This window comes from Halichoerus grypus, chromosome 5 (genome assembly GCF_964656455.1).
Source record: "Halichoerus grypus chromosome 5, mHalGry1.hap1.1, whole genome shotgun sequence".
NCBI classification, from domain to species: Eukaryota; Metazoa; Chordata; class Mammalia; order Carnivora; family Phocidae; genus Halichoerus; species Halichoerus grypus.
The window spans coordinates 48,754,086-49,907,518 of NC_135716.1; the positions used below are offsets into that span (position 1 = coordinate 48,754,086).

The following is a 1,153,433-nucleotide window of genomic DNA, read 5'->3' on the forward strand; positions in this document are numbered from 1 at the left end:
TCCTGGAGTTTAGGGTTTTGTCCTCATCAGCAGTCACTCCCAACGCCTTAACTTTGTAGGTAGAGAAACTGAAGTGTAGTGGGAGAGGTTGCGAATTGCTGGACTCACGGCTAGACCCCAGATCTCCTGCATTTAGAGGTGTTCTTAATGCCTTATTGAAATCAGATTATACTGTATTATTTAGAATATTAGGCAGTCATAGGTTTTTGTGCTTCAGTGATAACCCAAGCCATTTTTGATAAATGAGATGGCACACAGATCTGAGTAAAAAAAAAAAAAGTCTTTTGTCTCGATCACAAATTTCTGAGAATCAGGTCTAAATTTTATTTATTTTTATTTTTTTAAAGATTTTATTTATTTATTTGACAGGTAGAGACTCAGAGAGAGAGGGAACACAAGCAGGGGGAGTTGGAGAGGGAGAAGCAGGCTTCCCCGAGCAGGGAGCCTGGTGTGGGGCTCCATCCCAGGACCCTGGGATCATGACCTGAGCCGAAGGCAGACGCCTGTCAGCCTATCGACTGAGCCACCCAGGCGCCCCCAGGTCTAAATTTTAAATGAGTTGTTTTCACAACACTTGGAATATAGTAGATGCTCAATAAATATTAGGTGAATAGAAATTTCATATGACAAAATTAAGAAAGCTTCATGCAACATTTTACTTAAAGTAACAAGCTAACAAAATGGGTGACTAAAGTGAAATGTTCAGACAGCAGCATTCACAAGTAAAACTAGATAAACCATTTATAATAAATTTGTTTCCTATTCATAGGCAAAGAACTTTCCTAATAACCAGTCTTTATTTTATTTTATTTTATTTTATTTTATTTTATTTTATTTTATTTTATTTTATTTTAAGATTTTGTTTATTTATTTGACAGAGAGAGACACAGTGAGAGAGGGAACACAAGCAGGGGGAGTGGGAGAGGGAGAAGCAGGCGTCCCACTGAGCAGGTAGCCCGACAAGGGGCTCGATCCCAGGACCCTGGGATCATGACCAGAGCCGAAGGCAGACGCTCAATGACTGAGTCACCCAGGTGCCCCAACCAGTCTTCATTTTAATTCAAGAACTCTATAAGCAAAACTTGAAATTAAAAATCTGAAGTAAAACATGAAAAATTCAGCTAAAAAATGCCAAATAATTTAAGCTATCTGAAAATGGTTTTTCCTGTGTGATTTGTCATTAGCAAAATCAGTGACAAGTTTTGCAAATTAATTTCATTGACTAATAAAATTTTATTGATTAATAAAATTAATAAACAATAGTGTTTATTAAGGAGGTTTTAGTTAGTTTTAATTTGAAGAGGAAACATTCTGCTATACATGCCGGGACAGGAATTGATAAAATTATAATTATTTTTTTTTAAAGATTTTATTTATTTGACAGAGAGACACAGTGAGAGAGGGAACACAAGCAGGGGGAGAGAGAGAGGGAGAAGCAGGCTTGCCACGGAGCAGGGAGCCGGATGCCGGGCTCAATCCCAGGACCCTGGGATCATGACCTGAGCCAAAGGCAGACACTTAACGACTGAGCCACCCAGGCGCCCCAAATTATAATTATTTTTTAAACACTTACATTTATGTTGTGCCTTAGTCAGCTAAGGAGGTCATAACAAAAATACCATAGTCTTTCTCATGGTTCAAGAGATCTGGAAGTCCAAGCTCAGGGTGCCAGCATGGTCAGGTTCTAGTGAGAGCTCCCTTCCTGGCTTACAGATTTTCTCTTCGTGTCCTCACAAGGCAGAGACAGAAAGAGTAAATTCCCCAGTGTCTCTTACAAGGACACTAATCCTATCATGAGGGCCCTACTCTTCTGACTTCATCTAAACCTAATACCTTCCAAAGGCTCCCTCCTCAAATACCATCACACTGGGGATTAGGGCTTTAACATATGAATTTGGGGGGAGAGACAATTCATTCCATACCATGTAGTATTACTTTATAAAATCTATTTTGGTAATTTTGAAAATAGTTTTTTTTTTAATTTCAGTTTTTAAAGGTTTTCTTAAAAGCAATTATTATACTGTTAATGATGCTAATAGGTCACTTGAAATTTATTTTGCAGAGTTTTTGTATTTTTCACAATAGATTTTTCATTTGTTTAAACTAGCTGGGGTTCAACTAGAAAATATTCACAAATTAGCCATCATTTCAATTAGTCTTCAAAATCTTATGTCTGTTGGAGAAGCTAAAAATCACTTACACCGCTGGTCCCAAACTTTACTGAGAAAAATCATCTATGGTATTTGTTAAAAATGCAGATTCTTGGATCCAAACCTCAGAGATGAAATCAGCATTTGATATGAGAATTTGACTTGGAGATCTGCAGTTTTCAGTTTCAGGTAATTCTCATGCCTATGGTCATTCTTTGAGAAACACTGAATAATAACATGAAAATAATGAAATTATCTTTTTCCCTAAAAACAGCTAAAGATCAGGAGCTGATAACACAAAAGTCTTCTTAATATTGTTGAATCTTGGGGCGCCTGGGTGGCTCAGTCAATTAAGCCTTCGGCCCAGGTCATGATCTCAGGGTCCTGGGATGAGCCCCACATCTGGCTCCCTGCTCAGCAGGGAGCCGGCTTCTCCCTCTCCCTCTGCAGCTCCCCCTGCTTGTGCTCTTTCTCTCTTTGCCAAATAAATAAAATCTTTAAACATTGTTGAATCTTTTTGGAAATTTCTGCTAATGAAATTGTTTAAGAAACATGAGATTAAAAAATCAAAATACAAATAATCATTACGAGAGGTGCCTGACTGGCTCAGTAGGTAGAGCATACAACTCTTGATCTTGGGTTGTGAGTTCAAGCCCCACACTGGGTGTAGAGATTATTTAAAAATAAAAAAACGTTTTTTTAAAAGATTTTATTTATTTGACAGAGAGAGAGAGATCACAAGTAGGCAGGCAGGCAGAGAGAGAGGGGGAAGCATGCTCCCTGCTGAGCATGGAGCCAGTCGCTGGGCTCCATCCCAGGACGCTGGGATCATGACCTGAGCCAAAGGCAGACGCTTAACTGACTGAGCCACCCAGGTGCCTCTAAAAATAAAAAATCTTAAAAAGAAATTAAAAAACTTTGGTTGGATTTTCTTAAATATTTAACTACCATGTTATGACACAACTGTACATTTTTTTAAGTTTTTTTGTTTTTTTTTTTTTAAGATTTTATTTTTAAGTAATCTCTACCCCCAATGTGGGGCTCGAACTTACAACCCCCAGATCAAGAGTCACATGCTCTACCAACCAAGCCAGCCAGGCACCCCAACCATATTTTATTTTGGTCACTGATGATGGCATACTGATTTTTAAATGCATGAACCTATTTAGTGGTCATGATTGGTTGGAACTTCCAACTTTCAGGTCTCCTTTAAGCTAACAAACTTCCGTCAAAAGGCTACCTCCATTAGCTTTATTACTCTCTTGCATAATCTGTTCTAAGTTAGTAAGAAAACAATTTGGCTTTTTGTTTTTCCTTTCCAAACCTTGCAACACACATCTGTCTTCCGCACTTCTAGGTAAAATAAACAAGCAAAACAATACTACCAAAAAACAACAAACTTAGTTAAGAAATATGTTTCAAGGATTATTAATCCTCTCATTATGATAAACAACATTACTCTTTGCCCACCAAAAACCTGCATGGTTTAATATAATAAAGAGGCTGTTTTCACAAGTCTGTGCCTTATAAGTAGAAACAGGATATGCAAATTACACTTAAACATATATAGAAATATAATTCACATACATTAGAATTTAAATTTTATATGGTGACTTGTATTCTACTGTATTGCACTGTCAAGGCAGTTTAGAGAAAGAGCACATATATTAAAAATATGGGATGACATTAAAAGAAGCAGAGAAATAGTTGCCTCTTCCTTGAAGAGTGGTATTAAGAATTCTAATGCTTGGGGCGCCTGGGTGGCTCAGTCAGTTGAGCATCTGACTCTTGGTTTCAGCTCAGGTTGTGATCTCAGGGTCATGAGATCGGGCCCCACGTTGGGCTCCTTGCAGAGTCTGGAGTCTGCTTGGGATTCTCTCTCTCTCTGCCCCTCTACCACCAACCACCCCCCCCCCCCCGCTCTCTCTCAAATAAATAAATAAATCTGAAAAAAAAGACCACCTCTAATTCTTATGGTCATTAAGTTGATGCTTATGATCTGATATGTGGGGTCTGAATTTCAACCATACATATTCAAATATAAGAACAAGAGATCCAAATTTGTTATAGCAAAATATAATTCAACTAGTATACACTACAATCTTCTATTTCCTTATGCATGAATAGTCCTCTGACTGCTCTTACAGATAAAAAAGGGAAGGCGAATAGGATCAAACATTTACTGAAACTGGATGTCATTTAGACCTTCCTGAAAAATCAAGTTGCTTAGCAACTCTCTTCATTGGAAACATGATTGATAATACATTTCTTTGAAATTTTAGTAAGATAAAAATGCTCGTCACTAAACTACCAAAGCTTAAGATGACAGCTTGTCTAAATAATGAGTCATCACATAAAGGGTTCTTGTTCATAATACATTGCCCCAATTAAGACGCAAACTTGTACCCTCCGATACAAACCCTTTGGCAACAAAAACCCTATGTCAAATGAGTGTTGAAAATTTTTGGATTTATCACCAAGAGGGAATGATTCCAAGTCAAAAGTGTTGTCAAAAGATAATTTTTCACCACTAATGATCCTCACATCATTCAATTCCTTGTGCAGTACCAGGAAACCTATTCCCTAAATGAAAAATAAAGCACTCTAAGTAAACAAATAAGTAAATCCTTCAAGATAATGACAAGAGGTATCCAAGAATTATCTAACCTTAAAATATGTACTGTAATATCTTGTTCCACTGTAATTAAACTGTTTTATTTATAAAACACATATTTATATAATTATATGTATGCTATTATAAAAAATACTTTATTCAGCAAAAATTAAATGCAGACTCATCAGTGGATATTTTCCAACTAAGTCATCTTAGCCATAAACATTACCAAATCAAATAATATGTGCTGTTAGAATCTCTGAGAAGAAAAAATGCTTTGTAAAATGGAAAAAAATGGAAAAGCCAAAATATTACTTTTGGGAACTGTCATCAGTCAGTAACCCATCCAACAATTCGTCTGTCTTTTCTAATGTGTGGCGCATACACTACTGGTATCACACAGAATGATTTTAGCTGATTACATGGTGAAGCACTTTTTAATTGTAATACTTGCATGACTAATTTAATGTGAATTGAGAAAATTTTAAAACAAACATAACCAGAACATCAAACTAGTGATTTAACTTACATTATTTAAATTGTGGCTAAAAGAGGTATTTAATTTTTAAAAGTAAGTCAGTTTTAGGAAAACTAATAAGAAACTAACAATTTGGGTAGTGTGAACATATGACAGAAATCATGAAGATGAAATTCATGATGTTATACCAGTTTTTAAGTGTATCAATTTATTTAGTGATCATAACCAGTTGAAGTTTAGTAAACACTTCTTTATCTTTTAGCTGACAGGAAGAAAAACATTTTACTCTTCTAGTCTTTCTTTTTGACAGGAAGTAGGATTTACTGATGGGAATGAATAAGGAGGGGGCAGTGCCCAGGTTCTCATGACTGCAGAACCCCCCATTCGTTCAAGTGGCCGTGATTAGGGATGTATTTGACTCCACAGCCATCTGGGATGAGCTGCTTTTTCTTTAGCCACCATATCTTCAATCCATCCACATTAAACTTAGTCAAGCCTCACTTCTTAGAAACGTGAATCTTCTGGCAGCCAGGGAGCTTGAACTTGGTCCTGTGTAGGGCCTCGATTACATGCTCCTTGTTCTGCAGCTTGGTACAGATGGACTTGATGACTTGGCCAACATGGACCCTGGCCACTGTGCTTTCCAAAGCACCCCTCATACCTGCCTGCAGCCTAGACTGGAGATAGCATGAGGTCAGACATCAATGCCCACTGGAAAGGGCTAGCTCCAAAGTCCCCTAGGGGAACCCATACAATCAGCAGGCTACATACACTACCAAGGAGCCATTGCATACTGGGTACTCTTCTAGTCTTTAGCCAGTTATGCATTATAAAGAATTTGCTCTCAAAGTTCAGAATCTTTATGTGGGTTATATCAGTAAAGAGAGCAAGTACACAGATTTCATAAGTTCAACAGTGTTTACAAAATAGTAGGCGATGTATGCCAGCATCGTAAACACTGAGAGCAGAAAGGGTATTCCGGGCTTGTAAAAGTGCAAACCAATGTTGTTTTCACTACTGTTCAGAAGAAAATATCTGCCAATCAGGAAGCCCCTCCATCTCAAAGGTTTAAAAATAATGAAAATAAGTGGCATAGACAGATCCTCAGTCTCCCACCATGAGCCATATACTAAGAAAAACAGAATCTAAAAGCAAAACAGTTACTGGGGTGCCTGGGTGGCTCAGTCGGTTAGGTGTCTCTTTTTATTTGTTTGTTTGTTTGTTTGTTTTGGAAGATTTTATTTATTTATTTGTCAGAGAGAGTACAAGCAGAGGAAGCAGCAGACAGAGGGAGAAGCAGGCTCCCCGCTGAGCAAGGAGCCCAATGCAGGACTTGATCCCAGGACTCCGGGATCACAACTTAAGCCAAAGGCAGACACTTAACCACTTAGCCACACAGGCATCCCTTTTTTTTTTTTTTTTAAAGATGTTATTTATTTACTTGAAAGAGAGCATGAGCTGGGGAGAGGGGCAAAGGGAGAGGGAGAAGCAGGCTCCTCACTGAGCAGGGAGCTCGACTCAGGGCTTGATCCCAGGATCCTGGGACTATGACCTGAGCTGAAGGCAGATGCTTAAGCCACTGAGCCACCCAGCCACCCCTGGTGTCTGACTCTTGATCTCAGCTTGGGTCTTGATCTCAGGGTGGTGAGATTGAGTCCCACTGGGCATGGAGCCTACTTAAAAAAATAAAAAATGACATAAATCAAAGCAAGACAGTTACATTACCAACAAATACAGCAGTATGGAGATAAAAATGAAAAAATGGCTAAAAAAGATAATCCATTCAAAGCTGTGGCAACTACAAGGGCAGCCTATGGCAAGGTGGGACTGGGGAAGAGGAGGGTTCATACACCCATGAAATGTCAAATAGTTATCTACTATAGCCTGACACTAACCAAAATCCTGGAAAGATTTCAAAGATTCTTATGGTATTTAGGCCCTAAATTCTCAAGGTTGTAAAAGCCATCATCTCTTTGGGTTTAAATAAAAGGATATTCCAAAAGTTTGATAGAATAAAAAAAAAAATCCAACTTCATTTATAAAGCACTGCTTAATTAGATCTATCTGTGTGGGAGAAGACTACAATTCATACACTTCTTGAAGAAAGAAAAGGCAAAATTCAGTCTAATTACAGGTGTTGTAACTAACAACTAACCTGACAGATGTAACTATTAAATATAAGCCTTTCCAAAGCCTGGTAGGAGTCACGCTGGAAAACTGCACAGCAGCCTCTTGGAAAAGAACGTTCAGAAAAGAACATTTTGATTTGATGAGTCTCATAGAAGACCCCATGGATTGATCCTCCCTAAAATTCACTTCCAGTAAAACCAAAGAAAGCATACCCACTATAAATAGGAGATAGATATATATATATATATATATATATATATATATATATATATATATATATATATATATGATTCTTACCATTTCCTGAAAGCCTGAGCCTTTCTTTCTTTCCTTCTTTTTTTTAAGATTTTATTTATTTGTCAGACAGAGAGTGAGAACACACAAGCAGGAGGAACAGCAGGAAGAGGGAGAAGAAGGCTCTTTGCCGAGCAAGGAGCCCAATGCGGGACTTGATCCCAGGACTCCGGGAACATGACTTGAGCCAAAGGCAGATGCCTAAACGACTGAGCCACCCAGGGGTCCCTGAGACTATCTTTCTTCAAGACCCCGAGGTAAGGATAAGGATCAGGGAAATTTGTTTCTGCTCTAGGTTTTGTTTCCTAAGTTCTAGTAAATAGGTGTTTGTTTTGCTTTGTAGGTGGCTGTGTGCCTGATTCAACACATCTTAGGGGGTTCTAGGCAGGATAAGGCATGAGCTATCTGATGGGAAGCAATTAGGTCAGACTGTGGCTTATATCCCAGGAAGTGGCAATAAATGTTGGAAACACCAGCATGACAGAGCCATAATGAAAGAATAGTCAGACTCCAGGCACTCCGAAATAACTAAGCTATGTATTCTAGAGCAGGCACTTAGACAAAAACGGTGGTTACATCCACTTAATGTATAAATGAGTCAATTATACCAGTATGTTCAGCTGCTTGTGTCTCCCTTGGTCATTGTGATTTAAGCCATAAATTAGTCATGAGCAGCAGTCTCATATTGCCAAAGGAAGTAAAGAAATAGAGATAATTGGGGCCCACCACTAGTGGTGGTATCCTAGCCCGTAAATCACAAATCAGATGGGATATCAAGACTTCTTGATGAAAATCTTCCAAATGAATTAAATAGTCACAACTTTGGCAGGGTTACTCTCCTACTCCATAAAATACAGACTCATCTATTAATTGTTGCAGATTCATTTACTGGAACTTGCAATGATATCAACCTAAGGACATTACTACTTCGTCCACTGCATTGATGATATTTAAATATTAGTAGGGTTTAATGAAGAAGGGTAGCAGCTGCTGTTTATTTTCTAATAACTGAACAGAAGAGAGGATAAACTATTCCCCCAAACACTCAGCGTTTGGCCATGTGAGTGAACATTTTGGGATTTCGGTGGTTGAGAGCAGGTAGAATATCTTTTCCAATTATCCCCCAGAAAACTAAACTGGAACTTCTTTACCTAACATCCCAACCTTGCAGGAACTCAGTATTAAAGACAGCATACCTTGGCTTTAGGAATTTGGTGGCTGGTATGTACTAACAGAAACTAGAAGACTAGTGAGTTTAAGTCTAGGTACTTATAAATCAAGATTCTGGATCCAGGAGTGGGGGGAATTGAATGAAGGTGGTCAAAAGGTATAAACTTACAGTTATATAAGATATTTAAGTTCTGGGGATGTAGTACACATGATGACTATAGTTAACAGTTGTGTATTGTATATTTGAAAGTTGCTCAGAGTAGATACTAGAAGTTCTCATCAGAAGAAAAAAAATGTACTGTGTAGTGATGGATATTATTAAACTTATTGTAATCATTTCACAATATATACATACATCATTATGCTGTATACATTAAACTTATACAATGTTACATATCAATTATATCTCGATACAACTGGGGAAAAAAAGATTTTTGGATCCAGATATAGGTTACAGTGTAGGCAGCCTTTCTTGGGCCCCACAACTCAGAAAGCCAAATGATTTTTTAAACCTCTGGAGTCTTTGAATCCTATCTGTGCAACGTCCCTTCCCCTAGACACAGCATGGGTCAATACAGAGCCCATTCCTCTATCACATCTTTTCTCTGTCATTTCTTGACTCATAGGTTATTTAGAAGTTGCAGTTTAATTTGCAAATATTTGGGGACTTCTCACATTTCTTTCAATTTCAGTATTTTTTACCATGTGGGTGTGGCTATGAATTTTTCCTACTTGAAGTAGCTTCTTAGGAATGTAAATTCATGATTTTCACCAAATTTGGCAAGCTTAGAGCCACTATTTCTTCTAATAAATAGGTTATATATTTTATATATACTTTATTTAGAATTCATATACATCACTCTTTTCTCTCTCCTTTTGTACTTCACTGTATGTTGGTGCAGTTAATGCGATCCACATTTCTGAGGTTCTGTTAATTTTTCAATATTTTCTCTGTCTTCTTCAAATTGCATAATCTCCAAGTTCAGATTCTTCTGCTGGCTCAAATACACTGTAGAGCCCCCAAAGTAAAATTTCATTAAAAAAATATTTCTCTTTATTCTCTATTTGGTGAGCTCTATTAACATAGCTTCCTTTACTTTTTTTTTTTTTTTTTAAAGATTTTATTTATTTATTTGACAGAGAGAGACCAGCGAGAGAGGGAACACAAGCAGGGGGAGGGGGGGAGGGAGAAGCAGGCTTCTCGCGGAGCAGGGAGCCCGACGCGGGGCTCGATCCCAGGACACTGGGATCATGACCTGAGCCGAAAGCAGACGCTTAACGACTGAGCCACCCAGGCGCCCCCATAGCTTCCTTTACTTTTAAAGCATGCTTTCCTTCAGTCTTTTGAACATACAGTGGTTTTGAAGTCTTCTTTTATCTAATATCTGGGCCCTCTTACAAGTATTTTTCCTTGCCTTTTTTACCCTCTGTATGGGTCCCCCTTTTCTTTTTCTTTGCATGTCTCCTACTTTTTTAGGTGAAAACTGGGCATTTTAAGGAATCTATTGAAGGCTTTTGCTCTTCTTACAGAGACTTAATAAATTTTCTTGAAGAAATGCTTTTTCATTTGCTGTATGCTCTTAGGACAATTTTCAGACTTTAAATGGGTGTTTTAAAATAATTTTTACAGGGCGCCTAGGTGGCTGCAAAGTTGGTGTCTGCCTTCGGCTCAGATCATGATCCTGAGGTCTTGGGACAGAGCTCCATGTTGGGCTCCCCCCCTCAGCAAGGAGTCTGTTTCTCCCTCTGCCCCTCCCCTTGCTCTCTCAAATAAATAAAATCTTGATAAATAAAAAACTTTTTACCAGTTGTGGTTGTTTTGCTAGAAAACACACCCACAGAATTCCTTGCGCTGCCATTCTACAAGTGGGGAACTCTTGTTGATTTTTCAAATGTAATTGGGTTATTTTCTTAGTGGCTGTTGTAGGAATTACAATATGCATTTTATCAGTCATCTTTAGATTAGTATTAATCTAGCAAAATATATTTTGTTCCAACTTTATGCTGTTTTTGTCACACAAAGCCCCCCTACACATGCTGTGAATTCAATATAGTGTTACAATTATTGCTGTATATAATGTCTTCTAGTTAACAGAAGAAAAATGTATTTATACAGTCTTCGGAGAACTTACCTACATGTTTACTATTCCCAATATTCTTCATTTCTTCCAGTGGATTTGAGTTACTGTCTGGAATCATTTTCTTTCAGCCTTTAGGACTTCAGTATTTCTTTTAAGGTAGGTTGGCTAGCGATAAATTTTGTCAATTGGCTGGGCATGCCATTATTTTGCATTTATCTTGACAGTTTTGCTGGATGTAGAATTCTTGGTTGATAGTTCATTTCTCCCCCATACCTCAAGTATGTTACTCACTGCCTTCTGGCCTCTACTGTTTTTTTTTTTTATTTAAATGTTCTATTTATTTATTCATGAGAGTCAGAGAGAGAGAGAGAGGCAGAGGGAGAAGCAGGCTCCCCGCCTAGCAGGGAGCCCGATGCGGGACTCGATCCCAGGACCCTAGGATCATGACCTGAGCCGAAGGCAGACGCTTAACCATCTGAGCCACCCAGGCGCCCCTCTACTGTTTTTTTTTGGCCTTTACTGTTTCTGATGAGAAGTCAACAGTTAATTACATTGTTCCTTTACATGAATCATATTTTCTTGCTGCTTTCAAGAATTTCCTGCAAGTTTGACTTTAAAGTATCTAGGTGTGGCTCTCTTTGTGTTTATCCTGGGTTTTACTGAAGTTCTTGGAATTGTGGGTTAATCTTTTCATCACATTTAGGGAATTTTCAGCTATTATTTTTCCAATTATTTCTTATGCCCTGCTCTCCCACCTCCACTGTGCATGTTGGTATGCTTGATGCCGTCCCACAGAGTTCAGGAAGAAGCTTGCCTCTCACGAAATGGAGCCCTCTCTTTTAGAAACATTTACTCTTCTGATTGCATTTAATTTTTAAAACTTAGTTCAGGGGTGTCTGGGTGGTTCAGTTGGTTAAGTGTCCAACTCTTGATCTCAGCTCAGGTCTTGATCTCAGGGTCGTGAGTTCAAACCCCATGATAAAAAAACAAAGAAAACCCCAAACAACTTAGTTCAGTGGCTATTAGTTAAAAATGTGATATTATATTCTTTCTTTTAGAAATAGTGATAGTACCTAGGTTTTTGTTCTGCATATATAGCAACCTAAGAGATGACAAAAATAAGAATTCTTTCAAATACAGTGATTAGAAGGGAAAACGAAGGTGGAACAGCAGTGTTCCTCTTGAGGAACAGATGATGTTTATGAAACCTTATATGTAATCTTTAATGAAGAAGTCATATACATTATAAAAAAGGGGTCTTTAGGGACGCCTGGGTGGCTCAGTTGGTTAAGCGTCTGCCTTCGGCTCAGGTCATGATCCCAGAGTCCTGGGATCGAGTCCCACATCAGGCTCTTGCTCAGCAGGGAACCTGCTTCTCCCTCTCTCTCCTTCTGCTTGTGCTCTCTCTGTCAAATAAATAAAACCTTAAAAAAAAAAAAGGGTCTTTATGAGTGATGTGGAGATGGCTACATATGCTTTGTAAAGAATGCCGTATCTTTTAACATACAGACTTCAAATACTTTTCAGCTACACTTATGAGCATTTAAAAAAAAATGGAGCTACGTCAACTAAAGGATGACCAATAAATATAATTAGTTCTTCATCAACACAATAAGGTAACAACAATGATGAAAATACTTTACCTCATATAGTCCAAATACTAATGTTAATTTCCATTTACATATTTGAAGACAAATGTGTAATTACCAAACAATGTATAGCACAGAAACAAGAAAGTGTTGTAACTCTAGTTATTTTGATAGGTTTTTCTAGTACACATAATTATCAACAATTTATTATAAAAACCTACATATACAATTAAAAAATACTTGATCAAAAGTCTTTTAAAATATAATTAGAATGAAATGTGTAGAAAGAGACATTTCAAAGTCATAGCAGTTACTACTATTACAATATTTAATCATTTTTACAATAGGTCTGCTGTTCCATTTCAATTAAATTCATTCTCAGAACCATCACATTTCTTGCTGAATTTCAGTTAGAGCAAAAGCAAGTTGCCTAATTTTTTCTTCCATTGCTTTTTTGTTCTTGCATGTTTCCTGAAGAAGTTCACGCATTTCTTCTTCAACTCGATGAACCTAAATCAACATGTAAATTTTGCATTTAAATTTTTTAAAGAAAATATATTTTAAAAATGCATTCTGAAAGAAAAAGTCAAACTTCACTCTTAGAATTTTGTAACTTGTGGTATTCATTTAAAGCAAAGAAGTATGTATAATGTAACTTGTTCAAATACTAATACTGTACACAAAGTACTTACATTTATATTGTCTAGATCTCACAGATTCTTATGATGAGCACATGGTAATTTATCTTAACTGTATTTTAGAGCTTAGAAAATTTGTTCAAGGTTGTGCAGTTTCTCAGTAGCAGATATGAACAGAAACTCAGTCTTCTGACTTAATCTTTCCACTGTGCTGTGCTATGTATGAATGAGGAGTCATGAGTTCAACTAAAACATCAGTTCCTTATAGACTTTTAAAACTGAGATAACCTCCCTTCTCAAAGAAACGCTTTAATCTGGTCTACTGCATTTCTAAAATTCCTGTTGGTTATAAATTACCATCTTTTTGAGAGAGAATTTTATCATTCCTTCCGAACCTATATTCTCCTAGGATTCTCTGTATTGTATACTATTAATTTTTGCTTGAAACTCTCTCTCCTATGACACAACATTCCTAATAATGCTATCAATATGACCATTCCTTTCTGTTTACTTCCCTCTTCTGAATCTCTAATACAGACTTCCTAGTCTTTTTCCCTAGAAAACTATATTTCTCCTAATTTAAATTATCATCTTTATGTAATAATTTGTAATTTTTTTTCACGATTATCACACTTAAGCCCTGGTGCCATTTCTGTAACTCTCTAACATCCATCCCTTTGCTATTACACCATATTGGCACCAGAGGTCCAAAATTAAACTCAATATTTTCCTTTCAGCTAAGGACCTAATCTTATGCTTTATTTGGTATTACCTGATGCACCCTTGTTAACACTTGGTAGATTATAAAGAAAACTTCTGAAACATCTGTTGACCTGAAATAAAATAAAGAACTACATTTTGAACAAGTTATACTTCCTTATTTGTCATTATTTCCAAAGACCTTGTTGCTTCTTTTTTTTTTCACACAGACTCCTGAGGGTTATGTCAACTAATCACACAACTGTCATTATATGGAGTTACTCTTTCTGTTTATGAACTCTTTCCCAGTTAGCAGATTTTCAATCTCTGTCTCACAGATATCTCAGTTTCTTACTGCTGCTTCAGAATCAAGGGAAAATGGAAATTTCCAACTGTCCACTCACCTAGTGGATCTCAATAGACGGGTCTTATCAAATCAAACAGGGGTTACCTGTTGTGTTTTAAAAACACCTAGGTCTAACCAGAGACTTAGGAAATGAAAGTCTCTGAGGGGGAAGCTCATGCATGTGTATTATTAAAAAGCTCTATAGGTGATTCTGATGTCTACCTCTGATTTAACATCACCCTAAGTTCCTCTGTCAATGATATTAAATGATATCATTCAAAACCATCAGTGATAGTCTAAAACCCTAATTAATAAAATACTCTTTGGAAACTTTTTCCAAAATAATGATGGATTGCACTTTTTATTTATAGTACCTTTAAATTTGCAGAATCAATGTATTTCTGCTTTTCACTTGCCAGTTGTATTATTTCAGCGTGATGAGCTTCAACAATTGCATCAACTTGTTTTTTAAAGGCATCATCCATACTATGAAGCTTTTCCACCGCATCCCTTAAAAATAAAACAAAAACTATGTATCTTTGTGCATAAAAATTAGGATTTTTTTTCTTCTTAGATGGCAACTCTTATATTCATATTTTAATGGAAGTATAACTCCATTAAGTGGCAAAGGGCTATCTTGGTTTCATCATCCAGTGGAATCTGTTAGTAACACAACAAGGTAGGGTAAAATCAATGAAAATTTGTTACACTTTCACCCTCTAAAAGTTAGAGTACTTGGGTTCTCATTTATTTTGAGTCTAATGATTTATAAGCACATTCACAGATGACTATTATCAATCTTTTTTTCCCCATGGGTTTGCAGTAAGCTAATTTGAGAGGTATACACTACAGGAAGGTTTAAGTTTATGAATATGTATTGTATGTCTGACTTCTCTATGTTAATGCTTAACCGATAATACTCTATGTTAATAAAGACATTAAATAGTATTCACAAAATTTATTGCTAAAAGTTTCTTAGAGGCACAGAACCAGTTCCTTTATATTAAATGTGAATAATTTTATTAAAAAAGTTAAGTCCATAATGAACACATTTTCTGCTTTTAGTATAGCCCATAGTAATAATGGACTGAACATTAGGGTCCATGAATCAAGTCTTTTTTATTCCCAGTTGCAACACTTAGTAGCCATATGACTTAAGGGCAAGTCACAAACTCTGCATTTAAGTTTTTCAACTAACTATAAAACAGGATAATCCTACCTGCTCTGCCAACCTCACAGAACTACTGCTGGGTTCAAATTAAGATATAAGAAAAAAAATCAATTTATATATCATAAAAGGCTATATAAATAAATGTTTTTATTAAAATTCTATTAAGTCAAAAATCATACATACTAATCTTAGTCATAAAAGCATTAATGTGTAAAATAAAAAAAAAATCAGGTCTTTACTGTTTTGTGATTAACACAACAATAAACAATGTAATATAAGAGATTCTGAAAACTATCAGGCTTTATGATTTATATTAAAGTTTAGGAACTGCTATTTATCAGAAATGATTATTTCTGGGCACCTGGGTGGCTCAGTTGGTTAAGCGACTGCCTTCGGCTCAGGTCATGATCCTGGAGTCCCGGGATCTAGTCCCCCATCGGGCTCCCTGCTCAGCAGGGGGTCTGCTTCTCCCTCTGACCCTCCTCCCTCTCATGCTCTCTGTCTCTCATTCTCTCTCTCTCTCAAATAAATAAATAAAATCTTAAAAAAAAAAAAAGAAATGATTATTTCTTTTTGGATATAAAAGACTCCAAATTATGACAGGCAGGAGAGAAAATTACAACAGGTTCCAAGCCAAAGTCCCTATATTATTGCTGGTTGACAGCAAAGTGGAACAGGGTCTGTTAGCAGACAAACAAGTAACTGTATTATCAATTAAAACTTTCTATAGAGTATAATTAGTATTTTTCCACAGCAATTATTATGTGTCAGGCACTAAGTAACTCATACAAGCCACATATATACATGAATATATATACACACAAAATATAAACCTCACATCAGACATTGGAGGTAGGAACTATTATCTATATTTTATAGATAGAATGGAAGTAAATTACTTTGCAAATAACTAAGTCCAACATGTGTTTAGTCCTTTTCTCTGTCCTTCTTTTTACATTACCTCACCCATCCCAATTCAGTGTTTATGTTTAAAGATCTCCCACATACTTTGGGACTTAGTGCTTACTTTTGTAGTTCAATACTTTTGTCTCTTTCTGCTTTAAGTTTCCTTTCCTTGTTTTCAAATTTTTCTTTCACTTCTTTTACTTGCATTTCAAGATGACTTAGAAGCTCTCCTTTATCATGCCATTTCTGATTAAGTGTACTAATATGAAAAAAAAAAAAATTTAAAAAATAAAACTGGTTATATGAAATTATTTAGCCACATTTTATTTCTCAACAGGAAATACTATATACCTGTAAGCTTTTCTAATTTCTTCAAGTTCTAACTCCTTTACTTTCAACTGTTGTTTTAGTTTTTCTTTTCTTTCATTGTGTCTTTCCAGTTTTTCAATTATGTCATCTAGTTGTGAAGATTTTTCATCAAGTTGTTCTTGAGTACATTTTTGTATTTCAGTGATCTTTTCTTGTAATATTTTGATTTGTTCTTCTCTTTCTTGTACACACTTCAAGAAAAAAAATCAGCACTTTACTTTTATTAACCCTAAACGTCTCATTTCCTAAATTAGATATGGTTTAAAATTATTCTAAAAACTACAAATTAAAAAAATAAATTGAGGGGCACCTGGGTGGCTCAATTGGTTAAGCATCTGCTTTCAGCTCAGGTCATGATCTCGGGTCCTGGCATCCTGGGATCAAGCCCTGTGTCGGGCTCCCTGCTCAGTGGGGAGCCTGCTTCTCCCTCTTCCTCTGCCCCTCCCCCCTGCTTGTGCTCTTTCTCTCTAATAAGTAAATAAAATCTTAAAAAATAAATAAATAAATTGAATATTTATTGAGTGTTTTCAAAGAGATTTCCAGGACATACCCTTAAGGCAGACACTTAACCTACTGAGCCACCCAGGTGCCCCTACAGGACATTTTTAAATCACAATCAATAAGAAACATCACTACTACTTTAAGTGCTGTTAACAAAAATAAGATTTTTATTCCCTTCACATTTTTTATGTCAGTAAGTTAGGCAATTATCAATCATAGAGGGAGAGAGAAGGAAAAGAAAGCAGCACAATAAAATTTTCAATTATTGCAATTTTGCATTTGAAAAGATGATTTCATAACAGAAACAAAACTCTGAGTGGATGACTGATACAGCAAAGACTGATATTCACAGTGTATGTCATGGCACAAATTAAACTGCTATTTCTACTGTGCTAAACATAAGTGCTTTCTGCATCAGGATGAGCAAATACTTTACTTCAAAATAAAGTATGATTTTATCACTATTAAAATGTCACATAAAAACAGGTTTTATATTTCCCCAAAACATTTTTTATTCTATCTTCTGTACCATGAGCCAGACTTCATCCTGTATTTACATACTATAAAGCAGGGGATAATGAAAGATCAAAACTACCATAGGCACTGTTAAAAGTTTGCAGGTACTAGGCCTCATATAGGTTATTTATTCCAGTGAACATTTGTTTGCTTTATGTGGGCATGCCTGGATGTCTGCAATAGACCTGCTATCTACTACCTACTGATAGCAGTCTCTGCAAGTAAGAAAAAGATGATATTGGTAGTTCTGATTTTTACCCTGTTTCCTCTGCCCCACCCTGCCCTTTTTCCTACTTCTGGGAAGAAGATGGAGGTAAACAAATAAATACTGGAAAAGGCTAACTTTTAAGTATGTATTCATAAGTATTATAAAGAGGTGGTTCAATTCCTCAGTGTGTTACATATCTAAAAATTCTAAGCGAAGATGTCAGGTAGTCTTGTAGTTTTGACCAACATCTGCATAAAAGTCATGAATTGTTTATTTTCTCCCCATGACTCTCTGAAGCACTTAAGAGTAAGCAGTCTTGCCACATATTATGGGAGTCCACAAAAGCTATAAAAGAGTCTTATGAAATAATCCTATTAATAAAAAATAACAAACACTGCATCATCAGAGAGTATGTGAGCCATATATACTGAAAAGTACCAAAAAATTATAGGGGGAGGAAACAGAATTTAAAAAAATTTCTGCTTCTGATTTCCATAGTCAGAAGCTAACTATAGAATCTATTTAATTGAAATTATCAAACTCCAAACTGAAAACATCAAACTTCATTATCATGTTCATTTGCCTTTTGCAGACTTGTTCTTTTTACATAAACTTTCATTCCGAACCCCTAGTTTCCCATGATTTGGGGATAGAGACAAGCCTGAGAAACAACATTATCAATAACAAACTTCAAAAGACCCGGAGGATTTCTATTTTATGAACATCTAATTTAACAATAAATAAGGGTCATTATCCGTTTTAGGTATTAGTGATGATGAATTTGCTGCTGAAAGAAATTATGCCAAACTATCTCTCTATGCTGTATGATTAGTGGGAAAGCACCCCTAATACTCATATCTTTGAGGCTGATGCAATGTTCTTTAGAATAAATGTAGTAAATTGTGGGGGAAAAAAATGATGGGCTGAACATTTAAAAAAAAACCCCAAAAACCTAAAACTAAAACTCTTCTGTGTTTCAGATCAACTATTATCATTCATTACTAGTCATTTCCTTTCTGCTCAGAGATTGACAAGAAGGCAGCAGTCTTGGGGTGCCTGGGTGGCTCAGTTGTTAAGCGTCTGCCTTCGGCTCAGGTCATGGTCCCAGGGTCCTGGGATGAGCCCCACATCGGGCTCCCTGCTCTGTGGGAAGCCTGCTTCTCCCTCTCCCACTCCCCCTGCTTGTGTTCCCTCTCTCGCTGTGTCTTTCCCTGTCAGATAAATAAAATCTTAAAAAAAAAAAAAAAAGCAGCAGTCTTCCGTGGAAGTAGCTTTGTCAAAAACAATGTATTATACCCAGAGTATCATCTGCTTTGCCCTGTGAAACTTACAAGCAAATCACAAGTCTTTGTGTTTCATATTTAGCTTAACTCAAAGGAAAATATGCTTGGCTAGATTTTTAAAATAAGAAAAAAGGCTTACTGCTAAAAAAATTTCAATAATTTTCCCTGCTGCTTGGCATGTATGACATATATATTTGAATTTTTGGATATACTGAAACCAAATTTCAATTGAGGAGTACCGATATAATTGTTTAGGGTGGTAGAGTTCAGGCATTCATAGCCTAAATCTAGCTATGGATATAGCAACATTGTGATAAATGATGATTTTCTGTACTTGATAAAGTTCTCAAGGAATTTTTTAAAAAGTGACTAAGAAAAAGAAAAATAAATCTTAGGCCATTATGGCTACTCTGAAGAATGAGTTAATGGGTGGTAATCTCATTTAGCAGTTTCTTAACTCTTTTCTCCATTTTTATATTTTAAGAGATAATCTCTCGGAGAAAAATTTGGAGATCAAATTTGATTCAGTGCTCAAGATAACTAAAAAAATTCCTCTGGAAATTTTTCATGTAACATACTTTGAAGCAAGCAATCCTGTTAGTATCTCTCTTAAGATAGGCCATATTGGGGGATGCCAGGGTGTCTCAGTCGGTTAGGCGTCTGCCCCCGGCTTGGGTCGTGGTCCCGGGGTCCTGGGATCGAGTCCCGCATCGGGCTCCTTGCTCAGTGGGGAGCCTGCTTCTCCCTCTGCCTGCTGCTCCCCCTGCTTGTGTTCCCTTCTCGCGTGTGCACGCTCTGACAAATAAGTAAAATCTTAAAAAAAAAAAAAAAAAAGGCTATATTGGGGCACCTGGGTGGTTCAGTCGTTAGATGTCTGCCTTCAGCTCAGGTCATGATCTCAGGGTCCTGGGATCAAGCCCCACATCGGGCTCCCTGCTCGGCGGGAAGCCTGCTTCTCCCTCTCCCACTCCCCCGCTTGTGTTCCTGCTCTGGTTATCTCTCTCTCTGTGTCAAATAAATAAAATCTTTAAAAAAAAAAAAAAAAGATAGGCCATATTGAAGAAGAGGGTAAAAAAATGGTTTCCCCTGGGAAATTTATTTTTAAATACAGAATAGCTGGTTTTGTCATAATTTTGAGATGTGATTTAGCAATACTGGAACACCCTAAACAATGCTCTAAAAGGATATTTTAAACATATAAAACAGGAATTTTCTTAAGATTCCTAACCCTTTATTGACACTATTTTCAGTTATTTCACAGGCCATAATAACATCATCCCATAAAAGTTTGAGGTAAAAGTAATTTAAAATTAATAAATAAAAGCCATACAGTCCTTTTAAAAGGGAAAGGGCATATTTCATACAAGGAAACACATGACAATCTGTCCCAAATTCCACAACAGCTTGGATTCATTGAGATAGATATTTATTTGATAATTTGATCCACTGGTTTACAAATCTGCCACATGCTCTTTTCCCAAAATAAAGTAACAAACTTACAGTTTTTAATTTTCCAATGGTTTCAGTTTGGTCTTCTATGATTTTGCACTTAATTCTTAATGCATCATTATCACATTCATTTGCCTTTCTCAGAGACTCATTCTCTCTATATAAACTTTCAATTTGTGCCTCTAATTTCCCACGATCTAAGGCTAGAGATGATCCTGAGAAATAAACATCAGCAGTAACAAACTTTAAAAGACCTTGGAAGATTTGTATTTTATGAACATCTAATTTAACAATGTGTAATACAGTAACCAAAAAGAAAAACTGAATAAAAAAACAATATAAAGCGTAATAGAAAGGAAAAGGGGAAGAGAACTAAAAGGTCTTTTAAACACCCATGGTTATTTGGAAAACCTAAAATTACAAATCAAGAACAAGTAACTCAGACATGTAGTATTTAATTGGTCAAGTTATGGCATTCAAACAAAAAAATCATATTCAAGATTCTTATATGTAATGGACAAATAAGCAATTCTCCATTAAAACCAACATCTAGCTATTCATAATTTGTAAAGTATCTACAAATGCCAGAAAACTGTGTCTATCTCTTGCTTCATAGTGACGGGAAAAGAAAGGAGACTAAGAGTAAATTAACCTAAACCTAAAGTGGTTTTCATTCTTACACTATCTCACATTTCTCCATGCATAACAAGATAAGTGTTAACCAACATTTTTAGAAAAAACTGAGTACTGTGTACTATACAAATAATTTAAAAGCACTGTATAAGAAAGAATTATTTCAATGACTTAGTTGTAGCACTGTAAAGGTAGACCTGTTCAGAAAAGTAGCCAAATCATATTGGGAAGAAAACCAACAACAACAAAAAAATCAGAGCTGTAACTTCCTAACTCGTGTAATAAATTCACATCTTAGGAGGCATTTCATTTGGCTGTACCTACTTATCCTTCCATATAAAGTATCACTTTCTTTTTTGGTGTGTGTTAGGCAGAGTTAATAAGCCCCTCCTTTTCTCAATACCCAGATCTGTTGATTTAGAAGAATGGGCTATTTTCGCTTTGAAAATTTGAAAATTTTACCCTGTTGTGCCAGCTCATGCCCCCATACTTTTCTTTCTGTCCTCAAACCATAAATTAGTGATTCCTTGGCGGCTAGCTCAGAAATAAGCTGGACTTTTTCATGCTTGAGAAGTTCTATTTGAATACTCTTCTGCTTGTCATCTTCAATCAAGATTTCAAGGGTGTTGATTTGATTCTGTACATCCCCAGAAACATTGGGGGGGGGGGAAAGCAAAGTAATTATTACATTTAAGTGCTTATTTTTTACTTTTTGCATTTTACGAGAAAAAATGTTTAAGCAAATAAATGCATAGTAAATGCTCCTAAATTTTACATCAGAAAAAGTTTTAATTTTATTAGAGACCAATATAGGTCGTAAAATAAAAAGTCAAAATTTAAGAGACTATCCCTTTAAAAACTCTGAATTTTATTCTAGTAACAGTATCTTAAAAGAGTAACTACACATGGAATACTCAAAATTTCTCATCAAGCATTTATATCAATAATCTAAAGGACACTTTCAGGAATTAAGTTCCTTTGGGCAAAATACCACTAATGCTTGAAATTGAGACAAAAGCACTAAAAAATTTAAAAATTATTACAGCTAGGTATATCTAAAATAACCATGACCACCACAAAATTATCAGCAATTCGTGTGGTGTTTCCCAAACTCAGGTTACCATCTCAGTATCACTATCACAATTTTTGCTGTATCACTGTACAACTGGCACCTATTTCCTTAGTACACTTCTTAAATTCACTTATTTTACTTAAATACTATTTTAGTGTAAGCAATACAATCTGTGAAATCATGGTTTAATCCCCTAGTTATATTACTTTTCTCATACACCTCAGATATATAATTAGCATTATTAGAAGTTTGTAATTGTGTTACTTCCTAAAATTGTCAGGATATACTTGAGACTATGACATAAAAAATTAAAAAGAAAATATGTTACAATGTTTTACCTGTAAATTTGCTGCTGTTTCCTGTTTCAATTTCGAAACTTCTGCAAGTTTTATTTTTTGCTCCTTCACCATACAGGTCAGATCTTTAATTAAAGAGGAAGATTCATTTTCTTTTCGTTGAGCCCAAACAAGAGCATGCTTGCTCTTTGCTAACTCAGTTGCAACATTTTCAAAACCATCTTTAACCTATATTTCAAAATTGCATTATAAATAGCAGTTCTCCAAATATTTAGAAACTCTTTGTTTCTGTAGCTGTTCTAATAAAACTTTATTTAAAAAATAGGCCCAGGGGCTTTAGTTTGCCAATCCCTGCTCTATAGTAATAGAAGAATTCAGGCTGCCCAATTCCTATTCTAGTGCTTTTACTTGACCATTTATAATCTTAGTTTTTGCAACAGCACTGAAGAGTAGCTATTATTTATGTGAAGAAACTAAGGTGCTAAGAATTTAAGTAATTTGCTTAAAATCATATAGCCAATGTGTAAATAGAGCTAGAATTCTAAAATACAGTCCTCTCATCCAAACATATCTTGCTGATGTTGTTTTCAATAAAAAGCTAGATGCCAATTCTTACATCTTTAAATCTTCTGGCTTCAACAGTCAGAGCAATACGGAATTCATTTTCTAAATCCATATACTGTTGGTTTAATGTATCAATTTTTTCTTGGTATTCTTTTATATCTTGCTCATGCTTTCTTTCTTCTTTAGCTACTTCTTTAGCTAAGGCTTCCTGGAACTCAGCATCACTGAGAAACTCCCTTGTTTCAAGTTCTTTCCTGGAATGCAAAAACAAATAAAAATCACAGGATGCTATTTCACCTGGAAAGAAAAACTTTCAAGGTCTTTAAATAGTTGTTAAAATAGCGTATATTCTCTATTTGTAATTTAAAATCAGCTCCTAACTTTGGAGCAAAGAAACTGGCACAGGATGGTAGAGGAAGAATATGAGTTTCATTTGATTGTATATTCAGTGGTGATGGGGATAAAAGGAGTATGCCGTATTTAAACTGAGATAGTCCAGAGTCATTGTATGGCTTCTAAAATTCTTTAGGTGCATTTGTAGAAGTCAAATTCTACTTCACTATATCCTCTACTTTGGCTGAATCTTTGATATACAACTAATACAGTCTGACCGTTACTGGTGGTTGGTTAATAGAAAAAAAATCAGTTAAAGTGTGAAATTATTCACCAATCTTTTGATATACAGGGCAAGTTTATTTTTATTTAAATGTGAGTTCATTCTTTAGAGTTCTCCACTATTTTTCCTGAGTAAGTCAAACCCATACTACAAAATCCATTATTTCTAGTTTTGGTTTCTTTAAACTAGAACAAGAAGTTAAAATATATTTGTAAAGGAAACTCAGTGCAAAATTTTAATTTTTACAATTATCTCCCCCAATCTTTATTACAGTCATTCTGCCCCTGTATATGATGACAATCTTCCCCAGAACATCAAAATTTAATTTATAATTAAAAAACTCATTTATGTAAGGGTAAAAACTAAACAGGTTTTTGGAACAAACACAATTAACCCATGGCAAATACACAATTCAACTGGTAGGGCAGTAAGTAGATAACTAGCTGCAAGTGTTCAAATTATTGTGGATTCCACAGAACAGGTCTGGCACACTACAACTGATAGGCCAAATCTGGCCTGAGACTCTTTTTGGGAAATAAACTTTTATTGGAACACAGCCATGCCCATTTGTTTACATATTTCCTATGGCTACTTTTTTTACTACAAAAGTATAGTTTGGTATGGCCTGAAAAGCCTGAAATATTTTCTATCTGGCCCTTCATAAAAAAAGTTTGTTGACTCCTGCACCTCAGAGAATAAAGACTATTGATTAATAGGTGGTTACTAGGAGGTCAATTAAAACAGTTTTCTCTGTATTACAATGACCAATTTTTGGTTGTGTTTGGAAAAATACAAAATAAGCTTCATTGTTATAAGCTCTTACCTCAATAAAGCCACCTATTTGTTTTTAAGCTACTAGTTCTTAATGTAAGACTGATTTTAATGCATACATAAACATGTTATTTTTCACAAACTAATTGTTAGATTTCATCACTGATCAATCAGTCTAGTTTTACGTAAAGGAGTAGGGTAGGGAGAAGAAACTTTTCTTTTTCTATTTTTAAATGTCATTATTTGGGGCGCCTGGATGGCTCAGTCAGTTAAGTATCTGCCTTCGGTTCAAGTCATGATCCCAGGGTCCTGGGACTGAGCCCCGCGACCGGCTCCCTGCTTAGCGGGGAGTCTGCTTCTCCCTCTGCCCCTCCTCCTACTTGTGTGCATGTGCATGTGCACACACGAGCGTGCTCTCAAATAAAAATAAATCTTAAAAAAAAAAAAGTCATTATTTTCCTGATGTATCTTTCATTTACCTGTGTTCTTGTTCTTTCAATGCAAGAAGTTCATGAAGTTGCTGTACTTGTTCCTTTTCTTGATGAAGAGAAGTTCTAAGTAAGTTTATTTCTGTATCAGCAGCGGCAGCTTTGAGCTCCACCTCTTGGATAAGTCGCATCTGAGTAAATATACACAATTACAGTATTTAGATAATACTCTCCCTGCTTCTATTTTAATGCCAGTTCTCCAAAGAAAAGTGCCTTCTCAATAGGAACTGGTGACTAAGTTGATTTTCAAAATTTATTAAATTAATGATGCTACAGTCCCATAAAATATAGCCTTAGAAGCATCAAACACACTAGCATTATCTATAGCTTAATTACATCATAGATCTCAATAATTTCCACTCAGAAAGTATGAAAATGAAATCTTCAGGCTCCCTAAAGACTTTTAAAACCTGGCTCTCAGAATACAACCCTAATCACCTACAATATTTCCACCAACTGTTCTTATAACTGCTTTGTGAGGGCTAGTCAGGAATAATTCCACAGTGAGGTGGGGGCAGATGGGGGGGGGGCGCAGTGTGGTGTGTGTGTCCGTCCGTCCTGGCTTGCTCAGTTGGTAGAGCATGCGACTCTTGATCCTGGGGTTATAAGTTCGAGTCCCATGTTGGCTGTAGAGACTATTTAAAAATAAAATCTTCAAAAAGAAAAGAAAGAATTCCATAGGAATTGTTACATTTAAATTAATTTTTGCATATACCCTAATATCTTTTAAGTTTACTCTGTAACAATATAATTTGTTTCAAGATAAAACTATGAATTTGTGTTAATTCATATGACGGATAGATTAAAAGAGAGAAGTACCTGTGCTGCTTGCTGTTGCCCTTTTTGCCTCTCCATTTTTTCTAATGCTTTTTCCAGGGTTCTTAAGTGTCTAATGTGATCCTCTTGTTGATCTCTTGCTTTAATTAATTCAATAGTTAGTTTTTTAATTTCATTTTGAAGTTTGTGAACCATAACTTCGAGTTGTACTTTGGAATTTCTCTCTTTAAAAATAATTTCCCTTAGCCTAAAGCAGAAATCAAATGTGGCTTTAAGTATATATTATGCATACAAAAGGATAAAAATTGTAGTTAACATTAAAGGTTACAATAAAGAGGAAGATTTGAAGTATGTTTCAAACACTCATTAGGTAAAAATGGCTGAAAAACAGTGTAACATGCTTCTCTCCCATCCCTGAAACTAACACTCTGCCCAAAGGGAAAACATTCTATATAAATTAATGGAACTTTATCTTATATGAACTTTACTATTCAACAGCAAAACTTTACTGAACACCTAATTTGTTTCAGACACTGTGCTAGGTATGGGCTTAAAAGCAAACAAGATGGATTAAGATAAAGCCTGTGCCTTCAAGGAGTTCAACATCTAGGAGAGGGAACAGACATGGATATAGTTATAAAGCTATAAAAGAGAAATGATATATAAATAGATGACTGGAAGTCAACTTAGACTTCCTTGTATCTTCCCCAGACACAAAATACTGATCCTAGCTTTCTATCAGTTAAACCCTTTGATTACAATCAAAAACTCTTAACTACCTAAATTAAAAGGGAGAATTTATTGACCTACATAACCAATTCAGAGGATGGGGTGCACTATTCTGAGGGACCACTGAAACCATGAAGACCATAAGGGTTCTCTACTTGTGATTCTTTACAGGCTGGTTTCCATTTCTCCTACTGTAGGGTTCCTTGTAAAGTATGATGGAGAGAAGGAAAAAGCTACAAACATTCCTGGGCTCACATTCTAACAGCTCTGAGGACCAAACAGAAAAGATTATCTTCCTCTAGTTCAATTTAGAAGAGTTCTAGGAAAGGCTCTGATTAGTCCAATTTGGTTCATATGTCCACTGTATGCACCAATCACTGTGGCCATGGACTAAGGCATTATGTTTACCCAACTTGGGTCTCTAAAAACAAGAGAAAACATGTCAAAGTCTGGGAGAAATTTCAATTATAAGGCAAACAAAACTAAATTAAAAGAAAAACAACTCCTAGAACACTCAGGCTTAGCCTCATAAAACCACATCTTTCTGGGAGGAAGAAAAGGAAGATGCATTCTCTCTCTTGCATGATTCAGGGTCACAGGGGCTCTATACATCTACTATCGCACTCTATTAGCTACTTAGGTACCTAATGAGGTAGTCAGAGATTGTTAATTTACCCATCTTGTTTCTTTACCCCGGTCTAGCATCTTCTTTTATCAAAGATAGCAATTCCCAAAACAAATAAGGCAGGAAGTTGGTGGGTGGTGGTAGAAGGACCAGTAATAGTATAATGACGCATCATAGCTTACATAACTGAGAGGGTCTCATAGAATGATGGGTATTATAATTTTCCTTATAATCCGTAGGTACAAAGTATGAGAAAAACAGGTAGTGGGGGATAGAAAATACATGAGTACCACAAAATTTTACTAGTTAAATGCCTAAAAGAACCTGAGAATTGGCTTGGGAGCTGTGTATATCAACTTACTAATCTATTAAGATTGGGAATTTATCCACTGTATAAACAGACAGGAAATGGAACTGAGAGCAACTTCCCAAACCTTATTTGTTGGCAAATACTAAATCTAGAAACACAGTGCTCATTCAAGAATAAGAGATAAAAATGAACAAGAACTCTATGGAAAGGTCTTGTAACCCTTTGAGGAAAAATATAACTTTTTTTTTAAAATTTTATTTATTTATTTGAGAGAGAGAGACACAGTGAGAAAGGGAACATAAGCAGGGGGAGTGGGAGAGGGAGAAGCAGGCTTCCTGCTGAGCAGGGAGCCCGACGTGGGGCTTGATCCCAGGACCCTGTGACCACAACCCTAGCCGAAGGCAGATGCCTAATGACTGAGTCACCCAGGCACCCCGAGGAAAAATATAACTTTAGAAATAATTACCTACAAGAAACAGAAGATAAAGGTTACTGTAATTTCAGAAAACTGTTATTCTCACAGAATGGAGTAAGACAAAAATGTATTAGAGAATACATACAGAAAAAAACAGATAAAATAGGCAATGGAACGGATAAGATGGAAAAGCAGAAATACCAGAATTAAGAAACTTGGGTTATCTGGTACCAAAACCCACTGTAGAAAACAATATGCAACAGAGACCAAATATGACTCACAAAGCTGAAAGTTTGCCAATCCCTATTCTTCATAGAAACCAACACTTTACCAAAAAAAAAAAAAAAAGCCAATTCCTGTTCTAGTCTTTTGCTCTTCTTCACTTATTATACTTATTTATTGATCTAACACTTCTCAGCTTGAAGGCACAAGTAAGTGTACCTGAATCCTTCATTTACATAACAAATTTATAAAGCATTAAATCTTTAAATAAAATTAGTTCAAAACAAACTAAAACCACATACATTGTTTTTGATCTTATTACACCTAGTGTAAACTAAGGTATTCCAGATCCAAGTTTAGTATTCTTTGCACTAGGAGAGATCTTTCGGTTTACAGACTTTTCCCTTACCTATCTGTGGTGAGTAGAGCCAGGCTATGAATATCTTTTTTTTCATTTGCATGTTTGTGTAGTTCAGCAATATAATCCATAAGTTTCTTTTCAGCTTGTTCAGCTTTCCATCTCTTCTCTCTCTCTTGGTCTAGTTGTTCAACAAGTGTCTGGAAGAAAACAATAGTGTTATATGAACCTGCAAAAGTTACTGAACCTCTCATTGCCTCAATTTTCTCATTTATAATATAGGAATAATAGTTATCTAATTCAAAGGGCTGTGGTAAGAATTAAACAAATTAATCAAAGTAAAGTATATAAAACAGTGCATGGTACATAATAGCCACTCAATAAATGTTAGCTGCTATTATTACTGTCCTAATGATAATTATTATTTTTCAAACATTAAAGCCACTATACTTGAGAACAGGGAGAGGAAACCAATGGCATGAAAGGTTTGAAACTGTTAAAAAAAACCATTATACTACTGGAAGAACAGTGCACATTACAATTGAAAGTGTAACTAGCACTTCATAAGTAAAACAAGGGCAAGTTAATATTAGAAAAATATAAATCAACGTGTACTAAAAATTCTTAACAACATGAGAATTATTAAGGCAAATACTGAAGAATATTTAAATTCCTGAAGGCCTTTTTTTTTTTTGGTTTTGTTTTTTTAAAGTAAGCTCTCTGCCAAACATGGGGCTTGAGCTCATGACCCGAGATCAAGAGTCTCATGCTCTACCGACTGAGCCAGCCAGGTGCCTTTCTTAAAGGCCTCTTAATCCGGGATCCATGCATCCAAAACTGGGTTTCAGAAGTCTTGATATTAAACACATTTTTTGAGTCTATATAAAAGTTCCTCTGAGAAGACCCATAAATTTCCTTAGCTATAGATCTGAGGGTCTGAGACCCAAAAGTCTGAAACCACTGCTTTAAGAAATAAGAACTTGAGGGGCGCCTGGGTGGCTCAGTTGTTAAGCATCTGCCTTTGGCTCAGGTCATGATCCTGGGGTCCTAGGATCGAGCCCCACATCGGGCTCCCTGCTCAGTGGGAGGCCTGCTTCTCCCTCTCCCACTGCTTGTGTTCCTTCTCTCGCTGTGTCTCTCTCTGTCAAATAAATAAAATCTTAAAAAAAAAACAAAAAAAACCAAACAAGAACTTGAAAATTTTGATCTGTTTTTTTTCCTCCACAAACATGTAACAAATGATTTCACTAAAATGTGACCTTAGATAAATGTGTAATTTCCATTCCTTTACAATTTACAAAAATATACAAAATCTGGAAGTCAGGAAGAGGAAAATAACCCAATCTATCACCCTAGTAAAATTATATTCAATATTTTTTGCTCATAAAAACATGCATTATTTTACTGAGACTAATTTCGTATTTAAAACTAAGATTATTCACATTCATTTTTTTTCTTAATCTTTCTCCCTCTTTTTTTTTTTTTTTTTTTAAAGATTTTATTTATTTGACAGAGAGAGACACAGCGAGAGAGGGAACACAAGCAGGGGGAGTGGGAGAGGGAGAAGCAGGCCTCCCGCAGAGCAGGGAGCCCGATGCGGGGCTCGATCCCAGGACCCTGAGATCATGACCTGAGCCGAAGGCAGACGCTTAACGACTGAGCCACCCAGGCGCCCCTCTCCCTCTTTTTTTAAGTAGGCTCCACTCCCAGTGTGGAGCCCAATGTGGGGCTTGAACTCACCACCCTGAAATCAAGACCCGAGCTGAGATCAAGAGTCAGACACTTAACCGACTGAGCCACCCAGATGCCCCCTTAATCTCTCATATCATACCCGATAAGTGGTGTCTTCTGAGCTACTGTTGTCTACTTTAATGATTTCAGTCTTCTGTTCTTCTGATTCTTCTAACATATTACAGTTTGCTAAAGATGATCTTACATATAAATCTTTAAAGAAAGGTGGTTTCATTTTACGATTACAGCTGCAAAGAGTAAAACATAGGTAATAACCCAAAGAAACGTACAGTATTCATACTAGTTTTCACAACTGAGGTAACGACAGTCTATCAGTGAAAGGGATCCTTTTGAATAAATTTATATAAATATACTGAACAAATTTGAGTCAACAAGGCTGAAAAGTCAAATCTCTGACATTAGAAAAGAAATACCACTCTAAGAAAGCTTAAAGGAACAAGCCAACAGTATTAACTTCTGTGTGCCTTATTTGAATTTCTAAAACTAAAACAATTACCTCATAAAAGGGTTGTTTTTATTGTGGTGCTTAATAGTCTGAATAGTTTTGGAATAATATGGGATTTTTGATCTTCGAGGAATTCTTCTATTACATTCTTTTCTGTTGCCATAGTCACTTTCAGAAGTCATATCTGTATCTCTTTTTGGTCTGAGATCTTTCTCAGGAACATTATCTAATAAAGAATCAGAAGTCTAGAATAAAAAAACCAACAAAGCTTGTTAAAAGTTCAGTTCAGTATAAAAGATTTAAATGTCAAATTTCCTAAAACATTATGACTTTTTATAAGATTAAAGGTTCATAAACTAGGTATGTTCAGAATTAAAGACAGGAATTTAGCTTCTGGTATGGACAAGTAAGTTCCTATGAGGTTGATTCTCAAGATAGCAATGATAAAGTCTAGGAAAAATATAAACAAACAACTATGAACAAAAACTATTTGGAGGCCCTGGACAGTGAACAAAAGCAGGCTTATTCTAGAGAGGAGCTGACACATGGAAAAAATGACCAGAACAGGGTGTTTCTGTTTTTATGGTTTTTCCTCAAGAGCTTACCACAATCAGCAGTACATATTTTATTTATTTATTTGACAGAGAGAGACACAGTGAGAGAGGGAACACAAGCAGGGAGAGTGGGAGAGGGAGAAGCAGGCTTCCCGCTGAGCAGGGAGCCCGATGCAGGGCTCAATCCCAGGACCCTGGGATCACGACCCAAGCCAAAGGCAGATGCCTAACGACTGAGCCACCCAGGCGCCCCAGTACATAGGGAGTCTTAAAACTGAGGTAGAAAAACCGCAGACTTTTGGGCCTGAAGAATCATTGGACAGTATAGACTGTAGGAAGCCCAGTTACAGGATTAAAAAAATGAACTGCTGCCTAAGAGACAAATTTATAGTTTAAGTGAAAGCAAGTCAAACATTTGCTATGACAAAAGTATCAACATTCTTTGGAGGGCTATAATAGCATCTAAAGTCTCCACAACATAACATTCACAACGTCCAGGATAAATTCCGTAACTACTCAATATAGGAAGAACCAACAAAATATGACCTATTCTCAAGGGAAAACACAATCAATGGAGACCTAACCTGAGAGGATCCAAATGTTCAAATAAGCAGAAAAGAACAACGGTATATTACTCAGCTATAAAAAAGAATTATATTGCCATCTGTGACAACATGGATGGACCTTGGGTATTCTCCTAAGTGAAATAAGGCAGAAAAAGACAAACACCATATGATTTCATATATAAGTGCAATCTAAAAAACAAATGAACAAACATACAAAAACCATAAACAGACCCATAAACACAGAGAACAAACTGGTGGTTGCCAGAGTGGAGGGGATGAAGGGGTGGGCGAAATGAGTGAAAGAGATTGGAAGGTAGAGGTTTCCAGTTATGGAATGAATAAGTGAGAATAGGGAATATAGTCAATGGTATTGTAATAGCATTGTATGGTGGCAGATGGTAGCTACAATTGTGGTGAGCATAATATAGAGAGTTGTCAAATCACTATGTCGTACACCTGAAACTATGTAACTATGAAACTATAAACTATTGTTTATCAATTATACTTCAATAAAAAAGGTAAGAACTTTAAAATAGTGATTATAACCATATTCAATGATATAAAATATGCTTGTCTTGAATGAAAAGAAAAATTCAGCAGAGAAAAAGAAATTATAAAAAATGGAAATTTTACAACTGCAAAATACAACACCTGAAGTAAAAATTGGCTGGTCGTAAGAAGAGAATGAGGTGATGAAAGAATAAGTGTACCTGAAGATCAGTTTATCAAAATTATTTATTAAACTAATTATAAAATTATTTAAAATGAATACAGAGGAAAAAAAAAGTTGATAAGATATAGAGAATCTCAGGGAACCGTGGAAGAGTATCAAAAGATCTAAGCGGAATCTGAGAAAAAGGAATATGGGACAGAAAAATATTTGAAATGATGTCAAAATTTTCCTAAATTGGGTAAAGACCAATTTACAGATTTAAAACACTCAGAGAAACCTTAAGTAGGACAAATATGAAGAAAAGTATCCTTAAGCACAACGTTGCCAAACTGCTGAAAACCAAAAGTAAAGGTAAATTCTTGAAAGCAGCCAAAGAAAAATGACACATTATATTCAGGAAATCAAGGATTCTAAAATGCTGACTTGCATTTAAAACTATGGAGGCCAGGAGACAGTACTAAAAGAAAAAAAAAAGCTGTCAATATAGAATTCTATATTCAGCAAAAAATGTCCTTCAAAAGCCATCTGTTCTCAGATGTCCACTACAAGATTTGCTACAGGAAGTTCAGGCTAAAAGTCCTGACTGAAGGAAAATACTACTACAAGGAAATTAAATCTTCAGAGAGTGTCATATATGATTTATTTTTATTTTTTAAAAAGATTTTACTTATTTATTAGAGAGAGAGAGAGCACAAGCAGGGGGAGTGGCAGGCAGAGGGAGAGGGAGAAGCAGGCTCCCTACTCTGTAGGGAGCCCGATGCGGGGCTCAATCCTAGAACCCCGGGATTATGACCTGAGCGGAAGGCAGGTGCTTAACTGACCGAGCCACCCAGGTGCCCCTCATATATGATTTATATACAGGTAAATACAAATAATTTTTAAATATTTTTTACTTTTAATTCCTTTAAAGCAAAAATTAAAACATTGTCTCTGGAGTTTATAATGCATCCAATGAAATACATATGGCAACTATAACAAAGTGTAATAGAAGGAAGAATTCTACATTTTATATGAATATAGTATTGAAAAGTCTATTTTTAGAGTTATCACACACAGAAATAAAAAGTATGACTAAAGAACGAAATACAAATTAAGATTGGATTATAAAAAATACACAATAGAAGATAGAAAAAGTAGAAAAATGAATAAAAAAGTGAAAAAGCAAACAATGAAATGGTATACCTAAATCCAACTTCATCAATGATTACAGTAAATTTCAATGGAGTATGGACTCTTCAAAAGGAGTGATGGCCATGTCGGGGCGCCTGGGTGGCTTGGTTGGTTGGGCGGCTGCCTTCGGTTCAGGTCACGATCCCAGGGTCCTGGGATCGAGCCCCGCATCAGGCTCCTTGCTCAGCGGAGAGCCTGCTCCTCCCTCTCCCTGCCGCTCCCCCTGTTTGGGCTCTTTCTCTCACTATCTCTCTCTCTGTGTCAAATAAATTAAATAAAATCTTTAAAAAAAAAAAAAAAGGAGTGATGGCCAGGATGAATTAAAAAACAAGACCCACCTATATATAAGACTTACTTCAATATAAAGATATAGCAAGTTGACAGTGAATGGATGGCACAATGAGCTACCACTTCATACCCAGTAGGATGGCTATAATCAAAACCACAGATAATAACAAGTTGGTGAGGATGTGGAGAAACTGGAACCCTCATATAATGATGGTAGGAATGTAAAATGGTGCAGTTGCTTTGGAAATAGTCTGGTCATTCCTCAAAAGGTTAAACACACAGTTACTATTTGACCTAGCAATTCCACTACTAGATATATAGCAAAGAGAAATGAAAACCTATGTTCACACAAAAGCATATACATGAATGTTCACAGCAGTGTTACTCATAATAGTCAAAAAGTGGAAATTACCCAAATTAACCAACCAAATGAAGAATGAATAAAATGTGGTATATCCATACAATAGATTATCTTATATTAAAAAAAAATGAAGTACTGATACATGCTACAAAATGGGTAAAACCTGAAAACATCATGCTAAATGAAAGAATATAATCACAAAGGGCTACATATTGATGATTCCATTTACATGAAATTTCCAGAATAGGCAAATCCATATAAAAATAAAATCCACTAGTGGCTGCCTAGGGCTGGAGGAAAATGGTAGTGACTGCTAATGGGTACAAACCATTGAATTGTACGGTAAGTGAATTATAGCTCAATAAAGCTGTTTTTTAAAAAAAAAAACCCTGATTGATGGAAAAAGATTTATATATAAATTGTAAGCATAAGAAGGCTGAAATGGTTCTATTAATATCAGATAAAACAGGTTTCAAGACAAAGAACACTCCCAAAGACAAAGAGGAACACTTCATTAGGAAGACAGAACAGCTGTAAACATGTATGTGCTTAATAACAGAGCTTCAAAATATAATAAGCAAATGTTAAGAGAATTAAAGGGAGAAACAGACCAATCCACACTTAGATGGAGATTTTAACATTTTTGTGATAGAATCAGACAAGTAAATTTTTAAAAAATCAGTATCAGCAGCAACTGATAGAACTAGATAAAAAAATCAGTAATGACATGAGTCATCTGAAAATACTATCAGCCATCCTGACTTAACAAGTATGCAATAAACATTCTGTCCAAGGGCACAAAGAACATTCACCAAGATAGACCACATGCTGGGCTATAAAGTAAGTTCCAGTAAATTTAAAAAGACTAAAATTATCTAGAATGTTCTCTGACAAAATGAAAGTAAATTAGAAGTTACTAACAGAACATATCTAGAAACCAAAACACTTGAAAATTAAACGAGACAGTTCTAAATAACCCTTGGATGAAGGAAGAAATCACAAGAGAAATTAGAAAATATTTCTAGGTAAATAATGATGAAAACAAACGTATAAAAATTTGTGAACTGTAGCTAAGGCAGTGCTTAAAAATATTTACTGCTTTAGATGGTTAATTTAAATTAGAAGACAGGTCTAAAATCAATAATCTAAGCACTTACATTAAGAAGCTAAAAAATGAAGGGTAAATTCAAAGTAAGTAGAAGAAATAATAAAATGTAGAAATCAGTAATACAGAAAACAGAAAGCAGATAAAATTAACAAAATTCATCTTTGTAAACAGAAACAAACCACTTGACTAAATTTTTTTTTTTTTTTTTGACAGAGAGAGAGAGACAGCGAGAACAGGAACATAAGCAGGGGGAGTGGGAGAGGGAGAAGCAGGCTTCCCGTCGAGCAGGGAGCCCTATGCGGGGCTTGATCCCAGGACCCTGGGATCATGACCTGAGCTGAAGGCAGACACTTAACCACTGAGCCACCCAGGCGCCCCTTGACTAATTTTTTAAAAAAGATTTTATTTATTTGAGAGAGAGAGCACGAGAGAGAGAGAGAGCAAGCAAGGACAAGCAGGAAGGGGGAAGGGCAGAGGGAGATCTCAGGACCCTGGGATCATGACCTGAAGCCAAAGGTAGACGCTTAACCAACTGAGCCACCCAGGTACCCCACCCTTGGCCAAATTGACCAAGACAAAAGAATATATATATATATATATATATATATATATATATATATATATATATATATATATAAAACAGAGAGAGAGGGGACACAAATCATCATTATCAGTAATAAAGGAAAGGCTATCATTACAGATCCTACAGATGTTAAAAAGACAGTAAGAGAATATTAGTTAACAATTTTATGTTGACAAATTAGGTGAAATAGACAAATTATAAAACACAACTTATATAAAGCAACACACAATGAGATAGAAAATGAGTTGCCTTATAATTATTAAAGAGAGTGAATTCATTATCACAAACCTTCCAGGGCCAGATAATTTTACTGGTCAACTTTATCAAACATTTAAGAAAGAGTAATTCCAATCTTACAAAAATTTTTTAGGAAAATAGAGGAGGGGGCAGTTTTCAACTCATTTAGGTAGGCAACATTAACCTAATATCAAAACCAAAGATGCTACTATAAAAGTAAAAACAAATATCCCTCATGAGCAAATTGTAAAAACTCTTATAAAATACTAGCAAACTAAATCCAAGAATGTATGATAATTTATCATGATTAAATGAGGTTTACTCCCAATATGCAATATTTGTTTAACATCTGGAAACTAATCAATGTAATTCATACTATTATGTGAGTAAAAAATAAAAAAAACATATGATCATCTCAATAGATGCAGAAAAAGCATTTAACAAAAAAAATTCAACATCAGAAAACTCAGCCAATTGGGAATAGAAGTAAACTCCTTAACTTGATGAAGGACATCTATGAAAAACGTAAGACTCACATCTAACTTAATTGTGAAATACAGAAGGCTCTCCAAGGATCAGGAATAAGACAAAAGTGCCCACTCTCACCATTTATCTTCAGTACTGCACTGCAAATTCTAGCTATTGCAACAAAGCAAAAAGGACCAGCATAAAGGTCAGAGAAGAAGGAAAACTGTCTCCATATAACTGTTTATGTAGAAAATTACCAGGAAAATACAAAACAAGTACTAGAACTATTAAGTAAATTTAGCAAAGTCATAGGATCCAAGCTATATACATATAAAAATAAAAGGTATTTCACAAACAAGCAGCAATCATGGAACATGAAGCCACAAAAACTCTTCAATTTACAGTGTTATAAAACAAAATACTTAGGAATAAATTTAATAAAAAATATGCAAAACTTGTATACTAAAACTACCGCTGAGAATGATGAAAAAGATCTAAAGAATAGATATAAAACATGGAATGATTTCAAAGTTATACTCAGTGAAAGAGGACTTACACAAAAGAGTATATTTGTACGACTGCAATATTATATTATATTATATTAGGTTCTGGAAGAAGCATTCAATAATCTATAGTGAAAAAGGGAGGAAAGTGATTGCCTTAGGGGAGAAGACTGACGGGGAAGAGGTAATGTTGATGATGGTTATGTTTATCTTCGTAAAAGTTGGGTAACAGGTATATGTATTGTCAATTCAGGGAAAACACGTATCTGTATTTTACATCAAAAGAGATGGCTAAAAAAATACTGAACTCTATAGTTAATGATATACATGCGTAAGTATTTTGAAGGAAATATACCAATGCATGTAATCTACTTTGAAATGTGTCATAAGATAGTCTGATAAATGTAATCTACTTTGAAATGTGTCATAAGATAGTCTGATAAATGAATAAATGGATAGATACACGATGAAATAAGCAAAGTAAAATGTTGACAGTGGAATCTAGTTGGTGGGTATACTGGTATTCACTAAGAAATTCTTTCAAATTTGCTCTAAGTTTGAAAATTTCATAATAAAATGGTAGGGAAAAACTAAAAGACAAAAGTCTTCACAGAGAACTCTCAAGATCAGTGAAATAATAATAAGTCCCATAGTTAAGAAAAATATCATTGTAGTATAGCACATTTTCAGTAATTTTATGACCTCACTTATAAATTACTACTTTTGAAATAACATTGAGTATATACATCAACTGAAATTAAAACTGCATGTTTACCCTTCACACAAGTTAGCATCCACCTAATTTTTTTATTATGCAGAGAAATGAATCATGTTTTTTCCCCCAGACAGCTAGACTCCTATTTTTGGTTACAAAGTAGGAAGAATTATCATCATAACTGAGTAAGAAGCATGCTGGTGGAAAGAATACCAGACTGGATATCAGAGATTTGGGTGTGAAGCTCAACTCTTACTATTAAAGAACGCTTAGATAAACTCCTGAGTTTCTTTTCTATAAAATAAGAACGATATATTGATCCCTAGCTACTTGACTGGGGTGTTGTGAGAATGAAATGAGGATGGCATAGAAGAAGCCATAAAAGTTCACTTCAAATTCAGGTTACTAAAATTAAACCTAAGTTCTGATATTGGCAGAAGAATCAGCTTTTAGAAAAGACGAATGATGAAATCTGAGGAAACGGAGAAGTTGGAGAGCTCAGTGACATGTTATCAATGATGTTAAAGAATGTACAGGCCAGCATTCTTATCCCAGTTCTATTCCTACCCACCTCTGTGGCCCAAGTGAAGTGTCTAGGGTTTTCTGGCACACAAAATCCTTACAGCCTTATTCATTTACTGCCCTAAGGTAAACTTTTTGTTTATCTAGCATTGTTATGTTAGTGTTGTAACTATGATAATAGTTCAGAATTATTAAAAACCCTCTGAACCATAATTCCACAATTAGCATTTTCTACTCTACACCACCTCATTTGGAGAAAAAAATTTTGAATATTAAAATTTAATTATAAATATCTAGGTCAAACTGACATTTGACTAATAGCTTCTTTGGCCTGTACCACAGTATCTCTACCCTATATCCAGGTAGGGGCTAAATAATAATCCACTGCATTCTCAGAAGTGTGGTGCTTAAGAAAACAACTGTTATTGTAGATCACAGTCAAGAATGCTACAGCAAAGTTTGGAGACCCAAATAGCAATAAAATCTAGGCATTGTAGTCCATCCACATAATTCAAAGATTCTAAAAGCCAGTGTACCAGTAGCAGGGGTAAAAAAGAGTATCTCAGGAAAGTAGAGATTAATCTGGTGAGGGTCTGCTGTAAACAGAAATTAAAGCAGGAACTATGTAAGTTAACCTGCCATGCAGCTATAAGTTCTAGAAGTGGTTTTGATCATTAAACAACTGAAGATAGAGGCCCAAAGTAACTCATATATCCTCTATATTTATAAACATTGAGTCAGAAGAGTTCTGAATTTACTCAAAGCCAAAAGGTGGGTGGGTGGAAATAATGTGACGTACAGCAAAATAAAGGAATTATATAATAAACATTTGAAGGACAGTAAGGAAAATGAGTGAAAAAAGTATGTTATCTTTTTTTACTACTACTATTATAAAACAGAATCCTATTTCTGTAAAGGAAAAAAATATACATACACAACAGAATGTTAACTATAAATTGTTTCGGGTTGGTTAGCTTATACGCTATTTTTATTTTACATTTTCTCAACTATTTTTTTTTTTCAACAAACATTGCTTAGAAATATAGGAAAAATAGTTACTTCAGTGAGAAGCTGTAAAATTTGATCATCTAATTTCTGAAGTTTCATGTCGTTATGAAAATTGTTTTCATGATTAACTTTCTCCGGCTCAGAAGATGGACATATAGATATAAGTGATGTCAAACCAGTATCTGTTGGTGATGCAAACTGATCCAAGGGAGCTATCTCATCGATGGGTGGTGTTACCACTGGCATACTATCAATTATCTATGATACAGAGAAACAAACCAAGATCTTTTAAGTTTACATTAATTAAAATTTGAAGGTATCTTTTATATTAGAAAAAAACAATACCATACCTCATCTTCACTTATATTTAGGGGAGAATCAGAAGAAACTAAGTTATCCAAAAGACCTTCTAAGCACTGTAGGCGTGATGAATTTATTTCTGACAAATTTACTGGCTCACCAAATATGTTCTTGCAGTCTAGGATTCTAAGCTGTGGCAATGTCTGGAGCATAATTGCTCTGTACCCTTGGAAACAAATCATTCAAAATAAAAAGTCAGGCATTAAAAAGTTAATTATTTCTCAAATACACTAAATTTATCACCTACCAGATATATCACCTGAATGATAAAATTAGTCCTGGAATGCAACTAATAAACTTGTAATAAAAGCTACTTAGTCCTTCTCTAGTATGTAATCGTTAAGTATAAAACAAACAAAACACTCCCCACCACCCCTCCCCCATAGTCCTCCTGGTGAAGATCAGAAAGTTAAAAATCATTATTGCTGGATTTAGCTTTTGTAAAATTGCTTTAAAGTTATAAATGCATGATACCAGTAAGCTTATTCTGAACAGAAAGCCAAACATGTCTTTTATTTGTAATATAATTAGTATAAATATAAATCAGGATAATGTGGGTAACCACCAGAAATTCAGAATTTTGCTAATGAGGCCTTAAGTATTAGTAAATTAAACTTCCCCATCTTTCTCCCTTAAATTAGATATAACTAAGATTAAGATAGGCAATCTATCAACTATTCAAGAATATGTTTATTTTCCTTAAGTACAATTAAATATGAGAAATCTGACAAGTTAACATTAATTTGGTGTCTAGGCTAAAAGAAACAGTTTAACTTTGCTTAACTATAATGTTAAGACCAAGTATTTCTAACAAAGGCCAGTGAAGTGGTTGGAAGAACTCCAAAAGAAAGAAAGAATCTGGCAAATCAATTTAAGAAATTTTGAGAGGAGAAAGGTTATTTTAGTAATAAGTATCCCTTCAATTCTAGGGGGAGGGCAACCGTGTTGAAATACCTAATCAAAGTGAAAAACAAAGGTTCAAATTGTAGGAACCAGAGATTCTTAAGGCAAATTATCAGGGAAAAAATCCAACTTGGGTGAGTAAGGAAAAGAAGAAAAAAGTTGTTTTAGAAATAAGGCTTTTTTTCCCCCAAAACAGGGTTTCCCCAGAAAACTGAAGTCTCTCCTGATTCTTAGGTAGACTCTATATTATATGGCCTTAGGAAAATAGTTCATCTCACATCTATTATTTTCTTCTGTGAAATAAAATTATCACAACAGGTTTCCATTCTGGGAAAAGCCTTCATACAGTTGCATATTAATGACAGAATGGAGCCAACTCTGTAGCCACCTTCTACCCAAGCTGATCTTTGGAATATATATTCATATTTTACATTTGTATCTTATTGCTTGGTTAAGCCATTTGAAATAAGTGATAATAATAAGAAATAGTAGTCTGGTCTGCTTTGTATTTACCAACTTCAGTGATTCTGAATTAGATCAAATGGCATTTCAGCAGCATCTTCAATATATCGTATTAAGTTTTCTTCCTTACAAAAATCATTTATTTATTAAACACATTCACAAACAAAATTAAAAAGGTATACAGGAAAAGATTTTCCTAATATTTCCTGATTCCCAGCTACCTTTTCCACCCTTTCTGCCATTTCCCGATCCCTACCTACTTAATACTGGAGTTAGCCATTGTTATCAGTTTTTGGTATAGCCTTCTGGATATTTTATATATATAATCAGCAAATACACACACATATTTTACCCTTTGCACACAAATGGTAACCTATTATATGCAATGTTTTCAAACTTGCTTGCTTTTTTTCTATTAACAGTGTATCTTGGAGATAATTACGTATCAGTAGCTAAAGATTCTATATTCTTTTTTTATGGCTGCATACTATTATACTGTTTAAGAATAGATTATAACATAATTTAATTTTGAGGCATTTACTTATCAAATATAAAACTGTCTAAATAGAATTATTTATCTGTGTTCTCTTAACCGCAATTTGTCTTAATACAATTATTTATTTGCAATTATGTTTTTTTCAAATATATAATAAAAAGTTGCAAAGCTTAAGACAAATAAAAGGGTCATAAACACCAGTCACAGAAAACAAAGGAGCTCTGAATATTAACTGTTACAAAAAGCATTAATTGCTCATACCTGGAACATGACAGACAGGGTTATCTTCTCCATTTTTTTCCAAAATAAGATTAGTCAAGAAGTTCAATCCTACCACACACTGAAGTAAGTGATGAATACTATCTATACAATTACTATGTAGGTCAATATATCTAAGTTTATATTTAATTCCATGAAGGGGAATCAAACCTGCAATAAGGAAAAAAAACTCTTGATGCCACTGAAGTCATTTTTCCAACAGCTAATTAAAGTTAATTTTTATATAGATTAGATTTTGAGGCAAAGAAGCAGCATTAATAAGAAGTCTCTGCAAACAGCTACATCTAATAAACAGAGTATGAGTAAAGACATTTGTTGTTTTGAAGAAACACAGGGTTAGCATCCTTTTTGAGGCCCTAGCCCAGAGGTTCCTGGTCTTTGGTTCTCTTCAAACAGAACATATGGACCTCTCCAGGTCAATGCATGTACTTCTAGGAGAAGCATAAAGCAATGGCTTCAGGCTCTCAATCAACACATTATTTTTGATTAGCAGATATAAGCAAACCCTGCAGTACTCTTCAATTTTATTGGTTTGAGCATAAAATACAAATAGCACCCATTTGATTTAGTTCCCTGGTAATAATTCTTACACGAGTTTATCTAGAGCATGGTAATGTTAACAACTAGATTTGCAGCAGAGGTTACTGGTGCCTGGTACCACGTCTCCTTGACCAGCCTCTGACTTCAGCTGCAGCTGTGGTGGATGGGGCCATGCATGCTGACAGTTTACCCCACTGGAGCACTTCATGTTTCTCTTTTCTTCCCTCAGAACTCGCTTTAAAATGGAGCTTCTGAGCAAAGGTACAGCCTGGAAATGGCCTTTGATGTGCCAAATCTACAATTCCAACCATGAAACCCACCCCCGAACTGAGACTTACACATATACATACACACATGTCTAACAGGGTTCTCAAATTTAAGATAGAATCCTTACTTCTCATCCCCTCATCTCTAAACCTGTTTCTCCCTGTCTTTCCCACATCAGGAACCAGTCCCATCATCCACCTGTCGCTACAGAAAAAACTCAGTTAACTTATCTTTGATTCCTTTTTTCTTCATTTCCTTATCTCAATCCATCAGCACGTCCTATGAACTCTACCTGCAAAATATATTCATTTGCTCCTCTACACTATTTCCACCCTAGTCCAAGTCTCCATCATCTCTCACCTAGACCACTGAAATAGCTTCCTAACTGGTCACCTGACTTCCACTCCTATCCTCCTAAAATTCACTCTTCACTCATTCAGCAACCAAAGTGATCCTTTAAAAACACATATGTCACTTGTTTAAAGCCCTCCTATGGCTTCGTATTGCACCTAGAATAATATGCAAACTTTTTTTACCCTGAGTATGAAGCTGTGATCTGGCCTTTGCCTACCTTCTCATCTCTTTTCTTAGCACACTAACCCCTCATTTGCTATGCTCTAGCCATATTACCCTTCTTTCTGTTCCTTTATCATAAGGTTGAAGGTGCCTTAGTGTCTGTGCATGCACTTATCATATATACTGCCTTTATTTATTGAACTCATAATGATCTATTAAAACTTACAGGGTTGCCTATTTTCTTCATATTTATTATAATGTGATATGAAGTCACTAAAACGCACCCTTTTAGGTGTATAGCTCAACATACGTAAACAAGCATATACAGTTGTGTAACCACTACTATAACTGCGATACAGAACATTCTATCACTCCGATCAATGTGTCCCATCTTCAACCCTTGGCAACTAATGATCTAATTTCTGCCACTATAACTTGCCTTGGTCAGAATGTCATATAAATGGAATCATATAGTGCATCTTTCTGTGTCTCACTCCCTGCACTTAGCCTAATTCTTTTTAGAGTTGTCCATGTTGCTGCATATATCAATTGTTCATTCCTTTTTATTGCCAAGCAATATTCCATCATGTGGATGAATCACAATTTATTTGTTTACTAGGTGATAGACATATGGATGGCTTCCAGTTTTGGAAGATTATAAAGAATCATATAAACATGATTATATAAAAAGCTATATAATCATATAAACTTTCATGTACAGGTTTTTGAACAGACATGTTTTCATTTCTCTTAGGTAAATACCTAGGAGAGGGACTGCATGATTATATGGTAAGTGTATGTTTAACATTATAAGAAACCTTCAAACTGTTTTCCAAAGTAGTTGTTCCATTTTCAATTCTCCTCACAATGTGTACAAGTTCTAGCTGCTCTATAATCTCACCAGTATTTTGTATTGTAAGTTTTAAAACTATCTACTCTAGTAGGTATGAAGTAGATCTCATTACAGTTTTAGTTTGTATTTCCTTAACCACTAAAGATGCTAAACATTTTTTTTTTTCATGTACTAATCTGCCACTTAGATTTCCTCCTGGGAAAGGCTCTGCTCAAATCTTTTGCTTATTTTTGAGGGGTTGACATGATCTTATTTTTTGCTTTTCTTCCCCACTACAATGTAAACCCTATGACAAGAACCTTATCTATTTGTTGTTTTTTTAATTACTACAGAACAGTATTTGATACAGTGATCTTCAATAAATATTTGTTGAGTAAATGAATGAGCAATCTTACCCAAGATTCACATTTTTCAGATAAGGCAACTGCATCTAAACAGTAATATTCTTTGCTCAACATCACATAGCAGTGACAGAGCTAGGGTTAATACTCAATTCCAATACTTTCACAACTTTGGGGGAGAAAGTTTTAAAAAATTAAAATATTCTTGGTATTCCAGCTTAACAGTAGGGAGTAGATTCCTTTAATTTTTTGTATATTAAATACCTGGTATAGGCTAGTATTTTTCTAGTATGGGAGAAAAATAAACACATGAATAAGATTTTCAAAAATTGACAGGATTATGATGATAATTAGAAGAATTCTGCCAGTTCTAACAGATAATTCTAAGAATTATCATGAAACTTTGTTCAGTTTATCAGTGTATCACTTTAATCAATTAAAAAATAGGTGAAAATGTTTAACCTTCTTAGACCTGCTAAAAGTCAAAAAGAAAAGAAAATTATTTGATCGTCAATTTACAATATAGCCTTTGGAATGCAGTATGGTCCAATATGCTATATGATCCAATATGGTAGCACTAGTCACCTGTGGCTTTGTAAATTTCAACTAAAATTAAATAACAAATTCAGCTCCTCACTGCACAAGCCACATTTCAAGTGCTCAAAAGACACATCTGGCTATTCGCTGCCATGTCAGACAGCATAGATATTTAATATTTTCATCACTGTAAAAAGTTCTATTGGAACTATTCTTTATATAATAGCATATCGATCAATTATTTAAGATTAAAACACTATTCTCCTGAAGTCCCTTCTATCCAAGTTTTTTCAGTTACTGATCACCTAGTTTGTATTCCTATTTTTTATTCAGCCATAGCTTTGGCACCAACAAAAAAAGAATTATGTCTGAAGCAGACTCTCTAGATGGTATTTTTGGTCAAAAACAGGATTATTCAGTTTTCAGCATGCTGAGCTTAGCCTAACTCATCACATGTGGCAAACATTCAGCATTATAGAAAACATAAGATTATCTACTTACCACTAAGATCATTTATGTGGTTATAAGATAAATTCAGTCTAGTCAGATTAGTTAGTGCTTCAAGTCCTAAAATAAAATAAGATAAAATAAAGCTATATAGTATTACAATACTATTTCAGACAGTTTTGAAGCAAATCTATAGTCCAATAACAGTGAAATCAATTTTATTGGTATTTTGCAAAATACTTAAAAAATTAACTTTTCTAGAAGAAAACTTTTATGTAGTAAATTTTAAGGTCAGTTTTCAAAAGTTTATGATAATATTTATTCCATTCTTTTGGGAAGAAGAAAAGTGGACTTAAATAATCTTCCTTATGCAAAGTATCACATGAAAATCACTTACAAACCTTCTATTCTTGTGATCAAATTGCAGGACAAATTTAAAGTACATAGTTTTGTCAGTGTGTTTAGCCCTTCAATTCGATTTATTTGATTAGATGACAGATCTAAGTGTTGTAAATTCCAAACATGATCAATGGCTTCGATTTTTGAGATGTTATTGCAATGAAGATTGATGGCATGAAGGGATGAATCTAAAGATAACTCTGATATGCTACAAGAGAAAATATATATTATCAAAAGCAAGTAAGAAACGGATTTAAAAATTATGACCAAATATAATTAAAATCAACCAAACAGCATGTAGATGGTAAGCATGTGCTCTACTCATTCTATAACGAAATCCTTCCTACTTGTGGTAGTCTTTAAACATCTCATAAGGGACAGTGCTTCTTACCACTAATTGGTATTTTGGACCATACAGATAAACAAGAAACCCACTCAAGAAAGGGAAGTGACCCTGGGCATTTCTACCTTCTATAAGCAACCAAGTCATCAGCATATAATGAAAGGTGTAATTGTAAAGGCCCTGGAATCATAATACCCCAGTTCAAATCTGCATTCTAGTATTTTTTTTTTTTTTTTGCTAAATTACTTGAATAAATGAGCTAACCTCTCTAAGCCTCTATTTCTCATTTCATTTATCTCACAACAATTCTAAGCAATAGGTATAAGGATACTGAAGTTTGCAGAAATTAAATAACTTGTCCAAGTTCTTGTAGTTATTACCTGAGGCAGTATAAATCCAGATCTGGCACTGTAGCTTGTAATCTTTCTTTACTGTCTGCAACAGCTATTTAACCCAGAATGTAGTTGATTTCAAAAGAAACAACCAGTTATTACTATTTCTAGTGAAAAAATCCATCCTCCCTTCTATACATTTGGAATGCACCTCCCCTAAATAGAACTCATCTCCTCATTCTCTCAGGTACTGCCATTTATAACCAGAACCTCTCCTAAAGATGGTAGTTCCAGGAATAAAAACTACAGTGCACAAAGTTCAGAGGTGCTGGAAGGAGGGACAGTCGGGAATAGGGACACACAATGTCATGGGCATCTGTTCAATGTTCTGTAGCAGCTACCGCAGAGGAAACTTAACTCTGGCAGTAGAGAAGTGAGAAGTTTAGTAGTCAAGGAGTAAAAAGAAAATAAGGAATTCTGGTGTGCTTTCAAATTAGCATCAAGAATCTCAAATTCAAAATTAAAAATCAAAAACACTTTAAATATGCCATAAAGTCATTCAGCTCCTCCCTTAGATTTTCAGAATGAAGCACATAACAACATGTGGAAGATAAAGCATTTGTAAATTTGAAACTACCAATCTGTAAATGTGACTGTTGAAATGTTTTGCAGTTACCTTGCTACTGTCATTTACTGAGCTATCCTTGTGCTATTAACACATGCTCTTAATGACAGTCATTTATTTTCTGACACATTTCAGTTTCTGGAAATTAGTACTGTGCAGATAATGTGGTACAGCAGAAAAAGCAGAAAGTGAAATTAGACAGAAATAGGTTTGAATTTGAACTTAACTGCTCACCAGCTGGAAGAATTTGGGAACACTATTTAGATCCTCTGAGTCTCAGATTTGTCACTTGTAAAATTACTACCTTGCAGAATTATTGTGAGGATAGTGATAACATATATAATATTTACACATAGATGGCATTCAGTAAATGGCATCTATTATTAAATATAAATGTAAATATTCCTTTAAAAACCATCTCCCTGGGGTCTTTGGACAAAGATCATGAGATCATGATCCAGAACAAGATGGTTTAATTATCAGCAGCAAGGTTCCGCATAGAGCAGGGCATGCCACAAAGGAACATAGAGAAGCCCACTATGGAACTGCCTGTATGTAGGTCAGTATGACTAATCACAGAGGGTAAATGGAGAAATGTTAAGAGGTTAATTCCGAAAAGGTAGGCAGGGACCAGCCGGTAAAGCGGAATGAAGAACCTAGTACGTCATGCATACATTTGGGCTGCATGAAAGAGGGAAATGGTTAGCTAAATATGATGCTTAGTAGTCTCAAGAAGTTTATGGATAAATGTATCATTGTGCTCTGCAAAGGAGAAATTAGAAGGGAGGCAAAGAGAATTGAGGAAAACCTAATGAAGAGCAGTAAACCTTCGCTCCACGGTTGCCGGACATACCACAGCGCCACTTTTTGTCAAGGTAAGAGAAAGAGCAGAAGAGACAAGATAGAACCCGAGAACACCAACAATTACAGAGCAAGCAAAGGAAGAATAATCAGTAAGAAAGGAGAACCAGTAGAGACGGAGGATGGCAAAAGATTGGTAGAGAATGAGATCGTAGGGCAGTTTCCAGGCCACTCAAAAGGCCAAGGAGGAAAGGAATGAGGACTCGCTGGACCCGGCACTTCAGCAGAGCAGTTCTGGCGCAGTAAGGCGGGGGGAAGCCAGACAGCGTTTGTGTGCGGTCTGGGTAAGGCTGTGCCGCCTCCGCTCCGGGGCAGTTTGTTATTCACGGCTCCCGCCAGGGGGATGCGCGGGCCGCTCCTGGCTGCGGAGCACCCTTTACCTCCGCAGGCCTTTGTCCATGAAGCACAAATCCCCGCAGATGCTGTCGCCGTCTTCATTTTCGACTTCCGCCTCCACCGGCGCCTCCATAGTACCGGCAACGGGGACCGTGGTCTTAACCGGCGCCCAGAGCGGGGTGGGAGAGCCCGGAACACGCCTTCTGGGTGAGCGGAAGTCCAGTCCGAGGGGGCGGGGGCGAAGGCCCCCCGCCCCCCTCCAACCGACAGCCGGGCACTTTTCGCGCCTTGACAAGTGCCGTAAAGCGGGAAGCCTGATTTTCTTCCCCAAGGGCTTCCCTCCCTTTTACGGTATCCACGGCGCGATTCTTGGGCCTTGCCGTAAAGAGAAACATCATCCCGTGTATGTGGTTGGTGGGTAAAGAATGGGTCTTTCCTGTGACGCTCTCCTGTATGATTTTTGCGTTGTAGGCCACTGACTTCTGAAGGCGATTTAACAGCAGTTTGTCTTTACAAAACTATAGTCATACATACCTATAAGTTATTCCCCCACCGGCCATTGCACCTACTGTTGATTTAGTAAACATTTATGGGATGCTTTACATATGTCAAGCACTTCCCTGTGACATGAGGAATAAATTGAAGCCAATTCTCGTTCTCTGGAAGCATTCACAGTTCAGTGGAGGAAACAAAGAATTGCCGTGCAACAGGGTGAGTGCTAGAAATAGCACAGGAGCATTTAAGCCAACTGTATAGTGATGTGGGTAGTGGGAAAGTTTTCTAAAAGGTTATTGGTGACTGAGCAGAGCCTTGCTAGGTCAAGGGGAATTCTGGAAGTGAATGGCATTCCAGGTAGGAAAACAATACCGGCAGAAGGTGGAAGAAACCTGGTTAGATTGCTCTCTAACTCATGGGAATATTTAGGGGCACCTGACTGGCTCAATGGGTAGAGCATCTGACCCTTGATCTTAGGGTTGTGAGTTCAAGCCCCACCTTGGGCATGGAGCCTACTTTAAAAAAAATTAAAAATGGAAAAAAAGGTATGTCAACTTTGAACCTGTCACTATCTTGAGCTCAAATCTTTGGTGGTCCCTGTTAGCATTCAAATAAAGGCCTAACTTTTTGCTCTAATATTGAAGATATTTCCAGACTTTAAATGTCATTAGTCTCCTATTGTTTAGCTATACCTTTCACATTCTAAAATTTGTAGCCACAATTCACTGTTTTCTGTAACCATGTGCTTTGCCGTATGTCTGCAGCTCCTTCCAATAAGAAGTGGAGGTAGAATCTCCTCAGTGGCTTCTTGATTCTGGGCTTGCTTGTGACTTTTTTTTTTTTTTTTTTGGCCAATAGAATTCATTTAATTCTAGTGCTGGGCCTCAAGACACCTTGCATGCTTCTGCTCCCTCTCTTGGAAAACTGGCTGACCTGCCATTTGAACAAGGCCAGGCTAGCCAACTGGAGGAGGAGCTACTACATGGAGCAAAAACAAATCACTCTAGCAAAGGAAGCACAGATACATACATGAGCCCAGAAGTGCTTAGCTGAACCCACCCCAAATTGCAAAAATAACAGAAATGTGAGCTAAATAAAGTGTTTTGTGTTAAGCCAGTAAATTCTGGAGAAAATGTGTTACATAGGATGAGATGATTGATAATAGTCACTGATCTGTGACTGAATATCCATTAAAATAGAGATTTTCAATGGGAATAAGGTATTATAATCTTACCTAAAACAAATAACTGATATAAGAAACAAATTATGTTGTAATGTTATTAAATGCATTGGATCTTTCCTCCAAAGTCATGGGCGTTATAATTAATTAATTAATTAATTAATTAAAATACTGATTATTGTTAGTGGAGTTCAAAAATTGTAGATTGTATCTGAACTGCCTTAGCACTTAAGAATTGACTTTTTGTTTATTTTTAAAGATTTTATTTATTTGTTTGAGAGAGAGAGAGAGTGAGCATAAGCAGGGGGAGTGGGAGAGGGAGAAGCAGACTCCCCGCTGAGCAGGGAGCCCAATGTGGGGCTTGATCCCAGGACCCTGGGATCATGACCTGAGCCGAAGGCAGATGTTTAACCTACTGAGCCACCCAGGCACCCCAAGAATTGACTTTTAAAATGATAGTTGGATAAACTAATATTACTATTGTTTGCCTGTTTTTTTTTAACACAAATGCTTAGAAACTGCGGTTTTGCTTCAAAATTCTTTATTTGCAAAACAAAATTTGTTAAATAAGTTTCTATAGGAGACTTTAGTTCTCAAATTCAAAGAGCCTATCATTAATATTCTAAATAATATGTAAACAACACTTTTCAATTACTATACTCTGTAGTTTTATATTTTTAAACGGGACTTCAATTTGTCTTGGACTTGCTTTTCATGCTATCTATAAAGTATTTGTGGGGTGCCAAATGGGTAATATATTTGAAATCAGCCTTACTAGTGTGAGGTCAGGGATGAGATAGGCAGTCAGAAGGGGCAGCAAGGTAGCATTGTGGGGGAGGCAGAGAGAATAATATCTATTCTGGAAATGATAAGTTGCTTAGATAGACTGATGTGTGGTGAGGGTGTGTGTGCACATGAGAAAGCAAGAGGTAAGGCTAGAAAGTTAGGCTTGATTCAGATCTTGGAGAACCTGCAATGGCCAGTTTAGAAGTTGGTATTTGTTGGGGCGCCTGGGTGGCTCAGTCAGTTAAGTGTCTGCCTTCAGCTCAGGTCATGATCCTGGGACCCTGGGGTCGAGCCCAGCATCAGGCTCCCTGCTGGGTGGGGAGCCTGCTTCTCCCTCTCCCTCTGCCTGCCACTCCCCCTGCTTATTCTCTCTCTCTCTCTCTCTCTGTCAAATAAATAAATAAAATTAAAAAAAATAGAAGTATTTGTTGAAGGAGGGTTGTGATGGGGTGACAGTGTGGTGGTTGCAAACAGTTGTGAGTAAGGTTGGGAGGGGATGCAAGAACACAAGACAGAGTAGTTAAACAGGGAAGTGACAGGATTAGATTTGTGTTTTGTGACATTATCTCTAGAGACTGAGTGGAGGCTGGATTGGAGGGAGATTAGAGGTGACTGTATAAATTAAGGAGGTTGTTGCATTAAACCACGTGAGGAAAATGGAGGACCGGACAAAGTCCCTAGGGGTCTGAATGATGAGAGGAGAATACCTGAGGAGAAGTTAATAAGTTAGATTTTATGAGCTTTGTTTGCTGATTTGGATGTACGTAGGGTATAAGGTAACCACAGTTGTTTCTCCTTCCTTTTCTTCATCTTGATAGTTTTTGAATATCCTTTAGTGTTTTACTGCATTCCTGTAGGATCAAAATGTAATGGTGGTATTACATGCCGTAATTCTTTTTTTAAAGACTTATTTTATTTACTTATTTTAGAGAGAGAGAGAGAGCAAGAGAGCAGGTGGGAGGGGCAGAGGAAGAGGGAGAGAGAATCCTAAGTGACTCTGCACTCAGCCCCACGTGGGGCTCTGTCTCATGACCCCAAGATCACAACCTGAGCGGAAACCGAGAGTTGGACGCTTAACTGACTGCACCATCCAGGTGCCCCTACATTCTGTAATTTGTATCTGTTTTTTTCTATTAGAATCTACATAGCACTTTTTTTTTTTTTAGCACTTTTATGCTAATTTCTCAGACAAGATACACAAAGCTATCATTTGGCTTTTGAATCATCTAAAATATATATAAGCTTTAAAAAAAAATAAAACCCAAAGCTTTTAAAATTTTACAGTGACTTTATACATACAGATCTCAGTGCAGAACATCAGATCAGTAGTGTGGGCCCATAAAATCAATACCATTAGTGACCTCTGGCCTTGAAAAAATTGCATTACTCATGAATTCCAGTCACTTAGTTGTATATACCACCCCTCCAAACACATGCTGTGCTTGTACATCTCTCTATGCCAACCATTATATACAATATTTTTGTAATTTGTGTTTTGTTGGTATATTACTTTATTCAAAATATTTAGAGAGTTAGTTTTTCTCAAAAAATTGAACTTTTTGGATATCTGGACTTCTTTCAGATGGAACTAGTCCTTAAAATTTTAAATTTGGTGGAATATTTTCTAATATATTCCTTACGCTATCCTGCATTCTTAAATTATATCAAGTATAATTTAAAATATTCTTAAAATCTTATTGTGATAAAAATTTACTGTATTATATAAAAACATAATTTTGGGTATTAGAAAAATATTTTTCTTATGAAAATAATATTTGCTAACTATAGAAAATGTTGAAAAGTATAAAAAATAAATAAAAATCACTTGTTATCTTAGAGAAAGACACTACTATTAATCTTTTGTTGTATCTCTATTTAGTCATGTCTATGCATGTACATATATGTGAACATGAATAGTAATAAAATTCATTGTAGTAAAATTAAACATTCACTGGATTACAAAGAAATTGCAACATATTTCTAAAATGTATGGGACCAAAGGGGTTTAGAGGAAGTCTCTCCAAAATGTGCCACTTTGGCATGCAGACTATTTTGAGCTGAAGGCATTCAATACCCTATGGGCTCAAGATAACATTTTGCCCCCCCTTAACTACCTAGAAGAATCTAAATTGGAGGAGTCTTTCCCTGAATAAGAGTTGAACAGAGAGAGATTTTATCTGAATGACCCACCTGTATGGCAGGGCAAACATCTAATTCCTGTCAACTGCTTTTCTTATTGCCCTGTGCATTAACTACCTCCACCCCTTTTCCATTCCTTAGTTCAGGATGGCATATATGCCTCTTTTTTTTTTTTTTTTATTCATCTGAAAGAGAGACAGAGAGAGCACAAGCAGGGGTAGAGGCGGAGAGAGAGGGAGAAGCAGCTCCCCGCTGAGCTGGAAGCCCGACATGGGGCTCCATCCCAGGACCCGGAGACCATGACCTGAGCCGAAGGCAGATGCTTAACCATCTGAGCCACCCAGACACCCCATATATGCTTCATTTTACCTTTCTGTCTTTCAACCTGTCATGTTTGTGTGATTCCCATATGTACAAAATTAAATTTGATTTTCTTCTGTTAATCTGTCTCATGTCAATTTAATTCTTAGACCGGCTGGAAAAACCTTTGAAGGATAGAGGAAAATTTTTCTTCACCAGCACTTTGGTGAGCTAGCGAGACCTCACTGGCTGGGCACTGCTCATTCTGAAGCTGTTGCAGTAGAAAGATCCTGGGACTTCTGATAGAATTGCAAAAGGTAAGAATTCTTACCACATCAGACTCCTGGATCTCTACCTGCAGAGTCCAGTGGAAGCAGAGTGGTGAGAGTCCTTTTTTTCCTTTTCTAAATGTACATTAGCAGGAGAAAATATATGTGGAGCTAGCCCTTTGGTTTCAATGATTGGTTATTTGATATGAATACTTTTGGTCTTTATTAATCCTTTTCCTCCCAGAGATGGTCTGTCTGCTGTGTCATTCTATATCCTGAGAGCTTGGCTTTTTGACCAGTGAGAATACTCTCTTTGGTCTCTGGCAATGTAAGAATGGCAAATTCTAGACCAAAAGGATGCATGTATTGCTGTGCATCTGGTGGCCAGCCCTATAGGCTATGGATCCAGTAGTCTTCGTCCAACTATGTCAGCTCTCAGGGGAATCTGTCATAAGAGACCCTAGTTCACAGGGGCTTTTGTCATCTCAACCTTTGTTACTGTGTTAGTGCTGGAAAAATCCCATTCCAGTAGTGCCTGCCCAGTGTCACAGATTAGCGAGTCTGTGACTGGAGGTATCTCATGCTTCCTCGGGAGACTAAAGACACCTTACCACCTGCAGTGAAGGCCTTTGCTGTCTTAGACTAATTTTGAGAATGAACTTTTTGAATCATAGGGGCTACACCATCTATACCTACTCCAGGAATGTCTCTTGAGTCTGTGGTAAAAATTTATTCTAAGCCTGGAAAGCTACCTCCAGGTCTTTTCATGAAAAGGCTTATTGGTTTAAGTCACTATTGAGAATTCCTCCTCTTCAACGGCCAGATGATGGATCCTTTGATTTGGCCGTATTTGAAAGAAAAAGATTTTTAGGGAGCTGTCATCCTAAACAATCGATTCATTGGCATGTGGGCAAATTAAAAGGGGGACACAAAGAAATGCAATGACTACCCTTAGGGACTCCCCGTGAGATGTAAGAACAGAAATTAGACTCAGAATAAAAATTAAATCAAATGTAAATTCTCCTTCTTAAAACCTGGCCCCATCTTCCTGTTTTAGCTTTCTTTTTTTGCTACAAGATTTACAGAGAGCACTCTAGCCCAATCTCTTGGCTTAGAGTATATGGATTACTCATGCAAATGCTGAAAGTCAGGAAGTGAATTTAGCAGAAGCACCTGGGACAGACAGTAGGACTCACTGTGCTGTACTCTGTAATCAGGCTTTGCCAGCTTCTGGCCTTCCTGTGTAATGTCCTTTGTGAATAAATCCTAGACCCCCACCAAAAGAATTCATGTCCCCTGGACAGCAGCAGATCTTTTCAGAAGATTCTACTAAATTTAGAGGAGAATTAGAAAGATCATTGGTCATTCTTTCTCATAGAGGAAAGAGATGACCAGAATTTCTCATAGGCTCTCCTACAAATGATGAGCTGTAGACTGATTTTCAGGGGCTGATAGAAGAGGAAAATAAAATTTGACAGTGCTCCTTCCTTTCCAAATCCAAACCCATTGGCTATTGATCCTTTCTCTCCCAGGGATAACTATTACTTTTCTGCTTGTCTCCTTTTGTCTACCCACCTGGGGCATGCAGGTTGTTGATTCTTTTGGTTATTTTTGGGAGTGACTAGATCTTGGGAAGGTAGTATCCTTTGCATCCTCTTTAGGGACTCCTCTTAAACCCAAGGAGGGATTATTCAGTGCTGCCAGAAAAATTTGCTATTTGTCCTGGCTGAAAACTGACAAGATATTTAAAAGAATTTTTAAAAATAGCTCTGTAGTCAAAAGTTGGCCAGATTAGAAGCTGATATTCAGAGCTGATAGGAATTTTTTTAGGCTTTTTTCCCTAAGCTAAAAGAAAACTATGTACCCAGAAGGAAAGAAGCAATTGAGGATAATAAAGTTGGATAGATATATCAATTTATGATTTAAGTTACAACCCAATATTTTGAGGAATTGAGAGCAACTGTCCTTATCTTACAAATCTTTGCAAAACTAGAAATAAGGACCCAGAAAGAATTCAAGGTCAATATTTCTTTCTTTCTTTCTTTTTTTAACCAATCCCAAGATGGATGAATGTATAAAGATGTGGTGTACACACACACACACACACACACACACACACAGGAATATTACTCAGCCATCAGAAAGAATGAAATCTTGCCATTTGCACCGACATGGATGGAACTAGGGTGTATAATGCTAATAGAAATAAGTCAGTTAGAGAAAGACATACCATATGATTTCACTCATGTGGAATTTAAGAAACAAAACTGATGAACATAGGGGAAGGGAAGGAAAAATAAAATAGGATAAAAACAGAGGAGATAAACCCTAAGAGATTCTTTGCTATAGAGAACAAACTGAAGGTTGCTGGAGGAGAGTTGGGTAGGGGGATAGGATAACTGGGTGATGGGCATGAAGGAGGGCACTTGATGTAACGAGCACTGGGTGTTATATGCAACTGATGAATCACTAAATTTTACCCCGAAATTAATAATACATCATATGTTAACTAACTTGAATTTAAATTAAAAAAAAAGAGGGGCGCCTGGGCGGCTCAGTCGGTTAAGCATCTGCCTTTGGCTCAGGTATTGATCCCGGGGTCCTGGGATTGAGCCAGCATCAGGCTTCCTGCTTGGCAGGAAGCCTGCTTCTCCCTCTCTCTCTGTCTGCCGCTCCCCCTGCTTGTGCTCTCTCGCTGTCTGTCAAATAAATAAAATCTGAAAAAAAAAAAAAAAAAAAAAGGAAGCCAAAGTTCTTCCAAAGTAACCAAAGAAACTTGGGTACTTTCTCTGTGCCTTTGTGATGTAGATTTTCTTTTCATATCTCAACCTAAGAGCAATTCTTTGAAATGCAAACTTTAGGGAGAGGTTTCTTAACTGAAGGAAAAGAAAAAGAGAAGTTTTGGAGGAAAGAGGAAGTATTTGGAAATTGGACAAATGAAAAATCTTCTCTATAAATATTAGGTCTCTATAAATATTACAGGTCTCTGCATCTGTTCATATATGTATAACTCAGAGAAAGTTACATATATATATATATAAGTCAGTTAAAGCTCATATATAAATAAGTCAGTTAAAGAAAGACAAATACTATATGATTTCACTCAAGTGGAATTTAAGAAACAAAAGTGATGAACATAAGGGAAAGTTCATATATATATAAATAAATGTTCTTATATATATATAAAAGTTCCTATAGAACTATATATAAGAAAGTTCTTATATACATATATATACTTAAATATGTATATATATTTATATATATATTTGTATATATATGTTGTATGTTGTAGATGTGTGGTATTTTTCTACAGACGGTATGTTGCCAGAATTTTTTAGAAGAGCTCTATATAGTTGGTTTGAAGGCAAGCACTTGTAAGGATTGGCTACTCTAAAACCCTCAGAAATATAAAAACTAACCCAAATGCTTTTTAGTTCACATTCTCTAGGATCAATCTTTAATGAATAAAAGCTAAATGAAGTGTGTTGGTTTAATTAAAATAGACACGCCTTTAGAGTTATCAATATTAAATATAATACTTTTATTGTACCTGGGTATACTAACCAAATAAGGTTATATTATAACTGTTAAAAAATTTTAAACAGCAACAACAACAACAACAAAACCAGTTTGGGAGAATGGCTGGCTTTGTCTGATGTCTCATGTGAGTAATCTGAACCTAATTGTTAAGAGCAACTAAATTGAATAGATGCAAATAAGATAAAAGTTTTTAAGTCAGATCTCAGATCTGTACCTCTGAAACAAATAATGCAATATATGTTAAGAAAGAAAAAAAAAAAAGAAGAAGAATGTAGCAGGAGGGGAAGAATTAAGGGGGGGAAATCGGAGGGGGAGACAAACCATGAGAGACTATGGACTCTGAAAAACAAACTGAGGGTTCTAGAGGGGAGGGGGGTGGGAGGGTGGGTTAGCCTGGTGATGGGTATTGAGGAGGGCACGTTCTGCATGGAGCACTGGGTGTTATGCACAAACAATGAATCATGGAACACTATATCTAAAACTAATGATGTAATGTATGGGCATTAACATAACAATAAGAAAATTTTAAAAAAAAGTTTTTAAGTCAACTTTTAAAATAGTTTTACCAAACCTTTTTGGTAACTTAAAACTTTAAAATTGCTAAGTTAAGTGATGAGTTAAGTTAAATTCATTGAATATCTGGATCATTTCCAAATAAGATGAAATAGTGAAACCTTATTTACTGAATATAGGTTTATTTGGTTTTGAATTCCTTATTACAGAGAAACTAAGGATAAATTTGGGTCTGTTGGTAAACATGTTTTGTGCTTTATTGAAAGATTGTACTATGGAGAAGCACATGGTTCTAGAAATTATAAAAAGTATTCAAAAATTTGCCAATTTAAAGAAAGCTGGTATGGGCGCCTGGGTGGCTCAGTTGGTTAAGCGACTGCCTTCGGCTCAGGTCATGATCCTGGAGTCCCGGGATCGAGTCCCACATCGGGCTCCCTGCTCGGCAGGGAGTCTGCTTCTCCCTCTGACCCTCTCATGCTCTCTCTATCTCATTCTGTCTCTCAAATAAATAAATAATAAAATCTTAAAAAAAAAAAAAAAATCATAAAGAAAGCTGGTATAACAGTTCACAGCTTACTTCTTAGTTTTCATTAGAAATTAAGAAGTCTAAGAATTAAGGATTCTAATAAATGTAATTAAGACTACTAGAAATAATAAGGGAAGCATCTCTGTATGCGAAGAGAATAAGATGTGTGTTTTTGGTAAGAAGAGGCATAAAGAATAGAAATGCTTTTTTTTGGGGGGGGTAAAGAAAAAATAATCCTAAAGTGTCCTAAAGTGAGGTTGACTATTTAAAAAGGGAAAGTATAGGACAAAATCTGAATGTAAAAAAGAAAGTTGTAGAAGGTTTCTGGAAAAGGGATTTTGGAAAGGAATTTTATGCATGGTCAGTGATGTGGGAAACAAAGGCAGAAGAATAATTATTAAATTTCCTTACAATCTACAGCCTATTGACAAGTCCTTGAAGCAGGCAGAGTGACCTTCCTCTAGGAACTCAGCTGCCTGGATGTTAACACTTTGCTAAGGCAAAAGACAATCTTAGCCTGACCCCCAGGATCCTGTAAGTCTACTTTAACATATAAAAATTCCTTTGGAAACTTCCTTTATCTCTACCCCCTAAGATACATGTTGACAGTCATCCTCCAAGCATATGACCCACCAATATACATCTGAAGGGTCTCATGACTCAGGTTTTTTTAGACTGTAATAAATGATCTTTTCCCTACAATAGCTAGCCCCCTCAAGGTCCTGGAAACCTTGCTTCCAAAATTCCTTAGAGATTTACGCTATCCCTAACCCCCTCCCAACTTGAAAGTATATAATGGGCCATTTTTCATGACCCTGGTGCAGCTCTTTCTGCCCATGGGTCCTGTCACCGTGATTTAATAAAACCACCTTTTTGTACCAAAGACGTCTCAAGGATTCTTTCTTGCCGTCGGCTCTGGACCTTACCTACATTCAAAACTACATCAGTCAGGACTGGCTAAGATACAAAAGAATTTAATTAAGTAAATGAGCTTTAATATCAAAAGTACACTGCTGCAAGTTTAGGATTTGGTTTTTCTCTCCGTTAAAATGACAAAGTTTTCTCAGATTATTGGTCTACTCCTAATAAGAAATTGTAAACAAAGGTTTTTCTTTATTGTAATCTGCCTCAAAAAAAACAAAGAGTCTATGTTTTGTCTTTATCAAGTCTTTGGTTACCTAGGAAAGCCGAATCTTCTCATATTAAAAGAACTAAGTTTTGCTAACAATGTAACCTTCTGTATTTGCCTTTAAAATCTTTTATTGCCACTTTCGTTAAATAGATAATTAAGTATTAAGTTTTGTAATGATCTCTGATCTTATTTAGGCAAGAACTTTAAAACCTTTTTTTAAAAAAATATTTTTGACAAACCTCCAAAAATCAAGTTCTAACTAAAGTCTTTTTCACTTAGAACTGTTTTTTTTAATGTTATTTCAGCTTTTTATTTTTTAAAAAAATTTTATTTATTTATTTGACAGAGACACAGTGAGAGAGGGAACACAAGCTAGGGGGAGTGGCAGAGGGAGAAGCAGGCTTCCCGCGGAGTGGGGAGCCCGATGTGGGGCTCGATCCCAGGAGCCTGGGATCATGACCTGAGCCGAAGGCAGACGCTTAACGACTGAGCCACCCAGGCACCCCTGGAACTAACTATTGAGATATGAGATAGTCAAGAGGGTCCCTGAAACATCTCAAAAGATTTGTTCTCTCGCCTTATAAAGAGAGGTTTTAAACTAGCTAAACTTACTTGGTATGTTAAATTACATGGGAAGCATTGTCAAATAAATTACAATAAACTCTCATAGGTTATATTATGTGGGTGAATACTACTACTATAACCATTCTAGAATATATATGAAATTCTTAAAATTTTGATATGTCCTGGTATAATGAATGTTATCACTTGTACTTCTAATTATTGAAGTGTTGTGTGTCACAGAAATAACCACATTTCCTTGTCATGTCCATTATAATGAACTCATCAGTTCTCTAATGATGAACATTTTTAAAAAAGTCCTTAATCATTTACAGACAGTTATTGTTTTATTCTAATACTTTTACAAAAGATTCCTTGCAAAAGTGCTTCATCCTCAAGGAGATTCATGGAAAGGACTTTTGACAAATACAGGTTTCTGTTAAATCTAAGGTCATATAACTGAACTGGGTAAGAATTTCCAGAACTTGTGGGAAAACTTGATTCAAACAGAACAAGAATTAAATAAACGGGACTGAATGAACTGAAGAAGAGGATTATAATTTTTATAACTTCTTATTTGCAACATTGCTGGTTCTTTAATGTTTGCTTTTTCAGATTTTTCTCTTAACCTATCAATGACTTAGAGCAATTTGGTAAAATATACCTTTGTAAACAAATAAGGAACATTTATCTTTTTCTCCCTTCCTGATCCCTCCAGAATTTGGACACTCTCAGTGAATTTTCTTATTTTCATGGCAATATACTTATTTGTATAAGTTCAATAAGAATGTGTTCTTTTTGTAATAGGATATAATTGGAAACGTTGGTTATATTGCCAAGACTTGCCTAGATTGTCATTTTTTTTTTAAGATTTTATTTATTTATTTGACAGAGGGAGAGAGAGCAAGAGCACACAAGCAGGGGGAGCAAAAGAGGGAGAGGGAGAAGTAGGCTCTCCACTGAGCAGGAAGCCCTATGTGGGGCTTGATCCCAGGACCCTGGGATCATGACCTGAGCTGAAAGCAGACACTTAACTGACTGAGCCACCCAGGTTCCCCTACATTGTCATTTTTGACAGAGATACATAGACTCAAATATGACCAGACAGCTTTAAGGAACTAAAGTTGACTTTACAGAGTCAATGAAGCCCCTTGGAAAAATCAGCCTGGTACCTTGCTTCTTGGGTTCCCAGCAGCCTCACCAGGTGAGAAAAGAAGGTCTCCTCCTGGCAGGCCCAGGAACCTCAGGATATTTTGGGGACCTAGAGATGAAGAAATTTACCCAAATATATAGATATTGTTGGCAAGTCTGATGGCAAGTATTTGGCTTGACTTCTTAGCCTTAGAGGGTGTTAAAAGTTCAATCTGACGATTCCTTATAAAAAGTTCTAGTAAAGTATATTTAAAAAGAGCCTATATGGTCACTCACTCTTATTGCTGCACTTATGTAAATAATCACGCCAAGTTTTTTTGAAACCAGACTTATTTTGCCAACAAATTAGTCTTAACTTGGCTATCTTTGGTGGAAAGGAGGGTGATTTTAGAGAGAAAAATTACGTTTCAGTAACACACCTTTGTGGATATTAGAGTCAAGTTCTGTCGTCTTTGAGGGTTTGTGTTTGCCTATAAACTGGATTGGATCCTGAATTCTGGTTTCTGCAAATACCTGGCTAAGACCCTCCAAACTAAAATTTGCAATTTTCTCCCTTCCTTTTGACTTGGAATCATTGAGAACTAAAGCTGCCCTTTTTCCTGAAATCCTGCAAACTGAAGCTAGAGGACATGATATTAATGTCAGAGAAATCATCCCAATAGCCCGGGTTTAGACAATTTTTGTGCCTGTTGCTGTATGGGCCACTCAGAAACATCACCAGAGACGTTCAAACTTCAAGCCAGGAGACTCTTTCAGATTGCCACCGTCTGCCATTACTCTGTCTGAAGATGCTTCAAGCCTGACATCTAGAAATCTCACTGGCAACACTCAGGACTCAGACGCTGGGTTCATAATTTGCTCCAGCCGTTAACCTTTGTTTTTCTTTTGTTTCTGTAGCAGTGCCTCTTATTAATTACCTGATTGCTTGCCCAATATAGGCCTAACTTTGGGAGCCCACTTGCAAGACTGCCTCCTGAAATGAGATATAACTGTTTAACTCAACTGATCTACTGTCAAGACTGAGGCTGGTTCATTGAGATATGGACTAACCTATCAGTTAACTTCTGTATTGTGAAATTTCTTTAAAGTTTCAAAGGTGGGACTGAAGGGATTTAGAACAAGTCTCCCCAAAATGCACCACTTTGGCATGTGTAGTGTTTTGAGCTGAAGGCAGTGGAGAGACCCTGCAGGCTCCAGAGAAACTGTTGCCCCTTCCATAACTACCTAGAAGCCACGCAGCTCAACACCAAAAGAGATTACCTTGGCCTCTTTCAGAGGAAAGAGTAGAGCATGCCACAAAGGTCTTGGCTTATCTGGGAGCTGTCGGAGGGGCTGGTTCCTGTCTCACCTCACATGGAGCACCAGTGTAACTGCCATAGTTCATGAGAGCAGCTAAGAACAAAGGAAATGGGAAGAATGGCTAGCTGCATGCCCAGCACAGCTCTGCTAAATAGGGAGAAGTTGCAGAACTTGAGGCTTCTTCACAGGAAGAACAATGGAGCATCCTTCCACTGCCTGACCCCTAGTAAGGCAGCCAGACACCAGAGGGAGCAAGAGAGTATGGGCTCCTGAAGAAAAAGGCATAAAGACTAGAAAAGCAATAGGACAAAAAAAAAAAAAAAAAAAAGAAAGAAACAATGACTCATGGATCATTACATCAAAAACTAATGATGTATAGTGACTAACATAACATAATAAAATAAAATTTAAAAAAGAAATAAACAAAAAGAAAAAAATGAACAACAAAACAAAGAGTTGGTTTTTTGAAAAGATAAACAAAATTGATTAACTGTTGTATAGATTAACAGAAAAAAAGAGAAAATTCGTTAAGCTAGAAAAAGATCAAAACATACCCTAAATTCGTTGATTAAAGAAGAAATTATAATTATCGTAAAAGAAGCAAAAAGTAGGTTCAGTATTCTGTCATAATTAAAATCTTAGCAAGTTGAGAATAGATGATGATGCTTTAAATAAAGGGCATTTTCCAACCACCTACAACAAACATCATCCTTAATATAAAACATCAAAAGTATTCTCATTAGAGTCATGAGCAAGATGCAGATTCCTGCTCTTTTAAATTGAACTTGAACCAAAGCTGTAAGAAAGAAGAATAATTTTTCTTTAATTTTAAGAATTTAAAAAGAAGAAATAAACTGCCTTTATTTGCAGGTGATATGATTTTCTTCCTATGTTCTCTTGGATTTTCTAAACTGACATAGCAACAAAAATTATAAATGATTATGGAGTAAATGTAACAGGAAATGTGCAGAATTTTATGGAGAAAACTAAAGTTTATAGAAGGATCCCTTTCCCCCAAAAAAGTTTAATCTAGAGGAAGCTATAATCATTATTCTAAAGATGTCACTTCTCCCCAAATAGACTTTGAAATAAAATTCCATCACAATAAGAATCCCAACTTAATCTTTTATGGAACTTAACAAAATTATTCTAAAATGTATATGATTTTAAAAATTAATTTTGAAGGTGAAAAGAGATTTTATATTTGAAATAACAATGCATTTTAATTTAATGATTTTAATGCTGATGTCTTCAAGTTCTTGATGGTTACCGTCAATGAGAAACTTGACTTACGCAAGTAAACAATAAATTTACAGAATTATTTTTTTTCACAGTCCTCCATTGTGTACCTCTACCAACTAATATTCTAACCTCTCTACTGCCCCAGCTGTGCTCCACGGACATGTAGAACCTTGCATAGAAAAAGCTATGATACACACATACAGCCAGATAGTAATAAAGTTTGAGCCGCCATTCTTAAAGGATAAACAAAAAGTTTGATCCAAAGACTGAGGAAAGAAACAGAGTATCCAAGAGATCTTTTGAAAACATAATTTGGTGCTCTGCTTTTAGGGAAGGTTGTTCCCAGCCCTGCGTGTCTAAGAATGGCAATGATCATCGGTATGGCACAAACAGTCCAAATACTCAGGGAGACAGCTAAGTTCAGTGAAGTATATTTTAACATCCCTGATAAGAGACACAAAGATTTCTGTCCCTAATGTGGCACTAAATATTAAAATATTTCCATGGAGGAGTTCTATTGCTCTTGGGAGTTGCATGTTTTTGCCTTTTTCCATTTTCTAATTATGAAAAGTAATTTTGAAATTTAACATGGATTGCCATTATTTTTTACATTTTCCTTCCATTTTTCTGGAAGCTCTTCAAACATTGATGTTTCCTTAATTTATCCATCTCATCCTTCCACAAGCATTTTATTATTGAATCTAATTTGGTTCTGTAAATGATTAACTTGTGAATTGTTCTATGATTTTGTGCCTTCTTTTAAGGACAGAGTTAAAGTGTTTCTCATGTTATTTTTAAAAAAAATCACATATGCCAGTGAACAAGTTAGTCACAACTAATTAAGAAAGGAAGATTTTAAAAGTTCTGGGAAGAGAAATCTCCTCTGAGGGTGTAACACTGATATTATTTAACTCTGAAAGAATACTTTGTAGATGAGTACCAAGAGAAGAAACTGTAGTTTAACAGAAAAAATGTAAACTTTGCATTCAAGTGAGCAATGGTTTGAATCCCACTCTGTCACTTATTGGTGGCATGGTTTTTAGCAAGTTGTGTTATTTTTTTGGAATCCACATTTCTTCATTTATAAAATGAGGATAATAATTTCATATTGTAGGATCAGCAACACGTACTGAATGAGATCATGTATGTGAAACATCTATTGGATTACCTCACATACTAGGATTAATTTATATATCTATACTGGCCATGGGGGTATATAAAAACCCATCTAGTATTAAATGTATGCAGGCTACTACTCTTCCCCTAATTTATCTTAATCTACAGGTATTAGTCTACTGAATATGTATTCATTAATTCAAACATTTATTCATTCACTAATTTTGTAGCAGAATCAGCTATGGAGAAATTAACTTGTGTTTTGTTTATTTGTTTTGATGTTTTGTTCATTTTGTGCATAATGTAATGAACCAAAGATGTATATTGGACCCTAGGTTGAACCCTAGGTTGTTTACTTCTTCACAGCAGACTGAGACCCATTAGCTCCAACTTTTACACATCCAACTGTTTTAAATATAGTCCAAATAAACATTTTTTTAGCCATTTAGAGCTTGCTTGCTTTGCATACCCCACAAAACTGTACTTAACATGTAAACTTTGCTTAACAGGTAAGGTAAGCCCAGGGCAATAAAGATCCCAAGGCACTGCTGCCCTTGGGGGCTCTCTGACCCAGAGTCTGCCTACTTGCTGCTGAGTGATATCACCTAGATATGCAAACTCCCCATGTGGAGTCTCCTTTTCCCCAGGAATTCCCTTGTTGCCCTCCTCTTTTGGATGGTGGCTTGCCATGGCCTCTGGGAAGTCTCATACTGTGAGTGATTTCCTCCACATGCAAACCAGCTAAAGTGTTGCCCAAATGAAGCTTGTGTCTGCTACTGCATCTCCTGCTACCACATCTCCTGATCTTATCTTTTCCTTGATCAACCTCAAAATCTCTGGAACCCCCTAAAATGCAACAAATATTTATCTAACACCTACTATATGAAGGATCAACAAACAGACAAAGACCTTTTGTATTCTAGCCAGGACACAGTATTTTGTATCTTAGAGGAGAGATAAGTAAACAAATAAATACACAGATAATATGTCAGGTGGTGATGAATGATGGATATATACATGTAAAATAATGAAATTGGACCCTTGTCTCATATCATATACAAAAATCAATTCAAAGTAGATTAAAGACTTATACATAAGACCTGTAAGTATAAAATTCCTAGAAAAAAACATAGGGGAAAATCTTCATGACATTGGTTTTGGCAACGATTTCATGAATGTGAACCAAAAGCACAAATAGGTGGGCCTACATCAAACTAAAAGTTTCTGCACAGCAAAGGAAGTAAAAAAAAATGGTGAAAAGGCAACCTATGGTATAGGGGGAAATATTTGCAAACCATCTATCTGATAAGAGATTAATATCTAAACTATATTAAGGAAATCATATAACTCACTAGTAAAATAACAACCCAATAAAAAATAGGCAAAGGACCTAAAGGGACATTTTTTCAAAGAGGACATGCAAGTGGCAAATAGGTATATGAAAAGATGCTCAATGTCACTGATTGTCCGTGAGATGCATATCAAAACCACAATGAGAGATCATATCATACCTATTATGATAGCTATTTTATAAAAAATGAACAGACAACTAATGTTGTCGAAGATGTGGAGAGATTGGAACCATTATGTCCTGTTGGTGGGAATATAAAATGGTGCAGGACTTCCCTCTTTTTTTAAGATTGAATAATATTTCATTCTCTGCACATATCACTTTTTTTTATCCATTCATATATCAATGGGCATTTAGGTTGTTTCCACATTTTCTACAATGAACATAAGAATGCTAATATCTCTTCCTGACCCTGATTTTGATTCTTTCCGATAAATGCTCAGAAGTGGGATTGCTAGGTCATATGGCAGTTCTATTTTTAATTTTTGAAGGTCATGATTTAGCCTATTACACTTTACAGAGGTGAACACCAGGATTTGGAAGTAAAACATATTCTTTTAATTGATATCACTGTGAAGAGTTTAGACCAGTGAGTAGGAAGCAATATGTAGTTTTATTAATATAAATTTCAGACTTAGACTATTGCCTTTTTTTTTTTGTGGGTGCTTCTTAATATCTGCTAGGCACTGTTTACCCATGAACTTGTCTTCCTGACAGTGACTCTGATTTTGTTTGTTTGGTTGTTTATTTATTTATTTGAGATATAATTGACACATAACATTATATTAGTTTCAGGTAACACATAACATTATATTAATTTCAGGTGTATATTAATTTCTTTCTACACACAGAAGTAGGTGTATTATACCCTTTAATCTGTTGTGTGTATGTGTATGTTTTCGTTTAAAATTTTTGACCTGAAGGAAAGTGGTGAAAAACATGTTGTGTACTAGGAACTTGGGCTTCAATTACAAGCAAAAGAATTTGAATTGTCAAGAATTTGAATACGTAGCTGGGGGGGGGGGTGGATTCGATATATGTAGTTGGGGATTGGGCAGGCGGAGGGAGGGTTTGTGTGTATGAGTGTATACACTTTAAAGCAAAGATTATCTTTAAAAATGTACTCATTCATTAACCATTTAGGGTTTCTTATTTAAAAAAGATTTCTTCAAGATGTTTTTCTCCTGTTGAAATACCATCATCCTGGTCTTCAGGTGGTGAAACATTAAATAGTAATTGTAAATAACAGATGATTTTGTCAAAACAAACAATGTTGATTAAGGTTAACATGAAGCCAGTAACACAGAAGTCCACTAAAAATAAAGATAAACCCATAGATATACTCTACTGTAGGAGACTGAATCACTGGTGTCAAAATTAGAAACAAAGATACAGCTGTGGATCCCAATACAAATGGCAAACACACCTGAAAGTTAAAAAAAAAAAAAAGATTAAGATTAGTGATGACTTTTTCCTCAAAAGTTTCTATAAACAATGTAAGAACATTCCCTTTCTATTTGGAACAAATATTTCCAAACATTAGGGACAAAATTGCAAATATATTTTCACGTCTATTTAAAGAGACAGTCTCAGTATTATATTATGGAAAGTAAATCAGTGGCAGACTAAGTGACTGTAAAAAGGTGGAACTGTATTTATTTATTTATATTTATTCCATATGCTCTATTGATCAGGTATTGTCAATTATTTACTAAAATCAGTACTTTATTTTCTGGCATAGGAAAAAACATACATTATAAGAAATCTTTGTCAAAAATAAAAAATTAAGTATGTCATACTAGTATTAGTCATTGAAGCTTGCTTAGTTTTGGGAATTTGGAAACTAGCCATGCATGGCATAACTGTAATATTTGTTTATAATGCTTCTTTTTTTTTTTTAAAGATTTTATTTATTTATTTGACAGAGAGGGAACACAAACAGGGGGAGTGGGAAAGGGAGAAGCAGGCCTCCTGCCAAGCAGAGAGCCCGATGCGGGGCTCGATCCCAGGACCCTGGGACCATGACCCAAGCCGAAGGCAGACACCTAACGACTGAGCCACCCAGGCACCCCTGGTTATAATGCTTCTTTAATGGGGCATGTGCCAGTTTTTCCTGGAGTAGCACTATTAACTAATACAAACAACAGAAACATTGGAATCAGAAAAGTCTGGTTGGAATTGCAAGCTTTGCTATCTTTTTAAAAAATATGTTATTTATTTGAGAAAGAGAGAGAGAGAGAGAGCACGAGTCAGGGGAGGGTCAGAAGGAGGAGAGGGAGAAGCAGACTCCCCGCTGAGAGCGGAGCCTGATCCCAGGACCCCGAGATCATGACCTGAGCTGAAAAGTCAGATGCTTAACCAACTGAGCCACCCAGGTGCCCCCGAGCTCTGCTATCTTAATTGTTCATTCCTTCAAGAAATATTCAGTGAATTCCTATGTGCCATTTCCATACCAGGGATACAGAAGTATTTAGGACAAATAAAGAAGGTTCCTCTCCAGGGAGCTTAGTGCTACTGTCCAGTTGTATAACTTTGAGCTATTTAATTAATCTGGTCCTCAGAACCATTTCCAGAAAGGAGCCAGAAGGAGGCCCTGAACTGCCAGTCCTGTGGGGCTTTCACCCCCAGCTCCCACGGTTGCTGTCACTGCACGGTGAGACCCTTGTAGCCCTGCACCCTGTCTCAACTGAAGGAAGCTACATGGTGGGCTGGTGGGTGCTACAAGATAAATGTGTTCAGAGGTTTTTAATAAAATATTTATGATATACCTGTGTTGTTACCATTTAACTATTAAATCTGGATGTTGGGGGAAAAATTGGGTCCTCTCAGACCCATTTGCAAAATGAGGTTTTATCTAATGCTGATCTTTTGAGGTCTTCTTGAGAATTGCATAAAAGGTACTTTAGTAGAATGTGCTCAACAAAATGGCATTTCTTAATTAACTTTGTAACAGTGATTTGTACACATTTCTTATACTTCTTGATTGAAAAATTCATTTTTATTTCTCTGAACTGCATGGTAGAGTACCTGAAACACAGCAGATAGTTACCTCATATTTGTTGAGTAAATGGATGACTCAAATCCAAGATATTATCATTCACTTTTTTCAACAGGAGGCATGGCCAAAGAAGGAGCCATTTTGAGAAGAATGTCAGGATTATCTAGACTAGTGTTTCTTAAATATGGTCAGTGGACCTCTCTGCATAAGAACCGCCAAGATAATCGATAAACATATGGATTCCTAGGACCCAACTGACACCTACTGAATTAGAATCCCCAAGGGTGAGTCTGGGAATTCAGATTTCAAAAAGCACACTCAAGTGGTTATTATGGTCACTGGAATGAAATATGGGACTCTCGTTTTACTTTCTGCACAATCCCCACAGCTAGAAAGTATCTTAAATGGGCTATTTTGATTATATTTATGATATGATTAAAGAATAAAGCAGACTATTTGAAACCTCTTAGGATTTACATCATAGCAAGGTATGGCTTACATTATACCAAGACAAAATAAATGAAAGTAAGAAAGAGAAATAGGGAAATAAACATAGATAAAGAATGAATTTTGTTCACAAAATGCATGCCACAAAGCCTCATATAGATTCTGAGAGCAGGTCATCATAAAGTATAAGCAAAATCTGTTATTTAGGAGAGGCCCAAATATTCTTGATGCTAAGATCAGAAAAAATTTCTTAGTAGGTCCTTACAGAATAAAATATTCACCAGTCTTCTTTTAGTAAATATAACAGAAATATGGGCTCTGGAATCAGAATGCGTGGTTTAAATTCCAGCCCTGCTCCTTTTAGCTAGGATAATTATTTAATCTCTGAGTTTTGGAATTCTCTTGAGTTAAATAGGGTGACTAAGTGAACCTCTGCAGGCTCTTTGGCCTGACTGTACTTATGCCTCCTTCTAATTCACTCTCTACACTATTGTCAGACTGGTCTTTTCAAATGAGTCTGATTTTATTTCTAATACATATGATTGCTTAGGTAGTCATTACATACACAAGTGCTCCCATGTGAGGGGGCAGAAGGGGGTTGATATCTAGCTTGTGCTCTCCTCACTAGGCTCTGTGCTGGGCATGGAGCTATGGTCCGCTTAGAGGAGGGGGTGCTTTTTTTATATTTTGCACAAAGATACTCTAGGAGCCTACAGTGGCCCTACTGACATTACCTAGAAGATAGTGATTTTATCTTAAGTTCAGATTCACAATTTTATAATCACCCAAACTGAAGCTTAGATTAACATCTTATAGAAAATGAGGACTCTATCAAGGACACAATCAAGAACAGAATGCCACATCACCTATGTTGGGTTGTGCACTGAAGGGATGATTTTGAGATGGGCTAATATTACCCCCCTCTCAAAAGCATTATTATCTAGTTCCTGGAAGATAACAAAAATGATAACATCAATCTTCCTTGTAGAGAATTAATTTTGACCTTTTACTCCTTAAAAATCAAGCCAAAAGTAGATCATACAGCCAATTATACATCAGTAAACTGGGACATGCAGGTCCAGATCAGATGTTTCATAAATTCGACTCATAATTGATTAGAAGCATCCTCTATAGATTAAAAAAAAATTATATTCCTAGAAAGAGAGTAGAGATTTAATATTAACATGTTTATCTTGATTTACCTTATAAGGTCTAGGTAGATTGGGGTCCTGGTACCTTAGTTTAAGTAAACCTATCATATATAGCCTTCTTAAAACCCAGGTTGCTAATCCTGAATATTTTATTAAATTGATTAAATCTGAGGATATAATAAGAAAAGAAGCTAAAATGATTTTCTGGGTGATAGCAACAGTTGGACTGAAGTAGTTATTAAGCATAGAGAAGATCAAAGACAGTTGTCCTTCTTGTCTTGCTGTGTAGAACAGTCTTGAGGCTGAAAGTATTGTACAACACATGTTGCTAACTATTGAAGTTGAAATCCCAAGAGAAATAACCCATTGCATGGAAGGGATTACTTTGTCCATCCAGGTGACAGCAACAGCATCTAAAAAAGTTTTTCAAAAAAGTCACTTTTGCTTGATTGCAAATATGGCAAATAATTCTTTACTTCTTGCATCTGTTCTCTTTGTGATATGACTTTGTCCCTCCTTTGGAGAGGGAGAGTTTCTTTATCATTTCTTGAATATGGTCTGGCCTCGTGGTCTATTTTGGCCAGTAGAATGCATTGGGAGTAGTGGTTTGCAAGCTCTGAGCCTGTACCTTGAGAGGTATCACAGACTTCTGCTTGCTCTCTTGGGACACTGCTTAGTTACCATATGAACAAACTCAATGTAATCTGTCAGAGACAAGCCATAGTGACTCTGGAGCCATGAAAATGCACCTTACAGACTTCCAAATACAGGGAGCATAATTGATCTAGGGCCCCAGCTACTGCACAATGAAATCTATCGTGGCATTTCTACCAAAGCCATGCTCTTACAAGTTGTTCCCAGCTAATGACTGTGAGGTAGAGATACTAAGAAGTACTCATGTATCTGATGGCCAGCTTTGGCTAAAGGGCTCCCCAGCAGATGTGCCAAACCTTCCCTTTACTATATATCAGTCTATGGTGTTTTTACCTATCCTTCCCTGTTTTTCTCCTTCACTTGGATTAAACTTGCATTGTGGTCCCATGGCTCTCCTCGCCTTACCTGGCTTCCTTCTTGGTTTCTCTAATGCAAGCATTTCTCTAAATAAAATCTTTGCACATTTAATTATTTCTTGACATTTGCTTCTCTCCCTCTAACGTTTTTGACCTTTCTTTCTTAAGATTTTATTTATTTATTTGTGTGTGAGAGAGAGAGAGCACGCATGAGCAGGGGGAAGGGCAGAGGGAGAAGGAGAAGCAGACTCCCCCGGAGAGCAGAGCCTGATCCCAGGACCCCAGGATCATGACCTGAGCTGAAGGCAGACACTTAACCAACTGAGCCACCCAGGTGCTCCTTTTAAAATTTTATTTTTTTAAAATTTATTTATTTAAAAAATTTTTTCTTTTATTTATTTGAGAGAGAGAGTGAGCAAGAGAGAGAATTACAGGGCAGAGGGAGAAAGAGAGGGAGAAGCAGGTTCCCCACTGAGTAGGGAGCCTGATGCAGGGCTCGATCCCAGGACCCTGGGATCATGACCTGAGCAGAAGGCAGATGCTTAACCGACTGAGCCACCGAGGCGCCCCTAAGATTTTATTTTTAAGTAATCTCTACACCTAGTGTGGGGCTTGAACTCACAAGCCCAATATCAAGAGTTGCATGCTGCACTGACTGAGCCAGCCAGGTGCCCCTGGCATTTGCTTCTCAAATGACTCAAACTGTCCTACCAACAGAGGCCCCAAAGAAACAGGAAAGCATGGCCAACCTCAACACAGCTGTTTACTTAAACTGCAGGGGACAGCAGACACATGTATGACTCCAGCAGACAACCAGAACTGCCTCGCTGAACCCAGCATAAGTTGCCAACTTGCAGAATTGTGAACCAAATAAGTGGTGGATGTGAGCTGGTACATTTTGGGCAGGCTTGTTTTTCAATAATAGATAAATGATACAGTCATAAATACTATAATTAAAAATAAAAAAGGAAAAGATTTTCAATGGGGGTAAATATTATATGCTTAATTAAGACAAATAACTGATACTAGAAACAAAAAAAATTATGTTATAAGGGTATCAAATGTGCTGCAAAATTTCTCCAAAATTATTGACTTTGGATTATACTTAAAGTGGAGTTCAAAATTGTATGATATGATTGCATTATCTTACTACCTATGATGTGCTGGTCTTTTTCAGTGATAATTTGATGAATTAATAGTTCAGTTCTTTTCCTTCTTTTTTCATTCACAAGTGCTTACACATCTACAGTTTTGCCTCTGTTTATTTGCAAAATTAGAAGTATTAAGCTTTGCTCCTATAGATAATTTCTGTTTTAAAATTTAGAGAACTTGTTATTAATAATGTTAACAATCCTAAAATTTGCGGAGAGATGATTGCAATTGTATTCTAAATTTATTCACTATACTCCGTGATTTTAAACTGCATTTCAAACCTTCTAAGACTAGCTTTTGCATGGGATTTAGGAGGCACTTGTCAGGGTTCAAAGGATATTGAACTCATGTTTGAAGATCAGGTCTTGCAACTTGCTGTCCACATTTACAACCCATTACCTTCAGTAACCTGGACAAGATGCAATCTCTTATCATGAGAAGTACATGATGGAGATCCAGTTTTGAATCTTAACTCTGTCCAGGAGATCCAGTTTTGAATCTTAACTCTGTCCATTACTTAACTTCCCTGAGCTGCAGTTTCCCTATCTACAAAATGAAGAATTAACTGCCTATTCCAAACAGTTATTTTGAGGATAGGTATTGGGGTGTACCCTAAGGGTGGAAATTCTTCTAACAAAGTATCTCTGCTTTCTTGCTGAGCTTGTTCTCCTCATCTCTTTCCCCTTTCTCTTCCATGGTCCTCTCCTCCTCTTCTTTCTCTTTCTAATTCTTGCTGTTTCACATTTTACTATCCTTAGACCTTAGTCCTTAGCATGTGCCTCTTCTTTATAGATTGTTTAGATGATTATTTTTTCCTCTCCTTATAAAAACCAAAGCATGAACACATCATGTTTATATTCTTATAGGTGTATCAAACATACACAGTACACAGGAGTCCATGTTTATTGAGGGTAGGTAGTAGTAGTGACTAGTTCCTCTTTGTCTAGACACATTCATACCTGTAGAGATGATTTCCTGAGGGGTCAAAACTGCCAGGTAGGATATATTCACCAATACGTAAATCACAGCCATCACTGGAAGAACAGTAGTTAGAGATTTGGGAATATTCTCACCAGGATTCTTATCTCTCCTGAAAAACACAAACTCATCAGAAAAGGAAATACTGTGGGACTTTTGAAGAGTTCTTTGTAATGAAAAGGAGGAGAAAGTATTATTCATGTATCTGTTGCTTCCTCATCTGCTTGGTCTGATTCTGCATTGGTTCCACACAGATTTTGCCTGAAAGCTTAGATTCTTACTATTTTGCACCATTTTGTTAAAAATTATGATTCTGAAGTTATACTATAAGTAAAATCTCTCTATGTATGTGTGTGTGTATATATATATATATATATAATATCTGTGATAGTTTTATTTTTAAAAATAGATTATATTAATATATTTCTTACATAATTGATACTTAAAATGTTTTGGAAAAAATACTAGAATAAAATACAGTAAAGTCTGAGTCTGATCTTAATTTTCTTTTGAAAACTTTATAAAATTCCCAAGTTTTGAATAAGGGACATGACCTGAAGAATACTAGATTCCACATATCCTATGTAAATGATTATACACTGAGCCTTAATGATGACTAAACTGTGATACATCCTACTAGTGTAAGGAAGATTAAATTTGACTCCAAAAAACAAATGAATCAGCTAGATCTTTCTCTACAGAGTTGTAGACAAAACTTTATGCCTGCTACAAAAGTATTTCAGAGATGAATTTACCTGCTATGTTGATCAGAATTGATGTACCAGAATATGTAAACAATCCTTGAAGTAAGGCTTCTGCAATCTGTGAGGCACCAGGAAGTTCAGCATCGAAAGCATTCTCAAACCTGGCCATATTCTCCTTTTTCCCAATCCCTAACAGCACAATCCCAGTAAGGGAAATGAAGCAGAGGACAGCCATTTTCACCAAAATACTGATAGTTTGAAACCAAGCCACTGTTAGCACCCCTTTAGTATTAAGAAGTCCCAATGACCACAAAATAGCCGAAGCTAGACATTTCTTAAGTAGCTCTGGGGCTGGGCACCTGGTATAGAAAGGCTGAATTAGATAGGTAGTTATTATCAAGCTTTGAGTAGCTATTCCTAAGGGCTAAATAAAAAGTTTGGTCTAAAAACTGAGGAAAGCAACAGAGGATCCAAGAGATCTTTTGAGGAAATAGTAAGGTGCTCCACTTCTAGGGAAGGTTGTCCCCAACTCTGCAAGACTGAGAGCAGTGAACATAGGCTGAACAGCACAAGCAACCCAAATACTCAGGGAGACAGCTATGTTCAGTGAGGAATATTTTAATATCCCTTTGGGAGACACAAAGATTCCTGCACCTGTTGTGACACAAAACAATAAAATATTTCCATGGAAAAATCCTATTGCCCTCAGGAGTTGCGTGCTTTTTTCCTTTTTTTTTTTTTTAATCCTGAAAAATAATCTAAAAATTTCATGTGGATTGCTTACTTTTATACATTTCCCCCATGATTCTTCTGCAGCATGCTTTGTTGATTTAGCCATCATCCTTACATAAGCATTTTATTGCACTTAACTCTGTTTTAGAAATGATTAACTTGTTCTAAGATTTTGTGAACTCTTTGAGATAGTTCCAGAGTTAAAATATTTCATATGTTAATTATTTAAAATTTCAAAGATGCCTGGTGATGGTTGCACAACATTGTAAATATAATTAGTGCCATTGAATTGTACACTTAAAAATGGTCAAAATGGCAAATTTTATGTTATATATATTTTATCACAAGTTAAAAAAGTTATTAATGTAATATAACAAAAAACTCCATCCAAGTGTACAATTTAAAGGGATGAATTGTTTGGTACATGAATTATATCTCAATAAATCTGTCTTAAAAAATCATATATGCCACTAAACAACTTAGTCACAGCTAATTAAGAAAGAAATATTTAAGTTTTGGGCAGAGATTTTTTCCTTTGCAGGTATAACATTGATATTATATAACTCTGGGCTAATACTTTTGAAGGTATATTCCAAAGAGAGGAACTGTAGTTTAATGTAAAAAATGTAAACTTTAAGTAGGCCAAGTTTTGAATCCCACATCTGATACTTAGTAGCTGCATGATTTTTAGTAAGTTGTTTTATTTCTTTGAATCCATATTTCCTCATGTGTAAAATTAGGGTAATAATTTCATTTTATCATAGAGTCATTTCCATGGAACCTATGTGAAACATCCGTTGGAGTATTGACCTGTCATGGCTTAATAATTGCACTTGTGTGTACTGCTGCCTAACACATTGCCCCAAAAGTTAGTGCCCTGAAAAACATTCTCTCAGTTTCTGTGGGTCAGAAACTTGGATGCTGGTAGCTGGGACCTTTGGCTTTAAGTCTCTCATGAGGCTTCTGCTGGCTAGAACTGCAGTCATCTCAAGGCTCCTCTGGGGAAGGATCCACTTCCAAGTTCACTCATAGGGTTGTGATTCAGTTTATTGCAGGCTTTTGGACCAAGGGCCTCCATCTCTCTTAAGCTATTGCCTGGAGGCCTTCCTTCATTCTTCCTATGTGGGACTCCTCATAGGGCAAATCATAGTGTGGCATCTTGCTTGTTCCGTCAGAGAAGAGAGTGATAAGAAGACAGAAGTCTTGGAAGTGACATCCCTTCACTTTTGCTGTATTCTATGCATTGGAAATAAGAATTCACAAGTCCTGCCCACACTTAAGGGGAGGGGATTACTTTAGGGCATTCATACCAGGAGGCAGAGGTCATTTCGGCCATCTTAGCAGTATAGAATAGGTTGTATATAATGAAATTATTTTGTGGAAGCACTCATTCTTTTACTATAATTAGATACCGATATTGTCCCTGTAGATATAAACCAGTCTATTAATAAAAATATTTAGGAGCTTCCAGGTCCAGGGTAAGATCTCAAATTTAATAATATAATATCCAAAATGTCTGGGATATGATAGAAAATCATTCATTATACCAAGAACCTGGAAAATTTCAACTTGAATGAGGAAAGACAACAGACACCAATATTGAGATGACACAGATTCTGGAATTATCTGGCAAGGATTTTAAAGTAGCCATCATAAAAATTCTTCAATAAGCTTGTGCAAACATGCTTGAAAGAAATGAAAAAATAGAAAGATCCAGGAAAGAAATAGAATATATAAAGAGAAAACAAATGGAAATTTTAGAACTGAAAAATATAATAAATTAAAAACTCAATGGATGGGTTCAACAGCAGAATGGAAAACACAAGGAAAGAATCAGTGAACTTGAAAATAGAATAGTAGAAATACTCACTTTGACAATAGAAAGAAAATGAACTTAAAAAAAATAGTATCAGTGGTTTTTGTGGGAATATAACACAAGATCTAACACTTGTGTCATTGGAGTTCCAGAAAAGAGGAGAAAGAGGGTAGGCCTGAAAACTATTCAAAGAAATAACAGCTGAAAATTTCCCAACTTTGTCAAAAGATATAAAGCTGCATATATAAGACACTGAATGAGTCCTAAACATGATAAATCCAAAGAAATCCATCCCAAAAAAATCATAAACTTCTGAACACCAAAGATAAAGAAAAAAATTGAAAGCTACAAGACAAATGACTTCTCACTTTTAAGGGAAATACAATTTTAATAAATGTATTTATTTAGGCCATTACAGTCTCTAAATCACGTGTGTAGCTTGTGTCACTATGTAAGTGTTAATACATCCAATATTTTTTAATACATCCAATTTTTTTATTAACTCATACATTCATTCACCCATTATTTGTAGCAGGATAAAGCACAGAAAAATTAATTTGTGATTTGTTTTTGTTTTGGTCTATTGTTTATTTCATTCAACAAAAATTTATTGAGCACTTAATTATGTGCAAAGCTCATAGCAGGCAAAGACTTTTTTGTATTCTAGTCAGGACAGACAGAAATACTTTTGTATCTTAGTCAGGGGAAAGAGAAGTAAACACATGAACACATATGTATAATATGTCAGATGGTGATGACTGATGAGTGATGATAGTGGTGGTGGTAATGGTGGTGTTTGTATGGAATGAAAAGGTTAACAGTTAATAGATAATATTTTCCTAAGCACAGGGAGACTTGAGAAAAGTTTTACCCTTAATTAAACTTACTGCAATTGGAGATAAATGAGTATCTTGCTGATGTTTCTATTTACTAATTCCTGATGGAAGGATGTTCTTAAGCATGCTGTAGCTGGCTGTCTGGATATTTCTTGTATAGCTTATGATTTTTTGAATTAGAGCTTCACTCATGAAAGAGAGCCGGACATGGGCCAGTCCAAGTATATAGGATTAGCAAGTATTTAAGCTTAGGGGCAAGAATATTGGCATTGGAGGTTTGCAGTGATTGAATATTCATATATTTTGAAAGTAGACACCACACAACTGCTGCTGGATTGGATGTGGGGTTGTGAGAGGTGGACAGGAATAAGACTGGCCAAGGTGTGTGGGCCTGGCACTGGAAGATTGGAGTTGCCTTTACAGTTTTCTATTGCACAAATATATACATTTGGCTTTTGGAGAGCATTTGTTCACTGTTAAATTCAATGCAGCAGTGAATATCCTTTACAATTTATTCTTAGATACATGTTTGAGTTTCTCTAGGAAATTCATAAGGAGTGGAATTGCTGGGTGACACGGTACTGCTGTTTTATTAGATGGCTTCAAATTTCACTTCTTTGCCAACACAGTATGGTCAGACTTAAAGTTTTTGCTGATCTGATGGATGTGAAATTATATTTCAAAAGTATAGTAGTCTTTGCACATATCATACATGTTTATTCTATTTTCTGTATTTTCCATATTTTATTTCTCTTTCCATGTTTCTGTCTAGGTATTTTATTTTGATGTACTTCTAGTTCACCAGTTACATGTTGTCAAATGCTTCTAGGGGAAAGGTGATGCTAAATGTCAGGTTCACCTCGCTAGATTTCCTTTTTCTCTAGGACTCTGACTCCTTAAGCCCCTGCTGCTTTGATTTATTTCTAGTTCTTTCAAATAGACATTTTTATATTGAGTACAGCTTTTTATTGCTTTTCGTTGGAGGATTGTTTTGATACAAGTTGGAAGTGTAAGTCTCTTCATCTCAAGCCTCAGTAAATTTCATTCTCATGCCCAATTGAATAAACTGTCCAAATATCTTTGATACTTGCCTTTACTCTCTACATCCAATCCCTCACCAAGTCTTCTTGATTCTATTTCCAAGTCGTATCTATTTCTGATCATATGCCTGATTCTACTACAAGTATCTTGGTGTGAGCCACTATCATTTTTCTTTTAGGTAATGGCAAAAAACTCTTACCTTCCTGCTTTAAGCCCGTTTTTTCCTGATCCCTTCTCCAGGAAAAGATGGAATATTCTAAGAGTAAATCTTTTAATGTCTTTTTGTTAAATTTAGGCTTAAGTACATCATGTTTATTTTTGCTTTTAAATTCTAAACCTTTATTTGCAAATTCTAAAAATTCACTTGTAAAGTTAAGCATTTTCTTACCATTTTATGTTGGTGTATAATTAATAAGTAATCTTAAACTCAACTTTACTGCTTAATAATTATTTGCTTAATGATACTAAAATATTGATAATGATTTAGTTTATAGATAATGACAGCTTTGGTGTCTTTTTTCCCCCCTTTCTATTGTTTTTAAATCCTTTTATATCTAGGACCTACCTGATAGAGATTGGTGTAAAAGAATGGTTATAGCAGTGTTGTTTGTCACTGTAAAAATTTTAAAGCCATGTAAATGTCCATCAATAAGAGAATGAAAATATAAATTTTGCTACATTTACATGATGCAGTATATCCAAGTGTTCAATATGAATGAACTTGAGATTAGTGTTAACATGTGTATATTTAAAAAACATAAAATTTAACAAAAAGGCAACTTGCACAATATATAATATGTAACATATAACTATATAATGTTAAAATATTAAAAACGAATGTCATGTATTATGTATAAATATGTACATATGTAATAAAAATATAATGATATTCAACATAAGGTTTACCTCTGGGGGTTCATGGGGAAATGAGAAGGGAGAGATGCATAGGGTTCTTCAACAATATTTGTAGTGTTTAATTTCATAAGTTGAGTGTTTATGATACTTATTATATTATTCTTTATATTTTAAAAATGTTCAACTATTACTATAATCATAAGTTATATCCCCTGCTTTCAACTCTCCAGTGGTTTCCTATTGCCCTTAGAATAGTGTCAACACAACATGGTCTATGAGTATTTACAAGATCAGTTTCCTGTTTCTCCAGTTTCCTCTCATTCCTCTCTTCTCTTGTTCAGACACTTCAGTTACTTTATTTCTCACATCCTCCACCAGTTCCTAGCTTTCTTGCCTTAAGCAGGTTACTTCTTTATGTCTGTTTGTTCATTTGTAAAATGTGGATAATAAAAGTACCTATCTCATTGGGTTGTTGTGAGGATTAAATGTATTAGAATATAAAAAGTTCTTGGAGCAGTACCTGGCATATAGGATATACTTAGTAAATATTAACAGTTAACATTGTTGTTATAAACATCACTGGTGACATAATTTGATCATGAAGGACCTTTCAGAGGAAGTGATATTTAAACTGAGAATTTAAGTGGCAGAGATTGAGAGGGAGGAGAATTCTAGGTAGAAGGAAGAGCAAATGCAAACCCCCTTAGATGAAAAACAACTTGGTATACTCATGTACTGAAAGATAGGTGTTGTGGCTGGACTGCAGTGAGTGAAGTGGCGAGTGACAGAGGAATGATCAAGTAGGGTCTTTTAGTTTATAGCTTACAAAATTGTATAATAATGGGTGTTGTATTTGTACTATAAGCTCAGGTAGGTCCTGATTGGAGTATCCAACCTCAGAAGTGGTCCATAATGATCCTTGCCTCCTGATATTCAGTACTTTTGTATAGTTTCCTTTCATATTGTGCTAATACTTGTGTTGTTCTGTGTGATGAAAGAATACATAAAAAGAGATGGTATGTCAATTACAAGATTATGTTATAAAAGGCAGTGAAACTTCTGTTCACCCTCCCTTCCTGTCCCTTCCTCTCCCCTTCTTTCTCTCTTTTTCCCTTTCTTTGTTGGGGGGGGCATTGGCCATGTCATGAGGACATTTTATGGGGAGACCCACCTGGTGAGGAACTGAAGCCTCTTGTCAGAAGCATGTGAGTGAGCCATCTTGGAAGAGGATCTTCTGGCTTCAGTCAAGCCTTCAGATGGTTGTAGTCCTGGCCCACATGATTGAAATCTTGGTATGCTCTGATTCAGACCCACCCAGCTAATGCTCTCTCAAATTCCTGACAGAAAATATGAGGTAATAAATATTTGTTGTTTCAAATCACTAAGTTTTGAGGGTGGTTTGTTATGCAATAAATAAATAATATACCCAACATTGCTACAATAGGAACCTCAATAAAGCCATTGCAGAGGGGATGGGATCTGGTGAGTGTGATGTAGTAGTGGGGATTGGAAGGCATAAATTAGAGGTACCTTATGAGGTACCCAGGAAGTATCTCTACACTCAGTTAACAGCAGGATTTATTTTAGATCTTCTTAGCTTGTGAATTGAAGATTGTGAATACATTCCTATTCTTGTTTCTACTGCTTTAGAAACTGGGCAGGCCAGAATACTGTTATTCTCAGTAGTTACTGACTCCTTGTCAAGCTTCTTCCCACTTAAGATGACTAAGCTTGGAACATGCCCAGGGGAGTGATTGGCCATGCTCAGGTGAATTAGTTTCATCAAGCTCTGGTATTTATGTCCACTTGAGGTTATGGAATCAATATAGTATTAATCTCCAGAAGTCAAATGTTTGCATTCCTTCTTATTTTGTGGACTCTCCAAAAGACCTAAAGGCATATATTGATATTTCACACCTGTCTACGCTAAGAGTTTCTAGGAATTATTTATTTAACCTTTACTCCAACAGACCTTGTTATTATTCTTAATTTAGAGATAGTAAATAGGCTCGGAGAACTTCTGTAATTTGTCAGATATCCACATACCATGTCAAAGCCAAGATTTAAACCTAGGTCTTTTGATTCTAAATTTCATACCCTAAGCCATTGCTCTATACTCCATCCCTAGAGTGGTCAAAACCCTTTCCCAGTAAGTGGCAAGATGGAAAGTTAATCTATATCATTTGACTGCTTTTCTTTCAGACTTTAAAATTATTTGTCTACATATGAGCTTTTGCAAAATGATTTCCATTCTGTTCAAAACATTAGACCAGTTTCTTTTCTCCCTATGTGTTAGAAATATGGGTCAAATTATCATAGAGACTTCAGCTGAAGCCAGATGAATAATTTTTTAGTGATCTCTTCTGTATAGAGAAAAATTATTCCCTTGGCCTTTATTCAGTACCTCAGAACAATTAACCTGCTAACTGTTCATGTTAATAATGCTTCTACTAAGTTTTCTATAGATTTTTTAGATGCCTGGTTTCTTGATAGTCTCTGGTCTACAGCATATATATAGCATAATAATTACACAACATAATTTTAGGTTATTGAATGCTAAAAGCAGCAGTAGTACCTATTCTTTTTGTTCAGTTGTGCCTTGATTGTTGGTTGGTGGTAGAGATAAAGGGACTGAGTTTAAATTTCTGCTGAACAAATTTTATATTTGCTTCAATGAGGATGAATTTAAAGGGAATACTAGGATCCTCATTACCAAACTCAGAGGCTTTGGACTTGTTTAGACAGTATCTGTTCCCAATTTTGCCTCTATAAATAAATCTTCAGAATACTGGGGCCTTCTTTCCTGGAGTAGAACCTTTGTACCATCCAGGCTTAAGTACATCTATTCATAGAATGTCAGGAGTCTGGGGAGCCTCATGTACCCCATAACACTGTATCTAAAAGCTTCTTTGACCCTGCATTGTATCTGTATCTTGTGTTATTATTGGCTTTGACCTGTGAATGTTGAAGTGTATAAATATGGGTCCATTTTCCTGGTGAAGTGGTCTTTTGGAAGCAGCACCATGGTCAGCTGAGATATCCAGGGTTTGGGGAACATTCCCTGTAGAGGCAGGGGCAGGGCACTTGACCAAATAAGGTTGGCCAGTGACATGGTGTTTTAGAATTAATGTCTGTGGATCACTGAAGCTCTGGAGCAGTGAAATCTGGAGTCTTCCATGCAAGGGAAACCTGGGAATTATGAGGCTGCTTATAGTATGTGGTGTATCCAGAGCAGTCCTATTGCTGCTAGGTACCTGCACTAGAAAATGGTTTGCTTTCTAAGCCTGTATATATTCTAGTCCAAGGGTGGAGGAAAAAAAAGGACTCAAAAAGGTTCAGGTCTACACCGGAGGTGGAAATAAAAAGGTGGGGTACAAAGAAGAGGGATGGCCAGTGTGCCTGGGTGGTACAGTCCGTTGAGTGTCTGACTCTTGGTTTCGGCTCAGGTCATGATCTCAGGTAGTGAGATTAAGCCCCGTGTCGGACTCCACGCTTAGTGCAGTCTGCTTGAGATTCTCTCTCCCTCTTGCTCTGCCCCTCCTGCTTGTGTTCTCTCTCTCTCTCAAATAAATAAATAATAATCTTTTTTTTAAAAAAGGAAGAGGATGGCCAGATGACTGGATTCCCCAATGATGCTCCTTCATACAAAACAATTTGACTCTGGCTCTTTGAAAATGGGACCCAAGAAAGTTGCAAGGAAAGGAGTGACCAATGAAAGCAGATCATACCAAAGGCATCTGCTAGCTAGGGTAATAATTTGGAGAAAGAGGACAAATGGAAGACTGGGACTAGGCAATCAGAGAAAGACAATTATCATATGATCTCACTGATATATGGAATTTGAGAAACAAGGCAAAAGATCATAGGGAAAGGGAGGGAAAAATGAAACAAGATGAAACCAGAGAGGTAGACAAACCATAAGAGACTCCTAATCTCAGGAAACAAACTGAGGGTTGCTGGAGTGGAGGGGGGTGGGAGGGATGGGGTGGCTGGGTGATGGGCACTGGGGAGGGTACGTGCTATGGTGAGCCCTGTGAATTGTGTAAGACTGATGAATCACAGACCTGTACCCCTGAAACAAATAATACATTGTATGTTAATTAAAAAAAAAAGAACAATAAATATAGGGGCATCTGGGTGGTTTAGTCAGTTAAGCAGCTGACTCCTGATTTTGGCTCAGGTCATGATCTCAGGGTCATGAGATCGAGTCCCATGTCAGGCTCCACGCTCAGCATTGTTTTGATGCCCGTTCTTTGGTTGGGGGCTTTTACTTGCTCTGACTGAGGATGACTGTATAAATATTACTCCATGGAAAAGATGCTCTGGCTCCTTGTGGGTGGGATGATAGACTTCGACTGAGGAAGGAAATATCACAAACTTGGAAAGTGCCTCTTTAAGGGTACTTTAAGGTGAAAAGGGTAAATGCCTCTTTTGAACTTTTTATTCCATATTAGCTCTAAAAATCTCCTTTTCTTTTTAGTAAGCTATGAGATCTGGGGCCAAGGGTAAACCATGGAGCAGTAAACTAGTTTGTATTTGCTCATGCCTGCTGGCTTAACACTTTAACTGCCAAGTTCAGAATCTTTCTAGATAGTTGGGTAAGTCCCACCCCCTCCCAACCTCTCTATAAAAAATGTGAAGTGGCAAGCCATCAGTCCCTCTCCTAGAGTGGCACCCTTAGTGCATCCAGCCCCATCTGCCCCATGCACAGCCAAACATACCTTCCTGGGCCATACAGAATCTATAAAATTACCTGTAATCTGCCAGTTTTGTACCTATAAGTTAGTTTGAGTCTGCCACAAGTGTCAGATTTGGTGTTTTCTTTTGACCTGTGTTTTACAAACCAGACTTCTTACTTACCACTATAAACATCAAAATTTTAACTCAAAGGCTTGGATTCTAGAGCATTTGAATCAACTTTCAAGCAGAATGTATGCTACCTGCCCTTTGGATACCTGCTATTTATGAGTTTCTTTGTCAGACACATTTTGCCAAAAACTCATTGAGACAACCTTTGAAAGGAAGATACAGGCTCTGATTTGTTACTTATTTACCAGGTAATCACAAGACTCTCCATGTATTATTCCCATAGTAAGCCAGCTCCAGTGTGTATGCTATGCGATAAGCTAAGGTAGTATCATTAAGAGAGCACTCGAATAATCAGTGGTCCTGAACATTTGGTCAATCTATTCCACTGAGATCTAGTACAAACAGTATACACTCCACATATGGTCTTTTTTGACTCGAATTTCTCTGGTTGTATTTGTCATAATATAAAAAGATCCTAAGGATCCCTAGCCTTTTCTAACAAGAACCAGTCTTATACTTTCTCTCCTGAGATTTCACATTGAAAACAGTCTAAGAAACTTACAGAGCAATAAATAGAAAATCTATACTCCTTTTTTTTTTTTAAGAGTTTATTTATTTATTTGACAGAGAGATAGCAAGAGCAGGAACAGGAGCAGGGGAGTGGGAGAGGGAGAAGCAGGCTCCGCGCTGAGCAGGGAGCCTGATGCTGGGCTCGATCCCAGGACCCTGGGATCATGACCTGAGCCGAAGGCAGACGCTTAATGACTGAGCCACCCAGGTGCCCCAGAAAATCCGTACTCTTTTTTTTTTTTTAAAGCTTTATTTATTTATTTATTTGACAGAGAGAGAGACAACAAGAGAGGGAACACAAGCAGGGGGAGAGGGAGAGGGAGAAGCAGGCTTCCTGCAGAGCAGGGAGCCTGATGTGAGGTTCTATCCCAGGACCCTGGGATCATGACCTGAGCCGAGGGCAGACGCCCAACCAACTGAGCCACCCAGGCACCCCGAAAATCCATACTCTTGATTAAATATTCTTAAAATGATCTCACAGGACTAGAAAGATTTTTACATATAGATATGAGAAAAAAAAAGTGCTAAAGTAGAAAATGCCCTTTACAAAGATAAAGGAGATATTTTCTTTTGGGGGTTTAATTTACCTTATGAGGTCTGGATAAGATGGGCTTCTGGAATCTTAGTGTAAGTAAACCTATCATCATTAGCCCAAGTTGAATCCAGTTTATTAATCCCACATAGTTTATTAAAAGGATTAAGTCTGAGGGAATGATTATAATTCAGGCAAAGATGAGTATCTGAATCACAGCTACAACGGGACAGGAGTGGATATTGAGAGTTGAGAAGATCAAAGGTGACTGACCCTCCTGACTTGCAACATACAATAAATATACTACAATTAAGGGAGCTAAATATTGAGGAAGAAACACTAATTGAAATGGCCCATTGCATGGAAGGGATTACTCTATCCATCCAGATGACAGCAACAGCATCTGTAAAAAAAATAGAGAAGCCACTAATTACATAAGTTATGTGAAGTACAGAATTTTTAATTAATTTAATAAATTTAAAGTATAGTTGTAGCAAAGACAAGAGCTGATATTGATAGGTTGTAGCTGTCCTTCATTAAAATAAGGAAGCTCCCTCGTATGCCTGTATTTTTTTGGAAAGTTTTTAAAAAATAATGCATGGGTGTTGGATTTTGTCAAATGCTTTTTATGAATCTCTTAACATTATGATGTTATTTTTGTGCTTTAGTATGTCAATATAGTAAAACCTTAGTTGATTTTTGGATGATAAACCAACCTGGATGATAAACCTCACTTGGTCATTGTGTATCATTTTTTAAATATATTGCTGGATTCAATTTACTAATGTTTTAAAGAATTGTTTCATTGTAGTTCATATGACAACATGTTATATGTAATATTCGTATGTAATTTTCTTTCGTTGTGAAAAGAATTATTCTGATTTTGGTATCAGAGTAATACTGATTCCATAAGATAAGTTGATAAGCATTCCCTCCTCTTCTATTTTCTGAAATAGTTTGTGTAGGAATGGTATCATTTCTTTCTTAAATGCTTGATATAATTCATCAGTGAAGCCACTGGGTCCTGGGATTTAATTTATGGGAAGATTTTAAATTACTAATTTAATTTGTTTCCCTACTATGGATATATTTAGATATTCTATGTCTTTTGGAGGCAGGTTTGTTAAATTGAGGTTTAAAAAAATGTATCTTACTTAATGGCACAAAGCCATTCTTTCTTGCTCCATGGCCTTTCTCTCCCTTTTCCTCAACTGCAGGTATCATGAGGAGAAAGACAATTAGGGATGGAGGCTTTTAGACACAGGTTCCCAAGTCATCAACAAACTCAGTCCTATAGGCTACAAGCAGCTAAGGCAATTTGGGTAGAATTCAGTGTGGAAGGGAAGCCCTCTATCCACAGAAGTTCCTTTGTCGATAAAGCTCTTTGGTCAGTTCAATGTACTATATTTTTGTTACTTCCTCTGTTGAATGTATTATTGGTATTGATATTTTACATGCTTGTAATATGAATGATCAAAAAGTCCAGAGGTGATTCTCCTGTTCACGTAGAGATGCGCATAGAGAGTACTAGGGGGACATATAAGTTCCTCCCAAATCCACCTCCTTCTCCTCATTGTGTGGTTCAATTAGCCCAAAACAATATAGAATCTCAGTAGAAGAAATATCACAGACTTGACTGAGGACTTAAAGGCAGCAGGAGTAATAAAAAATGCGCATCTCAATACAACTGTTACTCTATGGCCAGTGACAAAAGCTAGTGGGAGCTGCAGATTTATAGTAGACGTATTATCAACTGCATTCGGTTGTTCCTATAGCCCTGGTTGTTCCAGACCTGGAGACTGTAATGGAAACCATTGTATAGGTTGATGCTAGTTGGTATACTATCTTGGACATTGCCAGCACTTCTTTTCTATCCCACTAGCACCTGAAGACCAAGACTAATTCACAATCATGTGGCAAGGCCTTCAACATACTTTCATAGTATTCCCCTAGAGATTCCTAAACGCTCCTGCTATTTGCCACCATTTGGTGGTCAGGATTTTGCATGAGTGCCTCTGCCCTCTGATACCCGAAATTCATGCATAGTTCATGTCCTGTTGGTTGGTAAATCAGAAGTCTCTGTCTCAACAGATCAGAGGTGGTGTTATTATACCTCCATCAAAGGGCTGATGAACCCCAACAAAATTCAGAGTACTGCTTACCAAGTGAAGTTTCCTGGGAATATGTAGGCAGATTCATAACACTCAACCCCTCTCATAGTTAAGAAAAAAAAAGTGTCTTTACACTACAGATAAAGGGCTGGTATCCAAGATCTATAAAGAACTTCTCAAACTCAACACCCAAAAAACAAATGATCAAGTCAAAAAGTGGGCAGAAGATATGAAAAGACACTTCTCTGAAGAAGACATACAAATGGCTAACAGACACATGAAAAAATGTTCATCATCATTAGCCATCAGGGAAATCCAAATCAAAACTACATTGAGATACCACCTACACCAGTTAGAATGGCCAAAATGGACAGAGAAAGAAACAACAAATGTTGGAGAGGTTGTGGAGAAAGGGGAACCCTCTTACACTGTTGGTGGGAATGCAAGTTGGTACAGCCACTTTGGAAAACAGTGTGGAGGTTCCTCAAAAATTTAAAAATAGAGCTACCCTATGACCCAGCAATTGCACTCCTGGGTATTTACCCCAAAGACACAGATGTAGTGAAAAGAAGGGCCATATGCACCCCAACGTTCATAGCAGCAATGTCCGCAATAGCCAAACTGTGGAAAGAGCCGAGATGCCCTTCAACAGATGAATGGATAAAGAAGATGTGGTCCATATATACAATGGAATATTACTCAGCCATCAGAAAGGATGAATACCCAACTTTTCCATCAACATGGATGGGACTAGAGGAGATTATGCTAAGTGAAATAAGTCAAGCAGAGAAAGTCAATTATCATATGGTTTCACTTATTTGTGGAACATAAGGAATAGCATGGAGGATATTAGGAGAAGGAAGGGAAAAATGGGGGGGGGGATTGGAGGGAGAGATGAACCATGAGAGACTATGGACTCTGAGAAACAAACAGGGTTTTAGAGGGGAGGGGGGATGGGGGGATTGGTTAGCCCGGTGATGGGTATTAAGGAGGGCACGTACTGCATGGAGCACTGTGTGTTATACGAAAACAATGGATTGTGGATCACCACATCAAAAACTAATGATGTATTGTATGGTGACTAACATAACATAATAAAATTAAAAAAAAAAGTGTCTCTAATCCCCTACTAGTATATGTCTCACTTGGGTACTCTACTTGGTCTTCTGTATCAGCTAACTCACAGATCAGTATTATTTGAGTGGGGAACAAAGATCAACAGGCTGTATTGGAAGCTGTCCAGCAAGCCGTGGCATACTCTTTACCTTTGGGAATCCACAATCATAAATACTCCTCTGACCTAGAAGTCACCGTGATTGATGATTTTTTTTCTATTGCATCCATCCTCTGGCAAAGAGAGGCAGCTTATAGCTGGAGGTGGCCCTTGAGGTTCTGACTTGTTTCCTCTCTAATGCAACTACCATGTATACCCCTTTTGAAAAACAATTATTAGCTTGCTACTAGGATGCTGTCAAACTGAACAACTGACCCATGGAGGCCTTGTGACTTTCCAGCCTGATATTCTCATTTTGGGGTGAATCAGCTCAGACTCAACTATTAAGAAGGTGTGAAGAGCTCAACAAGTCTCTCTTATCAAATAGAAATGGCATATTCAAGAATGTAACTAACCTGGCCCAGTGGCATTTTGGCTTTGCATGAAAAAGTATCAGCTACACCCTTATTTGCTGACTGAAGCAGAGCTGCTAGTTCAATGGGGCTCTCTGTTTACAAGGGTTCCCATAAGTGTCTGGGCATGGTCCATTGATGGTTTGGCTAAGCTGAAACCCTCCATTAGGCTGCTACAGCTGTTTAACCTCAGCACCAGCTATAGAACTGAAAACTCAGTGGACATGAGTAAGCAGTCAGCAGATGGTTCAGTCAGCAGCCATGATTTGTTTCCATACTTTATAGTCCCTAAAATGGGTATCTTTACCCACCAGTCTGTAGTTTTCTAAGTGACAGACCAAACATACAGGATATTTGCAATAGCCTCAGTCATTAGAAATATAGCAAGGGAGCGGTGATGTCACCAAGATGGCAACCTAGGTTGTTTCTGGCTTGGCTTCCCCTCATAATAACAGCTAGCATCTATTTGAAAACAGGACACCACTGGGAAAATCCTAGAACATAGGGGTAAGGCCGAAGCATCCTCCTCCACCATGGAGATGAAGACAGACTGCATTAGAAGGATAAGAGATGTGGCTACATGTTGACTGCATTGCCCCTCCCCTAGGCCAGTGCATCACCATGAAGAGAGGTCTCCCCTGAACCTCTAGTTCCTCTAGTGGAAAAAGAGAGCCCAGGGGGGCAATCAGGAACCCTCCAGTATTGTGGGAGCTTTTACTCTGATGTTGCACCACAAAGATTTCAGGGGAATCTGTGGGGTTCAACCATTGGCAGTCTGACTGTGATGAAGAAGTGGAGGAGGGGCTTGCAACATCCAGCACATGGATTTTGGCAGACTGAGTTCATAACTGCAGTGCCCAAGTAGTAGTCCCAACTAGTGGTTTTGCTCATCTGCAGAACCAAGTCTGTAGCATGTTCTCATCAGGGAGCTCTTTGGGGTGCAGACCTGCCTGATCAGATCCTCAAATGAGGAGTTTTGCCAGCCCTGGATCCTGGTTTGCCCATGCCAAGACAAGGTGTGAGTCACAGCCCCACCTGCTGTGGAGAGTGCCTTCCAGCACCAACTGACCAGATAGGCTGGTGACCCGTGGTGCTCAAGCTAAGAGGTAGGTGGGCAGAGCTGATCACCCCAAGAAAAAGGCTGGTACTGGGCATGGAGGCTTCGCATGCCAAACACAGACAGGGGAATTAATTCATAGCCCAGGCTGCGGGTGGAGAGATCCTGTTTGGGAAATGTAGAGTAGCCTGGAATGTCCCCTTTTTTTCCCACCCAAACAAGGGGCTGAGACATAGGCCCACCCACTATGGAGTGTTCCTTCTAGCTTCATCTAACTAGAAGGGCAAACAACAACTCCTGGAAGCTGTGCAGCCCAGGAGTACTTGAGCTAAGATGAAGGTGGATCTGATAGTTTGCAGAGCAAAGCCAGTGGCCCTATTTGGCCAGGAACTTTGAGGTGTGGGTCAGCTTAAGACAACAAAAGCTTTATCAGCTTTAGAGTTACTTCTTTTTTTAAATTAAAAATTTTGACTTAAAGATTTTACCTATTTGAGAGAGAGAAAAAGAGTGTATACAAGCAGGGTGGGGGAAGGGGCAGAGGGAGAGGGAGAAGCAGACTTCCCGACAAGCAGAGAGCCCGATGTGGAGCTCCATCTCAGGACCCTGAGATCATGACCTGAGCCAAAGGCAAACGTTTAACCAACTGAACCACCCAGGAACTCCTAGAATCACTCCTAGAAGCCTGGCCAAGGAATCTAATTTGTAGCCCTGCTCATTGCTTTATATAGCCATTAGCCTATCTGACCAGGAAAGCTAACCAGAATGCATGGGCAGCTGCATAGCCCATTCAACAGCCCTATGTACAGTAGCTCTCGAACAGTGAGCACAGCCTGTGGCTTCCCTTATCTGCAAGCAAAATCAGTTGTCCCACCTGACCAGGGAATTCGTTGCACACAACTGATTCAGACCCCTAAACAATGAGTTGTATAGGTCCCATCCTGCTGCCCTACCAGGGCAGGGAAGCTAATTCATAGTCCCATCTATTACTGAATATAGTTGGGACCCAGTCCTGACCATCTAGTAAGCCTGAGCAGAGAATCCAGGCACCACAGAGCCCATTCTTCAGCCTCAGTTGGGTAGGGAACCAAGAAAGCAGTTCTATCCAACTGTTCTCAGTCAGAGGCACAACCCCTATCCCTGTCTTCGGAGCCCGAACAGTTGGCTCACCCCAAAATTGAGCTTAATAGCAGGCCCCACCTCCCCTGCAGACACACCCAGACACACCCAAACTGAGCTGACTGGTGAAAAACTGTCTCTGTCTAAATAAACCTGTAAGTCTGGAAGAGGAGCCTGCTTACTCAAATGTGCAGATACCAACATGAGGAATCACAGATCACAAAAAAGTCAGGTAAATATGATACCACCCAAGGGGCTGACCCTAAATAAATAGAGATCTATGAACTGACAAGAGTTCAGAATAATCCTCTTAAGGAAGTTTAGTGAACTATAAGAAAACGTAGACAAGTAAGCAAAATAAGGAAAACAATGCATGAACAAAAAGAATTTGACAAGGAAATAGAAATGATAAAACAAAACAGAAATCCTAGTTGAGAAATAAAATAACTGAACTGTGGAATTCAATAGAGAGTTTCAAAAGTAGACTTGATCACGCAGAAGAATCAGCAACCTGGACTATAGGACTTTGGAAACTACCCCATGGGAAGATGAAAGAGAAAAAAGAATGAAAAAGAGTGAAGAAAACCTATGGGAATTATAGGGCACAGAAAAAAAAAACCCAACAATATTCACAATATGGGAATCTAGAAGGAGACAACAAAGAGACAGAAAGTATATTTAAAACAATAATAGCTAAAAATTTCCTGACCTGAGGAGAGAAATGGACATCCAGGCCATGAGGCCCAAAGGATCCCAAATAGGTTGAACCTGAATAGGGGTACAACAAGACAAATTATAATTAAATTGTCTAAAGTCAAAGACAAAGAATTTTAAGAGTGATAAAAGAAAAGAGAAATGGACATTCAGGCCATGAGGCCCAAAGGATCCCAAATAGGTTGAAGCTGAATAGGGATACAGCAAGACAAATTATAATTAAATTGTCTAAAGTCAAAGACAGAATTTTAAGAGCAATGAAAGAAAAGAGAAATGTTATATATAAGGGAACCCTCATAAGACTGTCAGCAGTTTCTCAACAGAAAAGTTTAATGTTTGGATGGCATTTTCAAAAATCAACGCAAAAATATTTCTGATTTTACCTCCCAAACATTTTACCTCCCACATTCTTCTGGTCCACATGCCTTAGTCAGGTAGTTTAGACACTGAATATAACTATTGTTAGAAAGTGATAAACCATTCTTGGCTGCTTCCTGGGTAATAATCAGAAAGAATGGGATAGGGAGTTATATAGACCTATTTTGTAAATTCGGGAGGCTTTTCTGATCATTGCTGGTTATTATGCTTCTTCCTTTCCTTACACAGCAACCTCAAGCTCACCTGATTGGTATAACCTCTGAGTAGCAGCCTGGCCAAAAGAAAGCCTAGGGAATTCAAAATTAATTCTGGTTCATTTACCTGGATTCTCTTGTTGGATTGACATGGTACTAGATTATAAAGATAATGACCACTTGGTTGAGTACACTGTTTGCTGAGTCTTCTTATAGTGGCCACTGTAGGTTTCTAGGATAGAATATTTTAGATTCTGGAAAATAAGGATGGATGGACAATAATGACCTTTTGTCTTTCAGAGCCATTCCTGGGACCTTCCTTTGAAGGAAAATAACCTGGTGCTTCTCTTTGAAACTGTTCCAAGCCAAATGGCTGACTATGATTTGATTGCTATGTCCCTTAACATTACCAAGAAGTCTATCTGAAACAGGGGTGATGGCCTCAATTTCAGCACCTCCTATACAAAACAACTTCAATATCTCCAAATATCTTCTCTACCTCCATTTCTATAACAGTTACTCAGCAATTCTGTTGGGATTTTTTCATATGGTTAGGTTCAGGACCCTGTGGGGGGAGGGGGAGCAAGGTTGAGGTCAATACTACCTCATCTTGTTGTTTGGGATCTTGTAGATAGCAGCCTTAATTAAATGCTCTCTGAGACAAATTGAATGTATTTGGTCCCAGCCCCTGTTAGATTTATCAGAATAGTTGATGGATTGGTATGCTCATGGGACAGTTCACTACAAGCCAAATGTAGGAATGAAGGGCGGGTATTATTGAGAGGCAATTGTCCATGTGTTTCTTGCATTTGTGTACATCTAGTGGGGAGAGACAATGACTGCCTTTGTCCTCGATTATTTTTTCAAGGATGTTTGTGTAGTGAACTGCAATGGACATAGAGATAGTATTTATATCTAGAAGAAAAGGCAGGTTTATTTACTATATAATACAGACAGTGACTTACTTTAGGGTAAAGGTAAAGGAGACTTATTACCCATTATGAAATATTTGGATTCCCTAAGCTTGGGGTTCCTCTGCTGTCATGTGCAAGTATTACCTGGCCTTCTTTACTTTGTCTTGTGGAAATTGAGTTTTGGGGAACCAGCATAAAAATAGTATTTTTGCTATTGCTATTGCTATTGCTATGAATAATAAATTGTTTTTGTCTCCAGTGCTGGCATTCATGAAACTGTACTAGGCTAACGTGTGACCTTGCAATTAGGGTTAAACTGCAGACTCGTCACAGTTCTTGAGAGTCTTGTGATTTCTTCTTTGACCCATGAATTATTTAGAAGTGAGTTGTTTAATTTCTTTGTTTTTTGTTTTTTTGGTTTTTTTTAAGAGGGGAGAGGGAGAAGGAGAGAGAGAATCTCAAGCAGACTCCCTGCTGAGCATGGAGCCCTGCTCAGGGCTTGATCCCACAACCCTGAGATCACTACCTGAGCTGAAACCAGGAGTTGGGCGCTCAACCAATGGAGCCACCCAGGTGCCCCAGAGAGAGAATCTTAAGCAGGCTCTGTGCCCAGCAGAGAGCTGGATATGGGGCTCAATTTTACAACCCTGAAATCATAACCTGAGCTGAAATCAAAAGTTGTTCACTCAACCAACTGAGTCACCCAGGCACCCCTAGTTGTTTAATTTCTAATATGTGGGATTTCCCAAATTACATTGTTTGTTGATTTCTATTTTGATTCCATCATGGCTGAAGAAAATATTTTGTATGATATAAATCTTTTCAAAAAATTTTTAAAGATTTTATTTATTTGAGAGAGAGAGAGTGAGTGAGAGAGAGCAGGAGTGAGGGAGGGGAGGGGCAGAGGGAAAGGGAGAAGCACACTACATGCTGAGCAGGGAGCCTGACTGGGGACTCGATCCCAGGACCCTGGGATCATGGCCTGAGCCGAAGGCAGACGCTTAACCGACTGAGCCACCGAGGTGTCCCTCATTCCAAAATTTAAATGAGGAATTTATATAGAACTTTAGGAGAGCCTATGTTTTGAGTCCCTTATGCTTAGTCTGATCTGCTGTTCTATGGTCCTTTCTACAGCACGGTTGGTAAAAATAGGACAAATTTTAGAGTTACACAGAACTTGCCCCTCTACTTTCTCTAAATGATCTTGTTTTGACAATAAAAGTTGCATGTGGAAGCACCTATGGCTGGAGACGAGAGTGCAGGAAGAATGGTGGTTCCCTTTTAAATTTCCTCTGTCTTGCTGATACCAAGGCCAGATATGGTGATGAGAAAAACAGGGAGTAGAGGAGTCAGGACAGGGGTATGTGTAGGGTTGGAAGGAGAACCAGGAAAGGTAATATCTAGTTTACTTGGATCCATGTGGTATATGTTCTGGTCTCAGGGATTGGAAACTTTTGGGGAGAAGTGGAAGCAGTGAGCTTGGGCTGAAGGTTCCTGTGTGCCTTCATCCTGTCGGGGACTAGACCTGTACAGAAAATCTATGTAAAATAGCATTGCTAGCAGGAGGGAGAGGAAGGATGATCTTTGAGTCACTTTAACAGCTCAATGGAACAGAAAGGGACTATGGATTATAAATTAATACCCAGACCAAGGAACTTAGGAAGGTAATTAAAATACTGCACTAAGACTTCTGCTTTCTGTTGTGGCATATGAAGAGCTTAGAAGTCTCGCTTTGTCCTAACAGCAGCTTTTACAGCTGAACAAACTTAAAAATCAACAACTGTTCTTAGCTCTGTCAGAGAACTGAGATCATAGGAAAAACTATTGCCCCCAAAATAGAAGAGGCATATGGGCAGATACAGAGAATCCCAACTTATCTAAATGGAAATTCATGAGGAGCACCTTATCTAGGTATGTTTATTTCAGTTACTCTGTTTCCTTAACTTGCTCAGCTTATATATATATATATATATCTCAAATATCATCCCTTGACACATTATATATTTACTTATTTGTTTTCTGTCTCTTTCTACGATTCTGTTTATAAGCTCTTCTGAAGGCAGGGTCATTTCTGATTGTTTGCTAATATATCTCCAACTTCTAGAAGAGGCATGTAGAAGGCATTTAAAATACATTTTTGAGCAATTGAAGGAACAAAGAAAGGAAACTAAATTTCAGGGACATCTGTTTCCATGTTGTATGAATCTGGACTTCCAGCTGTGCATATTCAAGGAATTCTTGGCCAAAGGCTTCCACACTCTTAGAGGCATCAGAAAAGCCCGTCACAGAAAACATTCACAAAACTGCTCCAAACCCCTTTCTTCTTCTTCCTGTAACTGAGCACAATTCCAGTTAAGAAAATAGAGCGGCTGACATCTATCTCCGTACAGATTGAAACTGTGTCTTGAAGTCTCAGTCAAAATCCCTGAAGAATGCAAAATCACCTCACAAAATCCTATCTTAGAAGGTTTACTTTAGAATACTAGGAATGGAAATGCTGGGTAATAAACTCACCTGACAACAAAGTTCTTTAGGCACCACATGCTGAGAAGACAGTACTGTGGAATCAAAAGATAGAGAACCTTGGGATTTACTGGTAATGAGGTACTGTGCTCTGCTGCTAGGGAAGCTGTCCTCCGTGTGACTAAGGACAGATGGCCTGGATGCCGCTAAGCACCCAGCCCTAACTGTCGGGGTGATTTTCTTACTGACTGAGGAGTAGCTCAGTACCTCTTTGGGAAACAAAAAGATCCTAGCATCTAATATGTTACTGAATAAAAGCCCTCTTCTTGGAAAAAATCCTATTGCTTTTGGGAGCTTAGTGCTCTGCGTTTTGTAACTTAAAAATTTTTTTAAAAATGTCATTCGTTATATTTTTTTCTTATTTAGCTCTGAAAAGACCTCACACTAACTATCTGGAGAGAAATATGGAAGCTTGTTTTATAACTATTTTGTGTTAGGAAGTTTTATTTTTGTTAATTAACATGCCTTATAAATAATTAAGCATGTAGAAGATAGGGGATCTTTACTCTTGGCCTGTATTGTTACTAATTATTGATGGGATCTTGGGTGATTACCTTGTCCATTTGAAAACTTTGTTTCCTTTTTTTTTTAAAGACTTTATTTATTTATTTGACAGAGAGAGAGAGAGAGAGAGAGCACAGGCAGGTAGAGCGGCAGGCACAGGGAGAAGCAGACTCCCCGCTGAGCAGAGAGCCCGACATGGGGCTTAATCCCAGGACCCTGGGATTGTGACCTGAGCCAAAGGTAGACACTTAGCTGACTGAGCCACCCAGGTACCCCAAAAGCTTTTTTTCTTAATCTGTAAAATGTGGGAATTAGGTAGCTCTAAGCCCCTCTGATAATTTCTCATTTTATGAAACATATAATTTTACTCAGTTTTTTTTGGTTTTTCAGAAATACTGTGGTTAATATATATTTAAAAAGCAAGTCACGTTAAATGGTGAACACAAGAAATACAACTAAGTTAAAAAGGGACAGTGCTGGCATTTAATATTTAACATTAAGTAAATATTGGATTTATACATTACTAATATTATGCTTGGTGGACTTCACCTTTATCACGGAAGAACTTTTTTTTTAAAGATTTTATTTATTAACTTGAGAGAGAGAGAGCATGAGCTGGGGAGAGGGGCAGAGGGAGAGGGAGAAGCAGACTCCCCACTGAGCAGAGAACCCGATGCGGGGCTTAATCCCAGGACCTTGGGATCATGACCTGAGCCGAAGGCAGACGCTTAACCGACTGAGCCACCCAGGCATCCCTAGGAAGAACTTTTAAAATATTTAAAAGAAAATACTATAAAATCAGATTTAAACCCAAGTCGTGGTAAATTTCTTTGTTTTATTTCACATTTCAGGGAGAGATTAATTACAAGGACCTTGGCCTACACCAGAGATTTAAAAATTCTATACAATAAAATGCCAATCAATAAAATAAAAAGAAATAATGAAATTAAAAAAAATCATTTTGCCACCATATGGTAATTGATTCAGACAAGAATGATCAATGGCTGCTAAAATTTGGGTGAAAGTTTTATAACAGTATTTAAACAGTTCCAAAATTTCTCCCTAGAATTTATTTACTAATTTCAAAGGAAAAATAGTGACCATATTGGAGAAGGATCCCATTTTAGCCAGTTTTCAAAGCTAACCTGACTAGTACTGAAACTGATAGCTATTGGTTATTCTTGCCAAAAAGGCATGACCTGAATCTAATGACAAAGCTTCTAAAAAACCCAAATTAAGGGACATTCTATAATAGTGACCATCCTTATCAAAAATGTCAATGTCATTGAAAAATCACCTGTTTATAGAATGTCCTTTTTCTTTGGAATTGTATTTAAAGACGTTAGAGGTAAAGAGACAAGTTATCTATGGTAAACTCTTAAATGATTATATATTTGAGGGGAATGGTGAAACAAAGGTGATACAATGTTAACAATTGGTGAATCTGGTTGAAGGCTATATGGGAATTATGTTTTACTATGCTTGCAACTTTTTTGGAAGTGTGAACTTCTTAAAAATAAAAATAGCACCTACACCCACACCTTCCAAATAGATATGTTATTCACTTGTTTATTAAAGATATTTATTCTACCTTTAATATCTACATTTACATTGTAGGGCTTGATATTTAGTTAATCATCAAGTGATACTGGTCCAAATATCCAATTTTATCTAAACTCTATTTAATTGAAATTTTACAATGGACACAATCTAAAATCTCTATCTTTTGATAAATATTGGAAGAGATTAATTTAGTAACTTGTTTTGGAAAGATTAGAGAGAAAATATTTAGATCAATTGTCACATTAAAAAGGATAAATATATGTAATAATTTTTTGTTTGAAATGAAACTTACCTTTATTTATGCATTGTCTCAGTGAATTCTGTATGAAAAACAATGATCAAAGGTTGAAAACGCCACATTCTTTCTCATCTATTTTTTTTCTTATTTCCACAAGTTTACTGACTACATTTGATGAACTGAAAACTTATGTATTTAACAATTTGCTATTAATATCAAGATATCTTTCTAAATTGATATAGGAGTTTGATATGAGAATAATAGGAAATTTGTTTCAAAATTAACTTATAAACAATATCTCTTCTCTGCATATCTTCCTTAAAATACATGTAAAGCCAGAAAAGCAAAAATATTCAAGAGAGAGGAAAATGCAAAAACTGTAAGATATTATCCTTGGTGACATGTTATGCACCTATTTGTTATTTCACCATTTACTGACTTGCAGGAGATGACAAAATATGTGTCTCGTGTGGGTTCCTGAGCCTTACCTGGCATTTCATATAGCATTGGAAGTTTGTGATGGAACTGCCCAGTCTGGCCCAATTTTATGTGAGCAGATATGTATATTTGGTCTATACAAAAAGGACTCTTTTTCCTAATCAATGATGTATTTAAGAAAGATTCAAATATATGGCCAGAGGATTTTTCCCCAGGGTATGTTTTTTAAAAAGAGAGAGCGAGAGACTAGCATCAGAAATTGGCAAATTAGAGATCTTCAAAGCATAACACTTTTTTTTCTGTGTACTTGATATATAAAAAATGAAGTGAAATTCTATCTTGTTGCAATAAATTGTAATAAATTAACTTTGCTTGATTAAGCTTTGGTGATATTTTTAGGAACTCAATGATGTGGAATTTCTACCAAGGTTCATGTCAGAAGCCCTCATTGCCATAGCCCAAGACTCTTCAACTCCAAAACAGTATGTTCCATGGAGCTTCTGAATATTTTGCTTGTGGGTATCTCTGATCATAGTAGTGGGATGAGGTTCACCTTGGGTCTGACCTGTGATTTGCTCTTTGTTGTGCTCCCAAATGCTAAATTAATTTTGTCTCCTAGGAAATTAGATCTCTTTCAAGGATCATGTGATTATGTGACCAGATGTGAAATATGAGATCTGTTCTTCAAGTCAGTCCTAGGGACCTGGGGAATTCAGGTTTCTCCTTAGAATGGCATCCTTTGGATGCATTTTGTCTTTGTCACTTATCAAAAACCTGATGAAAACTGTTCCTATGCTTGTCTTATTTTGTCCATGAGAGTCTAGTTCTAGACCAGACTAGACTAGACCAAACATGTCATCTGCTGGGAAATGCATATTTCTCATGTTGTAATGGTAAGCAGCCCAACATTTCGGTTGAGGAGACACAAGGTATGAGATGTGCAAGCAATATGTTCAACTGTTTTTTGCCTAGAATATGACCTCTTTTCAGAGGTAAAATCAGCCCTGACAGCAGAACTTAATCACACTCACCAAAGCTTGACAGTCACCAAGTGATAATCATAGTTAATATATACACTGATACGCAGTATGCCTTTGGCGCAGTCCATAGTTTGGGAATGCTGTAAAAATGAGAGACTTTCCTCTGTAGAAATCTCAATTTAAAATGATCAACCCATTTAACTTTTAAGCGTTTTAATGCTTTCTACAAAAGTGACAATAAATGTGGATCCATACAAAAAGGCAGAACATTGAGGCTAAAAGAAATGCCCTACCTGATGACTAATTATATTTGACAAGCAGCCCTCAGTAAAGTAGTGGTCCATTTAGAACCCCAAGAAGCTGATTATTTAGACAGATTCAAAGAGGCCACTATAAAATGCCGGCAATTGGCTCCCAATTTTAGGGCGTTATTCAGAAAAAATCTGGTAGGAAATTGCACAAGGATGATGTGTAACTCTGTACGTCTTTCAGAACAAGTGCTCTGTGATGCCAGACATCACAAAAATATTCCCACAGAGAGAACACAGTGGCCGGTATACTCAAGCAACCATTGATGGGAAACAATTATAGAAGTGGTGAGGGGTCTTTTGTGCATGTCTTAAAATATTAAGTGTTCTTGTTGTCAATATTTCTCAAATATTGACAATTTTGTTGTCAAAATTACAATATCGTGTAATCAGAGTTCCAGATGAAACCAAATGAGGCTATCAACACTGGTACATTTTAGATAGAACTTGAAGATGTATTGTCTCATACAGCTCAGTGTGGGAATGCACAATGGGAAAAAGAAAAGAAAGAAAAATATATAAAATGTATATTTTTATTAAACTAATTAAAATTTTATATGTATACACTCATAATTTAAAAGTTAAGACATAATTAAAAAAAAATCTGTCCTCAGTCACACTCCCATATGCTCCTGATTCCTTCTCCCAGAGGAAATGACATTCTGTTCTTTTCAGACTTTGTCTCCATATTTTAAATGATAAAATTTTATTGTTCTTTTAAAATATTTTTAGTTTAAATATCAAAATATTTAGCTAAAGTAATTAACTCTTTTATATGCACCCATTCCCCCCCCCCTGCCGTTTTTCTCTCTTCCCATCTTCTGAGTGTAGTTCTGTCACAGTTGATTAAATCAGTATTTAGTTTCTACATTATTACTATCTTTTAAATATGATTCTTGGCTGGGCAATTTATTGTGCTCATATTTTTTCTTGTCTTTTTAAAATTTTTCTAAATTCTTCGTGTACCTATGACATTCATTCCCAAATATTCGGGCAGTGCTTCAATATCCTTTCCCTATATTTAAACAGCATTTTTTTGGTTTCTTTGTTTCTTTTTCTTTTTCTTTTTTTCCTTTTTGATACTTCTTAGAGACCCCCATCCTTCTGCTCCAATTTATACTGGTTGCTTTCTATCCTACTTCACAACTGGAGTCCTGAGGTTTCCCTTCTTAACCATCCTGGGAATCCCCTTTACATTTTTCCTTTGTTGGATGTTCTGTGTCCTGGATATGTTTTTATTTTATTTTTTTCTTGGTTTATCCTCTGCTGGAGCATATATCTTACAGGAGCTTCTTCCTCTTCTTCTTTTTTTTTTTTTAAAGATTTTATTTATTTATTTGACAGAGAGAGACACAGCAGGAGAGAGAACACAAGCAGGGGGAGTGGGAGAGGGAGAAGCAGGCTTCCCGCTGAGCAGGGAGCCCGATGCGGGGCTCGATGCAGGGCTCAATGCGGGGCTCCATCCCAGGACCCTGGGATCATGACCTGAGCCGAAGGCAGACACTTAATGAGTGAGCCACCCAGGCGCCCCTTACAGGAGCTTCTTGAGAAGGGTTGTAACTTTACTAGTGCCATCAATTTTTGAGATGTTCTGATGTTCATCTTCTTACTGGTTCCCCTTCCTTAACTTTTAGTTTTCTCTAATGACGATGTCAGTTACTATCCACCCTTCTCCTTTTTAACTTCCAAAATTTTGTTACATCTCTTATCTGCTGAGGTTTCCTATCCTATTTTATTTATCCTTCTATGTCTATGCATATTTTATTCTTCTCCTGTCATTTTAGTGGGGTTTTAGGAGGGAGTAGGTAGCAGCATATTTGTTCAATATACTACATCAAACAGAGATCTCTCATCAAAGTTTTAGTTACCAAAAATTCTAGAATGACTAATACAATGTCTATGAGGTGAAGGGCAGAGGAAGCTCAAGAGAAAAAAGTTATTCAAGTGGCCAGTTGATGCATTAAATTGCTACTGCCAGGTGGAGATTATGCATTTCTCACTGTTAAGTATATTATGGGCTTTTTTTTTTTTTTTTTTTTTGGCCTTATTTCATTTTAAGCTTCACTAAACAATATGGACACTAGATGGCTCTATAAAAGCATATATATTCAGAATATTCCATTTGGCTCAAGAATTTGAAGGCATCATAAAATCTTTGATAACAAATGAAAATTATTATTATTTTTAGTTATAAGAAAATGAGTTTAAAACCACCACTAGCTATTAAAGAGTGAATTCAGAAATTTGTAAATTTTCTAAGTGCCATTTGTTATCAATAAATATTTGTCAAATATCTGCCAAATGCCAGGTACTATGAGAAGTAATGGGGCTCTAGGGATACGTAAGATAGACATGGCCTTGTCCATAAGGAATTTACTGGCAACAAAAATTCAGAAATGAAATAAATAATTACAAATGATAAATTAAACAATTTCAAATATGCAAAATTTTGTGAAAAAGTATGACGCTATTTGGAATATATATCAGTTTACCTAACTTAGACTGGGTCAAGGAAGGCTTTGCTGAGAAGGTGAGGCTCAAGCTGAAGTCTGAAGGATGAATAGACTGTTAAGCAGTTGGCTGAAAGATGTGTTTTCTAGGCAGAGGAATGGCATAATTAAGGCCCCAACGACAGGGGAGAGAACACAGAATGTGGCCAAGTTGCCACTTCAGGAGCAGAAGTGGGCAGGGGGAGAGTGGGACAAGATGAAGCTGGGGAGATCCACAGAGGAAAATTATGTAAGGTCCTGGATTTCATACTGAGTCTAGGAGAGGCGAGAAGCCATGAAGTGTTCTAAGCACACTAATCATATGACTGAATTTACATTTTTAACAGATAACTCTTGTTACCCTGTGCAACATAATATGGATTCAATTTTGTAAAGTTTCCAACTTTTCTCAAGTTGTTCAAATCACTGGATTGATAATGGTCACCAAGAATAACTGAAATCAGTGTATAGGAGCAGTGGCTTTGAGGATCTAACCTAAAGGACAGAAGTTCCCAAAATGAAACAATCAAAGGAAACTTTAGAAGAGAAATATGTATGAATGTATGAATATATAATGTATGTATATATATATATATATATGTATATATATATAGAGAGAGAACCTCAGATAAATGGTCACAGTCAATATGACCTATATTATAATGATTTTATTTTTTCTGCTATTACTTTATCTTCCATTGATACTTGGTTTGGATTATATCATGAAGTGTGAAGGGACAGATATTGAGTTACATAGACATAACTTTGCCTACTTTTGGTCATTTCTTTTATATTATGAGTGACCTAATATTGTCCTCTGCTGTGTGTTTGTACTAGTTTAGCTTTTATCCTTTGAGCCTTCATGTGGTCTAATTGAACAGCCCAAGCATTAAGAACACATTATAGAATTTTCATAGAATTTTTAGAGTTGGAAACGATATTAGTGATCATATTTTTGTGTATTTCACACTGTTTTGTGGAATCTTAAGTAGTTCCTTTAGGGTGTCTCAGGATTTCCTGGGAAGTAGATGAAGGTTCAAGCTGGCAATGCTCTGCCCATCCTTCCCCTTTAACTGGAGAAGCCCTGCTTATCTGTTGAACTTTTGTGCAGTATTTTCTTTGAAGAGAGCTTTGTGCCATTGCAAAGTTGGGAAAGCTCTGATCTTGTCCAAATACTCATTTTCATGGGTGGACACTGAGGACAAGTGTTGTAAACAGATTTTTCCAGGTCCTAATGAAAGAAATAAGATGTGGCCTTAGACATCTAGTGCAAGAAAATCACTAATTTTATTCCCCACACGAATATGCTGGTGTGTAAATTAATTTATGTGGGTTGTTTTAAAGAGAAAGCCCAGCTATTTTAAAAATAGAGTTCCCAGAGAAGACTGGAATTAAGAGTTATACAGTGGGCTCATGAAAGAAAAAAAAAAAAACATTGTACCAGTGTGTGCTAAAGTAGTTTTCTTTTTTAAATTGTACTGCTTTGTTTAGGTCTATGATTAGGTATAATAGCATTTACCATAGTCCCTTACAGGTAAATGGATGTCCAATAATTTTTTTTTTCTGGTTCTTTTTAGAAGTATTTAGAAGGAAGATGCACAGGAATTAGTAGAGAAGAAGTAGCAAAATATTTCTCAGTTAAGAATTGGCAAAAGAGGGGCGCCTGGGTGGCTCAGTCGTTAAGCGTCTGCCTTCGGCTCAGGTCATGATCCCAGGATCCTGGGATCGAGCCCCGCATCGGGCTCCCTGCTCGGCAGGAAGCCTGCTTCTCCCTCTCCCACTCCCCCTGCTTGTGTTCCTGCTCTCACTAACTCTCTCTCTGTCAAATAAATAAATAAAATCTTAAAAAAAAAAAAAGAATTGGCAAAAGAATTAAGTGTAGCGCCCAGTTAGTGCACTGTATCATTTTAAAGTCACAATGTGAATATAAGGACATCGCTGCCATTTTCAGATCAGTAAGACCTAAAGATTCAAATGCTGGAATAACAGGACAAATACTCATTTTTTTTTTTCTAGGAGAAAATGGATTTCTTTTTGGTAGTTTTAAGAGTCTGGTTAAGAGCACCATGAAATTATCAGTGAAGATATCCTGTGCGTAGGAGTGATAATCACAGTATTTAACCATGATGGGATGTGGACTTAAAACAATCAGAAAGGTTGCTGACAATTGGGCTTCATTTAATATTTATATGAGCAAGGTTTGGGGGATCCCCTGCCATGTCAGATATTATCCTTCAGTAATAGGTAGGATTGGCTAGGAGGAATGGATGAGGAACTTAGGGTAGTAACCATTTACTAGTAGAATAAAAATATTTCAATGTACTGGTGTGTTCTGGCTGAGATTTAGCCCTTGTTATGGGAATAGTTTCTTTGCAAAATGCTGTGCTGGAAATTTATCTGGATCTACCACATTTGTTTCTTAAATGTCTCCCCTTGACCATTTGTGAATTCATGGATTTGCTCTTCAGATTCAGATGTCACTCTGACTCATGATCTTATCTTTGCCCCTCCCCACATCTACTGATATTTTAGGATTTGGTGGATCAACTGTTTCTGCTATTCCTGGTGACTAACCTCAGTTTATTGATTGTTGATTATTTTGCTATAATTTTGGCAGTTCAAAGTATGCTATTACATTATTCAATGTAAGATGAGGAAAATATAGAGCTAGCATAGGGATCTTTGAAAGTTAAAAGATGCAATTCATGCAATTAAGTCAGATGCAATTAATATTTATGCTTTGGTAAAATACTTAAGTGATTTGGGAGACAGTAAGTGGTCATAAATTTAGACATTTCTAAAAAAAAAGATTTGATAAACCTCTTGAGTTAAATAAAACTTTAATTAATGATTGTTTAATTAATCTAAGGGTACTCAAAACTATATTTAGTTACGGGATTATTTTCAGCCTTGCTTTAATGAAACACTTCCCAACTTACCTGATCATAAAAATCGTGTGTGGTGCTTATTAAAAAATACTTATTTCCAGGTCCCTTTCCATACCTACTGAATGAGATTTTCCAGGGGAGAACCTGGAAATGTGAATTTAAAAAGTACCCCCAATTAAATCTTATGAATAAGTAATTTGGGAGACACCATTCTACTTTGTAGATCATATCGTTTTAAGTCAATGTTGAAGAGCGATCAGAATATTTAGTAGGATAAGCAGAAAAAATACTAGTCGCTAAACTCAGAGAAGTAATATTTTTATAGAAAATGAATTAGTGCTATATCAGTACATTATAATGGTATAGGAAAAAATTGCAAAAGACTTAGAAATGGACAAAAAGATTATTGGATGTCTTCAATGGAAAATTAGCATTGTCTAACACACACTTCCAGGTTATATATTGTAGATCAAAAGCTATTTTACAACTCTGTAAGTAGTAGAATATTGCTAATGATTAAATGATTCTTTTCTGTAGAAAGACAAATTGTGTCCCATGCAGATGTAGTTAGTTATTGTCCTATTGGTACTGGCCAATTTTTTGTGTTTTAAGCAGATCTATTATTTCAACATTTCTGGTTCCTATCTATCTATCTATCTATCTATCTATCTATCTATCTATCTATCATCTATGTATCTACCATTTCCTCTCCCTGCTCTTGGGAATATACTTCAAAAAGTTTGTAACATCATACTGTTTTTCTCAAGAATTAATGAGTCTAATATCTTTGAGACATCTTTATTTAATATTTATATGACATTCATAATTATACTCTAAAAATTTTCAGTGGACAGTATGCTATCCACATCTTATTTATCCCCCCTGAAAAGGACAAGAACCAAGCCATTAGTTTCTCTAATATTGCTTTTCCACAGGTATCATGTATTCAAAGAGTGTGCATAGTACCTGGTTGAAATTAATCAACCACCCTAGAGCTTGCTTTTTAAAAAGCACATCTAGCGACAGATGAATGGATAAAGATGTGGTATATATATACAATGGAATATTACTCAGCCATCAAAAGGATGAAATCTTACCATTTACATCGACATGGATGGAACTGGAGGGTATTATGCTGAGCAAAATAAGTCAATTGAGAAAGACAATTATCATATGGTTTCACTCATATGTGGAATATAAGTAACAGCGCAGAAGATCATAGGGGAAGGGAGGGAAAACTGGGAAGAAATCAGAGAGGGAGACAAACCATGAGAGACTCTTAATTATAGGAAACAAACTGAGGGTTGCTGGAGGGGAGGTGGGTGGGGGGATGGGGTAACTGGGTGATAGGCATTAAGGATGGCACGTGATGTGCTGAGTACTGGGTTTTATATGCAACCAATGAATAAGAGAACCCTGGATCTGCAACTAATGATGTACTATATGTTGGCTAATTGAATTTAAATTAAAAAAGAAGAAAAAAAGCACATCTAGTGTTAAGAGTTTTAAGGAAAAAACGGTTTCTAGGGGCACGTCTAGTCTAGTGATTTTCTCCAATATATCAGACAACATGACACGTGGCAGTTTTCAGAGCAGGAGGATCACCATTAGGGTACTGCATGGAAATCTAAACTGGGTTTCCTAACATTTGTCTCTGTTTCCTGACCTGGAAGAGAAAAGCTCTAACATGTGCCCTGATCTGGGTTGTCCAAGAATAGCTGATGCAACCCTGATTCCAGGTAGTGTAGTCTCTCCCATAGGATATTTTGCTCATTCTTTATGAGTTCAGTTCTTCAGCTTGCTTATGAGGGAGAAATAGGACATTTTTCCTGGGTTTCAGTGACTCAGAGTAGAGGCAGACACATAAACTTATTATGATATTAATAACAGAGGAGGGTACAGCTACACAGTTACCATAGAAATGCCATTACATGGGCAAGGGGAGTTAGGAAAAAATAACAGAAAAGGTAACATTTAAATATGGTCATACATTTTTCTCTGAAGTAGAATATTATTTAGTTTTTTAATTACAAAAATAGTACATGAATACATTCTAAATTTTAAAAGGCCAAACATTGAAGCAAGGTCTTTAAGGATGAATTAGGGAGGTAGATGAATCCATGAGTAGGAGGCGAGTTTGGAGGGAGCAGGACACACCAGGGAGTAGAAATGTGCAAACAACGTGGAGATGTAGGAGACTGGTATATTTGGGAAATATAAGTAAGTAGTTCAAGTCAGTGGGACATAAAATATTGTGGAGAGTGACTGGATATGAGATTACAAGGAAGGTTGAGTCAAGGTTGTAAAGAATTTTGTATATTATATTTAGATGTTTAGTTTTTCCCCTTTTAGTCAGAGGAATAACTTGATTGATCTGTATTAGGAAATCACTTTGGGAATGGACTGAAGTAGGGAGGGTCTGAAGGCAAGGAGTCTCAAGGAGTTTTATATGCATAGTCTATTTTAAATCTCATGAAAATGCAGATATTGTAATTTCCATTAAATGAATGAAGAAATTGAGATATAAAGGAATCAGGTCATTTTCTCCTCAAGTTTATGAGCAAGTAAGTGGTAGAACAGGGATTTGGCCTCATGTCTCTTAGCCTAGCTGCTTTGGTCTTGTCTTTGCTGCCATTCCACTGGAGAAGTTACTAGTCCTTAGGTAAGAAATGTGGATGGAAGGCATTGAAGGCAGGACAATGAGATAAAACAACCATGGCTCAGTTAAGTACAACAGTGTGTGTTACTGACTAGTTGTGGGATAGTGTTCAGAGAGTTTTGGGCCTGGATATGAGAAGATCTACATTCTTATTCTATCTGTGATCTTAACTAGGTGGTGATTGTGGGAAGTTAGTGAAGCATTTTGGGATTCTAATTCTCTCTCTCTAGAGTGAGGAGGTTGGTCAAGCTAATTTCTAGGGTCTCTTCCAACCTTAAAAGTCTATGTTTCTTCATAAATATCACTGTGGGCTGGTATGTTTGGAGAGAGTGTCACAGAGGATGTGAGGTTATTAACTGTCATTTCAATTTCAATTAAAGATGTGATGAATGTCTTTTCTGTCTGTTTCTTTGGCATTATATACATGCTTTTAATATAGGACATACCACATTACATTGTAATTGCTTACAGGGGTGCTATTAAAAATATTTAATGGCCACTTTGGCATAGATACTTATATAATAGGAGGAACCCAGTTATAGACAGATGGAAGGGTCATTTGGTGCACACTAGCCAAGTATCAGTTCCAATTACTTGCATGTCTTACTGTCCTCTGGACTATGAGTGAGTCAGTGGCAGGAACTGTGTCTTTCTAATTTTGGAGCCAACATCCTAAGGCAGTGCTTGCCTCATAGTAGATGCCTAATCAATATTTGTTAGATGAAAAGACAAATAATTTCCAGTGTCTCCTCGGTGTTTGACAGGCTCATGTGCTGAATGCGTGTAGCTGTGTTGCATGAGCTTGTAATGAGAGGAAAAGGACGCTTGAACAGCTTTGCTTTTAGAAGAAAGCTGACAACCCTGAGGGCAAGCAGTTACAGAAGTACCTAAGATACTGGACACTCATTAATTTCCAATGATCTTTTAATCCTTCTTTCTAGAGTCAATTATATCATAAAACTGGAACTACTTTAATTTTATTTTTTTCATCAAAAAAGTATTTTTTAAATTTTTTATTGTTATGTTAATCACCATACATTACATCATTAGTTTTTGATGTAGTGTTCCATGATTCATTGTTTGTGCATAACACCCAGTGCTCCATGCAGAACGTGCCCTCTTTAATACCCATCACCAGGCTAACCCATCCTCCCAACCCCTCCCCTCTAGAGCCCTCAGTTTGTTCAAAAAAAGTATTTCAAGGGCAAAAACCTCATTACTTCTTCACACTCACTTTAAAAGCTATGGCATTTTCTAGTTACAGTAAAAAAAAATTAGTCAATGTAAGTTTAAGTCTTATCAGCATCTCAGGGCTCTTCTTTCTTAATCTCTTCCTGACAGAAAGAGATTTCTGTCCTTTCCCTTATTATCTAATCATGTTATACTTTGATTGTGAGTCTTCCACAAGCCCAGGATGGCTGACTCATCATTTTGAATTTATCTTGGAAGCAGCTGTAAGAATTAAGTGTGCACGCACACACACACACACACACACAACAACAACAACCTTGGTCAAGACATGTTGGTTAAAACTCCTGTTATTTGTATCATGAATTGTACAATCTCCAGTTCTCTTTATCGCTAGAATATCCTAACTATAGCATCGGTGCCTGAATCAGACTGGTAAAATAGCCATATTGTAGACATGGAGCTTCAAATAATGTTTAGAAAATGTGTGATTTCTTTCTTCTTGTTTTTAATTCTGTGGAATGAGGTTACTTTGTCCATTTCTCTTCTGTATTACAATATTTAGATTTCCTCTAATGTAAACACTGGTTAATATTTAATAGGATTTGAATATCCTCCAGTTGTACATTTTAGTATCTCTCATAGATTTTTTCTCCAAGTAGATTTGGTTCTTTCATGTTTTGAATTAATGCCATGTTTATGAGCTGAAACACGATGATGAATGTGGGACAAATGAGACAGAAGAATATAGGGACATAATTAAGACTATGGGCTCTGGAATCCTCAGCCTGAATTTAAATACTTGTTTTGCCCTAACCCTCTCCTCCAAATGATTGTACATCCTTGAGCAAATTACTTTATCTGAGACTTGGTGTTCTGATATTTAAAGTGACGTGGTAATGATACCTAAGGTATGGAGTTCTTATAAAACACTTAGGATTTGGAACACAGTAAGCTAAAAATAAGTGTTAGCTTGAAAAGCAAAAACATAATGGAACTCCAAAGCTCCTATGTATAAGTGTAATATATAAATAGTACTACCCAGCGAGAAATCATGGTTAGCTATTTCAAAAGTCATTTCTTAAATGAATTTCATTCTTTGACATTGATTGATTGGTTCATTCCCATAATTTATTATTATGCATAGCATACTGTGAATACTTGAATACAAATGTAACTCCAGTGGTTACATTTGATTATTGCCTGCCTCTATCTAGTGCAGTGTTGGAGTTACTCTTCTTTTACTATTTAAATAGTAATGTTTTGGGGCACCTGGATCGCTCAGTTGGTTGTGTCTGCCTTCAGCTGGGGTAGTGATCCGGGGTCCTGGGATTGAACTCCGTGTCACCCTGTCAGGTTCCCTGCTTACCAGGGAGTCTGCTTCTTCCTCTCCCTCTGTACCCCACCCCTGCTCGTGCTCTCTCTCTCAAATAAATAAATAAAATCTTAAAAAAAAATAGTAATGTCTTGAATCCTTCCAACCGTGATGAGATACCCAAAATCTTTCCCATGAAAATTTCTCTATGGTTCTCTCTTGCTTCTACTTCTATTTCTTGAGTTGTTGGCTCTCATATCTTATCCTCTTCCTGATCTTTTCTCTTAACTCAAGTCAACCCCAAAGGGCTACCATCCTTTTCCTTCTTTTCCTCAAAACACTACTTACAGAGGTATTTGTATGTGTTAGACCTTTTGTTTTCTGAAGGATTTCTATATCTTGGAATAGTGTGTTGGATGATCCAAAACTGAATATTTCATATTTTTCTTCCCCCACTCCAGGAAACTGACTTTGTTCCTGAATCTCCCATCCTTTTGCCTTGGGCTACTCCAAGCTCTCCAGAAGGTTCACTATCCATTAAACTCCTTCTCACACAGATCCCAGAGCTCAGTGTTTCTCCAACTCTATTATGCAGGACAATTCAGTTCTATGTCTGTCTTAGTTCATTTTGGCCATTATCCTGAGGGCTTTATTTTTCTAAACAAACCTTTTCTCCTTAAGAGGAAGTCTGGTGCCAGCTTTAAAATAATATTCACTCAACACCCTTAACTCAAAGATAAACAAGCTACAATTTTTGCTAATTCTCCACAGTTTATTCTCAACAGAATGAAACTTTAAAATTGTGAGTCAGTTCACTTCAGCCCTCTGGGGAAAATTCTGCCTGGCTTCCAAACTCACTCAGAGTAAGTCAGGGTCTTTGCATTGTTACCAGCCTGCAAGACCTGCCTGGTCATCTCTCTGGCTTCACATTGTTTTACTGTACTCCTCTCTCATTCTTCTCCAACCGTATTGGTTTCTTAGCTGTTCCTTGACCCCAAAATCTACCAGACACAATTCATCAAACATATTTCTACCTCAGGGCCTTTGTACTTGCTATTCCTTCCATCTGGAAAGCTGTGTAGTGGAAAACTCTCCAGAGAGAGAGACAACAATATGTATAAAGACAGAATGGCTAAAATTAACAAGACAGGTAAGAACAAATGTTGGAAAGGATGTGGAGAAAGGGGAACCCTTTTACACTGTTGGTGGGAATGCAAGCTGGTGCAGCCACTCAGGAAAACAGTATGGAGGTTCCTCAAGAAGTTAAAAATAGAGCTACCCTATGACCCAGCAATTGCACTACTAGGTATTTACCCCAAAGATACAAATGTAATGATCTAAAGAGGCACCTGCACCCCAATGTTCATAGCAGCAGTGTCCACAATAGCCAAACTGTGGAAAGAGCCGATTTGTCCATTGACAGATGAATGGATAGAAAAGATGTGGTATATATATATACAATGGAATATTATTCAGCCATCAGAAAGGATGAAATCTTACCATTTACATGGATGTGGATGGAACTGGAGGGCATTATGCTGAGCAAAATAAGTCAATCAGAGAAAGACAATTATCATATGGTTTCATTCATATGCAGAATATAAGACACAGGGCAGAGGACTGTAGGGGAACGGAGGGAAAACAGAAGGGGAAGTCGTCAGAGAGGGAGAGAAACCATGAAAGACTCTTAACTATGGGAAACAAACTGAGGGTTGCTGGAGGGCAGATGGGTGAGGAGATGGGGTAATTGGGTGATGGGCATTAAGGAGGGCACATGATGTGATGAGCACTGAGTGTTACACGAAACTGATAAATTATTGAACACTACATCTGAAACTAATGGTGTACTATAAGTTGGCTAATTGAATTTAAATAAAAACAAACAAACAAAAAAAGGAACCATAAGACTTTTAATATGGTCAGACTTTAAGTTCTGTATTTGTATGCAGGGCAGCATTGCTCCAAGTATTAGCTACAAACCTGGTGTATTGGTGCAGATTTTTGGATAAGCTAATGAAGTTTCAGCATCCCTTAGTTGTATGAATTCCTACTGAGGACCTGGAGGAGGCCTTATTAATGTATTTAGAAGGTTATATGGTTTTGTAAAATTTGTAAAGGTAAGGTATTTGAACCGCAGTTGGTTAGAACAGTCGTTTCTTTTCATTCTGACTCACCTTTATCACACTTCTCATATTGAGTGGTGTGGGAATGGTTGCAGGCAATTTTGGGATCAGGTATCAGGGAAGATGAACTGGAGATTCTTTTATTTGACTTTAGTAATATTATGTGATTCACAGTCACTTTTCTGTATAGTTAAGTTTTTGCTAGCTATTTCTGAATGACATTCAGGAATGCTACAATCCATTGCACAAACTCACTGAGCATTAAGACATGAAGATTTAGGGCTAGGAGGTCATACTGTGATGTGAATGTGTCCTTTGGTACCCGACACCCGCAGGAAGGTAGTAAAGAGGATCACATGAGAAATTATCAGAGCCAGAAATTAATCTTCCGGCTTATATACAAAAGAAACTGTCATTTTCCCAAATTTGAAAACAATCTTACCAATCTACATGCATTTCCTACCAGCTGAAACAAACTCCCTAAACTGCATTTTCCTTTTTTGGCTTTCTCAATTCATGGTTCTGTGCTGCTGATGCTGGCAGGCCGGGTCCCAGGACCCAGAGTGGGTTCCTCAGGACCAGCCAACAGGGTCCTGGCTGCATGCAGGATAGAAATCAAACACAAGGCAGCGAAAGGTGAAAGCAGAGTTTATTGAAGGTATGCAGAGAGTTCAGGTCCAAACAGGGTATTTGGGAGATTCAGGAAGGAAAGGAGGGAGTCTTGTCTTTGTTCACGGTCTGGGGGGTTTTTACTGAGGATTGTGGTCTGGTGTATGTGTACTCTTAGGCATCCAGGAACCTATTAGAACAAAAACGAGGGCCCAGGTGTTATTCCTTGGAGCCAGGAGGTCTGGGCATAGAGATGTCTAGCTCCAGTGGTCTGGAATATGATGAATATGATCCAGTCATTCACACCTGATCCTTACTTAGATGTTATCTATTTTAAAGAAATCACTAACTCCTTGTCCCTTACAAGGAGGAATACACTATTTGCATTTTGAGGCATGTGTAAAACGGGGGTGCAGGTTCTAGCAAGAATAGAAGCAGGAAAAGCAACAAAAAGCAGGTTTTATGGAATCCTTCAGTTTCCCCCATCTCACTGCTGAGCATGAGTCTGTGTAGATGACACGTACTGAGTGACATTACAAATTCCTGCCATCTAATAAGATATAAAATAGCCCATCACTCTTACTCAGCTGTCTATTCATCCATCTTTGATGAACTATCAAGTTTCCTCATAAAATTATTCTGAAATTTCTTCCTTAATCTCATTGAGATATTAACCCATACCCACATGAAATCAGCAATTGATCCATGATTATGGTTACCAACCATTCATTCCTGTTTGCCCTGATTTCCTGAGAAATGGGAAATTTAGGGCTAAAATGGGGAAAGCCCTGGCTAAACTGAGATGAGGTGGTTGCCTATGTATTCCTGCGTTATTTATCAAGAATAACAACCCAATGACAGCTTATGGGACTTTATCTTCTCTCTGCCATAAAATTATTTTCTGTTTTTCCCATCTGCTGATAATTTATTCCCACATGAGGAAAAATTATTTTTCCTTCTTTACAAATATGTTTCCTACAGATGTGTCCTGATTTATTGGCCTTTGTCTTTGGAATCTTGCCTTTTTCAATTGATATCTCCTTTTTGTCATTTTAAATGTTTCCCTTTCACCAAGTTTCTGCCCTCCATCTATAATGACTTCCTTTGGTCTTTTTCTTCTTAAGCTATCATTCTATCTCTCTCCTTCCTTCTTACAACAGATTTCTTGAGAATAGGCTAGGATCTCTGTCAGAATTCCTTCATTACTTCTTCTCTTGCTTTTGTCCTCAGCATTTTATGAAACAATTCTTTTAAGATTCTCTTAACAATCCTCTTAACAACTGCCAAGTGGTTCAACAAAGAGTCTTTGTGATTTTTTTTATCTTTTCACTCCGTTGGATTCTCTGAGGCATTTTCCCTTGTTGATTTCCTTGAAATGCTTTTCTGTCTTGGCTTCTTTACACTGCCCCACCCTAAAACTCCCTTTAGCTCTGATTCTTTCCTTTTGTTGCCTCTACTGATTCTTTTTTTCTGTCCATCCCCTAAAAGTTGGTGTTCATCAGTATGTTGTGTTTAATCTTCTCTGTACATATTCTACTCATTGGCATTTTACCTATTTTCATACGTTTAATGATTATTTTGAAGATGGTTCCAAACCCTGCATCTTTATGTCCAGACCCTCCCTTGAGACTGAAATGTTTATTCCTAGCTCTACCTTGCGTATCTTTTACCAGAAATCCTTCTGAGCTCTAACCATAGCATGTCTGAATAGAAGATTAGGATTTTTTTTTTCTCCACACAAAAAAGCTCTTCTTCCTAAGTCCTTTGTTTCTTTTAATAATACATCTGGTTTTTTGTTTTTTTGTTTGCTTTTTATTTTTGTTTTTTGTTTTTTTTGTTTTTTTTTAAAGATTTTATTTATTTATTTGAGAGAGAGAGCACATGAGAGGGGGGAGGGTCAGAGGGAGAAGCAGACTCCCTGCTGAGCAGGGAGCCCGATGCGGGACTCGATCCTGGGACTCCAGGATCATGACCTGAGCCGAAGGCAGTCGCTTAACCAACTGAGCCACCCAGGCGCCCTATTTTTGTTTTTAAGAGAGGGATGAGGGGAGGGTCAGAGGGAGAGAGAATCTTAAGGAGGTTTTACCCCTAGCGGGGAGCCCGATGCAGGGCTCCATCTTACAACCCTGAGATCATGACCTGAGCTGAAATCAAGAGCCAGATGCTTAACCTATTGAGCCACCAAGGCACCCCAATATGTCTGTTTTTATAGTCATTTGTGCTCAAAAACTTGAGATTACATTTCTCCATCCTAAAGAGTTCCTTTCTCCTAGTACAAATTTAATCAATTGTCAAACCATGTGGAGTCTGACTCAGAAATGGCTCTTGCATTTTTTTTTTTTTAAATCCAGTCCTCCTACCACTATCACCCTAGGTTAGGTCCTCATGACATCATATTTATCTCATCCCCTTGCCTGTATTCCCATTTCTCATGTTTCACCCCCAATTCATTCTGCACTCTGCTTCCTTAGACTGACATTCAGGCTTCTCTAAAATATGACCTACAACTACTTTTTTAAACCCTTACTCCTAGTCATCCCCTGAAAACATCTGTGCTCCTTTCTAAGTAGTCTTCTAGTTATTACTTAAATATCTTCTATGATAAATCACTGTTTTGCCTTGTGCCCTTGCTTCTTTCTATCTATATAGTGGCACTACCCATTATAGGCTTTTAAAATTCATGTTTAAAAATCATGATTAAAATTCATGATGCTTCCTCTAATATCTTCCGAATCCTTCATAATTTTTGGTCGTTTGATCATTTACCTCTATTACTTTCTTTTGTTATCTTCTTTTGGTATGAACCATATATGATGTCCTCATGAAATTAAAATTCTGAGATGGCAGAGGTTCTGTCAGACATTTTCATATGCTCTTTAGTGACTGTGCCCAGTTGTTGCTTAATCAATGTTGCTTGAAATGTAATGACTTATTTTAACTTTATATGTTTCAGACCTAAAACATTATTTCAGAAGATCATGAAATTGCACTTGTTTCTACTTGTTGATTAGAAAGGCGAAAGCACAGATGAAGCAAATAGTCACCAGGTGGCAGTACTACAGAGCTGTTCCCAACCTGCTGCCTTCTCTGATGTAATCTGGATAGAGATAATATACTAGGACATTTTCTGCCCCAATCTACACAAAATCACAGAATCATTGCTATTAGCTTTGGAAGGGTCATGAAGACACTTCTGTCCTACATTCTAGTTGTAAAGATGAGGAAACTAAGGTGCAGATATATGTATATGTGTGTGGATAGATAGATAGATAGATAGATAGATAGATAGATAGATAGATAGATAGATATAGATATATATTTAGAGCTAGAAAGGATTTTCAAGGTTATTTAGTTTTTTTACAGATTAGGAAAATGAAGTCATGACCAAAAAGATGTATTAGTTGGAACACTTCTGATTGTGTCATAAATTCAACAGAAATTGGTTTTTAAAATTAAAAAGAAAGGAAGGTGGTTTTTTAGCTCAAGTATCCGAAGAGTCCAGGGATAATCCTAGCTTCAGGCAACGCTGGATCCAGGGTTACATTCTCTAGCTTTTTATTTTGCTTTCTGCTGTGGCGGCTTTATTTCAGGTTTTGCATTTCCCAGCCACTCTTGTCTTATGCTATTTATTGGTAGGTGTATCTGCAAAGAACATAATTTCCTTTTTTAACAGTTTCAGTAAGAACCCTGGAATTGAATCTCATTAGGCAGACCTGGGTCATGTTCCAGCTGGAGCAAAGGGAGGAGTTGGCCTCATTCATCTCTCTGAGAAATAAGGTTGGTTTGGGGCAAGGTCAACATGTATAGTTTTTCACGAATAATTTTTCATTTCAAGATGGTGTCCAGCTGAGGCAGTGACTAGGGACTGAAATCTACCTTCGGCTCCACTTGCCAAGGCATGATACACTGGGGCTGCATCTGCTTAGATGGGACACTTTTTCTAATTTGCCTCAGAACACTGTGTTCAGAAGAATGAATGAAAGCTGAGTAGACCTAAACAAAAACATACACTTCTGGTGGTAATTTAAGAAAATTTATGGGTGTGTTTGGGTGGCTTAGTCGGTTGAATGTCCAACTCTTGATTTCAGCTCAGGTTGTGTCTCGTGGTCATGGGATCGAGACCTGTGTTGAGCTCTGCGCTCAGTGCAGAGGCTGCTTCAGATTCTGTCTCCCTGTCCCTCCAGCTTACACACACTCTCTCTCAAGTAAATAAATAAAACCTTTTAAAAAATTAGGGTTTCTCAGAGTCCATAGTCTCTCATGGTTCGTCTCCCCGTCCGATTTCCCCCCCCCTTCATTTTTCCCTTCCTGCTATCTTCTTTTTTTTTTTTTTTTTTAAACATATAATGTATTATTTGTTTCAGAGGTACAGGTCTGTGATTCAACAGTCTTACACAATTCACAGCGCTCACCATAGCACATACCCTCCCCAATGTCTATCACCCAGCCACCCCATCCCTCCCACACCCTGCCACTCCAGCAACCCTCAGTTTGTTTCCTGAGATTAAGAATTCCTCATATCAGTGAGGTCATATGATACATGTCTTTCTCTGCTTGACTTATTTTGCTCAGCATAATACCCTCTAGTTCCATCCACGTCGTTGCAAATGGCAAGATTTCATTCCTTTTGATGGCTGCATAATATTCCATTGTGTGTGTGTGTGTGTGTGTGTGTGTGTGTGTGTATGTGCGTGTGTATGTGTGTGTGTATATATACCACATCTTCTTTATCCATTCATCTGTTGATGGACATCTTGGCTCTTTGCATAGTTTGGCTATTGTGGACATTGCTGCTATAAACATCGGGGTGCACATACCCCTTCAGATCCCTACATTTGTACCTTTGGGGTAAATACCCAGTACTGCAATTGCTGGGTCATATGGTGGCTCTATTTTCAACTTTTTGAGGAACCTCCATACTGTTTTCCAGAGTGGCTGCACCAGCTTGCATTCCCACCAACAGTGTAGGAGGGTTCCCCTTTCTCTGCATCCCCAAAAACATCTGTTGTTTCCTGACTTGTTAATTTTAGTCATTCTGACTGGTGTGAGGTGGTGTCTCATTGAGGTTTTGATTTGGATTTCCCTGATACCGAGCGATGTTGAGCACTTTTTCATGTGTCTGTTGGCCATTTGGACGTCTTCTTTGGAAGAATGTCTGTTCATGTCTTCTGCCCATTTCTTGATTGGATCATTTGTTCTTGGGCTGTTGAGTCTGATAAGTTCTTTATAGATTTGGGATACTAGCCCTTTATCTGATATGACATTTGCAAATATCTTCTCCCATTCTGTCGGTTGTCTTTTGGTTTTGTTGACTGTTTCTTTTGCTGTGCAAAGGCTTTTTATCTTGATGAAATCCCAATAGTTCATTTTTGCCCTTGCTTCCCTTGCATTTGGCGATGTTTCTAGGAAGAAGTTGCTGCAGCTGAGGTCAAAGAGGTTGCTGCCTGTGTTCTCCTTTAGGATTTTGATGGGCTCCTGTCTCACATTTAGGTCTTTCAACCATTTGGAGTCTATTTTTGTGTGTGGTGTAAGGAAATGGTCCAGTTTCATTCTTCTGCATGTGGCTGTCCAATTTTCCCAACACCATTTGTTGAAGAGACTTTTTTTCCATTGGACGTTCTTTCCTGCTCTGTTGAAGATTAGTTGACCATAGAGTTGAGGGTCCATTTCTGGGCTCTCTATTCTGTTCCATTGATCTATGTGTCTGTTTTTGTGCCAGTACCATACTGTCTTGATGATGACAGCTTTGTAATAGAGCTGGAAGTCCAGAATTATGATGCCACCAGCTTTGCTTTTCTTTTTCAACATTCCTCTGGCTATTCGGGGTCTTTTCTGGTTCCATACAAATTTTAGGATTATTTGTTCCATTTCTTTGAAAAAAGTGGATGGTATTTTGATGGGGATTGCATTGAAAGTGTACATTGCTCTAGGTAGCATTGGCATCTTCACAATATTTGTTCTTCCAATCCATGAGCATGGAACATTTTTCCATTTCTTTGTGTCTTCCTCAATTTCTTTCATGAGTATTTTATAGTTTTCTGAGTATAGATTCTTTGCCTCTTTGGTTAGATTTATTCCTAGGTATCTTATGGTTTTGGTGTAACTGTGAATGGGATCAACTCCTTAATTTCTCTTTCTTCTGTCTTGTTGGTGGTGTATAGGAATGCCACTGATTTCTGTGCATTGATTTTATATCCTGCCACTTTACTAAATTCCTGTATGAGTTCTAGCAGTTTTGGGGTGTAGTCTTTTGGGTTTTCCACATAAAGTATCATATCATCTGCAAAGAGTGAGAGTTTGACTTCTTTGCCGATTTGTATGCCTTTTATTTCTTTTTGTTGTCTGATTGCTGTGGCTAGGACTTCTAGTGCTCTCTTGAATAGCAGTGGTGATAGTGGACATCCCTGCCATGTTCCTGACCTTAGGGGAAAGCTCTCAGTTTTTCCCCATTGAGAATGATATTCACTGTGGGTTTTTTGTAGATGGCTTTTATGATATTGAGGTATGTACCCTCTATCCCTATACTCTGGAGTTTTGATCAAGAAAGGATGCTGTACTTTGTCAAATGCTTTTTCTGCATCTATTAAGAGGATCATATGGTTCTTGTTGTTTCTTTTATTAATGTATTGTGTCACATTGGTTTGTGGATGTTGAACCAACCTTGCAGCCCAGGGATAAATCCCACTTGGTCGTGGTGAATAATCCTTTCAATGTACTGTTGGATCCTATTGGCTAGTATTTTGGTGAGAATTTTTGCATCCATGTTCATCAAGGATATTGGTCTGTAATTCTCTTTTTCGATGGGGTCTTTGTCTGGTTTTGGGATCAAGGTAATGGTGGCCTCAAACAGACTGAGGGTTCTAGAGGGGAGGGGGGTCGGGGTGTGGGTTAGCCTGGTGATGGGTATTAAAGAGGGAACGTACTGAATGGAGCACTGGATGTTATATGCAAACAATGGATCATGGAACACTACATCAGAAACTAATGATGTAATGTATGGTGATTAATATAACATACTAAAATTTAAAAAATTAGGGTTAAATTTGATTTTCTTTTTCTTTACTTCTGTTTCTTTCTTTTTTTTTTTTTAAGATTTATTTACTTATTTGAGAGGGAAAGAGCACGGAGGTTAGGGGCAGAAGGAGATGGAGAGAAAGAATCCCAAGCACACTCCCCGCCGAGCACAGAGCCTGACACAAGTCCTGACCCCACGACCCAGAGACCCCGGGAGACCACAACCTGAGCTGAAACCAAGAGTCAGATGCTCAACCAACAGAGCCACCCAGGCACCCTACTTCTCTATATTTCTAAATGGGAGGCAATATTGTATTATACAAAATGTGTGGTGATTTAGAGTCAGAATGCCAAGTTGGAATCTTGGCTCTGCTACATGTTAGCTGCGTGAATTTGGGAAGAGTTTTAATATTTCTCAGCTTCAGTTTACTTACATATATAATAACCATATTTCAGGAAGGTTGGAGGATTAAGTGAAGCATAAAAGCCCATCATAGAGCCTGGGACATAGTAGCAGCTCGAGTAATATTAATTATGGCAGTTTTTAAACATGAGCCCCAAATTCTTTGAACTCTTCTCAGAGAGGGATGGGGTCTATGTCCCCTTCTCTTGAGTTGGAGAATTCTTGTGACTGCATCAACTAGTAGAATATGGAAAAGCGATACCATGTGACCTCTGAGCCCTGGTCGTAAAATGTCACATAGCTTCCTTCTGGAATGCAGCTTGAAATGCTTCTCGGAAGTTTCCTCTTTAGATACTCCCTCTGAATGAAGCCATCATGTTGTGAGAATCTCAAGCCACACAGAGAGACAGATTTCCCTGCAACCTTTCAGTGGGAGGAATGCCAAAGAATTCTAAAATGCCATATGTTGTGGTAAGTATTGTGATGAGTGTGATTTTCCTACAAATACTTATTTCCTTGATTATTATAAGGATGTCTGTAACTGTAATTATTATAAGGATGTCTGATTATTATAAGGATGTGTCAGTTTGGCTAGGCTGTGGTGCCCAGTTGTTTAGTTAAACACCAGTCTAGATGTTGCTGTGAAAGTAGTTTTCAGAAAGATCAAAGATTGAGGGGACTCCTGAGCTGAATTTGAACTCAGGATAATATCAGCTCTTATCTGAATTTCCTGCTGGTCTGGTTTATGGATTTCAGGCTTGCTAGCCCCCATAAATACATGATCCAATTCCTTAAAATAAATCTCTCTTCCCCACCCTCCCCATATATATAATCTATCATTCTTTTTTTTCTGGAGAACCTTGACTAATATAATAACTAAATATAGGAATGACAAGACACAGACATCTTTTTAACACAGAATAATTTCATTTCCATCATTAGATGGTTTAGGTACTGGATACCTGAACTCACATTTTAGAATTTAGAGAGTACTTATGCAGTTCTTAAATTATGCCATATATGTTAAACTTTGCAGTCCTAATAAAAATTTTGGCCTCATGTCTCATAATACTAATCTTATATCTCCTATAATTCCCATTGTATAGAGCTCAGCTCAGTGAACCTCTGGGGATTATTCTTTAGCAGTGTGTGAACAAGTTTGTCATGAGGAGAGTAAAACTATCATTTTGAGGACTGTGTGCCTCCTTAAGCACATTCTTTTTTTTTTTTTAAGATTTTATTTATTTATTTGACAGAGAGAGACAGCGAGAGAGGCAACACAAGCAGGGGGAGTGGGAGAAGGGGAAGCAGGCTTCCCGCTGAGTAGGGAGCCCGATGCGGGGCTCGATCCCAGGACTCTGGGATCATGACCTGAGCCGAAAGCAGATGCTTAACGACTGAGCCACACAGGCGCCCCCCTTAAGCACATTATTAACTGACATTTTTGTTTATTTGTTTGTTTCAGTGTCTCATTGACTCATTATGTAAATGTCATTATTGGGCAATTAGTATTTGCAGGTAGGTGTGGGATAATAGTTTCTCTTATTGACAGAGATTTGTGATCTGATGATTGGAGATGTTAGGTGACTCACAAGTGTTCTCTTGGGGGGAGTATATTAAAGATTCAGCTTCATGATTTAATGAATTGACTCAAATTATCCATCCTTTCCCCACCTCTTACCGACCTTTATGAATCTGTGTCTAGCTGTCTCTATTTCTCTCATCTGAGCCTTGCTGATGGAATCAACGTAATCTTTTTCCAAATTTCTATGTAATCCTATTAAACATTTCTTCATTTTGTTAAATTATACTGAACTTTTAAGAGGAGAAGCATGTGGTGTAATGCAAAAATTAACCAAGAATGAAAAGACTTAAATTCTGGTGCCAGGTGTTGGCTCTTTAAATTGAGAGGAGTCCCTAGACACACATCCTCACAGCCTCAGTTTTTATCCAAAATGACAAGCTTGAAGATTTGGATTCTATTACTTGGTAACTACTAAATTTTTACTTGGAACTGTTTCTGAAGAAATCTTTTGCCAAGATCCTACAGAGAGCCATTGCTAAGATGTTGCTGAAGTGAAACAGCTGAGATGTGTCTAATTTATAATTTATTAATTATAACCAGCTGCAGGGAAAGGAAAGCAGCTATTAGTGGGGTGGGATGAAAGAATGAATCTTTAGACAGTAAAAGATGATAATATATATCCTCTCGATTGAGGGGTAACTGAGCAGTTGATCCTGAGGTAGGAGAGAGAATAATAAAAGCATAAGCTGTTATTAACAAAGAAGATGAAAGATCTCTGTTAGGACTTTTAGGCAACTAAACAATCAGTAGGAGCCTCAGTAATACTGCAAGAAATTCTCCCATCTGATGAAAAAGTCTAAAAGATTTGGTGGCATTAAGCTTATCAACTAAGGGAAGGCAGTTCTAGATACAGTGCGGATCTAGGTAAATCTGCCTAGGGTTTTTAGAATGAAGGGTTTTAGGACTGCGTCAGATAAAGATGGAACAACTTCTCTTCCTCCTCTCTCCCTTATGATGAGCCCTTGCCAATTTTTTTTCTAGGGTCATTTCCGAACCAGTGGACCTGAGCCCTTTCTAAGTATCTGGTCCATTGCCTGCTCAAGCCTTACCTTTTGGTTTCAGCTCTCATGGGCAGTACTGCCCGCCCAGTGGGCATTTGCAGGATTCTAACTGATCTGGAGTCCTGCATGGGCAGTCTAGTTTCCTGATAGGAACAGTCCATGCTAGTAAAAATTCAGTTATGTCTAGTTCTATCTGTTGGAAGCAGAAAATTCCCTTAGCCTGGTAACTGGGAATACACATGTAGCAATCCACAATAAAAAATTCCAAAGCTTGCTCTAAGCAGCAAATTATCATTGAGCATATGAGATTTCTTTGCAGATGTCATGATGAATAGAGCCTATGAAGTGCCGGGCTCTTATTATGTATTGGTGTATTCGTAGAGCAACTTCGCAAGTATTTATTGCTATACCCAGTTGACAAAAAGAAACTAAAGTTCAGAGAGCTTAGGATGTCACAGTTACAGATAATGAAAGGAGTCAGTATTCAAACCTAGCACGGCTATCTCTTTCCCCTTCTTTGCTAATCCTATATGGCTCTGAATATGCCGCTTAGTTTTCTGTGTCATTTTACAATAACTAAATTAAAAATTGTACTACTTGGTCTCCAAGGTTGTCATTTCTTTACTGAAATGTATTTACTATGGGCTAGAAGTTATAAGTCTAAAGATTTTATAGAATAAAAAAGGTAGAACTAAAAGATCAAGTACTTGGCCAAAAGAATGACTTTTTAATAAAAATCACTTCATGCCTCTGAGACATTTATTTATAAGATATTTTGCAAAGTTTTTAAGTTTCAATGTGTTTAATGAACAAACTGCACCTCTCTTCCCCCGTTCCACATCCTCAGCTGTGAAGGGAGCTCATTTATTTTATTCTCTAGTTTTCTGAAGAATCACTTAATTTCTGATTCTGACAAACAGCATGAAACTCTTCAAATAACTGTCTCTAAAATGATAATTTTTATATTCATGGTACCTTTTGAGTATTACTGACATATTCTCATGTGACGACTTGGATTGACAACACGGAAAAAACTATTTTCCCTCCTGATTTGCTCTTTGTGGTAGACTAGGTTCCAAATGGATATGTTTACTTGAGTGTTGAAAGGTACTATTGAAATGATGTGAGAAAAATCCCATTTTAAGAAGTATGTTACCAGATTACTTTAAATTTCTCCCAATGTGTTAATAAAATGCAGAGCTGGAACTAGGCATTTTTGTGCTAGAGGCAATTTTTCTCTAGCGGTTTCTTTTCCCTCTGCTTTGCTTTATGGACTGTCAGATCATGGAGTCTTCCTTGGAATCCTCAGTAAAGCTCTTTTGAAATAGGAGTTGTTTCTTGCTTATCCTTGAATAAGCCAGTAAAGTGGCCATCTATCTTGCCTTAATTTTGATAATCTTGTTAGCTAATAATTGCCATGGGCAGGTATTTTGCTAAGCATTTACCATTCGTTATCACAGTCCTATCAGGCAGGTGTGATTGTTATCCTCATTTTTTTTTTTTATCTTCATTTTATAGAAAAGGAATCTAAGAATCAGAGATGTTGAGGACTTGCCCGATTTCATGCAGCCTGGAGAATGGTGGAGCTGGAATTTGACCCAGGCCTTTCAATGTCCAAGATCCAGGCTCTTAACTTCTGTGCTGTCGCCTATGGCCGTGGAATCCCCTGTATTTCTTCACAGATCTATTGAACTGTCTTCCTGAGACTTGCAAGGATAATTTTTAATGTTTTAAATACTTCCTACATTTTTACTTGAAAGTAATGATGCTATTTTCTTAGTTTCTTTATTTCTCTCTTTGGACACACTGAAAGACTTTTTAGTACTCAGAACTGATTTTAGGGTTTTACAAATGTTTTGCCTGTTTTTACACACTGTGTTTTTGGCCTGACTACTTTGTCTTCCATGAATATTTCTTATATGTTGGTCCATGACTCAGTGAACAGGAAAATACAGTTACTGAATTGAAAAATAATACTAACAGCATAAAACTTAATGAGTCAGTTTAGGTCTTTTTTTTTTTTTTTTTGGTTCCAATCAAAAGCTTACAAAATTTTAGCTATTTTTGTAAAAATATTCATATTACAAGGAGAGTGAAGGAGCTATTAAATAAAATATGATGTCAGAAGTCATTAGCGTTGGATTATCATCTAAATTTTCCTTTTGATTTATTATGTGTGATAGAATAATATTTCTTCTGCCCCTTTTACTCCTAATTCTCCTCTTCTTCCTCTTACTCCTTCTAGTTATTATTTCAATGTCTGAAAATTAGCCTTACATATTTTTCCAGTTTTATTGAGATATAAATGACATATAACATTGTATTAGTTAAAACTGTACGACATAGCGATTTGATATATGTATATATTGCAAAATGATTACCATAATATATTTAGTTAAAATTTATCCCCTCACATACTTACAATTTTTTTGTGTGTGATGAGAACTTGTAAGATATATTCTCTTAGTATAACCTAACCAAATGAGAGTTTGTCCACCCGATGGACAGTAAGCCAATAAAAACTGACACCGAGCTTTTACAGTGAAGAGAGATAGGCTATTTGTTGGTGTGGCACCACCCAGGAGAATGGGGAGCTAATGCTCTAAAGTCCTGAACTCCCCAGTGGTTTGCAAGTGAGGGTTTTAAAGGGCAAAAATTTAGGGCAGTGGTCTCCTGAGAGGGTGGACGCCATTGATTGGAGGCCCATAATTCATGCTAGCAGGTGCTCTGATGCCACTCTGGTTCCCCAGAGGTCTTTTCCATCTCAAGAAACTTGGAATTTGAAAAATATAGTTATTCTTTGTGTTAAAGATTTCTTTAGGTACCTCTGGTGATAATATCTTTAAGGTAGTGCTGATTACTGGTAAGCCAGTAGGGTTGCATTCCTACAGATTCCTTGGCTGGTCCAGCCATACTTGGGGGCAATATGACCTTTAATGTTCATTATTTCATCTAAACTGACATGATAGATGCCAGCTTCATTAGCAACTTGCAAATATACTATACAGTAGTATTAACTATAGTTATATCCCCAGGACTTATTTATCTTATAACTATAAGTTTATACCTTTTGACAACCTTCACCCATTTGTCCCCTGCCCCTGTCCCCTTGGACAACCACCAATCTGTTCTGTTTCCATGAGTTGGGTCTTTTTTTTTAGAGTCTATCTATAAATGAGATGATACAGTATTTGTCTTTCTCTGACTTATTTCATGTAGCATAATGCTCTCAGGGTCCATCCATGTTGCTGTAAATGGCAGAATTTTCTTGACAGCAGAAGCAATAACAGCAGCTAATATTTGTTGAAGGATCAGTATATGGCACATACTATGATAGATACATTGTATGTATTATTTAATTTACAATAATAATACAAGATAGGCAGTGATGGTATCTATATTCACAGATGAAGAAACAGATACTCAGGCTGGAAGGTTGATTGGCAGAAGTTTGCATAGCTAGGTCACTGGGACAGGGTCCTGTCACTGGGTCCTGAACAAGGACCCAGATCTGTTCAGTGCTAAAGATGGTGTTCTTAACCATCGTGCTCTTCATTAAAGCTGTAATAGTAGCCTAAAAGAACACTGGCACATCCTAAAATTAACTATTTTCCTTCCTTGGAATTAAATATGCAATTGGTAGTTCACTTCTATGAAATATGTTATGACTATATACCAGAGGATGGAAATGTTTTAGTATGTTAGAAATATATTTTATTGAAGAGCTCATTAATATGGGAAAATAAGCATTCAACTACTTTGAGTTAAAAAAAAAAGTTTTTTTTGAGATCTTAACAAAGAAAAACAAGTAAAACCTACATTTAGGGAGTTATAGCAACATTTTAAATGTTTGGAAAACATTAAGGTATGGAGGGACTGACGTTTCTTCACTGCTGTTGTAAAAGAAGCCCATGGCCAGTCCTGTTTGCAATAGAGAGTTCTGTTTACTAATTTCAGAATGGATGAAAAACTCAGAGACTTTTACAAGTAGAAGAGACTTTAGAAGTCATTCAGACAAATAGCTTGAAGTTTTCCAGACAGATGCTTATCTCATTTTTTCTTAAACACCTGCAGTGATGGAATACGCTCTGCCTCCTGGGGCATCACATTTTATTTTAACAGCTCTTGTTACTTCTTTCTTTCAATTGAGTCCAAATCTATATCTGTAATTTCCACCTCATTGCTCCCTTTTCTATCCTTTTCTAAATTACAGCTCAAATCTTCTCATTTTCTGGTCCCTATCCCCCCTCCCCTCTTTTTTTTTTTTTTCTTTCTAGTTGCTACTTATGTAACATGATTCTGGGTCCTTTTGTCATTATAATGGATTTTCACAGTATATCCTTCATGTTAAAAAAAATGTTCATTTTTAAATGTGTGCTCCAAACCAAAGACAATGCTCAAAGAACTGTTAGCAAACTGCAGAATGAAACAGTGCTGTCATCTTCCTTGATCCATATACCATGTTTTGTGTGAATAATACATACAAAGACTGAATGGGATAATTTCATACAAACATTAAAAACTCTGGGCATTAAAAATATATATAAGGGATTTGGGACTGGAAAAAGAGAAAATTAGTGGAATCAAGAAGTAAATTGTTGAGAAGTTTGAGAAGGAGGCTGCTGAGTTGGAAAAGGTTTCCCTCATATACCTACCTGAGTCTTGGGAAAATGTCTGTGAATGTGATATCACTATTAACATCTCCCAGTGGAAAACTGAAGACATACAAACACTATGTGAGTCACACTGATACCTTGGGACATAGAGAATTAATATTAATAAATCTGATTTTAGATGCCTCGTTTTTGTTGCATTTATAGCTGGGACTTCAAGGAATATTGTTCTAATTTACATGCTTTTTACAACAGTGATTGTTGGTGTTGGCAAATATATTCCACCAAGCCATTCTAGAGCCTGACAAGATATGAGGAAATTGTTAAGAGAATCAACAATTGCGGGGCGCCTGGGTGGCTCAGTCGTTAAGCGTCTGCCTTCGGCTCAGGTCATGATCCCAGGATCCTGGGATCAAGCCCGGGATGGAGCCCTGCATCGAGCCCCACATCGGGCTCCCTGCTCAGTGGGAAGCCTGCTTCTCCCTCTCGCACTCCCCCTGATCATGTTCTCTCTCTCGCTATGTCTCTCTCTTTCAAATAAATAAATAAATAAAAATCTTCAAAAAAAAAAAAAAGAATCAACAATTGCTTTCCGAAAGCTGACTAAAATGTTTTATGCCAATTTTCTTTTCAAATTGTGACAAAATTCTGGAGTCAAGTTCTGATATTTTTTCACTCATGGGATAAATTTTTGATTACATCATGTCACCAACTTAGCTAACTTACAAAGTCTAGTATCCATTCTTCCAGTATATCTTTAAATTTGGAATAAGCTATTGCCATTGGCTTCATGGAGACTAATGTTCTAGGATCAAGCAAAGTGCTACCTCTGGTCCACTCAAATGGTCAACTAAAGTGAAGTCTGCTAAATAACACCATAACAGCTTAAGCATAGTTAGTTCACCAGGAGACAATATGGGCTTCACCATTGAGGCTTTGTCTACAAAGTGGCTAGTGGCAGCAAGAATGCCCACCAGAGTGGCAATGACTTGCTTCACTGCATAAGTTATCATCCTGAACCATCTAGGTCAAAGCAGAGCTGGCTCTGTGTTTGAGTTTAGTTTTATTTTTCTCATGTTGCTTACAGGTTTATTTGGCTTAAGGGGAAGATGCGCATCTTGGTAAATAGCTGAAAGAGGACTCAAATTCTTGAAAGCAGAGAATGGCTCTGATATTGAGACATTTTCATGTAAATTCATCTGTGTGTTGTTGTATGTATCTTCAAGGCATTGTCAGGAAGGCTGCAGGAGATGGTAAGAGACAATCTTGCAGATCTCCAGCCAGTAAGCTAAATCAGAAGAGTGGCCTCAGAAATGTGTATCTCGGGGCACCTGAGTGGCTCAGAAGGCTCAGGTCATGATCCTGGCCAGGGTCCTGGGATCGAGCCCTGCTTCTCCCTTTCCCTCTGCCTGCCGCTCCCCCTGCTTGTACTCTCTCTCTGTCTAATAAAAAAATATTAAAAAATCTTAAGAAAAAAAAAAGAAATGTGTATCTCAAATGACCATTCAAGTTTAATAGTATAAAACAGATGAATGATGACAATATATTGTAAAAATTGGAAGGAAAAATGTTTGTGGATCATTTGTTTTGTGGTTATTGTTAGGTTTTGAAATCTGTATTTTTAAGTGGAAATGAGTTAATGAAAAAAATCTTTACCAGATTTAAAAAAATTATTTTGAAGATTTTCAAAGACACAAAAGCTGAATCACATAATAAACTCCCATATACTCATCCCTCAGCTTAATAACAATATTTTGCCATTCTGTTTCATTTATTCATATCCTTCTCTTTCATTTTCCAAAATATTTTAAACATATACATCATATGCACCTCTAATTGAGAGCTAATTTATCAAAAATTTCAGAACATTGAAACAAAGTTAAGTGCAAAGAAAAAAGAAATAGGTAACTATTGCTAAATATTTGCATGCACCATTTCATTTGAAAAAAAATCAGGTGTTCATTTTTTTTATGATCTAAAGTATCTAATAGCAGAAAACAAATATTTTACTTTTTGAAAAAAAAAAAAGAGATCACCACCATGCTCCTATGATGCATTCAGTTTAGAATTACAGATGGATTTTAAATCATATCATAAATTATCCCAAACATAAAAATAATTCTATATATCTGTAAGAGATAATTGTATGCTGAAGAATTAAAAAAAAATTCTATCATTGAGTTCAGCAAAGTCGCAGGATATAAAATCAACATGCAGAAATCTGTTGCATGTCTATACACCAATAATGCAGCAGCAGAAAGAGAAATCAAGGAATCAATCCCATTTGCAATTGCACCAAAACCCATAAGATAACTAGGAATAAACCTAACCAAAGAGGTAAAAGATCTGTACTCTGAAAACTATAGAACATGTACGAAAGGAATAGAAGAGGACACAAAGAAATGGAAAAACATTCCATGCTCATGGATTGGAAGAACAAATATTGTAAAAATGTCTTTACTACCTAAAGCAATCTACACATTCAGTGCAATCCCTATCAAAATACCACTAACACTTGTCATAGAGCTAGAACAAACAATCCTAAAATTTTATGGAACCACAAAAGACCCCAAATAGCCAAAGTGATGTTGGAAAATAAAAGCAAAGCCAGAGGCATCACAATTCTAGACTTCAAGCTATATTACAAAGCTGTAATCATCGAGACAGTATGGTACTGGCACAAAAACAGACACATAGATCAATGGAACAGATTAGAGAACCCAGAAATGGACCCACAACTATATGGTCAACTAATTTTCAACAAAGCAGGAAAGAATATCCAATGGAAAAAAGAATCTCTTCCACAAATGGTGTTGGGAAAACTGGACAGCAACGTGCAAAAGAATGAAGTTGGAACACTTTCTCACACCATACACAAAAATAAATTCAAAATGGATGAAAGACCTAAATGTGAGACAGGAAACCATTAAAATGCCAGAGGAGAACACAGGCAGCAACATCTTTGACTTCGGATGTAGCAACTTCTTATTAGACACGTCTCCTGAGGCAAGGGAAACAAAAGCAAAAATGGACTATTGGGACTTGATCAAGATAAAAAACTTCTGCACAGTGAAGGAAACAATCAACAAAACTAAAAGGCAACCTTCAGAATGGGAGAAGATATTTGCACATGACATATCTGATAAATGGTTAGTATCCAAAATCTATAAAGAACTTATCAAACTCAACATCCAAAAAAACAAATAATCCAGTTAAGAAATTGGCAGAAGACATGAATAGACATTTTTCCAAAGAAGACATTCACATGGCTAAGAGACAGATGGAAAAAATGCGGAACATCACTCATCATAAGGGAGATACAAATCAAAACCACAATGAGACACCTCCTCACATTTGTCAGAATGGCTAAAATTAACAACTCAGGAAATAATAGATGTTGATGAGGATGCAGAGAAAGGGGAAACCACTTGCACTGTTGGTAGGAATGCAAACTGATGCGGCCACTCTGGAAAACAGTATGGAGCTTCCTCAAAAAACTAAAAATAGAACTACCCTATAACCCCACAATTGTACTACTAGGTATTTAGCCAAAGGACACAAAAATACAGATTTGAAGGGGCACATGCACCCCAATGTTTATAGCAGCATTATCAACAATAGCCAAATATGGAAAGAGCCCAAATGTCCATTGCCTGATGAATGGATAAAGAAGAGGGGATATCTATCTATCTATGTATATGATAGATAGATAGATAGATATACACACACACACACACACACAATGGAATCTTACTTAACCATCGGAAAGAATGAAATCTTGCCATTTGCAGTGACATGGATGGAACTAGAGTTTATTATACTAAGTGAAATAAGTCAGTCAAAGACAAGTGCCATATATTTCATTCATACGTGGAATTTAAGAAACAAAACAGATGAACATAGGGGAAGGGAAGGAAAAATAAAATAAGATAAAAACAGAGAGGGGCCAAATCATAAGAGACTTAACTTCAGAGAACAAACTGATGGTTACCAGAGGGGAGGGGTTGGGGGGATGGACTGAATGGGTGATGGACATTAAGGAGGGCACTCGTGATGAGCACTGGGTGCTACATGTAAGTGATGAATTACTAAATTCTATTCCTGAAACTAATACTACACTATATGTTAAATAACTTGAATTTAAATAAAATCTGGGGAGGAAAAAAAACTCTATTAGTCTTTTTCTTTGACTGTTGCTTTGTGTTGGGAAAATTGGTATGCCCAAATATAAGTTCTTCATCTTATCTCAAAAAGTTATCCAAGGAGAAACAATTTGTAGATTTAATAAGTCCACGTTCTATTTTAGGAATAATAAAAGTAACTATATGTATAAATATATGTATTTATATATACACATGCACACAGTTATGTATGTGTATGTATCTATATATCTCAAGATACACATATTTATACTGTTATATATTAAGAAGACACACAGAGACACAGATACACACACACACACAGTGTCTTCTTGAATGTAGCACTTTTGCTTTGCTCTTGTTGATATGTTGTATGGTTAACATATCTAACAAGTTAAGGAATTGGGGAAATCCCAGCTCGGATTTCACCCTAGCATTCTTTTCCACTGTGCTACCTTGGCTATCCTTGCCATGGCACTTGTGCCTTCACCTGCAGGCATTCTGTCTGGGGACATAACTAGTCCTTCTAGTGTATGCACTACCTGGAGTCCCACTGACTGGTCCCTTGTCTAAGGATCATATGTAGAGCTTGGAGAGAATCAAACATTGGCTTAGAGATGGAGGGAAACAATGAGAATTCAGAACAAAGAGAAGCAGGTTTTTAATTATTTGCTGTGTGTTTGTAAGGTTTGCTGAATGAAACTCTGATTTAAGTTGTATATAAAAGGAAATCCATAAAACATAGCCCCTTTAATTCTGAAATTCAATTAATCAATGACAATGAAGTTTCCAAAGCTTTCAAAGAAATTTTTGAAATTAAGGCACATGTAAAAGGGCCTTTTGTTTAAAATATTGTGATTTTACACTTAGTCTGAAATTCCCTGTAGCTTCTTGTGATACAGGAATTAATCTATAGCACCTTTTCTTGTTCTGCTCCTATGCTTCTTTTCCTGTGATTAAATGCTTTACAGGGGGAAAATCTGTCTCATTTAAAATTACTTTCTGTAAATGGTAAAAAATATTAAATTTTGTTTTGCAAATCATTCTGTTCCCACTCATCTCTATTTTTGCAAAATTATTTACTGAGCTCAAAAATTCCCTAAAACGTTGAGTTAAAAAATTATAGCTTACTTAAAGATTATATGTGTAGTTTCATAAAGAATCCAGAAATGACAAGAACATTTAACATTTTTCCCTTGTTTCTTCTAAAAAACCAATACAACTTTTGAATTTTATTCATAAAGCTCCAAAATTATCTAATTAAAAAAAAGAAATGGAGACTTCAGTGTAAGACATAGTAACCACAAAACACATAACAGGAATAATCAGCATGCTCTTTACTAAGTCTATGTGTAACATAAAAGTCAGTTAATAATTCAGCGATACAATTGCTCTTCCCTACCAGTGCAGTTTAAAAGCCAAATTTTTGACTAATTATAGATTAGTTATAACTATAGATTAGGGATAATGCTTAATCATAAAAAATCAATGTTTTTAAGCTGTATCTGCATACAGAAAACTTTGATGTTTTTCCATCATGATTTGTGACCCAGATTCCTCTCCTCTCACCAGTGTTTATTTAATGATTACCCATTATATTCATCGCACTTTCCCTGTCTGCTAGGAATCCTTTCATAATATTTCAGCTTTGAATGGTCTTCCTTCTTCTTGAATTCTTGTTGAAAGTTAAAATTTCTGTCAAAAACAGCAGTTAACACCTACCACTTAAAATTATTAATTAATTGCTTTATGTCTATTTTGTATACCATTTATTCACAACCTCAATATTGCCATTTGTGAAAAAAACATTCATTATAAGAGAAATGTAAAATTCAACATAATACTGCTCTGTAGTTTTACAATGCAATCTATCATTTAATATTCCCAATTTGGATTAATTTTTAACACTTGAACAATGCAGCTTTAATCTCATAACCCAATTTTAAGCACAATGAGTGAATAATTCTTAATATTACAAATTCAGTAATTGTTGAATGTTATAGAGTAACGAGTTAAATGCAATCAATTAGAACCATTTAGCAATTCTTCCAACAAATGAGTATAATCAAGGCCCACAAGAATTTTTCTTTTGAGTTGTAAATTAATTAAAAGGCAGACTGTGATCCCTTCATTGTTTTCAACAAATATGTTTATTCAATTCCTGCCAGTAAAAATTATTCTGTCTCAATTATTCTAATTAAAATTCTATTTAAGTACTTAATCCCTTTAACCTATAAACAATATACTTCCTTAATGTGTATTTGTCTATTCAAATTATTATTCAGTGTGGTATCTCCCAGTGTAAACTGAAGTTTGCTTGGAAATAGTATATTGTTTTGTCTATGGCAAGATTTCACATGAGCATAGGGCCTGTAGCCCAGTTAATCTGAGTTAATCTGGTGGAATGTTGATCTTAAGTATCTCTGTTTTGTCTGTTTGTTTGCTTATTTATTTATTTATTTATTTGGGCAGGGGAAGGGCAGAGGGAGAGAGAGAATCTTAAGCAGGCTCCATGACTAGCTTGGAGCCCAATGTGGGGCTCAATCTCACAACCCTGAGATCCTGACCTGAGCTGAAATCAAGGATTGGTCACTTAACTTGCTGAGCCACCTAGGCACCCCTTGAGTATCTCTGTTTTATTCATTCTTACATACTGCACTTTTGTCTTTGTCTGACAGATTATCTTTCTTATGAAAAATGTTGGTTGTTTGATAAATATCATTTAACCATTCTGTACCTCAATTTCTTTATCTATAAAATGAGAGTAACAGTGGTTTCCTCTTCATAGGGTGTTGTGTATATAATATGGGTTTATACTTATAGAACACTCTGAATGGAGTCTGGCACATGGTGAAGAAATGTGGTTATTATTACTGTTGTGGTGGCTGGTGAAAGTGCTATCACAAAACAACACTAGTTGAAATAATGTTAGATAATCAATATGTCTGATTTTTTCCTCTGCACAGTCTATAGTAATGAGTGGTCATTTTGCTGACATAGAATAATAACAATTTGGTGATTGGTTTTCCTCTCTCTGTTCCATGAGGACCTTTGAGCGAACTAAAAATTCAACCTCATATCCAAAGGTATTTGAATTAAAGCACTATCAGGCAGCAAAGTCTCAGCAGGTGGAAGTATATTTGAAGCAGAGAAGTTATATTAAATCTTGTTTTTTCATATATTTACATTTATTTTTATTATTTGTCATTAAAATTTTTATTTTTCTCAAATTTGTGGAATTATATCTCAAATCATTCAACATCCTGGTCCATTGATTGATGCTACTGAATGAAAAGAACATTTTCTAGAGCTGTTATACTATGAGCCAATCAGAGAGAGGCCCAGCAGTTAAGGCAATAATTTATTTTTAAAGGAATGAAGATTCTTCACATGAGCAAAGAATCTTATGTTGGGTCCCAGAAATATTCCATATAGAATGAAAAGCCAAGATAATACCACTATTTTTTAGAAAAAAAGGAAAGGTCTATATTCATTAGGCTGTTTCACATGGACAGCTTCTGTACAGTATAATACAGCTATTACTAATTGTAATGAATGAGTGATTTAATCGCAAATGAAACAAATTGTAAACAAAGATGCCATGTTTTTCTCTACGTAGGTTATCCCATTCTTGAAATAAATCATAAACAAAGATGCCATGTTTTTCTCTACATAGGTTATCCCATTCTTCACAATTACCTTAAGATATTACAGGTCCTGTCTTAAGGGTAAATTTACCCAAAAATTGTGGTATTGTTTCAGCTGTATGCATTTAGAAAAAAGTTAATTGAGAAACTCCTTGAGTGGTTTCAGAAAATCCATTTGGTACCTCTCTTTCAGAGTTATTACTGTGAATGGGAATGATATTTACACTTTAACCTATAATCCTGACATTAGAAATCAAGATATAAAGTGTCTCTATATTTGAATAACTTTTGCTCTTTCTTTTTTCTTTTTTTTTAATTTTTATTCAAATTCTAATTAATGAACATACAGGGCAATATTGGTTTTAGGAGTAGAATTCAGTGATTCATCACTTATATACAACACCTACTACTCATCACAAAAAGTGCCCTCCTTAAGACCCATCACCCATCTAGCCCATTCCCCACCTGCCTCCCTCCATCAACACTGAGTTTGTTCTCTATCTTTAAGAGCCTCCTATTGTTTATTTTGCTCTCTCTCTTTTTTCCCCCTTCCCATATGCTCATCTGGTTTGTTTCTTAAATTCCCCATATGAGTGAAATCATATGGTGGTATTCTTTTTTCTCTAACTTTTCTCACTTAGCATAATACCTTCTAGCTCCATCCACATCATTGCAAATGGCAAGATTTCATTCTTTTTGATGGCTGAGTAATATTCTTTTGTGAATATTACATATATACAATATATATATATGTATATATACAACAAAATATTACTATATATAGTATATACATACTATGTATGTATATATATGTATATATATAGTATATACATACTATGTATGTATATATATGTATATATACCACCTTTTCTTTTTTAAAATTTTTTATTGTTATGTTAATCACCATACATTATATCATTAGTTTCTGATGTAGTGTTCCATGATTCATTGTGCATAACACCCAGTGCTCCATGCAGAACGTGCCCTCTTTAATACCCATCACTAGGCTAACCCATCCTCCCACCCCCCTCCCCTCTAGAACCCTCAGTTTGTTTTTCAGAGTCCATCATCTCTCATGGTTCGTCTTCCCCTCCGATTTCCCCCCCTTCATTCTTCCCCTCCTGCTATCTTCTTCTTCTTCTTTTTTTTTTTTTTTTTTACCACCTCTTCTTTATCCATTCATCAGTCGATGGACATTTGGGCTCTCTCCATTGTTTGGCTATTGTTGATAATGCTGCTATAAACATCAGGGTGCATGTACCCTTTGAATCTGTATTTCTGTATCCTTTGGGTAAGTACCTAGTAGTGCAATTGCTGGGATGAAGGGTAGTTCTATTTTTAACATTTTCAGAAAGTTCCATACTGTTTTCCAGAGTGGCTGCACCAGTTTGCATTCCCACCAACAGTGCAAGAGGGTTCCCCTTTCTCTGCATCCTCACCAATGTCTATTATTTCCAAGTTGTTAATTTTAGCCATTCTGACAAATGTGAGGAGGTGTCTCATTGTGGTTTTGATTTGTATCTCCCTGATGATGAGTGATGTTGAGCATTTTTTCATGTGTCTTAGCCATCCAGATGTCTTCTCTGGAAAAATGTCTATTCATGTCTTCTGCCAATTTCTTAATTGGATTATTTGTTTTTTGGATGTTGAGTTTGATAAGTTCTTTATAGATTTTGGATACTAACCCTTATCAGATATGTCATGTACAAATATCTTCTCTCATTCTGAAGGTTGCCTTTTAGTTTTGTTGATTGTTTCCTTCACTGTGCAGAAACTTTTTAATCTTGATAAAGTCCCAATAGTCCATTTTTGCTTTTGTTTCCCTTGCCTCAAGAGACATGTCTAGTAAGAAGTAGCTACAGCCGAGGTCAAAGATGTTGCTGCCTGTGTTCTCTTCCAGCATTTTGATGGTTTCCTGTTTCACATTTAGGCCTTTCATTCGTTTTGAATTTATTTTTGTGTATGGTGTGAGAAAGTGTTCCAATTTCATTCTTTTGCATGTTGCTGTCCAGTTTTCCCAACACCATTTGTGGAAGAGACTCTTTTTTCCATTGGATATTCTTTCCTGCTTTGTTGAAAATTAGTTGACCATTTAGTTGTGGGTCCATTTCTGGGTTCTCTCTTCTGTTCCGTAATCTATGTGTCTGTTTTTATGCCAGTACCATACTGTCTTGATGGTTACAGCTTCGTAATATACCTTGAAATCTGGAATCGTGTTGCCTCCAGTTTTGTTTTTCTTTTTCAAAATTGCTTTTGCTATTTGGGGTCTTTTGTGGTTCCATAAAATTTTAGGATTGTTTGTTCTAGCTCTGTAAAAATGCTGGTGGTATTTTGATAGGGATTGCACTGAATGTGTAGATTGCTTTGGGGAATATAGACATTTTAACAGTTATTTGTTCTTCCAGTCCATGAGCATGGAATGTTTTTCCATTTCTTTGTGTCATCTTCAATTTCTTTCATAAGTATTCTATAATTTTCAGAGTACAGATCTCTTACCTCTTTGGTTAGGTTTATTCCTGGGTATCTTATTGTTTTTGGTGCAATTGCAAATGGGATCAATTCCTTGATTTCTCTTTCTGCTGTTTCAGTATATTGTATAGAAATGCAACAGATTTCTGCACATTGATTTTATAACCTGCAACTTTGCTGAATTCGTGTATTAGTTCTAGCAATTTCTTGGTGGAGTCTTTCAGGTTTTCTACATGGAGTATCATGTCATCTGCAAATAATGGAAGTTTGGCTTCCCCTTACTAATTTGGATGCTTTTATGTCTTTTTGTTGTGGGATTGCTGATGCTAAAACTTCCAGTTCTATGTTTAATAGTAATGGTGAGGGTAGACATCCTTGTCTTATTCCTAACTCTAGGGGGAAGGCTCTCAGTTTTTCACCATTGAGGATGATATTAGCTGTGAGTCTTTTGTCTATGGCCTTTATGATGTTGAGGTCTGTTCCATCAATTCCTACTTTGTGGAGGTTTTTATCAAAATGGATGCTGTATTTTGTCAGATGCTTTTTTTGCATCTATTGAGAGGATCATACATTTCTTATCCTTTCTTTTATTAATATGGTGTATCACATTGATTAATTTGCGAATATTGAACCACCCCTACAGCCCAGGAATAAATCCCACTTGATCGTGGTGAATAATTCTTTAATGCACTGTTGAATTTGATTTGCCAGTATTTTATTGAGAATTTTTGCATCCATGTTCATCAGGGATATTGGCCTGTAATTCTCCTTTTTAGTGGAGTATTTGGTTTTGGAATCAAAGTAATCCTGGATCATAGAATGAGTTTGGAAGTTTTCCTTCCATTTGTATTTTTTGGAACAATTTGAGAATAGGTATTAACTCTTCTTTAAATGTTTGGTAGAATTCCCCTGGGAAGCCAGCCAGCCCAGGGCTTTTGTTTGTTGGGAGAATTTTGATTATTGATTCAATTTTTTTGCTGGTTATGGGTCTAATTTTCTATTTTCCTGTTTCAGTTTTGGTTGTTTGTAAGTTTCTAGGACTTTTTCCATTTCTTCCAGATTGCCCAATTTGTTGGCATATAATTTATCATAATATTTTCTTATAATTATTTGTATTTCTGTGGTGTTGGTTGTGGTCTCTCCCCTTTCATTCATTTTTTTTTATTTATTTGGGTCCTTTCTCTTTTCTTTTTTGTACGTCTGGCTAGAGGTTTACCAATTTTATTAATTCTTTTAAAGAAACAGCTCTTAGTTTTGTTTATCTGTTCTACTGTTTTTGTTTGTTTCTATGTGTTTATTTCTGCTCTAATCTTTATTATTTCCCTTCTGCCCACTTTAGGTTTTATTTGCTCTTCCTTTTCTAGCTCCTTTAGATGTACAGTTAGGTTGTGTATTTAAGGCTTTTCTTGCTTTTTTGAGATAGGCCTGTATTGCTGTATTCTTCCCTCTTATGACCACTTTTGTTGCATCCCAAAGGTTTTGGACTGATGTGTTTTTGTTTTTATTTGTTTCCATGTATTTTTAAATTTCTTCTTTAATTTCCTGGTTAACCCCTTCATTCTTTAGTAGTATCTTCTTTAGCCTCCATGTATTTGTGTTCTTTCCTATTTTTTCTTGTGGTTGACTTCAGGTTTCATAGTGTTGTGGCTGAAAATATGCGTGGTATGATCTTGATCTTTTTGTACTTGTTGAGGGCTGATTTGTGATGCAGTAAGTGATCTATTCTGGAGAATGTCCCCTGTGCACTCGAAAAGAATGTGTATTCTGCTGCTTTAGCATAGAATGTTCTGAGTACATCTGTTAAGTCCATCTGGTCCAATGTGTCATTCAAAGCCATATTTCCTTGTTGATTTTCTGCTTAGATGATCTGTCCATTGATATAGGTGTGGTGTTAAAGTCACCTACTATTATTGTATTGTTATCCATGAGTTTCTTTATATTTGTTATTAATTGATTTGTATATTTGGGTGCTCCCAAGTTGGGGACATAAATATTTACAATTGTTAGATATTCTTGATGGATAGACCCCTTAATGATGATATAACACCCATGTTCATTTCTTGTTACAGTGTTTGTTTTAATACCTAGTTTGTCTGGGGAGCCTGGGTGGCTCAGTTTGTTTAACTTCTGACTCTTCGTTTCTGCTCAAGTCGTGATCTCAGAGTTGTGAGATCAAGCCCCACATCAGGATCCATGCTCAGCACAGTGTCTGCTACAGATTCTCTTTCTCCCTCTCCCTCTACTCCTCCCCCTGCTCTCTCTCTCTCTAAAATAAATAACCAGTCTTTAAAAAAATAAATAAAATCTAGGTTGTCTGATATAAGTATGGCTACTTCAGCTTTCTTTTGACATCCATTAACATGATAGATGGTTCTCCATCCCCTCACTTTCCATCTGCAGGTGTCTTAGGTCTAAAAGGAGTCTCTTGTAGGCAGAATATAGATGGATCTTGTTTTTTTTATCCATTCTGATACCCTGTGTCTTTTGATTGGAGCATTTAGTCCGTTTACATTCAGTGTGTTTATTAAAAGATATGATTTTAGTGCCATTGTGTTACCTGTAAAATTGATGTTTCTGGTGATGTTCTCTCTTCCTTTCTAGTCTTTGCTGCTTTTGGTCTTTTTTCCCCCCACTCAAAGTGTCCCCCTTAAAATTTCTTGTAGGGCTCGTTTAGTGGTCATGAACTCCTTTAGTTTTTGTTTGTCTGGGAAACTCTATTTCTCCTTCTATTCTGAATAACAGCCTTGCTGGATAAAAGTATGTTTGGCTGCATGTTTTTCCCATTCAACACATTGAATATACCCTGCCACTGTCTTCTGGCCTGTCATGTTTCTATGGACAGATCTGCTGTGAACCTGATCTGTCTTCCCTTGTAGGTTAAGGACTTTTTTCCCCCTTGCTGCTTAGAGATTCTTTTCTTGTCCATGTATTTTGTGAATTTGACTATGATATGCCTTGGTGAGGACAAGTTTTTGTTGAATTTAATGGGAATTTTCTATGCTTCTTGGAATTTGATATCTGTGTTCTTCCCCAGATTAAGGATGTTTTCAGTTATAAGATAGATAGAAGACCACGGAAAGAATGTACTGCTAACATGCCCATTCCTTCACATTGCACCACCCTCAGCCCACCAAAAAAACACCTTCCCCCCCAAAATCAAACCCCATATCTGTCAAGTCTAGACTGGCATTCTGTTTAAGGCTTACAGTTTTTTTTCAACTCTCAAGGTAAGATTTCTTTGATTGTGAGGATTAGACTTTTAAATATAATTCCAGAGACTCCCAATGTTTACTAGGCTTGGAAATAAATTACTTTTTTTATTGTTCCAAAAATAAGAGACTGCCAAAAAATGAGCACTTGCCATCATTACATTCATTTAAAAGAATATGTCACAGACTTTGAAAGTAATTCTAGAAAGTGAATAGAAACAGCTTGAACAAAAGAAGTGTTATAAGATTGTGTAGGGTGAGCTGACAACATCATTCACCTTTCATTTGTACATTTATATTTTACCTTATTTCCAAATGGTTTGAGAAAGGCTAACACTTATTTGGAAATACAAGTTCTAATATTTTAAAAAAGAGTCACACAACCTTATTACAATATTATCACACCTACACTAGAAGAATTTTTACCAGTGTACATTAAAAAGATAAGTAGAACAAGTTCTTTCAATATATTATTCTTTCCACTTTTGTATATGGATTTATGGAAGCAGTATTTTTTGGTAATTTAAATGATGGTATTTTAAATTCTTTTGTGGGAGAGAATTAGATGAAGTGATTCATCTTTTTATCTGCTTGCTTTCATCTAAGCCAAAATGGTATATTCATAGAAACATTACCTGTGAAAATCATTGTACAATCTCCTTGTTAAAATATTGTTTACCATAGTTTACTAATAAAATTATTTAAAATAAAAGTATTGGAAAGAATCATACTTTGTCATGACTCAGAGATGTTCTTTCAGGAAATTCAAGGATTATGTGTTGCTGTAAAAGAATTTCCATAATACTATTTTAGCAGTAGTGAACTGAGTTTCTTGTTTTTCTGTAATCAGTAAGAGGAAAGCCATGATTAATGAACTTCTCAGCCTGCTCTTTGTCTCCCCTGTGACACTGAAATAGTGCATTTGCAAAGCGTAAATTATTATTTCTCCAAGCTCAATTATTAACAGATTAAATTTCTGTGAATGCTTCAAAGCAATTGAGATAGATAAAGGTCATAATTCTCTGCCAGTTTTCAAATAATAAATGTATATTCATTGACTAGCATTAATAAGATACTATTCTCTACTTACAAACTCCTCAAAATTTTAAGGAATTTATCAAAGCTTGGGTGTATAGTCAGAAATGCTTTTTTAAGATAAAATAAAAAATAATTATCTATGCCACCAAAAAAATTTATCTCTTTAGAAATGGATGTTTCTACATGATTAGTAGGGCAAATCACATTGTTAAAAGGTCAACTAGTCATTGAATGAGTCCAAGGAGAACTGCATCACTGTAGGCTTACTGGGCTGGAAGCATCTTGTGGAAGGCAAGACCCTGCACCTAGTGGGCTGGACCACTGAAAGCTTAAGTGAATGCCTGATTCTTCATTAATGTGATAATTTGATTAATATCTGTAGGCATCATGAGAAAAGGGCTATGTCTTTTTCACTCAACATTGCATTCCAATACTCTAGTACAGTGTCTGACACATAATTAATATGTAACAAATATTGTTACATGAATGCAATTGAGAGATGAGACAGGAGCCAGATCATACCAGTGATACTAGATACTAGATCCTAGTATCAAAAAGACAAAAAATAGAAGGGGAGAGCTAAGATGGTGGCATAGTAGGAGGACCCTTAGGCTTGCCTTGTCCCTCGAACACAGCTAGATAACTATCAAATCATTCTGAATATCCAAGAAATTGACCTGAGTACTGACAGAATAAACTGCAACTAGAGGGAAAGAAGAGGACACATCAAGAAAGGTAGGAAGAGAAGGAGATGTGGTTTGGGGAAGAAATGGATTGTGGGCTGTGGAGGGGAGGGAGCCTTGGTCTCAGAGAAAGGTGAGAGAGAGTGGAGTACAGGGATATGCACAATGAGAACACTTCCAAAGCCATTGGCTGGGAAAATGAGAGGAGCTCATTTTTGCAACCTGTGGGGTCCAAAGTCTGGAGTTTCAGAGGTCCCTTGGCTTGGGTGGGATAGAGACCTGAGGATGCTGCCCTACTCCTGGAAAGCAGGCACACAAGCAAACCAGGGGCAGATGATGTGATCTGAGGATCACCTAAGGTACACGGGGACAGACTATTCCTACTTTCTGGAACTCATCTCTGAGAGTGGCATTGCCTCTCTAGGGACAGAAGAGCCAGTTCCCTCCCCTGCTCCTTAGCACAGGTGCAGAAGCACCTGCTGAGGGTGGCTAACCCAGACACTGGTTGTTTAGCCTGCTTTGCTCCAAATCCCGTGCCCCTGTGCTCTGGCATGACTACCATTCTGGGCCAAACCTTCATCAGTCCCAGTGCAGTGGGACCCTTTCCCAGAGGACTAGACCAGGTCCCCACCACACCAGGTCCCTGAAGTTTGGAATTTTAAAAGTCAGAGGCCTGGATGGGGTAGAACCCAAGGTGTGCTGTGCTGCTCCAGCAGGCAAGTGACCCAGAGACAGAGAGTGTGAAGTCAGCAATCTGAAAAATGCCTGTGATGCTTGAGGAGAAATTCTTTGCCCTTCTGATAGGGCTTCTGAAAGTGCTTCCCTGAGACCCTGAGAGCAGCAAGCATGGACTCCTATCTCCAGGGACAAAAGAGCAGTCTGGTGTCATTCTTGCACCCACCCCCCAGCCCCCCCTCCCCCTCCCCAGCATAAACCGAATTTGGTAAACAGCATAACACCAACACTGGCTGCCTAACCTGCTTACACCAAGTCCTGCCCCCCTGAGCTCTACTGGTACTGCTTTTTCTCAGGCAAATGTGCCTAAGGACCAGAGTAGCGGGCCCCTCCCTGAGAAGACCCTGCACGCACCACATCTACTGACCATATATGGAGTTCTGCAAAGCTTCAGCACTAGTGGAATTACCATCAGGTCTCTTTTAACAAGCAGACCAGAGCACATCTAGTTAAAACTTGCCACACTCTGGCTAAGATCCAAATGCTCCCCACTGAAGGAAAGAAGAAACTCTGCAGAGGACTGACCTGAGGGATAGAGCAGCTAAAACACAGCATCAGAGTCCATGCAACATACACCAGAGACACTTCCTGAAGCACCAGGCTCTGGTCATTATATGACTTCTTGTTCATAAAGCCATTACTCTCAGGAGCAGGAAATATAGCAGGCTTTTCTAACACAGAGAAGACAGAGACCTAGGTAAAACGCCAAGATGGAGGAATTCATTCCTAAAGAAAGAAAAAGAAAAGGTCACAGCCAGGATCTAATCCAAATAGATATAAGTAATATGTGGATCCAAAATTTAAAGCAACAATCATAAGGATACTAGCTGGTCATGAGAAAAGCATGGAAGACATCAAGAAGATCCTACTACAGAGATAAAGAGCTAAAAAACAATCAGGCCAAAATGAAAAATGCAATAACCAAGATTTGAAACCAACTAGATATAATGACTATAAGGATGGAAGAAGCAGAGCAATGAATAAGTGATATAGAAGATAGAATTATGGAAAATAAGGAAGTTGAACAAAAGAGAGAGAGAAAATTTTTAAATCATGAAAGTAGAGTTAGGAACTCAGTAACTCCATCAAACATAAAAACATTTATGTCATAGGAGTCCTGGAAGAAGAAGAGATTTATTTGAGGAAATTATAGTTGAAAACTTCCCTAATGTGGGTAAGAAAACAGACATCCAAATCCAGAAGGCACAAGGGACTCCCATTAAAATCAGTAAAAGCAGGCCAACACCAAGACATATTGTAGCTATATTTGCAAATTATAATGATAAAGAAAAATCCTAAAAGCAACAAGACAGAGGGGGGAAAGATGGCAGAGGAGTAGGGAACCCTATTTCAACTGGTCCCTGGAATTGAGCTGGATATCTATCAGACCACTCTGAGCACCCACGAAACCAGCCTGAGATGTAAGAAGATCTGGATCTCTACAAACAGAATATTGCAGGCAGTTGGTTTTGAGGTACAAAGTGGGGAGCCGTGATTCCGCGGGCAGATATCGGAGGATAAATGGCAGTGGGAGGGTGCCTGGCCGTGGGGATCCTACACCACCGGTGAGTGACAGCCTCGCACGCTGGGTACCGGGCACAGACTCACAGACCGGTAGTGGTGGGGAAAGGACTTTCGGGCAGCCCCCGCGGTGGAAACGCGGAGCGGTGGGGTCACGCGCGTGCGAACTGGGAGTGGCTGGCGGTTTTAGAAGCACAAAGGGCAGAGACGTGCCCCGACCTGGAGGCAGGACTGGGAGCGCTGTGGAGGGGCGCACAACACAGGACGCTGCAGTTTATAGCAGCACGGACAGAAACGGAGACGGTGTGGCCTGGAGAGCTCACTGAAGAACAGACTGCGATCTCTCTGCTCTGAGGCAAAGGGTTGGAAACGGTCTCTTCTGTTCTGACTCACGGAAGAGACGTGGAAAGCGCCAGGGAAAGCCGCCAGAGAACAAAAGTCCCAAAAACTGATTCCCGCTGAGCCCATCCCCCGCCACAGGGGGGCAGGGCAACTCCACCCAAACAGGGTTGCCTGAGTCACAGCGCAGCAGGCCCCTCCCGCAGAAGACAGGCTGGGAAAACAAGAGGCCAGCAACCCTAAGGTCCCAAGAAAACAGGTGCATCTTGCTTGGGTTCTGGTCAATAATTTGGACTCTATACATTCCCTCAAACACCCATCAACAGAATGACTAGGAGGAGGAGCCCCCAAACAGAAAAGACTCAGAGATTACGACTTATCCTGAAGATTTACAAATGGATGCAGATATAACCAAGATGTCGGAGATGGAATTCAGGCTAGCAATTGTGAAGACAATGGCTAGAATGGAGAAATCAATTAATGGCAACATAGAGTCTCGAAGGGCAGAAATGAAAGTGAATTGGCAGAACTTAAAAATGTTATCAATGAGATCTGATCCAATCTAGATAATCTAACAGCTAGGGTAACTGAGGCAGAAGATCGAATAAGCGACCTGGAAGACAATATAATAGATAAAAAGGGAAAAGAGGAGGCCAGGAAAAACAACTCAGAATCCATGAAGATAGAATCAGAGAAATAAGTGACACCATTAAGCGTTCCAATGTCAGAATAATTGGAATCCCGGAGGGAGTGGAGAGAGAGAGAGGACTAGAAGATGTATTTGAGCAAATCGTAGCTGAGAACTTCCCTAATCTGGGGAATGAAACAAACATTCGCATCCTAGAGGCAGAGAGGACGCCTCCCAAGATCAAGGAAAACAGGCCAACACCCTGGCATGTAATAGTAAAACTTGCAAATCTTAGAACCAAGGAAACCATCTTAAGGGCAGTTGGGGGAAGAGATTCCTTACCTACAGAGGGAGGAACATCAGAATAACGTCAGACCTATCCACAGAGACCTGGCAAGCCAGAAAGGCCTGGCAAGACATATTCAGGGTCCTAAATGAGAAGAACATGCAGCCAAGAATACTTTATCTGGCAAGGCTTTCATTTAGAATGGATGGAGAGATGCAGAGCTTCCACGACCGGCAGAAACTGAAAGAATATGTGACCACTAAGCCGGCCCTGCAAGAAATATTAAGGGGGGTTCTATAAAAGGAGAAAGACCCCAAGAGTGATCTACAACAGAAATTTACAGGGACAATCTATAAAAACAACATCTTCCCAGGCAACATGATGACAATTAATTCATATCTTTCAATAATCACTCTCAACGTGAATGGCCTAAATGCTCCCATAAAACGGCACAGGGTTGCAGATTGGATAAAAAGACAGGACTCATCCATATGCTGCCTACAAGAGACTCATTTTGAACCTAATGATACATCCAGACTGAAAGTGAAGGGATGGAGATCCATCTTCCATGCCAGCGGACCTCAAAAGAAAGCTGGGGTAGCAATTCTTATATCAGACAAATTAGATTTTAAACTAAAGTCTGTAATTAGAGACACAGAAGGACACTATATCATTCTTAAAGGGTCTATCCAACAAGAAGATCTAACAATTGTAAATATCTATGCCCCCAACATGGGAGCAGCCATATACATAAGCCAACTGTTAACCAAAATAAAGAGTCATATTGATAACAATACGTTAATTGTAGGAGACCTCAATACTCCACTCTCAGCAATGGACAGATCATCTAAGCAGAAAATCAACAAGGAAACAAGAGCTTTGAATGATACATTGGACCAGATGGACCTCATAGATATTTACAGAACATTCCACCCTAAAACAACAGAATACTCATTCTTCTCGAGCGCACATGGAACTTTCTCCAGAATAGACCATATACTGGGTCACAAATCAGGTCTCAACCGATACCAAAAGATTAAGATTATTCCCTGCATATTCACAGACCACAATGCTTTAAAACTGGAACTCAGTCGCAAGAAAAAATTTGGCAGAAATTCAAACACTTGGAAGCTAAAGACCACTCTGCTCAAGAATGTTTGGGTCAACCAGGAAATCAAAGACGAACTTAAACAATTCATGGAAATCAATGAGAATGAAAACACATCGGTCCCAAACCTGTGGGATCTGCAAAGGCGGTCCTAAGGGGGAAATACATAGCCATTCAAGCCTCACTCAAAAAAATAGAAAAATTCCGAATTCACCAAATAACTCTACACCTTAAAGAACTAGAGAAAAAGCAACAAATGACGCCTAAGCCACACATTAGAAGAGAAATAATTAAAATTAGAGCAGAAATCAATGAATTAAAAACCAGAAACACAGTAGATCAGATCAACGAAACTAGAAGTTGGTTCTTTGAAAGAATTAATAAGATCGATAAACCACTGGCCAGACTTATCCAAAAGAAGAGAGAAAGGACCCAAATTAATAAAATTATGAATGAAAGGGGGGAGATCACGACTAACACCAAGGAAATAGAAACAATTATTAGAAATTATTATCAACAACTATATGCCAATAAACTGAGCAATCTGGATGAAATGGAGGCCTTCCTGGAAACCTATAAGCTGCCAAGACTGAAACAGGAAGAAATTGACAACCTGAAAAGGCCAATAACCAGTAACGAGATTGCAGCGGTGATCAAAAACCTCCCAAAAAACAAGAGTCCAGGGCCTGATGGATTCCCTGGGGAATTCTACCAAACATTCAAAGAAGAAATAATACCTATTCTACTGAAGCTGTTTCAAAAAATAGAAACAGAAGGAAAACTTCCAAACTCATTCTATGAGGCCAGCATTACCTTAATCCCCAAACCAGGCAAAGACCCCATCAAAAAGGAGAATTTCAGACCGATATCCCTGATGAATATGGATTCCAAAATCCTCAACAAAATCCTAGCTAATAGGATCCAACAATACATTAAAAGGATCATCCACCACAACCAAGTGGGATTTATCCCCGGGATGCAAAGTTGGTTCAACATTCACAAATCAATCACTGTGATAGAACACATTAATAAGAGGAGGGAGAAGAACCATATGGTCCTCTCAATTGATGCAGAAAAAGCATTTGACAAAATACAGCATCCTTTCCTGATTAAAACTTTGCAGAGTATAGGGATAGAGGGAACATTCCTCAAGCTCATAAAATCCATCTATGAAAAACCCACAGTGAATATCATCCTCAATGGGGAAAAGCTGAGAACCTTTCCCTTAAGATCAGGAACACGTCAAGGGTGCCCACTCTCACCACTGTTGTTCAACATAGTACTAGAAGTCCTAGCAACAGCAATCAGACAACAAAAAGAAATAAAAGGTATTGAAATTGGCAAAGAAGAAGTCAAGCTCTCTCTTTTCGCAGACGACATGATACTTTATGTGGAAAACCCAAAAGACTCCACCCCCAAATTACTAGAACTCATCCAGCAATTCAGTAATGTGGCAGGATACAAAATCAATGCACAGAAATCAGTTGCTTTCTTATACACTAACAACGCAACTGTAGAAAGAGAAATTAGAGAAACGATTCCATTTACAATAGCACCAAAAACCATAAAATACCTCGGAATAAACCTAACCAAAGAGGTAAAGGATCTATAGGAACTACAAAACACTCATGAAAGAAATTGAAGAAGACACAAAAAGATGGAAAAATATTCCATGCTCATGGATCGGAAGAAGAAACATTGTTAAAATGTCTACGCTACCCAGAGCAGTCTATACCTTCAATGCCATCCCGATCAAAATTCCAATGACGTTTTTCAAAGTGCTGGAACAAACAATCCTAAAATTTGTATGGAATCAGAAAAGACCCCGAATCGCCAAGGAGATGTTGAAAAAGAAAAACAAAGCTGGAGGCATCACGTTGCCCGATTTCAAGCTATATTACAAATCAGTGATCACCAAGACAGCATGGTACTGGCACAAAAACAGACATACAGACCAATGGAACAGAAGAGAGAACCCAGATATGGACCCTCAACTCTATGGTCAAATAATCTTTGACAAAGCAGGAAAAAACATGCAATGGAAAAAAAGACAGTCTCTTCAATAAATGGTGCTGGGAAAATTGGACAGCCACATGCAGAAGAATGAAACTCGACCATTCTCTAACACCATTCACAAAGATAAACTCAAAGTGGATGAAAGACCTCAATGTGAGACAGGAATCCATCAAAATCCTAGAGGAGAACATAGGCAGTAACCTCTTTGACATCGGCCACAGCAACTTCTTTCAAGATACATCTCCAAAAGCTAGTGAAACAAAAGCAAAAATGAACTTTTGGGACTTCATCAAGATAAAAAGCTTCTGCACAGCAAAGGAAACAGTCAACAAAACAAAGAGGTAACCCACAGAATGGGAGAAGATATTTGCAAATGACACTACAGATAAAGGGCTGGTATCCAAGATCTATAAAGAACTTCTCAAACTCAACACCCAAAAAACAAATAATCAAGTCAAAAAGTGGGCAGAAGATATGAAAAGACACTTCTCTGAAGAAGACATACAAATGGCTAAGAGACACATGAAGAAATGTTCATCATCATTAGCCATCAGGGAAATCCAAATCAAAACCACACTGAGATACCATCTTACACCAGTTAGAATGGCAAAAATGGACAGGGAAAGAAACAACAAATGTTGGAGAGGTTGTGGAGAAAGGGGAACCCTCTTACACTGTTGGTGGGAATGCAAGTTGGTACAGCCACTTTGGAAAACAGTGTGGAGGTTCCTCAAAAATTTAAAAATAGAGCTACCTTATAACCCAGCAATTGCACTCCTGGGTATTTACCCCAAAGACACAGATGTAGTGAAAAAAAGGCCATATGCACCCCAACGTTCATAGCAGCAATGTCCGCAATAGCCAAACTGTGGAAAGAGCCGAGATGCCCTTCAACAGATGAATGGATAAAGAAGATGTGGTCCATATATACAATGGAGTATTACTCAGCCATCAGGAAGGATGAATACCCAACTTTTCCATCAACATGGATGGGACTGGAGGAGATTATGCTAAGTGAAATAAGTCAAGCAGAGAAAGTCGATTATCATATGGTTTCACTTATTTGTGGAATATAAGGAATAGCATGGAGGACATTCGGAGAAGGAAGGGAAAAATGGGGGGGGATATTGGAGGGAGAGATGAACCATGAGAGACTATGGACTCTGAGAAACAAACAGGGTTTTAGAGGGGAGGGAGGAGGGGGGATTGGTTAGCCTGGTGATGGGTATTAAGGAAGGCACGTACTGCATGGAGCACTGTGTGTTATACGAAAACAATGGATTGTGGATCACCACATCAAAAACCAATGATGTATTGTATGGTGACTCTCCCTCCTCTAATGCGTGGCTTAGGCGTCGTTTGTTGCTTTTTCTCTAGTTCTTTAAGGTGTAGAGTTATTTGGTGAATTCGGAATTTTTCTATTTTTTTGAGTGAGGCTTGAATGGCTATGTATTTCCCCCTTAGGACCGCCTTTGCAGATCCCACAGGTTTGGGACCGATGTGTTTTCATTCTCATTGATTTCCATGAATTGTTTAAGTTCGTCTTTGATTTCCTGGTTGACCCAAACATTCTTGAGCAGAGTGGTCTTTAGCTTCCAAGTGTTTGAATTTCTGCCAAATTTTTTCTTGCGACTGAGTTCCAGTTTTAAAGCATTGTGGTCTGTGAATATGCAGGGAATAATCTTAATCTTTTGGTATCGGTTGAGACCTGATTTGTGACCCAGTATATGGTCTATTCTGGAGAAAGTTCCATGTGCGCTCGAGAAGAATGAGTATTCTGTTGTTTTAGGGTGGAATGTTCTGTAAATATCTATGAGGTCCATCTGGTCCAATGTATCATTCAAAGCTCTTGTTTCCTTGTTGATTTTCTGCTTAGATGATCTGTCCATTGCTGAGAGTGGAGTATTGAGGTCTCCTACAATTAACGTATTGTTATCAATATGACTCTTTATTTTGGTTAACAGTTGGCTTATGTATATGGCTGCTCCCATGTTGGGGGCATAGATATTTACAATTGTTAGATCTTCTTGTTGGATAGACCCTTTAAGAATGATATAGTGTCCTTCTGTGTCTCTAATTACAGACTTTAGTTTAAAATCTAATTTGTCTGATATAAGAATTGCTACCCCAGCTTTCTTTTGAGGTCCGCTGGCATGGAAGATGGATCTCCATCCCTTCACTTTCAGTCTGGATGTATCATTAGGTTCAAAATGAGTCTCTTGTAGGCAGCATATGGATGAGTCCTGTCTTTTTATCCAATCTGCAACCCTGTGCCGTTTTATGGGAGCATTTAGGCCATTCACGTTGAGAGTGATTATTGAAAGATATGAATTAATTGTCATCATGTTGCCTGGGAAGATGTTGTTTTTATAGATTGTCCCTGTAAATTTCTGTTGTAGATCACTCTTGGGGTCTTTCTCCTTTTATAGAACCCCCCTTAATATTTCTTGCAGGGCCGGCTTAGTGGTCACATATTCTTTCAGTTTCTGCCGGTCGTGGAAGCTCTGCATCTCTCCATCCATTCTAAATGAAAGCCTTGCCAGATAAAGTATTCTTGGCTGCATGTTCTTCTCATTTAGGACCCTGAATATGTCTTGCCAGGCCTTTCTGGCTTGCCAGGTCTCTGTGGATAGGTCTGACGTTATTCTGATGTTCCTCCCTCTGTAGGTAAGGAATCTCTTCCCCCTAACTGCCCTTAAGATGGTTTCCTTGGTTCTAAGATTTGCAAGTTTTACTATTACATGCCGGGGTGTTGGCCTGTTTTCCTTGATCTTGGGAGGCGTCCTCTCTGCCTCTAGGATGCGAATGTTTGTTTCATTCCCCAGATTAGGGAAGTTCTCAGCTATGATTTGCTCAAATACATCTTCTAGTCCTCTCTCTCCACTCCCTCCGGGATTCCATTTATTCTGACATTGGAACGCCTCATGGTGTCACTTATTTCTCTGATTCTATTTTCATGGATTCTGAGTTGTTCTTCCCTGGCCTCCTCTTTTCCCTTTTTATCTATTATATTGTCTTCCAGATCGCTTATTCGCTCTTCTGTCTCAGTTACCCTAGCTGTTAGATTATCTAGATTGGATCGGATTTCATTGATAGCATTTTTAAGTTCTGCCAATTCACCTTTTATTTCTGCCCTTAGAGACTCCATGTTGCCATTAATTGATTTCTCCATTCTAGCCATTGTCTTCACAATTGCTAGCCTGAATTCCATCTCCGACATCTTGGTTATATCTGCATCCATTTGTAAATCTGCAGGATAAGTCATAATCTCTGAGTCTTTTCTGCTTTGGGGGCTCCTCCTCCTAGTCATTCTGTTGATGGGTGTTTGAGGGAATGTATAGAGTCCAAATTATTGACCAGAACCCAAGCAAGATGCACCTATTTTCTTGGGACCTTAGGGTTGCTGGCCTCTTGTTTTCCCAGCCTGTCTTCTGCGGGAGGGGCCTGCTGTGCTGTGACTCAGGCAACCCTGTTTGGGTGGAGTTGCCCTGCCCCCCTGTGGCGGGGGATGGGCTCAGTGGGAATCAGTCTTTGGGGCTTTTGTTCTCTGGCATCTTTCCCTGGCAGCTTTCCACGTCTCTTCCGCGAGTCAGAGCAGAAGAGACCATTTCCAACCATCTGCCTCAGAGCAGAGAGACCTCACTCTGTTCTTCAGTGAGCTCTCTAGGCCACACTGTCTCCGTTTCTGTCCGTGCTGCTATAAACTGCAGCGTCCTGTGTTGTGCGCCCCTCCGCAGTGCTCCCAGTCCTGCCTCCAGGTCGGGGCACATCTCTGCCCTTTGTGCTTCTAAAACCGCCAGCCGCTCCCAGTTCACGCGCGCGACTCCGCCTCTTGGGGTCCTGTCCCGGGGACTGCAGTTCACGTGCGCGCGACTCCGCCGCTTGGGGTTTCCACCCCGGGGGTTGCAGTTCACTGGCAGGACCCCGGCGCACCGGGTTTCCGTCTCGGAGGCTGCAGTTCGTGTGCGTGCGACCGCCACTCCGGTTTCTGTTAGGTGGCTGCGGTTCGCGTGCGCGCGACCCCGCTGGTCTGGTTTTCCGCCCCGGGGGCTGCCCTAAAGTCCTTTCCCGACGCTACCGGTCTGCGAGTCTGCCCCATCCGCAGCGCGCGAGGCTGTCACTCACCGGCGGTGTAGGATCCCCACGGCCAGGCACCCTCCCGCTGCCGTTTATCCTCCAATATCTGCCCGCAGAATCACGGCTCTCCACTTTGTACCTCAAAACCAACCGCCTGTGATATTCTGTTTGTAGAGATCCAGATCTTCTTACATCTCAGGCTGGTTTCGTGGGTGCTCAGAGTGGTCTGGTAGATATCCAGCTCAATTCTGGGGACCAGTTGAAATAGGGTCCCCTACTCCTCCGCCATCTTTCCCCCCTCCCAAGTGTTTAAATTTCTGCCAAATATTTTCTTGTGATTGAGGTCCAGTTTTAGAGCATTGTGGTCTGAGAATATGCAGAGAATAATCTCAATCTTTTGGTATCGGTTGAGACCTGATTTGTGACCCAGTATATGGTCTATTCTGGAGAAAGTTCCATGTGCGCTCGAGAAGAATGAGTATTCTGTTGTTTTAGGGTGGAATGTTCTGTAAATATCTATGAGTGGACCAGACAGTCTTAACAGATATATTCAGAACATTCTATCCTAAAACAGCAGAATACACATTCACTTTGAGTGCACATGGGACATTCTCCAGAACAGATCACATACTGTGTCACAATTCAACCCTCAACAAGTGCAAAAAGATTGAGATCATACCATGTGTATTTTCCGACCACAACACTATGAAACTTGAAGTCAGCCACAAGAAAAAAATTAAGAAAGACCCCAAATACATGGAGGCTAAAGAACATCCCGCACCCAAAGGATGAATGAGTCAACCAGGAAATTAAAGACGAAATAAAAAAAAAAAAAATACAGGGAAACAAATGAAAATGAAAACACGTCAGTCCAAAACCTTTGGGATGCAACAAAAGTGGTCATAAGAGGGAAGGATATAGCCATACAGGCCTACCTCAAGAAGCAAGAAAGATCTCAAATAAACAAGCTAACCTTACACCTAAGGGAGCTAGAAAAAGAATAACAAAAAAAGCCTAAAGCCAGCAGGAGAAGGAAAATAATAAAAATTAGGGTGGAAATAAATGATATAGAAACAAACAAACAAAAACAGTAGAAGAGATCAATGAAACCATGAGCTTGTTTTGAAAAAATTAATAAAATTTATAAACCTCTAGCCAGACTTATCAAAAAGAAAAGAGAAAGGACCCAAATAAATAAAACCATGAATGAGAGAGGTGAAATAACACCACAGAAATAGAATTTTAAGAGAGTATTATGAAAAATTATATGCCAACAGATCAGGCAATGTGGAAGAAACAGATAAATTCCTAGAAACATATAAACTACCAAAACTGAAACAGGAAGAAATAGAAAACTTGAACAGACTGAAAACCAGCAAAGCAATTGAATCAGTAATCAAAAATCTCCCAACAAACAAAAGTTCAGGTCCAGATGGCTTCCCAGGGGAATTTTACCAGACATTTAAAGAAGAGTTAATACCTATTCTTATCAAACTGTTCCAAAAAAATACAAATGGAAGGAAAATTTCCAAACTCATTCTATGTGGCCAGCATTACCCTGATTCCAAAAGCAGATGAAGACTCCACTAAAAAAGAAAACAACAAGCCAGTATCCCTGATGAACATGGATGCAAAAATTCTCAACAAAATACTAGCAAATCAAATTCAACAGTACATTAAAAGAATCATCCACCATGGTCAAGTGGGATTTATTCCTGGGTTGCTGGGGTGGTTCAATATTTGCAAATCAATCAATGTGATACATCACATTAATAAAAGAAAGGATAAGAACTATATGATACTCTCAATAGATGTAGAAAAAGCATTTGACAAAGTACAATATTACTTCATAATAAAAAACCCTCAAGAAAGGGATATAGGGAATATACCTCAATATCATAAAGGCCATGTACAAAAAACCCACACCGAATATCATCCTCAATGGGGAAAAACTGAGAGCTTTCCCGCTATGGTCATGAACAAGACAGGGATGTCCAATCTCATTACTTTATTTAACATAGTACTGGAAGCCTAGCCTCTGGAATCAGACAACAAAAAGAAATAAAAGGCATCCAAATCAGAAGGAAGAAGCCAAACTTTCACTATTTGCAGATGACATGATACTCTATGTAGAAAACCCAAAAGACTCCACCAAAAATTGCCAAAACTGATACACAAATTCAGTAAGGTCACGGGGTACTAAATCAATATACAGAAATCTGTTGCATTTCTATACATCAATAATGAAGCAGCAAAAAGAGAAATCAAGGAATCGATCCAATTTACAATTGTGCCCCAAGCCATAAGATACCTAGGAATAAACCTAACCAAAGAGGTAAAAGATTTGTACTCTGAAAATTATAGAACACTAGGGGCACCTGGGTGGCTCAGTCATTAAACGTCTGCCTTAGGCTCAGGTCATGATCCCAGGGTCCTGGGATCGAGCCCCGCATCAGGCTCCCTGCTCAGTGGGGAGCCTGCTTCTCCCTCTCCCACTCCTCCTGTTTGTGTTCCCTCTCTCACTGTCTCTCTCTGTCAAATAAATAAATAAAATCTTAAAAAAAAACTTCTAAAAAAATTGTAGAAACTGAAGATGATACAAAGAAATGGAATAACATTTCATGCTCATGGATTGGAAGAACAAATATTGTAAAAATGTCTATACTACCTAAAGCAATCTACACATTCAGTGCAATCCCTATCAAAATACCACCAGCATTTTTCACAGAGCTAGAACAAACAATCCTAAAATTTGTATAGAACCACAAAAGACCCCAAATAGCCAAAGTACTGTTGAAATATAGAAGCAAAGCCGGAGGCATCACAATTCTGAACTTCAAGGTATTTTACAAAGCTGTAATCATCGAGACAGTATGGTACTGGCATAAAAACAGACACATAGATCAATGGAACAGAATAGAGAACCCAGAAATGGACCCACAACTATATGGTCAACTAATTTTCAACAAAGCAGGAAAGAATATCCAATGGAAAAAGAGTCTCTTCTACAAATGGTGTTGGGAAAACTGGACAGCAACATGCAAAAGAATGAAATTGGAACACTTTCTCACACCATACACAAAAATAAATTCAAAACGAATGAAAGACTTAAATGTGAGACAGGAAACCATCAAAATGCTAGAGGAGAACACAGGCAGCAACATCTTTGACTTCAGCTGTAGCAACTTCTTACTAGACACATCTCCATAAGTAAGGGAAACAAAAGCAAAAAAGAAAGAATTATTGGGACTTTATCAAGATTAAAAAGTTTCTGCACGGGGAAGGAAACAACAAAACTAAAAGGCAACCTTCAGAATGGGAGAAGATATTTGCACATGACATATCTAATAAAATGTTAGTATCCAAAATCTATAAAGAACTTATCAAACTCAACATCCAAAAAACAAATAATCCAATTAAGAAATGGGCAGAAGACATGAATAGACATTTTTCCAAAGAAGACATCCAGATAGAATGCAAGCTGGTGCAGCCACTCTGGAAAACAGTATGGAGGTTCCTCAAAAAGTTGAAAATAGAGCTACCATATGATCCAGCAATTGCACTACTGGGTATTTACCCCAAAGATACAAAAGTAGGGACCCGAAAGGGTACGTGCACCCCAATGTTTATAGCAGCAATGTCCACAATAGCCAAACTGTGGAAAGAGCCAAGATGTCCATCGACAGATGAATGGATAAAGAAGATGTGGTATATATATACAATGGAATATTATGCAGCCATCAAAAGGAATGAGATCTTGCCATTTGCAACGATGTGGTTGGAACTGGAGGGTATTATGCTGAGCGAAATAAGTCAAACAGAGAAAGACATATATCATATGACCTCACTGATATGAGGAATTCTTAATCTCAGGAAACAAACTGAGGGTTGCTGGAGTGGGGGGTGGGGTGGGAGGGATGGGGTGACTGGGTGATGGACACTGGGGAGGGTATGTGCTCTGGTAAGCGCTGTGAATTGTGCCAGACTGTTGAATCTCAGATCTGTACCTCTGAAACAAATAATGCAATATATGTTAAGAAAGAAAAAAAAGAAGAAGAAGAATGTAGCAGGAGGGGAAGAATGAAGGGGGGGAAATTGGAGGGGGAGAAGAACCATGAGAGACGATGGACTCTGAAAAACAAACTGAGGGTTCTAGAGGGGAGGGGGTTGGGAGGATGGGTTAGCCTGGTGATGGGTATTGAGGAGGGCACGTTCTGCATGGAGCACTGGGTGTTATGCACAAACAATGAATCATGGAACACTATATCTAAAACTAATGATGTAATGTATGGGGATTAACATAACAATAAAAAATTAAAAAAAAAAAAAAGAAGACATCCAGATAGCTAACAGACACAAGAAAAAATGCTCAACATCATTCATCATCAGGGAAGTACAAATCAAAACTATAATGAGATACCACCTCACACCTATCAGAATGGCTAAAATTAACAACTCAGAAAACAATAGATGTTGATGAGGATGAAGAGAAAGGGGAACCCTCTTGCACTGTTGGTGGGAACGCAAACTGGTGCAGCCACTCTGGAAAACAGTATGGAACTTTCTGAAAATGTTAAAAATAGAACTACCCTTCATCCCAGCAATTGCACTACTAGGTATTTACCCAAAGGATACAAAAATACAGATTTGAAGGGATACATGCACCCTAATGTTTATAAGAACATTATCGACTATAGCCAAATTATGGAAAGAGCCCAAATGTCCATCGACTGATGAAGGGATAAAGAAGAGGTGGTATTTATACACAATGAAATATTACTCAGCCATCAAAAAATGAAATCTTACCATTTGCCACGATGTGGATGAAGCTAGAGAGTATTATGCCAAGCGAAGTCAGTCAGTCAGGGTAAGACAAATACCATATGATATCACTCATATGTGGAATTTAAGAAACAAAACAGAGGAACATGAGGCGTGGGGTGGGGGGGGAAGAGGTAAACCAGAAAGCAGACTCTTAACTATAGAGAACAAACTGAGGGTTACTAAAGGGAAGGTGGGATGGGGGCTGGGTTAAATGGGTGATGGGTATTAAGAGAGCACTTGTAATGAGCACTGGGAGTTGTGTAAGTGATGAATCACTAAATTCTACACCTGAAACTAATATAACCATGTATATTAGCTAATTGGAATTTAAATAAAAACTTGGAAAAAAAAGAAAAAGGAAAAAGAAAAACAAGTGTCAAGAGGATGTGGAGAAAAGGGAGCCCTTGTGCACTGCTGGTGGGAATGTAAATTGAAGTAGCCACTGTGGAAAACAGTATGGAGGTTCCTCAAAGAATTAAAAATAGAACTACTATAAAACCCAGCAATTTCACTTCTTGGTATCTACCCAAAGTAAACAAAAACACTGAATCTAAAAGATATATACATCCCTATGTTTATTTAAACATTATTTACAATGGCCAAAATGGGGAAGCATCCTAAGTATCTATTGGCAGATGAATGGATATGGAATATGTGGTATATATACACAATGGAATATTACTCAAGCATAAAATGAATGAAACGGTGTCATTTGTAACATGGTTGAACTTAGAGGGTATTGTGCTAAGTGAAATAAATCACAGAAAAAGACAAATGATTTCACTTATATGTGGAATCTAAAAAACAACAACAACAACAAAAAACCCCAGACTTACAAATACAGAAAACAAACTGATAGTTGCCAGATGGGAGGAGTGTAGGGGAATGGGCAGAAATTCATTTTTCAGTTCCTATTTTGTTTCCTGCTTACCTTTGTGACTTTGAAGGATGTTTCTCAAAGTCTTTTGTGGTATCTCAGTTCCATTATTTCTTTTTCAGGTTTATTGTTTTAAAAATGGAAATGATAATAATGGCAATAACCTTAGAGGCAGTTGAGCTCAGGATCATAAAAATGCTGTGTGACTATAAGGTACACTGAGTTGTTATTCACATTACTATGAACTGAATAAAGCAACTCAGTTTATTGCTATCTTTATCGTGGTGTCAACAATAGAAAGAAAGGGAGTTCCAAGTTGTCCACTCTGTTATTCTGCTTTGTCTAAGGCTATTTTTAAAAAACATTTGGTGAATGCACACCATATTTACCTTACATACTGTAGGGAACATAAAGGTGTATAGAATATGAGAGGCAGCGTGGTGTAATGAAAAGAACTGAGACTTTGAATCCTGGCTCTTCCATTTACTTGCACTGTGACCTTAGAAAAGTTGCTTATCTGATCTGAGCTTCTGTTTTCTTATCTGCAAGTGGGATTAATAAATACTCATGTTACATGATTAATGTGAGGGTTAAAAGCTGTGAATTGAGTCAAATGTCTGGCACATTGCACATACTCATCAAAAACTAATAGCTATCAATTAGCTATTTCTATTCCTTTTCCTTTCCTTTACCCTGAATTCTAGTCCCAAACTATGTGATCAAGCATATGTCACTTGTACCATTTATAAAATGAGGGTTTTGAGTAAGTGACTGCTAAGGTCCTTTGCATTCTTATATCTGGTGATTTCAGAAATGAGCAGTATTTGCTTCAGCAAGACTTCCCCCAGATCTGTCCTTGAGATACTGGTGATGATTTAGTCTTCTGTGGATGAACAGATGCAATTGTAATGGGAGCCCCAGTAATCTGAGAGCCAACAATGAAAGAAGCCACAGGGTAATGATAAAGGGAAGCACAAAGCATTAGAGGCACATTTCTTTAATTTACAAAGAGATTTGGTGCCACTTCTATGCAGAACACCCACAATTCATGGACATGACAACCATGATGCAGTCGTCTAAATCAGGGAAATCCTGTGAAATTCCCTTTCTCTTCTGCCTACAGTGAGAGGGGTCAGAGTTTAACATGCCCGGTTTATCTCAGGCTTTCCTACATAGGTTATTTTCTTTCCAACTTTGAAACTTGTTATCTAGCACCACTGTTCAGATCAACAAATGCTCATTCCTTTGAATTAGTCTGGATGCCTAGTGCTGAGTACTCATTAGGAACCAACAAGAATGGTTACCTTCTCCAATATACAGATGCATCCAAAGTAAAGCAGATTTGAACAAGCATAGTGCATGCTTCTGAACAGGCATGCAGACGTGGAGGGTAGCTTCATGGTGTTCAAAGTCCCAAGTTCTTCTGTGACAAATTACATCATTAGAAAATGGTGGTTTCTGTGCCTCATTAAATGGATATTGTCAAAGATTTCCTATCTTTTTCTCTGCATTCAATATTCCTGACCTTTTAAATTCAAATTTCCTTGCCTTAGACTCTCCCATTGGCCACTTAATTGGTAGGTAGAATATACAATGGCATAAAAAGGACCCATAAAATGTGTAAGGATATTACTCATGTAATTTTTGCTCTGGAAAATCAGTAAACGATATGAATTTATGATATCATCCTTACACACAAACAAGAGGGCCCTTGCTCTGCTCTGATTTTCCACTGGCTGTGATATTCTTAATGGGTCAAAGAGTCTATGGGGCTAGTGGGACATACCTTTGCAACTATTGCATCATCTCCCCATCTAGACCCATTTTCTGAGTATCTGGGAGCCCAGAATTCCATTCCCAATGTTGAACTTACTTGTAGAGTTTACATGAATCTTTTCCTTTAAATTTGGCCTGTGGAAAGATTAATGAGACTCTGGTCTAAAGGGGATACAACATCGATGGTGAGTATATCCCTTTGGTCCAAGGGGTGCCTAAGGAGTGGTTAGTTGCTGAATGAGGGATATAGATAGAGCTTGGATGTGTAAGTTGGGATAGAAATAGCTGTGGTATGAGAATCCTTATGGTGAGGGACAAAGCCAAGTGCAAGGAAGTAGGGTGAGGAGTGCCAGGAACAGGAGCTTAGGTGGGTGTTGATGTGGGGCTGGCTTTCTCTACACTGTCACATTCCTGGGTGGCATTTTGAGAAGTCCAAGAACTGTAAATATAGGAGGATATAAAATATTTATTTAAAAATTTGCTGGCTTAAATTATAACTTTAAAAATTTATATGTGTGCCATGCGAGTCTACATTGCTACTGCCTCAAGCTTCCCAAATATTGGGAGGTCAGTTGGTCTATTTAGAAATTCATCCTTAATATGCAAATAGAGATATGATTCTTCAGCTTTTTTGGCCTTCTCATACACTACTCCTGTACCTTATTTGAAAAAAAATATGGAAGCTCAAAGTTGGTTTCACAAGTTTTAATTTACCATCTGCCAAGATTGTTGCCCTTGACTCAAAAGGGTTTCTCTTGTGACCCTAGAAAGCAAATGTGTAATGACACAGTTTATCTATTGACCTAGTCATAGGAATTGCAATATTGATTATTCTCAATTCCTAGCCTTTGGGAAATATTGACAGGATGTCCCACACTCAACTTTAATATTCATACCTGAATACTGGTCAAACTGGCTGGGGCTTAGGTCTATGGACCTGAATCAGAGAAATTTAAACATTTAAGTTTCAACATGATGGTTTTTCTCATACTGAGCCCCTGAAGAAAGGAGAGAATAAGAAAAACTGGTTAAAGCACAAACAAGGGTTACTGGCTAACTTCAGAAAGATGCTAGAAAGAATGATCAATTTTTATAAAACATATTTGAAAAATCTGCAAGTTAATAATAGCATTGCTATCCAGAGTGGGAACATCTCTTTCAAAAACTCATTATCTTGGAGTCTTGCACATCAACGCTCATGATTTCCTAAGTACAGTAATAGCAACACCTATTTATATACCACTTGTCATTTGAGGCTCTCAAAATGGTAAATAGCTGCTATTTGGAATCTGCCTGTAGTTTGAACATCAAAATGACAGCATAGTTCAGAACTTCATGGTTCACCTAAAGAATTTGTCTTGTTTACTATTTAAATGTTCTAAGCTTCATTTTTGTGATAATGGCAATTAAAAGGAGAGCTATGCTCTTCACCAGTGGAGTTGCATTCACATCTGAATCCTTTTATAAAGAAAATCTAGAAATGACAAGGATTAGGGTTGCTTTCCTTTTCTGGGAGTTATTTAGTTTTAACAACTATAGAGAAGCTATGACTATTATGAATCTGTATCTTTTCTTTTTTCTTACTTTCCCTAGCATTGCTTATTTTTATTATTTGTTGGTCTCTGAATTCAGGAAAAGGGAAACTATCTTAATATTTCCCCCTCAGAAACAATAATAACTAGTAGATATCTCAATAACTTGTCCAGTTTTTCAAGATGAAAGTGATACACTGGTAGAATGATTATACTACCATCTTCAGGGTAAGGGAGAAGGGAATTCTCCACCAAAAAATAGAAATGGGAGGTGAGTGTGAGTAGAGGACTGCCAGCAACTCCAAAATAAGCCAGCAAGAACCTTTCATAAAGGATTACAAAAAAATCCTGCTTCATTGAATTTGCCTATGTTCACCTAGTATTATCTAGTTGTTCATTTTGTGTGTGTGTGCACCCGTATTTTTTTCTTTCTATAAACTTCATTAAATGAGTGATTTTTTTAAAAGTACAGTTTAAAGAGTAATGTATAAGAAGAAATAAATTCAACTGACTATTATACTCTATTATTCCAAAGAGTTTTTATCTATCAAGATAGTTTACCAACTCAATTTTTAAAATAGTGAAAAAAAAGAAGGAGGTGAATGTTACTTAATGGCATAAACAATAGGAAAAATTAAGCAAAGACATTAATAATTATTATAAATTCTTCACTGCAAAATAGGAATAAGGAATGACTCCTGCTATCTATTTTTTCTAAAACAAAATGTGGAATAAAATAGAGTAAGAAAGTTGACAGTAAGCTACACAGAGAATGATCATATTCCTTTAAATGTAACAGATCAAATATTTGATATATGAGTTATCCATGTTTTGCCAATTTACAGAATTAGAATAATGTGGAAGGAAAATGAAAACTCCTTCAGAGAAAGTAATTTCATGTGCTAATTCCACATGGAAGCTAATTTCTGTATTCCTGAGACTCTGGTTCCCCTACAACATAGCCTCAAAGGTACTTTCTTAGATGGGCAGAATTGAATTGACAGTTTGTTCTAGAAAGGCATCCGAGATGTGGATCATGTTGCTCCTTCTACCGTGTGGCCTTCTATAAGCACCTAGGGTGGGTGCATTTGCAAGGTAAATATGGGAGGTGATGGTTTTGTTAGGTAACCCAATGAGGGAATCATTTCACAATGTACACACAAACCAAATCATTTTGTTGTACACTTTAAATACCTCACAACTTGGGGCACCTGGATGGCTCAGTTGTTAGGCGTCTGCCTTTGGCTTGGGTCATGATCCCAGGGTCCTGGGATTGAGCCCCACATCGGGCTCCCTGCTCGGCAGGAAGCCTGCTTCTCCCTCTCCCTCTGCTGCTCCCCCTGCTTGTGCTCTCTCTCTCTGTCAAATAAATAAATAAAAAATCTTTAAAAAAAATAAAAAATAAATAAATACCTCACAACTTTTTTTCTTGTCAATTGTACCTCAGTAAAGCTGGAAAAATTTATTTATTTATTTAAATTCAATTAGCCAACATATAGTACATCATTAGTTTTTGATATAATGTTCAATGATCCATGAGTTGCATATAACACCCATTGCTCTTCCCATCACGTGCCCTCCTTAATGCCCATCACCCAGTTACCCCATCCCACCACCCTCCTCCCTATCTGCAACGCTCAGTTTGTTTCCCAGAGTCCAGAGTCTCTCCTGGTTTGTCTCCTTCTCTGATTTCTTCCTATTCAGTTTTCCCTCCCTTCCCCTATTGTCCTCTGCGCTATTCTTATGTTCCACATATGAGTGAAACTATATGATAATTGTCTTTCTCTGATTGACTTATTTCACTTAGCACAATTCCTTCCAGGTCCATCCATGTTGATGTAAATGGTGGGTATTCATCCTTTCTGATGGTTGAATAATATTCCGTTGTATATATGAACCACATCTTTATCCATTCACCTGCTGAAGGACAGCTCAGCTCCTGCCACAGTTTGGCTATTGCGGACATTGCTGCTATGAACATTGGGGTGCATGTGCTCCTTCTTTTCACTACATCTGTATCTTTGGGGTAAATACCTAGTAGTGCAGTTGCTGGGTTGTAGGGTAGCTCTATTTTTAACTTCTTGAGAAAGCTGGAAAATTTAAAAAGAAATAGCAAAATAGCAAGAACCTCTGTTCCTCTAATACAAGAGAATAAAACATCTTTCAAATATTGAAAGGAGAGAAAAAGAAAAAGAATGAGAGAAGGGAGAAAAAGGAGCACAGAACACAGATGGAAATACAAGATGGGCCAAGGAAGGGGGAAATTGAAGAGGGGACAAGAGGGGAAAGAGGGGACTCTGTGTCCTTGGCATTTGGAAGGGTTGCACCTTCTAAGCTTTTGTGTAGTGGTGGCAGGAGGGTGATGTGAAATTAAATGGAACATTGTTTACATTGAACATCAGATGTGTCTTGGTGTCCTTGTGAGATGTGTGTTCTGGTGTTTTATGTATTCCTACACAGCTCTCTTCAGCTATGTGCAGTTTTCTGCAATCATCTAGTGGTTATTGTTGGAATAAATTCAGATTTTAAAACAAGCATTAAAATAGAACTGGTTATATTTGTATAGCTTTTTCACATTATTGTGGATTTTTTTGATATTACACCAAAATTCAACAAGTGGTGGGTTCTTAAAGGTTACCTGCAATGTAGAATCTAAACTGTATTAATGAGTTTTCATCCTCTTTCCTTAAAATCCATGGCCTATGTTGTATTTTGAATGATATTTTTACCCATGGGTAATTTTGTTACATTATGTGTTGACTATTTGGAAAATAATGGTTCACTGAATTATGCCAATATCCCAAATTGTGACACATTTCATCATACAACATTTTTTTTAAAGATTTTATTTATCTATTTGAGAGAGAGGGAGAGAGAAAGCACGAGTGGGGGAAGGGACAGGGCAGAGGGAGAAGAAGACTCCCCACTGAGCAGGGAGCCAGATGCAGAGCTCAATCCCGGGGCGCCAGGATCATGACCAGAGCTGAAGGCAGACACTTAACCAATTGAGTCACCCAAGCACCCTGTCATACAACATTTAAAAATCACATTTGTTAATATCTCCACTAAGCTCACAGAAAAGACATTATTGGAGAGCCATACAGTAATAGATCAAGTTTCCCCAAATTCTCAGTATTTAATGAAACTATTTTACCGTATCATCAAAGATATTCTGAAGTGAAACTGGAATTTCTTTTTTTAAGGTGAGGGTGTGTATTGGTGAAGAAAACAAGGTCTATTTTTTTTTTTTTAAGATTTTATTTATTTTTTGACAGAGAGAGACAGTTAGAGAGGGAACACAAGCAGGGGGAGTGGGAAACGGAGAAGCAGGCTCCCCGCGGAGCAAGGAGCCTGATGTGGGGCTCGATCCCTGGGAACATGACCCGAGCCGAAGGCAGAGGCTCAAAGACTGAGCCACCCAGGCGCCCCAGAAAACAAGGACTATTGGTGTAGCTTAGTGCCACTGCCTTAATTCAGACTAAGGTCCCAGCATTTTCATCCACCATTTCTTTTTGCACCATCAAAGTGCAAATATCAATACAGTGAAACATCAATAATGTTTTAGTAGTTTTATGAAAATGTTTTTGGCCTTACAGATACCCTGAAAGTGTCTCAGAGTTTGCAGATCATAATTTGAACTGAGCTCCTGTTGTGTACCAAAGGCTCTACTAACCCATATTTTACATTTCATCGTATAGACAATTGGAAGAAGCTCTGAAATTACGGCATTTCTTAAATAGCCTTAAATATCTACAGGAAATTCTTAGGGTGGGTTCTAGGTCAGCTCTTTCCAATAAATTATTTTGGAAAGTGGAAAGGAGGATAACAGAATATTTTCTTCTTTCAAATAAAAAAAATTGTTTCAGGATTTTAAAAAAGTTATGTAGGAAAAATGTTACATGTGCATATTTTTTATTTGGTCTGAACATTGAATTTTAATGGCCTATAGAAAATATTTCATTACACTGGTGACTTATTTAAAGTTGATGTTTCAGAATGTCAACTGTCTTATGGTCTTAGAAAGAGGGTCCTGAATGGTGTTTTGAAATACCACTTCCCCCTCCCCTACCATTGGTTATAATGACAGTGGACTTTCTAGGAAGTAGGGGATTGAAGCTGGACAAAATAGGAGAAAGTGGCCCAGGAATTTTTACACTTAGAAAGAAAGGCATACAAGAAAGAAAACTTTTCAGTAGCTCTCACTCTCTGTTAAGTGATACGTAATTAAAAGTTAGGTGATCTGGTAACATCAACCTGAATAATCTTAGCCCATGTCTATTACCAGGAAAGCATGATTGTCTCACTTTCCATACTTTGTCACATAGATTTGTATGGGTGTTTGTTAAGAAGCTAGAACCTGAAAAAAAAAAAAACATGCCTTATGTTTATCACAATGGAATACATGTATTTGCCCCATATACACATGATCCTTGTTTAGTGAAATTTTTTGTAGAACCTCAATTCACTGATTAATTCCTGACTCTTCTTTACACTGGCCACTGGAGAATTGGGAAAGAGACACGAGGAGTACGGATTTGAAGCATATAATGTTACCTAATACCACATGGAACTGCTGGTATAATATTAGCAAGAGAAATTTCCAGTTAGAAATTAGAAAATTGGTATAGATGATTAGGTTTAGCTGCAACTGCAAGAGGAAAAAAAGTCCCATAAATAATAGTGGCTTAAATAAGATAGAAGTTTATTTCGTTCTCTCATAAAACAAGCGTGGAATTTGGCAATTCAGGACTACAGAGTGTCTACTATATCATCAGGCATCCTGGTTTTAGTATTTCTGTTTCACACTTCAGTATGTGGTTTTTATCTTGGAGTCCACATCACATTTGGTGGCAAGGAGCAGAATAAATGAAAGATTATATTCTCCCTTTAGGGACACCCACATGACATTTTTGGTAACATCTCATTAGCCCAAATTTAGTCATATGTTTTAATTATGTAGCTGTAAGGGAAGATAGAAAATTTTTTAGCTGAACATACGGATATAAATTAATGTTGAATAAAATTAAAGTGACTTTTTTTTTTGTCACAGAAGTAGTCTCAGCTTTTGTAAACAACCTAGTCATTTTCATCCCAAATATTTAAGTTGGTCATATTTTAAGTGTCAGGACAAAATATCTTAACATTGCTATTTAAAAGCATAACTCTAAACCCCAGAATTTGAATTTAGAACTGAATAATTCAACAGTTTTAAAATCGGAGAGCCACATACTAGTAAACAGTTGAGTTTTAATCTTTGGGACAAATATATATGTACTATCCTTTTCTTTAGCCATGCAAGTCAAAAAATATCTGTGGCCTTATGATGGTAGATTGTATTTAAAATTCTATTAAGTACTCCTTGAATATGAAAGAGAAAATCTGAGAGAAGCACTAAGTGTTGATAAAGCAATGTATTATCCCCATGAATGTAGACCATTCCTGGAAAATGAAGGAACCAAAGTTGTTTTTCATCTGTAGTAATATTTCTTTTCTTGTTTTGGTTATGCAGTCTTAGTACTAGAGAATAGATTTTTGGAAATGGTAATAAATATTATTGATCAGACAAAAGATATGAGATTGATTCTTTCCTTCCATTTGAAAAGTCTAACATTGAGATAAATACTAACCCTACCTGCAAATGTAAATTACATAGGGAGCTTTAAATAATGAATATTTTTACCAGAGTAGACTCAATTAACCTTTCTGGGTAATCTTTTAGGACAACAGGGTGACATCTACAAAGTCAAATTTATTTAAAAGTTTGAAGTAAAAAGAAGAGCAATTATTGAAAACCCAGAGACAGGTGATGACCATTTTCTAGTAGGGGCCATAGTCTGAAATTTTGTTTTGGTGTCAGTAGAAATGCTGAGAACAATAACATGAGCATAATAAAAAAATAGGACTTTATTAGCTGCAATCTACTTCTTTAGAAATAATTTATTATTTATTTATTTATTTATATTTAAATTTTAGTTAACATACAGTGCAATATTGGTTTCACGAGTAGAATTAAGTGATTCATCACTTACATATAACACCCAGTGCTCATCACAAGTGCCCTCCTTAATACCCATCACCCATTTAACCTATCTTCCCCCCACCTCCTTCCATCAATCCTCAGTTTGTTATCATTAAGAGTCCTTATCATTTGTTTCCCTCTCTCCTATTTTCCCCCTTCCCATATGTTCATCTGTTTTGTTTCTTAAATTCCACATATAAGTCAAATCATGTGGTATTTCTCTTTCTTTGATTGACTTATTTCGCTTAGCGTAATATATTCTAGCTCCATCCACGTCATTGCAAATGGCAAGATTTCATTCTTTTTGATGACTGAGTAATACTCTCTCTCTCTCTACACACACACACACACCACCTATACATACCACCTTTTCTTTAACTATTCATCAGTCGATGGACATTTGGGCTCTCTCCATTGTTTGTGATTGTTAATGCTGCTGTAAACATTGGGGTGCATGTACCCCTTCGAATCTGTATTTTTGTATCCTTTGGGTAAATACCTAGTAGTGCAATTGCTGGGATGAAGGGTAGTTCTATTTTTAACATTTTCAGAAAGTTCCATACTGTTTTCCAGAGTGGCTGCACCAGTTTGCATTCCCACCAACAGTGCAAGAGGGTTCCCCTTTCTCTGCATCCTCACCAACATCTATTGTTTTCTGAGTTGTTAATTTTAGCCATTCTGATAGGTGTGAGGTGGTATCTCATTACAGTTTTGATTTGTACTTCCCTGATGATGAATGATGTTGAGCATTTTTTCATGTGTCTGTTAGCTATCTGGATGTCTTCTTTGGAAAAATGTCTATTTATGTCTTTTGCCCATTTCTTAATTGGATTATTTGTTTTTTGGATGTTGAGTTTGACAAGTTCTTTATAGATTTTGGATACTAACCTTTTATTAGATATATCATGTGCAAATATCTTCTCCCATTCTGAAGGTTGCCTTTTAGTTTTGTTGATTGTTTCCTTCACTGTGCAGAAACTTTTTAATCTTGATAAAGTCCCAATAGTCCATTTTTGCTTTTGTTTCCTTACTCCTGGAGATGTGTCTAGTAAGAAGTTGCTACAGCGGAGGTCAAAGATGTTGTTGCCTGTGTTCTCCTCTAGCATTTTGATGGTTTCCTGTCTCACATTTAAGTCTTTCATCCATTTTGAATTTATTTTTGTGTATGGTGTGAGAAAGTGTTCCAGTTTCATTCTTTTGCATGTTGCTGTCCAGTTTTCCCAACACCATTTGTGGAAGAGATTCTTTTTTCCATTGGATATTCTTTCCTGCTTTGTTGAAAATTAGTTGACCATTTAGTTGTGGGTCCATTTCTGGGTTCTCTATTCTGTTCCGTAATCTATGTGTCTGTTTTTATGCCAGTACCATACTGTCTCGATGGTTACAGCTTCGTAATATACCTTGAAATCTGGAATCATGATGCCTCCAGTTTTGTTTTTCTTTTTCAAAATTGCTTTTGCTATTTAGGGTCTTTTGTGGTTCAATCAAATTTTAGGATTGTTTGTTCTAGCTCTGTGAAAAATGCTGGTGGTATTTTGATAGGGATTGCACTGAATCTGTAGATTGCTTTGGGAATATAGACATTTTAACAGTATTTGTTCTTGAAGTCCATGAGCATGGAATGTTTTTCCATTTCTTTGTGTTATCTTCAATTTCCTTCATAAGTATTCTATAATTTTCAGAGTACAGATCTCTTACCTCTTTGGTTAGTTTATTCCTGGGTATCTTCAATTGCAAATGGGATTGATTCCTTGATTTCTCTTTCTGCTGTTTCAGTATATTGTATAGAAATGCAACAGATTTCTGCACATTGATTTTATAACCTACAACTTTGCTGAATTCGTGTATTAGTTCTAGCAATTTCTTGGTGGAGTCTTTCAGGTTTTCTACACAGAGTATCATGTCATCTGCAAATAATGAAAGTTTGGCTTCACCTTACTAATTTGGATGCCTTTTATATCTTTTTGTTGTGGGATTGCTGATGCTAAAACTTCCAGTTCTATGTTAAATAGTAATGGTGAGGGTAGACATCCTTGTCTTATTTCTGACTGTAGGGGGAAGGCTCTCAGTTTTTCCCCATTGAGGATGATATTAGCTGTGGGGGCTGTGGGTCTTTCATCTATGGCCTTTATGATATTGAGATCTGTTCCATCAATTCCTACTTTGTGGAGGGTTTTTATCAAGAATGGATGCTGTATTTTGTCAAATGCTTTTCTGCATCTATTGAAAGGATCATACATTTCTTATCCTTTCTTTTATTAATGTGGTGTATCCCGCTGATTGATTTGTAAATATTTAACCACCCCTGCAGCCCAGGAACAAATCCCACTTGATCATGACGAATAATTCTTTTAATGTACTATTGAATTTGATTTGCTAGAATTTGTTGAGAATTTTTGCATCCATGTTTATCAGGGATATTGGCTTGTAATTCTCCTTTTTAGTGGAGTGTTTGCCTGGTTTTGGAATCAAGGATATGTTGGCTTCATAGAATGACGTTGGAAGTTTTCCTTCCATTTGTATTTTTTTGGAATAATTTGAGAATAGGTATTAACTCTTCTTTAAATACTTCTTAGAACTCCCCTGGGAAGTCATCTGGCCCTGGACTTTTTGTTTGTTGGGAGAATTTTGATTACTGATTCAATTTCTTTGCTGGTTATGGGTCAAATTTTCTATTTCTTCCTGTTTCAGTTTTGGTTGTTTGTAAGTTTCTAGGACTTTTTTCATTTCTTCCAGATTGCCCAATTTGTTGGCATATAATTTTTCATAATATTTTCTTATAAGTGTTTGTATTTCTTTGGTGTTGGTTGTGATCTCTCCCCTTTCATTCGTGTTTTTATTTATTCTTCTCTTTTTTTCTTTTTCTTTTTTCTTTTTTTGTTAAGTCTGGCTAGAGGTTTACCAATCTTATTAGTTCTTTCAAAGAACCAGCTCTTAGTTTCATTGGTCTGTTCTACTGGGTTTTGTTTGTTTGTTTCTATATGTTTATTTCTGCCCTAACCTTTATTATTTCCCTTCTTCTGCTGGCTTTATGCTTTATTTCCTGTTCCTTTTCAAGCTCCTTAAGGTGTAAGGTTAGGTTGTGTATTTGAGAATTTTCTTGCTTCTTGCAGTAGGCCTGTATTGCTATATACTTCCCTCTTAGGACAGCTTTTGCTGCATCCCAAAGGTTTTGGACTGATGTGTTTTTATTTTCTTTTGTTTCCATGTATTATTAAATTTCTTCTTTAATTTCCTGGTTAACCTGTTCATTATTTAGTAGGATGTTCTTTAACCTCCATGTATTTGAAGTTTTTCCAAATTTTTGTTGTGGTTGACTTCAAGTTTCATAGTGTTGTGGTCTGAAAATATGCATGGTATAATCTTGCTCTTTTGTACTTGTTGAGGGCTGATATGACTCAGTATGTGATCTATTCTGGAGAATGTCCCATGTGCACTTGAAAGGAATGTGTATTCTGCTGCTTTAGGATAAAATGTTCTGAATATATCTGTTAAGTCCGTCTGGTTCAGTGTGTCATTCAAAGCCACTGTTTCCTTGTTGATTTTCTGCTTTGATGATATTTCCATTGTTGTAAGTGGGGTGTTAAAGTCCCCTACTAGTATTGTATTATTATCATTGAGTTTCTTTATGTTTGTTATTAATTGATTTACATATTTGGGTGCTCTCTAGTTGGGGGCATAAATATTTACAATTGTCAGATTTTCTTTTTTTTTTTTTTTTTAAAGATTTTATTTATTTGACAGAGAGAGAGAGACAGAGAGTGAGGGAACACAAGCAAGGGAGTGGAGGAGGGAGAAGCAGGGTACCTGTGGAGCAGGGAGCCGGATGTGGGGCTTAATCCCAGGACCCTGGGATCATGACCTGAGCTGAGACACTTAATGACTGAGCCATGCAGGCACCCCTACAACTGTCAGAACTTCTTGATGGATAGACAGCTTAATGATGATATATTGCCCTTCTTCATCTCTTGTTACAGTTTTTATTTTAAAATCCAGTTTGTCTGATATAAGTATGGCTACCCCAGCTTTTTTTGATGTCCTTTAGCATAATAGATGGTTCTCCATCCCCTCACTTTCCATCTGCAGGTGTCTTAGGTCTAAAAGGAGTCTCTTGTAGGCAGCATATAGATGGATCTTGTTTTTTTTTTTTTAATCCATTCTGATACCATATGTCCTTTGATTGGAACACTTAGTCCATTTACATTCAGAGCGTTTATTAAAAGATATGAATTTAATGCCTGTAGAGTTAGTGTTTCTGGCGGTGTTCTCTTTTCCTTTCTAGTCTTTGTTGCTTTTGGTCTTTTTTTCTCCTCTCAAAGAGTCCCCCTTAAAATTTCTTGCAGGGCTGGTTTAGTGGTCTTGAACTCCTTTAGCTTTTGTTTGTTTGGGAAAGTATCTCTCCTTCCATTCTGAATGACAGCCTTGCTGGATAAAAGTATGTTTGGCTGCATGTTTTTCCCATTCAACACATTGAATATATCCTGCCACTGTCTTCTAGCCTGCCGTGTTTCTGTGGAGAGATCTGCTGTGAACCTGATCTCTCTTCCCTTGAAGGTTAAGGACTTTTTTCTCTCTGCTTTCAGGATTCTTTGCTTGTCTGTGTATTTTGTTACATTGACTATGATATGCCTTGGTGGTGGTCGGCTTTTGTTGAACTTGATTGAAGGGCTCTGTGCTTCCTGGATTTTGATGTCTGTGTCCCTGGATTAGGGAATTTTTTAGCTCTAATTTGCTCAAATAAACCTTCTGTCCCTTTTTCACTCTCTTCATCTTCTGGACTCCTATGATATGAATGTTACTCCATTTTAATAAATGCTGAGTTCCCTAAGTCTGCATTCGTGATCCATTATCTTTCTTTCCCTCTTCTTTTTAGCTTCATTATCTTCCATAATATATCTTCTATATCACTGCTTCATTCCTCTGCTTTGTCCATCCTTGTTTTTATAGTATCGATTTGGGTTTGCATCTTGGTTATAGCATTTTTAATTTTAGCCTAACTAGATTTTAGTTCTTTTATCTCTGCAGTAAGGGGTTCTCTAGTGTCTTCTATGATTTTTTCCAAGCCCAGCTAGTATCCTTATGGTCATTGTTTTAAATCCTATTTCAGACATCTTACTTACATCTGTATTGCTTAAATCCTTGGCCATGCGTTCTACTTTTTGTTCTTTCTTTGGGGTGAATTTTTCCATCTCATCATTTTGTCCAGAAAAGAAAAGAAGAAATAAAAATCAAAACAAACAAAAACAAAAACACAAAGAAACTAGATCCTGGGTGTGTTTTGGTCTGCTTGTTAAAAGAATCTAGATCCAAAAATTTTAAAAAGTAACAAAATAAAATGAAATAAACAAAAAATTGAAAATATATAAATATATGTGCACATATATATGTAAAAATAAAAAATAAAGAAATAATAATAAAAAAACAAAAAGGAATTGAAAACAAGAAAATAAATGAAAAAAAATTAAAAATAAAAAGGAAGCTAGATCCTATTTCCCCTAGAGCGGAAGGTTTGCAGCACTCTATGATCAGGAGACTTGGTGCTAGGGAATTGTTTGTGCTGGTCTTCTGGGGCAGGAGCCTGTTGCACTGATTCTCAGGTGGACTTGCCCTAGGGGAAGTGCACATTTAGGGCTCAGGGAGGAGGAGCTTGATGTAAGCAGCTTTGGCCTCCACTATATGGCGCTGTTTTGCTCCCTGAAGGCTTTTAGTACTGATGGACAGGTCGAATATGGTGGTACCCTGCTCTCTATCCCCGGAACCGAAAGTTCGCTCCCCCCACTCTTCAGGGAGCCATCAGAAAAGAACAGTCAATCACCCTTCTTGTGTCCCTAGTTTCTGGCAGATCCCTGCGTTCACACTGCCTGTGTGCAACCTTTTTGTGCGTGACTGAGTTTCAAAACTTCAAATTTAAGAACTCCTGTGGTGCAGACCCATGCTGATCCTCTGGAGGAGGGTCTCACCACACTTTTGCAGGCCAGTACCAGGAAAGCGGTCTAACAACTGTGCAAGGGTTCAGAGTTTATGGCAAGACAGAGCAGAAAGCTGGCACCTAGACTCGCTGCTCTCAGCTGACAGCCCCGCTCCTATGACTGTGAACAGTGCAGCATGTTGGCACCACCTCTTGTTCTTGTGACCCAGGGGATTCTCAGACCATGCTGTCACTCCTGGGACTCTGCCTTGCTTTGCCACCTGAGCACCTTTAAGCCAGTCACCTCCCCTAAGGTAGTCGACTTCTAAAAGTTTTGCATTCTGCTGCTTGTAATACTTATAATACTTTGCAGTAGTCTCTGTAAGCAGAGCTCCCTCCTCACTGTAGTATCCAGAGTTATATCTCCCCCAATCAACTCTCTACACCTCCTATCTCCCAAAAGGTGGTCGCTTTTCTAATTTGCAGCTTTTGTTTTCTCAGACCTCCGATTAATTTTCTTGGATGTTCAGAATGATTTGATAACTATCTAACTGTGTTTGAGGGATGAGATAAGCTTAGGATCCCCCTACACTCCTCTGTCATCCTAACCTAGAAAGTATTTATTAATGATATTAATAAGTATACAAAAAAATAGCAGAATTTCATGTATGACCTCATTACAAGTACTTAAACATTGCATATAGGGTTCAATTCTGTCTCTCTCTCTGTCTTTGTGTGGGCTTCATTTTCATAAAGACTCTGTGAGTTTGGAAAATGGCCGGTAGAGGCTTTGGCCTCACAAGACCCTCAAAGCTTCAGATCCTGGAGAAAGTAAATATTTTCCCTAAGCCTTCGGGGAAATACCAGGGAGAACTCTTATTAGACCTATCTGATGTAAGTCAACCCCATCTCAACAAATTACGTGAATGAGAGGTATTTTCTCAAAGGAAGAGATGTTGTATGTCTCTCTCTTTCTGTCTCTCTCTCTCTCATGTGTGTGTGCACACATGCACACACATATAGTGCACGAGGTCTACTATATTTTATTTTAGTTTGTGAGACAATAATATGAAGCCAATTTTGGAATTACTATATAGCCATCAAGACAGAGTGGAGTATCATTAATCTTATCTTTTGAATATTCCAGTAACTGTCTATACTCAGAAATGAATTGAGAATTAAGATAATAGTATTTCAATTTATTTGAGAAAATGACTCACTTTTAGGTCATTTTCTTTCATCTACCTTGTAATAAAAGCTTTACTTCAAGCCTTCAGAAGTGCTGGATGAAGGTAAAATTTACTTTGAGTACTTCTGAAACTATAAAAATACTGCCTTTGAGTGTTCTCTATTGATTATATATGTAGATTACCTTTTTAAACTGCCTTTCTTATGAGGTATTAATTTGTGCTTGGAATATTTTATGTCCTTGGTAATGATTGATTTTGAGGAAAGTGAGTAAAACATAGATTCCTTACTTAAGTAAAATTCAATAGAAAGGCTTTCACCCAACATCAGTCAGATTTTATTCAGGGTTTAATGTAATTGTCTTTGATATAACATTTCATTTCATTAATAATGGAAATAGGAGTATATGCCAGATCTTGAAATAAATTATAATCAGAGGTATGGATATGATTCCAGACCACATTTGAGTATAAATTTACTTCAGTTTCAACTAACTTGATAAATAATCATGCCTTAGATGTTCACAATTCCATATCCATTACCTAACAACCTCAAGAAGTAGGTAAAATTATATTAGCATAAAACTTGACATGAAAAAGTTATCCGCAGTGGTATGGAGCAATTGGAAGGGGCCAGGACCTTCATGGTGGAGTGGGATATGAACAGTAGGGGAGTAGGGGTTGTAGGGTTTAGGTGCATGGAAAGGTAGTGCTAGAAGCACAGAACACAGTTTCAGACTCCAGAAAGAAATGATCAGATGTATGGATTACGTATGAAAGTGTATGGCTATTGATGATTGTCCAATATATTCAGTTCCCAAGTGTGGGAAGGAAGTTCACTTGGCAGGAGTATGAGCTGTAGCACCTGTACTACAGAAGAATACAAGGGCAGAAAGGACTAGACTAGGGTGTCCACAAAAAGGAGTATGGGCTTATAATTACCGGGAGTACACTTTCAGAGCTAGATAAACATACAATGTATTGTGTAAGTCTGGCATAGGGTTCCAGCACATTTGTTTCAAAAGCCACAGAAATGATACACCTGGTCCATAGTGAAAATACCAAGTAAGTCAAAGTTTGGTCTAAGATAGCAGCATTTATGATGTATTTGGGAGCTAGCGTTAGACTTTGAAAGTCAAGGCAGCGATGTAAAGTCCAGAAGATGCAGGAGGACTTAAATTTTAAAAAAGAAAATAATAATGAATCCCTTGTTTTTTGGGGGGGTTGCTGGCCATATATCACAACTGTGACTTTACCAGTCTGTAGGCATAAGGTTGTTTGAGGCACGAGAACACAGTTGATATAAGGGAGATGAAATATCAGTCTGAGAGTTTTGCAGAAATGCAGTGGTCAAGAATGGGCTCAAAAATTCAGACAAGCAGTTAGCTTGCCTCAAAAACTCAGATAAACAGTTTTAGGAATGTCTATCATGAGTAATAGGACCTCAACCACTCAAAGGATTCAGAGTCAAATACTGCATTTTTTTGACAGGGAGAAATGGGAAGATAATGAGATTTTATATATATAATACATATGTCTAATATGTATATATACATAAATACACAATAATATCTAATATCAAAAAGGGGAAGGGATATGAACAGATTATTCATAGAAAAAACACTAATGAAAAAAACATAAGAAAAGCTGACCAACCTTTCTGATATAGCAAAAAAAAAAAGGAAAGAAAGAAAGAAAGAAAATAAGCAGATAATTTTTTGAACCATCAAATTGGCAAAAATTAGAAAATGATAGGATCTATATTAGTTTCCCATGGCTGCTATAACAAATTACCACCAACTGCATGGCTTAAAACAACATAAATTTATTCTACAATTCTGGAGGCCAGAAGTCTGCAGTTTCATTGGACTAAAGTCAAGGCATTAGCGGGGCTGGTTCTTTCTAGAGGACCTAGAGGAGAATTCATCTCTAGTGTCTGGAGGCCACCTATATTCCTTCCTCACATCAGTCTAATGTCTTGCTTTCATCATCACATCTACTTCTACATCAAATCTCTCTTCTAAAGACATTTGTGATTATATTTGGGCTGTGATTGTATTGGGGGCACATCCAGATAATTTAGAAAAATTTCCTCAAGATCCTTAATTTAATCACATCTGCAAAATCCATTTTCCGTTTAAGGTAATATTCAATAGGTTCCAAGAATTAAGACTTTGTTCTTTGGAGGCCGTTTTTCAGATCACAGCATCTAATGTTTGCAAGAATGTGTGGAAATGTTTTTATAGAACAATATGGCAGTACCTAGCAGGTGTCAAATATTTCGACTTTTGACCTAGTAATTTAGCTTCTAAGAATTTATTTCACAACGAAGGGTGCAGTTATACATGTAGAAGGATGGTTACACTTATGAGTGAAAAAAAATGGAAAGTAGTATAAATGTCCTTTATGATATTGCTTAAATTAATTATAACATTTTCATGTAATGGATGAACATTTGGAAGCACACGTTCATTGTAGAAAATTTGGAGAGTCAGAAAATGTGAAAACAGAAATAAAAAACGACTTTGTTAACAGCTTAGAGAAAACCCTTCCAGTGTTTCAAATGTATATATGAACATAAAATTGTGACTTAAGACTGGGAACCTATTATACACTTGGCATTGTAACTTGCATTTAAAAATATTTTTACCGTGAAATACATACCAAATGGTATGGAAAATAAAATGTACAGCCAAACATTATATATCAAAGCAAGCACCTGTGTAATCACTGCAAGGGTCATATGAAATCCAACATCATCAGCTTTGGCAGTTCAGAAACCCTCTGAAGCTTTCCTCCCAGTCCCAATCCTTCCCACCTAAAGGTAGCCACTATTCTAAATTGTATGGTGATGAGTTCTTTGATTTTCTTTGTAGTTTTATTGACTAAGTATAATCACTAACACCAAAATTTAATTTTGTCTGGTTTTGTATTTTATACATATAGAATGATTAGATATATGTTTTTTTGTCTGGTTTCTAACTCTGAAACATGATTTTTTTGAGGTTTAGTCACAGGCTATAGTTAACTTACTTTCATTGTTGTGTAGTGTTAAATTGTATGAATATATCATAATTTAATCTATTTTACTGTTGTGCAAATGTGGATTGCTTTCATTTTTTGACTATTTAAAAAATAATTCTGCTACACTTCTCTTCTAATGTTAATTGGTATTTTTGTCCTCTCAATCAAGAAATTTAGCACACCTTAACACCATATATCCCTCTCCTGTCTTCTGTCCTATTCTTGCCTTCTTATTTTAATTCTCTTATATTTTAAACCTCTCAAGACATTTAAAAAATTTTATACAGTCATTATTCATTTGGATATACCCACATATTATTTTTATTTCATTTATTCCTTCTTGTATCTCTCTTTTTTTTTTAAGACGAAACAATACCCTTTTTATTTTTAAAACTTTGGTGAAAATAGGTTTCCATACAACATCCCATTTTTTTTTTTTTAAAAATTAATGTATATATCACATCTTCTTTATCCATTCATCTGTCGATGGACATTATGCAGCCATCAAAAGGAATGAAATCTTGCCATTTGTAATGACGTGGATGGAACTGGAGGGTATTATGCTGAGCGAAATAAGTCAATCAGAGAAAGACATGTATCATATGACCTCACTGATATGAGGAATTCTTAATCTCAGGAAACAAACTGAGGGTTGCTGGAGTGGTGGGTGGTGGGAGGGATGGGGTGGCTGGGTGATAGACATTGGGGAGGGTATGTGCTCTGGTGAGCATTGTGAATTGTGTAAGACTGTTGAATCACAGACCTGTACCTCTGAAACAATACATTATATGTTAAAAAAAAAAAAGAAGAAGAAGATAGCAAGGGGGGAAGAATGAAGGGGAGGAAATTGGAGGGGGAGATGAACCATGAGAGACTATGGACTCTGAAAAACAAACTGAGGGTTCTAGAGGGGAGGGGGTTGGGAGGATGGGTTAGCCTGGTGATGGGTATTAAATAGGGCATGTTCTGCATGGAGCACTGGGTGTTATATGCAAACAATGAAGCATGGAACACTACATCAAAAACTAATGATGTAATGTATGGTGATTAACATTACATAATAATAAAAAAATTAATTAAGGCAACCTGCCTGTGGGTTAGTCATACTATAGACTTTATCGTAGCGTGTACAGATGCCTACAGTATTTACAAATGTTATCTGTTAGGTAGTTAAGTTTTGTTGCAATTTTTCCAGCACATATTCTACAGTAAAATAAAGAGGGGATACTGGTGTTCTTGTATAAAAATTCTTAACAGATGGATAAAGGCAATTTTCCTGAGAGAAGATTTGTTCTTGAAATATTTTTCTTTCACAATTGGAAATATAGAAATGGGATGCGGTTGTAAAAGAAGTATAAGAATGTCTAAGTTAACATTTTTTTCTTTTAAATTATTTAAGTACCATTAAGTTAAAATATTTACATTCATTATAAAAAATGTTAAATCTTATGCAAATGATTTAACACTGATTGCTGCAACGCAAATTGCACTTTTTTAAAAAAATTATTGTTTACATGGAAGAAAAACATCTTGTTTGTTACCCTGTTTACAAATCCCAACTGACTTCAGATCAGTCACACAATATGCACTTTGAGAAACATCAGTCACAGTGTACGTTACAGTTGTAATGCAGTCTTGCAAACTGAGTCGGCCCTTTCCAGCCAGCCAACCTGCCTCTGGGCCTGCCAGGGGATCTGATGTCCGCCATGCCACTTCCAGAAAGCGGGACTAGGACCGGGGCCTTGCCTGCTAAGGAATGTTGAGAGAGAGTTTTTTTCTTGTATCTCTTTCTTGCTTAGATGTTATTATTATTATTTTTTTTGCCTAAAGAATACCTTTTAGTATTTTATTTAGTGTGGCTCTGCTAATGGTAAATCATTTTAGTTTTATTTATCTGAAAATGTCATTTCATCCTAATTCTTAAAAATGAAATAAATTCTTTATTATAGATTTCTAGGTTAGTAGAAATCTTTCAGCACATTAAAAATTTCATTCTGTTTTTTATTGACTTTCACTAAATCTGTTGAGAAATTAGAAGTCAGTTTTATTTTTGTTCCTTTGAAGGTAGTCTTTCTTTTCTTACTCTTGACATTTTCTCCTTTTTTTTTTTTCAACAATTTTACTATATTGGACTAGATGAATATGTAGACATTAAATGGTGTCTAGTCCATTTGGGCTGCTATAACAAAAATATTGTAGACTGGGTGGTTTAAAGAACAAATATTTATTTCTCAATGTTCTGGAGGCTGGGAAGTCCAAGATCAAGGAGCCAGCAGATTTGGTGTCTGGTGATTTTTCCTGTTTGTAGACTGCTTCTCACTTGTCCTCACATAGTAGAAGGTGTGAGGGGGCTCTCTGGGGTCTCTTTTATAAGGGCGCTAATCCTATTTGAGGATTCTGCCCTCACAATTTAGTCATCTCCCAAATGCCCCATTTCTTAATAGCATCACATTGGAGGTTGGAATTTCAACATATGAATTTGGGGGGGTGATATTCAGTCCATAGCAAACCCATTCACTGAGTTCTTAATTTTGCATATTTTATTTTTTCATTTTAGATTTTCCAATGGTAGTTTTTCAAATATGCCATGCCAATTGTATATATTTCTTAGTTATTTGCTATATTTATAATCTTTTAAAAATCTCTGTGAATGTAGAATTTTGTCTCCTCAAGCAAAAGCATAATTACAAGTCTGTGTTTAATAATTCCAATATCAGAAGCCCTTTTCCATTATCTATTTTTTTCTGTGCAACAATTTTCCTTTGTTTCTATCTAGCATGCAAGGCACACAGTAAAGTTGATTCTCATTATTCACTGTAGTTATATTCCATAAAGCCACTGTGAACAAATATGGAACCATTGTTCCTAGGAGAAATACAGAAATAAGTTCCTGTGAGCCTCTGGTCACAACCTTATCATCAACTCATCACTATGTAACCTTATTTTATGTATATTTTTGTTTAAAGACACCTTAATTTTTAAAAAGGATTTATTTATTTATTCTAGAGAGAGAGCGTGTGAGTGGGAGAAGGCAGAGAGAGAGGCAGAGAGAGAATCCTCATGCAGACTCTGTGCTGAGTGCAGAGCCCAATGCAGGGCTTGATCCCACAGCCCTGAGATCATGACCTGAACCAAAGTGAAGAGTCGGGGGCCTAACCAACTGAGCTACCCAGGTGCCCCATAAAGACACCTTAATTTTTACACACACACACACACACACTCTCTCTCTCTCTCTCTCACATATTTCTTACAAAGAATTAGTTACATGGTATTTGAATGATTTAAAGCCAGAGGCTTTGGTGGCTATTTGTATTACATAGGTTCATTTGCCAATATGTTTGTAAAACAAGCCAGTCTCATCAGCATTGAAAAACAGCTCTTCCACAGAACCCTTTTCCTGTAACACTTAGCAGATATTAAATAAATTCTCCTGTAGTTTCCTGATCTGCAGAACCTGCCTTGCTTATAATTTTAACATTTTTTACCTATATCAACTTTTGAAATGCAGAAGCCAGCAGAACTAGGCAAGAAGGGTTTAAAAATTTCCTGATCCTGGTTAACATGACTATAAATTTCTGACTTTTAGTCTCCTGCCTATGCTGGTCATTCTACTTTCCTTATTTGTTGTCATCTCACAAATCCACAAATGTCGCCACTTCTCCATGGCTTCATCATACACTATAGATGTTATTTTAGCACCTTCCTCAGTGGCCTTATTTACAGATTGATAAATTTCCTCTTTCTTTTTCTGAACATATTGTATTGGTGATTCATTAACATTGAACTCACAGACAATAATCCTAGAACTCATGCCTGAATGAAGCTTATCTAGCACAGACATTTTCTACCTAAGACAGCCTTCTCATGCTTAGGAACACTAGACAATACTTAAGCACTCCACTTAGAGCCATTTTAAGCAACAAAATCACCACCACAAAGCACAAAATAGGAAGAACTAAATAGACTGCAAATAGCATACTTAAAATATGAGAGCTGACATAGGAAGGCAGAACATCACCTTGTTTGACCTCAACTGGAAATATGTATGTTGAGTGACTCAAATGTTTTGCCGCTCTGTGCACGTCCTCAAATGACCATGAAAATGCCACGAGTATTGATTTGGAGGTTACCAATAAATTTTAGTGAATAGATGAATAATCAGCATTGACTTTATCTGGCATTTCTTGAAACCAGTTTCAGGAATTGAGATTTTTGTGTCACCCACATGGCTTGAAGCTAGGATGCAGTCTTTGTGAGGGCAGTTACTTCCAGTGGACCCTTATTCCATCAGTGTGGCCTTTTGGAGTCCCAACTGAAAATATGGAGTGCCTCACAATCCAGCTTTTTTCCTGCCTAGCCCTGAAGCTGTCAAGTACGTTGCTCAGTCACTCAGTTACTTTTTCTAGAATTGGTCACCAGCCTAAGGGTAAAATATTCCAGGCTTTCTTCTCTGAATTTCTGTCCTGTCCTGGACCTTGTCTCAGTGATTCTTCACTAATAACATGCTTTTAAATTTTATCATATCCTGGTCATTTTTACATCATCATCATCAGATGACAATCTGTGAGATTGGACTCCAAGATCTTTTTGACCTAAGACTTTGAAAAATGTACTATTACATTTTTATGAATTTGTTTTTGTTAGGGCACAGGGATAGATCACACACTTGGGGCTGGTGGGAATGTAGTTTCTTTTAAAGAGTATAGACATTTCAATTTTCAGTTATTCTGGCAAGAGGTCAAGATAAGGTTCAACAGATGAATTTTATAGAAATGAAGTGAGGGGTCATTTTGCTCTGAGAAATGAAGTGTTTCTGGTGATGTTGTTAGAGAAACCAGTAAGCTATTATTAGTCATGAGCAGCAGATCAAGATATTCCCTGGTAAGGAATCTAGGTTAAGTCTGGGCCTTGACAGAGTTGTAAGTTATTCCTTATATTGACTTGCCTTTTATTATATCTTTAGCAACATATCATTAAATGCAATAACCTAGAATCAGTTGTCCCATGCGGAATTATGGATGCATTCATTCAATTCCTGGTAGAAAGAAAGAGAGTTCTCTTCCTCTGACATCAGAGTGTAGAATGCACTGGTAATAGACAGCTATGCCCAACTTGGCAGTGACCTCACAATAGCCATCTCCATTGGAGGTAGCATAATGAGTATATTAGTTTCCTGGGACTGCCATAACAAAGAACCAAAAACTGCGTAGCTTAAAACAACAGAAATATATTGTTTCCTAGTTCTGGAGGTTAGAAGTCCTAAATCCAAGTGTCAACAGGGCCTTTCTTCCCTGACAGCTCTAGGGGAGAATCCTTCCTTGCCCTTTCAGCTCCTGGTGTTTTCTAGCAATCCTTGGCATTCTTTGACTTGCAAATGCATTACTCACATCACATGGCTTTCTTCTCCCTGTGTGCCTTCACATCATCTTTCCAGTGCGTATGTCCAAATTTCCCCTTTTTATGACCTCATCACATTTAGAGGTACAGGGGTTCGGACTTCAACATATCTTTGTTTGAGGGAGCCCAATTCAGTCTATAACAATGAAGAATCCAAGAAAGAAAAATTTTAGGGATCTGATCCTGAACACAAGTGAAGCAGTGTACTAGGAAACTCTCATATTCATGATCGAGGCATCATTTTTGTGGGTTTATGCTATATTATAAAATATAACACAGGCAGTGTGGGGTGTTTCTCAGTTAAGGTTCAGTCAGGGGAGCAGAGTCACTGTGGGTTTTGGAATTGGAATTTATTATGGGTTTTGTATCTACACAAGTGTAGGATCGGGGAAAGAAAGGTCCAGAAGGGGAGTTGGAAGTTCAGGAAAGGAGTCATTCACATGTCCATCTGAGAAACCAACCACATCTAGTCACCAAAGTGAAACTGAAAGGGAGAAGCTCATGGGGAAATGCATGAGAAGCTGTTGCTTCTATTTGGCTCCCCTCATGTGTGTCGATAGACAAGCAGTTGTTTTGGGTCTAGAATCACTGTCAGTCAGGAAGATGAACAATTAGGACTGGATATGGAATGAAGGATAAAGTGGGACCTGCTGGGCCTACCTGAAACTGTGTGTCATCATGTCTGACGATGAAAACTTTCACTCCAACATTCCAAAATTTGCCTGAGCACTCTTTTGACCAATTCAAACCTTGAAATATATGGGAGAGGGGAATCCAAGAAATATAATTTTCATCTTTAACTGCATGCCACAAGAGAAGGGCAGAGTTCTTCAGGGATTCACAAATTGAACATGAAACAGAAATAAAAATTTATTACAACATTAATGGAATTATAAGAAGGAGATCTAGGGAAGTTGCACTAAAGGGATTAGATTGTTTTATTTCACAGACAAGAAAAGTTAATAAAGTGATCTATATTCACATAAGGCTTATGAGAAAGAAAGTAAGGACTGCCTGTGACCTGGGTATAAAGACTAACTTTCCCTTTTTGAAATTGAATGTAAAACTTAGGAGAACCAAATTATGGCTTTCATGTATTGAGCCACTGACTAGTTCAGTATAGTTCAACATATATTTGTGTACAGATTTTTTGTTTGAGTAAAGATGTTTAACCAGGTCTTCCTTTCTTCATTTCCCTACGTTCTTCCCCCAAAAGACCAGGTCATTTGTATTAGCATTTTCCAAAGAAACAGAATCAATAGGATATATACATACATATTTGTTTGTGTTGTGTATATATAAAAACCAATAGAGGGGCGCCTGGGTGGCTCAGTCGTTAAGCGTCTGCCTTCGGCTCAGGTCATGATTCCAGGTCCTGGGATCGAGCCCCGCATCGGGCTCCCTGCTCCGCGGGAAGCCTGCTTCTCCCTCTCCCACTCCCCCTGCTTGTGTTCCCTCTCTCGCTGTGTCTCTCTCTCTGTCAAATAAATAAATAAAATCTTTAAAACAAACAAACAAACAAAAAAACAAAACCAATAAAATATATATAAATAGATCATAAACTATAAATAATAAATACAATAATACAAATATAAATATAAATAAATAATATATATTATATTTATTATAAGGAATTGGCTCATGCTATTGTGGAGACTGACAAATTCTAAGATCTGTAGGGTGAATCAGCAAGCTGGAGACCCAGGAGAACCAGTGGTGTGGTCCCAGTTTGAATCTGAAAATCTGAGAACTAGAAGAAGCAATGGTATAGCTTTAGTTCAAAGGCCATCAGGATTGAGACTCAGGAAGAACAGATGTTTTGGTTATGTCAGAAGGTAGAAAAAAGCCAATCTCCCAACTTGAAGACAGCAGTCAGGTAGAAACAATTCCCTTGCTTGGGAGAAGGGTCAACCATTTTGGTCTATTCAGACCTTCAACTGATTGGATGAGGCTCACCCACTTTAGGGAAGGCAATCTACTTTGCTCAGTCTACCAATTCAAATGTTAATCTCATCTAGAAACAGCCTCACAGACACAGAATAATGTTTAACCAAATATCTGAGCACCCTGTGACTCAGTCAAGTTGATACATAAAATTAACTATCACATCACTAGTCTCAAAAACTTTATAGACTAGAACTTAATCATGCCCTGGAAAGAGCCTCTGAGTACTTTTATTATTATCTCAAGTTAAGGGTATTTAATTGTTTTTTTGTTTGTTTTGTTTTATCTGTTTGTTTCTATTTGAGTATGTAGCCTTATTTCTCCTGCATCTCCATTACAAATGCTAAAGAAAAAAAAAAAAAACCCGCATTAATCCAGGGGTCCTCAAGGGGATGGGCTGTTTTTATCCCAAAGGCATTTTGACAATGTTTGGAGATATTCCTGGGTATCACAAAGCTGAGAGTATGAGGGTATTGCCCTTGGTATCTAGTGGGTAGAGGCCAAAGATTCTATTAAATATCCTATATGCACAGGGCAGCCTCATACAACAAAGAATGATCTGGTCCAAAATATCAACGTTACCACTGTTGAGAAACCTTAAACTATAATCCAAGAAAGATTTGAATATCAGTTTCAGTTTTGGACTACTTAAAGAGTTCTCTCTGTTCATTGAATAAGCCCAAAAGCTGAGAGAATAAATGATTTCAGTAGTAAAATTAAAAAAAAAATTAGACTGAGCAGGGCATTTCCAGCAAGGAAGGAAAAAGATAACCAGAGGCAAAAAGTGTTAAAGATTATTTTTCCTCCAATGCTTGGCTGACTTCTTTTCCAAGCTGGTTTACCAGGTCATCATTCATTTGCTCAATGTGAAGGTTGAGAGATTATATCAGCCTTGAATAGGAGACGCTTTTCTCCTAAGCCAGTGCTTTAGAGGAAACAGATCCATTCGTATTGTTTGGAAGGTAGCTGGAGCACATATGTATAACTTTTTGGCAGTGATTATCATCATTTTTCAAGTGATACTTAAATATCAAGCATGTTCTAATGAATGAATTACATGATGAATTATGTACTACTTCTGTTTTGTATTCTCCAAATGATTTTGGGGGTGAGGTACTAGAACAATGGTCACTTCAGAGGACTGAATGCTGTTTCTGGTGGTGTTTCTCATAGCAAGTATTAGAAGAGGGTGTTCTGTGGGGATGTCACATTCATCTACACTCTGTTTTTCCAGCCCCTATACCAACACACACATACCTACACACTGAGAGTAGTGCTTACGTTGTGAATATTTTAGTAACAAAAATGGAAAGTAAGAACATTACTTTGTATAGGAAAAAGTTATTCTTTTTAGAATAATAAGATTTTTCAAACCTTTATATTTTGGGAATGTAAATCAGCTACTCTTTCCTTCTAATGCAAGAAACTAGCTCGTTAGAAGAATGGGCCAATTTACTTAGTATGGTATAGGCATACTTTTTTTTCTTGTCAGCTTGGAAGTTCTAATGACCTAATTTGATAAATTGGAGTGATATCAAGGTTTCCATCTAAGTATTTTATTTATGCTAATAAAGATTTCTATTTTACATTTCATCTAAAATTTAAAGGTTTTGTACTTGTGTTTTGATAGAACAGTGTCATTTATTTCAGACTTCTTATTTATGGAAATGGCTGTATTGTAGATTTCTATTCTTGGAACTGGAAATACAGATAGGCAAGTCATAAAAATAACAAAACATTTATTTCAGAAAATACCCTGAATACAGTAATTGGTCACTAAAAAGATAAGGTTGTAATTATGGCTTTTCCTAGAAATGAGAACCTGAAGATTTTATAATGAGATCATTTCTAGTATCTGGCAGGCTTCATGTTCACAAATTATATTTTAATATACATATATGGGTTATTTCATTCTAAGTTATTTTATTTCTACTATCTAGGGGACTATAGCCTTTCTTTCATCTATGGAAGTGAATGTATAATATCCTGATAAATTTAGTATACTCTTTATATTATAGTGTTAGTCATGCAGAAAAGCACATAAATAATTGAAATATCTTTTCTCTAAAAGGAGACATTGTATTATAATTAGATAATTAACTGTAGTGAATTGGTTATATTTACAGGAGTTAAAAATAGTCTGTATTTTCTTGATCATGAACCCCTAGATTATATCGAGACAAAAGAAATGAGACTTCATAAAATTTTCTGGCCATTTTGGTGAGAAATTTGGTTTTTCTCTGTTTTCTTGTATTCCTATTTAGTTCCTATTAATAAATATATTTTTAAAGATTTTTATTTATTTGAGAGTGGGGTAGGGGCACAAGGAGAGGGAGAGACAGTCTTAAGCAGACTCCCCACTGAGCAAGGAGCTGGACCCCGAGATCACAACCTGAGCCCAAACCAAGAGTCAGATGCTCAACTGACTGCACCACCCAGGCACCCCTCCAATGAATAAATATTAATAGTTGTCTGTAGGTCATCTTTATGTGAGGCCATGCACTTTATGATGTATTTTCCCCCATGAATTACTTTACCTTTTAGGGTTGAGGTGATGTGGAAGTCATTCATGTAACATTTTTTCCCCTTAACACTATTTTCTTGTTCTATTGGTATAGTATTTTAATTTGAAGCAAAACATCATTTCCTGGATCCTTAAACAATTTACAACACTTCTAAACAGGTTCAGCTCCTTTGGAACCCTCTGCTCTTTGTATATCCATACTATTATGGTTGTTAGAAGTCAGAACATCCTTGGTACTTTTTTTCCGAGATGCCATTATTTTTTTAAGTGAGGGAAAGCCTACTTTAAATGCCTTGGCTTGACTGTCAACAGACTATCCATTTGGCAGATGATCCATTATATGATTTTGATTTACACGCTAATAAGAAATTGACTTGTCAATTGGTTCCTGTTTCAAAGTAATGCATGGAAACATTCATTTACAGAAAAACTTTTCAAACATTTAAAAGTTAAGCTTTACCCAGTGCCTGGGTGGCTCAGTTGGTTAAGTGTCTGCCTTTAGCTCAGGTCATGATCCCAGGGTCCTTGGATCAAGTCCCAAATGGGGTTCCCTGCTCAGCGGGGGGTCTGCTTCTCCCTCTGCCTCTGCCCCCCCAACTCATGCGCTCTCTCTCAAATAAATAAAATCTTTAAAAACTAAAAAAATAAGAAAAAAATGAAAGTTAAGTGTTACCTTTAAGATGTCTCCTAAGGATTGTATGTGTGATATCAGTTAACTTTTACTATTGAAATAATAGAGGGCCCCGTTGGCACTCTGAACTGTGATATTTGAAGGTTTGCTAACAGTATTCAATGTGAGTAGCCAGAATCACTGGGTTATAATGTATGCAGATCTGAAATTTTCCTAGATATTAATAATTGTTTCTCACAAATGTTTGCTAATTTACACATCAACTGCAAGTGTTCACTCACAACATCAAGAGAACTTGGTGCTGTCAAACTTAAAATACTCCTTTTCCCCCCTTACTATGATTTGTAAGAAGTGGCAATTCCTTATTGTTTAATGTGTATTTCCTAATTTTTATTTTTTTTAAAGATTTTATTTATTTGAGAGAGAGAGAGAGAGCATGAGCAGGGAGGAGGGGCAAAGGGAGAGGGAGAAGAAGAAGTAGACCCCTCACTGAGCCGGGAGCCCCATGTGGGGTTCAATCCCAGGACCCTGAGATCATGACCTGAGCCGAAGGCAGACACTTAACCTACTGAGCCACCCAGGCATCCCTAATGTGTATTTCCTAATTTTTAAAATATATTTATTGACTATTCTGTATTTTTGTTGTTCCATGAATGGCATATTCTTATGTTTTATCCTTTCTTATATGAATTGTTGACCTTTCAGTTTTGTTTAGTAGAGTTTTTTTTCCCCAATTATATGGATTAAAAACTTCTAAACTCATATACTATGACTTGTCTTTTAAGTTATCAGTGATTTCCATTTTTTTTTAAGTAGAATCCATGGTCAGCATGGAGCCCAATGTGAGGCTTGAACCCAGGACTGTGAGATAAAAACCTGAGTGAGATCGAGAGTCCAATGCTTAACTGACTGAGTCACTCAGGTGTCCCAGTGATTTTTATTATTTTACCTTGTTTATTGCATTTGCGAGAATTACACATTGCCCGTGTAGAGGTTAGAACTTAGGTATAATACTGACTGTAAGTGAGGACAGACACTTGTACATTTTTGGTAGATATTCTTTGTCAAATTAAGATTCACTTTGATTCCAAGTTTGACAAGAGTTTTTACTGTGAATAAATACATTTTCTCAAATTTTTTTCTCTATAAAATGAGATGTTCATAGAATTTTTCTGCTTTAATATCTTTTTAAAGATTTTATTTATTTGAGAGAGAGAGAATGAGAGATAGAGATAGAGAGAGAGCATGAGAGGGTAGGAGGGTCAGAGGGAGAAGCAGACTCCCTGCTGTGCAGGGAGCCTGATGCAGGACTCGATCCCGGGACTCCAGGATCATGACCTCAGCCAAAGGCAGTCGCTTAACAACTGAGCCACCCAGGCACCCTCTGCTTTAATATATTTTTTTAAGATTTTATTTATTTATTTGACAGAGAGAGAGCAGGACAGCACAGGCAGGGGAAGCGGCAGAGTGAGAGAGAGAAGCAGCCTCTCTGCTGAGCAGAGAGCCCCATGTGGGACTTGATCCCAGGACCCTGCGATCATGACCTGAGCTGAAGGCAGTCGCTTAACCAACTGAGCCACCCACGTGCCCCTGCTTTAATATTTTTGAATGCTGAATTTTATTTTCTATTTTAAATATTTCTTGCAATATTGAGAAATAACCTACATGGTCATGATACATTTTGTGTGATTTCATGTTTTAAAAATGTCATTATGTCCTCCTTCATTCCTGTTCCAGAGATGGCTAACTTTCCACTAAAATTTGTCCTTTTTTTTTCCCCCCATAGTGAGGAATTTTCATGGGAAGAGATCTTTCTTATCTCCCCATGTATCTAACTAGGGTCCTGGGACTAGTTCTTGTTAGTGGAATTTGAACAAAAATGGTATAAATTGCTTATGAATCAAGCTGGTTAAAAGGATCTAGTTTCATTCACTTTCTTTTTTCTTTTCTTTCATGTAGATCAGAAGTAGGCAAAGTGTGACCTCTGGGCCAAATCTGGTCTTTGGCCTGTTTTCATAGTTTGTGAGTTAAGAATTTTTGAAATATTTTCCAGACTTACTTTATAAAAAAAGGAATATGCAGCAGACACCATACATAGGCTGCAAAGCCTGAAATATTTACAATTTGACCCTTCACAAAAAACTTTTAGTCTAGATGAAGAAAACTCAAGCCCTAGAGGATGTGAGAGCTCTGAGATAGAGTAAGCCTGGTTCTCTAAATCAATGAATGAAGGAAAACCTTCTGCTTACCAGAATGTCTACACTTAACTGTTAGATGAATGAGAAAAAAAACAAACAAACTTTCATTTTGTTTAGTCACTGACAGTTTGAAGTTATTAGCAGTTAGCATTACCTAAGTAATAAACTTATCATTGTTAATATGGCTAATTTATCTATTCTTTTTTTTTTGTATTGATCAACTATGACAGAGATTTGTCTGTTTTATTAACATTTTAAAGAAACATCTGTGTTTGATTGCTACACACTATCATTTCTTTATTTTCTATTTTATTACTTCATACTGCCTTCAATATTTCTTTCCTTCTATTTAGTCTTTTGTTCTTTTTCTAAGTTCTTAAATCACTTATGTAAATCATAATTCTTATTATTTGTTATATTTCAATATATACATTCAGCCCTATAAATCATCTTCTAAGTATTAATTTAGCTGGATTTTACAAGTAGTTCTAATTATTTAACAATACTCATTATACTTTTAAAAAATTATTTATTTATTTATTTGAGAGAGAGAGAGCACAAGCAGGGGGAGTGGCAGGCAGAGGGAGAAGCAGGCTCCCCGCTGAGCAGGGAGCCTGATGCAGGGCTCCATCCCAGGACTCTGGGATCATGACCTGAGCTGAAGGTAGACACTTAACCGACTGAGTCATCCAGGGGCCCCTCATTATACTTTTTTAACCTATGAATTATTCACATGTATTTTATTATTTTTCTGATGTATGAGCTTTGGGGGCCCACTTTTGACATTACTTTCTAGTTGTACTATATATTGTGTTATAAGAAAGTAGTTTTTTAGTATTTTTGGTTGAGATTTGTTTTGTGACCTAAGCCCTGGTCAGCTTTTTAAATGTTTCATGACTGCTTTCCAAGCATGCATGTATCCTGATTTTTTGGTGTAGACTTATATATATATTTCTTAAGTCAGCCTTCTAAATTATATTATTAATATTTATTAATTTTCTATCTGATCTATCAATTACTTGTTTGTAGTGTAGGTTTATTTAAATCTCTTATTTTTATTGTAGATTGTCTAAATTCTCCTTTTAATTCTGTCACTTAGAAATATTTTGAGTTTATGTTAGGTTATTCTGAATTATTATATTTTTTGGTGCATTGCTTATTTCACCATATGTAATGATGTTATTTATCTCTAATTTTTTTTGCCTTGAAAACAATTTTTCATGATATTAATATAACTAGGTTTACTACGCTTAATACTTCTTTTACATATTTTTGTCATCTCATTATCAATAATAATTTCTATGTAATTATGTTTTACTACTGTTTTCTGTAAAAAGAATTTAGCTGAAAATTTTTCCTCTTCAGTTCTTTGGTTGTTTTTCTTTTTAATGTATGCCACTAAGAACATACAGTTCTGGATTATAAAGTCGCCTGAAATGATTCTGCCAAATGGATGTTAATGTTATTGATTTAATATGCAGTTAGGTTTATTTTGTTTTAATTGTTTTAGTTTTCTTCTTCAGGAAAAAAATATGCACATATTATATATATTACATATATATAATTGTTATGAGTTGAATTGTGTCCTTCCCTCCTCCCCAAAAAAGATATGTTGAAGTCCTAACCCCCAAAACCTTAAATATGATCCTATGTAGAAATAGGGTCAGGGCATATATAATTATTTAAGTTAAGTGTCTTGCTAGAGTAGGTTGTGTCCCTAATCCAATACGACTGGTGTTCCTTATAAGAAGATGGTCGTGTGAAGATGGAGATAGAAAGCCATGTGGCAATGAAGATAGAGATTGGAGGTATGTAGCTACAAGCTAAGGAACACCAAAGATTGCATGCCAACCCCCAGAAGCTAGGAAAAGGCAAGGAAAGACTCCTCTAAAGGTTTTAGGGGAAGCGCAGCCTGCTGACACTTTGGTTTTGGACTTCTAGCTTCCAGACAATACATTTCTGTGGCTTTAAGCCACTCAGTTTGTAGACTTTGGTACAGTCACCCTAATAAACTAATATAGCAATCTAATTTGCCTGACTTTCATTTGTATCATGTTGTCTCTGATTCTATTTATTATTTCTGTTTCAATTTTTTTTCCTCAAGGATTCTCTCTGTTGTTATGTGAAGAGCAGTTTCTTTAATATATGATGCATTTTTGTGTTCAGGCTCTCCCTGATTTTTTAGAATCCATCTTGTTTCAGCAGGACCATACTGTTATCTGCTTCCTTCCTTCCCTTTCATTTACAAGCAGGTGCTACCTCTAAACACACTGCCTCTGCCTTCCAAAGTGTGTCCCTCTCTCTCCCCCAGATGCACTTTCTGGAACCCTTCATTATCATTCCTCTTTGCCAGTGTTTGACCCACCAGGCATCAGACCTGCTTTCAGAAGTTTCTTTTCAGTGTAGAGCTCTTTTCTTTGGGAGATTTATCCTGACTGGTCCTGCATTCCAACTCTGCCAAGACTCTCCTCACAATTTTGTGCATTTCCTTCTAAACTCCCCAAACTGCTCTGGTCTGGTGTCTGGATATTGTCCCCTTTTTACATATAAATTGGAGTTTTGTGGGACTTTTAGTAACAGTGTGAGTAGTGGTTATAAATGCTTTTAATTAGAAGTCTATTTATATGGAAAGCTGTAATTTGGCATCTATATTATGTAGAAAACTGAAGTGAAGCTAAAACAGTAGGTGTCCTAACTTAAAGGATCTGTATTCTCATTTGTTTGGAGTATACACAATGACTGTCTTGGTTTCTTGAAAATAGGGATCATTGATGCTATGACAGTTCTTTAATGTTATGAAGTCAATATAATCTCCACTTCTCTTCTATTAATTCACAGGTTTTGAAAGTCATAGTGGAATTTATATAACCTGCACAAGATGCAGGTAGGTATGGGTCAAAATAAGGGCTCATATTTGACACAGAGGCCAAGATCCTCAACTTCTCCAAGTCCCGTTTCCCTTACTTATAAAATGGTTTTAATATTAGCTATTTTGCATTATAGCAGTTAGTTCTATATTTGATCATTTAAGTGAGCATAATATTTTTAGCATGGAGCCTTGTATGTTAAAGGTATTCAAAAATTGATAGAAGTTGTTATTCAAAATAACATTAATATTATAGTCAGTGAACCAATTATATGTAGGCTAGTTTGGTTTATTAGCTATTTTAGCATTATGAAATTGATTTAAACCACAAAACCCTTTTGAAGTCTTGGAATATATCCACCTGTCAAAGGAAACTGAGACTGCGACTAAAAAGCATTGGTTAGAAAAGGATACTTGCAAATTCATTTTCTCACTTAGCTTAGAATGGCACATGCTGATACATTTTGTTTTGGCAGTCTTGATTTTTATAAAGCTTTGGACTAAAATGAAAACAATTGAATTGGAAACTTTGTATCACCCACTTCAGGGAATATTACAACAGCTTCTGCTATGGACTCAAGTGTGTTTAAAGGGAATATGTTCCCAGGTACATTGTTTATATTCTACTCAAAAAATAATATTATTTCCCCCACATCCAGTCTGAGGACCTCATTTAATTCTTTTATAGGAATTCAAAGCTCATAAAGAGAACTGATGGAGTAGAAGACTGAATATTTTTATTCTGTGGTAAACAGAGACAAGTCAGGTTGCTCCCCAGTTTTCATGTGAATATTCTGGTGTTATCATATTTGTTTCAACCATAATTTAGGGCAGTGATTCCCAAACCTGGCTGGCCATTAGAACTACCTAAAGAACTGTTCAAGCAAACATATCCCTTAGTATTTCCCATACCTAGTGAAACATCATCTATCTCTTACAAATCTCTTCAGGTGATTGGTGAAATCGTAATTTGAGATGTTTCAGATTAGTCTATATTTCCTTGGATTTGAATTAAAATGCCAAAAAGTAGGTTGTATTGTTCGGGGTGTTAGAAGAACAACATAGACCACTCTTTTCCAAGTGTAGCATCAGCCTCACCCAAGAGCTTGTTAGAAATGCGGAATTTATGCCTTTCCTCAGATATGGTGTATAAAACATGCATTTTTAACAGAATCCCTAAGTGGTTTGTATGCACATCAAAGTTCTAAAAACACTGACAAGAACTTTTATAGAATAAGTTTTGACCTTTTCATCCAAAAACTGAACATAAAAATTTCATGTACCAACCGGAGTGAAGATGCAAAATCAAAAGGCAAAATATTGTTGGTTGTTCTATATACAACATAAAGTTTTTATTGTAATTGCAATTGTAAAAAACTAGTTCATTGTTTAGTCTGAAGCTAGAATTGAGTTCACTCACTACCACTCATTATTTCTATGTTGTTTATAAAGATTTGTGGTTAGGAAGCTTGGGGTCTTAGTTTGAATTGTACTTTATTCTTATCTTACTGGCATGTGAAATTTGTAATAGAGGCAGCATCAATTGCAGCAAAGTAAAAACTAAAAGCAAAACATTTATCCTACCCTTTCTGAGAAAAAAACATTTTGCAATGTGATACACTGTATTTGGTAAACAATTTAATTTACTAGTTTCTGCTAGGCTTTCCCAGTTAGCTCCGCTGATCATCCTTGCCACATTGGCTCTTAAATTTCTTGTCACAACTGTGTTTTAGAATGACTTACATTTTTTTCATTCTTCAAATTGCAATTCCTTGAGGGCAACTTGTATTTCCTACTCTTTGTAGCTCCCAGTGTCCTCATCTGCCCCATCCCCCATTCCTAACATAGTTCTTAATAGGGTGATGAGTAATTAGGGTGATCGCATATCCTGATTTAACTGGTGCAATTCTAGAATAAATCTGCTGTCCCACAATAATTATATATAGCAGGCACTTTCACTTTCAAAAATGTCCTGGTCAGAACTATACATTATATGGTCTCCTCTCAGTAATGAAGATGAAACTGAACTGTGGTTAATTTTGTAAGGAGACCCTTTCCTTTAGAGGAACCTCAACAGCTGTTGCTAGGTGAGACTGCTACTTGCCCAGCATCCCTAAAGGTTACCTTACCCCCATTCCTTCCTCCTTTCTATGCTGTAGCTGTCTTTGATCAGTGTGAAATAGCTAATATTCAAAGGATCAGGAATGACTTGCCAAACTTCTTCGGCAATACAGTATACTAGAAATAACTCACTGTCTATTGTAGCCATTTAATTTTATTTGAATTTCTTATTATGGTTTAATATTTTTAAAGTTGATTGTATTATACACACTATGGGGTTATTTCAGCTTTATTGAGGCATAATTGAAAAATAAGATTGACAGGTATTTAAAGTATACAATGTGATGATTTGATATACATATACAGTGTGAAATGATCCCCTCCAGTGACTTAATTAACACATGCATCACCTCACATATTTAATTTTTGTTGTTTTTGAGAACATTTAAGTTCTACTCTCTTAGCAAATTTCAATTATGCAATACAGTGTTACCAATTATAGTCACTATGTTATACATTACATCCTCAGACCTTATTCATTTTTTAAGAGGTGGGGGAGGGGCAGAGGAAGAGGGAGAGAGAGAATCTTAAACAGGCTCCATGCCCAGCATGGAGCCCCATGCAGGGCTCAATATCACAACCCTGAGATCATGACCTGAGCCAAAATCAAGAGTCAGATGCTTAACTGACTGAGCCACCCAGGTGCCCCCGACCTCATTCATCTTATAGCTAAAAGTTTGTATTCTTTTACCAGCCTATCCTTATTTTCCCCACTCCGCAATCCCTAGCAACCACTTTTTTACTCCCTGTTTCTATGGGTTTGACTTATTATCTTTTAGATTCCACATATAAGCAATACCATTCAGTCTTTGTCTTTGTCTAGCTTATTTCACTTAGCATAATGCCCTCAAGGTTCTTCCATGTTGTCACCAAATGACATTATTTTTAAAAGCTGAATAATATTCCATTTTATATTTATACCACAATCTTTACCCATTCACCATTGATGGACATGTAGGTTGTTTCCATTGTGAAAAATGCAGCAATGAAGGTGGGAGTACAGATAAATTTTCAGGAAATTGATTTTGTTTACTTTGAGTAAATACCCAGAAGTGGAATTGCTGGCTCACATGGTAGCTCTATTGTTCATTTCTTGAGGAACCTTCATCCTTTTTTCCATTGTGGCTGTACCAGTTTACATTCCCACTAACAGTAGATGAGAGTTTCCTTTTCTCCACATCCTTACCAGTATTTGTTTTTTTCTTGTCTTTTGGATAATAGCCATCCTAACAAATATGAAGTGATATCTCATTTGTGGTTTTGATTTGCATTTCCCTGATGATTAGTGATGTTGACCACCTTTTTATATACCTCTTGCCCATTTGTATCTCTTCTTTGGAAAAATGTCTATTTGGATCCTTTGTCCATTTTTTAATTGGGTTACTTGTTTTTCACTATTAAGTTGTATGAGTTCCTTGGTATTTTGGGGGGTATTAACCCATATCGGATATGTGGTTTGCAAATATTTTCTTCCTCTCCGTAAATTGCCCTTTCATTTTGTTGATGGTTTCTTTTGCTGAGTAGAAGCTTTTTAATTTGATGTAGTCCCGTTTGTTTTAGTTTTTGTTGCTTGTGCTTTTTGGAGTCTTACCCAAGAAATCATTGCCAAGACCAATGTCAAGGGTATTTTCCTCTATGTTTTCTGTTAAGAGTTTTATGGTTTCAGGTCTTATGTAGTCCTATGTTCAAGTCTTTAATCCATTTTGAGTTGATTTTTGTGTATGGTGTAAGATAGGGGTCCAGTTCCATTCTTTTACATGTGGCTGTCCAGTTTTTCCAGCACTATTTGTTGAAGAGACTATCTTTTCCTCAGTGTATATTCTTAGCTCTTTTGTTGAAAATTACTTCATGAATGGGTTTATTTCTAGGCTCTCTTTTCTATTCCATTAATCTATATTTCTATTTTCATGCTGATACCAAAGAGTTTTGGTTACTATAGCATTGTGACATTTGTGCTATTTGTTTTTTAGGGAAATACTTTTCTCCATGCTTTTTGGTGGTTCCTCCTCATCCATTTCTTCATGCCTCCTCCATCCATAATCCATTGCCTTCAAAGTAACTGATGTTAATAACATAGCAGGTATGCTTCTCTATTTTCCTTCATGATCATAAAACAAATATATATATATATATATATATATATACACACACATATAACATATCTTGGATATTTTTTTGTCATTACTTTTTCCTCTCACCAAAACCTTGTAGAAATCCATTTCAGTAATTATTTCAATAGTTGCCTTTCCAGGATGTAGATGTATTATAATTTGCTTAGCTATTCCTCTGAGATTATAATTAAGTTGTTTCCAGTTTTTCTTATTATTATTTGCCAATACATACAGTACTATAGTAAATGTTCTTTGACATATTCCCTTATATACTGATGGCTTTATTTTTATGTGGAGTAAGATTGATGGGTCAAAGTTGTATGTGTGTTTTTAATTTTAATGGATTTTGCCACATTACTTTCCAAAATAATTGTAACAGTTCCTTGTGTTGTTGCCCTTAACTCATTTGGTGTCCTCTGATTCTAAGACCAAAGTTGGGCCCTGGATGCTAGAAAGGCCCTAAGAGACCAGGCTGCTACATTCTACTACAATCTTTTAGTATAAATAAAAAGCCTTTTAAATATTGAAGAGAGAGTGCTGCAATTTGAGTTTTACATTAAATTAGTTGCTTTTATGAAAGGAACAGAATTACTTGAAATTTGGACTACCACAGCAAAGCTGGGACATATGATTGCTGTATAATTTTGACACATAAATTATGAAAGCTGCACATTGTGAACTGTGTACTAAACAAGTATAGGATTAAGAAGTTAGAATTATGGTGAGAATACTCACTGATATTTATAATTTATATTTACTTGTTTGTTCAGGATCAAATAAAGATAAGTTCTAAGGATAGTGTGTGCAACTGAAGTACAATTTAAATGATTTGGCAACTTTTTCCTAAAGGGAAATTTTACTTCTGATTTCATCCTCAAACTCACATTGCCATGGTGACATCAACATAGGCTCTGCCTGGACCCAATAGCATGGATTTCCATTTACAAAGGCTGATCTAGGAATTACTGCCTTTAAATGTCTAACCTGTCAGAAACAGAACAAACCAGAGCCTTCCCCCTCCCATGAAATGCACTATTTTTCAAGGACAGCAAGCAGTTGCTTGGTGGCAAGTTGAGTACATTGGGTCCTTCTATCTAATTTAGAGTGTGATTTGCCTTTCCTGTCTGCTGAGCCTCTGCCAGCACCACTATCTGGGGCTTATGGAATGCTTGGTCCACAGACATGGAATCTCACATATCATGATATCTGACCAGGGTACCCAATTCACAGTGAAGAAGGCAAGTGAGCAGGCCAGGACTATGGGATCCTTTGGTTGTATTAAGGCTATTATTCAGAAGCAGCTGGCCTCATAGAATGCTGGTATGGCCTTCAAAGGCAGAGCTGAAGTCTCAGCTCAGAAGACACACTCTGAAAGGATGGAATTCCATCCTTCAGGTTGTATATACACAGAATATACATAAAATCAGACCTTTATGTGGTGCTCTGTCCCCAGTAGGAAAGATGCATGGGTCCAAGAGACAAGAGGTGGAAGCAGGAGTAAGCCATGTACAGTCATTCCCAATTATAACTGGGGAATTTATGCTTCCTATCCCCATTAGTCTTCACTCTACAGGATTTGGGGTCCTGTTTCCTTAGGGAGCACACTATTGCCAGGGAACACAGCAAAGGCTTTAATGAACATTAAGCTATGGCTGCTGACATGGCACTTTAGACTTCTGTTGCCCAGTGACCAGAGGAAGAGAAGAGGAAACATCATTCTGGAAGGAGTGATTGAACCTGATCAGTAGGATGAGGTAGGCTGCTTTTACATAACGAAGAATACACGTGGAATCCAGGTGATTCACATGGATTTCTCCTGGTACTCTTTTGTCCCATCATAACTGAACAAACACATGCAGCAATCCTAGACTGAAAGGGTAGGATTCTATTCAGACCCCTCAGGGATATAGGTTTGGGTCATACCGTCAGGAAAGCCACCGAGACCTGCCAATGTAACAACTGTGGGTGAGGGGAATTTGGAATGAATGGTGGAAGAGAGAGGAGAAAGTACCAGTTGTGGCTCTGAGATCAGCCAATGGTGGCTGTCATTTATCCCACTAAATTTCCTTTCAAAATTTTCCTCTCAGGAAGAGAGATCATGGGGATCATGGAAGAGCTATGCAGAGCAGGGTAGACTGGTATTTGTGAAAATGTACCACTCAAATTGCCTATGACTCCACCACTACTTTTGCATGAGGCCATACTTCTCAGAAACTACTGTCCCCCAACAACTAAACTGGCAGGGTTACTAAGGCAGGTCCTTCCTGTGGGACTCCTCTCTTGGCTCAAGGACCCTTCACTGGCTTGGCCAAAACTTTCTTAGATCTGGGTCTGAGGCTCTTCATACTGATCTCTCCTTCCCCTTCTTTCCATCACAGGTGTCAGATTTGCATCTCAGTCCCATGGCTCTGCCCTCCTCCTCTGGTTCCCCACTTATTCCTCTTTTCCCTCACAGGTATTTTCTCTTGATGCATCTCTTGCATGTCTAACCCTGGTTTGGTGTCTGCTTCTCCAAGAAACCTAATTAATCTGAATATTTATTAAATATATTATGTTGAGATTATTTGAACCCATGGAGGAAAACATTTATTTGGAAATAGATGCAGGAAAAGTTTTTTCTTTGGAACTTTGTTATAGCAGAAAATGAAATCTCCATTACACAATTAGGAAGCATATGCTCTAGAGTAACATTTCTGAAACTCTCTACTATAGACATCTACATGCTGTAAGGGAAATTAAGAATAAAGAATTCCTGAGATTAAATATACTTGGAAAATACTAACTATTCCATTTTTTGTTACTCTAGATATTTATGATGCACATTAGTATGTCAACATCTCTGTGACATTCTTTAGTAAAGAAACTTTATTTTACCTAGCAGTTCCTCAAACCATTTGGCAATAAGCCCTTTCCCCCTTTTTAGTTAGGCATCTCTAATCCACTTTGAAAAAACACAATTTGGATCCATGGCCAGTATCATTGCTCTCTATTGAAATAGTGGCAATAATTTAATTGTACTGAATAACATGTTTGTATTATTCATGTGCTTTGCTAACTTGCTTCATATACATTGTCTCCTATAATCAGCCCAACAGCCTTTTGATACCCACACTACTTTACAGATGAGTGTATTAGGGTTCTCCAGAGAAGCCGAACTGATGGGATACATCCCCATCTATGTCTGTGTCTAGAATCATCTTTCTATTTATTTTTTATAAGGAGTTTTTATGATCACAGAGGCTGGGAAGTCCCACACTTTGCCACCTGCAAGTTGGAGACCCAGGAAAGCCAGTGGTGTAATTACTGTGAGTGCAAAAAGCCTGAGAACTAGGACTGCTGATGGCCATGGATCTGGGGGCATGAGAGGTGATAAGGGATTGCAGAGGTGGCATCTATTTGTCTTTCTTGATTTAATTTGGCAAAAATATATTTTGATCACTGAAAATTCTCCACTTTACGATTCAGAATTAGATCCATATTAATTCTGAGTGTCAAAAATCAAATTGTTGAAAATAGCAGACGATGTGCTATGCTGTCTTCCTTTATTGCATGTGTTGTATTGAACATGCAACACTGATAAACATCTTTTCATAGAAAAAAAAGAAAAAACAAAATTTGGAATTTAGAGGTCTGATGACATCCACTAAATCTAGAATCAAAATGAGGTAGATTCAAAGCGAAAGATTGACCTTATATCCTAAACTTCAATTCATCCCATTTCTTTAATGACCTGGCTTCCTTAATGATCTTTATTCTCCTATTCTATCTTCTCCCTTTGTATTGGTTCTTTCTCATCAACATGATTAAGTCCCTTTAATTTTGGGAAAAAAGTCCCTTATCCCTAGGATCCTCTTTCACTAACACCCATAAGTCAATTCTTTTGAAGATAAAGTCAATGTTCACTACAGTTACTTTCTCATTTCCATAGTTCTGGTCACTCCACTGAGTATACTCTATCACATGCGATGTCTATCTTCCTCTCTTGTTATGATGCTCTTGGCAGCATTTATGAGTTCTGGGAATAGATGGACCTCAGTCCAAATACTGATTCCACAACTTGTTACCTGTTGACCTTGGTCAAATTGGCCTACTTTATCTACTTATAACATGGGAAATACTTGCTTTAAAGGTATGTTTTGAGAATTAAAATGACAAAGAAGAAAGCACATAACACATTGCTTAGTACTTTTTACTACTTCTTATTGTTTCCTTTTTTTTTTTTTTTTTTTTTTGAGCCTTTATCCCTTGGCTTTTAAGACACAATACCTAGCAAAATCTCCTCCTACCCACTGGCTGCTTACTCCTGTGTCTGCTTTGCAATACTATCCTTCTCTTCAAATCTTTTCTTGATTCTCTTTTCTTCTTATTTTAAATTATTTCTGGGTGAATTCATCTGTTTCATGGTTTCCTTTACCACATATATCCTCATTACTCATAGATTCTTATCACTAAGCTAGATCAGTCTCTTTAATCAGACTCAAATAGAAAATTCGACAGATATGTAGAGCTCAACATCTTCAAATATGAATACTCTTTCCCCACATTTGACCCATTTTTATATTTCTTTATCTAGCTACTAGTACCACTATCCACCCAGTCACACAAGCCAGAAACCTGAGAATCATCCTACACTTTATCTTCATTGGAATTTTTGTGTAGCATGTTACTAACTCATCAGTTCTACCTTTTAAATAATTCTCAAATCAATCCTTACTCTGTATTAATTTAGCTCTCACTGTCTCTTAACTGATCTTTCCTCCAGCCCCATGCCTTTGTAATCAGTCTTCCATATTATGATCAGAATATTGTTTTAAAATACAAATCCCGGGGCATCTGGGTGGCTCAGTTGGTTAAGCGTCTGCCTTCAGCTCAGGTCATGATCCCGGGGTCCTGGGATGGAGCCTTGAGTTAGGTTCCCTCCCTGCTCAGCAGGGAGCCCGCTTCTCCCTCTCCCCCGCCCCTTCCCCTCTCATGTGCATGCTCTCTCACTCTCTCAAATAAATAAATAAAATCTTAAAAATAAAATAGAGTTAATTTCAAACTTCTTTGCATGGTATACAAGGCCTTCATTGACCTTGCCTTTTCTTACTTCTTGAGCAAAGCTTTCCACTCCTATCTCACACAATCATGCCAAACAACTGGTAATTATAGATACCCAATCTTTCTTTTCTCTGTAAGTTTTTTGGTATGTGCCACGCATGTACATGAGAAAGCATCTACTTATCCTTTAAGATCATGCATAAATCCTAACCTTCTCTGAAGCCCTTATAAAAAACCCAGATAAAATTGATCACTGCTTCCCTTTGCTGTCACCCTAACATAAATTTATCTCTATTACTGCCATAATAAATATTTGGAGGAATAGCAACATTCTTGTAATAAATTAAAAATGTCTCAAGATGACTATTTTGAGTGGTGACACACATTTGGATGCACACATTCTGATATGCTTGTTAAAAAATCTATTTCATTACTTTATATTCACAGTGTAAACACAACAAGTCTATTATGGGACCTGAATTTGGAAAATTAACTGTTGCTGCTTAGAGATTAATGATTTTTGTGGGAATATATTTTCTGTCATTAAATCAAGGAACTGAACTCTGCAGTGTCTCTGTGTTTAGACTGTATATTTAATAATGTAATGGGTGGTTGCTCATTCTCAAAAATAGCATTCTCAGAAGAATATCATAACATCCTGCTAATTCCAGTTTATGACTTCTTATAATAATGCTATTTGGTAAAATGATTATAGGATGATTAATGATTTGTTAAATATTTTCTACAATTGCCTAGTCAAAAGACTTGGGTGCTTTAAGTTTTAAAAGTCTGTGTCTTAAATTATTTGCTAGTTTTCAGTGAAGCAAATAAAGAAAAGAAAAAGGCAACATGTATTTTACCTGTCAGAAATGTAAATCTCATCAGCTCAGCTGGAACAATAAAATGCATTTTATCCTTCTCAGGCAGAAATACACATAAGAAAATGACTTGAAATACTGAAAAATAATGGGCACTTGGTTTTTAATCTGGAAATCTTTGATGCTTAATAACATCTAGTAAATATAACCAAATGAATGAATGAATGAATGGATAAGAAGCCATATAATGGTGCATATTTTCTATGTGTTTAAATCAGATTTATTATTGAACATTATATTATTTTTAATAAAGTATTGAAATGCCATGGCACTTTGGCACACACTCTTTTTTCTTTTTTGGTCAATTAACTTTTTTTTTTTAATGTGCCCATACTAAGCTGGATGCTGAGGATACATAAAAGAATGAGCAAAACAAGTTCCCTATTATCCAGAAGTTCACAATCTAGTATGGGCAACAGAAGTATATATAAATAATTAAAAGATGTTGTGACAAGAGCTCTGAAAGAAATATGTAGAAAGAATGGTAAGAACTCAGTAGGCTAATGTTCAGTGCCAGGCAAGTGGGTAAAGGGGATGGAGTGTTAAGGAAGATTGCTTGGATGACCACCCAAAACGTTCATTGTATTCAAAACAAGATAATGTGTATGCTTGGACACATATGAAGTTAATTCTCAAATTTACTTCTTAATTATATATATATATATATATAACCCTAAAAATATGCATGAGGAGCACAGGGTGATATATGGAGTGGTTGAATTACTATATTGTACACCGGAAACTTTTATAACACTGTATGTTATCTAGCTGGAATTAATATTTAAACTTAAAAACAAGACCCAAAAATATAAATTGGAGTCTAGCCACTTGTTGCCTTGAAAAAATTTACCAATATAAAGCAATCTACTAGAAAACTGACAAAAAAGAAACAGAGTTTTAAAACATGTTGTCGGAGCCCTGATCTCTACTTACAGTCTATTTCTCTTTTTAAAGCATTTTATTTTATTTTTTAAAAGATTTTATTTATTTGTTTGAGAGAGAGTGAGAGACAGAGAGAGCATGAACTGAGGGAGAGGCAGAAGCAGACTCCCAACTGAGCAGGGAGCGCAGGGAGCACAGGGCTCGATCCCAAGTCTTGGGATCATGACCTGAGCAGAAGGCAGAAGCTTTTAGTGACTGAGCCACCCAGGTGCTCTTATAGTCTATTTCTTCTCAGAAATACTATTTGCAGATTCTGTTCCTGTTTGAGGTCCTGCTTTTTGTTTTAATTAGATAAATCATAAGACTACATGTTCAAGAGCTCTGTGATTTATACAAAATAATAAATTAATGATAGCAGTGTTGAGAGATGACCATTTGGCAACTGGGAGCTCAAGGAAGGCTGGAGTGATTTCTGAGTCCAAGGTGTTTGGGATGATGTGGCATTAATTAGTTGTCCAGATTTAGGGAAGTCATATAAAGATCTATGGATAGGGGTACCTGGGTGCCTCTGTTGGTTAAACATCTGACTTCGGCTGAGGTCATGATCTCAGGGTCCTGGAATCGAGCCCCGCATTGGGCTCCCCACTCAGCAGGTGCTCTGCTTGTCTCTCTCCCTCTGCATCTTCCCCACTCGTGCTCTCTCTTGCTCTCTCTCTCTCTCAAATAAATAAAATCTTAAAAAAAAGACGTATGGATAATACACTAATAAAGTTGCTGCAGAAAACCATGAATACCAGACTAATTGACTCTAAAGTCAATGAAGGTTTTTGCACAGAGTAGAAAATATACAGGGTATAAATGATATTTTGAGATAAGGGAAATCTCAAAGAAGAAGCTAAACTATATTGATACAAGAGTTATGAGCAGTGAAGATACATTACTGAAATACATGGCCCAAAGAGGCCATGCAATGACCATATTCCTCCCTGGGATAAATGCAGTGACATCTGTAGTATAGAGAATATGCACCAAGTACGCATCAGTGTTTGAAAGAGGGTTTATCCAGGTCAGCAAAAGAGGAAAAATAATGGGAAGTGTGCAACTGTCCCTGAATGGTGACCATGACTTGCCCAGTCTTCCTACTATCTAACCTCATCATGATCTTCCAAACAGCCACTGTAAAAGACTGTAGAAATCATGTAGGATATGACAGTCCACCAGGGAAGAAGGCATGTTAGAGCTAACAATGTTATTTCCTTTCAAGTTTGTGAAGCTTTCCAGCCACAACCAAGGGAAAGGGAAGTTATGCCTGAGGTATTGACTTCAAGGGGACACTCAGCTATGTCCCCTTCAGATACAAAGGGATAGGTCTGTACCTATTGGAAAATCATGATTTATATGAGGAGGTTGCCAGGGGCGGGTTAAAATGGGTTACAGGCAATCTTGGGGGATGACAGAAGTGCCTGTATTGATGACAAAGGACGAAAAAATCTATTAGTGCATCTCAGCAGAGACTCAGAACTGTGGCTAGCGTGCATTGGGATCGCAGCTAAGAGTGGTCCTAGAGAGTATTTGGTGCTTTCAGAGACTTTTGGAAAATACATTGCATTTGGAAGGGCTCAGGGCCAGCTGAGTCATGCTGGGGGATTTGCCACATGGAGAGCTCACTAGTTTTCCTCCAGCATGTACCACGAGGCTAATTTTTTCAGAAAGATCTTAGATATTAGCACCTCTATAGTCACAGTTAAGGTTGCATTTTTATATTTGGTTCTATGATCTGTTTTAACTAGATATTTTTTTCTTTTTTTTTTTTTTTTTTTTTTTTTTTAAGATTTTATTTATTTATTTGAGAGAGAGAGAATGAGAGAGAGAGCACATGAGAGGGGGGAGGGTCAGAGGGAGGAGCAGACTCCCTGCAGAGCAGGGAGCCCGATGCGGGACTCGATCCCGGGACTCCAGGATCATGACCTGAGCCGAAGGCAGTCGCCTAACCAACTGAGCCACCCAGGCGCCCTAGATATTTTTTTCAAATGCATGTTCAATTGTTCCAGCATAATTAGTTGAAGATTACCCTTGCTCCATTGAATTACCTTTGTGCCTTTGCCTAGATCACTTGACTATGTGATTTTATTTCTGAGATTTCCATTTTGTTACATTTATCTATTACTGCGTGTGCTCTCTTCTAGAATTTTTATGGTTTCAGATCTTACATTTAGGTCTTTAATCAATTTTGAGTTTATTTTTGTGTATGGTGTGAGGAAGTCATCCAGTTTTATTCTTTTGCATGCAGCTATCCAGTTTTCCCAACACCATTTGTCGAAGAGACTGTCTTTTCCCCATTGCATATTCATGTATGTTTCTTTTTGTTGAAGATTAACTGATTAATTAATCATGGGTTTATTTTTGGGCTCTGTATTCTGTTCCATTGATTTATGTGTCTATTTTTGTGCCAGGACCATACTGTTTTGACTACTACAACTGTGTAATATATCTTGAAATCTGGGATTGTAATACATCAGTTTTGTTCTTTTTGAAGATTGTTTTGGCTATTCAGGGTCTTTTGTGGTTCCATACAAATTTTAGGGTTCTTCATTCTAGTTCTGTGAAAAATGCTATTGGTATTTTGATAAGGATTGTATTAAATCTGTGGATTGCTTTGGGTAGTATGGACATCTGAACAATATTTGAGCATGGAGTGTCTTTCCATTTGTGTTACCGTCAATTTCTTTCATCAATGTTTTATAGTTTTCAGAGTACAGGTCTATCACTTTCTCAGTTAAGTTTATTCCTAGGTATTTCATTATTTTGGTGAAGTTATAAATGGGATTGTTTTCTTTCTGCTATCTCATTATTAGTGTATAGAAATGCAACAGATTTCTGTATATTGATTTTGAATCCTGTGACCTTACTGAATTCATTTATCAGTTCTAATAGTATTTTTAGTGGAGTCTTCAGGGCTTTTTATATATTGTATCATGCCTTCATGCATATATATGCACATGTGGAAGTTTTACTTCTTCCTTACCAATTTGGATGCCTTTTATTCATTTTTCTGGGATTATTGTGGCTAGGACTATGTTGAAAAGAAGTGGTGAGAGTGGACTTATCTTGTTCCTTACCTTGGAGGAAAAGCTCTCAGTTTTTCATCATTGAGTATGATATTAGTTGTGGGTTTTTCATATATGACCTTTATTATATTGAGGTATGTTACCTCTAAACCTACTTTGTTGAGGGTTTTTATCATGAACGGATGTTGTACTTTATCAAATGTTCTTTCTGCATCTATTATTTTTTTTAAGATTTCATTTATTTATTTAAGAGAGAGAGAGAGTGAGAGAGAGAACGAAAGGGGAGAGGGTCAGAGGGAGAAGCAGACTCCCGGCTGAGTAGGGAGCATGACGTGGGACTCGAACCCGGGACTCCGGGATCATGACCTGAGCTGAAGGCAGTCGCTTAACCAACTGAGCCACCCAGGCGCCCTATCTTTCTCCATCTATTGAGAAGATAATATGGTTCTTATCCTTTCTGTTGTTGATGTAATGTATCATGTTGATTGATTTGCAAATATTGAACCACTCTTGTGTCCCAGAAATAAGTCCCACTTGATCATGGTGAATGATGTTTTTAATGTATTGTTTGATTTTGTTTGCTAATATTTTGTTGAGGATTTTTGTATCCATGTTCATCAGAGATATTGGCCTGTAGTTTTTTTTTTGTGGTGTCTTTATCTGGTTTGGTATCAGGGTAATGCTTGCTTCATAGAATGAATTTGGAAGCTTTTCTTCTTGTATTTTTTGAAGTAGTTTTAGAAAAATAGGTATTAAGTCTTCTTTAAATGTTTTGTAGAATTCACCCGTGAAGCCATCTGGTCTTGGTCTTTTGTTTGTTGGGAGTTTTTTGATCACTGTTTCAATTTCATTGCTGGCAATCAGTCTGTCTAGTCCAAGAACCAGCTCCTGGTTTCATTGATCTGTTTTATTGTTTTTTTTTTTTTTATTTCTATATAATATATTTCTGCCCTCGTTTTTATTATTTCCTTCTTTCTACTGGTTTTGGGTTTTGTTTGTTCTTTTTCTAGCTCCTTTAGTTGTAAGGTTAGGTTGTGTATTTGAGATTTTTCTTGCTTCTTGAGGTAGGCCTGTATTGCTATAAACTTCATTGCAGCTTTTACTGCACCCCAAAGATTTGGGACCATTGCATTTTCATTTTCATTTGTTTCCATGTATTTTTAAATTTCCTCTTTGATTTCTTGGTTAACCCACTCATTGTTTATTAGCATGTTATTTAACCTACACGTATCTACATTCTTTCCAGATTTTTTCTTGAGGTTGGTTTCTAGTTTCATGGCGTTGTGGTCAGAAAAGATGCATGGCATGACTTCAGTCTTTTTGAATTTATTGAGACTTGTTTTGTGGACTAAGGTGTGATCTGTTCTGGTGGATGTTCCATGTGCACTTGAAAAGAATGTGCATTCTGCCATTTCAGGATGGAATATTCTGAATATATCTGTTAGATCATTCTAATCCAATGTGTCATTCAAAACCACTATTTCCTTGTTGATTTTCCATTTGGATGATCTATCCCGTAATGTGAGGTGGTAAAATCCCCTACTATCATTGCATTACTACTGATTACTTCCTTTATGTTTGTTACTAGCTGCTTTGTGTATTTGAGTGCTCCCATGTTGTGTGTATAAATATTTACAATTGTTTTATCTTCTTTTTGGATTGTTCCTTTTATGATTATATAGTGTCCTTCTTTGTCTCTTCTTATAATCTTTGTTTTAAAGTCTATTTTGTCTGTTATAAGCATTGCTATCCCAGCTTTCTTTTCACTTTCATTTGTATGATAAATGCTTTTCCATCCTTTCATTTTCAATCTGCATATGTCTTTAGGTCTGAAATGTGTGTCTTGTAGGCAGCATATAGATGGGTCTTGCTTTTTTATCCATTCTGTCACTCTATATCTTTTGATTGGAGCATTTAATCTGTTTACATTCAAAGTAATTATTGATAGGTATGTACTTATTGCCATTCTATTACTTGTTTTATGGTTGTTTTTGTAGTTCTTCTCTGTTCTTTTCATCTCTTTGCTCTTTCCTGTCATAGTTTGCTAACTTTCTTAAGTGATATTCTTGGATCCTTTCTCTTTATTTGTGGCATATCTATTACTGGCTTTTGGCTTGTGGTTACCACTAGGTTTATGTATAAAATCTTATGCATATAGCAGTCTATATTAAGTTGATGGCCACTTAAGTTTGAACATTCTTTACTCCTTTCCCTGCCATGTTTTAGGTATATTGTGTCATACTTTATATCCTTTTATTTTGTGAGTGCCTTTACTGATTTTTATAGATATACTTAATTTTACTGCTTTTGTGCTTCTTTTCTTACTCCTGCTTATGGCCTTTCCTTTCCACTCAAAAAGTTCCTTTAACGTTTCTTGCAGGACTGGTTTAGTGGTTATGAATTCCTTTAACTTTTGTTTGCCTTAGAAACTCTTTATCTCCCCTTCTATTCTGAATGATAACCTTACTGGATAAAATATTCTTGGTTGCAGATTTTTTTCTTTCAACACTTTGAATATATCATGACACTCCCTTCTAACTTGCAAAGCTTCTATGGAAAAATCAGCTGATAGCCTTGTGGTGTTTCCTTGTATATAACTATTTTCTTTTCTCTTAATGTTCTAAAAATTCTTTTTTTATTACCACTTTTTGCCATTTTAATTACTATGTATCTTGGTGTGGACCTACTTGGGTTGATTTTGTTGTGGATTCTCTGTACCTCCTGGATCTGGCTTTCTGTTTCCTTCCCAGATTTGAGAAGTTTTCAGCTATTATTTCTTCAAATAAATTTTATGCCCCCTTTTCTCTCTCTTCTCTTTCAGGGATCCTCATAATGTGAATGTTATTATGCTTGATGGTGTCACTGAGTCCCCTAAGTCTGTTTTCATTTTGTATTATTTTTTTTCTCTCACCTGTTTAGCTTGATTGCTTTCCATTACTCTGTCCTCCAGGTCATGGATGCATTCCTCTGCTTCCTCTACTGTACTATTTATTCTAACTAGTGTATTTTTAACTTCAGTTATTGAGTTCTTCATTTATGATTCGTTCCTTTTTACATTTTCTATTTCTTTGTTATGGGTCTCACTGAGGGTTTCCACTCTTTTCTCAAGTCCAGTGAGTATCTTTATGACAATTACTTTAAATTTTCTGTCAGGTATATTACTTATGTCTGTTTCATCCAGCTTTCTTACTATGATTTTGCCCTGGTCTTTCATATGCGACATATTCCTTTGTCTTCTCATTTTGTCTGTCTCTGTCTGTTTCTCTGTGTTAGGAAAGTCAGCTATGTCTCTTGCTCTTGAAAGTATCTCCTATGTGTATTGTGTGTGCCTTACTGTTGTGGTTGAGCCACTTTTTTCCTTCAGTCCAGTTGTCTGCAATGGCAATCTTTGCCTGTTGTGGACAGTATTTGGTCCCTGTGTTGTTAATGGGCGAGTCTAGGGGTGCCTTGGGCTTGAGTTTAGTCAGACCAGGCATTTTCCAGGGATATGGTAGCACCAAACTGCAAGGCACTTTCCCTTTGTTGTCCCCTGAGAAGCTTTAGTTGTTGGGCAGGGCCTGCAGTTAGACCAGATATCTGTTCCCAGCCCACTGCTGGGCTGCAGTCAGACTGGTGTGTGTGGTTATCTCCCCCTCTCCCTGGGATAAGGGTCACTTTGTAGTGGTACTAGCCCCTGTTGGGACTGCTTGCACATTTCCAGGTTTGTGGTACCACTTTGGATGGGCTCTGGCCAAGGGCACATTGGAGGGGGTGGATCTGCAGGATAACACATTGGCAGGACATGTGGTATTAGCAAGGTTTGGGAGGGTGTACTAGGAGAGGAGACCTAGAGCTAAGGCCCGGCTGGAGGGGGTGTCTGGAGGAGAACGTGGGAGCAGGGTGGCTGTTAGCAAGTTTGGTGAAGAGTGTTGGTACTATGCTGGTTCTAGCAGCTGTCTGTGTGTCTAGGATGGGTAGCAGGGAGGGAAATTGTGCCTGCCAGCTTTGTTGTTCCCGGAGAAGTTTCCTAAAGATCCCTGACCCTCTAGCACACTCTCTGAGACTAGTAAATAAATCTCCTTCTTGAATACCCCAGGGATTTTTCAAACTCCTGCCTCTATGTTGTATCTCCTTGGGGCTTTTTGTTGTGCTGTCTACTTAAGGATAGGACTCAGTTTCCTATCACCCTCCAGCTCTCCCAGAACCACGCTGCTGATTTTTAAAGTTCCAGGTGTTAGCCTTACTGATTGTAAGAACTAGTGAAATTAGGCCCCTCTGGTTTTCAAAGCCAAATGTTATGGGGATTCATCTTCCCAATATGGGTCCCCTGTACCTGTGGTAGCAGGTATGGGGGTCCGGTCCTCTCTCCTGTCCACACACACACACACACACACACAGCATCCCTCTCTCCTGTAGAAAGTCCAGCAGGTCAATTTGGCTCCTGACTGTATCTTCACCTTTCCTACCCTCTTTGATGTGTCCTCTTCTCTATATTTATCTGTGGAGAGTCTGTTCTGCCAGACTTTGGGTCATTTTCTGGGTTATTTACACTGATGTGGGTATTATTTAGTTGTATCCATGGGACTAGGTGAGGTCAGCATCTTTCTACTCTGCCATCTTCCCTGGAAATACCTAAGAATTCCTTCTTAAATAGAGTCTGTCTTGCAGCTCTTTCAGTTGTAATCCTCTGTTATTATACTGAAGGTTTGCTGATGTGGTGATAAGATATGTGGGAGGAGAAATAGTCTCTTATGATTAATTCTCAGTCTTTTGGTGAGATGAGTCTTTGGATTCACCTCAGCCATCTTTCTTAGCCACTTTCCCTCCTTTTGAGTGTGACAGAAAGTCTAGAGGAAGCTGAATTGCATAATTGCTCTTTTATATAGATAACGCTCTGGTAGTCATTTTCTTTGGGGAACAGGTCTTTGTTATGGAGATTGCTTTGGGCATATTTCAAAATGGTTAATTTCCTGTCTCTCTGCCCAAAACACAAGGGGAGTTATCTCAGATCTTCACCTTGAAAACCTAGTGGGTTTCCTGGAGATAGAAGTCATGAAAGAATGAAGACTGCTAAAACTGGGCCCTCAAGAGTTTCTCACAGTCATGCTACTTTACAGTCAGCTCCCAGCAATTAGTCAAAGTTACCAAGGCTCTTTCTAGAGGGTTCTGTTCCAGGTAAGCTGATCTTGGCTACGATCCTCAGTATCTGCTTCTCTCCAAATTTTGGGGTGGTGGTTTGCCTCATGACCTGAATTCTCTGATAAGCCTAAGAAAAGTTGATTTACAGTAGCTGTTTTTCTATTGTAAAGATCAGAGTCATCACTCTGATCTCTTACATGTTAGAACTATCATCAGAAATTCTCTAATCTCCTTTCTAAGGCCTTATCTAAACCAAAATAAATTGATCTGTGTGGAATTGGTTGAACTATTAGACTGTCCTTTCTGAGTTTGAGTTATAATCTCTCTTTCTGTGACTGTCATCAAATCATGTAAACAGTACAGCGTGTGTTTTTGTGTGTATGCATATGCACAATTTAATATTAGCTCTCAACATGTGAAATGTGCATGTCCCTTGACTCAGTAGTTTTACAGCTAGGAATCTTCCCTACAGAAAGATGACCACAAATGTCTAAAATAAAACTGTATGAAGATGTTTTTTAGAGATTCGTAATAGTGCTCTCTCTGGCATTGAAACTGTTTAAGCAAGATCAAATGACCATCTGAAAGTATTGTAGAGGAGATTTTTGTGTTAAGTAGATTGCACTTGATGGCCTCAAGGGTTCATCTCCTTTATGCTGTGGAGTAACATGTCCAAAGTGCCTCCTGATTTTTCTCTGTTCAGAGAATATCCAGTGATTCAAAGTCAAGCACACTCTTCTGCAGAAGGGGGGAGCTTTCATCATCATAGAAGGAATGAAAGTCACCAGCACATGGGGCACATCATATGATTCACTGCATTTTACTTACATCTCTTGTTTCTTGTCCTTTAAAATGTCGGCTCCATGAAGCAGTTCACTGTTGTGTTTCCAGCACCAGAACAGAGCCTGACATCACAATGGATTTTTAATTGTTACCTTATTTATCATCTTGGAGTTCCATTAAGGCTGGTAATTTGTCAGTCACTTTGCTCAGTTGCTATTTCTTCAGTTGTTGTCATGTGGCTTCCATTAACTTGGCTACCATCTCCTCAGTGCCACCTGCAGTCTCTGCCTATCAGCCCTTCCATGGATGTCACCATTATCTTCTTGGCTTTTACCACCTTTTGCCACTGCCCTAACCAAAACTGCAGATATGGAAGATTGAAGCACCCAGAGCTTTGACTGTATGTCTGTCAGTGAATGGCCAGTTGCAGCTGAAGAACTAACCCTATGTGGCACATGGAGGCAGAGAAGAGAGGACATGATGGTGACAAAAGAGAGTGAAGGGTCAGTTCTCCCTCTTTCCCACTTGGAATTTATGTTACCTTATTTGAGATCCAACCAATATATTTAATTAATTGGCAAAAAGGAAAGATAGACAATTAGGAAGATATTAAAATACCCTAAAAGACTGTTGGGAGAAAATTTTTCATGGGTCTCTTTCATTTATGGATGCCTTGCAAGTAGAGGCACTGATAGCCTGTGTTCTGGACTACCTTTCTAGGGATGTTTTTTATAAGTGAATGGCCTTGGAAGATAGAGTGCCTCAAATTTCCAGAGCAGAGAGTGGACTTTCTTTCTTTCCAGTATAAAAGATGGCTCTCTTAAGGGCAAAGGGCAGGTTTTCTTGCAACCCCTACAAAAGATTTGGGTTCTGCAAGCTTATAGTTCCTCAGCTGTGACACAAGGGACTATGCGCAGTTCGAACTGCAAAGGGAACTGACAAACATAAACATAAACCTCACAGCGCTTGTTCTGCCATAAGTAAAAAGTCCATTGTCCTTGACTCAGGAGTCTTCTGTCTACTGTCAGTAACAATAAAATAGTAACAAGCTAACTTATCAAAATAAAACTTGAGACCTTTCACAGTTCTTGACCCAGGTGACTCATTCTGTCATTCCCTTCAAGTAAGCTCCCTAGTAAATTATGTTTTTATTAACTATAATTAGCATTTTTCACCTTCAAAATGTGTTTTGAAGGCAGATTACTTTACAATTCAAAGTCTATTGACCTCCTTACAGTTGAAATTAAGAAATAGTATCAAATTTACTGTGAGTTTATTAACAGCTTGATGTACATAGATAAGCACTTGAGCTAGTGAAGCAGGTAACAATGACCTATTAATATTCAAAAACTCTGGGCTAATATAGTGATATAAATTATACTGTCTCTTTTCTTTCCTTCTGCAGTCATCTAAGATATAGTTGATGATTCTAAGTCTATTTAGTGATTTAAAAGGGAGATTTATTTCATCCTTTTAGGGCATTGTTCTCCCCAGTGAATTGTTCAATTTTTTCCTTATTCATTCCAGAATATCTCCTATAACTCTATTCTAAATACATTTGCTTTTATATTATTTAAGATAAAAATAAGTATTTAATTTATTAAAGCATATATCAATTCTATGTAGGCTTGTCAACAAAAATTGCTTTTTAAAAATTTATTTTTATCGGTGAGAAAATAACTGTATGAGAGTCAAGGATTTGGAGATAAAAGATACTTTATTCACTATGACATACAATATTTCTTGCTATCGTTTTCTTGTTTTGTTTTTTGGTTTTTGGAATAAATATCTAATCTAAATCTTAAGGATAATATGAACTAGTAAAATTAATAAAATAGGGATATTTTTCAGACCTCCAAGAGCCTATGGGTAGAAATAAAATCAAATTAATAACACACATTCATACAGTGTTTACTATTTGCCATATTTGCCAGATACTGATAAGGAAATTAAGGTATAGGAAGGTCAAGTAACTTGCTCAATGTCATACAGCTTGGAAACAGACAGAGGAGTTCTGATGCTAAGGTCCATGTTCTTATCTACCTCACTGTGTTGTCTCTCTTAAATTTCATTCTGTTTCCACACAGAATCCAGAAACACGGAAATCCAACCTGTTTCTATCTTTTCTTCACCCCACCTTAAATCATCATCATATTATTAACCATAATCTACTTCTCCTTCCTCAAAAAACTGTGTATTTTCCTTAAGTTGCACAGTGTCATATAACTGAACACAAAGCTACAGAGGATATATTCACACAAGACTCAAATAAAGATAAAGGATATGTCATAAGAGGAGAAAGATAACACAAATAAATATCAGAGAGGTGTGAAACTTGTAGGTACAGTTCACAGGGCTCTTTCTTTGCACAAGATGTTCTTCATCTCCAGATCGTGAGCCACCAAGGAAGCACAAGACATCTTGATTTCAGGGAAACCAAGGGACAAGTTTACTGTGGGGTCTTTTACAAGCCAATGGTCATGTAGTTAAAGCCACTGGTATTGTAGCTAAAACCAACCTGCATAACTGCTTACACCAGGTGCGAACTATTAATATATCTTTTTTAAATAATATATGAAAGTGTTGTATAGTTTCCATTGATATGTATTCAAATTCACTGATCTTTTCTCTGTCCTGTCTCATCATTTGTTAATCCTATTCAGTATATTTTTCATCTCGCACATTGTATGTTTTCATTTATAGAAGTTTGACTTGGGTATTTAAAAATATTTCCCATGCTTCTAGTTGGCACATTCAAATTTCTTCTAGTTTCTTGAACTTAAGGAATATAATATAATAACTTACGATGTCCTGTCTACAAATTTTATTACCTGTATCATTTTTGGTTCAGTTTCGTTTGATTTATTTTTCTCCTCATTATGGATCATGTCTTCTATATTTTGTAGGTCTGATGATTGTTTCAATGCCAAAAAATAGTTTGGTCTTTTGGGTTTTGTTGTTGTTGCGTTTTTTTTTGTTTTGTTTTGTTTTTTGTTTTGGTCTTTTGGGTCTTGTTTTAAATTTTTTAGGTGGCACCAAAGCAGCATTTAGTCTAAGCCTAATTCTTCCTCACTATTGAGCAAGATCCTTTTTAATACTGTAACCAACATCAAGTGAATTATGAAGTTTTCCACTGTGACTGTTAGGTATTGGTACTAAACCTGGCCCTATGAGATTTCCAGGCACTGTTCCCTTTGTGGGTCATCATTCTTCAAACTCAGGTAGTTCCCTCATATGTAAGTGCTGATCAGCACTCAACTCAGTGCTCAAGGAAGAACACTGATGATCTCTGGAGTTCTTTCTCTGTGCAGCTCTTCCTTGTTCTGTACACTGCTCTGTAAACAATGGCCATCTTGGCTTTCCTGAACTTCTAGCTCTATGTCTTCAATTCAAGTAGGCTAACTCAGGGGTTTGCCTGGGTTCCACCCAACTGCCACCACCTAGAAACTATCTCTAGACAGTAAGCTGAGACAATTGTAGGACTCACCTCATTTGTTTTCTGTATCTTCGGGAATACTGTCCTTCATTTAGCCGTGTCCAATGGCTTGAAAGCTGTTGTTTCATATATTTTGTCAGATTTTTAGTTCCAATCCCTGTTAACTCAGTCTTGGCTAGAAGCAGAAGTCTATTCATTTCCTTTTTTAAGATTTTATTTATTTATTTGAGAGAGAGATTGAGTATGAGCAGGGGGAGAAGCAGAGGGAGGGGGAGAAGCAGAGGGAGAGGGAGAAGCAGACTCCCCACTGAGTGGGGAGCCCAACATGGGGCTCCTTTCCAGGACACTTAGATCATGACCTGAGCCAAAGTCAGACGCTAATCGACTGAGCCACCCAGGCACCCCAGAAATCTATTTGTTTTCAACAAACAATGTGGACAAGCTAAGACAGATTGCCTCAAGGACTTTCAAATTTTAGACAGCATATTTTAATCACCAGCTGGTACAATTTATTCCTTTCTTGACCAAAGGTCATTACCATGGCTCCAGGCTTCCCTTTCCTGCCTGGCTAGTCTTCTCTAACTGTCCCAAGCCAAACTGAGCTTGTACTATCTATGCCTCAATCACTATTGAATCATTACATTACTACATATGTGTGTGCATATCTATCTCCTTATCAGACTATAGGATCCTTGCAGGCAAAGACACTCTATAGCATCAGTGCCTGGTATGTGCTTCATGATAACACATTGAATGAAATAATGGATAGGATGAAGTACTTTTTGAATACAAATTATTTTAACAAATAATTTAGCATAGAAATATTTGGAAACTAATATTAGAACAGTTACATAGTATTTTTAAGTTGTTACATACAATCATGTTGAAATACTTGCATTGTTTGGAAGGGTAATTTTTATTTCATTTAATTTTTTTACTTTCTTACCAAATCATTTGATAGTTTCAAGAAATCTGGCCTAAAATAACCCTTACAAGTACTTTCTATATCAGAGACTAGACTGGTTGAATCTTCTCTGATGATTACTTCATTTAAGATTCTTGTATACAAAGTGGACAAATTGGATTTTACTATCACAGTGTTTGTGGTTTTGACAGACTATACATCTCAGAGGTGAAAAGTACGATTTTATTTTATAACTGAACATATTTTTTGTTGTCCTTGAGTCCATATTTCTTCTTAGCAGCCAAAAACTAATTTTCAATTCTCAGATACTCAGCCCAGTCCAAAGGTTTTTCTGCCATATTTAAATATTATTTAACTCAGCTGGTCTCACAAATGTCTCACAAATGAGATTTCTTTCCCATTCTCTTCCTTGGAGTAGTATACAAGTCAGGCAGAACATGTGTAGATCAAGGACGCTTGGGTGGCTCAGTTGGTTAAGCATTTTTCTTCAGCACAGGTCATGATGCCAGGGTCCTGGGATCGAGTCCCGAGTCAGGCTCCTTGCTCTGCGGGGAGCGGGCTTCTCCTTCTGCCTGCTGCTCCCCCTGCTTGTGCTCTCTCTCTCTGTCAAATAAATAAATAAAATCTTAAAAAAAAAAAAAAGAACATGTGTAGATCAGCCTTAGATAAGTTCAGGTGAGACAAGGAGCGGGGAGTAGAAGAGGCATGCTCATGCCCTCGGGCTTACTTGTTGCTGTCTCCATGTGGCTTCAAATGTCCATACAATCTGTACTCTTGGCATGGGTAATATGTGATGCAGCTATGTTTGTGGCTTCTGAATGACCTAATGCAGCTTTCTAACATGGAAGATTCTATGAAGCTTCAAATACAAAAGGAGCCCTTCCCTTTGCTCACTGAGTTTGTCTTTGGCTATAATTTGACTCATGTCCCCCGCTAACATTTACAGCTTTCTCTGAATAAGAAGAATGCTATGCTGACATCAGTCTCATTAGGAAGATGTTTCAAAAAGTGTAAAGAATGGAATAACTTTCTCCTGATCACAGATACTTCTGAACTTTTAAGAAGAGCTCCCTGGGGACTGTCCCAGGGAAAGGTGAGATTTGGGTGGAAGAGGGAAAAGAAGAGTCTGCTTTGTTCTCTCATTTTTTCAGAATTCCTACTGTTGAATTTGCCTTCCTCTCCTGACTTCATGTATTAGTACAGGTTCTATGAAAATATGTGGCTTTTCAGATCTTTCAGTTTTACATTCTCACACATATATTGGTATATGTGGACCAGAGAAGGTGCTTCTTTGAACAAATAACCAAAAGAAAGAGCCCAGTCACTGCTCCCCAGGTATATGCCGGTTGAAGGTTTATAGCTTGTACTGAGGCAGTTGCAAAGAAGGAAAACAGAACATTTTGTGCAATGATTCCTGTTATTAATCCACTAAAAATAAACACTTCACATATCATTCTGCTTCACAGGTAAACCCTCTCCTGAACCAGGGCCTCGTAGACTACTGTATTTGAATTACTTGCCTCACTGTGGAATCTTCCAAGGAGTTACAAGACATTTCACTTCATTGTTCCCTAACACTGGCTAAAACTCTCATTCAGGAATCCTGGGAGGTAACCAAAATGAGTTGAACATTATTTAACTGAGCTATCCTGAGGCCTTCCCAGTTGTGAGATCTTCTGTAATAAATTTGGGTTTTTCAGGAGTGAGGATTCAGACTGGTTCATCTCCTTTATGGCTACTCTTTTGATTCAAGGTTGCAGCTGGAATTCTTTCCTGACAGATTTATTTCAGGTTATCAAACATTTATATCCTTAGCTCTTCTGCTTCTTAGGCATAGAAGGGAAGTCTTTTTTCCAGAAACCAAATTGGAGAAAGTCCTTCTTATTTTATTTTTGCTTGAGGCTATAGCTTGAATTCTGCTTTAAATAGCCTTTTAGTATTCTTCCATTAGGTAGGGATCTACATACAACAGGTGTTCAATAAATGCTCACTGAAAAAAAAAACCTCATTGCTCAATTTAAATTACATATAAAACCTAAAAACGACAATTCTATGGGCATATAAGAAAGAGGAATATTTATATTAATATTTCATAGCTATCCAAATTTTTATAAGGAGTCAACTTTTGTTGATCGTGTAGTGAAATGAATGTCTAATCTAGTTCATTGTATATGATGAATGAGCTTTACTAATGACATTGATAAGATAATAAATATCGAATTTGACACAATTTCTTGTCAGAAACATTTTTCACAACTCTAACATTGAGATTATTGATAGATTCTTGATAAGCCATATTTTATTCATTGGGTCTGCATTTCTTTTTTTTTTTTTCTTTTTTTGGGTCTGCATTTCTATGAGTGGTTGGAATCAAGCGTGAAGGGCAGCCTTCATCAACACCTCAAGTGGAGTCACATATACAGTTTGTGTTTAAACAAGATATAAAGAAAGAGAATGAGAATGAGAGTAAGAGAGTTGAAACAGCATCCCTGGACCTGTTACAAATCCATAAGTACACACCACACAAACCCTACCAGGATATGGCTGCTGACCCTGGGGAGCCAAGCTGTGTGCCATTTTCTGTCTTGGTGATTCATGCCTGGTTTGCATGGGTTCCTCATTCCTTAGGGTGCAGGAGTGTTCTGCCAGTGCAACCAGAGGAGTAAGCGTGTCACCAGGGATTTTACTCAATTAGTTTATGTTTCTGTCAACCTCCTTAGATTGTAAATTCTCAAAAACAGAGATTTTTGTCTTAACTAACCTTTGTGTCTGCAGGATGCACTCAGGAAATGTGTATTGAATGAATGAGTGAACAAATAAACAATTATAAACAGTGCTCACCTTAAATCCTAATGAAATGGAGTGTATAGAAATGCATATGTAACAGACATAGTTTTATTAAATATAAGTGTGGGGGGGTGTCTAAGCATTGGCAGCTCTCAGAGCAGAGAGAGGTTTTCTAACCAGAATAGTAGGCAAGTCATAATAGATATTACATAAATAAATATTTGTTCAATTCTACTGTGCAAAAGAGAGAATAAAGTGCGTTTGTTTTTGCTATCAACATTTTGCCTTCATGGAAGGAAATAGGAAAAGCGAAATTGGATGTGTATGTTGATTTCAGATTACTTTGGACTGTAAATGCTGGATTGAGTATTTAGGTAATGGCAAGCCATCCAGGTTTTAAAATGTAATGTTTATTTTTTAAGCAGGGAAAGTGATGCGACCATATCTGTGCATCAGAGAGCTTTAGATGGCAAGAATCTGTATTCTATTTAATGGAGAAGGTTGCAGATTAATAAATTGAAAATGTACTGAAATGATAAAAGACCCTTTTTTAATGCCAGACTGAGTAACTTGCACTATATTACCAGTTAGTAGAGCAAAGTAAAAGAGAAAGTAATAAAGGTCAGTAAAAATGCATTTGGTTTCTGGGAGTTTCTGATAATAGTTTTGACACTTTTTAAAAGATAAAGCTTTTTGTATTAACCACAATGAGCTAATCTCATTTGAATTGCTTTGAATCCTACAGTTGTCAAGAAGGAATTTAATGCATTAGTAAAAATATAATTCAGGAGAGCTAAAAAGAAAGCCAATCTTCTACATAGACTTAGGATAAATTGTAAGACAGTGACAATGCTACATATTTTTTACTATTTGTCTGTAAAGAATAGATGCTTTCAGCTTTAGAGCCTAACAAACAAAAATCATTAAAAAGTTAATACTACTTTCTCCCAAATGTAAGGCTAAAACTAGAATTTTTAAGATTTCTAAAAATAACATAAACAGAACACAATGTATAAAGAGAAATTATGACTCCAGAGAGGTTTTTACTTCAAAGTTTCTTTCACTAGAACAGAAAATTGACAGCAAAGCTAATCTTAGAGAGCTGTTCTTTTTGTTTGTTTGTTTGGAGGCGATCAGAGAAAAGTAAAGTTGAAAGGGATGAGTGGCTTTAAATGGGACTTCTTTCTAAACTTTTAAAATTAGCCTGGCTCAAATAGTAGTTATACTATATGGCAAGGGATCAGAAAATTGTGAAATCCACAGAGAGCTTTCTTCCAAAGGCTTTCAGCCTCAACCTGAAAAGGAGCTATGTATTGGATTACTGGGGCATGGGAAAGACTCGTAGGCAGGATCATATTTAGAAGGCATATTGTGGGCAGATTTCAGGTTATTTGGCATTTTATTTGTGACCAAAATAGTCAGGGCAAGTGTATCTTTCACAGGACTAGTCTTACCTTTAGACTGTCTAGGAGGTATATAACTTGGTTATATACCTGGGACAAGCTAATAATTTTGGACATTTTCTAGCAGGTGATCATTACAGGTTTCTTTGACACAAATGTGTTCGTGTGTGTGTATGTGTGTTGATGTGAAGTTGAATGAAAGAAGTATGGATAAGGATATCTGGAGGTTTGAACCCTCTTTTAAATATTGCTTGCACAAAACAAAAGCTCTGTATTTGTAGAATTCCCCCTCTCCTTTGTTACTGGTATTACTTGAGCCAAGAGGCAGATCATAGTAATCCTTCTAACTGCCTGCAGTTCTCTTTCCAAGAGAAGTCATGGTAAATAAAATTTTTGTCCTTCCATTTTCAATAAATCAATTTAGCACATTTTATGGATTTTTCCCTTATTGTCTTGACCTTATCTTCCACCCCTTAATTCAGCCCTGATCACCAATGAATAAGATCTTTTTCTACTCAAGATTTGCTCTGAGTGTTAAATGGTTTCCAAGGGGAAATTAGGAAGTAGGAATTGAGGACTGAGATTTGAATAAAAAATGCATTTTCCAAGAAAAAATGTGAACTGATGGGTAAATGGTACTTTGCTATCTATACTAATTGGGCAACATTGTTTGCTATGTCCCTAATCCCTAGGAGGGCTTTATTTCAAAAGCTTAGGAATACTTGTAACAATTTACAACAAGGTGTTAAAGTCTGCTGGTTGTTATTTCTGATAGGTCCCTTACCCCAACTGCACTGATGTAATAAAATGACCATCTGTGGGTTTAATGTAAAGGCTTTTGGTTCAGTGAAACCAACACGTACTATTAATACATGCAGTAGGGATACACAGGCACAACTTTCTCTTTTGATCACCCAATTTCTCTGCCTTCTCCATTTCTGCCAGTAACATTTCAAGAGACTAACCCCTTCACCCTCTTTGTTCCCAAATCATTGAAGGTTTGTTCATTCCTTCAATTTTCCATGATGTCTCTGTAGATGACTTTCAAAACAACACCTTCAGTCCTGGTCACTTCATTGATATTTAAACCACATGCTAGGAAGTTTCACACCGGATGTGTTGATACTCTCTAAAACCTAGCATGTCTAAAATAAAAAACATTATCTATCTCCTAATCTCTTCTTGATTCATCCATTTTTGTAAAAAATAATACCATCTTCCAGTTACCAAGCCTTGAATGATATATTCAAAGTGCAGAAAAGTGTAAAGATGGAAGAAAAATCATATATAATGCCACATTTTTTTCTCAATGCATTTTTGTTTTTCATAAAGGTGAGGTAACCCTGTGTATATAATTTTCATCCTTTTTGATTCTAAATTTCCTATGCTATCATTAGAAATTCTACATAATTATAATTTTAATGATTATATAATTTGTGAATGCTTTTGAGACATACTTAGATATATTGTCGAATTAATTTCCCAAACACTTGCCATTTAGCACTCCCACTAGAATTCAGTGGGAGTGCTTAAATATAAGAATTTAAGAGTTTAACCCCCACTGCCTCCTAACCCCTTTGAATATTATTATGTTTTAATATTTGCTATTTTTGTCATTGTTAAACAGAATCTCAATGTTACTTTAACTTGCAATCTTATGTTTATTAGCTAGTCATTGGAGTATTACAGTTGTATTATGGATTAGTGAGAAGAGATGACATAAACACATTGTTATAAAGTCCCAGTCTGGCCAAGGATGCAGAATTTATCAGAAAAGAGATGGCTACACAGAGCAGAAGCAGATGCGATGTATCTCCATTCAAATTTCCCATTAATCCTCATCCCCTATGTGGCTGATGATTGTAAGGTTTTTCCAAAGGTGAGAAAGAATCAGAATTATCATTTCATCAATTTCTGTTACACCCAGGATTATATCATCACTGCTAAAGAATCATACTAACAACTTTCCTGTAAGGTTATCTTGACAAATATCAAACTCTCCTGGTTCCTGAGCCAAACACATCATTAGCAAGGCCATAGCCTCTTCCAGAAAGAGTCAGTGCTTAGGTGAACCAAAACAAGGTCCCTGTCTCTAGCTAGCTGACATTCAAGACAAGACTGATTGTCAGGTTTGTGAATTGTCTGTTTATGCCATTTGCCCAGATATCTATTGATGTGCTTAAAGTTTCTTATCATTTTGATCTTTTTCTAAATTAAGAATATCAATTTTAGTCTTCAAAACTTCTTATAGTTTGTTAGATGTTATTAACTTATAGATGTTCAATATTTTTTTGTAATAAAATTGTTTCCCATGTGAGTTCTTTCTGCTTTTATGCATAGAAAGTTCTTTTCCATCCAGAGAAGGGATAGTGTTAATGAAGATCTTAAACAGAGTTTCAAAAATCTGATTAAAAATATTGACTCTTAAAGTAAATCTTTAATTTATTGTGATGAGTAATGTAAGGAGTGGTGTTAAATTACATATATGTATGTATATACACATATATTTATTCTTTCTTTCTTTCTTTCTTTCTTTCTTTCTTTCTTTCTTTCTTTCTTTCTTTCTTTCTTTCTTTCTTTCTTTCAGTAGTCTCCACAACCAGTGTGAAGCCCAGTGCAGGGCTTGAACTCACAACCTTGAGATCAAGACCTGAGCTAAAATCAAGAGTTGGATACTTAACCAACTGAGCCACCCAGGCACCCCAAATTTTATGTATTTTTTAAAGTTCCTGAAAAATTGCCCCAGATACATTTATAAATATTGTACCATTTTCATCGATATAATAAACATTTGTGTTAAATATTAAGTTCTTATATGTAAGCAGGGTGATCTATTCAAAAACTTATCTGCCATTTTTTCTTTCTTCTCTTGTTCTTTGATTTCTTAACACTCTGGTTTAATCATTATGCAATGGCAAGTTCTCCTTCCTTCAATGCTTTCCTTCAAAATTCTTTTATTCATTATTAACTGTATTTGTTTTTTATTTTATTTGTTATTGGTCCAGGTGGAATTTAGAATAAACAAGAGTTCCATTAGAATACAAGTTCCATGATATTATCATCGATTTCCTCCTATGTGCAAGGTATGAGCTGGACTAACAAGCCACTCTTCTCAAGACCTGTCATTTAGTCTGGAAGACCGGCAGTACCACAATAAACAGGTACACAGAATTACAAATCAGGAAGTTCAATGAAACATACAACCAAGGTGTTTTGATAAAGAATAATGGGGTCAGGGCAAAGGATGGGGAGACGGGCCTCAGAATGGCATTTACCCTTAAGCTGGAAACTGGTGAGTGAGTGCATGCTGCCCTTACAAGGATATGGAGAGAGAGCATTCTAGACATAGGATTAGCAAAGGCTAAGCCCTAGGGCGGCTAGGTGGCTCAGTTGGTTAAGCTACTCACTTTGGCTCAGGTCATGATCCTGAACTCCCAGGATGGGGTCCTGTATCGGGCTCCCTGCTCAGCGGGGAGTCTGCTTCTCCCTCTGACCCTCCCCCTTCTCATGCTCTCTCTCTAATAAATAAATAAAATCTTAAAAAAAAAAAAAAAAAGGCAAAGCCCTAAAGTACAAAAGAGCTCAGTGAATTGAAGAAACAGATAGAAGAGGTAGGAGAGGTCAGCAGAACTAGACATCAGAGCCTCATCAGCAATGACAAGGGCTTTGGATTTACTCTAATGGCATTGAGATGGTATTAAGTTTTTAAACAAAGGTGTAACAATTTCCATTGACATTTTTAAAAGACGACATTTAGATTGTAGCTGCAGGTAGAATAGAAGCAAGGAGATAAATTAAGAGATGATTTCTGGAATATTGGAGATGGACTTGAGAAAAGTAGAGGGATTCAGGGTATATTTGGAGGTAGAAACACAAAATGCAACAAAATGTGTAGACAGCAATGGGAGGTGAGCGAGAAGAAGTCTAAGATGACTCCTCAGTTTCTTGGTTACATAAATGAGCAGACAGACATGCCACTTACAGAGATGATACTCTAGAAGTAGGATCCATTTTAGGTGGAAAAACAAGAGTTAAGTTTTGATTCATGAGACATCCAAGTGAAAATGTCCGATGAGAAGTTGGCTGTACAAAAAGAGAGGTCAGGACTCTAAGTATACTCTTGGGACTCATTAGCATATAAAATGGCCTTAAAAGCCAAAGAAGCAGATGAGATCTTTGAGGCTTAGGGAAAAATGTATATTGAATTAATGTATAATGAATTGGTTTATTTATAACTTCAAACTTACCATCTAGGAACATCTTATATCTATTCATATATTCATACCTTTTATTCTGTGAATAAAATTTTGTGGTGTGTGCTATGTAGCTTTGTACATTTCTTATCAATTTTATTCCCAAGTATTTTAACATTATGAAATGGAAGTTTTCATTGTATTTCCACAGTTATTATTTGTGAATTACAAAGCTATGTAAGATTTTACTTTTGTTGGATATTTAAATTTTTTTAAAACTCATAATTAAGCCTGGTGGAGTTTCTTCCTACTTTCTTGGGCCATGAAGGTTGATAATCACATTCTATCCAAACAAAAAAATGTTCTCATCCTTTCTAACGGTCACACTATTCATTACTGTTTCTTCTTTATTGTCCTAGCTCTCTCTTACAGAATGAATTAGAAATATTAATTTAAATAGTATTCTTATTTTCAATGCAAGTTCAATTGTAATATATTTTCAGTATGAAGTAGAATGTTGTTTTAAGATGCATATTTATATGTGTGTACTTGCATGTGTGTACATGCACAAGTGTGTACGTGTGTGTATGTAAATTTTTGTCATAAAGCCCTACTTGGTCATGGGGGATATTTTATATTTTGTTGAAATTTTTAGCTAGTATTTTTATTTATTTCAGATTTTTACATCTATATTAATGAGTTATCTGTATTTAGCTTTTGGGTGTTATTTTTTTGGTCAAGTTTTTATATGAGAGTCATAGTAGTTTCATAAAATGTAAGGAAAAGGACTTAGGCAGGGGGTGTTCTTTTTAATTTGCAGTATCTTTTTAAACTATTTTATTCTTACCATCTTTATTCAACTATTTCCTAACATTGTTTAGTAGACTAAGGGCCTTGAGAAAAGAAAATGTGTCTATGTTCACTACTGCATGCCCATTGCCAAATACACATGTGGAATATGGTAAGGGCTCAACAAATATTTGATGAGTGAATGAGCAGTTTTCTCTCAGTCTAGTCTCAGACCAAACTCACATAGTTGTTTCTCAACCTAGAATGCAGGGATTTTTGGATTCTCTTCTTTATAGTCTATTCAGGACTTAACAGCCCAAATGATTCTTTTAATCTTTGTTAGATCCTATCATTCCTGTGCTCACAATCTTCTGATGTTTTCCCATCTAACACAGCGTAAAACCAGTGAACTCTGAATCACCTCTAAGGCTCTGTGATCTGAAATCTTGGCTTTTCTGTGCCCTCATTTATTTTTCTTTTCCTAATTTATTCCAATCCAGCTACACTGCCCTCCTTGTTGTTCCTGAACACACCAAGTACATTCCCACCTCAGGGGATTTACTTCTGTCCCCCCTGCTCAGGACACATAAATGGCCATAAAATTTCCCATAAATGGCCACATGGCTCACCCCCTTACCTACTCCACTTCTTTGCCTGAATGCCATATTACCAAGGAGTCTTCCCTGATCAGCCCATTTAAAATACCCATGTAAAACCTCACCTCCCTCTTTGCTTCCCTGCTTTGCCTTTTCCTCTGTGTTCATCATCATTATCTTCTGCAATACTTTACATTTGCTTGTTAATAGTCTTATTTTGTGTCATCTGCTAGAAGAGTATTAGCTTTTCTTTTTTTTTTAAAGATTTTATTTATTTATTCATAAGAGACAGAGAGAGAGAGAGAGAGAGGCAGAGAGAGAAGCAGGCTCCCTGCTGAGCAGGGAGCCCAATGTGGGACTCGATCCCAGGACCCTGGGATCATGACTTGAGCTGAAGGCAGACGCTTAACCATCTGAGCCACCCAGGTGTCCGAGTATTAGCTTTTCAAGGACAGGAATTTTAGTCTTTATTATTTATAGCTGGACCCCATATTGCCAGTAACAATGCTTGGCACGGAGTTGGTACTTAATAAAAAATGGTTGAATGAATAAATGATCTGCTCTCTTTACTTGGAAACTGGAGCTAACAATACCTATCCTGCAGTTTTCCTGTGTGCATCATGATAATGCATAGAAAGCTGTTAGCTCGGCACATAGTAGTTGCTTAGCAAATTATAGCTTTGAAACTTTTTATAATAAGGTTAAAAACCTAGAACACACCCTGTTTCTTTTAATTCTCCAAACATTTATGGAGAAATAACCTGTTATGTACAAGGTAACATAGATGCAGGATATAAAAATAGAGAAGGTATAGTCTTTATTCTTACAGAAGCAACCAGATAAACATAGGGACTATTTGGCATGCTCAGGTACCCCAAATTCTTGCATGAATCATAATTAGATTCCTAGAGTGACTCTAAATATCTCAAGGGCTGATAGGAAGCCTTTTCAATAACAAATAGGAAATTCACTTATAAATTCCTCCTCTGCAAATTTTAGAAGGCTCCAAACACAACATAGAAAAAATATAATGAGCACCAGTGTAACTTAGAACTGACTTTTATCAAACCTTAACATTTGATATGTTTGATTCCAAATATTTGATTCAAATAGATTTCCTAATAGATCTAATATTACATGTTATTCAATACTTCCATTCTATTCTCCCTTCTTTTTCTCACCATAGGTAATCCTGAATTTGTTGTTTTTCATTATTGCGAGTTTATTTTTTTTAACTTTTACAACTACTAAATCCTGGATATAAATCACAGATATGGTTTCCTTCACTTTCAGATTCATATTAAAATAAAACAAAACAAAAATAGAATTAAAATTCTATTTAAAATTCTATTTCATTTAAAATTCTTGATGTCTACCTTCTCTTGAAAAATCAGGACACCTGGCCAATCTTTTGGATAGGCCACATTTCTGGATCAGGCAGCCAGTTGGAACTGGGAGGGGGCCCATCCTCATCGGCATAGTTGTATTTAAAGTCTACTAAGCGGCTTCATGACTATTTCTTTCATTTATATTTATCAGGCCTCTATAGGTATTTGCATTTGTAATTTCTGTTCTCTGCATTTTAACCCATTTAAAATAGTTTCCTTCTTATTTATCTCCTGCTTCATTTCTATGTCAATTTATTTTGTCATGTGTTTCTGCTTTGAATTTTTGTTTAAAAGATGGAAGCAAAATATGTACTTTCCCTTCCACATTGTCACCAGTGACTAGTTGACCTAACTTACAGGCAGTGGGCCTCTTTTCCCACATTTTTATTGAGTTGAATTCAGTGAGTAATAACTCTTTTCTTTCCCTTGGCATTTCTTTTTTAATGGAACTGATGTTATTTGGAGTTAGAAGTCTACACTACCTTCGTCATCTCTTAAAAGTTCCCTTTTAAATTATTACACTAAATCCACAGGGATTATAATCCCATATAATTTATAGTTTGCTGATCTGGTATATATTTTACTCCATCTTTGTCATTAAAATAAAATCTGAAGCCAGGATTGGGTAATGAATTAAGGGAAAGATGCATGATTTCATACTGCCAGGCCTGTGTGGAGAAAATTAAGTCCAATAACAAAGAATTATACATTTTAATTATTCATTTTACTTTGAGAATAGTTAATGAACATCTGGGAAAGTATGATACTCTTAATTTATGATAATGTCTGCTATAAATTCTACACTGTTTATTGAATATTAAGGACAGATAAATGGAAGGTTGGGAAAAATATCCACATGTGCATTTTCCTAATACACTGTACCTGTAACATTTTCTTTCTGGGGCATCAGACAATCCTAGGGAAATGTATTTATTTGGCAGCAAACCAAGAAATCACTCTGCTGATTTTATTCCCTTGTAGAACCGTATACAGCTTCTTTTCAGCTTCACAATTCAATCACAGCAATTGCAAATTCTCCAATACTCATCATGGCCATGAAAAATAGTATACCACATTGTGATTTTCACATTTCCTCAAAAGGCAAGTACATTCCTGATCCAGCCCCTAGGTCCTAGTGTGCAAATTTTTAATTTTTGCTTTCACAATTTTAGTTTTAGGTAACCTTTGCTGGATGCAATTGTATAATTTTTCATGAGCTTTTATTTTTTTTATTTTCTTTTTTTAAAAGATTTTATTTATTTATTTGACAGAGACAGAGACAGCGAGAGCGGGAACACAAGCAGGGGGAGTGGGAGAGGGAGAAGCAGGCTTTCCGCTGAGCAGGGAGCCCGATGTGGGGCTCGATCCCAGGACTCTGGGATCATGACCTGAGCTGAAGGCAGCCACTTAACGACTGAGCCACCCAGGCGCCCATGAGCTTTTATTTGATACACATAAAGAAAGAGGATGAACTGCCATAAAGAAATTAAAACAGAAAAATAAGAAAACATACCAAGGTGATTTTAGATTCTCTTTAGTTTCTTTGAAAAAAGGAGGCCTTAATTCCACTAAGTGTTCTTGATGACATTACATGTGTCTCTCTGCTCTTAATGAGGGGCTTGTAGCCATTAGCAGCAGACTTGTCTGACAGAGCAAAAATGCCTCTGTCAAGGTAGTTCTGCTTTCTGTCCTGAAATATTTCCTTAAAATTCTACATTTGAATGAAAAAATACGCCTTTTAGAAGTGTATACCAGAATGTGACTTCTGTCAAGAATTGAGGGCCATCTTGCTTTGTGTTACATAGCAAATTAATGTGTTCCAGAATACATGAAAAGTGTGGGCATATAAAACATATACATTTTAGTAAAGTTATGCTACTTTCATTATCACACTAATTTTGTGGCATTACAAGGACATAAAGAGTCAAACTGAATATTAAAACTAAGTGCACCCTCAAAGGAAAGATACACGCCAACTTTGTTTTAAAAGAAACAGTATTTATTAAGAAATTATATGCTGAGTTCTCCTACAGTCTGTGGAAGATGGTTTCTTCCATTTCCACAGCACAAGACAACAGCAAAGAGCATCTGGAAAACACTTGCAATGCTTGGGAATGGAGTGTTCCTAGTAATAGGAGATGAAATGAAGTGATATACACACTATTTAAACTTTTGGAACCAAAGACAAGACAATCTTTTCCTTGCCAGTATAGTTTTCACCTGTATTGACACTAAAACCTGTCCATGGGATCTCCTACCCAGACTGAAGTATTGGGTAATAATTGGATTGTTTCAGTTGAGTAGAGAATGCTCAATTTAATTACAGGTCAAAGCAACAGAGTCCTTTAGCTATGGAATCACATCTGAAATATTTGCATTCTTTTAATAAAAATGGTGCTTATGGAGGGCAGAAATATAACATTTTCAAGTATTTTATCATTATGATCTGAAGTACTTTAAACTATAAATTAAAAATAAATTATAAAAACTAGCTTACGATGTATCTTTTCTTACATGACATTGTTGGAAATAAGCTTTAAACATAGAATTGCAATATCACCTGACTTTATATATGATCAACAGTAAAACATGCTAATCATAAAAATAGCTTTTACAAATATACATTTGTATACAGTGTCTCCCTTACCGTTCATAAATGTCCTTCACATTTTAAGACTTTTAAGACTTAAAAAAACACAACATAATTAGCAAAGGGGAAAACACATTTACAATCTAAACCATAAAAACCTGACAATTATATAGCTTAGAACATAGAAGAAATGGAATTTCTAAAATTGAACAATACTGTCCATTTTATTTATTTGGGTATTTTTTTTTAATAAATTGAACCAAAGATGCTGCTATCCAGTAAGAAACCTCCTTTCACATTTCTGGGTGTTGTCACAGTTTCTCTTTTCTGCTTTTGTGGCATCATTCATTACTTCAGATCACTTTATCTGTAGAAACTGAGAAAAGAAAAAAAATTTTTAAATATTGAGATTTAGGTTTCATTGTTGATAGCATGCATATATGTAAGTTGGATTTAAGTTAGATTTTCAGGCTGAATCAGGAGATGATTAAAGAACTAGATCTTTAGGAAAAATAGTTTTGAGAACTTTAGGTTCTTAGATCCTTTGTTGTTGACAATGCTAAAATTATTTACACTTACAGTATGCTATAATTTTTAAAAATCTAGTCCACTTCTTGCCTGAGATCAGCAATTATCTTTCAACCAGAGCTCTTGACCAAGTCAGAAGGGAAACAATTGAAGTTCTAGGCTAGGGAAAGAGATTTGGGTTGCTTTTGAATTTTTGTGGCTCCTCAGAAGAGTGACATGGGATACTTTTCCCCTGTAAGAGGCTTTGGAGCACTGTGTGTTATACGCAAACAATGAATCATGGAACACTACATCAAAAACTAATGATGTAATGTATGGTGATTAACAAAACAATAAAAAAAAAGAGGCTTTGAACAGTGCAGTCCTAAGCCTTATTTCCCTGGGATAGGAGAAAAAGCAATACAGATCTCTGGTCTGAGTTACATAACCTTGGTTGTAAAAGAAGAAAGCTAGATGTGGGGCACCTGGGTGGCTCAGTTGGGTAAGCAGCTGTTTTTGACTCAGGTCATGATCTCAGGGTCCTGGGATTGAGCCCCATGTTGGGCTCCCCGCTTCGGGGAGGAGTCTGCTCCCTCTGTCCCCCTCCCCTTTCTGCGTGCATGCATGTGCTCTCTCTTTCTAAAATAAATAATTAAAATCTTAAAAAAAAAAAAAAAAAGCTAGATGCAAGAACGGCAGTGAAAGACTCATGGTGTGACCACAAGCCAGAAACACCATACAAGAGCCAAAATTCAATTGGTAGAAGCATTGAATTAAGAAATTGAATATGAGGGGCCCCTGGGTGGCTCAGTCATTAAGCGTCCGCCTTCCGCTCGGGTCATGATCCTGGAGTCCTGGGATCGAGCCCCGCGTCGGGCTCCCTGCTCCGCGGGAAGCCTGCTTCTCCCTCTCCTACTCCCCCTGTTTGTGTTCCCTCTCTCGCTCTCTCTCTCTCTGTCAAAATAAATAAATAAAATCTTAAAAAAAAAACAAAGAAATTGAATATGAATATGAGGATAAAATAACACAAGATTTCAGTAGTGGGAAAAAGCATGTATTTATCTTAGGATCCTATCAAGCACAAGGTTTATATTTAGATAGAAAATATAATTACACCTATTATCTCATCAACTTCAAAGTTTTTTCAGTTAGATGGAAAATCTGTGTATATGTTTTAAGAATCAAAGACAGGCAAATCGAGGTATCCATTTGGATGAGAACTGCTGTTGAGAAAAACATCTTGCATCAGTTATCAGTCCCGGGGGGAGCAAATACCATCTACCACTGGTTATCAATCCCAGGGAAGGTCTCCAAATGTTTTTGTCCATTGTATTTTGGTATTAGAGGTGTCAAGGAAAACAAAGCACAGTCAGCATTGGATGAAAACAGCGCTTTACAGCTCCAGTCGTGTGCCTTGGTCCCTTATGGCTAGTGAGTCCCTGAGGCAGCAGATGCAGGGCAATTGGCCTATGTATAACCCTCTCTTGCGGCAGTAGTAGGACCCTGAACTCTGCCCCATGGAGGCTGAAATACTGAAAGGAGTGTCTGACAGTCATTAACATACACATTTAAGCGGAACAAGGAGACACTCCTCTAGTCTGAACCCGGAAAGGTATTTTCCATATAGGTGATGAAACTGACAGGCTTTGTGGGCTCTTTGTTTCTTGGTAAGGAAGTATTGCAGGCCCAAGGCCTGTTCTTAAGTGACTAAGTGGGTGTTGAAAGACTGCATGGATGCACAGGCTGCTTTTCTCAACAGTTGCTGACTCCTGTGAATAGCCGGATGATTATGTAACATGACCATTTATTAGAGTTTTGAAGCCCATGAAATAGAGATTATGAAAAAGACCGAGTATGGCAGTTGGGGTGGTGAGAATCACTCTGGATGTCTGTAGCTCCCGATGTCACCTGGCCAAGATCCCTGGTTGAAAGGTATCAGTGATCTAGGATGGTACTTTTTCTTCCTTCATGGATATGCATTTGTCACACTCAAAAACATATACATCTGAGTAATTTCAGTTAACTGGGATGTCTTCTTCCTTAGTGAGTACATATCTTAATTCTAGGAAGATACAGAATTAAATGTAAAGTATTTGCAGGACTAGAAATCATACTACTAATATTTTTGTGTTAAGAAAAAGTATTTGAACATTTGTTATTGTAAATATCTGTGTTACATGAGAGAGTTTAGCCTATTAGTCTGACAGTCCTGTGACATCAGTTTAGAAAATGCCATTAAAAAGTAGACTGAGACACAGGATTTCAGTTTTATGATTTGAAATCTTATGACCAAATCTTATGTTTGTGCACAATATTGGAAAGTCTAAGAAAACCTTAGGCCATGTTGATACATTGAATTCATTAGATTTTAAGAATTATTTCATTCTCAGAAAGATTTTGTTGGACTAGACAAATGAATTACTTAAAAACACAATATAAAATATATTAAATTCACAAATGCCATTTACAATGTTTGAATGCTATTTAATTAAGCGATCTGGGACAACCATTTTTCAGAGGATTCAGTACTTTGTAAGCTCATATATTTAATCTTAATAATAAATGCCTAATAATTTTGATTTTGAAACTTTCACCAATCAAACAACTAAAAATAAACAAAATATATACCCTAAGTAGTCCATTTTTCAGTCAAAAGCATTTAAAACTTATATCCTTAGGAAAAAAACTTTAAGGCCTAAGTACATTTTGATACTGTGATATTCTCTCTCTCTCTTTCTCTCTCTCTCACTTTTCCTTCTCTCCCCCACTCCCTATTTCCTTTCCTCCTCCCCCTCTTCCTCACCCAGTCTGTACCATATGCTTACTCGGTCACACATACATGTATTTCTAAAAATGAAAATGTTATTCAAGTGTGTTCTTCATGCAAGAAGTGTTCATGTACAATTAGTCTTTAAAGCACAAAGTTTTGAACTCATGGTTCAAAGCAGGCCTGCCCTGTGTTGTGTGGTATAAAGGAAGTTTTATACATTCCCTGTATGCAGGTACCAAAAAGGATCCATTACCAATGTGAAAATGAAAACCTTAATAAATACAATTAAATTTAACCTGTAGAATGATCGTGACATGTGAACATAAGGCATAGTAGGTTTGGGTTTGGATTGATAACACTTGTGTGCAGGGAGGAACTAAAGCTCTCTATATGATTGCAGTCGCCCTCTTTTCTGCAAGGCCTTCATCAATCGCTCTTATCACAGATGGAACATGCTTAAACTGCTGCAGCAGCTGTGTATGTAAAGTTTACTAATTATTGTGTTTCTTCAGGTTAAGTCATGGCAGATGACATTAATTTAGTATATTCTTACACCATCCTGCTTGCCCTAAAAGAGGTAATGAATGGTTGTTTAGCAAGTATTCTTTTTAAGAAGAGAAAAACAGCCTGCAGATTTTTCGTGCATATTCCATTACCCCGGTATGATTTCTCTTTACCCCTTCCTTTGCTCCTTGATTGTAAATGATTACATAAAAATAATTATCCTGGGAAGAAGAAAAGGTTTGAAAATAATTTATTGAAGTCTACTTCCTTGCCATAAGGCTTCAAAGCATTTGCCTGTCCCTAGTACAAAACAAAAGCTTCATTAACTTTGCATTGTGAAGTTGGTGTTATTAACCATATGGATACAAGTAATGAATATAATTCTCCTTATCTAAAAGCAATGGCAAAATATATTCACTATGCTTTCCACAGATCTTCCAGTCTGAGAAAAGTATTGCTTTTGCTTCTAAAGGCATGGGAGAAAGGGGACAACTATGACATTCTTGTTGCCTTTTTCTCAAGAATGACAGCCATTTAAGGAGCTGATTGGTTTACTATAATGTGAAACTAATTGTGCTTTCCTTCTCTTGAATAGTGGGTAATTTATCTAGTGGCTATATGGAAGCCTGGATGCTTTTAAAACAAATTATCCTGATGATGAATGCTTTTCCAATTCTCAATCTCTCCCATTTCTGAAAAACAACAAAAAGCCACTCAGATGGGCCTGGATTGTACTGAACCAAGCAATTTACTTCTACTTGACAAAGAAAAAAAGGATAGTATTAATCTAAGAGAAAGCACACTTAATTTTAAACCTTATGAATTAATATATATATTTACTGATGTAAGATTGGTGTATAATATTATATTAATTTCAGGTGTACAACATAATAGTTCAGTCTTTGTATATACTACAAGGTGATCACCACAATTAATCTAGTTACCATCTGTCGCCATGCAATTGACCCCCTTCAGCCCTTTTGCCCCCAGGCCCTCTTCCCCCCTCTATAAGCACCAATCTATTCTCTGTATCTATGAGTTTTGTTTTGTTTCTTTTTTGTTTTTTAGATTCCAAATATAAGTGAGATCCCATGCATGGCATTTGTGTTTCTCTGTCTTATTTCACTTAGCATAATACCTTCAAGGTCCACTCATGTTGTTGCACATGGCAAGATTTCCTTCGTTTTTACGGCTGAATAGTATTTAACTTCTTTATCCATTCATCCATCCATGGACACTTAGGTTGTTTCCATTCTCAGCTATTGTAAATAATGCTGCAATGAATATAGGGGTGCCTATATCTTTTTGAATTAGTGTTTTCATTTTCTTCAGATAAGTACCTAGAAGTGGCATAGCTGGATCACATGGTAATTCTACTTTATAGGAACCTCCATGTTGTTTTCCACACGGCTGCACCAATTTATGTTCCTACCAACAGTGCACGAAGGTTCCCTTTCTCCACATCCTCTCCAGCACTTGTTCTTTTTTTGATAATAGCTATTCTAACAGGTGTGAGGTGATATCTCAATGTGGTTCTTACTTGCATTTCCCTGATAATTAGTGATGTTGAACATGTTTTTATAGGTACAGCAATAGGTGGAATAAATATACTTTATTAACAGCTCTACAAAAAAATCATATTTTTAAAGAAGTTTTTGACCTTTTTTTAAAGATTTTATGTATTTGAGAGAGAGAGTGAACGAGCAAGAGAGAGCGAGCATGAGCGGGGGAGGAGCTGAGGGAGAGGGAGAAGCAGACTCCCTGCTGAGCAGGGAGCCCGATGCAGGGCTCCATCTCGGGACTCCGGGATCATGACCGGAGCCTAAGGCAGATGCTTAACCAACTGAGCCACCCAGGTGCCCCGATCTTCTGACTTTTTAATATCAGAAATGCTTCTGTTATTTTTTTTCTAATTGAGATTTATAACTAATAAGTAATTAGAGAAATATAGATAACCCACATTTTTAGATAATATCTATAAAAGCAAAAAAAGGTGAAAGAAAATATGTGGAAAATATAGGCTGTATAACATTTTACAGAAAAGTGGAGTCTTACAAAGCAGGAATTATCTATATTTGTTGCCACCACTGATTATGTTTATAACATTACCGTTATTGAGTAACGGTTTGCTTTTATAGACATTGTAAGCCATTTGCTTTTTATAGACAACGTGAATACATTTGGCTTTTACAAATCCTTTATTACAAATGAGACACAATTCAATTCAAATTTCTAAATAACACAGATTCCTGGCTACTACTCTTCCTTATAAGTTAAACTTGCTTTCTATTAATAAGCTCTTCGGACCAAAATTGCATTATACTTTTAGGCTAAAAGAATCATATCACAAAAACCATAAAGGGCATGAAAACAGAGATGGCTACTAACTCGCTGAGATGGCTACAAGTGGAGGCAACTGCTCCATTATGTAGTTTTTAGGGGCTTAATAGTCTCCGTTCCTCAGTTGATGGCCATTTTGGATGTAGGGTCTGGGGGGTTACAAGAAACACAGGCAAAGATAAATGTGTAGTAACCCATCAGAAACTTGGAAGTAAGACAATCAGGCTGCCTTCTGAGATTTTAACTCTAAAATCAAGACTTAAATGATCAGGGTAGAGAATAATCAGTGTTACTTAAGAAATGCAGAAAGTTTCTAGTCTTTGAGTCTTGACTAGAATGTAACTGAAACTTATTAAATCTGCCAAAGAGAAGTGTTGATCCCAAAGAGACTTGTTTGGCACTGTAAGCACAGAAAAATAGGAGAGTCTTGGGGGTCATGATTTCGGGGATTGTGGGATCGAGCCCTATGTAGGGCTCTGTGCTCAGCGTGGAGTCTGCTTGTCCCTCTCCCTCCCCCTTTGTCCCTTCCCTCTCTCTCTCAAAATGAATAAATAAAATCTTTAAGAAAAAATGTAGGAGAATCTTGGAGGGTAACTCAGTTGTGCCCCTTCAGGAGAAGGTATTCTCCACAGGAGAAGGCATCCAAGTCCTGGAAGTGAACCCAGCCTGTGATGACAGATGTGGACACATCAGGCAATCTCAGAACATTCAATCAACTCTCCACAGGCAAAACTTCTGATTATAATTCTTACAGTTTGTCTTTTGGAAGAGAATGCTCAGGCCAGAGGGGACAAGACTGGACTTCCTTTCAGGGACAGGTGCCACTATAAATTCATAAACAGATCTTCTGATATACCAGATATTACTTCGCATTTGTCTGAGGTCCTGTTCTACTCCTAGCATGCTGACAAGTAAGTTCTGTGAGCCTATGAGGCTATGAATCCTTGGGGATCTGCCTTGCTCGCTGTCTCTCATGGCTTCCCAGTACTTGCCATGTACATTTCAATGTCTTTAATAAGGGCAATATTTATAAAGCTACATGTCAAGAAATATAGAACTTCATTGAATTTGAGCAATATGCAATCAGAAATTATCTAACCCTCTCCTGTTATAATAGGTGAAGATACTAAGGCCCGGACAATTTGAAAGACATGCCCAGGTAGTTGGTGGAAGCCCTAACTAGACCCAGAATCTTGACTGTGATCAAGAATTCTTTCCATTATATGTTTGGTTCTCAAACTTTAATAAGCCTCAGAATTACTGAGTGGGCATAGTAAATCAGATTACAAAATTTCTGATTCACTAATGCTATGGTCTGAATGTTTGTGTCTCCTCAAAGTTCGTATGTTGAAATCTTAACCCCCAGTGTGATAGTATTAGGAGGTAAGGGTTTTTGGAAGGTGATTAGGTCATGAGGCCAGAGCCCTCATAAATGGGATTAGTGTCTTTATAGAAGGGGTCCCAGAGAGCTCCCTCGCTTCTTCCACCATATGAGAACACAGCAAAAGACTGTTATCTATAAACTAGGAAATGGGCTCTCAGAAGACACCTGATGCTGCCATGATTTTGGACTTCCCAGCTGCCAGAACTCTGAGAAATAAATGTTTCTTGTTTATAAGTCGTCCAGCCTGTAGTATTTTGTTATAGCCGTCCAAATGCACTAAGACAACTAGGTCTGGAATGAGGCCCAGGAAGCTGCATTTCTGATAAGTTTCTGAGTGATGCTGATCTGGGCATCACACTTGGAGAACTACTTCACTTCCCTGTCGAGCAGCAGTCTTCTGTGAGTGGGCCGCCTGCACTCCTACCTGTCTCACTGTGTGTGCTAACATCACAAAACTCTGTTTCTTCCCCAAGGCCACTTCTTAGAATTATTTATTTGGCTGGCAATCCTGAGAAGTAAGGTAACTCATCTCTGGAATGCACCACATAGTTCTGCAATAAATCTTGTCTGGACAAAAACAGGCTTGCTTACTGCTTGCTAGAAAGCTGGATTCTCTATACTCAAGATCTCTCTCTGCACTGCACTGCATGTGGGCTTCATCTGGCCTTCTCTCTTGGACTTGGGTCTTGAGTTTGGGGAACCAGGACAACTATCCAGATACTCTTACGTCTTTTGTCTCAGGAGTCTCCTGTCTTCTATCAGCATCCATGGAACTATGGATGTTTAACTTATTAGCTTGAGTAGTTATTCTGGTAGGTGTTCTCCTGCTTCAGTTCTCCTACGTATGATCAAACTTATTTACGTTGGGTCAATTCTTGATTAACTATAGGGACAGTTGGCAAGTCATGACTCCACTGGCAAGCTGTCTTTGGGACATCCTCACTTCTTTTCTTGTTTTTTTTTTTTTCTTCTAATTCCTAACAGTTGTTTTATAATCCACACCCATTATTCTGCCCAATTATTACCATGTTTTTTTATCCTGTTCTCCATCTGTCTCTCAATGTTCAAGAAATAAGTATGACTAAAAGACAAAATTGGTCTTATTATACTATAGTGGATCACAAATATTCAAATCAGTGGGCTTTGTTATTCCATAACCAAATGGAAAGATGAAAAGACTGGAAAAATCAGTCATTTGTTACAATACAACAGACTTAAGTTAATGCATGAGTAATGTTAAGATGTTTTATTTCCTCTCCTAAAACTGAAGGAAAACATAATACAATATTATAAAACCAGCATAAAAGTAAAAGGAAAAATTTAATGTTAAAATAATTTAACTCTACCAAGTCCAAATACACTGAGTTCCTGCAAATATTCTGAAATGACTTCCAAGCTTGTGAGTTATTCCTATTTTAGATTAGTTTATGAGATTTACTTATAGACATGAGTTTTGATATTGAAGTGAAAATAGTATAGTAACTAATATAAAAGTACAATTAGAAACACCATGGATGTTTGGTTTGGTACATGACTTACCATATGTGATTTAAAAAAAACCCACTCTTTTCAGAGTTAGTAACATCATTTCCTATAATTAATTATAGCTCTCTCTCTAACAAGGACATTAGTGCAGTAACAATTTTTAACATCTACACACAAAGAACATTTGTGTTTCTGGAGTACATTTCATTTAACTAAAATCACACAAAAAATGCAAGTAAGGCAAATAGTATGTTGTTTTTGGATTCATTATAGGAATAATTTGTTCAGTGTAGTAGGACACAATGATGTCAGGCACTGTATATTGTCTTCTCCGTTCTTACTCTGAAGCATCAGAGAACCAGAGTAGCAGAGTGGTTAATTAAGCAGGTGACCTAGGATTGTAGAGGGATCGTGTCCAACTTCCCAACCACAGCAGCAGTGCCTTCCATGGTAATCATGACTGACAGGTATGTAAGCTTTGGGTTGATTATGTTTAAGGGATACAGAACTGTTTACCTCATAAAGCATCTTGCTCCATTTGTAGAAAAATCATAGAAAAGAATTTGCTGCCGTGAATCTAAATCTGCTAAATGACTGGATTATATATTGAGTCAAAACCTAGAGAGTGCGGTGACAAGCCAGGAAGGTAGGCAGAATTTGAGTGTTATAGAAGTACTAGGAAGGCCCCATCTATGGGGTATGGATTCAGGTCAGATATCCTAAGATGGCAGGAGAGAGGAAGGCAGAGTGCTACTACAGGGAGAAGTGGATTGGTATTACAACTTTAAAGCAGGCATCTGAAAAATAGAATTTTCTGGTTTTGATTTATTTATTCATTTAATTTTGGGGACCCTGTTTATTCCCAGGAGTAAAGGAGTATCCAGTTATTAGAAAAAGCCTAGAACAACTGTAATAAGCTTACAGCAAGAGAAACAGCAAGACTGTCTTAGAGTCTGAGGCATTTGAATTACTTAGCTGAGGCTTCCTCAATTCATTCCACGTGGAGACTGGGTTTGGGTTATTCTTAGAATCTGGGACTGGGCTAAATCTGTGGGCATGGACCACAAATCATCATAATAACTCTTATTTGTATAGTGTTTAGAAGCTTATGAAACACTTTATATGTATAGTCTCATTTGATTTTCTTTATAAACCAGAAAGGTAGGTTGTTAGGCAAGAATCATCCTTGTATTATCCATTAATCCTTGGATCAGGGTGTGAGTGTCTTCTCTAAATCAAACCTAGGCTGGTTTTTTGTTGTTGTTGTTTGTTTGTTTGTTTGTTTGTTTGTTTTTTAAGGCCAGTGCTTTCCTTAATATTCTATTCTGTCCAGTTGTGGGAAGGAAGACAATAGGGAAGCAGGCTGGGTACATCATCAGTTTTAGTACTGGTGATCTCAACTGAGATAGGAAAATACACTGGTGCCCTGATGATGAGAGGGAGAAAAGAGACAGAATTATTGGGAATGTACCAGGATTTGCACATAACTTACTACCTGCCTTTCCTTGGTTTGTAGCAGATTTGCCTGGATTTTTCATTTTTTGAAGTTCTATCTTGAACTAATTTAAAAACCATTTTAATTAAAAATTTACTTTAGTCATTTGTCTAAAGGAGAATTTTGTGTTATAAAAATACATTTGATTAAGAAAAAAGAACATTTAACTTTACAGTAAAATTTTTATGTGGGTTACATAATTTTATTTAAAACATCTGTGTAAAAATTTAGTTAATACTGAAAAAAAGTTAATCACATTGCTAAATTATATGATTTACCAGAACTTGGATGCTCTGTTACACATACATCAACACATTAACATTTTTCTCATTTTTTCCCCAATTGATCCCTGATACTTTCTGAAAATAATTATGATTGTGTTTTGAGTGTTCTGGCGTCACTGACAATCACATTTGATTAGTTGAATTGATAAATTATAGCAATTTTATTTGGCACATAACTTGGGTTTGATGATGCATCGATTTCTGACTTCTCATGCTAATTATATAGCATCTAACAACCGTCGGTGGCTCCCGATGCTGGAAATGATAAAGACAATTTCAGGATAATACAACAAATTGTGTAAGTTAATTCCAGTGCTAGAAGCCAAATGCTGATTAATGCTGAGATTATTATGAACTTTGAAATTTCATACATTTTACTGTTTTCTGTAGTTCCTTTAGTAATTAGTTTTGGTACCACAAGAAGAGATATTTAGAAATCATTTCATGTCTCACAGAAAAATGTGATTTAAAATTGATTGATTTAGAGGTATAATTTAAAAAGTCCTTGGAAATTGTACAGTTAATTCATGATCCTTCAGAATAGCTGAAACAAAGGCTGTCATGGTTATTTAACAATTCTCATTTAATTAAATTTACCGTATACACCAAAGTATTAGAATATAAAAAATAGCTTCAACTTTAAAACTGAGCAAAGTTAATCTGAGAGATCAAGTGATATAGTAAAGTGATGGCATACTTATACTATTATTCTATTAATAAACTCTTGTTTTTTTATCAACATATTTGGGAAATATAATTAATTTCAAAAAAGAAATCTTAAGGCTTAAAACTTTGGAATAGTTCCTAGTAATAGTATTATCAAAATACTCTTAGCACTCAAATTAAGCTGGATATAATAGAATCCTGGGTGATTCAGAAGAGATTTCAGAGTTTTGTAGTGCCTAGGACTATCATGATTATGAAAAATCCCAGAATTGTAACATAGACAGAAAGAATTAGAAATTGTACTTTATCCATTTTATGTGTGACTGATTATGTCATATCCTCTGTAGGTTACTTTTTTGAAATAGGTTTTGGATATCAGCTCACTTATCTGTTTTTTCCTTTGTTTTATTATAAGAGAATATAGATTGAGGAACAGTGTCAGTTATATGATTCTGTATGGATCAAGATAAATAAGAGCTGGGAGCATTTAATTCAATAAATTGATGAAGTAATTCAATGTAAGCAGATCTCTCTCCTAGATTTCTACGAGCAAATCTTCCCTAAATCAAACTTTTTATTTGAAGAGGTTTTTCCTTTATAATTAAATTTCTCTAGTAAGTCACACTTTATGGACCTGAACAGAATGCTACAACATTATCTGTTCATCAGATCTGTGATAATGCCCGGAAGACTCATGATCACTACACTCTGTTGTGTGCTAAAGAGGAAGGGCCCTGTGTCTGCCCGGTTTTCTGTTCTTTTACCTACACCTGGCGTTTTTTGCTGAGGAAACACAGTGTGGTATTACTTGGCACATAAATATATCTTACATCTGCACTGTACATCTGAAGCTATAAATTATTTCTGTAGTGCTTTACAAACAGTCATCTTAACGAAGAGAAGTCTGAGGCACAAGGAAAGAAAGTCACTTGCCCAGGGTCTTAATGGCATGGTAAAATAAATCCAGCCCAGAATCACGTTATTCTGTTCTTACTTGAGGGTCACATTAAATAGATACTTGATTTGAAATAAACATCACAGAATGGATGCCTCATGTCTGAAGGTAGGCAACAACATGCCCTCCCAACAAACCTGCCTCTAAACACTTGGGTTGTTGGTGAGATGTACTGGGGAAATAATTGTTCAACGGAAGTTTTTTAGGCAGAATGTTCCCACTGACTGTCCGTTTCTTTGTTTGGGTCACAGGAACTGCATTTTGACTAATGGGGTTTTGGTAGATGAGTGCTGGGAAGCCAATAGGGCAGGTACCTATGACGCTATTCTAGAAATCTCTATTTTGAGACAAATATGGGTAAGTGAAAGAGCACAGAGAATTCATTTCTGGGTCAGAAAGAATTGCTTTACTTGTATTTACTTGTATATGTGCACATACCTATAATAAATTTTAAATAAACTTTATTAATTTTTAAGGGGACGATGGACAATGATATTTTGTAAATAGAGTTCTATATCTTTTTCTTTTCTCATTGACTGAACCCATTTCAGATATGAAAAGAAATAACCAATTTTATCACTTTATATGCCATAAGAAAATACCATACCTCATATAGAAAAAAAAATCAATTAAATGGCTGAACTTTTCCAACCTAATTTACTTCCAGATATAGTTACTCAATTTATGTTTACAGAGATGGTTTCAATAAAAATGTCCTTGCTTACCATTAGTACATATGGAGATCAAATGTGGTCACAAATATCAGAAAACAAAATGTATTTTGAATTTTGAAACCACTTAAAATTCTGGGTAAAAGTTAAAAATAATTGGCCCTGGTTTCACAGTTATTACTTTTCATGTGAATATTATGAGATTTCAAGCTACTTAAATTCCTATTAATATTTTTTTTCTTAGTGTAAAGGTTAAGGACAATTTTTAAAAACAGATGACATTAAATATTTCTTTTTTTTTTTAAAGATTTTATTTATTTATTTGACAGAGAGAGACACAGCGAGAGAGGGGACACAAGCAGGGGGAGTGGGAGAGGGAGAAGCAGGCTTCCCGCAGAGCAGGGAGCCCAATGCGGGGCTCGATCCCAGGACCCTGAGATCATGACCTGGGCCAAAGGCAGACGCTTAACGACTGAGCCACCCAGGCGTCCCTCTCAACATCACTTTTATAGAATAGTTATACTGTTGTATTTTAGCAGCTAATGCTCAACTACTTTTGTGCTATACACAGAATGTTTATGCAAAATTAATCTTATATATTTCAGTATTTCTGGGTAATTTTTTCCCATTCCCTTTGGATGTAGTCTATGGTATCAGCTAAGAACATTGAACGCTTACCTTACATCTGCCAAAAATAACAGTAACAATAACAGGCCTCTAAAGAAGATATTTATCGAACTAACCTAGGAGCATTTGGGCAAGAGGCTGGCAGCTTCTTTGTGGACAATTAACCTATTCTACAAAAACAAATGTGTATAAAATATGTATGTCGGTGTCCTTTTCGTTATACCATAAACTTTCCTTATGAAAAATGAGATGGTCTGAGAAGGCAATGTCTGATTTTAACGGACATCATTTGGCGTTTTTAAAAGCATATGGCAGACGGCAGCAAGGTGAGGGCTTCCCAGTTGCCACCAGTGGGTAGGAACCCAGAGGGCCACCTTCCTCCCGAGAGTCTCAGGGCTGTGGGGATACACCACATGAAAACGTTTTCATTTTGATCAATTCTGAGGCATCTAATTCTGTAAAATTCAGAGTACTTTTCCAATGTAATCTCACAAGTCAATTTGCATGCAGAGTTTCTGCCAACTTCAGGTAAAAATTGTGCAAGGCACAGGACTGCGGGAGGGTGACAGCCAATCAGGATGTCATCAGAGTTATCATTTCATCAAGTGTGAGGCGCAGGTCAGCACGATTGAGCTCTGTGTTCCCAGAGAGGTGCACAAAACTGCTAACGGCACCCAAGTACTGTTAGGTGGGAAGACACGTTAAAAACATTGACTCACAGAGTGAGAAAATTACCCTTCTCAGTGTTCTTCCAGTTTTCTGACTGCATTAAAGAGAAAGTTTCTGCTGGTGCTAGTTCTGACATTTCTCTAGTACTGTCTTTTTTTGAACAAGAGAGAGATAGAGATAGAGATAGAGGTACAGAGACAGAGAGAGATTGTGAGAAGCAGGAACAGTTTTTTGTCATATGAAAGTACTGAACTGAATTTAAAAGGAAATGTTTTGTCCTTTCATGCTATTTATCTTAAATATACCTCCTACTTATGAAAAGGGATACCTGGTTTTTCATTTTTTGGAATGAACTAAAGTTTAGTTTTAAAGATACATTTATTTTAAGTAAAAAAAAAGTCAACTTAACCTTTAAAATTAAATTAAAAATACTACTAGTGGTGTATAGATACAGCAAAAATCATAAGGGTACAACACAAATTAAAATTAATGAAATTTGTAAGCACTAATATGTGAAAATATCTAAGGGCACTGGAATCTTATAGACCCTGGTTGAATCTTGATTCTGCCTTTTTTTTTTTTTTTTAAGATTTTATTTATCTGAGAAAGAGAGAGTACAAGCAGGGAGAGCAGCAGAGGGAGAGGGAGAAGCAGGATCCCTGCTAAGCAGGGAGCCCAGTGCGGGGCTCAATCTCAGGACCCTGGGATCATGACCTGAGCGGAAGGCAGACACTCAACTGACTGAGCCACCTAGGCGCCCCGATTCTGCCTTTTATTATCAGTATGACCTTGGGGAAGTTACTTAGCCTTTCTAAAATCAGTTATTTCTAAAATATCTATCCTTTAAGTTATTTTAGGCAATAAAGGAAATTATGTATACAAAAAACTCAGCGTTGTTCCTGCAAGGTAGTGAAAATGAAAAAAAAAAAAGTATTGTTTCCCCCCCTTTTATTTTTGTGACTTGGAAATAAATAAAAATCTTCTCTGTCTCTACTTCTGTGTGCGTATGTGTATGTGTGTACACATTATATCCTACTTTCTCAGCTTTTCTGCTTTTTAAAAATAAGCTATTTTTCCACATTTTTGAGACAACTTAGGCCGAGTGATTTCACAACTTGTTTCATTCACATAGCTTTAAATGGCAGGGCTAGATGTTACTTCCAGTAGACCAGTAGACCACAGGCTGGCAAAGTTTGCTTTTAGAAGCTGTTACTGAATGTTATTAAAATGTATTCCTAAAAATGTGGCAAGATAGGAAATATTAAATATGCATAAAGTATCCAGAATACTTATCAGGTTCCAGCTGATAAGCATTCTTATCAGGTTTCCAAAGGGCTGTACTTGCATTTCATCTCGGGCTACCCCAGAGCTTGTGATTTTCCATGTTCAGAACCATTCTAAAGACAGTGAAGGTTTACAAGGGAAGAGCCTGCAGTAGAGTATGGCTGATGGTGTGGCCTGGTTTGCACTGTGAGAATTTTCATGTGTGGGGAAACAGTCAGACAGAATCCCTGACTGCTTAGGTGATAAAGGTGCACAGTGCAGTTGGGTGAACTAGAAGTTGCCCCTTTGCAACTCGAATACTGCCTGGCTTAAAACTTCCATGCATTGCATGAAATGCATTATTTAGGCAATTAACTTCTAGAATATGGGGTAGAAATTGTAAAAGGTCAGCACCGTTTAAACGATTAATCTCTTTTCCGCTGTGATCCTGTCTGTTGAACTATGCATAAAATTGAAAAAAAAGTGCCACTTTTTCCTTTCTTTCAATTTCTGATTTAATAAAGTGCTTTCATACCTTTTCCCATTTCTTTTCTCACAGATTATTAGATTCAGTGTAGCTTGAGTAGGTATAACATTGGTTCCATCAGAAATACTGCTGTTAATGACTTTCTTAGCTTGCTCAAGTACAAGTTTCTTGCACTGGTATTTATCAAATGAAGGTAGTCTTTGATCTATTCATTTATTTTTATTCTGAAGAGTTTTTAAAGTTCATTATACTAATAACTTTAAAACTAGCTAGGGAAAAAAAATCAGTAAAGTCCTATGCATAGAACACACTTGGTAATGGATCAACTGTATTTGGAGCATTAAAAAAACCTGAAACTTGAAAAAAATATTGCTAGTCATTTGGCAGATAAAATGCTCAGGTCACTAAGTTCAACAACCTCTGGAAAAGGCAATGGGAGGTGAGTGTCTATAACTAACTAACCCTTCCCCTAAAAGTCTATTAATCTATCCAGTAAATATAATGTTGGAAAATCAACTCCTGTAATTTGAATATACTTTAAGACTTTAGATGAATGAATTGACTGATATATCTAAGAAATAGCTTCTGATATTTTCATATAGAATATTACTTGTGCTTAGCATTTTAGATTTAGAATAAAGAAAAATATAGCAAAGGGTTCCAATGTGTTTATAGATTCAATATCACAGAAAATAGGAAGTATTACTAACATGCAGATCTGGGAAGAAGAAAATGCTGAAACTTCTTAAAAATTTAGTATTCATATAATGTTAGTGCCAGAAAATCAAGGAATATATCACTATTGTGTCAGGAATTCAACATTCATTATTTAATAGGATGAATGGGATTACTTTTATGTGCATTCTTTGAATATAAAGAGAGTTAGGTAAGGGCGCCTGGGTGGCTCAGTCGTTAAGCGTCTGCCTTCAGCTCAGGTCATGATCCCAGGGTCCTGGGATCGAGCCCCACATCGGCTCCCTGCTTGGCGGGAAGCCTGCTTCTCCCTCTCCCTCTGCCCCTGATTGTATTCCCTCTCCCGCTGTGTCTCTCTCTGTCAAATAAATAAAATCTTAAAAAAAAAAAAAAAAGATAGTTAGGCAAGGTTGAAGACACTAATTTTCACCCGGTTAAACAAATGTGGTGAACACTCACCTGAAGTGTTTGTGCTTCAGTGTCTGGTGTCTTCACTGACACACAGTTGTCCGTAAAACAGGGAAGAGTGACAAGGCACCAGAGAATTGAACAGAACGTGCCTCTAATATGCCATGGTGCACACAGGCAGCATTAGAAACCAGGCAGGGAATATAGACAAAGTGTGGTTTAAATTTTATGACTCTAAATGATATTACCATGGTTACAGTGCCATTTTTTTTATAATGCCCTTTTAACCAGTGCAATTTGTAGAATCTTTATGTGTCCCCCTAAACGGGAGGTAATTCTAGTTAAAGTATTCTTTAAAAGTCAAATGAAGCAAATCTACACCTACTAGGCAATCAGTGAATTATTTCTTTCTCATGAGTGGCTTAGAGAAAAATGGAAAACATTTTCAAACATCAGTAATAAGCTTTGCTAAGCATATTCATAAGAAAAGTGTTCACATATTATGGAATTATTTTCTTATAGAAAGAAAATTCTTTTGTTCTCTTATGCTTTCTCATTTCTTAAAAATACTGTGCAAATATTAGCATTTCAAAATTTCACATATTGTTTTAATACTTTAATACATATTGTTTCTTTTAAAGCTAGAAATTTAGAAAGCACTGGTCAACTAGTGGTGGTTAACAAAATTTACCTTGTACTTATATTCCTATTTACCCTTAATAGGCCCTGTATTTAAAAAATCTATCATATCTATTTTCGTCAGTGAATTCCAAAGAGACCTTTTAATTGGCAAGTTCAACTTTAAGTAACAATGAAGGGGTGCTTAACAGCCAACAACTGTGTAACAGTGAATTAATACTCTAGTCATTGTATTAGTTTTATAGAATATGTGCAGATTGAAGAATATGTTTTAGGATATAAATCTTTAACTAGAATGTAAGTTTCATCTGTGAATGAGGCACCCTCCACCCCCAAAAGAGGCATTTTCTCTCTTTCTTTCTCTCTCTCTTTCTTTCTTTCTTTCAAGCAAAGGAAGGGGGAGGGGCAGAGGGAGAGGGAGAGAGAGAATCCCAAGTAGGCTCCATGCCCAGTGCAGATCCCAACAGGGGCTCAATCTCACAACCTCAAGATCATGACCTGAGCTGAAATCCAGAGACAGGCACTTAACAGACTGAGCCACCCAGGCACCCCTAAAAGAGGCATTTTCTTTCTTATTTACTGACCTTTACTAGTGCTTAGAATGGTGCCTGAACATAATAATCACTTATAATAATCATAATAATCATTAATAAGTATTTGCTGGTTGCTTGAATAAAAATGGCATGAATGGAAAAACATGTATCTAGTTAAACTGTTTCTGTTGCATAAAACTCTTAACATCACTAGGACTCTCTTCCCAATCGTGTATACCCTTTGGAATTCTGGAATAATTTATAGGAAGAGAAATATTTGTTTGCCTCTCAGAATCTTAGAACAGTTTATTGATTTAATGTTTGTGGCTAGACAACATCAGAACTATGGTGTGGGGTTTTATCATCTGGCACAAAAATAGGCTTTCTGAGCAAACCACATACATACATGGGTTATTTTAAGAACCTTATGTTACTGGGGCACCTGGGTGGCTCAGTCGGTTAAGCGGCTGCCTTTGGCTCAGGTCATGATCCCAGAGTCTTGGGATCGAGTCCCGCATTGGGCTCCCTGCTCAGCGGAGAGCCTGCTTCTCCCTCTCTTTCTGCCTGCCTCTGCCTACTTGTTCTCTCTATCTCTGTCAAATAAATAAATAAAATCTTAAAAAAAAAAAAAGAACCCTATGTTACTGATATCAGTATGTAGCATCTTACTCATCCTTAATGGAAAAATGGGAGTTACCTCTTAGGCAGCCAGAATATGACACATCTACTCCATAGAACTCCTTATGTGTGTGTATGTGTGTTTGATCACTTGGATGGGAATCCCTGCCCATAGATTATCTAGTCTTTGTGTGCGGCAGATCAATGTGAGGAGACCAAGATTCCATTGGTGAGGGTTAAGAGATGGGGATTGAGTGAGATCTAAAGATTAAAACACAAAAATCTAGAATTTGTCAAGTGTGATTATGTATGGTTAAGTAAATGATAGACAAATTCTCCTTCCTAAATGAGATCATTATGTACCCTCTTTTATTTCTTGACTAGTTCCTTTCTTCTTAGTATCCCCATAGAAATGAAAATAATTTTTCCAAATTTGAAATCACTGTAACTTCTCTCAGATTTCAAATGGTTCTGTTAGCCTACAAATTCCTATACCTCAGTTCCACAGAGATGATCTCAAAAGAGTATCTTGATGTACACTAATAAAATGTGCTGGAATTTTAAGACAACAAAAGTTGAAAGGGACATGTATAAACACTATAATGAAATCATTTAAATGTTTTCCTTTCAGAGTTATTAAAATTTCCTACAACTGGCACTTCCCTTAAATTTTGTTACTTGAGGGAAGAGATTAAGTTTGCCATACACATATACTTATAGCAGTGATTTTTATAAACATGATCTTATTTAATCCTTTCAATAACCTGCAAAAACTTCCTTTAACAGATGTGGAAGTAAGCCTCAGAGAGTCAGTGATTTGCCTAAGGTCCTGTAGTTATTAAAAAGCATGCCATTCTGAATCTAAAACCCAAATAACCCTTCTGAATTGCTAAACTTACATCTGGCACTTTGTAAGGAAAACACTTTTTTCCATTTAAAAAAAGGCAAAGAGCAATTTCCCCTTGCCTTTTTTCCTAGAGTGTCTCTTTGGAGGTCTAGTGAATCTGGGTCTTTCCTTTAACCTTTGACATAAAGATAAATCCCATTAAGGGTAAATCCCATTCTCCAACGTTTACAGTGTAGCATAGCTCCAAGATTATCAGCCAGATAACCTCTAGACATATGATAATGTTGAATTTTACCAGAGCCCTGTGATCCTGAAAAACAGTGAAGGTTAAGGACAACCCTCTTCCCTGTCCCCCCCATTCTACCCTTTGTGTTTTGGAAAATGGCTTACCACAAAGAACCATCCTTCCCCATTTGACTTAGATAAGACTTAGTGATGCCTGCTTGTTTACCTATGACACAGTTAGACACAGACCCTCCAAATTCCCATTCTTAGTCTCATAAATGATTAGCTGAACTGTTCCATCCGTGATGATCAATGAGAATAACATGCCTGTTAACTAAATTTTGGTTAAGTTCCTCTTCTTCTTCTAGGACTCTAAACTTAGGTCCACTATCAGCCTGAGCCAATATACAACTACTCTGGAAGGGCCCCTCTGGGAAAATAGGCTGGACCCAGGGTAAAACATTACCTGATCTATTATTCAGTTTGCCACCCTTTCACCCATTTCCCCACATTCAGTTAGCTCCAGCTTTGTTTACTCCTCTCCATAAAAGGAAAACGCTTTTAGCTTAACTCTTGAGATGCTTGCAGAGCTTATGGTCATGGCTCTCTATTGCAACAACCTCATCCTCCCTTGCAATAATCCTTCCAAATAAAGCATCTGCTTACCAAATTTGTATTTGTTTTTAATTTGACATATGTAATAGGAGAGCTCTGGATTTGGCTCTGAGAACTCTTCGGAGCTGTACAGGAGATTGTCACAAGGTTCAGCTTTTTGTCTCTTGAGGAGATAAATGTTCTGCCTTGCTGCATAAAATGTGTGAGATTTTGTCCTAATAGCCAAGATGGCCTTAACTTTCTCCCTAGCTTGACTAAACTTTAGGCGGGTTTCTTCCTGTCTGGAGGACCCTGACCTCCATTTTCTTAGAGCATTTACTTTAGAGAACTTGTATTTGCAAATTCTCTCTGCCCCTTTGAGATGTAAATCTTCTCCCAGCTTCTTGTCTGTTTCACAATTTAGTTCCTTCTTTCTCAAGGATCTGCACGCCTTCCTTTGAAATGTACTCATCAAGGAAGATAGCGCCCCCTACTCCCAGTCTCTGGGAGGGCAGGAGCCTAATTAGGTAAGTGACAATTAGCTGACATAGATGGCCTAATCACCTTGATCAACCTTTCTGCTAATGTCTCTTAGTACTTTTCCACCAGCTCACCCCAGGCTTAAAAACTCTGCTGCCTTTCCTTTGAACAAAGTTGAATTCAGTCTTTCTCTTCCATTGTCATAGATAGTCTTGAATACAGTCTTCCTTACCTGTTGAATTCTAGACAGTGCAATTTTTCTTTGGCACTAACATTGTGGTCACTTTGGTGCTAGCTTACATGCAAGTAAATCTGTGAATATTTACTCAAAAATTACATTTTCTGTTCTATACTGGGAGGGAAGGGTCTTTCTGTTGCCTGGATGGTTTTATTTCTCCAACAACTTTCATCACTCACCTTCAATACTTCAGATTGCTCTATCTTCCTCTAGAACATTATAACGTTTCTAGAAAAGCAGTTCTTTTTTTTTGTTTTTGTAAATTTAAGGCTTGTTTTTGGACTGCCTCTCATTTCTAAGACTTCAGAACCTTTCTAGTCTCTTCCTCTTTTGTTTTCCTCTGTCTAGATACTCTGGGATGGTGAAAATATTTTATTTTGTTTGGATCTATACTCTAGATTTATTACTTTGCCTTTTAACATCATTACAGGCAGTTTGGAAATTACATGTCTACCACAATACTTCTCACATCTCAGAAGCCCTTAGCTCTAAAGCCCATTTGCTAATGACCCCGTTGCTGTCCTAGCTGCAGTTGGAACCAAAGCATCTACATACTTACGTGGCATACTTCAGTTTTGAATTCTCTGAAGTTTATTATCTTACGAACTTGTGACTTTCAGCTTTTTGTGGGCTTAGAAATTGCAGATTGGGAGTGAGAGAGAGGCTTATTTCTTGGTTTGTTTTATAACTTGGTGTCCTAGCTTTACTAACTAAATTCAGGTTACTTCAAATTTGCATTTTTGTCACTCATGGGAGGTAATAATACAGAACCACTGAAAACCAACACAACAGAGTCAACACTGCTGTGTTGACTTTGATGTGTTGGTTTTAAGCCTCCTTCTGTTGTTCCTCTTCAGTGCCTTTAAGATGCACAGAATGCTGCCTGAATGACCTAGTGACTAAGTTATAATGAAAACTGTTTGCTTCTCTGCTTTGTATAATAACCCTCTAAATCACAGAGGGCATGCATACAAAAGTAATAGTTAGAACACAATCTGATTAGAATACACAATAAAATGTGCTTAAAGATAGGAGGGGGCTCATAGTTTGAGGGAATCTGAGGACATTTTCCTCTCTTTCTTTATTAAATATTCATTAACATTAACATGTGCTAAAGCACTATACTAAGGAAAACTACAAAATAAAATAAGCCCTGAGAAATTCACAATCAATAAGCCAGAAAGAAGGGAAATCACTAATTACAATATAGCAAATTAAGTATGATGAGATATGTATAGAATGTGGTCTAAAGAACAAAGCAAACCCAAATGTATCCAGGATAGGTTGGAGGCTTTGTCCAGGGATGGACTCATGACATGTGACAAGGCTCCTGAAGACACAGGATGTGTTGATCAACCAGACAAAATAAAGAAGGGGAAGTGTATTCAAGTTAGAAGGAACAGCATATCCATATAGCATGACATAGCGTGTCAAGGACCATCAAGTAATCCAGCATCCCTCTATCTATCCACCTCATCCACCTCCCCCCCGCCCCCCATTCCCTACCATATGCTGGAAACTATGCTATGCGTGAGGGATCCAAAACCAAAAGACATCATCCAGCCTGCAAAGAGCTTTTAGTCCAGTTGGAGAAAGAGACATTTTTAAAAAAGTAAGAGCAACAATGAAGTGAGTGTTCTAATAGAAGTCTGTGTGAGCTATGGAGGACGCACTTAACTCTACCTGGGATTATCAGGAAGGTTTCTAGAGGGTGTCATATTAGAGCTGAGTAATGAAATAAAAGTGGATGTTCACCAGTATGAGGAACAGAATGACATTCCAGGAAAGTTAATCCCTTTCCTCACCCTGCAGGCAACCTCTGTTCATTTAAATGCAATTATGAAGTACTGTACTCTTTTGTACAAAGCATTTTTCACTTAGCATAATTTTTTTAAAAGATTTTTCTGCATTGTTGCATGTATCAGTAGCTTGTTCCCTTTTGTTGCTGAATAGTCTTCAATGCATGTATCCATTTTCTGACTGATGGATTGTTTCTAGTTTTTGGATATTCTGGGTAAAGCTGCTAAAACATTCTTACACAGGTACTATCTAGGCATATATTTTCATTTCTCTTGAATGCTTAGGAGTTGAATTGCTAGCTCATTATGTCTAGTTTTATAAGAAATTGCCAGATGTTTCTAAATGATTATTATATTGTATCTTCCTACCAACCATGTTGGAGAGTTTGAGTGGTCCACATCTTTGCCAACATTTCACTCCATCAGTCCATTTGGCTATTTTGGGGCCTGTGCAGGGTTACTTTTTTGTAGTTTTAATTTGTATTTTCCTGAAGACTGATGATTTTGAGCGAGTTTTCATGTGCTTACTTCTTCTTTGGTGAAGAATCTATTTGTCCTTCCTTCTTCAAGTACCATGTGCTCTATCTCAAGGCTTCTCAACCCTGGCTACACGTTAAAACATCTTTGGACTTTTGCTTTGTCTCCACCCCAACTCTGATTTAATTGTTACAGGTTGAGGCCCCTGTCATTGGTATTTATAAAAAAGCACTCTTGGTGATTCTATGGGTGCCCAAGTTTGAAAACCTTACTGCTGTGGTCCAGTGGTTCTCAATTTCCTTAGGTATCAGAATAACCTGGAGGGTTTGTTAAAAAACACAGATTGCTGAGATCCACCTCCAGAGTTTCTGATTCTCTGAGTCTGGGTTAGAGCCTGAGAATTTGCTTTTCTAACAAGTTTCCACATGATGTGATGCTGCTGGTCCTGGGACCACCATCTGAGAATCACTGCTTTAGCCAAACGAACCAACCAACTTCTCAATAGACACCAAATTCTGTCAAGCCATTCTGGGTGTATTCTGTTCTCTCTGTTGAGATCCCATCTAACTCTTTCTCTTCTTGCACATGCTTTTTCATTCTCTAGGAACCAACATGAGTGTCACAACCTTCATGAAGTCTGCTCAGATTCATTTCCTCTCTCATTTCTCTGCCACACTCTATTGCCATGATTCCTGTGGTAATTGTACTTATCACACTGTTTGGTTAATATCTGTTTATTTGTTCTGGCTGCAGCATTTCCCTCTTCCACACAGTGTGAGTGCTATAAAATCAGAAATCACTATGCCTTGTCCTTTGAATCTTTAGCAACTAACAATATCTGGCACATTACTGAGTTTCCACTATTTTATTTAAAAATTCTTTTGATTGTTGTTTTAATGAATGAGTGGCTGGATGACTAAGAGAAAATGTAATATATAAGGCTTCTCACATACTCAGATTCTTTAAAACTACAATTGACCACCTGTTATTAAATTGGCGGCCAGATCATAGGAGCCAGAGAGCAAATCTACAGCAACAACTAAAAATAAAAGCCACATATCATCCCAGGCTACAGTGAGCATTATCTTTTTTTTTTTTTTTTAAAGAAAAAGCATAAAAAAGGGGACTTGAAAGGAATTCTTTTGAATTGAATAAGCCAGCAAATATAAAATCAAAGAAAACTTTAAAAAGATGAAAGCAAAGTATGATTTTTCTTGGAGTATTACATTTGTTTCCCGAAGACTTTCTTATCAAATAAGAAGTGCTTTATAAAAAATCAAATCTCCAGAGATTTTTAAAAAACAAAGTTCCATTTGAAGACTGTTGCTAGAAATGTTGTAAGGTTTTATTGAAATATTCCCTTGCAAACTGAGATAGTAATGGATAACAATTTCCTTGCTCACATTGTGCTGGAGACTAAGTGCTGTTCATGAGGTATCTCATTTAATCCTTACAAGAGCCCTAGAAAGTGGGTATGATTATTCCAATTTCACTGATGACAAAACAGAGGCTGAAGGAAATTAAATAATTTGTTCAAGGCCAGTGTTCAAACCCATTTTTATGGAGGGTTGCCAGATGAATTACGGGATGCCAGGTGAATTTGAATTTCAGACAGATAACAGAAGGCTTTTGCATTGTTTCGTTTTGTTACAAGTATGTCTCATGTAGTATTTGGGACATGATTATATTAGAAAATTATGCATTGTTTATTTGAAATTCAAATTTAAGTGGGTGTCCTGTATTTTTATTTGCTAAATCTGAAAACCCTACTTTTATCTCACTCCAGAAAAACTGGCCTCAGACCACGAGGTTGCATTGTGTCCTAATTCTCTCTTATATAAAGGCAATCCCCAACTTACTGACATGAAATTTATGGGCCGAACTTCAAACAGTAAGCACGGCATCGAGGCCCTTTAGGATCTGGACTCCACCTTCCCGTTCTCCCATGCAGGGGCCTCACAAGCGCCAAGGCTCTGAGGCGGGAGCTGAATGACGTGGGCCTGGAGGCCAGCGTGGCTGCTGTGGAGCGAGTGGGCGAGAAGTCGGAGCCGGGTCAGAGGCTCCACGATGCAGGGGTTTGGCGACCCCCGTGAGGGCACGTGTTTCTACTCTGAGTGAGGCGGGCAGCTCCTGGGGAGTTTCAAACAGAATGACATGCCCTGGCTGGCGTTTTAACCGGAGCAAACTGGCCGCTGTTTGGAAAACCATGGGCAGAAACAGGGATGTAGTGCAAATATTCAGGCGGCAACTCAAGTGGCTGCTTTCCTTGATGGCGGACTCCTCGTTGGTGGGTTCAGGCTGCCAGTGGTGTTATGCTGGGCTCTGGGTGTCAGCTTCCAACTTGGAGCCGACGAGAGGGGCGTCGTGGTCCCAGCTTTAAGGTGGAACCTGGTGTTGTTTCATACGGAGACCTGAAGGGGGGGGTAGCAAAGTCTGTGGCTAGACTGCACCCTCAAGGGGAGAGCGGGTGGTGGACAGGCGGCAGGGGCACGTGACCGGTCATGTTCCCGAGCCTAAACGAGACTCTTCCTGGGATCCCCAGAACCAAGTGGGAGAGACTTGGGGGTGGGGCTGGCAAGGTACTGCAACTGTGCAGGGGTCCAAATGAGGCTGGAAGACGTTTGTGATTGGTCTGTGACCTAACTTATAACATACCTGGATAGGCCTGGAAACATGAGGGTTAGCAAAATTAAATAAAAGAAGTTAAAAGGGACAGGAAGACACAAAAGGAGATATGAAAGGATACAGTGCCATACAAAAAACCAATAAACACTTGGCAAATTTTTAACTAAATGTCTCCTTTGTGCCAGGCATGCGCTTTTCAGACATTACCTCATTCATTGTTCACAACAATGCTGGGGCAGGCATATATTATTACCAAACCCCTTTTATAGATGAAAAAAGTTGAGGCCAGCGAGGACACAGGTAAACAGCTTATACAAACTCATGGAGATGTGAACTATTGCTGTCAAACTGTAGGCAGAGTTCATTTTTTTTTTTTTTTTTTTTTAAGTAATCTCTATGCTTAACGTGAGGCTCCCACTCTCGACCCTCGGGAGTCAGGAGTCAGCTGTTGTTGTTTAAAAACAACTAAGCCATCAAGCCTCCACCGCAGCGGCGGGGTGTGTGTGTGTGTAATCCTAATGAGCTAGGCATAGTTCTGTAGCTAAAATAAAAATGACAGAAATCAAGAGAGATGCCAAGAAGAGCAAGTCTGAAAATCACAACGAGGAACACTTACTACAGAGAGACCAGAGCTCCTGAAGAGGCAGGATTCCAGTGTGGAGAGCCCGAGAAGACGTGTCCACCTGTCACACCCTTTGCCTCCCATCAAGTGCTTAGCCGTCTCCCATTTCTGTTGAGAAGAGCTGGCCAATTAGCTGCAGAGACCCTGGCCATTCATACCTCAGCAGCAGCCCACCCAGGCCAGGTCCCTTGCAGCACACAGGTGCCATGATTGCTCATCGTATCCCTAACTCTGTCCAAATTACAGATTCAAGATGAAGTCAAGATGAAGGTCTCTGAATGCTGCATGGAAATACAGGCCCAAATCAAACAGGTTAAGTAACCACTTTCTTGCTTCCTTGTGATACATACCTCTAACTAATTTAGATGACACTACCTTTGGGAGTGTGTCTTCCAAGTTCTTGGTTCTCCAGCTAGCATTCAGCCCAAATGATGAAAATGAAGAGACGGATGCATGGTTGATAAAGGGGAGCATCAAGGTAAAGGATTTCATAAGGAAAAAAACAAAAAGTTTCGAAAAGAAGGTGACATTTTCAGTCTGGTTCATAAAGACCCAAAAGAGCAATCAGAATACTTTATGCGTTTCAGATCTTCAGTGGCGTATCAGAGTGCTTGCTTAGAGGTCTTTCCAAATATGGGGTTCAGTTTGTGGTCCAGATCTTTCCCAATGTGCACAGAAATTCAAAACTTTATAAGCCCAGGTGACTTGCTTAGTTGAATGTTTTGTTAAATGCTGAAAAATGTATTACAACATAGTACTGAGCTTGCATGCCTAAGTATTACACAATCTAGCTAGGTAATTCTACTGTGGATGCTTACTAGATTTACTTGATCTGATTGTATGTAGTCAGCAAAAGCAAAAGCAATTACAAGTAGAATTCGAAAGAGCTCAAATTCTTTATAATCCATTTAAATGTTTGGTTTGTCTATAGTTTCCTTTGTGAATTGATGGTTTAGCTCTGCAGTTTCAAACCTCGGCCTGATAAAAGTACAGATTTCTGGGCTCTTACCCAGATAATCTATATCAGCATTTTCAGCAGCACCTTAGGTATTTGGATGTAAGTCAACCAAGAACTTTGCTTTGGAAAACAATGAATAGCCTCTCTAAGGGCCTTTAACATATCTGACAGCTTTGTAATGTCCTAGAGTGTATACAGAAGCCTTTTCTCATACACCTGGTAGAGTTCATTTGCCCTTTTGAATTAGCAGGGTACTAAGCACTTACTTTTCTATAATATTTCCCATTATGGCATAGACTACTTTTATTTTGGATCATGCTATTTTATATAAAAGGCGGTAACAACTTTGGTGGATATGAAAAAAAAATATAAGAGCCTGAAAGGTATAAATGTCTTATTTGTGAAGTTTTAGTCATTTTATAAAGAAAGTCTATCATCTATCTATCTATCTATCTATCTATCTATCTATCTATCCATCCATTTGTCCACCCACCCACCTACCTACCTATCATACGAAGTATCTAATGTATTTTGGATATTTAATATATTTTTTATAAAATGGTCTGGGAACAATGAAAGTTGATTTGAATATTCTTTTCTCAAGCTTAGCACATACTGTTACTTTAATTTGGCATCCTTTGAGATAAAGTTCCAATCTTACTTCTGCCAGGAGCCTTTCTGGACCATCCTATCTATGTGTGATTCGCCATTTGTAAACTGTATCTTCATATGGTTCTTAACATACTGCTTTTTTTTTTTTTTTTACCTGTAGCTTTTATCCTCAGTTGGTTTATATCCTTCTTGAGGGAAAACATAGGATTTTCCTTCTTTATTTCCATAGCAAAAACCTCAGTGCCATTCATTAGTGTTCAATCAATAAATATTTGCTAATGGATTTATTCAGAAATAGGAGTAGGGTAGTGGTGTGCTAGTGTATGTATAGTTCATTAATACAGAGTTCAATTTTAAATAAATTCAAGTCTTAATTCCTATGCATTAATGAAATATGTAGGCATAGAAAATTGTAGAATTACAGGTTTTTAGCTTCGGCTGGCTGCTTATGAATTACCAAGTGCATGTCTATTATTTTTTACATGAGGAAATCAGTGTTCTTTAGGGCACTAAGCTACCTGAAAAAAGGAATCATTTACTTAAACATTTCATTTCATACATAAAACAATAGTTTTAGTTATCTTTGCATTTTTTTGGTAGCACCTGGTAGCACCACAGAATAGGCACCCAAATGTCAGCTGAATGGATTGCTTCACGGAAATCAGTTTCACTAACTGGATATTTAGAACGAGACAATGAATGGACAGCTTGTGCCTTCAGCTTCTCACATGCTCCACAAGGGGTACCACCAACTACAGCTGTCCCATTAGCTCATTTTGCTGGATCTCTCTTGCTCCAGATACAATTCTTGTTTCCTGTTCATTCCAGATTTTCTTTGAGCACCTGCCTGAGCATGTGGATTCTAGCTCTTCTTTCTGACTCCTACTGCATGTGTTAAAAACCTAATTATATTGTATCCTTCCTGAATCTGTAATCATATCTGCCTTTCTAAAAGAGAAGATTTATGCTTTTACTTTTCTTTTCAGGAACCACGGATGATCTGGTTCATGTGGTCTGGAAAGGAGAAAACAGTGGGCACCAGATAGAGGAATTTTCTCTTGGCCGGTCACTAGGAGGTACTCCTCAGTCTCCGTTTAGATTGCTCAACCTCATTCATTGTTTTCCAAGTCTTAGAAACAAAGTGAGATATTAGATATAGGGTTTAATTCTTCAGTACCCTAAGCCCCCAGTTATAACACAAGGGTAGAGGGAGAAAACCCAAGCATCTCTAGCAACAGTAATGCTGATCAGTTACTGCTGATCGGTGTGTTTAGAGTGTAAACCAAGCACCATGGTTTGGATTTATTCCCTTGGCTGCATGACCAATCCTTTCTCCTTCAGATGTAGTGCTCCTGGAACAGACTCACTCGGAGTAAAGATCAAACAGAATGTATTTTAGAAATTTCTGATCTAACCTTACTATTTTTCAGATAAGGAAGCTGAGACTCAGAGAAGTTATTTGTTTTAAGGTGATTCAATTGGATTGGATAATGACAGATCTGGGACTAACACTGGCCATGCGGTCTCTTTCATGGCAGCTGACTTTTGGTAACTGTCTTATTCTTTTACTTCTTTTACTTTCTCTTTTACTTTTATCTGATATTTGGAGTGATTTCATGCCCATGTAGATGACCAGTCTTGCAGCTGAGCCTCGAAGTTCCTTGAATTCTTCATATGCAGTGACTTTTGCTCTGATCCCACTTCCATCACTGCCTCCTATGGATCTTCTTATCACTTAACTGTCACATGTCTGAAATATCTCAATCTCTAAGTACAGCCTTCACTTTTCTCATATGCATTTCATTTTCCCTCCCTTTAAATGCATAGGACTTTCCCTTTCTGCCTCCATTTTCTCCTTGTCAGCCCCCTCCTATGTTCCCCTCTTCCCTGCTCAGGTTCAACTGCATGATTCATCTAGTTAGCCAGTCTTTACTAATGTCCTCAATGCTCTTTATTTGTTGTTTTTCTTTGCGCTTATCTGACAAAAATCCAACTGAACGTGTTGGCTTTCTCCATGCTTCTACCAGGGCTGACACAAGCCAGTGGAGAACACCCCACAGCTGGGCTGATTGATGCCTCTACAACAGTGGTTCTCAAGGTGTGGTCCCCAGACAGGCAGTCCCAGACTCACTCAGCATACTGAATCAGAAACTCTTGGAATGAAATACAACAATCTGTATTTTAACAAGTTCTCCAGGTAATCCTGATAGACTCTAAAGTTCGAAAAATACTACTTATTAAATCTTTGTCTTTAACCTCAATTGGCTATTAACACTAGCTGTCAATCTTTATATGTTTTCTAAATTAGTGATCCTCTATATTTTACATACTAGCTTCTTTAAATCTCCATTCTCCTCCAATCTGTGGTCCTGCCTGTCTCTTCTCACTCTCCAGAGATGATCACCCTCTGACTTATACAGTTTGTGCTTGAACTCCCTTAAGCACCTGCCACCAAATCCTCAGACTTATCGCAGTTAGTTGCAGTGGTAGTGTTCCTCTTCATGTTGAGGGCCAGCCCCACACACCTGCTCTAGATTCCTTTCCCTTCAGCATTGGGAACTTTCTCCCTTTCTCTTTATCAAGTTCTCTCTCTCCACTGACATCTTCTACCCGACCTCATCACAATTTACATCCATACATTTGGGGATTTTGATTTTAAGTGTCATAAAAAGCACTCTAGGATTTTAAGCAAGGGAGTAACATTACCTGATGTACATAGTTTATGAAGATTTTTATCTTTCTTGTGTGGAGAATGGATTGCATGAGCTGAGCCAAGAAAATCAGTCTGGCTGTAGTGGAGATGTAACTAGCTTCGGGTTATGATTTTGAAGTAGAATTAATAGAGGAGGGTGGAGAGAATCAAAGGTAATCCTAGTCTTCTTGGTTTTAACAACTGTGTGGATAATGAAGTTGTTTATCAGAATGAGAAAGACTGGGAAGGGATAAGATGACTGGAAAAAAACCAATAATGTTTTGGTCATGTTGAGTTTCAATTGTTTATTGGAGGAGATCTATGAAGAGACAGGCATCTAAATACATGAGTCTAGAATTCCAGGGAGAGATCAGGAATACAAATTTAGATTTAGGAATTTTTTGGCCCATAGGTGACATTTAAAGCTCTGTTATTGATTGAAGTCATCCTGGAAAAGTGTGTAGAAAGAGAAGGTAGCCTACAACAAAGCCCTGGGCTACTCTAATATTTAAAATGCGAGTATGGAGTCAAAGTTTCTAACACAGGAAAATGGGAATGAGCAATTGGTATGTTAGGAGAATTTCTCAGAATTCTCCTAATCAATTCTCAGCCAAATTCTTCAGAGAAGTAAATGAAAATAAGAACAGAGAGGTAACCATTGGAAATGGTAACACAGGGGGCTCCAGAGACCTTGGCAAAAGCACTCACGATAGAATGGTAAAAACAGAAGTCTGATTGGAATGGGCTGAGGAAATTAAGTTATTGAATTGGTCTGGCCTGAGGAAAAGCTGAAAGATCTGTTAGTCCTTCATTCTAGTCCCTGCTTAATAGATTCCTGAAATCAAAAACCATCCTAAAAAGTGACTTAAGTCCTTCAAGCTGATGCCGACTTTTGGAGAAATAAGGGTGGTTATTAAAGACTCTAAAGACTCTCTGAAAAGTTTAAATGAAGGTCCCATACAATTTAAACAGAACTAGAATGTTAAAAATCAATATAGAGCTTCCTAAATGAAACGATTGATAGGGTAGTTACCATACCAAAACAACAACCACCATGACAAAATTAGTTAAGTAACAATAGGTATTATAACAAATTGGAATCTGATATTACCTGGGATAAGTCAAGTTTCATATGATCAGTCCATAGATATTTGAGAGTTGGCAATGTGCACACACACACACACACACACACACACTCACACTTGCCACCCTCTCATCATTTTTATTAGTCAATCCCTTTAAGATAGTATGTTTAATTTCATGGATGATAAAATATGAGAAATCGCATCCTCATCAGCATATATTTATGAAGTCCCTGGTGTACACATATAGGAAAGGACATTAGATATAAGCACTATGATTATAACAAAATTGGGGAAATAAAACATACAAGGAATCAAGTTTTGGCTAAATCCCCAACTCATAAAAACTATCAAGCAGCACATGTTCTAAAGATGGTGAACTGGCCATATATCAAGGGTCATCTTAGTCTGCAGACTATGGAAATAACTGTTGGCCATACAACTAGTAAAGATAATTATCATCAGTGAATGACACTATTTAATAAGAGAGGGAGCCATGTATTTTCCATTAGATGGTCGTTTGTTGCAAGAATATTATATCAACGTACAGTTCACATATAATTGCTCAAATGCAAGATTCCTTTTGCGATGGAGCATTTGGGAAAGAGAATCTTTCATTTCACTTTAACTATAACTAATCTCATAGATAATATTTCAATTGTCCGTTCATTTACTCTGTCATATTTTAAGTTAACATGAATGTATTGAGCACTTATTATGTGCAAAGCACTGTACTGATGTTGCCTTAAATATATGCATTTAAGAATGAAATAAGCCCCAAATATTAAATCTTTATTTTAGAATGAATGAGTTGCTGACATGCTGGTGCTATTGCCAAGGGGTGTGAACACCAAATGTTTAGTTCCTACCAGCTCATGACCCCCATCTTCATCGAAGTCCTCCTCTATCCCATCAGTCATCTCTTCTCCATCCGCATCTGGCCCTCCTTCAGCAGGCTCCTCTGTAGAGTGATCTGCATTCTCTGACACACATTCATCTTGGATCAGCTCTATACTCTCTTCCAATTGCTTCTTCTGAGCTTCTGGGGGGGGAGAAAGCAAATGACTACTACCTTGGGTTGCTCACGAGCCATTTGGATAAACCATGAAAAACAGTCTATGAAAGGGTAAACTCTGTGTGAGGAAGATAAGGTAATATTATGTTCCAGTTGAATTTATTCAGTCATGTAAATTATGTACTTATACCTATGTGTATTTTCATTTCAGTATACTTATTTTTAAATGGAATTATCAAAAATTAGGAAGTCCAGATGGTACTCGTATATAAAGAAATAAAGATTTACATAAAGAGATGGATCTTCCTGGCTATATATATTCTTTTCTAATAAGGATATTCTCTCTGAGGAAAAAATACAGCAAAAACAAAGGGAAAAAATCAAATAAAACATAGAACTTGTTCACTCAAGGAGGGAAGATAAAGAAATTTCACTGACAAGTTCAAATCTAAGTGAAAAAGACAAAAATTCACTGAGGAAAAAAAGTACAAAAGTACATGCGTTGTCTTTCAGACAACTTGTTTGTGTGAACAATACTCTGACATTTTAGAGTCTAAATTCCGTTGGCAGATGTGGTTAACTGCAATGGTTAAGAATAAAATTCTGGTGTTAGATTTACTAGCTTTGTGGTGCAAAGCCAAAATGGTTAACCCTCCTTGTGCCTCAGTTTTCTCATCCGTACAATTAAGATTACTACTTCTTAATTTCCAGAGTGTGAAATAGTAAATCAATGAGTTTAGTAGAGTTATTTGCAAATAATAAGTGCTCAACAAATGAACCTACATTCTACATTAATAGAATACCCTCTAATTACCAGGGTTTGCGCGTTCCATTTACAGAAATTCACCCAGATGGGATTTATGCTGACAACATAATAATTATTTCCCCTAGCGGTTGGTTTTCATTTCCTGTGAAAATATCAAGAAGCATTGGGTACTGAATAAACAAGATCATTTAATGTACCTCCTTCTCTAACTTATTCCTATGTATACATGGTTATCTCAAAAGCCTTGTGGTTTTCACTCATTTTGATTATGGTTATTTTACCAGACAATTACCCCATTATTTGATTTGAGTTTTAAGAGATGCTACATCTTAAGCTTATTTATTTATATTTTATGGCAATAAAGATTGTTTATAGAGCCAAATAAATTGAGGCATATTCATTCCTAGTCTTCTTCATAATGTGAGTTAAAAAGAAAGTAAGCATTGGTATACATATATTTTGACTCGGCACAAATCTTTTCAGACACAACTAACTTGTAAATCAATAAACTGATAAAAAAGATGTATAAATAAGCAGGTATCCTCTTCTATAAGTTGTTTAAAATTTTAATAACAATTACTCATATTAATACATGTGTTCTTGTATTTTAATTCTCCAAGTACTAAAGTTTATGTATTGAGAATCAGGCAGAGGGTAGGGTTGTGCCTTGGCCCTGCTGTCAGAGGACAGGATTCTAGGTCAGCTTAGCTACTTACCAGTGGGCTTGAGTCTGTTTTGGCCACTTGGTCAGGTCATTGGAACATAGTAGGTCAACCTTCCCTCATCTACATAAAAGCTTTCATAAAAATACCTACCTCTGGGGTTGCTGTGAGGATTAACAGAGCTTATATTTGGGAAATGTTTTGCACACTATGAAGGGGGACTACATAAATGTGTAACTCTTACATACAAAAAAGGAGACCACATGGTCCTCATTGCCAATATGTCAAGAGAACAATACCAGTAAGCATGGAATGAGAGGCCTGGGCAGATCAGGGAGTAACAGTGAAAAACTTGTGGGGCTGAGGCTCCATTCCAGAGGAGGAGAAGAGCTGGTGTGGGTCCAAAAAGGCCAAAAGTAATTACCACAGGTGTCTTAAAATGACAAAACCTGGGCTCTTTTTCTTCACATTTACTTCCTACATGTAGACACAGACTATACGTTCTGTGATGCTTTTCTATCAACTTGTTAGTTTCCCTTTTCTCCATAGAACAACATAACTAATGTAGTGATGATGTAAATTTTGCTTTTAAAGCTACACTCTTTATCTTCATATATGTGAGTGTTCCGATGAAAACAAGTAGCATAAATTCCCTTTTCTCTGATGTCTACATTGCTTTTAGCTTAGAAATTCCTATGAAGATTCTAAAGTGATTATTGTCAAACTTAACCAAAAAGATTTAATCTGGGGAAGATGACCCAAGTATCTGGATTAAAAGGAAGGCAAATCAGAAAAAAATAAAATAAAAAATAAATAAAATTAAAAGGAAGGCAAATCAGGCAAACGATACAGACGAAACACATGCTGAACTTAACTGCTACTGAAAATTGCTAGGTTTTATTCATCTCGCCTTCCTTCCACAGATGGTTGTCCTCTACAGTTCTTGACCTTTAAGCTACCTACACACCTCTGGCCAGCAGCACCAACTGAGGGAAAGCTGTGATGGGCAGATGCGTTTGAGCACTGAAGTTTTGAATCTTCTGATGTTAATCACATCCCACGTTCTACCCTACAGTCTTTACTACCGCTGACGCCGTGGGCAGCACAATGTATCCGGCAAGGCAACTCTGGTTTCAACCCTTCCATCTTTGTCCTAAGAGTGACTTTTGTATTTATCACCTGGTCCCTCCCATTTTGCCACTCTATGTCACCGTGCTACTTGTTAGAAATACCATTGCTTGGGATGCCTGGGTAGCTCAGTTGGTTAAAGCGTCTGCCTTCAGGTCAGGACATGATCCCAGGGTCCTGGGATTGAGCCCCGAGTAGGGCTCCCTGCTCAGTGGGGAGCCTGCTTCTCCCTCTCCCCCTGCCTGCCCCTCCGCCTGCTTGTGCTCTCTCTCTCTCAAATAAACAAATAAAATCTTATAAAAAATACCATTGTTCTCGCCACCTGGTTCTGGTATTTCAAGAATGAGAAAGGAATGGACATTTGGGATTGAACAGTTATTATCCTATACAGCGAAAAATGTCTTCAATCTTACAACTTTTCCTAAAGCCAGACTTTCTCAATTTTAGGTCATTATATTTATTTTTTCGTTATAATACATAACTGTACTTTTGCTTAAGATTAATATTATTTTGGAAATTTATTTGGTCTGACATATACATTTCTTCTCTAATGACTTCAGAAATATTTGTTCTCTGGGAACCCTTACTTTTCGATGTTGAAACTAATATTCTGTGTTTTTTTTTTTTCTCCTCTGGAAAATCTTTGACCAAAGAAGCATGGAAGATTTTCAGAGAACCCATGTAGGATCAGAACTTAAAGATGAGTAGCCCTCATTTGACTTTGTGTATCAATTTGTTGCAATTATGCTTGAAATCCAAGCTGACTCTCCTGATCCTCCTACCTGGATGGGATCCCTTCTCTCCTGATCAACCAAAGCCCAGATCAAATGCTGTCTTATTGTTAGTCTACTGTTATCCTTTTCTCTGGTGTTTACGTTTCCTTAATATTTGAGCTATTGTCTCAAAAGGTCACTGTCACAAAGGGGATAATATAGATGTTAATATTTTGTAAAGTGGAAAGTGCAATACAAGTCAGTTATCAAGAAATTGTTTGATTTGTTCTGTACCCCTTACCGAGTGCTTATACATAGAAGAGATAATATAAGCTATTAGAAAGGATACAGGATTTGAGATCCATAATTCTGTTTATTACTACTCCTATTAGCTATGGCTTTCTTCTCTAAAAGATGAGCATGAAAATAACATCCTTCAGAGAGTTGCTGTGAACTTGAATGAGGAAAAAAAGGTGAATGTGTTTCCTAAAGTGTAAAGGCCACACAGACATGTTATCATAATGGGCTCAAAAATAGTTGTTGAGTTGAATCTATATTGATTATTTGATTGCCAGACAGTGTATGTCAAAATCATTCATCACTACTGACCATTAAGAGTCATACATTACAAAGACAATTTTGGCTTCATTTCTGTTTAGATAGGCATAGTGTTTTAATTTATTCTCTGCTCTTGTGTGTGTGTTATATAACATACGTGGAACTCCTCTGACAGCCTATTTCAAAGGCAAGAGTGTATTAGAGTTCAATGCAAAAAAACCTAGGACTTATCCTCATTCATCCATTCATTAACTTGAAAGCTAAATGTATGGAAGACATTATCTGGTCTGAGAAAAAAAAAAACTTTAATTACAACGGTAATCAATTCATAGCAGTTTAAGAGAAATACAATCAACCTGTGCTTCGGTAATATGTAGTCATCATAGATTTTTGTCATTACCTCAGTGAGAAATGTTATAATCACTAAACAATAATAGGTTCCAGGAATAAAATCACACATGAAAGCACATTTTGTTTATTAAACTGTTGGTTCCCAGTTTAACAAGCAGTTTTGATCCAGTAATTATTTTGTTGAAACAGAAACAAAGCAACTTGTTCTATTTTTTTATGAATAATTAACTAATTTTACTTCTACTAGAAGTGAGTAATATGTTTTAGTTTACTCCTAACTTTATAACATTCTCTTTATCTGCATAATTCTTTTTCTACTTGCAGCTTTTCCTTTTTATTTTGAGCGTGGAGTGTATATGTGGTCTGTATGTGTGTGCATACATATTTATGTCTCTACTATTAATGTTCTTTGTGGCAGGAACATTTTTATTCATCTTTGTAGCCCTGATGGCTAACTCAGAGCCTTATACACAAGTGAAATATTTGCTGAATATATTCATGAATTGTTGTGGAACTAAAAAACAGACATAAATGTCTGGGTGTCAAATTCTTTTCAGAGAGTCAAAGTGATTGTTGAATTTGGCATCATGGTAGCAAAAATATGAAGTCACAGAGGTTAAAAGAAACATCCTTGCCACATTTTCCATGAGAGCCCCATACCACCAAGTCAAAGTAAAATGTGGGGTCTGAGAGTTTCTTAGAATATTGTTTGTTTTCAAATGGATAAGCCTTTAGGAGAAAAATAAAGCGTGAAGTCTGCAAGGGCTTCCAGGTGGAGGGCTGTTTTTGAACACTGGCATCTTTTGGAGTCTCTGTTGTCTTCTTTAAGTCAGAGTGACGGGTGACCACAGCATTTCTTTTGTGGGCGAAGTGAGTTTTAGATTTTTTTTTTAAAAGAATGGATTAAGAACCAAAAAGCTAGCAGCTTATGCCTAAAAGATATCTCTAATATTACATAAATTATGGATTTCAACAGAAAAAAAAAAGTTAGTGAGTGCTTACAAAGTGCTGACCATGCAACATTCATTACCTATAGGCCTTGAAACATCCTGCAGGGGAGGCTTCTTTATCATTTTACAGATGGAGAAATAGGTGCTCATGGTCACACAACCAGTAAGTGCAAGAATCAGAATTCCTGCTTAAGGTTTTCTGACTCCATAGCCTGGGCTGTTTCCTAATATTTCTCTAGAAGAAAGGCCTAATTTGATAGAGCTTTGACTCTCTTCAGTAACCAGACAATTTTAAATTAAAGAGTGAAGAAGTCTGTTTAGTTAGGGGCACAGGTTCCAACTAAATAATGGTTGTCAAAGGGAAAGAAGTGCAAGTGTTAGGTAGGTGCTTCTGTTTATGGGAAAATGCCTCAGGCTTTAGAAAGCCACGAAAGAAAATAATTTGATATTAAATTTCAACCCTCCTATTCAAAAGTTTTTTTTGCATATCACATTTCTATTTCAAAAGCTATATATGATTGAGAAAACAAGTTAGAATTATTGGGATTTATGCTCAAAGCATTTTTATTAAATTCAGTTTGCTGCATAGCTATTATCATTAATATAACTTTGAAAATTGGTTGAGTTGGCAATTAAGTTTTTTGACAGGCCGGCTTAATTGCTAGCTAATTGCTAACTAAATTGTACTTAGCAGATGGTTGGAAAGAATGTTGATACAAAGCAGTCACATTATTCATTAGAGCCAAGCAAGTACCCTGGAACTATTGTTTTTGCATACTAGTATAAGCTGTATTTTTAAAAAAATTCTACATTACAACACCTGTATATAATATGAATTTAACTCAATGATTCCAATAAATGCTATTTAAAGAGATGCAACTTATTATGGATGGTAATACTAATAATGTCATAAATGAGCATCAGGAAAGCTACATAGGAAGATTGCTTTCCGGTTAAAATGTCAGTTACATAAGTATATTCCTGGAGTTGTTCTCATGGAGTACCCTGGATTGTTGAGATCACCACAAATTCAATATAAATGATTTTAAAATTACAGAGATACTGTGTTTATTTAAACCTCACAATAATTTTAAGGGATAGATATTAATCCGCCCCCCCCAATTTTATAGATTTCATAAGGACCTTTCCAAATATCATACAACTAGTAAGTTTTGGGACTAGATCTCTAATAGGATTGAACCTAGTTTTGTTTGATTCTTGAGCCTTAGATGTTTTGCTAGTGTAGATCTATTTGCCACAGGGAAGATGAATTAGGGAGGAAGCAAACTAGAAGTGGGGAGACCAACTACCAGGTGAGGATTTGGAGGATGAAAATGTTCTAACTGATTTGTGGTGATGGTTGCACTGCTCGGTAAAATTACTAAGAAGTCATTGAATTGCACTCTTGGGATGGGTAAGTTTCATGCTGTGTAAAATATACCTCAATAAAGTTGTTAAAAATAAGATGAGTGCATCAGAGCAAGTGAGAGATGATGAGGGTTTGGGTACAGGCAATAGTATCGGGAAAATAGAAGGGATGGAGTAAAAAGACACTGAGGTAAGGTTTTGCAACACTGGCTGTAGAAGGAATAGAAGATGTTCAGTTTGGCAATTTGATTGACAGGATTTATGTAGTTGTGATGTAAACAGAGACAGGCACAGGGAGTAGAGTATATGAGATAAGAAAGTGAGGAGAAAGATTTCAATTTTGAAAGATGGTGATTGAGTTATTACCAAGGACCTTAATGTACCTCTCAGCTTGACCAAATTTTGACAGGCTTCTTCCTAAATAAAGAAGCTCCTGACCTCTTTTTTCTTAGAGCCTTAACTTTAGAAAACTTGTGATTGTAAATTCTTTCTATGCTCCTTTGAGATGTAAATCTTTTACAACCTGTCTTTCTTAAGACCTAGAAGCCATCCCTTTGAAATGTAATCATCAAGAAAGATAGTCTCTGTGGGAGAGTAGAAGCTTATCTTCCATAACAGTCAATTAGCAAACACAGATGGCCCAATCATACCAACCAGCCTCTGTACTAATGTCCTCTAATACTTTTCCATTAGCTTAGCATTTAAAAATGATCCTGCCTTTTGTTTTAGTAGAGTTCAATTTCCATCCCATATTGTACTAGTCTTGACCCCTATTGCAGTAGTCTAGAATAAAGTCTTCCTTGCCATTTTTAGTAATTGTCCAGTGCAATTTTTCTTTTACAATTATCCTAGGGATAACCGTAAGAAGTTCTCCATCCATTAAGCAGAAGGAAAAGCTTCGATCCAGTTGCTAAACACAACTCACTCTCTTTTCATCCCTTTAAATTTAGCTTCTTTAAGACATTTAATTTTTGTAGTCAAATATTTTCACAAGACTTGTTATGAAAAATAGCAGTCTTCCATTCCTACCTGCTCACCATTTTCAGTTCCTTAAAGGCTTTCCACTCAGCTCTCTCTTTTAAATATGTGCCCTCATATTTCTAAATAACATGTTTATATTGCTATTTCTTAATCAATTTCATGCTCTGTCTGTTGATATCATACTTAGAAAGCTGAGGATTGAGTTCTCTGTCACACAGTCCCCACTTACCCCATCACTCTAGGGAGTTACATTGTAAATTAGATTAGATCAATTTTCTGTTTTTAAATAATTTTAAGTATGTAAATGCTTTGTGTAGCTAAGCTATTAGTATATAATAAATAATTTTTCTTTCCTGAACAATGCTATTTTCTTTGATGTTAAAAACTGCCTTAGGTTTTTTTTGTTTTTGTTTTTTTTTAAATTTACTTCCCTATGTACTTCTATGTACTTGAGCAAACTTTAACTAGACGTGTAAATCTCATTTCGACTAATTCACTTCCCCACCCTTTAGCCATTTGATCAATTTCATCTTGAAAAAGTCTCTTCCAGAGCTTTTGAGTAGTTCTGATTCGGATTTATTTCTTTCTGGGCCCCTCGCACAGCTCATGCCAGAATCCCCTTTACCACCATCCTGAGGATTCCCCTTGCTCTTGCCTTTGGGTTTCCCTGCTTTGTGAGAGCCATGTTTCCCCTTTCTTGGTTTACCTCCTTGTTTTGGTGAAGTACCTGCTTCAGTACTTTTCAGAGAAAGAATGAATTGAAGGTATACTTCTTGATATTTATATATCTGAAAATGTCCTTAATCTACCCTCACATTTAAGAGTTTGGGTATGAGGTACAGAATTGTAGCTTGTAAATGATCTTCCCTCAGAATTTTTAGGGCATGTTTTCATTGCCTTCTACATTTCACTGTGGCTGCTGAGAAGCCCATTGGTATTCTGATTCCTGGTCTTTACATGAAAACTGTTTTTTCTCTTTTCCTGTCTCTCTGAAGTTGGTAGGACCAACCTTCTTTTTGCCCTCATGTTCTGAAATATCACAATGAGATGCTTCGATGTGCATCTATTTTCATGTGTTGTTTCAGGCACTCAGTGGATTCTTTCAATCTGATTAACTATGCCCTTCAGTTTTTTTTTTTCTAAAAAATGTTTTTGATGATCTATCCTCTTTCTCTCTGAAACCCTGTTAATCAGATATTCATCCAGTGATTTTCATATCCATATCCTCTTATTTCCCTATCTATTTTCTTCTATATTTTCTGGGAGAGTTTAATTTTGTCTTCCAGTCCTGTATTGAGTTATTTATTTGTGCTATCATATGTTAATTTCTAAAATCTCTTTTCTCTGTCTTCTGAATATTCAAATTTTAGTTTCATGTTCTTATTTCATGAATGCAATATCTTCTTTCTTTCTGAGTGTATTAATCGGTGTTTTTTTTTCCTTTTTAAAATTTTATTCTTCTGCACAATCTGTTTCCTCCAAACTCTTTTTCTTTTTCTTTCCTTTTCTGATATCTCCTTTTTATGTTAAGTGTTTTCTATTACTGAGTGATGCTTGTCCATTCATATTACCAGTGGGGTATTAAAATATCAATGGGCAGCTTTGTAAGCACAAGGATATTGTTTTTGCAGGATGACCTGATTGACCATTTCCTTGGGTGGCACCTATGCCAGCATCTTAAATCTTTCCTTTCATATTCCCAATGAAAACTTCTAGTGTCTTGCCAGTTGTCTGGCAGCTGAGGGGGAGGAGAATGCTTGAAATTTCTACAGTAATTGTATAAACTTTCACTTCTCTCCTTAATGTTTAATGCACTTAAATTTGTTTTTTACCAGCTCTGGGATCTGCTGTTGTAGCTTTTCTGTAGGAAACTTCATCAGCTTTCTAGTGGGTCAGGGATAGTTAGGAATGGTGATGTAGAAATTCGACTCAACAGACTTGCAACCGTTTATAACTCTTTTTCCAGAAGAATATGTCTTTAATTTTGAACCTTTTGGGATTTCTGCATTTAAAATTGGACCCAGGTTTCTAGGATATGTTAAGTCAGGTGCATTTCTCCATCTGCTGTCTAGCTTCTAAAATTCTGTTCCCATTCTCTTTATGCCTAGAGGTTTTCATTTTTTAAATCCTATCATTCTAATGCAGTTTCAGGAGACAGCAGAGCTCAATTCATGTATTTAATCCAATATCTGTAACCAGAAACATCACCAACTTAATCCAGAGTGCAAATGCTAGCAGTAAGGTATTCAGAACAGAAATAGTCACGTTACAGGTGGCAGAAATAGTTATGTTATAGGGAACGCATTATAGATATGAACTCGAGCAATGTTTTCCATTCTGAGTACCTCAATATATGGTTGACAAACTACAGAATGATCAGAGAAAAGAGATGACAATGGTTCAAGATGCAAAACCAAATTACATGAGAAGCAGCTGAAAAAATTACTGATATTTATTTAGAGAAAAGACAGCTTCAAAGATGCTGTGACAAAAATCTGAATGCCGCTAAGTTGAACATCTATGGGCCAATTATGTTGACTCTCTGTTCAAAGGTTGGGAGTGAAATATTATAGCTCCTTTTAAATATTTAATTGGCTGTTACATTCACAATGGATGAGACATTAGTTTGGTTTCAGGGGACATAAAATGGATGACCAAACCAAGTGAAAACAAAAGACCTTTTGGTTTGGTGACTTATAAGGAGAACCTATCATAGGCATCTGAGACACAAACGTAAACAGAGACCAACCAAGTAAATAACATTCATGTGTGAACTGGCTAAATAAAAATATTAGCAAACTGAAAAAAGTATGCCATGCATAAAGTGATAGCAATACTGAAAGATTCCAACTTTTCAAAAGAGTTATGTATTTTGATATTTATTTGTAATATTACAATTCTTGGGCATTATCTTTTAAAATTCTGTATCTTTTACCAAACATATTGGGGGGGATGAATTCATCTTATGGGATCTGGTTTGTGACCTCTCCAATGCTTAGGTCAAACTTTGGCTATTATCATTGGAATTGTCCAAGCAGGACTGGATGGCCATGTATCAGGCACACCACTGAAAATAAAATTGAATGAAATAATGTCTACTTGCCTTTTCACATCAGAGACTTTATGCCTGAAGTTTGATTTTTTAAAAAATGTAGTTGCCTGTATTAATTGTGCCCATTGTATGATCCCAGTTTTTAGTTTTCCTTCTTGCCTCTTTTACCCTTTTTGGTCATTTAACATCGCTGTGTAAACCACATGTAAACTCTGCCATTCCTATGTGGCCATTTATATGGGCTCTTTTAAAAGAATCATCCAGGAATGAGGCACAACTGTAGACTACATTGATATAAGTGTTACTTGTTGTTTTCAGTAATCTACATACACTATATCCCAAAGTTGTGTTTATTGAATTATTCAAGAAAAAAATAATATATGCATTGTGGATTTATGCTACCTGTAATTTAAAAGTCGGGATAGTATGTTTGAGGTCATAATCCATTCCTCTAGTTTACATTTGAGGGGTTGAGACCTAGAGAAGTTAAATGAGTTGCCAGGTTGTGCCTGGTACATAGTACTTGGTGTTGGGGAGTTAGAGAAGGAAGAGAAGACATGATCTTATGCTCAGGAAGTTTACAATCTCAAAGAAAGAGACAAGACACCATACAAGTATCTATTAGAAGCAATTGAAGGTATAGAGAATCCCAAATCAAGTAGTTATACTTCATTGCAATTATTCCTCATAGCTTTGAAATTCACTACAAACAAAAAAGAAAAAAATGATAGTATGAAACTTGAATACTGGACAATCTCCATGTTGTGTAGTTTCCCCATCTTTGGTTTGTGATCTTCCATCTCCTTCCTGCCAGTACTTTATGTTGGAAACTTTCATTATCAAATAACTAAGACTGGGAATGAGAGATGTATAGTAGAGTAATAATGAAGAATAAATGTTAGTTAACTATGAAATAATTAGCTTAGCAACCAAATAAACATTAAAATGAGTGCTCCCTTAAATTTAGTAAGGAAATATTGAGTATTTTTAAAGAATTTTATTATATTTCTCTCCACTTTCTATAATCCAGTCTTGACTCCTTCCTTACAACCCTGATTTCTTTTCATAAAGAAAATCTAGAAAGTAATCATTTTATCTCCATAAATACGAATGCTGTTCAGGAGACAATTACTAAGTGAATGAAATTACGAATTAAATAATTCCATTTTCTTCTTAACGTGTTAAAGTAAGAAAGACATAAATATCAAAAGATTAAGCCTATCATTTTAAAAATAACTCTCTCATGACTGGGAAAGTTTAAACACGTACAAAAATAAGGTGACAGCCTTTCATGAAAAGAAAATGCAAGCTTTGAATTTTGGCATTACATTTATAGATGATCTTCCAAGAAGATATGTGAAAGGTATTATTCATTGAAGGAAACTGGAAGGTATAATATGATAGAATAAGGATCACATTTTTCTCTTTGAGGTGATTTATATTTAAATGAGTTCTCCATAATCCTTTAAACTGAAGTGCAAATTGGTTATCAAAGTCCTTTGCTGTAAGGGTTGTTTTACATAATAACGAATTTCACAGAAGTTCCTCAAAGGGAAATATTGATTTAGGCGACATCACAGAATATTTCAGTTACAGCCACATTTTAGATTAGTGCCATAGACAGCATATAAAAAACTTTCTAAAATCTAAATTTCTCTATTAAGAAGTGTAGGCAGTGTTTTTGTTGTCTTCAAATAAATAAATACCCAGTTATGTGATTTTTGGATCATATGGTAGTTCTATTTTTAATCTTTTGAGGACCCTCCATCTGTTTTCCATAGTGGAAAGTTACAATCCCACCAACAGTGCACCAAGGTTCCCTTTTTTCCATATCCACACCAGCACTTGTTGTTTCTTGTCTTTTTGATACTAGCCATTCTGACAAGTGTGAGGTGATATTTTACCTGGTGGTTTTGATTTGCATTCCCCTGGCGATTAGTGATGGCTGAGCCCCTTTTCATGTCCCTGATGGCCATCTCTGTATGTCTTCTTTAGAAAAATGTCTACTCCGATCCTTTGCCCATATCTTTTCTCAGTAGAAAATATGTTGATAATAGAAATTTCTAATACAATGATTGTTTTATCTACTCTTTCTCATCCACATTAGTGAGAATCTGCCATTCCAAGTGCTAGGTACATAGCTCATGTTTTTAAAAAAAATGGGTTGTGTGAAAATAGTAGGAAATGTTCATTTGCCTATATATGCTTGTGTTACTACCAATGCCAAACAGCTCCAATTATTGAGCCTTTACTCTGTGCTAATTACTGTGCTATATAAGTTACATATGATACTTTGTCTCTCACAATGTGAGGTAGGGATTACTATCTTTATTTTATAAATGAGAAACAGGAGGCTAAGTCAGTGGTGCGTGAGAATCTGAACCAGAGTTTATTTCTCTCATTCACTATGCTATACCACCAACTCACATCTGCCTTCTTTTCATCTTTGAGTCCTAGCTCATTACCAGGAGGTAAAACCTCTAGTCCTCACCCAGTGATACAGTGAACACATAGGCAGGTTCCTCTTTGCTGTGTAGCTCACGGGCCCCAGGATCCCAACCAGTTCTCATCAGTTAGGAGTAACCCAGGGGGCCTCAGTCAGTGAAATCCTGGGACCAGGTCCTGGGTGGAACCTGAGATTGAAACCATAAATGGGAAGGGCACTGGATTCTCTCACAAGACTGTGGTTTAAGACCCAGGTCTATCACTCACTAGTCAAGTGACTATGGAAAAATCAATCTACCTCCTTGAACCTTTGTGTTTTCATCTGTGCAATGAGGAGGGTGGATTTGATCAATGGCTTTCAAAACTGTATTTTTTAAGAAGTGAAGTTCTTTTTTTTCCCCCCGAGATCAAGAGTTGGACGCTTAACCGACTGAGCCACCCAGGTGCCCCTGAAAAGTGAAGTTCTTTTAGCAAATGGAGTCGTATGTTGAAACCCAGTAATAAAATAGATACAGAGGTAGAGCAAGGGCAGGATCTGGAGGAGGCATGAGTTCATCTATCTCCTGGGCCTCCTTCTAACCCTCATCCTATCTCCAGGGAGCCTCTGAGGCATGTGAGGCCTTGCAGAACATGATTTTCAAACTGTGTACTCGCTCAGCTCTAACTTTATCCCAGTTCTCATATTCTATGATTTAAAAAAAATCTGTAGCCACTTGACGAGGGCATTAGAATTGTATTAGAAGAGAAATAAGGTCAAGGATGATAGTTCAAAGGAGAAGGGGCATTAAGTTGTAAAAGATATAATCAAATGACTTGCCGGGATGGCCAGGGGCATGCTCTTGATGCGGGACCCTGAAACTGGGTACTGCTTCGACAGGCCTGGAGCAATGCAGGGGCTGGGCGTTATAACCCTCGTTTCCGAAATCGGTTGTATTTCTGCAGTTAGTTTATTTAAATATATATTAGTTTAGTCTGACAGTGATATTCCAGTAGTTGATTTTATTTTCTTAAAGGATTCTTGATACTGAGCTATTAACTTTTAATTATGATACAACTATGATTATTACCATCAAAATACTTTTCCTTGTTTAAAAATATGAAGTTTAGACAAATTGGTTCATGTTCTCTAATGAGTCAAAGCTCAGATTGTATTGTTGGCAACTCTTGGCGTAAAGACATTCTTCATGTGTCTGTATTAACCTGTTAAGCTTGGCCAGCGTCCCCCGCGCCCTGCGCTGTCCCTGTGACTGACACCGTTTCACCGGTTTAACCGTGACGTCTGTGGCCACAGATCTTTTTCACTTACCTGCCTCCGCCTTCTGCTGCTTCTCAATTTTCTCCAGGCGCCCTAGCAAGGAGTCAATTTTCGTTTTGATCTGGGTTAATTCTTTCTTGATTGTCTGTAACTCATCTGATTTCACTGGAAAGGGGAAAAGGGAAAGAAAGCAACAGAATGTCAAATGTACCATTACTCAGGTAGAACACAACTCACAGACACCGCGTGTTTTCTCAAGATGGTGTCAAATTACATAGGACACGGGCACCTGGGTGGCTCAGTCGTTAAGCGTCTGCCTTTGGCTCAGGTCATGATCCTGGGGTCCCGGGATCGAGTCCCACATCGGGCTCCCTGCTTGGCAGGAAGCCTGCTTCTCCCTCTCCCACTCCCCCTTTTCATTGTGTTCCTGCTCTCGCTATCTCTCTCTGTCAAATAAATAAAATCTTTAAAAAAAAAAAAAACACAAATTACATAGGACACTTTTCAATCTTATCAGCTTCTCGTTACTTCCACTGATCCTAGAATACCGGAAAACATTGGCAATTACAGTGATTTTCAGTGACGTGAGCATTTGATACTAAATCTTTTCACTGAAAGTTACACAAAGGGATGGAGTAATCTGGAAACATCTTATCAAATAACTAAATGATACGAAACTCAGTTTTGGCAAGTAGTAGAGTTAATCTGCACTGTAAAATGGATTCAGACTGAGGAATGATAAAATCATGACAGATATGTTAGTACTACTTTGAGGTCGATGTTGTAATACATATTTCAGGAGTCAATGGTATTTGTAATCTAGTCCCCTGGTGTTTTATTGAAACCAGGATATAACGTTTATCCTCTGAAGAAATGTCTTAGATGCTAGAGAACTCTAACAGAACTCTTGCTACTTCACCTACTCTTTAAAAAAAAAATGAGGCAATGGGTTGTACGTGTCCCTAAAGGCCGTGGCGCTGGAGGGAAGAAAATTCACTGAAGTTCCCACTGGTATTTTCTACAGTAGTGGTTCTCATTCCAGGTTTTTGATATTTAGCATGGTTTCAAAGAAAAGCAAGTGGGGACGAACACAAGACTGGCAACTTTTCATTTTGCCAAGTAAGGATGTTAAAAACAACAACAAACATCCTACTATCAACAATAATAATTATTTTATAAAGAAGAGGCTTAAGAAAAGGACAATCTCCTATTTAAAGGGCAGTCCGTTAAATGAAATATATTTATGTTTATGAAAAATTCACTGCACTGTTGCTATTTTTTGAGAACTATTGGGAAATTTGCCATGAACCCACAATAACGAAAGATCGAAGATTTCAAAGCTATCATTACAGAAAATCTGCATCTGCCTAGGAGTTTTCAGTAGGTGGGGTTTCGGGTGTCCATGCCTCAGCAGAGACGCTTCAAGATCGGGGGGCACAGAGCTTGATGTCAGCCTATTAATCCTCTGTTACTTTTCCTTCAAGTTTGTGATGATCTCAGCTTGGTTATTCCCCAGAAATTTTGGAAGAAATGAGCATTTAGTTTGGTTCTTTAGTCTTCAGGAAATTTTTTTTATAAATAATAAAAACTAAATGCAATCTTTGTTTGCTTGGAATAGAGCTATATTTCAGCTAAGATATGTGATATAATATAGATGATAACGTATGCATCAATATACATTAATTGCTGAAAGGAAGCACATATTTTTTTTCAGTATAAAAATGAGAAAACATTTTTTATTATAAAATCAGAAATTTCTTTTACAAAAAGCAGATTTTTATTTATGATGCAAAGTCGCTTGCAAAATAAAAACTGCAAGAATCCAGGACCCTGTGGTGTGTTCCTATTATGAAGAACCAAACTGAAAGTAGAACACAGTTTAAAATAGAGAATTTCTTCTAATGTCAATTATTTCAGGGACATCAAAGTGCCATTGTGGAACTGCAGCGAAATTTGAAAAACATCATCTGTCACAATTGCAAATCGATTCCACTTTGAAGAATGATTTTCATTTCCTTTGATGGAAGCATGTCATGTAGTTTTACTTAAACCTATCAAATTTAATAGAAAATATTTTATCTTAGAACATTAGATTTCAATGCATGAGAAATGGGACTGTGGCTGGAAACTACATGTATTAGTAAGTAGAGCCACTCCTCAGCCCAGGAATGCAGTTGACTAATTTTAATGTCTTTATCTCCTTAAAAAAAAGAAACAAAACCGCACCAATCCCCCATTTTATAGAAACTACGTTACAAACCACTAGAAATCTGGGCTCACCACATAGGAACTTAACATGTATCCAGGACGTCAAGGTTGGCTTTAAGTCTAGACTCATGTCTAGCACTGTAGGAACACTTCTACGATCTGAGTCAGACTATTATAAAGTTTGGGTTTAATTAGTTGGTGGTATTTAAGCTTAGAGACAACAAGGATCTGATCTGCCCAAGTTCTGTCTGCTCTTTCCTGCCTCTACCAGGAAATTCTGAATCTGTCTCCAGCCCTATGCAAGTTGCCCAGCTTCAGTCTTGGAATGGCTAGCAGCAAAGGCTCATCAAGGTCCTGCAAAGCACAGGTTAAAAATAGTTTTGGCTGCTTTTTGAGCAATTGTGAAAGCTGTCTTCTTACTGCACTTCAGTGCTGTCCTTGGGAGAGGGCATGCCACTTACCTGGCCTAGTTGGCTGGAGTCCTGTTTTTACCTTTCTTCAGTTGGATTAACTACCTATAGATTTGGGTATGGGTCTGTGCTATTGTGTCTGGTTTCCAGATGGAATTCCTGGGATGAGCCACCTCTATACCTGATGTGCTTCCCTCTAGAGCTCTTCTCTGCTTTTTTTTTTTTTTTTTTTTTGGCTCCTGTTAACAATTTCTCTACTGCACTGTGGATTGCATTAATCCGCTACTCCATCAAAATAGACGTGAATTTTACTAGCTTAGATTTCTAAACTTAGAATTTAAAAAATTTTTGCAACTTGCGGGCACCTGGGTGGCTCAGTTGGTTAAGTGACTGCCTTCGGCTCAGGTCATGATCCTGGAGTCCCTGGATCGAGTCCCACATTGGGCTCCCTGCTCGGCAGGGAGTCTGCTTCTCCCTCTGACCCTCCCCCCTCTCATGTGCTTGCTCTCTCTCATTCTCTCTCTCTCAAATAAATAAATAAAATCTTTAAAAAAAAATTTTTGCAACTTTCATTTCTGACATTTTTCCAAAAAATAAAAGTGAGTTCATAATTAAGGAGAGCCTTAGATCCAAAGCTTCCCAGTTCATTTTTCTTCCTTTTTACATTTTCTTTCCCCCGTCCATTCTCTGCCCACTCTTACCTGGGCTTCCGCCTTTAATTTGCCCAGCCTATAGCATAGTGCCTTCAAAGTAATAAGTCATAAACCTTTTCTATTGAACACTACCAGAATGTCCCCATTTCTACAGGGAAAAGGCCAGAAACCCACAAACATGTGCACAAACCAAACTCTTTAAACTGGTATTCAGGGTCTGCTCCAAACTATATTTCCAGCTGTATATTCCATTTCCTCTCAAAGCATACTCTTCACTTGAACAGAAAAGCTTAGCGCTTAATCATATAATGCATGGAACCAGGTAGACTCTAGTGCACATCAATGTCCCTTTGGGGAGTCACTTGTAATCACTAATATTCAAGTTCCACATCTGTAATTTCCAACCTCTACCTTAGAGGCTTGTTATAAAAATTTAATGAGGTAATTCACATAAAGACTTAGGACCACACCCAGAACATCATCATACCCAATAAATGATAGTAGCAGAAGACATTATTTCTATTACTACTATTATTATTATTATTGCTATTATTTTTATTGATATGCTTATCCCAGCAAAGACTCTCTCTCTCTCTCCCCCAAATATGTCTATCAAAATCCTATATGCCTTTTAGGGCTTCATTTAAAGTCTTGCCTCCCCTATGGATTCTTCTTTGACTAATCCTCTGGAGGGTGCATCTCTCACCTGTAATTTATTTAATGGCATCTCATATTTGCCGCTAGACACATACTGCCTATTGAATTTTTTTAAAGATTTTATTTATTTATTTGACAGAGAGAGACACAGCAAGAGAGGGAACACAAACAGGGGGAGTGGGAGAGGGAGAAGCACGTTTTCCGCGGAGCAGGGAGCCCGATGCGGGGCTCGATCCCAGGGTCCTGGGATCATGACCTGAGCCAAAGGCAGACGCTTAATGACTGAGCCACCCAGGCACCGCTCTCTGTTGATTTTTACTTAGTATGTCCTCTTTTCATACTAAATTGTGAGCTTCTTGAGAGTGAAGACCTGATTAGATATTGGAGAATTTCAAGAGTCATGCTTTTGAATATTTTCTGTGTTTTAATAAGCTCCTTCTTCTATTACTGATTGATGAGACTCCTGATGCTTACCATGAGGTTTTGGGCTTTGAAGTCTGTCCTCCTTAATTAGAAAATTATATTAACAGTTTTAAGAAAAGATCCTAAATTAGATTAGTAAATAGTGAAAATTTTCTATCTTTTCATCATAAAACAGATCCATAAAAATTATTCAGATTCCAGATTAATAAATTATTCTGATCTCTGACAATACAACATTTCAAAAAGAAGGGATTTTGGACAGTTGTTTGAAGCAAGACATATTAATAAATTTACCCCCTCACAGGCTCTCAACAACCGAACTCTCTCAAATGGAGAGAAGGCATCCAATTCCTTCTTTTTCTTCCTTCCTTCCTTCATTCCTGCCTGCCTGCATTCCTTCTCTCCTTTCCCTTCCTTTCTTCATTCCTTCCTTGTTTCCTTCCTTCCCTCCCTCTTTCTTTCTCTTTCTCTATCTCTTTTTTTTCTTTCCTCTTTCTTTCTCTCATTCTTTTCCTCCTTGCATGTTTAACGGAATTTATAGCTCTGTGTTTTAAACACAGCAAGAAATTAGCAAATTTCAGAAGATCTTTAGGTATATGTATAAGTAGGTAGGTCACTGGATGCAATTTCAACCCAACCAACAAATCTTTTTTAAAGCTTTGTGCATGTACCAGACACTAAATTGGAATTGGCTGTCTAATGGAGAGATAGATAAGCAAACAAGAAGTGCAAGAAGAAAATTAGCATGGAAATATACCTTTTCTTAATCAGAAGCACTCTGAGAAGGACATATACCTTTGGCAGCCACACTTTTGTATTTTTCCCTAATTCCACCTCAGTTCTTCAAAATCTAATATCTTTATCTTCAAAGATACATTGCATAGAATATAGTGCCTTTATTTTTATATAGAGAATTAGATCATGAGAGTCAGGAGTATTTTTTACTAAGAATAATATGGAATGATTTCAATCAACTTGCTGTTACATAATTGTTATGTAAAAGTAACCTAATGTAGACAAGCTAGGGGCTTGGGATGGAGAAAATTGCTTTACTTCCCAGTCAGCTCCAAATTACCTTCCCTTGACTCATCTGCTTGCCTTTCTAATTATCTTAGGCTTTAGTCACAACTGTTCCTTGTTCCTTTAATGTGTCTTGTGTTTTCAGACATCTATACCTGTGTTTCTGTTGTCTGCCCTACACTCTCATCTCCTCCACCTGGTAAATGTCATTTGATTTTTAAATAGTCAGCTCAAATGTTGCCTACAGAATAAAGTCATCCTCAACCCTTGAGCCTCTTCTTTAAAAAGCTCATCCTCTTTGTACTCATACTTCTTTCAAATGATACTTTAAATGATCTTTTCTTTAAATGTCTCTCTCCCTGACAAGAGCAGGAACTGCTCTCATTTTTGACTCAAGTGTCTAACATATTTATTCAACAATATTCATGAAGATCTGTTATTGCTGGGCTCCTTCCCAAGAGCTGGGGACATATTCATAAACAAGAGAGACAAAAGTCCCTGAAGTGATGGCACACCCATCTAGCAGTGGAAGAAGACAACAAACAAATATCTTTTATTTGTTTATAAATATAAATATAAAATGCATACAAGAGGTTAGGGAAGACCTAGCTAGGGAGTAAGATTTGTCAATACATATATACAGTGGTAAGGGAAAGTTTCACTGATAAGGTGACATCTGAGCAAAAGTCTCAATAAGGGGAGGCAGCAAGTCATGGGAATATCAAGGATAGTGGGATGGAAGACTATATGAGGCTGAGGAATGGTAAATGCACGGGCCTGACGCAGAAGTATATTTGATGTGTTTTAGGGACAGACAAGAGGACAATGTGGCTAGAGCGGAATGAGCAAGTGCAAGAAGAATACAAGAAGTCAAGAGGTAAGGTGAAGAGTGGAGAAGAGTGAAAAGGTATATGGAGAAGATTGTATAGAGTCTTGTTGGCCAAAGTTAAATACTATGGGTTTTATTCTGAGTAATATAGGGGCTAATTGTTACATTTAAAATTTTTTTATTTTTTTTAATTCACACATAAGTAACAAACAGTGTTATATTAGTTTCGGGTGTGCAATATAATGATTCAAGAATTTTATACAGTACTAAGTGCTCATCACGACAAGTGTACTCTTAGTCCTTTTTATCTATTCCACCCATCCCCCACCAACCTCCCCTCTGGTAACCAGCAGTTTGTTCTCTGTATTTAAGAGTCTGGATAGCAATAAGCAAAAGAATGAAACTGGACCGCTTTCTTACACCAGATACCATACACAAAAATAAATTCGGAATGAATGAAAGACCTAAATGTGAGACAGAAAACCACCCAAATCCTAGAGGAGAACATAGGCAGCAACCTCTGTGACCTCGGCCGTAGCAACTTCTTACTAGCAAGGGAAATAAAAGCAAAAATGAACTATTAGGACTTCATAAGATAAAAAGTTTCTGCACAGTGAAGGAAACAATCAACAAAATTAAAAGGTAACCGATGGAATGGGAGAAGATATTTGCAAGTGACATATCTGATAAAGGGCTGGTATCTAAAATCTATAAAGAACTTATAAAATTCAGCACCCCAAAAACAAATAATCTAGTTAAAAATGTGCAAAAGACATGAACAGACATTTTCCAAAGAAGACATAAAGATGGCTAACAGTTACATGGAAAGATACTCAACATCAAATTATGGAAAGAGCCCAAATGTCCATCAACTGATGAATGGATAAAGTAGAGATGACACACACACACACACTGAAATATTACTTAGCCATCAAAAAGAATGAAATCTTGCCATTTTACAGTGATGTGGATGGAGGTAGTGAGTATTAGGCTAAGCAAAATAAGTCAGAGAAAGACAAATACCATATGATCTCACTCATTGGTGGAATTTAAGAAACAAAACAGATAAATGTAGGCGGAAGAAAAAACAGGCAAACTAGAAAACAGACTTAACTGTAGAGAACAAACAGGGTCGCTGGAGGGGAAGTGGGCAGGGGAATAGTCTAAATGGGTGATGGGCATTAAGGAGGGCACTTGTGATGAGCATTGAGTGTTGTATGCAGAGTGATGAATCACTAAATTCTACTCCTGAAACTAATATTACACTGTATGTAAACTAACTAGAATTTAAATAAAAACTTGAGACAAAAATAATACTATCTTCAAAGGAAAAACGTCTTCCTCTTTTCTTTTAGATAAATTTTACAACAAAAACTGCAAAAGAAAACTACAGACAAAAGAAAACATACTGTCATAATAAAAAATATTTGGCTTCCAGCTGATGATACTTTATTTTTCTATGGTGATTATAGGGCTTGAATTTAGAATTTTTCTTCAAGATCATCTAAATGATAAATGAATAAAAATAAAGTTCCTAGAATATATTACTCTAGCCTGCTTTTAGGCAAGCAGGATACTACAGAAACTAGGAGTCAGTTTACATCATACAGATAATCTCAAATATTTTTCCTAAACCATCGCTGTAGTTAGTATTCTACTCAGGAAAAAAAGAAAAAAGAAGCCACATTAAATCATTTCAGACTTGCTCTCTCTAAAGAGTTCATTGATTTGCTGATAAATGTTATTACATTCTGATACAGTCAACAAGATAATGTTTGTGCTTTTTCCAGCGAGATGAGATATAATCCAAAAAGGAAATTAGGCTTATGAGATGATACTATCTGTTTATATCAAAAAATGTGTGCATCTCTGATTTATGTGGTGAAAAATATTTCAATTTATTTTAGTCACCTGTGGGGTCAAGTCTATTCAGGGACAAATAAAGAAGCTTCAGCTAACTGTCTAGATCAGTGGTTCTTAACAGAGGGTAATGCCCTACATGGGATATTTGCAATGTCTGGAGATATTTTTGATTGTCACAACTCAGAGAGGGTGGTGTTACTGGCATTTGGTGGGCAGCCAGTTGGCTAAACGTCATAAAACATACAGGGTAGCCCCCCACCCAACACCACACCAAAGAATTATCTGATTAAAAATGTCAATAGCGTCAAGCCTTAGAAACCCTGGTCTAAATAATTATATACCCTCCTTCACCAACACCATGCTTTTAGGAACTATTTGGAAAATTTAAAACTGTTTGTGAACATGTGGACTTCAACAATTATTCACATTACTTTGTTTCTCTTTTTATTTATTTCCCCCAGCCTTTGATAAATTATTTAAATATAAAACAGTAAAGGAATAAAAATAATTTGCACAGAACTTAATTTATTAGTCACTTTTACATTTACTACTTCATCAGTAAAGGAACTTGAGAATCTGACAATTTACATGACATTCTCAAAGTCATATAATGGCTGTGTGTAATGTAATAATCTGAACAGGTAAAGTTCAGGCTCAAACCCAGGTCTTTTGACTATGAATTCTACACACTTTATTGTGCCATACAGCTTCATTTGATGTGAAAAATACGATCGTCAGTTCTAGCTCTTTCCTTCATGATGCATTAAGGAACCATATTATTTTTAATTGAGTAACATCCAGAAAAAATGAAGACCACTGATTTCCATAAAATAGATTTTAAGAAATCTTTATCATTATCACTTCAATTTGTCTACTTCAGCTTCTTTTGGTCCTTTTCCTCTTATTCATATATTTTAAGCTAGTTTAATATGCAGAAGCTAATTTGCCAACTTTGTAAATAGTTTTCAAAAGTCAGACTTTAAAAAATTTTGCTATAACAAATTGAAGCAATTTGTGTAATTCTCCATTTATATATGTAAATATGGTTTGGCAATTACCACATTCATGGATGGAATTTCCTAGAAAAACAAATTACATATATGTGCATATGTGTGCATTTATAATACCCATGCCTGCTTACATCTACACTAATTCTTTCTATATATTTTTAGAAAGAGAAAATGAAATGAAAAATGAGTGCATTATTTTATTCAATAACTATTACTCAAATACCTGCTGTATGCATCCATGCATCTAGCCTACCATTACCAGCTGCACATATACCATCTTAATTAATCTTTATGATAAATACACAAAATATGTATTATTAAAATTGTTTTATAGATTAGAACAGTGAATGTTAGAGAAGTTAAATAATGTGTTTAAGACTGCCTAGCAATATGTCTAACCCTTAAACACTTACCCTAACACTAACCCTAAACCTAACACTCTGGAGGGGTCTCTGAACTACAGGATCCCAGGCACATACCTTCCCTCTGGCCCTAAACCTAACCCTCACCCTGGCCCTAAACCTATCCCTAATACTGGCCCTAACCTGAACCCTAACCCTAGATCTGATTAAAAAAAAAAGGAAGATGTGGTGTGTGTGTGTGTGTATATATATATATATATATATAAAATGGCATATTACTCAGACATAAAAAAGTACGAAATCTTGCCATTTGCAATGACATAGGTGGGCTAAAGACTATGTTAAGTGAAATAAGTCAGAGAAAGATGAATACCATATGATTTCACTCATATATCAAAATTAACAAACAAAACAAAAGAAATGAACAAAGGGACAAAAAAGAGAAAAGGGCAAACCATGAACCAGACTCTTAACTATAGAGAACAAACTGATGGTTCCCAGAGGGGAGGTGGGTGGGGGGATGGGTGAAATAGGTGATGGGGATTAAGGAGGGCACTTGTGATGAGCACAGGTTTTGTATGGAAGTGCTGAATCACAATATTGGACGCTTAAAACTAATATTACACTGTATATTAACTGGAATTTAAATAAAAAATAAAAAAAATCTATTTGCACATTTCTAAAAAAAAAAAAAAAAGGACTGCCTAATAAAAAGGCAACAAAATCAAGTTTAGAGTAGGCTGCCTGATTCCAAAGCTATGCTTCATTTTTGTTTGTTTGATTCTTCCCCTGCCTCTCCAAGCCATGAGCTTCTCATTATGATGAACTGCCTCCTTAACCTCATGCAGTTTATAATTAGTGGAGGAAGTAAATGTGTAAGCAACTTCTTATAATACATATGAACATGAAATTTATAAAATAATGGAGGAGTAAGTGAAATGTACCTACCGCATGATATGGAAGTTATCTCCTACCTTTTGGTTTTCCCCACCAGATTTTAAGAACCCGAAACCATGTCTGTTTCATTTACAGAATATTGGTTTGGCAGTTATGTAGTCACGTAATAGGTGCTGATGAATTGAACTTATGTCAACGACGTGGGGAAAGACAAGTAAAATTCATTTTCATGGGGCCAGAAGGCTGTGAAAATATTCATGAAGGAATGGGTCCTTGAACTGTGACTGGAAGGATGATTTGAATTTCAGCAAGTGAAAGAGATCTTCTTTTTTTTTTTTTTTTAAAGATTTTATTTATTTATTTGAGAGAGAGAGACTGAGAGAGAGAGCACATGAGAGGGGGGAGGGTCGGGACGGTCAGAGGGAGAAGCAGACTCCCTGCCGAGCAGGGAGCCCGATGCGGGACTCGATCCAGGGACTCCAGGATCATGACCCGAGCCGAAGGCAGTCGCTTAACCAACTGAGCCACCCAGGCGCCCGTGAAAGAGATCTTCTAAGTAAAGGAAGTAGCAAATCTTAAATTACAGAGCTTGAAAATGAGCATCAACAGCCTGGCTTCTTTCAGACCCAGGAATGTAGGCCAGAATTTGTCCCCTTGTTTTACTAACTCAACATTCCAGAACTAATTTTCCCTGAGTTGTAGCATTTTTAAAGATGTAGTTCATAGTCAACTATGAAATACGTGAAAAACAAGAAGTAAAATGTGGAAGGCAAAAATAATAGTGGTGACAAATATTCCACAAATATTTTAAGAGTATACGCTGTGCAGTGCAAAAGTATCTTGAAGAATGAATCTGTAATCTAAAGTGGAGAGAACAGATGTGCATACAAATGACCGTAACATGAATCCAAGGGCTTAAGTCTTGTAATAGGAAGATGAACAACAGGTTTGGTTTTATGATGATGCCCTTGTAGCACAGAGGGGTCCAAACTTGTTTCATGTGAGTGGTATTGCCTGAACTGGACCTTGAGAACCAGGTAAAATTATTAATAATGTTTATGTATAAGATAGATAACACAGTTGATAACACATTTCTTGAGATAAAGGAAAGGGCTTTCAGGTGGAGGTGTATGAACATGAGTTTAAAAGCATTTAAATAAGAGTACAATTAAGCTAGGGGAAGGGTGGTGGGAAACTGGAAGTACGGGATCAGATATATCTTGAAAAGTCACTGAAAAAGAGTTTCGACTCTTATTAGGTAAATGGTAGCAATTTTGAGTTTTGAGTGAGGAATTGACAGAAGTAATTTGTTTTGAATAATCCTGCAGTTGGGCATGCAACTAATGGGATTAGGGGAGCGCATAGAGCCCAGAAAAGTAGTCAAGAGACCAGGAGAGTAGTCAAGGCTCTGCTTGTCAGCACATGATCTGGGAAAAAGCAGCAGAAGCAGCAGCAGAGATAAAAAATGTTATTAAGATCCTTTGATAGGATTTAATGCTCACAAACTTTTATAATCCCACAGTGGAAAGATTAGATCCTTTCTGGAACTTTTAGTGGAGCACAAAGAAAATCATAACTTGTATAGAGGAACTGAGAAAACATCTCAAATGCTCACAAGCTATACTGGTATTAGGAATTTATCAAATATTTTGCTATTTGCCTCTTTTTCTGGTTATATTAATGAGCCACATTAAAACTTAGTGAAAAAAAGCCAAGAAGAGATGCTCACAAATTTATTTATTTATTTATGGTAAATACGTTATAATTATTTTGGTTGTGCTACTTTGTATCTAAATACTAGGTTGTGATGTTAGCAAGGATTTATTACTCTGTTTATACTAAGTGCTTGTCAGTGTTCAGACTGTAAAGCCATGTGCATCTGAGAAATTCAGTTGTGTTTACCAAGATGAGCTAAATGGGCCTGAATCTCATTCTCCTAAATTAATTACTGAACTAAATACTATCCAAGAATTTGGCTCTTAAAATAAGAAAGCATTGCAGGGTATGCCAAGATCTCCATACTTTTAGGTTTAGGTTTTGGGTTTTTTTTTAAGATTTTATTTATTTATTTGACACAGAGAGAAAGAGAGCACGAGCAGGGGGAGAGGCAGGCAGAGGGAGAGGGAGAAGCGAGCTCCCCACTGAGCAGGGAGCCTGATGCAGGGCTCGATCCCAGGACCCTGGGATCATGACCTGAGCTGAAGGCAGACGCTTAACCGACTGAGCCACCCAGGTGCCCCTTTTGTTTAGGTTTTATATGCATATTACATCCATGTTATGGGTTGAATTATGTCCCCTGCAAAATTTATATGTTCAAGTCCTAGCCCCCGATACCTCAGAATGAGATTGTATTTATGAATGGGGCCTTTGAAGAGGTAATCAAGTTAAAACAAGGTCACTCGATCCAATATTTCCTACTCCACTATGACTAGTGTACTTATAAGAAGGAAATTTGGGCACACACACACAGAAGGAAGATGATGTGAAGACACAGGGAAGAGACAGCCATCTACAAACCAAGGAGAGAGGGGTGATGCAGCACCTTCCCTTATAGCCCCTGAACAAACACACACAACACCATGATCTCCAACTTCCAGACCCCAGAACTGTGAGAAAATAGATTTCTGCTCTTTAAGCCACCCAGACTATGGTATTTTATTGTGGCAGCGCTAGCAAACAAATATAGCCATCATATAAATTTCTTAAACTATTATTTTTGATCAGATACCACTTTGCCGAGAATCTTTTCCCTCAGCCCGGGATGAAATTCAAACCCTTCAATATTCTCCACAGTTTGCTGTTGTCCAGTTACTCAACTTTATCTTTTGCTCTGCTTAATTATAATACCCGCAGTTTCTTAACTGACATATCTAGCACTAAATTTTTGCTTAGATAATAATAGTAATTAATAATAATAATAACCATTATTATTGCTATTATAGCTTATTATTAAGACTTTTAGAATATGAGACACTGTTCTGAGAGCTTTATGTGTGTTGGCTCATTTAATCCTCACAAAAACTTATGGAGAGGGCAGATTATTTTTATTTCCCAAACCAAGGTACAGCAAACAAAGTTGCCCCAAAACACACAATTCGTAAATGGCGGAGCCACTGTTGGATTCCAGTTAAAGCAATTTCATATCTAATACCCTTGACTACTATACTCTGTTGTAACAACAACAACAACAACAATAAAACCCCTCCCTGAACATTAACTATGTGACAAGACTTGCCTAAGAACTTTATAAGCATAAGTAATTTAATTCCCACAACCATAGTATTGTTATTTCCATTTTCCAGATAGAAAATGGAGGAATACAGGGATTAAAGGATTTCCCCAAGGCCAAAAGTGAGTATGTTGTCTAATACGGATTCCATCCCAAGGCAATTTTACAGCAAAGCCTCTGCTCTTCTCCGCCTAGGTACTGTGTCTTGGAAAGCAGGAGTCTCTCTGATTCTATTTTTTCAAATCCACTTATCCTTCTAAACTTAACTCAAAATCTTCTATTAAGCTTTCTTTAAACCCTATGGCCAACAGCAATTTCTTTCCTTAAAACCTAAAAGCAGAATATATATTTTGGCCAAGATAATAGATGGATGGGGATGTTTAATGATATTTTGCTGGATATTATCATTGTATCTCTGGTTGATGCTTTGCCTCCATATTTAAATAACATGCTTTCGAGGGAAAAAAAAAAAAAACAACACAACAATTCCTTAGTTCTCAACAACTATTTATTAAATTTAATTGAACTATCTTTAATTTCCCATTAGGTGCTTGAGGGCTTTTGTGTTAGTCTATGACCTATTCTGTCATCAAAAGTACATTGACAGGACCCCAAAGACATCAAAACTTACAATGATTTTTCTTGTTAGTAAAAAAAATAAATAAAAATTTTAAAAAATGGGGCGCCTGGGTGACGCAGTTGGTTAAGCGGCTAACTCTTGATTTTGGCTCAGGTCATGATCTCAGGGTTATGAGATCGAGCCCCACGTTGGGCTCCATGCTGGGTGTGGAGTCTGCTTAAGATCCTCTCTTGCTCCCTCTCCCTCTGCCCCTTCCCCCTTGCTTGCAGGTGCTCTTTTTCTTTAAAAAAAATAAATAAAATATTTTAAAAAATGATTTTTCTTGTTAAACATTAGAATTTAAGTTAATTATTTTAAAATTGATTTAATGTTTTTTTTCAGAGGGCACTCATTTTTCCACTAAGAAACTACAGCTAAAGTTCATAAGTATTCATGTCTTCTCTTTTGCAAAATGCTTGAATACAACATCACATCTTTTTATCTTATGATTCCATGGGACAGCACAAATTGATTACAATAGTTGGGGGATACATTCCAAGACCCCCAGTGGATACTTGAAACAGCAGATAGTACTGAACCCTATTATACCATGTTTTTTCCTATACATACATACATACCTTTGATAAAGCTTAATTTGTAAATTAGGCACAGAAAGAAATAGAACAATTATAACAATATTCTTTAATAAAATTATGTGAATGTGGTCTTTCTCTTTCAAAATATTTTATTATACTGCGCTCATCCTTCTTGTGATGATGTGAGGTGACAAAATGCCCTGTGAGAGATGAAATGAGAAGAATGACATGGGTGTCATGATGTAACATTAGACTACCATTGACCTTCTGATGATATGCAGAAGGAGGAGCATCTGCTTCTGCACCCTGGTTGCCCATGGGTAACAAATTCTGGAAAGCGAAACCATAGATGAGTGGGGGGTAACTGCATAGTTTTAGTTCAAGTTGATTTGCAAAGGGACAAATACTTAGCGGTAGTTTTTTTTTTTTTTTTTTGGTAATTTAATTTTTTAAAAGAGCAATCCATTTTCAACACTTATTAGTATTCAACCTTGGCAAATTATAGTGTTAATATATTTTTTCTTTGTATTTTTTTTCCACAGCAGAATTCAGTCATATTAAAATTCTGAAATAAGAAATGATAGATTGTCTAAGCTATAACATTAATTTCCTCTTCTGTACTTGCCAAGTCATTAAATACTAGGAAACAACTATTAATAAAAGAGCAAGAGGTACCTCAGTAAATATTCATTCACTTAAGCCAATATTAACATAGTATATTTTACATTTCAGTAGAATTTTTCATTTGTGATTTAAATTTGAAAATTATTGTTATTCCCAGGTACCAGGCTAATTATAAAAGTACTTTTAAATAATGAATACACACATACACACACACGTGTGTGTGTGTATATAATATAATCTGCCTATATGATTTTAGAAAGAATGTGTAATTGTGATTCTCGTTTTGCTTGCTAGTGAATTACATATAAATATTGTTTAGATTTATATTTCATTAAAATAACACTAACTACAGTTAATTGAATGAAGAAAGAAAGAAAGAAAGGAAGGAAGGAAGGAAGGAAGGAAGGAAGGAAGGAAGGAAGGAAGGAAGTGACCATGCTATGGGTTGGAATATGTTCCCCCAAAAGATTTGTTGAAGTACCTGTGAATGTGACCTTATTTGGAAACAGATCTCTGCTGATGTATTCCACACGAAGTCATTTAGGGTAAGCCCTAATCCAGTATGACTGGTGTCCTCTTAAGAAGAGAAGAGACAGACACAAGGACTCAGAGACTTGGCGGGGGGGCAGGGGGGGGGGCGGTCACCATAGGACAGTGGAGAAAGAGACTGAAGTGGAACGTCTATAAACCAAGGAATGCCACGGATTGCCAGCACACTAAGAAAAAGGAATGGAACAGATCTGTCCTCTAGAACTTCCAGAAAGAGAGCACAACTCAGTCAACACTCTGGGTTTCAGACTTCTAGCCTCCAAATACCTGTTGTTTTAAACCATTCAGTTTATGATAATTTATTACAGCTGCCCTAGGAAACGAATACACATAAAAAGACGAAAAAATAAATGGATGTATGAGGGAAATGTGGACCAAAAGAGAACTTTATCAGTAAAGGATCAAAGTATCAGACAAAGCAGAATTCAAAGCTAAAAATAGTAAATGGAATACTATATAAATGTAAAAGTTACAATTCTCCAAGAGGTTACAGAGAGTCAGTATTGAAAAGGCCACAGACTGAAGAGACTACATTCTGGAACCAGATGCTCTAGAACCTGGCTATAGCAACTGGCTCTGTTATTGAATGGCTCTGTGACTTTAGAGGTATCACTCAACTTTTCTATGCCTCATTTTCCATATCTATAAAATGAGAATAATAATAATACTCCATTTATATGGCAGTTATAGGGAATAAATGAATTTATATATGTAAAATTAATATTGTAAAATGAATTAATATATGTAAATGCATATATGTATTAATGCATAGTTGAAACAACAGCTGTCATAAACACCAAAAAAGTGTTAGCTATTATTCTTTCTCTTATTATTAATATAAAACACTATTTAAAAACCATCTAAGCAACATGGGACATAAAACCAAACCTCAAGAAAAGAAAAATTTTATAAAGTCACTATCATTGTAGAAGATTTTAAGTAATCACTTTCATAATTTGACATAATTTTCCACAAAAGAGCAAGTCGAGAGAGGACTGTATAATACAATCAACAGGGTAAAACACACATTCTGTTCTATGTGAAAAGCAGAAAATATATTCTATTTTCCATTTAGAAAATCTGATTATTATGGAACCCAAAGGAACTCTTAATATCCTCAAAAAAGATTTTTATAATCCTTATTCTCTCTCCATGATCTAAGAAAACTAGAAATCAAAAAATAAAAAGGCCAAAAACAATGTAACCATCTAAATATTAAGATATTTACTTTCAGGGCGCCTGGGTGGCTCAGTTGGTTAAGCGACTGCCTTCGGCTCAGGTCATGATCCTGGAGTCCCGGGATCGAGTCCCGCATCGGGCTCCCTGCTCGGCAGGGAGTCTGCTTCTCCCTCTGACCCTCCCCCTCTCATGCTCTCTCTCTATCTCATTCTCTCTCAAATGAATAAATAAAATCTTTAAAAAAAAAAAAGATATTTACTTTCAAATAACTTCTGGAAACTACTACTCTTCTCTGCAACAGTGGGGTATATGACAGTCAAGTGGCTGGATCCTACTCGGTTGCACTTACCCAAGAATGGCCACCACTCAGTGGTTCTAAACTAGGGGGGTATTATCTCCTTAGGGAAGATTTAGAAATGTCTAACAGTAGATACAGCTGTTACAAAGACTGAGGAATGCTACTGGCATTTAGGGTTTGGGCGTCAAGAATGCTAAAGTTCTACAAAGCCCAGAATACTCTTACACAATGTAGAACTTACATGCTCAAAGAGCCAATAAAGCTCCCATTGATAAACATTGTTTTAATAGTGACCACAGGACAAAGACTCCACAGATGCTTAAGATATTTCTAGTTGAAATGAAGTTAGTATTACCATGGTAAAAAAGTCTTCTATAAAACTAGCAGGCAATTCAATGTTCATTTTTTCACAGCAAGAACCGAATTCAAGAGATTTCTTTGCTTTTGATGATAATCTGAGAGCATACACGACTCTGTTTAGAGATTGCTGCAGAAACTAATTTCCTTTTATTACTAAAACTCAAAAGGGGAATTCATATTTATCCACAGAATAGATAGATAAATGGATAAATAAGTACACAGCGAACTCTAAATCAATTTGTTATTTAGCTTTTATTAGCTAAGTCAAAGTCCAAGCAAACCAAACTTGAGTCATTTACCAGGAGCATCAGTGCTTCTGGTAACTATGTTTTTGCACATTCTCAGGTAAAAACAAAGTATTTCAACAGTGTCCTTTCTTGATATTTCTGATGGTACTAAGGTTAAAGGCAATGTCCTATAGTAGACAGCATGTAGACACGAGTTCTAGTCTTGGCTATGTGACCTTCTCTGTGTTTACTCATCAATTTAAAATTGGGATAATAGGGGTGCCTGGGTGGCTCAGTCGGTTAAGCTTCTTCCTTTGGCTCAGGGTCAGGCTTCCTGCATCAGGCTTCCTGCTCAGCAGGTAGTCTGCTTCTCTACCCCCATCCCCCGCCCATCCCCAAGGCTTGTTCTCTCTCTCTCTAAAATAAATAAATAAAATCTTTAAAAAAAATAAAATTGAGATAATAGTATTTGCCTTACTTGTCTTAAAAGGTTGGGAGGCAGAGTAACTACAAAGTCTCTACAATGGCCTGCCAATCTATTCTGGAACTTGACCTTTCTCTACCTCTCTCACATTATTTCCAGCTACGTTTTCCCTCCCTTACTCTGCTGCAGCCACACTGGTTTCCCTGCTGTTCCCTGACTATTAACCTAAGGTCTCAGCACTGACCATTCTCCTGCCAGAACGCTTTGTCCCCGAGAGCTTCAGGCTCACTCTCTCACTTCCTTGCTTCCATCAAGTCTCCGTTCTAATGCCATTTTCATCAGAGAGAGGTAGCCATATACCATCCTATGAAACTTTCTCTTTCCCTTTATTTATTCTTTGACATAGCAATGATCTACAGTATAACATCTCATATTCTAATTTGTTTGCTTATTGTCTGTGTCTTCTCTGCTACAAAATAATCTCAAGGAATGCAAGAAGATTTTCTATCTTTTCCTTATGAATACTATTCTAATAGCAAATTAGTTTTTCTGAATCCGTCTGTATAAAAATTTAGCAGTGTGTTTTGTCAGAAAGTTTGTATCTTTACTTTTCACTAATTAACGTGAAATTATGTTAATATTATTTTATTTTTATGACATAAAATATACTTTCAGACACATAACCATAATGATTTAGCATAGTACGGGAAGTTACATTTTTAACATCTCTATTATGTCATTTGCCTATCTTAATTGTCCCAGTGCTCAAATATTCAAAGCATGCACTAATTTGGAATACTATTTCCCTGAAAAGATACTATATGCACACTCTTTCGAAGTGAATTTTTTTTTCTTCCCTAAAAGCAACATGTTATATTTCACAACTGTAATATGTTACAAACCAGGTGGGCCTAAAACATGTCCTTGCTCTGATAAAAGTTTTCAAACTGGTCCTGGGTTTTTGTTAGTCACGCTTGTGTTTGTCTCCCTACTGCAATGTAGTATGATGCAAAGCTGAGTCCCTTTCTTAGCCATTTTATATTTCTCTCATACTATGTACCGAACAGACACTCCATAATTATTAATTTATTGAATATAGGCATTAGTGCAATGATAAGTAGTCCCTCTCTTCTTCTTTTTTTTTTTTTTTTTTAAGATTTATTTATTTATTTATCTGACAGAGACACAGCGAGAGAGGGAACACAAGCAGGGGGAGTGGGAGAGGGAGAAGCAGACTCCCTGCTGGGCAAGGAGCCCGATGCGGGGCTCGATCCCAGGACCCTGGGATCATGACCTAAGCAGAAGGCAGACGCTCAATGACTGAGCCACCCAGGCGCCCCTAGCTCCTCCCTTAAGCAGAAATAAAATAAGGAAGATTACTTACATTTAGAGCCTGATGAAGATGACCCACTGCCGGTAGATCTCGATCCCCCTTTCATGGAAAAGACTCCTTTTCCCCTGCGCGTCGTAGTGACGGCCACTCGGGGACGCTTCAGCGGAATCACCGTGCGGGGCGGTGGAGGCACACGCCCGTGGTAGTCGAATAACCTTCAAAAACACAAGCGTGGCTGAGATTGGTTTATGCCTCCGTGTTCTGTCAAATGTGTGAAATGATTAAGAAAACGGCCTTGTAAAAGATGTCGATAAATGTTTTTGTTCTTGTTCTCACACAGATGTTTATCAGAAACAGGATTCTAATACGGACTATGCGTTCTGGACATTAGAATCTAACTCTCCAATATGAACTCGTCTTTAAGGTATGAAAGTACAGGGAACTCTGCGCCCAGGCTACACTGCCATTTGTTGAAGTCAGGCTGAGCTTTTTTCCCAAGTATATTTCTCTGCTCAGTCTCACAGATTTGTCCTTCTTAGGATAGAAATCTTCCTCTTATACATCAACACTTATTAGCGCGCTAGTTTGAAAAGAGGAAAAGATCATGCAGAATCAGGAGCAAGGCAAAGCAAATTATTGTTCCATCATGAAAAAGCTCATAAGGAAAATCATCTTGAAGTAAGTCTAGATTAAAGAGAACAGCTGTGAGAGACAAATCCACATGGTGCCGTACCTGTCTCTAGGGACTTTTTAAGTAACAAGACTCCTCTGACTGTAGAAAAAGGGAGACTGGGTTTGAGTAAAATGGCATCAGCAAGAGGATAAAATTTTGTTGACTAGAGTACCAGTGGAAATACGTATCACGATGTCTTTTTACTATTCTGACCATTTGCTAGACATGTAAATTGAGACTAGTAATATTTATATAGTAAGCTATTGAAAATTTCTCTAACCAAAAAAAGTACCAATAAAAATTCTAGAAGCTTTTACTAAAAAGTGAAAAATGATAATCCCCACAATCAATGCATTCCCCCTAAACAGTGAAAGGAATAAAAGTATGAGAATATTTACTCATTTATATAAATATGTAAGTCATAGATTCAGAAGCTTCATATTGTTCATACTGCATATTCATAAACAACACATTTTTGCAGACTTAGCACATTTGAGAAGCATGAAAAGTCAGAGAAAAAATTTGAGGACATATTTACTCACTTACTTTTTTTTTAAAAACTATTTACCAGTGAACCAGATGTGTTATTATGTTACCCACTATAAAGAGAATAGTGTTATTGACTTAGAATGATCATTGATACTACTTTATTGTGACATCATTATATGGATTACATTCTCATAATTGTTTTAAAACAGTCAATAAGAATAATCTAATATGAAAGTCAGAAGTGAATTTCTATAATAGGAAAAAAACAGTTTCTAAAATAGGTCATTTTATAAAATTACATCAAATTATTTACACATACAGATGAATCCCCTTTTAGAAAACAATATATGAAATATAATAAAGGCAGGTTTCCACATATTCATTCAGAAACATTCAAAACTATGATACTATGGGGGTAAAAAAGTAGCATATAAACCACGCTTAAAGCAGAACTTAGTACTGGGGCTGTCTCCCACATTAGAGAGCTAAAGTGTTCAAAAACTATTTGGAAACATGCTGGGGAGAAACTAAGAGATGTTTGGAAAGGAAAAGAAATGAAATGAGACAGAGTTCAAGAGAGGTGCCATCCTCTGTGAATAAGCAAAGTCCATTAGAGCTGAAGAACTGCTGGCAAAGAACAGGGCATGGATGTCAACACATTATAGTTTACTTCAAAGAGTATAGACAGGATGAAGCTGAAAAGGGTTATGAATATCATCCATACCACTAGGGGCTGGAAACTCAAAAGGGTCAACTAAACCTGCCCCTCATTTCAATCACAAAATAAGGACTCCTTTACTTATTTATAAGTTGAATTCACACAGCACCTTAAGCTAGTGAACCAAAATACGAAGGCACTTTTTATGAGCTCTAACACCCAAAGCTATCGAGGGGAAAAAAAATATGGCAACTGACTCATCTCTTCCAGGGTAGATGCTGCCACTTCAGATGAAAGGCAAGTTCTTTTGGAGGGACCATTGAAAGTGCAATCTATCTGGTTCATTAATTAAGCTAATCTATAAGTTGGGTTGAGAACATTTCTAAAGCACAACTAAAATATACAGCGATAGAGGAATGCTATAATGAAAATGCAGGCCAAGTAAAGCCACCATACTCACTGCGACTTCAGTGACAATGTAGTTCAAGAATATTTTACAGGAAAGTGAAATATTTCTCACTATTTCTTATTGCTTCCCCCAGCCAATGATTACAAAGCCTCCAGTGTCCGGCAGGCCTCAGCTTATGTTGAGAAAACAGAGCTGGATTTGCTCATTGTATTTGTGACATGCTTTTGATACGCGACATACATTTTAGTCACGTACTCAGTATGTGTCGTGCGTGTCCTTTGCTGTCAATTCCTATAGAGCGTAGCCCTTGTTCTCTGAATATTTTGGTGAGTTGCTTCAAAGGGCAATGACTTCTTTCTCATCAAGGAATCAGGTAAGGTTTTACCAATTCTTTCTGCCACTCTGATGGGAAGATGTGCAATATCAGAACTTATATTTTAAAAAGGGATATGTCATTTATATATAAAAAAAACAAAACTAAAGAAGGGTATGGATACTTCACACGACAGCATAATTTTGAATTTTACAAAATTTAATGCAGTTGAGGAGTTTCTTAATTTTCATTGGCTACACTTGAGTTTACCAGAAATTAAAGGAAGGAAGACTGGGTATTGTCCTAATGCACAAAAACATAACAAGGTAAGAATGGGAAGTGGGGCAGATTTTCTGGGATTCAAGATAGGATGTAGGTTCTTCTAAATACAGAGGGAAGTAGGTGAGAGGTAACCCATGAAGGGAGACACAACCATTGGCTTTCTCATCAGAATTCTGTTTATAGAAAATCTAAGAAATTTTACCTTTATAAGGTATTAGATCGGCAAATTTGTTGGGACAAAGGAAATCGTCCATTTAGGGTTATAGACTGACAACAAAGATTGCAATACAATAGGATTAAATGGAATACAGATCTCAAAGGTCAGTTAAAAGCTTAAAATTTCTTCCTTCTCATTTTTTTTGGTTCCTTCCACTCTTAGAATTATATTCCCTCTCCTTTTTCTTTAGTGGTTCTTCAATTTCCCTAATATGTGTAGAATATTGTTTTCCCTCTAATATTTATTGGTCAAATACATAATGATTTATAATGAAGCCAAACACACAATTTTTCCTTCCTCAATGTCTATTTTAAAATAAGAACCCTAAAAGGCCTACTCTCAAGCAAGAAATAAAATAAATGTAACCAAATTTTACTAAAAACAACCCAATAAAGAAATCTGAGGATTTAGTTTGCTTTATTTAATAAACATTTCTACTTTTCAAGTGCTCATTTCTTGTTTGGAATTCTGTTTGCTTTAATAATAGCTGAGCTATGTAATTTTATTACCTAGCAAAAGGCAAAATCTGGTAAAAAATATTTATATACCTGATAAAAATAAACATAGCTTGTCTCTAAGAAGAATATGGATATTGGCTATTAAAAATTAGCTGTGTTTTGGACAAAGGCAATTTGGTGGCATATTGACATATAAAGTGAATATAATTTTGAGTGCTTGTTTTTATTAAAATCTTGTTAGCTTTAAGCTTAATAATAATAAGGCAACATTTTTGAAAAAATACATGAAAAAACATAACTCCCAATCTCATACTCTAAAACAACTACTATATGGGGTACATGGGTGGCTCAATCAGTTAAGCGTCCCTGACTCTTGATTTTGGCTCAGTGTTGTGAGATCGAGCCCTGTGTCAAGCTCCACATTGGGTGTGGAGCCTGCCTAAGATTCCTTCTCTCCCTCCCCCTCTCAATAAGTAAATAAATAAAATAAAAATAAAAAACTACTATCATTTTCTAATCTTTTTTCCACAAGTATCCATATCTTCCACATAGTTAAGAACATAATATATGCACAGTCATGTATTCTCTCTAATTCTCCTTGGTTTATATTAAAAACATTTCTCAAGCCTGCTAAATGGTCTTCCTAATATTTATTTTGATTGCTGTGGTGCATTTTCTCAAGCAGATATACCATATTCTAATAATCATTACCTGATTGACTTTGGCTTAATGCCTATTGTTCACTGTCAACTTATGTGATTATAAAATTAAAAAAAATTTTAATGTATTATTTGAATAATATTCTGTTATCAAACACTGAATTTTAATTTTAGATAAATTATTTAGATAGATTTCAAGAATTGGTAATTACCTGTTTGGTTTTTTTTCTAAATTTCCCTCATGAAAAAGAGTTCTTCATTTTCCTTGCTTATGAATCAAAGGTTATAGTCACCATGTGCTTAATGTTAACAAAAACATGTGGTCTGGGCCAGGGGCTAAACAACTAGGCTGCCTACAGCCAACCTTGAGAACAAGTTCAGAGCCATGTCCTCACTGGCACTTTGTAGCATATGTGAAGATCAGTAACCAGAAGATCAGAGATCTTCCTCTGTGTCTTGATTCAAACTTGAACCCTTATCTTCAGCATGCTTAACTTCTGACAGATATATAGTTTATAAAATCAAATTAAGGTGCCTATTCATTTTTTTTTTAATTTTTTTTTAATTGTTAGGTTAATCCCCATACATTACATCATTAGTTTTAGATATAGTGTTCCATGATTCATTGTTTGTGCATAACACCCAGTGCTCCATGCAGAACGTGCCCTCCTCAATACCCATCACCAGGCTAACCCATCCTCCCACCCCCCTCCCCTCTAGAACCCTCAGTTTGTTTTTCAGAGTCCATCGTCTCTCATGGTTCTTCTCCCCCTCCGATTTCCCCCCCTTCATCCTAAAGGTGCCTATTCATTTTTAAGAAGGGATGTATTTAAAATCCACATCAATGATTCTTTTAATATATTTTTTAAAGATTTTATTTATTTATTTAACAGAGAGAGAGACAGTGAGAGAGGGAACACAAGCAGGGGGGAGTGGGAGAGGGAGAAGCAGGCTTCCCGCTGAGCAGGAGTCTGATGTGGGGCTCGATCCCAGGACCCTGGGATCATGACCTAAGCCAAAGGCAGACGCTTAATGACTGAACCATCCAGGAGCCCCCACAGGAATGATTCTTATAGCCTATTCATTATATCTGTTTTCTATACTGCTTGAATTACTCAAAATTCATAAAATCTGTCTGTTATTTCCACCCTGACTTCAAGTAAGCTTTTGGTTTCAACTGAATTAGAAAATTTCAAAGCCACACTTAACTGGAGACCAGTAAATGAATAATTTCTATTGTTTTTTGTTATTAAAATTTTCTAAGATTTTCAGTGAAGTTGTCTTCTTGGATCTTGTGCAGATATTTCTTGAACATGCTTTTAAAGGCAAGCTGATCGAAATCTTGAATGATCTTTTCTGCAATTTTTTGACCTTAATGTCGTTTTTACCTTTTGCACAACTTTGCTGTCTGCTGTATTTTGTATACAGCTTTGGGTAATGAAAAAGTTCATACATTCAAATAGCTGTTTTGAGGTTATAAATCAGTAAAATGATTCTCTTATTTATTAATGCTTATAATTCTGTAATGTGGGTATTGTTAGGTCATTTTGCCCATGAAGAAAAAAAAAAGGATGAAGTGACTTTCCCAAGTCACTTAACCAGTCAGCACATGCACAGCTAGGCCTGAAATTCATGTCTTCTGCCTCTAAATCTATACCCTTTGTCAAGTGTACCATACTGTTATTTCCAAATGTTTTAAGTGGAATACTATTCTATTAGATGGTAATTTAAACCTGCATAACGAAACATACATTGCCTCTTGCTAATATGTTTTTCCAGGATTCATGAATAAATGCTGTACTCTGTAATCAATGAGGTAACTGCAGCTTGATGTGGAGATTTTTTCATTAACTACAACTCTAGTAGTTTCTCTTCTGTTAAGTTACACAAGGTCAAAATTGTGCCAGAGTTGAACAATGCCCATTTTGCATCATTTAATATGCATATGTGTTTTCTATATGGTAAAGCACTTCTGGCATTTCTTTTTCTCTATTAACACAAGTTTACTTATCCTGGGGGTTATCATCTGCTCAGTGTTATTCCTGATACTGTTGAAAAAAGATTGGATTAACACTGCCAATATCTCAGAAATTGAAAACATTCCCTGGGGGGATTCAATATAATTTTAGGTATATATCTCCTTTTACTTTACTTGGAAGAATATAAATATTTATGTTTAATTTTAATAACATGTAATGTCCTTCATTTAGAGTCAGACTTGACCTTTTAGAAGAAAATGCCATTTAATGCTGTAAATTACTGAGCAGTGCTTTGTGTAATATGAAAAAAAAAAAAAGCTTAGAATAACCATTCAAGTCTATTATTTAGTGATACTCTTCATGATCCCTGAAACCATGAACAGACACTAACTTAGTCTTTAGGAAATTTACTGCTGGACCAGCATATCAAAACAATGACAATATGATGGCACTTTGTGTAAAGCGGTTTTCTAAGCTGAAACTATCTACGGGTTGAAATCCCCAATAACATTAGAATTCTTAAACCAGGCAGAAATCAGATAGCCATAGCGTATGGATATATGGCAGTCTCTAAGCTATTATGCTCTGGGAGCAGAAGGGAAAACGATAAAAATAGAATAATCAAGAGGCATCACAATGGACTATTTTGGAACAACTGACCAACCAGTTGATTTCTCAGTCATAGGGACAATGCTACATGAATATCAGCATAAGAATTGCATTCACCATCATTGTTAATGGTTACTGTTAGCTGTTATTAGTAGCAAACATTGGTTATGCAGTAAAAATATACCAGGATATACCAGGCACAATGCTGATCATTATTCATATGTTACTTCATTTAATCCTTAGAACAATCTTATGAGGCAGGAATTAATTTCTTGCTCACTTCATGGAGGAGACAACATGTTTTGTGGTATTAAATAACTTGCCCAAGTTTGCACCACTAGTAAAAAGAGAAAAAAAATTAACCACAATTTCAAGCAGAGTGTTAGCACTTTGTAAGCTCTTTATATCGTCCAGCCTGTCCATTCTGTTTTCCTTTCATGACAATCTATTTTCATAGGGAACTCCGGACTCTATCCACTAGTGGCGGATGCTTACATCTTTCTTAGCCAAGTGCAAAAAAAATGGAAAATAAACTAATAAGAGCACAGATTCTTCAGACAGCCTGTTAGCAACACAACCATACTGATCTTTTGCACCCTTATAAGCCAAACAGATTTTATATAAGATAAATGATTTGCGGAATTGTTCAGTTAGCTTTTTTGTGTAGTGAAGAATCATCTGAAAACTTCAAGCTCTATAACTCTTTGGCTGATTAAGGCTCTTAATCTTTGGTAGGTAGGACAGATTTATCTATCATCTATCTATCTATCTATCTATCTATCTATCTATCTATCTATCTATCTATCTATCATCTATCTACCTAATGATTTTATTGGGCTATAATTTATATAGAAACTCCATTTTAGGGAGAAATTCTTTAAATGTAGAAGGAAATCACAAGATAGAAAACACTTAAGAGACTACAATGCCAAAAACAGTTTCATATTGACAGACTAAACGTATGCTAAGTGAAAACTTTATTCATAGCAATTAGGACAGGGTCTGCATCCTGAAAAAAAAATGTCTTTAGGCTGCACCTGGGTGGCTCAGTTGGTTAAGCATCTGCCTTTGGCTCAGGTCACGATCCCACGGTCCTGGGATCGAGCTGCATTGGGCTCCTACTCAGCAGGGAGTCTGCTTCTCCCTCTGTCCTTCACCCCACTCATGCTCTCCCTCTCTCAAAGAAATGAATAAATAAAATCTTTAAAAAAAGTCTTTAGAATTGTCTAAAACTAAAATTTTCAAATAGTATGCAGACTATTTAAATGGTGTCTTTTCTTAATAGTAAATGGGATTGTTTTATGCTGCCAGATCTTCAGATCATTTTTAGGATAAGTTATTACAAACTATTTAATATTTACAACAAAATACTGTATCTTGTATAAATTATTAAAATGATTTGAGAAAATTATCTTTTAAAATTCATATTTGATCATAAAGGTGTACCTAGTGGAATAACTTGCTTAACTGAGTAGTTGAGCATAGTGGTGATGAAGGTATGGTTGTGGTCTGATTTCCCTTTAGGTAAGGCTGTCTCCTTTGATTTAACTCCATAGACTAATATTGCTCCCCTCCCATTTTGCACATTTACACAGTTGGCTTTTGAATCTAAATAAATAGTTTATATTTGTAGTTTGGTCATGAATTTACTGTATGACCTTGGGGAAACCAATGTCTCTCTAAATCCAAGAAGATGAATTAAGAACACGAATTGAGTATCCACTATATTTGAGACTTAATGATATTGCCTGAAGACACAATAATACTCAAACCTGAGCATCTTTCCTGCCTTCATGGAGGACGAGAAGCAGACATGAATCAAATACTGTCATCACAAAGAAAGACAGCAGTAAAAAGCAGAAGTGCTGTGAAGGATAATGCTGGGTGCTGAGAGAGGGGAACAGAGGAACCTAATTTAGTCTGAGAGTGGTGTTCATGCTGAGGGCTGAGGGATGAAGGCAAGTTAACTAGATGGCAGAGGGAGGAATGACGAGAAGGAGCAGCATGGAAGAAGGTGCTGAGGGAGGAGGGTACATGGTGTTCTTGTGGAGCTGAGAAAGGAGCTGTGTGGCTGGTGCAAACGGAACCAGGACCTTCCAAGGGATCATGAAGTTTCTTCCCTATTAAAAATGTCCATTACGAACTAGTTTTCCAAGTTTGCATTTTTTATACCTTGGGATTTTGTTGTTGTTGTTGTTTGACTAGAACTTACAATTAGAAAGCTTAAAAGATATTTATCTCATTTTTATGTGTGTGGTCTAATGATCTATGTACAGTTGGCCCTTGATTTGCATATCTCAGAATTTCAACCCATGTTTAGTTAAATAACACATCTTCCCAAGGCACAAATCAAATTTCAGTTGCCACATAGTAACTGTGAGTAATTTCACAAAGTCCAAACTTGGCTGCTAGTTTTTCAGTCCACAAAGCACTGTGCAAGTAACAGAGGCACATCATGATCAGTGCTCGGTCACGTCACTTCGTTCAAAGTGTCTCTGGTTGCCATGCATCTGGGGGGTACCGGACGGTAACTCTGTAGTTGTATTGTCTCCTTGTTGCCCGTGATAAACCCACGTGGCCCTTGACAAAAGTGGGTAATCAAAAGAGGAAACTGGTCAACAAAGATGAAAGTGCAGCAAAGAAGAGAAGAGGGATAACACTGGAAGGGAAAAAAATTAAATGGGATGGAACTGTGGGAGAAATAGCTGACCGGGGACTATTGACACTCTTCTGCTGGAGAGACTCTAGATGCCGAACCAGAGGAACTTAGGAAAAGCAACAGATTGACATAAATGAGGAAAACAGTTGTGAAGGGATAAAAAGGGATAACGATGCCCCAGAAGAAGTGACCCTGGCAAAAGAACCACACTTGAAGAACTCTCAGAGATAGTTCACAATGCTGATAAACTGTTGAAGCTGGTCCAGCTTTCAAAAGGAGTAGGACACCTCACTGAGGCCCAAGAAGGATGCTAGCTCCGTAGAGTAAGTTGTACAAGAAGGCAAGACCTGCTTGAACTACTTTTGGACAAGTCTTTTTACAAAGAACTCAAACACATGAATTCTCAATATTTTTACTGTCTTAAATTATAGTGTACTTAAAACGATTTTACTGTATTTCTCTATTATTTATAACCAACAGCAAGAGAATTTTTAATGTGTTTACGAGCATTTTTAGAGGGGACAGAAGATTGTTTTTTTCCACTGATTATTAGAATCACTTTGTATGGTTTCCTTTATGATCCAACACTACTATGCAAAGTAAGAACTGTCTGTAATTTTTACTGAATCTAACCAATCTAACCAACTAACATTGCAATGTATCATATTGAAAACAGATATATTTTAGAAGGTTGGAGTCATTTTCCGAGTTTACAAAACTTTCAGTCTTGAAGAATCTTAAGTCATCAACAGACCTGGAAAACAATATTGGTTCATTAAATTTTGGGGATGTTATTCAAATATTCCATAACCGAACTTTTGGCTTAAGAACCTCTGAAGTCCTAAAAGTCCAAGATGTACTATGCTTCAGTAAGCACAATGAAAATAAGAAAATCTGCCTACATTATACTTTTGGGGAGTTAGTAAAGAATTTTCTTTATTTTAAACATCAATCGAGAATACCTAGGAATGAAATATACAAAGCAGTTAAAAGAATTTAAATCAAAGGAAAACAAGAATGAAAAATTTACATACCGATTGTAGAAATCTTCTCTGTAGTAATCATAGTCAAAGACATAACCACTAAGGAGGGAAACAAAAAATTAGTTGACATTTGTTAAACCACACTAATTTTGGTATTAAGTTATGAGGTTAAAACAAGTAACTTATGTTACTTTTTAGATTTTTTTTCAATGTAATTATGTATCCAAAGAGTTTTACAAAGTAATGTCAATTGGATATAGTGCCACGTCAAACTATCATATGTCTGACAATGGGAAGACTAATAATGGTTTGTATGGTTTGGAATGGAAGATGAGAGGAGGTAACAAAATAAAAATTTTTAATACTTGTAATTACATATGAATGAAAGCCATTTTTTTCCAGACAGGGTATAATATAGTTATCCTTTCTTCCTAAGGTATGTACAGTGAGACTACACAATGAACAAAAGGTATGGAAAAGAAAGGTTTAATGACCCATTCGCTATTAAGAATGCTAAAGAGAAATGTGGTTTCTTTAGAAATTCAGCATTCTTTTTCATTTTAAAAACTTATAATTTAATACACAGAGAAAAAAAAATCCACCTTGGCTGAATCTTAGCAACAATAATTTAATATTTTAGGGTACTTAAATAGCAATTAATAAGCACATTTCAGTGAAAAGATTAAGCTTCTTAAAGGTATATATAATAAAACTGCTCCCATCTACTTATATAATTGTTGGAATTTACAAAGCCCTTTATATGCATTATTTCCTTTAATTTTAGTATGCAAAGCAACTCTGTTGGATACTGCAACTAGAAGAAACTAAGGTGCAAAGGACCTAAGTGACTTGCTCAAATTTTTATTACTAGTAAGTGACAGAGCTGAAACTGGAGAAAAAAAATCTTCTGAATCCATGTCTGGGGCATTTTTCCATGGTACTGTGCAACCCTCGCCAGCCAGCAAGAAATTTACTCATGATGAATGATGTATCTACACTACAGGGGAATAATTATTTTTAATGTCTATTCACTAATTTTTTATCAGTATGAAACATACATAACAAAATTTACCATTCTAACCATTTTAAGTATACAACTCAGTGGCATTAAGTACATTCACAATGTTGTTTAAAGATTGCCAATATCCATTTCCAGCATTTTTCATTATCGCACACAGAAGTTCCATACCTATTAAACAATAACTCCCCATTCCCCGCTGCCCCCAGCCCTTGGTACTCTCCATCCTACCTCCTGAATTTGCCTCTTCTAGATACCTCATATAACAGGAATCATATAATATTTGTCCTTCTTAGCCTGGCTTATTTCAGTTAGCATAACATTTTCAAGGTTTATCCATACTGTACCACACATGAGAATTTCATTCCTTTTTATGACTGAAAAATATAATGCTGTATATATGTACATATCGCTTTTTATTTATTCCTCTATTGATATACATTTGAGTTGTTTGCACCTCTTAGCCTCTGTGAACAGTGGTAGTCCGAACATCGGTGTGCAAGTATTTGTTAGAGTCCCTGCTTTCATCTCTTTGGGGTATCTACCTAGAAGTGGAATTGCTGGATCATAAAGTACTTTTACGTTTAACTTTTTGAGGAACCACCATATGACAGGCAAGTAATTTTATATTCCCCAATTGATCAATTTAACAGGCCTTTAGTTTGTAACTATTCTTATGTCAGGAGAATTGAAAGAACATATTATTTAATCTTAACAACAACCCATAAGACGTAGAGTATTGTTCCAATTTTATAGGACGCTGAGGCCTAGAGATATTAAATATCCTACACAACACAGGTTAAGTACAGTGTAGTCATTCATGTGCTCATTTATCAGAATTTTTTTTTTTTTAAAGATTTTATTTATTTATTTGACAGAGAGAGACAGCAAGAGAGGGAACACAAGCAGGGGGAGTGGGAGAGGGAGAAGCAGACCTCCCGCTGAGCAGGGAGCCCGATGCGGGGCTCCATCCCAAGACCCTGGGATCATGACCTGAGCTGAAGGCAGACGCTTAACGACTGAGCCACCCAGGTGCCCCCAGAATTTGATTAAGGACATGTGTGTCAGGAACTGTATTTGCCACTTAGGTTTAGAAGCAGAATAGATATCTCACTTTGATTAAGCGCCAATTAGCAAACACAGATGACCTAATCAAATTGATCCATTTCCCTGCTATTGCCACTAGCTCACCCCACATATTACAAACTCCCCAGCATTTTGTTTCAGTAGAGTTGAGTTCAACCTCTGTCCTCTATTTAGATAGTCTTGAATACGGTCTTTTCCTTACCTATTTAATCTGTATGTTGCATTTTTTTTCTTTGACAGTGGTGGAGACAGATAAAAAACTAATAAGAAAAACATTTTAAACAGGAAATACTTAGAAGTAAATGAATGGGACAGAGAGACCAAAGGGAAGAACTATTAAAAGAGATTAATCAAAGCTGACCTCTCTGAGGAGGTAACATACAACTGGAGGCTTGAAGGATGAGAAAGGTCCTATCAAGAGCCTGGGAGAAAAGGACCTGAGGCAACAGAAAGCACAAAGGCACAAGTCAGGAAAAATCCTGATGGATTCAGTGAAGCAGGAAGGTTGGTCCAGGGCTACTGCGTCCTAGGCAACAGCATCGTAGGCAACATTCCAGAAAAGATGGAGAGGGTTAGACAGGTTCAGGACACGTTTTGGAGGCAGACTCAACTGAATTTATCACCGAGTCAGTTGAAGAAACTGGGCAGACTGTGTTATCCTTTCTCAACCGGGGGAAGATTGGGAGGAAGAGGTTCTAGAGGACAATGTTGAGTTCAGTTTTGGATAAGATAGCATTTGGATGCTTGTGAGGCAATCAAGAAACACTTTCACAGGTGACCGAATGCTGCCTTACTGAGGGCAGCCCCAAAGAGAGGGCTTGCTGGGGAAGTAAGTCCGGGAGTTGTGAGCATGCTGATGGCAATAAAGCCATTAAAAAGGTGAGCTCTTTCTCAGAAGTGAGTGTAGAGAGAGGGAGTAGGCTAGTCCTAGGAATTCTAGAATTGTAGAGGTCAAGGGAAGAGGAGAAGATAACAAAATAGGTCAGATGTGGGTAGGAGACAGAGCTCTGAGTCTGGACCCTGGTTTGCCACTTGGTATGGTATTTGTATTAGTTTGCTAGAGCTGCCATAATAGAATACCACACACTAGGAAGCTTAAAGAACAAAAATTTATTTTCTCACAATTTTGGAGGCTAGGAGTTCAAGGTCAAGGTGTCAACAGGTCTGGTTTCTTCTGAGGTCACTTTCTTTACTCTTGCTGTCTCCTCACATGGTTGTCCCTCTGTCTGTGATGTCTGAGTCCCAATCTCCTCTTCTGATAAGAACACTTGTCATATTGGATTAGAGCCCACTCATATGGCCTCATTTTAACTTTATCTCCTCTTTAAAGACTCTCTCTCCCAATATAGTCACATTCTGAGGAACTGGGATTAGGGCTTCAACAGGTGAATTTTGGAGGAACACAGTTAGCTTATAACAACAGTGAACAATCTATTTAATCTTTGCAAAATGCATCTGCAATATGGAATAGCATAGTTTCTAGCACACTGTAATAAGTCAGTGAATTTTTAAATCATTTTTCATAGAGCTGATATTTAAACACAGGTTTATCTAAATCGAAAGTTGGTGATTTTTCTGATTGTGTCATGTTTCATCAGACATTTGTTAATTTAAATAAGTTTAATAATCTTAATGCTTTAGCACATATAACTTTATTTTTCCTCAGATGTTTAAGAGAGCATTTCAAAGGTTTATGAACATGATGATGAGAATATCTAATTAAAGATGCATAAATTCATCTTGATTTTATATATGTCCTCTCGCTCTTTTTAAACTCCCCGAGTGCCAAATGTGACACATGAACCAATTAATAAATATGTTACTAATGTGGCTGACACTGATGATTCCATGTATTTCACACCTTTAGGAAATACTTCAATAATTTAATAGCCTTCTGGAAATTTAAAAATGCATGAGAAAAGAGAAATCATTTTTGTTTTTCTTAGTAGCTGCTTAAATTATCTTGTCCAATCTGCTTATTTTTGGTTCAATCCTGACTGCTACAACATATTTGCAAGAACAAGTTGTAGCTGAGCCTCCTGAACTACGTGATCTCCAAGTCCCACTGTCTGCCATCAGGAACTCAATTTTACCTGTCACAGTTCAAAATGAAATGAAATGCACAAACAAGCCTGTCTCGGTGATCATGACAAGCCTGTTTTTGTCTTAATGGTTTGGGCTTTTAGCAGAAATGCCATGGCCGTAGTTGGCTCAGGTCATAAGCTGTAAAATCACCCTGGATTTCCAAGGAAGAAAAAGAGATTCAAAGAAATGAAAAGAGATAACCACAGGGCAAGTACGATTTGTGACAAGTATGCTTTCCCAGTGTTCCTGCCGCCAGCTTTCTTTCTTTTTTCCCCTTCCCCAGATTTTGTCTCTCTTAAAAATCCCTTCTTTCTCTTTCTGTGTGAGACTCTGAAATTACCTGTCAAAAAATGGCATTTCCAGAAACCATATTCAGGTTTTTAAGGCGTTTTATGTATTCTAGGATTTTATTGGGAGAGTTTCAAGTTAAAAACAAAATAACCTTTCCTTTCCTCATAAACTGTTCTGTTCATGGGTTAATTTACTTTTTCTTTTTTTTGAGGGGGGGCTTTTAAGGGAGGAACCTTTGCAACTTTCATTGTAGCAGCTTTGTATGACAGTCTGGTTCTTAGGCTACTGAAACAAAATGGTCATAAGTCAGATGTTTTAGGCATTTTCCAAGAAGAAACTAAGTCTAGGAACTGTCAAGGCTTCTGTTGTTTGGAGGCATGCTCCGTGGCAAGGGGCAGATACTCAACTTTTTAGAAAAGTGAAAAAACAGTTTTAAATATTTCACACAAATAGTTTATATATTTTTTTAAAATCTGGTATACTTTCATTCTACTTTTTTTTAAAAAAGATTTTATTTATTTATTTGACAGAGACACAGCGAGAGAGGGAACACAAGCAGGGGGAGTGGGAGAGGGAGACGCAGACTCCCCACAGAGCAGGGAGCCCAATGCGGGGCTCGATCTCAGGACCCTGGGATGATGACCTGAGCCGAAGGCAGACGCTTAACGACTGAGCCACCCAGGTGCCCCTCATTCTACTTTTCAATGTACCTTTATTCTAACTGCTCAGGTTCCCTCAAAATTTAATGGGAAATGGGAATTAATAAAGTAATTGTTTAGAGTTGCACACTCATAGTCTTTATTTTATTACTGAAGATTAAATGACACCAAGTAACTTCCCTGGAATTTAATTTAAGCTTTTTCATTTACAGAAGGAGAAATCACAACTCATTAGGTTTTGCAATATGTGAGATCAAATTTATCTAATCCCTTTGAATTCATAAAACCAGCTTCATATGAATAGACTAATACACACAAGTATTTCTTTTTATTTTCAATCGCAGAATTTCATTAAAATATAATCTGAAGAAAATGAATAAACTTCCCAGCGCAAGGAGGGAGCATTTTAATGGTTTCATTACAGACATCCTGCCAATAGTAACTCCTACTGAAGCCTTCTCAGTGACTATATCTGGCTTCCCAAATTAAACTTGATAATCAATTACTGAGTATTTTAAGTCTGGCACAATACTGGGAGTTGTGGATAATAATATCAGCAGAACATGGCTTCTAACCTCAAGGAATGTCAATCTAAGTGTAAGGGATTAGATAAATATACATATGACTATAATTTAAGCAGAATTTGACAAATGCCAAAACAGATATAAAAACTGCTACGAGAGCTTATAGGCAGAAGAATTAGGATGTGGTTGGCGGGACAAAGTCTCAAACGAGGGTTTGTGAAAAAGATGGCATTTGAATCGGTCTTTGTAAAGGTTAGGAATTTGACAAGTGAATGTTCAAAAGGAGGCCCTTCCAGAAGACCAAGATTTGGTGGTAGAAAAATGTGGAGGGCGCCTGGGTGGCTCAGTTGGTTAAGCGACTGCCTTCGGCTCAGGTCATGATCCTGGAGTCCCTGGATCGAGTCCCGCATCAGGCTCCCTGCTCGGCAGGGAGTCTGCTTTGCCCTCTGGCCTTATCCCCTCTCATGTGTTCTCTCTCATTCTCTCTCTCTCAAATAAATAAATAAAATCTTTAAAAAAAAAAAAAAAAGAAAAATGTGGAATAAATTTGTAGAACAGTTTTTTATGAAGATTAGTCTCTGTCAATAGCATAACTTTTCTTCAGAGTACCTGTGGAAGTCATGATTGCAGAAGTCATAAGGTAGGCTAGCGGAATGAACTTCTAGAGCATACTTCTCCAAGGCTATTAGTAGAAGTATCCTCAGAAGTACCTATAGGATCCTATTTCTAACTTGTCATAAAATCTGGTGTAGGTTTCCAAATGTCAGAGTATATATAGTTGAACAGATTTATAAACTTTGTCAAGATAATGTGTGGACAAAAATCTATTTTCTTTTAGGGAATACATATAAAACTTTAATTTTACCTTGGAGTGTGTGTGTGTGTATGTTTGTATAGTGGATAGACATACACACATACATTAGAAATTCAAAAAGAGTGAAAAAAGCTACTTAGTCTAAGTTGCATTGACAAAATGGTTTACTACCAAGGACTTCAGAATTGAAGGAGGAGGTGGGTGGGAACCTAAAGAATTATGAAACATTTGTAGAGTTCCTGGTTAATTGTGGATCAGGACCTGGGAGCTCAGGAAGGGGCAGTGACTAAGACATTCAAAAGGGTAAAATGATCCACCCAGCTCAGTTACTAGTTCTGGTCTCTTACCTACTGTGAATCAAGCTTACTGTTTCACACACTTAAAGGATGATTACTTTAATTAAGGTAGGTGTAGATAGTGAATTCTGGGAACAAGAGAGAAAAAGGAGGGGGAAAATTATTTTCCTGTCTTCTGGCTGAGTTAACACAGGGATTGTGACTTTGGAAGTATCTTCCTGAATGGGGTATGCTTGTTACTCTTCTCTATGCTGTGTTCTGTTAAGAAAGATGTTTAAACATGGGATTCCACAATTGTGTTTAGTTTTCACTTCTGTCTTTTGCTCTGGAATAAATGAAAAAAATGATTCTCTTCAATTCATGATTACTTGATAAAGCTACAATGAAAATGGAAATTTATTTTTTGCAAACCACATGATCTATCTGGTAAGAGAACTATAAATGTGAAAGCAGGAGAACCAAGAATCTAGCTATTTTGAAGATCTGGCCTACACATAAAGAGTCTTGTCTGGACCAGTGAAAGGGACTCCAAACTGGTATTCCTGGTCCCAAGTATATCCACATCTCTTATCCATGATACATGCTGCTAGTGACTTGAAAGCATTCTTTTTACAAAAGACAACGTCAAACTCTTCAGTTACTCCCCATGGCCTACAAGGTGATGTTCAGACTCTTCAACTTTCAGTGCTCTCTGAAATGGGGCTCCTTCTTCAAATATTCTTTAATAATTCATTCAACTACTCTCTCATCCATTCAGCATTTCCTTGCACCCTACTCTGGCAGAGAAACTCTCCTTGCTGTCACAGGGAGACTTTCTTGGATCTCTACACAGTCTTCTCTATTAGCCCAAATGGTTGCTCAACAGTTTCCCATTATAGGGTTTTGCTCAAGCCCTCCATCTATCAACATGTTGTATCTTCTTTCAGTTGAATATTATCCATTCTTAAAGACTAACTCAAGCCCCACATCTTCCCCAATTATAAAGCCTGTGGGGTTAGACTAAATTCCATGTATTCTGTTATTCTTTTTGCATTTACATTTAATTCTTGCTTGTCAGGTTTCTGCTTTTCCTGTCACTTAGCTAATCTATATAGATTTATTTCTGTTAACCTTTCCCTTCACAAACCAATCTCTCTATTCCATTCATCATTCTTATCTTCCTTCTTTGAACTTAATTTGTCTTAATTTCTTGACACTGGAATTTCCAGAATAAAATATTCCAGGAGGACTCATGTCAAAATCCTGTAGAGTATTATCTGTCTCTTTGTTTTAAGTGAATTCAGCCAGAAATGTGCAGATTTCATTCTTACACCTTCTTATGCATACTTCTATTTGAACATATTATATAACAATTGACCATCCAGGAGTCTATTTCACTAAATTGTGAGTTTTGAAAAGGCAGAGTGTTTATAGTCACCCATTTGAAATTTTTTTTTTAAGATTTTATTTATTTATTCGACAGAGAGAGTGAGAGAGTACAAGCAGGGGGAGCAGTATAGGGAGAGGAAGAAGCAGGCTTCCGCGGAGCAGGGAGCCCAACGCGGGGTTCGATCCCAGGACCCTGAGATCATGACCTGAGCCGAAGGCAGACGCTTAACCATCTGAGCCACCCAGGCGCCTCCATCTGAAATTTTTTGAATTGAATGCTACACGTCTGTGGCAATTTCTGCAATAATATTTATTGTTACTACTTTTTGTAGGAAAACAAATATCTGTATCAGAGTTTTCAAATGCCTGAATATTAATATTAGAATGTTTAGACCATTATGGGGGTGTCTGGGTGGCACAGTCCAGTTAAGCATCTGACTTCTGGTTTTGGCTCAGGTCGTGATCTCAGGATGATGAGTTCGAGCCCCACTTTGGGCTCTGCGCTCAGTGTGGAGTCTGCTTAAGTCTCTCTCCCTCTGCCCCTCCCCCTGCGTGCTCTCTCTCTCTCAAATAAATAAATAAACCTTTTTAAAAAAAGAATGTTTAGACCATTATGATTGCTATGTTGGGTTAGCCCTTTCTGCCAATAAATTGATATTTATTGCCTCTCAGTCCTAAATCCATTTCCCCACCCCCCCATCCCCCTACCCTACTGGAGGAAAACCACAAGGCAAAGAAGAGGAAGCAGCTTCTTTTTCCAGGTTCTCATATACATTTCTTCTTGCTCATCTGGCACTGCTATCAGCAGGATATGGGAGAGCCAGTGATGCTCACTGGTACCCCAGCAGGATGGTGCCTACCCGTTATCCGTAGTCCACCAACACCCCAACAAACTCCTCTGCCATCCAGTAGGCTGCAGTCACACCCTCTCCTACGGGAGTATGAATCTCAGCCTCAGAGAGAGAGGCTCTTCATTTATTCCTTCCTTGGATACTGTCCCTCAGCCACAGAGATAGTAGTTGTTCTCTACATTTTCTATTCTGATATTCTTTTGTAGTTTTTTTTTTACCCTTTTGAGGTAGTTAACCATGTATTTTACTAGTTAATAACTCCTCATATTAAATTTTCTCTGTTAAAATGACTGGTGTGGTTTCCATCTTCTGTCTCCTGATTAGGCCTTGCCTGAGACAATCCTGTTTAGGCATTCTTTGACCAAATGTGACATACAGTCAAAGGGTGCAGGTTGTCCTTTTATAGATAAACCCTTTTCTTAGTTTGTATAGTTGATAGTTTTATTATTATAATTTTTATCTTATTGGATTACAATAATTTTTCTAAAGTTTTCCTTCAAGACTAAATATATCAACTGCACATATTCTTCATGGTCGAGTCTAGCTTTAAAAAAATGTTTGAGAGTGATGTCGAAAGGGATAATAACAATAGTAACAACAACAATGTTAATAATTCTAATAATTAATATTTATTGAATGGTTAGCATTTATCACTGTTCTAACTGCTTTGCATCTGTCAGATCATTTAATTGTCTTAAAAGTCCTATGAGTTAGTGTTAATATTATCCCGATTGTATAAGTGAGAGAACCAAAGCAATGATATGATTACTTAGAGTCCAGAGTATAAATCGCATTGTCTATGGCTTACCAGATATTGGTTAAGAAATATTAGGTATTTTGCCAATTACTACCACTATCAGAAGTAGAAGCCAGGAATGTACTACCACTACCATAAGGCTAGTGAAATCTTAGTGGGCATTAACTAAAGTGAAGGGTTTTTAAAAAGAAGATAATAATTCCACTGGACTCTCACTTTTGAGACATCCCTGGAAACAGTTTAGTGTATTTCAGTAAAGTTTCACAAGGATATTAACCAACTGGAATGCATACAAATGAAAGAAATTAGGATGGCAAGAAATCTCAAAAATGACTGTATGAAAAAGTTTGAATTAAATAAGGTTGTTTGGTCTAGAGAAGAAAGCCTTTGGGAAAGGAGGCAAGTAACTGTTTAAATATTTGAAAGGTTGTCTAGTGGAAGAGGCATTGAATTTATTCACTGTGGTTCCAGAAGGCAAAACAAGTCTTAAAGAGTAGTAATTACAAGGAAAAATGTTACTGCTAAATATAACAAAGAAATAGAATAACGAGTTCCAAATATCTTGAGTGTCTGGTAGTTTTGGAAAGAAAATAGAATCATAAAAAGAAAAATACCGTGACAAAACACTGTTATGATCTAGTATAACACAGTGTAACAGATACATGTGCTTCAAGAAGAGCCTGAAAATCATTTGTTAGGGATTTTGTAGAGAAGAGAATTGATGCATTACATAGTTCTGGGATATCTTCCAAGTTGAAATTTCATGATTTTATTAAATCAAATTACTTCATTAAAATGTAACATTTAATTCTTCGCCTACAGGTTTTGGGAACATGGTGACCTGAATCTGGCTCCTTTTCTGTTGAGCACCAGTTCTGGTCTCTTTGACTCTCCTCAATCAAATTGATGCAGAATTAAAGAAGAAATCAAAATTAGACTTTCATATTATCTAGAAAGAAATAAAAAGAATGCTTCTTCCAAAACCTATGGGACATAGTAGGAACTTAACTCAGAAAAAGGTATGGCTTAAATGTGTTCATTGTTGAAGACTAAAGATGAAAAAAGAAAGGAATTCAGTCTTAATCTTACTAGAAAAAGAGCAACATAATAGGCCAAAATAGACTAGGGAGAGGAAACTAATGTCAGGTTCAAGTCTGAAAAATCTATCAGTATACTCTGGCACAAAAACAAATGAAAGGAGAAAAACTATGATTGTCATCAGTAGACGCTAAAGAGGTATTTGATAAAATTAAGAGGCAATCCTTATAATATATTCTAAATAAATACTTAAATAGATAAGTGCCAAGACCAAGAAGGAATATTGAATGATTCTTCCACTCCTTATTGACTTAGTTTGCACTCTGTCAATTACTACCTTCATGTATAAACATGGCTAATTGTTGTAGCCTGTATTTTATTCTCACTGAATTGCCAATTCTTATCCCCAAGTGACACATTTGTAGAAGAGATTGTCTCCTTCAAAATTTTGTTTATAATATTCTCACCTCTAGATAAACTCTAGAAATATTGTGAAATTTTCCCCACCAGTACCATTTTTCCCATAGTCTTTTTCAACAAATCATTTTGTCCCCTTCAAGAACTTTTCAGTTAAGGAACATGACTAAATAGTTGTTAAACATATTTTTATAAATTAAGTTGATCTTTATGATGCTGGAGTCCAGAATCGAAACAAGGTTAGTAGCTATATTTATAAAATTCTGTCTGGGTTTGGTACGTGGTAAAACATATTTTCTCTTGATGTCTTTCTGTTACTTTCACAAATGAAAGATGATGTAGCTGAACACAGGATTCTTGCTACGATCTTTTCCCTCAAAAATATCTGTTATTGTCTTCCCAGTGGTACATATCAGAGAGAAAACTGAGTCCAACTTTAGTTTTTCTCTTAAAGTTAGCTTTTCTTTTCTTTTTGGCATGGATACCAATAGCTTTCTTTACATTTCAAATTGTAAAAATCTCATTTAAAGAAATCAATGAATTATATTTTATCTTTCATTGTTGACTCTCCCAGGTTCTGTAAAATTGTTCTCTGTGGCAATACCTATTATTTACAGATTAAACTCTATGAACTTTCATCCATTTCTTTTTCCTTGTTTTTATTTTGCCACTTTCCTCTATTTTACTCAGGGGATGTTTATCAAGTTTTTTCCTAAAATCACTTACTGGGTTTTTTCCCCCAGTATGGTATCAAATGTGCCATTTACTTCTTCATTTGAGGCATTATATTTAATCTGGGGTTTAGTTAAAGAATCAACTGCTATTTTCTGGATTAGTCTCTTCTTATTACAACCTATATATGTTTCTTAGAGGCACTTTCCTTCTGAACATTATTGAACTAAGTTAACAGACATTTTCTTTAATATTCTTCAGTTTCTAGAATTAAATCTTTTGTTGTTGTTTTTAAATTGAGATAAAATTGGCATATAACATTGTATCAGTTTTAGGCATACAGAACAATGATTTGATATTTTGTGAAATGACTACCAAAATAAGTTTAGTTAACATCTATCATCACACATAATTACAAAATTGTTTTTCTTTGTGATGAGAACTTTTAAAATCTACTCTCTTAGCAACTTTCAAATATACAATACAGTATGATTAACTATAATCACTATGCTGTACATTACATTCCTGGGATTTACTTATCTTATACCTGGAAGTGTGTGCCTTTCAACCACGGATTCATTTTGAACAGAATTAAATCTTACAGAGAAATGAGTTCTCTGTGAGCCCTCACAATATTGCTGGGCTTACTTGTAATGAAGAATTTTTCACAAGCTTCCATGCTTTTTTTCTCATTAGTTCTTTTCTGTTTTAAGTCAATATTCAGTGTTTAGGTTATTATGACTACGTAAACTTTACTTACAGTTGAGCAATATACTATGATTACATTTCCTTCTTGTACAAATTTACTTGGCTTTTATAATGGCTTCATTTTTTCATTCTTAATGGAGATCTCCAATGTCCTGCTATAACCCAGATGGGTCCTCTCTGGGTCTGCTACAAAGTGACCATTCTGGTACTTCTCTTCACCAGTGACTTGGGGACCTTTTTTTCCTTGTGTTAGACCCTTTTATTATTTATTTATTTATTTATTTACTCAATGATTTTGGTGAAACAAGCATCAGTAGATTTCTTAGAAAGGATTTGTTAAGCCTTAGATTTCTGAAAATACAGTTGATTCTTATTATTTGCGGATTCTGTATTTATGAATTTGCTAAGATTACCTGTAACTCCCAAATCAATACTTGCAGTGCTTTCATGGTCACTCACAGACATGCACAGAGTGGCAAAAAATTTGAGTTGCTGAGGCAGCACATTCCCAACTGAGACTGAGGTGACTTTGTTCAGATCTGACACTGCAAATAAGTATACTTTTCATGGTCTACTTAGTGCTGCATTTTTTTTTTTTTTTGCATTCTTGTGCTTTTCATTGGTGATTTTTCTGTTTGCAATGGCCCCTAAACAGAGTGCTGAGGTCCAGCTCAGTGTTCCCAAGCACAAAAGGCTGTGATGTGCCTTAGGGAGAAAATACATGTGTTACATGAGCTTCCTTCAGGCAAGCATTATAGTGCTGTTGGTCATGAATTCAATGTTCATGCATCAACAATATATATGAAATAAACTATCTTTACACAGAAACACACACTAAGCAGGGTTATGTATTAGTTGGTTAACAAAAATATTGTGACCAGATGCTTACGGGAACCTAATCCTATATTTCCCCTAGGACCAGTGGTTCAGTATTTGCTAATGCAGTGGCTGCAGTGACTTGATAGAGTAGAACTACCCCAAAAATACAAGAATGGAGTGGATCTTTTCCTGTCTTCATGCTTGACTGATAATGTGTTTGGTAGGACTGACAGTCTGGTTGGATATCACTTTCTCTCAGAATTTGGAGGGCATTATTGCATTGTCTGCAAGTTCCTAATGTTGAGAAATGTGATGTCATTCTGATTCTGAGTCTTTGTATGTGGCTTTTATTCCTCTACTCGAAGGCTGAAGTTCTTCTTTTTTTAAAGATTTTATTTATTTATTTGAGAGAGAGAGAGCGCGAGCGCATGAGCAGGGGGAGGGGCAGAGAGAGAGGGAGAAGCAGGTTTCCCACTGAGCAGGAAGCTCAATACAGGGCTCGATCCCAGGACCCCAGGATCATGACCTGAACCAAAGGCAGATGCTTAACTGACTGAGCCACCCAGGTACCCGGTTTCAGGTCTTGTTATCTGTAGTAATTAATCTGCCTAAGTGTGGATCATCTTTCATTCACTGTGCTGAGAATCCTCCTATGGCAAACTTATATGTTTCAGTTTTAGGACACTTTCTTTCATTACTTATTTGATAATGTCCTTGGTTTTCTGTCTGTGAAACAATTATTACTAGATATTGATCTCTGGGAGTAAGCCTCAAATTATTTTAAATCCTTTCTTTACTATTTTCCATCTCTGTCTTTGTGATCTTTTAAGTTTGAATTCTTTTTTTTTTTTAAACCAATATATTTTTTTTTTTTTAAAGATTTTATTTATTTATTTGAGAGAGAGAGAATGAGAGACAGAGAGCATGAGAGGGAGGAGGGTCAGAGGGAGAAGCAGACTCCCCGCCGAGCAGGGAGCCCGATGCGGGACTCGATCCCGGGACTCCAGGATCATGACCTGAGCCGAAGGCAGTCGCTTAACCAACTGAGCCACCCAGGCGCCCCTTTTAAGTTTGAATTCTAAACTTTCATTGAGTTTTTCATTTCTGTTTTGCTTTTAATTTCTAAGAATTTTTTTCTTTTCCATATGTTCCCTTTTAATAATACACTTTTTATATAGATATATTTTCCTATCTTTAGGGATATTAATTATAGGTTTTTAAGAGGGTTTTTAGGGTTTTTTGCTTGCTTGTTTAGATTAGTTTTATACTCCTTATATTTCCTTGACTGTGGAGTTCTGGTTTTCTCTGGTTTTTTTCTTTCATGTTAGAGTATTTTCTCAAATATCTGGTGATCCTTTGCTGGTAGGTCATAATTCAGAGCACGGCACTAAAAACCTGACTGGAAGTAGTGTGTGTGTGTTGCGTGCACACATTTGCAGGGCTTGTTGACCAGAGGGTCTCACTGGGGTGTGATGGGGCAGGGTCTTAAGGGTTTACTGGGACTGTAAAATGTCAGTATCTCCAGATCTTCTGGGATGGTCAGTTTTCTGAGATGATAAACTGCTAAGTCTTCGTTGAAGAGAAATCTCATTCTGGTCTAATGTTGAAAAATAATGGCATTGTAGGGTTGCCCTAATTTTTCCATAGGCCATTAAGATAGTGGCAGGATTTTTTTTTCCCCAACTGTGAAGAGTTGGGTTGGAGTGTTAGGAATTAATGTGATTTTTCGCACTCAGCAAACATTTCACATATACTAACTTTCCTCCTCATGGTGGAATCTCTTGCAAAGCAAAGGGAGTAGCTGAAGACCAGACACGAGGACATAAGCTCCTTCTTGAAGGCATGCCTTTTTTTTTTTTATGAAGAAACAAGAAGAGAAACAGAAAAAGGAGGAGAAGGGGGGAGGCAGAAATGGGGGGGAAGTAAGAGAAGTAGGAGATTGGGAGGAGGGAGAGGAGGAGAGAGGAGAAAGCAAAGGAAGGGGGAGAGGGAGAGGAGAGAAAAGAGGAGGCAGGAGAGGGGAGAAGGGTGAGGGGAGCTGAAGAAACCTTGAACACGAGGTTTTTCAGTCTCCTGTGATGCGGTTACTGGTTAATTTGCCAGTTATGTCATTCAGTGTCACTTCTAAGATATCTTTGGTGCAGCCAAATGGTACTGCTAGTTATCTCCACAATAGAAACTAAACCTGCCCGACTGTGTCCCACCATGACTTTTCATTTATAACCCGTCTTTCAAGAATTATCAAATAATGCCTCATATCACAAATATCTGTTTATTTTTATTTTATCTTCTTTAGCAGATTAGAGTTGCCAAGCCATGTCTTGTACTAGACACCAGCTTCTTTGTTTTTATCCTCTTCATGAGATGATAAGGTCCTTAAAGGCAAAGACTTAGTCTTGTCCACAACTTCTCAATTACTGTAGTGAAGGACCAGCTTTTTATTTGAAAAATTTCTCATTCATCACAGACTGATAATTTCATAAAATACCAAATCGTACACTTAGATGTCAAAGTGGCATAAAAATGCAATCAAGGTTTCTAAATGCTTTTACTTCCTTTTTGTATTTCAGTAGTCACCCTGGTAAAAAACAGTTCACGGACTGGCACTGTTTTAGTGAATCCACTATGAGAAACACTGCTCTCATCTACCTTTGCACCCTCCTTTGTGCCTAGCAATATGATTCGAGAAGAGTTTTTACTGAGTATATTAATTCTCATCCAAATATAATTAAATTGATATTCAGAAATAAAGATAAAGATCCTGGATCTTGATTAGAATGAAATGGCATCATAATATACGCTTCTTGTTTTTAACACTTGGTTTGTACTTTGAAGGTTTAAATGTTAAGCAAGTAGCAATGTCCTCAAAAATAATGTGAATTGCAGAATTTTTTTCAATATATTCAACATTTAAGTCTAAATAATTTGGTGCCAGCCTTCATCTGCCATTGTCAAAAGTAAAGTTTTACTTTACTAAGTTCTCCAACAATGATAATTTGGTGTTGTGATCTTTGTAATATGGAAGGAAAGCTCAATATTCAATCACAGTAAGAGCAAACTATTCCTGTCTAGTAGGCTGGTTTTCAAACAGCAGCGACATTGTTATCATATGATATTTTGCACACACACTTAGAGTGCCCTTCAAATAATGAATTGATGCACTTAATGAAATTAGACAGCTGTTCATTGTACAAAGGGCAGTGATGCTATCAGATTTTTTCTCATGAGCTTCAAGCTAAAAACTGGTAACTGAAGAAAATTAGGAATGAATGCTCTGATTTATTGGGAAGCCTCCTAATCTTTGACTTGGTGGTCTGACGTGGGAATCTGGAGGAGTCAGCATGCCATGGGCCTACTGAAATTAATGTTGATAATCAAAGGCCCATGATTAAGGAACACATTTTAAAAATAACTTCTTTAGAGAGCCTCACTTTTTAAAAGGCTTTCAAGATTTTTAGTATCCAATTGGGCTATAACATACCCTTCATTGAAATACCACTTGCATGATATGATAATTTAACAAGATCTGGGAGAAATGTCTCATCAAGTGTTTCATCTTTTTTATGCTTTTCATTGAAGCTAAGAGGAAGTTATAGTCAAGGGCTGTCTACTATTGGGTTAAACCAGGGGCACCGTTATGTTATTTTGAAGTTTAACGTGGCCTGCAGGTTCTAATGGTAAATTTTGAATGTGATCTAATTAAAATTTCACCAAAGAAATAATGTTTCTAAAAACACGAAACATTTGAGGGTTGGTTTTTCATTTTAATATCTACTTTAGTTGGCGTGCCAAAATATAGCTCCTCAATGCATTTTTTCCCCCGATAAGCTCCTAAAGTGTAAGCGATGCCTGGCTTTTGCTAATATTTGGTAGTTATCAATTATACTGTGAAAACTGATTTGTTCTGCAGGGTTAAGTAGGGAATCTTTTGAATCAAAAGTATTCTGTACTTTGAAAAATGTTATTAAAAGTGTTGAAAAGGTCACATTTTGAGATTGATGAAAAAAAGATCAGTCATTCTTGGCTGGATGAACAGAATTTAATTGGGACATGAGGCTTTAAAACTTTTGCCAGCACTTTCATAATGCAAATCTGGGATTCACACTACCTCTGGAAGCAATAAATAACTTTTTATGTACATGATTATTTTTCCTGAATAATTCAAGTTAGTATGTGGATGTTCATTATGATTCAGATGAATATGAAACTCAGAAGACAGAATGAAGTATCAGTGTGAATGAAACTGACAGCTCTTTAAGCAAAAGCCAGAGGCTGGACTCCATTTCCAAATGACTGCCAATATGCTGTGTGTCTTTATGGAGCTTACCTCACATCTCTGTGTCTTAGTTTTCCAGTATTAAAATAATTATAAGAACATCTATTTTCTATATATGAGAACCAGTATAGATTCATTGAACAATAGAAAATAAAGGCTAATCAAAACTTTGAATCCTTTAAGAAGGGCTAATACTGCCAAGAAATTATTTAGGTAAGCAACTATAATTCCATTGGAAAGCCCATTTTAGGGATATTTAAAAATAGAAAAAAGAAGTTTTTTTTTTTTAAAGATTTATTTATTTATTTGAGAGAGAGAAAGAGAGCAAAGGCAGGAGGCATAGTGGGAGAGGAGAGAGAGTCTCAAGCATACTCCATGCTGAGTGCGGAGCCCTACACAGGGCCTGATCTCACGACCCTGAGATCATGACCTGAGCTGAAACCAAGAGTCCGATGCTTAACTGACTAAGCCACCCAGGCACCCTGGAAAAAGAGTTTATTATCTTCAAGTAAAGTTAATTAGTTTTCTTTCCTTGGAGATGGGTTGATTTTAACTGAGAGAAAATCAAGCACTTTCTTTATTCTGAACATTTATTTCTAGTGAGTGTTGTCAGAACAGATTTTAAAAGTATATGAAACTGAGATCTTGTTTCCAACTCAATCAACACTCTTCATGTAGTAGTTCTACATATGATATCTAAATAATCTGAGCCACCACTTCTATTTTATTCATATACACATCCAATACACATATCTTTTATTGGTCAGACTATATGCTCATCCTTTCCAATGTAGCTTGACACTTTAAAAACTCACATTCCTCAAAAACAGTGCTGGTATTAAGGAAACAGTGGTACTTGTGTAAGTTAATATACCTTTCAGAGCTTTGTTTTAAATTTGATTCCATAACATCATATAAGATTAGTTCTTCTCATGAGTGAGATTTTATGTATGACGAGTTTAGTTATTGATTTTCTTATGTATGGGTATTTGATGTCTGCAAATTAGTTTGGCTAATTTAAAATTGTATAATATGAAGTGATCATAAATCCTTTGTAGATTTTAAAGGACTTCTCATTAGACTTGCCTTTTTAGAATAATTAAGTGGTGAGGATTGCTATGACTAAGAGTTTAGAGGATATGGTAAGATTATTTAGCCAATATTATTTAAGTCACAATTTTAACAGCATTTTTATCTTAAATACACATATAATCTGTATGACATCAGGTTTATTATTGGGTTGAATGGATTTAATGGTTGAATCTCTCTCTCTTATATATATATATATATATATATATATCTCAAATGATAGATTGACTTTTAAATACCTTAATTTATTATGATCAAAGATCTCATCCAAATTTTTTTGGGGGGGAGGTTGCCTAGGATATATAATAATACCAATTCTCAAAGTAAAACTGATATGAACTGTGACATTTGGCTTAATGTGACACTTTATTATATGAATGAATTAGACTGTAGTGAAAGTGCTGATAACACTCTTTTGAAATATCATCAGCTACAAAGTCCTGCACCACTGCTTTCTTTATAAGCAGAACTTAAATAAATCTATTTAATGGTCCTATGTATTTTCTTCCCTCTAAGTAACACTATACTCCTGCCTGCTATAATCTGCAATTACTTTCTTTTCCCTGAGGAGAACATTTCACTGAAGAAATAAAAGTCGTTTTAGTCCCCATGAGTCTCTCTGCTTCCTAAGACATTTTCAAATGGTAAGGACTGAGGAAGACTGTTTTTGATGACTCTATTCTATTTTATTATTGGAGAGTAATGAATTCTTGCTCCTTAAAAATGCGTTCTGGTTGGGGCGCCTGGGTGGCTCAGTTGGTTAAGCGACTGCCTTCGGCTCAGGTCATGATCCTGGAGTCCCGGGATCGAGTCCCGCATCAGGCTCCCTGCTCAGCAGGGAGTCTGCTTCTCCCTCTGATCCTCCCCCATCTCATGCTCTCTCTCTCTGTCTCATTCTCTCTCTCAAATAAATAAATAAAATCTTTAAAAAAAAAAAAAAATGCGTTCTGGAACCTATGCATTCAAGACACCACTGTCAATATATATATAGTACAGAAGAGTGGCATTGACAGGTGCAGAAATAAATAATGGGTTTAAGCTTCCAAATGTTTTTACAACATTTCCCTGAGTGGCAGGTTGATAAATTAAAATTACAGTTGTAGCATCAGGCCTGAGAGCACAACTGCTTTAGATTACAAAAATAGCGCCGTGGAAACTTTGTGTACTCTCCAGAGAAGCAGCCTGGAGGGCCTTGGGAAAAAATGAAACAAGTGCAGTTGCTAAAGGAATCGTTAATTTTGTGGTAGCACTGTCTCAGTCTAAACAAATAAAAAGAATAGATTTTTAGAAGAGGAAAATTGGCTTTACCCCCTTAGCCCCTTTTCCCTGGAGACTCACAGAAAATTGAAGCCACACCATCAAGAGATAGGCATTGCGTTGGCCATGAGTGGCTTCCGGATGTCAGACGGGCGTATTTAAGAGCTCAGGGACAGTTTCCTGTTAACCTTCCCTTAGTTTTGATGCTACACCTGGATTTTAGCTTGTCATCCTCTCACCATGATCCCACAAAGTTCAGCTGAGCAACCCCTAAGAAGACATCACTCCATCACTCACTGATTCTAATATTCTCAAAAAAATGTTATTTTCATCAGGCATTTCCTTCCCATTGTTTTTTTCTTTACAGATCTTAGTAAATTAAAATTGTATATATTTAAGGTGCACAACACGACTTTTTGATATACATACACACTGTGAAATGATTGCCTTAATGAAAGCTAATTAACATATCTGTCCCCTCACATAGTTACCTTTTTCTTAATGAGAACACTTAAGATCTCCTTTTTAAAACAAATTTTAAGTATACATTATAGTATTATTAACTATAGTCATCATGTTCTGATTCCCAGAACTTACTCATTCTGCATAACCGAAACGTTGCCTCCCTAATTCGCCCACTCCCTGGCAACAACCATTCTATGCCCTGTTTCTGAGTTCGGCTAGTTTAGCTTCCACCCATAAGTAAGATCAGGCAGTATTTGTCTTTCTATGTCTGGCTTCTGACTTATTTCACTTAGCATAATGTCCTCCAGGTTCATCCATGCTGTTACAAATGGCAGGATTTCCTTCTTTTTTAAGACTGGACAAAATTCTATTATAAAGCACTAAATAATATTTCATATATATAACATTTTCTCTATCCATTCCTCTGTTAATGGACATTTAGGTTGTCTTGGTTATGGTAAATAATGAGACTATGAACATGGGGACACAGGTATCTTTTCCAGTTAGTGTTTCATTTCCTCTGGATAAATACTCAGAAGTGGAATTGCTGAATTATATGGTAGTTCTATTTTTATTTTTTGAAGGAACCACCACACTGTTTTCTATAGTAGCTGCACCAATTTACATTCTCCCCAACAGTGCACAAGGGTCCCCTTTTCTCCACATCCTCACCAGCATTTATTAGCTTTGATCTTTTTGATAATAGTCGTTGTAACAGGTGTGAGGTGATTTCATTCTGCTAAAGTCAGGAGTCTTTTCAAGTCCTGCCTGAACTATTGCAGCAGCTTTCTAAATGGCTGTACTATGACCTCACTTTGGATAACATCACTCTTCAGTTAAAAACAAAATAGACAAGCAAACATACAACATTCAGTGACTCCACTGTATCCACAGAATGAAAAGGAAGCTCATCTTCTTCCCTCTCTCAATCTTGTATTGAATTCTTAACCTCACCTTGAGGATTAACTCAGGTCCTACCTTTTGTCTAGAAAAATTTCCTGACAATCGGGCCATTTTCTTCAACTTCTCAGTTCTTAAATTAAGCTAAACTCTTAATTCCTAAATGATTTTCAGCAGTCCTATAATTCTGTTTTATGTTTTGATGCTCGACTGAAACCATCCCTAAATTGGTATTGCTTTCCCTTTTTCATGCTCCTGTTATTAAAGTTTTTAATATTGTGTGTGATATTTCTATAAATCTAAGTACCTTCTGGAATTGCCTTCCTGTCTTAATGCTATTTTACTTTTTCTTGTCTATCTTCCTCAAAGATCTCCCGAGTAAGGCAAGCCTTCATTCCTGTGCTGATTTCACTCTCTTTTGAACTCCATTCCCAGAATTCAACTGCATTACCAGGAATTGGGTATTAAGATATTTGGGATTCAATTAGTCGACATTTTTGTCATTTGGTGGAACTTACTCCTTTAGGAAAAAACTATTAATATAACTTAATTGTTGCATAGGATATTGATAGTAATTGGTATTTATTTCCTGTTTATTAGGTGTCGGACACTGTTCTAAGAACCTTGCAATATTAGCTCATTCAAAACAGCCCTAAGAATAAGTTATTACCTCAGGTGAGGAGATGAGGCTCAGAAGAGTTAAACAAATTGCCCAAGGCACCTAGCTAGGAAGTAACAGAATGAAATTCAAACCAAAGAGATCGAATTACAGAATTTAAGCTCTTAGGAGCTCCTGGGTGGCTGAGTTGGTTAAGTGTCTGACTTCAGCTCAGGTCATGATCCCAGGGTCCTGGGATCGAGCCCCGCATCGGGCTCCCTGCTCAGCTGGGAGCCTACTTCTCCCTCTGCCCCTCTCCCTCCCCCTGCTTGTGCTGTCTCTTTCTCTCTCTCAAATAAATAAATAAAATCTTAAAAAAAAGAACTTAAGCTCTCCAATAGGTAGTTAAGAGTATAACAATGTGGGGCGCCTGGGTGGCTCTGTTGGTTAAGCGACTGCCTTCGGCTCAGGTCATGATCCTGGAGTCCTGGGATCGAGTCCCGCATCGGGCTCCCTGCTCGGCAGGGAGTCTGCTTCTCCCTCTGACCCTCCCCACTCTCATGTGCTCTCTCTCATTCTCTCTCTCTCAAATAAATAAATAAAATCTTTAAAAAAAAAAAGAGTATAACAATGTATAGCATCTACTGGTAAATATAAGGACTCATACAAAACCTGGACGAAAGTAAAATAGTGTAAATATTGGACCTAATAAGAGTGTCAAGATTTAATAATGTCTTCATAATAGCAGCAGAAGTATATTGAAGATCCAAATTCAGTTCCAAGACTGGAAATAAAAGGGGAAAATATCCCCCAAGCAAAATTATTTTAAAAAATATAGCTACTAGCAATTATGTGAGGATCAATTTTAGATGTAAGGCGAGCTTTGTTGTCCTGGCAGTTTTCATTCACTCCCTCTTGTTTGGACTTAGTAGAATAGGTCCACTACATCTCAGAGGATCCAGGAGATGCGGGAGATGCATAGGCCCCTTGATTGGGCCATGATTAGCTTACTCACTGAGCCTCGATAGAGATAAATATAGTAATTTTGCTATTTCTATCTTTGATGTGTTTTGAATCTCTCAGACAAGCTTAGGAAATAATAATTCTGAGCTTTATCAATATCATTTTAAAATTATTCTGAGTTATTTATTTATTTATTTATAAAGATTTATTTATTTTAGAGAGAGAGAGCAGGGGGAGGGGCAGAGGGTGAAGGAGAGAGAGAATCTCAAGCAGACTCCCTGCTGAGCGTGTAGCCCAGCTCAGGGTTCCATCCCCCCCGACCGACCCTGAAATCATGATCTGAGCTGAAATCGAGGGAGTCAGATGCTTAATCAGCTAAGCTACCCAGGCACCCCTGAGTTATTTAAATTATCCTAATGCAGTGAAAACAGTCTGAACATTTTTTTTACCCGTGCAATAAATAGTCCTCATAATAAAGCTACTCATGCAAAAATTCATCAGCTGAAATATTGGTATGAACCAAAATTTCAATTCCAAAATACAACTAATTCATATTAAAAGTCTTCTTTTAAAAGGTCAACTTCATGCTGAAGAGGTAAGAAGAAATAATTCACATGGAAAATTTCGTTTAGTGCCTTGAGTATATTTTTAAAGTGGCTCAGTGTCTGCAAAGTGTCAACAGTCACTTGTACTTGAAGAGAACTCATGTATTGTCTTGACATGCCCCTTTACAATGTGAATCTTAAATGTCAATGAACAGGAGCTTCCTTTTCCCTCATCTGTATTTTTCATTAAAAAGCTGTAAAAGCTTTTTCAAGGCAAGACTGGTTTTAAACTAAGATTTAGATCTTAGAATCTTAGTTGAGATGATCACTTGGTTCTTGTTCACTTTCCTTTTTTTTTAAAGATTTTATTTATTTGACAGAAAGAGACACAGAGAGAGAGGGAACACAAGCAGGAGGAGTGGGAGAGGGAGAAGCAGGCTTCCCACGGAGCAGGGAGCCCGATGTGGGGCTCGATCCCAGGACTCCGGGATCATGACCTGAGCCGAAGGCAGACGCCCAACGACTGAGCCACCCAGGTGCCCCTCTTGTTCACTTTCCTAAATGCAAACTCGATACCTGTTTTCTCCCAGCTTATTTCCAAAATCGGAACCTGTCTGATGCCACATAAAAGCAAACATTTGTCAGAAGAGTTTTCTTAATTGCTCTAAAATGGAACATTTGGAGGGTGAGTAGAATATCACAGGCTTAGTATTCTTGTAACACTCAAGTCTAAGCTCCACACTAAAAAACACGTTTGCTTAACTGATTTGTTTTACTGTTGGGTGAGCGAGATGGGAAAGAATTTTAATTTTTAAATCTATTATTTAAATTTATTTTATGTATAATACAAATATTTTTGTATCATATATTTATAATAAATGTAAAATATGTAATGCATATACTGTATACACATAATATTTATAATATAAAATATTTTAATCAACATTTAATAAAAATTATTTATTAAATATTTAAATTATATTATTTAATCATTTAAAATTTAATAAATTTCCAGTCTTAGGTCTGGGACAACATCAGAATGAGTTTTGATGCACCAGAGCATAGATAATCTGCTCCTTGTGCACCGCAGAAACTTCCATGGCATACTATCTGGTCTCTTTACATGATATCCTGGTCTCTGATGGGTGAATTCCAAGACAGTTCTAGATCAATGTGTCCACCTCCACCGTATGTATCCCAAACAGGGAAAGACTGTGGGAAGCTATATTTCAAAGGTTTTCTGAAAAAATTCCAGAGACTGTAGATGTCTGTAAGAACAATCCGTGTATGTTTGCAGGAGAAGGAGCTGGGAGAATGCAACCATGATAGTGGTTTCCAGGCTTGGCTCCACAGCCTTGGAAAACACTGCATTTATTGGCCTACCCTGGGTAAAGAGAATCAGACTGTGGGATAAGCCTTCTTGCCTCACTCTAGGTTATTTTTTTTTTTTTCCTAATGACATTATTTTATTAATCATTTACTGGTGCATGTGAAAGAAAGCTCCTCTCATATCAATCTTTAGTTGAAGGTCTGAGATCTGAGATTTCACTTAACTTCCTTTCATAATTCCCTTATCTTTTTCCATAAGCAAATATTTCCTGTCTTACAACTTTCTTTGACACAGTTTTCCATTGGTATATTCAGACTGAATTTATGTTGTGACATTTAAAAATTTTTTTTCGTAATTAATTACTACAGCACATTTATGAAAGGAAGAATTTTGCTCCCTAATTTATATTAAGAAGAGATACACATTTTAAATGTATCAATATTTCTTTCCATTTAAAAAATTTAAATGACAGGGGCGCCTGGGTGGCTCAGTTGTTAAGCGTCTGCCTTCGGCTCGGGTCGTGATCCCGGGGTCCTGGGATCGAGCCCCGCGTCAGGCTCCCTGCTCGGCAGGAAGCCTGCTTCTCCCTCTCCCACTCCCCCTGCTTGTGTTGCCTCTCTATGTCTCTCGCTGTCAAATAAAATCTTAAAAAAAAAAAAAAAAGAAAATTTAAATGACAATTACTGGTTTTCATCATAAAAATTCAAAACAATTACCTGTACTCATCTTGTTTGATATCTTATTCCATTCATAATTTTTGTTTTTTTTCCTCTCCATTATAAAAACATCTTTTGGTTTCCACATGTAACTCAAAGAATGCCCTGTTAAAGTGGAGTTTTATTCTCTGAACTACAACAGAGCTCTCAGATTGACTCTTTGGAGCATTGTAAATGAGTATACCTTCCACATCTGTAATAAAAGCTAACGTTTATGAACAATTATGTACCGAAAACAGTGCTAAGTACTTGATCTAAATTATCTTATTTAATCTCCATATCACAAATAAGAACCCAAAGCCTGGGGGTTCAAGTAATCGCCTAAACCAATACACATAGCTTATAAGTGTCAGACCCTGCAAAGGGAAGAGCAACTTCTAGAAGTACATATTAACAAGTGCTTTAAGACACTGGCAGGCAATGGACTGAAGTATGCAATATTTAGCACTGATCTATTCATTCATATGCTTTTTATTGCACATAGAATTAAAATTAATGTGAGGTGTGCAGGGTCCTAGAAAAACTCAATGTTATGGACTTACAGGTCAACTCATACCAAAGAGCATACACCATGCATTAATTCCTTTTGATAAGTGACAGAACTGAGAGTCACAAATTTGAATAATGGTTCTCTATTAGAGTACCTTGCCTGGCCGTCTCATATGGGTCCACTATGTTCACAATCATCCTATCCTCTTAACTAAGAGAGACTCATCCAAACTTTAGGCAATTTTATTTAAAACAATTTTCTTGGGAGAAAAGGGAGAAGTTCAGCTATATATTAAAGTATCCAGTCCACAGACCATTTGGGTTGCATGTTTCACCCTTTACTTTTAAGACCCATCTAAGGAATAGCAGTTATCTTCCTACTGCCATGCCAGTTTTCCCATTTCGGGTATTTGCTGAGTTAGATTTCATTCTTTTTTGGAAACTTTTTTTCATGGCTCTAATTCGAAGTTTTAAACTCCTGATACATTTAAAACAAAGATTACTTAGAGTCTGCCCTTGTAAAATAGAGGTATGAAGTAAAAAATGAATTCCATCTCAAAGAAGTTGGGAGAACAGGAAATGCTGCCGAGAAACTGCATTAAGTGAGGCATGAAGAGAAGCTATTTCAGCCCTCTTGACTTGAGGGCAGGACACATATGCATTCATAATAAAAGATTTCTTCAGGCTTAAAGATTTTTAACAATAGGAGCTGATGATCAATGAAGGAAAGAAGCATGCTCTAACGATTTTTTTGGACCAGATCAACTTGACCTTTCATTTTTTCAAAAAATCCTCCAATAAATGCATCTACTCCATTTTTTTTCTCCCAGCATCACTAACAATTATTTTCATTCTCATGATTCAACTGGCTTTCTCAAATGCTTTTGTGAGGAGTGGAAAGGGGAAAGGGAACCATGTTGCTCAAGGAGTGACAGAAATATTCAAGGACTGTGAAGTAATAAAAGAAAACTAATGCGATCCTTTAAAAATCTACCCCATCCCATGTTTCTGGTCATTAAGCATGAGTATAATGGCTGCTTGTACATGATTTTTTCCCCATCAATTATGACATGATTGCCTTTAAGCTATCATATCTTCCGGCACTTTTTGATACTTTACAACATCAACCATAATGCTGAGCATGCAAAAGTCCCCTAATGAGACATTTTAATATGTTAGTCAAAGGATTATTTGGTAGATCAAATAACAACTTTGCTGATTCTTAATTAGCAAAATGCCTGAAAATAGCACATGTGTATTCTTGTCAACAATATATTATTATTAGAACATGTACTGTGACTCGGAATACTACCAGAGGAGGCAAGTGTTGGTTTTACTTAATCTGTTTCATGGTTCCTCAACTTTGCGTTCTTAGATGGAAGAAAAGGAGAAAAGATAGATACAGATCTTGAAGGCAGATTTAGGAAAAAAGGGAGAAGAAACATTAGGGTAGATTAAGAGGAACGAGTAGACTAGATATTGTGAAGCTGCGGTTCAGAGGAATTTGTAAGACCAATCTGAGCGTTATCTTTACACGACGAGAATATAGAAAATTACTGTATACCTTGTTTGATTTTTTTAGAGGATACAGGCTTTTATATGCATTCATTTGCTGAATTTCCAAGGTCATGAAATAGCTTTGTGAACATTCTGGCTAAGCCTTTATAAAACATAGATAGCAATGTTGCTGAGGATATGATGCATCCAATGATATGGGATGACTTTGAATATGGAATTATATGACTGATAATACCATCCCAGAAGACCTTGTTAAAAATCGATGAAAGAGGGGCGCCTGGGTGGCTCAGATGGTTAAGCGTCTGCCTTTGGCTCGGGTCATGATCCCAGGGTCCTGGGATCAAGCCCCACATCAGGCTCCTGGCTCAGCAGGGAGCCTGCTTCTCACTCTCCCTCTCCCTCTGCCTCTCTCCCTGTTCATGCTCTCTCTCTCTATCTCTGTGTCTCAAATGAATAAATAAAAAATCTTTAAAAAAAATGAATGAAAGAACTGAGATTTAAAATATTTAGACATATACTCACCCAACAGACAGGAAAGGCTCCTTTGACTCAAGTCTATGAAAAAAATACGAAAAATTAATTTTAATATAACAATTTGCTATACACTTAAAAATTGCTTTTATAGGAATCTGACAAAATTATTATACTTGTTTGGGTGAAAATGTATACGTTAGCACTAATAAAAAGCTATAAATAATATATGAAGATCTAATCTGGACTAATTCAAATTCTGGCTGGCTTAATGCAGAAGCTAATGAGAGGGACTTGGAATGGGAATGTACCATTTAAATGAGACATTAAGATAATAATACTGTTAGTCTAATTCTGATTTGCATTCCCTATATCCTCTTTTCTTTTTTTACAGTAATTTGTAGAAGTGTGGATATATCTATTTGTAATTGTTGTAGTGGTAAAGAAATTTATTATGTATTTAGTTACATATTGGCTGAGTAATTGATTTCCGGTAAATATTCGGCAACAAAGAGAGAAACAGCATGACATTCATTGTCATTTACCAACAGTAGCACATTGGGGAGTGGGGGGGCGAGAGTTAGGTCATAGATTAGGATCTTAATGCCTCCTCTTAATGTCTCCTAAGAACCACGTATTTTTTTTATACCTCCTGAGGAATTCTAATTCTGAAACCTCTGATTAGTTGCGGCATCTTGAGCTAAGCAACTTAAAAGACTTTCTGGGAATTACTTTTCTCATTGTAAAACAGGCTAAGAATGCTTCCAGTTAATTTTCTTATTTCATAAATTAATTTCTTTGCAAAAAGCAAATCAATCAGGAAACTTTCCACTTCTAAATATTCCTTAATTAATAATTAAGGGGATCAATTGGTAGGTGTATATTGGTCACTTCATTTTTATATGTTTCTTGACATATGATTATGGGTTAAACATAAACAAATATTAAAGACATTTTTATCTGAATCCTGGTGTTTAAGATGATGTAATGAGCACTGGGTGTTCTATGCAACTGACGAATCACTAAATTCTACCTCTGAAACTAATTAAAAAAAAAAAAGCTCAGAGTTTGGGGATGTACATTTATACAATCTTTTCCTTTTCTGAATTCTGATTTTATTTGCACCTCCCTGTAAATTCTTTGTCATACTGTGTGTTTGTTGTGCCCATATATTTATGATATGAATAAGCAAACAGAGCTAAGGGAAAAAAGTTGAAGATAAATAATGAAATATATTTGGATATGTTTGTTTTATAAGACATGACCAGTGCTAAGGGATCAAAAGAAGTTACCTTGAAGAAATGAGGGGGATTCTATATAATGTGATGCAGGCGACCGTTGACTTATTTGGATCAACATCACGACACTATCACTTCTCCCTTACTTTCTACTCAGCAACACTTAATAAACGGTTTCCTGCTGTCTACAGTGTCCTCCTAGGTTCTCATTGCTGCCTGTTTCTTCGTGGCATCGACTAATCCAGTAGAAGAAAACTGCATATCTTGACTCCTCTCTCTTTTTCATCTTCCACATCGCAATTAGCAATGTCCTGTCAATTTCTCCTTTATGTGACTTTCACATCTCCCTCTTCACTCAATTCCCAGGCGAATTCTCATCACTTACCCCAGCCTAGCTGGTCTCTCCAAATGTAAATTCTTTGTTCACAGTTGCTCCAACTTCACCCGGTTTCACACTATAGCTTCCTTACTGCAATGCCCCTGCTCATATCATTTGTTTAAGGACTACATGCTGTTGCTTTCATTCAAGGTATCATAAACAACATGAATAAAAGAAAACCCCACCATCTTGCCTTTCCTTGTGCAATTACTAAAACATAGAATGTATTTGGAATAGTATTTACTTACTGAGTTTCCTTTTTTTTTTTTTCCCCTGAAGGCTTCAGACAAGCCGTTGTCGGACTGGAGCATGGAGGGACATATGTTGCCCTTCTGACACCCGTGGTTAAGATGGTTAGTCCCACTAACTAGTTAATTGCCTCCTTCTGCTTCTACCACTTCACTCCCTTCAACTATTTCCTCCCAAATGTTCAATAGAAGAATTCAGGGGAAAATTCAAAATTTTCAAAATGATACTGGATTGAGATTCTGATTGATGTTCTATAAACCAGGGGTTGGCAAACCCTGGTCTATAGGACAATTCTTGCTCACCACCTGATTCTGTATGACCCACAAACTAAGAATGGCTTTTACATTTTGTCTTTTATTTGAATATTGTTGACACATAATGTTACACATTAGTTTCAGGTGTACAGCATAGTGATTGATTTCAACATCTCTATGCTCACAAGTGGACATTTTTAAATGGTTGAAAAATATCAAAAAAGAATAATATTTCGTGACATGTGAGAATTATGTGAAATTCCAATTTCAGAGCCCATAAATGAAGTTTATTGGGACACAGTCATGTTTATTCATTTACATATTGTTTCAGGCTGCTTTTGTGCTACAGCTGCAAGATGATTAGTTGTAACAGGGACTGCATGTCCACAATTTGAAAATATTTACTATATGGCCTTTACAGAAAAACTATGCCAGTGCATGACTTATGATTATCTTGTTGGAAACAACCTTTCAAAATAGGCACTCTTTATTTTAATATGTATCAAGATATTGTTTCACAATTAGAAGCTCAGAATAATTTGAATTCCCGCTCTACATCACCAATTCTCTGCACCTACAACGGACAGATCAACTCCCCTACAATGCTATTTTCATGTCACCATCTTTCTTGACTATTTTAATAATCACAAGATGATGCCCCAACTTTTAGTGTGTCACTTGAAAGCTTGTCACAAACATGACTCATGCTAACTTTCCACGTTGCTCTTTCTCACTTCTCTTACCAACCACTTTATTCCAGGAAATTTGTCTGTTTATTACCTAAACATATCTCCTTTGCTTTGGTTTCTTGAAGCATTCTATTTCTATACCAGAATACTATTTTTTTCTTTCTTTCCCTATGCATGATCTATTTATCTTATTTAAGATCTTATGATCTTATCTATTTATCTTAGTTTATCTAACTCCTTTATAATGCTAATCCTGACACTTCATCTTACAGGGACAGTCCTGTCACTAAGCTTCCATGACTTATTATCTCCATTACGATGACATATTCTCAGGACAAGAGTCTTGGGTTAAATGGCTAGCTTCAAGTCTTAAGACTGGTAAGAATGTTAACCTTGCAAGTCTACTTAGACAAGAAGCTCCTGAAAGTTCTGTGTTAAATCTTCTAATGGTCCAGGGGAGGAGCTGGCTGATGCTCTATGAGCTGAACAGAAAAGAAAGATCATTATCCGTTAGTCAGCCTAAGCTACTGAAGATAAGCCCTAGCTACCTGGACCACCCCCCCCCCACCCCGCCAAATATTTTCAGTGGTGACACAGAGCAGGAAATCTGTGAGGAGCCACCATTAGGCAATCCTGTCTCATGTCTCACCTTCAAAACGATGACACATAGTAGAGGGAAGTGATAACTGGCCCACATTGAACGATGCTCTGTTTTATAACCAACTGCCCAGTCATGGTTTCATTACACAGGCTTAACTTCCCTAGCCTTGAGTCGATTCAGAGATTTGTACATCTTTTCTCATTAATAATAGAGCCAATATCATTGCCAACTCAAGAGGCTGTTGTGAAGAATAGAAGATTATGTACTTAGAGCAACTAACACAGTTCCTGGTACAGAGTAGACTGTGATGGTCAAGACTATGCCAAAGATAAGTTTTTAGTTCTAAGAGCTGCAACTGCCTGAATACATGAAAAGCTCACTTTTGCAATTTTAGTCCTCAAAAGTGAAAAAGCATAAAAGAAGAAAATTACCAGGAGAAACATCCCTTTGGAGAATATTGTTTATCAATGTAATCCTTAGAAACAGATGACTACATTGCGATATGCCCAGAAAGAACTTTTTCTGAGTTTTTCTTTTTCTAACAAGGTAATTGTTTTGTGAAAAAAAGGATTGATTTTTATCATTCCTAAGATTTACTTTTAACATGAATTGGGTAATGAATTTAATAATACTTCATTCAGGATCTGCTAGAATGAGGAGTAGAATAAGATAAACAAACCATAGCCTTCAGAAAAATAGGCACAGTAAAGAGATAAAGTAAAATGCAAAATGAAGATTAATATTTGGAGCTAACAAATTTATAACTTTTTGTATTTAACAACAAAAAATCTAAGCTGTATTTACTAAAGACCAGGCATTATTAAAAATGCTTTATAAACACTGATTTATTTAAGCATCATGATATCCTCTGAGATAGATTTCATTTTACAGATGAGGAAACTGATACTCAAAAATGCCAGGTGTCTTGCCCAAGGTCACAGAGCTATAAAGTGGCTGAGCTAGGATGTGAATTTAGGCATGCTGGCTCTAAAGTCCACCTGCTCATGTCTTGCCTCGTGTATTGCCTTCCATCAGTTTATTTTGCTTGTTTTATTTTGTTTCTACATGCCTTATGGCACTGTCACATTTCCTTTTGTTATAATTTCTATACTGAGAAATCTAATCTGGTTTCACATGTTGTCCACATGCTGGATATTTCCAAACTTTTGTCTCTCGTGTCACTCTGTATATGATGTGTGGCTGTATCTGCCCAATCATACATCTCCAGTTTTAGGTGCCTTCAACTTCGCATGTCCCTGACTAAATATTGCCTGCCTCCCTCATTCTGTTCTTCTTTATCCCTAACTCAATGGCCTAATCAGCCACTCAGGTGACCAAACTAGAAAGATCATAATCTTTCTCTTCGACTTCTTTCCAATGACACTCACTTTCAGTAGATCCTCCTAGTTCTGCTGTTTTCTATTGCCAAAAGTCCTCTTAGTTCTTTACTTACCTCTCAATTCTTATTATTACAGTTCAAGTGATCATCAACCTTTAGGTGGGCTATTAGAATAATCTCCTTAATGACCTTCCTTCCTCAGTATTTCTTTGGAATAGCCATGTCTACTAGCAGAATCATCTTTCTAAAATAGCTATTGTACAAATATGATCCTGTAATTCCCCTCATTACACATCTCTGAGTGCTTCTAGGAAGTATTTTTTCATAAGGCACCATAAGTTGGTTAGGAGAGCTTCATAACACTTCATCATATTGTATGAAACATTCTCAGTGTATTTCCAAGTTCCCTCTAAAGACACTATACTCCTTGAAGTTTGGAACTCACTTTATTTCAAGTACCTAGAATCATGCCTACTTCTTTAGGAGGCTCTTAGTAATGATTCTTTCAAATGACCTTCCCCTGCGCCTTACTCCCCTACACCTACTTCCATCATTTACCTGCAGAGTAAAGACCAAACCCTTTAATATGACTAAAGTTCATTCACAATCTTCTTCTAGTACCTTCCCAGCCCTTGTCTTCTACCACTTCAGCCTGCAAATTCTATGCTCCAGCCAAGCTGAGCCAACTGCTCACCGTCAGGGTGGCATCCTACTTTCTCACTCTCTGTGCTTGGGCATATACTGTGTTTTTGCAGAAATGACTTCAACTACCTTGTTTTTGTAAAACTAGTGGGTTTTTTATGACTCCAAAGTGACTTTTAAGTATGTTCCCCTACGATATTTATATGGTTTTGCAGTAAAAATTACAGCAACACCATTTACTACCCTTGAATCTATTCTCTTTAGCAATGGCAACCTAAGCCTGACCTACGTTTAAGATGGAAGCTCCAAAGGGCTTAAGGATACAGTTTTTAGTATCAGACAGCCTGATTCTAGTTCTGACTGATAATCTTCTGGCTGTGTGGTGTTGAAAACGTAAGGCATTTTTCTTTGTACCTCAATTATCTCATCTGCAAAATGGGGTAATAATAGACCTAACTCTTAGGGCTGTTGTGAGAATTGGATAAGTAAATAAATAGATAACAAAATTAAATAAATAAATAAATAGATAAATACTTGATAAACTTCTGCCATCATTGTTATTATTATTTTTTATCCATGAGTGCTCTGATTGTTCCTACATTCATGGCCAGTTAACAGTTCTAGGGAGTTCAGATTAGGGAACAGGTTGGTGTAGCTGTTATATAACAGTGAACCATGTGGGGCTCTTGGTGAAGGTATGCAACAGATGGAAATGTATGCCTGGAACTTAGACAAGATATTGGGTCTGCAAATACAGATTTAAGAGTCATGTCATCAAAGCAGAATTAGTATATGACATCAAAGGAGAGAATGGGGGCCCCAGAGAGAATGTGTAGAATAGGAAGAAAAGGATCGAGGAGAGATATCTAGGCTCACTAGCAGGCCTTTAGGTGTAGATGCAAAGTTCAGAAAGGGACACGATGGTGGTCCATGTCATTGTGAGTTAACGCTTAGCTAACCAATTGTGTATTATTTATGGAATAATGTGACATGCTATTTTACAAAGAGCTTAATAGCTTTTTTTTGAATTACAGGAATCGTATTTTGATATTTAAAATTTAGTCTACATTTCATCATTAATCGTTTGTAATCTAAACACATCCACATGACATTTTCATCGTTCCAAGGCCTTCTGATTTAAACAGGCTTTTTTTCAAGGTAAATGATTAAATGTGAGCAAAAGATGATGATTTTGATCAGAGCCAAGCACTTGTAAAGCAATTCATAGACATCTTCTTTTCCTGACCATTTTGCATACTAAAATATGATTCTATCAGTATTCTTAAAAATTCATTTATTGCCAGAAAATTAAAAAGCAAATAGAAGTCTTCCTTATGTAGTAGGGGCAGGCTATTCATCGGTAATTGCAGGTGTATTCTCTGACATTCAGTAAAAACCAGAATCTGTCTGTAGTACTTACCTTGGCTATTCTCCTCTCCTCACTTTGAGAGAAAATACGGAAGCAAAAGCAGCCCAGGTTTCTGTGCTGGCCCCCCATGGCCTAGATGCCTAGAAGCTCTTGCCTGGAAAGCAGGAGGCTTGTTAGGAAAAACACACTATGTTGGTGCATGCCACGGGAGAAAGCACTGGCCTGCACAGGCACCAACCTCCTCACCTCCATCTGCCCGAGGAACTTCTGAGTATGACTCATCAGTTAGTGTCTCTGGTTGAACAAGAGCTCAAGATATTTTTGGCACTCACAGTGCATCGACCATAGCCCTTTCCCAGGTGTGGCTCCTACAAGGGTATAGTGTTATTACAGATGCACAAAGATTATCCCAAGTATAACCTTTTATGGTTTCCTGTCAACCACATTGAGAACTTTGTGGCAAAGCAGGGCTCTGGGTGGTGGGATGTGATGGGATGGTCTGAGATGGCTAAGAGTGGGAGCAATCATTTCCTTAAAAGCTTGTACACTCTAAAGCTGAGAGGTCAAATAGGTCTTCATTTTTGTGTCAATTCTGACTAACTGATGGTGGCTGCTGGGAAGAAAGTGTTGATAAGAATTCCATAAACCTATTCAGGCCTCAGGGTGTAAGATGGTTGTAATTAACCTATGTGTGCCACAGAAATATAAAAGGAAAGGAGAAGAATGTTGTGCAAATACGTATTTACCAACTCTGTGCTAGTAGAAGGTACAGAAATTTCTTCAAACTTATGAAAGGAATAAAGAAGTACAGAGTCTGCAGCAGAACCCAGATTTCCAGACATATTGCCCATATGCCAACATGTGCAAATAATCACATGTACTTAATGCCTCATATATGATAATAGCCAGTACTTTTAATTTTTTTCATGCTATTTAAGCATTTTAACACATTTAATCTTCATAACTTCCCTGTGAAGTTGGTACAATTATCTTCTCTATTTTATACATAGGAAATTGAGGCAGAGAGGGATTGAGTAACTTTCCCAAAATTTTAAAAAGCTAAAAAACTCATACAACAGGATGATAATTCAGGCAGTCTGATGAAGACCGTATAGTATATTTGTCTCACTTTCCAGTATATCATTCACTGGCCATTAGAGGAGTGTCAAATTCACCTCAGCACTGAAGAAAGCCAGGCTCCTTCACTCCTATTGTGAGATCTGTCTACAGTGGATTCCATTTCTCTGGACTAAAAAGCAGCTTTCCCCTCAATTTCCTGTGATACCTTTTTGCAAGGGCTTTCATGCTCGATGGAAATTTCTGCTTAAAGCTATCATCAGACCTCTTGGTAAGTTCCATTTGCAGTTACCACCATCTGTGCTAACTCCAGGGACAGCTTAATGGACGGCTGTGGGATCAACCAAGAATCTCAGTGGCAGTTTGGGCACTCACAATCATGACTTTTGCCACATTGGAAATTGAGGCTGCAGGGCTCATCTCCCTCGCACAGGCTGTAATGTATCTTCACAACTCTGTCAGGAGGATCAAGCTGCCGTGGGAGGAAGGGACATGAAGTATAAAGAAGAAACTCACGGCCAGAAAGATGATCAACCATTGGCAGATTCTCCTGGGAAACTTGCAACGCTTACTCCAATTGCCCCGGGGGTAAGGCTAGGGGTAGGAGTAGTAGATATCTGGCCAAGGCAGAGTATAGAGTCCCACCCTCACTCCACTCTGACTCCAGAATTAACCTCCCCACACCTCACATGGGAAGGGAGTGCACACAACCGTGTGGATCTTTCCATTCAAATAAGAAAAATGATTTTCTGAAAAGAGATACTTTCAAACTCCATTATTTTCATGTTGGAAGATTTGCTCATCTCCGTTCCAAACCTGTGTAGTGAAAGGAAGGAGATTTCAGAAAAAAATAGCAAGGGGCTACTCATCTGTCTCTTTCAATTGTTTTATTTAGTTACTTGCTAATAACTGTTAAATCCTACAGAGAAACGGTGCGTCTGCGAAGCGCACAGACTGGGAAAGCAGGTAATCAGTCACAGAGTTATCCAGTTTCAAATCTCTATCCTCTGTCCTGCTCTTTGCAGCATTATGATGTCATTTATCTTTTTCCTCCATTTGAAATGAAGAGATCGGACGCAATACAACGTCTTTCGATTGCTGGTCATAATAAGTTCTACAGAGTGTGCATGGCGCTAAAAGACATAAAGCAGGTATTCACAGGCCAGCCCCCGTAGGCTGAGAGGAACAGTGGGCTTTTGTCCTCACGTGCCTCCCGCCATCCCTCCCTCCCGTCCACACGCTGCATCCAGGCCCCACACTCTCAGACCCACTCAGTTCCCAGGGGCAGCCTCATCCCCTCCTCTGCCTTCTCTTAGTAAAATGCCAGAAACTCATTCAACCCAAGCAGTAGCTGAAGTCGGATATGGGCTGGGAAAACAACAGTCCATCTGTGCATGTTTTGCTTAACTGCCTTGCTGCCCTCTTCCGCGGGACATACTTGTCTGGCAGATTCACCTCCCGACTCGGTAACCTCAACCTCTCTCAGACCCAGAGTCCCCCCCGCCCCCAGGTCTTTGAAAACATTAAATCCTGGCACCAAATGTCAGAATTTATTTTTATTTTTTTATTTATTATTATGTTATGTTAACCACCACACATTATATCATTAGTTTTTGATGTAGTGTTCCATGATTCATTGTTTACATATAACACCCAGTGCTCCATGCAGAACGTGCCTTCTTTAATACCCATCACCAGGCTAACCCATCCCCCCACCCCCCTCCCCTCTAGAACCCTCAGTTTGTTTCTCAGAGTCCATCGTCTCTCATGGTTCGTCTCCCCCTCCGATTTGCCCCCTTCATTCTTCCCCTCCTGCTATCTTCTTTTTTTTTTTTAACATATAATGTGTTATTTGTTTCAGAGGTACAGATCTGTGATTCAACAGTCTTACACAATTCACAGCCCTCACCATGGCACATACCCTCCCCAATATCTATCACCCAGCCACCCCATCCCTCCCTCCCCCCACCACTCCAGCAACCCTCAGTTTATTTCCTGAGATTAAGAATTCCTCATATCAGTGAGGTCATATGATACATGTCTTTCTCTGATTGACTTATTTCGCTCAGCATAACACCCTCCAGTTCTATCCACATCATTGCAAATGGCAAGATTTCCAAATGTCAGAATTTAATGACCTCAACTGCCACATGCCGACAAAATTGTGTGATGCCCGTCACCTGCCTGGAGTCCTCGATATGACCTCTTCCAGGATTGTGCTGAAAGCTCCACCTGACTGGCGGGACTGCATCTTGGCTTCATGGTAGCATCTCCCTCTAACACTGCAGTGAGAGCTATTTTACCAGAGCTTGGGTTTATAATTCCAGGTCCCATCCATTTCTGGGCCGCTCCCTGTGTTAACTATGCAGGATTGAGCCAGGACCCCAAGCCTGGTGGATGTAGTCTTGTTGAAGTCTCCAGCAGTCTCCACAGTGCTGAGACCAGTGGTAAATCATTAGTTACCAGAACTTTGAAGAACAATTCACCCAACGGATCACTTCTTCCCGAAAACATTTTTATTACTGAGTTTCATACCACTTAGTCTACCTCATTAGTTGTTTCTTTTGAGTCCCCTTTGCTAGATCCTGACTTCAAATATTGGTGTGTTCTTGAGCTCAGTCCTTGGAATTCTTCTCTTTTTTATCTTTAATTACCCCTTTGGTGTTTGTTCTCATCCAGGCTCACAGTTTTGAATACCATCTACACAATGATGACTCACAAATGTGCCCATCCAGTTCAGACCTCTCCCTGAACTCCAGATTATGTATCTGACTGTCCACTTGATACTTTGACTTAGATATCTCCACTTTAACAAAAACCAAACTCCTTATCTCTACTACCCGTCTTGGCCTACTCCAATCTCTGCCATGAGTATTGCTCATCTCACTTAACTGCAACTTCATATGTTCAGATGCTCAGTCCAGAAATCATGGAGATGTCTATGGGAGATAGTCTGCTCATTATCAATTCCTTCCTCCCACCCATTAAAATCTGGAGTCTCTGTCCCTCATCTTGTATATGAACTGGCCTTATACCTTGCTTTCGTAAGTATAATGTGGCAGATATGACACTGCAGAATTTTCAACCTAGTCTTTAAGAGGACAGGCAGTTTCTTCCTCCTTCTTGAACTCGGTCAATGTAAAACTGATTAGTCTGAGACCACAGTGAAGTCTAAGCTAACCACATGGAGAGACCATGTGGAGAAAGATGCTCAGTCATGACGGCTGTTCTAGCCAGCCCCAGCTGAAGTGCCAGATATGTAAGCACAGAAGCCATTTGGACACCACAAAGAGCAGACCACCTCAACCAAACCAACCCAGATTGCTGAATACGACAAATAATAACATTTTTTAAGCCAGTACATGTTATCTAGCAGTAGATAATAATATCCTTGACTTTGTTCCTTCTCTAATGGTCCACATCCAATTTGTAGTTTTGTTGTCTCTATTTTCAAAATATATCCATGACATAACAACTCTTTTCATCTCAGCTGTTACCACTGTGTTTGGGTCATAATCTTTTGCGTGTTTTCCCATGTTCCTCCCTTGCTCTTTCATAACCTATTCTCAATATAAAGCTAAAGTGACTATTCAAAATTTAAGTGTTGTCATGGTACTCCTTCATCTAAAATCTTCCAAAGGCTCTTGGTTTCACTCCAAGTAAAAGCCAAAGTACTTCAATGGTCTGCAAGGCTTTACACGATTTGGCACCCCCATTGTATCTCTGCCTTAGCCTCTCACCTCCTCCCAGCCCTCAGCTTTGCTTGATTCTACTCCAGAAACATCGGCCTTCTTCCTTTTTATTAACACTTGGGTGTGCTTCTGCTTTAAGGACTTTGTGCTGCACATCCCTCTGCCCAGAATGCTTTTCCCCAGGTGAAACATTACTTGTTCATCACCTTCTCCAAGTCTTTGCTCAAATATCACCTTCTCAGCTAGGTCCTCACTCACCACCTACTCAAAGTTGCACCACTTCTCACCTTCCCACTCCCTATCCCTCTTGCCTTGCTTTACTTTTTCTGTAACACCTCCTGCTTTCTAATGTATGCTTAATTTAATTATTTATTTTTGTTTATTATCATTTACTTCACACTTGAAGGCAAGGTCAAGGATTTTTGTCCATTTTGTTAACTAATGCATCCTCAGTGCCCAGAACAATGTCCAGTAGGTGCTTAATAATTGATAAACAACTGAATTAGTGATTCTGTGTTTCCTTCTCCTCTACTAGATCCACTGAGAATCTCTAATATAGGCTGAATTTGGTAAATCCGTGAGCCAGGTCTGTTAATAGAGGCTTAGAGATAAGTTATTCTTCTGGGCTTGAGATGGTGCGGTTGACTCAAAATTGGTGAGATCAGAAATTCTTCTCCAAGTCTCTAGCATTCATCAGAAGACTCTCAGGGTTGACCCCATGTGAAGTCCTTCATTTCTCTTTACCAATTCATATTGTCTCTAAACGTTGTCTAATAACTGCTTGCCCACATTATGCTTCACCTACACATAAAGCTGTTCTTTCTTGCTTTTTGTTTCTTCAGCATTACATTTTTTAAAAATAATATATTTGATTTTTCAGTTAAAATGGATGCCTAATATTACTTATTTCTTTCATAATATCTTTATGGTATTCTTTCATGCCAAGTGTTTCAACTTTTTTTATACTCAATTTAGTCCATATTTTCAAATGCTGATTATATAATTTTTCTTCCTAAACACTCTAAACATTAGATTTACTATCTTGAGTGCCGGTAATAAAGAGTAAAAAAAAAAAAAATGAGAAAAAGACCGTCTTCAGCAAATCAAGAAATTAGAAGTTACAATTTGACTTCAATTCTTCCAGAATTCTCACAATATCACAATTATGTCTACACCCTGATGTTGTGGATAGTTTCAATAAGAGTTGCTAAGCAGTCCAACTCCAAATGCTATTTCGCACGTGATTATCTGTGATTTGTGGGTCATGCTCTATTTCTTTTCCCTTTCTTCATAAATACATTCTGATATGTTTACTGTACTCAGACTCATTACCATTGGTTCTCCTATATTGATTGATTCTCTCTGTTAAGAGTTTGGAACATAGAACCTATCCCCTCTTTCTCTGCCATGTCCCATTCTCTGTATCCTAAGGACTTAACTCTGGGCTTTATTCCAAACTATTCTGTTACTCTTTGTAGCTCACGTACTCTATGCCCTTTTAAAGCATCAACAGCAGCAAAGCAACTGGATTACAGCTTTAAATACAAAGAGGGATAGCTATTGTCAGGCAAGCGCCATTGTCTTACTACTGGTTCACTAATCTGTAGTCAGAACTGCCATCACTACACATTGCTGATTACTTATTTTATTGCATCACTGAAGGGCTCATAAATTTTGACTTTTCATTTTTGAAGATTAGATGACTTCAGCTGCTCTCCCCTGCACGCTGCTTCTCACTCTCCCCTCTGCACACTGAGCTCCTAATCCCATAGTGGCATTGACTGACTGACAGGCCACTTCCGACAGTTAGCCTGGGCAGTTAACTGCTTCACCACACAAGACTGTTGGCCTGCCCTGAATGTTAATGGAGTTGCCCCGTTTAGAACACTAACTTTTCGAATAACAGCGGTAACCAAAGAAGTGTAGTTCCAAACATGAAGGGCTATATCTTTTGAATTGACCTTGCACAACACTAAGCACAAAAAATCCTCATTGTTGCCTGTTGTGAGTGCTTTTGTGTGATGTTTATTAGCTACCACTGGAAAATATCTGGCTTGTAAATCTCTCTCTCTTTTCCTTTGGTTATAAAATTCTCATTAAAGAAAATTTGCGTTAAGTATTTAAGTTACAAGAAAAATATCACCCGTATCCTCACTGTCCAAAGAATCACAGCGACTATTTTGATTTCTATTTTTTTCTCTGCATATATTTATTTTATTTGTTAAATAGTTTTGGTTGTGTGTTTATATAATACATGATGTTTATATAATTATATATTGTTATATATACTGTTTATATAATTTTGCTTCTTTGTCTACTCAAACCTTAAAGTTTTTCCATGTCATTATGAACACTTTCGTGAACATTCCATCTAATGAATGTGCCCATACCCATTATTGCATAATATCTTGGCTGGATCAGATTGTTCAGTGTTTTGAAATAAAACTCAAAGAACACCTTAAGAACAATTTCATATATTTTTACATTGTTTAAATATTTAGAATTATTTTCTTAGATATGTTTTTGGAAATTGCTTAGTCAAAAGATATGAATATTTTATTTAAGATACTGGATCGAGTTTGAAAGAAAAATAAGAATAAACTTGATAATAAAGGACCTTTGCTTTTCTTTTGTTTTTGGATTAGAAAATAAACAGCAGAATACCAGAGTGTTAGAAATGGGAATCAAGTAAGAAATGGTTTAACTCCATTCCTTCATGTTCTAAGAAAGGTGAACTTAAAAGAGGTTGTACTGCTTATAATCGCCTGGCTGACACAGGCAAGTAGTGGCAGATACATGATGTGGTTGTAGGTTTCATGATGTGGTTGTAGGTTTCATGATGTGGTTGTAGGTTTCCTAAATTCCAGTCCAGTGTTCCTTCTAATGACCACAGACAGCTTTTCAGAACTGAGTGATTCTGACACATAAGCAGACATTTTGCCAGAGAGAAGATATTTCAAATAAATATTAAAGGATAAACTATATAACATCTCAATTTCATTTGCAACGTAATATGCTTAACTCAAAACAAGCCCCTTGTCCTTTTATTCCACCATCCAGTAAACATAAATGAAATACACGTCACTGCTTGGGTTTGGAAGAAGATTCACTAGTACTCTGAGTATTCTGCTATTTAACAATACCGGTAAGGTTGAATTATCAATCATGCTATCATTCCACTAGAAAGACATTTTGAAAGTTTAATAGAGTTAATTAATTTCCAAAAGAACAAATTTTTGTGAGAAACATTCATCATACATGGCTGACTAATAATCTAGTGAAACTATGCTGTCTTTCTTGCCCTCATCTTTCTAGACATCAAAAAAAAAGGGGCAGCATTTCAAGCTTCATTTTAGCATTTATAACTCAATTGGAAGAATTATTCTTGCATTTAGTTTATATAATTTTTATAAGAAAATTTGTGGACCGTTTTCTAGTTAATATATTTAAAGCCAATCAAAGCTAACAAACTTCACTTTTTTACTGTGCAAAACTTGCTCATGATTAAAATCTCAAAAAACTTTCTTTTTTTTTTAAAGATTTATTTATTTGACAGAGAGAGACACAGCAAGAGAGGGAACACAAGCAGGGGGAGTGGGAGAGGGAGAAGCAGGCTTCCCGCGGAGCAGGGAGCCCGATGCGGGGCTCAATCTCAGGACCCTGGGATCATGACCTGAGCCGAAGGCAGATGCTTAACAACTGAGCCACCCAGTCGCCCCTCAAAAAAAACCTTTCTATAACTCAAACTTTTCTATTAGTTTATAATTTGTGGTAAGTTCTTTTCAAACTTTAATTGACCAGGAGAAAATACATTTTTTTTTCTCTTAAATTTTATTTATTTGAGAGAGAGAATGAGATAGAGAGAGCATGAGAGGGGGGAGGGTCAGAGGGAGAAGCAGACTCCCTGCTGAGCAGGGAGCTCGATGCGGGACTCGATCCCGGGACTCCAGGATCATGACCTGAGCTGAAGGCAGTCGCCCAACCAACTGAGCCACCCAGGCGCCCCAGGAGAAAATACATTTTTATAAAGATAACAAAATTAGGTACTTTTTTTTTGAAATTAGGTACTTTTATAAAATACTTATATGTGATATAAAAATCATTCACATTGTAAAAGTGAGAAAAGATGACAGAAGAAAAAAAGCTGTTTGGCTTCTCATTAATCCAATTATGTCCATCTAGATTGTGAATATTCATTTCATCTTTTCTCCTCTCCCCATTTTCTTGTACTCAGACATTCCTCTACTTCGTGACACTTCTCTTACTACTGTTTTTTTTTTTTTTTTTTTTAGAACATAAGCAGTCAGTATGGTCACAAAGCATCCTTGTATGTATGCTGGGAATGTTATAGTAAAAGCCCTGGGAATTCTGAGGAGCAATCAGTGAGGGAGTACAAAGCATTAACTGCTCAGGAAGGGGCATGATACAAGGAACTTCCCATCAGTCTTACACAAGCAAGTCTGTAAATTATCATTCTCAATTGCACTTTAAGAAAAATGGGACAATACCCTAGAAATTTAAAACTCCCTCTTGAAAATTAGGAAAACTATTTTCCCTCCCTCCTTTTTCCTTGATCATTTACACTAGGGAATTTGTCATTGTAAAGACTTTCTTCCCACTTTGAAATGTATAAATCTCTTTAAAAACTAGGTAGGACTGGGGCACCTGGGTGGCTCAGTGGTTGGGCGTCTGCCTTCTGCTCAGGTCATGATCCCAGAGTCCTGGAATCGAGCCCCACATCGGGCTCCCTGCTCAGCGGAAAGCCTGCTTCTCCCTCTCCCACTCTCCCTGCTTGTGTTCCCTCTCTCGCTGTGTCTCTGTCAAATAAAGTCTTTAAAAAAAAAAAACTAAGTAGGACTTTATGACCTAGGTGTGTCTTTTTTTGAGGATGTGAGAGCCATATTTTGAGATGTTTTGAGGACATCTCTTTGAAATGTAAGCATCAAAGAAGATAGCATCCCTATCTCCCAGGTTCTGTGGGAGGGTAGGAGTCTAACTTAGGTGTTCCAGGTTGCAAAACTATTCATCATAAAGACAGGAGAAGTTTAATTTTCGTCTGGATAAAGTCAACTGACACAGATGGTCACCCCAGTTACCAGATGAATTTACAATGAACTATGCATGACAAGTGGTGCTTTCAAGTCCTCTTACTTGAGGATTAGTTATTGTTTATCTTGAGAACATGTACAGAATGGGTTATATCTGCTCTGCTATATTAAAAAGGGTGTGAGATTCCTTTCTGTCTTTGTGAACTTTTAGCAGGTTACCTATGATGTGCATCACATTCTGGGTGCTTATTCAATAAGAAGGGTGTTTTCCTTCTTTACTACCTTTGTGGAAAGCATTTCCGGGTTGGGAAAAGATCTTGGTTTTCATTTTATTATTAACAGTGTAAAGAGAGGGTACCACTCCCACACTAAGGATTTTTTAGTCTTTAATTTTATTTGTTTAAAAATAGGACTTTAGACACATTTCAGTTTCTTTCATGATCCATGTAGTCTTGTTGAAAAGGAAACATATCCTGGAATTTTGAACTTAATGTGTAGATTGAGAAGACAGACGAGATATGAGCCCTTGGTGGACAAAGAAGGAATGAAATAACTCTTTGAAATGAAAAACAACCAACTTAAATTAGCTTAGGTTGGAAGTTCAGGGCCCAAAGTTCTCTACCAAGAGCTATTCTACAAAACAGGTCACTAGATCTAAAGATAATGACCAAATAAATAAAATGATGAAAATAAATGAAATCAGCACTGACAGTGGAGACACTCCATCTTTTGGAAATTGTCTTTTGGAAGATAAAAAAATCCAGAAATCACCTTAATCCCAGGCAGGGAGCACTTACATATTGACCCAGCAATATGATATGACTATCATCCTCCTACGCTTCGTGGGGACTAGTGGTGTTTCTGTTGGTGCTCTAACCTTAATACCCCATCATGCAAAGCAAGAAGAACAAAAACATAGTGAGACACAAAGAACATATAGCATAAAAGGCCATAACACTTGAGTCCTGCTGACAAGGAAGCTTTGGTTCAACAGAAAACCCTGTTCCCACAAATGAAAGAAAGCAACTATTTCAGGACAGCCTGCAGCTTCTAAAGTAGTGTTGCCAGCTGGAAGAAAAGAGTTGCATGTCTGCATCTGCCCCTGCTGACTGTGAGGAAGAGGAGAAATTTCAGCCCCTTCTATCCGATGCTAGGTTTACTGTTCCTTTTCCATTTCTCCCCATCCTAGAGGAGGATTAAGTAACAGGTCAAGAGGCCCCTGTGTAAAAGGTCATAAACTACCAAGCATGGTCCTTTTCTTCCAGTCCTTGGGGCTGGGTGGATAGGCCAACCGAGGGGTCAGCCCACTCTTGCTTTCTCTCTCCTCCTCGTATGTAGCTAATATAGGTAATTTGAATCTGGGCTGCTCTGGAGATCTAGCTATCCTGGAATGTCACTCTTTTTTAGTTTTATGCAATTGGTTACAAGATGGTAAACAGTCTTGGGAGAAGCAGAAAAAAATCTGTGTGGCTCGCTCTTGGTTTTTATTGAAAGTTCCATTAGTTTAAAAATATTTTGTGTGCATGAGTGTGTGTGTGTTTATTGTATAACTAGTACTGAAGGTACTAGCTACCATGCTGTTTAGATACTTTTACATGTGGTAAGTTTCTCTGAGAAGAGAGAGTTAGGGAAAAATAGTTTCTTTTTTTTAAGATTTTATTTATTTATTTGAGAGAGAGAAGAGAGAGCATGAGCAAGGGGGAGGGTCTGAGGGAGAAGGAGAAGCAGACTCCCTGCTGAGCAGGGAGCCCAAAGCAGGGCTTGATCCCAGGACCCTGACATCATGACCTGAGCCAAAGGCAGATGCTTAACCGACAGCCACCAAGGTGCCCCAGGGAAAAATAGTTTCTTATCACAAATTGGAGTAGTTGCTTTTATTTTTATTTTATTATTTTTTAAAGATTTTATTTATTTATTTGACAGAGAGAAACGTAGCGAGAGAGGGAACAAAACAGGGGGAGTGGGAGAGGGAGAAGCAGGCTCTCCGCAGAGCAGGGAGCCCCATGCGGGGCTCGATCCCAGGACCCTGGGATCATGACCTGAGCCGAAGGCAGACGCTCAACAACTGAGCCACCCAGGTGCCCCGGAGTAGTTGCTTTTAATAGATGGTTACATACATTACCATGCATCCCCTTTTTGCCTTGACTGTTGGGAATCTCGTAGCTAAGTTTGATGCTCACTTCCTATTATTGCCTAAGTTTTCTAAGTATAATTTGCTTGATCCTATCTGCCACACCCCACCCCTAACTCCCACTTAATTCTTGATTCTTACCGTCTGACACTCTTTCCACCAAACATCCTCACATGAAACATTTGCACAACTTTAAACCATCCTCAAAGTGCATGCTTGGGACCTTTTTCTGGTTCAACAGCATTTCATGTTCACTTGAGAAGTGAATTAAAGAGAAGTCACCCTCAATTACCCAGATGTATGGATATTCAGCTTGGAATTTTAGAAGTGGAGGGTTTTTTGTTTGTTTGTTTGCTTGTTTTTGTATTTTCTCTCGTGGATATTGGCGACCACATTTTTCCATGCCGGTAATTTGACTGCCCAAGACTGAATCAAGAGCTAGAAGAGACTGTGATTGCTACAGACACCCAGCAGCAACTTGCTTTCAAACTGAACCCTGTGGACGTGTTAGTGCTGGGGCCTGTGCCCATTCCAGAAGGACAGGGTGCATTGGCCCAGGGGGTGGAAATAACAGTTTCCTGTCCTCCTCACATTCCACTTAAAAACCACAGAGTCCATTCCCAGATGGCTTTCTGAGTGGGCCCACTTGACTAGGTAAGTGAAATGGAAGCCTTTACCAGGGTAAAGGGAGCACTGACAATGGATGTACTAAGCTTCTGAAAATGAAAATGTATGTGTATTATCCTTGACATTATAAAAGGAGACAGAAAATACATAAAATAATCAATAGCTAATTGGTAAACATTCCTCAGCAAACAGAGCAAGTCAATGAAGCAGAGATGTCCAGGATGCTTTTCCTCCATATTGATTTTTGCTATTTAGCATTAGCTGAAATTAGCCTCTATTGCTTTCATTTCAATTGTCAAGATCCTAGGGAACATTTTGGGTCACTTGAGGGTCCCCTGATGTGCCGAGTCACCATGAAGGATGATAACAGAGCTCACGTAGGTCAAGTGGTAAACAAATCACCAGAGATATTTTTCTGCAGAGTCATCTTACTTGGTCCAGCCTCTGAAAGTGTTCTGGTCATTGAAGTTCCTATAATACAACCTGCCTTCATGGTTATCACCATTAACTGTGATGATCTTAAAATAGTGATACCATAGGTCATCCTGTGACAATCCTAAGGAGCCTTAAAGTTACTTGCAGTGACAATCTTGATATCCACGGTCATCTCTGTGAGGTGGGAAGGTTGCCATCAAAGGCATTTGTATAACCATATTTGGCATAAAACCATATTTGGGAATGATACCTAGCAATATCCATGCAATGAGTGGGATGAAACTTCGTTTCCTGTGTCTTACTGGGTTGTGCTCCCTGTGACTGGGAGGGCCGCCTCTAGGTGAGTGAAAACCTGTACTTGGTCAGCTCTGATAAATAGTATCTTTGTTCTCTGGTTGTCAGCTTTACTCACTTCAGAGAGGAAAGGTCTGTCTCCTTTACAAGCAGAAACAAAACCATCATACAATTATTCTCATTTAGCTATTATTTAGCATTAATTGGAGCTTGGCATGCAGGGAAACTCACTTCCTGGGGAGAATTTTATTTTAGACCTTCATAGACACTGTGTAATGTACACAGCACATTTGAAGCAGCAATTTATTAAAAGTTACAATATTTTCCCTAGAGAATAGATTTGCTATTCACCATTAGGACTAGGTCCAATATTTATGGAATGTTCACAAATGATTAATTATGTTTCATTTACAAATAGCCCCTAATGGGAGACATTTTTATTACAAGCGCTATTCTAATGAATTGTCTGTCTTTATGAATTCATGTCTAAGACTGAAATAATTTCTTTTGCTTCCTTTCCCCAACTCTATACTTGAGCCTGCTGTTGCTTGTCATGTCTTTCCTCTTTCTTCTAACAGACTCATATGATCATCCCCTCAGTGGCATAAGCTGGAAACCTTGGACATACCTGTGACTCTCACTCATCCTTCCATTCCATTTCCAACTGCTCACAATATTCAAATGGCTCCTTGTTGACTGTAGCATAAAAGCCAAATCTCCTTAATCTGATAAGCACGCATATTAAAATCCTGATAGCCTGAGCCACCATAGCATTCCAGGTATCTGCTCTTCATCAAGTGAACTATACTAGTTCTCACCATGAGATGATTTTCTTTATTTCTGTGCCTATCACCCTGTTCACGTTTTCTTTGCCCAGCATGCCCTTCTTTTTCTTTGTCTACTGAGTGAATGCTTGCCTGTGCAGAAGCCGGCTCAAGTGTCACCCAGACCTTTCACTCTCTTCCCCCTTGGCAGGATCAGTAACTCTCTCATTTCTTACAAAACTGAATGTATACTTTATTTATGTTCCTTATTTATATGTACATCTCACTCATATTTAACAGTAAATATTTTAAAGCTTCGGTATGTTTTTAAAATTTTTTGTGTCTTTCAAGTATACCATGTTAATTTAGCACATGATAAATGCTTGGTGAAGGTTTCTTGGCTGAACTGAAAATCCTGTTACAAGAAGTAACAGAGCAAAGTAATGCCTCAGTGAGTATTCCATGTAAATACTACTTTGTAGTTGATGATGGAGATGAAATGGTTACAGATGAAGGAGAAAGTCTGATAGTACATCATACACATCCCCAACAGAGTAAATAGACACAGAGACATAGCAGTTTAGAGCACAATGGTGTATTGGAGGTTACTAATAACCAGAAAAATAATTTATTTTATTTCATTTGCTCTCTCCTTGCCCTGTAGACTTGGCATTTTCCATGTCATTTGCCTTGAAAAGCAGCTACCACAGTGCCTAAACCATAGTAGACACACAATAAACATGTCTTGTATGAATGAATGAATGAATGAATGGAGAAATGAAATTATTTCAGCTCTTTCATCTCACAGATAAGGAAAAGAGACTCAAGATACAAAGAATAGGAAAGCAGAAACAACCTCTTTTCAAGCTGCTACCGTATGCCCTACACTAAGCCAGGTGCTTTTGCCTCAATTATTTAATTTTATCCTATGAAGAAAATTGTACAACCATTATGTGAGATAAAGAACTTGAAGCTCACAACCTGTGCCCTATGATCACAGAAATTGGTTGTAACTCTTGTTCTTACGCTGTCTAGTGTAGAATCTTTCCTTTGCCACCTGCTGGCATGATATTCATGGACAGAAATATAACTGATTATTGGTTTTGGTGGGCAGGAATCTCTGATTTTTATAATCTGTATTGTTTAGATAGTAGCAGGTGAGTAAATATGGGGAGCTGGGATCTAGTGGCAAGATCACTAGAATTGAAAGCTGAAAACCAGAGTTCAGTTCTTATCTTGTTACCTTAGTTGGGGCGAGTCCTTTATTGTCTTGGAAACATAGTTTTCTCATTTATAATGCAAGGCACATAATACCAACCTTGTGGAGTTCTGTGGTGAACAGATGAATACTGACTAGGAAAACACAGTTTGCCCGCATAAAAAGAAGGTATTACTATTATGAAGCTTATGTCAGAATGAGAAAGTGTGTATAAAAAGGCTCTCTCAGCTGCACATTCCCTCTCTTTTGTTCCCTTTGTTACCGCTTTGTAATTTCATGACATCCTAGCCTTCATTTGTGTAAACAGATGAGAACAGGATAAATAAGCATTTCTCCACTAATGTGATTTGTATACAATATATCAGATTAAATGAGCTTCTGCTTCTGATTTGTTTGAATTCACAATTCAACATAATTTAGTAATAGAGAAATAATAGTTAAAAAGACATCTGTTTCTTGTCATAAGCTTCTATTTTCATAGGAAAATCAAAACAGTCCAAGAACAGGGAAAATATGAAAACTAACATTATTGCACCGTGGTAACTCTCTGATGAGGAAAAAAAGCCACTGACAGTTTGTTTTGTTAATCATTGAAAATTCGACTTTTCAAATGTTCTGCATTAACGGCTGTTCTACACATACATTTAAAAATGAATCTGATCAAAAAAGATGTTACATTTTTCAGTTTTATTAGTATTATCCTTTACCTCAAACAAGGTACAGAAAGGATCACTTGCCTTTGGTTGGTGACTTCATTTCTGACCTTTAACATCAATACTGCCTTATGATCATTTAACAAATTGTTAAGACCTGCACTTTTCCATTTTTATATAAATTTTTAAGTTAAAATTAAATAAATCCACACAGTCAAAATAATAAGAGCAATTAAGACATATTTTCAATATATCCTTAAGGTCTCTGATGGTCACACATTAGAGAGCACTGGGGTGTTAAGAATGAATAGGACCTGAAACTCATCGAATTCTGACCCTTTTCTTTCATAGTTTGGGAAATGAGGCTGTGAGTGGCTGAAAAAAGGAGATAATGCTGGTTCTTGAGAACAAAGACAAAAAAACAGCTCCAAGCTATCTTTTGAATACTGTTCTTACTGTACTAGATCAGAATATAATCAATTTTTATAAGTATAACTCAGTTCTCCTTTATCCAAATAATATCAGGGAAAAGGGGGGGCCTTGCTCAATACTTACATTAGCTCTTTGGATGTGGACACTGATGGAATGAAGATAAGTATCTGGGAGAAGACTAAATAAATTGGATAATAGGAAACCTCAATAGCTTGGAATAATTGGCTAAGTCCAACAAAAGGGAATTTAACAGAGAAAGAAATACAAAATCTGCACTTAACAATACAAAAACCTATGGCAAAAGTTCATCAAGTGGGACATATGGCTTAGCAGCAGAACATTTTTTTTTTCTCCAAAAGTGGCTGTTTTTATGAATCGTGGAACACTACATCAAAAACTAATGATGTAATGTATGGTGATTAACATAACATAATAAAATTTAAAAAATGCAAAAAAAAAGTGGCTGTTTTTAAAGAACTAAAAGTTCTATGAGTTTACTCTTGTCTTCTTCCCAAAAGGAACTGAATTTTACTTAAAGTGATAGAAGTTTACACAGAACAATAAAGACCCTCAATACCGTCTACTTATCCACCTACAATTGAAATTATGGGTGTGGACATTGATAAACTGGGGCATGTAGAGGGGAAAGACCAGAATGTTAAGTTGACTCAGACCTAAGTATATTAGGAAAAGTTAAAGGTAGTTAGGAATGTCTCTCTGGAGAAGGGATAGACTGCATTTGCTGTTTTAGAGAAGTAGGGGGGGAATTAACATGTAGTTTGTGAAGAAAGAGGCTGAATGATTGGGTGGAAAGAATTCAAGATATAGTATCAGAAAGCATGAGTCTGAATTTGTGTGCCATCATTTACAAATGGTGTGAGCTAGGGAAAATCTCTAAGAAAATGCATATCAGGTTCTTGATCTGTAAGGTGAGAGTAGCAGTTTCTACAATGCAGGTTGGTTATGAAAGTTAAGGTAAACAACACAGGAAAAATACCTACAGTACACTGCATACACTACTTAAAAGATGCTGACCTTTCCACCACTTTGTCAGCAGAGTCACGAGAGATTTTTATTAGATTTTTATTAGAGGATTATTTTGTATAAGGGTTAAGTGGAGATAGGAAGGTTAGGTGTACAAGATCCCTACCAATGCTGTGTGATATATTTATATGCTGATCACCAGCATTTTGTTGTACTTTATGCCAGGAAAGATTGTTCTTTAAAACATTCCTTATAGGTTATATTGCCTTCTAAAGTCGTAACAAGTTTCCATTACTGTATCTTGCAAAATTGCTTACTTACCTATAAAGTGCAGAAAGGGGCCTCTTATTTCCAGGTTTTGGTCTATACGGTTTGGGTTCTCCTGCCATATTGATATCTAAAAGCAAAAAATAATATAGCACTGATTAGGAAAAATGAATCCATATGAGAAAAATAAATCATGAGATTTTCTTTTTCCTTTTGCCATTTACCTCTACAAATGTTATATGCCATTTATTTATTAGACGGTTATATTTATTCAACCTACTCTAGCCCAGGCACTGTTTGAGCTGTGTCATGTACCAAACAGGTTAGCTCCATGCCCTCATAAAACTTACTTTCTACTGGGGGAGAAATAGACAGTAAACAACAAACAAAATAAATAAGAAAAATACATAACATATTAGAAAGTGATAAGAACTATGAAAAAAGACAGTGTTGAATGAGGAAAGGAAATGAGGAATGTTTAGTAAAAATGAGAGAGAGAGGGGCGCCTGGGTGGCTCAGTCGTTAAGCATCTGCCTTTGGCTCAGGTCATGATCCCAGGGTCCTAGGATCGAGCCCCGCATTGGGCTCTCTGCTCGGCGGGAAGCCTGCTTCTCCCTCTCCCACTCCCCCTGCTTGTGTTCCCTCTCTTGCTGTGTCTCTCTCTGTCAAATAAATAAATAAAATCTTAAAAAAAAATGAGAGAGAGAGAGAATGAGATATCCTTCTAAATTGGATTTTTGCCAGGAATGTCTCAGTTTGCATAGACATCTGCATGGAATAGAGCTTTGGTCATAAGAGGAATTATTAATTTCCCATGACAATATGTTTCCATCTATGTAGAAAAGGAATGTAGAAGGGTGGAATTGTAGAGCATACCAAGTTTACTGAGGGAATAGCACAATGCACTCAGCAACTAGAATGTGTAGTTATAGTTCTGGGGTGGTCAGAAGAAGAGAGCACATCCTTGGCCTTTGTGAACTAAAACCATGATAAAGTGTCTAAGATAAGACAATAAGATACTTAAGTACATGACAAAAGAGTATTTACATACAGCTGACCAACTTCTGTCTTAAAGAAATGTGTAAAACTGTTAAGGGGTTAGAAAGTTGGGTGACAAAGGTTTGGAAAATTACATAAAAAACAAGATTTAATAAAGTTAAAATTTCTAAAACATGATAAAAAGGAAAATCTAAAAAAAAAAAAGGCAAACTTCAAGAAAAGCTTTGAAAGAATTGAGGGGCGTTATTTTGACAGAAAAGAAAGGGAATACTTCTCTTTCTTACAGTGGGCTAAATACCCTGGATTAGGGATGGATGAGCCACCCACCAATGAAAACAACCAAAATTTCTACATAAAATTCAGCTGACCCTTGAACACTGGTGTGAACTGCACTGTCCATTTATATGCAGATTTTTTTCAATAAATACAGTATGGTGCTGTAAATGTGTTTTATGATTTTCTTAACATTTTCTTTTCTCTAGCCTACTTCTACTGTAAGAATACAGTATATAATACAGGTAACATACAAAATATGTTTACTGTTTCTTTTATTGGTATGGTTTTCAGTCAACAGTAGGCTATTAATAGCTGAGTTTTGGGGGAGTCAAACATTATATGTGAATTTTTTAAAAAGATTTATTTATTTATTTATTTGAGAGAAAGAGAGAGAGAGAGAAAGAGCTGGGGAGGGGCAGAGGGAGAGGGAGAGAGAATCCCAAGCAGACTCCCTGCTGAGCGCAGAGCTCTACACAGGAGCTGGATCTCATGACCCTGAGATCTTGACCTGAGCCAAATCAAGAGTTAGCAGCTTAACCGACTTAGCCACCCAGGCACCCCCTATATGTGAATTTTTGACTGCACAAGGGGTCAGTAACTCCCATGTTGCTCAAGGGTCAACTGTAGAATGTATCTCTTTTTAAAAAATACAACATTGAGCTAGTAGGAAAGTAAGGCGTTCATAGAAAACTACACCTGAGTGAAAGCAGGAACTCAGATGGAAGTGGAAGACTGACTCTACCTTGTTCCTTGAAGACATTTGTTGAAACCAGAACTTGAGCTTTAGCTTTCATGCCCTTGTGAACTAGAGGGGGCAGGAGACAGTGCCCACATTAAAGAATATGAACCATATAATCACTAAATTCAACATCCATGTGTGTTAAAATCCTTAATTAGGAAGAAATGGAGACTTCCTCCTTCTACCTCATAAAGGATAGCTACAAAAAAAGAATCTCTAGAAAATGTCATACTTAATAGTGAAACCCTGGCCACAGTTTCTTTAGTATCAAGGAATTTATTTTATTTTATTTATTTTAAAGTTTATTTATTTATTTTTAAGTAATCTCTACACCCAATAGGGGCTCGAACTCATGACCCCGAGATCAAGAGTTGCATGCTCTTCCGACTGAGCCAGCCCCTGGTATCAAGGAATTTAAAAGGGGATTCTCTATTACTAATTCTGTATAATGCTGTACTGGATTTCATAGTCAGTGAAGGAAGACAGGGAAATAGTATCAGAAATGGGAAGGAAGAAATGAAACTGTCATAATTGCTGATAATAAGTGGATCCACATAAACACTCCAAAGCATCCACAAATTATTATAATCAATAAAAGTTTAATAAATTTGTTGGGTTCAAAGCCAATATACAAAATTCAACTCCTATCTCTACACAGCAAGACACGTTTTTAAAATATAATTCTAAAAGATGTAATTTATATAGTATAAAAGTAAAGTACCTAGGGATAAATACATCATAACATTTTAAAAATGTTTATAAGGAAAATTATAAAACTGTATTAGAAGATTTTACAGTTAACTTACATGAATAGAGAAATTGGAAACCTTGATATAACAAACATTTTAATTCTTCCAAAGTTGATTTATTGATTCCATATAATTTCAATAAAATCACCAAACATTCTTTTTATGTCTCTGTGGAGTTGGATAAATTGATTCTGAAATTTATATGATAGAGCAAGAGGTCAGAATAACCCTTGGAAAAAAACCTAAAGAGGACCTCCAAACTGACACACACAGATGTGGATGTCTGAATTAGGAAAGAGGTGGCATAGCTGATCAGTGAGTAAGGATAGGCTTCTGAAGCTGTAATAATTGGTTGCCAGTTAGTGCAAGGACAAATATGAAATTGGACCTCTACCTTACACTATACAGAAAAATTAGTTACTATTGGATTAAGAACCTAAATGTGAGAGGCAAAAATATATAACTTTTAGGAGGAATGTAGTAGAATATCTTTATGAGATCAGAGTATGGAAGGATAGTCTGAAGCCAGACCTAAAAAGCACTAGCCTTAAAATGTAGGATTGATAAATTCTACTACATTGCAATAAAATAAAAAGAATTTCTGCTCATCAAAAGTCACATAAAGACAATGAAAAGAAGGGCCACAAACTAGATGAAGAAATCCTTGAGAAAGGATTTCTTTCTGGAATATATAAAAAACTGATTTACATAATAGGAAAAAGAGACAAACCACCAAATAGAAAATTGGGCAAAAAACACAGGAGAGGCACTTTACAGAAAGATGAATGCTGAATAAACACATGAAAAGACTCTCAGCCTCACTAGTAATGGAGAATTCAATTTTAGTATATGTGCTGCCGAAGCGAGCACAGTAATGGAGAATTCAAATTAAAACACTATGGGATACAATTGATACCCACTGAATTTACAACAATTTACGAAGTCTAACAATATCAAGAGTTGGTGAGGTTTGAGAGCAATTGGAATATGTGTACATTGCAGGTATAAACATAAATTGGTACAATTATTTCAGAAGATAATTTAGCAGTTTATAGTGAACTTAAAATGCCCAAGGCCTATGACCCAGGAGGTATGTATGTACCTGAAGAAACTCTTCCATATGTGCACCATATGATATATACAAGAATGTTCATTGCAGTACAGCAAGATAGAAAAAATTCCTAGGAAAACACAAATATCCTTTGATAGATAACTGGATAAACGAATGGTGATATATTTACAAAATGAAACACTATACAACAGGGGGGAAAGAGAGGGAGACAGAGACAGGGAGAGAGACAGAGACAGAGACTTAGAGACACAGGCAAAAACACTGAATCTCAGGAACATAACACTGACCAAAAAATGATGTCATGGAAAGACATTGACAGAATGAATCCTTTTATGTTAATAAAAATACAAATTTAAACAAATGTTGCATAGGAATCAAATACATGTAATAAAATAAAAGAAGAGCAAGCAGAGATAAACAATAAATTTGGGATGAAGGTTACCTTTAAAGGGCAGAAAAGAATGTAGAACTTGGGCAGGACAACTAGGAGACTTGAAAATTAATTATAATGTGCTATTAAGGGTGCATGTGTAGTGGGAACATGAGTGTTTAATATAGCATCATTCTTTATAACTCTAATATAGTATAAATTTTATTTTGTATATATTTAATAACTAATAAAAGATTAAAGAAAATGGGAACAAAGATGGTAAGTTGTGAATTGATAAATATTCAGGTCAGGGGTAGTGAGTTTTGGTGCACAGGTGGTTTCAGCAAAGATTGTGAATGAGGAAATATCAGGAAAGAAGAGCAGTTGGGTGGGTGGGGGGATTATTGGATATGAGTAGATTAGTAGAGACCCCAATTAAAACTTTACATCTAATTTGACTGGGATATAATTTTGGGTTCCGAGTAGAGGACACTTGTGAGAATGAATCATGAAGACTGGGACTCTTGTATGATTTGGGATAAGGCCCAGCCAACGATCAAGGCTGCCTGAATCTCTCAGATGTGACAGAGTTGGAACAAAAAAGTGAGTGAAACAAAAGCAGATTTCTATTATTTTTATAAGGTTTGTAATGATGGTAGAGGACACATGTCCATGAAATATAGTAAGACACAACGTGTGTATCTCTAGCTCAGACTCCATGATCTCCACTATGAATTGAAAATGTAAAACTATTCTCATAAATAAATAAAAAGCTTGAGACTTAAGTCTGTCAACACAAATATTGTAACACCTTTTTGTTTTGTTTTGTTTCGTTTTAAATTTTATTATGTTATGTTAGTCACCATACAATACATTTTTTTAAAAAATAATATGGTCCTAGTGGTTCTGAAGATAAACTTAGGAGTCTGACAGCATACACATACAACGGAAAGCCTTTCATGAAAGGCTGTTAAACTCAGTATTTCCAGACATGGGCCTCTCTTCAAAAGTTTTAAAAAATGGAGAAAAAAATCTTTTGTTTCTTATAGACATAAAATAGTGCTCAAATGCATAATTTTCCTTTGAATTTATTACAGGAAATACTTATATTTTATATATTTCATATTGCTATAGTGGAGATCATCCATAACTTGGTGTTAATGGACAGGGATGAGGGTGAAAGGGGTTGGATGTGGTCCAGGGAGGAGGAACGGAGATCAGTGAGCTCAACTAGTCAGTGAACATGAAGTCTTGCCAAGCTCTGTATGAACGAGCATTTCCATTGTACTGAACTTTATAAATATAAAATTTAATTGTGTCTTTAGAACAACATGGTTTATTTGGAAGCCAAGGCTCAGGTTTTCATGTCTCAAGAGCTATTGGCCTTAAAAGGGACCATGCAAACAGGGCAAATCACATCTGACCAGTAAACTCTGTGGTCAGTGCTGGAGAGACGTCCTGAGGTTTCCTTCCCTGATTGTCGGGCACTGTGTAAGTTTCCCATAGGTAGGGCAAGAGAACAATGACCAAGGTTTACTTTTTGGCTCCTCTTATAAGATAGGGGCTTTGGAGTAAAACATTGAGATACAGAAAATAAAGTGTTATTTCTTAAATTCCCAAATTTGGAAACAGAATCATACCAAATACTAATATTTAGAAATCGTGTACTGTCCTCAAGAAAGGCTGTACGTTTAATCATTCTCAGCAAGTTTTTTTGAGATCATCCAAAAAATCCTAGTTAAATTCCTATTTGTTTTGCGTAAGTACCTATAAATGTACCTATATATCAAGAAGGTGGACTCTATTATCTGAGTATTAGAATTATATTTTTGTAGAGAGAGTCAGTAAAGTTAGGTAAGTACCATTAAAAAGAAGTCTCTTAAAGTGTTTCTGTTTGGGTACACTATACATCATACCTGTGTGGAAGAACTCCCCCAACCCCTTTTTGGTCTTAGGGACAAAGCAGAAGGGAGCTAAACTTTTACCCATGGATAGGAGATGACTGGAGACAGCAGACTTCCACAAGGAGGGAGGAGGGGCATCTGCATTTTGTCCTATGACATTGTGAGCCTCAGTAAGGACCAACTAAGAGACTCATAGAACAGACCCCCTATCTGTTTTGAAGTTTTGATATTTCAAGTTAGCATGAAAAAAATAGGTTGAAAAAAATAAAAGTTTACTCCAAAATTATTCTTCTAATATTAAACCTCAAAATCAAACAACTGAAAAATATCCTGTTGGGCTACTAACCATATCGTTTCACAGTAAACTACTTAAAAAATTTATTTCATGTTCTAAAAAATCTAATCAGTTTTCCTTTCTTCTTTATATCTAAGTTAAATAAGCGATGCCAACACACCATGACAGGAATAACTATAAAGCTAGAGAGCTGGAAAAAGTCAGTGAGCTGAACCTATTCTGGTTTGAGGTAAATGAGATGAGGCAGACAGAGACAGGTACGGCTCCAAAGTGTCTTTCTCAGAAATGATATCCAACACATGTTAATGTATTTATTTGACCGATTCTCGTTAATGTGTGACTAAGACAATGGTAACAGCATTCTATGAGTTCATGCTTTATGACTCTTGGGAGGATACCTCCAATTTGACACCCAAACACTGTGACTCCCTGTTGGCACCCCCATTTTATGTTATGACATTGCTCCAATGGCACAGACTACTGAGTATTTGCCTTTGATTTTGGACTTTTGTTCTGCACAGTGTTATTTATCCCATAGGGGTTCAGTGAGTCTATTGTTTGACTAAATTCATACAGAGCAGAAGGCACATCCTTGCACAGGTTGTAGTGCGTCCAGCCAAACACACTTTGTTCAGCACTTTTCCTAAAGTGGTATTTATTTGAACTGTTTTGGAAGATGTTAATAGGTATGTTGCCAAACAAATAAATCATGGTAAAATAAGTTTGGTAAAAATGCTATAATATATCTCATTCTTGGATATTTATAATGCATTTTAAAGGATAAGATTCTGGAAAAAAAGAAACATTCAGTTGCATTTAACTCATATGTTTATCTATACATCTATATATCTATATATATGAACACAGAGTATGTTTTGGATGGCACCCTTGTGAACATCCAACAAAATAGTGTGCTCTCAGAACAGTGGTTTATGAGATACCCTGAAATATTTAGAAAAGTATTTTACATTTATTTCTTTGCCATGTTTCAATTTGGAATATCCTCATGCAAAAAGATAATTCAATCTCTTCAATTATATATTATTTACACTACAACAATGAATGGACACTTGCTACTTACCTCTACCACTAGTGATCCCTGCTGGTATCTGTTATTTCTACAGGAATTTCACCTTGATATCAAAGTGATGTCTAACTTATAGTATAATAAGGTATCCACATTATCAATATCATTTTTTAGATGGAGAAAAAAACTAAAAGAAATATTTTTCGAAAAGAATTAGTTCAAAGTATTATCTTGATTCTTGAGATTTGTTTGTTTTGTTTCCTTCCCCAGGTTTAAATAAAAGTTTAAATAATTCAACCATGGCATAGAGACTGCCAGGAAAAGTCATTCGGAGCCTTTTATTGTTCACATTTAAAAGATTTAGGGATTCATTACTATTCCATTGAATAAAAATTCAGGAGATAAAGAAAATAGTTCGTTATGTTTGACAAGGGAATGCATGAACCCTACATTTCCCTAGTATAGTACCCTCCATTAAAGGGTGTTTGTGCATTTATTAGTTTAGACCCTCAAAACAATCCTGTGAACTAAGCAGAGCAGGAATCATTATTCCCACGTCATGTACATAGATGTTTGAGGAACTGAGAAACTGAAGGGCATTCATAATAATATCATTAGCTCAGTTCACTACAACTGCCTCTATTATTGAGCATGGCCCCTGTGCCGGGCACTGACTGATACCTGCCCCTGTCCTGAGAGAGAGGACTGAGAGTCAGCAACAGCCTCAAACTAGAGCTGCAAGACTCACGGTCTAGAACTTTGCCTACTCTCTCATTGCTCTTACCCAGATTTTGGATGTCACATTTGCTATGCCACTCAATCCTGGTCCGGCTGTGGAAAGTAGCATGTAAAGTAATATACTCTGAGTCCCCGGGAGTCTTGGCATCATGGGGGGAGGATGTATGATTAAAAGAATGCTGTAAGGAGATCTGTCTGGCGGCAGTGGGGGAAATACATTGGACCCAGTTGATTGCTTGAGACGTCTTGGCCAGGTAGGTTCACAACACGGTGGTTTGATGGAGCTGCCCGGAAGTGCTTTCACTCTAAGGAAAAAAAACGCACCAGACTTGCAAATGCAAGTGTAGTCTACCGTGTGCTCTAAAATATGGACATTTGAAGTATTTTAAGCCTAAAGCTGAAAGTGGAGCTAATTTGGTACAAAAGTAAATGGCTTTCTAATCTTGTTGTTTTTCCCTTCATGGAATCAAAGCTAGTTTTAACACTTGAAATATGTCCTTAATAGTATGTTAAAATATTCACTGTTATGGGAATGAAACTGTAGTCTAATTTTACTGGGCAGTCACTGAATTGTGACCATTTTAATGAGCCTTTGGACCTGGTTTCATAAATTAGTTCTGACACAGCACTATGGCACGTTGGCCTCTGGTTATTAGAATGCTAATGCAAAGATCACTGGTTGGCCAGATTCCCATTTGTTACCAGAAAATGCTCTATGCTCCCGGGCTCTGGCTGCAAGGGCAAACAAAAGTGGAAGCTTGAACTTATTACGAATTACTTGGTAAGCCGCATCATGTGACTTATTTAGATTCAAATTGGTTTTTCCCCAATAGAAACTGAAGTGAAAAAAGTGGGCATGTATAGTTGATGCTCTTTTTTTATTTACTGTCTACTGCTTTCAATGGTTATATTAAGAAGAAAATAAAAATGCCACAAATCATTCATTTTCAATGATCAAATAATTACTGAACCTACGGAATGTGCCAGGTACCATACTAAGTACTGGGTAAATGTATATGAACATGGTGTTCTCTGGGATGTCACAGAGAGAGATGAACCTGCAGCTGACCACAGCTAATCTGATAAACATCACAATCAAGATGACTAGTTCGTGCTTTGGGAACGTGGTGGCCTACCCTCTATGGCTGAGGATGCTCTCAAGAGTCCATTCTTGGTACCTGATGTGGTTTCCTCCCAAGAGGGAGGAAAACCCTCTTATAACGTTAGCAGTCTCACAGAGTTACATCTATCAGCAAACTCTGCAAAAGCCGCCGCTCTATCCATTAAGCGGTAGAGACCTGTTTCTGTCCTTTTGTTTATTTTGCTTTTCTCATCAAAACTCCCATTAGCTAATTGTTAAAATACTTTTGATTTTCCTGAAGCCTAAGTGGCCATGAAACTTGAGGAAACTTTACGGCACTGGTGCATATTTACTCAATGTCTAGTTTAAAGTTATTTAACAGCGAATACAAGCACGTTATCACACAGGTACAGAGCAATTTTTTAAATCAAATTTGAATTTCTTTAATTCCTCAAACTTTCAACTTGCACCATTTTTTTCTCTATCACTTTATCTCTTATATTACCTTGGGTATATTTTTTGAAGAATGCTTTTCTATATTCTATGAACACCTCTAAGAATCTCTACAAAGGTAAAAATGAAGGATTATATGTTTTATTAAGAGATAAAGGCTCTAGAAACCAAATGAATCAAATCTAAAATTTGGATAAATGTTCACCAGCAGCACCTTGAATTTGTTCAGGACTTTGCTTAACAAATTTACAAATATACTTAAGGACCTACTGCCATTAAGAGTAGAGACAATTGTTGTGGTAATTAAGACCAAAAATACCTGGTAGAAAAATAATCTTAGCCAAATATTCATTATCAGTGCATGGACTTAACAGTATTAGTTTCTTTGCATCCCAAGAGTTTATTTAGTTTCATACTTGAGGACAAAATATTCCTTAAAGAAAGTAAAATTCAAACACAGAATCTGGATTAAAAGTTTCCTCTTGGGAACTCTCAGATTTCCATCAGTGAAGTAAAGTAGATCCCAAGCTTTGGGTATTGTTTCCCTGTGTTCTCTTCCTTCTCTACTCTCTCTCTCTTTTCATATATGTATAGATAAATTTATTTTCTCAGGTGCTTTCTTTGATGACTTTGCATTCAGTATTTAAAACACCAAAGCTACTGTATTTAGAGTATTTTATAATTCATAAATATAATGAAACACCAAAGCTAACGTTAGGTAGCTTAACACATTTTATATTGAGATTAGCATACAACTCTGATCCTCAAAGTTCGGTTGGCAAACAGACAGCATCTGTATCCTGTTAGAGTTGCAGAATCCAGGTGCGATCTCAGAACTAATGAATCAGACTACATTTTAACAAGACACCCAGGTAACTGCTATGCACATTCAAGTTTGAGAAGCAATGGAATCTAACATATTTAGCTTAAATCACTTCCTTTAATTATTGTTTAAGGATTTTACTTTTTTTTAAACTGCTTTGAAAAGGAAGTATTAAGAATTCTGAGCAGACGACATCACTCACGATCAGAGAAATGCAAATCAAAACCACCATGAGGTATCACCTCACCCCCTTCAGAATAGCTAAAATCAATAACACAAGAAACAAGTGTTGGTGAGGATGTGGGAGAAAAGGGACCCCTGTGCACTGTGGGTGGGAACGCAAACTGGTGCAGCCACTGTGGAAGACAGTATGGAGGTTCCTCAAAAAATTAAAAATAAAACTACCCTAAGATCTAGTAATCACACTACTGGATATTTACCCAAAGAATACAAAAACACTAGTTTGAAAGGATATATGCACCCCTATGTTTACTGCAGCATTATTTACAATAAGTAAAATATGGAAGTAGCCCAACTGCCCATCGATAAGATGAATGGATAAAGAGGTGGTACACACACACACACACAAACACACACACACACACACACATACGCACGCACAATGGAATATTACTTAGCCATAAAGAAGAATGAGATCTTATCATTTGCAACAACATGGATGGAACTAGAGAGTATAATGCTAAGTGAAATAAGCCAGTCAGAGAGACACAAATACCATATGATTTCATTCATAATGGAATTTAAGAAACAAAACAAATGAACAAATAAAAAAAAAAAAAGGAAACAAACCAAAAAACAGACTCTTAACTATAGAGAACAATTTGATGGTTACCAGAGGGGAGGTGGGTGGGGGGATGGGTGAAATAGGTGAAGGGGATTAAGAGTACACTTCATCCTGATGAGCACCGAGCAATACATGGAATTGTTGATTCACTATATTGTACACCAGAAATTAACATAACACTGTATGATAACTACACTGGAGTTAAAAATTCTGAGCAGAAAAATAAAGCATTTAGGGAACAAACTTGAAAAATGCCTTTTTAAAGGCTTAGAATGGCCTAATGGTATCTTAATGTCATCTTTGATGATAATTATAGTTGCTAGTATTTGCACATCATTTAACATTTGATCACATTTTCACACGTCTTAAAAATTTTTCACAATAATCTTGTGATATGGGTCTTACCGCAGATTCCCATTTATACAAATTGAAGTTGAGAAAGTATAAATTATTTGCACAAGATATATAGCTAATAAGTAGGGGTGTGAAGACTCGAGTTCAGCAGTTCTCACTCTAAATCAACATCATGTTTTATAGATGAAGTTTGACTTTTCAATTAAAAAATAGATGTATCACTTGTGGCAAGGCTTATAAAATTTATTGGCAAATTACTCAAATATTTCATAATTTAAAAGATAAATTTTTCACAAAGTCTTCATGAACATATATAATGTAGAAAACCATTAAATTCAATCTTATTGTTAAAATTCCCTGAGATAGCAAAACTTCAAAGAGCTCTGTGACCGAAAATGTAAGCCTAGGAGAGCCAGAAATCAAGGAAATGCAAAGGATCTAACCTTCACCAAAAGCAGGAAAGAAATAGATTACCTGATATTTAAGAACAAAGCCAAGCTATGATAAAAACAAGAATAGACAAGATTTAATCACATAAAAATTTTTTGAGATATCGCCATGCAACAATATGTAGAGGACTTCTACATAAATGACCCCACCTGTATCATATCCTCTCTCTAGCCAGCCACATCCCACACCTCATGCCCTACTCCACTCCCCCGCTTTTCCCCCTCCAGGTATATGGGTCTCCTGTTTCTCACGCAGTCCAGGTGTGTCCGTCTGCCTTTGGCATTAGCCACTTCCTCTCTCCCAGCCTCCTCTCCCCCTACATAATTCCACAGCTAATTCCCCCAATCCCTTCAAATCTTTGCTCAAGTGTCACCTTCTCGCCTATTTAATGTGAGGCATTTCATTTCACTACACTTCTCACACTCACAATCCCCGTTACTCTGCTTGAATTTTTGTTTTCCAAAGGATTTATCACTTCCTCATTCGTGATACAATTTATTTATTCATTATGCCTATTGTTTATCTGTAGGTGATGCCCTACTCCCCATGCTAAAATGTTGGCTCCGTGAAGCCAGGGATTTTTGTTTTGTTCACAAATATATTCAAAGCACCTAGAATACTTGGCGAATAGATGGAGTTAGTAAGTGTTTGCTGAATACATGAATGACTTAATCAATGAATTAGTGACTGTTTTACCTGAACTTCAGGGGCTCAATATGGCTGTCAAAGGTAGAAAGTAGAGTCAAGAACAAGGTTATAGTTACAGTGACCATAAAGTTTAGTATCTACATGAGTCACTTTTGGGTGTGAATAGGGCATTAAAGATATTAAAATTATATAATTTTGAAAATTTATTTAATTGATCAACAAACTGGTTTATTACATCACTGGTTCTATAAAGAGAAGTAATCAAAAAGATTTTTAAAAATTCTTAACTGTTTAAAATGAAGAAAAATTAAAACAAATTTCGGTTGATTATCTGAATATGAAATATAACATAAACTGACTAATTTTTCCGTGGTGCTTTGATCAGTTTACACAGTGTCACTTACATTTTTCTATAAAATTTGTTTTCAGTTATCTTATTTTAAATTTTTCATAAAATTTCACAAGTCTTCCTCAAAGTTGCACTTTGCCATTAATGGTTTTGACATTATTGACACTTTCAAATTATTCCACTCTGTAAATATAATATTTTTAATTGAGAAAATACTTCTACAGGTGCTGAGGAAGATCAGCTCAGAACTATTATAAGTGGAAAATATTCTTAATTCTATATTTATGTCGATATGTGTAACTGTATTAGACCAAATATTTTCATAGTATTATCTTTTTACTTCCATTCACAGAGTACATTTCTTGACATTTTTATAAGATAAAAATTGTCAAAAATGTCTTAATATTCTTTTGAATGTCTTAGGAAAGGTAGATGCCATACAACCATTGGCATTCTCAATTTCTTTTTTTTTCTCTTTAAATTCAACTAGCCAATGTATAGTACATCATTAGCTTTTGATATAATGTACAATGATTCATTAGTTGCATATAACACTCAGTGCTCATCAGATCATGTGCCCTCCTTAAGGCCCATCACCCAGTTAGCCCATCCCCCCCACCTTCTGCAACCCTCAATTTGTTTCCCGGAGTCCAGACTCTCTCATGGTTTATCTCCCTCTCTGATTTCTTCCCATTCAGTTTTTCCTCCCTTCCCCTATGATCCTCTGCACTATTCCTTATGTTCCACATATGAGTGAAACCATATGATAACTGTTTTTCTCTGATTGACTTAGTTCACTTAACATAATCCCCTCCAGTTCCATCCTTGTCAATGCAAATGGTAGGTATTCATCCTTTCTAATGGCTGAGTAATATTCCATTGTATATATGGACCACATCTTCTTTATTCATTCTGTTGAAGGGCATCTCAGTTCCTTCCACAGTTTGGCTATTGTAGACATTGCTGCTATGAACATTGGGGTTCATGTGCCCCTTCTTTTCACTACATTTGTATATTTGGGGTGAATACCTAGTAGTGAAATTGCTGGGTAGTAGGGTAGCTCTATTTTCAACTTTTTGAGGAACCTCCATTCTGTTTTCCAGAGTGGCTGCACCAGCTTGCATCCCCACCAACAGTGTAGGAGGGTTCCCCTTTCTCCGCATCCTCGCCAACATCTGTTGTTTCCTATCTTATTAATTTTAGCCATTATACTGGTGTAAGGTGGTATCACATTGTGGTTTTGATTTGTACTTCCCTGATGGCAAGTTTCAATTTCATTTCATTTTGGTACAAAATAAAACTCCCTAATTATAAATAGGACTTTATAAAAAGTCAAAAGACTTTTCCCTCAAGTTGAGACATTTCAAAGCACTATAATAGAAAAAGGAAAATTAAATCTTGTATATCTTTAGAGCTGTCACTGTGTAATTTATTTACTCCATTCATTGCTTTTGTAAGAATTGTCTTCTCACTTAAGAGATTTGCTTTTAATAATCAAAATTCTTTACAAACTTCCAAATTTGAATCTTGCTGAATATGTTTTTTTAAAGATTTTATTTATTTATTTATTTTTTAAGATTTAAAAAAAAAATTATTTATTTGACAGAGAGGGAGAGAGGGAACACAAGCAGGGGGAGTGGGAGAGGGAGGAGCAGGCTCCCCACTGAGCAGGGAGCCCGATGCAGGGCTCGATTCCAGGACCCTGAGATCATGACCTGAGCCGAAGGCAGATGCTTAACCAACTAGCCACCGAGGGGCCCCTTGCTGAACATTTTAATTAGAGATTTCCAACTAAATTTGAAGAATATGTAACCAAAATTTAGAGTATTCACAAAGTAGTTCTTTAAGAGCTCAAACATCTGAAATTCAATTGATGATAGATAGCAGAGAGAGATTTTGTAATGATATGTTGATGTTTTTTAGTTCACAATCAGATTCATCACCAAAATTTCTGTTCTGTTTCCTGACTCTATAAACATAAAAATATATATAAAATGTGATACTTACAGGTCAGTTTGTATAAACTAGTAGAATATCATAGCTTGTTTGATGCAATTATGAATTATTTATATGCCATAACAGTTCAAAGTACATTTCTGCTCCACAGCTTTCATTTTTTGCTAAGAATGTTATTTTTTTACCATGCTGTATTCTACTCAAAGTTGTATTCATGTTATCACTGTAAAAATCATATAATTTTATTTTCAATGTTGAATTTTTAAACTAAATTTGCAATACCATTCACAAATAATGTCACCAATTTCATAGTTTTCATTTAATAGTAAAAAACAGGGTTTTAATCTTAAAATAAACATTTAAAGACACAAATAAGTTAGCCTAGGGCCCATTAAAAATTTATGAACAAAATAATTAATCATTGTTATTAAAAGGCTTTCAGAATAATTATTATGGAGAAATTGCCCATAAGGTGGGAAGCCAGGCAATGTGATTTTCAAAAAGAATTGTTTCTAGCGCTGTGAATTGTGCAAGACTGTTGAATCTCAGATCTGTACCTCTGAAACAAATAATGCAATATATGTTAAGAAAGAAAAAAAGAAGAAGAAGAATGTAGCAGGAGGGGAAGAATGAAGGGGGGGAAATCGGAGGGGGAGAAGAACCATGAGAGACAATGGACTCTGAAAAACAAACTGAGGGTTCTAGAGGGGAGGGGGTTGGGAGGATGGGTTAGCCTGGTGATGGGTATTGAGGAGGGCACGTTCTGCATGGAGCACTGGGTGTTATGCACAAACAATGAATCATGGAACACTATATCTAAAACTAATGATGTAATGTATGGGGATTAACATAACAATAAAAAAATTAAAAAAAAAAAGAATTGTTTCTTTCTGAAATTTTTTTTATTTTTATTGAGATGTAATTGATGTATAGAATTATAACGATTTAGCATATGCGTATATATGAAATAATCATCACAATAAGTCTAGTTAACATTCATCCCATCACCACACAGTTACAAATTTTTTTTTCTTGTGATGAGAACTTTTAAGATTTACTCTCTTAACAATGTTTAAATACACAATACAGTACTATTATCTCTAATTGTCATGCTGTACATTACATGCCCATGACTTATTTTTTTATAATTAGAAGTTTGTACCTTTGACTACCTTCACCCATCTCACCTGCCCTCCACCCTATCCTGCCTCTGGCAACCACCAATCTGTTTTCTTTATCTATGAGCTCGGTTGTTGATTTTTTTTTCTTAGATACCACATATAAGTGATATCATACAGTATTTGTCTTTCTCTGTCTGACTTATTTCACTAAATATAATGCCCTCAAGTTCCATCCATGTTATTAACAAATAACAGGATTTCCTTCCTTTTTTATGGGTAAATAATATTCATGTATATACACATATACAATGGTATACATACATATATCTAAATCTATATCTATTTCTCTATCTATCCCACATTTTCTTTATCTATTCATCCACTGATGGACACTTTTGGCTACTATAAAAAAAATGCTATGGAGATGCAGATATGTTTTCGAGTTAGTGTTTTTGTTTCCTTTGGATAAATACCCAGAAGTGGATTTCCTGAATTATATTTTCAATTTTTCCCTCAAAAGGAATTCTTGATGTCTAGGTTAGATACCTGGCTCATGGGAGGGCCTAAAATATGACTTTAATTAGTGATTTATAGGCATTAAAAGAAAACGTTAATATCACAGATACATAGTGGGGTTAATGGTAGCCATTTTATAAAAATATACTAGACTTTTTTCTGAACTATACATTTCTGAACTATAAACTAATCTGCACAATATCTATGCAATATCAATACTGCTTTCCCCATTTATAGAGAGCAAAACTTTAGGCAAGAGAGATGAGTAAGTTGCATAAGGTCATGCACCTAGTATTCTGGCAGAACCCATGTTCAAACTAGATTCTTTGTGACTCCAGAGGTTTCCTCAAACTACCCAATTACCTGCTCCTGCTTTACGGGTAGAAATTCTATCTTACTGCTTTTGGCAACCACAAATGCCTGAGCAAAAGAAAGATAGGGATGTTTATCTCCATTGGATATTGAATGACTACTGCAGGCAGTTTGCTACTTGGGTTAGTGCTTATTAGCTTTTGATGAATATTCTGAAGAGACAGGATCTTCAATGTGTTGTATTTGGGAAAAAGGCAGATCCTAGGAGCATTATTTAATAGTCACTGATTACTAAGGTAGTTTAGAAAATATGTCCACAAATTCTTTCATACATGTAATAGGCAGAAATATAGTCCCCCCGAAGACATGCAGAGCCTAATTCCCAGAACCTGTGAATATGTTACATTATATGACAAAGATGAAATAAGCTAATTTTAAAATAGGAAGACTATCCAAGGTTATCCAGGTGGGCCCAGTGTAATCACAATGGTCCTTAAATTTGGAAGAGGTAGGAAGGAGAGAAGGTCAGAGTGTTGTAATGTGAAAAGGACTCAGATCACCAGTGTTGGCTTTAGAGATGGAAGAAGGTAGCCATGAGCAAAGGAATGTGGGAAGCCTTTAAAAGCTAAGAAAGGCAAAGAAACAAATTATCCCTCAGAGTCTACAGAAAGTAACACTGCCCAGCTGACCCCTGTAATTTTACCCAGTGAGACCTATGCTGGACTTCTGACCTACAGAACTCTAAGATACTAAATTTGTATTATTTTAATCCACTAAATTTATGGTAATTTGTTACAGCAGCGATAGAAAACTAATACAATACCTTTTCCTTCAAGAAGTAGAATATAATTCACCTCTGCCTGGGTGTGGGCTGGACTTGCTTCTAATCAATAGAATGTGTGACTCACTTCTGATGAATAGAATGTGGTGGTAAATGGTGTATCACTTCCTATATTAGGTTATAAAAAGACTGTGTCTTCTACTTTGGGTACACTCTCTCTTTCTCTGGGATTTCTTCCTCATTCTGAGGGAGTGGATTCCCTGTCATCAGGCACGCTGTGGAGAGGCCACGTGGTGAAGAGCCAAACCCTGCCAGCCACTACATGGGTGAAATTGGAAGAATATCCTTACCTAGTCAAATCTTTAGATGGTTGTAGCTCTAACTAAAACTCTGATGGCAGTCTTGTGAGAGACTCTAAACTAGAACCACACAGGTAAGCTATGCTAAGATTTCCTGACCCACAGAAAGGGTAAAATAATAAATGTTTATTATTTTAGGCTATGAGACTTTGGGATAACTTGTTAGGTAGTGATAGATAACTAATATCATTACTCTAAAGTTTGTATTTACCTATCAAAAGAGAAGAAATAAACAGAAAAGGGAAAAAATACTAATTAGGTGAATATGGCTCCATTTCTCCAAATAAACTCTAATATGAATGTGTATATTTCATCGGAAAGTTGTGAGAAAGTCAATATTTTTAGTGTGACAATGTACACATACAAAACTGGCATTTTTATGAATATAATTTAGTCAACTTTCATTCAGATTATAAATGAAATTAAAACCTCAATGTTGAGAATAAAATTTCTCAAAACACACAATTTTACTAAGAATACATTCATCCATTTTTACACATATTTTAGCGGATTAGAGCTGTCATAACTACTGAGATCAACTAAGGCAATTAACCTCTAATTTTTTCCCCTGTTCTTCTATTTTGCTTTTCCCTTGTAGTCTAAACTTGATGGAACAAAGCATGCCATAAACAGGTTAATTAATGGGTTTTCTTACGTTGCTATATAGAAATATTCTCTAGACTGCAATTTACAAAGTTTAATAACCTCCATCCAAATATGTGTACATATATCCATTAAACAAAAAATAACCATTTACTTCATGATACTTTTATGTTTAATTTCAAATTGAATATGATTATTGAAATAGAACATCATTTTTTTCCCCTCTATGAGTGTAATTTGTCTTGGCTAACCAAATACATATACTAGCCATGCTAAGCTTACTACATGACAACTGGCCAAGTTCTCTCTCCATCCTCTTTTTTAATTTTGCTAACATTCAGATAACAAATTTGGTACTCAAAGCTTCTTTTAAAAGGAAGTGTTAGTTAATCAAATCCATTGCTCCTGCATTGCTAAAATACAATTCCCCAAATCCAGCTTAAATGTTGACTAGTATATAAATAATCTGTACGTATAAATATAAAAGAGATATACAAATTGCACCCTGGGGATTTTTTTTTCATGAGGCTGAATGAATTTCCTTATTTAAATGTTACAGTAGGGAAAATAGTATTTTTAAATAAATCAGTGTCCATTATTTTCTCTGTGAAATCTGAACTAGTTTTACCTTTTGAAACTAATTCCTAAGGAAATTTCTAGTGGATAGAGATTATGTACTTTTATTTTGTAATGGCCTCTACTGCTACAGTAATATTTGATACCGCATCTGATCTGAATTTAATTACCAGTGTATCATCTAATAATCATGCTATTAAAAATATTCCTAAATTTTACTCAGATTCATCAATAACAAATTGGGGTCTATATTTCTACGTAGAGGCTATAGAAGCCCTTTCTTCCTTGATTTAAGTTCTCCTTGTTAGTGTATCAATACATATATTTCATTGCTTAATTAAGAGGGGACAAGATATAGCACCACAGGAAATTTCAAATAAGAATGGTTGAATTCAAAACAAATGAACAAAGGAAAAAAAAAAAAAGAGAGAGAGGGAAGCAAACCCAAAACAGGCTCTTAACTAATAGAGAGGAGAGGTGGTGGTGGAATAGCGGATGGGGATTAAGGAGGGCACTTGTGATGAGCACAGGTGTTGTACGGAAGTACTGAATCACTATATTGTACACTTGAAACTAATATTATACTGTATGTCACCTAACTGGGGTTTAAATAAAAACTTTAAAAAAAAAGAATAGTTGAGTTCACATTCATTGTCCTTAAATCAAGGAAGAAACTGTTAAAGAAGAAAAGTAATTTCTGTACATCTTAAAAAGAGAACAATAATTGTGATTTTATTCACAGAGTAATCAAAATATGCTTCATTATGTAAAGGAAAATGTGCTTGTCTACAAATCAATTAGTTCTGCTAATGAAAAAACACAACAGCCTTTTAAAATGTATCTTTTCTAATGTCTTTGCCTCACATATGAAGCTTAGATAAGAAATCACAAGAAAGCATCATCAGCAATATGAATATTAAAATGTGAATATAACTAATTATGCACAACTACTTCTCTCCTCAGGCTGGGGCTCGAGGATCAGCAGGTGACACTGTAGAAATTATTATGTTAAAAATCCAGTTGTTAGGAAGATAGACATATGTTACTAGCAAATTCCTAAGATATACACGTAAATAAAATGGTAGTCAGCCATCAGTATTTATTCTTGGGGGAGTGTGGTTTCTGACTAGGATTTCACTCTCATTAGAATGTTTTCACATGTTTTAGCTTCTATGGGAAAGGGTAGGGCACTGCCACTGAGGGGCTGTTACGTGCCCTATAGGATTTTACTGAAGTTTTCTCTGTAATTTTGTGTGCTGATCTCGTAATCTTTTTCTTTCATTTTGAGGGCTGCCTATCAATAAACCTCCTTACCTCAAACCTCTCTTATTTGCTTTACTGTTTTTTTCTTCTTAGAAAAGAAGAGGCACTTAAAAACATTTATCACTTCATATTTCAAAATTTCCTATTGTTTTTTTGGGTGGATTGTGGATGCCATAGGGATAATAAAACCCATGGTATATTGGTCCAGATAATGTATTCTCTTACACTTTATGAGTATTATTACTAATCTCAAAAATTCAGAAAAATATAGGTTGCCTCTATTTGTTTATGGCAATAAATTATAACAAATTTTCTGTAAACCTTTTAGGAAAAACCCAGCTTAACAACAGCTCACATGATTTAAAACTCTGTCTTCAATACTTTCAGCTTAATGGCATTGTCAAATGTCAAGAACACTCAGTAAGAGGCTTTTTTTTTTTTACAGTATGCTATATTTTACCTTTTTAATAATAGCTGTCAAGTCATAAAACATTTGCTGTGAAGAATGATTAAACTAAGTGGATTACAAATTTAGTCACAATATTGTAGAACTAGAATCTTCTTGGATTTCTACTGTGGCCACATAGTTCTATTATTACCTTTGTATTAATATTTACAACACTTATGGTTCAATATTATAAAACAAAAGATTGACAGATTACTTTTCATATCTTACAGAGGCAATTTTTTATAGACACAATTCTCATACACATACTCTAATTCAATCACACTGCAAAATCTACTAATTCAGTAAACACAATGGTTTGCCAATTCTATCAAGAAAATATTTAAACATTTTAGTTTGACCTCACAAGAGTGAATTAAAGTCCAGTTTATTTATGGTTATTAGCATTTGTTAGACATGTGTGCACAAAGATACTATAAATATAAAGGAGGGACAACTGAGATTTAAAGTCCTTGCTATACATCAGTGTCTTTGATGCCTTGAGAATGTGCTTCTGTTGACAGCATGTTATTCATGTGTATAGTTGTGACAGAAAAGACTGACATGTGGTCAACAATGATTTTCACAGTAGGTCTACACAAAAAAACTGCTACTTGCTTTGAGAGACACAGCATTGGTTCATAGCAGATATGATTGCTTCTTTATCTGATGGGCCATACCAGCATTTTATTCCGAATCATCCCTTCACTGGTAGCCTTATAGCATACTTATATAGTTCTGCCATGTTCCAATAGCTCCTTCAAACTGCACATGTGCCCTCTCCCTATGTCATCTTGACAACTAAACCTCAACGTCCCATGGTGCCTAACCATCGACATATTCATAGCTGGTCTTAGCACCAGGCTCAGGAGCTAGACACCTGCGATCTAATTCTAACTCCAATGCTCACTAGACTGGAAACTTGGACAAATTAGCTAACCTCACCCATCAAAAAATTGTACTACCTCATAGTGCTTTGGGGAGTAATTAAATGAATTAGTATGTACAAAACATTTGGAGAGAGCTTGGCATGTAATGTAATCACTGGTTAGCTGTTGTTGTGGGTATTATTATTTTAAATCTTTCTCCTTCTTCTTCTTCTTCTTCTTCTTCTTCTTCTTCTTCTTCTTCTTCTTCTTCTTCTTTCTTCTTCTTTCTTCTTCTTCTTTTCTCCTCCTCCTCCTCCTCCTTCTCCTCCTCCTCTTTATTCTTATAATAATTATTGTCATCTACCTCTCCATGGCTCCTGGGTGGTGCCACTTACCACTCCTCTTTACTGCTCATCTCTCGGTCCCTCATTTAATAAAAAGGAGGTGTTGGGATGGGAAGCGTTGCCTTTTGGGAGTGTGTAATTCTTGTGAACTATGTACACTCACCTTTCCTTTCACTGAAAAGGGGGACAGATATACCTAATTGGAGTATATCTCTGAAGCCAAAGGCAGGGCATCCTCAGAAAATCACTGATAAAGTGTGAGAATTTTGACGTGAAAGGAAGAATTATATTCAACTTTGCCACTGGATGTCTACATAATCACTAAGCTTGTTTGATTTTCCTGGGGCTACCTGCAGAGGAGAAATGGAACTGGGAAGAAGATAAGGTGGGACAGTCAAATATAGAGAGGGGCAGAAGTGCCTCTTCAAGTTCACAGTTCAAATCCAGATTCTGCTTGGGCCCGCCAACACGTATGAATTATCCATCATGAGTAGTTGGGGTTTGTAGCCATAGGCTTGACTATAACTGCCTCAACATGGGGTCAAAAAGATGCATATATCAGAGCATTATGTAGTGATTCTACTGACTGGGTATTAGACCAAAGAATGGTCTCATTAGAGACCAAACTCTTTGTCAAGAGGGCCTGTTTAGGCCATTACTATACTATATTATGATAAATAATCACATGAAATAAGCTAAAAAGAAGAATGATATGGCCACAAAAGGACTAACACTTTTCCAAGGTCAGATGTAAGAAGACAAGGTCTAGAATCCCTTTGTCTTCTCCCCATACAAGCAAAGTAAGTGCAGGAAAGAAAGACGGGATGTAAAAGCAGGTGAACCACAGCCCCTCCCCCGCCGCTGGAATGGCTGGTTGACCATTTTCAACCATGAGCAGAAGGGTAATGTTCTAGGGGTAACGTCACAGTAAAACAGAAAGTGCCCTTGTCCCCACACAAGCCACCACATCAGTCCCAGATAGACGTGTTCAATTTTAACGTGTGAAAGTAATTTCTACCTTGTTAAAATCACTGCATTTTGTTATAGTTGCCTAATCTCTATCCAACTAATATAGTATTGATACATTCTTTTAAAAAGGATTCTTCTCTTTCACCATTTAACCAACAGCTCATCTTAATCGTGTTGAATAAAGAGACATTTACTCTGTTGTAGGTGCCATGTGATTGCCCCCAAATGCGTCGTCCTTTCTCTTAATTTATGTCTTATGAATTTTTGCCTGACTAGGTCAAAACTCAATTTAGCCATCATTTCTTGTGGACAATTTTTCCTGACTTCTTGGTAAAGATTCTTTGTCTATGCTGTTCAGATTTACCTCTTTCATAGTGTATAAAACATGATACTTACTGGTGAGTTATCCTAAGAGATAATGCCTAAGGTTTCTCAGCACATTGTAGGTGCTCAAAAATGGTTTGTGAAATAAATGAACACATGATTCAGAAGAAGGATAACAAATTCAGAGCTGCATTTAAGGCAATGAGATATGGCTACAAATCTACATTTGTTATAAGCAAATACATCAGATGGCAGGACCAATTAGGACACTCTTAAAATAATATGGATGCAAAGTAAAAAGCCTATAAACAATGGTAATATCTGGGGTAGGAAACACTGCATAAGGTAATAATACTTATTTTCCTACAACTCCCAGTATCAGTTACTGAAGAATTCTTTTGTCTAGATTTCAATCTCCATTTCTTTGAACATTTGGCATATAATTTTTTTTTTAACTTCACTGCCTCCCTTAACTAGTTATTAGACAATGGGGAGGTTAACTTATTGTGCAGTTCAATCCTCAGAGCAATGCTGCTGCCATTACAGAGAATTCTCTTTTCAGAAAGTAGCAAAACCAAAAATGATCTAGAAGTTAATTGCAGAGAAGCAGATGTTAGGGCAACTGAGGATTGCCAAGGAAAGTAGAAAGGAAATGAAGGACGTAAAGGACAGAAGAGAAAACTGGGGAAAATGCCTGCTTACTTATGTTTTGCATTGGATCAAAACCCACATCAAAATACGACCAATAGGATAAACACTGATGTCTTGTATTAATAACAATGTTTAGGGATTTTTGAATATTGTTACATACTTCCATATTATTAATCAACTATTAATTAAACATTTGCATTCAAGCAGAAGCAGATTTCAGATTCTGATCAAAGGATTAAATATTAGCGTAGTTTGAAGTCAAGATGCAAAGACAATGTATTTGAAGTGATGTATTCATGTAGAATGCTAACCTAAGAAAGAGACGTTTTACTGTAAGCTACATTTTTTTATGCTATAGTAGCTACTGGCTTTAAAAACTTTTGAGACAATATATTGCTCCCTTTGTTTTTTAAGGAACTCAAAGAATTTCAGAGGTAGGAACACGGGGAAGGATTATAATAGATCATCTTGACTCTAGAGATTTTCCAAAGATTAAATATAAGAGTCAGGCTAGAACTAGATCTTCTCACTTTTCATCTGAGCTGCTCTTCTCCTATCTTACTCATCTTACATCCATATTGCCCAAATATTATTCAAGCTCTACTATCATGACTGAAAGTCTCACATTGTATTTGACAATTAGGTAAGCTGCGCTTAACATCCCACACCAGACCTACTGTTTCTACCTGCAAATAAATGCTCGTGTTACTAAACTCTGTTGAATCATGGCCAAGAGTTAGAAAAAAATATATATATGAAAAGAATGAAGAATTCTTCCAGACAGTAAGAAGATCAGATGAATTCATTGAAGTGGTCCTAGAATTTACCTGCAACCTAAGTGGAGTAACAGAATTATACCTTCCTACCCAATCAGCTGAAGAGTTTAAAGGGAATAAGATAAAATGAGACAGGAAGAACTAGTGATTCACTAAGTTGCAAAACCAATTCTCACCTGAAATATGTGGCCTTGGCTTTTATTTTTTATTTTATTTTTTAAAGATTTTATTTATTTATTTGACACAGAGAGAGACAGCGAGAGAGGGAACACAAGCAGGGGGAGTGGGAGAGGGAGAAGCAAGCTTCCCGCAGAGCAGGGAGCCAGATGCGGGGGCTCGATCCCAGGACCCCGGGATCATGACCTGAGCCAAAGGCAGATGCTTAACGAATGAGCCACTCAGGTGCCACTTGGCTTTTATTTTTGACCAAGCATATAGAATTAAACTCTAAGAAACATTTCAAGGTATTTACCTGTAACTTGGTTGGAACCTGAAAGAATGTAGGGGCCAAGGTTTCTCTTTGGCCTCAAATATGTGATAAAGAGATAAATATTTATATCATGATCTTAAATTGTGTCTAACTACAGTGTTAATTGTTCTCCTTACCTAAGTATTTTTAAAACCCTGAAAAGAGGAAAAAAATAAGTAGAAAAATTACAAATCCAATCAAATCATTATTTGAAGTTTTTAAATATTTAGTCCAATCTGTTTAATTTTGTTAGTTAAGATATTTGAAATAATAACTTAATAATATTTACAAGATCTACTTAGAAAAAAATTTGTAAGCTAGATTTATAAGTCTTCCTTTTCAGGAATTTAAAATATTGAGGGAGCCAGATATACTAAAATCATATATTTAATGTTATAAATGTTTAATACAATATAATTACCTGTTTACAAATGGGATTAAGTTTATAGGGAAATTCAGTCTATTAAAAGAATTAATTTGGACATTAATCAAAGAACAAGTACTTATTATTTTAATACAATTACCAAATGTATAAATTAAATTTAAAAAGTATGTAAGATGATTTAACCTAAATCTTAACAAAATTAAGACTTGAACGTGTAACTTTAATAGATTGAAAGTTAACTTAAATAAAAAATAACTTATTTAATTATCTACATACAAAACTCATGGTAGAAATGAAGTATCTTAAATGGTAGCCTACGATTTGGTTATTAAGTAAATTTTGCTAATTACTTGAAATGACTCTACTGTTGAGTGTATGAGATTCAGGTATATTCTGACAGATTTCTCTATATTCCTTCAACTTTATGCATGAAGCTGGTTTCTTGTTGAGCTATCTTGAGGGAACACTAGACCATTTTTATGCAATTTCCTATCAGGGAATAAATAAAATTTATTTTTCCACCTACAAACTATAAGAAAGAATGCCTTTCAAGAGTTGTATTTGGTGGTATAGTCCAATAAAATAAAAAGGCCACAAAATTCCTCTTTATGGACCATGACTGTTCCCCTTATTTTCTTTTCACAAAATACCATGCTTGGGTTATAATATGATGAAGAAACTGCTATGCCCTTTCTGAAGTGAAAAATTAGTCTTTGCAAAATTGTCTGATTTGAATCTGAGACTGAGAAAGGTAAGATTTTTCTCAATATGCTCAAAGCTTCATGAAAATTTCAGTTCTCTATATTTTTTAATATTCATATTTTTTCTCCCTGACATAAAATCCTGTACCTATGCCAACTCAAATAAGTCATATACTTTTGATAGAACTAACATTTGTTGAAAAAAAAAAAACTGTATTAGTATTATTGTTGTTGTTATTTCAGTGACTTCCCCCATCCTGTGAGAGGTGTCTATATTGCCTTTGGAGAGGATTCAAGTTGTTTTTGCAGGAATGCAAGGAGAAAAAGAGTAAACTTTTAAATTTTGATATATAGAGTAGGATTTTTGAGACTGCAGCTAGAAAATAATCTTGAAAGCCAGGCTTCATTGAGAGAGAAAAGAATTTTCTCTATGCCTTTACTCTTTTTTAGTAAATATTGAGAGGCACCTTGCAGGCTCAATCCTAGGTTCTCCCATAGCCTCCAGTGGCTACTGCTTTCGCTAATCTGCTGAACTATGAGGCTACTTGCTCCTGGAAGAGGAATAACATGTATAAGAAGTCCAAACCAAAAAATACAGACATGGAAATCATATGCTTTTAGCCCCATGGAGTATGGGAAGAAGACAGGGATAGAAGTAGGAGGTAGGCAGTGAGATATGTACATCAGAAGTCCAATAACTGGGTCGAAGGAGAAGACAAAATAACAGCATTTTTGCCTCCTTTCTGCTTGGGATTCTGGAAAGAGAGGTCCCAGAAAGGTATTATTTGCATAAATAAGAGATGTCTCATGAGAATAAAATCCTATGTGCCACCTAGCAAGTAGGATCCTCATGAAGAAAATTGGCTAGTTGCAGAAAAATAAAGAAGCTCCATTTTCTTTGCATTACTTAGGAGCAGACAGTGAATCCTGAGACTGACTTACATAATAACTTATATAATGCAATCACTTCTCTTGTAACATACGTATGTTCTTAGAAACCACTGTACTGTGCCACAAAACACAATAAAAACTCCAGGGTTTCTGGGAAAATTCAGGTTGTTGCACAGCATTCCAAAACTTCATCAGTGATACATTAAAGAAAAAAGGGTCCTAATAAATATGATAGCACAGTGTTGCATATGCTGAACCATTAAGAAATCCATAAGCATTACAATAAACATGGCACTTTATTTTGAAAAAAGACCTGACATTTGCTTGTGGAAGTGGTCCTTGGAAAAGCTGCAGCTTGCGAGTTAGTGTGAAGTGGTGGGAGGAGTAGGATCTGAAGTCATAGGGAAGGTTGTACATCAGATATGGAGGGACTAAGGTGACTGATGAACTGAGGTGGTTGGTAGATGTTTGACGGGTGCATGTGTTTGGCGTGTGTGTGCATGCTCCTACTTGGCTAGCTTCAGTTGGGTGCTTTCTACACTTACCTATTTTTCCGAGATGAACTTACATATAGACAAACAGAAAATTTGCACGATGCTTAAATTATTCCTTAGTATATCCATTACTTTGGAACAGATTCACAGTTGAAAACAAACCGCATAGCAGATCTGACTGTACCTTAAGATTTTAATATCGTCATCTATCATTCATCATCTCTCAGATTTTGAAAAGATCTAAATCAGGAGTGCCATCCTGATACCAATCCTAGATCTCTGCTTCTCCAAATGAAATGATTCACTGCAACCAGTATCGCAAAATAAAAAGCAATTGTAAACCAGAGTTATTGACCCTCCTTTAAAAAACCCTGAATAACCTTGATCTTTTTGTGAATAGTGTAGATTGGCGATTTTCAAAGTGTGGGTCACAAATAATACTTGGCTGATATACACGCTGAGCTGTGTTTTTAATGAGACGGTTGTACAGTTAAATGGAATCTAGTTTCTTCCCCCACAAAGATCAGGCAGTGGGTGCCTTGGGTATACTAGGATAAGTTCAAATTTGTCTCTTTAAAGTATGGCTTCGTGGGGCGCCTGACTGGCTCAGTCATTAAGCGTCTGCCTTCGGCTCAGGTCATGATCTCAGGGTCCTGGGATCGAGCCCTGCATCGTGCTCCCTGCTCAGCGGGAAGCCTGCTTCTCCCTCTCCCACTCCCCCTGCTTGTGTTCCCTCTCTCGCTGTCTTTCTCTCTGTCAGATAAATAAATAAATAAATAAAATCTTTAAAAACATAAAAAAAATAAAGTATGGCTTCCTGCTTTGCTTGAATGGGACCTAAAGAGAGAGAAGCAATGGCAGGAAATGTCTGGCTCAATCCAGCAGCATTTTTAGGCAAAACAAGGAACACTTGGTTTGTATCTGGGAATCCATCACACAGTGGGATTCAGACTACCTCCATGGCCAGAATGGAGGCCAGAATCTTTGAGGTCAGAGGAGTTTTCAGGAGCTTTGAGCTAAGAATTATGGATATTGGTATTAAGTACATTCACACTGATGTACAATAATCACCACCATCCATTTCCAAAACTTCTTCATCTTTCCAAACTGAAACTCCATATCCATTACAAGGTAACTCCCCATTCGCCCTTGGACCGTCCTCTGACATGAGGTACCTGGTATGGTAGAAACAAAAGTAGGATGGTGGTTGTCAGAGGACCATCCTACTTTTGTTTCTACCATACCAGGTACCTCATAATACAATAATAATTGTATAGTAGAATAATTGTGGAATAATACAGTATTTATCCATTTGTGACTAGCTTATTTTACTTAGCTTATGTCTTTAAGGCTCATCCATCTAATAGCATGTGTCAGAATTTCTTTCCTTTTTTAGGACTGAATAGTACTCTTCTCTTTAATTTCCTTTGATGTTGACTAAACAAGTACATATTTATTTCTAGACATTCTACGTCTTGGTCTTTTTCATTGCAGCACTTAGGATAAGTGTGACCAGATGTTCTTGGTTGTCTTAATAAGCTTTAAGCTATTCAGTCACCCCTCAGGCTCTTTGTTTGTTTGTTTGGATGAAGTAGTTCCAGCTTCTCTAGCACTTAGTTCTATTTAGTAACTCTCCAGCTCTGAATAAAGTTGGTGACTAAGATGTCTGAACCCTTTTCGTAGACCAATATATCCTCAAATATTGAGCATAAATTGATAGCATTTGCTCTAGAAGCACTTGAGTAGCTTGACAGGGGAAGACAATCAGCAAGAATGCTACGGTGGCATTTTCTTTGATAGTATCTTTTATATTCCGATACTCATTGTGGTCAAATTCTGTTTGAAATGGAGGAAAACTCAAATGCAAAGTGACCTTGGAAGCAGAAGAAAGAATACAGAGTAAAAATCTTCCCCATTTAGCTTCATCCTTTGTCAAGGAATCACTATCCTATTTTAGAATGCTGTCATTTTAAAGCTTTGAAATACTTTCTATAGAAATGATTACATTAATCCTGCAGTCAATTTGTCTGAAGTTAGCAAGTGTTACAGCTATCAAAGTGCTACAAAAATAATTGAATGCAGTTTTAAAACTAGTAGATATTGTGACTGTAATTTATTTTCTTAGGATTGCCGGGAAATAGCAGAAAAGAAAGAACTCCATCAGGCACCAAAAAAGGGATGGATAAATTGAATAATGCCAAGCTTAATGTTATTCAATGATCTCACTTGGTCAATAAGTAGCATCAACTTCTGCTTTCAATTATTTTTCCCCTTAGGAGCACAGAGAATTTAGGACAACTATCTGTTCTTTCCTGATTTAAACTATATGTGCACAAGTCAGCCTGATGGATAACTTAATCGACTGCTGAAGGACAGACTGATTCTCTGTAACACTTCTCCAGGACCAATGTGTAATGGATTATCCTAGGAAAGATATTATTTTCCCTTGGGGGATGTTCCATTATACCTGCATTTCCTTGCTTTTAATGCTTGGTGCACATCAAAATCATTGACCTGTAGGAATTGGTGTCTACCTCTCTCAATTTTCTCTAGATCTTTCTCACTCCCTGGAGCCACAGTTATGACACAAGTGACTGAAGGCAGAAGGCTGAAAGAACCTAAAAAAGGGGGTAATCAATTACATGGATGCATTGCTCTTCCTTCTTTTATGCATATAGTTAACTTCTTACGATTAACCTTTAAAAAAAAACAACAAATATTTTTGTTTCAATTAACTAACTGGACTATACTATGACATTAGCAATTTTTTCATTTATTGATCATGTACCTCTTGTGTGTAAGTTACACCGTATGCTAAGGACATTTCTCCAGAAAAAATACAATTTAATGATAGTTTGAAATGTCTCAAAATTTTTTTAAAGTACTGTGTTATTTGAACACTGACTCCTTTTGTTAGCAGAAGCTTTTGCTATTATATATAAAAATGCTAACCAATTGTCTATGAGGGTATTTGATGTTGTACTGGATATTTATCCATGAAATTCATAAGGCTGTAGACTACCACCTGTTCAGAGCCTTGTCAGTATTTCTCTATCTAAATGTGTAATGGTCAAGGTTATCGAGCACGTTTGAGCTCTTTAAAAAAGTAATCCTTACATGACCATTAAATTCTAGTTTGCATCTTTTCACCTCTTCTTTATCTTACTTCATCTTTGGCCCCTCCCCCATTCCGTTCTCCATCCACCTTCAGGCTCAAGGGAAAAAGAACCAAAAAAAAAAAAAAATATATATATATATATATATATTATATATATATATATATGAAATAATAGGCCAGTCTAATTTCCAAACCTTGGATAATATTGGCTCACATTTTTAGTCTGCTAGCAACTAAAAGAATACGCAGTGTGGAAGACTGTAAAAATTAAACCTTGTTACACTAAACATTTTCTTCTGATAATGCAGGGCTATGGGAGGGGCTGTATGCTGTATGGCGCAAATTCTCTTTCTTTTCAAAGTGACATTTTCTTTTGTTGTTACAGAGACATTCGGGGCAACGACCCCTGGAGGAGGCTCCAACGAGCGGTGCCCCAGAGGGGCTAACAGTGCTGTCACCAACGACCTTTTCACCCACCACACAGGACATGATGTCCTTTCTTTCCTAGGTCTTTTCTGAGTCTCCTCCAGGGGATGGTACTAGAGCAGTTCATGACAGGGGAGTCAGATCCCTTTAAAAATAGCCATTCCCCCAAGTCCATTTTGGGGACTATGACTTGATAAACCATAACTCCTTTTCTGATGGCCCCCTAATGAAAAGAAAAAAAAAAACCCACCCTCCCTCCTTTCTTTTTTCTCTCCCTTCTTCCTTCCTTTATTTTTCTTGTGAGACTCTTCAGGCCTCAGAAGACATACTATATTAGTGTATAATTATAATAGTAGCCCAAATAGGTGTCATCTGGCACTTCAGTTACATTAGGAACATAATCCTTTCATTACCTATGCATTTCCAGGTACTTGTCATCACTGAACCACCTAGGTAAGACTAGGATAGCTTTCAATTACTGAAAGCTTGTGCCAGAATAACACAGAAACTTCTCAGCCACGTGTGCAGAGCCGTCAACCTTACACACTATACAATTCAATTTTTGTGATTCATTTTTTTAACCTCTGGAGTTATAATGCAAGTTCATAAATGTATTGATGTGTTTTGGGGATATAAATGAAACCTGAAAACATACGCTTTAAATTACAGACTTTCTTTTTAGAATAAATTATACTCTTGCTTTTGTTGTGCAACCAGTGAGAGAGAACTCTGCTCCTCCTTTCTTCTCCTGACCTTTAACAATAACCCTCAATATTTAGTCTTTTGTCCAGAGAGTAAGTGACTCTACAAGTTTCAAAACTAACTTCCCATGGATGAATATAGATATTTCAAAATCTTTCACTTAGCTTTTGAGGGCTTCTATTTCCAGAGGGACATTATGCATACCTAAAATATAATACAGAAAACTAAGCTAGGCATCTTCCTTCACTAGACACCTTTTCTAACTCTTCTTTTATAAGCACTATGACACTCAGTACAATCATCGTTATACTTACCTGAATATTTTATTTGGCTGCAAGTTCATCAAGAGAAGGAATCGTATCTAATTTGACCACGTATCAACACCCAGCACAATGTCTGACATAGAGTAAGCAATCAATATGTTTTTAATGAAAATATATCATTGATTTGTATAAAGTAGATCTGAAAATTAGTCTAATTATCTTAGAATCATACACACACATTTCATATGGACATGTTCTTTACTTGATATGTGCGCCTTCCAGTGGCATGAGTCTATGTATATTTTATGTAAAAGTTTGAAATAACCTATAATTCTATAGGGAAATCTGCTAGATGTACATTATTCGGGTTAAAGGGAAAAAAGGTCATAAAATATTTCCCTTAAAAGTTTGATTATTAATGGTATATGGGCTAATATTGAGCAATGTTCATAAAGCTCAATATAATGTCAATAACTATTTAGATTTGTTAACATACCTTATGAGTTAAGATGAAATTAAACATTTATTTACCTTTAAGTTTACTGCAACAAAAAGTTAAGTGTAACTGCTAGTAATAACAATAATAGTTTTTCAGTGATTCTAAATTTTAAAAAAAAGTTCAAAGACAATTAGAAATGGTCATATATTTTCTTTGAGGATATATAATTCAGAACCCACAACTGAATTCAATTGTGAATTACCTGAGGATAGACCTCTAAGCATGCTGCTTGGAGGAATTATAGTTCAATGGAAATGGAAATGTTTACCTAATAACAGTCATATATGGTAGACAATATGAAACACGATGAGACACTTCACAGATCTGATGTTTCAGGTGCCTAAGCCATTCTTACATACTTTTCATGTCTATAGATATACATATAATATATGTGATATAGATACATAATATTTGTATATCATATTGTCTTGTAGGTCATAATTTACAACGGCATTTTTATATTAGTCTTCTCCAAACCCATGTGTTTAATTTGAAATTAATTAATTTATTTTTAGTTCTTTCCATTTTTCTTCCTAGATACCTTGGTATAACTTACCGTAATTACTTTACTGTAATACTTCCCACAGTAACCATGTTTTCACATTTATCTACCATCAGCATTCACATAATGAATTCTTCATGCATCATTTTTCCCTATTTCACGGGTAGTGTTATTTTCAGTTAGAACAGCCAAGATACAGGGACTTAGAAGAGACAATTCTTATAAGAATAATCAACATGTCTTCAGTGACTGACAGGAATAAAATAACAAAACAATAGAATGTGTTTTGGCATTCTAGGACGAAATATATTGTTTCTAAAATTCTATTTATACATACATATTGAATGACATAAACCTTTTTGCTCTTGCAGCTGGATATTTCTATCCATAATGCCCAAAATATAACTCTGTTTTCCTATGCAATTTTAACAATAAAGAAATAGTAAATGACAAATTTTTATAAGGCTATACTTTAAAAATGAAAAACAAATTCATCTGTGGCATAAATATTCTTTTAAGGTAAAACTAATAAATACAGAAACTATAACCAAATTCATTGTTTTAGCCAATTTTAATATTTTAAAAGATGAATAAAGATTTCTATTTTTTTACTCTAAAACCTATTCCATTTAGTAAATTAGTTTGTCAGAGATTAAAATTAAGTGGTGATATGCACAATAGGAATAGAAAATGGAATTAACAATGAAAGCTATTCAAGGATAAGCAGAGATAAATCTGTCTGCCCACTTGCTGATTCATATAGACTATGCAGAATTTGTATGTTACAATCTGTGTGCATAAATCATGCAGTTCGTAAACAAACAGTAAGATTTATTTGTAACAATATCTCCAAATAAAATGATTGTGTATATTTCCCAACAACAAAAAAGTACTTTGTATGTAGGTCAAAACTCACATTTATTTTACATTAATAGCAAGTACTCATTCTGCCTTTTAAATATTTTTGTTAGTCTCCTTTGAACATTTAATCCAGAGGTGGGTGACGCCTTCTGCACAGGCAAATCATTCACATCTCTGGACTTGGCTGATTGTGATGGGTCAGTGGTTTCAATGCTGACTACCATTCTATCAAGTGCTCACTGGGGCCCGTGCACAGGGCTAAGTAAAGATTTTACAGGTATTATCCCATTTAACAAAATAACCATATAATGTAAATCCTGCTATGATTTCTAATACATAGAAGAGCAAACAGGCTTGTGGGGACAGGGACGGATTCTAACTTTGGCCCACTTGATTCCAAGACCAGCACTTTGAAGCTCAGACTAAAATTTAGCTCTTTTTAAAATAAATAACACAGGGCGCCTGGGTGGCTCAGTTGGTTAAGCGACTGCCATCGGCTCAGGTCATGATCCTGGAGTCCCAGGATCGAGTCCCGCATCGGGCTCCCTGCTCGGCGGGGAGTCTGCTTCTCCCTCTGACCTTCCCCCCTCTCATGTGCTCTCTCTCTCTCACTCTCTCAAATAAATGAATAAATAAAATCTTTAAAAAAAAATAAAAAATAAAATGAAATAAAATAAAATAAAGAACACAGTATTATTTTCTCACTTTCTCCATCTTTAGGATTAACTTCATCTGTTTCCAGTACTAACACTAATATTGTGTACTTTTTATTATATGTCCTCATATAAAGTACTATGCCGATAAACTCTACTTGATGAGGTAGATAGATCAGGGATAAAACCACGGAGTGTTGGAATGGAAAAGGAATCCTATAGTTTTAGGCTAATTTAATTTCTTTTTTTTCTTTTTCAAGGTTTTACTTAAATTCCAGTTAGTTAACATACAGCATAATATTAGTTTCAGGTGTAGAATTTAGTGATGCAACACTAAGTACTCATCACAACTGCTCTCCTTAATGCCTATCACCATTGAGCCCATCCCCCACACCCACTTCCCCTCCAGCAACTCTCTTTGTTCTCTATAGTTAAGAGTCTGTTAACTATGTTTGCCTCTTTTTTTTTTCCTTTCCCCTACATTCATCTGTTTTGTTTCTTAAATTCCACATATGAGTGAAATCATATATTTGTCTTTGTCTGACTGACTTATTTCTCTTAGCATAATACTCACTAGCTCCACCCACATCATTGCAAATGGCAAGATTTCATTCTTTTTGATGGCTGAGTAGCATCCCATTGTATATATATACCACATTTTTATCCATTTATCAGTCAGTGGACATTTGGGCTCTTTCCATAGTTTGGCCATCGTGGACATTGCTGCTATAAACATTGGGGTACATAGGTCCCTTCAAATCAGTATTTTTGTATCCTTTGGGTAAATACCTAGTAGTGCAATTGCTGGATCATAGGGTAGTTCTATTTTTAACTTTTTGAGGAAGCTCCATACTGTTTTCCAGAGTGGCTGCACCAGTTTGCATTCCACCAACAGTTTAAGAGACAACAGGTGTTAGTGAGGATGTGGAGAAAGGGGAACCCTCTTATACTGTTAGTTTAATTTCTTAATTTGGTAACATTAAGAAATGTTTGTGTTGTATAGATGAATGAGAAAATATATGCTAGGGATCTGAAACAAATAGATGACAGATGATGGGGCACCTGGCTGGCTCAGCCAGTAGAGCACGTGACTCTTGACCTTGGGGTTGTAATTTTGAGCCCCACACTGGGTATAGAGATTACTAAAAAAAAGAAATTCTTTAAAAAATAAAGTTTAGATAACAGATGACAGGATGAAACCTGAGTATGACACTAGGTTTGTTGCCCTATCTTTGCTTCCTGAGCCATAAGCTAGTGATTCATTTGAATGTTCATCATTCCCTTTTGCCTGATAGCAGGAAGCATCAGCATACCAAAAAGATAACTTAATACTGTGGTGGGTCACTGTTTCCATTTTTACTGGTTTTTCTGACTTTCCTCAAAGCTAATATCTGATTCTGGGCCCCAAAAGGACTAGGACAAAAAGCAAATCAATTTTTCAAAATAAGCATTTAAAAATCAGGATTATAAAATTAGTCTTGTCAAGTAAATTATACATGTCACATCACTTTTAGGCATTACTGAAACATTAAAATGTATTTTATTTTAATTTATTTATACTAAAAGACATTTTCCCCCTCAGCAAATGTTTGTTTTGTTCTTTGGGATCTCTGATGTTTTTGTACTATAATGGTTGTTGTTGTTGTGTGTGTGTGTGTGTGTGTGTGTGTGTGTGTGTGTGTGTACTTTCTATAAGTTAAGGGCTTTACATGAATAATTTCACTCATTAGATTATAACTATCCTTTATTTTCTCTGATGGGGAAAGAAAAGCTTGTGTAGTTTAAGAAAGTTACCCATTTAGTAAATGGAAAGGCTAGTATTTAAATACAGACAGGGTTATTAATCATTCATGGTTCATTCAGCAAATATTTACTGGACACCTACTTCATCTTGGGTGCAGGCTTTAGGGATGAAACAGTGAACAAAACATGTGATTCCATTCTCATGGCACTTCTAGACAAACAGGAGGGACAGATACTCAACAAAAACACACTTGTGAATACACATTTACCAACAGAGGTGAAGGTTACATAAGAAAAGCAGAGGGATCTATGAAAGCCTATACAAGGGAAGTCTTCTCTATTCTGAGCATCAAGGACAACTCCTGAGGAAGTTATATTTGACCTGAGGTCTGAAGGATAAGAAATATGTGTTAAACAAGGAAAGGATGGCCTGGGTGGTTGAGAATTTAAGAGCATTCTGTGAAAGGGAGCAAGGTGAATGAAGTCCCAGTTTACTGAAGGATGGGAGGAAATGGCATCATTGTGTCTGGGGTACAAGAGCTACATGGAAAATAGGCTGATGGTCAGAGGTGGGCATGCTTGCCTATAAAATACCTTCTAGGTCATTGAAGGACTTTGCTCTTTTTCTAAGGGCAACAGAAAGCCATTGAAAGTGTTTTATATTACTATTTTATTACTTTTTTGGTAGTTGAATGTGAGGACTAGATTTACATTTTACAAATACCACCCTGGCTAGAATATTAAAAAGCAAACTGTATCCTGGAAAGAACGAATGTGGGAGGCACTTTTTGGACGGCTATTTCAGTAGCCCAGATATGAGATATTTAATGCTTGCAGTAGGTAGGTCGCTGTGAAGGTGGACAGAAGTGGATGGGTTATAGAACAATTTAAGAGATAAAATCAATGAGGTCTGGTGGTAGATTAAACGTGGTGGATAAAGGAGAAAGAGGTTTCAGGAGGATTACCGCATATACCGTTTGCATAATCAGTATGTATGCTGCTTCCCCGTACTCCAAAATAAAGATTTTTAAAGCAGAAGACCTTACTCTTTGCTCGCAGGTAAAATATTTGTCAGAGCCTTATCTTTAAAAGAGGATTAATGATCCAACTCTGCTCACCACAGTTACTGGGAAGGCCAAGTGGGCATGAGCTTTGCCATCCACCTCTGTGGGTGCAGGTCTCAACTTCATATCCTACAGGCTCTGTGGCCACAGGCAAGCCACGCTTTCCAAGCCTTCCTTTCCCCCCTACAAATTAGAGATGACAATAATATCTAACACATAGCGTTGTCATAAAAAGTAAATCAAATATTCCACATGGCTTACTTGCTTACTTTTTGCCAAATGGGATTTTTCTACCAATAAATGCTCTTGCTCCTTCTTCTGCCCCTGTTTCTTCTGCACCTGCTCCTCCTATACCATCTCTATTTTCTCATCTTCTTCCTCCACCCACCCACCCACCATCATTAGCACCCTTCTCCTCCTTCTCCTCCCTCTTCTTCTTATTCATTAATACCCTCATTCATTCATCTCAATATGAGTTTTTCATTCCCTCCTTTATATTAACCCTTTCATTTCCCTTCTCATTACAACCAACCACTCTTGGCCTTTATTATTTTATTCCTCTATCAACATGAACTGTGTCATTGCTTCTAGTCTTGCCATCTCCAAATCATGTGACACATCCCTGTCAGATGAATGTTCCTTAACTGCTATTGTTCATAATGTCCCATGGCCCTGCTCAGAACCTCTCACAGCTCCTCACTGATGGTGTGGGGAATGGAAAGATGGTGGAGTTAGGCCATTGGAGTCAGAAAGAGTTGTGTTTTGTTTATTTATTTATTCATTTTGGTTCAGGCACTCACCAATTTGAAGGGAACTTCTTGCATGTCTCTAAGGCTTGATGTCTTCTTCTATAAGATGGAGATACTAAGTCTCTACAGGCTTGTTGTGAAGATCAGCTAAGATAATGCTTTCAAACGCTTAGAATTGTGCCTCATTCATCGTAGGACATACTCAATAGTTGGTATCGTTACCATCATAGAATGGAATGTCACACTTCGAAGCATACAATTGAAAATCTTCCCATCTGACATCCGTTTATATTTACATCTTATGACCTTCTTCCCAGCAGAGCCATTCAAGAGGAATTCTAACTTGGGAAATAAATGTAACCCCTCTTCATTCTCAAAACACTTGTACTATCTTTCATGTCTCCTTCTCTGTTTCATTCTCTACCTTCCTCCCTATTTTGAATTACCCACAGTCTTTCTGTCTTTCAAGGTTTAAATACCAATGCAGAAATCATCTTACTTTAAGGAGATTTTGCTCACTACTCTGTGTTGTGTTTGTGTAAACTTCCTGAGAATAAAGACCACCTCATGTATACTTACAACCCCTACAAGGCCTAACAGAGTACACTTCTCACTGAGTAAACGTTTGCTAAGTATATGAATGAATCCAATGCTTATCACTTAAAAGATGAGAGTAACTTGGGCAGGATCCATGAAAAAGACTTGATAAATCTGAGAAGAACATGAAAAATTGAGCAAATTCTTAGAAATTGGCTCTCTTATACCACAGGCAAGAAAACAGATTCTTTCTGCATCATATGTATGTATTTTGGATATTTTATATGGTATTGCATATTTTGTTTTCAAATGTGGATTGAAGCCAATTTTTGTTTTATAAACATTGCTGTTAGAAATAGCAGAGTGCTGTTTTATTTCTCTCTTTTGAAAGTCTAGAGTTTAAATCATATTAGGTTAGTGATTATCCTTTTAGTCATATAGTCCACAAAAAATCATACACTGTTAAGTAGTAATGAAAACATCTGTTTTAGACTTTGCCTTACCTTTCAACCATTAACTATAAGAAAGACATTACATAGGACAACTCTTCCAAAAAGAAAAGTTATATAAGCGGAATCTGGATCAATTATGGTATCAGTGAGCAAGTTTATCTAAGTATGCAGTTATTCAAAATAATGGTTATTTAAGGATTTCTTGATTTTATATATTCAAGTTTTAATACTATTTTATGTATCTGGATTTACTCTTACAATAAAAATTACTTTAGTTGTGGGGCGCCTGGGTGGCTCAGTTGGTTAAGCGACTGCCTTCGGCTCAGGTCATGATCCTGGAGTCCCAGGATCGAGTCCCGCATCGGGCTCCCTGCTCGGCAGGGAGTCTGCTTCTCCCTCTGACCCTCCCCACTCTCATGTGCTCTCTCTCATTCTCTCTCTCTCAAATAAATAAATAAAATCTTTAAAAAAAAAAATTACTTTAGTTGTGTTCAAATTTTGTAAAGAGATAGTATTTTATTGTCTTATATCCAATGAAAATATAAGCCTACTTGTTGTAAAGCATAATTATTTTCACAATCCTCATTTTAAATTGAAAGGAAACTGATGATTTCAAACTAAGATTGCTCAATATTATTAACTGTGTTTGCTACTTCTATATGCATCCAGGAGAAAAACCATAAAATATATTTATGCAGGTTGTTTACAACTAGATTAAGCTTTTCATCATTTCTAATGTTTATGAGCAGAATATATAGGAATCTGTATCATTCATTACGAGCTTCACGTATCTGGGTTTTGGCAGTTTTATTATCTCTCATAGTAACTCATATTTCTAAATTGAAAGACTCATAGACATATACTACATAATGTTCACACTCAACTAGAACATGGTGAATGTAAAAATTACTCTTATTAAAAGAACTGGAAATTAAGTTTTTTAAAGAAACTTCATTCTTTTATGTGTGAACAGATGTATTCTCCACTAAAGGACATGACAACACTGCTTTGATTAAAGCATGCATCGAACTAATTAATCTATTTTAGAGTCCATTCCAATCTTATCAGAGTTCTTGTTTAATACTATCTTTTCTTCTTGGTAAACTGACTAGATTGATTGGATTCATTGTCCAAACTAATTAACTACCATTATCGCAAATCAAATTTCTACTGTAATGGGAAAAGAAACAAGTGTGGCCTATATTCATTCTTGGTTGGTCTTTTGTCATGACAATGTATCTTCCTATATTATTTAATGACTTTTGCAATTATATTATAGCTAGAAAGAAAAAAAAAAAACTGTGCTTAAGCAACTTCCCAAAAGATGAAAATGACATTTTTGACAGAACACACTTGATAACATTGGTACTCAGATGATTAACAAATAGTACTGGTTTAGGCAGTGGGAAACTTATAGAATACTCATTAAATAGATACAATTAAAGTATATATAAACCACCTTATCGGCCATGAAATTCAGACCATGATAAAGAGCAGGTTGATTGCATATGAAGGAAAAAAATAATGAATAAAGCTATGCTTCATAATTAATAGGTGATTGCAAAATGAAATATTCTTAGAGCTCATAATACTATTCCCATTATGAAAATAGCATTAAAGTGTTCCATTGGGGAAGATTAATTAAGCATTGTAAAATATACAGAGTACTTCTACTCTGCATTTAATTCTGGACTATTGATTTGATAGTTATTTGGTGAAGTTCCAAGGACAAATTCCAGTGAAATGAGAACTTGCCTATAAAATCTTAAACAACATAATGTGCATAGTATGGGGGGAAATGATGAAATAAGGTCCAAAGGAATGACTGAGAATTTTGGTTATTACATTGATAAAATATGGAGGAGGATTCCCCCCCACCCTCCTTTGGTTCAGTTTTAGAATGATTTGTCAAGTAACAGAGGAGAGGCCAAGATAAGTTGCTTTGGAAGTCCTCAATCAAAGCCTGTGGCTTTGGACCAAAAGAGATCGAGGAGATGAATTCTAAATGAATGCTAAAGATGGAACTTTTTAAGTTTGCCAAAAATTGGAGTAGTAGGTCAAGGGCCTTGGACATTTTTCCTCTAACACAGATAAATAGATGGCTAACTGAAATCTTTAACAAATGTGCTTAACATTCTTAGGGGTGAATAAATGATGATGAATTATTTTTAATTCAAACACAAAGCCTAACTTTTATATTGTTATTGAGTGATAGACAATGTAAAATTTTTAAATTATGAATTTGGAATAGTCATTAGGTTACCAACCATAAAGAGGAGCTCAGGTTTAAACCTTTGTAGCCATGGACATTTTTAGAAACTGCCAAGAATATTATGACTCCATCAGGTGCAATTTTATTAGAAAGGTAAATATATGTTTTAATTTATCTATGTTACTAAATGTAAATTTAAAGATATAATAAAAATATAAGATAAAAAACTAAAACCAAAGACTGAAAAATATTAATGAATTCATTCATTAAATGCTCACTGAGATCCTACCAGGAATTGGATACAGAGCTAGGTAAAGTGATAGGAAGATTAAAAAAAAAATCTAGTTTTAGTTATCACAGTTTACTGGAAAAAGCTATGCAAAGAATATAATTTATAGTATGGGAATTACTTTTTTTTTTTTAAATATTTTATTTATTTATCTGACAGAGAGAGACACAGCAAGAGAGGGAACACAAGCAGGGGGAGTGGGAGAGGGAGAAGCAGGGTTCCTGCCGAGCAGGGAGCCTGATGCGGGGCTCGATCCCAGGACCCTGGGACCATGACCTGAGCTGAAGGCAGCCGCTTAACTGACTGAGCCAAGTATGGGAATTACTTTAATAGAGAAAATAAAGGGTGATGCAAAAGCATATAGGAAAAGTTATGAGAATGGTGAGTACAGAAAAAGTGGCCATAAATAGGAAGAGGGATTGTTGTAATAATAAAAAGAACTACTTGAAAGTTTATGTTAATTATTTAAATACAAGAGAAGAATATTAAGTGTATTTCTATTAAACCTTAACTTTTCAGTAACGACTGTTATTTTTTTTAATGAGTTAACTACTGCTGAATCAACCCTTTCACCGCCAAAGAAGGAAGATGGGCAGGCACATTTATTGGTCACCATTTCTAATGGGCAATAAAACAAAACCTTTCCTCCTCTACCAAAATGAGAAAGTTAGCCTAGGTAACTCTGCAGTCTTTTTGCTTGATTCTATGTAATTGTTAGGTTACATTTATAAAAAGATGGAGCATAAAATTAAATGAAAGTCCTGATAATTCCATCCTACCAGATCCAAGTCTATGAAACACTGTGATTGTGATGAACATGACAACTTTAGTTTCAAACTGGAAGTAAATGAGTAGTTTGTGGTCTGCTCTGTTCGTGGAGGTATAAGATATATGCTTGTTTAAAAAAAGATGCCATTGTGTACTGTCATCATAACTAGATAAAACTGGAAATTTTCCTACCACTTCTACTCATAGCAGTGCCTGAACCAATCTGAAGTCTTCCTCAATTAAACAAACCTTAGACTCTTAGAGTCTTTCATGGTAAGCAAAGTTTTTTAGAGAAATTTAGTCATACTCATCCTGATGCCTTGAGAGAGAAGACAACAGCATACTTTGTTAGTTCAATGTCCTTTTTGATGCAGGGCTGGATCCCAAGACCCGGAGATTATGACCTGAGCCAAAGACAGGCGCTAAATGGACTGAGCCACCCAAGCGCCTCTCAATGTCTTTTAAATTATCTAAAATTTAACATGCCTGATGAAATGAAAAGGCTATAATAAAAAATATTAATTGAGACTAACTTCATATCCCTCTGTGAAGCAAGTCTTTTTTGAAATTGTAGATATTTTGTATTGTGTGAAATTCCAAGTGTGCAAACTTGACACTTAAAAAAAAAAAGCTGGAGTGGTGGGGGGTGGGAGGGATGGGGTGGCTGGGTGATAGACACTGGGCAGGGTATGTGCTATGGTGAGCGCTGTGAATTGTGTAAGACTGTTGAATCACAGATCTGTACCTCTGAAACAAATAATACAGTATATGTTAAAAAAAAAAAAAGAAGATAGTAGGAAGGGAAAAATGAAGGGGGGAGATCAGAGGGGGAGATGAACCATGAGAGACGATGGACTCTGAGAAACAAACTGAGGGTTCTAGAGGGGAGGGGGTGGGGAGATGGGTTAGCCTGGTAATGGGTATTAAAGAGGGCACGTTCTGCATGGAGCACTGGGTGTTATACACAAACAATGAATCATGGAACACTATATCAAAAACTAATGATGTAATGTATAGTGATTAACATAACATAATAAAATTTTTTTAAAAAGCTGATTTAATTTTACTGCCTTCATAAATTAAAATGAAAGCATTTTAATTTTAATATTTATTTATATTTAATATTAATAAATATTCAAACATAGATGTGCACTCCTATATATGGAGGTATCACAAGCAATATGATATAAATTATAATATACATAACACATACATATATAGATAAAACTAGCAGTATATCCCTTTTGAGACATTGTAGTTCTGATGGCTGTATGATGGCCCTAGTCTGATCTGTCTTCCCTCCTTCATTCAGTGTTATCTAGGAACCAGGTCCTTCTTTGAAGGATGGCTGGGCAGGGTGACAACAGTGGTCTGCGATCCAGAGAGAGAGTAAACCATCCACACCACAGAAAGCTCAAATCTATTACCTTGGACTCATTAGCCTGGTGTTCTAAACAACTCAGGTAAGAAGGCTGTAATAAATTTATCAAGCACATAATATTTTGCTTTCAATTCTTTACCGAATTCCTTATTGCTCCCCCAACAATTTTATCCTTTTTTCAATTACCAAGTCCAGAAAATAAAATGACTCTTCAGTAAAAATTCTTGGAAATCTCAATTATACTCAGAAAAAAAGAAAAACCCACATTGCATGGAGATCCTTTCAGAGTCCCTGTATTATTCTAATAGCTTCTCTTCAAATGTCCCATTCTAAGCTTTCATGGCAGAAATTTGCCAACGCTGAGAAAAAAGTTTGTGTTGTAACTATTCAGGTCAATTTAATGTGCAATATTCATTATTGACACAGCTTGTACATCCACATTTGAAGCACTGAAAGCCCTTGAGAGAGCTTTCACCTGCAATAACTTTAAATGCTTTGGAAATGAGGTCACTTTTAGTTACAATTCAAGAATTTCCAGTTCATACAACTCCTGAGTAGCAAGAGTTATGGAAAGGACAACGAAAGAAGGGAATTTAAAAGTAGGCAGTGAAATGACTTCATACGACCATTCTAATTATATTCCAAAATTTAAAAATGGCATAACAACTTAGAGACAGATTTATTATATATGACGTGGAGTCTTAACTTTCATATTTTCAGCCAATATATCCCGGATTTGGCTCAAGTTATTCCTTAAAGTCTATGTCTTTGTGATGTTGGGGGTTTGAAAAAAGTCAATCGCTGAGTTACTGCTGAGATTAATAGCTACAAATATGAGGAGAAACAAACAAATTGTTCTTCTAACTGATGCAAAATTGATCTAAGAAATAATGAAACCTAGCAGCAGAGCCAAACCTGGCTAGATGAAAAAATGAGAATGTAAAGAAGCAAGTTTTAATTCTGAATTTGTTATTAGCCATAAGACTTCAGTTCTTATAATGATACAAAAAATCTGGAAGTTTTAAATTAACTAAGAACTAGCATAGTTGCAACAGAAATCCTTGGTATTTCATGCCATTTCTAAATGTGCCTTAAATTTTGGGGAAACATTGTTAAATTACCCAAGACATAAAGTGTTTTTAGATTCCTTTTAATACTCCTTAAGAAAGTAAGAATAGAGTGGTTAAGAGACAAAATTACTCTAAAACCTGACACCAAAAAGGCCTTAGCACATGAACACCATCCATGGACATTTGTGAATATGAAAAGGCAGGAGATATTTCCTCAATCGACAATATCATAGTGATTTATTTGGGGCAAATGACTGCAATTTCTACTTGCTGAAACAGGTACATAAGTAAGGCATTGACTGAAGGCTTTCTAGTGCCAGACCATGCTGGGGCTACAACAATGAACAAAGGGGCTGGTTTCTGGCTTCAAGGGTTATAGCCAAATGACTGGATACATGACCATTTATACACAGGGCATATAAAGGAATACATTAAAAGGTCAATTCTAGTAGCCTCTACCAGCCTCCACTCCTACACAAGGATTAGAAAAATGAATCAGTAGCAGGTGATCGTCTAAGCTGGCACCTGAAAGATGAGTAATAGTTAACTAAGAAAGGAGGAGAGAGGGGCATCTGCATGGCTCAGTCAGGTGGGCACCTGCCTTCGGCTCAGGTCATGATCCCAGAGTCCTGGGAGCCAGCCCCACATCGGGCTCCCTGCTCTGCGTGAAGCCTGCTTCTCCCTCTCCCTCCCCCTGCCGCTCCCCCTGCCACTCCCCCTGCTCTTTCTCTTTCAAATAAATAAATAAAATCTTTAGGGAAAAAAAAAAAGAAAGGAGGGGAGAGTGTTCTAAATAGAAGAAGCAACATAAGGAGCTACTGATGGAAAGAACTCCTCAGAGAACAGAAAGAAATTTCAGTATCATGCACTAAGTTGGAATATGCAAAGTGGGGTGACAAGAAATGAATCTGCAAAGTAAGATAATACCTGATCAAGAAATGCCTTGTAAGTCTTTTTAAAGTAAAAAAATTAAACAATGCTTTCTTAACATATGTTTTTATGCAATGTTAGAAAAATCTGTTCCCAACCACAACTATGTGATAAAGTTTAGATGGAAAAATAATATTAAGGCTTTCAGTTAATACTCATGTAAAAACTGACCCAGAATAACTGAAAGGAGCAACCAATAAAACTTTTAGTTGATAATACAAAGTGATGATACTTAGTTGTCAACTGAAGTTACCTCTAAACTTACTTGGTTTTTCAGGAAATTTGGCAGTTAAAGTTTATTAAAATTAGAACAGACCATGGAGATATATACAATATATACAACAAAATCTTAACAACTACATAATAACCTGCTTGGAGATCTCTATTATTTTACTTTTCTAGAAGGAAGACAATAAAATATCCCAGACATAACAACCAACAGAATTCTATAAATGTTAATCATGACAAATAAGCATAGGGGAGAAGTTTATAATTTCTCTTAAGTCATACCATTTTATAGTAGTCATAAAAAACTCAATAATGACTGAAAGCTATAAATGACTTCATAAAGAGTAACTGAAACTAACTTTATGGCCACATAAATATAGCAATGGTATTTGTTACAAAGCTACACTGTTATTAAGTACATGAAAAGCTACAGCAAGGTATAAAATGTCCACTAGAAAATCACCAAGGACAAAAAATTGTTCGACAGTCATATTTTTTTTTTTTTAAAGATTTTATTTATTTATTTGACAGAGAGAGACACAGCGAGAGAGGGAATACAAGCAGGAGGAGTGGGAGAGGGAGAAGCAGGCTTCCCGCGGAGCAGGGAGCCCGATGCGGGGCTCAATCCCAGGACCCTGGGATCATGACCTGAGCCGAAGGCAGACGCTTAACGACTGAGCCACCCAGGCGCCCCTCGACAGTCATATTTTAAGTATTGTTCTATAGCAATGATTGGAATGCTAGCTCCAAAAATTAGTGGGATACAATCATTGCAGCATACGTTACATTTTTCCAGATTTAATGATCGGTCCCAAAATGGAGTTATATTATCATAACTGATGTGGTTATACTGAATTACAATATTTAGAACATTTTTTTTTGAAAAAGAGTATTATAGCACAGATTTTTTAGATACAAATTATCAAACTCTTACTCTGTGCTGGAAAGGCAGACTTGAACCCCATTTTGCCGTCCAGGTGCTCTTGGTGAAGCTGTCAGTGGTAACAGAAGAAGGAAGGGCAAGTTTGTTTTCTTCCCGTGGAGCCAGAGGGAAACAGTGTTCCAGTCTCAGGCTGCCTGCCTTAGTAGAATTTAATTTTGTCTTTCTTCCCTTGGAAAGCCCTCAAAGAGCATCCCCACTATCCATGTGGGGTGGATGTAGGATCCCGAGGGCACCAAATGGCACTGGGTTAATCAGATTCTTTCCAGAGCGTTTGGAAGTTTTACACAAAACCCGTCAGTCAGAAAACGTTGGCAATTGGAGTTACAAGGTCGCATTCCTTGACTAAGACAGGCAAAGAAGTGCAATTCTGGGTCTGACTGATGAGAATGCTTCCTTTCCCTTTTTTCCCTGTCACTCTGGAAACCACTGAGACAGCGGAGAGCACCCCAAACTGTCCCTTCTGAGCAGGAAGCAACACTTCTCCCTAGAGCATCCCAGTCAGAACTTTTTCCTGGAAAAGGATCCATGCCTTACCCCCGGCAGGGGTGAATTACAGCCAAGAGAAGAGCTAACCCCGGGACTGCCTTACTTTCCATAAAGCCTTACCTCAGAGGTCAAAGCCCCGGACGGCTGGTAAAACGCTTAGCTCTGTCCAAAGAAGCAAGGGAAGGAGGCACAGAAGAGTTGTAGTCTAATCTACACTTGAACTGGGAAGACAGAGCAGCCCTTCATGCCCAGAACTGTCATGCCCAGAACTGTCTCTCTGGGAACAGGGGAAGGAGGGTCTTGCAGCTGGAACTGAAGGCAACACTCACAGCCAGGCTCTGGTCCAGAAGTCAGAATCCTGCACCCTGGGCGTGGTGTGCATCGCCATTAGCTGCGTGACCCTCAGTGGACCCCTAGCAGCTCCGGGCTTCAGATTTCTCTCTCACCTACAGAACATGTCCTACTCCTCACTGATAGGGCAAGGTTTTGGGTGTGTTCCACTCTGGACCTGGGTATGGCATTCTAGCGGAATCTCTGATGATAGGGAAGAAATCTAATTTTTCTTATATTAGGGAGGAATTATCTGGCTGTGTGTAAAAGAGATCCCAAATAACAGTGGCTTAAAGAGGATCAAAGTTTCTTTCCCTCCAATGTAAAAGTCTGGATGAAAGCACTTAAGGGCAGTAGAAGGGCTCTTTGCTCATTCCCAAACCAGACTCTCCATGCCACCTGCTCAGCCATTCTGAGGGCTTGGTATTGGACCTCACAGTCCAAGGTGAGCTGTGACTATCACATCATTGCCCCCAGAGCAGGACTGAGGACATGGTGAGGAAAGATATGACCCCTTCCTTTTAGAAATACTGTCCTAGATGTTGCACACACCCATTTTCCACACCGCACTGGTCAACAGTCACCTGGCCACTGGAAGGCAGAGCTAATTATGGAGGAACCTATTATCATGCAAGAAACACTGAATGATTATTAAGGGGACAGCAGTCAGTCCCTGCCACTTTTTTTTTTTTTCATTAACTTTCTACTATATTGATTTTTTTTTTCTAGGTTAGGGAATAGGTATGTACTTATTGCCATTTTGTTAATTGTTTTCTGGCTGATTTTGTAGTTCCTCTCTTCTCTTTCTCTCTTGCCTTTGGTTTCATGACTTTCTTTGGTGTTACGTTTAGATTCCTTTCTCATTTTCTTTTGTGTATTTAAGTTTTTGCTTTGTGGTTACTGTGAGGTTCGCATATATCATCCTATGTATACAACAATCTATGTTAAATTGATTGCAACTTAAATTTGAACATATTCCAAACTGTATTTTCATCCCCCTCCCCGTTTTAGATTTTTGATGTCACATTTTTCCATTTTTTATTTTATGTATCCCTTAACTAATTATTATAGTTACAGTGAACCATAACTTTCATCTTTCGACCTTCTCAGTAGCTTTATGAGTGATTAATCAACCATCTTTACTATATATTTGCCTTTCCAGTGAGACTTTTCCTTTCATATTTTTTTTGTTGTTATTTACTGCTATTTCTTTTCAGCTTAAAGAAGTCTCTCAATATTTTTCATAAGGCTGGTTTAACAGTGACAAATCCTTCTAGCTTGTACTTATTTGAAAAACTCTTAACTGTCCTTCAATTCTGAATGATTACCTTGCTGGGTAGCATATTTCTCAGCACTTTCAGTGTGTCATGCTCCTCTCTTCTGGCTTGCAAAATTTCTGCTGAGAAATCTGCTGGGAGCCTTATGGGATTTCCCTTGTACTTAACACTTTGTTTTTCTCTTGCTGCTTTTAAGATTCCCTTTTTACTTTTTTGACATTTTAATTATAATGTGTCTTGGTGTGGCTCTCTTTGGGTTCATTTTATTCAGAACTCTCTGTGCTTCCTGAACCTGCACATCTGTTTCCTTCCCTAGGTTATGAAAGTTTTCAGCCATTATTTGTTCAAAATAAGTTTTCTGCCCCCGCTTCCCTTTCTTCTCCTTCTGGGGCCCTTGTAATGAGAATGTTATTTCCCTTGAAGTTGTTTGAGTTATCTTCATTAAATAAAGTTCTTTTTTCTTCTTGCTGCTGTGTCTGGGTGAGTTCCATTGCTTTATCTTCCAGCTCACTGATCCATACTTCTGCTTCATGTAGTCTGCCACAGAACCCCTCCAGGGCATTTTTTGGTTCAGTTATTGTATTCTTCAATTCTCTCACTTCTGTATGGTACTTTGTTACGTTTTCTATGTCTCGTTGATGTCGTCACTATGCTCATCTATTCTTCTGTTGAGTTTGGTGAGCACCTTTATGAATAATACTTTTAATTCTTTTCTATATAGATTACTTATCACTATATCGTTTGGATCTTTTTTTCTGAGGATTTCTTCTTTTGTTTGGAACATACTTCTCTGTTTCCTCATTTTGCTTGGCTCTCTGTGTTTGTTTCCATGTATTAGATGAAACAGCTACCTCTCTCAGTATCAGAGGCATGGCCTTGTGTAGGTGATGATCCTTCTCATTCAACCTTGCCCTAGCTCGTGGGAACCTTTGTGATTGTCTAAACTGCCTGATTTATTCTTGATATGCCCCCATTGTTGAGGGCATGCCAAGACTTGTCAGTGATTCAAGGGGAGGAATCTCATTTTGTACCTAGTTTCAGGCTGATTAGAAGCCAGGTCCTCATGCAGCAGTTTTTAAAGTATGAAAACATTTATAGTCTTGTGGATCTGCAATTGTAATACCTGTTGGCCTCCAGACCAGGAGATCTGGAAGTGTCTCCTGGCTGACAGTTGCCAAAATCAGGGCTCCAGGTGAGCATGTAAGCTCCTTTCTGGGAAGTCTCATTGGGTCGTAGCAAGGCCAAAAGTATGTGCAAGGATGGTTTTTACCTGCTTATCTTCCCTGGGAGTGCCCCCTTAGCCTCTAGATGTGTGGAAAACCTGAAGCTTGTCCCTCATGCTGAAGCTCCACGCTAAGTGAATATGCTGCTTTCAGAGGGAGCCTGAGGTTGTCTCAGTCTGTGTGTGTGCAATGCCTTGGAGTTAGTGGCCTGCCGAGAGCTATCTTTCAGATTGTTATAGTCCCATAAGGCTCTAGAACACCAGCCCTCTTTGCCACCAGGGTCAAGTGATCCAGAGGTATCCCCTATGTGGACTGCACATGCTGTTGGCTTTAGTGAGGCAGCTGGAAAGTGCAGTGGGCAAGGCACATTCCTAAAGCCTTCCTAAAGTCAGTGGGAAAATGTCTGCCTGTGCTTGCAGACTTCAGCGATAGAGCAAGAAAGAGCCTTGTCTGTGTGTGTATGCTGGCTTTAGGCTGGGAATGGAAGGAAAATCTGACTGCTTGCCCCTCCTGTCTCAGCAAAGTGGTGGGGATTTGTGCTCTCCACGCTCTCAGCAAATGCCATGACCACTCAGCCCACCTGCTCCAGCAAGGTGATTGGAGGGCTCCATGTCCATGCTTGCCTACTTATGCTAATAGGCTATGTGGGGAGTGCCGCATGACATCCACCAGTACCTCCATTTCTGGGGAGCATCTCAGCTGTCTCCCACCCTTCCAGCTGATGCCTCCAGATCAACAAATGAATCTCCCTCACATATAATTGTTTTTCTTTCCTTTTCTTTCTTTTTTTTTTTTAAATTTAGGTGTTTTTCAAACTGCTGTTTTTTGCTGGGTCTCAGGTCAACCAAGAAGACATGCAAACCCTCCAAGAGGAATCTCAGTTTCTTATAGCACTTTGGGATGCCCAGACATTAGTCCCATTGGTTATCCAAACCAGATGTTCTGGAGCTCATCTTTCTGGTATAGATCCCAGGGCTCATCTTTCTGGCATAGATGCCAATGTGGGGCACCAAAACCTTGCTCCTCTGGGAGAAGTGCTTGTCTAGTGAGATCTTCCCTACTGTGTGTTGCTATGCTAGAGGTGAGTTTTTTGCAAGACCATGTCTCTGCTTCTGCTACCAGTTTCGATGTTGTCCTTTTATTCTTCGTTGTGGAGAGCAACTGATCTAGTTTTCAAATCTTTTTCAGAGGGAAATGATCCATATGTAGCTGTGGATGTGGGTGTGTCTGTGACAGAAGATCAGGATATTTCTATGCCACCATCTTGGATGCCCCTCCCAACATACTTATCATACTCTACAACTTAAGTCAACACTGGTAAAAATTAATAATGCAGGCAACTTCCTGAGAATTCTGGGTCCCAAGCCACTTTATCCCTTAATAGCCAGATAAACATGGCAAGATTTACTTAATTGGGCCTGAAGTATATGGCAAATTACTACAACTGTTGATTTAATTACTGTCAGTAGTAATCTAGGAGAAATAGTGTTACTAATGATTCATAGCTTCCCCAAACAACTAAAGATGTTAGATGGCTGTTTCCATAGGACAAAAACAACTCCTACTGTCTTTAACCTGATGGACGATTGTTTTCAGTATAAGAGAACTGGTTAAATTAGCATGGTTCCAATTTCCAGAGAACCATTTCCATAAACCTAAATGAAAATCTCAGCAACAAAAATATCTATGATCTTCTTAACATTATGTCTTGATATCTTGTTCCTGTGCTTGCTTACTAACTTCTTTCTTAAATATTCAAGTAACAAAGAATATTTTTAAATTATAACTTAAATGATTTGTTTTTCTTTCAATTTCAAATAAATTGTCCCGTCCATTCAAGTCAAATCTTCTCTCAAAATCTAGCTTGGTTTGGAAAACTGGCCTGATAATCTGAAAAATATTTCTGTCTAAACAGTGCATAAACAAACTCTAGAAATCTTCATGGAGTTTCATCGCTAAAGTGTCTTTGGGAGATTCCGTACCCATTAATCAAATTTGAGTGTATCATCTATGTTAGAAATGATCATTAGAAAAAGGCTAGTCTTATAAAAATAGTTCTGGGAGGACAAATTCAGTGCTGAGAAAAATTTTACGACCACTTTTAAAATTCTAGTGACCATTTTTCCCTTGGTACCTTAGCAAAGCCAGAAGTGAAAAAGCAAATGAATTTTTCCTTGCATTCCAATTAAAAATAAATTATTTCTGATTTTACGTGAGTGCATTTTTATTTAGTTGTGAACCAGCTTCTCATTAATAACTGACACTATAAATTAGATAGAATTAAATGTTCCAGGTAGTCTGTAATGCATTTACAGGTGTTGTATATTTTTGGCATTTTATTTTATATTACATTTAATTATCATATAAAATAAAATGCCAAAAGTATTATATACGCAGAGTACAGGTAAAAGATAAGTTAGGGCTACATGCTGTACATTTAAAGACAAACAAGTTGAAAGATAGATACAGTTCAAGTATGAGAGGGAAAAAGGTATGAAATAGTCAGACATCTACATGAACCCAACGGAGGTGACTTCAAAGTCAAGATTCCCATTGCCTGTGGAGCCTATTAAGAAGACAGATACTAGCAATTTGAAGAACAATGTGTGTTTATTTAAGGAAATATATCCAGCTGTTCCTCTAAGGCAGTTTCAAGTTCACTAGGGGTCAAAAGAATCATATAATATAAAATATAACACTTCCCAATGATAAGCAGCCTAAGGCATGAAACATTACAAAAATACATGCCACACTCTCTCTAAGGCATTTCACAAAATAGATGTGGACCTTCTCTTTATTTTAAATACAAATGAAATTCTAGAGATAATATAAAGTCAATGATAAAAGGCCATTAAGACTTTGAGTCAATATTAACACATATATAATGTAACCCTATATAACTAAAGGTGTCAGGAAGTCCATAGTCAGAATGGGAGCACAATTCAGTAAATAATGCCAAGAAAATCAATAACTACAAAGAGGAAAATGAATCAAAAGGTTATGCCAAACAATTTAGCTGTTCTGGACCAAAAAGAGTATAACTACTCACAATGAATTACTAAATCACTGCAGAGCACTTCGATTTTCTAAGTTCTGGAAACCTTTTATTCTTTTGCAGAAAAGATGGCACACCAGGCAAATGCATTCATATGTGAATATTCATTTGCATATATATGTAAAACTTTTCCTTGGGATATTTTTTTCTGTTTTTCTATGATTCAAAAAATAGGAATATTGGCCAAACAATGTACTTTGCCCTATGAAGTTAATTTCTTCGTTTCCCCAAGGGGCATATAAGCTTACTCTTTCACCCTGGTCAAGATAAATATTTTAATTTAACTTCAGGTTTTCAATTTCCTAGAGATTAATATCAAAATTATAAATAACATTTTAAAATTGGGATGGAAATTAAAAGTGCCATAGATTACTAGATTATTGCTTTTACATGTTCAGTTATATCTCTATTAGATAAATTACATTAATCGTATATAACAAAATGCTTAAAACAGTACCTGGCATAGAGTAGTAATTCAATAGATGTCAAATACTATTCTTATCATTTTTGGTATTATTATTAATTCATTTCAGCTGTCCCATTTTCCATTTGTATAAAAGCAAAATTCTAATCTTAAAATCATGTAAAGGCAGAATTCACATTTTTATAATAAACATTTTAAGGTTGGTGGGAGGTAGGCAATTTCTAAAATTTTGATGATCTTCAAAGCCTAGCTAGATGCATCACTTGCAAAACAATGTCATCTATGTTGATAAGTATGAATGCGCTTTTTATTTTTTTGTGTGAAAGGTTTAACCTTACATATCCTAAAGAAAAACAATGAATACATTCCCCTAATTATATTCTTTTAGTACATCAAGTGCTCATCCTCAGCTTAACTATAATGCCTTTTACTTTTAATGCCACTGTGTTGCTATGACTTATTGACCTGTCCCTTCTTTTTTTTGCCACCTTCTGTGATAGCTGGTGTTTATATTTAACAATATGAAACTGCCATATTTGACTTACAAAAATGACAATTTAATGTGATTCAACCAAACAGACGGTCCAAAAAGTATAATTATAGCAGATTATGGTTTTAAGAAAGCTGTTTTCTAAGCTTCCAAAGGTAAGACATATTAGACTACATAAAGACTGTATTATCCCACTTTCCATCAATGCTTTTGAATAGTCATCTTTCTTATAATCATGTAAAAATCCCTACATTCATGACAGTATTTTAAAAAGATATATTAATATCTACTGTAACACCAATCTTATTTTGCTGAGAGCCTAGTTTCTTCACATGCATCATTTGCTCTCAATAAATACAAATCCACATTATTTTTAACTGTAACATTCTTTGAGAGATAAATGTCATTCAGTAGAGAACATTTACATGAACAACTGGGGATAGAGTCAATGTTGTGCCTTTTATGTAGGTCTAGATATAAATGCAGCACAGATTCTCAGAAGATAGACACTAAAAGAGCAGGTGATGTAGGATAGGCAAGTTGTTTTCTGAAAGTAGAGAAGTTAAAAGAAAATGTACAAACGCTCACCCTCTATAAAAGTGACTTCTGACTTTGTGGAGCATTGCAAAATAGAAAATACGTGGAATAGAACGAAAGAGAGAGAGAGAGAGAGAGAGGAAGGGAGGGAGGGAGAAAGGAAGGGAGAGGGAGAAGGGGGGCAGAGAATATGAATAAGTATTCCTCCAGGTAGAACCAGTCACAGGCTAGAGTGTATAAAAGCAAAGCAAATGATTAAGGACGTGAGGCAGACCAATATGTATTTCTACATAAAGTCAATCTGTATCAGGGGTGTTATTAGTCAGCTTTTGTACCTCTCTGCTCTCAAACTGGTTAACTATGGTCCCATTGGGCATGCACAATCAGAGAATCCTGATTCTATCCATGCAGACATGATTCCATGGAAGAATGTATACAGTTACAAGTTCTCAATCCATATCAGTTATAGAATTCATATTAGGAACTTGAGAGAAAAAAGACTGGAGAAATTTCAGATGTCAGACCAGAATTCCCAACAAGCATCAATAATAGAGAAATCAATGACTGAATGTAATAGTGTCCTCCAGAAAGCCTTACTTAACAAGCTCAAGTCATTTTTTTTTTTTTTAGTGTAAGCTTAAAATATTTTTTTAAACCGAGATCATATGAATCTTCAAATGGTTCTGTAATAAATAAGGCCAACATTTGAGATATAAAATAATTTGTGAATTAAGAGTCATAATTAATTTTATCTTCACAATTATATGCAGTATCAATTTAAGTATATGTTTTAAATAAGAATCCATTTTTATCTTTGATATCCAACTTGTAATAAAGAATTTCAAAAAATATTTAAAATGAAGATTTGTATAAGATAGAATGTAGTAATAAGGATGTATGTGACAGCTAAGACAACTCATGTTCCAATAATCATAGAACATTAAACTTGCTATTCATCTTGACCACTAAGACACCAATTCTACATCAATTAAGACTGGCAGCAGTCTTATTTCTTCCTGCAAAAGCTTTAAGAAGCCTTACAATTCTAGGGGCACCTGCCTGGGTCATTCTGCAGAGCATGGAATTCTTGATCTCCGGGTTGTGAGTTTGAGCCCCATGTTGGGTGTAGAGATTACTTAAAAAAATAAAATCTTTTTTTTTTTTAAAAAGAAGCCTTACAATTCAATTAAACTATAAATTTATTTTTTTTCTCACAGCATGACCTTTAAAGATAGAATTAATGTATCAAAAATACAGGGATATTTACAAGAAGATAAATCAGAAAATATTCTTGTTCAAATAATGTTTCTGACATCCAGATGACCACAATTTGATTGTCTTTCAATTAATGACTGGATGCCTCACCTAATATGAAGTGTTAATGCTTTTTAAAATCATTTTTATAATTTTCATTTTAATAAAAATAATACAAGAGTCACTTAGTATGGGGTGCCTGGGTGGTGTCTGACGCTTGATTTCGGCTCAGGTTATGATCTCAGGGTTGTGAGATTGAGCCCTGCGTTGGGTTCCATGCTCAGCGGGGCATCTGCTTGAGATTCTGTTCCTATCCCTTTCCCTCTGCCCCTACCCCCCCTACTCCTGATTACATGCGCACTCTCTCTCAAATAAATAAATAAATCTTAAAATAAAAAAAATCACTTTAAGTATGGATAGTGTTTCTGAAAAGTTAATATATATCTTCATTCAGTTACAAATAAAATATATTGTTTAATTTAAATCTATGTCTTACTCCACCCATCCAATGCCTCAGTGCTTTTTTGATCTCATATCTTTTCATTAACTCTCTATTGCCACCTTTGTGGTCCTCCAGTATCCCTCCTATCCCAGAGACTTTGCACATGCTGTTTTTGTCTTGAACTATCCAATAAGAAGCAGTTTGCTTTCTCTGTTTCCTTCAGGTGTTTGAGTAAATGTTACCTTAATCATAGTGGCTTTTCCTGACGACCATATAGAAAACAGCAAATTCCCCATCCTACCTTCCAAAACTCCCTTTCTCTCTTGCTTGCATTATTTTTCTCCATAATACTTAGCATCACATGGCATATTATGTATCTATTTGTGTGTCATCTTTGTTTAGAACTTTGTTTCATTCCTTGCTAAAGCCATAGCACTAGAGCAGTGTCTAGAAAGTGATATAATAGGTGATCAATAAATATTTCTTTAAATGAATAAATTTCACTAGATAGTTATGGATCGTTATGGTCAAAGCCTTGAATTATACTCTGAGAATGCTTCAAATAAGAATTAAAGGTACCTCACCTGATGAAACCTTAGACAGAACATAGGAAGTATAAATGAAATTATAAAATAGCATCTGAAAAACGAGAAGAAAATGATAAATTTGATGTGGAAATTGGAGAGACCTTTATGAAAGATGTGACATTTGAATGAAACCTTGACCAGGGATGATTTATACACATGAAGATGCGGATGAGGACCATCCATCAACAGGAAGATGTATGGGCAAAGGCACAGAGACAAGAGAGTTTATAATGAATTTTGCGAATGAGCCAATAGTCTGATAAAGGCTAGAACAAGGTGGTATCAGGAAAGAAGTATGCAGTGAGTGACAATAATGTAAATATGTGTTTATAAGGTCATGTTTGTATTTCATTTTCCAGTTCAGTGATTCCCAAAATTTGGGAATATGAGAGCACTTTTTTTTAAAACATTGAAACATAAAATCCCTATGTGATATAATTGGCTTAAAAACCATATAAAATACATGGTATTTTTTTTTTTTTTATTTTTAAAGATTTTATTTATTTATTTGACAGAGAGAGAGGTAGCGAGAGCAGGAACACAAGCAGGGGGAGTGGGAGAGGGAGAAGCAGGCCTCCCGCCGAGCAGGGAGCCCGATGTGGGACTCGATCCCAGGACCCTGGGATCATGACCTGAGCCGAAGGCAGACGCTTAACGACTGAGCCACCCAGGCGCCCATATAAAATACATGGTATTAAAAGCTATTACAAATTTAGTACCATCTTTTATTAAGCCTATCATTTTAGAACCAAAAAATAATATAGGGGTATATATGTATGTATGCATACATGGGTGATACACACATGGGTGTATATTCATATATACTTCTTTTCACCATTTTACAGGCAATGATTAATATTCATGTGAATTGTAGGGTCTCTTGCAGTAAATCCATGGTCCCATGGATCTGAGCACATGAGCCCGGAGCTACAGTCTAGGCAACGAGAACCCATAAAATTTCTTTGAGTAGAAGAATTACATGATGAAGCCTATGTTGTGGGAACCCTGGGGGTTAGAGATTGAAGACACCTTAGAAAACATCTCTGCACAGTCTGCTAAAGTTATAGAAAAAGAAATTGCAACCCACAGAGATAATAGACATTGGCCAAGATTACACGTAGAGGACTATGGCTAGTGTTCAGGTTCCTGAAGTGATCTCATCAAGCCCTTCCATAATGGGATAGATAAGACAGATAAGCACCCAAACATATCACTGATAATCAAAAATGAACATCAGTTCTTATCTGGTAAAATAAGATGGAATGTTACACACCTGAAGTTAGATGTACACTGTTCTCTTTGCTGTGGTATGGGGATTGCGGTATTTTCAAAATTCTGTATCCAATAGCATGTGGATCGTACTCTAGTTTTTCTCTAAGTCTGTATTTCAGAAACATATTCATCCTTAAGAATGTATCTCTATGCTTCTTTTAAAAACCACAACAACAAAAAAATGTTTGCTCAAGGTCATCTGGAATTTCGGCAAGGGAGTTTACAGGTATACATGGTTTTATACATAACATTTTGAAAATTTAAACATAAACTATACACTTTAATCAATAGAATGATATAGTATATATGAAAAATTCAACATTTAAACACTAAAGAACAAAGTTATTTATGCTAATGATGATTCCTGCCTCCACCTAATTTGTAAAAACAGGTTTACATATATTTGAGTTCCTCTTGAAGTACCTGTTTGGCTCTGGCAAAATCAATGTCCGACATAGGCAAACATTTTTTAATACCACTCAACAAATTCTGTATCTAATTGAAAGTCATTATGCAGTTGTGCACAGGTGAGATCTGCTATCTGAACAAACGCTGAAGCTGTTTCATTTTCCACAGCTAGTGCTCCACCAAAAGCAAGGAAAAGGGTACTCTTCCCTCCCATTCCTCTGTAGGGAATTATAAATAACCAATCTGGACATGAGTGAGGAATGGATTTCAAAGTCCCACATGAATTTTCAAAGGCTTAGTGTAATTTATACTTTAAAATGTCTTTGACAAGTAGTCCGGCTCTCCCACCCCTCTCTTCGATCCCCTAGCATAGCCACACACACCTTCCCTGGTCTTCTCACCAGGTCCTCTAAAAGAAAGTTGCATTATTTTTACTAAAGGATATTATGGTAAGTCTCTAGGGAATGAGGAAATTAGAAAGTTTATTTATGTACTTTTTCAATTTTAAAGAAAACCATAAAAACACTTTCCTTCTTTCTCACATTGAGGTTTTGTTAAGTGTGCAATTATTGCCTTAATTGGATTACAATTGCCTCTAGGCTAGTTTATGCCTTTTACATGATCAAAAACACACACATAAACGATATGATTGAAAATGGAAATGCACTGGTTTTTGGTGATGGGATAATTCAGATATTTTTATATACCCATTGGTAGCAAACAATTGCATTACCTTCCACTTTTGCAAATATTATTAGTGTAAGATAGAAATTCATTTAAGGATTCTATTTGCTCTTATTGCTAACCTTTCTGTATACTTTAATTTTATTATATTTTGCTCTCCAATATTTTACATGATTAGAATATAGAAACAGTTAATGCAATATAATGTAGCTGATACAATTAAACAGAAGTAACACATTAGATTTTTTTTAACTAAACCACTTAGTACACCCTACTGTGTTCATCCTGTATAATTATACATCTTCTGACTTGTCTCATGTAATTCACAATTTCTTCCTGCTGCTTAATCGCAGACTTCAGCAAACACATTTTAGGGGAGAGACTCAGTACAATTTTTCTATAATCTTTTATTTGCCATGTGCATTGAGGTGATGATTACCTACATGGAAAAAAATGAGGGGGTGTCCAAAAGATACAGGAGTAAAGGTACAAGATGGTTTTCAAGTACATGCATAATTTAGATCCATTCTTGTGGGAGGAAATCACAAGGAAATTAATCAGCAATATATTTGTAGACTTTGTACCAATCATTTTTATAAGACACAAGCAGCATTTATCATATGTTGTTTCTCAGTCACAAGAAAGAGAGGCGTCAAAAGGCAATCAGGCATATAAAATCAAACTGGCAGTCCTGGCCCTCAGAGCTTTCTGTGGTGCATAAAACTTCTTTGAACAAGAGAAATGTTAGTGTTCACGTCTCAGGTGGAAATTGGCCAAAAATATTATCATACTCAAAAAAAATTTCATTTCTATCATATTTTGGCCTTTGATAGAGTAATTGTTTCCGATTGTCTAAAATATTTAGTAATGCCTAAAGACATCCTAGGAATAATGAAAAAGTACAGACTTCGACTATAAAACAAGCTGTAGTTCCCTGTCTAAGATGGTAAACAGAGTCAGTGATAGGATGCACTGGGTGCAATAAGGTAATATTTACTTTGCTTTAGACAATAGGGAAGATAAAGTGATAACGACTTGGGCTTACTAGAAAGAGAAGTGATTGGAAAGCTTTTCATGGCAGGCATATTGCATTACCATAAAACACATTATAAGACTTTGATTTTTAGCTAAACCTAATGGCTTTCAGTTCCATAATCATCTTTGTTCTGGACTTTAGGCCAGGGTAACTGTGCTGTTCCTTTTCAGTCGGAATCAATTCCTTTAGGGTAGATTACAAATGACTCCTTTTAACCCTTTAAAATGGTGTCTGTAATGAATTATGTTACAAATATGCTCCGGACCAAGAAGTTTGGCTATGAATATCCTGTTACATATTCAGCTTGTCATTCACAATTAACTCTCTCTCCCCTCTATTCTGAACTGTTTTATTTCTCCTGAGAGTTATCATTGATATCGGATAAATAAATGGAAGTTTTAGGCTAGCTTCCCAAACCCTTCAATAGACTTTCAGGAAAGAAAATCTATCACTTCTGGAAAGGAAAAGAAAAGAAAAGGGGAGAAAACAAAAGAAAAGAAAGGAAAACAAAAGAAAAGAAAAGAAGAGAGGGGGGAGAGAGAGAGAGAGAACTACCCAGTGATCATGCCTGAATGAAGGCTCCTGAGCTAGACTGAAATTGCATTTGATCTGTTTCTCTGTTGATTTTGTAAACCTTTCCAAAGGTTTCCATAGTAACAAGTGAATTATCCCCTCTCCCCCCAACATTTTCCAAGCATGTAAGAGGGATACAGATAAAGGTTAGTCAGAAAAAAAGCTACAATATTTTTTTCTACTACCAGGATAGATCTGAAGAAGTCATGATTAGTCTTTTAAGGAATCAAGTATGTTTCTCCCACCACAGTCATAAGGAAAAGTTGGGTCAGAATTTACTTACATCTCTGATGTCTGCGTTTGCTCCTGTACATGGTCATTCTGAAAAAATCCGACTTTCTAAGAAGTAATTGCTTTGACTACGGAGACAAAGAGCCGGGTTGTGCTCCTGCTTTGCAGTAAGACTGTTGCTCACTGACAGAAGGTAACCAGCAATCACACAGTGAAAGCCAGGGTAATACCATTCTCATAAAATTACAGGGGCGATGCTACAGCCTGTAACCACTCTGTCTGATGCAAATCTTCTAGAGAAAATTGTATTCCCTTCACCTTCCCCCAACCGCTGTTAAGTTCTCTAATAAAATCTGCACTATGAAAGTGCTGTGCTTGAAGCAATGTTGAATTAAGAACAGATTCATGTATTTAGCAAGAGCAGTAAAACCGAAAATACAAATATGAAATATAAAAACCCTTGTTTGAGATTTATAGAAATTAAAAACTATCCTTTGGGTTCACATGTCTTTTAGCCACCTTAGAATGCTTAGATTTGTATTTTATTTTTGAAATTCTACTCAATTCTTTCTGTCTTTGAGCTCTCAATGCACTTTGTATGCTCAATTATTAAAGCAATTGCCACTTTTAGTTTTGTCTATTTCTCCAAACAGACTGCTTCTCAGGCAATGCAGGAATTGCAGTATTTTCACATTATCTCCCCAGGCCTAGAAGAGAAGGGGCACGCGTTAGGGTCTCAGAGTCGGTGAGTGCCTACTGTGTGCTGGGCACTCTGTCCGCTCCCGAAGGAAGCCTTTCAGGAGTCTTTTGCCTGCCCTCCCCCCTGCTGCCTCATTTTTGTCCTCAGACCTCTCTTTTCACAGGATTGTGGACATATTCTTATCTGAACACATTTCACACTGTCAACTGGACAGCACGGAAGCTTTGTCTTCATATGCCTTGGACTCTCTCCGCTCTGAGAGCAACGCCCGCCTGGCACCCCGCAGAAGCTCAGGAGCACTACCTCTCCCAGACACTCCAAAATTGTGTATGATTTCCAATCTCCTTCCTGTGCTAATGAGGGTGTCTGAAATGCAGTTTTATTTAAAATACCAAAGGATTTATACACCAGTGAATAACTTCTATGTAATAAGACTTCCTGATTATACATTAAGCTTCCATCTTCCAGCTAAAAGCAGAAGACATTTTCAATTGCCAGAATTCCTTTTTAGTGTTAACAAACTCAGTCTACTTACTGATAGCAGGAGACATCCTTCTTAATAAAAGGATTATTTCAGTGTCAAGAATATTTTCATATTTGGGGCCCCTGGGTGGCTCAGTCGTTAAACGTCTGCCTTCGGCTCAGGTCATGATCCCAGGGTCCTGGGATCGAGCCCCACATCGGGCTCCCTGCTTCGTGGGAAGCCTGCTTCTCCCTCTACCCCTCCCCCTGCTTGTGTTCTCTCTCTCGCTGTCTCTCTCTCTCTAATAAAAAAATAAAATCTTTTTTTTTTAAAAAAGAATATTTTCATATTTAAGTAATTACTACATTTCATAATCATAGATTTCAAGAAGAGCATGTTGGCAGGTTTTTAGCAGCATTCCTGTCCACTTTCTTTGACTTTTGACTAACAAACTGCAGTGTTTAGTGAGGTTTTTTTGTCAAAGACCACTATGGTTATATCTTACTCTAAGACATAGTCAATTATGAAACACTAGAAGGATTTTCCTTGTGTTTTCTCTAATAGTGAGACTAAAATATTTCAATAAATAAAATAAGTAGGCTTTTTCTTAATGACATATAATACACCTTATATCCCACAAACTTTTACCTGCTTAATTTTTCTCCATAGCACTTATGTATTCGTTTTTTGTCTCTGCCTACTAGAACATTAGCTTTCAGAGGACAGGCTTTCTTTTTTCAGAGTTATATATCCAGAGGACATATCAGTGCCTGGTATAAAGTGGGCTCTTGGTAAATATTTGCTGAATAAAGGAGTTTTTATGAACTAATTTAAGTTATAAAGACAATACAACTATAATTTATTTTTCAATAAATCTGGACAATAGTCAAACTCATGTATATTGACTGAAGTTACTTTCTTACTTGATGCAAGCACTTGTCATTTCATGTCTATCTTTTGGCCCCAAAGTTAATTTGGACGAGTTCACTGTTTTGGATGGAATTGTATATACTCACAGATGTGAAGATCAATTTTAAATTTACTGAAGCAAAGTCACAACCACTAAGCAAGTTCTCCTTTATAAAAGTTACTCATGCCAGAAGATGAACAAACATAAAATTTATTACAACTAAACAAAGTTAAAACCGTCTGTCCAACATATATGGTATGAATAAACATGTCATTGGTGATGATAAGGCAGAAATAGCTTAATGATACAATGACATAAACGGTATTAATTTTTACATTATTATATGGTTCCATCACATGTGTAGTTTTTCTCTTTTCACATTGTTAGTGCTGTAATATCTGTGATTAACATCGATCTGAACAATTTTTGCAAAGGTTATGTAACAATTTAAATTTGTTCACATATACCACAACCCATCAGCCAGCCTCATTCATTATCACACAGACACGCATGAAAACAAGTATCCTGACTTGTACTCCTCAATGTTTGGTACACTGTTGTGCTCCCAATCTTGTACCAGGGTTGACTTTCATAGTTTCCACATAGGGATTTTCATGTTATCAACTCTTTCCTACATTACTCTTCTCACCTCAGGGAATACAGAGCAATCCACTCTTGGACCTCATATCTGTGCTTAGTGCTTTAAACCATCACAATTTGGGACCTCAACTCCACCTAATGGATTAAGACCAACTTCATGAGTACCATGTTGCAGTACAGGTAGGAAGATGAAAGGAAGGTAGAGGAAGTAGCTGAGGCAGAGGAGGAGGTCTTGGCTGGGAAATTTTCAGCCACAAGAATAAGGAGGAAGAATGCAGACATACAGGACAGAAAAAATAGCTGAAGAGAGAAGACAGGTCCAGGCATCTCATTCTTTTTTTCCTTACCCTCTTCAAGAATCCAGACTGAGTACTGTTGTTTTATGTTCAAAATCAGCTTTATGCCTATAATGTCAGAGGTCAAAAAAAGCATTACTTGCTTTTTAAAATATCTATCTACTCCCTGAAACATGATTTCTTTTAATGGACTCAATCTTTTTTTTTTTTTAAGATTTTACTTATTTATATTAGAGAGAGAGAGAGAGAGCACATGAGCTGGGGGGAGGGGCAGAGGGTGAGGGAGGGAGGTGAGCAGGAACGCAATGGTCACGGGGCTTGATCCCAGGATCCTGGGAACATGACCTGAGCCAAAGGCAGACACTTAACCAACTGAGCCACCCAGGTGCCCCTAATGGATTCAATCTTTATATTCCATACTTGAAATACAAATTCAATGAGTGTTGACAAATTGGGAAGGATGACTTACCATATAAAATCAAATGATTATGTCAATATCTTTCCCTTTTTCATGGAAGGAACCATTTAAAAAATAAAAGTACCTGGCAAAGTAAGAGAAGATGACTTTTAACATAAAAGAACAACAAATAAGAAGGAAGGAAAGAAGGAAGGAAGGAAGGAAGAAAGAAGGAAGGAAGGGTGTGTACTGTGTGTGTGTGTGTGTGTGTGTACAATGAGAGATAAAGGAAGTACTCTGTGCTGCTGTGTGTCAAGCACTGTGCTAAGTACACATCATGTCACATAATCTTTGCAAGTCTGTTACTTAGCTATCCCTACCTTCCTTTTAGAAATGAGCAAACTTTCCCCAAAGGAGGGCAGGTGCAGGTAATATTCAGGGACACTGCATGACTTAGGTAGTTGTGTTGAGATTATTTTGTTAGAAAATAGACCAATATGATTTTAGGACTGAATTAAGGGACGATGCACTGGGTAGCTGCTGGAGAAGACTTATGTAAAAGTGTCATTATAGTGTCACTAATAAAGCACTGAAGTCAAGAAAATGATGTTTGCTGGAACTCGTCACAGGGAATGAACACCATGGTTTAATGAGAGCTAACACTCATTTAGGGAGTGCATGTTAGGTGTTAGGCATTAGGCTGTCTTCTAAGAGTTTTACGGGATTACTCACTGAATACTAAAAACAATCTTATGATGGATTCATCCACCACCTCCTCCTATCATTATTATTATTTTTATTATTTTGTTTTTGCCCCTTTTAATGTTTCAGTAAGATAAGGCTGAGAGATTAAGTGTTCTGACTGAAACCTCACAGAGAACAAGAGATAATGCCTGGTTTTGAACCGGCTGATCTTTCTCTAGAGCTAATGCAATACTGTAACATGCCATGTAAGGTTGAAGGGATACTTTCGGTAGCTGTTTAGGCCACAGGGGATGAAGACCCACAGAGACATATTTCCATAACAACTAGTAGTGCTCAACTCACTCCTAAGAGGGATGAATGCAATTAACTGCAGGGTTTAGGCTGCTAGCTGCTGGTAGGGACATTCAAGTTCAGAAGCACCATGGACTGCTTGGGACAGCAGAGGTCTGCTCATGTCTGCAGCAGTGTTGACTTCCCTTTCTCATACATGTCACCTCACCCACCTCTCCTGATGCCCCAACCCTCAACCTTTCTTCCAAATAAAACACTAAGAGAACATTTAAAGAATACCAAGAGTATCAAATGATTAGCCCATCCAGAGTTCTGACATTCTTACCTGGTTTAAAAATTACAATATGTATGTAAGTGATGAATCACTAAATCCTACACCTGAAACTAATATTACACTGTATGTTAATTAAGTGGAATTTAAATAAGAACTTAGAAGAAAAAAAATAAAAATTATAATATGTATTAATTTTGATAGAACTTCTAAGAATTTTATCAAGACACAGTATATGGATGGTGTAGAAATATTTTTTTAAAGATTTTATTTATTTATTTGACAGAGAGAGAGAGAGAGAGCAAGAGAGCACAAGCAGGGAGAGCAACAGAGGAAGAGGGAGAAGCAGGCTCCCCGCTGAGCAGGGAGCCCGATGTGGGGCTCAATCCCAGGACCCTGGGATCGTGACCTGAGCTGAAGGCAGATGCTTAACCGACTGAGCCACCCAGGTGCCCCTCGATGGTGTGGAAATATTTAACTCGAACTGCATAATACTTATATTATTATTATTATTAATTACTAAAACAATAAAATGGTAAAATTGAAAATGTGTTAAGAAGTGAATTTGCCAAAATTCCTCATTTACAGATGTCTGGTCTACCATAGAGAGCTCTTACAAGTTAGCTGGACAGAAAACTGAAGGGAATGGAGGGGCAGGACCTCAGGCTACTCAAACCAGGTACTCACAGCAGGAGCCTCAATCCAGAACACCCCAGAGTTAGCCTAGAGCCTCTGAGCACCCTAGCCTGAAATTATTTCTTAATTGATCAGTGATATCTCAACTTCCCTTTGGTCAGTTTTTCTCAGGTTTGCACAGAAAGTTACCCACAGTTAACCTTTTTCTTATGTCATTCTTATCACCCTACAGAGCAACGCACAGATGTGGACCTTCTCTACCTTTCCCTCACCAGAATGTCAGCTGTCCCTGGGGGAACTCTGCCTTTTCTCCGCTCAGAGATGAGTTCTGCCTTCTTTATTAAAACATCTCCTTGCTAGTGTAGCCCCTATAAATTCTTTACAAAAGTCCTTTGCTTGGGTACTTTCAGGGATAACATCCAAATATTTTCAACCTCAGCACAATCACTGGTCCATCTTTTCGACAATTTAAGGAAAAATATCTGCATTTTCTGTGTATGTTTATATTAAATTTGCTGTCTTGCTTAATGTTCTGGAACTGGATCCATATCTGTTTGCCCCAGAGTCAAGTGCTCTCCTGTTAGCAGATAATCTAAAAATAGTTATTAATTAAAGTATTGAGTGGCTATCATATTAAAAAATCTTCTTGTCATTTTACCTAGTACCTCATTTGACTGATAGATTTATCATTGTTCTTTTTTAAATCAGAGAAAACATAAAACTTCCTAATGTTCGGCTCAAGTTTTCATTTGTAATACTGGTTCAAATGAGTGAGAAAATTTCCAGAATGATGCTTCTTTATACTTGACTGTTTGTACTTGACAAACAAGTCAACTGTATATTCCCTCCATTTGATTCATTAAATGTTTTTATGTATTTGGAAAAAAATTTTCTAAGATTTTTTGTAAACTATAATTGGATTTTATTATGAAGTCTTTATTCATTTCTTTGGACTTTCTCCAGTTTCTTATGCTCTAATATCAAACAAGTCTTTGAAATCACTGAATTTTAAAAAATATTTAATACTTAAATGTATTCAACACAGTTAAATGTTTCTCCTTTATAACTCACATTGCAATCGGCTTTATTTTCATTGAATCTCCTTGGTAATTGTTTTTGAGCATTCTCACGTTTGTTCATTTCCCTTTCTTTGTGTGGTTCCCATTCTACCTTCTCTTAGTTTCATCGTTCTTTTAGCCTAAATTTGATTTTTCAGACTTAGTTTTATCTTCTTAGTGGTCTTACTTTCCCATTCATATTTGGATAAATTTATTTTCATTGTCTCAAGGATAATGGCATTCTATCTTTTTAATCCCATCCTTTGGGTGGGCCCAAATATTTAATGGCCCCTAAAAGATTTTTTTTTTTTTAAAAGAAGACTAAAACATATACGATTAAATTAACCTTGAATTTTCTACAGATTATAACTAGAAATATGAAGGAAGGTATTTATGCCTGTGTAAATAATTTATCTTACTTCAAAGTATTTTAACAAGTGTTGACTGTTACACAGTAAAAATGTAGCAAACCTAGACCTAAAAAGTACAAAGCCTCTTCGGGGTGATAGCCACATAAAGGGTACTATATTCATAACAAATTATCTGACAGACATATGAACACGATAATAGAGTTTATTGGATGTGGGCATGGTGTGGGGGAATTGCTGTACCACGTTCCCTGGAGGTGTTTTAGTTATGAGAAACACTTCCTCAGTACCTTACCACTCTGTCTCAGACATAGCATCTTCACGGTGTCCTGGGATGGAGGGATACTACTGAGTTTACATGGAATAATGGTGAGACATTAAAACATCCTTAAAATCACAATAGTTTCCATGATCATGAAAATTATGTGTAGAATTTCACTATAACAGAATTTACAAAATAAGAAATATATACTCTATTATATCTATCTATCTATGTATCTATCATCTATCTAGCTATGTATCTATGTATCTATCATCTATCTATCTATCTATCATCTATCTAGCTATGTATCTATCATCTATCTATCTATCATCTATCTAGCTATGTATCTATCTATCATCTATCTATCTATCATCTATCTAGCTATGTATCTATCATCTACCTATCTATCATCTATCTAGCTATGTCTCTATCTATGTATCTATCATCTATCTATCAATTTATCTATCTATCTATCATCTACTTATCATCACCTATTTACTCATCTACCTACCTATCTTAAAAACCAGAGATGTGAGTTGAAGAGCTACCAAGCAAGACAGTGTCCAGGGTGTTTGGAAGATGAACGATACTTCAGTGGCCAGACTCTGGTTGGGGAAGATCCTTAAAGAAGTAGAGAAGATGAAGGGTAATTGCGGTTACCAGCAAGTGGCACCTGAGGCAGATGAAGGCAAAATGTAGCAAATGTCCATGGAGAAATAAATGCTCAAAGTCCTCTTGCACAAATTGCTGATTGCCCAGCGCATTGCCTTTCTCTTTTTTCTGGCTGATTCTTATCTCAGTCGACCTCTTCCATCAAACTTGCCCTCTTTTCTTTCTTGCCTCTGAACTAGAGCATCTGGTCTTATCTTTCTTTTCTACTTTTTCTTCTGCTGTCTTTTATCTATACAGAATTATAATTTATAGGATATATGTGGTAGTGGAGTATAAGTAGGGGGTAGGTCACCTCAAATTCTTATTGGTACAAGGCAGAGAATAAGTACATTATGCTAAAAAAGGCTGACTCACAGGATTTAGCACTTTATTGTATGATGCCTTGCATTCTCTGCTTCAAAGAGGATAGACCACATTGTGGTTAATACCACACATCTTAATTTCACATCATCACCCCTACAGTCAACCACCATTAGTTTCATAATGCAAGCAATGTAAATACATATGAGATTTTTAAAATGAAAATAGTTCATTGATTTATTACAGAGTTTGAATGAAATCTTATAAACAATAATTAAGTGCTTATTTAGCGCCAAGGATTTTACTTATGTGATTTTATTTAATCTTGAAACACCTATGTGAGAAAGGAATTGTCATCTTATTCTGCAGATAGGAAAACTGAGGTTCAAGTGAGGTTCAGTTCACAAAACTAGTAGGAAGTAGAGCTGGAATCTGCATCCAAGTTTGTAAATTGCAAAAGCCATGCCCAATCCATGATACCACTAACTTATATATTAAGTGAATAAATGTCAGACAATGAAATCAAATTCAGAAAAAGTAGAGAACAGTGAACATTATCTAGAATTTTACTTCAGTTTGAATTGCTGGAGTTACTGCTATTCTTTTGGAAGATATACCTGCTTTTAATGTGTGAATCAATGGGAGAACAAATTTGATTCATAGGATTTCAATATGGAATTGATTCTGATACCCATCCCAGGACTCTAAATAAAGGATTCTAGAGATGCATGTACAGGGATCCTAAGATATGTATGTAAATGCAGCACCGGACCCTAATCAATGCATTTGATATATTTACATAAACCTAAGATCCAGTATGGATTTGGAAAATGTTCAAGGAGAAGAATCAAGTGGGTGAGAATGACCCGGAGAAATTTTCCAATTAAAAATAGATAAAATTAGGGGCACCTGGATGGCTCAGTCGGTAAGCATCTGCCTCCACCTCAGGTCATGATCTCAGGGTCTTGAGATCGCGGCGGGCTCCCTGCTCATCAGGGAGTCTGCTGCTCCCTCTACCTCTGCCCCTTCTCCCTCCTTGCCTCTCCTCCCCACTCCACCCCTGCTAGTGCTCTCTCTCTTTCAAATAAATAAATAAAATAAAATAAATAAAAATAGATAAAATTAAGTGATAAATTTAAGTGTACACACCACACACATAAACACACAATCTTGAAAATCCTGGGCTAGACATTATGATGGTTTGTGATTTAAAAATATAATATTTAACATGGACAAAGAGCAATAATAAGATGTGTGATTGTTTATGGACTTTTAAGACCTGCTGGCTAAATATGAATTTCTATTTATGGATCACATTCAGCATATATTGGTTTTTAATGATAACATCAAAATTGTTACTTCAAAATTTCTAATCATTTCCAATGTAAAATGTGCATAAAATATCTTAAGTATATATTAATAGAATTCATTTCAGCCTGTCTACAAAATTGGTATACACAGCAGTCCTGTTCTTCTAATTTCTTTCCTGTTCATATTTAGTTATAATTATCACATTGATGAGCGACTTCAGCCTGCTGAGTTGAATAGACTGAATTTTCAGGTATAATTTAGCATTACATAGCCCAAGGGTATTTCAGGAATCCAGCTCCAGTCCTCATTTTGTGTGTCTTTGTGTCTGCTAAGGGGCTGAGAACCACCTGGATAGTCTTTGACCTCACATGTGTGTTCAAAGACAACTATTTGAATAAACTCTGCCTTTGCCATCACCAGCACAGCAGTATGTGAACAGTAAATATGTAAATGAAATTCATGATTTTCTTACTGTTATAAAAACCGTTTTTAGATGTTTACTTAAACGGCCTTAGATACAGAAACAGGACTGTAAGTGGAAAAAAGAGTCTCAAATTTTATTTTCCAAACTGTCTCCTTTAGTTTGATGAACACTAAATCTCAAGCTATCTTTAAATCATGTCTTGGAACGCTTTAGAAAACCCACCTGGACTGTGCAGTAAATATGTAAATGCGTCATTAGGGGGCTCACAAAATAGGAATACAAATACAGCATGTGAAAAGGTGATTATTCAATTTCAAAAACCTTTGGTTCCCAACTTCTAAGCCTACTTAAAGAAATCTTTGTAAGAAAGTAGCATAGCAGAGAAGGAACTGGCCTTGTGACCACCTGATCTTGATTCAGTGAGAAAAAAAAAAAAAAGGTGTTTTATATTTTGGGGGGGAGTTTATGGTATGTGTTTCCAGTAGCATGAATATCTATATGTTCCCACCGGATTAATCAGATTAATCTGATGTTTTTATTAGAAAATTTAGGATTCTATGTATGATCCCTCACTAAAATGAAATTAATTTAACTTTAATATTTTTTCATATATCCAATACAGATAGTGTATGCACTCAAATTGCGCCGTGTGGATAATGTGATGGTGAGCAAAGATAGACACAATTGTTTGGATAGTTTTTATTTTAGTGGGGGGTACAGACATTAATTGATAACATAAAAATATATTCTGTAAGTTCAAAAATAGGTGCTCTGAAAGTAGATGTGTGGTCCTATGACAGCGTATGAAAAAACAGCCCTTGACAGTAAGTTGGTTCATTCTTCTCTGAAGCTCTGTGGGTGAGAGCTGTGGAAAGAGTGCTGAAAGAGTTGAGTCACAGGCGACCACGAGGTATTAGTGAGACGTAGACCAAGATGGGTGGAAAGCTTACAGGAAGATGTGGATGTATAAAGTGGATGATGGTACGTAATTGGTATTCAACAAATAATGATGATAGAAGTTATTCTTATGTTAACTTTGTTACCAATTTGTAACAATACTCCAAACAATTGTTCATTACTCAAATTAAGACAATAATAGTTAATAGAATTCTATGCCTCATTACTCCAGTCCACAGATACTTATGAAGCATATACTTGCACTAACTAGAAGGGGGCACAAGAAGATAAAATAACCATGGTCTTAATCTTGATATTTTATTTACTAATAGATATTATGTGAATCCAAAGTTTTTTAAAAAGAATGTTTAATGAAAATACCAGTTAAAATTATCTGTCCATATCAGACAGAATAAATGTATACAGTACTCTGACATTCTAAATGCTGGTTTGAGTTTTGCAGAAGTGGCAGTGAAGGGTGACAGAAAGTCGTGTAGTATGTCAATAAATATCTGACAAGGGCTAATTTCACGCAGATCACTGGACAAAACATCTTGAGCAATTTCAGTGGAAGCAAAGCAAAGCGTATCTATGCTAGTGAACATCATAGGAATGAAGCCAAGATGTACGTATGTGAGTTGGTGCCATTGGCCTCAATGGGTTAGTGACAACTGCCCAACTATACTCAAGCAGCTGAAACTAATAAAATGCTGAGTGCAAAGGCCTGACACATTCAGAGAAATAATGGTTAATAAATGACTTCAGAAAATGGTAACAGGAAAACTTTTATAACGAGGTCACCAAATCAAGGCATTTTTGGTTAATAGTCATTCCACTTGACATTAATCAACATCTGACAATGTCAATTATTATCTTTTTCTCGAAAACTCTATTCTTTGGCTTCTACGCCATTGTTGTTTCTTATTTTCCTTACAAGTATCAAATTTATATTTACAGATCAATCTATGCAAAATGACAGATTCACAATCATATTCAACTAGAGTTGCTAAAAGTGTTTTAAAGCTCAAGATCTGGAGCCAGACTGGCTTATTTATTTGGATACCAGCTCTGCCACCCAGCTGCATGAACTTGGGCAAGTTGCTTTATATATCCATACACAGTTTCTTCATCTATAGAAGTTTCCTCATCTATAACACCCTGCCAGGATTATTATAAGAATTAAATGAGTTAATATATAAACTGTGCTTAGAACAGTGACCAGCATAAGCATTAGCTGTTATTATGAAATATATCTATATAGATGTCCAAAACTCATATATAGCAAATCTAGCATGTGCAACAAAACAAAACAAAACAAAACAAAACATGCTTTTCTTGCATTGTTTCTGGCCAGATTTCAGCATGTAAAACTATAATCCACTATATCTACTTCATTTGTTACTGTATTCCTAGCAGCCAGCTCAGTGTCTGAAATATACTAGCTATTCTACAAATATTTATAAATGAATGAATGTATTAGTTTTCTGTTTTTGCTGTAACAAATTACCACAAACTTAGTGGTTTAAAATAGCACAAATTTATTTTCATAATTCAGGAAGTCAGAAGTTTAAAATCAGGCATTGTTCAGACAACATTCTTTCTGAAGAATTCAGAGGAGAATCTGTTTGTCTTTTCAACTTCCAGAGGTTGCTCATCTTCCTTGGTTTCATGGCACTGTCCACCTTAAAAAATACGTCACTCCAACCACTGGTTCCATTGACATATCTCCTTTTTCTTCCTTTCACTTGCCTGCATCTCTTATAAGGATACTTTTTTTATCATTGGCCCATTCAGAAAATCTAAGATAATACAAGCATTTTAAGATCCTTAATTTAATCATATCTGCAAAATCCCTTCTGCCATATAAAGTAACATATACATACAAGTTCTGGGGATTAAGATGTGGATATTTTAGGAAAGTCATTATTCTCTCCATCATAGTCTGCACGCTAACTCCCAAAGAGTCATGTCTATCCCACATACAAAGGTCTCAATCCATTTTAATAAAAACTCAAAGTTCAGAATCTTATCTCATCACCTCATCAGTCCACAATTCAACTGGAAAAACTGCATTATGTTTCAAAGACTGGGAATAATCCCCTGTGGCTCTTGGTTTCCCCCTCCAGGACTATAACCCTGCCCTCAGGGCCCATGGTTTCATCCTCTGGGATGGTTCTGCCCTCAGAGTCATCCACATTTTTTTCTAGAGAACAGTACATTTGTAGTAGAGGAGTTTTGTCATACTATTTCCTGTCTGCAGAATTTTGTTGAGTCCAGCAGTCTCTGTTTATTTTGTCCTTTCTCTGTCCCTTTCACTTCAAGATGGCAGTATTTCTGCTTGTATAACATCTTCAAGAACCCTGTGGTTCATTCATTAGACAAGCAGATCCTCCATAATTCTTTTGGGGAGTTCTCTATTTCTGGCTTCTGCTAAGATGGCTGAGAGGGTTCATAAGACACATGCTTATCTCTTCAAAGAAACTCTGTGTGACTGAACACACTGACCTTCTTATCCTTTCAAAGCATTAACAATAGGTTGGCCAGCCGCACTCTTCGTAACATCTCTGGAGCTTGCTTTCCTGACAGTGAATGTCCTTATTTTGGCATTTTTTGCAGTCTGGATAGACTGAGAATTCTTCACATTATCAAATCCTGGTTCCTTTTTGGTTAACAGTTATTTCCTGAATTTATCTCTTTCATCTTACATTTTACTATAATCAGCAAGGAGAAATCAGGTCATACCTTCAATGTATTGCTTGTAAATTTCCTCAGCTAAATATCCTAATTTCCTCAGCTAAATATCCACATAACTGCATTACAGTTACCACATAACAGTTCAACTGCTTTCCACAAAACTGTAGGACACAATTTAGCAAGCTTTTTACTCTTATATAACAAAGAACCCCTTTGTTCTCACCACTATCCCTCAACTTAACATTTTATTTCCCCCTTTCTACCAACAGTCTGCTTATTATGAGTTAAGTATTCTCTAAGGCAATGTAGATTTTTTCTATCATGTTCCTCACTTTCTTCTGTGTCCTTAAACATTCATTTTCTACTCAAAGTCTGTTAAAAAGCAATCTAGGTTTTTTGGGTCATATTCAGAATTCCTCCAGCCTCTAGCCATTACCCAATTCCAAAACTAGTTCCTGATTTTTAGATATCAGTTACAGCTATACTCTACTGTTAGGTACAAAAATCTTCATTAGTTACATATTACTGCTATAACATATTATCATGGTAATAGTGACTTAAAACAATGCAAATTTACACTAAGACACATTATAATTAAAATGTCAAAAGTTAAAGAAAGAATCTTGAACAGCAAGAAAAAAACAACTTGTTATGTACCAGGCAGGGACTATCAGTTGATTTCTCAGCAGAAACTGCAGGCCAGAAGGGAGTGGTATGATAAATTTAAGTACCGAAAGCAAAAAACTTACAACTAAGAATTCCCTACCTGGCACAGTTATCATGTAGAATTGAAGAAGAGATAAAAGGTTTTACAGACAAGCAAAAGCTATAAAAGAGTTCATCACTATATGAAACTGGCCTTAAAAGAAATGTTAAAGGGACTTTTTTAAGCTTTAAAGAAGGGTCACTAATTAGTAATAAGAAAACATATGAAAGTAAAAATCTCACTGGAATAATCTAGCTTTCTAATATGAAGATTAAAACACAAAAAGAGTAAAAATAACTATAAGTTAAAGGATACATAAAATAAAAAAGATGTAAACTCTGACAACAAAAACATAAAATCTCCCAACAAACAAAAGTCCAGAACTAGATAGCTTAACTGGTGAATTCTACCAAACATTCAAAAAATATTTAATACCTATCCTTCTCAAACCCCTCCAAAAATTGAGGAGAAGGCCATGCTTCTAACTTATTTTACAAGGCTAGTGTTACCCTAATACTAAAACCAGGCAAAGACAACACGCGCGCGCGCACACACACACACACACACACACACACACACACACAATTACAGGGCAATAGATGCAAAAATCCTCAGCATAATATCAGCAAACCAAATTCAATAATAATACATTAAGAGGATCAAGCACAATGATCAAGTAGGAATTATTCCAGGGATGCAAGGATGGTTGAACATCTGCAAATTAATCATCTTGAATCATCACATTAACAAAATGAAGGATAAAAACCCTATGATCATCTCAATAGATACAGAAAAAGCATTTGACAAGATTTGACATCCATTCATGATAAAAAGTCTCAGGAAAGTGCATATAGATGGAAAGTACCACAAATAATAGAGGCCATATACGACAAGCCCATAGTTAACATCATACTCAATGGTGACAAGGTGAAAGCTTTTCCTTTAAGATCAGGAACAAGACAAAGACGTCTACTCTCACCACTTTTATTAAATACAGTATTGGAAGTCCTATCCCGAGCAATTAAACAGGAAAAAGAAATAAGAAGCATCCGTATTGGAGAGAAAGAAGTAAAACCATCACTATTTCTGAATGACATGATTTTATATATATAAAACCTCAAATGCTCCACCAAAAAACCTTTAGAACTAATAAACAAAATCATAAAGTCACAAGATATAAAATCAATATGCAAAAATCTGTTGTGGTTTTATATACTAATAATGAACTATCAGAAACAAATTTTAAGCCCATTTACAATCGCATCAGAAAGAATAAAATACCTAGGAATACATTTAAACAAGGAGGTGAAAGAACTTAATGCTAAAAACTATAAGACATTGATGAAAGATATTGAAGAAGACACAAATAAGTGGAAAGATATTCTGTGTTCATGGCTTGGAAGAATTAATACTGTAAAAATGTAAAAAATTGTAAAAAATGTCCATATTGTTCAATGCAGTCCTTATCAAAATTCCAATGGCATTTTTCACAAAAACAGAACAAATGATCCTAAAATTTGTATGGAACCACGAAAGATCCCAAATAGTCAAAGTAATCTTGAGAAAGAACAAAGCTGAAAGCATCATGCTTCCTAATTTCAAACTATATTACTAAGCTATACTAATCAAAACAATATACTATTGGTATAAAACCAGACACACAGATCAGTAGAACAAGATAAAGAGCTGAGAAATAAACCCATGAATACATGGTCAATTAATTTACAACGAAGGAGGCAAGAATTTACAATGGGCAAAGGACAGTCTCTTTAATAAACGGTATTGGGATAATGGATAGCCACATGTAAAAGAATGAACGTATACTACTATATTATATCACACACAATAATTAACTCAAAATGGGTTAAATACTTGAATGTAAACCTGAAACCATAAAACTACTAGAAGAAAACAGGCAATAAGCTCCTTGACATTGACCTTAGCAATGGTTTCTTTTGGATCTGACTCCAAATGCAAGAGCAACAAAAGCAAAAATGAACAAATGAGCAATCCAAAGAAAAAAGCTTCTATATAGCAAAAGAAACCAGCAACAAAATGAAAATACTACCTATTGAATGGTAGAAGATATTTGCATACCATTTATCTGGTAAGAGATTAATATTCAAAAAATATAAAGCTCTCCTATGACTCAATAACAAAAACCCAAACAATCCAATTAAAAAAAGGACATTGGTTCTGAACAGACATTTTTCTAAAGAAGACATAGATGGCCAACGGGTAGATGACAAGGTGCTCAACATCACGAATCATCAGGGAAATATAAACCAAAACCACAATAAAATATCACCTCACACTTGTCAGAATGGCTATTACCAAAAAGACAAGAAACATCAAGTGTTAGTGAGGATGTGGAGAAAAGGGAGTCCTGGTGCACTACTGGTGGGAATGTAAATTGTTGTAGCCACTGTGGAAAACAGTATGGAGGGTCCTCAAAAAATTAAAAATAGAACTACCATAAGATCCAGCAGTTCTACTCCTGGGTATTTATCCAAAGAAAATGAAAACATTACTTTGAAAACATGTATGTACCCCTATGTTTATTGCACCATTATTTACAATAGCCAAGATATGAAAACAAGCTAAAAATGTTCACTGATGGATGAATGGGTAAAGAAAATGTGGTATACATATACAATAGAATACTCCTCAGCCATATAAAATAATGAAATCTGGCCATTTTTGACAACACAGATGAACCTTAATGAACAAACAAACAAAAAAAACAAAATCCAGAGATACAGAGAACAGACTGAGGCTTGCCAGCAGAGAGAGCTGTAGGGAAGTGGACAAAATGGGTAAAAGGGCTTAAGAGGTACAAACTTACAGTTATAAAATAAATAAATCCTGGGGGTGTAATGTACAGCACGAAGACTGTAGTCAATAATATTGTATTCTATATTTGAAAGTTGGTAAGACAGTAGATCTTGAAAGTTATCATCTTAAGAAAAAAAAGTGCAATTCTATGTGATGATGGATGGTAGATCACTAGACTTACAGTGACTTATACTTTTGCAATGTATGCAAATACCAAATCATGTTGTACACCTGAGACTAATATGTCAATTGTACTTTAACTTAAAAAATCCCTTGGGGCTCCTGGGTGGCTCAGTTGTTAAGCGTCGGCCTTCGGCTCAGGTCATGATCCCAGGGTCCTGGGATCGAGTCCCACATCAGGCTCCCTGCTCAGCAGGAAGCCTGTTTCTCCTTCTCCCACTCCCCCTGCTTGTATTCCCTCTCTCGCTGTCTCTCTCTCTCTGTCAAATAAATAAATAAAATCTTAAAAAAAATAACATACATTTATTCCCTCAGAATTGCCTAGCTTGGGGCACCTGGGTGGCTCAGTCGTTAAGCGTCTGCCTTCGGCTCAGGTCATGATCCCAGGAACGAGCCCCGCATCGGGCTCCCTGCTCAGCAGGAAGCCTGCTTCTCCCTCTCCCACTCCCCCTGCTTGTGTCTCCTCTCTTGCTGTCTCTCTCTCTCTCTGTCAAATAAACAAACAAAAATCTTTAAAAAAAATAAAAAATAAAAAATCCCTGAATAGTGGACATACAAAGATTCATTATAATAATTAACTGTAATATGTACATTTGAAATTTTTCATAATAGAAATTAGAAAAAACCCTATAAATTTATTCTCTTAATTTCTGTGAATCAAAAATCTAAAATTAAATTGTAGGCCATTTTGCATTCCATCCTGTTGCTTCAGAGTGGAATTCCATTTTCTTGGTCCTCCCAGCTTCTAGAGGATGCTGGCATTTCTTGACTTAGGGCCTCTTCCTCCATCTTCAAAGCACATTACTTCAACAGCTGGTTCCCTTGTCATAGCTCCTTTTCCTCACTTAGACCCTGTTGTAATTACTTGTAATTACATGGACCCATCCAGATAATCCAGGATAACCTCTCCCTATCTCAAGATCTTTAATTTAACTACATTTGCAGAGTCTCTTTTGCTGTAGAAGTTAATGTATTCACCGGTTCTGGGGATCAGGACATGGACATCTTAAGGAGGAAATTATTCTGTTTATCACTTTAAGTGAGTGATACCCCATACTCAGGTTTCTTTGGTCATATTCTAGGGGTCCTTCTCTTATAACTATTCCTGTTACTACTTATTTACCAATGCATCCCTCTTAGGTAGGTTGCTCCTCCCCACTCCTATTATCACCACATTTTACCATTCAAACCTCTCCACTAGTTATGCAGAGGTCTCTCAACTCCGATCTTTCCATTGGTCAATTCAATTTTCACATTGCCATCAGAATGCCCTAATGCCCTCACATTTTGGTTCCTTGCTAAGTGGCTTCCAAATGACTATGGAATAACATCTAAAATTCTTAGCATGACATTTATGATCTTCCAAACTCTGGCCTCAATTTTTCTTCTTTTATAGTCTTAGTTTCCACCACCCTCCATAATATGGACAAGGCATATAGATCTAGGTTGTTCTATAAACTTACCTGAACATTAATAGCATTTGTTTATGATGTTTATTTTTGAAAGGTCCTCCCTTCTATCTTATTTAATTCAAACAAAATATCTGTCCTGAAGCTTTCTCTAGTATTTTCATTTTGGAATTTGTTTCTCCTTCCTTTATACTCACATTATTTATAATATTAACCACAATCTACTATAACAAACTATAGTGTGATTTGTTTTAGGATTGAAATTACATATTTCTGTCTGCCTCTCCCATAAGATCAATTATGAGGATAGAGTCAGTTTCATAGGTAGCTTTATATCTCCCATAGTCCCCAACATGCTGTACTTAGTGGATGCTCAATAAAATGTTACATGAATTATGAATTATGATTTAAGAAACAATTCATCAAGAGACAAGCATGTACAAAGTTGCTTAATAGCCATTATGTTGCACAAAATAGTGCTTAATGTGGCTTAATGCCATGAAGGAAAACTAAATAAATCACCAATACCTCTTCTGTGATTCTTAGGAAAACAATTTTCTACTCCTTTTGCTAAAGAAATGGCCATATATGTAACACTTCATGTCTTGTATAGACCAGATTCTCTCCCCCACGTGTGTGTGTGTGTGTGTGTGTGTGTGTGTGTGTGTGTGCGCGCGCGCATGCGCGCCATTATAACTTTTATATTTCTCTTTTATTTTTGCATGGGAGTAAATCAACTCTTAACGAAATCTAGTGAGATAGAAGAGCCTTGCACCTATTGATCCACTAATATGGGGCAAATACAACCACATGGCATAATGAGCAAATGGGAAAAGGTAAATTACAACTGCGAAGATTCACTACAATGACATTTGATGGGTGCTTTTCTCATGCAGAAAGTATGATGATACTTATAATTACATGGAAGATCTTAACTGGACTTAAAAGTAGATCTTGTTATTTGAAAGTTTTCAAGAGTGGTGATGGAATTGAAATGACAAAATTTATTTTCAGTTAATATTCGATGTGATCATAGATAAGAGGGCCAAGATTAAACTCTAATTATAGAAGAGGATAAAAGTTGTTCATCCATTTAGCGTGAGCTTTTTTTTCCTGGTAGAGAATGCTGACTGTGTTCTTTTGTTACCAATTAGGAACCAGTTGCAGAAAACAGATTCACCTCTAGGTGCTTTACTACAGAAAGGAATTTACTACAAGGCATTAAACAGCTTACAAGAACATTGGGAAGGATGAAGAAATAGACTTTAAATTGAGCTTTCATCAAAGCTCACTCAAATCTACACTGCAGAACTGAGCACCCAGATGCACTGCTGCCGTTTCTATGCTCAGGAAGTCACTTCACGACTACAGAACCGGCTCTACAGCTGCCTGATTTAGAATCATGTCACCGCTGCCATTGCTATAAGTAATACGCCTCGAGGATCAGGGAACAATTGCTCGCTCCTAAACCACACTGTACCTGTTACAATCCAAATCAGAAAAATAAATGACTCATGCTTTGCATTTTTAGTTTCCCAGTTCCTGAGGCAGAGCAAGTAATACCAGAAAGAGGTTGGAATAGAAGTTATATCCATGTCCATCGTATTCATCATATATGGTGAGTTGGAATATAGGAAATGCTATAATACGTCCACTTAATGTCTTACTTTGCCTTGAATTGCATAAACTAGACAAAATATGAAACGTCTCTGAATAACAATAACATTTTAAAAACAAAAATGCTGTTATGTTTCTCTGTGTGTAAAATGTCTAAGAGCTTCCATTAAATTAATAAATCCAAGGGAATGGTACCAATGGATTGCACACAAGGAGCAAGTAAGTCTCTGCTCATAAAAAATTTTACAGCTACAGCTGGGAAGACAATGACTGGAAACATGACAACCAAAGCCCAGACTAATATTTCTATATGTAATACTCATAGGAGTAGAATTTATATCAAAAAATAACACACACAAATAAGTGTACAGAGGATAAATGTGGAGCTTGGTACGTTTTACAAAGTGTAATCAGCACCAAGATCCAGAAATTGCCCCCCTCTTTTCTCTTCCCAGTCACCTCTTTTTCAAGTTAACTACCATACCAACTAATAACATCATAAATTAGTTGCCTTTGAACTTTATATAAATAGAATCATGCCCTGTGTACTCTTGTATTTGGCTTCTTGTGCTCAAAATTGTTTGTGATATTTAAGCGTGTTGGTGGGGACCAGAATATTCTATTCACTTTAATTACTGAAGAGCATTTGATTGTATCAATACACTACAGTTTTTCTTGTCTATTCTAATGTTGATGGACTTTAGGGTGGTTTCTAGTTTGGAGCTACTAGAAATAACACTATGAATATATTTGTATAACTCTTTTGGTAAACATATATACTTGTTTTTAGGGGGTATTATTTATATCTAGGGATAGGAATATATCTAGGAATTCATAAGGTAATGTATCAGTTTTAATAGACTTGACCAAGACTTTCTTTTAATTATTGTAGCTATATAATATTTTCCAAAATGCTTATATCAATTTACACTCCCACCAGCAATGCATGGGAGTTCTTGATGTTCCACATCCTTGCCAGTGTTTGCCAGAACATTTATTTTAATCATTTTGGTGGGTGTGTACTGGGATATCACTATAGTTTTAATTTGCATTTCCCTAGTGATTAATGAGGTTGTTAACCATTGTGTTTTTGTTCATTTGTATATCCTCTCTTCTAAAGTGCTATTTGAAGTTTTCTTCCATTTCTCTGTTGAGTTTTCAGTGTTGTTGTTTTTTTTCCTTTAATTTGATTTGTAGGAATTCTTTACAAATTCTGGATAGGAATCCTTTGTCAGATATATACATATGGAGATAGAGATAGATAAATCAAATATCCTCTTCCATACTGTGGCTTGCTTTTCACTCCCTAAACGACATATTTGATGAACATAAGTTCTTATTTTTAATTAGGTCCAATTTTTCTATTTTTTCTTGTTGTGGTTATTAATTTCTGTTACCTTTATGAGAACTTTGTGTTCACCAAGATAATGAAAATATGCTCCTATGATTACTTCTTGAAGTTTCATTATTTTCACAAATTGATCTCCAGTTTAATTGAAATTAATTTTTGGTATGGTGTGTGGGGGGTGTCAAGATTCACATTTTTAAATGTTACACCAGACCTGCATTTCTAGAATAAAACCAATGTGATCGTTACACATTATCCTTTCTATAGATCGCTGCATTCAATTTGCTAATATTTTGCTCTTGTTTAGATTTTTGGATTTATGCACATGAAAAAACTTGGACTATATTTTCCCACTCCACTGATTTTAGCATTGCTTCTTTTGCATGTGTTTTTTTTTTTTTTTTTTCCTGTATGGAATCTACCCTCCCTGATCTTCCTCCAAGAGACATAGAGCCACTCTCTTGTGGTTTTCATAGCACCTGGAGCATCCCTCTGTTAAAGACCTCATCATTTGCACATTAGACTATAAGGGGAAAAAGAATGCCAGTATTTGTAGTTTAGGAGGTGCACTATGAATCTTTCTTAAATTAAATGGGGCTGTGCTTAATTCCTTAGGGGTATAATCAGATAATTTGGAGGTCTTACTTTTCATTTTTGAATCTTATTGTGCCCCTTCTTAATTTACCCTCCCTTCAACTACTTAATGGTGAAAATAAACTGTTCTTATTAAAATGCACAATTTAATTTTCCTCCAGCAAAAAGATTTAGAAAGCCAAAACATGATCTATAGTTTCACCTAACCAGAGATGGCTAGAATGTCCCAGATTTGATCTCAAGAGAGACGTGTAGAAAAAGATAACCCTCCCTGTAATCCAGAAAGCCATACTTCATGTATGACAGAAACCAAAGTCCCTTTGGCTCTCTTTCTGTAGCAGTTCATCACAAGCGCATTTATCATTCTAAATCTCTTATAAAGTTATCCTGACAAACAATACAAAATGTTTGCATTGCAATAAAACTGAAGAAAGTAATTTTAACTTTTAGGTTTAATAAATACCAGCAATGTGGAAATTCTCCAAACAGTGCTTTAACCTGCCTGTAAAAATGTTATAACTGTAAAATGCTTACAGATGCTAGATACTGTTTTCCTTTTAACCTCAAAAATCACTTTTATAAGGATAAGGATTTTGGTTATCACACCATTCAAAAGCAGTTATGTCATTTTTTCCCCCTGTGGATTCCCACATTTCTCTGACTTAGCTTCATGATAAATTTATAAGAAATACATGAAATAATGGATGCTATCTCCAAAAACTGGGTTTTCATAATCCAGCTCTTTGGATTTCACCATCTACTTTCTTTCTCTTCGTTTTTCTAGATTTGTTTTAATTATTTAATATTTAGCTGTAGAACTTAGACTGATTCCATCTTCCCTATTATTTAAATGTGATAATGACAGATAATATTTTTAAAATACAATTGTTCTTTTACATTAGCAATTTATAAATTACTTTATTTGCATCTTATCATTGGACATATATTTGGCTTTCTTTGTACCTTGTTAGTTTGTCCCCTAACCTTCTTATTAAGATAACAGGATTCCAAGGTTTCTTCCAAATAAAAAATTCTACATTGATGAACATGATATATTATTTATTTAGGAAGTTTTATCTAGAATTGTTTTACATTACAAATGTTCTTTTTTAAAGTTTGAAAAAAAGATAAAAACTATGAAGACTAGAGAAGTAGCTCACTTAAAATCGATGGCACTTGGAAGGAAGAGCTGAATAAATGAAAGAGAGGTCTTATTTATCCATTTTAATATTTTTCTTTGATTTATCCCAATAAAGAGTAGTAGAATTAACTTATATGGACTTATGATCTTTCTCATATTGTTCCCATCATAAAGTATCAAAATGTGCAAAGTGAGTAAAGTGAATTGAGCAAAAGGATGGTGGGAGAATGGAAACAGAAAATAAGAATCAAAAGACCTACATAACGGTTCTTCGAGAATAAGAGTCGCTACAACTATCTTAGATTTTTCAGTGAAATAAGTGCCCTCAAGATGTCGTGGGAGAGCTAATAAATACCCAGACACTACAATGTTACAGCATTTTTGTAGAGGATAAAAGAAATATTTAGAAGACGTCAGTAGAACATTTTATAGAACCCTGAAGGAGACAATGTACTACACATCCTTTGAATAGGTTCAATAATTTTGTTGACTAAGCAACATATATTTCATTATTACAATACTCTATCTCAAGTGACTGCTCCACCTAATAAAGATACTTACCAATATAAAACAGAAAGTTATGGAAAAACTTAGATTGCAGTGTCCTCAAAGGATTAGACTCTAGAATAAATTTGATCATCCATGTGGAAAAACAAGGCCTGTGTCTATCGGGAGATCAATTAACACAATCATTTGAGTGAATTAAATAATACTGTTGTTTTTCATTGAAGTATTTTTTTTTTCCCATTTAGCGTGCTTCCATCAGGAGTATTCTCAGTACATATTCACAATATTCAGTACAGGAGGGAGCACTGGAAATTATAAGATATGAATTGAAATGAAATAGAATCATAGACCCAAAGATTGTATTATGCATATGGTAGGTATAAAGTGATTTTAATTGATCTAATGGATCTATGTAATATAAGAACACATATTTTATTAACTTGTAATTAACTAAGTTAAATTAAACCCCTAGAAGCTATTTCTTTGGCTGAATTAAAAATTCTAACTAACATTAATTTTAGCCTTTAAGTTTGTAATATTCAGAATATATAGAAAATCAAGACATGATTATATCTGCAGAATTCATACAGTTACCATTTTAGTCATTTCAAGCATGTGAATGATGCTTGCTTATTTTTGGACCTGGAAGGACTATTCCTATATTCAGTTGTTAGGAAGGGAGGCATGAAATGTGTACAATGTTGTCATGTTTCCTGGTGAGTTACACAAAAATAAAAGCACGTGTACAATGTAGATTTTAGATATCAAATGAAGGCAAGTCATTTTTCTTTTCCCAAAATTTTATGAAATAAACAATCAAGTGCTAGAGAAGGGGATCCAGTTAGGTCAATTACTATGAGGAAAATAATATTTTTTTAAAAACCCACTAGAACAAATTAATATAGGAAAATCACACACTGGGCAGTTTGTGAAACATGACATTCTCTTTCACACCTAGTCTGCTCTATGTATGCTGTTCTTTTTGTCTAGTTCCCTTCCCTCTTTCCTGCTAGCACACACTTTTTTATGTCTCAAGACTCAGGTCACATGGCACCACCTCGGTGATGCTTTTCCCCACTGTTGTAGGCACAATTATATTCAGTTCTGCTGTAATGACTATTTTGAAAATGTAAATACCAAAACAGTTGATATGAAGGAACAATTTGAGATTGCTTATGTGCAATTTCCCCCATGAGAAACATGAGGTGAATGCAAAAGACAGTGCCAGCTAAACCTGAACTGAGTAGGAATACATGAAATGCACCCATATGCACACCTCAAACATGCTACCTCAGTTCACCGGGTCAGGAGCCACATCCATCTGCATCTGCTACAACCTGCCCTCGGATTTCAGCTCACTGTCCTTCCTTTACCCCCAGTAACACAACTACAACTCTTCCAATGTCAAAGCAAACTTCAAATTTTAAGGTAAAAATACCCTATGTATTCTGTTACTTATGTATTTCTTAACTATTAGTATATTTTAAAAAATGCTACCATTTTTATTAGGTTCTTAGCATTTCAAAAAATATGTCACTATTGAAATTTTTGAGTGCTGCACTCCAAACCTTGATTTTCTCACTGGCTCAGTAGTTTTCTATTGCACAGTTTTCCACAGTGCGTTGATTTTTGGAAAAGGAAACGTGTCATAGCAGACGCTTCCTCTTCTGTGATTCAGTGGTACTCAGTGTATTAGGTTGCATTTATTTGTATACTTCCTTATTTTCTCCCCTGTAATATGTAAATGTGCTGAAGTGGGAAGGAATCAGGTACTTGAAAGAAGCTGTTGAATATCATTATGGCTGGAAAGTTCTGAGTAGGGCAACTCAGTGAGGGTGAGGGGCAGCAGTGTAGAACAGGTAGGAGTTGGGTAAGTGCAGGGCAGAGACTGGGCAGTAGCCTCACCTGGTGGTCTGGAGTTGATGGATGATAATGGAGATGGGAAAAAAATGGATTGCTCTTTCTCCTTCAGCTCCAGTTAATCACCAAAATCCATCTGATTTCACTCCATAACTGCTCTTGTATTCCTTTTGTCCATGTATCTTATCAGTTCTAGCTCAAAGCCTCATTATCCCACCTCTTGATTACTGTAACAGCTTTTTTCTCTTCTGCTATGGACTGAATGTTTGTGTTCCCCCCCATCAAATTCATATGTTGAAGCCTTAACTCCCAATGTGATGTTATTTGGAGATGGGGTCTTTGGGATGTAATTGAGGTTAGATGAGGTCATGAGGGTGGGGGCTTCATAATGGGAATGGTGCCCTATAAGAAAAGACACCAGAGAGCTTGCTCTCTCTCTGCTCAAGCACAAAGAAGAGGTCGTGCAAGCATACAGTGATATGGTGGCCATCCAAAAGCCAAGGAGAGAGACCTCAGAATGACATCTACCTTACCATCACCTTGAGCTTGGACTTCTAGCCTCCAGACATGTGCAAAAATAAATTTCTGCTATTTACGCCACCCAGTCTATGGTAATTTGTTTTGGCAGCCTTAGCTAATACGATCTCATAAATACAAACTCTACCCTGACATGTATATAAGATATGTACATAAGCAATGCAGAACTTTTGAAACTCTTGACTGGCTTCCCAAACCTCTGGGATAAAATTTAAATATCTTAACATGTCATACCAGTTCTGTCATGATTTTAACTCTACATACCTCCCAGCCTTAACTCTTGCCAGGACCAACCTCCCCGTTGCCAAATTATCTGTAGTTCCTTACACACATATCATATACTGTTTTGCCATCAATACTCTGTTCACACAACTTCTCTGTTTACAGTGCCACTTCTCTTCATCTGTACATGTGAATCCTCTAGTTATCCTTTAACAGGAGCTCAATCCTCAACTTCTCCAGAAAGCTTTGCCTCAAGCGAGTCTATGTTTCCATAATTCTCGCTGCATAGCCTCATCATTGCCTTGGATATATCTTTTTAAATATTTGATTATAAGTTCCTTGAGGGCCGTGATCGATCACTTTCCTTTTCCTAATTCCTTCTATACTACCAGATACATAGTGGGTACTCAATAAATATTTATTGAATAAATGCAAATGTTCCCAGCATAGTGACTCTGCCCAAGTTTCATATCTTCAATAAATGACAGTTGTTGCCATTATTTCTGGACGCACGAATGGCTAGTTTAGCATTCCTCAGGAAATGTGAAAATAACAAAAGAGACTCAAGAAAGAGCTCCATGTTGAAAGAGATTCAAGTACTTTTTCTCACCTTTTGTAACCTCCTTTTGAATTCTTTATCACACACCTGCTATTGGTTGTATTAAAAAATGCTACACATTGTGTAGGACAGAGAAGGTCTTGTGTATAGAAGGAAATCCATAAAGCTGACAATAAGCCATAAGAATCAGAAAGTGCCCATTCTCATAGAGAAAACATTAAAAAAAGTGAGAAAAGCAAGGTGGTCTTGTATAGCTTACAATATAGGTGGAATTTGAAATTTGGAAATAATGATTTTGTTTTTTCAGTTGGCTGAAAATTTGAGAGAAAAGTGATATCAGTTGACTTCACTCTGAAGAACACATTCTGAAAAATCTATAGTTCTAGCAACCCAAAGAAGTTCAACCTCCCATAAATGGAGAACTGGAAAGTGTTTTTATCTTCCACTTGTGCTGTACGTGTTTATTTCTTGAAAAATGCTATCTGAAGTGTGTAAAAGGAAAGTGGTTCAGGCTAATAATGTAGACTAGAAGTACATGCATTGAAGGTACATTCAAAATGTCATAAAAAAGGCATCTCATGTGGGGGCCACTGCTCTAAGTTTCCCTTAAAACTCTTTTAACTGAGAAAGTAGATGAAGTAATTGCATTTTGTATTTTATTTCATTGCATAAAATATCAATAAATGCTGCTGGTTTTAAGCATTTTCCATTCAGAAGCAATCTTGATTAATAATATAATTAGATCTTTTGTTGTGATCATTAAGAAACCGGCAATTTATTTACTCTTGATACTACAAGATAATACTTCTTAGTAAGTAATCTCTCCTTATTTTCACATACCATACTTTCTTTTACTTCAAGGAGTACCTTGACCAGGTTTAACTTTTTCTATCATCTCCAATCTACATTAGTACTGTCTGAAAAGAACTGAACCATGCTATTCATAATGCATTTTACTAATGTCACAATTTTAACTCTTTATTAGCCTATTTGATAAGGCTAACCAAGAACAAATTTTATCCAGGACACTGACAGGTGGAGAAAAACAAATTCTGCCTTTATGGCTGAACTCAAATGTTTCCTCCTTGATGAAATCTTTCTGCTTCTTCATTTCCTTAATTCCACATTTCTTCCTCCAAAATGCAAAAGTGCATGACACTTATCCATGTATATGTAATCAAGCCTAAGCACCTGACAACATTTTGAAAGAATTACAACTTCTGCATTCATTTTGTGTTCCCCCATAACTCCAAGCACAGAAGTTCCTTAATAATCATTTGATTGAGGCTTAACTATGGCATAACTAGCTATTATTTAGCTTAGAAGAATCTATAACACTGTTTTAGGATCTGGTGGGGACCTTAAATTGTCATCTGCTATTAAGCATAACACATCGAGACCATGGAGACAGATTCAGATATCTCATGGAGTCAGTCTGCTCACGTGACTAAATGTTATTTGGGACATGGGATTTGGGATATGGTTTTGACTGCAACATGTTCATAAAAAAACCCATAGGCAAAAAAGCATTGTGCCTACAATCAGGCTTTGCACATTTCCTGTAATCCACAGACTAAGACTTATTTCTGCCACGTGGACATCTATAAAAATCTCACAAGCAATTTGGAGGAAGGAATGAACTACACTCTAATATCACAGTATAAGCAACCCCACATTCAATATCCATATTTCTAGATCAGTGATTCATCGACTTTGGCATTTCTGGTTCAGAAAAACTTCAAAAGGGAAAATACTCTTAAGTAAGGACATTAAAATATAATATCTCCTATCACCATTGTTTCATAAAGAAAAAACTATCCAATGTCTATGAACTATAATGAAAATGCATGGGTAGCATAACATCTGTGGAAAGTGGTAAGCTAGAAAAGACAGACTTTTCCTAAGTGTCCATAACCATGAAATATTAAGGGATTTAACAGTGAAGACAAAGTTAGCCTTTCAAAGGAAAAGAAATGTTTGAATCTGGTATTCTTTGTATTTGAGGTATGAATATCATCAAATATTTGTTCCCTAAGTCAAATATCAACTTCCAGAATTTCTTTATTTATGAGTACCCAGTATATGCTAAAAAGAAAGAAAAAGGTTAGGATAAAAGACGAATTGTCCTGTCCACCAGGATTATTCAGTCTCAATGAGACAATGATAATAAAAACGACCTTTTTAGTACTTATAAAATCCTGTGTAATCATCCCAACTGTGCAATTTGGCCTGTGGAAGAAGTACAAAGGGCCCAGAGAGAAATACAAGAGAAGGGAACATTTAGACTGACGTTGAAGAATATAGTAAGAATAGAGATAGCGGTGGGCAGGGAACAGGAAATTCAGGTCTAAATCTAGTCTTCTACTGAAACCTGTGTAATCCAGTAGTGCCCACCTTTCTGTGGACCTCAGTGTAATCACCTCCAAATGAGAAACCTGATTTGTCAAACCTTAGTCTAAATCCTCTCCCAAATCTATAAATTCTTTGTTTGTTTGTTTGTTTCTTTGGGAGAGAGAGACAGAGATGGCAAGAGAGAGAACAAGCAGGGAGGAGAGGAAGGAGCAGGCTCCTGCTGAGCAGGGTGCCCCACATGGGGCTCGATCCCAGGACCCCAGGATCATGACCTGAGCCAAAGGCAGACACTTAACCGACTAAGCCACCCAGAGAGCCCCCCGCAATTCTATATATTTTGTAACTCTTTTTTGATACCATAGTCAATTTTGTATAAAGGAAGGTCTTGGCAACTTTCTCCAACAGATATAGATAAATGCATTTCTAGAAACCAGAACTTCTTGGTGAGATTACATTATTAAAATTATCACTTTTTTTGGAGTCGTCTCTTTAAAAAAGATAAGAACCCTGATGTTTCCTTCCTGAAGCTTCTTCTAAAGGGAGAGTCCAATCAGAATTGTTAACTGCTTTACAAGCATTGTGTACAAAATGAGTTGAATGCCAGGCAGAAAGAGTTATGAATAATTTCTTAAATGGGGAAAGCATAAGAACCACACAAAAGATCTTTGAAGTCCTTTAAGTGTCTTTTCAGGGGAGAGAAGATAGAACTGATCTTGAGCACAGTATCCATAACCAGGATCCCAACAGCAGTGGGAAATCAATGCAAAAGTTGGAAGAAGATGGGTCTTTCCTTTTTTCGGTAGGAAATAGTTAAAGAACATGCTTAAAGGGAGAAAATTAAACCCTGCTGTGGAGGAACAGGCTCTCAAGAATTTTGATATCAAATAAGCAAGAGTCAGCACCAACCGCCTAGGGGTGTTTTGAGACTAAATTAAGGAAGATGAATATAAAAAGAATGAAAGGACGAAGAATCAGTTTAAATGCACACTTTTAGTTTGCCAACTGCTCTATTTACAGAGATGCATAAAGAACTAAAATATTTAAAGTTAGTGTTTGATGGAAAATAAATGAAGTTATGCTTATTTAATAATTACATAATCTTAAAAAGAATTTGTCATTTACTAGTCTGTGGTATGTAGACAGGGCAAAAATTAGACACACCTACTCTAGTAGTGATGGAAGCATGCCATTTACTTGAGGCCTGGACTGCAAAAGGTAAACTGTCTTCTTATATTGAAAGGTAATTATAAATCCTTAACATTTACTTTAGACAGAGTTGATCATAAACGTGGTCAGAAGCATATGAGTGTTCCAAAATGGTAATGCCCAAATGGCCCTGCCCAAGCAGAGACTAATTATGACCCAATGTAATGTCAGCACTTAACCAAAGGGGGCAAATACTATGTTACCTTCGGTTTAAAATACAGAGTCCAAGAGTGAGGAATAGACCCTGTGAGATGGGACAGAGCAGGGATGGTGTGACAAAACCAACACTAGACTGGAGTTCTGGCTTCTATTCCCAGCTTTCTATCACCTGCTAGCTGCGATTTACCATCATATTGTAACAGCTCCAAGGGCAGGACCAAGTTTTATATTTCTTGCATGTAGCATAGTACCATTAACATTACAGTGATCTTAGAGTCGAAAGAGTAATTGATGTGTGTGCTTGCACTATAAAGTGCCTGGTGGAAGTTTGAATATTATGCTGAGAAGACTGATCCTGGGCAGAAAGAATATGAATGAATGAATGTGATGATTCATTTTTATAAATGAATAAATGAGATGTTGAACAAATCACTTAACCTCAATCAGTCCTCCTTCAAAATAACTCATTTATTAGTGAATCTCTCTGATTCTCGATCGTTTACTTCTTGACTTCTTTATGGTGTTTGATTTTGTAAGTTCTTTAATATCATTCTCTGTCTTACTGGGTCCTTCCTGAGCCCTAACCCTGGTTTTGTCTCACTCCATTATAAACCAAGTTGTAATATCAATCATCATAAGTAAAATTACTTTGTCATCTTTAAACCCTCCCTCACATTCATCTACCATGATGACTGCTTTATCTAAACAGTGTCTCAGCAATCTGCTTCTCAACTTCCCACTGTAATTACCCAAGTTTAGAGAATAACTTTGAAGGTGGCCTCAGTGCCTTAACAATCTGACCCAAAGGGTCTTTTCAGCTTAGTATTTGAACTTCTGCCCTGTATAAACTTGGCACTTTGTACTGCCGCCACACGGATCAAATACCCTTTCAACTTTGAAATCACTGGGTCTTTATCCTGCCGCTCTGTTTTAAATGATAGCCTACGTCCCCTTCTCCAATACCTTCCCCCTATGCGCACCCCAGGGTTTTATTCCTTTCAAGACCTTTACTCAAAAACTTCTTACTCCATGAACACGTCTTTCTTTCAGGCAGAATTTATTAGTTTTTCCTCTGGGCTTCCACAGTAGCGTCTGGCACTACTGAAATGACCTGAAGAGACAATGTGAAATAAAGTCTTAATCATGTTTGAGTCCTCTGTACCTAACGCACTGACTACTCAATAAACATTTTCTGATCATCATATACCTTGACAGACACAGACTTCCATGGTAAGCAGTGGTAGTAATTTATAAAACAATTGTCTGCTAGTAACATGCCTTTTCTTCATCCAAGGAGGTAAGCCATGGGAGAAATGTGACACAGAGCCTACAAATATTTGCCTAAAAGTTAAAAACAGTAATGGGAAAGCTTAGGAAAGAATTTATGTCTCAAGGGCACTATTTCCTCACGGAGCACCACACACTCCACAGCCTCTGTGGAAATACCCACTGTTCCCAATTCATTCTCAAAAAATACCACCGTCTCCTATGGTGTATATGAATATAGGTGCAGGGCTTCAGAAGGCATCCCTATGCACCACTGACCACTAAGGCACTTGGAAGGACCAGCTGATTTGGGGTGGGATCAGCAAAGGTACAAGATAGGCCAGTTACATTCTATCATACCAGAAACAAAGAAGCCATCAGAGATGACTTAAGTCATCTAAAGCTGGAGACAATCTGAAGTGGTTCTCACTGATTAAAGTTGGAATGGTTTGAGGAAAAAAAAAAAAAGAATAGCTGTAATAGATTAAAAACATTAAATATTTAAAAACATGAGTTCATAATGATAGTAGGAAAAATACTTCATCAGTCACCTTTAAATGATATTAAAGAACCAGCTCATTATTCTGAAAACTTATCAGTAATCAAGCATTCATCTTGGTTTTCCTATACTGCACTGCAGCATAACTAGAGTTGATCAGAGGAAGTTTCTTTTCACAGAAATATTATAGTAAATAAATTAAGAAGGAATAACAGAAAATCAACATTTTGGAGTCCTTTTTTATTTATTTATTTATTTATTTATTTATTTATTTATTTATTTGACAGAGAGAGACATAGCGAGAGAGGGAACACAAGCAGGGGGAGTGGGAGAGGGAGAAGCAGGCTTCCCGCGGAGCAGAGAGCCCGATGCGGGGCTCGATCCCAGGACCCTGGGATCATGACCCGAGCCGAAGGCAGTCGCTTAACCAACTGAGCCACCCAGGTGCCCCAACCAACTGAGCCACCCAGGCGCCCCAACATTTTGGAGTCCTTGATGAAATACTAGATTCAGGCAATGATCATAAATGGTCATAAAATCCAAAAAGAGGGATAAATAGCTTTAGTGTCTTGATGGACGTATTCCAATACTATAAAGTATTCCTGTCAAAACTTGAACCTCAAACTGATCAAGTCTCTAGATTTAATTAGCAGTTTATAGGAAATACAAAGGCAGTGGAAAAATTATTTTTTAAAATTAGAAGATTAAAAAGTTCCCTAAGTCATTCACTCATTTTTCTTCCACAAATGAATTAAATTAAAAAAAGAAGAGAGGGAGACATTATCTCTCTGTTTGAATAAACCTACTCCACTTCCTCCCTTTACCTAACTTAAACTTATCTTCACAACTCAGAACTTCACAACTCAGCCCTTAGTATTAGGGTTTATAATCAGATTATTTACCTGTCTCTCCCAATAGATAGAGCAGAGACAGTGACTTGTTAATTTTGTATTATTAGCAACTACCAGAATGTCCAGTACATGGCACATAATAGATGCTCAGTAAATGTCTGTAGAATAAATAAATGAATGAAATCCAAGCACCATTGACTTGCCATTTCTCTCAGCTTTATAACTCCTTTTTTCATCTTACCTGATCTAGGAGTAGGGTGCTAGAGGTAGCAATGGAAGGCAAGATGGGAAAGAAGTTTTTCATCTGATCTCAGATAAAGGTTTGCAAAGTTAACCTTTTATCAATATTTTCAATACTCGCTACACATTAGTATGGTGGGGGGGAAATTTAAAAATACAGTCGATCACATCTTCAGAGATTCTGATTCATTTGATTTTGGATGGGACTCAGGTATAAGATTTTTTTTTTTAAGCTCTTGAGGAGATACAAGTGTGGAACCAGCAAGAAGAACTGCTTTGTATCTATTTTTCATGCCTTTCCATCCCACCCTGTCTCTCAAACTCTAACCTCTCTTTGAGTAGAGAGTTCACTGCTATAGCCTCAGATACTAGTCCAGAGCTTAACTATATCTCTGTGTGCATGTGTGTGTGTGTGTCTGTGACCACATGCATACTCATTTCATATATATGTTTTGTTCATGTGAATTAATATGAAAGCCCTTTTTCAAGAGAGCATCTTCACTCTGGTGCTTCTCAGATGTAAGTAATACAGGCCATGAGGCCAACAGAGAGAAAAATGGGTATTTCACAGCAGTGCAAAATGTGTTATGGTATGCTAAAGCTAATTCCTAATGTAAGAATAGAATCCCCCAGGGTTAGCAGAATCAAAGTTCTGTTATCTTTGCTTTACCAAGAAAACACATGCAGTTCCAAAGTCTGTCAATGCATGTGTCATTAAGGTGGTTGCTGGTTCTCAGTGTGCTAAGCCCAAACACATCTACATTCCAAAAAATACTCGATTAAGCAAAAACTGGTCCAGTACTGCTTTCCATTTCTTGTTACCAGATGGTTCTTTTCAGCATGATCTCTCATTTGATGATATAAGAGAGCTGAAAAATAGCTTAAATGAGATGGCTTAATCAAGACCTGAGCTCTTCTTTATTTTTTACTATGGAAAGTTTCAAAAAAATGCAGAAGTCAAGAGATTAGTGTAATGAATAGCACACACGCATCATCCAGCTTAAATAATTATCAGCTCAAAACAACTTTGTTTTTTATCTACTGTCCCACCCCAGATTATTTTGAACCAAATCCAGATGTTACATTATGTTTCCCATAAGTACTTCAGCATGCATAGCTAAAGAATAAGATTTTTTTCTTTAAACAAAACCACAATACTATCAGAACATCTACAAATAGTGGCAATAATTTCTTAATGCCATCAAAATCCAGTTAGTAGTCAATATTTCTTTGTCTCGCAAATATTTTTCTTTATACACTGTTCAAATACAGATCTAAATAAGATCCATAAACTAATCACAGAGTTAAATGTGTATTAATGTGATTGTAGCATAGAGTGCAAGCAGTTTCCAGAAGCAAGGTCAGAAATGAAAGCACATTCCTATTATGAAAGGCATGATAAACCAAGTGAAGGAGTTTGCACTTTATCCTGAGAGCAATGAGAAACCACTAACATATTTTAAGAATTGAGAGACATGAGTATATTTAAAAGGAGAAGTAACTGAGTGAAGTTAAGGGGGCTAGAAAAGAGGTCACATATTGAATCATGGTTTTCATAGCTCACACATTTCTGGATGGACTCTTGTGGGAACTGAAATTGGAGGTCTTGTAAGATCTTGAGGAAACCAACTTTTAAATTTGGATAACTGTAACTAGTGTGGGTCCGCAAGAAGAGAATAAAATAAAAACCTGAACATGACTAAATAGAGCTACTCCAAGTCAAAAAAAAGAGAAAAAAAAAAAAAAAAGTTTTGCAGAATTCTTTCTATGCTGGCCAGACCAGCTTATCGGGGAACAAAAGGAGCAAAATCAAGAAATATATGAGCATACAATTAGGTGAAGTTCTCAGTTGTTTCTCAAAAAAATGTGTGTAATGAAAGAAAAATATATATAAAAAAACACTCTATTGCTATAAATGAAATCCATGCCTACAACAAGAAAGCTCAGAAAGTCTAGAAATTAATCCTGGACACATTCAAACAAAAAAATGGAAAAATTGTTACAAAACTAAAAATCATGTTTGATTTGAAGACCAAATCATTAAACCAGACAGGACTACATATACTGTATAATTCACAATATTACCATCCAAAATTTGCACAGCAAAAATGGAACAGAAACACTGGCAGAATGAAATAGATTTATCCAAAAGTGGGGGACTTTAATTCATATTTCTTGACCTATGGCTCATCAAGCAGACCAAAAATGGTAGGAATTTATATGCTATATATATAAAATAAAATTCATACAGTAAGGCATTTTAGGTGCATATGAATATATTAATCACTACACTTTGAACATAAAATATGCACTTTCTGGGGAACCTGGGTGGTTCAGTTGGTTAAGTGTCTGCCTTCGGCTCAGGTCCTGGGATCCAGCCCCTGTTAGGCTCTCTGCTCAGCGGGAGGTCTGCTTCTCCCTCTGCCCCTCCCCTCCTCATCCCCTTGCTCCTGCTCTCTCCCCCCGCCTCTTGCTCACTCTCTCTCTCAAACAAATAAATAAATAAAATCTTAAAAAAAATATGCACCTTCTTTCCAAATTTTCTGGGACATATATTCAAAATCTGTTCTATAGTAAGCTTCAACTATAACTTCAGTGAATTCCATAATTTATAAATAATATATACCTGGTTCTCTGATGACAATATCAAATAAAAAATGAAAAACTAAAATCCCCTTCAAAAAATATCTTCAAATAAAAACCTGGAATCTAAGGAAAAGAAAAAAACAAAATTATAGAATTTCTAAAATAGAATGAGTAAAAAACACTAAAAAGCAGAATCTATAATATAGGTCAAAGTTGTCACTACAAGAAAATTCATAGTTTTAAATACTACACATCTAAATAAGAAAATATAAATTAAATGAGTTAATTAGTAAACTAAAAGACACTAAAACTAAAATCAAATGAGTCTAATGAAACAGATAAGAAAAACTAATGAAGGTAGAAATTAATGTCATTTAGAAGGTATGAATACTGTAAAACTAATACATAAATCCAGCATGTGGTTCTTTGAAAGAAATTATAAACAGATAAGCTACTTTAATAAACTAATTATGAAACAAAAGGAGAAATCACAGTTAGAAATATCAATGGAAAAAATAATCAAAGAGAGAATTAAAATAATTCATCATGTTCTACTCTATGTACATAAATTTGAAAATTTAGAACAGGTATCTTTTCCTCAGAAGGAACATTTAGGGGTGCCTGGGTGGCTCAGTCGGTTAAGTGTCTGACTTTGGCTCACATCATGATCCTGGGATGGAGCCCAAGTTGGGCTCCCCACTCAGCAGGGATCTGCTTGTCCCTCTCCCTCTGCCCCTCCCCCCCACTCTCTCTCTCTCTCCCCCTCTGTGTCTCTCTCAAATAAATAAATAAAATCTTTAAAAAAATGAATACTTAAAAAAAAAAAAGGAACATTTAACCCAGAAAGGCCAATTGTAGTAAGGGAATTGAGAAAGTTATAAAATGACAGGCTTATATGATTTCAAATGTACAACCAACCAGATTTCCATGGAACAGATTTTCTACTATTATTTAAACAGATCCAGAGCTTATGGAGATTAGAGAAAACTTTAAAACTCCAAACCTCATTGAAACTAACACCCGATAAAGATAAAAGAAAAACCCAAATAAAAATTATGGGCCAATCACATTTATGATGATTGATGCAAAAATTCCATACTAAACCCCGAAATGAGTATTTGACTAAATTGCCCCATTTTATTTATTCTTGGATAGACAAAGTTAATTATTGAATTCTTGGATAAACAAACTCCACGTTGTAAAGATACTGATTCTCCTTTATAAATCTAACATAATACTGCATTTATAAATCTGACATAATACTCCCTCCCTCCCACCCAAAAGCAAGCAAACAAACAATAAAACTCTAAATATGACTTTGGGAGACTTCAGAGGTGATTCACAGATCAAGAGGAAAGATAAACTTGTAAGAACAGATATGATTTTGGGTGAGTGGGCAAAGGGGGCAGAAATAAAAGGAATATTGAATGGGAAAAGTCCTATCAGATGTGAAAACATATAAACACATTATAAAGCTATGATATATAAACTAGTTGGTATGAGTGTTTATAAGGATATGTGTAAGTGAAAAGCTAGATATACTTCAGAAATTACTTCAATATAATCCAACTAGTATTGTGAAAGTAACATTTTGTATCCGTTAGAAAGAGATGTTTTATTGAAATAAATCATGTTGGGACAACTAAATTGACAGGAAAAAAAAAAACCTTATTTCTAACTCTAAAATGGCTTCAAGTGGGTCACAGTTTTAATGATAAAAATATAAATATAATCACAATTGTTATAGAAGGAACATATTCTATTTTCTTTACAATCTTAGATTAAGAAAGGGAGTCCCAACAAGACACAGAGAGACAAAAAAACTGAAAGACTGATTAGTTTGATTGCATATTTTTTTTTTTTTTAAAGATTTTATTTATTTATTTGAGAGAGAGAGAATGAGAGAGAGCGAGTACATGAGAAGGGGGAGGGTCAGAGGGAGAAGCAGACTCCCTGCCGAGCAGGGAGCCCGATGCGGGACTCGATCCAGGGACTCCAGGATCATGACCTGAGCCGAAGGCAGTCGCTTAACCAACTGAGCCACCCAGGCGCCCAGTTTGATTGCATATTAATACTACGTAGACTACACAGTTTTTTTCTACATGACTTTTAAAGTTATAAATAAAAATGGTCACAATGCAAATAAAAAGTTAAAAACTATGATATTGTGGTAACTTCTTTTAGCAAAAGAGATTTGACAGATAAATAAGAAAATAGCTAATAACTCAAGTACATATCAAAGAATATGAATATGCACATTATAGGAAAAACTTATGAATATATGAAAATGAGCTGATTTCATTCAAATTAAAGAAATACACATAAATCAATAAGAATATATATATATTTTTTACCAATCCCATTGATAAAAGTAAAAAGTTCTATAATACATATTTTTAACAAAGGATAGAAGATGAAACAGGCATTCTTACACACCGTTTCTGGGAATGGATATGGATTCAACATTTTTGGAAAACCCATAATGTGCCTACATGTCCCCTGTTAAGTACTAAATGCATTATGGAATATTTATTCAATAGGATATTGTGGGATAACAAATAAGCTAATAAAGAAAAAAAATTTCGTAACATAATGAGATGCAGAACAACAAGAATGATTGTATATATCTTAAAAGTGTACCTTATGTGCATAGATGATTTCTAGAAACAGACACCAGAAATTTTTAAAATTTAAAAATATTTTGCATATATGAAATTCAGGAATTTAAATAGTATGAAAGGCTTATAAATAAAGTAATCATTTTCTGCCTCACTCCTCTCTACTTTTGGTATTGATCCTTAGTGACAACTACTTTTTAACAGCTTTAAAAATTTTTGACATTTGCGACAACCTGGATGGACCTAGAGGGTATTATGCTAAGTGAAATAAGTCAGACATAGACAAATATCATATGATGATACTCATATGTGGAATCTAAAAAGCAAAACAAATGAATAAACAAACAAAAAGCAGAATCAGGCAGATGGAGAACAAAATGGTGGTTGCCAGAGGGAAGGGGGTGGGTAGATGGGCCAAATGGGTGAAGGGGAGTGGGAGACATAGGCTTCCAGTTATGGGATGCATAAGTCACGGGAATCAAAGGCACAGCATAGGGAATATAGTCAGTGATGTTGTAATAATGTATGGCGACAGTTGGTAGTTACACTTGTGGTGAGCATCCAATCATGTACGTTGTACACCTGAAACTAATGTAACATTGTGTATCAACTATACTCAAAAGAAGAAAAAAGTCCTCGAGGAAGTTCCTTGTATTTCTTTAAATGAGGTGATTTTATGGCTTCTCCGGATTGATCTACTTTCCATTACAGCTTTTGATTTCATTCTCTCATATTACAATACAGGCCATTTATACCATCACTGCCTCTCCTTGTCCTTTCTTTCAATATAGTTATGTCATTATTTTTATTTTTCTACTGTAACCATGTAAATGTGAATAATTTATTTCTCCTTTTCTTGTCCCATTAATATCAATGGTATTTACGTTCCCACTTTACCTTGTAACCTGGCCCTGTCACTCCTCTCCACCTTCCATTCCCAAACATATCTATAATTTTAAGTTTTGACAAAAACTAATGATGTACTGTATGGTGACTAACATAACATAATAAAAAAATGAAAATAAAATAAAGTAAAATTATGTATATAAGCATTAGAGAAAAAAAGGAAAGCAAATGTATTTGATCTTATAACCATCCATCTTCTGAATTTCAACATGTTCAATGTAAAAGGCAAAAGCAATAAATAATGTTTATGTTATTGTGTCTATGTAAAGCCCAATGGTTGTTATTATATTTCCTTCCTGACAGAGTCTGCTTTGATCATCCACATCCTCCTAGGCCATTCACAGATTTTATAGCTCTTTTTTCTAGTTCTGGGATTTGCTGCCTGTCAGTGTCAAGTTCTGATGTCTCAAGCATAGTATGACACCGCTTAGATCCCCTTGAAGGAAGAACTTGCCTCAGCAGCTGGAAATGCTGCCAGCCAGCCGCCTCTCCTCAGCGGACAGCACTGTCACACTGTCTCATGTGCAGAGAACTGCGTAACCAAGGGCACAGTATGCGGGGCTGGCGCTCCTCACATGACTGATCCAGGCAGCAGAATAAAAGCCTTCCCTTTTTTTGGCCCAAGGGAGACTAGTTAGGACAGACAGTACCACCTCAGAGCTTCCCCAAGGGTCACTGAGGTTGTTTCTGATTCTGCATCAGAGCTCCCCTTCTCCCTTTACCCAGTCCTACTTCCTCCAACCCTTGTTAAAGGTGTCGATCCCAAGGGCAGTCTCTAATAAACATCCCTCACGCTAACTCCCCTCTCAGAGTCTGCTCCCCACAGAACTCAACCTGCTGTTTTCGCCTGCTGGCACCTTGCCCAGGAATCTGGAGATCATGCCAATAAACAGGATGCCGGTACAACCTAAAACCACTCGCTCTAAAAAGGAGCTCCCCAGGAGCTGCTTCTCAGTCATCCCTCTTGTAGAAAACTGTCTTCTTAGAAACAAGTCCGAGTCTCACTCCCTTCACTCATTTTCTACTGGACAGCCCTCATCTCTTTTTTTAAAAAAGATTTATTTATTTAACTGAAAGAGAAAGAGAGCGAGTGTGCGCATGTGCACGAGTTGGGGGAGGGGCAGAGGGAAGAGAGAGAGAGAATCTCAAGCCGACTCCGCACTGTGCATGAGCCTGACATGGGCTTGATCCTACGACCCTGAGATCATGACCTGGGCTGACACCAAGAGTCCGTCGCTTAACCGACTATGCCACCCAGGAACCCCAGCCCTTATCTCTTGAGGGAGCCTACATCTAGCTGCGATCTGAAACACAAAGTCAAAAAGAATCTGGTTCATACACAACTGAGACACTGTTGCATTTTTTGTCCTGCCCCAACTCCTCTCCCAATGCCCCCCCTCTCCCCGTTCACTACTTGTCTGAAGAACCCTAGATACAGGATGTCCATCAATTTCAGTTTTCTATTTGTCTTAGTTGGTTTAGACCGCTATAATGAAATACCATAGACCAAGTAAACAACAGAGATCTATTTCTCACATTCTGGAAACTCAAAGTCTGAGATCAGGGTGCCAGGATAGTTGGCTCTAATGAGATCCCTCTTGTGGGTTGCAGATTGCTGACTTTTTCTTGAATCCTCATAAAAACGGTGAAAGAGCTCTCTGTGGTCCCTTTTATATAGACCTAATCCCATTCATGAGGATGGAGCCCTCATGACCTAATTCTACCCCTAATACTATCACATTGGGCATGTGAATTTTGAGGGGACATAAACGTTCAGTTCGTAACACTATTTACTTCACTTTTCCTTAGTTGTACCTTTTTATAATTTTTAGGGTCACATAAAGAGGCTCCTTCTCCCATCTCTTCATCAGCCCTGGGTCAGTTCTCCTGGTGATCATTCAATCCATCCCCTTATAGCAAATGCTAGCCTTGCTCTATGGCCACTGGGACTGGCCACTTTCTAACTCTGTTGCACAGTCTCATCTGGAATTGAATTCATAATTCCTGGATCTTCTCTTTTCTTTCTTGGTCGATTCCCCCATTTTTAGGAAAGACATTCTCAAATGATTCCTTGCCCATCCAGTATAGTGTGTTTTGCTTGCTTGTTTGTTTGCTTTGTTCTGTTTTCTCAGAATGGGATTTTGCTCTGGTTCCTCACCTAACTCCCACCCAAATATGTCTCCTTGAAATTTGTTACAGACATTAATCTTCAGATGGACACCCTTCCATTCTTTTAAAATTTGCTTGTGCATACTCTTTTAAACCCTCTTACTAATGTATTATGAGGGAAAAGGTGTCCACTCAAATGCTTCCTGCTAGGAGACTTTGATCACTTTCAAAAGAGGGACACTTCCTTTTAATTGCAATTCTTTTGAGTTGTTTGAAATATTTACTGTGAGAGTACAGTCTTATTTTTCAATAAAAGAAAAGTAATTTGACAAATGGTAACACATTTAATAAGCTACTACTACTACTACGTACCAGGCACTGTTCTAGACAGTTTTTGAGGTTACAATTAAAAAAACAAACTTGCCATCAAAACAGCACAGCAATTTCTGGGTTTGTCACACTATGTTAGATGTCTGTGGAAGCCTATAGATTTTTAGTATGCTTTAAAAGTACAGTGAAAACAATCTTTAGTTTCAGCAGCTGAAATTTCTTACACTCTCATAATGTGGTCTCTGAAAAAAATTTTAACATTATGTAAAATCTGAATCAGCAGCTTAAATGGAGCTCATTTTTGCCATGTAAAACATTTTTCCATTGTCCTATGTGTTTTAGAATAAGTTCATCTATAAAATTATAATCAGAGTCAAGCAAAATAGATGAGAAAACCTTCCAGGCTACTTTAGATATTAAATGAGAAAACAGTCAATTGATTTATCTCATATGGTTCCTTAAACCCAATGCATGTTAAGACAGAATGAGTTTTTACCCATTTTATATGCATTTAAGGCATATTTTAAAATACGTAGAGAATGCTTTCTTTAATTTTCACAATTTCCCTAATTTACAGGAAATCCACTCTCAATTTTAGATAAGTTTATATGTTTACATTCATTTTTCAAGTATAATAATAGAATGTCGGGGTAGCAGAGGAAATAAAGGCACTGAACTTTTTGAATGCTTTCTAGTTACCAAGCACTGTGAAGCTATTTTCTAGACTGCTGGTTCTCTAGTTATGAAATCAGAATACGAATATCTCATCTCTCAGGGTTCAAATGAGGACCGAGGATGTCTAACACACAGTCAGCATTCAGTCAGTCATGTTACTTCCCTTCACATTCCCATCTTCGTGGATTAATTGACATGAGATTGGTCATATTCCTATGAATGGAAACAGCTATTTCTCTGTGACAAAGAGGCCAATTATTTAACTTCATACCCAGTCTGTAGCGTCATGTGAGATTTTGTAACTTGGATGCACATAAAGTGTTAACCCGTGCTGGTTCTCAGTGATGGCTAATGTAAGAATAACCAAAATGGGATGCTGTTATCATACTGAAACATACTTCCAACACAAGTCAAAGCATCACCTCTAAGCTGAAATTCAGCACATTCATAATCTATTTCTTCATTCTCTTGGTCAACAAATATTTACTGAGGACCTACAATATGCCAGACACTGTATTACACACTGCACTAATATTGGTGAAAAAAAGGGGCGCCTGGGTGGCTCAGTCGTTAAGCGTCTGCCTTCAGCTCAGGTCATGATCCCAGGGTCCTGGGATCAAGCCCCACATCGGGCTCCATGCTCCGCAGGAAGCCTGCTTCTCCCTCTCTCACTCCCACTGCTTGTGTTCCCTCTCTCACTGTGTCTGTCTCTGTCAAATAAATAAATAAAATCTTTAAAAAAAAAAATTGGTGAAAAAAAAATAGCCTCCCAAAACCTCCCCCCAAAACAAAACAAAATAAAAACCTACTCTCAAAGGGCTTATCTTTTAGAGGGTAAAGATAATAAGTATAATAAATAAGTACATGATACAGTATGAAGATTAAAGTGGCAGGAGCATAAAAAGTAGGTGGGAAATGGGGGAGTTGCTATTTTAATTTGATCAAAGAGGTCTCCACTAGGAGATGGCATTTGAGCAAAGACCTGAAGTAGAAGATGAAGCAAACCATGAGGATTTCAGAAGGAAAAGCATTCCAAGTATAGGGAATAGCAATTGCAAAGGCTATATGGGAAAAGGGAGCTTCCAGGAGAGCAAGAAAGCTAGGGTGGCTGGAGCAGAATGAGCAAGAGGGCAGAAGGAAATGAAGTCTGGGATGGGTGTGTGTGTGTGTGTGTGTGTGTGTGTGTGTGTGTGTGTGTGTGTGTCTCTACAGGACATTTAAGGACTTCGGTCTCATCCTCAGTTTGCTTATATTTATGTATAATTATTTTTATGGCAATATTTATAAAGCTCTGTTGGCTAAAAAAAATAAACTTTTGTTCTGCACCATTTAAAAATAGTGGCAGGGAATTAAAAGCACTTGAAAAAGAATATCCTTTATTAATAAATTTTACCCAGGGACAAATTTTTTTCTAAAGAAAGCTTGTTTTTAGCACACAAAAACTTCTAATATTAACCTCTGGTACCCACCCACAAGTTTCATATCCCACTTGTTTTTAGCATTGGACTAATTGGTGTACACAGTGATATTTATGCAAATGTGTTGTAGACACTAAGTTGAACAGATGTTCAGATTTTCTTTTTTAAGGCACTGAAAGTAGGAACCACATTTCTTGCTTTTCATTGAATCGATGCAATGTCTGAATTCTGATTAAATAATACTGGTTTCCTAATGTGATCTAGAGTGACCATGTAATTTATCTCCCAAAGTAGGACACTTTGGCAGAGGGCAAATCCTAAATAAGAAGGGCATAAATCCGGATTGTCCCAAACAACCAGAATACATGGGCCCCAGAGATAGATCGAACAACAGTTTTGTAGTTAAGAAGATCTAGAATTGAATCACTCCCTTTATAGATCGAAATACACCACATAGGCTGTTTCAGACCCAAGATGCGGAGTTATAAATCCTGGCACACTGTTGCTTGGGAGGATTTACTTAGATGAAAACACATGCAGGTCCAGTACAGAGCCATTATAGGGATGGTATCTAACAAACATGGGAGGTAGGAAGAATTATGTTCAATTATAAAAGAAGTCATTGAAAGGGGATTATTATAAAACTTTCCTGGGCTAAGATACCCTAATGCCATAGCAGTACAGAACTATAGTTAACTCAGCGAATATCAAAGTAACCAGCAGTGATTCTGAGCATACTCTGGCAACATAATAGTACCGTCCTTATTTCTTTAACTAAAATCATAATAATTGAAATGATGGAATCATGACACATAGTATCCATAGTCTTACCACTATGAAGAATGAACCTCATAACAGAGAAAATCATTTTTAAGTTTTTAGGTAGCAGATTGATTTAAAATGGTAAGTTTTGATAATAAAAGTTTCTTTGGTAAAAATTTTAAAATTTCCCTTTCTCTTAAAATTATAACACAATGCCGTATCTACTTGTAGAAACACATTTGACACTAAATTGTCTTATACTTCAGATTCCTATGGGTAATCACAGGAGACTGGAATCTTTATGGGACACTCTAGGCTCTTGAAATTTAATAACATGTTCAATTTTCATATGAAATACAAATTTGAGGGTACCAGCAAAAGATTCTAAGATGCTTTCTACACAAAGACATTGAAATGGTCTAATTTTCTGAAATTTAAGATATTCAGACCCTTTCTCTACTCTTAAATTACTTTAATCCAACCTACTTGCTTTTATTTCCCAAGCTTTATCCACAGAATTTGACATTATGCTCCATCTCATTTACAATTAGCTCAATCCATTACCTACTTTGCTCCCCAAATTCACTTCAATGATTGCCTTTACTTCATCTTATTACTAAAATGTCTATTTCTGTTTTTGACTATTTCACACACAAGTACACACATATATATTCATAATTCAATTAAATATATTAGACATATATTCAAATAATGTATGTAATATTTTTACTTTATGAAAGATGTTTATCTTGTGATTATAAAACATTGGGATTATTTTTTTTCCCTTCTGACTTATTTGAAATTTATACATTTAAACACTTTTTGAAGAGATTTGTAAATATCCATTTCCAGTATGGTAATGTGACTCTAATACAAAGTTTTAGATTCTTCTCATGCTAATAATCCAAGTATGAGAAATGTGTAATACGGTCAGAAAAAAAGAAGAATCCTCACACAAGATTTTATCTTCAACAAACTCATTTCAGCTTTGCAGTGGGAACCTGCCCTCTGGCACCATCTATTGACTACATTGCTTTACTTTCTAATCAAACCACACGCAAATTGGTAGTGAATGAATAAAACATAAACTTTTCTTCCTCATTTTTCATTAATGATGAGTAGCCTGAGCCATTGACCCTGACAGTAGTTGGTGCATTCAGCTATGTCAGTCAATTTCATGGGCACCCTTGGAATCCGCTGGTGCCTTCTTATCACTCATGAGAACTTATTTTAACATGTCTGCAGGAGTCCACTTCCACAGGTACCCAACCCCACAGGTGATGCTCATGCTGAAATGTCTAATCAGAGGCCAAAATAATATTCTCCAGGATTAAATAGCTCTGTCAAATGTCTTTCTCTTTAAAAAAAAAAAAAAAAGCACTTAAACTCGGCTGGAGAACCACAGACACAATCATCTGTGGTGCTGACTTTGAACCTGGGCATTAAAAAGACAACTGTGTGACAAGCACCAGTTGGGTGCTATTATTTAGCTACATATTTTGACATGGACCATTCAATTTAATACCATAAATGATATCCCTTCCCAAATTACAGATGAGGAAACTAAGTGCAAAAAGATGAAACGTCTTGCATGATGAAGCCCTCAACATTTTTCAGGTTTTTAACTCAAATTCAAAAAACTACAAGACACTTTTTCCATCTTTCCCTAGCTTTCTTGCCTAAAATGTTTAACACCACCCACCCCCAACACTTCTTATCCTCTTTTACTGTTAAGTAATTATCACTATAATATATTTTGTTTACATTTCTTGTTTATCGTCTATCTCTCTCCCCAGGATATTGGCTGTATGATATCAGAAATTTTAGCTGTTTTGTTCATGACTATCATCCTAGCACTAGAACTGTGCCTGGCACAGAGTAGACGCTTAATAAACATTCCTTAGGGAAGGGAGGAGTAAATGAATGAATATCTAGTCAGTGGTGGAACTGGGATTTGAATCCAAGACTCTTTAAGTGCTCTTCCTATTGACACAAGTTATGACACTTTAATCCTGTGCAAAACAAAAATATCTCCAATATCTCATATTAACTTAAACCATACAAGGAACAAAGTTGTCTTTTCTTTCAACTCTTTCTGAATTAACTAGAACAAGGAAACATTTAAAATGTTTCTCTGTGATCACTCATTTCTCCAATCTTCAATACATTTCTGCTAAGTGGTTTCCATGTACTAAGCACATGTTAGGAAAAGCTCCCTCTCTTTTCTGCCTTCAGTATATATGTGTATGTGTCCCTATATAAAATATCTGAAGCTTTGGCAGGTCTCTATACTGCCTTCTTACAGGATGCAAAGAAGGAGATCCATAGACTAATGGAGAGGACTTAATGGAGTATAGTTATAAAAAAGGTTCCTTCACTCATCTTTTTTTTCAGATGCTCCCAGGTGCTCATGATGAGAGTTCATGTACCTAATAAACTACGAGACAAAACGAGAGAGATAAATGTTTTCTATCTTTTTCAATGAATGTAGTAACTAATTAGAAGCAAAGATATAAGAAAAAAATTTGAAAACACAAGAAGACAAATTTTAGTCTCTGCTAGGTTACTTTAAAAAAACCCACAAACTTACCCAGTTTATTTCCAGTAAGAATGCTGCAGAATTTATTTCTTTGTGGATAGAAGGGAAGAATGTATCTCTTTGCTAAGCAGATGGTGTCATATGAGAAAGAAGATTCTATCCTAGTGTCAGTTATCAGGGAACGAAGACCAGAAGCAAATACCCGGATAGAAAAAAGACAGCTAGAAGAAAGGACTTAACCTCCTTCTAAGGGTCCAATAGATTTTGTAGAGATAGTATATCTACACTTCACTTGGATGTTGGTCTGGATTTAGGAAGAGGGGTACCCAGGACAGGAAATCTTTATTCTCTAAATCAGATCATCTACATGCCTGGCCAGCCTTGGGGAATATGCTTAACTGTACCTCAATATCTTTATCTTTAAAGTAGGATTAATGACAGCACATCTAGTTCTTAGGGTTACTAAGGAATTAATGGTTTAATATATGTAAAGCACTTACAACAGTTTCAGCATATACTGCACTATGTAATGTCACTATTACGGTTTTTAATAGTATTTATTTCGTTGTTTCCTCTTTGCTTGAAACAAATCTTGGTTTATTGTCCCAGTCGTTGTATTTACTGTATTTTTAAAAGGCATAAAAGGTATAAGATAAAGGATTGTCTAGTTTTTTGAATTCCATATTAAAAGTGTTCCGTACTTCCCTAGAAGTGTGTACGGGATAACAGTGGAAATGCATGACAGGTTAAAGGGAAAGGTGATTATGAGATAAGTTGCATCCACCAAATCCTATCCTGCTTCCATACGAGATTATTTTACCAATACAAAATTGGAGATTCTGGCTTGTTTTTTTATGCATGAACATCATAAAACTCTTTATGAGTACCAGCATTATATTATGCGAAGAACGCAAGGTATGGAGACAGATTTAGATTTGAATACCCGCCCCGCAATCCTTACGCAAGATAATTCAGTCCTTTCAAATACACTCACCCCTTATCACTCTGACCCTTTATCCTACTCTTTTCCCCCATATCCATATCCATGGTCCACTCTAGCCCCCCTCATTTCTATTCTTTAAACATGTCAGACATGCTCACACAACCGACATGCTGTTTCCTCTGCCTGAAATATTTCTGTCCTCAAATCCCCATGAATAACTTCCTAATCTCCTTCAAGTTTTTGTTTAATATAACTTTCTCTTTAAAATCTCCTATGTTGACCCTATTTCAGATCTTGAAGATCTGTGGGTTTGGAAGACAATGATGGCTGCTCGAGTTTAAATCTCCCTACTTACCTTCCCCTCAAAACCTATAAAACCAACAAGGAAAGCAAACAAAACCACAGACAATCCACACTTTCAGCAGCAGTAAGAACTAGAAAATGCAATAACCTTTACATTGTCAGTAGAAGAAAAAACATTCCAATAGCATTTCCACTGCCTTCCCTGCAAGCACATGGATGCAGAGATGAAGACAGAGAACTTTAACAGACTCCATTAAAAAGAGTAGAGGAGTGAAGATGTCTGAGATAAAACACAAATGAAACCATCAGTGAAGTTCAATACCGAATGCCAAAATACTGAACACAGGTCAGGCCTTGGAAGCTCCTAGCACTGAGCTAAGGGAAAGTAAGTAGCACTGGAAGTGGCAGCTGCAAGGGGAATTGCTTCTGGGGAGAAAGGAGGAGATGAATTAAGATGAGGAAGCATAACTTGTATATATGGACGTGCAGGATAAGAAGGAACCAAGAGGGGAAAGTTAAAGAAACAAAAGAAAAATACCCACCAATCTCTCCATCCTCACATGGCCATCAAAAACACAATTCATAAAAGAAGTTGCACAGATTAGGGCAGAATTAGAACAACTGGGCACTCTTATAGATGAGGGATACAGGTATAGAAAAGAGCAGACTATATCCATACAAAAATATTATGAAAAATCAGTAAAAGTGAATCAAAGCATTTCAGCTGATGAAAATTCTCCCCACAAAACCGAAAAAACTGAAGAGAATTGTAACACAAGACACCAAACTGAATTAAATATCCTCAAACGCCACTTTGGAAATGCTTTTAAGATGATTTGAATTAGAATTATAAAAATTGGGAGCATAAATGGATAAAAAGATGAAGAAATAAAATGAGAATTTACTGAACCCAGAAAAGAAATAGAAGAGACATTAAAGACCACAAAGCAAGCCTAAATCACATGATATCCAAGAGAGAATGGATTCTAATGAAAATTTATCAAGGGCCTTGATGAAAGAGATAATCAACAAAAGAGAATGAAAATGATATAAAAAAGGAAAATGCAAAGGGTCAGAAAATCAAACAGAAGAGGAGCAAAAGATGTCCAACATTTGTACATCTGGTGTCCTTGGCTATGAAAATCGAAACCAAGGAACAGAACTCATATCTAAAACCATAATCCAAGAAAACTTGCAAGAAAATAAAGTAAGACCTGGATCTGCATATTGAAAGGACCAAATAAGTATCCAGAAAAACTGAACTAGAACACGCAGTTCCTAGATATATCTTGGTAAAACTATTAGACTTTAAAGAAAAATACAACCTCCTCAGTACTGCCAGGCAAAGAGATGACAGAGTACAAATGCAGGAGAAGTAGACAGGCAATCAGACTTCTCAGAAATGAAATATAAAGCAAGGCAATATGAAGTGGCATTTTCAAGAAACAAAGAAATCCTGACAACAGCTAAGTTCTTCAAGTGTCAAAGCAATAGAAAAACAATTCTGAATGTTCAAAAACTCAGAGAATACATATGTTCTTCTGAAGGAATCTACTAGAGGATGAATTTCATCCAATCAAGTATTGACTAGAGAAACCCTTATAAAAGGATTGATGATATTTCACATTTTTAATTATAGGACTAAGACAAGACTGAGTTCTTTAGACTTATAAAACTTAGGGTTTCTTTTTAAGATTTTATTTATTTATTTCAGAGAGAGAGAGAGAGCAGGGGGGAGGAGAAGCAGACTAGAAGCTGACTAGACTCCCTGCTGAGCAAGAAGCCCAATGCGGGCCTCAATCCCAGGACCCTGAGACAAAGGCAGACACTTATCTGACTGAGCCACCCAGGCACCTCTAGAACTTAGTTCTTAAACTCAAAGTCTTCTTCATCATAGGTAGAATAATAATATGTAAACATGATATTTTCTGATGAATAGAAGAAAGAAACAGAAAACAGAAGAGAGAGGAAAGTAGGATCAGTTCATTGACTGTATTGCACCTGTATTAGGTAGATAAAAAAAGATTAAAAAACTGACAGAAGAGACACTAAATGTTTTTATTTACTTATTTATTTTTTAAAGATTTTATTTATTTATTTGAGAGCGAGAGAGAGCACAAGCAGGGGGGTTAGGAAGGAGCAGAGGGAGAGGGAGAAGCAGACTCCTCGCTGAGCAGGGAACCCAACACAAGGCTCAATCCCAGGACTTTGAGATCATGACCTGAGCCAAAGGCAGGCACTTAACTGACTGAGCCACCCAGGTGGCCCCGAGATTCTAAAGGCTTAAAAAAAGAATAATAAAAAAAGAATTAAGATCACTCTGTAAGTATTAAGACAAAGGTAACCACCAGTACAAAAATAGAAATCTTTATCAACTACAAAATATAGTATAAGAAAATTAAAGAAACAAACAACATCAAATAGAAAGGACTCACAAAACGGAAAAACACAGTAAACATAAGATAACATAATATACATAGTAACTAGAACAAAAGATAACTATGACAGAATTGAGACCCATCATATCATCATGTCAATAAATCTGATTAAGGCATACTCATTAATTTCAAAAACTGAGTTTTCAAATTGGCTGATAAGCAAAACCAAACTCTATGCTATCTAGAAGAGATATACCTGAAATCCGGTGATTCAAAGGCTAAAAACCAAAGGAATTTACAAGACAGGATGAAGCCAAAGAATGCATATATTAAAACCCTGATACCAGATAAAGTTCAATTCAAGCCAAAAACATTAAATGAGGAAAGAATAAACTTTATAGTGCTGAAATTTCCCTGCTATCACTCCAGCAATACAGATCTTCTTTACACTGATCTTTTTCCTTTTTCCGAAGAATGTATGAACTTCTAATATGTAATTTACTCAATTAATATGTCTAATAATAAGTGAGTAAATTTATGACTAAGATGTCAGCCCATGAGGACAAGAATTTTAGCTGTCTTTTTAATTGGTATATGCCAAATTTTTAGAATAAAGCCTAACACATAGTAAATCCTCAATAAATATTTGTTAAATGAATGAATAAATTCAATCAGTTTTTCTTACCTGTGAAATGGGAATAATAATGTCCTTGCAGGTTAGGTGTGAGAACAGGAGGAAATGCCTATCTTCCAGCAAAGAGTCATCTGACCCTTGCATACATTTAATAATAGCAAGAGTAATAATAATAATAATGATAATAATAACAATAATGATGATGATAGTTTCAAATCTAACTCCTGATATCCTTAAATACTTGGGAATATTGGCTTGAAAAGAGCAAAACTTTTCCAGAGAAAATAAAAACTGAATTCATAGAGTCTTATCTGATTGCAGTTGTTTAGATGAAATGTCTGCAATTTGGTGCTCCAGGTTTCTCTACGATATCCAGTCCTCATTGTTAGAAACACTGTTATATTGAGTAGTAGTAAAATTTAAGAAAGGCATAATACATCTTTGCTCAATAGAGTTTTAGTTACCATGGTACACATCACACTTCTATTCCTGCCTTTCATTTACCAACTCATCATAAATTAAAATAATGAATTAATACAAGAAAACACATGTGGTAAGGAACCATAAAATATACTGGTGACCAGTATTGAGCCATACAGTTCTCCTTTAGCCTCAACCATTTCCCCATTTTCATTGTATGTAAGTCTGTGGAAGAATAAGTTGTATACAACATTTCAGCATGTTTAGGCATCAGTACATTTAGGACCCCCTGTAATGTGAATTAGTGATAACTAAAGTAACAACACGTGAAACAATACTTTGTCTCTCTCACATGGGGAGAATCATAGACTCACAGAATTCTGGAAATTGAAGTATAGAAACCATTAATATTATAATTAAATTTTACCAAACATATCCATAGCTCTAGGTATACAGAGTAGTTTGATTCTAAAGTAGTAAAGTAGTTTGATTGTAGTTTGATTGTATTTCTGTTTTAATTTCCAGATATGACACTAAACTCAAGCTTCACGTGGACGGAGACAAGCAATAGCAGAATCGTTAGAAAGTCAGGATATACAGTCATTCCCTCTGGGTGAAAAGGTGAGAAATAAGCTGTGAGGATGTTTTTCTGCAAGGAACATAGATATTATCTTATCCCTAAATAGATTTGAAGATGCACTTTAATACTGCTATATATTTTTTCTGCTCCACCATTCTAAAAAATACATGTCCCTCCGGGTGAAGGATTTTCTTTGTGCAAAAGAAACCAATCTAAAAAGTAAGTGTGGAATAACCCTGTTTGTCAATAAGATAAATACTTGCAAGAGATCCAAGATTCAGTGGGTGGAAGAAGGAGAGGAACATTTCAGTGACCATGAAAGGAGGAAGTGAGGTGCTATTCTTGTGGGAGTGTTTTACATACGGGCTGGTCAGCTGGACGAACACATGGTGATGCGGTGCGACCACAGAGCACCCAACTAACAGAAGCAAGATGGCACAAGGGGAGAAATCTGTTAGGGTTTATTCTGGATACCTTGACTTACAAATGAGATGTGTGTATTTTCTTCTGTGGTACTAAAGCAACTTGCTTGTACTTAACTAACTACAGGGGAAACTTATGTTTCCAATTTGAATCTATAGGATCTTGAAAGGAATCACTGGTAAGGGTCATAATTCCAAATTTTAGGAGAGTAACTTGTAGAAATTCCAGAGCAAATATCAGAATAAATCACTTTAGACATACTGTTAAAAAGGAAGGTGTTTCTTTGTGGATGTGTGCAAAATTAAATTTTGGTAATACATATCAGATAATCCTAGTCAGTAAGAAAGAAGCAGAGGTTCTTAAGAAGGTGTGTCATACTACAGGGCTCTCAAATGGACTCCCGTTGGAAAAGTACACTCTACGTTATAAAAGAGGTCAAATAAACTGGGAGAAGTGGGATGGGGTGAAAGAACAGGGGAAAAAAAAAATGGTATCTGAGAGTCTCAAGTCAGGAACAAGCAGAGGTTCATAAAGCCAAACTGGTTTTAATTATGCTCAGAGTGAGAAAACCAAAGATACAATAAATCCACAGATCGGGTCATAAGGCATTAAGTTAACTGTTGAGAGTGAGAAAGTTTTATTATCCAGGTTCTTTATCTCTAGAACAGAAAACCAATAGTAATATGAGCGAAAATTAAGGAATACATATATTTCAGGTATCCTGCTAAGAGCCTTAGGTTGAATAAGGTCCCTCCTATATTTCTAGTGCCATTTTGTTCTATCTCCTAGATCTAAAAAAAAAGAAAAAAACCCAATTACCACCAAATTATTCATATCCAAGGACAAGGTGACATAATTTAACTTTATATGAAAAGATCTACAGGTTTTTATGACCTTTATTTAAATCTCTCAACAGCATACGTAACTGCTACAAAGCTGAATTTAATGTCAGTAGAACTCTGCAATAAGGGAGGTGATTATCCTATCGCACTTGAAAGACTATACCCAGAAATGCTTAAAAAGAGATCGCTGTGCACATATAGCATATCCTGATAAAATTATCTAGGAAAACAAAAGGCCTGAAAACTTTGTCATGAAAAGGAAAGCTCTTCTGTAAAAGTAGTATTTAGAGGGCATGACAGCCACTATAAAAAATTGGAAAGGATGTAAAGCATAAGATAATTGGATTTATTTTATCTTCTCCCAGCATAGCATATCAATTAAATACTCTTTCGGGTTTTAGTTTGTTTTCAGTAAATATGGATAATAATATAACATACTTCTTCAGAATTGTTGTGAGAATTAAATGAGAAAACATATATAAAGCACTTAGCGTATTACTTAACTCATTATAAATGTTCAACAAACACCACTCCCAGCAAATAGGATGTATACTTCAAAATGGCAGAAATCAGGAATCATGGTTATTTCACATACCCTTATACACATCATTATCTGGCAAACAGCAAGTTCTCCCTAACTACATGATTAATGTAGAGATCTAGACTTTCAAGAGTCAAAAATAAAATTGTAAATATAATTTATAGGGTTAAAAGCTTCAACTCAGTAAGTGTGGTGGAACTAAACTAGAGGAACATAGTGGTACACCATTTCCCCACCATCTGGTTATCAGAACAAATTCAAGAAAACTGGAGTGGTTATCAAATTTAATATGTTGACCTCCCCCAAATTCTTGGAGTTCTCTTCTCAATCTGTAACATGCTGCCCTATGGTTTCCCTCTTACCTCTCTGACCTTTCCTTCCAAATTTTTTATTGAATTGTTCACATTGTTTACACTTTATTCCTAGGAGATTCCCTGTCTTCATGTTCTACTTACTCTATCTGGTGATGTCTGTATCTAATTCTATGGTTTCCGGGGCGCCTGGGTGGCTCAGTCGTTAAGTGTCTGCCTTCGGCTCAGGTCATGATCCCAGGGTCCTGGGATCAAGCCCCGCATCAGGCTCCCTGCTCGGCCGGAAGCCTGCTTCTCCCTCTCCCACTCCCTCTGCTTGTGTTCCCTCTCTCGCTGTGTCTCTCTCTGTCAAATAAATAAATAAAATCTTTAATTCTATGGTTTCCACCATAATTTACATGCTAATGACTCTAAAAACTTTATCTCAAGTTGACTCCTAGTTGGTGAACTCAATGTCTAATCAACTATCTACTAAATATGTAGTAGATAATATGTAGTATGTGCTAGAATATTAGTTTGACCATTATCAATCTAAAACAAATATCTTCTAGGTACTGCTAAGCACTTCCAGGAACCAGGCATATGGCAATCCTCTTCTCATTTTATGCCATAATCCCAATTCCAGGCTCAACAAAAAATACAATCTCAAATTAGAAGGCATTTTGGAATTATTCCTGAGTATTGCTATTCCCACTGTTCTTCTTGTTGAATGCACAACTGAATTCTATGATGTTTCCACCAGCCTGGGTCTTGATGGCTGAATTTTCACAACATACAGAATATGTCTTTTAATTATCTATAAAACCATATTCAGTGAAGTTTTATCTACCTATTAAAAATCCTTTCTAAGTAGTTAAAATTCTTATTTTGGTAAAGAGAGCTTACAAACATATTTGAGACCGTTCTCAACTCAGAAACATGGTGAAGATCCTCAGTTCCTGTGTAAACCCTGTGGTTCATTGTCATTGTCTGTGGTCCTTTCTTGTTTCTATAGCTGTTTGTCATGATAACTGCATTCATCTTAGCTGATGCTGAATAATTTTATAGCTACAAAGGACTGTTTATTCAAGGCATGCTCATCCTTGGTGATGTTTATTTCTATTCAACATGAACCCTTTGGAGTCTATTGACATGGGAGGAGTTAGTTGCTCTCCCACTGAAAGGCCCAGCTTGCCACTCTTACTGCTATTTATTCTCTATCATCCCTAACTACTGACATTTTATAAGCTGTCACTGAGTCTGCTCCAAGTGGTTCCCATTCACTTCTGAGTATAATTTGTGGTCCCTGGACCTAGAAAGAACTGATGGTTGCCAGTGAAAACATGATGACTAATTTATTAATCCTTTAATTTAATTTTACATTTTTACTAAGTAAGTCAGTACACTCTGACCTGAATGCTAAGCTTCTTACAGAATAAGTCATGGTCTTTATGAGAATTGTTTTCATTAATATTTAGGGATGTTCCCCTTTTTTTCAGGTTCACAACCATGTTCTTCACGGCAAAGGCTGCTGAAAATGCGACAACTAGAAAAGTAAAATCCTTAGTGCAAACATTTACTTGTTATTATTACCTAGTATAATGGATGTTTTGTTTATTGTATCCTCAGTGTCTTGCACATGGAAAGTGCTAGAAAATGTTGTGGTGAATGAATAAATGTACTGAGTACACGGGCTGTGTTACGAGCCATAGAGAATATAAAATTGAGTACATGTTGTATTTTGGCTCCAGCAGCTCACGGTGTAATGGGGCAGACAAATATTTCATAAATAGCTATAAATATTTAAGAAATGACAAATACTGGGGCATGACAGAGAGGGACAGATTTATTTAAATTGTGATACATGAAAAGGCTTCATGGAAGATATAGTGGTTCAGCTGGATTTCCACTAATGCATTAAGGCCTTTGAAAAGCAGATATGAAGACGGGGGAGATACGGTTGCAGACAGAAGGTGTTGGGCAGAAGCATGGAGAGAGAAGGGTAAATGAAGAGGATATGTTTAGGGGCAGCACATAAAATCTGTGTGATTACAGCATGTTATATTATTTATATATGTACTCTCATTTTAGTTTGGAAATCATGCACAAAAAAGATCTAAAAATAAAATTCCAACCTAATCTAATCTAGTTTATTATTTAATTTAATTTATTTATTTGAGAGAGAGAGAGCACACGCACACACACACAAGTGGGGGAGAGGGGCAAAAGGAGAGGGAGAAGCAGACTTCCTGCTGAGCGGGGAGCTGGACACATCCTGAGCAGAAGGCAGACACTTAAATGACTGAGTCACCCAAGCACCCCTAATCTAATCTAGTTAAATATTAAAAGTTGACACCTAGGTTGGATCTTTGTCTCATCTGCAACCTTTACAACTACAATTATGGTGATGACTACTAATTAATGAAGTATTTTGTTTGGTAGGAACTGTGCTAAGTTATTTATATTCATTATATCATTTGATCATTAGTCAACCCTCCTTAGAATTCTATTTTGAAGACAAGGCTTAAAATAGTTAAGTAACTTGCCCTAAATCCAAAAAATTGTAAATGGGGGCAAGATCCAAATCTAGGTTTGACTGATTGCAGTCTTTGATTGCTCTTTTTATAATGCCATGATGCCTCTATATTAATAGTAAAAACAGCTGAGATGCACACATACTCACCTGCCCTAATTTGGAATAATATGACAAGTAAAGTTAGCATTTATGCAAAAATAAGCTGTTTGGTCTTCATTTCCCAAACATCACTTGAAATTTAATCTTTAGTTTGTATTGACTCATTGCCTGTTTTTAAGTTCTTTGTCATCGTTGTTGTTGGTATTATCTTGCTTTAAATTTCCATGATGTGTTACTATCCTCTCTTATCTTAAAAAAACATATTCTTACCAAAAAACATTTATCTGTGAAATTAACCAAGGCCTTGTTTTGTAAAGTTATTGTATTTCAATCAAATATCAAGTATATATCAAAATGTGATTTTTATTGCTATCTTTTGTATTTCAAATTGTGCAGCTATAAATAAAGAGCAAGGAAAAAGAAAAAGGAAAGAAAGAAAGATGCAGTTTCTACTTTATTTACCTGATGTGGTAAGTAGTGATCCCCTAACATCCAAACTCTAGGGGTCATCAGCTTGTGATATATCTAGCTATGAACTTTACTTCTCAAACAGGAGATTTTGAAGTAATACAAATATAGTTTACAGCATTTATCTAGAAAAGTGCATTAAATGGAGATTCACTCAACACCGAGCCTCTAGAATTCTAACAACCACAATTAATATTCAGAAAAAAAAAAAAAAAATTCTATCAGTTGTAGTGAAGAAATTAATTTATGCTATCTAAATCTATGGTTAAACTCTCCACAATTTTATGGCCAGAAGAAGTGCATCCAATTGCAGTTACTATCATAAACATTTGTGAGATAGATACTTAAATTGAAATCTATTCCATTTTGAATGGAAATGCAATATATATGCCATGAAGACATTAGAGAGTTGTGCTCTGAAAATAGAATCATACTGAGTCAGTTACTTATTCAAGGCCACAGGAGTATGTGTAGTGGGAATTCAGTGTCATTGAAACGAAAACACTGTACATTCCTCTGGGAAAAGCTTTCCTTCATTCCTATTCAAAATAATGCTTGTTTGGAGATATTCATAAGGCTTTGCACAAAACTATCTTCTAAATAGTCTGTGTGCAGTACTTTACAAAATAATAGCATTTAACATTGCTTTCAGCTAGAATAAGTCAAGGTCACTACTATATTGGAATATACTAAATGTAAAGTTCAGACAGAAAGATAAAAGAGTAGATTGTGTGTTTATATATTATTATATATATGTATTATGTTATAGATGTATATAAATATGGATCCTACTGGATTTTCAGTAGTCAAAAAAGAAAATCAGTTGGATTTTGCTGAAATGCAGAGATGTTATAAAGGCATTTATCGAATTTATCAACTTAGTGACACTATCAAGAAAGGAAATGGGGTGTGGGGCTTATGATTTCATGCTCTCCTCTCATGATCACTTTTCTTCTAGAATGTTCTAAAACCTTTTTTGTCTTCTAGAATTTTACTTGGGATTAGCGTCAAGTTCATCAGTCTGTTGTTTATACCATAATTTTTTTATTATAGTAAGAACATATAACATGAGATCTAGCCTCAACAAATTTTTAAGTGTACAATAAAGTGTGGTTAACTATAAGCATAGCACAGAACAGCAGATCTCTAGAGCTTAATCATCTCTATAACTGAAACTTTATCCCATTGAATAGAAAATCCCATTTTCCCCTTCCCCCAGCCCCTGGCAACAGCCATTCTGCTCTCTATTCTTCAATGTGTTTGATTATTTTAATTATTTAATTAATTATTTTAAATTCTTCATCTAAGTAGAATTTTTCATTCTTTGACCTTCTGTGACTTATTTCACTTAGCATAATATCCTCCAGGTTCATCCATGTTCTCATATATGGCAGAATGTCCTTTTTTTATAGGCTGAATAATAGTCCATTGCATGTGTATGCCAAATTTTCTTTATTGATTCATCCATCAGTGGATATTTAAGTTGTTGCCACATCTTGACTAATATGAATAGTGCTGCAATCAACATGGGAATTCAAATATCTCTTTGAGATCTAGATTTAACTTATTTTGGATAAATACCCAGGAGTGGGATTACTGGATCAGATGGTAGTTCTATTTTTAATTCTCTAAGGAACCTCCATATGTTTTCCATAGTGGTTGCACCATTTTACATTCCCACCAATGATGTATAAGGGTTCCAATTTCTTCACATTTTCACCTACACTTGTTACCTTTTGTTTGTTTGATAACACCCATTCTAACAGATGTAAGGTGATATTTCACTGTGGCTTTAGTTTGCCATTTTCCTGATCAGTGATATTGAGTACCTTTTTTTTTTAAAGATTTATGTATTTATTTGAGAGAGAGAGAGCGAGGAGGAGTGGGAGGGGAAGAGGGAGAGAGAGTCTCAAGCAGACCATGCTGAGCCCAGAGCTGGAGGCAGGGCTTGATCTCACAACCCTGAGATCATGACCTGAGCTGAAACCATGAATTGGAGCTCAACTGACTGTGTCACCCAAACATGTCCCTTTTCATATACCTGTTGGCCATTTGTATGTCTTCTAGGGAGAACTGCTTATTAAGTCCTTTGCCCATTTTTGATCAGGTTTTCTGTTCTTTTGTTGTTGTTGTTATTGATTTGAAGGAATTCCTTACATATTCTCCATATTAACCCTTATCAGGTATGTGATTTGCAATCTTTAGATTGTCTTTTTATTCTGTTGGTTATTCCCTTTGCTATACAGAAGCCTTAAAATTTAATGTAGTTCCACTTGTTTATTTTTGCTATTCTTTCCTGTGTTATTGGTGTCACAGCCAAGAAATCATTACCCAGGCCAATGTCATGAAGGTCCTTATATTTTCCTCTAAGGGCTTTACAGTTCCAGGTCTTATGTTTAAGTCTTTGATCCATTTTGAATTCCATTTTGTGTATGGTGTGATAAGGATAAGGATCCAAAGTCATTCTTTTACATATGGATATCTAGTTGTCCCAACACTATTTGTTGAAGAGACTGACTATTTTTTCCAACTGTGTGTTCTTGGAATCCTTGTTAAAGATAAATTGACCTTATATGTGTGGGTTTATGTCTAGATTATCTGTTCTGTCCCATTGGTCTATATGTCTGTCTTCTTGCCAGTTGCATTTCTATACCTAACAAGAAATTATCTAAAAAAGAAATTAAGAAAGCGATCCCATTTATAAAGTGTCAAAAAGAATAAAATACATAGGAATAAGTTTGTGAAATAAAGACTTATACCCTGAAACCTACAAAACATTGATAAAAGAAATTAAAGAAGACACAAATAAATGAAAAGACATCCCATGTTCGTGGATTGGAAGAGTTAATATTGTCAAAATGTTCATACTGCCCAAAGCAATTTACAAATGCAATGCAATCCCTATTAAAATCCCAATGCCATTTTTTACACAAATAGAAAAATTCTAAAATTCATTTAGAACCACAGAGGATCCCAAATAGCCAAAACAGTCTTGAGAAAGAAAAACTGAGCTCCTCATTTCAAAATATATTATAAAACTACAGCAACTAAAACAATATGCAATCAAATGTCATTTGAGCTATCGATAATATATTTATTCAATAAACCTTCTGCCCTTTTCTCTCTCTCTTCATCTTCTGGAACTCCTGTGTACAAATGTTATTACGTTTTACCAAGTCACTGAGTTCTCTAAGTCTACCTTTGTGGTCCATTACTTTTCTTTCCCTCTTCTTTTCAGCTTCATTATTTTCCATAATTTTATCTTCTATATCATTGATTCACTCCTCTGCTTCAACCATCCTCGTTTTTTTTTAAAGATTTTATTTTATTTTATTTCATTTTTTTTTAAAGATTTTATTTTTTTATTTGACAGAGAGAGTGAGAGAATGAGAGAGCACAAGCAGGGGGAGTGGAAGAGGGAGAAGGAGAAGCAGGCTCCCTGCTGAACAGGAATCCCAATGCGGGGCTTGATTCCAGGACCCTGGGGGCAAATCTGCTACCAGACTCATCCAGATTATTACCAGAATCCTGCTGCTTGTAGTTTTAGGGCTGAGTTCCCATTCCTTGGGAATTGTTGTTAGCTGGGAGCCTCTCTGAGCTGCTTAAAACCGCCTGCATTCCTCATTTGCATTCTTTGTATTCAAACCAGCAATAGTGCCTGGAGTCCTTCTCCCACTTCAGGTGTCTCTGATCTTCCCTTCTGTCGTATCTGTGCTACCTCCATCCACAGAGTTCTCTACTTTTTTTTAGTATATGTGCTGCCGAAGCGAGCACTAGAGTTCTCTACTTTTAACAGCTCATGTAATTAGAGGGCACTCACGAGGATATGCCAGGGTAATCTCCCTATTTTAGGTCTCTAACTTAAATTACATCGACAACCCTTTGTCATGATTCACAGTAACTGATTCACCGGTTCTGGAAACTAGGATGTAGACATCTTATGGAATCACTTTCCCTATCACACCATCTATGAAAGGTATTTTGTAAACCCGAAAATGTTCATTGTTCCCCTTTAGCAGTCCCTTGACTTGGCATGGAATAAATTTTAACTCAGTAACTAAAAATGAAAAATCTGAAGTATTCAAAAAACAAAGCATGGGAACATTTTTATGAATGGCTAATACTCAGATGTTAAAGGTCCAAGCAAGTCGGTGACTACAAACCCTTCAAACAGCAATGGTATATTGTATATCAGTTCTTAGGTCACATTTATGATGATGGACAAAGTTAACAAAATAGAATTTAATGAAACTTGTAAATTAAATACTATTAAATACCAAGGAGAACATACTATTTTAGGTGAATTCTTTCATTAAAGAGATTTTTCTTTTTTTTTTTTTTTTAAAGATTTTATTTATTTATTTATTTATTTGAGAGAGAGAGAGAGCAGGAGCAGAGGGAGAGAGAGAAGCAGGCTTGCCGCGGAGCAGAGAGCCTGATGCGGGACTCGATCCCAGGACCCTGAGATCATGACCTGAGCCGAAGGCAGACGCTTAACCATCTGAGCCACCCAGGCGCCCCTAAAGAGATTTTTCTTAAGTTAGAAAAAAAGAACTCTATTAATTGAGGATTGATAGGTCTCATTTTTTATATCATAAAAATGTTGCAATGAACTTCCTTGTATGCTTGCTTATTTTCCCAGGATGGATGCCCAGAAATAGTTTCTCAGCCCAAGTATATGCACATTTTTGAAGCATTTTTCCCCCACTCTCATAATTATTTTCTCTTTAATATTTTCCAATATGTAGGTAAAATACTGTAGTTCATTTTTATTTCTATCCACTCAACAAACATTTATTGAGAATCTACTGTCTAACAGGGGTGAACAAAATAGATGGAAATCCCTGCCTTCTGAGAGCATACACATTACAGCAATGACAGACAATAATAGTAAAATAAATGTTACATAGTATTAGAAGGTGATATGTGCTACAGAGAAAAACCGGGGAAGGGATTAAGAGGATTTGATTTTAATAACAGTCTAGATTTTCTCTGTGGTCGCCTCCAATATATTATAATTCTGAGCCGAAGTCCTAGGCATAACCAAATGTTCTTCTTTTCTCAGACTCAATCAGGAATTGGGGTAATTGAGATGTTTATAATTGCAATTATATCATATATATATATATATATATATATATATATATATATATATATATATATATATGCCAGTTATAGGATCTCAGAAAATTATCTTCCATGTTTCTCTTACTGGCCACTCCACTGAAATGGGATCTTTCACCATTAATATTTTTGTTTTTCTTTCTACTTTTGCCAAATTTCCTTCATCTATCTTTCAATCTGAGATTGTGTATTCTCAGACAAAATGCTGTGTCTTTTCCATTAGTCTTCTCTCTCTCCTCTTCTTCTCACTTGGGGTTTTCTTTGGCAACACCCTAGCTAAATGAACCTCCCCATCTGCAGCTGTCTATGTCAACACATTTGTCAATAAAATTTCATAACCTTGCTTGTCACTTTCCACGGTGATTTCTTCAGAATTTAACTGCCATGTGGGCTGATAAATAAAAAAAAGGACACCTACTCACTTTTTTAGTGAATATTAATAATTACCTACTATGTAGGATTTAAATGTTTTACTGAGCAAAAGCCATTAGTCTACCTTCAAAGGCATTTATATTATAACTAGGAATGAAGACAAACAAATGCCAACAAATCAGGAAGTACTATAAAGAAAATAAACAATTCTGTCTGGGGGAGATCACAGTGGATACTCAGGAAGGCTGTTCTAAGGAGGTATTACTTAATTTGAAACTTGAAAGAGGAGAAAGAGCCATGGGAACTGCATCCTAGTACACCCTGTGCTGGAAGGAAATACTCGTGAGCTGAGAAGACACATAAAGGCTGGTGACTATGAAATGAGAAGAGGGGACAGTGACTTGAGATAAAGGAGGAGAGGGAAGTACCAATTAGACCATACGGATAGGTTAGTAGTTAAAATTTTATTCTGTATCCAACAGTCATTATAGGGTTTTACATTGAAGGACATCATGTTTATTTATATTTTTGTAGGATTACTTTGAGGTTCTAGGGAACAGATTAAAAGATGGGGAAGAAAGAAAGACACGACACCAATTAGAAGGCTAATCGCACAGTCTGAACTGGGAAATGACAGAGTGGATCAGCTGTTGGCAATGGAGACAGAAGACAGTGATTGAGTGGTTGTCTCATTTGAAACAGGATTGACAAGGTATGTTAATGGATTGGAGAGGATGTGGGTTTTCAAGAGAAAGGGGAGTCAGGTTTCTGACTTGAACAAATGAGAGGATGGATGACTGTGCCATGATTCAATTCTAGCTGTAATATTTGAGCTTAGAGAAGAGGTCTGAACTAGAGAAATAAAACTGGTACTTAATTGGAATATGAAGTCAGAAGTGAAGGAGACATGGAAAAAGAACTGAGAAAGAGGGAAAGTGTAGCAAGAAACCTAGGAGAACACAGTATTTCAGGAAGAAAGAAATGTTATGTGTATCAATGAAAGACTCTGTGAGGAACAATAAAAAACTGTCCATTAAGTTGTCAATCTGGCCAGTCGGTGAATTCAACAAGGCTTTTTTTTTTTTTTTTCCTTGTTGGGGGGAAGGACCTTAGGTGACAGGTTAAGAATGAATGCATGACCACTGAGGAGGCTTCCTGGAATCAATGCCTTAGCACAAAGAGATCACTTATGAGAGGAATATCAGCGATCCGAATTCTGAACAGAGAACTGGAAAAGTATCACAGTCTAGGAGAGGGATTATTCCAAAAGAATTGTACCACCTAATGAGAAAAAAAAAAAAAACGGGATCTTCGAACTGAAGAGAGGAATGCAAAATTTTAAGATTTCAGAGCCCTTTTTACATCATGCAACCCAGTCTGGAAGTGACAGGAATCATCCTTCTATTGCTGCAATAATTTAAAAGCATTGTAACATACTTAGGATATCAAATTGAAGATGCATTGTTAAAGAACAAGGGTATACCACGGGTAGTATAAATACATAAGGTGAAAAGAGGTAATGGTGCCAATTTCTACTTTGTCCAGAATCTGTCAGGTGTTTAAATTTTCCCTGGAATAGGGATTTGAATGGTCCTTCAGCATCGCATAAAATAAAGCCTGTGAAACCATAGAAAACTGTAAGGTGTTCACCAATACTAGCAACTATAATATGATTTTATTCTAAAACATCACTGATCTAAGATCAAAGGCTGATAATCTCTGGTCCTATATATTAAAACTTGGCAGAAACATACATATAATAACTTGGTAATATGTTTGTGTACAATCATTCTACTATTTTAAATACATTCAAAACTTGATTCAGTCTTTCAAAGTTTGTATTAAATCAGTCATTATTAAACAGTATTATGTTCCCAGGAAGTTACATATTTATGCCTTTTCAGGGTCTTTTTAAGGAATTATTAAAATCATTATTCCTGAATTAATATTTTTCAATAATCTCAAATTTCATCTGAAATAATTTGTGGCTGGTTATGAATGCTCACTGAATTTCATTTTCCTTATCAAATGGAACCTAAATTTTTCAGAGGAATATTCTAGTAGTTTAAATGTTTTTAATACATCTAATACTTACTTGGATGAATTTTCTTGAAACATCAGAATGAGGAAAAGTGAAGAAAGGACTCCATCGTGTGGCCAAAACTAATACTACAACTACAAGTATTAGTTTTTGCTCGACAGCAGTCGAGAACGGGAGTTAATTCTCTGTGCTCCTCAAATGTTCTGAATTGTACTGACTAATCATTCAGAGGGTAAAACAAGGCAGAATTAGCACAATGTAGGCACATGGACGCAGCTGCCAGGTGGCACATCCTGGAATTCCCGCATGCAGCTCTCCGTCGGTATGTTCAACATTAACTAATTTTCTGCCCTCACGTGTTCTCTAAGTGAATGACAAAAATCCTTCAAAGAGCTGTTTGTAATCTTTTGATTCCATGTTCTCACCTCACACTCTCTCCGTAATGCACTCAAACTGAGGATTCTCTCCCTATACTTGCCTAAAAGAACTATCAAATTCAGTAATGATCTCGATATTAAAAGAGTATAATAGAATTCTGCTTACTGTTGGTGACTTACCACTGGGCGACAGGGAGACCTAAGAGGTGAAATCTTTTTCAAAATACTAATTTAGGATATCAAGAACTGCAAGGGATGAGAATGCTTGAAGTGTGAGGACCTGGTCCACAGACTCAAATAATGTGTAGTAACAATTTACATAGTTTATTAAATTCTCCACCAAGATAAAAAATAATACTAATTTAGGAATTTATTAATTTCACAAAAACACCTATCCTCACCACCAAACTTCCCATACACAGCAAGGAATGCCTTTTAAAACTGAATATAGGTAGTAATTACTATTTCAGGTGAACTAGCTCAAAATAATGTTTCATGCTTTTAGAATAATATTATAATCTGGCGCGTTAATCCTTTACCTAATGAACAACCTGTTACCATTGAGGGTTTAACCGGTAAATAAAAGAACAAATCTAACATCATGTCATAGTTGAGGAATGGATCTGAACTAATATTTGTTGACAGAATAAAATGAAGAGCAAGTTCTTTCTTCAAAGCCACACTTACATTTCTGTTAGAGCTATCACCATTATCATTTGTTTGTGAAAACTGTGCATACTGAAATTGACTTTTAGTTAGCCATAAGTATCTTGAATTTTTAAGCGTATGTGATGTGTACTATACCTTAAAAGGAGATATCCACTTCAAATTATACATGGCTATGTCAGAAAGCTGAAAAGAAGTGTCTAACTAATTTTTATTTTTCGTTAAGACTTCAGATCTTACACTAATTTACTGAGAGTTTTTTCCACACAGGTAACATCTTGGGATATATACCTCAAATCTTATGACTTGAAACATGGACGTCTACTTTTTAAAAAAATGACTTATTTCTTTATTTTAGAGAGAGAGAGCATGAGTGAGGGGAGGGGCAGAGGGAGAGGATCTTCAAGCAGACGCTCCGCTGAGGGCAGAGCCCAAGACAAGGCTTGATTCTCATGACCCATGAGATCATGGCCTGAGCCAAAACCAAGAGTTAGAGACTCAACCGACTGAGCCACCCAGGCACCCCATGGATGTCTACTTTTCAAACTAAAAAGTGTTTTTGCTTCCTTTTTCCCCCATTATTTTGTACATGGACTTTCCATGACCTACAGGACTTTATGTTGGGAGAGTCTATATACCACATTGGTGTTTTGATCTTTCCCACAGGACAGTAAGGAAATTAGACAGGGATTTATTTTACGGCCTTTAAAAGGGATTTCTCTAGAAAAATTATACTAATGTACATGAGACTCTGTTGAGCATATGACCCGACCCCTGGACACATCAACTCTAAGGACACTCTTCTTCTCCCCACATTTGTTGCTGCTAATTTTTCTAGGAAACGATGACACACTCTGTAAAAACCAACTCAGCTAATTGGCTCCGATTAGGTTTTAAAATTTTCAAAGCCTGGAACATAGCCTGGCCCAATAAATAATGAATGTTCATGTCTGAGACTAAATTCTGGGCTCAAGGAAAGTCATTCTTGGGATTTATTTGACATTACCAATAAAGCAAACATTTCTCTATTCCTCCTGGAATAAATTTTGAACAAGCCCTTCATGCTGAAATATAACTTGAAATAAGCTTTCCCTTGCTTCTCTCTAGGTGATTATCACCCATTGTTCTCTCTGCTTTGTGGCATCAAACACATCCTTCCTCTCATTCTGATAGCAGGAAAGCTCCAATTTTCACGCACTACTACCCTTACCATGAATTGTTCTCTCCAAATTCTATTATTGATGCAATAATATTAACTCACTGTGGCTTCTCCTGATTAATTCTATGCACGTAAGGTTTAAACTCAAACATTTAAATTAAAGTGTTGATGTTATTAACAATAATTATGCAGATATAACTTTAGGAAAGCAAGTGCTATGGCTAGAGAAGCTTTGCCAAGGGACCGATGATAATTAATTTCATAGAAAAGAAACTTGAAAATAATGGCTATAATTAGCACTCGGGGGTTTAGGAACCTATACATTACACGTATCTATGATGGTCATGCCTTGGAGGGGGGGTTGGAATTTAGAACCCACCCTTTCCAGTGTACTCTCTCTTTGCATCCTTGGGGTTACTGCCAGCTATGGTCTAAATGAGTACAGCAAACGTTGAAGTAATTTAAAAACCTTCTGTTTTAGCAGTGACATTGGTTTTATAAGGTTCATGTACTTTTTGAAAGTTCTACAATCAGGTTCTTGTAGAACCTATTGACTTAGAGTTGTAGTAGATTAAGCTGAGTACGAAAACTTAATTTAACTCTACAAAACTTTTCTCGAGAGTTTAAGCAGTTATTATTCTTTTCTGGAAGAAGGTAGTATATAAATTCACACTGACATTGACTGCCTATTTGTACAAAAGCCCATACTAACCACTAAACACTATCTGGTTTTCCTTTTTCTCTTTTTATTTTTCTTAAAAATTTTTTTTAATATGATAGCAGGGAAAGGGGTGTTGAAAGCTGATGCAGTTGGGAAATACGAGCTAAGAGGTGAGAAAGAATCCGTAACCTTTCTCCGAGACTAGTTAAATTATGTAAAGTAAACTCAGTTTAATAAAAGAGTATAGGAAAAGAATAATAATCCATCTTAGAAAAATTTCCTCAAAATATTACAAAGTATCTTACAGTGGAACTGTATAAGATGATTCTACTTTAAAAGGAAATGTGCTTATATATATTTAATATTTCTGAGTGGTTTCAGCTGCTTCTGCCTGGGCTGATCTTACCAGGAATATATGCTGTCATTCTTCAAGGACAGGGATCAGGGAGCTGTGGTTTTACTCAGGTCAGGAAATGCCATGTGCATCACACGCCCAGCCTCCTCTTTACCATCTAAAATATGTAAATGTGTTCAGAAAAAGAAAATGGAAAAAAGGGAAGAAAAATCTGACTGTGTCCTCCCTCTTTTACTAAAGCTAGCTCACTCTGATTTTATAGCTGTCTGTAGAATTAAATGGCATCTGAAGTACCTTCCAGATTTAAGCATCTAAGAACCTCCAGACAATTCTACAAATAAGCGAAGCACCCTATTCCCGAGGAAGATCGAAGAGGTAGCACCCAAGTCTACCTGGAAAGATGGGGGCAATGTCAAGAATAGGGCCCATTCCTCATGCACCAGAGTCCATCTCTGTGTGTCTTCCAGATTCTGCAAAGCAACCTCAAGCCATGGAAGACCCATGTTGCCTGGTGGCCTTTGTGATTTTATTGGTTTTAGCACAAAATTTGAGAATTAGAAAGATGAACTTTTTCTCTGTTCTTATAAGATTAATTCTGATACCCACATTAACACTTACACTGACAGTAAAGCTAGTACTCTTAATAACAACAGCAACAACTAAAGACTGAGCCTTTACTGTGAGAATTGTATGTGCCAAACACAGTAGGTGCACGGACTTGAGAAAATCTCATGTGAGAGATAAGCATGGAAATCATGTATTTATAATGTATAGCTAAAATTAAAACAAAATTCATACATAAAAAATATTTATTGATCTCCCACTACTGCCAAGCATTTACGAAGAGTGCTAGCTAGATCCGTGAACAAGACAGACGTCCATGTCGCAGTGATTTCCCCAGTGCTGCTCCCAGCGTGGAGGCCAGCTCCATGGGTCTATCACCTGCACAGTGGCACAGGGCCTGTGCTCAGAAGAACCTGTACTTGATTTAATGCTCTGCAGTTCAGAAATTATTAACCAGGGGTCCCACGCTTTCATTTTGCGCTGGACCCAGCAAATTCTGTAGCTGGCTTTGACTAGAACACCCAACAGGTTTGTAGAAATGCAGATGCTCAGGCTCTACCCAGCCCTCCTGAATCAGAATCTGCAAAGTCACAAGGTCCCCACGTGACTGGTGTGCACACTCAGTTTTGCCAAGCCCTGATTCAGACCAGAAGCTCCCAGGCAGACTGCAGCTGGGTCTGCATCTTCCCTTTGCCTATTACTTTGTGAGTTTGGGCATATCACATAACTTCTCTAGGTCTCAGAATCTTCCCTTGCAAGATAGAGAAAATAGTATTTGCTAAATTAAATCATACAGAAAAATACTTAGCACAGTGACAGGTACGTGGAAAGTTATGGTAAACTTTAGCTTAGTAGGAATATTATTATTACACTACGGTCTCACCACTTCTACTTTGCTGCTTCCGTAATTGTTGGCAAAGATATTCAGGGCTTTAAAATCTTGCCTAACTTGTTCTCAAATGTATTAGCACTTTAAGGAAGATTGTTTTGTCGAATGCTAGTAAATGAGCTTCTTCTCGCCTTTTTTAGTAAGGGAGATCGCTTTTTCACTTTGAGAGAGATCCTAAGCAATCTCCCTGTGTTTCTCAACAAGGCAACTGTTCTCTCTCCCAGCAGAGGCCTGGGAACAAAACCTGCCCCATCTAGCCTGCAACAAATCCACCTGAGGGTGCAGGTAATTATGCCCATCGAGGCCAACTCACTCAGAATCTCTAACGGTGCAACCTTGGAAACCTGTTACCAATATTGTTGTTATTAATTTTGATTATGATGCCTTTTTTTTTTTTTTTTTTTTTGCCTTTTTGCCTTTTTGCTTATAGCCTGGGTTGGGTCAGGCAAAGTATGAGAAGCATGGTTAGTGCTTTGCCAAAGGGTAAAGCAGAGCCATAAATGGGAACAACTGGACCCTGAGCTCAGAGACAGAAACGATATACAACCTGTCAGGAAGGAGAGTCCAGTGTAGGTCTGGAAAGTAGTTCAGAAGGGAGTGATGAATGGTGTGAGGGCCTGGCAGCTCTGAGTGCCTGATGTGTCCTGCTCAGTGCAGGATGACCTGGGTGGATCTCACTTTACATCTCAGGCATGTTTCTCACTTTTTTTCTTTTCTCTCTCCTTTCTCTCCTTCTTTCCTTCCTTCCTTCCTTTTTGTGGGGAGAGGGGAGAGAGGAATCTAATTTGCAAGGCAGATGATCTAAGTTTGGACCTAGGTCCATTTACCAATGAGCTCTCTGTGGCTGTGAGCAAAGGATTTCTCTTCTTTTGTAGTCAGTTCCTGATCTGGAAAATGAGGAATGGGCTCAAAATGTTGCCTACATTTTCTTCCAGGGTCAACTTTCCATAATTTACAGACCTGGCAGTTCTCTCTTTTCATTAATTCTGCATAACTCAAGGGTCTTTCTGAGGTATCCTATGAGAAACCTAATTTTTGATAGTATTTTCACCCATAATTCTTTTACATACCACAGTTAAGGAGTTATTGTTCTAGAGGGTGTCTCTAGTCATTAAAATGCAGTTTCAATGGTTAAAAAAAATAACAATTTAGAACTTTTTTGCATCACACTAGTCAGTGACTCAGTTACACATCTTTTTTATTCATTTCCTAGACTTCTACAGTTGTGTTTACTGGGACCAGTTACCAAAGATCTACTTTGAACTGCTATCTACTCCAGTTACTGTACGACTTCCCGTAACTTACTTAACCTCTCCATGTCTCATCTTCCTCATCTAAAATAGGGAGAATAGTAGCAGCTCATTCATGAGACTTTATGGGGCTTTAGTTGGTTACTACATGCAAGATACCGAAGAGTCAGTGTCTTGCAAATGATGCGTACTCAACAGATTCTGTTGTTATCATGATTAATATCATTAAAAGTCAAGAAAATATCACATGAGCTTTCTGCCAAAATTTTGGGATAACATTTAGGATCAATTACTTCATTTGAACACGACATCAAAAACTAATGACGTACTATATGGTGGCTAACTGAACATAATAAAAAAATAAAAATAAAAACTAAAACAACATTATTAAAGACATATATATAATATAAAAAATAAATAAAATAAAATACCGTATTCTAAAAAAAGAAGTTTAGGGGTATATATTTTTAAAGAAGTATATATTTTATGTTTCTGCTCTGTTTCCAATTAAGTTCACTGTGATAAAATTGATATTTTTAAAAGATTCATTTTCAGTTCTTACAAAAATAGAGACTTTAGCGTTTCTGATCATAATTCTGTAAGACAAGCATAACTCCTCCTATTTAAAATCTTTTATGCTGAAATTATGTGTTTACTTAGATATTTTATATTTTCCAGGGTTTGATTAACTTCTTTACCTAAAGCAATTCATAAGCCCCTAACCTTTTCAAGAGCTTCCACACTCCATGAACTTGGATCACAAGTAAACATACTTTGCAGCCACCTTCAAAGGAAAGAGTGAACAGAATCCATTCTGCACAGTGTATTTTACTACCATCACCAAATTATATTTACTGGAAAATACAAGCAATTTACATGCAGTGACAATTTTTTTTTCTTTGTACAATGTCACTGTGGATTCATAAGCATGCATTTTAAAATGACATTAGCAATGCTGTTCCAAGCATATTGAATAAAAGTTGTCTTACTCTTTTTATCCCTTTTTTATTCAGAGGACATTTAAATGATTTTTGTAATTCTCCCCTTTTCACCAAACCCTACAAAGCAGTACTCCCAAGTAGCACAGAGTTGTACATTTTCTGAAAGTTTTTGTATTGTTGTAATAGAAAGAAAATGAGATACCTCAAATAAAAGAATCATATTTACTCAAAAAGAAATATTGAAGCCTATAGTTTTTTAGAGTTTGTTTCCTTCTGAAATACAGTAATAGGTTGGATCTATTTTTTTCTTGTAGTTACTTCCCCAAGCAGGTAACGGCTGTTTACTGGCTTTATAAAATGCATTAGTGGTCTTGTTCTGGCTCATAGACAAGCACTGTGTAGACTATTAATAAACCGTACAAATGGGGGACTTTGAAACAGGGACTATGTTTTTTGCTGTGATTTTGTGACATTTGCCATTCCAGTAACGGGAGATGGCCAGATATTCATGGCTTGGGTACTACACAGATAACCACATGGTTCGTTTTGGGTGCTGTTTTTTGTAACAACAATGACAACAACAAAACATCTTTTTAAGTCTCACAAATTACACCACTGCCAGAAACAATAAATAAGTCATAAATCTATTTGATGACTAGAAACAAACAAAAATTCCTCAAATAAAAATCTTGTATATGGCAAACAAGACAAACCATGATCTGAGAGAAAAAAAATTCAGTGTCTGTTAGAAGACAGGCTAATAGTATTATTAGGAAAAGAGTTCTTATAAGTAAGACACATGTACAAACACAAATTTTTTTTTTTTAATGGGAATGGTAGAGCATGTGACTCTTGATCTTGCGGTTGTGAGTTTGAGCCTCACATTGGGTATAGAAATTACTTAAAAATAAATAAACTTAAAAATGGGGATAGCAAATTTATTAAAAAACAAAGAGCGACACATAATCAAAAACTTAGGAAAAACCATTCAAGCTTATAAATACAAATCTCGTATTTTGTCTATCAGGGTGGGATAGTACTTTGTATTACTGGGAGTGTGAACCCACCACAGATCTGGCTGCAACTGTAATGTTTCTAAACTATCCTCAACATTATAATATACTTACAGTCTAGAGAAAATATGGGTATACTGAACTACTAGGATAAAGAAAGTGTACAGATATTACCAAAAACAGAAATATAATATGGAAATACTTAACAGAATGTTTGACCATATAATTATCACATTAATCAAACATGAGATGGATTCATTAAGTAATATAATCAATCACTCATTTAATTTGCAAATATTTACTGAGTGCACACTGTGAGGCATGCCTTATACATAGGTACTGTGGCGAAAATGTTCAGACATATTCCCAAATTTCATGCAGTGTGTGTGTGTATTTGAGTATCTGTACACACGTACAAATACACATACTTATGTATTTCTACCCAAGTCTCTCTATGCCTACTGCCTAATTATAATTGTTATAAGTGCTATGTGTAGGGCGCCCCCCTCATCAGGGCTTTCTCAGGACTTTTTTGGTTTTAAAACACAAAGACCTGCATTCTGGAAACTACCTCAATCCCAGAAAAGTAAGATGTGATCACCCTAGGAAGAAAAAGTGTTGGCAAAGTGGAAAAAATGTGTATATTAGCATTTATTACCTATAAAAATAATCACTTTACCTCTTTGATATACATAGTAACTCTTAGGAAGTAAATGACATTTTCTACACATCAAGCCACAAGATACTTACCTTCTAGTAACCCTATGTGAATAAAATATTTCCAAAAAGCACTCAGTGGTATTTTCTTAAAATATCATTTTCCATATTCTGCAAGGTAGGATAACCTGTGATAAAATAACACCATTGGGCATTAAAATCCAAATGCCTAAAAGAAATGGCACTCTGGCACACCTGGTAACAAAACACCCAATACCCAGATCTTAGTTTCCACTGCCATTCTCCACTAAAAAGAACAGCCCCTTGTAGAAATGGCTGATTCTAGGATTGGGGCAGGTAATAGACAATATGAGCCTGAAGCATCTTGTAGTGTCAGGGAGTCAGGAGGTGTTAAAGCAAACAAACAAACACAACACACACACACACACACACACACACACACACACACACACACTGATGGGGATATGTCACCGAGTAGAGGAACCAAATCAAAAAGTTCCCAATAGGCAAAGCTGGAACAATCTGAGTAACAAAACAAAGTAGTGTTGGATTATAACCCCCAAACAAAATAACTATCTATGACTCAATACAAATATAAATAAATAGTTGAATAAATGTATAAATGCATTAGAGTATCTACAAATAAATTATGCAGCTACTCCACACTAAAGAGGGAGAGCCTAACTCCCCACTGTTTAAGGGTGCGCTTTGCATAATGATTTTCTTCCAAAGAATAGAGTACAGGGAGGGCAATGAGGGAGAGTAACTTTCCTGAGGAGAAACCTGACAAACTACTTCAGCCCGGTGATCTTTGATCAGCATCAACAGTTCTAAATATGTTGACAGAATGTACCTTTGTATGATGTGATGAGAATGTCACTTTACCTCTGTGGTCTTCCTTTCAAAAACCTATAACTCCAGTCTAATCTTGGTAAAAACAGCAGACAAAATCCAGTAAGAAAGGCATCTTACAACATATGTGGCCAGTACTCCTCAACACTATCAAGGTCATCAAAAACAAGCAAAGTCAAAGAAAATGTCACAGCTGAAAGGATACTAAGGAGACAAAACAATAAAATGTAATGTGGTTTCCTGGATGACATCCTGGAAGAAAAAAGGGATATATGGTAAAAACTAAGGAAATCCGAATGAACTATGGACTTTGCTTAATAATAATAATGATAAATATGTGTTCATTAACTAGAGCAAATGTATCAGATATCAATAAGAGGAGAAACCATGCATGAGGGGCTGGTATTATACAGGTACTCTGAAGTATCTGCTCATTTTTTTTCCTACAAATTTAAAACTATTCCTGCAAAAATAGTCTATTGTTAAAAAAAAAAAAAATCCAGTATTGAACCAGGCACGAGTTACAGTGATTTCGCACCCCCTAGCTGATACTCTTAACATATGCATTCACACTTACTGGGCTCAAGGGTTTGGATTTCAAGAAATGGATGAGAAAGAGAAAGGAATTTTCATTTATCAAGTTCCTAATATAACACAGCGTCAGCGATAGGAATTTTGACATTTATCTTTATCTTTAATTCTTTAATACTATGAAGTAGACATGATTCCCAATTTACAGATAAGGAAACGGAGGTTGAGAGGTTAAGTTGATTAAGGAGAAACTAAATTAAGATGCTGTTTAAACCTGAGGGGTGTGATATCCAGCCCCTGACTCCTTCCATCACTCCATGCCTCCAACAAATTGGAAGGGTTATAGGAGACTTAGTAGAACCTCCTAATTATATAGATCTGTTGAACGCATACAGTATGCAGCTAAGACGGACATGATTGAGACTTTTGGCTAGCTTGAGGAAGAATGACAATAGGAAAGGTCCCTGGACTCTGAGCCAAGGTCCTGGTTTGAGGCTTCTCCTTTCACACACTAACTGTGGAATTTGGGGTAACTTGCCTCAACTATCTGGATTTCAGGTTCCACATCCGTTTTAAAAAGGCCAATTAGATTGCACACTCCTTGAGTGGACGGGCTTGGTCTTAGGCAGCATTATACTCCCAGCGCCCAATGAAATGCCTGCCCCCTTGCAGGTATGTCTCTGCTGAATTCAGCTGAACTGAGGAATCATGGCAGACCCGGGTCCATGGTCAGAGCCTTCCAGAGACCTTTCAGAGGCAGCTTGGCAAAGAGGTGTTGAAACAGGCAGAATTCGGAAAATCTGTGTCATTCCTACAAAAATCTTGGGAACTTATGAATTTAGGATATGCACACTTTACTTCCCTTTAAGAACCTCCTTATAGTTTAACCGGATCATGCTCAACTAGAAAGAAACAGAAATAACCCTGGATAGAAAGAGGAAACAACTGCATAGAGAATGAAAGCCCTGGGGAAACAACAGGAGAAGCCGAGAGAACTATAGGATTGGTCCAGCAGTTCCGGGGAGACTGGACTTAAGAGACAGCAGGGCTGGCCGGCAGCTGAGGCACAGATCACTGACAAGACCGCAACGCTAACTCAGCCTGACTCTAACTTTTGCAGGGGAGGGGCGAGAGGGTACAAGGAGGAACTGCTGGGGGCCTGGGCCCCTCTCTTCTCATCCTAGACACAGTCCCGCATGAGGGGCTCATGTCTTCCTGGGAGGACACCTGGGCCCACATGCCACATGTGTTCCAGCCACAACCCCACAACCTCCACCAACAGCTATCCCCAGACTAAGGTTCATCATGACCCTTGGGAGAATGAATCTGAAGGAGGGGCTGTTGGAGCCAGTTTGGGTAGGGAGGCCTCTGGATAGGGAATTTTGGAGTCTCGAGTATGACATTGTGGTTTATAATGGTGCTACTCAGTGTGTCCGTGGGTAGCTGCCGTCTGCAAACTTTTACTAGAACTCAAGGACAGAGCTACAAACATTGAGAGTAAAAGCTTAGGAACTTTACAGCAATGTGACAGTAATTTTAGGTCTGTTGAAGCTAAGAATAAAAAACCTGCGAGCTTGTAATTTATACATCTTTTAAAATAAATTTTATATCTGTAGGAATTTATTTTTATCGTATGTTATCAAATGATTCAACAGAGTGGGGGACAAAAGTGAGCCCTTTCCCTCTTCAGCACTTGAGAAACACCTGCTGAGAAGAAGGATACAGGTTCTGAGTGGGCTCACACTTTGGACCTACATACTCCTCACCAGGTGAGGAGGCCAGAGTGGGTCCCTCTCGAGCTCAGGGCCCAGGGCAGCTGAAGCAGTGGCCCCCGTTGACTGAATGGCCCTGCTTGCCACAGTTTCGGAGCGGAGGACAGCGGAGATTGCACAGTGAATGTCTGGCTGGCTAAGGGCTCCGGACAAGCAGAAACACATTTGAGAAAACTGTTGGATATCTGACCCGATTTCAAATTTTAAATGAATGTATGCTGCTGAAATATCCTTTGTAAATCAGAAAATTTCTTTGGAGAAAGAAGGAATATTATTGGTCAAGTGTGTGTGTATGAATTGGCTTCATCCAGAACCATACTAAAGAAAAAGGTTTCAAACTATAGGTCTTAATATCGATAACCCCAAACACTAGTTCTGGATCTAGTAAGTGTCCCAGAATTACACAGCACACATACAATGTTGGGTCACTTAGAGAGATCTCTAGACCACTTCAGAACAATTCGGATAATTTGTTTGGCTATTGACTGGTGGCTCGCAAATCTTCAACTGTCTGCAGATTTGACATGATTCAACTTTGATTTAGAAATTATATTAAAGATACATATTTTCACCATTTGTATTTTTTTTAAAAGATTTTATTTATTTATTTGACAGAGAGAGAGAGAGCACAAGCACGGGGAGGGGCCGAGGCAGAGGGAGAAGCAGGCTCCCCGCTGAGCAGGGAGCCTGATGCAGGGCTCCATCCCAGGACTCTGAAATCATGACCTGAGCTGAAGGCAGACACTTAACCAACTGAGTCACCCAAGTGCCCCATTTGTATGCGTTTTATGTTATGTGTATAGATATATATAAAACTGTATTTCCTTAAAATTGGTCTGTCACCAATGTTTCAGTCTTCCAGCATAAATTACTTTCATGCTTTTTACAAGGTGATTATCAGTCAAATACTCATTAACTAGGTGTATATTTAAATTAAATAGGAATTAAATGGCCTTAGGAAGCTTGTTTCTTTTAAATACAAAATAAGTTTTGTTAAAAAAAAACCCAAAACAGACATATTTTCATAGTCTCTGGTAAATGACATTTTAAGAGCAGGGACTATTGAAGCCACGGATAAATTTTTTTTTGTGGTAATAAAAAAGCATTACAGGAAAGTCTCAAAGGTATATGTGTTAGGGAAAAAGGAAAGAAAATTGTTAGTTTCTCTTAATATATTGAGAAAAAATCTTAAATTGCACCCTTCTCAACACTTTCATAAATCATTATATGGCTAGAGCACTTCATAGTTTCTAAAAACTGTTCAGATGCACAAGATCTGTCTCCTTTTATTCCCATAAGAACTGCATCCGATCGAGCAAAAAGATATCCAGTTTTATGTGTTCCAAAACAGGAGAAAAATGGTCAGCCAGCGACCTGCCCAGAACCACACCCAGGCCTGCTGACCTGGCCAGTGACCTTTTCATTACTCAAAGGCTCCTACTTCCTGAACTGTCATTTTGCTAAATCAATACATTGTCAAGTTGTCTTTAACCTGGAACATAAGAGATGTATTTCTGCAATTTAAAAATCAGTTTGAGGGTCTGAATTAATATTTAATTACTCTCCTTCCAAAGTGGCCATTATAAACGTTCCCAAATTTAGTACTGAATTACTACAGTTGATATCTGTACTCTGGCCAGAGAGGGTCAAAGAAAATTAAGCAGCTGGTCTATAAAAGTGCAATGCATATTGCTTCTTCTTCATATTTACTGCTTTTTTTTCTGCCCTTAGGAAGGAAGAAAAGAACAGAAGAGAAGAGGGAAAATTAGGAAAGACACAAGAAGGAGCAAAAAAGAGAAATGCTGTTTTAGTTTTATTAAACTGAGTTTAAAACTTTAAAAATCCATTATAAAATAACTAAAATGTAGCAGTCATGTGCATGACACTTTAGATTTATCTTCACACACACACACACATACAGACACACACACACACCACTTCCAGAAACAGACAATTATATTTTCAATTTACGTAAAAAGTTTTTACTGAAATAAAATGCTGATAAGTCATTAATACAATTGGGGGCAGAATTAGAACCCAATTCTGTGACTCCAAATCTTTCCACTATACCACACTGAGTTTTTTCCCCTATATATAATATAGACTCCAAACGTGTATATATATATATATATATATATATATATATATATATATATATAACACACACATATATATACACACACACACACACATATATATATATGGTGTATTGCTCTTTAATGGCTAGACTTTATACTCTTTTTGCAAAAAAATATGCATGATCACAAGACAACGTCTATTAACTGTACAAAAGCACAAGGCCATGTATAAGAATCCTTGGGCATGCAAAGTCAAGATGGATAAACATTTAGAAGCATATACCAGGCATGTTGGAATTATGTGCATGCAATGGAAAGACTCTTTACTTCTGTACAGAAAAACTTAAAATCTATTGGTACCTTCAAGGGAGAATTAAAATAGTATCAAATTAAATTATTCAGTACTTCATATTAAGTTATTTTCTGTACACACAGAATGATACTAGGCTCCGAAGTTATGCTCTTGTGTTTTTTAATTAAAATAACATTAAAGAAACATCTTCAGTCTTTCTCAATTCCAAGATTTTAGACGCATAGGCAACTCAACACTACATTTAGGGGCTATTCTCAAGAGCAAGGTCACCAGTGCTTATGGCATCTTCCTGCTCAAATAATTGAAGGACTTTTGCTGGCAATGATATACTCTATTTCTTGTGACTGAAGCTTGTAAATTCTCCACCTCGGGTTAATTTGCAGAGAAAGCTTTGTGAAAGATAGAAAATACCAGCAGTGTTTTAAAGAAAGGGGAAATATCTAACACGTGTATGAGGGTGGAGGAATATCATAGGAATAGTGTAGCACCCAAAACAAGTGGGGGTGTTAAGCAACAGAAAGCAATGGAGAAGACATAGGTCAATTTGTGTACAAAACCTACTGAGCTCCTAATAACATAGTATGTGCTGAGGAGGAGTTAGGAGGGGTTCAGGAGCTAGCAGAATGGACATAAGTGTGAGGCTGGCTTGCACAGGGCGTACCCACAGACTAACTCCACAATGAGCTCCAGCTATCTGAGCTTGGCTCTGGTAGACTTAACCTGGGAGTGGGGGCATTTCAAGAGAAAGGTGGAAGGACGTCAACTGGCTACCGGCATCATAGTTGAGTGCTTTAGAGCAGGTCAGAAACCAAGGTAGTGTTCTTCCCCTACTAGAGATGTGGTGTGCTAGGTTACTGAGGCAGGACTTCATATGGTTGGGCCAACAGCACAGTGAACAAGAATAAGACCACTGGTTGACCTGAGCATTTACAGGGCTCGTCACTAGCACAGTAGAATCTAGGTTGGAGCCAAAGGACTAGTGATGGATCCAATGGACTGAATGATACTGTGGCTACTGACATGAACCCACCTATCCTGGTTGGGATCACCTAAACAACTGAACAGGGCTGAGCCTGTAGAAGGAGAACATTAGTTGTGAAAGACTGCAGAAGTCAGAGGCTGATAGGATTGGGCAGCAGGTCAGCCATGGCAAGGTACAGTGAAGGGGGCGGTCTACAGAAGACGGAGTAGAGCACAGGGGTAAAGTGGAGTCTGAGGATGACGATGGTGCTGGTTGTTGTGACAGTATCTAGCACAAAGAGTTGCCAAGAGGACTGACTGCTAGTTTTTATGGATTGCTTAGAATGGTGCCTAGTTCCTAGTAAGCCATATTAATGTTTGTAACTAAAAACAGAGTCAGAGACAAGATGGTCTTTTATTAGAACGCAGAGATACACATGCCTGAAGTTGTGTACTAAGATGGAAGCCTAAGTAAGAGGTATTGATTTAGTTCAAAGATAATGTTCTTTTATTGGAAATAATTAAATGAAGCTTGTAAGGTAGGACTTTCTCCCTCTTTAACATTCAAAGGGAAAAGAGAGAGAGAGAAAGAGAAAGAGAGAGCGTGCAAGCACTTCGGCTGAAAAGTAAAATGTTCTCCAAATCAATTTCCGAGACTTCCCTTGATTTACTTTATAATAAAAATTCACCTTTTCAAGGATAATGGGAGAGCTAGATCTTAGAAAGGTAATGGAACAAAAATTGTGTATGCAGGTAGAATGTTTGAAGAATCCAATGTCCCAAGATATTTTTGGAAATACCATATCTTTACCACATGGTGGCACCAAAGTGCTTTTGAAAGATTTACCTCCCTGCCTTTATACATTTGTTGCATTTGCTGTTTTCCTTCATCTATCACATATAATAAGTAAAAGCAACACAGCATCCTTTATTCTCTAAAAGGGAACAGGAAGCCTGACAGTTAAGTTTCTCTTGGAAACAAATCCCGACTGTGACACATCGATGGATTTCAAATTGATGTGAGGTTAAGGTAGGGAATAAGAATAGATGGAAAACAACCTTATTAAAATGTGCTGCAATTTCAGAGACAATAACCTCTTAAAGAGTGTATGGTAAGTCTCCCTGTATTTGCAATACATATGTAGAAATACCTTAAGTGCTTTGCAGACATTCAAATTAGAAGTACGTAGGAATTCTTGCAAGGAAATAATACAGTACGCCCTGCTGGCAGATGCAGTAAAAGGGAATTATATTTTTGTCACTAGGGGTACAGACAGCCTCAGTGTATTTCGCGTCAACCTCACATTTGCACGTAAGACACTCGGATCTACCTTATTGTGTGCGTTAACGCGTGTCCTTTATGTAGGTAGCAAAGATTTAAGATAAAAGTGGTTGACAAAACAAAAAGGCAGCCAAAATGGAGATCCTGTATTGACAGACAATAAGCCTCATGTTACTTAGTCTATTTTCCCAACTTTCACAGCTTACAAGCAACCCAAAATAAAACATTTGCACAAGTAGGACATGGAAACTCATTATTCATCGTTAGAGTTTCGAATAGATTAGTCTAAAGCCCTGCCATTAGAAGATTGGCATTCTATTTTATAAGAGGAAGAAAATATCCGTCTTATTTCTAATTGGTCAGAGAAAATTTTGTGGAAGAAGAAGGAGCTATGTATTAGCTTTCTCATTCAAATCACTGGCTCCTTAAAGGCATTGATCTCCACATTCTGTTCTGCTGTTAGTAAGAGTAGAATAGTAAAATGCCAGGTTTTCCTTAATGTGAGCTCAGGGCAAGAAGCGTTTCTCACAGAGTGACATTTTAGCAGAGACCTGAATGAGGTGACAATGAGCCACACAGATACTGGATTTAATCAAATCATAACAACAAGAATATATCTGTAGCCTGTAAGTGCGAATATCCAAATATGTCAGAGAAGTGTTACTTATTATTTAAGTCTAATTTTCAAAATAGGACCCTCATTTGCTTTGCAGGGAGCCAGGCTCAGGGTCACATCCCAGCTCCATGATTTCATCCGGTGCCAAAACGTGGGGGTTACTTGACCATTCTCACCTGTGTTCCCTCTGCCTCAGAGCAGAAAGAACGACAGCCCATGCCTCACAGCATGATTGTGAAGCAGGTGAAATATCACACCAACAACCCAGTCTTTTCTTCTCTCCCATTTTCTTCCTCATTCTTATATTTTCTCAATCATCATGCAGAAGTAGTAGTATAATGTTCTATTCTTCATTCATTTGTCCATTTGTTCAACAAGCATTTATTAGATACTAATGAAATGCTAGGATCCCTGCTAGACACTGTTGTTTTAAAGATGAATAAGTCCCAGTGTAAGCCTTTTAGTCTGATGGGGGAAACAAACAAGTAGTTACAGTAGAATGGGATAATTACTATTGAAGTCATTCACTGTGTCAGATGAGAAGATAGAGAAGGAGTACTTAATCCCTCCTTCCCAAAAGAATTTGAAAGAAGATTAGAATTTAACCTGACAAAGATAAAAGAAGGAAGCTTTTTAGGTAACCATCACCACCACCATCATCATCACCGTCATCATCACATATAAAGATGTGTACTTTTGGGGGGAAATTATACAATAGTTTCTTTTAACACACTTTCTCTTCCCTCATTGGCTTTCTGGCAATTTCTAAAACCTGCTAGACTCCATCTGAATGAGGCATTTATAATTTCTATTCTTTATGCCTGGATATCCTTACCCGCAACACTTCATGTGGCTGAGTCTTTCTCTTCCTTTAAATCCCAACTTAAATATTATTATTTCGGTGAGACCTTCTCAGACCATACAGTACAAACTGCTCTCCCCCATCATTGTTCTCAGTGACAGAAATCTGATTCTTTTAATTTACTGATCGCAAACTGATCTCATTTTGTTGACTTTTTAAAATTATCTGTCTCCCCTACTCAACTGTACATGGTATGAGGGTCAGGAAAATTCTGTCATCCCAGCAGTTACTGGTTCTCACACATATCATGTATTTTGTAACCATTTCTTTAGTAGATATATAGAAATGAGTGCAAGAATCAGAACAACAAAAGAATAGATTAAATAAGCAGAGGTGAGGAAATGCCATGTCAAAATTTTGCACTATATCTTAAAAGCTCTGCAAAGTCCTTGAAGGATCTCAGTAGACAAATGGCACCAGTGCATTTTTATTACATAAAATTGCTCTGCTGAGAGTGTATGGGAATTGATAGGAATGAGTGAAGACTAGAGTCAGGGAGATCCACTAAGGACCTGCTGCAGTAATTCAGGTAAGAGATGTTGCAAAAGCTTAGGCTCGGTTAGTGGTTATAAGGATGGAATAAATAGATTCAAAGGTTATTGCAAATGGACAGAATTTGGTGTGAAACTGATATAAAGGGATAACGTAGAAAAAGTCTAGAAGGACTTCAGATTTCTGACTTGGGTGACTGAGTACATAAGAAAATAAGATTTGTATGGAAAGATGAGAAGTAGGCATTGACTATTTTGAACTTGAATATATTTCAGTCCAGAGCTCTGAGGAAAGGTCTGGGATATAGACTGGGAGTCAAACACATGTGTGGCATTAGGACATGTTTATGGCAACAATACATGGCTATTAGACAACAAGGGGTGGATGAGCTCACTTAGAGAAAGAGTATGCAATGAGAAAATTAGAAGAAAAGAATAGAACCCTGGGCGTAACATCAGCTTCATGGCTGAAGAAAACATCTCTTGTTTTTGTCTCCCCTCAACAACAGTTCAGCATCCATCCATGGACAAAAGTGTCTGTGGGAGCTGTGGGATAGAGCACATCTGCCAAGAGAGAGACTCAGAAGGAGGCCCATCCACCTGTGCATCTGATAACAGGCATAGAGACCACAGTCCCAGTGTGGACTCTTCCAGTGGCCTATGAACTGGTTCTAGCCCCTCTTAGTCATGGTCTGGGATCCCCTGGAAAATATTGTCTTAGATAATCACCCATGGATGAGAGAGTCTTTGTGGAAGTCCTAGTTTCCAGAGAAGTTCCAGCATACCATTAGACCAAAAAATATGATTTTGGAAGCATTGGAGAGAGTAATAACTTGACCTACATCTCCCACCCCCACCTTCCTTCCTGACTCAAGGTGGCATGACTCAGGACCAAGAGAGGTATTCTCAGCTCGTGATTTCCCTTACAGGGGGAAGTGAGAGCATGTGAATGAGCCCCCAGCTTCCCCAGGTGTGTGGGATGTTGCCAAAGAAGCTCATTTTTCTCTTGTCTCATCCAGAGTCATGAACTGCATGACTGGGGCAGGAAGAGGCTGGGAGAGTGGAACATAGGACTCTCAGAGGGCATTAAAACAAAGTGGATCCGACTAGCTGCATCATGGACTCCATCATGAAGCTCAGTCAAAAGCCACTGGGAACACCTCACATGCAACACCCATCCCCACCTGGCCCACGGGCACCCCCAGCCCTCTATGTACCTCACCCACACAATCCCCAAACTCTGCAGCCAGCTCCCTGTGCATACTTCTGACGGCGGCAGCGGTAGAGTGAGCTCTCACAGATGGCTAGTGAGCACACACACAAAACAGAGCCTGAATCTGTGGAGCCAGAGAAATACCACAAACTTGAGTTTTAGTGTCACCTTTCAAAGAACCAAAGGGGGGTTATCAGCACCCAGCTTGGGCATTCATTGCAAGATCAAGAAAAGGCATACAAGCTTAAGAATTCTGCCACAAGAGGGAGTAAGAAGTGTGGAGAAGGTGTATCCACAGAAGGTCAGAGAAAGCCTCAGAAGCCCCAGACCCAGGGCTGATGGAAGGCATTTCTGTCCCACAGGCAGTTACTAAAGACTGGAAGAGGTGTCTGCTACATCATATGCAAAGACAACAATGCAAAACTTCGAGGAACATGAAACGTCAAGGAAAGATGACACCACCAAAAAATCACAATGATCTTCCAGTAAGTGATCCCCAAAACATGGAGATCTATAATATGCCTGATAAAGAATTCAAAATAGCTGTTTTAAGGAAACCTAATAAACACTCAGAAAGCCCAGAAGGACAATTCAATGAAATCAGAAAAACAATACATGAACAGAATGAGATGTTTAACAAAGAGATAGAAATCATAAAAAAAAAAAAAATCAAACAGAAACTTGGGAGCTGAAGAATGCAATGAATGAAAAAAAACATGCAAGAGAGAACACCGATAGAAGAACAGATGAAGCAGAGAATGAATTTGTGAAACAAAAGATAAGACCTTTGAAATTATCCAGTCAGAGGAGAACAAAGATGGAAGAAGAGTAGAGAAAGCCTATATGATCCATAAAATACCTTCAGAAGAACTCATGTATAAGTTATTGGAGTTCCAGAGGAGAAGAGAGAAGGAAAGGGGCAGAAAGCTGATTTAAAGAAATAATGACTGAGAACTTCCAAAATCTGGGGAGAAATTTCAAAGTCTTTCAAAAAACGGTACAGGGAGAACTGGATAATCACATGCAGAAGAATGAAATCAGACCCTTTTCTTAAACCACTCCCCAAAATTAACTTTCAATGTATTAGAGACTTAAACATTAGACCCCAAACCATAAAACTCCTAGAAGAAAACATAGGGGAAAAAGCTCCTTGACATCGGTCTCGGGAATAATTTTTTGGACGTGATACCGAAGCACAAGCAATAAAAGCAACAAAAGCAAAATTTAGTAAGTGGGACTACATCAAACCAAAAGGCTTCTTTCTACACAGCAAAATAAACAAAATGAAAAGGCGACCTACAGAATGGGAGAAAATGTTTGCAAATCATAGATCTGATGAGCGGTTAATATCCAAAATACATAAAGAATTCATGCAATTCAGTAGCAAAAGCACAAACAATTCAACAAAAGAACCGGGAGAGGAACGAAATAGACATTTACCCAAAAAAGACATACACATGGCCAACAAGTACATGAAAAGATGTTTATCACCATTAGGAAAATGCAAATGAAAACCACTGTGAGCTATTACCTCACACCTGTCAGAATGGCTATCATCAAAAAGACAAAGATAACTAGTGCTAGTGAGGATGTGACAAAAGAACTCTCGTGCGCTATCAATGGGAATGTACATTGGTACAGCCACCATGGAAAATGGTATGGAGGTTCCTCAAAAAATTAGGAATGGAAGTACCATATGATTCAGAAATCTCACTGCTGGGTATATATCAAAAGGCAATGAAATCACTATCTTGAAGGGATATCTGCACCCCCATGCTTACTGCAGCATTAGTCAAGATACGGAAGCAACTTAAGTGTCCATCAGTGCATAAATGGCTAAAGAAATGGAATATTGCATACTATATATAAAATATATACAATGGCGTATTATTCAGCCATGAGGAAGAAGAAATCCTGCCATTTCTAACAACATGAATGGACCCTGAAGACATTATGCTACATGAAATCAGTCATTTATATGAGGAATCTACAAAAGCCATGCTTATAGAAACAAGAGAGTAGAATGGTGGTTGCCAAGTTGCTTAAACCAACAGGGCATTATCTTTCTTACTTAACAATAAATGCGGAGCAGGACAGCTCCTAGTGATGGTCATCAACTTGTGAGCTGAAGTCTATGGAATTCTCTTGTTTTTTTGTTTGTTTTTTCTCATGTTGCAAGGTGGCAGCAGCAGCTTTGCTCTCTGCATCTGTGTTAAAGGCAGGGACAGAGCACAGTCAGCCTCATCTGACTCAAAAGCCTATTGGTAAAGATACAAATGTAGGGACCTGAAGGGGTACGTGCACCCCGATGTTTATAGCAGCAATGTTCACAATAGCCAAACTGTGAAAAGAGCCAAGATGTCCATCGACAGATGAATGGATAAAGAAGATGTGGTATATATATACAATGGAATATTATGCAGCCATCAAAAGGAATGAAATCTTGCCATTTGCAACAACGTGGATGGAACTGGAGGGTATTATGCTGAGCAAAATAAGTCAATCAGAGAAAGACATGTATCATATGACCTCACTGATATGAAGAATTCTTAATCTCAGGAAACAAACTGAGGGTTGCTGGAGTGGTGGGGGGTGGGAGGGATGGGGTGGCTGGGTGATAGACACTGGGGAGGGTATGTGCTATGGTGAGCGCTGTGAATTGTGTAAGACTGTTGAATCACAGACCTGTACCTCTGAAACAAATAATATATGTTAAAAAAAAAAAAAGACAGTAGGAAGGGAAAAATGAAGGGGGGGAAATCGGAGCGGGAGACGAACCATGAGAGACTATGGACTCTGAGAAACAAACTGAGGGTTCTAGAGGGAAGGGGGTGGGGGGATGGGTTAGCCTGGTGATGGGTATTAAAGAGGGCACGTACTGAATGGAGCACTGGGTGTTATATGCAAACAATGAATCATGGAACACTATATCAAAAACTAATGATGTAGGGCGCCTGGGTGGCTCAGTTGGTTAAGCGACTGCCTTCGGCTCAGGTCATGATCCTGGAGTCCCTGGATCGAGTCCCGCATCGGGCTCCCTGCTCGGCAGGGAGTCCGCTTCTCCCTCTGACCCTCCCCCCTCTCATGTGCTTGCTCTCTCTCATTCTCTCTCTCTCTCAAATAAATAAATAAAAAATCTTTAAAAAAAAAAATTAAAAAAAAACTAATGATGTAATGTATGGTGATTAACATAACATAATAAAATTTAAAAAAAAGAAGTAAATGAGATTTAAAAAAAAGCCTATTGGTAGACTAGCTGCTGTGCAGAAACTGTCTGAAAATCACGGTTTCAGGAAGGCTGAGAAAGTGGGTGTTTAGCTTTTACATCATCTCTAATGGAAGTATTCATCTGCCACAGCATCAAACACATTTTTGGTTTTCCTCTTCTCGGTCTTTCCTTTCTCTATGCAATATAGTTTATCTGTAAATATCATAAGTATGGGAATAAGATAGACAGGCCCCACTCCTAACTACCTATCAGACCATCTATGCATCTCCAATTTCCTTCCCTGTAAAAAGGGGATATAACTTGTTATAAGGTTAAACTTAGAAAATATATAATGTACTTCAGTGAAGTAATATTAGTACAAGATGTAAGTGGTATCAATATTAAAAGTATCAAATATATGAAATGCATTTATCTTATTCTCCGAATATATCTTAGCTCTGCCATGCTTAGTACGGAAACTTCTCGAGGGAAGGAACCACATCACAGTCATCTTTGCATATTTAAGATTTTCTATAACCTTGCTGTATACATTATCAGACCTCACTAAATGTTTCCTGAACCTGTTGCTGAGTTTAAGTCCTTGACCATAACCAAGAACACCAGGATGCAAACTGTTGAACAGAAACATACAACGTTAAATATAACACCTTTCCCAATATAAATGGCCATTTCACTAAGCTCTGCTTGATGTTTATTTCTAATATCAAGTTGTCAGTTTGTTCAGGATGGCAGAATCATGTCCATTCCAACAATGAGGTTTTGCACTAGAAAAACAGATTATGAGAGTAATTTTTTTCAAATGCCCCCTTCATTCCTCTCAGACATATCCAAATCGACTTGGCATAGGTCTGCTCCAACAGATGGGCTGTGCATGGGGCCCCAAAGGCCTGCAAATTCAGACTGTGAGATTGGAAAGGAAAGCAAATGTCAGCGATGAGGATCCTCCTAGGAAAACATTTTGCCTCAAATACCAACCTCCCTTTACCTATTAACTTCTTAAAGAGCAGACCTTTCTATACAGTGTGTAAAAGCAGGAGTGTGTGCTCAGCAGGCAAATAACAGAAAGTGGATGGTTATAAGATAAACTAAGTAAGTCAAGCCAAGAGAAAAAGTCTAGCAGAAACCAAAAATGTGCAAATATAGCTCACAATCAGTCTATGATTTGTTTCTATAAAAAAAGTACCAAATGCCTCAGCTCAGTCCCTGGAGAGGTAACTGTTTCACATGGATTAAAAAAAAAGTATTACATTTGATGAATTAAGGATGAGCCCTACTTAATGGACAGAGTGTAATTAAAGATTGCACTAGCTGTTTTGTTTTTAGAGAAAAAAAGCAAAATGATAAAACCAATATTAAAGCAAACAAGTAACAGCAAGTTTTAAAATTAGAAGTTTCAGGAATAAATAAATCAAATAGTGATAGAAAACTCTGTGAAAACCCACAAGGATATGTGCTTAGGATATTGCCCATCAATTTGGCAAAGATTGACAACATAAAAATTAGATTCAAACCTGAAAGTGACCCCATCATCAAATTAAATCAGGCCAAGAGAATTAATGGGGTGGTCTGGGTGTGACAGAAGCAATAATACATGTGTGTCCTGCTACACCCTAACCCAATTTCTCACATTACTCTGCAATAATGAAAGCAGAGTGTTCTTGGAATGATTAGTTTGAAAATAGAGCATTTTTAAAATATATCTGAAGCAAAGCTATTTTTAAGAGATGCATACACATATATTTACATGTAATTGAATCAGTCCAAATGCTTATTTGAGGGGAGGGAGGCAGATAAAAGGAATGAATGATAAAATATTAAAAACATTAGATTTTTTTCTAGTTAGAGATGTCAAAGGAAGTAATTATTTTTTGTATTTCAATAATTAAGAGATAATTTTAATCACAGTATTAGGTTCAATATACATATATCAGCTTAGATTTTTTAAAATAACATTTCACCAATATTTAAATAGTGATATATTTACTATTGCTAACTTCCATGGGAGGGAAGCAGCTTATTTTGCAATATAGTTTCTTGACTTACAAAATAAATACAAAGTATCCTCTAGAAATTTAATGCCATCATACTAAATCTTTTCTTCTAGCTAAGATTATGCATATAAAATATTTCAGCTACATGAGGTTTTAATATTCTCTATTTATAATCATAGTGCATTTATGAAATTTTTAATGGTCAGTGATATATGATAATAAGGGATAATGGCAAGCTGGGTTGTTTAAATATTTATTAAATGTGTTATCCGGCCCTGTGATAGAAATTTATTTTTGCATATAAAGAAATTAGCTTAAGTTTATATTTTTCTTGCTGCAATACTCCCAAAACAAAAATTAGATATTTTTGTCATAAATCAAAGTTAAATGTTCTAAAATAATTTTAATGCTACATTTTGTTACAGAATGATATTTTTTATAATTACATATAAAGTCTTCTGTTAAACCTAACAATTGTTAATTATATGTCAGGTATTTTAATTCATTCGACAAACACTGATTGAGTCAATATTAAGTGTGACATATATTCATGGGGGACAGAAAAATAAACAAGACCCTTTTCCAGCCAATGGTCTTGTAATCCAGAGCTTGCTATTTATTTATTTTTATTTTTTAAAAATATATATTTATTTATTTTAGGGAGAGAGAGAGAGAGCATGCACGAGAGGGAAGGGCAGAGGGAGAGGGAGAATCTCAAGCCGACTCCGCACTGAGCACAGAGCCCCACGTGGGGCTTGATCTCACAACCCTGAGATCACAACCCTGAGATCTTGACCTGAGCTGAAACCAATGTTTCATGGAATGATGTTTAATCGATTGCACCACCTAGGTGCCCCCAGAGCCTGCTATTTAGGCACACGCAGAAATCAGTATTCATAAAATAATTTGGTACTTAGAACAGAAGTCAGGGAGGACACATCATTCCAGGGGGGAGTCTAGGGAGACTCCCTGGAGGAGATGACCTCAGCATTCTTTCTAGAAGGATGAGAAACATTTAACTCAACAAAATGAAAAAGTATGGCATTCCAGGGAGACAAGCACAGGAACCTAGGCAGGGCATTACCATATAGCAGCAGGTAACGCTACGAAGGAGGCTGAGGCTGGAGAGACATAAGGCGCAGGTAACAGAGGTCTATATGTCACATTCAGGAGCCTGGTCTTATCTTGCAGGTAATGGAGTATCACTAAAAGATTTTGAGCAGAGGAATGATGGGGTCCTCTTTTTGCTTTAGAGCATGGGTAGGCAACCTTTTTCTGCAAAGCACCTGACAGCAAATATTTTAGACTTCGTGGACCCTCTGGTCCCCATTACAAATACTCAACTCTGCTGTTAAAGCACAAAAACATCCACAGACAGTAAGGAAACAAAGAAGTGTGGATGTGGGCCAATAATTTATTTATGGACATTGAACCTCATATAATTTTCATGTGTCACAAAATAGTATTCTCCTTTGATTTTTCAAAAAAAATTTAAAAATGTAAAAACCATTTTTGTTTGTGGGTCATACACAAGTAGACAGCAGGTCAGACTTGGCTCACAAGCTGTCGTTTGCTCACCTTTGCTTTTACATCTATCACTCCGGCCAGATCTATGGAGCATGGATTTCAATGAGACGAGGCTGGAGTCACAGAGACCCAGGAAGAGCCTATTTCAAGTCACTCAGTACAAGAAATAGGCGAGTCTGAAAAAAGATACTGGTAGTAGAGATTGAAAAGAAAGGGGAAAATCAAGAATATTTGGGCACTGAATCAGCAGAATTTGGTAACTTAGAGATGAGCATAAGGGAAGTATCACAAAAAAATATCCAGGTTTCTGAAATGAATGACCGGGTAGATGGACTATTACCAAATGAATTAGGGGAAGAGGGTACAGTTTAGTGCACGCAATGATAGATCCAGCGAAGTCTGAGAAGCTTAAGAGCCGTGGACATCTGGCCTCATGCCACTGGATTACCTAACGCCATGTTCCATTCCTTTGCAAACCTTGGCCTGTTCTCCGGTTTTATACTTATGAATATACTTCATCGTCCTGGGCAACTTGCATTCTTTCAAATTTTCTTATTTCAGAGAAGCTAGTCTTTCCAGTGATTCATTTTCCTACTGAAGTTTATACTGAGTTTATTAAATCTGTAGCCTCTTGTTTTCTATCCTACGGTCATTTATATTACCTTCAGTCTCATTCTGCTTCTTTAAGTAACTCTACCAATCTCTTCCATTCCACTCCATTGATACCAGTAAGTTCCTCTAGTTGCTATATACAAATCAAGTCCCAGGGGAGAAGCTAGGGCAAGAGCAAACCAAAGAAAAATCAATGAAATAAAAAATGTTTGTAAACTCGGGGATTCCTTCCCTCTCTATTTCCCCAACTGGGTGATTCAGAAGTATCTGGGGGAGTTGGGACTAGTAAAAATGTGTCCGTCGGTTTCAAAGAACAGGCTGGAGAGAAACTAGAGATATTGGGGAAAATAACCCACTTCTGCTTCTTTAATGTGGGTTAGGTTGGCTTCACCGTAACCCTTGATCCCACCAGACTATCTGGTCACAGGGGCATCAGAAACAATAAAGCAATTAAGGCTAATGAATTTAGGGTTACTTAAATTGGCAAGAGGCATGAATTAACAAAAATGTAAGTGGGAAGAAGGTGTTTTTTTGCTGTGCAAGATTGTTTCTCCTAATGCTGGAAAACTAATGGCCCCGGCCCACACTCTCCTGAGAATTTAGAATGAGGTGTCAGAGAGGCACATATAATGAGACTTTGCCAGAGAAGAGGCACACGATTTTCAAATAATAGTGTCTCTGAGAATAACAACACAATTGAAAAAGCAAAAATATGGATCAATTGAAAAATAGTAAGTGATGTGAATACAAAGAACACAAAACTGCCAACGGCAATAATGAGGACAAATGGACAATGAAACACAATAGTAATTGCATAGACCTGTTTGAAAGTGTCGGTATATTTGAGCTGCACCAAAATACCCAGAGTTTTCCTCAGTTTTTGCACGGAGCCCAAGCAGATAGAATTGAGACTTAGGTGTCACAATTTGCATAGCTGATTTTTTTTTTTTTGTCCATTTGATAGTAAATTAAGAGGATGTCTAAGAAATTCTTAGCTGAGCAACTTCTCATGTCATGTGTAAGAAACACGTGTACCATTTGAACTTTGGTGACCAGAAGGAAAGAATGGGTGGTTTGAGAAGAAGTTTGTCTGAGTTTCTCCAACCCCGTAGGGTGACCCTGAAGATTCCATCTGCTTAGTTTACATGAAAATTTTTCTATTTTGAAGATGGCTGCCTTAAACATTAGGCTTATACTACACATCTCTCTTGCTCTGATTTCTTGGACAAAAACCAAAAAGCCCCCCCAAAACCCCAAACCTTCTGATTTAAATTTCATTCCCTGTGATTTTCTAGTGGGGAGGGGGGAATACTGTTGCTAGAAGATGGGATTTTTGATGGCATACTAGCTGCAGTTATGTTTCCTATTTTATTGTCACCATTTACACAGTGGTTCCTTTTTTTTTTTTTTTAAAGATTTTATTTATTTATTTGAGGTAGCGAGAGAGAGCACAAGCTCGGGGGACAGGGAGAAGCAGGCTCCCCGCTGAGCAAGGAGCCCCATGCAGGGCTCGATCCCAGGACCCTGGGATCATGACCTGAGCCAAAGGCAGACGCGTAACTGACTGAGCCACCCAGGCGCCCCACGGTGGCTCCTTTTTAGAGAGCACAGTTACAAACATTGTGTCTCACATTCATATCCATGAAAGCACGTGTTATCCACATTTTAAAGGACTAATGGAGGTTAGGAAACTTACCCAAAGACTCATACCTTTAAACGCTGCTGCCAGGATTCAAACCCCCTACTGAGCTCCAAAGCTGCATTCTAATTACTCCACCATGTAGCCCCACTATGAATCAGTCACTTAGCTTTCTGGTAGGTACTTCAGTCCTTTGTGAGCTGCTCAGATTAATGTAGTTATCCTGTGTCCAGTTAATTCTGAGCACCAAACTCTGTAAATCAAATCCCAATAATGCCCTTCTTTTAATGAGTCAAGAGGCAAGACATATAACTGCTTGCTCAAGGACCTTTTCAACTCTTCATAAACATGGTTCCGTAATTTATTAACTTGGAGATACAAAATTTGGTGAATAAAAGTAATCACTGGGGAATGGCCATTTTTGTTGGAGTGTTTTTATTAGAGTTGCCAGTATGCACTGGGTCCCAGCACCCATTCAGTAGTGCTTACTTTTACTCATTGCTCTCCTTGTTATCTAGCTTGCATATTTAAATACGCACATTGTTCGTTTTGATGGTGTGTGGAAAGGTTATGTATCACAGAGTTAGTTAGCTCTAATGTCCATACTCTAACTTGTCAATGCTATAAAATGTTACTGGAGATAATTTCTCTTTCTCTCTCTCTCTGTAAAAGCAACCATGCTCTAAAAATTCAAGGTTAATAAAAGTGTGACTGGAAGATCAATTCTCTAAAAGGAGGTGGTTCATTCAGGCTGAGACCCCAAGTTGATAGACTTCTCTAGTTTAAATATTCCATTAAAGAAATAAATCAGTTTTATTTGAAGATTTCAATCTAGGATCAATAATTGGAATCATTTAGGTTAAAAAAAATCTCACAACCGTTAACATGAAAACGTCTCCTTTTTTTGTTAGTCAAAAGCACTCTTGGTTTTACCTGAAGTAATGATTATGGCAGACAGAAGGAATGATGATTTGTGCTATTATAATAAAGTTTACTCTAAGTTTTCAGGTTGATTGTTGTCAGTCTGGAGACAAAAAAATAAATAAAATCTATGAAATTATAAATGGTCTGTGTATAGATGTTACATTGGATAGATAAAAACCACAAATGGTTGACCTAGCTACTGTTTACCTTCTAACAGGTCCATGATTTTTGCTCTGTGAGAAGGCGCATGGCTACACAGTACTTAATATATTAAGTGTCCGTATTCTGTTTCATCTGATCCCCGATTGGAGGGTAAATGCAAAAAGTGTGTGCTTTTACTGAAGAAAAGCCAACTGATAATCTACCACAGATCTTTCCAAAAGCTCTGCCCAAATAGAGAGCATGGTGTTTAGTGGCAGCCACATTTTCTTTTGCAGGACTCTGATTTGGAGATTGGAGATGTGTGGTGAAAGCTTATCGGTTGATAGACCAGAAGTCAAGGTCTTTAAGACAGAACACATATAATATTAAACAGCTGAAAGCTTGTGTTGCGGAAGCTATTATCAATCAGAAGTTATGAAGGAGCTGAATTCGTGGGGTAGAGAAGATTAGATATACAGGTGAGAGTCTGAATTAAGTTGTTGATAAAGTAAGACTTATAGAAGCAGAAAGAATGAATCTGGACCCCTGCCTCATACCATATACAAAAATTAACTCAAAATGGAGCAGAGACCTAAACGTAAGAGCGAAAAATTTAAAACTCTTAGAAGAAAACACAGATGTAAATCTTCATGATACTGGATTAGACAGTTTTCTTAGATATGACACCTAAAGTACAAGCAACCCCCCAAAGTAGATAAACTGGAGTTCATCAAAATTTAAAAATTTTGTGCTTTGAAGGACATCAACAAGAAGATGAAAAGCCAACCCACAGAACAGGGAAAATCTTTATAAATCACATATCTGATTAAAGTAGGCATTTCTCCAAAGAAGATATGCAAAGAGTCAACAAGTGCATTAAAAATTGCTCAATATCATCAGCTAGACTTCAGAGAAATGCAAATTGAAATAATAATGAGACAGTGTTTCACATCTACTAGGTTGGCTACAGTCACAGGCAGATAATAATAAGTGTTGACAAGGATGTGAAGAAATTGGAACACTTATACATTGCTGGTGAAAATGTAAAATGGTGGTACTTTGGAAAACAGTCTTGTCATTCTTCCAAAAGTTAAACATAAAGTTACCATATGATTCAGCAATTCCATTTCTAAGTGTATGCCCAAGAGAAATGAAAACCAATGTGCACACAAAAACTTGTACATAAGTGTTCATAGCAACATTATTCATAATAGCCAAATAGTAGAAAAACCAAAACATACACCAGTTGTTGAATGGATAAATAAAATATTGTATATCTACATGCTATATCTTGTATGAAACTAAAATATTGTGCTAAGGGAAAGAAGCCCGTCACAAAAGACCACATGTTGTATGATTTCATTTATATGGAATGTCCACAATGGACAAATATATGCAGACAGAAAGTAGATTAGCTATTGCGTAGGACAGGAGATGGAGGGCAGTCACTGCTAAAGGGTATGGGGTCTCTTTATTTGGGTGATGAAAATATTTTAAAATTGACAATGGTGATAGTTTCACAACTCTGTCAATATTCAAAAAATCATTGAACTGTAGACTTTAAATAGATGAACAGTTTGGTACGTGAATTATATCTCAAAAAGCTATTACAAAAAAAAAAAAAAAGCTGGATCCCATCAGTTTCTTAATGACATTTTAGTTTCCATAAATTACATCAGTGTCTTTTCCTGTTCCCTTGAATTCTGGCTGTGTAACACAGATACCTATCTCCCTCATTTCCACATTCTCCATTTCAAGAAATCATCCTTGTTACCATATAACATGTTTGCCTCTATTATATGATTCCATAACATATTAATAGAAGGTCTTACATGAAGATGCCTGCAATTTCACAGTCTACATTGCCTCAGTGTGTGTTATGAAACTATGCCATCATACAGAAAAATCTTCATAAAAATTAAAGGGAAGATCCTGAAGTCAAAGGAGCAGAAACCATTCCTGTCTTGGGTGTAATTAGCAGTGGATGTTTAGCAAAAAACTCCTGTAAGCTTATCTGGGGGACAACTTGGTTCAAGTGAAGATTTTCATATTTTTACATAATTTACAAATTTTACTTCAAAAAGAATCAATGTGTTCAACATATACTACAGGCATCTTCTTGCCCTTATTTTTTAACAAATTAAATTTTGAAAATCTATAAAAAGAAGGGTTAAGAGACTAGTCTAGGTTTCAATATTCATGCTGTCAATGGCATCTTCTACTGTAAAATCAAATGTCTAGACTACAAGCTTAATGATCTTTCTATAAAACCTGTTAACTCATCTAAAACAGTTTTTGTGTGATTCTGATGTGTGCCATGCCCAATTGTTCTTCTAATATAAAACTGATATACCAATGCACATAGACAAAAGACCTTGAAACACCCAGCAGTGCTTGTTAGTACAGTTAAAGCTATGAATTTCAAACACCGTCTGTCTTTTTTTTTTTTTCTGGTCCTGGAATTACAAACCCTGACTCAACCTTCAAATGGTGCCTGTTAAGGGTGGAACTGTCTGCTGAACACATATGTTCTGAACACACTGCGTTTGATATGAATAAATTAGTTCAAGTCCTGATCCCTAGGATTGAATGTATGTGCCTATATTTGGAAACTCTATCTTTACTGTAATCAGGTTAAAATAAAATCATTAGGGTGAGCCCTAATCCAACATCACTGGTTACCTTAAAAGAAGAGACACAGGGGCGCCTGGGTGGCTCAGATGGTTAAGCGTCTGCCTTCGGCTCAGGTCATGATCCCAGGGTCCTGGGATCGAGTCCCACATCGGGCTCCCTGCTTGGCCGGGAACCTGCTTCTCCCTCTCCCTCTACTGTTCCCCCTGCTTGTGCTCTCTCACTCTATCAAATAAATAAATAAAATCTTTAAAAAAAAAAAAAGAAGAGACACAGATGCACAGGAAAAATGCCATGTGACAACAAGGCTGAGGTTGTGGTGATTCAGCTACAAGCCAAGGGACACCAAAGATTGCTGGCTGTCACCAGAGGCTCAGAAGGAACCAATACTGCTGACACCTTCATCTCAGACTGTTAACTGTTTCTATTGTTTTAGCCACGCAGTTTGTGGTACTTCGTTACAGCAGCCCTGGGACACTAATACAGTGTCCAAAGGTGACACATCTTACATATAAAATACATCTACTGTGGCCTCTACTTTCTTTTAAGGGAATCAATTTCACCTTGGGAACCCTAAGGTTTACAGAAACACAATTTTTAAAAGTATGGTATTAAAGATATCACAGGAAAAGGCTTTTTATTGTATAATTGTAAATTAATGTGAACATTTGAAAGTAACAAAATTATAACATTTGTTCAGTGTATGGTCTCTCTATCCTCAGCATACAGATCACTTAAGATGCAGAGACAAATTTTTATTTATGTGGTATGGTAAAGAAATAAGTATTTTTAGAAGCAGATATATTCTACAACCTTGTTTTGGTAACAATCAGCCAATTCTGAGAAGAGCAAAAATATTTCTTTCCTTTGGGAATAATATAGGGTAGTGTTAACACAGGAGCTGGCTCTTTGGAAATAATATTTTGTAGGTCAGAATTTTTAAAGTACGCCATACTGTTCATTATCATATGGGCTGGGTGCAAGTGAGCATGAGAGAGCTTGTGGTTTGTTCGTCCCTTCTACTCCAAGTAATCTGCTCAATGTGCAGGACTCAAAGAGGTGTGTGACATTACCAAGAGATGTTGGCTGTTGGTTGAATGAGGTAATCCACAGTTTAAACAAAGGAGACAAAGATAACAGGCTATAACACAAATTGAGGACTACCATAGCAAAAGTGTTTACAAAATGCTGTTAGCTGAGATGACATTTAAACCAGTTGTGTTGGGGATTTCAAGAAAGCCTGATAGAGAAAGGGACATTTTATAAGGTTCTATAAGGAAGAAGAAAGGTGCATTTCCCATGTCATGGAATGAGAGAGGCAGACCAACTTACTTTTCATATAACACTGAGCTGCTGAGATAGAAGATGCACAGAGTATTTTCATTGAAACCAAGGAAAAAACCCCAGTGCTATTCAAATGAACCCCATAGGTCCCAATTTAGGAAACCACTAAAGATCTTTCAGAGAAAGAACCAGTTTTTTTTTTTTTTTTATGAATGAAAGTATAATGAAATTTACAGAAATATTTCAAGACACTAAAGTATTCATTTAAGAGATATGAATATGACGCTTGAGATTTTTAGATAATAGAGAAAATCAAGTGACCAACTTCATCTTCTTTCAGCGCATATATCACTCAGTGGCACAGATAATGGGGTTTTATGTGTTCCAGTGTTATATCCAAGACTAAGATATAGTCCTCTAGCTACTTATAATCTAGGGAAACAAGTGGGATATATCAGACATATCAACAATCACCTAATACGAGTCCCACATTTGTAACTACATTGGCATGACAGAGAAGAAGCCATCTGAGCTTCCGCACAGCACATTGCCATGAGGTCATTAGTTATCTATATGTATGTGTATTATTCTTCCCACCTAAAATTAAAACCTCTACAGTTACGACCTCAAAAGATGGATATACTTTTTATTAAAATAGGTAATTATTGAATAATATGCCTCCCATATAAATCCTAAATTACCTCTCTGGTAATTTTCTGATTAAAGATATTAGAGACACCACTTATTGCTAACGTTCATGCTGAAAAAGAGTTCCTAACCTACTTTCGCTGTCTAACATAGTATCAGATATGTCTAGACTTTAGGAGGACAATTGAGTTTACTGCCTAATAACGTTTGGTCAATTGGCCTTTACAAATGTGAGGCTCATTTCTGCATGTCAAGAGCTGTTCTCAGTGAAAGCAGAATCTGCATCCCAGAACTCTAATTCCATTAGATGCCTATAGTATCAGTCATACCCTATCTCTGTTCTTCACAATGATAATGTCAGAGTATCTGGGCTGCAGAATCCTTGACATGTTCAATCCCAACCACCCCCCCCCCGCACCCTCCCCCCGCCACCTTCGCCACCTCTCTCTTTCTCTATCTCTCTCTCCTTCTGGTCCTCATCAGTGATTTAGTTATCAAAGGTGAATTAGAGTCAGGCAAGCGGCCAGATTATGCATGAAAAATGCTGACATGCCATGTCTGAATATTAGACATCTGTCATGATAGTATAGAATACATTTATAATCATATATTTATGTTCTAGTCCCTAGATCCTACATAGTCAAAGGATTAAAAAACTGCATTAGAAAGAAGTTAGAAAGATAGCAAAACTGAGCAGAACCACAGGCAATAGCAAATGAGGAACCCCAAGTAAAAATACAAGAGGATGCACAATTTGCCTATGAAGTTAGAGCTAGAAAATCCTTAGATATCATATAGTCCAATCCTATTTTTAGAGTTGAGGAAATTGAGACCCAGAAAAGCTGAAATCATGTGGTTTAATATGTGCCAGAAGCTGCACTGTCCTTTGTATATATTGTATCATTTGATGTGCATGACCCTAATCTGGTAGGCTTTGTCCCCATTAAAGAGGAGGAAACTGAGGACCAAATTGGTACAATTAAGTAACCTCCTGTAATCAGCACAAAGCGTTAGGGGTAGACTCAGAATTCCACTCACTTCTCTTTTCACCAATGCCTGTGCTCAGAACCACTTCATTACACTGAAGGAACAAGGGCCAGTCTGTAGGTTTCTGGAACCTCAGTCTAATCTTTAAATATACCCTTTTTTCCCCCTGAAATGAACGAAATAGTCATTTCATTATTCTTATTTGAAAGTGAAAGGATAAGATCCAAGCAAATATATTTAAAAATGTATCATAAGTAGATGAAGTGTAAAAATAGTCACCTATGATAACGTAATGTGGAGTCCAATGTTGGTGCTCTTAATGCAGTTTTAGAGATCAGCAATGCAGTGCATTCACCCAAGAAGCATGTCTCAGTGATTCTCAATCAGGTTATGGGGCTAAAAATGTGTATATTACATGAAGCAATGCTTATCTATTAGGGGACAGTATCTTTATTCTTCTGTGTAAATCGGAAGGTGATAAAGGCAGAAATAAATTTAATAACAAAAATAAGATATTTCATTGTTTTTACGATTACTGGAACACTTTATGAAAGTTGTAATTTTAATTCTTTGTCCTCATAAACACAGTGAGCTTAGTTCAACCAAAGTTACTGGCTCTTTCCTCTGTTCCAGGTGCTATTGTGGCATAATATATCCCATTATAATCATATACTTGATTTGGGGATCATTAATTATCTTTGTTCAATTGTATTCAAAGGCCCATATTCAATTGAGCATTTCATAAGTAGTGCTTGATGTTAATGATGACAACAGATTCAGTGAGATTAAAATTAGTGATTACTTATAGCAAAAACTTCAACAGAGTTTAAAGAAATTTAAACCATGCATTTTGGATATCCTAAACAGTCAGATCTGTATCAACTTACAAACTGTGTCTGTCTATAGAGAAAAAAAAGGAGAATGAAAGCCTTGGTTATTTCTGAGTAGAATGAACACTGCTATTTTTAAAAAGAAACTTATCTCTAAAACTTTTAAAGTAAAGAAGAGTTCTGTCCCTGTGTATTTTTATGATAATCTTCCTATGGCTTTTAAATAGAATTGCTGGTCTGAGCTATGGAAATCAGGCAAATTACAGGAATGTTTATAGAGGACCTGAGTTTTCGGAAATTGTACTTTATAGATTGTGGGTTGTTGCTTTGTTTTTTCTTTTTTTTTAAGACTTCCATCCTGATTAGGATCACGAGCCCTCCCTCGCCTACAAATGCTCTGGTTAGCTGCTCACCTATGTGGCCAGTAAAATAAAAGCTATAGCACAGATGAATAAAGGTACAAAAGTAGCAACTGAACAACGAAAGAGAAAGAAGGTAGACTCAGAGGTGTCCTAACAATAAATAAAAGCCACAAATATCACGAGATTCAATAGACAGTCACGGCAGATACTAAGTTCGAATTATTTATCTAATGATAATTCATAGTCATGAAGTCACTTCTGACACAATGGTTATGTAAATTTCATTTTCCATGAATTTTTCCATGTTCTTTCCTTTTCCCCATCATTATCACACAGTGCTACACCAAAGTCTGGCTCAAAAAGTGCCACTTTTAGTTCACAATGTAGAAGGATTTTATGAATAATATTGTTGCTCCCAGTTCTCCATGGGTCTCTTGTGCTTCTGTGTGTCGTATGAGAGGTACTAACTAAACTTTCTTTGACCTATCTTTCAAAGACCTTTGTATAGCAAACAGCCTAGGAAGATAGGATCCTATTTTTTTCCCTCTGGAACAGAAGAGAACCAGTTACTACCCATTATAAAAGATTTGGGGTTTCCTAAGCAAGCTCAGGTTTCTGTCCTGTAATACCACCGCTCGGGCATGCATGCACCATCTTGGCTCATCTGTGTCACTCCTCTGTGCTATGATAGCTTGAGGAACTGACTGACGTATGCTGATTCTCATGCTTTTTGTTGTATTGTGAGTCATCAAATCCTCTGTCTCTAATCTAGGAGTCTCGGGTCTTCTGTTAACATTCATGAAATTGTGGTATCCTCTGACCCAAGAATCTTGGGTGTTCAGACAACATCCATAAAACTGAGATAGGCTAACGTGTTGGCATGCAAGTTGGATAAAACCTCAGACTCTGCATAGTTCTTGAAATGTATCTCTCATGAAAATATCATTTTAATAATGTGGTAAATATTATATGTTGTTCAAGAAAGTGCTATTATTATACACAAATTTCATAACATACCCAAAGTTTTTGGTGTGCTTTTAGTTCAAGGCTTCTAGACCTCCTACAGGAGACAAGGATGTAAGTAAAATGCGGTACTAATCTTTTGGAATTTACTGCATAGGAAAATAAATCTAGAAATGAACTAGACATCTACATAAATACCTATACTTAGTAAGACAGAATCTAAATGCCAATAAGAATGTCAGTGGGTCACATAAGTGAGAAAAAAATACAATGCAGGATTCTTAATTATTTCTTCCGGATTTGATTGCAGAAATGCCTTTTATATAATCAGCTTTCATGACATATACAGTCATTGCTTGGAAGTATCCAAGGACACCACAGAGAAGGCACTCACCACCTTGCAAAACACTCATTTCTGTATTTGATAGCTGTGGTTGTTAACATATTATTTCTTGAATTAAAAACTGCCTAAAGAGAAATTCTATAGTCTCACCTGCTTGCAGCTCTAATCCTCCTTCTGCAGAAGCATCCTTCAAATGTTGTGTAATCTCACTCTCAACTGGGCTCTTATTCAGCCATTCATTTCTCAGCATACATCTCCCTATGCGACATTTGCACAAATGATCATTTAAGCCCAAATACGCAAGTTTTCGTTTCCCCTGTTAAATTTCATCTTACTGATTTCGACCTTGAATTCCAGCATGTTGAAATAATTTTGAATCTTGATTCTGTTTTATGGCTATAGCAAGGTTACAGCATAATTTTATGATCACAGGACATGCTACAAAAATTACTGAATGAGCTTTGCAATTATATATCGAACCAATGAGTATGCATAAGCTTAATGTTATTTACCTGTGGAAGTTTAGCAAGAACTGAAAAAAAAAATTGAAGTACAAAACCTCTGAATACCATTGCATGGATTTCATGTGATATTTCCACTTGTTATTTTTAGGAAGATGATAAATTAATTATCTGACCTCTCTCTAAAGAAATGAATTAGGAAGACTGTGTGTTCCAAAATGTTCAGAGCAGAGGAATTAAACCACATAGTGTTCAGGGTTATTAATGATAATGTACGGCTATTGGAGCTAAAGAGCTTTCATATGTTCTCTTCATTTCTCTAAGTAATTAGATCCTTTCATTAGAACACAATCAATTTTTCATGTTCAATGTACAGATAACATGATGATCGATGTCTTTGCCACCAGCTACATGATATAGAAATATTATATATGAATTTTTAATAATTTTCAAAACAGAATGTCTGAATTTATTTTATATGCATATGTTTCTTTTTCCCTTTTGGCATTTTTATTGTTCTTCTCCTAAAATTTGATACAGATAGTTAATTTAAGTAGCCATTACCAGATATTATCAGCTGAATGTGATTAATAGTTGGGTTCTTAGCTATGAATTAAAATAATAAAATACATATTAGCTGTTTAAAAGTATTTTCCTGATGCATAATCTGATGCTCTAAAATATATATTTTCACAATGAATTATGTTCATTAATATTTCATAAGATATTTTATATTTTAATATGCACTTGTATATATACACTATATGCTACTTCTAGGTTCTTTGTAGAATCAATCTCATCTGAAGTTAGTAAATTTGTATTATTTTAGCTAAATAATATAATAACTTGATAATTTAACATAAAATTAATGACATGGAAATTAAACGTAATGTCTATAACTGGCATATTAGACAGTTTGAATCTAATAAGATACAATTAGAGAAAAAGCTTTATTTTCCTCAAATCCATATGTTCAATATGCTTTTGGGGAATCCCTTTCAGGTCCCTGTAATACATCTCCATGAGATCTTACAGCATTAGAGTCATTGTCAGTGATTAGAATAAGTCCTATATTGGGGGTGGGGGAAAGAACAAGAACAACTCATTTATTAATAACTCTGGTCCTAAATAAATCTAAACTTCACATTTACATCCAGTTAGCTGCACTTTTCCCCCTTTATTTTGGGCTTGAACTTTGGGTCCGGAACACCCAGTGGGGAAGGGGGTAAGGCTTAGTCTTTAGCTCTCCTAAAGGGTCAGTGCAAGGAAGGGGATTTCGGGCAGATGTGCAGAAGTCTTTTTGTACTAGTTTCTCTGTAGTTCTCAGTTGGCTAATGCCTGCTGATCATCATGCCATGCCCCTCCACTGTGGCACATCTATGAACACTGGCCTTTCTGTGGGGCACATTTGTGACTTCTTCAGATACACTGCTCTATAACACACTCCCTTTGTATAGGACTGCACAATTCCCTCAAATGGGTTAGGTGTGCTCTAACACCCCACCCACCCCAGCAACTGTTCCCGGTGGCACATTTTATACTTCTTTCTGCCTTATCTGGTAGCTCTCACGTGCAAGCCATCTTGATCACTTGAACCACTTCATCCACTGCAAACTTGCACATTGTACATATTCTGCAAATGCAGTAATATAGACCTTTTCCCTTATACTGCCTCCCCCACTTTTTTTTTTTTTTTACCATAACTGCCCAAAGCTTGGAAAAAAACAAGGCATGAGAATCAGGTAATAGTCACTATGTTCATATACATTCCTTTATGTAATGAACTGGGCCAAGCTCTCTCAAGAATTATCTTACTGAGTGTTCCTCAAATGCAATGTTAGTCCAACACATTTCTATAGCTGAGCACTTCATCAACTGAGAAGAATAATGCTACCCTGGACCTTCCGGGTTTTAAAACCCCGAAGTTTTAAAAGTGGTTCCCTTGGCTTAGAGAAGAAAGCCCCATTCTCCTCCTGTGTGTGTCCATATATGTGTGTTGGGGGGGGGCATCAGTAGAAAATAGAGGAGGGCATATGAAATCACACAATATTCTCCATGAAGCTGACAACTCTACTTCTGTGGCTTTCTGCCACCATTCTGTTGGATTTCTGAACCTCTCTTATACGGGTTGATGGAGAGTTAAAACTATCGAGCACATCTGTTGTCAGTTATGTGTTTAGACATTCTTAGCAGATTGTGGACTATTTATTATCTGTTGTTCTCAATTTTGGAGTTTCAGCAATAATCTGAATCATCTAGAGAGTCCCATTCAATTGGTCCTTATGTTTTATATACATATAAGTACTTAATTTAAAATTTCAGTTAACTTCAGCATGTTACAGTGTTTTGCTTGGAAAAAATCCTTCATTTTGGTTTTGAATCATAAAAGTTCTCCTACTGAAATCAGTTTGTAAATACTGCATACTATAACTCTTCCCTGGGAGATGAAAAATTCTGAAAAGTATTACAGAAAAAAATACTATTTAATTTTGTTTGCACAACACAACACTTTTTAAATATAAACTACTTATTTTTATTTATTCTATCTGATAGAACAAGTACGGCTAGAACAAAATTTGGGGAACAAATATTTAAAAATAACATTTAAAAAGTAACATAATGCTTCTGAAATTGAAGGTGATCACTCTGAAGACGAAATGAATTGCAGGTTAAAGTCAATTATCAATGTCTTAAAAGTGAGTGATTCTCTAGGACTTACTACTCTCTTTTTATTCAATCTCAAAGAAGCTTGTGACTTTAAGTAAACCTAGAAATTAACAGAAAATCTAATCTGATACTCTCACATTTAGCTGAAATTGTATTTCAGTTTTGCCATCAGAATGATGGCAAAACTGAGTGAAGAAAAGGTCCACTTACAATGTATTTTTATTCTGTAACCCTACGTTCTATGAACAGATAAAAGGCAACATCAAGTCAAAATAAATTTGCATTTAACTGTGCTATATCTCTGCTTTTTTCTCCTCAAGCGCAAGTATTGCTACTTGGAGCCTGTGCTGAAGTTACTGAATGTTGTGCTTAATGATACGTTTAGTAGCAATCCATTTTTCAGGCTTGGACAGCTGAGACACCAGTGTTGCTCCTTAATCCAGACAAAGTGAACCAAAATGAGTCATATAATTTTCTTACAGTGATGCAGGGATCACAAAAATATATTATGTCGTACTCTAATAATACTGGGTCAAACATATGAAAGAACATGCCTCTCTGATAAGTCCAGAAAACTACCAGGCCATGAGATACATTTATAAAAATAAGAATATGGGGTAAACCTTAGCCCCAGGACCAACAGAAACCTGCAATGGACAGTTTTTTAAAGAAAAGAAAACATTACTCAGTATGATTTTCCAGCTCAACTTTACCATATTAGCTTAGGACTGAGCATTTAAAGAGTTGCTAATCTTATATGGACAATAACTATCAATAGTTCAAATTATAGGTTCATTATACATTTATTAAAACATCAAAAGAGAAAGCTTCTTAATTTTCTAACTGATTGGATCTTAAGGCTTCTATATTTAGGGAGTTATTAAGGATTCAGAGTTTAGGCCTCGAGTATGGCAAAACTGGATTCAAACGTCTGCTCTGTAATCTTGGATGTTCATCATAAATTCTCCCGAGTTGGTTTTCTCATGTGAAAATGGAAATCAAATACCTCTTAAGTTTCTTTTGGAGCTTAAATTTGGCTAGTACATGGTAGTGCTCAACAAGGCAGGTCCCCTACTGGAATCAGGAAAGTATTCTAAAAAAAGCAAATTTCCTAAGGGATTCCACACCTTTCCTTTTTCCACACCTGACGCCATGTCTCAGCATTCAGCAACCTGGAGTGCAGGTGCCTACTTACCTGTGTGCCCCTTGCACGATGGGCACGTTGAAGACAGGGGCCGTTTCTTGTTTCTCCTTTGTTTCCAATACGCAGCGGGTGACTAGGTGCATTTGGCATATGTTAATATAGATATAATAAGCATTTGTAAAATTAACTAAAGTGACAATGGAAAAAACAACATTTAGATGTATTTTGGCTTATTTTCATGATTATTAAAGTGTATTTAACTGAAGCATAAAATGTTCATCTAAAAACATTTTCTATTACAGTGTGGACATGAAAAACAACAGCTGCTGAATATCTATACACATATATGTATATGTAACATGTGTATGTGTGTGTGTTTACACATAATGTATACGCACACACATTGACTGTATTTCCCTCGTTAAGAAAACTTAGGTCTAGTACCTCCATCCAATAATAATAATGCATCTTATTATCACTACTATGAATCAATAATATCCACTAATAATGTTGACAACTATATTCATTAATAAACATTTACTGAGCTCATGCAATGACTTTAAAATGTACATAGCACCAAATTAGACTTTTTCCAGAGGGCTTTTATTCCAAATTAGACAGACAAACCAGACATAAACACGGAGAATGAAGGTTAATGCATTCAGGGAAAGAATGAGTGACATCATGGCATATACATCAATACCTAATATTGAAAAGGAAAGTGAGAGATTCTAAATTGCTTAATGCAATTTTATCACCATTATCAAAAAATACCCATAACAGCCATAAGAACTCAAGCACACATTCTGAAAGAAGGTTGACGCAAATGTCTCAAGTCAAGAAGGACCCCAAATACATTAATCACTGAACAACTAGTAAGGCAGAAACAAGGGTTGCATTACCCTAGATTCTGAGTAACATGACATAGAACAGAGTTGCTCTAGGGAAAACTGTTCATAAAAAGCTTTTAATGGAAGTGAAAAATCACCTTTCTAGCAGTTTCTTTACGATCCTAAGAACAGATGAAGAGATGAAAAGAGGTATGTTTTAGTGGACCTATTATCGCTATCTGATCATTCTTTCTTTTTTTTTGACTCATGAATTTTTAACACAAGCTTTAGTCATGTTTCTTTTGCTTCTGCATATTACAAGTGATTACAAAATGGTATTATTTCATGAAAAAAGAAACTTGAAAGAAAACACACTTAAATATTAGTAACTTTTTAAAAGAATAATAATATATAACGACTAAATCCCCATTAAATGGAATATATCCCTAAATATATTTATTAAATATTAAATATCTAAAGATATTTAAGAAAGGTAAAAATTTTTGTGACTGTGGTACATTTGTTTCTACAAATTCCTCTGTATGTGTTCTGCCAAACAATCTGTTCTGATATCATCCAGATTTTTTTCTAATTAAAAATATATCCACTATCATTAAATATGTGAGTAAGCTAAACTTTGCAATCATGTGTTATATTCAAGCTCTGAACCTTTCCAACTGAATAACTTCAGCTAGTAAGTTCAACATTTCTAAGCCTCTGCTTTCTTGACTCTTCGGTGATAACTTACATCACAAGTTATTGCAAGGATTTAGTTATACAAGATATTTTAGTCTCCAATAAATGCCTGGCACCTAAGCAATACTATTTCATCAAAAATGTTAGGGTTTTTTTTTTTTTTAGTAAGTTTTATAATTATGCAGGGATGTTTCCTTCACTCTATCAGAAATATAAAACTATGATGATGATGATGATGATGATGATATTAGGGAGAGGGAGGAGGGGCGGGGCAGAGGGAGAGGGAGAGAGAAAATCTTAAGCAGACTCCATGTCCAGTGCAGAGCCCAATGTGGGGCTCCATCTCACAACCCTGAAATCATGACCTGAGCCGGAAATCAAGAGTCAGATGCTTAACTGACTGAGCCATCCAGGGGCCCCAGAAATATAAAACAATTTAAAGATCATTATAAGATCTGAAAGTAAATAGGAAGAAAGTTACTACATACAGATATAGCTTTCATCAACTGATTTTATTACTCATACTCAGGAAATCAACAATTAAATCAAAAACCTTCCAACTCAACAGTCTGGAAGCATTCTTACCCTAGCCAGCCACGATTCTGATTTCAGTAAGTTCACATGTGAACTGAAGAGTAAGAAGTCTATAAAGTTATTTTTTTTTTCATGAAAAAAGCATTGCTATTTGTCAGAAGATCAAGAAAATGTTGGATCAGTTTTAGCAGAAAAATAGAACACAGGGACAAGGAAATCAAAGACCAAATCACTACCATTGATGTCTGTTACTAAGGCAGCTCAATGTCTTAGTGTGCAGATGGATGGAGTTCAGGAAATAAGTCAAGAATGTCATCGATTATTTAGGAGTAAAGGAAATTTAAATTAGTGTCTCATAGCATTCCAAGCTACAAGTAGCTTTTAGTATATTGTGTATTTAATATTGGTAATTACAATGAGACACAAATCTATAGCATATTTTATGAAATTATTTGTAGGTAATTGTCCTTATAGGTTCTAGACCACAGTAACCATTATGCAGGGTTTGGGGACGAGTTCAAAGTCCATGATTTTGTTAGCAGCTGAGAGAAGACAAGAACACAACTCTCTCTCACTGATGTTTTCACTGAATACCATCTAGATTTTTAAATAGCTTTCTTACCATCATCTGTGGAATATAAATGGGAGGATAATAGCAATGTTCCAGAAAATATTCAATATTTGTAGCAATACAAATCAAATGGGTCAAGTGAAGAACTGACAGCCCAGAGATCCTTTAACAAGTAAATGCACTTTGTTTTAGTTACATTGTAGGATGTGGAAAGAGCTGAGGATAACACGCCAGCCTGATAAACCATTTCCAGGGTAGTATGATTCTTCGTGGATTTATGCCTTTGCACTCTTCAGAAAATAAAAGTATAACTTGAAGGAAAGTCCAAGTTACATTTGCTGTAACAGTAGTTATCGTTACAATTCAAGGATTTCTTTGATATTTATTGGTCAAAATTAACCAGTTTTAAGCTGGGATAGTCATTGTTGGAGTATGAAGTTATAGTTATACACATATGAACAGCAAAACCACCAGCAATTTCTTAGCCATTTAGGAAGGACTCAGATACACTGAAATTTATAGATAGGGAAATCACAATGAAGGTTTTTGTGGAAGTATTTTCTTAACGTTTTATACTAAGATAAGAATCAGTCATGTAGGGCGCCTGGGTGGCTCAGTCGTTAAGCGTCTGCCTTCGGCTCAGGTCATGATCCCAGAGTCCTGGGATCGAGTCCCACATCGGGTTCCCTGCTCGGCAAGGAGCCTGCTTCTCCCTCTCCCATTCCCCCTGCTTGTGTTCCTGCTCTCGCTATCTCTCTCTCTGTCAAATAAATAAATAAAATCTTTTAAAAAAAAAAAACCTTATAAAAAAAAAGAATCAGTCATGTAAAAAGACACTTAATTACCCTAATTTTATATGAATGTTTTCAATAGATGCCCAGTGATTGTTAATACCAATATGGAAATTTACTTGATTTGATTAATCTTAGACTATTTCAAGAACACAAGTGATTTTATGTAATAAAATATATCATAATTAAACTGCCCCAGAATCTCTCTCTATTGATTGGAATAGATAACTACTCCATTATTGATTAAAAATCTTTTCTCTGTGGAATTATCTATTGAGAAATTTGTCATATTTAAAAATTCTGGACAAATTTTCATAAAATACATTGCTTACTGTGTACCAGACACTATAATAAGCATTTTATGTGGATTATTCCATTTAATAATATTAATATCCTATAAAATGGGCTATTATTACCTTCAGTAACAAAAGAGAAATAGAGGCTTAGAGCATTTCAGTAATTTAATTAAAGCAAAACTTGTTGCAAGCGGTAGAGCTGGAACTTAAACAAAGATTCATGGTTATATTAATAGCTCTCTAAGACACTTAAACCTAACAGTTATTGGGCACGTACAGTGTGCCAATCCTCTGCAGAATACTTACTACGTTATCAGTTAATGCAGTCCTCACAATTCTATAAATTATGTGCGCAACAGGATGGCATTATGCCAAACTCTGGGCATAGAGAAAATGAAACTCTGGTGAATCTCTGTGTATAGTGAGTGAACATCTGGAGTTACAATAGATAAAAACTGAGCAGATTTCATACATCACACCTAACTATGGATACGGGAAAGCAAAGTTTCAGAAAGCAAAATTATGTGGTGGTTTTTAAACATGGTCTCATGTTTTTTTGACACTCAAATGGAGAGGTGAGGCCTATGTCAATGTCCTTTGAATTTGGCTCATCTGGAACCAATGGAAAGGAGAGGAAATGACACTGTGGTACTCCTGAGGCTAAGCCCTATGAGGCAATGCCACTTGGGTCTTATTTGCAGGAACACCTGCCCTTGGAGCCCTGGGTCTGCATGTGAAAAGCCTAACCACGGAGTCGCCATGCTGTGAGAAGGCCAGGCCACACTGAGAGGCCAAGAGTAGGTGCTATGGTGGCACTTCTTATCTTTGCATTATCCCAGATTAGACACCAGATACCCGAGTGAACAGAGTCCAGATGACTCCAGTTCCCAGACACTGAGCCATACTACGGCCTTCTAGTCTCACATTCAAAGCTCCAGAATGTGTGTATCAGGCACACATCATTCCTGCTCTGCCTTTTTAAATACTGACCACAGAATCTGTGAGCATAATAAAATGGTTGTCTTATCCTGATAAAATCTGGGGTGATCTGTTATGCAACAATAGCAACCGGAACAATGTTTTTAACAATTTTAAAACAATAATCATAATGCTAAGATACACCTCTAACAGCTGACATCCTTTAGCTGAAATAGACCATTACCAAAGAGAACTTGAAAATATAGTTTAGTGTGTAATATAGACCATAAAATACATTTACAATTAATTAATATTTCACTTATGGATTTCAAGAACATAATGAGTGAAAGAATGGAATGAAGGTAAAATGATCTCAATCTGTGCTGTTGATTATGGTTGCTAGTCACTGGCCAGTGTGGCTATTGACTATATTGAGAGGTGCCTAAGTGTGAAATACACACCAGAGTTTGAAACTTAGTATGAAAAGAGATGTAAAAAAACCTCATTCATAATTTACATTGACTCACCACCAAAATAATATTTTGGACATAGTCTCAATAGTTTTTATATTGATTACACATTGAAATGAATAATATTTTGGACAGTGGGTTACATACAATATACTAATTTTCACCCATGTCCTTTTACTTATTATCGTTATTTTGACTCCTGAAGATTTAAAATTTAACTGTGCTTCAACTGATGTATCTATTGGACAGAACCATTATTCTTTCCTGAAAAACCTAGACACTTAGTAAATAAACAGAGTAGAATCTAATTAATAATCCTCATCTTGCCACAATTTTTGGCAATTATGAAAAGGAAGACGATGAATTTTAGTTTATCTAATGACTTCTATAACCCAAGTCACTAATAGGTGAATTTTAATTGCTATCACTCTAAAATAAGGAGAAAAAAAGACTTTGTTTTAGAAACACACACAGGAAAGCTAACACTGTCACATTAGATGGTGAATTTTATTAAAGCAAAGATGCTTTATTTACTGTTTTGTTGTAACTATTTAAAATTCTCATTATTTTAAATTCTTTATTTTTACACTAAAATAGCTTGAATCAAAACTTTTTGCATATTTTCTCGTTAACTTTAAATTTTTTTTCTTGCCCCTCTGACCTCTTATCAATGTAGCTGATTTATATTTTCCTAGATTTTCACACCTTTTAAAGCAGAGACCAGAGTGATAAAAAGGTAGTAAATAAGATGATCTTTAAACAGAATCTCAATATCTTAGGAACTGTTAAAAAAAAAAAGAAAAAGAACACATTGACATTTCAAAAGTAAGAAGATTTCAAAATGTATTACAGTTCAAAAGTGGAAGTTTCTCTTCGAATGTTAAAATAACTGGGCACACGTAAATCAGTATACGGGTTAGCCTTTCCACCCCTCATCAAAACCCACGCACACTCTAACCACAGCCTGACTTCTTTTCTTCCAGTGAACACAGGCTTCTCTTTACCACTCACCATTCGTTCCTCTGTCACTCTTAATTCCAGACTTCACTCTATCTGCCAGGCTGCTTGAGAGCTGCCACCGGTTTCATCTTAAAAGCCTGACATTTAGCCTTTTCTTCTCAGCTTCAGTCAATCAACTATTTGAACTTTGTGAATGTACCTTGCAAAATAGGTGGATAGTGTCAACCTGACTAAAAACTGTGAGATTGACTGTTTCCTTCCCTCGAGAAGTGTGTAATTATGCCAAATGCAACTGTTGGCTTGCTTGTCTGATGGCCTTTCCATCATGCGCTCTCCTCAGAAAGACCTGAACACTGTCAGATAACAGCTGTGTGAAGCAGTTGGTGTCACCTCTGGGAAAACACCTGTCAGCCTCCATGTACAGTCAAAAGTTCAGTGAACAGGAAGACAGTCAAGATGGTGCAATTACAAGAAGAGACGGAGATGCCTCTAGAACAGAAAGCAGATTGGCCAGGAGTTCTGCCAATAACCACCCGTCATTGTGTTCTGGAACAGTGTAAAAGTCTGACTAAGGTTTAGAGCTTCTGTTGCAAGTTCAAATGTCTTCAGGAGCCAGGCAGGGGAAATACATTTCTATTATTATTGCTACTAGTACTATTAAAATTGTTGCTGACTTACATGACATGCCGTGTATTGTTTTAGGCGATATACAATATATTCATTTAACCCTTGCGCAAAGGCTAGAAGGTAGATACTATGATGCCCTACATTTTACAGATAAATAAATTAAGGCTCTGAGTAATGTGCCCTAGGTCACACATTAAGCGAATGCGGGATTCAATTTCAAGCAGTCCGCTACCAGAGACTGGCCTTAACGTCCAGCCATACTGCTCCTGGGAGTGGTGACACCCATGTCAACCTAAAGAGCAAATGTATTGCCTAAAGACATTCAATTCTGATCACAAGAAGTCCAAATGCATATGCCATCCAGTTTAGCTACTGATTTGTCTACAGTCCAGGGCAAAATAAAAGTTGGCACGATTTTTCTAAACTCCAGCCATGTGTTCTCATGTAATTTGAAATAAACCTAAACTTCTCACCGGGAAACTAAGTTTTATTTATAGTATCAAAATACATGCTTTAAAAAGTCTTTTCTAAGATTTCTTTACAGTATTTTTACAGTATTCCTTAATCCTTAAGTTCACTGCTTGTTTTATTTATAGTTCTAAGGTAAAGAAGAAACAAAATTTTACAGTATGCATAAATAAAAGTTGTTCACTTCTTCAGTCTAAAATGGAAGTTTTAATGAGTCTTTTTTTTCCCAAACCAACAAGTAAATGATTGAAGAAAAAAATACACTGATTGTTGCTTATCGTACATAATATTATGATTAAATCTATGACTATAACACTTTACTTTTTAAATATTAACTAGTGGGGAAACTATTATAAAATATTGCTCTTTTTTATAATTAATGAAGGATGTGATAGAATAGTCACTTGTTTTACATCCAGTATTTTGATTTCTAAAAACTCTAGTAATCAAAGCTGGAGCTGCCTTCAATCACTTGCTGTCTCAGAAGCTAGGTTGCTGACAAACACTTCTCTTAATTTTCTTTCTTTTTTTTCCACTTCTTTTAATTTTCTAATACAGAGTCTTGGATATGCAAGAGAGAATTCTCTTCCATCATCTTGACCTGATTAATAAGTAAAGAAGGGAATGTCCAAGTCTGAATCCATTACAGCACAAAGGTACTTGCTGTTGTACCTGTGCATTAAGAGCAAGCTTCTGCTGCATCAGCAAGACAAACCTCCAAAGAATGATCCTTTATTGACTGAACTGTCCTCCTCCATCTTGTAAGGAAGAATACTTTCTGTTCTGCACTGGACAATTATTGACCAGTGCTAATGCCTAAAAATGTAAAGTAAACTGTCTCATGGAAAAATGTATTCTCAAACCAAACTCAAGAAAAACAATTGTACTCGTTCTGAGATTCTATGGAAAGAAGCCAACCTTTCAAACTATCTTTAGTTACATTTGGAGGATTTTCAAAATGAACTTTCACTATTTCATATAAAGGCATATATTTCAAGTACAGTATTTTCTATTTATATTTGATTATAAACAAACAATAGACACACATACTTAGTTTTGACTTATAATAAGCAACAGACATACATAAGATTTTAATGGGAGATTCAGTAGCAAAATAAATAGAAATATATTAAATAAATAGAAAAGACTTTTATTTTCAACTGTAAAATAAAAATATAATGTTACTATTATAAACCACAGTCAATATTTTTTTTTCTTTTTACTTCCCAAATCTGAGGATAAAGACCTCTGTATTATCAAGGGAATGAAATGAAAGCAAAATGTTATTGTGATTATTGTGATACTGGGTGAAAATAGAATTTTCTGCATTCCAGGAACTTTTCTATGTCACATAACCAATGGTTCAATTATGAACACAGGAAATAAGAATATGATGAAAATACTTAATCAAGTTTAGTCTGATGACAAAAAATGGAAACATACCCAAATATTTAGTTTTGTTGATGGTTTAAAAATGCAAAATAAAGTATTATTTATTCCCCTTTTCAGCCACGATGGAGTTGCTACAATCACCTTGCCCTACTGCCATAAACAATGAAAAACCTGAACAATATATATGAAACAAAGGTGTTCAGACATTGAACAGCAGACAACACAGGACTGAGAACACCAAGAAATAGGAAATGTGAAGTCGATCTTATAATAACCACCTCAGCTTTCTGCCAGGAGGCACTTGCTAGATCATTGCATAGGAAAGGCAGGCAAGAGATGCAGCTGAGCGGACACAGTAAGCTTTCTGAGTTGAGAAGGCAGTTGGGATATCTAGAGCAAAGGGCTGGAGAAAATGGAGCTCTGCGGAGAAAGAGATCCAGAAGTCTGCAAAGGGGTCTTCTCCTTGAAGTTGTTGGCTATCCTAATAGGTGTGTAACAGTATCTCACTGTTGTTTTAATTTGCGTTTCTCTGATGATGACATATGACTTAGGTGAAGTGTTTGTTACGGTCTTTGGCCATTTTTAAATCAGGTTGTTTGTTTTCAGCCTGGATCAAAAGAGACACTACAAGCAAGCTCAAGATTTAAAGGAAAATATGAATATAATGAAGAGGCAATGAAAGGCATATAAAAAAGGCCAAATTGAACTTCTTTGGATTAAAAACACAATATCAGAAGTGAAGGACTTAATAGATGGGATGAATAGCTAATTGGACACTATCCCCAAGTGATCAGTGAAGACACAGCAGTATCAAATATCCAAATTGATTCACAGAGAAAAATAAGTGGAAAAAAATGACAAGTACTTCAGAAACCTTCTAAAAAAATCAAGATGTTTAAAATGCATAAGTTGGAGTTCAAGAAGAAGGGGAAAGCAGAAATTATATTTGAAAAATATTCTAAATTTAATGAAGCCAATAAACCTGTCAAAACCCTAAGCTAGATAAACTAAAAGACAGCCATATCAAAGTGTATCCTTATCAAACTGCTGAAAACCAATGAAAAACAGAAAATCTTAAAAGCAACCTGATGAAAGAAGACTTTTTTTAATACATAGGAGCAAAAATTATTATATCCTTCTCATCAGAAATTATGTGAGTCAGAAATCAACAGAATGACATTTTGAAAGAGCAGATAAAAAACCTGTCAAGCTAAAATTCTATATCCAGCAAAACTGTCCTTCAAGAATTCAGACAAAGTATTCAGACAATCAGAAGCTAAGAGATTTATTGCCAGCAGGTCTGCATGATGTTTTTCAGATGGAGGGAAAAGGTCACCAGAAGGGAATCTGGGTCTACATAAAGAAATAAAGAACACTGGAAATGGTAAATATGTGGATCAATACAAAATACTTTCCAATTCTTAAGTTTCTTAATTGTGTAAAGCAAAAAGTTTAAAACAAAGATAATAACAATATATTAGGTGTTAATAATATATGTAAAGTGTAATGTGAAAAAATAGCTGAAAAAGGCAATAGAAGGTAATGGAAGTATACTGTTGTAGAGTTTTTATTTTATGTATGAAGTGATATAACAGGATATGAAGGCAGATTTTTAGTGGTCCTACAAAAAAGATTATGTGTTGAATATTGGTCCTGGTTTGCCCCAGAAGTCCTGCTTTATGCCTTTCATACGGACATAATTATTAAAGAGAACCCTCTTTCACTCTCAAATGAGCCCTAGTTCAGAGAATATATTATATGATCACTCTAATCAAGTAGGAAGATGTGCCAATATTTAGGCCATAAATACTGGTTTGTAGCAATAGGTAAATGTGATGCATCAAAATCTAGTAGGGAGCCTGTTGAAAATAAAGCTGTCTCCCATCCTTGCAACACTCTCCCCATCCAAGTAAATCTGGGGCAGGAAATGGGTCTTTAAAGATCTAACATATTATTTGATACAACTCAAATTTTGGGACTGCTCATCTCTATATTGCAAAAAACTTTCAATTATTATACCAATAGCAAACACCAATGTAAACATTTTGTGCAAACTACTACTACTACAAGGCTTTCAAGGGGTCCTAGTGGTCTAAGTGTTTTTTTTTCAAATACACTGTGTAGCCCAGAAAGACCTCGGAAGGCCTTTCAAACTAAACCATTAGTGGGCCTCTCAGTTCTATGGAAATCATGAGGAAAAAGTGAGAACAAGTAATGATGTAGTTCAATTCTTAGGCTGATAATTTGAATTACTCTAAGATGTGATTAGGTCCATATACAAGGAAAATGAAGTTGATCTAGGAGATGGGAGAAGTTTAAAAAGGAACTGTAAGTAAGACAATCATATTCAGATAAACACAGTCACCTTGAAAAACCTAATATAATCACAGACTCAAGAGTATATTGGTTGTAGAAAATAGCATTAACTCTCTTATTTTAAAGAGTTGGGGAAACTGAGGTCCAGTGAGTTTCAATAATTTAAATTACTTATCCAAAAATAATTCTTGGTTTTAGAAAAAACTATATTTTGTTGGCTGGCTCTTATTTCAGTTTTTTTTTTTTTTTTAAATCTCATATTACCCAGTAAATTTTGGGTTATTTACTCTCAAGACTGGCTGTCTGAGTCTGTCCCTTCATTAACTTGCATAATTGAACCATATAAGTCTGCAACGATCTGAAAAAAGTCATGGGTATGAAATCTCATTTAGTTACATTATTTCTGAATAGACATCCAGAGAGTCAAAATATGCTTTTTTAAGTAAATGAATAAAATGTCTAAGGAAAGCAAAAGTGCCTACACTTATAAGTATAATGTATATCAAACAGAAAATTAAGTGGCTCTAACATATGTAAAGAAATAAAAAAAATCTTTGTTTTGCCAAGGTTTCTAGAATCTTTAGCCATTCAATATTTAAATTCAGTTTCTAATTCAGGAACATAAATCACTGTTTTGATTGTTTTTTCATAGTCCATACCCTGTCTCATCACTTTTTCACAGTGTGATTTATTTGGATGTTAGTTATTGTTCCAATATAGCAAAATATCATCAGGATATAGTTTAAAAATTCTCCTGTTGCAGGAGTACCTTCTCTTAAAAAGGCAGAGTAAAGAGTATAGCATGAGAAAGCATGAAATGTTCTGTGCAATTCAAGATCATCATTCTTTCTTCTAAAGACATCCAAATGGCCTACAGTTTAATGGCCTATATGATAAAATACACACCATCATACTTCCATTATGGATGGGTACTAATAGCCAAATGACTGAACTTTTGCCTGACCTAATTCAAATGAATTGGTTTTGTGTTCAATGTATTAAGGCACAAGGCAATTAATCCTTTTCTTCTTAAGTTACTGGAGGAGGGATGGGATAAAGAAAAGAAGGAAACTAACAATTTTGTGATGTTATATTTACTTTATACAAATCATTTAATCTTAATAATCCTTTGAGGTAGGTGGTACTACCCACATTTTACAGATGAGGAAATTGAGGCAGCTCAGAATGGTTATGTGATCAAGATTCACAGTGTAAATAAATAGCAGAGTTAAACTTTGAATCCAAATTAATGTGACTCTTAATCACCTCCCTGCACCAGTGTGGAAATAAGGCCTACTCAACAGCAGCTTCAGGAAAATTCAGTAGTTAATTTGTCCTTAGGAATAGCTGTGCTTCAGATATTTTTTAAAAAGACCTAGTTATGAACACTATATATTTCATGTCAAAGGAGCCCCAAATACCTGTTCTTGCAAATCACTTCACCTTCCAGAACTTCCTGAATCTGCCCACACTTGATCTCTTTTATACTATATGCATTTCCTGACAGATTACTGTTGCCCATGCCCAACCTTCTGGCTAAGTGAGTCAGACAACGGCCATTTCATGTTGGGCAGCTTAGGCTGCATGAACACTTGATATTCCATGGTTAGTCCCTGGTTTCTAGCAAGGCCCCATAGCAAACTAGAGCTATTTCTCAAAAGGAGGGTAATTATTTGCAGAAGATGGCACACACATATATATATAGGCCAAAAGCTAGAGGTCTGCTTGCTAGAGGTTCCATACAGTAATCCTCTTTGCAAGTATCATTATTGGACGTGCTATATAATGAGGCCTTTTTGGTAGGGAAGCTTTAACTGCAGCCTGAACCTGCTGCAGAGACTTCTCTTTTTCTGGGCCTCATTCAACACTCGCAGCCTGTCACTCTGTAAATGGGTCAAAATTACACATGTATGTAAATGGCCCACATCTTTTTGGAGAAGGATTAGAGGGAGATTTCTGATGGGTACTTTCACCGGTGGTGCAAGGTACTTCCTCAAGGGGATGTGACCTCTTCTTAGATCAAGGAATTCTGGATCTATGTCTATGAATTGACATAGGTCTGGAAAGGGAGTGAGAAGCCATGGTTCACCATTGTGGATACTTGAGTCAGGTTTATGGCTACCAGACCTAGAGCTTTTTCAGTTACACAGATCAAGTAATAATCTAGTGGTCTGCCCATTTATTTTGCTTGGGACACCATGATCAATTACTACCTCCAAAGATCTCCAGGAGCCAAGGTATTCTGATGATCTGTATGTCCTTGCTGCCCTTTAAAGTAGATGTTTCCACCTGTCTTTGTCATGGGCTTCTGCTGCTCTGAGATTCTATAATTCCCATTAATATCAGGGAACCCATTTTAATAGTAGTATGCTAGGCTGCATAATGTCCTCCCTCCCTCCCAGCAAAGATGTCCATATCCTAATATCAGATATCTGTGAATATGTTACATTACATAGTAAAACAGACTTTGTAGATATAGTTAAGTTAAGGATCTTGACATGGAAAGATTATTCTGGATTATCTAGGTAGATCCAATATGATCATATCCTTTTAAGAGAGAGACAGGAGGTCAGAGGGAAGAGATGCTACACTGTGCTTTGAATATGAAGAAAGGGACCATGAGCTGTCTCTAGAACCTGAAAAAGACCAAAAAACAGATTTTCCGCTGCAGTTTCAACAAGGAAGTAGCCTTGGTGTGAGCCCTTGTAAGACTTATTTCAGACTTCTGACTTCCAGAAATATAGTAGAATAACTTTATGTTGTTTTAAACTACTAAATCTCTCATAATCTGTTGTGGAAAAATAGGAAACTAATACAGATGTCACCCTGTAGAATAGTGGTTCTCAACCAGGATGAACTTTATTCCCTCTAGGGCTCAACTGACACTATCTGGAGGCATTTTTGATTGCTATGATTCAGAGGAGGGTAATTCTGGCATCCAGAGGGTAGAGACCAGTTTATCCTGCATTGCACAGAACAGGCCCTCAAAACAAAGAATTATCCTGTCCAAAATGTCAATAGTACTAGATTAAAAAATCCTGTCCTGCATTCATGCCTGGCCATGAAAGGAGAGGAACCACAGAGGATCACAAATGCAGGTATTCCCTCACTAATGTATTTTTCAATGCCTCACTGAGGGCAATGTCTTCTGGACCTTCTCATGGAGCATACTCGCACCTGATAAATCCAGTCCAGCATTTCTAAATCTCTTAAATCTTTGGGTGCCTTCCTCCACATCATGCTAGAGTAGCTATGGCATGTCAGCCTCATTAATTGTAGGCTACTGTCATGGAGTCCAATGAACTACATAATCTTTCAGAACCATCTCTTGCTGCATAAGCATTAAAAAACAGAATTTCCTTAGTTACTTCCATGACAAGAAAGAAATGGTATTATGTGAAGTAATAAAGGTGTTAGCTAACACAATGTAGTTATCATATTGCAATGTATGTTTCAAGTCAATGTTTTTCCCCTTAGAAACTTACACAATGCTAAATGTCAATTATATTTCAATTTAAAAAAGAAATTAAAAGAAAAATTAAAGGGGCACCTGGGTGGCTCAGTAGTTTGAGTGTCTGCCTTCAGCTCAGGTCATGATCTCAGGGTCCTGGGATCGAGCCCATACTGGGCTCCCTGCTCATCTCCCTCTGCCCTTCCCCTCTGCTTATGCACTCTCTCTCTCAAATAAATAAATAAAATCTTTAAAAAAATTAAATTACCTCCCCAACCCTAAATTACCCGCAAGTATACCCTTATCAATGAATTCAGAGTTGGCTTTTTATTTCGTTCTCCTCTAACATCCTTAGAATCCATTCCCATTCATTCCTTAGGTTTCTGTTGAAATATGTGCAAAGATTTTCAATTCTTTTGATGTGTAAGCTATTTCCTCTTGGGTAATATTATGTACCTGTCTCTCTTGGGACATGCTGAGATTTGAACCTAGTTATAGGTCTAGGAGCAATAGGATGTATTGGCATCCTCTTTCAACATATTCACCAAAGAGAAGGTTATCATAGGATTTTCAAGCAGAAGGCAAGTCTCAGATACTGGAGGGAAAGCTAATTTTAATGGGATGGGAGTCTTCTCATCTGTGTCCGACAACAGATGTACCCATTCCAAGATTCAGAGTCCCATTCTTTATCAATCAATGCCCTAAATTTCACATGAGAAATTTGCTGAGACTGTGAATTCAACTAGCACTGTAATACAGCAACTAACACAGTTACATTTTGTTTGATTTTCAGCAATATCAACCCTGCAACTACCAGAAATAAGAGCTTAGTTTAGGGCTTTATGGAATCTCTCTGATTCTCAGATAGTGATTTAAGTTTAGAGTTAACAGGCCTGAGCTTGTCATTTTCTCTTTGTTATCCCTCAAGTGCACTCAAAAGAATCCACCCCACACCATAGTCATATTGGCCACATGCAGTTCCACATGGGCTCCCAAGGCACGAGCTTCAGTTGGTAACTCAACACAATCAACCACAGGCATTCATTCATGCATTAATTCCATAAATATTTATTGAGATTCATTATTTACTAGTTCTTGTTAAAGATTCTAACAACTTCTCATCAGAATGTTTAATGTTGCTCTCAAGAAAAATTTTAGAACAGATTATTTTAAACAGCTCTTTTTTCAACCCTTAATAATCTCTTATAATGCATTTGTATTTGTAAAATTTCTAAAACTTTTTAATTTTTTTATTTAATTAATTTATTTTTTAAAAGATTTTATTTATTTATTTATTTGAGAGAGAGAGAGTGCACAAGCAGGGGGGAGGGCAGAGGGAGAAGGAGAAGCAGACACCCTGCTGAGTGGCAACATGGGGGCTGGATCTCAGGATGCTGGGATCGAGATCCAAGGACCTGAGCCGAAGGCATATGCTTAACTGACTGAGCCACCCAGGAGCCCCTAAAACTTTTTTATATACAGCATAATCTTATTTAATCATAGGAATCCTCTTTAGAAACTAGCATGAGTTTAGTCAGACTAAATGATACTAAAATAAATATTTCCTGTTTTGATACCAGACATAGTACATAAGTTAAATGATACTGAACTTAAAAATCTTGATTTTGGCAAAGTATTTCATAAATTTTCCTAGGCCAGCCAAATAGACAACATTACAGAAATTTGGCTATATAAACTTATAGTTGGTAGATTTACAAGTCTTCGAAATTCTGCACTCAAACTGTAATAATTAACTTATTTTATCATCATCTATGTATAGAATTTATATAGTCCTGGAGAGAGATCTTCTAGGATATAATTTACCACTATCTTATTCATTAGTCACCAAAAGGTAGGTTGCTTGAGTCTGGGTTGCTGATATATCAGAAAATAGAATAAAAATTTTAAAAGAATTTTTTAAAGGGAAATTATAAAACAAAATTAACAAAATGAATGTCAGCAGTGAAAAATATAAAGCCTTGATTTTACATTCAGATAAATAAATCACATGAACACAGCATGAAAGTTCACTTGCCTAAATTGTACTTTATATGAACAAGATTTTAATATTTTTTTGATTGAAAACTCTTTACAATGTAAAATAAAAGCAGTGCTAAGTAAGACATCCATTAAACTTGGGTCGCATTAATATAAACATGATAAGGTATAAATTGAGAGATTCAGGCCTTAGGAAAGCCTTCCTTTCTAGAGTTCAGACAATAATTGACAAAGTCTAGATATCTAAAGTCCCCACTGTTTATAAAAGTTACCAAAAATTTGGGGAGAAACCAGGCAAGGACAGCAGGGAAATAATAAAAGGTTTAGAAACAATTCATGGGAAGGATATTGAAGGGATTGGGATTGTTAGCAGAGAAAAGACAAGACTAGAACAATGATGGCAGTCTTCATAGATCTGAATGGATATTAACTGGATAAAGTGTTAGGCTTCTCTAAAGATGCAGATGGTGAGCTTGGGACAATGGTAAACATTACAAAAATACAGAATTAAGTTTAGTCCAAGGATATATTCCACAATAATAGCACTTGTTCTTGAAAGTGTTCAAAAGAAGCCAAATTACTATTTGTAACATATTATAGAGAGGCATTTCTACAGAATCTGAGAATGGGCTGAGGATATCTAATGTCCTCTTGCTTTCTAAGATTCATTATTCTGAGTTCACAGAGCACCTACTAAAAAGAGATTTATTGCAAGAGATGATAGAGAATGGCAGAACTATTTAACTTTTATTTTTGGACCAATTTTTTTTCATCAATTATATTGATCTTAAGGCTGGAATTGATAGAACCAACATGGTTAGAAAATTTAAATCTGAAAGAAGTACGACAACTGTAAAATAATACCCAGTCACTTGAAATTAGTTTATGTGAAGACTTTTTTTTTGTATTATATAGATATGGCTTCAACTTTTCCAAGAAAATTTTCAAATACACTTTCACATAAATGGAAAAATCTAGGAACTTCTGAGTACATACTGAAATCTTTTCATATTGTTAAACTTATGGCCCTCCAATGTAAAAATAAAAAAAAGCAATTAAACATAACATTTGGCAAAATCTATAATAAAATATATATCCCAAATACAAACAGAATCATGTTATTAAAATAAGCAACAGATTTATAACATTATAAGCCTTAAAACTGAAAGAACAGAGAAGTCTTCCTTTAAAATATTATCTTTAACCACCATTTAAGGAAAAGAAGGTTTATTTCTAGCAAAGCAATTTCCTGCACATAAAAACAACAAAGAAAAGATCTAAGTTCACCACAACATATTGACCGCTGGGAATTAGGGGGAAAAAAAGTTACCCAGTTTAATCACTCAGGTTTTGCTTACACTAAACACTTTAAATCTGTCCCAAACTACTGGTGTTTCTAAGATAAAGCACAGAGTTTTCCCTTAGGTTCCTCTGCACAAAATTGTTCCAAGAGAGTCAGATTAAATGCAGAAAGACTATACTCATCCATGTGCTTAACTATTTAAAAGGCATCAAATTAAGGAACATAATTATATTAATCATATGTAATTATTTTTCATTTCTAATATCAGTTTCTATGAGATTATACGTGTATTTTATATTTTAGGTGACTTGAGTTTATTAACAATTATGTGGGGTTGCTAGATGAAATTGCTGTGATAGTTATGGTAACTATGGAGTAAGGAAAATATTTCTGGTTTTTATCAACCATGTCCCATCCTTATCCCCAAACCCTTCCATGTGGTTAGGTGATTTGTGGCAAATTTGTGGATAAATGGATACGTTCATCATTCTTAGGTTTTCTCCATTAAGACATCTCTTCTTGTTCCTTTTTTGAGGCAGCCATGTCCTGGAGTGGACTAGTGCCAAGACCTGACGTGACCTGACACAGATCTACTCAAGGAATTTCCTATCCTCCCGGCCACTGTCGCCTTCGAGGAACTGACTGAGCATCTGGAAGCAGCAGAAACTCAAATGTGAGAATGCAGACGGACTCAGATTGTTCATAGTTAAACCACTATTCCCATTTTAGAGCTGAGGACACTGAGGCATAGATGAAGAAATTGTGATCATGTACATTTACGTCACGTTGGCATGCATACTCTTTATTTCCTGACAACCTTTTCTATGAGTTAAATATAGTCTCTTCTCTAGCCAAGTAAACTTTAAAAGACTTGCATCTACAGGATTAACAAGCACATAGAATAACAAGCTACCATTTTTTTTTTTTTTGTCTTAAGATTTTATTTTTAAGTAATCTCTACACCCAACGTGGGGCTTGAATTTACAAACGATCTGAGATCAAGAGTTGCATGCTCTACCAATTGATCCAGCCAGGTGCCCCACAGGTTACCATTTGAAAACAAAATTTGAACATGTCCATGAAAAGTTTAGAATCATTTCAGATGTGCTAAAAGTGAACTTTCCAATGGTATTCAAAGATTCCAACTGTAAATATGAGAAATTATCTTTTGCAGACAAGTCATCTGGTAAGTTTCACTTCTAAAAATGGGAATTTTTAATTTTCTTTTTCATATTAATGATGACTGATGAAAATATTTGCTCCTATTCCAGAATCCAAACAGTAAGAAACTCAAATTACCAGACATGCTGGAAAAATATAATAAAAACAGTGTTCACATGAGTTTTTTTTAATTCTAAAGATGTGATTATTAGATTATTAACTATTAAGTGGCAGATAGTAACATGGATGCTAAACATTTGCCTCCACTGCCAACTTAGAAAAATTTAAGTAATTCTATAACACAACCTTCTTGACATTAAATCTTCTTAATCTTAAATTAGTCCTACTCAGGATAACTGTATTTTTACTTGGTGGCTGTATCAGAGGCACCAGTCTGATGACTGATAACTACCTTGTACCCAATTGCCTTTTCCATTCCATGAGATGTGTGCTCCCCACTTCCACAATCATTATCAGACACGTTTGTGATTTATGAAAGTAAAATATAAGCTATATCTGTTTCCCCCCACCTACTGAATACTTCTACCCTCCCCCATTCTCCTCCCCTCTTCTAAGTCAATGAGCTTTAAAATGTTTTCCCTGCATTTCTTCCTTTTCCTGCTTTCCTTCCCCCAGTGGAATGCTTTTATTCTACTGACGCTGTCCTCCCAACACAACTTGGCTCTACTGAGATTGTTTAAACCTCTTAATTCTAAACATTATTAAGTTTTTCTTTAAGTCTATTTCCTCTATTACAAAAATTTTATTTAGCAATTTTATTTCAAATTACCAGTCATTCTAATATTATCCATTTAGATTCACACACACACACACACACACACACACACACACACACATGCACACACAAATGAACTTTGCAACTATTCATTGCTTACTACTATTTCCTTATCACATCACCTTTTCCTTTCTTAAGGTCTCTGCTCTGATTTATTAAGAGTATTTTTTATAAGATTTTATTTATTTATTTGACAGAGAGAGAGAGAAAACATGAGCAGGGGGGAGGGGCAGAGGGAGAGGGAGAAGCAGGCTCCCTGCTGAGCGGGGAGCCCACTGCGGGGCTTGACCCCAGGACCCTGGGATCATGACCTGAGTCAAAGACAGAAGCTCAACTGACTAAGCCACCAAGGCACACCCTCCCATTAAGAGTACTTTTAACAAAGTAACTTTAAGACTATTTTTAACAAATAGTAGGCATGATGGATATAGTTTTTAATCCTTGTTTTCTTGCAAGTTTTTGTTTGGTTGATTTTGTTTTTTTCCTGACAGATAAATGACATTTTTGCTGGGCCTATACTTCTGCAGTAACTTTTTTTCTTCAGTATTAAGTCTATAGAAGTTACTTTGTTGGCTTCTAGCTTTCAGTGTTGCAAGTGAGAAGTCTGATGCCAGACTATTTTTTTTTTTTCTAAGTTAGTTTTAATTTTGAATGGAAGTTTGCAACTTCTATTTTTAGGTATGTATTTTGAGAATTTTAGCTTGATATGTCCAAGTCATTTTGTTTGTATTCAAGCTTTCTGGGAACCCTTTCAATATGAAGACTCAGGGAAATTTTCTCTATTATGTCTTTCCTTATTGATTTTCCTCCATCTCTAACTTTTCCTTTGTATAAAGTGTTTCCTTGAAATGCTTTTTCTCTTACCTTTTCCCTCATGGCTTCTATCTCTTTGTAATTTTGCTCTGTGTTTTGAAATATTTCTTATTCTAAATTCTTATTCTAAACAGATTCTCAGCAATATTCATTTCTTTCTTTAATTAACTCACTGAATTTTTAAATCAAAATATTTTTCCAGTGTTACTTTTGATGTAGATTCTCTTAGTTGTTTTTGATATTATTTATTTGTTTAAATAAGAAGTCTTATAAAACTAAATAACCAGCTGATATCCAATGCTAATTATCCTCTAAATACTGCTGTGTACCAAAGCCTAAAGACATCTGTGCATTCTAGAACAAACAGTTGCCTGATTTCTCTCATCAACAAATATAGACTGGAAATATATTATGTGCCATGCACTCTGCAAGATGATTGTGATTTAACAGTGAGCAGGACAGGCATTGCTAGCAACCCTTAATAGTCAATATTGATTAGAGAGATTCAGAAATGTATTTTACCAGATAAGGGAATCTATTCGATTATATAATATGCATATAAATAGAATTTGGTTAAAGAGTGTGTAAAGAAATCTCATAATTCTTTCCTTTGGAATGATTTGTAGATTATATTAATATAAGTGTATTAGTAAAAATTTAAAGTGGTGAATTTGGAGTTTATGTGGTCAGAATGTGGATGAGATAAATTTTGCTTCTGTTTTTGATACCATTAAAAATGGAGCGCATCAACGTCAGTGCTGAAGGGCTGGCCAGCTCCTGATGGTCAGCTCAAGTTCACTCTCCTTATGCAAGTGACACTGCAATGAATAACACCACAGGCAAATAAAATAAATTTCAATCCGGGATAGGGTTACATGACGGGTGGCAAACTTTCCTCTGGTGGAAGAAAATGGGCAAATTTGGGGGATCTGAAAAGGGGCCTTAGGAGAAAGCACAGAGGGTTATTACAAGGTGCTACAGAGGACTTGGGAGCTGCAGAGCATCTTGAACACCATACCTGGTACATATCCTATACGTGAAGTTGTGAAGACACAAACCAAGTATGTCAGAATGGCCTTCCTTGTTCTGCCTTTCTGCACTGCTGTATTACTGAACCCTGCTACTGAGAGATGGCACAGCTTATTCCCTTAGTGGCTTTTCTGGGTTGGTGTGGGGGAGAAGCAGACTCCCCACTGAGCAGGGAGCCTGACACGGGGCTTGATCCCAGGATCCCGGGATCATGACCTGAGCCAAAGGCAGACGCTTAACCAACTGAGCCATCCAGGCACCCCAGGAGTAGCATTTTATTGCTCTCCTTACCTTTACCTTTGAGGGTCCAGCCCATCTGGGGTAGGGCCATAATAGGTAAGTTAGAGAATAACTGGTTTATGACATTGTGAAGCTTACAGTCTAAAAGTTATACATTGTCTTTAGACATCTATATTGTAAATACTTCAGTTATTCCTAGGTCTAAGGCTATCAAAATTACATCTATACCTGCACTCAAAAGTACATATGCAATATGTAAAGCCAACATACTTCAGGAGATTTATGGAATGATGCTGTTCTTCTCTACTGCACGATTTGATTCCTAATAATCAAACAATAGGAGACAACAACAAAAAATTGCACTAGTAGGTCAAAATGTAAACAGAACTAAGGAAATGGCTATGACCAATCTTCTACAGGGCTCTTACTGAACATTAAATAATAAAGTTATATCAGTTTTCTATAATTGTCGAATTTATCCAAACCAAAACAAGGGTCACTCAAATGGAACTCTTCTAGAACGACTGTGTAAGAAGAGAAGCCTGTTGAACTGAACAATGATGTAGGAACAGCTAATACCTTTCCAATGCTCAGTATGCACCAGTACCCAGCTAGACGTTTTACATGCGTGGGACAGGTACTTTCTAGATTCACCATTTTGCTAGTTATAAGGAAGCAGACTCAGAGGCATACGGTTCACGAAGTTACCCAACTAGTAAATGTGTGGTCAGGATTTGAATCCAAGAGAGTCTGGCTATTGAGTTTACAGTTAATCACTAGTGTAAGCAGAGTAGATGAGCAAATAGTTGGAAGTTATATTGGGTTATAGCTTCTGAAGCTTGGCATAACTGTGGGTCTCTGTGTATGTCAGTAGACAAAACCATCTCACATAATGAAATCAGAGAATCCTTGTTGGGGGAAAATCTGAAAGGCCTAGCTGAAAACAGTTCAGAGATACAGGCTTCAGTTATATTTCAAAGTACTTGGATGATTTTCTAATGACCTTAACAACATAGTTCCTTTAGCCATTAAGTTTGCAAAGAGAAACACAGAATGAAACACAATTTATGTTTGTTATTTTTTTTTTTCTTTCTTTACTGGAGCCATTACCTAGACATTATTCTTTACATATTCTTCAAGTATTCATATATACCTAGCTCTAATTTAAAAATTAGATTAGCTGACACTCATTAACTTTGGTATTTTCAGTGAGAGGTTTTCATGGTCTTTTTCACTGCACTGCCATTTACTGAGGAAAAAACACAATAGCACATGCAATCTTAAATCTTACTATGGTCGGGTCCCTGGTTTAAGAAGGATTAGATTTCCAGAGATTGGCATTAATTAACACAAGTCTTGATTCACTCCCTGATCTAGGTATTTAATAACAACTGATTAAAAAAAGAAAGGCAGAATCTTCTGAAAAACACCAAAAAACTTCTAAGATTTGAGTGCTACTGCACTCAACCCAAGAGATGATACCTTTGCTTCATAGGCACAAAATCTAGTAGAAAGAATTTAGTGATGGATCCAGAAAGTGAGAGTGGCTAACTGATCAAACCAACAGTCCTGAATCTAAAAGTTCTCAGACTGAGTTGAAGTCCTCTCTTAGAATATCTTTCCCCAATTAGAGAAGCAGGGTGCTGGACTGCTTCTTTGGACAGTCCCTCTGGGCATCTGTGCCTATGATCTCCTCTCTTCTTGACTTTGAAATCTGTCCTCATTTGCCACGGATACAAGATTTACCCTAATCTGTATTACACCGAACCAAATTTTTTTTTTTTTTTTTTTTTTGAATGCAGAGTAAGCAGTAAGTCTCTCAGGAGAAGATAACTCTCTGGCAAAGAAACACATTAGGTGTTAGGAGAAGAAAAGCTTTGCTACAGATACTAATCACAATTAAGAAACTGAAATAGCAATGAATAAATGAATGGTCATGGTGGATTTCTTAATAAAAATATCATTATACCCCATGCTATGGTGCTTCTGTTATTGTATTGTTCCTTCAGAAGTTGTTACATATCTATACATTTATCCATGGCACTAAATAGTTTGTACCTTTTGTTGCTATTTTCATTGTTATTATTTGTTGCTGTTGTTGCTTGTTGTTATTCAGCATTCACTTCACTTTTTTTTTTTTTTTTTTGGTTTTGGTAATTTCTTCTTTTGGTAAATAGCTTCTTTTCCTATTGTTTATAGCCCCGTGGGAACTTTATTCAAAGTATGTTGCCCTTCTCCATGCAGAGGTAGATGGGTAACGCAAGCCTCACCTTTGGACACTCTATAATCTGAACTGAGCATTAAGAATGAAAACTGACAGACACCTGGGTGCACAGTCAATTGAGCCTCTGACTCTTGGTTTTGGCTCAGGTCATGATCTCAGGGTCGTGAGATCCAGCCCCACATTGGGCTCCACGCTCAGCACAGAGTTGGCTTCAGATTCGCTTTCTCTCCTTCTCCCTCTGCCCCTCCCCCTGCTCTCTCTCTCTAAAATAAATAAATAAAATCTTTAAAAAAAAGAAGGAAAACTGAAAATGTGCCCCCATGAGTCTAGAAAGTAGTCATACTTTTAATACTTTGGAGTTGCTTTAGATTTATCATTTTCCATGCCTGGTTCTCTAATCTTCTCACGGTTGCAGTAAGCGCTCACATAGCTGTTCAATAAATTCTGTTTTTGCTCAGGTTAGCCACAGTTGTATCTGTTCCTGGCAACTTATAAAACCCCAATAAATTGTTTACATGTGACTGGAGGTCAGTGCTCCCTCTCTTGATGCCTCTACAGCTCCCTTGGAACTTATCACCCACCACTCCTTGTCTATGAGTGGTCTCCTTTCCCCCACCTCTTGCCCCTTCATAGCTGACCTGTGTTAGCTCCCTGCTCTGACCTGATTTTATCTATTTTAAATACTTGACCTTAGTGTGGTCACATTCTGAGATATCTAACTTTTCCCTACCTGCATCCCCTATATTCTGAAATAAGATATCATTGTTGTTGACAGTATTTTTATTTTTATCAGCCAGATCTTTGCCTTATTACTCTACTCAGTAATTATATACTAAGATATCCCATTCTATTATACCACTTTTAATGCTCCCATTATTAACCAACAGTCTAATCTAATAAGCTAAAGTCAAAGTGATTTACATGAAAAGTGCATCAGCATGAACTGCAAATAATTCCGTCAGAAATAAGTATTTTCCAAACTGCTGATGGGTTATAGCAAAGGCTAGGTGAATGGCTTCAAATTTTTAAAAATAAAGGACAAAAAGGGTCTCATTTCTGCCTTTTAAGATTATCCTTAGATATATTTTGTGGTTGTATAGGAGGTTAAACGTAATTCCTATTTGCTTCTAGGAAAACTCCACTTCCATAAGTACAATTATTTCTATATGTCTTTATACTGTTTCAAAATAATTCTTACATTAAATACTTATAAACTTGCTACAGAAACCCTTCATGCAAATTACTAATATGAAAATAAAAATACTGTTATATCATCTTTTTCCCAAATGAATAAAAATACGGCTCAGTAATTCCAACAAAAATGTTAGATGAAGAACTATATGAATGAATGGAAAGTGCTATTTTGCACCTCTGTTAATGAACATCCTATTAGTTTTCAGGAAAAAAAGATGATAATTACATGAAAATGTGATTAGTGTTTAATGTGATTTTATTATTTTATTTGGGCCTAAAGTTATTGTTGACTGCTATTGTGTTCCTTCACAGTGGAAGTACAGTACAGAAGGTAAAGGCTAGTGACCTTCACAAGGAAGAGAATGATGTGTTTCACGTGCTTCTGAGCTCAAAGCACGGTACCAAGGGCAAAAATCAGAAAGTGCTAGAAGTAATTATAGAGGACAATCCTCACTGAAACTTACAGCACAGGTTGAAAAACTACACCATACTACCTAATTATCTCTGTAGGAGAACTTTCATCTCCAGTGACCAGAAATTTTAAATTCAAATTTTAGTATATATAGGTCAACATAAACCCAGGGAAAAAAAACACCCTGATAATTTTAAAACTAGGAAATAAATTAAATCCACAGAAGTGATGTCAGCCAAGAGAAATAGTACAGAAGTCAGTTAGGCTAACAGAAATAGTGACTATCATTCCAAAACAAATTTTTAAAAACTATTCTTAAATGTAATACAAGAAATGCACTAATCTACAACTGAAAGAAAGCTTATGAATGAAACAACTAGGCCAGTTCACAGTTAGTGACTTCTCACCTTTTAAATGTCAGTTTTGCACAGTCCATATCTCTTCACCAGGAAACAACAGCCTCAAATGAATCATAAAGGTCAGTTGAAAGAAGAGAAAAAGGGTTTGATTCATTTTTTCAATGGAGACAGGTTTGGGTCACTGGTTATCAAGGGGAATTTGGCCAGGAATGCAGGTGCATTGGCTGGATTAATTTCAAGAAAGAGATTTCTGTGCGTGAAATTTCTGGATCTAGTATCATTTTCAAAAACAGTTTAAAATGAGCACACCAGGAGTCTGGGCTACTTTATTCCCCAAAATACTTAGCTATACCAATGAACAACCCATACTATTCCAGGGAGAAGGAGGTTGCAAGGGAGTCTCACTCACTGAGCTTTTCGTTGGGGTTGGGTTGCAGTCCAAGAGCACCACAGGGTACCTAACGGGTCCCCAACTGTGTAGGAGAACATCTGAAAAAGCCAGCCTGGTTGATTGGTGCCACAGCTATGTGCATAACAAACCAAGGAAGTCAGCAGCTAAGGATGGACTGAACTTAGGACAGGTAATTCTTTCTTCAGCATGACAGCGTGAACACCTTGAGTGCATGTCAATATTCTCAGCATTTGGCATAAAGATGTCAGTGTCTGGGATCAAAGCCTTTGCTGCTATTGTTGCGCTGAACTGAATAATTGCCTTTAGAAGATTCCGAATTTTATTAGAGATTTCTGGATTTTGAACAAAAAAATTCTCTCATATATCATTAATTTAGCTGCTATGATTAGAGATCAGAATTCCCATAAAATTAAAACAGGGCTTTGTCAACAGTCAGCTGTGTCACAACCACTTCACAAGCATATATGTACTTTGACAATCGTATTACTTCTAATGAGCAGAACTCTAGAAAAGAAAAGCAAATTTTTGCCAACCGCAATGTTGAGTTGGGTTAGATTATATTTATTATACTCCTTAAAAATACGAATATGAAACTAGGTATAAACTCTTTAGGCTTAAGACTTACTCATATAAAATAAAACTCACTCAGCTGTATTATGCAGGTTTTTTAGACTTCTGCACTGTCTTATACCCCAGAGCTATCCGCCTAATGTCTACGTTATATGGCTTTTCTTGTTAAACTATTGCAAAGTCTTCCTTTGGCCAGTGTGACTTGAAGTCTTATAACTTTTAATTTCACTCAAATGTATCAGTGGCCTAATTCAGCACTGGCTGTTTTCTCATTAGTCCGGGAAATTACAGCTGTGATACTTGGTGCCGAATCTATGTAGATACAAAGTTTGCAAATTCTAGGACTGAAATCGTTTAATGTATACAATTAAAGGGTGGTCAATTATATGATCTAGAGTATGCATGTATCATTCTTATTCAAATATCATAATAAATATATTAAAATGCTCACAGAGCATGCATAAGCTCTAAGAATATATTTGCTAATTATAGATTGTGATATAAAATGATCACAATAATACAAATTAAGTCACAATTGTTCTTTTATTCCTCAGCCTTTGCCACTTTTTCCCCTCTGTTTTCAGACTCCTATCTTTTCCTTCTATCCAGTAAGTACTGATTGCTCTGGGTCCACCCCAGCCTTGTCCAATCATGGAGAAATTTACTTTGATAAACACATGCATAGTAAAGCTTTGCTCACATAAGGAGTAACCACTCCCAGTAATATTTATAAAACATGCCTATACAGAGAAAGCGATGTTTAAACAAAATGAATGAATTTCTATCACCTGATGCCATAGTGAGGATATATACTTTCATAGAAGCCCTTTTCTGGCATCAGGACAACCAACTATGCTGAAAAACAGTATTCTATGTAGGATGGAAAAATATTTTTAGAATAACCTTCTGCTTTCCGTACACATTAAAAAAGAACTATGACAAGTTAGTTTTTTTTTTAATTGTAAAAATGCTACCAATTATCCATTTAGGTCAGACTATTTCCTAGATGCTTGGTAAATGCATTAGTCTGCCTTCTCTAAATTATGCTGTGTATCAACTAACACCCAAACATCAGTAGCTTTGATATTTATTTCCCAACAGATCCCACGCCAGTGGTGGGGGTTCTGCTACTGAGCTTGTTTCAGGCTTCGAGTGGTGGTGGGGGCTCTGCACTCATGCCTTCTCAGAGACTCCGGCTGAACCAACGGCTGGACCCAAGACATGCTGCTGTCTTAACAAAGTGCAGGAATGAAAGCAGCAAAATCAAACCATGTGAGTGCATTTACGCTTTCTCCTTGGAAGTACCACGTCCACTTATATTCTAAGTAGTCAAAACAAGGTTTTTTAACAACCCTGACAAAGGGTGTAGAAGTACTCTGCCTACAGGGACTGCATAATAAGGGCCTGGAAGGAGTAGAAAATTGAGATCAATGTTACAAAAATTCCAACTGTAAATAATGTGTTAGGAATGTGATTAAACAATCAAGATATTTCCTTGTCTTTTACAAGTCCCTCGTGGTGGCCAGAAGCTCAGTCTTCTAGTCAAGCAGCCTTGATAAGACTCCAGATCTGAGACTCATAAGTTGTGGTCTTGAGCAAACCCTCTCAGATTCAGTTTTCTCATCTGAAAAATTAATTAATATTATCTGTCTCATAGATTGATTCTAGGTGTTTAATGAGGTAATGTAAAAAATCTTGAATATCCTTTTAAAAGTTTTAAGCTCCTTCATATGCTTTCCATCTCTCCCTCATCCATCATCTCTACACATCATAGCACTTTGTTTTAATTCTGAAAAGTACAGGCAATGTACAATTTAAATAGTCATTTTTAATACTATTTTGCATAAATCACTCTTGTCCTTAATCAAATAAAATGACCTTATTTTGTTTTTATCATTTTTCACATTGTCCCTGCAAATATATAAGATCTGAAAGCAATTAATCTGGGAAGGGAGTGAAAAAATTCCATAAAAAAACATGCTATAGAGGCAAGTCTAAGTGAACAGGTCATTTTAAGTTCCGTTTATCCAAAACAGTGAAGGTTAGAAGTGCTATCCTTGACCTGTTCCTTTTAGTGCAAGTCTCTACATGCCATTATATTTATTTCACTCTAAACTGTTAGCCAGTAGCTTGAGTGTTATGGATATACTGTTGGGATATCTAAAGGAAGAAAATGTTGTATAGGTTACAATGATCCTCATATACTTACTGGAGGATCTACGTGTTTAGTCTGGGACTGTTTCCAGAAGATAAGAGGCCACATTTTAGAAGTCGAATCTCTTTCCAAAAACTAAAAGAAACCTTAGAACATATCACTAAATGAAAATTTCTAACCAAAATTACTTTTATTCATTCATTTGTTCACTGATTAGGAAAATAGTTCTAACCATTACCACTTAGTGAAAGAGGAGGGAGTTATCTCTCCTCCAATCAATCTGTGGCAGAGAACAGCCTAATGAGGTTCCAGAGAACCCATCACAAGTCCAACAAATGACATATATGCACAATGGGTTATTTGTCAGCCAACAGCAATGCACTGGTATATTAAACAGACATTGGAAGTGATAAATAATTACAGGAGAGTAAATATATTATACAAAGGATCTAGAGATGGCACAGAAAGGCAAAAACGGTACAGACTCAAAATCACCCTTGAAAATTTCCTTAAATAAACCAAAAATATGGGACTCACATTATGAAGGTTAATACATTACCATACTTCTATTTTTTGGAAGAAACAATTTTTTTTTTAATTTTTATTTATTTATTTGACGGAGAGAGACACAGCGAAAGAGGGAACACAAGCAGGGGAGAGGGAGAGGGAGAAGCAGACTCCCTGCTGAGCAGGGAGCCCGATGCGGGGCTCGATCCCAGGACCCTGGGATCATGACCTGAGCCGAAGGCAGACGCTTAACGACTGAGCCACCCAGGCGCCCCGGAAGAAACAATTTATCAAAAGTTCTATAATGGGCTTGAAGAACACTGACATTTACTTTTTATTTACTTGGATTTATCTAGGATTATTTATCCTAAGGAAACAAGGTACTGTTGTATAGGAAGACCTGTTGCAAAGGAGTTAATAAAATGGGGGTGAAGATGACTGGGGTTTGTCACAAGGATATGGAATATGTTGTGGGTAAGAGGGTTCTTCTGAGGCAAGAGAGCAAGACTCCCCAAAATTACCAGGTGCTGGAGAAAATGATAGGTCCGAGGGCTTATAAACTATATTTGGAACTATGTGTCTAGAATCTCTTTGACATTTGTTGATTGACACCAATAGTAATCAGAATATAATTTGGAATGTTTTGTATTTTTGATTCTTTTGACTGTGCTCACTTGAAAATGTTCCTTGCATTGACAAAGACACCTGGTATCTGGATTTGTTATATATTTACTTGTAATAGAAACACTGGACAATAATTAATGCAGTCACTTTGATATTACTTGCTTTTCAAAAGATGTACATTCACATTTGAGTGAACACATTCTGGCTGAAAAGCAAAACACAATGAATTGCCAGAAATTGCAATAAATTGTTACACTTCCAGTTTCGTAAATGTGTTATAGTCTAATTAAAGTGAAAAACACTAAGATGATTTCAGCTAATGATAAAACATTGTTGCCTACAAACATGAACAAATGTATTTCAGCCATGATTACTTAATTTTGCAACGAATTTTGTTATTATAAAACTACTATTGCATCATGATAATCAAGTTTCTAAAAGAAACCTATTAAGTTTCAATTCAGTAAGAGAATTAAAGGAATATGAGAAAATAAAACTCTATTAAGAATGTGATTATGTCACATTAATTCTTTGTTTTAAAGACTTTTTTTAAGAGTTTAATTCAGTATTCTAAAGTATTTTAAAATAGTTTGTATATGGAGATGATTCTCACGGCAAATGTTTCCACCAGTTATTTTTCCCACTTTTGCCAGTTCATATCACTAGGCTAGTAGTATATAAATATCTACTAACATAGATACATGTATAGAAAAAGGAAATAAGCAGCAAGGCCAAGAACATTAATTTTCTTAAAGGTCCACTGTCACCTATAGCTTGATTTTACTTAGGTTTATGACCTGATTTTCATTAAATTCTCATTCATTTTTTTTTTTTTCAAGGTACAAGGGCCAGGAAACTACTAATTTTCATGGTGTTCTGACTACCTTAAAAAGGTTACTCTAGTTCCTTTTAGAGATTACTAAATAATTTATTTTATACCCTTTCAGGAAAACTTCTAATGTTCAGTTGTGCTATTTCTACCTTGCAAGAATATGAAGTACATCGCTGAGTACCGAGAACATGCCTCACTTGAGAAGTGGTGTGAGGCTCTTGGGGGAGATCTTCAAGAAACAATTTTCTTAGCGCCAGTACACGCTACTGGTCTTTCCTCCACACCTGGCAACAAGGAGAGGTGTCTGTACCTCAGCAAGTTATTTAAAATTTGAATGCTTTTCCCGAAATTGTTTAGAATTTGTATATTTTCACGTTTAAGTTTTTTTTAAAGCACTAGCATAAGATTTCTTTTTTCCTCATACAGTTCATTTATGTATGTGTGTGTGTGTGTGTCTCTGTGTGTGTGTGTGTCTGTGTATGTTTGTCTGTGTATGTTTATGGGTGTGGACTGTTTTCCTTTGACTCCCCACCCTACCCCATAATCTTTAACCCCTTTATTCGCTAGCCACTTCTCTGTTATCACTCCATCTTATGTTGAAGACTCTAAGTATAATAACTTGCTTATTTCAAAAGCTACTTCTTCTATATAATGATTTGATGGAAGTATTTTAAACATGAAGCTGGTGAACTGAATTGAATCAACATGAACACTCCAAAGTGTTCATGATGAAGCTGCATTGAGATGTCAACAGTTGGAATATGGAGAATAAAGTAGGTCTAATTTGGAAGCCGAAGTTAAACAAAGATCCAAAATCAGAGTAGCAGGTTAGAAGAAGAGCCAGGATTTTAAGACCAAGTAGTGTTAAGAAAAGAACCACAGACATCAGAACAGGATTGTTTGCTTTCGCTTATAAATGATGCTATTCTCATCTGTAAAATTGGGCTGGTTTACTTTATCTTATAAGGACAGGATGTGTATATGGGTAAGGCCATATTGGGAGACAGATGCACTAGTTAATCTCCAACAATGACCCCATTTTGACATAGCTACCACTGCTGCATCCCCATTCCTTAACCAAATACACATCACACTGTAGTTTACATAGCAAATACAGTCAAATGAAATTCTAAATTTAATTGTAAGTGTAACCATTTTATTTCTATTTCCCAGAACTTTGCTGAAACCACATTGTTCCCAGTTCTGTGCAACTTTGGAGTGATTTTCAAACTCACTTTCTCTCAGTTTTTTTTTTTTTTTTCATTTTCTGTATCTAATAACCAAGTCATAAAACTTCCTAAAAGTTTCTGACAGAGTTACTCCTACTTTATTCAATATTCTACTTTTGAACTTATCAAAATGCCCTCAAATTATATATATTTCTGTCACTCTGTAGCCTCCAGAAAAATGTGAAGATCTGTAGAACCAGGGCAATGTTTTATTCCCTTTATGGCAGGCATTGAAAGCAGAGTTGAGGATAAATGAATGATTAAATGATTCCTTTTCATTTGCCCAGTTACTATTTTGGTCCAACCATGGAAGGAATGACATGAATTTATTTCAACAAATATTTATGCAGGACTGTGCACTAGCCTAGGACATGGGGATACAACCCTGAACAGCCTAGATGTGGTCCTCTGTCCCCAACATGTCTCCACTATCTTTCTATAATTACCTTTCCTTGCTCTTCAAGGTACTCACTGCCATTAAGTACCTCTACGTATTATCCACTTCTGAATTTTTCTTTACAGCTCTTTCTTGCTCGGGCTATTCCTCTTAACTAGAACGTTCTTATGTACAACTCTACCAAGTCACTAATTACTTAACATTTTACCTCAAAAGTCCTGTTTTAGAGAGGGAAAGTCTTAATTAACCCCACCTCAATTTCTTCTCTTATTTATACCATGTTCATCCGACATGTGTATACAAAATAATCTTATTCATCCCATGACTACAGCTAGATCTGGAGTTAAATGATTCTGAGGTAGAAATTATGTCTTATATTATTCCTATTGTCAAGCCAGCAACAACTATGCTAATCATGTTATAAAAAAAGCTTAATAACAAAAAATATAGTTATTTTGTCAAATAGTTTTATTGTCAAAAAAAAGCTTGATGTTTTTGTTATACTTATTTCAAAAAGGCTGATTTTACGTTCCATTTGTATTCTCCACTAGGCTTTATCTAGTATCAGTCTATATTCCAATAAGAAGACAAATAAGAGAGGAAACTACAATAAATATAATAAATCAAATTTTAATAAAACTTCCATTTTAATGAAAAAGTCAAGTGATTTGGTGGGAAAATTAGGTAAAATTGCCATTATTCTCTTGCTAGTCTCTCCTTGGTTTGTGCCTAAATGTCAGGAGCTTCGAAAATTCTCATCTGTGTTTCACTTTCTTTGTTTTCCTGTTAGATATTAGGTTATACTTATACCATGAGTGATAGTTATGGAACTAGAGATTCCATTGTAGTGGTATAATTATTTTCTTACCTTAAAAAATTTGTTTCTGTATTTTATAATTTTAATAATAATGTTTTAATTTTAATAATATTTTATATCTATTAAACAAAAAAGGTTAAAGTTCACTAAGAAATTTGGAAAGCCTTTAATTTTTATAGTAAACTTTATTTTCAATATTGGTGAAAACTTTCAGAATAGCAGTATTATTAGAAACTCTGTTTATAATTTCTATACTCTGAAAATAATGACTACTTTATGAGTTTCTAAAGAACTATATTACTATTACAATATAAACCCACTTTTCTTTTGCAAAATAAGGTAAAAAAATATAATAAATGAAGTATATAATTTTTTTAGAAAAGAATAAACATTATTTTAACTAAGTCTACATAAGCAAGTTTTTAAGTTCACTTTTAATGATTAAGAGGTTCAACAAGAAATGATATAATACTATCTGAAGTCTACCTATAAATTTTTTCAATATCATAAAAGCAAATAATTTTGTTCACATATCTTTTTATTTGGCTTCTTTTTAAAAAAAAATTTTTATTGTTATGTTAATCACCATATATTACATCATTAGTTTTTGATGTAGTGTTCCATGATTTATTGTTTGTGCATAACACCCAGTGCTCCACGCAGAACGTGCCCTCTTTAATACCCATCACCAGGCTAACCCATCCTCCCACCCCCCTCCCCTCTAGAACCCTCAGTTTGTTTCTCAGAGTCCACAGTCTCTCATGGTTCATCTCCCCCTCTGATTTCCCCCGGTTCATTCTTCCCCACCTACTATCTTCTTTTTTTTTTTTTCTTAACATATATTACATTATTTGTTTCAGAGGTACAGATCTGTGATTCCACAGTCTTGCACAATTTACAGCACTCACCATAGCACATACACTCCCCAGTGTCTATACCCAGCCACCCCATCCCTCCCACCCCACCCCCCACTCCAGCAACCCTCAGTTTGTTTCCTGAGATTAAGAATTCCTCATATCAATGAGGTCATATGATACATGTCTTTCTCTGATTGACTTATTTCGCTCAGCATAACACCCTCCAGTTATGCAGCCATCAAAAGGAATGAGATCTTGCCATTTGTTCACATATCTTGATTAATTTTTTTTTTTTAAAGATTTTATTTATTTATTTGACAGAGAGAGACACAGCGAGAGAGGAAACACAAGCAGGGGGAGTGAGAGAGGGAGAAGCAGGCTCCCCGCGGAGCAGGGAGCCTGATGTGGGGCTCGATCCCAGGACCCTGGGATCATGACCTGAGCCGAAGGCAGTCGCTTAACCGACTGAGCCAGCCAGGTGCCCCAATCTTGATTAATTTTTAATTGTTATGTTACCGAGACTGTTCAATTTTTAGAAAATATTTTTATTATTTCCTGTAATGCTTCTCTGGCATCTTTCAAGTGCTGAAAGAAACTAACCACCCATCTAATTTTTATAACTTGTGAAAATAATCTTCAAAAGTGAAGCAGAAGAAAAAAAGGTCAGGGAGGAGAAATTGCCAGATAAACAAAAATGGAGATAAATTTTTACTATCAGATCAATATTAACAAAATCTTAAGGGAACTCTTCAGAGAGAAACATGGAAAAGAAGGAAGGAATGAGGAGTAATAGGAAGGGTAAATATTCAGGTAAATATTAATGGTTATTGGCTGCAGAAAACAATAAAAATTAATCTAATGTTTCTTAAAATACATATAGAAAATATATACTGGGTAGATGGTGGTGGCATCATGGCTTTTTGCTCTCCAGAAATACTTCCATAAAACACACAGAGCAACCAGATGAAAGCACAAATCCAAATACAACATATAACAAATTATCGGTAACGGCATTATATGTATATACCACATTTTCCTTATCCATTCATCTATTGATGGGTATTGGGTTGTTTCTATATCTTGGCTACTGTAAATAATGCTGCCATAAACACAGGAGTGCAAATACCTCTTTGAGATGCTGACTTAAATTCTTTCAGATAAATACTCAGGGGTGGGATTGCTAGATTGTATGGTAATTCTGTTTGAGGGACCTCCACATGTTCTCTATAGTGACACCATTTTACATTCCCACCAATGGTATATGATGGTTCCAATTCCACATCTTTGCCAACATCTGTTATTTTTTGTTTGTTTGACTTTTTTTTTTTTATAATAACCATCTTAACAAGTGTGAAGTGACACCCCATTGTGGCTTTTACCCGCATTTCCCTGATGATTAGTGATGCTGAGCACTTTTTCATATATCTGGTGGCTATATGTATAATTTTCTTGAAGAAATGTCTATTCTGATCCTCTGTCCATTATTTGTTTTTTTGCTGACTAATTATTGGAGATTCTTACATGTTTTGGATGTTAACCCCTTATCAGATAGATGGTTCACAGTATTTCCTCCAATTCCATAGACTGCCTTTTCACCTCTTTTGATTGTTTCTTTTGTTGTGTGGAAGCTTTTTAGTTTGATGTAGATGAACCTTGAAGACATTATGGTAAGTGAAATAAGCCAGGCACAGAAGTACAAATACTGTATGCTTCCACTTATATGAAAGATCTGAAACAGACCCAGAGAAGTGAAGAGTGGAATGGTGGTTGCCAAGTTCTGGGGTATGGTGAGATGGGGAATTGTTGTTCAGTGTTGTAAAGTATAAAAAAAAAAAATCAGTTCTAGAGATCTGCAGTGCAACATAGTTCCAATAATTAGCAGTACAGTATTGTGCACTTTAAAATCTGTTAAGAGGATAGACCTCATCTTAAGTGTTCTTACAAGAAAAGAAAAGAAAGAAAAGAAAAGAGAAAAGAAAAACCTATCTCACAAAACGTAAGTGTTCTTACAAGAAAAGAAAAGAAAGAAAAGAAAAGAGAAAAGAAAAACTTATCTCACAAAACGTAATTGTTCTTACAAGAAAAGAAAAGAAAGAAAAGAAAAGAGAAAAGAAAAACCTATCTCACAAAACATATAAGGAAATTTGTGGAGGTGATGGATATTTAGCATCTTGATTGTGGTGATGATATCATAGGTATATGCATATGTCCAAACTCAACAAGATGTATACATTAAATATGGGCAATATTTTCTATAACAATCATACCTCAATAAAGCTAAGACCAAAAAGAAAAGTAATCCCTAATAATCAAACATTGTAATTGTGTATCTACTTGGTGACATAGCCTCACAGAGAAAGACTCCAAGTGACTTTAAAGTTTTTTGCTTGTATACGCAAACAATGAATCATGGAACACTACATCAAAAAAAAAAGTTTTTTCTTGTTACCTAGTAGAATATTCTTTATAGAAAAAAAAACATTAAAAATAAGAAAATATTAAACCATTTTTGGAAATCATAATAATGTTGGTGCTAATGGTACTGATGGTGTGAGACTCTTTTATGTATGTTTTAAGATAACCAGGTGAGTTATTACACAGTGTGGTTAAGAAATGAGATTTCTGGCAATGCTGAAAGAAGATGGAGATGTAACACCGATGAAGTTAGCTAAAATTTCTGGAGTCCTCATTTTAAACAGGAAAGATAAATATAGATGCAAAATGATTTTTTCTTTAATGTCTGTGTTTGTGTGTTTGTGGGTGTGTGTGGGGGGGAATGTCTATGCACTTCCTAGCTCTAGTTTTTGAAACAACTGAGAAACAATAACAATTCAGTAGCAACAAGCCTCCTTAGCACCCAGAATGTTGGATTTAAATAACTTTTCCCATGGTACCAAAGCTCTTTGGAAAACTGGCTGATTCCCAGTTTGGGGTAAGGAATTATGATCCTGGAACATTTTATCGTTTCAGAATAAAGGAAACTATCAAAGACTACTACTATCAAAATGACCCAGGAAACAATGTGACTACATTGGTGCCACAAAGGCAGTCAGGATAATTTGATCATTAATGGAGATAACAACTGAAAGGGACTGACACATTATCAACTATGCTTAATTCTTGAGCTCATCAAATTAAAGATTTTTAGGGGCATCTGGCTGGCTCAGTCGGTAGAGCATGTGACTTTTGATCTCGGGGTCGTGAGTTCAAGTCTGATGTTAGGTGTAATGCTTACTAAAAAAAAAATTAAAAACCCATTTTAATCTTTAGAGAATGCTAAGGAATCACTTTACTCTTCTGAATAATGGTATAAAGGAAAAGAATCGAGGAATTACCCTTTTCTTTTTTTTTTTTTTGCATTTTATTTTATTTTATTTTAATTTTTTTATTGTTATGTTAATCCCCATACATTACATCATTAGTTTTAGATATAGTGTTCCATGATTCATTGTTTGTGCATAACACCCAGTGCTCCATGCAGAACGTGCCCTCCTCAATACCCATCACCAGGCTAACCCATCCTCCCAACCCCCTCCCCTCTAGAACCCTCAGTTTGTTTTTCAGAGTCCATTGTCTCTCATGGTTCTTCTCCCCCTCCGATTTCCCCCCCTTCATTCTTCCCCTCCTGCTACATTCTTCTTCTTCTTTTTTTCTTTCTTAACATATATTGCATTATTTGTTTCAGAGGTACAGATCTGAGATTCAACAGTCTTGCACAATTCACAGTGCTTACCAGAACACATACCCTCCCCAGGGTTGCTGGAGTGGGGGGTGGGGTGGGAGGGATGGGGTGACTGGGTGATACCCTTTTCTTTCTATACAATAGTAACTCACGGTAACCAAATACATAATGAAAGAAATTTCTCTTTTAGAATATTCTAGTTTATAAGCAAAGAAAATAAATGATAGAAATAGATTACTATGTTACTATATATGTATATGTAGTAATGAATATAGGAATGAATATATATATATATATTCAGTAGCAGTTATGTATTCAGTAGCTGTTAGCATCACAAAAGGGAAGAAAACAACATAGTACTTTTTAATAGACATGTACAGAGTCACCCATGAAGAAATCTTTAAACATTTTCACCTGAATTTGACCAAGCCTCTAGATATAATTTAAAATTTTCAGGAAATACAAGGAACAGAGAAGCATGTTAAATGATATTGCAGGGTGCAATCACCAAATTGCAGAACTTGTGAAACTTTATAGGACAAATGATCCAATTCTTTCAACAGATAAAATGCAAATGGAGATGGGGAATATATTAGGAGACCTAGGGATATAAATTAAGAGACCTAGGGATATATCAGCGAATCCCAATCTTTGTCTCTCATTTGGATTCCAATTCAAATAAATTAATAAAAAGAACTATAAGAGGGCAAATTCTGAAAACAGGAAATCATTACTAGATTGGTGTTAAGGAATTATAAGAATTGCATTTGGTGAGATCATGATATTGTGGCTATGTTTTCTTGAAAAAAATCATATATATATACATATATATATATATGGAAATATTTGCAGATTATATATGTCTGGGATTGGCTTTAAAGCAATCCAAGGAGTAGGAAGGAAATGGTTGAGATATAGAAAAAATAATATGGTTGTGCATTGTTAATTGTTAAGATGGGATCATGTGTATATCTAGGTCATTAGACTATTCTCTTCACTTTTATATATAGTTGAAAATCTCCAAACAAAAATGTACGAAATCAAGCAAAATATGTGCAAAATGAAGATTCATGACAATTATAACACAAAAAATGAGGGGTCAATGAACAAAGTATTGTATGAACTCAGGATTATTTGGAAAGTAGTGTGAAGGATAATTTATTATTATTAAATTAATACATCAAAGATATCTGTTGCAATCTCTAGAGTAAGGCTATAAGAACATTAAAAGTATATATAACAGACAAGCTAATAGAATGGAAAATACAACATAATAACAGATTAACCTAAAAAAGTCAAGAAAGAAAAATGAACATGCAACACATGGAACAAATAGAAAAAAATAGCAAATTTATGGACATAAATTCAAATACATAAGTAATTAAATATGAATAGATTATTATAAGTAAAAGGCTATCAAGATGTATTTTTTAAAAAGATTATATTTTGCTTATAAGCATGCTATATTCAGACACAAAATCACAAAAATTAGAATGGGTGAAAAATGATATACTATGCAAACATTAATCAAAAGGAAGTAAGTTAATTTATATTAAGATTAGACAATGTTTTTCTGTAAGACAGAAATAATTATAGGGATAGAGATATATCATACTAATACAAGAATTAATCCATTAGAAAGATACAACAATTTCAAGTTTGCATTTACCAAATATTATTGCTTCAAATATGTAAGGCAAAAATTAAAAGAACTAAAAAGATGAAGACACGAATCTATAATCATAATCCACCTACCTAAATAATTGCAGGAAAAGAAGACAAAAGTCAATAATGATAAAACAAATCAGAAATTCAATTAGTGATTTTTGCCTGTTTGACACAGAGAAGGCTACATAGAACAACAGCAGAATATATATATATATGCTGTTTGTCAACTGCACAGGGAACAGTTAAGAAAACTGACCATATACAGAAAAAAACTGACCTCACTGAATTTTAATTAGTTTATTCTCTAGTTACAGTGAAATTAAGCTAAAGTCAATTATAAAAATTATAAATTCAATAACACAGTTTCTAAATAACCAATAGGTCAAATAGAAATATCAATGTTAATTAGCAAATACTTATAAACTAATTGATTTGAAAGTATGATGTGTTAGATCTCGTAGGATCTACAAGCTAAAGCTGTGCTCAGAGGGAATTGTAGAATTCAATGCATTTTTAGAAAAATGAAATGCTGAAAATCAGTTACCTAAGTTTTCATTCATGAAGTTATAGAAAGAGTAGCAAACTAAGCCAAAATAAGTAGAAGAAAAGAAATAATAAAGATAAGATTACAGAGTAATGAAACAAAAATAAATGTGCAACAAAGAAAATACACAAAGCCATAATTTGGTTATTTGAATAGATGAATAGCCTAAGAAAGTTAAGGCAAAAATTACTAAGATTAGAAAATAAAAAGAATCACTTAAAGATCCTAATGACAATAAATATGAGAATACCAGAAATAGCTTTATGCCAATACCTTTGAAAATGAATATCAAATTAGCAAATCCTTTGGAAAACTTATCTCTCCAAAACTGGCACAAGTATAATTTAAAAATCTGAATAGTTCTTTGTCTATTAAAGCAATTGAATCTGTGTTAAAGATCTGTCCATAAAATACTCCCAACCCAAACGGCATTATTGGTGAATTCTTCAAATGTTTATAAAGAAATAACACGATCATGTGCAAACTCATCCAGAGAACATTAAAAGAAGGAACATTTCCCAATTCATTTTATGAAGCCAACATCTCCTCAATAGCAAAATCGGAAAGAACATAACAGGAAATAAAATTGCAGGCCAATCTCTAAAATCTCTAAATCTCTATCATAAACACAGAGGTGAAAATGAAAAGAAAAAAAGAAGAAAAAGAAAAAGAAAATATATTGCATTGATTTCAGGAATGTGAAGCTGATTTAACATTAAAAGATCACTTGCAGTTCTTCACATTAATAGAATAAAGGAAAAAATCATATATTCATTCCCATATAAACAGAAAATATACTGGGTGTAATTCAATAAAAATTAAGAGCAAACTCTAAGAACTTCCTTAATTTAATAGGGAGTTTCCACAAAAATAAAATCCTATGGTAAATGATAATAGCAAAATATTAACAGCTTTCTCATGTAATAAGAAAAACATCTGCTACTATGACTACTCTTCAATATTATTCTGAAGGTACTAGCCAATGTAGTAAGGCAAGGAAAGAAATGCATACATATTGGAAGACAAGAAATAAAACTCATGATTTGCAAGAGACATGGTTATACACATAGAATAACTCCCCAAAAATAAACTGTTAGAGTTAATAAATGAATTTAGAAGATGTGTGAGTATATAAATAACATGCCTGTAATGAACAATTAGGAAATAAAATGTCTAAAACGGTACCATTTATAGTTGTATTATCAGTACTATTTACAGAATATCAATAGCATATATATAATGTTATACATAAATCGATATTAAATAAGATTCTACATATAACAACATATAAAATGTATTCTAAATTATATATAATTATATATTGCATATATAATTTATATATGCCATTTATTCTGTCCAAACTGACATTTCATGACAGTGAGGAAAGAACAGTTTCTTTTTTTTTTAAAGATTTTATTTATTTATTTGCCAGAGAGAGCACATGAGAGAGAGAACACAAGCAGGGGAGCTGCAGGCAGAGGGAGAAAGCAGGCTCCCCGCCAAGCAAGGAGCCCGATGCAGAACTCAATCCCAGGACCCCGGGTTCATGACCTGAGCCGAAGGCAGACGCTTAATTGACTGAGCCATCCAGGTGTCCAGAAAGAACAGTTTCTTCAAAAAAATGCAGTTAATTGGATATTCATGTGAAAATGATTGAATCTGTTCACTAATACGCAGCACACAAAAAATTCAATTCCAGAAGTATTAAGATCTAAATGTAAATAGTAAAATAAACAAACAAAAAGCCCCTTAGAAGGAAATATGAGAATATGTCTTCATGACCACGGATGAAGTAGGCAAACATTTCTTCAGCAGGACAGAAGGAGCACAAACCATAATGGATAAGGATGAAGACTTTTTGGGGACTTAGAGCCTATGCTCTCCTCACACATGAGGAAATCAGAGAGCAGAAAAGATAAATGCTTGTTTAGGCTCAACACCTCCAAGAAGCTGAAAATCTAGTTCAGCTGGGACTCCAGTTTTCTGAATTCATTTTTAGAAGGTTCTGAGAACCATTAAACAATAGGACTTAATAGGATGCTTTCTTTCCTCTGGTTTTTATGACACTTTCTATGTCCCGGGCAATGTTCTAAGCATTTTACATATGCTGATGCATTTCATCTTCATAACAACTCAATGAAATGGGTCCTTTTATGATTATGTCTATTTTACAGACAAGGGAATAGCACTGAGACCTTAGGAACTTGCCCCAAATCACATGGCCAGTAAGCGGAAAGCTGGGATTCTAACAAAGGAAACCAGAGTCCAGAATCTTCACACTTGATCATCATCTTTCATAAGCACTGGAAGCTACAATTTCAATTTCTTTGTTTTTCGTTTCAATTCAAATAAATGAGAAACTGCAGTTTCTAAAATGTTCTTGAGGTTTAATATCCTAATTTTTTGCCACCTATTTCAGATGGTTTCCAAACTCTTTAAATTCAAATCTAAATTTCCCCAAAGCCCTTCTGCATCCCTTTTAAAAATTCCTGTAGCACTTGATGTTGTGCATTACAATATGCTTTATCTTATATTTTCCACCTAACTGTATGTTATTTCACATGTACATATTTTATTCCATAACTGAAGTGATTAACTTCTAATACTTTATCCTTTTATAGTACTTGGTCTGCATGATATTATGCTTTATATTATATTTGCTATCTTCATTTGCATGTTATTTTATGTGTACATATTTTACATCACAATTAGAATATTTTCCAAGGGCAGTCATCTCTTGTATTGCATTGTATTATTTTACTTTATATTTTACTTTACTTTTATTTTTATTTTGTTTTGATGTGGCATTGTGTTTCCATGCCCCTTTAGAGCTTAATATGTATTGGCAAACATCTAACACAATTCCACACAACAGTTGGAAGCATAAATGGTCATATTACATACAGTATTCTGAAATCAATTCACAAATGACTTTCAGATATTTTATTAACAAGTTTGAAGGATAATTTGATGTATTGTATTTTATCTATCATTATGTAAGCTCAGCTTTGCTCTAGGGAATAAGTTAGAACTAACAAGATCCAAGTGTCACTCAGGAGTTTTCTTAGTGAAGAAATTGATCATGAACCATATTTACCACTGCTTTCACTAATTTAGGTTTAGTGATTGAGTCAAATAAATAATTTTAGAGACATAAAGAAAATCCCTCAGGCTTTCTGTCATGTGTGGGGCCATGTATTTCCCTGGCCAACAGACCATTGGTTCTATAATTTACTTTATTGTGGAAGTTTGCTAATTAGCATTTGTTTATAGCTATTAAGTAGCTCTGTTTAATTACTGAAAACCTGATATGTGTATTGTGCTTTGCAGTCCTCAGAGTGTTGTTTTCAATATTTATTATGTGAAAACAGTGGAGGATGGGGATGAAGATGGAAAGTAGAAGAGGAGGAAGACTTCCCAAACAATTAGCAGACATTATATGTATACTCTGGATAGTAGAATTAAGGATAACTTTACAGTAATTTTGAAAAATGTTAGGATGTTTCAAGACTTTTGTCTTCAGGAAAACATGCTCTCTTTAACAGCCAATATAGTATAAGATTTCCTTATATGTAAAACAGGATTAATTAAATGAATTATCTAGCATCCATGAAGGATGTTGGAAAGAAATTTTTAAATAATCTCTTTGAAAATTTGAGTGAAAATTACATATACATAAAAATATTATTACTAAAATCTAATGGTTTAGAATGGCAATATATTGCTGTCAACCACAGAAAAGGGTAAATAAAAGTGAAATTACTGAATATTATCTCATAAGTAATTCTTCACGCCTCCACTCATGTATACCGTTCAAGACCCTTCACAGCCTTGTGAATAGATTTTTAAAAACAAATATAATGGTCACCTAAATATAATATTGAGCACTTGATAATCACTTTGAATACCTGGATGATATAAAATTTGTTGGGAAATTGGTTGGTTATTTAAAATACAGGGATGTGCTGGACATTTCTTTAGTGGAAAAAGAGAGCTGGAATGGCAAATAGTTTCCAAGGAAGAAAAATTCAAAGATTTACTAATTTAAATTTCTGCTAATTTGAAGGGTTAACTTATGATTTATACCTTTGGAAGTGAAAGCTTTGTCAAACCATCAAGCTGACCCCATTGATGACCCCATTCTCTTTGGACATTGAGACCAACACTAAAATTTTTTCCTTATTTTTTTTTTTATCAGAACAAATGGTAATACGTTTATATAATGGTGCCTTGCTAAAAGTGTCCTTTATTACTGGCAGCGTTCTTTGGATGTTTTCAACAAGATTTAGAAAGCCCCACAAGGTCTGTGCACTTCTCAAAGGACTTTGCAAGAGACTACATTGTCCAAAATGATTATCTGTACTCATCATTTCAGCCAGGCTGTCAGTCTGTTCTTACTAGATGTTCAGGCATTGCATCTCATTTGTACCTAAAATTATCTGCAGGAGAATATACTTTCCAACATGAAGTAGAACGGATATAGTGTTAGGATTAATGTATCTGTTAGAGAAACATCAACTAGGAACGCGGCAATTCTTACCTTCTTTGTTTTAACAAGTTTTTAGTGGTATTGTTAAATAATAAATATTTGAAGCATCTGAATAGTCTCAGAACTCAATATTTTTCACTTAATCCTTTTACAAGGCTTTCTTTCTCTTCATAATTTCTAGTGGTGATCTTAAATGTTTGAATGGAAGGATTTAATGGAAAAAAATCACATCTCTAAAAGGCATTATATTTAAGATGTGAAGAGAAAGGACTTTTAGAAAAACAGTCTTTTTTTGTTTGTTTGAAATCAGTAAACACATAACATGTTAACTATGCAGACAGATCGATTTGTTTCTGGTGTTTGTGTTTTTAAGTATTAAAACAAACTGGTGATGTAAATGGTAAGCTACAGTCATAAACACGTTATTATAATTGCTACAAAAGGTACATATTGAGTTTTGTTTTCTGGACAACTGGAAAAGATCTATTCTTTTATAAATTATGAGTTATTTTCAAAATAATTCAAACCATTGTTTTCATATGGTGTACTTTGGTTAAAACTATTACAATATAACATTTCTGCATCAATGGAGTTTATTTTGCTGTAATTGCTCTAAAGTAGTGATTCTTAACCAGTAGTAATTTTGGCCCTCAGAGGACATTTGATAGTATCTGGACACATTTTTGGTTGTCAGTACTAGAAGGGGGGCTACTGGTATCTGGTAGGTAGAAAGAAGTCAGGGATGCTGCTAAATCTCCTACAATGCAAAGAACTGGCTCCCAAAACAAAGGCCCAAAGTTTCAATACTGCCAAGTTTTGGAAACAGTGTCCTAAAGACATACACTGTTCTAAAGACATACACTGCTATATATATATAGGCACCATGTTACTTAATGACAGATAATTATATTACAACAATAAAAAGTAAGTGTAAAATATTCAACAAATAGCCTTTAACAATTGCACCAACTCTGAGTATAATTTTTATTCCCAGAAGACCTCACCCAATGCAATATCCTGGCTAGAATAGAAGATTAATAATTGACAAATAAGGGAAGAAGTGAATGAATATCTCAACAGTGAGAGGAAATTAATGTGCATGTTAAATAGCACGTTGCATAATTAAAATGTAAGATCAGCAAGGGATGCCTGGGTGGCTTAGTCGGTTGCGCATCCAACTCTTGATTTTGGCTCAGGTCATGATTTCAGGGCTGTGAGATCAAGCCCCGAGGCGGGCTCCATACTGGGCATGGAGTCTGCTTAAATTTCTCTCTCTCTCCCTCTCCGTGTGCCCCTCCCCCCTTCTAAGAATAAATAAATAAAGTGCAACTGCAAGTCAAATCATAGTTAACAAATAAAAGATATCCTTTTGAAGCCAATCTTCATTACATTGAACACAGTATCGTAAGTTTTTCTACACACTTGCGTTCATCAGTATGACATTCAAGACCCTTCACAGCCTGACAGCAATCTTATCTCTCACTACTCTTCTTCATGAGCCCACTTCTTCATCCACAGAGTAGATCATTCACTTCTGCCCAAATTAGGACTCCAGATACAGTGTTCCATCCACCTGGAATTGTTTTTCTTTACCTGTCCATCCTTTAAACACTGATTTTAAGTTTCTCCTAACACTGATTTTAAATTTCTCCTTTCTTAGAGTCATCTCTCGTCACACCTATAATCACTTTAACTAATCTCTTCTTCTCAGCAATTATAGACTCTACCCTTATGGCCTGCCTGCACCACCTATTCAAAACTTGTTCAGAATCTTACAGCCAGAAGAAGAAGAGGATTTCTCCTAGCACCACAGGTTGCCAGCTCTATGTACAAATTTTTACCACAAAGTATACACAGATTTTCCTTAGCAGGCCAGGTTTCCAGCACTTTACAAACACAGGAGTTCTGCATTACAGTCTGAACTATGCACTACTCTTTCTATTTTACAGAAATGGATTCTTAGTGATTAACTTCTTCAAGTTACTCAACTACATGTGGCAAAGATGCTAACTGCTCACTAAAGATGACAACCTGCTTACACGGTTGCTGGTGGGAATAGGTGCCCCGCTTCACCTGCATCTGGCTGTGGCATCCAAGCAGATCGAAGGGGCACCGTTTCCAGGCTTGAGCTACAAAACTGCCAGAGTCTCATCGTCCCTCTCTTTTCACCTGTCTGCCGAGTGGACCTCTTTCCAGGTCTATGGTAGCTACTCATGAAAAGATGTCAGAACTTCCCACTGCCTGGTCCCTGGATGAAAGAGAACAGAGCCTCCCCCCGACCCAGCCCATCTCTTCTCTAGAGTGTATTTTATGACTGTGTTTTATGTGAGGAAGAAATAAATTTCTACTATATTAACTATTCAAATGTCAGGGTTTATCTGATACTGAGGCTGGCATTCTTTAACTAATATACTATGCAATATCTGACCTATAAGAAAGATCAAGTTGACAAGTCTACTTTAAGGACAAATGTATAGATAATAAGGACTGTACATTCAAGTTTGCCCTGGATCATCCTGGTTTACACCGGATTTGACAGCATAATCATTAATAGCACCTCTTCTCACTCTCAGAAGTATCTTGGTTTAGATGGTAAAATGCACAGTCACTCTACTGATACATTGATATGAAAGGAATTGCTGGCAAGAATAAATAGTGAAAATAATTAGGGTCAGAATATGTTGAGCTTCATATACGACACCACCATTTGTGTGATTTAACGTAAGTTAATTTCTTCGAGCCTCAGTTCCTACCCAGCAGAATAGGCATAAATACTCATATTACTTACCTCGCAGTGCTGTTCTGAGAATGAAAGAAGAGAATCTGTGCTTGAAAGAGCTTTGAGAAAGATGAGGTACTAGGCAAATATTTAACTATCAATAAGACAAAACTATGAAAGCATGCCATTTTAAGGACTGTAGTTTTCCACAAATAAAATCCCTTTTTTAAAACCAATATATCATTTACTATAACCTTTGAATAAAATATATATGTGTTAATATTTTGTTTATTAAAGACTAGATTATATTTAGAAAAAAATTAAACCCAGTCTATTGAATAACTACCTCTGGGATGTCTGACTTTAGAGAGAATGAATACCTCGTTGCTTTACAAAAAGACTACAGTGCTTTCTCTTCGGAGAAACCCCAAACTGTAACTACTGGCTTTTCAGGAAACTTGTAACTATACCTTCTCCTTCTTCATCCTCCTCCTCCCCTTCCACTTCCTTCTTCTCCTTCTTCCTGTCTGTCTCCATTTCCTTGTATTGCTCTTTCAATAGGAGGGAAAAGCCCTCAATGAAACCCAGCTGTTCCTCCAACCATCCAACCACTCATCCAGCCTATGTGCCATTTGCCATGGAAGAATCGATACTCTGCTAGGTGCTAAGAAGATTAATATAAACATATACAGTCAATGCTATCAAGGAACTTAGCCTAGAGGAAGAAGAAATGGATACCAGTTACAGAAGAGTAAATATAAAAACAAAATTGAAAAGCAGAAAGGGAAGTAAAACATTCCAACTATATTTGAGGGATCAAAGTAGGTTTCCTTAAAGTAATGATATTTGATCTGAGATCTGAAGGATGAATAGTCAAGTGAAGGGAGTGGAGAAGTGGGGAAGTAAGGTAAGGTGGTGGGGAGCTTAGTAGGGAAGAACATTCTACACAAACAGCAAGTGCAAAGGTCCAGGGGAAGGAAAGATGATTTGCTCAAAGAATTGAGGGAAGTCAGTTCAGATGGAGCATGGAGTAAGGCTGAGAAGGTAGTGATATAAGTCTGCCAAAGAGTCAGAAACAAATCACATAGAAACTTGTAGACGACAGCAAGGGTCTATCTTTTTTTTTCTGAAAACAATGAGAAATCACTGAAAGTTTTTATCAGAGGGTGACATCATTAGATTTGTATTTTGAAAAGATCGCTCTGGGTGCAAAATCGTAGCTGAGGATAAAAACACATTTGAAATCCATTACTCCTAAGGCATGCTTCATAGATTGTTACAAGCATTTGTCTGTTTTTCTTCTTTCCTCTTACTCAGGATGGCTCTCCAGGATCTTCCTTTCTACCACTGCATTTCCATTACTTCCTTCATGATCAGGATTAAGAATACCTACCAGATTTATTTTATTTTATTATTTTTTTAAGATTTTATTTATTTATTTGACAGAGAGAGAGACAGCGAGAGTGGGAACACAAGCAGGGGGAGTAGGAGAGGGAGAAGCAGGCCCCTGCAGAGCAGGGAGCCCGATGTGGGGCTCGATCCCAGGACCCTGGGATCATGACCCTAGCCGAAGGCAGACGCTTAATGACTGAGCCACCCAGGCGCCCCTCCACAAGATTTATTTTAAAATTAACAATCTATTCATCATGTTCCTTTTTTGAATTCCTTCAGCATTTGCAAGACATTTATAATGTAAGGAAATTAATTTAATTCTCTATTTTACATATTCTTTTTCTAAGCTAGACTCTGTTCCTCAACAACAGGGACTTGTATTCAGATTTCAGAGCAAGAATGATTTCTATAGATAGATTATGTTTTTGTTTTGGGTTCCTCTTACTATTAATAACTGACTTCTTAAGTTCCTATATTATTGTGTCTTTTGCAAGCATCATAGGAGTGAAATAATCTAAAAATAAAAAACACATCACAAATGTTTATTTATAGCATGCGTGTAATCAGCCAATGTAATCAGTAGGAATTTGCATTGATCTAGACTTAGTCTCCAACCTCTGCATGATATTTTAGTACAAAAGGACACTTTATGCACGACCTCTCATATAAAAAATTGTCAATATTAAGCATTTAAAAAGTTTGTTTCACCTTTCACATAATGTGTTTGAGGAAAAAAGTTCCAATGACTAAATTTAGATTAAAATATGTAACAAATATTTCCAATATTAACAACTTAAAATCCAAATTCAATGAAGAGGATACATAAGTATTTTTCCTTTTAAAATTTCCATTTTATTGACTAACCAAACTGAGATACGTTTTTATAAGGAGATTTACCTTATAGAAATTGTGTTTTTTACAAAAATTATTCAGAATAATTTCACAGTTGGATTCTGATTTTTTAAGAATCCCAACTAATGTGAGCCAAAATGGAATCAATTGTTTTTTGCCACAGAAGGCTTAGAAATCCTCCATTACGTATCAAAGGCATGAAGCCAGGGATTAAAAAAGGGATATCCTTTTTATAATGTGGTGCAAAAGATGTGTGGAAAAACTGAACACATATAAAAGCAACTAAGTTAAATCATGGCCAAGTTTCCTTTTCTGTACAACACCCACAGGGTATGCTGTGATTAGTTTTCTGGAAGGCAGCAATACCAACAATCCATCTCTCCACCCAGTTCATTTATTTGAAATCCTTTAATGTGTTCAATTATCATAGCTCCAAACGTATGATTAAGGGTATTTATCAGCTAAAATCCTCAGAAAGCCAACTGTGACCTGGGAATGAAGAGACATCAGTGAGGAAAAGAAGAGAGGGCTATTTTGAAACATGTGTCACAGTCTGGGGACACAACCTGGCATAGGGTCACATAGCACCAAAGTCTGAGCGAGTCAACTTATTCAGAAATGGGAGGAATTTGAGAGGAAGGAAATGGGAGAGAAAGGAAACATGTTGACCTCACAATTAGGTCTGTGACATACCTCGATCATAGAGGAGAAGAAGAAAGAAGAAAGAAGAAAGAAGAAAGAAGAAAGAAGAAGAAGAAGAAGAAGAAGAAGAAGAAGAAGGGAAAGGCGAAGAAGTAGTAGTAGTAGTAGTAGTAATAGTACTGGAGACATTTTTTGCAGTTTGAGGAAATAAATATATTTGTTTGTTTTTGTTCAATTGCTCTGGAGTAGTAAGTATATAGAAGTCTTTAGACTTTCAAGGAAAAAATACCATCTTAGTTATTTGTTTATGTGCTAAAAGGGAAATAACCTCAGGAAATAAACTTTGCATTCAATAAAATATATGTTGGTTTCATGAATACGTTGATAAAATGGATGGACCACTGAACTAATTCAAGGCACCTTTTCCCTTGTTATGGTATGGAATTTAGGGATCTCTGCCAACAAAGTAAGAATAAAAAATTCAAGAGAGGGAGGTTAATCAAGACTTTAGACTGTGACCTACTTTCAAAATTCAGATTAGAGTTCCAGTATTTTTAGCTCTAACTTCTGAACTCCCCTAGTTACTCTATGCACTGTAACTTTTAGGTAGGATTCAGCAACTTTTAAAATAATTTCTCATTTTATATAAATTTGAAAAGAATATAAAATATATACTATTTAAAATTTCAATTCAGAATTTGATGGCAATTTCATGGTAAAAGATGTTTTCTCCAAAAGACACAGAATGTTTTATAATACAGATATATGGAATTATTGGTCTTAAGTTTCAGGTGTACTAACATAGTTAAGTGAGTAAAATCATCCTGCCTGGATCTACAATGGTTGACTTGCATTTGGTCTGAGGAACATTTCTATTTTTTGCCAATGGTTTTATTAAAGACATACAATGAAACCTGGCAAGGTAGATAAAGTTTTCTCTGCTACTGAGCTAGGCAGATGGCCTTGGGTATAGAAGACATTAATATGGTAAGAAACTTAAGCATTAAAGATAAGGTGCTTAAACTCTCATAAATGAGAGTTTTAAATATTAGAATCAATAAGAATATTTGCATATATGGCCTTGGAAGTTTGGAAATCAGTAGCAGTTTAAGAGAACTGACTTGAGAACTGCAGCTAAGAAAGTAGTCATCCAATACAGGAAGTTTAGGAAGGTCATGGTCAACTACTGTGTAGACCTGGGGAATGAAGTAGCTTTGTAGAATATACTTTGGACTTAGATTTTCAGAGGGCTTATCAGAAAGGTTCTTCTTTTTACTGACCCAAAGTTTTCTCCATAGATCCATTTTCAGCCAATAGTCTTCTGACTTTATATGTTCTCCTTGGGTCAGCTTATCCATTTCTATAGCTTCAACAACATCTATGCTAATGACACACAAATCTCTACTCGGTCCAAATCTTTCTTCTTAGTTTGGACCTGTGTTTCCAAGATCCTACTAGATATTTACACCTCCATATTCTCAAGCATGCTCATCAACCTTAACACATCTATTCAGTCCTGCACTCAGTGTCTTACACAAAAACGTTTTCCCTTAGGAAATCATTCTCTATTCTCAACCCAGAACATGGGAATCATTCTTGATTCTTCTATCTCTCTCCATCTCTGTCTCACCCATTGTGCCAACTAGTTATTCAATCTTAGTGATCCTACCTACTTTTCCTCATTTTCCCCTCTTCATTTCCATAATTTCTATTCTTCTTTTGATAGTTTCCCATCACATGTCCCATTTCTAGTTTTATTTCACAGAAATCCATCCATCAAACTGCTGATGGATTATTTTTTCAGTAAAAGACAATTCAACAGACTGCTTCCCAAGTTTAAAACTTTCAGTGTCAAAACAGCTACTCATATTTCCGTTTATTAAATGCTGGGTTTCATCATATTCATAGCCTATTCTCAGTTCAAGGATATATTTATAGCCTCCATAGAACTATAAGAACTCACCTATTCTATAGAATGTTTAATTTTTTTCTGGTACTACTGATACTTAATCTCTAAATTGTACATAAAGAGTTTTAAACACACAGTGATATGAAAAGATTGTTTCTGTTTAGAAGAAGATATTTAACTATGCTTTGAGATCAAATAAGATAATACAGGTAAAGTACTGGCCCAGGGCAAGACTTCATCACTATTAATTTTCTTCTCACTCTAAGAGAAAGAAGAATGCTCTACACAAGTTATGGTGCCTGAAGCTAATACCAATTCCATATAATGGTGGTCTATTATTTGATCCACCATCAATTCACTTCAATTTAAGGGCTTGTAGGGCTTGGTGGGGCCTGTAAATCATAAAGGGTTTATTTCAGAGTCAAAAAATTGGAAAGCAAAGTGATTTACTTAAGTTTTGCCTTGTCACCAAAAATAAAGGTACAATATTTAAAGTCAGAAATGGATAGACCTCCTGGAAAACTGAATCTTCTTCAGGACCTGACTGGGAAATCTACTCACTATAAGGGACAACTGGAAGACTAGCCTGAATTTCTAGCAATATGGTTTTAGAAAAGGTGGGTGCATTCAGACACTTGACCTGAAAAGCAAACTTATTAACCATTATAAAGCACTTGCTTTGTATGAAAAGACATTCAGCTTAGATACAAGTAGTGTGAAAGACTAGATTTCAACTGAAAAAGTAAAGTCTTTAACTTGGATTCAGGCAGAAAGGGTTATTATGGCTGATCAAGATATATGCTCCAGAGATTAACCTGAGGACACAACAAAGAGAGGATTTGAGACAAATGACTAAAAATGAGAAATGGTATCTTATTAGAAGCACAATTTAATTCTGTGCCTCTCAAAGCATAGTGATTAGGTGTCACCATTTTTTTCCCTTGGGTTTTTCTAAGTTAGCCACAAAATTTTTAGTATCGATGTTCTCCTTAACTATTGCTTTCTTCTCAAAAGGAGAGTAATCAACTGAGCAGTGGAAAGAAATGGGATTCTGGAAAATTAGCTATAGTTCATTAGTAAGTGAAGAGTGTGCAACTATTGATCTCAGGGTAGTGAGTTGGAGTCCTATGTTTGGTGTAGAGATTACTCACAAAAATAAAGTTCATTAGTAAATGAATTGGACTTTTAATTGACCTTATATTGATAATTAATTTTTATAAAATAATAATTAAAACATTTCTACAAGTATGTGCTAGTTTCATAACAGTCAGGATACAAGCAATAAATGGGTATTTCTCTGACACTGGCTCGAATGTGGTCTTGAAATAAGAATTTCAACTTAGAAAGAAAAAAATTGTCAGAAAATTTCCATTTCAAGGTAGATATGCAGAACAGAGACATTAAGGTAAATAAAGAAAAACAAATAAAAAACTTCACAATGTCTTTTGGAAAATTTTACCTTTCTTTAAAATATAAAAAAAATGAATTAGAGAAAGGTAACTAAAAACTATATTCTTATATGTAAGTGATCATTTGTGGGGCTGTAGCAAGCGCTTATGTAAAAATCTTTTTTCCCCCCCCTGAAGACTATCACCTCAGACTTCGCTCTCATTTTATTGAATTCTATGCCTTCCCAAACATTTTTCATAACTATGTTATGTGGCTTAATAATAAAATGTTCTAACACTCTTCTAACTTGATTTGTCTATGCTTTTAGCTTGTTTCTTTGTATGTTCCTTCATCTTTTTGTCTGTGGACATGATAGAGGTACATGATAAATTATGTAAACCCAGATACTGATGAGGGCTATGAAAAAAATATATATAAAGTACAGTAATGGAATAGACAGTGTACACAAGAGGGCAGAAGACTATTCTATTTTAGATAACTTGGTCAGGAAAAGTTTCTCCAGGGAAGGAAAATTTGAGTACAGCACACAATCAAGCAGGGAGCAATAAATTAGCAAAGACCTGTCTTAGCAGAAGGAAGAGCAAGTCCAAAGCCTCTGAGGTAGGAACAATTTTGGAACATTTGAGGCATATCAAGATGGCCAGCATTACTGACACGGTAGACAAAGGCAGAGAGAAGGAGATGAAGTTGAAGATGTGAGGTATTGGAGGTACAGTGTAGAATATAAACCTTGCCCTGGGTAAGATGGAAGAGCATTAGAGTTTCAAGAGCACATTAATGGCATCATCACATTTATGTTTTTAGAGGGACACTGGCAAGAGTGGAAAGAGGCAGACCAGTTTGGTGGTTATTTCAGCAGTTGATAGAGCTGAGATATAATGGTGGCCTGGATAAGATGGCTATTGATATGTATCTAAAAGGTGATTGGGTTTGGGATATATCGAAGACTAGAAACATGATGAGAGATTATATTTGGGGTCTGGGGAGAACAGAAGAATCATAGTTGACACCTCAGTTTTTGTTTGAAAAATTGGATTAAGTAAGGGTTCCAGTTACTGTGATGGAGAAGCCTGGGAATGAAGGAAGTTGAGGGTGTGAAAAATCAAGGGTTTTGTTCTGGGCATGTAACACTGAGAGAAGATATTGTATAATCAATTTAAAATATGAATCTGGACAGGATAAGAGATGTACATTAAGGAATCACTGATGTCTTTTTTTAAGATTTTATTTATTTATTTGACAGAAAGACACAGCGAGAGAGAGAACACAATAGACATAAGCTATTATCTAATTTGCTATTGTCAAATAAGACATTATATGTTAATAAAAAATTTTTTAAAAAAAGAGTGGCTTATATTCCTTTTCCAGTTCTCAATTAACTTCTTTTTGCTATTTTCTATCCCTTCTCTTCAAACAATAAAAACAGGAAGCTAGGAAAATATATTAGCCCTCAGAGCAAATGCTGGGAGAGGGAGAAACAGGCTTCCCACGGAGCAGGGACCCCCATGCAGCACTTGATCCCAGGACCCTGGGATCATGACCTGAGCCAAAGGCAGATGCTTAACGACTGAGCCACCCTGGTGCCCCAGAATCACTGATGTCTTAATTATGCTTTTTTCTTGTGTAGAAAAACAGGCTGCCTAATTTTTATTTTTCACTCTACATATTTACTACAAAGTATTTTCTCCTAAGTATTTACATTTTACCTCAGACTATTCTTTTTTCTTCTTTGAAGAAAAACCTATATATTCCTTGAACATTAGACAAAAATTTGATCATCGCACATGACTGAACAGGCATGATGTACAAGATTCCAGACTAGATAAGGAACAGTGGGTTAACAATGTTTATAGCAGCAATGTCCACAATAGACAAACTATGGAAAAAGCCTAGATGTCCATCAACAGATGAATGGATAAAGAAGATATGATATTATATATATACACACACATTATGTATATCATTTATAGACACACATACAATGGAATATTATGCAGCCATCAAAAAAAACCAAAATCTTGCCATTTGCAACGATGTGGATGGAACTAGAGGGTATTATGGTAAGCGAAGTAAGTCAATCAGAGAAAGACAATTATCATATGATCTCACTGATATGAGGAATTTGAGAAACAAGACAGAGGATCATAGGGGAAGGGAGGGAAAAATGAAACAAGATGAAACCAGAGAGGGAGACAAACCATAGAGACTCTTAATCTCAGGAAACAAACTTGAGGGTTGCTGCAGGGGAAGGGTTGGGAGGGACAGGGTGGCTGGGTGATGGGCACCGGGGAGGGTATGTGCTATGGTGAGCACTGTGAATTGTGTAAGACTGTTGAATCACAGACCTGTACCCCTGAAACAAATAAGACATTATATGTTAATAAAAAAATTAAAAAAAAAAGAGTGGTTTATATTCCTTTTCCAGTTCTCGATTAACTTCTTTTTGCTATTTTCTATCCCTTCTCTTCAAACAATAAAAACAGGAAGTTAGGAAAATATATTAACCCTCAGAGCAAATGCTGTAAGTATAAAAGGCCAAGTTAGCTTTTTCCTTTGCATAGTGTTTCCTGGAAGATAGATACCATTTCAAGTCAAATAAAGTTAAATATGATGCATATTTTTTATTTGCCCGGCCTTGTTAGGCTTGGTGGAGGTAACAAGTCCTACAAAGCGGACTTGATCTCAAGTCTCTAAATTGGTAGAGAAAATAAGAAACATGTAAAACAATATGAAAACATGAAAATAATATAAATTACAAATATGCAAACACTATAACTGGTTAAATAAGAGACAGCTATTATGGTAGTGTTGGCTTTGTAACAGTAAAACCATATGCAGATATGTGCAAAGACTAGAACACTAATGTGAAAGCCATACGTGAGCATGACTTACCAAGTGGTTGGCCGGCTATGATCCTGGCATTTTCTCCAGCCACTGCAGCTCTTGCATGTCGCTCACTCATGTACTGTACAAATGCATAACCTTTGTGAACTGAGCATCCGACTATTTTTCCATACTTTGAGAAAATGGCTTCAATGTCAACTTTCTTGACAATGGCTGTATTTAGATTGCCGATGAAAACACGGGAGTTGATGGACTTGGGGTCATTCTTATTGGTGACATTGCTGGTCTGTGTTTTGCCAGTCATGGTTGGCTCACCTTGTTTTAATCCTTAAACAAACAAACAAAAATAGTCAAAAGGAAAATAATTAGGTTGGATGGATACTACCGGTTTTTAACATTTTTCAACAGTGTACCAGGTAACCTCAAATCCCTAATTACTACTGATTTTCTTGAGAATTTAGGAATATAAAAGGTGAACACTGCATTACAAAATGCAGTAAGAAAACACTTATAAACACTTAGCATATAGCTATAAATGAATTCCTGATTTATTTATCCAAAATTCAGCCTCACATAATGATTAACCTTTTGTAGTTGCTTTTATTTTTAAGTCTATCAATTTTTCAGAAACAAGTTTGAGGAATAAGCCACCTTATATTGTTGAGCACATGCATTTTTAGCCCTATATTTTCTGTGAAAGGTACATATATTGGATATTTCATTATCAGAAACTTTCTATCAGAAACTAACAATTCTTTCCACTAAATGCTGTAGAAGAGAAAAAAGGTTTAAAAATTAATTTCAAAATTAAACATAAGAAAAACATAATTGTGTAAGTAACGGATTTAATCAGAGTTAATTCTGTACATTCTCTTAAACGGAACCAATAACATATATTGGTTTAAAAAAAGCAGCATGTGTAGCTAGTTTTCATCAATGATCAACAAATTAGTAGACTGGGCATCTGTGTTGAAATTTCTATTCTCAAACTCATTTTTAATTCATTTAACTAACAGCTCCTATGTTGCCTAAGGACTGCCAGTATTTCTAAAAACTGTTTTCTGAGCTTGCCAGAGTATTTAATTGTGCTTAATTAAACTCAATGAAACTTTTATTTGTAAGTACTCCAGCACTTACAGATTTATTTTTGTAAGGTTTTAAAAATTCATTCATTCATTCGTTTATTCAACAATATTTATTAAGCACTTCTTTTTCTTTTTCCTTCTTTCTTTCTTTCTTTCTTTCTTTCTTTCTTTCTTTCTTTCTTTCTTTCTTTCTTTCTTTCTTTCTTTCTTTCTTTCTTTCCTCTTTCCTTCCTTCCTCCCTTCTTCCCTTCCTCCCTTTCTCCCTTTCTTCCGTCCTTCTTTCTTTCTTTCTTTTAGTTTTTGGCCAGATATTTTCTTCTAAAGTGACTACCACTTTTAAAAACCAATATGGTGAAACTAAAATTTCAACAAGGATAAAATCTCTGACATGGATGATCACTGTTAAACATTAGCTAATTAATACTTTTTATCAGTGATATATATATATGCATATCTATATACATATATATACTTTCATATGAACAATCTCTTTTAAAACCTTATAGCTACAAAACAATTAATAAATATGTCTTTTTAAAAAATAATTTTAAATGATATTTCTAAGTTGAGCATTAAAGTGATAGAAATCTTAAAGGCATGTAATTGAATATGTTTGAAAATTTACTCACTAAACCAGCTACTTCTGAAATCAAGAGCAACCAAATAACATAAAAATGTTTCAAATTAGGTTGTTAATGATTACATCTTGGATTATTAAAATTTTACTAAATATTGGACAGTCAACATTATACATAACTCTTTATAATGAAGGTTGAGTTCATAAACAGATATTCCATAAAAAGTAATAGTATGGCATCATTAAGAACAAGGCTTATGTTGCTGCCTTGTTTTGTTTCAGTTTAGCTAGACTTAAGTGGCTGCTTTATGAATTATTCAAGGTTAGGGTTAAAAGAAAGGAAAGCTGACATTTTTTTTTTATTTTGCAATTTGAGCTATTGCATACCTCAAGACAAATGCTCTGAGAATCAACTGAAAAAAGAAAAATCAAAGTATACATATGTATTTTAAACAAATGATTAACTTCCTCATATAATTTAGTGTGTTTTAATCACACTAAAGATCCATTTTGGGGGCTCTAGAATCAATTGTTATCTTCCCACTTCAGGCCAACATTATTAATGCAATCCATCGAAATACTATTATTTTCTTTTTGCTGTTATGTGATCAATATTTTTAGAAATATGAGAGTTACTTTCAATAATAAACAAATGACTATGGTTGATGTTTTATTTCCTAAAGAGGGATAACTGGTTAAAATGCAAACTCAAGAACCATTAGATTAGGTCAGACCCATGGCTGACAGAGCCCAGGGGTCTGTCTTTGATAATGAGCCCGAGTCAAATATAAGGTGAAAGTGCAGCTATCCTAGAATTTTCACTGTAAATATCAACATGTTCTCTCCGACTCCATCCTTTTACTCTATATAAATGGTTCTCAAAGCTGTAACTCCAAGTTGTAACTCCAAACTGCCAATTGTGTAATTCTATTTATTGACTCTTAATCACCTTAAAGTCTGTATGTGTCTACTCTCTCACACAAGATTACTTGCCAGTTTCTATCAGCATTTATAATGATAGAGTTTTGTCATAGTGTTGTACATTAACATTTCAACATCCTCTGCAAAACTGTCTTAATTCATAGTGTAGTATTTAGCTTGTACTTCTCAATTACACGAATCTTCAATCCGTCAAAGGACTTCACTTTCAGACATGATAGAATAACAGGGGTTTTAACCTCCCTGACTCCAAAAACTAGAAAACCAGGCTAACATAGATGAAACAACTATTTTCAGACATCAAACCACAGGCATGGCAGAGTCATGACATCTCATCGAAAAGAAACATATTTCAGGTCATAGAGCTGAGATACGTGTGTATGTGTGTGTGTATGCATATGTGTGTAACTGAAAGCAGAGACAGCTACTTTACTGGGTTGAGGCAATAGAAATCAGAGTTCGGGGAGTCTGAAGAGGCAGGAATTTGTGAGGCAGATTTCTAGAAAGAAGAGAGCTATACAGACAACTCCAGTTGTCTTAGGGATCTTTTGAGTCTCTGTTGGTTCCTAGAATATGCATGAAAAGGTGAGCTTCCATGAGGTTGGTTAAAAAGTTATTGGAAAGCTGTCTGTTTCCAGACCCATAAAAGTCTGAGACTCCTTCCAGTTCCTACCAGCAACAGTGGAGTGTCCAAACTGGCCCTCTGGAGCATTACGTTCAGATGTCAGAAGGGTCAGGCCTTAGTAATGGGGATATGTGTAGTCTTTTTTTTTTTTTTTTTACATTTTAAAAATTTTATTATGTTATGTTAATCCCCATACATTACATCATTAGTTTTTGATGTAGTGTTCCATGATTCATTGTTTGCGTATAACACCCAGTGCTCCATTCAGTACATGCCCATCACCAAGACTATACTTTCAGGGATCATTTCTATAGTTTGTTACTAGTAATGGGGATAAATGACCCCTACAGTAAAAGGTACTCTGGGACGACCCTAACAAAACTTAAAAACAAGTCTCAAGATGATCAAACTAAACCAAAAACAATTCAAAGGTCTACCAGAGCAAAGCACAATACTTCTTCAAAAAAATAAAACTCAGACACTCAACAACACAAAATACAAAATCTTTAGCATCCAATAAAAAATTCCTAGAGATACTATGAATCAGAAAATATGACCCATAACCAGGAGAAAAATTAATGATATAAAAAAAGAATCAAAGGGAACGTCTACAGATGAAAACTAGATCTAAAATAAAAAAATATACTTAATGGATATTACAGGTATAAATCTGCAGAAAAACAGATTTGTGAATTTAAAGTTGTAGAAATAGTGAATATCCAAAATGTATTATAGAGATGAAACACTAAGAAAAAAAACTGAGCAGAGCCTCAGTAAGTTATATGATAGTACTGAGCTGTTTAATATACACATGCCTGGAGTCCCACAGGGGTAAAAATATTCAAAAGAACAACAGCCAAATATCTCCCAAATTTGATGAAAATTATATCATTCCACAGATCCAAGTATCTCACTGAATACTAATCAGAATAAACAAAAAGACACCCAGACACATCATAATCAAATTGCTGAAAACCACTGATAAAAAGAAAAATCAAGGAGCTCTGAGGCATTGGAAAAATGTTTACATTGTAAGAACAGTGAAGGAGATGTTATAGCTACAAAGCAAATGAAAAGAGAAAAATGAATATTTTGGTGAAAATGCAACTAATCCTAGAACTTGTCTCTTTGTTTTTAAGCTAGAAGTTTGAATGGGGCTAGTGTTAAGTGTTTATGAAGGCTGCTGTATAATAAAGATAAACTATAAACTACAGCTGCCCCACAGAACTTTCTATAAAGATGGAAACATTCCTTACCTGCACTATCTAAAATTGTAGTCAATAACCCCATGTGACTTTTGAGTACTTAAATGTTGCCAGTATGAGTGAGGTACTGAATTTTTAATTTTATTTAGTTAAAATTAAAGCAATATTTTAATGAGTTTCTATACCCAAAAAGGCTAACAGGACTCTGGTATTTTAAAAATATAGAGATTTACTCTATGAATCAGAAGCAATTATGTATTTATGTATTATGTATTATGGAGTATGCTTTTGGTCCCAGAAACTTACAAAAGATATGATGGTATTAGCTATATTTCAGAAAAGAACAAGTAAAAATTTAAACAGTTGCCATATGAAGACTAACTTAAGAGCAGAGTTTTCATTCTGAAAATATCACCCTGAGATGGTGAATACTCTATAAAATCATAAAGAATGTGTTTAGAATAGCTAAAGATCTGTCTACGAAGGAGATTTCTAGCCTTGAATCTGAGGGATACATTAATTTTTAATTAAAGACAACATTAAAATTTACTATAGAGAAAACATTTTTGGAGTAGACGAGATTAACACGGCTGTAAATTCGACTCTTCTCTTGATTTCATGGTCCTGAATTTCCAACCTTAGATTTATTCAGACACTCATACTGAACAAAGAATGAATAACAACAACAACAAATAACAATAACAACAAGAAATACCCAAGTATTCAAGAAAGTCAGCCAAAATTACTAGTTCATGCTATATTCAAAAGCCTGAGAAAAGATGAAAAAGATACAAAAATGAAAAAGAAAAGAATATCATGCCCTAAACATTATAATCTGTTAAAGTCTAGAGCTAGTACTCAAAGAAGTCCTAGAATACACGCTAAAACCTTGCAAATGTTGTAATTTCTGAAAAGAAAGAGATCATATCCAGTTGAAAAGACCAGAGAAAACTTCTTGAATCAGAAGATATCTGAATTCATCATTAAAGAGTATTACAAAAATTCAATGAGCATATAGTTAATTTCTTAGCATGCACAAGAGGACAGTCGTTTTCCAAATACTTTTAACTCATCTAAATGTACTTGAATACTTTTTTACATTTAAACAGTTGGTATAAAACTGCTTAGATTTATAATTATAAAAAGGGAAAAATTGAACTGAAATAAACAAATGTATTTAAGCATCTTCCCTTGGACGAAATAAACCAAAAGAATGTCCCCCCAAAAGTCTGAATTTATTCTTCAGAAAACCATCCACAATTTAGGAAGACATAACATATCTACCAGGGCAGTGACGGACAATTCTTCAGTAGAATTCATAATACTTCATAAAGACTATTTTGTGAAAAACCTTCAGATGTCCATTTGCCATGGGAGAATCAAGTATATGTGGTGATATCTCTATCACTCATAAAGATAAACATCATAATTATAATGAATATTCAATTCTTAAATCGCAAACTACTTCCTACAATAAGCCAAAGGTAGCTTTTTAAAAGTAAATATTTTAAAGAATATGTACACACAAAGGGAAATAGACACATATGAAGGGAAAAAAAGTAATTCTAACCTGAAGATATTTACTGTTTAAATTTTGGTGTATTTTCTTTGTCATTGCTTTCCAGTACTTAGAAGAAAAAGAGTTATAAATTAGGAAAAAAGCATCATAATCTATATGCCAAGTGCCATTGTTTATTATTTCAATACTTATTTTATTATGCTGTTAAATCACCTTTTGGATGTAACTTACACAGTCACATACTAATAAGCTATACCATCATTTTCTTCATTCTCTTGAGGAGCATTTAGGTTGTTTCCAATTTTTCAGATCACCAAAGTATCTCAGATGAACAATGACAAATTTAGTGAGGATAAATTCCAAATACGAAAATTCCTTGGTCAAATAGGAAAGAAAAAAAAAAAAAAAACCCTCTAATTTAGTTATCAGTCCTCAGCTAGAAAGTTTAAACACCTTTCCACTACCACCTGTATTGGCTGTTTTAATACACTCCAAGTAATTTTGATGCCTTCCAGCTCTTCCCTAAGTACTACGTTCAAAATATTTTCGGATTCACTAGGTTGAATAGGAAGAATAGGCAAAGAGACCATAAACTAAGTAAGAGAGGGATATTCTGATCTCTGAAATGAAGTAAATGAAGTTTATGAGCTTAGCTAGACAGGCACTAATATCGGAAACATCATAATTCTGTTGTGCTTAGAAAAAAATGAATTAGTGTTTGGAGCTTCCCAGGCATATCACCAAAGTCATTATTATTTAAAAATATCATAAAAATTATTCTGATTTCCTTTGTTAAATGCACACTTTATTAGGTCTACATATTATATTTTATATATTAATGTTACATAGTATGTGTTCTATGTTTATTAAAAATTAACTGTTGATTATAAAGAAATTAAAAACACTATTAAAATATTTGACCTTTCAGCAGTCCTTCTATCTCAACATTGCAATTCAGTTACTACAATAAAGAACATTCAGAGCAAAAGTAAAATTTCCTACTCATTAAATTTTGCAAACATATTAATTATAGTCACATCAACGTATTCTTTATAAAACTTTTTTTTTTTTTACTATGTACCTCAGACACTGACTGTAATATCGTGGCAATAGCACACTATAAGAACCAAGGAACCCAGTTTCCATTTTCCTTTTTAACTACAGTTTGTGTGTAAAGAGATTTAAAGATATAAAATGCTTTTAATAAGGACTCACTGGTAATAAAGGTGATATGATAAACTTCATAGAAAATTAATATGAGATATTTAGGAAGAAAAATGGCTTAGAATGCCACTTAATGGAATATAGAAAGGTTTTAAAAATTAGGCAAATGATGTTATTTCATTCCACAGTTCAAGGCAAAACATAAAAATTTAATGAAATTATTGTAAGCCATAGAAAAATAAAATTACTATAAAATAGGAATGGAATTAATTTTGTAAAGGAAACAATGTTAGCTAAAATATCTTAATAGCAGTGATTATGTTTGAGTAGAACCATTAACTACTAAGAAATAAGTATTTTTAATCTGACGATTAAGATTAAGTAATCGACAGGAGAGCAAAAACAAATAGATACATATAGGTATAAATAATGTAACAACTGTAGTTACAAAAAGGTAATCACTTTGCATTGGTTATTCTAACCATAAATTGGAAATCAATAGATATTAGTGAGTCAACATTTCAGAATTTGAAATATTAATCAACTTCTCTGTTACACTGAATTAAAATGATTTTGGAAAATATAAATTAGTAAATGATTCAAATTTTATAAACAAGGAGTAATGATTAAGTGTTAAGCCATCCCTTGTGAAGTATTTAACAAGGTGTGGCAGATCCAACCATTATTTGGGAGAGGGTTATGGTCTAAAGAGACCATCACCTTGGTTCATGAGAGGTCAGACACGTCCATGTGTAAATCACGACCAATCTGAAAGAACACTGGTTAGACCAGGTTGAATGTCAAGAATAAAGTAGGGAACAGATAGATAATCAGTACAATTCCTTTCTTTCCTCACGCATTAGTCAACTCAGGCTGCTATAACAAAATACCATAGCCTGGATAGTTTAAACAGCAGACATTTATTTTTCACACTTCTAAAGGCTAAAAGTCCAAAATCAAAGTGCCAACTGATTCAGTTTCTGGTAAGAGCTTTCCTCCTGGCTTGGAGAAGGCCACCTTCTCACTATGTCTTCACATGGTAGAGAGAGAAGCTCTGACCTCTCTTCCTCTTCTTATAAGGATACTGACCCCATCATGGGAGCCGTACCTTCATGACCCCACCTAAACCTAATTACTCCCCCAAAGCTCCATCTTCAAAAAACATCACATTATGGGTTAGGGCTTCACCATATGAATTCTGAGGGGACATAATTTAGTCCATAAAAGTTCACATCACCCAAGGATAAAAACCTACTTGTGTTTGGAGTTTTCAGGAAATGAAACAAACTTTCTTTGAGCCATTAGAGAGATTGTGACTGGTGTTATATCTATTATATCAGGGATCATGTAAGCATTGTCTATTTGATCACTAAATTCAAGGTATAAGAGTCCAATGTGATTTTTACAAATAAGGAAAATTATCAACTTTAAATTAAAAAACAAAAGGATTCAAAAAGATAAAACCATATGGTGATATAACTCAAAAGTATTCATTTCATGGAGTTATCCTGAAGTATACTCATATTCTCTAGAATATGAACAAATTGGTATAAATCTCAGAAATTTGTTGCATGTGATGTTCTTAAAATCTTTCTCCTCTGCAAAACAGATCCTTCGGTCACACAAGTTGTCTAAGATGTCGATTGTAATTACACTTCCAAGATAACTCCACTGGTCAACGTGACCTAGGCAGAAGACTGTTTTGAGTTAGGCAGAGAAGCCGAATCAACAATGATTAGGCTCTTTCTACTTGACAAGGGAAAAGAAGTCAGTCAGGGATAGTATGTTTTGTGATATAAGGGATATATAGCACTGACTGCTATTTGAACCATTATTTGGTAGAGGGCTGTGGACCATGAGGTACCATTACCTTGGTTTCTGACTGGTCAACCACATCCGTGTAGAAACCAAGACCAGTTTGAAAAGATAGCTGGGACCATGCAGTCAGAATAAAGTATGGGAGAAGTAATCAGTGTCACTTCATTCTTTGTCACATAACCTTTCTTTTTTAATGCCTTTTGTAAACATTGCTAAAAAGGGTTCTATTTAAGAGATTTTGAATTTTCAAAGATGATCTATAAATCATTAAGACTATTTCAGAAGTAGTTATGCAAAACTTACTTTATATTTAACAAGCACATAGCACTTATATACCTGCCATTCGTTTAAGAGCTTATTAAATACTCACTCAGAGTAGTTAGGAGAGGGTTCTACCTTTTTCCTTCATTTCCTCTGGGATCTGGAGTATTTCCAGAAAAGTGTTTCAACTTACATGAGGAAGACACCAATTTGGGTTCTATATTGAGAGGCCTCATCACCACTGTAACTATTCACGTTATACAGAAAGGAAGAGCCACAAACTGCTAAGACTTAGTCTGTGATTTGTATTAAGAATGCTAGGGAACACAGTATCTTAAGAATGCCCAGAGATGATTCTGGTAAATTTTTCCTCAGAATTTGTCAGATCCACCAATTTACTGACTCCAACTAGAGTTGCCCTGAAATAATATAAAATAGACTAGAATACATACAACTTTGTAGTCACCTTCTTCTGCAAGTCACATGATAATAAATGGTATGATATAGTTCAGATTAATACAATTTAATAATGTAAATATGGACATTCAAAGCAAAAGCATCATAATATTCACTTCTAATTGATGTATCATATGAGGCCGGCAATGGAGAAATAGAAAGAGGATTGTTCTTGGGTATTCACTGGGATAAAACTGTGCTCTGTTCCCCATATTCCTCCACTGAATCAAACATCTTTCTCTACTTTTAAACTCTCAGGTTGGGCACCTGGGTGGCTCAGTTGGTTAAGCGACTGCCTTTGGCTCAGGTCATGATCCTGGAGTCCCTGGATCGAGTCCCGCATCAGGCTCCCTGCTCGGCAGGGAGTCGGCTTCTCCCTCTGACCCTCCCCCCTTTCATGTGCTCTCTCTCTCTCATTCTCTCTCTCTCAAATAAATAAATGAAATCTTCAAAAAAAAAAAAAAAACCTCTCAGGTCACTTAAAGCTAAATTGCAGGAGATAAACACTGTCATGCCCACAGGAGAAATTCACTCACTCCTAGTTAACAGGTCCTTTCCACTCTTGTCCTCTTTGTTCAAACTGTCAATCATGACAGTTCCCTCAGGAGTTAAATTCGGACCACTAAGTGATTTCATGTAGGCTACTAAACTGCCCGCAGAGATGAACAACTTACAATCATTATTGATGTGGCTTTGGAAGACTGGCCCTAGAGTAAAAGGTTTTAAATCCCACAACCAACCCCTGACATTTCTGTGCTCTCCTGAAATATAGATAAATGCCCTATAGTAGGTGCAATGGTGAATTGTCCTCCACAAAACTGAATATTTAGGGTTGTATTAAGTAGCAATAAAAATGATATAGTGAAAATGCCTGCTGTATGTCTGGATCAGATAAAGTTCCTGTTTACAAATTCCCTAAACTCAGCTGCTCTGAATGCAGAGGCAGCTTTATAAATGAGAGCACCAAGCAATCTAGGTATTGCCAATAACCGATTCAGAGCATGATTTCTCTTTGGAGGAATAAATGCAGTCCCCATTGCTGCAATAGTCTATGACAATACACACAAACGTTCCAATTCTTCCCTACCCTTAGCTACATAAGGCAGAATCTCCACAAAACATTAAAAAATCCCAGGAAATGTAGAAATTAAAAGTTATGGATGCCCTTTTCTGCAGAGAAGCTAAGGGTTATTATTATCACCTATTTGTAAGCTTAGTAAAAGTTAAGATTTGTTAAGACCTTATGCCACAAATAATAGTAAGAAGAGAGTAACTGTAGGTATGAGATAACTGTGCCACTTAAGTGTCTTAATTCACTAGACATTTGTAGTCTCCACATAGACTTTATACTAGTTTTTTTTTTAACTAAGTATTAATATTAGCATAACTAGTATAAATTATCAGATTTGGGGAGGGAAAACTACCTTCATTTTTAAGAATGCTGTTGTTGGATTTATACATACAAATATCATTAACATTTATCAAATTAGTACTGTAGTGTATTGTACGAATTATCTACAATATTCTTTAAAGCTGATTAAGAGTACATTTTTCATGATGAACACTGAATAATGGATAGAATTGTTGAATCAATATAATGTACACCCAAAACTATTATAACACTATGTTAACTACACTGAAGTTAAAAAAAAAAAAAAAAGGAATTTTTCAACGTTTACCTTGTGATTGGGTTTCTTCCCATGAAAAGTATAACCAGCTCTGCCTCTTTCTAGATGAGTAATTAAGCAGATATGTAACCTCTGGGATGCTTAGTTTTCTATCTGATAACTTCTCTGGAGCTTGATTTGGACTCTGATTTCTAGTGCTTTCCACCAGGTCTTTCCCAAATTGATTCTGCAGGGACCTCTGGAGATATAACACAGCTTCTAATAATATCGTATCTGAGATCACTGTAATTTTGAAGTTAGCACGTTTTCTCAAAAGAGGTTCTTGTGAATCAACATACTGAAGAGGTTTTAATTAACAAGTGACACATCACAGCCTTGGTTGATATTTATCTTATACTCATGGAGCAATTGAGATTCTACAGGTATCTTGCTTTTGGTATTATGATCTAGTCCTTGAGTATAATGGCATATACATAATAAGGACCTGATATCAGAAGTTCTGGCATCTTGGTCTATACATGGACTTTCGGAAATGACTTGCATGTTTCATCCATCTTCTCTGAGTCCTTGATTTTGCAAGCGAAACTCACAATAGCTTGCAGAGGAGCCAGGATGATTATGTGGATCTAAACTTCATCTGGGGTGTACATTTCATGTACTCAGATAACAACATTCAGTGTTGGAAAGGCTCTTTTTCAACACTTGTCAGAAATTTTTGAGATACTGCTACAATAATTTTTATAATTTCTGCTATAAGTAATGAGATCGTCTGTGGGGGTAATATTCTGGGAAGGTCAGACTCCAGGAATTGGCCAATTCTACACAGACTGCTGCATTTATGCAGAAATATGATATACTGGGCTCTTATTAGCTTTCAAGCTGATGAGACAGAGAAATTAATATTCATATGGTAAATTGCACACACACACTGATAGCAATGGTTTATAATTTACAAATGTCTATACTAAACCAACATGAAGGGATGTAGCCAGAACAGCTCTATGTCTCTCAGAACAATATGAAAATTGGATCTGCAACTGGAGAGAACCCCACCCTGGATAAGGAGATGATCTACAGTCAGATATCCTCCTGGGGACTCACCCAGGGAAGCTTATACCTGAAAAGGAGAGAATGGTGTTGGGTTTCCTCTTTACACAGTCTTTGTCTTGCAGTTAATCCTTTCTTCACATTAAAGAGACCCTTAACCTTGGCTTCACATGAATTTTTGTTCAATAGAATGGTCATTGAAGGGTTTCAAAACAAATTTCACATATAAATTTTTCTCAGAATGTATTATTATTTAAAATATTTCTAACTATACTGCTAAGAGATCATGTAGGTCCAAAATATAAGCAACAAAATAGCTTCTTTGGGCTGTTTCATTTAAGATATTTAAATCTCTGGTCAATGAGTTATACAAAACTTTGCAAGGGGGGATAAACTCATTCGTTTGATTTTATAGATAATTTTAGTGAGAAATATGTAGAAACAAAGTGAACTACATATGTCCTGTATCTATCCTTTCATGCAGCTCTTATTTTCTTACTAAGTTAAATGCAGAGATGATGTATATTACACATTACATGTATATGTATGTGTGTGTATATATATATATAATATACATTTTAACACTTTTATATCATTTAGCTCAGGGTGCTGAACACATCAGGTGCTTAACTCTTGTTCAGTTCACTTTTAAATTTGTAAATGAAAATTAAAAATGAATGAATGGGTGGATAAATGTCTACTATTCTTTTTGCTTCTTATTGAAATTATTAGTTTGCTTTAAATATATATACATCTACATCAACACTACTACTCCAACTTCCCAACCAGGCAAATAACAACTTGATTTTTTTTTTTATAATTTTGAGATAATTTTATAAGACAGTATTAATTGGTAAATCCATTGCTTTCAATGATTGCATGATGACTTTTATTCAGAGTCAAAATTCCTGAGAGAAGTAACCAGAGATTCTGTTGGAGGAGAAAATCTGATAGGTTAACATCTATAAAAGGCTCTGTCATATCTCATGGGCAAGAAATGTGTTTTTTCCCTCTTGTGTCAACTAAAAATTTATTCCATCCTGGTACATATATATTCTATCTCTATACATATATAGTGTACAATCACAACCTTTGCATGTATAGGATAAATATATGTATTTGCAAATATATATTCATAAACTTTCTGGCATGACCCACCATCTAAATCAAATAGAAGAGCCTATGAACATCAAATATATATGTAAACCAAATAGGCTGAAATACACACTGGAAGGGATTATCATATTTCTGGAAAGAAGAAGTACAATTTTGAGAATCAAAGTTATGTAAGGAATATTTTTGACCGCTATTGTTAATGGTATGTATTGTTAAGCATCCTCACAATTTTTGTGAAGTTTTAAAAGGAATATATGCTCACTACTGAATTAAGGGACATGCAATTCCATATTTGGAATGGATCTCATTATTTTAAAATGGTGTATAAAGACATTCCTCTCTACAAAAATATTTTAGCATCCATGAAACATGACAGATTCAAACAGGAAAGAAGAGCTATTTAAAAAATTGGATGGGAAGTGGTTGTCTCCATTGTATAAAGAAAAAGCTTGTATTTTACTGAAGTATAGTTAGAAATAATAGCTATCACTATGTAGCTATTGTTTGGCTGATAGCTGTGTAGTTTATTCAGTAAAATAAAACTGAATATCGCTTAGGGTCATAAAAAAAAAACAGTAATGACCTCGGCTTTGCAAAGATTTATACAGAAAAACATAGGTATTATAACTACATAAGTAGGTTTTACAGGCTTGAGAGTCCAGAAGCCAAAATGATTTTTAAAAGAGTGTTGATATTTTCTTACCTACTGCATATTCAACAGGCATTATTTGTAGTGTTACCTGATTGTCTCTAAGTTCCCATAAAACACTTTACATATAACAGCCATTTTTAGAGGACCATCTGCTAGAACTCTAAGGGCTCTCCAGTGTAATTCCTCATTTATAATGAAACTAGCAACTGCAAAACCCTGGTTCTTTCTGGGGTGACCCACGGCTGTAGGCCACGATCCACACATCAAACAAAGTCTGCTAAGAATTTGGGCTGAGGACACATAATGCCAATCCTTGAGATAAAGCAGATGTACACTCTTAAATTTTAAAAACACTGGAGATCCAACAAAATGTAACATTCAAAAGACCTTAACTTATTAATAGTTCTTATGACTCTTCAGTGATAGCAAGTTCCTAAGTATGCTATTATTTTTAGAAGTATTGTATTTCCTTATTAAAAGAAAAAAAAAGAAAAGAAAAGAAAAGACAATCCAGGCAAGTGTCACACACTGGTGTTTCTTATCTTCAAAGAAGGAGTTTACATTAGATAACTTTTTATGAATATTAAGTTTCTTCCATATTTTATATTTTATGAGAGAAAAGAGTTTATATTACAGTGATTATCAACAAGAAAGTTATAGAATATATGCATAATTTAAAAAAATAAAGCATCGAAACCTGATTTAAATGTAACAAGATATTACATTTCCTGATAATCTCAAAGATGTTCAGGAAATGTCCCAAGGTCATGAGTTTGTGCACTGTAGAGTATAATCCTCCGGGACAATAGCAGCCACATCTCCCCCAGACACCCCCCATTTGTTAAATAGTGTCTTCTGGCTGGTAAGTTACTTCACTAAAAGACAATGGAAAACTAATCCTTATTACCTTTAGTCATTATGCGCATTTTAAACACTTAAAATAGCGATATTTCAACAATGTCAGAGCTTACTTATGTTTTGCTTTGCACATGTAGACAGTGTGCTAAGATAGGGAAGAAGCATAATCTAAGTTGGGTGAATCAGTCAGAAGTTACAACCTCTAAGCAGAGAACTGACAGAGAAATGAAACAACCAGAAGTGTGAAAACCTCTTAGATGCCCGAAAATTAAGAGGGGAAAAGAAAGAACAGCCCAGTAAAAAAACAAAACATAACAAACAAACAAGAGACCTCTTAAGATTTTAGGTAGACTAGGTCCTGCCAGTTATCTACTGGGTTATTTACAGCTGCCCCCTGGTGGGTTCCAACATTTGTCAGATGCTTTCCTAGATAGTTCATAAGTTACCACTGAATTAAAAAAATACAGCAAACAAGGTAGTATTATCCACATTCTACAGCCTGACAAAATTATACACGCAGAAGCCAACTTCTCCAAGGGGACGCAACTATGAAATAGTGGAATCTGCTTTCAGACCAATGTCTGCCTCGTTCCATTCCATCATGCTATTATTTCTTATACCATTCACAACACATTTCAAAATTTCAATACTGGAGGATTAGACAAAGAATCAGAGCAACTCAAATCTAAGGTTCTCCCTTCTCATTCTGAGAAGACCCTCTCCTTTGAAGCATCACACTGAAGCAGTAACATAACCCCAGTGATCCATACATCCATAAATCGAAAGATGTGTCCATGAAGGCAGATAACCCCATACCTCTTTAAACTGTAGCATACAATGCATTGTATTGTTTTTTAAAATTTTGTCTTTCTCCAACCAAACACCTTTTTATGATATGGTATACATGTAATCAACAAGGTATGTATGTTTTTCCACCAAGTAAGGCAAACAAATGTATAAGTAGAAAAATATTTCTGTAATCCCAAATTTAGTTATTTAAGAAATATAATTGTTATCATGTTCATTTACATGTTCATGGATATTTATCCTACTTAAAAAATCTGGTTATAAGTAATCCTTAAATTCCATAAAATATATCTACCTAAGTTGAAAAGATTTGCCTGAACCCCTTTATTTACTTTTTTTAAAAAAATAGTTTATTTATTTATTTGACAGAAAGAGAGAGCGAGCACAAGCAGGGGGAGCAGCAGAGGGAGAAGGAGAAGCGGGCTTTCCACTAAGCAGGGAGCCCGATAATGCGCTCCATCCCAGGGTCCTGGGATCATGACCTGAGCTGAAGGCAGGCGCTTAACCGACTGAGCCACCCAGGTGCCCCTGAACCCCTTTATTATTATGATTTTTGTAATGCATCATCAGCCTGTTATAATAGGAGTAGCAATAGTCTAAGAGTCCTGACCTAAGGCAAAATGCTTAATTTTTTTTGATTCTTGATTTCTTACTAGTAGAGTAGAATGGGTTATGCTTTTTATGAGATAAAATCCAATTTCAAGGCAAACTTTGAAAAATTCAGCTTTAAAAAATATAGATTATTTGTACAGTACTTAGCATATAGTACTAGTTTAATAAATGTTGATGATTAGCCTGTCACACTACAGTTCCTTTCAAGATTTTGTTAAATTATGTTTTGTATTTATATAGCAATTCTAAGCTCACAAAAATGCTTAACTATTATTATCTTGTTGATCCTTACAACACTGTGACACAGATGGGACGTGTGCTATTGGTGCCCTTCACAAGGAAAGCAGCTGGGGCTAAAATGTCAGTGATAATGATCATACAGCTAAAGGGTTGAGTCTCAGGCCAGCTAACACCTACTTCAGCTCTTATATTCTACAACATTCCTTCTCTTTGTGATGCATATTAGCACAAACCACTGGATTAACTCAATTGTTATTTTAGTGAGGGTCTCAAGCACATGGAAAAATGTTTAACCTGGCTCATGAATCAGAGGATTTTATTTTCTTCTCAAGGTGTGTGAACTTGGTATTAAAATTCTATTCTGAAGGATAAAAATCTTAAAAAATAGTGTTTCTGAAGTACCATAAGACCTTTTCATGTGTCTAACATGCCTTCCCTTAATTTTTTTTTTCTGAATCATTTCCCTTTACAATGATAGCGACAAGAGCACATTGACTCTAATGCATCAAGTTTTAACAAGTGTTTATTTAAATTCTTTGACACACAGTCTTAGGAATGCCAGTCATTAATCTACTGCCAGGTATCAACTGGTGAAATATGTCCTTAATTTTCCTTCAGAGAGGATTAGCATTGTACACAAGGCCTACCAGAGCAAAAACCTAAAATTCTTTTCCAGCTAAATGCAAAATATACTGTCATCAAGACCTAATAAGTACTGTGTGAAATCGACATTCAAACAAACTGCTTTTTTTTTTTTTTTTAAATTTATTTATCTGACAGACAGCGAGAGAGGGAACACAAGCAGGAGGAGTGGGAGAGGGAGAAGCAGGCTTCCCGCTGAGCAGGGAGCCCGATGCGGGGCTCGATCCCATGACCCTGGGATCATGACCCTGGGATCATGACCTGAGCCGAAGGCAGACGCTTAACGACTGAGCCACCCAGGTGCCCCTAAACAAACTTCTTTTAACTGCCTCAATAGTCTCTAAGTCATTGGCTAGAGCTCACCTCTACGAATCCAGGGTAAGACCTTCTTCGTGCCAAACACATGCTGTGCCCTGCCATTGGAGGGTAAAATAAACGTCCGGTAGCTCTTAAGTCACTCAAACTTATTTCCCCTGTCACAGAGCAACAAAAGCGGCAAACAAAAACCCCATGTTCTAAATGAGCCTGGACAGCCCATCCTTGATGGCAAACTAATATACTTTGTACTTAGATAGATCTTTTTATTTCCTTCTAATTGCAAGATACTAACCGGACGCCACAACCTGAATTTCAGACTGGAAGCCTATTAGTTGATCCCACCCAACAACAATTTCTGCATATTGGTTTACTATAGAACTGCGTACGTGAAGAATCCATAACTGGATCCGGGTATCTGATAATTAAATAATTACTTTTAGAATAAAATAGGTCATGAATGGACCAACGATGCCTGTGGTCTCACGAACTGAGAATTATTAATTCAGTTCTGTGCACATGTAGAAAATAAGAATAAATCAGAACGGAATTTTACTTGCACTCAATTCTATTTCTAGATCTAATGGATAAATAGGCTTTGGGGATAGTATCCTAGTGATTCTAGACTGCCTCTGTTTAAGTAAAGGACATAAGGCAGGAAAAATGCAGAGTAGAAGCAGTGGAGGACAATACAAACTCCACCATCATTAATTTGCCCACACAATGAAAAACAAAACCAAAAACACTCTAGTTCTATAGTATGTTTTAGACACATTTTTCAAAGTACAGTGATTTCCAAGTAAGTATCAGCTAGATGACAGCTCTTCTCTGATTACATAAGTATATAGAGTTTTTTGTTAACTTGAGCTCTGCCTTGTGACAGGTTTCAGATGTAGAAACTTATATTACCTTTGTTACCTTCAAAAGAGAGCAAAATATCTGATAACATAAAAATTTAAAGAACAGATTGATTTAGGCTGAAAGGATTCAATCTAAAAATGATATTTCAACCAGGTAAAATTTTACCTGTATTCTAGCTCAACTAATATATTTAAAGGCCACACACAGTATAGGGTATCTTATAAATGTAGATTTTTTTGTTGACTAATTTAAATCATATTTTTGGATAAAATACAAAGAAACTGGAAATTAGTCTACCGTGACCTAATACATTATTTTACTTAAATTTCAAAATCATTTTTAATTCTGAGATTTAGAAAAATGAAATACTTTCTTTTCCTAAGAATAATCATTGTTTCATTTAGCTAACTAAATATATTTTCAAACCTGAGAAAATCTAATAATCTAACACTTCACAAAATATTTTGATTATTAGTGTTTTAGAAAACAACAATTTGAACTACAAACTTTGTAATAATTAAGAGAAAAATAAAACTTGGAAAAATCCAATTTTCTATGAATTAAATTATAGATATGAAGCAATAAGAGAATGCTAAACGCATAGAATCTGAAATCAGGAGGCCTTTGTTCAAGTGGCAGCACCATTTTCTAACAGCTGTATGTCCTTGAGAAAGTTATTTAACTTCCTTCACCTTCATTAACCCTATCTATAAAATTGGGGTAATGATATCACTTTTCTCATAAAATTGGAATGGAGATGAAGGTAATTATTATTATACTTGGGTACATAGTAAGTAGACGCTTAAAATATTAGTGACAGCATGGTGATCTAGTTGGAACAGAGATGGTCATTAAGGAAGAGTAATAATGATGCATAGAAATAAACCAGAAGTTCCAGAGAATGGTATCATTCTAATGTCATGGTTAATTTGTTCAGTATTGACTTTGTCATTTCTACCATTATATAGTGATTATGGAGTTCTGTGTTACAATATGCTAATAAATATAAGGAAGATACAAAAAAATACAAAAACAAACACATAAAAAACCCTATAGTTACACTTGAGTAAAGATGACAATGAAAATTAAAATAGCCACCATGAGAGACTATGGACTCTGAGAAACAAACTGAGGGTTCTGGAGGGGAGGGGGGTGGGAGGATGGGTTAGCCTGGTGATGGGTATTAAAGAGGGCACGTTCTGCATGGAGCACTGGGTGTTATATGCAAACAATGAGTCATGGAATACTACATCAAAAACTAATGATGTAATGTATGGTGATTAACATAACATAATAAAAAAAATACCAAAAAAAAAAAAATTAAAATAGCCACCATATATTGAATGTCCCCATGCACAAGGTACTATTGTCAACATGTTTATGAACCTTATCTCTTTAACCCGACTGCCTAATAACAATTGTTAAAATTTTAATGTATTTCCCTTTATAGCTTTGTATTTATTCTTTTTTAAGGTTACCATTTTAAAAATATTTCTGGGGTGCCTGGGTGGCTCAGTTGGTTAAGTGTCCGACTCCGGCTATCAGCTCAGGTCATGATCTCACGGTCATGATCTCAGGGTCGTGAGACTGAGCCCCATGTCTGGCTACATGCTGAGTGTGGAGCCTGCTTAAGATTCTCCTTCTCCCTCTGCTCCACCCCACACTTGCTCCCTCTCCCTCCTGCTCTTGCTTTCTCTCTCTGAATAAAAAAAGGAAGATAAAGATATTTCCAATCACATTTAATTTTAGATTTTTTTACTTAATATTAAATCATCTAAAAATTTGCATATTATTCTATGTTCCTTTTTATTTTAGTTATTTCCTTTCCTGAAAAGATTTTTAACTGATAAAAAGAATACAATTTATTGTTAGTATATAACAAAGTAAAACAACACCGATAGGTAAAATGGGTAGCCTATTGTTATTTCCCTTTACATTTCTCCATTAATGATTTTTAACACCATTTCATGTATTTATCACCCATTTGCTTTCCCTCCTTTTTGAATTGCTTGTTGGTATCATTTGTCCATTTTTTAAAAACTGGGTTAATTGTATTTTTCTTATCAATTTTTAGGTGTTCTTTGCATAGTAAACGTTGTAATTCTTTATTTTACTTAAGTATTTCCAAAATTATTTTTATTTTGATTTTATGGGTGCTTTCATTAGCAAATAATTTTTATTCTTTTTTTTAATAAAGATTTATTTATTTACATGAGAGAGAGAGTGCAGGGGGAGGGACAGAGGGAGCAGGAGAGAGAATCTTCAAGCAGATTCCCCGCTGAGCGTGGAGGCTGATGTGGGAATGTGGGGCTGCATCCCAGGAGCCTGAGATCATGACCTGAGCCGAAATCAAGAGCTGGTTGCTTAACGGAGGTGCCACCCAGGTGCCCCAAGGAATTTTTATTCTTATGAAGTTAGATATACTGATCTTCTCCATTAAATTATTTAGGTTTCATGTCTTGATTAGTATATATTCCTATATTTTTCTAAGACTCCATTACTTAATCTTTACTTCTGAATTTTTATAATCTTCTGGATATTTTTGGTTTGTATTCATTATTTTCATAGGGTTAGAGGTGTTATTGATTTCTTACAGATGGACGTCCCAATATGTCAATGTTATGTATTAACTATGCTATTATTTCTTCCACTGAAAACAAATGGGGTCTCTTAACATATTAAATTCTCATGTATAATTTGATATTTCTCTAGTATTTTTTATTCTAGTCGACAGTATTTTCTCTAAGGCTGTGGCAACATTTGTCATTATTCTAATGTTAAAATAAATGGGTGAAAAGATTCCTTAGTATTCTTCCTTCTCAAATTCATTCTTCAAAATATACTCTAAATTACTTTGGCAGTTACTTTAAGGAGTGGGTCTTTTATACACAGGTATCCAATCATCACACTTTACTGCTGAAACTTACATGATTTTATATGTCAGTTATATCTCAATAAATCTGGAAAAAAATGAACACTAGACATCACTTTTAGAGAGGGGCATTTGAAGCTCTTCCCTTTATGACTAGGAAAGATCCAAGTATGTTCTTTATGACCACTCCTATTCAGCATGTCACTGGAGGTGCCAACCAATTACATAAAACAAAACAGGGCGCCTGGGTGGCTCAGTCATTAAGCGTCTGCCTTCGGCTCTGGTCATGATCCCGGGGTCCTGGAATCGAGCCCCACATTGGGCTCCTTGCTCAGCGAGAAGCCTGCTTCTCCCTCTCCCACTCCCCCTGCTTGCGTTCCCTCTCTCGCTGTGTCTCTCTCTGTCAAATAAATAAATAAAATCTTAAAAAAAACCCCAAAAAACAAAGTGATAATTTCACACACAAACACACACATGAAGAGGGGGTCTTTGACGGGAGTTGAATTAAATCTATAGTCTAAAAAAAAGACCATTTTAATATTGTCTTCCCAAACAGCAAAATTTTCAAAGCCATTTTTTAGGTAATTTTATGATATTCAGTGTAGTTTAAAGTTTTTGTAAATAACTTAACTCCCATAAATAGTATTCAAAATAATTTGTTTTTGTTTTTTTACTCATGATGAATTCATGTTTGTTTAAAAACATGCAAAAAAATGAGAAAATTAAAACATACAGAAGTAAAAATAACCTCGAAAATATAATTAATTCTGTCATATTTCCTTCTGATTTATTTTTAATCAATTTTTTGCAAATAAAATTTTAGTATTTATTTTTTCTTTTTTATTTTTTTATTATGTTATGTTAATCACCATACATTACATCATTAGTTTTTGATGTAGTGCTCCATGATTTATTGCTTGCGTATAACACCCAGTGAGTGCTCCATGCAGAACGTGCCCTCTTTAATACCCATCACCAGGCTAACCCACCCCCCCACCTCCTTCCCCTCTAGAACCCTCAGTTTGTTTTTTTATTTTTGAAACGCATTTATATTCTATCGTAAGACTTTACTTAATATTGGTCTTTAGGTGTTGCTTATTTTTTCCCTTTTACAACCATTAAGTCTATATCTTTGTGTATTTTAATTTTTATCTTTATGATGTGTTCCTAGAATAAAAATGACTTGGCCATGGGATGTATGGGATTTATAAATTTTAATCATGTTGAGTGTAACCACATCTGACTTTTTCCCCCTAAGAATAGCCAATTATTCCAACACCATTTACCGAACAATCATTTGTTTAGCTAATGGTCTGTAATACATCCTGTAGGATATGATGTATTCTTATATACATCAGAATTATGTTAATTATTGTATGTATTAATCTATAAGTATGAGAACATCTAATGGTGCTGCTCTTCTACCGGCATTTCTTTTCAAACAGTATATGTAAATGTAACCACCTACTCATACGTACGAACTTTAGAATTATTTGTCATGTGCTAAATTATTTCAAAATATTTATCGGGGCTCCTGGGTGGCTCAGTTGTTTAAGCGTCTGCCTTCGGCTCTGGTCATGATCCCAGGATCCTAGGATCGAGCCCCAAGTCAAGCTCCCTGTTCTGCGGGGAGCCTGCTTCTCCCTCTCCCTTTGCCTGCCATTCCCCCTGCTTGTTCTCTCAAATAAATAAAATCCTTAAAAAATATTTTTCAATAATTTGGCAAATGACAAGTAATGTAAATAAAAAATGGGCAGAGGACCTGAATAGACATTTTTTCAAAGAAAACATAGGGATGGCCAAAAGACACATTAAAATATGCTCATCACTAATCACCACGGGAATGTAAATCAAACCCACAATGAGCTATCTCCTCATACCAGCATCAAAAAAGCAAGAAATAACAAATATTGGTGAGGATATGGACAAAAGGATATGGACAAAAGGAAACCCTCGTGAACTTCTGGTGGGAATGTAATTTGGGCAACCACTGTGGAACACAGTAGAGTTTCCTAAAAAAATTAAAAATAGAAATACCATACAATTCAATAATTCCACTGCTGGTTATTTATTCAGAGAAAACGAAAACACTAATTCCAAAGGATACATGCACCCCTTTGTTTATTGCAGCATTAGTTACAGTAGTCAAGGTACTGAAGCAATCTAAGTGTCCATTGATAGATGAATGGATAAAGATGTGGTGTATACCATATATATACAATGGAATATTTCTCAGCCATAAAAAAGAATGAGATCTTGCCATTTGTGACAACATAGATGGACCTGGAGTGTATTATGCTAAGTGAAACAAGTCAGACTGAGAAAGTCAAATACCAAATGATTTTACTTATATGTGAAATACAAAACAAAATGAAACAAAAGCAAACAACCAAAAACCAGATACAGACTCCTAAATACAGAGAACGAACTGGTGGGGGGATGGGTGGAAAAAGTGAAGGGGATCAAGTTGTATAAACTCCCAGTTATAAAATAAATAAGTCATGGGGATGAGAAGTGTAGCATAGGAAATACTGCCTATAATATTGTAATAATTTTGTATGGTGACAGGTGGTAACTAAACTTATTGTAGTGAGCACTGTATATTGTATAGAATTGTCAAATCACTATGTTTTACACCTGAAACTAATGTAACATTGTATGTCAACTGTATTTCAAAAATATTTTTAAAATTGTATTTGGATTGGAATGCTATACAAACTACAAATTAATATGGAAAAAAACTCCACACCTTTATAATTGCCAATCTAGCCTTTAGAAACATGGCTGATATATTTTCATTTGCTTAAGACTTTAAAATTTTTTTCGAGTAAAATTCTAATATTTTTTTAATACATATCAATCCTGGCTATACAAAAGAACCACCTAAGGAGTTTTTTTTTAGAAAATGTCACCTGGAAGCCATTCCCAGAGATATTTATTTTATGAGAGAGAGACAGAGACAGAGACAGAGAAACACAGAAAAAGAGATGTGGATTTAAAAATTGACATAGATCTTCTGCACAGAGAAGGAAACAACCAAAAAAAAGAAAAAAAGAAAAAACCTAAAAGGCAACCTTTGGAATAGGAGAAGATATTTGCAAATGACATATCTGATAAAGGATTAATATACAAAATATAAAAAGAACTTATAAAACTCAACACCCAAAAACCAAATAATCCAGTTAAAAAATGGGCAGAAGACATGAATAGACATTTTTCTGAAGAAGACATCCAGATGGCTAACAGACACATGAAAAGATGCTCAACATTACTCATCATCAGGGAAACTACAATGAGATATCACCTCACACCTGTCAGAATGGCTAAAAAAGTGATGTAAGAAACAATAAATATGGTGAGGATGCAGAGAAAGGGGAACCCTCTTACATTGTGGATGGGAATGCAAACCGTGTGCAACCACTCTGGGAAACAGTATGGAGAGTCTTCAAAAAGTTAAAAATAGAACTATGCTATGATTCAGCAATTGCACTACTAGTATTTACCCAAAGGATACAAAAAACTGATTCAAAGGGTTACGTGCATCCCAATGTTTATAGCAGCATTGTCAACAATAGCCGAATTATGGAAAGAGCACAAATGACCAATGACTGACAAATGGATAAAGAGGGCACACACACACACACACACACACACACACACACACACACACACACACAATGAAATACTCAGCCATAAAAAATGAAACCTTGACCATTTGCAAAGATGTAGATGGAGCTAGAGAGTATTAGGCTAAGCTAAATAACTCAGTCACACAAAAACAGATACCATATGATTTCACTCATTTGTGGAATTTAAGAAACAAAATAGATGAACATGGAGGGGGGGCGGAAGAGAGGCAAACCGGAAAACAGATTCTTAACTATAAAGAACAAACTGAGGATTGATGGAGGGAGGTGGGTGGGGGATGGGTTAAATAGGTGATGGGTATTAAGGAGAGCACTTGTGATGAGCAACGGGTGTTGTATGTAAGTGATGAGTCACTAAATTTTACAACCGAAACTAATTTACACTCATGTTAACTAACTGGAATTTAAATAAAATCTTGAAGAAAAAATAGAAAATAAAAATTAACATAGATCAAGAGATCAATATAGTTGAACATTCTTGTACACTCATATTTATTGTAGTGGTTTTTCAGTTTCTATGTACTGGTTTTCATGTAGTCTGCAGGAAATGATCATTCTGAAATATATTATGTTTATGATTATTTTCTTGACCATGGACTTACAAAATAATGTTAAATAGGAAGTATTTTGATGACTTAAATTAGAATATCAACAAAGTTTCACAGTTTTATATAAAATTATAGTAGCTAATACATAAATTGTGTTCATTTGTGAGTACATATTGACATGACTCATTATTTCTAGTGTTCTAAATCATCTAAGGAGAAAGTTAAATTGGATGTGAAATGACATTTGAAGGGTAAGAAGTATGTATTTTTAAAATGTTATCTAACTTTGGAAAGCAAAAGCACAACAATTTACATAACTGTACCGTTTTAAATAGCTTTAGAAAATAGTATATTTAAAAAAAGAAAATAATATATTAAAATCTGAATACAGGCTTAAAAGTTACCTCTTGGCAAACTGCATGTTTTGTAAAAACCTTTCCTTACACACAAACACAAAGCAGATTCAGTGACTACAATAAATATTCCATATATAAATGGCATTATAGAGAATGAGTTATGTGTTCCATTCAAGGTTATGAACATGAACCTCAGAAGTACTAAAAGAAATGATGTGATCAAGTTTGACACCCAGAATTGAAGATTATTGTTTGATACCGTCTTGTCGTTCCAAATAATTATAATATATGTGAGGGAGGTTGTATATTCTCAACTTAGTCTTGTCAACAAAATTAATTATTTGACAGAACTAATTATTTTGAGAATCAAAATCTGCTCAGGGGATAGAAATTGCACTTTTACATGCAAACCTGTTTCCCAGGCCACACTGCCAGAACACCCAGGATCACATTTAATTTCCATTAGTGAGGCCAGTCATTGTTTTAATATGATTACACAATGTTGTAAAATGTCCTTTTTTTATGAAAAGCAATTAATTTTCATTTAGTAACATTTTGGATGCCAACTATTTAGAAGTGACTCCTCAGAATGCAGATTTTTCTACAAATATCCATAGTAACCCCCTAATCAATATCAGATTCAAGGAAAGGACAAACAATACAACATAAAGACCTGGATTTAATTGCCATCATTAATACCACATTAATTTTGAATATTCCCATTCATGCCAGGACACCAACACCCAAAAGAACTTTTCTAGTTCCAGAACTACAAGATAAGATGTTAAATAGCAGGACTTTCAAACAGTTCATTTCAAAAATTTATCTATCTATCTATATATATATATAGGAATTAAATAAACATGTGTAAATGTTTTTTTCATCAGATTTGATTACATACTGATTGTAGATGTTATAGTTATTCAGCCTTGATTATCAGTAAAGTTTACCAGATGTCGTGAAGTAAAGGGCCAGAAAAAAAGGTTGCAAAGTAAATACTGCAGCTCTAAAAGACTGAAAAGCAGCCATTTGCAACATTCTGAAAATCGGGTTTTTTAAATCCTCGTATTTCAGTTTTCTTGAGAGTTGTTTTAAGTAAAACATACATGGTGATAAATTTTTACTGTTTCAGATCAGCTTGGATGTAGAAGAAAAGAAATTATTTGAAAATCATCTTATTTATAAACTCTCAAATCAAGAGGATATGCTGTTTCTCAAGAAATGCCAATAGGTTTTAATGATCTGTCAATTAAGTCCAAGGTTAGGCCTTTTCCTTGAAAATGCAAAGAATCACCACAAGTCCTTCTTGATTGGCTCTGCCTTGCCGGAGAGCTTCCTAAATCACATTACAGGAATATAATGCACAAGTCTCTATTACCTGTATTCAATGCTTTAAATAGGCAACTGCTTAACTGATTAAAAGGTAGTAACGTGTGTAAATAAAATTTACATAAAAAATAATTCTCAGATCTTATTCATGATTTTCAGTGGGTCCCATTTTATTTTGTCAGCTTTACTGAGTTATAATTGACAAATAAAAATTGCATATATTTAAGGTGTACAACTTGATATTTTGATATATGTAAACATTGTGAAATGATCTCACTTATATTTGGAATCTTAAGTAGTCAAACTCCTAGAAGTAGAGAGTAGGATGGCGGTTTTTCAGAGGCTGGATGGAGGGGGAAATGGGGAGTGCTGGTCAAAAGGTACAAAGTTTCAGCTGTGCAAGATGAATAAATTCTGGGGATCTGAAGAACAGCATGGTGCTATATTAACAATACTGTGTTATATACTTGAAATTTGCTAAGAGGGTAGATAAACTTTGTGACGGGGGAGGGGAGGTTGGAATAGGGAGTAATGTTTATGTGAGGTGATGGATATATTAGTTAGTCTGATTGTGGTGATCATTTTGTTTCTTTAAGATTTGCTAATAAACCTTACAATTCACTAATTTAATTTTTGCTCCTATTTTCTTAAAACCAGTATTTTATTGATAACAGCAAAGAACACCTAGTTTGAAGAAGAGATTAAAAAAATTCATTATAAGCCCCTCCACCACAATGTAAGATCCGCTTAAGAAAGCTGATCTCAACGACGGTTATTGGAGTCTTTTCTACCACAGGCAATATGAAACTAACGAAGATTAGTAATGGTGTTACTGAAAACCTTGCTAAAGTTTGTAGCAATGGGAAGCACCAAGCAAGAAACAAGTCTTTACATTTTTTCCCACATATTCTGTACAATGTGAAAAGGCAAGTTGAAAATTTCCTTTCAGTCTTGGTTTCCTAGAAAAGATACTGTATTCTATCATCAAGCAAGTACATATTGATCACCTACTGTGTGCCAAGATGTTAGTTGTCCTTTATGGAGAGCCATTTATATGTCAGGGATCACATAATGCTCTTAACATCTTTAAATAATTATCTCAGTCAATCCTGATAACAATGTATAAGGTTGGAATTAATACACCTTTTTTAAATTCATCAGGAAACTGAGACTCAGAGATAAAGTGACCTACTTAAGATAGATCTAGGTAGCTTTTGGTAGAAATAAGTTTCAAATCTAGGTCTGCACCATTCTGGAGGCTGCACACAATACTGACACTCCATTGGCTTTGAAAGTCTTTACTCTTTTTCAGCTGATTTAATTAAATTCCATAAAGAAAAAAAGAGAGAGTTGCTTGCATATTCTCCATATTGCATTTCTAGCTTTTATTCACAAGATTGTTCCCAGAATAAATATGGAATAAAGTTTTGCCTAATGAAGCATGCATAGATAAAGTAGCATAAGAAGAAGAAAATATCAGCAAAAAATCTTTTCTCCCCTGAAAAAGTAGGAGTTCACTAATCATAGCTAAGGAAAAGAAAAAAAAAAAAAAAGCTGTGAATATAATTATCATGATGGATATTTTTGGAAGTTTTTCTTTTGGGATTATATAAAGTTTGTCTTACCCCCTCAGGAAATACAATATTTCAGCTTTCTGAGTATTGTGGCCATGGTTTACTTTCATATCTTTCATAATATGTTTTAACAGTCTGTTGAGAAGTATGTCATCATTACCCTATTCCTTTTAAAAGAATATACTGAAAAAAAGGCAGTTCCATTTGGATATGAATAAGAACAAAATTTATGGAGCTCTATGAAGTTTTGATGATTAAACATAAATGTATATCAATTCCAGCATCTCCTACTTTCCCCACCAGAGGTTAAAAGTATTATTAATGGGCATATTCAATACTAGGAAGGTTAGATGTGCATCTTGAGTGCTTCATTTGAGGTGCCATGTTAACAAGCCCTGAAAGGAGATCCATTAGCAGCTGCAATGAGGCTTTTTTAGTCAAAGTAGGTAATTAATGGAATTATGAATAATGGTTATTATTCAATTCAATCCCAGAAAATTACATTGAATATGAAAAGAAGGACTTGATATTGCTCAATAAAGTAGTTAGAATTTTGAAGAGCTAACCATATAATGGAAATAATATCCCAGGGTGGTGATACTCAGTCTACAACACACAGACTCAGGACAGCTTATTCATTTGGAGCATGAGACTCTTTTATAAATTTCTAATTTATAAATCTGGGCATTATACTAGCTTCTAGAGGTGACATGAAAATCACGTGGCTCTTGGTGCCTGATAATTACACCTGAGTTATGTTGACTCCTAACAAATAGGAAAGATGATTCTTTACTAGTCAAAAATATAAGCAAACTTAAAAATCATTCATTCCCTCTTTTAAAATAGTGTGTATGAAAGAGAAGAAAGAAAACACTGATGATCTATACAATGTTATCCCCACTTAAATAATCTTAAGACTTTGGAACATTTGGGAAGGGTAGAAAGTTAACTTCCTTACCCAAACCCCACTCTTTCCATTCTACACATATGTACAAATCAGGAAAGTGTAGGTAAATCGGTGAATCGATTTAGAGTCATCTAATAAACCACAGTTATTAGTAGGTGTAGTCACCATGTTGCAAAATGTATAAACCCATACTTAGCTCCTTCTTTTATGGACCCGAGTGAGTAAGTTGGTTCAGGACTTACAATGGGCCTTGTAGATTCCCTCTCTCTTGTTCTACCTCTACATGCAAGGTTGAGAGTGGTTATCATAGAGATAGTTTCTATACCATGCTGCAGTACTTATTAGTTCTCTACCTACTACCAGAAAGTAGTAGGATCTCAAGATGTGAATGTAAGTTTTAATGGATGGTAAGAGGCTTCATCTCAGATCATGAGCTTAAGTGGTAAACATGGTCTAGTTTTGTCAGAGTTTGAATTAGAATATTGAGCACTCAAGCTGCTATTATGATGGCATACTTGCATTCTTACATTTATCTTTCATGTGTTAGGCTTCTTTGGGAATTCCAATGGAAACAAGAAGACGATTTCTGTTTTTGTGGATTTAGGGGCCATAACACCATGAAAAAACATATTGAAACTATCCTAACACTACACTGATTATTTATAATAAATGCCAAAAAACAGGAGAAAGTTGAAGATAAAACTGTAATCATATTACCTTGGATTCAATTGAATGAGATTTGAAATGTTCTTGGAAAATCTAAGTCAGGGATATATATATATATATATATTTTAGATGTATACTCATAGATATTTATATATAAGAATATAACATTTTTTATAGATACAGATAATCTAATGTTGCTTCACTAAGAGGTTCATTCTGAGAATTCTATTATTTTTTGAAATGATTTAAGTATATGCTTAGTAGCTTCATTTGCTTGGTTAGAGAAATGTGCCAATAAAGCCGTGGTTATGAGTTGATTACTACAGAAGCATCTAAACAAAACCGAAAGGGACAAGATCCTGTCCATCCTGTCAAACTTCCTTTTGAGGGAATCTACAGCATTCCAAATGTAGTCATCCAAACCAAAACTGAACACCTGGTGATAGGACTAACTGGCTTGCAATCGTTGGACCATGACTATATTTGACATTCCATATATAACCAGTCCTTCCATACCTTGCTTGTTTGCACGGAAAAGAGACTGGAGTCTGAATAGCCCAAGAGAAACGAATACCACGGCTAAACCTAAAATAACAAAATGAAAAGAATAATGAATTCAGTATAGCTTTTGTTTGGTGATTAATAGTCACGCTAACTGAAATCCTTTGCTTTACCACAAAGAGCAACTTTTCTAGTAGAAAAGGCAGATAATAGTCCATCAGTATTTACCTACATGTGTCAGACGTAGTGCTTTCACTGTGTATCTTTAAGTATCTTAAATCTCACTAAACCATATAAAATATTTTACTAGTAAACAGATGAAGACTCAGAGAAGTCCCTGACTTTTTAAAAAGCACATTAGAGGCTCACACTGAATAGTTAAACGTGAGATGACAAGTCGAGACTTGTTTTAAAATCTGGACATTGGGAGAAAAATTGGAAGATGTACATAACACAAGAATGAAAAACTATTGCTGGTGATGTTGGGTGAATGATACATGGGGGCTTATTCTATTATGTATTATATTCATTCTCTCTACTTTTATGTATGTTTGTAACCTCTATAAAATTAAAAAATAAGGTGGGCAAATTAAGAAAATATTTAAAAAAAGCATATAGTCAGTGAGCAGTGCAGTAGTCTATCTTCAAAGTCTATTATCTTTCTTTTTTTTAAATTTTACTATGTTATGTTAATCACCATGCATTACATCATTAGTTTTTGATGTAGCGTTCCATGATTCATTGTTTGTGCATAACACCCAGTGCTCCATTCAGTACATGCCCTCTTTAATACCCAACACCAGGCCAACCCATCCCCCTACCCCCCTCCCCTCTAGAACCCTCTATTATCTTTCAACACAAAATACCAAATACTAACTAGTAACTGGTAACTCAGAGTTTCCCCATCCTCCCTGCTTCTTCTGAAGGGATGCCTTACGCATTTGCTTCTACTCATATTAGTGAAAAAGAGACAAAGCTTAGAAGAGAAAAATACAAAACTCTGCTTAATTTTAGGACTGTAAAAAGTTAGACAAAAAAGATAATTACCTAAAGTTTTCAGAGTGACGGTAGGTGAAAATGAAAGGTCAGTGAGAGAGTTAAAACAATTTCCAAATACCATATGCCTTACATGAATAAATTAGCTACCTGTTCCTAAAAACTTCCATATGCCAGACAAATACAGAAAATTATGAAATTGCCTATTTTTATTTCAAGGTATGTTTCTTTAAAATGTCATCTTTTGATGAATATTTTTTTTTTTAAAGATTTTATTTATTTGACAGAGAGACAACGAGAGAGGGAATACAAGCAGGGGGAGTGGGAGAGGGAGAAGCAGGCTTTCCGCGGAGTAGGGAGCCCAATGCAGGGCTCGATCCCAGGACCCCGGGATCACGATCTGAGCCGAAGGCAGATGCTAACGACTGAGCCACCCAGGCACCCCTTTTGATGAATATTTAAAAAAAAAATAAATTGAGAAATAGTGAGTACTAAAAACAGATTTTTAAAAATCAATAGTTTTTAATAAACCATCACAAAATCAAAATGACCCTTTTCAAATTGATGTCTCACAATATTTTGTATCTCTCCGAACTGTTCTAGTCATCCCAGAAAGAGGCAGAATCTGTGTACCACTTTAGAAGCTCCTAACAAAGGCATATAAAGCAGGCACTGTTTGCTCATTTGCTGGTCAGTTTTTTTGGGGAAATTTGCTCCCCAAGGAAGAGTTGAAGTGAAAATTTTAGTCTTTATTGTGTATGTCAAATATAAATGTATGTTGTGTTTACTCTAAGTAAGTGTTGAAATTATATAATAACGGGACCCTTTTGAGGGTTTTTACCTCTGAAAGTTTATAACCTATTAAAGGGTAAATATAACCATAAATATAAAGATAACACAAGAAACTATTATATGTAATGCCTTGTTAAAGATGTATTCATTCATTTATATAATATACACTCATTTGTATTATAAGTATTCATAAAAGGGGAAAACACAATCTCCTTATGGTATCCAGTATACTTCATGGAGCTTAAGGCATTTGAAAGCTGAGTTAAAGAGAAGGGATTTCAACAGATTAAAAAAACATGAATAGCTTCATAGAATATTCAGTTTGATGCTTACAATACATCCATTTAAAGTACTTTGGAGATATGCTGAAAAGATAAATTAAGGTCAGATGGTGGAGATTTTAAATGCTAAGCAAAAAGAGTCTGAATGTAATTCAGAGAGCAAGGAGGATTTATTGAGGTTTTTGTTTGTTTGCTTTTGGAGCATGGATGTAATACAGTATATAAATATTTGCAAAAATATTTTGTAATCAAATCTCTTAAAAGCTCTGCTTTAGTATACAATTGAATTATATGGTAAGTTTCTTAAGAGAGGTTGCTTCTAAGGGCAGGGATTATTGTTCTGGGTTTATAATGAAATACATTTCATTATATATCATTTATTTTTACTTTTTTTGAACCATGAATCTGTGTTCGCTACAATTTAAAAAGGTAGAAGAGAAAAAAGCCTCACTACAATATACTTGAATCTTGCTTTCTCTTAAATTAATACTTTTTTTCTAGTAGCAATGTTAGAGTTCTAAAACAAGTTGGTTTTATAGTTCTAAGTTAAATACTGATTCTATAATAAAATTGTGTGACTTCTAAAAAAATGCCTTATTTGTATGAAAATTTTTGCCTGTAAAAATAAGATTATTTGGGGGCACCTGGGTGGCTCAGGCAGTTAAGCATCTGCCTTCAGCTCAGGTCATTGATCTCAGGGTCCTGGGATCAAGCCCCATGTCAGGCTCCCTGCTCAGTGGGGAGTCTGCTTTTCCCTCTCCCTCTGCCCCTACCCCCGCTGCTCATGCTCTCTCTCTCTCATATAAATACAGTCTTTTTTAAAAAGTAAGATTATTTTTCATAATTTTACAAAAAGCAATAAAATGAAGAGAATCTAGGAAGTAAAAATAAAGGATCGAATCTAGTGCTCAAATAGAGACATAGAATTGGAAAGTGCTATAATGTTTTTGGACTACTTGCTTCTTAACTGAGGAGCTGATTCTATGGCATCCATGAGAGATCATCATCAAAAATCTAAGACTACACACCAATCAGAATGGCCAAAATCCAGAACACTAACACCATCAAATGCTGGTGAGGGTATGGAGCAACACGTCTCATTCATTGCTAGTGAGAATGCGAAATGGTACAGCCACTGTGGAACACTGGTCATTTCTCATGAAACTCAACATACTCTTATCATACCATCTAGTTATCATGTTCCTTGGTACTTACTCAAAGGAGCTGAAATTTGATGTCCACACAAAAATCTGCACATAGTTCCTTAGTATTTACTCAAAGGAGTTGAAATTTGACGTCCACACAAAAATATTACAGCAGTTTTATTCATTCTTACAAACTTGGAAACAACCAAGGTGTCTTTTAGTAGGCAAGTGGATCATAAACTGTGGTACATCCAGATAACGGAATATTATTCAACACTAAAAGAACTCAACTATCAAGTTATGAAAAGACATGGAGAAAACTTAAATGGATATTACTAAGTGAGAGAAGCCCTCTGAAAAGATCACATATTGTATGATTCCCACCATATGACATTCCGAAGATGGAAAATTCTAGAGACAATAAAAAGTTCAGTGGTTTCGAGGGGTTGAGAGGGTAGTGAATAGGTGGAGCACAGAGAATTTTTAGGGCAGTGAAAATACTCTGTATGATACTATAACAATGGATGTCATTACATATTTGTCCAAATCCAAAGAACGTACAACATGAGGAGTGAACCATAATGCAAACTATGGACCTGGATAACTATCAATGCATCAGTGTAGGCCATTAATAGTAACGAATGTATCACACTGGTAGAAGATGTTGATAATAGGGAAGATTATGTATGTTTGCGGGCCGAGGGGGTAGGAAAAATGTGAACTATGTACCTTCCTCTCAATTCCACTGTGAAGCTAAAACCACTCTAAAAAAATCATCTTTTAAAAAAAATTATAGACTGGGATGCCTGGGTGGCTCAGTCAGTTAAGCGCCTGCCTTCAGCTCAGGTCATGATCCTGCATGATCAAACCTGGCCACCCTCTCCTTGAAAGGAGCACCTGCTACATCTCCTCGGCTTGGTAAGAGCTGCTCTGAAAGCTGCTCAAATAGGTTGAGTTCTGTCCTATCCCTGAGCATGAAAGTGGTCTAAGCCCCGAGACCAAAAAGCCCTGAAAGCTTACAGGCTGCTCAATCAGGGACAAAGAGCCTATGAGCTGGCACGTTACCAGGCAGCAGAAGACAGTGCTGATCCACCTTCTGTGTTGGTTTGTTTCCTCTTGAGACTTTTCACTACCTCAACCTGCTGCAAGCTTCATCAAAGACCTGAGTAGGCACACTTTAGAGCTTGGGAAAGGGGGAAATAGTACTAGAGTAAGTGGCTCATAGTAAAGCAACACTGGCAAAGAAGGGTAACAGCTTCCTCAAACAGGGGAAAAAACAAAGGAAGGAAAGTTGGAAGGGAGGGAGAAAGGGAGAAAAAGAGGAAGTGAGGGAGGAAGGGAAAAAACAACAACAAACTACCCCTACAGTTTTGCCTTTTCCAGAATGTCAAATGGTTGGAATCAGACAGTATGTAGCCTCAGAGTGGCTTCTTTCACCTAATTATATGCACTTAAGTTTCCTCCATGTCTTTTGGTGCATGGATGGAAAGAAGGAAAGAGAGAAGGAACCCCCCCCAAATAAAAAATCCAGCATAAAGACTTAAGAACTCCAGGAACTAGAAGACAAAATGTTGTTCACTCCTGAGAAGAAAGGTATATCTCAAAACACAGTAAACATGTAAAAAGATGAAAATAACTAGGGGAAATAGAAAAATGAGAAGGTTATGAAAAATCCAGGAGACAGAAAATGCAAATACAAGACATACAAGAGGGAAACACATTAACTCATAAAGAAGAGACAGAAATCCAAAAGATAATAATAAAAAAAAACTCCTAAAGAAAGATTTAATTTTTCATCACAAAAAGGCTAGTTCCAGGCAAGACTTTCCCCCCCCCCAAAAGCACACATAGGCATATCCTAGTAAAGTTCCAGAGAAAATTTTGTGACATTCAGGCAAAAATAAACAAAGTAACTTACAAGGAAATAATGGTATAGTGTAAGATTTCCTCAATTATATCCCAGGAAAGTAGAATATGGCAGTGATACTACTAAAATGATTCTAAGTTTCAGACAGACATATGATATTAATAGTGGTTATCTGGGTTGGGGACAGGTAAGGTTACAAAGTGCAAGGAAATGAGGAAAAGAAACGTGAGCCACATTTTTAAGGCTATTTTTAAAATTATGCTGATGAAAATACCATGTATGATATGATGTCATTTACCTCCCCTGTATGTATGGGGATATATATAGAGAAAGCAGTACGGAAAGTTAGCAACAAAGACTTTTTATATTGGGACTTCAAAGTTTTAAAATTTTCCTATCCATACTTTCCTTCATGTGTTAAAGTTATTATCATGCATTACTTATATAATATCAGGGGAAATAACAAAAACTATTCTTATTTTGGGGGGAAAAAAGTTCTCCCAAGTTTTGATTCCTCATAACTCCTCCCAGGGGTCTTCAGTTCTATTTACAAAACACCATGAAATAAATTAAATCCTTCCGCTACATGAAGATCTATAAAAATATGAGTGAACATTAGAAATGTATTTGAATGTAAATTTAAGTCATTTTGAATGATCCTTCCAGGATTCTTCTACCTATGCTCCAGAAATCCTAGCTCCCTTCACAAAAATTGTCCACCATCTGTTACCATTCTTAAACTTAAAAGTTTCCCTCTCTAATTTATCCTCATCTTAAATTAAGCTCATATTTTTCTTCCTAAAAAAATATTTTTAAAAACATCCATTTCCTTCACATAATAAATAAATAAATGTGCATTCTCATTCCAAATCCTCTTGTAGCCCCTGACTTCCTTTCCCCCTTCTTCCTACAGTCAAATGCCTTAACTGATTTGTCTATTCTCATTGACTGCAGGTTCTTATTAGACAGTTCCAGCCTTCAGTGTCTAGAAAAGCCTTACAACACCAACTAAAAGCTGCTTGGTCCAGAAATTTTTCCAGGTTAATACCTGTGAGGTAGATGTTAAATATTATTTTAGAAACAAGAAGCTGTAGCCCACTTATTGCCAAGGTGGGCACAGGATGACCTTGGAAATGATTTTCTTTCTAGGAGTCAACTAAGTGACCCTCTCAGTCATGTAAATGTATGGCAAGTAATCATCCTTCTGAGACTAGGGAGCAGTCAGCCTTCCACAATCTGACTGAAGCTGCCCCAACCAATTGTCCTTTGGTAATGATAAATGAATCTCATGGAACAAATAACCTCAACTTAAAGAATCCAAGAAGCCTCCTGGGAAGAAAGAAGGCAAGACTCAGAGGCTCATCCAGGGCCCAGAGGAGACTGAAGCTTTATATTCAGGGACAAGGGCAACAATAGGAACCAGGGGCATTTGAAAATGGGCACCTCTGGGGTACTGAGTTCCCAGCTATCCATCTATATGTTCTTGACACTAAGAAAGCCTCCAAACCCATAGCAATTCTGGATGTTGAGGAAACCTCAAAACGTTGGTATTAAGCTTTTTGCTCAAGTGTACAGGTGATAACTCATGCAATTAATTGGACAAGTACAATATTCAACCATATTTGTAGCACTGAACTTGTGAAGCAGGTCATACAACTTATGCTGAAGGAAAAAAAAAATCACATTTGTTACAATCATTTCCAGATATGAAGTATTTGTACCATGAAAATAACTGTCTCTGTAAAGTGAAGTTATAAATCATCTCATGATAAATTATTTCCTGTTACTCTACCTTGCACGGATGCTAACACTTCAATCATTCCTTCTCTATAAATGCTGTTTTGTTTCCAATATTAATGCAAACGCAGAGTTAATGTTTCATAATCTCACTCCATGGATATAAACATCTTTTCTCTGCTGACTTCACAATCCTGTTAAAAAACACTGTTGCCTCAATCACACTTTTCTCTGATAGTAAATCGCTTGCTGCATACATCTTAGCCAAACTAGATCAATTTTATTTGCTTTTGTTGTTCATTAACACAGTTCAATAAATAAATTCATTATAAAGTTTAACACCCAATTCTTGTACACAAATGTAATAGAGAAGATGTTTGCAAACTTCCTCTGTAGAGAGACAGATAGTAAAAATTTCAGGCTTTGCAGCCAATTTGATATTTGTTTCAACTACTCGATTCTGCCACCGAAGCTTAAAAGTAGCCATAGATAATAGGCAAATGAATCAGCATGGCTGTGTTCCAATAAAACTTTATTTACAAAAACTAGTGGCAAGCCAGATTTGACCTGTGAGCCATAGTTTGTTGACCCCTGCCCTATATAAAAGGCTGGGAAATATTTTCACACTTTAAAGGTTTTCTTGTATTAACCAACCACCAGTTACAGAGTGTATTTATTGTATATCAAAGATTCAGCCAAAGTAGAAGTGCAGCGAAGCAGAACTTGACTTCTGTAAATGTATCCAAAGAATTCTACTAAAGTACATTAATCTCAGTTTTCTTATTATTATCCCATAATCCAGGAGCCTAGCAAGGCTAGAGCATGGGAAAAATACACTAGGGTGCAGGTCATTCTGACTAGTGTCAGTGAAAAATACCTTCCCTGAAAAAATTCTTGGTCTGTCTAAGTTCTAAACAACTGCTTTGGTTATTTTTGAATTTTAATGTTTTATTATTGCAAATGGTCATGTTTTAGAATTTGTCTTTAAAAAGAAAAAAAATTGTATTCTACATTAATTTACATAATTTTATTATACTGTCAGTCTCGGAGCCATCCATAAGTATTCCTTTCAAGAGAGTTCATTTCCATCTGTGAAGTTTTAGATCATGTGAACCCACTTTAGGCACAGTTCATATCTCCAACCCCTGTGGTATTACGTATCTCTGCACTCAAACAGTAGATTAGATATAAACATGAATGATATGGGTATAAATAAACCACATTTGATTTACTTCCCCTCTGCCATTCAATGAACTACTTGTTGTTTTTATGCATTTGTAAATTTTCTGGAAATTATTGTGAAATGGAATTTTTGTTCTTTCAGATTTAGTCTCATGTTAAGAATTTCTCCTGTTTTTGTGTATATCTTTTGTTTTATGTGAAAATTTTTGAAATTAAAACTAATAAAAGTGTTCTTTCACCAAATATGAGCACAGATAGACCAACAAATACATTTATATTGTCTCCTGAGCATGAATATACAAAGAAAATTAGTTTGGACTGTCATTGCAAATTTGTAGAAGTTAAAACTAGAAAACAAAATGTTATTACTTATTGTTGTAACTAAAATGTTGGTATATTTCTTTTTTATTTTCAAAAAATGTATTAATACAATTTAGAAGTAATGCTTTTTTGTACTGAACACTTGTTTTATTTTTTCAATTCTTTATATATACTGGCATGATATATATATATATATGTATATACTTGTATAGATACATGTATTACACACACAAGAAGTTCAGTAATAGAAACATTTCACTGTTTTGGTTTCTTTTTTGGCCTTTAAGATTACTCATTTCATTTCACGATTGTTACTGAGCATGCTCTGTTGAATAGAGGAGGCAAGTCTTAATACTCCACTCTGTGTGTCAAATATCCTAGGCACAGTACTAGCATACACGGTAACATGAAGAACTAGGGGGCAGATCATGTGGGGCTTCATAAGCCATTGTCAGAATTTTGACTCTTACTCAGAAAAAAAAGAAAGCCTTTCTTTTTTTAATTAGAGGAGTGGCATGATAACTCACATAATAAAATAAACACGCTGGCAGCTTTCTTGAGAATACATTGTGATGGCTTACAGGAAAGTAAGCACAGAAGAATGAAGACTGAACAGGAGGCTATTGCAAAAATACAGACAAGGCATCATGGTGGCTTGGCAAGAGTAATAACATCTGAAAGCTGTGAGAGCAGGCTTCATTCTGGATACCTTTTTTTAAAGATTTGTGTATTTATTTGTGGGGGGACAGGGGCATAGGGAGAGGGAGCAGACTCCCCACTGAGCACAGAGGCAGCCGTGGGGCCCGATCCCAGCACGCTGAGATCATGACTTGAGCCGAAATCGAGAGTTGGCCGCTTAACCGACTGAGCCACTCCGGCGCCCCATTCTGGATACATTTTGAAGCTAACCCCATTTAATCTCCTAGAAGGTTTTGGATCTGAGATGAGAAAAAAAAAATAAGAAAACTCCAAGGTTTTTGTCCTGAATAATTTGTAAGAATGGAATTATCATTAACTGAGATGATAAAGAATATAAAAGGAACAACACTGGGGAGAAGATCAGAAATTCAGATTTGGAGGTGTGGAGTATGAGATGTCTACTCACCACCCAAGTGGTGATGTCAAGTAGGTAGTTTAGTATATGAGTTTGGAGTATGGGAGACAAGACTGGATTGGATATAAAAATATAATGGTTCCCAGAATATAAAGAAAAATGAAATGCATCAGACTAAATGAGATTACCAAAGGATAGAGTATACAGAACCAAGGATGGAACCCCAACATTTGGAAGTTAGGACAAGAGGATAAATCAGCAAAGATGTCTGAGGGGGGCAACCAGAGAGCAAGAGGCCATCCATACAATGTATGTGAAGCTACGTAAAAGAGTTTTGGAGAGTAAGACACTGCTGGAAAAAAAGTTGATGTAGAGTGTGTGTGTGTGTGTATTCAAAATGTGCACTCAAAAACACTAGACATTGTTAGTCATAATTGTAACAATGTCATATTTTAAGATATACTTAGATTGATTGCCCTATCCAATTCACAGATCATTGATTAAACTAGTTAAAAAACTAGTTCATTGCTTCGTTGTTGCTCACCATGCTCCGAGATAACACTCACATATCATTTTAAATTAATGTTAATAATTAGGTTTTAATTGGTTTCATAATTTTGTTCCCAATGAATAAACACGTTTGGGAATTTTATTGCTGTAGAATAAAAGAAATAGCATGTATATAAAAATATAAAAATAATTTGAGTCAATACTACAGATTTGCAAGATATTTCTTTCCTTTTTAAGTGCTCTGTTCATTATTCATGTTTAAGAGAAATAGTTCTAGTAGACTACTCATCATTCCCTGTACACACCGTGACATTTCACACCTCCCTGCCTTGGCATATGTTCTTTCCCTTGCCTGGTATCCTTCCACTTGATGAGTTCTTTCTCCTCTGAATAGCGCATCCAGAATTATTAACTTCCTCTTCAGTTATCCTATAGCATGTTAAATATATCTGCATTATGCTGCAGTAGTAATTTACTAGATTGTATTTTATTTAATTGTTTATATATATACATATAATTTACTTTACCTTCAAGAACTCTAACAAGATTGAAACCTTCTCTGTCCTTGTTACAGCTTTCTTAGCATCTAGCCTTATTCCTGGCAGAGCGGGCGCTTGATAAATATTTGTTTTTTTTTTTTTAAGTTTTTTTTTTTTAAGATTTTATTTATTTATTTGAGAGAGAGAGAATGAGAGACAGAGAGCACGAGAGGGAAGAGGGTCAGAGGGAGAAGCAGACCCCCCGCTGAGCAGGGAGCCCGACGTGGGACTCGATCCCAGGACTCCAGGATCATGACCTGAGCCGAAGGCAGTTGCTTAACCAACTGAGCCACCCAGGCGCCCTGATAAATATTTGTTAAATGAATGAGCTTATTGGATGACCCTTTCTTCTTGATTTCTAAGGTGCTATTTCAAGAAAACCTGTCAACTCAATGAAAGTTTTTCTGGAAAGAGAAGCTGCATTAAATAGATGCCAATTTAAAAAGATCTTAATTTAAGAAATATTAAAAATGGAAAAATTATTTTATTTATGTCTCTGAATTGATGTAATTAAGTAATGTCTATTCAAAAGGCAACCTATACATTAAGACAGAAACCGAAAATACATGAAGTGAATGAATAAAAGAATGTATGAAATACTCCACAGTAAAACTATATATTCTATCTTGGAAAATGACACTGCATATAAAAATGACAGGCTCTTGTTCAGAAATGGCTTTCTATTCCAATCCCGTCTGTTTTGCCTCTTAACAATTTTGAAAAATATAATAGCTTCTATCTCTCTGTTCTTCCTTGGTGATAACTGCCCTCCCAATTAATCATCTCATCTTTTTTCATCAATTATTACATTTCCCACCCTCGAGTTGATGATGTCCTTGCATGGTTACATAAGACAGAATTAAGCTTAAGGACAAAGGAACATTATTTAAGTGATTTGCATTATTTAGTGTTATTATTAAATAGACAGCAGAGGACTATTAAGGCGACGTTAAAATTTTCAGAGTTTTAGCATCTTAAGAAAGTCATCAATCAGTCACAGCATCATGGCCTGATTGACCACAAGCACTCAGAGGTCTAGTGACTTCATAGGGTCTACAATGCAGCAGCAACTAATACTCTACCTCCCAAAAATAAGATGAAAGGAAAAAGTGATATATCAACGCCAGTGTTTGAAAATCTGATCTCTAGTCTCCAGAGCAAAAATTTTAAGTTCTACCTTTTTAGAGTATTAACAAAGCATCATACCATGTTATGGAGGGATGTAAAGGAAAATAAAATCACATTTAGAGGTAACACTGAAATCTGCAATTAGAAATTGGAACAAATAGTTTTATCTTTATTTTAAAAGCTAAATTTCTATGAATACTAAATTTCATGTTGATTTTATTTTAATTCTCTGGTTTATGTTTTCTCAAGATCTTTTAAAAGTATACTGTACAGTGAAAAATCACAAAATTATTATAATTTACATTAAGGAGGTTAATTTCTTTTTTTTTTTTTCCCATTCTCCACTATTTTTTTTTATTTTTTTTATTGTTATGTTAATCCCCATACATTACATCATTAGTTTTTGATATAGTGTTCCATGATTCATTGTTTGTGCATAACACCCAGTGCTCCATGCAGAACGTGCCCTCCTCAATACCCATCACCAGGCTAACCCATCCTCCCACCCCCCTCCCCTCTAGAACCCTCAGTTTGTTTTTCAGAGTCCATCGTCTCTCATGGTTCTTCTCCCCCTCCGATTTCCCCCCCCTTCATTCTTCCCCTCCTGCTACATTCCTCTTCTTCTTTTTTTCTTTCTTAACATGTATTGCATTATTTGTTTCAGAGGTACAGATCTGAGATTCAACAGTCTTGCACAATTCACAGCACTTACCAGAACACATACCCTCCCCAGTGTCCATCACCCAGTCACCCCATCCCTCCCACCCCACCCCCCACTCCAGCAACCCTCAGTTTGTTTCCTGAGATTAAGAATTCCAAGGAGGTTAATTTCAACACAATGCAGAAAAATAAGGTATTAAATATCTTACCAATCTAAGCATAAAATCCAAAGGCCTATGTTCACTGGAAAAATCTGCTTAGGACTTTTATTTCTAAATAGTGAATCAGTGACTTACAAGGGTGTCATTATTTCTGATAAAAGTGCAAATGCTATTAAACTTATTTCATGGCACACCAAATTATTTAGTTATAATGCAATTCTTCTAATCATGAGTGCTTTAGTGGAGATCATTTTATATCTACAAAAATGAAGATGAAACAGACACATGGTTCTCTACAGCAATTTTAAACATAAAAGCAAACGCCGTGAAACACTATTGAAAAACATATTTCTTGACATGCACAGCTCTTTGCTGTACAACGCCTATGTTCCATTGGTCTCTTTTCATGAGTTATTCAGCTCCTTGAGTGTAGCAATTACGGACTGATGGAGATTTTTAAGGTTGCTAAAACTTGAATGGAACTTAAGAGTGCCTACTTGGTGCTGAAGAGTACAGATAAAAAGTTCATTTACTAGTAAAAAACAAATCTATTCTTTGAGCATAAATGAGCACAAAACAGTCACAGAGTAATACTGGTTGTGTTAAATAGTCAACCACACCAGCAAAGCACTTTCACTACAAGCCATAGGACTGAAGATGGAAATAACTTTGTTACACAGTGTATTTTTGTTCAAAAATGCTATCTAATATGGGATACTATATTAACCTCATTTGGAAAATTTAAAAAAGGAAAAAAAAAGATGTTATTCCTTTATTCTCAGTAATGTGATTCAATCGATTTATTGTTTTTTAACTGTGGTTTTGTTAATTTCAGTGCTTAAGTACTAAAGTAAAGCGTAAGCATATATTAACTAAAGAAAATCCACTAATGAGTAAGTTTACCAAGTTTTGGATATAAGGTTCTAGAAGAATATTAGAACATAGTTCCTTTTTTAAAAGTTCATGTTTTTTTCCCTTTAAATTAGGTATTATTAACATACGTTAAAAATTAGCACTTAAATATTCAATATTATGAGGGTTGACAATTGTATACGATTACACAACACTGCTCAAGTAAGATACAGGGCATTTCTAACACCCTACTATGTTCTTTTATCTTTTAAAAATGGAAATCTCCAAGGGACTAGATTGTGATCAATATCTAGATTCTCAATGGGAAAGTATGAGATTCTTCCATGAAGTATATCCTAAAAAAACAAAGAAGACTAGATTCTGGTCCTTCCTATCTTTGTTAAGTCTATACTTTAGCCAACATTAAATGTTTGTTTACTCCGTATAGGGAATAACAAAGCAGTTGTTGAATAGAACACTGCCTCTTTAAATCAAAGGAACCGTTTTATTTAATGGACTTGTTTTGTTGATAATATATTTAGGCAAAGATTTTAAGTCCTAGAGTTACCATTTTGGTTAATGCTCAGGTATTTACTATGCTTTTTTTTTTTAAAGTAAACTAGAAATTATCTAAGGATATCTAATTGTATCTGGATTAGTTTCAAATCCAAGTGTTAGTACGTTGAACTAATAACACAGTGCCAAATTCAGGTTCTTAAAAATTTGTCTTTAAATAGTTAAGCATATTTTTAATTAGAACCTGAAAATTTACAAATATATTAATAACTTGAATATCACTGGAAATTTGGATTAATCAAGTTATGTGCAGGTATGTATGTATGTATTTATTTATTTTGGAGGTCACTGTCTTTTTTTATTTAGTTTATTTAAACAAAAACAAAAACAAAAAACCCAGTTCATTTATTCCTTTCTTGTAAATTCCCAAATTCCACTAGCTAACATTTTTTTTTTTGGTCTATAATTTTTTTTTTAAAGTTGAGTATATGTTGACACACAATGTTACATTAGTTTCAGGTGTATAACACTGTGATTCAACTTCTCTGTGTTATGCTATGCTCATCAGAATTGTAACTACCATGCATACTGTCACCATACCATACTTCTATAGTATCATTTATTATATTTCCTCTGTTGTGCCTTTTATTCCCACTTATCGATTTCATAATTGAAAGCCTGTATCTTCTATTCTCCTTCATCAGTTTTGCCCATTTTCCAATCCCCCTTCCCTCTGGCAGTTATCATTTTGTTCTATGCATTTATAGGTCTGATTCTGCTTTTTGTTTATTCATTTGTTCTGTTTTAGATTCCACAGATAAGTGAAATCATATGATATGTCTTTCTTTGACTTCTTTTTTTTTCAAATCTTTTTTTTAAATATTTTATTTATTCTTTGACAGAGAGAGAGAGACAGCGAGAGAGGGAACACAAGCAGGGGGAGTGAGAGAGGGAGAAGCAGGCTTCCCATCAAGCAGGGAGCCCGATGTGGGGCTCGATGCGGGGCTCGATCCCAGGACCCTGGGATCACGACCTGAGCCAAAGTCAGATGCTTAACGACTGAGCCACCCAGGTGCCCCTCTGACTTATTTCACTTAGCATAATACCCTCTAGGTGAATTCATGTTGCTGCAAATGGCAAGATCTCATCTTTTTAATAACTGTGTAATATTTCCGTGTGTGTGTGTTTGTGCATGCACGTGTATCACATCTTTTTTATCTATTCATCAGTGGCTGGATATTTAGGTTGCTTTCATATCTTGGTTGTTGTAAATAATTGCACAATAAACATAAGAGTGCATATCTTTTCAAACTAGTGTTTTTGTTTCCTTTAAGTAAAGAGCCAATAGAGGTATTATTGGATCATATAGCATTTATATGATTTATATTTTGAAGAGTTTCCATGTTCTCCACAGTGGCTATACCAATTTGCATTCCCATCAACAGTGTAGAGAGTTCTTCTTTCTCCACATCCTCGCCAACATTTGTTATTTCTTCAGACAATCTTTTTAACTTCTAATTCAATAAATTATTTCTAGGTCATCATACCAATAGAATGTAATATGAACTCTTTTCTGTCTAGCTTCTTATGCTTTGCATAATGTCTGTAGGATGTATCCATGATGGTATAAGTATCAGTATTTCCTTCCTTTTTTTTTTTTTTTTTTTTTTTTAAGAGAGAGAGAGAGCACACAAGCTATGGGGAGAGGGGCAGAAGGAGAGGAAGAGAATCTTAAGCAGGCTCTACGCCCAGCATGGACCCTAACATCCTGAGATCTCAGACCTGAGATCATAACCTCAAACAAAATCAAGAGGCAGACATTTAACTGACTGAGCCAGCCAGGTGCCCCTCCTTTCTTTTTTATTGTTGAGTATTTTGTTGTATGAATATATCATTATTTTTATCCATTCACTTTCCACTCATTCTCTTGTAGATACATATTTGGATTGTTTCCAGGTTTTGCTTATTATAAATAGGACTTCTATGAGCATTGATGAAAATATCTTTATGATAAAATTAAAAGTGGGAATAGGAGGGAACATCCTCAATCTATTAAAGGGCACCTAAGAAAAACCTACAGTTTATATCATACATAGTTGTGAAATATTAATCCTCATTCCCCTGAGAAGAAGCCCCCCAAAAAATAAGTCTTATATTATCACTTCTATTTCAACACTAGAATTTCTAGCCTTTGCAATACTCTAAGAAAAAAAAATAAGAGGCATAAAGATTGGAAAGCAAGAAGTAAAATGGTCATTAATCACAGACAACATCATTTTTATGGAAAATATCCTTATGTCACAAAAAATCTCGAAAACTAATATTTCAATTTTGTAGCATTATAGGATGCAGGGTCAACATACAAAAAGCAATTATACTTCTATATAATCTAATGAACAGCTGAAAAATGTGATTTAGAAAAATACAATTTACAACAGCCATATCTCTCTCTTTCTTAAAATCACTTTATTGAGGTATAATTGACACAAAAATCTGTACATATTCATGTACATAATGAGTTTAGACATAAATGTAATGAGTAGGGAGGGTAGGAAGAAACTTTTAGAGGTGCTGGAATGTTTATGGCACAAATAATCTCTTAAAAATGGTTTGTTCTCAGATTCTAATTGTCCTTGCTCTGGCCAAGACTTCTATAGCTCCTTCTGCTGGTACACTGAACTCCATGTCTGCTCTTCATAATAGTTGGCATATATTCTGTAGCAAATATGTTAGGAGATCTGTAAACTTAGATGACATTAAACATCATACTAATATAGGGGTGCTTGCATGGCTCAGTCAGTTAAGTGCCCAGCTCTTGATTTTGGCTCAGGTTATGATCTCAGGGTCCTGAGATCGAGCCCCTGGCCAGGCTCTGTGCTGGGTGTGGAGCCTGCTTGAGATTCTCTCTCTCGCTCTCCCTCTGCCCCCCCCAACCCACCCTACTCACTCTCTCTAAAAACAAAAACATTATACTAATGTAAGAAACTTTAAAGGAATATGGAAATATTCAACTTACTTTAAACCTTTTTCCCTGAACATTTTTATTTTACTAGCTCCTCACTTTACAAGGCCATCCATCAGTTGCAGAGGAAACTAATTACAACCAAGATTATTAAATCTACCTTGGGCACACTTTCATGGTTGTGCTTTATTGCTGAGAATCAGCAATCTGTAGGGATATAAAAGTCATTTCTGCTATTACTGGTCCTTCTACCTTCTCGTAGGATCTCCAGAAAATGGCTTCTGTTTTAAGACCAGTAAGAACTCCAACACTCTCCTACGTTGAACCTCTAGCGTATCACTACTTTTCTTGACTTTCTTTTCCCCATCTCCTCTTGACTTATTTGCCTACATCCTCCAAAATTCCCTGTATATTTTTCTACAGAGTAATTTCTCCTACCAAGCTTTTAAGTTGTTTTTCTTCCTCTATCCAATTTAGGATGTGAACACAAGTCCTTAATTACAAAGCCAAAGGCAATCATTAAGGTGCATTCCTAAACAAAGACAGTTGTCTTCCTAAGGGAATCCTGCAGACAGATCTTAAAGTAAGCAATTTTCCCTCACTGAGACAAGATCATTATAAGCACAAATGTACAGTCAAACTCAAGATCATTAACCCATTTTAGTTTCCTTTTGATAATAATGATGAGTCACAGCCATGAGTTACATACAATTAAAGTGTACCTTTTTCTTTTATCTTTTTCAGATTTTCATAATATTCCAAATTTTATATATATGGGTATCTCTTGAACAGTTCAGAATAATGTTATTGTTTATTATAATTAATAATCAAAGCCTATTTAACAACAGTAAAAGCAAGGGGTCAAGAGTTAGGCACCACTGGTCGACTAGTTCTTATGTGTTAGACAATTAAATTAGAAATCATTGTTATTATTGCAAGCAGGGCGTATCCTATGTGCTCAAGACAGATCTGTGAATTAATTGCTATCAATTCCTTTGTAAACAAAAATAGTTCCCAGTTTGTGCACTCTCTTGTACTCATCCTGTCTTTCTCTCTCTTTTCAGAAAGGTTAGTTCATAATGCTATTATGCATCAGTATACATTTTTTTCAAATCAGCTTTGAATTCCACATCTCAGGATGCAAGTTCTAACTTCAGTTAAATTTAGTCTATAACAACCGCTGGACATTAAATGATGTCCTGATGATCTGAAGTGGTTAATGTTTGCAAACCCTCGGCAGATTCAGTAATCTACTCTGAAAAGACCAGCTCACATAAAAAAAGCTGGACTGTTATTAAGAGAATACTTGAGGATTATGATAACGTTGTTTTTAATGTCTAGAAGTCAGACTTGGGAGGCAGGGCAACAGTACAAGCAGTAGCCAAGTAATCTAAAAAGAGTAAGTGCACTTCCTGCCGCACTACACTTCTTCTCTCATATAGGGATAATCACTAATTATACCAACAATATACTAGTTTCCAGAACACAGACACCAAAAACTGTCAACTGATTGACCATCTTAAAGATATGAAATAAAATGATTTGAAAATAACTTACACTCATTACATCCAAAAAAAAAAGAAAAAGAAAAAAAAATAACTATACACTCATTATTTCTCAAAGTGAAACTAATCCTTAGTCACTATTTAAATCCTAAACACAGCTTCCAGTTATTCTGGGAAAAGAAAATTGTACCTGTATTGTGGTTAATGAAATTCTTGGCCCATACTTTGCTTTTGATATATAAATGTTTATGCTATGTTGTCCGTCTTTGATTACAATATCTATGGGAGGAAGCATGAGAGGTTGATTTCTGCATTCAAAACAGGAACCTCATTTTAAGCATCCAATCATCATGTAACATTGGTATATAATGATAATGGACAGTCAAGATCTTTGGGAAAAGGATGGTACACATAATTGGGCGTAATTTAGGAGAGTTTAATAAGGAATTATTTGCAAAGGTGTATGAGATTAAGGGGAATCTACAAGACACGTACAGAGCCCTCTGTGTAGTGTGTGAAGGGACATGGGGAGGCCGTGGTAACAGAGCCTGCAGAGAGTACCTGAAGGAGAGAGCCTCAGGGCAGAAAATGTGCCAGAGAGAGAGGGTATGTGAGTGTGCCAAGACTGTCCTGTGCAAACAGGTGCATGGTCATTTTAATTAGAGAACTCATTAAAGTACTATCTAGAGCTTTTTAAAAATTACAGAGGAACAGTTTTTATCCCCAAGAATTCTGATTTGCCTTATTAAGGGTAGGGACAAGCATTTGTAAAATTTAAAGCAAAAATAGATGATTCTGACATATAGACACTATTGATAGACTGCTTAGCATTTTTGCTTGTGCAGAAAGTGATTATCATAGAAAAGTGGATATTACATTTATTTTCCATTTAGACATTTAATTAGATTTCCTTTTCTGTTCTCCTATGTCATTCAGTTGCTTCTCTCTGTCAGAACACATGTTATACTGCTTTGTATTTTTAATTTATTCATCATTGTCCACCTCCATTTGGCAATAAATTTCCACCATTGGGTACAGTCTTTTTACCACTTTAATCAGGATGCATTTACGGTCTTAATCAGTATATTCTGAGTGGACACAGAGGTAGGTTTTGTTAAGGAAAATAAGTGACACACATATCAACATATATAAAACACTTGGTTTTCTTTTAAAGTTTTTTTAAAGATTTTTTTAAATTTATTTGACACAGAGAGAGAGAGCGCACGCACAAGCAGGGCGGAGGGGCAGAGGGAGAAGCAGACTCCCTGTGGAGCAGGGAGCCCAGTGCGGGGCTTGATCCCAGGACCCTGAGATCATGACCTGAGCCAAAGGCAGAGACTTAACCGACTGAACCACACAGGTACCCCAAAAGTCTTTGGTTTTTAAATCAAATTTGTGATCGAAACATTAATACATTTTCTGTATGGCAAAGGCTTTAACTGATAATTGTTCACCAAGACTTCATGCTTGAAAGAAATGAGAAAGGGAGTCTTAAAAAAGGGAAAGAGTGAAATGTTTTATCTGTGAAATTTTTTAAAAGTTCAACAAACATTTTAGTTGGAAACTATAAAAAATTAGAATTATTCCTCATCTGTGAAAAAAAGGGAGTTTCAATTCTGATATTCTTATACTTTTTGGTCAAATGCAATGATTGTTTAAGTCTATTTGACAGGTGTCATATCTTCCTCTGGATTCTGAATAGAGTTAAAAATATCGCTGATAGTCATTTTATAAGAAATAATGCAAGAAATATTGTCTTTGCTCTGAGAATCAAGATGAAATGCTAAAAATCACTTTCTGTGAAGCTGTAATCCAATTCTTTCACTGAAATTCAACTTTCAAAAACTGCTTAGAATTTTTGTCATTGCATAAAGTGATTATACCAGGGAACTGGAGGTCCCCATTATTAAATTTAGACAGAGTGTTTATGGTAAGAAAGACACAGGGCTAGAAACTAAAGGAGATGCATTGTCTCCCAACACTTACAATGTGGCTAAAAAAAAAAAAAAAAAAAAAGGACGTGGATATATGAACAATGTAAAGAAACAGAAGGCTATGTGTGGGGTTAAAATGACAAATCCAGCCATCATGTAGACAACAAGAAGAGTTGAGACTTCCTCCAGAAAATAAAATATGAGTACAATTTATACCTTACAAAGGGATACGTGGATCCGACAGAAGCAAAGAAAATGGCATAGTAAGACCCTAAACTTTTATCACGTTTTACCCTGTGTAAGGAACATGAAGGCCTTCCCTGTGTTCCTTTTATTCTGTATTATCTCCCCGAATCACCTCACCTTCCAAAACATGCCTTAATTACCACATAAAAATCGAATGCTGCAGAATTGGTTTTGTTACAGATGCATTTACACCTGAAGTCCAGGTGTAGTTATGGCAGTTACCTACCGGATCTTTTCAAACAGAAAATGTTTGAAACTGAACTAAAACTTCTTTCTAAAGGCGTACTCCTTTCTGCAGTTGCTACATCATTGCATAGCTCCAAAATTTTCCTCAAATCAGTAACACAGCAGAAGCCGGGAGAGCACAACCAATGTGTTTGCTCTGGTTCCATGGATATCTTTATAACTAGAGTGAATGTATGCGGCAATGATGGAAGAAAGATACTGTTATTGATAGATATGGGCTGGAAAAGATAGTAAATGTGAGACAAGAACCTTCAGGTATAAGGAGAAATAAGACATGGGCTCAAAATCTTTAGAAATGATTATCAAGTAAACCTCTCTGTTAACCTCAAGGGAAGAATGATAAAAAAAAGCTGAAGGAATAGAAATTTGATGAGATTTTCGAAAAGCTGAGGAATAAAATACTTCAACTTTCTTGATTTCGATCTTTTTGGAAAACAAGACAAGATTTTCCACAAAAGAGTTAAGGCATTGTGCATAGAAGTGGAAACTTGAAAAGTGTTTTGACTATTTAGTAGGTTGATAAAAGTATTACCTAGAAATGATTCAATGCTAATTTCCCCTTGATATACATAATCAATTGGACATATGAAATAGAATGACATTCATCTCACATTTTAATCAGCATGCCTCTGACCACTCCATTCAGGTCAGAAACCTCTACTACAGGCTCCTTTACTATGTACCTCTCCTTATTCGCAACTTTCCGTATGGACTGTTTCATAAGCTTATATGTCTCTCCTACCACTACTGATCTCAGACTGTAAGATGCAAGAAGTCAGAGACTGTGTCCATTTTTATCCACCATTTCACCCCTGACACATAGCAACAATAACTCAAATATTTGTTGAATGAATGTCTATTATTAGTATAATCCTTCTGACCTCTCAAACTGATTTATATTTCACCTTGTATCATTTAGTAACCTTTGTGCCAAATTGAAAATCCTCTGTATTGTAATTCCTTTGACTAAATAGTTAGTACTTTTATAGATTGTGCATTCAACCTAGAATATGCCAACCTGATATGCTTTCTTGAAAGTGTTTATTCAGGGGCGCCTGAGTGGCTCAGTCGGTTAAGCGGCTGCCTTCGGCTCAGGTCATGATCCCAGGGTCCTGGGATCGAGCCCCGCATCGGGCTCCCTGCTCAGCGGGAAGCCTGCTTCTCCCTCTCCCACTCCCCCTGCTTGTGTTCCCTCTCTCTCTCTGTCAAATAAATAAATAAAATCTTTTAAAAAAAGAAAGTGTTTATTCGTTAATGCAACTGACTCAATCCACTCCAAAGTAATGAGACAACAGCAACTGCAGTAAGCTTAAAAAAAAAAAAAATCCTAGAGACCGTACCTCCAGTAATTTCTTTAGCCACAAGGTACAAAAAACATGTTCTTTACCAGAAATTTTTTTTCATGCTAATTGTCTAATTTACCAGCTAACAATTTATCACAATTCACAATCCTCATAAAAGAAAATAAACAATCATAAATCATAATCCTCATAAAAGAAAAGAAATTGATAGTTTCTTTTGCATATGTCTAAACACATTTTTCTATCTTTCTAGCCTTTCATTAAGCTAGAGCCATTTGTCCTCAGAAATTTTATATTAGACACTTTTCTAATCGGTCTAAACTTGTTTTATACATTTTTAAATGTTTTTAAAAAGCAGTTACCTTTACATCAGTGGTTTTTCTATTTACTTACTTCAAGGAAAGATAGCTGAGTACAGTATCTATTACATTCACCACACAAAACTTAGTTTAAATAAATAAAGATATTTCTAAAAACTGAAGTTTCTTCAGAAAACACTCTTGCAGAAAGTACATTTTTGGAGATTTTTTTTTTTTTTAAGATTTTGTTTATTTATTTGACAGAGAGAGAGACACAGCGCGAGAGAGAACACAAGCAGGGGGAGTGGGAGAGGGAGAAGTAGGCTTCCCGCCGAGCAGGGAGCCCGATGTGGGGCTTGATCCCATGACCCTGGGACCATGACCTGAGCCAAAGGCAGACACTTAACGACTGAGCCACCCAGGCGCCACCTGGAGATTTTTTTTTTAAGAATTATTTATTTATTTGAGAGAGAGAGAGAGAGAAACTGCACACACGTGTGCAGGGCTCAAATCTCAGGACACTGAGATCATGACCTGAGCAGAATCAAGAGTCGGATGCTCAACTGACTGAGCCACCCAAGCACCCAGCAGAGATATTTCTTTATAATGTCATGAGACTGGACTTGTCACCTTCAAAAATCAAGAAATCAAGATAAACAAAAATTGAAATAAACCTGAGAGATTATTACATGCTATAATTGCAAAGATGTTTCATAGGTAGTAACCTATGGAATTTGAAATTCCACTGGAGGAACTTATTCCACATATACAATGATTTAAAGAGTTAGAAAATGTACTAAGCACCATTCAGTTTGCTCATACATATGCACTCATCCAATTTCCTGGTTATAACAACAGATTATAACTAATTAATACACATTCTTAGTGGGGAAAATAATTAGAAATTTATTTTTCCTAAAAGATTCTTACTACTTTTATTAAAAAGATTTTTTTTTACTCAAACAATTCCAAGGATTTCCAAATTTTGGGCAAATAAAATAAAGACCTTTTATGGGCACAAGCATGAAACTACTGAAGTGGAAAGTATTATCTGTTAAAATTTTGTTCTGAGGTGATTTAACCTTTCTACATTGAAATAATCTTTAGTCAATAGTTGAGTTTACTACTAACCGTCCATTTCTTTCTTATTTTAAACTTTGTAGTGAATAGTGCCTGTGGTAGTGAAACTGGTAAACACCTGATACTAGCGCAATATTGTGTGTCGACTATACAATAAATCAATTACTAAAACAGACAACCAAACCATCTTTTATTTCATCCCATACCTCATAATAAAAAGATTCTTAATGCCTTCAGAAACAATAACTCCCTGAATTAGAAGTCACTTTAAAAGGAACAGGAATTTCATATTAATAAACCAAATTCCGGGGCACCTGGGTGGCTCAGTCAGTAAAGCGTCTGCCTTTGGCTCATGTCATGATCCCAGGATCCTGGGGTCGGGCTCCCTGCTCAGCAGGGAGTCTGCTTCTCCCTCTCCCTCTGCCCCTCTTCCCTGTTTGTGCTCTCTCTGTCTCTCTCTCTCTGGTGGATAAGTAAAATCTTAAAAAAAATAAACCAAATTACATTTCATTCTTTTAAGCAGAGATTTTTAAAAAATTAATCTTATTATAATAGCTTAAGAGTGATGATATTTATAATAATATTAACACCAACAATCTCAACAGTTCATATAAAAGGAACTTATTTGCATAACATGCAGATTTCATATGCTAGGTCAACATAATACATGTAAGATAAATAATAACGGTTTAGAGACTATAAATACATAAAAATTTCATTTCTTGAAATGACACTTCATCTAATAGGGTGAAATGTTAAAATTTTCTCAATTTAAAATGATTTCTAGTAGTTAATGAAAACTCAAAGGACACTATTAAAAGAAATGTGCACAAAATGAACACACGCACAAAAATTAAATAAGTAGGATACTGGATATTATATTTAAAATACTTTACCATATAAAGATTATTCTTCTAAAAAAAGCAAAATAAATAAAGTAGAATATTTCATTCGATAAAACACCCAAAAATTAAAAAACAGTTTAAAGATCTATTAGTAAAAGTAATAAATAAATATAATTTACATTGGAGTATTTTGTACTACATATTGTTAATTGCATATATTTACTTTTAAATTTTCACTTAACTCTTTATAGAAGTATTTTAAAGATTATCAAATGCTATTATTATTATTATTATTATTAGCTTTTAGGATCTAAGGTATCCCTTCTAACAGATTAGAATATATTCTAACATTATTGACCTAACTGATTTGCTACTAAATGCAAAACTTTTTCTTTGATATCCTTTTATTTTTAGGTATAGAATTTAGAGTCTTCTCATGATGAGCACTGAGTAATGTATAGAAGTGCTGAATCACTATATTGTATATCTAAACTAATATAACACTGTATGTTAACTATACTGGAATTAAAATACAAAACTTAAAAAAATAGGTAAATCAGAGTTCTTAAGACTTTGTAGCACAATGAGGCGCCTGGGTGGCTCAGTGGGCTGAGCATCCAACTCTTGGTTTCAGCTTAGGTTGTGATCTTATGGGTCATGAGACCCAGTCCCAGGCTCCCTGCTAAGCAGGGAATCTGCTTGAGAGTCTCTCCCTCTCTCTGCCCCTCCCCCCACTCTAACTTTCTCTCTCAAATAAATAAATCTTTAAAAAAATATTTTGTAGCACAAATATTACATTACATATTGAGAGTTTAATTCTTTTTTTTTTTTTTAAATTGAACTCAATGTCCAATGTGGGGCTTGAACTCACCACCCTGAGACCAAGAGTCAGTCCCATGCTCTACCGACGAAGCCACCCTGGGGCCCTGAGAGTTTAATTCTTCAAAAAATCTGAATAAGGCAGTTTCAAAAGGCAGAAGCGGGGCAAAAATAAATCAAACTATTAATATATGGATTATTCTAGAGGAACCTAAACACTCCTCTCCTCCCACCCCTCCATCCCCATAGATATGCACAAGAATATAAGGAACTATAAGAAATTAATTTAAAGCTTCCTAATTTTTCCTCATTTTTGGCTGAAAGAGTACCACAGCTGTGACTCACCAAGGTCAAGGATTTTGGTATGGTACGAGAAGAATTTGCAGCATCGTTTCAAAGACAATACCATTAAAATAAATCCTTGTAAGTGAGCAAACTAGTAGGTAATCCACATAAAACAGTTCCCTGAATAAAATAATGTTTTTGGAGCTGTCAGAATAAAAGAGAGATTTGAGGAAAGAATGAATAAATCAAAATCTTTTTTTCTTTCTCATCCAAGCTCTAAATAGTGGCCAGATTGATTCCACTAAATGATCTGAACTCACTGACTTTTTTTTTTTTTTTTCAGATTTGACCCCACATTCCAGGAAGCCTCCTCACTGCCCACTGAATAAAGCAGTAAGTCTTCACTTTTATTCAAATCTTTCAATGATTTGCTCTAACTCCTTCCAGCCTCATTTCCCCCAGCTGGTTTATATATTTTATGTATCCCAGTCAAATGGAGTAGATCCCAAAACACTAAATACTTTTCTTGACCTCTTAGTTTCCATAGTTTTCTTTGCCTGGAATTCTCTCTCTATGTCCCAAACCTACCCCTTCCTTTAGCTCAATTTAAGGCCTTCCTCAAACTCTCAGAATAGTTTCACTTTTCTGAACTCCCTTGGGACTTTATCTTCAACTTTTTTCTGCCATCACTTGTCCTCTTGTTTTATAAATATTCATATATTTATCTCCCTTAAAAGAGAAAATGAGAGGCAGCAAACTTTACACATACAGATATGTTATTGCCAAAGACATAAGAGGTTCTGATTAACTGACTAAATAGTGAACGATTTGAATGATCAAATGAAGGAGGGAATTAGAAAAAGCTATTTTTCCAAGTCCATATGTACATGACTGCTAGTGGACAAGAAATTAGCCAATCCAGAGTAAACTATTAGAATATTTTGTAGAAAAGGACAAAGATTAAAGTACAGATCATGAATAAAGCCATAAAAATATTTCCACTGAGAAATTTGCAATTCCACATAACAGACACACTCATTTCTATGTATAAGCCATTGCCCCAAGTATTATAATTCGATATACCCCCAGAACTACCAGATTTCTTTTATGTAACTAACACTCCATGGTGTTCTTTTTAAAAACAGCCAAGTAAATGTCCCAAGAACTTTACCAATATAATTCATTTTATCCTCATAATATCCCTTGAGAAAGGCTAGTATCCCCATTTTATAGACGTAGAACTGATGCTAAAAAATGTTAGGAAATTGTCCAAAGTCACAGTTAGGATATATAAAGCCTATGTCGCATCTTCCAAATAAGGTTTGTTCTACAAAATGCCTGTTTACTTATTTTTGTAGAATGTGGGCTCTATTATAATTCTATACATCCAAATTTATGGTAATGTGACATTTGGGAAACTGAGAAACTTCTAATCCTTGCTGTTATTTTCTGTTTTACCCTAAAAAGCTTCAAATAAAAAACTGTTCCATATTCTGTTTATATCAATTACTTTTCAATATACGAATTCAATACACTTTTCACCGACTGTAGTGTAATTTGATTTTCTATATATAAAAAAAAAACTAGAAAATCAACATAACTTTTAGGAGAAAATCTACTTCTGATACCATGCACATGTATTTATCCCAGTTTCACAAAAGCATCTCAAGGTCAAGAGGCGATGCCCAATGTTATGGAAAAGTGACAACGATGAACACATGACACCAAAACGTTCTTTCTGATGCATCAACAGGGTTTGATTTGAGGAACTCTTAACATGACATCTGCATTTCAGGGAGGGTGAGCTCCTGCTTCCATGATCGTGATCAACAACCAAAGCTTTCTATGCTAACAAGCCAAGTTTGATTGTAATTGGTTGGTGTGTAATCATCCCTCTAACGTATAATTATACACAATGACTAGTGAATTAGGAACAAACAACAACAACAAAAAAGGACATGGAATAACTTTCAGATTTAAAGAGGCAGGCTCTGGGACACAAGCTTGCATTCTGCTGGTGCACTGCTGGTCTAACATAAGCGCTACTCCATAGGATCACTCAGAGAATCATTGGAAAAATAAGCAGCATTCACATCTGATGTATCTCACAACAGGCCGGCAGACCACAATGTCAGTAGAACATCAAATTGCCAGCAAGATTTCATGTTGCTACTAAAATTTGAAGTGCGCAATTACTTTAATTTTATACCTTTCTTGTTCAGCTCAAAAAAGGCTTTTTTTGGCAACGGGAAAAAAAATTCCTCACAATCAGTCACACCTTGGCCTTTCAATCCCACATGTTTCAAGAAAACCACCTCCTGTTTTTAACTTCATCTCAAACTATATGACTACAAATATTACAAAGTTACATTTTTTTGAAAACTATGCCCTTGGGAATTCAGTTTTCATCTGAAAGCAAGAGATAAATGTTTCCAAATTCATGGTGCAGGGCTTAAGAGAACTATTAAAATGCTACTGTCTATATTCTATGCTAAGAGATGTCTATCTTTATTCAATCAAATAATTTAATAATAACCTATTTTGTAAAAGAAATTATTTTCATTTTTTCTTAAAATAGGTTAATTGGATTTCAATACAATTAAAAACATCTTTTTTTCATACATCAATAAAAAGGAAGAAACTGCTGATAAATACGACAGCATAGATGAGTCTCAAATAATATTATGAAAGTGAAGGAAGCCACATCGGCGTGATTCCCTTTATATAACATTCTGGAAAAGGCAAAACTACAGGGACACAAAGTAAGTCAGTGGTTGTGAGGGGCAGGCTACAAAGAAGCCAGTGGGAATATGTGAGGTGAAAGAACTGTTGTATACCATGATTGTGGTGGTGTGTACATAACTGCATGACCTGTCAAAACCAATGGAACTGTGCACTCAACAGGGTGATTTTTATTGTATGTAAATTATTCCTCAGTGAACCTAACTTAAAGATTATTTTCACATATTTCCACATTAATTTCTCAAAACTCACTAGAAAAGTGAGTCCCCCGCTCCTCAAGACATCTCATATTCAAATTTTCCATACTTACAAAGCAATATTGAATATGACCACCAGGCAAATTTTAATTTCATAATGAATTTAATATAATGTGCATCATGCCATTTTGGCAGGGAAAATACCAGTGATTTAAGGCTGAATTAATAGGGGATGTTGTCCAGGTCACAGAAAGTAAATAGACCATTGGGCATTATATCAGATGGATGACTTCTAGAGAAATATGTTTCTCTCTCATTAAATAAAATTTTGAGAGTAGCACAAAAATTGAAACTACACCCTGCTAAAGATATATCAATGTTGTAGTAAGGATGTTTGAAGGAACAGTACAGGGTTAAACTGAGAGAAGGAATGAGAGGCACTTTAACATCAAAATCAAAGATACAGAAAAGGAAATGGATGTTTGTATGTTGCTCAAGAGCATGGAGCCAAGATCTTATAATTTTAGGCTAAATAAAATACAACTTCTTGAATAAATATTTGACAATATTGAGTATGCAATATATGTTGAGTGAATGAACGAATTATAACGTGAGTTATTCAACACAAGGATGGCTTGCTTTATGAAGCTGTCACCTACCACTTAATGAGGATCTGATGAGCTGCAGGGATGCTATGGAATTAGGTGGTTAGAAAAACTTGAAAGCTTTTTTGTAACTCCAGTATGGTGGGGGAAAAATGGAGTAGAGAGTAGAGATGAGCTTGAACCCATGCAATCTGTGAGTGGGACTAGAAAGTTAGAAAACAGAAAAAACTATTTTTTAATTGAAACCTTTTTCAACAAATGATGCTGGAACAACTGAATCCACATGCAAAAAAAACTAATCTAAACACAAATCTTACATCTTTTAAAAATTAACTCGGATCATAGACCTAAAGGTAAAATGCAAAACTATAACATTCCTAGACAATAACATAGTTGAAAATCTAGTTGACTTTCTAGATACAAAACCTAAATGTAAAATGCAAGACTATAAGACTCCTAGGAGATAAAATGGTTTGAAAATCTAGGTTTGGTGGTGACTTTCTAGATACAAAACTAATAGCATAGTCCATGAAAGAAAAAAAAAATAGGTTGGATTTCATTAAAATTAAAACTTCTGCTCTGGGAAAGGCTCTCTTCAGAGAATAGAATGAGTCACAGCATGGAAGAAAATATTTGCAAAATAGATATCCGAGAGAGGATTGGTATCCAAAATATATAAAAAAACTCTTATAATTCAACTATAAGAAAACAATCCAATTTAAAAAATGGGAAATATATCTCAATAGTCACTCACACCAAAACAGATATACAAATGACCAAAAAGAATATGAAAAGATGCTCAGGGCGCCTGGGTGGCTCAGATGGTTAAGCGTCTGCCTTCGGCTCAGGTCATGATCCCAGGGTCCTGGGATCGAGCCCCACATTGGGCTCCTGGCTCAGCGAGGAGCCTGCTTCTCCCTCTCCCTCTGCCTCTCTCCCTGCTCATGCTTTCTCTCTCTCTCTCTGTATCTCTGTGTCTCAAATGAATAAATAAAAAAAATCTTTAAAAAAAAAAAGAAAGAAAAGATGCTCAACATCATATGTCAACAGGGGAATGCAAATTAAAACAACAGTGAGATACCATTACACAGCTATTACAATGGCTAATATCCAAAACACAGCACTGAATGCTAGCAAGGAAGTAGAGCTACAGGAACTTTCTTTCATTGCTGACAGGAACAGAAAATGATGTTGTGATTTGGGCAAATGTATTACTAGGGCAGTGAAAATATTCTATATGATCCTGTAATGGCAGATACCTGTCATTATACATTTGTCAAAACTCATAGAATATACAACATAATGAGTGAACGCTAATATAAACTATGGCATTTAGTTAATATCAATATCAATATTGATACATCAAGCTAACAAATGTACCACCCTCAAGCAAGATGCTAGTAACTGAGGAGACGAGGGGGTGGGGAATGAAAGCTTATATAATCTTAGTACTTAGGAGTTAACAAAAGTTTCTAAAAACATTAAATTGAACGATATTTCAAAGAACCTAATCCAAGTTATAACAGATGCATTAAATATAAACTTAAAAAATAATTATTTTTTGCCACAGACAACCTCCCTTTCTGATTTCTTTCATGATTATACATTTAATAGACTTGTGAACAGCAGGTGAAAAAAATACAATGTTATTTCAAATTTTATTTTACAATTTTCTAAAGTTCCTAGCTTCTTCCTGAAACCAAGATTTTGCAGACACTGCACTTACAGGATATGCTCATTTATCTAAATGTTTAACGTAAGTTATTTCTTTATTGTCAATTATGCTGAAGATGTAAAACACAATGGCCATTCATTTTAGTTGTGAATTATGTGGGCCTGCTAACAATGTATATTATTCTTCATTAGATTTCTCATGGAAGACTCATTCTTGCAATATTCTCTTAATTTGTATCAGTGAATATATTTTATTTATGATAACAGATAAAAGTTCTTAGGTACATCTGTCAAGACTGGTCTTCTAGTCAAATGAAAGATGTTAAAGAAGATCCCACATTTATATTTATTAAATTTTATTGCAAACTATCTAAAACATGGTTTGAATGTTTGAAAGAATGGAGTTTTAGGGATTATCTAAAAGTGTTTTAAAATATACTTTCCCCTTTAGTAGTGAAATTCATGGTACATTGGTCCATTTCACACCTATGTAAATAATGCACATGCACTGAGATATATTCAAAATGCACTTTAACAAAAAGAAGAGAATAAAAATTGCTTGCAATCCAATCCTACCACCTGTTATATCCACTATTGATATTTTGGAGTGTACTTTCTTTTCATTTTACTATGCCTGCATTATGTAGTTATGTATATAATATTTATATATATGTATACCCTTTAAAAAATTTATATATATATATATATTTATTATATATATATATACCCTTTTATAATTTTCTTTCCCCTGGCCCCAAGCTCATTATTTTGAACATACTTCCAAGTCAGTAAAAACATTTACTTTTATACTTAGATTTGTTACAATAGTTTGATTTTTAAAATTTCCTAATGGTAGTACATTTTTTTTTCTTTTTAATTTTTTGAGTATAGTTGACACACAATGTTACATTAGTGTCAGATGTACAACATAATGATTCAACTTCTCTGTACTTTATACTATGCTCACCACAAGTGTAGCTCCCATCTGTCACCACATAACTCTGTTACAATCTCATTGACTATATTCCCTATGCTGTGCCTTTTATTCCCATGACTTACTGATTTCATAATTGAAAGCTTGTATCTTCCACTCTCCTTCATCCATTTTGCCCATCTCCCAACCGCCTTCCCTCTGGCAACCATCAGTTTGTTCTCTGTGTTTATAGATCTTCTGCTTTTTATTTATTTCGTTTGTTTTGCTTTTTAGATTCCACGTATGAGTAAAATCATATGGTATTTCATCCTCATGATTCGAAATTCATAAAGAATTAAAAGATATATGATAAAATGCTATGAAATTCTGTTCATTGCTGTCTCCCTCACCACCCAAATTCTCTTCACACCAGCAACTAATGCTATTATTTTCTTGTAAATTTATCTGAAAAATAACTTACATATATATGTGTAAATACATGTATGGGTTTTCTCATTTTTTATATAGATGGCATTATACCACACACTCTGTTCAGAATTTTGTTTTCTTTTTAAATTAACAATGTATCATGGAGGATGGTTCACATCAATAGAGTTTTCCCATTAGTTTTTATAGTTTCATAATATTCCATTAAATGGATGTACACCATAATGTGCCCAGGCAGTTCCTTACTGATTGGCATTTTATCTTACAAACAATGCAGCAACAAAGTATCTCGTGCATTCTTGATTTTGCATATGTAAAATATATCTACAGGGTGCATTTTTAGAAGTGGAATTCCTGATCAAATGGTATTTGCATTTAAAACTGATGGACAAGACCAAATCTTCCCATAAAGGTTCTACCAATTTATGCTTCCACAAATATTTTGATTTATCATACTTTATTTAAGTCCTCCTCGGCTATTGTACTTCTAAGCTGTTTGCAATCATTTGCTATTATTTTCAAGGCTCTAATGAACATCTTAGGTTGTTAATAATATTTGTGCCTCCTAAAAAATTAAAGAAAAAAATATTTGTGCCTCCTAAATTATTTCCTGGTGAATAAATCCTAAAAGTAAAAACGATGGGATTCTTTAAGACTATCGATTGTTTAAATTAATTTTCACTATGCTCTCTCACAAAATTATATCATTGTTTCTAATAGTTTTTCAGGTGACTCTCTTGAACTTTTCCACAATTCTTCTACCCTTGGAGTGTTAAGCTCCAATACTCAATACTTTTGAAATACCCTTCTATCCTTTCAAGATTCTCATACCCTTGCTCCTTCTACACATGTTTAGACTACCCAGCTTTAAATATCTATCTGTCTGCCTCATCTTATCTACCCAGTCAAGATCCCCTAGTTCATGGGCGCCTGGGTGGCTCAGTCATTAAGCGTCTGCCTTCGGCTCAGGTCATGATCCCAGGGTCCTGGGATCGAGTCCCACATCGGGCTCCCTGTTTGGCGGGAAGCCTGCTTCTCCCTCTCCCACTCCCCCTGCTTGTGTTCCTGCTCTCGCTATCTCTCTCTCTGTCAAATAAATAAATAAAATCTTTAAAAAAAAAAAAAAAAAGATCCCCTAGTTCATTATCTTGGATGCTCTCCAACATCCTTAACCCTTGTTCCTATTTCCTATATCTGGTAAAACCTAATTTCAGATCAACATAAGACCGAGATTTCTATGCTTTAGGGACTTAGCTGGCACTGTTTTCTGGCCTTTCCTACAGACTTCCAAGCAAGAAGAAAAAGTATGTGAGCCAGTGCCAAGACAAACCAAAGTGGTAGTTTTACATTGTGCAACATTCACTTCTTATAGCTTCCCTGGTTTGTTCTCTGTCCCATTTCCCCAGAGATGGTATTTGAAGTCTTCACCTCATTCCATAAACACACTGCTCCACTCTCTTCTTCCTCACTCACAAGAGATGATTTCAGGATTTTATAGAGAAAATAGAAGACATTAAAGGGGGAAGTGTCTCCCTTCTCTCCAGGCTCTCCCCTCCCCTTAGTTGCAAACATACCTGTATCCATTCCTCTAGTGAAAAGGATGTGAGGCTGACATTGGCACTTCTGCTTAACCTCTTTGAATGACTCCCCTGCTGTTTTAGGATGTACTCCTTAAAGTGACCTACAGTGCTCTTGATGATTTGAGCCTTTGTTGCCTCATTTTAAAGTCTCTTGACTTCCATTTACAGTTTATATTCCAATGCAATTCCCTGATTGGCCACATTTGCCCTAATCTCTTAATCATCTCTTGAAAATGCATTTATTTCCCTTCTCTTCCTGGTCACCAGTACAGCTCCTATATTTTTAAGACTCAGCTCAGATCTAATATTTTCTAGGAAATTTTCCTAGACCCCTCAGTCTTGGTTAGATATCCCTTCTAGATTATTTTATGGACCCTTTTGTTAGACTTTAATCATAGCATTTATCACACCATATACAATCACCTGTTTCATAGACATCTATTCCATTAATTAAAATAATGAATGAATAAACGGACTTGTAGTTGTTGTTTGGCTCATTAACTTTTTATTTTTTTACATCTTACTCTCACCATGTTTCAGAGTTTCTAATACCAAATGCTTTGATTTGAAAATATAATCAAATTAACTGATCACAATGATTTTTTTCCCTCAAGGAATTCTTTATTCTCATGCTTTCTTACTTCACGTTAAGAAAAACATATATCCTGCATTTGGGATGGGTAATCTGCTAAAATTCATCTGTTTATGATGTAAGATAGCTTCATAAATAACTATTTATCAACACTGTTTTCTGATGTTTTATTTTAATGCCTAATAAATAAAATAAAATCCTATTTTTATGTTTTCAAGTTAACTAAAATATTCTCTATGTGATACATCATTCCTCCTATCAGTCGTAAACTTAAGGTAGCATTACAAAGACTAGTAGGTTACAACTTTGACCTACCTTTTCTTTTTACATGATTGCAAAATATATTTTATATGTGAAATGTTTTTTCCCTCAAGACAAATGCTTCAATGCATTTTTTTCTTTAAGAAGAAAGAAAGGATAATGGAGCAGCTCTATAGACTAGAAGAAAGCATATAACACTGTCATGTGAAGCCAAATTTGGAAAGATAAATAAATATCTGTTCCAAGATTCAAGACTTGATATAATCAACAATAAACATAAGAACAATTTTAGATTTGGAATAAAACCTTAACAGTGTCCTCTAGAATAAGCTGTAAAAAGATTCAATTTTATGTCATGGTTGGAAATAGAGAATTATACTTTTATGACCTCATGGCTTAACCAGTATGGACATTTCTACAACTATCTACTCTGGACTGGGATATGAAGATGCAGGACTACAAGTTACCGTCTTTGACATCTGTAATACCACTTAAATAGAAAAAAAAAAGTCAACTGTCAAATGCAAGTAACTATTAAAATACAGTTGAAGTTGACTATCTCAAGCAATTCAAATGTTATTTCCTGACAAATTAAAGAATTAAGTTGAGGTTAACAGGATGTTAACTTGGCTATAAAAGTAAAGCAGAAGCCTAAGGTTTTTTCATACGATTAACAATTCAACAGTTTAAAAAATACTTATGAAGAATCTATATATGGCAGACACTGCTTGGCCCTGGGCCAAAAGCATAAGTGAGACAGAGTTTGGTATCTCGTGGATGTCATTGTGGAATTCGGAAAGCAGTTACCTAAACAAGTTCAATATAATGTGGTTAAGTGGTAATAACACAAAAGAACAAAAAGAGTTATAGAAACATGAAGGAAAAAAAGTATAACATTGTCTGAACTAAAATTCAGTTTAAGGGGTGAGTAATTCAAGTTCGTTAGTTCAAGATGAACAGAAAGGGAAAGGGCATGCACAAATAATGAGACAGGCTTAAGACAGTACAAATTTAGGTATCCATGCCAAATATAAGTATCCGTAAGGATTGTAATTCAACCATAATCCATGACATATGTATTTAAAAAGGACAAATTAAACTAGAATTACTTTTAGTTGTTCTTTATTGTTTCCTAAGTACCAGGCACTATGATGCATACCTTATCCCTAACTTATTATATTATTCATTCTGGAAGGTGAGATAGATAGCTACATATCTCAGAAGTTCAAAGGAGTTAATTTTGGAGTGAGAGCACAAATACACTCATCAATCACATTTTCCACACTAAAAATTTGAAAAAGCATTACATCTCACCTCTTGCTTTGCTAGTTACCACCCATCATCTCAAAATACAACCATGTGGTCATCATTAATCAGTGTTTTGATGATTTAAAACAGCACGCTGCAGTCAAGGCTCTTAGAGGATTTACTTTAAAAATATTTTTTTCTTAAAAGACTGCATAATTGGTAAATTATGAAAAAATTACACTTGCACTCTGGCATAAAACTGTGTTTGTTATCAATAAGAAATGAAAGAGTGGGATTAATGTTGAGATAAAAGGACGTAAGGAACAAGCAATAGCTGAGTGATGCCCATAACTGGGGTAATGACATAAGACAAGGCATAAGGTACGAGAGAACGCATACAACACACACAAGCCACAAAGCTTTATAAATCTACAGTGATGTCACACTACAGCGGAATTATACAGTGATTCTGTTCTTGTAGAGAAATGTTTCTAAACGTTAATATGTCCTCTTTCTGGAATACTGCACAACAGCATGTCATATGTAGTTAGAACTCCTCAGGACATTTGGTAGATAGCAAAATGGCTAAGTAGATTACAGTTAATTCAAGAAAGGAAAATGCTATCCATAAAAACAAAAATGAAAACCACTCCTGTCATCAAGGAGCATTTAAAAATTTAAAAGTGTACTCCAATGTTTATATTATCCATAGCAGGGTTTAGAAAAATGCTGTGAAAATCACACCTTGTAATATTCCCTTATTTGCTCTATGAGTCATTGCTACATAATTTAGGGATGGGAGAAAACAGCTTTTATTGCTTTTATTAACACAGAGCAAATACAACTTCCATACCCTGTATTACATTTATTCTTCTATGACAATTGGAAAGGAAACAAAGATTCTATAAGTGTTAAAGTTGTGCTTGGCTATGAAAAGGGAATAAAATAAGATTTTTTGAGATAAGCATTTGCATTGTCGGTACAAAAATAAAATAAGGATTCTGAATTTCAGATTAGTCCTTATATTTTCTGATAGTTTTATAAACTCTGTGTATTACAGAGAAATGCATGGATGCTCAAAGCAACTCCTAAAATCGAGCATCTACAGAGGGCAATTAGGATAATTCACTATGAAATGTACTTTAATATCTTTGTCAGAGTCAAATGCCTAAATGATAGGGAATGAAATTGTTAAGAATTTTCTGACTAATGCAACTGCACTTAACGCTAAGATGAAATAACATAGACCAAAAGTTCCTATGATGCAATGTTAACAAAAGATTGTTTGCCCTTATGAATCTCAGTCACCTGCAAGTCAGTGTATCTCTTGTTCATTTGTATATTCCTGGTTCATAATAGGGATCCAATAAATATTGAATTAATTACTAGAAAGAGATTAATAAATACTTAGAGCATGCATGATATGCAATAAATCAGTCATCATTCTCTTCAGAACAAGGTCAACAATCCTGCACTTTCAAAGATACAATCAAGTCAGGGAATGGAGCCTAACAGGGAAAAGTATGTGCATTGCAGCCAGATGCCTAGAATCAGCATTGTGATTGTGCCACTTCCTAGATGTCTGACCTCAGGCAAGGAGTTAACCTCTCTAAACCTCAGTATCCTCTGGCTTCCTCTTTGGTATAACAGCGATACCAAGTTCAGAAGGATGTTGCGTTAAATGAGTAAATAAATGTAAAGTGCTTAGAACAGCGTAAGACTAGAGCTTGAAAGGTCATCCATTAATCTACTGAAAAGCATTTGAGAACCTACAATGGCCCATCATCTGTGCTAAGCACGCTGGGGTAGCTCCTCACACAGTCTCTGTTTTGAGGAGCCAAGATGGGCCAGAGAGGCAATTGCATTTTACGGTTGTGTGCATTTTGCTCAAGAACAGAGAGGAGAGATATCTAAAATAGGCTGAAAGAGGAGAGAAGGTAAACTTGAGCTGAGTTCTGAAGGATGAGTAGGGGGTACATGGTTATCAGATAAAATGAGGTTGGGGTTAGGGTTCCAAGCAGAAGAAACAGCATGGATGTAGACAAGTTGGAGCTGAGATGCCACTAGAAAGTTTTTAGGTAGTCAGACTAGAAGAACTGATCAGGTTAAACTCTTATGTAAGTTTTGGAGGGGTGACAAATAAATTTCTAAGATTGCAATCACGGTGACAAGACAGATGTGGAAATTTATATGGAAATTGACTTAAAGATGATTTCAGTCCAGTTAACTCAGAGCTCCTAAAAGCAAGAAATTGAATAATTAAATTAATTGATTAATGTTTAAGAAAATAAGTAAATATAAGGAAGGTTTTGATATTTCTCATTAGGGTTTCTGATTGATTTTGTGTGCTATCAGATTTAAGTTAAATCTATTTTTTGATATTTAAGTCCTCTATGACATGATTCTTCAATATGAAGAAAGTGGTCCAGAATCCCATAAAATACTATCTTTTTCTCTCCAAATACCAAAATCTGAGCAATGTGGGATACTTATTTGAGCAGAAATCAGTTCTTTTGGGAGACGACTAAATTGCAGAATTATTCTATTTGAATTTGTTTTCCCTTGCTCTGATTAAAGGTTTCTTCTTATCTCATAATGTACTCTTTTTTCCTGTTGGAAAAAAATAATCCCACTTTTCTGGTTTTGTATTCCACAGTAAATGCCTTATCTTCTAGACCAGACTCCAGGTATGCCTTTTCCAGTCCTAAAACCCTGAACAATTTCAAAAGAAAAAAAGGGTTAACATGAAGGAAGAGCAGTCCGTTTTGAAATGACATTAGCTGAACAATCAGGGGACTCCAATTAACTCAGAGATTTTACTCCCATAATAGGCCTCTACTTCAGAATTGTTCCCTGATCAATGTTCCCAAATTCGTTTGATGCTTGGCTCAGTTTTGTTCCCCTTTGCTTGGCAGTGTGTTTTATGTTACACTAGGTATAGCTTTCCCAGTTGAGTCCATATAAAATAGCTTGTTTCAGATAATATGAATCTTTTATGCATTAATTTAGTCTTTCTGAAGCTGTGTATCCTAGTTTCTAGCAGAGAAAAACCTGCTGTAACATTTTTTGGCTTTTATTCATTCATAAAATAAAGATTTCCTGAGTCCCTCCCACATACCTGGCACTGTGCTGGGAACAGGGACTCAGAAATGAATGAAACATAACCTGGTCCCCGAAAAAGCTGTAACTCTATTATTAGAGAGAATTAGGGGATAATCATGGTACCAAAGAGTTAGGGAAGAGCTTCCTGATGGATGAGATGTATGAATCAGTTCTTAAACTACATGAGAAAGAATATGCCAAGTGAGGGAGGACACAAAACAGGTGTCATCAAAGATTCGGCCAGTACATGTGACCGGTCAGTTGAATGATCACCAGTCCCAGGCCTCTGGCTCCCACTTTCAACTGCAGTTTCCATCTGGGACAAGGACATCGCCTTGAACGCCAGTCAGGCTGATTTGAAATGTGAGAGGGTCTTTATCAACTGTAGGAAAACACCCTCTTTTCATTATCCCTGCCTCCACTTGAACCATTGGTCCTTAACCTGGCAAAGGTTTCAGGTAGTCTGTGAAGCCCATGAAGTTATATATAGCAGTCTCGTATGTATGTGCAGTTTCTGGGGAGAGTTTGAAAGCTCACATCAAATTTTCAAACAGGTTTGGCCCACCTCCCTGAAAAAGCAGAGAACTTCTAGATCTCTAATTGTGTGTCTACCTGACGCTGACTGTCACCACCACAACCTTACATCTGTAGAATATGACTCTGGTCTGGATAAGCATTCTGTCCATACTGTCTTCCCTACCTGGAAGAAGTTCTAGATCTCTCTTGCTGGTACCCGCCTGGCAGGACCCTCATATCACAGTATATTTATTTTGTTCCTGGTAGAAGCATTCGGGCTGCCCTGACCAGAGTTATGCTACTTCTGACATTGGAATTTTGGAAGTATGTGAAATTCATTTATTATATCTAATCCTAAGCATGATTTTATACCTGAATCGTAATTTCTGCCAGTCTTATGTTTATGACTGAATTAGTCTACACCTGTGTTTGGCAAAAACAAGGAAACAAATAAATAAAATGGGTACAAGATTTTGCAAAGAGAAAGGCAAAGTTTCATTTCCACTTAAGGCTCTAAAACGTTCTCTTTGTCTGCTTATACCTACATGCTCCCAATGTACACAAGATTTTTTTAAACCAGTGAAATTCATTTGAGATGATATTAATAATGAAACTAGCAGCCTTATTTAATTCGTTTCTGAATGAGAGATGTTCATGTCATTGACACTGTGCCCCTGAATAAGGACAATATCACCATCAGTCTGAGACAATCATTCAAGACTATATTAATTGTCCTTTCCTTTCTCTGGGCTGCCTTAGCACTTTAAGTACATTTCTCTGATTGCAGTCTCTTGTTTTGACTGTTTGTAGATTACATGTGTGCATTTATCTCTCTTGTTAGCTTTTAAACCCTTCATGGGTATGGACACTGGCTTGCTCTTGTTTATATTCCTTACCCCTGAAGTGCTTTCTTGGTATGCAGCTCAACAAACTTAACAGGATAAATAAACTATATGATAAAATGTTGCTTCCTTACCAGTCACCATAACCATATTCACTGCTCTCTCACTGCATTACGTTCATAGATATCATGTCTGAAATGGCTTATACTGAAGAGTCTCTAGTTCAGGAAACTGTTAAGCACCTCTGGATGTTGTAAACAGTCAAGAACTCTAATTGTATAAATATGTGTACACACACCCTCACACACACACCTCTGCATATGGAAAAATATCACTTATTCATATAAAGTAATGTAATATAATATCACATATCAAAGAATTAAAAATAGAATTCTTAGCACTCAGAAGTATCACATTCTATGACAGTCTAATTATTTAAAAGCTCTGATAAGACAGTATGAAATACTGCGCTGCACCTATTTTAAGCAGTATTATCTCAAATCAGATAAAGGCGGTCCCTTTAAATCACATTTATAAGATCAGGAAATTGATTAACTTTTCCTTGGAGGAAAAATATCCAAAAATATCTTAATTACAAGTATATACACATATAGAAATGAATGCAAAGAAGAAAATTTTCCCTTCCTTTTCGATACTTGTATCTAATGATCTATTACATTTATATTGAGAAAAATAAAGGTCAAGAAAGAAGGTAGAAAAATACATGAAAAGTTCAACAGCAAATACAATAACATTCTGTGAACAACACAATTCTGAGAGCCACGGCAAAATTTCTTTAACTCTTGAAAAAATTTTCAGCTGCTGAGATTCATAATGTAAATACAAGATTATAATATCTTCCTTCCAAAGAGTTCTATCAACAACTAATTTTTTCAACATACCATATCTATATTAAAAACCAATGTTTCCTTTTTTTCTTACCAGTGAGAGGAGAACCAAAATAAATTCATCATATGAACAAAAAGATCATAATATACTGAGCGTCATCATATTGACAACAATCTAACCACAGTAAATCCTGCCTCTTATTACTGATACATTTACATACTTTTTAACAGCTGCATCTTATTTTAGAATATAAACAATTAGTATTGAGATAAGTAAAGCAGAATATCACTAATCTGAAGACAGTGGAGGGGCCTAGTTTCTGGCAGCACAAAACTCTGTTTGAGCTCTAGTTAGCAACTTAGGAAAAAAAGAAGTGTCAACAACCAGCCAACTGTCACCCTGAACAAAGTTGGAAAGGTCAATATGATGCTTTGATGGTTAGACAGACTGCCTTATGGGTAAGAAACTTTAAAAAAAAACATCTATAGAAAAAAGGAAGAATTGCACTGCCATATCTATGGGGAACCATTTATTAAATGGGTCAAGGAACACATATTTCAAGTAAGACTGTTGGCAATAAAGGGCATAGATTCAGCCTGTAATAAACATCAGCCTGATGTTCACTGAAATAACACTGTCAGGGCTGCCCTTTAGAACATTGATCCAGCACTGGTAAATACTGGATACAAGAACAGTATGGCAAGTAAAAACCATGGGCATTTTGTAATTTTATTACAATAAAAAACAAAGTACCAAATGGAAAGCAATAAGGAGTGACAAGTAATTGCCAAATATTTTTAATTTTAAGATGCTAGTTGAAAACTCTTAGCCATAAGGCAAATGTGTCTGGTAGCATTGACTAATATTAAACGCAATCATTTTAATATATTAGGGATGGCAATACCAAATACCTAATGAAATTAAAAAATTTCTGTTATTCCAAACATTTCAGTGCTCCCTCTCATTGCAAAAATTACCTACTCTTAATTACAGTGATCTTGAAGTTGCAACTTTTCTATCAGCTACTCAGAATACAAATCTCATAATCCAATATCTAAATGAGGCATTATTTAAGTCAAATCTTAATTCATAGTATCGCTCAACAATTTGGCAAGTGTGTTCCCTATGTACACAAATAAAATAAACATGATTAAACTGAAATTGTCATGTGAATTTCATTGATCAATGTTGCCTTTGGGCTGCAGACTAACTATATTGGAGTCATGAAAATTTTTTAACATACCATAGTATCAACCTTTCCCTCTCCCTCTCTCCCTTTCCTGGATTTACTCTCTTACCACTATCTGTATTGGGGAAATAACTTAAAGGTTGATGGGAACATTGAACCAAAAATAAATGCTTATAAAAGATGATCGAGTATTTTAAGAAAATAACCATTATCTTACCACAAAACCCCACAAAGTAGCTAGAATATTGGAGGACTGCAAGTGGATTCAAGAGGGAACTGATCCAAGGCCAAAATTCACCCATAGTGACTCACTTCTACTTTCTTTGGCTCGAATTAATCACATCTACTCAAATAGGAAAGGAGGAGATGATGTCAGAATTTTCCTAAGGTCTGATAGTTCTCGATGTGTTTGTACGCCACATAAACAGAGCTCATCCTTAGAGTAGAAATGTATAAAAAGGGAAGAAGGTAGATTATCAAATGCTCAATGTCTTTTTGGAACATGAAATTTGGCAGCTGTTAAATTGAGTCATTTGATAGAATCTTTAAAAATTTTCACCCCTTTTTGCCCATAAAATTGGAAAAATGAAACATAATGAAACAGGACTCAATAAGATGTTATTTTCCTGCCGTTTAAAGTTAAATAAAATTCCATAAAGTGTCTAACTTTTGCATGAAATACATGTGGAAAAAAATGCAAGGAGTTTTGCTCTTTCATAGGCCTTCAAAAAAGCAATTTAAAATTGAATAAAAAAGAAAGATATTATCTGAACTGTAGGTATTGTGAAAATTGTACTGCGAAAATTAAAATACTAGTTTGCGCCACAGCCATAAATTACTAAACTAATTATCTAGTAGCAGGCATAACTGAATCATTCAAAGGGGTAATTAGCAATCAGACATAATGAGTGCTGCTACTATTTCTTGTCATACTGTATTTAGCTTCCATGCAGCCTGAAGGAACTGAATTATTTCCTATCCTTCTCAGAGGGCATTACTGCTATATTGAGTGCATCAGCCCATATTATTACTCCCAGAAGTTTAATTCTTCACTGGACTGCACATTTCTGATTTCCCCTGTCAAAAGTTTCCCAGTTCTCCCAGGTTCTTTAAAAGCAGTCATCTTCTTAGTCATCATTCCTTAATATGTATGTAAACTGTGTAGAAACCAAATTATAGATTTCCTTTGTTAGTTTTAAAGCATTCTGATTTAGTAACTTATGCTATATCATTTTAAATGGCATTTTCTGGAGTAATATCTAAAGCCTTATTTATATGTATAAATTAAAATACTTTGAGCACTTTTCAGATACATTTTTAAACAAAATCATGAACAATGCTCCAACTCATTTATTCATTCATTTTTTTGCTGAACAGCTTCTGCAAGTTCAGACTGAAGCCTATGTCCTGAGACATGAAAATGAGTAACATATAGTCCCTGCCTCAAGGATCACACAGTCTACTAAAAAGAGATAAGTATTTGAATATTTGCACTAGAATGTAGTAAAGGCTAAAAGTGAGGAAATAAGAGCATTAGCACACTATCCTCTGCCCCTTTCCCTCCCTGCCTCCTCATATCATGAGGCAATGCGAAAGATTAGGTGGAAGAATAAAATTGATAATGCAAATCAATTAGGGGAGAGAGTTTATTTTTGAGGAAGAAATTAAAATTTAACTCAGTCCATTTTTAAAATTCAGTTGAAATTTATTAAACACCCACTACACGAAAATGCATTGGTTTTGAACCTTTGCCTCAAAAAGCTAATGTTCCAAGTTACTGATCAGAAATTCTCAGGTGGAGCAGAGCTGGGGAGCCAGGGCTGGGAACCACTGCATGAAGGCAGTGAACAGTTAAAAGCAGCAAATCCCTTGTTCAGTCCCTGGGTTTAGCCAAAGAACGTGTGGGGACATTTATAGTAGAAGGCAGAACACAACCATAAAGGAAAGGGTTTTGAGTAATGAGAAAGAGCTTTGCCAGCAGCACTCCAAGGGGATCATATGCTTTTATTTTCCAGAAACCATCGAGGAACATAGCGTCCCTGTCTCTCTCTGCTGCGGCGGGTGCTAAGTGCTTCAAAGCCCCCACTTTTACATCTGGGGAGAGGATTGCATCTCCTGCAATCCTGTTCTGTCTGAGCGAAAACAGCAATGAATAAAAACAAAAAGAAAGATTGATAGAAATGCAGACCTACTGTAGGAGAAGCAAAGTTCTGTCTTTAAGGACTTATGTTTTAATATCCTAAGAGGAAATCATTCTGCAATCAGCACAGAAACAGTAAGACCAGGAAGAAAATCAAACCATTCACAAGCAAGACCTATGGTACGAGCTTAATATTCTGCTTTCATCCTTTGGATTGGATTGGATCACATGTCTGCTGGATACTTGCATATTATCATTACATTTGAAGATAAAAGTGGCCCATTACAGTGCTTCAGATTCTGAATGTCTTTTGAAACAATGCAAAGCAAAGAGAAAGGGGAAGAAGCTCCATAACCCCAGCATCCACTATGCAGCAAGCACAATACTAAAGCCTTATAAATGCAGAGACTGAGTAAATATACATGAAGCTCTCATATCCTAAGATTTTCATCTGCGATGAGATTCTCAGTTCATGTTTCACCCATAAGACACCTAACCAGCTCCTCTGCTCACTGACGGACCAGACAGAAGCTTCAGGCTGTGAGAGGTGAGTCCCCAAACACTGAGAGTACAAATCCCCAGGACTCAGGAAAGGCATGCCAGTTGTCTCCTTGTCTTTAGTTGGGGCTTTTTACTAACTAGGGTCAAGGATTCCCCAATTCAGAGAGTCACAGGGACAATATTCTGAAGTTATTTCCCTACTGCAGAAAAAAGAACCAGCCTCTAGCAGTACTTTGTTAAGTGGGAACAAATTCTAGAGTGTGAATAATCCTGTATGCAGGTTGCTCATCATCTCTCTTCACAAATTGTACACTATGCAAGGAGCCAGAAACTGAATTGAGGCAAAAAAATCTTTTTTTTTAATTAACATTATTTTTAACAAATCAAATGGAAACTCTATGGATTGTTCATCAATTCAAACATGTCAACAACCAAACCACAAAACCTCTAAACTCTGCCTACCATATATATATGTACACAGTCATCCACGTGCACACAAACACCAACACTTAGGATAAGGAACTAATGTAGTAGGGTGGGTGAGCTGGAGGGTAGTTGGTAACAAATGGAAGGTCCCTCCTTTCATCGATGAAGCCCCTTCCTAGTAATTTATCTATTTGAACAACCACCACAACAAAAATTGACATCGACTCTGGTTACTTACGTATAATCACATTTACATATTAAGCCATACAAAATCCTCAGTACAAAAGCTATTGCACAGAATGAGGGCTCTTGCTGTTGCTTATCACTAGGTTTTCTATGTTCTACCACCACTACCCATGATATAATGTACATTATATAATGTATTCGCTTCCCTCATATCTTTCTTGGTAGAATCTTTTTCTTCCAGTATAGTTAACGTACAATGTTATATTAATTTCTGGTGTACAGTATAATGATTCAATAGAATTTACTCAGTGAATTCTATTGAATTCTGAGTTACTAATTCTGAATTACTAATTCTGAGTTACTCAGTGCTCATCATGATAAGTGTACTCTTAGTCCCCAGTTTCACACATCCCCCCAGCTGTCTCCCCTCTGATAACCATCAATTTGTTCTCTATAGTTGAGTCTGTTTTTTGGCTTGTCTCTTTTTTTCCCTTCATTTGCTTGTTTTGTTTCTTAAATTTTGTTTCTTAAATTCCACATAAGAGTGCAATCCTATGATATTTGTCTTTCTCCGACTGACTATGTCACTTAACATTCTACCCTCTACATCCATCCAGGTTGTTGCAAATCTTAAAACGGTATTCAACACATAGAAGGCAAATATCAGGCGTTCCTGAATGAACAAAAACATACACGCATTTTTGGTTCTGGCTGTCTATGTTAACATACATCCATATTCATCTTCTTTTTTCATTTCTCCCTGAACAATCTGAACAATTCTCTGTCCTGGGCTTCCCACAAAGGGTCTTCATGTAGTACCAAGTTTCTTGGAGCAAAAGGGATCAAATTACTACATTGCAGTCGTTCAATAAATATTATCAGTCTAACTGAAGAATGAATGAGTGACAATAGTATTAAACAGCAGTTTACAGCCACCCCCTGCTGCTGTTCATTCTTAGCTTGACTTACCTACTCTCTCCAGTGAATCAGGACTTGGATAAAGGAGGGTAAAGGGAAGGATTGGTCTATGGACCACAGAGGGTGGACCTGTGTACGCTCTGAGATATAGAGTCAGAAATAAAAGGAAACTCAAAGGCTAAGCAAGTCATCCACACAGGTTTCACTCAAAAAAGAGAAACCCAGGAGCAATGACAAAAAGAAGCCAGGATCCAGGCGAGAGGGCTTCCCGGCCAGAGTGCATTCTGAGAAGGTAAAGACGTGGCGGCTGCTCCGCACAAGAGCCTGTGGCTCACCCTGCGTGGGGGGCAGACGGCGTGTGAGTTCTCGGGGCAAAATGCAACACCAGCGACATAGGTGATGAAAAACAGTTACTGATATGTCAGTTAGAGCCACAGACTGAAATACCACCAAGTCACACCAGTGATATACATGACCGAAGGGGGCCTGTGCAAGGAAGTGCAGACTGACAGGACGTGGAGGGGGAAGAAAAGCTTGTGCCTTGAATTTTAAGTTGATACAGCCTATGGTTTATGACTCCAGCAAAATGCCAGGCTATCTGTGAATTATAGAAATTAAAAAAAAAAATAGTAGGGGCTCCTGGGTGGCTCAGTTGGTTGGGCGACTGCCTTCGGCTCAGGTCATGGTCCTGGAGTCCTGGGATCGAGTCCCACATCGAGCTCCCGGCTCGGCGGGGAGCCTGCTTCTCCCTCTGACCCTCTCCCCTCTCATGCTGTTTCTCTCCCTCTCTCTCTCAAATAAATAAATAAATAAAATCTTTAAAAAAAATAGTATACGTGGGAGAGTAAAATTCCAGTCCTGGTTCTCCTACTAACTACCAGTCCGGCATTGCCAAAATGTTTCAGTCTTTACAGAACCATGGAAGATAAGACTGGGATAGTAGCTTATTCATTATTCATCAGTAGGAAAGGCTCCTTCCTTGGCACCCCTCAGCTCCCAGACATCATACTCATCTGAGGCTGTGCTTTTATATCCCTCACTCCTGAGGTCTATATTCACACCCTGCCACCACCAAAGTCCCTATTCTGTCACTCCAAAGACATAGCCTTAATAGTTAACGCTCAAGTGAGCCATGGAAGTATGTTATTTCCCACAGATACGGTCCTGGAGAGAATAAGTCGAAAAGCACTGATTTAGACTAATTACCTTATTATGCAGGTAAGAAAATAGACATTCCAACAAAGAAAAGGACTTGCTCAAGGCATGGAGGTACTTCATGACAGAGCCACGACTGAACCCGGTTCTTTTAACTCACAGCCTGCTATTAAGATGACCTTAAAAGACCCTTTCCGAGATAGCTCCGTGAATGTAACTATTAGTTGTTTTTCTTTTTTCTTTCTTTTTTTCTTTTCTTCTTCCCTTTTCCTTGCTTCCTTGCTTCCTTCCTTCTTTCTTTTCACTACACTCTCATGTACACACACACACACACACACACACACACACACTAACACACAGGCACATAGATACACAGCATATAATTTTTCATTTTAAAAATAACTGTGATTTTTATTCTTTTTTGGTTAGACCTCGTTGTGGGCATTTCCAGTATTTCAATGTGCATGCTGCTTCCCTAAGGAATGCAGAAACAATAGACACACAGAGTTTGCAGAGCATTTTAGAAGTACAAGCATAGTTATCAAGCATGAGGAACATACAGAATATAAAGTTAACTATGTGCATAGTTTGGAGTGCCAGCCGATTAAAATATTACAAGGACTAATTTAATTTCTCCAAAGAGTTTTCAAAAACATCTAAGAGCACATTTAAATACAAAATAACAAAAGCTAAATTTGGTCTTTCCTCTTTTCCTTGATATTTTCAACACAACTTTGACATTCCACATTTTAAAGCATTATTTACAGTTTTAAACATACATTAGAATCAAAAATTGATTCGATTTGTCTTTTTCAAAAAACTGGAATAATTGTCAGAAAAAAGAAAAATATTAAATGATTAAATAATTGTATACATAATATTATTTGAAAACAATTAAAATGACAAAGATGTGTGATCTAGTTTGGCATAAAAAAAACACTTAAAATCGTTGATTTTGTCACAAGAGGGAGCCCATGTTTTCCAATTAATTCAAACACGCTGCAAATAAATGAAATGAAGATAATTTAAAACTATAAATTTTATAGCATAATCCATTATGGATAACAAAATATAAATGAATATTAAAGATCAGTAGTCATCTCCTCTTCATGTCAGTTTATCTGGCTAAAAGATGAGAAAAATTTAATGATTTATTTCCCAAATAAAATAAGGTCTATGATATGCAGGGTGCAAATGAAGTCTGTAATACAGTTTTAATACAAAAATTAAAACTTCAAATACACTGGGTACTGAGCTATAAAAAGTTATTCTTGGTTCACAATTATGTACTAAATATCCTTCTAGATTATCTTAAATCTGTCTAGAACAGCTGTTGGGTGGATAGCAAACAAAAGGAAAAATACTGATTATCAAGTCATGTAGCTTCCTGAAAGATATTTAACTTCCATGAAACTATAACATCTATAACAAAAGGATGTTTAGCTACCTTTTAGCAGAGTTGCAAGAATTAATGAGGTAGCCTGAAAACATTTGGAACTGACATTTGGTAATCATTAATAAAAAGCAGTTTCCCTCTACCTTTTGAGTAAATATTGTACGTTTCCCTGATAATAAATACATTTAAGTCTCTTTCATAAAAATAAACCCTTTCCTGATACCTAATTCACTTTCTACCCACTGACTTCCAGCACCTATTCTTTCTCTTCTAATCTTAATATCCCAAAGACTAGCATACACTGGCCAGTACAATTCTTCCACTCCACCAAAACCCCTTGCATTAATTTCCTGGTAAATTCAAGCTACCAAAACTAAAGGACTTTTTCAGTATTTATTTTACTAGATCTTTTTGAAGCTTAGGGTGCTTCTTCCTTCTTACACTTATTTCTCTTCTCTGATGATTCCTTCTGTTTCTTCCCTGATTGTTCCACTTTATGTCTCTAGAAATCTCATCTTCTTTCATAGTTTCACTACAATCTCTAGGAAGATAACACAGGTAGACAAATGGGTCTGCTAGAATGGTCTATCTAGCATACAAATCTAATTCCTGGTACTCCTTACCTAGATAGAAGCAGGTGCCTGAAAGCTTAGTGTGTCTTGGCTGGCTCACATATTATTGGCTCACATGGTGTTTTGCTTCATATTTTTTATTTTAATTACTTATCCACAAAAAGATAAATAAGACAAAACACAAAATTCCACTCCTCTAGCTTCTGTTGCAAAACTAAAAAAATGAAAATATTAGCTCTTCACTGTCAGCAATGAAGCAGAACTACATAGCATGTTTGCTTAGGTGTGGCATATTTTTCCCAATTCATCACTATCGTCAGCATAGTTTACCAATTTGCTGGCATTAGACGTCGCTATTCATCGTCAACTTTGGGCTGTTTTATTTAGGAGGCTAGAATTAAGAGGAAAGTAAAGCATTTCTTGTATCTATGCCAATAACAAAAGTGGGAAAATTAAAGCAAAGCACAGGGGTTGTGCAACTCAAAAAAAAAAAAAAAATGCGAAGAAAGACATTCACTGTCCAAAGAATCAGCTGTTAAGGAATTAAGCCAGCTGCCTGACCCAATGTTGGCCTGGGAGGTTGTGATCTCAGAGCATGACCTGAGCACCCACTCTGTCCCAGCAGGGAATGAAGGGTGTTATGTGCAGAAATGCGTGCAGCTCCTATATCCTAAGATCTTCATCTGTGATGAGATTCTCAGTCCACGTTTCATCACAAGGCAACCAACCAGCCGCTCTGATCACTGATGGATCAGACAGAGGCCTTAGGCTATGAGAGGTGAGTTCCCAAACTTTAACTGAGAATAAAAATACCCAGGACATGCTAGTTGTTCTTGTCTTCATTTTGGGCTTTTTACCTAAAAAATAGCATTGGTGATTCCCCAATTTGTAGAGTCACAGAGGCAATATTCCTTGAAGTTATTTCCTTATTGTAGAAGATCTTCTAATGGTACTTCTGAGGCGGGAGAGCTAGGTTCTTGTCTTACGGAGTAGAAGAATGAATCTCACGGACAAAGGAGAGTGAGTAAAGCAACAGAAAGCTCTCAGGAGTGAGGGGGGTCCTGACAGGGTTGCCACTGAGGGCTTTTAAGGTTGGTTGGTCTTTTATAGAAAGCTAACCGGGGAACTTAAATCTTTTTGAATTCCCTACTTGGCAGCACCATTGCGTAAGCAGGGCTAGTGATAACATCTTTAATGGTTTACTTCTTTTTAGGGTCTGTTTATTTTCTGTTGACCACAGGATACTGTCATAAATAAGACTCCCCCCTTGGACACCTCGGGCAGGGGGTCTGGAGTGTTCCCTTATCTCTGGTTTCCTTACACCTCCGCATTTTGGGGATTTCCGTGAGCCTCATCATGGAGCCCCCTATCTATCTCTCCTTACCTAGTCTTGCCGTCCCTTTCTCACTTTGTTGGGTGCTGCCATTTCCTTCCTGTGATGTTAAGCTTGTCAGTTAACCTCCCTAAGTATGCGTTTCTCTTCTGCAAAGTAGGGCATTAAAGTCTATCTCATAAAAATTGCAGGGAGAATTAACCAACCAGTGTAGTACAGTCATCCCTCATTGTATTGCACTTTGCTTTATTGTGCTTCGCAGATATTGTGGGTTTTGTTTTGTTTTTACAAACCGAAGGTTTGTGGCAACCCTGCGTTGAGCAAGTCTATCAGCATCATTTTTCCAAAAGCATTTGCTTATTTTGTGTCTGTGTCATGTTTTGGTAATTCTCACAATATTTCAAGCTTTTTCATTATTGTATCTGTTATGGTGATCTGGGATTAGTGATCTTTGATGTTACTCTTGTAACTGTTCAGGGGCATCACAAACCGCACAAATGCACCCATATAAGATGGCAAACTTCATCGATAAGTGTGTGTGTCCTTACTGCCCCATCGACTGGCTGTTCCCCTGTCTCTCTTCCTCTCTTCAGGTCTCCCTATTCCCTGACACACAACAATATTGAAATCAGAATAATTAATAATGCTACAATGGCCTCCAAGTGTTTAAGTGAAAGGAAGAGTCAAGAGATGCAGCAAACTTCATTGTTGTCTATTTTAAGAAATGACCACAGCCACTCCAACCTGCAGCAACCAGGACCCTAATCAGATAGTAGCTATCAACATTGAGGCAAGGCTCTCTACCTGCAAAAAGATTATGACTTGCTAAAAGCTCAGATGATGGTTAGCATTTTTTAGCAATAATATATTTTTATTTTTATTTACTTATTTATTAAAGATTTATTTATTTTAAAGAGCGAGAGTTCACGAGCAGAAGAGGCAGAGGGAGAGACAATCTGAAGCAGACTATGCGCTGAGTGCGGAGCCTGATGGGCGGCGGGGGGGAGGGGGGCTCGATCTCAGGACCCTGAGATCAGGACGTGAGCCAAGAAGTCACTCAGGAAACCAAGAGTCGGCCGCTTAACTGACTGTGCCACCCAGGTGCCCGGAGGTATTTTTAAATTAAGGTATGCATATTGTTTTTTTAGACATAATGCTATTGCGTATTTACTACACCACAGAATAATGTAAACATAACTTTTATATCACTGGAAAACCAAAAAATTCTTTTGACTAGCTTTACTTCAATATTTGATTTATTGCAGTGGTAGGGAACTGAACACCCAGTATCTCCAAGGTATGCCTAATGAAGTAAGAATGCCAGCTGGCATGTACTAACTACTTAACTAACTAAATACTTAACGATGTGCCCGTGATCTATATATATAGGCATTAATATAACTAGCCCTCACTGCAGCCTTATAAAGTATGTTGTACGGCCACCTCCCTTTACAGATGAGGAAACTGATGGGTAAAGGGGAAGGTCACACAGCATAGAAGTGTCAGAACAGTGTTGGAAGCCAGACATTTTGATTCCACAAACCCAAGTACTTGATCGGTATAGTATGCTGACTCCCACTCAGTAAGTGGTCGGTACATAGGTATGTCAGTAGCGTGATGTACAAGTTCTTTCATGACCAAACTCTGGCTGCTTTCTGTTACTCCCTGCCTTGACCTTTGCAATACAAAAACACGCATAGAACATCCACCTCCCCAACTACATGCAAACACGCAGCTCAGCAGTTCCCTGCCTCTGCAAATGCTGTCCCCTGGGGCAGGACCATCTTCCTATTCATCTGTCAATGCAGCCCAGAAATTACTGAGTCAACCTCTGTCTCTCTCCTTCCATAGGATCTCCCATTGAAACTATCCCACCTTTGACAGTTAAGCACCTAGGAGTTAGGAACAGGATCTTACTCAGTTTTGTGTCCTCAGGGCTTTTTCTAGCTCTTGATATGTAGAAGGCGAGCAGAAATGCCGTCATGTGAGGAATAAAACAATGAACAACTAATACAAACCCTATAAAGGTTTTGATACTGAGGAAAATAGATTCTATATGGAGCATTTAAATTTGAAGCATTTAATTAGAATCAAATTGCAAGTGCTAAAATAAACTGATCCTAATTTAAAAGCAGAGTATCCGTAAAATATTTTATCACTTAAATTCAGCTATGTCATCACAATGATGTATATTTATAGCCTTATTTCATATTTATACAAAAATGGGTGTGGAAAAAAATTGAAATTTTAGAGGAGTTTGGAAAGTAAAACCACGTAAGAGAGTAACAAACATCTCAAATGCATTTCCATAGCTTTTCCTGCTTTTCTTTCCTTTTGCCTTTTTGCTGCGAATGTCTACACATTCAGTGATATCCGTTTCTGTTGAAAATAGCTTGTGTTTATAAAGCAATTCTTTTTTTCCTCATATTTTTTTAAATTTTATTTTATTATGTTGTGTTAATCACCATACATTACATCATTAGTTTTTAATGTAGTGATCCATGATTCATTGTTTGCATATAACACCCAGTGCTCCATTCAGTACGTGCCCTCTTTAATACCCATCACCAGGCTAACCCATCCCCGCACCCCCCTCCCCTCTAGAACCCTCTGTTTGTTTCTCAGAGTCCATAGTCTATCATGATTCGTCTCCCCCTCCAATTTCCCCCCCTTCATTTTTCCCTTCCTGCTATCTTCTTCTTCTTTTTTTTTTAACATATAATGTATTATTTGTTTCAGAGGTACAGGTCTGTGATTCAACAATCTTACACAATTCACAGCGCTCACCATAGCACATACCCTCCCCAATGTCTATCGCCCAGCCACCCCATCCCTCCCACCCCCCACCACTCCAGCAACCCTGTTTATTTCCTGAGATTAAGAATTCCTCATATCAGTGAGATCATATGATACATGTCTTTCTCTGATTGACTTATTTCGCTTATCATAATACCCTCTAGTTCCATCCACGTTGTTGCAAATGGCAAGCTTTCGTTTTTTTCGATGGCTGCATAATATTCCATTGTATATATATACCACATCTTCTTTATCCATTCATCTTGGCTCTTTCCATAGTTCAGCTAATGTGGACACTGCTGCTATTCCTCATATTTTTATTTAATGTTTCTGTTCAGTTCATTTTTAAGTGGTGGTCAGAGGAGCACTTACCTATATCTGGCTATGAAAAAAACATTTGGGTATACTTGTCCCAGACAAGAATTTTCAAAGCCAATTGGAAATTGCTTTTTATGCTTATGAACCCACACAAATGACTACAGGACAATTCTAAGGACAAGAGTCAACACTTCGAGGACTACTGTCACCAGTGAAAACCCCTTTATCCCGAAAAGGCCCCAGTGCTTATCAGGGAATGTGAATTGTGAGAGGCAGTGAGGCCGGGGCCCAAATTAGAAGACATTAAAAGAAAATAACAGAAAACCCTTAATTTTTGAATTCAGATAAATCACTGAAGTTTCTATTAATATTATTGATACTTAGATAAATCATGATATGAAAGAATTTCCCAATTTAAGATGGCACAGATCTAAGGTTTTTTAGATCTGTGCCCTGCTCTTCTCTTTTCTCGTTTTTTCTATTTTTCTGCAGCTCAGTGCCCTGCTCTTCTTCTCTTTTCTCGTTTTTTCTATTTTTCTGCAGCTCACCATTCTCCCTACTCCACAGATTTGAATCCATGACTGTCCATGTTTCAGGGTTCTAAGAGAGACTGGAAAAGAATAAATATTATTGCAGCTCACTCAAAAATAAAGGTAATTTTGAAGCCCCAAATCTGATCTTTCAAAGGCCTCTTCTGTATTGTGAACCGGCATTGACCAATTAACAAAATTCACTCATTCAACTGCCAGACTGGGCTATGGTCTCTCTCCTAAGTACACCTAGGCCTGTATTCAGGGGTTCATCTCAGCAAGTCCGATACATTATGAGCAACTTGAAGATAGGAACATTTCTTATAAAATTTTAAATCTTCAGAGATCTCACAGTGCCTTATGAAACCCATAGAAAATGGAATTAAATAAAGCTTCACCTCCTGAAAAGTCTGAAGTAAAGGAGAAAATGTAAAATTTTCTTAAAAGAAAAATGGACAAACTTGTAATTCCAAGTTATTTTGAAGACTGTTTTATACTTTCATATGTTTGAAGAAAAAAATTTTTTTTCGTATTTAAAAAAAATCATCACTTACATAACTATTTGAATTGCAAAGCAGATAAACAAACAGACAAAATCCTGGGAATACTAAGTTGATGATAAAGATGTGGAACGACTGAAACTCTCATTTATTTCTGGTGAGAATGCAAAATGGTAAAAGTACTTTAGAAAATAGTTTTTTTCTTATACTGTTAACATACACTCACCATATGACTCAATCACCCCACTCTTAGAGATTTAAGCAAGTTCAATGAAACCTAAAAGCTTCACATAAAAGCTTGTATGTAGATATTTATAATGCCTTTGTTCATAATCGCCCAAAACTGGAAAAAGCACAAATATCTCCCCATCAGAAATGGATAAACCAACTACAGCATATCCGTACAGTGGAATACTACTTAAAATACTACATAAAAAGGAAGGGATCTTTGATACATGGAATGAAATGACTGAAATGACTGAATCTCAAATGGTAAGTGAAAGAAGAAACAAGACTTAAGAAAGACTACATACAGTTATGTTTACATTACATGATATTCTTGCAAAGGTAAAACTATAGGGCAGAAAACTGATTTGTCTTTGCCAGGGGCTGGCGAATATAGCAAAGTAATTATAGGAGTAGCTGTATTCCTGAGCACCTGCCATGTTCCGCTATGTCAGAAGGTGGAAGAGGGACAGTAAAGTATCCTTCAGACTGAAAAGGTGCTTTGAGCCTGAGAAACAAAGCAGGCCATGCCATACCACTTAACACAGTTTCATTCAGGGTAGTTTACTGACGGGGGATCGGATGAACAGAAGATCCAAGTGCCATACAGCTACCCTCTGCAAAGCCCAGAGCTTAACCCACAGATCTTATACAGGGAAGGGTAGTTCTCTAAAGTGGTGCCATCTCTGTGCCAGAGGGGAGATGAGAACAAGCCTTCCAGCCTTCTGTTCAGAGCATACACTAACCTCCATGGGGCCTGGAGCTGGTAGCCCACAGGAAGGTCGTTGCTTGGACATGAACAGGATGGAGGGCCAGAGATGGAGTCAGTATTCTCAGCACTCCCTACAAACTGGATTATGCAGTCCCTCCAAAACAATCCTATATGAACTTGAGACTTTTTATCTCCTTTTCTCAGAAGACATTGAAGTTTTAAAAAGCCAGAATTCAAATTCAGGCTCTTGCTATTAATCACTCCGCTATTCTGTCTCTCTCAGAGTAGGGACGTGTCAAAATTTTAGATATCATAAGACAGAGATTACTGTGACCATTAACAGATAAATATTTTTTTCAATCCTTGAAGAAAGTATGCATACAAAGTTATGAAAATAAACATCACTAGTGTTGGCCAAATGAATACTCCAAATTATTACTTACTTAAAACTCTAATATCCAAACTCACTTATATATGATATGCTGTAAGCATTTTCTGTCTCACAAAATTTCAGAGTAAGTTACTACATAATTTTACCTTAATTATGATTTACAAACATAACATTATATAACTTGGACGAACTATGAGTTGATAGTGATTCTATTAAATTATCATACTGATTTAAAATTTGTTTCTGAAAGTAATTAGGACTGCACATATCATTGTGCATTACTTTAGAAAGTCTGAAATTTAGGCCAAACAGGGAAGATTATTGGTATACTTAAGTGAAGGATTATCAAGTATAAATCCCACGTAGCCAATCAAATGGTTTTTTAATTGCAGAGAAATCCAAATATTAACACATTTTCAACACATTTATCTTAAGTGTGACCATAAGAATCTGACAAGTTATTAAATGTGGCTGAAGAAAATACTAGTATAGTCATCTGTGTTTTAATTATTAAAATCATAAATATGTATCAAATGGAAACTACCATCAAAATAAAATCACATATATATGAAAAACAACAAAATATCAATCACAATCTAGCTTTCATGGATGCCGAAAGAAAAATCCTGAAATCAGAACTCAAGATGACACAAATAGCTTACAAGAACAAGAACCCCTCAAAAAAGATGGTGTAAAAAAATAAGCTAAAACAACACTTACATCAACATGCACGTTGAGAAAGTCTTATATCATTGTGCAACTGCTTCTACTATATATAACCTAGGCTTGAAATTAGCATTTAATCAAGTTGGCAACCTCTAGACACATCTACCTATGTCATATAAACAGGGACATCCCTACCAGGACAGGGTGGAGGACACATCAGAGAAAAGGGAACAAACTGGAATAAAAATGACTCCTATTACTGCTGGAAGGACATCTGTAACCCACGCTTCAGAGAAGGAAGCATGCTTTCCATCCAATCCTGTATCTCCATGAGAAGGACAGCTCTAAGGGAGTGAGTCTGGGGGATGCTGTGCCAAGAGGAAGTGAAAAAGACTAGATCCTGCACTGAAAACACAGTTCAGTGCCTAGTTTTCAGGAGTGATAGAAAAGACCAGTTCTAGCAGTAAGGGCTAATAAGTTTTCAGAAAAGACAGGCTGGTCTCAGTCTCTCTGGTGAGTATGGTAGAGATTGCCCTGAATGTCCAATTCCTGGGGAACAAAGAAAATGTAGGGTCTAAGATATGTCGAGATAAAAATAGCAAAATTTAAGTAAAGCACCTCAAATAACCCAATCTTTTTTTTTTAAGATTTTATATTTATTAGAGAGAGAGAGAGAGAGAGAGAGAGAATTAACCAGGGGAGGGGCAGAGGGAGAGGGAGAAGCAGACTCCCGCTGACCAGGGAGCCTGATGTGGGACTGATCCCAGGACCTTGAGATCATGACTTGGGCCAAAGGCAGATGTGTAACCAACTGAGCCACCCAGGTGCCCTCACATGACCCAATCTTATGGGTAGTATAAAATAATTGTGGCACATGACTAATTTAGTTATATTAATGTATGTATCTGGAGTCAATTAAAAAGTCCCTTCTAAATAAGAGTTTTTTTCTCCTATTTTCTCTGAAAATTCTGAAAACTACAAACGGTTATTTAAATATTCTTTTCAGATAATGTCTAATGGGAATCAATATACTTAGTATCATAAATCTGCACTTTGAGAAAAATTTTTCATCCAGGACTTGTAACATCTCTACCACTAAAAGAATGATAATGTTATGTCTATACTAGATATTTTTTAGAGAAGGGAATCACATCACTTCTCACATACAGGAATAACTTTGAGTTACCCATAGCTATGAATTCTAATATCTGTGTAGGCTACTAAGCTTTAGTACAGAGAGAAATAATCACAGGTTCTTAGAATCACAGAATCCTAAGCATCAAAGAATGTAAAAACTTTCTTTTTCCACACTAGCTCTTCTTCTTACTCTTCAAAGTTCCTCAGATGGGGACTGTGCATCCTTTAAGAAACTAATGCATTTTCATTCCATCTAAAATCCGATTGGGACAATTGAAGAGGTCATGTCATATTCTTGGAATAGTTGTATTAGTGTGAGCAGAGTATCAGTTCATCTCCTTCCCATTCATTACTTTCCAAATATTATTCCTTGAAATAAAAGAGATTACTACCGTGAAGTCAAAACAACTGGCAAATACTGCTAGTTTGTTCAGGTGTTTCAACAAAATAAACACCAAAAACAAAATCTCAAACCTCAAATCTCTCAAATAAGTATACATGCTCTTTTCTTACCTCAAGAAAATTACCGGGTTGAGAAACAATTCTATTGCTAATACACTTGGACTCTTATTGGAATGATACATTCATTTTTAAAGAAAAGTGTTAGCTATCCATAGAGATTCTACATTCAAATATTTCACAGGGCTTTCTAGTTAGGTAGGTCCTCAGCTAAAAAATCCATACAGACACAAGTTTTTCATGTTCTCTGTTTAGAGCTGAAGGGCACCCCCCATTCATATGTTAAAGACTTAACCCCCAGGACTTCAAAGCGTGACTACATTTGGAGCTTGGGTCTTCACAGAGGTAAATAAGCTGAAATGAGGTCATTAGGGTGAGCCCTAATCCAATAGGATTGGTGTCCTTATAAGAAGAGGAAATGCAAAAACACAGAAGTTGCTCATCTATCAGCCAAGCAGAGAGGCCTCAGAAGAAGAAAACACCAGTCCTCTGGCCAACATGCTGATCTCAGAGTTCTAGCCTCCAGAACTGGGAGGCAGTAAATTTCTGTTATTTTAAGCCACACCAGTCTGGTAGTTTGTTATGGCAGCCCTAGCAAACTAATATACCTTCCTGCAATGTTCTTGAGAACAGAAGACGCCATTAAGCTGAACAATGGAGGTCCCCACATACAAACATCTGATGTGAATACCACAGATTGAAAAAATAGTTATTGCCATTGTCATGATATAAAATTTATATATATATAGTACACCATGTGTAAACATCATCCTTATTTAGGTGTTATGTATTTTACAAAAGTATAAAATATATCCCCTTTGCTCTAAGAATTTATGATCTAAATGCAGAAAGAAAGTAACATATATGAAATAAAAATAAATACTGCAGTGCAGTTACAGATCTAAGTGCTCACCTAACAGCTATCAATTATAAGTGCTGTAGGAATTATGAATGGTAAGTTCTGGGTACATTTGTCACTTGACTGAAAGGAAAAGAAACACCTGTGTCTACAGAGATATATATGTCTTCTGACAGAGTATACAAGAATTCCAGGGTTTTATAGATTTTTAACTTTAGAAAATGATATATAGGAAGAGTTTGTTTTTAAGGATTTCCATAAGCACAAATTCCTATACTACTAACCTATAAAAGGATAAGAAAACATTTAATGGGGACGCCTGGGTGGCTCAGTCGGTGAAGCGTCTCCCTTCGACTCAGGTCATGGTCCCAGGATCCTGGGATCGAGCCCCGCATCAGGCTCCCTGCTCAGCAGGGAACCTGCTTCTCCCTCTCCCACTCCCCCCTGCTTGTGTCCCCTCTCGCTGTCTCTCTCTCTGTCAAATAAATAAATAAAATCGTAAACACACACACACACACACACACACATTTAGTGAGTGGTTATTATTATACCTGACACTTTCCTCACAATTTTATGTAAATATTATATAAGTATATTAGTTTCCTGAAGTTACCATAACAAAAAGACCCCACAAACTAACAATCTAGAGTGGCTTAAAACAACAGAAATTGATGGTCTCAGTTCTGGAGGTTATTAGTCTGAATCAACATGTCATCAGGGCCATTTTCCCTCTGAGACAGAGTCTCTTTTTGGCTTCTGGGGGTGACCCACAATCTTTGCTGCTCCTTTGCTTGCAGCTGCATAACTCCATCTCAGCTTCCACCTTCACAGGGCATTTTCCTTTGTATGTTCACATCATCTTCTTCCTAAGGACAGTCATATTTGGGGCACCTGGGTGGCTCAGTCAGTTAAGCGTCTGACTCTTGGTTTCAGCTCGGGTCGTGATCTCAGGATCCTTAGATTGAGCCCTGCGTCCAGCTCTGCGCACGGCGAGGAGTCTGCTTGAGATTCTCTCTCTCCCTTGGTCCCTCCCCCCTCCCCCTGTGCTCTATCTCTGTTTCTCCCAAATAAATAAATAAATCCTTAAAAAAAAAAAAAAAAGACAGTCTTATTTGATTAGGGGTCTGCTCTACTCCACTATGACCTCATCTTAACTAATTTTATCTTCAATGACCTTATTCCCAAATAAGGGAGTTAGGATTTCAACATATCATTTTGGGAGACATAATTCAACACAGCTAGCTAGCTAGATTTTTTTTTTCTTTTTTTTAGGTAGATTGATTTTTAAAGAAATTTAGTGTGTTGTAGGTGGTGGGCATCAATACTATATTGGTCAAGTGTATATAGTACTTGGGTTTGTGGAACCAAAATGCCTGGCTTCCAACACTGGTCCTGACACTTCTTTGCTATGTGACCTCCCCCTCTGCCCATCAGCTTTCTCCTCTGCAAAAGGGGTGGCTGTATAGACATACCTCATAAGGTGCTATGACGACTACAGGCTGCTAATGTCAGTAAAGATGAGAAGACTGTGGACTCATTGTTAAGTACTCAGTACAAGCCAGTTACCATTATTACACTACTACATTGGTCGGCTAATTCTCCCAGTAATTTTTATGAGCTGAGTGTTAATGTCCTACTTTACAGAAGAGAAACTCAGACTCAGGGAGGGTAAATGATGGGCCTAACATCACGTAGGAAGTAGATGGGACATATGGAACACACTTGAATGACTCTGGAGCCCATACACTATCTGCTATTGCACATTGCCTCGACAGTGAGGCAGGTACCGTCCCAACTCAGGAGACAGGAAGCAAGAAGCAAAATTAACCCGTTATAAAAGGTTACATTAGAGGAACATTTTCCTCATCACCATAATCTGCTTTGAAAGTTAGCAAGCAATTTACATATTTTTACTCATTTATTCTGAATCTATCTAGTGAGGAAATTTTTTGTGCTCGCAACATTAAAAAAATTCAAAAACAATTATTCATGATTTTATTTTAGAAAGGGCATTTATGCCTTGTGTTAACATGGCTTTTTCCATAGCCAAATTATTTTTATTTTATAACCTCAGAACATATTTTTTAAAGATTTTATTTACTTATTTGACAGAGAGAGAGAGAGAGCACAAGCAGGGGGAGTGGGAGAGGGAGAAGCAGGCTTCCCCGCCGAGCAGGGACCCTGATGTGGGGCTCGATTCCAGGACCCTGAGATCACGACCTGAGCTAAAGGCAGCTGCTTAACCGACTGAGCCATCCAGGTGCCCAGCCAGAGTATTTTTTATAAATAATGAAGCATAAACATATTCTCTGGAAAAAGAGAAAACTGTATTTGAATTTTTGCTTCAAAAGGGTAACTCCCTAATGTTGGTTACTTATGCACTTAAACCCTGACCTGGAATGACAATTCATAGATAAAACATGAAACTTTTAATTTCTAAAATTTCCTTTCTGAAAATCATTTCATGAAATAATTTCAAATATTTTACACTAGAGTAAGCCAGTGACAAACACTGGTCTTCTCACAGTGGTTCTTATTTTCTCTATAAAAAACTAGGTCTCAGGTGGAGAATAAGAATGCTTTTCTAGCCTTGCGTATTACCACTTTGTGACTTTCTTCCCTCTCTTTGAACAAAAAGAAGAGTTCATTTGCATTTGAACTTAACAACACAGTACAGAAGTAAAAAGAATCTCCAGAAAGCAATGAATATTCCCCAAAGACAAAATTGTCTTCCAAACATAACTAATGCTTAAAACATAGGACTACATGACAGAGGGAAAGAAATGATTCTCAGTCACACAGAACGGGATTGAAATCCTGGATATGGTGTTCCTGAGAAATTTTTATCACTATCTGGGTTTTCCATTCTCTCACTGTAAAAATAAGGAAAAGGTTATTGTGAAGAACACATTAAGTATATGACTAAGGTAATTAGCAAATTGTCTAGCATGAAGAGTGCACTCAACAAATGTTTCTTCTGTGGCAAATTAACAAGGGTAAGTGGAAATCTGTGTTGTAAACCTCCATGAGAAATGGGGCAATTTGTTTAGTGAACTCTCTTAGAAATCTATGTTCTATCTTTTGTTGTTTCCTTCTGCTTTTTTAGAGAAAAATGCTAAAATCTGGGGCAAAAGCAATATATGCTATTTACCTACAGGTAATAATTTTGACCATATTCATGACATATAAGAACAGTGGGTAGGTGCTGTTGAAAAGAAGTCTAGAGCACATATCTTAATATCTATTTGTCTAGCAAATGCAATGTTTTACTTAAAAATTTTTGTGGGAAATTTAACTGGAGATTTTAAGAGGCTACTAGCCAGTTTTCCCCCACCTCAGATACCCAAGCCTCTCCTACCACATCAAAATAATGTCTAAATGCTTACTGTGCACCAGCCACTGTATTTACAAGAAACTTTGGGGACATAGGAATCTTCCAGCATTTAAGACTGTCAACTGCCTGCCTTAGAGGTACATATGTGAAACAAACTAAAAATAGAGATGTATATCTGTCCACATCTATTTTCCATACAGAAGTATAATGTAGCCTTTGGGGGAAAATGTTGTTGTCTTTTTTTCTCTAAAAGCATTTAAAAGGTCTCATTTATTTCAGTCTTCATTTAAGATATTGGTCCAAAATGCATTGGGACTTTATTCAACAAAAGAATAAAGATCAAAACTACAGCTACAATATCAGGTTTTTAAAGATGTCAAATCTCAACAGCACTAAACCGGTTCTTCATTGTTCCTTATGTTATTCTTATTTTGTAAGTACTCAAACAGCCTGTGCAATTCTTCACTGCTTCTTTTCTGCAATGATTTCCTTTTCAATGATTTAAACAGTCTATTCTCCAAAGCAATGCTCAGAAATCCAATTACCATTGCAACACCACGCTTTTGTAAGCCCGGAGCATTAAACCATAGAATATGCTTCCTCTTGCCCCTTCCTTACACCTCTCACTCAGGAACTCTGTGTTTTCCTATCAAAAAGGGTTCTGGTTTTGTTTCACTTTGCTTGGCTTTCTCTGGATAAAGAAAAGTGGCCATAAATTACCTTAAAACAAACAGGAAGAAAAAAAGTATAAATCTTTCATGTGAAAATAAGTCCAAGAGAATGCATAAAAGAAGAAAAATTGAACAACAGGCAATTTCTCCTTTAAAATAGTGTTTTAACCACCCTAAAGATGGTTTATGAATTATAAATTGCAATGTATTAATAGGCATTAAGTAACACTTAATTTCTTTCACATATAATTTCTAGTTTGTCATATAAACGAGGAGATTTAAAGTTGCGGGTCTCCTGGTAATTATATTATAAAAGGTAATTCCCATTTATATGTTTTCCTTCTGAGTTCCTTCATCTCGTGAAAATATTGTATGTGTGTGTCCATGTGTATCTGTGTGCATGTGAGCCTGTATGTGTGAGCAAATAAAGGATAGAGAATGATAGAGATATTATAGTAACATTTCTAATTTAATTTCTGGAAGCAATAGGAAAAGACACTGACAAAAGGTCAAGGAAGGAGATAAATTTTTAATGAATTAAGGCTGACTAAATCCATTTAGAACAAGAATTCTGAGTTTAAGATTTCGTTTAACCATGAGCTGCCTCTGACCAGCTGTACTCTAAAAAAGACAAAAGAATGTAAATCATCTAAACTCTAAATATGAACTGAAACCATTTTTCAAAGCCCATGTTAGAATGAAGCCAAGACACGTGTGGGACTCCTTAGAAGTGATGAAAATTTTATGAATACAGAATCAAAAGCCCTTATGATCGATGACCATCTGGCCACCTGAATATCTTTTTAGTCTGACATTAGCTTTGGGAAGGAAAAATATGTTAAAATAATTAAGAGGCTATCATTAATAAATTAAGAATTTATATATTCTAGAGAACTCTTCATTAGTAAAATAATGTCGATACAAGCTTAAAATATTTTGAACTGCTTTATGTGTGTATGTGTATGTACCCATAGGCATACATACATACAAAATAGAGAGGAAATCTGGGAGGACAAGTAATAAATGGAGCTGAAGCACAGCAGACCGCAGAAAAAGATACTAAAGAATTGACTATGAAAGGTCTTTTGTGTAATCACATTAGACACCATTCCATAGGTCAGTGTTATCTCAAAATTTGATTTTGGAGCAGTAGCAATAGGGAAACACAGAGTGCTTAACTAAAATGCAGATGATGGGGGCAAGCTCAGTATCTAAATTTGTAGAATGCGTTCCAGAAATCATTTTTCCAAGTTGCCCAGATGCTTCTAAGCAAGTTAACATTTGAGAGCCACTCCCAGGTCAAGGACAGCAGGGACATGGCATTGTCAGTTCTGCTCCATACAAAGACGACTCTGGAGTCAGTGAGAGGAGACTGGAGGGGCTGAGGCCCAAAGCTAGAAGTCTAGTCGAGAGGCCATCCCAGTAGCTAAGGCAAGTGACATAAGGCATTGTGTGAAAATGCTTTGTTAACACTCAGTCTTCTCCATGTACTCATGTGCTCTTTTCCATTTTGAATTTCTGAAGGGATGCCCCTCTTTTGCTTTTCATCTTACTAAATGGACCTTTAAAATTAGTAAAATGTCCTTGGATCTCAGTTCAAGGAGATATTTGGAGAGATTTTTCAGCCGAAGATGAAATAAAAGGACATACTGTTATCCTGGGTTTCTTTTTTTTTTTTTTTAAAGATTTTATTTATCTACTTATTTGATGGAGAGAGAGACAGCGAGAGAGGGAACACAAGCAGGGGGAGTGGGAGAGGGAGAAGCAGGCTCTCTACCGAGCAGGGAGCACGATGTGGGGCTCGATCCCAGGACCCTGGGATCATGACCCGAGCCGAAGGCAGCCGCTCAACGACTGAGCCACCCAGGCGCCTCTCCTGGGTTTCTTTATACTTTGGGTCATATATGTACGTGTTTTTCCTATTTCCAATACCCCAAGTGATGCTGCATGGATGTTGCAATGGTAGCAACCAAACCCAGATGAACTGTCACCTCAAGTTCTGTCAATTGCTGACAAGCACCACACACACACACACACACACACATCTTGCTTCCTAACAATTGATTTTGCAATTCGATCCCATTGTTCGGTCGATCAAGTTACCAGAGATCCTCTGGAGTGACACTGGTCCAGTGGAGTCAGGATAAGATATCAAGTTTGATAATTAGATGGAGAGAAAAGTTTAAAATGGCTTGCTATTTTGCAAAATTAGACAAGGAGCTGTTTGAAGAACATGTAAAAGTTAACATCGTGAACTTGTGTTAGTGGTTCTAATGGGACTCTCGCTATGGGACTACAAAAGTAAATTATTAGGTTAAGGCAGGTCTGAAGGACAAGGTATAGGAGCTGAACAGGGTAACATAGTTAAAAGGATTGGACAGACAGTGAAGTCCAGACAGAACAAAGGAAGCAAATTCAGCAGTTATGACAAAGAGTGAGTTTGCTAAGGCAGAATGGAGTTAATGGACATTGATACTAAAGGGGTCAAGGAAGTGTAAGGGGCTCTAGTGATGGCATAAATTACGGTGAACAGGAAGATTCTGAGGCACAAAGCAAAGTCGTTCATGAATCTACAAGAGGACCACAAGAATAAATAAAACAGCATGCAGAGAGAGCATTAGCCACGGGGAGAGGGGTGGCAGCAGTGGGTACCCTAAAAAGCTGGAAAGCAGCAATGGGAATTGAGGTGCTCACAATATGCTCTTTACACCTCAACATTTCCATACGTGGAGCTGGAGAGAAAGCACAGATGCCACCAGAAAGGACAGCAAAGGAAATGATGCATAAAGGAGAGACCCAGGTTGTACCTGGCTCAGGAGAGTGTTGGAAATTGTTAAGAAGATACTACGGCAAAGAAAGGGAGGCTTACTTAAGATTGAAAGGAGGTTACAGGTAATAAGATGGAAAGGCTAAATGATGCCAGCACTAGGAGAGAGGTAAGAGGCAAGAGGTTGGTTTCTGGAGGGAGAAAAGAAGACAATGAATCTACTAAATCCAAGCATCTTACTGGAATTACATCAAAACTAAAAGACTAAATTCAGGGTCCCACTTATATTCAAATGAATGTAAGTTATAGTTAAGTACTAAATTTGGAGTTTGTAGACTTAACTGTATTATAACAACAGAAGGATTCATTTCTGTTGGGGAAGGGAGGCTTGGGATGAGAATTTTCCCTTGTTCCCCTAAACTTATCCTAATCAGACACCAGCAGTTTGAACAGCATACAAATTAAGTTGTCGTTAAGCATTTCTAATAGTAATTAACATTTACTGAGTGTCTAATACATGCCAAGGACTGTGCTGTGTTCATAGAGATCATACCATTTTATTCCCATTAGAAACCTATGACAGAGGCTTTACTATTACTTCCATTTCCTAGATGAGGAAACAGATACATAAATAATGTGCTCAAAAGTCCCATAATCAGTAAATCACAGAGTCGGAATTCAAATCCAACCATCTGACTCCAGACTCCATATTTTTAGTCATCATGCTGTATGAGGATGCCTCTATCAGATGCTGTAGATCTTGTCAGTGTGAGTACTTGCAGACGTTAATCAGAATACGAAGAGGTCAGCAATTACTATGTGCCAGGAAAACCAGGCAATGCAATACAGGATAAATTTCTATTCCCATAATTTCTTTAGGTGGTTTGATCATCCCCTGTTCAGCCACTTAGGTAGAAAAGAGATGGTTATGTCTTCAAGAAGGTACTTTTGCAAAAGGGAGAACAAGCAGGGGAGGGGGGGGGAAGAACAAAATAGAAAAAGAAAATTTGGGGCTTTTGATTTCCAAAAGCTGAGGTTCTGAGACAAATACCAGAATTTAAAAAATACTAGTTAGGATTTTAATATTTTTCTAAATGAGAAGTACTAAGGTTCTCTAGTAATAGGGAGTAAAAGAGAGAATTAGAGAGGGGAGCAATATAACTATAAATATAAATATGAAATGTGTATCTAATGTGGAACCTTCGTCTTCGCTGTCTCCTCTCTCCTAAGGTAGTGCTATGATATTTAAATGTGGGGAATTGAGCATAGAGGGAATCCATACCCCCCCAATTTGATATCAGCACCCTACTCAACCATGTAGTGAGAGTAATAGAGATGACTATGGTCCCAGCAATGAGGACTATGAACAACTCAGTCCATTTTAGGAAAGCACACTATACAAGACAAAAGACAATGGAAGACTGGTATCTCCATGTGACTTTATGACACTGGGTCAACCTCTTGAATTTAGCTGCAACCCTAGAGAAAAGGAATGTCCCCATCAAAAGAAAATAGTCCATGCTTTACAAAAGGGTGCTCCCAGCATTTTTTCCTCTATCTATCCAATACTGAGGATCCCAATTTGGACTTTCCAATCTCTACCCTCCAAAGAGGTCTTTGCCTTGCCAAAGTCATTCTTGATTTGAGGCTTTGGGCTTGAATAACCAAGAAAAATAGACTTACTTCATATTTTTGGAAGACCAAGAAAAGAACTTCAAGAGTCTTCAATAGTACTTTTAAAAATGTCCTTCCCACCCCCCATCTCCTAGCCAGTACACATATTACAGCTGTTCCTATGCTCTCTCAAAAGCCTCCTCAAATTCATCTTGTTTCCTTTTTTTGTTCTAGTTTTTGCCTATTTCACTATTGTATACTAATTGCCTATCACTTGGCCAGACATAGTATAGACAGTCTATAAATATTACTTCCACTTTGAAAAGGAGTAAGAAAAGAGAGGAAGGAAAGAAAGAAATAAGCATGTTGGTTGGTACAAAATAATAAACTATTTGGTAGCCTATTGCTCTATAGCAAGAAATTATGCAAAACAATATCCAAGAAGGCTGTGCCCTCCTAGAGTACGTATTTACAAGAACTCCTTTCTCTGTAACTTGATCTAAGAATTGTGTAAACAGTATCAATTTTCATTTTATATAGGCAGACCATAAAATTTATCATTCAAACTAGAACACATTTAAGAGCAAAAAGATGACTACTAATACTTTAGTCTAGAAAACTATAGCACCCCGATGTTTATAGCAGCATTATCAACCGTAGCCATTTATGAAAAGAGCCTGAATGTCCATTGACAGATGAATGGATAAAGAAGAGATGTCATGTATATACAATGGAATATTACTCAGCCATCAAAAACAATGAAATCTTGCCATTTGCAACAACATGGATGGAGCTAGAAAATATTATGTTAATCGAAGTAAGTCAGAGAAAGACAAATACCATGAGATTTCACTCATATGAGGCATTTAAGAAGCAAAACAAATGAACATGGGGGAAAAAAGAGACACAAACCAAGAAACAGACTCTTAATTATAGAAAACAAACTGAGGTTTTTTGGGGAGGAGGTGGGTGGGAGGATGAGTTAAATGAGTGATGGGTATGAAGGAGGGCACTTGTGATGAGCACTGGGTATGGTATGCAAGTGATGAATCACTAAATTCTCCACCTGAAACTAATATTGCACTGTATGTTAACTAGCTGGAATTTAAATAAAAACTTGGAAAAAATTTTAAAAAATAAAATTAAAAAGAAAAAAAAAAAAAAAGAAAGTGTATACCAGGACTGTTACACTAGGGCAAATTAGGTGAATGGTCACCTTAGTTTTTCATGACATTCAGCAAAACTGAGCTCTTACAAATTCAATACACTCCCTGCACAGATGTAAGAGTAATCTCATAATAAAATACATGAAAGGGGAGCCTGGGTGGCTCAGTCAGTTACATGTCTGCCTTTGGCTCACGTCATGATCCCAGAATCCTGGGATTGAGCCTCGCATCGGGCTCCTTGCTCAGTGAGGAGCTTGCTTCTCCTGCTGTCCCTGCCTGTGTGCTCTCTCTCTCTCTCTCAAATAAATAAAATCTTAAAAAGTACATGAAAAATGGCTCAAGTTAATACTTATAAAACTCCCACTTGCCTTTCTTTCTTTCAGCTCCTTGAGAATACCAAATCTTTGCACTGACTCGAGCCATTACCTATCCTCTTTGCCTGTTTAATGTCTCGTTATCATTTGGAGCTTGCTTAAAAGCCATTTTCTCAGGGAAGCTGTCCTGTGGCTGGTCCTCTGTCCACCCCCACTCCTGCCACAGACCACATTTGCTCCCTTGGTTATTGCACTTTTCACAGGTGGAATTCTACATTTATGTTTCAGATAGTTAATGTTAGTCTTTACCGGTAGCTCTTATGTGTAATGAGGACAATGAGATGTAATTTTATAATTATAATTTTATAATTATACCATGAAGTATCATTTTGCTTATCTTTGTATTTCCAGCTCCAAAGGTGCATTTTGGTACCTAATAAATGCTTAATAAATATTGAGTGAATAAAAAGTTAAGTGGATAAATGAAAAACAGGAGTCTCTTTCATTACCAAAGGGGGATAATTATGTAAGAAGTCTCAAAGTGCCAGATAAGTGATAAATTTATAGGATACAAAGATACCTAAAAACTATTTAATTAATCTTTAAATGATATTTAATCATTCACTTTTGCTGGCATTAAACAAGTCTGACTTTGGTATTCTTGAGCATTGACAGGTATGTTAGAGGTTTAGCTTTTCTTAAATGAATAAATAAATGAGAAGGAAATATGGTAATAACAGAGAATTGGCCATTTTCTATAAATATATATATATATATATATATACACACACACAAATTCTATACACACATACCAAGATTAAGAAAGTAATATTGCCATAGCAACACAGTAATTTATTTTTGTTAATTATGCAAAAATATCAATATTTCATTTCCAGAGGTGGTCTGCCCATAAGGCCACAGTACCTGGATGGTACAGAGGAGTTTAAGAATTTAGTCAGAATTGGGGGTGTCTGGGTGGCTCAGTGGGTTAGCTTTTGACTCTTGATGTCAGCTCAGGTCATGATCTCAGGGTAGTGAGTTCCAGCCCCACGTCAGGCTCCACACATAGAGGGGAGTCTGAGATTCTTTCCTTCTCCCTCTGACCCTCCCCGCTGCTTGCTCCCTCTCTCTCTCTCTCTCTCTTTCTCTCTCAAATAAAATAAATCTTTAAAAAAAAGAATTTAGAATTGCAGAAAGGGCTGGTGGATTCAGGCAAAAGAACTTTAAAAATAGAGACAATATGTTATAGTGAACGGAGTATCAGTTGGCCTAATTCTAATTCCAGTTCTGCTACTAAGAAATCATGTGGACTCTTATAACCTTTCTGGAAGACTAAATGCAATAAATAAATATTTTCATGGTTGACAGTCCATCACAATCACCGATGGATTTAAAAACAAGGGAGGCCTAAGACTCACCCTAAATCTTTGATTTCAGTGTTTCTGGAGGTCTGTGCCTCTTCTTGTGTTTCAAGAGATCCAGATGAGACCCAGGACAGTAAGGCATGAGAACTAGAACTAATGGAAGTGGTGAGATCACTTCTCTTACTCAAAATGACCTCGGCTGTCCAAGTGGGTCCCAGTGCAGATCTCTAAGGTCCCTCCCAGAACAATATTTTTATTATTTGGAGCAAAAATCAAGTCTAAACACCAGCAATCCATGAAACAATGCAGACAAAGAAACAAAAATGACTTCTGATATTCAGGAAACTTCATCAGTAGCAGTAAAATGGCACTAGCACTTTTAAAAAACTATTAGGTTGTTAATTAAAATGTAAATGCCAATAGTTGAATCTTAAACGCATCTGCACAGCAATATGTTCAAAATCATTTATTTAAGATGTGATGAAATCATAATGAAAGGCATAAAAACAAAGGAATGATAGTGGATTTAATGATGCTGTGCACAAGTCAACTAAAATATTTGGTCTACCTCTTTATTTATTTCCCTTCACCTGTCATTACAGAAACCAAAGATATTTAGTCCTTTGGAACACAGATGTAGGTAACCTTTCTGAAGAACCATCACATATGGTAAGAGATGCTATTTTTAGCAAACTTTCTCCTAGGAAATTCATATTAATGAACTATGAACAAAATAGAAAAATGACCACCAGAAAGAGGCCAAAATTGAATAAACATAGCAAAAATGTTATTAGCTTTTCTTTACTACAAAAAATGACCACTGATATAGAATTTATATTAACAGAGATATGATTTTCAAGAAAACTTACAAATTAATAAAATGTTATTATAAGATTATGAGAAAATGATCAATCTCAAAAGAGAGGAACACTATGAGACTGTTTCTCTTCTGATACACTAGAAGTTCGGTTTAAGTATATGCTTTTATTAATTCATATTTAGATTCCTTTATTTAAAAACAAGAATTTGTGGTTACATTAAAATTTTAAAAAGTAGCATAGCGTAATGTGATTTTCAACAAATATAAAACCTCTCTGACATATATGGCATTCAAAGAAAAATAAGGTTAAAAATGATAATATATGCCAGCAAGCACACTCTATGCTACAGACTTAATGATGAAGGATTTGGTTCATGACTTAAAATAGGAAATAAGAAACTGATCTTGATTACATTAGGAACTCCCTATAATAACACTCATTCTATATGTAAATCATTTGCAAAATGAAGATTATCTATTCAATTCATATAAAACCTTATGCATTTCTCCTTCACTTTGAGTAAAGCATAAGGTAAAAGTTGTAACAATTTGCACTTTTATGCATGTTCTAACTGAAGATTAACTGTGTTTGACAACTCTAAATATAAGGCTCTCTACAAGGAATACATTCCAGAGAAGGTTTAAAAAATAAGGCAAAGTGAAAGAAATTCTCTCTTCTCATGTGCAAACATATAATGAAAGATGTTAGAATGTCTAACGAAATTACGCTGTCCATCAGAAAGCATATCTAAATATACAGAATTTAGGTATTGACATAGCTGTGTCTCCTAAGAAGAGCGAAGTGTTTTTCCCTCTATTTATAAACATATAGTGCCTGGTCAAGATAACACCTACCTTTTTTCCAAGAAACTTAAATATTTCTAAATAAATATACATCATATTCACTTATAATTCTTTAAATTAATGAAGGTGTTGCACAAGATAGAAAGATAAATGATAAATAGATAACTGAAAAAATGTAAGAACTTTAGAAAGCACCTAAATCTTTTTAAATTCCCAGAACTTGCTCTTAGTGGTCTTAAAATGAGCAGTTTTGCTGGAGACTTCTAATTTTGACAGTGCATTTTGAAGAACTAGAAAAAAATTCATTTCAATTGTGTATACAATTATATATTTAGTATTTATATAGTTATATAAATAATTAGTATAAGATAGCAGTAAGAAAGGAATCATAGTAAATATTTCTTTAGTACAAAGCATTTATAAATCCTTTTTCTATCTCTGTTGCATTCTTTCTTAGTTTTTCTTTTTGTTTCCTCTTCTCTCCTTTCCCTTCAGCAAACTTGCCATTTATCCTCCAAAGTCTGAAGGGCTTTGCTTTCATCACCTCTTGTTAAGCACACCTTTACTGAATACACCTTGGAATTTGGGGTCAAGTATTTTTACTTTGTACTATGCACCTCTACTTGAGCCCAATTACTTGTACCATCAACCGTAAGAGGATCATAGTTACTTAGGCCTTTAATGACAAAGTTTTTCCGGCACATCTAAATCTATTTTCTCTCTAAGGAGCCAGGAAGATATCTACCTAATTGCTTTTAGCATAAAAATTCTTTGGGAGAGATTGTGGTTTACTTTTATCATTAATATAAAAGCTGAAATCTATAATTAGAAGGTAATTAAAGAAGTAAAAATGGGACCTTAGTGTCCCAACTACTGATAACATTTTACAGTGTAAAAGCCTCTGGGATTAGCAAATCACTTGTGATATATAAATGAAACCCAGTAAAATCTCCCTAGACCTAAATATCCTGCTTTACTTAATAAGGTGTCCATATGAGAAGGAAAATCTAACAGAATTTTCTGGTAAAGAACATATATAAGGCTTTGTCTTTTATTATATTCAGAAAATAAAACATGACTGCTTATCAGAAAAAAATAGAATTCTAGTGCACGTCTACTTATCCATAAGGTTTCACACTTGCTTTATTTTCCAAATTTGATCACACCCCCTCAGTCCACTTCCCTTCCTCTTTATATAGTTTGTAGTTTTGTTTGTATTTTTTTTATTTGCCTAATATTTGTTCCTATGTTGACTATAAGGAATATATTTTTAATTGCCTTTGCACTCTAAAACCAATCATTGTGGATAAGAACTAACAGGGTCTCACAAATATTTGCTGAAATAATGAGTGTTGAATACAGCGAAACTAGTAATAACTAACATTTTTTTTTAAAGATTTTATTTATTTATTTGACAGAGAGCCAAAGCGAGAGAGGGAACACAAGCAGGGGGAGTGGGAGAGGGAGAAGCAGGCTCCCCGCAGAGCAGGGAGCCTGATGTGGGACTCCATCCCAGGACCCTGGGATCATGACCTGAGCCGAAGGCAGTCGCTTAACCGACTGAGCCACCCAGGCGCCCGATAACTAACATTTTTAAGTGCAAGCATGCACCAGCATTTCCAAGCACTTTACCCATATTAATGGACTTTCTCCTCTTTCCCACACTGGCAATAGATGATCTGATAACCCCCCATTTTATCAATGAGGAAACGGGCAAATTTAAGCATCTGGGTATCTGTCACACAACTCTTAAGTGGCAGAGGTGAGATTTGAGCCCAGGGAATCAGGGAATCTGCCCCCCTTGGCTCCTCACCACTATTTTATGCAGTTATTTTTGGATATTAGAAGACATATGACAATTTCCAACAGTTGGAAAGATACCTTGTTTTCAAAGGCATGTAATTATACTGAAAGAAAAGTAGTTAAATAAATAATCCTTGGTTGAATCTTTGCCCACTATTTAGTGGGGAAAAAGAGAAGTAATAGTTAACATTATTATGTGCCTGGCATTATGCTAAGTGCTTTACATAGATTATCTCATTTAGTCCTCCTTGTGGTGAGGGCCTCGCTTGTCAAAGTAACTTGCAGACAGACACTTAGTAGAAACCACTGAATGGAACTGCTCGTTCTAAAGAACAAAACCAGGCATAAAGTGAAAGGAGTTCAATATCGGGGCGCCTGGGTGGCTAGTCATTAAGCGTCTGCCTTCAGCTCAGGTCATGATCACAGGGTCCTGGGACTGAGCCCTGCATTGGGCTCCCTGCTCTGCCGGAGGCCTGCTTCTCCCTCTCCCACTCCCCCTGCTTGTGTTCCCTCTCTCACTGTGTCTCTGTCAAATAAATAAATGGAATCTTTAAAAAAAAAAAAAGAAAGGAGTTCAATGTCCCCCATATTGAGTGGTTGAGATCAGCTGGTTAGAGGGAGAGGGAATAGAAAGGGTGTAGGGACACTGAGGGGAGCAGTGAAACATTGGAACAAAATGAAGTCACTAAAAATTAAAAAAAAAAAGGAAACCGGAAATACCAGCTGATCACTAATCTGAAGCTTCGTGAGTAGTGGACCCCACCAGCAAGAGGTTATTTTTTCTAATCATGCTCTGCATTTTGGTCATGAGAGTGAAAAACACAGATGCCAGAGTGAGTAATCTTAATGACAAGAGCATGGGGAAAGGTCATGTATAAAATATTTGATTTGCTCATTCTGCAAAGAAGATATGTTTTTTGGGGACAAAAATCTGATTATTGCCAATTCCCATCCATATGGTGTTTATTTCATTTTTAGGCAAATTTTAGAAAAAAAAAAGTGTTATCTTACTTTCTAAATCTAGAATAAGATCATTTATTAATCTTGGATGCTTTTGAAAAAAGAAGTATCTTTCACTTTCAGTAAAAACGCTGGAACTTACCAAAACAAGATTCTCTTAGAGTTTACTTCCCTTCTCATTTTGTATGTATATCATAAGCTGGGAGTTCAAACAGAAAATAACTGCATTCTCCTACTTCATTCTTAATAATATACACTTTAAAATTCCAACTTAAATATTTGCGTAGTGTTTTCTTTGAGGCTTAAGAAGAAGACAATGATAAAATAGATGAACTTTTCTCAAACATAGGAAATGACTCTTACTAAATCAATTTTTTACTTACCTATCAAATACTCAAGAAGTTAACATAATAACCCTGCAGTATGTTCAAGGGGTCATTCCATTTTAGAATTTGATCTCAAAAATTAATAAAAGGCCACATATTGTAAATAATAATGTCTTGCTCTTTTAACTGGCTTATTGCTTACAAGTTTATGTTTGAACAAAACGAAACTGGGGAGCTTGGGTGGCTCAGCCAGTTGAGCATCAGACTCGAGTTTTGGCTCAGGTCAGGATCTCCAAGTTGTGAGATCCATCTGGTGTCTGGCTTCTTGCTCGGGAGGGAGTCTGCTTGAAGATTCTTTCCCTCTGCCCTTCCCCTCCCCTTGCATGTGCACTCTCTCTCTCTAAAAGAAACAAATAAAAAGAAAAGAAAAGAAACCAAAAATAACAAGGCAATGAAAAGAAGGCTCTACTTCGCTGAAAAGAAATAATACAATAATGAGAGCTTATTTATTGTGTGCTTAATAGATGACAGAACACTCTTTTAAGTATTTTATATTAGAACATTAAATAAAATCACTTACTTACTCATAGAAAATTATGCAGTCATTAATATTATAAATCCTATTTTACAGATGAGAACACTAAGGAGTAGAGTGGTTAGGAATCCACTAACTAGTCCATGTTCCACAAGCTAGGGAGTGTTAGCATTAGGATTTTAATCCCAGCAGTCTCATCAGAATACAGATTTCTTTTTTTTTTCTTAAAGATTTATTTATTGGGCGGGGGAGGGAGGGAGAGAGAGAATCTCAAGCAGACTCCACACTGAACGTGGAGCCCACGCGGGGTTTGCATGGCCCCGAGATCATGACCTGAGTCAAAACCAAGAGTCTGACGCTTAACTGACTGAGCCACCCAGGCATCCTAGAGGACAGATTCTTTTTTTTTTTAAGATTTTATTTATTTATTTGTCAGAGAGAGCAGAAGCAGGGGGAGCAGCAGAGGGAGAAGCAGGCTCCCTGCTGAGCAAAGAGCCCGATGTGGGATTCGATCCCAAGACCCTGGGATCATGAACTGAGCTGAAGGCAGCTGCTTAACTGACTGAGCCACCCAGGCATCCCTAGAGGACAGATTCTTAATATCATTTAATACTGCCTCTCTTTTACATTATTGAGAACAAAAGAGAACACTTAAATATATGTAAATTTGGGAGTAAATAAATTATTAAAGCATTTTTTTCCTGTTTGACAATTAAACACCTATGTCTGACACTCCTTGAAGGAATCATCAGTAATTTCACATAAAAATAATATTTAACTACCTCCAAAAATATCAAAATAGCTGTGTTTTTACTCTTATGCTTTCCAGAGACCATATTAATGGAAGATTCTGAGGTTCTGTGGCATGACCATTTCTCAGTTCAGCTCCACACTCAAAGAACGGCTTGCCATTTGTTCTACATTACAGAGTCATTAGAATATAAAAGAGATAGTCTGGCCTGGAACACGAAACTTCATGGAACACATACTTAATTCTTAATAGGTTCAGAAAAAAGAGACTTTATGCTAAAAGAATGAATACAGATACCTGTCATTAGTGTGTTAAGATTTCATTCTGGCCTTTAGAGCCTTAGCTGAAGTGAATATTGTTGTAGAAGATGATAATCTTAGGTACAATACAGGGGAAGTGAATGAAGGGACAAGAGTCATATAAATCACTCCTTTTTGAAAAATGTCATCAGGGCACCTGGGTGGCTCAGTTGGTTAAGCATCCAACACTTGATCTCAGCTCAGGTCTTCATTTCAGGGTTGTGAGTTCAAGCTCCATACTGGCCTCCATGTTAGATGTGGAGCCTACTTAAAAGTAAGTAAGTAAATAAGTAAATAAATAAGTAAGAAATAAGTAAATAAGTAAAGTAAAAACTTGAGTAAGAATCATTAATATATAGAAAATATTGTTTATTTTCACTGGGCCTTAGATTTCTTAGTCTGTAATACAAGACTATATTAAATGAGGTCTATGACAGCTGTCCTCCTTTAACATTCTATGATCCCAAACCTTAAAATTAGGTGGCCCATTGGAGTGACTATTCATCCCAGTTTGCTTGAAACTATCCCGTTTCACCTGTTGTCCTGGAGTAATTATTAAAAGCATCCTTTCTTCTCAATACTATCGAGTTTAGATAATAAATTATCACATTATAAAGAATCAGAGATATGTCAGTGTTAATTTTCACTTATTTATCCAATAGTACCTAGTATAAAATTCAAATAACTTTGTATATATAATGGATAAAGTAATGCATATTATACATGAATAAACTCAAAGAAAATACAAAAAATCTGCCTTGATATACATTTAATATAATTTCCAATATTAAAATATTTGCTAGTAAAGATAGTTTATGCAAGATTATGCATGATCTAGTGATGGGTAGACATGGCTTTTAATCCTAATCATATACTCCTTTATGGGAGTCAAACCTACATTTTTCCCCATAAATCGATATGAAATTATGCTGCTACTTTTTCCATGTGAGGATGGCAATAGTTAATTATATCACTATGCTAAACATTCAAGGGTGACATTATTCCAAATATTAATAGAAAAGTTTAATGTATGATTTAATAGCTTCTCTTTTTTTTTTCCTACATAGCAATGCCACATGTAGGGTTGCTAGATTTAGCAAATAAAAATATACGACGTCCAGTTAAATTTAAATTCCAGATGAACACTGAATAAGTTCTTCGCACATGTATGTCCCAAATATAGTGTAGGCGTCCTCTATTTTATCTGGTGACCCTACCTACATGAAATTCTTATTCCGAGAATTCTTGACTGATCGCTACAAATACTTTGAAAAGAACCAGATTATGTCCATGTCTTGGTTCTGTCAGATAAATTGGCTCTGTGCCCTTCAGTAATGTATATAACCTCATTAAGACTCAGAATCCACATCAATAAAGTGACAACATTGGTCTCTAACTCATAGAGCTGTGGAGAAGATTAAGTGTGATGATGTATTTAATCCATAGTAATGACTATGAGCTATAATCATATTATTATTCTAGAGAAAGATGTACAAAATATTTCATTTTTCTAGAATGAGTTTTAACAAACTCACCAAAATCCATATTCTCCTCATTTTTTCTGAGTACATAGCTAGACTATATTTCCCCAGTTTTCTTGTAATTGAGTGTGGTGCCTCAATGGCTGAGTCCAAGACGTGAAATGCCAGAGGAAGTACTGTACCCCATTTCCAAGCCAGACCCATACAATTCTTTCATGAGTGGACCTACGATCTTTTTGCCCTTTACACTAGCTGGAATGGAGACTCCCTCCTACACCTACCAGGTCAACTTTGCAAGCCGTGGACTGTCAGATCAGACTAAAAAAAATCACCGATCTTATCCGATATCCAGTTTTACTAATAATTTCCAGAATACCAGTAATTATAAAAGGCAAAGCAAGGCAAGGTCTAGGACCACACTAGGACTCACTCCTGCCCAGATTTAACATGGGTTGTTGTTTTTTTTTAAGATTTTTTTTTTTTATGTCAGAGAGAGAGAGAGAAAGAGAGCTCGCACAAGCAGGGGGACCAGCAGGCAGAAGGAGAAGCAGGCTCCCCACTGAGCAAGGAGTCCGATGTGGAGCTTGATCCCAGAACCCTGGGATCATGACCTGAGACGAAGGCAGCCGCTTAACCGACTGAGCCACTCAGGCGTCCCTTAACATGGGTTTTTAAGAGAAAAATACAGTCATCACTTATATAAAAGAGAGCTTTTGTCATGAAACATCCATTTTGTGCTTCAACTGAAATTAGTTTATGTGACATTTTCCAGTGAGGCATGCTCCATAAATGTATAGATTTTCATGTAATCCTAGTCAGATCAGGACCATTTCATAGATTAAAGAAATTCCCGTGATGGTAAATATCCTCAATACAGTGTTTTCCAGGAGGCTGGCCACCAATCAGCTTGCTTACAGGAAATCTGACTTGTTCATCATTCTTTCTTTTTGGGGATCCCCCCAGTGAGGTAGGGTATGCATTACAGACCTGTAGCAAACCAATTCCTGTCAAAAAGCCAGTTGATGAAGATGGAAGAGCCTCAGCCTGCCTGGGTTCCTGGTTGGAGCAGAGATGCCGTGGAAACTTGTTTACCCACCCCATGCTAACAGAATGAACAAGAAAGAACTTTTTTTTTTAAGATTTTATTTATTTGAGAGAGAGAGCACAGGCGCAAGCAAGGGGAGGGGCCGAGAGGGAGGGAGAGGGACAGGCAGACTCTGAGCTGAGTGTGGATCCCATGCAGGCTCATCCCAGGAACCTGAGATCACTACCTGAGCCGAAACCAAGAGTCTGATGCTCAACCGACTGAGCCACCCAGGTGCCCTAATAAGGAACTTTCTATTATTGTGTGCCACTACATATTTTTGGGTTATTTAAAGTGATACCATTACAGGTATAATTAAAATGATAAATACATCACAACTTTTCTTTTCAAATGAGGCAATATTTCATAGCTTTCTTATTCCTGGATTATTAGGCTAATGATTATAACATATTTTGAGATATGTTGTAATGGATGGGAATCATCTCTGGACATTGTCTTGGATATATTTTAGTTATATTTTGTCATTTGTCTTGGACAATTTATTTACCAGGAATAATTTCTCCATCAGTATGCATAGCTAACATTATTACTGTGATTGTTATGATGAAAGATGTATCAAAATATTTTACTGATAACACCAGTTTCACAAAGTGAATGAACTTTAAAAAGATATATATATATAGAAAAATATGTATCTTTTACATATCTATATACCTATATAGATAGATAGATAGATATTTAGGGAAATTGAGTTTTTTAAATTTCTACTCTAAAATTTCATTTTCCAGGGCGCCTGGGTGGCTCAGTCAGTTAAATGGCTGCCTTCAGTTCAGGTCATGATCCCAGAGTCCCAGGATTGAGTCCCACATTGGGCTCCTTGTTCAGCAGGGAGTCTGCTTCTCCCTCTCCCCTCACCCCGTTCTTGTGTTCTCTCTCTTAAATAAATCTTTAAAAAAATAAAATTTCATTTTCCATTAAAAGTTGATTCTACATTCAGAGAACTGTTTCTCCCCTGCTCTTGTAGTTAAAGATAGAACAACATAAACATATATATGTATTGTGTGTGTGTGTGACAGAGACGTAGGAAAGTTAATCATATCAAGAGTTATGTAAAAATGCATGAGACACTAAATCTATTCAGTCTTTTTCCAGATATTTTCATTACCTCTGCAAATTATTTATCCTAACACTGTTTGCCACTGGGAATCATTGTTGAATCTGGGTAATAGTTGTAGGATTCCTTCAATCATTATCTCTACTTTTGAATTTTTCTTATTCTTTGAAACTCTAAACTATTAGCCATGATGTGCAGAGGCAGCAAGCTGCGCAGTGGCGAGGTCTTTCACCACCAGCTATGCTAACAATGAGAACAGAAACCACTAAAGGCATTTACCACTGAAGATATACAAGTAGGTGTATACATATACCACAGAGATCAAGTTGTAACACCAGTCTAATATACATATTTGAAAGAACAACGTTTAGTGATTATAATAACTAACAAGTACTGAGCATTTATCATTTGTCAGGCATTCTTTTGATGGCCATTCATGCAGAGCCTGATTTCACCTTCAAACAAAACCTACGTTGTATGTATTATTATCATCCCGATTCTATGGAAAAGGAAATGGAGGAATAGATTACATAGCTCATCCAAGGCCATACAGCTTATATTTTAGTTCTAGAACACTTTACACACAATGATAGCTAAATACTGTATCAGTCTATGTATTGGTTTCATTTAGAAATGTGTTGGAGATCCATTAAAAAACTATTATAACTTAATAACAAACACATAAATGACCAAATTGAAAATGATCAAAGGGAACCCTTGCCCTCTGTTGGTGGGATTTTAAAATGGCACAACTGCTATAGGAAACAGTATGCTGGTCCTCAAAAATTAAAAATAGAGCTACTCTAAGATTCAGAAATCCCACTTCTGGTACTCAAAAGAACTGAAAATGAGGTCTTGAGTAGACATTTGCATACCCATGTTCACAGAAGCACTATTCACAATAGCCAAGAAATGGAAGCAAACCAGACGTTCATCAGCAGATGAATGGCTAAAACAAGGTGGTAAAAACACACGATGGAATACCATTCGGTCTTAAAAGGGAAGGGCATACCATGACATGCTACAACCAGGATGAACCTTAGGATATTATGCCAAGTAAAATAAGCCAGTCACAAAAAAGACAAATACAGTGTGATTCCACTTAGATGAGGTATCTCAAGTAGTCATATTCATAGAAACAGAAAGTGGAATGGTGGTTACCAAAGACCAGAACTGCAAGAGGGAGAAATCAGTTGTTACTGAATGAAGATAGAGTTTCAGTTTTGCAAGACAAGAAGTTTTGGAGATCTGTTGTAAAGCAATGTAAATAGACTTAACACTACTGAAGTGTATACTTAAAAATGGTTAAGATGGTAAATTTAATTTTATATATATTTATCAAAATTAATTTAAAAAAATGTCCAAAGGATCTAAATAAACATTTCTCCAGAGAAGATATATAAATGGCCACTAAACATAAGAAGATGCTTGACCTTGTTAACCATCAGGGAAATGCAAATTATAGCCACAATGAAATACCACTCCATACCTACTAAGACGACTATAACAAAAAAGATAATAACAAGTATTATTAAGGATACGGAGAAATTGGAACACTCATATATTGCTAGTGAAAATGTAAAATGTTGCACACTCATTGAAAAACAGTTTGGAAATTCCTTCAAAAAGTTAAACAGAGTTACCATGCTTTCCAGCAGCTCCACTTCTGAATATTCACCCAAATAATAAAAACATATGTTCACATGAAAACCCATACATACAAATGTTTACCGCAGCATTATATATAATCGCCAGAAGACGAATCCAGATGAATCCAAACAATCCAAATATCCATCAATTGGTTAATGGATAAATAAAATGTAATAATATATCCATATAATTTAGTTTAATAGTGTTCAGCAATAAAGAGAAATGAAGCTCTGATACATGCTACAACATGTATGAACCTTAAAACATTATGCTAAGTAAAAAAGCCAGTCACAAAGGACAGCATATTATATGATTCCATTTTTATGAAATGTCTAGAAAAGACAACTCCATAAAGACAGATTGTAGAATAGTTGTGTGGGGCGAAGACAGAAGGGGGGTGGGGATGGTTGGGGGATACTGTAAACGGTGCAGAATTTCTTTTTAGAGTAATGAAAATGACCTAAATTTGATTATAGTGATAAATGTACAACTCTGTGAAATATTAAAAACATGGAATTATATATTTTATTTTATTTTAATAATTTAGTTTTTAAAGATTTACTTATTTATTAGAGAGAGAGAACGAGCAGGAGAAGGGACAGAGGGAGAGAGAGAGAGAGAATCCTCAAGCAGGCTCCCCACCAAGCCAGGAGCCTAATGCGGGGCTGGATCCCAGGACCCTGCGATCACAACCTGAGCCAAAATCAAGAGTCTGCCGATTAACTGACAGAGCCACCCAGGTATCCCAGAATTAAATATTTTAAATAAGTGAACTGTATATGTGAATTCTATCCCAATAAAGTTTTTTTTTTTTTTAAGGAATGTGTTGAAAGCTTTCAAAACTTAAAACAGAATAAAATAAAGTTTGAAATGTATCTTAACATTCAAGGAAACGAATATGTAATTAATATTGTAGAAGAGGATGGTTTTTTCTATTATCTATTCATACATTGAAACATATATGTGTATCTACACAGAGGGAGAGAGGGAGAGAGGGTGGAGGGAGAAGGGACGAACAATACTGGTAATGTTTCTGTGTTATTATGCAAGTTTTCTTCTCTGTTTTTTGATGTTCCAAAGTCTTCCAAAGTCTATTAAAATTATTCTATGTCTGTCCCAGCACTCCTTTGAAGATTATATTTGAAAACTAGAAGCTTTGACAGTATAATCACCCATCATCTCCTTTCAATGCCACAGAGGACAAATCCCAGCAAGTCCTGAATGCCTGAGGTTCTATAATGCTTCTAGAAAGCACTGGTATTTTATTTATTTCAACATGCCTTATACTCTTAGGGTCATGGTAGTTGAAATGTTTCCTGATTACATAAACTTAATTTAAGTATTCAGTTTTGATGTTCCCGGGTAAGCGGTTATATGTGTATGTTTGTATAAATGGTTTATTCAAAATGGTGATATTATAGCAAAAGAAAATGCCTAGAAGTGCCACCTCTTATTTTCCACTTACCCAGCACTTTCTGATCCAGAATATATTTGAATATATTTACCTAATATTATATTCCCAAATGTTACTTAGTATACCAAGAAAAAGGTAAAGGGATTTTTTTTTTCATTTATTTTCATCACCATCCCAAACTTTATCACCCCCCACCCCCCGCACCCCAGGACTTCATATTGCCAAAGTGATTTTCAGAATGGGTGTACTACCCAAGGTCAGAGAAGAAATACAACTGGACTTCCTAAATCCTGGAAATTCATACTCTAACTGGAAGGAAGAAATAATAAGCACCTAGACACACATACATACATAACATTTAGACAGACACAGAGAATTCCAGAACTGTTAATTCAGCTATTCAACACTGACACTATTTGTGTAGCCATTTAAGAATGCAGAAAACCAATGATCTAAAGATACATTAACATATATCTGATAGTCCTTACTTAACAATACACTGTGGCCCAAAGTCAGAATAAAATAGATGGTATAGCTAACTGAACTTTTCCTATCTTTCCCCTTTTCTTTTAGGTCCTAAATGGCATGGAATCATCTTGTTTCCTTCATATTTAGTAAAAACCTGCAATTCTCTTGCAACGTTTTTCTAGCTTATCACCATTACCCAACGAGAATGAAAACACACGTGGATCATTAAACTAACAAAATTTACAATAGTTTCACCAATGTGGTTTCAAATAATATTCTAAAAAATAGACTAGTATATTCAAGGAAACAATTCTATTCTCTTACTAAAACTTTAACATCAAAAGCTCTCTTTAAAACTATAGCCCAAAGGATATAGGAATCCTTTGAGAAGAGTTGAAAATCTCAAAGTGCATGTAGGTTCTAGAAATAAGTTCTAGAAATGATACTGGCAGCAGCTACTTTTACTACCAACATCTAGCAGGAGTTGAGTACTTCCTGTTCCTTAAAGCAAATACAATTAGGCTGTGGGATAGTGTTGATTTCTTCATCGCATATGAACTAGGGCAGTGGGCCAACGATACCTGATCTTGTTTCAGGCAACTGGTAGGGAGCTGATCATATATTTAAATATATATTTATATTTATATATATAAATATATATATTTATTTATAAATATAAATATATATATTAAATATATAAATATATATAAATTATAAATATATAAATATATATATATTAAATATATATATATTTTTTAGAGAAGCCCTGAAAACTACCTTTATTTCTAGAAAAATCTTTGTTACCATAGGGTAGTCTGTGTACTGAAATTTAAGTCATGGATTCAACATACATCCAACAAGAAAGGATATTAAAGAACAGGTTTCATAGTCTACTTTTAATGGAGCTCCTAAAGTGAATTAATCATAAATGAATACAGTTAGGTTGAATCTCAGGCTTGTTTATCTCAAGTAGCATGTCTATCATGGTGATGTTTTTGTGGGTGAGGATAAGTCACTCTTATTTCATTATTTATTGTCTATTTCTCCATAGACGCATCACTTTAATATAAATAACACAAAACAAAAGCCTTCTCTATTTTCAAGGCCCTTTGCCAAACCTGATATGGAAAACAGAAATGGAAAAGCGAGCAACATTTTTCTCAAGTTGCCTATGGCTTTGGGGATTATTCAAACTTGTGTTCAAGAGAGAGATTACATAAAGGCTATCAAGAAGTAGGAAGGACTCTGAGCTTAGAGTAAAGTGAGAAGTTTACAAAAGTGACTTCATAACGGAGAGGAGATCTGAGCTGAGCCTTAAAAAATAAACAGGATTTCGACCGGGTAATTGCGAGAGGTGCTCGAGGCAAAAAGAGCATGAGCAAATCAAGAATGAAAATCCTACTGTATGTTAATTATACTGAAATTAAAATTAAAAAAAAAAAGAATGAAAATCCTCATCAGAAAAGAAATTAGTTTTACCACAGTGTTTTTCAAACTTCAAGGACACGATCCATTACAATATTTCTCAAAAAGGATGCTGCTGACCTTTTACATGAGAATTTTTTCCATCTACGACAAGATGATTAACAATATCCCTGGCCTCTAGCTACTAAATGCTAGTAACAAGGTCTCCTTTATTCTTTCAATTATGTAGAAAACCCCAAATTCCCTCTTATGTTTTCAAATGCCCCCTAGTGGTGAATAAGCCTTCCCCATATCCAACCACTGAATCAAGAACTCTATGAAGTTCCTTTTCCAATAGAAGGTAATAAAACGAAGGAAGGAAGGAAGGAAGGAAGGAAGGAAAGAAGGAAAGAAAGAAGGAAGGAAGGGTGGGCAGGTGGACATTAAATGCATTATAGTAGAAAGGGTTACCAAGTAATAAAGGACCTTGTCATAACTGACTGCTGACCTGTTGAATTTTAAAGATGACAGAGTTCTGATTAAGCACAGAATCCCAGTGATTTTCAAATTTAATATTTTATCAGCACATCCACTGAAGAAAAGTTTTAAAAATCACACACCCAGTTTCATGGAAATTAAAGACCAAAAAACTTAAATAACTTATCAAATTAAAGGATGTCTGCTATAACTAAAATGAGGAGCTATTATAGATTTTTGAGAAAGGATAGCTTAATTACATATATCAATAAGAATGTTATTAATTCTTGAAAATATATTTCCTTAAACCATCAAACAAATGGCAAAATTTCCCTATGTTTCTCTGTTAGCTGACATCTGAACAATGAAAATCCTTTAAGGGAACTTAAACTAATGGCACCTCCATAGCTCTTCCATAGCTTTTTCTTACAGGACTTAAACACCTCGTTTATCTTTAAATTTTTATGTGTAATACTGATATACACTTCAGCCCACATTCCTTAAAAATGACCCAAGTCTGCCTTATAATATGGCTGGTGCCATCACGGACCAAATATGAAGCTGGTTTCGAAGTGTTGCCTCAGCTCCCTTCAGCAGGTGCCATCACGCTCATATTCATGGCCATAAGACACTAGTGCTGTAGGCTAGATCTTAATATATTCTTCTAGCCCCTTCAATTTATGTGACCTCCTCAGAACTCAACTTTTCCCTTGGCTTATGAGTCTGAACATTCTTCTGATTTCAGTATCTCCCCCAGGCCCAGGTAGGAAGCTCCTTCTTCTGTCTTGACACCAGACAGACCACATGACTGAGTTAATGGGTAGGTATTTGGCATGAAAGGGTAATATAACAATGCAGTTCTGTCCTCTGCACACTTACAGTCTCTGATAAAACCTGAATAAAATTGAAATGAATAAAGGAATAATCATGCATATAAATTAATGCTTCTGAAAGCAGTGTGGCTTTGTGTAGAGTTTAAAACCAGAGGCTGATGGTGATAGGTATTAAAGAGGGCACGTTCTGCATGGAGCACTGGGTGTTATACGCAAACAATGAATCATGGAACACTACATCAAAAACTAATGATGTAATGTATGGTGATTAACATAACATAATAATAAAAAAAAACGAGAGGCTGAAAGCTGAATACAGTCATACAAATATGTAAAGGTTGACCAGTGTCCAGTTTAAATGTAAATGAATTTAAATTCATTCATTATTTTGGGTAACTTCATAAATCTCTGTTCTTACACATGTTTGAATTTGTAATCACTGGCTGAGTACTTGAGAGCATGGACTTTGATAGACAGACTGATTCAAGACAGTGCTCTGCAAACAACTTTCTGGCTCTAAAATGGGATGCTACAGAAACTATATGATGGAGTCATTGTGAGCATTCATGTAGACAATGCACGCAAAGTACCTAGCACACACTAATTATTAAATATTAGTTCTTATCGTTCTTTAGTAAATGGAATTCCTGCTACTCAAAAAAATCGTGTTAGAGCAGAGTACGTGAATAAACGCTTTGCCACCTGGGCATAATTTCATGAACATAATTTTATGTAGACTGCTTTAACAGAAACTGACATTAGGGAAGTGAATTTTAGCAGATGACAGAACTATAATAAGATTTCCTTGGATTGTTTTTTAAATGTGCTACATTGTACTCAACCAATTCTGCCCATTAGTTCCAAAGCAATGTAGTTTCCAGCCATGTGTTCCATATATCGGTTTTTCAGGTATGTAAACTCCATGAGCTAAGTGTTTAAAAATTAAAAATAAGATATAGAATCCCCAGGAAGCAATGACTACTATGAAAGAAGAGATCAGGCTTACCTTGAGTTATATAAAAATGAAATGTTTCCTAGGTCCTCTTAGCTTTCACATTATTTGTTGAAAGAAGAACTCAAAACTTACAACCTCATTTTATCCCAGAGAAACATGCAGGCTAATGTTTTTTTGTTGTTTGGTATATAATACCTGAAAAATAATAGAGATTAATAATGCATTGGCAAGGTTAAATAAAAAAGGGAAACTTTACCTTGTAAAATCAAAAAAACGTTCTGTAAACTGAGAAGTGGATTAGAATGTTCAAAGTGCTTGGGGACCAAGCATTCTGTAAAGTCTGATTTATACTATAGACCTCATAATGCCTACCTACTTCAGAAGGACAAATAGTTCCACACTGAAGTCCCAAATAGCAGCCCCAGAGCGTTAACAGCAAATGCCTTCCATCTTAAGAGCTGAGTCTGTGCCATTCTGAACACTTAAAATTCTGAGCATTTAACACTTCTTGTTGCATCTAAATCCAGATACAAAAACCTTCAAATCAAACTATTTACCTCAACGGAAATCTGCCTTGAATAATTCATAAGGAGGAAGAAAAATGGCAGTGAAGAAAGCCAAAGAGAGTTTTAATGAACTCTCGAGTTTCAAAAATAATGGCACAGAAGTTATTACAGTTTTTCCCCTCACCCTGTAAAACAGAGTACCGGCCGCTCTAATACAGAATACTCCTAGCGAACAGAAGGAGCAATAAAGGGTTCAGCTTTCTGCTTGTCTGCAATTGATATACTAACAGCACCACACAGATTATTACCAGGAGAGGCTCTTTTTGAATGTGTGACAAGTCAAGGAAGCATCGAAAGTATTCACATTCAAATGTTTTATTTTTATGTGGTTTCTTAAAATTCCAGTGGTATCTGGAGTCTCAGTTAAAAAGAACTGTAGCGGCTCTGGTCTAGGTGATACCAACACCTGCTTTTCTGTAGCTTTGCCCCCTTGAAGACTTATTTGGCTTGATGCGTAGAGTTAGCAGCTATCCTACTTAATGTTTCCCTGGAAATAATAAAAAGGTTTCACGTTCTACTAATAAATAAGCATCTCTTCAGTGATTCATCTGGTGAATGAACCTAGGATTTTTATTAAATTAAAAAAAAAGAGGCCATTTGAAGGGTTATTGCTATATAGGTTTGTATTAGTCTCTTATTGCTGCTAAAACAAATCATCATGAACTTGGTAACTTAATAGAAATTTAGGGGCGCCTGGGTGGCTCAGTCAGTTAAGCATCTGCCTTCAGTTCAGGGGCTCAGGTCATGATCTCTGGATCCTGGGATGGAGCCCCTATGTCAGGCTTCCTGCTTAATGGGGAGTCTGCTCCTCCTTCTCTCTCTCTGCCCCCACCCCCGCATTTGCTCTCTCTCTCAAATAAATAAATTTTTTTTAATGAAGATTTTATTTAATTTGTTTGACAGAGAGAGACACAGCAAGAGCAGGAACACAAGCAGGGGGAGTAGGGGAGGAGAAGCAGGCTTCCCCCCAAGCAGGGAGCCCGATGCGGGGCTCGATCCCAGGACCCTGGGATCATGACCTGAGCTGAAGGCAGACGCTTAACTGATTGAGCCACCCAGGCGCCCCAATAAATAAAATCTTTAAAAAAACACACACTATTCTGGCAGTCAGAAGCCCAAATTAAATCTTATGGGGGCTAAAATCAAAGTATAGACAGTGCTGAATTCTCTCCAGAGGTTCTGAGGAAAATTCCTTTCCTTGCCTTTTCCACCCTGGAAAGGATGTCCCCATTCCCTGGCTGGAGCCCCTTCCTCCATTTTCAAAGCATATCATTCCAACCTCTGCTTCTCTATCCCATCTTCTTCCACCTTTGATCTTCTTCCTTCCCTCTTAGAAGGACCCTGTGATTACACTGGGCCCAACTGGATAATCCAGGATTATCTTCCGTTTCAAGATCCTTAACTTAATCACATCAGCAAAGTCTCTTTGCCATGTAAAGTAACCTATTCACAGGTGCTGGGGATTAGGAGGCAGACATCTTTAGGGGGCCATTATTCTGTCTACAATGAGGTTGTAATAAGGTAAATGTTTAATGGAAATAAATTTATATATTAGATAATTGGCCCCATATGGCTTGATTACAAACAACACCAGAAGACAATCTCAGTAATTGTAACAGGACCAATTTTTTTTCAAAGTAATATTTTCTAAAACCATGTTTCATGAAACTTTAAAAAGCCTACTGACAAACTTTAAAAATACATATAATAAGTATATGTAAATTTCTGAGTTGCTACTCTCTGTTAATTAAGAATAATGGGTGCAGACCAAAACCTCAATGAGATATCACCTTATACCAGTCAGACTTGGCTAGTATCAAAAAAAAAAAAAGACAAGATGTGGAGAAAAAGGAACCCTTGTGCCCTGCTGGTAGGAATGTATATTGGCACACCCACTGTGAAAAACAGTTAGGGAGGTTCTTCAAAAAGTTAAAAACAGAAATACCATTTGATTCAGCAATTCCACTACTAAGTACTAAAAAAAATTAAAACATTAATTCTAAAAGATATATGCACCCTTATGTTTGTTTATTGCAGCATTATGTACAATAGCCAAGGTAAGAAAGCAACCTAAATGTCCATCCACAGATAAATGGATAAAGAAGATGTAGTGTATAGACACAATGAAATATTAGTCATAAAAAAGAATGAGATCTTGTCATTTGCAACAAGATGGATGGACCTAGAGAGTATTATGCTAAGTTGAATAAGGCAGACAGAGAAAGACAAATACCATATGATTTCACTTATATGTGGAATCCAAAAAACAAGACAAAATAAAACAGACAGACCTATAAATAAATACAGAGAATAAATAGGTGGTTGCCAGAGGCGAGGTGGTAGGGGAATGGCAAAATAGGTGAAGAAGAGTGGGAGATACAGGTTTCCAGTAATGGAATGAATGAGTGACTAGGATGAAAGGTACAGCATAGGGAATAGTCAGTGGTACTGTAACAGTGCTGTATGGTGACTTGTGCTGGGCATAGCATAACGTATAGAGTTGTTGAATCACTACTTGTATACCTGAAACTAACATAACACTGCAGTTCAATTATATTTCAATTAAAAAAGAGAGAGAGAGAGAACTGAGTATTTCAAATATAGGTAAGATCAAAATATCTATATCAAAGCAATTTTCATTCTTTGTGTGTGTGTGTGTGTGTGTGTGCACGCATCTGTCTGTCTGTTATTTCCCCTTCTGGTCTGCAAGTGCTTGGATACCCAGTACCTGGAACACAGACAAGTTCTTTTCAATGTTTATTGAATGGATTAATAAATGAATGAGTGAATGAATGAAACTATTTCAGATGGCTATATGTTAAAAGGCAAAAATCAACTTTATCTTTCCAGAATTTTAAAGCAAAATAACATTGCTCATTGAAATATTAAATGCAGAACTGAGATTCAATCAATTTCTAAGAACTAGGGGTGCCTGGCTGGCTTAGTTGGTACAACATGTGACTTGATCTTGGAATTGTGAGTTCGAGCCCCATGGTGGGTGTAGAGATTACTTAAAAATAAAATCTTTTAAAAAATTTTTTTCTAAAATCTATATATGCTTTTTTACACAAGCCTCATTTCAAATACATGATAGTATTTTTTAAAAAAAGTCATCACACAAAACTGAATAATAAATTTCAGGTATAGTTTAATCCATGCAGAAGGAAGAACGAATGAATGAAAGAATGAATGAATGAATAAATAACAAATAAATAAATAAATAAATAAATATAAATAGCATAGATATTCTATAATTATTGAACAGTTTTAAGTAGTTAGATTTTAACTAGCAGAATGGTATTCATGAATGTTCTTCTTGAAAATGAGAGTTTACAAATGATCTAACAGTGGTTTTAATATTATTTAACCCTACTTACTTTCACAGTTTCATCAAAATAAGCATGAAATTGAAATTGAAAGAAAAGCACAGGAACACAGTTTTGGTACCTCATGGTTCCTTTATATATTTCATTTAACACGAGTCAGGTGATTTAGCAATAACATAATCAAGGCACTCAAAGTAAAAATCTCCACCTCTACCACTGCTCAATATTAATGCAAGTCTAAAAGAGACCCCTGAAGTTGAATTGTAATGTATTCCCCCCTCTGCAAAGAAAGAGATATTTCTTACCTTTTGAATAAAATGTGTCACCAAACAAAAGCATTTAACAGCTTGCTCAGATAGATTTTTTTCTTATAGTTGTAAGTATGCAATGTTTATCAATATGCTATAATGCAATCTTTACCTGATATAAATATGATGCTTATTTACTGAAGATAAATCTATAAATGTTTTGACTTTGAATTTTAATGACTTAATTAATAACAAAATGTACTTTCTTTGATGATTCCCCATACGTGCAAAGGATTTCCACAAAAAAATAAAAGTAACTCTAAATACATTTTTCCCTAAGTGAACAATTCTTACAAGTTCACAAAAAAATAAAAACTACTATTTTTAAAAAATCATAGCATTTTCTAATTATTCTCCTTAAGAACCATAATGAAACTAAGTTCATTTTTATTTTGGTTCACAGATTGAGCACAAAATATATTTTTAATGGAAAGATCAACTTTGTTAATTCTGCTTGTTAAAATAATACATGTTTCTGGCAAATCATTCAGAAACACTGAGGATATAAAGAAGAAAATAAAAATCATAACCCATAGACAACCACTATCCACATTTACTGCATATTTTTTAGACTCTTATCATAAGCCCACTTTTCTCTATTGAGATACTAGTATTTAATGGTTTTTAAAATGTGTTTTATATATATATATATACACAGACACATGCATACAGTGGAAATTAAGCTTTGTGCATTCTTTGTTTCTGTATTTTTTGTCACATTTTATTTCCACTGCAACCACTGCTGCATTTCCAATACAAAGGTAGAATAAAAACATTTAAAATATAATTTCCTATGTATTTTATTAATTAATTTTTGGAGTGGAGTTATTTTCAATAACTTGGAATTTGAAGCTGAAAATACTTGAAGATTCCTATGACCAACTATTTATACTTGTTTTCTTTTTGTAAGAAGAAATGCCAATATAATTAGTTCTAAAAAATCTTCAGTATAATGTGTAAATGAAACAATTCATCATCAGCACTTGCTCTTTCCTTTACAACAGAAATTTAAATAAATGACATTTTATTATTTTTCTGTTGAATAACATTTAACACATTAAAAATATTAACATGATCACCAACATTCCTTATAAACATCAAAGAAGTTAAAAATGTATGTTGTCTCCTGAGGTAAAATCTAATAATAGAGAACATTCATATGAGGATAAACTATTTTATTTAAATGCATTCTCTTCCCTTTTTGAAAACGATTATGAAATAAAAATTCCTAGAATGAGAAATATCAATGATGAAATACTTAAAAATTAAGTTTTACTGCAAGAATGTTACTTCATACATCTTTTCTCGGGGATGTAAGTTTAAGTGTATTAATCTTTTTTTTTTAATTATTTTATTAAGTACAATTGACATATAACATCATATTTAAAAATACTGACCTTAATTTATAGGTCACTTGCTAAAATGCTCTTTCTTCTAAAATAAATATTCAATTCTTAGTATGATCTTTTCTTAACTTGGAAGTTGATTCAACGGTTTTAGATGTAAATGCATTTTTTTAGTTGTAAATATATTCCCTTTATTTAATTATTGCTTTGTTGTGTATAGATTCGTCATTTATCAATTAAAATATTTCTCTTGTGCTTTGATATTAATTTTTGTAAAATGTGTACCAACTGTTCACAAACTCAGTGAGTTGTGAGAAACGTGTCTGAGCTTCTCATACGCATCCTGATTAGGGCCTAGATCAGGATTGCTTATGAATTAACTTGAGGTAAAAATAATATCTATGGATCATCTTCACTGGAAAACTTTTCCTCCGGATGACTGACTTGTTATACGGTTATTCAGTTTTGTGTGATGACTTATAATCTAACGAGTGTGTCAAGAAGAGATGCTTGGGAGGCTTGCAATCATGTTATGTAGGGAACATTTCTGGAAACAGAGAAGCCTGGAATGTGCAGAGGAAGGGAGGATATGAAGGCAACACATGCATTGTCTTCAGATGTAAATTAAAAGCAGGTCTAGCATTTGGAAGTGAATACACCTTGATTAGTAAGCCCCAAGTTTGCCAACCAAGTTCAACAAGGAAGAAGTTTCAGAGATGCAGATTTTAGGTCAGGAATGAGATCTGTACAAGGATAATAACAAAATATGAATGACTTCTATTGAATGCCCACTATTTGACAGATACCACGCTCTCGGAACTTTACATTCATTATTTTGTTTAATTTTCACAGCAACTTGATCATGTATGCACCATGATGATGATGATGATACCTGCCTCCTGGTATTGATGTCCTTGTTTATTCCTTTCTCATGAATAACTTTTTTCTAACCAAGGGTATGTGACCGTGTTGAGGGGATGCCATTTCTGTGTTTGAGTTATCAAAGGTTGTGATTTTGTTTTCTGAGCTGACTCTATTGTCTTCTCAGTCTGCACTCATTGATGAAAGGGTCATATTGGAAAGGGTCACTAGCCAAAGAACCGAAAGCAGCTTCCCACCAACAGCCAGCAAGAAACTGAGGCCAGGGTGAACTCGATATACTGCGTTCTGCCAACAACAACATTAGTGAGTTTGGAGGCAGACCTCTGACCATCTGAGCTTTCAGATGAGAAATCCCAGGTCTGGCTGACATTGTGATTGCAGCCTTGTAAGACATCCTGAAACAAAAGATGCAGGTAAGCCGTGTCTGGATTTCTGACCCACAGAAACTGTGGTTTGATAAATGTGTGTTGCTTTAAGTCACTAAATTTGGGGGCAATTTGTTACACAGTAATAGCTAAGAACTAATACACTTCCTCAAGGCAAGGGTTATGCCTTTTATTTGACTTCATGTATCCAGCAACAAGCAACTAAGTGAAGACTGAATGAAGAATGAAGAGTGAAGGAAGGAAGGAAGGATTACACGAAACGGTCTTTAAGATAATTTGAAACTTAAGATTTTATTCCATGTAGAACATAATTAAAGTAGACTATTTACCACGGTCCTATTCGCTTTACAGAAAAAAAAATAATAAAGGTGAAACAGTCTAAATTCAGTAATAAAGATTTTTTTTTCTCTTTCACTCCCCCGGGTTTATTGAAATATAATGTAGATAACAAAAGATTTACCCACTATAATTATACTATTTGGTAAATTTGGGAAGTGGAAAATATTCATGTAACCACCATCACAATCAAGATACAGAGCATTTTCAACTCCTGAAAAATGTCCTTGTGCCCCTTTGCAGTCAAGCCTCTTCCCCTCATGCAATTACTGATCAGCTTTCTCTCACTATAGTTTCACATTTTCAAGAATCTCATATACAGAAATGTATTTTTAAGTGTCTGATGTGTGCTATACATCACTAAGTGCAAAGATATCAGAATATATAAAATAGCTGTAGCTATTTTTAATATTTTTGTTTTTCCCTCATAATTTTATATGTAAATCTCTTCAATAAATTCTCTCTACAAGTATTATCTATATGAGAAGGACTAAACATTTCCAATGGTATTTTTACTAATTGAGCATTAATAAATTAACCTGACTGAGAGGACAGTTTCTAAAATTCCCCAAACATCCCTGAGATTTATCCAGATGTTCTTTCCCTCTGAACATTGAGAGAAAAAGGATAACTATTGTGCTATATTGAGCTATTCTTTATTGGCCATTTATCAGCATTTTTTTATTTAAAAGCTGAAAGAAAGTTGAGGCTATAGTGAAGCAGGAAAGGATTCTATTCAAAGTCAGAATTCTCTAGATTTTGCTACAACTTGGCTCTTTTAAATTGGTTCTTGCTGATTAAATTTTCAACCCTGACACAATCAGCCTTCTTTTGAGAGCTTGGTATTTCTCCTGGTTACATGTAAGAGACCTGCAGTCATCCAATAAAAATGCTAAAGACATTTCCTTGAATATAAAGGTTGATGATGGATGGCTGAATAACAGGGAGACCCACACAATCAAAGCACTCGACAAAATCCAACACTCGCCACCATTTGCTAGGAGTAGTTGTATCAGCTGAGTTTGAATTCCTACAGTCTTTCATTTAACAAATATTTATGGAATTCTCACAATGAGCTAGGCACTGCTTTAGCTCTATCAAATATTTCTTAAACTGGCCGAAAATGACTAATAGTTACTAGCTCAAATACAGGAGTCAATTAAGTTGGATAATCCTTGATATGTCTACAGCATCAAACCTCCATTTTCCATTGTAAGTTACCTAAATAAATCCCAAAGAGTGCCATTGCTATCTATCTCAACTTAGAGATGCCCTTTGGTAACCATTTACAATTGAACAATCACATTCTGAAGTAAAGAGTACAGTGAACAGAACAGTCAGTTTGGGATTACACTAACCTAGATACAAATTAGGTTTGGACTTTCACTAAATAAGTTTAGTGGCCATAGGAAAGATAACCTGACTTCTAGAGTCACAGTTTCTTCAGATGTAAATGAGTGCTTTATATATACAAAGATGTGGAACAGGGCTTTTCCTGTTTTTTCAAATATTTCAGCTAAGACCTAAAAGTGAGAACAATAGGGGAAAAGATTGTGAAGAGCAGCTGTTCGTACCTCTCCTAGGATTTCCTAACAAGCAGCCTAACTGGCCACTAACATGACACCTCATCTGTCCTATCAAGAGCAGAATTATGGCGTGCATTAAGAGAAAGTCATGGAGGCAGTGAGATTACCTAAGGGAGGGGTTTGGGCTTATCTCCTCTCATGCATGCCTGTTGCACACACATATCCAAGGGGACAGCGCTAACAGATCTCAGAGTAGTGAGTGGGGCACTTTTGAGACAAAAAACTAGTGAGTCAGTTCTGACCCTAGGCTCGCCGGCTGCAGAAACGTGCAGGCCAATGGCGGCATGACCACTGTGAAGAGTCTACAACAAGCTGACATGCGCGCCTGGAGTGTGGAGGCCCATGTGAACACCGATGGCTGCCCCCTTCTCTCCGGGAGAATTCGGAAAGCAGGATGCTGACTGGCACAGTCCACACCAGCAGAGCAAGAAGAGAGGACGGCAGACAGGCAGACAGATCTACATTCCAACACCTGACACGACAAGAAGGCCTGCGATTCCTACGGGCTCAGGGTGTATCACAGAAAGTAATCCACTTTCTTTATGGGATCCTACTGAGAAGAATCACCTGCCAAAGTAAGAGAACCTGGCAGAAGGAGGCTGTGGGATTGGCTGCTCGGGCTGGAGCTGGGTGAGAGTTAAACTGCTTCTGTCCCTTGTCAGAAAGCTGAGGTCCCAAGTAGCAGTGGGTACGGTGTGGGGGGGAGAGGCAGGGCTCTAGAGAGCCTACCGCACACCCCACAATGCAGCCGGCTCCGGCCAGTGACAGAGGCACTGATGACTGACGGCGACTAGAAAAATCCCAGTCAAGTCAAAAACGATTCCGAAACGCAAGGCAAGAGCCAGTGTCAGGCGTCAGCTGAGGGAAAGGGACACGTTTTGAATTCCATTCACGTTAAGAACAGTCTAGAACTTTTAATAACTGGAAATAAATTTTAATTATTGAAATTAACTTGTGTTTATAACTGATAGTCTGAAACTACGGCCTCTGCCTAACACGGATCAAACTGCAGGTTCATAAGATTTGATAACATTGCTGAAGAGAAAAAAAGTAAAAGTGCTTTCTGCTTATACCGGCTTTGAGTTCAGACCATTGAATAAAATCATTACATAAGGATTACAGATAATACATGTTAAATGCCTACCAGAGTACCTGGCACACAGAAAATGAGTTTAATAAATATGAGTTATTGTTAGTTTTAGTACCATGTCTCTGGCACTGTTAGTTACTTTACTTACATACATTACTTCTAATCCTCCCAATAAATCTACAGGGTAGCTATTATTATATTTATTTTATAGATGAAGAAAAAGAAGAAACAAAAATGAAAGAGGCACTTTGTACCCTCAGAAGCTTAATCTAAGGCAACCAGAGTCATACATTAACGGTACTGATGACTCCAATAAGAGAGTGCACCAGATGTTGTCTGAGGCCAGCTCACACCGCACGGAAGCTTTCCCAAAGGATCTGGGCCCCAAAATAGAGGACTCAGTTACCCAGGTAAAAAGGAAGGACAAGATATGATGGCTTTCCTAGAGGTTCAGATTGGCTGAAGTACAGGAAGGACAGAAGGGAAATGAGCTGTATGATGGCATGATATAACAAAAGGCCTTGTGACCCTCCTTTGTCATTTGCTCTGAAGACAAAGTGGAGCTGAGGGATGAAGTTAAGTAAGAGAGTGGTCGCCAGTGGGTAGGGATCTTTACCTGGAGCCCAGAAGTATGGTATTGCCATAGCACAGTCCCCAGTTGCTGAATTAGGCAAACCCGTGAGCTCTCTGACTGCCAGTATCCTCATCTGCAATGCCCGTTATGGCCCACATTTTGTAAATGGAGTAAAGATAACACCTACCTGGTGGAGCCACACTGAAATGCAAAGATAGAAAGTGCTACATTGGGCACGTGGGTGGCTCACTCGGTTAAGCAACTGACTCTTGGTTTCAGCTCAGATCGTGATTTCAGGGTCATGAGACCAAGCCCTGCATCCGGCTCCGTGCTTAGCACAGAGCCCACTTGGGACTCTCTCCCCCTCTCCCTCTGCCCCTCCACCCTGCTCTCTCTATCTCTCAAATAAATAATTCTTTGAAAAAGTGCTACATATGTCTTACATTATGAGCTCAAACAGTGAAAGTGTTAGTCAATTCTCCCTGACTTTATTAAAATAATTCTATTACCACTGATTAAATTTCTCTGTGCGCTGTTGCATGCAAGGCATCAAATAAATGTAAAAAAATATATTCCTTGTACTACTCTAAGAATCTTCAGCTGGATTCTTAAATTTCTATTTCTACTATAAATTCTAACAAAGGCAAAAGTAGAAAAATATGGCAGGAAAATCAGGATGGATAAGGGCAAAAGCTAACTATGGAGGCTTTACTTCAAGTTCCCAGAGTAGCAATAGTAATTACAGGTTTGGTGCTTCTGGCAATTATAGCAAATTCTCCAGTGCAGTGTTTCTCTTTCCTCCATAAATCTGCAGTGACTTGGTGACCTAATCCAAGTATCAGAAAAGACCCAGTCCTGACAGGGTGCCCTCTTCCCTAAGTGGATGTTTGCACTTCTTGTATAAGTGCCAAGAAAAAGAGAGAAAGAGAGTTAGCACTATCTGGGTGAAATATGACAGGGGAATTTTGTGAAGCAGCAGAAAGATATGGCCAGAAGAAGGTGGCATCTTGAGCTGGACACGAATGCCATCCTGGATATAAAGCATGACGGAACTGGCTAGCAAACTTAAATGAGGGAGGTGAGTGGTCAAGCTCAGGGCCAGGCACAGGCCAGCTTACCGGGTACAATGTGGCATGTCTGAGATTCATCGAACACCAAAGACTGGCCCTGGCAGGTGCAGCTAGCAGAGCCGCAATATAGAAGCCAAGGGGCTTCATTAACTTAGGAACTATTTGGTCAAGTCCTGATATGAAGAGTCAATCTTGAGGAGAGGGCATGTGGAAGATTCCAGAAAAAGGGCATCAAAGAATGAAGACAGAGGCTATGCAATGGTCCAGAACCATGTGTCTATTCCTCCCAGGGCCTAGGAAGCTAGGGAGAAGCCCTTTGGAATTGCAAGCATCAGGACTGTACTAATTTGATGAAAGGATAGAGAGAGACATAGAGAGACTGAAGAAAAGTCAGAACTCTCTTCGACACAATGGTTTTTGGGTTGGCATCAAGCCTCAATTCCAACTGTACTAAATCCTGAGGCTGATTGTGCTATGTTTCTACAAATTCAATGTCTGGTTTGATCACTAGGATGGACCGGTGACAATGGGTAAAGCCCATGGGTGGTGCTTATCAGAGAATTCAGACTCACAGAGTGGGAAAAGATGAAGTTAGGGGAAAAGATGATGGGATTGACAGTTAAGTTTTTATAGGATACTTTACCTGATGAAGTCATTTTATTGCACCCATGTAATACGGGGAAAAGGAAGCTATAAAATCAAAGAGATAGGAAAAAATTCTCAGAAGTACAATGGTCCTTGAAATGTGTATTAGTCTTCATCCAGAGTTCAAAGAATATCTATTATAGAAACAATATTATGCTTTCATGAAAATGCATTGTCGTTGATTAAAACAGAGTCCTATGATAGAAATCTTGTGGGACATGCTCTACAGGAATTAGAAGAGTGACATGATAGATGAGAATTGAAAATTGTTTCAGGTTCATATAGAGGGCACTGTATAATCATGATGATGATAGCTTGCATTTGTAAAGGATTTGAGTTTTCAAAGAGCTTTCATACCCATCATCTCTTCTGATCTTACAACAACCCTGCAAGCTAGGTAGGGCAAGAATTATCATCCCCATTTTAAAGGAAAGGAAACTTTATATCTTTCTCAAATAGGTAATTTTGTATTAAAATGAGTGTATAACATTTCACTCTTCTTGATTTCTGCACTAGCCTACTGAAGTACTTAGGCATTTATAAAATAAATCACAAAAAACAAGAGTTCGTGAAAACTAAATTTTGTAAGATGAAAATGTTCTAGAAGAAACAGACACAATTAAAAAGAAAAAAAACTGCGTGAACATGGATGTATATTTGATATGAAATGTGGGGAAGGGAAATTATTTTGCATGATATAGTTTAAGTACCTTCCTTATTCTTTGGGACATTTCCACTTAACTCTCTGGCTACCATCTCAAATTTCATGTGTCAAAAACTAACCCTCCTCTTTCAGTTTTCCTATCTCTGAACTGCAGAACCTCAGTTCATTTCTTTTTTTTTTTTTAAGATTTTATTTATTTGTTAGAGAGAGAGAGCACAAGCAGGGGGAGCAGCAGGTGGAGGGAGAAGCAGGCTCCCCCCCTGAGCAAGGAGCCCGATGCAGGACTCGATCCCAGGTCCCTGGGATCACGACCTGAGCCGAAGGCAGACGCTTAGCCAACTGAGCCACCCAGGCTCAGTTCATTTCTTTACCCAAATTTGACAGCTTGGTTTTAGTTTGCCTCTTTCTGTTTACCCATCTAAAATCAATCACCCCATCTTTTTCTTGCCTCCATTCCTGCTACCTCCACCTAAATCCAGGTCTGCACTCAATTTCACAATGTATTTCACTATATCCAATTTACAAGCTACTGCGACATACCATTAGGTGATTCTTTTCCTCACAAATACTCATTAGATTCTTCTTTTTAAAAAATATTTTATTTATTTGAGAGAGAGCACGAGAGAGAGTGGGGTAAGGGGGTAGCCAAGGGAGAGAGAGAAGCAGACTCCCCGCTGACCAGAGGCTGATGTGGGGCTCGATCCCAGGACCCTGGGATCATGACCTGAGCCGAAGGCAGATGCTTAACTGACTGACCCACCCAGGCGCCCCTATTCATTAGATTCTTATTTTTTTCTCCCTAAAGTAAAATATACTTTACATGCCTTTCAGAATCCTTTATTATCAAGAAGCAAATGCCACTCAATTTCCAAACATCCTCTTTTCGTTTTTAACGAACCCTGGGTCCTCTTAGCCCCTACAATGCTTAATGATCTTATTTCCTCAAGCCCTTAATATCTTGCTCCATTCATGTGGAAAGCAGTTTCCCTGTTTATTGCAAATATTTCTTCTCTAAGCTTCACCCAACTATCACTTCTATAATTCTGGTTCTCTGCAGAAATCCCTCTTTTATGAATATCTACATGATTTATACTTTGTGATAGTCAAGAAGGAGCTTAATGATATAGTATCTTCTACTGGACCATATTCCTTAATCTATATCTTCAGTTATACTGAAGGCCTCTGACAGGAGGTAACATGTATTAATATTCCTCTGAACCCCTAGGTACCCAGTTGTGATGAGAATATAGGGGTGGGCCACTTAAATTAATAACTATATCCAAAAAAGAGTAAAAAAAAAAGAAATTGAAAATAAATGCATTCGTTCCTGCTAACCATGCATTATGTTAAGTGCTGAGAGTATAATGGCAAATAAGATAAACCTACTGCTGACCCTCACTGAGCTTGTGGTCTACTCCTATGGAGAAAATGAATAAACACCCTCAATGGGGACTTCTGACCGACTACCATCATTTAAAGTTACAAAGAAAAATAAAAGAGGAGATTCAGTCAGTCTTTATTATGAAAGAAACTCACAAATGAAATAACGCCTTTTGCTTCATGAAGCATAAAAGGTTGATGAATATTGCTGTTTCTCATATGGCAGCACAAGGACCATAAATGGTTCAACATCACATGAAATATGAACGTCAGTGAAATGCTTGGCATTTCAAGTTGGCAGCTGGAGGCAAAATCATTTATAATTCAATGATATATATTTTTATATTCATCAAACACTGTATGCTTAACATCATTTAATTTTTAAATAAAAATGAATAATTACAATTATCCTAATAAGCATATAAAATAGCTTGAAGAACTTTAAAATTTTGGTTATTCACTAACGGAACAAATAAATTATGTTAATTTCAGTTAGTTCTTTAAATTTATACAGTAATATTGAATTTAACTTGCAAATGTCTGATAATCCAAGCCATCATAGAACAATCTGCTTAGTTGATACATTTTCTTTATGCATCAGTACGTATTAGGTACAGAATTTTGCAAGATGAAGACTTATTTGAGGATGTTAAACCATGGGAAAACAATCAAAGACAAACTTAAGAATAACTATTTCAAAAGAGCTATGTCAGTCATATTTCAATTATAAAAAAACTTCATGGCAGCATTCTTTTGTCCTAGTGTTGGTTTAAGTTGATAAAAAATAATATATCTAGGGTCACCTGGGTGGCTCAGTCAGTTAGGCGGCTGACTCTTGATTTCAGCTCAGGTCATGATCTCAGGGTCCTGGGATTGAGCCCCACATTGGGCTCCCTGCTCATCAGGGACTCTGCTTCAGGATTCTCTCTCCCTCTGTCCAACCCGCCCCCCAATAAATAAATAAATCTTAAAAAATATTTAATCCTTATCCCAAATGTAACTATTTTAATGAGCCATGTTCATATTTTGATATTCTTATGCACGATTTTCCCAATCATTACACAGACAAAAAGAAGAGTGAAAACATCTCTAATGCAAAAAAAACCAAATTTTTGTTGATATTAATTTGATCATCTAATCTATTTATGATTTAGAGACTTTCAAAAGCCACATTAGACAGAGATTATATTTCTAACCATCTATGGAACTTATGTAATCAATAGATCTTTAATGTTTCAAAAGATGATTTCTAGTTTTTTCCTGTGCACAAATTCATTAATATCTGGAGGAGAGAAGAGCAAGAAAAAGAGCCACAGAAATAATGATGAGATAGAAAGAAAGAAAATTAAAGAAAAATAGCGTCACAGACACTAAGGAAGAAAACTATATCAAGAAGGCAGGGGACATGTTAGATGCACCAAGATTAAATTGAATAAAGGACAGAAACAGGGTAATTGACTTAGTAATTAGGTCACAGGTAAACTTAGTCCAGTTTAGTCCAACGAGGAGGAAGTTGAGGTCCTCACCACCAGGCCCTTCGGGCCCTTCAAGAGATTTCATGTAAATAAAGAAAACAGTGGGCCATCTCAAGTGTAAATGCAGGTTGAAAGAATTGCAGGGAGCAGAGACATATGCACTTTTGGAGGCAGAGAATGTAGAAATAGTAGAAAAGAAGTTGCAAATCAAAAATGGAATAGGATAAGTAACGGAGCCCGATGTTCAAGGCAGTGGGAAGATGGGGAAATGGAGAGAAAAGGTGGAGGAGTTCAGTGAAGGATGCTTCTTACTTTAAGTTAGAAGGAGTGTAGAAGGAAGAGAAGCACATGTGCATTGTCAGGAGAGGAAGAGGTTGAGAACAAGGTCAAACGTTGAGAAATGGGGGACCTGATACAAGTTGAAAAAAATCATACCAACAACTATAGAGCCTGAAAATAGGAATGTAAAAAGATGATAAAGTGATCCTGTCCGCAGAGTATAATTCAACAGGAGAAAATCTACTGAAGCCACATTTCATTTCATAGGTTGAAAAAGGAAACCATGTAACATTTTCCATACAAGGAAACAAATACTGAATAAAATAGAATGTTTATTGGATGGAAATACTCTTAGAAAAAGAAAGTTAAATTTCTTAGCTTAATAAAAAATAGCTATTAAAAATGTACACACAATACTTAATGGAGACATTTGAAAAATCTTCCCATAAAACTAGGAATATGATAAAGATCCATCCATCAAAACTTCTATTAATATTAAAATTGGTAAGGAAGAGACAAAACTGTATTTGTAAACTCGAAGTGTTCTTACACATAAAATCCCAGAGAATCAGGAACGTATCGGAACTAGTGAGATAACTGCAAAGACACTGGACACAGTGTCCCCTGCCCCCCATCAACAGCATGCCTCTATACCAGAAATAACAGATTCGAAAGAATAGTGGGATAAAAGCCCACCCCCTTCACAACAGCAACAAAATAATAAGGTGACCAGGAATATCCAACAAAAGATGTGCCGGCTGTCCTTTGGGAATTCACCAAATATTATTGAGGGACTTCAGCACACCAGAAAAAGAAGAGCGTGAGAATAGGCATGCAGGGCTGTTAGACGGAGAAATACACTCAATATTGCAAATATGCCCACTGTGCCTGAATTTACTTACGCACTGACATCAATTTTAATCAAAATCTTAGCAAAGTTTCCCACAAAATTAGAGAATCTGATCCTAAAATTTATAAAAAAGTAAACTGCCAAGAAGAGTTGAAACTTTTTCAATTTGGAGGAAAAGAATATAGTTAAGGCTCATGCCCTGCCAGATAACCAAGATTAATTTTTTACACTGTGACAATAAATAAACAAACATGGTGTATTGAATTATATGAGGGTGGACAAATAGACCACTGGAATAGATTAGAATCCACAGATAGATAAATGATAGATGGTAGGTAGGTAGCTAGAAAGAAAGAAAGAAAGAAAGAAGACTGTTTGATAATGGAAGCATTATAATTCAATACAGAAAGAAATGTCTTTTTAATAAATGGTGCTGGAACAAGAAGTTATTACCCATAGGGAAAATATAATGTTATATCCTGACTACACTTCATACAGATAAACACACATACACAAATCACAGTGGATTCAAGACAAAGATATAAATAGTAAGACTTTAGAAGTCTAAAACTAATGATGTAATGTATGGTGATTAACATAACAATAAAAAAGACTTTAAAAGTATAGAAAATATTATAGGAGAATCTAACTTTGGTGAAGAGGATATTTAAATGCTCTCATGGAGTGCGGCACTTCAGTGGTACAGTCGGTTAAGCAACCAACTGGGTTTTGGCTCAGGTCATGATCTCAGGGTTGTGAGATTGAGCCCCACGCAGCGCTCCATGCTCAGCATGGAGTTTCTTGGGTTTCTCTCTCCCTCCCCTGCCCCTCCCCCCGGCTCTCTCTCTCTCTCAAATAAATAAATAAATCTTTAAATAATTTAAAAATAAAACATAAATGCTCTCATGGAGAGTAGAGGACACAGGGCCTGGGCTGTACATTGGGCCTTCTCTTTCTCTTTGGTGATTTCCCTTTACTTCCTGGTCATGGGAGTCTTCCTGGCTTCTCTGGATGGGCTCTGTTCCTAATGGAATCTTGTGCTCATGTATCACTGATTTGCTCATTTGGCCTCCCCTTGACTCTTAGTGGTTTTGGTGGGCCTTCTGAAATCAACCACATCTTTCTTTCTTTTTATTTTTTTCAACCACATCTTTCATCAGCACCTGCTAAAGCTGCCCTATCGGTCAGCTTCTGTAGGTGAAACACCTCACGCTCAGTTATGGAGGCTTTGATGTAAGCACACCGCTTCTCAGCGCACACATGCCTCCCACCGCAGAGCAGGCAGAAACTTCTGCATCCCTCCAGGCCACTCTGGGAGGGCTAATTTGACCCCCTCTTCTCTTGACATGTCATGATACTGCTGTTCTGCTCTGTTTGGACCCCTGCTGTTGAGGCCAGCCTATCCCATGCAGCTGCAGTCTTCTCCCCGGTTTATAATACAAGACACAAGTACCTGTGGTTGCCCCTGGCTTTCCCCCAACCCCTTCCCACTTACAGGATTTTAAACAGGAAGAAACATGTGCTTGACTGCTTGCTTCTTTTTTCCTATACTCCAAAGGAGCAAAGGGAACAAGGTTTTCTGTTTTTCTTCCTATCTGATCTAAATTTATCTTACATCATCTGATCCTCATTCTTAGGAGCAGGAAGCCTCATGGCCTAGTGAACTCAGATGGAAAGATTATCTTCTCTATAATCAAAGGTCCATTAGGGGTGGTTCTTAATATAGAATATGGACAACCAGGGACTACAATATTACCAAGAAAGAAAACACATTGGTTTACATCTCAGACATATGATGCCTCTTATATATATTTTAGAGAAAAAAAGTACACATGGATTGGAAATGAGGAATGAGGGAGTTTATGAAACAGGCATCATTCTTCCCATTTTGTAGATGAATAAACCAATGCTTTGGAGAAATTAAGTAACCTGTACAACATCGAATGGGGCAAAATCAGAATTCTAACCAAGGCCTGACAACAGAATGCATCTTCTTTCTATAGTAATAAGTTACCTGATACTTTGAGAAGTATATACACTACCAGCATTTAAATTTCTTATCACTTGACGGAATTATGGATGAAATACAATTAGCTAAACATCTTGTGAAATCAGGTTATCCATGAACATTCTCAATGTAAACCTTCTAACATTAATCAACCAGTATTAGAGCAAATAAAAGGCATATTTTCATAGATCTTGAAGAAAGGGATGAAAATGTTTTAGATTAAAATGTTTCAATGAAAATGTTTAGATGAAAATGTTTTCTTTTATAAGCTACCACCTTTGGGAAATGTTTTTTTTTTGTTTTGTTTTGTTTGTTTGTTTTTTTAAGATTTTATTTATTTGCGAGAGAGACAATGAGAGACAGAGAGCATGAGAGGGAGGAGGGTCAGAGGGAGAAGCAGACTCCCTGCTGAGCAGGGAGCCCGATGTGGGACTCGATCCCGGGACTCCAGGATCATGACCTGAGCCGAAGGCAGTCGCTTAACCAACTGAGCCACCCAGGCGCCCCCTTTGGGAAATGTTTTAAGTTGTCATTAAATTTATTTCAATTCATTTCAAGTTGTATTTATTATTAAAGCTGATATCAGAAATATATATAAACACACTGTCAGGGTAATATAATATGAATGCTAGGAAGTACTACTTTTTTATTTATAAGTACTTGCATGTATAGGTTTAATAACTATGACCTCACAGTATGGGAATGAAAGTTGTACAATTAGTCAAGGTGACATAAACCATTGTTTTTAAACCAATGAAAAACACTTTAATTAGTCCAAATTTGGTCACCTCTCTTACCACTGTTATTATCAACAATAAGCATAATTAAGTAATCATCATTAACCAATCCATTGGAGGATTACTAAAATTGTAAGTATCTTCCCAATGCCTCCTAGAGTGAGATTTCCCATGGAAGCATTTAGAATTTTCTTTCTTTCTTTTTCTTTTTTTTCATGTACTGCTCAAATGTAAATTTCCTTGTTCAGGTTGAAGCCTGATCTAAATGAGAAAGTGATGTGGGACATACCCACAGAGCATGTAGCTAAGCCTAAGAAAATAGGCAGCAACTAACAGCAGAACAGGTACGGAAAAGACAGGCAGCTTCCAAGAGCAAAACAGCTTGAAATCCAAGTTCACAGACTACCAGCAGTTTGATGTAAAGGGTCAAAAACTAGATATACAGAGCTACAGCACCTGATCTGGCAGGTGGCAAACACTCAACAAATGAGCGAATTGTATGGATTCATCTGAAGCAAGAAAATACGATGCCAAAGTAATCACAGTCCATATTACAGCAAATTCAATGCAGGGTAAGGGGCTTTATTTTGCTCTGGAGATCAGTGAAAAATGCCAAATGAAACATCTCAAGGACAGAAGTTACCATCTCAACATGGGGTGTCAGCTAGATCTTGTGGGTACCATACGACTATCATAAGTCTAGACTCTGCTCGCTATTACGTAAAACTATGGTTTGTGAGTAATGCATTCTGTCCATTTTATAAATAAGTAACTCAGCTACAACCATTGTGAGATTTTATGAAGGCCAATCCTCCAGTGTCCCAAACTCATTTATTCTTCTCAGAGGGATGCCGGTGTCTATGAAATTGAATTTTAAATGTACCTATATTATTTCTTCTTATACTTCTAAAAAGACAAACTACTAAAGAAACACATTAAACTCTCGGAGGCACATTTATTTTTGAAAATAAGAATTTGTCTAGTTCACAGACTATATGTGTTCAAAGAGTTAAATATATGAAGACATGACCAATGTTATTTTAATACTTTGAGTTCAAAGTACCAGAGACAGTATCAAACGGCTGCCTTTATGATATAATTTATTTAAACAACATTTTAAAATTTATGTTGTAGGTTACAGAGAAATAAGAAAGTGTTAAGGGATATAAACATAAATATAATTACCTTGAAGGTAAAACTATTAAGTGGAAATCTATTTTTGATTATAGTTGTTTCAGGATAATTAAGAAAAAAAAAAAACAAAAACACAGTTCACCTTTCCAAACAAGAACTTCTCAAAATAACATGCTCCAGAAAGAGGCTACCATATTAAACACTACTTCAAAGGCACCAAGTGAGTATTATACTAAGTGAAATAAGTCAGAAAGAGAAAGATAATACCATAGGATTTCACTTATATGTGGAATCTAAAAATAAAAACCAATGAATAAACAAAAAGCAGATGGTTGCCAGAGGAAAAGGGGGTGAGGGGATGGGCAAAATGGGGGAAATGCAGTGGGAGACACAGGCTTCCAGCTATGGAATGAGTAAGTCATAGGAATAAAAGGCGAAGCATAGGGGATACAGTTAATGATGGTTTAATAGTGTTATATTGTGACAGATGGTAACTACACTTGTGAGCAGAGCACAACATACAGACAAGTTGAATCACTGTGTTGTACACCTGAAACTAATGTAACTTTATGCGCCAATTATACTCAAATTTAAAAAAAATGTAAATAAATACCCAAAATAATTTTTTTAAAAAATGGAGTTGGGGCGCCTGGGTGGCTCAGTTGGTTAAGCAACTGCCTTCGGCTCAGGTCATGGTCCCGGAGTCCTGGGATCGTGTCCTGCATCGGGCTCCCGGCTCAGCAGGGAGCCTGCTTCTCCCTCTGACCCTCTCCCCTCTCATGCTGTTTCTCTCTCTCTCTCTCTCAAATAAATAAATAAAATCTTTAAGAAAAAATGGAGTTGGAAAATGGCATAACCAGCAGAAAGAAGGAAGATAAGAATTACTGACAAGGGAGGGCGTTTTTCACATCAGAATTTTATCTCCTGCTGTAAAGAAAAAGAGGAAAAATCCTTTTCTGCCCCAACAACAATGCACTAACCACCGCTTGCTGCCAAAGAGAAACCGCCACAACCTCAAACTCTTTCTTCTCCAGTGAAATTATGTTTAAAACAACCCTCCTTCAATTTCCTCCTAAAACGTAATAAAAGGTGTTCTTCCCTTTGCCAATGGTTTACCACAGCTAGCATGTTCCAAACTGTAATTCCTCTGCTATTCCCAAAGAAACACTATTGGTAAAATAACTGGCTATTTTATTTATTCTTTATTTTGTTTCATGGTTACTTTATTTTTAAGGTTGACACTATGAAAGGTGGTATTACCTACAAAAAAAATGTTTTGTGGCAAAACAGAGTTGCCTTAATGCTGTCACCTCAAAACATTAAGGCTGTTTGCCAAAGCAATACATGCAGCTTCTCCTAATAACCCTTATGGATTTAACTATGCCATCCATTAATTTAAACTCTTCAAGATTCTATTTATTTTTCAGCCTGCACCACACTTTGAGGGTCATGAGATCCACAAATTAACACACACTCCATACGTCAGTGTGTCTCAAACTTGCCTGCTCATGGAACTCACTGAGAGCACTTGATTCAGACTCTCAGGCCCTTCAATAAACTGTACTTTAACATGCCACTCATGAGACTTAAAATAAGGAATCTAGAATCCACCAATGTATTCTTTTTTCACAAATGATTCCAGGATTTAGAGACTATGTCTATGTTTAATCTATCAGTATTAGCCACAATTTCATTAACTATCTACCTCTTAATTCTCAAATACTTATTTTAGAATATTTTTTGCATTCTTTCCTCATTTGCAAACCATACTCTTTTCATTTCAGTGGCTCTTTTGCAGATTCACTTTTTTCACTTTCCGCCACCCCCCACCGCCATATCTAAGGTCCAAAGTTGCTACAGTATTCCAGGCAGGGTAAACTGACTTGTCTGAATGTCTCTCCCCATTACACAACTCTATTCTTAGCAAGGGTCAATGATGCTGAAGGTTGAATCCAGTCAGTCCCCAAGGTCAGAAACTAACATGAACTTTACTCAGAAAGATAGGAAGATGACCTTGATGAATAAGAAATGAAGAAACTCATGAACATCAGGGTAAAGTGAATCTGCAGTGACTTCTGCTCCAACCTTGGCCCCTTTCTCCACTGATCTGGTTATTCTCTTGTATCCACATTCCATTACTTAAATTTCTTTTATTCCAGTCATTTGAGGATCAATTTTGACAACTTACCAAGTACCCTTTTTCCTCAACAGGAGAGGCTATGCCTTATATGGGCCATCCTCCCCCACTGGATTTCTGTCTTTGTCTTACTCTTTGTCATGGGCCCCACTATGTACTAGCAATTGCCTCTGATGTAGGCAGCTAAGCAGTGACCTCCCAGACTTAAACATATTGCCTGCTTCCAAAGAATTAGCTTGTATTTGTTGACAATAAAACCCACATACAAGTTTATGCTCTTCACTCAGATCCACTTTAAATATTTCTGCCATACCTGGAAATCCTTAGTACTATCTCCCAAATTACAAATTATACTGGACACACACACTCTCATCAAATCTTTTGTAAAAATGTAAAATGAAACTATTCCCAGTACTGAGCTTTAGTTCACATCTTTCTATGCAAAGAAGTACCTGTTCTATCCATCGTTTCTTGACCATAAGTCAACTCTCTCCCCATGACAAAATAAGCCATCCTACAGTGGCTTAAATTTTAAATGGTCTTTGGTATGTGGCCTTTATAAAGGGTTTCTTACAGCTGCAAATACATTATGTATGGTAATAGTCCTTGTAAACATATTTACTTATTCCTTTAAAGAATTCTAGAAGCTTTCTCTTCTCTGAAACTGTTACTTTTCCTCGATCTACTGTTTGTTTTAGTTCACCAGTTTGCAAGATAAGAAAATGGAAATCACTAGTCTTTTTTAGAATCTTGATGGCTGGCAGTCACATTGCTTAATCGGCCAGGACTCTGGTACATTGACCAGAGTACAGAGTACTGGATACATTTTGGCTAAGGACTTCACTTTTCACCTTTACCTATTTTCTAAGTCCTTTGTTGGATGATATTATCTTTACAAGTTACTTACGTCTACTTTAGCAAATTAGGTTGAATGTTCATTACTGTTTATTACAATATTTATTAGCAAAGTGATTCAAAACCATTAGAAATGAATAGTCCTTAGTAAAGCATGTGGCATACATTTGCATACCACTGTTGCACTATTAACGTCCCTGTGCTCAATTTTCACAAAAATGTGATCAAGTAATGTTCTCTATAGCTTCCTGTTACCGGCTTTCTTGTGTTCTATAAAATAGCTGTTGGTCTTTGAATCAGTAGGGATCAAACTTCCACTGAATTGTGCATAAGATGGCTACCTCATTTTTTCATTCGAGAAGTATTTATTAAACATTGCTATGTGCTTTCTTCCAGATTGTAAATAGCAAAAATATGGATGTTATAATTTTAAACATTAAGAAGCTCAAAATGATCAAGAGTCATATGGTTAATCAGAGACTTGGCTCACAGAGGAAACTAGTAGGACAATTTGTATTGGAAACAGTATTTGAGTATTTTATGTGGGTTGCAGTTAAGATGCTTGATGACAAAAAAAAAATAGAAAATTACCCTGGATATCTTGAGCAGAAAAAGACTTAATGGATAGGTAATGGGTAGCTCATAGAATCAGTGGGAATGAGGGTGATTCCAGCTTGAAAATGTTCAGAAATCAAAGGAAACCTGTTGGTTAGAACCACAGCCAAGATGACCTCACAAACACTGTTTTTAAACTGCTTCTGGTTCCTTCGCTCCCATGTCCACTGCTCTGTGCAGCCAGCTGTTGCTGGTGCCCCATGCAAAATAGACTTTAAGCTGTTCCTCTTTCTTAAGGATATATCCAGACTAAATAAACACCAGGAGGACACCTATGATTGACTGAGTGTAAGCCAATGTCTGCCCCTCATCGGCCAGGGTTCTCAGAAGACCAGTATCTGGCCTTTCTTTTTACACAGCGTTAGACTCCAGTCATGGCTGTTCACAAAGATGGGTCCAGTAATTTTTACTTGATGTTGTGGATCTGCAAAGGAATACTGGGCATCCTGCATTAGCAATCAAGATGTGCCACATCTCCACTATTATTCTTCCTTTAATCTTGAAATCTTTAGTATGGTTCATATACGATTTACTTCAGTTGCTGCCAAGCACTTTAAACGTTTTGTTTTTGTTTTTGTTTTTTTTGGTTCGTTTACTGTTTTTTTGTTTTTTTTTTTTAAATTCACATAGAAGACTTAATGCTCTGGCCAGGTCTTTCTCTGCTAATCATGGCTGTTAGATATCTTGTAAGCTGGATGCATTCAGTGACATTATCATCTTCCACAGCACTGAATTCTCACTGACTGTGTTTACTGAATTCGCCAAAATTAAAATTTGCCCCTTTTTAATTTTTTTTTTCAAGAATGTTGTCCATTAAGGCAAACATCTTCAAAGGGTTTACCATTAAGAACAGTTCCCCAAGGGTGCCTGGGTGGCTCCGTCGGTTAAGCATCTGACTCTTGATTTCAGCTCAGGTCATGATCTCAGTGTCGTGGGATCCAGTCCCACATCAAGTTCCATGCTCCGCGCGGAGTCTGCTTCTCCCTCTCCCTCTGCTCCTCCCCCATTTGTACGCTCTCTCTCTACTCTCTCTGTCTCTCTCAAATAAATAACATCTTAAAAAAAAAGAACAGTTCTCCAAACTGCGGATGAATCTAAAGATTTTTCATTTCTAATGATTTTTTTTAATGTTATGAGATAGTGTTACAGAATTTAGTCTCCTTAGGATTTTGGATTTCAGTGTCCAGTAAGCTCACTTAAATAAGATGTCAAAAGTTTCCTCTATGTACATATGTATGATTACTACAAATTTGTTCTCCATTTTTCCTAAATTTGAGCTCCAGGGGTCTTACATTGTTTTATTTCTCTACCGTTGCTGTCACAATCATAAAGAGATCCAATATAGAAATATAATGAGGAAATAATAAGTTAGGAGTAGTTTTGTTGTTTTTTATTTGTTTGGTTGGTTGCTTGGTGGGAAGAAGAATGAGAGGTATAAAATGCCACTGAATATCGCTAAACATTTTACATTAAAAATCTCTAAATACCTCCCTTTTAGGATATTGTCCACAGACACATTTCATGGTGAGGAATAAAATAATGTCAATGCTTGTTATCACAAATTTGCTTAATCAGATAATATTGAATATATTAATGTGTTCAGCCAAACTGTTAACATATAGTAAACACTGAATAAATGGCAATTGAAAAAGTTTCCTTTAACAGGGAATTGGAAGACAGTAGGTATAGAGATTCTGGAAGACTTTTAAGAAACTACACATAATGCAAGATCAATGGGCTTCTAGGAGGAGGCATGAGAGAAATGAATCATGAGGAAAAGGGAGTAACACAATTAATCCTTATTTTCAACGTCACAGACCAGGTCATGTTAATCTTTCAGTACTAGCACTTTTTGAGGATTTTTACCCAGAAATTCTAATAATCATCTCATTAGTGAGACCGTCTCTCTCTCATTTCTCTGGAACAAGGCAACTCTGTCTGGGATCTCGGATAATCTGAGGTTTTCCTTACCTATTGTCCATATAGCAACCCTCACCTTCTATCCCTCGAAGTAAACAAATTGTATTGCCCTCATCCTTCTGCCAGACCTCTACAAGTTTGCTCATTTACAGTACTGAGAATATTTCTGACCACCTCTCCATCTGTACTTTGTGTAATTATTCCAGTTCGAACACGTGGAGCTAACCACCCACGTCTAGCTATATGGAAGATTCTACATTGATATTCCTCTATAACACACTTACTGTTTCCCAGCCTGTAACTTTCTTTGGTGTCCTTGTTCCTATTTCTGTCCCTTACCACTCTAAAACACTAATTTTACTGAACAAATCAAATGGTTCCCCATTCACAAGACTCATGGTCAGTATACAGACACAAAACATCACTTTGTGTGTGTGTGTGTGTGTGTGTGTGTGTGTGTAATTTCTCATATTCTAACTATTCTGAAAACTATGTGAAAGTAAAAACTTCTTATTCTTGACAATTCTATTATTTCACCAGTGGGTTCAAACGGTTAGGTAACTCATCTTAGTCTTCTTACTTACCTAAACTTATACCCATAACCAAGTGAAATAAGTGGTATTTCCCATATACACAGTGAAACTAAGTAATTACTGTCTTTTAAAACTTAATTCTTCAATGCCCACTGGGAGAAGTATTGAGTCTTTCATCCTAGCAAAAGTATATAAACACATACCCTGAGAAACAAAATGGTGACAAAGACCACAATTATTCAAAACTTGCAGGGTTTTGTAAAGCATCACTGTTGGAATTTTTTGTGTCCCACTTCTCTTAATAAAATTTGAAATTGATGGAATTAAAATGAAGAAAGGCCAAATAAGACTCCCTGCTGAAATCATAGCTTGTGTTGAATGTTCAGTATCCGAATGTCTCTAATCCTTCTGTTTTGAAACTGTGCCACCAAAATGATGTTCTATTTTAAACCATTATATTAATCGATTGAATGCTTCAATAGTTTTCTTTAGGAACAAAAGGATCCATCAGAATTTTTTTTTAACGGTTTGCTATAGGCTAATGTATTCTAAAAGGAGAGCACTTTCCTACAACTACTTTAAACTAAAGCCTTATGTGAGAGATTGGTATTTTCCATTCACTAGTAGTATTTGTTTTCCTTGTACTTATAGAATAGGAAATTCGGCTAGTTCATCTGCCGTGTTAAAAGGTTCAAAATAATTATACTCCAGCAACATGCTTAAAGCAAAGTAAAACTAGTGATTAAGGAAGAAAGAAATCCTCCTGGAAATGTTTCCACAACCTACTTCCCCCTTCCCCAAATTCCCTTCATCTAGCCTTAAAATCTAGATCAGAAGATCTATAGGCAAGGACTAAACTGGTTTGGTGTGTGTCACTTGGGGCACAAGCATTTCAATGCCAGCCCTGGATCCCTCAGTTCCTTCCCATTCCCCAGATGACTAGGTGGCCATGCTCCCCAGATGGTGCAGGTAAAAGATGCTGGGACCTCTGTGTGTCTGGCCTGTGGGTGACTATGTGAAGCAGAGCTCTCTGCAAACTGATCCAGATGTACTTTAAACAAGAAATCCACTTTTACTGTGTTCAGCAAAGGAGATTTCAGAGGTAATTTGTTCCCAGAGCATTACCTATGATTCAACAGGCATGCTGTTTAGAGATGGAGAGCATTAATGGGCACCTGGGTTACTCTCCAGGACTCTAAGATAAATGGAAGTACTCAATATCAAAATGAATATTTGCAGCTCCACAAAAAATTTTCCACTCTTGGTTAGGGCTCTTTTGAATAAAAAGAACCGAAACCCAATTCAAATTATTACAGGTAAATGGAAATATGTGGGTTTGTTAAGTCCATGGAACCCTGCTGGAAAGGAGAGCGTTGAAGATGGAATGCTCAGGAACAAGACATAGAGACTGAAATGTTGACAGGGCACGCTTCATGTGGCCTCACTTTATCTCCATATAGGTGCCCTCCATTCTCTCTCCATGCAGCCAATCTATTGCCACAAGCCAAGAAACATGGCTCCTGATGGTTCTCAAACCTCTGTCACAGAGAGAAGTGACACAAGTACTCAAGCCTTTGTGCACTAAGGTAAAGATCCCAAGGAAGAATATGATTTCCTAGCTAGAGTTAAAATTTCCCAGGTGGGCCAAGCAACTATGTCCAGCAAAGGATATGGCATGTAGACACCATTAAACTTCCACGCAAAACATATACTTGAAATAGAAGCAAACCCAAAAGCTGTTGCCACCGCGAGGGAGTCTTTGGTCACACAAAACACCCATGTTCAGAATCCCTTATGCACGCAGATAAAATCCAAAAGATCTCTTAACTAAAGTTTTTGTTTTCTAATTCATTTGATGGCAAAACCTGACCTGGTCTGAACTAATTTGGGAAACAAACTTGCCATTAACTTGATGTGAAACTATTTTATTTATTTTATTTATTTTTTTAAACATCAAAGTTTTATTTTCTAAACAAAATATTCTTCTTTTATTAGTATTTTGATTTTATTTTAAGTGTAATACATGTACATGGCAGACATTCAAATGCAATGTTTATTGGTGAATACTAAATACAGTTCAGTTAGAAATGTTTGGTTATGGGTTGCTGCTCAAATGCTTCTGGGGTGTTACATAAAACATGATATATGCATTATATTTCTTTTCTATTTATAAATTCCAGAACATGTCTCTAAGGGTTTTAGATAAGAGACTGTGCATTAGAATTATAATAGTACAAATATAAATATCTATTAAAATTATGTGTACCATAATTTAAGAATACATGTGTGCAGCGCCTGGGTGGCTCAGATGGTTTAGTGTCTGCCTTCGGCTCAGGTCATGATCTCAGGGTCCTGGGACAGAGCCCCGGATCAGTCTCCCTGCTCAGCCCCTCCCCCCGCTTGTGCTCTCACTCTCTTTCAAATAAATAAATAAAATCTTTAAGAATACATGTGTAAAACACTCAGAGTCTATCCTATCTGCATTTCTATTTCCAAAAGAGAAAGCAAAAAAGCTTGTATCCAAATAGATACATGAACATTTGCATTTCTTGCACATTTAACTTCCTGTTTTCAGCTAGTTCTTAACAAGAGACTTAAATATGTCAAGAAACATCAACTCAGTGCAACTTCTGCATATAGTGCAAGTTGGTGACTTGTTGAAGTAGGGATATGTGATAGAATCACATATATTAAAGATGAGAGTTTTGGTTTTTTTTTTTTTTAAAGATTCAGGGCTTGATCTCAATACCCAGAGGTCATGACCTGAGCCAAAATCAAGAGTCGGACACTAAACTGACTGAGCCACCAACGCACCCCAATATTGGAGTACTTCTATGCTGATCCTAACCTTCGGACTTTTTAAGGCATCTGAAAAATGGTGGTTTTTTTCCTGACAGATGAAAACTATATAGAAAGATACGAAAAATTATGAAACACTATATAATGGTATTGTGAGAAAATGAGATATCTTTCTCTTAAATTGCTATATAATTGGCTTTGTTTTCAAGAGAATTTCTATAGAATGTTTTTCCCCAAACTCCACACTAATTTGTAGAGTATTTTCCCTCAAACTCCACAATACAGTTTGCTCCATTTTTTGTTGTAGGTAACCTGAAAGATTACCGAGTTATGTCACATACCCTCTGTTCCTGCTATTCCCCAATTTTCTCATCCTATTCACTCTTGTGAAAATTTGCTTTAAAAGTAATAATATCTAGCTGTTATTTGGTGTGCATGGATGTGGCGAATAGCACACATGATGCAGAAATGGAGCTGACTAACCCCCAAGTTACCCCGGCCAGACACCTCATAAACATCCTCTTCCATCTATGATGCTATCACTGGCATAAAATTTTTCCTTACTCTCTCATTTTCACCCACCCACCCCGTTCAGATCCTTATTGATCGTTGTTGTTGTCTGTGCTGTGTGTTCATATCATCTTTTTCACTGAACTATCAAAACCTCTGCTTTCAGGCAGACATGACCAATTTCTTGGTGTTTATTTTGCTGGTGTGAAAATCATATCCAGAGAAATTCAATGATTTGTCCTCTTAGATCACACAGCTTTTTAATGGCGCACTGGTGCTCAATAATCATTCTGATACATACATACCCCTTCTGATTTTGGAGACACTGGCTTCCTACATGTTCTGGTTAGAGGGAGGGTCTTCCCTCTCACAGCAGAGCCTGAAAATTCCAGTGAATTGCTCTCTCTGACTCAGGTATCAGAGCATAAACATGTGACTCAAGTCACCAATTGCAAGACATCACCTAGGACTATGAATCTAGAGCAAGTAATACAAAGACTTGAGGGGAGTTAAGAAGCGACTACCATAGCAGCCACACTGTAGTGCAGCATTCACACGCAGTGTCAATGCCAACAAAGTCAGTGGGGTCACGGTGTGGTCCAGTATCAGCAGTGGGGACATTCTAGTCACTCTTTCAGAGGCATGGTTTTACCAAGTGGATGCTTTAGGTTCCTCACCATCTTTAAGTCTGTGATTTTAGCCAAGTTTCCAGTCTTTCACTAAATTCTACGAGCTAACCATTTTCTTCCAAAACTTTCCTTTTATGCGTAAAACCCATCATTGCTCTCTATTTTTGCATCTAAGAACCCTGATGAATATAATGTTAGTAGTGAGTGAGCACACAAGCTCACTGACCCTTAAGGCTTTATTCTTCTTCCACTGTGTGTACCTCACTGCTTTCATAAAATACACTCACTTTCATGTTCTAAACACTATCAATGGTAAATTTCATGGCGAGTAATTTCTTTTTAATTGTTCCATTTTTTATCCTTTTATTTATGATACAAATTGGGTTATAATTACTAACATCAATTTTTTTATATAAATAGCTTATAGATGGGAGGCAATGTATTGACTTTTGTGGCCAACATTAGTTTTGCAACACGGTAAATCTGTTTCATCCTAGAGATGAGGACTGATTTATAGGCCATTAACACAACTTGACAAGGAAAAACAGGTAGTGTCTAGCTGGAAATGAAAAAAATTCTGGATGAATATATGAGTGAAATACTTGTGTCTTCAATATATAAAAAAGGACTAGTGGAATCTTATGTTAAATATAAAGTAAATCATGCGTGCAGGTCTCAGAACTCCCAGTTATTTATTTTCATAACTGACTAGTAAATAGTCTACCATTAAAAAGAATACTAGGTAAATCATCAAAGGGTAGAAATTGATCATTTATCTCTTTATTCACTCATTTACTTGTTCATCAGCAAAGAGTTCCGAAGCACCAACATTGTGTGCCAACTGTCATTCCTGGTTTATTACTAATAAAAGTTTAATACTGTTTCTCACTGCCAGGGGAGATTTGCACAATGAAATGCATGGGAAGGACCTACAGCAAGTTAAAAAGAAATCCAAAACTATTAGAGCTGAAAGTAAGGTGTTCTCTCAGTTTGTGTGTCCCAGGTATGGCAGACTTTTCTGACCCATATATTACTTTCTCTTAAAATGTGTTCATCTAGTTTTCTGATATAATACTTTAACATTATTTGAAATGCTTAATCTGAACTAGAAAAAAAAAGTGAATTAAAGAACTAGTAGAGGGGCCCCTGGGTGGCTTAGTAGATTAGGCATCTGCCTTTGGCTCAGGTTATGATCTCAGGGTCCTGGGACGGGACCCTATATTGGGCTCCCGGCTCAGAGGGGAGTCTGCTTGTCCCTCTCCCTCTGTCCCTCCTCCCTGCTCATGCTCTCTCTCTCAAGTAAATAAATAAAATCTTAAAAAAAGAACTAGTATAGAATATACTTTCCTGATAAGTATTGTTTGTAAAATAAAAATGCAGTGAAATGTTTTATGCGTTAGCATTTATGAAACATAAGTCTTTATCACAACATAATTTGTACTAGCATAAATAATTCTGAATCATTTACTCTTTTAGTAACTTAATTTAATCATAACGGATGACATTTTATTCCATACCAAATCACAATCACACTTTTTTTTAGAGGGGGAAGGGATTAGAGGGAGAAGAAGAGAGAGAATCTTAAGCAGTTCCACCCACAGCACAAAGCCTGACTAACAGAACTCGATCTCATGACCCTAAGGTCATGACCTGAGCAGAAATCAAGAGTTGGATGCTTAACCAACTGAGCCACCCATGCTCTCCACACAATCACACTTTTAATGTTATTAAAATCCTAATATTTTATTAGTTGGGGAAAAAGAATAAGGCCAAGCTATATATTAATATGCTTTTTATTTTTCCTCCAACTTAGATCAATAAGTTGCAATAAAGGACTTTTTCAGTAGGTCATAGGCTACTTCATTGAAATACTAAAACATTTTTATTTTAGTTTCCATTACAGGGTTATTGTCAATACTGTTAGATATCTGTATTGCTTATGAACGTCATTATGAAAATGCAACGTCCACCATTCTCCCAGCCATGATGGCAAATGGTGTGTACAAGTCCCCAGCTGCATCCATGCTAGGGGTGGGGGCTGGTGGCAGTGGCATTCGTGGTTTTCTTGGTCTCTCCCCCACTCTCATCCCCTCCTCCCATTCTCCCCCCATCTCACTGAATGGTGTTAGGTTAGGTAAAGCCTACTCTTGTTCTAGCACTCAGCCCCTTGAGGGCAACTGAGTTTGAGAGCTGAGAGTTATTGCTTAACAAGACACTACATACGTGGTGGGAGAGCATGCAGAACAGAAGAAAAGCTACACAAGACTCTCTTCCTGTCTTTCAGGAGTTAAGAATCCATTAGTAAAAAGAAACAAATGCTACTATAGAATCTAAAACAGTGGTTCTAATCTTCATTCCACATAGATCAACCCAATGAATGGAGCACATTTACACCAGTATTGCTAACTTGCTATGCTGTGATTTTTCAGCAGCAGCAGAGCGAGTTCTCTTCCTCTAAATCAAAATCTGTAATTAAAATCTCAGGGTGTTGGGAAGCGAAGAAACAGAAGCAAACGTAAGCAGTTAGAAAAAGTTCCCCCAAGCGATTCTTGGTTGCCTCCCCTTGTTCAGCTGGCTCTACTCTTCCCAACTCCTCCTCGCACCTCCTATTAAGAATCACCAATGCAGAAAGGGTTAAACAAAATCACACTGCACAGAGCTGCTCCCTAAGGGTAATCACTCATTATCCTCACGAGGTTTGTGCAGGGCGCTGGGAGCCCTGCCTTTCACTCACATTGTGGCTGATCTGATGGCTCACATTATTGGCATGGGAAAGCAGCCAAACTGGTAGTTCAACCAAACTCACCCTTCCCCTCATCCTCTTTCTGTTCCTCTGTGTCCTGGGTGAGGGGCGGGTATAGATCCCTGGGGAAGGCCACCAGCTTATTCTACAGATCACTAGCAACATGGAGTTTAGAGGTAGTGACAGACAGACGGGACTTCCAGTTTGTCCTAGGAGGTTGGAGTTTGTCCGTGTGGTTTCCTGTTTGTGCTCAGGAGTCCCATTGTACCATTGCTTTATCTCTGCTTCGCATCCAACTACCCAGCTGGTCTACCATGACTCCATTCCCATCACCGCATGTGCATGGAGCACATTTCCACGAACCTCACCATTAATTAGCATTTATTTTCCCATGGTTTCCTATAATTGTGTGATGTTTAATCTAATAAAATAAATGCCTTAGTCCAAAACATTCATGGTGGCTCTTTCCTACATACATTCTGATACACACACACACACACACACACACACACACACACATTTCACATATAATATGAAAGACTTTAGTAGCACCTCAATTCCTGTAGGACTGGCTAAAGTGCTATTACCAGAGAATAAATCCCTCTAAAGGGAATAATTAAGGACACAAGATATTGAGGTGCCTGAAACCATTATTATCCCAATAAGAACAAATACACAACTCAGATGCAATCTCTCTCTCAACCTCACATAAATCATGGTGCGATCCTCTCTATGGCTAGTTCCATGCCCAAACTTTGCTACTAATAATCTATATTCTAAGGAAAGTTTAACTATGATCAGGTAACTTCAGAACTAATAAACCATCTCCTGCTGGTACCCTCTATCTCTAGCGCTCTCTGGCATGTCTATTCAAGAAATATTTACTGAATGAACTGAAGGAATGAAGCAACAACTGAGAATGAATGAATGAATGCAGTTTCCAACAACTGAAACTTCAACATAATAATATTGATTCTCGGGGCACCTGGGTGGCTCAGTCGTTAGGCATCTGCCTTCGGCTCGGCTCATGATCCCAGGGTCCTGGGATCGAGCCCCGGGTTGGGCTCCCTGCTCAGAGGGGAGTCTGCTTGTCCCTCTCCCACTCCCCCTGCTGGTGTTCCCTCTCTCGCTATCTCTCTGTCAAAAAAATAAATAAAATCTTTACAAAAATAATAATAATATTGATTCTCTACTGCATTATCAGGCATAGTAATTGTTTGATTTTAAATACAACAATGGAAGATAAGAATTATTATTGGAATTTTACAGATGAAGAAACAGAGATTAAGTATCTTGCTCAGAATCACACAGCGTGTGAGAACGGCCTTGAGAATAAACTGTTTGTCTCATCCCAAAGCAGGGGCTTGTTCTGTTATATCACACTGCCTATCAAAAGAACATTCTCTTTGGTGAAGCTTTGCACAGATAATTTATCTTGACTTCCTCACCCAGCCGTCTCCCTTGAGAGTGTTCTTCCAGTGTCAGTTTTCTTATTTTTCTTTATTTGGTGGTTATTCTCAAACTGTTTTCTGCAGATTTGGAATGCCATCTGCCTCCAGCCTTTGACTCCTGCTTCCCCCAAAGTTTGCCTCGTGAGTATGACTCAGCCTGACCTGCTTCTGCTTTCCATTTTAAACCTCACTAAGAATTACATCAAGGGATAAAAAAAAAAAAAAAAAAATAGTCATTGGCTTTTCAGGCAAGTGGTGGCTTTGGATTTCTTCTTTGATGTACCTAATGTGTGACTAGATTCACTGCAACTCCAGTGCAGGCATGTCATCCTCCATGGCAGCGAGCTCAGCTCCCTTGTCCCACTTTCCTCTCCGTCCAATTTTTTCCGGTGCTTCCCTAGTGAGTGTACTTGGGCCACTTCCCAACTTGCAGGTTCTCTGTGGCTCTGACCTGGGTGCCCACTGCCTCGTTTCCAGCACAGCCCCCAGGCTTCAACACTGGGATACTGGAACAAATTCCAGGTGGCTACAACACCAAACTTGTGTAATTCTAATGGAATATTTCACACAAAGTGACAAATAGAGCTTATCGTGTGTAAAACTAATTTGGTTATTCAGATTAAAGGCACGAGTCATTATTTCATATGTATTTTCAAATCTCAGTAAATACAGTTTTCCTTCAAATCAGTGGCATAATAGGAATTCAAGATTTCCCAATAGTAGTGCCTTCACTAGGACCAAAATCGTTTCATTCTTCCTAGAGGAGAGGAAATGCTAAACCACCTCAAGAAACACTGCTTCTTAAAATGGCAAAACACTAGCATTTCATATTTTTCAGTTTTTTTTTCTTTCTTATATTTGAAAAGTTGTTGAATCTAAGGTAATATTTTGGCACTGATTCACTGTTAGAAAAAGCAATCGGGAAACCTGACTCCCTGAAGAACACAGTGAGAATTATCCAATTTTATATCCTCTACAGATTCATAGAACTGTTGGTGTGAAAAAACCATGGCAATGAATCTAATTCATCCCCACACTCAATGCCTGCAGGCATATCACATACTTCCCTAGAGAGATCGAAATGTATTCTCTTTTTAAAGATTTCCAAAAATCCCACAAATTCACTCAATAAATCCTTGCAATGTGCAATTACTTTCCACACCAGGAAACATTTCTTTACATCTAACTAAAATCTCTTATTCAATAGTATCTTTGCGCCCTCTGCTTCCTCTTGTCCTATTTTGTAGTCAAGATTAAGAATGAATGCTTACTGTACTGTCTTATTTATTGACCTTCAATCTTCATGGGAATGAATAACTCATTAAAACTTTCGTGAACATTTCAGTGTCTCTTTCACTAGAAAGTTCCTGAATATTTCAACATCTTTTACAAGTAAGAAGCTTTCAGATGTCTTATAAGATTCACAACATTTATTGGGTTAATACCAAACGTTTACCTTTACTGTCCAGCAAAAGTGCTTACCTAGTAGGATCTTAGGAAATATTTGATAGTTGTTGACAAGGGTAGGGGGTTTCAAAATTCTAACACTAGCTTCAACAAGTAAACTCTAAAAAAGATCAAATAGTATTCAAATAACATTCTTGTGCTCCATAGCAAGAGATCAATGCACACTATTTTTAATTGTATTTAATTTTCATTAATTTAAATTTAATGAGCCGTATGTGGCTGGGGGCTCCTGGATTGTACAGTGCAGGTCTAGTAAATAAACCTATAAGTTGTACATTAGAATTTTATTTGGAACTTATTAAATTTTAGAAAAGTGAGGGTTTTTTTCTCTCAGAACACACCTTGTTACTACAGGAGTTAATTCAAATTAAAAGTGATCAGTTTATTACATGCAAACTGGGATAGTTTGGCCTTTATTTTATTATATAGTTATTTTGATGAAATTAGTGTATTCAAAGCTATTAGACAAAATATAAAAATGTGCAATTATGATTATTAGCTATGACTAAAATGCTTCCATTTATTTATTTACTTATTTATTTATTTTATTTTTTTAGTAGGCTCCATGCCCAACATGGAGCCGACCATGGGCCTTGAACTCATGACCTTGAGATCAAAGCCCGAGCTGAGATCAAGAATCAGACGCTTAACCAACTGAGCCGGCCAGGCACCCCTAAAATGCTTTTATTTTAAACTAAAATAGAATAAATGATTCCTGGAGAGAGTTAAGGACATCAACGCTTCAAATATTAAATCCAGGAGTGCCTGAGAGGCTCAGTCAGTTAAGCATCCAACTCTTGATTTCAGCTCAGGTCATGATCTTAGGATCATGGGATCAAGCCCAGCATTGGGCTCTGTGCTGGGTGTGGAGCCTGCTTAAGATTCGCTCTCCCTCTCCCTCTGCCCGCCCTCTTCTCTCTCTCTCTCCCCCTTCTAAAATAAATAAATAAGCCTTAAGTCCACATATAAATAAGTATATTATAAACAGAATAAATGATTTCTTACTTCCCTATGATAAATTTATCTTTGAATCTGCAAGTAAATGATTGCTAATCCAGTAGCTAATTCAATTCTTTATTCTATTCACTTCACAAGGATATATGGTTAATTTAACAAGTGTGGTTTATGCTGATTCAGTAGAAACCTATGAGACAATAGCATTAAATTATGGAAATTTTTGTCTGGGTTTGTTTGCACTTTTAAAACCATGTCTCAAAATAATTTAAAGATCTTTACCTTGTAATTCAGAATCCTTCATCCTCACCCCATTTCCCCTAAAAGTAAAATTAGTGTTATATACTGTGAAATAATCGGGACAGTAATACTTGCTTTAATTTATATTTAATAAAATTGATAAACATGGTTAAATATGTACATATATATCACAAAACATTATATACATTTTTTAAAATTCTTTCATTATCAGATTCTATTTATAGCATCTACATATATTTTTTTGCCACTAGTCTAATTACCTAGTTCTTGGTCACCTTATAATTGAACTACTTAACAAATTTATGTCTGTTCCCTCTAACCTTGCCCTTTTCCAATAAGGTACCAGAAAAACTACTTCCGAAATAGCTGTTTTAAGGCCACCCTCTTACTTATAGCATTTCTAGAAGATTTTTACATTTTTGTCACCTGAATTTTAGGACATAAAATGAACAATCTCTTTATTCTCTCATCACTCATTATCACAATTTTAAGCATTTTTCAGTTCCTCATTAACAAAAGTTTCACCAATACAGATCAACCATTTTTACATGTTCTGTTCCGGACTGCCTTATTTGCTCCATATTTTTCTCAGTCTGCAACATCGTATCAGTATTCTCACCATTGCATATCCATCATTTCTTTCCAGTCCCTGCTAAAAACCATGCCTACCATTTGCTAATCTATCATTCACTATTCTCTTCTTTAATCTTTTGCTAATCAATCCTACTTTGTAGTTCCCTTATCTCAAATCTCATAGCAATAAGCTACATAATTTCACATATTCATAGAGGCATACACTTTGTTATTTTGTGGAACACACATGACATTCACATTCACACACACACACACACACACACACACACACACACACACACAGGATTATGTCTTCCTGCCTAAAAGCTATGATTCTGGGGTATTATACAAATTCCACTCTAAAGTCTTATTCCAAAAATGTTTCATTTTGCTTGATGAATTAATAAAATAACCATATTTTATCTAAACTGAATTGTTAAAGGGATTAAGAAATTTTAAGTCTAATGACTTCAATAAAAAATTCAAAATGAAAAACAATAAAATATGACTCAACATATTTAATTCATTCTTCAGCATCTTTTTTTATTTGCTACATGAAATTGTTTGATTTGGTGAAATAATCCTAATTTACATTAAATGCAACCATGTAATATGAATGGCTTCTAAGAAGAACACTAACATGTTTTACAAAATAATTTTCCCTACTTTTATCAGGCTGTCTTGGAAATGGAGAATCAGATCACAGAGAAAAATTCTTATTTCCTTCATGTAGCATAGGAAAAAAAGTCATTTACACTTTCATAAAGGCAACCTTTATTATACTAATTAAATTTCTTTTTGTTTCTCAGTTAACCATTTTCCAGATTAACTACTTTTAACTTTGATTTTTTTTTCTTTAAATGAATATAACTTTGATTTCTAAGGGGAAAAGTGCCATTGGCAAAAAAGTATGTCACATTAACTAGAATGAATGACTAAAAAAAAAAAAAAATCAAAGTCTGGCTCATTCAGTATAAGATGGTAAACGATAAGAGCCAATAATTTAAAAGAAAATATCTTAGGAGAATGAAAAAATTTTCTAGCTATCCAAAAATATAAATTAGGTATTTCATTGAAAGTCCAGAAAAAAAATTGAAAGTTTTTGCTTTTTTTTTTAATGTAGTTTGAAATCACTAGTATACATTTCCCCCAGTGCCTAAGGTACTGAGCAAGATTTCCCAAGGAAACCTCGACCTTACAATTAGAGTTATCCTGGACTGAAATAATCAGACTCCTCAGGGCTAGACACACAACAAGAATTAGTGCAGGTAACCTTTAACTTTGTAGTGAATGTCTGTAATACCTATAGGCACTATGTGGGAATCTATGAGATGACACTCAACATCAGGGAAATCAATCTTTCTTTGCCTTCAGTTGATCTAACATTTCTACTCTGGTCTATAGTGTGTCCATTACATGTTTGTCCTGGAAATCTGCTTGTAACAATGACTAGAAGCACTACCGGCATAAGTTGGTGGGGTCCAGAAAGTGTCTTCCTGCAACATTAGGGGGCCAAAGTTCATGTCAGACACTCATTCTGCATTTCACTCACTCTTCAATGTGCCATCAGGGTTACAACTTGCATGTTAATCAAGAAAACTTAAGGGTTGTTTTATTCACAGTGTCACCAAGAGTTGTTTAACATTTTAGAAAAGTCAATGGTAACAGCCCTCATTCTGTTTATGACACCAATCTAGCACATAAGCATCAGTCTGCATCACCACTACTGTGTTGCAGTGATATTCTACATTTTACTGGAGACATTATTTACCCCATTATGCTATTTATAGTTGCAAACAGCCAATTACCTCATTTTGAATCTGCCCTAAACATTTACATATTCCTTAATTTTTCTATTTTATGACTAATAAAGCATTAGGTTTTTTCTTGTGACGTTATATAAGTAAGTAAATTATATTGTCTATGAATTTCATTTCAGATTACTAAAGGGTTTTTGTGTCTAATAGGGGTTCTGAGCCAACTGTGATAATCTCTCTCACCATTCAACCTTCTTTGCAGTTGGGAAAGACTAAGGCTGAGGAAAGCTACAAGGAAGTCTTCTGGTGGTGTTGGGGGAAAATGTGTGCTTATTGCTTATTCCAAAAGGGAAAAGAATAAGAGGAGAGCTTTAAGACTTTAGTCTTCTATCCTCATGTCTTCAATGAGAACATGACTTTTATTGTAGTCATTTCATGACAACGAAGTAACAAGCTTGGAATAAAAGGGCAAATGCCACTGAAGCAATAGACTACCTTGAACTATCCTCTCAATCTTCTTAATATGTGGGGATAGGGGAGTTTACATGGTTTAAGTGCCTGTTATTTGGATTTTATGAAGCTTAAGTCAGATGTATGTGGTACAAAACTGAATTTAATATCTTACCTTCAAACCTGGTTATCATCCACTCTTTCATGCCACTTTTTTTCCAAGCTGTTAACCTTAGAGTCACTTTTATCACTCTCCATCCACCCGAGACATCTGCTTAGTCTTAAATATTGTTGATCTGACCTCATAAATATGTGGAAATCCATTTGTATTTCTCATTTTCAACTTTCAACATCTTAAGCTAAATGACCATACCATTCTATCTGTACTTTTTTCTAATTGACCTTACTGAGTCTCTCTCATACTCTACCTCATTCTTTACCCATAAGAGACTTCCTTTTTTAAAATAAAGAAAAAGTAATCGTATTAGTCCTATCAGGAAAAGGAGCCTCCTCTTGCTGCAGAACAAATTCCCAAATCTTTAACCAGGTACATAACATCAACCCCACGAAGTATACATGAGCCATGCTGTTCTCCTTGACTGAAAAATTCTTCTCTCCACCACCAAGACCACTCCACACACACTCTTCATTACTAATTTATAGTCACTTTCAGGTAGTCAGCTTAAGCCACCACTTCCCTAGAAAAGCCTTTTCTAACCCACATATTCAGTCAGCCAGGAGTTACTCACTGTCACTGAACACTCTGAGTTTCCCTCAAAATTCATTTTTGTAGTTCTTAATTTAGCGCTGGCTCCTCCACTAAACTAAGCAACATGAGGGCAATTGATGTGACATATTTATCTCTGTAGTCCTAGTTCCCTGCAAAGCCTCTGTCTTAGACTAAGTGATCAAATGATACTGCTAGAATGAATGTAAGAATGAACTATTTAATCCCTCCTGTTCTGATTCAAGACAGAGCAAACAATTTTCCTAGGATTAAACTCTGGCTCTCTCCCTAGATTTTCCTCAGGGAAGAAATGAACTAGGTATAGCAAACAAAGAGTGTGGTCCTATTAAAAACTGTATTTGCCAATATAAATTAATTATTCTGATGTACACACTGGCCTGACATAATTGTGATTAGTATGAGATAGAAGCACTCTTGGTATCCTGACAAAAATCAAGATTCATTACAAAGCTGAGGGCAATTCCCTGGAAGGTAGTAAATTTATCCAAGTAAAGCTATCTTGTGAGGCCCTACTAGTATGATCTTCCCAGAGGACTATTAACCAAAAGTAAATTTAAATCTTGGACTCTAACTGTGATAAGGACAAAAATACCAAGGTATAAATAGATCCAAGCTTTTAGATACCCATACCTTCTAAGGAGGACTCTTCTATTGCTCAGCTTGGTGCCAAGGACTCTTGTGCTGATTTAGGAATTTAATGTAGAGAAAAATTAGAAGAAGCCATAAGAGGCTAAATTGATTTACATAAGAATGAATCACATGCCAAATAAAAAGAAAGTTAAGAATGTGAGATACTGGGGGGGGGAGGGTGTCAAATTGGAATGAGAAAGGCCTGGAGCTAGAGTTAGAATTTGAAAAACAAACTGAGGAGAAATTGAGCTGGCATGGAGGTGAACTGTCTAGACAAATCTGACTCTGGAGAGAGAGGTAGGAAAAGGATTTCTTAGGAGGTCTGCTTCATAGTGTGTGGTATATAATTCCAATCCCACTACACACCAAAAGCATTGAGTAAAACTTTACAGGAAGTGTCCAGAGTTGGTTCTATATTTTACTCTAAGGAAGACTCTATTATGCCTTAGGGAAGGAGTGTAAGATTACAAAGTTTGTCCAATAAATTTAGTGAAGTGCCTTCAGAAACTAGAAAATTCTAGCAAACTGTCTTCAATCAAGGTGGCTTTCACTTAACTGAGTTGAAGGGAAAATTATTATCATATAAAATTAGAATCTTTAATACCACTTCTAATAATTTCTTCAGGCAGCCACAATAAATTCTCCGTTAAAGGGCCATTTAAAATAACAAAGATCAGAGTGGAAAAAATGCAACAGAGGCTTAAAAGACAGTAGAAAAGATTAATGAAAGTAAAAGCTTTTTAATTTTTTTCGAAAAGACAAACAAAATAAACAAACCTTTAGGTAAACTTACCAAGAAAAAGAAATGAGAGAAGGTGCCAAGAAATAAAGTTAGAAGTGAAAGAGGAAATGTTACAACTGATATCACACAAATACAAAAGATCATAAGAGAATATTATGAACAATTACACACCAAAATTTTGGAAACCTAGAAGAAACAGATTCCTGGAAACGTACAATTTCATAAGGCTGAATCATGAAGAAATAGAAAATCTGAACAGATCAATAAGGAGTAAAAGAACCAAGAATATACAAGAAAAAAGGCTAGTCTGTTCAATAAATGATGATGGGAAAACTGGGTAGCTACATGAAAGGGAATGAAACTGGACCCCATCTTACACCATACACAAATATCAACTCAAAGACTTGAACATAAGGCTCAACTTGAACATAGGACCTGAAAATTATAAAGCTTCTAGAAGAAAATATAGGGAGGAAACTACTTGACATTGGTTTTGGCAATGATTTTTTCAATTTGACACTAAAAGCAAAGGCAACAAAAGCAAAAATAAACAAGTGGGATTATATGAAACTAAAAAGCTTCTAAACAGCAAAGGAAACCATCAACAAATGAAAAGACAACCTATGGAGTGGGAGGATATATTTGCAAATCACATATTCAATAAGTAGTTAATATCCAAATTTTATAAGAAACTCATAAAACTCAAAGCAAAAAAAATAAAAAAAACCAAAGAACCTGATTAAAATATAGTCATAGGATCTAAATAGACATTTTTGTGAAGAAGACATACAAATAGCCAACAGGTACTAAAAAGGTGCTCAACATCAGTAATCATCAGGAAACTGCAAATCAAAACTGCAGTGAGGTATCACATCACACCTGTTAGGATGTCTATTATTAAAAAGACAAGAGATAACAAATACTGGTGAGGATGTGGAGAAAAAGGAACCCTTATACACTGCTGGTGGGAATATAAACTCATACAGCCACTATGTAAAACAGTACAGAGTTTCCTCAAGAAATTAAAAATAGCACTACCACAAGATCCAAATCCTACTTCTGGGTATAGATCCAAAGGAAATGAAATCACTATCTTTAAGAGATACACATACTCACTGTTCATAGCAGCAGTATTCACAGTAGCCAAGACATGGCAACAACCTAAGTGTCAGTTGACATATGAAAGGATAAAGAAAATATGATATATATTGATACATACATACACAGTGGAATATTATTCAGCCTTAAAAAAGAAGGAAATCCTATCATTTGTAACAACATGGAAGCTATTATGCTAAGTGAAATAATCCAGACAAATACTGCATGGTATCACTTATATGTGGAATCTAAAATAATAATAATAATAAATTGAACTCATAGAAACAGGGTGGAAATGTGGTTGCCAGGGCCTGGGGGATGGAGGAAATAGGGAAAGGTTGGTAAAAGGATACAAATGTTCAGTGGTAAGATGAATAAGATTTGAGGATCGAATGTAATATGATGATTACAGTTGGTAACACTGGATTGTATCATTAAAATTTGCTAAGACAGAACTTGAATACTTGCACAAAAATAATAATAAAGGAAAGTATGTGAGATGATGGATTTGTTAACTCAATGGGGGGAAAGCTTATCACAATGCATATGTGTATATCAAATCATCAAGTTGTATACTTTAAATATCATATAATTTTTTTCAATTATACCACAGTGATGCTAGGAAATTAATAAGTCCTGAAAAAAGGGCAATATAAAAAATTTTATTTTTAAAAAATGTTAATTAACTCAAGCATGCAAATAAAGACCTACACAAAAGCACTTTGCAATAGGTAGTCATTGACAGATCTTTAAAATATAGCCTAGAATATTTAATAACAAATATATCTGTGTTTGACACTGAAACTTCTTACACAAAATAATTATTTTGTAATATAAATTTTTATTTTATTTTAATAAAATTTTATTTTATTTTATTATTGTAATATAAATTTGTTCCTTCAAAGAGTAATGCATGGTAATGCATTGTAAGGTTTTTTTTGATAGTTTATTTATTATTTTATGTTTTGGGGGGAAATGTTCTCTCCAGTGGAGGCAGATATTTTATTGCATTATCAAATATGAATGTTTATATTTCATTTGAGAAGAGTATTAAAAAGAACCATTTACTGAGTGCTGTTAACCCCACTCAGAGGCACAGCTCCTAGTTCCCTAACAAATGCTCATGAGCCCAATGTTTTTAGGTATTTTTTCTAGGATAGAAAGTCAGTCAATGTTACACCTTGCAACAAATCTCAGTGTGCTCTATGACCAAAGAATGAATCATACTTTCTGAGTGATTCATTGATTAATTGTAAATCTGTATTTCTACAAGTAGAAATTTGATAGAACTTCAAGCTACAGTGTCACAGCTGGATTCTATTTAAATGGAAGGAGTGGATTTTAGGAAACTGCCATATGTCTGTGTTGAAAAAGTGTAAAAGAAGGAATGCAGCAGAAATACTGCTGTAGTCAGTGTCTGTGGGAGACACAACAGGTAGTAGAACCCAATTTCTGTCCCACGGAGGCATAAGATCTAGTTGGAGATGAAATGTGTGCCCATATAATCAAGACAGTAAACTAAATGACTCATTAGAGTAGTGATAACAGTAAAACAACAGAAGCTCTACGAAGGCCCAGAATTTGGTCTTCACGTTCCCCAACATTTACAAGACAGCCTGGCACGTAACAGGGACACAGTCAACACTTGTTGAATCGGCAACAGTAGAGGGGAGAACCGTGCATGTATGTATTAATATGAATGTGCCTATAGAATTATTTATAATTGTAAACTCTAACAGGTTGGAATGGGTTACAGCAACGAGACAGTGTGAGCACTTTCAAATCCCCAGGCAAAGTGTGGGGGTGGCCCAACAGGGGACTAGGACAGTGGCATCTTAACTATGTTGGGTTTTTATAGAATAGTTTGAATGTTTTCCTGCTTAAGAGAGCTCACAATTCTTTTGTACAGCAGAAAAGGCATGGGTTTTGCAGCCATACATAGCTCCAAGTTCAAACGCTAGCTAGCCCTGCCCCCTATCAAGTGGGCAATGTGTGAAAATGGCTTACCCCCTCCAAGCCTGTTTCATTCTCTGCAAAATGGAGATAATATCTAATCCACAGCATTGTATTGAGAAATAACTGAGCCTCAGATGACAGCAGATTACTTGTCATATAGTTTACATTCAACAGATATTACTTCCCTTTCCATTTCACTAGTGTTTATTAAAAGCAGCCTAATTCCACACTTAAACCTATTACCTAGTCTCAAAACTGTTAGGTTTGTGGCTGTGGGGAAATATTTAAGCTGTCTGATCCTCAGTTTCCTCATGTATAAAATGGGAATCTAATGGGATACTCACCCACAGGGATCACAAAAGTACCAAACAGCCTTTCAAACATCCTAATTTTATTTAAACTTGTCAGGATTTTTGAAAATCTGTTTTTTCTCAGTATTTATCATTTCTGTATCTCCTGTTGATTGGCTTTCATTAATAATTTCCTATTCCTCATTAATTCTGGGGAAATTATATAAATGAGGTGAAGATAATTAAAAAAAAAATAGCAACAAGCTGAAGGGCCTCAGCCTTCGGCTCAGGTCATGATCTCAGGGTCCTGGGATTGAGCCCCAAGTCAGCCTCCCTGCTCATGGGGGGGAGTCTGCTCCTTCTCCCTCTGTCCCTCCCCCAGCTTGTGCGCTGTCTCTCTCTCTCTCTCTCAAATAAATAAAATCTTTTTTTTTTTAAAGAAAGTAAGTTCTCGTTATTTAAGAATAGAGCCAGAGAAAGAACCAGATAAAGCAAAAACATGGGGGATCTTTCCCTCTGGACTTAGCACAGGAGGATTTGTATTGCAAGCACTGGAATAACAAATTGAAGGGAAAAGAAAACTTTCCAATATCTCTACTAACAAAATAAGAATTAATTTTATTTATATTTTTATTTTTCTAGTTTCACATTTTTATTTAAGTTACATTAGTTTAACATACAGTATAATATTAGTTTCAGGTGTAGAATTTAGTGATTCATCACTTACGAACAACACCCAGTGCTCATCACTACAAATGCCCTCCTTAATACCCATCACATATTTATCCTATCCCCCACCCTCCACCTCCCTCCAGCAAACCCTTAGTTCGTTCTTTATAGTTAAGACTCTGTTTTATGATTTGGCTCTCTCTTTTCTCTTTTTCCCTAGTTTCATTTGTCTTGTTTCTTAAATTCCATATATAAGTGAAATCATATGGTATCTGTCTTTCTCTGTCTGACTGACTTATATCACTTTAATACTCTCTCCCTCCATCCACGTTGCTGCACATGGCAAGATCTCATTCTTTTTGATGGCTCAATAATATTCCACTGTGTCTCTGTGTGTGTGTGTGTGTGTATGGTATGTATAAATATATATATATATATAAGCCATCTCTTCTTTATCCATTCATCAGTTGATGGACATTTGGGCTCTATTTTTTTAATCTGACTATTGTTGACAATGCTGCTATAAACATCAGGGTGTGTGTACCCTTTAAATCACTGATTCTTCAGGTAAATACCTAGTAGTGCAACTGCTGGATCGTAGGGTAGTTCTATTTTTAACTTTTTGAAGAAGCTCCATACTGTTTTCCAGAGTGGTTGCACCAGTTTGCATTCCCACTAACAGTTTAAGAGGGTTCCCCTTTCTCTACATCCTTGCCAACACCTGTTGCTTCCTGTTTGTTCATTTCAGCCATTCTGACCAGTGTGAGGTGATAACTCATTGTAGTTTTGATTTGTATTTCCCTGATGATGAGTGATGTTGAGAATCTTTTCATGTAACTATTAGCCATCTGGATGTCTTCTTTGGAGAAATGTCTGTTCATGTCTTCTGCCCATTGTTAAACTGGATTATTTGTTTTTTGGGTGTTGAGTTTCATAAGTTCTTTACATATTTTGGAAACTAACCCTTTATCAAATATGTCATTTGCAAATATTTTCTCCCATTCTGAAGGTTGCCTTTTAGTTTTGCTGATTGTTTCCTTTGCTATGCAGAAGATTTTTATCTTGTTGTAGTCCCAGTAGTTTATTTTTGTTTTTGTTTCCCTTGCCTCGGGAGACATTTCTAGGTAAGAAGTTGCTACTGCCAAGGTCAAAGAAATTACTGTTTCTGCATTCTCCTTTGGGATTTTGATGATTTCCTGTCTCACATTTTGTTCTTTCATCCATTTTTATTTTATTTTTGTGTGTGGTATAAGAAAGTGGTCTAGATTCCTTCTTTTGCATGTTGCCGTCCAGTCTTCCCAACACCATTTATTGAAGATATTGTCTTTTTTCCATTGGATATTCTTTCCTACTTTGTCGAAGATTAGTTGACCATAAAGGTGTGGGTGCATTTCTGGGCTTTCTGTTCTGTTCCATTGATCTATGCCTCTGTTTCTATGCCAGTACCATAGTGTCTTGATCACTACAGCTTTGTAAAATACCTTAAAGTCCAGAATTGTGATGACTCTGGCTTTGCTTTTCTTTTTCAAGATTGCTTTGGCTATTCTGGGTCTTTTGTGGTTCTATACAAATTTTAGGACTTTTCTAGTTCTGCAAAAAAAAGTGCTGGTGGTATTTTGACAGGGATTGCATTAAATGTGTAGATTTGTAAATTGTTTCGGGTATTATAGACATTTTAACAATATTTGTTCTTCCAATCCATGAGCATGGCATGTTTTTCCATTTCTTTGTGTCATCTTCATTTATTCCATCAGTGTTTTATAGCTTTTGGAGTACAGATCTTTTACCTCCTTGGTTAGGTTTATTCCTAGGTATCTTATGGGTTTTGGTGCAATTGTAAATGGAATCAATTCCTTGATTTCGCTTTCTGCTGCTTCGTTATTGGTATATAGATATGAAACAGATTTCTGTATTTGATTTTGTATCCTGAGACTTTACTGTGTTTGTATATCAGTTCCAGCAATTTTTTTGTGGAGCCTTTCAGGTTTTCTACATGGACTATCATGTCATCTGCAAACAGTGAAATTTTCAGTTCTTCCTTGCTGATTTGGATGCCTTTTATTTCTTTTTGTTGTCTGATTGCTGAGGCTAGGACTTCCAGTACTATGTTAAATAACAATGGTGAGAGTGGACATCCCTGCCTTGTTCCAGACCATAGAGGAAAAGCTTTCAGGTTTTCCCCATTGAGGATGATATTAGCTGTGGGTCTTTCGTATATGGCCTTTATGATGCTGAGGTCTGTTCCCTCTATTCCTAAGCTGTTGAGGGTTTTCATCAAGAATGGATGCTGTACTTTGTCAAATGTTTTCTCTGCAGCTATTGAGAGGATCATATGGCTCTTATCCTTTCTTTTATCAATGTGGTGTATCATATTAATTGATTTGTGAGTACTAAACCATCCTTCCAACACAGAATAAATCCAACTTTACCATGGTGAATGATTCTTTTAATATAATTTTCAATTCAATTTGCTAGTATTTTGTTGAGAATTTTTGAATCCATACTCATTAAGGATATTGGCCTGTAATTCTCTTTTTTAGGGGGGTCTTTGTCTGGTTTTGGACTAAAGGTCATGCTGGCCTCAAAGAATAAGTTTGGAAGTTTTTCTTCCATTTCTATTTTTTGGAACAGTTTGAAAAGAATAGGTATTAACTTTTCTTTAAAAGTTTGGTAGAATTCTCCTGGGAAGCCATCTGGCCCTGGACTTTTGTTTACCGGGAGATCTTTGATTACTGATTCCATTTCTTTGTTGGTTATGAGTCTGTTCAAGTCTTCTATCTCTTCTTGTTTCAGTTTTAGTAGTTTATATGTTTCTAGGAATCTATCTATTTCTTCCAGATAACCCAATTTGTTGGCATATAATTTTTCATAATATTCTTTTATAATTGTTTGTATTTCTGTGGTGTTGGTTGTGATCTCTTCTCTTTCATTCACAGTTTTGTTTATTTGGGTCCTCTCTTTTTTTCTTTTTGATAAGTCTGGCTAGGAGTTTATTAATTTTATTAATTCTTTCAAAGAACCAGCTCCTGGCGTCATTGATCTGTTCTACTGGTTTTTTGTTGTTTCTGTATCATTTATTTCCTTTTTAAAAAAGATTTCATGTATTTATTTATTTTAGAGAGAAAGAGTATGGTGAGATACATAAGGGGAGGAGCAGAGGGGGAGGGAAAGGGACAAGCAGATTCTGTGCTGAATGTGGAGCCTGATGTGGGGCTTGTCCATTGCTGTATGTGAGGTGTTAAAGTCCCCTACTCTTATTGTATTATTATCAGTGAGTTCCATTATGTTTGTTACTAATTGTTTTATATATTTGGGTGCTCCCAAATTGGGGGCATAAATATTTACAACTGTTAGATCTTCTTGTGGGATAGACCCTTTAATATGTTGTAGTGTTCTTCTTCATCTCTTTTTACAGTCTTTGGTTTAAAATCTAGTTTGTCTGATATAAGTATTGCTACTCTGTCTTTCTTTTGACATCCATTTGCATGGTAAATATTTCTCCATCTCTTCATTTTCAATCTATAGGTGTCTTTAGGTATAAAATGAGTCTTTTGTAGGCAGCATATAGATGGGTCTTGTTTTTTTATCCATTCTGACATCCTATGCCTTTTGATTGGAGCATTTAGTCCATTTACATTCCAAGTAATTATTGATAGATATAGGTTTAGTGCCATTTTATTACTTGTTTTGTCATTGTTTCTGGAGACTTTCCCTGTTTCTTTCCAGTCTTTGTTGCTTTTGGTCTTTCTTTCCCACTTAAGTTAAGAATGAAATTTACAAGATATTAGTGGATAAAACTTTCTTAATTGGAGTGTCTCCAAATCAACTTGTTTTAAGGTCAGGATAGCAACCTTCCCAGTTCTCCCTCTCTACTTCAGAGTAAGAGTCAGAATTACACATATATAGGTCCATATGATAATTAACAATTATTGCATGCTGTGAAATTAAGTTATCTAGGTCACCTTGCAAACTCTCACTCCCATCCCATTCAGTCTATATGAACTTAAATTATTTTTCTTAAATTGAGAATATAACCAATGTATTTAAAAATGCCAAAAGAGTTATTAATATGAATGTATAAGCACAATGTTTATTTCAAGATGCTCTACAATATCAAGTACTTTATCTACCCACTAATAAATTCAAGGAGCAACCATATTATACTACCAGTAGACAGCAAAAATCAGAAACAAAAATTACTGATCTTAAGGAAACTAAGGAAGACAAATGAGAAGATACTGTCAAAGGAAGAATTCCAGATTAATAATAAGAGATCTTATTAAACAGAGAGAACAGTCCAAAGATGAAATGGGCTATATTCAAGAGTAGCTCGGTGGCCACATTCCAGGGATACTGTAAAGGTAAGTCCATTATCCACTGGCCGGCAATGTAGTAGAAGGAAATTCAAGTCACCACTTAGAGAAGGAAAAGTCCCTTTGTACCATAGATTATTTAAAGCTAAGTGCAAATAATAGAGTCAACTTCCTTTAAAATGGATACCCAAATACAAAATTCACATTAAGAAATAGCCTGAGGGGGAAAAAAAGTGTGAATATAACAACACAGCATTATGATTACTTTTAGAAAAGGAATATGGGAAAATGAATTCAGATTTTAGGTTTCCTCTTAGTTATTGTTCAGTTTAGGACATTCTAAACAAAATATCTACTTAATCAGATTCAAGGTGACAGAAGATTATTATTCAGCATTGCATTGGTTTTAACTGGCTATCATTAATAAATACTTTACTTTAACATAATATTGTATGATATTTAAAGCTTAAAGGAAGAGTAATCCAGACCAAGCGAGAATAAATTATCATTATCTTTTGGATAGTTTGTTTTGCTATTAACAATATGATTGCAAAAAACCATGCCATAACACACCCATCCCACCCCCCACCCTTGACAAACCCTCTACCCATTACAAGGTGGTCCCAGGTCCTTAGAGCCTTGGGTCATTTTCTACTCTAAAATAACTCCATTTTACCACTGAACAAAGAGAGCTGAAAAAGCTCTTCTGAGCAGAGAAAATAAGTCTTCTATTGATCTTTCTTCACATACTGCTCCAAATCCTCCCTTCTAATTACAGCATTTTAGTCCCCACAAAGCTACTTGCCCCTAATTATTCTTACCCATTTTCCCACTGGAGAGTTTTATTTGTGTTTTGCTTATTTAGCAATATTGTCACAGTAATAATGAAAGGGGCCACTTGTCATTGTGAATGGTGCAGCACACTGATTAATTTGCCTTTGTTAAGTTTACCGGTACCCTGATCCTAAAACACCATTCCCATGACATGCTTTTATTCACTTACCTACTTACTTATTTATCGGCTTATTTATTTCATCTCCGGGGGAGACCCAGGAAGACCGGTATAGTATTGAGTGAGCCAGAGACAATATAAATATAGATTTCAAAAGCACATTATAAAACCAAGAAAAAATAAATGTAAAACTTGAATTCATAAGCAAATATTAGGAAACAACTTCATCATTTTACAAGAAGCCTTACAAAACAGCACTCAACTACAAGTGCTTCTGCAATAGTTTGGCAGTATAGCCAATGATTATTAAAGTTGGCATCGGGGGCCTGATTTATATTTTAGATCACTATGAATTGTGTGACTGGAGGAGATATTTGGGGGTGAGGGATATATGGGAGTAACGAAGTTGTAGGGCTAGCCAACTGTGGTAGACATCATCATACACAGGGCTGCACAACGGCTTTTGAAAAGCTTTCTAGTGTTTAAAGGAATTTTCAAAATATGACTTCCACTACTCCAATTCAGAAGCCCAAATGGAAATTTCTAGATTCCCTTGCAGTGGGAGGCAAGCAAGTGATCTAGGTTCCAGAAATCAAATGCAGAAATCAAGAGACTCATGCATTCAAACAGGAATAATGTGAAAAAGGAGCTTCAACCTCTGTGGGAGGTTTGGGGGTTCTGCACTGGTGTCTGGATACTCCTGGTGATAGCATCAGAGGTAATAATGACCCAAATGATGCAAGGTCAAGTTCTTGGCTCAGATCTAACCTCACTCGGACGGTAAGCACCCCTCCCTCTTATTGCCTAGTAGCCTCTGGACTAATGCTCTTATAAGACCAGTCTTATCGCATGCTTTTAAGCTTATCTCCTAAAGACTCAGTCTCAAGTCTGGTTTTCCCACCAATTTTCTCAAGCCCACCAATCCTGTGAGCTACCAAATACCTAGAGTCTACTACTGTTGACTGCAATTAAGAACAATGATGTTGATTGGATATGAGACTGAGTTGGGAGAGAAAACACCAAGGCAGACTCCAGAATGTGAAGATCAGGTAACTACACATGACTGATCTGCCACCAAAGGTGTCCACTCTTCTTTGGGGGGGGTACTGCAGCAGAAGTTTTAGGGGACTTATGGCACCCAAAATTAAGTCAGAGACTGATGTGGGTGTGGCTGTCAGCTATTCTACTTGTTCATTTTCTTCAACTGTAATATGCAATGTTATTGTGAGAACTGGATATAATCTATGTAAGTGATTAGCACAGTTCTCAGTACAAGTTGTGGTTATACAGATAAGAAAGGGGCAACATTATAGTTCGAAGTAAATCACCTAATTTTTGGACCTGACCCCAGACAGGAGCAGGTGGCTAGTACTAAACGGAGTCCCTGGAATCCTTACCAAATAATATGTGTTTCAGGCTCTGGTTCTCATTCTATATATAGTTTGAAAATATGATCGAACTTAGGTAAGAAGGCAAACCCAGGAGAAGTCAGGAAATATGGCCTCTGAGTGGTTGCTTCTTGGACCTGGGAGTCCCTAGAGACTAATCTCAGACACAGTGATATCAAGGCATAAAGCAGCAAATCTAAACCAATGGCGTTAGCCTGCTCTTCCCGGCTCAGCCTGTGCCAGGGTTGCCTGAAAAACTGGACAGGATTTAACCTGCAGGTGAGGGCAACTCTAACCATAGGTGAGTGGACCAGAACTGTCTTAACTCTGCACTTATCTTAATTTACAAACAAGCACACGTGCACATGCACACACACACACACCGGAAACCTTTGCCCATAACTTTCTGCCATTTACCAGGAACCTGTAAACAAGTTTATTCTCAATAAATATTTGTAAGATTGGATTAAATATTTAAGTTGAATACCTCTGAGAAGCTGCTGGAACATGGTTTTCTTGTTACTCTGAACTCCTGACAAATGCTGAAGGTCAATAAAGCAACAACAGTTCCTGGCAGTTTAATTGCCTGGTGTTGTGCAATGATTTGATCAGTTATAACCAGATAATTTTGTACATTAAGTGGACAATTCATTGGGTAGAATAACCAGCTTTGTAAAGTTAGGCTCATGGCAATCTAGCTGCAAAATGGCCTGGGAAGAATGGATGTCAGTGGCACATTCAATAATTTCTTGCAAGATGAACTGAAATGGAGTAACAATAAACAAAAGATATAGGAAATAAATGCATGCAAGACAATTTCAAGTTCAGTCATAGCTTCAAAAAGCACAATCAATCTCTGGAAAAACCACATCCTTTGACAAAATGGCCAGGCACAAAGATACCAAATGGAGAGTTCTTTACTCAGAAGTACTTTTGGCAATAGAGCCTAAGAAGCGAATCAGTAGACACTCATCCTCTGTAGAGAAGCTAGAGTTGACAATTCCAGACAAAGCTAAGTGACACAAATGATTAAAGGACTAAAGTATTCGGATGCAGTTTATGCATACTTTTCGGCTCGGACAACAGCCAACAGGGATCTGTACCTTTGCCTTGATTAGGACTAATGTGAACCCACAGGTTAAAAAGTAGTTTTGGAGAAAAGAAAAAAGGATGAGTTAGATCAAAATTAAATAGGAACAGATTCTAATTAATCAACAAGGGACAAGATATTCTACCTTTGAGATGATAGATTAGGATGGCTGCTCTGAAGCCCAGAATCAAAGATAAAGCAGGAGTAGATAAAAAATAAAGTCACCAATGGTTAGAGGAAGAAGGACAAACCTTAAAGGTTAAAGATGCCAGAGACCTGATGGGGTGGCAGAGAATGACAGGGCATAGAATCTGCACAAGAAAGATGAAAAGATGAAAAAGAAATGCATAGGACAACAAAGCGAAGAAGTCAAGAGCTTAGAGTTCTTAATAATAACATGCAGGGGCTTAAAAATACTATGGTAGTAAACATGTTCATTTCATAAAAATAGTTCATAAATGTCAATTCCTTATTATTATAATTTCTATTTGTGTAAATAGTCTTATGTGTTCTGACATGTTTACTTTCAAGCTATGGACTGTATTTTCAAGTGTCCAATAAAATCAATATTTTGGCATAAAAATTCCAAGCCTGAAAAAACATTAGAAATTGTCATTTATCTGTTTCCCCTACAACAAGAATACTTCCCTACTATAATATGATGACATGTAAACATTTACAATAACATGATACACAATAATAATTTACAACACAAAATCAACATAAGTAATAAAATTTTGTTTAAGAAAGGTCAGCTTGGGGGCGCCTGGGTGGCTCAGTCAGTGAGAGTCTGACTCTTGGTTTCTGCTCAGGTCATGATCTCAGGTTCTTGAGATTAAGCCCTCCTGCCTCTGGCCCCTCACTCAACATGGAGTCTGCTTCCCTCCCTTGCCCTCTGCACAACCCCCCACCCCGCCCTGCTCATGTGCTCTCCCTCTGTCTCTGAAAATAAATAAATAATTAAATCTTAAAAAAATACATAAATAAATAATAAAATAAAAAAAAAAGCCAGCTTGTCAGTTAATCATTGACACCACTGATTGAAACATCTGAGGTTGTAAAATCATCTGAACTCGGCAAATGTAGTCAGTTGCTGGAAGTCAATCTGTTTAAATATTTATTTATATATATTTTTAAAAAGATACAAAAAGCAATTGCTTTTTAAAGAGCAATGTAGTATTTATTCCTCAAACATTCCCTGAATACTTACTGCGGAGCCATGCCCCCAAGGGCTGTGGCTCCAAAGGAAGATACAATAGAGTATGTGCCTTTAACAAACTCCAGTCCAGAATGGAAACACTCAAACGATCAAGCCATTTCATTCAGCATAATTACAGATAAGTGAAACAGAAATAGAGATAGAGATAGAAATGCACGGAAGGTACAATGGTAGGCCCAAACAGGAAAAAATTAATCAGGTTGGAAGGTTGAGGGAGGCTTCGCAGGGGGAAAGGCAGGTAGAAGTAAAGTAGTAACAGGTAATTTGAAAAACTGCTACTAGCGCATAGTGTATGCATCATAATTATAATTATTAGGTAATGTCAATCACCCTCACTAACTTCTGTCATGCTCTCCAAAATTGGGATTGGTCTTTCTGGTTCACTGATATTTAACACCACATCTAGCACAGTGTCTGGCTCATTGTTGGTGCTTGATTTCCAGTAGTGGATGAGTGAGTGAATGAATGTGCTTCTATATTCTAGAACATGGCAGGAGGACAGACAGGAGGAAATGAGAGGGAGATACTGGAGGAAAAGGGGATTTTGGTCACATTCGAAAACAATGTAGACTACTTTGAAGGTGATACCATTTCAACAAACTAAGTTCATTAATTACTTACAGGAAAAGACTCAAGTATCCAAAAGATAATACTGAGTAAATATAAAGTGTGTATGGATTGGTCAGGAAGACTGACATAGACATCTGTTAGTAGAGAAATAATGATGCCATTTTATTTCACTTCTATGATGATGGTTTTCCAAACTGTCTTTGTGAGAAGAGGCTAATATTTCCTAAAGAATACAAGTACCACTGATCTAACAGGCTCTAGGGGCATCTTCCTGAGTAACATTAAACAGAAAGCTCTAGTTGGTGGCTCTACTCAGCCCAGTACACCTCACAAGCATATTCCCAAATAATTTGTTTCCCAAATAATTTTAATAGAAATATAACGAGGCCAGTGTTACAGTGGTTAAACTACAACCAGGTTGGTGCCAAAATCTTACACATTCTTCACCTGAGACACTCATTTATGTCACTGCCTGGCTCCTGAAAGTTTGTAAGCAGACTATCCCACTTTATTTTTTTTTAAGATTTTATTTATTTATTTAACAGAGAGAGAGACAGCGAGAGAGGGAACACAAGCAAGGGGAGCAGCAGGGAGAGGGAGAAGCAGGCTCCCCACTGAGCAGGGAACCCAATGCGGGGCTCGATCCCAGGACCCTGGGATCATGACCCGAGCCGAAGGCAGATGCTTAACTGACTGAGCCACCCAGGTGCCCCAGACAATCCTACTTTAAATAAGTTAATCTTTTTTTTTTTTTTTAAGGAAGAAAAAGAAAAATTTAAAATTTAAAAGTATAGTTACAGAGTATTTCTTTTGAAGAATAATAGTATAGCTCTCTAACTTTTATGTAACAAAATGTTTTTTCTTGAATAACTGTCAGAATTACAAGCTTTCCTTAATAGGTTAATTTGTATTATACTTAATCATGTACTTCTCTGTGAGGTCAGGGGTTGTAAGTGCTATAAAATACAAACTGAAGAGAAAATAAATTCCATTTCAAAATCCCCTCCCACTGTGGCAAATGCCTTTATATAAAAAAATGAAATTCCAGTTACTCAAGATCACATTCTTAATGATAAACTGTAACTTTAAGAAGTACTGGTCATTTTAATGTGAAATTAGACACACTGGCGATTTTTCTAAGCACGATCAATAAACCAATTGCCGTATTTCAGTGTAGGTTCTGTACAATGACATTTAAATTTTTATGTAAGTTGTTTTTGTTTTATTTTCAACTATAAACAAAATACCAGAATGTGGTTAGTCATCTGTTTGTATGCAGTTCTTTTAGAGATGGGGAATTAAGAAAGGAAAAATAAGTACTTTAAATAAGAATAGAATTACTTAATTCACTTACACCATCAAATATTTCAATTATAAAATGGAAGACTGCTTGTTCCGTTTGGCCTTCCAGTTTTTCAATACTGTATTATTTAGGTGATTCTTTGCTGAGCTATGTCGAAGGGGATCAATGTCAGGATTGATAAATGTATGTACTCTATTTGCTTTTCAAAGTGCAAGGAGGAGGTATCCGATATTCCAAGTGAGCACAGCAATGCTTATCTGCATTGCTGAAGGTTTGCAAAAGTCCCATAAGTTGTAAGAAGCTGACAGAACTAATATTTCATACCACTGTGAATATAACTTGTTAATAGTATAAACCTACTGGCAGTAAATATCCTTCATCCCTTTCTGTGAGAGGATTTTCCCATGAATTTTCATTCAGAGGTAACCTATAGAACGAAATCTTTAAAATACACGCCTTTGATAGAAGTTATTCTTTAATGCCAGGACTCACAGCTCTGAATTTGTGATCCACTTTGAATGTAGAGTGACTTAATTCTTTACTCCTATGATGCCTAACAAATAATAAATGGCTAAGCATTTTACATCACTTTGCAGAGTTTCTACGCATTTGAGAGATTTGCATACTTCCATTGTGACCCTGTTTCCAATTCCAAACAGTAGAAAAAGCTAAAGGGTTTTTGCTTGTCCACATATTATATATAGTGATTACAGATAGGATAAAACACCTGCTTCATCAGATTTTCCTACCCAGTCCATTTCTTTTCTTTTTTTTTGTAACATATTGATATACCAAAGAAAGCCAAAGTAAAGCACAACTTGACTAAACAAAATATTACCCAGGCACGCAGAAGTGACATGAAATGAATCTGCATTACCTTGGCTAGCTGGATTCCGCTGTACCACATTTAAGAGTAACTGGCATATGAAGTCTAGGTCAAACATTTATCTGTTCGGTAAGCAATTACACAAACCCTTGACTTATCCATCATCATTTGGAAATAAACACCTACTTCAATGATTTCTTTAGACAATGGAAACTCACACCTTTAAATGTTAAAGCTTTCAGTTTGTTAATGTTCATTTTATGTGAAAGGTATTAAATATTCCTCTGTTATCTGTGTGCTGATCCCTTCACAGCAATTAACGTGTTTTTGCCTGGCTATTCTCACACTAAATGATTTGGGAGGACCATGCTTTTTGAGATATATATAAATATATTTTAAACAAGGTTCTGCACCCTCCCTCACTGTCAAGGTGTTCTTAACAATTTTTGCTAATGTGAATTTGCCTGGCTTGTAATTGACTCTTATCTTTTTATCTTTTTATTATTTTCAGTGTAATGGTTTCCTGAGTAACAGTGTAGCTCCCCATAAGTAAATTATATCAACTTTAGTGTGTGTGTGTATGTGTGTGTGTGTTTATATTTCATTTGATTCAATGCATCTGATTAACAATCTGATTAACAATATTTTTGTCACCTGTATAGTCACGATGACAATAATAACATCTAATCTTTAATATGTGCCATGCTCTGTGTTCATTAATTTAATGTGTAATTTAATTAAGCCTTCATTACAATTGTATGAAGTATGACCTATTATTGTCTACCATATGCTACACATGGGAAAACTGAGGGAAAAGATACTAAGTGAATTTTCCAGGTTCCCATAGAAGTTAATGTTAAGAGTTGTAACTCAAAAACCCAAGGCTGACTCTAAAAACTCTACTTTCAACAATTTTCAAATGATGGATATTTATTATTATGCATAGTGATATGAATAGTGACTTTAAGATACAGTGAAATGTATCTAAACAACAGTGTTCTTTACAGCTGGTTTATATGTCTACCAACCTCATTTATGTCTCAATTATCCCAATTTTAGAGTCAAGGAAATTGGATTCAAAGAGCTAGAGTTTGAACACAGAATTTCTACATGCTAACCTGCATGTTTAACCAAGAAGAAGGTTAATGTGATTTTGTGATACTAAAGACCATGCCACCTAAATATATTTGAAGAAAATGGTAATGTTTAGTCTAGAAAAACCAAGGCTTGCAGAGACATGATACCTGTCTTATAAAGTAAAGGAGTGACTTCATGGAGAAGCACAAGACTTGCATTAAGTCTTCCTGCAAGCAGGACTAGAAAAGCCAAAAGTGGATTTCAGCTAACTGCAAGTTTCCTTGTCATTTCCCCATGCTGATAAAGAAATTGTTTTCTTGTCTATCTAGGTGACAGTCTTTTGGTAGTTCACATTTATGCAGTAGACTAAGCTGCCATTTTGTTCACATGGGCAAATGGGAAATCACAAGCCTCTGGAGTGAGATTGACCTCAATTCTGCCTTAACCGTGGGCTCACCTCACCTTCAATCATGTCTGACCCACCCTGGTTTTGGGTATTTAGCTTCTGAGGATGTCCCTTAATTATCTGTGAGCTCATCAGTATCTTTATAAAAGAGGTTTATTTTATGCTATTTAGAATTTTGAGGCCCTTGTTTGGGAAAGGATATGGGGGTTACCAATTATGACATATTTTCAGAAGCATCAAAGTGAAATTCCTTGGAAAACAGTCACCTTCTTTTATTTATTTATTTATTTTTAAAAGATTTTATTTATTTTTTTGACAGAGAGAGACATAGCGAGAGCAGGAACACAAGCAGGGGGAGTGGGAGAGGGAGAAGCAGGCTTCCCGCTGAGCAGGGAGCCTGATGCGGGGCTCGATCCCAGGACCCTGGGACCATGACCTGAGCCGAAGGCAGACGCTTAACAACTGAGCCACCCAGGCGCCCAGTCACCTTCTTTTAAAAGCATAAGTTGTCATCATTATTAAGTCTATTAGTGAGAGTCTAAATTATTACTGGAAGTTTTCCTGAAGATATGGATGATTAGTGGTCCGGCAATGTGTTAGTTGGCATTGGACCTCTTTTTTTCAGGGTAATATGATGTAGAATCCTGAAGTATAAAACAGACCAAAGAGGGCTGGTTGATTTGGAAGGTTAGCAGTAGCTGCACTCGCTCAGCTATTCTAGCTGAACACAGAGTTTCATCCCCACTCAAAGCTTACCATTCTGTGCTTGTTTTACTAGAAGTCTTAATGTATAATGTTCCCCCAGAGAAAGAATTAACTTAATACTGCAAATAATAATAACCAGTTCAAGATGTTTTTTGTTTTTTGTTTTTTTCATTCCAGTACCACAGCCAATTTCAGGCTGTTACACTGTTAAAAAATACTTCTTGATTAATTGATTTTAACATCTTTAGTTTTCTTTGGATAATTCTTGTTCTAGAGCTTCCATGTTACTAGTACAGTTGGATTAATTTCTATCACTTAGTAAAAATAATACTATATATTAAAGCACTAGAATCTGCACTATGGTCCCACTCTGCGACTCATACTCCTCCCTAAGTCACTTCCCTCACCTATAAAATGAGAATAGTGCATAAACTTCCTACTTCACAGGATTATTACAAAGACTAGCAGTGTAAAAATATTCTTTAAGGGTTCATAAAAGTTGGAGGAATGTAAGGTATCTTTTACTTTCTAAAAGTAAACTATACTAAGAACAACAACAAAGACAAGCATTTCATATGAAAACACTTTAAAGAATCTGCAATTTCTTGGTGCACTCATTTACTATTTTAGCCAACTCACAGTTTCATTGTTTTCTTTGAGCTGATTTTAGCTGTAATAATTATCCAGTGGAGAGTATATATTATGGTACCTGGCATGATGCTGGAATTTATTAAGCACCCTGTGAATGCTAGCCTTTATCGTATCTTCCCTTAGAGGAAAGTTGGTGGTAAAACATAGAAAGAGAGGACAAAAGAGAAAATGCCATGTGCTTACATGGTGAGTTGAGTATCTTTTACCAGCTTTTACAAGGTGTATCACATTCCTATTTACAAAAGTAAGGAAACTGTCAATTTGATGAAGTACGACTCACAACTCATTAGTGTTGAACACGGAAGAAGTATTCCACATCAAAAAAGACTGCTAAAATATTCACAATTACCAGCTGCTCAGAAACCATTTTATATGGATAAAAAACATGTCACATTTAATTTATCAGATGCTTTCTACTGTCATACTTTTCTTTCGTTCAATGTACTGAACAGTTATAAAAACAACTTCAGTCTCCACTGTAGCCATGTATAGACATTAAGAATAACACAAATCCATTATCTACCACAGTATAATTGTATCTACATGGATGAATAATCTTCTGCAGCTCCTTTGCACTCAATTCTGAATTAACTATTCCTTTAAAGATATTTGAATACACACCATTCAGTATTTCTATTAGAAAACTACCATTTCAATATGAAGGGGAAAAAAAACACAAAACAAACCTTCATTCCTGAAGCTATATTCTTTGAATGAGCTGGCATTACTAGCCTAATTTCTATAGTGAATATAATGGGAAATATCATCAGAGAAATAATGCCATATTAATTTTCTAATAACATTGAAACGAATCAAATACGCACTCAACACTGAAAATAAAACAGTAACAGTCTTGCTTTCTGCTGTGTGTAAATCTGTGATGTAGGCTTCAAGTAAAAATGTAATAATTGAATTAACCCTTTTCAAAGATTATCAGACACCAGACACAGCCAATTGCTAGGTCCGCTTTGAAAAGCCCAACAAGCCTATTAAGACAACCATAAACACAGACACAGACGTGTACACACACACACACACACGGCATAATTATCACCAAAATTTTAAAAAATGAGCAAACAAACAATAATCCATGTGTAGGTTTCAGTCTTATTAATTCGTTGTAAATTTATTGGTGTTCAAACTCATCTACAGAGGGCCCTTCTCTCTTAAGCTCAGGTAAGTGTGCAGTGTAATTTCTGCTTCTGTTCCTCTGCACTGCACATGGCTCAACCATGGACCTCTTAAATGGGTGGCCCTCACAGTTTTTGGTGTCCGCTGCAGTTATGGTTGTAGAACTGTTTATTTTTTTTAAGATTTTATTTATTTGAGAGAGAGAGAGCAAGCATGAGTGGGGGGAGGGGCAGAGACAGAGGAAGAAGCAGACTCCCCACTGACATGGGGACTCGATTCCAGGACCCTGGGATCATGACCTGAGCCGAAGGCAGACACAGATGCTTAATCAACTGAGCCACCCAGCCGCCCCTGTGGCTCTGTTAAACTATCAGCTGAAGCTGTTTAAACCATGAAAAAGAAAGCTTGTTTCTTTAGAGTTTGTCATCTAAAGAAAGATACAAAAATTTCCTAGTTATTACAGATTTGTCTTGTCGTATTTTAAATGATTCCCCAACCACTCTAAAGGATATTTAAGAACACTTAGCTTTTATATACTTTAAAATGATCTTATCCCTGTCCCTAAAGCATGCGGAAAATGGAAATGAGGTCTTTCCCTGATAGGAAATAAAATATTAATATCTATCCTCTCAATAATTTTATGCATACTTTGTTGCAAAAAGGATTTTTTTAAACGCTGACTGTAAGTGAAGAAAAAGTGAAGAAATTCAAAGAAAGATAAAAGAAGGAAAGAGAAATAAAATAAGCCTAGATTGTAAATATAGACAAAGCATGTATCTTGTGGATTTTGCACATTTTCTAGACATGAAAACTATATATTAGCTCCAGTAAGTACAGTGGTCATCACAAGTGAAAAACATTCAATTGCAGTGCTCATAATATTAAAAAAAATCTGCTACTTAGGAAAAGTCTAATTATTTTTGGCATTAAAGCCTGAGAGAAAATTCTCCTGTCATCTATGCAGAGAAGTAACTATAATAGTAGTGTAACCAAATGATCTCTAAAAATACAGAAAGTCTCACAGGATGTTTTTACACTTTCAGTTAAAGTGCACAAATGTGATATGCCAGACTATTAGGGTTATTAGTCTTAGTATTCTTACTCATGTACAAGGATATCCCATTAGAAAGTTAAACTTCATGTTTGTTTTTCTCTCTAACAAGACAGAAGCTGCAAAGATTTGTTGAATTGCCTCTGGAAGAACTAATCACTATACTGGATGTTACATGGGGCTCTATTTCAGTTTTTACTAAAGCCCCCAAAAGCAATGAACAAAACAACAGAGCATGTACTCCCACATTCCAAAGTGCAAGGCTCGACCCCAGGTAGGGCATGCAAAGTATGTGGCCAAGTTGGGTCTTGTGACACTCAGACCAACGTTCCTTTCCAGAGCATAGGTTAAAGAAGGTTATAAAAGATACACGTCAGAGCACCTGGGTGGCTCAGTCGGTTGACGTCTGACTCTTGATTTTGGCTTGGGTTATGACCTCATGGTTTGGGATTGAGCCACTCTGAGTGTGGAGCCTGCTTAAGATTCCCTCTCTCCCTCTGCCCCTGCCCCCATTCTCCCCTCTCTAGAAAGAAAGAAGGAAAGAAGGAAAGAAGGAAGGAAGGAAGAAAGGAAGGAAGGAAGGAAGGAAGGAAGGAAGAAAGAAAGAAAGAAAGAAAGAAAGAAAGAAAGAAAGAAAGAAAGAAAAAGAAAGAAAGAAGGAAAGGAAGGCAAGAAGGGAGGAAAGAAAGAAGGGAGGAAGGAAGGAAGGGAGGAAGGGAGGAAGGAAGGAAGGGAGGAAAGATAGATGTCGGAAATATTAAATTGCTCTTTTCTTTGGAGTAGTTGAAGTGAATGGTATTTTTTTTTCTGATCCCCTTGGGGGAAGGAAGGGAGAAGATTACTTCCCTTCACCTCTAGTCAGGTGAGAGAGAGTCCAATGGAACATGCTGAAAGCTTGATATGTGTCTCTTAGAGTTTGGGGATTATGTTTCTGACTCATAGCCCCAAAATATTTTAAGAGAAACTTAATGCAATTGCCTGCTCAGCTCTACAGGAAGAATAAGCAACCATATTAGAAACCAGCTGTGCTTCCAAAGACAACAGAGGGGAAGATGCTTGTTTTCCATGGAGTAAATGAATGTCAGCCATGCAAAAGAATACTGGACTGAGAAAACTTCATCCAGGAGCAAGGAGACATCCGCAAAGAGAAGATAGAGATGTACTCATCACACTCGGAAGCTGAGAACACGTCCTACGTGGCCAGCAAGAGGCCAATGTTGTTGTAGTCAGGAGCTCTAGTGAGGAATCTCTGACGACGACAGATCAGCTCCACTAGAATCTGTCTGAACTCAGTATGGCCCACCGAGGAGTAACGCTAACCCCAGGATGGTAGTGAAGTACGGCTTTTGCTACTGCCCGCGTCTCACCTCTCCCCACTGCTAACTTGAAGGAAGTCAAGAACAAGAGGTAGCTGGGTAAGGATGGAAAGCAATGAAAGAAAAAGTAAAGAAGTACAGAGGAGAGAGCAGAAGATGAGCTGAGCGTCTCCCTTCCGCACTATTGGCATCCCGTCAAAAAATAGGCCTGAGTTGGATAAAAGGAAAGGGTTTAACTTAGGAGAGGTTTCGAATTTTGACTGTAAGACAAATGGACTAGTGAACGCACTAATAGAACAAAATGTCAAACATTTTAGAATTTATTCTTCATAATGTCCCAAATGTCAAGGTCAAGAAAGACAAGTAAGACCTGAGGAGATGTTCCAGATTAAGATAAAATAAAGAGACATGACAACCAAATACAATGCATGATCCTCGATTGGATGGTGGATTTGGGGGAAAAAAACATAAGACATATTAAAGGTAAAATTGATGAAATTTATATATAGACTGTGGATTAGATAATACTGTTGTATCAATGTTAAAGTTCTTGATATTTATAACTACACAATTATTTTATTATTATATAAGTTGTATAAAGTTGACAATTGAAAAATGTGGGTGTTAGGGCCGCCGATCCCCTCAAAGTTAAAAATCCATGTATAATTATTGATTCCCCCCAAAACTTAATTTAACCGCCCACAGGGTTGGCCAGAATCATTACTAATAACATAGACAGCCGATTAACACACATTTTGTATGTTATATGTATTATATGAATGCAGTATGTAATAAAGCTAGAGAAATATGTTATTAAGAAAATCATAAGGAACACAATACATTTACAGTACTATCCTGTAAAAAGTCTGCATATAAGTGGACCCACACAGTTCAAACCCATGTTGTTCATGGGTTAACTGTATATAATTTAATTTAGTACAAAATGTTAAGTTAATTTTTTAAATTAAAAATTGATATGATATTTACATATTAAAATATATACTTTTTAAAAATTTCTAATTATGGAGGAGCTTGGGTGGCTCAGTTGGTTAAGCTTCCGACTCTTGATTTCAGCTCAGGTCATGACGTCAGGGTTATGAGATCAAGCCCTGCAACAGGCTCCGTGTTCAGCAGGGAGTCTGCTTGGGATTCTCTCACTCCCTCTGCCCCTCTCCACCATGCTCGTGCTCTCTCTTTCTCTCAAATAATAAATAAATCTTTTTAAAAAATTCTAATTATTAATAAGAAAATGTCCTTGTTCTTAGGAAAAATATGCTGAGGCATTTATATGTAAAGGAACATGAAGTTTGCAATTTACTCCCAATTTACTGTTAAATTATATTATCTCAAAAATTTTAATATTAATATATGTGAGTGGAGAGAGAGAATGATAAAGCAAATGAGAGAAAATGTACACAAATGATGATTCTAGGTAAAGGGCATGTAGTTCTTTGTATGAATTTTGCACCTTTTAAAAAGCGTGCAATCGTATCAAAATAAAAAGTTATAAGGAAGTGAGAAATGAGTATTATCTTCTTCTATCCTTTGTCTTCAAGTCGGCTCCAAAAGAGGATCAAGGTCAGGAGCAAAGATTCTCTATTTTAGGTTATGTTTCTCTAGATAGATGATTAAAGGGAAGTTAACTTTCCTCAGGAAAGAAGTGTGACCCTAAAACAACAGATTTGTCTCTAAGGAGGGAGGTGCAAGGGGAAAGGGTTTCTAGAGAAAAGATGATCAGGTTGGGTCTGGGATATGGGCCTGGATCCTTCCTCTCTCCTCCCTCTTTTCCTCCCTCTTTCCCCAGTGTCTTAGCTAAGTCAGCCATAAGGGAATACCACAGATTGGGTGATATAAGCAACAGAAACTTATTTCCTCACAGTTCCAAAAGCTAGAAGTCTAAGATCAAAGTGTCATTAAGGTGGGTTTCATTTTGAGGTCTCTTCTCTTGGTTTGTAGTTGGTTCCTATCTCACTATGTGCTCACAAGTTCTCTTCTTTGTGTATGTGCAGAGAAAGTGAGAGCAAGGAAGCCCTCTTGTGTCTCTTCCTGTAAGGGCATAAATCCCCTCAAGAAACTCTACCCTCATGACCTCACCTATCCCTAATTACCTCCCAAAGGCCCATCTCCAAATACCACTGAATGAGGGGGTTAGGGCTTCAACATATGAATTTTAAGGAAACAAAAACATTCAGTCCATAACACCCAACAATATTCTATTCTTGGTTTCCTTAAAACAACAAAACCAACAACAAAAACTCCTTCCTCAGTCTAATGGGAACCTTTGGAAGGAGTTAAGAAGTCAACCTAGACGGGGGAAATTACAAATAACTAACAAGCATAAGATGCCCAGCTTTACTTATAGCCAGAAAATGATTAAAAACCAAACCAAATCAAACCAATGACAATAACAAAACATTAAGATACTCTGAGGATTTTAACCCAGAGAAGGATGTTGTTATAATGCTTTATGAGTGGGTATATTATTTTTTAAAGATTTATTTATTTGAAAGACAGAAAGGGAGAGAGAGGGAGGGAGGGAGAATGTATGCTGGTTGGGAGGGGCAGTGGGAGAGAGTAACTCAAGCAGACTCCCCACTAAGCATGGAGCTTGAAATGGGGCTTGATCTCATGATGCTGAGATCATGACCTGAGCCGAAACCAAGACTCAGACCCTCAACCAACTGTGCCACCCAGTCGCCCCTAAGTGGGTATAATATCAAAGATAAACTCAGCAAAATATCCACAGAACATCTATTTAGGAAATGTTACTTTTTTTTTTTTTAAGATTTATTTATTTTAGAGAGAGAGAGCGTGCATGCATGTGCACTAGTGGGGGATGGGTAGAGGGAGAGAATCCTCAAGCAGACTCCCCACTGAGCACAGAGCCCTATGTGGGCTCAATCTCATGACCCTGAGATCATGTCCTGAGCCAAAATCAAGAGTTGGCCACTCAACCAACCGAGCCACCCAGGTGCCCTGAAAATGCTACTTTCTAACGAATCCTCCAAGACAAACAGGTCAAAATTAAACTAAACAAAGTGAATTACAGCATAGTTTTTTTTTTTTTTTTTTCCCCCTGTTAAATCAGTTGAATATTGAGAAACATCCTTCTAAATGTTGAACACTACTCTGGAACAGCACATTTGAAAGCCATTCCTTCTGCTCTTTAATATTCATTAATTATTTATTGAGCAAACGTTCACCAGGAATCTATTATTTGCGACATTGCTCCTGGCTTGCAGAAACACCAGTGAAGGAGATAAACAAGCTCAGTTTTTCCTGGGGTTTATATTCCAGTTGAGAGAAGCAAAACAAAAGGTGGGAGAAGTATACATGGAGAGCCAGCATGGTAGAAAAATAAATACCTGAGCATAATCGTTCTAGATCTGAGCTACACTATTCAGTACCACTGGCAACATGTGGCTCCGGAACACTTGACATATGGCTACTGTGACTGAGAAACTTAATTTTCAATTTCATTTTATTTATTTTAACAATTTCAAATTTAAGGAGTTACATGTGGGCAGTGGCTATTACACTGGACAGCACAGCCTAGATAGTGTTAAGTGCTGTGAAATAATAAAACACAGTGAAGTAATTAGATAGTGGGGAGAGGATAGTATGTTTCATGTAGATTACACTTGAGTCTAGTTCTGAATAAAATGAAGAAGCAGCTATTCGAACAACTGGGGCATGACAATCCAGAAAGAGGGAAGAGTAAATACAAAGACCAAGAAACAGAATGCATGAGTGAAGAGACAAATGAGCATCAGAAGTTGAAACAAGGCCCATGTGACTGAAAGCTTAACAGCAAAGGCTAGGATGGGACAATATAAGGCTGAAGAGGACAAGGTACTTTTATATATTTGTAATATTGGATTTTATGGTAGAATTAAGAGGTTGGTTGCTTTTTTTTTTAAGATTTATTTGAGAGAGAGAGAGCATGAGTGGGAGAGGCAGAGGGAGAGGGAGAGGGAGAGAGAATCTCAAGCAAACTCCACGCTGAGCGCAGAGCCTGATGTGGGGCTCGATCTCATGACACTGAGATCATGACCTGAGCCGAAACCAAGAGTCGGATGCTTAACTGACTGCACCACCCACATGTCCCTAAGAGGTTGGTTCTAAAAACACATGAATAATCTGACTTCTATACTAATTTCAAAATCCTTAGCCTAATCAGGTTCCTGTCCAAAGAAAAAGAGCCAGGTAAAATGTGGAACGCATCATAAAAAAATGTTTCTTTTGGCTTTCTCCACAAGTGGAAAGGATTTAATTAGAGATAGAAAAGGTATGTTTTGAGCTTATCTTCTTTTTATGTAGGAAATAACATATTTTCTATGTTCTTAAGCTAGTTCTATAGTTTGGGGGGAATGATAAGTTAATTGTTTTTTTTTAAGATTTTATTTATTTACTTGTCAGAAAGAGAGAGAGAGAGAGCGAGCACAAGCAAAGGGAGCAGCAGAGGGAGAGGGAGAAGCAGGCTCCCCTCTGAGCAAGGAGCTTGATGTTGGACTCAATCCCAGAACCCTGGGATCGTGACCCAAGCCGAAGTCAGATGCTTAATCGACTGAGTCACCCAGGTATTCCAATAAGTTAACTGTTTTTTTTTTTTTTAAATATTAAAAAAAAATCACTCTTGAGTCTCACCAAAGTGGACCATTCTAGGAAAGCTAATAAAGGAAAGTATTGGCTAGGACAGAAATTTACAGGATTGAGTGGTACTTGAAGTATTCTAGAGACAGGACATTTTCATAGGATGCTTTATTTAGCATGAAGCTTAATCAACTGTGCTATATGAAGGAGCAATGTGATGACAGCCTGTAGTCCACAAAGTTCAAGGCAGTTGACTTTGGAATATAAGCTAGGGGAAGAATATTTTTCATTAGTCAACAAGAATCTGGAAATCCACAGCCCCACTCACTAAATTCATAGCTCGAGTGACTGTGTCAGAATCTCATTACCAAAACTAAGGGTTCACCTTTACCTTGTATCTGAATCTATCCACACAATGACATCTTTGTAGTAAATTTTTCTCCTAATATGACCCCAGGTAACCACTTCTGATTTTTATTTTGCATGTGACTTCACTAATCTGATGAGGACTTTTTTTTTTTTTTTATGTCATTTGTACCTCTTAATATATTTTAACAAATCAGAAACTAGAAGGTGTAAGTCTACATTTTCTGGAAATAGGTAAAACATTCATTGAAAAGAGCAAGAAGGAAAACTTCTTCCTCAAGACACGTGAGTTTAGATTTGTTTTCTTTTGTTACTAAGTTCTTTGAATAGAAAAAACTTAACCCTCTAATTCCGTAAGTCCAACCAGATTGGAGGACAGCTACATCAAAAATGATGGTGAGAAGGGCAAGTTTTATGTGGAACAGGGTATCATTTAGAGAGCACTAAAGGTATAAAAAAGCTAATTAAAATATATTCTATGATGTTGGCATCCAGGATAAAAACACTGTTAAGAATTTCTTCTACATTTATCCCACATGCTACCATTCACCAATGTCAGATTATTTAAATAAATATAAACCTAAAAGGAAATTTTCTATCGTGACTAATTCCTTTAACTCTAGAAGAATGGTCTAAAAACAAATTCTCTTTCCTCAAACGCTCAGTGCTCCCATTGTACCCAGAGCCAGTGTAGAAATAATTAATTCTGCAATAGTGTAGATAGAATAAGTCAAAGATTTCCCATATATACCCAGATATCCATGCAAATGGCATGAAATTTAAAGGAAGAATGTAGGTGTCAAAATGAAAGCATATTCAGCTTGACAGAAACCAAGTGCAATCAGGAAATGAGATTTCCCCCCATGTGAATACCAGAAAGCTGGCTAGCAGCCCCACTGGGGTAGACAGAGAGAAGACAGAGGAATTCAACTTTCTATCTGCCAATATTGTTTTTTCTGATGATCAAGTATATAAATGATCTAAAATGTTGAATATGGTGAGCTAAAAGTGCTAAAATCTATTTTTTTTAAAGATAAAATATAAACTCCCTAGAGTTAGTCTTTCTGGTCAAATTCTAAAAAAAAGATATTTGCTATTGAGATGTATACTCCAATGATTAACTAAATCCAAAAGTGTGCAAACCACTGACTTTTCTAAAGACAGCTATCACAGCATCCAATTCCCCATATAAGCTGTTGGACTCAATTCTAGAGGGTGAAACTCATCTGATCCAAGCCAGAGCATGTCAGAACTTTTTCTGGAAAAAAAGGAGTCAGCAAGCTTTCTGGATCTACCCACCTGTATGAAGGAGGTATCACTGTTGACCTAGCTAGCCATATAAGGAAGATAAGGAAAAGCCCCATGGTCTATTACTAGGAAAATGAGAATAGACAATGGATGGTCCAGAGTCAAAAGATTTTATCTGAGCCCCTCCTACTATTTTTCTATTTTAGCTGTTTCTAATATGCATGCATTATTTTTCTTATTAGATGGAGAACTTTCTGGGAATTGACTTTATTTTTAATTCATCTTAACCTAACACAGGTTATTTTATTTACAAGAAGACCACTAATATTTAAGGACATGGATGATCTGTCAGGTTTTTACTGGGCACTTTATCTGATATTCATGAAAGACTGATCAAATAATTAAAACAATGAAGTTAGGTGTCCAGCATAGCACACAAGGCAAGGATTTGAATTGTTTATGTAAAATGTGAATCTAGGGGGAAGAGGAAAATGGGGAGTTATTAATCACTGGGCATATAGTTTCGGTAAAGTACGATGAACAAGCTCCAGAGACCGTCTGTAAAATACTGTACCTACAGTCAAAAACAATGTACTCTACACTTAAAATCTATTGAGAGAATAGATCTCATGTTAAATGTTCTTACCATAATAAATCTTTAAAAAAAAATAAAGTTAATTTGAAGTTGGGTGAGACTATTCTCCTGGAAGAGAAGGGGAAAAAAAGCAAAAACAAAAAAAACAGTAGCACATAATTAACCAAAGGCAAATAGAGTCTAAAATAGCTACGATTACTCTTCCGTAAAATATTTGAGAGTATTTCTGTTTTCCTCTCCCCTTCTGGAAATTTTGTTCCTTAGCTCAGGAAGGTACTAGAATACAGTCTGCTTTCATGCCTAAGTGGCTTAAAATAACAGGACAGCTGATATATTTTTAGGGAAATCACCAAGGGACCTTCTGCAAGATTTAATTGTCTGGGTTCACTTCTGGATCTTAGTTTAGTTTCCAGGTCACCCCTCCTCCCCTCCGGCTCTTCTTTGAATCCAAAGAATGGCCTCCGGGGACTCATCTTTGCTGCCATTATCTGGGCTTACTTCCATCTGAGTCTTTCTCAGCTCTTAGATCCTCTTTTAAAGGTCACTAGGAAGACAGACACAGCAGCCAGCAATAATAGGGAAATAGGTGGGAGTCTAAAAATAATAAACTTAGAGACATTTTAAGGGGAAATCCTTAAAAACCTAAAAGATTATTAGGTGTTCAATAAATATGGAGTTAAGATTGCTTTTTATTAACTTGTTCTTTCACTGACTGGTTGCTTTTTTTTTATATATAAGATCAAACCTTGTATAATCTTTTTATTTCTATTCTTCATGCTCCTGAGTCTTCTTCCCCTTTGTCTTGTCTTTTCTTTGGTATCACACTATATACATATAAGAATGATAGGCACTGGATCAAACCTTGTATAATCCTTTCATTTTCCCTTCTCAAGCTGAGGACTCTTCCCCTTTCCATGTGTCTGCTACGTTTTCTTCTTAATCAGACCCTGAAGATGCTAACAAAACAAAACAAAAAAATGTATTGATAGGCAATCAGACCCTAAGGCTCAAAAAAAAAAAATAAAATAAAAAACAGTGAGATGACATTTCAAATGGACATTTATCAAAATGTCTTTCTGTTTTACACACAAAAGTCACTGCCTTTTCCTTACAAGGAAAGGCATTATTTGAGAAAGCCATATCACCTACAGCACTAAAAGAAAGAATCCCATAAGACTTGGAAGGCAGAAAACCTAAAAAGTAGATTCAAGAATCCCAAAATGTTGAAGGATAAGGCTATTAAATGTAGAGTTAATAGCTTCAACTATTTTAAGACTTGATAACATAAATATGTAATTTCACATTATTCAAGTAATTTAACTTATACCTATTTAGTATAATGCATTACATAAATTTAAGGAATTATTATGATTTGTGAAACTATAATGGTGACTGAATCATCAAGAAAAGATGGAAGCTATCTGTTTGACTACAGAATATTACACTTAATAAGTCAGGGCGTGTGTAACACATTTTAGAATTTATTCAAACATTGTTAAAGATATGAAAAAATAAGACAATGATAAACTGACAAACTCTATTTCTGCACTGCTTAGTCATAGTTAAATTTACTTCTATGACAAACATTGTAGGAGAAAATTAATTTGCTTAGGCTTTTCAGATAAGTTTTTCTTTTCCAGAAAGCTTTCCTTCATCCCTGCTGTGGACTCACTATGAGCATAGTACTGACTAAAACTTAAGGACACAAAATGAAAAGCAAGCTTTTATGGGGTTTCTAAAGATGGCTTCAAGAAAAATGTGAAGTCCAAGTTCACAGCGTCTTATAACCAATCTAAAATAGCAACTGCTTTAAAAGGTAACATTGGACTTTACTGAATCCAAATAATATGAGGATTACCATAATAATTTGATGCTTTGGCTTCAGAGTTAACACTGTACAGGATAAGATGAATACTTTTATCTGTGACCCAGACACACATACTCTGGGCTTCTAATTTAATAGTAAAGATCACAGATAGGTGGTACAAATACAACAACCCTGAAAGAACAAAGATGAATATTATGGTGACTAGCTGCTTGAATAGAATACCAATAGATTATTGATATAAGCCCAGTCTCTGCGGAGATGTTTTGGTGAGCCTGGATATCACCCTATTCATCAGGATATGTTAGAATGTCTTATTTACATTTCCAGTAAATGGAATATATATGCACTGTTCTTCCTGCTTACAAGAGTCACGTATATTAAATTCCTCAATAAAAGCCATTTTAAAATACCACTGTCCCTTCATCATTTTCAGGATAAAATACTACCCATTTTGCACAGCATACAATGCCCTCCATGGCCTTTCTCAGCAGGTTTAAATCCTAGAACTTGTCCAAATGAACAGTTCAGTTTTACAGAACTTCTTGAAATTCCTCAAACAAACCACTATTTCTCTAGCTTTGTCCATGCTATATCCTTTGCAATAAATGTTGAAAATGTTGGTTATTACTCCTTAGGTTGATTTCATGCCTCAAGATTGGGTCAGCACCCACAGTTTGAAAAAAACATATATGATCAAAGGAGAAAGTATGAAAAAGGAAGTGAATCTTGGGTAGAACTTTGTGAGATCCAGAATTTATCTACTAGTTTGGGAAGAATGAACTTTCAAACAAGGGCAAAATTCAGAGACATTAGAGGAAAATATAGGTATGCTGTGAGGGAAGTAAAGGGGAAAGTATTTGAAAAAGAAACTATTACTTTTACTTATCATTTATAGTAGCTAAATAATACCCATTTTATGAGTGTACTACATGGTATTCTGCCAACTCCCAGAGAATGATAACCTTGGTTGCTTCTAGTTTATTCTCAGTACCAACAATGCTATGATGATCAGTCTTATGCATGCATCTTTATGCCCCTATTCTACTATTTCCTTAGCATAAATTCTTATGTAATTACTAACATGGGTAAGTAAACAGTGTAACACTTAAAATGTGGTATATATAACCAAACTCTTTTCCAGAAAGACTAAAAACTGTACTCTTGTGAACAGAAGATTAGAGTACGATGTCTTTATGTACTCAAGCTACCACTGGAGTTAATATTTTATTCACCTTTACTATCGGGTAAGTGGAAATACCAGTATTTTGTTATGCTTTAAATATGCATTCCTTTTATTCCAATGAGGCTATGTATTTCTTCATATATTTATCTGCCATTTGTATCAACATTGTGAATTGAATGTGTGCATTTTTTGTTTAATTCCTATTAAGAAATGAGTTATTATTTTTGTTACTTCTTTACATAGCCATAATACACTTTTCTCTTACTTGCCAGTTTGTTTTTCATGTTTTAACTATGAAATAATGTTTTTTTAAGTGAGTCTTAAAGGGATTTATCCAACATTTTTTTCCAATAAGGCAGAGTTTCCTGAAAACAGATTAAAGACATCAGATTAGTCTACATGCTCACTATACAAAACAAAAGCCAATTCTATAGTATGGTTGTCTTTTAAATTCCAAGGAATTGATGGGATATCACATTACTACGAGGAATATGAAAGTTCTATCAGAATTTGCCTGTTTAATAATAGACCGCAGTGATTTATATTGCATTAATAAGAGAAAATATTTTTATTTAAAACAGTGGAATAAAAAAATTACAATAGTGACAGTAAACCTTAAACATTTGTTTAAAAGGTGGCATTATGGGAAGCAAACAAAAGTGCAAGAGTTCCTAGCCTAAGGCATCACCTTTCAAGTACACAGTTGCCAAGGCAAGACATTTTTGTATCTACAGATATCGTACTCCAAAGTGATTACTGTTGACATGTGAAATTAAAGCTCACAAAGGACAAAGGTAATGCAGTAGGCAGTAATTATTTAAAGTATAATGTCTGTCAGATTAATGCAGACTTAATGAATGATGCTCATTGTGCATTAATACCATATGACAACTTCATGAAGAGCTCTTGAAAAACTTCAAGTGTAGGAAAATCTGAAGATGGCTTGTTTTTGAAAGAAGTCATTCTGAAAACTGACAAATTTCTAGGTCTAGAGATGGTGAGCGAACCCACATGTGCTCTGCAGTTGTTCGGTATTTGTCATGGCCCAGAACTGCTTTATTGTAACAGCTTCTATTGTGTTGGAATGACAATGAACGTAGCCAAGATGACTCCCAATAATTAACGTTATTGTGAAAGTTCTCAGTGAAAGGCAAACTCAAGTATTAATTAAAATAGCAACCAAGCCCACCCATTTTTTCAATGTAAAAGTTTGGGTCCTTCTTAAAGCAAACTCTAATACCTTTTTGGCAAACTCTTTAATCCTTTTTTGAATTGCTTTCCCCAGTGGCAGTAAACAGACTATTTATAGTGCATTCTCTTCTGATTCCTTTGTATTCTGGTCTCTAAGCACAGTCTACATTAACAATAAAACAAAAACAAAGCAAAACAAAAAAAAATATTTCATCAAGATATCCAACATAAGTAAGTTGTTATTCCACACGCTCTTGAAAGAGCTCCCATTAGTGGGTTTCTACTGCTTTAAAATTTCCAAAGAGAAATCACTGTTTACATCTGGGGGGTTGGCAATATTATTCTGGCAAAGGACCAGATAGAAAATATTTTAGGCTTTGTGGACCTTATTGTATCTATCACAACTACTCAACTCTGCCAATGTAGCAAGAAGGCAACATAGATACTTAAGGTAAACAAGTGCATGCAACTGTGCTCCAATAAAACTTTACTTACAAAAAGAGGTGGCAAGGAGGATTTGGCCCATGGGCCCCAGTTTGTGGACCCCTGATCTATTTAATGAAATTCAAACATACATGACCTTTCACATCACACCAAGAGATACCGTTATAGGTTCATCTCCATCACATTCCCTCTACAAACCCTTTAATACCACCAAACTGAATTTACTCCTGTTCTCTGTATTATGACATTTCATGACACAGCTTGTTTTCATAGCGTATCTTATTAATAGAGGAGAGGGAAAATAATTTTCCTCTACACTTCTGAGTTCTTGGCTAAGAGTCTTGTAATAAAAGACTGATTAACAAGAGAAAAACAAACAAATTTATTAACATGTATACATTATGTATACATGGGAGGTGCTCAGGAAAAATGAATAACTCCCTGAGATGGCTTACAATTCAGGATTAAATTAATAGGGAAAGGGGAAGAGGGATGTAGGTCTCTTAGGGGACAGCAAGTGATTTTTAGGAAAGGTGAATGGGGCCTTAAAGAATAGATAGGAGATATGGTAGTTTGTGACAAAGTTTATCTGGGTGCAGCACAGACTTCTAGTCTCTCCTGTGACTTATAAGAATCAATCTTGCCTGGTTGATGAAACTTCTGGGTAGGTGCTGTAGATAAGTGGGTTCCTTTTGGAGGATCTGTCTTTAGGCATATAAAGGGAGTTCAGAGAAACCTCTACCTGCATTTATTGTTTTTCAAGTGTCTACCGCCCCAAATAATCAATACACCGGAAAGCATATATATATATATATATATATATATATATATATATATACACACACACATATATATATATTTTAAGATTTTATTTATTTATTTGACAGAGAGATAGCGAGAGCAGGAACACAAGCAGGGGGAGTGGGAGAGGAGAATCCCGCTGAGCAGGGAGCCTGACGTGGGGCTTGATCCCAGGACCCTGAGCGGAAGGCAGACGCTCAATGACTGAGCCACCCAGGTGCCCCCAAAAGGCATATTTTGAAGTTGCATATTCTACTACCCTCTACTACCAAGAAAGTCTTGGCCCATTTTTCACCTGGGAAATTTTAATTGTATTTAAACTAACTCAACTAATACTGTATCTTTTATTGAAGTGTTTCTCAATCCCCTCTACACCCCAAACTGAGTTAATGACACCCCTTCCTGAGCTCATAAAGCATTGCACTCCTATGCCCTACCACTCCTATCACAACTAAGGTTAAAGATTATATTTCATTCATTTCTAAATATTCTGGATCTGGCATATGACAGAAGATCAACCAAAAAATTTTTTGAAATATGACTGAAGAAATCTTACCAACATAGGAGGTAGAGACTACTAGTTGCCTCTCAATATCCAATTAACACTTTGGTCCTTAGTATCAGACTCACTATTTTAAGTCAAACTCATGGCTGCCCAGAAAAATTATAATTTAAAATTTCCTTTACAAGTAAGTTCTGTCCAATGGAATCAACACAGAAGTAATGTAGGCAAGTTCTAGGTCATGCCCTTAGTGGAAAAGGACACAGAACTTTATTTGAGAAAAAAATACGTTTTAAATCAATCTCATTTCATTGTTTTTCATACATGATTACTTTTTTTTTTTAAAGATTTTATTTATTTATTTGAGAGAGAGAGACTGAGAGAGAGAGCACATGAGAGGAGGGAGGGTCGGGAGGGTCAGAGGGAGAAGCAGACTCCCCGCCAAGCAGGGAGCCCGATGCTGGACTCGATCCAGGGACTCCAGGATCATGACCTGAGCCGAAGGCAGTCGCTTAACCAATTGAGCCACCCAGGCGCCCCATGATTACATTTTTATCTTAATTATATAAAAGCAAACTAAAGATAGTTATAATTAATATACTTAATGCCAATGTTTTGATCTACCAATATGTTTCTATAGAAATATGAAAATATTTTCATTGGGCTGGCATATTATTTTAAAATATTCCTTGTTATTATGACATTATTTTAAAATAAAAACAGCTAGGGGTGCCTGGGTGGCTCAGTTGTTAAGCATCTGCCTTCGGCTCAGGTCATGATCCCAGGGTCCTGGGATCGAGCCCCGCATCGGGCTCCCTGCTCAGCGGGAAGCCTGCTTCTCCCTCTCCCACTCCCCCTGCTTGTGTTCTCTCTCTCGCTATGTCTCTCTCTGTCAAATAAATAAATAAAATCTAAAAAAAATAAAAAATAAATGAAATAAAAACAGCTAAATGTTCAAGGCATAAAGTTCAAAAGTAAACTTTTTAGCTGTCTACCTATTGTAGAGAGTATTTCAATTATGAAAAGTTAAGCAATTATCTAAGTGCAGAGAAAACACTCTACTTTTATCTCCTAGAAAAAGGGTGAACAGTCCAATTAGGACAGTAAGTGGTCATTAGTAGAGAAGCAATCAGAAAGACTAGAATCAGATACAGTTTAAAATGGACCACAAGAGACATGTTATCTAAAACAGTAAATTAAGGATTGGAGTCATAAATAAACAGAATTTTCACTGAAATTCAGGCACCGTAATCTATACAATCATATGTGACACTGGAATGTATGCAATCATAGACATATATTAAATTGTTAATATGAAATAAATCTAGGAGTTTATAATAAGTGTTCACTACTTACTGTTTGCAAATAAATAGCATAAATATTTTTATTGTTTGTATATTTCTGCAAGAGATACATATCAAAAGTTATCTGCTACCCATATAGAATGGTGCTAGCAAAGGAGAACTTTTGAAGGCCAAGAGGCAAGCCATCTTAGAAAAATAACTGGATGATGTTGAAACAAATTATCTTCATCTCTAGCTTAGGAATAGAGGTGGATAAGTGAAGAATATACAGGAGGGTCAAATTTGGGTTCAAATTTGCCCATTGTCTGTTCAGTGTTTGTTAGTTGTCAAGAACATGAAGAGATGTACAGTGGTCCTCGTCGATCTTTGAGCTGTCAACTTGAAGGTGGAGTACTTCTGACGGGTACTTTTCAAGACTTGACATCACCACTAAGTGGCTGAAATGAAGGAATGTCAAAAGCCAGAGCAGTTGAGATATCAAAAAACTACAAGTTCAGGATATTTCATCAGTTATGAAGAGTGATTTTGTAGTCACCGACAGGGCTATCAGGAGGACAGTGTAGTTAATGAATTTATCCAGGAAAGGAAAAATCTAAAATCCAGTGAGTAAAACTGACGAGGACATCAAGAATGTAATGCAAGAGAATCATTTGGTGATTTAAAGAACATGTATTGTTTCATTGAAATAATGAAGGTAGTATTCCAGAGTGAGCTGTAAGGTGTTCTCTCCCCATAACAGGGAATCTATAAAGGTGGACCTGGTAACCTCCACTGAAAAGTTCCACAGAAATATGGACATGGGACATATAAAGGGTAATGTCACTCTTTTCCCACTAGCACAACAATCCTTAATGCTACAATGAGAAAAGTTATTAGAAATCTGGGCATAGATATACAGTTTAATCCAAGCTAAATAGAATTAAGAGTACCAGAGAAAGTTAACAGTGCAGGCAATAAAGAGCAAAAAGAGCCTTCCATGACATATTTAGGAACATTTTCTGATGCAAATACATTATCGGGGCACCTGGGTGGCTCAGTTGGTTAAGCGACTGCCTTCGGCTCAGGTCATGATCCCGGAGCCTGGGGTCGAGTCCCGCGTCAGGCTCCCGGCTCAGCAGGGAGTCTGCTTCTCCCTCTGACCCTCTCCCCTCTCATGCTCTTTCTCACTCTCTCTCTCAAATAAATAAATACAATCTTAAAAAAAGAGAAAGAAAAAGAAAATACATTATCATGGGTTATGCAGGAGGCAAATGTTAGTGACAGAATTATTAATCCAAAGCCTTCAGAATCAAGTTAGGAGGTAAAGTGGCTGTAACCAGTCTCCCCAAGTGAGAAATATCACCGAAGTTAACCTTGAGTGATCTGTGGGAGTACAAAGAAAGCAGGATCTAGAGAGGCATTAATAATTCTATAATAGTTAATACTAAATGATGTAAAAAAAAAACCTCATACCAGTACCAAAAATTAATGTTTTTATATATATATATTTTTTAATATTTTATTTATTTATTTGACAGAGAGAGACACAGCGAGAGAGGGAATACAAGCAGGGGGAGTGGGAGAGGGAGAAGCAGGCTTCCCGCGGAGCAGGGAGCCCGATGCGGGGCTCGATCCCAGGACCCTGGGATCATGACCCGAGCCGAAGGCAGACGCTTAACGACTGAGCCACCCAGGTGCCCCCCAAAATTAATGTTTTTATAAATAAAATGTTTGCTGAAAAAATAATAAATGGGGACTTGAAAAATTCCAAAGGAATACAATCCTTGTAATGAAATTCCATTGAATTTGTTCTCAATATATTAGAAATTTTAATATGTTTCGGGCACACTTCAAAAGAACTAGATGAATTTGGTTCTCAGTAAGGAAATTGAGCCATGGAATGGTTAAGAAAGATCACCAGTAAATGGCTCAAAGTACCACTGAAATTTCGTCTTGTTTGAAGTACAAATGGAATAATGTTATCCACAATGGAAGGAAGGAAGGGAAGGAGGGTGGGAAGCAGCCAGAGGGGAGGGAGGGAGGGAAGATCAGTGGCATGGAAGAATATTAACTATATATGACATTAAGACACTTGATTGATTCAACAGTAAAACTGCCAAGATATCCAAATAGTCAAATAACCAGTCTACTTGGTTGAATAGCTCAAATCACCAGTCTAGTAATTTTCAAGCACTTAGTGATAGAGAGACCTTTTAACGCATTAATATACTTGTACAAAATATATTTAATCTTGTATGCAATATATTTATGAGCTTTTCCAAAAATGTGTGGCATGTTTTACTATTTTGAATGATAATGAAGGGTTATAATTCATGTAGTAAAACAACTTCTATTTACAAAATGTTTATTAGATAAAGTATCGTATTCGCAATCCAGACACTATGACAAGCATGCACACACTTCAAAATTCACTGCATCACAGTTCTATCGTTTCACATGTGCTATTAACTATATTACATGATCCAACTATATAACACAAGAGACTCAAAAAGAAAATATTTAAAATGTTGATTATGTAACTGCTGTAGTGACATTCCAATCTCTTTTAACACATTGTAGTATTCCAACCCTGTGATTACCAGAATAATTGCTGCACTGAGTCATACTGTGGCACTCATCTGTTGCAAGATGGCATGTTGAAAATTTTAACTGACAAAACACTTGTTTGATGATGGATGATGGAAATCAGAATACAGGAGAAACTCCCCTTCATAGTATGTCCCTGAAATTTAGTATGTGTGGTCATATAGGCAGTCCATAATTTTCCTCATTTGGTTTATTTGAAGACTTTTAATTTAGAACTACATTTCAAGTGCTTTTACCTACTAATGTGCTGGTTTCCCAATTTAACACTGTGCACTGAATTGCAAAGAGGAAAACAGATTTTTTTTTTTTAAGAGCTCAGCTCTAGGCCAAGAAATGGAATAACTTTTTGTTTGTTAAGGTACATATGTTGAGATCAAAGGAAAGCATTATTGAAATTTCCAAGGGCAGCCTTTTTCAGAAACGTAAGTCATCTAAAACCATCTAACAAATTCTTTTAAATTTAAAGGAATAAAAAGATGGAAATGTTTTTTATAGCTAGCTTGTTAGATGTAGGCCAAATTTATGATTCAATACAGCTATATTATTTATGTGTTATATGAATAGTGTACTGCAGTCCTTTGTATAAAATATATTTAATTTTGTATGCAATATATTTATATTTATGAGCTTTTCCTAAAACTTGAGGCATGTTTTACTATTTTAAATGATTATGAAGGATTATAATTCATGTAACATTTATTAAAACAACTTCTATTTATAAAATCCCTAGTTGGAGGAAACAAAGATGAATAAGTTATGGTCCTTGCTTTTAAGAATCATGCAATATACTGCAGTATATCACTGCTTCCAGGAATATTATGTCACAGTTTAGAAGGAAAAAGCCTTTCTGATTTTAACCATCTCCTCTATCTAGCTTCTATTTCAAGCCTGGTCTCATTTCCCAAGAATAATTGATACTTGTAACTTCTATTTGTAGACACAGTCACCAACTTTACTGTAATAGCCTTTTCACTATATTAAATAGTATGAAGTAAGGTCTGTGGGGTACTGATGAGCACATCCCTGATGTACTTCACTGACCTGCAGTGGAAAACAAGATATATAGCAAAGGGGAGGAAGAGCTGATTGCCAAGAAGGTTGACCGGAGTCTGGGAGGATAGAGTCTGATTAGGAAAAAAAATGGGACTACACTACCAGGCACCAGGCACCATGTAAAACACTTACCGATGAATAGATCCACTCTAGATCAAGCCACCCAGCCCAACTTCACAAAAAGTAGCCTTAACCCCATATTTACAGAATCAACAAAGTCAAGTTTTGGCTGAAGTAGGGTCTCTGGCTTTGAATCTTGACTCTGTCACTTACAAATTACTGACCTTCTTTGAGTCTCAGTTTCTTCATCTGCAAATGGTGTTGAAAGCCCAAATCAGAGTGTGTGAGGATTCAGTGAGATAATGTATGAAATGAGGTTGGCACAGAACTTGCACACATACAGCAAAAGCTCAGTAAGAGGTAACTATTTTTATTTGTTTTTCTCTTTTTTTAGCCTCCTTCTTTCTTCTCTTTTCTCCTAGCATTTTTCTTCCTGCCAAAATTATTTCCAGGTTAATTTCTTCTTCTACCATTTTTTTTTCTTTCTACATTTTATTCCTGTCTTTTACCCACCCAGAATGTGACCTATGGTGGAGAATGTTTCATGTGAGCTTGAGAAGAATGTGTACTCTGCTGCTGTTGTATGGGGTATTCTAAAATTGCTAATCAGATCAAGCTGATTGACAGTGCTACTCAAGTCAACTAATTCCTTACTGAATTTTTGTCTGTTCTGTCAGTTACTGAAAGAGGGGTGTTGGAGTTTGGGTGGCATGGGGGTAATGTATGGAGAAGAGGAAGAGTTCCATAATCTTATGATTAAGTCTCATTTTTTTTTAGTGTTACCTCCCAACCCAAGTGAGACAAGAAGACTAAAGGGGCTATAGTGGGAGAAATCCTCTTCCCATTTGGGATAAGGCTCTGGGAAGGACTATTCTCCTGGAGAACAAGTCTTTGTGATGGCAAATGCTCTGGACATATTTTATAATGATTACTCTTCCCCTCTCCCTTCTAGAACCATGAGAGGGTCTTCCTCAGTTCCTCAGGGGGCAAAACCCATGACACAATGGGAATATCCTCTAAGACTGTAACCCTAAAGAGTTTTTCATAATCACATTAGTCTGTACCCTCTAGAAATTCATCAAAATTACCACTTCAGTGATCCTTAACCAGTTTATGGCTCCAGTGGCTTCTGCTCCAGGTAAGCAGATTTTGGATATGGCTCTCTAGATTAGTCTGTCCTTTCTAGATTCAGCATGGCAGTTTGCCTTGAGATCTTATTTCTCTGATGTGTCCAAGAAAAGCCACTGACTTTCAGTTTGTTTGGCTTCTCTTATAAGGGCAGGAATGATGAGTTCCAAGATCATTACCTGTTGAAATTAAAATCATAAGTCCTACTTCTGCTTTTATTTTTTTTAAAGATTATTTATTTATTTGAGAGAGAGCCGGAGCAGGGAGAGAGGGAGAAACAGGCTCCCCACTGAGCAAGGAGCCTGATGCGGGGCTCGATCCCAGGACCCTGGGATCATGACCTGAGCCAAAGGTAGACGCTTAACTAACTGAGCCACCCAGGTGCCCCTACTTCTGCTTTTAAATCTCTACATTTCCTCTTTACTTTCCCTAAGACTGTCTTTCTTCCCCTCTTCTTTCTACCACTATAATCAGAAAAAACTTTTCTCCACCAGGCAAGTAACAGTTTTCCTTAATAAATGACTTGTCATTAGGAAATTTAGATATTTTGAGACATCTCAAAAAATGAAAAGAAGTTGAAAAATGGACCCATGGTAGTTCATCAAATCTAAGTAAGAATTACTTTCATGGAAAACTCCAGGGAACCAGTTTTTCTTTGACTCGTGGAAGTTCATAAGTTAGCCAATAATCAGAAGCACTACAGAAAGTGACAAAAGTATCCTAATAATTTTAGTTGGAACCATCAACTTAGATCAAGAATCTAAAATCATGTTTTAGTTTCTAACTCCAGTTCACTTGAGTCAGACAAAAAAATGGGGTATGCAAAAAGGCATTAGGAGAAGCCTTTATAGCTACACAAGGGAACAATGTTTTTGTGTTCTGATACATAGCAGATACTAAGTAACCATTTGCTCAATGAATGAACGACTCCATTTCATTTTAACTCCAGAAGCAACTACAAATAAATATTAAGGTCTGTATATTTGGTATTTACATTTAATTGTTGTGCTGCCAACCCACAAGGCATATATGTTTATATACATTTATATATATATATATAATATATATATATATAATATATATATATAATTATATGAAGTGCAACTTTATCACAGTGTAATAAATTGAGAGTAAGGTTTTTTTGTGTGTATAGGTACATGTATGTGTGTGCATACATTTACAAGCACACATATATGCTTATATACCACATATATATGTAGATATATATGGTACACATATATATAAATATAGAGAAAGGGAGAGTGGAATGACAAACAAGACATAAGGAAAGCATCAAGTTTAGAATGTTCATCATATACCTACCTATATTTCATAATAGTCTAGGTAACACAGATCAACAGTTGGTATTATTTGCTTCATGAAAAACCTAAGCAAAATACAGTAAATCTGATATCATTCTGATTTTGATAGATGTGTGTGCTTTTCTATAAAATCACTACTACTACAGAAATTTGGAATTTCAATTCCAAATTTTGGAATTAGAATGTGGAGAAGTATTTACCCAGCTCATGTTTTAAAATGAAAAATATTTTAGTTAAAAACTATGTACACTGACACCATTTATGAATTTTAAGTACAATGCAAGGGTTTTACATATACATTTAAAAATAAGTTGTAGAACAAGAAAGAGAACAAAACTAGTTACATATTTGAATTCCATCTTCACAATTTACCTTAGAGAATTTGTACCTTTTGAAAAAAATTCTTTTATGACTAACACAGTTCAAAAGATACATTTTCCTTGGAAGTTTAACAGGAACACATTCTAATATATTATGTGATGAAAGGATGAGAAAAAAAATGTGTTTCTTCACCTCAAATAGCTCCATCTTTCCTAAGCTTTTTCTATGCACCAATGACTCAAAAACTGTTAATAAAAGCTCTCCTTACATTTGGAAAATACTGAACCTTCCTAAAAAACCTCTCTTCTAGCTATGATTAAAGGAATGTGAAGTTAAAAAGACAACCAGCAAAGCACTTCTGAGCATGTCAGTTGGTATCTGCAACCACCTTAAGAAGACATTAAGGAAGCTCTCCCTGGCCTTGTTATCACAGACAAGGAAGAGGAACAACCACTCCCTCTTCTCAGCAGGGGTGAAGGTTATGCATTTATTTGGTCAGCTATTCACAACATAAATGCAGTTTAGATTCTTTCTGATAGATGTATTAAAACTACCTTCACACCATGGGCAAAATCTGACTCTTTGTAAAAGTCAAACATTTCTTAGAAAAACTTTACCATCTATATTCACTATGAAGACAGTACCACGACAAAATACTGAGAAATTCTTTCCAGCTTAGTCTTATTTAGCACGAATAAATACAACAATTCTTCCATTTTGTATGTAAGTGGAACCAATCTATTTATTTTATAAATGTAGAATGGAGATGAACCTTCTTCAAGATACCCACTCAGACATTATGTTCCAGCTCCTGATGCAACCGCATGATTGGCTGAGACTCAGCCACATGAAGAAGCAGATGTATACAGTTGACCCTTGATCAACACAAGTTTGAACTACGTAGGTCCACTTATACATAGACTTTTTAGATAAACACGGTATAGTATTGTAAATATATTTTCTCTTCCTTAAGATTTTCTTGGGGCGACTGGGTGGCTCAGTCAGTTAAGCCTCTGCCTTCAGCTCAGGTCATGATCCCAGGGTCCTTGGATCAAGTCCGGCATCGGACTCCCTGCTCAGGGCGCAGTCTGCTTCTCCCTCTGCCCCTCACCCCGCTCATGCTCTCTCTCTCTCAAATAAATAAAATCTTCAAAAAAAAAGGATTTTAATAACATTTTCTTTAACTTGTTATAAAAAACAGTATATAATACATACAACATACAAAATATGTGTTGTTTATGTTATGGGTAAGGCTTTGGGTCAACAGTAGGCTATTAACTACTAGTGGGGAGTCAAAAGTTAGACATGGGTTTTCGACTGCATGGCGGTCCCTAACCCCCAAGTTGTTCAAGGGTCAACTGTATTTCAAATTCACTTAAGAGAAAGACTCTTGGTTGAATATCAATGCAAAGTGCATGTTAAGCACTTTAATTCACTTAACTGTGTTAACGGCCATTCCTAAACAAAAGTTTTATCCATATCAAAACCAACACAGGTTGGCAGGCCATTCTATCCCCAAGAAAAAACCTAAAATAATTTAACAAAGAGAAAAAATGTTAATGAACCATCTTTCATTCATTTCAGTCAAAATATGTAAAATTTTATAGATAGCGAAACTGATGCATTAGCTTCATAAAACCTCACTGTTACTTTGCCTATATTGTAAATATTACGATGGCAAAGATTACATTTGTCCTATTCTCCACTCTATTCTCATCCCTCCCCATATTGCTCTTATTCCTGAGTATTTGTTGACCTTTCTATATGTGTGGCACTGTGCTAAGCAGCATGGTTTTACTCAGCAAATAGAACACTTGATCTTCCTCACCAAATGGCCAGTAATGTGGTAAAAGGAAAATTAAGGAAGTGTGCAAAAAAAAAGAACATATAAGTGTTACAACTGCTATAAAAATAAAACTAAAAAACCTACCACATGATAGAAGTCTGCCACAGTTATGAAGTCAATGAAGATTTTAGGAGGATGTGATGAGTGATGTGAGTTGAAACATAAACAGGAAAGGAGGGGCAGATAGAGAAAAGAGCATGTGCAAATGGCCAGTGGCATAGTGATGTGAAGGGCAGTGAAAGAAAACTATTATGGCTGGACAACAGAGAGTGAAGAACAGGCTGATATGTTATAGATGTAGGTGGAGGATTAGGCTGGTTACATTTAGCTCATATTCAGGATGTAAGTCCTCATCCTAAAAACAACAGAAAAGATCTCTGTGCTGTTCCACAGGGCCACATTCTTGGTTTAATGTTCTGCTATTGTCATATTAAACTTTTAATAATTTTTGGGAAAAAGCTTTGCACCTTCATTTTGCACTAGGCCTCAGAAAGGACAGAGCCAATCCTATTGCAGGAAGTTAATGCTGGATTCAGGTAGACATGTTTTATGGCTATCTTAGTTGTCTACAAAGAAATAATGGTAACAGACTAAATTGAAGCTGGAGGGAAAGGGTATTCAGGAGGAAAAATTGTAAGGATTGGTAACACATGTAAATATTTAAAAATTTAAGTAATGACTGAAATAATAAAGAACAGAGGAAAGGAAAAGAAGGAAGAGGAGGAGGGAAAGAAGAAAAGGAAAGCATAAAATAGTCCATTTTCATGAAACCTAAGATTGCGCTTTTCCAACCATGGCAAATTACATTTCACTTGCCCAGTGAGACAAAAAGCACGGCTCTGATCATAACACTTTCTTCCTCAAAATTTTTCAATAATACAGCAGACATTGATAGTTGCCTAAAAAAAATCAGTCCCCTTTCCTTATCCTCCTTGCTAGCAGAAGCCTGATTTTATTCTGTAGAAACCCTTCTTTACAGGACCACGTGCTTCGGTAAGCCAATCAGGGTAAACCCATTCCCTTTGTTGGTTATCAGTTTAGAAACCGCATGGGCACAGTTCTAACCAATATGCTAGGAGGAGAAATCTGCTTGAGAGCTTCCCTCACTGCAAAAGAAACACCTCTAATATCTCCTCCTCCCATCTTCCACTTGATCCTGGCACATGACCCCAGAATCAAGGTAGCCATCTTGACATCATGAGGAAAGAGACAAGCTCAGGATAGCAGGGAAGCAAGATGGTAAAAACTCACATTCAGCTGCTGTATTACAGAGCCTCCGAGCACCTACTTTGGAAATTCTAATGTGCAATCATAAAATTCCTTTTGTTTAATCCTACTAGATTTAATATCCTTGAGGTCAGAGGCTGTTTTATTCATCTTTACTTTGCCCCTAGCAACTAGCACAGTGTTTTCAATCTCCTAGCTGTGGTTACATTATGAGAGATGAGTTAATTTAGGAGCTAAGGATTATGTGTAGCTAAAATATCACAAAATAATATTTGGTACTGATTTACATGTGCTTCATCCCTGCTGTTCTCACTCTCTTCCATTTAACATGGGATCATTATGTTGAATAAGAAGTGGGTATTTTTGCTTCTATGAATCATAAAATCTAGCTCTGGAGTACTTTTGAGAATACCTAACCTAATTAAATGAAGTGTTATTAAATTTTAATTAACGTGTGCTACTCAAAATTAATCAGATCCATAACTAAAATCATGCTTAGCAAATGATCACACACAAATGAAGCTCTCTAGTAACTTCAAATTAAGTTTTATTTTAAAAGGATTTAGTATATTATCTTTTTCTACTGAAATAGCCCCCTATCTGTGCTTACCTGGTCAGAATAGAGATTGAGAAAGATTCTAGATGAAAGAAGGATATTTTTTTAAATTTCAAGTTCTTGAGAAATTCTGAGTTTAAATCATTAAATTTCTGGATACAGAGTGAGAATAAACATTTGAGCATACTGAAATAAAATGTAAATAGATACACCAGAAAACAACTACAGTTAAGTTTAACAATGTTTAAGCAAACAAGAGAAAGAATATAGGACAAAACAATAAATCACTAAGATTTTGCCTTTATTCTAACCATACTTGCCAGAATGCATGTGTAATGAGTAAAAAACAGCTTTCCTACTTTTCTACCTAATTTTCTATATCAACTGGTAAAACATGTAAACACAAGTATTCATAATAGACAAAACTCAAAGAATTAAAATAATTTATCTTTCTCATTTTTGAGCATGATATGAAACACTTTTTGAGAGAAGTCTAATGAATGATTTAGAGTACATGTGACATGGTTAAAGAAGAGAATGCCAGAAGTACTTTTCCATGTCTTTCTTAACCTGAATTTCTATAAACTGTAAATGTAAATTGCAAACCAAGCATTTAAGCAGATTTAGGACAGAGATGCTTGAGAGTAAACTGATTAGCAAGAGAAGTAGTAATAATTTCTGGCAAATCAGAGTAAAGTTGTCTTTGGTAAAGTCATGATAGAAACATGAGTTTAAGATTTTGTTTGTTTATTTATTTATTTGAGAGAGAGAGAGCAAGAGAGCACAAGCAGGGAGAACAGTACAGGGAGAAGGAGAAGCAGGTTTCCCACTGAGCAAGGAGCCCCACGTGGGGTTTGATCCCAGGACCCTGGGATCATGACCTGAGCCGAAGGCAGACGCTTAACCAACTGAGCCACACAGGCACCCCAAAGAAACATGAGTTTAAACAGCTTTCTAAATGTATGATCAGGGTCTAAGTTAACAAAGAATGAAGGAGACAGGTTTTATAATCAGTTAATCACAGGCATGTGCAATTTCCCAAATTGAAAATAATAATAATTTTACAAAATACTAAAATTCTTTGTATTTTAGTCAAGTAATTGGACAAAACACTATCAGTTGTGTTAAAAGCTAGGTCTTACTCCAGCTTTTAATGAATTGTTATTATCAAGGCAACCTATTGTTTTTATTAAATTTTAAAATTTGGGGAGATGGTCTATATAATTTTAATATTTGTGTCCTTGACCCAGAAAAAAATTTGCCAGACAGTGGGATAGCAGAATGAAGGCAATTTCCCACTCAATTAAATATTCAGAATTGGCTATCAACCATGCAGCTAGTGGACTATTCTATTTCTTGGGTTACATTCCACAGAAAGGCTACAAGAATCCTCATTTTACTTTAATACACATAGTCTATTTAAGTAGGCTTAAATTAACAAGAAATTGGGCAGCTAATTCAGCCAATTTTTATTTTTTTTTTATTCAGCCAGTTTTGACCAATATGTAATTCCTCTGAAAGTAATAATCTTCATTATTTTGCTTAAGGTAAGACAATGAGACGGTTCAAAATTCAGGAGGTACAAAAAAGGCACTCATTGAAAAGTCTCCTAACATAAGATTCTCCCTCAGACCTGCAACCAATCTTCTTCCCATGAGTTGCAAATTGTATCAGTCTCTTCTATATACATTTCAGTATACATTTTTGCATATTCAACAGTATGTTTAATATTGCTTTACACAGATGATATAAAACTAGGTAAACACACTTTTTTAAAAATTTTTTTATTGTTATGTTAATCCCCATACATTACATCATTAGTTTTAGATATAGTGTTCCATGATTCATTGTTTGTGCATAACACCCAGTGCTCCATGCAGAACGTGCCCTCCCCAATACCCATCACCAGGCTAACCCATCCTCCCAACCCCCTCCCCTCTAGAACCCTCAGTTTGTTTTTCAGAGTCCATCGTCTCTCATGGTTCTTCTCCCCCTCCGATTTCCCCCCCTTCATTCTTCCCCTCCTGCTACATTCTTCTTCTTTTTTTCTTTCTTAACATCTATTGCATTATTTGTTTCAGAGGTACAGATCTGAGATTCAACAGTCTTGCACAATTCACAGCACTTACCAGAACACATACCCTCCCCAGTGTCCATCACCCAGCCACCCCATCCCTCCCACCCCACCCCCCACTCCAGCAACCCTCAGTTTGTTTCCTGAGATTAAGAATTCCTCATATCAGTAAACACACTTTTGACATATCACTTAATATAATCCCACATCAGTACATAAAGACTTCCTTAGTTCTTTTTAAAGGTGCCTATTATTCCACAGTGTGGACAAATACATTATTTAACCACTGTTCTCTTGTATATATAAGAACACACACAGAGAAGAATTCTTAGATGGACTGCTTGGATAGAATGTAGTTTATTTTCTTCCTGAAGGACATTTAGTTTGTTTACAGTGTTTTGGTATCACAAATAGTATTAAATGAGTAAGTTTTAATCTATATCCTTTTATACATATGGGAATGTATCTGCAGGAAAATTCTTAGATGTGCATGGTAATTTTAATAATGACTGCCAAACTGCCTTCCAGTTAGACATGAGTGCATCTGTCTTTCTAAAGTCACACACCAGGGAATGGTTTTTAAAACCATTTGATACGTCTAAGAGTTATTCTTTGTGAACTGTTTGCTCATATATTTAGCCTATTTTTCTATTAAGTTTTTAATCTTTTTCTTACCAATTTACATGTATCTTAGGAAAATGTATACCCCAGTCTGTCATTTTTGTCATCACATTTTCCTATGGTGATATGTCTTTTAAAAACAAGTTTAAAAATGCTTTTACATATTTTTAATTGGATTAAAGTTTTGTAGCATCCTTACAAAAGCCTTGTAACATTTACATGTTATATATACATATGTATGTATATATAAGCATTTTTCTTCTAATATTTCTCTGGCTTATTATCTTTTAATTATGTGATTTTTTTGCTCAATTTAGAATTTTGAGGGTTTAAGGTATTACATATGGTTCCAAATTTATTTTTTTCCAGGTAGACACAAGACTGTCCCAACTTCATTCATTGTACAATCCACCAGATTTGAATGTCACTTTTATTTTATACTAATTTCTTGTATGTATTTGCTCTATTTCTTTGTTTTATTTTTGCTGTTATTCCAGCAATCTCGCTACATGTGTATACAGGACCACATTTCTCAGATGTTTGAAACTTTATAATGAATCTCAATATCTAGTAAGGCTAGTTTCCCCTCACTACTCTTTACTTTCAGATTTTTTCTTTTAGCTCTTCATTTGTTATTATTTAAAAATAATAAAATTTAGAAAATAATGTCATCACTTACTAAAACAATCCCCATGGTACTTTATTGGGCTCATGAGAATTTCAGGAATTTACAGATAATTAATCCCCTTTTGTAAACTCAATCTTCTAAGTACATAGAATAACTTAAATACAGGTCTTGCACATTTCTAGAGGTTTATGTATAGTATTTTGGTTTCACTAGTAGAGTAAAAAGGTGTCTTTTCTACCATTCTATTTAAATAATCTTGTTTATGCATAGAAAATTTTATTTTACTTGCTAACTTCTTTTGTTTATAATAGCTTTTTTGTTTATTGATGCATTTTTCAGTTAACTGATCATTATTTGCAAAGATAATGATTGTATATCTAGGAAGCATGATTATATATAGATAAAAAGGGTAATATATATCAATATATGTAAATATGTGAGTAAATAATATACGTATGTGTTGACATTTTTATGTTTGTGTATGATTATTTCTCTCTTATAATTTATTTATTTATTCATTTGGGTCATAGTTCACTCTTCCATCTTTCTTAATTGGATGCACCCATTTTTTTTTTTCTTTCAAAAAAACCTAGCTCTGAGATTTCTCGTCTTAGGAAGTTTTATTGTTTTTCTTTTAGGTTTGTTTTTTTGTTTGTTTGTTTGGTTTTATTTATTTATTTTTTTTAGAGTGGAAGAGAGAGAGAGAGTGGTGGAGAGGGGTAGAGGGAGAGGGAGAAAGAGAATCTTAAGCAGGCTCCATGCCCAGCGCAGAGACAGACGAAGGGTTCGATCTCACAACCCTGAGATCACAACCCAAGCCAAAATCAAGAGTTGGATGCTTGACCGACTGAGCCACCCAGGTGCCCCTTTTAGTTTTTCTCAATTCATTATTTTCCAATTTTGCCTTTACTAATGCTTCTTGCTTTTCTTTCGCCCATTTTTTCATAAGTTAGATGCTTAATTTAAGATTTTTTTTGCTAATATATATGTTGAAGTCTGTGAATAGGTCTCTGAGCTTTGCTGCCCCTATTCCAACAATTTATATATTAAGCATTTGGATTTTGTTAATTTTCTAGTCCTACAATGTTTTATGTAGGATTACTTTTTGAAATAGGTTTTTACCAACTATTTTTTGTTTTTTAATATCAAAGTGGTCAGACTCTTTTACTTTTTAATGTTATGAATTTGTTTCATTGTGTTATTAGAGAATGCCTTCTGCACTACTTCCTTTGATTAACTGAGGCTGTCTTTACAATCTAAGACATTATCAATTCCTATCAATTTTCCATTGATACTAAAGAGAAAGTATATTTGATCTTTTTAGGTTACAGCAGTATAGAAATATTAATTTAATACAACTATTTAATTATATTAGATATTCTTTATTTTTATTTATCATTGACTGAGACAGGTAGGTTAAAAGTTTTCTACTAATAATGTGACCCTGTTCTATTTAATTCTATCTTTTATAGGTTTTGCTTTCATCGATGTCTATGCTATATTGTTTGTAGACAAAATAATTGTAATTGCCTTACCTTCATTGTGTCACATATACTTTAACATTATAATTGTAGGTTAACTTGTGGTTATTGGCCTTAATTCAACATTCTGTGATATGAGAGTCACAACTCTTCATATCTGTTTATTGGCATTTGTTTTGAATATCACTGCCAATGCTTTTTTACTATCACGCTTATACTATCAATCTTAAGAATCATCTTATAGAAATATCTGTTGTTGAAAGGAAAAATTGAGCTTTGATTTGTGATCAAATATAGCATTCTTTATCTTTTAATATTTATACTAACCTCATTTTTATGTATCTATATCACAAATGTTTGTCTTGGTTCTGACAGTTCATTTTAATCTGCCGATTTTCGGTCACATTTTTTCACATTTTAATGTCTCCAAAATTTGGATGCATTATTGAAATCCATGGGGTAATTCCATCATCAGCCTCTATACAGTTGCTCTTGGCTAGTGGCATTTGTTACAGTTTTACTGCACGTATAAACCATCTGAAAAGTACATTGACTTCTCTGTTATTTTGGGTAGCATGATGAGACACCTGCAGTAATAAACCATTTGAGGACCATTTGACCACAGTCTGAAAACTTCTGTTGACCATGTTAGGGAGAGACCTAGAAAGTGCCAGCATCTCACAAATCAATGACATCTAAATACCTGGGAGGGAAGGAAGACAGTTCTAGATTTTTAAAAGACTTGAGACATAAAATAACAAGTCTCTTATCTTCCCATACATCCAAGGAGCTCTTCCTTCTCTATGTTTGGTACTTGCTCATAGATGCATAAGATTTTTCAATTTTTGGCAAGATGATCAAAATTTTTATCTGCTATGTGACCATATTTATTTTTTTAAGTCTTTCTTTTTCTTCCTTTTATGTTCATGTCCTTGGGTGTTTTTTTTTTTTAATAGAATCTTTGTATAGACATTTTGTTGGTTCCTTTCTGATTACTCATCCTTGCAGTTTCTGAGTTTTCTTTGCTGATCTATTTATATGTGGTTTGTGTTTAGGAGGGATCAGTTATGGTCCAGAATTCATGGGATTTTTTTTCTGACCCAGAATTTTGGGTTGAGGATCAATTAACATTTACTTCTTAAAAGTTAATAGACATAGGCAAATAATTTTTTTTTTTTTTCACAACTCAAGGACTTCCTTAACCAACTGAGCCACCCAGGCACCCTCAAGGACTTCCTTAATTCCCCTGCTATGGAAACAGACTTCTTCCTAGAAATATGGCTTGGGTGTATATTCTTTATTTATTCCAGCCCTCTGTGGGAAACAAACTCTATTCTGGGAAGTTACTAACTCAAGCCAATGCACCCCATTCATTCTGACCTATTCAAATAAAGGATCTGGTTTTGTGTCTCAGAATGCGTCTTGCATCTTTGAAAAGTGAACTTGATTGGCCTTCAGAGATGTCCAGTTGTGGGAGTCCTCACTTCTCTTTCTTCCTCATTCACCTCCTTCATCTCTACTTGTATGGCAGCCCTGCTAACTTACTGTCATCAAAAATATATTAGAAGTTTTTTTCTAATCTCCTTCTGGCCTTGAGTAACTTTCACAATGAAAGAAAGGAAAGATTGTTCTGAATGTCATTTTTAAATTAATACTACTTTAACCAAAGACTTTAACTTAAAAACAGATACAGTTGTACATTTTTTAAAAAAATATTTATTTATTTGAAAGAGAGAGCACACATGAGTAGAGGGAGGGGTAGAGGGAGAGAATCTCAAGCAGTCCACAGTGAATGTGGAGTCTGACGTGGGCTCGATCTCATGACCTGAGATCACAACCCGAACTGAAATTAGGAGTCGGACTCTTAACAGACTGAGTCACTCAGGTGCCCCTAAAAACATATATGGTTGTACATTTTTAAAATCTGTCTATAAAGACTAAAAACATATAAACTAGAATTACAAGGGGAAGGAAAACTTTGTACTCTCTCTTTAATTGTCTGTTTGATCCACATTAACTCTCAAGAGGGCTCTGACACTTCCTCAGAGAAGACTCTTTGTTTGCATTTTTTTTTTGAGGTTTTAAAGTAAAGGTGCCTATCCATGTGGGTTTGAGATTGATTTATTACATTACAGACCCAGGTGAAGTGTACCTATAAGTAGCTGAATCAAAAGAAAAGGATGAAAGGCAAGTCTGGTCTCTGTACAAAGGCAGAGAGGAATTTCTGAAAGGGGTTTCTATGTTCTTCCTAACTCATAGAAAGATTCCTGTTCCTCCCTCTGTAAAGAATGTGAAAAAACATCATGGCAGTGTGTCCCGCAATCATTTGTGGCCTCAAGATTCAGTTGCTACTTCTAAGGCAGTTAGGTGTATCAGCCTTGCTCACAGAGTTACTGTAATAGAACTTGTCACTCTTCCTACATCCACTCAGGATAGAATTAGAAGGCTTTCAAATGGTCTAACTCTTTCCACACCCTGTGATATAGAGAGTAAGATTAGAAAAAGTTCACCCAGGGCAATTTATGGTGTCTCACCCCAGTTTTCTTGAAACTCATCTTAGCACCAGGATACAGAACTCTAGTAATTCAACTTGCTCCCTTCAGGATAAGAATTTTACTTTTGTAGAATACGTCTCTTAGTTATGGGAAGGTTTTGTCTTTCATCTTTGTCCAAGCTCACATCCTTTGGGCTGAGTGACCATTTCCAATGCTCTTCACTGTTAAGCAGTGGTAGTTTCTCCAGAGTTGTCCTGAACTGAGGCAAAAGGGTCAGACCTTTGCATCCCTGGATCAGCTTGTCAATGGCTATAGGCTATCCCTTGAAAGGAGGTTTAACCTTGGCCCAAACAGCTTCCTTAAGTTGAGTGAAGTACTGTCGGTACTCTAGGCAACTATGGATGGGACCACTGGCCCTGAAGAAGGGTCAAAGTAGAGTGCCATTATATCCACTGCAACACCAAAACCTGACCTACACCTCTTATAAGATGGTCTGAAAACATTTAGCCAGGTAAACAGGGTTTGAGAATCAATCTAGCTAGCAGACTCACCCAAAATCTAGCTTTAGAGAGAATATTTTTCTTTTTATCATTTATAAGTGTCCCCAAAAACTCATCCACCCAAAATATTTGCTTAAGAAATCCGATTTGGGCATAGTCATAGGTATCTAAGATTTGTTTTGAACACTGTTGGAATAATTTTTACTGTTCAAAAAGGTTACTGGTTTCTGAAAATCTCTTTGCCTTAAGACGCTAAAGCTACATGCTCTCTTTCTCTTTTCTTCCCCTACAAATTGTAGAATGCCTTCTTTCATTTCATATTAGTATTTTACTCTACCTTCAGTTTCCCAACCCAAATCATGCCACTGATGTTGAACTGAACTATAGTTCAGACTATAACACTTCATGGGATGAATGGTCACTATTATATTCAATTACCAGTCAGTGTTGTTTCCTTACCTTTAATGGAGTAAGAATGAAAAAGGGTTTAGAAAGTAGAATGTAGGCATTTTAATAAACTACATGACAAATGACACATTATGCGTCTAATGTATGCTCCTAAATTACCTATAAATAACAGAAAATAAATAGATATAATTCAAGGAAGTTGGAATACATGTAATTTTTTTATTTGCTTGTTTTTCATGCAATTCCTATTACCTTTCCTCAAAAATTTCACACAATTAATCCAAAGAGTTTTTTCTAATTGCCCCATATATATTCCCCTAAATTAAAGATCATTCATATTTTCTAAATAACTACATATGTTTCACCTCCCTCAATTCCTGAACACAGTGTTTCTTATTTTATGTAAATGAGCATCTGTTGCTGAATAAATATCAGCTGAATGACTAGATGAATTATGAAAAGAAGGATTCTATGAGAGCTAGAGGTATATGAGTCTTTTATTATTCCATGTTAAGAATTTTTAAATGAAAACAATTTACCCTGAAACAAAACCTCTCTCATTCAATTTTCACAGGAGCAAATATTATATGCTTAATAAATATTGGTTATATGCTTGGATGAAGGAATGAATGAATGAATGAGTGATATTTTTTTAAATCAAAAGCTCATATATCTCCAAGGTTTTAAGCTTAAAACAGAAAACCTAAAGCTGTCTTCTAGTTTTATCATCTCAATTTCTCACTCTGTTAGGTGCAAGTACTTTCTACAAACTAGCTCTGTAACTTTTGTTTCCCAAAAGTTATATGAAAAATAGTTTAAATTAAAAAAATGTAACTTGACAGTAAAGTCTTTGTCACTAGTACATAAAAATTTCAAGATCAGAAACTGTTCATTGAGTTTACCATAAGTCAAGTCAGCATCTAAAATTCTCTAGAATAAATGACCTTATCACAATGTACATAGTGCAAACGTCAATATAATCACTCATCATCAACATTCTGCTTTCATTATCCCACAATCCCATCTATTGATTTATTGTGATAAACGTTAATATTAAGAAAAATAAGGCAGCAAAGTGTCTAATAAGATGTATAGCTATGTTGAAGAAGCAAAATAATCCTATGACTTTTCTCTAAAAATTTGTATGACTGTAGAGAGAAGTAGAAAATTGGAAGTCACTCTTTTTTTTAAAAAACAGCATAAAATATTTGTGGGAATTCATTTCACATAGAACAGAGAAGAATAAGATTTAAAAATGCTAGTGGTTTTCAACTGATTTAAAAGAGAGAGAGAAATCATTTTCAAAAAAAAAACAAAGTAACTCAAGTTAAAAAATGGCTAGGCAAAGCTCTTCACTAATATTCCATTATATTATATTAGTAAATAGTTGAACAGAACTACAAAATTGATTTGGATTAAAAAATACAGCTTTAAAACATGAAAAAGTCATGATGACTTTTATATTTTTTTGCTATATTTCCAATAAAAAGTGGAAGTGTCAGAATTGATATGTGTTTAATACATATAGGCCATAGAAACGTGCTTACTTCGGCTAATCTAAGATTCAGATGGAAATTGAAATATCCTTATAACCACAGATGTGTACATGTGAGATTTCTTCATCCAGTGGACCAAAAAGAAAATACTGTTATTCTGAAAAGTAAAATAGAAATATTAAATTGTAACTACTTTACTCATGATTGAGGATTACATCTTCAGGAGCTCTGCCATGGCTAAGCTTTAGTTTCAAGTCACACATTTCTGTGTTAAATTTCTTAGCATGGTTTAATGAAAGACTCCTAAATACCTACATCTCTCCCTGATTAGCTATCTTGGAAAACTAATTAAGTAGTCAATAAACAGAAAGAGTATAAGTCAATAGAACCTCTGATAAGCATGTGTGAGCTTCAAACTACAACACAATTGTCAGCAATTACAGGGGAAGCTATATCTTAAAGTTCATTAAAACACACTTGTAAAGCTATTAAATGTTATCTGGAAATGTTTTTTGCACTATTTATAATGCAGTTCTTCATTACTAACTTTTAACTCACACAGTTTATTTTTAAGCAAGGTAAGAATAGACAACACATTTTACCCAACAAATAATGTACTTTGAATAACAACTATATACTGTATCTATAATTTATTCATTTGCTGAGGGGATACTTATTTATTTTGTTTCTAATATGTGCCAAGTCCTGTACTCTTACAAAGACAGAAACATCAGTATGTCAGGATCAACCACTGGTCAGATTGTAGTTTAATGAAGAGACAGACACATATAGAGAATAACTGAATTACTAAAAGTGAAAATGTACCCTGAATATTCCTTAACATTAACAGAATGTTGGTAACAATAAAATTATATTAGTATTAATATTCAATTTCTCTGGTTCATAGACTGCCACTTATATAACCACAGGACTTAAGATTCTCCATCTCAAAGTCTTCCAAATGGTGTCCCAACAAGTTCTTGACCAGTCATTTCTTATTACTCTGCTCCAGCATCCTAATGAATGTTCATTGCTTTGAGGCATTTGGAAGACTCCCTTCAGCCGTGTCTCTCTTCTCTTGCCAATGCTCGTTTTTAGAACCCAGCATCCCCTCCCCCAAGTGCTGTCTTCTGTTTTCCAAAAGCTGTTCACCTTAAGCAGCCAACCATGCTGATTTCACTTTTCATTGTGCCAGAGCCAGATTTTATTTTGTATAGGAAAAGTGAGAACACTGCTAACCCACACTCCGGCCACACATGGTCACCTGCGTACCAAAGCACTGATAACTGTGTTATCTAGTTCCTCATGGAAAAACACATTCTACTTTTATTTACTGCCCTCCTTTTTTTTCCCCCCGTAAGGCTGTGATGTGGTCATTAGAGCAGAGTCAAGAAACAGATTTCATGTCTCTCCATCATCCCTGACACTCTCTGTAAGAATCTAAGCAGAAAAATATCAATTTTCCAGAATTCCCAAACCCACTCCATTCACATACAATTAAGTTCATACATATCAAATGCCTTGGGGACCCACCAGACCCTACAGTCATTGTGCTGTACAAAGCTGCTGAGCTTCCTGCCTCGGTGCACAGCAGGTCCATATACTCCGTGGTCTAAGGCATAAATAGGTCACATTAAAGATTTCTTCTCCTTTCTCTCCTATGTCCCTCATTTGATTCATAATTAAACCCCCTCCAGGCCCCACTGCCCCTCCCCAACACCATTCTGTTTTCTAAAACGCTACACAGATATCTTTACAAAAATGCAAAGCTGCTTATCTCATTTTTCTGCCTACATATGACCCTTAAATGGCTTTCCATTGACGTTACAGGATAGTCTGGGCTCCAGATTCCGTTAAAGAAACTCTCAGATATATTTTATGATATGGCAAGTGCAATGGATAAAATATTGGACCCTGATTCAGACTTAGAAAGGAGTATGGCAATTTGCAAAGGCAGAGAAAAGATGTGCACTCAGTAATATAAGCTATATGATGATAAGAGGAAGGCAAGTACTATTCAAACTATAATTAAGTTATTTAAAAGAAAGAGACACTAAATCTCAACATTTCTAATATTTTAAATTACAGTGTACTAAATAAATAATAGTTTTCCATTTTTATTTCCTTATACATTTGCAATTTAGAATAAGAGAGTTTTTGATGTTTTGACAAAAATTTAAAGGTTCCAGAGGGAAAATTTCCCCCGTTGGATTATTAAGATCACTTTGCACAATTTTGGCTGGCACAGTCATTTCTATGGTCTCACGTACCGCACAAAGTAAGAAATACCAGTACTCGCTTAATTCTAATCTTACAAACATTAATCGACAGTATTCTAATATCTTCCACTTTCTCACGTGTAGAACTGTTCACTTATTTAGCCTTCTCATCACATGTACATCTACTCCAGAAAGGCAACAATGCCAACATTTCTAGATTCTTTAGGCAACAGGTCAAAGTGCAATAATCAGCTGGTTATCATTACATATGCATTTGGTTGTGCAATAGTGTGTGGGTGTCCCTGCCAGATCCTCATTACCCAACTGGTTTTTTTTTTTTTTTTTCTTAAGCAAGAGAAACTACTGATTATTTTAGATTTGGGAAGAACCGGGTAAACTTGGGGCAGATTTAATTTTTCTTCTGTGTTTCTTGAGTGGTGTACCTCTCAGTCAAACAAAGGCAGGAGAAAATGTCTCCTTTTCTAGGAAATGGGGAAAACAGGACTTTTTATGACTCAGAAAGCCACTTCTGTGCATACAGAGCTCTGGAAACTGGACGGAATAATTAACATAAAGAGCCTGGGACCTTTACAAGGGAAGGCAAAGAGGAATATGGTGAACAGGATAAAATGTCACAGCCCCAGGAAAGATGTATCCTGGGATATATGTGTGGGATTAAAAGCACTGTTCACTAAGATAATATTCTGGTTCCTTGGGAATCTTTTGGCTTTGAAATCTCTGATCTGAGTTTATCATTATGGAAATTTCCATGCTTTGAATAATTACTACTTCTGTAACAAACTTCATTCAGCCAGTAGTAGGTGCTAAATTATGGTTTTGAGGATAACAAACCTTCAAATTACTTCAAATTACTTGAAAGACACATACAGTAAAAAAAAAAAGTGCATGCTCATCATGCAAACAAAACTTGATGAAAAATCTACTTCATAGGGGCGCCTGGGTGGCTCAGTCATTGAGTGTCTGCCTTCGGCTCAGGTCATGATCCCAGAGTCCTGGGACGGAGCCCCGCATCGGGCTCCCTGCTCGGCGGGAAGCCTGCTTCTCCCTCTCCCACTCCCCCTGCTTGTGTTCCTGCTCTCGCTGTGTCTCTCTCTGTGTCAAATAAATAAATAAAATCTTTAAAAAAAAGAAAAGAAAAAAATCTACTTCATAGACATTCTAGAGCCACCTACTCTTTTTCCCTCCCTGAGGACAAAACCACATTGTGACTACTCACTAGAGGTAGCCCCGTTCCCCACCTCAGTAGCTTCTCCCCATCAGCTCTGAATTCTCCTGGCACCAGCTGGAGAAGAAAGCATAGTTCATGCTCCCACACCTCAGACACACAAATTTCATTGACTGATTTTGTCCCAGAGGAAGTGTCCCTTCTATCATCAACAGAACCAAACAAGGTCAAATTCCAAATGAAACAAGAATTCTTAGACCCATATGGGAGACTTTTAATCGACAGTATTTGCAGAGCATGCTACTCTGCAATTGACCGTAATACACATATCTGACAAATGGCTTTGGGTAAACACGACTATGAATTTTACATGGCTATTTCATATATTATGCAAACTTTAAAACAGGACAATGGCATCTAAAAGGAGCAAAGACAATACAGTCCAACTAAAAAGAGAGAACAACAGCTCTTGGTTTACTCCTACACTCAGCTTGCACACTGAGAACCAAACCACACTTTGTTGTCTTTATTAAAAAATCTCAACAAATTCTGATTTTAACTGGCCCCCGTGTCAAGATACTGCCAAAATTTGGTGAGGCAGCATTCTCCCTTAGCCAGATAGGCAATCAATTCAGCTTTGTCTTATCAGCCAGTTCTGCTGGTAATGTTTGGGGATTCAGAGACCATGTATGACAACAGAACTCTGACCCCCAACTCTTTAGCAACCAGCTCAAAAGGGTCAAGACTTGGTCAATGACTGCCAACCTTCCTGCTTTTTGACCCTACTTTCAACTCAGGACCGATTAAAGAAAGTCAAATATGCTCTCGAATCAATCACAAAAGATGCCCCCCCATTCTAGATAGCCCACCTCCAGCTTCTCATACCAACAACTTCCAGAGTAAAACTGACACCTTCCTGGATTTTTTATTACTCCTGTCTGCCTTTGAGTCACTGCCAAACACAAGAGATGGTGGCTGACTCCATTGTTAGACCAAGCTTTGACAAAACAGCCTTTTTGTTCTCATTTTGGTGGTCCTCCTTGCTTCCCACAGGAGTCAGCTTTTGACAAAAGGATTTGAAAAATACAGGAGAAGCTTTTAGGAGAATTGGCAGCCTATTCTTCTGAACTACTCATTTTTCAGTCAAGTTTTTAATAGAGATCAGTGCTTTCTCTGCCCATCCAAGAGTTTAAAAGCCAGCTGAGCTCTGGATACTATTGATCTCTTCATATGAAACTGAAGATATCAGCTGAGCTCTGGATACTATTGGTCTCTTCATATGGAAACTGAAGATACCCATAAGCAAGCATTCTTGAACAACATAATCTAGTTCACATGTAAAATTCACTGTCAAATCCTGCCACTTTTAGAAAAGTAACTGTCTTGGGTGCCTGGGTGGCTCAGCTGGTTAAGCGACTGCCTTCAGCTCAGGTCGTGATCCTGGAGTCCCTAGATCGAGTCCTGCATTGGGCTCCCTGCTCAGCAGGGCGTCTGCTTCTCTCTCTGACCCTCCCCTGTCTCGTGTGCTCTCTCTCTCTCATTCTCTCTCAAATAAATAAAATCTTTAAAAAAAAAAAAGAAAAGTAACTGTCTTCTACATCTCTCATTTTTCATTCTTTAGTTCAATACCTGGTTATCTAATCACAATTCACTTTTATCTCCTTCGGTACCACTTATAGTAATGCTATATAGTCAATTTATTATCTTTAAACCCTCCTTAAATGCCAGTGACATTTCCTAAGTATCTAATTTTTTAAAGTTACCAAAATAAATTAAAAAGTAGAATATAAAGGACTATATATATATATATATATATTTTTTTTTTTTTTCTTCTAGAAAATGGAGAGGGAAGAAAATACTCTGCCACTTCTTATGCAAGGAGAGAGAACATAAAATGTGCTTTCTAAGAGAGGCACATAATTTTTCTCCAGGGTGGGTGACTACTCAAAAAATAACATTATTGGCTGTTTTAAGTAAAAAATATGTATCAGAGCTTTCTGCAACAAGAAAAATAGAGAAGTGCTATGTATTATTCATACCTAATAAAATGTGAAGAAACAAAGAAACTCAAGAAGGGGAGATGGGAAGGTTTCAGTTTGGAGGGCAGGGATCGTGAATCTCAGCAATTATCGCAGAAAGTGAGGAGATGAGGACATAAATGTCTGGTGACAAATGACAGTCTGTCAGAAGTTCCATGAGTGAAAAAGACTGTGAGACCATTAGGAATAGTATTCTCATAATCAATTTGTTATTATTTTTTATACGGTAGTATCCAAAATGGTTTAGAAAAACTGTGCTAGGGGAGCCTCAGTGGTTCAGTCGGTTAAGTGTCCGACTCTTGGTTTTGGCTCAGGTCAGGATCTCAGGGTCATGGGATCAAGCCCCATGTGGGTCTCCACACTCCGCACCCAGTCTGCTTGGTATTCTCTCCCTCTGTCCCTTCCCCCTCGTGTGCGTGCACGTGTGCGTGCATGCACGCCTGCACGCGCCTGCACACACTCTTTCTCTCTCAAAATAAAATAAATCTTTAAAAAAAAAAGAAAAGAGAAACTGCTAAATCCAAGAGCTTTGTGATCATGATTGATTTAGAGAACCAAAGAAAAAAGATGCCTGTGTTTACATCAACATAGAATGTACAAAAGACATCAGAAGACTGAGAATTCAGTGGAAACGTGAAACAGGCTAAGAGGGGACTGAGAGAAATGTAGATCCCAAGTATTCCTATAGGTAATGTGGGAGAAATACTGACTTTTCTATCATAACTGGGATGGAAACTTATCTAAATTTTACTACACATTAAAGGAAGAATAACCTCAGGAGGCCAGAGGATTTGGAAATCCCCAAGCAGCTGACATTTAGGTGACATATGATTCTGTAATTATAAATGTTAATTAATAGAAACTCATAATTGGGATTTGTTCATTTTTTCTCTCTTTCCCTTATTTCATTTTAAGTTTTCCTTATTGGTGAGCTTATTGGTATTTATAGTTAATTATCTGCTTTGCATTTTAAATCTAGAAGTGGTTTCCTTTCAAGTCCTCTTTTCACTTTTTCTATTACCATATTAAATAAAAATGTAATATTGAAGTAATTCTGAAAAGAAATTTATCAGCATTAACAATGATCAAAATATAGGAACATGATGTGGAGAGGGAGGACAGAATAAGGACCTAGTTCACTGCAACCTGAGGCCAGGTTTTTAAACTGAGTTTTCTCTGTTAACAATCACATGTTGGTAAGAAAAATCTGAGTCTCAAATTTTAAATCATCAATATGTGGAAAATAGAACAGTATCTACTCGTGACTTTGTAACATAGGGTTCAAGGGTAGATAGAACACCATCTGTATGGACATATACATGTATATTTAATGTGTTTGTTCTACACACATATTCTACAAACATAGCTAATACATATTCCTAATATGCACATTATATAATATATATAAAGCTTATATATGTAGCTTACATATATATTTACCATTTTATTTCATTTACTTTCTCAGAATTGAACCACAGGAAATTTGAGATAATATTCTCCCTCATTTAACCAACAACTGATTAGAGAAAGCATAATTTATTATTAATTAACTTCACCGAGACGCTATAAAAATATAATGCCATTTTATTGGTTATGAATTGAGACAAAAATTATCATTTTTACAAAGACAAGCCCTCTCCTTTCAAATGATAAGTGCTCCTGACACTGGATGCCATTTATACTTAGAATAAGCACATTTTCATTATTAATATACATGACATAACATTTTACTAGTTTTAATAATTCTCAATCAGCAGTTTTTAACCAGTCAACAAAATGTCGGCTTTGGTTCTTTAACAACAACTGAAAATCAACCTTTTTAAAATTAATATTTATTAGAGACAGAAATATAATTCAATGGCTATTTTGGATATCCATAAAATTATGAAAGCTTATATACTGTATTAAAGAATTTTAAAGATAAAAAAATTATTCTACATATTTATTCTGTATTTATTCTACATACCCTTTAAGACCAGCTCAAATGTCTGTTGCTTCCCAAACCTCTATACATTTCTACTCAGCGAACATTTATTTAATGCCTACCATGTGCCAGGCTCCCAGATACGCTCTGAGAAGACCAAATTAAATACAAAACTGTTTCATACAGATCTTTCAGTGAATAGTGGTCCTTATTTAAATGAGATTGGACTTCTCTGAGTGGTTGGCAGTTAGAAGATACCAATAAACTTCAGTTCCCCCGTCCCTTATTTCATATTTTCTACCTTTAACTGAAACCTATGTTTAAACTCACTGAATTGAAATTACATGCTTGTATGATTGTTTCCTCTAGAAGGAGCTTATAGGGCTTCCTTTCAGCATTTCAACTCAAACGAACAGTGTCTATTCCAGAAGAGGCGTTCAATTATTTATCTGAAAGGAGACAGGAGGATAAAAGTAATAGACAAAGACGAGAAAGAGACCTGGAAGATCAGAATTTAATGAATGTGTAAAGAGGGGGACTCTTAAAGAGGTAAAAGTAGGTAAACAAGAGGTGATAAAAAAAAATGGGACACCTAGGTGGCTCAGTCAGTTAAGCATCTGCCTTCAGCCCAGGTCATGATCCCAGGGTCCTGGGATCAAGTCCCGCATCGGGCTCCTTGCTCAGCGGGGAGCCTGCTTCTCCCTCTCCATCTGCCGCTCCCCCTGCTTGTGCTCTCTTTCTCTCTGACAAATAAATAAATAAAATCTTTGATTAAAAAAAAGAGATGATGATGGATCCATATTTAACATAACAAGTTGAAACATGTATGATCCATATCATGGTGTGCTGAGGTGTGGGTGGTTTGTTGCTGGGGGAGAGGCTGGGTGGGTGGCCACAGAGTCATGGTTTTGATTGTCACTGAATGTATCCTGTAAAATATTTACCCTCTCTTTCCTCCCTCCAACAAGCACTGATTGTCTTCTAGGCAACAGAACTGTCAGTGTCTAATATTTTCCTAAAGCTAAGACATAGCAGTTCCTTTTGCTTAAAGCCAAAATGAAGAAAATATCCTCAAAATAGATGTATTGTCCTCCTGCAGTTGTTCTTATTCATAACTGAGGAACCCACCGGAAACTGAGGTTTGAAATTTACAGGGAAAAACAAATACCTAGACTTGTAGTTAGCTCTTGGTACATTGTACTGATTTTTCTCCTATTTATGAACCATTAAGCAAGATAACACTGTGATTTTCTCTTAAAAATAATATAAACACTATAAAACAAAAATAAAAAGCTTCATGAAATGGCAATTCCCAACAAGGAATTGCAAATGGACAATAAATATATTTTTGAAGTTCAATCTCATGGGTAATTGAAAGTGTGGTATTTCATTTTTCTCTTACAAATTGGTCAAAATAGAAATCAAAGCTGGAAATAGTCTCTTTTAATAAACTCATGCTGGCACACACAAATGGAAAATGGAAACCCTCATACTTTGCTAGTGAACATATAAATTTAGAAAATAATTCTGACGGTAATTTTTCAATATGAATCAAATGTTTTAAAAGCATTCTCACACTCATCTAGCAATTCACAACTCTTCCTTAAGAACTAATATGAGATATACATTGATCAAAATAGCCTTCACCTTCTCTCAGCTTGGCTAAACCTTAGACAGACTTCTTTCTGAGACAGGCCCCTTTTCTTAGATCTTTAGAAAACTTGCAATTGTAAATTCTCTCTTTGCCCTTTGAGATCTAAATCCTTTTTAAAAGCCTTTTGCCAGCTTTACAACCCAGGCAGATCTTTCTCAAGGACCTGGGAGCAATCACTTTGATATGTAAACATAAGGGGAGATAGCGCCCCCTATCTTCCAGTTTCTGTGGGAGGGTAGGAGTCTAATTTCTGCTGGTGCCTTGTTACAAATTATAAAACTACGTCCTGTCACAAAGATGAGAGAAAGTTTACTTTGCCTTTGAGAAAACCAACAATTGTAAACACAGTTGGCCTCTGGTCACCCTCTCACTCCAGCACGTAAAAGTCTTTCTGCTCTTTGTTTCTTGGAAGTGAATTCAGTTCTCTTCTCTCTCCACTATTGTGATAGCTTGAAATTAAGTTAGCCTTGCCAGTGTAACTTTGTCCTATGCAATTTTTTACTTTGAAAGCATAAAAAGCTATGCATTATTGAATTTATTAATATGTGATTTATGATAGCAAAAAAGAAAAAATATTAAATGTTCAATGATTTTAATTGCTTAAATAAATTATAAGTATTGTGAAGCAAATAAAATATATCAGAGAAAAATACTTTCCTTTTACAAATCGTCACACACAGGATTTTAGATGGGGAAGCAAAGAAATTATAAAATGAAAATATCTTGCATCGATTCCCATGCTTGGGGTCAACATCTTTGTTGGATAATTATGGCTTCAAATAAGACAATAAAGTGCAATAGAACAATAATATGCAACTAAAATACAAAAGGAGTGCAACGTGACATTACAAATCTTCCACAGACATAGAATTCCATGTAATTGATGAATGTGAGGTTTTGTAACTATTTATATAGCAAACCAAGCCATTGAAAAATGAGGCCCTGTCACAGTTTGAACAGATAACAACTGAAGAAGAGAGAATCAGCAATGATGACATGACAGATGCTTTCAATGATCTGAATATCCTAGGATTAAGAGATACTGTGGCACAATGGTCCCCAAACTCGGTTGCTCAATGGAATCACTGTGGAATGTTGAAAAAAAAAAATACTGATGCCTGGGGGTGTGACTTGGACGTTGGGATTTTTTAAAGCTCCCAACTGTTTAGAATGTGCAGAAATATTCAGAATCATTGCTGTGACCGATATTCTTGGTGCCCTGCAAACAGCACTCAGCTCTCTATTTCCAGGCATACACTGGCCTGACTTCCAACCTGAGACTCAGCCTGCAGGTTTTACCTGCCCACTGGGGCCAGATTAATCTTCTATTCCTTTTATTTCAGATTACCAGCAGCCCTCACTTTGCCCAGTTCTATGATAACTGAGATTTGATGGTAGCATGATTTGATCTCAGTATTCACAGAACTGGGCAAAGTGAGGATTGCTCAGTCATTACAAGAAGCCCAGGATCCAAGGTCATCCCTCAACCCCAATAAAAATCTTTAACAGTCCTGTACATTCCCAAATGACTCCATCACCCACCACTGTCCAATTCCTAAAACCAGTGAATCTTCTAGAATTCAATTAGAAAAATTCTTTACCCACACACATTCTTACCTGAATATTCCCATCATCTTCCTTTAAAAAAAAAAAAAAAAAGGATTTTATTTATTTAATTGAGTGTGCATGAGCATGCATGAGGAGCAGAGGGAGAGAGACAAGAGGACTCTGGCTGAGCACATGACTGGACAAGGGGCTCCATTCGGGGCTCCACACAGCGCTCATGTGGGGCTCCACCCGGGGCTCGATCCCAGGCTCTGAGATCATGACTTGAGCCAAAATCAAGAGTCTGACGCTCAAGGACTGAGCCACCCAGGTGCCCGTCCCAACACCCTCTTACTCAAATTAAGTCCTATCCGCTCCGGAGGATGATGCTTTTCTTAAGGAGGCTGGTTTCTCTCCCACAGCCTGTGAACAATAGCTTTTTTTTCCCTTTTTTTTGCTACTTCCTGTCCATTTCCCTCCATTCTTCCTAAAATCTCCTCTTCTAAATGTCATGTAATCAGATACCACTCATAACCCTTCATCATATTTTTCATCTACCAATTGCCTAGCTAATTTTCCTCCTTCCTGGAAGAATTCAGCTCCCAGTTTACTGTCACTTTCTCCAGCATTAACTCATAATTGTTGGTGATTTCCATGATCTTGCCAATAACCTGTCCTCACAGTCCCCTGACCTCTTCTTTTCCATGATGTAATCTCTACCTGATGTCATCCACTCTCACCCATCAGAACCTCACATTTTACTTAACCAGATTAAGTCATTTGGTTCATCCTAGTAACTCTTTTGCATATATCCCTAACTCCTTAACATCTCTCTTGCCTCACACTGTACTCACATAGCAAAGTCAATCCTGGTTACATCTAGCACTCCCCATTCTCAGTTTGCTTGCACGTAACCAGACATGGCCAGATAAAAAGACACAGTTATACCATCTGTGACACTTCCATCCTTTCAGTTATGAAAGTCAAAAGCATCAAGTCATCCTTGACTTGGCTCTTTCTCTCACACCATCAGCAAACCCTGCCAGGTAAGCCTTCAATATACATCTGGAATCTGATCATTTGTCACTACTTCAGTGCTACCACGGTAGTCTAAACCACCATCATTTCTCACTTTTATTATGGCAAAAGCCTCCCCAGTGGTCTTGCTGCTTCCATCAACCTGGCACACATAGGTATCCTCTTAAAATTTAAGTCAAATTGTGCTATTCTTCTACTCAGAATTCTTTACCCACAGTAAAGATAACTTCTATTCTCACTCAGTAAAATAAAAGATCCTCAACATTGCATACGATTCTCTATTATTATGTCTGACCTTATTTCCTATGACTGTTCTCCTTTGCTTAGGCCCCATCAGTCACACTGAGCTCCTTGCTGTTCCTCCAGTAAGTCAGACAAGCTCTCAGGGCCTTTACACTTCCTGTTCCATGAGGTTAGGATCATCTTCTCAAGGGGCGCCTGGGTGGCTCAGTCAGTTAAGCGACCTACTCTTGACTTCAGCTCAGGTCATGATCTCAGAGTTGTGAGACTGAGTCCTGAGTCAGGCTGTGCTGAGCATGGACTCTGTTTAATATTCTCTCCCCCTCACCTGGCTCCTCCCCACCCTCCGCTCATACCTACTCTCTCTCTCTCTCAAAAAAAAAGAAAAAAGCAGGCCTTGTGTTGAATATGTTCCTAGCATTAGAAGTGACACTAATTTTAGGTTTCCAAATTATTATATCTTTCACTGTAATTAAAATAACTCAAAGTAGATATTTTAAGATAATGGAAAAAATACTAGTTATAATGAAAGAGCTTGGCCCTAACTATCTTTCGCTATTATGAGGTGTATGAAGGGTCTCTGCCAAATGAGTTTTAACCCATGCCTTTTTCAATTAATGAATTCACAGCCTACTTTAATCCAAAAATCTCTAGGAAATGCCTAGTCTGACTATGATAAGGTTAAATATGGTTAGTGATCTATGAGTCCTTTGTATTGAAAGTCTCTCTGTATTCTTGCATAGTTCTCCTTCGACAATTCTGTTATGGAGTAGCAAAAACATCTGTAAACAAGAAAAAATTGAAAGCTACATAACTGGCCCTTAAATATTTCTAAGTGACTTATTTAAGAATCTAAACATTATATTATTTAGCTGGAAATAAAACACCAGTGTCGCTACTATAAGAGAATAAAAATGAACTTTATATAGCCTAACATTATATATTTCTCTAGTGTTGAACTACAGGTGACTTTAGAAGCTAAAAAACAATCGTTCAAACAGAACAATTTTCTGCATTACTGCTTGACTTTCTTAGAATAACTAACCTTTTACATAATGGAGAATAGGAAGAAAATGGTATTACTAAATAAGATATTTTCACACCTGGTAATCTGGGGAAGGAAAGACTTTATGCCTATCATTGAATGAGATTGCTTCTCATTGTAATATTTTCTTTACCCACATTTTATTATCACACAGGAATAATCCTCTAAAGCCTACTTTGTCAAGTATTTGCATCTATTTAATTTACTGTTCTTTTTTTCAGCTTTTAAAACAAAATTACATTGTGTATTACAGAATGATATCTTATTTTCATTGGTTTCTTTAATTTGCTGTCATGCGATTTCTTTTTATTTTGTTTCAAATTGTCCAGAAGTAATGCTCCATTTAATAAATATAACCAACCCCTTTTATTATCCCACTAGAATACGTATTTATATCTAGGATTCTGTCACTTCATTAACCATGAGAATTATGTGACATCCTCTGTGCTCCAAGTCTCTACCTCTGAGTAAATTTTGAATCTCTTAGATATGTTATCCCCTGACCTTGCCTTGAGTAGGTCCAGAATCCCGGGTGATGATAAGAACTACAAATTTGTAAGAGATCTTTTTAGCTACAAATAATAAAAAATCCAACTAACTGTGGCATAAATCCTAAGAATATTAATTGATCACTAAAATCATGTCTGGCTCCAAGATTCATTCAGTGATTATATAAAGATCTAAGCTCTTTTTACCAATTGCAATGTCATGTTCGAATTTCTTCCTCAGGTTAATTACACCTTGGTCACAAGATGGCTGCTACCTCTTCAGGATCATGTCCTCAAACCAGCATCCCCTGAATAAAGATGGAGCAAAGGAAACAGCTTCTCTCTTTATGAGACTATTCCTTACTATGAGAGGGAACTTTTGCCTTTTTCCTTCTATGACTCCTTTTAGGCAGTGCTGCTGAGAAGCAGATAAAGCAGATAACACAGGTGCGCAAATGCATGACTTTTGCCTACAGCAACTTGACTACAGTCAAGAGAAAGATCAAGAGGTCAGCAATATGCAGGGAAAGTATCCAATAGCAGGCTCAGGTTAACATTTTTATATATAGCTCAAAATTTACACATCACTATCATCCACTGTAGCACAAATTCTTTCTAAATCTGTTCTCTAAACTTTTTTTTTCCTCCAAAAAGAAGCTAGTTGCAATACCAATGACTACACTTCTAGTTACTGTTTACCACATTTCTATGTGGAATATTGTATTATAATGTTATTAAAAACAGGGGAGAGAGGTGTCTGACTTCTACGCCAATCAAGAGTGAAATATAATCCACATTTAGTTGAATGCTCTTCTCCATTTTGTCAAGTTTCAAGGGTTTTCTTGGCTCACCTCACTTTTGAAAACTAAAAAATCATAAGCATTCTGTCATTTCACCTTATGTATTTGGCCTAACCCATGAAGTATGGGTGACCTATACACAGTCAACGGATTTTGGTGATGTCACATACTTTATCTCTTGCTACAATGCCCGCTCCCTAGCTATCAAAACAACGTTCTCCTTTGATCAATACCACAACTTCAATTAAAAGAGTAAAACAAACAAATAAATAGGACCTTGCTAATATGTGGTTGAGTCTTTGAGTAGTTGAGGGATGAACCTTGAAGTTATGAGCCACCTCCCATCCCGCACCCTCTGCTGCCGCCCTTTAATTCCCAATAGACCAAAAAGTTCACTGTTTGAAAGGGATGATAATATAGGGTAAAGAGAAAGAAAAAATTATTACTGTTTTTTTACTTACTAATTCATCCATATATGCTTTAGCAATTAACTATTTGCCAGCCGTACCAGTAAGCACTGAGTATGTCCTAGAGAACAAAGTGATAGGGTCCCTGACCCTGTGGAACTTACAATCTAGAGAAAAAGAGGGGCTGCGATTAACTTAACAAATACATACACACGTAACTGAAATTCTCTCAGTGCTCGATAGTGTACATATGCCATACGATACATATAGAGGGTAACAGAGGGGAGCCACTCAGATAACGTTCCTAAGAGAGTAATGTATTTCCTTAGAAAAGCCCTGAAGGATAACAGGAAGCCAGGTACATACCAAACCAGGGGAAGAGATCTCCAAGGAGAAGACACGTCATGTGTGAATTCACGAGGCAGCCAAGAACATGGTATGCTTGGAGAACTGAAAGGATACCTCCATGGCTGATGCACAGGGTACACAGAGAAGAGTGGAAGTAAGAGGAAACAGAAAAGAAAGGCAGATGCTAGATCATGGCAAAGTTGGAGTTTTGTTCAAGTGAAATGGGAAGTCACTGGAGGCCTTTGGAAGGGTGTAAGGGGAGAGAGTAAACTTAGGGTAAAATATCTATATCAGATAATTTAATTCATATATATATTTCATACACACACACACATGATGTTGCTTTTATTATTTTCCTCTTTTCAAGAAGATTGATTAAAGAACAAAAGTTTGGGAGTGGGTCTTCAGGACAGACTAGCTCTTGTTGAGCTTTCCAAAAATGGTCCGATAATTCATACACTAGTTTGAAGAAGAGAATACCAGGAAGAAGGGTAGAGCAAACATCAGGGGAGTGCAGTTACATAGCAAAACACACTCAAGAGAGGACACTCTGGGTAGAGTTTCATTTGGCTTACAGTGCTAAATTCTTTCATTCATAGGTTATAAAACCCTACACTTAAGTCATTTTGGGAGAAAAAAATACACTCAAACAGCTATGTGTTTGATAAGTGTGGAGATCATCAAATATCCCATTCCACTTTTCCCTGCTAGGGAAGATGATATTAAAAAGTGAGAGAGAGAGCAGGGCACCTGGGTGGCTCAGTCTTTGGGCGTCTGCCTTCGGCTCAGGTCATGATCCCAGGGTCCTGGGATTGAGTCCCACATCAGACTCCCTGCTCCGCAGGAAGCCTGCTTCTCCCTCTCCCACTCCCCCTGCTTGTGTTCCTGCTCTCACTATCTCTCTCTCTGTCAAATAAATAAATAAAATCTTTAAAAAAAAAAAGAGTGAGAGAACAAAACTGACATGATTAAATCAATATGAGAAAAAAAAATCTGAAATAGCTTTGTGTTTGTTCATGTATCTAGAAATTCTCCAGGGATATTTAGGATATTCCAGTGTCCTAAGGGGTTTTAAGAAATTGCTCCACTTAGATCTCCCACCACAAGCTGGGTCTTCAATCGGAATAACACTTAAAAAGCAAGCCAGGGTTTATGCCTAGGAAAAATCTCCTTATATGTGTGTTAACACCCTTTTCAGTGCTAATGAAATCGCAGCGTAGCTCTCAGTGTGGCCTTACCCCTCACACAAGTCTCTATCTTGGTGATAACATGCCTCCTCCTTATGTACATCAAAGTGTGAAAACACAGACTCACAGCATCCCAGAGTTTTAAAGCTGGAAAATAAACTTAAGTGAAAAAAGCAGTTTGACTACTCTCTCTGTTTTTACCTCATGGGATCACAATAAAAAATATATTCTCTCCTCCCCAAAGATTTGTTTTCAGGCAGACTAACCACTTATGGGAGGGAACACACCATTCCTCTTCTAGTTTGAAAATTATATATATAAGAAACTTCAATCCAAATTTTCTCCCCCAAGAAATTGTATGCATCACCTCGTATTCACCAGTGCAATTCTGGGTCCTATGACTTCAAAGCTGAGGTATTCTATATTCAGGGAAGCAAGATCAATACAAAGATGAAGTCGGGGTTCAGGTTATTTAATGTGTCTGGTATTCATTGTGTATATGGTGTTAAATCCAGAAATAAAAAGATATTACCAGGTTTCTTATGATACTTCCAATGGAAAATTTCCAACTCCCTAGATTGGGAACATAAACATATTTTGCTATGTATATGGCATTGTGTATTCTGGTGTTTCAGGGAAAATAAATCAATATAATATTACATCTTGCCTTTCAATGAAATTTTAAAAAATATCTCTAAACCAATACTTTCTCTGTGGAAAGTTCAGCATATTGTTCTTTGCCCTGTGAGCAATTCCTATCTAGTGACTTCAGAGATGTCATTAGTTGCTGAGATTTAGTGTAAATATTTTACTGCTGAAAGCTTTCAAGGGCAAACAGAAGAGTATTATTGTATATTCATGATTGAGATTTAATTTAATGTTGTAGTGGGGAGAAATCAGTAGACTCTATCTTCTCATATGTACCAATAATTCTTTTCAGAGAAAGCCACTACAATGTGAATTCCTAAACCCATATAACTGAGGAGACTTTCACTCACCAGTATAACTATTAGGGCCCAAGATTTGTGTCTCTCTCCCACTCCTGAGGACCCTCAACACTGGTTCCTGGTGATGAGGAAATTATAACCACAACATATTATACAGCAATTTGATCAATCTTTTTTAATAAAGAATTTTTTTTAAATTTATTCATTTGAGAGGGAGAGAGAGAGAACAGGAGCCGGGCGGTGGGGGGGGGGGGTGGGGGGGGAGGATCCGAGGGAGAGGGAGAAGCAGGCTCCCTGCTGAGGAGGGAGCCTGATGCAGGGCTCCATCCCAGGACCCCAGGATCATGACCCAAGCCAAAAGCAGATGCCTAATCACTGACGGAGCCACCCAGGCACCCCACAATTTGATCAATCTTGATTCTACTAAGAAAATGGTGGCCAAGTGCAAGGAAAATTTTTTTTCACATTGAGTAGTTTACCACACACAAAAGCTTTAAATATGTATTCTTTCAGCATTTAAACCTCAGCTCAACTGTTACCACTTCAGATAAATCACCCTTATCTGGAGGGTAAATCATTCTCATTCTGAATCATTGTCTCAAGTAACTTCACCCAGTAGGTTGAACAATGGCCCCAACCCAAAATGTGTTTAACCTAATCCCAAGAACCTGTGAATGTTACTTTATATGGCCAAAGGGATTTGCAGATGAGATTAAGCTAAGGATTTTGAGATAGGAGATTATCCTGGATTATCTAATTGGACCCAAATATAATCACAATGGTTCTTGTAGGAAGGAGGCAAGAAGTTCAAAATCATTAGTGGAAGACATGATGGAAGTGAGAGACTGGAGAGGTGTAAGGGAGGGAGCATGAGCCAAGGGATGCAGGGGATCTCCAGAAGCCCAATGAGGCAAGGCAACGGATACTCCCCTGAAGCCTCCAGAAATAACAGACCTGCCAATGCTTTGATTTTAGTCTTCTAACCTCCAGAACTTTAAGAAAATAAATTTGTGCTGCTTTAAGCCACTAATAGCAAAAGGAAGCTAATACACTTGATTTGCATTCTTCACAGCACTTACTCCTACCTGAAATTCCCTTATTTCTGAACTTCATTGTTTACTGAATTCCTTCCCAAATCTGAATATAAATTCCCTAATACGGGTATAGGACCTGTTTGTCTTGTTGGCTGCAGAAACCCCAGCACTAGGAAGAGTGTCCTAAATACAAGTGTGGCCTAAATATTGAAGTACAAGAGCTACCAAAAGACACAGAGGTGAACATCAAACCTTGTTCTTCAGATAATTGTGGCTTTCTTCACTACTATGTCATCATTACCTTTATTTCTTGGGGAAAAAAAAAAAATCTGTGACAACAGAGCGTAAACATGTGTTTTAACATATATTTGAATCTAGTAATTGTTAACTGCTTTATTGAAAATTCTGAACTTCTCTGAGGCACAAATATAAATCTCTTTATTTTATTCTCTAACCACTAAAGCTGCTCTTCCCTGTCCCTGAAGGATATCTAGAGCACGTCCAAATTTAGCCCAATTTAAACATCATACCTAATTTAACACTCCCCCTCTTCATTGTCCTGTGATTCTCCTTAAATTCCTTTTGATCCCACTGTTGTCTGCATAGAAGGACCTAAGGATTGATGCAATAGGATGACTGCAGCAGGCCTAGTTCAGATGCCTTTTAATAAACTTTCCAGAAGTATACTTAATATCTTACTATTTTCAACTTTGTTTTTCAAGTTGAGAAACAGAATGAAGCAATATGAAGATAACAGCTTTCTTTTCTTACCACGTAAAGAAGTTGCGAGATGCAAAACTCACAGATTACAGCAGGAAAGTACTTTGTAAAGTGCAATGTAGTAAAGTTGTGGAAACCAGTCAATTAGAATATGGAAGGGAAATTACATTTGCTGAGCCTCATTATGGTCCACAAAGCTGCCTTACACATGCAATAGCACTTAACCTTCCCAACAATGCTACTGAGTATATGATAATTTGAGACTCAAAGACAGTAAGAATCATGTCCACATTCACACTGGCTAATATAATAAGAGGTCAGCTGGATTCAAAGTCAGTCTCCAAAGCTCATCTTCTTTCCAAAATATCATAAATTTTAATAAAGAAACAAAAAACAAAACAGCTTATTATCAATGGGCTCTTCTGACTTCAAAGGTAATGATACATATATAAATAATATATAGAGATCACACAGTTATGTTTTAAGATTACACGCATAATGATGAAAGCAGTATGATTTCTTATATGCCAGTGAGTGTAGGCTTATGAGTTGAGAGATGAATGGTATCATATTTTTTAAACTAGTTTGCTAAAGAAAACTTAATTTTTGCCCTTTGGAACCAAAATATAAAGATTGGCTCAAGGCCACTGAATCCTGGTTAACTCATTTTAAGCATGACATCTGTAAAGAACTTGCTAAAAATTTAGAAAAACTAACTAGAGGGTGTTTCATCTTTCCAAAGGCTATCCTTGGGAAAGAAATGAATGTTCATGTTTCATTTTTACATTTGAGCAAAGTCTCACTCTTGGCATTTGACCATGACCCTGGATCTGGGAGGTTTCGGAACAGCTTAATGGGGAAAAATGTGTGTTCTGCTTATTAACTAATCACAAAGTGGGTTTGGGTTTTAGAATGAGAAAGAATAAAGGAATAAGAAGACAATGGAAAAGAGACAAAAAAGATGTCTCTTAGTTGCTTATTTCTAGTTTTCCTATGTTTCAACAGACTAATGCTAAATAAAAAACAGATAGTAATACAGTCCATGGGAACATGATGCTTATGCTATTTAAGTAACCCTGTACCTTTCATTCCCCCTGACACTAAACAAAAGATATCTCCTCTATCCTTTCTTATCATTATATTGTGTGATTTTTAATAAAAAGGATTTTGCTCTTCAGCTGTTAACAAAAGAATCTTACACATACATTTTACCCAGTCTTTCTTTGTAGAACTGTGTATTTTCATCATTGATTAAATTTCAAAAAGATGTCAGCAGCTAGTGTGAGGTTGTTCCCAAAACATATAAACAAAAATGTGGTCATCATCCTCTAAGATGACCCCCTTGTGTAATCCTCTCTCCTTAAGTAGGATTTAGTGACTCATTTCTCTTGAATATGGTGTTGCAGGGGCAAAAGGATTTACTTCTGGGATGAGTAACAAAACAACTTTTACTTGGATGTCCCTCTTGCTCTTTTGCTTACCTGGTCTGAGGGAAACCAGATGCCATATTGTGAGCTGCCTTCTGGAGAGGCTCATGTGGCAAGTATCTGGCCAACAGCCAAAGAGGACCTGAGGCTTGCCAAGGGCCACACGTGAGTGAGCATGGAAGTGGACGCTCCCTCAGTAGGACCCTGAGATGGTTTGAATGCAGCCTTGTGAGTGGCTCTGAGTCAGAGGCACCCAGACCCTGGATTCCTGATCTACAAACACTGAGATAATAAATGTTCGGTGTTTTAAGGTGCTAAGTTTTGATTGTGTAGTAAAAGATAACTAATATAAAAAGCAATAAATTCTCCCTCTAACCATAAAACATTATGATTATCAAATTAATTTTCAGTGCTGAAAAATGCAAATCCACCTAAGTAGGCTGAATAAATGCTGGATTGAAAGGAATCCAATCAAGCAAACGTATTTAACTATCCCCGTATCTGTATCCGTATCTCTATTTACATCTATATCCTCTATCTGAGGGGCCGGCTGGCCAACAAGCCATCCTGCTGTGAAATAGAGTGAGCAAGCCATTGTACCCTGATACCAGTAAGTATCAACTTCATCTAATTAACTGCACTAGTTTCGAGTTGTGTGTTTATCAAGCAATTTTCTGATTATGATATAGCTTATGAACCATTCATATAAGCTGAAATTATTGCCTCTGCTTTTTCCCAAAATATCTCAGTGCATTTTCATGATGATTTACAAGTGAAATTATCATTTCGCCTGCTATGTAGTTCTGTCTACAGTGGTAAATAAACCGGCTATATGTATACTAATATTCTGGCCTATGTGAAAACAGTATTTCTCATTGTGCTGATAAAATCAGGTTTCTCAGCCAGATGTTCCATCACAGCGAATTTACTAAGTTCATGAGAGGCACTCTGAAATCTTATACGTAGGAGCCTGCTAGTCTTCTCTCCAGATGGATGTTTTTGCCTCCAATGTCTCTCTTTTAATTAAACAGATATACACGTTTCCCACTATAACAGAAAATAATCTTCCAAATCTTATTTTGAGGATAGCTTAATAATTTTTAACAGATCTATTGAGTTAATTTAATACCATAAAACTCACCTATTTTAAGTGCACAATTCGATTTTAGGACATTTATGCAGTTGTGCGGCTATCACCACAACACAGTTTTAAAATGCTCTCATCACCCCAAAACTGCCTTGTGCTCATTTACAGTCAGTTCCCACGTCCACCCCCAGCCGCAGGGAACCACAGATCTACTTTCTGTCTCTACAGTTTTGTCTTTCCTAGGATTTCAAAATAAGCGAAATAATACAGTCTGTAATTTCTTGTGGCTAGATTCTTTCACTTAGACCATTTTGATATTCATTTATGTTGTTACATGCATCAATACATAGTTCATTCTTTTTGTTGCTGGATAGTATCCATTATTTACTCAAATGAATTGAAAACTTATATCCTCACAAAAGCCCACACATGAAAGTTTTAGTAGCTTTACACATAATTGCCAAAATTTAGAGGCAACCAAGATGTCCTTCAGGAGGTGAATGAATGAATAAACTGTGGTACATCCAGATAAGGGAGTGTTACTCAGCTCTAAAAACAAATGAGCTATCAAGCCATGAAAAAGACACAAAGGAACCTTAAATGCATATTACTAAGTGAAAGAAGCCCATCTGAAAAAGTCAACTACCCTGTGATTCTGACCATGACATCCTGGAAAAGGCAAAATTACAGTCAATATAAAGATCTGTTTTTGCCAGCGTGGAGGTGGGCGGGAGAGAGATGAATAGGTGGAGCACAGAGGACTTTTAGGGCAGTGACATACTCTGTATGATATCATAATGGTGGATATATGACATTATACATTTATTCAAACCCATAGAATGTGCAACAACAGGAGTGAACCCTATGGTAACCTATGAACTTTGGGTGATTATGATGTGTCACTGTAGGTTCATTCTTGGTAAAAAAAATAAAATAAAAAACAAAAAAAACAATAAAAGAAAACTTTTTTTTTTCTGGTGAATGATACTGGTAATAGGAGAAGCTATACATGTGTGGGGGCAGGAGTATATGGGAAATCTCTGTACCTTCCTCTCAATTTTATGGTAAACCTAAAACTGCTCTTAAAAATAAGTCTTGGGGTACTTAGGTGGCAGAGTCAGTTGAGGGTCCAGTTGAGCTCCCAACTCTTGTTTCGGCTCAGGTTGTGATCTCAGGGTCGTGAGATCGAGCCTTACCTTGGGGCTCTGTGCTTAGCTGGGAGTCTCCTTGGATTCTCTCTCCCTTTCCCTCTGTTCCGCCCGCTCATGCTCTCTCTCTCTAAAATAAATAAATGGATCTTAAAAAAAAAATTAAGTCTTTCTTTTTTAAAAAAGTTCTTTATAGATTTTGGAATTCAATTCCATTATCAGATACACATTTCAAAATATTTTCTTCCTGTCTCTCTAGCTTTTTATTTCTTATGTTGTTTTTTTAAAGTTGTTTTTTGAAGAGCAAACAATTTTGATAAAGTTCAATTTATCATTTTTTATGTTTTGTTTTTTTTTTTTTGTCACACTGGAAAATCTTTGTCTCATCCCTAAAATTATAAGGATTCTCTTTTATGGTTTCTGATACAGTTCTCACCCAAGCCAAAAGCAAGGTGTCACGTGGTGATATTTCTTTCGGTAGGCTCTGGAGGAGAACCCATTTCCTTGTTCATTCAGGTTGCTGAGAGAATTTAATTCCATGTGACTGCAGAACTGAGGTCCCTGTTCCTTCTGTGGCTATCAGGTGAGGACTGATCCCAGCTTTTAGAGGCTACCCATATTCCTTGCTTCAACCTACCTTCCCCCATCTTCAAAACCAGTAATGGCAGTCAAGTCTCTCACAATTTGAACCTTTCCTCCTTCTGGCCATAGCCAGAAAATGTCTGCTTGTTTTTTCTTTTTTTAAAAAAGATTTTATTTATTCATTTGAGGGAGAGAGAGAGAAAGAGAGAGTGCACAGGGGGAGGGGCAGAGAGGAAGGAAGAGGGACAAGCAGACTCCATGCTGAGCATGCAGCCCCACACAGCGCTCGATCCCAAGACCCTGAGATCATGACCTGAGCTGAAACCAAGAGTCAAACACTTAACTGACTGAGCCATCCAGGTGCCCCCAGAAAAGGCCCACTTTTAAAGACTAATGTGATTAGTTTAGAAGTTCCGTAATTTTAGTTTTTATGTTACTTTAATCTTCTAGTCTTTTAGATGCTAATGTGAATGGCATTCTTATTGATTTTTAATGCTATTTCTGGATTGTATGTTTCTAGTTTCATGTGTATAGTCTGTGACCTAGTCTGACATAAAAATTTTTGAATAGAGAGATACACTGTTTCTACAAAAATACAAACATAAGAGACAAAATTAAAGACATTTAATTTTAATCACGTGAAGTCTGTAGCAAAAATGAATTTCTTATAGCATTGTAAGAAAAAATAATCTGTGTAATTTTTAAAAATTTAGTAAGGAAAGCCACAATGAAGAAAGAAGAGATAAAATCCCTAACTAATCACACTGTGAATTTATGCCAGAGTTTGAGAGTCAGCTCCATAAAATTGTGCTCACACTTGCATCCCAGGAGATCCCTTGATCTACCTGTAAGTTAATTCATTCACTGTAATTTGTTAGACTCAGGCAGTAAAAATTACTTTTAAATTTTAAACGTGCTTAATTCCCTATCTTCAAAACTTTAAGAGATGTAGAAGGAATTTCTTCTACTTTTCCACTTTATCTTTTTTTTTTTTTTTTTTTTTAAAGATTTTATTTATTTATTTGAGAGAGAGAGAATGAGAGACAGAGAGCATGAGAGGGAGGAGGGTCAGAGGGAGAAGCAGACTCCCTGCCGAGCAGGGAGCCCGATGCGGGACTCGATCCCGGGACTCCAGGATCATGACCTGAGCCGAAGGCAGTCGCTTAACCAACTGAGCCACCCAGGCGCCCCTCTACTTTTCCACTTTAAATACTAATAATTAAGAATGATAATGTTGAGGGGCTCCTGGGTGCACAGTCAGTTAAGCATCCAACTCTTGATTTCAGCTCAGGTCATGATCTCAGGGTCCTGGGAATGAGCCCCACATGGGCTCCACACCCAGCGGGGAGTCTGCTTGGATTTTCTCTCTCTGGTCCTTCCCCCCTCTAAAAAATAAATAAATCTTAAAGAATGAAAATGTTGAGTGAGACATTCTATATGAATATCATAGTGTCAGTTTCATCCTTAGGCCAGTACATTGCATCGTAATATTTTATAGACAGATATGTGAACATGATACACACACGCACACACACACACGCACACACACATATGAACCTCATGTCAGGGGGACAGTTGAAAACAAGATAAAAAGTCCCTAATGTTGTACTCCCTTGAACAAACCAAAATCCCTTTATAGCTCTTCAATATTAGTATCCTCCCCTTTCTTCTCTGAACAATTATTTTGAAGATTTATATTTTTAAATAATAACCTCTATTTTCAAAATTTCAAATATTAACCTCTATTCAAATCTCTATTTGATTTTGTCTAAAGTGAGTCATCAAGAATCTTTCAAGTAGCATCTTTGAAATCTGTTATTGTATGAGTCCCAGCATCACCATTCCCATGGACCATTATTTATGCCACTTCATTCTTGGGGACAGACCAGTTCTCTACTCTCCTGTAGTTGGCACGAGGCAAATGTTAGAGGAGCTCTTCTTACACACAGGCAAAAAAGACAATCTGCTCTTTTGAGTTGTTAACAACTGGGCTCTCTCATGGTTCAGTCCTTTACTGTGAGTGTTCAACCATGCCTTCATGCAATGTCATTCACAGAAGTGCCAATGTCTGAGTCTGTGGTCCTCTTTCCACAGCAGTATTGTAATAAATAGTAATGACAAGGTATTTGCTATATTGTGGCATTCTAACAATGAAATTATGCAAAAAAAACCTAGCCTATTTGCATTCATACCCTTAACGACTTTTGGAAATGATCAATGTAAACATCTTTTCCACAACTTCAAAATATCAATGATCAAAAATATGTGCTTCAATTAAATGCCTACACTATTACTTCTTTCTTTTTTTTTTTTAGATTTTATTTATTTATTTGACAGAGAGAGACACAGCAAGAGAGGGAACACAAGCAGGGGGAGTGGGAGAGGGAGAAGCAGGCTTCCCGCTGAGCAGGGAGCCCGATGCGGGGCTCGATCCCAGGACCCTGGGATCATGACCTGAGCCGAAGGCAGACACTTAACGACTGAGCCACCCAGGCGCCCCTAAATGCCTACACTATTATTTCTTTAACTTTCCAATAATATACTTAGATACTTATTTCTATCATTCAACAAGTATTAACATCCATTGCTCACAATAAATATTTATAAAAATAGGAAAAAAATATTGACCAGGAATATAGTATTGAATCACAAACACTCAGAGTTGACGATCTTTCTTAAAACAATAATTAGAATTGTTCATATGCATTAAATAGATTACTGAAGTCACCGTGATACTACTCAGCCATTGCTAATCAGTCTCAACTATATTAATTAAACTTAATGGGCTATATTCCCAAAGAATTTAGTTTAGATATCAGAATTGAAACTGAAAGAACAGAAAGCCAAAACAAACAGTCTTAATTCAGACAACAATTAAATAATTTATTTTATAAGATAAAATCATTAAATAATGACTAAAGCAGAAAAGCCACCTCTGCCTCCATCTGTATTCATCGCAGGAGAACGGCATCCTCACATTTGTCATTCACTCCCGCTAACCCTTCCGCTGAATTATGCAGTTGCTTACTAAAGCATTCAATGTGTCACAGCATAAGTGGCCACCAGTCCATAAATTTCAAATTAATTAGTTTTTAATTTATCTGTATTCACCAATATACTTCTAGTCTTATTATGCAGTAGAGTCATTCCCATATTAATTATACAATTCCTACAGTGTAAAATAACAGATCTTGTTCTTGAGAGAGCTAAAGCATTTAGAGAAAGAATGAGTTATAAACTCATAGGAATCACCTAAAAAGCGCCAACACCAGCAGTTTATTACATCTGCAAATGCAGTATGATTCTGCCATTTGTGTTCAGTACTAATTAGTACTCTCTCATGTTCTGGATTTACTATATGTAGTAGTGAGAGTGTTATAATAACTTTTTTAAATGTCCTTCATTTGACTATATATGCTAACATATTAGTGCATAACATTCAAGCTTTCTTTCTTCCTCCCTGTTGAACAATATGCTTCCCTCGCCTTAGAATAACTCATATGCTAAAGAAAGTAGGGAACGCCGATTAAGATGCAAGCCAGGAAAGCACCCGTCCAGTTTTCCCTCTTATTGGAGAGGGCTGCAGTACGTGATGGCTGGCAACACTTTGTTATAGAAACTGCTTGGATGGGTTGGACAAAACAACTATCTTGGCAGAAAGGAGTCATCCTAAAGCGGCCTCTGTTCTGCATTTTTACTTCCAATTAACACTGAAAATGGTGGCTATACTGTAATAATTGTAATTTTTGTTAATTTGTAAAGTTAATTTGTAAACCATTCCTACAGTTTAATGAAACAAACATAGAAAGGAAATAAACTAAAACATAATATAATAAACTACAAAATAATGCATTTATTATTACCGATTTCTCCTATTAATTAATAATAATAGTGTTAATAATACTATTTATTTTTCTAGATTTTATTTTACCTGAGGCCAAATTTAGCCCCAACAATTCCCTGAAAAACACTAGTACTTGAATTTATACATTATACATTGGATCACAAGTTGCTCCTCCTCTTCTTCTTTCTTCTTCTTCTTCTTTTTTTTTTTTTTTTTGCAACAACTCAACACAACAAAGTTGTGTTTAATTTCAAGACATTTTCATTGCCCCCAAACAAAACCCCATGTCCATTAGCTTTTGTTCTCCATTCCCTTTTACTCCCAACCCCTGGTAACCACTTACATTCTTTCTCTCTCTATGGATTTGCCTGTTCTGGACTTTTCACATAGGCGGAATCATGAAATATATGGTTTTGTGACTGGTTTCTTTCACTTAGTTTAGTGTTTTCAAGGTTCATCAATGTTGACGCATGTATCAGTACTTCATTCCTTTTTTATTTTAAATATCCCACTGTACAGATATATCACATTTTATTTACCTACTCATCAGCTGATGGACATTTGAGTTGTTCCAACTTTACCTATTATGAATAATGCTGCTATGAACATTCATGTACCAGTTTTTGGGTGAACATATGCTTTCAATTTTCATAAGTATATACTTTGGAGTGAAAATACAGAGCCATATGGTTAATCTCATATGTTTAACTGCCAAACTGTTTTCCAAGATGGCTGCATCATTCTACATTCCAGCCACAATGTATGAGAGTTCTAACTGTTCCACATCTTCACCAACACTTATTGTTATCAGTCTTTTTAATTATAGCCATTCCAGTAGGTATGAAGTGGTATTTAATCGTGATTTTAGTTTGCATTTTTCTAATGGTTTATGATGTTGAACATTTTTCCACATACTTATCATTCATTTGTTTATCTTCTTGGAAGAAAGGTTTATTCTTATCTTTCACTCATTTTTAAATTGGGTTCTTTGTCTTTTTATTGTTAGAGTTGTAAGAAATTCTTTCTGGGCTCAATTTCCTTTATACTAAAGTATGATCTCTAGTGGCTTCTTCAGCCAGAATTTTTCAATGTTAGACTCCCTTTATTTGAAAATGTCTTTTTTTTTTTTCACTTTTACCTTTTCTCTATCTTCTGGTGATAGTCTGTAGCTACCCCTGGGCTGTGGGAATACCCCTGTAGGGAGGTTTCATGTTTCCTTCTGCTGGTCCCAGCAAGTTTTAGATGTTTCACTTTGGGATCTCCATATCCTGCAATGATGTTACATCAGACTCCACATTCAGGCATGGCCCAACTGAGGGCTGCAATTGCCAAAAGAATCCTTTCTGTCTACTCCAAGTATGAAAAAAAAAATGACCAGCTTCCTTGGGCAGAGGGCAAAATTTTTCTAAACCTTCTTTTACTAGGAGGGTCCCAGATTTATGCAGGAGTCTCAGTTTTAGGTCCTTCTCTCCTGTGAACTCAGGTTACATCTTGTCCCCCCCTCCCATTAATGTGATACTCCCTGGGGCACAGTATCACCATTTCCTACTGTTCTGCCTAGGAGTTCCCACATCACTTCTTGCATCTTGAGATTTCCTATTATTTCTCTGGAGCTTACTTTTGTATTATACATATCTATGTGTTGTAATATGAGAGATTCACATACTATACACATTACACATTGAATTATAGATTGCTTATAAGAGTGATGCCTCCCATGGAGGTGATTATGATTTTTAAGTATATGGGTATGGCTGAAAAAGCAGATTACTAATGGCCTTCTAAATAACCCCTATAAATAAATGAAATGTTGTCATCAATTTACAATCGCCACTATTTTAAGAACCTCTCACTGTATCTGTCTCTTAGTCCCAACCTCCTGAAGCATTTGCTAAAAAAGATGTGCCCTATTCCTGATAGTTTCATTTCGTATAGGATTAGCCCTATGGTTCTCAGCTGCCACAAATTACTTAAGTTATTCTCAGGGATCCTCACAGAAGTTTCCCTTCAAATCCTCACTTGAAATCATTCTACTGCGTATCCATTTTTTTTTAAATGACCTGCAAAAATGGAACAAGTTTGACACTGGTAAACACTGATAATCATGGTAATAAGCCTTCAGTAAAATAAAATCAGCAACAGTAGACTATCACCTGATACCAAATCTGGTATAGTCAAAGTTCTTCGAATTCTCTCTACTCTGATTTCAATTGCAGTGATGGAGTTTATGTAAACCTTTGTGAAAAACAAATCTCGATTGTTCCACCTAAACTCTGAACTATGTTGCTCCAATCAGGTGTATCATAAGGTATTCTGTACCCAGTGCAAAGATGTCAGTGAACATTCAAGGAAAAAGCAAGTAAATTTTTTGGCTTCAGTTTTCAGGGTCCACCTTTTTGCTAACATATATTTTTAAAGGACATTCCAGAAATGAGCAAAAGAACCTAACATAGGCAAGATGTGCATGCCCAAAACAGTGCCTGACTCATAGTAAATGCTCAGTAAATGTTATGTGAATGAAAGCTCTAGGTGAACACCTGTGGAGATACAGCAAAAAATAAGGAGCAGTGGCTACTTTCAAAGATCTTATAATTTTCTTAAAGATGTGTGACAAAAATAGGTAACAATTAAAACCCATTATATAATTTAAATAAGAGAGAAAGGTTATAAATAAGGGGCATTAGCCACTCTGTAATTAATCATTAATGTCTGCTTTAGGTACTTACTATAGGATTCCGGAGTTCAGAATTCAGAAAATTTTAGACAATAGGGCTCAAAGGATTTAGAATTAGAACTGGGTATTTTGAAAGATCCTCAGGAAAACACTCAAAATGGTCCTAAAACTCAGAGGTTGCCATGAAATAATTTTTCTTTCTTATGTGAAAGATGAGAAGAATAGATTATGACCATTTTCCTTTATCAAGACTGCCAAGCAAGATCACTCTGCCCTTTCCTGTACGATTCCTGCAGATCTGCTCTGAGAATGAATAATGAGCACATCTGCTGCTTAAGGCCCCATGTTCATCCTCTTTCCCAGTATAAGTCCGTGAATACTGATTAGGGAGATAGGTAGGTATCCCTATGTTTTCACACCAATTCAAATGATTGGCATTTACCTACTGAGGTTATAATTTGATTTCACCAGGAGCTCTTAATCTCTGTTACAGGTAAAGTAATGAAAAACAAAGGGTCAAAGCACCCCTTGCCAGAGGTGTCTGATCCAGTTTTGAAGTCTAGGATCATTTGATATTTGCAGAGTCCCACCTTTAGGACTAAAGATGAAAGTGATATGGGAAAAATCCTAAGATTATCTGACACCGCATCTGATAGGGAAGAAAGGGAATATTATTTCATTGGTCTTGTTCTCTTGGAGCTCTGAAGTTTCCTTTTTCACTATTTATCGAAAGAATAGGTACACAATCTTCCAGAGACAAAGCATTTCCCAATTTGAGAGACACTGAACAAAAGAGGCCTAGGGTTTGAATGGGCAAATGTGTGCCCAGGAGCACCCTGAAGGTGAGAGGAATGAGACGAGCAAAATTCACTCTGGCAGGAAACCAACAGACATATTTAGGGGATTCTGAATGAGCCAAGTTGGCTGGTGAAGATGATTTCTGTAACAATATAATGGGATATGAGGCATGATAAATTGAAGTTGAAACTAGGCTGCAGAGTACCTTGAAAGCTATACTACGGAGGATCCTGTAAATGTCAAGGAACCATTTAAAGTTTCTGACTCAGGAGGCAGCAAGATCAAAAGGAATTTTAAAAAATAATTGTTGGGCTCTATCTAGGTAAGACTAGATGGAAAAGTTGAGAGAAAGGAGAGTCATGTTGCTGGCAAATCAAGACATCATCAGGCCACGGTAAGAACTGTGGGGAAAAGAAAAGGAAGAAAGGAATGAATGGTTAGAACGGTCTGAGTGGTAGATTCCAAGGTTGGTTAACTACCTGGAAAAGGGTGGTTAAACCAACAGGTGGCTACCTATTAAAACCTATCACAGTTATTATCAGCTGCCTGAACCTTGAACTGACTGTCAAGGCCACCCAAGGCCCTCACACCTCACACCTTTCTGTAGAACAGAAAGAAAAGAGACCTACCCATCATTGTGCATTCCTTCTCCTGACTCTATTATCCCTATGAAATGATACTGGCCTGGGACAAGTTACCTGTCACAGGTGCAATTTCTCAATGTGTTTTCATAGATGAAAAGTCTTGAGCTTCTGTTGGCTATTTTTCCATCTTCTATGACTTTTCTTTCTCCCTTCTTGGCCCAGGGTCCTCCTTCTGAATTCTCAACATCAAACTATTTACACTGGCTTTGTCAAAGACTACTCCCAGATAACATTCATGCCTTATTTAGGCTTGTTGGGTTTTAAATGAAGAGTCCCTTAAATTACCCAAAGGAAAAAGAGGTATGTGGGAAGAATATGAATTACAGTGGGAACTGGAATTTGCAAGGGGGTCACTCCCTCCATTTCTGCATCAAGGACAGTGAGGTCTCTGCTTTTTTCTGTACACCTGCTTGAATGTTACCTCTAACCACCATCCTTTGGTAAGCTCCTAATTCCTTATTCTCTATTACTTTGTTTTGGTACCTGGACCATCATGGACATTCAGCCCTGACTTACCTCATGTTCTTTCAGCTACAGCCTTTTTCTAAGATTTTTTTCTTTTCTAGTACAAAGTACATCATCAGTTGTCATCAGTCACCTAGAAAAAAAATCTTCTAGTACAAAGTACAGAGAAAGAAACTGAGAAAATCTAATTGGCCCAGGCTATTTTTGAGGTAGGACAGAGTTTGTACATCACTATCTGACCTAGAGTTTTTATACCATGGGCTAACCTGTGGGTTGGATATATTTAGGTCCTTTTGCTACAAAGAGATACGAAGAGAGATGACGTGGTTTTGCAAAACACACCATCATTTTGTTAGAGTGAATGCTGCTGTAGCAAATTACCACTAACTAACTGGCTTAAACAACACAAATTATCTTATAGTTCTATATGCTGGAAGTCTGACACGGGTGTCACCAAGCCAAAATCAAGGTGCCATATGGCTACATTCCTTTCTGGAGGCTCTAGAGGATCCAGTTCTGTGTTTATTCAGGTTGTTGAGAGAATTCAGTTCCATGTGACCGCAGAACGGAGGTCCCTGTTTCCTTCTCAGCTGTCAGGTGAGAACTGATCCCAGCTTGTAGAGGGCACCCACATTCAAGGTCCCTTCCCCCATCTTCAAAGCCAGTAACGGTGAGTCAAGTCTCTCTTACAGTTTGAATCTTTCCTCTTTCTGTCAAACTTCTGACCACAGCCAGAAAAGTTATATGCTGTTAAGGACTTAGATCATTAATTTGGGCCCACCTGGATAGTCTAGGGTTATTTCCCCATCCCAAAGTCCATACACTTAATCATAACTACAAAGTCCCTTTTGTGCATAAGGTAACACTCATAGGTTCTGAGGATTCATGTATAGACTTCAAAGTGCTATTATTTCGCCTACCACAACCACCTAGATATCAAAGCCTATGAAGAGAGTTGTTTTCCTTTGAGAAAAGAAAAAAGATAGGGACAGGCAAGCTTTACAAATAAATCTAGCTCATCACAGTAGTTTTGCTCATGCAGTCTCCCCAGTCTAGACCCATCCATTTCCATCCTTTAAAATTCAGCTGTAATGCAATCTCCTTTAAAACCTTTTTAAACAACTTGAGCTCATATAATTGCATCCTTTGTCAGACTACATGCTAAATTCATGATCAATGCCAGTTTTCCCCACATTATTTAAATTAATTAACTCAATCATCCATTCATTCAATAATACTTACTGAGATTTTGTTAAAAGAACTCCTAAAGGCATAATGGTTATATATATGAATATATATCATTATTGACTTCAAGGAATTCATGTATTTTGTGATCACTTATTTTGTCTCCTTAGCAAAAATGCTAGCTTCATGAAGGAAGAATCACACCCTTGGTGCTTTAGCAAAATGTTAAACCAAGGCACAATCGTTAAATAAATGAATGTCCAATTACTAAAAAATAAAAAAAAAATCAGTCTTTAATTCCAAGGTAGTATAATTAATCTTTGATTAACAACTATAGACACTTAAGCATAAAATAATGATTTAAATTGTATTCAGAATGGGAGAACTGGCATTATTTACTATACATCATTTCTTTTGGAAAGTACCTTGTCAGGTCATGATTACATAAAATTAATAGAGCCTTACTATTTCTTAACATCATAACTTCTTCTGTCCTCTATCAATACATCTACTTCTATCAATGGGAAGTTTCCTGTCAAAATACATTAAGAATGACTGACAGCTGTCTTATGGTTATGAAGAATAAACTGAAAATTTAGAGATAAATCAATAGTGAGTCACAGGCATTTGAATATTAAAGAAAAAACATTTAGTACACAAAGCCGATATTTAATTAAAACTTGTAAAATCCAAATTCCACTCCCTTTCAGATTAGCAATATTTATCTTTAAAGTAATCTGTGGTTCATCAAAATACAATTGGAGACATTAAATTTAGCTCACGAGTAAGGCTTAAATTTGTTACTGAAGAACTAAAGTTGCTTCGATACAGGTAGGTTTCCAACTGCTTTGACCAAAACCCTCAGCTTGAAGCATATTTTACACTGTGACCAACTACATATAAATGGATAAAACAAAAATAAAGCTTTCATAAAATGTCTACTCTTTATGACATGCTCATGTACTCCGCTATTTTCTTAACTCAATTCTATTCCACTCTTTTAAAAATGCAGCATTTAACCTAAAAAACTTATTTCATCACCCATTAATGGATCACCAATAGGTTGGAAAACTATTGTTCCAGAACGTTCTACACAATTCAGCTAAGAACTTAAAAGCATTTTTTTCTCTTTATTAATTCAAAAAATTTATAAAATATAACTCATGGTAATTATTTTACAAAACAAGATAGGGCAATTTGTTAGATTATACCTAAATGCATTATCTCTCATTATAAAAACAGTTATAAAACCCAATAAATTATAGCTTTGTTTACTTTTTATTTATAGAAATGTTCAAGAAACAGATTCGGACTTTGTTCAATATTTATTATTTGGTGTCAGCAGGGAAGGAAACTATAAACATTTGCTAAACACACTGAAAGACTGTTTTCAGTTTAGATTTGTAAATACTCTTAGCACATAAGTAAACTGGAAATGTTATTTTGAGTCTCCAGTGTGAATCAGAACAAACATTCTTATGCATATAAAAGCCACAATAAAAAAAAAATGCAGTATATTTTTCCACTAGTGAAAGAACACAGTTGCCAGAATGAAATGTTAAATCAGAAAACTATGCTTGAAACACTGAAATTAATAACATCTACAAATAGAAACCTTACCAAAAACTTCTGATTTGGAACCATAACTCCCCCAGTCACTGGTGTCATGCAAATTTCTATCAACAGAGAAGAGTTGACTTGATTGCCATGAAAATATTCTAAGTATGTTAGTGATGAAGCAGAATTTTTTTTAAAAAAGCTTTGAGTTCAGTAAGTGATGAGAAAATTTCCTGTTGAGTGTTTTATTATATGAAATCTATTTAGCTAGGCAATTAATTTATAAGCATATGAATTTTATTTTTTAAACTTACAAAAACCTGAATTGATACAATGAATTTCAAAAAAGCAATCTATACAACTTTTTTTTTTTTGTGGGTACATAGGGCCTCAGTATATTATTTTCTCTGCTTTTGTGTTAGAAATTTTCTTTAATAAAAATTCTTTCTAATCTATACATCTTAAAATCACTAAGATGGCTATTTTAATGACATGTCGTAACTAAAGCAATATGACATGTTAAAAAATGAAATTTTTAAGTACCAAATACCTAGAAATTAATAAATTCAGGTAAAAGTAAGGAAAACAAGCCCAAACATTTTGGGTTTTTTTTTTTTTTTTTTTTGTTGTTGTTTTTAAGATTTTATTTATTTATTTGACAGAGAGAGACACAACGAGAGAGGGAACACAAGCAGGGGGAGTGGGAGAGGGAGAAGCAGGCTTCCTGCTGAGCAGGGAGCCCGATGAGGGGTTCGATCCCAGGACCCTGGGATCATGACCTGAGCTGAAGGCAGACGCTTAATGACTGAGCCACCCAGGCGCCCCAAGCCCAAACATTCTGAACTAATATTGTAGAGCCAGATTTTCAGATTTCAAAATAGTATATAGAGAAAACTGAATTTTTGTTATATATTGATCAATAAGTAGTACATGAAAGCTAATGTGACTCAGGACTTTTTTGAGATAACTTATAAACAAATAAGATATTTATTAAAGAATTTGACTCAAAAATCTATTCAAAATTTAATTTAATTCTATCTGAATAAAATTCAGTAATCAATCCAAAACTAAGTAATACATTATAAAAGTAACAAATGAATCTTCAGAAACAATTGTGTAGTTACACAAAAGTTAGTGGGACTGATCATATTTAAATGTAAGTGAAGTGTTATAAGGCAGTACAAACAGTAATCAATATACGGATGACAGAATTTTTCAATCCCAAAATTGTCATCTGCTGTATGTTAAAATATTTATCACACTCCAAAATTACAAAAGTAACTAAATAGATAGGAAAATAATAATCATAAAATAGAATTAATGGCAATTTGGTTTACTCGAAGAAAATCAGGATTGTTAGGGCTTTTAATCAATACAGAGAAAAGGATTATTCACATAATTTTTAGGTGACTGTTTCTATAATCCTAACAATTAAGCAGTGTAATTCCAGACCTCACTCTCCTCAGGTTACTATCTTCCTGGTTGGTCACTGTAATGGGTTGCATACAAGTATGGCCACCAACAATCTTTCCCCTTTTAGTCATACTGTTTCAAAAATCGAGAAGTGCAATTTCTCCACCCCTTTGATCTGAGCTGACTTTGTGGGTTGCTCTAGTCAACACCATGAGGCTGATATTATACATGAAGTGACATTCCTGGAGTTAAGATTCAAGGCCTTAATAGGATTGGCAGCCTCCACTTCTCTCTCAGAACCCTCAGACCACCATGCTGTGAGATACCAAACTAGCCATCCGGGCAGGTCACATGGAGGAGAACTAAGGGTCTCTGGCTAAAACCCCACCCCAACCACCAGCTGAATGTAGCTTCACGAGTAACCACATCTGAGACAGTAGAGGTACAGTGAATACACAGAACCATGAGAGAAAAGAATTGCTATAGTGTTCAGCCACTAAGTTCCAGGATGATTTGTTATGCACGAATAGGTAATTGAACGGATCAGTTTACTTTCCTCATATGGCCTTAACTTTACTTCAGGAAATACCTAACTTCAAGCACAATATAGCTGCCAGCCTAGGAAACTCAGATAGAACATAATAAAATACACTAAAAGACGTAATACGTATGTGATACAATCCAAAACAACTCCTCTCCATCTCCAGCCTTTTCAGGCAATGCATTGAAGCCAAATAGCTCTGCCAAATCTGATCACTGATCTGCAACATCAAAGGCTTCACTCTAGGGGTCCTAACATGGAAGGCAGTGTGTGTGCTCACGTATCATACACCCAGACTTTTGAAATACGTGGCATGTTATCAATGTTTCCTCTTAGGCACTGTTTTATACTACATGCTTTCCTGTTTTTGGTCCTGGCTATTCAGAATCATCATTAACATGACAACTAAAAGTGGCATGAAAAGCACTAACAGTGGTTTGATCATTTTTTTTTTTAATTAAGCATATATCAAAGCATAAGCAGGAAAAACATAATTTTTTAAACTTATTTCTTAATGAATATCTGAATGACTATGTGGAAGATAATATTCTGGTCTCAAATTTAATGCTGACGGAGTATCCCTGTTCAAGTCGCTTAACTTCTTTACGCCTTATTTTACTGAACAATTAGAATGATAATACCTGTCCTGACATACATCACAGGAAATTCGTTCAAATAAATGAGATAATATATATGAAGGCACTTTTGAAGACTACCCAAGAGGGTAGTTAATGACACATGAGAAAAATGTAAGGCATAGAATACAGGAGTTGGAGAGGAATTTAGAGGTCAGGCTATGCAACATCGCTTCTGCATTATGATTCACCTTGTGCTTGACCTACATTGTAAAGGCAGGTCATTTCATTCTCAGACAGCTCTAATTGTTAGTAATGAGCTTAAATAACCTGTGTCCTTGTCATTTCTGCCCTTTGGCCTTATTTCTTTCCTCCAGAGCACCACAGAACATTTCTATTCTATCCCCGATTCAATTCAGTTCAAAAGCATATTGTCAGGAATTGAACTAAGACATGGGCTACAGATATGAACAATACGTTAGTAAGACAAGGTCTAAGACAAGGTCTGTGCTCTGATGTCCCTCGCAGGCTAGTGGAGACAGACACATGACAATAAATTAATGTCCTTCAATGTGGTAAGAGCTGAATGAAACTATAAGGATGGGGCAGAGACACGGAGAACACAAAAGAGGCTGTGGTCTACCCACCTGGGCGCATCAGGCAAGTCCACAGAGGGACGGCATCTCTACAACTGAGTCTTGAAAGGCAATTATGGGAATAAGTTTGTGAGGAAATATTAAAAAGTGAATTTGTAGGGAAAGATAAACAGTAAGAATAAACTTAATTATCTGCTAACATGCTCCCATTATCACCTCCGCAAAAATTCTTAAACAGTTTTTGCATGAACTTCATGGTACATAATTTACAGATCCACTCATAACCCAGTGAGACTGGTATCATTTTTCTGAACATTACAGATCTGAAGAAGAATGAGGAGGAGAAGGAACAGAAACAATAAACCAAGTCCTGGAGACAAATTTTATAAGAGAATGTCTTTTGTTGAGACAACCCAATACTGCAACTTGTTTATTGGGTGGTAAGGGCAAGGGGAGGAGAGTGGCAGAAGAAGCTAGCATTTGTGTATAAAAAACACCTAGTCTATCTTCCCATTAAGCCTTTTAAAGACTGGTTTTGCTATCCTTTCTGTAGGGCTCTATTTATTTCAACCTAAATGTAAAATGTGGTATTGATTCCTCTAAATTTTCATCTTGTTTTCAGACACTGACTCCAATCAAATGAAAATAACTGAGTTCCGATTTTTTTTTTCTTTCATCAAGGACCTTGCTTATGCCACTCATTTCTACAATATCTTAAATCCTGAAAAAGCTATCCATTTTCTACGTGCTCATCCGAATCATCATTGATTAAAAAAATCATCTGAAGAGGGCCCTAAGTAAATCCCATCATCACAATCCTCCACCTTCTTGAAAATCTGGTAACCGACACTCTGTGCATGAGGCTACCTCAGTTCCCACCCTCCAAGGACCAAATAAGCTGATGATTCTCAAATCGATGTCTACAGTCACTAGTTCTGTTCTAAGTTCCAGAACAGTGTATCTAATTACCTTCCAGAATTTTCACATAGATGTGCAACAAGGACTCTCAACTCCGTGTTCCGAAACATCTTGTTATTTCCATTTATCCTCTAAACCTGCCTTTCCCCTGTTATTATTTGACAAGCTTAAAGGCAGCCTCATCCTCATAGTTATCTAGAAATGATGATTAATTAAATTTTTTTGGTCACAAAATAACTTGGTCCCCAAATAATAAATGAGTTTAAAATAACCACCGTCCCATATCCTTAACATTTGTAAGGATAATGTTTGTTGAATCTTTACTGGGATAATCAAACCTATGCATATTCAGAAAATGTACCTATCCAACTAGGAGAGTTTATGGAATCAGACAGAGGAAACATGCTTTGGGTATGAGGTGAGTCTACTGCTTACTGTCCTGGAGTCACTCCTAACCAGCCAACAACTGACCACAGACCAGGCATGATGTAATTTCTGACCTAGTATTAGAAGACATATGTTAGTATCACCATGATGATGTTGATGAAAATTTGTAACACCAAAAGATTTGCCTGCTATGAACTTTTATGATTTTATGGCTGTACTTGGCATTTTGCAGTCCCATTAAGTAATTAAGTAGGTCTTCATTTCTTCCAAGTGTCACTGCTCTAAGTATGACCTTTCAACTCTAGGTATAGCCTTTGGTAATTGGAATTTAAGTAGGCAAAACCAATGAAATCCTGCATAAATTTTCCTCTATAATTCTAAGATTCAATAATCTGTGACCTAATATTCCATAAAGTAATTCAGGCTGAAAGTAGGGCTCCACCAACCACCTGAATGTTTTCCAATTATCTTTCTTGGCCATGTTGTTCCTAAAATCTTTTTCTCAGCAAGTTTTCTTTATTTTATCAAGAATAATGTTTTTTGTTAAAAAAAAAAACTTTAAAAAAAATCTGTACTTTCTGGGGCACCTGGGTGGTTCAGTCAGTTAAGCAGCCAACTCTTGATTTTGGCTCAGGTCATGATTTCTGGGTCCTGGGATTGAGCCCCAAGTCAGGTTCCGTGCTCAGCGTGGAATCTGCTTGAGGACTCTCTCTCTCAATCCTCTCTCTCTCCCTCTGCCTCTCTTCCTGCTCACTCTCTCTCTCTCACAAATAAATAAATAAATCTTTTTAAAAAATCTGTACTTTCCGAAAGTTCAAAAACTATTTCATAAACACCTATTGTGTTCAGATATTATCTCACTTAAACTTCTAAAGAATCCTATAAATTAGATAGTGTTAGATAGGTACAGAAGAGAGTGGGTAAGGTTATGGCTCAAGGGACAGAGCCTGGTTCAATTCCTAGGCTTGCATGCTATCCACAAGGTAAATTACTTAACCACTTTGTACTTTAGTTTCCTAATTTAGAAAGTGGGAATGATTGTGATGATACCTACTCCCTAGAATCGTCTGAGAATTAAATGAGTAATTCATTTAAGACCCCTCAAATAACAAAAGTGGAGGTTAAGTCATTTGTTGAAAATTATACAGTCAATATGTAGCACTCCCCTATTTCAGATAACTTTCTCTTACCCACGTCCAGTTCATTTTCTCTACCACGGCTGCATGAAGATCCTATTTTTTTTAATAGATGTAGACAACATGAGACATCAAGTAGAGCCAAGATTACTCTAAAGGTCCTCAGGACAGCAAGCATGACCTTCAGAAATGGTTTCATGTCAGAGAATGTCTTTTAATATGAGTCACTCCCACTTAATACACAGGAAGCACTTTACCAGCTGTTAGAGTTAAGAACACACTTGACTTAATGAAAACTGTTACATGTCAAAACAAAGGTTTCTGCTGGCAAATAAAGTCTTTTTCAGAAATCAGAAATGTTCCTCTCTATATGTTCAGAGGAAAAAAAAAAAAACTACGTGTACTTTTGCACATAACTCCAGTCTTGCCTAGAACCTCTGATGATATTGTATTAATGCTAAAAACTAGAATAGAAAATGTGGCACCCTGAAACCGCTGACAGATGTTGGCAAACAAGCTCACACATATTACCCTTCTCAACCTCAGAGAGAATTATACCCTTCACCAGTAAGTAATCAGACATACCCTTTGCAGCTCTGGCCTTTGGTGGACCTGTATAATTGTGGCAAATTGCTGCTTTTGCCATGACACTAGGTATTTCATAATATTTAATGTGTGTCTTTCAAAATATTTTTAAATGAAACCCTACTCATGATGATAATAATTTTGTTAAGTGGTATCCTTATTTATGCTCCTGGTTATAAAAGGGAAAAATCTTCTCATTTAGTCTATAGTGAAATTATATGCAATACAGTAGTCCCCCCTTATCTGCAGGGGATATGTTCTGAGACCCCCAGTGTATACCTAAAACCACAAATAGGACCAAATCCTATATGTACTATGTTTTTCCTATACACACATATGATGAAGTTTAACTTATAAAGTAGGTACAGTATGAGATTAACAATAATAACAAAACAATTGTAATAATATACTTATAATAAAAGTTATAGGAATGTGGTCTCTCTCTCCCTCCCAAAATATCATCTCGTACTAGGCTTACCCTTTTTCTTGAGAATGATATGACATGACAGAATACCTATGTGTGAGATGAAGTGAGGTGAATGGTGTAGGTGTGACTGGAGTTAGACTATTACTGAGGATCATCTGCTTCCAGACTGCTGTTGACTAAGGATAACTGAAACTAAATGAAGTGAAACCATGGGTAGGAAGGGGACTAATGCAGCTCATTCATTCATCCATTTCCAACAAATTGGCTTTTAAAAATATTTTTTATTCATAAGATAAATTTTATTTTATTTCAAGTTTTTATTTGGTTTTGAAAAATCTTAATGGAATTTCTGAAAAAAGAACTCTAATATGTGCATTTAAGCACATACAAAGCCATTTCAGATGTGCAGTTGCACTTATATGATTACTTCAATTTCCACAAATATTTTCTTGAGTGTCTACTGTTAGGCAATATTCTATAGATAGAAATATAAGCAAGGCAAAATTTCCCTATTAAAAAGTTTAGGTGAAGGGCACCTGGGTGGCTCAGTTGGTTGAGCATCAGGGTCTTGATTTCGGGGTGGGTCATGATCCTCTCAGGGTGGTGGGACTGAGTCCTGAGTAGTTGGGCTCTGAGCTCAGCAGGGAGTCTGCTTGAGATTCTCTCTCTCCTTCTCCCTCTCCTCCTTCCCCCACTGGCATGCACGCACACACACTCTTTCTCTCTCTCTCTCTAGAAAAAAAATAAATAAATTTCTAAAAAAAGAAGTTTAGGGGATTAAAAAAAATAAGTCAAACCCCTAAGTCAGGATTTCAAAGGCCTCTACCCACTAGTCTTAACAGAACTTGCCGGAAAAACTTGCACTAACCTCCATCAATGACCTGAAGCATGAGCTAAACTTAGCTTCTTTTGAATTTTCCAATATATTCTGAACTTACGCATTCCCATATATTTTTTTTCTAAAAGTTTTTCATATGTTTTTTCCACTGCAGTCTACCTAAATTCAACATATCTTTTAACATTATCTCAAATTATTCTTCTATGATCGCCACCAACCAGAAATAATCTTTTTCCAGCATTTCAAATCACTTGTATATGACATTCCAGGCTTTGCAGTCTAGTAATCTGGGTTTGGCAACTCACATACTATAAGGGAAAATGTGTGAAGCTGGAGTCTAGAAGGTGTCTAAATTTTCTTGTCCTATACACTCTGGTACAGTACCTTACACATTCGTTAAGTATTTTTAAATTAAATTAAAAAATAATTTAGACTTTCAGCTTTAAGCATGTATTGTTTTGTGATATAAAATTGATGTACTTGAACTTTTTCGTTTCATTTAACACACACAAATACACATACACACACACACATACAAACACACACACACATTTCAGAATTCCCATAGTACTGATATTCTAGAATTCAGGATATATTTTCAAAAGCCAAAGGCAGCTGGAGCCCTCAGGAAGGGTATTCAGACTAGACCCAGATAAAGCAGAATTTATGCATCTTTCCCCCATAGCATATCCCAGTGTCAAAGGCGCAAGCCTTCACTGATCACCAGGCCTGAAGACCACATGAACTTTTCTAAAACAACTAGTTGAGGTGACATTAGTTAGCATTTTCTAAAGAAACAGAGTCAATATATACATATAAATTCATATATATTCAGAAATAATGTTTTACCAGCTAACTGGGCATCCCTTAGCCCAGTCAAACTAACACATAAAATTAAATTTGGTCCCATCATGGAAACCAAATTCCACTTTTCCACTGCTTCCACTTGTACTTTTCTGTCTACATCCTTTGAGGACAAGGCTAAACAAGCATTAGAATTGCCTGAGTTGAAAAGGTACTCATAATTAGAACAAGTATATCCAATACTATGAATTAATATTATATCTTTAAAATAAAAAAATAGTTCATTGCTTTCAAAGTATAAACAACAGAAGATGAAATATACTTAGCTTAGTTGATACTAAAAAGATAAATAATTTTCAACAAAGGTAAAAGAAACCTGGTCCACAAGAAATAGCAGAATCTCTGAAAACGTTGGAATTTTATGTTGGTTAGAAGATAGCATAGGTTGCAAATAAAGTAACCAATGTTTCCATTTTCTCTAGAACTATTGATGTCCCCAGGATGTGAGACTTGCAGTGCTAAAACCAGTGAAGTCTCAGACAAATCGGAACAAGTTTGTCACCCTCGTTACAAAAGAATGAGCAACAATATTTTCATCCATTCATGGATATTAATTCTCCAAAAGATAATGTGGATTGGGCTGAAGTGGACAGGCAATGCCGTGCTGCACCTTGGACTGGGGAGTTGGCACTAGGAAGAAATGGAACCATAAAAAACAGAGAGAAATGCTTGTCTGTATAAATGAAGTCAGAGGAAGAAATATTGCTTTAAATTATCTGGGTATAAATTCTACTTTATCTCACCAGACAGTGGGTAAAAGATTTCCTACTTCAAGAGACCTATAATAAGCATGCAAAGACAAGATCCAAAAAGTATGGCTAAGACTTTATACATAAACAACTTTTTAAATTTAAGATCTAAGACAAGTATTGTAACAACACCCAAGGGGGCTCAATGACGGAACAACCAGAATCTATCTTTCCCAATCAATTACTTTTCAAATACCAGGCATAGAAATGTCTCTTTTCATTCAAAGGTAAATAAAGTAATATGAGGGAGGCTACACACACTCACACACACACACACACACACACACACATTGTAAGGACAGTAATACTAGTTGAGAGGTAAGTATATGTCAAATAAAAAGCACCGGAGATTAGGAGGGAAGTTTTATTAAATATAAGTAAAATGGTAAAAATGGAAACCAGAATTTGAAGCAAAAACAATAAGAAACTAAATCTATAGTGTAAATGATAAACTTGAGAGGATTCTCCAATAATGTACGGAAATAGAAGCAAATAAAAATGGGACACTGATATTGTTGAAGAAAAGACCAAACATTACACAGAAATAACATGCAAAAACAAAATAATTCACTTCAAAATTTGAGTTTGAAAATTGAAAGGATTATTTATTTCAACATAATTAAAAAAAATCATTACAGCAAATTCTGGGGATTTTTTTTTTTTTCTCCAAGGGATAAGGGGGAAAAATCCAGAGAGACAAAAGCAAGTCATACACAACAGAAATCATATTTGCCCAGACTTTACTCTTTACCACTAAATTATAAAAATCATTCAGTCAATGTCTACAGAAACACTAGCTGTCCATGAATCAATTTATGGCCTACAGTCATTTCTTTTACCATCTCTGCTTTAAAAAAAAGAAAAAAATTTGAATATGAATGCTTTCAGAATAGGTCTGTACTTCTCTATTTTGCCACAGACCTTATCTATTACATTATATCAGATACCTTCATGATTTACATTTCTTCGTTTGTTTCAAAATTTTATGTAAATTCCAGTTAGTTAACATACAGTGCAATATTAGTTTCAGGAGTAGTATTTAGTGATTCATCATTTACATATGTGCTCATAGATGCTCAACACAAGTGCTCAACACATGTGTCCTCCTTAATACCCATCATACATTTAGCCCATCCCCCACCCATCGCCCCTTCAGTAACTCTCAGTTTGTTCTCTATAGTTAAGAGTCTCATGTGGTTTGATTGCACTACTAGGTATTTACCCAAAGGATACAAAAATACTGATTCGAAGGGACAAATGCACTCTAATGTTTATAGCAGCATTATCAACAATAGCTAAAATTACGGAAATAACCCAAATGTCTATCAACTGATGTATAGATAAAGAAGGTGTGGGGTGTGTGTGTGTGTGCGTGCACACGCATGTATATATATATATATATATATGCAGTGGAATATCACTCAGCCATCAAAAAAAATGAAATCTAGCCATTTGCAAGATGTGGATGCAGCTAGAGTATTATGCTAAGCAAAACAAGGCAGAGAAAGACAAATATCATATGACTTCAATCATATGTGGAATTTAAGAAACAAAATAGATGAACATAGGAGAAGAGGGAAAAAACGATTTACATTTCTACTTGGATCCTGTAGACTTTTGTGAGTTTTCTTTAACCTGGGGTCTATAGAGACTTTACAACTAGTTGATATTGTGATCCATGTCTGAAGCAAAAGCACTTTCTTATGATAGAATACTTTCATGGCACTCTTAAAATGAGCACCATCTGTCTAGAATTAAAATAAATACTAAGAACAGGCAAGACATTATTTATTAATGGTGTGTACAGAGTATGTCGAACACAGTAAAATGTAAAGGTTTTTCTCAATGTTTGTCATTAATATGGTGCATCACAAAATAAAATTGTGAACATTTGTGACTCAAAGATAAGAACATGAGACTTAATTTTATATAATGATATATCAACAAAATCTGTGAAACAGGGAAAGGCATAGGAAAAGAGTGCTAATTCCCTCATTTTGCATAAAAGGGGTTGATATAATTTCCTTATTAACATTAATAAACACAGGTTCAAGTATGCTCTTTTATAGATGTAAAACAGAATTGGAGAAATCTGCAACAGAAGATCAAACTCTTCAAATCTTCCCTCCAAATCATCAAAGAAAAAATAACAGGAATGAAGATAAAGTCCACATATCCGAAGAAGGAAACAAATGCATTAACAAACAGCAAACTAAATAGAAAGCAGGAAAGAAAAGAATAAATATAAGAGCCTATCCTGTGATAGCAAAGGTAAATAAACTGATGCCCTTATAAGACAAAGATTTGCAGATTGAGAATAAAATCAACTATATGTACCCCCAACCCCAAATTACTTGAAATAAAATGTAATATAAGGGTAAAGTTTAAATATATCCATAAGAACAAATATATTAATTTCAGCCAAAGTGGAGGGTTTTTTTTTTTTTAATAATAATGCTATTTATTGTTTAGTATCAGTCTACCTAACTAAACTCTAGTTTCCAAAAGGAGAGAGAAGTTGCATTTTTTTTTTTTTTTTTTGAGTCACAATTTAATTCCCTGACCTAAAACACTGTGAGAGCTCATTAAATACTGAAGAGATGAGGGAATGGATGAATGAAAGGCAGAGTGAGCAGATGCATGAAGCCCTGCCTGGCTCCAGTCTTAAAGAATTCCTCTCTTGCTTGTTCTGTATCCTATACTCTGTTTCCACAGGAGCTTTTGGAGACCTTTTCTGTAACACTTTCGCCATCTGCCTTTATTAGCCTGTTTTTTTTTTTTTTTTTCTGGTTTTTTCACTAGTTTATAAACATCTTGAAAGCAGGGAACATATTTTATGCAAGTATTTCCAGCCCTCATGTTCATTAAATGAACTTCCTTCTATCTGGGTACAGCTTCCTACTCACCACAGGGATATTCTACATCCCACAGGAATGAGAGATATGAGAAAATGCAATATAAAATATGATGAATGTTACCAGAAATGAATGGCTAACTTATACAACACAATATGCCAAGTTTGCACAGTATGCTATGCTGAGTGCTTTGTATGTATTAACTCATTTGCTCAGTCCAAGATCCTCAGGCTGAAGGTACTCTCTATTATTCCCATTTTACAGAAGAGGCAGTTAAAACAGAGAGAGCTAAATGACTTGTCTAAGGCCACACGACTACTAAGATGCAGAGCCTAGATGCCAACCCAGGGATTCTTGAGTATTAGCTCTTAATAACCATGTTGAACTTCTACAAGATGACTATAATTCAAAAGTGGTATCAAGTAGATAATTTTACTCTTGTAAGAGTTAACATATTTTGTACTAGGAGATTTTTACTGTTTGACATCAAAAGGAAATTACTACCAAAATTCAGTATAAATAAAGTAGCACCTTAAATCTGTTTCTGTATCCTGATGCAGTATCGTGACAAAAGTAGTCTGGTTATTGTTATTTGATCTGAGAGCAATGCTTCTATGTTCTAGTCTGAGAGTTGCATTCCAGAACCTCAATGATTCAAACTCTTCATTTTGTTGCTCTCTGTTTACTTTTTCCCCAGCTTTATTGATATTATATAATCAGTATATAACACTGAATAAGTTTAAGGGGTATAAGGTGTAGAAAGTGATGATCTGATACATGTATATATGTATATACTTGGAAATGCCATACACTGGATCCCCATCTTATAACTAGAAGCTTGTACCCTTTGGCCAACATCTCCCCATTTCCACCCCCCACCCCCAACCTCTGGTAGCAGCCAATCTACTCTATTTCTATGAGTTCATCTCTTTTAGATTTTACATACACATGAGATCAGAAGGTATTCATCTTTCTCTGTCTGGCTTATTTCATTTAGCATGATGGTCTCAAGGTTCATCCATGTTGTTGCAAATAGCAGGATTCCCTTCTTTTTCATGGCTGAGTAATAGTCCCGTGTGTGTGTGTGCATGTGTGTGTGTGTGTGTGTGTGTGTGTGTGATATCACATGTTGTTTATCCATTCATCTGGAGACAGACACTTTGCTAATTTCTATATCTTGGTTAATGTGAATAATGCTGCAATGAACACGGAGGTACAGATATTTCTTCAAGATCGTGATTACATTTTCTTTGGATATGTATCCAGAAGTGGGATTGCTGGATCAGATGGTAGTTCTATTTTTAAGTTTTTGAGGGAAACTCCATCTTATTTTCCATAGTGGCTTTACCAATTTGTATTCCCACCAACAGTGCACAAGGGCAAACCAATCATTTAAATCTTACGTGCTTCAGTTTTCACAATTCTATAAAGAAAATATCTTTCCCATCTACCTTTTTATAAGAGTATGGTGAAATAAAAAGGCACACTAGGTAAAAATGACTTGTAAACATTACCTAGCACTTCCTTATCTGTCATGTTGCATACAGGAAACACTCTTTCAGCATTACCTCTTTTAGAACTTTAAGAAAGTATTTAATATTGGAGAATTAGGAACAAATAGCTTTGCAAAAAAAAAGTATAAAAATCCTCTGGCATGCTGTAACCTGAATAGAAGTTGAAGAGGGAGATACTGTTCCAAAGTATGACTTTAGAATGGTTACTTTCTAATATCAAGGTTGGGAGCGAAAATTGGGCTGCTTGGCACTGTATTTTCTATTCATTTCACCCTATTTTGTCTTTAACTTGTTGATAAATCTGTAAGAAAGTACATGACAAACTCTGTTTGAAAAATCACCTTTTACAGTAACTAAGGGAAATCAGCATCGACTACAGTATTAAACTTTGTATGTGGTTTTTTAAAGCAATTCAACAGTATGTTCTAGTGCTTCTAAGCAAAATCCATATAATTCTATATTTCTATATTGTAATTTTCTATAATTAATAAACTAAGTTTTGTCCATAACAATAACAAATGGCCATTATTTCTCTAGGCTAATGGGAAAAAAAGTCGTTTAAAACTGGAACATTACATTATCACACTAAATCTGAAGGTAAATTGAACAAAATATGTATGAAATATAAAGGTAGGAAACACAGGAAGTTCTGCCTTGTACCAATTGCTTAGTTGGCTTATCTGGATTTGGAGTTCAAAAACAAAATTTTTTTTAATTCCATACCAAGATGTTAGATTTGACTATCATGTTAAAATTTTTGAGTGCTAAGAAGCCTGTTTCTCTAAAAATAAAGAGTATATGTAGGTAAATTGATTTTCAGTTTCCTTTCTATATAATCTTAGCTGTTAAATGAAGATGTTGGACTTTGTAATATACTAACCTAAAATAAGAATAAAATAAAAAATTCTGTACTAATATTTTTGTAAATTTTTGGACTAATTTTTGAAATATTTTTCTTACTGTAAAAAAATTAGCTTTTTAAATTTCCCTGTTACTGTGTTATTGATAGATCAATTATGTACATATAGAGAAAATAAACTTTGAACTTTAACATAATAATAAATTAAACTAGGTATTATTATTTTTAATAATTTTCTGGGAAATTTTTTCAAAACTTAGGACCTTCTTTTAAATGCAGTACAGTATAGTGGAAAAGGCTTTCTCTTCAGATATCAAGAAACCTGAGTTTGGTCCTTTGAAACAATCCAGTGTTATCCTTTGACTTCCAGGGTTCAGGTTAGTTTATTATAAAATGCAAATATTCTTTTTCAATTTCAAGACTATAGGATTCCACATCTACTTTTTATCACTTCCTCAAGTCACTGTCTTTTCACCTTTGAAAATAATCGAACTGTAAATTTAAAAGTTTCACTTAGTATCTCAGAGATGTGTTCGTAAAGTTATAAATTTTAATAACTTATTGATAATAGTTAAGTTGCTGGAATATATTAAAGAGAAAATTTTTAAAGAGAGTTATACTATGGGTTCCTCCCCGCTGATGTGGATCTCAGACAAATGAAGAATAAACATTACATGATCTCTTCTACCACTTCTATCTAATTGCAACATTTAAAGAAATCCTAATAGGTATCAAATAACCCTTCTTTTAATTCTTTATCTCTATTGGGTAATATCAGGTTTTTTTGTAAATATCTCCTTTCTTATATTTTTATATTCAGCTGTTTCAATATTGTCTGTACAGTTCACTGTTGTCCCTTTCATCACAATGAATAAACACTTTTGTTCAAAAAATAGTCCCTCCGTGACCATGAAATTAACAAATATATAAAAAGAGAAGCATGATACAACGTGGTGTTTCTTTCTTTCTCTTTCCTCAGCTCCCTCTCTATTGATTTTCCACTCAAAATCTTTAATAACATCAGAACAGATAACAAGAAGGAAGGCTGAGAGGAAGAATTTTCTTGTCACCTACAGCTCTACAAATGCAAGTCTAAACCTGGAGAGAGTTTCGGAAAACACAAGATGACTACGGACTAAGCAAAAACAGACTGTACCAACAGCAAGAGAAGAGAGGAACAAATTATGGCTGTTATCATTTTGGAGAAACAATATTAGAATAATCATTAATGATGTATGAATGCTGACAACCGAGAGCTCTTGGGGGAATTAAAAGGGATATATCAGGTGTCATCCCCTGGGAAAGGCATGGAATTGTTTGCCTATTAGCAGATTATTTGATCCAGGCTTGATACAGTGGCTGAGTAGGACCATTACTGGCTAATCTTTACTTTTAATTACTCCCATGAGCCCCTGAATCGTTCCTCAAGCTGTAAGCCTAGACCTGGCCCATTTCTTTATGAGGATCCTAAAGAGATGTCTCTTGACAGCCTGAGGGGTACTCAACCAAACTTGCCTCAGCTATTTTAGTACCTAGCATATGAACTGGTGATCCTATTTTTTTTCCTCTTAGATACATAAAGGTATGCCCTAAATAAATTACAAATAAAGCTACATGTACCATGATGATTATTGTTGTTATTAATATGATTGTAATTAGTTCAGTAATCTTAAACATAAAAATTACTTATATTTTGAAACTTTTCACTTGACAAAGCTTTTAAAAAATATATTCATTTGACATAACAATGCATAGAGGGATTGTTTCTATTTGGGTGTCATTTTGAGAGTTATGAGTTAATGCAAAGCGAGGATAGTCTGGGTCCCACCATTTATTTTGTTTACATAACTGAAACTCTGACAGACTGTTTTTACTGTTATCTCTGCCTAAATAGCAGAACTGTGAGCAGATGGTGAGCTGGTTCACTTAGTTTAGACATGTCTGGATTATTACACTTGAAGGGGTACTTTATTACAGGTCCTCAGAAAATAATAAAAGAAATTCTTTTTTAGACTAGAATTTTATTTTTTTTCTCTTTTTGTGGCATTTCATTATGTGGATGTGCCATAACTTATTTATTTTTTTAATTTTTTATTATGTTAATCACCATACATTACATCATTAGTTTTTGATGTAGTGTTCCATGATTCATTGTTTGTGTATAACACCCAGTGCTCCCTGCAGAACGTGCCCTCCTCAATACCCATCACCAGGCTAACCCATTCCCCCACCCCCCTCCCCTCTAGAACCCCCAGTTTGTTTTTCAGAGTCCATCGTCTCCCATGGTTCGTCTCCCCCTCCGATTTCCCCCCTTCATTCTTTATTGTTATGTTAATCACCATACATCACATCATTAGTTTTTGATGTAGTGTTCTATGATTCATTATTTGTGTATAACACCCAGTGCTCCATGCAGAATATGCCCTCTTCAATACCCATCACCAGGCTAACCCATCCCCCCACCCCCCTCCCCTCTAGAACCCTCAGTTTGTTTTTCAGAGTCCATCATCTCCCATGGTTCGTCTCCCCCTCTGATTTCCCCCCCTTCATTCTTCCCCTCCTGCTATCTTCTTCTTTTTTTTTTTTTAACATATATTGTATTATTTGTTTCAGAGGTACAGATCTGTGATTCAACAGTCTTGCACAATTCACAGCACTCACCATAGCACATACCCTCCTCAATGTCTATCACCCAGCCACCCCATCCCTCCCACCCCCCACCACTCCAGCACTAGACTAGAATTTTAAAAGAGAAACTACAATAACCAAAACTAAACCACAGATTTATTTAATGATTCACTAATAATTAAAGCCTGCATCCTATCATGTATCATGATTTTCCAAGTTTGGGCCAAGTTTTTTTATACAAATTACCTCATTAAATTATTGCACAAATGTGCAGGAATAAACTTCAAATAGGGCTAAATCTTTGACCCGCTAAGGGACACTATACTAGGTGCACTAAACTTGAGGGAAATGCAGGAACATGCTGGGAGTATTAGTAGCAGTTATGTGCATCTAATGAATACACAACTACTGGAACAAGCCAAAGGGTTTAACGCATCACAGAAGAGTGACCAAGTAAACATCAAGAAAGACCTAATGGCCAGGTGAGTGTTAGGGCACAACTGACGTACTTCCAGGCGTGGAACCCTTGCTCCTCTAATGGAGAGGACATGGACAGTCTCCTTCTTTGTACAACCATTGGAACCCAATTAAGTTCTTGTAAACTTCCTTAAAGAAACTTGTGTATGTTGCCTCTGATGTCTTTCCATAATTGACAATCTTATAAGTCCCATAAAGCAGATACTTCAATGCAGTTTATTTTACAGATGATGGATCTGAAGGTCAGACTTTCCCAGGTTCATGCAGCTAGACAGTGGTAGAGCTAAGACTGGGACACAGCCAGTCTCATTGCAGAGCTTGTGTTGTCAACCATCCTGCCTTCTGGGGGCCACAGACAGCTGATGACAATTAGAAAATAATACTGGTGCACAATCAGCCTTTTTTTCCTTGAAGAGTGGGTAAATTCTTCTACTCAGTGGTGCTGAAAAGCATTCATCCATGTGTCTCCTCCTCCAAGGCCAGCTTTTTGGTCCACGCCAACAACACGTGCCACCTGGACTGTGCCAATAGCCCCTTGGAGGTCCATCCCCCATATTCACCTACTCACCACCTATCAGGTCTCCAGGCAGAAGCAAAGGTCAGCTTTGGGACCCTGCCCAGGTCTCCAACTTCATTTCAAATCACTTCCCCAAGTTTGCTCCAGCCACATCAGCAACCTTCCCTCTGTTTCTGAATGTGCTAAGGTCTTTTTCCATCGTGACTTCTAAGACAGCTCAACCCCCTTTTTCTTTACCTGGCAAGCTCTTACTGGCTTTAGATCTCAGCTTTTCTTTTCTTTCCTTTCTTTCTTTTCTTTCTGTCTTTCTTTCTTTCTCTCTTTTTATCTCTCTCTCTCTCTTCTTCTTCTTCTTTTTTTTTTATTTCAGCTTTAGTATTACCTCCTCAGTGAAAATTTCCCATTCCCCCAACCTAATTTAGCTCTCCCCTGTATATCTCTTCCACGGCACTCTGTTTCTTTCAGAGTTGTTATGCTTTGCCATCATACTTGTTTTGTTTCTCTCACTAACTTTGTAGGTCTTTTGAAAGTAAAGACCACAAATTCTTTTCACTATTACAACCACCTTCGGTCTGAGCACAGTGCCTGGTACAATGGCCATGTTTATATGATTAAAGGGGGGGAAAAGGGAAGGGAAGAAGGGAAAGAGAGAAGGAGAGAAAAAGAGAAGGAAGAAAGTAAAGGAAAAGGGAAGCAGGGAAGGGGCTCATTTCCGAGTCAGTTTCAACTGTCTTCGCTGTTGTCCTCTACCTCTATGCCCTGATCCTTGTCTGCAACTTCAGGGCACTAAGACTTCTTCAGTCTTTCACTGTCAAACTTAAATTGAATGAGTCCTTGTCACACTTACAAAAGTAGTTCTCTCTTAAGGTCACTGTTACTGATACCATTTTACTATCCTACTTTGGCTTCTGAACACCAACACATGATATTAGAATATTCAGCTCTTGGTTTTCCGAGCTCTCTTTCCTGTGAAGCTTTCTGCATTTGCTTTCAAAGCTGCACCTTCTGTCAATTAAGATTCCTCCAACGCTGTGCTTTAATTATTAAAAAGTTCTTTTTAGTGAGGGTGAATCTGCCTCCCCGTAACCTTTATTCATTGATCTGGATTGCATTCTGGAGCAGTCTGAACCTCCTTCCTCACCACCCTACAGCATTCCTTCAGATTATTTAAACACGGTATCATGCATACCCCCTGAGTCTACCCTTCTCCAGGCTAAACATTTACTTTAATATTAATAAATGTTCTTATGAAAGTATGCCATCTAAAACTATCCAAGCATCTTAAATATGATAAGTTATATGCATATGCACAAAGAGCTAGTGACAAGGATAACAATAACACAACAATAGAATGTGTGAAGATTTCCTCAGTATCTGATTTGCTTGCTTCAAGCATTTTCTATTTGAAGCAGAATTTGTCGGTCTTGCCTTCAGGCACCCGTATAAGAAGCCCAAATTCCTTTCTACTTATTATACCATGGTAATATGATTTGTTTATATCTAAGTGTGTCCTAATAGTGTGTCAGAAGCTGCTAATCATTTTTCAATATCCATTCTCCTCTCTTTCCTTTCATTGGGAGGAAGTTCTCAATGGGTCTTTTGGGTTTCTGCACATCTTACTAGCAGAGACACTGACTGTCCTTTGTTCCTGATTCTCATTCCAAGGATGTTTGTGCAGCAAAAAACTTCGGGAGATAGAGATAGTATCTCCTTCTGGAGCAAAGGTAGGTTTGGTGCTGACCAGTATAATAATAAAGATTATGCCGCCCTCTGGTGCAAAGTTCAAGCAAGTTTGTTTGCAACCCCTTGAAAAAAATGAGGTTTCCTAAGCTCAGGGTTCCTCATCTATAATGTACACCCACTACATGTGCAGCATCTGCCAGAGTCACTCCATGTTTCCCTCCTCATGGGTCTTAAGGACAGAAGGAATGATAAGAACTTGAAAATCCATGCAGGCTGCTGCGTCCTGAGTAATAAACTCTCTTGTCTCTGACTCAGGAGTCTTGTATCTTCTGCTATCATACATATGACAGCTTGCACATCCAGGACAATCTCAGACCCTTCACAGTTCTTCACGAGTCCCAAATAACAGCCAGAATCTTCCCTCATATTTGAGTAAAGGAGACTTTGATGAGTCCAGCTTCTAACCTTTGATTCTCCCAGCTTATTCCCCAAATACTGTGATGGAGAGACAAGCCATACCTACTATGCTGCCTGAATTCATGATCCACAAAATGTGAGAGATAATACATGATCATTCTTGTTTTAAGCCAATAGGTTGTGAAGGAATTGGGTTAGCAACAAAGACAACAAAGACCTGGTAAAGAGGTGCTGTCCTAACAAAAACATAAAAATGTTTCAGCAGATGTGAAACTGCATGGTGAGCATAAACGGTAGATGAGTTTTGAAAAAAAAAAATCTGTTAGTGGAAGGTTGATGGCTTTCAGGATGGCTTAAAGGAAAGTACAAAAGCGATATTGAAGACTGGAAGAAAGGAGACCCTTGTCCTGTTGGACAACTTTGGCTACTCACACTGTTCAGAAACTCTGGCTATGTATTTGGATGAACATAAAATGGGAAAAAATAAAATGGTGCATAACTTTATATATACATTTGACTTAGTAGATAAAATTATTTAAAGCATAGAATATAAAAAAAGGAATAATAGTCATCCCTAACATGAAAAAGTTCCAAATTCTGATTTTTCAAGTTCTTTTATTATTCCTGGGAACCAGTGGAAAAAGTATAAGCTTTTGAGTCAAATCTCTTTGCTAAGCTATTTAACCTTAGTTGACTCTGGATGCCCTCATATATAAAGTGGGATAACTTCACAGGGAAACATCCTGGGATGTTTATAAGAGATAGCAAGACTAAAATACTTGCTTCTATTTCATTGTGGCAGATTGAAAATGCATGTTCATCTCCTGACCCTCCCCCCGCCCCAATTCACTAACGGTATTAAAAAACAAAATGTTTATTAAATTACATGGATAAAATTGGAAAGGAGAAAGAAAAAAAATAAGTGAAGAAAATCACACCCAGTTCAGTTGATGGGAAACTCGTAGAAGACTGGCAACTGAGCTAGCAGAGTGAGACAGCCTGACTTCAAAGAGAAACAGCAAAGAGAGGGGGACTGACTCATGTCATCCCAGAACCACTAACTCAAGAGTGCAGGACTCCCACGTGTGCAGCCAGGTAATGATCTCTCAGGCCACCACACTATGTATATGCAATCCCGCAAAGGGGGTTATCTTTGAGAAATACAATCTGAGTGGAAGAAATTCAGCAAAACAAAGAGAAGAATAAGGCAAATTAAGCAAGGAAGCAATCTGTGTGTGTGTAGAGGGGAAGCAGGAGGTGGGAAGGAGGAGTAATTAAGTGAAGTTTATGTATTTAATGATGGGACCCTTAGCTCTATTCTCCCACTGAGCTTCCAGAACATGGATAGAGAGGTGCATAGCTTCCAGACAGAAAACTAGAGTATCCAACTCTGGAAAATCTAAGGAACCTCAAAGAAAAATTCTGTGGATATTGAAACTTGGAAGACCTCCTAGATAGTTTAGGCCAGATCACTTATCACCCTCTAGAAAACCCATCAGCTGTCGAGCCTACCACATCCTCTGTTCATTCTCCAGCACTTATCCCAAACAGAGCTCTTAGTGCCTTACTCTTTAATATGAACATAACCAGGGATTATCAGACATTTGAGGAAGCTCCCAACAGAAAAAAGAGAGATCAAAAGAAGCAAGCAAACAAAACAAAACAAAACAAAACAAAAAACAACAAAAAACCCAAGAGGAAACAGACTGTGAAGTGAAAGAAAAAAATTATAAGGAAACAATAGCAATTATACTGACAACACATCTCAGTAAAAGTTGTGGGGAAGATATGAAGAAGGGGAAATTATTTGTTTATGCACACATATTGATGTACATGTGTATACACACATGCACATAGAATATACATACATACACACATACACATATACATGTATATACACATGTATATGTATGTACACACATGCATATGTGTGTGTGTGTATATATATATATACACACACATATATACATACCAAAACCTATTTGTTAACATACTCAGGTAAATACTGGAAGAAATACTTAACAAAACTAAAAATGCTTTTCCCCTTTAATACAAAAGGGTGGGATAGGTGTCTGCCATTTTTCTTTAAAGGCCTATTACTACTATTTTATTTTTAAGCTATGTGCATCTATTACTTTAATTTTAAAAAATACACATTTTTTAAACATTCAAAGTTGCTCCTAATATGTAACTGTTTCTCAAATTTGAGCTTCTTTACTCCACCCTTACTATTGTTCTCTGTTAAAGTGAAAAGACTGTAACTTAGCTGTAAAGAGTTTTAAAGTTACTGACTGAAACATTCCCAAAAGTGCCTGATTCAAGCCATGAGAACCTTGTTATTCATGGTGGTGAAGTAAAGTCTGAAGAGCTCTCTCCTCACTCAAAAACTCAACAGCACTTGTTGTCTATTTTATTCATGTGGCAATGAATCATGTTATCACCTTGTGACATTTCTTTTATCATCCTGAAGAATTAAACTTTCATAGAAGAATGCATGTTCTCTAAAAACATGTATTTCTTTGTAACAGTGTTACAGTTAGTAGGTGCTCGATAGGTATCTCTTGACTGAAACTGATTGTAGCAAAGAGGGCAGAACCTTCAACATTCTAGATCTCAGCAAGTCAAGGGGGTCAAATTTAAAAATGGACAGAAAATATGAACATTTTACCAAAGAAGACATATAGATGGCCAACAGACACATGAAAAGATGCTCAACATCACTAATCATGAGAGAAATACAAATCAAAATCACAATGAGATATTACCTCACACCTGTCAGAATGGCTAAAATAAAAAACACACGAAACAAGTGTCGGCGAGGATGTGGACAATTGGTGGGAATACAAACAGAAGCAGCCACTGTGGAAAATGGTATGGAGAGTCCTTAAAAAATTAAAAATATTATTACCGTATGATCCAGTAATTCCACTACTGGGTTTTTATGCAAAGAATACAAAACACTAGTTCAAAAAGATATAAGCACCCTTATGTTTACTGTAGCATTACTTACAATAGCCAAGCTACAGAAGCAATCTAGGTGTCCATTGTAGATGAATAAATAAAAAAAAAGTGATGTATATGTATATATAATAGAATGTTACTCAACCATAAAAAGGAATGAAAGCTTGCCATTTGCAACAACACGGATGAAGCTAGAGAGTATAATGCTAAATGAAATAAGTCAGTGAGAGAAAGACAAATACCATATGATTTCACCCATTTGTGGAATTTGAGAAACAAAACAAAGAAAAAAAGAGACAAACAAAAAAATAGACTCTTAAATATAGAGAACAAACTGTTCATAACTAGATGGGAGGTGTGTGGGGGTATGGCCAAAACAGGTGAAGGGGATGTGATGAGCACTGAGTAATGTATAGAATTGCTGAATCAAATATTTATTTATTCGACAGAGAGAGACACAGGGAGAGAGGGAACACAAGCAGGGGGAGTGGGAGAGGGAGAAGCAGGCTTCCCGCCGAGCAGGGAGCCCGATGCGGGGCTCGATCCCAGGACCCTGGGATCATGACCTGAGCCGAAGGCACACACTTAACGACTAAGCCACCCAGGCGCCCAACTATACTGAATTTTATACATAAATAAATTTTTAAATATCATAAAAATAAAATAAGTTTTGGGGATATAATGTACAGTACAGCGATGATAGTTAATAATACAAACTGAGGGTTACAGAAGGAAGGGGGTGGGGGGATGGGGTAACTGGGTGATGGGCATTAAGGAGGGCACGTGTTGTGATGAGCACTGGGTGTCATACATAACTAATGAGTCACTGAACACTACAGCAAAAACTAATGTACTATATGTTGGCTAACTGAACATTAAAAAAAGATATAAAACATACACAAAAAATAATAATACTGTATTATGTACTTGGAAGTTACTAAGAGTAGATTTTAAATATTCCTCACCACAAAAAAGAAACAGTAATTATGTGACACGATGCAGGTGTCAGCTACCACATGTTAGTAATCATCTTTCAATATATAAATGTATCAAACTAACAAGTAGACAATAAACTTACACAATATTATATGTCAATTATATCTCAAGAAAGCTGAAATAGATAGATGATAGCTAGCTAGCTAGATAGATAGATGAAAGATAGGTAGATAGATGATAGGAAAAAAATCTTACAAATCAATAATAAAAGGATGAATGCATTACAGGGATAAATGGGTAAGGTCACAAAAGATAAAATATTGACAAACTAAAAAGAAAAACAGATGTTGCAAATTTTAAAAAGGTTGACAGAAAGGAAAAATAGTTCCAATGAAGGCAAATCACTCAAACGTGGAAGCTCTTTTCACACAAGGAAACTGAGGCTTAAGGAAGTTAAATAACTTGCCCAAAGTCACCCATTTGTATCAGTTATGGAGGAGATGTTGAAATGTGTTAAATCTGTTAAATCAATTTCTCTCTTATCATTACAGACCAAGTGATGATATATTTCTGTGGGAGATATGAGACACAACATGTCATTTTTATCACATAGAATAAGAAGATGAAAGTTATTGTTTGATTGTGTTCTTAGGAGCAAGAATCTTTTTTTTTCTTTCAGATGAATCAAAAGACAAATGGGACAACCAGCCAAAGTTAAGAAATTGTTGAGGGAAAAGGACTAATTAGCAATGACTAGATTCTTGAGAGTATATGAACTATTTAACTGTGGAATTTTTCCAAAAGTCCCCAATGCACTGAAAATTAGGGGAGTTATCTGGCTTACCTTTATATTTCTATTTGTAATTTGTTTCATGTAATTCATATCTCACAAAAATTAAATAGGTGAAAGAACTGCCAAAAAAAAAAAATGAAAGAAAGAAAAAAAGAAAGGAAGTCACTCTCGGGTAGGTAGTAGGAAGCGACTAAAGGATTTTGAGCTGAATCATGACATTTTCAGACATTATTTTAGCAGCAGTGTTAGAATAAAGCAAAAGAAACAGACCAGCTGGAAAGTTACTGCATCATCCACACACAGGAGAGCCCAGAATATGAAGATGTTGGTCCAAGTAGACTAAAAAGAATGGATGAAAGAATTAGACTTGGTAAACAGTGAGGGTGACTAACAAAGAAAGGGGAAAGGCACCCAGCATTTCAGGGGTTTAAGTTTGAGTACATGGAAGAGGGGGGTGGCATGGTAGTAAAACAAAGCAGTGCCAGTCCTTCCTTTCTGTTGTCTCAACATTTCAAAACTCAAATACTAGTTATTCTAATTCTACTGTTTCTAAACTAAAGGAGACAAAAGGTGGAGTGAGTTAGGTGCTCGGAGCCACTTAGCTAACAGATGTGGAGTTAGTCTGAGTACTTTACACCTCTGACAACATCATGAGTGCGCCCAGACCCAAGACCTGTTACGGTAATATGTATGTCTCCACCAAATCCATCAGGTTTTGTCCTAGAAAGTGAAAAAGACTTTATTTTTCTCTGTTTATAAAAATGTCATAAATAAAAATCCAAATATGAAAACAAACATAATTACCCACAACCTAATTGCCAAGAGGTACCTATAATATATTATATATTATCTGATATATATATTATATATATGACTGTTAAATTGTATATATATGTATATATATATATATGTGAAGGGATTTTTCCATGTTTACAAATATTAATCTACTTTACCACTTTTAATGGCTGTATTTTTATACTATACAGATTTTATCTAGTCCGCTCCTGAGAGTAATGAAAGTTGTTTCAAGTGCTTTGATCTTATAAATCATCCTGTATAAAATGCCTTTGTTGAACATTATTTTTATTAACTATCTCCTTAGAGTCCGTTCCTTAATGCATATACACTATATGACTTAATACATACACTTTTTAAACATTTTTCATATATACCAATCATATGCCCACAAACAGTATTTTTAAGTGCCCATTTTCACACACTCAGAAAAACACGGAATATAGTTAATTTTAAAAATAGTTTTCAAATAGATAGGCTAAAATGACATCTCATTATCATTTTTTGCATTATTAGATTATTACCAACTCTGAATATATTTGCATATTTATTGGCCATATTAACAATTCATATCTCATTTATGTTAAAAACAATTTTCAGTCACTTTTCTTTCAACTTGTACATGTTATCCTCACAGTAGAAAGATTTTAAACTTTTACATAGTCAAGTCTAACTTTTTTCTTTGAAATTTTGTATTTGGTACCATTTCCTGAAAACCCCCGTACAGTCAGTCACCCAATTTTGTGCTGGTACTTTTACTGTTTGGGTTTTTACAATTAAATCTCTTACACATTTGAAATCCATATTGGAAAAAGGAGTGAATTACTACCCAGACTTTTTTTCCCAAATGACTAATTGATTTTATCAAGACCTGTTTTGGAGTATTTGCCTTTTCTGTGATTAGGTGAGGTGACTATAATGTCACCTTAATCATATACCAAATACCCACATACAAGATATATTTGACAAATCCACATGGTCGTACTTTTTTCTCAGCTTCCTTTCTGCTCTTCAAATTCCTGAGTTAAAAGAGGAGACTGGTCCCAGATCCCTGAAATTATTTAAGTGTCTCCTCATGAAGTGTATTTAAAAAGGATGGAAAGGCTATTTGGAGAGAGAGTTTGATGGCCTTAACATTTATGGAAATATTTGCAGATATAAACATGCAACTAAACTATGTGAGCAATAACCAGAATTCTATAAATTTACTTAGGAGCATATAACCAAAGCATATTTTTAAGAACTCAAAGATTGAAATACTTAAAAATGTCCTCTACCCCTCATCTTGAACCACTGTCATAGTCTCTTTACTGGTATTCTTCCCACTAGGAAGGCCTCCTTTCATGACGTTATACATTATATGCAGATATATCCACTGTATCCACATTATATCATGTAGAAAAATGTGGCTATTTTTTTTCAATGCTATGAAATATTCAACAGTAGAACAATAACTGTGGACTATGTCATAACCTCTTCCTAACCGGGTATAAGATAATTTATGATATATATGCCCTTTTCTCTAGCTTTATTTCTTGCTTCAATCAATCTGAAAAATATGCTTTTCCCCATGCTGTTTCATGGTTCCTTATCTTTTCCCAAATCTGGACAACCCTTCCCTCTCTTATCCATCCAACACTTCCTTATTTTTCTAGTCCTAACTCAAGCATTTCTTCTTACACAAAGCCTTTCCTTAACATTCCTGGGTAGAAATGATATGCATTATTCGATGCCCTCACTCTGTTCTAATGTTCTTATGCCATTCTCCCATAGCATCTGACATTACAATTCTTTCTTGAAATATCCTCTCTTCTTGGAGAAAGTCTGGAAGGGTCAAAGCTATTATTATGTATCTTGGCATTCCTAGCATCTGAAAGAATGCTAGCATGGAGAGGCTGAATAAATACGTGTGGACTGAATAAAGGCAGGTTGCCATGGAAATTAAGATCACAGTCTTTGGAATTAGAGAGGCTTGGGCTTAAGTACCACCTCTGCTATTTAATGGTTGCTTGACGCTGAGTAATTTCCTTATTCCCTGTGAGATTTCATTTCTTCATCTATAAAATGTAGATAATGATAACGGACTTGCAAGGTTATAGTAGACTTAAGTGAGATAACGTAAGTAAAAAATTTAATACAGTGTGTGTCATCAAATATGTGCTCATAATGGTAATTATTAGTAGGAAATAGTAATCATTACTATGATGTGGTGCCCACAGTAGTAACTAAACTAGTATGAAAGTTGAATAAAAAAGGTTCCATTTCTTCAGGATTTGTTAGAAAGCTTTCTAAACAGAGTAACTAGAGAATAATCTATTGTACAATTTATATTATAACTTATGTAAGTAAATAAATTTTACACACTAAAATTTGCTTCTGTTCACATTATTTATAGAATAATTCATGAAATCTACTATTACATTAAATTTAAAGAAATGGAAATTGTGTTTATGTCTGTTATTTTGTTATTTTTCTCATCCAAATTAAGTGAATGAATCTGTGTCATTCTTATAAGTTGTTCTGCAATATTTAATAATATGGGGTTGGTAATAACTCTCCATGTATAAATTATCTTGTAAATTTTATAAAAAATATTTAATTAACATACTGAACAAAATGCAAATTTCTTTTTTTTTTTCAAAGATTTTATTTATTTATTCGACAGAGAGACACAGCGAGAGAGGGAACACAAGCAGGGGGAGTGGGAGACAGAGAAGCAGGCTTCCCGTGGAGCAGGGAGCCCGATGCGGGGCTCGATCCCAGGACCCTGGGATATGACCTGAGCCGAAGGCAGACGCTTAGCGGCTGAGCCACCCAGGCACCCCCAAAATGCAAATTTCCTTAATTAAATCAGCTACCACAGAAAAATTCTGTGAATTATTGCATAGGTATTTTTTAAAGTTGGGAATTTGAATCAATTTAATCATACATAACTGGTATCATTATGTAGTCTATTGGCACTAATGGAAATTAACAATAAACCCTGTATCTGTGAACTATATTAGGTTAAATATTGTTTAGCCAAGTATAACTTATTTATTTGTTATTTATGTCCCACCTACCTCTCAAATTAATTAGGGGTGGCATACAAAAAAAGGATATGTAAATATTATTTTAGTGATAGTCTATTTCACTTATATCACACTTAAGTTCTCAGGTTTCAATTTTCCAAAGTTTTATTAACCTGTATTACATGATCAGATTTTCTTATCCTGGGTAGAAAGACACCAACAAGGCAGAAACCATGGGTTCGAGTCCTGACTCGGCCACTATAGAAGCACACCCATCAGGTGTCAATAACGTAGCTCTTCATCAAGAATATCAGAAAATGGGCCAGGAAATACCTCAGGATTCAGGCTGATTATCATTTCGCTTTCTTCTAAAAGATTTATTATCCTTCCCAACTCTCAAGCCCCTATTTATTCTCTAGATATTCAGATTTTTAACCTGAGTCATATTAACATTTGGTGAGAGATAAGAACAGCTACACATATAAATATGACAGGCAGGAATGAAAAAAAGGTGTTGGGATTAATGTGGACTTTTTTTGGAGTTGGTGAGTCTCAAGAACTCAAAGTAGATGCTGGTATTACAGAATAAGTAGTTCCAAATTCTCTCCTGGCTGCAGCAACACAAGAGGAACTTGGGTATTGACATTTAACATGCAATTTCCCTCTGCATTTACCACTTGCTCATCCTTTACTGTGTGTGCTATGTGTTCAAATCTTGCTCATTTTTTCAAGACTCTATTCAAATCCTGCTACTTTCATGAAAAGCTTCCTTGTGTTCCTTACAAAGACCCAGAGCAATTTATATAGACTTCTGTCATGACTCTGAACACATACGTCAAGGACAGAGAACATTTCAGATATTGTGCCTACCAAGGAAAGGATGAGGATGAGGAAGGATGCCTTGCTTTATAAATTTTGCCCAAGAAATGGCTAAATGTTTGATTGATGGAACAGATGTATGTATATATGCATGCATGCATGCCAAGTATGACTAAATACATGAATGAATGCATGCATGAATACCATGAGATGAAACTGCAGAAATATCTAGGACCTAGTATTAAGGGCCTTTTATTTATTTATTTTTTAATTTTTTTTAAGATTTTATTTATTTGCGAGAGAGAGAATGAGAGACAGAGAGCATGAGAGGGAGGAGGGTCAGAGGGAGAAGCAGACTCCCTGCTGAGCAGGGAGCCCGATGCGGGACTCCATCCCGGGACTCCAGGATCATGACCTGAGCCGAAGGCAGTCGCTCAACCAACTGAGCCACCCAGGAGCCCATTAAGGGCCTTTTAAAGGGCACACTGGAGGAGGAAACCCACAGCATGGGAATGGCGTATGACTTCTTACATATGTCTAGTGTGTTGGATGTGTCTGTGCACGCATGTGTGTGTGCACGCATGTGTGTGCACACATGTGTGTGTATGAAATGAAACCGTGATGAGTCATTTATATTCAATAGAGCAAATGATGTGCCCTTTCCCACCACCACCAGGCAAATACAGGTGCTCCCAATTTTGGAGATTCCCCTCCAAATGCTGATCTTACCATTTCTAACTGCACACAAAAGCTGCAGGATTTGGTGAGTTGGTACTCTTTGTGTCCAGTGTCAGTCTTATTCTCAAGAGTGCTAACTCAACCATTTATGGTCAAGTGTACTTGGATGAGCACAACTATCAAGATTCTTCTATGCTGCTAATGCTGTACGTGCTCTCACACACTTGAAAACTTCCTCTACACTGATTTCCTTAACGTGACTCACTCCTGCCACCCCAGTTCACAGCCCTCCTCCACCTTCATTTCCCCCACGCTATGCTATTTTCTCTAACTGGAACATTAACTACCACAACCACATTTTTCTTTTTTGTTTTGCTAGCGTACACTCATCCTTTATGTCTCAGATTAAATAACACTTGCAGGACAAATAAATTTTCACTGAACACTCAAGAACGAGGGAGTGTCTCTTCAATTCACTCCCTTACAGCTCTATATTGTGCTTATTGAAGCATTTATCCCACTGTGTGATCTTATCTGTTTACCAGTCTGTGTTCTATGCTTGAATACATGTTCCCTATAGGCTAGGAAGGGGTCTTTTAACTTGTAGTGACAGGTACAGAGCATTTGATAAATGGATCCCAAAATATCACATATCAGAGTAATAATAATTTTAAAAGTCAAAGGGGAAAAATTGTTTTCTAAATCACTATTACAATAATGAAACTAATTTCTAAGACTTGATGCATGGTGCTTAATGACCCACAGCCATTGTAACCGTAATTCTTATCAACTTTACGTCATTCCTTAACAGTAATAGGGAAGTCAGGAGGAATAGCGAATTGGGGAGAATATCATCACGGAGTGTGACTCTGAAGTGACAGAGTAACTTTCAGATGAAAATACCAAAAACAAAAATTTAGATATAAAATTTAAAAACTGTAATTGTGGAAAAGATTACACAACTTTTGTTCAGTAAGCTCTGACTGAATTATCATTTTCTGGTTACACTCACAAACAAATATCGACTCAATTCCCCCTCAGTGAAATTATGCATGACATTGAGCTAGCAAGAATTATACACAAAGTTTTTACAATGATAGCAACTTTCAAATGTTTTTTTGAAATCTTTTCAAGATCCAGATCTTGAGATCCAGTATAGACACATAGCATAAATATGTACAAACACCTAACTGAATCAAGTCTTCATGAAACAATACCTAACTTACTATAAGAAAGGTAATTTACTTTCCAAAATAATCCGTGCAGATATTCATGATTTATCATACTTTCTTAACAGACTTCTGAACAATAAATTCTCCCAAGTTTAAAAATTTAAGTTGGGTGGTTTTATGTTTCCTTTCCTTATAGTCTTTTCCTTTCCTTTCCTTTTATTCTTTTCTTTCCTTATGTTCCTTCATTTATATTCTTTATTTTGACTGATAGGTTGAATAATGGTTGTTTTTTAAATGATTAATAAGAATAAATTGAAACAATAAGGATAAATAAAGGTATGAATAAGTCTGGTACTCAGCAAATATCTAAATAAAAGATTAAGCTCTCATCTGAATAACCATATGAAATTTGTGAAGATATAAAGATTGAGATCTTACCTGAAGGAATGCACTAACTGATCTAAATAAACAAGCAGTCATACTTACCCCACTATACATTAGTATCAAAATTATATTTTTGGTATGCTACCTATAGTGACCAGCTTCTCTCCTCTCATTAAATTCACTGAAAAACCTACTTCGCATTTCCTCTTAGTCATTCATTCTTCCAAAAGCATACTGGCTCCGCACATATGTCAGGCATGGGCCTGGTGATAGAGACACAATGAAGGAGAAGGGAGACATGGTTTCTATCTTCATGGAGCATTCATTCTAAAGAAGCAAACTGAGAACAGCCAGAAAACAAGCACACACAGTCCAGATTGTGCTAAGTACTACAAAGGACATACAGAAACAGGTGCTGTAAGAGAAAAAAAAAAAAAGTGAAGGAAGACACAAGGTTCAGACCAAAGAAGTCCTCTTTGAGTAGCAGCAATAAAATCTGAGATACTAAAAATGAAAAGAAACCAGTTGTGCAAAAAAGCTAAGGGCAGAATCTTCATGCAGAGAAATGGCCAAGAGTCTGGGCAGAAATAATGCTTCTTTGAAGGACTGAGAAAGATTCTGTGGCTGAAACGTAATCAGCAAGAAGGAACAAGACAAGGTTGGAGAGATAAGAGGGAGCCAATTCAGGCAGGGCCTTGTAAGTCACCGCAAGGAATTTGGATTTTGTTCTAAGTATAATGAATAGCTGCTGAAGGGCTAAGCCAACGTGTGACATGATCTGATTTACATTTTTGAAAGATCACCTCTAAATGCTATGTAGAGAATGGATTAGAGAATGTAAATATGGAAGTCCAGTTAAGAGACAGTTTCAGTAAATCTAAGCCAGAAATGATGCACCTTGGCCTAGGATGGTGGCAATGGAGATGGGGGAAAATGTGGAAAAATTCAAGATCCATCCTGTAAGAGAACCTAAAAGACTCACTCAGTATTACAAAAGAGGGGAAAGGCAAAGAGAAGAATCAAGAATAACTTATAGGAGGGGCAGGGGAGGGGAAAAACGAGTAACTTCTAACTATCTAGCTTGAGCAACTGGGTGGATGGTGATACTATAAACTGAGACAGGAACGTTTCAGAGGAAGGGAGGCACTTCATAATATTTGTGGGTCCCAGGGCTGGGTTAGAAATGAAGGTACACAAACCACCTGCTACCTGTCATTCATTCTATATAGTATTGTTTAGCTCTCTCTTGCTTTTCTAATTGTGACTATTACAAACTCTTACCACCGTCCTTGCCCACAATACCTGGTCATCCTTCAGTGGTACCAAACAGTCAAGCACTTTATCTGACCCTTGTCTCATTCTGGTGGCAACTCTTGAGCTAGCCAGAAGAACCAGGGAGATGAAAGCCTATCAACATCCTCCCAACATAACCCACTGGCCAAAACAGCATTCCATATTAGATTCTAGACATTTAAAGAGAGAGAGGAAGGGAGGGAGGGAGGAAGCAGAAGGGAAGAGGGAGGGAGAAATGAAAAGCAAGAGAAAGAGAATGAGAAAGAAGACTCCTCCATCCTACCTGTTTCCCCAACTCCCACCTCAAGTTTGAAGATGCAACATTCTGTTAATGGAGAAATTCCCCAAGGTAGATATAGCAGGTGGTGGATGCTACATTAATGACTTCTCTGCTCCCAGCGTACTTGTGTTCCTACAAGGCTCCCTTTGCATGTATTTATCTGAACCAGATATAAGTGTCAAGACCAATCTCACCACCCTCAGCTCACAACCAAAGCCCTGATCTTCTTATAGCATTCCCTGCACCCCCCACCATCCCTTCACCCATGCCTGTTACATAAGAAGCTACTAGGTCTAAGTAGCATATGAACCTTAAGGGTCTCTGGGTGCATCAGGGGCCAGATAGATTACTATTGGTCAAAGTGATGGAATACATCCTATCAGTGAGGTTTTACTGAGCCCATAAAATAATACTATTCATAAATTCCCATGGTATGTGCTCTCCTTTCCTTATCTCCCAAGGTGAGATAAAGACAATTGTTCTGCGCATCTTGAACCTTGAGTTAAACATCACTGTCTAAGGAAAACCTCCCAGAATCTCCTGATCAGTAAGATAAACCCATGTCTAGGCTTCTGTGACTCACGGCATTTACTTCCATTATAGTACTCAACACTCTGTACTTTAATTCAGAGTGAAGGCTATATATTATTTGTTTCTGTATCCATAGTTAACATGTAAGTATTCTTAAATATGCACTGCTGAATTAATAAAGTTAATGCGTGTATTATACAGCATAGCTGTAACACAGAGGACTGAACATGGTAGGTGTTATAATTTGGATTTTTTTATTTACACGGATAAATTTCAACTGAAACTTGCAACAGTTTTATTTATTTTCCTTAAGTATTGTGAGCATAATAACTACTTATCTCTGCATAGTATTTGTAGTTTACAATGTACTATTCAGGAAATAGATAATCTCAAATGTCCCTCAAAAACTTACAGGTAGACTGGTATTAATGTACCCGTTACACAGATGATTTAGTAATGGTCATTTACTTGCCCCAGATCACAGGCACAGTATCTATTTACCTCGAGTACTTACAATGTTCATACTACACCGAAACCCAAAAATGTTTAGTTAAAATAAATTATGACTATACAAAAATAAGCACAGGCATGCCCAGTTTTATTGCACTTCACTTTAGGTATTGTACTTTGCAGATACTGTCTTTTTTACAAATTGAAGGTTTGTGGCAGTATGTCAAGCAAGTCTATTAATACCATTTTTTCCAACAACATTTGCTCACTTCATGTCTCTGTTACATTGTGGTAAGTCTCACAATATTTCAAACTTTATTATTTTATATATATCTGTGTATATACACATTTATACATATATATATATTTTAAAGTAGGTTCCACACCCAGCATGAAGCCCAATGCGGGGCTTTGAACTCACAACCTGAGATTAAGACCTGAGTTGAGATCAAGAGTCAGATGTTTGACTGAGTCATCAGGCACTGCTTATTATTATTATTATATTATAAAACAACAACAAAAACAAGGCTGGCAGGTTCTAGGAAGACCGGCTTAACAGCATAGATTTTACCCTCCAGCTGCACTCCAGTTAACCTACATCCAAGTATATATAAAACAAAGTGTTATGTTTTCCTCAATTTAGTTTTAGATTTCCCTTTGTGTCATATGATTGTGAAAAACACATTTATATCACTCTGGTATCCAATAATAGCAGGTGAGATTCATTTAGCATTACTATAAACATTTTACAATACCCTGTTTAATACAAGGTACTTGATTACAATTACCTTGTTTATAAACACTCTCTTTTTTTTTTAAAGATTTATTTATTTATATGAGAGAGAGAAAGAGTGTGAGTGATGGGGAGGGGGGAGGCAGAGGGAGAGAGACTCATGCAGACTTCATGCTGAGCACAGGGCTTGATGCCAGGCTTGATTCCAAGACCCTGAAATCATGAACTGAGTTGTAATCAAGAGTCGGACGCTTAAGGGACTGAGTCTCCCTGGCACCCCTTAAACACCGTCTTTTGGATGCTATCTTTATTCCATTACATGTTGACAAAGCCTAAGTTTAGAGAAGAAACAGAACTTGAATAAGATTTCTCTGCTAGTAATCGATACAGTAAGTATCTAAACCCAAGATTTCCCCAGAGTTTATACACTTAACTGCATGCTCATTTCCCTCACCATCAAATTCTATTCCTTGTTACCTCCATTCCTGTGAAGAATTCCTGAATTATAACTACTTGTCCCTCTATGAATGTGAAAATAATTACTTGCAGGTCTGCTTCTCTTTGTGATGAATATATATTTATATATTCTACTATTTCCCTATAAGATTAATTTATTTTTTAAATGTTGTTTATGGTAGTACTGAACTCTCCCAATGGAATTAATTAATTAATATTCTCTATTGCATTGTAATATGCAAAGTAATAAATGCCTTCTCAGATTAATAGCTGAAGCAAAACTAAGGTGGTTAATGAATCTCAAAGCCTATTTACTCTGAGGCAATAGTGATTATTGTTCTTTTACAGTCAACCATATCATTAGGAGGAAATACAAGAGAAATATATTTTACCTCACCTGAAAGTGTTGAAGAGTTCAGCAATATACATGCCAATACCGTATGATATAGACATATCTGAATATTTTAAATTACTTATAGTTTAGTGGGATTTACTAAGATAATACCATTAGATTAATAAAATGAATACATGTGAGAAAATTTTAATAAAGTAAAGGAAACAAAAAATTTAGTTATATTAATAATGACCTCCTAATCACTAATGTACAAATTCAATTTAATTTTTCCGGACTGTGGTTTATAGAAATTGTTCTTCTTGTTTGGTTTAATTGCATGAAACTCACTGCAGAAGAAACTTAAATGAGTGGCTATTTCCATCACCTGGGGGAAATAAAATACTGGCTAATATGGAAATCATTTCAAATAGCTATTATGTGTGCATAAAAATTATGCTCTTAAGTAAAAATCAGGAAGACATTTGGAAGTAGGTTATATATTTTTATCTCATGATTCCTCTTTGCCTGTCTACATGTCTTTTTTTATCATTACTCTTTTTAGGTGGATAGGGATAGCAGTAATTTTTTGCTTCCAATGTCTTTATTTCCTTACCTCACAGATCCTGCTTTCTGGGTTAGACCCAGTTATAGTTACTAGTACTTAATAATTTTCAAATATTAGAATTTCATTTTATTTCTTGTTGTTCACTTCTGATATTCTCCACCTTGCACCTCATCCATTTCTCTTGAAAAAATATGCTTACTTTCCCTACTTTAAGAAAAAAAAAAACACAGAAATGTCTTCATTTTTAAGTTACTTATTATAAAGGGAGTGACAATTAGCAAGTGGATCATTACACTGAAAAAAATCTATAAAGTACACAGTCTCAACTTTGGTTGCCTATAGTTTGTATTTATGTTCACTGTTATTAACTCTAGGAGTGACTCTGGCATCACATCTTCCAAGGTATGCACTAAATTTTCCAGCTGCCAGGATAACTTGAAAATGTCACTGAATTATAATTCAAATGTAGGAAAGTCATACTGTTAGTCTGTTGAAAAGTTTAAAAAGAAGAATTCCATTTGGTATTGTGGCTAATACATCGGCACCCATTTGTTTTTTATTGTTCATCCATTTATTCATGAAAGAGTCATTTAACACCAATCATACACCAGGCAGAATCCTAGAAATTTGAATAAAGTCTTATCAAATGTCTTGAGGCTCAGAAATTATGTGGTAGGTACAGAAAAGTCGTAAGTCTGTTGTTAGGTTAAGCTTCCACGGAGCTGTGTATTGGTGTTGGGGGAGCCAAGAGAAGGGGAATCTGAATCAGATTTGGACATAGGAATATTTTCCAGAGAGAGTGAAATGTCACTGGAGTTCTAACCTGTAGGACATGAAGGTCTTCCTGGATATCAGTCTGCAGTATTTCCATAAACTATTTCTACCAAAGGATTCCTTGTTTGTGATAAAATTATTATCCTATTTCATAGCTTTTTAGGCATAGATTTTAGGCACTTTTTAACATCTCTGAAAGAAAGCCATATTATACAAGTGAGGGCATATCATAATTTAATTGACAGCATTTTCCACATTATCAGTACATAAAATAATGACTCTTACATTCAAAGGCATATTAAATTTGATAATATACAGGAGGCTATCATTCTGCAAGACAATGCTTAAGCAGTATTTCTACTGAAATAGCATAACTAGCCCTGATTAACTCCTCCCCATTTATAAAGGGTTACATGTCCCACTCACTCTCCTCAAAGAATTAAACACAATCATCATCTCTATCAACTCGGAAAGTGGCTCAATTAAATCGTCTATGACTAGTGTATCTACTTAAAAGAAACGGCTGTAGGTTGCCCATACTTTTCATAAATAGTGAAATAAAATGTTCTAGAACCTCTCTTCAAAAAAGTCTAATTCTTTCCCAGAAAACATGTTAATACAATGCTTAAACTGTTGGATCAGTGACGAGTTTCAGGAACATACCACTAGTTTTATCCTCAGCCGTCATTTTACAGCCTGATTATGCAGGGTATATCGAAGACAGGCATGTTTATGAAAGATCGGGTAGTGAGACAAACTATTTCCAAGGATGATCTATTATAAAATCTTTCCAAGCATTCTGCTTTTTCCAGTGGATCTGAAAATGTCTGTCACATATGGACCAAGTTGTACAAGCCTGAAAAGATATATGCAATTGAACTAGACAAGTGGCTTAAAAAAGCTTATGTTCTCAACTTTCAAAATTATTTCTTAGTGTTATCACTGATCTAGCTTTAAAGTTTAAATATACTCCAGTTCTTTAATATTGCATAGATATCCTCTTTTGATAACTATTTGATTTAAAATAATATTGTGAACAACTTGAAGAATAATTTCTTTCAAATATATTTAATATTTATTGTATTTTAAATATTTTGAGATGTTTTTGAAAATGATTTTCAATACGAATTTCCTAAACAGTTTTTATTTTAGAAGTTATAATAGTCTTTTTTCTAAAAGAAAATACGGACCTTAAATGGCATAGTAGTTTCCAAAAACTAAGTCACACAGAGAATTAAAATGTAAAACGTGCCTATCTGGAACGAGTATTCAGAGGGAAACAAGAACACACTAAGTGGATCACAGTTCTGAAAGAGCTTACCTAGGAAAGGTAAGATTTACATATTAATGAAATAGAAAGTTTGCACAAGCCCAGACGCCAAGCTGTGTTCAGTGATGAGGAGGCTCCTATTTAAGAGGCCTCTAACCCATCACAACCCTTTGTATTATTATCACAGATGTTAATCTACTAGCAGGATATCTATGTAAGCTAGTTCCAATTTTATTTCAGGACAGAAAACAGCGTACTGGTTATGAGACCAGTCGTATCTGCTGCACCATCTCTATCTGGAAAGTGAATTAGCTCAATGGAAGAGTGAACAGAAGTATAACATGGAAATCAGTTGTATCATATCTGCAATGTCCAGTTTGGTAGTCACCAGCCACATATGGCTGTTTCAACGTAAATAATTTAAATTAGTAAAATTAAAAATTCAGTTTCTCAGTCACAGTATTCACATTTTAAGTGTTCATTAGCCGCATGTGGCCGCCATATTAAACAGTGCAGGTAACAGAAACACTTCCCTCATTGCAGAAATTTCTACTGGGTAGCACTGGTTTATACGTAATATTTCCCAAGAATTTAAGGGTCTGTGCCACCAAGTAGCGGCAAGTGAACACACAGTCCATTACAGATGCAAGCAGCAACAATCGGTAATGTATTATGCCTCTTTCATCCTCTTGGCTCAACTACTCAGTCTTCAAAGTGCTTATTTCATGCTTCCTGATCTTTGCACATTTTGCTCATCTCCATAACTTCACAGTTTATCCTTTCCTTATTCCTCCTTCCACCTGCCATCCTCACCATTTCTTAAAAGTTCATTTTTATTTTGTCCTATAGCTTCTTTTATTTATTAGGAATTTTACATTTCTGTTTAACTCTGCTGAGATTTTTATTAAAAGAATACTATTTTTCTTCATGATCTGGTTACACAGACAGAGGTTGATATAAACCTAGGTCCACTTTCCCCATCAACTCTACACATTTTAGTGTGTAACTCAGCAAAATGTTAGATTTTTCAAAAATGTTTATATCAAATCATACCCGAAATGTCTGTACAGACTTTAGGAACAAATTCAGGATGTAGCATCCCTGCCAACTCAACATGTAAGGCTGACCTTTACCTGTACAACAGGGGTAATTACACCTGGATCTCAGCATTATGCTGTGAGGAGGAAGGGAGGTGATGTGCCTTCAAACAGCCCGTGTGAATGTGTGACATCACTCACAAAAACACTCATTTACTCTCCCATTTCACGGAGACTATCATTCTCACTTCATAGAACATTTTTTGTGAGTATATGTCTTTATGTGGGAAAATATACTTTTATTTTCTTATACAAGTAGCTGGCAGCAGTTTCTTCCAGGGAGTATGAGGAGGAAGATGTGTATTTAGTGTATACCTTTTTATACTTTTTTTTGCCACATGCAAATATTAGTTATTCAAATGAACCACTGATGAAATGTTCTTCAAAGGACTCTTCTCTGTGCACTCTAGGATAGATGAGTTTGTGTGGGTAGTTTGACCCAGAAATCACAAAAGTCAATTGAACATCTTCAGAAGTCTTGGTTGGTTCATGGATTAAATATAAACAAGCCACTGCCTTTAAGACAGGGAAAACCTAACTAAGACAGCCGCAAAAGTTAAAGAGCCACAGGCTGAAAAATGAAGATGTTGGGGCGCCTGGGTGGCTCAGCCGGTTAAGCGTCTGCCTTCAGCTCAGGTCATGATCCCGGGGTCCTGGGATCAAGCCCCACGTTGGGCTCCCTGCTCAAGGGGGAGTCTGCTTCTCCCTCACCCTCTGCTCTTCTCCCAGCTCACGCTCTCTCTCTCAAATAAATAAATAAAATCTTAAAAAAAAAAGAAAAGAAAAATGAGGATGCAAGTTGCAGAGGAGATAAATTAAGAAATATGGCTCAGGACTTTTTTCTATAAATAATTAAAATTTCAATTTATCTGTACTTAATATATTCATTCCTTTAAATGAGTATTTTTAATGTAAGAGCATTTACATTATTCAGAATCAATAAATAATAAGGTGTAAATACTCTCCTTATAAACAGAAAGGATCTATCTGAGTGCTGATGACCATTTCAATAAAATGTTATTATTCAAGTGGTAATGCCAGTTTTGCATTTTATATGTCAAAAAATCTTTATGGACATGACATTTACTGAAATAGTAGGATTTTTCCAGTACACTAATAATATTAAACTTTGTATCATATTTTGGTTGTACATTGAACTTTTTGAATCATGAATCAGATAAATCAGTGCTTTTTAAACTGTAATTAATGAAGGACCAGTCTTTCCTCCCTCCTCCCCACAGTCTGTCGTGGACTGATAAAATAAAAAATAATTACTAGGAGAATGAAATAAAACATGGCACGCAAAAAGACAAGCCAAAATGTTCATCAGACTCAATAGGTAAAATTACTCTGTTGCTTTGCTTCTATACACACTCTTAAATGTTCACTCTCAGTTTCTATCTCCTGGAAGGCCCAAAACAAACACTGTGGAGCAATTTGGTCCCACAGACCACCTTTTCAATAGCACAGAGTTAACCACAATACATTTTTTTCCCCGGAAAGGGGCTAACATACAATTCAATAAAAATGCCTCAAACAATTCTTGCCATTTATGTGTATACCCATTACAAACATATATATATATATGTTACCATGACCAATATGATAAATAATGTTAATTAAATTACTTCTTTCACAATATTTGAAAATTTTAACACATAGCTAAAGGGACAAAATAAGTTTTATTGTATATTTTAGAAATATTCAGGTAAAAAGGCTTCTGGGTAAATATGTAATTGCATTCATGCCAAATACACTTTCCTTTATTTAGTTTATACAAATTTGATAAAGCACAAAGACACATTACAACTCAATCTATATACATGCATCCAATTATGAGAAATGAAGTTTGACCACAAAAACATACCCACAACTCTACTGCCTATTTTATGTATATTAACGATACAAATTACTTGTATGTAACTTACCAATTTTCATTATTCAAAGTTGATTTACATGCTGTCTGATTACTTTGCCTTATCTTTTCCACCCAAGGGTAACACCTGTAATATGACCTAACTTAGCATATTCTGTAAATAATTGACCTAAAATATTAGGTAGAGGTTGTGACAATAGATAATAATGATGGACCACAGCCATAGCAAATTAAATTAGCTAAAGACAAAGCAAACTGAAGCAGTGGTAATAATTTAGAAATAAAAATAAAGTAATTTTAACAATAAATTTTTTATTACACTCTGCAGAACATTTTTTTCATTCAACTTCCAATAATATTGTGAAAGGTATATGTATACTTTTATATGTAAGGGAATCATTCTTTTTTTTTTTAAAGATTTTATTTATTTATTTGACAGAGAGAGACACAGCGAGAGAGGGAACACAAGCAGGGGGAGTGGGAGAGGGAGAAGCAGGCTCCCCGCAGAGCAGGGAGCCCGATGTGGGACTCGATCCCAGGAACCTGGGATCATGACCTGAGCTGAAGGCAGTCGCTTAACCAACTGAGCCACCCAGGCACCCTGTAAGGGAATCATTCTTAAACAAGGTATATTGAGGGCATTTATGGTATATACATTGATAATTATTGTATATGTAACTCTCCATTGTGTATGCATGTTAATTTTGAACATTCAAATACATATTTTCAAGATAAAATCCAAATAAAAACATGCAATTATTATATTTATCAAATGTAATTAATGAGAAACATGAAATTCATGTCATGGATTTATTTTGAAAATGATAAATATGGGTTTATGAAAGTTGACTTTTAATATGTATTCTGTGTCAGTATTGTAAGTGATAACATTTATCTTGAACCAAAATACACAAATACACACATAGGTATAATTTCCTTTTGAGAAAAATGTAGCCTATTTATTCCAAATAGCCTATTTATTTTGTTCCAAAATAAAACAAATTTAAGAAAAATGAGCCATTAAATGGATTTTGATGCTTATTTTCAAAATAATATTCAATTTAAACACAAAATAACTTTTTATTACATGCAGAAACCTACAGTCACACAATAAAGCAACTACTAATTATATCTTTTTTTAAAGATTTATTTATTTGAGAAAGTGAGAGAGAAGAGAGCCTTTAAACAAACTCCGCACTGAGCCCAACACAGGGCTCGATCTCACAGCCCTGAGATCAGGACCTGAGCCGAAACCAGGAGTCAGACGCTTAACCAACTACACCACCCAGGCATCCCTAATTATATCTCTATTCTTTTTTTTTTTTTTAAGATTTTACTTATTTATTTGACACAGAGAGAGACAGTGAGAGAGGGAATACAAGCAGGGGGAGCGGGAGAGGGAGAAGCAGGCTTCCCGTGGAGCAGGGAGCCCGATGGGGGGCTCGATCCCAGGGCCCTGGGATCATGACCTGACCCGAAGGCAGACGCTTAACGACTGAGCCACCCAGGCACCCCTATATCTGTATTCTGAGAATAACCCAAAAACTAAGGAAAAGAGAACACAGATAAATCTTGATGAATGTTATTAGAACAATTTCTAGAGGTTAGAAGAAATCTACCTTGGTAGCTTGAAGTAAATGGAGAACTTTATCTTATTACTTAATTAGTACTGAAACATCATTTCTGTAACATACCTAAATCTTATGAAACTCTTCATAATAAAAATTGCCCATGAAACTTTTTCTTACTGGAAAAAATATGAAATATGAAAAGGCAATTTTTAAAAGAGAGAATACTGATCTTTTTCAACATTCATAAATATTTTTAGTGAGATACTGAAATTATGTCTTGTTTCTCAATGGGGGAATATTCCTATTTGTACAGTTCTCCCACTTCCTTTACCTCACTTACGCTACTTCACACACTACTACTAAAACCTTGTTTCTTGAAACCTAAAACTATTCCATCAAAATCTGGATAATGCAATATAGCCTTTGCTTCTCTAGAAATCAAATGTGTATTCTCATTCCAAGCCTCATATTCACTTGCTGGTGATTTTGTGCTACTCATTACATGTCTCTATGATTAATTTCTTTGTTAATAGATTTAGAAAACAACACCTGCCCCCAAAACACCTGATGTTATGAGAATTACATCAACTTGCACACTGGAAATAGTTTTGAAAAAATGAAACATACAGAAACAAAAGATAGTAACATTATGACAGGACAGAAGGCTAGAATAGCATTTTTCATGTTAAAAAATACAACACAAAATAAATAAAAGTTCCATTTACTTATGCAGAAACACTATGGGAATTCACAGAAAGTATCATTTTTACTCAAAATTTATATTCAGAATTATTAATCTCTGTGCTAGAAATCCTCATGTAAATTAAATCTGCATTTTATGCTCAGAACCACATTTATATCCACGTGAGGTTTTATGAAAGAATTCACAATGGTTAAGAATACAGAATCTTAAGGTGATGGATATGTTAATTAGCTTGATCACGGTGATCATTTCACAATGTATTATATATGAAAACATCAAGTTGAATACCTTGAATATACATAATTTTTTTAAAGATTTTATTTATTTATTTGAGAGAGAGAGAAAGAGAGAGAGAGACTCAATCCTGGAACTCCGGGATCATGACCTGAGCCTAAGGTAGTCGCTTAACCGAGTCACCCAGGTGCCCCAATATACATAATTTTCATATGTCAATGATAACTCAATAAAACTGTTAAGGAAAAAAAAAAACAACACAGAATCTGCAATAAAACTGCCTGAGCTGCAATCCTGGCTTTGCCACTCTGTGACCGGGGCTTATCTTCCCTATACCTCAATTTCCTCACTGCTAAGGTGACTACAGCATGCAGTGTGCTTAGAATATTGCTTGGCAATACAGGTAACTAAAGAAGTTTTTGATAATGTTGTTATTATTATGATTACACTGCCTTCATAGATTTTTCCCTAGGGATAGTTCTCCAGCTCTATGCATTCTCTCTTTTTCCTGGGATTCTGCTCGAGTGCGAACACTTACACACAGCCACGTCAAATCATAACAAGTCTTAGTGTCAGCCAACAAAGCAGTTTCCTGAATTTCATGGAATTCATCACCATTCATCAGTATATAATTTTCGATCAAGGTACAGGCAGTTAGTGGATTAACCCAGCAGCCAAGTTCAAACGTGGAACAGAGAATTTCTTATTGCTTAGAGTGGGGAAACTATGCATGCTAATCATTGACATTGTAATCTAATCACCAAATGATAAAAACATCATGGGAGGAAGCAAAGTCTAAGTTCTGGATCTAATTACGCGACTATTCAGTTGCTTGATCGAGAAGATGGCAAGTCGCTGTAGTCATTTATACAACCAAACACTCAACAGACCATTTTGGGCCCCAGTCCAAACTGTGACTGGAAAGCTAGGAGCTGTGCATTTCAAATCAAGATGAGTTGTTAGAGAATTAACTAAGGCGCTCCGGGAACTCTAATTCTAATGATCTTCGGGTAACAGCAATCCCGAATGGAGACTGTGACGGTAGAATACTATGGTTTGCGAGAAAAAGGTCAGGCACAGAGTCAGACGGAGGTATTTTCAAATCTCTGCTCTGCTATTTGCTAAGTGACAACAGGCAACTGACCTAAGTGTTCACTTCCATCATCTATAGAATGGGGATAATAAGACATCTACCTTTCAGGGATTGTACAAAGACGAGAAACGACGACTACATAATACCTAGTACACTGTTAGTATTCAAGAATTGGTGTTGATTTTTACTGGTAATCATGAAATTATAAAATACATTAAGAAAGAAACTGACATTAAACACCATTACACAACTGCATTATTACCTCTAGAATTATAAAAGCAACATGGAGAGTATGCTAGTCGTTCATGTATCGGTGCCTAGCACACCGCAGGTACATAAAATTGGTTATGATAATGCTGATGATGAGGCAATTTATGAAAACAGAGTGAAATGAATAATCCATGTACGTGTGTCTCTCAAATAAGCATGACTGGTACAGAGTAACGTTTTAAAGAAGTAAGACTGTGAAAATAAAACATAATAAAAATGTTCAGCAAACTATAAAATAAAGTTTCAGTGGCCCATGACCTTACAACTTGGATTCTGCCAATGGATAAAACAAAACAGAGTATATTATGAACATTCCTCCATTTTCTGCACTGGTAGAGGGAACGATCCAGAACAGCAGGGGATCTACACTTCATTTCTACTTGGACTCTTTAATAAGTGCTTTTATATATTTTGTTTATATCACTGTATCCTTCTTGTGTTTTCTGGAGGCTAATGAGATATTGTTTTTATGAATGACCTACTAATTGAGAAAGAGAAGCAGCTCATGTTAGCAATGGCCCTATTGAGGCCTACAGTGATACAAGCAAGATGCTAAAAAAAAAAAAAAAAAATCCATTTTGAGAAATCTATACCGTATTGAATGCCAGTTACCAAAATGTTAAATACAAGACCTAAAGGCTTATCAGCTGTCAATATAAAGACTCTGGAAAAGCAATTTGAAAAATTTGAAAAATAATTAAGACACACACACACATTTATTTATGACCAAGCTTGTACAATTCTGAGGCTGTAAAACTAGACATCATATAAGGAAGTAGAATTCATCTTTAAAACATATCAGAATTTCTACCCTGATGTGTGTATTGTCAACTCAAAGTTGTCTGCTTCAGATATACACTTATCCAGGCTAATGTTGTCATACTCCGCTTTAACAATTGCCTTTGCATGGGTTTTGCGATGAGAAAAGTAGCCGCATTAATTACTAATCACACTACAAAAGTTGTTAATCAAAAGTAAATGAAATGAAAAATGCAACAACTGATAGCTACCTATTCAAACACTCACTGTATTAGAGCACACGCACGTGTGTATGAATGCACGCACACACACACACACGTGTGCACACTCACAGAGCTGGGGATGGAAAGGTGAAGGGACACTACACCAGAATGCTAAAGTTACTTTGTAATGTTTTTGGATTACTTGACACAGCACTGGTCCCCATCCCAATGGCACCTTAAAGTAAACTGGGGAACTTCTATTATGCTGATTCCCAAGCTCCACTCTAAGTCCCCATAAACCTGGGAAACTTTTAGAGGTGGATGCAAAGCCAGTAATTGAGTCCAGATCTGATTCAAAAGGTGTGTTTTTATACTACACCAGACCTTAAACCAAAAACCTTCCATAGAGTTTATAACTGGGGCCAAAAAGTGGCCAGTTAGAGGAAACTCACAAAAAGCCAGCACATATATTTTGTTCAGTCAACAGTAGTGTTGTTATGAAAAGTGCATGCGAACCAGTTGGACATCAGGGAATATCAAAAAGACCGTACCTTCTGAAAAAAATAGTCTTTTTGTAATATCTTCCATGGTTAGCTTTTTTGAGGGGAGGAGTATATTTGCAAAATTTGTTAGTTAAAATTTTTTAATGTTTTTATTTATTGGTATTATTATTTATGTATTCAGGTGTGTATGTATATAAGCTTCTCCAATTCAAAATCAAAGCACAGCCCTGCATACCTCCCACAGGGATGGCAGCTTCACGTAGCCAGTATAATCTTCCAACTAAATGGCCTCCTACCTTCTTATTTATTTTTTTACCCGGGGATGCTCGATACAACAGGGTTTACATTTAGACAGGGCTGCGACTCTCAGGTAGTCATGTTAGAGAACCCTCTTATATCACAAAGAGGCAATTTCAGCCTCATTTGTGACCCCTGCTTTAAAACTTCCTTATTTTGGGGGTGCCTGGGTGGCTCAGTCGGTTAAGCGACCGACTCTTGGTCTCACCTCAGGTCGTGATCTCAGGGTCCTGAGATCGAGCTCCGCTTCAGACTCCACATACAAGGGGAGTCTGCTGGAGATTCTCTCTCTCCCTCTCCCTTTGCCCCTTCCCCTGCTCGCGCTTCCTCTCTTTTTCTAAAATGAACAAATAAGGGGCGCCTGGGTGGCTCAGTCGTTAAGCGTCTGCCTTCAGCTCAGGTCATGATCCCAGGGTCTGGGGATCGAGCCCCGCATCGGGCTCTCTGCTCCGCAGGAAGCCTGCTTCTCCCTCTCCCACTCCCCTTGCTTGTGTTCCCTCTCTTGCTGTGTCTCTCTCTGTCAAATAAATAAATAAAATCTTTAAAATAAATAAATAAAATGAACAAATAAATCTTTAAAAAAAAAAGAAATCACATAGATGAAAATCACGAGGTGCTTTTCTTCCCCCTATCAATCATTCCAATAATCTGATAGAGCAACGAATTTTAGCACCACTTTCTACAGATGTAGAAACCAAAGCTCAGGCATGCAAAGTGTGATGTGAGCTCAAAAGCCAGGGTAGGAATTACACACGGGTCTTCAGTCTGCCCATTTAAGGCCTTTCCAGGTTCTCTGGTCTTGAGGGGCTGAGAACCCTCCTTCTGGAAAGCTGAAGCTCCTCCTAAAGGGATTAAGAACCATCACAGCTACAACAGAAGAGCTCATCACTGACTAGTTAAAACACTTAACAGATACAGTTAAGCTCTTCCAGCTCTGACAGTAAGTCTAAAAAGGTTAATGTACTAATCATATTTTAAAGGGAAAAGGATAACTCTTGATAATTTTTCTAATTTATTAGTGAATCTGATTTACTTAGATATAGATAGAAAATACTGATCTTTTTTAAAAAACTATTTTATAAAGAGAATGAAAAAAAATCAAACTTTAAAAGGTTTTGGCTCCTGTGGTAATGATGATTTTCTAATGTAAATACTTTGACTACTGATTTCACAATTTAATACTCTACAGAAAAGAACTTCATGTGGCCAATCTTCAGTATTACTTAAAGACTATCATGGGATATGTGTATACTGCACATAAAGAAAACTCAAATTGTTGACCAAAAAATGGTGGATTTGACCTATATCTGACAGTTGCTAATAGGTTTGTGGCTAAAAATCTTCCCTCCCAGTAATCTAACAAATTAAATGTACGTATAAACTTTTTAAACAACAAACTGTGAACTCTCATAGACTCTCTAACAGACTTCTTTTCCTTGATAATTTCTCTCACCTTCCACAGACCTATTTAGTCTTTCCAACTTTCTCACTGGTTAACCTTGCTTTTGCTCAGTAACACTGAGCATAAATGCTATGAGAGAAGCACTTTCCCACCTACAATTCCTTATTCTCAAATTCATCCATTTTCATCTCAACTATACATATCACCTCCACTGAGATAATTCTAAACTTGTTCTTCTTATTCCTGACCTCTCCCCCAAAGCATCAGTTATTCTCCTGACAACTTAAACTCCCCACTTGGAGAACTGAATTCATAGTCCTCTAAATAAATGTGTATAGCCTTAATTCAACTCTTAATCATATGCTCCCACTGAACTGTTTTTCCAATGTCTCATATATGTAACCTTAATGAAATATTTACATTTTCTAATAAGAAAAGTGCCCTCTTAAAATGAGATGCTTCTGAGAGACTGAGGACACCTTCCCAGCTACTCAAACGAGGTCACCGGATTTTAGGTAGCACGAGAAAGGCTGGAGTTACCTCCAGACCACCCACACAGTCATTACCTTATCCCACCAAGGACTGCAAACTCCTTTAAGCCAGAACTATAATCCATTCCCCTAGTATTTACCACAGTGTTTGAAATAGTTAACACCTGTTTAGGACTGAATCCTGTCCCACCAAAATGTGTATGTTAAAGTCCTAACCCCCAGGACCTCGGATTCTGACTGTATTAGAAGACGGGGCCTTGAGAGAGGCAACTGAGGTAAAATAACATCATATGGGTTAACCCTAATCCAGTATGACTGATTTTCTTATAAAAGAGTTTGAGACACCAAGGATGTGAGCATCTATAAGAAAGACCATGAGAGCACAGAGTAAGAAGGCTGCAAGCTAAGGAGAGAGGTCTTAAAACAAACCTGCCAACACCTTGATCTTAGACTTCTAGCCTCTGGAATTGTGAGAAAATACATTTGTCGGTTAAGCCAGCAGTCTCTAGCATTTTATTGTAACAGCCCTAGCAAACTAATAAAATAGTCATCATTTATTTGTTGGATTGATTACAATTTATAATTTGCTACTTCTTTCTCCTTCTCAGACCACACTTTTAAATGCAGATTCATAAAGATAAATTCCTTGAAATCATGGATTCCCTTTCGTTCTTTTTATTGCCAACTTAGTGTTTTAGAAAAGCACTCCTATTTCTAGCACCACCACCCCACCACCCCGCCAAAGATGTCTTGAATTTAGGTTACTTGCTCCTTCAAGTAATAGGCTTCAGTTGGAAGTCAAAGAATATTGAAAAGAAAAAAACCTCCAGACAAGAGTGTCAGTGGCTTTTCCTTTTAATACCTTGCATATGTGTTGAGGGGGGATTGTACAATACTTTCAGGTTATAATATTTTTGGAATCCTCTCCAATTCAAATTTAATCAATGTTTAATTCCTAAACAGAAGAAAAAAAAAAAACACTTCATCAACTTGATTTCCAGCCATATGGCTTTCCTCATCCTGATTGTTGATTTTACCCTGAGATAACAGAAACAATGACTGTGGGATGGGGGGGTGGGGGGTGGGGTCTTTATAACTTATAGTGTTGTCACTTTACCTGTTTTGAGCCAAAGGAGCAAATGTTCAGTAATTGTATACTGAGAGCATTATCTGAGCTCAATGGCTTCACAGGCTTTCTGAAGTGTCAACACACGTTTTGTTAGTCAGAAAAAATAATGAACATCAAATAAAAGGATATTACGGACTGAAAGTTTTGTGTACCCCCAAAATGCATATGTTAAAATCCTACCCCCCAGTGTGATGGTACTGGAATGTAGGGCCTCTATGATGTGATTAGATCATGAGGGTGGAGCCCCCATGGGCCCCTAGAGAGCTCCGTCATGCCTTCTGCCATGTGAGGATGCATCGTGAAGACAGCCCTCTATGAACCAGAAAGACGGCCTCCTTGGAAAGTGAATCTGCTGATATCTTGATCTTGGACTTCCCAGCTTCCAGAAATGGGGGAAATAAATTTCTATTGTTTATAAATCACCCAGTCTATGGTATTCTGGTATAGCAGCCCAAACAGACTAAGACAAAGGATCATTTGTGTAAGTAATCAAATCCTACTTAAGATAGCATGTATTATGAAATGAGAGTAACCTTATGGGTCAGAATTACAGACTTTCATCCGACTGACCTGGACTGAAGTTTTAGCTTTGCTACCTAGCAGCCCTATCAGCCTGGGCTGGTAACTCAATCCCTCTGATTCTCCAGGCCAACATCTATAAAATAGGAATAAAAATAATGGACCTAAAAAACCTGGCATATTTTGTATGCCTCTGCCATATAAAAAACTGCTATATATTATTTAAGCCTAGTAATACTGAACACTGCTTTTGCTTACTAAAATTATGTCTTCAGAGTAAATTATTTTTGGAAATGATAACAGAAATAACCACATAAGCTTTATGAAGAAATCTGAGACAGGAGTTGAACATATGGCATGCACAAAAAAGATACATTTAAGAATTCACCAAATATTTTTAAAAAAGCAAAATGTCACAGTGGTACTTTGGGGAACGTAACATGGTGAGATAACCTTTCTGTAAAAGCAAACAAAAAATGGACAAAAATGAAGAAAAGTAACTTGATTTAGGTGAAACTGATGTTAATCAGGTATATGTAAATATACTGGCAGAATCTATAGGCATTAATAACATGCACAGCTACAATGCTAGTTTGTATGCATTCAACATAAATCGATGGGGTCAAAATATGTAAATCTTTGCAAATAAGAAAAAAATTTTTAAAAACTTATTCCATTTTTAAGACAATCACAGAATATTATTTACAGATTTTAATATATCAATATTTTCCAGATATTTTCATCTGAAAAGGAAAAAGTTTTTTCGTGCTCCTCTTTCCTTATTTTTTTTTTTAGAGGTGTAATTCTATCAACAATGTTTCTCGGGCACCTGGGTGGCTGAGTTGGTTAAGCATCTGCCTTCGGCTCAGGTCATGATCCCAGGGTCCTGGGATCGAGCCCCACATCAGGCTCCCTGCTTGTTTCTCCTTCTACCTCTACCTGCTGCTCCCATGGCTTATGCTCTCTCTCTCTCTCTGTTAAATAAATAAATAAAATCTTCAGAAAAAATAAATAATGCTTCTGATATTTGCTCAGATCTTTTGGGTGGACTACTCAGAATAACAATATCAGTCTCTATATGAAATTTCTCTTTTTATTCAGAATTATTACAGGATAAGAATAGTTCAATGTGACTTGCTTGTGATAATTTCTTTTAAAATTTTAGGCAATTTGCATATAATACCAGAGGTTTAAAAAACAAAAATAATATAAATGTTATAATACATATATATATACACTGTATATGTATGAATATATTTATATGTATATATTTACTTAAATAATACAATTAAGTCTAGGAATATTTATTGAATCTATAAACACTGGGTAACTACTCTCATAGAATTAAATTTCCCTGGAGATTGTGAGCCCATTACAAATGGGACAATGTTTCTATATTCTGTGTATCAATAACTAACAGTGTGTCAATTGATGTGTTTATAAGCAAATGAATAAATATGAGTTAGTGAATGACTGAATTATGCCATCTTCATTTTCAAGATGAACATAATCTAGAAAGGACAAAAAATGCGTAAGTGCAATGTGCTATGTTTTATACCAATACTTCTCAAGTAATTTGTGGTGAATGACCTTTTTTTTTTTAATTTTCAACCAGTCACAAATCAATATTTTATAAAATAAAATAAAAATATATTACTAAAGGGGCACCTCTGGGTGGCTCAGTTGGTTAAGTGTCTTGGTTTTGGCTCAGGTCATGATCTTAGGGTCATGAGATGCAGCCCTGCTCAGCACAGAGTCTGATTAAGAGTCTCTCCCTTACCCTCTCCCTCCGTCCTGCCCTTTTGTTCCTCTGCCCCTTCCCCCACTTGTGCACACTCACATGCACACTCCCTCCCTCTCCAGAAATAAATAAAATCTTTTAAAAATATATTACTGGAAAAAAATAAGGAAAAAACAAAAAGACATACAATAAGACGTAAAATTTTTCTGTAAAATTGTAGGGAAGTCTCAATTTCTTGTCTTCAACTAGCAATCAGTAGGCCACAGACTCTATTTTGGGTAGCAACATTTTTTTACTATTGCCATCATCAACATGATGGGAGAAAACCCTAATTAACCCGCGTAAATGAAAGAAAAGCATTTGAAAACTTTCATTAAAATTAGTTCAGAATAATCTGCTGAGAAAACTGTTATTTTCTTCCTGTACTTTTTAGAATTCTACTGTGATTCACACAACAGACAAAAAATAAAAATGAAAACAAAAAAATTGGGCATCAAACGGTTCTAGTTCTTTTCTGCAAACTCTAGTCATCCTGGAAACTTTAGAGGACTCAAAAGGAGGCTATGTATGTACAGTTTCTCTTCCCTAGAAAAGATTCACAGCACCAGGCACTCTCTTTTTTTTTTTTTTTAAGATTTCGGTTTTATTTTATTCTTAGAGAGAGAGAGCATGGGTGGGGAGGAGGGGAGGGAGAGAGAGAGAGAATCCCAAGCTGGCTCCATGCTTAGAGTGGTGCTCGATGGTTACAGGGCTCGATCTCATGACCCTGAGATCTGAGCAGAAATCAAGAATTGAACTCTTAACCAACTGAGCCACCCAGGTTCCCCTCACAGCACCAGGCACTCTTCTGATGGCAGGTAAAAAGCCCAACTACCCTGAGTGATAAATGATAAATGCCATAAGCATCTTTCTCATTTCCATTTGCTTCTTTTTCAAAAGAATTAACATTCCTTTGTTGTTGGAAATAATTAATTTACAACTGCAAAAAGTACTGATGTCCTACTCCTTTCCCATGCAATTCTGTTTTTATGTTACGTTTTGAGTAACTTTCACAGGTGAGTGACATATTACTAAAAAGTGTTATTGTTTGTGCTAGTAAGCAACCAGAGTACTCCAATGTTAATACACATACATGTGGTGAAAATATTAAGAAATCACTATAACATTTTAAACTTTAAATTTTAAAAGCTCTGCATTTTTTTTAAAGTAAGTGTTCAAAATGTCACTGCCCATGTAAGAAAAATATTCTATGAAATACAATTACATAGGCTATTTCTTAGTGGTTAGGTTCTGAAGTAATCATGAAAGGTATGTAAAAACTGCTCCCGAAAATATCTGCAATAGGTTATATACTACTTCCATATATAAAACTCCGTGTGATATGGAGTATTTTTTTAGTATCATCTGTAAGTAAGTCCAACACAGTTTTTCTACTAATGTTGGACAAGAAGATAAATTTCCTGAACACTGGATGAAGTGTTAAGCTTGTGTTTTCACTAAAAATATAATTAAAAAGTACAAATTCATATAAATTAAAAGTGCATAAAATGCTACAACACTGTTCTAAAACAAACACAAAAAGATGTAAGTATGGGAATAAACATTATTTGAAATAAAAATCAGAAGAAAATGCAGAGAATCAACTAAAACATTCACAATTGGGTATGGCAAAGTATATTGTGAAATTCTACATTGCCATTAAAATTATGTTACAAATGATAGTTAATGACAGTGTGTTTTAAGTATATTTTTAAGTGCAAAATTTTACTACATATATTATATAGCATATGTCTAAACATTTATATGTTATTATTATGTATACACTACACAAATTATACAAGTATTACATAATTACAAACGTTTACTAAAAATTATATCACTGCTTATTTAAACAAAAGCTGAAAGGATTTATACCAAATAATATGAATAAAAAGGAAGATATAATTTTGAATCTCCTCACTAGTGATTAAAATTTCAACATCAATACTATCATAATAACAATGCTTCCTTTTAAGACTTTTTGAGCATTTTCCATTTTTATTTCATTTTTTAACAGATACACATTTTTTAGAATATATGCATCAATTGAGTTATCTGCAGGAAATCATCTGATAAAGTATAAAATTAAAAATTTGGATTTTGAGAATGAATATTCTATATCCAACTTCCTGCCCCTTGTGTTAAAGGAAATTATAAGACCAAACCATTTATTTTCAACTTGTAACAAATCCAAGCCTACCTTCTCTCCTAGGTATATTGTAAACCTAATCTGAGATTATGGGATTTCAATATAGATATATTAACCCCCTTCTCCTTCACCAGAGAAAGATCAAAAACAACTAAGGATTAATCCCCTAATTGAAGATCTGATAGACATAGCAATATAATGCTCACTAGATAAGTAAAAATACCAAATTCACAATTACATTTTTGACATGAAAGAAAAAAGTATAACTCGTTCATTAATATTTTGAGATAAATTAGTTTTGCAGTTACACAACTGAATCAAAACCATGGCACATTCAGTCAAAACCTTAGAACCCAAAATCTAGAATTAGTGTGTTTTGAGTACTTCCAGCTCCCTGTCTGGGTATCAAAAACAAGAAATCTCATAGTAAATTTTGTTTAAATTTAATGTTATACATGCATCTTTTAGGGACGAAGAAAGAGACACGGTATCAAAAAAAAAGGGGGCAAAAAAGAATGAGAGCTACTCCTCTCATTATATTCCATATGGTAACTAGATATCTAATGCCATTTCCTCCAGCTTTTTATAAGCAATGCATTTCCTCCCCTTCCCATTCCACACATTCACACAGTCATATCCCTCTCACTCACACAAGGACACACCTTGGAAGACTGTAAAGGGAATCCTGACCTAGGCTTAGCTCTGAAACAGTCAAATAATGAGAGATAATAGGTCAACATTCAATGTTCATATTTCCCCATCAGATTCTTGGTGACTCACAAGTTTTAACAAAGGATACTAAATCACTTCATTCTTGGAGACTGTATACAAATTGTTTAATATTCTATAAATTTGTGGTGTTCTTTTCAAATAATGTGTCATTCTACATACAGTCATCAAAAACTGGTTTGACTTTATTCACTTAATTATGAGTCATATTTTGTGAACAGAATTATATAGGAAATTAATCTTCTGATTTAATACAAAATAAGATACCATGTTAACCCTGAACTATATTTTTACCTCTTAGGGAATTTATCACCGTCTGCCCCTTCTACACCAAAATCTCCATTCTCATACATTATGGAGTATCTTGTGACACAAAGAATGGTGAAAAGCTAATTTTCAAGAAATATTTATTGAGCAAATATTAATATTCCTTAGCCAACTGACCATACTCTGATGCTAACTGACTGAGCCACCCAGGCGCCCCGAGATTACTTTTTAGCAAAAATGAACTTCGGTGGATTTCAGGTTAGATTTTAATAAAAAGTGAAAGCTAAAATTGAGACAATCAGAGAGTATATCAAAATATATCCTGGCTAATCTCTGCTAAGGATCAAGACATCAAAGAAGTTTTAAAGCATGACATAGTCCTGAGACTTCTGAACTCTCTAGATCTGCATTTTCCTAGTCATAGCTACTAGCACGTATCTATTGAGCACTTTTTAACCTTGGCTAGTTCTGTGCTCTACGTGTAAAATACAAATTGGATTTTAAAGATTTAGTACCAAAAAAAATGCAGAATGTTTAAAAAATAATTTTATATTGATTACATGTTGAAATAACCATTTTTGATAAACTGAGTTACATAAAATATATTATGAAAATTAATTTCATGTTTCTTTTTTCTTCTTAATGTCTCTTCTAAAAAATTTAAAATTACACATGATGGCTTGTTTTCCTGGCTTGCCTTCTCTTTCACCTGGGCAGTGCTGATCTCGAGAATGTCTTCCCGTTGTCCTCCTCCTTATTTCCCCTCTTCCCTCTTCTACACTTTCTTTTTTGTTTTTTTTTTTTCTACAATTGCAACAATGACAGGAGGGAGGCCTGGAATAAGGAAGGAAGGCTCTAGCAATTCTGAAATAAAGATTACAAACATGATGGAAACACACTCAGAGATTAAATAAAACAAAATATTTTCATACTATTGGTTCACTAGTTTTTAGAAGATTTTATTTCTTCAAAGGACAGAGAGCAATAACGGGGGGCAGGGGTAAAGGGAGAAGCAGACTCCCCACTCAGCAGAGAGCCCCACCCGGCACTCAATCCCAGGACCTTGAGTTCATGACCAAAGCCAAAGGCAGACACTCAACCAACTGAGCCACCCAGGCACCCCACTAATCTAAATTATTAATAAAATGACAGTTGACCATTGAACAACATAGGGGTTAGGGGCTCTGACTACTGTGCAGTTGAAAATCCACATATAACTTCTGACTCTCCAAAAACTTAACTACTAATAGCCTCTTGACCAGAAGCCTTACTAATAGTATAAACAGTCGATTAATGGATATTTTGTATGTTATCGGTCATATATACTGTATTCTTACAATTAAGATGGAGAAAGCTATTAATAAAATCGTAAGGAAAATACACTCACAGTGCTGTACTGCATTGATCAAAAAAAAACCAAAACAAACAAACCCGTGCATAAGTGGACCCGCACAGTTCAAACCTGTGTTGTTCAAGGGTCAACTGTACATTGTTGTCCACCTAAAGCATCTAAATACATAGATATTTCTGAGCTCCTTTTATATGTTTTATAGTACTTAAGAGTTTCTAATAAGGTGTTTTTATTTGAAATTTTGAATAATCTCAATATATTCCAAAATAAAATTCATTTTCCCAAATAATGAACTTTATTTTAATGAATAAAATATGAATACAAAGTCATACACTCATATTAACTGTACCTCCTTATTGCTGACCTCTTTTTTTCTTTGAAAGTTTATCATTCTTTTTCATCTTCCAATTTCCTTTCCAGATGGCCCTCTCTAAATCTTGTGGTTGCTGTTGTCCTCTTCATTGGCCTATTTACTTTTCCTGCTACACATTTTCCCGTATGCGCTCATGTATTCCTAACTTTGGATACGATATCCAGAGTATTGTCAAATCTCCCAATCTGAGGACCTTGCAAAGTCACTGGAAGAAAGAGAGAGGCACTGCATTCCAAATTTTTCAAGTGCCTTAATAATCTGTGTAACCATAAGTAATCATCTGTACTTTTCTTAATTCTGATTACCTTACTGTCTCTTTTCACATGCACCATTTCCTTCAAGTAGGTTGTCAGTTCATGAGGACAGGGTCTGTGTCTTGTTTTGTTCTTCAACTTTTTTTTAAAACTCACTTAGATACAATAGATTCCCAATATATAGTGGAAGAATGAATGAACAAGTGTTCAAAATCACAATTATGCTCAGAGCAGAAACACTACCGAAGACTATGAGAAGGACAAGAATGGCGAATGATGCAGCACAGTTCTGAATAAAAGCATTGTGTTTTTAAATATTCCCTATGTAGGGAGCTGCTGTGCAGGTGCCTATTTTATTAGACAAATGTCACTGACCTAATGATGTACAAATCAAATATCTTTTTCTCCATTTTTTAAAGAAGGCATGTTGGTGTAAGTGTGGAGCAAAAGGCTTGTGTTCAGATCTTTAGTCAGACATCTGACAGCACTTTTGACAAGCCATCTGTCTGATCCTCAATGTCTTCCCAGATATTACTATCTGGAATAATAATATATTCTTCCAGGGTGTAACAAAGATGAGGCACAATATGACTAAGCACTTAGCAGTGAGTCTGACCCATAACGGATGATCTATAAATGGAATGAGGTCATAGCAGCTACAGCAACATATCCAGCAATAACAATAGCTATTGTCTGTCTACCTAACTGGACTTCTGACTTAAAAAAAATCTTGACCTAGACAAAAAAAAATATATTAACAAACACTTTATAACCTTCTTTAAGTCTGAATCATTTACTGTTATGTTTAGAAAGTATTTTAGTGTAGTATCCTATATTAGTTTCCCTGGTTCTGATCAGTAACTTCTTACAAAACTCAACTTGGGTTGCAGTAACCATTGCAGAGTTTATTTCTATATTCCCTGAATATTCTAACCAAATAGGATCAAGATAAATGCAAACATTACTTATCTACAGCTCTCTTTATGATGTTCCAAAAGAGAGTACTAAAATCCTACATAAATGAAAAAAAATTCCTTTATGACATCAGTCAATTATAAACCTCTAGAAATGTCATTGATACTTTTTAGCACGTTTTAAAGCTTTCCTTTCCACCTTCTTCCCTGTCTGCAATTATGGATTTAAAAAATCCTTTCTCTAGGGGCGCCTGCATGGCTTAGTTGGCTAAGCATCAGACTCTTGATTATGGCTCAGGTCATGATCTCTGGGTCCTGGGATCGAACCCCTCATGAGGCTCTGAGCTCAGCTCAGAGTCTGCTTGAGATCCTCACCCCTGCCCCTCCCCCTGTTCAAGTACATGTGCCCTATCTCTCAAAATAAATAAATAAATCTTTTAAAAAAATCCTTTTTCCAAATTACACTTTAACACTCAGCCTTTCCTCACAATGCTTTAACTTCTCAATATCAGCAACCTTAGTAAGCCACATGCCTTCCCAAACTCTAAAATGTGTTCATCATTTGACTCTGTTCCACTATCAAAATCTGGAAGAATAATATTCTCCTCTGACCAAAGACATCCATCCTTGCACCTTTCTCATTCTATTAAAAATAGTAAACTTGCTATTAGTTTTCATCCTGACTTCAGGCTCTCAATTCTTAACCTGTTCTTAGTTCATTCATCTCCTGGAGCTGACCTTGCCCCCTTTCCCAGCCCAGATTTATGGCCCTTCTTTTCTATAACATACTCACTATGTTAGAAAGCCAGGCTCTTTGTTTTGCATTATGCATACCTTGCTAATCTTCTAATCAAGTAAACTTCAGTTGTTTGCTAGACCCATTCAGATTATAGACTAAGTACTGCTAAAGAAAGTGATGCGATTGCCTTGACTAAAATGTGACAAATTGTTGTCAATTTCGCCAAGTTTCCCCTTATGGCTCTATGATCTTTTTTACAGACCTCTTGCATATTCTTGGCTATATTCTCCAAGCTCCTATCCCCATACCAGTTCTTCTCAATGTATGACCTTGCACTTAACCTGAGAAGACTAAAGTCACCATTACATGCCAAACTCCCTGCAGGCATGGAGTCTTATTACCACTGAATCTCCATCCTCCAGTACACCGCTGAATAAATAAGGAATTCTGGAGGCGCCTGGGTGGCTCAGTCGTTAAGCGTCTGCCTTCGGCTCAGGTCATGATCCCAGGGTCCTGGGATCGAGCCCTGCATCGGGCTCCCTGCTCGGCGGGAAGCCTGCTTCTCCCTCTCCCACTCCCCCTGCTTGTGTTCCCTCTCTCGCTGTCTCTCTCTCTGTCAAATAAATAAATAAAATCTTTAAAAAAAAAAAAAATAAAAATAAATAAATAAATAAATAAGGAATTCAGTTAACTAATAAACTGACTGAATTTCTTTCCTCTTCTAATACACAAACATCTTCTTGTGCTAGCACTGATCACACTAACCCCTCAGAACATTCTGAAACTTGCTCCTGAAAATTACCATCCTCATCCTTACAGTTCCACCTCTTCTTGCTAGGGGATTCCATCCTGAAAAAAGTAAATATGCATTCAGATTTTCTTTATTCTGGCTTAAAAATATACCCTTTATTCAATAATATTACTCCTTGAATAATATCTCAGTCCCACGGTTAGCATTAAACTTCATTTACTTCTTGTCTTCATATCTTCAAGACCCCAAATGACCTTAAACATGGGCAACGGGACTTATTTCTGCTTCTGTTTAATTCTAATATACATATTTTTTCTCAATGACAACTAATGGATTTTTCAACATTTTAACTGAAAAAAAAATCAGATAATCTGAAAGAGTACAATGAAATCTGCATAACATCTCCTTGCATTCAAAAATTAACAAATGATGAGTTGTTCCAGACACATCACACACACATTTGATGATGACTCATAAGAACGCATGACACTTATCACTACACTCAGCTTGCATCTCCTAATATCATTTATTATCTAGCCTATATATAAATTTTCCCAATTCTACCAAGATTTGAGCCTGTTTCTTTTTTTTAAATAGGATCAAATACAGCTTCCAGTATTGCATTTGTTTTTCTTTTACTCTCGTCTAAAGTTTTTTTTTAAAGATTTTATTTATTTATTTATTTGAGAGAGAGAGAGAGAGCACACATGAGAGGGGGGAGGGCCAGAGGGAGAAGCAGACTCCCTGCCGAGCAGGGAGCCCGATGTGGGACTCGATCCTGGGACTCCAGAATCATGACCTGAGCTGAAGGCAGTCACTTAACCAACTGAGCCACCCAGGCGCCCCGACTTTTACTGTCTTCTAATCTAGAAAATTCTCCCTACCGTGGTGTGAAACTTTTGAAGAAACTAGGCCACATGTCTGGTATGTTCAATGCAGAATACTAAACCTTGGAAATTTGTCTCTTTCCTCAAGGTTTAGTTTAACCTGTTCCTCTTTCCCTCTCTTTTTCTGTAAACTGAAAGTTAAGTTTAAACAGGTTTTATTAGATTCAGCTTGAACATTCTAGCAACAATATTTCAAAAATGGTGCCAGATGGAGACTTGATACTGCATCCATCAGGAGGCTTATGGATCAGGCTCTCTATTAATGAAGCTAGGGTTGATAACTTAGTTATTTAAAAAGACAATAGCTAGAAGCAATTAAGAAGTAATATTTGAGCACCATGAGAATATGTTACTGCCCAAAATACTTTTAACTAATGATTTTAAGCACCTGTTGATGATTCTTGACAGAATTATTTATTTCACCTGGAGTTATAAACTAATTTTCTAATTCTAGCATCTCTTACATAAATCAACCCACATCGTTTTGTAAAGAATTGGTCCCTCATCAACTAGAGAAGAGTACTTCCTTAGAAAAACAGGCTAACCATTTCCTTCAATTTAATTATTATCAGAATTATTTCCTGTTTTGGGTTTTATTTGTTTGTTTTTGAGTTTCACTATGGACTCATGGATTTTACTTCACTCAATGTTTTACAAACTGTTACAGTCACTCTTGTTGGAGCAGGTCACTGAGAAGATGTGACAGGTGGTTGACCCTCCAGCTGGACCCAGGCAATCAGATGCTCCTTACCTCCTCCCCTATCCTTGAAATGTACATTTCACCCACCATTCCCACACTAGGAGCCACTTCAAGTACACAGTCTTAAGAGGGTAATGTGCTGTTGAGCCCATCCCGACTGGATACATGACTGAACCCCACTAAGGTATCTATCTAAACTTTTGAGATTCTGGTGGATAGATGCAAAGATCGATGAACCATGAGAGACTATGGACTCTGAGAAACAAACTGAGGGTTCTAGAGGGGAGGAGGGTGGGGGGATGGGTTAGCCTGGTGATAGGTATTAAAGAAGGCACATATTGAATGGAGCACTGGGTGTTATATGCAAAGAATGAGTCATGGAACACTACATCAAAAACTAATGATGTAATGTATGGTGATTAACATAACATAATAAAATAAAATTAAAAAAAAAACAAAGATCTACTTGTCTTGTGACCACCCTATGCAAATTCTCTTGCTTATTAAAACTGCCACCTACAACCTAGACCGATGTGCCTTTCGCTTCAGTTTCTCCTTACCCTCGGAGTATGGGGGCCAGTTTCAAATTTCACCCAAGAAACTCCTGAGGTTGCAAACCAACAACACTTGATGTTCAAATTTATCTGAATTTGGCAATGGGAAGGCCCTTCAAACTGGCTCTCATTTATAGTTACGATTTACAAATAAAGTTGACACAATCTTACTCATCTTTGGACATTTCCTTACTTTCTGGCACAATGAGATATCCACTTGTACTTTTTCTGCCTAGACTTAAAATCAGCCAGTTCTCTAAAAAGCTCTGGTCCCCTTGAGTAGGAAATGGTATTTAGAAACCACAATTTGTGCACTGGATGTGCTCACTGCAACCAGAGACACTGTTTAGAAGACTTTTTCAGGAGACAGAGCTAGTAAATATATTTATTTTTAAAAGCTTTGTATTTTAATATATGATAGCTTAGCCCCTTCTTTGCTCTTCTTTTTTGGAATTATCCTGGCTATCCTTGCATGTTTATTTTTCTATATGTAATTAAAAATCAGCTTACCTAGTTCCAGGAAAACTTTTTATGGTCTTTCTATTGAGATCAGGTTACATGCACACACACACAGAAACACACATACAAAAGTATGTGACACACACAATTTTAAGGACTGACCTCTTTATGATGTTGTCACATCATATCCAGAATTTTTCCTTTGTTCAAGTTCATTCAGTTCCTTTTTAAAATCAGTGGATTTTAATTACAGATCCCACCCACCATTCCCACACTTCTCAAGCCTCACCTTCCTGTAAGCCTATGCAGCATTAGCCCTATTGAACACCACTTCTCCTTTACACACACACGTTTCCTAAGCTTCAGTGGGTATTCTCCTCTTCCTCTTTTTCTGCTTTTAACCAGATCTTTTTACATCCAATCAAAAAAATGCAGGTGTTTCCCAAATTTTTGCCTTTGAATGAGTTATTCCCTCCTAAAGTTTTGGCATAAATAAGTTTGCAATATCTCTATCTTTCAGCGTGTTTTCCAGCTTTAGAGCTGAATTTCATTGCACATTGGTCATTTTATCCAGGAATTAATGTTGGAACTTCAAATCAGTGATATGTCCAAAGCTGAACCATTCTCCCAGCAAGTCAGGTTCTTCTCTAGATATTTTTATTTTTTGGTTTTGTTTTATACCACTAGTCTTCCTTCCTTCCTTCCTTCCTTCCTTCCTTCCTTCCTTCCTTCCTTCCTTCCTTCCTTCCTTCCTTCCTTCCTTCCCTTTCCTTCCTTCCTCCCTCCCTCCCTCCTTCTCTCCCTCCTTCCTTCCTCTTTTTCCTTCTTTTTCTTCCTTCCTTCCTTCCTTTTAAAGAAAGAGAGAGAGCTGGGGGGAGGGGGGGGAGAGGGAGAGAGAGAATCTTAAGCAGGCTCCATGCCCAGCATGGAGCCCAGCTCAGGGCTCAATCTCAGGAACCTAAAATCATGACCTGAGCCAAGTTCAGAAGTCAAACCCTTAACGGACTGAACCACCCAGGCACCCCTATACCACTTGTTCTTGAGTTATCCAGATTCCAAACACAAAGGCAGATCTTAAGGGTCCTTCTGCCTTGGCCTTCAAATCCACTGTTTTTATGGACTTGCAGATATACCATCATCTTTGCAATCCATTTCATCACGTTCATTTACACTACCTCCACGGTGGTTTATGTTTCCCATTCTTTATTGAAAAATAACCACTTTTCATGTTCCAAGGAAACTACTTAATAATGGAAGACTTTTTCACACATCTGAAGCAATTAAAAACAGTATCCTAAAATAACATCTTACAGTTATATGTGTTTTATGTTATTAACAAATGGATAAAATGAGCTTGAAGAAACTGTGACATCCAAATATGTGTTAACAGTGAATTCTGAGGTGGAGATGATGTTGATCGTGAGATGCTGGTAGACAGAAGAGACACCTATATTTATAGACTTGCTGTGTTATGAAAATTGGTGGTTCTGTTTTCCTTGTGCAGAAGACTAAGTTTTCACTTCACACTGCAAAAGCCTCAAGTATAGATTACACTTTGTACTTAGTAAGTAAATATTTGTTGAGTGTTTCCCCCTGGTCATCTAGAAAGCCACTTGTAGATGTTGAACCATCTAATTTTGTCTTGACCACAGAGTACCAGCGGCTCCTGACAAATTTCCATGATTTGGTTCTCTTTAGAAAATCCTACAGTCATGGAAAGATTTGTGATGTTGTGGTTACTTGAAAGTCCTTTCAGGACCAGTAAATGTCTCTGTGTAAATGGTGCCATTTTCTATTATTTCTGGCCACAGCACTTACTACTAAAAGTGACTACAGTGGTTTTAAATTATGTACCAAGAATAAAGATGCAGCAGTTGTTTTAGATTAGCTGAAACAAAACAAACAAATCCCTCTCCACAAATGGAACATCCCTGTACAGAAGGAGGGACATAAGGTATCAATTCAGACATTCCTGTCACTTTCCCCTTTACTACCTGTGGAGCTTCAAACAAGTTACATATCTAAGTCTCAGCTTCCTCAAAAATGTAAAATAATGATATTACCTACTCATGGAAGAACAAATGGAACTACATTCATTTGATACATCAATAAATGTTAGTCTTACTTTTCTGTCCCGCTCATCTTGATTAAAGAAAACATAGCCCTTGCCTACTCCAATCTGGTAACAATTTCCAAACTGACTCAAATATATGTTGTACCTTTAACAACTTAGCATATAACTATCAAAATGTGTATCTATACACATGGATTCTGTATGAATGCAATTAATTTCCACTCTTAAAATTTAGACAAAATATTCAACTATATTATTCTAAGTAAAATATATAGAGAGAAATTGATGAGTTAGATGTAATGTTATAAAACATATTTATGCAAATAAAATCTCGAATTTTTCTTTATTATGAGGTGCTTAATGATGCATTCCATTGCATCTTTCAGAAAAGCAGGACAAGGTTCCCATGTTCTCCATTATATTTCTCTCCACTTAGATTTATCATGATCCAAGGAATAAATCTTACAGCCTTGACCCCAGCTGAAGAGTCTCCAAGGACAGTCCAGAACACTTTTATCCTAAACACTAAATAAGTTCTTCCATTGCCTTCTCTGCAGCTTGGAATGGATAGAAAATGAAATCAACACCTTTATATTCTCTAGGTTTCAGCCCCAGAAAACAGCAAGATAATGCAAAACAAACAAAAAAGTTTAATTTGTGAGAGAATTACAAAAACACGAAACCAATTGTCCATAAGTTAACTGTTAACAGAAGTCTAACAAAACAAATGAACAGCAACAAGGACAAAAAAAATGCCCCAATATTTTCTTGAAAAACTAAAATCTGTAAGAATAAAGTAAAACTAGTAGAAGTTGGCAATGGCTGGGTTAGATATATCTCTTCCACAGGTCAAAATTTAATAATAAAAATAAGAGTGATTACACATATTATATTTACATAACACTTGCTAAATGTGTAACTAGCTTTTTGTACATACATTTTATTTCATAATTATCATTCTCAAAATCATGGTGTAGTGAAATGAATTGCCCCTGTCATCAAAAATGTGCAAGTTTATGTTGCCACTGCCAATTACTAAAGAGATATTTATTAAATTAAAAAATCATATTAAATTATGAAAATGGGATTTTAAAGGCACCTGTGCAAGTCACTAGAAATAGCAAATAATAATAATATGAAAGAATAAGAAAATAATAACAATAACTTCAGATCAATGAGGAATTTTTTAAATTAGTTTTTAATTATATTTCAGAGCTCCATAAACAAGTTTCAGGAATAAAATTCATCATTATTGGGGCGCCTGGGTGGCTCAGTCGGTTAAGCGGCTGCCTTCGGCTCAGGTCATGATCCCAGGGTCCTGGGATCGAGCCCCGCATCGGGCTGCCTGCTTGGCGGAGAGCCTGCTTCTCCCTCTACCTCTGTCTGCCGCTCTGCCTACTTGTGCTCTCTATGTCTGTTAAATAAATAAATAAATCTTTAAAAAAAAAAAAAAAATTCATCATTATTGCAGTTTTTTATGCACAAAATAGAATTTTCTTAATGACAACATGATAGAAGAAGTGAAGAAATGACTGTATTTTTTAAAATCACAGCTAATAAGCATATAAAAATAAGTTTTCAAAAGTCAGAAAGAATAAATAAATTTAAATAATGTATTTTCTTCAATTTCCTTTCTTTCATGCAAACTATTCTAAATATCTGCTTCTCTTCTACTTCCAATGTAGAGCTTTACTTGATTTGATGCACTGTATAATTAGTTGCTTGGAATACCAGTAAAGAGTAAACAAAGCATGACCATACTCTTACTCAAGAGGAATGCATTCAAGAATGTAACAGACATCGGAGCTTTTCCACACGCTTTATATTAGCTCATTTAAAAAATGATTATTTTACCTAAGAAACAGTTATTCTTGTAGCACATGATTCTTTTAACTAGGAAAATACAATATTTGTGGCACATCATATGTATGTGCATTACTTTTCTATTCCATTATTCTTATATTCTAAAGGCATCATTTGTTTGCATAAATATGGTATCTCTTTTAAACAGTAGCCTTTCATAAAAATTAGAGAAAATAAATTGGCCATCTTTTTTTTAAAAAGGCAGTATATTTTTTGTGGTTAAGAATATAAAGAGTGCCTCTATAAATTATGTGTTTGAAACTTTCCCCCTCATACATAACACCACCACAGTGTGGCTGCCTCATGCAAACTAAGAAAAAAAATAAGTGTGCTACTTGTTTGCTTTTAATCATATAAGGGTAAATATAAGGGAAAAAAATAAATGTTTATTTTTAATGATGAAAATTTCATTCAAAAATGTTTGGACAAACCACACACTTAAGACAGGACTCCAACTAAAGGTTTCTTTTTCTATAATGTTCAAGACTGGAAAAGAAACTGTAAAATTAATTCAGTAATCCAGGATTTTTCAAAATGTCCAAATGTCAGCATCCCATAGAAAAGTTCTAGGAAATTTAACAGCTGTTTTAACTTTGTGATGATTTATTTGCCGAAATTTAAATGAAACTCTCAAAGTCGGCTAACAGTCCAAAAAACAATTTAATTTATACATCTTCTTACCCTCACCCATCACCTCTACCTCCCAGACCCTTTCTCCCTGCAGTTGAAAATAATTTGCATGATTAAGCTGATCAGAATCTGGGTGGGTTGCTTACTAAATGAAAGAACAACATTATTTTTCCATAAGAAACCAGTAGGCGGTGCTAACTCTAGGATACTACATGCAAAGATTTTAAACCAAAACACACATAGACTAGGTGACCAGTTTAAAGAGTTGTAGAATTCCCAGTATATTCATGAAGGAGGAAATTTCAAAAATTTGCATGTAATAGAATTTAACATAAGTATGAAATAAAATGAACTATGACTATTAAATAAATGAAAACCTAACATGAATTAAAGGTTCTTAGTATGATCTTTAGTTACAGAATTCAAAGCACAGCTACATATTTGTTCCCACATTAAAATCCTATGAACATCTTCATCTGCCCCATTATAGTTTCAATCTCATTTGGAAACATCATACAGTACAGCTCAAGCACTGCTCCAATCTTAAGACCCAATTACCCCCACCTCAGGGCAGCAACTCGTCTTCTGAATGAAAATTCTGGTTTGATTGCTCAAGTTTTTTCTTTCTACTCATCCTGTTTCTCCTTTTCAAAAGAACTTAATGATTTACAGTACATATAAACTGCTAAGAAATATTATACACATGCATTCACTTGCCTTTTTAAATAAATGAGCACTTCTATTTATATACATTATGATAAAAGTGATTAAAAAGTGGCTTTTTAAATGTTTTTGCTAGCTGCTTAAACCATATGAAAGATTATATTTTAGTAATGTGCTCACTACACACACACACACACAAATCAAAAATTAAAGCTTAGTAGTAACAATATTTGTGCCAAATCTTAGAACTATACCCTTTGTGATATCAAGTCTGGTAGTCCACAGACAAGACATGAGCTGTCTTCCTTATATAAATGCAACAGGACTTTCTTAACAGAGAAAAGCTACCCAGAGTACAAAAATAACTCAACTGTAACTTCCAAAGACCACTGAGAATGCACTGTGAATTTTTTTTTAAAAAGCTTTCTAGATATTGAAATAAATTTTAATGTTCTACAGATAAATGATCATTAGTACTCCTAACTCTTTCACCACAAAGAGTAAATAAATATAGGCATAAAACTTTTCATTCCACCAGCTGAGGTGACAGACTTACAGAAATATTTGTTTTAAAAGCCATAGTTTAAGTAATTAACCCATTTGTTACAGGCCCTTTTGTATGCTGGTATTTGTTTTGTCTATAGATACTCTAGAAGAAAACTTAATTTTAGAAGTAAAAAGTTATATCCTTTGCTTTATATTTACTTTAACAGAATTCAAATTATATACATATGACAGATTTAAGGCTAAACTTTTCATTTAAGAAAAAAAAGGAAAGAACATCAGAGCTTCAAAATCAAATCATTTAAATAATAGTTACCCTCCAGATTTCAAGATTTAAAGTATGACAAGAAATTTGTTTGGACAGCAAGTTCTCCAGCAGATTCTGTCACTGTGTTTAAGTACAGAAAAAGCTTTTTTATTATCAACTGGTACATCTCCAAAAAGCAGTGCTAGATGATACTGGAAATATGTAACAGGACAATCATAAAATATCTTAAACTCCACAGAATACCGTCAACACCGAGTACTGTAATGCTACCAATACACCGAAATCAATGATCACACCATCACCAACCCCGACCCCTTGCCCTGTGCTCAGTTCTCAGGGGAAAACTCTGGAACCACTGATCAGGTGGTTAAAAATAGGAAAAACGCTGTTGTCCCTTTAAAACTTAAATAAAAGACTAATTTGTACCTTAGGGGTGTAGTCTCATTAATGCAAACTAACAGTTACGTCCTCAATTTAAAACCCAACTGACCACCACAGAAAGTTAACTATTTCCCCAACCCCTGGAAGACGCCAGCGAGCACTTAAAACCAAAGCAACACGGCAGGGAAAGAAAAGATCCAAAGACAACACCACTAAGAAAGCAAAACCCTTCGGAACAAGCACAACGGGCTGGGAAAGACCTACTGCGTTGTTTACTCGTGGCATAGAGGAGGAGCAGGAGTTGAGCGTGAGGGGGCTGGTGCCATCCTCAGGGATCTGGAAATGTCTCGAGCTCCCGGCCCGCGTGGCCAGAAGCCAGCCCCTTCGGAAGATGCTGCCCCTGCCGCTTCTCCCCACGTCTCCCCGGCGCTCCGAGGGGCCGCCCCAGCCGACCCGCGCCGCGTCCTCGGCCCTCGCCCCTCCTGCTCCGCAAGTGGCCCTCGGAGAACTTACAGGGCCCGCGTCCCCAGCCGGCGCCGCCGGCGGCGCAGACACCGCCCGCCGCGGAGATGACCTGGGCGCAGCCTGGGGAGGGACCGTATTTTGCGCACATCCAAAAAGGATCCCGAGGCAGGGAACGGACTTTGGTTTTCCCTAGCTCCGGGCACGGCTTTCCCCACGGCGGGCTCGGACACTGCCCGGAGACGCGCGCGGGAGCGAGCGCGCGCGCGCGCACACACACTCACACACACACACACACACACACACACAGAGCTTTCTTTGCCAGGACCAGTGTTGCCATTGCAAACCCGGGAAACGCCTCCAAGGGGACCAAGTACCTGCTCTCTGCGAGCTGCTCAGCTGTTCACTTCATCCTCCGTTGACAAGGAAACCAAACCGCACTTCATTTTTTTTTCCAGAAAAACCTTCCACTGCCATCATTTGAAAATTGATTTACGGGGAGGGGAAGGGGAGGAAGAAGGGATAATATATAGATATCAGGATATCTATCATAAAATTATCTCGGTTTTTAAAAAAATTCAAATGTGCAAAAGTCACAGTTAATATAAAGGAGGAAAAAAGTATTTTGCTTAAAAATTATCCCAGTAACCAGCTGCAAGAAAAGTTTCATGTTATCAATGGGTGTCAAAAACAGGAGGGAAAAAAACGAATTTGTTCTCACCGGCTTCCAAAAACGGCACAAAAAGATAGAAAATTAATGTTTTTTGCTCAGTGGTTTGTACCAGTATTGCAAAACCACAAACTTGTAAACACTGCCGTAAAATCCCACCTATACAAAAATCTTATCAGAAAAAAGAGTATGCAAAAAAAAAGAGTTAGAAACATGCTTTTTATTTTTACAAAGGAAAAAAAAAATAGGCACCATACTTCACATCGCTTTTTCCATAAAACCAGTTGCATATTTTGCTGGACTTGGGAGTCGCTCCCAGCGGGCACGGTCGCCGCGGACTCCCAGACACAGCGCCTTGTCTACAGAACCATCTCATGCTAGAAAAACTTGGATTCAGGAAAAGGCTCAAAACCATGCTCCTCCAGCTTTCCCAAATATAAACAATAATCAAAGAAGTGGAAAAAAAAGAAGAAAAACAAAAACAAAAAACAAAAAAAAAGGACAAAAAAAAAGAATAGGACAAGAATGCCACTGAGAAGGTACTCACCGAGCGGGAGTAAAATGTTGGAATAAAAATGAGATTTAGTATAAAATACAGTATGGCGGTGGAAGAAGGAATGAAGCGCGTTTTTTTCTCTCAGTCTCTGCCTCGGGCACTGACACGTGACTCGGAGCCAGGCTGACTTGCAGGCAGCCTGGAAGGACTGAGGCTGCGAGGGGGGAAGCCCCACGGAGCCCAACTCCGGCGGCGAGGCGGCGGCGGCGGCGGCGGCGGCGGCGGGGAGCCCGGCGCCTGGGAGCGGCAGCACTAGGGGTGGCAGCGGCAGCTTGCGGCGAGGCTGCCTCCGCTGTGAGCCCAGACGAGCAGGTGCCCCTCACGCTGAGGCTGAGCACACGCACACGCACACGCAAGACAGGCAGGGCGCCGGCGAGAGGGGGAGCGGAGCGGGGTTGGGCCGGAGGCGCGCAGCTGCCGCTGCCTCTGCCGCCGCTGCCGCTATTACTGCTGCTGTTGCTGCTGCTCCCGCCCCCCCCCCCCCCGCCACCGCCTCCGATGGGGAGCGCGTGTTCTGGGGCAGCTCTGGGCATGCTGTTCAAACGCCTTAGAGGAGGTGAACAACTTGCTGCTCACCTCAAAGTTGTTGTTGCTTGCCACTTGCTTATGCATTCATCTATTTTTCTTTTTTTTTAATCTCTAGGTAGTTACCCGGGGAGAGATCCCACCCCTTTCTCTCCCGAAGTTTCACTATTAAAGCCCTATTTAACTCGTTCATTTTTTTCCTCCCTGATTTCCCATTTCTCATCCCTCCTAAGCTGCCTTTGCCTCTGCTGTTCCCTTCCCCTAGATCTGCGCTTCCCCCTCGCGGTTCTCAGGGAACCTGGCGCAGCGCGATACTGGGGGCGTTGTCTCGGGCTAAGCCACAGTCAATCTTTATTGCAATCAGAACGTGCAGCATCTTTCCTGCCGCCACCAACGAAGAATGTTTGCAGTTTGAAATACAAAACAAAATCTCTCGTTTAGGAAACCCCGTTCCGGGTTTCTGTTTGCGGGCTGCAGAGCAATGGGTGGGGGCATGGGTGTCGTTAATTTATTCATTCGTGGACCAAGCATTGTTTGTTTTGTCTCCGTGTGCGCGCGTGCTTCCAAGCCCGTCTGGAAGGCTGCGCGGGTCCATTCTCCATGGCAGAGGCCCCTGCCTGACTCTTGCTCAAGTTGTGGACTGGGGCTGGAAGTCAAAGGAGAGGTTCAAGGGAAACAAGTGAGTCCATTGTGTAAGTGCTCTCTGGGAGGGAGTGAGCACTTGGCGGTCGAGAGGGGGAGACGTGCACCAGGAGTGAGGCGGTGGCGCAGCCCGCGGGAGCCCAGGTGGCTGATCCGTTGATTCTGAAGGTGAGGGTGAAAGAGGAATTTCTCCACCTAGCAGCTGGTTTAGGGTGCCTATCGCCTGAACAAAGATTCCACCAGCCAATTGCTGGTTGCACTGGGATTCTATTGCTGCCTGTTGAAGAATCAGCATTCTGGGCGCTGGAACACATCTACTTTCTTCATTTTTGTGCAAAACTAACATCAGGACCATTTCCCTGTGCTGCTTTGAATCTGGGTTGTGTGGAATTAATTGGCATCTCTATGTTTGAGAATGAACAATTAACACAGTTCCTCAGTTCACAGATTGCTGCCCCGATCTTTACCTCAATGTTTCTAATGTTGACATTTAAGATAAAATGCCTCCATCCGAGATGATCTAACCTGGACAATTCTGAAAATTAAGTACACATCCATTGTAGAGAGCTTCAACTGCAAATATGTTTCTCAAACATTCTGGTCAGAATTCATTGACCAAGTTAAGTATTAATCCACAACTTAAATAAAAGAGATTTAAAATAACCATTAAAATGTCATTAAACATTTATTTTGGTGAGTTGCCAACTCGACACCCACTTATTATACATACATTAGAGTAAGAATTGCTGATTAGAAATACTTACTGAAAAAGATGAATGCATCAAGGTGGATTTGGTAACTTCAGAAGCCTCTTTGAGTTCCACTGGGAAATCATAGGATTTTAAGCTGGATAATACAGATCAAATGTGCTTTTCACTGCAAAACATGTTGGGCTTCGTTTTTTTTAAATAAGATCTCTTCACACGCGGTCTTTTTCTTCTCTGAGTCATGAATTAATTTTGTCTGCCATTAAAACTTAGTTTGCTAAATTTTCCAAATTTTTTTCTTCCATGTCGAAAAATATCTGATTCTAATAATTTAAGAAGAAAATACTATTTCAATGCATATTTACCATCACCTATATCACAGCAGTGTTCAAATGTGAGAAACTTCATTTTAAAAATGAGTTCTGAAACTTTCAACTAGCCTGGGCAATTGCCTGGGTTTTGAAGAGTTATGCAAGAAGAACTTTGAAAAACAAGCTGTTTAGAATTACACTGCAGTAATGGCCGTCAGCCAATCACAGTGATTGTCAGGCTTTTATTATTCAATAAAATGACTTCCCTTTATGTTGAATGCAGTTCTGCTGAAGAAAAAGCAAGACATCAATATCCTCCCTGCACATTTCCCATTTGCTTACATAATTACAATATGGTGCTCAGAATATTCCACTTATTTTATTTCCATTTGCCATTCTCACCTTTTAGTTTGCATCACTCCATGAAAACCAAGAATACACAAAATTAGATTAAGAGAACCTGTACTTACTAAGCATAGCTTCTCATTTAGTTTTTGTAACTGCTCTAGGACATTGATATTACTATACTCATTTTATAGATTAGGAAAATTAAATCAGATAATTAAAATAATTTTCCAAGGATCCCATGGTTAATACATATTACAAGTGGGATTGAACCAACATTGTATCTGGTTTTACAGTTAGAATAAAATATTTACCAAAAAACCCATGAAAGATAGTAAATATTTTCAAATACTGCTATTAATACTAATTAACAAATGCATAATATTCTGAATAAACGAAGTAGATCTAAAACAAATTTATGGGGATTGATTGGCTATATTATTCATCACAAAAAGTAGTAGTACACGTTATTTTCATGCATTATTTTGATTCCATAAAACACAAGGAGAAGAAACAAACCTTCAAAAGGAGAGATTAATAGGTTACTTTTTTCTTCAACAAAAAATCTGTATACAAGATGTGGTCATGTACTTCCTGGTCACATTCTCAGAAATTAACTGTAGAAACTTCATAAAGCAAAGTTGCAATTGTGAACTGTTCCTTTTGATATCTATTCTGAAATAAATCATGGAGGATTCATAACTCAAAGTGTACTAAATTTAAGATAAGACAAATAAATGATGTTTGAGGAAAACTCTATTTTGAAATCTATTCTACATAATCTCAACCTTTTCCCATTAGAAAATATTGAAGATACATGAATTATGTATGCATATGCATGTTTTACATATAAATATATACTTAGAAATTATGTGTTACGGTATCAAGGTTTCAATGTACACTTTTATATCCAATGCCCCCAACTCATTTTCTCTTGTTTTACTTAATAGTTTTTTCACAATTTAGTGATTTTGTTTTGATTAATTTAATTTTTTTTCATTTTATGTCCTATCCAATGAATATCCTTCACTTATGCTTCTTTTTCAAGTTTTGATGGTGTCCTTTATTTTTTCTAGTATTTCAATTGGAGTAACTATAAATACCACAACTCATGAAATAATTTGTACAAATGAAGAATGATTAGTAAATATAAAAATAAGTAGTAAAGATATAATATGGCATGAGTAAAATAAGGAAGAGCTACCCAAATTTCTATGTAATTTCATTTTTAATACTTATTTCACTCTTCATATATTTTATGGAATCCAAAAATTCAGATATGGAGAGTAAAACACATCAAAATTTCTTATGATTTATGTACACGCATGTTTATTTTCATACAAACTAAAAATATGTATATTGCTAAGAAAATTAATTTTAAACGAATTAATATGTCTACTATTATTCTTACTTTGAATGTATTTATTTTGCATTAAATTGATTGAGTGTAGTTCTATGATAAAGTGGCCTCTGGCAAAAATGACAAGAGGGTATACACTCTGATGAGTTTCCTCATAAATACAATTTAGGCACAGAGAGGGAAAAAAAAAGGCAGCACGTGACATGTTCAGTGTTCTGCACCATTTGTTATTTTTCATTGATTACTGATCTGACAATCATTCACTCTAAAGAGGATATAAAATATGTCAGTTTGTAAATTTATAAGCTGTAAATCCAAGATATCTCTTTAGATTTGAAAAGTTAACGATGAAATGTGGTAATCCTAGAACCAGAAATAAACCTCTGAAAAGGTACTAAAGGTTAAAAATATTAAGTTAACTTTAAAACACTTTATTATGTATTGATATAAGCATATAAGAAGCCTGAAGGAAACCAAAAAAAAGAAAAGGGATTTATGCAAAAGAAAAGTGGGAAATATCATATAAAGGAAAAATACGTGCCATTGAATAACTACTTATTGTGTTTTACATGCTTGACATATGTACTGTTATAAAATCCTCATAATCAGAAACTGAGATTCTGAAAGACTCTGTCCAGGGACAGAGGACAAAAATGGAACAGCAAGGAGCTTTCATACCTAGTGAGACAGCTAAAGACCACGCAACAGAAAAAGTAACTCTAATGACAAAGTTACATACATTATAGAGCTAAAAAATTGAGAAAATGATAGTGACGGGTGAAAGGGAGGAAAATATAGACGAGCAAAAGGGATGGGGAGGAGGATGAAGAGAAAGAAAGGAAGAGAAGAAGCAAAGAGGAGAAGAAGGAGGAAAGGAAATTGTAAGACCAAAAGCATTGGGTGGGGGGCCTGGAACATCTCCTTTTAAAAAAATATTAGAGAAATATAAGACAAGTGCAAATACTGGACAGATTTAGGTCATACAGATGAGTCCTAAAAGACACGTGACAAAAAGTACATTTGGAAAATATTGCAGACTTTACAATATGTTTCTTTAGTGAAACTAAATGTTGCCTGAAAACTCTAGAAAACAATCTTGCTGATGTTAACAAAACTATGTACCAGAGAAAATCTCGTTTTTGAAAAGAGAGAATCAGAAAGAGGTATCTTCATTTGTGTTTAAAAATTAAGAGATTTATTTATCCTAATGATGCCAACTGATAACAGAAGACCATATGATTTCATTGGAAAATTAATTTTGCCTACGGAGAACAATCTTGAAGATGTATGAGAGAAACTGACATTTTATTGTCTACCCACAAGATCTTAGACTCAAAGATATGAAGTAGCTCCTTTATATATAGTGATGTTGTACAGTTATAGTTACAATTCTCCTGTTGATTTTTTCTCTTTGTTTACTTGTTTTAATTTTTAAAACCTGGGTTTTACAGATGATATGGATTTAAATATCAATATTAACTTAATTGTCTGGATTTTTTTTTCTTTGAAGTAAGGGTTATTCATCTGTTGTTTATTTAGAGATTATAGCATTCAAGAGATGAAGGCATGAGATTAGTTGGTTATTATCAAGTCTCAAGCTCCTATCAATAAGAGGCATTTCTAATTTCCAGTTATTTACTGAGTTATTTACTATTAATACAAAGCTTACATTTTGAAAACAAAATTTTCCTAGGAATGAAATTAAGTGTTTTCAAAGCCAGGTAAGTACAGTGGAATCATTTTATACTGACAAATCATGTGACAACATACTCCAAAATCCTCTACTATAGAGTTGAACACTTGAATAATCAATATTTGTTCATGTACATCTTTTGTACTAGCAAATGTATGACTAGACATTTGGTTAAAAATGATTATAAGAGGGGGCACCTGGGTGGCTCAGTTGTTAAGCGTCTGCCTTCGGCTCAGGTCATGATCCCAGGGTCCTGGGATGGAGCCCTATGTAGGCTCCCTGCTCAGCGGGGAATCTGCTTCTCCCTCTCCCTCTGCCTGCCGCTCCCCCTGCTTGTGCTCTCTCTTTCTCTCTGTCAAAAAAATAAATAAATCTTAAGAATGATTATAATAAATAGTTATGTTCTATATACTGTATGCATGAATCTGTATCTTCCAGATTCTATTTTTGGGCTCATTGAAAAATAAATAGGTTATTTTTTAAAAATATTTTATTTATTTATTTGACAGAGAGATATAGAGAGAGCACAAGTAGGCAGAGCGGCAGGCAGAGGGAGAGGGAGAAGCTGGCTCCCCGCTGAGCAGGGAGCCCAATATGGGGCTCGATCCCAGGACCCTGGGATCATGACCTGAGCCGAAGGTAGCCGCTTAACCGACTGAGCCACCCAGGCGCCCCAAATAGGTTATTTTTTAGTAACTTTTCTCTTTCATATTTTTAATTTCCTCTGATATTCTCTATTCTCTTTTTTTATTTCTTTTTTTTTTCTCTTTTTTTATTTCTGTCTCAGAACTCAGACCTCTTTTATCTTCCTATACATATTCAGAGCATATATGTGGGGAAGGGTTGGGACATACGAACACATTAATTCCTTGACTTTTACTTTTATTTGATTCATGAACATCCTTTGTGCTAGCAAATGTGTGAATAAACACTGGGTTAAAAAATGATTTTAGGAAACAGTCAATTATGTATGTGATATGTATATGACGATGTTCCCCAGATTCCTTTTTTCCCCATGCATGTCTCCCTCCTCAATGTAGAGAGGGGTCAAACTTGTTAAGTTCTGAAAAGATCACAGCTCTTGGCTGTTTGGCTTCAGGGTAGTAAATTATTTGTTATTTTATTCATTTAAAGCTCCAGAGAAAACAAGAGCAAAGATCAAACACAGACTTTCCAAATAAAAGTATAATGATCTACTAGTAGGCCACTGGGCAAAATATGAATATTTCAAACTACAAACTTATAAATACACGAACACTCCAGTTAGGACTCACATCAGAGAAAAACAGCACACCGTGTATTACAAGCACTCACATACCCTTACATAAGTGCCAGTCTCAGACACATTTATCTTTACAAATTACATAAAATCAAATGAAGGACTTTTTGCTATTGTCACATAAAAAAATTTCATTAAAATTTGATATATATCATTTTTTGCTTGTTTTCAAAGAGCATGAGTAACTGATTTTTTTTTTCAAAAAAATTAAACAGAATATTTTATTAGTAGTCCCTAAATCAACTGTGTTCAAAACCCAGGAGATAACAAAAGTATGTAAATTCCAGACAAACTTTTTTTAGTTTTATTTTATTATGTTATGTTACTCACCATACATCATTAGTTTTTGATGTAGTGTTCCATGATTCATTCAATACGTGCCCTCTTTAATACCCATCACCGGGCTAACCCATCCCCCCACCCCCCTCCCCTCTAAAACCCTGTTTATTTCTCAGAGTCCGTAGTCTCTCGTGGTTTGTCTCCCCCTCCGATTTCCCCCCTTCATTTTTCCCTTCCTACTATCTTCTTCTTCTTTTTTTTTTTTTAACATATAATGTATTATTTGTTTCAGAGGTACAGGTCTGTGATTCATCAGTCCAGACAAAATTTAATCTTTAAACCTGATACTTGTTTTTCTTACAATTAAACTTAGTCTGTAATTTTCTTTTGTCATTTGTCCAGCAGAAGATATAACATGTTTTAAGGCTTATAAGAAGAAATCAACATTCTTCAAACATTTATTGAGGCACAATTAATTTTAAAGACTATTATCAAAATATTATAGTACATCAAATGAAAGTTAACAAAGAGAAAACCAGGCTAACAAATTAAAACTTAAATGCCTGATTCAAGAATATACAACTTTTTTGGTTTTTTTTTAATTATTTTTTTTATTTTTAAAGATTTCATTTATTTGTTCATGAGAGACAGAGAGAGAGAGAGAGAGAAGCAGGCTCCCAAGGAGCAGGGAGCCCGATGCGGGACTCGATTCCAGGACCCTGGGATCATGACCTGAGCCAAAGGCAGAGGCTTAACCATCTGAGCCACCCAGGCGCCCAAGAGTATACTACCTTTTTGGGGGGAGGAGAGATTTTGCAGATAAAATTTTGTCAGAAAGTAACGCATCTCCTAATTTTCTTCCAGCAACCTAGTGAGAATAGACAAAGCTCTATTGCTTAATGAAATGTTTCTGGAATTGAGTTACTGATAAAACTAGAATCTTTTCTGCCTAGGATAGGATCATTATTAGAATCCTGAAAATTAATACATCATAATTTTATGTTGACTGAAATGTCATTTATAAAGTATTTTTCTTACCATCAAAAAAATCCAGTGGTTATGACAGCGAATTGACGAGTATAACACTCAAGTAGATAAACAGATTAGGTAGGTAAATAGACTATTAAAACTTGTACAATTTACTCATTTACATCCTGTAAGCTGTGTACAATTTAAATAATAATTATAAAAACATTCATTTGCTATTATGAAATAAATTTATTGTGTTAGGGAAATGTTACTTTGGTATCCTAAAATATATGAATATTTGCAAATTATCCACCACTATGTAGAATTATTTTTTAAACTATTCAAGCAAGGTTAGGGATGCATAACAGTAAAAGATGACATTATCTCATAGCTGGAACTTTGTTAACATGACTCTGAAAATGTACTCGAAGATACCTGTGCTTTAGTTCACTTTTCCAGGAGATGCTGACAATATGGATTATAAAAGACATTCAAAAATTTCAGAATTTGATTTCTTTATTCCAGTCTCAAATTAAACTAAAGTGGAATCAATGTATATCACATGTAAAGATTCTCGATATTTTAAATTCAGACTAAAATATAATCTAAACCTTTGCTTATTGATCCTATTTCATTCATTTGCATTTTTTTAAAAAAATGATTTTAAGAAAGATTTTTTAATAACAAAATATTTCTTTAAAAGTTGGAGAGAAATCAATGTACCGGGCACATGGCATGAGTAAGTTTCCTTAACAAGATATTAAGTTTCCCTCTGAACCTTTGTTTGCATTGACTGATTAGGGAAATACACAGGTTCACCAGGCAGGATTAACTTTCTCCTCATGTTTTATATCTTTGTAATGATGCTTTTGTAATAAAAACAGAGTAATTTTCAAATAAATACTCTATATCAACTTTCTATAAACATTAAGAATCTAATATTAAAGTGAAAGCATTTCTGTAGGAATCTATTTCTTTCTAGGTTCTAACCATGAAGGGTTAGGTTTTGTTTTTTTTTTAAGATTTTATTTATTTAACAGAGAGAGACATAGCGAGAGAGGGAACACAAGGAGGGGAAATGGGAGAGGGAGAAGCAGGCTTCCCGCTGAGAAGGGAGCCCTATGTGGGGCTCGATCCCAGGACCCTGGGATCATGACCTGAGCCAAAGGCAGACGCTTAACGACTGAGCCACCCAGGCGCCCCAAGGGTTAGGTTTTTGAGAACCTGGAGTTCATGTATCCCCTACACATTCTTAAATATCAGATTTTCAAACAAGCCTTTCCCAGGTACTGGATCGTAGTCAGATTATGGTTGAATTCTTTGACGGTTGCTTGAAGTGCTGAGAGAGGGTATTGCTGAATAGATATCCATACGCTTTAGATACCAGGTGTTCACAGAGTAGAAATGATGTTCTCTGTGAAAATTCAGGGCCGGATATGTATCTTTCACACAGGTGGAGAACCAGACCACTTCTCCAAACTGTGATGAAAGGTATGTACCAGTAGGTAGGTACGATTGTTTTGCTTTGGAAAAAACAAACAAGCAAACAAAAAAACCTAGGTAATTTGGCTATGCATTCTATGAAGACCCAGAATCCTGCCAAGAGGAAAAACAAAAACAAAAAAGAGTAAGACAGGCTGGAACATTTTAAGGACAATTATTTCAGGAAGCAGCCCAAACAAAAAACAGCTCTGATTTTTTAAAAAGTTTTTGGGTTTTTTGTTTTGTTTTGTTTTGTTTTTGTTTTAAGATTTTATTTATTTGAGAGAGAGATTGCAAGCGAGAGACAGCACAAGTAGGGTGAAGGACAGAGGGAGAAGCAGACTCCCCACTGAATGGGGAGCCCAACACAGGACTCTATCCCAGGGCACTGGGATCATGACCTGAGCCAAAGGCAGATGCTTAACCGACTGAGCCACCCAGATGCCCCCAAACAGCTCTGATTTTTAACAGAACTGCATTCTAAAGAATCTGCCAGGATGTTGAGCTTAAAAGCATTCCCACAAGTATCCAAATCCATGTGCCTATGGAATGAGATTATTTATCGTTATCCTTTTAACGATGCAAGATGCCTGTCCCAAATAGCAATTCAACAATATTATGAAACGTTTATTTCTGGTAATAATTACCCAAGACTAGATCACTTTTACAGATGCTGCTAATTTGTGCCCTTCTAAAATGCCAGGGGGCAAAAAATTTCAGAGGCGTGTGTACCGTCATTATTTATTCATTTATTTCTTTGCTCATCTGCGTGTTTCTTTTGAAACCCCTATAGAAATGTAAAGATGGATGGAAATTAAAATATACACATTAGTGCTTCAGCAAAGCTTGACTTTAAACTGAACAATTTTTTCTCTTCTTCAATCTTAAACCTTCCCTCTCCTTCACTGTTTTTCTGTGGAATCCTTTGTTCCAGGAACTCAGTATGGATACTGACATCTCGCTGACCTCAATGTATACTTAGTAACAAGACTCAGGTGGCCAGCATCAGGGCTAGTCCTGAGAGCACCTTGAAGACATGACATGGCAACATGTATCAGATTTCTATCAAAACCGCCCAGATCCTGTATTTTCCTATAAAACCCCTCAGCCTTTAACCCTGGGCAGGTTTACAGTCTTGGAGGCATTAGCTGCAGCCTCTTTTGCCTGGCAAAGTAATGAACTATCTTCCTTCTTTATACTCAAGCTCTGTCTTCATGTTATGTATTTCGGCTCCGGAGCACAGAGGTCGGTTTCGACAACACTTTGTGTCATGGAAATAAGTTTTATTTCAGACATGCAATGCTGTCTACACTGTGCTCAATGCTGGGAAGACAGAGAGGAGCAGTTGTTATGCCCAGTGCCTCTAGATGAAGGGTGTCCAATCTCAGCTGTGCAGCCTTTCACAAATCCTACCTATGCTGCTCATTCTCTCTATCTCTCTCTCTCCCTCTCTCTCTATCTCTATCTCTCCTTCTCTCCCATTTTCCACATTAGGAATCTGCTTCTCCCATTCAACCGAAGTCCTTTACACCTCACTGCTCTTTTCTCTCGGCACACATTCTTATCCCCTACGTTATGATTATAGCCAAGCTAAACCTTATAGGATAATTTTGAGTTTTCAAAGGTAGGAGGAAGTGTAGAGAAGGCAAGTAAGGGCAGATGAGGGAGGAGTGGAAAGAGAGAGATGGGAAGATGTCTGTGTGAAAGATCCAAATGAAAATCTCCATTGTATAATTGGAAATACTTATCTGGAGCTCACAAGAATGATCTAAACTCGAGCTAATAAATATGGATAAAATCAGCTAAAGTTATAACAACCATATGGCATAGATATTATTAGTATTTCATTTTACAGATGAGGAAAGTGATATACAGAGAGGTGATGTGATTTGCCCCTGGTTACACACTACTCTGCAGAGCCAGACTTCACATTCGGGCAGTGTCACTTCATGCTCTTAACAAACTCACAAGGAGCACCAACATTTAAGAAGACTGCCAAGGGAGCTGTCAGAACGAAGGGAAACCAGGAGAGTTTCAAGAAGGCAGGAGTGGTCAAGAGAGGCAAATGCTGATGATTTTTCAAGAGAGAAAAGTGATTTTGTATTGCATCAGACGATAGAAAAGGAAAGAATTAGAAAGTTTCTAAAGATATCTCATTGATGAGAACTGTGTAATCTGAACACCATAGCTGCAGAGGAGTTTGTTGCTATCACCCATGCTTGAGAAAAAACACCTCATTAGTGTTGGTAGGAGAGGTCACGGAGAGGACAGGACTGCTGGTTGATCCTTGAGCTAGATGGGAGGCTCCTTACCCCTCCCCTGTCTTTGTAATGTGCATTGCACCCTCCATTCCCTTACTAGGAGCCATTTTAAGAATGCAGGCTTGAGAAAGTAATGTGTTATTTGAGACCACCTGCACTGTACACATGACTGAATGCTGTTAGGGCTTCTTTATAAACTTAAGATTCTATCGGGCAGGGGCAGAGATCTACTCAGTTTGTAGCCGCCCAAGACAAACCTTCTATGTAGGTTCCCTTGCGTATTAAGCCCACCACTTACCAATCTGGCTTGACTTTTTCTTCTGTCTCTCCTTGCCCTCTTTGTATGGGGACAGTTTCATAGTTCACCTAGAGAAACTCCCAAGGTTGTGAACCAAGAAGTGTGGTGACAGTGGTATTAAAGAGGTGTTAAGGGGACACGTGAAGAGACTTTGCAACCAGATTTTGGAAGATTGAGAATAAAAGAGAAAGATAATTTGTTGCCACCAATTTCCTGGAAAACGGAGGTATCATTGTTTAAAAAAAAAGTTAGGGGAATAAGCTGGTGTCGGAAAAAGTTATGCATTATATTGAGGACACATTGTACTAGATTTGACAGCAAGTATACAAGTGGACTTCCTCAGTAGATAAAAAGAAATGTGTGCTTTTTAAAGATTTTATTTATTTATTTAGAGCACAAACAGCGGGGGGGCAGGGGGAAGGGCAACAGGAGAGAGAGAGAGAGAGAGAATCTCAAGCAGATTCTGTCCCTGAGACGGAGTCCCATGGGCCTTGATCCCATGACCCCATTACCCTGAGATCACGACCTGAGCCGAAATCAGGAGTCAGACACTCAACTGACTAAGCCACCCCGGCTCCCTGAAAAGTGTACTTTTAATAATCTAAATTTCTTAGGTGTCTCTTCAGAGTCTTAATAGTAATTGGCATAGATAGATTGGCACAGATTTTTGAAGCTTTTTGAATGGATGAGGTCTCCAAAGGGAATACCTCAAGATATCACAGGGACTAAAGTTTCAGCAGTCTAGAGTTAAAGACAAGAGGAAGAGAAGGGGTAAATGAAAAAAGAGCTGTTAGAGAGTTTAAGTATAGAACATGGGTATATCAATAATTATTTTTCAATTTTTTTCAAAATTTTGTTGCTCAAATAATGCCAACTCTGTATAAAGATGTTCTTACCATATTTCTTTGATTATAAGCAGGACATTTTCACATGTTAGTGTATTTTTTTAAAAGATTTATTTATTTATTTTTAGAGAGAGAGAGAGTATGCAGATATGTGAGCTGGGGGGGTGGGGCAGAGGGAGAGAAACTCAGACACTGTGCTGAGCACCTAACCCATGGTGCTCCATCCCAGGACCCTGAGATCATGACCTGAGCCGAAATCAAGAGTCAGGTGCTTAACCGACTAAGCCACGCAGGCACTCCCCATGTTAATATATTTTAATTGGCTCATATTTCACAACAGATGTATATACTTAATATAGAGGGTTTTTTTTTCCTATTCTTGAGAAGCTCTCACTAAAAAGCTGTTGTATCTTCTCTTTGATAGTATCTTAGAATTTTAAAATGTATTTTATTGGTATTCACAGACTTTCATTTACGATATTTTATTACTATAAAGAAGAGAGACTATTTGTTATCCTTCGTGCTAACTCAGCTTATGTAAAGAGTGGGAGGACATAACATATTTAGGAATTTAAGATGCATTAATATAATATTATATATAATAATAATATAATAGGGGCTCCAGTGGTGGTATATGAATATGGATGCTGAGGGTCAGAGGAATAAGCTTGTTTTTTTAATGCCCCTGTTTCCTGCTATGCAAATATCTAAGAGCATTAAAAAGATGACATGCAGATATCTGCTACAAATATTGTTAATACTGCCTACATTTATAGTGTGGACAAGTGATGAGGAATAATAATTATAGTGAAGCAGTCTTAAACAGGTTCAGGAAGAATTAGCCATAGGAAGATACTGCTGAGATGCTTACAAAAGCTATGGAGTTGTCCCTTGCGATGTGCTTTGTCAGGCAGAACTAATTATCTGTGGCTGATAAGAGAAAATATGGGGAAAAACAGCTGCCATTTCCCATAGCGGGAGTATCCATTTAAAACCCAACAACTCCCTGTGCCATGAGATAGTTGAAACTGTACCAAGCCTGGCATGAATAACAAGGCTTGTACTGTCTTTCGTGGAAAGTGGTGGGGGCGGGCAGTGAAAATAACTTCAAACACGTCTCAGAAAAATTAAATTTTACTTCAACTGATTGACATTATCCAATTAGAACAAGAAAGGAGTTATTAAATGTACCCAAAAGTCAGGCTTTCTAACCAGAAAACAAACTTAGCTTGCCCCAGTTTGCAGATGGCATCATCTGATGTGGCTCTCAACCTCATACTTTACAATTTTAACATGAAAGCAAACTTTAAAGATTTTTCTTAGACGTCTTTGCCTGTGTATTCGGCAACCAAAATGAACACTTAAGGGTCTTAATAAATACTTGTTCCAAATTAAAAGATATATTAGCTAAGAAAACTTAAATATTTTAACCAAACTTTCAGAATCTGTATCAAAAAGGAAGTTATTTTTGAACTTGGGATTCAGTAAATAGCAGCAAAGAATGTGATTTACAGACTTGATTGCTGCCAATTCTGTCTCATACTGTCCTGCTTCAACATCCCAAAATTTCCAGGGCTGGGACGTTTGTCTAAAGAAGTCCTCAAGACCCAACAGCCTCTACCGATCTTTTTGTGGCTTTTTTTTTTTTTTTTTAATCCTGGTACCAAGACGGCTGCTTCAACTCCGGGCATCACAGCTGTGCTCTGCTCGGGAGGAAGCAGAGAAGGTCAAAAGGCAGAAAGGTAAGGGAAGCCAGAACGGTGACTATGTTTAACTAGCACTTTAAGGAAATCAGGGTTTTGTTAACAAAGAGAGGAAGATACGTTTTATTAAAGCAACTAGTACTGTTTGTGAATATGCAAATCTATTATCTGATACTAAGAAATAAGAGAAGGGCGCCTGGGTGGCTCAGTCGTTAAGCGTCTGCCTTCGGCTCAGGTCATGATCCCAGGGTCCTGGGATCAAGTCCCACATCGGGCTCCCTTCTCGGCAGGAAGCCTGCTTCTCCCTCTCCCACTCCCCCTGCTTGTGTTCCTGCTCTCGCTCTCTCTGTCTGTCAAATAAATAAATAAAATCTTTAAAAAAAAAAAAAAAAAGAAATAAGAGAACAGGGATTCTGTGTCTTGTAGTATTTTTAACTAGATTCATGGCATATAGCACAACTGCAATAGCACTAATATTTGTTTATTCAATAAAGAAATCGTCTGAAAATTACAGAAAATTTAGGGGAAGAATTTTTTTTTTAATTCAGCAAAATTGCTGCTAAAAACATTTTTGAAGTCAAAACGTGAAATAGGAAAGGTGAGTAAAAAATGGATATTTGAACTATATCAATTTATTTTCTCTATGTTTTATATTGAGTCTCTATTACCAAAGATAACCAGAAGTTAATTACAAATGGAAACTGGTAAGCTGGATTATTGACAGAAATAAAAAAGATTGAATATTTCTATTATGATTATTAGAAAAATTTAAGATCTTTTCCCTGTAAATTTAAAATAATGATGAGATAATGAATATGAATAAGGTGCTTATGTGTTTTGTTTTAAATGTTCATTTCTTTGTTCCTGCTGAGTTCCTAGAGAGGGATAGTGTAAGTTCCTGTGAACTTCATCGCTATTCACGTATTCTCTTCTTTTCTACCGTCTGTCTCTGCATCTCTTCAAAAAGGCAGCTTTGAGTTTATAATGACGCCAATAGTCAGCTTAAAAGCAGAGAAAGTCAATTATCATATGGTTTCACTTATTTGTGGAACATAAGGAATAACATGGAGGACATTAAGAGAAGGAAGGGAAAAATGGGCGGGGGGAATTGGAGGGAGAGATGAACCATGAGAGACTATGGACCTGAGAAACAAACAGGGTTTTAGAGGGGAGGGGGGAGGGGGGATTGGTTAGCCCGGTGATGGGTATTAAGGAGGGCACGTACTGCATGGAGCACTGGGTGTTATACGAAAACAATGGATCGTGGATCACCACACCAAAAACTAATGATGTATTGTATGGTGACTAACATAACATAATAAAATTAAAAAAAAAAAAAAGCAATCTGCAAGTAGCAATATAAAACCAACTTAAAATCAGATTTCATGAATCACTTCTTTAAGTGGGATTTTTTTTTTAAAAAGAAGAATGCACATGCTAAGGAAAGATTGAACTTATTAGAGTATTTGCAAACAATAGTAACATTAAAATATTAAAAAGGAATAGTCATTAGAGTTTAAACTTATTGATGCTGACTAGCACTGTAATTATAACAGCTCACATAATTTTCTAAAACAAGTAAATCTACTCTTCTCAAATGTGATGCTCATTTATGAAAAGAGAAAAATATCCGCCCCTACCATCACCATAAATGAACTGTCAAAATATTTAAGGTAAAATATATGGATATAAAAGGATATTTATAAACTTCCCTGTGTTATGGAAAAATAGTAAAACTGTCTAATAAAAAACCCATCTTTTTAGTGAAAAGAGTCAAATTTTCCAGCCAATCTTTGAAAAATAAGTCTTGTAATTCCATTGCTATACATTACAATGTCTATGTAGTAATTTTAAACAAAATTTCTTTTAGTAGAATGATATTTATAATTTATGGTATTTTCTACAGCTTTTGCATTATGGTGCTGAAAATTAGTCAGATATAAACATGTTGGTAAAAATCAAGGGCATAAGTTATGCTGACCCCATTTTAAAGACACCTTATTATTCAACTGGGTCTATAATGACATTACTAATGCAAAAAGCATTTTTTGTGGTTCTCTACGTGAGTATTGTAAAGCTGTAATTAGTTTTTGGTTTTTAGATATTTGTAATACACAGCAGCCCAAACAAATCTTATACACACACGTGTTAATTTTACGGTGAGGAAATCCTACACACTTAAGAGGAATGTCTTGGCAGAAGAATGTAGAATATATGTAACAGAAGGCTCCCTAACTTATGTGAACTGAAAAAATGAAACGGATTGAGTAGTTGCCCAGAAAGGGAACATAGCGAGGAGTTAGTTTCTGTGTGGTTAGGGAAGAGTCTAAAGTACAGAAAGAAAATTCCTGCTGAAGGGAAGAAAGCAACTAAAACAAGATTTTAAATTTTGTTTCATCTCATTAAAAAAAAAAAAAAAGTGTTGTAGGGACGGATCCAGTGCGGTTTGGAGAAGTGATGGGTAACATGATCTTCCACTGAAACAAGTTTGGTCAATTTTAGATTTAGGAGTTACACTGTGTGAGGGATAGTATGCCCCTTTCTAAGTGGCAGAAATTCACTGAGAAGTGAACTTCAGGGAATTGCTTGATTGATACTTGGGAATTTGGGAGGTGAAATGAACTGAAGTGTCGGCCAGACATCACAAATGCGTCCCTGTAACTGAACAAAATGGTCTGGCGTGGACGTCTGCAGTCAAAGCAGGTTATTTCTTTGTATCTCTTTCCTTGTCTTAAGAAGCTTTACTCCTTGTCTCTTTATTTCAGAGTATACCCATTTTTAAAGACCCAAAATCATTTAAAATCACATTCTAATACTTTCCTTCGATCATATTAGCAAACAGCAATTTCTTCTTTTGCTGAATCCATTACACTTACAGTCTGGTTGACTTTCACAATATTATTTTGAAATTCAGTAAACCACAGTTTTAAGTAAATCCCTTGCTCTTCACTTTGGAGTATGCTTCATAGAGTTCCCTGTGTAAGATGCAGCTCAATTGCAAACCAGCACCTACAAATTGAAGCACCTGCTCTTTTGGCTTTTAACTTGGGCTTCATGTTTGGAAACAGTGCTTTTCTCTGTCCAAATTATCTCATCAGTATGGCAGGTCTGCTGCAGTTAACATCCACATGGGACTCATACTTCCGTTTCAGCTACTCTGAGCATTATTGTGATCTCTTTGCATTACCACCTGGGTACCCCAAAGTGAATTCCATGAATGCCACATAGCCTGTACTTTAAGTCCCAAACCTACTCTCCATTCAGACATTTTCATATTATACGAAAATAGTAAAAAAGAAATTTACGTGTACCACTCATTTTGAGTATCTAGTATGTTCTATTTCATTTACCTCCTTACTTAACAATGTGTGTGTATGTGTGTGTATGTGTGTGTGTGTGTGTGTGAGAGAGAGAGGCAAAAAGTCTGTGTTCTCTTTCTAGCTAGATTCTGAAGTCATTGAGAGCAGGGGAATACTAAATACTCTGAATTATGTTACCATAATATTATTGGATAGAATAAAAAATAAATATAGTATCGTAGTTGATAGTAAGCTGAGGGATGGGATCTGAAACATAGTGCTCTGGTATATTGGAATTAATCCTTGGTATTATTTGGGTATTCTTTAAACCTCTGGCACACACACACAGTCTCTTTCACACACACATACACACTTTAGTTATTTAAACACTTGCTAAGGCATAAATCATACTTACAATTGGAAAGCACACCTAGGTTACATGTGACTGTCCACCTTTAAACAGGGTGTTATGCATGATGGTTGCCAGCCTGGGATTCTGTCAGTCTCATGCATTTCACAGAATTGGAATAAATGCTTGTTTAATAAATATTTTGTCTGAGTGAGTGATCCTTTAGGGACACGTATCAGGGACCCATCATGTTGAGTCATCCTGATGTTGTTGGTGAAAGTGGTTCAGAGTCCTAAAGACCTCACCAGCAGCTCTATTTTGCTGCTACATAGGGTAGCAGTTCTTGCCTCTTTGATTTCCTATCAGAGAGGGCTGTTCAAATGAACATGACACTCCCCAGGGTTACCAGCTTACTAACTGTAAGCACAGCTTTCCTCCTCCTCTCAAGAAAGCGTGTTGCCATAGAAACGAGTAAAACACTGTTTTATGAATATGTTATAAAATGTAACTTATCAAACATGTAAATCATTTGCATATTTCAGTTCTTTATTAGTAGTAGCAAATTGTAGCCTCAAAAATAATGAGTGTATTACACCAAAGCTTTGCTATACAGCAATGAAGGACAACTGCGTAAAGAAACAGCATTGCATTTTGATCCTTAGGTTTTCCTTAAAGTGCTATTACACTGATTCTATGATCACTCTTCTGTCATGATAACCATGGTACTTTCCATGTTGATGTTTACTTTTGGAATTCACTTTTCAGTAGTTTCAGTAAACCTTGAGAGACCTCTTTTGAAGTCTTTTGTTGCTCTAGCACCTGCCACAGTCCTAATAAAAACTTGGAATATTGGTGTGATCAGGATGTTTTATTTGTGAATGCTTTTATTCCATGTCAGGCTTGTGCCAACTTCTCAAACAATGATAATGAAAAAACACGGGCTCTTTTTTCTTTTCTTATTCTTTCTTTCTTTTTTTTTTTAATTGTCTGATGGTATAGGGTATATATGTAGAAGAATGATAAGAGTCTGAATAGCATTTATAACAAATCTTTGTGACCTCAGGTTAGAGGACGGTTTTGAGAAGGCAAAATTTGAGATAGTGAGACTTTCAATAGTGCACATGAGAACTGGTAAAGACTGGAACTAGACCAGAATGAGGGAAGGTGAAGCAACAGAAAGGAAAAAGTGAATCTGATAACCTTTTATGAGGTAAAATGATCAGGGCTTGATTATTGAGTAGGAGGCAGAATGAGAGCCATGGAAGGGACTAGAATGACTGGTGATTACAGATTGACTGGTGGACAATGGTGGTGTTAATGGAGATTGGGAGAAGAGTAACCAATTTGGAGAGGAAAAGATGGGGAACTCAGTTTTGGAATGTCTGGTTTGAGGTACCTTTGGAATTCAATCATTTATGTTCATCAGGCAGTTGGAATCTTTAGTTCAGGGAAAAGGTCAGGTTATAGAGTTGGGAGCCAGCAGCACAGAGCTGGTAGTGTAAGACATAAAAATAGAAGAAATCCCTCAAATGGCTTATGGAATGGGCACTGCAGGGATTGTGGATTAAAAAATATCAACATTTGAGAGGCAGGCAGAGAATAATCTGAAATAATAGGTAACAGAAGCTCTCAGTGCTTGGCAAATGAAGGGAGTCAAGATTTTCAAAAGCAACCAGTCCACACAGCTCCTAGATACTGGTTTCTAATACCATTCTCTAATAAAAGGAACCAGGACTCCTTGGAGAAAGAGCTGATTTTAGGGTTAAGATAGGGAATGCAGAGGTGATCCTAGAACATCTCATAGAGCCGGAAAGGAAATGCTAACACACACACACACACACACACACACACACACACACACAAGCACACACTGAAAAAACAGAACAAAATAAAATAAACAAAACAAAATAAAATAAAATCCCACAACACGTTGATTCTACACTTCTGTGTAGAAGTCAACTGAAAAAGTTCCCAATGGCCAAAGATGGAAAAATGTGACCAACAAAATTAAATAGTATTGACTTATAACCCAGAGTATAAAATAAATATCCACAAGCCCATATTGATAAAATTAAATAATTGAATATATAAATAAATGCAGGCAAATGGACAAATCTCTCATACAGATTAATTCCAAATAATGTCTGTAGTTACCTGTCCTCAAGGAAGGGAAGCATAAATCCCTACTCCTTAAGTGCAGGCTGCACGTGGTATCTCCTTCTCAAAAGTATAATGCAGAAAGGGGCAAAAGAGTAGCTTTGCTACATTACCTCAGCCCAGTGATCAAGGTTAACATCAACAGTGGTGGGCGCCTGGGTGGCTTAGTCGTTAAGCGTCTGCCTTCGGCGCAGGTCATGATCCCAGGGTCCTGGGATCGAGTCCCACATCGGGCTCCCTGCTCGGCGGGAGGCCTCCTTCTCCCTCTCCCACTCCCCCTGCTTGCGTTCCTGCTCTCGCTATCTCTCTGTCAAATAAATAAATAAAATCTTTAAAAAAAAAAACAACAAAAAAACATCAACAGTGGTAAGTCATGTTGATAGCATGTATCCTTGTTTTGATATGATGAGAATAATGTTTTGCCTGTGGTCTTCCTCCCTATGATCTAAACCACAGTCTCACCTTGAGATAAGGAGTACATTCTGTAATATATCTGATCAGTACTCCCCAAAACTGTCAAGGTCATCAAAAACAAGAAAAAGACCTTAACAAGGAATGAGAAGAGTATAAATAAGCAAGTGTTCAAAAATGTGAACTTCTCTTCCCCTCCCCTTCTTGCCCTCTTCCTCCTTCTTACTATTGACATTTAACAAATGGAAGTCTCTCTTGCGAATGTGGTTGTGTACATTTGCTTATTTGAAGATTTAAGGCTGAAGCCTTCCAAAACATTTCTCTTAACTTCATACCTGTGTAACCTTCTCCCAGCACATCTTTATTTATTCTTTTCACATATCAACCATAGATTAATTCAGGAAAACTGGAAAATAAGATCTCGTCTGTAATAACAAATCTGAGATGGTCTCAGAACACTTTCTTATAACTTCCAAGGAGTTGAGAAAAATCAAAGCGATTGAGAATGCTTACAGCTTTAGAACTGTCCCACCCATGAGACGTGGTATGTGGCAGAGATTAACTCCTAACCTTATAAAAAGTGATTCTTCCTGGATTTTCTGGACAAAATCTTTTTATCTATAATCTCTCCCTTAAGATCACCTTTCCCTTTTAAGAAGTGATTATTCCAAGAGAATAAATACAGGAAGCTGAGGTCAGCTATATATCTTGTAAGATACTTGTCTAGAGCAAAGGTCTTGGTATCGTATGATGCAGAAACCCTGGGAAGCAGGCAAAATGTGACTTGAGCATCCCTTCACCTCTTTTATTTCCCGTGTTAGTGCTTCTATCAGTTGCTTTTCATGCCTGCCCATTTAAGTAAGCAAAGCCTCTCGCTGAATCTTTTTACTCAGATCTGCTTTTCCTCAGCTGGCTCTGTATACTCTATCACTTTCCCCCATCAACAGCAAAATTAATTATCTCTCTTTGGTCTCATTCCTTCATACTTTTTATTTCTGTTATTGTGTTGGTAGTTCCTTTGCCAGGCAACAAATTTAGTCAGAAAGTTCTAAAAATAACATTATAAGTAAAAGAAAGAATTCCAAAGGTAGGAATTTGAAGCCATTAGTCACTAGGTAAGAGTGATAATTTCATGTATATGTTGAAAATTTTCAATTCCAGGTCAGAGCACAAAAGGGGCTTCTAGGTAGGTTTCTGGGGGTGCCTATGTGGATCACATACATGAGATGTCCATCAGGAAAAACTGTTCATGGGGCGCCTGGGTGGCTCAGTTGGTTAAGCGACTGCCTTCGGCTCAGGTCATGATCTTGGAGTCCGGTGATCGAGCCCCACATCGGGCTCCCTGCTCAGCAGGGAGTCTGCTTCTCCCTCTGACCCTTCCCCCTCTCATGCTCTCTCTCTCTATCTCATTCTCTCTCTCAAATAAATAAATAAAATCTTTAAAAAAAAAAGGAAAAACTGTTCATATATATTCCTTTCATTATATATATATATATACACATATATACATATATATACATATATATATACACACACATATATACATATACATATATATATATATATATATATATATATATATATTCCTTTCTTGTGTACTTGTAGTATGTGTAAAGTTGCTTATTTGAAAATTTAAGGCTGGAGCCTTCCAAAACATTTCTCTTAACTTCGTATAGATATGCAAAATAGGGGAAATATATATAATTCCTGCTTGCTAAGCAGAGTTCTTGAATGAATTCAAGATGATTGTTAAAAACCAAAGCAATGGGATTCAAGCCTTAACATTTTTAGAATCACAGAAAAATACTGAATTTTTTGTGAGATTTGTGGGAAACGATGTAGATCATTTGAACAACTTGCGTAAGGCTTGCTTACATTTCACATATCCAAAGTATAAATCAACAACATGTTGTTGGACATAACATTGAAATTGCAGGTAATTTAGTCAGTGGAGAATGAACCCTAAGCATAAAGTACCTACCATATCCTACTAGAACTCTACAAGTTTGAAACCAATGCTAGATAGCTAGGTCATCCAGGAACAAAATCACTTGTATTACTTAGAAAGGTAAAGGGCGAATGGCAGTAACAAAAAGACTGGGGAAAAATACAGTGGCTTAAATAAGATGAGAGTTTACTTCCCTTTCACCTCAAGTGTCAGGCATGTCTAGGTTGGTGGGGATGTCTCTTTTACAAGATTACTGTGAGATCCAGATTCTCTTTTTCAGTCTGGTTTGTCCATTCATCACCACTGTCCTCGTCTTCTGGGTCTACAGTGCATCTCTGACACTTCTGTGTTCCAGATCAGAGGAAAGGAAAGGCAGGGAGACATCCAGGGCAAGCTGTTTGCTTTTGAGCAAGTAACGCAAGTATCTCACGCATACTTTGTACTCATATCTTATTGGTGAGGAGATCATATGGCCACTGTGTAAATACTGAACTTTGCTTTGTAAGATGAAAAGCTGATTTGTTACCTTCAGCTTAAAGAATTGAATGCAGTGAAAATAACAATATCCCATTATGTTTTTTGAGAAATAAAATAAAATCATATTTCCTTATCAAAGCATGTAGTAATCATTCACTAAATACCAGGCTTCTTCTTTTCTCCAGATGCTCTGGTCAGACCAAGTAATCTAGGATTTACTTGGCAAATCCATAATCTGTGGTATCTACTAGAGATACCAAAACTCAAAGTGTCTATGGGCCCAAAGAGAACAATGTTAGTTCAGGATTGGTAAACACAGGCTCCACTGAGCAGGGCAGTAATATTCTGCTTTTTAGAAAATCATTCTATCCTGTGTGGTTTTAATCTCTAATTGAAGAGGATTATATTGTATTATTATATTTATATTATTTTTGATTAGACAGTTCCAGATCCCCATAGCTCAGAATCCCTATATAAAATGTTGCACATTCACCTGACATTTGCCTGGCATTTTCCTCTATTATTACTTAAGTGCTCATAGATTTATCATTTGTTGTATTTAAAAGAAATGTTCTGTTTTGTAATCTGAATTTTAGTTTACCTCCTACATATTTCCTATCATTTCATTTGTCTCAATGTGACATATTGCAATAAACATGCTGCTAATGAAATAGACATATTTTCCATTATGGTTCTAAAAAAAAAATGAGAAAGCCCTCTTTTTAAATAATTTGTTTCACTGTTGAGTGCTATGGAAGATGCTCATGGTCATGGCTATTCCATAAATCCCTAGGGAAATCATGGTAAACACTGAAAGAAATCGAATTCTAGGTATGCAGTTACTACTCTCTAAAGATTTCAAAAGAAAACATGGCTTAAAGATGTGTTCTGTTTAGTCTATGCAATTCTAATAGTAAGTTTAATATGATTAGAAAATGAATTATTTTTCACATTTCTTTCTGCATTCTCTGGTTAAGATTTGCATGTGAGGGACCCAAAGCACAGGAATAACCTATGAGAAAGTCGTTAGTAGCCAATACATCCAGACGTCATGATGGGTGATCCAGAATCATGGGTAAAAAGATAAGCAACATCAAATGAAAGGTATTTTTTTTTAAATGAATGGTATTAAGGAACTGTAGAGAGAAGAAGGCCTTTCTTGTTTCAGTATAAACAGGTTCCAAAAAGCCATGGCATTATGAGTAATAATAATGTTGCTACCTTTTTCTTGTGGTAGGAGATATGAAATTAGCAAGTAATGATACATTTGACAATTAAAAAAATAAGAAGAAATGGCTTCTAGGCATAAACAGGAGCCTGAACACCAAGAAGGAGCCTTATAAAGACATTCAAAAGGAGACTTCTCAAAATGTGCCACTTTGGCGTGTGGATTATTTTGAGCTCAAGACAATGAAGGCCCAAAAGACTCAGAAAGGGCTTTTTACCTCCTTTTTAACTGCCTCTAGGAATTTAGATAGAAGTTTCCTCCAGGAAGAAAGCTATCACCCAAGATAACTATAAAGAGTATGGGTTATGTATGGTAAGTTGGTGAGAGGTTGGCAAGGCCTGTTTGTTTAAAATCCTGTGTCCTGTTGTCTCTGCATGGTATGACAGCGCTTGTTTACCAAACATTTACTCTTCCCATCTTCCTGTGGATCCTCTTTCTTCCTTTTGAAGCCCTAGACCACTAGCCCTTTCTCCTGAGCTCAGGATGGCAAATAAGCCTCAATTGGCTGGGCTGTCTTTGAGCCTCTCATGTCTTTGTGGGGCTCCTGTCATACAAAATTAAATTTTTCTCCAGTTACTCTGTCTATGTCAATTTAACTGACAGACGAACCAATAGAATCTAGAAGGGTAAAGGAAAAATTTTTCTTCCCCTATACTCACAGGTACTGTTTGAACAATAAACAGATATGCAATCCCTTTTTTCTACTCCCTAATTTAAATATTTATTGATATAGGGGCCCCTGGGTGGCCAGTCGGTTAAGTGTGTGTGCCTTTGGCTCAGGTCATGATCCCAGTGTCCTGGGATCGAGCCCTGCAACAGACTCCCTGCTCAGCAGAGAGTCTGCTTCTTCCTCTCCCTCTGACCCTCCTTCCTGCTTGTGCTCTCTCTCTCTCTCTCTCTGTCTCAAATAAATGAATAAATAAATAAAAATATTTATTAATACATAGGTATACCTCATATAGACCCATGAGTTTTGTACTGCATATTTTAATCAAATTGTTTATATTGGCAGGGGCCCACAAAAAAATATTTCCCCAGGGCCCTTATCTCTCAGGGAACACAGCCTTCTAAAATATTGAGAGAGAGAGAAAATAGATTTTAAGACCTTTTTTGTATATTATGAAAGCATTCTTCTTTTGGAACCCCTTTGAGAAACTTCAGTCATGATTTAAATTGTTTTTCTGCATGCCAGACCAATATTTCTTTTACAAGCAATACCAATTTCACAAATGAGAAAATACGGACAGAAAAAGGGATAATCCAGTGATTACCTAGTAATAGAACTGAGGTTTGAACCAAGTTGTATCTGACTCCAAAAGTCTTTCTCTTCACTACACAACACATCTTGTCCTCCGTCTGGTAAGGGAACGTTTCAGGCTGTCCAATTTTGGTGATGGTATCACTTAGAAGTGTCCTGTAGTACCAAACAATCTCACTTTAATTTGATTATTTAAGTACTCTTTACTAATAAAGTATAAACTCACTAGGATCATTAGACAGATACTCTCAGCAGTTGACTTATAACTCAGCATCTGCTTACTGAGGGTTAGATTGGGTGAACGTGTTCTCTAGGGTCAGACCATTGCCTCCAAATGACGTAACTGAGTTTCTCTTGCAAATGTTGAGGATTAGAGTCTAGATATACTTCTGTCCTCTCAAGTTTCTGATTCCTCAGGCAAACCTCACTAATTGGCATCTATTGATCTTTCTTTTTGTCACCTTAATTTCAACATAGGCAGTACCTGTCAGTCTCTTGCCCATATGTGATTCAATAAACATATATTGAATGAAAGAATGAATAACTATCTGAATACTCTTGTATCAATACTCTTGACTTAAAATGAAAAGAAACTTTATTGAGTAAACTATGTGCCAGATATTATCATATCAAAAAATTAAATACACATTTTAAAATTAATATTCTGATAAAACTGTAAAGATTCAGCAGAAAATAAATTAGTAAAGTAGTATGAAACATAAAATTGTACAAATGTTATTCCTAAGAAAATATGTAGCTTAGATATGTGGAATAAATATTTTTATTTTTTTAAAGATTTTATTTATTTGAGAGAGCATGAGAGAGAGAGGGGGGTAGAGAGAGCACAGGCAGGGGGAGGGGCAGAGGGAGAAGCAGACACACCGCTGAGCAGGAGCCCAATGCAGGACTCCAATGGCCTGAGTGGAAGGCAGATGCTTAACTGACTGAACCACCCAGATGTCCTGTAATAAATATTTTTAAAGCAGAAATAATCAAAATCCTCTGATACAGCCCTGCTCAAAGATGATATAAAAGTCTATGCTGAGGAGAAAATCTAACACAAGAAAACCATATAGATACATACTGTTGTTTATTTATAAAAACATTTGAATTAAGCATTGTATTTCTTTTTTTAGTAAGTGCTTAACAATTGATAAAATTTAAAATCATGCAATCTAACAGTAATAAAGAAATACAAAAAGGATTTTTTTTTTTTTTTTTACTCAATTGGATTTATTCCAGAGGAGCCAGCTTGGAGGAGGCAAGTCACGGAATCTGGCTTTCATTTGTTAATGAATCATTTTATTTGTCAGAGATGTTGGTGGGTAGTCAGGGAGTAAGGTGAAAACCTTAGTTGATCCATAGTGTAGACTGATCAGTGGGAAAGCAAAATGGGCTTCCAGCCATGAACATTCTTTTCTACCATTGTTTCTACCAGTAATGATGATCTAATTTATAATAATAATAATAAAGAATGTATTTGCTATTATCAAAGGTTGTATTCCTCCTAGAATAAGTAGGGAAGAGGGAGTAGAAGGAATCAGGTCTGTGCAAGAGGTTTATACTTAGAATTTGGTGAAATAAAACACTTGCTCATTTCAGTCTCTCTTTAGGCCAGCGCTATTCCTAGCCCACTAGTAAAACTGAGTGGCAGTTTGCCACTAAGCCATTAATATTCTCAGGTGCTTTAGAAAATTCTATTTTATTACAATGTATTCTGTACAGGAACCAGAATAATGATTATCAGCCTGTAGTCACTCAAATAAAAGTTCAGTGAATGAATTAATTGATGGATAAAGCATTTTGTGACTGGCATCATAATAGTTACTTGATTTATTTATACCATTCAACCTGTAGAATATTTATTACCTAGGATGCTTAGGTAGATGTCTAATTGAAATGATGAAAATGTTCTGCCACTTAGCTTTTTAATCACTTGAAATTGTTTTGATACATTCCTTATCTCTCTTTGTATATTTCTTCATATTTTAGAAAGGCCAAATATATAATCATGAAATTGAAAATAATTCCTGGCTAATAACTAGAGAGTTTTCCTGCCATACCAAAAATTGGCTGTGAATGAATTATTTACATCACCTGATTTAATACCATCCTGATAACAGATATGTATTTTCTTAGATAACTGGTGTTGGGGAAATAAAATTAAAAACAAAATCTTCTCCCGACCCAGAAAATTCTCCATAAAAGCAGCAGAGAAACAGTTTTTTTTTTTCATTGTTTTTCTTTTTACCTGGCGCTTGCACTGTTCTCAGAGAATAGAAGTGAAAATAGCATCAAAGAGAAACAAGTAAGCAAGAATTACTGGTGAAAAGTGATGTCTTTATAAGAAGAAAATACTGTTTGTCACACACACACACACACACACACACACACACACAAAATATTTTAATTATTAAATAAGCATTAAATCAGAAAATTATGTTCATCATAGGTAATCTGCTAAGAGGTTGCAAAAACAGAAAGAAATCTCACCCTTTTATATAGCCAGATAGAAACTAGCCCGTACATGTTCTCAAGATAAACAGGAACTAGTCCTCAAGGAAGAGGACTGCATAGCACTGCTACCATGCATAATACATCCCAGATTCACCTGGCAATTGGGGTGACTATGTTAGCTAACTGACTTTATCCAGAAGAAAAACAAACTTCTCAGATCTTTACAACAGGAGTTAGTTTTGCATCTTGGAGCAAGGTACCCAACAAAGTTAGATACTGGGAGATAGGGGTGATATCCTTTGATGTTTACATTTCAAAGAAATGGCTCTCAGGTCCTTGTGCAAGACTTTTTTGGGTTGTAAAGCTGACAAAAGGCCTATCTAGTTTCAAAAGAATTCGTATACATTTGAAGACAGGAAAAGGTACTTAAAAGTTTTTTAAAGTGAGTGGTCTAATTAAAAGAAAGGGAAGCAAATCTCTTCCTTTATTTTCAATAGGGAGAATCAAACTTCTTATTTTTAATTTGTATTTGTCCTCACACTGGTCATGTACTGTTTTCTTTCAGAATTACCTTGTTGATGACAGTAAGTTCAGAGCATAATGAATGCCATCATTTCTTTCTTGGAATGTCCTCATCTCTCTGTTTATTTCCTACTTAAAATCATACTGGTGTTATTGAATTAGAATGCTTGGTAGCTTTGCTTTTAATAAGCTGTTGATTTTTGGGCAATTTGATATTTTGTTTGAGCCGTACTTTATATGAACCACATATATACACACATATACATACACATGTTACATATATAAAACATATGTAATATAATAATATATATTTCTAATCTTTGTCGATAATGAAGAAAGCTGATGCTAGAGGAACTTAATATCTGAGGATCTCTGATTTGAGCTATTCTAATCACCACAATGAGCATTTTCTTCGTACTCACTGTCCATTTTGATAAATGGAATTATTTTATAATTGGGATTGGTGGTACAATCAGAAGCTTAGGAGAAATACAGGCTTTGTAAACCTCAATTTACTCAATCTTAAAAATGGAATTTTAAATGGCTAATTTGAATAGAGCAGTTGCTTAGTGCCAGGCATAATTCTTTTTTTTTTCTAAATATTTAATTAATTTATTTATTTGAGAGAGAGAATGAGTAGGGGGAGAGACAGAGGGAGAAGCAGAGAGAGAGACAAAGGGAGAGGGAGATGGAGAAGCAGACTCCTTGCTTCGCAGGGAGGCTGACGTTGGGCTGGATCCCAGGACCCCGAGATCAGGACCTGAGCCAAAGGCAGAGACCCAATTAATTGAGCCACCCAGGTTCTCCATGCATAATTCTAAGCAACTTACATGTAGTAACACATTTGATCCTTAAAACAAATCTACACAGTAGATACTACTAATATTCTTTTTTACAGAAAAGAAACAGGGTTTTAGCCACTTTCTCAACCTCACACAGTTAACTAGCAGCAACACTGGAATTTTGACTCCCATGTTCCAATTTTTTGTACTTACTATGTTATACCCACCTTACAGGGTGATATAATGAAGAGGTAAATGAGATAATCCATTTAGTGCAATGCTTGGCACATAATAATCACTCAGTGAATATTACCCACTACTGCTGTTTTGTGGTTCATCTGTTGTTGCCATTCTAAGGCTGTTGTCTGTCTTCTTCAGGCTTCCAGGGTAATCTTTATCCTTTTTGTTTATTTACTTCGAAAAGCTTTCATTGAACCTGCTCTGTAGAAAATATTAACACATAAGTGCAGAATTTTAAGGTTGGGAATTCTGAGTTTTTTGATATTGCAATTTTTTTTAAAGTGTTTATTTATTTTTGACAGAGAGAGAGAGTGTACAAGCAGGGGAAGCAGCAGAGGCAGAGGGAGAAGCAGGCTCCCTGCCCAGCAGGGAGCCCGATGTGGGGCTCAATCCCAGGACCCTGGGATCATGATCTGAGCTGAAGGCAGACACTTAACTGTCTGAACCACCCGGGTGCCCGTGATAGTGCAATTTTTTTTAAAAGTTAACAGGATTGAATGTAAAGCCTCTTTTATATATGGAGGGACTGAGTATGGGTTGGGATTTTCTGATGCTAATAATTCATTTATTCATTTATTCATTGATTCGCTCATAGCTATCTATTGAGTGCCTACTAAATGCTAGTGCACTATGCTTGGTGAGAAGACCATGCTCTAAAGATTTGAGAATTAATGAGTATTAGAGGTTCAAGCCCCAAAGAGATTGAAACTTATTATTAGAGCTTAATCTTCAAACAAAATTGGCACGAACTGCATAGAAGACTCAAAAGCTTTTGAATCTGCCTTGTCATCTTTCTGTAAGAGATTTGTCCAGATAATCTGTTACTGTTTCCTGAAGGCAAAATAGACTTGAATGACGCAAGGTTTTCATTAATGGTTTCCTTTCTTTTTTTTTCTCTCAAAAGCTAATTGCTTTGGAATACCTTGCCATCTGAGATATTCTTATAGTTAATATTATAAGACTCTGATAAAAAACTTAGCTTCCTCTTAGCAAACCCAAAACCTGTAAAAGCAAAATGTTGAACTTATGAATGATGGAAGCAAGAAGTCTGATATGGTAAAAAAATGTTCAAATCTGAATAATTAATCATAAAAACAATTATGCCCTTGAAAGTTTCTCTTTGTGCTGCTCACCTCAAGGTCAGTTTTTGCCACAATCACCAGCAGTAAGTGGATGTATGGGAGTGCTGTTGAGTAAGTGTAACAGGATTTGGGTGGTTTGGTTTCCAAATTCCAGCTCTGCCCCCTACTATGTGATTTAGGGCAATTTACCCAATCTCTTTACATCTCGGTTTCTGCATCTGGGAAATGGGTTGATATTATAGGGGAGGAAAATAATTTTCCCTCTAACCTTCTAGGTTCTTATCTGAGACCATTTGCAATAAAAGACAGATTATCAGGAAAAAAAAATCAGAAGTTTAATAACTTATATAGCTTCTGTATACAGATACATGGGAGATATGCAGGAAAACTAACTCCCTGAAATGAAATATCATCTCCAGCTAAAGACAAAAGATTTTAGGGGTGGGGAGCCAGTTATGGGAGGTTATCAGACAAAACACAGCAAACAAGGGTAAGGTTGTTATGCAGATTTGGGTCCCTGCCTTCTCCACTAATGAAAGTTTCTAGAGTTTTAATGATCTCTCTCTCTCTCTCTCTCTCTCTCTCTCTAAGATTTTATTTATTTATTTTTTTGGGAGAGAGAGAGAGGGAGAGCAAGCACATGCAAGCGGCGGTGGAAGGTGCTGGGTTGGGGGGGTCAGGGGAAGAAACAAGAGGGGGAGGGAGAGGAGGAGAGAAAGAATCTCAAGCAGACTCCACACTGAGTACAGAGCCTGTCATGGGGCTCAATGTCAAGACCCTGAGATCATGACCTGAGCTGAAACCGATAGAACCAAGAGTTGGACACTTAACTGACTGAGCCACCAAGGGGCCCCTAGAGCTTTAGTGATCTCCATACAAAGAGGAATATGCCCTTACAAGTGGAGATTTTCCTTACAAATGTAAATGCCTCCTACAAAAGAGTAATTTCTGTTGGTTTTCAGAGCTTCTCCTATGTCTGCTGTTTCTTAAAAATAACCAGCTCAAGATAGTCTTTATGCCAGAAAGACCTATCTTGGAGTGGCAAATTCGGCTTCTCTTTAATATTATTATGTGCTTCAATTTTTAGTTGTATTAATCAGATAATGAATATAAAGCAATTATTAAATAAACTGTGAGTGTTAAGTGAGAAAATTAATTCATAAGTTCTCAATAAATCATGAACCCAATAAAATTCTGAGATTCTATAATCCAAAGTCTTTCTATCTTTCTTTTCATTTCCCCTTTTGCACTATTTCAATACAGCTATTGGAACGATCCTGTTGGATTAAGTCAGATCAAAATAGGCACATCCTCACCTTGATCTCTAAGTTCTCACCTGGTCTGCATTCCCTTTGCTCTCGGACCTCATTTCTTTCTACTGTTCTCTTTGCTTTCTCTGGTCAGGTCACGTGAGCTCAGGACCTTTTTGCTCTTCTTGGAACAGAAGAGGTACAATATCCACCCCACCCCACCCCCACCCCCCCAAAGCCTATGCAACTGATGTACTGATGTTGCCTCTTTGGGAACACCTTTTGACCTATTCACTTCACAGCTTGCTCCTTACTTCCTTGAGGTCTTTACTTATATGTCACTTTCTTTTTTGGACTTTCTGTAATCATCTTATTAAAAATAGCAATTCCCCTCCCCAACACTTCCTAGTCCTCTTGCAGGCTTTGTTTTCTTCCATTAACACTTATTACCATTTAATATATGCTAGAATCAACTTATTTCTGCTATTTATTATTTGTCTCCCCCACTGGACTTTAAACACCTTGAGGGCAGGGATTTGTGTCTCTTTTGCTCAAAACACAAGAAGAGTCTAGTATTCAGAGGACACTCAATAAGCATATGAAAAGATAAGTTGTCCAAGCCAAAAAAGATAAGCATCCAGAATTACTAGAGTGTGAATAAAAGAAATACTGTGGATCAGAATCTGTAGGATGGCATTGTGATGAGGGAGACCTGAACTGTACTTTAGAATGATTTGTGTAATTTGAGACAATGAGAGAGAATCTAATTGGGAAGAATATAAAGTTATCTTATATCATAATTGATTATATCAGTTGTTTACCAGTTATTTTAGGTAAGTGATACCTAGATATTTAACCAGCAAACCAGATATTATCATTGATCTTAGCCAGTTTGCTATATCATACTTATGATGCAGTACCTCATATTTTCTATCAACCTGAAATGTCCCGTAATATGTAAATGTGATAAACTAATAGTGTCCTTTAAATCCCAAGAAATGGTTCAGTCTGAGAAACCGTTCAAGAAAGACCTTACACATTTATAGGTAACAGATAAGCTCTAATTTAAATTAAGCAGTAACCACAGCATTTGAGAATCCTATGGACTTTCTCTTCCATGTCTATTAACTACATTAAGTTAAATTAAAATTTTGAGAAACTGCAGAAAGGGTTCTCTTTCCATTTGTTAAATGAAATGTGAATCTGTTTTGAGTAATGGCAGGGAATCTTTATTTGTGAATTGCTCTGGTTAATACAAAAAGTGCTTGAGTGTTGTTCTGTACTGTATTCTGTGAAATGCGGTTACCAATTTGTGACACCCCTATCTCACTCTCAGAAGTATTTATGTCTAAAAATGATCTCTCCTAAACAAATATATGGTGGTAGAATAGAAAAAAAAACCCCTGTGCTTTTTACTTGACTTAATTTTATTTCCTTACTTATATCTTAGGTATCGGATGCCTCCAATGAAATATTGTTATTGGTCTTAGACAGTTTCATTGCTATTAGCTATACTCTGCATATTATCCAGTGACTTACATTTTCTGTGGCATTGCCAAATAATATTTACATTTGATAAAATGTGTTAAATATTATATTCTTATTGAATTAAAACTAATTGCATTTGTCTCAGTTACTGAAACCACATTCTGAAGCATTCTGTGCATTTGTGTCTTTGTTTTTATTGCTGTAAACTTAAGGTTTTCTCTAAGTGAATTATAAACAAAGAGTTTATATCATTAAGTAGTTAAGGGAGTTTAACAAATTATTTTCAATGTTAATTCTTTTCAATCTTTCATATTAACATGCAACCTGAAAATTTTATCACTTTGTGAATTAATCACTTTATTGAAGACCTATAAAATTACTTATCCTTAATCTAAAATGCTTTAAATTCATTTTTGATTGAAGAAATAATCACATACTTTTGCCCTCATCTATGAAGGCAGGGATTATATCAAATTTATTCTCCTACCAAGATATTTGACCATGTCAAGTCCATAGTAGTTGCTCAGCAAGTATTTGTTAATTAAGTAATTAACAAGCATAAAACAATATTTTCTCTAATTATTTGCTATTTTAAAAGGAATTGCAGTGTTAAAGCATAATATCAGATACAATATAATCATCAAGAAACCTACAGTCTGGTAATAGTTTCAAATTTTTAAAACTTCTGATTTTCCCTGAGGTATCCCAAAATATTTTTTTCTTTACATTTCCATGTGTTCGGATACTAAGTTCAACTCAGGCAAACCAGTATGGTGGAGTAGATTGGATACAGAGAGGGCAAAGCTGGACTGACAAGTGTGTGTTTAGGTCCCATTCCTGATTCATGTTACTTGGAGCCAGTCTGGAATTATGCATTTGTTTCCTTTGGCAAATCCTAGTTAAGACCTGTAGTGCTGGTGTCCATACATATTAGCATTTTTGCTCTAAAACGTGTTCCAATTGAGTTGACAAATTGTGTGGTCACTCTACCAGTGATTCCTTCTTTCCATGATGACCAGTTCGTCATCCAAATTTTCAAAGTACCCCTGTTGACTACCTAAAAATGTGTAGGTAGATTTAGAAAGCTGATTAGTTTGAGAAATTCTAAAATTAAGTGTAAATAAACACAAAAGTCATGCAAATTACCATTCCTTAGTTCTTTCAAGAAATGAGCTCACAGAGCAGTGCCTGAGATCTAATTCATGTATTGTTAGTACAAATTCAGAAGCTTCATTCCAAATGTACCAGATGCTTCGTGTCAAGCACCAGCAACAGCAATGCGATTAGCATCATAATGAAGGACACGATGACACATTAGATATCAAAAGAATGGCTTATATTTTTCCTCTCACAAAATTACACAAGTTGCCAAACATTTAAATTCATATTGAAAACTTCACTTCTTTTACCGGAAGCTGGATATTGCCCCAACTCTACTTTTCCTTAATTGGCAAAATATTCCCCATACATAAATATCTGGGCATGTGTACAAGTTTTAAATATTATAATCATGTCCTTGAAATAATTTATCTTTCTGTTACAATTTTGATTTATGCATGATATAAGTGACTTGTTTATGGCCCTTTGATACCCAAAATTTTATTTTGTCTAAGCAATCAGGATAACAAATATGATTATTCAAACCAACCAATCTCATTTTTGGCAGAAAGGAAACTATAAGCTGAAATCTGACTGCTTAGTTTTCAATTTTCTCTTCAGTCATCAAGAGGACATAAGGATCATTTAGGATTTGATGCTTTTTTTTTTTTTTTTTCAAATGTGTACCTTAATGGATAAAGGATAAGTTTTAGATTCAAACAGATCTCGGCTTGAATCCCAACTCAATCAATTACTAGTCTGTGAGTTGGGCAAGTTATTTGATCTTTTTCAGCTTAATTATCTTTGTTTGTAAAATGAAGATAACAATGCTCCCTTTCGGGAGGTTATGGGATTACATGAGATGATGCATTTGACGTGTCCAGCACAGTGTCTGGCACATAACAAAGGCTTATCCTTTCCTTTCTTCCCCCCAACAAAATTACCAATGTTTTGAAGGAAAGAACTGTGTTATCATTCTCTGTCACATCTCTTTTTTATGCTTCTATCCTGGTTTCTTAAAAGTGTCACTTACATGGTACTTAATAAATATATACTACATTTATTTAATTTCTAGAACCTGACTATAAACCTGGCATTTCTTAAGGTTTTTCTGATAACACCTACCATTCTCCTGTACTTTAAATCCCATCCTCTCCCATCTCCTCTAACAATCTCAATTCCCAAATGTTGCCCCATCTTATCTTCACTTTCAACCCATCTGTACACTAGCACTGTTCTTTTAGTATGTAAGTATTTTCAAACTAATATTTCCAATCTAAAAAAGATGAAGAAGATAGAGGAAAAAGAAGAAGAAAAGACCCCCATCTATTCTACATTCTAATCTAGGATTCCAGTGTTCTTTTTGCCCTAGAATCATGCTCTTTGCAATAACACTTGGCATTCTTATCTTGGCTTTGTCACCAACCAAGTTTTCCTCAAATCTTAGCAACCTGGTCTCCGACTCACACTGCAGTATTTCTGTTCTCTCCAAAAGCACGATAGCCTACTCTTTGCTAGATCCAAAGTACTTACCAGTCTTTATCCTGCTTTGCCTCTTGACTTCTCTATTGATTTGACTTCTTCATATCTAATGCTTAACCTAAGAGTCAGAAGTAAAATCCAACCTTCCATTCATTAGTTAAACCAACCAGCTACAGAGGAAAAACAAATCTGAATTTGCTTGATTATTGCATTTTCATCTACTATAATTGTGTATTTACTTAAATTAACATTGTCAATTAAACTATTCTCAATTCAAGCAGGGGTTTCTAGATGTTTTCTCTTGATACTGATTATCCAATATTAATTAGCTTCTTTGACAAATATGTAAATTTAACATTTTAAAATATTTTTGGAAATATATGCATAAAATTATTTGATGCTACCAGAAATTTACCATTCAGTGTTAGTATTATGGATTCCCTGATAATTGTTCTGCTTCCTAAGTGATCACTTTCGTTTATTCAACCAAATCTATTTAACCAGAGAAAATGATGAGGATTTTCCTGAAATGTATACCAAAGAAATTTCTTAAGCATATTTTTATCGGTATTGATAGTTTTTTACTTGAAAAAAAGATCAAGTGTCATTCTGAATGGAGAGTAGCAGCTTACTGGAGAGGGGGCTAAAGGGGAAAAAGGTGGGTGGAGGTTGCAGCAGACACTTGTATTCTGAGGCAGGTGGGAGCATGGTGCGTTCCAGGAACAGAAAGAAGGCTGATGAACCAGGAGAAGTAAGTAGAGAATAGATTTTGACCTTCGGAGCATTTAGAGATTTAGGTCTTTATCTTTAAAATAATGTAAATCCTTAGTAAAACCTTAAGTTCTTGATGAGGGTGGGATGAGGGAATTAGATGAACTTTATAAAAACATCAGTTTGGCTACAGCTAGGAAGGGAACAAGAATGAGTGCAAAAAAAGGCTGTAGGGGCTACTGTACTTGTCTAAGAAAGAGATTATGATAGTTTGGAAGACTAGAATTATAAAAGATTTAAGATATACTTAGAAAGTAAAACTAAATGTGAAAGGAGTTACTGGAAGTTTGTATAAAGGGGTATCAAGGTAAAGGCTGTAGGAAGCATTTCTTCAAAATATTTAATTGAGCAGCTACAGTACATAGATGAATAAATAATGTGAAGGAGACCTGGTTAGGATCAGAGAGAATACGTAAGTCAGGACTTTTGGTAGGAGTAGAGATGGCACAGATCGAGACTATAAGGAGGATAGGAAGAGGAGAAGGAAATTGAAAACAACAGAAATCTTCCATTTGCATCTACTTCTCCATGCCATATGCTTCCCAGTACCTCCCCCAAATCCTCTTTTTTTTTTTTTTTTTTTTTAGGTTGGGGACACGTATGCCAGTGAGGGCAGAAGGAGAGGGAGAGACAGAATCTTAAGCAGGCTCCATGCACAGTACAGAGCTGGATGCAGGGCTTGATCTCATGACCCTGAGATCATGACCTGAGCTAAAATCAAGAGTCCCACACTTAACCAACTGAGCCACCCAGGCACCCCTCCCCCAAATCCTCTTGAAGTGTCTTCTTTCTTCATTTCTGGTGACCCATCTGGAATCATTGTATATTTGCTGGGATACTGCTATTACCAGCTTAATTGTGCAGGAGAGAATTATGTCCTTTAATTCCCATGGCACCATTCCAAGAAACGGAATGTGTGTAATGGACTTTACTGAAGGATTAGAGTGTGTTTGTGTATGTATACACACACAGACACACACACAAACACACACAAATCTAGATATTTAGGACCTCTTGTATTAAGGTTCATCCTTGGCATTTCTCCATAAGAGACCATTCTTGGAACCACTCTTAGGAAATCTCTGTACACGAAGTGGTGTATAGTCAATTCAACATCATTTTAGTGACTAACCATTATTCATCATTGTGTGCTTTTCTTCTATTTAATATTAACATTCAAAATCTGAAATAAAAAAATGATAGAAAATTCCAAATGATTTTTTTAAGATTTTAAAGTTAACTCTACGCCCAACACAGGGCTCAAACTCATAACCTTGAGATCAAGAGTGGCATGCTCTGCCAACTGAGCCAGCCAAGTGCCCCTACAAATGATTGACTTATAATTTATCACAATTATTCAATCAATTAATCAATCACAAATCATATTTAATTTCATACCTTGTGCAAAATATTACATTAGAAAGCACAACATTGGATACAAAAAAGAATCAGACTTACTCCTTTCCTCAAGAAACCTTCAATGTAATCAAGTACATGAAACACATGCATATATGCACCCAAGAAAGTGTCCATTTATTTTTCAGTTATTTTTTTAAACATTACTGTTGTCAGGGAACTGTGATAATCCTTCACATATGTCACGTCAGATCCTCTCAAGGTAGATAATTTCATCCTCATCTAACATAGGAGGAAACTAAAGCTCACAATTGTGATGATAGAAAGTATTTTCAGTATTAAGAAATTAATTCCTTCCTAGAATAACATGTTTATAATAACAAATGGCATTTTGAACCAGAGGTAGTAAGCGTAAGTACAGAAAACCTAAAAACAATGAGAACATTCAACAGTGTATCCACTGTGGAAAACAGTATGGAGGTTCCTCAAAAAATTCAAATTAGAACTACCATACAATCCACTAATTCCACTATGGGATATTTACCCAAAGGGAAAAAAAAACCCCACTAATTTGAAAAGATATATACATGTTTATTGCAACATTATTTACAATAGCCAAGACTGGAAATAGCTCAAGTGTCCATCCATAAATAAATGGGTAAAGTAGAAGTGATACACGCACACACACAGACACACACACCCATACAATGGGATATTAGTGAGCCATAAAAAGGAATGAAATTTTGCCATTTGCAATAACATGGATGGACCTAGAGGGTATTATGCTAAGTGAAATAAGTCAGTCAGAGAAAAACAAATATCACATGATTTCACTCATATGTGGAATTAAAGAAACAAAGCAAATGAATAAACAACAACAAAAAAGAGACAAACAAAAATCAGACTCCTAAATACCCAGAAACAAACTGGTGGTTGCTAGGGGGAGATAGGTATGGGGATGGTGAAATAGATGCAGGAGATTAAGAGTACACTTACCTTGATGAGCAATGAGAAATGTATAGAATTGTTCAATCATTATATTTTATACCTGAAACTAATGTACACTATATTAACTATACTTAAAAAATCAATAACACATAGAACTTATTGACAAAAATAAAATGGAGTTAGAAATGTAAAAAAAAAACACCAGAAGTTTATATGAAAAAATAATTCTAAATAATCAATATTCAAGTTAGAATCAGTGTTAGAGTTTAGAAAGTACTTAGCACTGGTCATAATAAAAATTATTCAAAGCAAAACTCATGATGTGCATTGAAAGTGGAACATAAATGTTCTCATTAGAAAAGATCAAATAAATTATGACCTAATTTAAAAAAGAACACTAAAACAAATAAAAATAAAGTAGAAAAAGAAAAATAATAAATAGAAGAGCAGACCTTAATTAAAAAAAAACATTTTGATGCAAAAGAATCAAGAAAGTTACATTTGTTTGTTTTAAACATCAATATCATTAGCTTCTGGCAAGACTGGTAAGATTAAAAGAATATACCTAGGGACGCCTGGGTAGCTCAGTCAGTTGTGTCTGCCTTCAGCTCAGGTCATGATCCCAGGCTCCCTGCTCAGCGGGGAACTTGCTTCTCCCTCTCCCTCTGCCACTCCCCCTGCTTGTGCTCTGTCTCTCTGTCAAATAAATAAATAAAACCTTAAAAAAAGTATATACCTAAAAACATATTAGAAGTAAAACCAAGATAAAGAGATGCAGCAGGGATTTGCAAATTATGAGTGATTATGAATAACTTGATGACCATAATTTTTTTTAATTTTAATTCCAGTGTAGTTAACATACAGTGCTGTATTAGTTTTAGGTGTGCAATATAGTGATTCAACAGTTCCATGTATCACTCAGTGCTCATCATGATAAACGTAGTCTTAATCCCCTTCACCTATTTCACCCATCTCTCTATGCACCTCCCCTCTGGTAACCACCAGTTTGTTCTCTATAATTAAGAGTCTGTTTTGGTTTGTCTCTCTCTCTCTCTCTTTTTTTTTTCCTTTGTTCATTTGTTTTGTCTCTTGATTTCTACAAACAGTGCAATCATATGGTATTTGTCTTTCTCTGACTGGCTTATTTCACTTAGTGTAATACTTTCTAATTCCATCTATGTTGCTGCAAATGGCAAGATTTCACTTTTCTTTATGGCTGAATAATATATATATATATATATTATATATACTATATATATATATATATATATATATATATATATATATACACGCCACATCTTCTTTATCCATTAATCTATCAATGGGCACTTAGGCTGCTTCCGTAGTTTGACCATTGCAAGTAATGTTGCAATAAACATAGGGGTGCATATATCCTTTTCAATTCGTGTTTTTATATTCTTTGGGTAAATACCCAGTAATGTGATTACTGGATCATAGAGTAGTTCTATTTTTAATTGTTTGAGGAACCTCCATACTATCTTCCACAGTGGCTGCACCAGTTTGCATTCCCACCAACAGTGAACAAGGGTTCTTCTTTCTCCATATTCTTAACAATACTTGTTTCTTGAGTTTTTGGTTTTAGCTATTCTGACAGGTGTGGGGTGATACTATGATGGTAATAATTTTCAAAACATAAATTATGTGGACAAATTTTCGGAAAAAGTGTAACTTACTAAAATTGATTCAAGAATAGAAATTCAACTAGAAGCCTAAAATTTCTTATCTAAAATTTTTGGGAAAATTATTTGTTTTGAAATTAAGAGTTTTTCAGATTTTAGAACATGACATGGTATATATATTTTATTTTATATAACATTGCCAGTAGGCAAACACAAAATATTTCGATTGCATGATTTCAGCTACAGAAGTTTTGACCTCGTGATTATTAAAGAAATTGAATGAATATTCAAAAAATTACCCATAAGGAAAATGCTAGGGACAATTTAAACATGTACTTAAAAAAAAAGATAATTGCTGTCTTGCACATGTTTATGAGAAAAAAACAAAACAGAACCTCTTTTCAACTGTTTTTTTTTTTTTTTATGGCACAGGTTTATCTTGCTGCAAAAATAGAAAATAACCCTATGAAAATTAAACATTATATTGTAATCTCTTTTGTGTACGTGAAGAGAGCATCTTAAAGAAAATATTAGCAAACCAAATTTAGTAACTTAACAACACAACTAAATTGATTTATTCTAGAAATGAAAATCTAGTTCAACATTAGAAAATATATTAATGTAATTTACTGCATTTATAGATTAAAGGTAAAAGTATGATCATCCCGACAGGTGCATAAAATAATCATTCATGAATTAAAACAAAAATATACTTAGCAACATGGGAATAGAACTTCTTTAATGTGATAAAATTTGAAGAAAAAAATTAACATTTAATAGTAAAATGTCAAAAGCATTTCTCTTTTAAATAAAGAATAAGACAAGGATACTCACTGTCCTGATTTCTATTCAATATTGTCCTAAAGGGATTAGCCAGGAAAAGGAAAGGAAAAGACATACTGTTTTGAAAAAGAAATAGACATCAGCATTTGCAGATATATGATTTACAACACAGACTCCCCAAAGAATATACGGAATTAATAAGAGAGATTAGTACAGTTGCTAGATATAAAATGAATTCTATGGCCTTCCTCTACATCAGAAAATAAAAGAAACTTCTATTTAAAAAATATATTATCTGAGGCGCCTGGGTGGCTCAGTCGTTAAGCGCGTCTGCCTTCGGCTCAGGTCATGATCTCAGGGTCCTGGGATCAAGCCTCACATCGGGCTCTGCTCAGCGGGAAGCCTGCTTCTCCCTCTCCCACTCCCCCTGCTTGTGTTCCCTCTCTTGCTGTCTCTCTCTCTGTCAAATAAATAAATAAAATCTTAAAAAAAAAATATTATCTGAGTACAACCAAAAATATAAGGTACTAAAAATAAATCTCACAAGATATATAAAAGTTTTTTCTCAGAAAATCGTAACACTTTATTGAAAGACATTAACAACCTTAATAAATTGCATTATATGCAAGGATGGGAAGATCCAGGAATGGTGATGTATAAATTCCCCAGCAAACAATATAAAAATTCAATGCAATTCCAATTAAAATTCTCATGGAACTTGACAAGCTGATTTTATATAGATATGAACAATAAAAGAGCAAGGGTAGACAAACCAGTTTTGAAAGATATTTTGATACTTCACCTAACGGATATTGAGATTTGGTAGAAATGTCGAGAAATGAGGGCAATGTGATATATTGTCACAGGGAAGAAAATAGTAAAGATGCAAATCCAAATACATACGGCCATTTATGTATGAGAGGGATTGAAAATGAAAGAGATAGATTTTAATAATTGAAGAGAAGAAAAAACTAGTTAAGCATATTGTAGGGGCCAAGAATAGGCTGCCCCAAGATGGGCCACTTTGACATAAAGATTATTTTGAGTTAAAAGTAATCAAAACTTAGCAGATGCGAGAAAAGCTCTCTGATTCCCCCTCAACTGCCTAAATTTACTTTGGAAAGAAAGCCTATACCAGGAAGAGAGTTATTAAGAGAGACTCCCTTTACCTAAGAAACTTATCCACATAATAGGGCAACCTTTGCTTTAGAAATCATCTTTCACCTTTTTACAAATGGTCTTCTCTCCTTTGTATCCTCAGACCCTACCCTTCTCCTTAGCTCATTTAAGTTTCCTGTTGCCTTATTGTCTTTGGAATTTCATGTCTGTTTAGATTCCTGTATATATGCCTATTGAATTTGATTCTCTCATATTAATCTGTTCTGTATTAATTTGATTCCAAGTCTAGCAAAAGGACCATAGGACAGAGGAAAGTCTTCTTCCCCAACAATATGAACAAATGATGTATATATATATATATATATATATATATATATATATATATATATATTGCTAAGTGTAATGAAGCAAAATAAATCAATACAGGGTTAAAGAGTTACAAGAAGAAGGTACAAGTTAGATAGGGTTTCCAGGGAATGCTTCTCTGAGCAGTTAACTGAAATTGAAAATGAATTATGTGAATTATCTCCAGAAACATCAAGTGTGAAGGACCTGAGGGAGAAGTGTTTTTGACAAGTTTGAGACACAGTAGGAAAACAGAGAGAGAATGAGAGAGAAAGTAGTAGATGATGAGGTTGTAGGTAGGTGTTGGGTGGGGAAAGGGTATAACTCATATAAGGCCTTGAAGGTTCTGGAAAGAATTTTGGACTTATTCTGAGAGAGAAGGAAATCTATTGATGGGTTTGAAGGAGATCTGACTTTGATTTTTTCAAAAAGAATTATTTTAATTTTTAAAAATATTTTTAAATTGTGGTAAAATGCATATAACATAAAATTTACCCTCCTAACCATTTTTAAGTCAGTTCAGTAGTGTTAAGTATATTCACATTGTGGTTCAACCAATCTTTAGAACATTTTCATCTTGTAAAGATGCAAGTCTGTCCCCATTAAACAACTCGCACTTCCCACTCCAGCTCCTGGCAGCCACCATCTTCTTTCTGTTTCTCTGAGTTTGACTACTTAAGATAACCTCATGTAAGTGGAATCATATAGTATTTGTCTTTTTGTGACTGGCTTATTTTGTTTAGTGTGTCCTCAGGGTTTATCCATGTTGTAGCATGCGTTAGAATTCCCTTCCTTTATAAGGCTGAATAATATTCCACTTTATTTATCACATTTTATAAATCTCTTCATTTGTTGACAGGCATTTGCACAATAAGCTTCCACCTACTGGCTATTGTGAATAATGCTGCTTTGAACATGGGTGTACATGTATCTCTGAGACTCTTTCAATTCTTTTGGATATATATCCAGAAATGAAACTGTTGGTTCTGATCTGATTTATTTTAAAGGCATCATTTTGGTTGCTGTATGTCAGGAACACAAGGTGAAAGCAAGGAGACCAGTAAGGAGGACTTATCCCCAAATCCAAGAGAGTGATGATGTTGTCTTGGGCTAGAACTGTAATGGTGCAAATGGTGGTAAGATGGTCAAAAATCTGGTAGAGTCAACTGTATTAGAAAAGGGATCTGAGAGAAAGAGAGGAATTCCTGATCACTCTATGAGGTTTGACTTGAGCAATTATAGGAAAGAAGGCAGGAAGCAGGGGAATATTGGGGAGGGAGTTGCTTTAGAGTGTGGGGATGATCAAGAGTGTGGTTTGATATTGAAATTGCATATTGAGTAGTGAATTTTACATTTTTCTGTAATTGAGGGTAAAGCTAAAGACTAAAGATACACATTTGGGAACTGTCATCAGTGTGTCGGTGGTATTTTAACCCAGGAGACTAGATGAAGTCCCCTAGTGAGTATAGATAGAGAAAAGAAGATGTTCATAGACTGAGCCCTGGGGGTAGCTGACAGAAGTTGAGAAGAGGAGAATAATCTGGCCTGAGAATGAGAGTGGAAAGGGCAGTGAGGGAGAAGAGAAGTAAGGTGTGTGGTATGTCTTCAAAGTCCAAAGAAGAAAACTATTTTATTAAAGAGGTAGTGATGAAACCTTTCAAAAGCTGCTGATATCAAGGGTATTTAACAAAAGAAAAAGTAAAAATGACCTTTAAACACATAAAAATAAGTTAATTGTACACAATGGAAAGGAATGTGATTTTAAACTGCACTGAAAAACCACTTATTATCTATAGGGTTGGAAAGCATCCAGTTTTGACCACATTCTCCAATGAAGAAGTTGTGAGGAAACAAGTACTCATATCCAGTCAGTGGGAATGAAAAATGGTTAAACCCCTATGCCGAGAAATGGAACAATAATTAGAAAAATAATATATGCATTTATCTTTGACCCACTCATATCAAGGAATCCACTCTATTTTGCTCTGGAAAAAATATACAAAATGTATAACTGCTGACTAATTTTCAGTGCCATTAAAACAACAACAACAACCCACCGCTATAACCAACAAAAAACCCAGGAGGAAGCTAATTCGCCTAAAAGAGACTTTAAAAAAACAAAACAGAACAGAACACTAAATGCCAAATTTAGTGTGTTGACCTTGTCTGGATCCTCCTTAGAATAAAGTAAGTACGCAAACACATTTTTTAGTTAATTGAGGAAATTTGGTTATGGACTGGATTTTATTTTATTTAATTGTTAATTTCATTAATATTCCTTCTGTTAGATGTGATAATGTATTTCTGAGTTTTTTGCAGGAAAATGTTTATAGTTTTAGAACCACATATTGAAGTAGATAGTGATGAAATACCATAATATTGGGAATTTGCCTTAGCATAGTTCATCTTTATGAGTTTTACAGACTTAAGCGAATGAAAAAAGGAAAATGTGATAAAATCTTGATAATGTATTTGAATGATAGGTAAGGGGCATAGTTTGAATATGTAAGGATTTAGCATTACGTCTTCCAGATTTATGCAGGTTTATCGTATTTGGCAGGATTTCCTTCTTTTTAAAGGCTAAATAATATTCCATTGTATGTATTTACCTCATTTTCTTTATTGATTTATCCATCAAGGACATTTTAGTTGTTTCCATGTCTTGGCTATTGTGAATAATATTGCAATGAACACAGTAGCACAAATAACTCTTCAAGATTCTGCTTTCACTTCCTTTGGATATATACTCAGAAGTGGGATTGCTGGATCATATGGTAGTTCTATCTTTAATTTTTTGAAGAAACTCTATACTTTTCTCCATAGCAGCTGCACCATTTTACATTTTCTCCAATAGTGTACAAGTAACAGAAGGACAAATACTGCATGATTCCAATTATATGAGGCATCCAAAATAGTCAGACTCATAGAAAGGGGAGAAGGAAAAGGGGAGCGCCATTTAACTGCATGAAGTTCCAGTTATGCAAGATAAATTCTAGAGATCTAATGTACAACATTTTGCCCATAGTGAACAATATTGTATTGACTGTTGGAATTGGCATTGCGATAGTCACCTTCACAAGAGCTGTTTCAGTGGCCAGCGAGGGGTAAAATACTGGTTTGTGTAGGTACAGAAGAAAGGAATTATCAAGAGACACTGAGGATGAGTTTCTGGAAGAATAACGTAGAAGGGACCAAAGGGGTGGACAATGATACGTGAAATCAAATTCTGTTTTTTAAAAAATTTTGAATTGAGTTGTTTCAACATGCTTTGATGAAATCAGATTATGCTCTCCCCATAAGAAAACATAATTAGAAGTTCTTTTGAAAACATGTAATCAGGATGAAGGGGTTAGAGAAATTGTAAAGGACAACCTTTTGTGTTTATCTCAATGCGAATGGTTTTTGCCAGAGAGAGCAAAATACCTGAATCCCATTAGGTAAAATGCTCTCATCCCTGGACACATGCATATACCAATGTCTCTACCCTTAGTCTCCTCTAGTTCTCTGTAGGTTACTAGTATCATTCTATTTGATACATTCTTTCTTTATATGAATACATTCAATTTTTGTCAAAGAATGTCTTGACCTTGGAGTATTGTTTCGTAGGGAGACTTTACGTAACTCCTCCCTGGACTGTTATGAGTTAATCTCAACTTTAACTCTCCAACAGTGATACTAGTTTCTTTAAAATTAATGGCACAGGGGCGCCCGGGTGGCTCAGTCGTTAAGCGTCTGCCTTCAGCTCAGGTCATGATCCCGGGGTCCTGGGATCGAGCCCCGCATCGGGCTCCCTGCTCCGCGGGAAGCCTGCTTCTCCCTTTCCCACTCCCCCTGCTTGTGTTCCCTCTCTCGCCGTGTCTCTCTCTGTCAAATAAATGAATAAAATCTTTAAAAAATAAAATAAAATAAAATAAAATAAAATAAATGGCACAATAGTGACTTGTTACTTTTTTTTCTTGTTATTTATTTTTTAAATAGGCTTCTTACCCAACATGGGGCTTGAACTCACAACCTGAGATCAAGAGTCACACACTCTACCAACTGAACCACCCAGGCACCCCAGTAACTTATACTTCTTAAAGAAGTCCTTATTGTATCTCCTGTATATGAATAACAAATGAAATTTGGTAACAAACCTTACCAAGTTACTCCTAAAAATGTAAATGAGCAGGAATTGAAAGTCATCAGACTAATAATCTTTATTAAATTGTGGAATATAACTAATATTTAAACTTGTATTAAATATTAAAATATTAAATGTTTTTTTCATCATGCTATCTTGTCAAGAAAATGTTAACAAGAATAGGTTCCGTAATTTTAAGTTTCTACTTTTGCTGGTTAAAAGATTCAGCTTAAATTTAGTTTTCCTCCCCCAAATTCCTAAGTTAAATAAAAATGTTTAAATATGGAATGAAAAATCAGTAAAGGTGCAATGAATTTACCGAGATGGAACAATGTAGAGATTAAAAAAAAAATCTGAGTCAGGGAAATACCTATTCCTGAATGATGTATTTAACTTGTTTTAATTTTATCTCCTCCCTCATCATCATTCTAAAAATAAAGTTGCTTCTGGTGCCTGGGTGGCGCAGTCGGTTAAGCATGGGACTCTTGGTTTCGGCTCAGGTTGTGATCTCAGGTTCTTGAGTTCGAGCCCCATGTGGGGACTCCGTGCTCAGTGTGGAGTCTACTTAGGGTTCTCTCTCCATCTGCCCCTACCTACCCAACCCTCCTCTAAAATAAATAACCTTTAAAAAAATAAAAATAGAGTTTTTTCTTATGCTTGTTCTTGTAATGCCTTTCATATTAAAAGGTAGTTTCACAATTACTTTATTTTAAACAACAGAATACTACTTAGGTAAGACATGTTCTTCTAGAATGACCTCAATCAAAACCCATGCTCATTTTGAATGAAACCATCAGTTGTAATTCAAAAACAAGTCAAAGGAATTTAACAAGTTTGAATGATTTTTCTCCTAAAGTGTGAATATCTCTGTTGCAAATAGGTGCATAATATTTTAATTAAGTTCTTTGAAGAACACTTGATAGAACTGTTTGGGATTTATTATTATATAATAAGTGGTTTATATTTTGAGATCATATATTCACACTTCTAAGACAAACTTTTCAAAAAAATGGTCTTAATGTTAAACGCATAGGATCAAATCTCCAGGGGCAGTATCAGTCCTAACTTGAAAAGGTGCTCTTTTTCACAACACAGATAGAAGTGAAGATGATGTATCCTTAAAAATGTGTTAGATGGCTCTAAAAATTGCCCTTATTTTTGACAAAGCCCGTGACATTAAAGATGCATTTGCAAAGATTGACTACAATTTTTAATGAAATGCAGTAGTAGGAAAAAATAAATATTTTTAAATGAATATATTTTAATAATAATGATGAACAATTATGCAAACTTTAACATTTGATTTGTCCCCTGATGACCGGCACCTCTCAAAGTCTTCATCATCTCAGGAATTGCCATCTTCATTTTTATACTTGCTCAGGTCCTGGACCTCGGGGTAGTCTTGAATTTTCTCCTTCTTTCATACCCTCCATCTATCACAAAACCCCACTGACTGTACATTCAAGAGATATTCGGAATCCTACCATTTCTCCTCATCACTTTTGTGCTTATGCATGTCCAAGCGTCCACCAAGTCTTGCCCAGATTACTGCAGCAGACTCTCACCTGTTCTCCCTGCTTTTACTTTTACTCTTCCCCTAATAATCTAATGTAATGTAGCAGCCAAAGTGATCCTTTTATGTATTTTTTTAAAGATTTATTTATTTATTTTAGAGGGTAGGGGGAAGGGGCAGAGGAAGAGAAAGAGGGAGAAAGAGAATCTCAAGCAGATTCCCTGCTGATTGTGGAGCCCGACGCAGGACTCAGTCTCATAACCCTGAGATCATGACCTGAGCTGAAACCAAGAGTTGGACACTTAACAGACTGCACCACCCATGCGCCCCACCAAAGTGATCCTTTTAAAACAGAAGTCAGATCATGTTAATTCTCTGCTCAGAATAACTCTGTGAACTATTTCTCTCAGGGAAAAACCAAACTGTTAGAAATGGTCTGCAAAACCCTTTTGTTCTGGCCCACCTCTAAGCCATCTGTCCATTGCCTGGTACACTTGCCCTCACTTTCAAAGATGCAGCCAGGAAGACCTCCTTACTTTTTCTCAACATAGCAAACACAATTCCACCTATGGACTTTGCATTTGCTGTTTCCTCTGTCAAGAATGTTCTTTCTGGGGAGCCTGGGTGGCTCAGTTGGTTAAGCGACTGCCTTCAGCTCAGGTCATGATCCCAGGGTCCTGGGATCGAGCCCCACATCAGGCTCCTTGCTCAGCAGAGAGTCTTCTTCTCCCTCTCCCTCTGCTGCTCCCCCTGCTTGTACTCTCTCTCTGTCAAATAAATAAAATCTTAAAAAAAGGTTCTTTCTCAGAAACCCGATTTATTCTTTCCCTCATCAATTATATCTCTGATCAAATGTCTTGTTATTACCTCATCAATTATATCTCTGATCAAATGTCTTGTTATTAGAAACTTCTCTAGTCATCTTTTTTTTTTTTTTAAAGATTTTATTTATTTATTTGACAGAGACACAATGAGAGAGGGAACACAAGTAGGGGGAGTGGGAGAGGGAGAAGCAGGTTTCCTGCCGAGCAGGGAGCCCGATGTGGGGTTCAATCCCAGGATCCTGGGATCATGACCTGAGCCGAAGGCAGATGCTTAATGACTAAGCCACTGAGGCGCCCCCTTTCTCTGGTCATCTTATAGGAAAATAGTATATTGTACATTTCCTGTCTGAGACCTGAAATTATCCAATTATCCAAGTAGCCCTCATTCCTTTTAGTGGGATATGGATAGAGAGATCAGAGTTTGGACAAAGGATTGCCATTCCTAATAGGTTGATAATTGTTTCTATAATTTTCCAATAAACAGCACTAGAAAATATGTATGTGTATTCTATCTATCTATCTATCTATCTATCTATCTATCTATCTATCTATCATCTATCCATCATCTATCATCTATCTATCATCTATCTATCTATCTATCATCTATTATCTCTATATAAATATAGACATGCATGGAGAAGATATAGATATATATTTTAAAAATAAAATATCTGATTTTTACATGAAATTTCTACTCATATTCAGTATAACTTAACCTTTCTTTTTATATGCATATCTCCTCTCCCCCACATTGAACATCCTGAATTCAAGGATACTAGGGATGATAAAATTAGAATTGTTGATTTTATCCTACATTACACACACAGCATCTTTAGAATAATAATACAAACATTAGCACCAATTTAGTTTAAAAAAGAGTTTTTTTGCAAATACTCTACCCATTCTGTCCTGTTTATTCACCATTGTAGTCTACCCAGAGTCAGAACAGGCAGCCAGCACATTCTGTACTCTCTTCTTTATGTCCTCCATTGATTTTGATTCTATAGGTAAATCACTAATATCTAATCTTTACCACCAGTCCTATGTCAAGGTCTTTGCAGTCATTTTGGTTGTCTGAAGGTCATTATTTAACAAATTTTGAGTTAAGACTCATCAGAGAAACATTACCTGAGACCTTGCATGCTGATGACAAATTTTCTGCAAACTGTATACTTGACAGTAATCTTGACTACATATAAAGTCTTTATCATTTCTTTTTTCATTTCTTTTGATTTATAAAATGTTTCTATTTTTTAAAAAAATCTTCTATTTCCCTTAAGATACTCCCTAGTTATTTACTCCTCATTCTTTATTTCAGACACAATTGCTTTTTTTAAATTTCTAATTCTTCCCTGATTCTGTCACCCCATTTCTTAGTTACACTGTTCTTTCATATTTTTATTTTATTTTATTTTGTTTTTCTAAAGATTTACTTATTTATTTTAGAGAGAGAGATAGAGAGGATGCAAGTGGGGGGAGGGGCAGAGAGAGAGGAGAGAACCTCAAGCAGACTCCCCACTGAAAGCAAGCCCCATACAGAACTCGATCTCATGACCCTGAGATCATGACCTGAGCGAAAACCAAAAGTTGGATGCTCAACCAAATGAACCATCCAGGCACCCCATTTAAAAAAAAAAAAAAAAAAAGATTTATTTATTTGAGAGAGAGAGAGAACTTTCATATTTTAGATGACTTTTCCTTTGTCTTTTTATCGATTTTGAGGTACTGATGTTTTGTGGTCATTTCTTCCAATCTGACTTCATTGTCTTTATGGATGTTATTTATTTTGTCTCTTAGTCTGTCTTTCCTTCTTAAAATAATTTTGGATGGGAGTCACTTTTGTTGTATTTGTGTTTATGAAATTGATTTCATTAAAGTTTAAGATAGCATTTCTAACTTGCATCTAAATTTCTCTCATTTGTTGTTTTTGTGAAGAGTTGAAGAATATAGCAATTTATGTCATGAGAATTCCTAATTGATTCTCTCCTTCGATTTATTCTGTCTCCTTTTTCTTTTGCCTCTATTGTTTCCATTTTGAGTTTTAGTCATAGACATTTCTCCTGAGCATAGATTATTGTCATGGAAAAGAGATTAGACTAGTTCCCAGAGTTCATAGGATGTAGAATGCTCTGCATCTTTGGGCCTTATCATAGACACCCTGTTCTCACTCAATCGTACACCATCCTAGTTTTGCTGCTATTCTCAAAATGATTTGTTGAGCTTTCATGTAAGGCCCTGTTGGTTATTTGGTAGTTCTCAAGTTTTACTAGATGCCCCTTTCCTTGCTTCTCCTATTGTCATGCAAACATCAGGTATCAGGGTCCATCTGCCCCCTCATACCTTCTTGCATTTTGGTAATCACGTGGGTACATTTTTCCCTGTAGATATTGTCCATGTCTTTTTGTTTGACTATCCTAGTTGCTCTATATGTTTGTTCTCTTTCCAGAATTCTCCTCTGACTTAAATTAACTGAATTGACGTTACCTGATATCAAAATTATGAGGAGAAAGAAAAGAACTACAAATCTAGAAAAAATATGTTTTGTTCAAAAGTTGTGTAATTAAAAAAAAAGTTGTGTAATTATGGATGTCTGTGAGCATCTTATTTATATATTGATTGATGTTATTTAATCATAAAACATCACCGACCAGAAGATTGGAATATATGGAAAGTAAAATAAAAATCTAGGGAGCTCCACTACTGTTCAACTACTGGCCTGTTTTTGTTCTTGTATTTGCATAGGGGGCTGAGGAGGGACTTGTTGTGAAGTCTGACAGAATAACGGAATGCCTGGATAGTGTCTTCATGTCTTCCCTCTTACCTGTGAGAAACACACTTTGTGTTCTGAGCTTCCATACTTTTTATTTTATTTTATTTATTTTATTTTATTTTAGCTTCCATACTTTAAGTTTTACAAAGGCATGCCCCCAGATGAAGGGGGTGGAACACTTTGATGCGTGATGTTTCAGGTCTGACCATAAGCAATTATAAAGACTTAACCTGGCAGGCTTCATGGAGGAGAGCCGCCCTCCCTACACCAGACATTTTTTTTTTTTTTTCCACTCTGCCTCAGTATTCAGTTACTTTCCACTCTTAGGCCTCCCCCTTCTCTTCCCTTCTGGTCCTTGAGTCCTCAAAATGTCTTGGGCCCCCTTGTCAGTGAAAGGATCCTTGCATATGTGCTGATCCATCTAACACGGTTCCGTAGGGAAGAATGGAAGCCTGTGGGAGCCGCACTGCCTCCTGGGAGACTCCTGCTTAGCCTGTTGTGGTGCGTAACTCAAGGACTGGCTGTTACTTTCGTTTGACATATCTGGATGGACCACTCTGACACCTGGCCATCTGGCCTTCTCCCGTTCAGTTCGGCTCTTGATGGTGGTGAAGGGGTTCAGGACAGGTCCCCCAGAATATGCTACTTTGGCATGTGGGTTATTTTGAGCCGAAGGCATTTGAGACCCTGTGGGCTCAAGAGAAACTTTTTTCTCTCCCTTAACCACACAGAAGAATCTAAATTCGGGGTCTTTGGCAGAATAAGGGCTATTATCTGTATCATAGGGCAAACACTTAATTACCAAACATCTGTTCTTCTTTTCGCCCTATGAAATGTGCTCCTTTCCTCTGAAATCCCAGACCCCTCTTTCCTTCTTCTTATTTCAGAATGGCATATATATCTAATTTTGCCTGATTGTCTTTGGAATTTCCACGTCGGTGTGGATTCCCCATAGGTACACCTATTGAATTTGACTTTCTCCTATTAATCTGTCTCGTGTCAATTTGATTCTTAGTCCAGCTGGAAGGACCTTTGAGGGGCAGGAATTCTTGTTTTTAGTCAGGGGGTAAATTTTTCTAATTCTGGGTATCTGTATTAAGAAGGCTACTTGCCTGCATATGTATGACATTCCTAGTAATAATCTGAATTTGTCTTACTTTTCTTTCTTCTTTGGTTTAGAACTCAAGTGAGGAAAAGAGGAGTGTTATACATTGACCTCCTCAAAACCCTAACATCTGCTGCACTGGGCTGAAATCTTGAACAATAAACAAGAGTGAAATTTAGGAAACAAAATGGTAACTTGAATATTAAGTTTTTGTTGGGCTGGGTACATAGGGTCAAGATTCTGGCAATTTGTAGCAGCTTATATTGTGCATTACAGCTGGATTTTACTGTAGTATAATAACTAGCTTTTAACTGGTAAGGCCTGGACCAACACTTTTTGGGCTTTGGTCCCATGTGATTTTTGACTTCTCTGTATCATTTCAGCTTATGGAAGCTTTGACCACAATCAAGGGGTGGTTTTAATCTTGCTTTCATTGACCGTAAGCAAGAATGTCCAGGCCTCAGCAAAATCATGGTGTGCTGGGAGTTGACGAAGGCCATGGAGGAACAGGTTGGAAATAAAGCAATGCCTGTACTCCCACCACTTGAGAAAAAGCAGTGGCAGAATAAAATGGTACTGAGAGCTTGGGATATACAAAAGCTGAGGAAAATAAAGGTTTTAATCTGAAGATAGGAGTCACATAACCTGTTACCAGCTTTGTCAATAATAAATTGGCTTATTTTTTCTTCATCTGTCTTACCTTTTCTCTCTCTTTTTTTTTTAAAGTTAAAAATTCCTTAATTTTTTACTTCCTGGTACCACTACCACAATTGACAGGGCAATAAACCCCGTGTAATGAAAACGAAAAAGACAGAGCTACAACAGATAAAAGACCTCAGGAATGTACATGTCACTGACAGCACGGCACAGTAATCAGTAGCTGCACTTTCTGCAAACTGTGGCTATGACAGTCCGGAACAAGAAGGGGTTCCAGTACCTTCCCTGACTATGGATCATCGTTCCTTCTGTGGCAGATTTTTACAGTTCCCCTAATGCATTTGGGAAGACTGTCTCAAAGTAACCTGCAGCTTTCCTGACAACTCCTCGCTCTCTCTCCTGTTAAGAACTCTAGCCCTTTTCTTCTGAAAAATTGTTAGAACCTTTTGCTACCATATCCACCTCTTCACCACCAGATCCATAACCACCACTGTAGGGACTGCCCGAGCTTCTTCTACCAAAACAGTCCCCCTTCATGGGTCCAAAAGTTGATTGCTGTTGTCCACTATAATTTCCACAATCATTATAGTTCCTGCCACCACCATAGTTACCATCTCCAAAATTTCCTCCATCATTGTGACCATCATATCCTCCTCCACCACCGCCATATCTGCCTCCTTGGTTTCCATATCCTGGTCCACCACCACCATCGCCTCCTCTACTGCTATAACAAGGACCACCACCATAGTTGCCACCATCACCTCCAAATCCCTTATATCCACCATCACCTCCTCCCTAACTACCTCTGCTGCCACCACTTTCACCACCATAGCCTCGTCTTCCACCGAAGTTTCCACCACCTCCAAAGTCTCCTCCACGGCCCATGAAGTTGCCAGATCCACCTCCACGGCCTCTTTGTGATCCAACCGATACATTTCTTGTTCAGAAAGGGCCTTTTTTCACTTCGCAATTATGCCCATTAATACTGTAGTATTTCCGAACAACAGTTTTATCGACAGTATCATGATCATTAAAAATTACAAAAGCAAATCCTCTCTTTTTTCCACTCTGCCTGTCTTCCATAACTTCTATGGTTTCAATCTTGCCATGCTTTTCAAAGTAGTCTCTCAAATTAAATTCTTCTGTGTTTTCTTTAATACCACCAATGAAAATTTTCTTCACTGTTAGATGGGCATCAGGCTTTACAGAACCCTCCCTAGAAACAGCTCTTTGGTTCCACTACACGCCCCTCAACCTTGTGTGGTCGGGCACACATTGCTGCAGCCACCTCTTCAACACAAGAGTAAGTCACAAAACCAAAACCCCTGGAACGTTTTGTTTGGGGGGTCTCTCATCACCACACAATCTGTAAGTGTGCCCCATTTTTCAAAATGTTCTCTTAAACTATCATCTGTAGTTTCAAAGCTCAAGCCACCGATTAGCAGTTTTCTCAACTGCTCTGGTTCCTTTGGATTGTGGCCTTCCTGCCCCTCGGTAGGGTTCTTAAATGTAAGAACTGTATTGACATTTATCTAAAGAGAAGTTATGTGTAACTTAACTGCATAGGAAGGAAGCTCATCAGAATTAAAAATAGCCAAATAGAGCTGAAATTGAATATGACCAAATCACACATACCAAAAGACAAAATGAACAAAATTCCAAGAAGGGCATTTAAAGAAAGGCTCAAACTAAGAAAAGGCATAGTGCTTCATTCATTATGTAGTAGTCACAGACATTAAAGATGAATAAATAAATATGGTACAATTTAATGGAGAGCATCACAATGGTACCTTGCCATTAGAATGTCCTACTTCTTTTTTTTTCAGTGTTGAAACCTTGCTTGCTTTACTTGGTGAATTTCACAGGATTTTGTTAAATGATGTTGCAGGTATCCTTAAATTTCTATAATACAACAGAAAATCTGGTTGACATCCATCTTATTAGGCAACATAAAAGTAAAAGTTAAATGAAAAGATTGACATAAGTAGAACAGTATTTGTTATTATCTGGCACTGTTAATATTATAAAGTAACACAGAACACATTACTATAGAAAGAAAAAAACAGGTAAGATTTTTCTTAAGTAGAGAGTACTTATGTTTCCTAACCAAGTCTATAACATGATTTCAGTAGTTTAGGTTGACTTCCTTTAAGACTGCCTTTCAATTTTATTGAAATATAAAATTACATAATTTTATTTATATATATAATTGTATATAAATTATATAATTCCTGTGTAATTTCTTCTCTGAGCTTTTAGTGATGCTGAGATATACACAGTTTATGATGATTTTTAATACTTTAAGACATTAAAAACCATGCTAGATTGGGGTGCCTGGGTGGCTCAGTCATTAAGCGTCTACCTTCGGCTCAGGTCATGATCCCGGGGTCCTGGGATCGAGCTCCGCATCTGGCTCCCTGCTCGGTGGGGAGCCTGCTTCTCCCTCTCCCACTCCCCCTGCTTCTGTTCCCTCTCTTGCTGTGTCTCTTTCTGTCAAATAAATAAATAAATAAATAAATAAAAATCTAAAAAAACCCCATGCTATATTAAAATTATGAAATCTGGATAAAGGGGGGGAAATAGGAGGGGGGAGACGAACCATGAGAAATGATGGACTCTGAAAAACAAACTGAGGGTTCTAGAGGGGTGGGGGGTGGGAGGATGGGTTAGCCTGGTGATAGGTATTAAAGAGGGCATGTTCTGCATGGAGCACTGGGTGTTATGCACAAACAATGAATCATGGAACACTACATCAAAAACTAATGATGTAATGTATGGTGATTAACATAACAATAAAAATTAAAAAAAATAAAATAAAATTATGAAATCTGATGTGAAAACAGGGATGATTTTCTTGTTTTTACAGCAGTCAAAATTTGTCAATACCTTTTGGAATTCAGTTTCTGGTACTGCAGCATTTTTTATTAAAGCCCAATAATTATTTGGATTATTTGATTTATTATAATATACTCACTTAGAGGTAACTCATTATCTCTGCCTCTCACTTCTCTCCACCTATCCTGTATATCCTACAGTGTTTCTGTATTGATTGCTGGGATGCCATTCAACCAGTCAAGTAATTCATACCCTTGGAATCATTCTTCAGGTTTTCTTTCCCTTACCTGCTATATTCAATTGGCCAAGCTATTTTGTAGGTATTTCCCATTAAATATTTCTTATTTTTTCTCACATTTTTCTACAGCCATTATCTGTAATTATGTCATTATATTTTATCTAGATTACAGAAAGGAATTACCATTATTCTCACTTCTTTGTCTGCCTCCTGTATTCATCCTAATCTATCCTACTCCCTCACTGTTGGCAGAGCGATCTTTCTAAAATATAAAGGATCATATTAATCTTCTAATTGAAGCCACTGGTAGGTCCTTTTAGCTAATAATATGAAGTTACATTTATTAGCTTAGCATAAAACAGTCTCCAAAAACTAGTATTTATCTGCAATTCCAGTCCCATTCATCCTTTTTCTCTCCCTCATATCCTGTTCTTCATGTATAGAAAGCCATGTTTAGGTCCCAGAAAATATACTCATGCCTTTGTTCATGTTATATTAGACTGGACTTCTTTTCTTCCTCTGATTGACCTCAATTCCATTTGTCCTTTAAGATCTATATTAACTTTTTTCTCTTCTTTGAAGACTTGCCCTGTCATCCTAGCCAATGTCAGATGGTTTATAGTATTTGTCATACCCGCTTAGCTTGATTTTTTTGAATTCCATCTCTCCTGAGTTCTACTGGCTTATGGTTTATTTATATCTCTTGTCTTGCCATATTATCTCCAAATTCTTCTATCTCTGCTCTGGTCTTTTGGTTTATAGATTTATTTTTTGTATTAGTTTCTATTTTAATGATTATATTATGGGCTTAGTTTTTATTTACTGTGTGAAGAGATTTTTTCTGGCTGATGTTTTTTATGTGCCATCTGCCTTTCCTGTTTTCTTTTTCCTTTTGTCATTGGGACATCTTACATTCCCTTTGGTTTCTTTGTGATTATTTACCTTTCTGTGAGATGAGTTCTTCTTGGACGGAGATGTTTATATTGAGAAGGGGATAAAGTTTAATTTCTGGCTGGTGAGAATTGTCTGTGACACATATTGTGTGTGTGTGTGTGTGTGTGTGTGTGTGTGTGTGTGTGTGTATGTGAGTGCCTGTGTGAGTGTGTGTGTGTAAGAGAGAGAGAGAAAGGGATAGAGAGAGGGGAATATCTTTTAGGCTTCACTCCTCCCCATGCAACAGAGCTTGGAGGCCATAGGGTAGTCTTCACCATGCCTCACTTACAGACTTTTCTCTGAAAATCTAGCTTGTCTGTCAAGTGATTTTCATTGTTCTGAACAAGGAGTTATTTGGCATTAGGGGTGTGCCACTTTCCTCCAAGCAAGTTGCTTTACCACATTGTCTGATGTCAGCAGCAATGGGCATCCTCTCTTAATGTCTTGTGACATTTCTTTTTGACCTTGATTGCTATTGTAGTCCAGGAATGTAGATATCTCTTAATTTCATAGAAGATGGTATTTGGGTTTTTCATCCTTGTTCTTCCAATCAGTTTTAAGTTATTTCTGAGAAGGGAAGTGGGTGATGCCATCTTTCTCTGTAATATTAAAATAAAAGTGAATTCACTGTACTAAAAATATTAATTTCAAATGGATTTCATTTTACAGACTGAGCATCTTGAGGATAGGAAACTTTATATAATATGATATAATTTATATATATATATTTTGAGCCTCATTGCATGGTCTAAATCTTGCTACCTTGCAGAGTTTAATGCACACTAACTGATGAATGAGTTTAGACAAGTCAAAAGGATGGTGGCAGCACTACAAATTAAAGCCATTATAGCCAGAGGAAACCCTACAGCACAGATACCAATTACAAAGTGTTCGGCACCCACCCCCGGAAATCGGAGGGGGAGACGAACCATGAGAGACGATGGACTCTGAGAAACAAACTGAGGGTTCTAGAGGAGAGAGGGGTGGGAGGATGGGTTAGCCTGGTGATGGGTATTAAAGAGGGCACGTTCTGCATGGAGCACTGGGTGTTATACACAAACAATGAACCATGGAACACTACATCAAAAACTAATGATGTAATGCATGGGGATTAACATAACATAATAAAATTAAATTAAAAAAGAATAAATAAATACCTTTCTAAAAAAATTTTAGTGAATATTTGAAAAAAAAAAAAAACAAAGTGTACAGTATCTGGAGGGCGCCTGGGGGCGGAGTCAGTTAAACTTCTGACTCTTGGTTTCCGCTCAGGTCATGATCTCAAGATCAAGTCCTGCGGTGTGGCTCCCAGACTCTGCTTGAGTTTCTCCCTCCCTCCCCCTCTGCCCCTCCTGCTCAAGCTAAAATAAATAAATGAATCTTAAAAAAAAAAAGTGTACAGCATCTGGGAACCAGTTTATTTTGTGGGATTTACTTAACTATAATTTTGTATTTTTTCATTTTCTCAACTTTAAGAATAACTATTTTTTTAGGTTTCAAGATTTTTTAAAGACTTTAAGTCATTCAACCTTAGAACCACAGTTCCCTTTTCCAGGCAGACTTCCTTAAATATCTACTTTCTTTTTTTTTTTTTTAAAGATTTCATTTTTTTATTTGCAGAAAGAGACACAGCGAGAGACGGAACACAAGCAGGGAGAGTGGGAGAGGGAGAAGCAGGCTTCCCGCCCAGCAGGGAGCCTGACCCCAGGACCCTGGGATCATGACCTGAGCTGAAGACAGACGCTTAAAGACTGAGCCACCCACGCGCCCCTTAAATATCTACTTTCAAAAGCTTACTTGCCACATGTTGTCTCTGTCCTTCTCTGAACTTTTAGAGAAAACATATTTTTTCCCTCTGTGATATTGAGATACACAAAAGTCTTCCATTGTCCTGAGTTTTAGCAACCCCTTGATACCTGATAAATTATATTTTTAGGCTCAAAGTGTCTGTAACGCATGTGTCTTTTCTGTGGGGTCCTTTGATAGTACCATGGGCAGTACTGAATGACGATTAAGAGCCTGGGCTCTGAAATCAGACATTCTTGGTTTTAAATTCAGACTCCCCCACATTCTATTGACCTTATGCATGGTTTTAACGACTCTTAGTTTCTTTATCTATGAAAGGAGAAAAATAATACATACCTATTTCATAGGGTTATCTATATTATTCTTGCATGTAAATATTAAACACCAAGGGTAAAATATGCTTCCCTAATTCATGCTACCTGAAACTTATTTACTATTGGTACTTTAGCAATCTTTCATTTGGGAGTGACTTTTAAACTCAGGGTTTAGCTAATTATAGAAAATCTAATCAAGGCTGCCGAGATTTAGTGCTAATAATAATACTTTACTTTTTCTCTGCAAATTCTTCAGGGCTCTGCTCATTCAGACATTCTGTTCCAGCCACCCTCAGTACTAAAGCTTCTGGACAATGCCAGTCTCACATCGAGTCATTGTTCCACAGTATAAAACAGTTGTATTTTCTTTTGTTTTTAATATTTTATTTATTTATTTGACAGAGAAACATAGTGAGAGAGGGAACACAAGCAGGGGGAGTGGGAGAGGGAGAAGCAGGCTTCCCGCGGAGCAGGGAGCCCAGTGTGGGGCTCGATCCCAGGACCTTAGGATCGTGACCTGAGCTGAAGGCAGACTCTTAACAACTGAGCCACCCAGGCACCCTCTTTTTTTTTTTTTTTGATGTTGAACAAGGTAGATGGAAAAGATGGGATAAGAGAATTTATAATTAAAGACATATTTCTGTTTTCATGATCAGATATCCCTTTCAAACTTTTAAGTGTAAATTTTGAATCTTATAAAAAAATGAGTGAACCAAGTTCAGTATTATGGTATACTAAGAAGTATATTACAATGTTGTTCATAAGGAAAAAGTGGCTATATATTATAAATAAACATATTTATTTTATAAATTCTATAAATATATTTAACATATAAATATTAACAATATGAAATATATAAACATATTTTCTTTTTGAATTTTTTTTAAAGATTTTATTTATTTATTTGGGAGAGAGAGATAGAGCGCAAGAGGGGGTGGGAAGGGACAGAGGGAGAGGGAGAAGCAGGGAGCCCAACGCAGGGCTCGATCCCAGGACCCTGAGATTATAACCTGAGCTGAAGGCAGACGCTTAACCGACTGAGCCACCCAGGTGCCCTTAAGCATATTTTCTATTAATATCATTTATTTATGCTCTTTAAATGATACTATTTCACCAAATTTAGATCTAAACATATAATGTACAAAAGTGGCATAACAATTTGCCAGTTTGAAAAAATGTCACAACTTATATTTTTAAATGTTTAGTTGAAGTATAACATACATACAGGAAAGGACATATATCATAACTCTACAGCTTGATGAATATTTACAAACTATATATTCCCATGTAACTAGCATTTGGACTAAGAAAGAACATTGCTAGCACACCAAAACTCCCCATTGTATCTCTTTCCAGTCAATGACCCTATTCAAGAGTTACTATATACTAACTTCTAACCACATAGATTAGTTATAACCCCTTTTGAACTTTATTTTATTTTTTATTTTTATTTTTTTAAGATTTTTATTTATTTGACATAGAGAGAGAGAGAGAGAACACACAAGCAGGGGAATTGGCAGACAGAGGGAGAGGGAGAAGCAGGCTCCCCTGCTGAGCAGGGAGCCAGATGTGGGACTCGATCGCAGGTCCCTGGAATCATGACCTGAGCCGAAAGCAGACGCTTAGCCGACTGAGCCACCCTGGCACCCCCCTTTTGAACTTTAAATACAAGGACTCCTTATAGTATGTATTATTTCACACTAGCTTCATTCTCTCAGTATTCTGTTTCTGAGATTCAACCATATTTTGCATATTTTTTTCATTCTTATTGCTGTTTATTATTATATCATGTCCCTAGAGCCCATTTATTTACCTCTTAAGCTGTTGATGGACATTTGGGTGGTTTACACTTAGGAATATTATGAATTGTGTTGCTATGAATATTTTAGCACAAGTCTTAAGGTCAGCATATGAACTAATATCTGTTTGAATATAAAGTAGGAATGGAATTGTTAATCATGAGGTGAATGTATATCCAGCTTTAGGAGATACTACTAAGCAGTTTTTCCAATATGAATGTACCATGATAAGGAGTTCTCCATTGGGTCCTTGTGCCCTCTTGACTGAGAATAGTCAGAATCATTTCATAGCAGTTCTAAAATCTTTGAACTTCAAAGGGAAAAGTGAGGTGTCTTATCTTTTTCCTCCCAGGAGTCCATGCAAAACGTTTTCCTTCTTCTCCAGAAATGCATCTCAAAGGATTATCAGGAGGGAAAGTCCCTGAGGACACATAACCAGTGTTATCACATTTTTTCCTCAGAACAATAGGTGCATACTTGCCTTGCATTATCATAACTAAGATGCTTCTTCAAACATTTCTTCACAGTACATAGAAAATATGCTGAAAGGTGACAACATATATGCAATCTCCAGATATCCAGGTAGATAAGCAAGCATCAGGCAACTTTTCATTAGCACCTTCACAGAAGTTCTGCCTAGCCAGGCAACCAGATATAGATGGAAGGACCTGATCTGTTGGAATCTTCCCAGGCTATATTTATGCTTGCCTTATTCAGCAAATATCCATGAATAGTATTCGATGTGTCTCACAGAATGCACCAGCTTGATATTTATGCATTTCAAAAATTCAAAACAATAATATGGCCAAAGCTAAAAAAAAATTACTTAAAATTTTAGATGTGCAATTCTATTCCAAATTTCTCCAGGAATAAATTACTGATATACTGTGCCAACAGAAGTGTTTGCTCTCAAATAAAGTTTCCAGGAGGTTACATCATATCCTCTCCTATTAAAAATACTAGCAGAGGAGAATGAAGTGTGGATAATACCACATACTAATGCATTTATAGGAATTATTTATATGGGGATCAGGAATCGGGTTCATTCCTTCATTGACATGTTCTATTTTGGCATTTCACCTCATACTAATCAATGAAGCCATTCTCTTACTTTTGTGTGTGAATCAACAAGATTTTCAGTTTCCTTTATTTACTTCAATCAGAAACTCACTCTGCAATAAGAGATATCGTTCTCTCTCTCCCTCTCGATCTTGCTCCTATCTGTTTTTCACCTTTCCAGGACATGGAGTGGTTGTGTGTTCAAGTTTAAAAGGACTTTCTTGCTGCTTCCATGTAAGAGCTATGCTGTCAATAGAATTGTTGATATGCCTTTTGTTAGACATTGACGGTATCATAAACAGTCCTATGTTAGATATAAGTTCAGAATATATTCTCAATCATATATGATATTAGAGAAGATGTTTAGTTATTTTATGATACAAAATGTGAGTCAATTCTCTTAACTGAAGAAAAGTCACAATTTTGAATTGCATGGGAGACAATGGGCTATACAAAACTGGCTGAATGATAGGGATTCTGTGGGAACAAGAAGTGGGAGAGAGTTGGGACCTAAGGCTGGGCAAAATTAAGTTCCCGAGGTAGGCAGCAAAAATGCATGGATGGTAGGGATTAATTTAAGATACACAAAATCCTGATATATAGATATAAACAATCAGGAATGTTCACTCATTATAAAGTAAACTTTTTATTGAAGTAAGTCATATGTGAAGTAAGTCATATATATGACTTACATAGGAATCACACATAATTTATGCACATCTATATGTATTTTATACATACAAAGTCAAAGATGCTCTACAACATGAACACACCTCTAACCAGCATCTAAATAAATTTTCAGAACATTATCAGCACCACAGAACAATTCCTGTGTTCCCTTTCAGTCACTACCAGCCCCCTAGTGCATAGTTGTCAACGTCTAGTGCGTTGGGGTCCCTGGGTAAGGGTCGCGAAATCACCGGGACACAGGGGATGCAGAGCAAAGGCAGCACTTGCAACTGCATACTGCCGTTTATTTCTTGACATCTTTTATGCTCTTTACAATCAAAATATATTGTTACTGATTAACAATGTAAGCATTAAGATATCCCGATACTTCTTTACGCAAGAGAGGACAAAATCAAATTCGGTTGCACCGGAATAATTACATATCTTAAGTAAATCTCATTCTCTGGTCAGTTCTTATGCAAAGGTACCTTATGACCCATTCCCCGAAACTACATAAAATCAAACCCTATGCAGGAATGCTGAGATCAGACAACACCCCGCATATACATTTGAAGCAGGATGTTATCTGATCATCACATCCCCGCACACGAAGCCACTCTCCTCGGTGGGCGTCACAAGGAACAATGTGCCCAAGATTACTCAAAACATCATGAGCCATTTCTCAGCTGACCGGATGCCTGAGGCATAGGCACACAACAAGGCGAGGGAGACTTTTCCCCCTCTCAGGCCTGGGCGTTCCCGACCTTACCCTGCGTGCGCCACAGCACACAATTCCGGCCACAGAGGGCTCACATGCCTATGTTGGCCTCAATTCCTTCTTTTTTCTTTTGTTTAGAAAGAAACGCCCACCAAAGGGTGGCAATAGACTTCCGGGAAGGTCGAACAAAACATACATACATGCACAGAAAACAGCATATAACAAAAATTAATGAAATTCCGATTCCTCCAGCGGTATGCCCTAAGCTCTGAATAATTCCCTTCGGGTCTAGTCCTTCAAATTGCTTCAAAAACGACTGAGCCAATGTAGCAGCATCCTCATTCTCAAAGGGTTTTCCAAATATCTCCTGAATATTAGTATGCAAATTATTAATCATATCTGTCACCGATGAATTGCCCTCTAAATATTTCTGGATAATACTCCAATCATGTTGAGATTCATTATATCTTAAATTAGTAATACAAAAGGATGTGGAATTCCAATCACAACGCAACCAAATTTGTCTTTCAATTGTTAAAACCTTCTTCCCTAACCAACTAACAGTTTGTCTAAGAACATCTATCTGCGTTTGCAAACGAGTATCAATCATAGTTTGGGAAAGCCAAAGATCCCGTGAATCACGGTGCCAATTTTCTACAAAATGTTTAGTTTGCAAAGATGTATGTAACGCAATTCCAGAAACAGTGGCTAATGTGGTTACCGTAATTAAACTTAGAATGACCGCTACAACAATACCAATCAATCGTTTAGTTCGTTTTAAAACTTTCCTGAAAAATTCCAATACCAGAGCATCCACTGGATTTTGAGCCCATAGACGTTCTAAATTTACCGGAAGCCAAATATGAGAGCGTTGTTGCAAAATCATAAGAGAATATCCTGGTTTAAATTCTATAGAACTATTAATACAAGAATACAATCGACATTTAATACAGCTAATTCCATCATTAAAACTAAAATTTCCTATCAAAATTAGATATGGTAAAGGTACACATGCGGTTACATTAATTTCTTTAAAAATGGTGAAATTATAAGCCGACGCAGTCTTTGCTGTGCCAGAAAAGGTTCCATTATAAAGTCTGACAGTCTTAAGCGCAGCTGCAACTTTCCATAAGTGTGTTTGAATATGATCTGGAAATTTTTGATGTGATATGCGAGGGTCTGCGATGCCGCCATCTCCCCAAGCCATCAATCGATGATTTACTACAGATTCATTCCATCGGTTCCGTGGGGGCATCCTATAAGACAAGGATAAATTACAGCGCAAGACATCCCACTCTGAACAATTTTGTAAAAATTGACCATATGGTCCCCACATAAGCAGATCCTTATAATATTTTGCAAACCTACCAACACATTCCTGCCATTTAAATGGCTTATAGGCCATTCCAATATAAGTAAAATCAGGACAAGCAGGGAACGAGGGAAATTCATCAAAGGTGACATTTCCCCAGGTCATATTAAGAGACCATGCTTCAAGCCTCTGTAATTGAGTGCGAGAGGAATTAACCATTGGTCCAGGTAAAATCCAATTCTGCCAATTCATATTTACACATGGCGAGGGACCCAAGCAAATATATGGACCATCCCCTCTATGCAGGAAATTAAAAAAGGTACCGTCATCTTGATTAAGATAAGTCAGATTCTTCCAAGGAGGCGAAAGTATCATCGGGGAGGTATAAATGGGAATATTTGCACTTCCCCAAGGTGCAGGTTCCATCATAGGTGGGTTAGGTATATAAGCCCAATAACTTACATTAGTCGCCTCAATAGGAGGGGATGACATAGTAAGCAAAGCGCACATGGCCAAGAACAAATGCTCAGGTGTACAAGGCTTCCTTGTTTGCTTCAAGATTTTCTGTCCCTCCCCAGCAAGCTTTTTAATATGCCCCCAAGTGGGTAAAGCAAGAGGCGGAGGCCGCCAATGATGACGCCTATCCAAATGTAAGTGAGCCATAGCTTGCAGGAGAGATTCATCAGCTTGTAACAACGATTCATGCACTCTCGGGGCCTTCATGCGTCGCCTGACAGCCGTCCGAATTGGTTCGTGACCGGATCCACCTTGCCGGGAGCCAGGAACAGGTTTGTCCATCTTCTGTGGAAACATAAGCATAACCTTTCCCTCTATAAAGCAACACTCCTGGCTGCCATTCTGCATCCGCAGCGGGCTTAAACCATATATGTTCATTCAAGGGAAGAGGAGCCGTCTCTCCCTCTATGAACTGTTTTTCTGCTCTCGAGAGAATATCTCCCTGCGGAAGATTCAAGAAATTCAATGTAAACAATACTTGTGACAAAATGGAACGTGCATTAGATTGAGTAAATGATAATATATGATCTGTTTTCCTCCTTTTTAATTTTTTAATTTGCAATTTTAAAGTATTGTGTGCACGCTCCACAATGGCCTGTCCTTGGGGATTATATTCAATGCCTGTTTTATGCATTATACCATATTGCAAACAGAAGGCTTGAAATTTTTTACTTTTATATGCTGGCCCATTATCTGTCTTGATACTGGAAGGTAAACCCATCACAGCAAACGTTTCTAATAAATGAGTAATAACATGTTGTGTAGTTTCACCCATTTGTGCTGTGGCCCATATAAATTGAGAATAAGTATCTATTACAACATGTACATAAGATAAGCGACCAAATTGTGCCACATGAGTAACATCCATTTGCCAAAGTTCGTTGGCATAAGTTCCTCGAGGATTAACCCCAGCTTTTACAGCACGTAAGTGTAAAGGTCTGCAAATAGGACACTGTTTTATAATTTGTTTTGCTTGACGATAAGGAATTTTATATTGAACATGTAATCTACCAGCATTGGTATGCAATAAATTATGTTCCTCGTCTGCAGATGCAAATGACACCAAAGCGTCTACTTGAGCATTGCCATAAGCCAAGGAACCAGGAAGATTAGTATGAGAGCGAATATGAGTTACATAAATACGAGTATTACGATTTCTTAACAAAGTTTGTAAGAGTAAAAATAAACTAAGTAGGTTGGACTTATTAGAACATACCACGGCAGTATATACATTTTTAACGACCCCAACAGCATATGCTGAATCAGCAAGAATATTCACAGCCGAGGGAAAATCTTTTAATACTTGGGCGATGGCAAATAATTCATTTTGTTGGACTGAATTAAAATCTGTATTTTGAACCCAATACCTTTTAGTTGTCCAATATGCACTTTTAGTTTTTGACCCATCTGTAAACACAGTGGGTGCATTAACCAAAGGTTGTTCACTAATTATATCCTGAATAATAAATTCTTGTTTACGAAAACAATCCCATAATTTTCCTTTAGGAAAATGGTAATTAATTTGTCCCACATACCCTGCAAGGGCAATCTGTAATTCCTCTATATTCCGTAACAAAAATGAAAATTGATCTTTAGAAAGAGGAATAATTATATCCATAATATCACATCCGGTCATAATTATAGCTCTATCTCGAGCCTGTTCTATCAAATATGCAATCTGAATACCATAAGGAGTGATATTTTTTGAAAAATGATGTCTAGTATAAATCCATTCAGCAGGCAACTCTTTTTGTCCAATAATAGCTGTGGGATATTGCCATGTATTTAAAATATACATTGTCAAGGGTAAAGAAGGATCAATGCGAGTAAGAAAAGCGGATTTAATTTTTTCTTCCACAAATTGTAATTCCTTTTCTGCTTCCGCAGTAAGCTGTCGGGGACTATGAATATCAGAATTTCCTTGTAATGTATCAAATAAATTATGTAATTGATAAGTAGGGATACCTAAAGATGGCCGTAACCAATTAATATCTCCTAATAATTTTTGAAAATCATTCAAAGTCTTCAAATTATCCCTTCGTATAGCTATTTTTTGTGGTCTAACAGTATTTCTTTCTATCACATATCCTAAATAATTTATAATACTTCCTTTTTGAATTTTTTCTGGAGCAATTACCAATCCAAAAGGAATAAAATACTCTGGCAATAATTTTAAGATTTCTTCTAACTCATTTTGATGGGGGCTAGCAAACAAAATATCATCCATATAATGAGCTATATACACCTGAGGCCACTTTTGACGCACGGGACGCAAGGCAGCGTCAACATAAAGTTGACACATCGTAGGGGAATTCATCATGCCTTGAGGCAAAACCTTCCATTGAAACCTTTGGTGAGGTCCCTGCCTATTTATAGAAGGAAGTGAAAAGGCAAAACGCTTCCTATCATCTTTATGTACAGGGATAGTGAAAAAACAATCCTGTAGATCAATTACCATTGTATGCCAATCCCTCGGCAAGGCAGCCGGTGAAGGTACCCCAGGCTGGAGAGCCCCCATGGGGAACATGGAGTTATTAACTCCACGTAAATCTGTAAGTAAACGCCATTTACCTGAAGTTTTCTTTATGACAAAAATTGGAGAGTTCCACGGAGAAGTGGAATGTTCAATATGTTGTTTTTGTAATTGCTCTCTTACCAATTGGTGTGCAGCAGCCAATTTTTCCTTAGTTAATGGCCATTGTTCAATCCACAAGGGATCTTCGGATTTCCATAATATTTTAATAGGTTCCATCTATAATCAAAATTCCAGGTGAGCTCCCCACTGTTCTAAAACATCACGGCCTAAAATATTTAAAGGAACATCTAAAATATATGGTTTTAACACGGCCAGTTGCCCATCCTGGGAGGTAAATGTTACAAATTGAGTGGCTAAGCCAATACTTCGGACAGGTGCCTTGCCAACTCCTTTTATCTGACAAGGAATCTCATTATAGGGGATATTTTCAGGCCAATCAACAGTTTTGATAATAGTGATATCTGACCCTGTATCCAACAAGACAGTAATATCTTTCGTATTCAATTTAACTGTCATCAAGGGCTGCATACGAGTTATTTGTGTAGCCCAAAAAACACATTTTTGATCCGTACTGCCAAACCCTCCATGCCTGACAGCGGTAGTCTGACCTATGGGGAGATAGGGTAATAACAATAACTGGGCAATTCGTTCTCCTGCTTCAAAGGACACATCAACTAGGGAAGACATAAGAACTTGAATTTCTCCTCTGTAATCAGCATCAATTATACCTAAGTGAACAGTCACTCCTTTTGATGTCAAACAAGAGCGACCTGTTAATAGAGCAAAAGTGCCAATTGGTAAGGGTCCATAAATTCCAGTAGGAATTTTCTGAGGTCTATCCCCTCCTTTTAAAGTAAATGGCCTTATGGCTGGTATGTCCACTGCGGCACTGTGTTGGGTAGCTGGGCTAAGGGAGAATATGGTTGGTTTCCCCTGTTCATTTGTCCTGGGCCCGGGGTAGGGCCCGAAATCGAGTTTCCCTGCGGCTTTTCTGCAAAACTTGTATTTAATTTAGTGCGACATTCTCGAGCCCAATGTTTTCCCTTCTTACATCGTGGACAAATTCCAGGTCCGCGCCCTTTGTCAGGTTTCTTTTCTTTACAGTTCCTTTTCAAATGCCCTAATTGACCGCAACCAAAACATTTCATGTTCTCGAGTTGCTTAGATTGCAAGGAATGCCAGGTAGTGGCCATTGTTTCAGCAAACAGCTGCATCTTTCTACTCTCTGATGTAACATCCTTACAGGCCTTCATGAAAGCATTAATATCTCCTGTATCTTTAATAGGCAATATAATTCTCTTACAATCCTCATTAGCATTTTCATATGCCAGCAGTTTTAACAGCTGCTGTCTAGCTTCTTCCCCTATGACAGTTCTCTCCAAGGTTAATTTTAATCGTGATAAGAACTCGACATAAGGCTCGTTAGTCTTTTGAATAACCTTAGTCCAAGATCCATAATGTTCTCCTTTTGGGTGAATACGATCCCAAGCTTCTAAACTAATTTCCCGTAATTGATCATGGATTTCTTCAGGGGTAATAACTTGAGCAGCAATATCAGAATATTGACCTATTCCCGCCAACATTTGATAAGTTATAGCCTGGACCCGAGGATTGTTACTTAAAGCGTTCTGACGAGCCTGATCCATACAGAGCTCGGAGAACCACATCTGCCATTGCAGATATTCAGGCTCCTTTAAGAGAGCTCTACAAAGGACTCTCCAATCTTCTGGAGCAAAATTATTATAATGTCGAGCTATACCTAGAAGTAGCTCTTTGACATAATGTGATTGCGGTCCATATAGAGTCACTGCCTTTTTCAAGCGACCAATATCATCTATTGAAATACCTTCATAATATGGTGCTTGTGCTACTCCCTGGACCGGGGGAGGCCTAATAACCGGAAAGGCAAAGATAGGTCTGTCATCCTCACTCTCATCGTCATTATCCTTTAACGCATCAAGCTCAGCTAAAGCAGCAGAAAGAAAAGGATTTTTGGGAGAAAAGGCTAGCGCGGGCGGCAAAGGCGGAGCGGAAGGCCTTTTCTTAGATTCCCCCGCCATGGTCATGACCCGCTGAAAAACCTTCCATAAGTGCTCGGTCTCGGGATCCGACGTTACTTTCAGTTTCGATTCATCGCTATCGCACTCATTAGGTTCGCGAGGCAGTGCAAGCTTAAAGGCATCCTTTTCTATTGCCTTTTTCTCATCTGTATCAAGGGGAAGGTCCTGTATCGAAGGAGCCACTTCCTTCTGAAAATTCTCAACCGTGCGATCATCCTCCATTGCTCTTAACACTGTAAATATAATCGACCAGATGGACCAAAATCGTACAGGAATCTTTTCCCCCTGCCTCATGGCCTTTTCTACATTATGGCGGACCCGCCGCCAATTATCCACCTCCAGGGAGCCCTCCTCGGGAAACCAAGGATTCCAGTCTCGAACCACTTTCAAACACATCTCAATATCAGTAGAAGCGACAGTAATGCCATAGACAGCAAGTGAATGCTTCAGCATTCGAACATAAGGAGTAGAGGTTTCTTGTCCCATGACCCTGTATTGTATTAAATTACTCACCCTTCCTGAACGTCCTTCAGGGTCCCTGTTCGGGCGCCAATTGTCAACGTCTAGTGCGTTGGGGTCCCTGGGTAAGGGTCGCGAAATCACCGGGACACAGGGGATGCAGAGCAAAGGCAGCACTTGCAACTGCATACTGCCGTTTATTTCTTGACATCTTTTATGCTCTTTACAATCAAAATATATTGTTACTGATTAACAATGTAAGCATTAAGATATCCCGATACTTCTTTACGCAAGAGAGGACAAAATCAAATTCGGTTGCACCGGAATAATTACATATCTTAAGTAAATCTCATTCTCTGATCAGTTCTTATGCAAAGGTACCTTATGACCCATTCCCCGAAACTACATAAAATCAAACCCTATGCAGGAATGCTGAGATCAGACAACACCCCGCATATACATTTGAAGCAGGATGTTATCTGATCATCACATCCCCGCACACGAAGCCACTCTCCTCGGTGGGCGTCACAAGGAACAATGTGCCCAAGATTACTCAAAACATCATGAGCCATTTCTCAGCTGACCGGATGCCTGAGGCATAGGCACACAACAAGGCGAGGGAGACTTTTCCCCCTCTCAGGCCTGGGCGTTCCCGACCTTACCCTGCGTGCGCCACAGCACACAAACAATTCCGGCCACAGAGGGCTCACATGCCTATGTTGGCCTCACATAGTAGATTAGTTTTGCTTGGTTTTGAATTTCATACAATTGAATCATCCAGTAGGTACTCCTTATTGACTATGCTTAACATTATATTTGTGAAATTCATTTGAATATGTTGTATTTGCAAGGTACTCATTTTTGTTGCTAATCATTATATGAGTTTGTTAAATTTGTCTTTTCTCGTGTTATAGACTTGGAGTTGTTTATTGTTTGGGGCCATAACAAAGAATGAAAAGAATGTTCATTCTTGGGCGCCTGGGTGGCTCAGATGGTTAAACGTCTGCCTTCGGCTCAGGTCATGATCCCAGGGTCCTGGGATCGAGTCCCGCATCGGGCTCCCTGCTCAGCGGGGAGCCTGCTTCTCCCTCTGCCTCTCTCTCTCTCTCTGTCTCTCATGAATAAATAAATAAAATAAAATCTTTAAAAAAAAAAAAAAATTGTTAGAATGTTCATTCTTTTTCATAATTTTGGTAAATATATAAACTCATTTATGATGAGTATATGCCCAGAAGTGGAACTGTTAGTTATAGGGAATTGACTTTTATGTGTGATGTGGGGAAGGGATTAAGATTTATTGTTTTCCATATTGGTATACAATTGATTCAACATTGTTAATGAAAAGAGCATGCTTTAGCCCATATATTTCAGGATTGCCTTTGTCATATGTCAAGTGGTCATATGTGTGTGGGTCTGTTTCACTGTTTTGTTTTTGTTGTTTCTTATGCAGACACGTTACTTCTCTGTTAGTTGATCCATGATTGGCCCTTATGTTAGATATACTAGTAGGGTATTAAAGCAATCTCTCAAATAGTTAAGAGCACTTGTGAAAACTGTATTTCAAACCTGCCAAATCATAAGCTTCTCCCTTGGTAAAGACATTTTATGAGAAAATTAGACTACCTAGATAGTCATTATTAAACTTATTCCCCCCCGCCCCATAATGCATATTGGTTAAAGATCATGGTTTCTTTGTAAGACTAGTTAGGCTTCTCTCAAGTGGGTAGGTTTTCCAAAGTGACTCTGAAATCATTATCATCTCGTATAAAATTGCTCAAGCACTTTATCAGGAATTCTAATTATTTTCCAGAAGGGATAATAGATCATATCAATTCACAAATTCTATCAAAGACCAGTTTTAGGACAATTTTCTTTCTTATAAATGTTTTACCTATACATGTTCAATTCCAGACTCCTAGACAGAAATGTTCTCCTAGATTTTGAAATTGTAGACAGGATAACTTCTTTTTCTCCAGTTTATTATAACTTTAGTCCTCAACTAGTCATATAAAAGAGGATCAAAATCTTTAAAATTTCTGGGGCACCTGGGTGGCTCAGTCTTTAAGCGTCTGCCTTCGGCTCAGGTCATGATCCCAGGGTCCTGGGATCGAGCCCCACATCAGACACCCTGTTCGGCAGGAAGCCTGCTTCTCCCTCTCCCACTCCCCCTGCTTGTGTTCCCTCTCATGTTGTCTCTCTGTCAAAAAATAAAATCTTAAAAAAGATTAAAAAAAGTAAAATCTTTAAAATTTATTTTCCCCCTCTTTTTCATTAAAGTGGCGCAAAGCTCATGATTCAAATCAGGTAGAATGTTATTGAAGGATTTTTGAATTATCCATATGTTCAACATTTTCTAATATTTCAGCCAAATATGAATTTAACAATCTGGCTCTGAATTTCCAAAAAAGAAATAATTCATATGAGGAAAATAAATAATCATCCATAGGTAAATATTTTGTCTAATTCACTTTTACTTTATAGTCACTATCATTTAAAAATACAATGTGAGGCAGAGCAAGATGGCGGAGTAGGAGACCTGGATTTCATCTGTCTCAGGAATTCAGCTGGATAGGGATCAAACCATTCTGAACACCTACAAACTCAACAGGAGATCGAAGAAAAGAATAGCAACAACTCTCTGAACAGAAAAGCGACCACTTTCTGGAAGGTAGGACGTGCGGAGAAGTGAATCCGAGGCGATATTCGGGAGGATAGACGGCGGGGGAGGGGCCTCCGTCGGCCGCTTCTGGCAAGTGATAGAGCCGAGGAGCACAGAATCAGAACTTTTAGAAGTCAGCTCTGCTGAGGGACGTCGCTCCAGTGGCTAAGCCGGGGGGTGGAACCCTCGCGGGACAGTGTGGTCTCAGGACCCTCGGGGTCACAGAAAGACCAGGGTGCCTGAGTGCGGCAGAGCTCCCAGGTATCGGAGCAGGGAAGCCGGCTGCAGAGACGGAGCCCAGGCGTGGGCTCTCAGCTCGGGGTTGCCATAAACCGTGATCCACGGCACAGTCGGGCCACTGCTCCTCCAGCAGGGACCCAACAAGCGACAGATCCGGGGAGACTCCCCTTCCTCCCCTGGGAGGAGAGGTGCAGGAGCGCACCGCAGGGATCTGCTGGGTTTGGAGACTCCACACCGAGTCGGGTGCCAGAGATAGAAACGCTCGGTCACAGGCCGGGTGAGCACGGAGTGCGGCCGGAGACAGGGGAGACGGGAGTGACTGACTGCTTTTCTCTGGGGGCTCACTGAGGAGCGGGGCCGAGTTCTTGGCTCCTCCGGGGCGGAGATTGGGAGGCTGCCATTTTCACTCTCGGCCTCCAAAGCTGTACGGAAAGCTTGCAGGGAACAAAAGCTCCCGAGAGCAAATCCGAGCAGATTACTTATCCCAGACCGGCAAGGGCGGGACAATTCCGCCTCTGGCAAAGACATTTGGGAACCATGGCAACAGGCCCCTCCCCCAGAAGATCAGCGAGAACAGCCAGCCAAGACCAGGTTTACCCATCAATGAGAACGGCAGAACTCCAGCGCTAGGGGAATAATACACATAGAATTCATGGCTTTTTTACCATGATTCTTTAGTCTTTCAAAGTTAAATTTTTTTTTTAACTTTTTTTTTTTAATTTTTCTTTTTCCCTTTTTCAGCCAACATCTTATCAATCCCTTTTTTAAAAAAACATTTTTATTTTTCATTTTTATAGTCATATTCTATCCCTTCATAGTAGTTACCCGTATTTTTGACATATATATATAAGTTGTTCTCTCTTTAAAATTTTGAGATAGTTTCTTCTAACAGATCAAAATATACCCTAAATCTCTAGTGTATGGTTTTTTTCTACTCTCCTGCCTGATCACATTCTCTCCCTTTTTTTTGCTTTTTTTTAAATCCTCTTCTTTCTTTTTTCAAACAACTTCTTATCAATTCCTTTTATAAAATTTTTTATAATTTTCATCTTTACAGTCATATTCCATCCCTTCATCATATCAACGCTTATTTTTGTACATATATAAGTTTTTCTTTCTTTAAAATTTTGGGAGGCACTTTTTTCTAACAGACCAAAATACACAAAATCTAGTGTGTGGCACTGATCTATGTACCAGCCTGATCATATTTGATCATATTCTGATTTTTTTTGTTTTGTTCTGTTTTTGTTTGTTTTTATCTTTATCTTTATCTTTTTTTTTTTTTTCTTTTCCTTTTTCCTCTCTTTCCCTTTCTTTTCCCCCAGCTTCAGGTCTTTTCTGATTTGTTTAGAGTATATTTTCTGGGGACGTTGTTACTCTGTTAGCATTTTATTCTCTCATTAATCTGTTCCCCTCTGGGCAAAATGACAAGGCGGAAAAAATCACCTCAACAAAAAGAACAAGAGGTAGTACCGACTGCCAGGGACCTACTCAATACGGACATTAGTACGATGTCAGATCTAGAGTTCAGAATCATCACTTTAAAGATACTAGCTGGGCTTGAAAAAAGCATGGAAGTTATTAGAGAAATGCTTTCTGGAGAAATAAAAGAACTAAAATCTAACCAAGTCGAAATAAAAAAGGCTATTAATGAGGTGCAATCAAAAATGGGGGTGCTAACTGCTAGGATAAATGAGGCAGAAGAGAGAATCAGTGAGATAGAAGACCAAATGATGGAAAATAAAGAAGCTGAGAAAAAGAGAGATAAACAACTACTGGATCATGAGGGCAGAATTTGAGAGGTAAGTGATACCCATAAGACGAAACAACATTAGAATAATTGGGATCCCAGAAGCAGAAGAAAGAGAGAGAGAGGCAGAAGGTATATTGGAGAAAATTACAGCAGAGAACTTCCCTAATTTGGGGAAGGAAACAGGCATCAAAATCCAGGAGACACAGAGAACCCCCCTCAAAATCAATAAAAATAGGTCAACACCCCGACATCTAATAGTAAAACTTAGGAGTCTCAGAGACAAAGAGAAAATCTTGAAAGTAGCTTGGGACAAGAGGTCTGTAACCTACAATTGTAGAAACATTAGCTTGACAACAGACCTATCCAAAGAGACCTGGCAGGCCAGAAAGGACTGGCATGATATATTCAGAGCACTAAACGAGAAAAATATGCAGCCAAGAATACTATATCCAGCTAGGCTGTCATTGAAAAGAGAAGGAGAGATAAAAAGCTTCCAGGACAAACAAAAACTAAAGGAATTTGCAAACACAACACACAGCACAGTCTCCCCCCACCAACATCTTGCACCCAAGTGGTGCATTTTTACAGCTGATGAATCTTTTTATATGATTTTAAAATTAAAAAAAATTGTTTTCCTTTGGAAATCATATTTTTCTACCTTTAGAGTTTTTCTTTAAGCCAAGATGTCCATGTACAGATGAATGGATAAAGAAGATGTGGTATATATACACAATGGAATATTATGCAGCCATCAAAAGGAATGAAATCTTGCCATTTGCAACGATGTGGATGGAACTGGAGGGTATTATGCTGAGCGAAATAAGTCAAACAGAGAAAGACATGTATCATATGACCTCACTGATATGAGGAATTCTTAATCTCAGGAAACAAACTGAGGGTTCCTGGAGTGGGGGGTGGGTGGGAGGGATGGGGTGACTGGGTGATAGACACTGGGGAGGGTATGTGCTATGGTGAGCGCTGTGAATTGTGTAAGACTGTTGAATCACAGACCTGTACCTCTGAAACAAATAATACATTATATGTTAAGAAAAAAAAAAAAAAGGAAGAAGAAGAAGATAGCAGGAGGGGAAGAATGAAGGGGGAGAAATCAGAGGGGTAGACGAACCATGAGAGATGATGGACTCTGAAAAACAAACTGAGGGTTCTAGAGGGGAGGGTGGTGGGAGGATGGGTTAGCCTGGTGATGGGTATTAAAGAGGGCATGTTCTGCATGGAGCACTGGGTGTTATGCACAAACAATGAATCATGGAACACTACATCTAAAACTAATGATGTAATGTATGGGGATTAACATAACAATAAAAAATTAAAAATAAAAGAAAACATCTGTTTATATATTAATTTAATTTAAAAGCCCATTTTATGGGGGTAGTGATTGGACCCTAGGTAGGTATTCCCTATCTCCTGCAAAAATAAAAGACATCATATTAAACAAAGATATTAATTTTGCTTTAAAACTTCCTTCAATTTTCTTATGATAATGGCAAAGTCAAAGTTAAATGTCTTTCAAAATAACTAATAAAGCACTAGATTTATTTCTGTAGTGCAGAATTCTTGATATGCCTACTATTAGCATGATTTTTACAATTGAACTGGTGCAAACAGAGAGTAAATCAGTCCTATAATCTCCAAACATGCTCCCTGGGCCTTGCATCTAAAACCATCTGGACACTATGACAGCATTCTATTTATTACATACAAAAGTCTGGATCCTGCCGATGCATAAACAGTAATTAAACACACAAGCCAACCATGCATGCCAGATCGGCGAGAACTATCCTTTGAGTATCTTAGAATTTCCATGCCAATGAGCTTATTGAGAAATTGGCTGGTGATTAAAGATTAATGATTTATGGTTGCAAGTGAGGTTCATTTGGTGCTTACTGAAATATATTTGACAGCATCTTTATGATTTTTCTAGAATCCATAGTCTTAGAGGTAATTATTCTTAAGAAAATACCTCAATTTCAAACATGAGTTTAAGATGCCATCATTTAAAATTTTATACCTTCTTGGATAAGCAGGTTTAACTTTCTATGCTTTCAAGTATAATTCTTAAACTTTATATGTTGGACAGAGGAATTGTTTAGGATTTTTTTTTCTAGGTTTGCTTCTGTAATTCATATCTTCTCTGCCTGTTCACAGCCTGTGCTTAAAGCCAGTAGAAATGATGTATGAAAAATAAATATAATAGAGGCACTTACAAAGAAGCTTGGTTTTATCTTTGGGTAATCAGCATTTTACTTTTTAAAAATGTTGAGGTTTTTAAGAATTTGTTGATTCCCATGAGAAAGTAGGTGTTGGGGAGAATTATTCAGTTGAGTGTTAAAAGAAACCAATAGATGCAGTTGAGGTTGAGGGGGAGCTCATAACTTGTGTTTCAGAGTAGAATAGATTCTTGAATGCTACACCCTTAGAGCTTTTGGGATCTGTTAATTCACTCGTAGCAACATAACATATAATTTCCTTTATAAATGCTGTAAAGTATAACTGAAAATATGACTGACCCCTTCATAACCTTAATGGTTCTATAAATACAGAACTAAAGTAATTTATAAAGCTGTTAAAATTAATTCTGCCATTAAAATAAACTCCACAGTACATTATATTATTACTGTAGTAACCTAACTCTGAACTTCTCTGAGTCAGCAAAGTGAATCAATGGTGATGAATGATGATCACTGCTGAGCCACGCATGGATTAAATGCTTGCCTGGTCAGGAAGGCACTTTCTTCCAATACAAACAGGCTTATCTTCATTGACTATTTTTTTCCTGGTCTGTGGACCTTCCCTTCTGTGAAGTTGCTTGACTCAGGAGGTTAAGCCTTAGTAGGTACACAGTTGGCTAAAGCTGCTTCCCCTCTTCAATTTTTATTCAATTTCTCAGCGTCAACTTTTACTCATGGCAATATTTTGTACAATGGCAATGTTTGCGCAGTTTCCTGGATTTAACCTGAATTGCATTTTATTTAAGAGGTAGGTGTGTGCTGCGAAAATCCCTAAAAGATAGGTTAATAATCTTTAAATTCTCTCAGATTTTACCTCTATATTGATGCCCTATATTGTCAAGGCCCTTGCTGGATAAAGTGGCAAGAATTGCCCAGGTTTCTCTACTCAGCATGAGATAAATGTAAAAACAGTTCAGATAAGATCCACAACCAAATTAGAGTTTCTGCCATTTTATATAACGAAGACTTCTATTTTCTCAACAATTATCCATAACCTTTTAAAACTCCATTGTTGGGACGCCTGGGTGGCTCAGTTGGTTAAGGGTCTGCCTTTGGCTCAGATCATGATCATGGGGTCCTGGGATCAAGTCCCGTATTGGGCTCCTTGCTCAGCGGGGAGCATGCTTCTCCCTCTGCCTGCAGCTTCCCCTGCTTGTGCTCCCTCTCTCCCTCCCTCTCTCTCCCTCTGATAAATAAATAAATAAATAAATAAATAAATAAATAAATAAATAAATAAAATCTTTAAAAAAATAAGTAAAACTCTATTGTTTTGTCTGTTGTTTCTGTTCCAACTCTATTAGGTGAATTTTTTTTTTCTGGACCCTATTTGTCACAGTAAAAAAGGATTAGTGCTTCCCTAGAGATACCAGAGAAGAGTCTGCCAGTAAATAAAATGTGCAGAGAGATGCAGATGCATTAACTAAATGACTCATTCCCAACCCAAACTCACAGTGCCACCATTCAAATTTCTGCTTTGGCAAAATTTTCAATAATTGTATGACCTAGACCTTAATGGTTGCTGTCCAGTTGTTGAAAGCAGAAATACTAACTCTCCAAATCATAGGGCCTACTGTGCAGTCTGAAATAGTTTGAAACTATTCCAGAAAAAAAAAAAAAGAGAGAGAAAAAAAGAGAAAGAAAGAATATAAAGAAGGCAGTGAGAAATATTCAAGAGCATGGATGTTTTCCATAATGAAACCATGTAAGCTGCCAAATAGAACTCAGACACTTTTGTATTAAGTATCAATAAAATGGAAAGTGAACAATTATTACCTATAGTCTAAGTAGAGAACTCTCTACGTAAAGCTTGATATAAACTATGAAATGGCCTATGCCAGTCCACGATTGAGCTAAAGATTTGGATAAATAAGATCTAAGAAATAAAAGATGTGAAAACATTTTAGTAAGCAATACAATCTAAACCAATAAAATTCTCAAAGGGAATGTTGGTAAGATATATTAACAGCTTTAAAAGTATTCATGTGCTTTGACCCCAAATTTTATTTTCTAGGAATTTCTCCTTAGAAATCATGGTTGCTATAAAAAATTTAACTAAAAGGATTAATACAAAGGAATATTTGAATATCAAATGAAATTGCAGACAACATAAATGGCAAACAATAGATAGCCATTCAAATATTGTTGAAATTATTTAATAATATGGGGAAATAGCATAATTATAACTGGAAAAGTGGGTTACAAAATATGTTGCATGATTTTATTTTTGTTTAATATAGGTGATAGAGACAAAACATTAAATTTTAAATTGTAATAACCCCACTGTCTATTAAAGCTGAATTGTTAGTATGGTCTTTTATTTATTTATTTATTTTTTATTTTTTTAAGATTTTAGTCATTTATTTGACAGAGAGACACAGGGAGAGGGAACACAAGCAGGGGAGTGGGAGAGGGAGAAACAGGCTTCCCGCTGAGCAGGGAGCCCGATGCGGGGCTCGATCCCAGGGCCGTGGGATCATGACCTGAGCCGAAGGCTGATGCTTAATGACTGAGCCACCCAGGTGTCCCTAGTACGGTCTTTTAAATTTTTTTAAAATTTTATTTTGCAAGCTGGTATATAGGGATGCACATAGGAGATGCTGAATGAAAGAAAAAATAAGGCTCCTCAAGAAAGTGCATGTATCTACTCTGAACGTGTGTGGGGAGGCTGGGGACCCCATCGGTTAAGATAAGAAGAGAGTAATAGGGCCAATGGCAGTTTTATGGCTTGAAGAGAAAGGAAGGAGAAAATTTAGTGGAATGAAGCTTTAGTGATAAGAAAAGATAACTAAAAATGCATGTAGGAAAGCTCTAGAGTCCTTGCCAAGGTTATTTGGAGTTGGACTTGTCTTCTTTGCAGTTGTAGCAAAGTGATGAACCTGGTCATGAAGTGACCCAGTTTTATTTAAATCAATCCACTGTCTATATACATTGTAAATGTTGGCCGATTCTGGGTGCATTTTTATTGTCTATGTTTGTGGTTTGTATTCTCAAGTTAAAATACGTGTGTGACCCCAAATCTTCTTAAAACTTGTAGTTATTTTTGTCTTTAAAATATAGCCAAAGAAACTGATGTTGATTGATCACAATCTTATAAGATTAATGCTAGATGTTTATTGGACATTCAAAAGAGTTCAATTTCCTCTCTCTCTTAGCTTTTCATTTATGAATAAAATATGCACGTTAATCTTATAGTACTTTGTGCATTTAGAGGTAGACAACAGAGTAGAGGCTTAATAGCATATACTAAGTAAATCATGTTATTTTTTTCCCCCTAACATTTTATTTTTATTTAAAAAACCTGATCGAAAAGGTCAACTCCTTCTTGGAGAAGTGGTTGAAATACTTTTGTAAGTAGCTTATTCTTATCCTGTCACTTAATTTAACACATGAGATCACTGAGAACCAGAGATATAAATCTGCAATGTGTTTGGACTGACCTACTAGATTGGTGTCTCAACTCCTGGTCCAAGGTTTGGTTTTACTGGATGGCCTCTCCTAAAACTCTTAGACCAAGTGAATTTATTCAGAATGCTAAATAGAAAGAAGACAAGTTCATGAGTGTCCCTGGCTTTATTATATTTTTTTTACTTGTGACTTTTTTTTTTAAGATTTTCTTTATTTATTTGACAGAGAGAGAGACAGCGAGAGAGGGAACACAAGCAGGGGGAGTGGGAGAGGGAGAAGCAGGCTTCCCGCAGAGCAGGGAGCCCGATGCGGGGCTTGATCCCAGGGCCCTGGGATCATGACCTGAGCTGAAGGCAGATGCTTAACGACTGAGCCACCCAGGTGCCCCGCTTGTGACCTTTTTTTATTAATCTATTATCTATTGTGAAAAATATATAACCGAACATATATCTTTCCTTTCGGTGAAGCAATGCTGGTTAGAGAAGCCATCATGCTCTCCTGAGCCCTGGATATTCCAGGTGACTGATTCAAGATTGTTGTCTAAACAATTTGGGTTCCTCTTCCCATATCCCAGCTTCAAGTAAAGAAGTTTTGCCTTTAACTGTTTTATTTTCTTCCTAGTAATATATTATTTGCACAAAGGATTCAATGACTTAAAATAAAAACTGAAAAACCAAAAATCCAAATATATTGTCCTACATGCTAACGTTAGGGTTACTAGCCTAAGCCATAGTACATGGCGGCTTCTGTTGCTTGAATTATTCTTGGAAGAGAAACTCTTTCAGACATTGTTTAAAAAATTGTACATACTGTTTTATATTTTTCCATTGCTCTATAAAAAGCATGTATCATAATCCAAAAATAAAATGTGAAAAATATCTCTCAGGGTAGCATAAAACCCTTTCTTCACAGTAAAGAAAATCTTGCAAAGGGGGAAGAAATGGTTTTCTCTTCTCAGTTGCTCAGTTTGTCTTCTACTCCCTATGTTACTGACATAATGCAGACTTTCTGTCACCTTGGGTCGGTATTTTTTGCCCCTGTGGGTAGTCTGGTTCATCCTTTTGGCAGATGACATATTATTTCTTTACATATGACAAAATATATTTAAGACAAATATACTTTTCATCTCCTCCATCACTACTGCACTAGTCCAGAGCCCTGCCATCGCTCTTCTGCAGTATTGTAATAACATCCTCACTGGTTTCTCTCCTGTCCTTTGACCTCACAACCCATTCTTAATGAAGCAACTAGAATGATGCTCTAAAAAAGAAATCCGATGATGTCAGCTAATGCTCAGAAACTGCCAAGTTTTCCATCTCAATCATAGTAAAAATCTAAGGCTGGTATCCAAGATCTCTAAACAACATCTCAAACACAACACCCATAAAACAAATAATCAAGTCAAAAAATGGGCAGAAGACATGAACAGACACTTCTCCAAAGAAGACATATAAATGGCTAATAGACACATGAAAAAATGTTCAACATCATTAGCCATCAGAGAAATTCAAATCAAAACCACACCAGTTAGAATGGCAAAAATTGACAAGGCAACAATCAATAAATGTTGGAGAGGTTGTGGAGAAAGGGGAACCACCTTACTCTGTTGGTGGGAATGCAAGTTGGTACAGCCACTTTGGAAAACAGTGTGGTGGTTCCTCAAAAAGTTAAAAATAAAGCTACCCTATGACCTAGCAATTGCACTACTGGGTATTTACCCTAAAGATACAGATGTAGTGAAAAAAAGGGGCACATGCACCCCAATGTTCATAGCAGCAATGTTCACAGTAACCAAACTGTGGAAAGAGCTGAGATTCCCTTCAACAGATGAATGTATAAAGAAGATGTGGTCCATATATACAATGGAATATTACTCAGCCATCAGAAAGGATGAATACCCAACATTTGCATCAATATGGATGGGACTGGAGGAGATTATGCTAAGTGAAATAAGTCAAGCAGAGAAAGTCAATTATCATATGGTTTCACTTATTTGTGGAACATAAGGAATAGCATGGAGGACAGGAGAAGGAAGGGAAAAATGAAGGGGGTGAAATCAGAGGAGGAGATGAACCATGAGAGACTATGGACTCCGGGAAATAAACTGAGGGTTTTAGAGGGGAGGGGGTGGGGGGATGGGTGAGCCCGGTGATGGGTGTTAAGGAGGGCACGTATTGCATGGAGCACTGGGTGTTACACGTAAACAATGGATCATGAAACACTACATCAAAAACTAATGATGTACTGTATGGTGACTAACATAACATAATAAAAACTAACATAACATAATAAAAAAACTATAAAAAATAATAAAATATCTATATACCATCCTTATTCTCTCCCCAATATATTTCTGTTCCCCTAGCTTATCTCCATCATGCTGGGAGTGTTCCCACTGCAGGAATTTTGAACATGCTGCTTCTTTCCTGGAAATGCTCTTCCCTTAGAAATTCCCATGACTTGTGCTCTCATTTCCTTCAAATATTTTTTCAGATATTACTTTCACAGAAAGGCCTTGCCTAACCGCTCTATTCAAAATATTAGTTTCCATTCCTGCATTCCTTATCCCACTCTCTTACTTTATTTCTCTATGGTAGTAATTATCAATTTCTAGGACAACATATCTTACTTATTTTTGTATTGTTTCTGTCCCACCATAGCGTAGTTTACATGAACACAGGATTTTTTTGACTATTTTGTTCACAAATGTATTCCCATGTCAAAGTAAAAGGACTCTCATATAATATTGAATAAATAATGTGTTAAAGATGTATTCAAATCAATAATGAAAGGACCATCAGGGTGGTAAGACCAGTAAAACATTTGAGAAACTGAGTATATTAGGCACTGAAGAAGGAATAATATTAATAGCTTAGAAACAAAACTGGTTAATGTATTACAAGACAATATAATAATAAATTTAGGGATACGTTTCTATCAGGAAAAAAATCATTTGCCTTTCTGCTAAACAAAAATCTATAAGTACCACATAATTTAATAGCAGCTGAGCTATAGTCAATAGTAAATAGTAAGTCAAACAAAGGTATGTTCACCTAGATAATTAAATAATCCTGGGGTGTGTCTGTTAAACAATATGCTCCAATACGACTTGAAAGGGCAGCAATTTTTCTTAAAACTTGAATGTCCCGAAGAGTGATTGCCATGTGGTACATATTCAATAAATCAATAAAGAAGGCAAAAAAGTCTGGGTTGGAATGATAGGAAAATCTGCATAGAATTTCTGTTTTCCTCCCAAAGTATGATACCGCTAAACATGGATTTTGTATGGAGTGAAAGAATCAGACTCAAAATTACTTTGCAATTAAGGACAATTATGCACTTTAAAATGTATTGTGTCTCCGCCCCTCCCCGCTGAGTGTTGGCTGCACTTCATGACTGCTTCCAAGGAAAGTGGAAACTAAATTTACAGTGGAGAAACCTGGCAAACATGACCTTGGCCAGGTGACCAAGGTGAACATGGTTGGTGATAAGTCATGTCGATAACATGTACTCTTCTTAGGCTGCGAGAAGGGCACTTGACTTCTATGCAATTCTTCCTAAAAGTCTTTCATCTTAGTCTCACCTTGAGAAAAGCATCAGACAAACCCAAATTGACAGACATTGTATAAAATACCTCACTGGTATTCAAGAAACTGTCAAGTTCATGAAAAACAAGGAAAATCTGAGGAATCACGACAGACCAGAGAAGACTGAAGAAACAGGACGATAGAACATCTTGTGGTGCCCTGGATGCCATCCTGGGGCAGAACAAGATTTGCAGAAAAACTAGTGAAATTTTAGCTAGGTTAGTAGTAATATGCCAATGTTAGTTTCTTCGTTTCTCCAACGTATCTTGGTAGTGTAAGATGTTAACTGTAGAGGAAACTGGGTGAGGGGTACAAGGGAGCTTGTTTTCCAACTCTTCTGGGAATCTGAAACTAATGTAAAAGTTTATTAAAAATGTGTTCTGACATACTCAGACACTTAGATCAACTTACCAGAAAGCAAAGGAAAGGAGGTAGGGAGGGAGGAATAAATGGTACAGGAATCAACACTTAAAGGAAAAATTCCAGAAAATTTTAAATATATTTTTTATTATCCACTGGTAAATCAGGGTAAGATTATCTTGTGTCTTCAGATCCTCCCATCAGATTTCAGGTCTTTTAGCATAATGCTTGTTAGTGTTTCTTCCTGGAGGAAGAGACTTGCCTTCTGTAACCATATGTTAAACAGAAAATTAAAAAAAAAAAAAGCACATTTCATTGCCAAACAGTGGAGGACTGGTTTGAGATGACTCTGCTCTACAAAAGCTTTCTACTCACAGTCTGTGATTGTTATTATCTGGATATTTCAGGGATTATTTCAGCAAATTAGGCATGAATGCTTAAGATAATTGTTTCAATTATCCACCTCTCTTTGTTTGCTATACATATACTATGCTTTATTTTGTTGTGCTTGGCTTTTGCTTGGTATCCTAAGTGCCAGAGTCATTATGCAAGCCTTAAGATACTGAGAATCTTTATATGCTCTTATCCATTTCCAAATCACAAGAAACAACAGTCCATTTAATCAATGCAATGTGGTGTGTGTGTGTGAATTGTGTTGGAAAATATTATAATTTGACTTCAGGGAGACAGTTACTCAATTTTTGCCCTTTACTTTTTATTGTGTTGGCTTGTTTGTTAAAATTAAGTATGCCGATAAGAGTTGATTTATTAATTTACCAGGATCATATATATATAGCCATTGAATATAGCTATATTGAATGAATGAATATTCATTGAATGAATATAGCCATTCATGTATATTATGAAGGGACCTATCCAACTTACAGATTTCTTTATCATTATAATCATGTTTTCATTTCAGATATGATACTTTTGGCACCCCTAAGGGAGTTGTATTTCATGTGCACAGGGCAAAAATAGTCTCTGCCCCATTAATTAATACTTTAGGGTGTTAAAATGGCACTATTTTTTTAAATGTTTTATTTATTTATTCATGAAAGTCAGAGAGAGAGAGAGAGAGAGGCAGAGGCAGAGGGAGAAGCAGGCTCCCCGCCTAGCAGGGAGCCCAGTGCGGGACTCGATCCCAGGAATCTGGGATCATGACCTGAGCCGAAGGCAGACGCTTAACCATCTGAGCCACCCAGGCGCCCCAAAATGGCACTATTTTTGTCTTAGTTTTGTTGAAGCTTGAAAGGGCAAGTACAAATCTGCAGGTGATAAGTACCACCACATTCTAAATAAGGTGGTGGGACTGGTGAAGGAGATGTATGAAGACTGGTTTTGTGGACACTCGCCCACATGAGGTGATAAAGGATTGATGTTGAAGTGGTCTGGGGATCAGGAAGAGAGCTTCTTTACACAAGGTGTCGCAATACTGTGGCATGATCCCCTCCATCCCGCTCCCATGGAGATGGACAGTTGGCTTACTAATCGCTCTAAGTGTGAGAATTAACCTGGGTCTCTTGGAGTTTGGGAGGCATAGTAGACAAATTCAAAATGTCTGAATTGTTTTTATAACCGAGCAGAACTCAAGGTAAGAGTGGCAGAAGGAGCCACCACAGCAGAGAATAAGCTCTGTGGGAATTAGCTTGCTTGCACTGCTGGTGGGTCCGAAGCGTGTGACTCCTGTGGAACAGTGTCCTGGTCAAGTGAGGTGACTGATGCAGACCCTGACGGGAATTTTAAGCAGCAACCCAAAAAGGAGGTTGCCCTTCTTCATGGCAGCTGCAGTCAATGGCACCCAGGCAGGAAGGCTACTGCGCGAACAAAGAGTCTGCTTTAAACATGTGGTCAGGTCATGCGAACTGAAAACCAGATTAGATTGACACTGGTCAATCTCCCCCTCCCCTCCATCTGTCCCTCCCCTCCTCCTCTTCAGCCTTAGGGAAGTCAGAAGAAGCCTGAAGAGCAGAAGTTGGGGACCTAGCTACTGGGAGAGAGAAATGAAGCTAAGGATGCCCAGCTTTCAACCTGCTAACCTGAAGCAGGTTCAATGGGGTGGGAGTTTTATCTTTAAATGAAATTGGGAGATTTTCCTCTCCTCTCCTCCCTGCTCCCTTCTTTTCCTTAAATTTCCTTAACTGACTTTCCTTTCCTTTTAAAAATCAAAGACCTGGAGATAGAGGATATTGAACCTCAACTGGAGATTTACCTTTAAATGAAAGCTTGTTAAATGAAATTTTGTTATACAGGCCTGAGTATACCAATCATTGACACTGGAGGCCTTTTTTATTATCTGAGAATGAGTGGAAAAGCAAGTGGGTTTGCACTGGATCCCATCCAGGGGCAGGGGCAGAACTTGTCCCACAGAAAGTGTTTGAATGGGCAAAGGGAGAAAATGAAGTTTTTGTAAATCCTCCTGCCAATCCTACTTGTTCATCATACTAATTACAACTCTATGCAGCATGTTCTACTTGGCATATATTATTTGGTACTGGTTTTCTTCCTCCTCAATCCAGTATTCTATAAAAATGTCATGCTTAATTTTGATCTTTTGGTACAATTGCCTGAGCATGTTTTTATATTGTGTATTATGTACCTACCGCAGTTTTCAATGAATAAACTCATCTTTAAAGACTTATAAACCTTATTTTGCTCTACTTGTGCCTTATGCACACCACAGTTGTGTTACACAATTGTGTATTCAAAATCTGAGGTTTTTTCCTATAAGGTAGTGATTATGAAAATGTGTTCCTTTTTGCTTTCTTGCAACACTGCATTGTTAGTTTTTTCATTAACTGCTGCCAGCATAAATCTCTGCCCTTTAGCCAGGGTAAGCTTTGGGCTCTGGATACTTTATTTTTAATTTTTTTCCTTTCTTTTCTGTCATTGTTCACAGACTTATCTCAAGGATTTGGGATACTTTAATACCTATTCAACTAAATAATACTTGTATACACTAGGGCCTGCTTGATATTAATATTCTCAGTTCTAATTTTATTGCTCTTTCTGTTTACTTCGGAAAAGTGATTTTTAGTCTGTTCCCAGGGATATCATGGAAGGGGCAGCTGGTGAGGGTCGTCCCATTCTTATTTCAAAAATTGCAGCTCACCTTTTGCTTTTTTGGCATCTTTGGTCAGCAGGTATAATTCCTTTGAAGGGAGAGGTCCACAACTAAATATTTGAAAACCATTTATTTTTATTTTTTATTTTTTTATGTAATCTCTACACCTAACGTGGGGCTCGAATCTACAACTCGAGATCAAGAGTTGCATGTCCCACCGACTGAGCCAGCCAGGCTCCCTGAAAATAATTTCTTTAGAAGAGTAGCTTAGGGGCACCTGGGTGGCTCAGTCATTAAGCGTCTGCCTTCGGCTCAGGTCATGATCCCAGATTCCTGGGATCGAGCCCCGCACCAGGCTACCTGCTCAGCGGGAAGCCTGCTTCTCCCTCTCCCACTCCCCCTGCTTGTGTTCCCTCTCTCGCTGTCTCTCTCTGTGTCAAATAAATAAATAAAATCTTTAAAAAAAAAAAAAAAAGAAGAGTAGCTTAAACATTTCATTGACTCACATTTTCTTCTGCCTTCAAAATTTGTTAATTATTAAATAGCTTTTTGTGGTTTCCTTTATTTATTTATTTATTTATTTAAAGATTTTATTTATTTATTTGACAGAGAGAGAGACAGCGAGAGAGGGAACACAAACAAGGGGAGTGTGAGAAGGAGAAGCAGGCTTCCCGCGGAGCAGGTAGCCCTATGCGGGGCTTGATCCCAGGACCCTGGGATCATGGCCTGAGCCGAAGCAGACGCTTAACGACTGAGCCACCCAGGCACCCCTGTGGTTTCCTTTAACTTCAAAACATTTTACATCCAAACTTTTGCTATTTTTTGGTATTTCCTCATAGAGCTTTTTTTTTTTTAAAGATTTTATTTATTTATTCATGAGAGACAGAGAGAAAGAGAGAGAGAGAGGCAGAGGGAGAAGCAGGCTTCCCGCTGAGCAGGGAGCCCGATGCGGGGCTCGATCCCAGGACCCTGGGATCATGACCTGAGATGAAGGCGGACGCTTAACCATCTGAGCCACCCAGGCACCCTCTTCATAGAGTTTTAATGGCTAACTCAGCCCTGTCACTTAATGAAAGAAGAAGTCTTTTATCTTCATTTAAAAAATAATGTACCTCTGAAACAAATAATACATTATATGTTAAAAAAAAAAAAAGAAAGAAGATAGAAGGAAGGGAAAAATGAAGGGGGGGGAATCGGAGGGGGAGAAGAACCATGAGAGACTATGGACTCTGAGAAACAAACTGAAGATTCTAGAGGGGAGGGGCGTAGGGGGATGGGTTAGCCTGGTGATGGTATTAAAGAGGGCACGTACTGCATGGAGCACTGGGTGTTATACGCAAACAATGAATCATGGAACACTATATCAAAAACTAATGATGTAATGTATGGTGATTAACATAACATAATAAAAGAAATAATGTACCAATAATTCTTTCAACTACTTTAATTGTGCTTAATAGAAATAAATAAATTGACTTCATTATATTCCTTTCAAAAAGTAATTTTTGGACATCATTTTGCATTTTCATCTTATTGTAACAGTAATACACGCTCACTTGGGGAAAGTAGGAAAAATATATGAAAAGAAAAAAATCATTTGCAATCCTATAACTTGGAAAAAAAACACTTTAATGTTTTAGTGTATAATCTAGTGTTTTATTTGAGTAGTGTAGTATTCAAAAAGTGTTGTTATACTGCCTTTAAAGCATTGAATTTTGCTCTTTCATTTTAATTTAGCATTTAGAAACTTCACTGAGCTTCACATTGGGAAAAATTGTTTTCATTTTACATTTTTGTGTATTTACCCTCAGTAAAAAAGTACCAGTCATTTTGTAAGGATTATGCTTTTTTTTTTTAAGATTTATTTATTTACTTTAGATTGAGAGAGAGAAAGGGAGTGTGGTGGGGAGGGGCAGAGGGAAATGGAGAGAGGGAATCTCAAGCAGACTCCCCACTGAGTATGGAGGCTCGCATGGCACTTTGATCTCATGACCCTGAGATCATGACCTGAGCTGAAATGAAGAGTTGGACGCTCAACTGACTGAGCCACCCAGGCGTCCTGCATTATCAGTTTTTAAATGCAAGAGTTCTCACAGAAATGGTAAAAGCACCGTCCTTTGATGTGTTTTTATTAGGTTAATAAATAATTTTAACAATTGTAATTAAAATCTCTACAGTATTTCATTGTTTGGAAAGTCTGTCATGTAGAGTCATCTACAGAATTTATATATGCATATTCTCAGTAAATACAAATTCTATCATTTATATGATGTTTATATATACACTGAATTTTTAAATATGTTTATAATTATATCTATAATTCTGTTTGCCTTCATAACAACATAGTCATGTTCTAGTCATAGGTTTATGTTACACTGCTATTAACACAGAGAGCTTGGCATTTTGCTCAGGAAAAAATAGTAGGTAAATAGGATAACTGTAGGCATAAATTGTGGTCTAACTGACAGAAAAGAGAAAAACCAGGGTCTTTGTGTGATAATATAAGCCCAGGTACAGTTTAAGGAGCAAGAACCAAGAAGGATCTGGTTTGGGGAAAGTAAGTATTGGCAGATTTTGAAATAAAGAGGTAGGGGGAGGACTGTAAAACCAAAGAGCCAGGCCATGATAGCAATTCTATTGAAATAAGACTAATGAGATCAAAAGCAAAAATTCCATGGAATGTCATAAGCAAGAATTTGACAAAAAATCAGGACCTGATAGCTGTTTTGGGCATGACATTTAGATTTAATACATCACCGTTGACCTGGTTGGATCGGAGTAGACACATACTATATTCCAAACACTTTGGGACCTTCAAGGGATCCAGCCTACTGCTTCAAGTGCCTACTGTTAAAGAAGGTCAAGTGTAAGTTGTGGGCACCTTTTCTCTCAAGCAAATGGGAAGACATAAGCAATTTCTAAACAAGATAATTTGCTGTATGTTGACTCTGGTTTGCTGGAGTCAGTATGCACAACATCAGAGAGGACAATTGTGTTTGTCCTTCCCTGTGTTCACTACATCCAACTGTACATTGGACTTCATGTTCAGTGGTATGTTGGTAGCTTACAATTTTCTCTGTGGTGGGTGTATTTACACCATGGAAATTAGCAAATACTACAATCAGGCCTTTCTCCTTTCTTTCTTTCTTTCTTTCTTTCTTTCTTTCTTTCTTTCTTTCTTTCTTTCTTTCTTTCTTTTTCTTTCTTCTTTTTCTTTCTTTCTTTCTTTCTTTCTTTCTTTCTTTCTTTCTTTCTTTCTTTCTTCTTTCTTTCTTTTTCTTTCTTTCTTTCTTTCTTTCTTTCTTTCTTTCTTTCTTCCTTCCTTCCTTCCTTCTTTCTTTCTTTCTTCTTTCTTTTTCTTTTTCTTTCTTTCTTTCTTCTTTCTTTCTTTCTTTCTTTCTTCTTTCTTTCTTTCTTTCTTTCTTTCTTCTTCTTTCCTTTCTTTCTTTCTCTCTCTTTTTCTTTCTTTTCTTTTCTTTCTGAGAGTTCTGGTTCATTGCCATACCTCTGTGGTGCCCCTTATATGTTATATATTCATTTTCTGAGAGCAGGTAGTACGCCTGGGAGATAGTTGAATAGGATCTAGATGAAGCAAGCCTTCAAAACTCCAGGGCAAACTTCCAGTAAGTTCAAATGTCATGACGCCACAGGGACTTCAGTGCTATTCATTGAGCTATGGAGATGACCTTCCCAACAAAATCTGTATTTCAGCCCTTCTTACTAGCCAATCTCTTTTTGTTTCTGCAATCCCACATTGTCCTGTACAGTTAATAATTCTGGGATTCAAGGGAAGTCTGTTTATGGGCATTGGCTTATCTCTACCTGTTTGTCTTTTTGTCTATCATTTATCTATCTCTCTATCTCTCTATCGCTCTATCTATCATCTATCTATCTATCATCTGTCTGTCTCAATGTTTATCTCTATATATTCTTTTTAAAATCAATGGAAGGATCAACAAAAAATAATAAAAATGCTTATTGATAGAGGGAAAGAAAAAGTTGGATGGATGGGGACAGAGATGAAAGCAAGATTTGCATGATTTGTACCTTTTTACAGATTTGACTACAGAGACATGTCAACATCTTACTTAGATAAAAAGAAAGTTAAATCAGAAAGAAAAAAGAAAATACATGAAATTTAAAACAAACTGAAAACAAAGAACCTAATTATGTGAAGAACTGTGAAGGATCTGAGATTGTAGCTAAGTTAGACTGCCCCAGGCTCACAAATGTTGGCTGGAGATGTGACAGTCTGGGACAGAGACTAAGGACTTTAACTCATGGCACTGCAGCAAGAAGCATGAGCATCATGTTTGCATCCGTTCTTCTTGCCTCCCAGTCCCATGAAGGTGATAATGAGGGGTCGAGGTGAATACAGCACACACAGGTTTCTGATACAGATGAGGAAACTTTAGTTTAGTAATCCCTAAATCTTGTAAGATGGCTGCTAGTAAGCCTGCCCAAACTTTGCCCAGAAGACAGTATTATCTTTTTTATATTGGTCAGGACATAAATCTGCCCTCTGTCCTGGAGGGTGATTTTATTTCTATCTTCCAAGTCTGTCTGCCATAAAAGCATCTTTGGAAAAAGTATTTGAGAATAAAAGCTAATCAAAACATGTACAAATGCCATGAATAATTGTATCTAACACTATATATATAATACAAAGAAAACCAATTCAAACAACAATAACAAAGTACTTTGATTTAGGATACCCAGTAGGATATATTCAAAGGATAAAACTGAACTGCAAAGATGTTTTAAACTGCAGTTTTGTAATTATTATTAGCGATAATATTAGTATTTTATATGAAACTCTTAGAAGTATAAGATAAATCAAAATGCCAAAGTCTTTAAGAGCCAAAGTTTTTAGTGCAAAAATATATATTATAGACATAATATATAAGATAATTTTTTCCCAAGGATTTTATATTTTAAGAGCAGTTTTGGTTCACAACAAAATTGAAAGGGAAGTGCAGAGATTTCCAATAAACCCCTTGCCCCCACACATGCATAGCCTCCCCCATTATCAACATCCCACCAGAATGGTACATTTGTAAAAATTAATGAATCTACATTGATACATCCTTTGCACCCAAAGTCCATAGTTTATATGAGGGCTCACTTTTGGGGTTGTACATTTTATGAGCTTGGACAAATGTATAATGACATATATCCTCCATTAAGTACACAGAATATTTTCACTACCCTAAAATTCCTCTGTGCTCTATTTACCCTCAGTGCCTCCTAGGCCTTGGAAACCACCGATCTTTTCATTGTCACCATTGTTTTGTCTTTTTCAGAATGTGACATTGCTAGAAACATACAGTATATAGCTTTCCAGATTGACTTCTCCCAACAAGATGCATTTAAGCTTCCTTCATGTCTGTTCATGGCTTGATAACTCATTTCCTTTTAGTGATGAATAATATTCCATTGTTGGAATGTACCACAGTTTATTCATCCGTTCACCTACTGGAAAATATTTTTGTTGCTTCCAAGTTTTGGCAATTATGAATAAAGTTGCTATAAACATCCACATGTGGGTTTTTGAGTCAATATATGTATTCAGCTCCTTTGGGTAAATGCCACGGAGTATGATTACTGGATTGTATGTATGTTTAGTTTTGAAAGAAACTGCCAAACAGACTTCAAAAAGCCTGTACCATTTTGCATTCTCATCAGCAGCAAATGGGAGTTCCTGTTGCTCCATATCCTTACCAGCATTTGGTATTGTCAATGTTCTGGATTTTGGCCATTCTAATAAGTGTGTAGCTGTATCTCATTATTTTAATTTGTTTTCCCTTGATGACATAAGATGTGAAGCATCTTTACACATGGTTGTCATATGTATAGCTTCCTTAGTGAGGTGTCTGTAAAAGTTATAGAGTTGTTTTTTTAATAGGGTTTTTCTTTTTAATTGTTGAGTTTAAGATTTCTTTGTATATTTTGGGTAATAGTCTTTTATCAGATGTGCTTTTGCAAACATTTTATCCCAGTCTGTGGCTTGTCTTCTCATTCTTTTGACATTGTCTTTTGCAGACAATTAAATTTTTAAAATTTTAATCAAGTCCAATTTGCACATTCTTTTTTGTGTATTGTGCATTTGGTGTTGTATCTAAAAAGCCAATGCCCTGGGGCACCTGGGTGGCTCAGTCAGTTAAGCTTCTGACTCTTGATTTTGGCTTAGGTCATGATCTCAAGGCACGGAGCCTGCTTAAGATTCTCTTTTGCCCTGTCCCTCTGGCCCTACCCCCACCTCGCATGTGCATGAGCACATGCACACTCTCTCTATCAAAAAATAATAAAATAAAATAAAAAGTCAGTGCCATACCCCAGGTTCACCTACATTTTCTCTTATGTTATCTTCTAGAGTCTTATAGTTTTGTGGTTTTAAGTCTGTGACCCATTTTGTGTTAATTTTTGTCACAGGTATATGGTTTGTGTCTAGATTCCTTTTTCCAATACCATGTGTTGAAAAGAATCTTTTCTCCACTGCCTTTGCTTCTTTACCAAAGATCAGTTTACTATATTTATGTGGGTGTATTTCTGGGCTCTTTATTGTGTTCCATTGAACTATTTGTTCTTTCACCAATTCTACACTGTCTTAATGACTGGAGCTTTATAGTAAGATTTGAAGTTGTTGGTGTCAATCCTCCAACTTTGTTTTTCTCCTTCAATATTGTGTTGGCTATCCTAAGTCTTTTGCCTCTCCACGTAAAGTTTAGAATCTGTTGGTTGATATCCACAAATAACTTGCTGAGATTGTGATGGGGATTGCATTGAATCTATAGGTCAAATTGGGAAGAAGTGAAATCTTGACAATATTTAATCTTCTTATTCATGAACATGGATTATCCCAGTTGGTCATGCTGTGTAATTCCTTTCATACATGGTTGGATTCAAACTGCTAATTTTTTGTTGAGGATTTTGGAATCTATGTTTATGAAAGATATTGATCTGCTGTTTTCTTTTATAATGTTTTTGGATTTAATTTTCTCCTCTTTTTCTACTTTTTTAAGGTGGAAACTTACATGGCTAGTTTTAGGCCTTTCTTCCTTTGTAATATATATGTTAATGTTATACATTTTTTAAGTACTGCTTTTGCTACATGCCATTAATTTTGATAATTAGTGTTTTCATTTTTACTTAGTTAAAAATATTTTAAATTTCTCTTGATATTTCTTGTTTGATTCTGTGTTATTTAGAAGTGTGTTTTCTAGTCTATATAAATTTTGGGGATTTTAAAGTTGTCTTCCTGTTATTTATTTCTAGTTAAATTTTATTATGATTTGAAAACAGACATTATATGATTTCTATTTTTTTAAATTTGTTATGGTATGTATTATAGCCCTGAAGGGACTATCATGGTAAATGTTCTATGTGAGCTTGAGATGGATGAATTTTTTAATGTGTTTTGATGTTTATGAATGAAGCAGTCTATAAATGTCCATTATATTCACTCAAACTATTGCGTGGTTGAGTTGAACTTGGTCCTTATTGTTTTTCTGCCTGTGGGATCGGTCCATTTCTGATAGAGGATTGTTGAAATCTTCAGCTATGATTGTGAACTCATCTATTTCTCTTTGCGATTCTATTTGTTTTTGGCTATCATGGTTTGATTCTCTATTGTTAGGCACATACAGGTTAGGGCTTGCATGTCTCTTTGAGATGGAACTCTTTATTATTATGTTATGCCCTTCTTTGTCCCTGATACTCTTCTTTACTTTAAATCTGCTGTCTGAAATTCATATAACTATTCCTGTTTTCTTTTGATTAGCATTAAGATGATATACTTTCCTCCACTCATTTATTTTTAATCTATATATGGTTTTATGATTAAAGATTGATTGACTGATTGGTTGATTGATTGATTTGAGAGAGAGAGAGAGAGAGAGCACAAGCAGGAGGGGCAGAGGGAGAGGGAGAAAGAACCCTAAGCAGACTCCGTGATCCCACGACCTTGATATCATGACCTGAGCCCAAACCAAGAGTCGACGTTCAACCAACAGTGCCACCAAGGTGCCCCATGTTTTTATATTTAAAGTGGGTTTTTGGTAGACAACATATAGTTGGGTCTTGTTTTTTGATCCAATCTTCATTGTTTAATTTCATTTACACCATTGACGTTCAAAGTGATAATTGACACTGGTGGATTATGTTTTCTATTAATTGCTCTCTTGTTCTTGTTCCTAATTTAGGCTTCCATTCTCTCTGTCTATTATGGTTGTATTATTCATTTACCCCTAATCTAAGCCCACTCACAAATAATACTGTACTACTTCAAAGGTACAGTGATTATTTTTATAATAACAAAATAATCATAATTCTTTCCTCCCATCCTTTGTATCACTACTGTAATTTTTCACTTATCTGCAAGCACAGATAAGCATATATATTATATTACATATAATATACGTACATAATTGACTACAGTGTTTGTATTATTATTTTGAGCAAAACTTTGTTAGATCCATGAAGTATAAGAAAAGTAAAAGGACAATACATTTTTACCAAGAATACAAGGTTCATTCAAATTCAAGACTTACGTGATGCATATCACTATATCAAAACATTACATATTGAAAATGTTAGAACCATCTCAAAAGGTACAAAAAAACTTGACAAAATTTAATACCGATTTATGTTAAGAACGCTAAGCAAACTGGTAATAGATTGGAACTTCTTCACAAACTAATGAAGGGCATCTCTATTTTTTTTTTTTTTGTATTGCCATTTATATATATAATTAGATGTAATTTGCTATAATTTATTTAAGAATTTTTGTGTTGATGGTTCATGAAGAAAAATGGTCTATAGTTTTCTTTTGGAAGGCCTGTGTTTTTGGTACCAGTGCAAGGCTGGACTCATGAAGTGAGTTGGAAACTGTTCTTCCATTTCTTAGAAATCATATCAAATTGGTATTGTTTCTTACTTAAATGTTTGGTAGAATTTCCCAGTGAATCCTTTTGACCCTGAAACTTTGTTTGTAATAATTTTTTTTTTACCATAAATTCAATTAAAAAATAAATAAATGGCTATACAGGGTATTTATATTTTCTTGAATAAATTTAGGTTGTGTCTTCCAAGCAATATAATTCTTTTCTTTTTTTCTTTTTTAGAGAGAGAGAGACAGAAAGGAGAGAGAGTATGAGTGGGGGAGGGGCAGAGGGAGAGGGAAAGAGAGAATCTTAAGCAGGTTCCATACCCCGTGCAGAGCCCAACGTGTGGCTCAATCTCACGACCCTGAGATCATGACCCTGAGATCATGACCTAAGCTGAAATCAAGAGTTGGTCACTTAACCTACTGAGCCACCGAGGTGCCCCAACATGATTATTTTCTTAACTTTTTGAATTGATTGACATTCAGTTGTTCATAAAATAGCCCTATTATCCATTTAATATCTGTAGAGTCTGCAGATATTCTATCATTCCTAATATTGGTGACTTGTATATTATCTCTTTATTTTTTTTAATTCATCGAGTTAGAATGGTCTTTCACTATGTAATTTCTTATTTGACCATGGATTCTTGGAGAAGTGTGTTTAATTTCTAAATACTGCAGATATTTCTAGGTATTCTCTGGAATATTATTGAATATTATTGTGTTTCTAAAAATTTATATCTTAATGCCAGTGTGCTGTAAGTATGTGCTCATACTTAGAATGATTTCAACCTTTTAAATTTATTGAGATTCACTACATGCCCAGAATATGATCTATCTTGTGAATATTACAGATCACTTGAAAATGATGATGTTGATTTTTAAATTTTAGTTCTTTAAATGTTAACTTAATTGGTTGTGGTGTTCTATAATCTGAACATATTAATTACCTATATGTTTGCTTCTATTATCCATTAGCTCTTGAATGCTCTATTTCGTTGTTGTTTTACTTTTTTTTTTTTCTCTTTTTGTTTCAGTTTGGATAATTTCTTTTTTTTTTTTTTTTTTTTTTTTAAAGATTTTATTTATTTATTTGAGAGAGAGAGAATGAGAGAGAGCACATGAGAGGGGGGAGGGTCAGAGGGGGAAGCAGACTCCCTGCCGAGCAGGGAGCCCGATGCGGGACTCGATCCTGGGACTCCAGGATCATGACCTGAGCCGAAGGCAGTCGCTTAACCAACTGAGCCACCCAGGCGCCCCAGTTTGGATAATTTCTATTGAACTTTCTGTCAGTTCACTGATTCTTTCCTCAGCTCTGTCAAGTACCATAGAGCCATCAAAAGGATTCTTAATTTCTTATATAGTGTTTTTTGTTTCTACATTTCCTTTAACTTCCTATGAATGTTTCCATCTCTATGTTCAAATTCCCCATTTATCCCTGCATGTTTTTCACCTTGTACCTTACATGATTTAATATATTAATCATGGTTACATTGAAGTATTTATCTAATATTTTCAACATTTTGGGTTGTTTCTGGGTCTTCTTTTTTTTGTTGTTTGTTTTATTTATTTTGTGTTACTCTCTTGTTTTCCTGGTCATGGGTTATACCGTGGGCTTTGCTTTTGTGAATATCTCTAAATTTTGATAGGATGCTAAACATTGTAAGTAAAAGGATAGTAGAGGCTGACGTAAATAATATTTGCATTTAGAAATATGTACCCCTGTTCTTTTTTCTTGCCATCAGTGGGAGAGGATCGGTGCTGTGTCTATCAGTCTGAGCTGGAGCTAAATGGGTTTGTCATAGCCAACGTTATCTTCAGTGCACCAGCGGCTTCAGATTTCTTCAGTCGTTTGCTGCTATTATTTTGTGCAGAATATGAGGCCTGAAAGCCATTTGAACCTGTGTCCCCAAAGTCCAGTTTTCTCAGCATTCTCACTCTTCTCACAGTGGTAGCAGATTTTAGCTTCATATCAGTCCAAGATCCTGGCCTAAGCTGTCTTTTTTTTTTTTTTTTTCCCTTCATCCCTCCCCTTGTAGGCAATATGTGTAATAGCAGAACTCCTCAGTGTATTGCATATTGATCAGCATAGGAGGGGAGATGGAGAAGCAAGTTTCCTGTGCGTCCCCTAGTAGGTCCTTAAGTTACATTTGAGTAGACATAAATAAAATCATAACCTTCCTAAATTGTACTTATGACTAATTTAGTTAAATAATGATTGCTGGATGATATATTTAAAATGATTGAGGCAAATTCCTAGTGCCTGGGCTTCTACATTGCTGAAATTATCCTCACTTTTTAAAATGGTGTGCTCATTAAAGTGCTTGTTTTCTCTAAAAGCTTGTGGAGTATAATTTTTATAAACAATTAGTGCATTGAAGAGGAACAGAATTAGCCAACAATGCCATGTTTTCAAACACTAGTCTAATGAAAAATCTCAAATCATTTTATTGACAAAAATTCTGGAGGTATTAGAGCTTGCTTCATAAACTGAAGTTAAATTTATAGTGCCAATGGATAAATGAAATTCCCAGTTGATAAGCAATTATCATAAGGGGGAAAAGCCACTGTACTGAGTGCCAGTTGGCAAGTGGCCCCCTCATTGGCAGTCTCGTCAATGCTGCAGACTGAATCAACATCTTCACAGACTATCCTCTCACCCATAGAGGTGTTCTGTGTACAACATGGTTGACACTTTTTTTTTTAGGAGAGTCCTGGAATGCTCTTTTGCTATGCCTATTCTGTATCTATTCTGTGAGGACACAATGGAACATAAAAAGGATTTCACTTCATTAAAATACATTTTGTGTCTAGAAACCCTTGTGTGTCTACTTTTCCAAATTTCATTGACATGTTTGATATGTTTTTAAAAGGGGAACATTACTACAAGCATCGAATAGGGTTTGTTTGTTTGTTTGTTTTTCCTAAACATACTTTACTTACCCAGAAATCCTAGGCTAAACTCATGCCAAAATTTCAGGAGCACATGCTTATTTTACTGAATTTAAATCAGTTTGAGTTGCTAAACTGTAGAGAGCGGTCACCCTGGGAAACAGTAGCAGAGAAGCTTCCATCAGGGGGAATAGCTTTAGAAACAAGTTGAGTCTGACCCAAATGGATAGACTCTAACCACGGAACAGCTGAGCAGCATATTTGTAATATTGTGGGAGCAGTTTCTAGAAGAGTAGGAGATTCCACACAAGAAGGGGCAAAAAAACATACCTCCTAGGAGGTAAATTGAACTCCATACTGACTTACTGAACTCAAAAGAGCACTTTTACTGTGGTTAAGCTGACATGTTTACATGTTTGATATAAAGCCAGGAACAGAAGGAGAAAGCTGCATTTTTTTTTTTAAACCAAGCATAAACATGCCATTCCCAGATGGTTCCTTCCCAAGATGCATTTAACACCATCCGTTCTTTATCTGGGTCAGAACCTCATGGCCAAGCCTCATATCTGCTCTTTGTACGTGGAGATAATGTGATTTGTTAACATTGAGTAGATATTCGTAGAAAGAACTTGAATCTTGGTGACATCGTTTGTGATTGCGTCCTGTATCTATGTATCCAAATCAATTAATATCACTTACCCTTTACTTAGACATATCTTTTTATTTACTATCTTTTAACTTTTATATAAACATAAGATAAATAGATAGAAAATTAAGTACACACATATACCAGGAAAATTAGATTAAAAGAGCTAAAATATAATAAAATGTAATATTATATAAAATATATTAATGAAAAATAATTTTTTAGAGTGGTAGGAATTGCTTTTTCTAACTTCTGTGCTTATGTAATCATCTATTTTCTACAGAAACAACAAAAAGTGTACGGTCATTGCTATGCTGTTTTACAATTTTTTTCACTCAACAGTTTGTTAAAGACATCTTTTCATGACCATATTACACTCCTACAATAGCACTTTGTTGTTTTCAGTCTATTTTATGGCTGTATTACGTTTTATTAAATGCTTCTTTAATTATATGTACACGTATTTTAATATTTGTAAATCATTGAATGGACATTTCTTTAGCTGAATTTTTGCATATGTCACTTCTTTAAGCTGAATTTTAAAGTGGATGCAAAATGTAACATGAAATTTTGAGTCTACATTAAAAATTCAAAGGTTACACGGTGCCTGGGTGGCTCAGTTGGTTAAGCGACTGCCTTCGGCTCAGGTCATGATCCTGGAGTCCCGGGATCGAGTCCCACATCGGGCTCCCTGCTCAGCAGGGAGTCTGCTTCTCCCTCTGACCCTCCCCCCCTCATGCTCGCTCTCTCTCTCTCATTCTCTCTCTCAAATAAATAAAATCTTTAAAAAAAAAAATTCAAAGGTTACTAATATGTCTTAAATTGACCCATACTGGGATAATCCCTTTTTTTTCTGTCTTTTCAAATTTATCCTTTAAATTATTTGTATTAAAATTATTCCATTATACATATATTTCAAATGTGAAATTCTTAAGGACATGTACCATATAACTTTCTTCTTTTGTACCTAACACAGTACCTGGCCCAGAGACCTAAACATTAAAAGCTGGAAATTATTTGTTTCAGTATCACTGACAGCATCTGGGAAATTAAATTACTTTGATTACAAGAGAAAGTTAGTGAGTTATTGTTAAGAAAAAAAGTTTTGTTTTAAGATAAAAATGCATTGTTGTTAGGTTAAAAAAAAATCTGACGTAGCTCTCTCATTCTGATTATGGTCAGGTATTTGAAAAATTTGAAAGCTAGAGTTGAGTTTTAGTCAAGATCTTAAAACCCAAGCCAGGTAAGATATGACTTTGGCCACTTAGTAGCTTGAAAAAAAGTTGTTCTGAACATGAAGATATCCCAAATATACAAAAATCGCTATAATTTAACTTTTTTTCAGGCAACTCTTTTATTTTTTTAGATTTTTAAAATTTATTCATTTTAGAAGGAGAGAGTGAACAAAGGCAAAGGACAGAGGAAGAGGGAGAGGGAGAAGCAGACTCCCCGCTGAGCAGGGAGCCTGAGGTGAGGTTCCATCCCAGGACCCTGAGCTCACGACCTGAGCCGAAGACAGCCACTTAACCCACTGAGCCACACAGGCATCCCTTAAGGCAACTCTTTTATTTTTATTTTTATTTTTTTAAAAGATTTTATATATTTATTTGAGAGAGAGAGAGAATGAGAGACAGAGCATGAGAGGGGGGAGGGTCAGAGGGAGAAGCAGACTCCCTGCCAAGCAGGGAGCCCGATGCGGGACTCGATCCTGGGACTCCAGGATCATGACCTGAGCCGAAGGCAGTCGCTTAACCAACTGAGCCACCCAGGCGCCCCAAGGCAACTCTTTTAAAGTGTGCTATTATCTTACTTTTTTTCTTGGTAGTGTATATTGTCATGGATATATATGCAGGTTAAATTGAAAAGGTGGATGCGGATTATTATATACTAACTCAGTTTAGTGAAGATGTTTTGAACAGCTACCATATGCAAGATGTTAGGTATTTTTGGACTTTCTAAGGATGAATAAACTATAGCTGTCACCATGGTTTTTAGCATAGTTAAAAAGTAGGAGAAACCACAAACCTATGATATAAGGTAGATTTAATAAAGAAGTAAAAACAAACATCCTCATGAATTGCAAGAAAAAGTGATTCGTTTAGTTTGGGAGATTTAGGATAAAGTCCAAGTCAGAAATGGCATTCATGTTAAAGAATGGCTCATATTCTGAGAGTAAATAAGAGTAGAGGTAAGGTTGCCACATAAAACATAGGCTTCTCAGTTAAAGTTCCATTTTAGAGAGTCAGTGAATATTATTTTAGCATAAGCATGCCCCATGCAATATATGGGACGCACTTACAGTTCCTAAAAAATTGTTCATCTGAAATTCAAATTTAACGGGTGACTTGTATTTTTTATTTGCAAACTGTAGCAACCCTGGCAAGGAAGGGCTAGAAAAGAGCAAACTCTATGATAAAATGCAGGAGGCTGGGGAAGAACAGGGATTGTTTTGGGAAAAGCACATCATTCGGTGTTGACACAGAGAAGCGAAGCTGGTGAATGGGTGACATCAGAGGAACTGAGTTCGGGTGCTGGGTCCAACACTGATGAGCCGAATGATGTTGGACGAGTTGAGAAACATCTCAGTTTTGTCTCAGTTTTGTTCTTCATTAATGTGAATAATAATTATTACCCTCCTTATCTTACATAGTTGTGAGATGGGGTGGGATGGGTTGTGAGATGGGGTACATAACTGTATTTGGTGAGATACGGAAGCATTGTAAATTTTAATTACCATCAGTACCACAGCATGAGGAAAGGAGGAATAGAGACATACTCCTGAGTAGAATTTGATTTCTAAATTTAAAACAAGAGAATTTAAATAAAGTTTATAGATAAAGTTTACAGTAAGAAATGATATGTAGAATTTTTTGACAATTGGTGTTACAGGCACTGACCAACTGGAATAAATACAAGAAAGAATCAGATTCTTTTCTTCTTTTTCACACTGGCCTGTCTTGTGATACACCCGACTTTCCTGTCTAGTGTGCAAGCACCAGAGACAGGATGCGAGAGGAAGGAAGACGTAGACAGGTTGTTTACAATTTACCGTCCTGACTAACAGCACTGTGATTTTTTCACTTCCCCAAAACTCTTACTGGTAACTTGTAAACAAAATTTTTGTTTTCTTTGTTTGATTATGAAAATATCACATTTGTCATAGAAAATTCAAAAATACAGAGAAGCAAGAAAGGCCATGTTTAATCAAGAAGTAGAAACACTATTTAATAAAATTAGCAATCATTTAAAAAATGTGAGGAGAATTGACATCCTAAAAGCAACGACTGTAGACACACACACACACATTATGTTAAAATCTCCTACAAGTAAATGGAACAGAAGATTTTAAACACTCAGTTAAGAAATGGGCAAAGATGGGGCCCCTGGGTGGCTCAGTCAGTTAAGTGTCTGATTCTTGATTTCGGCTCAGGTCATGAGCTCAGGGTTGTGAGATAGGTCTGCCTTGGGCTTGAGCTGGGCATGGAGCCTGCTTAAGAGTCTCTCTCTCTCTCTCCTTATGCCCCTCCCCACTCCACATTCATGTGCACTCTCTCTCTCTCTTAAAATTAAAAAAAATTAAAAATAAAAAGTTTTTGAAAATGGATAAAGGATATGAGTAAGAACTTCAAGGTAGAAGTAAAAATGGCCAATAAATATATTAACAGTTGTTGAACCTCATTAAACATATATTAAATGCAAATTAAAAAGCTGGTTTATGTTAAGTTCAGAAAATATATGAAGTAATAATAATATCTTTGTTGTTAAATATATGGGAGAATGGGTAATCCCTGACCTTAATGATAGGGAAAATTAATACATCATTTTTGGAGAATAACTTGAAGTAGCTACGAAAATTTTAAAGGTGCAAACCCAAATAGTTGATTATATGAGAGTCCATTTCACAAGGAAAAAAAAAAGAAACCTTGCACAGACATATTTATAAGAATACTATCTGTAACATTAGTGCTAATAGTGGAAAAAATTGGATATGGTCAAATGTCCATTATAAAGATATATCAAAATTAATTATGGCACATCCATATATACTATCATGACATAAAGGTAATAAAAACTGATATAGATCTGTATGTGTTACTCTAGAAGGTGATTATGAGCTCTTTTAAATGAAAATAAATCTTTATTGATACATATATATCAAGATATATTATTATGTTATATATTATATATAACATAACTTTTAAAATATTATGTGATAGGTATATATTGAGTTATTTTAAAAGTCAAAACTGTGTGTGTACGTGTGTGTGTGCATTTCTGTGTGATGCATGTGACTGTTTATATATGTAAAGTGAAATGCTTCCTGGGGCTGGGAGATGAGGAAGTGAAGCCCTAAAGTTATGAGGATAAAAAGAAAAATAGCTTCAGGAGAAAATGAATACAGAATTTAAAAATGTTACATCTTTTTCAGTAGATGTGTGAATGGGACAGGATAAGAAAGAGGACATTCTCAAAGAAGACTGAAGTTTCATGCTTTGGCTTTTATAGAAATATGGATATTTGAGGTTGTAAAGAAAGGCTATTGAGTTTTGAAAAATATATAGGTTTATGTTAATGTGCATGTGGCTCTAGAAGAAATAATTGACACTAGAGCTTTGGATTGGAAAACCATCTTCATAGAAATTACAGGCTTGTGAACTGATAAGTTTGCAATAGAGGTGAAAAGAATATTGAATACAAAAGATCAAGGAACTTATGGCATCATGAAATGCAAGAAAGTTAAAAGTTTGAAAGCTGGAAAACTAATCATATTTATCACCTCTTGCTGCTGCTTTCTCCCAGCAGGTAAAATTGTGATCTCACTGATAGGGTTCCCCTTATTATAATGCAGAAACTCTTTGAAGCTTAGTAATGCATGTGGAATACCTTGCTCAATGTTGCCAGCCAGTCAAGATTGCTTACAAAATTTTGAAAACACTGACTTAGACCTGGATATCATATTCCTCATTACTTTATGTCAATTGGTACATTCTCTCATAGTTTATATGTATATGTATTGACTACCTGATAATGAATCCTTCAATGATGAAAAGGCAATTTACATATCATACTTACAGGGCTTAGTCAAGGTTTAAGATGTCTGTAATTAATAAACTAAAAAGAAGAAAACACCATCTTGTGGCAACTTCTTCAAATTACCATCAGACTTTAAAGACATACTCCAACCACTCAAATGGCATGTCTAAGCAATCAGATTCCACAATAAATTTCAGTATTGTAGATTGCGTGAAACGATATAAAAATAATGATGATCTGAACTAAGGAATTATTTGCAATAGATATAGAGAGGAAGAAAACACAGACATTTAAGAAGTAGTTATTGAACATATAGAAAGAATCTCAGGTTAAACTCCAAGTCTCCATCATGGGTGACTATTAGGGTCTTTAATTAGAATAGAGAGTATAAAAAAAGGATAACTTTCTGAGACATAGTCAACCGGAATTACTTGTTGAAAAACCAAGAGAAATGTCCAGCTAATTGTTGGATCCTGAGCAGGCAAAGTTGGGGTGGGGATCTGGGGCTGGAAATGGAATTCCAGATGTCATGGCCATCAGTTCAGCCACCAGGGAAGTTGACAGGATGAGTGGGAGTTTGTAAAATAAGAATAGAATAAAATATACTATGCAAAGCACTGACAGTAGAAAAGCCATAATCTAATATCAGAGATGGAGATGGACTATTCAGGGCAAACTCAAATATTATATATAATACCTAATATTATTTATTTTGTCCTTTGGCTGCTCTTTGAGATTGAAAAGCTTTCATCTGTTATTTTACTCTATGATAATCAGTAGTGTTCAGAGTCTAGCCCTGTTTTTGTCTAAACCTGTTGCTTGACAATTGTCTTTTTATAGTTAGTAGATGATTTGCTAGGAATTCCAACAGACTATTAATTTCACGCATAGGTGCATTGTATTTCTTATTTTAAAGGAAACATTAGCATTAAATTTCTGTAATATCAACTCTTTATATTGTGTCCACATTAAAGTTAAAGCACAAAATTTGGAAATGTATAATTTAACATAAAAGATACCAGCTTTCTGCAACTTACTTTATGTTATAATAATAAATGCACCAACAGCAAGTGAGCTGGTTCAAAAAATATTGCTGTTCAACAAAGATAGTATCTATAGAAACTGCTTTTTTTGTAAAAAAAAAAAAAAAGAGTAGTTTCTATCATAGTACCTCCTGAATAGAGGTAAAGATTAAATTATATTTATAATTGGCATATTACTGTAATTTTACAAAATTCCAAATTTCCCAAGATTTTATAAATACCACATAGACATGCAAAAAAACCCCATTTTTTTTCATAATGTGCATAGCCCAGTAAGGACAACTGGTGCCAGGATTGTTCTGTCACTGCTCTATATAATTTAATAGTTCTCCTTACGAACAGTGAGTTTATGACTAGAGAATATGATTTAATATTTCTACATTCAACAGAACTTGCCATTTTCTATCAACTTGAGTGTATAAAAACTTCATATATCTTGAATCGTTATTTTGAAAATAACCAATATTAGCTTTATTAGATAAAATTCCAGGCTGCAAAGGGCTTTTTCCATAAAGACTCAGTTTCAAACACAATTATTTTCCACGGGGAAGTTTCTAAGGCTATCCCCTACTCATTTTGGTCATTTTGATTAAAGCTACCAGTTTTCAACCACTGTTTACCTAGGAATGGCTGTTTATTTGTCTAGATTATCCAGGTTATTAATTTATCAAATAAATAAAACAATCCATTCCTTCACCCCACCCTCCCAAAAAATATCAAGACCATTGCATACATACATGAGTAGAATCTCTGTGACTAAGCCATTGCACAGTTTGTCTGGGGCTTCATAAATTAGAAGGCTGAATTTGTTGTTAGGGTTGGAAAGATGTTCTTGACTTTGAAAGAGTCTAATAATAATGATAATTATACTAATAGTCTATCTGGCACTGAGCTGGGACCTATGTATGCTTTGCCGTTATTATAACTACAGTATCTTGAGAGGTAGATCATAATAAGCTCATATTAAAGATGATGAACTGAGATTCAGAGATAGGACGGACTTCTACTAAATCATATAATTAGTGACAATGGAGAACAGATAGGGAACTCGGATTTTCTCTTTTCAAACCCAAATCCAGGGTCAAAATAGTACAAAGATGGCAAATTTTTCATGTGTGCTTCTTAGGAGATTTGGTTATTGAATGAATGGACCAAGCAGCTAATTTAGCCTGAAATTCCAAATATTTGAAAGTTCTGATGGATGTTCATATAAATCTCCTCTTTATGACACGTAAGCTGTTTTGCAAGTCCCTCTCTTAGAGAAAAAAATATGGGTTATTGTATATTCTGAAGTGTGGAATCTCAAATTTTTACCTTTCTAGTCACACGTTAGGAATTTTTTGGAAACTGCCTACTTTATGTAAGTTTTCCTATTAGCATGGCTACCACTGTACTTTGAAGTAAATTCAAGTAAAAGAGTGGGACATTCAAAGACTACACAATTTTTTTCCACCAGCTGCTTGCGGCTGGCTAGGAAGATTACAATTGGGAAGGAAGCCTTACACTCTAGCTGGCCCCACAACAATACAAGATGATAAAGAAAATCAAGTACCACAATGAATCAAACATCTGCATAACTTTAGCTATTATACAAACAATTGGACAGCGGTGCCTTTGTTTGGGAATAGAGAAAAGACACAAAATCCTGCCTCAAATGAGAGAGATGGTGGGTTTATCAAAAGTAGGAGCCCTGCTTCAAAGATTTGTTACATTGTACTCAGTAGTACTGCAAAAAGTTGAACATTTATTTCAACTGAGTTTGCCTCCACCTTTTAATAAAACATGAACACTGTGTGCCCTTTTCATTAATTTTTTCCAAAAATGTGAGAGAATGCAAGAGGATAAAGTGAAATGTAAAACTATGCAAAGTTTAATTAAAATGCTTCAAAAAGAGATCTTTATTAATATTTAACTTTCCTCTTCCAGCGAAGATTCCTAGCACATTGAAAACATTTCAGTCAAGAGTGAAATAATTCATTATTCCCAAACTCATGATAATTATATATTTGAAATATAACATTTGCAGATGATATATATATAATAAATAAAATAAAATAAATTATATATATATACATATAACAGATATAGTTTGGGTCATAGAATTACACTAAAATTGTAAATCTATTTGCAAAGTCATTAGCTGGTTGTCCTCCAAGTTGGGGATAAGGTAGGCCATTGTAAACCTAAAAAGGGATGCAGAAATAGGCATAAGAAAGAGCATATTTCTACTATAGTAGATCAAGTATATTACAGGTCCCGATTCTCTGCTCCCCACCATTTTCCTGCTTTTTCTCATGTGCCTTGCGGGGTTCCATACCACCACATACTACCACCACCATGAATCTAGATTAGTTTGGGACTTGCTTTGCTCAATGGGATGTGTTTAGATGTTATGCTGGCAGATGCGATGCAAAAGGAGATTTGGAAATGTATTTGTGCTTTTCCGCTTGTCTTTTGTTCCTTTGTGAAAGAACATGCCTGAGCTAGTCTGTTGGGGGATGAAAGATATGTAGAACAGAGACAAACTGTCCCAAGTTTTCAGCAGAGGACATTGTTTACGAACCTCTAGTTATGTGAATGAGACCAGGCAAGGTCATTAAAACTGTCTAGCTGACACATTTCTGACCACAGAAGCATGAAGGAGAGTAGTTAAGATCAGTCGAGCCCAATCCAATTCAGATGAATTCTGTAAACTCATGAGCCAAATTAATACATGTTTATTGTCACTGATGTATTTGGATTTCTGTTACTCAACATTATTGTGGCAATAGATAAATAATACATCTGCCTAAAGCATTAAGAAATAAAATAAAATCCATCTTCAGGTATTTCCAAATAGAACCACGTGCTATTTATTATATGTGGGGAGGAGATAGCACTTGCAGAAGATGACAATGAACTGATCTTCTGATTGAGGGGACTGTCCTCTTTGTCTCTTCCCACCATATCGACTTTTCTTTGAAACCATGGATTTTTTTTTTTCCTTTGGAGGAAAAAATAAGAAATAAGGAATAGCTTTATCAGTACCTACACCTATCCTGAAATGATTTATCACCGCATTATTCCTTCAAGTGTGTGTGTGTATGCGTGTGTGTATGTGAGTGTGCATGCATGTGGTCTGCTGCAGAAACACTCATACTTAATTCAAGTAAAACAGATACAGGAGAATGTCAAAGAAAAATTGCACCAGACAAGTTAAATAGGCAAGGAAGATTTTCTTCAACACTATTTAAATACGGGAGAGGTCAAACTCAGATCTACTGAAACAAAAGATGGAGAAGTTTTTTGGTTTTGTGGGGTTTTTTGAAGATTTTATTTATTTATTTGACAGAGAGAGAGCACAAGTAGGCAGAGCGGTAGGCAGAGGGAGAGGGAGAAGCAAGCTCCCTGCTAAGAAGAGAACCCAATGTGGGTCACCATCGCAGGACTCTGGGATCATGACCTGAGCCGAAGGCAAACACTTAACGGACTGAGCCACCCAGGTGCCCCAAGATGGGAGAGTTTTAAAAACTGGAGTGAGCTAATGGACAAATGTTCAAGGAGATCAGTGGGGATGTCGGTCCGTGTGATTAGGCCATCTGTATTTGTTAATTGGCATTGATCTTGATCAAAGTTTGACTCCTACCTTCTTATAGAGAGTGGGAGACAGGGATGCTATCTTTCTTGATAGTAATATTTGAAAGGGATGACTTCCAGGTCCTTGAGAAAGACATTCCTGGGTTGTAAAAGTAGCAAGAGGCTGGGAGAAGATTTGTTATCTCCAAGGGGCTGAAAAATAATTTACAATTACAAGTTTTCTCGAGTCAGTGCTCTAAGAAAAGGGGGGTCTAGGGCCTATCGTTGGGAAGAAACCTGTCCAAAGTTTAGTCAGGCTGAGAGAAATGTTAAGGCTGTCTTGGTTGGAAATAATGTTGGAAGGGGAACAGGAAAATCATATTACACTGCGTTCTTCTGTCTTTTTCAATTTGGGTATACTTAGTCTCTCTGTTCCTTCTCTTTGCAAATTAACTACATTCTCTTTGGCACAGGATGACTTTTTCTGGTCATTCAACATTTCTTACCAGCAACATCAGCTATGACTTTTAGCATCAAGAATTGACACTGGCCCTGAATTGATATGTACTATAGATTCTTATTGTTGGCAGTCGTGTTCACCACAAACACTGAATGAGTGAATCCCGAGCCATTGTTCCTAGGGAAAATACAGGGATAGATTCCTGTGAGCCTCTGGTCACATTTTCACCAACCAATCAATACATTACCTTGTTTTATGTGCATTTCTACTTAAAGATGTCTTACTTAATATACATTAAAGTCAGAGGCAACAGTACTTTTTTTCACTATTTATGTTGCAAAAAATAAGTGTCTCACAAAATACAAAGAAAAGAGAACTCTGATGTAATCAGAAATAAAACAAGTTAATAGTGGAAATACTGTTGAACGGCCCAGAAATTTAGATAGAAGATGAGTTTACTTCAGACTGACCTATATAATAAAATGAATATTTAAATTTTTCTGTAATAAATCAGTCATATTCCTTTCAGAATAGAAAGACCATCAGTTGTGAAATTCAATTAGAAGTTACTTTACTATATATCTGGCAAGAGGTACGAATATGGCATGTTGTGCCTTAGCCTAATTCTGTGTTAAGTAAAAATTCTGCACATTTATTGTAAATTATTCTAAATTGGTCCTGCTCTGGATTGACATTATAATCAAACTGACCTATAAAAAGAATAGATTGTCAAAGTTTGGGAACACCCTTAATCCTCATTGTTTGATTATATATAACTACTATCCTAAGTGTAGTCATAGATGTTTGCCATTGCCCAAACTATTGCTGACCTGAAAATATATGGAAACTAGGGCATGCATTAAATGAAGCACATTTATTCCTGTTCTAAAATATAAGGATCACATAACATAAACTGAAAATGTTCTCGGGCACCTGGGTGGCTCAGTTGGTTAAGCGACTGCCTTCGGCTCAGGTCATGATCCTGGAGTCCTTGGATCGAGTCCCACATCGGGCTCCCTGCTCGGCAGGGAGCCTGCTTTTCCCTGACCCTCCCCCCTCTCATGTGCTCTCTCTCTCTCTCTCATTCTCTCTCTCTCAAATAAATAAATAAAATCTTTAAAAAAAAAAAAAAAGAAAATGTTCTCTACTGTCATGATGGATTACCTTGAACAATATTTTCATTTATGTCATATTTTGAGTGTGGCAAGGAGCAAAATGGCTATAGTTCTTACAGGATTATCTACCAAATCGTGTTTTTGATAGCAAAGAGATGATAAAATTCAAAATGAAAACAAAAACAAAACCCCAAAGTTGCTGTTTCTTTGAGGCTTAATACATACATTTCAAATAAATTTAAAAAATTCAAAGCCAAAAGCAAGAAATGATCCAAAAATAGATAACCATAACCCCAGAAGTAGCTAAGTTAGCTTATTTACAAGTATAGAACAATTTTAAAGAAATTTCCCTCTGAGCTGTAAGTTTGCTTTTATTTCTTATTTTTTTTTCTGTAAGTTTGCTTTTAAAAATATAATTGAGGATGCATTTCCAAAGAATCGAGCATCTAACAGTAATCTTTTAGTTATGCCCAAGCAAGAACAATCACACATACGTAGTCTAGTCTTTCCAAAGGGTCTGTTGGTGGGACAGGCAGATGGACTGATTTGGGCGTATAATTATGGTGACACATTTAAATGCACACAATTTAAGAGATTTTACATTTTCAGATTGTAGGGTCAAGACCTAGAGATTAAGAAGTTATCAGAGATTGTTTGAACTTTGTCCCAAGACTATTTCCAAGTTACTTAGGGAGTTTATGAATTGATTGTAAGATGTCTAGGTAGAGTTGACACATCCATTATGATTATTGCTTGAAAAATATTAATATTAATTGTATTTTAATTATAACATCTAATTAGGAAGGAATAAACAAACATGCACACATAATACACACACATGCATATACATATGGATACATACATATGTGTATTAGGAAACAATTTTTTAATGATTATTTATTTATTTGAGAGAGATTGGGAGGAGGGGCAGAAGGAGAAGGAGAGAAATCTTCAAGCAGACTCCCTACTGAGTGGGGCTCAATCCTAGGACCCTGAGCTAAAAACCTGAGCCGAAATCAAGAGTCGGCTGCTTAATCGATTGAGCCACCCTGGCACCCCAGGAAACAATTTCTTTAAAAACTATATCATACACATGGAAATAAGATATGTAACTTTGTAGGGACGCCTGGGTGGCTCAGTCGGTTAAGCGTCTGCCTTCGGCTCAGGTCATGATCCCAGGGTCCTGGGATCGAGTTCCGCATCGGACTCCCTGCTCAGCGGGGAGTCTGCTTCTCCCTCTGCCTGCAGCTCCCCCCGCCTGTGCTCTCTCTGACAAATAAATATTTAAAAAAAAAAAAAAAGATATGTAACTTTGTAAATATCCATGTATGTTGTGGATCAATGAAAATTTCTTGAGACTTGGGAGATATTATTTTATGTGTACTCATTGTTTTTCACCTTACTCATGATGTAACTAAAGGCCATTTTCTGTATTATGATGTAGCAGGGATTATACATCAGGCAAGCCAAATATGGCCTGCCACCTATTTCAATACAGAGAGCAAAAACTATTTTTTACATTTCTAGATATTATTTTTTAGATTTTGTAGATATTGATGTACAAAACTTAAGAATATTTTGTATGTGAAAATTATATAAAAATAAAATTTGTGTCCACTCGTAAAGTTTTATTAGAATACATCCACAGTCATTCATCTACATGCAGTGTAAGAGTGCTTTTATGCTAAAGTGACAGAAATGACTTGGGACACATATTGTATGACTCACAAAGTAGAAAATATTTATTAGCTGGCCCTTTGCAGAAAAGTAGGTTGACTCATGTTATACATTATAATGTATGCACATAATAAATAAAAACAAGCTTTTATTTTACCTCAAATTATTACAAGTGAACATGCATGCTTTCCCACCTTTATCCTTTCAGAAATGCAAATAAATCATGGGGGTCTGGAAGCAAGCAGGTGGAGACAAAGTGGGACGAAGTCAGTATTGATTCAAATCCCCCTTTTCCCTTTAAAAAAGCATGAGAGTTTTCTAGAATAATTCATCTAAAAGAAAGGAAGAAAAATAGAGAGAGAGAAGGGGAAATGTCATGTGAGAATAGAATATTTGACTTTTACTGTCTTCAAGTAACACAGTTGAAAGTTTCTGTGATTATGTCACTTGATTGCAGAGAACTTTAATGAATTAATTCCGAAAGTAAGTAGTTTCCAGAGTCCTGAAAAATGTGTAATGTATTTCACAATATGGATGATTGGTCGATTAACTCAGTGGAGATGAAATTTCATACATGCAGCCTTAAAAATTTCCTATGTAGCTATGTAGTTACTTCAAAGATCGTTTTCTCCTCCTGTGAAAATCCTTGTGGCAGCATACCTATTTAGTAAGGACAAACTGCTAACCCTGGAAAAGGAAAATAATGTGAATAATCAATTTGTCAAGACCATGTAAATAAAAATGTTATTTTACTTATCTCATAGACCCAGAGCTTATTTATTAATAATTTCTCTGAGCCAAAAAATGAAAATGTTCAGCTGGAGCTGAAAGTTTTTCTACCTTCAGTATAAAATCTCAACTTTCACAGGTGTTAATGAAAGAGATGTAAGTGTATGAAAAAGAGAATAGGCACTGAATTATTTATAAAGGTGAGCAATAAAGAAGTGTAAAGAACTGAAATATGGATTTTTTTTAATGACTTTTGATCAGTACTTTGATTAATAGGCCCCCATAATCATCAGATTAAACCATTTCCCTTACCAGAATGCATATATAAATTTGTAGTCAGAATGACTAATCTGTTTTGCTCCATATGAATAGCTTTTGTTACATTATATTTAAAATTTACTTTGGAAACAAGCATACATGGCAAATTAAAGCAGATATATAGTATATATCAAAAGGCAGAAGAGAAATATGCATTCCTAAACTTGTCAACCTTTATATTATGTACACTCTTATGAATACTTAAACAAACATTCTCAGCTCGTTCTTATTTAACAAGGTAATGTGACAGAGAAAAAGAAGCCACAGGTTAGGGATCCTCCGGCAACTGTAGATCAGTGCATATGGTACATCATTACCAGGCTGATTTTAATGGGGTTTTAGAGCTTTAAATTTCACATCACAGTTGGTGCTGATATACATTTTACTGTTATTGCCTTCCCCTTGCCAAATAAAGATAATTGATGATTTTAGTGATTTTGAGATTTCAAAGCAATGTCTATATTTTACTTTGATTTCTATTTTTGCATTATCTTTATTTATTTCTGAGTTCAGTTTGTGTGGGTGATTCTTAAACATTTAAATCGAATACCTAGAAATTCAGTCTTAAAATCATTTTAATGTTTTCGTCATTTAGTCTTAGATTGGACTGTCCAACCCAATACCTTTTTTGAAATTAGCTATATATATGTATATAATTTTATATATATATATATATATATTGATATGTATATAAAATTCTTTCAGGTAACCAAATATATTATGAAAATTCTAAAATTTTATTACAATTTTTTTGCAGACTTTGTGTTAGTTCATATGAAATAATTTAAGGAATAAAAATACTAAAACAATAACTTTTTGTTTCTAACAGTTTGTACAAATCATAATAATTTCTATCTTTTTGGAGCTCCTAGGAGGTGAGCATTTAATATCATCTGTTTAATACAAAATTACATACTGTTATAAAATATGTTCCAAGTTACTTGCATGTGTATCCACGATGCTTCCATAATAGCAGTGTGATTTACTTAAGGACCTGGAGTATATATCATACCCCTTTTGTATTTCTTACAGCAAATGACACAACACCTGGCATATAACATTTTCTCAAGGAACTTCTACTAGAAAGGGAGAGGATCAAGGGAAGGCATAAAGAAAGGCATAAAGCTCCACTCTGACCTTTCTATTTGAAATAGCGAAATCACTGGAATTTAAGTGCAGCACATTCCACCTGAACTCCAGAATTAGCTTCTTACTCTGAGAAATGAAGGGAGAGGAAAAGGCTGACCATTGTTTGAGTAAGGGTAGAAATGAGAAAAAAAAAATTCCCCTTGGATAATTTTCTCCACTCAACTTTGAAATAAGTATAAAATCAAGTCAGGCAAATAATGTGTTGCGCGGGGCTGCAGATTGTGTGTTTCTGGGGAAAGAGGGACTGACAAAAGGAAGCGTGGCGACTTGAGACGAAAGGAGGGTTACAGTTGTAAACCACGAACCTGCGTCTTTCCTACTCTCACCTTATTTCACATCACCTCATTTTTAACAGCCTGTTTAAGGGATTAGGAATCAACTTGCAAGAAATAAGCTCCCTACAGAGTTGTGTTTATTTGTAAGGAATTTAGCACAGCTGAGTTATAAAATCAATGTATAATTAGAATAATATTAAACATTTTATGAAATGAATAATTAGATCTTCTGGAACTAATCAAAATTGTATATTACTTAAAACATTTCAACATTAGCACCATTGATATTAGTAGTACCTCCCGAACACTTACCTTATGCAGGACACAATCATAGGTATTTGACTTGGAAGCTATGTAAACATATATTTGCTATAGAAGGTAGCCTATCAGTTGTCTACCCCGAAGTCGTTCTCACTTCCTCCTTCTTAGCAGAAGCTTGCCTTATAAAGATATCCCCCACTCCTTCCTTCCATCCCAACTCCCCTTCTCGACCACCAACCCTCCCAGCCTTAGGGAAAGCTAACATCAACCTGGACCCAGGGGTTCAGTAATGAGTATGTGAACTGTTGCAGGCCTATGACATAGGAGCATGACATGTGAAAAGCATGTTGTGGGGTCTTTGGGAAATTTTCCACATCCTAAAAGGGGAGGCATAGAAAACAACAGTATTTATTTTTCCTTTGGGTTTTGCTGAATTATGTGTGAATGTGACGCTTGCAATAGCACCGACTTTCTTCCCATGGCTTTGAGAATGAAGCCTTACGGTGAGTGATGGAGCAGAGGGCTTGAAAAACTCACCTCACTGAGTCACTGGATCAGCTGATATTTAGACCACTTCTCATGTACTGCATATACCTTTTTCTAGATTTCTTGCAATATACAAAATACATTTTCTCTTTAATTAAGACAGTTTGAATGAAGTTGTTCAGTTATTTACAGCTGAAATACATCCTAACTGATGCTCCAGGAGAATTTGTTAGAGATACTCATAAAAGCTCTTGAGGATTTGTTAGAGATACTCATAAAATAGTAATAATAACTGTCATTGAGAGCTTACCATTTGCTAGGCACTTCTACATATCTTAAGTGTGTTTTATCAGTAACCTCAGCAACACACAAAAGTGAAGAGAGGTATTATTTTTATTGGCCACATTTTATATACAGAGAAACTGGGACTCATACTGGAAGATAGGGACAGAATCAGGATTTGAACCCAGTCAGTTTGGCTTCAGGGCTTGAATTATGCTATTGCTCCCGAAGGTTATATATTCTAACAACAGACCCAAAGGCTCACTGAGGTCTGTAGATTATTGCAGATAGGGAATTTGCAAGTCTAAAACATGAAAGAATTCACTGAGTAGGTAGAATTTGAGTTGGAGCCACAAAGAAAAGGGGAGGTGAAAATGATGAACACATGGAAAGAAAGATATTTCAGGGCCAGGTGAAAGGGTAAACAACAAAGATGGAAGTGAACTTGTCACTCTTTTTTGAGGAGCAGTGGGTTGTGGTGCCCAGATTCATGAGAGGATTAGAGAGAAAGAAGACTGGGAGGAAAGGTAGATAATATGGCAGAGAGATTAATGCCTCCCCTCCCTGCAAGATATGCACATCATCATCCCTGAAACCGGTAAATATGTTACCTGACATGCAAAAGGGACTTTGCAGATGTGAGTAAGGTTAAAGACCTTGAAATGGGGTTTATCCTGGATTATCAGAGTGGGCCCAATCTTATCACATGAGCCCTTGAAATCAGAGAACTTCCTCCTACTGGAAGAGTGGAGAGATGAGGCAGAAAAGGGGGTCAATGATTTGAAGTGTAAGAAAGATTCAACCCACCATTACTTGCTTTGAGGATGGAGCAGGGAGCCATGAGCGAAAGAATGCAGATGACCTCAATAAACTAAGAAAAATCCCATACCTGACAGCCAGCAAGGAAACAGGGACCTAAACTCCTGGAATGAATTTCTGCTAACAACCTGAATGAGTTTGGGAAGGGATTCATCTCCAGAGCCTCCAGAAGGGAACACAGCCGTGCCCACACCTTGAATTTGGCCTCGTACAACCCAGAGTAAAGAACTAGCTGAGCTATACTATTCCGGTACTCCGACCTACACAACTAGAAGATAATAAATATGTGTTGTGTTGTGTTGTGTTTAACCGTTAAATTTGTGGTAATGTTTTATAGGCAGCAACTGAAAACTAGTAGAGGTACTTAAGTAGGTACAGGAGATTGAGACAGAGCAAATGTAAGAAAAACATAAACTAGTGTCTCCCGTAGGGTGTTCTATAGGAAACCAGTTCTTTAAGTAAAACACAGAATTAAACAAAGTTAACAAAGTATTTGTTTGACTTCTTGCATTTTTAATGTGGTCATGAAATGTTGAGGTGAGGGTCCAAAACAAAAAGTATGTGGTGCTTTCAAGACTCACTTAGCTTTAAGTTACCTCAGATTTATTGTAAATGGCTGATATAATCCATCCCACCATAAATACATTCAATTAAACATTCATTTAAAAAATAAACTATATTTCACCTATTGATTCATTTATATGATTTTTAAATTTATTTTTCTTTTTTTCTCTTATTTTTTTTAAATTTTATTATGTTATGTTAGTCACCATACAATACATCATTGGTTTTTTTAATTTAATTTAATTTAATTTTTTTATTTATTTATTTTTTAAATTTTATTATGTATGTTAGTCACCATACAATACATCATTAGTTTTTGATGTAGTGATCCACGATCCATTGTTTTCGTATAACACCCAGTGCTCCATGCAGTACGTGCCCTCCTTAATACCCATCACCGGGCTAACCAATCTCCCCTCCCCCCTCCCCTCCAAAACCCTGCTTGTTTCTCAGGTCCATAGTCTCTCATGGTTCATCTCTCCCTCCAATTCCCCCCACCCATTTTTCCCTTCCTTCTCTTAATGTCCTCCATGTTATTCCTTATGTTCCACAAATGAGTGAAACCATATGATAATTGACTTTCTCTGCTTGACTTATTTCACTTAGCATAATCTCCTCCAGTCCCATCCATGTTGATGTAAAAGTTGGGTATTCATCTTTTCTGATGGCTGAGTAATATTCCATTGTATATATGGACCACATCTTCTTTATCCATTCATTTGTTGAAGGGCACCTTGGCTCTTTCCACAGTTTGGCTATTGCGGACATTACTGCTATGAACATTGGGGTGCATATGGCCCTTCTTTTCACTACATCTGTGTCTTTGGGGGTAAATAGCCAGTAGTGCAATTGCTGGGTCAAAGGGTGGGCTCTATTTTTAAATTTTTGAGGAACCTCCACACTGTTTTCCGAAGTGGCTGTACCAACTTGCATTCCCACCAACAGTGTAAGAGGGTTCCCCTTTCTCCACAACCTCTCCAACATTTGTTGTTTCTTTCCCTGTCCATTTTTGCCATTCTAACTGCTGTAAGGTGGTATCTCAGTGTGGTTTTGATTTGGATTTCCCTGATGGCTAATGATGATGAACATTTTTTCATGTGTCTGTTAGCCATTTGTATGTCTTCTTCAGAGAAGTGTCTGTTCATCCCTTCTGCCCACTTTTTGACTTGATTATTTGTTTTTCGGGTGTTGAGTTTGAGAAGTTCTTTATAGACTTTGGATACCAGCCCTTTATCTGTAGTGTCATTTGCAAATATCTTCTCCCATTCTGTGGGTTGCCTCTTTGTTTTGTTGACTGTTTCCTTTGCTGTGCAAAAGCTTTTTATCTTGATGAAGTCCCAAAAGTTCATTTTTGCTTTTGTTTCACTAGCTTTTGGAGATGTATCTTGAAAGAAGTTGCTGTGGCCGATGTCAAAGAGGTTACTGCCTATGTTCTCCTCTAGGATTTTGATGGATTCCTGTTCACATTGAGGTCGTTCATCCACTTTGAGTTTATCTTTGTGAATGGTGTTAAAGAATGGTCGAGTTTCATTCTTCTGCATGTGGCTGTCCAATTTTCCCAGCACCATTTATTGAAGAGACTGTCTTTTTTTCCATTGCATGTTTTTTCCTGCTTTGTCAAAGATTATTTGACCATAGAGTTCAGGGTCCATATCTGGGTTCTCTATTCTGTTCTATTGGTCTGTATGTCTGTTTTTGTGCCAGTACCATGCTGTCTTGGTGATCACTGCTTTGTAATATAGCTTGAAATCGGGCAAAGTGATGCCTCCAGCTTTGTTTTTCTTTTTCAACATTTCTTCGGCGATTCGGGGTCTTTTCTGAGTCCATACAAATTTTAGGATTGTTTGTTCCAGCACTTTGAAAAATGTCATCGGAATTTTGATCGGGATGGCATTGAAGGTATAGATTGCTCTGGGTAGCATAGACATTTTAACAGTGTTTATTCTTCCGATCCATGAGCATGGAATATTTTTCCATCTTTTTGTGTCTTCTTCAATTTCTTTCATGAGTGTTTTGTAGTTCCTAGAGTATAGATCCTTTACCTCTTTGGTTAGGTTTATTCCGAGGTATCTTATGGTTTTTGGTGCTATTGTAAATGGAATCGTTTCTTTAATTTCTCTCTCAACAGTTGCGTTGTTAGTGTGTAAGAAAGCAACTGATTTCTGTGCATTGATTTTGTATCCTGCCACATTACTGAATTGCTGTATGAGTTCTAGTAATTTGGGGGTGGAGTCTTTTGGGTTTTCCACATAAAGTATCATGTCATCTGCGAAAAGAGAGCGTTTGACTTCTTCTTTGCCAATTTGAATATGTTTTATTTCTTTTTGTTGTCTGATTGCTGTTGCTAGGACTTCTAGTACTATGTTGAACAACAGTGGTGAGAGTGGGCACCCTTGACGTGTTCCTGATCTTAAGGGAAAGGCTCTCAGCTTTTCCCCATTGAGGATGATATTCGCTGTGGGTTTTTCATAGATGGATTTTATGAGCTTGAGGAATGTTCCCTCTATCCCTATACTCTGGAGAGTTTTAATTAGGAAAGGATGCTGTATTTTGTCAAATGCTTTTTCTGCATCGATTGAGAGGACCATATGGTTCTTCTCCCTCCTCTTATTAATGTGTTCTATCACAGTGATTGATTTGTGAATGTTGAACCAACTTTGCATCCCGGGGATAAATCCCACTTGGTCGTGGTGGATGATCCTTTTAATGTATTGTTGGATCCTATTAGCTAGGATTTTGTTGAGGATTTTGGAATCCATATTCATCAGGGATATTGGTCTGAAATTCTCCTTTTTGATGGGGTCTTTGCCTGGTTTGGGGATTAAGGTAATGCTGGCCTCATAAAATGAGTTTGGAAGTTTTCCTTCTGTTTCTATTTTTTGAAACAGCTTCAGTAGAATAGGTATTATTTCTTCTTTGAATGTTTGGTAGAATTCCCCAGGGAATCCATCAGGCCCTGGACTCTTGTTTTTTGGGAGGTTTTTGATCACTGCTTCAATCTCCTTACTGGTTATTGGCCTATTCAGGTTGTCAATTTCTTCCTGTTTCAGTCTTGGCAGTTTATAGGTTTCCAGGAAGGCATCCATTTCTTCCAGGTTGCTTAATTTATTGGCATATAGTTGTTGATAATAATTTCTAATAATTGTTTATACTTCCTCAGTGTTACTCATGATTCTCCCCTTTCATTCATAACTTTATTAATTTGGGTCCTTTCTCTCTTCTTTTGGATAAGTCTGGCCAGTGGTTTATTGATCTTATTAATTCTTTCAAAGAACCAACTTCTAGTTTCATTGATCTGATCTACTGTGTTTCTGGTTTCTAATTCATTGATCTCTGCTTTAATCTTAATTATTTCTCTTCTAATGTGTGGCTTAGGCATCGTTTGTTGCTTTTTCTCTAGTTCTTTAAGGTGTAAAGTTAGTTGGTGAATTCAGGATTTTTCTATTTTTTTGAGTGAGGCTTGGATGGCTATGTATTTCCCTCTTAGGACCACCTTTGCAGTATCCCATAGGTTTTGGACTGATGTGTTTTCATTCTCATTAATTTCCATGAATTGTTTAAGTTCTTCTTTGATTTCTTGGTTGACCCAAACATTCTTGAGCAGAGTGGTCTTTAGCTTCCAAGTGTTTGAATTTCTTCCAGATTTTTTCTTGTGATTGAGTTCCAGGTTTAGAGCATTGTGGTCTGAGAATATGCAGGGAATAATCTCAGTCTTTTGATATCGGTTGAGACCTGATTTGTGACCCAGTATGTGGTCTATTCTGGAGAAAGTTCTGTGTGCACTTGAGAAGAATTAGTATTCTGTTGTTTTAAGGTGGAATGTTCTGTATATATCTGTGAGGTCTATCTGGTCTAGTATGTCATTCAAAGCTCTTGTTTTTTGTTGATTTTCTGCTTAGATGATCTGTCTATTGCTGAGAGTGGAGTATTGACATCTCCTTCAATTAATGTATTGTTATCAATATGACTCTTTATTTTGGTTAACAGTTGGCTTATGCAGATGGCTGTTCCCACGTTGGGGCTGTAGATATTTACAATTGTTAGATCTTCTTATTGGATAGACCCTTTAAGAATGATATAGTGTCCTTCTGTGTCTCTAACTACAATCTTTAGCTTAAAATCTAATTTGTCTGATATAAGAATTGCTACCCCAGCTTTTTTTGAGGTCCGTTGGCATGGAAGATGGATCTCCATCCCTTCACTTTCAGTCTGGATGTATCTTTAGGTTCAAAATGAGTCTCTTGTAGACAGCATATGGATGGATCCTATCTTTTTATCCAATCTGCAACCCTGTGCCATTTTATGGGAGCATTTAGGCAATTCATGTTGAGAGTGATTATTGAAAGATATGAATTTATTGTCATCATGTTGCCTGTGAAGATCTTGTTTCTATAGATTGTCTCTGTAAATTTCTGTTCTATATCACTCTTGGGGTCTTTCTCCTTTTATAGAACCCCCTTTAATATTTCTTGCAGGGCCGGCTTAGTGGTCACATATTCTTTCATTTTCTGCTAGTCTTGGAAGCTCTGCATCTCTCCAGCCATTCTAAATGACAGCCTTGCCGGATAAAGTATTCTTGGCTGCACGTTCTTCTCATTTAGTACCCTGAATATGTCTTTCCGGGCCTTTCTGGCTTGCCAGGTGTCTGTGGATAGGTCTGACGTTATTCTGGTGTTTCTCCCTCTGTACGTAAGTAATCTCTTTCCCCTAACTACCCTTAAGATGGTTTCCTTGGTTCTAAGATTTGTGAGTTTTACTATTACCTGCCAGGGCATTAGCCTGTTTTCCTTGATCTTGGGAGGGGTCTTCTCTGCCTCTAGGACACTAATGTTTGTTTCATTCCCCAGATTAGGGAAGTTCTCAGCTATGATTTGCTCAAATATATCTTCTAGTCCTCTCTCTCTCCACCCCCTCAGGGATCCCAATAATTCTGACATTGGAACATTTCATGGTGTCACTTATTTCTCTGATTCTATTTTCATAGATTTTGGGTTGTTTTTCCCTGCCCTCCTCTTTTCCCTTCTTTTTCCCCTACTCCTCCACCATCTTTTCTTGAGCCAAGAAGCCTTGGTTTGTAGCAAGGTCTCAACTTGAAGTAGAAGTAGTGCTTCCTAAAAGCCCCTCCTCCACTCTGAGGAAAATCAAGGCTCCCATTTGATGGGATTTGGTGGAGAATGAGACACAGAGAAGGTAGAGCATATGCCGAAGCTCTGCAGCTTGCTTGCATACAATGGACTGGGTATCAGGAGACATTTACAATATCTTATAAGTTTGGTGAAATAGAGGCTTTGTGTGGAGAGGCCCTTTAAAGCAAATTAGACACAATATGATTCACTTACTATTTTTCCTCTGGTTATTCTGAGGTATAAGGTAGTAAAAGGTGGAAGTGTTCATGTGATGAAGGGTGATGAATCATTGAAAATGACTGGCCCAGAAACAGATGTCAGCCTTTGGATAAGTAAGTAATTAGACTCTGATTGAACAACAACTACTCTGGGATGATTCAGAGACCAGAGCCACACTTGAAATTTAAAAAGAGAAACTCACTGTATAAAAAGTAAAGTAGAATGGATAGAAAAAATAATCTCAAATTTTCTGCTTAAATTTTTAATTATCATCATGTTTATTATATCATTTCTATGGATCATATTTTAATATTCATCCATTTAAAAAGCAGCTTTTCTATTGAGGTAAAGCAAGATGGTCTCTATTAAACTGGATCATTGGTTTTCTCTGCAGTCTCTAAAATGATGTAGAATTATAATGTTTTACAGTTTTGAACTTAAAATTTGTGAACTCTGGTGACATACTTGAGCTTCATTTAGAATCCTGGATGGGATGGGTTGCTGGGCTGCTTTTCTCCATTTGCTCTCTAGATCAATTGTCTGTCTTTTTCTATGGTGAGCTGTGCCCTGGGTGCTTACCTTCTTGGACTGCAATATCTGAAGATCTTTGCCTTGTTTCTAGCAAGTTTCAGAAAATAGGAGGCAAAAGGAAGAGATTATAGGACAGAAAGAGAAAGGAACCTAGATATTTCTTCTCCACTTCCTTTCTGCATGGTCTGACATGCAGCTCTCATCAGCTCTAGCCGAAATGCTCCTTCTACTTCATCTTAATTATCCCTGGGTTCTGGTAACACTCTTTCCTCCCTTTGTACCTGTAAGCCAAAGAATGGTGAAGGCGTACCTATCAACGTATTCCCACCTCAGAGACAAAACGTATGTTGAGTCTCCTAACTTTGCTTTCATCTCTCTTGTTTCTTTGTAATTCCATCAGAATGTGCCCCTGTTTCTCTCTAGAAGTATGACTGGTACAGGTGAGGACATTGCTGGCTGATAGGAATGTATTAAATGAGGAGAAAAAAGGTCACAAAATATTACAGCTCTAAAGTAACTGATGAAGGCTTTATGACTGATGTACGATTACACTTACATTTTTAAGGCTAACTGGTTTACTATCTAAGATAGGAAACTCGTTTCAAAGGAACCAATGAAGAAAAGAAAAGAAAACAGAACAGGAAGAAAGAAAGGAAGCTAGAAAAACTAGAATAGCCAAAACAATTTTGAATAAGAAGAATAAAGTTGGCTGAGTCTCATCATCTGATTTCAAGAATTGCTATAAAGCTACAGTAACCAAAACTGTGTGGTAGTGCTGAAAAGACTGAAATATTGATCAGTGAAACAGAAAGGGAATTCAGAAATAAGCCCACATATCTATGGTAAATTTTTTTTTTTATTAAACTCTGAAGGCAATTCTATGGAGAAAGAATAGTGTTGTCAACAAGTGGTATTAGGCTAATTAGATATCCATTTGTAAAATAATAAACCTCAACTCATACTTCACACCATATGAAATAATTAACAAAAATTAATCATAGACCTAAATATAAATCCTCAAACCATAAACCTTTAAGGAAAAAAACAATAAATTTATAATGGTTTTAGGAAAGATTGCTTAGATACAATGCCAAAAGCACAATTTGTTAAAAAAAAAAAAAAAAGAAAAAAGAAAAAAATGGACTTCACAAAAATTAGTAATTTTTGTTTTGCAAAATTCTATTAAGAAAGACAAAACCAGGGTGCCTGGGTGGCTCAGTTGGTTAAGCGACTGCCTTCGGCTCAGGTCATGATCCTGGAGTCCCGGGATCGAGTCCCACATCGGGCTCCCTGCTCGGCAGGGAGTCTGCTTCTCCCTCTGACCCTCCTCCCTCTCATGCTCTCTGTCTCTCATTGTCTCTCTCGCAAATAAATAAAATCTTTAAAAAAAAAAAAAAAGAAAGACAAAACCATCTGGCTGGGAGAAAATATTCGCAACATAAATCTGATAAGGGCGTTGTATTCAGAATACAAAAAGATCTCTCAAAACTAAATAAGTCAACAAACCAATTTAACAATTGGGCAAAAGATATGAACAGACACTTCACAAAAGAAAATATAGAGATGGCAAATAAGCAAGGAAAATACACTCAACATCATTAGTCACTAGGGGAATGCAAACTCATCACAATCAGATGCACTATACCCTTTGTAAAATGGCTAAAATCAAAGAAACTGCCAGTAACAAGTGCTGACAGGGATGTGGAGCAACTGAAACTTTCATACATTGCTAGTGGGAATCCAAAATAAAACAACTACTTTACATAACAGTTGGCCAATTTCTTGTGAAGTTAAATATATACTCACCATGTGACTCAGTAATCCCACTCTTAGGTATTTATCTTAGAGAAATAAAGACTCATGTTCACATAGAAACTTGCACATGGATATTTATGGTCCCTGTACCCATAATAGCCCCAAACTGGAAACCACTCAAATGTCCTTTAATTGTGACTGGGTAGAAAACTGTGGTACATCTGTGCAGTGGAATACTACTCCATAGTAAAGAAGAAATATGTACTGATACATGCAAATAAAAAGTAAATAACAACTAAAAATGTTAAGTGGAATAAACCACTACAGTATTTATAGAGTCTTTATGTAGTATTCTTGGAAATACAAACCATAGGGACAAAAAACAGATTGTTGGTTTCCAGGGGCTGGTGTATAGGGAGGGATATGGCTAAAAAAATTTTGAGAGAAATTTTTGTAGTAATAACACAGTTCTATATATTGACTGTAGTGTTGATTATACAACTAGATGAATTTGCCAAAAGTCATAGAAATTTACACTAAAAGAGAGTGTATTTTATTGTAGTGAATTCTGGTCTTTTCAATAAATGGTGTTGGGAAAACTGGACAGCCACATGCAAAACTGTTGTCTGTCCTTGATGCTCCATTTCTCCCTCTCCTATTCTTTTTGCAACTCATTCCAAGCAGGTTTGTTTCCTCCACTCCACGGTAGCCTCCTTTCCCAGGTTCACCCACAACTTCCATCCTACATTAAAAAGTAAACATGGACTTTTTAGCAAATAGGGAGAAAATCAGTCTGGTAAGAACCAAATGTTTATATTCAAAGAGGTATTGCTGATATGGTCTGACCAGAGTATAATAAAAGGCGTATTAAATGGTTCATTTGTGGAAGACCTACTTATTAATGAAGGATAATATTGTCCTAGCTTTCTGGACAACCAACCGAAATATGTCTACTGATATTGGTCCTCTAATTAACTCAACAACAATTATATAACTTGTTTTCAACATCATTAATCTATTTTTAAGAACTGAATTGCATGCCTTAATATTTATTTTTTTGGATGTTCTTGGTATTAGACTGTTATCTCCAATGGTAAATGCATTTATAATTATAAACCTGCTATTAAATATATTATTTATTTTCTCCCATTTTTGGTAATCTTCATATTAGGCAAATAAAGCTTATGAATCTTCATCTTAGACCATATTCGTATTTCCCCATTGCCTTAAGAATTTCTTTTGGTAGTTGGTTTGTTTGAATCAAGATACAAGTCTACATATTTCATGTATTTTTATGTGCCAATGTGCATAACTCTTTTTCATTCTATAACAATATTTCAGCATTAGCCCTTTTTACATTTTGACCCATCAAGTTTTTGGTGAAGCCAGGTTATTTAGACTATAGGATATTCAACATACTAGATTTGGTTGAGTATTCTTTGTAGTATCATTTAGCTTGTTCCTTTATCACAACTGCTAGCTCCTATAAACAGAGTGAGGCCTAGAGGCTTGGTTAGATTTGGGTTGGCTCTTTTAGACTTTCTTCAGAGAATTGAATTTGAATCTTCTGCCAAGGTGGGTCAGTGCCATCACCCACCTGCTTGGTGTGATGAGAGGTGGCCTACATGCTTCTTTAAGCAGACTTCTGCCAGCCCTCCTAATTGTATTGCAGCTTTCACTCCTATTTTCAGGAGCCCTGCTGCAACCCACTTCTAGGTTTGTTACCAGATCTGCAGAATAAATGTATCCTCTGCTTTCTCTACATTACTAATGCTAGGTACAGATTCCTAACCGCCCCCCCCAAATTAGTTTCCACATATTCTTCTGCCTTCAGATTCTAAACTTTTGTGCTATTATCTCTTTTACAGATATATTTGACCTGATGGGTTAATGTCTTCAGAAAATACCTTTAAAGCTTGGTTTTGGAAGAGAACATACTTACATATGTGCTTTTGATCCATCATACTTAACTGTTTTTAAAGTAGATATTCTGTCTTTACTGATGGGGAAATACAAAAATATTTTTGTTGCTCTCAGGGACAGTGATACAATCTGTTAAAGTTTAAAGGAAAAGCGCTGCATGAGGTAAATGTGCTTCCAGGAAAAAGACGGCGGTCAGATTGCCAAGAAGACTCACGTGTGGCCAACTTACACCGTGGGTGGGGAATTCACTTTATCTGGCCCTCCCATCTTCAGATTCATAATATTTATCTTCTTATCACAGTGCATGTGGATCTACCTCTTATTTATTTATTAATATATGCAATGAATAACTTTTAGTTCTTACCATGCATCAGAGTGAGGACTCAGCTTCTACATCACAAAGGATAATATGTAAAACCAGATTGCCAATTGCTAATTTCCAAAAAGAAATAGAGCTATCGTGTGAACATGAATATTTATAGGAAGAAGGCCAGAACAATAACCCTTTAAGCAGATTTATATCGGAAGCCAAATTATACATAGAAGTTTGCTGAAGCAGGACAGGAAAGTTGTGTGATCCAGATATTTATTGGCATGTGAGTAGGAGAGGACTGGATTTGCCAGAGGACCTGGTGTGATTGAGTTCCTGGCAGGGAAGCCGTCTTCTTTGGACAGGGCTTCAGTAGGGCCTGCCAAAACATGCTCTCCAGTGTTTAGTTTGTATGTACTTCTATTGCTAACACATCCCTTTGAAAGAAAAATTTTTCATTTCAGATTGACCCTGGACCTTTTTCTTTACATTTTAATGTGACTTTGCTTTTTTCTCCAATGATATGTTATGTGTTTTTTATACTTAGAATCTTAGAAGCCAATTTTATATCCAACTTGTTAGCAGAATCCCTCTTATGCCCTCCATACATAACAGCATTTATTGTGAATTATTAAAGGATTCTATTCTGTACATTATAATATGATTTTATTTATCTGTAAAACAATTTAGGGGCGTCTGGGTGGCTCAGTTGGTTAAAGGTCCGACTCCTGATTTCGTCTCAGGGTCGTGAGATCAAGCCCTACTTTGGGCTCTGTGCTCAGTGGGGAGTCGGTTTGAGATTCTTTCCCTCTCGCACTCCCTCTGCCTCTCCCCCCCGACAAACTCTCTCTCTCTCTCCCCCTAAAATAAATAAATAAATCCTTAAAAAACATTTTATTTTACCTCTCAAAGTAAACAGGAAATTATTCAAAAATATTTTGTGTAATTAATTTATCATGCTTACCAGCAATGATAAAAAATATACCCAAACATTAAGTCTGTGATTTAAATTTACTTTTCATTTTTAAAAAAGGAAAATGTGAAGTAGAGCCACATAAATGATTTACTGTAATACATTTTAAGCATCAAATTAATAAAAATTTAATCAATATCACAGCTTTGATAAAACAATCTCAAGAAATGGGAAAAGTAGTATTATCAAGGGAAATCTTTTTATTAATTAACTTTTGTTTTTAAAAATGTAAGAAAAAATAACTGAATGATTCACGGACTAGAGCTTGAAGGCTGAAAGTAAAACTTTGTTCTTGAGGCAGTATTCTTTAAACAAAAATGCTACTTGCTCAAATTAGGAAAAAAGAAACCTGATGATTTTAAGTTTCTGCTCCTTATAAGATTTTAATTTAAATACTTGTTATCATGTGAAAACAAAACACATATTGAAAACTTAATTTACAAATTTTGTACTATTAGCTTTACTAGCCAGTTTTATCTTGGCTTCTATAATGAGATTTATGTACAGTTAATCAAGAGATTCCACACACAGGTGCAGCTTCTATTCTTACATCTGGTATGGCTACATCAAGCTCTTTTTAGCCTAGGAATCAAGAGTCACAGAAACCAAGAGGTTTTTGCTGTTGTTTCAGTTTTGAATCACCAAGTTAAGAGTCTCGCATTGGAAAAAGAACTACTAACTAGTGTTTGCTATAAGTGGAAGTGTCTTCTGGGGACAAAAATTGAGGAATAAAATTAAAACTGTGTTATTTGAACATTTAAAAGATAGAAAGTTCTAGTAAGTGTGAAATGCTTCCTGTAAATTATACCTGAAACAAAGGACCAAAGTAGCTTTAAGTATCAGAGAAGGACGAAACAGTGACCAAGAATGGGAGGTGAGAGATATAAGTATACCATCAAAGAGCATTCAAGTTAAAGAATAGCTTTATCTAATTACAAGAGAAAATGTTTAGCATTCATAGGGGATCATTAGAAAATCATATAAAAATTCCTCTTTTGGTATAGTTTGGAACTCAGTGTCCAAAATTTCTGAAGGACATATAATCATAAATGAATCTAAGATACATAGTCGCATGAGCTTTGAAAGCACAATTAATTTAGCATTCTTTATGTTTGGTAAGGGAAAATAACCACAGAGAGGAATGAATTACCTGAAATCCACATGAAAAGATTGTGAACTTCTGTATGAATAAGGTCTTCACAAGAGACATTAATTTTATTGAAAAAATTCTTATACATTATTTTAGAGATATCACTGTTCATATGGATCATTTAGTCATCTCCAATGTAGCATATATATAATGATTTTTTAAAAAAATTAAGCCTCTTGCAAATTTTGATAGTATATTTTTATGCTGGTTGCCAGGTTTTTCCCACATGTGTGAGGTTTATCAGACCGTTCAGAATAAATGATAAGGCCCAGGTGCTACTTATTGAGGAGAATGATTACATTTTCTGGAACAAGCTTTCTTCTTTGTATTATTTTGAATAAATAAGATGTGTTTGTTTCAGAGGTTAAATGAAAGAAGTGAACTTTAAAGACAGAAGACCATAATTATATATAATACATTGGGTTTAATGTTTTTCAGAATAAAAGAAAAAAAACAATGAGAAATGTTTTTCTAGATTTAGGCTTTGGACATACATGTTGACTTTTAAAAAATATTTCATGATTTCTTTTTCTTGCATTGGTTTTAGCCTTGGCCATCTACATTGTCTCATCTGATTTATTTTTACTCGGTAATTAATTAATCGATTCATGGCATACCTGTTTGGGTTTGGAAGGAATATAAAGAATTTGTAAGGGGTATAATGATGAATACAAAGTCTCTATTTTCAAGAGGTTACTCAAGGTAGTTTGCATTAGAGATAAGTATCCAAGGGTGTGTGTGTGTGGGGGGGCGTGTTAGTTTGGGAGGTAGGACATGGGGAAAAGGTATTGTACCCATGACTCTGACTTCAATAAAAGGATTTATTTTTAAAAGAACAAGCCAACTCCAGCCACAGTCATATCACATAAAATATATATTTAGAAAATATCTGGGGATGCTGGGTGGCTCAGTCAGTTAAGCGTCTGCCTTCGGCTCAGGTCATGATCCCGGTGTCCTGGGATCGAGTCCCTTATTGGGCTCCCTGCTCAGCGGGGAGTCTACTTCTCCCTCTGCCTTTCCCCCCGCTTGTGCTGTCTCTCTCTGACAAATAAATAAACTCTTTAGAAAAAGAAAAAAGAAAATAACTGAACCATTACAATTTGTTACATACTTACTCTGTAGGTAGAGATGAATCAAGGGGTAGAGACCATTTTTCATTTTAAGAACAAATTCGATGATTTTCAGTAATTTTAGACAAAAGGCTTGGCAACATTTCTTAATGCTTTTCTTTCTGTGATATTTCCCAATAGAGTAGATCATTCCCCACGTTTGCAGTCCTTTGGGTGTAAAAATGAGTTTTCAATGACTGTTGTGAAATGAATTGCCTTTTGTCTCACTCTTTGTTTTCTCATCCAGAATGAGTTTCTGTTGAATTTTTGGTACATTATTAAAGATCCTGATAGGAAATGGTGGGGAGCCTTCACTTCAGGAAAGAACCGGAAGGTTGCTGAATCTTTTTGCACAGCTCCAGGGAGATGCTTAAAATATTTCATTGACTTCTTGTCCCTGAAAGAAAATTAAAAAAAAAAAAAAGAAAAGAAAAGGATAGAAATCAGAAAAGAGGAATACAAGAGAAGTAGCTGGAGGGATTGACTTAAGAGGAAAAATTAAAATAATTGAATATGCACAGTTTGATGGAACAACTCAGGAGACTATGGCAGCTGACTACAAATGTCTGTACTTAGGATGACTCTTAATGGCAGCTTATAGGCATCACAAAGTGGAGTAGACGTGGACTTATACAAAAGCAAATATAAGTTCAAGATTAGTGAATTTTTTTAAGTGAAGTGTACTCGTTTGAGGAAAAGAAGAATATTCCTTGGAGAACATCTCGAGTTGTTCCACAAGAAAGAGGAACCGAACGGAATAAGCTGATGGCTGTTTTTAGTGAAAGCAGAAGACGTGCATTAGTCCAGAGAGACTTTATTTCTTCTTTGGTTTGATTATTAGTAAATTTGAATAAACATCATTTGGGGACAACTTTTGAATGCCAAAAAGATAATGGTAATATGTAAATATTTGGAGACTATCAGAGTCTTGAAAAATTCATGACAAGAATGATCTGTGGTAAGTAAAATCCTTATAGAAAGCAGAAGCCTAATTATAATCCAATACAATCAAACCTTGATCATGTATTGTAATGCATTTGAATACAGAAAATGTTATGTCAGTCATAAATGATTTTCAAACCTCATTTTAACAACTATATTCAAGCTCCATCACACTGTTCCTGTGCTATTAAAAAGAGCCAATTAACTGATGGATATTTTATCTCTTTTTATTTCTCTGCTCACCCACTGGGGTAGTTTTGGATGAGTAGTGAAATTGCCAAAGTGGAAGATATCCTGAGGAATGAGAAGAAACAACAGGTCAAATGTTCCACAAAGCAGACAATTACACTTAATAACTTAGAGGTGGCTGTGGTTCATTACTCCTCATAAGGGACATTTCCTAAGAAAAGGGAAGCTAGTGATACTTTTAAAATAAAAAAAAAAGCGCACTGCTCTTTGTAAGTCGAACTGTGTACTTTTGCACTGTACTATAGGTATTGTCATGTGCTAACATCTGGAGAAAAATTATTATCCCCGAAGAACAAGTTAGGCTACCAGATTTACTTCTCGGTGAATTTTTATTTACCACTAAGTAGTAGTATGAACTTATAATTTTAATGCAAAATGTAAATTGAACATATATTTCCTCTAAAAATCTTCAGTTACCTCTTGGATATAGTTGTATGGCTGTAGAGGCAGGAAAATCATCTCTTTCCAGGAGAAATTTTAATGTCTTCTCATGTTGCTTCTGAGTGGTGGCTCTAAGTGCAAGCGTGGAATCATTGAAGCACGTAGTGAGAAATGAAGAGATGCGCGCGTGTAATCCGCTCCTCTGCTGGCACCATGGCTTGCCCTGAGCTACCCCAGACGATGAGGCAGGTAGCTACTGAAAGATATTCAACGTGAGGGTCCATCTGTCCTTCAATGACCTCCTCTGATGTTACAAACTGGAACTATTCTTGTTCTACTTTTTGTGAAAATAAAAAAAAAAAAAAAACAGCTCCTAATTATTCTCTATGGTAATGATTATTCATATATTTGAGGTCAGTCTAGTTTATCTAACATTTTCTTTGATCGTGTCCTTTTGAGATAGGAAGGGATCTCTGTGCCCAATTCCTTTCATTTCCATACACTACTAAGCTTGAAATGACAATTCTTGGTTTGGTTCCTGTGTAGTCGTTTGGACTAGGTTTATCCAGTGCCTTTGTCTTTTGGTAATGACTAAATTCTAGGGCTGCCCAGGAATTCTGCAACCACCCCCCACCCTGGCGGAGATGCTTACAACTGAGACTATATCACACCAGGGGAGTAGATTGAATACCAGATATCTCTAGATCTGATAAACTTTATGTGCTTTATTTTATTTAATTAAATCTATGATCCTTTGAGGTAGATATCTTTATTTCCATTTTTTAAAAAATATTTTATTTATTTGATAGAGTCACAGCGAGAGAGGGAACACAAGCAGGGGGAGTGGGAGAGGGAGAAGCAGGCTTCCTGCCAAGCAGGGAGCCCAATGTGGGGCTCGATCCCAGGACCCCGGGATCATGACCTGAGCCGAAGGCAGACGCTTAATGACCGAGCCACCCAGGCACCCCTATTTCCATTTTTAAAGAAAAAGAAACTTGGGTTGGACAAGTTAAAAGATTTGCCCAAGTTTACACAGCTGGTTATATGTTGGATGCAGTTGTCAAAATTCTGTCAGACTTTAGTACAAAGTGGTCATGCTCTCCTGGCTCTACTAAGGAGTCCGAACTCAGCATTTCTAATTCCCAGAAATGGCTGAAGCAGAACATATGCATTCATGGATGAGTAAGGAAGCAGGCCCCTAGCTTGGAGACTGCAGTGTGGGGAACCACTTGTAGAGCTCTCTTTGATAGAACTCACTCATAAAAAATGTCTTCAAGCACTTGATTGATAAATAAGAATAAAAGCCTTTCATAAACTCTTCTGAGACCAATCCTACCATAAGACAAGAATTAATAAAAGCAATCCAGAAGAAGGAACAGACCTATGATGACGATCTACTTCCTCATAAGTCTAGCATTTATATCCTAGCTTCAGCTACAGATTCTCCATCACTGGTTAATGTATACATAATGCTAAATTAACTTTGGAAAAATGTGTGTTGTTCCTACTTCAATTGACATTTTTGATAATCCCATATGGTCTAAAATAAAATAATAGATCGATGATAGAAACCAGGTTTTGGAAGGACAGCATAATGACAATTTTTGTCAAGGGCCTGGTATCCATGATGGGTGAAACTATAGTTTTCTCTGAAGCTATATTTTCAGCATTTATTTATACAAGTGTTTTAGGCCTTATCAAAATCAAGGTTTATTTATTTCTCTAGGCTTGACTTACTTAAGTAATTAGGTAGTATTTCAGAACCATGGAACATTTCTAATCCTTCCACCCCAATGGTCTCTTTATTCATGATCTAACATGATATCAAAACCATTTTTTTAGGTCTTTTCTAAAATTTCCTGTTCCCAGTGAGGACCTTGACTGTTTTATCTAAATTGTAATGTCATCTCCAGCTTTCCTAAACCCCTTTATCTCCTGACCCTCCTCTACATTTTAACTTTCAATTTTTAACTCTACCACTTATTACCTTCTAATTTGTGTGTAGATGTGTTTACTTATACATGTATAGATTATCAATTAAATATTGTATTAATTGTCACTACCACTAGAATATAAGTTCCCCAGGCCAGGGATAATTTGTTTGCTTGTTCACTCTTATATTTCCAGTGCCAATTATGCTTGGCACATAGTAGGTACTCAGTAAATACTTGTGAATGAATAAGCAAGTGGCCACTCATTATTGTCCACACTAATATCAGCTCTCCTCCTAAAATATTATTATTATTATTATTACTATTAACAGGAGAAGGAAAATAAACATTGATTTCTGCTTACCACTGGGCAACTACCTCTAAAGGGGTAAATATTCTGACTCCTTTTATTGATTTTATTTTATGAAATATTAATCTTCTGTATGCAGATTAACATGCAGAAAGACTTTGAGATAGTCCAGGGAGCATATCTCTTTCTGTTCATATTATTTATATGAAAACATCAAGGAGGCAGAGTTTGTAAAGGAAGCAATTTTGCCAAAACGTTTTTTGCAGGTATAATTTTTTTAAGTGATATCATCTGCACAGCTATCCTGTGCAGTCTCTTCTACTTTTGCTCCAAGTTATAATACCTTATATGGTCTCACTCCTTAATAAGTAGTGAGGTAGAAGTCTGACTGAAGATGCCGGTTTGAGTCTATTCTGACCTGCTCTACTGTTTCACATTATAATTTACTTCTTCTGAAGATGGAGGAGAAATTAATTGTATGATGAGATTTGGGAAAGAGGACCTGTCTTGTCTCATTTAGTCCCATACAGGGGGATTTCACCAAGGGTTTCCAAAACACTGAGCTCCAAGTTAAACTGAAGAAGACATGTATTGGTCCGTAAAAATTCTGATGTTAGCCGTCAGGTCAATTCAAAGTACTCAGAGTTCTCAGCCTAGGAAAAGTATCAGTTTTGCCCCAGAACACTTCAAGTTGATTGGTTTATGTTTATCTAAAGAGAAATATAGTTGTATACCAATTACCAGGCAGTAAAAACAGGAGATTAGGTTCAATACCAGATGCTCCCCAGGAAGACAAACACAAAACCAGATGCTGCTATGTCAGTTCTGAAGGCTGTCCAGGAGCCATATAAAATGCCAAGGCCAAGGCCGACTGGGTGGCACAGTGGATTAAGCGGTTAAGCGTCTGACTCTTGATTTCAGCGCAGGTCTGACATCAGGGTCTCGAGATTGAGCCCCACCCCTTGTGGGCTTCTCAATCATCTCAGAGTCTGCTTGAGTTTCTCTCCTCCCTCTCCCCCCTCACCATGCTGTCTCTCTCTCTCTTTTAATCTTTTAAAAATAAAAAAAAACAAAGGCCAGCAGATAAAAACTTGTGTGTTACAAAGTCCCCGATCTTTAGATACCCACTTTTTAATGGTGAAAACTTTTATTTTTATTTTTTATTTTATTTATTTATTTATTTATTTTTAAAAAAGATTTTATTTATTTATTTGACAGAGAGAGAGACAGCGAGAGAGGGAACACAAGCAGGGGGAGTGGGAGAGGGAGAAGCAGGCTTCCCGTGGAGCAGGGAGCCCGATGCAGGGCTTGATCCCAGGACCTGGAATCATGACCTGAGCCGAAGGCAGACGCTTAACGACTGAGCCACCCAGGCGCCCCTTGAAAACTTTTAAATAAATGTATTAGAGACACTTGGTTACAAATTAACAAGGTCATAGGCAATCTGCAACGATGCTAAATGTGTCTTTGAAAACTCACCAAGATTTTTAAGATAACATAAAATCGTAGGCATTCGCTTGGACTCTGCTATTGATTAGTGAGCTGGTTGTGCTGAAACATCCACATAGTAATTAGTATGTACTCTAATTAGCTCAACCTTTTTCTGCCTCCTCTCTTCTTTTGAGCATTCCTTGGCAGTGCAAGAGGTTAAGAGGTTGCAAATGTAGAACCCTGTATAATTTTGTTATCATTAAGTATGTTTGATTCAATTACAACCTGAAAAGGAATGGTGACTTCCTTAGCTCTTTCCTTATTACTTTAAGGCTTAATTATGTTTATATATTTCCGGTGTAAATGATAATACATTATTTACCTCATTTATTATGTGTAAATATATTTTTTATTGTGATAGAAATAGTTAAAGGGTGACTTAAGGTAAAATGACAGCTCTTTAGAAATTTCTTTCTTAGCCTGAACCAACTATCACCTAACATACCTATGAGGCTAGCATGAGGATAAAAACTTCTAACAGCACTACCCATGAAGTTTTTTGAGGGTCAACACATTGGCAAAATCTCAGATTTTTTTCTGCTAACTACAGAACTTCTGGTGCTGAAATACTTCTGATATCGATGATGCATGTGTGTTTTGCCATTTGACATGCAGCAAATCCAAATGTACTTACCTTGAAAATAAATACAGTTATGTTTGCTCTTTGCTACATTGGCCCTGTTTCAAAGATTCTTCCAGCAGGTCTTGTCTAAGAAGTAAAACATCTGTTATGTTGGTATTGTTTGAATAAGAACCCAAAGTATTGGGATTCCTGGGTGGCTCAGTCATTAAGTGTCTGCCTTTGGCTCAGGTCATGATCCCAGGGTCCTGGGATTGAGCCCTGCATCAGGCTCCCTGCTCGTGGAGAAGCCTTCTTCTCCCTCTCCCCCTGCCTCTGCTTGTGTTCCCTCTCTCACTGTCTCTCTCTCTCTGTCAAATAAATAAATAAAATCTTAAAAAAAACCAACAACAAAGTATTGTTTCCCTAACCCAAATTACATTAGCATCTCATTTTATGGTTCATGTGGATAATTGGAAAAAAAAAAAAGAAAAGAACCTGAAGGGGAAATTGACAGTGAATCACCACATCCTACTTCAAAAAATGAAATTCCTCATGTGCAGGTTTTGGATGGCTGGGTGTGTCATGGAGGGTAAAGGAAAAATTCCTGGTAAAAATACATAGTATTTTGTGTTGTCCATCCATTCACTGTAAGGGAGATTCACTCGCAGGGCAGGTAGACACTCTATTTTCTTTTCTTTTTTTTTTAAGATTTTATTTACTTATTTGAGAGAGAGATATATAGCAAGAGAAAGAGCACGAGCAGGGGGGGAGGGAGCCTGACAAGGGGCTCAATCCCAGGATCCGGGGATCATGACCTGAGAGATAGGCAGCCGCTTAACGACTGAGCCACCCAGGTGTCCCTGGACATTGTACTTTCATTTAGCAGAACTGTACAAAAGGTCATATTGAGCAACCTATCCTCTGTGTGCAGACCTCACAAGAATATTTTTACTCACATGTATTTGGGTGAGATAAATAGAAATTCATATTACTGTTTATTAGCAAACTCCCTATCTGGACAAATCTCTTCTAATTTGAGGAAGAAAAAATAAAATAATGTGGCTTATTATCAGAAGCTATAAATTGAAATTGAAAGCTTATTGTGAAGATTTATTTATTTATTTATTTATTTTTTTTTTTTTTAAAGATTTTTTATTTATTTATTTGAGAGAGAGAGAATGAGAGAGAGCAAGCACATGAGAGGGGGTAGGGTCAGAGGGAGAAGCAGACTCCCTGCCGAGCAGGGAGCCCGATGCGGGACTCGATCCAGGGACTCCAGGATCATGACCTGAGCCGAAGGCAGTCGCTTAACCAACTGAGCCACCCAGGCGCCCATATCGTGAAGATTTAAAGGGAGAGCAAACTTCATAAAATAGGTTACATCTTAGAGACCCAATATTTTAAGAAGATATTTTGTGTTTTTATGGGTTAGAAAGATGTCGCCTCTGTGAAACAAAAGCAAAAATTAGAAGATATATGGAAAATATAAACTAAGAAGAATATTGTCAGGATGGATTTAAAGTCAGTGGTGAAGATGAAAAGAGGTGAAATAAATTAAAAGAAAAGTGAAAAAAAAAGAGTAATAGAATAATCAAAATCAACATTAGAGGATTTATTGAGTATTATTGATCCCATGGAAAAGAGATCACTAATGAGGTGACAAACTTGAGAACATTTTCCTGATTTAGAAGGAAAGCAGATAGAAATAAACTTAATGAGTGATGGTGATTGACATGGAAATTCAAATTACAGATTAACTAGGAAGAATCCAAAGCAAGAACGATGGACAATTGTTTTTACAAAAATTTGAAAAATAAAAACAAATTCTAGATCCTATAAGCATCCAAAATATGTTAACTAGAAAGAAATACAAATTAAGCTCATCTTAAGTTTCCATCATGCTGTACTAAATTCCTGAAGCAATGAATAAATAGTATACAGTTTTAAGACAAAAATATTGTGAACCAAAAACATTATACATAGTCAATTTCACCCCTAATTAGCCTAAGGGAGAAATAGATGTTAATATATGCAATAACTTAGAAAAGATGGCTCCTCAACATCCATTTTGAACACAAAAATATGCTGAAACCAATCAAGCTTGTTTAAAGATAAGATAAAAAATATTAAAAATAAAAATAATAAAAATGAATATTTACTGAGTCAGTGCTGAAGGCATTGTTCTTATTTCTCTCATATTCATTAATTGAACCCACAAAAATAGAATCATCTCTGTTTCACAAATAAAAGCAGCAAGGTAGAGTGAGGTTATGCAACAGGCTGAGGTCGTGTTACTCAAGAGGCAGGACCCCATTTAGGAGTCTGGCTTCCTGACCTCTGCCCCTCTTCTGTGCTGCCTCGTGAGCGTTGGGGCGCCGCCAATGGTGGTATGTGCCGCTGAAACTAGAGAAACACATACCTCAGCAGAGGTATGTGCCCGATATAGTTACAAATTATTCAAATGGTAAAAAATAGTTGAAAAACAGGGGGCACCTGGGTGGCTCAGTCGTTAAGCGTCTGCCTTCGGCTCAGGTCATGATCCCAGGGTCCTGGGATCGAGCCCCGCATCGGGCTCCCTGCTCGGCGGGAAGCCTGCTTCTCCCTCTCCCACTCCCCCTGCTTGTGTTCCCTCTCTCGCTGTGTCTCTCTCTCTGTCAAATAAATAAATAAAATCTTAAGAAAGAAATAGTTGAAAAACAACCTTGAAAGTAATAATTTTGACAAGAGGCCAATCCTTTTGTTGAAATCCTCTGTAGGTCAGTATACGCGTGTGTGTAACTTTGTTTAAAACATTTTTAAAAGTTATATTTGAATACAACCTCAATGTAGAGAACATACTGCAGTTGGGGAAGACCCCAAGACCATCCTTAGATTCAGTGATTCACCAGTGGGACTCTCAGAACTTAGTAAAGCCATTATAGTCATGGTTCAGTTTTTACCGTGTAAGGGTGCAGATTAAAGTCAGAATAGGAAAAAGGCATAAATTATAGGTTTTCTCTCCATGGATAGTACTTACTTCTACCAGCAATGATGTGTGACAGCATGTACAAAGTATTCCCAACTGGGGAAGCTCTATGCCTCCGGAAGTCGAGGTGACGCCATGTAGCTCAAGACGTTCACAATATGTTACGTGGTTAACATAGACTATATGTCATGACCCAAAGCCCTCATGAAAACAAGGACACTCTTATCAGGCAGGACATTCCAGGGGTTTAGAGGTTACCTCCCATGAGCCAGGGACAGGTGCCAAACCTATCTGTATGATGTATGCAATCTAGCTTAAGTGAGCTAATTCTTTACTGCGTGCATACCGATAACATACTAATTGATAACTTAAAGAGTGAAAATTCCCCTTTACCATTCCCTTGTGGATGCCATTAAGTCATTTCCAGAATTAAAAAAAAATATTTTGATAATACAAGCAATGCCTGAATGTTCTGGTATGTAGTTGTGCACAATTTGTTTTGTTGAGTGTTGAGTGGTGAGCTGGAGCAAAGGATATGCACATGAAAACTTCTGATTGACATTTTTATATGATTTTGGGTTGACATTTCTTTATGATTTGATAAAATTAAGTCTTCTGAAGTAGGAGCACAGTATTTCCATTTATTCATGTATTCTTTAACCTAACTATTAATAATTTTTACATAAGTAAGGAATATTAAAGTTTTTCACTCTCATTTTTTATAAATTTAACCTTTACCCTTTGCATTTTATAATTACTTATCTCTGTTTTACTGATATAAGAAAATGACTTATTTTTGATGTTGAACTTATAAACAATCATTTTAACTCTCTTATTACTTCTTATAATTTCCAGTTAGTTGTTTTTTTTATTTTCTAGGTGCACAGATATATCATTTGCATGTAATGGTGGCGTATTTTCTTCTTTTTCTTTATTTATACATCTGTACTTTTCTTTCCTTTCCTTTTCTTTGTTTCTTTGTTTCTTTGTTTCCTTCTTTCTTCTTCCCTTTTTTTTTTTTTTTTGTAAGCTTTACACTCAACATAGGGCTTGAACTCATCACCACTGCAAGATCAAGAGTTCCCTGCTTTATAGACTGAGCCAGGCACCCCCATCTTTTTGTTTTACATGTGTACTTTCTTGCCTTATTATACATTGGGTTGACCTTTAAGCAATATGAACTAGTGGCTACCTTTATCTTTGCCCTTATTTTTAAGTGATTGCTTCATATTAACTATATTATTTGCCATAGCTGTCTACGAGAAAGCCTTAATCAAGATAAAGATCTTTCTTCCTTTTTCAAATTCATTAAGTTTTCTCCTACTAAGCTTAGTTGTTAAATTTTTGTCTAAAGCTTTACTGTGTCATCAAGATGTTTATATATTTTCTTCTTCCTCAAAACTATAAAGTAGTGATATCTGATATTGATTTCCTAAAACAGAATTTTCCTTCTCTGGAATACAATATAGTTGTAATATGCTGTAGTGTTTTGCTTGGTGATATTTTGTATTTATGGTGTGAACCTGTTACTGATGGAATGTTTTTGAACACCTGATAATAATGAAAGTGATTTAAAAAGCAAACATTTGTAAATAAATAAATAAAGCAAAGTCCATTTTGCAAAACATAGATAATAAAAGCAAATTATGATTTATAAATAATAAAACAAGGTGGCAGGAGTTAAGCCAATTAAATAAATTGTGTCAGTTTAAATGATAAATTTCTTATGTTAGAAGGCAGAAAAATTCATATTGCTTTTTAAATTATTTATTATAATAAATATTTATTAAGCAATTATTACATTTATTAATAATTAATTAAATTATTTTTATTATGTTATGTTAATCACCATACATTACATCATTAGTTTTTTTTTTTTAAAGATTTTATTTATTTATTTGAGAGAGAGAGAATGAGAGAGAGCACATGAGAGGGGGGAGGGTCAGAGGAAGAAGCAGACTCCCTACTGAGCAGGGAGCCCGATGTGGGACTCGATCCAGGGACTCCAGGATCATGACCTGAGCCGAAGGCAGTCGCTTAACCAACTGAGCCACCCAGGCGCCCTACATCATTAGTTTTTGATGTAGTGTTCCATGATTCATTGTTTGCGTATAACACCCAGTGCTCCATTCAGTACGTGCCCTCTTTAATACCCATCACCAGGCTAACCCATCCCCCCACCCCCCTCCCCTCTAGAACCCTCAGTTTGTTTCTCAGAGTCCATAGTCTCTCCTGGTTCATCTCCCCCTCCAACTCCCCGCCTTCATTTTTCCCTTCCTACTATCTTCTTTTTTTTTTTTTTAACATATAATGTATTATTTGTTTCAGAGGTACAGGTCTGTGATTCAACAATCTTACACAATTCACAGTGCTCACCATAGCACATACCCTCCCCAATGTCTATCACCCAGCCACACCATCCCTCCCTCCCCCCACCACTCCAGCAACCCTCAGTTTGTTTCCTGAGATTAAGAATTCCTCATATTGATTTTTAAAAAAATCTAACTAAAGCTGCTTAAAGAGACTCTTTAAAAATAAAACACATGAAATTATAAATAAAAGATAGGTAAAAAAAAATATTGGATAAAGAAAAAATACAATAAAATCACCCCAAGAGCAACATTTTGGGCACTTCATATGATAAGGTGTTTACATACATTGCCTACTTGGTTCTCACAACTATCTCCTACCTAGGTATTTATTGTTATTATTTTATAAATAAAGCTGGGGTTTAGCAGTATAAAGCAATCTGTTAATGGCAGAAGTGTATGTCGACCAGCTAAGTTTAAAACTTGGGGCTATTAGCTCAAAGCTCATGTTCTCCTTTTTGTCACTATGTGTCTTAGCTTGCGTCGCCATAATACCACAGATTGAACGGCTTAAACAACAGAAATTTATTTCTCACAGTTTTGGAGTCTGGGAAATTCAAGATCAAAGTGTTCCCTGATTCCATTGTGGGTGAGAGTGCTTGGGGTTTAGGGAAAGTGTGAGTGAGAGAGAGAGAGAAAGTGGGAGGGAGAAAGGAACTAAACTCTTTGGCATCTCTTCTTATAAGGATACTAATCCCACCACGAGGGACCTATCCTCATGATGTCATCTAAACCTACCTACATCCTGAAGACCCCATCTCCAAATACTATTGCCCTGGGGGCTGGGGTTTCAACATGTGAATTTTGAGTGGACACAAATATTCAGTCCTTCACATTAGCCTATATTGATAATCAGCATCTCTACTTAGAAACACAAGATTGGATTTTGGATTTGAGGAAACAGGACCAAGCATGGAGTCATAATCCCACCTTAATACAGACATTAATGCACTTTGGGACAGTAGATATGAGAAAGAAAAAAGTATAGAAGACAGTTTAATACATTGTCAGGCAATTGATATTGTATAGACTTAATTTTATCTTTGGGTAACTAAAATGATTGGATCCATGCCATGGACATGAATAATAAAAGTTAAAATTATTTTGATATGTATAGCTCATGTATAGACACCATGACTCATTATGTCAATCCTTGGTCTCATAAATAGAATATATTTTTAGGTGTACCTCTAGTTTTCATAAACTTCTTGTGTTTTGAATTGTATTTCTATTTCCCAGGAAACTGGGAACTCGAGTTGTCAAGTATTCTAATCTTATCAAAATTAATTTCTAAATTATTGTCTTACTATAGAAATTAGGTAATTCATTTTTAAAGAATTAAAATTTTTTCCAATAGACTTTACAATTTAGAAATAGATTTTAAAAATATAATGCATTGGTCATTTAAAATCATATGTTTTATTTTTACATTACAGCCATTTTAAGTGTATATTTACACTGTAAAATGTGGGTTGAATAACACCGAAAGGGCTCAGAGGCATCTGATTCAGCACAATGAGAATTCTCTCTGACTGTTTACATTGGCAGTTCCCATCTCCTTCAAAGTAATATTGGAATCTTATTTTTTTCAGATGATAAATCATGGCAATATCAGAATGTTTATATAGCATGAGTTATTTCATTCTTCAGATAAAAGAGGAAAAAATGACAATATTTCTATTGCATCAGTATGGAGCATGGAACTAGTTGTCAGGAAGACTGATTTAAGAAATGCTCCTGTTTAAAATCCATTTAAAGTGACTTTGCAAAGTCTAAGCATAAACATAAAATGGCCAGAACACAGTGGAGCCAATGTGACCATTTTAGCCATCTCAATAATTGATTCCAACGGCTGCTGCTAAAGCAGTTGTGTGAACATCAACATCTATCATTAGGATAGCCCACAGGATTAGATGGGCACCACCGCATCAGGTTGTACGGCTTGTGTTTGCCTGAATGTATACACACATTGTAGAGCTCACCTGCTGTCGTCAAATAGGAAGTTCTTTGGAATGATCTGAGTTTCTGACAAGCAACAAGCTCATGTTGAATTATTATACCAATGGCAGAATTTGGGAAAGGGTCAGATTTTTGAAATATAGAGGTATCGGTCCAATTGTCTATCTTTAGGAAGACATTCTGAACTTGAAATACATCTTTTGTAGTTTTGCTGACTGTTTTAATATTCATCAGTAAAAATGCAGACTTTCCAAATTAAAATAAAATCGGATAATAACATCTGGCACTATGGGAACAATTAAACACATGTTTATATATCCTAAATAATTATATTTCTTAAATAAAAGGGGAGAAAATTCTAATATTTTATTGCTTTACAGTGTTCCATGCATGTCAAATGCAGTGAAGCTTGGATGAAGAAAAAAATAATATGATATTAATAGAACTGGAGTACTTCATATTTTGAAAGATGTGGAAGTTAAAATGTCACAAACTACATGATTGTGATGACGAATGCTTATTTGCAGCATCCTTCTCCCTTGTAAGGTGGCCTAGCATATAGATGTTATTCTAGGTAGGAAAATACTGAACACAATTTTTATTGGATTTCATGCATTTGAGAACTTACTTTATGTATTTTCATTTTCCAAATTGTGTTTCACAGAACATAACTGCTATGAGACGTTCTGTAAAAAAATAATCTCTGGTCAAATAATGTTGAAAAACACGGCAATCCTTGTCCTCATCTTGGAAGGTCATAAGGAAAATTAACATATTAAAGGCCCAGAGAATTACTATAATGAAAACTTGTAGTTTCAATGACTGATGCTCAGACTTATTTAATTATTGCATACTTTTAAAGTATAACATTACATAAACATAAATGTAGAACATGCTTTGGAAATGTTAATATAAAGGATAATTCTGGTTTCTAGGATATGAAAAATATTAGATATTAATATTTATAAGCATAGAAAATCATGACTGGAAGGGGTATTAAAAGTGAGAAATTATAACCTTACATTAGGTTCTAGAATCTTTTCTTCAGCTTGCTGTCAGATAGTCTTCCAGCATATTATTTGAAGCTTCCTGTGTAGCTCAACTCAGTTACTCTATGATATCTGCCTTTTTATCCATGCCAAGCTCTGATTCTTAGTTAGGTCGTTTCTAACATTGAGTTGGATATACCTCTCCATAGCTTCTCATTGGCCCTAATTGTACTCTATTCAGAGGTGTTGATCAGAGAGCTATTATCCAAGACAGTGGGTCGATCATGATTCTGAGCTTTTGTTGGTTAGGGGATTGGGGTAGAAAAGGCCTAATGAAGTTAAAGCAATATATTATATGAGCTTGTTTGGTCCATCCTTGTAGAAAAGGGGCTAACAGGAATCAGGAAATGCTCCCTAGTGGAAGAAAAAGATGGCCTCTCCCAAATTCAAGTTGGATGAGGAGAGCATAGAGTGTTTCTATAACTGGGCAGGAGGCTCTCTAGCCTGAGACTTTAATGTACCTTTTAATCACTCAGTGATATTAGTATAATGCAGATTAATAGTGTGGAGTTGAGGTCAAGATTCTGAATTTCTAAAACTCTTCTATGTGATGCCAGCGGATGGGTCCTCTGACCTCACTTACAGCAGGAAAGTTCTAGGAGACCTGCCCTGCTTCCTGGCTAACTAGATGAGAATCTCCTGAGTCAAGGAAGTTAATGTAGAATTTACCAAATTTATCATAAGAATCATCTAGAGGTTCTTCTTATAAATATGGATTCCTACTTCCCTTATGTACTAAATAATACTTTTTAGGGAAATGGCTCGGAATTTTATTTTTTATTTTTATTAAATACCCCGGGTAGTTCTTATTTTTAGCAAGTTTGCAAAACATGGAATTAATGCAAGGTTTTTCTGAGTTGATCTTCAGACCACAGCCAAGCTGATCCCATAAGGACCTGTTCTCCTGAGGAGTTTATTGGAAATGAGCTTGGATAGCCTCACTAAATGTCAGAATTCAAACCTCCTTAGGACCCTAGTGCACACCAGTCTTGTAAATATCTGATTATGGGTGCTATTCTTTGATGTGAGTAAAGAGATATTCCCCAGACCTTATTGAATGTTGAATATCCTAGCCTGCATGCATTTACCCAAGTAAGAATATTAAAAGCAGTGCCCCTCTGAGGTCATTGTGGCTTTAACAGTGGAAATTAGTGAAAGGATAGAGAGAAAAGACTCCTTAGGGAGAGTTGGGCCTTTACCAACCTCCATTAATCTGAGAAGTTTGTGTTTAAGAGTGTAAGAATGACACAGGGAAGGTTTCTTATGTTACCAAGTCCAGCCAACTTGTTGAGTTTAGAGCAGAATTTTATTACCCACAGGAACTGGTAGGAATTAGGAAATAATTATAAGGTAGGAAATGAAACTTCTTGGTATATTTGGAAAAAAAACATGTACTTTTGAGTTGGATACATTTAGTGTTCACTCTGCTTCTTAATGATAATAGCACTAGTAATAATAGCTAATAGTTATTCAATGTTTATTCTGAACCAGGCACTAATCTAGATGCTGTACATCTATTTTCATGACCTTAAGCAAGTGACTTTGCCCATTTACATTCTTTCAGTTTCCTCTTTTGGTTTCCAAACCATTATTTGACCTCCCTCATGCAAAAAAAAAAAAAAAAAAAAAAAAAAAAAAATTCTATAAAAACCATCCTGGGGCACCTGAGTGGCTCAGTTGGTTAAGCATCTGACTCTTAATTTCAGCTCATGTCTTGATCTCAGTGTCCTGAGTTCAAGCCCCACATTGGGTTCCACATTGGGCATGGAGACTACTTAGAAAAAAAAAAAAAGAAAAGAAAACCATCCCAAGTGACTTTATCTTCAATGGCGGTGGCCTCTGCCACTGTAAATGCAGTTCCATAGTCTTTCCTTTTTCAATTGATCCTTTCCTCCATTTCATCTTATCCACCTATTCCACACCATGGCCCTGAAGCTGCTCCATTTCAGATATTTCTAAACACCATAACCCACTGTTAGGCCTAAACTTCTATATGTTAACCTCAAATATGCCCTTGCTATATGTTTCCTTTCACCTTATGGTTTTGCATGTCCTGTAATTTTATCCAGTCTATCTGGACACTTTTGGTTTCTTTTCTTAACAAACCTGGTCCTTGTTTGTCACTGTCACTATGTCTCAGCATATTCTCTGTCATCCCATTAGGCCTCACTATTCTTGGAAAATCTTCTCCTCCTATCTGGCTGGGCAGCTGAGTACCAACAAAGAAACCTGAATGACCCTGTGGAATGGTTCGATTATCTATTGGAGGGGTCAGTTTCCGCAGGGCTGTGAATACACCCATCAATCCTTTCACTTGTTCATTGGTCTTACCCCTGGAACATTACTCACAGGAATGATTCCAAAACATCATTGCTCTCCTGAAAGCTCTAGCAAAGGATTCTTAAGTCTGACCGTATTTTTGAGTCACCTAGAGAGATTTATATTCTGATACTTAGGCTCACACCAGAGCAATTAAATAAGAATCTGAGGGTTGGCCCAAGCAATAGTATTTAAAAAAAAATCTTCCAAGTTGATCCTAACACGCAACCATGGCTGAAACCACTGCTATAATGCAACCCCCAATGTTTCTGTTTCTTCTCATCTTTTCAAAGATTTTGAGACTATCACATTGAATTCCCTTTATTTCTTTCCCTCATCTTCCTGTAAATTTACATCTATAAACACTCATTCTAATCCTTCTCTGTTTTCAGAGATGAGATCCTTGGTCCTGTCCATGCCTTGTTCCCCCACCTTTGTTCTTGAAACCATTTATTCTTATTCTCTTTGTCAGTCTGTGTCTCTTTCTTTATGTCTGTCTCCTCTCTCTTTGCTTCTCTCTCTCTTTCTCTGCTTCTGACTTGCTACGTGCATGGAAGTCTGTGTGTATGCCTCTATTTCCGTATGTGTCTTTCTCTATAGCTTTGTGCTCGTGTATGCGGTACTCTGCATGTGTGTTTTCTCAGTTTCTTTATGGCTCTCTATCTCTTTTTCTGTTTCTTTATCTTTCTGTGTCTCTTTCTCTCTGAGTTTTTTTCTGTTTCTCTACCTCTTTGTGTATCTACTTTTCTGTCTCTGTCTCTCTTTTCCTCTCATTTCTCTCTCCCTCTCCAACTCCAATACCATCACTGCTCTCTGTGTCTGTCTCTATCTCCTTGTCTATGTCTGTCTCTCCCATCTTTATCTATTAGCTCCTTTTCCTAAGCCTGCATATATACTCATATCTCTCCCATTAAAAAAAATACAAGCCATTACATAATTCTTAATCTCACTCTACTTCCTTCTCCCCTAAAACTCTAGAAAGAATAACCAAACATGACTATTTCCATTTCAGATTTCCATATATTTTCCAATAAATCTCAATCTGGCTTTTATCTTTAGCCTGCCACTAAGGCTTTTCTCATTTTGTTTATCAATGGCCTCCAATTCCTAAACCTAATAGATACACTCACTCACAAAGTCAAGTGGTAATTTAATTATCCAGGAAATTTGACCCTGTTAACCAATCTTTTCTTTTCAATGTTTTTTCTTCTTTTGGCTTCATGACACAATTCTCATGATAATTGGGTCTTATTTTTTTCAGCCTCTTCTTTCTATGTCTTACCTTTACATATTGGTGTTTCTCAGATGTGGTAGACTAAAAAAATGTCCATATATTTTGTAGCTCTTTCCAAAAGGGGGTTGAGTCTATCTCCTCAAGCCAATCTGAACTAGCTTTGTGTGTCTGCCAAGAGAATGTAGTAGAAGTGACATTGTTGATATCTGGAGCCTAGGCCTCAAGAGGCTTTGCAGGGTCAACCTTTGCTCCCTTGGAATGTTGAGAAGCAGCCTATGATAAGAGATTGCATAGAAATAGAGCCCAGTGGATGCAGGTATCTCCCTTGTGACCAGTCTCCAGGAGATCTCTAAGTTAAATGCAATCACATGAATGAGCCCAGGCAAGATCACCAGGAGGATAATTTAATTAACCCCACAGATATTTAAGAAGTGTTTTATCATTTTAGCTTTAATCCATTAAGTTTGCAGATGATTTTTCATGCACCAATAAAAAAAAAGATACGGAATTTCTACTGTTATTAATTTCTCTTCACATTCTTAAAATATCCCATAATAACCTTTCAGTGTTCTAACTACATTCTAAATGTTCATGACCTACAAGTTAATTTTTACAGGTCTAACCTCTCTTGAGGGTCCCAAAGCCATAAATCCAAATTCTAATCAAAGTCAATTATTGAATATCCCACAATTACTTGTAACTCAAAACATCTAAAAACTGAACAATACCATGTGCTTTCTAAATTGTTTTTAGAAACACTACCCACTCAGTTACCCAATCTTATGTGAGTTATTCTCTAGTCCTGTTTTTCCTCAAAATTCTTATCTAATCACTATCCCAGTATAAATCTAACCTATTAAATATTTCCTAGATAGCTACCTTCCTTCCATTGTTGCTGGTTCTACTACTCAGACATTTGCCATCTCTTGCCTGGACTTTTAATAACAATCTGTTGATTAGTTTCTCCAGCTTTAGCCTCAGGCCTCCTTGAATTTTTACTGCACGGTAATATTACTAAATTAAACGTACGACTATGTCTCTGCTCTTCATTTCATCTATAAAATGAAATTAAATCTGTGGTGTGGCACAGAATCCTCCAGTTTGACCTCCTAACAACTCATTCAGCCTTACCATCTCCATTTCCTGTTTCCATGACATTTTCTATATGAGAAACATTGAACTATATCAATATACATATATAGGATGATGTTTCAAAGATTGTTTTTTATTTTTTTAAAGATTTTATTTATTTATTTGACAGAGACAGTGAGAGAGGGAACACAAGCAGGGGGAGTGGGAGAGGGAGAAGCAGGCTTCTTGCCAAGCAGGGAGCCCTGATGGGGGCTCGATCCCAGGACCCCGGGACCATGACCTGAGCCGAAGGTAGACGCTTAACAACTGAGCCACCCAGGCGCCCCACAAAGATTGTTTTTTAATAAAAAACAATATTTTTGTTCGTTTGCTTTAGTCCTACTCAGCCTTCAAGATGAAACTCAGAAATTACCTTCACTGAACTTCTGCAGGCGGGGTTAAGACAGTGGCTTCTGCATTTTGCTGTAATACTGTGTGCATATTTCAGTCATAGCAGTGTCCCCACTGTATTGGAGTTATCTGACTTCCCATCTGCCTCCCTAAATCTTCTATTGGCTCCTTGAGCATAGTTAGCACATTTTCCTCACAATTCCCAGCATCACGCTCACTGCCTGATTTAGAGGTAACTCCATATGTGTTTTACTTGCATTTTGAACTTTTTTTTTTAAGTTATGATGTGTGGTTAGTAATATGGTTTCATATCCTTATTGCAGAGAAAAATTGCCTATTTTAGAGTAGATATGAAGTAAAGTTGGCAAAACTACTAGTTTCCCTTCCTACTGCCCACTGAAGAAAGAAAACTAGGGACTGGAACAAAAAGGGAAAAACTAGACACCAGGCTGCCTAGATACAAGAATGAGTTTTATGTTACAAAAAGAATATTAAATATACAATAGATATATAAAACTTCCTGTATATCAGATGTTGTTCTCTCTCAGAAACTAGACAAATGGAAGCAGATTCTTTGGATACTCCATTAACTTTTTTAAAAAAATCATTTATTTGAGAGAGAGAGAGAACACACAGAGAGGGAGAGGGAGAGGGAGAAGCAGACTCCCTGCCGAGCTGGGGTGTAGGGGTTCGATGCAGGGCTGGATGTGGGGCTCAATCCCAGGACCCTGAGCTGAAGGCAGACACTTAACTGAGTGAGCCACCCAGGTGCCCCTGGATACTCCATTAACTTTTGTAGATGTTTCCTTATGTGCTTGCAGGCCTGGTTTATCGAGTCAATATTCTACATAAGTTGGATAAAGCTGGATTAGGAATGGACTAACATAGGTTGTACCAAGTCATGTATTTTTTGGTTATTAGAATTTTTTCTGTTCTTGTTTCACTTATATGCAGTACCTTTATATTTACCTTGTTGTATTTAACTCAGAATGCTTATCTCTCAAGGTAGTTTTGATTTTGATTCTTAAAAGGCGAAGAACATGACCATTGTAGGGAGGGGCATATCTAGATCTAGAGATGATATAAAAAGTTAGATTTCTTACAATTGCTTTTGCTTGTGTAGTTATTCTGAGTAATGTATTTGGAATGTCAAATAACATTTAAAAATGGGGGAAATATTTGGGTCTATCAAGGTAGGTATTATAGACAATGTTTATGTTTCTCACTCTCCAATTCATAAGCGGTCATCCTCACCCCTAATGTGATGGTGTTAGGAGGTGGGGCATTGGAGAGATAATAAGATCAAGATGGTATAGTCCTCATGAATGTGCTTAATGCCTTTATAAAAGGGAGCTCAAAGAGGTCCCTTACTCTTTTTTTCTATCATATGAATACACAACAAAAAGTCAGGTCTGCAATTTGGAAGAGGGCCCTCATCAGAAGACCATCATGCTAGCACTCTGATCTTGGTCTTCCCAATGTCCAGAACTGTGAAGAATAAATTTCTGCTGCTTGTAAGTCCTTCAGTCTGTGGTATTCTGTTATATAACCTGAACTGATTAAAAAAAAAAAAAAGGATGCTTAAAACAAGTTTAGAAACACTAATTTTAACATATGTCATAGGTTCTTAGAACAATCTGGAAAAGAAGCAGCTAAAGGGAGAAGTAAGGTAACTTGGAAATGAAAGGACCATATTGAATAATTTTAAAAACTCAGGATGAATTAAAACAATAATGAAAAAAGAATATAGAATAACAGTGAATAAACTCACATACCTCAAGATGATGAAAGGGAAAAAATATTAATAAGATGTCTTATGTTGGGGAACTGAATAAATAAGTAACAGTATGAAAAATCATCATAATATTTAAACATTTCTCTTGAGATTTCATGTAGATCCATATATTATTTAGAAGTGTGCTGTTTAATCTCCACATATTTTTTGCTTTGTTTTTGTATTTGTTTAATTTTTATCATTTCTCCTATTTGGTGTCCTCTGAGCTTCTTGGATCTATGGTTTGGTGTTTGACATTAATTTGGGGAAATTCTCAGCTGTTAATGTTTCAAATATTTTTTTCTGTTTCTTCTTCCTTCTCCTTTTGTAGTCTCATTATGCATATGTTACAATTTTTGACATTGTCCCACAGTTCTTGGATATTCTGTTCTCTTTCATAGTCTTTGTTTTTATTGCTTTTCAGTTTTGGACGTTCTGTTGAGAAATCCTCAAGCTTAGAGATTCTTTCCTCAGCCAATCTAGTAATAAGCCCATCAAAGGAATTCTTCATTTCACTTACATGTTTTGATCTCTAGCTTTTTGTTGTTGTTGTTTTGTGCTTTCTTAGGATTTCTATCTCTCTGATTACATTGTCCATCTGTTCTTACATGCTTTTATCCACTAGAACTCTTAGCATATTAATATTAGTTGTTTTAATTTTCTGATTTGAATATTCCAACATCCCTGCCTTGTCTGACTCTGATGCTTTCTGTTTCTTCAAGTTGTGTTTTTGTCTGTTGGTATGTCTTGTACTTTTTTCATGGTATCCAAATATGATGAAAGGAGCTGCTATAAATAGATCAGTAGTAATCTGGTGGTGAGGTATGAAGGGAGAGGAAGCATCCTATAGTCAGACTTTTAGTGGACTGTGAACTTCACAAGTGTTTCTTTAGTGATTTTTTTTTCCTCTTAGGTGGGACAGGATGGCTATAGTGGGTTGGACTTGTGTATTTCCCTTTCCCCGTGTCAGTTAGGCTCTGATAATATCCCAGTAGGTTAGACTCTGGTTTCATCTGAAAGCAAGCCTTGTTTAGAAGAACAAAATGTTCTGGTGTTCTGGGGTATTTCAAAAAGGTAACTTTCCCCTTAGCCCAGCTGAAAGCACAAGGGGATTCCCCCCCCCCCTTTCCTTTAGGATTCTATTCTAACCCTTGGAGGTAAATCTCACAGTATTGTGGAGACCTCTGATGACTGGGTCCCCAGAACTTTTTAACTCTCAGATTTGTCCATGTTGAGGTTCTAACAATTGGTTAATTGTAATTCTGGTTTTCCTAACCCTGCATTGGCTCCCATTGACATTGCAGCTCATAAACCACTGCTCTGTTAAGCAGTGATTTTCTGTATGTATTGCCTGTCTCTCCAGTCTTGGAGGCAGTGCTTTGCCCTGGGTTCTTCCCTCTAAGGATCCAAGAGGAGTTGTTGATTTTTGACTCTGTTTGGATTTTTCCATGTTGTTAGGATGGAGTGGTGACTTCGAAGCTCCTTACATGGGGAACTGGAGACCAGAAGTCTTTCTTATCTTTTCCATAAAAATATTGAACAGGATAGGATCAGGAACAGAGTATTATGGCTGCCCATCCAAAGACTTCTCTCTCTTGGTCAGACAAATTGTATTAATAAATCTTCTTGCTACTAGATTGTTTAACCACTTACTAATCAACATAATTACCATGTCCATACTCCTCCATATGTAATTTTTATAAATATATCATGAGAAAACTTATCAAATGTTTTATTGAGTTCCAATTTTATACTAAACACTTTTTATTCCTTATCTCTAGTAACCTCCTTTAAAAAAACTGTTTTGGTCAAGCATGACTGTTCATTTATGCAATTCATTAAATCATTCTTGAATATCTGATATTTACTTTCCACTGTGATGGATACTGGTAATATCAAAATTTGGCCCTTGCCCTCAAATAGTTTATATAACACTCAACTACATACAAAGCAATTGCTCCTGGGAAAAGCATTCTAAACTTAAAAATTTTAACCAGCCAGTTTTTTTTTCCTCATTACAAATTATGGCAAATCAGGCAATATGATTACTTCAATTAAACTTGGGAAATTAAAAAAAATCTATGTGATAATAACGAAGCTCAAATGCAATTGTGTTATATGTATGCACATGCATATACACACACAGACACACACAAGATAAGGAGTGTTACTGGTGGAGAATGAATAGCCGTGTTGGTATTGACAAAGTGTAGGGGTGAATAGAGAATCTCTCTGAGACTGATCTTTCTGGTTACTGACCAGTGATCACTGAGTCTTACCTTTTCCCTATAAGGGTTTGATTATAAACTATTCCAATAATAAAAATAAATTAGCAATATAGTATAATGCATTCAGGTCAGTCAACAGCTTTGTATTTATTTTTTAGTAAAGATGTTGATCAAATTCCAATTTTTTTAGCATGTCTGTTATCATACATGTGTTCTTAATGTTCATAAAGAATGAGTTGTGATAGTGCTAAGTAATTATCTGTAACTTTAACATCTATTTAAGACACTGGTTCATAGTTTTATAACCTTTAAGAATATTCTGTCACTATGTTGAGGATGGTAAAAGTATAATCATTTAATTAAGTATATTTGGTACCTTTTAAATATTTTAATTTTATAATTCTATACATTTTATCATCTTGGTCAAAAGCCAGGGGATTTGAATTTGACATAGGACATTGAGAGATAAACAAAAACAACTGGAGAAAATTTGAAATGAAATTTATGATTCTAAAAAAAAAACTTTTACAGTAATAATCAGTCACACATGTAATTTTATAAAGAATATGTAGAAGGAAACACAGCCACAGTCTGAAACATTAAAGAACACAAGATATGATCAACATTTTACTTGATATTATTTTAATCATTTATATAGATTCATATAGATTTGCATAAGGTATGCATTAGAATTTTTGCTCCTGATTTTACTTTAAAATTAAATTCTCATATCATTTTGACCATCAAAATAGTTATCAATTTTCTTTACTTTAAAAATTTATATTCGATATTTTGGCAGGTCAACAAAAAATCTTAAATTCAATACTATTGGTGCTAAAAAAGTATATCCAGTTATCTTGCATTACATTTGTGCTCTATTTAGTTTCTTATTTCGTACATCTTTCAATCTATGAAAACTGTTTTCTGTGTGTGGTTACACTTACGATTTATTTTTATAGAAAATTTAAGTGAATCTTTTGTTCAGCTTTCTCTTTAATGGTTCTCTTGTTACAACTGTTATCAAATCATTGCCCTTTAAGCAACCATGGAAATGTTGGCAACTCTCCAATCTAATTTTGAATGTTTTAATTATTTTCTAATAAGCAAGAGGGCCATAGCCTCAAAGTATAAGGCAATATGGGTTCTACATCTAAAATATGCTCCAGTGAGGCATCTAAACATGGAGCTGGGACAGCGTAAAAAGCTGCCAAAGCAGCAGAAACCAAAGTGGAAAAGTGAAACAGCTTCTTCTTGGAAGACAGAACTTGTGTTCAGTTTTTTTTTTTTTTTTCTCCAAAAAACACCTAGGATGTAGGGTGCCTGAGTGGCTCAGTCAGTTAAGCATCCCGCACTTGGTTTCGGCTCAGGTCATGATCTCAGGGTCTGGAGATGGAGCCCCATGTCGGGCCCTGCACTGAATATGGAGCCTACTTAAGATTCTTTCTCCCTCTCCCTCCACTCCCACCCCAACTCATGCTCTCTTTCTGTCTCTCTCTGTCTCTCTCTGATTTCTCTAAAAAAAAAAAGACACCTAGGATATAATAATTTTAAAAACACTCTTTGGATTGCTATCTAATTGCTTCCTCCCCTTTAATTTGTAAATTGATTTAATCTGGGCTCTCAAGAGACAAAACGATTTTCTGAACCTTCAGTGCAATTACCTATCAAAGTTTGAAATTGTTTATAAAATGACATTGCTTGAAGAAGGCAATTCTTTCAAAATTGAATGAGGTCAAGATAACAATCATAACAATCATATAATGGTACAATGTAAGGTCCATTACTCATAATATTTGGGCAAAATAACATCAGGTACAGTAAGAACAGAATTCACCATTTTTTGTATAAGTATAAAAACACTTACTGAAGAGTAAATTATTTTTTCCTGATAGTCATTGTTGAGTAATAAAAATAACAAAAATGTGAAGATTATAATGACTTTAAACATTTGGGAGAAAATACACACAACTTTTAAAGGTTGGAGGTAGTTATTATCAGTGTAAATTATATGGCATAGTGTAACTGTAACAGATGAATGGACATGTATTCTTTAGTTTCACCAGGACACATCATTTAATATTAGTAATCAGATGCTCTAGCTGGTGTTTTTCAAAATTAGAACTTCATTACTTGAACATTACTTGAACAACTTGACCTTTAACTAAACATTTTTAAGCACAGCAGACAAACTAAATTTTTAGGTTTTTTTTTTTTTTTTTAAGTTGGGTTTTGAACTTACGACCCTGAGATCATGACCAGAACTGAGATCAAGAGTTGAACACTTCACTGACTGAACCACCCAAGTGCCCCTAAATTTAATTTATATAGAACATGGAATATTTTGGCATCATAATTGTATAATTGAATTACCATTCTACTTTCTGTTTCTATGAATTTGACTACTCCAAGTACTTCATGTAAGTGGAAACATAACAATATTTGCTTTTTATGACTTATTTTACTTAGTGTAATGTCTTCACGGTTCATCCATGTTGTAACGTGTCAGAATTTCCTTCCTTTTTAAAGATGAATAACATTTCATTTTTATGCACATATCACATTTTGTTTATCCATTCATCCATTAACAGACACTTGGGTTGCTTCCATCTTTTGGCTATTGTGAATAATGCTGCTATGAACATGGGTGTACAAATATGTGTCTGAGTCCCTGCTCTTAATTCTTTGGGGAATTGCTGGATCATGTGGTAATTCTATGTGTAGTTTTTTGAGGAACTGCTATTCTGTTATCCACAGAAGCCAAACCAATGCATTTCCATCAGCAATAAACACAGAAGGTCTCTAATTTCTCCACATCCTTGCTACCTTTTGTTATTTTCTCTCACTCTCTTTTTTTAAATACATCCATCCTAATGGGTATGAAGTGGTATGGAATAATTTTGAATATGATTCTAATCATTCTGTTGCTAACAAATATAAAGTTATAAAATCCAAAGTAAGTAGATAGACATAAAATAATTCAAGCAATTAAAAGCAGAAATTTAAATCAACCAAAGTTAAATGCACAAAATATTTGGGACTAAGTTGAAGACATTTGTATTATTTCTATGTAATACATTAACACGTTATTTCTGTGTAATATATCACATTAGGTTTCTATTTATGAATAAAAATAGAAAAATGATGGATCAGAGAATTTAGAAGTAATTTAGATAGAAAAAAGTTGAGGTAGGTTCTTTTCACATATACGTCCAATTAGATCTCCCCTTGCACATGTCCTTTGTAATGTAACATCTATCTTCTTCTATCAAGTAGATGATCTCTTTCCTTTTGTCCAGTATAGTTTCTCCAACTGACCAAAGTAAAATATGACCACTCAGTAAAGGTTACACTCATTTTATGTTTGTAAGCTGCTTTGTTAAAACCTTAGAAAAATTTGAGATGGTTCCTAGTAGACCATCTCAGCTAGACATAAAGACTTCTGAGAATCTGGATGGCATTTTCCCAAAGTATTACAAGTCTGTCTTGAAAAAAATTAATAGATACTGCTTTTAGGGAATGAGGTGAATCATAATAAGATTTATAGAAAAGTCTACAAAATTTTAAGAGCCCTGTACCGTCAAAAGCACCACCTGACTGGCTAAAAGGAACAGAATATTTCAAAATGCAAAGAGCATCCAATTTTTAAGGACAAGGAGCAGGCTGAGAGAGTGATTCACTGTAAATACTGGCTATATCTTATAGAAAAGGAGGGATGACCGAAGCAAAGGCAAGCATTAGGGGCCAGAACCACAATCTACTTGCCTTTCAAGTAGGGAGAACTCGTGACATGTGTCCAACTGTATTTAGAATTGCCATGGACCAGTGACAAATCTCTGCCTTCTTTAAAATGCAAGTGTCTGTTGCAATTATCTGTGCTTCATCAGTGCATATTGTAGGCAAATGATCTTTTTATTTTCATATGTCTCTGGATCAAGAGCAATTGAACCCAAGCAGCTGCATCCAGGAAGCCTCAGGCACATATGGACATAATTTAGATAATGACATTCCGGATTTTGAGACAACGCCTTAAGGGTATCAGATTTCTGGAGGAGGGAGGCGTGTATTTTGCTTGTGGGAGGTTTATAAATTGCTGTGGCCAGGGGGTAGACAATGGTAGCTTTTTTCCGAAGTGTGCACACTTCTCCCTCTTTGTCCTACATGTGAATTTGCTACTCCTGTCATTAATGAGTGGAATATATTTTCCTTCCTTTTGAATTTATGCAGGTTCTGTGACTTATTTTGACCAATAGAATACAGTGGAAATGATATTGTATAATTTCTGGCTCTATAATTTAAGACACCTTGCAGCTTCATTTTATCCCTCATTTTCACCCTTCCATTTTTGCCAAGCTACCTACCATATAGAGAAATTTTAGTTAAGCTACTTAGTGATGACAGGTTATGGGGGGGGGAGAGAAAGAGAGAGATGGGAAGGAAGTGGGGAGATTGATGGATTGATTATGTTCGGGAGTACCTTGGGACCCCAGCCAGCTCCCAGCTGAATGTAGCTGTGTGAGTGATTTCAGTGGATACTATGTGAAGTAAAAAAGCAGAACTCATCACTGAATACAGCTAAATGTTGGAGTTTTGTTTTTGTTTTTTGTTTTTTGTTTTTTATATATAGTAAGAGATAACCAAAACAAATTTATTTGTCTTAATCTTCGGAAGAGATGGTGGGGGTGGTGGGAACATATGTCTTCTTTTATTTATGACTTATATTTTCCAAAATAGAAATATTTTCATTGTCAGTTGAGAGTAGATATTTTATGGGTAATATTATGGAGAAGATTTAAAAGAATCCTTGTACTATGGCATCATTAACTTTCCTTCCATTTTTTTTCCCCTAGCAACAAATTAGCAGTACTGTTTTTGACTACTAAACCGATTTTAGTAATTTCTTTGGAATAACATCCACATCTTTTCCCTATTATTATACTGATGGTTTTTCCATTTATATTGCTATAGTTTTGTTCTTTGATCCCAAACTAAACACCAAGAAATTCAACTCTTTGGAGCCAGCACTAAATATCATTGTTTCCCCCACACACACCGCTTTTAATTTTATATATAAAAGACTATAAAAATGCTTTAAAATGACAAATGAATGTGGCATCTTTTTTTTTAAAGACTTTATTTATTTATTTGAGAGAGAGAGAATGAGAGAGAGCACATGAGAGGGGGGAGGGTCAGAGGAAGAAGCAGACTCCCTGCCGAGCAGGGAGCCCGATGCGGGACTCGATCCAGGGACTCCAGGATCATGACCGGAGCTGAAGGCAGTCGCTTAACCAACTGAGCCACGCAGGCGCCCTGAATGTGGCATCTTATCATGGTCTTAAACTGCAAATTTCCAATAGAAGTCTAAAAGTAACGAATGATTAAAAAATCACAGGATTACAATTTAAATAGGAACTTAGTAAGAGGGAATAGCTTTCTAACAACATGAAATCCAAAGTTGTTTCATTGGAAATGTATCAAGCTGGTATTTCAGGATAAAAGGGAAATTCTAGTGAAATCTAAAAGGCAAATTGCAGGAAATAAATTACAATTATATGCAATTTTATCATAATGTCTATTTAGTTAACTAAGATTGAATTAACTTCCATATCGTTTTAAAATTTGATCACTATTACCTTATTGTATTTGCTCAAGAAGAGACATTGAAAGATACTGACAATTTTACAGATTGTCAAATCTTGTTTTAGGAGATTCTTTTAACTAATGTTTATTTGATATTATGAGTCAAAAATATTTCTCTTTTGGGTTGCTTCATTTTATTTTTTATCTATTTTATCTTTTAAAGATTTTATTTATTTATTTGAGAAAGAGAGAGTGAGCAAGCACATGAGTGAGGAGAGAAGAAGCAGGAGAGGGACAAGCAGACTGTGCTCAGGGCTCAATCTCAGGACCCTGAGACCATGACCCAAGCTTAAATCAAGAGTCAGCCACTCAACCAACTGAGCCACCTAGGCCCCCCTTGGTTGCTTCATTTTAATTTAAGATTTATATAATCTCTTTAGACATCTTTAGAATCTCTTCTAAATGATAACAATTATATACCAAATTACAATAATAAAATGAAGAATTTTAGATGTTTAAAATTCTTACAGATCTTTTATTTTTTTATTTTTTTAAAAGATTTGATACTTTTTTTTTTATTTCCATGACCTACAGTCAGAAGATTCTACAAGACATTTTATTTTATTATTATTATTTTTTATTAACATATAATGTATTATTTGTTTCAGGGGTACGGGTCTGTGATTCAACAGTCTTACACAATTCACAGCACTCACCATAGTACATACCCTTTCCAATGTCCATCACCCAGCCACCCCATCCCTCCCACCCCCCTCTACTCCAGCAACCCTCAGTTTGTTTCCTGAGATTAAGAGTCTCGTATGGTTTGTCTTCCTCTCCAGTTTCGTCTTGTTTCATTTTTTTCCTCCCTTCCCCTATGATCCTCTGTCTTGTTTCTCAAATTCCTTACGGATCTTTTAAAAATGAAAGAACAGTTTCTTTTTTTTTTTTTTTTTTTTTTTAATTTTTTTATTGTTATGTTAATCCCCATACATTACATCATTAGTTTTAGATATAGTGTTCCATGATTCATTGTTTGTGCATAACACCCAGTGCTCCATGCAGAACGTGCCCTCCTCAATACCCATCACCAGGCTAACCCATCCTCCCAACCCCCTCCCCTCTAGAACCCTCAGTTTGTTTTTCAGAGTCCATTGTCTCTCATGGTTCTTCTCCCCCTCCGATTTCCCCCCCTTCATTCTTCCCCTCCTGCTACATTCTTCTTCTTCTTTTTTTCTTTCTTAACATATATTGCATTATTTGTTTCAGAGGTACAGATCTGAGATTCAACAGTCTTGCACAATTCACAGCGCTTACCAGAACACATACCCTCCCCAGTGTCCATCACCCAGTCACCCCATCCCTCCCACCCCACCCCCCACTCCAGCAACCCTCAGTTTGTTTCCTGAGATTAAGAATTCCTCATATCAGTGAGGTCATATGATACATGTCTTTCTCTGTTTGACTTATTTCGCTCAGCATAATACCCTCCAGTTCCATCCACGTCGTTGCAAATGGCAAGATCTCATTCCTTTTGATGGCTGCATAATATTCCATCGTATATATATACCACATCTTCGTTATCCATTCATCTGTTGATGGACATCTTGGCTCTTTCCACAGTTTGGCTATTGTGGACATTGCTGCTATAAACATCGGGGTGCACGTACCCTTTCGGGTCCCTACTTTTGTATCTTTGGGGTAAATACCCAGTATTTAGTCTTTTAAGTCTTTCTTTCTTTCTGAACTCCAGGCTTTCACATGAGTTCATTTCCCCTCTATCTTAAGTAATTCTTTTTTTAGAGAAAGAGCGAAAGATCGGGAGAGAGAGAGAGAGAGAGAAAGAGAGAGCGCGCATGCACACAAGCAGGTGGGGGAGGGGCAGAGGGCAAAGGAAAGAGAGAATCTCAAGCAGGCTCCACACCCAGCCCAGAGCCATCATGGGTCTTGATCTCAGGATACTCAGATTATGACCTGAGCAGAAATCAAGAGTCAGATGCTTAACCGACTGAGCCTCTCAGGCGCCTCCCTTCATCTTAAGTACTTTTTAAGTATTTTGATTAGTGTGGATCTGATGGTGATACATTTTCCTGATTTTTATATATTTGAAAAGGTCTTTACCTTCATTTGTGAAGCAGATTTTCTTTGTGAATAGCATTCTATTTTAGTGCATTTTTCAGGTTTTTTTTTTTTTTCTTTTAGTGTATTTTTTTTCAACTGTATTACCTTCTGCTCCTATTATTTCCATAGAAAAGTCACCTACCTGTCATTCTATTCCTCTCTTCTTTTAGGTAATGGGTCCATTTTTTCCCCTCTCTCTTGCTTTTGAGATTTTATTTTATTTTTTTGTCTTTGGTTATCCTATGGTGTGCCTTGGTGTTGTTTTGTTTCTATGTATTTTACATAAACTTTTTGTTGTACTTTTTGAATCTGTGTTTAATGTATTCAATCAGCTTTGAAAGATTATTTGCATTGTTCTTTCAAATATTGCTTTGTATTTTTTTCTTTGGCCTTTCACCTAAGGTTCTATTTACAGGTTATGTTAGGTATTTTAACATATCCCATTTATCTCTTAAATGCATTAGTGTATTTTCCATCCTCCCTCCCTCACCCCATCTCTCTCTCTCTCTCTGTGCTTGAGTCTGGATCTAATGAACTATCTTCCACCTCATTAATCTTTTTTTCTTTTTTTTTGGAGTGAAGACACTGGCTAGTCTGCCATTAAACTCATCTATCGAATTCTTTATTTTAGTTATTATATCTTCAGATCTGTAATTTTTATTTGTATTCCTTTTATATATTCCCATTGTTTGTTGAAATGTTATACCTTCTCTGTTTTCTTCAACCCATGTGTTATTTTGATTATAAAGGCTATATCTGTTATTCTAATACCTGGATCAGCTGTGGATTTCTAGTATCAGTTTCTATTATCTATTGTCCCTCTTTTTCCACATCACCCTTAATCCTCTATTGAGGATTGGTTTTAACTGAAAAACTAGACTATTTACAAGGCCCTCATCTTTGGGATCCCGAACTCCACTTTTTGTCTTTCAAACATGTAGGGTTGCCAAAAGTCTGTCTGTTTCTCAGCTATGGCAAAGGCAAATATTCATATGAAAATCCATAATTGAGGTGATTCCATGACAGGTTTTTTCCTGTTAGGGGTGTTCTATTTCTAGTATGCCTTTACTCCTTGGGGGACCCATCTTAAATCCAGGGCTCCTTACCAGAGTGCCAGTACTTTGCTAGGTCCTGAAGTCCAACTCTTGCTTCTGCAGTTCTGTGAAATCACTGCATCCACTGCCCAGACTCTCCAAACGCCTTCAGAGAACAAGTCGCACCAAGTGCCAGTCTCATAAATCTGCACTTCCCTTTTCTTCAGGATCTTGACATTTTTGGATATAGCTAAGTTGCTTCTCTCTGACACCTTCAATCACATAACCCCTAGGTTTTCTTTATTTTTGGTGAGGGGGTTGATCAAATAAAAGCTAACCTACCTTAGCTCAAAGCCTTTATATTCAGCACTAATAATATTATGAAAATAATATCTTAATTTCTTTTAAAAGTTTTGCTCTTCTCATTTTTGTTTTTGAGTTAAATCTGGAGTTTATAAGTTTTACATGGTGTAAGGATATACTTTAATGTCTTTTCATAAGGATCTACAATTAAACAAGCACAATTTATTAAATAGTTCATTACTTTTTTTCCACTGATGTGTGATGCTTCCACTGTCACACACAAAGATTTCATTAACATGTGGGTTTGCATCTGTTTTCTTTATTCAGTTTCATTAATCTAGCTATCTCTTACACACTGTTTGAAATACTATCTTTTTTCTTGAAATACAGTAGAGACAAATTTTCTTCTTAAAAATTTGTTGGCTGTTATTGGCTCTACGTCATATAAAATTTAGGCAGATCTTTTTAAACTTTATGAAAAACACTGAATTTTATTGAATTACATTGAATTAAAAGTATAATCTTGAGGGAACCTAAGATGTTAACTATCTTAACCTATAAGCACTATAGAAAACTCACCATTTATTTTATTTAATAATTTTAAACAGTTTGCTCATGAGTTTTATTCTTAATTTTGGTCACACTTATTATTAGGTAACATTTGTAAAATCAGGTTTATTTTTTATTTTGAGTTCATTTTTTGTATGACAAGGCGAAGGGGTCCAACTTTATTTTGCATGTTAACATCCAGTTGTCTTAACACCATTTGTTGAAAAGACTTTTTTTCTGATTGAATTTTCTTGAGACTCTTGTCAAAATTCTCCTGACCATTGAAAGGTTGTTTTGGAGCTCCCAGTTCTATTCCATATATATGTGTCAGCACCACACGGTCTTAGTTACTGTAGCTTTGTTGTAAGTTTTCCAATTGAGAAGTGTGAGTCCGCCAACTTTGTTCTTTTTCAATGCCATTTTGCCTTTTTATTTTTTAAAAGATTTTATGTATATTTGAGAGAGAGAAAAAGAGAGAGCACAAGCAAGGGGGAGGGGCAGCGGGAGAGGGAAAAGCAGACTCGCTGCTGAGCAGGGAGCCCAATGTGGGGCTTGATCCCAGGACCCTGGGATCATGACCTGAGCCGAAAGCAGATTCTTAACAAACGACTGAGCTACCCAGGTCCCCCATAGTCATTCTTCTTTATGGCTTTCTAGCATAATACTAAGAAGAAGAAACATTTTAATGCATTAAGGTCCATGAAAAGAAGGTCACCCTTGAAAAGCAGTACATTGATTTTCCACTGTAGGACCTTGCTTCACTCATTCATAATTTGGTTAAAATTGTAGCATCTTTAAGATGCTAGAGTAGAGGGTACACATCACTCATAACCATTTCTGCTATCACTATACCTGTTAAACAACAATGACCCATTCCCTTCTTCTCCCAGCCCCTGGCAACTGCCCTTCTCCTTTCTGTCCCTATTTATTTGCTTTGCGCGGTGGCAGTATCGTAGCCAATGAGGTTTATCCGGGGCACGATTATTGCTAATTGATTATTCTAGGTACTTCATAGAAGTGGAATATACAGTGTTTGTCTTTTTATGACTGGCTTATTTATTATTATTATTATTTTATTATTATGTTCAATTAGCCAGCATATAGTACATCATTAGTTTTTGATGTAGTCTTCAACGATTCATTAGTTGCATATAATACCCAGTGCTCATCACCAAACGTGCCCTCCTTAATACCCATCACCCTGTTACCTCATCCCCCCACTCGCCTCCCTTCTGTAACCCTCAGTTTGGTTCCCAGAGTGACTGGCTTATTTCACTTAACATAATGTCCTCAAGGTTCACCCATGTTGTATCATGTGTCATAGTTTCCTTTCTTTTTAATGCTGAATAATATTCCATGACATATACATATTACATTTTGTTTACCCATTCATTCATTGGTCAAAGAACACTTAAGTTACTTTCACTTTTTGGTTATTGTGAATAATATTGCTATGAACATCGATGTTCAAATATTTCTTTGAGATGCTGCTTTCAGTACTTTTGGGTATCTATCTAGAAGTGAAATTGTTCTATGGTAGTTATATTATAGACTATTGTAACAGTGCATTATACAGGGAAGAGCCTTGGTCATTCAAATACAATATTATTTTCTTTAGTTCCAAAGCAAGGAGCAGTTTGTGGGGGTAAACTTATATAATGTTAAAGATAAAATTGAGAACTATGAAATGTCAAAAACTTTTCTTCTTTTAATCTAGAGTATTTAACTACATTTCAGTAGAGCACCTTATGGACAAATATGTCTGAAAATATACGATGAGGGACTTGACACTAGTGATTTTTGTAATCTTTTTACTCAAGGCATAAGAAAACTGCATCAGATGCTCAATAAGTATTTGCTGAAGTAATGAATGACAAATGGGTGTAAAACATTAAATGATAAGCACCACAGTGTCAGACAACATTATGGTTGAAAGGAAAGTTAATAAAGTTAACCACCACATGGTACTATTCCTGGTGGCTGGCCATATTTTGGTCAGTTCTTTTTCAGTCAAATGCAACAACATAAATTTTTATGAACATTCAATATCCAATAGTGAACAGAAACCATGTTATTCCCACATACTACATAGTGAAAATATATCAAAGAATAATAAGATCTTTCTTTATTTTTTGATAATTCACACACATTCATAGTTCTCCCTGTTCTTTTTTTTTATTTTTATGTTACGTTAATCACCATACATTACATCATTAGTTTTTGATGTAGCGTTCCATGATTCATTGTTTGCGTATAACACCCAGTGCTCCATGCAGAATGTGCCCTCTTTTTTTTTTTTTAAAGATTTTATTTATTTATTTGACAGAGAGAGAGAGAGCGAGAGAGGGAACACAAGCAGGGGGAGTGGGAGAGGGAGAAGCAGGCTTCCCGCGGAGCAGGGAGCCCGATGCGGGGCTCGATCTCAGGACCCTGGGATCATGACCTGAGCTGAAGGCAGACGCTTAACGACTGAGCCACCCAGGCGCCCCGAACGTGCCCTCTTTAATACCCATCACCAGGCTAACCCATCCTCCCACCCCCCTCCCCTCTAGAAGATCTTTCTTTGTATTAATAAACAAAAATATTTGACGTAATTGACCAAAACAAAAAGTACTAAAGAATCATGGGCATAATCTGAAATACATCTTCAGGAAACATGGCAAACTCAGATGCAGTTAGTAGAGTCAACAATACACTCCAATGACAGGTTCATTTAAGAGTAGATACAGACAAAATTAAAGCGCACATTTCTTTGACTCTGTTTATGGAGTGGCTTTATTATTCTTTTACAATTTTACAAGGAAAGCCAAATCAATAGCTTTGTTATCTTCATGAACAGAGAAATCTATATGCCATCATTACCAAGATTTCAAAAGAATTTCTCTACTGAAATCTGCAGAACAATATATGGAAAATGTATTTTCTTTGGGCAAAGGTTGTCTCTCTAATGAGCTCTGCTTGCATATTTCAGAGTATAGTTGTGTAGTAGAAAGCACACAAGTATATCTCAAAGCTTATGTTCTGACCCCAGCCCGTCCACTGCTACCTTTGTAAATTCATAAAATAAAAAAAGGAAGTATATGATCTTTCCTGTAGCTTCATAATTTAAAATTTTAAGATTTTGTTTTCATTATAGACACAAAAATTTGTATTTTAGTCATATTTTTATGATGTACAGCATACATATGTTTTGTTGTGTGTGTGTGTACGTGTGTGTATGTGTTACTTACAGATTAACCAGTGATGATTATAGAACAGATATTTTCATTGCGTAAATATAAACAGACTTCCCAAACAATAGTGTTTTGTACTGAGAGTCGATGCTGATGGAAACCTGTGTCCTTGCTCTCATTTTGCCCTTCAATTTTATATTTATCACATCTCCCTTTTGTTCTACCTCAAAGCGAATCTTAAGGGCTGCTGATCAGAGAAAAGACATCCAGAGAAGACCAGAAGAACACAAGGCCTTGGTGCTAGATATTTAACAATGCTTCAACTATAGCTCCTTAAATTTTATAGATATGTAGAAAGGTTTTAAAAATATTATATTACATAAAATGTGATCTGTTAACAAATACTAATGAATATGTTTAGATACACTCATAGCAGTTAGCAGCATGGTGTAATGTTAATGCTTTGTGAAATATTATAAACTATGAAGAAAAATAATGATTTATTTATAAGAAAATCACAATTTGGTTACATTTAAGTATTGGAAAATCATAAGTAATAGTAATAATGGAAAGGCAGAATGTAAAGAAAACATCAAAACGCTTTCATCACACTTACAAAAAACTGCTTTCGCTTTCCCACATTCTCCTCCGGGCCTAAGGGCATAGCTGTAAGCCGCATTATAATTGTGGTGGACAACGCATTTATTTGCTTTTTTTTTTTTTTTTTTTTTTTTGAGAGAGAGGTGGGGAGGAAGGGACAGAATCATTTTTAAGATAATAGTTTAAATAACCGTAAAACTTTTAAAGTGGCTTTCTAATTAAAAAAAAATCAAGCTACTTGTTTGTCTGCTAATCTAATACAAAGGAAAGTAGAATGGAAAAACATGATCACGTTTGTTATTGATAATATCACCCCGTTGATATTTACCTAATTCACATGACCATTTGAGTGCAGCCTGAGCATGAACATAAATTTTGGAGCTTCGCAATTGGTATTGATCATGGAAAGACCAATTTAGCTACAGCTATTTGTACTGACTGCTAAAATTGCTCAGATGCCTGTAGTGGTCATGATTCTCGTTCATCTGGCCTCTGTGGAGGCATGAAAAAGATGAGCTCTTCAGTGTTTTTGAAATAATGGAAATCCAACCACATCTTTATATTTTAGAATAATAATACATAATATTTTAAAATACGATGTAGGTCAAATTTTAGTCCTCAATTGCCACTTTATTCTGCATTACTTTTTTTGATCATAATTTCCAATATACGATGATATTGTGATTATCAGTCTAGTCTCAGAAAAATGCTAACATGGGGCGCCTGGGTGGCTCAGATGGTTAAGCGTCTGCCTTCGGCTCAGGTCATGATCCCAGGGTCCTGGGATCAAGTCCCGCATCGGGCTCCCTGCTCCTTGGGAGCCTGCTTCTCCCTCTGCTTCTCTCTCTCTCTGTCTCTCATGAATAAAAAAAAAAAAAAAAAAAAAATCTTAAAAAAAAAAAAAAAGAAAAATGCTAACATGAACTGAAATTCCAGACTCTTTATTTGGAAACTGTTAATGTAAGAAGATCCTCTTGGTATATATGTACCTGTTGGCATGTGCATGACTGGGGACTGGTGGTCCTTTCAGGAGTTATGTGAAATCAGAAAAGCTCTTCCTCTATATGAAAATCTGTGGGTGATGGTAGGGATCCTAAAAAAGTCAAATCTTGCCTGGGGCTGAGCCTTTCGAAAATGGTGATCATCATTCTTCTGCCCTGTCTACCCCAGGAGGCTTTTCAGCTGGGATAGAACTCTTCAGGAAGTGTGGAGAGTAACAAGCTTTAACGTCCCAGAAGGATGATATAGAAAAGAGTATTAATAAAGCTGGAGCTAAGGCTAAAGATCCCAAGGATCTTCAAGATGCCATCTTATCAACATGATTACAAGTACAAAATAGTCATCATTTCAGTAAAATTTTTATACCATTCTGAAACCTTAATAACTTAACATTTTTTTTTTTTAATTTCACAGTAGTGTGTCACTGTAAAAACCTTTCAAGAAATACTAAATTGGTGCTGGAGATTAGCTGGGAATTGCCTACAGTTTCACAGACTTTCTTGGGGTGGGGGGAGAGTAGCTTTTAGATACAGATAAATACCAAAACTCTATAGCATATGAGGTGAAGCAAAAATGATAAGACCATCTGCCCACCCTGGCCAAAAATACACAAGTCTAGGAAGAAAAGAGGAAGGAGATAACAGAGTCAAAATAAGCAACAACAACAACCCCAAAGGATTCGTTGGCAGTGAAATTGCAGAATGAGAGGGTAGCATATCATAACCTCAAGAAAATTTTGCCAGATACAAAATGCTTTGGATAAATTGATGAAGACACTAGGAGTTGTTACATGAATTCCTTTCCTGGGAAATAATTACAGCTTTTCAGGAAGGAAATTAAAGAAAGTTTGGCATGTTCTAACAGCATTCCCTGTTTTGAAGAGATTAGTGAAAGATGCATGGGTAGACCATAACATGAATGAAATATGTCATGCATTTAGTTCCTTCCATCACTATGGAGAAACAGCATTTAATGGTTCAAAGGGAGGTCCAAAGTAAAGCACAGGCCTGTTTCTAGCCATTTTTCTCTAAGCCAGTTTCTTAAAAGTGGCAGGGATTTACTCCAACATGGGACTAGTCGAGGAGAGCTAGGTCTGGAGGCAAGAGTACACCACTGAGAAGGTAGCCCGTTTGGGCTATTTCCAAAGGCATGAAGACAAAGCACAAAAGAAGTACACTCACCCTCACCAAAAATGACTTTAGTCCATGGGGATTTTTTTTCTAACTAGCATCATTATTTGCAGGTGTCATGACATTTGTCTTAAGGAGGAGCATCAAAATGAAACTATTCAAATGAATAAAATGGTTTAAGATCATGGTGATGTACAAACACTAATATTTTAAAAATTTATCACCAATAATTGCTTAGGAAATAATATTGAAATAATTATTTTGGTTAGCAATAATGATAATGATAGGCTGGGGATGCATTTTAAAAAAAAAATGTACAGGACTTACATCAAGAGTAAGCACATACTATTCTACGAAGTATTCTATTGAGCTTTTGGCATATAACTAGTGTGACTGAGGAAACAACTTTAAATTTTATTTAAATTTGAATGATCCCTTATGGCTAGTCTCTACCGCACTGGACAGTGCAAGTATAGATTTGTTAATGGAATGTAGGCCTTTCTACATATGACCTGCAAAAGAGGTAAACATCAAAATTTTTCAAGAAATCTGGCCATATGCACCAAGCTTTCCAAGTATTTCCTCTATGACCTAAAAATTCTGCTTCTAACATTTTACCGTAAGAAAATAACATGGAGCTCATCCCCACTAAACTGGCCCTACAAGAGGTGTTAAGGGATTTCTCTAAGTGAGAAAGAAAAGACCATAATTAGAAGTAAGATCACTATGTTGCACACTAGAAACTAATATAATCTTGCATGTCAACTATATTTCAATAATAATTTTTCATTAGTAAAAAAAGAAAATAGTATGGTAAGTACAAAAATGTGTATGTAAAAATGTTTATTGAATTGAAAAAATGGAGATAGTATAAATTGCCTAAAAATAGAGAAAAAGTGAAATAGATTTGGTGCACAAACTTACCACATCCTCCACATAACGTAATTTAACGTTGCTTCTCTTTTGTGGTCAGTGTCCTCTGGAGTTTCAGATACAATGAGACATAATAATTAAGGAACAGTATGATCAATGCCTGGAAAAATTCTATTATCCCTTATCTTGTTCTGGAGACCACTATGCTATTACAATTCCTCAGTGAATTTTAGTTCTGTATGAAGTGGCTCATCATACTTATTTTTCATACTGATTTACTAATTACTGAAACTCTTAAGCTTTTTCTAGACACAATAAAGAAGTAGAGTTTTGAAACTTAGGTATGCCATAACATTGAATTGAAATTTTTTTTCTCATCCTCCTCTGTTAAATTATAAACTCACCGAAAGGTGGGAATGTTTCTTAATCGATGATATTCACCAGTGTTAGCATACACATAGTAGCCACACAATAAATATGTGTTGAATTAATTAAATAAATGACTTCTATTCCATTGGAGACCTGCCCTTTGAGATGGGGTAAAACATATCTGTAAGTCTGAAGAGTTAGTTCCTCAAAGACTCTCTGTTATGGATGAGTGCTAAATTCAAATTTTTGGTCAAGTCATTGCCCAATTATGAATCTTGATCCATGTATCTATCATCAACTCTGCTTGGCATTTGGTTTTATTAATGCAATGATGATTTTAAGTACATAAATTATTCAAAAATAAATAAGACATGGATTATATAAACTTCAATAATTGCAAACTTTGATAAATAATCCGATAACTTACTAGTAATCACTTGTATATTTTTATTGGTGAAGCCATAAATCACCCTACCTAAATTTGTCCTTTGATATTTAAGCAATAGATTACCCATTACTAAAACAAATAATGTATCTCTCACAAGTTTTTTTTTTTCTTTTTTCTCTGGAAATATTTGTGATAAACAAGTTTAATTTTAAATTTAAGAATGCTTTACTTCCTTTTTTATCTACTGATATTTTAATGACATGGGCATGATATTTGTAGCAAAATAGAATTCATCTGAAAAATATGGGCTGTTTCGCAGGGAAAAACACAAGAAACAAATCACAATTAAAATGTAAGAGAAATGGAAAGGAAACCCGTTGAATCAGTTTAGAACAGCTGCTACTGAACATAGAACAGAGAAATCTCCTTCAGAGGGAGATTTAGACCATTTCTTTCATCTCTTCTTTTTCTTTATTTATATACTTTTCAACAACAGATGGATTAGGACTAGCTGCGTCCCCATGCATGAATGTTTTATATAAGTATGCGATGCTTATTTGGGCTAGGTATGACTGAGTACTTTCTATTTCACCTGCCATGTGTTTTTTAAAGTGACTTTTAAGATTGGCTTTTAGGTTGTCTTGTTATCGAAATCTGGAGTTATGAAAGGAAAAAACATATGGATCCTTTTGAAATTCAGTTTTGCTCTTGAACTCACTGTTTGAAGACATACGGTTACCAGAAAGTTAGGTTCTTGGGGGTCTTGCTTTTTTTAAGTTTAAAGTATTAACTGTATAAAAACCAGTTTCACCACTTTATGTAAATGAGGCTGCTGCGAGGGTATCTTGTGATTTTCTTTCTAAATGTACATTTTTTGGCTGCAAATGCAGTAAATATTTCATATTTTATAAAAAGCATGTTTTACAGTTATTTTCCTTCCAAATAACTCTTATAATCTTATAAATTTATAAACTTTTATAAATACCTTGAGGGCATACAGACCTTATAGTAATATTGTCTTGTTTAACCATCAGTTGAAAGACTGCTTCCTGAATATTCTTTATTTACTGGTATTTTTCTACATTTGGAGGAGGCTTATCCTCTATTTGGACAAGACTGTCTTTATAACTATAGTTCTGTTGGGAATTTAACTGTATGCATTCTAGATCCAAACTGCTTGGGTTAAAATCTCAAATCAAATACCTACTAGTTGTGTGAACTTGAGCAAGTTATATAATCTTACCTTACTTTAGTTTCATAATCTGCAAAACAGGGGTAATATTCATACCTACCTCATAAGCTTGTCTAGAGATTTATTTGTCTTTGTTTTTTTTTTTAATATATTGTCTAGAGATTTAAAGTAGTTACATATGCGATGGCCTTAGAAGGATTCCTGGTACATACTAAACATTTTCTGTTAGCTATTATTATCAATGTTAATCATAAATAATAATAATAATAATTATTAAACCTATTAGTATTTCAGACTATACTGTTTGATCAAAAGTGACTCAACAGCCATTTTATAGCACTTTTAGGGTTTCTCATACGGCACAGTCTTTTTTGCAATCCTGTCTATAAATAGGCCGCTTTTTTTTTTTTTTCTGATTATGATGTTGACAGTCAGAACTATGGATATCTCTTTCAACCTACCTTTCTTGCTTAGCTTCTCATTTGGCATTAATGTGGAGAAAAGGAAGGGCTCAATAGAAATGGAAGGGAAACATCCAGAAATCTCTTTTCTTGTAACTGAAAATTAATAGCATTTATCTCTAGAATCTTTGGCTGTGAAATCAAATGTATTTCATTGGCTATGTAATCAAATGGATAAATGGATTTTGCATAGAGTAGATGTATTCTAAATTATAATGGAGTAAAATCTGTAGCTAATTTATGGAATGGAATTAAATCTTCCTTAAAAATGTTTTTCAGTCTGTGGTCCATGAATCTCAGCATGCTCTTAAGTTGGCTTCACACAGTGCCAGTCTAGCCTTTCCTAATAGCTGCTTTTTCCTAGCATTTCTACAAATCATCTATCTAGCTGTGGCGGTCTGCTTACCTGGTTTGACTGGGATGGGCTATATTTGCACTTATTTTCCTGGTATGATTACTACTAGTGTCCCTTTTTATTCTCAAAAGTGTCAGGGTTTCAGTGATACTTATTTAGTTGTTCTAGTCAAAGGCAAATCTCCAGATCACGAACTTTCCACTCAATCAAAACGTACTAGGAAGGACTGGCAAGGTTTTATTATATTTCTCCAGTTGAATTTAAAAGTTAAAATATTTATTCATAATTTTTTTCTCACCAGAACTTGTGAGCCAGTGTCATTTTCCTATCTCTCTATCCTGTCTGACTACTATACAAAGATTTCTTCCTTATTTATCTAGCAGGAAATAGCATCAACATTGCAAATCCAGTTTTACGGATATGTACATGTTTAAAATACACCCACAAATATTGGCAGTGGTTTGGATACTGTTCAGTTCATGCAATAGTCTTAAGATCGTCTTGCAAATATTTTTCCCTGGAAAATAATGATCTAGATTTGATGCTGTCATTTAAAAATTTTGGTATTTTTACCATAGATGTATATCTAGGAATTTTTAGATTAAGAGTATTTTCCTATTTTATGTAATTGGTTTGTTTGCTAAATAATAGATTTGAAAAATTAGTTTGTAATTATGATCTGAAAAACATTTTAAGATGAATTCGATTAATCATACTAGGGTCAATTTCTTATGTTTTCATGATATTACCATAGAAAATATTAGGATAGGCCTCTTCTGTCTGGAAAATGGCAGAACTCACTAATTACTAAAAAAGAAGACACCACAGTGGCAAAATTAAATAGGCCAGAAGTTTTGTTAATAAAGAATGTAAGTTTTATGGTAATTTATTTTAATTATTAAAAATAACTGAGGAGTAATGTTATAAAAGAAGATTGATGCTACGCTACTAGAAAAGATAAAATGTTAACAGTACCAAAAATTTAAAAAATTAAAACTAGTACTAAGAACAAAGAATGGTAAATCTGTCCGATTTTATAGCTAATGATTCTATTGAACACTTGTAGAATTGGTTTCAGGGGAGAGATTATTATTTTTTTTTTATCTTGTAGTTTGAAATGACTTCATCATTTAGCCACGTGATCATTCTTTCATAAGACGCATTCAAAAATAGTAGGTATTGCAAAAATATCAGAATCAGTCATGGAGTGCGCAGACCAAAACACAGCTGTTCTAACTCCCATAGTGATGCAGAATGTCTGAGTTCTATTCCCTAAACAATGATTAGTATGCATTTAAGATTTAGGTACCCATTGAAGCTAGTGTAACAAATAGTGGGAAAATTGATTACTTCACACGTTCATAAAGAAAATATACCAAGGACTATGTTAAGTTAGCAATATTTATAGGTTTAGCATTAAACAAACACAATATTCTCCACCTAGTTACTCATTCCAAGTAGACAAGACTCAAAATGACAGAAGGAGGCAGAGTCTATATTTGAACTTAAAATACACAGCCCAGGAGAACATCCTGTCAAATATAGGATGACAGATAATTTCTCTTCCACCAAGTGCATGAAGTAATGAGTTTAAATCTGACTGAAATAAGACCGTATCCCAAAATAGTTATAAAGTCTGTAGCAAGAAATAAGGGCAGCGATAATATATGATACCTGCCATGTAAGGGAGAATTGGATCTACAGTGCTGTACTAATGAACTACTAAATCTCTTCCTTATTTTTAAAGTATTAATTTTATAGACATATACCCTGTAGATTTATGGTTTGCTTAACCACACAGAGGATAATTTTGAAAACAAATGCCAAATAACGATCCAAAATATTTATTTGCATCTCTGAGTTAGATTTATCCTTAGTTAGCCCTTCCTATGTGAAACTACCAATGACTACCAAAAGAAATGGTGCTCTCAATGTACAAGAGCCTTTTTAGTCACCATCTATAGAGGATTCTTTTTAAATATAATATTTCCATATATTTAGTTGAAATTTTTTCTGTTTTTAAAATAGAATTGCATGTATTTAAGCTGTACAACATGATGATTTGATATACATATACATAAGGAAATGATTATTACTGCTAAGCTAATTAACATATTCATCTCACACAGTTACCACTTGTGTGTGTGTGTGTGTGTGTGTGTGTGTGTGTGTGTGTGGTGAGAGTCCCTGAGATCTACTGTCTTAGCATATTTCCACTATACAATACAGTATTATTAACTTTAGTCACCATGTTTTACATTGGATCTCTAGAACTTATTTAGTAGAATTTTAATGACAATGAGCATTTGTGCCGATCAACATCAGGTCCTTATTTTTATGAAACCTCTTAAAATGGCCATTATGTAAATCTCTATAAGGACAAATTTATTATATTTTTCTTTTTTGATAAGTAGTGAGTTCACATTATTGGATGTGAGCTACAAGACAATAAATATAAATTCTTAGATACACAAATAATTCTAGAGAATTTTTGTTTGGTATTAAACCCGTTCCTTCCCACTAGGTGCCTAGTTGAGCTCTTATCCAGAAAAAAAGAGAAAGGATGTTTCCCCTCCTGCTTTCTTTGGATCCTGTTCTTCTTTAATCATGCTGGTTTGGTCTCATTCTTGTCGTTTCTTCTATTCCATGTTGACCTGTGTTCATTCATCTTGGGAAGACACTCTCCTTATATTAGATTTGATAGATTGTTTGGGGAGTTCTTAGGGTCTACAGCTGTAATTTCTCAATATTTAGAAATTCAGGGTTAGAATATTCATTGGTTGTATTTATTTAGCAATAGTTTATTATTTCTATTTGCTTTTTAAAAACAGAGCCATGAAATTGCTGGAGGTTAGGAAGATGCAGACTGTCAACCAACATGTGCATTTTAATTATGTGCACTGCAGCAGTTTGGGAATGCCTTCATCTCTAGGCTTCACCACTGTGTGCGGGGGAAATAACCTGGCATTTGTTGCAGAGAAGACGATATCTGACCTGAGTGGTATTTAAGGGATCTTCATCCATTATGAAACATAAAACAACAGTGATAAAACCCAATCTACTCTTTCTTATGTCAAATATAAACATCTTTTTAATGTAGCAACATGTGGTTTTAACATTATATGCTACCTGTACTTGCATAAAGTAGGGTGTCTCTGTATTTAAAATGTTTACTATAATTAACCCCTGGAAGCAAATTGGCTATTAGAGATCAGAAGAACAGAGTGCCTCAGCGGCCACATTTCTTCAAACAGACTTAATAATTACAGCAACCATTAACTGGATACCTGATATATGACAGAACTTATTCATCTATTATGTCTAATCTTTATAACATTTTTGCAATATTTCTATTATTCTTGTTTAATGCATAAGAGAACCGAGGGTCAGAGTGATTAAGTGACTTTAACTCCCTAATTGATTCAATAAATATTTATTGATTACCTACTGTTGATTACCTAGTTTGTATTGGGCATGTTGCTAGGGGCCGGGTATATGGTAGTAGAATGAGCAGGCCTGTCCCTTGTGCATGTGGAGCTTCCAGGGTGACCTAGTGTTTGGCAACATCAGGAAGACTGAGTTGGCACTCCTGCCCTGTGCTTTTCTAATTGAGTGCCAGTAGCAAGTTGTGTGCCGCTTTCTGGTTGAGTGCAATTGACTGTGTGGCCAAAATTCTTGTTTAATAATCATCAGTTTACTTCATCTGAGGATTATAGTAATGTTTGCATTATAGAGTTCTTGTGAGGCTTTCCTGGTTTAATAAGTGGTAATTATTTAACAAGATGATGGGCACATTACAGTGCTCAATTTAAAAAAAAAAAAAGTTATATTAATGCATTTTTTGTGTGTTTTTTTTTAAAGATTTTATTTATTTATTTGTCAGAGAGAGCACAAGCAGGGGGAGCAGGCAGAGGGAGAAGCAGGCTTCCCACGGAACAGGGAGCCCGTTGCAGGGCTCGATCCCCGGATCCTGGGATCATGACCCAAGCTGAAGGCAGATGCTTAACCGACTGAGCCACCCAGGAGTCCCCATATTAATGCATTTTATAAAATCCTATGCAGTGTCAGAGACTATGGAACCCAGGTACCGCATGGATTTTATTCCTAAAGTCAAATTATATTCCAGGATGGATGCTGAAGCTTCATTACTTTCATCAACATTTCAACCAGAGGCAGAATAGAAGAAGCTCATGGTCTCTGCTTATAAGGACATGTCCTGAAGGTTATAAGACGCTTTTGCTCAAACCCATAGTTAGGAGTAAGTCATGTGGGCAACACTTAACTGAAGGTGCCCAAACTGTAAAGTACCTGAAACTTGCCCCTACTTGCAAGCTAACCAGTTAGGCTACCATAGTTTCGTCGATGCTGGCAGAAGCCACGAGACTCTGAGGAAAAGGCAAAGGACTGCATTACACACAGCAGAGCAGGCGGCAGGAGCTTTATGTGGGCATCAGTTTCCTTTGCCCCTGATTCCCACAGGGGAACACATTTGTGGGCTCACGTAGATGCCACGGGCCCAGCGGATCTGTGGCACAACTGAGGAACCCTGTGCTTGGGAAACCCCAACCTTATAAGGGGAAGTCTAGGAAACTTGCTCAAACTATGCCCCAGAAGAATACATTATTTTTATGATCTGGCTGGGAAACAAATCTGTCCATTGCCTTGGAGGGACAGCCTATGTCTAGCTTCCAAGGATATATGCTACACAAACGTCTTTGAAATGAGAGTCTGGATCAAAAGGTGTGCAGAAACATGGGAGATCTGTGGAGAACAGTCTCCTGACATATTCCGGGGAATGGTGCACTCAAATAGAAATCAGGGAGGTCGACTTAATGGTAAAGAAGAATTGAAAAACCGTTACTGGGGAAAGCTGATGGCAAATGCCGTATCCCATAAGGACTTAACGGCGAAGTTCAAATCCTGTCCCTGCCATTCTGTTTCAGAGAAACTGAGCTTGTCATCACATGTATTCCTTGTCTTCTGCATCAATCTTTATTACACTTTTCTTGACTTGGAGCTTCAGTCTAAGGAGCATGTACTGAACGCTTGCCAAGTTCCCAGCATTATGTTAGGCCCAGGAAAATCGTAATACTAAATGAAACGTAAGCTCATCTTTCTGTGGCAGTACAACTTGACCAACACAATTTGCTCAGTGACACAATTATAAATTATCTTAATTGTGGTCTCCAATTCTGGCCTATTCCTGTCACTGCTTGACTTCTCTGTCATTTGGCTGTGGGCCATTTTTACAGTCAGGATCTACACATCTCCTCTCTCATTGTGTTTTCAAACCGCACTGAATGTACCACCTCCCGCTGAAATCCGGTCTTCTCTCCGCCTGCTTCTGACCAAGTGTGGGCAAACCTAGCGCTTTCACGGGATAGCTGCATCAGCTGCCTACGAGGGAGCAGAGTAAGGAGGTGTGGGCTCCATTCGGAAAATGTTTAAATATTGAGTCCTGTTTCTTCCATGTATACTTATGGTACTTTCCATACTTTTTATTTAATATTTAATTTATTGACAAAATGTCTTTTTCCCCGTCTGTATCATGTGCTGTGTGTTCTGGTTCCCAATGCCTTTTCCTAGATCACATTTTATAGCTTTAACCTTTTCTGCCAATATAGCTTACTGCTTCTGACGGTGGATTCTTCTTCTCCTGCCTGTTACTGCAATCTCAGTTTCTTTCCTGCTCTGCTGACCACACCAACTCACAGCCTTTTGAAGTTTTGGAAAAGTAGCCAACAATGGGAAATAATACAAAAGCCTGTTACCTGCTCCCCCCCCATTTCTCTTTTCAAGTTTTACACTTTCCAAAGAAGATAAGCAGTGTATCGATGTTATGTGAATATTTAGTACACAAAAATTTGAAGGTAAACTTAACATTTCAGAGAAAAAAACATACTCTTAAATATTTTTGACAGACCTGGAATATGAATACCCAAGAGAAAAATAAGCCTATAGCTGTGGGCTCCATGGGGACACATGCTATTGGGAGTAAGTTCACCAGGCCTAGAAATGAGTGTGTGGCGTGGTCACTGGAGAGATGTGAGGCTTCTCTCTCTATTCTCTTTACTGTTAGCCTCAAGTATGTCTCTGCATGAGCCCTGAGTGAGGCTTGGAGCTGTATGCTTCCTAAGAGGACATGGAACAGGAAAAGAAATGGAAGTCTTAAATTACTGCAGTAGGAAAAAAAAATGTGTTTCAGTTTGTTTGCCCTATAGTTTCCAAGGTAATTTTGATGTAGCTTACATGTGTAAGTAAATAAATTAGACACATCCATCATTAAAAATAAATGGAGTTATACTGGGATTGTCATGTTACTCATTGAAAGAAGATCTATGTGTTTTTGAAACAGGGTATGTTGTCAAGAAGTTCATTATTAAGAACAAACTATAGGAATGAAAACAACCCTCAGCCAACCAGCTAGAATAGGGTTTCACTGGAGGTTGAAGCAATGACAGTCAGGGATCGCTCTGAAAATTTTATTGATCGGTTGTCATTTGTAAAAAGGTGGCAGTAAATCACAAAACATGACTCACGGAGGGGATATTGAGAACAGATATTGTTAATAGTTTGTGATTTAAAACCAGTTAGGTCAAGAGAAGAGACTGGTGGTGTGATGACTATGTGTGTTTCTGGACCTATAATACATGTTTGGAGAAGGGATATGTACACATGCTCAAAACTGATTCTAGGTACCTCGCATGTCGAAGAGAAAACTAATTGTTTTCTTTAAGACTGGTATTTTTCTCCAGACTGCCTGGTACTCTGTAACTTTTGTAAATTCTCTGCACCACTTCTCCCATGTGAACAAATGGTCCCCTAGGAGGGACAACCAGGCACAGGGCAGTAGACTCACTCTGATGGCTCTGAGAATTTGAACTGCTCTCAGTCACCCTAATTTTTGTTTTAGTTTAATTTGGCTCAGAGAAAGCTCCAGTTAATTTCCCTTTAGGTTTAAGTGAAAAGTTGCCCTGGTAAGCTTTTGGCTGGCGGTTATTATTTTGCATTTTTAAATTTATAATTACATTTAAAAAGAAAGCGTGTATATTAATGTCTTATAAAAATCAAACCAACTTAAATCTTTTTTTCTCAGTAACCAAAGTGGGTTTCAAAATAAAAATACTAAGAGCATTGTTGAAATGGAAGTATTAATTTAATGACACTAAAATTAAAAGCGGAATTTTGATGTAGTTTTACTTAATGGTGATAGGATAATTAGATAATTTTAGATACTGAAACTTTGAGGCATTAGAAAAATTAATAATAATTTATTTTATTTATTTATTTATTTGACAGAGAGATAGAGAGCACAAGTAGGTAGAGAGGAAGGCAGAGAGAGAGAGGGAGAAGCAGGCTCTCTGCTGAGCAGGGAGCCTGATGGGGGACTCGATCCCAGGACCCTGGGATCATGACCTGAGCCGAAGGCAGCCGCTTAACCAACTGAGCCACCCAGGTGCCCCAATAATAATTTCTTAAGACTTACCTTAATTGAGATCTTACTGTATGTTGCTATAATGTTTATGCATTTAGGACCTAGGCATACATCCTACTTTGCTTAACTCAAATATGTTGGTTAATTTCTGAATACTGCAGAGTCTTTTATACATTTGATATATGTTACTTTAAATACTAAACTTCAATATGATTAAAACTGGACCTAATCTTAATCTATGATTTATCTATGTTACCACATTACTGCATTAATGAGCTCTAATTATTGCATTTCTAGTGGCTGGTCAGGAGGAGATGTAGAAATTCTTGGCTAGAGGGTGGAAATTAGATTGTTCATTTTATTTACTTAATATTTCCACTAATTAAACAAGTCCCTTCTTTGAAATCCTTTGAGGGCATACACACAAGGAAATTCACTCCAAATGACATTTCATCTACAAAATAAATTTAACGTCTTTCTCCTCTACTAAAAAGACTGTGCCAAAGACAAAAATCCAAAGTTAACTTTTCATCAGCATACAGGGTTCTTCATGTTGATAGGGCCTTGACTCAGGAGGCTTGAAGCAGAGAAGGTGCTTCTTTCGGCCTGCATTAGCAGTCCTTTTTAATCACTCCTAGTTAACCTGTGAATGGCGAACCTCTGTAATTCTTTGATTGATCAAAAACACCTCCAGCTAGGGCCAGATGGATCAGCTAGACCCAACTAAGCCAGACTCTTGCTTGAAAGGTTTAAACGCACGGATGGCCCAATGACTTTCCTAGAGAAATGTATATATTTCTATTTGCTGCCTGTGCAGTTTTGCACATGGCGTAATCATACAGTGACACCATGAAAGAGAAGTTGGCTTTCTTCCCTAGAAAAATATTTGTGGACTTGCTTATCCACTTGAGTAAGCATTACTGGCGCAAACAATTTCCCAGTATTTTTGTTGTGAGCCCTTCCTCCTTTCTCTCTTTCCTTCCTTCTTTCCTTCCTTCCTTCCTTCCTTCCTTCCTTCCTTCCTTCTTTCCTTTCTTCCTTCCTTCCTTCCTTCCTTCCTTCCTTCCTTCCTTCCTTTCTTCCTTCCTTCCCTTTCTCCTCACCATTTTCTATATCTCTCCTTTTCTCCCTCCCTTCCTTCGGTTTCCTTTGTCATATAAAACAAACAAAATAACAATTCATTCATTCAAAAATACTTATTAGGGCGCCTGGGTGGCTCAGTCGTTAAGCGTCTGCTGTCGGCTCAGGTCATGTCCCAGGGTCCTGGGATCGAGCCCCGCATCGGGCTCCCTGCTCCACGGGAAGCCTGCTTCTCCCTCTCCCACTCCCCCTTGTTTGTGTTTCTGCTCTCCCTATCTCTCTCTCTGTGTCAAATAAATAAATAAAATCTTTTAAAAATATATATTTATTAAACATTTACTATGTTCCATGCCAGACACTAGAGATGCACCAATGAATACAATATGGCACTTTCTGTGTACAGTATAGTGGGAAAGAAAAACAGATTAAACAATTATAAGATAGTAATTTTTCCTATCCACCAAGTGACTGCTGATACAAGATAATAAATTAGGCTCTTTGTAAGTATTAATGTACTGGGGGGATATAAGAAGTCCCTTGTGCTGCTCTCGTGCTGATAGTAGGCACGGAGACAGAAGTGATGTGGTTTAACATCTAAGATTACTTAAGGATAGCGCAGCTCTTGCTTAATAGCAGACCTTCAGCAAATGGTAGTGTGGCAGGACGTGGCAGCTATTTCGGTTTCACCAGAGCTATGTTCCACTTCACAACACAATCTTCAACTAAACCTTCTTGCCATCTTCCCATCCTATGTATATAAGAGAGACCAGAAGCTTTACTTCCTAAAGCCCATTATTCAGACTTCTGCTTGGCTTGATAGCCAGCTAACACCAAAATAATCCTCAAAAGCACCTCAAAAACCTTTCTACTACTGAAAAATAACCCATAAGTCTAATTTGGAAGTGGACTGAAAAGTCCAGAGCACTATGTACATGTTAATTTTAATGAGATGTATATTAACTATAAAAAGGCTAAAACACTGTATTTACCAGGTACGGTGGGGTGGAGCAGGTGTCTGGACAACATAGATATTCAGCCTGAATCATTCATGCCGAAATGGATTCTTTTTCCTTTATTGGGAGAGAAATTTTCTCCTGAAGTTAGGTAGATAAATTTTCTTAACTTTCAATTTCACTTTGCTTACTTTGATATGGCTATGCTTCTAAAACTCTGACTTTTTTTTTTTTTTAAGATTTATTTATTTGACAGAGAGAGACACAGCGAGAGAGGGAACACAAGCAGGGGGAGTGGGAGAAGGAGAAGCAGGCTTCCCGCAGAGCAGGGAGCCCGATACAGGGCTCGATCCCAGGACCCTGAGATCATGACCTGAGCCAAAGGCAGACACTTAACGACTGAGTCACCCTGGCGCCCCTAAAACTCTGACAGTTTTTGGAGAGCAAAATCATATCTTCCTATTATTAATTCTTTAACTTTTAGGATGACAGTCATTTCCACAAGGAGAATATTTAATAAAAATATATAATTTTCTGAATCCAAAACCCATGAAGTCAAGTGTAGCAAAAGGTAAAAAGAGTCAGCTGTTCCAGACGCCTTACTAATTTGTGTGCTGTCACTTGCTTCTATTGCTTCTTTAGGATTTCAGCACTCACTAAACTAACAAGGCAAAAAAAAAAAAAAAAAAAAAAAATTACAGCATCTGGGCATTCAACCAAAGCTCACATGCTGTCATTACAACTGAACCACCTTGTGAAAAAGATTTGCTTAAATGATTTTTTTTCTCAGTGCAGGTGCCTAAATTTGTCAAACTGTCTTTTTAGTTTGGTTGATTATTTTGGCTCTTGCAAATTTATTTATAACAATATGTACAATCATTAACAGTGTGAGGTGACATATTTATTGTTGTTTTTCCCACGAGGTAGAAACAAAGTGTACTTATCGAGTGAGGTGATCACACTTTTCTACTGAATTGACCTTTTTACTGTAACTTTATATAACGATTTCATAATGATTGTTCTTTCCTGGTCTTTAAGCTTAACCATGAAACCAATTTTCTTAAGGGGGAGAAAAAAGTAATCAGTAAAACTGTACATCTGCCAACTCTGTATGAGCTAAATTTCTTTTCCAATTAAAACGCAATGCCTCTTACATTTCTTCAGATGAGAAAAGTGTTAGGAATAAGTGCCACTTACAAGTAAAATTGTGAAAATATGACTTAATTAGCAAGGCATTTTTCACCCTGAGAATCCTTACCTGGTGTCAGAAACCAATAGAATGATGACATATTAAATTTTATATTGAGGTAAATATTAACAAACTAATACTGTAGGTCTTCTTAGAGCAAAACATAGATTAACTTCAGAGAGGGAGAGACTTCTTAAAGAATTGTAGATGTTTGCTGTGCACCACCCCTCTGAAGTTTTCAAAGACTTTCATTTTTGTCAACTTTAACTTCTCAGGTCACTGTCTTCTCCCTACTTGGAAGAAATAATCTGTTGCATCATAATACTACAAAAAATTATGTTACGTTGCTTAAAACTCTTAATGAAACCTTACTAACAATTTGACAATTTTAGAAGAAGTTCATGTCAAGATAGAATTCCTTAGACTGATTTATATGCTATTTGAATAACCAGAAAATAAGTCCCCTGTCTTTGCTGTAGGTGGACACAGCCTATTTGGAGAATCATTCTCTCTTTTTCATGTTTGATATACTTTATTTTTTGTCTTTTTAGAAATGAGTGGCTGACAATACTGTATTCTAATTAAGTGAAAATCCAAAGGCAAGTCCATGGACCGAATGAAAGCTCGCTGCTATAGCACCTTACCCGTTTTAATAATTTTCTAGGCAGTACCTATTTTCTCTGTTTTCATACACTTCTTTATCCTGCTCTTCCACTTTGTAAATCTTATTTGAGGAAATAGCTAGCCTTTTGGTTATAAAGGATCATGTAATCGTCACTCAGTAGTGCTATTATACTCTGATCCTTCTGTCTCATTCTCTTGAATTACTGATCAATTTTTTAGGACCTAATCAGCTTTTTCTTAATTTGTCTGTTTGACTACATATGAAGAAACACTGCTACTTAGCTACACAATTAAACTATATTTTTTCATCACAATGCATCTTTTCATATTCTTAAATGCAACAAGTAATGGGATTTATATTGTTTTTATTCAGACAAAATTGTCATTATACTTTCCATTTTGTACATAATTATCTCATTCTTGGTTTTCTTTTTTAACTACACAACATTTCTGTCATTTATGATTTATTGAACAAGTTGGTCACTTGAGATTCACAACGAATTAAAATGAATCAGTAAATTTTGGATATGTTAGTCTTTTACAATTAGGAAATACTTTGCAAAGTAGGAAAACTACAATCTTCTGTTTACTCTGAATCATTCTAGAACATCATAAACAACTTAATATTTTAGGACCAAAGTTAAAATCACTTTCAATATAAAACTACAGACCTGTTTCTTTACTATCCTTTGTTTACTGTAGTATGTGATTTTTATTTTTATATTTTTAAGATTTAGTCATTTATTTTGTAGATAGAGCACGGAGAGAAAAGAGATAGTGTGGATAGCAGATTAAGGGTACATGTATTTCAGTGCAGACTTGGGAAAGATAAAGGAAAGTAAACAAAGTGCACCTAGGATTTAGAACTACATTAGAGTTCAGTGTGCCCTTGGTTCAAAAATCCCACTATACGAATTCTAGGGGATTGTCAGAGCACTTTCTTTCTGGCTTCCTCCCCTCCACTTTCTACTCCTCTCTAAGGGCAAGGCTGTACCAGAGGAAATTAACTACTCTACTTAAAAGGAAAGTGCTCGAAGAAGAAATCACAAGGGAAGTTAGGTAATATTTTGAGATAAAATATGAACAAAATGAAGATACATATCCTGAAACATGTGGAAAACAGATAAAAAAGTGCTTAGAAGTAAATTTATAGGTGTGGACATCTAAACAAGGAAAGAAGGAATAACCTAAACTTGAAGATAATAGAAATGAAAGCAAACTAAACTCAAAGCAAGCAGAAGGAAGGGAAAAAATAAAGAGTAGGGCAGAAATTAATGAAATAGGGAATAGATAAACTATAAATTTCTTAAGAACCCCACAAAAGTTGTCCCTTTAAAAAGATTTTAAAAATTGACAAATCTTTATGTAGACTGACCAAGGGAAAAGATAGAAGACTCAAATTATGGATATGAGGAATGAAAAGGGAGAGATTACTACCAACCATACAGAGATAACAAGGATTATAAGATAATCTATAAACAACTGGATACCAACCACTTAGATGACTCAAATGAAAGGGAAAAATTCCTAGGAAGACACAAAATACTAAAACTCAAGGTGAAATAGAATATCTGAATAGACCTATAAAAGATATTGAATTAGAAATTAGAAAACGTTCACAGAGAGAAGCCCAGGCCCAGATGGCTTAACTGGCAAATTCCACCAAACATTTAAATGATAATTTCTTCCAATTCTTCTTATACACCGCAAAAAAGTAAAATAGAAAGGAACGCTTCCTAACTCATTCTCTGAGGCTGGTGTTACTTTTTAATACCAAACCATTTCAAAATGCACGTACAAAACTACAGTATGCAAGGCAATGCGATTCTTTCTTAACAATTAGACATGTAGATCATTGAAAAAGAATTGGGAATTTAGAAACAAACCCTCCTATTTATACTTAATGGGTTTTTAATAGAGGTGCCAAGGTAATTCAATGAGTAAATAATTCAGCAAGTGATGGTCCTATTGTGTTCTGAGCCTTTATTTTTTTTTAAATGAGCAGGGGCTGGGGCAGAGGGAGAGGGGAAAGCAGACTCTCTGCTGAGCTGGGAGTCCAACGCAGGACTCCATCCCAGGACCCTGGGATCATGACTTGAGCTGAAGGTAGAGGCTTAACTGACTGAGCCACCCAGGCGCCTGTGTTCTGAATCTTGAAAAGAAAAAACCACCTGTTTTTGTTTGGTGGATCCTTGAGAAGGAAACAAAGACACTGATGCTCCAACACGGGGTGGTAATTATCCTAACAAGAACCGACAGCTTTCCCGTGCAAACTTTTACCTCCAGAGGGTGCAGTATGGGACCTAAATATGCTTTACAAAAAAGCTATTACCTTGGGAAGTCAACCATGGGACTCTAGATTTATGTCAGGGGTGAAAGATGGGAATGTTTCCCCCCAAGAAACTTTGAGACCTGTGCTTGCATGTGAGTGAGTGAGAAAGTAGAGTAGTATGGTCTGCTCCTCCTTAAGCAGGACCAGGCTTCCAGGGTGACACCATACAACAGGAACAGTGGCATTGGGGGAGACTGGTCAGACTTGAGGGTTCACTCTGCTGTTTAGGTATGGTCTCCGCTCTCCCCTTCCTGGCTCTCTACTACTGTTATAGTGTGTGGGGCGTCAGGTAGGTAATTGTAAAAATGTCTGAGTGCTGACTGTGTTTACACCCAAAGTTTATGGAAGTATTCACACCAGTTATATGAACAAAATAGTATTTTGAAATCTGAATTCAAATAAAATAATGGATGTAAACTGGGTTGCAAGGAGTGGGTAACTATTTTAGAAAGAGAGAGTTTAAAAGGCCTTATTCTGTCTTTATTGGACACAAAACCTATTTGAAATTTCACTTCTACTATTAATCATGTTCTTTTTCATCTTCTTCACCTAATATAAAGATAGACAATGACTTACTTTCACCTTCACCAATAATAATACAAAATGGGCTTTAGCTTGAAGTGAATGTAGACTCTATTTAGAGGGGCTAAACCACTGTTCCTTGTTCTCAGGAGACAGGTTGTACAAGAAAGAAAGGCAATATATTTTGACTTTTTAATTTTCTTTTTAGAAATTTTGAATTCTTTCATTCTTATACAAGTGCTTCCTTATTCAGTAAAATCTAATAAATAACATGGGTATTTGGGCAGTTCCAAAAGGATGTTTTAGTGATAACCTTGAAAATCTTTCTACTGAAAGCAAGGTAATAAAAATACGGGAAAAGTGATATGGGTAAGTTATTGAAACCATGAGGGTATGTGGAAGAAAAGCAAGAATTTATAAAAGTTATTGCCAGTTAAACAAGGCTCTATAACTTCAGAACTAATTATTGTGTGTAAATTTTTCCATATAGTTTAACTTTTTCCTGCTTCTATCATGCTTGGGCTCCTTAAATGTAGTATTTTCACTTCAAGAAAATTGAAATAGGAAGAGGATGTGTAAATCAATACATTTTCTTGGTAAAACCTCAGTTGAAGTAGATCTAGTGTACAATATGATGGCTACTGTTAATAATACTGTGTTATATACCGGAAATTTGCTAAGAGATTTCAGGTTTCTCATCATAATGAAAGGTAAGTATGTGGGGAGATGGAATGTAATTAGTTTGACTAATGACTGTAGTAATCATTTCACTGTGTATATGTATATCAGAACATCCTGTTTGTATATATATGTAATACAACTTTTATTGACAAAAGAATTTTTTATTGGAGAAATTGGTAAGGGGACTCTTTGAACCAATGGCTAACAGAGGTTCATATTATATAATAAATACAAATCATAAGATGCTTGAGCTATAATGGGAAATTTTGGTTGAAAAAATTTTATTGTTATCAAATGATGTAAACATGTATAAAACACTTCCATGAATGTACAAATTTTTGACAGAATCCACGCAAACTTAGAGTAGATTATAGTCTGGCAAATAGTCACAACCATTATCAACTGCTGAAGTTTAAATTTGGATTACAGAGACTTTCAATTATGAGCAAATACGTTAATGTAGTTATAACTCCATTGTATTTTTCTCACTCAGATAGACAAGTGAATCAGAATGAGAGTATGAAAAAATGACTTTGAATTTGATCTAGTTGAAAAAGTTTCACCAAATTCAGTATTTTAAATATTTTAGAACATTACTTTTTTAACATTCCTTGTAACTAATCTTTTTAAAAATATGTAGTTTTTAAAAATAGTTTTAAAGAGAGTTTTCTTAAAATATAATTCACTTACCATTTAGTTCACCCAAGTGCGGTGTACACTTTAATGGTCCTTTGTACCTTACCTGAATTGTGCAACCATCACTTAACAATCACTTTTAAAACATTTTCATCACCTTCAAACTAAATCCCATATCTACCAGCAGTCACTCCCCATTTCACCCCAACCCTTCTCAACATAAAAACACTAATTTACTGTCTCAAAACTGCCTACTGTATTCACTTCATATTAGGAGAATTATATGGTATTTTATGACTAGTTTCTTTTTTTTAAAAAGATTTTATTTATTTATTTGACAGAGAGAGACACAGCGAGAGAGGGAACACAAGTAGGGGGAGTGGGAGAAGGAGAAGCAGACTTCCCGCTGAGCAGAGAGCCCGATGTGGGGCTCATCCCAGGACCCTGGGATCATGACCTGAGCCGAAGGCAGACGCTTAACAACTGAGCCACTCGGGCGCCCCAATGGCTAGTTTCTTTCATTTTGCATATTCCTAAGTTTTATCTATGTTATAGCATGCATTTTTTTAAATTTAAATTAAATTAGCCAATAGTACATCATTGGCTTTTGATATAATGTTCAATGATTCATCAGTTTAGTATAACACCCAGTGCTAATTACATCATGTGCCCTCCTTAATGCCCATCACCCAGTTACCCCATCCCCCCACCCACCTCCCTTTTCACAAACTTCAGTTTGTTTCCCAGAGTCAAGAGTCTCATATCATTTGTCTCTCTCTCTGATTTCTTCCCATTCAGTTATGTTGTAGCATGTATTAGTGCTTCATTTGTAATATTCATATAATATAGTAGCTTCCCTGAAACTACTCTTTTGAAGGGAAGTACTATTCTCCCATTTGCAACATTTTGTGATCCCTTCTTTCTTATATTTGCATATAAGACTTTTCTAGATTTTCCCTTTAATATTCTTCACTGTTGATGCAATTTTGAACAATTATGAGAGATGGAGTCTACATTTTTGAGCCAGCTTGGTAATACTGTATTTGGTATCAGATGTAAGGAACCACATTTGACTAATTGCATGTTTGTGTGCTATTTCCCAGAATATTCCTCATTGCCCACATTAAACTCTAAACTTATGTTTCCAGCTTTTAGGCATAGTTTGCAATCTTAAAGGGTCTCTGAAATTGGGTACTTTTTCCTCCAGAAAACCACATACTAAATAAAGCCATTTCAGCTGCAAATTACCTTTTATGAATGAATGAATGCACCCTTTTGAGTGAATGATGAACACCATAGAAAACCAAATTTCTGAGTAAGAATATTTGCTTTAAACAGGATGCAAGCATTGCTGTCAAATTACTTGTGTATATACAATATTTTTTCATCACTAATTAATTTTTCTAGAGTTAACATTTTAATCTTGGTAGGGGTCAATGTCCAATTTTCCTTTATAGATGCATTCCAACAAAGAGATGAGTATCTGCTTCATTATCTTAAAACATTAAATTATTACATAGTTAGAGATTAATAAATTCAGTTTTATATATCAAAAGATCATCAGTCTATCCACTACTAACATTGCCTTTTCTATGACTTGGACTCTACAGATATTTTAAACTCATATTTCTTTTCTATGATTTTATAGAATACATGGAACATTGATATATTATTTACAATATTAATTATATTTTGACATAGACTAAAATACTATGGAAATGATAATACTTTTTTTTAAAGATTTTATTTATTTATTTAGAGAGACAGAGAATGAGAGAGAGAGAGAGGGCAGGGCGAGGGGCAGAGGGAGAGGGGCAGAGAGAGAATCTTAAGCAGACTCCATGCTGAGCATGGAGCCCATGGGGCTCCATCTCATGACCCTGAGATCATGACCTGAGCCGAAATCAAGAGTTGGATGCTTAACTGACTGAGCCACCCAGGTGCCCTGAAATGATAATACTTCTTTCAAGAAAAAAAAAAAAAAAGCAGTAAATTGCAAAAATTTTTAGGAATCTTGCAAGAGAGAATAAGTACTTAAATATTTTAAATATTGAAGTTTTAATAACCAATAAAATTGTGAAGCCATGCATGTTGAAAATGAATTGCAGAGACAATTGTCCATTTTTTTTTCTTTTGAGTCTGTATAGAACAGTAACAGAGGGGGTTTTGAAATCAGATTATCTGCATTGAAATAACAGCCGCATCAACTTGTTAGCTGTTTAACTTTGGCCAATTTACTTGATGACTCTCTAAGACTTTGAATTTTTAAAACAGGAAGACAAACACTTGTCTTATAGTTGTTTTTAAAATTAAGCAATACAGATACTTTAAAATGAGTATCTTCAGGGCAATTTAAACCTAATATACAGACAGCTACAATATACACATATACATATGCCTGCATATATAATTAAAAAGATAATTTGATCCAACTATCCTCAACTTTTCTCAATAGTGTTGGAAATCCTTTACGAGAAACCGTGTGAGACCTTATAAAACTCTTAACAGATTCATCCCCCGAAAACTTGAACCTGGAAAATAGAGCCAGCAGATGATTTAAATGTGTATATGATCTAAAGCAAACTATCTTATTTTCTTTCTTTTTAACATTTAATTTTCTTTTTGCTGTTTTTGAAGATCAAGCATTCAAGAGTTCTGCCATCTCATTTTCTGATCCATACATTTATATGCATGATGCATTTCATTTTTAATCTTAAACTTGCGGTTCCTCTTCCCTACTTGTCTTCTCTTGAATTATTTTGCCTTTTTCTTTCCACAAAGAGATAGCTATTTTATCTTTGCTTCTACAGTTTATGGCTTTCATGTGTTCCTATATTCACTTTCTTTAGCATATTCTGTTTTACTCTATTGCTGTTAAGCTTAAAGCATGCTCTTTCCTCAAGGGCTGATGAATAGCTGGAGGCATTGGAGAAGAGGGGAAATTATTTAATGACATCTTTAGCAAATGTAGACATTCACCCAAGGTTAAAAAAAAAAAATAGCGACATTAATTTTTTTCCTTGTAGAGAAAATATCCCGATAATTGTTATGCAAAATATTAACTTTCTAACTTACCATTTGTGTATATTTTCAATCATAGAAATTAGTATTAAGGCATAGACATTAATATTTAATAATTTAATATTGAATCTTTATAGGGTATATAATAGAACCTTGAAATAAGTAAAATATAGAGCACATACTATAATAAGTATAGGCCTTGTTCTCAGTGAGCATTTAATTGATATAGAGGCCCCCTTCTGTTCATTTTGTTAGATGAATATCATTAAATTAAAATTACTAAAGTTCAACAGTACAAAACTTAATACCATGTATAGGTTGTATAGAACAATTTATTAGGCAAAATCAGGAAGTTCATACCTACTTCCTGAATAACAGAAACTTTTGTGGAAATGGCACTTCATCTTTTCTGAAATATCGCCTCTTATATAATCTCAACAGTACAATTTGGGGCGCCTGGGTGGCTCAGTCGGTTAAGCGTCTGCCTTCAGCTCAGGTCATGATCCCAGGGTCCTGGGGTTCCCTGATCAGCGGGGAGCCTGCTTCTCCCTCTCCTCCCCATTTGTGCTCTCTGTCACTATCTCTGTCTCTCTCAAATAAATAAATAAAATAAAAAAAAACAGTAAATTTTGTGTGATGAAATGATGGCTTTTGTACTTATTTATAGGGCCTAGAGAATGTCCAAATTTTTTCCCAAGAATTCTCTTTTGCTAAAGGAGAGGTTTTCCTTGATATCCAGGAAGAGTCTCAAACCTTGTTTCTCAAGAAGACAACATTAGCAGGAACAGTATATGAACCAATGCCTTCTTGGGAGAACATCATGAGGCAGTTTATATTTTTGTAAAACAAAGAGCCAAGTAAACATAAATGTCTGAAAAGACAGTATAGGCTATTTTTAAAATATTTGATTGATAGTCTTTCCTGCTAGGTTATACATTTCTTGAGGATAAGTGTTAAATCTGCCCAATAAATATAGTTAGTTCCCATAATTGTTGAATTAATGAATAAATTAATATGAAATTACATATATATGTAACCATAATGACTGTTATGAAGAAATAAAAAAGCTGTATTCCTTACTTACTTTGGGGGTGCTAAAAAATCTTTGAAATCTACACTCAGAACTGTTCAAAAGCAAGGACTAGAGAATGGACCTGAGCTTTGATGACCTCTGCAGGAACTATGGCATAATATATTTAAATCCTTAGTTTTGGTGATTGACAGAAACATATATTACACAGGTGATAACCGCTCAAAAACCAGGAGTGCAAAATCTACTTTTGATACATACTGGCCATGGTAGAAATTGCATTCTGCGTTTGTATCTACAGAAATTTTAGCATATTATTTAGTGTATATCCTTGGAATTCAAATCTTATTGCTAGTTTTTGTGGAAATGTACAAAAACCCCTTTCTCTGATCTCCCTTGAAGAACTTGATCCATGATCTTTAGGATCTTATTAGTGGATTCTGCGTTTTTCTTAAGTACACACATAATAGCTAATGGTAACAACAACTGGTCATCATGGCTTCACATTAGGCCCCTGCATTACCTATTTAAATCTATACACTAATCCTTCCCAGGAGATTACAATTATTGTCTTCACGTAACCCAAGTGTCAACTGTCTGAGTGTCTTTTTGGTGCTGTCTTTCAGGTAACAGTCACTTTGACTGTCTTGGCTTTCCCTTTTAGAATTGTCATCCTCCACTGTTTTTGAAGAAGGTGGGAGTGGGGTTCTGGTGGTGGTAGACCACCTGTGCTTTCAAATTCGTGTTGAATTTTGTCTCTCTCTTTTCTCTCACATGATATGACTCTTCTTTTACCTCTATCTCACTGATTGCCCTAAAGCAGCACCCTCACAGGACAGTTGTGTGTGGCAAGACTTTACGGGAGGCATCATCAGGGAAAAGCAAAGGAGAGAATTCTTCACAGAACTATAAACAATTTAAAATTGACTGATAGAGGGCGCCTGGGTGGCTCAGTTGGTTGGGCGACTGCCTTTGGCTCAGGTCATGATCCTAGAGTCCCTGGATCGAGTCCCACATCGGGCTCCCTGCTTGGCAGGGAGTCTGCTTCTCCTTCTGACCCTCCCCCCTCTCATGTGCTCTCTCTCATTCTCTCTCTCTCAAATAAATAAATAAAATCTTAAAAAAAAATTGACTGATAGACATGCCTGTTCTTCAAAGTCCTTCTGTCCTTCTTGTCCCCAGCAATTTCTCCCCCCAGCCACTGTTCTCTTTAGGCTCCATACTCCTGTCAGGGGTCTGGGCCTTCTCTCCATTTTCGTCTGACTTTGCTTCTTTGTCTCCTTTTCAAGACTTTCCTCCCATCTTCTGTCCTGCAGAGGAAACATCAAATACCTCTTATTTCATCATGCAAAAGATTTTTGCTTTTGTTTGATTCTTTTCAAGGTCTGCCCACACTGGAGTTTATCTATCTCTAATCTAGATGTCTTAATCAAGATGCCTGGTTTAACAAAACTTGGGAAAAATGCTGCATTATTTCACTTTAATATTTGTTTCTTCCATTTTAACATGATCAAACTATGGCTTAAGACTAAACAGCAAGTAAGTAGCAAAGCTGGGATTGGAACCAGGCAGTTCCCCACATTTAGTGGATGTAATGTGGAAATGCTACTTAATAAGTAATAGTGACAGACTCTTGGCATCCTGAAAGCTCATCTTTCTGGTTTATGTCTAACCAAGGCTGCCTAGAAGTTCGCCTCATCTTGATTAAATTTTACACAAGTTTCTTCCTGACAATAGGCTCCTGACCTCCCTTTTCTTAGACTACTTACTTCAGAAAAATTTCAGTTACAAATTCTTTGTCTATTTGTGATCTAAATCTTCCAGTTCTTTGACAGTTGTATATCCTAGGAATGTCTTTCTCAAGGATCTGGGAACCGTCCCATTAAAATGTAATCATTGAAGGAGAGAGTGTCCCCTTTCTCCCAGTCTCTGAGTGTAGGAGCTTAACTTTGATAAGTGACAATTAGCAAACACAGATGGCCTAATCACATTGGTGAACCTCCCACTTAACCTTCTCCAGTACTTTTCCACTAGCTCATCAAGGGTTAAAAATTCCTCCTGCCTTGTTTTGGTAGAGTTGAGCTCAATCTCTCTTCCTTATTGCAATATTATTGAATGAAGTATCCCTTGTCTGTTTAACTCTCTACAGTGCATTTTTCTTTGACATGTCTCATATCCAAATATCTGTGCATTGTTGAAAAATGGAAGGTGCATACCTAATATCATAAACACTTTCAAATACATTGTTTCTTGAAAATTATCCTGCAGTTGTAAAAGTATTCTGTTGGTTAGCCAGGTCAAAGCTACTCTCCTGTTCCTGTTGCAGAAGGGACATGCTGTGAGGATTTTTTTTTTTTTTAAACGAGGCTGAGTAAGTCTGTCTTTGGTTAAACTACCATATAACAAGATGTCCTTATGAAGACATAGGTGAGGACAATATGGCTGCCTTTTTAAAAGGAGGATTCACATGCATGACACTTAGGTTATGTCACAAACTGCTGACATAGTTGTCAAGTTGTTTGTATTGAGTTTTTAAGTAATTCATGCCGCATTTACCAAGTATTCAATTTTAATTCTTTTTCTCAAATGGAATCTGTGACCTAATATGTTATAAATTAACTTTTATAAGGAATTCTCTATGCTAGATTCTCTCAGATAATGGTACTGAATGTTTTCTTTATAACCTAGAACCTCAACCAAAACAATCTCTATTATCCAGACAGTTCTGAGATGGCTTCTGACCGCAACAACAAAAACAAACAAAACACTCTCCTATTCTTTCGAATTAGAATCTATTTCTGGAGATCTGCTTTCGTTATGAAATAAAGCTATCAATCTAACAGCTTATCCATATGTATTTTTCCTCTCAATGCCAGTGTCAGGCAATAGAATCCAAAGCTCTCTATAATGGTTTCTTTAGCAAAACCTTTGTCTACCTGCCGTGCTAATCTCTAGCTTCAAATTCGGGATGAGATCTATTTTGTTTGGTATTTATTTTTTTCCTTCCCTCATTTCTTCTTCTCTCTATTTTTATTTTAACAATGTGATGGAAAAATATAACTAATCCTGTATGACAGCAGGCTTTAACATCTACTTAGTTTCCATCAACTTTTTCAAATCATGTTTCACAGCATTCTTATTTAATTTCTGAAAACTCTTTTAGTCCCCTGATTAGTGAAACCCCAAATACCAAAATGTAACATACAATGTGGCTTTATCAGTGTGTGTGTTTAAGTCTGTATATGTGTGTCTGGTTTTGTGTGTAGCTAGTTATTCATAGAGCAATATACACATATGAAGATAGGTATATTCATTTGCATATAATGTTTTCTCCATAGATTGATTTGTGTGGATCATTATTAAATAAACCTTAGAAGCATTTTCTAAACATGAACCTGAATTGCTTGATAAAATATAACTTTATTTTCAGAGTTTTGAAATATTAAAGTATATTTTAAAGTCATTTAATTTTGATTAATAAAATTTGATGTGCTGATATCATATCCTTTTAATATCTTAATCACTCCGTGTCAGGCACTGTATCAGAGATTAAAATTTCAAAGACAAATAAAACATGTTGCTATTCTTCAGGTTGAATAGCAGTGGTTCTTCACCCTGTGTGCATCTAAAATCACTTGGAGAGCTATGAAATCTTGTGGGCCCCATTCCAGGAGATGGTGATTAACTTAATTTTAATATTGTCTTATAGCTTATTTTTAATATTGTCTTATAGTCTATAAGAGGAGACTGGAATGCATTTTTGTTTTAGAGTCCCAAAGTGTGAGGTCCTCATTCTCTTGAGAATAATAATTGGTAAGCCATGCCCACTACTTAGAAGTCACACTCAGCTTTTCATTGTCTCATTCTTAGGACTGAAAATCGCCAGGTTTTAGACAAAAATTAGTAAAATGAAAGAACCCAATGTATTCAAGCATATAAGATGACTTTGTTGTAGTAGCGCTAACTGTGGAATCAAAGAAAAAAAATTTTAAATTGAAAATTTAAGTATGTAGCATTGGAGAGATTGAAGGAGATATTGTATCTCCACAAAACAAAACAAAACAAAGAGTAAGATGCAATACAATGGAATGATTAGAACAAAAGAAAGAATTATTTTAAATGGGTTAAACAACAAAAATTCAACTAAATAAATTTAAAGATCAATTAGCTTTATTCAACAATTCATGAATTAGGCAGCATCCCACCAAGCAATAGGAAGGAGCTCTAAGAAGCTGTAGAAAAGGAAAAGTTCTTAGAGGCAGAAAGAGGGTGTAAAAAGGAAATTATTATAAAGAATGCGTTGTTTCAGGCAAGGTCACCCTCCTAAAGGGAACAGATTAGGTCCATAGAGTAGATTATCTCATTAGAGCTGACCAAGTAATTTCAGATTGACTGGTTAAGTTACATTCCTGGGAGAGTTTGGGTTAGGTATTAAGTCTTGGTTTGTTGACATGGGGCTTAACACAGTGACTCCATTAGGGACAGTTGTCTTTTTTTTTTTTTTTAACAAATGTTTAGTGTGAGTGTAGCAATAAAATTCAGTGGAATGGTTGGAAGATAAGGAAAAAGAAATATCCCAGAAATATATATGACAAAGGAAATCAGGAAATATTATTTAAATGTAGATAATTAAAGCAGGAGGTCAAACTTCCAACTAAATTGGTATTTGAGAAAGAGAGAATAGAGAAAACATAAGGAAAAATCATCAAATAATGCATGGAATTTTCCTTTGGAGTAAAAGACCTATTTAGACTAAAACACCCATTCACCATATTGGGAAAAATCAGGAACACCAAGACTAAAGAGAAGATTCTAAAATTCCAGAGGGAGAAAGCAAACAAGTCAGAAACAAAACATCACCTACACATAAAGGAAATAAATGGACTGACGTCAAAATTTCAACAGGAACAGTGGATTTGAGAGGACAGTGAAGAATGTTTCCAGGAGTGCCTGGCTGGCTAAGTTGGTAAAGCATGTGACTCTTGCTCTCAGTGTCATGAGTTAAGTCCCATGTTGGCCATGTACTTACTTAAAAAAAAAAAAAATGTTTTCAAAGGTCTTTACTTTTCTATTGATAAGTCTATGCCTAGAGAAATTGTCAGTCAAGTGTGAAGATTGAGTGGAAGACCCTTTAGACATTTAAGACATCATAATTCTTATTTATTATGTATCCTACTTAGCATGTTATTTTAAGAGGTACTTCAGCAAAATGAAGGAGTAAACAAAAATTAAAAATAGATTTAAACCAGTGAAGCAGTGAAGGAAAGTCCAGAATAAAATGGATACATAGGTTTAAATGTCAAGATTGGGGCAAAAAGAAAAATTGCACTGGGAAAATGATTGATGTCCATAGATTTTTTTTTAATGTTTTAAGTTTTTATTTAAATTCCAGTAAGTTAACATATAGTGTAATATTCGTTTCAGGAGTAGAATTTAATGATTCATCACTTACATATAATATCCAGTGCTCATCACAAGGGCCTGCCTTAATACCATATAAAGAACTTACCAAACTCAACACCCAAAAAACAAATAATCCAATTAAGAAATGGGCAGAAGACATGAACAGATTTTTTTCCCAAAGAAGACATCCAGATGGCTAACAGACAAATGAAAAGATGCTCAACATCATTCATCATCAGGGAAAAACCAATAAAAACTACAATGAGATAACACCTCACACCTGTCAGAATGGCTAAAATGAACAACACAGGAAACAGCACAGGTTGGCAAGGATACAGAGAAAGGGGAACTCTCTTACACTGTTGGTGGGAATGCAAACTGGTGCAGCCACTCAAGAAAACAGTATGGAGGTTCCTCAAAAAGTTAAAAAGAGAACTACCCTATGAGCCAGCAATTGCACTACTAGGTATCCAAAGGATACAAAAATACTGATTCGAAGGGACACATGTTCCCCAATGTTTATCAGGTTTATCAACAATAGCCAAATTATGGAAACAACCCAAATGTCCATTGACTTATGGATGGATAAAGAAGAGGTGATATATATATGCAATAGTATATTACTCAGCCATAAAAAAATAATGAAATCTTGCCATTTGCAATGACGTGGATGGAGGTAGGATGTCCATAGATTTAGATACCATAATGGTGGAATTTGAAAATACATGAAAAAAGCAAATAGATTAAGTTTTTTCTTAAAGGCAATTAGTAACATCAAGAAAAATAAAACCTTTTAAGAATTGAATAGTAGAATTCTCAAAATAATCAATATTTTATAATACCATGAAACCATAAAAGTACATTTATTACAAATGTTAAAATCAACTAAAAGCCAAAGAGCAGAGAATGTAATTGTACTGATTTAATGGGATCAATCTTGACAATAGGAAAGTAAAAGTACCCAAGAGAAAATTGGATAGTAAAAGGAGAAGAAAGAAAGAAAATTATAAGGGTATTGATATTCATATCCTGATATTTTAATGCTTAGTGTCACTAATATTGTATATATTCTGTGGAATAAGGAATAAAAAAATATAAATAACATTATTTAAATATACCAAAACAAAGCAATAGAGTATCTAAATTTGGTGATGTAATTTTGCTGAGGGTAAAAGATAAACTGGGCTCGGTCAAATACACCATAATCACAAAAAGCCAACCTCATTTACTACATTGGTAAAGGAAGAAAATAGAAACATAAGTATAGTATTTAAAAATATGGGAATAATCAACAGGGGAAAGAGTAGTGAGAGATGAACATGTCAGGGATGAGGTAAGATAATGTTATATTTGGTTTTTAACAATCTTTTTTTGTTTTAACATAAATTCATAGGTCAATTTAATAAAGATACAAGTTGAAAAATATAAATTTAGATGCATCTTTACAGTTACGACATTTATTAAGGTAGCCAAGCTCTGCTCTCCAGCAATTCTTTTCTTTTTTTTTTTTTTTTAAAGATTTTTTATTTATTTATTTGACAGAGAGAGACACAGCGAGAGAGGGAACACAAGCAGGGGGAGTGGGAGAGGGAGAAGCAGGCTTCCCGCTGAGCAGGGAGCCCGATGTGGGGCTCGATCCCAGGACCCTGGGATCATGACCAGAGCCGAAGGCAGACGCTTAACCATCTGAGCCACCCAGGCGCCCCTCCAGCAATTATTTTCTGATGGTGACCAGATGGCAGTCACCGTGGGGAATAGCTGACAGTCTCACATTTTGAAGTCCTTTCTAAAATCTGATAAAATTCACACTCAGTTTATTTGATCCTCGTTATTCTGACTACACCTTACTCCTTGTCATACTTATAGCTGTTACTGATTTACTAAGTATATTATTACACCACTGTCTTTTAAAAACTTTTTTAAAATTTAAGTATAATTAACATAGTGTTATATTAGTTTCAGGTGTACCTTACAATGATTCAACAATCCTATACATTTATTAGCGCTCATCAACATCAATATTAATCCCCTTTTTTCTCAACTGCTTTTTTTTTTTTACCTCTGCCTTCTGTATTAGAATGTGTTGACAGTCTTGATGATTCACTCTTGAAAATTTTGTGTTCCCTTATATTCTTGACATTATTCTCTTGTCATTCTTCTTATACTTGTTTTCAGTTTCTTTTCTGTCTCTTCAATCAGGTTATTTTCCTTGTGTTTATTAAAGGTCTCCAGCCCTCTCTCTTTTCATGCACCTCTTTGGGTGTTCACCCCTATAAACATGACTCTGAGTAAAAACTCCCAAATCTATATTTAAAGTCTGACTTATTCAAAGTTATTCTTCTCTGCATACAGTTAAACTGTACACCTCTTTTTGAATAACTCATTAGCACCTTAAACTCAAAGAATCATGAACTTAAAACTATTCTTCCTCTACCTGCCCCTTTCCATCAATTTACTGTTTCACTTGAAATACACCTGTTATACATTTGTTTTACCACCATTCAGGAAAAACAACACTCTGGGGGCCATCATTGGGTATTCTTCTTACTGATCATTCTTTCAGTCACCAAACCTTGTTGACCCCCTGTGTAATAACATCAGAATAAAGTCTCCTCAACCCTTTAACCTTCATATTGTCTTAGATGTCACCCCCTTTATTTATTTTTTATTATTATTATTTTTATTTTTTAGAGAGGGAGAGAGGAAGAGAGGATGGGAAGAAGGGTAGAAGATGTGAGAGAGAGAGAGAATCCCAAGCATGTTCCATGCCCAGTGTGGAGCCCAATGTGGGGCTCCATCTCATGACCCTGAAATCATGACCTGAACCTAATTCAAGAGTTGGACATTCAACCAACTGAGCCACCCAGGTGCCTCTAGATGTCACCCCCTTTATAAAAAACTTAAGGGCTCCTTATTTTTCATTATTCCCCTTTACAAATGATCGGTCCTAGCTAAAGTAGGTCTTCGAGTTTCCCTAAAAATGTGATGGTCATTTTATTTTCAAGTTTTTTTCTTTCAAAAAACCTGATATCTCCTTACTTCATTTGCTTATATCCACCCAATCTTCAAACAGACCTTGATCCCATTACCTCCATAAAATCTTTACTCACTCTGCCTGTACTTGGAGATTGCTCACTCCTTTGAAACTTGTGGAATTTTCTAACCATACCAATTACTTGGCATTAAAACTGTTCTATGTGTTAGGTCATAACATTTTTCTTTCCTTGAACAATGATTTTTCTTACCCAGAGATGCCAAGGATTTCTTAAGGACAAAATGTGTCATATGCTCCTTCAAATTATCAGCATTTAACAGTGTGTCTTATACATATTATATTCTCACAGTATGTTTTTTAGAGAGAGAAATAAAAAAAAAAATCTCGGAGAATACATTTTCCCATTTTTCCCACACAATTTATACATTTAGAGAACTATAGTAAAGCAATAACTTTGTATGGAAAAATGACTTTTTTCACATCATCATGTATTGGGATAAAAAATGTTAACAGGTACACCTTAATGATTATGAGAAGCTTAATATTCTATAGCTGATTAAGATGTCCTAAAAATATCCCTCTAAGAACTATGGCTGTTACCATATAGTTCATTGAATAATACTTTTAGGTTAGCAAAACAACACATATTATTGAAGAATATACTTTCTAAGTTTCCATTGAAAATAATGGTTGGTGATTATTTAAAATTCATTTTTGTCTCTTTGTAAATATTGTTCTAATTATTTGTTTTATGAGACTCATAGAACAAGTATTTAGCCAAATTTTGCTCAGTAAAAATGATGTTGGCTTAGGACCATGGGCATAATATTCAAATGAGATTTTTAAAAAGGTGAACCAGAAACAATTTAAAAGATAGATAAGACATATGGAGGAAAATAGTCATCTGAATCTTTCTCATATCAAAATTGTCCATTTAGCCATGATCAGCTGATTATCAAAGATAAGAGAGACTAGAGTAAAATGGAGAGTGGTATATGCATCTTAATATTATACCTGTGCTCTTTTCAAGACTGAGTCCTTAATTTATACCTGAAAGGAATAATTCCCTCTCAGAATACTGGATTATGATTACTTCATGCATTTGTGATTCAGCTTAGTTTATGTTGCAATTAATAAATAACCCCAGAATCTTAATATCTTACAGCAGACATTTATTTTTCACTCATGTTACATACTGATCCATGCTACCTACAATACTGCTGCTCATATCCTCATTTTAGGTCCTCAGCTGTTAGAGCAGTCTCTAAGTAGGATAATGCTTTTATTGTGACACAAGGAAAGGGAAGCATGGTAGTACTACATGATGGATCTTTTAGCTTCTGCTTAGAAATGATATGTGTCACTTGTACTCTTTCCAATAACTAAGGCAAATTCATGATCTATCATCCACTGGGAAAGGACAGTAAATAATTTGAACAATAATATATTCTCTCACAATTTATTCCCACTATCACATATATTCATTTACCTTCTTTCTGCATATAAAACACCCCTACTTCCTTCCCAAGAGATAGAACTTAAATGTCTCATCCATCACAGCACCAGGCTTAAAGTCCAAAGTCTTCAGGATGATCTCTGCATTGGTTTGGGGTGTGGATTCTCCTGATCTAGAGATTTATGAACTAAAATGACAAGTTATATCACCTAGACACTCAATGTATAATGCTGGGAAGGTAACTTCCAATAAATATTCCCATTAAAAGAGGGGAGAATGGGCAATGCCTTGCAGTCATCTATTTGTTACATATCCATTGAAGTCCAACTATGGATCAGTTCAATGTGTTTTCACTTTGGAACTCAGGCAGATGGACTACTTTCTGTCTGGGCCATTCTTGAGCTCAGAGAAGAGTAAAGAGGAGGTTGGAAACACGACTCTTAAAGTTCTTGGGAACACACTCATAACTGCCACTCACATTTTATTGCCCAAGAAAAGCCACACAGTCAAAACTGACTTCAAGAGTTCAGGAATAGATACAACATATTTTGAAACACAGTCCAATCTACCACATTAAATTAGCCTAAGGCTAATATGAGTTCAAGTACACAGGCAGATTTGTGTATATGGATCTATTAAATACACACACTACAGAAAGAGCAAGAATACCTTCAATTTTTTAGTATAATATATGATGTAGACTATTTTCTTTAAGAAGGGAAAAATATTTAGAAACATATCAAATTTTCCCTAGTGTATCTCTTCATGAATTCCTGGCTTCTTTGATACATGGGATGATTAAAGAATAATATGTTTGCCCAAGATGATATGCCTCCATTATTTATAATTGCTCTATATTATCTAATTGAAAATCAGCTAATTGAAGTCCAACTTCATCTCTCATTTCTTACCTTCCTTCATTGAAAGACTTGCATATACAATATATAACAAAATGTAGACGAATCGAACATTGCTTGCCAAAATAAGTTATTGTTCAAACAAGTTCAAGTTGTATTTTTATGATGATTTAACTTTTAACATTGGTGCTAATGTCGAGAACAAGCCCTTGTAGAGATGGGAGTTTTTAGTAAATGTTTTTGAAATTTGATAAGTTCATATGCAGTGACAGAGGATTGCTCTGAATTCTTTGGATTGTATTTTTCTGTCATACTGATCAATAATCTGCCTGAGAAGCAATATAGTGAGAATAACTGATATTTACTGATTATTCAGTAGTTCAGATATCATAATGAACTCACCAGGAACCAAAATGGCAAGGGTCCTTCTGTGATAGTTCTGCTATCTTGTTTGTAGTTTCACCTTTGGTCTCTAATAACAGTATCTACTCAAAGAGAAAATAACATGATTTTTGCTTTAAAATACATTATATTTCAAATATATAAACCAGTTTGGGTAACAAATATTCTTACAGTGAAAGAACATTATGATAATTTAAAAAATGGCAGTAGCCAATATTAGCTAAAGACATTTGTTTGACAATGCTAACATGTTTTGAGAAGAATCTAATTTATCTTGAAGAGATCCGCTATTATTTACCTAGTCATTGAGTTGCTATTTTGGATGTAAGTGAAGTATAAAAAACATTCTAAAAATGCAAAGAATGAAACTCAATAGCAAAATTGTAATACAATGTGTCACAAAAGCTTCATGCCATATATTATGTAAAATTGAGTCATTGAGTCTGGTGCCGCAGAGGAAGATAGATTTTTTTTTTTTTTTGGTCTATTATCATCACTTTGTGATTGCATTTACTAAGATTGTTTTCTCTGTAAGGCATAACTACTTCAAAAATAATGAATTAAACAAGGAGCTCCTGGGTGGCTCAGTTGGTTAAGCATCTGCCTTTGGCTCTGGTCATGGTGATCAAGCCCAAGCCCCCTGTGGGCCTCCCCTCTCAGTGGGGAGTCTGCTTCTCCCTCTGCCCCTCACCCTGCTCATGCTTTCTCTCTCTCTCTCACTCTCTCAAGTAAATAAATAAAATCTTTAAAAAAATAATAAATTAAATAATAAGAAATTAAATTTTCTTTCTTTATAAATAAATTTGCTCCTGCTTATAATAGCCACATAAAGAACATTGCAACCAAAATTAGGAGAATTCTCATTTGTTTTAACCAATCATGGAATTTTATTAAAATTTACCACATTCAAAATCATTAAGACAGCTTGAACACATTTCAGATTTTCTGAAACATAAGTGAAATCAACAATAAGTGAACTACAAGAAAATGTATATATGCTTGGAAATAACAAAAATGAAAACTTCTAAATAAATCATGAGTTTAAAAAAATAATTGGAATTGGAAAATATTACAGTAGACAATTGTTAAACTATCACATATCAATATGCGTGATGCTTCTAAAGTGATACTTGAGGGAAAATGTATAATATTGAATATTCATATTAAAAATAAAGGTTGAAAATTAATAAGCTAAGTATTTAATGTATTTCAGAAGTAAGAGAAAGAACAACAGATAAAAGAATATAAAATAAATGAAATAATAAACATAAATATTAATGAGTTTAGAAACAGACATACTATAGAATGTATACACCAAACCAAAGTTGTTTTTTGAAAAAACTAAGAAAAGACACATTATTAGCTCAAATTATTCAAGGACCATAATAAGCAAGAGAATAGGGTTACAAATAACTGATCTGAGGCATAAAAAAGGAGAACTACACATGTATAAAAAACTAAACATGGGGGCACATTCGGATTAAGTGTACGACTCTTGCTTTTGGCTTAGGTCATAATCCTGGGTTGTGAGATCGAGCACTGCGTAGGGCTCCCCACTCAGCATGGAGTCTGTTTGTCCCTCCCCCTCCCCCCTACTTGAGTTCTCATGAGCTCTCTCTCTTTTAAATAAATAAAATCTTTAAAAAAAAGAAATTAAACATATATTTAGGGAATGAATAATTTTATGGCAATAAACTTGAAATTTTAGATGCATTGGATAATTCCCTAGGGAAAGTAAATTTCAAATGCTATCTCAAGTAGAAATAGAATTAAAGAAAAGTTGGGCCACCTGCATGGCTCAGTTGGTTAAGCAACTGACTTGATTTTGCCTCAGGTCATGATCTCAGGGTCTTGAGATGAAGCCCAGCAACAGGCTCCATGTTCAGTGTGGAGTCTGCTTTTCCCTTTCCCTCTGCTTCTCTCCCCCACTCATGCTTGCTTACTTTCTCTCTCTCAAGTAAATAAATAAATAAATAAAATCTTGAAAAAAATAATTAAGGGAAAAAGGTATATAGCAATCAAATAAATTAAGTCTGGAATTCAAAATATTTCTTCAAAAGCACTAACTCCAGATAACTTTGTAGATGCATTACACTAAAAATTTATATCTCAGATATATCCTACTTTTATAGTCTCTTCCGGGGAATAGAAAAAAAGGAACACCTGCCTCTTTATATGATGCTGGATTTAAAGTTAGACAGCAGGACAAAAATTGAAATTATAAACCAATCTCAATGATAAGCAGAGATGCAAAATTCCTGAACAATTGATTAGCAAAACCAAACAAAAGCAGAATATAATAACCAAGATTTACTTATCCCAGAAATTCATAGTTTGTTTAATATTAGAAAATATTTTAATGCAATGTACACATTAACAGAGTAAGGCTAAAAGTTAAGTAAACACATTAATATATGCACACAAAATAAAAATAAATAGTATCCATTTGTAATAAAGAAACTTAGAAAGTCATTTACCAGACATGAAGAAAGGTGTTAAATAAAAAGCATCCTTCAAAGTTATATGTGAATATATTTCTTTTAAATCATGAAGAAGATCATGATATCTACCTACACCATATTAACAACATTTCACTGTAAGTTTTAGTCACTGCAGTTAGACAAATAAGAAGAAATAATAGTTACAAGAAATAACCGTATGAAACAGTCATTCTTTGAAGGAAGTATGATTGCTTACCTGGAAATTTTCTCACACCAAAATGTAAAGATAAATTATCATAGTTATAAATAGAATGTGGTAAGACTGACGATGAATGCAAAAAAATACAAAAGTAGATAGATTGCATGTACCAGCTTGAGGTTGCTAGAAAATATATCAACAGAATAAAAATTGTGAGCCTCTCATGACAATAAAGTAATAAAGCTTTACTAAATGAATGGAGGTATCATCTTCTGAACAAAGAGGTACAATATCTTTAAAATGTAGAATATCTCACTTGATTTTTATAGTTTATAAACATACTTCATATATTTCAAAGTGAAGAAAAGAAATGGAACCCTTGTATGCCAGTTCACGCTGCCCCTGGCTGGAATTGATTGGTCTAGGGGGAAATACTGAGAATGCTGGAACGAATAATTGTAAATACATTTCACTTTGTAGAAATATCAATAAAGCCAATAAACTAACAGAATAATATGACACAAACAAATAATTTATTCCCAGGATGGATGAAACTTAATAAATATTAACCCCATGGAAATTAAGAATAAAATTAATGAAGGTAAAAAAACACACCATAAATAACAAATATCAGTAAAAATAAGTTTATCTCTACATTTTTATCCAAAAATGAGTTTTTTACCTTACATTTTATCCAACTTATAAAAGAAAAATCGATCATAAAATATATTTGGATGACAAGAATGTTTATATGATTATTGAATACTTCCTGAATATTGATTTGATAAAAGCTAAAGTCCATCCCTGTTTTAAAAAAGAAAAAGAGTCATTAAAGAATTAGGCTTTAAGCATAACGACATTAACATAATCATTATTTGTAGTAAACTGTCAGCTGACAGCTATACTAAAAAGGTTTGAGAGCATAGATACTAAGCTGGAAGACAGATTGTTAATCCACCCCAACCCCAAATTCTACCATGTACCAGCTGCATAAACCTTAGCAGATTTACTGTGTTGCAGTTTCTTCACTAGAAATATATGTATAAAAATACTATCTCCTCCCAGGGTTTTTAAGTTAATAGGTATAATGCACTTAGAACAATCCTTTATAGATGTTAAATTCTCAGTAAACGTTAGTCTTTAGTATTGTCGCAGTGTAAGTTGGACTAGTAGAATTATTGATGTTAAAAACAGGAAAGGAAAAATGTTACTATAACTATTACAATGATCATATTGCTCATACTTCAAGATAATGTAAAATTTAATATTTTCAATTTAATAATCGTTTTTTAAAAACACAATCACAGGGGCGCCTGGGTGGCTCAGTCGTTTAAGCGTCTGCCTTCTGCTCTGGTCATGATCCCAGGGTCCTGGGATCCAGCCCCACCTCGGGCTCCCTGCTCAGCAGGGAGTCTGCTTCTACCTCTCCCTCTGTCCCTCCCCCTGCTCGAGCACTCTTTCTCTCTCAAGTAAATAAATAATAAAAATATTAAAAAATAAAATAAAACAAAAACACAATCACATTAAGTGTATGTAACAAATATAAGATTCCTCTATATTTCAGAAGTGTTAAAAATATAAAAAAGTATATCTTAGAATTTAAACAATATAGTATTTAATATTGGCGAGTTGTATGTAAAACTAGATTGAGAGAAAAGAAGGATACATAGCATTATTCTAAATTGTATCATTTTATGGCTAGATAACTCAAGAAGGCTAATTAAAAAACCATGTGAGTTAATGAGGGATCAGTAAAGATGAAAATATATATTCATAAAAATATAAACATTTACAGTAATTAACTGTTACTCAGCTGATAAAATAACATTTAAAATGCATTCATTCAGTTAATATACTTTGCCATGATTACTTATCCATACATTCTCTATGATATAATGCATTGTTAATCATTCATGAACAATTAGGTTTAATCTTATATAACTCAATCAAAATCACAACTCTGTGGAATCTATAAAAGCAACGTTGTTTGATCTTTAGGTAGTATTGGGTGTTGTCTTCCTTTAAAAAGCAATAAACATTTCCATAGTAAGTATGTTTAAAATTGTTATATAAAATTATAGTATGACTGCAAAGAAATATACCAGAATTGTAATAGAAGGTAAGCTTCTACCACAAAAATGTATTATGTTTTATAATAAAAATATCTTCAAGATGTAAAGTGTTTGTAGTTTTATATGGTCATAACCAAAAACCAATTGCATGTATGTTACAATGACTGGAAAAATAGCCACATTTTAGAAAGCATTTGTGTGTTGTAAATATGGCTCTTTGCCCAACTCTCACTTTCATAACTAATATTCTTAGATTTTCATTTTAATTTCCTTTTCTTTGGTGTGGGAATCACTGGAAATTTATGAAAAAGTAAGGAAACTGTCAGCATATTAAAAATATAATTTTTTTACAAATTTCTATAAAATAAAACATAGACCATGGTAAATTCCATATTCCTTGTCTGAAGATGTATAATTCAGTGCAAACACAACAAGAATAAAGGCAAGATGACTTAGGCAATAAAAAGTAATATATCCACAAATAAAAATATAAGATCTTAATGATTATTTCATCAAATAGATGAGCTTAGGAAACTTCATTGTAGAAACCAATGATTTTCATAAGTAACATTCACATGAATATACTGGTCTTTCAGTTTGACACAACTTTGGGCACAGATTCTCTACAGTTTTTGATTTTTTTTGGCAGTGACATCAATGTGAATAAAATGTACCAATTTATTTTAACAGCTGTAATAAGGGAATTATAATTTGTGCTATTTTGATGAGCTATTTAGGAAGAAAATAAAAACCTATAAAATTTTATGGAAATTTAATTTCATATTCAAGAATATAAATATAATAAATGTATTATAAATTTATTTTGAACAAAATACCCTAAACTACTTATGTAGTCTAAAATATTTTGAAAATATTTTCTAGGAGACTTTTATTAGTGATGGTTTTTTTCCCTTAAATTTTGTAGTGTTTTGGCATTTTAGAGGAAGTATCATAGATATCCTTAATGGGAAGTAATTTTACTAAATTATACTAAGTCAGTGATTTAATACAGTAGATGACATAAGAAGAGGGAAAAGGTGTGAGTGGAGGATTTAGAACTATTAAAATTTATTTGCCCTTTGGGTGCCTGGGTGACTCAGTTGGTTGAGCGTCTGACTCTTGATTTCAGCTTGGGTCATGATCTCGGGGTCGTGAGATCTAGCCCCAAGTCGGGTTCCTTGCTCAGCGTGGAGCCTACTTAAGATTCTCTCCCTCCTTCCCCCTCAGCCCCTCCCGTAGCTTGTGTCGCACTCTCTCTCTCAAAAAGATCTTTTAAACAATTTAAAAAAATTATTTGCCCTTATTCTCACTTATAATTTTTTCATTCATTCTGTGTTGGTATCACAGCTTCTCTGCCTTTATCCCTTCTTAACCTACTTATCATAACAAATTCCTTTATCTGGGAGATATTTTCATTTATACTAAGGTGATAAAAGATATCTTTCCTAAGAATAAGTGTCTTTTAATCAAATAACTTAGAGTTGGAGATGTACCAGAAATATATATTTTGAGGACTAAAATTTCTGTGTTGTTAGTTTTCAAAGCTGTTTCAATTCCATCTTGGCTATTCAAAGTGAATTAACAGAGGATAGAATCCTTGAAAGCAGCCCTGATTATCGTCAGATGTCTTTATGCCTCCATCTTTGCATAGCACTCCTCCTCCCTTGCCTCATTCCAAAAAGATAAAGCATCTTTATACCTGTAGTTTAGCACAGCGAACATCCAACATATTAAAAACAAATAATGCTTTCATGGTCAATGTACTTTGTATAATTTTAGGTTAAATTGCTGAGTTTCCACACACAATCTATTTACAGCATAATGAGCAAATATCAACACAGAGTTGTCATTGAATTAATTTATATTTTGATTTAATTTGACATGTTGGGAGCTAAGTCTCAACACATGTTACCCTGTAATACATTAAGCGGTGTCAACGGAATCTAAATGTAATTTTATAAAATTACGAAAAACCTTCACTACGTATGAGAACTTAAATGCTGGCGCAATTATCCCATTTTAGGTTCGGTGACAAATTAAAGCTGACAAAGTAGAAACGAAATTAACATACTTTGAAATGGAAACATGTTCACTCTAATGGATTAATTTCTACATTCACCTGCCATCTTTCTGTCTCAGCAATAATAAGGGGAAGAAAACTTAATGAAGTTAGATGAACCTGTAAACTTCAATACCAAGTGAGTTCACTGATGTGATTATGGCTTCATCATTTCCTCTGTTAGAAGGCCTGGTTTTTAAAGATTTGTACATTTTCACTGAGGATTCTTTATAGATAAGAATTTCACCTAGAGCCTCAATTCAGCACTGGCATAAAATGTATTGCATTGATCTAGTCTCCATTTTCAACTAAAGACATTTTTCTTCTGTGTACATGGCTAAAATAATATCAATTTCTTGAGTTCTATTTGTGTCTTGAATTGACCCACTTTGTATCTAAGGAAAAACTTTTAAACAGATTGTTTTTACTGTATCTTTAATTATCATATTTAGAAAATAGATGACATAACGCTAACAATTTATTGAAGCTTTATGGGCCATTCAATTTTCCATGAACATTATTTATTATCAGAAACACCTTCATGGATTCCCAAACAGGAAAATCCACAAATCAAAATTTTAACATTATTTTCACATTTGAGTCAATCTATTATTAAAATTGGGACTTACTTTCCATATTATTAGAATAATTCTTTTCTTTTAATACTACACCCATTATTTCATTAACTTTAATGCCACAGAGTTCTAGCAGCGTTAACTAGGAAAAAGGAAGGCTACAATTAAGCTCTAGCACGTCCTTTATCCCAAGGCCAGAGTTGCTAACCTGTGAAACACTGCATCTTGGAATCCAGAGCTTTGGTCTTGCAGTTTGCTACAGTCTGCCGGCACGGATGTGGACGTGGTTCCTCAGGCCCGGGTTGCCTGCAGAGCTGCAGTTGGTCCCTCAGTAGGTGCAGTAAACACTAGTAAATGAACGAGCTTTGGCCTTTGAACACCGCTGTCCCCTCCTGCAGCCTGTTGCTTCCCCCACCAGGCCTCGGGCAAGACTGGTACAGGGGGCTCTTGAGGCATCCACCAGCCAGGCCTTGCTCCTGAGTGAGGAACAACCTCTGCGGTGGGCAAGAGGACAAACTGCCTCCCCCCTGAGTTACCTACTGGGGCCCCAGTGAGCCACTGTGAGGACACGCCCTGTGTTGGCCTGTGGTGTCCCCCAGGGCAGGGAGAGGCAGGTGGAATAGCACAGCAGCAACCACATCCAGCCAGCTTGGACCCCAAGCTACCTGGAGCCCTCAGATGAAGGGTTGGGAGCTGGGTGTGACAGGCAGCCTCCTCCGTGGTCAGATCCAAGGCTTGCCTGGCCCAGGTAGAGTCTTGCCTCCCAGCCACTTGCCCAGGCAGTGCCCACCAAGGAGGCTGCAGTCTCTAAGTCAGTGCTCAGACCCTTCCTTGGTGAATGAGCTGCGTGTTCAGAGCCTGTGTGCTCCACGGAGGCAGGATCCCACCGGAGGCCCAGAGGGAAGACAAACAGGCAGGGCAGGCCTAGTTGGGAGAGAGCAGCCCACAGCAGCAGGGACGTCAAAAAGCATCTTTATTGTGGGGAGGGCAGGGAGGGCGCTCCAGGGTTGAGACATCATGGACAGACACACAGATGGAGCTGCTGTGGACCGCAAGACACAGGCAGACCTGCCAGGTGTTGGTTGGAGAGCTCAGCTGCAGCCCTCTGCTGGGCCTTCCTGAGAGCCCTCCTTCTGGAATACCTGGGGTGGGGAGGCCTCAGGCTTACTAGCATAATTCTCAAGGTGGTAAGTTTAAGAAATAACTTACTAATATTTCCAGTAGCTTATTTTCCTCCTAGAAACTTTAAGTAATGGAAATATCTAAACATGAGATATACTTCTTCCATAATTTCTCATTGATTGATACTTCAGCTATTTCTCCATTTACTTTGTAAATTGAGAATTTCATACTATGTCCATTTTAAGCACAATTATTATAAGTCTAAAGTGGCCATTTGATTTCTATTTCTTCTTAATACGTAAGAATCAAAGTTCTAACTGATAATGGTGGCAGTGATGGTTTGTTCTCTGCCAAATCCATCCTCTTCCTCTTCCATTTACATAGGTTAGTAGTGGATATCTGAATAGACTGTTTCCCAGCAGTAGGTGTAGACTATGTTCTCTCTCTCTGGGGTAATGTGAGCAAAACTGATGTGGGTCATTTCTAGGCCAGAGATTATAAGAGAGAGCATGTATCTTCTTTGCACTTTCTTTCTCTCCTGCCTTCTGGATGCAAATGACAGTGAGTCTTTAACCGATGAATAGAGTAGAACAAGAACTCAGCCTCTATTAGAGAAAATGTAGCTCATTTTCAAACAGAGAAATTTGTAGTGGGTGGCGGGGTGTTGCCATAACAAAATGAAAAGCTGGGATACTTGTTTAGTTGATGGGCAGTGCAAAAAAATTTTTTTTCAAGTTTAGAAAGTGACAGAGTTCTGTCAAGCTGTGATAAACATTTGATAAAACTGTCATAAGACATAACTTAGAAGACAAAGCAAATATGTATTGAGTTTTTAGATCTATGGGAAATGGCAAAAAAAAAAAAAAAAGCAGGTCACCATCTGTTGACTGCTGCCTATAGCTTTTGGCAAGATACTTTAGGAGCTGAGGTTAGGTGGATTTGATGGATTTATAAAGAGAGGGAAGAAAAGACAGAGACCAGAAAATGGGGGCTCTAGAGAGTTTGGAAAAACTAAGCTCATCATTTCAGATAACTTCAGGGCATGCATACTATTAAGTTTAGAGAGAGAACCAACAGCAGATCGAGGTTCAAAAAAAATACAGTAGGATTATTATTAATGTATAACTAAGAAACTTGGTTGTCAGTAGCACATAGAACATGCTGGAAATAAAACACATCAGAGAAATACCAAGATTTTGAGGGAATTTTATTGCCAAATAAAATGAGCTTTGCCTAAAAAGCCTGTGACTCTTCAGATTTTAAGTCTTTCCTTGTGCTACCAAACTTGCACTAGCAGAAGGGAATTAAGAAAGCAGTATGATCCTCCAGGAGGACATAATCCCACATGCTCCTTTCAGATATGGCTGTGGGGTATTATGGACAAGAAAGGACCTTTGAGAGGGCAAAATTGAGAATCAAAGAGCAAGTAAAAGATCTGAGTGACAACAGGGGTCAATATAGGGCCTTATATGCCATTGTAAATAACCTGGCTTTGACTCCAAGTGAAATGCGGATATTTGCAGAGTTTTGAGCTGAGCAGTGAATCAGTCTCAATGAAAATGTTAACTCTTTCAGAAGGCTTATTCTGGCTGGTGTGTTGAAAATAGGCTATAGGAAGCAACCTAGATAAGTGAGATTGTTTTTTTTTTTTTTTTAAAGATTTTATTTATTCATTTATTTGAGAGAGTGAGAGAGAGAGAGAGCACATGAGAGGGGGGAAGGTCAGAGGGAGAAGCGATGCGGGACTCGATCCCGGGACTCCAGGATCATGACCTGAGCCGAAGGCAGTCGCTTAACCAACTGAGCCACCCAGGTGCCCCGATGAGTGAGATTGTTTAAGAAGTTATTGAAATACTGTAGACCAGAGATGGATGTGGATTAGACCAGGTCAAGATGAGCAGAAGTGGTGAGAAATGCTGGGATTCTGCATTTTTTAGGTAGAATCAAACATACATTTTCTTGGGTGGATGTGGAGATTGAAAAATGAAAAAAGTCAAGGATTCCGGGTTTTTTTGTTTGTTTGTTTGTTTTTGTTTTTTTTGGCCTTAGGAATTGGAAAGATGGAGTTCTCAGCAGCTGAGCTGGGGAAGACATGTGGAGAAGCAGGTTTAAGAAGGGAGAACATGAGTTAAGTTTTGAACATGTTAAATTTGAGATGCATATTATGTATCCAAGAGAAAAGGTTGAGTGTGTAGTTGGATAAAAAGTAGCTGGAGTTCTTGAGAGAGGTCTGAATTGGATAGTTTTGGGAGTTGTCAGTATATATCACATATAAAATCACACACCTGAATGAAGATCACCAAAGGACTGAGGATTACAGATAGAGAAGACAGTAGATCAAGGGGGTGGGTCCTGGACAATTCTAACATTAAGAGGTCGAAGAGAAGAAAACAGGGAAGGAGACTGAGAAAGAAGAGTCAATTAGATATGAATACATTCAAGAGAGTATGGAATCCTAAGAGCCACATGAAGAAAGTTCATTAGGAAGAAGGGATGTGTTATTGATGCCAGGAACTGCTAAAGGGCCAAGTAAAATAATGTCTAGGAGGATCTTTTCCAGGAGTGTGTCCATGTGGCTCCATTCTTTCCAGTGGAACATGAACAGAAGTCATGCGGTTAATGCTACACCAGGGCTTTTAAGAGAATGCCTATGTTTCAACCACACTGTTCTTTTAAAAAAAAAAAAAATGATGCAAAAGATGATAAGGTTCTAGAAGAGTCTGACCCTCCCAAAATGAAAGAAGCCTGGGTCATTGAATCAGCATATGGAAGAGAAGCACACACAAATCTAGAATAACTGTCCTGAACTATTATGTGAGCAAGTAATACAATTCTATTGTTTTTAGTGATTATATTTTCAGAATCAATTTTTACAGTTGCTTAGCCTACCCTAACAAATACAGTAAGTTAGCATGACTCTGTCTCAGTTTCTTCATCCATAAAGAATAGTACAACCTTCACTACTCAGTAACATGGTCATTTATTGAGATGTTTACACACCGTCTTAAATTTTTAAATAAGGAAATCAATGCCTATTTTATTCTATTTTAGATAAGATTAATGGCTACTTAGAGATCAATTTATTGCTTATAAGCAACACTAAAATTCTATTCAATGATTCTACATTGCTTAATGATTAAAAAGGAATAAATCGAAGTTATGAGTGGGTTTAAGAAGATCACATATGATCTCGTCTCTGAGGGACTTTCTTTTACCTTCTCCCATAGTTTGCTTCCAGTATGCTTTTTCTCTATTTTTAATTTCACCTTATTTCTTTTTCTTGTTTCCTCTATCACCTGTCTTTTATTTTTTTTCCGCACTCTTTCCCCTCATTTATTTTTTCTTTGCTTTTCTATTCCTTTTCCTTGTTTCCATCACCTCCATTTGTTTCCCAACTATCTAGCCCTCACCTTGTTTTGTACACAAGAAGCAAGAGAATCAGCACAGGTCCATGACTGGAATGCAGGTTGAGTGTACCTGGATTTTGTTGGCTAGCCTGCAACAGAGACCGCAGAGACAATCATCCAAAGCAGCAGCTACGTACATACAGTGTGTTACAGTTTCCATGGAATGAAGGGCCCCTGATGATTTAGAATAGATTCCTCCCTTATTCTGTTTGAGAATTCATCCTAAAACATGATAAATATAATTTACCAGAAGGTCTGGTGCTTTCCTCTTACAAATATGCAGAAAAATTGAGAAACAAGGAAGTATTTTTACAGTAGATGTTATTTGCTTTGCAGTGTCTCCCAGCATATCAGTGTCCTGAAAAGAGGGAGATGATGAAAAGTCACTCGCACACCCTGAAAGGAAAAATGGGCTGTTTTAGCTGTAAGATTTTAGACTATTTTGCCATGTACCACTTCTGATTTTCACTTCACCTTGTACTTCCTATCCTAATTCCACACTCTCCTGTAGTAATATTTCATCATTCTACAATGAAGTGCTTATTTGTTTACTTCAACCAGTAGTTGTGGCAAACTTACTACGTGCCACTCTGCCGAGTCTAGGAATACTAAGAGTTCTTAAATTCAGCTCAGAGGAGGCTGCAGACATATAAAGATATAATTAGAAAATGCAGTGGGGGGCGCCTGGGTGGCTCAGTTGGTTGAGCAACTGCCTTCAGCTCAGGTCATGATCCTGGAGTCCCGGGATCGAGTCCCGCATCAGGCTCCCTGCTCAGCAGGGAGTCTGCTTCTCCCTCTGACCCTGCCCCCTCTCATGTGCTCTCTCTCTCCTCTCATTCTCTCTCTCTCAAATAAATAAATAAAATCTTAAAAAAAAAAAAAAAAAAACGAAAGAAAATGCATTGGGTACATAGTTTGTGAGTACAGAGGAGGGATTCAGGAAAGAGTTTCAGGCTTGAATATGATAGAGATGATTTGTTGCTGTATTATTTGCACCCCTCCTTACTCCCAAGGCATTTCTTGATGTCTTGGTGACTTGCTGACCACACTCTGAACCTCCAAAGTTGAAATATTTTTATAGCACCTCAATTCTGCACACCCTTAAATTCTTTCGGTCTTTAGAACCCAGTTCTCCAAAGTAAGAAGTAGAAACTTTCTCTCTAAGAATTTTTGGTGTTCAGACTCTTCTTGAAATTTGCTGCCTCTCTGAATTGCTAGTAATGTGACAAACATCTTGTTTTTCTTACAAGCGTTTGGTATAGGAAGAGGGCTCATATAGCTCTTTCTTTTCCCATTTCTTCTGTGAACCTATTTCATTGCCCAAATCATTTAAGCAAATATTAAAAGCACAGTCTCTACCACCAGCCTAGTTTACCAGTAGAAGCCAGGACTGATTCAGCTGTCTTATTAAAGGGAAGCTGTGCTACACATTTTGGCCCTATTCTTCAACTTTAAGCAAAATAAATTTGCTAAATCATCTCTCAAATTAATATTTAAAGAGATGCTTCTGTCCTTCTTTGATCTCTTTGTCCTTACTTTCTTTTGCTATCTCAGCGTAATATCGGCCTGTAATTTTCTTTCCTTGTAATGTTCTTGTCTGGTTTTGGTATCAGGGTGATGCTGGCCATGTAAAATGAGTTTGGAAGTATTCCCTTCTCTTCTGTTTTGGAAGAGTTTGAGAAGGACTGCTATTAGTTTTTCATTAAATGTTTGGTAGAATTTACCATCTGGTCCTTTTCTTTGTTGGGAGGTTTTGATTACTGATTCAGGATCCTTACTAGTAATTGTTCTGTTCAGATTTTCTATTTCTTCATGGCTCAGTCTTGGTAGGTTGTATGTTGCTAGGAATTCATCCATTTTTTCTAGATTGTTTAATTTGTTGGCATATAATTGTTCATAGTAGTTTCTTATGATCCTTAGTATTTCTGTGTTATCAGTTATAATGTCTCCTTTTTCATTTCTCATTTTATTTATATGAATTTCCTCTACTTTTTTCCTCAGGCTAGCTCTAAGTCATTTATCTTTTCACCAAACAAACAAACAAACAAAACAATCAGCTATTAATTTCATTGATATTTTCTATTTTCCTTTTGGTCTCCATTTCACTTTATTTCTCTCTGATCTTTGTTATTTGCTTCCTTCTGCTAAATGTGACTTTAGTTTGTTATTCTTTCCCTAGTTCCTTGAGCTGTAAAGTTAGGTTGTTTATTTGAGATGCTTCTTATTTTTCATCATACAGGCATTTATTGCCATAAACTTCCCTTTTAGAACTGCTTTTGCTATATCCTGTAAGCTTTGGTATGTTAGATTTCGATCTTCATTTATCTCAAGAGATTTTTGATTTTCCCATAATTTCTTCTTTGACCCATTAGTTGTTGTGAAACATATTGTCTAATCTCCACATATTTGTGAAATTTCCTGTTTTCCTCTTTTAATTGATTTCTAGTGTCATATCATTGTGGTTGGGAAAGATGCATGATATGATTTGAGTATTCTTAAATTTATTAAGAATTGTTTTATGAGCTAACATCTGATCGATTCTAGAGAATGTTTCATGTTCACTTGAAAATAGTGTGTATTCTGTGGTTGCTGCCTTGAATGTTATGTATATATCTGTTAGGCCCATCTAGTGTAATGTGTAAGTTAAGTCCAATGTTTCTGTATTGATTTTCCATCTGAAAGATCAACCCATTATCAAAAGTGGAGTATTGAATTCCCCTACTATGATTCTATTGCTGTTTATTTCTCCCTTCAGATCTGTTAATATTTGCGTTCTATATATTTAGGTGCTCTAATGTTGGGTATATAAATATTTACAAATGTTCTATCCTCTTGTTGTAATGACCCCTTTATTATTATATAATAATATATATATATATATATATTATTTTGTCTCTTTTTACAGTTTTTGGCTTACATCTGTTTTGTCTTATATAAATAATGTACCAGATGTGTATACTTCTAGAGAGGTACTGGTGGTCTGGTTTTATTGTTGAAGTGAGCCAGAAGGATAATGTGAGGGAAGTGCCCACCAGCTTCCTGAGTCTCTGGGGAGGATTGCAGCCAACCCCTACATAAATACTAAATTAGAAATCAGAGCTTTAGGTGGCAGCTTGAAAGTATGCAGTCAAACTTCTTTTAGGGAAATACCAAGAGATGGGCATTTTTTCATTACTTCTGAATTGAGTCTTGGGGAGATAGCCACAGCAGATATTTGCAGGCCTGGTAAGAAATGCTTCTTTGCTTGTTATAGCCTTTCGGGTCTCATGGATGCAATGTCTATTGGCTTTCGAGCTAGATGTCTTGGGAACCCATCCTTTGGATGAGAGTCTTAAAAGTTGTGGTATTAGATGTGTGGTCCAAACTTTTTGCTCCTCATGGAGAAGCTGTGAGTTGTGATTTACCTTTTGATTGTATGGTGCTGTGTTGGGTATGGGTTTTATGGTGAGAGTGTGTATTGCCCTTTCCTACCTGTTTCAATGTGGGTATTTTCTCATTCACCTGATAGGTAGGGATAACTCAGCTACCTTCTGGATTTCGTTCTGAGGTCATTGTTCCATGTGTAGCTATACATTCAGTGTGTCTGTAGTAAGGAAGAAGTTCAGGAGTCGCCTATGTCACCATCTTGGTCTGTCCTTCTCTCAGCATACACTGTTAAATGTATATATTCACTATTTATTTCATTCTTTTAGGAGAGTTATGATAGTTACCAATTTACAGAAGAGAAAATTATCTGTGATTGAAGTGTGCAGATTTGATCCTAAGAAATGTGATTTCAAATACTTAATTACTATGAAAACATAGCTTTAACAATGTACTGAGAACAGAAAGAGAGAGGGGAAGAACACTTGCTCTCCCAGATTAGTTATGTCAACAACCTTGCCCAACAATGGAAGGGAAGATGCCACAATCATCTGCACTTCCTATCCAGCATATAGGTTATATAAACCTATGTTAATTAGTAATATTCAATCAGCAGGCAAGAAGTGGATAACTCATTTCTATGCTTTCATGGCATTGTAGGCTTCTATGAACATGATTGCCAAAAATTATAGAGGTCTCACCAAACTAGGTATCAGTTTGAATCAGGACCAGGACAAGGTGTGGAAGTAAAGAATGCAATGAAAAAATTGAAAACCTGCAACACAGCAATCCCAGCCCCAATTTTAAAAAATTAACAAATTAAAGGTATATAAAATATTTACTTTCCTCTGAAGTTGGAAATGTCAAATAGTTTGTCATTATGGAGTAACAAACTTAACTTCAATTGTTGAAACTTGATTTAATGGAACATAGATCCCTGATGAGGCAGATACATTTCATAACACGATTTATCAAATGCACCATGTCCTTGTTATGCAAGGGTGTCTGTGGATGGAGTGTAGAATAATCTTACCTGAGAGCTTGTAAGAAAGCGGGTAGACACTCAGGTTGCAACTGAGCCTTACTGAATCAGAATCTGCATTTCAACCAGATTCCCGGGTAATTCATATTCATGTTCAAGTTTGTATGCACAATAAAGAAAATGTCCTGTTAATTTTTATCACAAATCCTGTGCTTCTTAAACTATGCTCTTCACCCTAATATGTAGATTCTAGCCATATTGTTCACACCATTCTTTCTGCCTATAACAGAAGTTTTCCCTTTATTTTATTGATGAATTTCATTTATCTCATTAAGCCTAGGTTCGACATTCCCTCCTTAGTAAGCCATTTGGACCTTGGTCAAAGTTAGTTATTCTCTTGTTTTTGTGTCTATAAAACGTAGTATAGTTAGCTTTAGCAATGTGATTGTGTTGTCTTGTGATTCTTTGTGTTTTTATCTTCCACCTCAGGAAATTATTCCTCTTTCGAAGATCTTGATATTGTCATTGCTTTCCTGGGACTTAGTACAATGTCTGACCATTAAATGTTGGTCAGTATATATTTTTAGATGTAAATTAATGAATATTTTCTTCTTTTAAAGACATACATTTTTTTAGCATGATGTAGTTATTCATTTTCCCATATCTGAGGTGTGATTTGATTTGATCATTCAATTATTTCTTCAACATACACATTATGTTATAATAAGGAATTCTGATAGAAGGTTAGGTTTTGTTCTATTATTTAATGAACCCACATTACTGAAACTTTACTTTGAAGGAATAAGACGTAAATTAGGTGATTTTGTGGATATTTTGGAGTCATTTATATTGTCTTGCTATGGAGGTGGCTACTACATATCTTTTAAATTACATAGACTATAGGCTTGGGTAAATAACTCAGGCATCACTGATAAGTATTAAAATGGAAAGACAGGAATTTACGTCTTCTTTCCCATTAACCTCGTTCTACACCCAAGAGGTAACTATGTTAACGGTTTGGTGTGTATCCTTCTTCACTTTTTTTTTTTTTTTAAGATTTATTTTTGAGATAGTGAGAGAGCAGGGGAAGAGGCAGAAGGAGAGAGAGAGAATTACAAGCAGATTCCCCACTGAGTGTGGAGTCTGACATGGAACTCGATCCCATGACCCTGAGATCATGACCTGTGCCGAAATCAAGATTTGGAGGCTTAACCGACCCCAGGTGCCCATTTCCTCACTTTCTTTATATGCACTGATAAATATAGATATCAGTCAACATACAAAATGTTATTATTGACTAACATAATTTTGCTTATTTCCTATATCTCTATTATATGTTTCTCCAAGTTTTATGTTTCTCTTTTATATTTGTTTATAGCATTTTTTGCAATATGGAATTCTAAAGTTTTTTTTTGTTTTGTTTTTATTTATTTATTTGACAGAGAGAGAGAGATAGCGAGAGCAGGAACACAAGCAGGGGGAGTGGGAGAGGGAGAAGCAGACTTGCCGCCAAGCAGGGAGCCCAATGCAGGGCTCAATCCCAGGACCCTGGAATCATGACCTGAGCCTAAGGCAGATGCTTAATGCCTGAGCCACCGAGGTGCCCTGGAAGTCTAAAGTTTTTAGGTATTAGGTTATGTTAATGTTTACCTTTATGGCATCTGATTTTATTTTTTTGTGTGTTTCTTTGATTCTGACTGCCGAAGTCTTACCCCACTGGACTGTAATGACAGAGATGGTGTCTATTTTGTTTAATACTGATTAAACTCACCTAACAAGGCTGTTGGCACATAAGAAGGACTTAATAGACACTCTGGACGGACTCTGTATTTCTATTAAATGAGTTTCACCAATTAAGCTCACTTTAAATTCTACACCAAATCTCACTCTTTTAAATTCTGTGGAGCCTTGAAATATTAAGAACACTTGAAATGATTGAGCAAAACCTCTATAATTAAGGTAAGTTTTATTATCCATCATTTTGAAAGTTATATCTTAATCCATATCAGAACAAACTTATCCTTCAGACTTTGAAAGCTTGATTGTGTTAAATGAGAGGCCAGATAGCTACACAAGACTATTTACAGCATAACTCTCATGCTGTGAAATAAAATTATAATGTAAGACTGATTTCATTTTCTTGCATTTGCTAATTTTTAAGGAAACCCATAATTGTTTAAATATAAGAGGATTAACAGCTAATGCTATTATTAAAACATAATAGGAAAACCAATAGCTATTATTTAAACATAATTATTAAATTATTATATAAACATTTAAATATAAACTTATATTTTTAACTACTGCTGAATATCATGATACATAGCTATAATTGCCCACTACTGTTGAAGGTGAACACCACTATTCAATGGTGAATAGAGGGTAAGGATTGGGGTTTGTATGAAGTATGGGAGAAACTTCTCTCTACTGGCTAGAAAATTCTCCCATTGATACTTATTTTTCTGAAATTATTATTTTTGTGTTTTTAGATAGTTCGGTATACCATTTCCCATTATTCACATTCATAGCTGTACTACTATTAAGATCTTATGTATTTGTTTAGAAGAGAGTGAGAGAGAGAGCATGGGCAGGGGAGGGGGGAAGGGAGGGGGAGAAGAAGAAGGAGAGGGAGAAGTAGACTCCCCGCTGAGCAGAGAGCCCGACTCGGGGCTCAATCCCAGGACCCTGTGATCATGACCTGAGCCGAAGGCAGACGCTTAACTGACTGAGCCACCCAGGTGCCCCATAGCTGTAATACTATTAAACTGCTCCATGTGGCTGCCACCACACTTGATGGCCTCCATATGTCAGCTCATTAATCTTTACAACAAACTTAAGTGATAAGTGTTGCCATATCATTTGACATTTGAAGAAACTGATGTTTGAAGATATTAGGCAACTTGCCCAAGGTTACATAGTGAGTAAATGGAAGACCTAGAAGTGAAACTCAACTCTGTTTCACTGCGAAATCCATGCTCTTTGCTTTATACTCTCAAGAGCTTCTGTTCTCCCTGTAGTGGTGAATTTAATTCTCTGCAAATCCAGAATGAAGACATGTCTGGGGTTTTTGAAGTGGTTACTTGTGTCATAGCTTGTGTTGTGGAACAGGGTTGATGCACAGCAGGAGAATCTGGTGTGGTGAATAATGTGAAGTCTTTCCACTTCAATGCCATAATCTTGTAATCAAACAAGGAAAAAAATCATGACATATTTGGTGGGGATTAATTCCTATTGTTTAATTATTGAGTTCTGCAACAAGTTGTCATGGGCACTTTTTACAAAATTAAGTAATCTAAGCAATTTGAGCCAATGCAGAAGCAGAGATTATGAATAAAGATAATTGGAAGTACTCTATTCCCCCAGGTTTTGAAACTGTAGATTTGAAACAAGATTTTCTAAATCATTAAGATTCCAGGAATCCCCAATATGTTTTTGTATCACATTTAACACCATGTGTTTGCTTCTAGAGAGAATGAAGAGCAATGAGATCTTTCTGTAAGCAATGACTATTGACTGGCTATCTATTAACCTATGCCATTGTGTTAAACTCTGGAAGTTAGCAGTGACTGAGATGGGCACAGATCCAGGACTCATGGTACTTTTCAGATGAAATGAGAAAAAAAAAACATGATAGTAACCATAATAAGAGAGCAACCATAGAGTTCTCTCAGAACACACCACATTTCTCTAGCTGTAAGAAGTCAAAAAGTGTCTGATGCAACATTGATTTAATAGCATTAAAAACTTTTGGAATATAGAAAAGGTACTATATTGAATGTACATGTCATTTAGAAGATGAATATAGGTTTTAGAGGTGTTTGAACATGTCTAAGAATTGAGGACATCAGGGAAGACTTCCATGGGAATTGATACTTAGAGACAAAAAGGATGACTAAAAGCTAAGGGGGCAAAAAATTGAGGAAGGAATTTAGCAGGCAGAAGCAATGATTTAGATAATGTTCCTGAGGTCAAAAAGGCAGTGAGTTCACTGGCATTAAAGGATAGGCAACTCCCAGGACTGGTCATCAGTAACATTTGCAGGTAAGGTTGACTAGCATGTGAAGGCTCAGTATTTGAAAAGCTTATAAATCATGACTTGGATTTCAGACGTAATTCACCAAAGGGTTTCAAGTAGGGGAATGGCATGATCTGACATCTATTAAAAATATTCTGACTCCAATGTGAAGAAAAAACTAGACTGGGACAAAAATCAGTGTGGGAAGTATCAATATTTCCAGTGTCTACAATACTACTATGCATTCAGTGGGTGCTGAATACCTATCTGTTGAATGGATGATTGGCTGAGTGGCTATCCTTGTTGAAAAGGGAGGAGTTGGATTAGCTACTTGGAGAGTTCTTTACAAGAGATTTTAACTGAATTCAACAGGTTTTAATTTTTTTTTAAATAATAGGAGTCAGTACTTTTAGGCCAAATTGACCTCTGGCTGACTTTTATATGTCCTGTGAGCTAAGAATGGATTTTACATGTTTAAAGAGTTGGGGAAAAAATAGAATGAGACTTTATATGGCCCACAAATCCTAAAATATTTACTATCTGCATTTACTACCTGGCTCTTTACAGAAGTAGTTTACTGACCCCTGTTCTACAGAAACAGGTAATGTGCTACCCTTGTAAATGTTCTCTAGAATAATGATGATATTGATGTGCTTTTAAAAATGTTTGGCTACTAGGGGCGCCTGGGTGGCTCAGTTGCTTAAGCGACTGCCTTCGGCTCAGGTCATGATCCTGGAGTCCCTGGATCAAGTCCCGCATCAGGCTCCCTGCTCGGCAGTGAGTCTGCTTCTCCCTCTGACCCTAACCCCTCTCGTGCTCTCTCTCATTCTCTCACTCTCAAATAAATAAATAAAATCTTCTTTAAAAAAAAAAAAATGTTTGGCTACTTGTATGCTGAGTCTTTATTGCTCTTCCTGTCAGTGTTATGATATAGCTGTTGCTTTTATTTTTTTTTATTTTTTAAAAGATTTTATTTATTTGGCAGAGAGAGACACAGTGAGAGAGGGAACACAAGCACGGGGAGTGGGAGAGGGAGAAGCAAGCTTCCCGCGGAACAGGGAGCCCGATCCGGGCTCGATCCCAGGACCCTGGGATCATGACCTGAGCCGAAGGCAGATGCTTAACGACTGAACCACCCAGGCACCCCTATAGTTGCTGCTTTTAAAAAGTCATTTTACCTAAATTATTTCTCATTTATTTGTATTAGCTTTTCAAAAAACAGAGAGATGAACTGGATCACTTCTTTTATCTCTTTTGGGGTTGATAGGATTTTGTAATAATATGACCAGGTTTAAGCTATGAAGCCTTACTGTAATAAAAATGTGGGAAAAAAGAGAAATGGAAATAACACTTTTTAAATTTGCCTTTTTTCATAAATTAACTATTTTATTTTCAACACAATGCCTGAACAAAGTAAAAGTGTAGTTGCTTGCCTTTACCTTTCTAGTTCATCCAACACAGTTCCTTCCACATCATAGTTATCAAATAAGTGACTAGTGAATGAATGAATGGATGAATGTACGAATGAATGAATGAATGAATTAGATGGAGTATTTTGGTTCAGAGAAGTTAAGAAACTTGGTCCTAGTCATGTAACTAAGAAGTGATATAATTAAATGCTTTGACCTAGGGCTTCTCCCTAAAGCCCGTAACATTTTTGTGGTGTTTAAATATGGATGGCTTTTATCTTAGGGTTTCCTTGAGGAACATGACAAGTATGTTATGTTCAATTATTCTTAATATTAATATTTAATATTTATTGAGGAGGGCATTGTTATAAGAACTTTACACAAATATATTAATTTAAAACTGCACAGAATCATCTGGAGTAGATAATATTATCACTCCAATTTTAGAAACTGGAAATGCGGGCAGAGAGGAACAAGACATTGCCCAAAATCAACTCATGCAAAGCTTTGATATGAACGGGTTGTGTTGGCTGAGCTCTCATCCACAGTAGTATGCAACTGAATACTTACTTTAAAGTATACACTTACTGTTTTATGTCTAGCACTCTGCTAGGTAATGTTTGCCTAATGATTAGCCTTCCTTCATAACCATGGTGTAGGTCAGCATAATTTTCCTCTTTTGGAAGCTGTGCAATGAGTTTATTTGTAAATCAATACAAATTCTATGGAGGATGAAATTGAAACTTAGAGGTTAAGTCATGTATTTACAAAAGGATATTAGTATGAGTAAAGTGGATTTGTGGAGTCATGATCTCTAGGAATCTTCTTAAAGAAATATCCTGTATCTTTTTCTCAACTTAACCTCATGCAGTTAGCTATTAAATTAGAGATAGTTATAATTATGATTCTTCTATTCACTATTTTCAACTTGATGACAAAATATACATTTGATAATTAATAAAACATGCAATATTTGAAGACTGCACAGTTTCAAAGTGATGGCAGGTAAATAACCAGCCTCTTTCACCAAAGGCCATTTTAACTTTTGTGTGAACGATAAAACCAGTCATGTAGCATAGAGTATCTTTATTTTAGCACTGAGAAAGTTATTTGGTGATATCAGAGATATACAGACAATAAATTGCAGAGATACAAGTGTTTTATACTGTTTGTGAGTATATGTGCACATCCATTTTATACAGTGACTACATATATAGATTAGAACAATACACAGTAAAATGTACCTGAGCTAGATATCTGAGTACAGATCATACATAGAAAGAGCGCATTTATATTGCCATCCTCAGAAAACCACTAAAAGGTTGGTAAAGGGATTTTTAAGAGACATAAATCAATAAGGTCAAAATAAGGGAGATTAAAAAAAATAATAAAATTATGGAAGCAAAACTTCAGCTAAAAAAGTGGTCCCTGAATTACAAGAAGAAAGCAATATCTCAAGGTGGCAAGGTGAAAGCTAAAAAGTGACCCGATTCGTTCCACAGAATCTTTAAAAGCTTCAGATATTAGTAGCACTACCTATTTTTAAAATTGAGATTATTGTCTGGAAGTCTGAATAAGGAACAACTAGTCACCAAAATAGCCTCTTTAGCTTCTTTCCATTCTATATGAATGGATCAACAAAATGTGGCATATTCAGAAAATAGAATATAATTTGGCAATAAAAAGGAATGAAGTACTGTTATACACGCTACAGCATGAGCCTTGGAAACATTATGCTAAGTGAAAGAAGCCAGTCACAAAAGACCACATATTGTATGATTTCACTGATATGAAATGTGCAAAGTCGACAAATCTATAGAGACAGAAAGTAGATTAACATTTGCCAAGTGCTGAGGATGGGGAAGGGGAGCAATGGAAAGTAATTGCTAAAGGGCATAGGGTTTCCTTTGTGGGAGACAAAAATATTTTAAATTTAGATTATGATAGATGCACAATTCTGTGAACATGGTAAAAAAATATTGACCTGTAAGCTTTAGGTGGGTGAATAAGAAAGATATTTGACTAAAGCTGTTAATAACAACACGAACAAAAAGCCTGAGCATTTGTTCTGTGGAGAAGGTAAAGCAAAGGATCTTTGAACTAAGAAAAAAAAAATAGTTACAGTTGAGGGTAGGAAACCTTGTTGAAAATAGAGGATCAAGTGAATACTCATATGCTGAAGTCCAATACTCTCCAACCCTTTCTAATCACTTAGATCTACAATGACACCCAATTGTGTGGTCTCCTGAGATCTTCTCTGGGGATCTGATCAGGCCCAAAGGAACTACTTATAGATAAGAAGGAACATCAGGGATTCTCCAAACATTGATCAACCAGACTGCCTTACAGTGAAGGCTAAATTGATCAAATTTCATTCACTGCACACATTTAAAACTCCCCATTAGCTTTTAATTAACACACTTAAAAATGAGTAGACAACTGAGTATCCCAAAGAGCTGAGAAAAGTCCTAACAAATGCACAGGATAAAGCAAACAAAAAATAAACAAAATAAACAAGACAGAGATCATACAGGGTTTAAAAAAACCCATAAAACTATCACTAATATCTTTGGGAAAATAAGAAAATATGTTGCATCCATGAAACTCATACAAGAATTCAATTAAAAATCATTTTGGAAGTTAAAAACATGAGAGTAGAAATGAAAATTCACAAAAAGTAGTAAACAGAAAGTAGAGGAAATCTTCCCTAAATCTTCCAGGAATTAAAAGAAAAAGTCTCTGGGGTGCCTGGGTGGCTCAGTCGGTTAAGTGTCTGCCTACGACTCAGGTCATGATCCCAGGGTACTGGGATAGAGCCCTCCATCGGGCTCCCTGCTCAGCGTGGAGTCTTCTTCTCCCTCTCTCTCTGCCCCTCCCCCTGCTCATGCTGTCTCTCTCTCAAATGAATAAATCAAATCTTTAAAAAAAATCTCAAATAGAGAATATGGAAAATTTAAGACATTTATAGTATCCATCAAAAGGTTTATTATATGAATCAAAGAAGCAGAGAAAATCATCACTGAAATCATTCAAGAAAATATTCCAGAACCGAAGAATAGTGAGGATATATGCTTGTAGACACGGGGTTACTTAAGTAAAAGAGATGAAAAAGAAGAGTTAAAGATCCAAACTCTTCTTTCACGTAGGTGATGAGCACGGGCAGTGGATTCAGTGCAGGAGAGAGCAGGCCTAGAGTTTGTTGGGTGGCAGAAAAGAGAGGGTGGGGTGGGGACGATGGTCTTGAAGAAGCAATCAATGGAAATAAAAACGACTTGTCTTGGTGGAGCTGACCCCCTGGCCTTGAGATAAAGGGATAAATTGGTGGGGAAATGCAAAGCAGAACAAACAAAAAAGAGCCTCTATTTAAGAAAAATGCATGGGAGGCAGTATCATCGAAGGACAGCCAAATTTTTAAGACAAGGAGGTGAAGGGAATTCCTGGGGGCCACTTGGAAAGACTTTAGTGGAAAGAAAGGCACTGGAGGACTAGGTAAGATGAGAGCATGTTCCAAATATCATAGAGATGTATGTTGAAATGGTAACGGATGATTTGGTGAGCCTAGAGCTTCTAGTAATGATTGAAGTAAACAAAACTGAGCTATACTTTTGATAGTTTCTTAAAGAAGGGTGAGCAAACAGGGTGGTGGTATGGAATGTTTTCTTCAGTGATTTGTGGGGTACCTAATCACAGAAATACTTGCATCATTCTACAGCACTGATGGAGCAGCTATGCAAGGTTTCCTGTGCATTTATGACCATATTTAAGGAAGCATAAGGCTAATAATTCTGCCTTTTGTCCCTTTCTTCTCAATTACAACCTACTTTTGCTTTGTTAGGGCTGTACTGGGACTATTAATTGCAGCTGTGTATTTTCTTACTGTACTCCAAAGGTCTCAGCACAGTACCACGCCAGTGCTAAGGATGATTTAGGCAATGACTTTTGAAGAGATGAATTTGGCAAAAAGGTTTCAGAATTTTTTATAGAATTATGGAATTAGATGGGATTTTATCGTGTCCTCAGTTCTGAATTTTTAAAATAAGCATTTCCATAACCCTAAAGAACATCTAAATATTTGGTTGGCAAGGTGAAAATAACTACTTGGAAGAAGCAGATGCATAATAAAAGAGAACAAATGAGCAGACTAATACAATACCCCAGGAAATAATCAAAGATGACTCCATGGAATAATAATCATGGTTTATAATTCAAGAGGATGAGGCCAATAGTGGGGATGGGATAAAAAATAGGAAAAAAAATGTTTAGAGTCAGAACATGAATTTTGATTACCATAAGAATGGTAACTGAAATATTCTGTAATGTTAGCCTGTTATCAAAGTAGTATATATATTTTTTAATTTGAAAGAGCTTTAAAATTTTATTGAAAAAATTTGGAATGATAGTATACCCATTTAATAATTATTTTGGATTTATGATAGTGTATTCTTAAATCATTAAATATGAGTACTTTATTTCCCAAGCAGAATATCCTCTCAAAAATAGAAATATGTATCCTAGTTATTTTAGGGATCCTTAAATTCAAGATATCTGAATATATTTGCCAGTAATTTTGTTGTTCATTCATTCAATTGTTAATTCATTAGAGACATATTCATTGACCATCTACTGTGTTAGGCAGTGGGAATAGATACAAAGATAAGAGTATCATCTGTCCTCATGAATCTTAGTTATGAAACTAAAATGTATATTGTTTGAGATTTTAAAAATGAGGAAGAATCAGGTTGATTTTGGAGATGCAATTTCTAGAATTTATTTTTTATTTTGTCTTATTTTATCTTGATTTTTGATTAAGCTAAAATTTGACTCAGGTTTCACTATCTACTAATGGTTAAAAAATTTTTTTTTTCATTTAAACAACAGCATTTTGCCTTGGGGCAAGCTGTTCATTTAATTCCTTATCATTGTGGAAATTCTAACCACAAACAAGATAAAATAAATCACAATACTACTGAGGCAAACCATCGCCACGTTTATAAAGCAGAAGGGAAAAGCAAGTTATAGCTGCTTTGAAATACTCATGACAAGAAAATGTAAAATAAATACGAAGTTATTAAACTCTCATGATTTGAGGAAAAGGATTATAGATGTAGAACAAACTTAGTTTTAGATAAATTTATACTATTTTAAGATTTTGGAAATATGTTATTACTTTTTTATATAGTGCATTTTATAATAGTCAAAGTGTAAAACTTAAAAAAATAGAGAATAATACAAAAAGAAAAATAGTTTTGTAATTCTTCAAACCTGTCATAGTCATTGTATTTTTCTCTTTCCTTTGAGCATTTTTTAGTAAATGTACATGTGAGTATACAGATGCATATTTTATGTAAGTGTAAACATATATTTAGTTTTATATCTTGAAGTTTTCAGTATAGATTTATATGAAGATTTTTTCAAATCATTAAGACTTTAAAAAATATATCTAAAATGATTGTAGAATATTCCATTATGTAGCTATCTCTAATACGTCCATCATTTTAGGGGATCTATCTAAATGGTTATTGCAGGCATATTCACAATATTATGCAAAATGTGTTCTTAGCTTTTGATCCAAGGATGATGTCATGTGCTGTATTTCTTGGTGTGTGTGTATTTGTAACTGATGGCCAAAAGAAGGTGATGCATGTGCTCTTGATCTTATCTGTGCAGTCATTAGTTACATAATCTAACACTGGCTATGTTTCTGAGAATGAATGTTTCCTGTCAGCTGTACAGAGATTAAACTCATCTCTGATCTATCGTTGATCCTTTTCTTGTCACAAGTTATGCATATATGTTCATTCAGTATTATTGTCTCAGCCGTTATTTCTGAAATATTTTATTAAGTGACCATCTCATCTAGTTAGAGCATATTGTTAACTTTAGAATTTGGAAAGGGTAGCAATCTACTTAATTCTCTCCAGGAAGATCTCAGACCCTTAGACCTGGCACAGTGAGTAGAAGAAAAACTTAGAGCCTGTGGTTCTATGGATAGTCCTGACTTTAAATCCCTTCAGAGTCACAATCTATTGACCCTGAGCAGTTCATTTACTGTCTTTAAAATCAGCTCCATCCATGGTAAAATCCACATATCTACAGGTAGCTTTGTAGAGGCCACTATAAAAACAATCATTGTAATTCCTTTATAATACTGGCGGACACACAAAAGAGACACACGTGGCGATAATTATGTTGTGATTAGGATCTATAGGGATTAGGCCTCCTTTCTGGAAGTCAACATCAGATCAGTTACAGATGAGAGACCATAAGAGGTTACTGTAGAAAGACAAATGGTTCCCTGTGAGGATGGTAATGAAATCTATGACTGTGTCATTTTATAGCAATATCTCTTCTTCTAAATCTCACTCAATAGCAAATCAGTGAGACAGACAATTTTAATTAGATGGGCCCCAAGGAAGGTAATAAATGGTTGTTCACAAACACTCCCAGTGATTTTCATGAGATAAAAATAAATCTATGGAACAGGACTTCTGCTTTTTTGGGATGGTTCTCACAGATGGGCAGTTGATTAGGATACATCAGTCAGCAAAGGCTAATAGTCTTCAAGGGAAGCTATGGGGACCTCCCTTAGAGAATAATGAAGCCCACTAGAGTGGTTCAGACCAGCATGTGTTGGAAATCTGTATCGTGACAAAACATATCTGTCTAGTATTACTAAGCATAAAAGGATATGTATTTGTTTACTGTCACTATGGAGTTTCTTTAGTTTTCTTTAAAACTGGGAGGAAGAGTAATAAAACGAATCTTTTCTATATTTTTACTAAAAATTTGATAATTGATGGGTTTGTGCAGTTAGCTTTCACTGGTGCAGCTACTTTATAATAACACGTGCAATCAAAATGAAAATAAGAAAGATCTTTATTTTTTATTTTTATTTTTATCTTTTAAGATTTTATTTCTGTATTTGACAGAGAGAGACGCAGTGAGAGAGGGAACACAAGCAGAGGGGAGTGGGAGAGGGAGAAGCAGGCTTCCCGCCGAGCAGGGAGTCCGATGCGGGGGTCAATCCTGGGATCATGACCCGAGCCGAAGGCAGACGCTTAACGACTGAGCCACCCAGGCGCCCCTAAGAGAGATTTTTAAAGTAAACATACGTGAATATATAAACTTTTATTCCGATTTATTAACATTGAGCACATACAAATATTTTAAAAACAAGATTTCTTTTAAAAAGAAATCATAAAGTATTCAGCTTTAATTACTTAAAAGACCATTAGTTTTTAGTTAATTAAAATAGCGTAACAAGCAAGTAGTAGCTCAGATAATGGAAGACACAGAGACAGCATTCCTTCTTTTTTCTTGTTATGGTTTGTGTATGATAAAGCTAGTGTATATCTCTAATTCCAGAGTCACACTGCTAGCTCCAATAGCAAAAGGAAACTTAAAAACCTAAATGTTTTCTTCAGACTAATTGCACTTTCAAGCAAGCAATCCCTCGGGGTACTAGTGAAAGAAGTAAAATTTACATGAACAGCTAATGTTTTGCTATTGAAGATATATATATATGCATACACTTTGGGCATATATACCATAAAAGAACAGCTTGCACATATAAATAGAATTCTTTCATTTTGAGCCACCAAGGTCTAATGTATTATTATTTGCATGGAAGTTAGCTGATACTGACTTTTGCACAATGTATGAAGATAGGTATTGTCCAAATTCATTGTTTAGAACAATATTGCAACAAAAATGTTCAAATTTAAAGTATAAAATATTTCAAAGCCCTAAATATTATAAATGCTTATTTTGCTATATAAAATTCATATTTTAATTATAAGCCAGTAATATATTTTACTAAAAATTCTCCCGCAATACTTTATTAAATTCAAGACGTTAGAAGGTTCCACAGTTAATTGATATACATTAATCCATAACTCATTTATCTGTACATTAAATACATGGGGGTAGGGGCTATTATGTGCCAGTGACTTTTTTAAGTGAAAAAAATTAAGATAGTGTCTGGCATATTAAAAAATAAACTAGCCATCATTTATTTGGCATCTAGTATTTTAAAATTATTCATCCATTGTTACTACAGTGGCATTGTTAATAATTAGTGGCAGTCGAGCAAAGTACTGAAGCATATGAGTTCTTAAACCAGACTAATGAATTTTAATGCAGGTTTTCCCCTTGCTAGAGATGAAATCTTGTTTCTGGTATCTCTGTGACTTACTTTTCTCATCTATACAATGGAGAAAAAATGCCACCTATGTCCTCAGATTGTTGTCAAGATTAAATGAAGTAATGTATGTAAAATATTTTTAAAAGTATCTGGGACACTTTAATTTTTCATGTATTCTACAAATTATTATTCTTCTTGAATGATAGGAATAATTAATCCTGAATCCTAAATACTGGGAATAATTATTGCTATTCCTGATTCCATGAGATCACTTTAAATCAGAGTTTCGAGTGACTTGTCACAAATCTCACAGCCAGTAAATATCAGAGCTAGGAATTAAATGCTGTTCTGTCAGCTTCTAAATCCCAAACTCTGTTCCTATAATATCAAATGTTCCCAAGATGTTTACCTACTAGGGCTTTTTTTTTTTTTTTTTTCCTGTTTAAATGAAAATACTCAAACTCCTTTCCAGGTCTTTGGGAAATTCTGAAGAGTTTCTAACATGTGAAAGAGAATATGAAGGAAGGAGTCGGGGAGTCTTATGTTCCTTTGGCCACTCTAAATTCTACTGCAAATTAAATGATCTATTTACTTTTTAATTTCACTTCCCACTCATCACACAATCAGTTGGGTACTCTCTCACTTTTTGTTATTCACACTTTTTATTCCTTTTTTTTAAAGAATTTATTTGAGAGAGAGAGTGTGTGTGTTTGAGAGAGAGAGAGCAGGCACGAGGGGGTAGGGAGGGCAGAGGGAGAAGAGAAGCAGGTTCCTGGGAGCTCGATGTGGAGCTTGACCCCAGGACCCTGGGATCATGACCTGAGCAAAAGGCACAAGCTTAACAGATTGAGCCACCTAGGAACCCCCACACTTTTTATTTCTTTTGACACTTTTTATTCCTTTTGAAGCAAAATTTTCTAAGGTTCTTGGGAAAAAAGGAACGCCTGGGTGGTTCAGTTGGTTAAGTGTCTGCCTTCGGCTCAGGTCATGATCCCAGGGTCCTGTGATCCAGCCCTGCATCTCCAGCCCTGCATCGGGCTCCCTGCTCAGCAGGGAGTCTGCCTCTGGCTCTCCATCTTCTTCTTCCCCAGCTCATGCTCTCTCTCACTCTCTCTCTCTCTCAAATAAGTAAATTAAATAAATAAAAATAAAGATTGGTCTTGAGACATGGCATGCACTCACCCAGGAAAATAATAGGAAATGACTTAAAAATAAATATTAGACATAATTATTTTTTAGGTTTTTAGGACATTTTTTGGGAACCAATGTTACAGGAACTGTCATTTAAAAAAAATTATCTCCTCCCCCTGAAACGTATTTTCCATCTTTCGTATCTTTTCTGTGACATGCTCTATTATACATTTCCTGGTAGTCATATGAAAACATTCTTAAAAAACCAATAATACCTTTTTTTCTTTTAGATATTTTATATGAAGTCAGAAATATAATCTAAGAGCACATTGGATTAGTGTGTGTGTGTGTGTGTGTGTGTGTATGTACGTGTGTGTGGTTAATCATCCTAAATCCTTTTTTTTATAGCTGGCAAAGATAAAGTTTTGGAGAAAGGGTAGCTTAATTCTTGTAACAGCTATGCAATTTTCTGGTTTGCTACATAGAAACACCTATGCTTCCCTGAAGGTATTAAGCATTCTGGATATAATGACAATAATATTTAGACTTCACAGCACTTACCAATGAATTCTTTATAAATCAGCTTACTGTATCTAGCTAGACTAAGGATATGGTTTTATTGTGTTTGCAATAATAAATGAGAAAGGGAAACCTTACTTTCCTATTCTTTGAGAACTCCAGAATAATGTATTTCAAATTTAAAAGAAGAATGTTCCTCAACAACTAACCTCAGTTAAATCACTACATAGGGCAGGGGGGAACAGAAAGGAACCAATGTGAATCTTTTATTTTTCTAAGCAAGAACAATGAAATATTTTTAAACCTATTTATCTTTATTAAATAAAAAACACAGCTTTTTGGCAAAGATTTCCAAGCTCTTATAAATTTCTCTGCTTCTTAAAGAAATCCAATACATAAGAGAATTATTTATACATGTTTTTTGCCTCACCTTCTTTCAAAAGCTGGAAGTTCAGGGAATACCACTGTACTTCTTTCCAACTGCATATTGGAAAAGGCATTATACTAAAATATCACATAGACAGATTTTGAATCAGGAAAATGGATGATTGAGTTATAAACTTTGCAGTGATTTTCAGTCAGCTGCTGAGGAGCTTATTTTCAAAATTTAATCTGAAATTGCTGGATGAAATTGCCTTAACATCTCAAAGTATTCGTTTTCTTGTCTGTGAAATAAAATATTCATCCCTGTACAACAAGGACTTTAACAATGAAAATGGAAATTGTAATTTTGTTATTAATTTATCTGAAGAGAATATTTTTGAAGATTTTATTTATTTATTTGAGAGAGAGAGAGCGCACAAGCAGGGGGAGCAGCAGAGGGAGAGGAAGAAGCAGGTTCTGAGTTGAGCAGGAAGCCCAGTGTGGGGCTCCATCCCAGGACCCTGGGATCATGACCTGAGCCGAAGGCAGACGCTTAACCACTGAGCCACCCAGGCGCCCCTGAAGAGAACTTTTTTTTTTTTAATTGCCAAGCTCTGTTGAGAGCTTTTTATGCACTGTCTTTTTACAAATGACACATAGCATACATATAGAAAATTGAAATTCTAATTGTTCAACTCTATGAAAATGTACAGTTTGAAAACATCTGTGTAATATGCACCCAGATCAAGAAACTGATTCAGGAGCTCTTACATGACACTTGCCAGTCATCTTATCACTAACCCTATTCCCACAAGGGTACCCATTATCTTGATTTCCAACACCATAAGTTAGTTTTATCTGTTTTTGCAGTATACATTTAAGTTGTATCAATAGCCCTGAAATGTAAACATGGTGAATTCCTTTCAGATACCCTTAAGCATTGATAAAGTCAAAGGAGATGCATTTCCGTGGAAGGCTGTGGGAATGTTTCCTGGAAAACTGATTCACTGACAGGGCTGTTGGATTGAAACTAAAAAACAAAACAGTGAACTTGTGTTTGAATGTGGCTTTCTTGCCAACACTGGAATTCTGAGAAATTTATTGTCCCCGATTTTCTCCTTTCTTTTTTTTTTCAAATTTTATTTTATTATGTTATGTTAATCACCATACATTACATCAATTAGTTTTTGATGGAGTGTTCCATGATTCATTGTTTGCATATAACACCCAGTGCTCCATGCAATACGTGCCCTCTTTAATACCCGTCACCAGGCTAACCCATCCCCCCACCCCCTCCCCTCTAAAACCCTCAGTTTGTTTCTCAGAGTCTATAGTCTCTCATGATTCGTCTCCCCCTCCGATTTCCCCCACTTCATTTTTCCCTTCCTACTGTCTTTTTTCTTTAACATATAATATATTATTTGTTTCAGAGGTACAGGTCTGTGATTCAACAGTCTTACACAATTCACAGGGCTCACCATAGCACATACCCTCCCCAATGTCTATCACCCGCCACCCCATCCCTCCCACCCCCCACCATTCCAGCAACCCTCAGTTTGTTTCCTGAGATTAAGAATTCCTATCAGTGAGATCATATGATACATGTCTTTCTCTGGTTGACTTATTTCGCTCAGGATAATACCCTCTAGTTCTATTGTTCTAAGGGTTAAATAACATGTGGAAGAACTTAGGAAACAATAAAGTGCTTTACAAATGGAAGACAGGAGCAGCAGCAGTGGTAATACAAAGAAGAAAACATGAGAAATAGCATTGGGCAAAGCTGGCATGTAGAGTGTGTGCAGGAAATGGCAAGAACTATATGATGAGGCTGTTGTCATAGGTGTGGATTATGTGGTAGAGGGATTAATTATGAGCAAGTAGATTAAAATGTAGTTTGGAAACATATGGAGTCAATCTCTTTTCAATATGCAACATGGCTTGAATAAAAAACAGGAATGTATAATATAAAGTTACTCTTATTTGCTTTTGGGGAGGGCAGTGATTAAGACCACTTTTTGGAAATTTAGGTATGGTGAGCATTTTGGGAATTTGAAACCAAGACTAATTTTAACTTTCTTCAGCCTCTGGAATTTAGAATGTAAAGGATAGTATAATCTATATTAGTGAAAAGAGAGACCTCTGAACTGCTTTGTTCTCTTTGAAGAGGCTAGCATGAGAGAAAAAAGAAACAGGGAAAGCTCATTCTACCAGTTCTTCTGTGGCCACTGAAATCCATGTAACTTGTTGATCAGGAGGTAGATTTAATTCCATAAGACCATGGGTCTAGACCTGAAGCATGCATAGGAATCACTTTGGTGGTTTCTTAAAAGGCAAGTTCTGGGCCCCATACCTTCAGGGACTCTCCATCATTATGACTTTAAAAGAAACTAAGTGATTTTGTTAAAGGTATTACAGGAACTCCAGATCTTAATTCTTACTGTAGGGGACAAAGAACTGAAAAGTTTGCAAGTTGGGCTAAAAGTTGGGTAGGTGGGTAGACAAAAACTAAAGCCTGGTAGAACTTGGGAAGGGAGAGGATGGTTAAGAGAATGGCTGTTGAAGTGAAACAGGAAAAAGCATGCAAGGAAAGGTGTGGAATCCGAGAAGGGCAGCAAAACATAAAAATCACACAAGAGAGAGAAAGTGTATAGGGAAGAGATGCTTCAGAAGAATCGAATCAAAGGAGTCTAGGAAAGGCAGCATTCAGGAGACTATGGGGGCAGAGCTCTAGTACTGTAGCAAATAGCACTTGAGAACTGTAAAAGAAATATATAAATCCTGTGATTTATACACCAGAAAATGATAGAAGAGTAAGATGCAGTCCAAAGGCACTGCATTGGCATTCATGCCTAGAGAATATACTAGCACTGAAGCTGACCCAGGATTAGTGGGCCTGGAATGCATTCAGTAACAAACAAATATATGCAAAATATGAATACAAAATTAGATATGCAAATGTATATTTACTTAGAATGAGAAAAATATGACAACAATTTAAAAAATGTAAAAGTTAAGAAGCACGTGGTTTAGAACAGTAACAATATAATAATAACCATAGCAATTGTCTAGCATGTATCTATGATACTCCTACTAATTTGTTTTACTTCTATATGTAGTTACCTTGTTGAATGACGTTGCTTAATGTTGTTTATTTGAAGAACAGAAAGACAATATATTCTTTCCTCCATCATTATTTATTGAATTATTATTATTACTATTGAAAATTTCAAGAAGCTTCTTTCAGCTTCACAATGCCTTATCAATGATATTACATCTGTACCTTCCTTCATATTCTTTGCTAGGAGAAGGTGAGTCTTTAGCCAGAGGGAAGTTCCAGAGAATACCAGGCCTTTAACCTCTCTTGGGTCCTTACACTTGGTGCTTCAGCAGCTCCATTTCTGCCCGATCTACTGTGCTTTTCAGTGTTGAGGCTTTGGAGAGAGAATCCATGCATGGTGAGATGGTTATGAAACCAGGACTATAGCCTTCTCTCTACCAAAAGCAGGGAGCGGAGTAAGGTCTTTAGCCAGCATCTGCTGGGATTCAAGCATCTTGATGTTCCATGGGGTCTGTAAGGGGCTGGTTGTCTCTGGCAGTGGGGGAATGCTGGCCTCCAACCTGGAAACCACTGCGTAGGCTGGGTAGGCCCCCAGCTGGGCCAGCAACTCTGTCCTCCCCAATTTCTTGAAGGACAAGTCCCCATTCTGGGAAGAAGAAGCTCATACAAGTGAAGGTTCCAGAAACTTAAGCTTCATTGCCTTCACAGGAATCTTGCCTCTGACTTAAACTCCAGATAAGAAAAGAATGGAAGTCAAAGTTGACTGGGTTACTGCCTGTCTGCTTATACTTATATCTAGTCAGCCATTCAGTAAATTGAGTCTAGGTTTTCCAAAGTTGAAGTTTGGTATTTTCTAAAGAAAATATTGGTTTTAAGTACTGGTTGGAATTCCTGTGGAAGTAATCAGTGTGTTCACAAGTTCTCAAATCTCAACAGTCCCCAGAGGCCACCAATATCTGGACTCGTGCTCAGATAGGGAAGGGATATCAATGATTGGGTTTTTCTGCCATACCAGGTGCCTTTCATTTATTTATTTATTTTTATTTTTTAGGGAGAAAAAGAGAGAGAGGGAGAGTGCATGTGAGCAAGGGAGGGGCAGAGAGAGAGGGAGAGAGAAACTCCACACCAGGGAGGAGCCCAACTTGGGGCTTGATCTGACAACCCTGAGATCATGACCTGAGCCAAAAATCAATAGGGACACTTAACTGACTAAGCCACCCAGGCCCCCCATACTAGATGCTTTTTAGAAAACAGTGTTCAAATCCTTTTTCTAGGTTTAGAGACTTAAAGAGTCTATTCTGATCCCAATAGAAATATAATTTACGTGATTGTTTCCAAGCATTGACTAACATAGACTCATGGTATAAAAACCTATTTATCACTATCATATCAAAAACCAAAGATAAAGAGATACTTGCTGCCATCAAAAGCAGATATATTTACTTCACATTAAAGCCAGGCTAACTAAACTGTTATTATTTTGAATGGTGTGTGCCATGTTCTCCCCCCAACAAACACACACTTGGTATAGTTAGCTGACAAGTAAAATGACATATCTAAATGTCTTATAGTTGTATTGTATCACATTCTATTTTCTGAGAACTTTTAGAAAGTTGTTCCTCAACTTTGTGTTCTAAATTGTGGGTTATCATAATCACTACTAATGATTTGTTCCATTGATTGAATCACTTAAGGAACTCTGCCAGTAAAATGATGAGCATTTTTTTAGGGGATAATCTATGGAGTAATTGAAGTCTTTAGAAAAACTGACTGTGAGTAATAATTCTAATTGTATTTGACTGATGGAAGGAATGCCTCATGATGAACTGGTGCAGGATCTAAAGCAATACTTATCATTAATCTGATTTTTTCCATCCTTACCAAAGTCAAAATAAAACTATATTGTTGGAAGAATGGAGAATAAAGAAAGAAAAGCTTAGATCTTTGAAAGGTATACTGTCGTTAAAGAACAAAAAACATCCTGAAGTCTTAGACATTGTGGTCTTAATATCTATGTTTCATGTGGTGACTGGCTCTTTGATCAGTGGTCTTACCAAAGAGTATTTGGGGGTGTGTTTGTTGGGGGGGTATGAGGAAACAGAAAGTTCAACTGGCACCTTATCACAGTCTTCATCAGCATCTGCTTCCTCAACCATCTAAAGCTGCCTTTCCATAGCCATATCTTCTCAAAATAAACACAAGACTTAATTAAGTTTCATGTACTTGCTATGCAGATTTGGGATCAAGACAAATCATCTAGCCCCTACCTTCCAACTATATTCCACGTTTCCTTCCACTAAGTGTCTACTGTATAGAAATTCTGATGCTACTACTGCTTTTCACTTCTTTCCAGAAAAAGAGGAGTTGGTCATATTATATTCTTTGAGTAGAAAGATAATAATTGAACTTCTCATTACTAATTATTAGAAATTTATAGAGACAGTTGCATTGTTCTATATCAAGATTGCTGTTATACAAGATGACAAATTCTCCATGTTTGTCACACAATACCTTATACTTATAAAACTCAATAGTACTTACATATTTTACATTTATCTTATTTTTTTAATTTAATTTAATTTAATTATGTTATTTAGTCATATTTTGATCTCCATAAGAGCATAATGCATTATATGCACACATTTCCCATTACATAGATGAGAAGCTTTAAAGGTAAGAATGGTAAAGGAACACAGCTGATAATGGTCAAATTTGGAATCTTAGAACTGCAGGTGCAAGGTGCCATCACCAGACTGAGCTCATTTGAATCAGTCCTCTTCTCTGATTTGACCACCCCAATTTCTTCCACTTAGGTTGTCTCTTAATCTTCATTTTTTGTTTTTATTTTTATTTTTTTCCTTCTCCCATACCTATGACCTAGTTTGTATTTCAGTTCTAAGAAAAACTTCTCAGAATCCAAGAAGATAAAGAGAAATCAAAATAAATAATTACAGTTTCCAAGCATATTGGTGATCTGATATAGGATATAAAAGAGTATATTTCTTTAGGATATTTGTTGCTCTATCTTTGCAACAGACATTTCAGAATACTGAAGTCATGTCTCCGAGTTGCCCTTGTCTTTTCCAATGAAGTTACCCTCTCTCCCAGGAGCCATGCCCATTTTGTGAGCTGATTTAATGATGTTGGTATGAATAGTGTTGAAAGTGACATTGTGCCATCCTGTTGGTTGCAAAGAGGTCATCAAAAATATGGATGGTAAGGAACAATCAATACATCTCTATTACACACAGATGGAAGGGAAGTGTTTAAGACAGCAGTTCTATCATCCAGAGGTGCTTATATATTCTCAAAGCAGCTGTCTTTAAATGAGTCAATTTTTAATGGGGTTAAAGCCTTATTTTAAAAAGTGTTTGCTCGGTCTATAACTTTTCCAAACACTGTTTTGTCATTTCTCATTTGTGAAGTTCTTTCTCAGCATAAGTGCCTAGAGTAACATCTATAAAAATAAAAAAAGAAAGAAAATTTATTTTTTAAAAGAAATTTGTAATATGAAATTTCAAATATGTTAAAGTTGGAATTAATAGTTATCAATTAAAATACTGGTTTTCAAAAACAGTAAGCAAGTTAATTTAAGAGCAGAAGTTTAAAAAAAAAAACAAAAATCTTTACACTCAGGAGTAATAAAAATAAATCCTTTCTGTAAGAGACTTAATAATTGGATAGGAGTGAAAAATGGGTTGGTGGGAATTGAGTATGGGTTCTTTCAAGCTGGATAATGACAATGCTGATGTAAAACTAACTCAAGCTTTTCACCGGAGCTTGACAGCCTAGCATTAATAGCCTCAGGGCCTCAGCTGTTCTTGCTGAGACTTACTATAGTTATCTGCCATACCTGAATCTCCCTGGCACTCCATGACACTTCTGTTTTAATGTAGAAATGTTGATCCATTGACAGTAATTTTTTGCTCTGTGTTGAAAGACTTGCACCCTCTATTACATATCAAATTGACCTGCCTTAATTTGATTTATACATGCTATACCTTACAATTTATTTTTTTCTAACATTTTATTGGTGTGTATTGACATATAATTAACTATGTATATTTAAAGTGCAACATTTGATAAGTGTTCACATTTGTCCACCTATAAAATCAACATCATAATCAAGATAAGACAGGTCTAAGACCTCCAAAAGATTACTATTCCCTTTTAAAATCCCTCCCTGCTCTGTCAGAACACTACCTGTCCCTTAGCAATCACTAATACGCTTTCTG

At 36.3% G+C, this 1,153,433-nt stretch overlaps 2 protein-coding genes, 1 long non-coding RNA gene, 1 other non-coding gene and 3 pseudogenes across 25 annotated transcripts; 3 read left to right on the plus strand and 4 right to left on the minus strand.

The window, feature by feature from the left end:
• Positions 1-5,961: 5,961 nt before the first annotated feature.
• On the minus strand, positions 5,962-6,070 carry LOC118528220 (small nucleolar RNA SNORA70; annotated as a pseudogene).
• Positions 6,071-12,486: 6,416 nt separating this feature from the next.
• LRRCC1 (leucine rich repeat and coiled-coil centrosomal protein 1) lies at positions 12,487-48,608 on the minus strand. Of its 5 annotated transcripts, XM_036080484.2 has the most exons (20): positions 48,363-48,608; positions 45,824-46,029; positions 45,477-45,542; positions 41,904-42,071; positions 39,772-39,947; positions 39,473-39,679; positions 30,717-30,910; positions 30,300-30,447; positions 28,520-28,668; positions 25,852-26,056; positions 25,024-25,163; positions 23,210-23,411; positions 22,636-22,821; positions 21,688-21,862; positions 20,644-20,807; positions 16,618-16,826; positions 16,388-16,525; positions 14,564-14,699; positions 13,917-13,977; positions 12,487-13,016 (listed from the first exon to the last, which is right to left on the minus strand). In XM_036080484.2, the coding sequence occupies exons 1-20, from the start codon at positions 48,449-48,451 to the stop codon at positions 13,003-13,005; spliced, it is 3,033 nt and encodes a 1,010-aa protein (XP_035936377.2). In that variant the 5' UTR covers positions 48,452-48,608; the 3' UTR covers positions 12,487-13,002. The 5 variants fall into 5 exon arrangements, with proteins under 5 accessions (XP_035936377.2, XP_035936376.2, XP_035936379.1 ...); XM_036080483.2 differs by lacking the exon at positions 13,917-13,977; XM_036080486.2 differs by lacking the exons at positions 13,917-13,977; positions 45,824-46,029 and having other exon boundaries at positions 48,363-48,607.
• On the plus strand, positions 46,988-268,895 carry LOC118528208 (uncharacterized). Of its 2 annotated transcripts, none has more exons than XR_013447806.1 (6): positions 46,988-47,996; positions 53,389-53,535; positions 262,273-262,362; positions 262,717-262,834; positions 263,314-263,483; positions 268,427-268,895. It is a non-coding gene; the product is annotated as an uncharacterized LOC118528208 (long non-coding RNA). The 2 variants fall into 2 exon arrangements; XR_013447807.1 differs by lacking the exon at positions 268,427-268,895 and adding an exon at positions 265,862-265,984.
• On the minus strand, positions 232,199-909,450 carry RALYL (RALY RNA binding protein like). Of its 17 annotated transcripts, none has more exons than XM_036094141.2 (11): positions 909,310-909,424; positions 706,515-706,658; positions 618,870-618,938; positions 588,076-588,354; positions 362,860-362,935; positions 338,474-338,506; positions 310,454-310,501; positions 300,066-300,229; positions 280,356-280,469; positions 265,930-266,102; positions 232,199-233,187 (listed from the first exon to the last, which is right to left on the minus strand). In XM_036094141.2, the coding sequence occupies exons 4-11, from the start codon at positions 588,329-588,331 to the stop codon at positions 233,170-233,172; spliced, it is 882 nt and encodes a 293-aa protein (XP_035950034.1). In that variant the 5' UTR covers positions 588,332-588,354; positions 618,870-618,938; positions 706,515-706,658; positions 909,310-909,424; the 3' UTR covers positions 232,199-233,169. The 17 variants fall into 17 exon arrangements, with proteins under 17 accessions (XP_035950034.1, XP_035950030.1, XP_035950033.1 ...); XM_036094137.2 differs by lacking the exon at positions 909,310-909,424 and adding an exon at positions 908,470-909,286; XM_036094140.2 differs by lacking the exon at positions 909,310-909,424 and adding an exon at positions 706,836-706,851.
• LOC118536917 (small nucleolar RNA U3) lies at positions 591,537-591,614 on the plus strand (annotated as a pseudogene).
• Positions 909,451-963,935: 54,485 nt separating the features above from the next.
• LOC118521857 (heterogeneous nuclear ribonucleoprotein A3-like) lies at positions 963,936-969,545 on the minus strand (annotated as a pseudogene).
• A 105,569-nt stretch (positions 969,546-1,075,114) lies between these two features.
• Positions 1,075,115-1,075,250, plus strand: LOC118538187 (U4 spliceosomal RNA). The gene has a single exon (XR_004918491.2). It is a non-coding gene; the product is annotated as a U4 spliceosomal RNA (small nuclear RNA).
• Positions 1,075,251-1,153,433: the final 78,183 nt, after the last annotated feature.

What these genes read in the sequence shown, in the direction of transcription:
- LRRCC1 (XM_036080483.2), bottom strand. Translation starts at nt 48,451, where the DNA reads ATGGAGGCGCCGGTGGAGGCGGAAGTCGAAAATGAAGACGGCGACAGC. An exon ending in TTGAAAGAACAAGAACACAG is followed by an intron (nt 23,412 to 25,023) that starts GTAAATGAAAGA and finishes TTTGCATTCCAG; the next exon opens with GAAAGAACTTGAAACAAGGG. An exon ending in GCATGAGCTGGCACAACAGG is followed by an intron (nt 20,808 to 21,687) that starts GTAAAATTTTCA and finishes TTTATTTCTCAG; the next exon opens with GATCATCTCTAGCCTTAGAT.
- RALYL (XM_036094135.2), bottom strand. Translation starts at nt 588,331, where the DNA reads ATGACTGGCAAAACACAGACCAGCAATGTCACCAATAAGAATGACCCC. An exon ending in GAGCCTTTCCTGTCTGTTGG is followed by an intron (nt 310,502 to 338,473) that starts GTGAGTATATGT and finishes TTCCCTCCTTAG; the next exon opens with TGGTTATGTCTTTGACTATG. An exon ending in AGAGAAGATTTCTACAATCG is followed by an intron (nt 300,230 to 310,453) that starts GTATGTAAATTT and finishes GTGTTTTTGAAG; the next exon opens with GTTATTCGACTACCACGGGC.